At 43.4% G+C, this 1153433-nt stretch overlaps 3 protein-coding genes and 3 long non-coding RNA genes across 65 annotated transcripts; 2 read left to right on the forward strand and 4 right to left on the reverse strand.

The window, feature by feature from the left end:
* Positions 1-8683: 8683 nt before the first annotated feature.
* Positions 8684-33707, reverse strand: LOC122466688. The gene is made up of 4 exons (XR_006292396.1): positions 33434-33707; positions 23712-23788; positions 14558-16605; positions 8684-9872 (listed from the first exon to the last, which is right to left on the reverse strand). It is a non-coding gene; the product is annotated as an uncharacterized LOC122466688 (long non-coding RNA).
* Positions 33708-124489: 90782 nt separating this feature from the next.
* On the reverse strand, positions 124490-601628 carry MAGI1 (membrane associated guanylate kinase, WW and PDZ domain containing 1). Of its 50 annotated transcripts, none has more exons than XM_043550815.1 (26): positions 600996-601628; positions 350071-350187; positions 240781-240900; positions 223264-223470; positions 215323-215533; positions 211980-212062; positions 208710-208748; positions 203555-203612; positions 199165-199253; positions 198239-198331; positions 194888-194950; positions 193131-193313; positions 191220-191840; positions 169746-169777; positions 159727-159943; positions 154427-154504; positions 151053-151144; positions 149824-150016; positions 147187-147480; positions 143657-143824; positions 134829-134919; positions 134642-134702; positions 133649-133792; positions 130800-130938; positions 128776-128864; positions 124490-127260 (listed from the first exon to the last, which is right to left on the reverse strand). In XM_043550815.1, the coding sequence occupies exons 1-26, from the start codon at positions 601303-601305 to the stop codon at positions 127204-127206; spliced, it is 3849 nt and encodes a 1282-aa protein (XP_043406750.1). In that variant the 5' UTR covers positions 601306-601628; the 3' UTR covers positions 124490-127203. The 50 variants fall into 50 exon arrangements, with proteins under 50 accessions (XP_043406750.1, XP_037759415.1, XP_037759414.1 ...); XM_037903487.2 differs by having other exon boundaries at positions 143657-143857; XM_037903486.2 differs by having other exon boundaries at positions 143657-143860.
* A 97492-nt stretch (positions 601629-699120) lies between these two features.
* LOC122466620 lies at positions 699121-703276 on the reverse strand. 2 transcript variants are annotated; one of them, XR_006292275.1, is made up of 3 exons: positions 703183-703276; positions 701578-701675; positions 699121-699557 (listed from the first exon to the last, which is right to left on the reverse strand). It is a non-coding gene; the product is annotated as an uncharacterized LOC122466620 (long non-coding RNA). The 2 variants fall into 2 exon arrangements; XR_006292276.1 differs by having other exon boundaries at positions 703090-703233.
* A 74852-nt stretch (positions 703277-778128) lies between these two features.
* SLC25A26 (solute carrier family 25 member 26) lies at positions 778129-922403 on the forward strand. Of its 9 annotated transcripts, none has more exons than XM_037904421.2 (12): positions 778143-778295; positions 788027-788183; positions 791038-791147; positions 810179-810268; positions 820750-820854; positions 823892-823939; positions 877611-877655; positions 895976-896045; positions 908201-908265; positions 909868-909941; positions 910628-910688; positions 917330-917598. In XM_037904421.2, exons 1-11 carry the CDS (start codon positions 778263-778265, stop codon positions 910659-910661), a joined length of 831 nt encoding a protein of 276 aa, XP_037760349.1. In that variant the 5' UTR covers positions 778143-778262; the 3' UTR covers positions 910662-910688; positions 917330-917598. The 9 variants fall into 9 exon arrangements, with proteins under 9 accessions (XP_037760350.1, XP_037760349.1, XP_037760347.1 ...); XM_043550670.1 differs by lacking the exon at positions 910628-910688 and adding an exon at positions 786374-786441 and having other exon boundaries at positions 778180-778295; XM_037904419.2 differs by lacking the exon at positions 910628-910688.
* Positions 922278-1048602, reverse strand: LRIG1 (leucine rich repeats and immunoglobulin like domains 1). Of its 2 annotated transcripts, none has more exons than XM_043550669.1 (19): positions 1048491-1048602; positions 995470-995541; positions 989638-989712; positions 958896-959033; positions 957616-957759; positions 954047-954190; positions 952258-952401; positions 947884-948027; positions 943339-943419; positions 937418-937489; positions 935911-935982; positions 933898-934061; positions 931642-931962; positions 930915-931196; positions 929866-930285; positions 927678-927803; positions 926783-926929; positions 925334-925645; positions 922278-925123 (listed from the first exon to the last, which is right to left on the reverse strand). In XM_043550669.1, exons 1-19 carry the CDS (start codon positions 1048550-1048552, stop codon positions 924894-924896), a joined length of 3150 nt encoding a protein of 1049 aa, XP_043406604.1. In that variant the 5' UTR covers positions 1048553-1048602; the 3' UTR covers positions 922278-924893. The 2 variants fall into 2 exon arrangements, with proteins under 2 accessions (XP_043406604.1, XP_007061540.2); XM_007061478.4 differs by lacking the exon at positions 1048491-1048602 and adding an exon at positions 1047431-1048454.
* Positions 1048603-1051656: 3054 nt separating this feature from the next.
* On the forward strand, positions 1051657-1054224 carry LOC122466738. Its single transcript, XR_006292493.1, has 3 exons — positions 1051657-1051701; positions 1052758-1052903; positions 1054015-1054224. It is a non-coding gene; the product is annotated as an uncharacterized LOC122466738 (long non-coding RNA).
* The last annotated feature ends 99209 nt before the right edge of the window (positions 1054225-1153433 follow it).

Here is a 1153433-nt window from a genome sequence, read left to right on the forward strand (position 1 = left end):
TGATGTTAAAATTCAAGTTGTGACTTGTTCTCCCATTTATCACAGAACTGTCCAAAGGAAGATGTCATTTTAAAGCAAATCAGCCATTTAGATATCTGAGCATTTCCAACGATAACTCACTAGAGAGTGAAATTCACCCTTGTGCTGGGGCCTAGCACAAGGTCTAAGCCCTTAATTCACAATTAAACTGTGAAAATAGGGTCTCTATGGCCCTTAAAGCCTAGCACTGATTGTCAGCAATGGTGGGAATTTTACCTTAGGTCTTTCATTTATTCTAAGATTTAATTTTATAACTTTAAGCCATAGCAATATGATTGCATTGGTGAAACAGTACTTGAGTTTGTGAGAAATTTAAGGCTGCTTATCTAAAGTCACAAACCATGAGAGGTTAAACATGGCTGTTGTGTATTTTTCATTTCTAAGAGGAATTGCCCACAGCTAAGACACTGCATTTCTCTAATCTAACCACCAGACCCACAGCAATCAGCAGAAACATTCATTGCCCTAAAAATATATGCTTGCTAAGATGTGTTTTAGAAACTTACTCAGAGTAAAAGCTATTTTTAAAATCTAAATTTTACTGCTTTATATATCAACAATAATATGGGTTTGCATAAACCTGTAGTTCCTGTACTTAAATATACCCCCTCTTTATTGCCTGCATTACGCAGTAGTCACTTCAATAAACAATAAGGAAGGAACAGAGAGAAATAAAATAATGCTGTAGAAAAGGGCAGTCAAGTTCTTCTCTTAATGCTCTTTCATAATACTAATAAAAAGGAACAGCCAATAAAATTGCAAAGCAGCAAATTTAAACCCGATAAAGAGAAATCCTTTTTTACTTGACACATAATTAAGCCTGTGGAACTCACTGCCACAAGTTATTATGATGCAAGAAGAGCTCTGCCGGATTCAAAAGAGGACTAAACATTTACGTAACAAAAACAGGATAAAATGTTACAATGGATATAAACTGTAATTCGTAAGGGCATGAGCCCACCTTTAACTGACATGGGTTCGGAACAATCTTTGGTAGTGGTACAACTGCCGCAGTGGAGTTTTTTGTAACTGTTTCTGAAGCAGGTGGTATGGCCCACTGACAAATACAGGATACTGGACTGGGCAAGTCACTGGTCTGATCTATTATGTCAGTTCCCGTCCCTATGATTTGTTACTGCAGAAGTGGAAATGATCAATCCATTCTGCACTGCAAGGATATTACACTATGGAGGTCCACATAGGAGAGAAAAACAGCTGAAAAATGATGCCGTATTTTGAGCATGTACCTTTCCCAAGCTGCTCCATGACAGGTCAAACACTGCAGCATAAAAACAAAATACAACTCACCTCGTTCCTGAAGTAATAAGGTAACAAAATTCAGCTCAGACTTCCTTTCCTGGCCTGACTGCTCCTAGGATTCATACACCTGCTTAGCTACAACCTAGTTCCTCTCTCCAGAGAGCCACCCTCCACTTCTCTTCTCCCCAGGTTGGGTCATCAGCCACCTCTCTCACTGCATCAGCAGAACCCACTTACTCTTCTCCCTGCAGGATCAACACCTGCTAACAAGAGGGGTCTTACTGGCAAATGTTGCCTGCCTGTTACGTTTCTATATGGTACAGTTTGTAACCTGATATCTTATTATGTGACATTGAATACTCTGCAGTTAGTTTCGTCCTGGGCTTAGAAGAGGTGATCTCATTTTTAGGACCACTGGGAAGACACAATATTTTATTGATGAAAGCTGAATACATACATTCATCTGTAAAAGTCGCATGCAGACCATAAAGGTCCCAGGTAGAACTGTACACGCAATACCCAGGAGAGAAAAGAGAACACCCTAGCCCTGGTGTTACAAAGCAAACACCATCGTCCTGCACCAGACCTATCTTCCTTCAGGGAGGCTCTGGCATCAAGCAGTCTCCAGCTGAGTCCTGGCCCCCGCTAGGCCTTCCTTCCAGGAGCTAGTATGACAGACCTGCCCTCCCTCCCAGCCTCTTCTCAACGGTGCTGACCCTCTCCTTTTAACCTTCCACTCTGCCCCACCTCCAAGCCTGGCAGTATTTGCAGGTGAAACAGGATGGGGCTGACTGAGCCTACAGCAGCTTATGAACCCTTTCCTGACCAATGGAGGCTTTGTACACCCCATCACAACCGGAGAAGGGACACTTCATGTCCTCAGCCCCTCTGAAGAGGCTTGCGCTTTGCTCCGATAGCCCTGAAAATAAAAGCGTGCACGTGTGCCACCGCCCACCTACTGGCAACTCAATGGGGAAAATGAGCTGGACAACTCAGGTGGTATGTGAGTTAAATGCTAATTGGCGTGATGCTAAAATGTAGGAATATGTTACACACATAAAATAGCATCCTCTGCAATAAACAAAGTGGTCTGGTTGTCCTTATGTCATCTCCAGAAGGGTGCTCTCCAGCAGCAAAATGCACCCCTATGCCGAGGACCAGTAAAAGTTCCACCTGCTACTTAAGACCTCAAAATAGAGGTGCAGTTTCTCTGCTGAGGGGTGAATTTCATCCTAGAAGAGGAGACAGCTTGTCTGATTTAACATCAGGCTACATTTAGATAAACAGGTACAGAAAGTCCATATTCATGCACTGCAACAGTATGGCAAGGGAAGGGTCAGTGCCACTCTGCCTATTTGGCAGGAGCTCTTAAATACCCAATACAATACATTGACTTGATTTTTTTAGAACAGTAGGAAAACACCAGACATATCCAGGTGTGCTTTTCTTAACACTAGACCAAGGACTGTGGTAGGGTAACTATACTTTGTAGCCCATTGGGCTAGCTTGCCTTCATTATATTCAGCTTGTGACAGGGTCAAGCCAGATGGCTACAGGAGAGTGATAGAAGGCAGATATATTATCCCCAGGTTAAGTAGGTCCCTTTTCCCTGGGTAAGGTAACAGGGAAGGCTCCAGAACAATCAGGAACCTTCTGGAAACAATTAAGACAGGCTGATTAGAACACCTGCAGCCAATCAAGAAGCTGCTAGAATCAATTAAGATAGGCTAATCAGGGCACCTGGGTTTAAAAAGGAGCTCACTTCAGTTTGTGGTGCACATGTGGGGAGCTGGGAGCAAGAGGCGCTAAGAGCTGAGAGTGAGAACGCGGACTGTTGGAGGACTGAAGAGTACAAGCATTATCAGACACCAGGAGGAAGGTCGTATGGTGAGGATAAGGAAGGTGTTGGGAGGAGGCCATGGGGAAGTAGCCCAGGGAGTTGTAGCTGTCGCACAGCTGTTCCAGGAGGCACTCTAGACAGCTGCATTCCACAGGGCCCTGGGCTGGAACCCGGAGTAGAGGGCGGGCCCGGGTTCCCCCCAAACCTCCCAACTCCTGGTCAGACCCAGGAAAAGTTGACCTGGACTGGGGGTTCAGAAAAACAGCCAAGCTGAGGGCTGCTGTGAATCTCCGAGGCGAGCAAATCCGCCAATAAGCGGAAGACCCACCAAGGTAGAGGAGGAACTTTGTCACAAGCTGTAATGCAAGGAACCTACAGACCTGGACCCTATAAGACATTTGTGTCAGCAGTTTTAGCAGAAGGCTTGAGACCTATGAACTTTGGCACAGATAAATGGCCCAACAGAAAACCCTAGGTATTGGGGAGCTGAAAACAGAGTGTTTAAGGGGAATTTCCAACCACAGGAATATGAGTCCAACCACAAGAGTGCCATGGCAATGAATCAATGTACATGATAACAACAGGTACCTCAGTTACATCCACAGATACCTAACCGCAAGAGGGCCATGGCAACCAATTGATGTCTATGATAATAAGTTGAGATCATTGATATACTAACCTGTAGAAGAAGGACACTCCAACATTAGTAAGAGGAGGATATACAAATAAGGAAAAGAGGGAAAACCCCAACTGAATATGCATTAGATATAGTGGCATCAGCGTAACATATTATAAATGTTGCATCCCAGCCTAGGGGCGGTAGGAGAAGGAGATGTAGCCCTTGGGAGGTACCAGAATGATGGTGATGGGGAAGGTGATGGCGATGAAAAAGATGATGGCTGACATTTCAGGTAGTCCTGTATGGGATGATGTGAGTATATGGATGTGCAGATGGACATTCTGTAGTATCTCTAGATACCTTACTGAGCTGGAGTGTTTGTGATTGTGGTAAATGTATTAATAAACTATTTGTAAATATTGAAGAGTTCCTATAGTGTGAGTGTTGCAGCTGTGCACATCGAGGTTCCCAACTATACAGTAATTTGAATAATACTGAGCCTGATCTTGGGACAAGAACCTGTCTACCCTCAAAGTGATAACTGGGAATTCTTAAGTAATCAATATAATTAACATATAATCTCTAGATCAGGCTACAACTTCTAGGTTTTAGTGTATTTAACATTATTAACATTATTCTAATGTCCTTCTGTTCAACAGACAGAACTTTGCTCCTAATTTCAGTTACCCCTCCTTTTGGGGGTGTCATGTCATCTGGTCCCATGAGGAACCATGAGAAATACATTAGGTACCAAAATCCAGGACAGAAGCATTCCAAACACCTTCCTAAAGTGAAGAGTTTCAATACACGCAGAATATTTTAGAGGGAGTACAGTACCCACACTTGAACTAGAGTCACTTAACTTCCAAGTGAGTAAACTGAATGAATTTTTCCAATAGCTCACTCCAGAAGAGACCTCCTACAGCTAATCCACAGTTCATCAAAAATCCCACGCAGCCTTATACAACCCCTGTGATTCCTCCTAAAAGGGACAACATCCAACAATTTTGGAGTCCTTAACCAAAGTGCAGAGAGATTCTCATTAGACAGCAACTTTAGGAGGATATAAATTCTACAGCCTTTGGTACATAACTCCAAAGAGCATGGGTCAGTAGATCTTATTATGCATGAGAGTGTCAGAGGAAGCACTAATCAAGTTAGTTCCCAAGTTTTGGTACCATAGACTCTTGGAAATGCCCTTGTTGGGGCATCATTAAAAGCAACTAAAATATCAAAGCCCTAAAACTGAGCCACCCCTCAAAATGCATTCACAGGAAAATTTCTAATGAAGTTTCTTTGTATGATTCACAAACAAACCTGGACTTGGAATGAGAAACCCATGTTTAGAGAAGTTTAGAAATGTTGACATTAAAGAATCCTCATGTTTTCCATAACTCCCACTCCCTTTTCTAACAGATTAAGGGTAGCACAGAGTAACATACACTGACTTACAACATTGAAATAAAAAATGAAGAATTGCTAATGGTAAGGTTAAGAGCTTTGATAGCTACATTTTTAATTATTTGTAATTATATTTAATGAAGGAGTACAGATGAGGTAAAATTTGGGACAAGTCCTTGCTAGAATAAGCATGAGTAGTGGCTTGGAGGGGTTCATAGAATCATAGAATATCAGGGTTGGAAGGGACCTCAGGAGGTCATCTAGTCTAACCCCCTGCTCAAAGCAGGACCAATCCCCTATTTTTGCCCCAGATCCCTAAATGGCCCCCTCAAGGATTGAACTCACAACCCTGGGTTTAGCAGGCCAATGCTCAAACCACTGAGCTATCCCTTGCCCCACCCCAAGGGTTCCTCCTTGTCTGTGGCAGAGGAAGGCCACTCTGCCTCTCTATGCCATCTAGCGGCTGAGAGCCAATCAACAAGGGATTAGCACCAATAACAGTCTGTAGCCAGCCCCCTAGCTGGGGCAGGCAGCAATACATTCAGGCTCAGCCCTCTGGGTGGGTCCGAGCCATATCAAGCAATATCTGAGCAATATCTCCCTGGCTGGGGCAGAAGGCAAACAAACACAGGCTGTGAAGCCTAAGCTTGATAGGCTGCCACCCCAGGGGTGGGGTTGGCAGCATGGGGTAGCGGGCCCTGGGCCCACCCTACTCCACCAGCTCCCAGCCCTAACAGTGGCAGGGAATCCCACCACAGAGTCAATGGGGGTCCTGCCGAAACAGGCTGACCGTGGCTTCAGCAAATACAACCAGATCCCTGGGCTACTTCCTACTCCTACCTGGTTGTAGGGCTTCGTCACTCATGCGCCCGCAGAATCCTCAAGGTATTCGGCAGCCAGCAGTTCCAGCAGCTCCTCGGGATGTTTGCCAGGTGACAGTTCCAGAAGCTCCTCTGGGTACTCATCTGGCAGCAGCTCCAGGTATTCCTCCACAGGCAGGGGTTGATACAGCTCAACTCCTGGTTCAGGGACTGCCAGCAAGGCAGAAGCATATGACTCCTTCTCTGGCTTTCCATCAATTGAGCTGGAGGTCCCACCTTTTATATTTCCTGATTGGCCCCTCCACTTCTGGCACAAGGGGCACGCCTAGCTCCCACGAGAGGGAGGGGAGTGGTTCCTCCCTGTCTGTGTCAGAGGGAAGCCACTCCACCTTGCTACTGTGTGGTTTTGCAAATTCTTCTTTTAAATAGTATTGCTAATCTGCTTAACCTGTTATTGCCCATAGAACAAAGGCAACCTATCGTGTTGGAAGATGTAAGTAAAAAAGACACAAGCATGTAATGATGAATAAACCCTACCTTTTTCTGGGAAGACCCAGGGCAGGGTGAGACAAAACCAACATGACCCAGAAACTGCAAACCTAGCAGAAGCTGGGTAATTGAAGTTCATGCATGCGTAATGTTTGGGTTACCTAAAATCCAAAGGGTTGATGTGCTAAAAGCCATTTGGATAAAAAATAAGTAATCTGCAATGTAGAAATATAGAAAAGACCTAAGTGAGCATAGGCCCAAACTGGAGAAACACCGGACCAGAAACTGAAGAACGGGACTGAAGGACCAGACCTAGGGGTCATGGAAGATGGAAGAATTTTCTGGTGCCCCAGAATGTGGTAACTTGGGCCCATTTACCGATAATCCTGTCTTCTCATTATTATTTGTCAGGTATAAATGTATGTCCAGACACTATAAGTGATAATAATTCTGTCTGAAATAGTATAAATAAAGGCAAAAACTGATTAAAACTAAATTGGGTGGACTTGTGACTCCGTTTCCCAACTTTTACCCCCAAAACACTATTTCTCCTGATTTTCCCAGTTCTTGCTCTACCCTCAGTGAGCAACAGAAATATTGTCCTGATCATCCATAATTGCATAAAGGGGGAAGTGACTTAATTTCAGAGCTGGTTGAAATTTGTTTGCTTTTTCATTTGTTTCTGTCAAAATTTTCAGGAAAAACTGTCTTTAAAAAACCCCCACAGAACAAGATTCTTTCGGTTTACAGTTTTCTGGGGGGAAAATAATCAAGGAAACCATTTTCCACCCAAAACAATTTTTGAAGGAAAATTTCCAATCAGCCCTACTCTGAGATGTCTGCTGTTCTTTGTGGTGTTTGCTATCTCTAGTTCCCACTATATTTAACATTATTAAAACTATCCTCTTCTGTCCCTCCTACCTAGTTTAGCCTTCCTCAGATTTAAGGCATTTGTAGAAACACAGGTGCAAGATAGTCCCCTAAATTAGCTTCTCCAGTCTCCAGCAAATAGACCAGCTGCTGCCTTTAAGAACAATGTAGAAATGCTTCCAATTGATATCAGGCCCATCCACTTTGGCTCAGACAGACTCTGATAATCTCCTTGGGGAAGAAGATCATGAAGAGTTGATGGCCATTGAACACAGAGTGCTGGCCCAAGCTTTTTTCTCTTCATCTTTCTGAGGTGACGTTAGTCCTCTCTGGTGAGGTCAATAGCAGGACTGCTGTGTCTTTCAAGACTGAAGAAGAATCTGACTGTTTTCTGCCAGTGGATGTGCCCACTTTACCCAAGGCTGTATCACAAGGCTGCCTAGAATTAATCCCTTCTCCTCACTCACACTTTCCATTAACGACATTCCAAGCTTGTGCATTCACTTACAGATGGAAACTCCAGACTGTTAACAAAGTAGCACTAGAAACTGTGGCAAGCTCAGTATTCTTCACAGAGTATGGCACAAAAGACAACAGCAGTAAAACGCAGGCTGTGAATACATTAATAACATCAGCCACATAAAAGGAATGTCTGATAATTGTTTACTGGGGTAGGAGAGATCTTGATATCTATTGCATCGCAGTTAGGAAACATGCTATGGATTCTGCTATCACCATAATGAGTTTCATCTTTGATTCTGGGGGTCCTTGCCACATTTGGTCATGTTACAGAGTGTCTTGGGACTCTTTATGATTTTGTTAGTCTGAGAGTCCACAATCAAAATGATCAAAAGAGTTCAGAACAGCCATTTAGAAACAAGAGGCAATAAACAGAAAAATGAAAACTAACTGAAAATGAAGCAACCAACAGACAAAGTTTTCAATGAAAGTTGGGTGAAAAATTGCAAAGAATGAAAATTTTCCAAAAAGCATATTCGCCAACAGAAAAAAGCCTAAACTTAATGTGGAAAATATGTGAATATGACTAATTTGCTACGCTCCAAAGAAAACTGCAAATCTGATTGAATTAGTAAAATGTCACTTAGAATAAGGCACAAAACTCAACCATATATTCATCCACAATACCAGCCACACTACTTTCTCTCGTTGCAGAATATAGCCTGGATTTACCCTTGGTTCTCAGGTTTCTGCCTAGGTTTATTCCACACCTGAATCTCAAATGTAATGAAGAAAGGCTGAAAGAAAAGATCTGGCAACAACCCTTCAGGTGCTTTTCAAAGAGTGCTTTAATTATAAAGAAAGTGAACTTGGACATCTGTCAGCACTTTAATATAATACCCATGAGTGTGACCACACCATTTAACTCCTTCCAATCAAATGGAAATGTCTAGTCTGTAATATCACAGAAATGAGCGAACACAATTGCCTCTGAGAGGCATTCGTATCATGGGATGGGCGAACTGGTTGGGAGAAAACTATTATCTGACTGACTCCAATCATGGCTCCAATTCATCAATCAGAACAAGCCCAACCTGCTCTTTAAATTTTGGCTCAGTCTGAATGGAAAAATTAAGCTTTCTTTCAGTAGCTTTCCCTACAGACTGATCTCTCAGGCCCCATCATTTGGAACTTTAAAAAAAAAAAGATGGCCTAACTCTACATACACTATATCTCCCTTGCACAAGGCTGGTTCTGTTGACCTGCATGGAGACGCACAGGGCTAGGGGCTGGCCTGTCTAGCCCTGTCAACTTTATTGTATGTCCCAGTCAGTTAGAGCCCATGTACTTGTTAAGTGTGAGAACTGGGGCACACGTGGAGAGGAACGCTAACCAATCTTCTCACCATGCCTTCTCTCCTTTCCCCGCTGCATATCCAAGCAGGGCCAGAAACAACAGGAGTTCACCCCTATAATGTGGAAAATAGCAGTGGAACACCCATCATTAGACTCATTGTTGAGGGGAAAAGCCCAGCAGATTAGCAACACCATGGTATCAGGTTAGAGGTTGCTCTAAGGCAACAAGCCTCTCACTGCCTGCACATTGGATTTTGGTTTCGGCCCAGATCTGTGTCATATACCCGATGCAGAAAAGAAAAATGAATTAAATAAATTACATCTAGGGACATATATTTCAAATGAAGCTTTCTGGCAGATATTCTTCAATGTCCTTCTTTTATTCTTCACCTCTCTTTTCTTGGTTTAGTTGGCAAGCAGAGTCTTGTTATTTCATTTTTAATTATTGCTCCTCTGTAAAATGAACACCTTGTTCCGCTATAATTCATATAATTTATAAAATATAAATTTTGAAGACGAATCGCTAACACTACCTAATTTTCATCAGCCTTGGCTCTTCAGTAATCGATGGGAGCTCTCTCTCTTTTTCTTTAATGGGAGGACAGAGATTTTTTTGTTGCTGGATGAGTTTGGAGATCCCCCAGTTTCCGCATTACACACACTATCTGCAGAGTTGCGTGGATGCACAGTGGAGTTTCTATGTCTTCTTGTAGTAATGCCTAGAAAATAAAACATTCTGAGTGAAATTCTCTTTCTCCCCTCTCAGCACTGAGCAAATGGGCCTTGTATGGGGATTGAGGGGATGGATAGAACCCACCCTAACCCCAGACAAAGCACTGGCCAGCCCATAGTCTCTCTCTGACACTTGCTCCGTCTCCACAACTGGAATAATGGCCATGACCCATTGAGCACTCCCCTACACAGGGATTTGTGGCCACTGATCCCTGTGAATGCAGAATGACTGGCAAAGTCCCTGTCCCCAGTGCTTCTCCTTGTTCCATTGAGATCAGCTCCTTCACATGCAGGAGGGTGTTTCTGCTCTCCCCCCTTCTGGCCATGCTGTTGCTGTCTTGGGAGCTCTTTTAACTCCTAATATGCCAGGTGAATTTCACCACTGGGCACAGACAATCAGTATTGTTTCCAGTTATTTCTCGCCATACTTTCTGTCTTGAGACATATCAACTTTCCTGTCTTACCCACGTGAGGGGAACCTCCAGTTCTATTAATATTTCTTCCTTCTTGGTTATCAAGAGTGTCAGTCCAATTCTCCAGCTGGTTTTCTTTTATAAAATAGATGACGTGTCTGCAATATCACTCAGGTCTGTTTATATATTCACTACCCATTCGCCCAGGGAGTTCAGCTTTCATTTTTAAACCGGAAAGTGAAGATGGATTTACATTAGTTGAATTTCACTTATGGGTTCAGTTGGCTCTGGATCAGGTCCTGAATGCTTAAGATAAATTCTCTGGGCCTGATTCTCACTGCCCCTAAAGTCCACTCTAATGAGAATCAGACCCATCGTGTCTTTATCACGTTCGTGGTTCTAGGTACTTTGGGGAAAGAATTTTATCTACCACCATGATGAAGCTTAGGCACTCAGCTACTAGACAGGGAAGAATGGGCTAGTGGTTAGGGTGCTAACTTTGGACTTGGGAGGGGTCCCAGGATTCCCTGGTCCTTCACACACTTCCTGTGTGAACACATAAAAGTCACATATTCTGTGTGTGTCGGTTCCCAATCTATAAAATGGGCATAATAGCATGTCCCTACTTTACAGGTGTGTTGTGAGGATACACACATTAATAATAGAAGATTGTGAGGTGCTCAGATACTGTGGTAATGAGTCCATATAAGTACCACAGAGAGATACTACAATGACTGTGACCGCATAAGCCCCTGGATAAACGGATGCTCAAGAACAAGACAGTCATCTTGTATTTTCCTACCAGTCACCATTTCTCCCCTGTTTATTCAGGAAAGAGCGAGGCAAAGAGGGAGCAAATATTTCAGGGAACAACATACCTTTAAACAAGGGATATAATTTAATCATTTTTAAAAAGTGTTAGAGCCTGAAAAGTGACCATAAAAATGCACTGCTGGTTCTGTGCTTCCTGTCACTCAGCAACTTCCTTGTCAAGTTTACTCCATTAATAAATAAAGAGATTTGTTTTCCCTCACTGGAAACTCTGGGAGCTCAACCTGGCATCTAAAATTCAAGCTAGGTTTTTCTGGCTCATTGCCGGGCATGAAGATTCTGTGTCCAACCCTCTATGGGTTTTAAAATGCAACAGTCACCACATTACCTAGGCTAGATCTCAGGTAACAACTACTGGTGATTGTGGAAAAGTGGCCACCCCACCATACCCCTTAGTGGCTTATTGTGGCATTGCAGCAGCTGTGCCTCAGTTTCCCTCGTGATCTTCAACCTATTCTAGCTCTAGGAATGGCCTGATCCTCCAGCCAAAACCTCTTCAAGAGCCTGCCCTCCTCCCCACACACACACACACCCTGAGCCGCAAAGTCCTTTAACAAGTCAGACAGAAATATAGGGACAACTAAATCTTCAGCCCCAATCAGGCCCAGCTGGCTACCCCTCTCCCTTGCATACAAGCCTCAGCTATAATGCAATGTCTTTGCATCTGTCCACAGGCTCCTCTGCCTTACTCCACCCTGCAGTCTCGGCCTGGCACAGTTCTCTACCTTCCCAGGAGTTCAGGCGGGCTGTCATCCCTCAACAGCTCCTGATCTTTCCTTAGGCTTCAGGCTCACTGTCTACTTCTCTGCCCCTTTAGCATTCTTGGCCTTCTACCAGGACCCTGCTCAGAGAGAGGGAACTTCCCACATCCCTTCCTCTGGGTCTCCTCTCCCGACTGGCCTTTGGTGTCCTCTTTTAAGTCTATCCCCTCCACTTGACACCACCATCCTCAGGTGCAAAGAGGGAGATTACTAGCACTCCCAGCCTCCTTTAACCTTAGAATCATAGAATATCAGGGTTGGAAGGGACCTCAGGAGGTATCTAGTCCAACCCCCTGCTCAAAGCAGGAAACCTTCTCAGTGCCTAAGAGTGTTTACACCCCGTCACTGTGATGCACGTTCTCACTCACGCGCTCATATTTGGATTGCCTCTGCATTGGTAATGGGAGCAAAAAACATAGCTCTGTCAGAGAGAGAACCAGAGAGAATCTTGAAAACAGAGGGGAGCAGATCAGATGAGTCAAAAATTGCCATTTTTACATTGTCACATTTCTAACCACAACCATACCGTCAGCCATATGTTTTATTTTAAGCAGACTGTGTTTACAACCAAAAGGCAGGCTAGCATTTTGCCAGATTGAGTACAAACAGAATTAAATAGGTTGTACTGGGGGCACAACCGAAGTCATATGATTGATGACACTTCAATACAGCGAATATGCTGCACCATCATAAATGATGCATATGTTTCAAATATCCAGTGTTATATATTTCAGTCCATACTGCTTGTCTTTTGCAGGGCCTTTGTTCTTCAAAGCACTCTACAAAGTGTAACTGATTTATCCTTACATCACCACAGTTAGGTAAGAAAGTGTCATTTTACAAGTGAGAAAATTCAGCAGGAAGATTATGCGACTTGTCCAAGGCAGAGAGGGTGTCAGTGTCAGAGTTGGGATTAAAACTCCAGAGCCCATGGCTTCTATTCCTGTGTTTAGGATGATCGGACCATACCTCTCTTCAATATCTGATGGAGACTTGGTGTTTCTGGATATGATTTATATGGTACATTTCAGTATGTGGGATAGGAACATCCTATACTATGATGTTTACGAGGTATGCATTTCATTACGCAGCGTATGTGTTTCACTATATGATAAATGCATTGCAGTTTCACTATAAATAGATGGTATGAATTATGTCCCCAGTAACCTCTCATACAAAGCCTTTTTGGGTTAGCTCTAAATCACAAATCCGAGATGGACCTGACATCAGTGCAGTTGATCCAAAATAATAAATAAAATAAATAAAAATAAAAGGTGGATGTTTCAACCTCTCGCTTGAAAAGCGTGACACTCCATATGGACTGAAATATCTACAGCTTAATCTTCTCCATACAAGACTTCAAACTACAATGCAACTTCAGCACTACATTTGGACACTCAGTATTTAATTTCACTCTACGTGCGCATTGCAAACATTCAAATACGTAGCACTGAACACTTTTCAAAGCAGTGCAAGAGATTTAGCCACGTCTTCCTTTATGACTGATCATTGTGCAGTATTTTTTATGGAACGAGGAAGTGGTAGGTTGTTGGGTTTTTTTCATTCTTCATTTAAGTCTCTGAAATCCTCCCACTGTGTGTCTTGCGTCATTTAAAAAAAATGCATTTGCAGTTAATCTCCAAAATCGCAAAGACAATGCTAATCCATACACTTTAAAAAGAAAAATCTGACTCCTAACGCTAGACTTGCTCTAAATAATCCAGTGGCTTGACAAATTTAGTGAATTGGCAGAGTAAATATTTTAATATATGGATCACACAGCTGCTGATTTATCAGTTACTTTGCAATATTTCCTAAATCATAGAGAACCTCTGGATAGCTACTACTCATCAACTTCACTTTCACATTCCATTAATGGAAGATGTCTGCCTCTGTCACCTGCATTGCTTTGAAAATGTCAATCTTTTACTTTCAAAAACAATTTCCCTAACTTAATAACTTTTCTTATATGAATGTAATAACTTCTCCTCATTTCATATATATTTATATATAGCCAAACTCTACTCTCATTTACATCCATTCAACCACAATGTTTACAATCAGGGTGTATGGCTGTCACTAAATTCAAGATTTATATCAGCTTATTACTGCCCTACACTCAATAATTACTTTAAATATATAAAAAGAAAAGGAGGACTTGTGGCACCTTAGAGACTAACCAATTTATTTGAGCATAAGCTTTCGTGAGCTACAGCTCTAGTGAGCTGTAGCTCACGAAAGCTTATGCTCAAATAAATTGGTTAGTCTCTAAGGTGCCACAAGTACTCCTGTTCTTTTTGCGGATACAGACTAACATGGCTGCTACTCTGAAACCTTTAAATATATAGTAGATCTAAGCATTATGAGTTGGGGGGGGGGGTTAAGCAGATGGATTAGCATTTTTTTTGTGATCATGCATCAACTTTCTAAAATACCTATTTGTTTGCTTTTTTGTAATGATGCAAGACACATTCTGGAGGGTTTCAGCTTCTTCTACAAAGGGCTAAATAAAATAATCCTCCTCCCACTTCCTCAACCAGTGTAAAACACCACACATGGTTTATACTACCAGCTTACCACTTAACAGTTACCCACCGCATCTCCAACAACTCCACCCCAAAAGCTACCGCTGCCAACTACAAAAAACCACGTACCATACTCACTCACCAGTAGCGGCTCAGACTCACTGTCATTCAGTTGCTGGAGGGATCTGAATTGTTGACAGTTGGTCATCACTCTCTCTTGTAATGAATTTTTCATGGGGAAGGTGAATCCCTGGCTCATGTCCTCATCACTGAATCCCATTCACTGGTGTGTCTTCCTTCGTAAACAGGTTCTCTGGCAGTGTCTAGCAAACAAACCTCAGCTGTACAGATAGACTGTTAGGGCACAGAACCATTCTGTCACACGGAGTAGTTGTGTTCCTGTTTATAAGTGTGATCCAGCTTGAGGGACCTAGATAAAGAGAGCTGTAGGGGGACCTGGAGCCTTTTTCAGTCTCGTGCCTTGAGTTGGCTGGAGTGATGGCACGTGCACCCTTCCCTAAGGGCTGACTGGGCTACCTTCAGTGCTCTGACATGCTGTGAATGAAGAACCCAGATCAGATCCTAACCTCTCACCCCAGTGGGCCAGTACTACACATATGACCACTTCAGAATGACTTAGATTTAGTACCCATGGCATTCCAAGGAAGTGGAGAGGTGAAACCGTCTTTGGAGTTTCTCTTGTAGACTTATTCTAGTTGCTCTTGCTGAAGCTGTGCTAATGCAGGGGTACACAGGCTGGAGGTGCACTGGGGGTACCCCATGAAAATCACCACCCTAGGCTGTTTCCTATGTGATCTGTGCTGAGGGCCATCTCCAGAAGTATTTTGCACAGGACCAAACGTAGGGGACTCAGTGTGTGCTGTTTTGGTTGCACTATAAAGGGGAGATTTTCAAAGGCACAAATGGGAGTTAAGCACCTAATTCATATTGACTTTCAAGGGAAGTCGGCACCCTCCTCCATTTAACTGCCCTTCATGCCTTTTAAAATGTACCCCTATATCTACACCACTATCTCAGATCATCCTCTCAGTGTGAAAGCCTACTGATAATTATTTATGATTCTCTTGAGTAGAAATGCATAACACTGTCACAAAGGAAAGGGAACATATGGGAATCAGGCTAATTTCTATGTGTCTATTTTTTTTTTTTTTTAACTAAAAAGAACTTTGATGGTAGTTCATTAAATCAGTTGGCAGGGTATCTTGCCGCCTGTCTTGGAGGAGAATGGCACTTATTGCACATAACGGAACAGAAGACAGAAAGCTGGAGGGGGGGAGCTGGCTTGCGGGGATTGGGAACAGGACACACAGCATTTTACCTTTCAGCCACTAGCTCATATCCAGAGGAGGCTGATCGTGAGCATACTTTTTTTTAACCTCTGTCAGCTGCACCGTGGCATACGTGGAATGAGTAAACTTCAGTCTCATTTCAAACCTCACTATTACAGATGGCACTAGGAGGACGATATCTTCCACCTCACTGCTATTGTGTCAGTATAGCCAGGGAAAAGAAGTGGTCTCTGAGGCCAGTAGGTTCGAGGCCATGTAGGGCTTTTTACAGAGCAAAACCAGCACCTTGAATTCTACCCAGAAAACAATAGACAGCCCACACAGATCAGAGAGTAATGGTGAAATATGCTCCTGGCAAGACATATTGCTTAACAAGCCAGCTATCGAATTCTGCACCAGCTTCACTTTCTGGATAGATTTAAGGAGTAGCCACATATAGCGTGCAAGTCAGTGAACTAATCTCAAGATGACAAAGGCATGGGTTGCGGTAGCCAGGTCTGCATGTCCCCAAAGGAAATTACAACCTCTTGGCCACAGATCAACGAAGAAAAGCTGTTCTGGTCATTTGTTGTTACCTATTGGTATAGTAGCAGCTGAGAATTTAACTGGATCCCTGGATTGTGAACTCAAACAATATGTGGGGACAGATGCTTTATCAGAGGGGCAGATATTTTCCTCACTATATCTTCTTGTCACTTCCTCCAAGCAGCATCACATGGGTCTCATCTGGATGGGCCCACAGCCAGCTAGTCAACAGCACAATCACATTACCCCTTTGATTCATGGTTCAACAAAATTCCCAGCCAGCACTGACTGTGCCAGAATTCATCCTGCAGTGTCATGCAGCCAGGAGCATCAGACTTCATCAAATCTTGGGAACCTGAATGACCACAAAGTTTGCATTTATTAGTATGATCCAAGATATAGTTGTAGGCCAAACCAATGAAATTTAGACTATACATCTTGATTCGGGTTCATGCCTCACATAATATTTCTTCTTGCCCTATAACCACTTATCCAATACAATGGCAATGGCAGGACACAAGACCTTGCAAGTGGTGCCCTGCCTTATGCCTCCACCTTTCCAAGATATGGGGGCATTTTTTTACCCTCTCAGCCACTCTAATCAGCACTTTTATTAGAAGTCTCAGTAGAGGAACCAAGCAGTGGTTTGGAGAATGAACTAATGAAAGGGTTTACAGCAGGGGCCATTTCTGAAAAACCTCTCCAAGACAAAAAATTATTACAAAATCTAACCAACTTTGGGTCAATGTGTCCCAGTTGCGAGTTGTTCATGTTCTAGTTTGTTGTATGATATTGTATTGTTTGCATTATTATCACCAGATGTAGTCTGAACATTATTCTTTGAAGTCATGAGTGAAACATCTGATGTTCCAATAATCTTGGGGAACAGCAGGCATAAAATATAAATTATGTTAAAATGCCAAAACTCACTCCTCAATTATTTTGACAAATGTCATAAATACGGAAAATAAGAAGCCCTTTAGGAAAATAAATATTGCCCATTATTTTTCTCTTTATTTGTGCATTTACTATAATAAGATGTTGTTGAAATATAAATACAAATATATTCACTCTCTTGGAACCTGGTTTGGTTTAAATTAAATCCTAAAAAATTCATTGTTTCCTGGAATAAGGAATGTCCTGGGACATTTTCTCGAGTGGGCAAATAAATACTGTATTGCAATTCAAAAAGAAAGTAGATAATGTAATTTACAGTACACGTTGGAAACACGTAGAAGAATGAAAAGGGATTTTCAGCAGTTGCAGTTTAATTAACATCAACAGTACAGCAAAAATGTCAAATATAGCATAATCTTAAGAAAATAACCTTTACCATTTGATCAGTGAGAACAATAACAAAGTGATGACTGCGGGGAAAAGATGTTAATTAAAAAAAATGTGTGCACAGCTCAGTTGAGAAGCAAAGTATCCCCTGTGAATGACACAATAGAGAGAAGTTATCTAACATCAAAGCCCAATAACAGTCACCATAATTTAATTGACAGTTTACTGTTCTACTTAATCCCTCAGCCCTTTTTCATTAAGATCCTGACTCAACAGAAGACAGCCATTTCTGGTATTGCCTATGAACTAATAAAATTTGTTCTCAGCGATTTTACAACTTCCTGTGTTTAGGAACAAAGTGCCCTGAAAAATAAATGCTTCATTAGTTGTTCATATTTCTCTTAACTGTGCTGCCACATATTGCACTTAGTCAGCAAAACGAAAATAATTCAATCCAGTAACGTTTACTGCATAAGAACAACAAAAACAACGTTAGCAGTGCAGTAGGTAGTGTTTCCATTCTTCTTCAAGGAAGAACAATCAAGGTTGTTAGACCCAAAATAGAACCTGCCCTAACAGTAAGGCTAGGGAAAATAAATCTACCAGGTCCTCCACAATGAGGGTATATGAAATCCCGCCTTACTTGCTGGGTGCCTTGCCAACAATAAGGGGAATAAGTACAAGGGTTAAAAAAAAAAAAAACCAAGGGTGATGGCATGGTAGATGTCTACCACCTAACGAGAAGAAGAGGTGAATGAGGCTTTTTTTAAACAACTAGCAAAATCATCCAAAACACAGCACTTGGTGATGAGGTGGGAATTCAACTATTGGGACATCTCTCAGGGAAATAACACAGCAGGGCACAGATTATCCATCAAGTTCTTGAAATGCACTGGAGACAACTTTTGATTACATAGATGGAGAAAGTGACCAGAGGAATGGCTAGTCTAGATTTGATTCTGAAAAACAGGGAGGAACTGGTTGAGAGTTTGATGGTGGAAGACTGCTCGGGTGAAAGAGCTGATGAAAAGATAAGAGTTCATAATTCTAAGGAAACGTAGGAGGGAAAACAGCAGAATAAAGAAAATGGACTTCAAGAAGGCAGACTTTAGCAAACTCAGAGAACTGGTAGGTAAGATCCCATGGGAAGCAAGTCTAAGGGAAGAAAGAGTTCAAGAAAGTTGGCAGTTTTTTTAAACAGACATTGTTACAGGCACAAAAGCAAACTACACCAATGCATAGGAAAGATAGGAAGTATGGTAAGAGACCACCCTGGCTTAACCAGGAGATCTTTAACATCCTGAAACTCAAAAAAGAGAATCGTACAAAGAGTCAAGTTACAAAGTTTGAATAGAAAAAACACAAGTATGTAGGGACAAAAGTAGAAAGGTCAAGACAAAAAAACAAGATTAAATTAGCTAGGGACATAAAAGGTAACAAGAAAATATTTTACAGAAACCTGAAAAGCAAGAGGAAGATCAAGGACAGAGTTGGCCCATTACTCAATGTAAAGGGAAAGATAACAGAAAATATAGCAATGGCCAAAGTGTGATTGCCTGTTTTGTTTTAGTTTTCACCAAAAAAGTTAGCAGTGATTGGACAACTAATAAAGTGATCATCAGTGTAAATGGGTAGGATCTGGCACTAATATAGGAAAAGAACAAGTTAAGAAATACTTAGACAAGTCAGCAGGGCCTGATGAAATACATCCTAGAATACTTAAGGAACTGAGTCATTTGCTGTTATCCTTGAGAACTCAAGGAGGATGGGAGAGATTTCAGAGGACTGGAAAAGGGCAAATATAGTAGCTATTTATAAAAAGGTGAATAAGGACAACTCAGGGAATTATAGGCAAGTCAGCTTAACTTCAGTACCTGGAAAGATAATGGAACAAATAATCAAACAATCAATTTGGAAGCATCTAGAAGAAAATAAGGTACGTAACAATCAACATGGATTTGTCAAGACCAAATCATGTTAAACCAACCAAACAGCCTTCTTTGACAGGGTAACAAGCCTTAAGGAAAGGGGGGAAGTTGTAGATGTGATAGATATAAACTTTAGGAAGGCTTTTGATACTGTCTCACGTGACCCTCTCATAAAAAAAAAAACCTAGAGAAATATAGCCTGCTATAAGGTGGATGCAGAACTGGTTGGAAAAGCGTAATCAGAGGGTAGTTATCAACAGTTCACAATCAAGCTGGAAGGCCATATGGAGTGAGGTCCTGCTGGGATCTGTCCTAGGTTCAGTTCTGTTCAATATCTTCATCAATGATTTAGATAAAGAGCATAAAGAGTACACTTATAATGTCTGTGGATAATACCAAGCTGAGAGGGGTCGCAAACACTTTGGGAAACAGGATTAGAATTCAAAATGATCTTGGCAAACAGGAGAAATGGTCTGAAATATACAGAATGAAATTCAATAGCAACAAATGCAAAGTACTACACTTAGGAAGGAACAATCAATTGCATAAATACAAAATGGGAAATAACTGCCTGTGAAGGAGTACTGCAGAAAAGGATCTGAGGGTCATAGTGGACCTCAAACGAAGTAATGAGTCAACAATGTAATACTGTTGCAAAAAAAAAGCGCACGTCATTCTGGGATGTATTAACAGGAGTGCAGTAAGCAAGACATGAGTAGTAATTCTTCTGCTCTACTCAGCATGGATAAGGCCTCAACTAGAGTATTATGTCCAGTTCTAGGCACCACACTTTGAGAAAAATGTGGACAAATTGGAGAAAGTCCAGAGGAGAGCAACAAAAATGATTAAAGGTCTGGAAAACATGACCAAAAAGGAAAGATTAAAAAAATGGGTTTGTTTAGTCTGGAGAAGAGAAAACTGAGAGGGGACACAATAACAGTCTTCAAGAATGTAAACGTTATTACAAAGAGGAGGGTGATAAATTGTCCTCCTTAACTACTGAGGACAGGACAAGTAGTAATGGGCTTAAATTGTAACAAAGGAAATTTAGCTTAGCCATTAGGAAAAGCATCCAAACTGTAAGATAGTTAAGCACTGGAAAAAAATTACCTAGGGAGGTTGTGGAATATCCATCACTGAATCAGAAAATTAGGGTTGGAAAAGACCTCAGGAGGTCATCTAATCTAACCCCCTGCTCAAAGCAGGACCAACCCCAACTAAATCGTCCCAGCCAGGGCTTTGTCAAGTCGGGCCTTAAAAACCTCTAAGGATGGAGATTCCACCACCTCCGTAGGTAACCCATTCCAGTGCTTCACCACCCTCCTAGTGAAATACTGTTTCCTAATATCCAACCTAGACCTCCTGCACTGCAACTCGAGACCATTGCTCCTTGTTCTGTCATCTGCCACCACTGAGAACAGCCTAGCTCCATCCTCTTTGGACCCCCCTTCAGGTAGCTGAAGGCTGCTATCAAATCCCCCCTCACTCTTCTCTTCTGCAGACTAAATAAGCCCAGTTCCCTCCACCTCTTCTTGGAAGTCACGTGCCCCAGCCCCCTAACCAATTTCATTGCCCTCTGCTGGACTCTCCAATTTGTCCACATCCTTTCTGTTGTGGGGGGCCCAAAACTGGATGCAATACTCCAGATCTGACCTCACCAGTGCCAAATAGAGGGGAATAATCACTTCCCTCCATCTGCTGGCAATGCTCTTACTAATGCAGCCCAATATGCCGTTAGCTTTCTTGGCAACAAGGGCACACTGTTGACTCGTATCCAGCTTCTCATCCACTGTAATCCCCAGGTCCTTTTCTGCAGAACTTCTGCTTAGCCAGTCAGTCCCCAGCCTATACCCGTGCATGGGATTCTTCCTTCCCAAGTGTTGTCCTTGTTGAACCTCGTCAGATTTCTTTTGGCCCAATCCTCCAATTTGTCTAGGTCACTCTGGACCCTATCCCTACCCTCCAGCATATCTACTTCTCTCCCCAGCTTAGTGTCATCCACAAACTTACTGAGGGTGCAATCCATCCCATCATCCAGATCATTAATGAAGATGTTGAACAAAACTGGCCCCAGAACCAACCTTTGGGGCACTCCGCTTGATACCGGCTGCCAACTAGACTTCAAGCCGTTGATCACTACTCATTGAGCCCGACCATCTAGCCAGCTTTCTATCCACCTTATAGTCCATTCATCCAATCCATACTACTTTAACTTGCTGGCAAGAATACTGTGGGAGACCATACCAAAAGCTTTGCTAAAGTCAAGGTGTATCACATCCACCACTTTCCCCATATCCACAGAACCAGTTATCTCATCATAGAAGACAATCAGGTTGGTCAGGCATGACTTGCCCTTGGTGAATCCATGTTGATTGTTCCTGATCAATTTTCTGTAGTATCTGGCTGATGAATCTTGCCCATATGCTCAGGGTTTAGCTGATCGCCATATTTGGGGTCGGGAAGGAATTTTCCTCCAGGGCAGATTGGAAGGCCCTGGAGGTTTTTCGCCTTCCTCTGTAGCATGGGGCACGGGTCACTTGCTGGAGGATTCTCTGCTCCTTGAGGTCTTTAAACTACAATTTGAGGACTTCAATAGCACAGATATAGGTGTGAGATTTTTTTTGTAGGAGTGGTGGGTGAAATTCTGTGGCCTGCGTTGTGCAGGAGGTCAGACTAGATGATCATAATGGTCCCTTCTGACCTAAATATCTATGAATCTATGAAACTTCCTCTCCTCCAAGTGTTTCAAAATGGATTCTTTAAAGACCTGCTGCATGATTTTTCCACGGACTGAGGTGAGGCTGACCAGTCTGTAGTTTCCCGGATTCTCCTTCTTCCCTTTTTAAAAGATGGGCACTATATTTGCCTTTTTCCAATTGTCCAGACCTCCCCTCATCGCCATGAGTTTTCAAAGATAGTGACCAATGGCTCTGCAATCACATCCACCAACTTCCTCAGCACCCTTGGATGCATTAGATTCGGACCCATGGACTTGTGCATGTCCAGCTTTTCTAAATAGTCCTTAACCTGTTCTTTCACCACTGAGGGCTGCTTCCTCCTCCCCATGCTGTGCTGCCCAGTGCAGCGGTCTAGGAGCTGACCTTGTCTGTAAAGATCGAGGCAAAAAAAAGCATTGAGTACTTTATGTAATACATAGTCCTGTCCCAGTGCAGGGGACTCGACCAGACAACCTATCAAGGTCCCTTCCAGTTGTACATTTCTACAATTTCTATTATTTTCCAGTTTTATGCTTAAACTGGAATGATGGAGCAGAGAATCAGGCCCAGTATTTCTTTATAGTTATGGGCACTGTCACGACCTTGGGTTTCCTGTGCCCTGGGCTCAGATAACTGCTGCCACCACCAAGCTTTGCACTTGGAAATGTTACCTCCTTTCACCCTTTGCTCTGCTCCCTTATTCCAAGGGCTCTGCCCCAGGAGCAAAGAGAAATATCAGTGCTCTTCAAAGGCCACTGCAGGAAAGCCCACTCCCCACAGCTTCTCTCCCGATTTGGTTAATTAAACCTTATGTGAATACTTAAAAGGAATGAACTCATTTAGAGTCCTCTCCCGCTGCCTTCCGCCAGGTCCCCCAACAGCCCCCCACCCCCTCCACCAGCCAGCCTCACCTGTCCTTCACGACAGTCCTCACCCAACTGCTGAAATTTGAATGAATATTCCAGGGTGGCTCCTGGCAACCGAAAGGGCCTTTAGAGTGTCCTCAGATGTTACATCACTAAATCACGTCCAAACGTAGGCTTTACACCCTTGACAGCCCCATCCGTAAAATAACATTCCTGACCCCATTTCCAGACATTCACCACAGACACAAGCATAGTCGTCATGCCATTCCTCAGCATACTAACCCTGTTTTCTTGGGAGCCAGCGTGATCCGACAACGTATAATACAGTATCCCCTCTGGATTCCCAGCTAAGACTTCATAACAACCAAAGAAGAGATACTCTCCCCACCCACTTTCCAATGCAGCTAAGAATGGTTCCTGGGACCTACTAGTGCTGTGTGAATACTTCCATGGGATGAAATACCCCACTGGTTGAATCCTAGCCCTACTGAAGTGGGGCCAGGATTTCACCCCCTCTATAAAGAGACAAATGGCATGTCTTAAAACACTTTATTCCAGCCTTAGCATAGATCACAGATAGGCTTTAAGTGGTCACAGAGCCTTTGGCTTTGCACTGGAGTGAATTTCAAGCATGGCTATAATCAACAATGCTGTTTGTTTACGTACCTCACTGTTATGTCTCAGTGCCTTGAGTCAAATGGCTCCCCAGTAACTTGGGACTTGGCACAGAAGACTCCTGATGTCTAGGAGAGAGAGAGAGAAGGACACATCAGTGGCGGGTGCAGAATGGAGGTGCAGAATGGAGAAATGGTGTGATGCATTATGAACTGAAATGTTTAGGGACTAGGCATTTAGCTTTTATGAATTCCAGAATGACACAGGACTCAAAGATTTTGATCTGGGCTATATAGCAGGTCCTCAGGACTTTGTTTTAATGAAGCCATCATTGTGGCCTCTGTCCTTGCAAGCCTTCCTCGTTGTACAACTTCCACCAACTTCAGTTAGGGTTCAGTACACGAAGGGCTCCTGGAAGCAGGTTCTAAAAATGGATGCAAGGAATCACATTCACAGGCCAGAAAGCAGATGCCTCTGGGAATGGTTCTGCTCAGCTACCAATGTGCCTGAAGGGGGATTATGCAAGAAATAAACTGTCACTTTAAAAATATGTAAACTGATAAAACAGGCCTGGCTTTGATGCTCTCGCTGCAAGATCCATTTCAGCTGAATCAGGAACATTCAGGCTGTTCTTTCATTGCAGGGTCTGCAGAAATACTTTTGCCTATTATTCTAGGGAGCACAAAATTAGTGAAGCTCACATTTTGTATCTACAGAGCACAATGTAACATCTCTGAAACCACTCAGAGATTTCTCAGTGGGATAGATGGTTCCTTTAATAGCATATAGGATATATGTGCAAGTTATGTTTGCCACTAGGATTGTTTTATGTGGAGATCCAGGTTGGGAACTGCTCAGGATATGATATCCATCAAGTACAGATTCCCACCAAAGGACTAGGAACAGTAGCCTAGTTTAAGGTATGAAAGAAAGGAGAGTAAAACTTAGTGATGTAAAATATTACCATCAAACCTTTGACTGTAACAGCTCTAGTCTGTCAATATTTAGGATCGAATAAAGTTTGTAATGCTGACATTTTTACTTGGGACAAAATTACTGCACACTTTCTAGTGGCCCGTAAGACACATTTACTGAAGGGTATTTCAGCTAAGCAGGGGGGAATTGGGTTTTGTTTGTTTTTTTGCCAAATTTAGCACCAATTGAAAAACTGTGCTTTCTAGATTTTGAACAGAACTTGTCACTTTTGAGATTCCACTTGGCACAGGTTTTGCATGCAAGTTCCTGGCTACTCCTTATATTTAAAATGTTATTTCAGTAATAATCCCAGATGCGGTGAAAACACAAATCTTTACAGTTTGCATGCATAGCTTTCCATTGGGTTAAAAATTCACAGCTGTGTTTGTATTTATAAAATTTCCTTTTAGAAGCAATGGCCAAACTGCCAAAAAAAAGTTTGTGAAACTCAATATTTGGGGGCAGGGGATGCATATGTGCAAACGACAGAGAGCGTAAGGATTAGCTGTATGAAACCTAACATCCATCACTAATTTGAAAACCAGTGAATGATTCAGGCTGGTATGTGTCAATGTTTCATTGAGGTTTGTAATCAGAAAAAAACCCTTCCCCTATCACTTGAGGACAGTAACAACATTATTACAGAATTACTATGGTTCCCACCATTATACATCTACAGTCACCATTCCACAGCAGAACGGGAACCATCCTTTCATCATTTTCATTTCATGGAGCTAAATGGAAAAGGATGAACAAGCACACTGGGGCCTTATCTACACTGTGGAATTTGGGACATGCTAAAACACAACCTTATGGAGTCGTGTTGACAGACGCGATGCTAAAATGTGACTTGTCACTCAGGGCGTCTCTTCCAAGCAAAGAAAAGGCCGCAGCAGTAAGTCTCCGAGCCTGGGTCAACCGACTCAGGCTCACGGCGCTTACGCTGTGGGGCTAAAAATAGCGGTGTAGATGTTTGGGCTCGGGCTGGACCCAGGTGTTTGGGTCGGGTTGACCCAGGCTCTGAGGAACACTGCCATGGCTTTTTATTTGTTTTTACTGTGTAGACATATCCATAGTGTAGACAAGGGCATACAGGGTTTAACATCCTACTGGTTAACACAGTGTAATTTCCTACTGTGGAGAAGGCAAAGGAAGGGAGAGTGTTGTAGATGAATGAAAACCATGGTGCAGATCCTGGCAAGAAACTTCATTTGCATTATACTGTGCCTCCTTCCTGTCTACTTGTTCAATTTTGTCTTTTTCTTTCACTCCTCCTCCTCCATTTCATGCTATCCCTCTCTCTGTGTGTGCTCCTTCCCCTGTACCGGGGCTAATTCCTGGGTCTGATCCTCCCTCCCTCGTATACTGGCACAAAGTAACTGCATTGAAGTTGATGGAGCTTTGTTGGTTGAAGGCCAATGTAATTGGAGGAGTTCCGGATCCTCCTTATTATGTCCTTGCCATGCCCCAGCAGTAGCCAAGGTTCAGTGAAACTGTCTCAAATCAAGAGCCGGGCAGGAAACAGATTTTCCGTTTGCCAGGGAATTCTGATCCAAAACACAACACAACACATTTTGAAATTTCTCAAGAAATGGAATTCTGAAAAAAAAATCATTTGGGCGTCAATCAAGATATTTTATTTTGATTAAATCAAACCATATTGTTCCAGTTTTGACCTATTTGTATTTGTTTATATAAAAATGCAATTAATTGCCTTTTGAAAAATTGCTTCAAAGCACGAAACATTCCATTCCAAAAATATTGAAATGGGACATTTGGAATTATTGAAACCCCTTTTTTCATTTTTTTCCTAAATCAAACTTCATCAAAATGTTTCATTTTAGACACAAATGGCATTTGCCACTGAAAAGCTCTGTCAGTAAAACATTTCCCCCTAGCTATGCAAATCCCGATCTCTGAAGCCTTTCGGGCTGCTATATATTGGCTGGGCTACCTTTCACCGAATTTCTCTACCACTCCCTATTGCTATCACTCACCTATGCAGAGCAGCTCAGCATAGTCCGGGCAACAACTCAGGAATCGGAGATGTAGAGGGAACAAAGGCAGGAAACTTTCAACCTTTCTTCTGCTCCAGCAGAACACTCGGGTTTCAGAGCTTTCCTTCCTTTGCTGAGGGCATCCTTCCTTCCCTCTCCTTTGGATTACCCTTTCTCATCTCTGCATCTTTCTTTTCTTTCTTCTTTGACAGTTTTGTGTTGCCCTTCTGTGAGGTCCCTTTGCTTGCTATTCTGTGTTTTTTATTTTCATTGCTCTTTCTTTGATCAAGTTCTTTATCATTTTCTTTTCCCCCTTTTCCTTTATGCTTTGATTTCTCCCTCCTGTTTGCAACTGATTTACCATTTTCTATTTTCTTCTTTTCTTCACTGCCTTCTTTTCAATGTTAGTTTTGGTCTCTGTGTATGCTTTTGATCTTTAATTTTCTAGGCCAACAGTTACAGTTACAACCCTGACTTTCAGCTACAGCCCCATTAACGTCAAAAGATGTTGACAGGGTTGCATGGGTATAAATCAGAGAAGAATATGGGCCTCTTCCTTTATTTCTCTATTCTGTTCCCCTTGGACTTTCCTGTGTTGTTTTACTTAAGTCCACTCGTCTTCGTTCATTTGTTAGTTTTATAATGTGCGCTTTTTAAGGGCTTATCACTTTTTCAGTTAAATGTGGCATTTTCTCCCACAGTTTGAGTCACTTCCCTCATAACCTCAGCCGTGCAGAACACAACGCCATCTACAGCCTCAGGAACAACTCTGACATCATAATCAAAAAGGCTGACAAAGGAGGTGCTGTCGTCATCATGAACAGGTCAGAACATGAAGGAGAGGCTGCTAGGCAGCTCTCTAACACCACATACCACAGGCTATTAACCTCTGATCTCACTGAGGGTTACCAAAAGAAACTATACCATTTGCTCAAGAAATTCCCTGAAACAGCACAGGAACAAATCTGCACAGACACACCCCTAGAACCACGACCAGGGGTATTGTATCTGCTACCCAAGATCCATAAACCTGGAAATCCTGGACACCCCATCATCTCAGGCATTGGCACCCTGACAGCAGGATTGTTTGGCTATGTAGACTCTCTCCTCAGGCCTTCACTACCAGCACTCCCAGCTATCTTTGAGACACCACTGACTTCCAGAGGAAACTATCGGTGATCTTCCTGAAAACACCATCCTAGCCACAATGGATGTAGAAGCCCTCTACACCAACATCGCACACAAAGATGGACTATGAGCCATCAGGAACAGTATCCCCGATAATGTCATGGCAAACCTGGTGGCTGAACTTTGTGACTTTGTCCTCACCCACAACTATTTCACATCTGGGGACAATGTATACCTTCAAGTCAGCTATGGGTACCCACATGGTCAAGTCAGCTATGGGTACCCACATGGCCCCACAGTATGCCAACATTTTTATGGCTGACTTAGAACAACGCTTCCTCAGCTCTCATCCCCTAATGCCCCTACTCTACTTATGATGATTGATGACATCTTCATCATCTGGACCCATGGAAAAGAAGCCCTTGAGGAATTCCACCATGATTTCAACAATTTCCATCCCACCATCAACCTCAGCCTGGACCAGTCCATGCAAGAGATCCACTTCCTGGACTCTACAGTGCTAATAAGTGATGGTCACATAAACACCACCCTATACCGGAAACCTACTGACTGCTATTCCTACCTACATGCCTCCAGCTTTCAGCCAGACCACACCACACGATCCATTGTCTACAGCCAAGCTACAATACAACCGCATTTGCTCCAATCCCTCAGACAGAGACAAACACCTACAAGATCTCTATCAAGCGTTCTTAAAACTACAAAACGCACCTGCTGAAGGGAAGAAACAGATTGACAGAGCCAGAGGAGTACCCAGAAGTCACCTACTCCAGGACAGGCGCAACAAAGAAAGTAACAGAAAGCCACTAGCCGTCACCTTCAGCCCCCAACTTAAACCTCTCCAGCGCATCATCAAGGATCTACAACCTATCCTGAAGGATGATCCCTCACTCTCACAAATCTTGGGAGACAGGCCAGTCACCAGCAATCACACACCACCCAATAAAAACAATAACCCAGGAACCTATCCTTGCAACAAAGCCCGTTGCCAACTCTGTCCACATATCTATTCAAGGAACACCATCATACAACCTAATCACATCAGCCATACCATAAGAGGCTCGTTCACCTGCACATCTACCAATGTGATATATGCCATCCTGTGCCAACAATGCCCCTCTGTCATGTACAGTGGCCAAACCAGACAATCTCTATGCAAAAGAATACATGGACACAAATCAGACATCAAGAATTATAACATTCAAAAACCAGTCGGAGAACACTTCAACCTCCCTGGTCACTCAATTTCAGACCTAAAAGTCGCAATTCTCCAACAAAAAAACTTCAAAAACAGACTCCAACGAGAAACTGCAGAACTGGAATTAATTTGCAAACTGGACATCATTAAATTAGGCTTGAATAAAGACTGGGAGTGGATGGGTCATTACACAGAGTAAAAACTATTTCCCCCATGCTAATTTTTCCCCCTACCGTTACTCACACTTTCTTCTCAACTGTTTGAAATGGGCCATCCCGATTATCACGACAAAAGGTTTTTTTTCTCCTGCTGACAATAGCCTACCTTAATTAATTGGTCTCATTACAGTTGGTATGGCAACACTCATTGTCTCATGTTCTCCGTGTATATATATCTTCCTACTGTATTTTCCACTGCATGCATCCGATGAAGTGGGCTGTAGCCCACGAAAGCTTATACCCAAATAAATGTGTTAATCTCTAAGGTGCCACAAGGACTCCTCATTTTTTTTGCAGATACAGACTAACATAGCTACCCCTCTGAAACAAAGCAAAACTGTGACTCCGCCATATGCTACATACTGCTTAATGCCAAGTCATGGATTCTTTCCAACATGATTTGCAAGCTTTGATGGAGTCGGAACAGGGTATGTCAAAACATGAGAGTTCAACAAACGCATGAACCAAGCAAGCATCGTAAGCCATGCTGCCAAAGGGGAACAGCATTGCTGAATCCTGAGAAAAAGATGAACCAAGGGTCAGGTCCCTTAAGGCTCTGTGTAATTCTAGTACGACCACACTGTTCATGGGAATTACAACCATGAAGTACTCACCCTACTGATGCACTAGATGATGACAAAAGCACTGGGGAATGTACCATAGAGACCAATCCTGCACTGGCATGGCGGATTAGATGAGCTAATAAATCTCTCTCATATCTAAATGGCCTTTTAGTACGGCTCACACAGTTCTCTTCCCCTCTCCCCACCCCCCACCTTAGTCTGTACGTATATTCAGTGTTTCATCAGTGCATTATTTAAGACATGCTGGATGATGCTACTTTGGCGATCAGCTGCATATTCTGCTTTTCATTATTTGTACTGCGATAGTGCCTCAAGGGCTCATTCAGAGATCACGGCCCCAGCGTACTAAGCTCTGTACATGAAATAACAAATAGATTCTCCCTACCCCAAAGAGCCTGCAGTCGAAGCATCTGACAAGAGACAACAGGTGGATGCAATGGCCACTTGGGGGGGAACACAGAACAATATGGAGATGATTACTTCCCAGGCACATAATACCTCATGCAGATGTAAATGAGAAACCTAAGAAACATTAAAGCAGCCCAATCCCGTACTCAGCAGAAAAGCAGCTGACCAATCAGAGCAAAACTTGCCTGATATGAAGATTTTTATATTTTATTTTCATTCAGTTGACTCCTTTTTACTCTTAATTTTAAAAAGTGATAAAGGGACTTGGTTTAAAGTCACAATGCACTTTGAATTTTAAAAGATCTACAAAATGTGACTCTTTCCCAGTGGATTTCTCTCGATTATGCCAGCTGGCACTGATCAGTTGTCTGCTTATGCTGGAGCCTAAAATGCAACAGAATATACAGTACTAAACAATCAAAATGATTATGTCTTTGCTCCTAAGCCCTGGTAGCACATGTGCTTTCCCAGAAGGATAGATTAGAGTGGGGAATGCCCTTTCCTTCTCAGCAAAGAAACAAAGCTATTTGTGAAATGACCAACGATTAATGTGTCAAATTCAGTCTTTCAGCTGATGGGAAGTTTTGGACCGCATCATGGGGAAGAGAAAACAGATTAACTCAGTTACTGGGATTATAACCAGGCAGAGGATCAGGAAAGATATGGATGAAAAAGTGTTTGCTCCTGTCACACATCCCAAGGTAAGTGCACCTCTGACCTCCATGAGGGCACCCCACTTATGTCTCAGAGTCTGAGACAGATTTTATGGGCACAAGGGATATTCAGAGACTATGTTATCAACCTTTAAATGCTATGATCTGGGGATTCTATTCCAGTTCCCTAGGGGAACTAGAAGGGTTTCCTGAAGGAATAAAATCACTGAAGCAAGGGGCAGCAATTAATGCAAATCTCTAGGCAGGTAATCAAGTCTGAGGAAGCCTCTCCCCCTGGAACTGGGGGAACTGGCATAGACTGGTTTATGAAGGCTAACAGAGAACTGAAAACTATATAAAGTGACCAGCCTGACAGAGGGAGGGAATCCAGGAAGTGACATGACACTGTGAAAGAGAGGGACAGAACCTATGGAAAGAGATTGAAGTATTTTGTTCCTATCAGGATTTCTGGGCGAGAGATGGGTGACTGCTCAGTAAGCTAAGACCTACCTATAAGCTGGTTACTATTAAGATCTGTTGTTTTTTCTGTAATGCTTTTGTTCTGAATATCGAATACTTTGCTTGCTGAAGGCTGGCTGGTCACTGGTTAACCCTGTCATTACCCCCGAAAGAGAGGAGCTCTGCGGGCGTGGAACTAAACTCGGACCTGGTAAGATAATCACAGCGAATTGCAGATTCAGTCCCCGATCTAGTGGGAGAGAGTCGTGGGACTCTGCCCCGAGAAAGATGATTCTCGTCCTCCAAGGCTTTGGGGTCTAGGCTAGTTGAAGCACTGCTGGGCTCTCCTGAGTGGCCGTAGCTGCTCTCCTATTGCTGAACCTGTGAGAGGAGAAAGTAATGGTGGAAGCAGTCGGGAGTGAATCCAGCCTTCAATGGACTCCAGAACCTGCTGGCTGAAGCAACACGGGGAACAGCTCCACTGCCACCATGCCTGTGAGACAGAGGGAACAAAATTTTGTCGAAGAGGTTCATCAGTTCTGGAGAATATGGACTGAGTTTAGGGAGGCAGTGGCCTCCAGCAAATAGAGCACCGGCCTGGGAGTCAGAAAACCTGACTTCTATTCCCAGCTCAGCCACGGAACTGCTGTGTGACCTTGGCAACCCACTTCCCCTCTTTCTGCTCGGTATCCCCTCCTGCTCTCTGTCTGTCTTGCCTCTTTAGGTTGTAGGTGCTTCAGGGCAGGGGCTTGTACAGCCCCTAGCAGGATGGGGCCCCATCTCAAGTGGGGCTATAGGTGTTGCTAAACATAAACAATTATGATAATAGTAAGAGGATACAGAAGGAAACCTCCCTGACACCTGACTATATTTGCCTGCACCGGAGTTTCAGGTTCTCCCCGCAAACATTTCTCTGCAAGTCCCCGTGTATTCGGAAGTGCCTGAACTTCATCTCATCAACGCAGCTCAGTCTCTGCTCGAAGAAAGTGAATTTTATAACATGCAGAGCTGTTTTATATTTGCACAAGACCCTCAGTCTTCTGCAAGTTGAAATGAGGGAGGGGGCTGCATAATGATAGCACTGGGGCAGAGAAACCCAGCCTGGCCATTATGTCAGGGTTTGATTAGAGTTGAGGGGCAGATTCTCCACTGTGCCCCAGCTTATCTCTGCTTCTAATGACCTACAAGGGTCAATAGTGAGTAGGACATAACCAAGAGCGGTCTTGAGGTTGCTATAACTTGCACTGGAGAGACTCGGAATCCTGGGAGCACAAAGGGGACTTAAAGCCAGCTTTCTCGGCCCCCTTCCCATATTCCTGCTGCCCTGAACTTAGCAACAGAGCAGGTCCAAATCGATGGCTCAGAAATGATGACGATATAGCTGGATTTGGAGAACTACGACTGTTAAGTTTTTACAGGTGTTTTTAGCGATGGTATCCACAGAACTTACTGCTGTGGCTATTGCTCAAGCCCTCACACCAACTGGACAAGTCTTTTATGCTTTATTTTGCATTTTTGTTTTTAAATAATACATAAGAATGCAAGTAAATACAAGCCCTCTTCACCCCCAGTCCCCAGCCCTCCTTTACCCATAATGCCATAGATCAGGCTCGTATACTGCTCTCTGGAGGATCAGGCATGGGTGCTTGAACTAGGGGTGCTGGAAGTAGGGGTGCTGCCGCACACCCTGGCTTGAAGCGGTTTCTATCATATACAGGGTTTACAGTTTGGTTCAATGGCTCCCAGAACCCCCACTATACAAATTGTTCCAGCACCCCTGGACTCAGGTTTTGAATTGCTTCTAACGGTGAGAGAGATAGTAGCCTTTAAAAGCCTGGGCAATTCATGTTAGAACGCCCTTTAAAAACAAAAGAGGCTCCCTCTGCAGCTCTAACGATTCTCAGGCCTTCCATCATGCGAATTCACAAATTAAAAGCAGCGACCCTGCAGATGCAGAGGAAGAGCGGATGCTCTTTGCATTTCCTCCTTGTCAATTTGAATGATCCTTGTGCCACCAGCAAACAGAGGCTTAACAAGCGCCTCTCTGCATTGTACGGCATCCTCCTGATGTTTGCAGAAGAGGTTCCTCTAGTTTCCTTACTCAGACGCAATTAACAGAAGAAATACATTACCATCAGCTGGTGTTTCTCAAGGATCTGCTCAGGTTTTGATTGGCACAGCCCTTCGGATATGTTCCAGCAGTTAAATTCCCTTGTGCCTCCTCCTCCTTTTGCATCTCTGGCAAGACTAATGCGCACTGCCGTCCAAGTCCCGTAATTCTTCCTTGACACAATTTGTTTTCCCTGCACATTCGGCCCCTACTTGGACCTCAGTGAACATTTACGACTTAGTCACTGCTCAAGGACGCTGCCTAATGTATGACTCCTCACCGAGGGTCTTGTTTATAAGAGCTTCAGATGATGCACACAGCGATTATACACACACGGATGAGTACACTGGGTGCAGAGCATTGCTCTTAAAAATAGCATGGACTGCATCACTGTGTTCGTTCTGAACTAGAGAATTCAGGCGCTCACTCCGGTGCCCGTGGGAACATTCATTCACTATGCTAAATATCAGCTGCTGAGGTTGGGGGTGGGGGGGTTAACTCTTTGACAGTCTAGAGATACGTGGGGCTGGGTTCTTCATTCTAGCAGCACGCCACTGTGAGCTGACATCAGGGCAGCACCAGAGGGAGAGAAAGGTGGCTCTAAGCTACCTTGGTGCCACCGCTATTCTGAGCCTAGCCCTGGGCCTGCCCCGCTCCTGACACAAGTTAAAGGAGCGTCAGGGCTCTTCCACAGCAGAGAATAGCTGGAGATCAGTGTGCTCTCGCCTTACCCCCTTTGCTAGGGGCTCAGTGCCCTAGACAAAGAAACAGGTGTCGGGGCCAAACACCAACTCTCCCCACTTCTCTCCCCTTAAGGCTTCTTCCTTTGCTCTGTTATGGGCCATGAATTCCTCTCCCAGGTCTGGGCTGTCTCACCAAACCATCATCCCCCCTCCCATACACACACACACACACACGCACTTGGTGTCACTTACCCAGACATCTAGTTGCCTCTCTAGGCCTCTTCATAGCCCCTTTCATTGGTTTCTTCAAAACCTTCTCCAAGACCTTCCCAGACCAAAGCTACTGCCCCTTTCTTAATGTCTCCCGCAGGAGAGAAGACTTGCTGCACATCTTGAGCTTTCCTTCTTTGTGGGGGAAGGGCTGTTTTATATCCTCCGGCACTCCTTCCCAGCATTCTTTGCTGTGAGGCCTAACACTCCCATCAGCCGTGGGAACTACTCCTCCCAGAATTCCCTTGTTTTGAACTGAAGCGGAGAACAGGACTGTGCTGGGTCTGCACTGCTGTCAGGGCCATTCTGTGGTCCTCATTCTCATGTAGCTTGAACAGTTCTACTCAGTTAAGGGCCACCAGATATAGCTGTTAATTACACGGCTGTAAATTTGATGTAATCCCCCTGGCATAAAGAAAATTACTCCAAATTCACACCAGTGCTCATGAGCAAAATTTGGTCCAAAACATCTCCATCAAACCTAAGAGATAGAAAAGCGTGCGTTACATGTTGCAATTGCTCTCTGAGAGCAGGACAACTACTCTTTCATTCAGCTCTGGCTAATAAGAAATTCCCTAGAAGTTCTCCTAGAAAGGACCAGTACCCAGATGTACCCTGTATCTCATTACATCCTCTGAGTCTCTGCAAACCCACACATGGGAATGACAACAGATATTTCTAGATTTATAAATTCCAGGTGCAGTTGTCTAGCTTCCCACTCCTGCCTTATCCTTTTATGAGCGGAGAGACTGAAGTTAAGGTAACCTCATGGTTATCCCCATTCTCACAGAACATAGATGATTGCAGTGCAGTGTCATAGAACTCTGAGATTATGAGTATTAGACTAAGTGCCTAGAAGCAGGGATGGTGTCCATTTTCTACTGCAAAATGTTATGCATATGGTGCTATGGAAATAATTAGCAATAAGCCCATGTAGCTACTATCTCATGGATGCCTATGGGCACACTAGAAAGCCAACACTTCTGGCGGACAGTGCTCTTGGATATCAAATAGCTGATAAAAAGCTGATGACAGCAAACTTTTTATTTTACTATTGCAATAATACTAGCGCGGGAGAGAAAAAACACTTTTTCTTTGACTGCTCTTTAAGAAACACTATGCCAGATTTGAGTAATATTTTTGTTGGGTTTTCCAATTTTCCTGAGCATATGGAATTCCTCTTTGTTATTTATATATTTTGGACATACAATGAACAGGCTAGTGATAGTAATTCAATAGGTAGTTATAAGACGTCGGCCAATAATTTCATTTCCAGAGTTGTAGGAAACCAGCACAGATGTAGAAAATAGCACTTTTTAGTATTTATGAAGTGTCGGTTTTCTATAAAACATGAAAATCTGGTTATCATCACAGCTATTCATTAAAATTCAAACAGTTACAGGCTGTATAACAATCCTTAAAACTAACATTTTGGAAACCTAACACTTAAGGGGCAAGTCTTGCATCTCTCGCTCACCCAAGACTGCTGTTGAAGTCACTGGGAGTTTTAGGATGTGAAATGTGATTTTGCCCTCAAGAATGTGGACTAAGAGCAGCCAAATGTCTCCTCAGGATTCACTGGAAATACATGTGTCCGTGTCCATTAACAGGGTACAATACAACACAGCAATGGCTATTGTTGTGCAACTGATTGCAATGTATTACAAGGGAAATCTGTACGCCTTAGGAAGGATGTTAGAAGAGGCTTCAACAATGATTTAAAAGTAAACTCTTCTACAACTATTGACAATTCATCCATGAGAAACCTAAAACTTATTTTCCTCATGATTTTAGCTGTGTAAATATTTTAGTGTCTAGGCTGAAGTACAATAGAACGGAACTTTTAATGCAGTGGGGGGGATTTTTTGTTTTGTGTGTTAAATTATTGCTTTAACAGTGGAACTCATTGCCACAAATATTGATTCCAAGCTCTTACTGGGATTCTAAAGTCACTGGGACTATGCACATGCCTAATTGCATTGCTGGAACAGGGCCTTGTAGCTAACATCCACTGTCACATTAAATAGAATTAACAAAAAAAAGGGGGAAGGTATAAACACTTGTATTACAGGGTATAAGACAGCCACTCACTGATGGGGATTGAGAAGGAACTTCCCCAGTGAATTGGTAACTCCATAATTATCCATGTTCCTTGCACGTTCCTTTGAAGCACACCCTTCAGGGCCACTCTTGCATATGTCCAAACTGCAATGGCCGACGATGTTGGAGTCGGGGGGTAAGGAATCACTGGGCCTCCAGCCAGAAGGCAACATGAGGTAGTAGTGATGAAAGGCATTCTTTAGGCAAGGGCTGGGGAGAGCTCACAGCAAACTAGAGCACATGGTAAACCAGACCCTACCATTGCCCTGGCACTTTTTTGGAAGAGGGTGAATGATTCTTGTGATGACTGCTGGGGACCTCTGCAGGCCGAGCAAGCTCGAGGAAACAGGTGAACCACTGGATCCTTCTCCCGAACCAGCTCCAAGCCTTTGGAGGCTTCCTGTTGATTACAATTAGGAGGTCTTTTGGCAATGTTGCGCCTCATTTCCAGCACGTTTCTGCATTGAACCAGAAGCAAACTAGCACAAAGGACTATTTGCCAAGGCAGGGGACTTGTTTTCTACCTGCTCCTGCATATATCTTGGCTGAGCTATCACATATGTCTGTGCATGCTCGGGGCAATGCCAGGCACCTGGATATTTGTTATGTGCTCCTGTATGTATACTAATCTGCTTGGTCCTCCTTCATATACTCCGACAATGGTTGGAGCTTTTTCATCTCAATGTCACACTAGGATTTAATGCTCAAAGCTGATTTCCTATGTGCTTGATCTGTATTTTGGCTATTCTGGGAGGCTTCCTACCATTCCTCTATGTATATTTTGGCAATGTCATTGGCTGGTTTACTGCCTGTCCCTATATTATGTCAATTACTAATGTGGAGCAAGGGATGTGCATGTTTTTTATTTCATCCCTCTTGCACATCTGGATGCAGGACAAAAAGTATTTAAAGGGGTGGGAAGGAGATCATTATTTTGGCTTCCTAATGTCAACTGGGGAATCCAAAGTCCCGGGTCAGTGGGAGGGAAGGGTTGTTTTGTCATTGGACTAGGTAATATAATGACTGACGTTTTGAGACAACACTTTACATGGCTGCCTAGATCCACATCTACTTTAAATATTAATCAATATTCACAACAATTTGTAGCAGTGAAAAATTTAGCAATTATTCCCCCACGATTGCAAAATTTCACAACACTTGCTTTCATTTCATGAAGTTCTGACCTATTTTGCAATTTTACAGTGAGATTTTGCCGATTGCCTCATGCCCATGGGCTCCAGAAACAATTTTATGCAGGCTTTTTACACTAGGCAAGAACAGAAGCAGGACAGAAGCAGGCTCTCTCTTGAGAGATGTGGCAACTTACAGCAAGCTTACTACAAACATACCCATTCCAGTTCAGCTATTAGAGACTAGAATTTGAAAGAGAGACTTTCTGCTAACGAGATCCTGCTTTTGTTGTCATGGAAAGTGCAAACATAAGGCAAAAACCACCAAGTGTTTAAAAACTTTAATTTTTACCACATTGAAGTTACTTTTTGGTCAGTTTTATCAGCACTGCAATTACAGGAAGATTTTCAAAGGTGCCCAACTCCTATGAGAACTAGTCATCTAGCTGCAATTCGTCCCTTTGAAAATCTTCCCTTCGAGTCTGCAGAGCACCATTCCCCTAAATAGGAGTAAAAAGAAAAGGAGGACTTGTGGCACCTTAGAGACTAACAAATTTATCCGAGCATAAGCTTTTGTGAGCTACAGCTCACTTCATCGAATGCATCGGATGTAGCTCACGAAAGCTTATGCTCAAATAAATTTGTTAGTCTCTAAAGTGCCACAAGTACTCCTTTTCTTTTTGCGAATACAGACTGACACGTCTGCTACTCTGAAACCTAAATAGGAGTAAGTACCTGTGACTTGGCACAAATACAATTATTACAGAAAACTAGGGTTTCTTTGCCTTATCTCTCCGGCTTTGTTCCACGGAGACACTTCTGTGCTGTTGCAGGCTCTGTGCAATTCCCCCGAGACGTCCACGCACCATAAGCAACTTTTGCTTCAACCCACCTGATTCTTATTTTCCCGTTCCATAAATCTCCGAAATTACTTTATGATATCTGGGACTTATAACAGATGGGCCACGTGCCAGATGGAATACAATGGAAGGAAATGAAAGATAAAATGATTGGGCAGGAGTTGAACAGGAGATTAAATTACTCCCAAGTGGTTTGGATGTGAAAGAGGATCTTCATTTTGGGGGGAAAAAAGTAAGATTCTCAAGATTGATTTTGGGTGGGGAAGAACTATAGATAAGATATTTACCATCTATTTCTGCTCTGATCTGCTACACGCCAATATATTTTAAGCACTTTCTCTGTTCTATTCTCGTACCTCACTTACAATGTTTTTGCTGTTCTTTCTCTGGTTGACCAATGTTGGTAACACTAATAAAAATAGTTAGCAGCAGGATGGGCAAAGCAGGTCTCGATAAAAGCAAAAGGAAGCATGGTCTTTTGAAAAAAAAGAGTGACGCTGGCAGTCAGGAACTTCTGAGTTTCAAACCCACTTTGGGCATTTACCCAGGGCATGGCTTTGGGCAAACCCAGTTGGGCTGGATTCTTCACCCAGTGGAGAGTCCTACCACCAGCATGCCCTTATGCTGAATGAGGGTGGAAAGAGAAGGTATTGGCTAATACAAGAGTGATCTCTGCCAGTTGCAGGCTTCCGTGCACGGGGGAATTATCGGCTAGACATTTCTGGCCAACCTAAGTCCCCTTTGAGCCACAAGGGCTTTGCAAAGTGGATTTCGCAGGTGGAAGAATTTGGCTCATTACCTCTCTGAACCTGAGCTTCTCCATCTGCAAAGACTAAATAGCTTGCTTAGCACATTGAACACGTAAATGCTTAGTAGTATGATTGTGATGAAATAGAATCAAGTCAAGGTGACCCCAAATTTTGTATCCTGTTTTTTTTCACTGCATCTGAACTTCCTGGTTTAGGATGGAAATGAAGCAGGGAAGGTATAGGGTTTTTCTAGCATAGAAGAAACGGGAAAGGTGCTACAAATTTCCTGGGAAAGCTCCATCTTCTGTGGCCTGTCCCGTCACCACCCTAAGCTAAGTGCTGCATTCAAAATGTTGCTTTTGTAGCTGAGGACATTAAATGTGGGGCCAAATTCTGACTAGGCCTGCAAGTAGGCATGTTCCAAAACCACCGCCTAAAACTCTGCCCCTTCAGGCTTCGCTGGAAAAAAGCGGTTCAAAAAACTCACAGGGAAAACATGTCACTGGCCTTCAATGAGAGGAGCCAAAGAGGATGGCTAATGGAGACGTGGTCAGCATACATGTTGCTCCTTGTACCGAAGGATGGGCCTCTCCAGCTATATGATTCCTGCTTTTGGCACAAGTGGAATGAATGATGGAGTTGTGTTTAAGTTAGGATAAGCATGCACATTGATTAGGCAGCTGGTGGTCTATGACCATGGCTCATGCTAATTCATACTGTGTTATTGTTTTCTGATGCTCCTCCTGTCTGTCTGTCGTATTCACTTGTTGTCTCTTGCCTTTTACTCGCACTTGCAGTGTGAGTTCTTCAGGGCAGAGACTCTTTTTTCTAACGTTTGGACAGTGCCTCGCACAATGGGGTCCCGATCCCTACATGCTACGGTAAGACAAAGACTAAACAACAACAGACAGCTTCGGCTTTTGCAACATGTGCCCGCACCCAATGGGATGGTAAGCCACTTTTCCTGCAGTGACCAGAATTTCCTCCCTATTTGCCTAAATTAACTTGTTCAGCTCTTCTTTCTTTTAAATCACACAGATAAAAGCACTACAGAAAACTGGCTACTCAGTTTGGACATTAATCTAACGTATGGCTTCTATGTTTCAAAAATAGACTGTCTATGGTCAATTAAATACTTAAGACATTTTCTGGAAAATGGTTCAGTGACCTATTTCTGCTGGTTTAGAGTGTCATAGAATATCAGGGTTGGAAGGGACCTCAGGAGGTCATCTAGTCCAACCCATGCTCAAAGCAGGGCCAATCACGCAATTTTTGCCCCAGATCCTTAAATGGCCCCCTCAAGGATTGAACTCACAGCCCTGGGTTTAGCAGGCCAATGCTCAAACCACTGAGCTATCCCTCCCCCGAATTCAAACTGCTCCGCTCCACCAGCCGCTCTGCTCTGCCAGCTGTCCCATGAGCCGCTCTGCTCTGCCAGCTGTTCCACAAACTGCTCCCCAATATATCTTCAGGCTCCCCGACTACTTAACACAACACTCAGTGATTTCAGCTCTTAGTAAATTTAGCTCTTTTGTGATTTCAGCCCGTAGTAGGGGAGCCTCAGTGCTAGTGCACCATTGGCCCAAAGTGAATTCAGCTGCCTGTAACTAGACTCCTAATGGTATCAAAATTAGCTCTGATATTCCACAGTGGAAAGAGGTGGAAGTGCAATTAGCATGTAAGGGCCTCACCAGGGGCCCCATACCACCAGGGTTCCCCACTCCTGGCAGCACACATATATCCTTTGCAAATATGTTTTTAATTAACAAACTACGAATCCAGAACTTTAAGCTTGAACTTCAGTGAGTGTAGAATACATCATGTCTCATAATAGTCTAATAAACTCCACTGGTTGACAAATATACAGTCTGATCTCAAGAATTCCATTCTCTCTGGCTCAGGAAAAGAATCCGCTCTTGATTCCCTGAAGCCAAAATCAGGATGCAATACTTCCAGAGCTCCTAAATTCGTGTTTCCTTAGTCCCTTTACTGGCCTCACAACTTCAGTCTGTGTCTAGAAACGTCCATTTCTACTGTCCTTCAGCCCCAAATCCTGGATGCTTTAGAACCTTTGAATGCAAATAAAGAACTGAGCTAGTGACTCCTGATGCTGGTGTAACCCTTCTGCCAGGTGGAGTTGGCTGCAACAAGGGTTGGGTTCAATATCTAGGGGTTCCTCTTAACAATACAAAACAGAACTGGCTCAAGCCCCCCACCCAGTAATCTGGGAAAATTAAACACCACCCCGGGCACCTCTAAGAGGCAATACTTTTTCATAGATTCATAGATATTAAGGTCAGAAGGGACCATTATGATCATCTAGTCTGATCTCCTGCACAATGCAGGCCACAGAATCTCACCCACCCACTCCTGCGATAAACCTCTCACCTATCTCTGAGCTATTGAAGTCCTCAAATCATGGTTTAAAGACTTCAAGGAGCAGAGAATCCTCCAGCAAGTGACCCGTGCCCCATGCTACAGAGGAAGGCGAAAAACCTCCAGGGCCTCTGCCAATCTGCCCTGGAGGAAAATTCCTTCCCGACCCCAAATATGGTGATCAGCTAAACCCTGAGCTAAACCCTGAGCATATGGGCAAGATTCACCAGATCCCACCCCATCTAAAAAAAAGAACCCAGCATTTATTTGTGAAAACAGCACACCCACGATTGGCAAGCATATGACCACAAGCAAATACCCACCCCAGAGTACGTTGGGCAGTATCCTTTGCCTCAGTTTCTCACCTTGCAGCATGAAAGTCTGACAAACAAACGTTCCTTTAACCGTCCACTCACAGTTGCTATCCTTGGTCAGCGAAGACCCTGAGTTCAGAGGAGCATTCATGTGAGTAGGTGTGTTTATACGAATACGGTCTGTTCCTGAAATCTTTTCCCCTCTGCTTATTACTAGGTGTCAGGGGAGAGCTCATTCTGACTCTGCTTGCATTGCTATCACCTAAACTAGTGGGATGCTCCTTCTTAGCGCTTGCCTAAACTAGAAAGGTTTTGCCACTTTATAGTTCAAGCAGCAACGTGGATACAGTTGTATTGGTGTTTCTACTGGTTTGGGAACCAAAATAAGTCATGCTGGTATCCAACATATTTATAGTGGCATAACTGCATCTACACATGCTGGCTTTTATCAGGATAACGATGCCACACCTCTAACCAACATAGTTATACCACTAAAACTTACGCATAGACCAGCCTTGCAGCTGGTTAACTCACGCTTGTGAGAGAGCATGCGTATGTCTCAACGGGCACTGCAGCACAGCATCCCGGGGATGTGTGACTAATTTAAACATCCTAGCAAACCTCTTTGTAGCACAACCCTGATTGCCAGTTGAACAGCCCGCTCCAGTTCTCGGTAATGTCCAAAGCAATTAAGCAGCTAGACCAAGCTGCCAATAGACCAGAGAATTTAATAAGAATTGGACCTACTGTTGTGCACGTGAATGGGAGACCCAAATTCCAGCTGTGGGATTTTTGCTCACTTCCACTGTGAGTGGGGAAAAAAAAAAAAAAATCTTGAGAAGACATTTCTCTGTGATCCCCAAATGGTATTAGTCCATGTCACATTTTGCTGTTGTCATCCGAATCTAGAAAGGAATATTAAAGATCCCCAAATTGTCTGAGTTATCGTTAAATAAACACCACGTATCTAGGAAGTTCAAGTCCCTACAACTGGGCCCAGATTTTCAAAGGAAGTCAACACCCAGGACCTACTGAGAGCAGAGCACTTCTGACATGCCAGCCTATTTTGGGGGCTACCTGGGAGCTGAGTTCTTTTGAAAAATCTAGCACCAGTTATGGGTGTTGAACTCTGGGAAAATCAGACCCTGAGCTCTTTCAAAAGTCTGGCCCCTCATTTCTGTCTGATTGGAAGAGATGATGAGCACCAGTGGTTCCCTTTGACTTCACTCGCAGCCATGAATGTTCAGCATTGTTGAAAATGGGACCCTGAATAGAAACCACAGGAATTCTCCTATTGTTGCTTAAATTTCTAGCTTAGATACATTAGGTGATTGATACAAAGGTAGGCTCACTATATTGCAGGGGGTCAGGAAGACTTCTCTGCAATAGGAAGGTGAGTCTGAAACAAACAGATTACTGCCTACAACAAATCATGACCCAACTGTTCGTTGCTCTACTGATTTCTGGCTATCCTCCCCATAGTAGGCCTTAATGCCATTTACTTGTTCTCAGCTTGAGCTGTGGGTTGGAAACTGGCAAAGGAATTGTTGGTTCAGCCAGGAGTGCGTATCTAGGTAGGGTCAGTGAGGGAATCAGCTACAAACAGCAGTGGGCGGTTGGCCGGCAGAAGCACGGAGGTAGGTAAGAAGAACAGAAGCAGCTGGGATGGGGCAGGTTGGGCTTTTTTCAGGAGTTTAGGATGTTTTGGGTGATGGGATCCGTCCAAAAAGATCAGTTTGCACCACCGTAGCTGCAAAAAAAATCTCATCTTCCTTTTACCTAAAATGTAGGCTCAGAGTAACTCATTTCCAAATAATCCAGTAGATCAGTTATTTTGCTTCCCATCCAGCTTTCATGCTCTGCTGGCGGTTTTATTTGGAGATTGCAGAGTTATTCTGCATTGTGAGGTTTTGGGGGGTTATTTTTCTCTTTTATTAATTCTGGTAACCAAAGTTGAACTACAACAAAAAACAGTTCAGTGAAGTTCTCCCTAGCGCCAGTGGGGGTCAGGGTGACCTTCATCTGACATAGAAACTAACATTCATTTTCGTTACAACCCGCTATAAAAAAATACTGAAATAGAGCCATGACTATTAATCTTCTCGGAATGATCTCTGAGTGATAGAGCCTATTAAAAAAGTTAAGGTTATTGTTCCTTAGCTCAGAGGCAGAATTCCAAGACTATGTATATTACTTTCTCTTCAAAGTCAAAAGCTTTACCAACAAAATATTTTTATCTGTGCTGAGAGACAAGAATCCAGGATAAAGATGAGGTTTCTTTGCTGAGTATTGGGCGTATAGATGCTGTATAAAAGGTGACTATGCAATGCTGAGAAATTGAGTGCCAGCCCTGCCACTTCTATGAGCTTCTTATCATAATTACTTTTCACATAACCACCTTTATCAATCTTCTGGAGAGAACTGTGGTTTATATTGCCTCAGCAATGTCTGTTTTATGTGCCACAATGACAGACATATTGACAGCTTGGTGCCTTCATCTACATTTTCAAACTTTCTGCAAAGTAGTTGGTAATAACTAATAGCCAGGGGTTTTGCGTTTTTGTGCCTTTGTAAAGTTATCCTACAAGTCTAGCTTCCATTCACAGCAAAAGGATAAATCTGTTTTACAAAACTGTCAGTAATAAATTCTCAAGGGGCTTTTGACCTAATGTTATGCAAATTGCTGATACCCTGGAGAAGAAATGGGGAAAATATGCTCAAAACTATTCCAGACAGGGAGGAATGTTACATGTAAAAGATAAATTAAAATATTGTTTAAGAGAATATTAGTAATGAATTTTCACAAGAGTATTAATTCATATTAAGTAAACAGAGCATGTATGGTACATAGTTAATTTATCTGTTGATACTGGCAAGGGTGTATTCTTATCTGTTCAAGAGTTGTTCTCCTGGAGATATTGCAGACACAGCTTTGGTTCAAGCAATTGTCTGCTATAAATGAGATTTGATTCATTAATGGCTGAAACTACAGGGATGGAAAAATGGCTAACGAATGAAAAATCATGTTGCATTTCTATGCAACAGCTCTCAAATGAACTCACACAGAAACATGATAAAAGACAAAAACACGACATCACCCATGGGTGAACACATTTCACAAAACGGTCACTCCATATCTGAGCTCTCAATCCTCATCCTCAAAGGAAACCAGCACAACACCTTCAAAAGATGAGCTTTGGAGCTTAAATTCATAACTTTGTATGACACTAAAAATCATGGATTCAATAAAGACGCTTGATTTCTGGCTCATGACAAGAATCTGTAACCTACTAACCCTCTTTTGTCCTAGGACTGCAGAAGTTAACTGCCCACTTCACCTTGAATGGTCTCCTGCAATGTGTTAACTCCTAATGCTTAATGATGTGCTCCACCTTGTATTTAGCTGTGACACTCCGAGTGCGTTCCTAAACCTGAAGAAGAGTTCTGTGTAAATTCAAAAACTTGTCTCTTTCACCAATAGAAGTTGGTCCAATAAAAGATACTGCTTCGCCCACCTTCTCTCTAGAACATCCTAGGACCAACATGGCTACAAAACCACTGCAACCAACAAAGGAAAAAAGTCAGTCAATACAGATTAGAAATATATCCCCTGGTTGTTTTTTTCCCCCATTCTCCCTCACCGTCTTACTGCTGTTACAAATGCTGATTGATCCGACCCCTTCCATCTCTCTAGGTTTCCTCAGCTGCACACGATCCTTTTCGCATTTACTGGCACAAACCAGGCAGAACTCCACTGAAATCGGCTGTAAAACTGATGCGAGTGAGATCAGGATCAGCCCCTTGTTGTTTGTGGCAAGCTGCATGACACCTGTATTCTGGAACCAGATGATGTGCCAAGGAGCAGCAAGCTCCAACCATATGAAGGATCTCCACACTAGAAAGCCTGGAAATCCACATCACTCACATTTCCTCACAACCTGAACCATGCCATGGATTTATAAGTTACTTTTAGGTAATTTTTTTCCCCTCAAAGGAATGCATCCTGACTAACACCTGATTCAGATGCAGCATACTGGTTTTGATTTAATCTTGATTAATTATTTTTTGTCCAGGCATTCAAAGCCCACTCATCAGGGGCACTGATTTATGGTGTATGGTGTGAAATGGCTGGGTTCTATTAGGAAGATTTACAATTACAAGGCTGAAGCACCGCGTACTAGGATTTCACTCGTAACTCTCAGTGTTCGAAGTGTGAATGAGAAGGCAGATTCTGTTCTGAAAATAGTTAAATACATACCATGGTGTTGGCCTCAACGCTGACCCCGTTTACTAAGTCTTCCCTTCTTAGCAGCCTTGATAAAATAATAAGGCTTTGTACATTAGAGCCACTTTAAACATTTCTAAAGTCAGGTTTGAGAAACTTTGCACCAATATCGAATTTTGACCACCCTGCCTTTTAAGAGATTAAAAGTTTCAGGATTGGTAAAAAAAAAATTAAAATTTTTACCCAAAACAACCCCACAGCTGGCACTGCTTATTACACCTATGGCAAGAGAAGAAGCGGAGATTAACTGGGTCTCAGCGTGTCAATTTGGTCCCTGCTGTACTCTCAGGGGAGTGGTGCACCTTGATCCTTTGATTGCTTGATCCCCGATCCCCTTGATGGCTTTACTTCCATTTTCTTCTCTCCTTCAAAAAACACAACACAACAGCATCTCCGCTTTTTCTCTCCGTTGCTGGAAGAGTTTACACATCCCAATGAAAATGGCTTTGGTTATTAAACAACTGTAAGGATTGTGTTTACCAGTAAAAGCCAGTGGAATGGCTGGTGAAAGCCCAAGCCCGCAGGTCAAAGACATTTCTGGAGCTCACTCAATCCAAGCCAGCGCCAAACAGATGCCAAACAATGGAGAATATAGTCCTTTATGATGCAACTTATTTTATCCTGCAACTAACCTATTTTCACTTATTCAGTAAGAAAGTTAGCTCGACTGCCTTAAGTCCATTGCCCACCTAAAATGCAACCAGAAGTAACAGGTATTTTCATTTATAATGTCATTCAAAAGCTTAGCATGTGCAAACTTGCTCAAGGAATGTATCCATTCATGGTTTGCGGTAGCAGTGTCCAAATGTAGCCCAACAGAGAAGCATACGGTCAGTTTTTCAGGACCCTGAGGTTGGCACCCAATTTGCACAATAGCCCAGCAACTGAAGTACTCACAACCCCAAACTCATTCCTGGTGCACCTCCACTGAAGCTGATGGAGTTATATTAGATACTGGTGCCCCATTTTGATGCACGTGGCTAATCAAAGTTCAGGGCTCTGGTGATATTGGAAGTGGAAACTGATGGTGTCTGGTATTTTCTTTGATGCAATCTTATTTATAAGGAAGGTACAAAGTTCTGTTTTTTCTGATCACAGGAGGAACTAAGAAGAAAAGAAGGAGTTTCTTTGCTTATAGTCCAAAGCCTCATTAGAGTTTTTGGGATCTGGTGATGGCTCTCTAGCTTTTTGCAGAGGAACACTGCTCACTGGCTACTGCTTTGCTTTCTTGATTTTTTGCCTCTGCCTTTCTCTCCATTCGGTCTGTTCTCAGTTTCTGTGTGTTCTGCCTGCACACACGTACACACCTTGGTCCACTCAGTCCAAACTCCTGGGGGATTTCACAACCCTCTTTCGTCTCAGGTGGAGGTCTGCTGATTAACTCATCCTGACAGTTATGGGAAGGGGTTTTGAAACACAGATAGGCCAAACTAGAAGCAGTCCCAAGAGCCTTTTTCAGTTCTGAATCACACCTTGCTGAAATGGTTTCCCTTCTTTTACTATTTGCAGCTTATCAGAAATATTCAGCAAATGAACAGGGATCAGCTCCTGTTTCAGATCCACAAGAGCATTAGCAGCTAAGATTCCCCCCAAACCGTAGGTCTCCAAACTGGTTTCAGTCACTTCGCAACTTTACCTGGCTGGAAAGGTACCAAAGCATGCAGCTGTTATAGTGCCTTGGGGGCAGGACAACTTGTTCATTGCAAACCACTTGTCTACAATCATTTGTTTCACCTGGGCCATCTCTTTCAAGGGAATTTCCACAGACTGAATTTACAAGGCACTGACCACTCAGTTGTTGACCATAATTAAGGCTAACAGACACGGAGGTCACGGATTCTGTGATTTTATGTGACCTCCATGACTTCAGCCATGGGTGGTGAGGCTCCAGCTTCTGTGATTTATTGTTTATTGCCCACGTCCTGTCCATGAATTTACTAAAAATACCCATGACAAAATTTTAGCCTTAATCATAATGAAATCCAGACCAATTGTTAGCTCATCCACGGTTTCAGCCACCCAAACTTCTTCCTTGAATTTCAGAGGTCCAGTCTTCAAACCCAATTTCTGAACAGGTGCCCTTGCCCCAAGTCTTTGTCTCCATTCAAAACCCATTAAGTGGTTCCATTTGGGATCCCCAATTCCGTTGCCTTTTTAGCATGTCTGGTTTAAAAACTGTTATGTTTGAGCCCGGGTCAATCACCACTGTACATTTGACAGGTCCCATTATGGATTCAATAGCCAAATGCCCATTTATTGTTGTTCAACTGGCTTGATCTAAACAAAAGCCGTGGGGCAGATCCTTGCAACATCACACAACATTGCCCCTTAAGCTTCGTGCTCCCCAGTTTCCTAAACTATAGTCTGTCTTGGTCTTCCTTAAATTTATAACAATCCTTCTTGTGGCCAATTTTGTCACAGTACCTGCATTTATCTGAACTGTTTCCTTTAATGTTTGCAATACTGCCAATTCCCCTTGTTTTACAAACCAAAATGTATCAGTTTTTCTAATTGTACAATAAGGTCATGTACCAGATTAGAACCCACTCTTTCATAGTAGACACAGAGCTGTACTTACAGGACTCATGACGATCAGCTTCCATCCTCCCCACTAGTGGCTGCTGCTTCTTCAGGTACACTGCTGCAGGGAAAGATTAAAGTTCCATAGCAAATTCCACAGGCTTGGAATGTCTTTCACTGATCTTGATCTGAAGGTCCAAGTCCAGATGAAAATCTGTAAATGGATCCATTGCCAGTGTATCATGGAAGGCCACAGTGGTGTCGGGGTATGCTAGCAACACAAGTTTCCATGGGTCCTCCTCCAAACCAGCTGGGTTTTCTTCTTTCCCTTTTCTTCTAGCTCTTAGATGTGCCTTGGCTACCTCAGATTGATGGCTAGCTCCAAACTGCATGCCAAGATCTTGTACCAGGTCTGGACAACTCAGTCTCTTTTCTGGTGGTAGGTTCTGCAGCACCATCAGAGCTTGGCCACTCAAGCAGGTGGTTAGGAAGCCCTCCCCACCCTTTCTGTCCATCTTCCCAGTCATTCATGTATAATGTTGAGTGGAGATTATGGAGCCACATAAGCTTCCCAGGGAGTTTGTTCCTCAAAGATAATTGCTTTTGCATTATTTGAACTGGGACAGCCCAACCTCTCATCCTCGGTGGGTTACAAATGGAATAGAAAACTGTTGTAAATGTCTGATGTTACCCAAGTCCTCTGGATGGCCCGGTTCCTCATCCAGGCAGCTGCCTTCCACTGTGATCTGTGACCTGTTAATTTCTTTGCTATGGCTCATCTCTATTACCAATTCCAAGATGGCTAAAACTTGGTGGGTCTCCTCCGTTTTGTGGAAAAACTTCTGGTCTGTGGCAGTCAGATTGGCGGTCACCTCATCCATCCCTTTTACCATTGCAGCCTGGGTGTGTTGCAGCGGGGCTTCCCAATCTGTCTGGGCACTTTGTAGTTGTTGTACCAAAAGGGATCTCATCTCAGCCTGCAAGTCATCTTTGAGCCCTTTCTGGGAAAACCTCCAGCTCTTGTGTGAACACTTTCCTTCACTCCTGTTCTGAAATCTCCAGCTCCTGTTTTACGTTTTGCTTTAATTTCTTTTGACCATCTTGGATTTCTGCGAGCACCTCCTCTATTTGGTCCATCTTGGCTCAACAGGAATACCAGCTCACAGTCTGTCTCCTTGGAAACTGGATCCCACCCAGCGTTGGCCTTTTTGTCCCAAGAAGTTCGGAGTCCTGGGGCTGTTCCCATTCAAAGTAGCAATTGATGGTGTCTGATATTTTCTTTCATGCAGACTTGTTTATTTACAAGGAAGTTACAAACTCCTGCTTCTCTGAATGCAGGAGGAAGCAAAAAGAGAGAAGCAGTTTCTTAGCTTATAGCTCCATGCCTCATTAGCCAACACCAGACCCAAAAGCTCTCTCTCTCTAGCTTTTTCCTGGATCACTGTGCTCACCAGCCACCACTTGGTTTTCTTGCTTTTTGCCTCAGCCTCTCCTTCTGTTCTGTCTGGTCTCAGTTTCTGTGTGTTCTGCCTACATATCTATACACACACACACACACCCCTCTCAGCAAAAGCTTTCTGCTCACTCAGGCCAAACTTTTTGGCAGGTTCACAACCCCCTTTTGTCTCCAGTGGGGGTCCTCTGATTAACTCATTAACAGTTATGATAATTGAAGGGTGCCTTCACTCCCAATCTCAGTGCAGTTTTAACTCAACCCATAACAAGGTTTCACCCAGCTCAGAACAAGAGCAGTGTTTCAACTTTATCTTTCATATGGAACCCTTCATCTTTAATATGGAAACACAGATACTGATGGATTACAAGTACTGACTTGCTTTGTTTCATCTTGATCCATTCAGCCCTTGCTTAGTATCTTTTTCTGTCATTCCATCAGATCTCTCAAGCTAAACAGCGGTGGAATCACTGGGTGCTTTCACAGGAGACGAGTTAGTCATGTCCAGGATGTGACAGAAGCGTCATTGTACAATTCCGTGGCACCTTTTGTAATAGACGGGCTCTTAACTCCAGTGTTCTGAATAAACTCCAGTTCTGGTAATTACATGCTGCCTAAGTAAATTCTCCCCGCAATTTCAATTGAATCCATTATTCTTTGTTTCCTTTTCGAGATTGCCGTGCAGTATTGCTTTGTGCTGTTGAACAGTTGCATTGTTTCACCTGAGCAATGATGGCATTTCACTGATGTATGAAATGGATTCTAGTGTATAATTTGTATATCAGTTAGTGGAGCACTTTTGCATTATTCTTAATTAAGTACAAGATCATGACGCTTCTAAATGAATTGATTCATAACAGCTTTTGTACTAATGTGCAAACACCAAAAAGTATTTGTGACCCAGCCAAAGCCAGAAGATACTTATGCATGGCCTAGTAAACTTCTTCTAGCATGATCTTGTCCCAGCAAGCTTGTCCTAGCAAGACTGAAGATCAACTGATAGACGTCACCTAAAGACGTCCCAATATAGTCAATGAACAGGCAAAACGTCAGTCTTTATCTGAGATGACCCACTGAACGCTTGTTAGGTCCAGCCAGTGCTAGCTGTCACCCAATTTCTCTTCTGCGTTTGGGTTTGTCTTTTTTTTAAATGGCTCACTCATGGCTTTGCCATAAACCCCAGGCAGCATGTTTTTGCACTATTGTGACAATCTGCCTCCTAGTTCCCACCCTGCTCTGGGAGGGGAACATGCCCTGCACCAGTCCCATACCTGGCCATGGCATCTGTCCCACTGTGCAGTGCACAACCCTGGCTTTGGGGACTAAGGTGGAGGGTGGAACCAAGACTCCACCCACTCATCTGCCCAGGGTGGGAAATAGATGCCTGGTTAGGGATTACCTTCCTCCCGCCCCCTCCATACTGCTCCCTCCAAAGCCAACTCAGGAGACCAAGTAAGCACCTCACACCATCTTTTATCTCCTAGGTGGGTGTGCGAGATAGGCCCTGGATTTGCAGTGATTTGGTATAGGCTGCACACACACAAAATCAATAGAAAAGATTATATAAAAAATTATGCATGCTGTGGGCATCTTGTGTAATTTGTCATCCAAAACAGAGAAGTGCTGGCTTAGCAGCCACATGTGCATCTCATTCTGAAGACAAGAAAAACAAAACTCTCCACTCTTATTAAAGAAGCCACAAAGGGAGTATTAGCTACAAATTAGCCGTGTGTATTGTAGGCTGAGAACAGAGAGAGTTGTCGTAAAACAGTAACATTTCTCGGATTAGGAGACTGACCAAATAAAGAAGCTAAAGAGCTGAGAACTGGTCACAGGTCACTCCGAACCAAACAAAGCATCAACAATTATTTTTTTTAACATAAACCACAGTATTTGAAGGAGAGTCCTGGCAGACATTAACTTCAAAGTTCTCTCTTGCAGGTTTGGGAGGGTGGGAGGGGAAAAAATACTGAATTACAATTTCCAATGCATTGGACCATGAAATGCTATCGCAATTTATTTATGTCACTGATCATTTTACAATACAAAACCATACAGCAGAATCCAGAAGGAGACCCATGCAACCGCCCAGAATGACTAAAGAGGAGACCTTGGACTGCAGCTATAGAAAGACAGCCTTTCATTTTTCAATTTTATCCATTATGGTTTTTATACAGACATTTTCTGTCATGAATGCTTTCTACAGCATTCATGAGAAAGCTTAGCTACAAGGATGGGTGACTCACTGTGCAACACTATAAACCCACCTGTGCGCCCCCCCCCCTTCCCATGCAGCGGCTTCCATGGGCTCTAGTAAAAAATCCAACACGATTTTCTTCACATCCTCCCTTTCCCATTTTCTCCCTAGCTTTTTTCCCTCCACTCCCAGAAAAGGAGGGTGGCATCCAACCAGAGATTGGATTTTAACAGGTGGCATTTAAAAGTCCAGTAGAGCTGGTGGAAATTCATTGAAGGATCCAACCCCCACCCCACCCGCATTCCAGAGATTGGTCTTATTCTGAAAGCAGAAATGTTCATAAATTTGGAAATTTTCCAATTAGACAAAATTAAAAAATGAAAAATTGTGATTTTTGCCCAGTTGCCTCAGCACCCTTCATCCTTTTCCCGTGACGAAAGGGGGGAAAGAAGGCAAGAAGCAACACAAATGAAAAACATTGAAAATGTTCAGTAAAAATTCTCATGGAAAGGTTTAAACAAGTGGGAAAATGGTCCTTTTCTAATGCTGTGAAATGGAAAGGACATTGAAAAGAGGAAAACCTTCAACCAGGTTACTTTTGGAAGTTAGTTAACTACAGTGCATGTTATTGTAACTTCCTCTGTGGGAAGGGTATGCATAGAGCTATTACAGCGTTGCAACCCAAAAACACACAGGCAGCTGCTCTGTGCAGCAATTTAATTTTCAGGCATAACAGCCCGTAAGCTTGATCATAAAATGTGTGCACGTTCGTGTAGTCAAATTCCCTTTGGTCAGAGGCAGTTTTAACTGGGAATCTGGCATTCGTAGGACTTATCTTTGTTTACAGTGAGATAAAAGCTAAAAGAAATGTCAGCCCTGCAGGGCAAAACTGTTGGCTTGCAGCACCCCCTGCTGGATCCCACGACAGTGCAACAGGAAGGTGTGATTGTTCACATGCACTTGTGCATGTTTTGTCATAGATTTTAAGGCCAGAAAGGACCATTACGTCATCTAGGCTGACCTCACGCCATGGAACTTCATCCAAGTTACTCCTGTACTGAGACCAATAATTTGTGCTTGGCTCAACCATATCTTCCAGAAGAATTCATGAGACAGAGAATCCCCCCTTCCCACTGTAGTTTGTTCCAAAGGTTAATCACTTTCACTGGTAACAATGTGGGCCTAATTTCTAATATGTATGTGTCTGGCTTTAACTGCCAGACATTGGTGGTGGTTATGCCTTTCTCCACCAGATTAAAAAGCCCGTTAATACCCAGTAATCACTCCCCATAAAGGCACTTACTCATCAAATTCAAATGACCATTTGACAAAGCTCATCTGTTTAGTTTAAGTATCTCACTGTAAGGCCTGTTGTCCAGCCCTCCCATCATTTTGGTGGATCTTTTCTGCACTCTCTCCACTTTTTCAATGCCCTTTTAAAAATGCGGACATCAGAACTACACACAATATTCCTGTATTGGTCTCACTAACGACATATTCAGAGGTGACATCACTTCCCTACTTCTCCTCCCTACCGCCGGATTTGTACATCAGAGGATTGCATTGGTCCTTTTTTGTCACAGCATTGCAGTGTGAAGACCCCTGTCAATGGCAATGGGAAATAATTCCATGCAGACGTGGCTCTCAGGTGCTGCACAAGCATATTTCCTCAGCAGAACCAAAATCCCTAATGCAGGGAGTGTTCCTGCTCTAAACTAAACATCAGATTAACGTGTCATCGTTTAAAACATTATATATGGGAATATAGTGTCTGATATTTCCCGTTTTTTCACAAAGAAATTCATAACAAAGCTGAGAGAATAATGCCATAGTATTTTCTATTACAGGGTAATCACCTGTGCCTTTAAGCAAAAACAACGAGGAGTCCTTGTGGCGCCTTAGAGACTAACACATTTATTTGGGCATAAGCTTTCGAAAGCTTATGCCCAAATAAATTTGTTAGTCTCTAAGGCGCCACAAGGACTCCTCATTGTTTTTGTTGATACAGACTAACACAGCTACCCCTCTGAAACCTGTGCCTTTAAGATGTCAGATGAAGGGCAAGAGTCCCTGGTGGCAAAGATGTGAATTCTCCCTCCACATATAAAGGAGCTTACATTCTGGTCACAGCAGTTGTTCACGTGGTGCCCATCAATGTGTTGTCTCGGAGGAGACTGGTTCTGCCTTCAAATGAAGCCTCTTTGAGCTCTCCCTCTGGCTCTACCTAACTTTCTAGACAAGGGGAAAGCAGCATCTACATTAGGGGACTTCTTTCAACCAACCCCAGTTCAGTTTCTAGTGCATCAACCTCTCATCTTTGAAAGACCTCAGAGAGACAACTGAGACGAAGACTAGCTCTGCACCTCAGAACTAGATCCATCCAAACACCCTTTCCTTTGATCAAGCCCAAGGCAGAAGACCAACATCAGATGAGTAGAAAGTCCAACATTTTTGCAGGCTTCCTGGAGCACTTCCCCATCCATGAGAAGAAAATTTGAACTTTTAGTTCAAGGAAATTTTAGGCTAAATCTTAAAGGCAAAGCTGATCGCCCAGGCATACGAATATAAGAAGTTACTATGCCCTTCAACTAAACAGTATTGCATGGCCTCACAAGCAACCGTAATCCATTTTCAACTTCCAAGTCAGCACAACAGGGTTTCATTGATAGCATTACAAAAAAAAAAAAAAAAAAACTTCAGTGTATCATCATATCATTTTCTTTGCAGTCAGATAATTAATATGGTACACACTAGCTGAACTGGCTTAACGTTATAGTTACATCGTACATCAATATATTGCATAGTCCATAACATATGGCAGCATTCAGACAGTCAACACATACGCAGCTGGATCAACAGCTGAAACTGGCAACTGCAATGAAGTGGGCTAATCACTAATAATTGGTATTGCCATAGAAACCGAATCCCTGGAACAACTCTTATTATAGGCATATGCTATAGGGCTGCAGAAATAAAATAAAATTGGGACTAAAGAATATATTGCTTTAAATAGTTTCAGATGCTATAAAGATTGTCTTCCTGACTTCCTTAATGTTGTGTGCTGTTGCAGCCTATTGACACAGTTTCAGAGGCCCTGCCTAATTATAAGCATGTTGGGAGACCTCACACAAGTGAGCGAGGTGGCGCTATGTGGAACAACAACTCATTCAGGTGCTCCAAAGGAACCCAGGAAACTCCAACAATGTCTACATCTCTGGTAAGCACGGTGGGAGGCAGGCCTCTAAAGATATGGAGCTTTGCATCCAGGTGCTAGAGGGCTGGGGCTGTAGGCCAGCCAGGGTATATTCTGTTTAATTCCATGCTTATGGAGGAAACCAGATGGACTTTTATTAGTTATTACTTATTATTATTAATAATAATAAAACTTACACAGCGAGTCAGGAATAAAGCCTGGAAGAAAAACTGAGCTTGGAAAAAAGATGTCTGTTGCTGACCCATTCCCCCAGCTGATGATTCATAAGCAATACCGGTGCAAGTTCCTAAAAAGCCTAAATAGCTTCTACAACTTTGTATTGGGAGTTATGTCCAAAAAGCAGAGTACTGAAAGTAGAGTTTCAATCCACCAAGTTGTGATTAGTTCAATTGCTGTTGTTATGGCAGTGAATCCTTAATCTACTGCAGCTGGTTTGAAGAACCGTAGCAGTTTATTGAGTGTTCTAGATTATGCACCACGTGTCCTGGATTAATCCATAGCTATCCATATGGTTTGTACGTAGAATAATCCAGCATCACTCTGTAGTACTCAGAATTCCATTCCCTTTTCATTCACAAGTTCAGAGATCAGAACTCCTTTTGAATTTCCTGGGGTTTTCAGCAAATACCAGTCTTGGATTTGTGACCCAACTACTTGATATGGATTGAGTGAAGTCTTGACCTCTGTAGCCCATCTGGCTACCTCTTCCGGCGCTGCCCCCCAGCACACACATTACTCTATCCATTTTAGGATTTTATAACACTGTAGTATCTGCGCACCTTTCACCATTGTGTTGTCTCCCTTGCCCTACTCAGTAACCCCATTCCACCAACCCTCAGTCATCAACCCCACTGACTGCCTTTGTTCCTCTCTCCTCATTAGAAGTTTGTCTGAAAGATCTAGGAGTTTCTCGTCATTACTTAGACCTACTGCTACAAAAGATTAAAGTTGCCCTACGTTTGATGGACCAGTGTAGCCTGTACCATCTAAGTATTCTGAAAACAGTACAGGAAGTAATGGAAGGAAGTGTAAGGTATTGTGCTGTTCTGAAGAGTCATGTCAAGTTATTGTAACATTCCAGAAGACGTTTAACTTGTACGTTACTGCAATTCACCCAGTTTGATATTCACAAAGTTTTACTGTTCTTTTTCGTGGGGGACAAGGGTATGCACAAGATTTCTAACCTCAGATTAAGTTGCAAGCCTTCTAAACATTGCTGGTCTGTAATTTCACCCCGGAAGACATTTTCCCATAAAATCTGCAGCATAACTGTTGTATCAGAGGGTCATTTTGTTAATGGAAACTGTCCCTTGCCAGTGTCAGAGCTGGAGACATACTACAAACATTCATCTGCCACTGTGGGTGTGAACTTTGAGCAAATTTACTTTAACCATACAAAGTGAGTGAAATTCTCAAAACATTTTGTTCTGTGTTTGTACAGCACGTAGAACAATCTCCAAGGTCCATGATTGGGACTTCTAGGCACTACTGCAATTGTCAGCTCATTTGAGTGGCAAATAAATTCAAGAAAAGGGTGACTTGTTCACGGAGATTCCATTAACAGAAAGACATAAGACTCAGTAAATAAATAATTCATTAGGAACTATTCCTTCTGCTCCAATGAATTACCATGAAAATATCTCACATTAAACCTGCACAAACTGAATTAAATATAGAAACCAGAATCGCAGCTGTATAAGTGTTTTATGTTCTAAAGGTAACCCTAAAATGCTTGGTAGATTTATGAGTATTTCCCGGATTAAAAAGTCCTGTATATATACTAAAATTGTATTTTCATTATGGCAGGAGACCCTATATAACGGAAAGCACTTCAAGCTGGGGCTGTGACTCTACCCCCAGTACCCTTAGTTCCAGCACCTATGCATCCATGACCTTCATATGCCCATCTTGACCTCCTCAGCAAGAATGATAAGATAAAGTTCAAAATGCCGGTCACTACCACACTCATTAGTCTCCCAGGTATGCCTGGAAAAGTTTCAAAGAGTTGCTGTAGCTTTAAACGGTAAGTCCTCTGTAGTGCCAACACTAAGTGTTAAAAACAATCATGTCAGGCCTCAAAAAATTCAAGAGACTGGCTATAAAAGCCATGAGCCTTAAAAAACAAATAAAAAAAAACATGAGATGTAAAAAGTAATGCATATTGGCTTCTTTTTATTTCCCTTCTGGATTTGGAGCACATAGGGAGCAATATTTTCAAATGTTTCTCTGCAAACATGAGGGCTAGACGCCTTCTTTTGAAAACAATGAAAGCTGAGGCTTGAAGAACCAAATATCATGAGCAGCAACAAGTCCTTCAGATCTCATATTAGTTACCATGCTACCAAGAAAGAGTTATCTTCAAACAGAATATACCAGAATAGAAGCTAGAATAGTACAAACCCTTTAGAAAGTCCTTATCCTGGTGCTATCTGCAGATAAGGGAGCCTACAGTTGCTTTCAAAACAATCACATATGGATGCAGTTGGATCTACCCTGCAGTGTATCAAACATGAATCATCTTTTTTCAGGATTATCGTCGTGCAAAGAGAGAAAACAAACTTGGGGGGCGTTGAAAGGACTGGAGGTAATTATTCCAACACCCGTAAAAAAAAGAATTAGTGCTAAATAAAAAAGAGCAGAGCAATGAATGGTATTTTCTAGAGGAGAGGCTGTATGTAGGGTTGAGAGACAGGAGTCAAGAATGGTCAGACAACCAGCAATGATTGCAATTCTGCTTGGACTTCTGCTTTGTAAATCAGTTTGCCTTTAAAAATACTTTACTTAGCATCACACCAAGAGAAAATATATGCCAGGCAATGCAGAGTGTCTCTGTAGGAATTAAATCTATCGTTGTAGAGCGAGTAGAGACCCCAAAATGGGGGGAAAGACAAAAACCAAAAAAACCACAGCTCTCAATTGAGAAACTGAGCAAAATGCTAAAATCAAATCCGAGTACTAACCGCTGCCCTCAGTCTGAAAACCTCCTGAAAACGCCTAAAATAATCACATTGTTGTATGTGGTATTGTAGCCATATTGATCCCAGGATATTAGAGAGACAAGGTGGGTAAGGTGATATCTTTTATTGGGCCAACTTCTGTTGGTGAGAGAGGCAAGCTTTCAAGCTACATAGCTCTTCTTCAGGTCTTATTCTATGTAAGCTCGAAAGCTTGTCTCTCTCACCAACAGAAGCTGGTCCAATAAAAGACATCACCTCACCCACCTTGTCTGTCTAAAATAATCACATCAATAACTAATAATAACAACATAATACCTAGGTTTTATATCAGCCATTCAGTTATATCCTGGCCGTTATCAGATACGAGGTAGAACCGGTTAAATAGTCTGATGGATTGTTGCAATGTAAGAAGGAAAAAGGTACCAAATGAGCTGTGGGAGCTCAATGAGCTATGATAAAGAATGTAACTGGAATGAGCAAAGGTAGATATTTATGAGTCTCAGATGAAACGCGGCATACGTGGACAAATTCTAAGATTGCCCATTGACCACTTGTGGTTCTAAGATATCTTCCTGGTACTTTTTGCAAGTCAGTGGTATGAACCTTGGTTTCTTAGCAGTAACTAAACTCCCCCTTTTAGTTTCAATTGGACCCAGTACCCTCCTGTGCTTCCTCTCCTAAGCTGTGTACTGTTAGTGTGTGTAGTGCACGCAGAAGTGGCTATATTTTAGCTGTGAGTGAACTGATTCTGTACAAGGTTTGTCAAGTGCTGTAGGATCCTTTAGAATGGAAGCTGCTATCTACAAGCAACATATTATTAATATTTTCATAGCACTGCCTGCAAATGATGGTTACTAAGAGGAAAATGCCACACTGAGAAATATGAATGTAAGCAACAGTTTAGGGTCTAATTCAACTTCCGTTGTCTCCCAACGGGAGTCTTTTCACTGACTTTAATGGGAGGTGAATTGGGCATTTAGAGAATGTAATGGGATTTTCACTGCAGTAAAGGCATACAACACACAGGAGAGTTCAAGCAATACCAATAAGTCACTGAAAAGGAAAATCCTCCGAGTGGCAAAGACAAATGGAAAGGAAAAAAAGAGACGCTTTACCCATAGAAAAGAAAAGAAAAGAATCAGCAGCGAACGGCCAGAAATGACATGAATGTTGGATTATACCTGGGCAAGACAGGAGGTTGGCTTCAGTAGGGTTGGGCATGGTGCAAGTCAGGGCTGAATTTGGTGCATAGGGTTAAAAGCAAGAAACTCGGATAGCCCATATGGCATCCAATGTAAGAGATGGAAAGGAAAAAGTGAAACACACAGTGTTTGTGCCAGGGAGCTCTTTGCCTAGCTCTTACTCTAACTTATAAGCATTAGAGAGGAAGCATGTTCCTGTGGTTAGTGTGCTGGGATTCAGAAGACCTGAGTTCTAGACCTAGCTCCGTGACCTGAATTCTGTTCTTGGTGCCTTCCTTTACCCTTCCTCCTTTGTCTTGTCTTCTTAGATTGTAAGCTCACTGGGACAGGGGCTGTCTCTTACTATGTGTACATACAGCACTCACCACAACGGTGCCCCAAATCTCTGTTGGGGCCTCCAGCCACTTCAATCATACGAATATTGCCAAGTACCCTCCATTTACATCCTTGGTCATTTTTTATTTTAAAAAAGATACAGGGAACTAAGATCAGCGTAAACTAAGATGTGCTGCTAATTGCATCCATTAGAGCATTTTATGTTTGGGGGGCGGGCAGGGGAATGTATAGCAAAACTGCTTAAAACAGCATCTGCAGTTTAGATTTCTTTGAGGAACAGTCTTCGGACTCAAGCTGCTTGTGGAAATTGTTGTTCGCCATAGCACAGGAGACAATACAACAACCTCCTCCCCTCTGAAAAAGGTAGAGCTATTTCCCCTGTGTTTTTGTTGTCCTTTGTCAGCAGCAAGAAAAGGGCCAGCTTTCTTTTTCCAATGTGAAAAAAAAATATCTGTGAAATCAAAGTACTCAAGTAGCCAGATCCTCAACTAGTGTAAGTAGACTCCAAAGGAGTCCCACCAAATTTACACCAGCTGATGATCTGGCCCTTAATCTCTGGAAAATACAAATTGCTCTGCTACTACAAGGGCACACAAATAAATGCAGAACAACAAAAGTTAAAGGGACAAAGAAAAATAATGCAATGTCTTTTCCTGATGAAGTGCTGTTGGAAGTGACTTTACCAAAAATGGTCTATTCCTAACTGACTTACAACCAAACATTTACGAAGAGGAGATCAACAGAATTGTAGCTCAGTTATTACTTCTGATGTATGAATTGTCCACAGGCTAGCAAATGCTTACTAGTTAGCTTTCCTTAAGACATCCCTAAACAAAAACCCTTAACACAGTTTCTCATCAATTTCTTAAAAGTGTTTGCACTAGGAGACAGCAGTGTTAATAAAGCTGAAAGGAGAGAGAGATTCTGTGACAAACCAGGGAGAATCTTCTGTTCACACCATACAGAAAGAATATTATCAGAGTACCAGATCCAAGTTCAGATCCACTTACAGAGCATGCCACATCATGTGGATAAGTTTATGTACGCAGGATCTTATGATAGAAAAGTGGTTCGGTCATGTCAACACTAAATTTTCCACTATACACAGAAGCTAAAGGCGAAATTTACATTTAGGTTCTTTTCATCCACAGGATATACAGCTCCTAAGAAAAGAGCATTTAAATCAGAACACAAGACATCAGTTTCTCAGCAAGTCAAAGCATTCAGCCATCCCATATCAATAGGGGAGGTGATAACACCACAACCTGGCCAGTGGACAAAGTATATGTCAGTGATTTGAAGAAAACCTTTTGTTTGCCATACTTGACAGAAACAATGTGCTAGCACTGAGGTTACCAAGGAGGAGAAAGGAAACAATGTTAATTCAAAGAGAATTCAATATCCAGTCAGATAGCAAATGACTTTTGTAAGTTTCTACTTTTGTTCAGGAAATTGGGTTTGTCCTCCCACTAGAGAGTGAAACAACTGTGTTACCCAGAACCGCAGATTTCATGGAAGGTATGTGCTGGTCCATCCAACTCAATATATAAATTCTGCAAATTCTAAATTCCTAGAACTCCAAAGGCCTTTAATGAATGTCAGATGATTGACAAATGCAAAGAAAACATTTTACAATATTTGATTAATAATCAAGAAGATGGATTGCAGAGTCTACAAATTTCAAGGTACCAAAAATAATTTGCAGAGCAGCCCTGGGAGGTGGGCAATTACTATTACCTCCGTTTTACAGATGGGGAAACTGATGCACAGAATGATTAACTGACTTCCCAGAAAGTGGGTATTCACCCACAAAAGCTTAAGCTCCAATATGTCTGTTAGTCAATAAGATGCCACAGGATTCTTTGCCGCTTTTACAGATCCAGACTAACACAACTACCCCTCTGATACTTGACTTCCCAGAGAGGCCCAGAAGAAGATAATCACAGAGGACAGATCCTTGACTTCTCAAGAGAAGATAATCTCAGAGGACAGATCCTTGAGTTCCTGACTCTCAAGCTGTCTAACGACAACACTCTTTCTCTTAGCTAAAGAAAATATAGCAATATGCATAATATCGTATGTTTGCTGGCCACTACAAAGTTTGTTAGCTGACATGATTTTCAGCTTAACATCCACACTTCTTTCTCTTGGGGTTTGGGTGATCAGATGTGGCAATAATAGGAGATGGCTTTTGTCTTAACAAACAAATTAAAAAATGAATATTTAAACAACCTAGGCTGGCAAAAATATGTTTTAGACAGTAAGCAGTTTATTTTTAGTTTCTTTGGATGAAGATATGAAAACTAGCTCATTCTTAAAATCATCATATCTGAGAAGTTTAATCTAGCACCAGCTAAGCCTTACTAAGGATCCTCATCAGGATCTAGAACTGGCTCACCTACCCCTGTGCCATAGGACCTACCATCACACTGTAACAATTTGAGACTGAGTTTCTCAACAACATTCGGCTGAAATTAAAGCTGCAGGAGGAGCTGACTACTGGGTACTTGCAACTCAGTACATGTTGAGCTTCAACTTCCAAGCAAATATTGTGCTCCATCAAACCCATTTGTTATTAGCCTCAGAAACATTTATAATGGCTGGCAATTAGAAGTTCCTAAATAAGAATTTAATGTAGATTAAGATACAACTGCATGTCAATTTATTTAAATGCAGATTGATTATTTCAAATGTGTTTGGAGAAGATTAACAACTCATATCTGTAATATAAACACATGCCTAATTATAAAGTCAAGCAGCCTCTATTAATGTTTCTAATGATTAATTTATATTCAAACAACATAAAAATAATCAACTTACTAAGGCTTCCATTGTAGTGATGACTGACGGGGCGCTCTGTTCCTAAGGCAATCATCCAGCTTGAAAACAGATAAAGAAGGAATTGCAGAAGCTGGCCTTGCTCCCTGAGTGAAAGTCCTGAGACCTGAAACTGACAACACAGCTGAATACCAGAGCAGTGGTTCTCAACCAGGGCTCCCGGGGAAAGAAGCGGGGTCGTGATCAGGTTTCAGGAGGTCCACCAAGCAGAGCTGGCACTAGACTTAATGGAGCCCCCGGCAGAAAGCTGAAGCCCCCACTGCCTGGTGCCCTGAGCCCTGCCACCGAGGATTGAAGTCGAAGCCTGAGCAACTTGGCTTCACAGGGGCCCCAGGCAATTGCCCTGCTTGCTACCCTCTAATGCGGGCCCTGGCTTTTAGATGCAGCAAAACAGCTGTTGTGGTCCAGGTGGGCTGTGGAGTTTTTATTGCGTGTTTGGGGGAGGGTTCAGAACGAAAATGGTTGAGACCCCCTGTACTAACGGGTGACTGAAGAGCTGAAGGAGAAACAGCTCAAAACAACAAACAACAACAACGGGTCCAAACCCAGAAGGCAAATGAAGAGACCAACAGGGTCTGAATCTTAAAAGTCTCATGATTTTGAAGTCAGTCTTTTGGGTTTTTGTGCCCTGACTCATGAGCTTTGAGCGCCCAAGATTGGCAATATTCCCACAGTGATGGGTATAGTATAAGAACCGGAGGAGCAGAATGGAAAGTCAGAACAGGGCTTGTTTATTTTTTTGGTTGGTGGGGGTTTATAGTTCATTTCAATGTGTTTGGGCTTAACACTGGGGAAGAAGCCGGCGGAAAGGGACAGCTGAGACATTTATGGGTTGCAGCAGAGGGTTAAATGATAAGGGTGCAATAAGGGTGGACTTCAGGACCCATTTAAAATCTAGGTTTCAGAGTAACAGCCGTGTTAGTCTGTATTCGGAAAAAGAAAAGGAGTACTTGTGGCACCTTAGAGACTAACCAATTTATTTGAGCATGAGCTTTCGTGAGCTGAATGCATCCAATGAAGTGAGCTTAGCTCACGAAAGCTTATGCTCAAATAAATTGGTTAGTCTCTAAGGTGCCACAAGTCCTCCTTTTCTTTTCATTTAAAATCTAGGCTCCTCAGGCATCTATAGAGCTTGTCTACACGGTGCATTAGCTCTGCACAGACGGGTGTAAATTCCAGTGTGCGTTAGCGCACGATACACTAACTGGTCTGCGTGCGTGAACCCTGTAGCATGCACAAAAAGTTCCCTAGCACACGTTAATGTAGTCCCCTTCCAAATGGTACCACGCTCACATGCATGAGGGGATTTTTAGTGCACCACAGCAGGGCCAACTTGGGCCAGTTAGTGCACAACACACTCGTAGGCACTAGCATTTACACCCCACTGCCATGGACTAATGCACCATGTAGACAAGCCTTAAGTGTACTGGAGAACCAGTGGGATCCAGTGAGGGGCGGGTCTCGGGTTAGCCCTCTGCCCTCCTGAACATGTGGAACAAACACCAGGTCACTGCTCTGGGGAGTTTACAGGCTCACTTTAAATTAATCCTTACAAGTAGCTCTGCATTCTGATTGCCCCATTGGCAAGAAGAAGAGTTCAATAAATGTCCATTATTATAAATGTCCATTATTCAGGACTTGTAATGAGGATTAACAATGGGCTGCATTCACCATGGGTATAACCGAATGCAGCTCCAAATCAAGTTAGCGGGGAGAGGTCAATGGCGTACGCCCGTCTTCAGGATCTCTCTCTCTCTTAGGGCAAGTCCACACTTATAACGCTACAGAGATACAGCTGGACTATTGCAAGGTAAAACGTACAGAGTCCGGTGTACCAGAACGCAATCGGTTTTCGTGGAAAGTTGACCAATTAACGTTTTCATTCCCTCTGCCAGTTTCAAGAGCTCTATCTGCAATTCCACCTAGTTGTAGCCGCTCATTGTCAGGTCACTGCCAAAAGACAAAGTGAACATGCTGGCCTCGTTGTCCTGAAGAGCAGTTTCAGAGTAAACTTGGACAAGCCTGGATTTCGAGGGCAGAAGCATGGTTCTTAGCACAAGGACAGAAAAGTCAGCCTTTTCCAACAAAATGAAGGGACATGCCATGAAAATATTTTACTGTAAGTAAAGATTAGATGCTGTAACGAGGGCCTTAGGGGTTAGCGTCCTATGTTTAATGTGTTCTGTGTGCGTGTGACGAAGTACGTTTTGTATTCCGTGCATGGAGCCTCCCCGCAACCCCCTTTGTCGGCTGTTGCAGTGGTGGGTATCGAATTTGTACCCAAAATACCATGTCAAAACCACTAATGGTTTGGGCTCCCCTGAGCTCCTGCTGTGCCATGATTGCGCATTACTGTTACAATGCTTAATTAGCTCCAGCTGCCTTTTCCCCACCATGCTCAGCGGCTGGTCCACCACACACATTTTTCAAAGGTGTCAATGCCTCTCAGCGGGGGTAGAGTATCTGAACAGCAGGAAGCTGGGTGTTTAAATACTTAATTGGAGAAAGCAAATCTTCCAGTGGAATGTATATTTCACTTCCTCATCTGAGGCTGGGCTCAGTTCCAGTTCTCTCCCTTAGACACTAAAGAATTGCTTTGGGTAGAAAGATAGTTTTCACTGTCTCAGCACTCAGGGCAAATGATAAAGTGAGACTGAACATGGAACAGGGCAAGCTAAACATTGGAGGGGAAATGAGCTGCACACCTATGCTTAGGAGGTTTTCCACAGTCAGAAAATGCTGATTAGACAGAATCAAAATGTTTTGTGGGAACATGGCAATTCCATCAAAACTTTCAGTAGAAACCGGGCAGGTTTCTACCAGATCTCTACCAGCGTGCCTGCCTCCCTCCCGCACTGACAGGGTCCCTGGCTTTCTAGGCTCCCTGGTCTACTTGGCTCCCACAGCTCTTGCCTAGTTACCAAGTCCCCCAGGGCAGCTGTGCTCCTTGGCTAGCAGACTCCCTGGCTCCCCTAACTGGCTGGCTCCTTGCACTGCTGCCCAGCTGGCAAATGGGCTACCCAGTTCACCGGCTGCCTGACTGGCTTACTGGCTGGACAACCAAGGAACTGGCTCAGAAATTTTTCAAAAAATAAATCCCTTAATATTTTTCTGAAACAGGATTTTAAAAAAAATACATCTGTTTTGTGGGAAATTTTGCATTTCCAATTTTTCATTCTGAATCAGAATAAAGTCTTTTTTAGAAATGCAAGGTTGCCTATGGACCAGAAATTCCAGTTCCCACCCAGCTCTACTTAGGATTGACGTGTTTCCATTAGGGACAGCTGATTAGTTGTATTATTACTTACATCAGAAGCAGGAAGCCTGCCAAACAATCAGTGGGGCCACTGGATGATCAAGGTGCTAAAGGAAGACAAGGCCATTGCAGAGAAGCTAAATGAATTCTTTGCATCGGGCTTCACCGCAAAGGATGTGAGGGAGATTCCCATACCTGAGCGATTCTTTTTATAGTGACAAATCTGAGGAACTGCCCCAGATTGAGACGTCAATAGAAGCGGTTTTGGAATAAATTGATAAATTAAACAGTAATAAGTCACCAAGACCAGCTGGTATTCACCCAAGAGTTCTGAAGGAACTCAAATACGAAATTGCAGAACTACTAACTGTGGTATGTAACCTACTGCTTAAATCAGCTTCTGTACTGGATCATTGGAGGATAGCTAATGTGATACCGATTTTTAAAAAAAAAGTTCCAGAAGTGATCCTGGCAAGTACAAGCCAGTAAGCCTAACTTCAGTACCAGCCTGTAGCGGGGTGGACACCCGCTCAGGCCCAGGGGGGTTTAAGATAGCCCTGGGAGAGGGCTGTTGTAGAAGGAAGGCAGCGGAGCTGATTGGGGAAGCAGCCTCAGCTGGGGGCCATGCCCCAGTCAGGGCCCAGCTGGCTCTATAAAGGCTGTGAGCCAGAAGTCTAGAGGGAGAAGGGCCTGGCTGCAAGGTGCCGAGCAGGACCTAGTTTGGAGCAAGGGAGCTGGGGAGCTCCGGCCTGGAAAGCCCCAGGCTGCAGGCCTGGGAAGGCCTATTAGGTACAGGGGTTGCAGGGGCAGCCACGGGTAGGCAGAGGCAGCAGGTCCAAACCCCCTCGCCTGTGATGAGTGGCTTATACTGATGTCTGCCCCAGGGAGCGGGGCTAGTTGGTGACTGGCAGTACCTAAGACTGAGGCAAGGTGGGGATAGTGGGTGGGGGTTCCCCTGGGAGGGGGAGACCCAGAACTGTGCGAGTACTGCCAAGGGGCAGCACCCAAGACAAGGGCACCGGGGTCCAGGAGGGATACGGGGGCCAGAGGCGGCGAGACACCAGCCTGAAGGAAGCGCTCTAGAGGCTAGACGCTAATTCCCCGAGACGACCAGCAGGAGGCACTGCCGGGTGAGTCTGCGCCCTGTGACACAGACAAATTGGTTGAAATGATAGCAAAGAACAGAATTATCAGACACATAGATGAACATGATTTGTTGGGGAAGAATCAACACATAAAGGGAAATCATGCCTCACTAATCTATTAGAATTCTTTGAGAGGGTCAAGAGACACGTGGACAAGGGTGATCCAGTGGATATAGCATACTTGGACTTTCAGAAAGCCTTTGACAAGGTCCCTCACCAACGGCTCTTAAGCAAAATAAGTTGTCATGGGATAAGAGGGAAGGTCCTCTCATGGATCAGTAACTCATTAAAAGACAAGGAAACAAAGGGTAGGAATAAATGATCAGTTTTCAGAATGGCGAGAGGTAAATAGTGGTGTCCCCAGGAATCTGTACTGGGGCCAGTGCTGTTCAAGATATTCATAAATGACCTGGAAAAAGGGGTAAACAGTGAGGTGGCACAATTGGCAGATGATACAAAATTACTCAAGACAGTTAAGTCCAAATCAGATTGAGGAGAGTTACAACAGGATCTCACAAAACCGGGTGACTGGGCAACAACATAACCGTTGAAATTCAGTGTTGATAAATGCAAAGCAATGCACATTGGAAAACAATCCTAACTATACATACAAAATATGTGGGATCTAACTTAACTGTTACCACTCAAGAAAAAGATCTTGGAGTCACTGTGGATAGTTCTCTGAAAACATCCACTCAATGTGCAATGACAGTCAAAAGGTCAACAGAATGTGAAGAACCATTAGGAAAGGGTTAGCTAATAAGACAGAAAATATCACAATGCCACTCTATAAATCCATGCGACACCCACACCTTGAATATTGCATGCATCACCCCATCTCAAAAAAAATTTATTAGAATTGGAAAAGGTACAGAGAAGGGCAACAAAAATGATTACGGATATGGACCAGCTTCCATATGAAGAGCCATTAAAAAGACTGGGACTTTTCAGCTTGGAAAAGGGACAACTGAGGGGGGATATGAAAGAGGTCTATAAAATCTTGAGTGGTGTGAAGAAAAAGTATTATTTACCCCTTCACATAACACAAGAACCAGGTGTCACTCCATGAAATTAATAGGCAGCAGATTTAAAACAAACACAAGGAAGCAATTCTTTACACAACACACAGTCAGCCTGTGGAACTCATTGCCAGGGGATGCTGTGAAGGCCAAACTATAACCGGATTAAAAAAAAAAGATAAGTTCATGAGGGACAGGTCCATCAAAGGCTATTAGCCAAGATGATCAGGGATGCAAACCCATGCTCTGAGTGTCCTAAGCCACTAACTGCTAGAAGCAGGGAGTGGACGAGAGGGGATGGATCATTCAATGATTTCCTTGTTCTATTCATCCCCTCTAAAGCACCTGGCATTGGCCACTGTCAAAAGACAGGATGCTGGGCTGGATGGACCATTGGTTTGACCAGTTTTTGTCTGTCTATTTTTATGTTAGCAACTAAAGACCCCAATCAGGGATAGAATCCCATTGTACTAGGGACTGAACCCCCACCCCAAAACACCCACAAAGAAACACCAAAGAGTTCACAAAGTAAAATCCAGACCGTTGGTAACACTATACCGACAAACTGTGGGGGTGGGAGAGATTGGGGCAAGAGAATGGGATAAAAAGGGCCTAGCAGAGACCAGTGTGTATGAATAAATTAGCTGTAGATGTGGTCTTAATAGTCCCCAGTCTAGCAAATGGCACACAGGCTTTGCACAGAGTAAGTAAGCAAGCAAGCAAGCAGAAGAAGGTCTTCTGTGGTCGTCGCAAATTTGGCTAATTTGTTTGCCCCGTTCTTTAATGTGCAGTGTTTTTATTGCTGTTGAGAGATGCTATAGTAAGACAAAGTCTGGAAAATGAAGCCTTTGTTCATTCAAACAGGTAATGCGTGGGCAACGACAGAGTAAATTTCTCCAGGATTCTCTGTCAGCGGTCTCAGCACTGACCTGGACAGCCTCCTCTGGAGGTGGAAGGATAAGTCCGTTTGCATGCCCGTTCAATCCTTCACCTTTCTGCTGTGACTACTCAGAAGAGGTGATGGCTTTTATGAAGTAAAAACTGCTCCGTTAGGAACCATACCGAGATCGCTGAACTGCTTTCATGGGCTTTGTTTCCTATCATCAGTCCCTTGAGTTATCCAGGCCCCTCTCTCTGAAGTTAAATGTTCATCCATCAGTAGTTTATACCTACAGTAAAATGTGTCTCAATTTACCCTGCGCAGTAATGGATAGTGAGACCTATTGCCCTGCTGTAGATTCATCTGTGGGCATCACTGTGGCACTGTCATTCTACTGGTAGAGCGTCTGCAATGCACAACATGTCTTTGCCAACTCATAATAGCTAGTTAACAGACTTATGCCTCACACAAAGCTGCTTGCCTCCCACATCCCCAGCTGCTGCCAGGAGAAAAGATTATTTAGAATGAAGGAAATTTAGGACCTCCTTTGCAGACTTGTTTTATTGACTAGCTAGCAGCCCTCAGAGTCTAATCCCCACCGTTTGCCACTGATTTACCGTGCACCCCGGGCAAATCACTGAACATTTCTGGCTCAGTTTTCCCTTTTGTAAAAGGGGAAATATAAACACTGCTGACCTTTCAGGGATATTGCGCAGGTTAACATTAACCATACGTTCTGGTTTAACATAGGGTATCTCGGGAATGTCTTTTGACATTTGAAATGTGTTTTCTGGTGGGGGGGGGGGCATTTCATTCAGCAGAACATTTGAGTTTTTATATAACTACCAAATGTCAGCTCCTGCTCCATTGTTCTTCCAAGTGGAACTTGCGCCGTGCTTACCGGGAGAGAACAGTCCAGCGAAATGAGCGATCAATGTAACAGTGTTTGGAGCGAAGAAAAATGGTGAAGGAGTCAACGCTTGTGGGGTGTGGAGGTGGTAGGTGGCCTTGCTCAAACATAAATGTGAATGATGCTCGTTCACGGTTTCATTACCAACAATTTAAGCACTAAATCACTGGAAGAAATAATTTTCTCTTCCAAGAAAAAGGCACGTCTCGCATAGAGCCAGAAGCTGCAGTGGCAACACAAGCCCAGTTTGTAAACAACGCGAGCTTTTCTCTTTGGATGATGATATCGTGACCTGTAAAAACCACCACCACCAAAGTGTCCCGGACTTCCCACAGAAGGAAAATTCCATAAAGGAAGCGAACCCCGATTATATTTTTTTCCCTGGCATGCCAGCTGCCGACCTCGGAACTGAATTCCCGCCAACAGACCATCAGAAAAACATGGCCAGGGAACATGAGTCTCTGGAAGTGGTCGGGGCATAGCAATCATGTTCAGATTCCCCTACTATTAAAGCTGCAGTGATTACATGCCTCTAAGAAAGTGGAAGCAAACAGCCAATGGATGTTGCACCACGGGGGGGCAGAGGGTAGCATTTGATGTCCGAAGCACAGTACATATGATAGCTACCACAGGGACCACTTCTCCGGGTGATTTGTAAATGCAAAGCTTGTGATTTAAGTGTAAGCGTCGGCAGTATGAACTACAAAGGGGTAAAATAGCTCTGAGACGGTCTCCAGAGACATTATGAAGTTAGCCTTTTACAGTTTGTATGGCAACTTCCACCTTCTCTGTATGTATATATCTTCTTACTATATGTTCCATTCTATGCATCCGATGAAGTGGGCTGTAGCCCACAAAAGCTTATGCTCTAATAAATTTGTTAGTCTTTAAGGTGCCACAAGTCCTCCTGTTCTTTTTAGGTTATAACAAGACATCTATAGACCCATTCTCAAGCGGACATGTTAAGAAAAGGATGTTCCAGTCAAAGTGCCCATCAGGGGATCGCAAAGGTAGGTGCTCAGGAGATACTTTATACTGAGCAGTCTTACAGCACGTGGCCCCAAGGGGCTGGTGGCATTTTACAGTTTTCAGCCTCCTGCTATCTTACTGGGACACAGCATTAAAATAGCCACCCCTAGTTTTCCCCAAGGTGCAAGGAAGTTAACGGTAACAGTGCCACCAAGAAAGTTAGATTTGCCACAATACGAAGGACAGCATGTCCTCAGGCCAGCTTTTACCCAAGTCATTCCAGATCGCACAGCTCCCACTCACACAGGGCATGTGCTTCAACGGTGTAAGCCAACTTCTCACAAATGAGGCTTAGGAAGAAAAACTTTCCCTGGGGGCAGGTTATCTCAGCAAAGGCGCTGGAACCTTTGTAGACGTGGGGGCCCCCACCGGCACCTTGGCCCTGGCCACCCAAACTATACCTATGTTAAAAAGTGGGGGGCATGGCTTCCTGACCCCCTTCAGTTCTGGCAACACTGTAGCCCAGTACTTTACACTGCAGGGATTCTTACATCATCCTCTGAAGCAGCTGGTATTGGGCCTTGGCAGAGACAAGATGCTGAGCAAGAAGGATCCCTAGTGTGACCCAAGGTTGCAAAAGCTCTGTTCCTTCACCAACGGGCCTGACTCCCTACCTTGGGGAGCCACTGATACCTGTGTAAAATGAGAGTGAAGAGCATTTAAAATGCCTCCAAGTCACTGTGCACAGATGTCAGTGATTACACAAGAGATGGGCTGGTGGAAAATCAGGCCCCACAGATTTAAGTTGGGAGGACAGCCCTGTGCTTCTGCAGCAGCCAAGAGCCTGTGATTGAGATGCTCAAAACAAGGCAGGGAATTGAGTCACATATTGAAAGGAAGGATGGTCTTGTGGTTCAGGGACTGGGACTCAGGAGATGTCTGATCAGTTTTCTGCTCTGCCACACATTTCCTGTGTGGCCTTGGTCATGAACACATTCCCTCTGCACCTCAATTCCTGATATCTGTAACGTGTTGGCTGAAAGCTGCTATATAAATACAAAGTATAATTAATCTAATAAGCTACTCAAGTCCCAGGCACTATCCTGAGATGAGTTATCTGGGGCCAAAACTAAAGACTGACTTAAGGGATCAGTTAAATTTGGGGTCTCTCTCAGGGGAACTGAGCAGCGGTAGGAGGAGGTGCCTGTAATCCCAGGAAGGCCTGAACTGAAGAAGGCAACAGAGGCCGAGGCAGAGATGGCGGGGACCCCAAAGGAGGTCGGGACCCAGATCAGCGTGGAGCCGGTCGCTAATGCGGAGACTCAGACTGAGTGGGGCCTCCAAAAGGCCCGGACCCAGGTCATGGGAGAACGAGAGGCCGTGGGAATCCAGGCCATGGTGGAGCAGAGAACAGTGGGGACCCAGACCCTGAAAGAAGAGGGCCAGGGGGACCCCGACCTATGGGCATGGCTGGAGGCCGCAGAATAGGCCCGCCAGAGGGCGGAGACCCAGGTCTGGGAGATGTCCCGAGCCTGGGAGGCCGCAGAGAAGAGATGCGTGAGCTGGTGAGCTAATTCCCAAGGATGACCAGCAGGAGGTGCCACCAGGTGTGGCCGCGCCCAGTTACAGTTGGGAAGGTTCCGTTTGGTTGTGACAAGACCAGAAAAGTTTGGATACGGATATTCCTATTTATTTGAACCTGAGTGTTTCTTTGTCTCCCCTCTGCTTTCTTGTGATGACTAGAACAGACCTGGTCTGCACGAGAAAGAGTTTGCCAGTACAGTCATACCAACCGAGCTCTACCGGGCGAGATGCAGCTTTTCCCGATACAGCTTTCACCAGTTTCCCAAGCAAAATAAACTACACCAGCAAAAGCACTTCTTGGCTTATGTAACTGTGTCTACACTAGGGCTTATCCTGGCATAGCTATGTCAGTAAAATATCACACCTCTAGCTAACGAAGGTCTACCAGTGTAAGCTGTAAGTGTAGACCGTATCTCGGACCGCCAACCCTTGAGCCACGTATCAACACACCAAGAAAAGAATGAAATATGGATGCACTATATTTATTTTACGAGAAGTCAGGCTAGGATTCTGCATCCTGAATGAGCCAAAGGCTCTTAAAAAAAAAAAAAAAAAGCGAATTTAGGCACAGCAGCCCTTACCTTCCTGGCTATCTCCAGTGGAGAGTACAGGTCACCAAAGTTTTGGCCCAGCAACATCCCTTGCAGCAGCAACTTCCGCGCTTGAAGGGGAAAGGCCAGGCAGTGATCCTTCTTCAGCAGCAAAATCAGCTGTCGTCCCCCGCTCTCCCCCACCGCCCCCAGCCTTTTGTTAAAAGCATTATTAGGCCAGGATTTCCCTCAGAATAGAACTGTGCACCAGCAGCTGCAACAACCAGCTCTCGCAATCGCAGCAACCCCAGAACAGCCCCGTTTCCGAGCGAAAAAGCCTTTCTGTGAACGCCTACAGCCCAGTCGTGGGCTCCGTCCCCAGGCACAAACAGATTTGGGGCATCACAGCTCAGTTGCCCACTCAGGGCAGAAATCAGGTGTGCTGTGGAGTCCGAGTATTTACTCGATGTAATTTACTCATTGGCATGATCTACACAAGTCTAGTTCCCTTGAACAGAGGTGTCACCAAAGTGCACGCAAACAACGCCGTCCTGTTGTCCTCTCCCAAGGAGCCGCCATCTTGGGCCTCTGTCTCACTGTCTGGCCTCAAAGCAATTCTAACAGCAAAATCAACCATTATCTCCTCCTGCCCCAGTCCTGGAGCTTCACACCTGAGAAACCACCCAAGCTCAAAGCTCCTCGTCTGAGGCTACCCTCCTTTCGTGCCGCCCCTTCACAATCGAAAAGAGCCTCCGATCTTTAATGGCCAGACAAAGGAGAAAGCTTTAACCTGCAGTCTCCATAATGGGAGTCTGGGTGCTTGTACTTCTATGATCGCTAAAGGGCCAACCATTAGCACCTTTCAGCAGAACAGTATTTAACCCCTTAATGGAGGACTCTCACCCCCTTCTGCTTGCTGGCCCTCTCTAGACTTTGCATCTTGGTGACTATCCATAAATAATGGCTGATTGGGACCCTTCATGATTGCAAGGTGGAGTCCACACAAAACTCTAAGAGCTGATTATGCTGGTGAGGGATACAGGGGCCAGAAATCCAATCTCAGGTTTTTCACATGGTAGCCCAATATGGTGACCACCTAGCCACCCATAAGAGAAGAAATTACCCTTCTGGAAAAGGTCTACGGACTGTAATCAGTGTGTCCCTGCTATTGAATTCTATGGGATGGTTAAAAGATCACCTAAAGAGGATACAATTGAGTTAAATTATATAGGTTTTTAGAAACAACGATCTAGAACCCTATTGGATCCCTCTAGGTTTCATGTTATGCCCAGCCACTTGCTACCAGTTCGATTGGGCATCTTTTACAATCACAGCTAATGTATTTCAAACCTGCATGAGTTGTCTGCTTATTTGAGATACAATGTTCCTAAAAGTAGTTACTTTTTTTTTTAATTTCATATTCTCTTCTAGCATGCCAACGATACAGGGAAATGTCTTCCGTCCGCCCTGTACGTAACGTTATACAATGCTGGTAATTCATTCGGGATGGGAAATAAACATCTTCACCATTTTAAAACATGAATTTGTCTTTTATGAATTCAATAAGGTCTGTGCTTACAGTGACATAATCACCTCCCAGATGATTTGAGGCACCCAGGCATGAGTAGGACACACGGTAGCAGCATGCTCTTTGGTAGATTATTGCCAATAACCATTCTATTTGAGGCACTTGGGAACGGATGAGCTGTGGGAAGGTTTTATGTTTTAAAAGTGGCCGTGCTTTGTGGTTGCAATACTGTTACTGCAGTCACTGTGGAAGCTCCATCGGACATTGCAAAGCAGGGGACAACCTGTATCCTTCTGGGAGGTAACGTGTAAAGAAACCTTAATGGGCTTACCCTGGAGGGCCTTTCCTACCCTGCGAGTATTCACGCTACTAATTCATTCATTCCTATCAAAACAAAGTATTTACGTGCATCAGAAAATGGTGCCCAGGTCTCTCTGTCAGCTGGCCCCATTTCAGGTTAGGAGCACTGCATGTATGGAAGAGATTTCAATTCAAAGATGCATTAGGGCGTGGGCGAGAAGAAACCTCGCCAATGCAAAAGCAATCTGCTTCCATGCACGTTATGGCACAAGTGCTGTACAGTGACGTGCTGTGTGAAATATGCTAGTTACCAGTTTAATTGGTTCTCTTTCTTTATGGACATGGACCTCCTCCCTGGTAGAATACATTTCTCTCTCGAGACCATTGCATACAACTCTCACTAAACTAGTTCCAAGCATGTATTTTATAATTCTTGTATTTTATTGCTCAACAACGGGCTTCTAATGCCAATGAAAGGCTCTTTCAGAGACATTACCGCAAGGTTTGGAGGTCTATGGCTAGGTCTAGTATGGACTTTACAGATGATTTTACAGCATGGGTCCACAGCTGGGAGGTGTTGCCCTGTGGTAAATGTTCTAATTCCCTGTAGGAGACAATGGCCAATACAATGGACTTTGTATTATAAATTCTCTACCGCACAGCTAGACAGTTACAGAGAACTCAACAGGAAGAGCAGCAGAATCTGATATTTAGGAAGTGCATATTTTCTACAAGTAACAGGCTGATCCTCAGTGTGGGTGGAGGAACCCACCCACATAGGGCAGCATGCGGGATCAGGGCCCAAACACACACAGTTGCCCAATGGCTAATATCACGAAAATGCAGAGACAGAATCTCAGTGGACAAGGAAGGTCATGAGAAGGAATATCCTGCCTCTTCCATTACTCACTCTGATGAAAGATGCTAGCTTTTTCCCCTGGCACTAGCATAGCTGTCTGACCGCAAATATTACGATAAATCTAATCAGCCATAGAGTGCTGTCATGCTAATGAGAACTTTATGAGGCTTAATTCAGCATAACATTGCCCTCTTGTGGCTCATCACATAAGGGGCCTTTGCAGTTAGGTTATTTTTTTATTATTATTACTAGGGAGGGGGAAGAAGCTACAAAACCAACTGTCTAAATCTTTCAGAGAAGAGTTTCCCTGATCCTTTATACCAACGGGGTGAGGAGTCTCCAATTCTCTCTCTGAGCTTGTCGCTTGCAGTCAGTGAGAGGCTTACAGGAGTGGAAGCCAGTTCAGCCTTAATGGGGGAACTTAAAAAGGTAGACAAGAATCTGATCAAAAATAGTAACATCAGGAGGGAAAAAATGTAACAAAAATAGAAATGAAGTCAAGGTGGGAAACAATGGAAGAGATAATAAAAGGGAAACATCTACCAAAAGCATGCTTTCCTCCCTGGGCTTTTTTGAAGCCCGGGTTAATGTGAATTAGAATCAGGAACTGACATTAATTAATGCTCTGTTAAAAATTTAGTTCCTTTGGAACCGCATGTCCTAGCCACATAGAAGAAATTATTCCTTCGTGATTACTGTTGATTCTAGATATAATTGTGGCGAGTGCAGGAATCACATGAAGTAGGATGTCTGGAGTTTCCCCCCTATGCAGTAAATCATTTTCAATAAAATATAGGGAATAAATATGTGCTTGCTACTGAGGAGCTGTATATTTAGGGTTTAATTATACTTCTGCAGAGAGAAGCCATGGTAGGGAGTGCCTCCGACAGAGATAATGCCTCCAGGTCTACCTGCTATGCCTTTGAAAAAAATAGCCAGTAGTGTCCAGCTGCATTCATCTCTCGACACTGTCTAAGGTGCAGGGGGGCAGAACAATGCCCCCCCTTCCCCCCGCCAGCCCAAACTCTGAGGATGCTGGTTGAGGCAGCACTAGGCAACACTGCCCCTTTGCAATCACCAGCACATGCAGCCAAGCTATGGCTGCCCCTTGGCACATGCATGCTGCCCCTTCTCCCCCACTAGAGATTGGCACAGACGGTGCAGCACGTTAGACCCAGATCCTTACTCTCCCCGAGTGCCACTAAATTCAATGAGAACGCGCAAGAGTAACGGCCGGTGAATGCAGCCCCGTTTGCACAATCCAGCACTCGGACTGTAAACTCCGCCGGGGCATTTGATTTGTAGAAGCACCCTGCATATGTCTGGCACAGTACAAATGACAATGATTGTATCTTTTCCCCAGAGATGTCATACATCAGTTTTGCTTTCATTCCAGTATTGGGTTGCACAGCGTTTACTATACAACAGGGACGGTGGGTGGGGTTTTAAACCTTATTTTAAGAAATCAGTGAAGGAACAATGACATGGAAGCCGAAATGCACCCAGCACACACTGGAAGAATATTGAATGCCACCTGCATAGGAGAAAGGGAACTGATATGAATACAATAAAAAAGATTATTTTGCTAGCACACACGCTGACTCTGTCTTGGCTATTGCTGTTAAGCAGGGTAACTTAAGTGGGTAGTAGTAGGAAAGAGAGGAAGAGGAGAAGCAGAGGAAGAGAGAAAGAAAGATGGAGATTAGAAAAGAGGATAAGCAGGAAAAGATCAATGGATGCTGTAGCTACATGTCTGAGATTTACATGCCAGGGCTCAGCCCAGCAGTGCATCGCTATCCAGCAGAGCACTTAAGCATCTGCTCAACTCTAAGCAAGTCCCTTAAATCCCTTTGACTCCATGTGCTTAACTGCTTTGATGAACCAGGGCAGATTTAGGGACATGCTCAAATGCTGTGCTGAAACTGGTCGAACGACAGGATTCTTTGTAGAAGCATCCAAGACACAGACTTTCATTCAGAATGGGAAAGGACCATGTGAGCATTTTTACAGATATTTTACAATGCATTGGTGTGCCAGAAGTCAATGACACTATGCTAAGTTACAGCAGCCGAGGAGCTGGTCCCAAATACATTTGTTGTAATAAAATAACGCAAAAGGAATAAAAAAAAAATAGTACAAAGTAGCCCAAAAGGAGGAATCAGACACTTCAGCCTGAAGAGGCTTAGATGATCAGAACAGATATCTGCACCTCTGACTGCGCCCGTTTTCTCACTGTTCTGCTCGCCAGGGACTAGCACAGCTGCAATTGGTGTGAAGAGAGCAGCAGTCTTCCTCTGACTTCCTCTAGATCCAGCATTAACAATTTCCCCAAGGTAAGGAATAGCTGGAAATTTTGGAACCCCTTCAAATAGGAATTCAAGTACAATGAGTGATTTACTGGCAATTATCTAACACTGTTCTATTCTAAATAGGTTCTTATGCAACACATTACTGTAATATTGAAGCACCTTTCAGTGGTGTATTAAGCAATGGGACAGCACATCCGTTCACATATTGTTTGTTTCAGTGCGTGCAGTGAAATGCGTTATTTGGGTTGGGCTTTAGAGTTCGGGGTTTTTTTTTTAATATATTTAATATTTATGTTAGAGAAGGCAAGGTCAAAGAAATGACCCTGGCACCCTGAGCAGAAGATGGCTAGGTTTGTGATGGGCCTTTGCTCCCGGGAGAGTTCATTCCACAGTCATCAACTAACTCCCCATAAAACTCTGTCTTCTGCACAGACGAGCTGTGGAGTGAAGTTGTCAACCATGGAGCTTTAGGTGCTTGTACATATACTGGGCCCAGGCCATGGCTCAGGGTAGACATGGCATGTCACACATTCCAGCCTCTATTTTTTCTAAATCAAACATTCATAAGGGAAAGGACAGGTATATTTTGAGCAGGATACTGATATTTTAGTGTTGACATCTCTGCTAAATATACAGAATAAGACTCCCTAGGAAAGAAGAGCAAGCCTTATTTTAAGGCTTTTAATGGACACAATTTAAAAACCAAAGGTTGCCTAATGTGGACTGCATTTTACCCTCTCCACCAACAGGAAGTAAGTGTTCCTTCAAAAGTTGCCGGGGCCCTTGTCAGATCAACACAGAGATACATTTTTCTGATAAACCAGTGTAAGCAAAAATAGCCCAGTGTTTGGGTGGGAACGGGGCATGGAAGTGGCCTACCCAGCTGAAACTCAATCCAAGCAAGTGCTAACTCTGGTAGATTTCAGGAAGTCATCACTGGGATTATATCAACCCCTCGTATTGAGGGAGTGTTGTTACCAGTTTGCAGTCTGGGGTCTTAATAGGTCCTCATCTGGTGTTGAGGATTATAATAGCTCCAGTGGCCAGGCAAACTTCCCCTGCCTCGCCCTTCCCCTCTTCATCTAGCTCAGAGCTTGAGATTCTTTCAGATCCTGACCACGTTGCCATGGGCCATACCTTTGTCACTGCAAAACCAGATTATTGCAATGCACTCTTCATGGGACTACACCTTTAAGACCACCCAGAAACTAAAGCTAGGGCAGACTGTAGAGGCCACAGACACCTGTTTGTACAGCACCTAGCACAATGGGCTCGTAGGCACTATAGTAATGCAAGTAAATGGTAATGATTATGTAGCGCACCCCAGTGGAAGCACAAGACACTAGTGCTCAGTTATCTGCACTGGGTGTCTATTTGTTTACAAGGGGAAATCTAAAATGTTACTTTTGACCTACTGAGCGAAGCCCTGAAAGCCTTGCCTAACTTGAGAGACCACATCTTTCTCTATACCACACTGTTGTAGTTGCCATCAGTGGATGCCCCCAAATTGGAGTCCCCTCCATTTAAAGGAGAGGGTAGACTATAGGTTTCAATATCCCAACAAGGGCAGTCAGGGCCAAGGGTCAGAGCAGGGGCTAACCTGAGGCTAGGAATAGCCAAGAAGCTCGTAGTCAGGTCCAGGCCAGGGTCAGAGGCTGAATCAGGAGGCCAAGTCCAAATCAAGCCGAGGTCAAGCCAGGAATTCAAGAGCAAGGAGCAGGAACGGTCGTGGCAGCTGTTGCCTGAACACCCATTGTGTTTATGGTAGGGCAGAAAGCCAGTCAGGAGCCATGGGGCTGCTGTCTGTCAAACCCTTGAGGAGGAATTTCCCATGGTCTGTGTTCACTGCAGGCCATGGGAAGTGGAGCTCAAGTTGGTGTGATGCTGTACGATCAAAATATAATAACTTATATCATTAATATTGCCACTGTCAGAGAATTGTAACAAATCTTGTACAAAAGTCAGTCATGTAAGGTGTCAATGGAAAAGTTATGATTTGCTGAGTATAATTATCCTATTTATATGCATGTATCATCTTTGTATCTAAAGTTATGAATATTGACTATATACCCGTATTTCAAATGTGTTTTCTCCTGGGGTAACACTCACAAGGCCAGCACCTTGGGAATGAACTAGTCCTAAGAGTCATCAAAGCACGCAAGGGCATGTGACTTGCTCATGTGACCCTGGACTCCCTCTTGTGCCTGTAATTTTCCACAAACTAAGACTGACGGCATTCCCTCCACATGGGAGAAAGTATAAAAGACCCTGGAAGCATCTCCATTTTGCCTCTTTCCTGCCCTGATCTCTGGACTATGGACTTACACTAAAAGCAATTAATGGCCTGAGGACCTTCCAATTGTCTGGAAGTTACCAGAGACCTTACAAGCCCGCAGTTTATTCCATCACTGCTTCAAACCTGATACAAGAACTTTGCAATGAGTGTGTGTATTTGTTTTCCTTGACCATTATAACTCTTGCCTCTTTCTTTTCTCTTATAAATAAACCTTTAGATATTAGCAAAAAGAAAAGGAGTACTTGTGGCACCTTAAAGACTAACAAATTTATTTGAGCATAAGCTTTCGTGAGCTACAGCTCACTTCATCGGATGCATTTGCATCAATGCATCCGATGAAGTGAGCTGTAGCTCACGAAAGCTTCTGCTCAAATAAATATGTTAATCTCTAAGGTGCCACGAGTCCTCCTTTTCTTTTTGCGGATACACACTAACACGGCTGCTACTCTGAAACCTTTAGATATTAGATACTAAAGGATTGGCAACAGCATGATTATTGGGTGAAATCTGAGTTATATATTCACCTGGCTACGTGGCTGATCTTTTGGGATCAGAAGAACACTTTGTTTGATTAAATTGGTTTTAAATAACCACTTATCATAAAGTCTAGTGTCTGCGGGGTGAAATAGGAGCTGGAATGCCTAAGGAGGCTGCATTTCTGACTACTTGTGAGCCAGTGTGGTGAGACAGAAATTTACTTTTGTTGCTGGCTTGGTATCTCTTATGAGAGAATAACCACCAGTTTGAGGGTGAGTCTGCCCTATTTCTCAGCAGTTTGTCCTGAAGCTGGTATTCTCAGCTGCGACCCACTGAGGCACAGTGACAGCTGGTTGTAGCTGCTGCGGTGTGGCAGCCTGGAGCTATCAGCTGCCCAGTAGCTCTACAGGCCTGGGTTCTAGACCCATGGGGCCTTACAGTATACTTTTAGGGTAGAGGATGAGTCTCAACTATGTTCTTGTACAGGACTCAGTGGGGCCCTGGCCTGCAGATGGGACAGCAAGGCAAATGATTCAATGATAAAAACGCCCTGCTGAACTCCCCGTGTTCATTTTGATAACAGAGGAATGGGTGTCAATCTCCAGCCTCGCCAAAGATTCCTAAGCCAGACCCATGGTTGGAGGTCCTCGTATCTGTCCTCACAACGTTGGCTTCTTTTTATGTTGTCTATCTTAAACATATTCTATGACATTGGTAGCCATATATTTTGGGGGGAGGGATAGGTCAGTGGTTTGAGCATTGGCCTGCTAAACCCAGGGTTGTGAGTTCAATCCTTGAGGGGGCCATTTGGGATCTGGGGCAAAAATTGGGGATTGGTCCTGCTTTGAGCAGGGGGTTGGACTAGATGACCTCCTGAGGTCCCTTTCAACCCTGATATTCTATGATTCTATGATATTAGAAAGTTCGGCACGTATGAAAGCTCTAGGAGGAGTAAATGCCTGATCATGCAAACTACTGAGCTGTTCCTGGGAGAGGCTGAGCAACCTCAGCTTCAGTGGGAAGGCAGGGGCTGAAGTTACTCAGCACTTCCTGGGGGGACATTTGGTTATTCACTGGGCACAAGGATTGGATCTGAGATGTCATTCTGGAACACTGAGCATCCAGCATTCCAGGCCAGTCGACAGGCTGATTCCCCGATTTGGCATTTAAAAACAAAACAAACAAGCCTTTAGATTATCACAATGATTATGCAATGAAAAAAATCCCAGCACCCCCAATGCTCGGCTGGAACATATGCATCCAGAGGTTGCTCCACCTACAGCAAAAGTCTTATACTGGTTGGTTTATCTGAAATAAGAGAGATCGTTCTGCTCAGATCCAATCCTTGTGCCTACCAAATCTGGGGAGGTATCATTGACTGCAGCAAGAGAAATGATCCATCTATAAAGCTTTGATTACTTGAAAGAAATAATGATAGGTTTCAGAGTAGCAGCCGTGTCAGTCTGCATCCGCAAAAAGAAAAGGAGGACTTGTGGCACCTTAGAGACTAACCAATTTATTTGAGCATAAGCTTCCGTGAGCTACAGCTCACTTCATTGGATGAATTTTTTAGTCTTTAAGGTGCCACAAGTACGCCTTTTCTTTTTGAAAGAAATAGACGTACTCACACCACATATGTTCCAAACTCCCCATTACCACAGTTGGAGCAGTTTAAAGTCTTGCTACGTGACAATAGCAATAAGCATATACACTTGCAGACTTTTATGTTTTCAAAGGATCATTAATCATTTCCTGATGTACAGCAAGCGTTCCGACAGTCAAATGTTCTTTGGTGTCTACGGTTACTTATAACATTTGTATCAGCTTCTCAGCTATCTGAATGAACTTGGAAACAGCTGGTTTGTCTGTTAAGAAAAACAAAGCTATTCAGAAAAATGGGAAAAGGGAAAAAAAATACAATAAATTGGGCATACTCAGGAAATACAGACCCTACATTACATATGTGCAATCAATAAGGTCAGAGATCTACAGTAACTCATCACAATGTACAGTGTGGTTTTTTTGGTTTGGTTTGGGTATTTTTTGCTGCAGAATATAATGTGAGGCCAAGAATGCAAATGGCTTTTTGGAAATGGGCAATGACAAAGACTGATTAATATCAGTTGACAGCCTGCTTTCGAACTTCATAGCAGGAAAGTCAGTGATTGATTTGCCAAAATGTAGAGCATGTACTGTAGATAATAAATCTACATCTGAGCTCAATCCCATTTCATAAGTATGAACTAAGGGCCAGATTTTTAAAGATATTTAAGATACCTAAAGACATTTTAGCCACCTAATTCCCATTGAAAAATCCTAATAGGCTCCTGTCTGCATCTTTAGGCACCTAAATACCTTTAAAAATTTGGTCCTATCTGCCTACGCATGAGTCTACTACTGAGATCGGAAGGAGAAAGATTATGTACAGAATTGTAAGACAAAATGCAGTAACAATGTATAGCTCATGCTTACTGGCCAAAAGAAAGCCAATGTAATTGTTTTCTAAATTCAGACAGAGCGATAACTTTATCCTATTAGCACAGTGGGTTCAGTGATACTCTTTCCATGGATTGAGTAGCTGAGGGCCATGTTAGATTACAGTAATTTAAATTATAATAAAGTGATTTGGAAGTAATCACCAAAAATGCTCTAGCTAACACAACTATCCAATCGTGTAGGTTTGCCTTTTCATGGACATGCCTGCCAATGAAAAGCAAGTTATACATCCTGCCACTGGCATCACCAGAAGACTGGGTTTTCAAACAGAAATCCTGAAAGTTTTAGGTCAGCGTTTATGATTGTATATAAAAAACCTGAGGCCCAGAGGTTAAAAAATGCTCAACACCAGCAATACCCCTGGAGAATAATGGGTCAGATAGAATCTGAAGACAAGCTAACCCATTATCTTTTCAACAGAGGCTGCTTGAGGCTGAGGACTGTTGAAAATCTGGCCCAGCAGCTGCAGTGTTCTAGCATTACAGGGAAACAGAAGAAAGAAGAGATGGACTGAACATAGCACATTTGTAAGTACCTTGAACCTTAGAAAAGCTAGAGCCATTTATAATAATTTGTGCCCCACTTACAATCATTGTATCTACTGCATTATAGGCTTGCAAGGAGTGATGATGATGGGGATGGCTACCAAAGTCTTGTCTGCACTAGAATGTGATCATGGGTGAAGAATCGAGTTCGCTACCATGATGTTGGCCAATCTATTTAGAACAGGCCAAATCCTGTTCAGCATCACACCAGCTAATTGCCATGAAACCTTGCTGCTAATCAAACCAGAACTTAAAAAGCTTGTGTTCTTTCTCACGACTACCCACAGCCTGCTAGAGCCACTGGCTTTGAAGTGTAACATACCAGCTCAGATGTAATCCGCAACGTGACCATTTGGAATCGGCGCAGTGCTGACCCAATTATGGAAGGAAGCCTTGAGTTAGACTAAGCTAAACGTCTTTACATAACACGGGATTTGTGAAGAAGTGGACAAAGAGGAGCCTCGGAGCTTACTGGGCAGATAGGATCTCCATTGGGCATAGCTCGAATAGAATCCAGCAGGCGATCAATGCCTGGAGAACAAACGTGTCTCTCACCTTCTCAAGGGTCCTTCACCAGGGAGCAGAGTTCAGAGGGTTGGAAACCTTTATTTTTTTAGAGTTTGCATTGAATTTGCCAAGCTCTTTCCTAACAGAAACCCCTCTTTCCCTCCTCCAAGGATTATACAGCTGAAATGTATAGCATTCACAACCAGCATTTTTTCCTTGCTAAAGGAACTGTGTACTAAAGATTAGAAACCCCTTCAAAGCACAAGCCCCCTTAACTAAGGGGATTTATGAAGAAAGGTCCCCTAAGGGTAAGTTATCCCATAACTACCTAGTGCAGGGATTCCTGCACCTTCCGCAGAAGCACCTGTTACTGGCCATTGTTGGGAACCAGTGTCTGTATGAGATGGACCCAGTCTGGCAATTCCTACATACCTGTGTAAGAGCTACACCATACGAAGAGTGACGGCTGTTTTAAGATTTTTTTTTTTTTTATGAGGAGGAGCATAGGGTGCTGGTGGCCAAGTTTAGCATTTAACAAAAGGCGAGGTTGTACTGTATGGGACAAAACTAGCCACAAGCCTAGGAAGGTGACTTTGGAGACAAAATCAGTCATCGTATACCCACTCACGCATCATCTGTAGAAGTTAGCCATGTTGGTCCCCTGTAGGGTGACCAGATGTCCCATTTTTTCTCTAAAAACAGGGACAGTCCTGTTTTTAGAGACTTTTTCTTATATAGGCGCCTATTACCCCCAACCCCCTGTCCCGTTTTTTCACAGTTGCTATCTGGTCACCCTAGTCCCCTGTGAAAGAACTGAAAGTCCAGATCCTCAAACCAATTCAACCAAGAGAGGAGCTAAGTTACGATGCCCAACCATTCTTAAGGCCCACAGCTGAGAAAAAGCATTAGGCTTCAATACAAATTCACCTAGTCTAGTAACAATCTGTACAGGTGGCTCCTGGTCCATGCATTTATTAAAGAAGTGTCTGAAAGATACACACATGTAATGGGAGGCCAGATATTCACAGAGAAAAACCAAGTGATGGTGGTACTTATCCTGGAGCTTACTTCTGAAATAGAATATGCTGAGCATTTTCTTAACTGTGCCTGCCAATATTTTGCGAGTGCATCCGTTTGCAGGTGCATTTACAAGTGCAGGGTATTTGCTCATGCAAACAGGTGATCAAGCCTTGCTTTATCATAGAATTTGCATAGAGAAGTCTACAATTAAATTTGCTGTTCTCCTGGGCTCCTAATCTCTTTTACAGGATGGGATAGTAATTTGATGAGCAAATGATAGGCAGATACTTAAACAGCAAAACGATACTATATGGGGTGTTGCAAGGCTGAATTAGCCTGCCTTGACTCTAAACAATTTTAAGTACTGAAGTCTCCTTTTTAGAGGTGAGCTTGTGAACCCCTAAACCCCTCTTCTGTGTGCAGTCACTCAAATAGAGTAATCATATTGAATTCAATAGGATTGCTTTTGTTTATGGTGAACATTTTCAGTGGGACTGCAGCACTGATGAATAATCAACTGGTGAAAGTTTGAACAAAGAGCTTCTTGAAACTGTACGCTGAGACCTTAAAAGCTTTTTATCCACAGGATGAAGCTGAAGTGATTACAGATGTTGATATAGCTTCTGACACCAATAATGATCATAAATAGCATTTAATATTAGCTCATGATGAAAGGCTACATGACAGAGAGCACTAATCCCTGAGCACCATGAAAACTTTTAAAAGCCCCCATTTCCCTTACTCTGAAGTGAAATGATTGAAAAGGCCAAGCACAACCTCCATTAAATTATTTTAGAAACTAGATAAATTCTTTTTGAAAAATTCCTAAAGGATCATTTTTTGTTTTTTTTTCCCCCCCTCCCATCGTGGTTTTGTTTGGGGCTAATTTTGATTAAAACCAGGCAATGGTGGGAAGTTTAGTTATGGAAAGATCATATTTTAGATATTCATACTTTATGGGATGAAGTAGCATATTGGAAGGCACTCATGTGATGATGATGAGGTTGTTACAAGAACCTATACAGAACAGAAGTGGGATTGGTGACTCTCTTCAAAATTTTAATCAAGTTCGATATAACGCGGTTTCACCTATAACGTGGTAAGATTTTATAGGACAGTGTTATATCGGGGTAGAGGTCTAATATAGAAAAGAGAAAGGAGTACTTGTGGCACCTTGGAGACTAACCAATTTATTTGAGCATGAGCTTTCGTGAGCCACAGCTCACTTCATCGGATGCATACTGTGGAAACTGCAGAAGACATTATACACACAGAGACCATGAAACAATACCTCCTCTCACCCCACTCTCCTGCTGGTAATAGCTTATCTAAAGTGATCATCAAGTTGGGCCATTTCCAGCACAAATCCAGGTTTTCTCACCCTCCGCCCCCCCACACTTGATGATCACTTTAGATAAGCTATTACCAGCAGGAGAGTGGGGTGGGAGGAGGTATTGTTTCATGGTCTCTGTGTATATAATGTCTTCTGCAGTTTCCACAGTATGCATCCGATGAAGTGAGCTGTAGCTCACGAAAGCTCATGCTCAAATAAATTGGTTAGTCTCTAAGGTGCCACAAGTACTCCTTTTCTTCTTGCGAATACAGACTAACACGGCTGTTACTCTGAAACCTGTCAATATAGAAAGGGTTTATCAATGATTAATAGAGGTTATAAGCATTTTGCAAACACGCATAGGATGTGTCAATGATGGTTATAAGCAATGTAGTTGGACTTTTACACCTACAGCTGGTCAGGAAGTTTTTGACAAAACAGATTTCCATGAGACTTTCTCGGGTCCAGGATGTAGGGGAGTGGGGAGAAGAGAAAGAGAGTACCCCCCCCCAGAATAGCCAATAACCCAATAGTAAGGGCATTCACCTGGGATGTAGGAGTCCCTCATTCAAGTCCCAGTTCTGCCTGATTCAGAGTCCCAGCTTCCAGAATCCGGTGATTCATAAGAGTCTCAGCTTTTACTAATAAAAATTGTCTAGCCTTCAAAAGTTGCAAGTATACCGTTAAAGGCCCAGAAGACAGATTTAAAAGAATCCCAAACTTTTTATTTAAAAAATTCCATTAATGTAAACTTTTTATAATTTTTAAGGCCTCATTCATGATTTTTGAGCTCCTGGAGTTGGCTATACAAGATTTGCTATCATTCTCTGCCCCAAGGGAATGACTTAGGGAAACTCTATGATGGTACTGCTAGAGAGGAGATGATCCAGAGCCTGGTCAGACTGAATAGCTTTGGAATCCTCCTTTTTCCCCATCTGCCATAATGCTGAGTAATTACCAACTTCCATTATTTCTAGTTCAGAGAATGACGTTATGCCCCACCAGATAACAAAGTAAAATCAACTTTCCTCACAAATCCCATTATCTCTTTTGATATCCTGCTGGAATATAAATCAACAAGTTCAGCAGAGACAGGAGCCTAACAGCAGTCTGCAGACTCAATTCACATTAACTATAGCCGGCAGAACGAGACAATCTGGATTACCCTGAATTACCCAGACAGAGCAGCAACTCTGCCTCTCATGAGCCCTTGTTCTTCAGATCAAAGATATTTGATGGACAGTCAATTAAAAGATATACTAGCCAGCCATAAAACACTAGACTAATCTTTCAAGTAGACAACTCAATTTGCAATTAAAAAATGTCTTTAATGGTTAAACTTCCAGACTTCAGCAACAATACATTCAGTCTTGAAGCAAGAGACTGACTGGTGAAAGCTGCTACTCCTTTACTTTTTAAGACTCCATATCAGAAGAAGGGCAAGATATGGTTTAGGCAGCATCTGGATGATTTTCAAGATCCCTGTAACCTCCCTTTCCCAAACACACAGGCGATTCCCTAATGGAACTGGGGCTATTCTCACCTTTCTTCAGGAAAACACTCCAAGGAGTGACGGGGGACGGGGAGGAAGGTACCAATAATTCAACTATCCATATACTTTTATGGCAGTGTACTACAGATCTCATAAACTTTCAGGCCAGAAGGGACCAGCATGATCATCTAGTCTGACCTCCTGCACATCGCAGCCACAGAACCTCAGCCCCTTGACTCCTATATTAGACCCCTAACTTCTGGCTGAAATACTGAAGTCCTCAAATCATGATTTAAAGACATCAAGTTACAGATCTGCCAGGCACTTGTAAATATTGTAGCCTGCAATATCTCTCTTAGGCTTTGTCTTCACTGCCAAACAATTCGGCATTTTTACAGTGAGATAACTATCATGTGTTAGTTATCTCACTGTGAAATCTCAGTGGAGACAAGGCATCTGTAGTTTTTAACTCCAAGGTAGCTAGGCTTGGTGAGCTCCATAATCATGCCAGGTTTGAGCTGGTCTAGTTTACCCTGTAGTAAAACTTCAAGTGCCATGTCTTCACTAGGATTTTCCAGCAGGATAGGGAACGCACATTAGTTAACCCTGGTAAAAACACACCCTTTTTTTTTTTTTTTTTTTTTGCAGTGAAGATAAAGCCTTACACAAGAGTTTGACAAGTGTTTATACATACCCTCCACCCATACACACATGCTAACTCACTTACTGATACCACTACTATCCATTCATTTACAGGCAAAACAAAACTAAAAAACCCCTAGCGCCCCTGAGGGCCTTCTCCTGCGTTGTGCTCCACGTGGGCAGCTGCAGTATCCAGACCAATTACAGTGCTGGAGCTGAGCCCAAGAAAGTCAAACACTCTAACAACAAAGACACAAATGTAAATACCTGCGCAAACAACACTTGAATGGAAAGCCGGCAGTCCCATACAAACTCCTAGAGCCCATTGCTCTATTTCTAACACTTCACTGGTCAGATTGATAGTTCTTTCATATATTCTGTGTTTGTAAGTACTTGTCTCCAACGACTCTCCTCACTTAATGCTCTTGTATTTTTATTGGCTACTGTGAGGTTGGTTTACATTCAAACTCCAGCATTAACATACAGTAGCCAACTACATCTAGGAGGACCAAGCAATAAAGCATCCTCAACATAACAAAATGGCTTCCTACCTCTTTGGAGTCCTTGGTTAGTTTCAAGATATATGAGAGACTAATCTTTTTTGTTATACCCCTAAGGGCTTGTCTACACAGTGCAGCAAAGCACTCTCCGGGGGGCGTGATATGCAGAGAGTTCTAACAGGTTGGGTTCTAACTGCCCCACGTAGACCCTGCCGGAGCGCTCTAAAAGGGCCTGTTAAAGTGAACTAGGTATCTTTCAGAGCCCACCAACTGGGTCTACACGAGGCAGCTAGAGTGCAACACATTGGCGCATTCTCAAATCACACCGCTACAGACTGCTTTGCTTCGCTGGATAGACAAGGCCGGAGGGTCTGATTTTGCTTCCTTTACTCAGTCTTAATAGTCCCACTGAAATCAGTGGCTCTACTTGTGGAGTAAGATACTACCCAGCCGAAGTAAGGAAGGCAGAATCTGTCCCTAAGCCAATACAATTGAAGTTCCTCTAGCTGCTGAGCTAGGATGCTCCTTGTACATTCATTTCCATACTGAAATGTCAACCACAAAAAACCCGACAACCAGAAGTGGTCCAAATATCTGGGAAGGGAGGGAGCTCTTTGGTCAGTTAACTTTGCATTCACAACTAATAAGGCAGTGGCCAAAGTGCCACCAGGTTTGGATTGACAATGGATAATTCCTTCCTCATGAGACATGCAAATGAAATCCGTTAACCGCTGGCTGTGCTTACTCATTCCGATGGAAGCCTCAAGCCCCCATTTTTCATTGAAGTGGTGCCACAAAAAGGATTTTGAATCCCAGCGACCAAGGGATTGTGTCAGTCTAGATGCAAGTAGCAGCAGTGCTCTCATACGGAGGATCAGCCCATGCAAGAGAGTCCATGGTTAGGAACAATGGCTGCTGAGGGCAAGAGACTGATAGCATAACAAAATTATTTTTTAAAAAAGTGGACCAGAAACATGGCTGATCAGGCAACCAAGACTGGCGTTCGAACGTCCCCAAAGCAAATACCACATTGGTAGCTTGTAGAAAGCACAAGAGTTATGGATATACTGCACTGTTCCTGAGCGATACTGAGCACTCACAACTCCCATTGATTGTGCGTGCTCAGCAGCTCTCAGGAACAGACCTTTAGGTCAAGCTTTTCAAAGGAGATTAAGGGTACGTCTTCACTTCAGCATTACCTGGGGCGATTGGCACCCGGGTTGGCCTACCCTGGCTCTGAGCAGCCACACTGGAAAACCACACTCACGTTACTGTGTCCTGACTGGTGCTGCATTCACCTGGGTGTCTCACTAGGACTTCTGGGGGCACATCACATAGTTCTTAGCGGTAAACTGAGCCATTCTCTGATTCTTTCCCAGGGAACTGTGGGAGCGTTCGGCTGTCCTTCCGGACCGTCGGTGGGAACGGTGGGAAGGCATTGGAGGACTAGCAGCACTGGAGTGTTTTAGCCTGCATCCGCATGGCACAGCAGGTTTCGCTGGTCCTACAAACCCCAGGAACTGCGCTGTATATTCTTGAGCACCTGCCGGCACCTTATTTCTTAGCTACTCACATATACAGGACATTTCGCTTTCTCCCACACGATGTTGTTCGTGAGCAGCATGCCATTGCCAAGATCCAAACGCCATTAACATGAAAGTGAACGGGGCAGGACTGGCTCCCGGCAAAATGTTGCTATGAACTGGAAGTTTGTCAACCTGCGGGTTGCTATTAAGCAGACTCCACGCAAAGCTAGCTCCAGTGACTTCACACAAGCAGCCAGAAACCATCTAAATTAGGCGCCATCTTCAAAGCCCTGCCTGGCCTGGGTCCAGGATATCTAGAAGATTGTCCAAAGCTTCGGGGCAAAGACCGTGATCAACAGCTTTGCTCCTCGGGCACAGTGGAGCGCTCAACAATAAAACTAAAGCTTGCCTGTCCAGGAAACAGAACTTTCTCCGGGGGCTGCAGAATGAACTCCCCAAGCAAGTAAGGACTTTCATGGCCCTCATCACCTTCTGCACAGCATGCAAGGAACCTTTCTGTGATCGTACCTTTTCTAATATAAACACATAACAACAGTTATATTTACAGTTTTTTAAAACTACCCTACCACAACAAGACACTGGATGCATGTTTCTCCCTCTAGGTGGGAGGGGAGAGATAACAAACCATGTTTGTTTTCTGTGTAGTCACATGGCTTAATGCACTTCTAGAAGGCACTCAAGTACTATGGTGAAGAGTGCAACATAAAGAGCTATAGAGAAGAGAACCACGTTTGCAGTCCAGCCAGTCACTGACCTATCCCATCTACAGCTACACCCACCATTAGTGCCACATTGAATTACTAGGGGCGATATCCTGGCCTCATTGAAGCCAATGGAAAAAATTCCTATTGACTTCAGTAACGCCAGGATTTTACCCTAAGGCTTGAATCCTATCTCAGACCAGTTGTATCTTGATATCACTCCTTTGACTTCATTGAAGGTCATCCTGATTTACGCCAGTCCTAGACCAGAATCTTATCACCACCACCATCCAGCTGCCCTAATCATCTGTAGCCAGCAAACAGTCTGGCTGGACAATAAAGTGTTTATCTGCGCCTACTGCAGCCCTCCAAGAGTCATTGCTTTTCAAGTGGAAATGCGTGTTTTTACCACTGGAAAACCTGTCACCTCTGTACAACTCGCTGTTCAGTTTGATTAGCCTTCCGTCTGTCACTAGAACAAACTCAGGAAGGCTGCTTTTGACTGCCAGTGTTGCTGCTGTTTCTGGAGTAATAATGAAGGTTTGAGCTGTGAATTCAGTATATGTTGAAAACTGGCCTTTTTGGAAATTACATTAGAATTTAAGGTGATCTCCGATTAGCCTTCTGAAAAACTCCAGTGTTACTCCACAGTGACAGAACAGAAGGACAAGTTTGCAACAATGATACTGCAATGTCTCAGTGTAATAGGTTATTTGGTTTGGGAAGCCGGGCTTTCCTTTTACGTTTTGTTGCACTTAAGACACAGATTTATGAAAGTGTACCAAAGATGGAAACCTGAACATTGTGGTTGGGTGAATAACCCGGAGACTGAGATGCAAATAGTCACTTAAATAATGGATTTGTCTTCAGCTGCATTTGCTCTCTGTGAATATTCTTGAAATTAGAAATTTTAGGCTAACATTACAAATCTGAATTGAATTTTAAGCAAAAAATATAACTCAAAATGGGAGTATTCACCCTGGAAACATGGATTCTAAGAGTTATCCTCACTCAGTCAAGGAAGAGAAATATACCACAGGAACTAACAAATGTAGCAACCTGCATGGAACTTGGAGGGAGGCTCGCAGGTTGCAGGAGGGAAGCGTTTGAGGGAGGCATCAAGAAGTCAGTCTGTGTGCACATGTGAAATGCAGCATCTGTGTAAACAGTTCTCTTAATAAAGAGCCAGTTTAGTTTTACAAGGCTGGAGTCCTCTCATGTTATTACCCAGCATACAGTCCATGAACCAACCAACACATCTCAAATACTTATAAACCGGCTGTCGATCATTCACAGAATGTGAATAATTGCAAATAATGAAGAAAGCTGAGAAAAATCTAAATCTGAACATCACAGAAATTCGTGAACTGGAAGAAAGGTTACGTCCACCTAGGGCTAGGTTGTGATTTGGACTGTATGCCTGAGCACAGGAATAATAACCAACTCTCTTTCTACTTCTTCCTGGATTACCCAGACCATACAGGGAACAGGACGGTGTCGTGGCACCTCTTCGCTCCCTTATGGAGTACATGAGTGGGTAGGAGTAGGGGGAAATGACTCAGTCCCTCTACTTATTGACCAATGCAGCTGAGTCACCAGGGGTTGGTAACATAATCTGTTGCTCGTTTAGGCCAGAAGCAAATTACCTCCCCGGCACAAGGAGGAAGCAGAAGAGGAATTTTGCCTCAAAGCTGTGTCTCCTTGTCACACTGACTCCTGGTGCTATTCCTGGGGCACCGCAAAGTTGTGCCTTGCTCAGAGCTGTGCCTAAACGTGCACTCCAGCTCTTAATAAATTTTGCTGTGAATTATCACTGAGCTCTACCCAGTTTTTGTAAACCCTCGGAGTTTCCTTTCAACGACATTACAGGAGGGGATGTGGGCAGAGGGGACACAAAATGCATCAGCATTTTATCTAAGTGCTTTAGATTTGTTTGCTGACTCATTTTGCATTTTTGCTTGCACCAGCCTTGAAATTAAGTTATTGGAGAACAATGATCGTTAAGCGATGGAGCTTGCTTGCTTTCTCTGTGCCTTAGCAACAGTGATTTAAGCCTCCTGTTGCCATAACAACTATGGCATGCACATCAAGGTCACTAAGCCCACTTTGCTTTTTGCCTGTAGCTATGTCTCTGATAGCTTATATGCCTCATTTTTATTGTAGCTTTCATAAAGGATGACCTGTTAGAAAATACACTTTTTCATCTTATGTGTAAACAAACATATGAAGATGAGTATTTACTGAGCCAAGGGAAACGGAACAATAAATTTACAGGAAAGACTCATTCAGGTTTTTAATATAAAAATCCCCTATGTAGATATCTGATTCAAAATATTTGGCATGCAAAGAGGAGCCAACTTAGCGGGGAAATTGCACAGCTCACTCCTATAAAGATAGGAAAAAGCAGAAGATTAGTTAAGGAACACAGATTTAGGATTAGTTTCTGTCTCTACTTCTATCTCCAAGAAAGCCAATAAACCAGGAGAGCTTTGACTTGGGAAACCAAGTTAACCCAGGATAGGAACCTAAACATCAAATGGGTGAGATCCTCAGCAGGCACACAGCACCAGTGTAGTCAATAGAGCTATGTTGATTTACAACAGCTGAAGATCCCTAAAGAGATTTAATACCTGCTAATCGTCCATTGTGAAACATCTTCCTGCAGCAAACAGGAAATGGATGGAACTGAAGCCATCACTCACTAAGATGGTTGCCAGATAAGACACCTAATTCTGAAGCAGTCCCATAGAAGATGATGGCAACACTCTCATTGATTTAAACAATGCTGTGACACCTTATAAAAGAGGGGTGACCATTTATAACGTTACTGATGCCATTATTATATCGGTTTCATTACACCAAATCTTGTACAAAATATATCATGTGAGGAGTCAATGGAAAAGTTACAATCAAGTATGATTATCCTGGTTAAACCCATGTATCATCGCTGTATCTGAAGTTATGAATATTGGCTATGCATCTGTATCTCAAATGTGTTTGTTCTTGGGGTGACACTACCCACGAGGTAGTTTACATCTTGTCTCGTCAGCCCATTGTGACCGGACTATTCAAACTTGATTGGCTATTAAGAAGAATCAACTCTCCAGTTAGCTCTTCCTGAGGGTGCCTCAGACAACAAGGAACCAATGGCCATCCCTGCAATTCAGCAAAACACATAAGGGCACGTGGGGCAGACCTGTGACCTTGGACACCATCTTTGTCAGCAGCTTTCCATACACAGGCCTCAACTGAGATTAAGGCCCCATTGTGCTCGCGCTAAACCTGGCAAGAGACAACCCTGTCTCAAAGAGCTTCCAATCTAGACAGACAAGACAGAGGGTGGAAGAATGGAAGTATTATTGTTCCAGTTTTACCTATTGGGGAACAATGATAAGGAGAGATTACGTGTCATGCCCAAGGTCACTCAGAAGTCTGTGGCAGAGGTGGGAATTCACTGGACTACAACTCAAGAGATTTAACCATAACAACATCTTTCATTTGAATTTTCCTATGAAATTCTGTGCTCTACACAGGGCTGAATAAAAGGATGGCTTTTGATTGAGAAATATTGCAACAATACACAATATTGCAGAAGAAAAATATATCCTTTGGAAAGTTAGAATGCAAAGAGGTTTCGGCAGCAATATTGCCATGCTCATTTACAGGTAGGCGCAGAAATATGATTTCCACAATACCTAACTATGGAATTTAGGGTGCTCTGACCCATTGTCTGGACTTGGACATCTTGCACTCTTAAAGGAACATTGTAATGGCTGTCATCCCCCAAAACAATGCATTTAAATATCCTGCTGTTTAGAAAAATGGAGTCAGCAGGAAGAAAGTATGAATTGAACTACACACACATTACCAACCAGAAGGTGTCTATCATCCTATGTTTTGTGGGTAGGATAATGTAGAAGGGTTGTAACCAACTGCAGTTCCCATTTAGGGGGACTGAATACTGCATACAAGAGGGAACACTTAATACAAATAGGGCCAGGTCCTCAAATGGTGTAAATGTGCATAGCTCTGTTGAAGTCCCTGGTGTTGTACCAGTTTACATTTGATGAAGATCTAGCCCATACAGTTTAGGTGACCATGAAATCAGGAGTTTGGTGGCTAATGTCCTTTGTGACTGGAATGCAACATAGATATTTTTCCCATAGGTAAAAATGTGTTAACCTGACATTCAGTCCTGGGAAATTCTGTATTGAATTTTGTGAACTCTTGGAGTGGATTCTGATGATCCTTTCTACCTGGTACCTAATAAAGCTGTTTTAAACAAAACAAAAATACACAAAAATTCTGGAGATTTTGATGCTAATAAATGGCAAAGATTGCAATGAGCCGACAGCTGAGTGATGCTTTCCATCAGCATGTTGATATGGGAGACAAAATGTATTGTGGGTTCTTCTAAATGCATGGACTTTGGGGATTTTCAAAACGGGACCAAGTTAGATGCCTAAGTGCCACTGCCATGAATCTGAACCACCTTCCCTCTCCTATCAGATTAAACCTTACAATGCTCCTATCAGTCAGCCAACACAAGTCTAAAGTGTTGGCTTCCGTTGCTACAGCTACCAGAGGGTTAAAACTCAGACGAACAAGCCAAACAACATCAAAACCCAGAAAAGACCCACACAGAAGTAGATGAATTAAATCCCCCTTTATTTTGCACATGCAAGAGAGAGCGGTGTGAAATCTACCAATTTAGCTTTACACTTTGCTTCTGCTGCGAAAAAAAAAAAATCCCAGCACCCACCAGCACTGCCTGCAGCATCAATAAGCCTTTGTTTAGACACATATTTCAAACGCATTGTTTGCATAACAATGAAAATGTAGGGAAGGCAAAAATGAATGTGTTGCTGTGACTGGTTTGTGGAAGAAACTTTCTAAAGTGGCAGCTATTATAAAACATTTATAACCAATTGGATGCCTATTACTGGACGTGAAGTAAAAAGAATCTGTGTATACTTCCTGAAAGGAGAGAGGGGAATATTTTGAATCCCAAGTGACTCTAAATTACAACCAATGAATGTATAATTTTCACTGCATTAATTGCCTTTGACACACAGGATTTGTTAGCCACAAGTCAATAGTGCTATGCTGAATTACAGCCACTGAGAATCTGGCTCAGAATCCTGGTGGTTATTCAGTCTTTATATTGTGGTAGTGCCCACATGTCGTGGTGGCCCCATTGAGCTAGACACTGTACACATCAGTGGTTCTCAACCCGTGGCTCACGGGCCACTTGTGGCCTAATCAGCACACAGCTGTGGCCCATGTGACATCCTCAGGGCCATACAGATAGTTCCAACCTGTGGAACTCTTTGCCAGAGGATATTGTGAAGGCCAAGACTATAACAGGGTTCAAAAAAGAATGAGATAAATTCATGAAGGATAGGTCCATCAATGGCTATTAGCCAGGCACGGATGGTGAGCAAGCGACTGAGTGACGGGGGATGGAGTGAGTGGGAAGGGACAGGGGCAGGACCTCGGAGGAGGGCCGGGCAAGGGGCGGGGCAAAGGTGTTTAGTTTTGTGCGAGTAGAAAGTTGGCAACCCTAGTTATGAGCAAAAATCAGGCCCTTTTTCAAAACCTGCCTACTTGCAGGTTCACTGTCCCATACATGAACTTGGCAAGAACAGGGCTGGCATTACAAAAGCACGAGCACTCCTAGGCACTAAGTATTCAGGTAGACACATTCCAGAAGGGTGGTACCAGAACACCCCAATGCAAGCTTATGGTGTAAACACATGCGTCGAAGATGATAAAGGCGCACTTCACCCCTCCTAAAGAGGAGGTCAGGATGATGGATAGAGATATTTTGATCAAACCTACAGGTGCCAGGTAAAGGGTGGTAACTACCCATGTCAGAGGGGCAATACGTAACTTGTTTGTATCAGTGTATAAAAGAGGGGTCACATACGGGTGTCTTTGTCCAATCGAGTGGGGGAGTGGAAAGTCCCGCCATTCCCTGAGCTGGTCCATTGTCACGGACTAGTGTAACTGTAGACATCGATCCAGGGAGCTGGGACCATGCTTTGTTGGCAATAAACCTGGCCGGGCGCCTTTGACACTGAACTGAATCTATGGTCTTCTTGGGCAGTTCGATCGCAGTCTGCTGCATCCGCTATCTGCGCAAAGCTAGTGCAACACACAGCGAGAACACACACACACACACACACACACACACACAGCCAACAACTGCCAACAGCAACTGTATTCACAACTCTGTCCCTAAACAAAACACCATCTTGACTTCTGTTTTATTAGGGTTGGCCTTGGTTTGGACAAAACACCATCTTGATACAATCCATTTTTTAAAAGTGATAAATCCTGTGGCTGGAGTCTCATTGCTGGGTAGCTGAGAAAAATAAATAGCTGAAGAACCAAGGCGCTCTCAGTGGGGCTGTAAGAGACTTTTATCCTCTGTGGATCCGGCACAGAGGGAATCCTGTGATGCACACTGATCAGTGGGTTACATATGCACTACTTACGATCTAGATAAGCCCTATTTTGAGGGGTAAGGTGATGGACTTCTCTACAGGGCTGAATTTCACCCTGAGAAGATTTTTAAAGAAAGTCAGACATATTTGTTCCTATATGTAGACTGCAGTCTTCTAGCAATCCACCTTATTGTTATGAAACTCCCCAATGGTTCAATTTTTATGTCATTTTTCCCCTTGAAACGAAACAAATAGGCGCAGTGAGATAGTTCTAGAGATTCTGGCAAAGCCGGTGAAAGATTTCACAGAAGGTGACCAAGTTTGTGATTGACTGAAAATCTGACACGTCTCACCCAGAAAGGCAATGAAATTAATCTTATCACTTATTTCAAATCAGGTGATGCTGTAGTGACCTCCGCAGCTAATGAGGTGAAGATAAATTAAGCCATGTCCAGGCAAGCCTTTTATAAAAGGTAGAACATCTGGTGTTTGACAGCTAGACTCCCGTCTCAAATTATGCTGAAGTCTCAAGCTGGCTGCCCAATTGTTCTGCGTGGGACCACCTTTTCAGTCCTGGCCACTGGAATGGAAAATAGCATGTTGAATGGCCCACTGCAGAAATCTTCTGGTCATGAAGAACTCATTAGGCTAGCAATGAAGTGATTTATCAAAGGTTTGGAGAGTAGCTGGCTTCACCAGTACAACAGATTCAACGGTGATGCTTCAAGTGAAAGCTTACAAATTACCATTATAATCTTTTTATAAGTATCCTTCATCTATACCAGCCAACTCCTGGCCACTGAAGTGAAGACCAAGCTATACAATTCTTCTTGACCTCTATTATATGCTGTCAGCCATCCAAATGTGATCCCATGAATTAAGCAGGTATTCATTCTTTTAAACAGTGATGAAAGAGGCGTTATATGCTGGAAGAGTCCCTGGAAGCAAGGCAGCATTGCTTTATGTAATCTTAACTCCACCCGTGCAACAAAATATTAAAACTTTCTTGCCTGATCCTGCAAGGTGCTGAGCAGAGTGCACAGAGCACCTTGCAGGATAGGACTGTTTATTTGCAATCAGCTGAATCTTGCACAGCTTCTGACCCAGTGTAATTCGGTTGTATTTTCCAAGACCCTGGAGGTTGAACGCTACCCGTTTACCAAGTACTGCTAAGTGGTATCTCTGTCCTGTTGCCTCTGTCCTGTTGCTGGGTGCTCAGCAGGTTAGCAGGGCAGAGAGAACCTTGTAGAGTTGAGATCTTGCACAAATCAAAAGGACTTGAGTGAGGTCTTGAAGTCTGAAGTATAGTCCAAGTTCATTAATTCCCCTCCGCAATGTAGAGCCATATTCTTTCCTGCAAAAGAGGATTCAATTTTTAAGAACAAAAACATGGTTTTCAAGCCAGAAGGGAAGCCTTAGCTATATACCACATTAGAACAGATCAGATGCCCAAAAGCCAAGCTGACACAAATTTTCATTTCTCTCCCTTTCTCCCAACCCTCACTTGAGTCCCCCTCTCTCTTTTTAGTCCTACTCACCTGTCACTTTCAGCTTGCACTCTGATTTTTTCAACCGGATTTCCCCCCCTCCCCTTCTCCCAGTATGCTCTGTTTCTTCAGCCCATGAATCCAGTTACATTGGAGTTGAACTTTCAAACCCATAATGTTCAAGCAGAAACAAAATTAGTCAAAACAAGCTCACCCATCATTAGCTTTTAATGTCAAGGGCTTTGGGGGAGGGAGTCTCAGCGTGTATTCTGAGGACAATGAAAATGTAGCCGAAGAGCAACGGAGTGTGCTCCTGTGACTGGCTTGCCGGTGAGCTTTTCTGAGGTGAGAGACATAAAACATTTACAGTTCAACCAATGCCAGCAATGTCAAGCAGCATTTATATACCATACACATTTCCCAGCAGTAGGGAAAGCCCCAACCCATCCTTGTGAGTCTTAATGTCAACCAGTAATTGCATTTTTATATCATTAATCACCTTTTATCATTACTTTTCAATTTGATGGAGTCAAATGTCATATTCTCCACTGCTAGTCGGCTTGCTCTGCTTCTAGCTGAGCATCAATTAAATGGACAGCATGGACTTTATTATGTATTTAAGGCACAGATAAAAATAAAGGACCTTTCTTTCTCAAGGTTCTAATAATAGCTCAAACCAGTATTCCTATTAGCACTTGTCAGGACTCCAGGAAATATGATGAAAGATGCTGCGCTATTTGAGTGTTTAATCAGAGTATAAACACCAGGAAGGCAAAATATACACACTTCACATTTACTGCACATAGTGTAATGTATGTAAGTGGAAATAGGCTATTTTAAAATTTAATCAGGCAGCAGGCTGAAGCAGAGTCCCTCGTTGCTCTTAGACTCAGGAGCTGCATTCTAAGAAGTGATTAACTTAAAAAAAAATTACCCACAAAAGAGGCTGTTTTAGCGAACTGCATACATCTCCACAAAGACCTCAGCATACTGAATAACATTTCCAGAGGGGCAGAAAACAGCGCCACGGCAGGATCAAATAAAAGAGAAATATAAGGAATTAAGTAGCTGAAGACTAACAAGCCATCCAGTGATATCTGCACAGGAGAGGGGCTCGGAGTGTTATCCACGGGGGATATTGACTTTTTGGACAATATGGGAAATCCAAGGGGTGCCAGGGAGTTGGAAGACTGCTAAGATAAAGCTGCATTTCTCTCTTGTTTCAAAGGAAACCCATTCAGGCGTAATGCGACCCCTCACTCCCTTAAGCAGGCTACTTATATTGTGGAAGCAGCTGCTCCCGGACCACCACTCCAACTTCTCCTCCTCCTCCTGGGCAGAAGATGGTGGGCAGTGGGGGAATCCTGCATGCTGAGGGGGAGTAAACTGCACCAAGCAAAGGTCCAATACAGCTTATTTCCCCCCGGTCTGCTCCTATGAAGCACAACCTCTTCTTCAGTCCCAAGCGAGACATCCGCTCCACTCTGGTAGGCCTGAACATATACATAGTGAGAGACCATCTGGGCCCTGGAAAAGCTTACCGTATCAATGGACAAGACACACAAAGGAAGCATTAGTGTTCTCATATAAATGCTGCGGAATGGAGATGGGGAGATTAAGTGATTTGCCCACAGTCACACAAGAAATCTGTTGCAGAGCTAGGAATTGAACCCTGGCCTGCTGAGTCCCAATTCAGGGCCTTCACCATAAAACCATTCTTTACCCACCAAACACTTGCCTTGAGCATTCAAACTACACACCAGCTAGACAGATGCTATCTCATTGTACTTTTCTACCTCATCTCCTCTTCAATTCTTCTTTAACACTGAGTGAGTCTCTGCTATTAAACAGTCTTCTACATATTTGCATACCAGCAGCCTGATAAAGATAGGAAATTAAAAACACATTATCTCGATCTGCAGTTATCCAACTTTAGAATTAGGTAAGGGCTGCAGAGTTAGTCATCACATTTTTAAAGCCTAATTAGTATAGATAAAAATATCTGTGTCAAGGTTCCTTCCCCACTCTGAACTCTAGGGCACAGATGTGGGGACCTGCATGAAAGACCCCCTAAGCTTATTCTTACCAGCTTAGGTTAAACGCTGCCACCACCAAAGTGTTACACAAAGAACAGGGGAAGTGCCCACTTGGAAACGTCTCCCCCCCACAGCACTACACCCCCTTTCCTGGGGAAGGCTTGATAAAAATCCTCACCAATTTGCATAGGTGAACACAGACCCAAACCCTTGGATCTTAAGAACAATGAAAAAGCAATCAGGTTCTTAAAAGAAGAACTGTAGTTAAAGAAAAAGTAAAAGAATCACCTCTGTAAAATCAGGATGGTAAATACCTTACAGGGTAATCAGATTCAAAACATAGAGAATCCCTCTAGGCAAAAGCTTAAGTCACAAAAAGACACAAACAGGAATATACATTCCATTCAGCACAGTTTATTTTATCAGCCATTTAAACAAAACAGAATCTAAAGCATATCTAACTAGATTGCTCACTAACTCTTTACAGGTTTCAGAGTAGGAGCCATGTTAGTCTGTATTCGCAAAAAGAAAAGGAGTACTTGTGGCACCTTAGAGACTAACCAATTTATTTGAGCATAAGCTTTCGTGAGCTACAGCTCACTTCATCGGATGCATAAAAGTGGAAAATGCAGTGAGGATATTTTTATACACACTGACCATGAAAAAATGGGTGTTTATCACTTCAAAAGGTTTTCTCTTCCCCCACCCCGCTCTCCTGCTGGTAATAGCTTATCTAAAGTGATCACTCTCCTTACAATGTGTATGATAATCAAGGTGGGCCATTTCCAGCATAAATCCAGGGTTTAACAAGAATGTCTGAGGAACGGCGGGAGGGGTGGTGTAGGAAAAAACAAGGGGAAATAGGTTACCTTGCATAATGACTTAGCCACTCCCAGTCTCTATTCAAGCCTAAGTTAATTGTATCCAATTTGCAAATGAATTCCAATTCAGCAGTTTCTCGCTGGAGTCTGGTTTTGAAGTTTTTCTGTTGTAATATCGCAACTTTCATGTCTGTAATCGCGTGACCAGGGAGATTGAAGTGTTCTCCAACTGGTTTATGAATGTAATAATTCTTGACATCTGATTTGTGTCCATTTATTCTTTTACGTAGAGACTGTCCAGTTTGACCAATGTGCATGGCAGAGGGGCATGCTGGCACATGATGGCATATATCACATTGGTGGATGTGCAGGTGAACGAGCCTCTGATAGGGTGGCTGATGTGATTAGGCCCTATGATGGTGTCCTCTGAATAGATATGTGGACACAGTTGGCAACGGGCTTTGTTGCAAGGATAGGTTCCTGGGTTAGTGGTTCTGTTGTGTGGTGTGTGGTTGCTGGTGAGTATTTGCTTCAGGTTGGGGGGCTGTCTGTAAGCGAGGACTGGCCTGTCTCCCAAGATTTGTGAGAGTGATGGGTCGTCCTTCAGGATAGGTTGTAGATCCTTGGTAATGCGTTGGAGAGGTTTTAGTTGGGGGCTGAAGGTGACGGCTTTACAGGAGTTCTGACCTGCATTCCTGCTCTGGTCCCGGCAAAAGCATCACACAGACAGAGAGAACCCTTTGTTCCCCCCCTCCCCCGCAGCTTTGAAAGTATCTTGTCTCCTCAATGGTCATTTTGGTCAGGTGCCAGCGAGGTTATCTTAGATTCTTAACAGGTGAAAGGGTTTTTTCCTCTGGCGAGGAGGGATTTAAAGGTGTTTACCCTTCCCTTTATATTTATGACAATCTGGGTAACACTTTTTCCCCCTCATTTGTGGAGAGAAAGTAGTTCTTTTGAGAAAGTTGTCCATTTTGTAACTACAGGCCAACATTCATCAGTGCAGTTACACCTAGGAGGAACTTGGTCCTTTCTGTTTTCTAGAAGAGCCAAGTTACTTAGCCAGGAGAAGCTGAAATGTGCCACAACGTGCAGGCCAACATCATCTTACGGGGTCTGGTGTGGAGATGGGGCCTCGTTTATCCCTCAGCTTAGTGCAGGGGATTTAATAGGGGTGCACTGGTGATTTGGAGTTTAGCCTTCCAACTAAGCCAATAAGAGTCCTCCCTTTCTGGGGCACATAAAAGTCCAAATCAAATGAAAAACCACAGTCTTCCCCATCTAGCTTCTTGCTGGTCTCAGCCCTTCACCGAAGGCCTCTCTTTTTTCTCTCCTCTCTAGGGCGAAACATTGGGCCACACCTCTCATTGGGCCACATCTTCTTGCCCTGTGCTCTTCCTTAGCTGCAGAGTTTTCCCCCTCATCATCTTTAGGTGGCAGCATAGGTGAGTCCAATCCCCGCCTTTACTCCAGGCTTTGTCCTTGGGACCCTATACCTGCAGCCCCAGGCAACTCTGTTTTTCAGGGCAACTTGCAACAGTACCAACTGCCTAGGCTTTCTATCCCCAAGTCTCCCACAGGCTTCTTTCCAATGGCCCATCTTAGGCATCTGCCCTGGGTCACCATGCAGCAGTTCCCAGGCTCTTCTGGAGTCTTTCCCAGACCGAGCACAGAGCTTGCCTTATATAGTCCTGCACTGTTTCCCAGTAGGGTTTGTTCCAGTTTGGTCACATGATCCTTCTAGGGAACTACGAGTCCCAGAATGCCTACCCTAAAGGGCCAGCATTTGGGGCAGTGATGTGGTGGCCCTGGCCTGCCCTTAAAGGGACAGCCCACCAAGGGTTGAAGGTCACTATTACTACTCTGATTCGGACTTCGATGTGTAAAATCTTTTGCTCCCCTTGTCTTCCATTCAGCTCCCTATGCTTTGACGCGGAGATCCTCAGCAACAACAAAGGAAACAGCAAAGAGACAAGGAACTGGGGGGAATGCTCCGTGGATACATTTCCTATTCCAAGTGCACAGGATAGATTTGGGGGGACTCCAACCAGCAGGACCAGAAGCAGCCAAAGCAGGGACTATTTAAAAATGGGGTTTACCCCTCCCCCTCCACCCCAGAACTGTGCGGGGAAGGCCCCCCCCATACACACACACACACACTCTGGGGGCACTAAGACCCAGGCAGTGCACTTCCTTCTCCCCAACCATGTGGACTTCAGATACAACTGAAGAGAACATCCAGCCAGAGCCTCCTTGTGGTAGGAACAAGGGCAGGCAAAGCAGGGGCCTGTGGCCGTTCCAGTCCAAATTATGGGACATCCTTTGATTCTCTCCCTCCGCCTTGCTTGGCGGTTTGCTCCAGCCCTCCCTCTGACCCTCCTGCACAGACTCTTCATCTTAACTTCACTCCAGACCCACCAGTCCTACCCTGCCCTGTCCCCTTCAACCCCTTCCTTTTCTCTACAGCAGAGCTCCACCTCACTAAACCCATCCCCACAACAAAAAAGAAAAATAAAACCGTGGAATGAACATGCTGTTTGCTGCCATGACACTGTCCACTCTACCTGTTAGACCTCTTTGCCCCCCTCCAACCCTGTGTCTCTCTGATTTATTTAGATTGTAAGCCTCGGTGTCCGCCTGTTCCCAGCATCCTTTTGTGATGTGGGAATGATGGCAGTGGGTTGTTACATCTGAAGCTGGAATCAAATGAACATCCACCGATCACCGGCAGCTGCCCAGCGGTTCCATGGCAGATAGCGCACACACCCAGATGCAATGAAATCAAATTGGGTGCTGAGCGGATCATCAGGACCAGATTCAAAGGGCTGCACCTAGTCACTTGACAGACACAGTTGCTGGCTGCTAAATTATTCCCAGTGAATTAACAGACAAAACTACCAGCACCTGTGCAGGCCCACTGGAGTTAATACTTTATGACATCTAAAGGTAATTATTATGGAACAATTCCTTCTCTCTCCAGGAGAAGATTCCGGTGACATCCTCCAAAGCCCTTCCTGCCTCAGTGCAAAACCCCGGGACACTCCCCAGGGACTTATTACCAGCTGTATTTTTGGCATTAACATCCCACTCAGAATCAGTTCTAGTTCCATAGAGGTGCTTTCTTCGTTGCTCCATGCTGCACTCTCCAAGTCAAAAATATGCTCCCACCCACAATGACCGTTCTTACAATTCACCAGAGCCAGTGCCTTAACAGATGCCCAGCAGGGGTTCTCTAGCTGGGCAATGGGAGCAGGTGTCATGATGTCGTGGCCACCCTGCCCTAGACTGTAAACGGGACGGGGTCCCAGCTAGATGGGACAGGGTTCCAGCATAGAAAGAGGGGTTGTGATTTGGAGATATTGAGAGACCACTAATGTAAAGCATTATACTCTACCCTTTGTGGTAGACCACCGACATTGTATTGGTCCTTCTCCAGCCGTGACATTGGGCCAGGCCTCTACCACCTATTCACAGAACTTTATTGCAAGAAGCAGCGCCAGACTTTGTCACCATACAACCTTCCTAACGCTGCCACATGCTAGATCCTACCTTCCTCTCAGAGGCCCCTCTCCTGCGGTCCACTTAACAGAATTGGAAATGGCTTCTTTTCATCCTCTTCCCTTACAGTAAGAGAGAAGTTTTCTACAAATCAGCAGGCCAGTTAATAAACACGGCAAACACTGCTTAAATAAACAGCACGCTTCTTCGTTCTGTACCCCTCCAACAGAAATACTCCTCCTGTTCCCTTTGTGTCTGGTTTTCTCTCCCACTGCAACAGCACCAGAACAAACAACAGAGCAAAGTAATATCTCTGAGAGCAAACATGGCAGTTTTACTCTGAACAAACACACAAATACCCTCGGGCTTGGGTTAGAAGAATACACAAATCCTTTAGAAACTAATTCCCAAGCACAGCAAGACAAAGACAGAGTTAAAAGACTCAAAACACCTGAGCAAGCAAAACACGCTTATTCCTCGCGAAGGTAAACATCAGGAGAAATCTCACTTGCTTTTCAAACCGGCAAGACAGCTATAATATATTACCTGCCTTAACTGTGATGATTGTACTTGTAGTCTGCACCCCATCCTAATGCACACTTGGCAGAGTCAGACCTCTTTCTAGCTCCCCAAGATAAACAGTCTGATGCTTGATTAAGGATTTCGGTTATAACATTCTGGGAATCGTCAGATTCGGTGACAGTAGATTCAAACCCCACGACAGAGATCATCCCCCATCCCCCCCCCCCGTCACTCTCTAGTGTGACAGACAAAGGCTCAGGAGAACTTAGGATGGCAGCTACTAGGTTTGCTACACAGTGATTGCACAGTTCACACTGAATTCTTTCCTTTGTGAATTACCCATGTTAAAGGCACGATGTGCCCCTATTAGCACACTCGCCCTGTTGCTTTTTGGTCTCTTCCTTCACAAAATATGGTTTCTACATTGTCCTGCTACACACTGGTTGCTTGGCCATTTCACAAAAGTGCAGAACGCCAGTCAGGTTGGGAGTAGCCAGGGTGCTGCAGGTCAGTACAGACCTCAGAGGTACATGGGCTGAGCTGCATGGTGGAGTTTGCATAGAAGCTGCCCGCACTGCTCCTGGCTCCAAGTAAAAATTTTTAACCCTTACATGTCAGAGCGGTAAGCCCTGATGAGCTGGAGCTGGCCCAGGAGAGTCCCTTGTTGGCAGACGGAGCCATGAAGCCCCATGAAGGAGAATCTCGACTTTCATTTGGGAAAAATACGTGTCTAGACTTATCACTTCCGAAGAGCCTTGAAAACTCGAATGGACGTAAACGAATATAAACTGGTGACAACGGCCAGAAGGAACAAGCAGCTGAATATTCCAATTCTGCAGCAGGAAATGGGGGGGGACCTAAGGAGCCCTCTACACCCAAGTCCATTAAGTTTGGGGTGTATCCCAAAGATTCACCTTGCTAATGCTTCCCCAAAACCTTAGGCTGCTCCAGTGTGTGCGGTGGTGGTGGTACAATAGTGGACAGCTACTTTGGTTCACAGGTCTGCCCCGTAACGCTAAGATCAGCTCTGCTTGTTGAAGGTTCCAGTCTTCTCTTAGCCGCCCCGCACTCCGGCATGCAAATCTGCCATTCACACAGGCCACAGTAGCTGACATGTATTCTGTGCACCCCCGGGATTCCAGCTTAGGGATGCACCATACACACACACCCCCCACCTGCCGGTGACGCATGACGCGAAAAGGCCAAGATGATGCTGCCATAAGACCTGCACCTGCTGCAGCCCATCTGTCTTCCCCTTCCGCACTCTCAGCTTGGAGTCAGTAGCTGCTATACCGAGGGAGCCTGGAGACCATTTCTTCTGACCCTCAACCCCCGTCAGATTAACCTGCCCCACTCCTACCCAGCCAGAGACGACGTGCTCCCCCCACCTTAAAGGAGACCACCAGCAGCTAGGAAAGCCACCCACCTCAAAACCCAATGGCACTGCATTTCCCGCTCGGACCACCCAGCTCATTAGCACCAGGGACCACCACTGCCTGCAGAATGCCTGCTAGATGCCATTGAAGTTACTGTCTGGAACAGATGCCAGGAAGCAGAGATACCAAGTGAAACCTGCAGGGGCTGCCAAGGATTTTGAGTGTGTGGGACTAGAATAGGGTTCATATGTGGGGTGGGTGAGTCAGGTATAAACTGGGGATAGGGAAGAGCTGATTAGTTCACCTCTTGATTTGAATGAACTGCACAAATTTGCTTTTGGGGGTGGGGGGGCTGAAAGTGTGGAATTAATTTATTAAGATGGGGGAGTGTGACAGGATAGGGAATTGACTAGGGAGAAAGAATGTAAGGAAGCGTGCGTATGAAATAGATGGGGTTATTTTTCATGAGAAGCTGGTGAATGGGAACACAGAATATTTTATCCAATAAACATCACAGATCACTGACTGAGGTGAAAAACTTGCAGGGTTGCTGTTTGTTAAAAATGTAATACTAAGCACAAATCATCCAAAAATCTATAACCACAAGCGTCACACTAGCCATGTCTTGCACTAACCACATAGAGAGTATTTCAGTGCTAATGCTTTGAGTATGTGGGTGGTAAAGCTTCATTGGATTTTATGCAGTCATTATCTGACTTGCCATTTAGAGTGTTTCTAACCATCTTCCCTGCTGTTGTTTCATCTCCTTCCCTGGCTGGAGACCCTGGGCTGTTTTGCCACCAGCTTCAGCTCTAAGTCAATGCCACTTTCAGAGCTCTCCCACGTCATCCTAATTTCCCTGCCCAACACACACACACACACACCACAACAAAGCCTGGATACGTCAAATATATATCACAGAGAGTGACTCTGCAGTGTGAACTTCCCCACTGTATCTGCAGGCTATCAAGTGATTCAGTTCAGGGCAAAGAGACTGATCGGGTGGTGAGAAAGAGCTCATTTCAACAGCATACAACCGATCATGGATGTTTCAAGTATTTCCTCTAAGTGAAATGTTTTGCCTTTCATAAAGGGTAACAGCCTTTGCAGCCTATGAAGCATAACAGATGCATTCTTACTTCTTTTACACGACAGAACTCACTGATATACTATCTTCCTTCTACTGCTCCACTCAGCCAAAACAAATCCTCTCACATGCTTAATTCCTTCCCCTGTGCCCCCAGATCACGCAGTTGGTAAATTGCCATAACTGTCTTCAGACTAGTAATTTGTCCAGTGTGACAGTATTGAAAAACTCAGAATCTGCTAACCGCAAGGGAAAGGGACGTGAGAAAACGTGACGCTTTGAAAAAACAAGTCGAGCTGGCGTTTTTGCTAGCCTGGTACCCAGCGTCTGTGCGTTCTCCTGTTTATCTTTGGAAATTTTGAAATGAGGGCACACATTTTGATTTGGATGGAGACTTTCAAAGGCACAAACGTGAGTTTAACCCCCAGCTCTCACTGACTTTGTCTTTTTGAAACTCTCCTCCTGGTCAGTGTTTCCCACTACTTGTTTAAGGGCCATTTATCGGTGTAACTATCTGTTGGTGTCGTTCATTTTGGCCGTGAAAATGTGTGAACTTCCCAAACCAGAGCTACTGATTAAGGGCTCTATCCTGAAAGGTGCTGAGCAACCTGGCTCTCACTGCAATGGAAATTAAGCACCTGCCTAACTATTTTACAAGATTAGGACCATAGGCACAGCACCTTGCTAATCTGAGCCATGTTTGTACAGTCCTTGGCACAATGGCTCCCTGACCCCTAGGCACTACTGTAATAGAAACAATAACAACTACTTATGGAGAGGAATGTACCACCTGATGAGCAGATAATATGGTTCAGAATCAGAATCTGAGCAAATGGCTCTTGATCAGGGGATCATGGTAAAAGATGAGGTGCTAGCCATGGTAAGAGAGAAACAATTTCCCACTACGCTGTATCAAAGTCTCTCTTTGCTCCTACCCCATTTGACTGTACTTTTACAAAAACTCTGAATAACTGAAACAAGATATTAAAAGTATTAGTCAGTGCAGGATTCCTCCCCATAGTATACAGGGTTTTGTCTCATCTAATATTAAACCAAACAATGGGGTTTTCTGGCCTGTAAATAACCTTTAACCATGGTCATTAGAGTAGAAGTGCCCTTGAAATACAACAAGCTGACCTGCAGTATTTCACATCAAGCAGAATTGCTAGGTTTATTTCAGTCATCAGATATATTCTTTATTCACTCCAAAAAGCAGAGATGGGGATATTTCATACAAAGCACAGTCAACCTGTGGAACTCCTTGCCAGAGGATGTTGTGAAGGCCAAGACTACAATAAGGTTCAAAAAAGAATTAGATAAGTTAATGGAGGATCGATCCATCCATGGCTATTAGCAGGGATGGTATCCCTAGCCTCTGTTTGCCAGAAGCTGTGAATGAGCGACAGGGGATGGATCACTGGATGTTTACCTGTTCTGTTCATTCCCTCTGGGGCACCTGGCACTGGCCACTGTCGGAAGACAGGATACTGGGCTAGATGGATCTTTGGTCAGACCCAGTACGGCTGTTCTTATGTTCTTATTTAAGGGCCCGACTATCTTTTTGCCTGTAGTTTTGCAAAGATACTACTGATTAGTGATTGCCAGGCATACAGCATCCCAGACGATTGACCTCCCCCCCATCTCTACATTTAACAAAGCCACATGCAACCTTTTTAACACATGAACAATGGAAGTTCTCTTTCCAAAATCCTGTATTAGTGCTCCAGCCCACACTTCATCAGCTACTACCTTTAGGATAACAGTTCAGTTGCGTACATTAAGGACCCTTCTGGACCTTATTAGCAGCACCTTCAAGATTACTCTCATGCTTTTTCTCCCAGTGTTTAAAGACACTTGGGGGTGGATTATTTTCCTCCTTACATCAATGTAACCCCACTGACTTCAATAGAATCACCCCTGATTTACACCACTGTAAGCACAAGGAGGCTCAAGCCCTTAAATGACACCAAAGATCTCTTACATCTTCCCTGATTGAGAGCAGGCCTAGAGTCAGCTCCAGGCTAACGTCACAGTTCTCACCCAACTGGTGGAGTCTGACCTAGTTTTAACCCTGCTGAATAAGCAAACAAACAAAATTAGTGGGAGAAAGAAATTGCAGAAACAGTTCAGGGTTTTTTCTCCATCATACTTGGTGCTTCTTATCAGCAGGGTCACTGCTTAATATTTAGCGCCATTTCTTTCCTATTGCATTTAAAATGCCATCACAAGAGCCCAACCTGCAGAAAAGGGTGGTATGCGGCTGTGCGCCCACAGGGGCGGCTCAAGGAAGGCATTGTGCTCAAGGGATCACTGCTCCCCACTTGCCTTGTAGAGGGTAGTGATTTTCTGCTGGTTGACTTATGCTATCAACACATTGCTCACATCCCCAGGCCAGTGATGGGGAGGTGGAGCCATGGCTCCGCCTATTCCTCACACTCTTGCTCCACCAAAGGTTGTAATCGAATGAGTAGCCTACATAAGGACAGTCAGTCCTAAGTATGGGGGAGGAATGGGGCATGGGATTATTAGCCCCTCTTTTCCTGTGTAGAGAAAGTCCAAGTCACAGTTAGAGCATGCCAAAATATTTCAAAATTTTGACAACAAATATTTGCATATTTGCTGGGTGTGATTGTGAGTGTGATTTCCAACCAGCTTAGAGAGTGGTCAATGTTTTTCAAAATGTACCTGTCTCTGTGTTCTCACTTTAGTCTTAGGGGGCCAAATGCTACCCTGATATTGAAAAAAAAAATGTTTCTTGCTTAATTAGTTTTACCCTCATTTCAACATCTTCAAGGCCATTAGCATTTGGGAGTTATTTCACTGCTTTCTCCGTACTAGAACTACACACAATTTTATATTTGGTTTTTCCCTTTACCATTTTATATTCTTTCAGATATCTGATTTCTTTCCTTTGTGCCAGAACACACATTATCTGCTTTTCTGTGAAAAGAGAATTCCAGGGCCACTGAACATGCTTGTTATATCTTGCTGAGACCTTAATTTCGATGTTCTACTGGGAAATTTTGCTTTCCGCAACTGGAAATGGGCGAATCACCAACGTTTGCTGAGTGCTATTGACTTGAGTCGTCTCTAACATAGTATATTATGGTACCTGACATGGCAATGACCCAACAGCTGGTTACCTATCTGCTTGTTCCTTGATGGACTAAGTGAAAGGACTTGTTAGTCTCAATCTGGCTTTTAGTAAAAAGCCATCCATACCACAAAGCCAACCCTATAAAAAGAGATAGCACTTGACAGGCTCAGCCAAAAGGGCCAGAGATTGAATAGGCATGAAAACTAAGTTACCGTCTCACCCCATGAAAGTGGTGTTTCCAGGTCTGGGTTGAGATACATTGGGGAGCTGGCAGTGGGGAATTTGCAGCACTGCTGCCAATGCTTTGAGGATCAATATCGCCCTGCACCTTTCACCAACCACGAAATTCAGACTTAAACGAGCCCCAGAGGCAGGGAAAAGGAAGACATTGCAGTGGTCATGCAAGTGGATAAGGGATTAATCAACTCTTTACATCAAGCTGGTAAGTCTAAGGTGGAGATCCATCATATGGTTTAGAAAACATAGAGTAAAAGTCGTTTTAATGAAGCCGAGAGGTTTCTGAAGAGAAACATTCTAAAGGGAAACAAGGGCTTGTGTAATCGCTACACAGTGCTGAGAGAGAGCCAGGATCCTGTTCTTCTTTCTCAGTTCATTATTCATCCCGGAGAGGTCAAGTGGCCAACAGGGCAGACCAGTAGCACAGGAGAACGAACAACGAAAGGAACAGCCTGCTTCCTTTTTGAAAACATTTCTCAAGGTGGGTGTGATTTTTCTTCCCTGGAGTGGTGCGAAATAGGACTAAGACCTTTACTGAATGTGCCACAAGGACAAAGGCAGACCAGTGAGCGGTTATTAACACATCTTATATACACACAGCAGTTATGGGAGATGGCCAGGAAATTCAAATTCACATGTAGAATTCAGAATAAAAATCAAAACGTAGAAACCACCTGGAAGAGAAGGTCAGTTCAACAACACATTAGGCTACACAAGGAAATAAATTCCCTCAGGTTAGTCTAATTCCCATCCAACAGAACATGTAGTCTGTTAAGTGCAGCCAAAGAAGCCCAGGAAAGACTACAAGAATGACACCTCTTGGGCCTGAAGAATTTAGAAATGGTATTAAGAGTTATAACAAGGGTTCAAATCTGGCTCAGGTTAGCAGTACACAGAAGTCATTGACATCTGACAGCTCATACGTAGTGTGTCTCAGTTCAGTTTTTAGTGGGCAAGTGTGCACTGGCAACCCAAGATCAGGGCCAAGGAAAGGAAAACTACAGAAACCATTAACCACAAACCCCTGGTTGTGGTACTACTAGAATAAAGTTGAGATATAAAGACAGAGTATTCTCTGCTCCTGCTCACCTTCTGACTCAAATTCAGGAATGCACTTAAGCACATGCTTAACTCCCACTGGCTTCAATGGGATTTAGGAATATGCTTAAGTGCTTTCTGAAATAGGAATCACTTCTGAAGCAGGGCTTCTCTGCATAAAGGACTTCGATTTCTAGTTATCCCAAATGCATTTTCCGTCAGTCTTCAAACAGGCACACGAAATAAAAGAGTTAATAAGACTTGGCATAATTCCATGCTAATGAAAACCTTTTCATAATTTTCACAAAATTGGAAATTAGCTTTAGTTTCTGATCACTTGAAATACAGAAACTGCCTAGTTCAGCTTTTCTACAATTTTTTAGGTTTTATGGGGTTTATTTTGCTGCAGAATTGTTGACATAATGCTGCTTTGATGAATGCGGCCCGAAGTCTCTCAGTATGCTGCCATAGTACGAGACATTGGAGAAACGAGAGGTTCTGAGAGAATGAATCATCATGGCTTGCAATAAAAAATGATAAAGACAAAGAATGTCTTTAATGAAGGTGTTGGCTGCATGACACTTTATCAAAAGGGATATGAAGAGAAGACCAAAAAAAAAAAATCACAAAAGGTTAGTAGCAATGGGAGATTAAGTACTCAGACGAACTAAAATATACAAAGCAGAAAAAAAAATATAAAACCGTATGTAGAAAGCCAACCCTTCTCCAGGCTAGAAATAAGAACAAAACATGCGGTTGTTTTCTGTGAACCTCACGTTCACTCAGTGATAAGGGCCACATGAGTTTGCTGTGAAATTCATTTTAAAAAATCATGCCTTCCCCCAAACTTTTATTTTGATAGATCTCTTTTGAAAATGAAATGAATGGAAAGACAAGTAAAGCATGAGGTCTAAGTTCAATGTCTGTCTGTCTTTTTTTGGCTTACTAAAATAGAGAATCCCTCCCCCTTTTTTTAAGAACACATATTAAGGCAAAATTTATGAGAATTACGCACCGGTAATTTTGATTATAAATATATATATGTCACTGAGCAGCATCAGAAAAAGGATCTCCTGTTGGTAAGTTATAATTGATAACTTGGCTAAGGAGAGTCAGGTCAGCGAATGGGTGTCCTACATCAGCACCATGAACTTTTGCAAGAAATCACAAGTAGTGCAAGACAGCTAAAAGCATAAAATCAAGGTTAAAACAGATCACACAATTATTTATCTATAAAATATGCATGGGTACAGGGCAAAAATATTTGAGTGGATGCTACTTTCATCCCAAATTCACTTTCTGTCATGCTCTTCTGCACCAGATACGGACTGGTCACAGAACTTCCTTATCCAGACCAGATGTGTTCATCATAAGATATTTTAACTCTCTGCCAGGTATGGCTGTGATTCGTTTAAATAAGGTATTTTACACAGTGCCACCTAGGGGCTGAAAAGTAAAATACAGTTTACAATTCCATTACCTCTCCAACTTCTACAGTCCGACCCTTTACAATATTTAAAACTATCACACTGTCTGTGAAGTTCAGTATGTATCAGTCTGTTAAGTGTCTCTGAATCGTACTTGTTTTCTAATTAAAATGACCCAAACACGTAACAAGTTGGTCATCTGGCTGTCCATTAATTATGACTGGCTGTGGTCTGTCTGGAATCCTTGAATCTTCTTCTTGTTCTGCATCTGCCACCTGGAGACTTTGCTCCGTTGATTGTTCTTGCTGAGAAACAAACTGTAGATGTCAACGGTTTCCACTGAACTCTCCACTGTCAGTTTCAATCACATATGATCTGGGCACTGAATTCTTGTTCTTCACCACAGCTGGAGTTGTCCATCCTTTTTCTTTGTCCAATTTGACATGAACGTCGTGGTCCTGCCAGTTTCCTTAACTGAGTGATATCTGTTGTAAAAGTGTTCATAGACTCTCTTAGCTTTTTTATCTGATTTGGCCACTCTCTTTATGTCTGGCCACTTTGGAAATAGGTTCTTTTCCAAATTTGGAACAGTAGTTCTGAGTTGCCTTCCCATCAGGAGTTGCGCTGGACTATATCCAGTAACCGCTACTGGTAGTAATCTGTAACTCCGAAGAGTGAGGAATGGATCTTTCTACTGTAGGATTTTCTTAGCTGTCCGTACAGCTCTCGCACCCACTTCATTTGCTTGTGGATAATGTGGGCTGCCAGTAACGTGATCAAAATCATATTTCATTCAGAATGACTTAAATTCTGATTCAGTGAATTGTGGTCCATTGTCCATCGCTAGTTGTTCTGGAACACTAAAGTGAGCAAAGTGCACTTCAGTTTCTCAGTAACACTGCAACATGTTATGTCTTTCAAGTACATTATTTCTATATAGCTGGGTGACCAGATAATGATGTCCTCTGAATCTGCATAAATCTGCAGATAGTCTCTTCCAAGGTCTCTCTGAGAGAGGTGTTTGTACACTGTATGACTCAGCATTGTCTCAAGTTGTTTTGTACTGGATCGCATCTCAAGAGTCCAATATCATCAAATCCTCTTTCGAGTTCTTCCACCTTTCCCACTAGGCCCATCCTGGTGGCCACCACGCTGCAGCTGAGAAAGTTGTTGGTCTTTGATCCTTTGATCACATGCACTCTGAATGCATAGCTTTTGTCCTTGTAAGTTCTTTTTGTCGTCAACTGACCGAGGCAGCTCAGAATACCTCTAGGGCTAGTCAGAGCTGTCATGTAACAAACTCTGGGAGGGGTTGAAAGTGACTCTAAGTCCCTTCTGAGAGGGCTGTGATGTTAGCTCCTGAGTCAATTTAAAAGTCATTGTCTTGCCATGAATATTCAGTGTACTTATAGCCATGTCGGTCCCAGGATATTAGAGAGACAAGATGGGTGAGGTAATATTTTTTATTGGACCAACTTCTGTTGGTGAAAGAGACAAGCTTTTGACATAAGACCGTTACCTTTTCCGTAATTGGTGTTCTTTGAGATGTGTTGCTCATGTCTATTCCACAATAGGTGTGCGTGCTCGCCACGTGCACCGGTGTCGGAAGTTTTTCCCCTAGCAGTACCCGTAGGGGAGCGCCCCTAGCGACCCCTGGAGTGGCGCCTCCATGGTGCAGTATAAGAGGCACTGCGCGCTCCCCCCACCCTCAGTTCCTTCTTGCCAGACAACTCCAACAGAGGGGAAGGAGGGCGGGATGTGGAATAGACATGAGCAACACATCTCGAAGAACACCAGTTACGGAAAAAGTAACTGTCTTTTCTTCTTCGAGTGATTGCTCATGTGTATTCCACACTAGGCGATTCCAAGCTATATCTGTTGGAGGTGGGTAGGAGTTCACAAATTTCTGGGATGGAGTACGGCCCTGCCGAACCCGGCGTCCTCCCTTGTCTGAGAGACAATCTCATAAAGCGAGGTGAAAGTGTGACCCGACTACAGGTCACACACTGAACGAACAAGAGTTCTGGGGACAAGCTGCAGCAAAGCTGGAGCAGAGCAATTCCGACGCACCTTCACTGGCGGCAAGAAGGAAGTGAGGATGGGGGGAGTGCGCAGCTAGGGTACTGCTAGGGGAAAAACTTCTGACACTGGTGCACATGCGAGCGCACACACACCTATTGTGGAATACACATGAGCAATCACTTGAAGAAGAAACACAGAGCTCTTCTTCGGGAGCTCTGTGCAGCTCCAACGCTTGTCTCTCTTACCATAAATAGTCAGTTTCACTCTCTGAGCAGAGTCTATGTCATCACAAGGAACAATGGCTCTTACATGTCTGTAAGGAGTCAACTCCCTGAAAGCTTTGGTGCAGCAAACAGCTGCAAAATGTCCGTATTTCATGAATATGTTACACCTGTGCCTCCGGCTGGACATGCATCATCTCTTGGGATATGACTTTTTTCCACACCTTGCACATGTAGGCTGGAATTTGTCCCTCTTAATCTGGAAGTTCTCTCTCTTTGCCTCAGGTGTTTTATGATAATGACTTTTAATACTCAAGTGTCTGTTTACAGTTTCTAAGCTAGATTCTGATTTTTCAGGTTTGTCAAGTTGCTCTAGGTTTTGCTGTCTCACCAGCTCAGAATGCTTTGCTCTCTGTATAGTTATGGTTAGGGTTACATCTATCTTCAGTTGTAGCTGCTGTGAAATGTTTGTATTGGCTAACTGAAAAACCAGACTCTGTCTGATATGTTTATGTTTTGCATTTTCAAAAACCACAATTTGCAGCCAATGTATTAAGAGGTGTTAGCAAACATTCAACATTTTCCCCTAGTTCTTGAGCTCTCTGGTGAAAACATGCCTTTTCATAAACCACATTTCTCAAGGGCGTAAAGTATGCATCAAACATAACCAGAACTCCTTCATGGTCATCTTTGAAACAGTCTTCAATAAAGTCAAAGGATTTTAAAGATATGTTCTGCTTGCTTCTCCATAGCATAAATTAAAGAAGATTCCTGTATATCTCGAGTTCTTTGTGGAGTTTGTCTGCAATACAAAATCTTGCAAAACACTGTTTCCAGCCTCTCCATTGGGAAGGTTTGTCAAAGCTGAAGTTCTCTGGGGCACTGAAGAGTGCCATATTGATGAGATCCTACAACCTTTTTTGCTTTGTTCCTTCTGTCTGCCACCTTTGTTGACATTTTCCTTCTGTTTCTGTTCTTCGTTTACTCCTGACACCATGCCATGTTCTTCTCTACCACCAGATATGGGCTGTTCCCGGTGCTTCCTTCTGAACAAGATACACATCAGCTATGTTCATCATCAGATCCTTGAATGCCCTGCCTGGTATGGGGTTTGTTTAAATGAGGTATTTTACACACAGCATCACCTAGCGGTGGAGTACAATACAATTTAGTTTTCCATTATTACACCTTCCTGTGCTGTTTGTGGTTACATCTCGGAGGGAGCAATCCCTCTCAACTCCTCTCTCTGGAAAGGGGTGGCTGCGCTGCTTCTCGGCCGCTCTTGTAATTGGGGAAGCCCTCATTACACACACAATAGCCTTCAGATGGTTAAAATCAGACTTGGGCTGATCAAAGAGGCAATCACGTTCGGGAATAAAGGCCATTCTGCTGAAGCCACCCAGCCTCCAAGCCCCACAGGTTCAAATCGAGTGATTGCCAGCTGGAGCATGATGGCTGACCTCCAACTCAACAATGGAGCACAAGGAAAGAGTTGGTCTCTTATGTAGACAGGATCCAAACCATACAGAGACTGATAGATCAATATCACCACCCTGAGTCACACCCAGAAGCTAATGGAATGCCAGTACAATCTGCAGCGTATCCTCTGGCAGTAGTTCTTAACCTTTTTCTTATCAGGACCCGTCAAGATTCCCCTCTAATCTAGCTGGGACTCCCCCACCGGCCCTTGATCCCTCCCACACACAGCAAACTGAGCAACATGAGAAGGGCAGCGTGATAATGTCCTATGGCTAAGTCCACGGCCTTCAAAAACAGCAGAAGCTTCCTGGTTTTCTTAGAGTGTAACTTCACACAGAGCATGTTACACTAGTGCAGTTTGGAGATCACAAAGATGTGGATAATTGTGGACCACAACAGAGAGAAATGATCGCTGTGGCTGGATCAAGTGGAGAAGAATAAAGGTGCTTTTTGCTCCCCAAAACAAACTGGAGACTCCAGAAGCACCCAGAGATCTGGAAGAACTTAATTAACAATAATGGGGACAAGCACCACCCCCAAACAACTCTCTAGTTGCTTCCACAACCAACCAATATTTCCTCCATCTCATCTGGAATGAGCCATAGCCATCTTTGCTCCCACATCTATCCCTGTTCTCACTTACCCTCTGAAAGACCAGTGCCAACTCAAGCAATCCTATTCACACCTACAGCCAAGTCAACACCAGCAGGTTTGCAGGGACCAACACATCCTCTGGTAACAGCACAAGGTACCAGTTACACCATGGTTAATTCTGAAAGGCTAGAGGGAGGGGTAGGGCAAAAAGAAGGATGATATGAAAACACAGATGGACTGAAATGAAAGGAATAGCAAGCGACGGAAATGTAGCATCTAGGCCAGAGATGACTTCAGGAGGAAAAGACTTTGACCCAGGGATACATAACTTCATAACAAGTAAGTAGGTAGAGTCCCATCCTGCATTGACTAGAGTCTACACACATCAGGTCAGATGCTTAGCAGGTATAAACTGAAGTCAATGGAGTGAATTTGATTTATATCAGCCAAGGATGTGGCTCAAGGATGTAGTTCAAATTTACCCCATCTGTGGTTTAGCTTTGACTTCATTGTTGTTGTTCAAGGTATCAGCGAACTTCAGTTTGCGGTTTTCTCCCCAGAGCTCTCTCTGTCCCTGGTCCTAGTTCCCACTGAATCACACACATCCTAAAAAGTTCTTATAAGAAGCCGGCATCTGCTGTATGATTTAAGTCCATCAAAATCTTTGTAGCTATGCAAGAGATGAGACCGCTATCCCTTTAGATTTCAGCTATGTCTTATGGCTCATGCAAGTATTCTGATCGAAGTAATTTCACATCACATATAACAAATGGACTGAATGTTAGGCTGGAGTATCCTTTGCCATAGTAGCCAACCCTTTTAGTCTCCAATTCAGCAAATCATCCCTAATCAGCAAAATTCTAAGCACATACTTAAGCCTTATTGACTTTAATGGGATCGAAGCACTTGCTTAAGCGATTTGATGAATTACGACCTTAACTGCTGGTGGATAATATCTAGTTATAAACGTCTATGGTCATAAAAAAGGGTATTGGAAGGGAGATAAAACGCCATGTCTCAGGGTTCAAGGTAATCACTATTAGAATGAAACCTTAACAAGAAGCTGATTACCACACATCTGCCCACTGTATCTGCACTGGTAGATATGCACTAGCTCTGCTCAAGCTAGTGTGTTAAAAATAGCAGGGAGGCTGCTCCGCGTGGGTGGTGATTTGGGCTAGCCACACGAGCATGTATTAGGGGCGTAGGCAGATTTGCAATTGGGTAGCTAGCCTGAGTGGATAGTGATGCTGCAGCAGCCACATGGCTACTTTTAGCACGCTAGCTTGAGCTGTGTTAATGCGTGTTTGACAACCCAGTGGAAAGGATGCTCCCAGCTGTGTAGGTGTGTGTGTGTGTTTCGGGGGAAAGAGTGTTGCACCTTCCTCTGAATCGTCTGGTGCCGGCCTCTGTCAGAGACAGGGTACTGGAAGAGTGGGCCACAGTATGAGCCAGCCTGGCAATTCTTATGTTCCTATTCGCAGACAAAAATAAATTAAGATATCGTGAAGGTGGAGAATAGATACATTAGTAATTTAATGGTAAAAAAATTGGCAGGGTTGTTGTAAATTATCCAGAAAACCCCAAGTATAAACCCAGGAAATTCCAAGTTATGGTCATCTTAGAAGAAATCCAAACAAGTTAAGAATCACACAGTTAAGGCACTCCAAGCACACTGATTATGCCTTTTAGTGACATTGTGCAGTTACGATTAAGTCATTTAAGTGCTTCATGGACTCCGATTAGATTCCACTTATTTGTAAAGACAGTCATACTTTTCTTCAATTCTTCTCCCCTCGTGTCACTGCTACGGGGAAGAGACTCGAATTTCTCATGAACAGGTATTCACCGCTCAAAGGATGAACTGCTCAGCCCAGTTCCAGCCCCTTTACTCAGGATAAAATGGGCTGGAGCAGCGTAAAGGGTTTCAAAAGCCCTGTATCCGGCTGGTGTAGGGTTCCTCTGGGGCAGGAACTGAGGAAGACAGCTCTAAGGCTATCCTCCAAGGACCCCTCAAAAGCCCTGGCATTGGGGGAGGTGTGTGTGTGCTGGAATTCAGAGCTGTAGGTTTAACCCATGAAAGCTTATGCCCAAATAAATTTGTTAGTCTCTAAGGTGCCACAAGTACTCCTCGTTCTTTTTGCTGATACAGACTAACACGGCTGCTACTCTGAAACCTAAAATATACTAGGGACTGCAGAACAGTCTGGGACTGGGAGGGCATAAACTTGCTCCTGAGCTGCCAGTTCTGTGCTGTGCTTCTTAGACAAGCAGCACAGAACCTCACCCAAACCCCACCATCAAAACAAACATAAGAATGGCCAAACTGGGTCTGATCAAAGGTCCATCTAGCTCAGTATCTTGTCTTCCAACAGTGGCCAATGCCAGGTGCCCCAGAGGGAATGAATAGAACAGGTAATCATCTATTGATCCATCCCATGTCGCCCATTCCCAGCTTCTGGCAAACGGAGGCTAGGGACTCTGTCCCTGCCCATCTTGACTACTAGCCATTGATGGACCTATCCTCCATGAATTTATCTAGTTCTTTTTTGAACCCTATTGTAGTCTTGGCCTTCACAACATCCTCTGGCAAGGAGTTCCACAGGTTGACTGTGCGTTGTGTGAAGAAATACTTCCTTCTGTTTGTTTTAAACCTGCTGCCTATTAATTTGGTGCCCCCTAGTTCTTGTGTTATGAGAAGGAGTAAATAACTCTTCCTTATTTAGTTTCTCCACATCAGTCATGATTTTATACAAACTTCATTTGCAATCTCAGTTGGGGAGATTATGACAGCGTGGGAACTAGGGGCCAACCATTTTGCCATCTCCAGAGAGGATTCTCTCAAAGCCAAACTTGCTCAGCTCGCAGTGTATCCCATGCTTCCCAGAGAGAATTCATCTTCCGACGCTGTCAAAACGGATACTTTCCATAAGCAATAGCATTCTTTAAAATCACTTGTAGAGCTGCAGGCAGCACAAGTACAATATGTATTTTGGTTATTATTCCCGGTATATAAACTTTGGAGCAGAAAGCACACAAGCACACAAAATCCTGTGCAGGTAAACCAGGCAAACAAAAATCTCAGAAAAAGAATTCATTTAAATACTGGCAACTTGATCCTATAATTCCAACTCTTGGGCTACTAAAAATACGACAGTTAAAACCCGTGTCCCTGCTGCTACTGTTGCTTTCTGTAGCCCAAGCCACGGTATATTCATGTGCTATTAAAGAGCAGCCATCGCACTAAAATACACTTTACACTGTGTTCCCAGAGGTCCTGTTTTTTGTGTATGAAATAGCTTAATATGGCACTTCACAGCCTCTTAAGTGGGCACATAGGAAATAATGCGAAGGAATTAACACCATGTTCAAAAATCATTGGAATAAAATCCAACTTCTCAGTTTTCAGACCAAATGTCCAACAAATACATTTTGGGTGTGGGTTTTTGGTTTTTTTTTGGTTTGTTATTAGTTCCTAAGATCGTTTCCTACAAATCTTAAGAATATGGAACCCCAGAATACCTAACAGCCACACATTTACAGATGGTACCAGCAAGATATAAATAGTGTCCTCTTCTTGGTGAGATTTATGAAAGCCAATTAAATTACATACATTATAAGCCATTTATAAACGCTCTTCAACAGACCAATCAGCCAGGAGCCAGTACTGAAAACTTGCTTTTAACAAAATGCATATCAGTTAGGAGGGGAATACGACCTATAATTACCACTTTAGTAACAAAATAAGGAAAGCACAGAGATGGACTGAACACAAGACCACGATTAAATAAAACAGACATTTGTAGGGGTTGAAGTTCAAGCTGAGAATGAACTCAGAAGGCAAGCCTTACAAAAGCAACAAAAAAAAAGCTTAGCTAATCTAAAAGTTGCTAGCAACGGCAAAGTAAAGTTCAGCAATAACTTAGTACTACCTAACTTGGTGAACAGTCCCACTGAAATCAATAGTACTACTCATGGAATTAGACACTAATCAACACGAGTAAGGGTAGTAGACTTGAATCCAGTGCGCGGTACCTATTATTGACACTGGAGACCAACAAAATACCGCTGCCACCACGAAAAATGAGGTAAACTGCACAAGAAAGAACAATCCCAGTTTCCAGTGCTTTTTTGCTCACTGCTTCATAAACTTTCCAGATTTTCAGCATGCAAGAAACACATGCCAATTAATCCTTCTAGCAGATTCAAAAGCCAGTTGTAATAAACTGTTAGTGTCTTTGCTCCCATTTTGATAACTTACAGTCTAAAAAGGATTTCTCTTCGGTTTTGTTGAAAAAGGAGGAATTTTAAGGTCAGATACTCAACCGGTGGCAATTAGCGGTGATAGACTGACACCACTACATGGCAGCTGAGGATCTGACCCCCTCCGTGTTCATGGAAGTGGCACACACTGTGCTACCCACAGCAAGACATATAGAGCCAGCTTTTGTCCATTGAATTTCAGAGTATGCTAATGCCAAGGACTAAATGTATGGGTAATTAATTATTCTGGTATTTATTAACACTTCTGTACTAAGTAGCCTTTGAACCAATCATATTGACCTGCTCCGTTTAGGTTATTTAAGCTTTCTTATTACATAAAAATGTTGTAGACATACAGTAGAAACAATAAAAGATACAAATCGAGAAGCAATAATTACGGAATGCATACATTTACAATATAATTATACAGTAAAAAGTCATAAAAAATCACAAAAGATCTGAACTTAAAAAAACACGCACAGATTTGGGTATTTTGTTTCTACCCTAACATTCTTTTAGACATCAATTATGCAGCTGCAAAACCCGCCTGAAGATGATACGATTGAAAATACAAAAAACATTAGTCATTCTCTGATCAAGACATTTGCACTACCAGCAGGCTAGCTGAAGTATGGTGAAGTGTACAGTAAGGGGCTGGCTTAATGATACAGTATTTAATATAAAATCTGGTTTTGCAATACTTACTTAACTGTCTTTATACAATATTTCCACAACTAAGTAAGAGTTGAAAGAATTATGGCCTCATTGACTAACATTTTAGAGGACTCTATTCAGACACAGGCATGAGTAGCATCTGTATTTCTGTGATTTTACAGTATTACATTTGACACTGCATTATGATGATGGATGACGTCAAACTCAAGGAAAACACCAAAGCCACATTTATCTAAAATCTTAGCTCTTGATTATTTGGGGGAATAGATTTTATCTTGTACAACTGGGATCATAACTTCATTTTTGCCAACAAGTCAAAATGGGTTAACCTTGGAAATAGACATCTACAGTTAAATAATTTAGACAATTTTGGGTAACTATAGGGGTGTGGCTCTCTTAATCTTACCACTATACTCATATGCATACTTTGTATGGAAAACTTTATTTGATAATAAAAATAGCATTCACAGACTTTCTCCTTTGTTGCTACATCATATACATTGTGTCTGTTCCAAGGAAAGAAGCTTGTACTGGGTAAGTCCACGTCTACTTATACTAATGTTATGTATAAACCCAATAATTCAAATAAAGCTATGAACAATGTAGTATTTATATATGCATAGTGTTTTATAAAAAAGATTGGCCCACATACTGCTTTTTCATCAACACAGGAAAGAGCATTATGTCTCTAGCACATTGCAAGAAATGATGATTGAAGAACAGACTGCATACAAGTGCTTAATAATACACAAGCAGGCCCACCATGAAGAAAGAAATGATATCCAAACCAACAAAAGCTTTAGAATTACTTATATAGTCTCCCATTTTAAAACAGCTTTACATACCTGATTCAGTTTACATTAAAATATATTCCCATGAATCAATTTGTTCCATTTTCAGAAATATAAACACTTATCACATTCCTCACAGCTAAATTTCATCATAAATTCTCTTTTATACAAGAAAAAGGCAACAGTTTTATTTTTTTTCAACAGGCTCTATTAATTACAATTTAAACTCTGTACACACAATGATTGGCCATCTTTTCATTTTTTTTTTTTTTTTTTTTTACAGTACCATGGCAACAACAGTGATAGACTTGCAATGCTTTTGTGTTCGTATGGAAAATGTGAAACAGTATACATGTATACACCAATGCACTGTAAAAAGCAGCAGTTTACTTTAGTGGTCCAACAGTAACGGCAAACATTTTGGCTCAGCTAGGCAGTAATCCATTAAAATCCTAAACCGATACTACAGCAGACTTACCACACAACTTGCAAATTTAAAAATACAACTTTGAAACTTGCATTTTTTTTTTCTTTTGCTGCTGTTTGTAGATTCAAAATTACAGCATAACCAGCATCTAGGCTTTCACAACCAGACCCTTCTACTGATTGCCTGTGTCCTTATGTGCCCTTGACAGGTCTCTCTTTTTTCGTCTCAGTAGGAATGAACCAGTAAAATAAAACTTGAATATCTCTATCTATCTATGTATAGACACAAAGATTTCCAATTTGGCAAAATAAGAAAAGCCCACTGGTTTAGACTGAGCAGAAGGACTATACCTGCCCTGTGAAGGGAGAACTCATTCCCCTCAAACTTCACTGTGTCTTTATCCCAGTATCCCAATGCACTACTCTTCTTCAAAGCAGACCAAACAATACCGGACTTGCTCAGATTTCTGTCCATATACTTCTAGTAGTTGAGTAGGGCTCCGGGGCCACTTTCTTAAAGGAATATTGTAAGTGTTGCTGAGACTAGCGAGAGAGACTGAGAGTCAACGTTTGTGTGCTACACAGATTTGGCCGCTACCAGCCTTTTGCCTTCACGCATTCTTGAGAGGGGGCCTAAAAGTATAAACTGTTCATGGAACAAACTATAAATTCCTTCTCATAAGTCATCTTGTGCTGTGTAGGTTTTTGTATAAATATCCTTCATTGAAACAATAAGTCTCTTCAAACAGTACTTGTCATTTTAGGAACTTTTTTCTTTTTTTATTCCTTCAGCAGGAGTGCTCCATTCCTATTGATATGCACATTTTAATTCCTCCTTCACCCTTTATAAAAAAAAAAAAAATCCTCTGACTACCTTATATTATTGGCTGTCCCCATTTAATTATGGGGGGGAGGGGGAAGTTGCCTAATAGAGGAATTTTTCTCCAGAAATCTACAGAATATGTAGAAACAAAATTTTATAATCCTTTAGGACCATTTGGCAAGTAACTTAAAAAAAAAGAATACACTTAAAAATACTTTCTTTAATATTATACATCAGGCACAACACTTTGTATATATTTTTGTTATAAGATTTCATCTGCATAAAACGTTTGCTGCTATTCATAGGATCAGCAGGTGTCTGATATTTCATCATTTAAGAAACTAAGATAATTTCAGCTTTATTACCCTCTTCTGAGAGCCTTCAGCACTATAAAGGCTGGAATATGGCTCTGTGCATCGGACGAGTACCTCAGATGCTGAGATCAGTGCTGCACTCTTTGTAGGGTTTCCTTCTCTGTTCAGGGGGGTGTCTTTTGTTGGTATCATATTTCAAACTGTGTTCTTCCCTCTCTCTGTGGCCGACTCGCTCATCCTTGATCCTTTTGTCTGGTGACCTCTCCCTTCTTCTGTCAGTTGACTTTGCCCTCCGTTCAGGTGAGCTCTCTCTTCTCTTCTCTGGTGATTTTCTTTGATCCATTAGTCTTTCGAGTGACCTCCTTCGCCTGCTTGGCGACGCATCCCTTCTGTGAGTCGGTGACCTTTCTCTTCGCCTTTCGGGAGAAAGGTCTCTCCTCCTCTCGTGTCTCTCCCTCCTCTCCAAAGTATTGTCAGCACTTCTTGTCCCTTCCCTCCTTTTTTCAGGAGATTTCATTTTTTGTCCATTTACCACCATTCTCTCTGGTTGTCTATCTCGTCGCCTTCCTGGTGACCTGTCCTTTTTTCTGCCTGTTACACTACCACTGTTTTGAGAAGTTCCATTCCAAGTGTGGTGTTCATTGGATTGTCTGCTAAACTCTCTGCTGCCTTTTGGATCTTTAACATATGTCCGCTTGTCCCCATGTTGTGATGATTTGTGAAGATCTGGTGGATAACTGGACTCCAATGATGGGTGTTGTCGTCGGTCAGATGGCATGTTTTTCATTTCCGATACATTTTGTGAACCTGTGGCGGGACTGTTCCTGTCACTGCTGGGGTCTGGAAGAAAAACAACAACAGCATATTATTTGGTACAAATGACTTTTTACAGTTCTGACACCATTTATGATTCTTCAGAGTTCATTAGTGCCAAAAGCAAACAACTGTTAAAGCAGTCAGTAGAAGACTAACTGAAGCTTTTGTTAATTTAAGTGTAACTGCAAACAATGAGTTATTGATTAGTACTGGTGCTTCCCTTTATTAGTTCCATTTTAGTCCAAGTGGCTCTCATCTTTATGCTCTGCGCATCATGGGATATTTTATATTTTTCCCCTGGTCCAATTTATAATGCTTAGATTAAAATAAGTTGTTTCTAGTGAAAAAAAGGAAGGTTTGCGGTTTTTAAAAGGATGTAGCTCCCAAAAAGAAGGGCCTTTTAGGAATTGATTATCACCTTTTAAAATTATTTTTAAAGACATGCCTTCTTAGAAAGAGTTATAGTTTGTGTGATGTTTCATTTTAAATGACTAAAAGTATGAAATAATACAACTGATCTCTATGTTTTGAACCTATAGCATAATATTTTAATTAGACTATAAATAATGTCATTTCCATTTTTCAAGAACTTCAAACGTGTTACTAAATCTCATTTAGTCCTATTACATTATGAAATAGTAGTGGGATAGTTTTGCTTTCACCACAATTTAGATGACAACAGAAGTTATGATCTTTCCTTATTAAAGACATGGAAAGATAGTCTAATACGTAGGATGAGTTTGATTTAACACCTATTCTCCTGTTAATTATCTCACTGCCATAAAACAGATCTGAACTACCTTCAAGAGCCAAACTGCAAAGCAATGACACTGTGCTGCAGCTAAGCTAAAATTACTCACATCATCCGTAACTGATGCTTATGAATGATTTATCACATATATGGCAAACATTAAAGTAGTTGCACTGACAACATGAGATGCAGATTTCTTTTTCTTTCTTTTTTTTTTTTTTTTAAAGTATCTTCTGTAAGAGAACTCTGCTGGCGTTAAATAAGTACTTAGCACACGTCCTGAATTCCATTTTGGAGAGTCACCTACTTTAAGTAAAGTAGATGGTCTTGATGACAATGACTGAAGAGCCAACAAACCACTTCGCAATCCGGAATCTTTTTTTCACTCTTCCACAACACACATGCTAAATACTCAAAATTTTCATTTTTCTTGTGTGCAAGCTCTTTTATTTAAACTTCTCTCATCATTTTTTTTTGTGCGCGGGCCATTATTTTTATGATTTACAGATGAAAAATACCGTGGCAACTCATGGGAGTTTATTTGGTTTGATTTTTAAAATCAAGGTGTGGGAAGACCACCCCATTTTTCCCCAGCTTTCTTGCAATCTGGCTATTGTACAAGGTAAGAGCGAGGCTTTAAACACGTTCGGGTAGTGTACTTACAATTCAAAGAATGCAGGGGGCTCAGAATGAATTGCTGTACATATAAAAATATAGCAAAGCGGAAAGCAATATGAGGGAATTAGGCCACAGCACAGAAACACCTAATATTGATTTTAGCTACAAACCGTAGTTTGATTATGGCCCGTAAGGTAGAAGCAAGGCTCCCCGAGCTTGTCATTTCTCATACATGCAGCGATATTAGGAGGTATCATCGCTGAGGAAGGAAGAGCCCAGCACCAAGAAAAGTAAGAGAGAGAGAAAGAGAAAAGTAGAAAATTTAGATTCCCCATAACAAAGATGAAAGAAAAAAATATCTACATATTTTATCTTAGGATAAAGAACGTTTATTTTTCCAGTATGATTGTCTAGGCATCACCAAGGGTAAGACTGGAAAGACGGCAGTTGTTATTATAGTGACATAATTAGACATCTAAAAGGTGATTCAGTAACCCAGACAACAGATGCATCCATTTTAAAAGACAACTGCAACAGCGACACAGAATGTCATAGAAAAACGATTAACAATCAAACAATAACAAAAAAATAAAGTCCACCAAAGACCACAACATTAAAATTAAGTACAAAACTCATTACAAAAATATACAACCTCAGATAGGAGCACGCTCCAATCAAGTCTGAAAAATACTGGAACTTAACATTATCCGAGAAACCACTTGCGACTGAAGAAATCAAGCCCAAAATGTTACAAATGTATATGTGTGTAAATATATATATATATTTACTTTATATATATATTTATTTATAACAAGTGCAGCCCCTGCATGTTAAATACTTGCTTGAAAACTCTATGCTTAGCAGTTCAACGTATTATTAGCCAAAAGAAAACTGGTACTGGATTTTCATCCTCAGTGCAGCAGACATATGCTTTAAGAAGTGAAGCACACAATTTACAGGACATTTATGAAGTCTAGCAGTACTGTACATCGAAAGGAGTAGGAAAAGACAGAAGTAGAAAAAACATTACATAATTTTAGTGCTATTGTTGTAAACCCACAGTTTCCTTTCTATATTATCGACTATTTTAATTGTTTGAAATCTATATTCTGATTTGGTCAGACATTTAGATTCAATTCTGATTTATAAGCAGAGAGTAGAAACTCTTGAACATGGTACAGTAAATTAAAAAAAACCTAGTTCATGAATTGTGCAGAATGTTCTTTTGTTTTGTTTTTACGTAATGGAGTGAAAGACGTAGAACTTACTGACACAACAAAATCCCAGATAAGGGAAAAAAGTATAAAGGGCATCCCTTCAAAATCAGTTTCTATAGAAACTTTAAAGACCTTTGGTTGGCGGTAGCCCTGCATTGAGGGCATAGTTTTCAACAATTATCTCAAATAAATAAGGCATAATAATAATATTAAATAGAACACTATGCTAAGCCACTCATTACTCTCCCTAATCAGCTCCAACAGGCAGGTGTAGAAAAGGACTTCAACTGCAAATCTCAGCAGAAAAGGAAAAGTAGCACTTTTCCCTCAAAACAGACTCTAGAAACCTTTTCATAACCTCCTAACTTTTTCAGAATTTACAAATTAATGACTTGACACCAACAGATATTTTAAGGGGGAAAAAGGACTCAGAAGGGCCAAATTCATCTGTTTTTGCATAAACATTTTGAAATAACTTTATAAATATTTACACATTAGTTGGAGGCAAAACCCATTAGCTTTCTTGGCATTCATGCCCAAGGATACAGAAAAACTAAGGAAAAAGCCTAACAATAAACTACTGATTGAAAATAATTCAGGATTCCCTTTTTTTGGTGTTGATTCGAGGAAAAGAGTTATTTTGAGATAACAGTTCAACTGCTGAGACAGTTTGGCACAGCTCAGTAATACTCCTTGTTTGGTTGGACAAGACAATGCGGTTTTTGTTTTTTTCTCTCTGATCACCAAAAATACTGCTTTGATGATCTTGCCTTACACTGCGCCCAAGTCCGTGGAAGCAAGCAAAGGATGAAATGTGTAGAAAATTCAGCACAAGCGAGGCAACTAACCATATGTTGCAAAGGTTGGCAAGACACTGGTGAGAAAGGAAAATAAAAAGCATCCCCGCTTCAGATCTTGAGAAATCATTCATGGAGTGATGCCAGGAAAGAAAGGAATGTTTTCATAGTTTGACCCACCATATTCTGGTACAGAGCCATCTCCACGTTTCAGAAACAGGCGGACTCTGCGGCCACCATTTTTAATCAGTTCTATGGCCCGAGCATGCTTCATGTTCTTGGTGGTTTCCCCATTGATCTCTAGAATTTCATCACCAATCTGTCAACATGATGAAAGAGCAGAATCTAGGATTAAAATCAGGCCTTCAGCAGAAGAATGCCACACCTTGAGTATGTCACTTAAGGGAACATAGTATTTAACATATTGGTTTATGTCTAGGAACTTTTCTCACTTGACTGTACATGCATGGCATGAATCAGTTAGCCTGGTTTAGAAATTCAAGAATTGATCAGGAAAGGAAAACAAAGGTTGTGGAATAGACCATCAGCACTCTGGCTACAGTGGAACTATGTTGAGTTACATCAGCTATCTGGTGCTGTAAGTTTATCCTTAAAAAAAAAATCTTTCCAAATATTAACATTTCTTGCATTACTTTTTGAAAGAAGAGAATACACTGGTTATAAAGTTATTAAATAAACAGCATAGCAGGCGTGCATGTTGTCTGCAGACCTATAAAACAATGATGGACCTCTTCTCTGAGAACCTCTCAGTCAATCCCACAAAAACTTTTGCATGTGCTTAATTGTTGGAGTGAATGGGACTACTCACATACCTAAAGTTAAATTGGACCTGCCACAACAAGGTATTGCATATACAGGGTAGGTAGAGGTAGCACGTGACGTCTCGGGTTATAACAGTGAAAAATTATGCAATACTTCAGTAACTCACTAGTGAGTGTGTTACATAAGCTCCTCTCTGTACCTTGACTGTAGAGCATATAAATCTGTTACAGGCCCAGCTAGGAAATTTTAGCTCCACCTCTAGCAGCTCATGCTTTCAGCTCTAGAGGTTCCTCGTTCAATCCCCAGTGTGTTGGCCAAGATGGCAGCTTATCACACCTTCTTTCATGCATGAACCTTGCTAAGTTATTTAAAGAAAACTGAAACATTAACATGGGGATAATGTCTGGAATAAGGGCTGGGGTGGGGACAGCAACTGATTGAACTTCAAAAGATGGGGGTCAAATAGAAGCCAACATATGGAGCAAGTGCAGCTTCTGACAGAAGCCAGCTATTGATAGGTTGGTAAGCAAGATAACAGAGATTATGAAAATGCCTTTTTCTCTTGTCATTTCATTTCACGGTAGTTGGCAGGGCAATAGGATTGGCAGTGAGGAAGGAGTCCCTACAATTTTCAAAAAAGTTCTTTTTTCAGAGTAGCAGCCGTGTTAGTCTGTATTCACAAAAAGAAAAGGAGTACTAGTGGCATCTTAGAGACTAACCAATTTATTTGAGCATAAGCATAAACACCATCCTATACCGGAAACCTACCGACCGCTATTCCTACCTACATGCCTCCAGCTTTCACCCAGACCACACAACACGATCCATCGTCTAAAGCCACGCTCTACGATACAACCGCATTTGCTCCAACCCCTCAGACAGAGACAAACACCTACAAGATCTCTAACAAGCATTCTTACAACTACAATACCCACCTGCTGAAGTGAAGAAACAAATTGACAGAGCCAGAAGAGTACCCAGAAGTCACCTATTACAGGACAGGCCCAACAAAAACAATAACAGAATGCCACTAGCCATCACCTTCATCCCCCAACTAAAACCTCTCCAACGCATCATCAAGGATCTACAACATATCCTGAAGGACGACCCATCACTCTCACAAATCTTGGGAGACAGGCCAGTCCTTGCCTTCAGACAGCCCCCCAACCTGAAGCAAATACTCACCAGCAACCACACAACACACAACAGAACCACTACCCAGGAACCTATCCTTGCAACAAAGTCTGTTGCCAACTGTGTCCACATATCTATTCAGAGGATACCATCATAGGGCCTAATCACATCAGCCACACTATCAGAGGCTCGTTCACCTGCACATCTACCAATGTGATATATGCCATCATGTACCAGCAATGCCCCTCTGCCATGTACATTGGTCAAACTGGACAGTCTCTACGTAAAAGAATAAATGGACACAAATCAGATGTCAAGAATTATAACATTCATAAACCAGCCGGAGAACACTTCAATCTCTCTGGTCACTCGATTACAGACCTAAAGGTCGCAATATTACAACAAAAAGACTTCAAAAACAGATTCCAACGAGAGACTGCTGAATTGGAATTAATTTGCAAACTGGATACAATCAACTTAGGCTTGAATAGAGACTGGGAGTGGATGTGTCATTACACAAAGTAAAACTATTTCCCCATGTTTATTTCCCCCCCCCCCCGCCGTTCCTCAGACATTCCTGTTAGCTGCTGGAAATGGCCCACCTTGATTATCACTACAAAAGGTTTTCTCCCCCCTGAGCCCCGCTCTCCTGCTGGTAATAGCTCATCTTAAGTGATCACTCTCCTTACAGTGTGTATAACACCTCCTCACTGTATTTTCCACAGTATGCATCCGATGAAGTGAGCTGTAGCTCACGAAAGCTTATGCTCAAATAAATTGGTTAGTCTCTAAGGTGCCACTAGTACTCCTTTTCTTTTTGCAAAAAAGTTCTTGCAATTAATTCTGAATAGTGCAGCAGTTTTTTAAGATTGTCTCCCTACTCCCCCGCCCCCTTTGGGATGCATGTGTGCAAACCTCTACTGACTTCAATGGGACGCCAACACAGCACTCTCGGAGCAGGAATTGGTACAACAATGGCACTTCAAATCTATTCTTATTATTGGAACAAGTCAAAAATGGTGAAAAAGTTTTTGAAAAAAACAAAACAAAACAAAAACCCACTACTTTTGTTGCAAATAGATTTTTTTCCCCAACTCTCTTTTTGTACTTACCCTCATCTTTCCACACCTCTCAGCTGGACCATCCTCAGCTAACCGCAACACGTAGAGATCCATATTATACTCTCGGCCACCTCGCAGGCTAAAGCCAAATCCTTTGGCTCCTCTTTCCAGTTCAACGGTGTAAAAATCTTGGTCCTGCTAGAGGGAAGACAATTTGTACAGAACTGAACAAGAAGTTGAACTCTGTACTATTGCCGGGTCTGGCAAATATTTAACAATGGACATTAAATCATCTTAATAAATATATTTATATATATCTACAAGGTTTGTTCTCATTCAAAGACAAAGGCTTCTCATTGCTCCTAAAGACCCAAACTGTGATTCAAAGAGTGTTTGTTAATGGTCTGCAAAGAGCTGGCTGGTCCCATGGTGCTAGCTACTCCTTCTTGTTAGCTGCTGGCACATTCTATTCAAGACTACTAAAAAGGCATGCAATTCTTCTCTACACAGCAGAGTAATTGCTGTATTACCACAAAGATGCTTAGCAATCAGTAATGAGAGTGGTTATCACTGCAGTTGCCAGTGGGAGGGGAAGTATCCATGAAATAATCTCTCTGTTATTAAGTTGTGGCCTATACTGTGATAAACCCGAAGAACCCATGCTATAGCCCTCTTATCAAACTTTGATTTCTTTTCTTTTTTCTCCCCTGAATCTGTCATTTGGCGCACAGTAATACCTTCAGGCTAGCCCCCTCAAAGAACACACTCCAGTAAACAAACACATAAATTATTACTGTCATAAGATATTTAATTGTCTTTGTTTTTAATCCTGATGCAGCTCTGTGTTTGAAGTGTTTGTCATATGAAACAACATCAATGCATATTAAAACTCTAATCAGTGATCCCTCTTTCACAGACAAACTGGAGGAGGGAATCTGGCCTCACAAGATAAATTTTGTAGGGAGAACACTTTAAGCACAACCCTTAGCAGATTAGAACCACATTTGCATGGTAAACCAAGCAAATCAGAAAGGCATCCCTTACCTGTGCTGCCTGGGGCGGTTTGAAATCAAACTGGGATTCCTGCTTTGGTTTTGTGTTGTTCCTGTTGAAATGAATGAGAGAAAGGAGGAGAGAGGGGAAAAAAACAACTCATGGGAAATGAAGATGACTCACAAATAACCAAAGAAATAGCACACCAACATGCTCGCCTCAAAGAAAATTAGCAGACCTGGGTTCCTGGGGCATCTGCTGAGGAGTATGTGTGGTTGTAATTGTAGCAATTTTTTCAGCATTGGTCAATAAAGTAGCATTGGAGGATTCTGTAAAACAAAATGGTGCTCCTTGTGAGAAAAGATCTTGAATCAGAGAATTCATTCAAAGACAAATGCATGCTTTGCAATGGGATTTCACTGGGAAGCATCAAATACATTTTTTAAGAACGTGCCTGAGAGGGAAGCGCACTGGCTCATCTTTAATAAATTCAGTAGTTGAAAGGAGAATTTTGTTACTAGGTAACGATTAAGTATTTATCTCAATACACACTGTGCAACGATTGCCCCCAAACCCTTATATATATAGAAAGCCTTTGATAAAAAAAAAAAACAATAGGAAAATAAAGATGATAGAATTTCTCTCAGCCTTCTATAAATGCAGCCACATGCAACAGCACTGCAGCTATGCATCTGGAAGGGCGTTTTAAACAAGAGTGGCACACTGGAATTTTACATGACGCTGACAGTCGTCCTTGCTTGACTTTTTCTAGTAGTTGTCGTTAGACACAGAAAATTCCACTACAGCCTCGCTTCTGCCCCTGTGATCCTTCTAACAGGAAGTCTTTTAAACACTAACCTGTCACCGCTGTTACTGTATTCTGTGCTCCTTCAATAACAAAGAAAAGTCTTGAATGTTCAAGACATTATCTCTAAATCCATTGCCAATGAAAAATTAATTAGGGGTTGGGATGCCTCAATCAGAAATAATGCCATAGCGTTGTAAATTGTAAATGTAAATTGTGTATAGCAAGATGTCCCACTAAAGTAATAATATTATATTTTTATGTAAATTGGATTTATTCTCCAGCAACCACATTTCATCAGCATTTTCATTAATCTCGAGGAAATTCCGAGAAAAGGCATACAAGTAGATCAGAAAAATATTTAGGAAGTTTGGGTTAGATGTGTTCCATTATCCACTTCAGTATTGAGAGCTAAGGTTAATTTTTAAAAAGTATAGGCTAATTAAGGCTCATGGAATATTTTGTTGCTTGAGCAGCAACACATATGCCAAATCTTAATTACTTCAAAAGTCAGAAGATCATTTGGGTTATTTTTATAAGAACACTAAAATAGTCCATAACCCACAACGTAGTCAATACTGTCTCCATCTGAACAGATACCTTTAAAGTTTTTGTTATGGGATGTATTGAATACAGGCCTAATCTAAAACTTATTGATGGCAATGATAGTTTTCTATTGACTTAACACTTTGGACATGATCAAAAACACATGGGTTTCCACATCTCTCTTTAATAGTTAACCAATTGCGCTGTTCAAATTCTTACTGTTCATTAAAATACAGTCTATTGCACATTCTATGCTCAATGTAATACACACTCCTTTGGAGTGGCATAACTTGTACCAGACACACACAAAAACTGAAGGGTGAGATTTTCAAAGTCCTCAGCATTGGCCTAACTCTGCTCCGAGTGAATCACAGAAGCATAGAACTGGAAGGGACCTTAGGAGGTCATATAGTCCAGTCCCCTGCACTCATGGCAGGACTAAGTATTATTTAGACCAGGGATCGGCAACCTTTGGCACATCCCTCGGCCCACGCCGCTTCCTGCAGCCCCCATTGGCCTGGAACAGTGAACCGCGGCCTGTGGGATCTGCGATCAGCCGAACCTGCAGACGCTGCGGGTAAACAAACTGTCTCAGCCCGCCAGCCTGATGGGCCACATGTCAAAGGTTGCCAATCCCTGATTTAGACCATCCCTGACAGGTGTTTTGGGTTTTATGGGGGTTTTACTATTACTTCAGTAGGAGCAGTTAGGCCAATTGTGATCTAACCCAATACCCTGATTTGAATTCCCACAAATTTTCTGGGGGCAAGGGCTGGAATCTGAGTCCATTTTGGGAAGAGGCCTGGGATATGAATTTTGCAAGTGAGAGAAAAGATAGATTTGTGGCTAAGTCATAAAAATGAGAGACTTGGCTCCTGCTCTGCTACAGATTTTCTTAAAGGTTTTAGGCAAGGCACGAACGAGAAGGACTGGGGGGGGGGGGGGGGGCGGGGGAGGGAGCCATACGAAACCAAACCATATATCCAGATACAAATACTCTTGAAGCATTGTGAGTGTTTGAAATCTGGATCGAAATTAGGCCCTTTGCAACGTTAAGTGTCCATGATCCTATGCACTCGCCGTATGCGTATGTTATACTGATCCTTATTGAAAGTGGTGCTGGACAGCTTTAGAAACTACAAAATGCACTAAGTGCATACACTCTCGATGAAAGTTAAGGGATAAGCTCAAGAAAGCATTCATACATAGAGAGAAATTCCCATGTATCTACAGGATTACAGTCATCAATAAGTGAATAAAGGACTTGAAAATCTTTGAACTCCTCCTTGCTTGGCCATTTAGGAAAGTGCTCACTTGGAAGTCTTCAGAAGTGAGTGTTTTTTGAGGAAAAGTCATCTTTAAAATGGTTATAATAGATGGAACCAGTTGCACACTCTTAAAGATGACATTCAATATTTATGTTTATGTGAGAGGAAGTGCTGAGAGTTTCAATGACATTTGTTTGGGAAATCAGAATAAACAAATACATCCACCGTTTATGATAATTATGATTTCTGAAGCTAATCTAAACAAACATGTTGAGAACAGAAATCACCAAAAGCACCGGGAACACATGATATTCAAGGTACAGATGGAAGCCTGTTCCCTATAGTCAAGAGCAGTGAGAACAGTTGACTCAGTGAATACAACAGTAATATCTAGGATTACCTTTTCAGAAAATCTTGATCATTAGAAAAGACTTCCCCCCCGACTGTAGGTAGTTACAGTGTCTTACCAATAATAAATAATCAAATAAATACGCAGTACTTATATACTACGTTCCCTGTAAGCTGCGTGGCCACAGGGCAGACTATTTAGCACCGCGCAGGTGCTCAGGGAACTCGCCTGGCTGAGACCAGCTGCAGCCAGGGTGAGGGAGCTCGGGGGAGTCCTCTCTGCCAGCCATAGCCCTGGCACCTCCTGCACCCCAAACCCCTCATCCCTGGCCACCCCCCAGAGCTCGGATCTCCTGCACCCCAACCCCCTGCCCCAGCCCTGTGCCCCTCATTCCTGGCCCCAGCCCAGAGCCTGTACCCCCAGCCGGAGCCCTCCCCCTCCAACCCTCTGCCCCAGCCCGAGCCCCCTCCTGCACCATGAACCCCTCTTCCCTGGTCCCACCCCATGAATTTTGTTCTGTGCACCAATATGAACGTGATGTGTCACACATCACCTCCATATTGGTGCACAGAACAAAATTCATTCCGCACATGTGGTGGGGAAAATTAGAGGGAACACTGCTTATAGCGTGATTTTTATCCAAGGCACATCCTTCCCCTTGCTGGCAGGGAGAAGTCCACTGAATACCATGGAGGTATTCTTTCGAAATTATTAGCATGAATCCAGCTGGTGTGGGTAACAATACCGGTGAAGAACAGTGTGGGCCTAGCACGGACCCTGGGAATGCACCGAGTTCGCTATCCCGCTCTGAAGCCTATGCTGCACTGTCATCACTTCTATTGTTGCCTGCGCTAGTTGGATTCACACTAGCTCAGGTCAGCTAGCCCATGAGCAGCTTTTGCTGTGTAGACATATCCTGTGCCCTTGTAAAAATGGCATACCTTCCCCTGCTGGACAGGAGGCCTAAGGGCTATTTTCATTCCTCTGAAGGGCTACAGTCCGAAGTAACCACGGTCTAACATGGCTGAGCTTACTGATTACTTTAGCCTTGTCTGCACTGACTCTTAGTTTGCGAATGGGCTTTCATTCATAGATTCATCAGTGTTAAGGCCAGAAGGGACCATTATGGTCATCTAGTCTGACCTCCTGCATAAACACAGGCCAAAGAATTTCATCCAGCAATTCCTTCCCCAAGCTTACATCATTTCTGGTTGAGCTAGAGCTTTAGATAGACGTTCAGGCTTGATGTAAAGAATTTGAGTGACACAGTATCCACCACCTCATTAGGTAAGCTGTTCCAATGATTAATCATCTTCACTTTTAAAAAAATGTGTAGGTAGTGATAAAAATTCTAGTCTGAATTTGACTAGCTTCTCCTTCCAGCCCAAGTTAACACACAAAACAAAACACCTGGCTCTCCAGTAACTCTAAAGTCTTCTTTCCTGCCTAACCATGTTTGCATTACGCTTCTGTCATCTGGTATTTCTCCCTGGTGATTCTGAAGGAAGTTCCCTATCATGCCAGTTTGCATTAATGGAAGGTATGTGCCTCAAGTAAAAGAAGAGTGATTTGAAGATGATGGCTGGAAGCTTTTCTGGAAATGTATCTAATGCTGGGATTGTATTTTATTGCATCGGTTTATTTTATTTTAAACTATAGGACACCTTGTAACAGATGTTCCTTTCCCCACTAACTGGGTGGGTGTGGTTGGAGAGAGGCTGAGGAAAGGAAAGTGAAATGAACTGTGCTTGTTGGGGGTGATGCTGTCTGGAGCCAGCCAGCCTTGTGCAGAGATACGCACTCCTGCTTGTGGGCACTGGCTGCATTCAAGAACTGTTGGATTTTAAGACAACATGGTCTTGTCTAATTCACTTGGGCATCCCTGAGGCTACAATCTGCTTCCAAAATAAAATGTTTCTAAATTGTACTGAATTCAAAGAGCACACAAGCCACATAAACCTTCCATTGCCATTTTGGTATGACATGAAGACTGGGTATAAACAGAATACAATAACCTTGTTCCTTAGGAGGTCATGCTAAGAATATCAATCTTAGGTACTGATGAAGTTCCATGACACGGTTCTGGGTCTATCTTTAGACCACACTAGCATAAGAGTTAGTAATTGTCAACAGATGTGCAGTATTTTTACTAACTTTTTTATAAAAAGGCTCGAGATACAAGGCAAGCAGCCTCCCTGAATAATTTCTACTGTCCTCCCTGCTTTGAAATGAGAAGAGCCACCTATCTAATTGACTTAAAGGTTGTCTAGATTTACTAACTTCTGTAAGAACCGCTATATCATTTGCTGAAAGGCTGTTTGCAACGTTTTACTTTAAAACGTTGCAAACAGCCTTTCAGCAAATGATATAGATTGCCTCAAACCACCTTTAACGACAGAGATGGCTCTCTCCACTGCCACCATCAGAAAGCTTTGCTAAGTCAAGCTAACTCAGTGGGTACTCACCAACAGGCTCAGTACTCACCAACAGTACTCACCAACAGTACTCAGTGGGTACTCACCAACAGTACTCACCAACAGTACTCAGTGGGTACTCACCAACAGGCTCAGGGATGAAACAGACAGACATTGCTTCCAGTTTTGTTCCCACGCCAAACACTCATTCCCAGTGTACTACACATTTTCCCCTACCCTGTAAAGATTTATGCATGCGACTGACTGGATGTACTGTAGCAGTCCCACCGCTTTCACAGACAGCTTCAGTGGGAGCACTCAGGAAGGTGTAAAGTTAAGTGCATGCAGGATCAGGGCCTAAATTAGTAAAGATCAAAATAACTATCTAAAATATTTGAAGGCACTATGGGCCAAATTCTGCCCTTGGATAGATATGTGCAACTCCCATGGACCTCAATGGGCACTATACAAATATTTATGGGACAGAACTTATCTACATATACACATACATACGAATGCTTTTTATTCATTTCCTGGCTTGGACACTAGTACACCTTGGTTCCTCCTATTCTCTGCCTGCAGTGCAGGGTAGTATAGGCTCCCCTGTGTGCGGTGATACTTTGGTCTCATTTCCGTTGCTGGGCTTAGTATGCAGGGGCTGGATGTTGCTGGTGGCCTGTGATATCCAGGTGGTCAGACTAGATGGGCTTGTTGGCCCTTCTGGCCTTAAACTGTAGGACTTCCTCAGAGGCCCTAGGAGTATCACGCAGTTAAAATAACTTCTTAAAAACTTTTTAGTTTCATTAGTAAGCGATGCCACACTTGTGATCTTCTCATGATATTTGGCTGTGGAGAAAAGCTTGAAAATATGACCCCTAAAGGCTCCAAATCCAGAAGGCAGATGAAAAGAACCCAACATGTATTTTTTTAAAACCTCATTATTTTAAAGCAAATCTCTCTTGATATTTTTTGGGGGGTGGGGGAAGGGGGGCTGTAACATGACTTTTGAATGCTTGCTGAGTAAAATTGACAAAATCACTTTGAACTGCAAAGTGCAAGTGAAAACAAAGGCCTGCATTCTGAGTGACACCAGTGTAAAGATCATTCCCTTCTTACTTGGCACTCCTTTGCCTTTCTTTCCTTTCAGCTTGGAATGCCTTTAGAACAGCCTTAGCTGAGCACTGCCTGCATGTCTTTCTCCCAGCTTAAATATAGTTAACGTGGTATGTTGGGTCTCCCATAATCCTGTTGTGTGTGTTTGGGTGCACACGGCTGGCATGCTTCCTACACACACACACACACACACACACTGACTGGCAGAGTATGTGTGGGAGAGAGCAAATCCTCTCTTATGTGAAGATGCTTAAACCATTCAAGATTTTTATAACTCAGATGTCAACGTCTCTCAATTTTGTTCAGTTGCCGGAACAAGGTAATGAACCACTTTTCTCTAGGTCTCTATTCAACATTGGCACATACAGGCCAGTTCAGATTCTGGCCTATTTGATTTATAGTCATTTCATTATTCACGAATACTCAATTCACTGGAAGCTGCAGAGGATCACACAGAGTTTGACCTGTTGCTTAGCAACATAAGGAACAAGCCCTGAAACGTAAAGAACATCTCATCCTAAATATAAGTGGTTTATAAAGACAGATATTTTCTGGTCTTAATCAATTTAAATTTTTATAACTAACAGCACTGCAATCAGGCTTCTTGGGTAAGGCATGAATTTATGGTTCAGGTTGTGATTTTCAAAGGAGTCTGAGAGTACGTCTACACTGCAAAGAAAACCCTGTGGTGTTAAGTCTGAGGGGCTGGGTCAACTGACTCAGGCTCGCAGGACTTGGGCTGTATGGCTAAAAATAGCAGTGTAGACATTCCCACTGGAGTTGGGAGCCTCGGTTCGGAGATCTGATGAGCGGGAAGGGTCTTGGAATCTAGGGTCCAGCCCAATAGGGAACACCTACTCAGCTGTTTTTAGCCCTGCAGCCCAAGCACTGTGACCTGGGCTGTGACACTCAGTACTATGGGTTTTTCTTTGCATTGTAGACATACCCTTAGAGAATTAGGCACCACTGAATTTTTCCACTGGAAATTGGACATGCGACTCCTTTATGCTCCTTTGAAAATCCGTGGCTCAATTCATAGTTTCTCTCCAGCTCTCTAAAAATATTCACTGCCATAAACTCTGTTTCATAGATACAGAGTACAATATGGCTTGTGTGATGGACACCAAAGCAAAAGTGACAGCAAAATGTTTCCAGTCAGACTGTGGGGTGAAAAAACCTCATGTTAATAGTTTTCATTGCAATGGGCTATCTTATTTGAGCCAATTTTTCCTTAATTGCACTCTTTCTTCATTTAATTGAGTTTTCTGGACTGCAAATAATATATTGCACGATTCTCAAAATGCTCATTAGGATTGAATAAGGGCCGTCAAATGCTATAAACATTGATTCAGCTTGACACGAACAGGACAGCAGGAGAGAATTTCTACAAAGAAAATTCAGACTACAGACCAATCCAGAGCATACAATTTACAGAGAATCAATACAAAATATGGGATTCAGAATCATAACAATTTAATCCTACTATAGAAATATCCCCTATCCCTAAGCCTTGTTCTTAATGGTATAGTCAGGGATAGGTGTGGGAAAAGAGTTTTTCCCAATTCAATCCTAGGGCTTGTCTGCATGAACATTTAGTTTGCAGCAAACTGGGGTGTAAATCTACCCCATTCTATCCTGCCATGCACAAAGTGCTTGTGTAGACCCTTTTCAGAGTAACAGCCGTGTTAGTCTGTATTCGCAAAAAGAAAAGGAGGACTTGTGGCACCTTAGAGACTAACCAATTTATTTGAGCATGAGCTTTCGTGATAGCAGGGTAGATTTACATCACAGCTTGCCACAAACTAAGTGGTTGTGTTGCTAAGCCCCTAGGCATGATGCAGATCAATTAATTGTTTTTAAGCACTCTATGACCAGGTCTGGCCCCAGCTATCAGGCATATTAAAAGTAATTCCTGGGACAATAAAATTTGGGGACAGTGAAACCCCATCTAGGTGTAACTCCTGAACCAATCAGTTGTGAGCATCTCAAGAACCAAAGTCACCGAGCAAAACCATTTCAAACTGCACTGAGATCATTCCTAAAGCAACTTGCCCTGAATAAAAACAAAGCTTCTTTTCAAACAGCTTAAATCATGACAATGTGTTTATCCCTTTCTGTGATCCCTTTTGCTATATAGACTGCTTGTGTATATGTCAAACTCAGGGACTTCATGCCTTACAGAGCATGCATCCTCTCCCAAATATTCTAATGCAGTATTATCACCGCAAAAATCAAATAAAGTTTCAAAATCCATAGAGATGTGGGTCATATTTACAGAAGGTAGTTTAAAAGGGACAGTTGGAGGAATACAGGAGGGAGGGGATCTTAATTTCTGACCAGACTTAGTGCCTCTAGTTTTTTTTTAAAAACTGATTTCCAGTTATAGGGGGGTGAAGGGAGAAAGGGGATGGGAAGAAATATAGTTGTGTGACAGTGGCAAAACTTCTCAATGCTAACTCCAGCCTGGTGGGTTGAGAATGGAAACCTGCAAGTCTGTGCAGCTCAAAGTGACATGAAAAGCCAAAGAGAAATAAAACATTTGGATGAGACAGAAATGAGCATATACTTTACCATCCCCTGGAATGATGCGCAGAGTAACAGTGTTTCCTGCTTCTTTAATTAAGTTGACAATATCTGAATGCGATTTGTTGGTGATGGAACATCCATTAACAGCCAAGATCCGGTCTCCTACTTTCAGCTTGCCACAGCGGTCTGCGGGGCTCCCCTCAATTATCCGACCTATTTTGTGAGGCATGGCCACACATGCATTTCCTGCTTTTGTATTGGTTTTGTTTTTGTTTAATTGTTTATATACATGGGACAGCGGTGAAGGGGAAAAGGAGAAAAAGGGTTGAAAAGGGAAAGAGAAGGTTAAGGGTTAATTAATTAATGCACCAAGCAAAAGTTATTAAAGGATAGCATTGCTGCCACTGTTCAAAACATTGGCAATCAACTATACGAGTGCAAAGTGCTTCACCTGAACTTACTGCCGTTACAAGTAGGTGTTTCCTACAGGTGGCTAATCCACCAAAACTCTGACCCCTCATTTGGTTACAAATGGTGAGATTTTGAGAGGCTACAACTGCACTCAACAGTCCAAAAATAACCCAAATGAGGTTTTATTTTTGTACTGCAACCTTGAAACTGCTGGTAGAAAACTCAACCTTTGCTGCTTGCAGGTTACATCAGTCAGCATCTCTCATCTTTATCTCAGCCAACTGCTGTTCAAGCTTCTGCCAATGTTTTGTTCTTTCTCAATTTAGAAAGATAATCACTCTATGCCTAATAAGGAGTGTGACTCCCCTTTTAACCACAGAGATCTATTCTATCAATGCTGCATGGGTAAGCAATAAGACATTGTTTCTTCCACAGTGAACAAAGGAAGCACTAGGCAAGGCGCAGGACCACTAGAAATGGGCCAAGACTGACATACCTGACCTGCTCGGTACCACCAACCTCCTCATAACCATTTGTTAACTCTTCCCATTTTATGATCTTAAAAGGCATAGGGTTGGGGGTGGGGGATGGGGAGGAGAGGGGAAATGAGGCACTCCTGATTTAAACAGCTCTAAAACCACAGGCAGAACAATCCAAATATCTAAGAGAGCTACATAGCAAGAGCATTTTGTGAGGAATGCATTCCAGACTCAGAAATGTCTTCACACCGCACACAATCACTTGACCTTGTACGGGCCTGAGCACCACTGAAATCAAAGTGACTGGAGGACGCTCAACACCTTGCAGAACTGAGCCTCGAGGACACAGAACCCGGGTCAAACAAACCATCTAGCTTCCTGAAACTGCAGTCAAGCCCAGACATGCAACACATGATAAGTGGGGCATGAGATTGTGAGGCACGCAGTGACCACTCTGCATCTAGAATACATTCATCCCCAAAAGGCAGCTCTGTGTATATGCTGTAATCATTTATTTTATTAGTAGTTTTAGAGATACACACTGCTACATGGGTTACAGTACCAAAAAGACCATAAAGAAGAAAGGGCTAAAAAAAGCGGGATATGACAAGGTGGGAAATGCACGCTCATCACCAGCAGAAAGGGTGATTAGAAATGGGATGGTATTTCTCAATAGCGAGCAAATTCCTCTCTCGTACAGACAACCATTGGACTGCTCATTTCAGTGGATGTTTTGTGGGCATCAAAATCAGAAATTCATTTTCAATCTAACCTATTTACTGATCACGGATGACTGACCTCATGCTGAGGTGACCAGGGAAGTTTTTGAATCAGTTTGGCCCATCTCTAAAGACCACCCATGTGAGAGGTACAAAAAACTACAGGTTCGAGGCAAGCACTGCATAGCTCAGGACAAGCATCTCATGCAGAATATTAGGAAAAAGTTCAATAAACTCCAAAACTCAAGGAAAAACAGTCAAAGGTCAAAACATATCACCGTGGAAATCCTACAGAAATTATATTACAGCAGTTTCATTTAGTTAACATTTCTGGTTCAAGTAAACAACTTTTTACATTATGACAAAGTTCCTTTATGGAGAAAAAAGCACAGTATATCTCACATCTTGTAATATGTATTTTACCATATATTTTAAATACTTTTAAGTACATAAAATCTCTCTCCATATTCAGTTTACACTTTAATAGATCAGTGTGCTTTCGTATAAAAATGCCTAGGACCAAATTGCAGTTTTGAGGTACTGAGGGACACGTGGGGCTGCCCTCCTCCAGAAGGAGCTTGGGGATGGACTGTACCTGAGACACTGTCTTCACAACTCTCTTTTCCCCCTAAAATTGCACTGTAGCAGCTCTACCAGTGCTAAGAATGACTGCTCTCGAAGACATGGTAGTTAAAGCACCTTCACTACGCTCATGCTCTCACCAGTGACAGCAATGGTGAGAAATTTTAGGGAGAAAAGGCCAGTACAGACAAAGCCAGCGAGAGGCATTTCTTCCCCAAGCTTGCCAGCGCACCTGAGGAACATTGCAGGTTGCATAGGATGGTGCAGTCTACTTGGCCTGGTGTGCCCAACCTGCTACACAGGAAGGAGTAGAGCTACTGCTCTGCCTCCTCTTTTCCCCTCCTAGTCTTTTTGGAGGATGTGTGTCCTGGGAGTGCATATGCAGAGGCGGGTAGTTTCTATACTCCCCTGAGCACAGAAGCCAATATTGCCCCTGGCCTCATGCAGGGTATTCGTTTCCATCACAACCTTACTTCCATTCCTACCATACCCATATCCCAGCACAAATGCCGTCCCCACTATCTGTCATTCCTTTAATTAATTATTGTTTCAAAAAAAACCCTCTTTAGCTATGCAGAAAGAGTTACATCTTCCTGGCAAGATTTAAATGGCTCGGAGGGGGTTCTTCAGAGATGCATGCAGGTGCACCTACGTGGACACATGTACCACACCGGGCTCTCTTAAGAAAGCACAGGTAACCAAATTCATTAAGCAGCATACAGACAACAGTGTCATGTCAGCTGCTCCTTTTCCGCTATTGAAATGAAGTGTGTGTTTGGGAGAGGGAGGTGGGAGGCAGCAGGAACTTAAGGAGATGAGCTTTCTTTTTGATTTTATGGCAACCACTAACATTTTAGCAGTTTCCAGATATCAGCTTGCTCATCCCCTTATGGTGAGCCAAGAGCATCCCTACGAACCCCAAAGAAAAGCTAATCAGTGTAACAGTTGCTATTTTTAAATGAACTGGATCTCCACTGGTAACAGGGGGCAAAATTTCAACCATTCAGTTATTTCCCTCCTGCAATATCATGTGCCCCTTCTTCACAGGTTCCCCCTGCTATTTGATGGACAGCAAAATCCAACCCAGGGCACGTGGTTAACACACCACTGCAAACTAGCTCTGGAGTGCACTCAAGGAGTTCCAGTCATCGGCACTGGTGGGTGGGGCTGTTTACAATATCCATCTGCGTTTTTTAATTCACTGTTGAGCAAAACCCAGGAGGCACACACCTACTAATGCTCAGCATTCAAGGAAGTTATTAATTACACAAATCAAGGCTTGTTCATGAATTTTAAATGATTTAGATCCTAGCTACTCTTGACTGCCCAACACCATTCAAACTCTTGTCTCATTCGAGGTGCTTGGACAATTCCCAGGACTTACCAAAAGTTGTCCCTGCCTCGGGCCTGCTCACTGAGGACACAATCACAAAGCCAAAGCCTTCATTTTCTCCCCGGCGGATTTCGACGTCGTACGGCTGCACCACGGTGCTGACCACACCGCTTCCCCCGCCCCCGCCACTGCCGATGCCGCTGGTGCTGCCGCTGCCCGAGCTCACAGTGTTTAAGGAGTTCTGGCTTCCCTGCGGGGTCCGCTTCTCCTCCGTCAGGGAAGCTGGCTGGTTGCTGCTGTGGTGTGAAGAGGCTGGAGAAGGGACTTCGTTCTCTGCTTTTGGAACTGCAGAAGAAATGCAGGATTCTCACTGAACTGTCTGCAGAGCACACTGTTTTTAGTATTACAAACGTTCGGCGACAGAAACATGTGCCTATGATAAATGGCAGAACAGGTCTATTTTACTGTGAGCAGATGACTGGAACTATTTACTCTGCGCACCTTGTACTCAGTCATTAGCAGCGGCTGCCACCAGGTTGAAACAAGACGGAAAACACACGCGTGGCAGGCGTGCAAATGCTTGCATGTGGGTGCAGTAGCACAACTGAGGCCTTGTCTTCACACAGAAGTTTCACTGATTTAACTGAAGGAGCGATGTTGCGCTGAGTTACACCAGTGCAACTTTGTGTGTGTGGATGCTCTACACCGTTTTAAATCTGGTTTACATTGGTTCAGCTTGTCCCTGTTAAATACCACCACACTACACATTTAGTTAAACTGGAGCACCTTTGTACACATTCCAGGCCTAAGAGAAGATGCAGGGTTAAGTACCACTAACTACCTAGATTGCACCACTTGTATATTATAAAGCTGCCCCCATAGTTAGGGGAGAGTTAGAGTCTTGCTAACACACATAGCTCCAGAGCACATCTGCCATAGTAAGGGATAGTAAGGCTTAGCTAGTCAGGCACAGGAAGGGATCATCTCACTGTTGCATGTTTGTACAGTGCCTAGTACAACAGGGGTGTAGTCTAGGCACTACAACAGTACAGATAATGAACAACAGAAGTTGTAGGTGGTGTTACAACAAAAGCAAATTGTCATTAAACAACATCTTAACGAATAAAGCCAGACAGAAAAATGTCAAGCCATCAATGGACCACGCAGATATAAAATGCTTAGAATGCGCTTTTGAACGCCGTTACCCATCAAGAGACGAAGACAAAGGCACTGCACAAATATTGGATATAAAGCAAAAATGCAAACATCGCCCTGTGCAAATCCTAGACTCTAACAATCTCAAACCCTCTCGACACAAGGCTAAGGGGAGCAGTAGGGGACCAAAAGCTCAGACACAACATAATCTAAATCTTTTTAAGCCAGTTTCCAGCCTGGATTAAAAAAAATTAACAAAAAATCCCTACCTCTATAAAACCCACCCTCTATTTCAGGCTCTACACTAGTAATGTCAAAACACCACTGTATTTACTCTAGGGTTGCAGACTGTTTAGGCAAATAATTTATGCTCAACTAATACTTTCAACAATGTAGCACAAGTGAAGAAATAAGCACTTATTTCACATTGCCTGCAAGAAGCCCATCTGTGGTTCAACCTGTAAGAACATGGGGCAGTTTTAGAGTGGCTGTGAAAGCCTTAACAACTTGTATGTGTTTATTTCTCAATCTGAAGGTTACTTTGATGCTCCTTTAAGCTTAAAATACCTCACTCCCTGTTCTTCTGCTGAGCCCTCACCCTGAAGATCTATTTCACATCCTCTCTGTCTAGAAATGGCCCCAGATCAAAATACCAAACCTAAACTCCCTGAAATTTGGGTGCAGATAAAGCAATTTCCCAGTGCTACCAGTCAACAGGAGGGATACATAAATCAACTATCATCCAGAAGGCTCTTCATCATGAGCTCGCTAGCTGCATTGTCATTTTCTTTGACAATGTCTCTGTTTTTTGCCTCACCCAAGCCATGTTCAGCAGCAGGAATGGTTATATTTTCATCTTGTATCAATTTGGGAACACCCTAGCTTTTGAACATGGTGCTCACACAATGAAAAAGGAGAGAAGAGTTTCAAACAACTGTACTTTGCCTCAGTCTTCAATGGTCACTCAAGGACAGAACTGAAGGGATATGCTGAGAGGAAACATGGTCCAAAGGCTAGGGAACTGGACCTCTGGAGACCTGTATGGCAGTCTTGTGTGTGAACCTGAGCAAGTGATTTTCCCTCTCTGTGCCTCTGTCCCTCTCCTCTGCCCTGTTCTGTTTTGTCTATTTAGATTGTAAGTTCCTCAGGACAGGGACAGTCTCTTACTGAGTGTCTGAGCATCATGAAGCTACCATATACATACAAGTAATGACAACAACAACGATTCGTGTTAGTGAACGGCTTTAACAGAAACCTGCACAAGGACCGAAGAGGCCCAGGCTGCATACAAACAGAGAATCTTGATTCATGTTTAACCAGAAAGAAATCTATATTTAAACAATATTTGAACAGCCAAAATAGAAAATAAAATAAAAATCAACACAAAGGCTGAAATAATATCTGCATCCATATCGGTATTCCCATTTTTGCAAGAATATTAGGAGAAGGAGCTTTTGATTGTTAGCAAGCAGATCACTGGACCCAGATTGAAAATAATAAGAGCTGTGCCCACACGGTCACATGACAACATACCTGTGTATACCACTTTGCGCCTTACAGTTAGATTGACATGACCTTGCTTGGCAGCCTGTTGCATAAGCTGGACTACAAGCTGGTGAGATTTTCCGACAACAGGTGTTCCGTCCACACAGATCAGTTCATCTCCAGATCTCAGACGACCGTCGGCATCAGCAGCGCCCACTGGTACAATGTGACCAATGTAAATCTGATTAATTTAAAAACAGCGAGAGAGAGAGAGAGAGAGAGAGAGAGAGAGAGAGAGAGAGAGAGATGTTGAATGAGCATGTACCCAACAATCAGTTCGACAGCTGGAAATCACAGGAGAGCAGTAATGAGATTTGGAGCCTCGGTCTGAGTGTGACCCAAATCAACAGCATCCAAATGACAGTAACATGTGTCAGTTGTTCTGTACAGAGGCCTCTAGTAAGTAACCGTCCAGGTGTTAGTAGACACCTGTCCACATCATGAAATCATCAAAAAACTACTGGCATATTCTGTTTCTGCTATTACTATTCCATAACTTTGTATCAGATCCCTCACTCTCTACAGATAATGCACTTTGAGAGACATGCTTTATAAAAAATGCTCTATAATACAATAGAAAGATGATTAATAGTATGGTCAGTCCTGCCAGGAAGGCCAAGAGGTGAACTGAGACTGAATTATCCTCTGACCTGTCCGTGAAGTCCTTGAGCCTGATTCCTCCCTCATGCACACCAATTTCAGTTTAGCCCTACTGAGTTCAGGGCATTTACTCTGGCATGAGAGAAAAATCATGCTCCATAAATGGGCAGAAATGTGACAGGACAATATACAGAAATTTATATTGCTGCTCAGTGAATAGACAGGAGCATTAGGTGCTCTTAGTCTGGCACCTTTCACGGGTACTAGATTCATGTTTAAGAGGCTCAGAGAATGTGTGTGTTTGCAGGTGCGGGAAGACTGCTCAAAGGTCAAATACAACAATAAAAGAAGCTGTATTGGAAGATCTCTCTGGATCTAGGCGCATGGGGGTGGGTGGATAAATCTAGGGGTTTGGTTTGGCCTGGAATACAGATAAGGACCAACAGTGAAGTTCAGAGCTCCCCTCAAATTTTAGGGGTGTTTGGATGTGTGGTGTTAGCTTAGACCCATCTCTCATTTTAACAGAGACGCTGTTTGCATAGCACTGCATGCGTTTTTGCAGTGATTCTGGAAGGTAACACTGGTTAACATAAATCCACTTTTTAAAAAGCACTTACAGGTTCTCCAGGCTCATTTCCACCTAGAATCCTAAACCCAAAGCCCGTTTCCTTTCGCCATAGGAAGATATCCTGTTCTTGATAATCTGGAACTGAAGGAAAAGGAGGAAAGGAAATTATTGTTACTTCTAATAAGAAAAGCACAGATTTACACCCAAGTCCCCCCGAGACCTCTCAATTTTGTACTACTAGAAGTGATAAAACTTTGAGATAGAAGATGCACTAACAGCCCAGTTGCGCCTTCCTCACTCTCAGCCACTAGCACCCTACTCCATACGCTGTCCCACTGACAGCTCATGTGGTCAGGTATAGCTCACCGTGAGTAAGGATGGCACAAGTGGGCTTTGCAAGGCAAAACAGATTGCAGTCGCTTTGCAATGATGAACTAAACAATGATCTACAGTACCTGCATCACCGTGAGACTTCGGATGAAAGCAAACTCATTCCAAAAGAGTTCCCAGATCAATGCTCAAATTACACACCTATGGAACTTGATCCAACTTGTGGGGCTTTCTCCCTCAGCCTCCTTCTCTTGGTTTGACTGCAGGAGGTGGTGATTAGGCCTGCTGTATTTATTAGCTGTGCTGCTCTGGCACTCGTGCTTTTTAACGAGGCTCCTTGTTTGGGAACATCCAATCAGATGTTTCCAGACTTCAAGGTAGAACTAAACACGTTCATAGGTTTAATTTGTAAATTACTGCTAGGAATCTGAGGGCTTCTATTTTAATAGCAGGCAGCCAATTGTGAATCACTGTTTGCTTAGCATTGTGATATTAGAATTCATTAATATGACCATCAGTAATAAATCCCAAACTCTTTTACAAATCATTGGTAAATACACTTCTGTCACTGCTAAGCGAATGTCTACAATAGAGAATAACTCCATTAGCAACATGATACCATTGCTTTTGTTTTTGTAAGAGAAAAAAGAAACAAGAGGTCTGTACTATGACTTCCGCAGTCATAATTATCTTTTCTACAGCACAGTTTCTTACCTGATTTGGTCTGCTGACAATTCTTTAAATAACTTTGGGTCAGATCCTCAGCTGGTGTACATCAGAAAAGTAAGGTAGCTGATTTACAGCAGCTACAGATCTGACCCTCTATATGTAAAATGATATTAAACTGTAAACCAGACAAAGACAGGTGGAAATGCAGAAGAAGCCAAGTATGACTACTCATTAGTATGGAACACCACCAACACTTTTACAATGAATATTATATACACTGAAGTGGTAACCTTGAAGTGCAATTGAACAAAGATGCTTTATATTAAGTTATTCATGCTTTCTTCCTTCTTTTTGATTTAAATGTGAAATTAATTGCTATCACTCAACGATATCAGAAGACAACTTCAGGTTCATTTAATATTTATTGGTTAGTAACTATAACATAGATGAATTTTGTAATATACTCCCGCCAATTTATAATATTATTCCTTTATAGACCAACTGTCTATATCCTAAGTAAAGAAATCACTTTCAATTTTCCTCTTTTGAGCTATTCAACTTTACTGCTACAAAAATGATTCTTTTTGTTAACAGTCTATAAGTATATCTAATATAAAATTAATTGTATAAATACATACATATATGCATGGATGCACGTTTATAATCATACTAAAGTGGGATTCAATATCGAAGAGGAGGGGAACCGTTTGTTGTTTTCATTTAGGGCCGTGGCCAAAGCCTCTTGAAGTCAATGAGAATCTTTTCCTTGGCTTCAGTAGGGTTTGGGTTGGGCCCTTACTGCATTTTATGCTGTCTGTGTCTGTTGTAGAAAAAGGGTTGGTTCTAATCAAATGGTGCTTTTTTGCTTAGGCTTCAGATTACCTATAATATTATCTTTCAAAGACTCAACAATAAATTTAAAATGTAATATGAATACAGAGACTGGAAGAGTGGAAATGAAATGAATAGGTGAACATAAGTCAGACGTGTGATTTGACATTTCCATTCACACCATTTTACAGCCAATGATTTCTACATCTTCTTTTTACACAATATCGTCTCATTTTAGCAGCTTTGTGGTTATAAATTAAGCTTTAGACCTGTATGTATCATCTCACTTTAAACTATAACCTAATTTTCCTGTAAATATAATTACAGAATAATAAAGCTACAAACATGCTGGAAGTCAGTAATTTTGATTAGTTAAGAATAGCTGGCTGAAGGCTATTTGCTCTATGAAGGACATTCTGTATAACAACAGAATTTAAACGATAAATTAATTGGTGTTTGTCACTGTCTTTGTTAATCCAGGCATGAAAAACACAGACACATACGAAAGGTTCTCTCCAATGTTTCTCAAGTTTTTTGGCAGAGACTGGCCAAGCCAATTAGAGTGCACACCCTGCCTGTCAGAAACAAAATGGCTTCCACAGAGATCTTCAACATGGGCCCATTTTCTCAGCATCTCTTAACATGTTCACATTTATTCACCTACAGTGTCACCAACTGTTTCCTTATGTTCCTCGTTCAGATAGAGTCTACTCTATTAATGGCCAGCACGGGTAATGCAAGGCTAGGTTTTAACTAGAGCTTCACATCAGAGCAGTGAAATATTGAGTCTAAAACTGAAGTATATCTAGCACATTTCTGTAATGTGCTCAATGTGACAGATCTTAAAAGACCAAAGGAAGATGAACCACCACCAGCACCACCCACTCCCACACACACACAGACGATGGATACAAAAGAAACAGAACTCCTTTTACAGCTTTTGGCATCAGCTTGCCAATTAGATTTCTTATTGGCATAGTCCAGACTGCTAACAAAAAACTGCCCACCTCAATGGCTTAATATACTTAATGTATGACTTTAACACACAGCACAATTGTGTTTTGGAGAACTAACCCCAGTCCTCTCCTTATGGTTTAGGAGAAACCATTTTCCTTACAAATTAAAACAAAACCAAATGCTTCGTTGGGCCTTTGACTCTCTTAAATTTTAACAGTGAGGACCTGGGGGGTGCATTTGTGAGGCTTCTGTCTCACAGTCCTGCCTTCATTCCCCAGTGTGGTTCTAAAGTAATGACCTTAGCATTAGCTCAGATGGCTAAAGTCTCCTTTTAAGGGCAACCATTTTGAGTAACACTGAAAAAGTTGTAAAAAGAGTTGTGTAGGGATTATGAGAAGGAATTGAACCAGCAGTTTAGAGTGACTCCATTCTGCCAACGAGACACAGCAGGGCAGGTGTATGGAGTACGACCAGAGAGTGTGTGGTTTTAACACAAATATCTAAGATCTGCTGCTTGCCAATGGAGAGCTAAGCCATCGCCTCCCTTGGTGATGAGTTGTTCCCAATCACAGAGTAGCAAGAACACCAAACAAGAAGAAAGACAAGACAGAAATAAAGTTCTCAGCTCATTCTTACATTCTCCAAAATTCGTAGAATTGATTTCTCTCTCTCTCTCACCCTTGCTCAGTCCAGTTGCAGGCGAAGGTGACATAGCTGCAATATTAATTTTACAATTTTGCAAAGCTTAATGTATCCCCTTTCCTGTTAAATTCATTTTAATTTACTTTTGACTGATATGGATTCAGTTAGGCTTTCACATATATTATTGCAAAGGTCATAGCTGCTGTGGATTAAAGCAGAACCTGCTGGTCTATTGAATTTGATATATCTGAATGCTAGTTTTTGTCACAATGTACGTATCTGTCTGGAAATACTTTAAAAACAGATTTTTACAAAACACCTTTACAGCTCACGTAACACAACGTCCACTGTCATGAGACAGCTACTGGAGTCAACTTCTACAGGATATAAATCTCATCTCCAGCATTAGAAAAGACTATAAACATATGAAAATGAACACTGAAAACATTTTCATACACTGGTGCTTTATTAGAGTTCCTTTTAATTAAGTGTTACTCTGTAAGCTCTCACCTCTGTCCTTTCACGTTGGGTAAAAATCTATTATCCATTGCAACAACAACTTAAATAAAATGATGGACATGCAAATACACCTGGCAGAATCCGTTTACTGTGCATAAGTCGCTAGATCATCTAGGAGTCAACACCCTTAGTAATGATAATGTACTCAGCTAGCCACAAAAGTTTTAAGGCCCTGATTCAGCAAGGTGACTTAAGCATATACCTAACTTTCACTACGTAAATAGGGACTATTCTAGTGTTGAAAATTACTGTGATTTGATGCAAATCTCATGATACTTTATATTCTTCTTAAATCCCCAGCGGCTGAAACAAGTGATGATATTATAATCTCAGAGTTTTTTTCCATTAATTTTCTAGTGCTCCTGGTGAAGGAAAATAGCTTGAAAACATGACGTGGGTGCTTCCTCAAACCAGAAGACAGACAAAAAGAACCCCAAAGAGACTGTTTATTTAAAAAAAAACAAAACCCAAAACACTTGTGACTTTAGAACGCTTGGGGTTGGCAATAACACTGCTACTCATGTGTTTAAAGTCAGTCAAGTGCTTCAGTACCTTGCTTATCAAGGGACTACGTTTGTGACAGATGACCATTAGCAAAGTGCACCCATGAATCAGCTTTGTAAATAGATTTTCTCTGCAGCCGTTTCTGTTCATACGGCATGCTGTAAATATTAAGATCCTTTTAAACAAGACATTCTCTAAGGGTATGGGCACATCTGTGTGTCCAAGAGTATGAATGTAACTGTTTGTTTCATATTAATATAATGACAGAGAACATAGCTCTACAGAAGGCCCTTTTACTAGACTATTGTCTTTAAAGCCAGTCTGATCAGAAGAGAGTTGGCAATTTCCTGAGTGTATTGTTTTATAGCGGGGGAGGTGTAACACTGGATATTATTGTGCTCATATTTTTTTATTCTATTTAATTGTTGGTGAGTGAATGCTACTTACTGTGTCAGCTTTGTTGTTTCTTTTTAATCAGATTTTGAAAAAAAACTATACATTATCTGCCTGAAAACAAAATGCAAATACTAAAGATAAGCAGAATATTTTAAAAGCTTTAAAATTATTCTATAGTGTTCTGCTTTATTTTTAATTAAATGTTTAAGCCCTTCAAAGAGATTCATTAACACATCTGCAATTTAGATTAATTCATTTTGTCACTGCTGTTTTGACAGATGGCCATATGTAGGATATGGTATTTTGCAAAGCAATCAGGCCACATGAGAAAAATGTGACAACAGATTGTGCTAATCTTCAAGGAAGTTTAATAATAAATTGAAATATAAAAAGCATATCATAAAAATATATTTTCAATAAAAGGGCATAAGATGTTAGAATTGTGACACTGATAACCCTTCAATTATTCCTCCTTCCATTGAGTGCTCTCTACCCATATAATGTCTGGATCTTGGAAAGGATCCATTTTTCAAACTCAAGGTACATTCTCCCCTCGGCTACACACACAACTCCCATTAGCAGTAATGAGTTTTAATCATAAAGGAGATCACGCTGCTAAAACTTAGTGGAAGTAAGTGGTAAATTATTACAACCACTAAATGATCTGGTTTCAGGATTTACTCCTTCACTCTCCATTCTTTAAGGGCTTGATCCTCCAAAGTGCCCTGTCTTCAGGCCATGATGCAACGAAGCACTTAAGCTCAGCCTTAACCTCAAACATATGAACAGCCCCATTGGCTTTAGTATCTGAAGTTAAGCTTTATTGAATTGGGAACAGAGCACTCATCACCCATATCCAGTGTCAGTGAGAGTAAAGTGGGCTTCACATAAGAACATTAATTCATATATGTATTAAATAGAGTCGCAATTCCCACTCCAGCGGGTCCAAGGAACTAATTAAGATTCTTAGGTGAATGCTGTCACCTTGGGCTGACTGGATTATTTTATGTACATAACAGAGTATTTCTATGGCTCTCCTTATCATGGTATCAGAGTGCCTCATGAAGCCATTTAGATGGGTGTTTGTGACAGACAGAAGAGCTTAAGCACGGAAGCTGGAAGGGCATGATGTGGGGACAGGAGGCCGCATGTACAGAAAGGACTCTCAGAAGGAAGAAAGGGGAAAAAGAGAGAATTCTAGAACAAACAAGGAGGGAACCTCAGAAACAAGCCAATGGAGAGAGTTGAGGAATGGCCTCTGAAAGGCCTGTGTTGTCCCCTCCTGTTACACAGATGGAAGAACAAAACTGGGAAATACCCCGGCCATGTTGGAATGAGTGAATGAATTCCTTGCATCCATTTGCAGGTGGACAGGGAGGGTCTTACTCTGCTCAGCCTCAGATTTCAGCCTAGAGATCCAGGCAGGTGTTAATGCTGCTGAGCTAATAACAATGACTAATTAGTATGAGCTACTCAGTTAATTACAATGATCTAAATAGCTGCAGGGGGTCAAAGACAATGACAGCACAGTTCCCAATGCAGCCAGGCTGCAGGGAGAAGAGGAGAGCCAATGCAGTCAGGTGGAGGGCTAGTGTCCCTACAGGGTGGCTTCTACCTCTGCAGTTCTGGCAGGGTGGCCCTGAAGGACTGGAAAACCATCTTACCCCTCCTTCCTAATGACCTCTTGAATACTCATTGAGGTAATTTCAATCACCTAGGGCTCCATTGTTCAAGTGGGCCAAGAAGAGGGCTCTCTGGCTCAAGGAAAGAACCAGGCCTGCAGAGCCAGAAAAAGTATGTCAAATCCTTAGAAGGGAAAGAGAGAAAGACAGAGAAGCACAAACTCACGAGACACATTGCTGAGGCATCGAATCCAGAGAGACACTTCTGCACTCGAGAAACCTGTCACTCATGATTTGTTTTTTGGTTTTTTTTTTCATGCCATAAGATTTAAAAATGATTCGATTGGTTGGAAAAACCAACGAACTGCTGTACGTTCTGGGGTAATGTATCTTTGTATAAATATTTTGTCCGTATAAACTTACATTTTGCATGCTATGAAGTTTTTGTGCAAGAAGATCATCCTTTACGTAAATAAAAACAAAATCTAGAATGTGCTCCTTTAGCACAAACTATTTCAAGCTCTCTTGTCCCTAATTAAAAGAATAATATTGTCTGAAAGTATGCCTAATATGCTTCAAATATTGCTCTGAGAAGTTTTTAGAGGTTCTTCTCTCTAAGGCATTGTGATTAAAACAAGGCAAACACGTTTATTTTCATTGCAGAGAAGGAACCGACTGAAACCAATTTTATACTCTTGGAGTGGAGTCAAACTCTGCTCAACTATTAGCCGAGTGCATGTATTAATAATTAAAATAAATGCACTTACTGCATGCATTTGGTGTTGTGTATTTTAGGGTAGTATATGCTGGTAAAGACAGAAAGGCTCAGCAGTGTTCCCGGCCACCAAGAGTGAGACGGAAGTGCATTTCACCTGAGTTTTGGCAAACCAATTTTTCTTTCACTGACTTTAGCTCCCTTTTATAGTAACTGTTGACCTGTGACCCCTGACCTGATCCTACCAAGGTTATAAGACAAGCTTACTCGTGTGTGTGTGTTTGTGTGTGTGTGTGTAATTTGCTCTGAGTGATGCTAATATAGTTGAAATGCAAACAGGAAAACATACCCAAAAAAATTAACATTAAGACAGGGTTGGCATCAGGCTGAGGCCTAGCACGTATAGGTTTGTTAGCACAGAAGGCATAAAGTCTTAAGCATAATTACATGACCTACAGCAAAAGCAGTAAGAGTTTTTGTCATAAACAAGTTAATCAGAGGAAACAAACTAATGAAATCTTAATGGAATTTGGTGTGTGTGTGGGGGGGGGGTGTTTGAGCAACATGTACCCGTGTGGCTAACCAGGTTGAGGCATTGGAATTATTCACAAATGTATTGATACAAATAGCTATGTCAATAATCAGACCACCAGTTGTGATTCTCTGGAAGGCCCCATACAGGCAAAAGACAAAGGCTTAATTACATATGGTAACAGATATGTTAATGTTTAAAGAAAGGGGGTATCAAAATTGATGCATGTATGTTTTCTGGTAGCTTCATCGGAATGACATAATAGCCAAAACTGTCACTGTCACTGCCACTGATGGTGACCGCCACTGACTGACCTACCCTGTCTCTGTTTTCATGTCCATGATGTTGTGCATATGTCAACTCTGTGCATTGCTTTGCACTTTACTTCTAGTTAATGCTCTGTATTTTTCATTTGTGGATGGTTTGGGTTCTTGATTAAGATTTTTAGGTCTCTGTGTATACCCAACCAATCTCAAACTCAACGTGAATAAAATGTTCTTAAGTAGCCATTAGAATGATAAACCTGTTATTTGTAAAACAGTAATTTGAATTTGTCTAAGCTACATAACCAAGCAGCATTCACTTGCTATGAGAACTTTGAGATATTTTCAGAGGCAGTTGGGCAACTAACTCTGCTTCACGTCTTTGAAAGTCTCCTTAATGCCTGATTTGAAAATAAGTTAAAAAAGGGATGAAAAGAAGGACCTCAATATTTAAAATATTTTACTGGGTTTTGAACAGCGTTATGGTCTAAACCCACTTATCGGAGGCAATCAAAACTCATTCTTCATCCAAGACAAAACTGATTCTTTGTTAACACGAACTAGAAATAATTTGCTGATCTTCACAGCTTTTTCCCAGAACTTCACTTACGTGTATCAATTTAACGAAATGAAAGCCCAATATTTTAAACAACAATTTAAGAGATTCAATTCCTATAGATGAAAATCATAAAGAGTGGCTGCCAGAACTGTAGTCTTAACAACCACACCTGTTCAATACTCACGTCGGCTTTCATACATGCTCCTGGACTGGGCCCAGATTTTGAATGGATCTGGCTTTTTCTGTCCAGAGTTGTCCGGCTGCTCCCCAGCTGGTGCTTCAGTGGCAGGGTAGTCGGGAAGCACCTGAGTGGTATGGATGGGTGAAGCAGTGTGCGTGCTACGGTGGCTAGAGACGCTATGCTGGGAACTGTTTTGGCTGTCTTTCCTTTCAAGTGGTTGCTGAATGTAAGAAAGCAAGTGCGAAGAGAAAGAACAGAAGGTTAATGGTCTCTGAGTGGGTGTTTTCCATCATTCTTTCCCCCCCTTCTTTGATCACTGTTTCTGCGTGCATACAAATAAATATATACATCACATTTTGGTGGCCATCATTTCCAGTTAATGCCGAGTGCAGAAAATTTCCCCAAGACACACTTTGACAGACAGACTGGCAGAAGTAGTATGTAAAATGGAAAGAAATTAATCACAAAAAACATCCATCCTTCTGTGTCTCACCACAAAACAAATCAAAATTTCATTATAGGATACTAGTTTCAATGTCTTTTTTTTCCTCTATGCTAAACTACAAACATCTGTATTCAGATATCTTTAAGAGTTTAACATAAACCCACAAAAGCAAGGACAAAAAATCTCGGCAATCAGACTGAAAAGCCATTCTTAACTGCTACTGATGTAGGCATTTCAGACCTTGATATGCAAAATCACATCTCATTCACAGATCTTTGCAATCCTCAAGTCATAATGAGTTGGTTGGGAACAGAGTTCAAGGAAATTAAGATGCAAGACTTGAACCTCATAGCATTCATTAGATCCTTAACATTACCGAAAAATATTTACTTGCAATTTGATTTCCTTGTTTTAAGCAAGTATATTAAAACAAAGAAAAATGTTTCTACTTACATTCAAGGCTTATTCTACACAGCATGTCAAAAAGACCTGTCTTGTCAATATTTAGCTACATTGAGTATGTTGTTCTTAACTCACATTCACATAATTGGCTGCAATAATGTATGCAAATTAACAAGAGTCACATTTGCACTGCAAGAATTCATGCTACTAAAAATGTTTCTGAAGAGTTACCAAGAATGGGCAGTAAATATGTTTAAAACAATGCTCACTGTAGTCTATTGTTTCCACATTACAAAAGGGCCTTGTTGCTATTAATTGATTGGCAAATCTCACATTAAAAAGTGAAGCCAATTTTCACTTTTAATTCTGTGAAAGGTTAATTCCTATTTATGTTTAATTCCTATGAAAGGTTTCACCAGAGAGATCAAAGACCAAAAGGCATGGGAACTGAGCTATTTTCTCTTCTAGAAGTGCAACTTTAAAGCACATTGGTGCACCAATGTAGGAAACATGCAATGCCATTGTCTGTCTTTTATGCTTCTTTTATAGCTAACCAGACTCCTTCAATTTCTAATGCTATTTGTCTGGTTTCTCTTCTGGGCACCAAGGGCCTGATCTAAAGCCCACTGAAGTCAGTAGAAAGACCCACATTGGCTTTGGATCAGACTAGTGCTTCATTTGTAATGAAAGAGGTGCTGGGGCTCAAATAATTTTTTTATGTTCATAACTGACGCAGCAAGCCCAGAGGTGCCGGGGCTCTGAACTGCCAGGCCCAGAGGTGCCGCGGCTCAGCGCAGGCACAAATTAAGCACTGGATCAGACCTATAAATTCACCGTACAAAGCAAAACAAAGACATGCTTTCAGTGCACCCCCAATATGCACAGCATTGTAGCACATGTCTGTAAAGAACCACCCAAATTACACCGATACTGTCCAGGGTGTGGGACCATCATAGTGTCATTATTTGCAACACAGCAGCACACAGAGTCCCTAAGCAAGATCAAGGCCTCCTGGCTTTCCATGGTATACAGATACACGGGGATCGGATTTGCTGGGGCCCCGGGGTTGAAGCCAAAGCTCGAGCCCGAGGCCAAAGCTTGAGCCCCACTGCCTGGGACCGAAACTCAAGGGCTTCGGCCCTGGGTGACGGGGCTCAGGTTTTGGCCCCTCTGCCTGGGGCAGTGGGGCTCGGGCAGGCTCAGGCTTCGGTCCCCCTTCCTGGGGTCATGGAGTCAGTTTTGTTTTCAGAAGGGGGTGGGCGGAAGGTCGCGGTGCAATGAAGTTTGAGAACCCCGGCTTTCACTGATGCCTCCACTGACTTGAATATTAAATAAACTGTGTTCTTTAAAGTCATTTTCAACTGAGCAGGTCTGCTGTGACTTGCTCAGCAACCAGGTTTCAAACACAAATACCCTAACCGATTTTAAACATTTTTTCCTTTTCCTTCGTGGCGAAAGAAGCTAATTCACATACAGCCTTACTTGCCTACAAAATCCCAGGTTTTAAAGTAAGCCATTTTAAGACAGAGCTCTGCAAACAGCCTCTGAGCTGTGGATGACCACCCCTTAAACAACAGTTTTACAACTAAAAATGTCATTTTTGCAGCATGTTTTTTTTTGGTTGCTGTTGTTTTATTTTGTGGCAAATAATTAAATAACAAGAGCACCTCGTGAGCACAGTATACCAGGTTTCAAGCCAGTGTGATTGAATATAGTTGATTTAGAGAACCTTGATCATAGGGACTACAATAGAAAATCGCATTCAAGTCTTAGGTAACACTTGTAAACACAAGAACAAGGCACTAATATCATCTCCCTGGATAATAATCTTTTCTTTAGACAAGGAAGTTAAAAAAAATAAATCTCATTTAGATTATATGAGAAATGTAAACAATTTAAAACTAGCACTCAGTTCTAGAGTTCGAATCTGTATTTTGGATCTAACTGAAACTTTCTGTATGTCCTAGGCAAAACAAGCAAGCAAGCAAAAAAACAAAAACAACCCCTTCTTCCCCCTCCAACCCTTCATTAAGCTGGAGTTACTGCTGTAAAGGTACACAAATTGTGTAAGAAGGAAAAGTCCTTCTGCAACAACAAAACAACTTTAGAAAGCTAGGAATCTCTATGTTCAGGGTGCTCTTTAAAATAAAACAGAAATAAAAAGTATGGAAATGCACAATTATGATCACAACCTCAACCTGACTCAAAAAGGTGACGCTGTTGCCAAAAAAAAGCAAATGCAATTTTGGGTTGCACTCAGAGAGGCACAGAATGCAATTCACAGGATGCGATAGTACTGCTCTACTCCAAGCTGGTTAGGCCTCGGCTGGAGCACCATGTCCAATTTTGGTCGTCAATATATAGAAAGGATGTAGAGAAACTAGAAAGGATACAGAGCTGAGCAACAAGGTTGATCAAAGGGATAGAATGCAAGCCATATGAGCAAAGTCCAAAGGAACTGGGTATGTTTAGTTCGGAAAAGAGGAGATGGGGGGCATGATAGTTGTCTTCAAATACTTGAAAGGCTGTCATAAAGAATATGGAGAAAAGTTGTTCTCGCTTGCCACAGAGGGCAGGACAAGAGGCAATGGGTTCAAATTACAGCATCGCAGATTTAGATTAAATCTCAGGGAAAACTTCGTAACTGTAAGTACAAAGACGTACAGACAGCAGGACAATGGAACAAGCTGCCTAGGGAAGTCACGGAAGCACCTTCGCTGGAGGGTTTTCAAAAAGAGGCTGGATCGTCATCTTCCTTGGATGGTTTAGACACAACAAATTCTGCATCTTGGCAGGGGATTAGACGCGATGACCCTTGCGGTTCCTTCTAACCCTGTGGTTCTATGATTCTAAAAGTGACCTCACTATGACTGATTATTCTGGACAAGCTTCCGAATGCTCATGGGTGTTCAAATCTAAGAGGATCAGATTGTTGAGAGGCAGTGTAGACAAGAGGTTGCTACACCAAGGGTATGAACTTGATCATCATTGGTCAACTGACGTGCAAAACACAGAGTTTGGAGGGAAACGTCTAGGTCAAACATAAACCCCAAATTTATGTAACACCAGAATTCCTTACCCACACAGGTGAAGTGAATTAAGTGGACTCAACATTCTCACAGCCTGTAAATATCCCTAGGCCTTTATCATGACTTTCTTCACCCAAATAGATCCCAGTTACAGTTACAATGAGATTTTCCCCTCCCGATGTTTGCAGTATAAGTGCTGCAAATGCCTTTGACTGTACTGTTTTTACTTAGACCACCAGTAAAAATGAATAACAAGAAGTTACTTAATTTCCCAGCGTAGCGACTAGAGAGTAGGCAGAGCCATTCTGAATATGGCTTCTTGTAGTTATTCTGGGCTCATTTTTCAGCCTTCTGCAATGCCATTTCCAGCCACAATCACTCTCTTTCCCATGAAGCTCAGGGTCGAGCCAGCCTTCAATGAGGCTGCAATGTTAATACAGTGCTAGTCACCTGAGGAAGCTCATGTGTTGATACAGTACACTGCACCTTCCCTTGCAAAAGGCTGTGCGATGATTAACGGAAGTACAGGAAAACTATACATTCAAGGGAGTTTGTAGCAAACTATACTGCAAAACTAGGGTGAGGAAATAGGATTGTAAGTATCTCACAGAGTAGTGTTAAGCTGGAAGGTGTTAACTGCCACCAAACACAGACCCTGATGTACTAAGCACCATTCCTTCAAGCTAAATGTGACTGCTGAAACAACAGAAGCCACCACCTAAGGCAGCAGCTACGGGGCAAGGCCGGGACCAGCAGACTGCGAGCGAAGTGGTGGTGAACATGGCCCTGAGAGCAGCAGGGCCGATGTTCTGATGTGCCGGAGGGTGCTCAACCCCCAGCTCTTCCCCAGGCCACCCCCACACTCCACCCCTTCCCCCAAGGCCCCACCCCTTCCCACCCCCATCCTGCCTCTTCCCACCCCCGCTCCATCTCATTCCGCACCTTCCCCCAAGCACGCCCCACCCTTGTTCCTTCCCCCTTCCCCACAGTACCTCCTGCACGCCGTGGAACAGCTGATCATGGTGAGCAGGAGGCACTGGGGGGGGGGAGGTGCTGGGGGGAAGGGAAGGAGCTAATTGGAGGGGGGGGCACCAGCCCCGGTGCCTATGCCGGACAGAGAGAGAGAGCAAAGGTAGAGCCCTTTGGGCACAGGACTTGCTGGAAAAGCAGGCTTGGTAACGGTGAGCATGGAAACAGCCTGATATTGTTTTTTCCTACTGCGTTCAGGGAAACAGGACTTCGTGGACATACTTTGTAAACAAACGAGACTGTGCCAAAGAAACACCTAACTCATATCATCCACTTCTCCTCCTAACAGAAAGAGGCCGGCCAGCCCCTAAATACAGACTAACTGCTTGGGTCAGAAGGGAGCAGTCGTTTGTGGGGAGAGGTTGTGAACATGAACAATTTTAAGGCTGGGAAATTCAAAAGAGCTCAGCTACTATTTAGGCACCTAAACAATGGTAACACTTTCAAAAGAGCTCAGTGCCCAGAATGCTTAGCTGCCCTGGGGACAGATCATATATTTCGGTGCCTAGACTGGAACTGAAGTCTCTTTGGAAAATCTGGCCCCAGTTGAAGAGCTGCCTAGAATGATCCTTTCTCCCATGTGGGACATTTTGATACAAACCAAAAAATGTTAGCTCTCATCAAAGTTTTCTGGGAAAACGTTTATTTTTCAGCCAAAAAAATCAAGAACCCCCAAACAGAAAAATGTAAGCCCCACACTGACAAAAACTGAAATAGTTTCATATTTTTGGCTGAAAATGTTTACTTTTGGGTGCTTGGATGAAAAATCAAAAAATTGGCAAAGAAAGCAAACATTTTCTGTGAATATTTTAGTTTTACTCCAACACCCAATATTCTGCTGAAATATAGTTTTTACTGGAAACTTCAATTCGCCCTAGAGCAGTGCACTTTAAATCTGGCACCCAGCGCTTTTACAACTTTGGCCCTTCAAGCTCAGCTGAAAAGTTCTCGCTCTAAAAGGCAAATAAACACAAAATACTCCAGAATCGCCGTACATGAAAAGAATACAGATATAGATGGTTAGACATTACACAGCCATATATTCTAAAATAAAATCATTCAAAGTCACTTCCTCCTTCCTTTACCTACCAAGACCTATGTTCTGGCTCTCTAGGACTATGTCCCCTCCCCTCCTCTCTCCCTCTGCCTCCTCCCCCCCCTTGCTACAGCTGGTAATATTAGTTCATCTAAAGGAGTGTAAGGAAGTCGTCTCCCTCCTCTGTTGTGGTCTTAGGGCATGGCTACACTTGCCAGATGTAGAGCGCTTTGAGTTAAACCAGCCTTCGTAGAGCGCAGTAGGGAAAGCGCTGCAGTCTGTCCACACTGACAGCTACAAGAGCACTGGCGTGGCCACATTAGCAGCTCTTGCAACGGCCACAGAGAGTAGTGCATTGTGGTAGCTATCCCAGCATGCAAGTGGCTGCAACGTGCTTTTCAAATGGGGGGGAAGGGAGTGTGACAGGGAGTGTGTTGTGTGTATGTGGGGGGGAGAGAGAGTGTTGTGTGGTTTTGGGGGGGCTGAGAGCATGTCAGCATGCTGTCTTGTACGTTCAGACAGCAGCAGACCCCTGCTCTCCCCTCCCTTCCCCCCTGGCCTCTCTCTCTCACACACAGCATTCAACACTAATGGTTGCTTTGTCCCGGAGCAGATAAGTAGCCGGCTGTCAGAAACCGAGCTTTCAAAGGGCATATCTGCATTCCTGCAGCGATTCCAAAACAATGACAAGAGTGGCCACTTGACTTAAGGGGATTATGGGAAGTTTCCAGAGGCTGATCAGAGTGCAGTAAGGCAACACCTCATTCACACTGAGGCCCAAGTGTTTCAGCCAAGGTGCAACAAGCGTTCCTCTTCTCGCCGAGGTGGAGCACCAGCAGCGCTGTAGCCGTGAAGTCAGAGCGCTCTACGTGCCTTGCTAGTGTGGACGGGGAGTGAGCTAGGACGCCCGGGGCTGCTTTAATGCGCTCTAACTCGCACGTGTAGCCAAGCCCTTAGTCATTACATTAGCTGCTACGGCAGAGAATCACAGCACCTTGAACTCAGGTTACATCACATCAGGTGAGACTTAAAACTAATAATGAGATATGAAAAGCCTTCCAGCGCGCCTTCAGAAATGCATTTGTGCTTTTCTCTGTTTGCATGCGTATTCTCTTGGCGCCAAATCCTGCAGACATTGCATGTGTAATACCAATGGTCCTGGCCACAGCAAAACTCCCAGGGCCCTACAAATTTCTCTATCAAGACCGAGTCTGGCAAAGTTAAGCAGATATGGCAGGATGGGAGTAGGTTAATAGAACCAGCTGCAAAGCCAGGGCATGTCTGAGAAGGAAGCAGGCACTGGGCACTAGCTACCTGGGAGAGTGGGGGAGGGGGAATGTATCTGGGATTGGAGAGGGGCTTCATTAGGCTGCAGAGAAGGAAGGGATGAGCAGTGAGCTGGGCGAAGGAGGAACAGGAGGGGATTTAAGATCTGAACTTGAGTTTACTCTGTAATGCAGTACAGAAAACAGAATGGGGCCCTGGTTTAAGATCCGTCTACCAACATAAGGGCTGACTGCATGTGGCTTATTTAAGAGCAGCTAACTTATTAATCAAGAAGTAAATTTTATTTCAAAGGCCTCTTGGAGAACAGTGAAGGTGAAGACGACGACAGGGGCTACATGAATACCATGCCACATGTTACACAGGTGCAGCGACAATAGCTCACGTAGTGGTGCCTGGGGAAAAGACTCTGGGCCTTGGCATCTCTACCACGAGGCTGTGATGTTTGCATCACCACCCTGCCCCGGCAACCGCTAGGGGTGCCAAAGAGTCAAGCCCTGAAAATCTTGCAGGGCAGTTTCAAGGCAGGATCTCAGGCAAGTCCCCTCCCTCCCACCCCAGTTGCGGAATGGTCTGTATCGACTGGAATGGCTGGGACTCAATGCCAATGCAGTTATATTCTGAAACCATTCCTCCTCCACCCCCCACATCACACAATTCAACACAGAACCTGTATTTAATTAACTATAAAAAGGACGTTAAAGGAAGTTATATTAAAAATAAAAGTAAAATATTGATAATTTTTTTATCCTTTTCACTTAGACTAAAAGAGATTGTATTCTATGGGCTGGTCACTCTGCTCCTTTTCCTTTAAGGAGTGTGACTGTTCGACTTCCACGTACTCTAAAATAGCTGCCACGATGTATCAATATAAGATAGTATTATCCACTAATTGCTGGTGCAAACACTCCGTTTTATATCTAAACAGAGGAGGAAGGCTGTTTTTATTGGATTCTTCCTTTTCGGATGGAACAGCACTGCCTGGGGGTGTGGTGAAAAATATCAAAGGGTTATGCAGAAAGGTAAGAGAGCTTTCAGGAGTGTAACATGCAAGGAATCTGGTTGCTTTTAGTGAAGGAAATGGTTTCTCTGCAAGCAAATCCCATGGGGGGAAAAGAAAAAAAAAAACCTACAGCTGGGGGCTGGTAAATTCATTAAAGACTCCAGAACTACACCTGTTTGTAAACAGTCTCTTTGTTCATATAGAGAGGATTATCCCTACATGGATTTAGGTGTCTCACAGATTTAAAATGCTTCTAATGAATCATTGTTCACTTGGCAGGTGTTTAACACAGCATCAGATTAATAAGGAGATGATGTTACATTTCCTGATTCTGTGAGGGCACCTGTTTTTAAAAATCAAAGTTCATTCATCATATGACAGTTTAATGAATAAAGGTTATAAATGTCTTATATCAATTCAACTATTCCTTCTCTGACAGGGGAAAAAATGCAGCAGCAAAAAATAATCTGCTTGGCGTGTACATATTTTACACACTTGTTTCTATTTTACCAAAGGCTGAATTAATCATTGACTATGACACAGAAGTAAACGCATACGGTCTGACATTTCTGTGATTTGAGTGAGAGCACAAACTGCACTTCTCCCTCTCAACATTAATGCAAACTGACAATGGTATAGGCCTGAAGTCATGTGACTTTAATCAGCACTGCTCTAAGCCATCAGAATCACATTAATTATTTCAGGGCTATCTTTTGGGATGAACAGAGAACTCGCATTAAAAGCAGGAGATTCTGCTCATCTTCTTAACAAACCTCTTACCGAGCTTTACAGAAAGGTGGACTGTTAGCAGCTGCAGCTATCGGCACCCACAACGGACCGTCAGTGAACTTTCACAGGGTCTTATAGTATTGCAAAGACCTCACTCTTGGGACTTTCCCAATGCTATTGGGAAATAAGCCTGCCTTCTTCACTACCCCTTCAAATAAATGGAAACTTTCACCTTGTAAATATCTCATTTCATGGAGAATATTCAACCCTTTCCCAGACTCATAAACATCACGTTATTTTTGTTCCACTATACTAGGAGCTGAGCATTAATGACACTTTAGACCGTAGCTTCTAAGCTACTAGCTAACACGTCAACCAGGTAACGGTTCTACAGGGAAACAAGATTAGAAAGGACAGGGAAATATTGATTTTTTTCTTTCTCTTGCTCCCCCCCCCCTTTTTTTAAATAAAGGATCCCACACCTGCAGTACAATGCTGCTAAAGCCAAGCTAAACAACAAAAGATGCCCTACACAACAACTGAGATATTTCCAGTGCTGGGGCAGCTAACAGTATCCGCTGGAAACTGTAAATATGCATGATTTGTCTTTCTGTAAATATACATGCTTTAATATTTCATAAAATCATTCAGCAGCTGGTGCATGAGAAAGATCAGGGAGTAAATGCAAAAGGCTGGAATCTATGGACACCACTGATAGGAATTGTTCGCTGGAAAGAAGGTGGAGTGTCCCATCTTTCAAAAAGGAAACAATGGCTGGGGGGGGGGAGTGGGAGGGAGGTAAGGGAGGAAGAGCTCCCTCAGCGGGGAAGAGGATCAGTAAACCTCTAGCCTTTTTTGCCAACAAGCTCCCTTTCTGTTCTGAATTCTCCTCTCAGATCACCATGCAGCACAAGCTGTGCAAAGCAATCCGTGTTGGAACAGACAGACAACTTAAAACAATCCACACCCCACATGAAAAAAAAATCAATCAATCAATCAGATCAAAACCACCAGCCCCCTCACACAAAACAGACAAACAAAAACAGCAGGTGAGAAGGTACTTACCGACTTTGGGCTCTTCTTTGGGACTGGCAATCCTGAAAAAAGGCAACAATGAAAAAATAAACATTAGCATATAAATGTTACTTTCCTAAAAAAAAAAATCCCTAGGTGTATCATCTGAATGTAGCCATCTGCAGAGTTATGTCAGATTTTGTTCTGGCATTGGAGTTACCAGTCTGTTCATATCGAATCAAAGAGGAGGGAGAGAGAGAGAGAGAGATCTGCATTAGCTATGCTGACTTGTGCTGCAGCAGCCTGGAGGCTGGGGAAAGAAATTCACAGACCTCAGCGGCCTGGGAAATTGAACACTTGGACAGAATCTCAAATGCTCCCCTGGATTAAGAGAGACTTAGCTTACAATTAAGCCAAGGATATTTCCTTTTGACGCGATCGGCTTGTCAATTTTATCGGACCAATCAGAACCACAGAAGAGTAACAGGTTGATTTTTTAAAAAGTGTCTCTCTAGAAATAGATTTTTAAAAGGAAATTTGTATTGGCTTTAGATGAGAGGCTCAGGCTGGCAAAGCAAAACAAAAGCACAAAGAGGGATAATCTTTATCCCTAAAAGGGATCATTTACAAATATGGATATTACTGACAAAACACACAAGTTTTCTTCAAGTCCACTCTAGATACGTAGCTATAAATATGATCAATTTCAGATTGCTGTAACTTGAAAATAAAATGCTAAGAATGTCTTGACTCTGATGTGCACGTAGTGGGCTGAGGTGAAAGGTTTAGGTAGTTCGGGATGATGGGAATTTTTGGGGATGATCAATGATCATGATCAAAATGCAAAGAAAGAAACAATTTAAAAGCGCGCAGTAGCAGAGAGAAGGGTGATTTTGCCCATTGAAGCCAGCTCGTTAATTGGTATGATGAGCTCATAGACCTGGGAGATCCCAAGACCGATTTTTGCTGACTTCCTCTATCAGTGGCGTAATGGCCAATGGCAATGAGGTGTAAACTTGTTGGACATGACCTACGATATAGGAAAAGCTATTCTGAGCAGATAGATTAAAGAAAAAAATAAATTATTTTCAATTAAAAAAAAAAAAGGGTTCTCGCCTCAAACCTGTTTCCTTATGTGGCATTCCAGAAAAAATAAACATAAAAACGAAACACAGATTACACTGCACATTAAGTGCTCAGTAATTCGGACATTCAAAATCTGCTTTCATCTTTAGGATGCGATTTATGTGGCATTTATGCAACATTATGTTTCCTACTTTATACACTTTGTTTGCACTAAAAACCATGCTCCTGTCTAACTTTTATACAGGAAGTAAAACAAGTTATGCAACTGAAATATGAATTGTTACAGCAAGAAGTTCATCTTACGGTAATTTGCAAGATATCATCTATGAATATGGAATATCTACAATTACAAATGATAAACAGTACCCGCTTACCGCCTGCTGTCAGACTTGTATGTAAATAAGACTGCATAAGACAAAATGCTGTTGTCTGATTTTAAATTAATTGTTTTCAACGATTGGGGAGTACTAGTGCTCTAGACATTATCCTGTTTGGTGCATTATCAGCAAATAACTAAGACCCTCTAGGGCAGTGATTGATTGTGGGGTAGTGGAATATCAAAACTGTTTATACGAAACAAATAAGATTGCAGCTTTGTTTTAAGCAGACATTGCCTGCATTCATGTAACACAATCAAAGAATAAAGCACCAACGAACAGTTTTCATGACAAGTCACATTTGTAACAGTTTATCACATATTACAGTATATATTTGCATTCTTTGCAAGAGACACTCTTTCTGATTAAATGGATCCATCACCCCCCGACCCCCCCCCCGCAGAGTTGGCACTATAGCAATCCAGTTGTTCTCCAAAAGTTAAAACTGTAGATGCAACTGAGCTGTAGGTTCAAAGTGAACTCGATATTTAGTTTATTGCACCAGGGTCATTACATGTTAAAATGTAATAAATATGAACTTCTGAACAAGCCTTTCCTTTAAAATTTGTCATTAATTGCAGCTGCTACAATCCAAAAAGATCGAAAATGGCTGAAAAATGATGGAAAATACACACAAGGCCATTGTTTCACAGGCCCTCCAAAGGCTCATGAATCTTACTGTGTCACTGCTCTGTGCCAGACTTTGCTACAGAGCAAACAATAATTGACTTTTTACCAAAACAAGCAACTGTGCATGTTCAAAACACGTCAGTAACTTTTGTTGGGACAAAATGAGGGGATAACTTGTGTTAATGCTTTGCTTTGTAAATCAAGACCTAATTTAAAATCCGAGTTTCTGCTGTTGTGGGCCAAACTTGGCGATAATAGACCCCAGTTTCTAATATGCATTCCCAGCTGAAGGAAAGGATACAGTATAGAGCAATAAGACACATCATCTGCAAGCAGAGACAACTCCTACGGGGGCTGTTACTGGTGAGAACACACTCACTGAGGGGAAAACTAATGGCACAAAGTAATGGGCGGAATAACTTTTGGCCAGTTGCCACTGCACATCAAATTCAGGATGGTAAGGATCAAAGGTGCTACTGCCTGGTTTATGTAAAAATGGTGATAGTCTCCAACCCCTAGCAGATATACATCTGCCTCTGAAACACACAGAATCATAGAATATCAGGGTTGGAAGGGACCTCAGGAGGTCATCTAGTCCAACCCCCTGCTCAAAGCAGGACCAATCCCCAACAAAACCATCCCAGTCAGGGCTTTGTCAAGCCTGACCTTAAAAACTTCAAAGGAAGGAGATTCCACCACCTCCTGAGGTAACCCATTCCAGTGTTTCACCACCCTCCTAGTGAAAAAGTTTTTCCTAATATCCAATCTAAACCTCCCGCACTACAACTTGAGACCATTACTCCTTGTTCTGTCATCTGCTACCACTGAGAACAGTCTAGATCCATCTTTTTTGGAACCCCCTTTCAGGTAGTTGAAAGCAGCTATCTAATCCCCCCTCACTCTTCTCTTCTGCAGAATAAACAATCCCAGTTCTGTCAGCCTCTCCTCATAACTCATGTGTTCCAGACCCCTAATCATTTTTGTTGTCCTCCACTGGAAGCTTTCCAATTTTTCCACATCTTTCTTGTAGTGTGAGGCCCAAAACAGGACACAGTACCCAGAGGAGGCCTCACCAATGTCGAATAGAGGGGAACGATCACGTCCCTCGATCTGCTGGCAATGCCCCTACTTATACAGCCCAAAATGCCATTGGCCTTCTTGGCAACAAGAGCACACTGTTGACTCATATCCAGCTTCTCGTCTACTGTAACCCCTAGGCCCTTTTCTGCAGAACTGCTGCTGAGCCATTCGGTCCCTAGTCTGTAGTGGTGCATGGGATTCTTCCGTCCTAAGTGCAGGACTCTGCACTTGTCCTTGCTGAACCTCATCAGATTTCTTTTGGCCCAATCCGCTAATTTGTCTAGGGCCCTCTGTATGCTATCCCTACCCCGCAGCGTATCCACCACTCTTCCCAGTTTAGTGTCATCTGCAAACTTGCTGAGGGTGCAATCCATGCATTCCTCCAGATCAATAATGAAGCTATTGAACAAAACCAGCCCCAGGACTGACCCTTGGGGCACTCCGCTTGATACCGACTGCCAGCTAGACATGGAGCCATTGATTAATACCCATTGAGCCCGACGATCTAGCCAGCTTTTTATCCACCTTATAGTCCATTCATCCAGCCCATACTTCTTTAACTTGCTAGCAAGAATACTGTGGGAGACCGTATCAAAAGCTTTACTAAAGTCAAGGAATAACATGTCCACTGCTTTCCCCTCATCCACAGAGCCAGTTATCTTGTCATAGGAGGCAATTAGATTAGTCAGGCATAAATCCATGCTGACTATTCCTGATCACTTTCACACATCGCTAAAACTGGCATCTTGGTTGGAAATCCCAGCAGAGAGGACCAGGACTTAATGGGCACAAAGAGTGAACTATCTGTTTCTCTCTCCAGAGGTCATAGCAGGTCTGTACTGCCACTGCCTAGGTTGTACCAGCTCTGTGGTTAAATTTAGCAGTTTCGGACCAGACTTTTAAAAGGTACTTAGGCCCCTCCGGAGATTTTCTAAAGCATCTAGGTGTCTAACTGCCATTGATTTCAAAGCCCACTAGACAACCAAATACCTTTTAAAATCTGTCCCTTGGGCAACGAGGCTGACATCTTTCACACATACTAAATTCACCTAAAATGTATTTAATTAAAAAAGACTCAATACACTATGAAAATCTTTTTGGGGAAAGCAAAAGAGGGGCTGTTGCCCTCCGAGTTAGCGGTGGTTAAAACAGAACAGCACACCTGTGATGCACTCTCCATATGACCTAGGTAAGTGTTTCTCAACCTTTTTGATCCCAGGGACTGGCGTGCTGCCTTCCTAAAGTGTGTCAGGCAGATCTCAGGGACCGGTGCCGGTCCACAGCTCGGTTGTTGAGAAACACTGACCTCGAGCCCCTCCATTGGGCAGGAATCCTCATAGAGAATACTTACAAAGGTGACGCCAATTAAATCAATCAGAAAACACAAATTACTCCCCTCTAAAAAGCCAATGTAATCAAGCAAGTGCTTAATGACAAAATACCAGTGGTCGCTGCGCAATCTTGAAATACAAAAAGGGATTATATTCTAAATTGACAGAGTCACCAAGAATGGGTACATACAAGGTTAGTAAAAAACTAACCAAATGCAGGGATCTAAATTAAGCCAGTTATCAGTGAGATTATCACAGTTATCTTAACAAAAAACTCTCATTTTCTTCCCCAGAACTCCCTAAAGCTCTATGTACAGCTGGCCACATCCATCTGCTAGACTATATTTTGGAACATAGGGGGAAAATGTAAATTGCTCAGCAAGTTTTGTACCACAATTTCACTATTTCAATGACTTTCTATCTAGAGCAACCTTCCGATAAAACACTATGAAGGAGGTGTTGTAACTCAGGGATTAGCCACAGAGTTTTAATTTAATATTAGCTGGTATGTTTATTCTGTTTTAAAACTGCATCATTTTAAATGTCCTTCTGGTAAATTTCAAATCTAGAAAGCACTGATAAAGAGTTATGCGAGCCATACAAAACCTGGATACACTGTCTGACATCAACCCCAAATTCTGCTGTTTCTAGTATATAAAGTATCCAAATTCCAAATATCAATGTTTACTAAACATATTGAAAATGCTAGGATTAGCTATGTACACACACTGCAGTCTGGCAGGGTTCTGGTGTCCCCTGAAACATAATAGACAATGAGGAGCACTAGAGAGCTCACAAACTATTTAAAGGGACACTACCCAATTCCTGTATATTACTACTTCTGGGGGAATTTTGTGCCACTGTGCGTGCACAGAATTCACGTTCCCCACAGATTTCTTTGTTTCCCTGCAGAGAAATGGCTTTTTGACAGGGAAGCAAAGGGAAGCTGCAAGAGCAGTCACGCACCACACCCTAGCTGCGCAGGTACATTTTTTCAGGCACCCAGGGCAGACGACGGAGAGGTGGGACACCCCAGCCTGTGGCTCCTACACTGAACTGGCATCAGCTGCTAATCCTGGCTGGGCTGGAGGCAGGAGAGGACGAGACTGCCTCTTCCCCTGCAAAGAGTGGCTGGGGCCGTGTCCGACCCACTCCCAGAAACCTCCCGCAGCTGTAGGAAGCTCAGCATCCTCCCCTACTTCCTGCCCCCATTGTTCCTCAGCTGCGGGCAGAGAGGTCACTGTACAGGGAGCAGCTCCCCCATCTGCCCAACCCACATGCATCTGGACCTCCCATACCCAGACACCCACAACAAGCCTCACCCCATACACCCAGAACCCCCCAGTCCTCCATACCCGAACCCCACCCCACTGAATCTCAACCCCTGCACCGGAGCCTCCTGGCACCCAGACCCTCCCACCCCCCACTAAGTTCCCTGCACCCAAACCCCCACCCTGACGAACCCCCTTGTACCCCCACATCCGGATCCCCATACCACTGACCCCCAACTAGCTGAACTCAGAACCCCCCCAACCAAAGTTCACTCCCCCAGCACCCAGACATCCCTGCCGAGACCCCCCCCGACCCCTCCGCTGAGCCCCAACCACTTTCTCGTAGAAGCTCCTGAAATGTCCTATTGTCCCTGCACCTGGAACACCCTCAACGAGTCTCTGACCCCCCACTGAGCTGCCTGCACCTAGATAGTCCCACAGAGAATCCTCTCACCCCACACTGAGCTCCCCCACACACACTTGGCTCCTACCTGCTTGAGCCTGCCTGCTGTATACCTGGTGCGCCTGGCGCAGGGCCCCAGGGTGTTTCTGGGGCAGGCCCAGGCCTTGTGCTGTGTCAGGGTTGGGGGCAGCCTCATTACTGAGTCCATGTCTCAGGTGTGGGGAGGCTGCAGGGTGATCCCCACCTTCGTACAGCCCGTGGCCTGTGCTCCCCACTGCCATGCTGGGGCCTCTGCATTTATTTACTGACAGATAAAACTTGCAGAATCTTAAAATATTGTGCGCAGAATTTTTAATTTTTTGGCACAGAATTTTTAACTTTTTAGCGTAGAATGCCCTCAGGAGTAATATTACAGAAAGATCATACACTAATCCATAGTCGCACGCGTAAGAGCCGAGGGGGTCCAAAGCACTGAATGACTTCAATCCCAAGAGGATTTCAACTGATACCGAGAGTGCTCATTGGCACTTTGCAGGATCGAGTCTTCGAACCAGAAGTGGCAAATTGACTGGCAGTCAGGTTTGGATCGAAAGCCACAAAAGGATACTGCAATATCTGTAGCCATTGCTCAGCGTATTTCCTTAAGCTCCTCAGATATCCTTGCATCAGCGGGCAGGGATGGAGAAGACAGAGTAAATTACCCTGTTCCTGGATCTTGGTTCATCATGTTTGGGTTTCATTTCCAATCAGAACAGCCTGAGAGATGTTTCCAAGCAGCAGCAAAGCAAAAGGTAGGTGAACTGGGTTGAAAAGGTCACCCGTTGGTTTAGCCATTATTTTGGTTAAAGCACAGAATGCAGGACAGCAGAAAATTAGCAGGAAATTAATAAAAACACAAGGAAAACATTAAGGATTGTGGAAGTGGGCTAACATTTACTGGGGGAAAACAGCTGCATGAAAAAAATAATAAGACCACTGAATACTGCTTTTTTTTTACACTGTGCTGAATAAAAACCAAAGGCTATCATCCACCAAGACACATTTGGCAAGAGGTGCGGGGAAATACTGGAGCCAGAGGCAAAGGCCTACTTACCCAGCAGCACACATCAATCTCTATGTTTTCTGAATGCAAAACAAGGAGCTCTAAATGATTAACAGTAATGGCCATTAACGTTGTTGGGAAAAATAATAATTCTGTATAATCCATTGCCAAAAGATTTTTAATAAAGGATGAATACCATTTTTAAAAACTGATGGGAGTTGCTCTTTTCCAGATTGGAAAAAACCACCAACACAGTTACTGGAAAAAAAAGAGAGCACAAGTCTGCATACAGCCATAAACAGCACCACCAAGAAAAAGACCCAATCCTGCAACAAAAGACCCAATTCTGCTTGTCACAGTGATCTGCATTATAATAGTGCTACTGTACTAGCATAAAGATAAGCTATGCAATACTAGCTTAAAGCCAAAGAATAATTTGCACCGAAGGAATGTAGGCCTGCTATAAATCAAAGGTTGGTGACTACCAAACAAAATGAACAATGCTTCAGTTCTAAAATGCTAATGCTTGAGAAACATGTTTTTTAGGAGCCCAAACGTAGGTATTAACAACCCACTGGCACGAGCAAACACAGTTCCCAAAAAAACCACACCACAATGCAAAGTATATGATTGCCATCGAGAAGAGTTTCAGTCCCAGTGGACCTTAAGAAGTTAAATCACATCCTCAATTATTCGCTCCTGTTTTGGATGCTAACCAAATTACCAATAACTGGAATTTTGATTCTGCGGTCATAATTTCAAGGTCTCAAATACGAACTTAAATTAGAAGTAATAAGAAAGATGTGAAATGTTAATAAAATGCTAATTGATTACTCCAAGTATATCAGCGTAACTGTGTAACAAAATATGTATCACTTAGGTAGTCGTTAACCACTAATGAAGATGACATTACGGTAATCAGATAGCTCCGACGATTGGTAATTACATAAAGAGTCACCATTTCATGACCAAAGTAGTTTCACCAATTCTTATGATTTTATTGCAAATCTCATTATATTAAGTCTTTTTCTTAAAGCCCGAGCTTCTGGATTCATGTGTTTACGTGAGCATTCATTAAAAAACCCAGTATTTCTAGTCCTGGTTGTGAAGAAAAGCCTGAGAACATGAACCTTAAAGCCTCCAATACAAGAAGTAAACTAAAATGAGCCCTTTTAAAAAATAAAAATGATGATTTGTAGGCTGTTCTTGTGATTTTTGGCACATGACTCATATGTTTTGATCACTTGGGGCAGACAACGCTGCCTGAGGTTGTTGCTGTCTGAAGGCTCTTCACTGAACGAACTGCAACGAATTCAGCGTCTCAACCCAATTTTCAGTGCACAATTGTCCGACTCTAAAGTCTCACCACCATAACAACAGTCACGCCTGCTGGCGGGTCAAACAGAAAGGCCAAGGACTCAGTGAACATGGAGGCTGACCTACGCCCTACCATTCGAAGGGATGCCCTCCGGGTTAAGCATTGAGGCACATGGGTGAAGGAGTGCAGAGAAAATATTCTGCTGTTGTCAGTGTTGCATTCGTTCTGATCAAAGGCAATTTTTACCTCCGGGGCTTTAAAAGCAATATTAACAAGGTATGAATTCACACCCCAATAATGTTCAATTTGGGACAAGCTCTCTTGTTTTGTGTGAGTACAGCAGCCAGCACAATGGGCCTCTGGGCACAACTATGATATTAGTACTAATAAACAATGTTTTCAATAATCAGCTGATATTTTAAGTAAGAGGCCTATTTCAGCCATTGGAAGGTAAGCAGGCAGATTGTCACTGAACACAGTGGAGTTATACCCACTTTCAGGAGGGCTGAATGTATTAAAATTCAAATATACATTTACTCTAAAATAAATGAGGGGCTAAACTGAACTCTTTCAATCATTTGATTCAAAGCATTCCCTAAAATCCTAACCCTTGAGACACAGAGGGGAGTTAACTAGTCCTAGAACGCAGAGTTTGTTTGTCCTCCAGTCCTACAGTTCTGTGATTCTATCACTGAAAATATATCCACGTACCCAGTGCGACTGACCTCTTGTGTGACCTTGGGCCTGCCACTTCTCCGCCCTGGAACTCGGCTTCCCCTCCCACGCTTCATCTGCCTTGTTTATCGAGACGGTGAGCTCTCACTGTGGGTATGTCTGCCCTGCATTCTTACCTTGAGGGATAATTTGCACCTAACCTGACTCCCATCCATATCCCAAAATCCTAGCTCGAGTTAAGTGGGATCCTGAGCTTGAGGTAGCTGGCCTGTCATGAGGGTGGGTTGGAGCTCAAATGCCTCTGAAGCTCTAGTAATGCCGTGGGAATTCAGCTTGTGTGTCTATGCAGCACCTAGCACAAAGGGGCGCTGATCCCAGCTGGGGCCTCTAAGCGTTACTGTCATATTAAGAATAAGAAATAAAAATAACGGTACTAAGAGCAGTCTCAGAGAATTTAGTACACACACAGAGGGTGCACCATGCTCTGGATGGGGGAAAAAAAGCATCACACTAAGAACATGAAGGTGTATCGGGAGTTAAACTCAGAATGGAGAGGAAGAGAATTGCCAAGTGCTGGTGTATTATACTGCATAGTTGGTCTCAAAATAAAAACACCATCAAATAAAACTCAAACCATTAGGAGAGACTTACCGTCCCTGTCAACTTTTACAGACCCACGACTGCCGGTAAGGCACTGTTAATCTCCATTTAATCAATTATACCAATAAACGGAGCCCTTTTCCTTAGCCAGGCACCTCATTAATTCTCTTATTGTTGATATTATGATGCTTAATCAGTCTTACCGCAGCCTGTGCACGCAGCCCGGACGTGGCCAAGAACTAGGTTAACCCCAAACGTGCAGACTCTGAAGCTGCCCCACAAACTCAGCATGCAAAGGGCGGGAGGAAAGGGTTTGGTTTTAGAAGCTAGAATAAAATGAGCTGCATTCCCCTCGCTCATTATTCCAAGTCTGCCTGATTGGCTGGTATGCGAGAAATGTTGAGGGAACCGTGAGGCACATCTCTAGTTAAACCGGCATCGTTTCATGCATAGTATAAGGTTCTGCTGTGCCACCTTGTGTTACATCGCATCACATCTGATATAAATCAACGGTGTGCGGCTTGACTTGCTCCTACGCAACAAGTTCAACAATTAAGAAAAAAAACTTTCAAAACCCACAAACTTAAAAAAAACCCTTAAAAGTGACATAGCTTTAGTAATTCTTTTCTGAAGCCAGCCCCATCTTTTTGTTTGATAAGAGCCTATTCCCTTCTGAAAGTTAACATAGTTCACACAGTGAGAAGATTTCAGGCAATTTGCTGCTAGGAAATCCTTTGATTTTTCTTGACGATTTATAACTGATCTGAACTCTTCCATACACCGTGACAATTGCATTCCTGAGTCTCACATACACTACACTACTACATACAAGTTTAGGAAATCATTTTAGCCTTTAAAAAAGGAGTTTTGTGATGAAACACCATGACCAGTATCAGTTACTGCCTTTTACCCTATCCTAATATTCAAAGCGACTGTGGAGATCAGATGACTTACACATCTATGAGGAACAAACAGTGTAACACAGATGTGTCACACTAGCGTAAGAATGAACAGCAACTGATATAACACTAATATTTGCCCTAAATACAGATTATATGGGCATTTATCAGTTTGCTTCATTCCACTTCATGCAACACAAGAAGAGTTGATTATAGGTAGTGGAGACGAAAACAATGTTATGTTTTAAATGACTAATGGATTAATCTTGCGTACTTTTATACACCCTACCAGCAGAAATTGGAGAGCCGTACAGGCAATGAAAATGCATACACATCAGTGTTGCCAGTTCTCACAATTTTGTCATGAGTGTTGTGGTATTTGGTGATTCTCTCAAAGCTCAAGCTCCTGGAGTCAGGTGATTACTTGAGACTCTCAGCTTTTACAAAAAAAAGTTTCTAGCCGACATGTCTACAGAAAAAAAATCTTGAAAATAAGAACCTCCAAAATGTAGCAAAAAGAATCCCCATCTCTAATATTTTTAAAATCTCATGAAATTAAGTATATTTCTTGATTTGTAGGGACCTGGCTCATGATTTTAGAATGCCAATGGCTGGCAATACTGACATTTGTTTCTAGTACTAGATTCCCATTTGATGTGGATTACTTTCATTTTGCCATTCACAGAGTTTCTAAGTCAAGTTACATGACTTAGAAACTCTCTCTTTCACACACATTAATGAATTAGCAACAATTTTAATCTAAACTGAGGCCCAGTCTCTCTGTTTGTGGGCCTAATTTGCACCTGCAAATGCCCTTTTAGTGCAAATATTAGTAACTATACATCAAGAGAATCTGATACACAACACACGCTTCACTGCAGGCATTCAAAGACAGGGTGAAATCCTGGCCTGAAGTAAACCAAAGTTTTGCCATTCAGTGGGGACAGGATTTCACCCTCTGTGTTTTCTGTGGATGCACGCTGTGGCCACAAAATGGATAAATATTATTAATGAGAAGAACTGATTTTAAAAGTTAAGCGAGGCTTATTTTTGTCACAAAAGAGAAAACAAGTTTTTATCGGGCTGCTTTACAAACCAATTACCAGAAATCAGTGCATCATACTGCATAGCAATATAGAGCACTGACCCAAAAAGGCACATCTGACGCACCCTTGCTGCTTAGAGAGAAGAGGTAACTTTCATTGTGAATATAAAAAAAACACCCATACCAAAACGTTCATATGAAATATGAACTGGCTTGGCAGAATTCAATTTTTTTAAAAAATAATTTCAAAGGATAATACTCTGATGTTTATTTTTAAGTTTTTTATTTTTATCAGTTGTCACAGTTGGCCAAAATTATGGGTTTTAAACTTTTTTTTAATCTCTTGAAAGTTTCATGGTTACGAGAAATGATGGGAGAGGTCAGACAACAATTATTTAATGACACTAGGTGTCGAAATTCAAAAAGTTAAAGCTTTCTAACCATTAAAACACAAACTGTCAACAACACATTTCAAAATACACAAAGTAAATATTCTTAAGTCAGGTTTCAGAGTGGCAGCCGTGTTAGTCTGTATCCGCAAAAAGAACAGGAGTACTTATGGCACCTTAGAGACTAACAAATTTATTTGAGCATAAGCTTTCATGGGCTACAGCCCACTTCATTGGATGCACAGAATGGAACATATAGTAAGAAGATATATATATATATACATACAGAGAACATGAAAAGGTGGAAGTAGCCATACCAACTGTAAGAGGCTAATTAGTTAAGATGAGCTATTATCAGCAGGAGAAAAAAACTTTTGTAGTGATAATCAAGTGCTAAAGGAGTTGGCGGATGTGATTGCAGAGCCATTGGCCATTATCTTTGAAAACTCTTGGCAATCGGGGGAGGTCCCGGACGACTGGAAAAAGGCTAGTAGTGCCCATCTTTGTAGTGCCCATCTTTAAAAAAGGGAAGAAGGAGGATCCTGGAACTACAGGCCAATCAGCCTCACCTCAGTCCCTGGAAACATCATGGAGCAGGTCCTCAAAGAATCAATTCTGAAGCACTTAGAGGAGAGGAAAGTGATCAGGAACAGTCAGCATGGATTCACCAAGGGCAAGTCATGCCTGACTAATCTAATTGCCTTCTATGATGAGATAACTGGCTCTGTGGATGAAGGGAAAGCAGTGGAAGTGTTGTTCCTTGACTTTAGCAAAGCTTTTGACACTGTCTCCCACAGTATTCTTGCCAGCAAGTTAAAGAAGTATGGGCTGGATGAATGGACTATAAGGTGCATGGAAAGCTGGCTAGATTGTCGGGCACAACGGGTAGTGATCAATGGCTCCATGTCTAGTTGGCAGCTGGTATCAAGTGGAGTGCCCCAAGGGTCGGTCCTGGGGCCGGTTTTGTTCAATATCTTCATAAATGATCTGGAGGAATGCGTGGACTGTACCCTCAGCAAGTTTGCAGATGACACTAAACTGGGAGGAGAGGTAAATACGCTGGAGGGTAGGGATAGGATACAGAGGGACCTAGACAAATTGGAGGATTGGGCCAAAAGAAATCTGATGAAGTTCAACAAGGACAAGTGCAGAGTCCTGCACTTAGGACGGAAGAATCCAATGCACCACTACAGACTAGGGACCGAATGGCTCAGCAGCAGTTCTGCAGAAAAGGACCTAGGGGTTACAGTGGACGAGAAGCTGGATATGAGTCAACAGTGTGCCCTTGTTGCCAAGAAGGCCAATGGCATTTTGGATGTATAAGTAGGGGCATTGCCAGCAGATCGAGGGACGTGATCGTTCCCCTCTATTCGACACTGGTGAGGCCTCATCTGGAGTACTGTGTCCAGTTTTGGGTCCCACACTACAAGAAGGATGTGGAAAAATTGGAAAGAGTCCAGTGGAGGGCAACAAAAATGATTAGGGGACTGGAACACATGACTTATGAGGAGAGGCTGAGGGAACTGGGGATGTTTAGTCTATGGAAGAGAAGAATGAGGGGGGATTTGATAGCTGCTTTCAACTACCTGAAAGGGGGTTCCAAAGAGGATGGATCTAGACTGTTCTCAGTGGTAGCAGATGACAGAACAAGGAGTAATGGTCTCAAGTTGCAGTGGGGGAGATTTAGGTTGGATATTAGGAAAAACTTTTTCACTAGGAGGGTGGTGAAACACTGGAATGCGTTACCTAGGGAGGTGGTGGAATCTCCTTCCTTTGAAGTTTCTAAGGTCAGGCTTGACAAAGCCCTGGCTGGGATGATTTAATTGGGGATCGGTCCTGCTTTGAGCAGGGGGTCGGACTAGATGACCTCCTGAGGTCCCTTCCAAACCTGATATTCTATGATTCTAAGATGGCCCATTTAGACAGTTGTCAAGAAGGTGTGAGGATACTTAACATGGGGAAATAGGTGTGTGTGTGTGTATATATCTATATATATATATCTACATATATCTTCTTACTATATGTTCCATTCTATGCATCTGATGAAGTGGGCTGTAGCCCACGACAGCTTATGCTCAAATAAATTTGTTAGTCTCTAAGGTGCCACAAGTCCTCCTGTGCTATTCTTAAGTCAAACACTAACAAGTTCTCACGCAGATTTTTTTTACTTTGTCTAGCTGTAAATTACTATCATCACTGATGGAAACATTTTGTCATTGGTTTGTGTGTGTGTACCATGAAATAGATGTTTACCAACATTTACTGATAAAAATCTAATCCTTCCAAGCCTAACTCACTCTCAACTTTTTCCTTACAGGTATCAACCTTTCATTTAATCTATTCCTCTGATTTTAGCCAATTACTGTTTCTGTTACCCTGTAAACTAGTCAATAAGTGGAATGACCACTGTAAGAGACTGAGAAAATGTGATTTTTAAACTTGCTTTAAAGTCTCACCAAGTTTGTGAGCCTTGTTAGAACTGAATTCCACTCAATGGAGCTAAGAGAATGGGCAAAAGAAGACCAGATACTTTGGAAAAGAGAAGTCACCTTTCCCAGATTTAGATGTTCCTTCAGAACTGGTACTTCTCCACTAATCAAGTCATCCTTGAAAAACGTATGTTAAAACGTATGAAAAACGTACGTTGGAAGCGTATGTTAAAATTATATTAACTTTGGGCCAGCGCTTTAACTTGCCCCTTAATTTATTTTTTATGTCTTTGGAAAATGGAGAAAAAATTCCAGTGTGAGAAAATGTTCATGCAATTTAATGTGTATTTTCCAATGCAATTTTCAGACCAGCTCTAATTTTCACTCATTTGATTTGCTCCCATACAAATTTCTCTAAAGGAAATAGTAACTTGAAATAGCACATGAAGTTAACTGATTTATTACATATTTTAAAGATTTCTAATAAGAGTCCTAATTAAATTAATTGTAATACAGAATCTTAACTATCAAAGTCAGTTTAGTTTACTTCTATTTTTAATCATGCTATAATTCTGACACATACTTACATCATTTTCCACCTTATCTTTGGCATTTATAAGCTATCAAAGATAAGACATCACAATCTGATCTACTCATGGATAGCATTATTCATGGTAAAGCACCATGGAGCATTACCTTGTATATTTGCGAATAGCTTATACAGAGATGATAACGTATTGGTGAAGGATCCAATGAACGGGTTTCAAGGGAGATGACTGAGTGGGAAGCTCTGGTTGTTTTATCCATGACAGAGGGTGAGGAAAGAGAAGCCAAAGAGAAGAGAGGACTCCTGAGATGGGATTTGAAAAGAGCTAGGGTCAGTTGGGCATGCCGTATGGCAAGAACGGCAGGCTGATTTCCAAGGACGAAGAATGAGGTATGTTTCGGATGAAGGAAGAAACTGCCGCAGTTTGGGCTAATGGAAGTTTGGTGAGTTGGGAAGTAAGGTAGACCAATTACAAACGAAGGCATTACAACACTCAAGATGAGACCGGGGGGGAAGACATGAGATAGGGAGTTTTGAAGAATGTGATATTTACTACTGGATTGCGATGAACACACAGGATTTAAAACAAAAAACAATAAAACACAGGAGAAAATTATTTCCATTAGCAAAATAGTCAGGTACAATAAGATAGAAACTGCCACTTCAAAAAGTATTCAGGGCCACACATTTGATAAAAGCAGGGAGTTCAACAAGTCAGATACATCACCCTGCTCCCCACCCAGAAAATAAAAATAAATCAGTGGGAATGCAGATTCAGAGACAACCATAATGTAGGCCCTGATTCTGCAATCAGACCAGCACAGGCAGAGCTTTCCATTCATGCACAAGCTATGCTGACATTGACTTCAGTCGGGCTCCATTTGTCTCTAAAGGTCCACCTGAAAGGATGCAACTGCAGGACAAAGTCTGTGTGAAATACCCTTATCCTGCAACAAAGAAAAAATAAATGAAAATGCTGTTTGAAAGAGGAACCCTGTCTTCTCCTTTCTGAAGCCCTGGCACATGCACAGACATGCTATGGTAACAGTCAGATAGTTCCCGGGTTGTGATCTTGTCCTGAATGCGATCTGGATTCTTCTCGATTCAGCAGCTGCTATAACCGTTTGAAATTTTCTGGCAGCTAGACACTTAAGCAGCATGACTTTCAAATCACTCTTCATTGCAAGCCTAAAGGGCAAACAGAAGTGAGCGGCTTGTTCAACAGAGTTCAAGTCTCCGGCAATAGCTAATTGCAGGCAGCTATAATTATGATGGTTTTGCATCATTAGGGAAAGCAGCTAAAACACAGATATAATACTAATGATGTGAGATTAGATATTGCTTTTCGTTTGGCTCCATTAAATGATCTTTCTGCAGTGCTAGTGATAAATTGGGTAAGGTGAAGAGATTTCTTCTTCTGTGAGGGGACTTTTGCTAAGCAACATGTACCCAGCCAGCCCTTTGGTTTAAAAGCCTGAAACTAAATGGTGCGAAACACCCTGAACTCCTGTGGAAGTGAGCAGGAACTGAGGGCACTCAGTGCCTTGTACAATCCCGGGCCAAAGGAGTAGCACTATTGTTTGAGGATTCTTTAGCAAAGACTTTGCTGTTGCCATTGATTTTATATGGAAGGCACTCAGCTATTATGGTAATAGGTGGCAGTATAAAACTCTAAGATAGAACGATAGATCGATACAGGTTGTTTATACAGTTCCCCGCTGCAACCTTCTAAATCTTCTGCCTACCCTCAGCTGGCTCTGAAACCCCAGCCAGACCACCTCGAAAGACTGGTCTTCATTTCTCAGGCTGTTCTCTGTCCCCAATTAGAATTTGGTGCTAGTAGAAAGTATTTAGAAACTAAAGATCTTTGTTTATCTACCCTTCAAGGTAAGCTGAGCATTAACCCTTGTCTTGGAGTAGGGTAGAAGGATGCATCTTTGAGAGGAGTATGTAGATCAGACTCCAGACCCATTTTATCATTGGCTTTTACTCCAACCAGGGTACAGATGAACGCCAATTGGGACCGCTGTGTCAGGTGGACACCTGTTCTGACAGAACTACAAAAAACCCACCCAACAGTAAGTCAGCGGAATACCAGGCAGATGGCAACAACTTTTGGTAACTACACACACCTGGCTGTATTAGAACCAATGATCTGAAATTGAAAGATTGTTATCTTGCTTTGAGGTCATTCTAAAACTAGGAATAATAAATAAGACAAATATTCTCTCACAGTCAGATATTAGGTCTTATTTACACCAGGAAATTAACTAGAACAACTATTGTGGCATAAACTTTTCCGTGTGTCCCCATGATGAATAAAAGTCACTTTTATTCCAGAATAGAGGGTCCACACAGAGAGCTATTCCGGAATAGCTTATTCCAGTCAATTTCCCCATGTAGACAAAGCCTTAATGGAAAGGGATTCCATGCAATGACCATTTTTAGTATTGAATCAACTTTGAAGCACCAAATATGAGGTAAGAATTTCATTTGTTTGAAAGCTCCAATGTTAATAGGACAGTGTCAGGTTATAAATAACATTTAAAATAAAAATGTCCTATACTTACTGCTTTGATTATTAACAATACTTCAAGATTATTGAAACTGAAATAATGTGTGCAATTGTAGGCCATGAGCCTGCAAAGACTCACACTTGACTTTGTACTTGGTATGTAGTAGTGTTTGTCTAGTTTTTGAATTTCTTGAAGCATGAAAAGTGAAAAGAGACTAGTGAATTTCACTTTTGTTTCTATGTAGATTCACTTTCAGGTTCTTGTGCACTATGCATAATACTGCAATGTCCAAATACTGCAAGACAATGCTAAAATCCTAAGCGAATAGTTGTTTCAATTTTGTACTTTTTACGAAGTGTCCTGTATTTCCTCTCTCAAAACAACTGTCAGACTTGGATGGTACAACCTATCTAATTTCTGGAAGTCAAAGCTTCTGCTGAAGCTACATTACAGTAAATATTTTACAGGCTGCTCTCAGCGGCTATGCGCTTTACATTTCAACAACTAAGCGTAATTGTCGGGAGCGCACCAGTGGCTTGGAGCTGGCTGAGCTTTTCGCATAGATTACACATCTCTTTCTGATATTTTTCTGCCTGATTAGTAATCACTACTGACAAATCCTTTGGACAGTTCTGAACACCAGCCTCAGTGTGATGGGGATGATTCCGGCAAAGTCTGATTGAATGCAAATGTTATGTTAATAAAAGGATGCCTGACAGCAAGCTCTCCTAGCACTCTCTTCACTGGACACCAGAGGGAGGAGGAGGAAAGGACAGCCAGCAGAGAGACCGAAAGAAGAACTACTTCATCAGGCATGAAGAATCTTTTCACAGAATGGAGCCAAGTACACTTCTGGAATCTGATCAAAATAAATAGTGGCACTTTGTCTAGGGCAGGCACTTCCGATAAATGAATTGGCAGAGGTAATGCAAGGTAAAGTTACTGCAGAGAGGGTCTGAGTACATCGGATCTACACCCCATAGGCACAGCACATCCTAGCTAACTACATTCTCTAACTTTTAAACCAGACACCCTGTTTTCCACATTGTAGCTCGTCTCATGCGTATATATTTTGCTAAATTTATGAGCCATGATTAGCGACCTCTCAGGGCAACTTCATTTTGATGCGGAGAGAAGCTCATTTTAATTATTTACTGGGCACCAGGGTCACAACAAATTCAAGCTTCTGTACCATGACAACATATGTTTAATTCATTGATCCATCCATACACTGGGAAAGATAAGGCAGATAAGAGATTCATTAATATTAGCAGTAGACTGACCATTTACTCTCTCATTAAAACTCAATACCTTGATTTCCTGACCAAACCTTCTCATTATACCTCAGCGGCTGTGGCAAAAGAAGGATGATTGAATGTCAGCCACAGTTTGACTAACTAATGTACAGTGGTAACAGAGATATTTATGTTCTTTCCAGGAAGATTAATAATATCTGCTGTTTCCTTTCCAACTGTAGTTGGAGAAACTTTCTACCAAATACATAAATCAAACATGAGACTTATGGTGTATTTTAAAGGCTCTCAATATTAGAGTGATTTTAAATTACTCAGGTTCTGCAGATACCAGTAATAAAACTAGAGAACTCGTCTTAATATATTCCGTTCCTTACTTTTTAATTTATTATAAAAATATAAAATTCAATAAAATTTTTGAGGTGGAAGGGAAGGAAACTATTCATTTTACTACATCCCTCATTCATTGCTAAATCTGTGCACTCGAATCCTTGGCTTACGTTCACAAGAGACGAGTCTGAGACACCTGAAAGGTGCTGGGATTTTCAGAAATGGATGAGCACCCACCACCATCTCAACATTGGCCCCCATAAGGTGTCAAGACAAGCAACCCAAAAATCACCAGTCACCTTGGAAAAATGTAGGTCCAGCTAATAACCGTTCCACCCCCTTCCCTAAAAAACCTCAAAACATGCAAATTAAGATCCCAATGTTGCAAGCCAATGGGACTTTGCACGGGGAAGAAAGAACTGTGTGTGTTAGCAGGGACCTTAATTTACACCCTTATCTTAAGCCCGCTCTTTATCAGGGGGCTGACTGAAGGGAAACAACCTGAAAGCTGAAATGCAAATGAAGTCAAGTGTAGCAACACACATTGGCCACCCCCCTCACTCGCTCTGTGTGTGTGTGTGTGTGTGTGTGTGTGTGTGTGTGTGTGTGTGTGTGTGTGTGTGTGTGTGTGTGTGTGTGTGTCAGGGCCATCCAGTACACCTTTTTGGGCAACTATTTGTTCCCCACTGACATTCTCTAGCCCTTGCTGGCTTGATGCTGACGCCACTAAAAACCATTTGGAAAGCCGGTAGAGAAGTATTCCTCTGCCAAATGTTCCCCACAGCTTGGCTGGGAGGCAGCATTCAGCACATATTTACAGTCTTAACTCTGTGCTTATTTTAGCTCTGCAGCTCATCTCCGACAGCTTGACCCTGACCGGTACAGGTGTCAATGGTGGCACAGACATGGACATGGTAAAAAGTGGTGTGCAGGGCAGGGAGCACAGAGGACCCTGGCTTTCTATGAGCACCTAGCTCAAGGGCAGCAGCATGGGCTGTACAAGTCTGCCTGGACCCCTGGGTAATTCCACACAGAGCTAGTCCCCACTGAAGCCCAGACTGCTGCAGCTTCGCTGCTCCAGGACCTGAGCTAACGAGATGAAAGCTAGCTTGGGTAGGTCTCCACAAGCTGCAATAGCCCCCTGGTGATTGCAGTGTAGACAACCCCGCTAAGAAGGCAGGAACAGCTGCTATGCAGACACCAAGCGACTCTGGCCTCATAGCAGGAGTGAAGCCTACAAGGGGAATGCCTCATTAGCATACCTCTCCTCATTACACTTTGCCTTGCACTTATGCAAGTAGAAGCTCAAGTCTACGCTCTCCCATACACACTCACTACACCCAGAACCATTTTTACCATGCTTTATTCTTTCCAATAGGCAGCGGTGAGTTGGTGATCAAACAGCACTCTCATCACCATCATCTTCTCCTGCTCATCCCCCTTTGCGTTGTACATATATATCCATAAACCCCACACGTCCCCTCTCCTCTCGCACGTTGCTCCCCCACTTTTTTTTTTAAAATAAGCACAGCAGGAGCTTGTGACTTACTACTACTCCGTGGAGGTTGTCCCAGCGCCTTTCTGGGACACTGTGCTTTGCAAAGCCGCAAAAAAGAGGTGAAACTTCATTAGGATCACTAAACTCCTCACAGATGCCAACTGAGCATGCTCAGAAGTAATTTTTCCATTGCTTAAAACTTTCTGTTTTAATTTTTTTTAATTTTTTTTGGCCCATCCCACATTTGGAGGAGGGCTGGTCCTTCAACGAGGACTATACACATTCAAAGTTCGGCGGGTGATTTTCCCTGGATATTTTTGAGTTACTGTTGAGCTTAAAAAAAAAAAAAAAAAAAAAAAAAAGAAGTAGAATATGGATTATTTCTGCTCTCTTCACTTTCCAAAAACAGCCAGAGGATTGCCCACAATTTCTTTGGAAATCCAAAGAAAGTTTCAGTCCCAGAGGCAAACTTTTACCAGTATGTAAAAACGGGTTATGATGAAAATCCTGATTTAATCAGAACACTTGCTATCAAAAGGCAGAGATAGATATTAATATTACATATAAATGTTATGTATAATGTACCTATACACATACATTTCCCTCTGCAACAAAAATGGGTTAAAATAATGTTTTTTTAATATATGATATGTAATACGAGAAAATTGTGAGGGATGGTCAATTTCTACATCTTATAACTTGGGTGGGTTACAAAGATTTAGGATCGCAAGCCTTTAATGATGTAGATTTTTTTTCCCCTTCCAGATAAAACTACTTTAAAAAAAACAAAACAACCTAAGACGTACCTCCTCGTTGCACAAGTAATGTGACTTCGCTTCCTTTAGGACATTCAATCAGCATATCCACGACTTGGTTGTGAGTGAGGTTTTGCACATTCTTCTTATTCACTTCAACGATAAGGTCCCCTTCTTTTAGGCCTCGGCACCTGGGGCTGTCTACAATTTGTTTCACTCTTTGGCCCCCACCACCAGGACTGTCTGCTATAGTAAAACCAAAGCCCATGGGGCCTTTCACTATATGTACAGTTATGAGTTCAGGCTGTGTTGCTATAGAAGAAGCCAAAGAGACAGTATCGTTGGGGTAACCATGGGATCCATTTGAAGAGACTTCAGCTGGACTACTTGGCCTTTGCTCCTTCAAGCCATTTACTTTCCCTGTTTTACTACTGTGGCTTGCTGGAGAATCGTAATTTTCCTGCCCGTTCACAATGATCGGTTCTTTATCTAGAATTGCCACAGACGTCACCAGGCTTGTGTTGGGGTCATCGGGGTCAAAGGGCAGAGGGTAACCTCGACACAGTTCAAGGTCCACACTGGCACCGATGGGAATGGACTGGAAGATTTTTACAACTTGAGCGTGTGTATGTCCCAGCACACAGGTATCATTCACACTGACTATAACATCTCCTGTGGATGAAACAAACAAACAAAAAAACATACACTTTCAATTTGTTGCTTTAATGCACCAATCTCTTTTCAGAACATTAACAATGGACTCTTATCAGCACTGAACAATGGGTACCACTCTGCTTCCATGCTGATAGACTTGTACCGGCGTAAACATCTGCACAGATACTTTATCTAAATACTCCTGCCTCTCAGCAAAAGACAAGAGTAGCTGTGCAGAGGTGAGCAAGAGCAATCTGTATCCAAAAGATTCACTGAATAATTTTTTACATACAAAAGTGCTTTGGAAAGGAAAATAGAACTTGGCTTATTAATATATATATATATATCAATCAAGCAAAATGACAATATATGGCCCATTTAACAGTTTTTGCAAAGCTCAGCTCCTGCTATTACACACTCTAATACAGCTGACATATGACAGAAACACAATGGAGACCACATGAAGAACAAAAACAGAAGGACTGCAGCAACAGACTGCATAAATATGATTCTGTAGAGTCTCAGCCGTAGATGTCCTCAAGCCTAAGCACTGATTAAGTTCTGGTTTGTTTTACACTGTAGCTGCAAGGCAGGGCTGCTTAAAGTAGTGATGCTCAACCAGTGGCTCCAGAGCCATGGGCCTCAGGCCACGTCACAATGGTCTCTCCCTGCTCTGCCTAGTCCCAGTCAGAGCGAAAACCCCACCCCCATTGCTTCCTCTAGCGCTTGGCATAGGCAATGCACTAATGTCACTACTGAAGAAACAGACCCGGCTCAGGATGCCTCCAGACATGAAGAGCAGCAGGAGGGATTGGGCAGAATAGCCCCTTCCCCATTTCTTGGTAGTAGCTACGAAGAAAGGGCGAAATGAAAAAGAATCACAGAGAGGTGCAAAATAAGTGACACAATACCCTTGAGGTGTTTTCCTCCTTATGAACTGTCAATGCATCCCAAAGTGACTATTGCAATGCAGTGTCAGGTGGCTCTCTGTGGCTGCACTAGAAACTGAGGCGGTTGCTCATTTTCCCCACGGTTTGGCATCAATGGCTTAACAGTCAGAGCAGACCCCTGGCTATGGCAGCTCTTGGGATCCAGTATACGCATTACCAATAACGTACTACAAGACCTTGAAAAAGTTCCTCAGCTGGTCTGTGTTTCAGTTTCCCCATTTACAAAATGGGGACAATACTACTTAGCTATTTCAGAGGGTTATGATGAGTCTTAAAACTCTTTGAGATCCTCAGATAACAGACGCTGTTAAGCGCAAAGTGGGGTGTTATTTAATTTTTGTCCCCAGAGCGTCATTACCTGTCTCCATTTTGCCATCCAGGGCAGCAGGGCCGTCAAGCACCAAACTCTTGATTTGGAGAAATTCATCCGGTTCGTCCCCTCCGACCACAGTGAAGCCGAACCCCCGGCTGCTTTTCCTCAGCTTGGTGTGGATGAACTTCCCTTTCAACTCTGAAGGATTTCGCGTGAAAAATGGTTTTCCTGTTTAGGAAGTTTTGAAAGTCCATAAATATGCTCGAAAAATATTCTATCCCTTTGTCCTTCCCCAGCCCATGCTAGCTATTTAATGGACAGACACACTTGTGTGTATGCACAGAAGAGAATGGGACAGATTTGCAATTTTACTCTGGTTTACTAGCTTCTCACTCCACTCCATTGACTTCACTGGGACCACTCATGGAGTTAAGTGCTATATGTGAGTAATGGTATCAGAATGTGGCCCTCTGCTTATTGATTGCGGGTGTCCATCTCAAGGCAGAGTATATATTTTAATTTTTAAAACAAATGCAGTAATGTGCATAGGCTATCGATGGTGGGAGATGGAATACACAAACAATCTGGATATATTTACTAGCTCTTTCTCCTGAGACAGTTTAGGAAGCACAAAAACACATGTAATGGCAAATGTCATATCTTTAAAAGACAATGGACGAAATGAGAGCTCGTGAAAGCGAGGCACTTGCAACACTTGCCTCAGGGAGCAGGTTCTGTGCTAAGTGGCCTTTCATGGCTCTGCCAGAGCTTTTCAAACCTGACTTGCAACACCTCCGCTATGTCAGCGCTGGTAATTTCTTGAGCAGTCTACTGAAACACATGGGTTTGAGAGACTGTGCAAACAACTGCTAGGGCAGGCTGCTGGGGGAATTTCTGAGTGAAGGGAAAGCTAAGAAAGTTGTTGACCATATTACTCTGTCCATAAAGCCCCTGATGCCCCCATCCCCACCCCAGTCTTTCATCCCCAACTGCACCAAAAGTGAAGCAAGCTTTGTGAGGGGATCTCGCTTCCTTCATCCTGCTGCCTCCTCTCTATATTAACTGCACAGATGCTGCCATGCTAAACCAAAGCATTGTCTCTGACTCGTGCTCCTCTCCACACTCTGCCTGAAGTGCATGAAACAGTATCCACAAAAGGAATCACAGGACCAGACTGACTGTGCTGGAGGGGTGTTATCCGTGCTCCCTGGGAGCATGCTATGGAGTGCAGAGGGCTCTAAAAGTTAAAAAAATAAATAAAATAAGAAGTCCTGTGGAGGTAGGGTCCATGTAAAAGACACTGCATGGGTTCTGAAAATTAGCCACATTGCGTACTCTGCTGCCAGGAGATCAAACATCTTTGCACCTGTGACTGTTTTTTACCCAGGTCCCTAGAGGGAAAAACCGACCACTAAGACCCCTGGTGACAACTCTAGGATTGACAGGGCCCTATGGGCATTATAATCAGAACGCCCGGCCTGCATTTAAAAACTCATTGCCAAGTTTCTGCTCCGACAGGCAGATCTCTAGGGAGCTGCTCGCTTTGCCCCCCTTCCTCCCCCAAGTGTTTCAGGTGTGCAAAAAGTGTTTTCCCATCAGAAAATGTTAGTAGGATGTGAGGTAACGACTCGTCTCACGGCCTCTTTGAAACACAAGAACATGATTCTTGTGTACACTAAGATATCATGCTAATAGCAGCATTATTATGCTACTTCTTGGTTGCAATGGAGGGTGAGGGGGTTCCACTTTAAATGAGTAAGTACGCTAAATGAAAGTCGATGCTGAAAGACAAAGCTACACACCAAGTTGCCGAATGGCAGCTGCTGCTCTTCCGGGCTTTGTGCAACACTCCCAGATAGCAGAGCCTGAAATGAAAGAGGGGGCAACTCAGCTGATCTCTCCCAAAGAAAGTGAGCAAGTGTGAGAGCGAAATAATTGCCGCAAGTGAGAGAGGAGGCATGGGTGTGAGCGAGTGAGAGAGAGGAGGCAAGTGCAAGCGAGGGCACACGCTGTGAGAAAAGTGTGCTGGTGAACATCTGGACAAGCTACCGGGAGACAGGAGACTAGAGCTTTCACGTAATGTCACCATGAGGGAAGGCGGTCAGAGCAGGAGGGGCTGATCAGCTGAGAAAAGGTCCCCATAGTAACCACAAACCCTTACGTTTAAAGTAAATTTAAGAGGATAAGAGCTAAAAACCGACTACATACAGAGTCAAAGCGAAGCATTCACCTCCCCGCATGGAGCATGAGAGGTAAAGTCTGTATTAAAAATATATATTTTAAACAATGGGTCCAATTTTGGGCACTTTATGCCGCTCCAGCTGTGTAGAGGGCGGGTAAAGGCACTGCCGTGGGCCAGGGGAGAACTTCCCCTGGAGTAGGAGAGAGGCAAGGCTACTGGATATGGCCCTATGTTGCTCCCCACCACAGCCCCCGGAACAGAAGGGACTGTGAGATTCTGGGCTATCCCAGACTGCAGCACGGGGCATAGGGATCCAGAGTAAGGCTGCCTTCAACTGGTGCAATTCCCGCCACATGGCTCGACCCATGAGAAGCAGTATAGAATCCATCCCAACGGTTGTAGAGTTGTTTCCTCTTTTCACTTGAATCCATTCTACCCGTTCCATGACTTCATATTTTTGCTTTGACAAATGCACCCTATTTAGTTGTTAAAAAAAAACAACAGAAACCTTATCATGACAAAAATACAGTTCTCATTATAGATTAAAGATTCTCTTATTGCTCATTGCCGAAATAAGGGTGTTTTATAATATAAGCCGCAGAGCACAGAAACAATGGCTCCAAATTGCCTGTTTATTTTCTCCCCACATTTAAATAAGTTTGAAGCTAACATTTTAATTAAAAATCTGCCAGGGAGCATTAATTACTGAAACAATTATATTGACAGACTGTCACAGACATTGGAAAGATTTCTATCAACTTCAGAAATGGGCAGGGATGGGGTACCTAGCCTCTGTTTTCCTGAAGCTGGGAATGAAGGACAGGGGATGGATCACTGGATGATTACCTGCTCTGTTCATTCCCTCTGGGGCACCTGGCATTGGCCACTGTCGGAAGACAGGACACTGGGCTAGATGAATCTTGGTCTGACCCAGAATGGATGTTCTTATGAAGGAGCCTGGTTGGCTCAACTACATTCCACACGATCAGTCCCCCTGCATTACAGTATGCAGCAGCTTGGACAGCCTTTGCTTTGTTCTTAAGGCATAAGGCATGTGATATTGATGGTTCTATTGGGTGGCATGGTCGCCCTTGTCCAACATGATTCGCAGTCCTGTGGTTCTGCTGGATCCCTTGTTGCTCCTGGATGGGCAGGAACGATGATTCCCATCTCCCACTGACCAGGAAGCTGCAGCAGACCTCACCTCAGCCCTCCAATGCCTTTCCCTCTGCCAGTCTGGATGACTGCATTACATTCTAACTGCCCTTGGGTTGCATCTGCTTTGGCTTAAGCAGCACATGGCTCACCCTGTTCTGCAGGGACGAGTACCTCACACCTGCAGCACACTGCGCTCCCTATTTATTCGAGTCAGAGAATGATTTACGGGGCTAGCGACAAACCTGCAAGGCTTGAGCTCTAGTGATTGGAGAGACCAGCTCTCTCTTTACGCACAGTGAAGGCTGCTAGGGGACTCCGGCTGTTGATACTTGGATCCATGGCCGGCTGTGTAAGGAGAAGGCTCTCACCTGGGGATCTTGCCTTGTGCTCTAGCGAGTTTCAGATCATGCTGTAGCCCTTCTATGCAGTCCTTTATGCTGCTCTGAGCATTTATCTTCCTGTCCGGTGGGATGGTTATGACAAGCCACTTTTCAGGAGTGGCGGGACATACACAGAATGTTGTGCGAGCATTGAAATGGCATCAGTAAATAAGGTCCTGACCCTGCAAACACTTTTGCACTTGCTTCCCTTTAAGCACAGCAGCAGTTCTCTTCATTTTAAATGGAAGCACATGCATGAGGATTTGCAGAAGTGGAGCTGATGTTTGTGTGTTTTGTGGAGAGCACTTTGCTTCAGTTGTGATAGGCATTATGATAGTTGCCTACACAGGAAAAATTTAGAGAGGCTCTAGGAACTCATTGAATTTCATCTCATGGAGTTTCCACTTAACCGTCCCAGCGGTAGGATGTGATATTCATTTCCAAGCCCTCAGTTACTGAGACCTCTAGAGTATCAGGGCTTTCACGTGGAGGTCAGTACCCCTGCCTCGCTCTCTGCCTAGCACAGCTCCCTCATCAGCCACCTTACAATGGTCTCCCCCAAACATTTCTAGCATGGAAAGCTTCACAACACAGAAGTAAAAGGAAACACTGACCGAGTCACCTCTCTGCCAGGACCCACTCCTGGCAAGTCTAAACACGAGACACTCAGGTGGCTGTTTGTGAAGGAACGTGGGCAAGCGTCACAGAGCTCATGAGCACTTCAGAAACAGTGTGCTGTGAAACTGTGGCAAACACAGTATGCATTGTTTTGGCACCAGAAAGTACTGACTTGCTCTAGGAGGACAATAGTGTCAAACAATTTTAATTCGCATGACACTTTCAGCCTACTCACTCATGTTTAGCGATTGACAGGGGTAATAATTATACACCAACTTTGGCCCCAATAATATCCAACCACCCTCTCCATCCCATTTCTGGTCTGATCATATAACAACATAAAATATTGTTAGCCTACATTATAGCATATTGTAAGAACCACACTTTACCCTGGGTAGGTTTTTTTCCTGTCCATACAGGCAAGAAAATAACAGCCAAACACGTTCTAACATAGTTTAACCACACAGTATTGCAAGAAGGGGCTGAGTTCTATATGCATTTGCACACCCCCATTATATTGTACTTTAAACAATTTGCTTTTAATCTATTAAGAGTGTAATTCATATTTTCAGTATCTTTTGAAAGATTTGAAATGCAACAGAGAGAGATTTGCAGAAATCCGCTCTCTAAGAGGCACCCTATTCACTTTCATTTTTGTCCTCTTCTGTATAAGACCCACAGTTCTCAAAGTCCAGACAAATTCAGGAAATTGGTGTTTTATGTCCTCTCTACATTACTGTTGAAGGTCCTGTTTCTGAAGAAATGTAGTGGCAAAATTAGTTTCATTATAATGGAAAAACCGTATTGGATGTTACCTTGTACTGGTGCTTCTCGAACTGGCTCTTGGGTGTTTGGCGCATGGTTTGGAATAGCCGGTGGACCAAGAGGTGGATGCTCTTCTGTCCATTCTAGAGATAGAAAAAATACAAAACATAACTATAATAGAACAAAATCACCCACCTAGGTAGGGCTAAACCTTCTAGAAAAGTGAGGAGGACTGAAGGAGGAGGAGGAGGACTGAAAAGTGGAGCAGGCCATGTTGGTTACGTCGATTTGCATTGTGAGTTCCGAGGGATGTAGCCAATCGAAGTGTCATGCAGAAACTCCACGGCATACCTGCACTCTAAATGGCTGAGACTATTTCATTTCAGTGCTATCGCGGCATTACATGATTTTTTTTAATAATCCAAAAATGTGTCAAAATAATGAAACAACTGACTGATGTGGAACATGTTTGCAACACCCAAGAATCTACTCTTAGCAATAATGTAAAAAGGAGTTTAATTCATATTTGATACTACTCCCTAGTCTTTCTTTATGTTTTATTAGTACCAGGCCAAATATAAAAATGACCTCTTGAAAAAAGTCATAGTTTAGGCTCACAAGTTGATCTTTATAATTTCTGGGGAACAAGTAAGCTTGCTTTGTAACCTATCAGTGTTTCAGAATTAAGTTAGAAGTAGTTAAAAAATTCTCCCCATTTCAGGGATTCAAAGCCATTCAGTGCTAATATATTTTATCATTTCTCCTTCGCCTCGTGCTATTCAGTCTTCTAGTAAGAGGGCAAACTACATGCCCCTTTATATCTCCTTGTGTGTATAATCCATCTTTTAAAATCACAGGGATCCCAATGTAAGTATTTTAATGAAGGACAAATATGTCCACGTGAGGTAGTAAACTCAAGGGAGCGCATATTCTGTTAACAAATCTCTCAAGCATAATACTCTCCACGGGTGCCAACCTTCTGGTTGTTGTTGCTGCTGCTCAAGCTGTTTTTTCCGTTTCGCTTCCAGAACTGGATTCTCATATTGTGTCTTCCTGTTAACGTGGCTGGAGAAGAAAGAGAGCAATAAATTAGGAAACATTTTGTGTGGCAAACAAAAATGACAGCCAGACTTGAAATTCCCGAGACAAAGGGGGCAAAAAAGCAAACTGCCAGGCATATGGCGAAACACTCACCAACTTGTGCCAAATGCTCATTTAGGAAAACAAGCTCAACTTATCTGCTGTGACATCTTGAGCAGGAATGGCTAATTCTTTCAACTACAATAAGAAGCAGTTTAACTGTGAAAATGAGATTAAGGCAGAAAGGATGCCCTGCCTGACTACATGCTAAAAGACAGACCTACATCATCCCTGCTTTAATCAGATTCCCAGAGGTGCAGTCATTCCCTGGCTCAGTGAAGTTTAAAAAAAAAAACTGGTAACATCTGTCAGCTATCTAATCAATGCACAATATTAATATGGTGGGTGAAAAATACTTGCAATGCTTTGCACTGCAGATATGGGCAGCAAGACAGATTGAATGAAGGGGAATGTGTGACCTTGGCACAAGAAGTATTTTGAATTAGCAACCATTAAATAACCTGGTTTGAAACCAACATAAATCAATCCAAGACTGCTACAAAATAAGCTTACTTACCTGTAAATGTGTGTAGAAACTACTAATGTCTATGCATCATGCATTGCATCAGATGGATAGAGCTAACCCTTTTGCGAAACCCATGAAAAAAGTGACAGCGCCACAAAATTGCAAAAGAACTGCTAATCTGTTGAAGCCGTTAAAGTTCTGCTGGAATTTACATGACTTGTGAATTAGACAGCTTCTTAATGAAGTCATAACTTCAGTAGAAAAAGCATTAGCCATTGCATTGAACACAATATTCAAGGAGTGCTGAACTCCTTCCCTCACCTACAAGCACACTGCAACTGAGGCATCTTTATCGCACTCCTGATCTTGAGATACCCCTTCTATGCAATTTTGCAGAGTCACAGAACTGCTGTAATTTCCTCTATAATATGTGGGGGACATAATTCTACAGGTCAGAGGGCATTGTGTTCCTCCACAGGCCAGGAACACACCCTTGCCTGTCCCCAGCTATAACATCTACACATTCAGACTAGAAACAAGCGGCAGATATTTAACAGGGAGGGTACTCAACCATTGGAGCAACTTAATTAGGGATGTGATAGATTCTCTATCACTTGAAGTCTTTCAATCAAGACTGGATGAATACCTTTTCAAGAGATCTGTTCTAGCTCAAACAGAAGGGCTTGATACAAAAATTAATCCGCGTGATTTTCTGGTCTGTGTTTTACAGGAGATCAGACTAGGTGATCACAATGGTCTCTTCTGGCCTTAAAATCTATGGTGAGGGTGAAAGGGACCAGGAGAGGCTGGCAGAAAAGCCAGCTACCCCAGTTTTATCATAGGCTATAATTTCCCTATACTAGGGCAATTCTCAACTGCCCTCTGCTTTGATGGCACAAGGTGAGCCTAGCAAGATGTGTGGACTGCAAACAGTCATTGGCAATTTTATGAAAATGGGAACAGAACTGTGAAAAAGACCAATCCAACACTGAGCTACGATGTGTTGCACTTACTGTAGGCATCAATCATCCTGCAAAACCTCAGTAAGTTCTATTTCGAAAGAGGCTGGCATGGTATGGACTCAATATTTCAGGTTTATTCTGAATCACAGGCCCAGCTGAAACTGCCTGCAGAGCTGCACTCTGCTGGATCATCAGTTGTTTTAATACTTGGAGAACTGATTACAAAGGTAGGGAAAAGTATGGTGATTTTTAACATGTCTGACCAGCATGAAAACATTAGCCAATTGTGGAGACATATCACTTGATTGGTTCTTGATCTTCACTTGATTGGTTCTACTGAGAAACGGATCGGTAAAGCACTAGCAAAATACACCTATTTGAAGAGTGAATACAAAATCGTGAAAAATCTACATCAGAAACTTCAGTACATGGACATATTGATTCAGGTGCAATTTTCACACAAGTCATAGGGATGATTTCAGTTACTCTTTACACAATGGCACCTCTTTGCATAAAACTTACTGAGATGAACATCTTAAAAATCCTGCTATCCGGAGACAAAACACTCATATCCAATTTCTCTAATGCTTATCGGTGAATTTCAAGCATCAGCTGCATTAAGCATCTAGCCAGTGTTAACTGTATTTGGTTAAAATTCAGCTAGAGTCCAGTACAAAAGTTTACCATTAAGAAAGTGTGTTTTGCTGTCTAGAAGTCCTTTCCACAGTTCCATAGTTATCTTCAAAACAACTGTTTGCAAATAACTGCAAAACATGCACTACAGAGTTCCACTCAGAATTGTCTTCATTGGGTTCACAAAAAGGATAATTTTTTTTTAAATAAGCCTGATGCTAGACTGTTGATTTAATGAATCTAATAAGCATATGAAAACAAACTCATAAATCCTGTAAGAGACTGTCAATTTCATGTATCAGTGGAAGGCTGAGAAGAATTCAATGGTTTCCAAAAAATGATATCACTTAAGTTTTTCATGAAATGAAAATCATTCAGTGTAACAGAACATAAGTGTGTTTGTGTAAGAGAGATAAATCTATTTTATACCTGTATTAGTAGATGATAGATATTAATTAAAATGATCTGTTCTGTCACATTGTTGTTACAGTCCTATTTAATCTCACACTAAGGAGTGGCCTGAAATTAATGGGCATGCATATGCAAAGTAGCATTGGAAATGCTGGAGAGAGACCTCTTGGCATGACATTTAATAGATGAAAAATACCCCTGATATCTCTGGCAAATAAATGTCAGATCTTAATTATACAGTTTGCTAAACCTTGTTTCCCAAAGCACAGATGGTGGGGTCAAAAATGAGCCAAAGCAGATAGAATCTGTATTCCACGTCTATTCTGAAGGCTATCCTAAGCCATCCTAACAGACAGGAGTGTACACATAATTAAAAATTCATTTTATGGGGTCAGTGATGAAACAAAACTTGGTTCTCCGATTTCCCAAGGGAACGATCTGTCATCTAGATAAAGAGGAAACTCTTCTTATTCTGGAGAGAATTACATTAAACCCATAATTCTTTACAATACAATACAGGAACCTTTATGGTTACTATTTGATCACACAAGCACTGTCATGTTTCATTCTTTGGGTTTTTTTTTTTAATTGAATTGGTAATCTGCTTTATGAGAGCACATTTTGATCACACTGCTATACTAAGGAAAATGCTAAATTAATCACATACCCATTCTAGCTGTGAATAAATGTATCTCAGCTAAAAAGAATTCTGTCCTTGCCAAGAATGGGTCTCAGGCACCTAGCGATGAGTGCTCCTGCTTGCCTTTACTTCTAGCTATGCATTCATTAAGGAATTCAGGCATCTGAGTGTTAAGACTCTGAGGTTTCCCAATACTCCAATCCCAGTAGGCCTCTTCCCTATATAAGACCACTTGCAGTAATACAGCTGGACAAGCCCTTTAAGGGTATACATACACTTGGAGCTGGGGGGAGGGGTGATTTCCAGCTCGAGGAGACATACGCACGCAAAACCAGTAGTAGTGTAAACTGCCGTGCCATAGGCAGCGGATTGGGCTTGGTGCCTGAGTACAGACCCATGAGGTCTGGATGCATTTGGACTCAGGATGGCTAGCCCCTGCTGCCACTGACTACGGCAGCCACGTTGCTATTTTGAGTGGACTCGCTTGCTGATAGCTAGTAGAAGTATATCCCCTCAAGCCGGCTCCATGTGGAGAACAGTTCATTCATCAGCTTTGATCTGGTACTGCTTCAAAGAGGACTCAATCAAAGTGCAATAACCAACTGTTAATACGCTTCAGCAGGGCCAAACAGACTGTTAATCCACAGCAGGGTAGCACACGGTGGATAGCTTGCCGCAAACTAAACGCTCGTGTCGGCAAGCCCTAAGGGTACAGCACTCCTGTGCAGGCCACATCCTGTAATGCTGAGCCACGGCCAGCCACCAGGGGGTGCGCAGAAGAGCAACGTACGATGTGCCTTCCTTCCTGAGACCAAGAATATTAACGCTTCACTTCCAGTATCTGGAGCAGTATGAGTCTTTAGGTTGCCTGTGCATTCTTATAGCACTGCAGGCTTTAAACAAAGCAATCAGGGTGGGCGACTGCCTTGCATCACGCGTGGCTAGCATTCTTAGCTTATTCGTAACTCTTTTTTGGTGGTGGTGGAGGCAAACACCACTGCCCCCAGCTGTGAGCCATTCAGGTGCAATGAATGATACAAAGATACAGCAAATTCGGATGGACAAAGTTCTTATCTACTTGACATTGAAAACAGAAACGTCAAGCAACACTTACTCTACATAGTAGACTCCATATACAGGATCTTCAATCTTTTCCCAACCAGCAGGCAATTCTGGGGGCGGGAAAAAAAATGTATATGAATGCCTTAAAGATATAGTTTTCAGACAGGCATCCCAGTTTCACGTGGCTTACAGAATTCCACATCTGCTCATACTCTCACTTACAGAATAACTATCAGGAAAGAGAATCACAGCCATCATTTCTGTATCAGTGCATAGTCTAATGAGCACAAATATTACTGTTACCTTACCAGTAGTGGGATTAACAAACCATGCCCATTGCCTATAGTTTTATCAGGTCAATTTTTGGTTGCAGTTTATTATTTAGATTCCTGGGTTAAATGAACAGTCATGCATTCCTTGTTTTAGAGTCTCTAGGCGGTGCCTCTCAGTAGATGTTTTGGTTTGGGAAAAGTACACTTTTTTTATTCCTCTGCTAAGTATTTGCAGTAACTGTGCTTAAATACATTTCAGCATTTAGCATGATTTATATATTAGCACCCGAGTGTCCCCCTCAGGACCAGGGGCCCATTATGCTAGATGCTATGCAAACACAAATGTACTTCACTGTAGAACACTTGATACAAAAGCATTTAATGCCATAATCACATGTAACAGTCATTTTCATTTTTTTTTTAATTAGAACAATTACTAAAAACAGCTCTGAAGATGAAATTAGCATTTGGAAACCTATCCCCACTTTGTGCCTGCAGATTTTTAGACTGGAGGCATGTGGTACTTCTTTAACCACAAGTAGTGAACATCTTGACCTCTGACAATAGGACGCGAAGCAGTGGGCTTAAACTGCAGTAAGGGAGGTTTAGGTTGGTCATTAGGAAAAACTTCCTGTCAGGGTGGTTAAGCACCGGAATAAATTGCCTAGGGAGGTTGTGGAGATCTCCATCATTGCCTAACCTGCTCTTAAAAATCTCCAAACATCTGTCAGGGATGGTCTAGATAATACTTAGCCCTGCAACGAGTTTCAGGGGACTGGACTAGATGATCTCTCGAGGTCCCTTCCAGTTCTATGATTCTATGATCACTTCAGCAGAGTAGTGAGGGCTATTTGAACTGTATGTATTACTCAAGGGCCTGATCCTACTCCCACTGAATCAAACAAAGCTCCCAATGGCTTTCAGTCCTGAGGTACTATACAAGTTACTTTAAAGAAAGAACAATCGCCATATAATAAGCATGCATATGAAGACTATTAAAATACCCCAATGAGAAAGAATTCCTCATAAAAACAGCACTTATTGCCAAGTTGACAAGACCAATGGGAAATAATCTGTGTTTATTCATTATGGAATGCAAAGATTTATTTTTATTAATGGTATCAGTTGCTTAGCCAATACAATCAAACAGTGGCCCATTAATCAGAATAATGTAACTGTACAGTTCAGTATTTATAGACATCAGCTACACTGCCATAAAGGCACAAACAATTCCAGACTGAAAATGAAGGGAAGCCACACAAACACATATGGGGTAACTACTCCGAGTTTATGTTTGCATTCAGAATTGGCTGAACATCAGAAGAAATTAATTTCATGGGTTTTGCTCCACAAGTCCCTTGTTTGAAAATAAAAGACATGTTTCCCCCCCGTTCTTTATTTTTACACTTATCCGGTTTAAGCATCTTTGGATTCCTTGAGACATAAGCAACCAAATGCAAGCCAGTGCTAACCTTTGAGTATGAAACCACTTTGCAATCTTCTGAGCAGATCTCTTTTGCATGTAGGATGACCAGATAGCATGTGTGAAAAATCAGGACAGGGTATGAGGGGTAATAGGTGCCTATGCAAGAAAAAGCCCCAAATATCAGGACTGTTCTTATAAAATCGGGACATCTGGGCACCCTATTTGCATGCCTTGCGAATGAACGGGTTTGAAATTTACATTCCTCTACAAAGCACAAAAGTAACCTCAATATTAAAATGGAAGTGCAAAACTAAGGCCAAATCCTGGAAGTCTTCCCTCATTTGAAACTCTAGCTGATTTGAATGATGAAAAGACTGGGATTTAGTCAAAAAGTTTCAATCGATTAAAGATCTAACACAGACAAGAATCAAAAGGGTCAAAAGTTTTGGCTGACATTTCATTCTTAACTTATTCCACTGTGGAAGCAGATGGCTGTGGAGGCCAGGTTGGAATGAGAGACGGAAGTAGACCACCAAAACAAGAGTTAAAGTTGGAGAGTGATGCTTCAGTTTGTTGGCTATGCTTTTTATGTCACAACGTTAAATAATGTTTATTTTATTTTCAAATCTCAGGCTATTGTTTTTGGCCAGTGTCACTGCCTTATCTTTATTTAAAATGTTTTTAGTATTAACATTTCATTTTTCTTTTCTGTAAAAGAAAAGAACATTTATGGAAGGTCACAAAACAAGGACCTTGGAATTGCTCCACTGACATTCCAGGCTATTGGATAAATACTTCTTTAAGCAGTTTTAAATTTAACAAAACACATTTCTACATGTGTTGAAAATGAACAAGATAAGAACTGGTGCTTTGGAGCCATAAGTAGTCTATTATATAGATCCACATCCAGGAATCTAATAAAAAGTCTTCTGAAATGCTCTAAAGCAAGAAGTTACTCTTCATTAGTAGCACCCACTTTGCAAAGTCCAGTATCTGGGTTGTTTTAAATGATTCCCACCCATCTTCAAGATGAACCAGAGCAATTAGATCATAGAATATAGCTTTGACCCAGGAAAGGAATCCCTATTCCTGCAGTCCCATGTGGTTCTCTGAGGGCACACTCATGTAGACCCCCATGGAGGATTATAATCTAATATTAACTCAGAGCAAGAGCATTTGGCTTTAAGTGCCCAACTTATATTTTTAAGCATGGTGTCAACACACGATCCTAGCTGAGAGCCTGTTGGTCAGTGTTCCAGCCTACAAGAGTGATAAATCCCTGAAAATCAGGAAAACCCCAGCCCAGATTGAGAGTTACCTTGCCCCACTGCACCTATGTAAGAATCTAGCCCTAAAACCTTTCGCTGGAGCATTCCATCCTTGTACAGTCATAGCTCGAATGCCAATGTTTGCACCTACACTAGAAAACTAAGCCCTGAAATTCACTACAGCTTGACTGGTCATAGCCATTTTGGAGGTTGGGCACAGTGATTTTTACCAGCCTGCAATTTATTCTGCAGTCTCCGATATTGCTACTACTGGTTGAGCTGCACAGAAGTGAATTACGTGTCTCAGTGTTCCCAGTGTAGACAAGACTAGTAGGAGTTGTCCATGTGGAACAGCGTTAAATCTTTCCCTAAGTCTTTAATTTCTATCCTAAAATCCTAATATAGATGACCTCTGTTCTGTTAAAACAGAGGTCATCTATATTACTACCTATTATATCTGTTACTTTAGAAAATATAAGATAAATACAAAATATTGTGAAAGTTTCAAGTTGATTTCCATTTAATTTTCTCACATTCAGAAAACAAATGTTAAACTTGAGTTAAAACTAAGTATGTTAATCTCTGGCACAAACCAATTTATACTAACCACTGGTGTTCCTACTGTACTGCAGATTTTGATGATATGTTTTGACCATACTTCACTGACCTTGCTGGCACTGACCGAACTACTGCAAATGTTAAACTTCTTTCTTGACATGCAAATATTGTAAACCCCTGTAGTACTTACATGGACCCCAATTTTACAAACACTTGTCTCTACTATTGTGAGGAGTCGCCCGGATATTAAACTACTCATGTTAGTAAAGTTAAGCACATGTGCAAGTTGGTACAGGATCTGGGCTATGGTTATCAACCAATGCTCTTCCCTGGATCTACTGCCTCTGTCCATCCTTCCCTTGAAGTTACACTGGGTGCTGATGTGTAATAAAGAGCTGATATGAAGCTGATAGGAGCAAGCATTTAAATGTAGTTTTTACTCATAATCTTGTTATTTTATAATACTACTACTTCATCTTTACTGGTTTTGAGACATTTTAATTAAAAATACATTTCGGTTCAGCTGTCTTCATGCACTTATTCTCGATGTTATTTTAGTCTGTGAAAGATTACCATCCATCGCAATGGGAACCTTAGTGCTGTGGGTTATGCCAACACCTGCTACAGGAATTGAGAAATTATTCCTTTCTGTAATCTCTTTCCAAGTGTTGCACTAAAAGGAGTTAGGTTCTTAACATTATTCCAGCCACACTAACCACAAGAGCAGCTTCTTGTATAGCATTTTAAAAAGCAGTCAATTTTTATTGGCTGCTTCTGGCATATCCATCACACAGAAGTGGGACTCAGTCTACACTTTCAAGTAATTAAGGAAACCAGAGATTAATTCCACTGTAATATAATCGGCTACCATAGAAAGTTATAAATTTCTTTAAAGCAATGAACAACCTAATGAAAATACAGTCACATATAACATACTCATCCCTTTCAACTCTCAAAATGGACTAGAATGTGGAGCAGAAATAATTGTCTAATAGTTTTCTGCACTATAATTACAGACTGAACTAACTAATGCTAAATGAGATTATATATTATGATTGCATTCTTCAAAAACACTTAGAAAATACCACTGGACCACACCATCTAAAATAAATTTATTCTTGATTTATAACATCAGCTACTGGGGCAAAATGTCTGCTGTTTCATTGACAAATTCAGCAAAAACATTCTGTGGGATATTTTTAGCCAGTTTTCCAAATTTCACTCAGTTTCTCTAATCTGGAACGCTGGGTACTAATCCTGAAAAGTCTTATATATGTGTCTACTCTTCACATAACTTGGAAGTCAATGGACCTACTCACTGGGTGAAATTCTGGCCCCACTGAAGTCAATGGCAAAACTCCATTGACTTCATCAGGGTGAAAATTAAAACCCACGGTGCATAAGAGTAAACATGTTCTCAAGCCTTTCAAGATTGAGGCCTTACTTTGTTTCTCTTCTTTGGGATCCAGTACCATAAGAACTGTGCCTTAAGATTCCACATAATGGGGGGGAAAAAAAATCTATTTGCAGTGTCAAAAACCCCGATACATTTTGTTACTGAATTCGGTCTTGTTGAAATTAAAGACTTGAAAGATGCAAAATGACACAAAGGAGAAGTCAAGCAATGAGAGGCTAAAAATGGTACAGTCAGTCATACAGCAAAATGAGAGATGGATGATTTACCTAGTTCACTGTCCAGTTCCTCCGTGTGTACCCCTTCTTCTCCAAAGGAAGAGCAGTAAATGAGACAGAAAAAATTAAAAGAAAATTTCAGATACCAGCAGCGAGCAAGATATTGCTATAGTAAACAGAAGAACCAACACCAATTTTGCACAGATCAAACTCTCAGTTTATCACATCTTAGCGATCACAGTATTTACGGACCTTGATGTGGGTCATAAAAGAATAGGTTCTTGCACTGTTAAAACAATTGTGGATCAGTTACTTTCATGCCAATATGTGATTAGATTGAGTGACAAACAAATTTGCATATCATCATTTTTGTGGGAAAACACTCCTCTCAGATGCAAAAGGCTATACATTGATCAGGAGACCAAAGCTGAGTGCAGATCTGAGAGGAACTCTTTGCCCTTAAATAGGATGTCACTTAGAACCCAGTTCAGAGATGTTTGTTTAAACACCTCAAACTGGAATACATAGGTAGCTCTGCTGACTTAATTGGGACTACCTTATGCACTTAAGGTAAGCATGTGCTTAAGTGCCTTGCTCATTTGGGGCCTAAGTTTCCAATCCTGCAAACCAGATGCACCAGTAAAGAGCCTGACACCCAGATGTAGCTGCATTAACTTCAAAGAGACCTCATTTTCAACAGTTAACAATGACAGATGATTACGGTATTGCTTGGCTTATGAATAATACTGCAGTCAGAAAATGAAAGGTGATGACACAACTAGAATGCAGATGATAAAACAAGCTGGGACGTAACAGAAAAGTATTAGCTATGTTAATAAATGACACACATAAGAGATACAATACCATCAGATTGCTGTTGATAACTATGACACTGAAGAAATACATTATGTGCTCTAACTTACCCATGAGCTGTTTGTGTTATAGTATGTCAGAATAATTGGTTAGATATTTGTGTGTGAAATGCTAATAGGCATTTTCTTCATATACAGTAAACAGAAAACTTTCAGGGATTTGTACTCCGCCATGGAAAGAATACAACACAGATAAAATTCAAAACAAGTCTGAAAAGATGTCTAACACTCAAAGTATTTACTTTTTCCACGGTACACATGATGTGACCAAGCCTGAAAACAGACACGCAACTTTACTCCTGGGAGTTCCCCCATAGCCTTCAGTGGAGCTACTCACATGAGCAACCTTATGTCCACAGTGGCTGGATCAGACTGTCATTTGGGATTTGTAATGTTATTTTACCTTTTCTTCACACCTAGGAGCTTTTATTGAACTATAAAGACAGACTTAGAACAGCGAAGTAGAAGTGTGCAGTGCACTAAATGCACCTGGGATGTAATGAGTTTTACTACTTGCTGTTAGAAAAAGAATAATTCACTAGCAAACATAGGCAGGAACGATAAAATGAGCTGAAAGGAAGGAGCTACTTTTTAAAAAATATATTACACTATTATAAATTAACTGTCCCAATTACACAAGCTGTTCAGGTGCCTATTGTTTAGTTGAAAAGGATGAGGGTATAACAGAATGGCGGACTCTGGTGCATGGTACCAGAATGTAGGGGACCCTCTGGTAAGTCACCCTGATTCTTGTATCCTGACCCTGTATGAAAGCGCAGGGTGTTTCCCGTTGAGTCACAGTGGCAGGTGCACCTTGTTAACTTCAACCAGATTATAAACAAATAAATTGGTTAGTCTCTAAGGTGCCACAAGTCCTCCTTTTCTTTTTGCGAATACAGACTAACACGGCTGCTACTCTGAAACCTGAGATTATAAACAGGAGCTGGAGCCGCACTCTGAAGAGGGAGTTAGGACAGAGGGTGTGCTTCAGGGAAAACTCTAGCCTCAGCAAGGGGAAAGCTTAGGTGCAATTTATGTTCTATTTTAAATTGTTTCTCCGAGCTCCCAGTGATATATCTATTTTTAGACCCGAGTCCTGCAAAGGGATCAACCCTGGATCAAGGATCTCCGTGCCTGGAGTCCCACAAACTTTACAGGATCTAGTCTCCAACAGAAGGGGCCAACATTTCAAAGGGCTCTCAAGTAGGCCTCTAAAAACTGAATGCATAGTGTCTTGTCTAAAATTTGTGCAATCACAAGACATCTTGTATTTTGAGAGCATTCAAGTCCATTAGCCACGTGTACAACTATCTGGTTTTCTCATGAAAAAGCGGTTTGTACAGTCAAATCCAGGCATTACATGTGAAAAAGAACTCAGATGTGAAAAAAATGAAGGTTGACAAATTACAAGATTGTAACAGCAACTTTAGAGGTGACTTCTGAAACAATCAGGTCCATTCCTTTCCTAAGTAAGATAATACCCCTAAAGCATAGGAGCCTGACTCACAAATAGCTTGAGAGAGAAGGTGATTGATCATAATCCCCAAATTAGCTTTAGAATAATAATGCAGACACTCTAAAATGCTCATGCCTAGCACTATGCCAGTTAAAATGCCATTGTTTTCCTGTTTTGGTTTTTTGTGTGTGTATGTGTTAAAGGTCAACGGACCAAAATTTGTGTGCATATTTTCACAAATGTTTTACTGGCCCTTATTATTTTTGCAGTTTTTTTGTACTGAACTTTTCATTTTGGTGCCTTTTTAAAGGTAAACTTAAGTGAAATACCTCCTCTTCCAGTCACAGATTGGGATGCTTGATTTATTTGTGTGCCTTCAAACTGGACATTGGCTTGCATTTTCAACATCTCAAGGAATGCAAAATGGTATTGGTGCAAATTAAGTGATAAAAATCCATGATTTCCAAATATAATTTCTCTTTAGCAATCATAATGCTAACCAGACTACCAGAATGTAACATTCAAAAGTGAAGCAATACATTAACCTTTTAATTCTACCCAAATGAGGAAATAATAATGTCCTTTGGATCCACTTAAAACACACTAACCACAGCATAAGGCAATGGGCCATGCAGAGCACCATTTCCTCTGTGCCTGCCCAGGCGTGCTAGCTAGCGCATGCATTCAGAGGACCTTGGTCTCTTTCAGCAACAATGAACATTCAAATCCTTTTGTGCAAAAATGGATGCCTCCTCGTTCTAATACTTCTGTGATCGTCTGACTCAAGATCATTTGAAAAATCACGATGATTCGCCTTACGTGTATGTAGTGGTTGTATAACAAACTCATGTTCATAGTGGTTATCTCTGTGCACTCTTGGTTCTTTATTTTACCTTTTGCAATCCTAGTATTGTTGGGGTGGTGGTGGGGGATCTATTTACCTAAATTAGAGCAAACACACTAAGTTTTAGTTCACTGTTTTCAGTCCCTTACCATCATCTTCACATTCTTCTAGAGGCTTCTGCTGTTTGTTCAGGCACCGTGGGTCTAGCCAAGAGGTTGTTTTAGTATTATGGCTGCAAACCAGAAATGGAAATATGACCTTCATTATTATAAACCGAGCTGAAGCACCAGTGACAGAAAACCATGTGCCCTCTCTATTATTCAGCTGAGCTGAGAGCATATTTTTATTTCAGAAGAAATATAACAACGTTACGTTTTATAAAACCGGCTAGCAAGTCAAGAGACTTTCAGCATTGATAGGAAAAAAATATCTGAGATTTTAAAAACAGTCACCACTAGAAGTCAGAAATTCATGTGTAAGGCACAGGGGTAACTACAGCAGGGACCGGTAAACTTTCACTTACGCTCTGGATCGCATTTTAATGTGGAGGCTAATTCGTGGACTCATCTACCAATGAGAGCTGGCTGGGAAATGGGTTATTTCCTCAGGGAAATTTTAAATTTTTTTTTTATTTTCGTCTAAATTGTTCTTCGAAATTTTTTGGGTTTTGAGAGAAAACATCAATCAGAACAGATATTTCCAATGAAAATGTTTCTATTAACAAAAAAACTTTTCTACCAAAATCTGTGATGGAAATCGTGACCAGCGCGACTTTCAACTCTTTCTATTCACGAGTCCACGGACCAGCTCCTGACTTCTGTCCTAAGGATGAAGATTGTGTGTACCTCCTCTTTAAATATACTTTTCTCCTTATTTTGGTATGTGTCTTAGGACAAGGGGTAATATAATCTCTTAAATCTATAAGCTAGTCCTGGTGCTTGATGCATTCTTCTGCATATTATCTAACCTGAAGAGACTAACCTCTTCTAAAACTGAAATATCATTTATCTAGCTTAGCCTTTGGCTCTGCTTAATAGTGCTTAGTTCTAATGTCATATTGATACTGTTCACTCCACATTCAAGGTTCTCAAAGAGGTTTAACAAACTTTAACTAGACCTCACAACACCCCTTGTGAACTAAGAAATTATGTAATGAGGACTATGTTACTTTCAGGACTAACAGCCAACCAGCAAACTCGGAGAAGACTCCACGTCTGATTTATTCTTGTGTCTGAGTGCTGTAGTAAAAGGTCCTTGGTTTCATCCATTTCATTAGTCAGCCTTCCCAGTGCAGAAGGAACACATTCAGTTCTTTTGTGCACTTCAGAGAGTTTCTGATGAATTCATTGGTCGTGGTTTGGGTTTCTCAGACTAGTAAATTGAACTCTAGCAAAGCAAGACAAATCATCAATAATAAAGCAGAGGGGTTCCTCCAATGTATAAAAAGTTTGTGGTTTGCTAGGGAAAATGGTGGTGATTTGGATGGGTACAGTATTTGCATATTTTTAGCAATTGTCAGTCCGGCGGGTCATTCCCAGTGACAGGAGAACCCCATAAGGTCTTGCTAGCTTAAGCATACAAAATTTATCCAAGCCTCCTCCATCTGATAAACTCAAGAGAACGAACTTTTGTGCTATTTGCAATATTCCCTGCTTTTGTTTGGACAGGGAATATTATAAAAGCAGCCTTTCACATGGAATTTCTGCTCCCAACCCTGTAACCAGCGAGGTGTACAAAATCATTGGGTGGGATTTGTTTTCTTTTTCTAAAGTTACGCTGAAACGTAGTTGAACTGCGGGCAATAGCTGAGATCATTATTATTTGTTATGAACTGAATCACACCCATCCTCTCTCTTCTCCCTGTTTTGCGGCATAACTTGCAACAGTATTAAAGAATCAAGTATGCACATAGAAGTAAGGATAGATCCAGAAGTAAGTTCTAGTGGACACGTACATGATTTTGGTAACAGAAATATCCTTCTCCTCCCTAAATTTTGTCACAAAAGAGCTAACAAGTCTTTAAAGACCATTTGGCAATTCAGGGCTTTAGCTCATTAAAAGACTGCATAAACGCATAATAAATCACTCTGCCTCCAAAAACTGTTTCAAAGAATGAAGGTAGTATCACAAAATCACAATTCAGTTACAACTGAGGGCAGAGCACCATGTTTAGTATAATGGACCTGTCTCAATTCAAATTAAAGCACAAACAGGGTGACTACCGCTGCATCCTCAAAATAGTTGGTATTCTGGTACTTTTGGGAACGGTCTGGGCCTATCCCCACCCCCATTAGCATAATCTTCCACACACAGTGTATACGAGGCTGTGCTGCACAGAGGATTGCTGGTCTGCCCTTGCCGGTGGCGTGATCTCCCAAGAATCTCTCCCAAAGGACACAATAACTTCAGTTCTAGACATTAGAGGATCATAGTCACTCCACCAGAAAATAATGTAGCACAACTTCTTTAAATCAAAGTCAGTTTGGCAGTTATCTCACCCATAGAAAATAGTAGGGATTTTTAACATGTCAAAGCTGAGGTTCTGGTCTAAGTACTATATAAAGGAAAAGCCAGCTTTGTATCTGGATGCACTGTATTTGGTCTGTAGATAGAGGGCCTCAGTTTCCATTACTACAGTATACTAACCTTCAGAACCAAATTCGAATTCCTTGCCCCATACTCATAAAGACAGCTATGAGATTTGTTTAGCTTGTTTTCAGGCTGCAAACACTATTTGCACTCTTCTGATGACTAGCTATCTCTGTCTGAAGAATCTCTCATATTAGACAGTCCTGTTTTAGCAGCTGCTCAAGTCTTAATAAGTCTTTTTAAGTACAATTAGAGATTATTATTCATGGTACAAAAAAAATCAATATTAAGACCATTTTAAAGCAGCTGACACTACAGAGCTATCAAGCAAAAAGTGTCCACAGCACTATGTCTTCCTGGCTCTTCCAAATACTGTGTGCCAAATTCTGCTCTGAGTTATGCCCTGTGCAAGCCTACTGGAGCATGTCAGCATCCAATTTGGACCCTCCTCTTTAATGAGAACAGCAGTGTACCAAGTTAGCTCCCTGGCTCTGCTATTGACTGAGCATGGGGTTGGAGGAATTTTCCCGACCATTCTGATGTACACAGGCAGGCTCTGAAAGAGAGTTCTTAACGTCTTTCCATTAGGAGCTTTCATCCCAAACTAGAAAACTAACCAATATTTTTAACTGCCGGTAGCTCTTGTAACTATCTTTGTAAAAAACTACAGTAGCTCTGGAAATTTATTGGATTTTCAACACCTCTGAACTCTGGAAGAGTTTGGCTGCTTGATCCACTCAGGAAATGCACAAGTAGGAGCATTGCAACATCTTACAACTGGTCAAGATCTTTTAGTTCTCAAAAGCCACTGTAGACATTAAATACACATGGTTTGTATGTACATTTGCAGACAGAGATTACACACACACACACACACATACACAAACAAAATATGAGCTTTACTCTATAAAATAGACTTCTCCATTCTCGGTATAGGCCATCTCCCAGTTTTCAGGTAGAGGACCTAGGTTTTCCTCTGCAGAAGGAGGTAGGTATTGAGGGAGCTTCTGAGATGGTTCCGTGGTGGGAACGGCGGTGATGCTATTATTCACAGGTGGTGGCGTTGTTTCTCTTATACTATGTATATTGTGCTCGTCTTGGTCACCAGAATCTGCTGCAGAATCACAAAAAGGATTATCGGTAAACACACTCAAATATTTGTACCACTTTTTCTTCCTTGTTCATTTGTTTGTGTCCATACCTGCATTGGTATTGGTTCCAAAGACTTGACTCACCTTTCAAAGCACAGGACTTGGGAGACTGATAGTGAGTTTTCCTGTAGCTCTTGCCTCTGAAGCCCCAATCCTGCAAACTGGGGCCTGCTGAAGTAACTGAGTTCAATGGGGCTCTGAAAGGGTGCAAGGGCCCACCCACAAAGAACAACTTGTGGGGTTGGGGCCCAAGAGAATAAGATTCCTTTCAGCAGAAGGATTGATTGGGAGAGTTTCAGAATTGCCTAAGGTACCTTGGAGCACAAGTGCCATAGAAAGTCAATGAAGTGGTAGAGTTTTTTCATATTAAACAATTTCATATTAAGCAATGAAAATAATTTATTTCAATGTTTTATAATAGTCATGAGATCCTGCTGTAAGTGGCAGCTTGCAACAATCTGTTCTGCCCCCATCCATGGGGTTTTACAATGCTACTCATCTCCAGAGCCTCTAAGTGCCTTCCATGTAAAATCCTAGCAATAGTATAGTCCCTAGTGACGGGTGCATGGTTCTCCTCTCTCTTGAGGAAAAATCTCTGCTTGCAGTATTTAGGGGGTGGGGGAGTGGGGGGGCAGGGAGGGAATGGGGTCATTGGATCCCTGCAGACCCTAACCCACCCTCCAAAATGGGAACAGTGTATGGTCACTGTAGCAACTCCTCACATCCTTAAACCTTAGGAGCTGCTCCACACAAACTGGATCTCTGCTCCTAATTACACGATGGAGACTCTAATTACATAGCTATGTTGGCATAGCCCAGTAGCATAGGCTCGGCCTGCCCCACAGAAGGGGGTTTCCCGTGAGTGTACGAACACTAACTTCCTGAGCAAGGCTATGTCTACACATAAGCAACAGAGTAGCTGCGTCTACAGAGGTGCAAACATTTTCATAGCCCTGAGTGACACAGCTAGGTCAGCCTACATTTTAAGTGCAGACCAGGCCTCAGTTAGCTATGTCAAGGGAACTCTTCTGTTGGCATCTACACTGAGAGTTTAGGTCAGCATAAGTTTTTTCACACCCCGGCTGACATAGCTACACGGAGATAACTTTACAGTGTAGACCAGGCCTTAGTTTACAGATGTTCTAAACACTGCTGTGTCTTGGGGCTGGGGTACAAGAGAAAATTAGATCGACCCAGCTATGTCATGCTCGGGGGTGTCAAAAATCCACACCCCTGAGTGACAAACTTAAGCTGACCTATGTCCCCATGTAGACAGCGCTAGGTCAACCGCTGACCTAGTTACTACCTCTCGGAAAGCTGGAGTTACTATAGTGACAGGAGAACCCCTCCTGTTGCAGTGAGCGTCTACACCAGTAGTTCTCAACCTATTTACCATGGTAGGCTGCATATGCATCTCTCTATGCGTTCTGTGGGCCGCATCGACACAATATATATTCCATCTGTATGACCCTGAGGATGTCCCATGGGCCGCAGCTGTGCGCTGATTGGCCCACAAGCGGCCTGCAGGGTGAGAACCACTGGTCTACACCGAAGTGCTACAGGGGCGCGGCTGCAGCCCTGAAGCTGGGCCGCAATAGGCTGCTAAGTGTAGACATAGCTCAGTAAAGGGAACACGGCCGTCCCTAGGGTGTGCGGGGCCCCGGGCGGAAGTGACATCGCTTCCAGGACCGACCATGCCGGGAGCGAGTAGGGGAGGCTGGTGGAGCCGGTGCCTCCCCAAACAGCCAGGTGTGGCCCTGATGACACTGCCCCCCCCCCAAGGCCCCGCTTCGGCAGTGCCGCTGGGCTCCAGGAGGCTGGGGGCACGTCGCCTGCCTTCCTGGGGCTGGGTGCATTCTCCCTCGGGTGGAAGGGGCGGGGCTGAGGGTAGCCTCCCCAGCCACCGGTTCACCTGCTGTCCATGCAGCACTGGCCAATTGCGCTGACCCGCGGGGCCCCCCCCAAAATGCGGGGCCCAGAGCGGTCACCCTGATTCGCCATCCCCTGGGGACAGCTCTGCAAGGGAGCTTTGCTTCTTGAAGGGGGTGGAAATCCACAATAGTCTTCCAAAGCAAGAGTTACTGGCCAGTCTAAATCCCAACTCCTTGCCATGTGGGAGCCCTGCCTGCTGTTTCTGTGAACAGGAAAGGCACTGATATAATATTTTCTAAACCAGAAAAATAAAAAAATTATCAAGATTAGTTCAACACCCCCACTGTCTGCTTCCTGCATTTGCACCTTTAAATATTTTTAAGTAGAGATTGGCAAGATTAAGAAACTAAAATATGATTCATCCCTCCCTTCCCCGTCAAATCATTAGTGTAAACATGCCAAAGCTTGAAAACACAAGTCTAAGACAGGTCCTCGGCAGAACACGGAGAATTTTAATATGGTTAGCAGAGTTATCCCTGGCATGAAATAAGCATGAAAAAGTCTTTTGACCTGCGTGGGCCAATGCTCTTCTATCCAGATGTTTGTGCTCAGTTGGTGGAGACAAGGGGCCGAAGTCTGATCTCATGGTGACAGATTATTTGTATCTTTCATTAATTCACAGAGTAGAAAACACTAGTCAGAGGGAATTATAGTGAATATATACCTCCTGTCTCCGTAAAAGGCAAAACTGTGTGTTGGTTTCAGTTAACTGTTCTCGTCAGGGCCAGTTCCCATTAGAAAGGAGATTAATTAGATCTCAGAATGACCTTTTCCCAACAACAGGTCCTGTGAGGGATGGTTGGGTGGGGTGGAAGTTGCAAAGTCACAAGATGTGAGGTTTCAGGATATATATTCAGCAATATGAAGTTTTGTAAAAGGGGTGCAGAGCTGGGATAAGGGTTCCAAACCTCAGGGGGATTTACCTTCAAAGGAACTTTTGGGGGTGGTCAGAAGCAAAGATGGAACAAACAAACTGAACACAATCCTGAAAAAAATCTGGGAGCTTCACCTGGGGGGAGTAGGGACAAGGGGATGCCTGGTATAAGGAGGAGCCAGGCATATCAAAGGGACTTAATGGGCTGGGAAAGAGACTCAGAGAATCAACAGGACTCGAAGGAAAAAAATAGACAAGAGGATATGCCTCTGAGATACTGCCTGGCTAACAGGTTGAGAAGTTGACCAAGGAGATGGACGACAAGAGATGGTTTTCCTCAGAAAGCTGTTATAGAGACATAGACTTTAAGATCTGGTCTCACTACAGACTTACACTGGTATAACGATGTCGCTCCAGGGTGTGAAAAATCCATGCCCCTGTGCAATGTGGTTACACCCACCCCACCCTTAGTGCAGACATCGCTAGGTCAGCAGGAGAAATTTTCCAGTCAGCACAGTTACTGCCTCTCAGGGAGGTGGATTAACTACGCTGATAAGAGAGCTCTCTCCCATCGGCATAGAGGGTCTTCACTGAAGCACTACAGCGGCATGGCAGAGCCGACGCCGTGTTTTAAGTGTAAATCTGCTCTATGACCAGAAGTGACCATTGTGAGCATCTAGTTTCATCCTCTACAAAACACGAGCCATAGAACTCCCCTGACAGGCCAGAGCACTCCTGTCCATTACGAGTAAGCCTCTGTACCTAGACAGACGAGCCCCTGTCAAATGCCAAGCCTGACATATTGTAAGCTCCTTGGGGTCTTTTTGTTCTGTGTTTGTGCAGCGCCCAGCACAAGGGGGTCACAGTCCATCACTGCATAGGTGCTGGAACTAGGGGGTGCTGCAGCACCCCCTGACTTCAAGTCGTTTCCATTACATAGAGCATTTACTGTTTGGTTCAGTGGCTCTCAGCACTCCTTCTATAAAAATGGTTCCAGCACCCCTGCATCACTGGGGCTCCTAGATGTTACTGAAATATAAATAATAATAATTGTGAATATCACTTGTTTTGTTAATCTGAACTTTCTTCCCTATTTTTAATTAATCTTGTGTTTAATGGTCTTAGACAGTTGATTTGAGGATATTTCACGCAAACCAGGCCTAAGAGAAAGCCCCTTCAATGGAGAGAGAATTAAGGGAAAAGAATGTCTGGAGACTTCTCCCATGTCTTGGGGTTCTTGATCAAGAAGGGCCGCGATCAAAGAATCCTCCTCCATAAGGCTTGCTGTTTCCAGGGCTGTAGTCTGCCCCAGTACTATTGTTCCTGTTCATTTGCTCTAGTGCCCACTACATGTGCTTTCCAAACACTTAAGAAGGATGGTCCCTGCTCCAAGAAGCTCACAAGCAGACAGAGGACCAGGGAATAACAGCTGGCAATTTCAATACAATGTATGTACAGGAAATGCCTACGGGCCAGAGTGGAGGATGGGTCTGAAACGCATTTCACACAGGTGTAACTCTAGTGACTTCAACGGAGTGACTGATGATGTGCACTGGTCTTAGTGGGATCAGGACCCGACCCAATAACACGGAGAGAGTGATAACAGCAGAAAAACCTCCTGTTCTGTGTCGCTATGCTATAATTTCTGATTATACTGACAGCTACTTTCTTTGGTTGCTCTTAAAAACAAAAAGAAAACAATGAAAAGAAAGTGCAGGAGCATTTATAAAACCTCAGTTAACTTCTGTGTTTCTGAAACAAGAGCAACCGTAAATATCTTAGTTGGCTTCTCTGTTTCTGATCTGTTACAGTAATGCTGTGGCTGCTGACTCAGCTTTAAAATGCAACATTAGGCTGAATAAAGATCAAGGAAAGAATGGTCACAGGCATCTCTCCAGTGACTACCACTTGCTATCTCACATAGAAAGTGGCATGTCCCCCCATGGATATCTATCTGCAACCGCAAATGTTTCAGCAGACCGACAACCAGGCTTCTACGCATGGAAGGAATGTGCTGCGCTGGCAGAAAGACTTACATACTTTTGAAAATCTGGACCGGAAGTGCTACCACCAATGAGATTTAGGTGCAGAGCTTTGAAAATCCCACCAGGAACGTGTTTCGTCACTTAAGTAACTTTGAAAATCTGGCCCTTAGAGGAAAATCAACAGCACAGCTCCACTGAAATAACAGGAGCGAGGCCAATTGACACCAACTGAGAGTCCTGCCCATAGTTTGGAAAGAATCTAGGTAATGGTGTTGATTAAGCAGAGGAGTGTGGGCCAAGGGCTTCTGAGTTCTAGTCCTGGCTCTTTCACCAACCTGCTACATAATCCTGTGCCAATCACTTCTGGCCTGATTTTCAGAGACACTGACAGCTTGCAATGCACATGGAGCTCAACCATCTCCGAAATGAGGCAATTTACTTCTCTCTGTTTCCTGGTTGTGAAAATGAGAATAACACCGTTCACTGCTTCCATGCCTCATGGGAGCATTGTGAGGCTTAATTAATGCTTGCACAGCAGCTGAAAAGATGTGAAGCCCTATATAAATCATAAGGACGCTACTTGAAAGTTCTGGGCTACCAAGATACAGGACCAGTGTTTAAATCCTGACTAAGGGCTTGAACCAGTTCTCATTGACCTCAGTGGAATTTGGACAGAGCCATTTAGTCTCTTGCTCTGAGCCTGCCAGCACTGAGCAGCGGAGTGGTCAGCTTCTGGCAGGGGACAGCTTTCCCGCAATGCTCCTCGTCTCTGGGCCAGAGGGGCAGCACCATAGTTTCATGCAGTTTAAGGCCAGAAGGGACTGTTAGATCATGTAGTCTGACCTCCTGCAATTCACAAGTCACCAAATTTCACCCAAATACCCTCATGTTGAGCCCAGTCACTTCAGTAAAATGAATGGATTTTAGTCCTCAGGAGACTAAACTCTTGGGTGCCATAGGCAGAGAACCGGAGACCCTGCGATGCCGGTGATGGGAGGGAATTGGTAAGGTGAGATATGCCTAGGCGATCCATTCCCCGGCTGCAGAGAAAGGCAGAACAAAACCAAAATCCCTGCCAATCTCACTTGGGGCAAAATTCCTTCCTGACTCAAAATCTGGCCATCAGCCACAAGACACATCCGTCAGGCATCTCAAACAGAGGATTGTCTGTACCACCTCAGAGCACTGGTCCACCCCAACCAGTATCCCATCTCCAGCTGAGGCTGATCTTGGATGCTTTAGGTGAACCCCCCACCCAGATTGTGCATCAGAGAAAAAAAAGTTCTTTCAAGACCCCTGCAGGCTGAAGCATGAGATCAAATTAACATCAGAGAGATCAGTGTGAGACCCGTCGACAGGCACAGGACATTTTAGAAAGTGAAACACAAGGACTTCTTAAGCAGACCAAGTTTGCTTTCACATCTCATTGACTCTCTGTGGGCCAGCCCCAGCATACTGGGGGATGTACCACAGGGAACAGAAGGAGTAAACTATACGTGCTTGAGAAGGCTTTGGTGTAGGTAAGAAATACGTGGCCGGCAATTAAAAGAAAAACAGTGGGGAGAGAGAGTGAAGAGGGAACGATTTGTTTCAAACGCATCCAACTTGCTCCACAGACCCCTGGTTACAATGGGTAGAAGTGTCAGTGGTAATGAACACTTCCTTGATTTTCTGCGGCCTGGCTGAAAATCAAGCGAAAACAGCAGAGGGAAAAGTCACAGGTGGGAGTGAGGATCAACGCAGATTTAGTTTCCAACAAAATAACACATTGTTCAAAATATTTCAAGATGACAAAGAGTTTCAGATTTTCATTAAAACTTTTGCAATAGCAGCTGCTTTTAATTGTCCACAGGAAAAGGTTCAGAATATTTACTTGCTCTCCAATACTACATCACATCTTTTTACAAAACGGCTTCTGCCTGTCCAAGAGCAAAATGATTAGTGTGATGCTTATAAGGATTTAAAATAATTTATTTTACTTTCCTCTAGGTGCTGTCCAATCATTTGGAACATACACTCCTGTCAAGTGGGCTCCATCTTGTTTGTAATTGATGGAGTCATAGAATATCAGGGTTGGAAGGGACCTCAGGAGGTCATCTAGTCTAACCCCCGGCTCAAAGCAGGACCAATAGATCTATCCTAATGCAATTGAGGGCAAAATCTGGCCCACTGAATTCAGTGGACACTATTTAAAGGAACATGAATGTACCTCAAATGACAAATGCGCCCCATCCTGTACAATAGATGAGAAATTCTCAATTATTCTACACAGCAAGAGATGTCTACTCAGAATTCCCAGCTACTTCCCATTTTAGAGGCATCTATGATTATGTAAGACTGTAAAACGAAGTGACTACAGGAGGTTCTGAAGAAAATATACAACTTCTCTCTGTGCTGTTTAATCAGACTTTGACCATCATTAACATAAGATATCAAAAAGGTAAAGAGTCAGTGAATTTTCTTAGAATTCTCTAATCTATCTTCATTTCATGTGCCCTTCACAGATAAAGTCTAAGAGTCTATGGCATAATTCTATCTGAACTCTCAAGAAAGAAATGCTTTATGTTAACCATAATGCTCCTTCATTTAGCAAATTAGCTTTGTTGAGTATAGTGATAGGCTAAGGGGGGAAACGGAATCACGGGCTATATAATTTTGTATGGGAAACAGATACACATCTAGGTTAATCCCTGACATTTTAAAACTATTCTGTGAGCTAGGGAAAATGTGTTAATAGAAGACAGTAGAAATACTTCTAACCCAGATTACAATGCGGTTCAATCCAGAGCTGGCAGCTTTGCAGGGCTCCTATTGGGGGAGTGGGAGTGGGGGTGGGGGTGGGGAAGGGGAGGGAAGAATGCAATGCGTCCTATAATATGGACAAGAATATTTTTTGCTTTACCTGTAAAGCTACTGTTCATTTCAGGGACGTCATCCTCATCCTCATTCTCCGTATGCACTATTCCAGCATTTTGCATATCATTATAAGATTTGGTTCGTTTTGGAGTCGACTGCTTGGAGTTGGACTGAAGGTTTTGCAAAGCATCAGTGGTAATCACTTTCCCACTGACGGGTTGGCTGGGAGGCTTGGGTGTTCCATAATAGTTACCTAGGCAATAGAAACACATTTGCATGTTCAAAAAAGTAGATTTTAAGCCGCAAGATTTTTTATTCTTCTTCTTATTCCATCAAAACCTCTTTCTCCCCGCAAAAGACAAAAATAATGGTTCTTGTTTTTCTAACTATATTTCACTTCTGGAATAGACTAGAAAGATTTCTTTTCTTTTAGTTTATTCATGTTGAATTTAGAAGTAGAAGTGAGGGTTGCATTGTTTAGGTGCACTGAGCGTACACGGACTAAAACAAAGGCAGCTGTGGTGAACAGCAAAACTTCATCTCATTACATTTGAATTTCAATTAGTGGCCTTTTTATATGTATGCACCACACAATACTGTGTCAGATTTAGAGTGAACCCTGCAGAAAATAAAAAATTCATTACTGCTATCAGCAGATAGGCGATGAAAAGCTGGGATGACCTGCTTTAATAGAAGAGCTCTTTTGGGTGGCTGTTGCGTTTCTGAAAAAGTAATCTCTCTCTAAAGGAAACTTTGTCAAAGGAAAACACCAAGTGCCACCTGCTTTCTTTAAAGAGGAATTTCAGCTGTTGGGGTCAGTTAGGGTAGAAGTGAACTAGCCAAATCTTTAAAGCAAGACTCTTAGGGGCAAATATCACATGCAATTTGTGGGACAATTTTGATCCTTTCAGGGAAATCCCATCTGATGGCAAATTCACTAAAAGTGCAGGTTCAGTCTAGCCAGGATAGCAATCTTCACAATGAAATATTTCAGCATTTCCAATCTACTTCACTTTGCAGTAGCACTTATAAACCCCCATCATTTAGACCCCCATTGTGCAAGGTGCTGTACGAACACAGAGAAAAAGACAGTCCCTGTCCCATAGAATTTATGATATAAGTAAATTTATGATATTCAGAATACAGTTTATATTATTTGACATTATAAGCAAACAAGTCTATATTTAAAATATCAGTTATTCATACCAGTTTCAACAAATTATTACATATTTTAATTTCTGCCCTTAGGCCACAGAAATTGACTTAAAATATTGTCCATTTAAATATAGCATTTTATTCTCAGGGATCCCAAAGCAGTTTCAAAAATACATTTTTACCTCTCCACCCCCAATATAAAAGTGCATGTTTATATAGGCACATATATACCCTATAAACATTATTTATATCAGCCATAATTCTTTTCAAAATTCTACTCAGAAAACACACAGGTAAATTTGATTACATTATGCATTATATCTACAGATAACTAGATTACACATAAGGAAATAATGAGAGAATGATTTGGCACAAAAGTATCATCAGAATCCAACTCTTGCTGGTAAAACCTTTTTAGGACACCATACCATTCTATATGTACTGTATATTCTCTCCATCCTATACAGACATTCAGAGTATACAGTGTGTGTATATACATATACACACAAAATGCAGATTATTCCAGATAAATACACATGAAACCTATGTACCACACCAAACCATCATGTCCTGTATATATGCCATAAATATTACAAACACACACACACACCCCTGCCTATAGGAGAATGTGTTGTATGTGTTTAAAATTTATAAACGAGTTACACACAGATGTAGACAAACCCGCTGTACGCACTGCTCAAATGAAGTAATCCTTAGGTTTGCAGGAGAACAGGCGGTTATTTTACAATGCCAGTTACAGCTCACTAGAGCTTACTGTGCAAATCACATACATTATGAATTTTAATTCATAAAACATAACATTCATCTGAACTGCCATTTGAGTGGTTGAATCAATCTTCTCCTTTCCAGCTTTTACTCGAGTCCATCCCTGAAGCTCTATTTCCATTGGCCTTCGGGGTGAATTAAGACAGGAATCATGCCTGAGCAGTCTGAGGATTGTGTGCAGGAAGGAGAGTGAAAAACCAGGCTAACACCTGTGGGCCCTGTGAAGGGCATGGGGATAGACTGGGGCAACAGGGAGTGAGAAAGAGTCCAGCCAGGAGAAAGGATCAAGCGAGTTCATCGAGGCGGGCCCGCGAAAGGAAAGCCAGCTTCTGTTGCTAAGCAAATCCCAGTTTGCCTTCCCGGCTTACCCTGCACAAAGATCTTACCCATCGCACTGCCGTCTTAGAGTACAAGGACTGGGATTCAAAATTCACGGTTTCTGGAAATCAGAGGGACTCCCTCCTCAGAGCATTTAGCGATGTAGAAACGCTATGACAGCAACACACAGAGCTTCATTCTCGGTAAGCTCCATTCAAGTGTCTATAAAGGATCAAGGAGTCAACTCCGTAGAGCAAAGCAATGTTCAGCAATACCTTTCTGTTTTATTCTTCATTTCGGAATCTTAAATGTACACAGATGCATAATTTATAAGGAGAAGGAAATGACTTCCTCTGGAAAGAGCCCCTAATGGGGATGTCGAATCTTACAGCAGGTGCAGTCTCTGCTAGAGAAATGATTCTTACTTTCTATATGCTGCAAGAGTATTTTATGGAGGAGGAGGAATGTGAGAGAGAAAGGAGGGGGAATATAAAAGAAGTAGGAAGAGAAGATAATCTATCCTACTCTATTTTGTACTTCTCCAGAGATTCAATATTACTTGGTTATTTCTTTTTTAAGCTCTGTGTATTCTACAAAGATACTAACAGGTGATTACAAAGATCAACGAGTATATAAAATACATGGGTAGCAATTCAGCTTGTATGTGGGGCACTGAACACAGAGACTTTGTCCAGCATTTATTTCAGTGATTTTATATGCTGTTACACCTACAAATATGTAACACACACAAAGTTTTCAACAAAGGGTATATAGGTGTGTACTTGGGGCAGAATTTTGATAATCGTGGTAAGTATGTAAATAGATGTGCTAAGAGGTCTCCTGGGGACCTTTGTTAAAATTCCACCACCAAATTCAAGAAAAGGGTAGGATGATTTCTCCCTGACTCTGATGGGTTCAACCCCTCATCTCTTCCAGTCATGATTTAGACGAATGGTTCTCAACCTGCGGCCCATTCAGCACACAGCTGCAGCCCACGTGACATCCTCAGGGCCATACAGGTAGTATATAAATGGTCTGGATGTGGCCACAACACAGTACATATATTGAATCTATTTCCCCACGTTAAGCATCCTCACACCTTCTTGTCAACTATCTAAATGGGCCATCTTGATTATCACTACAAAAGTTTTTTTCTCCTGCTGATAATAGCTCATCTTAATTAATTAACCTCTTACTCCACTTTTTCATGTTTTGTGTGTGTGTGTGTCTTCTTACTATATGTTCCATTCTATGCATCTGATGAAGTGGGCTGTAGCCCACGAAAGCTTATGCTCAAATAAATTTGTTAAGTCTCTACGGTGCCACAAGTACTCCTGTTCTTATAACACAGAGAGCTGCTTATGAGGCCCACAATGGTAAATAGATTGAGAACCACTGATTTAGAGAGTGAGTTCATAAAAACATGAACAGTGGCAATCACTTTCTGAAAAATCAGGCAAAAATGCCTCAAGTTTGACAACCAAAATCACTAGGTCACTTGGTCAGTATTTTTTTAAATTATTTTTTGCTTTTGGAATATATCATATTGAATCAACACTTTTTGTTCCCCGCCCCCCAAGGGAGAATATCACCAAACTTCCCTAAAAACATCTTTAATTCCCCTCTTACTTCCAATTATCCAAACTGAACACTGTGCCCGATTACTCTTCTACTCATATTTTTGTCAAGATATACGTTTTAATGTACGTAGAGTAGAACCTCAGAGTTCCAAACACCAGATTTACGAATTGACCAGTCAACCACACACCTCATTTGGAACCGCAAGTACACCATCAGGCAGCGACGGAGTCCCCCACCCACCCACCCATCAATCAAGCACAGACAGAAAAGCACTATGTTAAACGTAAACTACTAAAAAAATTAAAGGTAAAGCAGCATTTTTCTTCTTCATAGTAAAGTTTCAAAGCTGTATTAAGTCCATGTTCAATTGTAACCATTTGAAAGAACAACCAGAACGTCTTGTTCAGAGATACAAACATTTCAGACTTACGAACAACCTCCATTCCCGAGGTGTTTGTAACTCTGAGGTTCTACTGTATGTGTTTCAATGTGGCAATTCATTTAGACTGTCTGTTTAACTTAAAATGGATGGTCCTTGGGGTAGGAACTGATTCTTTTTCTGTGTTTTGCCAGGGCACCCTGAAGATAAAAAACTCACCATGAATAAAAACCTCAAACTGCGGAAATGCCATACCACAGCCTGGCTCCGAGGACATCAACCGGAGACTACTAGACCCAATGGAAATGTTCTTGTGTGTCTAAAATTTGTGTTCACTGCATACAAATGAGTATATTTCTCTTCGCTGCTCAGTTCATTTGGAAGGTGCTGCAACAGAGCACTGGGCCTTTGGAGCATGAATGGGCCCCAGGGCTCCTATTACAGCATCCATTATTAAAGAGCCAAAGGCTGTAACTAATGCTTACATTTGCTCCCACTCATGTACTCTACAAGAAATGGCATCTCGAACTTCCAGACTCGTGGGTACAGAAGCAGACAGGGGAGATATGTGGTCAATGAAAGGGTTCTCTCTGCACCAAGAGGCAGAAGGGCTGAGAGGGAGACACCAGCTGATTTGGGGGGGGGAGGGGGGGGAGAAGCTATTTTGTGGCATCTGCCAGGTTTTCTCTTTTCGAACAAAACCAGCAACATTTGGTATAATTGTCATCTCCTGAAAGTGTGTAAACATTGAAGCTGGGCTGCCACCATTTAACTTCCAACACAAACAAGCAACAACCCAAAACAAACATTGCCTTTTGTCACGGATGGTAATTAGCAGCAGTTTGGTCTGGATTTTGACCAATGCAAAAAACCAATGTGTCAATACTGAATATAGCTCTCTCATATCTGCTCACGGGTCTCACATTTTTTAAAAAATATCTGAATCTATGTCAAGTAGTTTCTCTGATCCTCTGAGATTCCCCTTTTCAAAATTCTTCTGTTAATTTTTTACAGAGGTGTTTGAATAGTTTTTAAAATATCCCTCATTTCATGATCAAAATTTAAAATACTTCTGTTTGGTTTCAGAGTAACAGCCATGTTAGTCTGTATCCGCAGAAAGAACAGGAGGACTTGTGGCACCTTAGAGACTAACCAATTTATTTGAGCATAAGCTTTCGTGAGCTACAGCTCACTTCATCGGATGCATTCAGTGGAAAATACAGTGGGGAGATTTTATATACAGAGAGAACATGAAACAACGGGTGTTACCATACACACTGTAAGGAGAGTGATCAGGTAAGGTGAGCTATTACCAGCAGGAGAGAAAAGAAATCTTTTGTAGTGATAATCAAGGTGGGCCATTTCCAGCAGTTGACAAGAACATGTGAGGAACAATAGGCGGGGGGGGGGGGGGAAATAAACAATGGGAAATAGTTTTAGTTTGTGCAATGACACATCCACACACAGTCTTTATTCAAGCCTAGAGTTAATTGTGTCCAGAGGAGTGGGAGTGGACGTGTCATTACACAAAGTAAAACTATTTCCCCATGTTTATTTCCACACACCCCCCTCCACTACTCCTGTTTTTTCTGTTTGGTTTGCTGTTCTTTGGGTGGAAAGTCACATTATTTCCTATTAATGAGTATTTGGACAACCATAAGGAAGTCAGGAAAATGTTTGCCAGTCTTGAAAGCCTCCAAAAGCTTAGTACAAATGATCATTCATTCAGAAATTTCTACAATTTTGAGTATTTGCAATTTGTCGTTTTTTCAACTTCTCTATCAATTATTTCAATCAACCAATCAGAAAGAGGCAAACCACCCTCTGTGTCTTAGCAACCCAGCCACACACAATGAATAACAAACAGAGAACAGTCAAAGCAAAGAGTTTATGAACCACCCGTAAACTGGAAATTATTTGTTTCAAGTATCCTGCTAATAATCATAAAGAACGTATACATGAAAAGGCAACTTAACATTTGTTTGTGAGAAATTTATGAAACAAAAGGGGCTAAATTCATAACAAATATAATTTGTACTGAATAGTCCACTCAGCTCTCATTATTAACATCATCTTACCCTTACAGCACACAACACCCATTATCCCAGAGGATCCTAAAGCATTTTACAAGCGACATACAGTAGTTATGACCTGACTTTCAGAAGTGCTGAGCTCCTACAGAAGTCAATAGGAGATCTGGAGTGCTCACAGCACCTCTGAAAATTATGTCTGCAGTTCTGAATTCACTGACTCCTATAGCGAAGCATAATTTTGGAATGATAAAAGAAAAGCTCTCTCTTTGCACCGAGGAGCTAACATTTACACAGGACACATACTATCTTCAAAGCTCCAATATTGTGCTTTGACCATGTTTCCACTAATGGCTTACATCTTAAAAAGCAGTCTCTGTTGCATACTATATTCATGCAAAATGGCATTCTGGGGAAGAAATGTAGATAAATACGAAAATTAAGCAAGGTCTTGACATGCAGAATCAAAACGTAATTATTAATGTAATTGTTTTTTGAGCCGTGCCTCTTTTGTCAGCTCTTCAGAAGAGCCAAAATGATTGAACTTTAATTTTACTAAAAGTGCCTCTGTTCATCTAATCCAATCAGAGCACTGGTGTCTGATTAGCACAAGACGAATTGATTCCTGGAAGTGGAGATAGGGTTACAGTGTTTTAGCTGTTTACTTCCCAGACTGAATTTGGCTACCAGTTTCTACGTTTAGATGTCAGATCTGGCTGCTGTCTGCGGGAATCACCTAACTGCAACCCACATTGATTAGCAATTGCCTCGAGGAAACTCAGAGTATCCAGGCAACCAAGAGGAGGCCAGGGATCTAGCATCTGGAAGGGGAAGCAAAGCACAGCATAGTTTTGCAGTCGGCAATAAAAGAGAGCACTGAGAAATTAAATTACAACATATGTAAATCAAATCTCCTTTATATTTCTGATTCTCTTGAGGTGGTTCAAAATGGGCTAGCTGAGACCCAGTCTGGATGTTTTTGTTGGGAATTAGCCAAAATGTTACAATAGGCATATTTTAATTTATGGCTTAAATTCTTGGGTAACAACCAAGAATCTTGCCTTATGATCTCATTGGCCAAATAGGCTGAGATTTTCATTTGGGCTTAAAGAATATGGGGGATATGGACACTGAACTCCCCTAGGCTCCATGAAAACCCTAGACATAACAAATAACTTCAAAATTGTTTTCTCTCAAGTGGATGTATCAAAATCACCACCATTACGGTGACCAGCAGCTAACAGAAAATCATTGGCTATCACCCCAACCACACGGCTATTGTTCAATCTGTATACAGCTGCATGCAAACAGATTGAATGCACACAACAGTCTATATTACAATAAATTAAACAAAGATATTCACCGAGCTAAGGCAACTACGATATCCTTCACTTCCCCAGTTATGCTTTAGCATTGCAACACAGTTTGGGGGGGGGGGGAATTTGATCTTAACAGGCAAGCAGGGATATCTTGGTACCACAGGCTGTGGTTGACTCTGTGAACTCAAGACTCTTTCCTGCAGTCAGGCAGGAACCATTAATGTTAACATAACACTGGAGTATCTGTTGTACACACACAATCTGGTATGTATATACAAGCACAGGTGCATGCATATAGGAATATATAAATACACACCCAAAAGTGCTGTGAAGTAGTTAAGATTGCTTTACACACCATATGCTAAATCTAACGTGAACCCACAAAAAGCAAGGAACAGAAAAGTAAAGACAATTAACCGTGCATATGTTCTACTACTCCCACCACAAACTTCCCTTAGCATTACAGTGACCATACACCACAGACTATTCAGCTCAGCCTTACTGCTGAGCCTTTTCGCACATACCCCTGTATGAAATGAGCATTTCCCCAACATTGTCATGCATGTTTGGTGCTCTAGGTGGTTATGTTGGATGAGGGTAGTTTGGAGGAGGATTGTGAGCGCAAGGCGGCTCCGAGGGGGATAGAAGGCTGGTGTCCTAGGAGGCCAAAGTGCAGGTTACAGAGTACATGGGCTGTAGTATGTGGTAGTTGCAGTGGAAAGAGGTAAGGAGCATGCTCGTGGATGGAAGTGTAGCAGGTAGGCATTGTTAGGTGGCTTACCCTTTCACTGCCTTGCTCCTGGGGCTAGGTTCAGGTATGTTGTGTGCATAACAACCCTAATGGCTTCATAACAAAGATTTTTGTGTATTATTTCATACAGGTTTTTTTGAATGCTTCAGTTTAAGGTGGGAGTTGGATGAGGTGGAGGTAGGGGCCAGACCTCTGAAACACAGAAGTACAGCTGCAGCAGAAAATATTTCATCTGTTAGTAGCCGCATGTGAGCCCTTCCTTGCTGCAGGATAAAATGTGACAGAAAGCATAGCTCACAACTGATATTTCATGTGTGCTCAGCGCCCGTCAACAAGGCTTGAGTGTGTCCAGTTCCTATCATCAATCGCTCCTGTATGTGTCCAACCTCCATTGATCAGGTTTGTGTGCATAGCACATACTGTGTCCATAACAGCCAAAAATAACCCTAAATCTTACATTCAAGTGCACCCCTCAAAAAAAGACCCCCCCCCATTCTTTGTGCTAGAAGTCCTCAGGATCAACTTCTCTACCAAATTTTGTGTCGACAGGCAATGATTTTAAGAGATATCTGTCCACAATGAAGAGTAGTGCTACCGAGAAAAAGTTTGGCCAGAGCCAAAGTCGTACTATTAAAAATGTATGAAGCAGTTAAAAAAATCCATAAAAAATTTAAAGGGCATGAAAATTACCTTTCTATGAAATTTCACATCAATTGTCTACCTATATTTTGAGAAAAATAGGAATTGATGTCCCATTTTAGAATGCAACTGACTAACACTGTCTCTCTCACACACCCTTTTCACCAGAGAAAAGAAAATAAAAGCATGAAGTCGGGGGGGGGGAGGGAGAGAATCTTTCCACAATATGTAGATATTAATAAGTGGATCTTTGACATGATACACTGTAGTGGCTCTAAAGGAATCATTATGATTTATTGAGTCAATCTGTAGTACAGAGACGTTAATAAGCGGATCTTATCTTATTAAGCGGAACGTGTTTGTTCCGCTACGTGTGCGTCTACAGCATCTGCCACCCCCCAGTCTTCTGATCTTTCTCTTCATGTTTTCATACCATAGCCACAGCACTCACTCAGGGCTGCACAAAGTTGGCAAGACCCACAGAATGCAAATCAACAAAGAAACTAGAACAACGAAAAGCAGCCGTTCTCTAGAAACGGATGGAGGAGGAGGGCCAGTGGACAGAAATATGAGCAGAACAAACACATCAGAAATATTCGGCAAAAAGGAAGTTTCTTGGAATTCAAGTGCTGGTTTCTGAATGCACCCTGGGACTTTTGCTGCTATTCGAGCTGGACCGTTAAGGTAGCTGATTACGGTCATTAAATACTTGTAATCAGGGTCCCTGTCTACAGTAGCCAGTTTGATATTATAGATGCTAATAAGTCACCCATTACTTTTTAAGTGATGAAACTAATGCAGATTACTTATTACTTTTCTTGGCACTCACACAAAGCCTGTCCCAAGAATGAAAGATGATGCCTTGACAATAATGCTCTATAATTTAACAACCCTTCACATATTACACATTACAGCACTTTTTCATCTGAGGATCACTAAGTGCTTTACAAGCATTCATTAATGAAGCCTCATAACACCAGAATGACACTCAGCAGTCACCATTCGACATTTGCAAACAGTACTCAAAAATCACAGCAACTGTATTTCATCACCCTGTGTGTTTGTACAGCACCTACTTCAAATGGGGTGCCGACCCGAAGTCTGCCTTTGGTCAAAGGAATGATGATAATCATTATAATCTGAGATACCACAGATTTACCTCTGTATTTGTCACAGAAAATAACTGTAGACACATTGCGGTATCGGTTGAGTTTTTAATGGTGATTACGATAGGTGTTACTATTCTCTTCTCCAGATCAGTAAACCGAGGCACAGAGCAGTTATCTGACTTACTCAAATCCACATAGCAAGCCAGGGGAAGAAGCAGTGACTCAATATCCTGTTCTAACCACTGAACAAGATTCCCGCATGATACTCATGGCACCTGGGAGAGCCATGATCTCTTCCTGCTGCAACTCATATGCAAAAGCAATGAGTAACCCATAGCATTACTTCCATGGCATCAGTAGGAGCTCTACAAACTGAATGCAGGGCAGGGCAGTGCAAGATCAGTCAAAAACCTGCGACTGCAATCATCACTGTGTTCTGTTTGCCACAGGGGCTCAGATGAGGCATGCTCTAAATGGACTTTTCCTTTCTGAGGGGTGGGCCATGCCAAACGTATCCCCGTGGGGTGATGGCATTACGTTTGATCACCATTCCACCCAGCATGCACACACCATAGAATCTCCCAGTATCAAAGCAGTGCTACCAACTCTCACCATTTTAAAGCGCGTCTGATGGTGTTGGATGTTTTAGTTACCATCCCCCTCCACTTCCCCGAGCCATTTGGAAGTAACTGCCATACCCACTCTGCCTTCAAAGAGGAAACTATTTGCAGGACACAACCACAAGCTATATTGGTCCTAACTCAGGAGCTAGGCTACATATTCTTGAGTGCTATCTAATGACAATTATCTATTGACTATTTACATATATACCAACAGAACACTCTCATAACAGGTTGCATCCATTGCCCTGCACGCTAGGAAATTCAATCAGCAACAGTTTTCAATCAAAGTTTTGGAGCACCTGATACAATGTTTCCCAATCCAATCTCCCAGCCTTTTGTGGCTCCAATTTCAATTCTTTTCTCTTTTTAAAGCAGAATCCACAGTATCCACGATGGAGTCAATATCCTGTGTGTTCCCCTTCCTCTGATCACTCCCATGGACTGTTTTATAATCCTCCTTTCCCGCCACCCTTTCCCTCAATAAGCTAAGTGCAAGAGAGCTTTTAAAATGTCAATTTTCACAAGGCTTCACTGCTTCTTTTGGCCTTGCCTCACTGTCAACTTTCCAAGTGCTACTTAGCAAAGGGGAGTGAGGGTGGCAGTGGTTTCTCATCAATTTCTGGAATAAACACCCCTGAGATGTAGCAGGGCAGAGGCATAATGTGCATGTAAAAGTAAAATTGGGATTTGCAGTGGTATCCAGCAATAAACACATCACTATGTGCCTTGATAAACCCTCAAAAGGCAAACTCACTTTCTAATGTCAAAACACTCTCTATACTTCCTAGACTGTACTTTGATTCAACTACCAGAGAAACTACCAAAACATAACCTGGAAATGCATAACACAAGTAGACACGGCATTTTCACTAATTTAGAATGTTTCTACCTTTGTGTGCTTCTTCAAAAAGTCCTGTAAACCCTGCCTGGAGTGGAGTGTTAGCAGGGGGTTGGACTAGATGACATCCTGAGGTCCCTTCCAACCCTGATATTCTATGATTCTAATCAAACCCAACAAAATCACGGAGGTAACATGCTAATTGAACTTCAATCACACAGTTCTTCATTGCATACCATTCCCCCTTCCATTATGTTTAGGTTGTCTAATTAGACTATAAACTCCCCAGGGCAGGAGCTCAGTCTCTTTTTCCTGTCTGAAAACTATCTAGAGCAATGCATTCTTATTATTGTAAGACGACGAAGAGCATCAAGGTGATAGCTATGTTGGTCTCCAGTAGACATATGTGAGACTCTCACTTTGTTGAGTTCTACCTTCTTCTTTCGTATGGCTTGTGTAGAGCAGCAAGTACAATTTCATCTGAAGTTGATCGAGCCAAATGGCTACATCGGGAGTAGCAGAAATTATTGCAGTTGAGTTCTATGAACCCAGTTTACAGTACAACATTAGTGGCAGTTTCAGGAGAATTCTAACCTCCACACTGATAATATATACAAATCGGGACTGGGGCAGGTAAAGAGGAGTAAAGGCAAAGGAAGAATAAAGTTGGCTTAGAATGAAAAGCTGGACGAATAACCCAGGTATCAGAAGGGTTTAACTTTGTCTTCTCTATTTCTTTTAACAGACTCTGTTACGATCACAATGTTGACTTTTAATTACATCACTGACTGGATCATAATCAAGATCAACACCGGCCAAACCTAATGTAAGGTATGTTTAACAACAACAACAACAACAACAAACCCTTAAACAATTCACCCAAAGCCAGAAAAGTCATTCCCTGGACTGTTATTTATTGCATGTTACAATGAAATTGTATGTATCAAGATCCACACATATATATCTCTATTATCATAATTATTTCTTTATTCTCATGGATTTTCCTTTGGAGAGTACAATGGATTTCCACGTGTGCCAAGCACCAGAAAATCCAGTTGACATCAATGGGAGATGAGGCTGTTCAAACTTCTGAAAATGAGAAGCCAAAATTTCACTTGTCTCTACTATACCCACCAATATTAAATTTCCCTGTATCATCAGAAAATGATACAATCAAGAGCAATATTCTTTCGAACTGGAAAAAAATCTGAAATATAAATAATTATGTTTAATCAGTTTCATAAACATGTGTACTGTGAAATGGCCTTATTTAAACTGCCCCAGTTGAACACACCATTAACTGAAAACTAATTTCCAGACTGTCCCAAGAGCCAGCTTAGAGACAGGTACTCATTTTCCCTTTCAAAGTGGAAAGGTCAAAAGAGGACTGGGATGTGATAGGGATGCAGTTCAGCTGATCTATTTTGAGCATCATGACAAGGAAAACTAATTGAGTGTTATAGATAGACACAGGAAAAGAAAAAAAACGCTCATTTCAGGGTAGTTTTGCTATTGGAACATTAGCAGTGATGCTAATCAACTCATAGCAGCGGAAGAGCGAAGCCAAACTATAAAATTAGTAACGTCATGCAATGCTAAACCCATAAAGATTTGACACTGCAATCATTCCGCCCGGTGCAGCTGTAGGTGAGGATTCAAGTGCAATGTTTAAAGTTGACGCTACAAAGGAGTATAAAAAGATTGGGTTTAAAAAAAAATTCAGGACTTTATTATACATCATAAAGAAGCAAAAAAGATGCAAAAAACCCCGCATTGCGGGCCATCTTTAAGCAGATAATTAGCTGTACTTTGGATTTCTTTTGCACATATTTTGTATTAGTTCCTTAAGGTCTGCAAAATAAGCATGTCTTCACCCACTTCTCTACTTATATCAGGATCCATTTGGCAGTGTTGATCCGCCCAGCAGATGGCAATGTAGCTTGAGCATGGTTTTATCTCCTTGTTGTTCTTGCTTTAGTTTCTTTGATGATGCATCACCTTCATCAGTGTTGTAAGGTGATGAAGCACTGCTCTAAAAATAATGGCATGCATCTCATTTATCCCAAGGCCCCTTTGCACGGCTCTGTAAGTGTAAAGGGGTGCACTACAGAAAGTATAAATATAACTCATGCCCCCTTCAAGGCCCTGTTATGCGGCCAGAGTGGTGCAAAGGCACGGCAGTGGACATGAGGATCAGGCCCAGTGTTTAGAACACTAACTTATGGCCGGAAAACGGAAGTTATTTACACACAATTCTTAGGTCATCATGCCAAAACAATGGCTCTCATTTTTTATTTGTGAATTTCTCTAGGATTGAATCATACTTATATTGTAGACAGCACATACACAAGGAGAATCTGGAAGGCTTTCCCCCTCACTCCTATTGTCTCGTAAAAGTTAAGTCCCAGGACTCTGGGAGTGAAAGTCAGTACAGGATCAGGGGAACCACACAACTTCCCCTACTATGTCCCATTGTAGAAAATCACCCTCAGGAGCATGATCAGATATGTTCCTGATGGAGAACTTGATGGGAGAGCCACACATAAATGGAGATGAGAGGGGAAGGAAACTGACAAACAAGGGTTTGGTAAGGTGCATCGGTGGCTTTATGACAGCACATGTAAGAGTGGGACAGAACTCCGGGTGGACCAATACTCTGGAAATAATACTTCAAACTCCAGGGGATTCGGAGCACCTCAAATCACTCTTTAGCAGCTTTTTTGTCTAGTCAAAGGACCTGGAGAGAGGGTGACGTCTCCTTGGGGAAGGGAAATAAAATTAATTCCAGAAAACCACCCTGAAAAGGAACCAGTCTTTAAATGGACAGGGGCAGAGAGTGAAACAAACAGGGGCTGGATGATGAAGGATGCACAAGTGTGAGGAAAAGAGAAAAAGGGAGACAGCAGGAGGAAGAGAAACGATCGGAAAGGAGGAACAAGGCTAGAGGACATTAGGAAAATGAGGCAGTGGTATGTAAACTTTTCTGGTCATCTTCCATTAGTATTTCATTTTCTCATATGGTTTCTTTTCAGCATGTTCTCATGGCTACCAGTGTGGGCGATTTCAACAGCCACTATACTGACTGGGGTTACTCAGAACCAGACGGCAAATGACTGGTGGAGTGGGCATTAAACAATGACCTTATTTTCATCCATGACCCAGAACAACAGGGTACATTTCACTCGGCTAGATGGTCATGTGATTACTCACCTGACCTTGCTGGGTGACATCACTAGACAGTCACCCCAACCAGCATTGTGGGTGCTCCTGGACAACTTTCCACAGAGTCAACATAGACCATCATGTGTCCATGTCAGCCTTTGGCTGCCCATTGTTAGAAGCTTAAAGAAAAGACGAACTTTCAGGAAACCTAACTGGGAGAAGTTCAGTGAAACTCTAGAATGAAGTATTGTTACCATCCCCTGGCGTTCCATCCTAATCAACAAAGCCTACAACCTTTTCTGTGGAGCCATCTTCAAGGCTATGTGTGTCCATTCTGTGAGGCTATAGCCCTGTCTAGATTCCTTGTTTAGATACTAAATGTTCAAAACTATTGAAGTGGTATGAACAGTCTGGAGAGCCAGATATTGCTGACCACTTAATAGAGTCCTTAGCTGCTACGAGATAAGCAAGATGGGAGGAAACAACAGGGAATATGAATTTCACCCATTCCCGCCAGAAATCCTGGAACCTTCTATGTTGACTTGGCACAGCACAACCCCCACCAGTGCTGCCCTGTCCTCCTGTCACCCCAAACCAAGTGGCTAGCCACTTGCTTCAGACTGCAAAAGTTCCCCTGAATAAGCTCATAAAATGGCAGAGTCACGATGAATGGCGGCAATTTAGATGATGTAATCCACTTCATCAGTGTATAGGAACATTCACAAGCGCTGAATTAGACACTGTACTTAGCAACATCAAACCCGGAATGGTGACAGGATACAACAATATTTCACCAGAGTTCCTGAAACACCTTGGAACCAATGCCTGTCAATGGCTATCCAAATTCCTGATACGGGTTGTTAATGAGGGTAACCTGCCAAGGATCTGGAGGATGTCAAAAGTGATCACGCTTCTAAAACCTGGAAAGGTCCCACACAATGCTGCAAGCTACCAACCAATCTCTTTGCTATCTATCTTCTTCAAAGTCTGGAGCAGCTTATCCTCCAGTGTATATCTCCAGAGGTGGAGACAACTCTCAGTGTTGACCAAGCTGGCTTCCAGAGTAGTCAAAGCACATGAGATCAAGTCCTAGCCCTTGTTACATATATAGAAAACAGGTTGCAACAAAACTTGAAGACAGGAGCTGTTTTCTTGGACCTGAAAGCAGCCTACGAGACAGTATGGCACACTGGTCTTCTGGTAAAATTGTCAAGAGCTCCCTTAGCATGGGTTGAATGTCTACTTGTGAACTTCTACTTTGTGATAGGCATGTTCAGGTATATATGGGAAATTGTCTTCTCGATGCATTTGTTCAATCAAACAGCTTACTCCAAAGCTCCGTGCTTCTGCTCACCCTGTTCAATCTGTACACAGATGACCTGTAACTGACTCAGTCATGCAAGTCTACCTATGAGGATGATGTCTGCTGCAGTGCCCAGTTGTGCTCTTTCACCAAATTGGAGAACATCTTGAACACCGACCTGGCCAAGATGGCAGCCTACTGTAGCAGTTTGCACCTCCAACCAAGTGTGACTAAGACAGTTTTAAGCGTCTTCCAACTCCAAAGTGCAAGTGTCTTCCTCAATGGAAAATGTCAAACACGAGGCAAAACCGGTCTACCTTGGGGTCACAACGGACCTCTTTTTGACTTTCCACAACTATCTAGAAAAGACTGCTGCAAAAGTCAGGACCAGGAATAATCTAATCAGCAAATGAGCCAGCTCAACATGGGGTGTAGGCACAGACACTTCGTACACCGGCTCTGGCACTGTGCTATTCCTCAGAGAAATCCTGTGCCCGTGTGTGGTGTCATTTGCCTGACGCTAAATTGGCTGACATCAAACTGAACTCAACTAGGAATATCATCACAGGCACCCTGCGCCCCACTCCTATCCCATGGCTACCAGTTCTGAGCAACATAGTTTCCCCCCGGCCCCGCCACATTCATTGCAAAGAGTGTGCTGCCAGACTGATGGAAAAGCTATGTGCCAGTTCAGGTCTCCGACTATTCACAGACATTTTCTGTCACCCCAGAGCACAACCTATGTCAAGGCATCCATTGTGGTCTCAACTGCCAGATTGGAATCAGTCAGCAGCAACCCTATGGCGTGTTGAGTGGTCAGATAAAAACATCTGGAATGGTTTCCTTGTCACCGATCTGACAGCTCGATTGCCAGGATTTGCCCTGCTGAACAGATTCCAAACTGGCCAAGGAATATGTGCAGCCAACCTCTACACACGGGGTCTGCACAACGACCCACTTTGTCTCTGTGGCCTTCGTCAGTCAGTGGTGCATGTTGTTGACCAGTGTCAAGCGACTAGATTTCATGGTGGCCTTCGTGATGAAAATGCTATTGGGTGGCGCGGCAAGCACTTCAAACGCTACAAGAGGATGGCTATCAATGTAATTTTGTATGGTAGGTAACTGGACTACCAGCTGGAAGAAAAACTTAATACCACAGTGACGTAGGAATTCTCTATATTTCAAAGTAAGTGTATGAGGGTTGGTCACTAATGCAAAGAAAATGGACTGTGTCTTCGCTAGGATAAAAGGTGTGTGAACGCAAGTTAACCAACTGGAGACAAAATCCTAGCACAGTTTTGTAGTTTTCACACAATTTATCAGGTTAAGTTAAAAATTAGGCTTCCCCCATAGCCTAACTTGACTTGCTAATTTGTGTGAAAACTGTGTACTGCCTTGTCTTCACTGGGATTTTATCTTGAGTTAGCTAACTAGAGTTAAGAACAGACCATCTTTTCCTTAGTGAAGACAAAGCCTAAAAAGCTGATAAAGTCACTGGCCTAAACATCTTTATAGCGACTATGTAAGTGTCTCCTTCATGTTACTGAACCAGTTCCCCACTATGCCATACCTTCATATGTTCCTACTTCAAGAAGAGTTCCACGCTGCTCAAGGTCCAGAAACTCCTGCACAGTCAGAAAGTTATAGTCCACACCAGGCACTTCTCCTTCTCGCGGAGGACGGGTTGTGCCTAAATGGAGAAAACTACAAGTTAGTGCAACATCAATATTATCAGGAATTAAATGGGACATTCAAACATCTTCCAGGGAAATAACAGTATCGGGAAATTAATTCTCCCATGTGAGCTATGTGGAAAGAAACCTTGAGAGCCAGTGAGCGCAAATTCTAGAATTTACAGCCCAACATAAATACTGAATAGGTGCAGTAATTCTGTCCTTCGCAGACATGTATAACCAATTGTTTTACTCTCCTGTATTTGCTGGGCTATGCCAAACGATCTCTCGTGGTGTATGCAGAAAAGACATCTGCCAGAATTTGGTGTTGGGAGCATACCAACAATTGTGCCTGCTGCTAGTTTAACACCTTATTTTACTGACTCTCCTTTGAGTTGCCAGCAAGAAAATTCCTTATGCTACACAAAGTATGTTTCTAGATAAGGAGGCTTCTTCGCAGCTTCTATTTATATGTCTCCAATGCATCAAAACTCTCTCCTTTCACATCTCAGCTCAAGATATCTTTTCTCCCTTGCACGTACCTGTTAATTTCTCCCTACTTTTGCTATTACTTTTTACTTAGCACTAGAAAGTGTTGTGGGGCACAGTTGTTACACAAATATGTTAAATCTCAATCTCTCTCCCTCTCTCACACACACAGACACACACACACTTCTGGTACAGCAGGTTCACCTAAAAACTTCACTGCAGTTCAAGAAATATTACTGAGTATCCCTTATTTTAAGTACAGAGAATTATCTCAAACTTGTATCATCTCTAAAAACTAGAATGATTTTTTTAAATTGTATCCACAATTTGTTCTAGTAACGGAAAGATTACAAGTTTAAACATTCAAAAAATGTTTGAAAATACATGTGTGTGTTAAGGTTCTCTGGGTAAACAGCTCCTTGCCCCTTCTGCACCATCTCTGTATCACAAAGGCTACGTATAACATAAGCATGAATATATTGAAACAGAAACAGGAATACAGCACCCAACCATTTGTGTGCCTGTCCATGACTGAATGAGTTGGCTAAAGTTCAATCCACACAAAATGGCAGTGATGGTAGCTGACAGGGAGCGGTATTGCTTTCTCTGTCAAGGGGCATATCCATAATTTGCCATTGAGGCTCATAGCTGCAGTTGGCAAAAACCAAACACACACACACACACACCCCGAACCTGGAAATATTTCAATGGAAAATGGAGACAAATTTTCCTGTTTTTCTACCTGCCCTCCTCATAATCTTGTGATTCTCTAGGATTCCTGGCTGCTCCTGGAGTTCCAGATAATGGTGCTAGCCAGATAAGCCCTTATCACTTATATTAGATATAGAATAATATAACGCTTCCTCGCTGAACTGGATCTCCCCACATTCATGTTGATGTGACCTCCAGATTAGATTATTGTAGTAACTCCTTGAAGACCTTATCTGTGACCGGCATCTCAGAAGCTTCAGCTAGTGTAGAACACGGTGGCCCATGACTTCACAATTGTCACCTACTGATCCCCCAGAGACTACTCCAGCTCCCAATTTGCTTCTGGATGCAATTCAAGGTATTGACTTCAATCTACAATAAAAATCTGTATGATTTGGGGTCTGGCTACTATTTCTGAGGCTGCCTGTTTCTCAATGCACCATCCCAGAGACAGAGCAACTGGGACATAGCCCTTTGATATGAATATGAGAAGACTGGAAACAGGGCTTCCTCACTGGTGCATCATCTGTTCTGTTCTCCCCATTCTGTTCTCCCCATCAGCTTAAGTTCAGCGAGTGTGGTGTAAGATGAGTCTTTTCACAACTTTTCATTGTGGTGGCATATTCCATTGTGTTTTAGATCACAGGGCACAGTTCATTTAATTGATACTGATTGGTTTTATGTTCAATAGTATTTATTTTCTTTAAGTGATTCCTGAGGCCACAGGATGCGCGCATTCTGCCAGTCTAACAATAAATATGACGACACATTCACAGATATTAAAACACATTCCACCTCAGAAGAAAGTGTAGCGTAAGATGCTTGGAGGGGTGTGGACATTTTTGGCCACAATCAATCTGCTGGTTCAGGAAGAACCTGAAAGCAGCAGAAAGCCGTAGCACCGAGCATGACTGCTCATTATTGGAGCACTCTTCCTTCCCACAGGCACAACCTCCCCAGCGCAGGCATCTGCCTCAGCCCTCCATGAAAAGCCTGAATTCCATGACTGAATATGGAAAGAGGTGGGGGCTCTTGGGAATTTACAGGGGAGACTGAAGCCCATAGAAGCTGTTCAGGCATAACGTTCCTGTCCCACCGACAGCTTGGCAGATGTTTTCTCGAGTGCCAGGGAAGGGGGAAAGTCGGTTTAGACGCCATTCATTTGAAATATGGTTCAAGAGGTCACTCCTGAGAAAGCAGGGGGGAAAGAGGATGGGAAGCAATGTTGACTTTACATCACCTTTGCACTCCTTGTATTCTTGGGCTGTCCAGGCCACTCTTGCTGATGCTCTAGCGGCAACGACCCCCTCCTTACAGACCATCTGCCAGCTAAGAATAGCCAGAACATAGCATGCGCCCAGCCATACCCTACTTCCCCCCCGGCACACCTAAAGCAGGGGCTCTGACAGACAGTAGGGGAGACGGATGGCACAGACCTACTGGAAACCAACTTACACACTGGGTATTTCTAATGACCTGTTTCCATCACCTTTTACTTTACTTTGCTGGAGCAGTGTAAAGGGGCTAAAATGTAACTGAGAATTAGACCCAATGTCTTTCCTCATCCAGTGTAAATATCAAATGTCACCCGGGGCCATCGGACACTCATGAATACAATGCATAGGACATGATTTATCGTGTAACTTACATATTAAACACAAACAGACAGATAAGAAGGGGAATAAATTATTTAATAAAATGAAGATCAGGGAACTTCAGGATTCATTTCAAACCTTTCCATAATTTCTTTATTCCTACCTTCCTGCAGAGACTATTTATTAACCATTTTCTTTCCCTTCTTCTGTTTTTTATGATGGCAAAACTGCAGCTAGTGGTTTACTGTACTGGCTGGCTTTTTTACATGACAATTATATCTTTGCCATAATTCCTCTGAGCCATTTGGATGGATCTGTGTGTTTCATTTCAGTGTTCTTAATTTCCTGAAAATGTTCAAGTCAAAAAAAAAAAAATCGCAGATGGGCTTGTTATCAGCAGGACTGTCTGTGAACACACACTGAATGCATTAGAAACGCTGAGCCGTAGCGTAAAAAGGAAAACATTACATCAGCTAGATAACATTTGTCACCTCGCATCAGTCTCCAATAACGAACGTAAGGAAATAAAACAACACACGTTAGGGTGTCCTATCTGGGGGAAGGTTTAAAAAAAACCAACCAACAACTTTCCATGTTATTGTCTAGCACAAAGATTGTTCTCAGATGCTTGTGCTGCTATCCATCCTGCCTTGAATCTGAGCAAGTGTTACTGACTGCGATTCAGGAAGAAAGAGGGAAGGGAAACCCCGCCTCCTCCTTTCTTGTAGCAGAATGACAGGCTTGCCGGCTGGACACACGCCTGGCAGATGGCATTTCAAAGAGTTTTCATGAACCATCTGGGATGTGTACAATGATTACAAACCACACTTACAACAAAGCCAGAAGGGTTTCTTCTCAACAGGAAAAAAAAAAAAAAAAAAAAAAAAAAAGCCAAGCAAATTCTATTCCCTGTCTCAGGAAGGGCACGCTAAAAATAACCAGTGTCTTCCATTCTGAGATCGGATATGGCCTAGACACAAATGCATGACTAATTTGTAGCATGTATGTTAGAGATCACCCCCAACACCTTCCCAGCCAGGAACCTGTCACCGTAATGTTCTGCTGATGAATCTGAAATAGTAATTAGGTCCTTTGTTATTAATGGGATTTAATTATGTGCACAGCCTAGGACCTTTCTTTAAATTCCATTTCATCATCTTTAGAGTACGATGGTCTTTGCTGAGAGAAGACTCGGAGGATCATGGTCCACTTCATCAGAGCAGAGCAGTGCTAATGGCAAATTAGAACATGGCTAATGGCAGAAGTAATTAAACACACGAAGCTTTGTCGGCTACCCTGGCCGGAGAGAGATGTTCAGCTTGAAAACAGGAGCCAATCATATTTAAATATGTTAACCTGGCTGCCATATTTGCACTGAAATATTTAGCAGCATCAAATGTTACTGCCATTAGATAGTAATTTAGCTAATTAATTTGTGCTATGCCCTGCTGTGAGACTCGCTCAGAATTGCTAATGCTGCAACAAGAAGGCACCGAAGGAAAGGCTGGGTGGTTATGGACTCCTCGTGTGCATTTTATGGTTCATGAATTTTTACGATGTTTGGCAAAAGTGCTCCCTGTTGTATGAAGGTAGCTAGTGACCTTACATTCACAATCTAACCACTTGTACCTTTTCTCCTGCAGCCATAAAAAGAGACTGCATCAGCACTGCAATTTGCACCATCAGCTTCTCATAAGAAGGGGTACTGAAAACGGATACTAGAGCGCGAATCTGCCTACCATGGTTCTGAATCCAGTAATAGAACAGTGTCCACTTTAAAGACAAATTGATATCGCCATTATATTGCCTATCAAACAACCGTGCTGACAACGATCCAACATAAACCTAAAGGATAGCCTGGCCAAATTGTTAATATGAGATTCAGAGGCTGTTTATCTCCTTATCATTCTATCATAGCCTCATGTTAAGTTGTTAAAAGCCTTTGACACCCTGCTGCTAAATTAATCAGAATCTTACTTATTGTAATCTAAGCATACGACTTCAAGGAGCCCATAGTCAGTCACCTCAATTACCTTCTTGTTAGAAGAAAACAATTCTCTAGCATTGTAATGCAATTATTGCACCTAATCAGTCAACAGCAAATCATTTAGAGGTTGATTTTCAAAGGTGCTGAACACCCTCACCTCCCATTGACAGCTGTAATTTTCGTAATCTCCTCACCCACTCCTGTTGGTTGCTGTTTAGAATCCAACAGAGTACAGGGACATACACCAGTGTTTCTTAAAACTATATAATTTGCAGGAAAATATCTTTATACTCACTGCCTTCTTAGAAGAGGCTGCGCTCAGGCTTCATTTAAAACCGCAGAGCTGACACCTAATTAGAGACTTGCGTACTCAGACTGGATATTAAGTTTCACAACACGGTTGCTGTACATTTTTCCTCCATAGTTATACAAAGGGTGTTTGCACCTTGTCAAACAAACAGTCTGTAGCAAAAATTATGATGCAAGATGCATGAACAGTAGCATCAGATTGAAAAGATAAAAAAGCTAAGTTTTATGGCTGGAGTTTTATGAGATATCTTTCGGAGACTGCTTAGAAGCAGCATCATCATTCTAGTGTGTGTTCTGGAGGCATCCCAGAAGGTTTTTTGGCATTTGGAGAAGGAGGTGGCCCCTGGGAAAATTTTCAACGATCAGGGGAAAATAATGTTGTTTAAAGGTCACCCTCTTCTCTCAGGTCATTAGATAATTTGGGAAGTCTATTTTGTCTCTTTTGCATCTGTCATTTAAGTCACCAGATAAACGAAAGACCGGGCAAGCTCTGCAGGCCTGCTGATGGCAACAAGAGAAGCAAACAGACGGACAGAAACAACCTGTTCTGTCTCCAGAAAAGACACCCGATTCATGGCCAGGCTTGAACAAGAATTGCTCATATATGGCATATAGTTAGAAATAGCCTAACCTAGAAATAGTACATTAATACAAAATTAAGTGCAACACTTCCATTAGCAATTTTGTGGCACAGTACTTTTCAATTTGGTCAATTTAGGTATTATCCAAGTAGACACTCCTGGCATTTTCTTCAAGAAGGTCCGCATGGAGTTAAGTCTCAGATAGTCTTGTCTTATTCACACTATTCACCTATTTCTTTTGTTCACCAATGTATGGTTGTACCCTGACAACTTACTCTGTAAAAATGGCATTGTAGGGTATATGTTTGTTACAGACCAAATTTACAGAGTTTACAGATTTTTTTTTTCCTAACTCTCCGCTTAGTAAACTCATTCTGAGATTTGAAAGTTAAGCTGAGCTCTTTCCTTTTTGTGCATCATCAGCCATTATGCTAACCAATCGGAGGTGCATGAAATATGCAGTTAAGTTACAAGTCAGATGTTCAATGGAGTAGCAGAGGTGCGAGTTAGGGAAGAATATGGGTTTATTTTAGAAATGAGTTCAGAGTTCTGAAAGTGACGCAAGAACAGGAATAGAATCCAGCTCACTCTTGGCATTTTCAGAAGCATTCAGCACTGGCCTAACTTTGTTCTCATTGGAGTCAACAGCAAAACTCTTTGGCTTTAATGCGAGTAGAGTTAGATCAATGCTGAGCGCTTTTGCAAAGCCCACCTTATTTTAGCAACTGTTAGTTATATACAAGAAAAGGAATGAAGCCAATCATCAGCCCCTCACAAACTACAGTAAATTTCTTTTTGACAGAATCCAATCACATCACTCCTTTTCTTTCCTCCCAAAGAAGTAATAATACCACCACTGTGATGTTTCACTACAAATTCTTTATGGAAATATGCTTATGATATGAATATGCCGTAACTGAGATGTACTTTATGTAAGATGGGTCTTGCAAGATATCATTGGAAAGGTTATAATTTACTGAATATGATCATGCGATTTGTATGCATGTATCATTTCTGTATCTGAAGTTAGGAATATTGACTATGTATCTGTATTTCAACTATGCTACTTCGGGTGACACCCACTTCTAACACTTCAGGTACAACACTGGAAAAGCCAGACAGGGCGGATGGCCCATCAGTGAGGACAATGGACTGTGAAAGGTTTGGCCTTCCTGTGGACACTCCATACTGCCACTGAGTCAGGTGATCTTGTTACCTGATACTAAAACATTACCTGGGACTTCTTGTAACTTTCCACTGGAAGGAAAGGGGGGTCAAGTTTGAGAAACAAAGGATTCTCGCCTTATGTAAATCCTATTTAAGGGTGCGGGAGGAAGGCAAACTGGACTCCTCCTCTCCATGGCCTGTCTGCCCTAAAAGAAAGACTGCTAAAACCTCCTGAAGGGGGGGATTCCAGACTGAGACAGGGGTCCAGTCTGAAAAGCAATATCACTGGAACTCTGAACCACAGAAACTTTGCAACCTGCCTAAAATAACATTTAGGGTGAGAATTTACATTTTGTAACATGTTTCTTAAGTATATTGAGCTTAGCTTGCGTATTTTGCTTTATTAGGTCAGTAATCTGCTTTGTTCTGCCAGCCATCTTTTATATTCACTTAACATTTACATTCTGTAGTTAATAAATGTATTGCTTGTTTATAATATAACCCCGTTTATGTAATTTCTAACTGGGGGGTGGGGGGGGGAGAGAAGAAGTTGTGCATATCTCCCTCCCCATTGAGGGAGGGGGCAAATTTCATAAAACCTTTGGGTTTGTACCCCTTAAAGGAGTGGGCACCCGAGTGTTGGGGTGACCCCCAAAGGCTGAATCTTTCTAGAGCGGATCTCTGTCTCTCTGTGCAGCTGGGTGTGGCCCTGCCTGTGTGCTTGGCTGGAAGAGGCTGGTGAGCCGAGCCCAGCAAGGCCAGGTAGAGGGACCCAGGATGGCAGAATAGGCTGACTCAGTGGCACCCCAGCACATCCGGTGACACCCCAAAGGGACCAAACCCGTCACAACCACCACCACCACCCACAGAGCTTTTGGTACGGTGATTTTCATCAGTGGCTCTCTAAGTGTTTTACAACGGCCAGCGTACCACCTTTTGAATCCGTCTTGGAGCAACTATCCAGCCAAGCTGCACATCCCCAAGGTGACGTCAACCGTAATTGAAAAAACACAACAGCTTAGAATGTTCAAACCCTCAAAGTAAGAAATTATTTTTGTCCCTTTTAATCTGTTTTAGGTATTTATTTGTCCCCTATCACCACAGTATCTGAGTGCCTCACAATCTTTAATGTATTTATCCTCCCTACACCTCTGTGAGATAAGAAAGAGCTGTTATTCCCACTGTACAGATGGGAAACTGAGGCACAGGAAGACTAAAGCCATATCTACACTTGTGGCAGCATGCAGGATACGGGTAGCTACACGCTCCAGTGAAAGGCAGGCTGTAGCATGTAGCTCTGCCCAACAGTAAAAGGCTCTGTCAATGGGGTAGCTGTAGAGGAAAGGAACTGGTAGCGGGACAGCTAATATTGGCAGTGTAGCCACAAGAGGCCTTGGATGTGTAGGTTTCAGAGTAGCAGCTGTGTTAGTCTGTATTTGCAAAAAGAAAAGGAGGACTTGTGGCACCTTAGAGACTAACCAATTTATTTGAGCATAAGCTTTCGTGAGCTACAGCTCACTTCATCGGATGCATAAAGTGGAAAATACAGTGAGGAGATTTATATACACACAGACCATGAAAAAATGGGTGTTTATCATACACATTGTAAGGAGAGTGATCACTTAAGATGAGCTTTTACCAGCAGGAGAGTGGGGTGGGGGGAGAGAAAACCTTTTGAAGTATAATCAAGGTGGGCCATTTCCAGAACATTTCCAGGAGTTAACAAGAACGTCTGAGGAACAGTGGGGGGGAGGGGGGGATAAACAGGGGGAAATAGTTTTACTCTGTATAATGACTCAGCCACTCCCAGTCTTGGGTGTGTAGAGATCCGTGTAGGATATAGACACATGGCATTCAGGCGTGTAGGGCACTCTACTCGTCCCAGCTGCGCCTCACCGTCTACGCTGCTATTTATACCTGTGCTTACTAGGCATGCAGCATCTGTACTCTACCCGAGACCTATCCTAATTTGCCCAAAGTCACACAGAGAGGCAGGGAACTGAACCCAGGTCTCCAAGGTAGACCTCTAACCTCTGAACCATCCCTCCTCCATCCTTAACACGTGACTGTTGTCTCACTTGTGACGTGCAAATGTTCATGGCAACACTGCAGTAGACTCAACAAATGCTGCCACAAGAACCTCCATAAACTTTCTCCTCTAAACAGATTAGACTATGATTCATGAGACAAGTAATTCTCATCTCTCTTCACGCAGAAACACTCCAGTAGGATGTTGCCTTCATCCAATGATCATTACTAGCAACCTTTGTTACCGAGTTCATTTTGTGGCTGAGTTGGCTGCTGGATAATATGGAGAGTGAAATACTAGCCATCTCAAATACTTTGCGGGAATCTTGTTAATTAACACTAATGATGAGGACGCCCATGGGGAATGGCTGAATTTCATGAATTTGTGAATAAGGGCCCAATCCTGTGCCCACTGAACTCAAGAATAGAGCACCGGCTCATTTCAATGGTGCATGACCAGGCACTGTTGATGAAAAAGCAAGGACAATGCAACACAAAATGTACTTTGTTCATTCACTTGGTAAGTGGAGTTTAGCTGTCATTATTTATGTTATTCTCCATAATACACTAGTTAATGTACTAGAGAATATTTTCATAACCAATCAAGCCTTAGTAATGGGACCTCATTACAGTGCTCTGTTATTAAGGCTTTGCTAGGAAGCAAGGAGAGATTGCAGTTTTTGTGTGCATGAATTATGGGGCGAGTGGATTAGCTAAATGTGAATTAACAAGGCGATTCTTTAGACCTCTGCGGGAATATTTCATGTATTCTCTCATACATACAACTTAAAGATTCTTGACAATGCAACAGTTATAACAAAGAAATGCTTTCTTCAGAAATAAATCTTTTCTGTGCAGCATTTTTTTCTTTTTCTTTTAAGTGAGAACTATATATTTTGGAAAAATCCAGAAGACAGATATATGTATGAGCATGCTAAGCATCCTCAATATTATACACTGTATATGCTTCAAAATCTGGTTATTTGTAATACTGAAAATTCTCAGGTCATAGAATCATAGAATTATAGAATATCAGGGTTGGAAGGGACCTCAGGAGGTCATCTAGTCCAACCCCCTGCTTAAAGCAGGACCAATCCCCAACTAAATCATCCCAGCCAGGGCTTTGTCAAGCCTGGCCTTAAAAACCTCTAAGGAAGGAGATTCCACCACACCCCTAGGTTACCCATTCCAGTGCTTCACCACCCCCATAGTGAAAAAGTTTTTCCTAATATACAACCTAAACCTCCCACACTGCAACTTGAGACCATTACTCCTTGTTCTGTCAGACGACTCTGAGGTCCTCCCCTCTGACATGTACTGCCATGCATTGGTCATATCAGCCCTTGTCTGTGCACACAGATATAGGCTGCAAAAGGCTGGACTAACTCCTAGAAACAGACATAAAGCTGATTATTTTATTATATGGGCTTTTACCTCCACCCATACAAACCTCAACACGAAAGACCAAGAAGTGGCCATTCCCCTTTTAGACCCCTGCAACCGCTACTCGTATCCTGTGTAGAACTGCAGTAAGGGATGCTGGGTCTGCAGAGCTACTACATCCCTGCCACCAGTTGCAAAAGGGCAGTTAGAAAGGCAAGGAATGAAAGGAGTCATGGATCCTGACGTCCCTTCCAACCCTGATATTCTATGATTCTATGATCCACCTCCCCCGCCACCCCAAAAGCGCACTGGCCAGCATAGCAGTGTCAGGGGAGTGGAGAGCCAACTCTGAGTCATTTATAGACCTGGAGCTATTCACTTCCTAAGGGGGAACCGGACAGGAGACTGCGACTGAATCACCCTCCTAGCTACTCTTGGGGCAGCAGATTGCCCCTTACTCTAGGCACCTTATAACTATATGGGATTATATCACAGGGTTGCCTGTGATACCAAGGGACTGGACTCAATGGCCCAGGAGGTCCCTTCCAATCCTATGTGTGTGTCTGCACAGCAAGAGTCAAAAAACAACAACCCTCAGCAGCGAGTCTCAGTGCCCAGGTCTACAGACTCAGGCTTGGGCTACCCTGCTAAAAACGGCAGCGTCGATGTTTCAGCTTGGGCTCTGAAACCTACCCATCTCCCCGGACTTCATAGCCTGAGCGCCAGCCAGTGCCTGAACGTCTACACCACTATTTTTAGTGCCATAGCGTGAGCCTGAGTCTGTACACCTGGGCTCTGAGACTCGCCGCTGTGGGGGTGCTTTTTGCCATGTAGACAAATCCTATGACACTTATGGGGACTGCCTGTTTACACACACCCCACCACAACCGGTATGTTTTATTTCCTCCTATTAAAGGAAATAAATTACCAAGAGCTGCAGTGAATCTCTTGTCATTATCAGCTTTTTTCAGGAAGGTAAGTCACAAAAGAAATTTGAAGGACATGTCTATTTGCCCCTCCATATAATGCATAGAGCTCTCCAAAGAGAAAGAGGGTAAAAATCAAGCCTGGCAGTTTCATGAGCTCAGTTTCATTGAGAAAGAGATCCACAAACTAGTTATACATACTAGAGTCATCCCACAAGTGAGAAATAAAACATCCATCGACTCTCGTTCCCACTGTGCTGAATGACTAAACTGAAGTGTAAGCAGAAGCAAAAGAACAAGGAAAATAAGTGGTCTCTTGAGGAGGCACAGTACCAGAAGCCAGCCAATTTCCCACTAACTATTAGATCTTTATCTGCTGGGTACCATGTTTAAGGTAAGAGTGGGTAATAGTGCAGCATGACAATGGTGTAGCAAAAAAACCTGTACTTAACCTCAGAGGTGTGGAGGCTCTGTCTAGAAACGGGACAGAACGGGTATCAAGACTCCATTTGATAGAGAACAGAAGGATGTGTGTGCTGGAAACTCTTGTAAAGAAATCACAAGGACATAAGGCAGAGATAGAAGGCAAAGTAATGCAAGTATCGGTCGGGTAAGCCGAGGTGACTAGCTTTCCAGGAGTACTTAAAGGATTGTGTGTTATTTAAAAGCACTTTTCATCCTACATGAAGTCCTGGAGGTATTTCACAATTTGTGGGAAGATGCAAGATGGAATCTGGAGGTGGAAGCCGAGTGAATGACAACTCAGGTTTATTTTAACTATTAAATATTATTAAACCCTTTGGGTAGCACGTGACTGCACAGCCATGATAAGGCTCTCTCCATCTACCAGTTAAATCAGTGGGAGTCTTTCCATTAATTTTAGCAGGAACTGGCGCCTCAAAAATGGAACAGGTACACATGCCAATGCCATTTTGGGGAGTAAGAAAGACCCTTCTTCAGGTATATAGGCTGCAGAAAAATGAGGCCCTCAAGCTTGGGTGTGAAAACATGCTGGTTTCCCAAAAAGAAACAAGGTATCTCATTCTCAACATCAATCAAAGGCTTAAGAGATGTCCTGAGAATTGATGCTGCACTTAACACACTCTTGAAAGAGTACCCAAAATAGGTTACGTGCCGGTAGTATTTCTTTGGATGGCATTCTGAGAAAAATTTATCTTAAGATTTCATTCAAAAACAATTTTAGGGTTTATATGCGGTGACACTTCCCAAGGGTGCCTAAGGCTATGAAGCACTTCGCCAGCACCAGTCCTTAGTGTGAGGAAGCCTTGTCTGTGGCAACTGGGGGTCAGCTCCCCAGCTCCACCGAGCAACCCAAGCACTCCCCTCTAGACCTTGCCACCCCTGCTGTTTCTTTACAGGTTACTATAAGCATAGTGCAACCATCAAGCCCTATGAGCATCTTCCTATAGTGTCCAGCTCCTATTTCACTGGACCCTCACAGTATGCAGAGACTCACAGCTTCCAAAGAAACAGTATGCCCCAGCTTACCTTCGATCACCACTCCACTTAACACACAGAATTTAGATATGCTCATAGTGAAATGAAGAGGTTTATTTAACAAATCGAGATTCAAAGTAGTAGCAAGTATTGCAAACCAATGGTGACATATAAAATAAAAACATAACATGCATTCCAGAGCCTAGACTTACTCAACATGATACTCCCATGTCCCAAAGCATCGCTCACCAGCGCTTTACAGCCAGGCTGGCTGTGACCTTCTTTCCATGAGACAACCAGTCTGTCAGCTTACCTCCTCACTGAAAGATAAAATCACGTTCCCTTTCCTCTTTTTACATATTACAGTCTATTATCTCTTACCCCATGAGTCCCCTCTTCAGAGACTTATCTTGGAGTACCTTTGTCTTTGTCCTCAGACCCACACCTGGCCCAGCAAAGAAATACAGCCTATCTGCACAGATGTCCATTGTTCTATATGCTGATTGAGTTAGCCCTGAGGCTCCCCTCAACTCAGGTGACAAGCTTTACGCTTTGGAACCTAATATTTTTACGTTTCTCAAACTATTTCCCATACAAACATGTTGCAGTGATTATGCAGTGGGCTAATGGCTCACGGAAGGGACGTCACATACCACCCTTTGGTGAACTATCATGCATGTATCTGATCCAGGGGAACCCCCACCCTGTACACACCCTGTGTCCTCTGCCAGCTGGCACCAAAAGGGTCCCTGGGTCACGTATGTACACATACATATGCGCTCTCTCTCTCTCACACACGCACACAAAAGTATTCTGGATATAAAAGATGTAGTAATAAATAGGAAATTGAATGATTTCAGCCTCTTCAGCAAACATTACTCATTACTTCTTGCTGTTTTTCTTCTACTTTCAGATAAATTCAGATATTCAACAGAACGTGGGCCACTTTTTGTCAGGTGTGGCAGAGAATATTCCCATCTACTTCAACTGTGCTTGTATCAGGCCCTTAACGTGCTGTCCAATGTCTCCATAAAACAGCTCACCGAAAAGTATGAACCTCTAACAGCCATTCATGAGTCTCTTCCCTGTCCAGTTCCATCAGAAACGGAAGGATGAATGCATCCGATGAAGTGAGCTGTAGCTCAGGAAAGCTTATGCTCAAATAAATTGGTTAGTCTCTAAGGTGCCACAAGTCCTCCTTTTCTTTTTGCGAATACAGACTAACATGGCTGCTACTCTGAAACCGGAAGGATGAATGTAAAACATGTTCGGTTAAATACTGAGACACTGCCTGAAGACTAATACGGTGACCTCATGTTCTCTGACGAGGAGATTTTTTTACACAACAGCATCCTGATGTGTCTTTATAGGGCCTCAATGCTATTATTTAAAGCAGGCCTTTTTATTGAGTAGTGAATGCTGGCATTATCTTCTCCCCGGTACACTTTATCCCATAGCCTGTAGCTGTGAAAAACTATAGACTTAATGGACTTCCAACTAGGATAATGTCATCATGCTCTTACAAACCCACGTGTCTCCTGTGACACTCCAATTTTCAGCAAGACAGAAGTTTGGTCACTACCAGTCCCTTCCTTCAGGTGGCTGTTGTTCACAAACAAATCATGGCTTAGCTTAGATGCTCTGCAGCGTCATACTTAAAATAGTTAAAGGAACTGACCAACAAATGGGGGACATTATGCATTTTAAGTATAACAAGGGTGCAGCCATATGTGGTTATGTAGCCATCTGGAGTTAGTTACATTAAAATTCAAGGGGAGGTTTAGAACAGGCCGGTAACACACCCATTTGGGATTTTATTCTCAATATCTGCTTTAATCTCATTTGACGCTACCAACCCCCTTTCTATAATTTATCAGTACATTTTATGCATAGCATGGTTTTACTTCTTCATGGGTTCCAATGTTAGTTGGTTTTATATTTTCTTCTTGTTCACTTTGCCTTGCAACCTGATCATGTTAAAATTCAAGATGATGCAAAATGTGAATCTGGATTTTGAACACACTGAAGTTTAGTGGTGTTTGGATTTAGGGTCCAGCTCTAGTTATCACATTCAGCTTTTAAATCATTTAAAAAAAAAAAAAAAGAGAGAGAGAGGAACCCTTCATCCATTTACTGTTCAGCTGATATAAAAGTTACTGAAACCAGACATATTTCCTTAATTGTAAATTAAATATCCCTTTTCCTCAGCATGATGAAATCCTCATCTTCCTATTACTGATGTGTGAAATAGGACACGGAAGAAAACCTGAATTACACTACTTCCTCCATTTATTGAAAAGTTTTCTAATGTAGGAAGCATTTTGGTTAGATGGCCTATAATTCCAAGGTTTCTTTTCAAGTCAACGTAAACCATCATAGTATGGAACAGATATAGGTTTTTCTGGTTATTATAGTTTTGTTTGTTACACATTAACAGCAATCAGTGAGACTCATGAATTTCACTTGATGATAGCCATGAAATAGTTTACCTTGCATTTCTGTAGCATTGTCCTGATCCAGCAAAACCCTTTAGCTCTGTGTTAGGAAATTCAACATGATGTTTAGAGTTTTGCTTCATTTAATCCTTTTACTCCTAGTTACACCCCTTCTCTCTGATTAAACCTTTCTAATGTTTGCAGACATTTAGCAAAATCATTCTTTGGCAAAGCCATACAAACAGTCTTTTTAGTATCTTCGTATGAGACATTCTTCTCAAATCCCTTAATATTAGATGCAATTCTCAAAATACCTGCCAGTATATCAATCTCTTTCTGTTTGGGTGCCCAGAAATGAACATGATATTCCACACGAGCTCCCTCCGGTGCCATGAAGAGGTTGGCTCTCATTTGCCATGTGCATCCAATACTTGTATGCTCTGTGAATAGGTACGAGGTTCCTTAGGATCATCTGTAGTCACGGGTTTGAATCCAGCCCAAATAGATAGTAACAAAAATCATCACTATGCAATGATGGTTTCAGGACCCAATTTAAATGAATTGCTGCTTGTCCCAGTCCAATTCTTAGTGAACAGATGCACTCATTACAAAAACCAATATAGCGTCTAAGGACCTATCTGCTGTCTGTGCTGTCACAGAGGCAGGGATTTAATTTTCACAAACACCATTATCTTCTCAGTTGAGACACAGCCCCTCCAAATTAGAATCAAAACACATTTGGTAGAGGCATTCCGAGAAAAGCTTGCCTGAGCACAATGCGCCTGATGGTTGAACAGAAACCAGCTTCCAAGGCTATCAAAACTCAGTAAATTAAAAGTCGTTCCCCCGCCCTCACCTAAGCTCCCCTGAAAATAGGAAGTCATACCTGTGCTTCTTGAAACCATTAAGATGAGATTTCTTTAAAATACCAAAACAGTATCTGACTTAAATGCGATTATTAGTGGAATATAAAGCTTTTAGGCTCTCCTACGGCACATCAAAAAATAAATTCTAAAGCTAAGCTCAGACATTTATTTTCAAAGTGGGAGACATTTATCCCTCAGCAGCTATTTCTGGTCCTCCAAATGACTGATGCAGATGAAGTCATTTTACCAAGTGGATGCTGATAAGAAGAGTTAAAAGGTACCCTTCATGGGCACAATCCTGAACACATTTGTTTAACTTTAAGCACATGAATAGTTCCATTGACTTCAAGGGCCTACTAACATGCTTAAAGTTAAACAGATGCTTAAATATTTTCAGGATTAGTGCCTATATGCAATAAGCACATTTTGGCTAGGTTAGAAAATTTGTTTCTGCTCTAATTAGTACCCAGACTAACATCTCAGAAAAGCTGTTTGCTTGGATTTGAAATTCTGGGCAAGAGGCTGGTGTATGTTTAGTGAATTCAACAACAAAACACAATAAAGCTCAAACATTCATCAACATAACTGGTCAAATGTCACTTCATGAGATAAACAACTGGAAATTTCTGTTACTTGAGAAACACATCTCAATAAGCAAGTGTTTTATAATAGTGAAAATGTCGATTCTGGCACAAAATTCCATGCCAAGGGGTGGATTCCACAGTTGCAGAACAACAGAATGTGCATGGCCCTAGGGCTACAGTATCACTTATGTGTTTGTAATTAAATATAAAAATCTACCTATCTACCTAGATACCTATCTGTCACCCATTATCATAGTATCCGAGTACCTCAAAATCTGCGCCTCCTCATGAGGTAGGGAAGTGCTGTTATGTCCATTTTACAGATGAGGAATTGAGGCACAGAGAGACACAGTCTAAACCCAAAGTCTCACAGGAAGTTTGTGAAGGAGCAGGGAATTAAACCCGAGTCTCCCAAGTCCCATGACTCTGCAGTTATTGCTGTGAGAAGTAGGTTCAACCCAGTAGGCATGCCACAGTCACGGATTCACAAGAAAAGGAATTTATAATAGAACTGCTAACTCAGCCTTTACTCACAGGAGAAAAAACCCACCACTAAACAACAGATCACCACGCAGAAAAATATATCAGCTAAACCGGCTCTTGGGACAATATTGCAGATCACAAACCAGCTAAGCCACACTTCCACCACTGATGACATCAGCAATTTGCCTGTAAAATAAATTACAGCCTTTTGCAGTAATATTCCATTATTCCCTATATTTTTAGCAATTACCATTGAAAACTAGTAAAATACAAAAAGAAAGAACTGATGAAATAATATTGAAAGAAATTCTAAATCCAGCTGATTAACCGGCATCCTCCTCATTCAGGTCACTTCATTCCTCTGCAGGAAACTGTACTATGAAACATTATCTACAGGATTTCTCTTGCCACAATTTCAGTTCATTTTGTGTCATGCGTTACAATTTCTAGATGGATGAGTCACATTATTATTTTTCACTCTGACTGTTAAGCCAAATTAGGCAGCTTTTAGAGGTGAAGAGGAAAACACAATTATTAATGCCTCTAAACATTTGCTCTGGAAAAAATAGATGTCGATTTGGGGGGAGGAGGGAGTGAGAGACTTTGCTGATAGTCATAGAAAATGTTTTGGCCTGACATTTGTTATTCAAATACTAAGCAGTGCCTTTCACACACTGTAGCTCTTTATTTATTTTTAACACTCTAGATTGTAAGCTCCTTGGTGCAGAGACCATCTTATGCTTCTGTGTTTCCATAGCGCCTATAACAATGGAGTACTGCTCCATGATTGGGGCCCCTAGGTGCTCTGGTATTAGATACAAATACTATTAATATAGTGATTCTCTCTGAGCTAGGTTGACACATTCCAGATACATATATGTAATTCTTTTCTTTGAAATTTATTCACTAATTAACTTAATTGTTTTCTAGGTTTTTTTTTCTTTTCTTTTTTTAATTGAAGGGAGCCATGTTTATAATTTTAATTATACAGAGAGAAGGAAAAAACCAGGAGTGATTTGGGTTTCATTTTATCCGTCCCCCAAAAATTCAGGACTGGGGGAGGAGTAATTCAGAGAGAGAGAGAGAGCCATCACTACCTTAAATCTATCAGTTCTCCTCACCCCTCTATCAGAAGTTACATAACCATTATTCAGAGAATGGGAGTTGATTTCCTGGATCATACCTCTTCTTTGTTGCTTAATGGGATTCTCGTTTATTATTTAAAAGAATTGAAACTGGATCTTCCCTTGAGATCCTGTGTAAATTCAGACTTTAAGTGAATTTGTCCAACCTGTATAATTGATTCAGTCTCTCCCGGAGTATGGTAGTACTCAGTGGGAGTAAGGCTGGAAGAATAGCGTATAATTAATGCAACAATCAGCAAAGATTTAATCTAGATTCAGGATTTTACTATACAAAGCATAAAATGCCCAGATATGAATTTATACTTCAAAAACCAGATTTTTAAGCACCTAACTTTGTGATATGCTTTTCTAGTTAGTGAAAATCTTTTATTATCACAAACACAAGCAAATATTTTCTGCAGCCCGCATCAATGTCACTGAGAAAGGAGGGTTCACAGTTAATGATGCCAGCTGTGACTCTTGCTTGTCATGTGGCAAAATATACTTTGACCCTCGAGGACAAAAAAAAGACTTGGTGGTCTACTCGCCTTGTCGTCCCCCCCCGATTTGTGTAATTTCCATTGTTGTCAATGGGATTTGGGGTGTGGATGGGAGAAGATGCCCAATAATACTCTAGTGCTGAAAAATATCTGAGGGCTGTTTTAAGATACTATTTCATATGGTTTTTACCTTATGTATCTGTTATGTCTTGAAGCTGTAGCTACAAATTTTGAGATTATTTGAATTTACAAAAGAGAAAAGGAGAAAAAAAAGTAATTAAATTGGGCCAATATAAATTCATAACAGGCTATAAGGGATCAAATCTGTGAGTTGTTTTTGTTTGTTTGCTAACCATGGGAGATTTTAAATAACTGTTTTCTCAACCTTTCGGCACACACTCTCTCTCTTCTTAGATCAGACCACCCACCAAATCTTAAACTATACCCAGTTATTGCGAAACTGAAAATAAGTTGTTTGTCAAATATTGATTTTATGTATGGTTTATTAAAGAGCCACATTTTCCAAAAGAACTTGGCTTACATTTAAACAGCTAAGTAAGGGCCAGATTTCCAATGGTGCCCAGTATCCAGCATTGACCTATGGACAAATTGTTAAGAGAACCAAAATGCTGAGGGATCTTCTTATTTCGGTGCCTCAATCTGGTCCCAGTTGCAGTGTTGCCAAGTCTAAGCATTTAAAAATCATGAGACAGCTCTCCTCCCCCAATCACCCAAATCATGAGATGTTCTTTAAAAAAAAAAAAGTTTTTATGCTAATCATGATTTCAATGGTACTTCTGTTTTAACCGCTAGAGTATACTTGGGTCACATTTTCAACATTTTCTCTCTAACCATGAGGAATAGAAACTCACCAAATACAAAAAAACACCAAATATTGTGAAACTCACAATAAAGTAATGAAAGTTAACATCATCCTAATTGTGTAATAGGAATTGATAAGGGAGGATAAAGTGTGTTATGTCGGAGGTCTACATGTTTTATTTACCACAGTATGATGTGCTGGTAGAATAGCAAAAAAATAATAAATCAAACTGCAATGATTGATCTGTTTAGAGTTATGAAATGTGTTGATTACAGGTCATGGGGGGGTTATGTAAGCGAAGGCAGACCTTGCAAGTCTGTTTTTTAAAAAGCTGTACTAACTCTGGCAAGTGGTAATTTATACATGCAGGATTTCACAGTGAGTCACACACGACAGGTTAAAGTTTTAAATATTTGTAAGGTGTAGAATTTTGGTAAAGATGAAAATATGGAGACTGGCTGTCAGCTGGTCTCCAACGAAACACACTTGCAGCTTTTGTGTTTAAGCAAAGAGCTGGTTCAGGGATTCCTCCCATGCCTTTTCTTAAAATAAAAGTGAGCACCAGATGTTAATACCATTCTGGTATTAAGAGTGCACAAAACTGGACTTTGGTCTGACAGATCTTGAGGCCCTCTATGTTGTCCTGAAGACTTTATATCCACTCCACAGAGTCTGACACACTTCAGTATGACTCCTAGTTCCCTACCTCCAGTACACACCCCTTCCACTCTGCTAATGCTCCCTCCCCCCCTGGCCCCCCAACCTTTAATCCTCCTCACATCTGGCTCCTCCTCACAGCAGCAGCGAGAGCAACACAGTCTAGCATCAGCAGTAAAGGAGTCTATATTTAAACAGGTTTCAGAGTAACAGACGTGTTAGTCTGTATTCGCAAAAAGAAAAGGAGGACTTGTGGCACCTTAGAGACTAACCAATTTATTTGAGCATAAGCTTTCGTGAGCTACAGCTCACTTCATCGGATGCATACTGTGGATCCGATGAAGTGAGCGGTAGCTCATGAAAGCTTATGCTCAAATAAATTGGTTAGTCTCTAAGGTGCCACAAGTACTCCTTTTCTTTTTATATTTAAACAAACTTATTTTAAATGGCATTCCATATACCTTTGGAAACAGCTGTGTCTGAACACAGCCAGGGAACAAAAACTGGCCCAAGGTATTGGGAGACAAAGCTTCTTCTGCCAGTTATGCATTTGGTAGATTAAGGCCTAAATTTGGAGTTCATAGGCCAAGGCATGTGGGAAACAGGATAAGAAAGAACCATTAGAAACCGGTTAAAATCAACAATATGGACATTTACAACTAACAACCTTCCACCCTCACTCACACTGCCATAACTTAAAGCTCTGTTTTTTTCTTTCTACCTTGGGATTAGATCAGTGGTTCTCAAATTGTGGGTCGGGACCCCAAAGTGGGTTGTGACCCATTTTAATGGGGTTGCCAGGGCTGGCTTTAGACTTGCTGGGGTCTGGGGCTGAAGCCCAAGCCCCACCGCCCGAGCCTGAAGCAAGCCTCAGGGCTTTATAGGTTATAGGCCTTTATAGAGGTTATAGGCCCTCTCTCTGGGCCTGAAGCCCTTGGCCTTTGGATTTGGCACCCCCAGGCTGCAGAGCTCAAGTGGGCTCAAGCTTCAGTCTCCATTCCTCCCCCTCTCTCCCCGGGGTCATGTAGTAATTTTTGTTGTCAGAACAGGGTCGTGGTGCAATGAAGTTTGAGAATCCCTAGATCAGAAGTTGTACCTGAAATTCCAGGGTACTGCCTTCTTTTTGGAGAATTTAAGGAAGTAAATGTTTGAAAAATCAGTCTCTAGGAAGCTAGCTTCAGCCTTCACAATGGAGCAGTGAGCACTACTCCCGCCCGTATCGTTATGAAACGGCTCTACAGTGACCAGAAATTTGAAGGGAAGTTCAGATCCACGTTTTAGATTCTTAACCCTGTGATCCACATAAATTCTGAAAGCCAATAGCCTCAGTTTGGGGGGTGGGGAGGGTGGCCATGGGAGGAGAAGTGGCGACCCACCTTGATTATCATGCGCATTATAAAGAGGGGTTTCAAAGGGGGATGGGCTGTTGCCAGCAGGAGAGTGAATTTGTATGTGTGGGGGGGGGGGGGAGGGGGAAAGGGTGAGAAAACCTGGATTTGTGCTGGAAATGGCTCTACTTGAGGATCACTTTAGATAAGCTGTTGCCAGCGGGGGAGTGAGGTGGGAGGAAGTTTTGTTTCATGGTCTCTGTGTGTATATAATGTCTTCTGCAGTTTCCACGATATGCTATGCATCCGATGAAGTGAGCTGTAGCTCACGAAAGCTCATGCTCAAATAAACTGGTTAGTCTCTAAGGTGCCACAAGTACTCCTTTTCTTTTTACGAATACAGACTAACACGGCTGTTACTCTGAAACCTGTCATTGTTTGGTTTGTTTTTGTTTGGTTTCTGTACAGTTTTTTTTGTTTTTAACTCTCTCCTTGGAATCAGTAAATTGTCCAAATGAAAGAACCAGTTTTTCCCCAAATACTCAGAGCGATGTAGAAACTATGTGGCTTTTTGCTGAAGACTGAATGTGCCACTTGTTTTACATTCTTTTGGGAGAAAAGGACTTTACATCACTCTCAACACAGGGCTAGGGTCTGCCGGGCCTCATCAGATGCCTCACCTGAGATCGGTATGCTAGGAAACTTATCTATTTTAGGGGTTTCTAGAACTCATATCACTGAGGCATCTAGGTGCTTAGATATTATTAGGAATATAATTTGTTAGGGGTTTATTTTCCTTTATATACACACATGAAGGGAGAAAAAAGTAGACATCTGCAAATCAAAGTTTGACAGAGAACACAAGGGGATTCGATTTCTCTGCCCAGGCTGCTATATGCAATCTGAGTTCTCCACATCTCTGAAAGCTAACTTGATCTGTATGCTGAAAACGTCTCTGCTATCTACAAAGATTAAACAGCAGAACACATCATGTATCTAGCTGTGGTGAGTTAACAAACTTGGGTGTTGACTACATTGTAGAATACTCACACATTAGGCACATCATTGCAAAAACCACACAAACAAACAAAAATTAACTCTTTAAAGAGACTCTCCTTCAGCAATTTTAGCCTCGTAAGTGCAGGTAACCTCTTGCTTCCCATACATAGCTCTCCTCTCCCTGCCCTGAGCTGCAGGGCCTTTCAGATGGCACAATGCCGATTTTGTGTAACATAAATGAGGGCTCTTTTACGTGGGGTCTCTCGTTTCAATTACAGCTGAAGCCCAGAAGCATAGGGAGTGCATCATGGGACAGCAGAGCACTAAAGTTGTGTCATCATTTTCCAGGCACCAGCAGCTTTTATTAAGGTCTTGTACAAATCTCCTCCTGCCCTAGGCTCCTCTCCTCAAGCAGCTCCCTGAGAGAAAGCAGGCTGGATAATACATAATTACCTTTGTGAAATTACATGCATACCTGGCACTTTTTCCTCAAAACATTTATTCTCTCCAGCTCAGTGGAAATAAACAAGATATCGTTGCACTAGTTTAGCTTCCATAAATATACAAATGAGGAGCAGTTGGGTGGAATATGAATACATCAGCCCTTCAAGGCTCTGTTATCTATTGCTTCTAATTATAGCAACCACTGTAAGCACCAGAGGTGATAATGAAACATAGGCCAATGTGTCAAAATTAATTCAGTCCATTACATTCGTCACTTTGGTGCTTCATTGGCATTAGTTTGATAACCAATAGAGCCCGGAGGGAGGTGGGGGTGGGAGGGAGAAAGCTTGGCACCATCTGAGACTTTAGGGGGACTGGGTAGGTGCTATCCAGAGAGGAGAGGATCAAACATTAAAGGAATGCTTTAAAGAATACCAGGCTGGTGACAAAACTGCCAAATCCCAGAGATTTCTAAGTTAACGCCAAACTCCCACCCCCAATTCATGGTGTTGCAAATACAGAGGTGGGGGGCAGAGTGAAAGAGATGGGAAAGGGCAAAAATAAAGGAAAACAACCGTGAAAAAAAGCCAATCTTCCAACTACACATGAAATTGGGCACCACATTCATAACTGAATAAATATGCATGCAAGACTTCTTACAAAATGTTACTAGCTTGTTAATTGTATATTTTAAAATGCTTGATGCGCTATAGCAGCTCTATAGGAGTTATTACTGTGTTTACAATTGGTAAATATAAAATATATTTTGGCACATTTACTACATTCTGAAACCTGCATCTATTTTTATTGCAGTACACCTAGAAAATCCAATTAGGATTTGTGTCCTCAACCGGATACCTAGAAGTTCATTCATGTCCATAAAGCTAATACAATAAAAATGATGGCCAAGATCTTTTAAAAGTGACTAATTGGTTTGGGTGCCCAATCTGAGATGCCATAAAGGCATCTGATTTTCAAAAGAGCTGTGCTCCTTTCTGCCCTCTGAAAATCAGGACCTTTTAAGGTGCCTCAAGTTTAGGGTGACTAGATATCCCAATATTAGGGGCTTTGTTTTATAATATGTAACTATACTCTCCCCCCGCCCCCCACACTCGGAAAAAAAACTGTCCCAATTTTTCACATACGCTATCTGGTTACCCTACTCAAATTCAACACCAAAACTGAGCCGTCCAAAACCAAACCAAACCTGAGCTGTTAGTTACCATTAGAGCTAGTTGAAAAACAGTGAGTATGTTTTGTGAAAAAATGTAGTTGTCCTTGAAGCTTTCTGACCTTTGAGGAGAAAAGCAAAAATCTAAAAATAAAGGTTTTTTTTTTTCAGGTTTTGGAATTCTTTCCGCCTCCTTTTTCTCCATCTATTTTTTTTTTTCAATTTCCTTTCTTCAGTGGTAAAAACGGGAAAAGAAAGGAAAAGAAAGGGTGTAAAAGGACTTTTTTTTTTTTTTTGGTCAGAAAAAAATTTTCAACTGCAAAACTCCAACCAGCTCTAGTTACCATTAAAAATACATAGCAGATTTTGATAAGCTTAACAAACCATTCTCAAACTTCACAATCATATCCATCCCATAAAATAAGTAAACTCTAAATTGATAGCACTGCCAACAGGTTATTGCTCTTGCATACCTTTCCCTAGATTACAGAAATGCAAGCAACTCACTCAGATGAGCTTGGAATTTGTCAAAACAAACTACATGAGTCAACATTTAATGCAACAGAAAGAAGTGTAAGTGAATATTTGTACACTCCTGGGCAGTATGGAAATAAATACAAAGACTCCGTAACATATACCCTGCAAACAACTGATGTACAAAGACAGGGAAAACTATACAGCGTTTCACCTAGGGATGAAACTGACTTACTGGGAGAGATGACAAGATAAAAGGATCAGATTTAGTTCCAGACAGCTGTCCCCTAGCAATACCAAACAGAATGCTTTCTAGGAGCACAGTTACATGCTGGGACCTGAGACGTCGCATATGTTAATACAAACCTGATCTTCTTCAGCGTTAGTAAAGAAACTTTTAATGGAATTGAAAATAGATGAAAATACATTAACCAGAACAGCAGAGTGAAGGCTAGGAATGAAATCTTGGCCTCGCTGATGTCAATGGCAAAACTCCCATTGACTTGAGGGAAGCCAGGATTTCACCAACAAGTTCAAACTGCTAGCTATAGGCTGGATTCTACCACCCTCACTTACAGTGAGTAGAATCCCATATCCCTCAATAGGGCTACTCAGTGTGAGAAAGGATGGTAGAATGTAGGCATGTGTTCCTTTCTGTCTTTCCCAGCCATCTGCAATCAATCACAAAGAGCCCTTGGAGAAACCCTAACCACCTGTCAGCCCAAGAGGCACAAACCAAACAATGTTCCTTTCAGACTACCTTTAACAAGCAGCAGTTTTGAAGGGCTGTGACCCTGGAATACCATATGACCCTCCCAGCTCTTTTCAGTTAATAACTGCATACTACTTCCTGTACCATGTGACAATTCAGAAAAACACACGCAGTTGCTGGTTGGCTTCCCATTTGTCTAACTCCTCAGGGTATTCACAATATATATTAAAAGTTACTGAAATTAAAATAAATCTATAATGTATGTCAGCTTCAAGCTTACATGATAATCGCAATCATTCACAAATTCTAACTCCATCTCCGGAACCATATGCCACACTACTGATTTGATTTCTGTAGGAAAATAAATACATAAATAAGCAAGCAGTTTACAGTTTATAATGGTCTGTTGATGAAATAAACAAACTCCTCCCAATACATAAAAGATTCTCTGTACTCTGTTTATTTTTTTAAGTGCAGACTCATGCAAAGCAAGAAGAAACTCCTATAGCAGAAATATATCTGGAACTAGGTGGACACCAATCAATCAGCAGAACGCAGGCATGGTAAGAAAAAGCAATGCAGATGGGAAGGTGGGGGAATCCATTCTACGAATGAAACTGTTTAAAAGTTTGGCATCTACTCTTACCAGATACTAAGAGAAAAAGATAATGTAACTACTGTCTTGCTCACTGACTGAAACCCCTCTCCCACCCACTACTAGAATCACAATATCACAATTTTTAAAACCTTATTTCAAACCCCTCCACCACTTCCCCCCCCTTTCTCTTTTTGTTACCCTGTGATTGGATGACTCGGTTTACCATTAAAGACGATCACACCTTGTTCACATAAATTCCTAATGCAGATTACTTGGCTAAATAAAAGCCTGCTACTCTGGCTGTAGCAGAAGGTGCTGACATCTTTGTATTTTCAGGGCTTAAAATGGCTGCAGAAGCTCAGGTCTTCCATAAGTTCTTGAACATAAAATAACAGAGCATCATAGAAATGACTATTGCCTGCTTGCATACCATTTTTAAATTTAACAAAGCCAATGTAATTAGTCCCATGAGCACACCTCCAGTAAAAGGTTCAGCCCCTACTAGTAATGCACTGTATGCTAAAGTAATTATGCTACCAAGCTGTCAGGGCTTCCTTATCTGCATGCAAAATAGTTCATATGCTATACGTCTGCTACAATGACAGTATTAAAACAAGAATTTTATAATGAAGCTATCCTTTTTACTGCAACATAGTACAATTACTTTATTAACATAATGCATCTCTCTCTATCTACTCATCAATGCCTGTAATTGCTCCCAAACAGAAAAAGGCATAGCCAAAATTCACATCCTTCCATATTGCCAAAACCCTGTACGCTTCCCTTCTTCTCATATCTTTAAATAAATACATGAACAAGAATATGAATTTCTAAACTACCTCTGTATAATACCATTCCTTCATTGTTCCTGTGGAAGTACTGCGCCAAATGCCATTAAGCGTGACTAGGTGAATAAATATTCCCATAATGCTCCAAAGGTTAGGAGATGAAACAGTCAATCAAATCAGCAGCTGCTTGCTCCCAGCCTTGACATCAATCATCAACTGCTGTTGACTAGCTACTGTGAGCACCACAGACAAACGGCAGAAAAAGGAGCGGGAGGGGAAAATGCACCAGATCTGCAATCTTCCATTAAAAACAAATAAACAAAAGTAAAAACCTATTTAATTTTTTAAAGGGGGGGGGGAGAATCAGTGAATGGGCATTTAAATCACGTCAATGTTATGATTTCTTTCTTGAAAAGGCTAGCATTCCCTGCCTCCACAATCATTCGATTCTGAGCTCTCCCAATGGGCTAGGACAGAATGCGAATGCAATATCAGAAATCTCTCTCTCTCTGTGGTGTTCCAGGGCTGTAATATCCAGGGAGTAGCATCCTCTCATTTTGGTAATGCATGCAGCAACATTTCATAATGCATCAGCCTCCTGAATGGTAGATCTGCCTTCAGTTCTCAGGGCCGTTTGAAATGTTCGTATAAGGACACAGTTGTTTTGGGGTTATAGACCCTTTCCAATTTGGTTTCCTAGTGAATTATGCAACTCACTGCAAAGCTGATTTACAGTAATTAGCCTCTAAAAATAAAATCAGTACAGGACTTGACTAATTTCCCTGTGCCTGTTTTATGGAGTCTTTTTTCATTACATATTTAGTAATAGCTCTGTAGTTTTACTTCTTTTTTGACAAATAAACAAGAAAAATTAGTGGCAGACCTCACCATTCAAATGAATATTTACATCCATCTCTCAAATGAGGGCTTCACTTTTAGAAGTGGTTTTAATAACTTCAGCTCACACGCCACATTTTAAAGCTGCACAGTATTTCCGCTTTCCCAGGACAGTCCAATGACTTGAACGTAGGACATTCTGTCCAAACTGAACCTTCTCCAAGCTGGTCTACAAAAATTGGGTTGGGAATCGTGGAAGATCACACTTTCCAGTGAAACATCTGGTATATTTAGTTTCTGCTGCCAGAGGGAACCAGGAAATGTGGAAGTTAAACATATTTTCAATTTTTGTTTTTAAAGTGAAAGTTTTACTAACCACAATAAAAGGTTTCAGTTTGGGCTTGGCTAGAGTTTTAATAATACTTTGCATTTAATGCATATAGCATCTTTCATCCCATTATCTCCAGGCCATTTACAAACAATATAGCCTCACAAAGCCATTGTGAGGTAGGTGAGAACTATTCTTATTCCCATTCTAGAGATGGATAAACTGAGAACAAGAAAGGCTAAAAGTGACTTCCCACAGAAACAAATCAGTGGCAGAGGCATCAACAGATCCCAGGAGTTCTAAGTACCACAGTCTCCTACTCTAACCACTCCTTTTTGGATGAAAAAGTTTTCTTCTTATCTAAACTGGTTAATCTATCACTATCCACTATCTGCCTTCTTATAACCAGAATTAGAATTTTTTTCTATTCTCAGAGCTCAAGGCTATAAACCCCAAAGTGTAGAGTTCAGATACCAGCTCCATTCAGACATCCTTAGAAAATAATTTTGGAAACTTTTCTTAACCTTTTTTGATGACCCCAATTTCAGGATTTATAGTAAGCCTCAAGTATATTATCAACAGCAGAATCATACAGTAAAGCAACCAGGTTTGAGAATAGCCACGTGCCAGGTGAAGAAGGGGTTAAACTGAATTAGAATAAGAAGGCGAGAAACAGACATGAGCTGCCTAAACAACAAACCAATCAAAAGATTGAGGAGCGTGTCTTCTCATTTTCATGTTTTGCTATCTTCCACTGATGCACCAACTAATTGTTAAGCAAAACCTGACACCATAGCACATGAATCAACAAGTCAGCGAATCAGGCAAGCAGTGGAATTAAATTCCTCCCTTTACACAGTTTCTTTTGTTTCTGCCAATACAACCTATAACGTGAAGGGGTTTTTGGCAGAACAATGGAAAAGAAGGTGGAATCAACCTTGGCTTTTGCGGGAAAAGAAGAAATATCAGAATATACCCACAACCACCCACAAAACCCTCTGCATTCCCTGACGCCATCCGGTGAAGATAATACAATACAGACCGGATTTCCACAAGAGCTCAGCTCCCATTTAGTTTCTGGGTGGGATTTTCAAAAGCATTCAGTGCAACTTAGGCACATAAGTTCTACTGAAAGCAATGGGAATTGTGCCCCTATCTCACGCAGGCGCTTTTAAAAATCCCACTGAAGTGGCCACATTTCAAAAGTGCTCAGAACCATCAGCTTCCTGAGCAGCTCCTATTGTCAACATGGAAACATGGTCCCACAGAGCTTTCTTCTATATGGATTTCCTTGTGACCACCGATCATTGAAGTCAATGGAAGAATTCCCTCTGGCTTCACTATGGGGTGGATTAGATTCTAGGTACCTAGCCATCATCTTTTCTCCAGTGACTATGGGTCTTTGGCATCAGTTCCACCGCTCCGCCCCATCCCCACTGCCCTTCCATTCGCTACATCTTTTTTCTCTCTCTTTACATGGGCGAGGCATCTTCAATTTACTACTGGTGTTTCTCGTCTATTCAGGGCTCTCCAAATTCACCCTCAGCGCTATCTGGCCTCTAAAATCCATCCTACCAATCCCATTTAGAATGCCATAGGCCAGGGGTTCTCAAACTTTTTCAAACTCAAAAACTCCAGGGCCTGGTGGCAGGGCCCGAGGGGCTTGAGCTCTGTGGGACGCCAGGGCTCAGGGCTTCTGTCCCACGGGGCACTGGGCACAGGGACCCTCCATAGGTGTAGTTTGACTTCTATTGGGGGAGGGGGGGAGGTCAGGGTCTGGTGGGGCTCGGGCTGGCTCCGCATGGTGGGGTTTGGGGAGCGAGCACCCAGCCTGTCTGGTTGGGGGACAGGAGACCAAAAATTATAGGGTGGAGGGGCCTTCAACTCAAAAAGTTTGAAAACTGTTCAGGGTGCAGGGAGGGGGTAGCTGGGGGCAGTGTGCGGGCAGAGGGGAGCTCAGGGTGCAGGGAGGGGGTAGCTAGGGGCAGTGTGCGGGCAGAGGGGAGCTCAGGGCGCAGGGAGGCGGTAGCTAGGGGCAGTGTGCGGGCAGAGGGGAGCTCAGGGCGCAGGGAGGGGGTAGCTAGGGGCAGTGTGCGGGCAGAGGGGTGCTCAGGGCGCAGGGAGGGGGTAGCTGGGGCAGTGTGCAGACAGAGGGGAGCTCAGGGAGCAGGGAGGGGGTAGCTGGGGGCAGTGTGCGGGCAGAGGGGAGCTCAGGGCGCAGGGAGGGGGTAGCTGGGGCAGTGTGCGGGCAGAGGGGAGCTCAGGGCGCAGGGAGGGGGTAGCTGGGGGCAGTGTGCGGGCAGAGGGGAGCTCAGGGCGCAGGGAGGGGGTAGCTGGGGGCAGTGTGCGGGCAGAGGGGAGCTCAGGGCGCAGGGAGGGGGTAGCTGGGGCAGTGTGCGGGCAGAGGGGAGCTCAGGGAGCAGGGAGGGGGTAGCTGGGGGCAGTGTGCGGGCAGAGGGGAGCTCAGGGCGCAGGGAGGGGGTAGCTGGGGCAGTGTGCGGGCAGAGGGGAGCTCAGGGTGCAGGGAGGGGATAGCTGGGGGCAGTGTGCGGGCAGAGGGGAGCTCAGGGCGCAGGGAGGGGGTAGCTGGGGGCAGTGTGCGGGCAGAGGGGAGCTCAGGGCGCAGGGAGGGGGTAGCTGGGGCAGTGTGCGGGCAGAGGGGAGCTCAGGGTGCAGGGAGGGGATAGCTGGGGGCAGTGTGCGGGCAGAGGGGAGCTCAGGGAGCAGGGAGGGGGTAGCTGGGGGCAGTGTGCGGGCAGAGGGGAGCTCAGGGTGCAGGGAGGGGTCAGCTACGGGCTGTGTGCAGGCAGAGGGGAGCTCAGGGTGCAGGGAGGGGGTAGCTGGGGGCAGTGTGCGGGCAGAGGGGAGCTCAGGGAGCAGGGAGGGGGTAGCTGGGGGCAGTGTGCGGGCAGAGGGGAGCTCAGGGTGCAGGGAGGGGTCAGCTACGGGCTGTGTGCAGGCAGAGGGGAGCTCAGGGTGCAGGGAGGGGGTAGCTTAGGCCCCTTGATCCCCAGTTGAGAACTGCTGATATAGGCAAACTGCATGTTTGCTGTATGTCGGACTCTCCCTGTTAATATTTTCATGATAAATTACAAATCAATACTTTATAAAATAGCCCTCAGATCAAACCTTCCTACTCCTCAGGGCTTTTTCCACCAATTGATCATATTCACCCCATAAAGCTGACAACCTAAGACTATGGTCCGTACCTTTACAGTACCATATAAACACCACACAGAGAGACCATTCCTTTTAATAGGCAGCAGAGATCTCAGGGCAGCCATTTTCTTATAGCTGTTTAACAATTTGCTGAGTTTTCCTTAGATAAATAGATAAGCTTTCTGCAGTATCTCCCATACTTACCCCCTACAAGGGAGACTACAATTACCAAGGAAACTATTGATTTATGTAAGGAATAAAATGGTAAATTTTGAATCGCAACCAATAGATCCGTCACATAATGCACTGTATAGTAAGCCTTCCATTAAAAATAAAAACTATTAGTTAATATTGGCTTAGACGTTGGACCACTATCTTTTTAGTTGTTCAAAACAAACTCCCAAGTGAATGCCTTTCCCTCCTATCATGTACCATGTCATTTTGCACAGCAAATCCTTACGCATTTCCCAGGTTAATATAAATTTGGCATTCATTTTAAAAATGTCTCTCCCCCCCACAATAAAGATTTAGGTCAACACAGGAAGGTAACGCCAACATGGCCCAAACCAGGGAGTACTGGGCTTTTATAAGAAACCCTGATTTTTGGTTTTATTTTTAAAAAGGTTTGATTCTCCAATTGCAGAAGTTGATAGACATTTTCTAAAAGGGCACATTCAGAAGAGGACGTGAACAGAACCTCCAGATAGTCTAGAAGTTTGCCTTTGGCTTTAAATAAAAACCTTACTGAAAAAAAAACTGAATAACTTATTTGCAGATATTTAAAGAATGCTGGAAATACGCATTGGTTGCAGCCTGCCTTTTCTGTATGCAACCTACCTTGTTGCATCAACTCTTTCCCGTGGTCAATTCTGAGTATAACGCTTAGGTCTAGAAAGGGGTTCTTTGCTACATCCATAGCACACATGGCAGCACAAGTGGAAGTTCACATGACTAGCTTAGCCAGATAACGTTCCTGGTAGAGTCACAGAACAGAGATCCGTAGGACAGGAATAACACACAGAGGGGGTTGGGGTAAGGTGAGAAAATGGCAGTTTTTCTATAATGGCCCATATCTAAAACTGAATGTGAAAACAATGCAAAAATGCAGGAGCTCTGCTTCCTCCACGATTTAAGGGTCAGTGAACACATCACTCCTCTGTTCTAGTCCTTGCACAGGTTCTCAGTCGGCTTCCACTGGCAACTTAAGGCTCTAACAATCTTTAAAACAACTGATGCATCAGGTCCCTGCATCACTGGAGACAGTGTCTCCTTCTCTGAACCACCAAGACAATAATGCTACTCAAAAATACACAGATCACAAAGCTTGGGGGGAGGGAGGGGGAAAACACATGAGAACTGGAGCCAAAACATTGTCACTGGAGGGGATCTGGCTGTGGAATGAACTTCCAGAGGGGAGCAAAGGAATCCAGAATCTGATCACCTTTAAGAAACGTTGCCCAACCTTACTGACAGAATGGCAAGTCACAGTAACAACCACTCTCCTCCTGACTAAAAGAAATAGCTCCATTCCTACAACCTGAACAGACAGAAGCGCCAGATACTCCATGAAAAGTCCACTATTGCCAATCTATTTCGTATGGGAGGCACTCAGATACCATAGTGATGGGCAGCAGTACACAACTGCAGATACTCAGGTAGGTCAGACCTCAGGTTGCCATGTTCTTCCAGAAAACATAATCCCTGGAGGTGTCTGCAGTGGAAATACACAGAGAGGTCAGACAAGCAGTCACAGGGGCCCCCTCGAATATACAGAGAAGCCACCCAACCAAAAAGTTCCCCATATATAATGGTCTGCACTGATGGTCCACTCCATTTCTACTTCCAGACCCAGTAAAACTCCCTCTACAGCTCTTGCTATAACTCTGCAGCCATGTTATTATGCGATTGTCTGTTGTTATATTTTAAAAAAATTCCCCTATCACTGCAATAATAAATTGGAAACAGAAACACGGAAAGCACCTGCAAGGTGTGACTTCTTAGATGGGAATATTAATGGAGCTGTGTGCTAAGAATTCTCTTCTGGATTTTGTACACATGTACAATTATTTTTTAAAAATAAAAATACACAGGTATATAATTTTCTTGTGCTCTGATTTCAGAAGGTGAAGCAAACACCTGTAGCTGACACATTCTGAACACTTATTCATGCATCTACACATTAATTATTCAAAATTAAAAAACTAGGTCAAATATGATGGTTAAACAGACCGAGAAGGTTTAAACCAGGATCATTCTTTGATCCAGTCACCATTTGGGCTGCCCAACTGGCTGGGTAAGAGCTACGCAGGCTCCTCTCAGAGCAAATCTGTCTAAATCCCTCTTTACACTGGACTCCAAATCATGCAGCTGTCAACCATATTTAAACAGTTTCCAGTGCAGTTCCAACACAGTTTCCCTGCCCAGTAAACTATCTAGGAATATGCAACGACTTAAATACCCCTGCTACCAAGTTTTAAAAACTCTATAAGACACACTGGCTATGGGACTCATGTTAGAGCTTTGTTAGCAACTGGGAACATTATCACTCCCTGAGCAAAGCACGATTAAACGATCATCATAATAAAGCCACTGTAAGATGTAGAAGCCAATACCAAACTAAGAGTGCAATGGCTCCACTTCAGTAGTGTGAGACTTGACAAGAGTCAGAGTAAGTGACTCATGGTTTTATTCTCCCTCTAGTTTCACCGACTGATTGGAAAATTAAATATCCAAGTATCCTCAAAGCAACACCCTCCATAAGAAACCATCGTCAAGGTAACTTCATTTCTAGGGCCTGAGAACCTTGAGCGTGTCCTTTTAAGAGCAGAACAGCTGATTAGTTGAGGGGCTTCCTGTCCCACCGGGGGAAGAAGCAGCCTCCTCTACTATAAAATGATTCCTTTTTCTGCTTTTCAAGCATTCTTAATTTGTGCACTGTTTGCAAGAGTCCTATAAAGGAAACAACCACATGGACACAGCAAAGGTTGTTAGGCTGAAGAATTGCTCTGCTATGTCCTTGTTTCATATCCAAGGTACTTATGTTCAAAAAGACCAGGGAAATTTACATTGCGTGCAAACCTCACCTGCTTTCAGAAATGAAAAACAATCATGAGAGGTTCTGAAAGATTTTCAGAAACAAACTAACACGCTAGCAGTGCTGTGTGGACACCTGGCCACCTGGGTTCTCCTACCAGCTCGACACATGACTCATTTGGCTGTGGGCTAATCTGATTTTCTCAGCTGTGGAGTACCCGTAATTCCAACGGCGGCCAATGGGACTCAGGTTACTTAGTGTATCAGCCTACTTGCCTCTAGCTTAGGTAGAATAATCATCATCTCCCTCAACGGCCTTTTGTGAGGCTTCCTTTAATACTCTGAAAGTGCTTTGAGATCCTCAGATGAAAGGTACATGTAAAGCTGATAACGTTTATTAGAAATAGGAAGCCATGTGGCCTAGTGGAGAGCACACTGGACTCAGGAGACCTCAGCTCTATTCCTAGATCTCCTACTGACCTGCTGGATGACCTGGGGCAAGTCACTTCCCCGCTCCATGCTTCAGTTTCACCATCTGTAAAGTGAGGGTAACGATACTTACCTCCTTCGTAAAATGCTTTGAGATCGACTGATGAAAATTGGGTATCATCATCATCATGATTTTCTTCTACAACCTTAGATACATGTGCAGCATCTTGCAATGTTCGTTTCATCTTTGTATACTCACACTTTTATTGTACTAATGCCCCAACATTACTTCCTTTCTCTCTCACAGCTGCACAGTTTAATAATTATGCCAACAGCCACGTACCAGGCAACTTCTTTACGATCAGCAGCGTAGCCTTTCTTAGATACAACACAAGGATTGAGACAGTTGACTATAGACCTAATTTACCTGATTCAAAACATAGTCAGCCTATATAAGCCAGCAAGTTTTCACTATTTAGACTTGACTTATGGTATGCTGTGTAAAAATAGTTTACTGGGTACTTTTTATAAAAATGAATTTAATGGCTTTCTGTTATGTACAGAATAGTGCACACAATACCAGATGATGGTGTACATGTATATTTATAACGTTGTGTAAGTATTGCATTGTAATGGTGTTACAATATGACTATGTAATTAAAACTACATGGTAATATATACACACGGGAGTGTATATATACACAGTTAAAGTTGTGCATGCAAGCTAAGGTCACATTTAAATTTAAGCACTATGAACAGTCCCAATGAAGGCATTGAGAGTACTCACAGTGGGAAAGTTGAGCACATGCTTAAGTTTTTGCAGAATCAGGGCCCACACATGGTCATCTCCTGAACTTTCAGTGCTTAATCATAACATTTGCTTGACATAATTTTTTATGGAATTAGCCTTATCCCCTAAAGAAAGAAAGCTTTTGATAAGGAAATAGTTCATTAGACACTGTTGGAACACACAGTCCTTTACCTGAGTAATCCCTTTTCCTGAGCATCTTCAAAAGTCTGCAACAGGGAACTCTTTTCCTGGGAACTGTAGGTGCTAAGCAGTAACTTACCACACATCCAGATGTAAGCGTGGAAAAATTTATGCACCCTGGGCACAAAGTTCTCCAGGACACAAAATGGTTGATGTATCTAGTGCAAAAAGTTGAAGCTGTATCAATCTCCTGCTACTTCACATGGAAAAAATTCACACAGACAGTGCATACCATGGTTTTCAAATGTTGAAAACTTTACACGATGGATGCATGAAATACTCCAGCTACAGTAGCAAAGTGAATAAAGGAATGGCTCTTCAGGGGCCATTCATCATCATTCATTGTCCACCTTCACTAAGGGGAAGATTTTTCAGAGGTACAAATTGCAGTTTGGCACCCAACTCCTATTGGCTTTCAGTGGGAACTGGGCACCAAAGCATCATTTGGACCTCTATGTTATTGTTTGTGCAACTAAACTTAGCTATACACAGAAGCCTGGCTTCTCCTAGCCGCACACTGCACAAGAGAAAAAAGTTGTGAGTGAATGAGTGTGATTTTCAAAGGCTTAGAAATTGTTCAAATCAAATGCAAATTTTATCACTGTAGCAGCCAGGCCCTGATCCAGCAGGGCACGTCAGCACAAGCTCAATTTTCAACACCTGGGAATTTCCACGGAAATCAGTGGGATTACACAGCTGCTTAAAATTAAGCATGTGTTGAAGTGCTCTCCCAGACTGAGACCTAGGAGCATGTCTAGACCAGGATAAATTATTAGGATGAGGTTGAGGTTAGCTGACATGTTGTAGCTAACCTTGACCTTTCTCCTACTCTAGATGAAGATTAACACCTTTTACCCTGATCTAGGTCCCTCCTCAAATTGACCTCAACAAGTTAAATTAAGGTGTTAGTCTGCATCTAAAACTGGGCTGGAGTATAAGTGGGCCGGTGTAAAGTGAGAATTTTGTTTCATATTTGTAGTGTATTTGTATCACATGCTTAAAGCTCCCACTCAACTGCAGGGCAAACAGGAATTTGTAGAAAAATCTGACCTCTTCAGCTAAGATTGGCAGCTCTAACTCTTCATATCCCAGCCTTTCCAGAAGGGGACACGTATTTCGTTTTCTTTTCAGCCTTCAGGTGCTAGTCACCCCATATCCATGCTGTGTTACCAGAAATTAGCAGCATTCTATTGAAAGTGACATCATCCTAGAACAGGGGTGGGCAAACTTTTTGGCCCGAGGGCCACATCTGGCTGGGAAATTACATGCAGGGCCATGAATGTAGGGCTGAGGCAAGGGGATGGGATGCGGGAGGGGGTACAGTGTACAGGAAGGGGCTCAGGGAAAAGGGTTGAGGTGCAGGAGGGGTGCGGGGTGTACGAGGGGGCTCAGGGAAGGGGGTTGGGGTTCAGGAGGGGTGTGGAGTGTGAGACGGGGCTCAGGGCAGGGGGTTCGGGTGCAGCAGGGGGCTCAGGGCAGAGGGTTGGGGTGCAGATACAGGAGGGGTGCAGGGTGCGGGATCCAGCCCGGCGCTGCTTACCTGGAGCGGCTCCGGGGTGGCAGCAGCAAGCACCAGGGCAGCCTCCCTGGTGGGGGGGAGGGGCGGGGGGTAGGCAGAGGGTTCCACGCGGTGCCTTTGCCTGCAGGCACCGCATCCCTTTAGCTCCCATTGGCCGCGGTTCCCCGTTCCCAGCCAATGGGAGCTGCGGGGGGCGGTGGCAGTCCCGCGGGCCGTAGTTTGCCCATCCCTGTCCTAGAACAATGAGTGGCAGTCAATAGTTCACCTGATTTTCAGATAGATCTGTAAATGAGGATTTACTTACAGGTTTGCAAAATAGGAGGTTTCTCTACAGCTGTACCTACCAACAATGCCACATTAGCAACTATACTGTAGCTGAGATTAATATAGTCAACTTTTCAAACAATACAAGCTCAAGCAGAAAAGTGGTTTTGGGAATCCACTCCTCATGCTACCAGGGGTTGGCCCAGTGCAAAGCTAGCTACTGAGGGAAAGCAAAGGCTTTGCTCTTCCACCATACCCTTTTTGAGGTGATTAATGCAGCAGCTTTTATAGCACCGGTATGCCATGTGCCAGTTCTCTAGACAGGAGAGGAGGCAACATATTGTATTGCAATTAAAAAACAACAAGGAAAAATGCCAGGAGTAAAGAGGTAGGGAAAACCCTGATCTCCCTACAGCACAAGAAATGAGAAAGCAAAGCCCTGCTGTGGGGCAGCATTTCTTTGTACCTTTTATTTTGCTGCTTGTGAGATGACAGACTGACAATGATAAGTTCAATTCACCATGAGCCTGAACGTGCCCGTTACTCTCACGACGACAAGGAAGCCAGAGGGGAATCCGTAAATTCCTACCACCAAACTGTAAGGCAGTTTTAAACACTAATTGGTATGGGACCCAAAAAGAGTCAATACACTCTCTTAACTATCTCAAATACCCTGTATTACACAGATTGCTATTCCATATCAGGTAATATCTGCTCACACTTTAATATATTCATCGATTACTGGTGGCTGTTCACCCTTCTAACATATACATTATTCTTTCCCCCTCCACTACTAGTGCCGATATCGTAAGAACAGCTATACCGGTTCAGATCAATGGTCCATCCAGACCAGTGGTTCTCAACACGGGTACATGTACCCATTGGGGTACTTAGAGGTCTTCTAGGGGGTACAGCAACATCTAGATATTTGCCTAGTTTTACAGCAGGCCACCTAAAAAGCACTAGCAAAGTCAGCACAAACTAAAGTTTCATACAGACAATGACTTATTTATACTGCTCTCTATGCTATACACTGAAAGGAAAGTACAATATTTATATTCCAATTGATTTATTATATAATTATATGGTAAAAATGAGACAGGAAGCAATTTTTCAGTAATAGTTTGCTGTGACACTTTTGTATTTTTATGTCTGGTTTTGTAAGCAAGTAGTTTTTAAGTGAGGTGAAATTTGGGGGAGGAGGGTTCGCAAGACAAATCAGACTCCTGAAAGATTGAGAGCCACTGATCTAGACCAATATCCTGTCTTCTGACAGAAGCCAATGCCAAATGCTTCAGAGGGAATTAACAGATCAGGGTAATTTATTGAGCAATCCATCCCGTCATCCAGACCCAGCATCTGGCAGTCAGAGGTTTAGGGACACACAGAGCATGGGGTTACGTCCTTCACCATCTTGGCTAACAACTATTGATGGACCTCTCCTCCGTGAACTTATCTAATTAATCCTTTTTTGGAACCCAGTTATAATTTTGACCTTCACAACATCTCCTGGCAATGAGTTCTACAGGTTGACTGTGTGTTGTGTGAATATGTCTTTTTTGAGATGGGGCAACCAGAACCGCACACAGTATTCAAGGTGTGGGCATACCATGGATTTATAGAGTGGCATTATGATATTGTCATATTATCTATCCCTTTCCTAATGGTTCCCAACATTCTGTTTGCTTTTTTGACTGCTACTATACATTGAGCAGAACTATCTAAGATGACTCCAAGATCTCTCTCTTGAGTAGTAACAACTAATTTAGATCACACCATTTTGAATGCATAGTTGGGATTATTTTTTCTAATGTTCACTACTTTGCACTTATCAACACTGAATTTCATCAGCCATTTTGTTGCCTAATTATACAGTTTAATGAGATCCCTCTGTAACTCTTCACAGTCTGCCTTGGACTTAACAATCTTGACTAATTTTGTATTGTCTACAAATTTTGCCACCTCACTGGTTCGCCCCCTTTTCCAGATCATCTATGAATATGTTGAACAGCACAATAGGTCTCAGTACAGATCCTTCAGGGACCCTGCTATTTACCTCTCCCCTTGTGGAAACTGATCATTTATGCCTACCCTTTGTTTCCTATCTTTTAACCAGCTACTGATGTATGAGAGGACCTTCCCTCTTATCCCATAACCATTTAGTTTGCTTACGAGTCTTTGGTGAGGGACCTTATCAAAGACTTTCTGATAGTCCAAATAGAATATATTAACTGGATCACCCTTGTTGACATGCTTGACAACATCCTCAAAGAATTATAGCATATTGATGAAGTATGATTTTGTCATCAAGCATTTATGCTGCGAAGACAACAACCACCTCATTAAGAATATAAGGTATACTTAATCCTACTTAAGTTTGTGGGTGGCAGGGATGGGCTAGATGACCTTTTAAGCTTCCTTCCAGCTACACCTTTATGAGATTCTGTGATTATCCCTTTCCCCAACTTTACTCAGGACTTTTTTTTTTTTTTTTTTTTTTGGGTAGGGAAAAAAAAATCACAACAGGTAGGCCGCTAGCATGCTGAGATCACTGCCTGATCATGCTCACCAGTATTATCTCACTGTTACCTTGGTCAATCCCACTTGTCTGTATCCATCTGACTTATACTTAGATTGTAAATTCTTTGGAGTAGGGAGTATCTTTCTGTTCTGTGTTTGTACAGGGCCTAACACAATGGGGTCCTTGTCCATAACTGTGGACCTCGGTGGACAGTAATACATAATAATAGTGCAGGTTAGAGAGGGCTTTAAAAACTGCTTTCCAATATGCAGATGACCTGCTCTAACTTAAGATTTATACCATGCTAAAACCACCTTTAATGGAAACAATACAAAACATGCGCCTGACCCTGCAACCATCACACACACAGGTAATCCTTATTCACTTGAGCAGCCTCAGAATTACACAGGTCATTACCAGCAAGTGCTGAGAAACACTGTTATCTGAACCACCACCGTGGATTCTGTATACTCCAATGTGTTACAGAAAAGATATTTTAGAATTATCTCAGCAAGTTTCAAAAATACACCAGAACTTGTTTTTGTATCCCTTCATCTGAGTTAAAGGCTCAAAGAGAGCAACCAACTTGAAAATCTGACAGTTTGGCTCCTTTCAAGGTGAGAGACCTGGCCCTCCCATTGGGAAGCTGAGCATCTCCCCATTCAGTGGGGAAAGGCTCCCGTTTCTCCAGACCCTGTGAGAAACTGAACTTTGAACCTCTGCCATATTTAGGTCTAGAAAAGTTGTCCCTGGTGCAGGGTTAATTTCACCTAATCCAGGCCTGGGTAATTCTGCAGGGAGGAAGAGGAACGATTTCACTGGGAGCCTGCTTAAAAGCTCTCAGAGGGCTCGAGTATTAAAACAAGTACTGGAGGCAATCGGTCACTGGGCAGAGGGCAGGTGAGCAGTTCAAAAGTGCATTTGGTGTGCTCACTGCACAGAAGAAGGCAAGGACATGTTGTATGGCTTTTAACGAGGATGCAGCTGTAGAAGCCAAATTTTACGTCCAAGGTTCCTGTCAGGGGACAGCTCAGTGCTGTCACTAGCAATCCACTGATCCTTTGTCAATTTTTGGGGGCACCGCAGGGGGAGCCAATAATCACAATAAGAGGTTCTCTGGGTACCACTAGCATCCATTTTGAGGGCTGAGGCGAGAGGGAACCTTTACCTCCATCCAATACCGCCATCAAGTGCATTGCTGGAGCAGACCTGTGGGGTAGTGTCCCAGTCCCTAGCTCCCATTCGTCTCCAGAGGAGAAGACACATTGCCCTCAAAAGGAGAGTCCCTAGAATGCCCACTTTGTTACCTTTTTAGATCTGGAGCCTAAATCAGCAAGTTCCTGCACTGGGAACCTGCCAAAAATTGTGATAACTAAACAACTCTCACATAGGTCCACACTGTGACCTCCAGGAGGGGGAGAATTCCAATCCTCTAGTTGCCCAAAACCCAACCCTTAGGTTTGGCTGAGAGGAAGGTGAAAAAAACTCAATCTGGAGGTGGGGAGAAGAAGTCCTTCCTAGCTCCTAAGCAGTGACTAGCATAGCCTGCAGCATCCTAGATAAGAGCGGTGGGGTGGGCTGACCAGCAAACAGGAAGTCACCACAGGGAGCCACAGGGCTCTTATCGTCGTTCCTAATCTCCTGCCAAATCCCATGAGACATCCAGCCAACCCAGGAAGGTCTGCAGGGGCCGGACTTCATGTCCTTTTTGCCCTCTCCTGTCACTGAAGCCACCAAAACTCACCCCTCGCTAGGCTCTGGGCCCTCAACTGTATTTATCAGATTGGCTTTCACCTCCACTTATGTGACATACAACACACACCACAGTGTATACTGTTCCTTCCTCCTCCACTGAATCCAAATGCCAGTATATATAGGCCACATCTTTTGACACCTGAGTCACTGATATTCTATCCATGTTTAGTGTTAATTTTTGCCAACGAAGAGAGTTAGCTTTGAGAACCATGGAACATAGATTGCGTCACACCACAGCACTTAAAAAAAAAAAAAAAGATCCACTCTTCAAAAGCACTGTAGCCACTTCAGTGTTCTGAGGGTTTCAAGCCGCCAGTGAACCAGGAGGGAAGCCAATGGCTCTGTTTAGCACAAATGATACACTGTTCATTTGCCACTAAACAGATAAAGTGGGGAAGGAAAATAAAATCATCCAAGGGATGCTGTGAATTTCATAAAAATGCAAGGATTGTACGGGTCGTGCCACCTGTACCTCTCAAATTTCAGGCAACATCTTCCAAGTGGTGACTACATGCCCACCCCTATGTGTGTACCTGCAAACCTTCAGAATATACCAACGTATTAGGGCATACGAAAGCAACATTAGGGAGATACCCTGCTGCCACTGAAATTCCATGGCAGCTGAGCACTTAATTGTCTCCGACTCCTTTGACAATCCCAGCCTCTCTAGGAGAGGCTAGAAATGGAAAGAACTATTTAAGTTGTCTACCCTTTATCTTTTCTAATAAGGTGGTGAGCTCTTCACAGCGAGAGCGCTCTATCACTATGTGTTTGCCCACAGTACAATGGACCCCATTCCTGGCTGACACATAGGCAGCAGCATAATACAAAGATAAATAATAAAAAAAGAGCAAGTAAATTTCTAATAACAATACTTTGCACTCCTCTAGGGCATTTAGTCAAGGATCTCAAAGTATAGTAATGAATCTTTATTACACTCCTGTGAGGTAAGTCTCATTGTATCCATTTTGCAGACATTTTTGTATATTTCAAGACACATTAAAATGACTTGCTCAAATTCACATAAGTTGGTGAGTGGCACACGGTTCTGTGCTCTAACAGCTTCCCCATACTGGTTTTCTGTGACGAAACTTTGGTTAAAGTGTATGGCTCTCCCACTGCAGTTTCTGCAGCACAAAAGTCTGAAGCAACTGTGTCTTATTCTAACTTCATTATAAGAGGCATTCGTTACATTGGGACTTATTATAAAGCGGGTTCTGCTGCAACTTTTGTTTTTAAATCTCATCTCTCCCCTTTCCTTCTTCTGCATAGAAAATTAGCCTTGGAGTTTAAAGGGCCAAGAAAAGCCGAAAAGCGTCCCAGCATATCAGACAGGTTTGTCCTGAACTCCGCCTCATCTATTCATTAGACACCTTGGAGCAACTGGACTTCTGGACAACAAGGTAACCATAAAAAAATCCAAACATGCTGTTGATCTGAACTGTAACTTACATTCTTGAGATAATGAAGATGATAATGCTCGGCCTCAAAGAGCTACTATAACCTTGCATCATTCTCCAGTATCCGAAACAAACACTTCACCTAACAAGATAAACATAAAAATGAGGTAATGCCAGAAAGCTATAAATTTTCACGATAAATCAGCCACTTGCCTTTCATTGTGCTTTGTGCAGTTCATATGATTTCCTTTCTGGACCAAATCATGTCTACTTACTGTCTGCCTTCAGACATAAAACCATCAGTAACGTTTCCACAGGGTCACCTCAAGTGGTCTCAGGACCAAAAGGTTTTCTTTCCTCCTGCTTTTGCAACCAGTGTTTAAACATTATGAGCCCTGGGACACTATCAAAGGCTTATGTGGCTAATAACAAAGCTTGTAAGGAAACGTACAACCATACACTGTATATGAAGAACAGGGAAGTGTTCCCAGACAGTTACTTAATACAGAGGAACAGATTACATGTGTATCTCTAGCAGTCAACCTACAGCTGTTTAGCACATGAAAGAAAGACCATGCAGGTAAATAAGAACCTTATTTTCTTTAACAAAGGCTGTGTAACATATATACAAATTGAGTTTCTATATACAGACATTGAATCTCACTCCCTCATTACCTCTTTGACTGTTCAGAGCATTTTGTCTTTTGCAGGGGGGGGTGAGTTGCATCCCATTACTTCCAAGACTACATCATTAAATGTCTCAGACACCACTCTCTCTCTTACAGTCTGGCAAAGTAGAGAATGGTCATGTTATTGTTTATTTCAATTTTGGGAGCCTCAAATACTATGTCAATGGGGCCCACTTAAGCCGGTAGGTAGAAAGGTATTTCAAGCTTTGGCATTAAACAGAAGAGGTATTTTTAAATAACCTCAGACAGGGAAAACCTCTGAGGCAAAAGAAAGTTTCTGAATTGTTTGGACATGAAGAAACACTCTAGTTTAAAGGTTCTTTTTGTTCTGGTTTTTTTTTTTTTCAGGACTTCTGACAGCTAGAGGGCTAGGCATCTTGCTGTCACCTTGGGCTAGTCACTTCATTGCTCTTCCTCGGTTTCCCCGTCTGTGAAATGGGGATACTACTACTCACCCATGTATCTCACAGCGCTGTTACAAGGATTAATTGGCTCTTCACTATAAAGTGCTCTGAACATGCTACGTGCTATGGGACAGATTTTCGGAAGTGTTGAGCAACCCCAGCATCCACTGACTTCAGAGAGTTGGATAAGAATTCAACACCCCTGGAAATCAGACTCTGTATGAATGCTTTATTACTGTTCAGCAGAACTAGATGACAGCAGCGGTAATATATATGGAGCATTTTTCATCTTTAATGCAGTTAATAAGCACAAACATAATTAACCCTCACAACATCCCATGAGCATTTTTATCCTCATTTTACAGATGGGGCAAACTAAGTCAGGTAGGATCCACAACTTGCTCAAAGCAAGAGACAGAATCAGAACTCACGTATTCCAGGTTCATTATGGAGACTTTTGTCAGGGACTCCATAGTCCCAGCTGCGCTGAGCTTTTCACTTACAGCAGGTTTAAATCCCTCTATTTCACAGTTCAGTAACTGAGTTTAGTCTCCAAATGTAACACAATTACTGTTCAGGGGAAAACTGAATTTTATACTACTTTTATTTTGGAATGAATAAAACAGTCACTAACGTTTACAGAGGAAAACAGCTAATAATCAGTCACTTTTGAAATTTTGCTCAGACTCATTTGTTTTGGTTTTGGCACTCTGATAGCTAAACAACCAGTCGCCACAAACTCAAAACCACACACACACACACACGCACGCACGCTCCTTCTCACAATTATTAAGCACAAGTCACTTTTGAAACACTCAGCAGAAAACCAAGATGTGATTCCTCTGCTTCATGACATCATTTCCACTGACAACCAAGGAAAGCTGGCAAATCTCTCAGGAACCACGATGCGAAAGGACTGCTGTATACTTGAGATAGGATTGAGTAGGTCCATTAGACTAGGGATGGAGTCATGATGGGACAAACTTTCATCCCTAGAGATTGGTTTGTATTTTTGGAAGTAATAGAACTAGAAATATACTTATGCTCTAATGTCCAAAGAATTAACCAAAATGTACACTTTTCACCCAGACCTGACAGAATTCTCTCTCAAAATTTTCAAAGCTTCATAGTGAACAAACAAATATGGTGTTTTATTACCAACCTGTTTTTGACATATTACACTTTTTAAAATAAAGTTGCAATACTTTCTCAAAAGTAAAGTCGATTCCCTCCCCCGCCATCTCCAAGAGGGGGAAAAGACCTTGTCCAATTAAACCTGAACTTTGAAAGAAAAACCCTGTAACATCAATGCACGGGAGAAATATTAGGTGAAAAAGCAGTTTTTGAAAAAGTTGCGATGGGAAAGGGGGGGAACTGCTTATAATGGAAAACTACTTTATAATTTATAAATTTGACTATGAAATAACTACCAAGACTCCAATATATATGAAAAAATATATATATAAAAACCCATTACTGACTCATTTAATCATCAAGGACTTCTTTGAGACTGTTAGAGTTTACTGTTTAAATTGCTGTTTAAAAAGCATGCTGATTCACAGCATGGATAATTCATTCCTATTCTGCTACAGAGATTCGTAGTGTGTATATCTATATCTATATATAAAGTGATCTTCCTGTGTGCACAGTGGTGGATTTTTCCCCACTGGGACAAAGAATCAGTTAAATCCATTTTCAAAATAACAAATTCTTAATTTACTGGAGTATAGAACTAAAAAAAAAAAAAAAAATCAAATCCCATTTTGGCACTTTCATACCTTACACAAAAATAGACCCAGTTATGAATAAATGCTAAAGCTGTAGCTCATTGTTCTGGGAGTGTTCAGGACAGCAACTTTGGGAAGGGCGTGTGTGTGGTTGCATTAACAAGAGGTGACACCTCATTTCTGCCTCCGTACTAGGGAGTGTCACTTATTTATACTGGAAGACCGATCCATTTTTCAAAGGATTAACAAACAAAGAGGAGTGGCGCTTCCTTGGATCCAAAATTAATAATGTAGAGCATCTAGCACAATGGGGTGCTGGCCCATTACTGGGCTTCCTAGGCACTACACCAATACAAATAAATACTAATAATCCTGCTAATGTGGAAATTTCTCTCTCCATCAACCTTTGGAGCACTGGACCTGGATAACCTTGCTCTAGAAAAGTGATTTTCACCCTTTTTACATTTTTACATTTGCAGATCCCTAGAAGATTTCGAATAGAGGTGTGGACCCCTTTGAAAATTCAACCTGTGGTCCACGGACCCCTACCACAGAAGTCTTAGGCCACATCTATATGTACAGTGGTGCAGCCGTACCGACACCATGCTATGAGAGCGCTCCTGTTATGGAAAAAACCCACCGCTGTGAGCGGCAGAATCTATGTTGGCCGGAAAAGCTCTCCCATGACACAGTGCTGCCACACGTGCGCTTATGCCAGAGTAACTATGTCGCTTGGGGGGGAGGGGCGTCTTACTCACACGGAGTGACATCTAGTATGGCAGCATAAGCTGTAGTGTAGACATAGCCTTAGACTGCAAATTGACTGAACAGAATTCAGCTATAAACGTTGCATGTGCTCTGCCCCGCATTTGATGCGGGAGAAAGGGAGCTAAACTGTGGGCTTCTGTGGTAACGACACCACTTCCGGGGTTTGACCTGGTGGTGGAGGTATTCACATGCTTTTGATTGATCAGAAAAAAGGGATGCCTTTTCTGGGATCTGAAACTTTATTTGCATAGTCACCTTTCGCAGACCCCTTAGACAAAGTCCGTGGACCCCTGAGGGTCCGCGGACCACAGGTTGAAAACCACTGCTCAAGAAACTCATTTAAATTGACTGATATACTAGATACCTTTGATACAACACGGTCTGCTTGAACTCTCTACTCAGTAATGAACTCTCTGGCTCGCTCTCTCTCTCTCTAGGTTTTGATTTATTGTACCACAATGGTGTTATGTACTAATCTTTATTACGTCCAACTCTCTGAGTTTCATAATTACTTGGCTGCATTTTAGAGTTTTTTCTTTTAATTAAATATTGCCTTTTCAAAGCAATGCCTGAAAAATAAAATATTAAATTAAAATTCAGAACTAAGTTAAGCAAACTTTTGGAAACACAAGTGGCATTTTAACTGAACCTCTGGACAAAATTAAATCACAAGCGTAAGCAAAATATTACTTTGAACACATTTTATGCAAAGCCCATCTGAATGTGGATAGTTACACCTCACTTCGCTATTCACACACTCTCTTTACAATCTTCATCCACTGAATTTTAGGTATCAGCTTATACAATTATTAATGTTTGTATACAGCACGAAGGCCCCCATTCAGCAAAATACTTAAGCATGTGCTTAAATACTTTGAACTGAGACCTAAATGTGCACACGACACCTAAGAGATTATCAGTTATTACTAAAGGCAGAAACCATCAGATAGGAATATGCTTATGCAACATTAGAATCTGAAGCTCACTGGAGTTAAATGAACCTTTGTAATCTTAAGGCTGGAAACCTCTGTACAGCAAGCTCTGCCTCTCCAGCAGCCTTCTACTCTAACTCCCTCTTCAGTGTCTTCCAGGCAGCCAACTAGCTTGCTCTGCCTTTCCAACATTGCAGAGCCTGCTGCTGGATCCTCCTCATCTGGATTCTTGGAGGAGGCAGTCAGCAGATGCCAGACATTTGTCCCACCACTATGTACACATCCTCCTCTTTTCTCCATACCCAGGATCTCTGGTAGAAGGTGCAAAGTCCCAATGCCCATCTCCCATTGCACAAATACTAATCACACTATGCACCATTGCTTTTTCACTTCATCTCCTCCTCCCATCTCTCTCCTCCCATGTTCCTGTTTGGTCCTCTGCTCTCCATGCACATGCTATTTGATTCCTTTTTCCTCCGGGCATTCTTCTCCAGCCACCTTGACTCCTGTGCTCCTATTTTTCTGGACATACTGCTTGGCTGCCTTCCCTTCCTTCTCATTCTCCTCTGCTTACTGAAATATTGAACTTCTACCTCCAATGCCACTGGTGGCTCCAGTCCTTAACTCTAATTACCTCTTTTCCTATAGATGGCCCCTTGTAAGGGAACGCAAAAGCCTACCGATCTCTTTGAAAATTAAAAGTCTGGGTCTGGCAGACACAATGATTCCAACTCTATTTCAGCTCTAAGTTTCTCAGGTTACCACTGGCTTATTCATAAACAGGAGGTTAAATTGTCAGTGCTGTGAGGTGTCAGCCTTAGCCCCACCTTGGAACCAGGATAACAACAGCCATGGTTGCAGGATTTTAGTGCAATGTCCCTGTCTGTCATGGACAGCAATTATTTTGGCTGAGAATCAAGTTTTAAAAGAGCTACAGATTGTGTAGCGGGGAAGCCGACAAGCATGGCTTGGCTAGCATGGTTGTTAAAGAAATCCCTGTCTAGGACCAGGGAAATGGGATATTACTCGCTAACGGAATAAGTGTTTAAATGTGGTTGCTACCAGCACAGTTTCCAACCATAAGTGTGTGGCTAAGGCCTGTTAAAGGACAACCGACCTAGAGTAGAATCTAATTTAGTTTCTCTCCACATGTACTGCAGAGGTGTGTTAATTGCTCATGGAGTTCAACACAGATTTTCAAGACAGAACAAGTCGATGCTTGCTTTATACGAAAAAGTAGAGAGCACGGTGTCTTCTACAATACCCAATTGCTTCTTTTTGTGTTGTATTTCTATCTAAGCTAGGATTACACGGGACAATTCCCAAACTCAGGAAGATACTGCTGGTGCTTCCCATTTCTCCTTGGGTCCGCAGAGAGGACATTTATGGTGCAGTCAGTGAATGTGATGGAATTTTCATCTCTCTTTCACCTGTTATTGTAATGGTACTTCTCTCGTCAAGGTCTCTCAAAGGAGTTTGAGAACTTAAGTTTAGCCATTTCATTTTGCATCAGGATGAAACTTGGCAGATAAGATTTTAGGCCACACTTCTTTTAAAAAAAAAAGAACCCACAAATTTTGAACAGTTTGAGATATATTTGTACCCCTCCCTCTAAAAAGCAGTTTAACTTTATATTCAATTTCACTACACCTTTCTGCTTTCTCCTTAACAAAGGAGAGAGGAAATTAAACATACTACTGTTAAAATAACAGTCGACTCAGAAACTGGAAAAAGTGATGAAATTCCGATTGCACAAATTCCATCCTTAACTCAAACTGTTGTACTTAAATAAATAACCAAACAAATTAACACGTACATGATGGAGCACCATAAAGCCCCAACTGGAATCAGGGCTGCACCATAGTAGATACAGTACAAAGAGCGAAAAGCCAACTCCCATCCTTGAACGATCATCATTTAAAGACACAAAGGATAGGGGATGGGACAACAAAACACAAGGAAATGAACCTGGTAAAAAACTGGCCCAGCTTTGTTAGTTACATGGATTGTAATGTTTTTAAATTTATTTAGGGGTAGAGGGAGGGAACATGGGAACAGGAAAAGAACAGAAAGAGGGGAGGAATAGTCACAGTTAACTGTCTAGCCATGATCATCAAGCATCATAGCACACACAACCCACACAGCAGCATCATGAAGTACCAAGTAGCTATTTTTATGTAATAAATTATATGCTTTTATCATACTGCTTTTGCAGGACATATTGGTCTAAAACGGGAATTAGCAAACCCACATTGGATGGGCACACCATAAACAAAAAGACAGAACGACAATACAAAGCCCAAGGGATATAGCGTAAATTATTAAATAAATCTTTCTGTGGGACTGCATCACAATAGAAGTTTCTGTATACTGATGAGTTATTTATCATAGCCTGCCAACTTGGAGCAAAATAGCTGCGGTTACAAGACGACAATTTGAAACAGACGGTGTCAGATCTGAATTACCTTACAATGATCTTTACCTTACAATGCACCAAGATAATTCTTCTGAGTTCGCACTCTGGATAAAGAGAAATACTGAGTGCTAAAAGATTTATCAGTGTAGAGAAATTGTCAAAATATCATGGGACAAAATTGCTGTGCTAGTTAAACCACTAAATTGGTCAGATGGAAGAGGGCCGTACTCATCAGTTAGCATAAATATAAGGGCAAACTGATTATGTTGTAAACCATCCGAAAACCAGTGTCCAGCATGCTCCTGCGAATACAAAATTACTAAATTTTCAGCATGAAACCTGATCCAAAATTCTGAGATAACATTCCTTTCAACAAGGGCCCAGCCAGTTGTCTTCATTAATCACAGCTTGCAAATATTTTAATTCAAGAAACTTGGAGAGGTTTTAGAGGGGGAAAATGGGCTTGTTCCGTGTGAGAAGGCAGCTATGATCTGCAAGGCCTGGTTTAATATTTTATGATAGCGATCTGCAGGGTATGCAGTGCAATTCTGACGGCTTGCACTGCCCTACGTTCCCTGAATCCTCAATGTTGTTCGCAATTGCTTCATGGGGGAAAAAAAATGGTTTAGTTCCAGCAAGACAACACTGACTGACTGAGCTCTCATTTCAGAGTAGCAACCGTGTTAGTCTGTATTCGCAAAAAGAAAAGGAGGACTTGTGGCACCTTAGAGACTAACCAATTTATTGGAGCATATATGTATATGCTCCAATAAATTGGTTAGTCTCTAAGGTGCCACAAGTCCTCCTTTTCTTTGAGCTCTCATTGCTTCACCTAACGCAAATGCAGCATCTATTAGACAGAGACTGGAAATGCTTTTCTACTTGGCCTTTTAAGAAAAAACAATACCAGATATTTACATATAAATAACATTTTAGAGAAGAATGAAACTGATTTCCCTTGTGTGACGTTTATTTATCAAGTCTTTTTATTATGGCAGCTAAAATACAAGCAAGGGAGCAGGATCCCTGCTCAATCGATATCTCCAGGTCATCAGCACTGGTTCAATGCATTAACATTACAATGACATTAAAACACAGTGTGATCAATGGAAATCCATGATGAGAGCAAAGCACAGTTTTCTTGATCCAGAATGCGCAATTAATTGTTTTCTCTACAGTATGCCTTTCCACTCAGGTCTCTGAACAAACACTGTACCGAAAAGAAGTGACTGGTACTAACTTGAAGAGTTATGGCAACCACAGAACAGCAGGCGTGTATCTTTCCCACATACTGTAGAGGGGCTATCAGAGTCCATCAAATACAAAGAATACTCCAGATACCATATAAATACCAGCATAGTACCAACCTCTGCTACTTTAAAGAAATCCAATGGGAAAGAATATCGCTCTCTAAAACCAGAGTTATAAAGAAACTCAGATAGTGCTGTTGTTCTGTTCCAAGGCAGGGTTAGACTCACTCATATTTTTGTTCTAATGTCTTTGATAACATAGGATTCAAAACTCCCACTCTAACAGATAAAAGGGATATCCTTTCATGAAGTCAGCCATAAGGAAATGGAGGAGGAGGAGGACTGTGTGCATTCGGAGGGAGGGGGATACTGATAACCTCAGTCTCTTAATGGAGTTTTACTCTATGAAAGGAACTCATTTTTGTAGACAGTGAAATGTAACAGATGGTATCGCATTATCTGGTTAAGTTGTGGAATTTAAGCAGAGCAGCAAGCTATACAAAAGACCTTCTTTTTGTACAATTACAACTGCAAATCTATGGAGGGTATTTTTTTTTTTCAGGCATCAACAGGTAATCTTGAATAGAGCATTTTGGAAAGCAATCTTTTGTTACAATGCAATTGTGGTGAATGGTGCCAGGACTATGTTGCCCTACAGGACCCAGGAAGAGATACCTTCTGGCGGCCAGTTCCTTGCACGTGGGGTCCGAGTCCACCTAATCAGCAGAACACCAGCTTACAGAGTGTTTTGTATACCATGTTATCCATACACAAACATGTGTAAGGCAAACAAAAGAGAAATACTTTAAAAGCAACGTTGTCAAATGAGAAATCACTGCTCTGTCTGAAAGTCTGGTGCCTACTTTAATTACACCTATGCTTACTAAAACTGAAAAGAGTTCGCGAAGAGGAATATTTCATTCATTTTATTTATTTTTCTCAACTTTTTATTTTCTGTTGGGCGTTTTCCGTTTGCATTTGTGGATAGTCAATTTCATTGTTTCCCATGCCTTGCCAGTTGGTTTCCTTCTTGGTAAACAAGGAGGCCGAAAATAAGTGCAAAAATTAAAGGAATTTAAAAGGGAAATAAAACTCAAGAGTTGCTACTGTTAGACATTTATTAGACTATGGATTTTTAGACTATTAGACTATGGATTTATTAGACTATGGATTTTTAGACTATTATTAGACTATTAGACATAGGATTTTTTTTAATAGTCAATTAAAAATTATATTAACCACCAAGACAATGATGTGTTTTCAGCTGCAGATTGCATTAGCTAAATACAAATTGCTTACACATACCTAGGAATCCAGTGTTCTACGTTGGACAATCCATACCCAGTTTTCAGTTCCATTCTTTAATTTATTAAATTTCTTTTTTTAAAAAACGTCTATTTCAGTTGCTTGTACAAATATTTTAAAGTGTATAAAACTAAGGGTTAAAAAAAAAAAGTCACTTGCCCATCTCCATCAGCCCCAATCCACAAAATAATGTCAGCCAACAAAATAACAACCTCCGTTCTCTCCTTAAACCATATCCCCAGCCAACTCCCTCAGCAGAGCACAGGAAAACATAGTAGTCCTGCAGCATCCCTGAAGGTCAAAAAATCTGGGCACTGATGGAAGAAAGGATGTTGTCACAGTCAAGGATCCCCCGCTTCCCCAGAAAATATTTGGCACTAGTCCATTCTCTTTGGAATGGAGGGCTTTGACTTGGACCATCACCTGACCACAACTGAAGCAGATAGCACACAGAGGGGTGGTATCTATCTCAGGAAGCCACGTCTCCAGCCATTTATTTAGGGCTTTACAGCTAATAACACACCAATTACAAAACTGGCTCTTGGAGACAGCCACGAACCCAAAGAAGATGAAGTTCTCACACTCTGTACGATGACAACCAACCTGTAAAATGCCTGAAAACTTAATTTACATTTTCAGGAGTGAGCTTCCTACTAAAGATGAGGGGTTTGAAACCAAGACAAGGAGCATCAGTGCAAGCCCTGTTTTATACCCATGCAGAGAATGACAGAAGGGGCTCATACTGGTGTAGCTACACTCGTGCAAAACCCCCCAAAGTAATCAAGATCTATAAAGCAAAGTATGACATTAGAAACACAAGAAATCTTAGACTTCATAAAGAGAGGACCTACTATTTCTTATAGGCAAAGACCTGACTTAAAATCCCCCAAATTTAGCCACACCAAAGAATCCTGTTTGATAAGTTAACAACTACTCATAAAGAAGCTTCACTCCCAATGAGACCTTTGTCCTTATTTGTGGTTAAAAGAGTCGTTCCATAGATACACCGCCAGCAGCAACAGACCCAAAATTAACAGTCATTCCTCTACTGTGCCAGAACTGTAATCTACCCTTGGCACCTAGCGACAACAATCCTTCCACAAATAATTTAAACGCGGAACAAAGATGCATTTGGGTTTGAAGCACGGCCTGGAAAGTAGCAAAAATATTCAATGTGACTGTATTCAGAAGTTACAGGCAGATATTCGTAAGATATTCGTAGCCTGGTAATTAACAAATCTTGCAGTGAGGGTTCATGTAACATCTTCTAACACTGTCTTCAAACAGAAGTAAAGCACGCGGAGTATTTCTTAAAAAGACACTGGATCAGATCACTGCCATTCTACAAAACTTGTCATTTGTTACAGAAACTCAGAGCTATTTCAAGCAAGAGTGAACTGGAGAGGCAGAGAAAGAGACTTGTCAGTAAATAGGGTTAATCCCTGCAGGTAATACACATTCAGTTAAATTGTGCAACATTTTCCAGTCTGCAGATTCTGAATCCCATTTAACATCTTTCTCACATTGTAAGCAGCCGCATTTTAGCCCCTCCATTCTGGGAGGCTGTTTCTGCAGGCACTGGGCAGTTAACTAACAACTGCTGGTGCTCTCCAGCGAAGCCGGGGGTGGGGGGGGTGGGAGCTGCACAATAGAGCATGACACAAAAGGCCATCCTTTTCATCCTTTCTGCTTCTCCATTTTCTCCAGCTGAGCCAGGGCTTTATTCAAACAACACTTTAAAAAAATATAGGCAAATGGGGGGGGGGGGGGAAGGGGGGAAGAGAAATCTAACATCTCATTAACCAGAACCAGCCAAATTTGGGGGATGGGGGCAATCAACCCTCATCTTCCCACCCACCCCCCTCCAAGTAAACCCTTTAAAACAGCTCCTCCTCCCCCACCACCACCAAAATACAAGCTGCGGATGGCCGATATATTTTTCCTTTCCTTCAGAAAAAGCTGCAAAGGGCCTGACACCGAAAGGAGCACCCTACCATTCTCAGCAAGAGCTAGCGCGGTGTAGATAATCACATGAAAAACATGGCTGGCTGGTGCATCGACAGATACAAACGAGAAATACCGGACTAAGCTTTATTTAGATCACAGAAAAAAAAAATTTAAAGGGAAGGGAGGGGGAGAAAATGTGCCCATGTAACATGGCTGCAGTTTTAAAACCATTACGCCTGCCAGCTTGAAGAGAATAGCAAAAATATTTGTCTGCTCTAAAGGTAGCTGATCCTGAAGACATCCTTACAGAATAGTCCATTCATTCATTCATTCATTCATCCATCCATCCGTCCATATGTCTGTCCATCATTCTGACCAGGAAGGACAAAACATAGGAAAAGAACTAAAATAGTTTACCTGATTCAGTGCAACTTCATGGGAGCAAGAGGTAGAAAATCCGGAGGAAATGTAGAAAGAAAAAAGAAATCTGCTTGGATCCCTTTTGCAGTCCACAGTCTCATCTACATGCATCAGAGCAAGCACTTACCAGCAGCTGCTTCTTTTATCAAGCCCACAAGCACAGAAAATTAGTTGTCCTGCCCAGTGAGACAGTTCAGTCAATGTGAGCTATTCACACTCCAGCTCTTGTGTGAGGCAAGCTTCTCCTGTCCCTATGTCCCCCTGGTGAGCACCCGCCCACCTCCACATGGCCTTTGGATAAACAAGGCTTTCACATCACCCACCGAGAAAATCACATGATCCTGACAATCAACAGTCTGGAGGAAATATATATATATGTACTAGGACCCTGAAGGCGTTACCCAGAGTGAGAGACAGAAATGAGGGTAGGAAGGAAAAGCATAAGGAAAGAAATCAGTTTGCTTTAAAGAAAATTCCTCTGGGTCACAAAAGAAATTCAAAGGTGTGGAGAAGGCTAACCTCTTCCAAACTCTCTGCACCTTTAACTTTGTGGGGAATCTTCTCCTAAAAAAGCAGAAAATTAGAATTCCTAGTGAACAATGAATCTGATGCAGGCCAGAGTAATCTGACATAGTAAGAAATATTTACCAGCAGCCAGCACATCCTTAGTGTATCTGCAGCTTCGCACTGAACCATGGGTTTTTCCTTCATCATTCTCAAGAAAACATGAAATTATTTTACTTGGGGTAAAAAATAAAGGCCCTGATATTTTTTTCACCAGTGGATTAAACAAACAAAATACATAGGAAAAAAAGCTAACACTAAAAAAAACGACACTAACTGTTCTGTGACAACCAGCTACGGGGAAGCTTATGAGTGGAGCTTGTGTTTTTCGTGAATACAAAAAACCCACAAAATAAAATGAAAAGCTCACTCCATAGAAGCGGTTCCTGCGGCTCTTGTCCCCTGGTACTGGGCCTGGCCAGCTCCCATCTCCAGTGTTGCAGCCTCATGCATGTGGTTGCAACACTGCTCAGGTTTGGCCTGGCCTTGACAAAATAGTGTGATCACCTTTTAAAAAAGCAGGACACATGCATGAGCCCCGCCCCCTTATGTGGCCCTGCCCCTGCTCCTCCTCTTTCCCCTCCCTCCGAGGCCCTGCCTCCTGGTCAGGCTGGAGCCACCCAGGGAGCCCGGGCCGCTGTGGGGAGACCCGAACCCTCCACCTGTCCGGGGTGGGGTGCCCAGGAGCAGCCCCCGGCCCATGTCACTGCCCCATAGGGCACGCCGCACAGGGCAGGTGGATGTTCCAGGACTCCGCACAGGAGCCCGAGCTCCCTGGGCGGCTCTTACTACTGCTAAGCACTGGTTTCTGGCCTGGCCAGGGCTTCATGGGGGAAAGGAGGAGCAAGGGGCGGGGCCCCATGGCGACAGGGGCCACCTCACCCCCCTCCCACCGGGAAGAGGGTGGTGCCGTCCCTGAGCTTTGGGTAGGTGCAGAGAGGTTCCACTTGGAATCTGGGACAAATGCTGAATTTGCCTAGCTTCAACTTCCAGCCTCCAGACAGTGTTATACCTTTCTCTGCTAGACTGAAGAATGCATTGTTAATTTGTTCTCCCTGTAGGTATTTATAGACTGTAATCAAGTCACGTTTTCACCTTCTCTTTGTTAAGCTACACAGACAGACTCAGAGAGCTCAATCATTATAATGCATGTTTTCTAATCCGTTAATCATTCTCTTGGCTCTTCTCTGAACCCTCTCCAATTTATCAACATCCTCCTTGAACTGCAGACACTAGAACTGGACATAGTATTTCAGCAGTGGTCACACCAGTGCCAAATACAGTGGTAAAATAACCTCCTCTCATCTACTTGAGATTCCACTGTTCACGCATCCAAGGATTGCATTTCCCTTTTTGCCACAGCATTGCACTGTTCATACGATTATCTACCACGACCCCCAAATCCTTTTTGAGAGTCACTGCTTCTCAGGATAGATTCACTCATATGGTAAGTATGGCATATATTCTCTGTCCCTAGATGCATATATTTACATTTAACCATATTAAAATAAATATTATTCGCTTGCACCCAATTTATCAAGCAATCCACATCACTCTGTATTAGAGTAAACCTCGTTATTATTTACCACTCCTTCAATTTTTGTATCATCTGTAAGCTTTATCAGTGATGATTTTATGTTTTCTAGCAGGTCATTGATGAAAATGTTAAATATCGGTCCAAGAACTGATCTGTGAGGGACCCCACTAGAAACACAACCACTCAATAATGATTCTTTGTTTATAATTATTTTGAGACCTACCAGTTAGCCAGCTTTTAATCCATTTAATGTGTGCTATGTTAATTTTATACTGTTGTAATTTTTATTTTATTCAAAATGTTGTGCGGTACCAAGTCAAATGCCTTACTGAAGGCAAAGTATATTACAACAACAACATTACTATTATTAACTATACATGTAATCTCATCAAAAAAGATATCAAGTTAGTTTGACAAGGTCTATTTTCCAAAAACCCATGTTGATTAGCACTAATGACCCTTCTTTAATTCTTTATTAATTGATTCCTTTGTTACCCACTGCATTATTTTACTCAGGATTGATGGCAGATGGACAGGCTGATAATTACCAGGGTCATCCTGTTTTCCCTTATTAAAAGTTGTCACAACAATAGCTTTCTTCCAGTCTTGTGGAACTTCCTGTGTGTACCAAGATTTATTGAAAATCAACATTAATGGTCTACCAAGACCCTCAGCCAGCTCTTTTAAAACTCCTGGATTAAAGTTATCCAGACCTGCTGATTTAAAAATGTCTACTTTAGTAGCTGTTGTTTAACATCCTCCTGAGATACTGATAGAATGGAAAGAGTGTTATCCGGTGATGAGACTACATTATCTGTTTTTTCACCAGTTACAGAACGGAAGTATTTATTGAACACTTCTCCCTTCTCTGCGTTATTGTTGATAGTTTTTACCAATTCCATCTAGTAATGGACCAATACCCTTGTCAGGATTCTTTTTGTTCCCAATATACTTCAAAAACTCCTTCTCATTATCTTTAACTCTGCTGGCCACAGATTTCTCCTTGCATCCCTTTGTTTCCCTTATTAGTTTTCTATAATTGCAGCTTCTGATTTATATTCATTAGCATCAACTTCCCCTTTCTTTCTTTTAGAGAGAGAGAGAGAGAGAGCGAGCGAGAGCACTAACTGCCCTCACTCCCCCACTAGACCACAGGCAGTGAGAAGGAACTGAAAGGCAGTTGGGCCTGTTCCTCTCTTTATGCCCACAGAGCATATGGGGGGCCGGCTCCAATTGACACGAATAGCCAAAAGGATCTGATCTCACATGCATGGGGCACATGTGCCCCCAGACTGGGATCCACATGGACAGATACTCAGATACATTCCCTTTCAGCAGTGGCTGTTTGCCTCACATTGACCTCCCAAACCACCTGCTGCCAGTCTCATTGGCCAAAGAGGAATTCACTAAGCAAACTGGACTCCTCCTTTCCTCATGCTTAGGGCCCTACCAAATTCATGACCAGGAAAAACGTGTCACGCACCGTGAAGTCTGGTCTCCTCCCATGAAATCTGGTCTTTTGTGTGCTTTTACCCCCAATACTATACAGATTTCACATGGGAGACCAGCGTTTCTCAAATTGGGAGTACTGACCCAAAAAGGAGTTGCGGGGGGGGGGGGGGGGTCGCAAGGTTATTTTAGGGGGGTTGCCGTATTGCCACCCTTACTTCTGCGCTGCCTTCAGAGCTGGGCAGCCCGAGAGCAGCAGCTGTTGGTCAGGCGCCCAACTCTGAAGGCAGCGCCCGCCAGCAGCAGGGCAGAAGTGAGGGGGGCAATACCATACCAGGCCATACGTACTTCTGGGCTGCTGCTGGCGGTGGCTCTGCCGTCAGAGCTGGGTTCCTGGCCAGCAGCTGCCGCTCTCCAGCTGCCCAGCTCTGAAGGCAGCGCCGTCGCCAGCAGCAGCGCAGAAGAACGGGTAGCCGTACTGCAACCCCCCTACAATAACCTTGCGACCCTCCCATAACTCCTTTGGTGGTCAGGACCCCTAGAATGACAATTCCGTGAAATTTCAGTTTTAAACAGCTGAAATGAAATTTATGGTTTTTACAACACTATGACCGTGAAATTGATCAAAATGGACCGCAAATTTGGTAGGGCCCTCCTCATGCTGACGTAAAAGGAAGGGGAAGATAGGACTGAAGCCACTTCCCACACCTCAAGCTCCATTAGCAGGAATAACAGGGAAAGGACTCCACCCCTAACTTCTCAGGCAACCATTTTGAGCAGAGGCTTGGACACTGAGGCTGGAGGAGATGGGGCTTGAAACACCTTCCTTCCCTCAATAAACCATCATACCCACACATTTGTTAAAAAGCTGAACAGAGACAGAGTTGAGGTTTCTGCTCAGCAGAAGCCAAACCCTGAAATGTCAAGCACAGACCTACCAGATGCTGAGCACCCGATGAGGTGCTAATGCCCTCAACTGCCAGTGACTTTTACTTGAGACCTCTCAAGACTGGGTCCCTCCTAAGTACCTGCAATTTTCATTTACTTCAGAGAAATTCCAGGTGCTCAGCACCTCTCAGGATCTGGCCCTAGGACTCCAACAGCCCACAGTGCCTGGCTGGGACTCGCACAGTGTTTGTGCAGCCCTGTTCGAAAGCCAGCAGAAATAAAAGAGCAGGGGTCAAGTATGCATGACGCACAGATATAAGGGTCATACAAGAAATATACAATAGCCTTTATGAGCGACTATCTTTACAAATTCACTGGATTAAACCTGGAATAAGTAATTTGTGCACACCTTCCATCATCTCTGTATAATCTTTGCACTTTGCCAATATGAGTACCTTTCCTGGTGAATTCAAAAAGCTCTCAAATTTCCTCACAGATTCCCAGCCTCAAGATATATAATGCAGTCTACCAATTTCCACACAAGTACCCATTTTTCAAGCTTAATCAGGATTTAGTCTTGATATAGGGCCAAATCCTGGCTCCACAGATAACAATCGGGGCAGGACTATGTACACTATGAGAAAAAAATCAATTTCCACCCATCCAATTTCCTAAATTTTTAACTCCTTTCACTACAATTCTACTGAAAGATAACTAACAGCATCCTTTGCATCTCAGTTAAAATACATGTATTAAAAACACCTTGAGGAAGGACAAACTGATTTTAAATTTTTTCCTATCTGGTCACTTGCTGCTGGGAACACATTGCAATACTTCAGAAATCCCCGCTGAGACATTCCTCAACAGGGATTGTTAGAAGTCCTAGAGTGTGGAACCCCTGAAGTGCACTCTTAGATCAAGGATGACTAGAGGTGGTGCACTGGTACAAAACACCAGATGTGCCTTTGCATTCACAGTATCTTTCTACCCAGGTACTAATATTCACCACATATTCCTGGACTTGGCCAAGATTTGTGTGAAAAGGCACAAAGGAGGAGCAAAACGTAAAAGCTCCCATTAAACCTCTCTGGAAATGTGAGTTCAGGAAGGAGCAGTTGGAACCCGCATCCCCAAGGAGCTCTGTTGATGAAGCAGGAACAAAAACCTCATCCTTTGAACTGGCTAACAGCAGGGAGGACTCCAAACTACTCTCAGACTTAAAATTGGACATTTTGTTCAGCTTATGTTTTGGGGAGAAGTTAGTGTGTATCCACAGTTCTAAAAAACTGCAGCTTCTGAAATCACTGGCTAACTATTCTTTTGCACCTATATTCTCTTTAGCACAAAAAAGTATCTTTGGAGGGCAAAGTTTGTTTTTCTCAGATGACAATTACCTGAGCTACCTGAATTAAAGCAAAATTCTGAATAGCAATATTCACAGTGGTCTAGAAATTGCAAGTATCTTCACTGTTATATATTGCTTTCGTTTTCATATTCATAGATTTTAAGGCCAACACGGACAATTAGATCATCGAGCCTGACCTTTTGTATAACACAGGCGAGATAATTTCATCCAGTTATTCCTGTATTGAGCTCAAACAAATATTTCAAATATTAGCTTTAAAAACATGTCTACACATGTCTACTAGACAAGACATTTGTCTTCAATATATGCATGCAAATAGGACACTATAAAATAATTATAGCCAAATATGAAAACTGGGAAACTTAAAGCTTTCACATCACTTCATGGTTTTACTAAAGTGATCTGAAAGTACACACTTTTAAAAAAAAAATTAATAAAAATGGTTTTGCTTGAAGGCAGGCCTAAAACAGGAGTGCTTTTGAGTTACACTTTTTGAAATGGTGAATTTAGAAAATTTAAATTTTGTGCATGTGGAGATGAATTTGCTCAGAAATGTTCCCAAAGCTGGACGTTTTTTGTATATTTCAGGGTGAAAATTACTCAAATGAACCTGAAGATTCAGGGTGGTTGTGGGTGGGGGGTAGGGGTGAGGTGTATTTTAACACTTTTGTATGACCCTAGGTACAAAATCTTATTTTAAATTTTTTCCCCAATATCTGCACAGAATTTGCCATACTGGATCACAGCATTTAGCCTACCTACCTTGGTCCGGTGGCCAATGGCTAATATATCATCCAAAAGCAAGCCCAATCCACATCTCACCCACCCACATGCTAACTGTGTCTGCGTGTACCTGGCTGATTGTGAAATACTGTACATAGGCAAAAATTCCTTCCTGACTCCCACAGGTCATCTTAAACCCTGAAGCCTAAGTATCTAGGTGTTCATATATCATGGTGATTGGGGTGGTAAAGTAATTAAAATGGATAGATTTTAGATCTCACATTGTTGCTGTAAATGTAATCAATAGTCCTCAAATTATCCTGGCCCCTCGTCTCAGTATTTACTACTGTGGTCCAGACTCTCTCAGATTGTGACTATGGTGCATCAAGTATATCATTTGGTTTGTTCTGAATGCGCTGGTCTAATGCATCCGATGAAGTGAGCTGTAGCCCACGAAAGCTTATGCTCAAATAAATTGGTTAGTCTCTAAGATGCCACAAGTCCTCCTTTTCTTTTTGCGGATACAGACTAATACGGCTGCTACGCTGAAAACTGGTCTAATATTGCAGACCGTCTCCTTGTTCTCACATGATCAGAGAGGGTGAAAAGCAGGAAAGGGCTCATCAGTTTTCCTGTTTTAAGTAGTTTTTGGCACAGTCATGCCTTCCCTATAAACAATCAGCCTTAGAACATGAAAACCCCTAAAAAGTGATTAAAAGTAAGCCTGATTTCATCTGTGATTCACAGACAATTTTATTATTAATGTATGTTTTTGTTTTTGACTAGCTGGAGGGCACTACTCTCTTCGCACTAAACTGGGGCACTGACGAGCAATCACATGTCTTTGAAGGTATATTAGTCTTCAGTGACGCGTGTGGTTATGTTAATAGTGGTTCATACTTCAATGTATTGGGGAAACATGACACTAAGGCATACCAACTGATACAATAGAATATGATAGGCATACTGATGCACAGGGACGGATTAACACAGGGGCCTGAGGGGCTGCAGCCCAGGGCCTCGCGCTAAGGGGGGCCCCACAGGCCGGATGCAGCCCGCTGCTTCTTTTCATCCAGCCTAGGGCAAGTCTCCACGCTGCGGGCCAGACACTGGTCCCTGAGCCTCCCCCCACCCCCACCCATGGGGCAGGCCCCTGCTGCCCTAAGTGAGGGGTGTTCAGGGAAATCTCTACGCGCTGCCCTCGCTCCCAGCACCAGCTCCACAGCTCCCACTGGCCGGGAACTGTGGCCAATGGGAGCTGCGGGGGCAGCGCCTGCAGGCACGGGCAGCATGCACTGCGCAGAGCGGCCCCTCCGCCTAGGGGCTGGACATGCCGGCTACCTCGGGGAGCCAGGGATCCTGCGTTAGCCCCACTGCGCCGCCGACCAGGAGCTGCCTGAGGTAAGCGCCTCCGGGCCGGAGCCTGCACCCTGCACCCCAGCCCGGAGCCCCCTCCTGCACCCAAACTCCCTCCCAGACCCTGCACCCCCACCTGCATCCCAACCCCCTCTCCCAGCCCTGAGCCCTCTCCCGCTCCCAAACTCCCACCCAGAGCCCGCACCCCGAACCTCCTGCTGCACCCCAATCCTCTGTCCCATCCCTGCCCACAGCTGGAGCTGCACCCTCTCCCACACCCCAATCCCCTGTCCCAGCCCTGAGCCCACTCCCGCACTCCAACCCCCCCAGGGGCCCCACAAAATCTAATAGCCCTGGGCCCACAAGAGAGTTAATCCAGCCCTGCTGATGCACAAACTAATATTACTCAAATCTAAGGAGTAAAACTGGCCTGACTCCATTGAGATATGCTGACTCCCACCAGCTGAGGATCCTCTGATACCACGTGCACTTTTCTTCCAGCTTGGGGCCAAACTCTGCACTGTGATGTCATGTGAGACCTCCACTGAGAGTCCCATGCACACGTCTTAGGGCAGAATTTAGGCCTTATACTTTAAGTTTTGTAAATCAACATCGAATAGTCCCTAAAGATGTGGTACTTACCCTAGACCGCTGCCTGTACACTCCAAGCGTGTTAAGGGCAACACCTTCAGCTGGTGTAAATCAACGGGGCTACACTGATTTACAACAACTGAGGATCTGGTCCTAGTGGTTTTATTTGCTGCCCTACCAAAAGGCATTACTTTCAACCAAAATTAGACAAACTGTAGGGGGAAAGGCACAGGTCCAGAAAATAGAATGAGTGGCATATTTCTTGCAGTAAAGGGCAACTTATTTTTAAAGTTAAACAGAAGCCCAAGTGATTTGACATTTTCTTTGCAGAAAGACATGAACTGACAAACGCAAAAGAACACAAAGCTGGCTTTTCCCCCTCCATCTTCAGCTCTTCGTTAATTTTTCTCTTTTTTTAAAGTACAAAGCGCAAACACGGTCATATTTTTAAAAGCTAATGAGTGATGGTGTGCAATGTTTCTTTAGAAATAACAGTGGGGTTTAACTTTTTTCGGGGCAAAAACTCCATCATGACAAGAAGACATTAAAGTATTCGGTACATTTTAGCCCATCCATTTTTAACCTTCAGGTTCAATCTGTTAACCCATTCTCAGACTTACAACTCATCACAATCAAACAGCTCTCTTACTAAAGTAAGGACAGCCATGAAGTTGTACCTAAAACTAAAGAACCAGACTTAAGCCTACCATCCTGCAATTCAATTTGCCACTTAAAAGCTCATAGGGGGAATGTGAGCTTCCATGCAGAATGGTTGTAAACCTGTAGCCATAACCCCGTTCACTTTGCACTGTAGTGCTGCTGAAAATGAAGGACATCTGGCAGTAAACTATATATCCACAGCAGGCTCAATTAATAACAATAAAACAACATCTGATCCTAGTCACCAAATTGCAATAAATTCTGTCATTGCCTTTCAGAAATATGGGATTCCCAGAGACAAGCAGAATATCTCACCCCTGAAGGGTAATTATCATCGCTCTTTCTACAAGTACAGAAAACTCAGAAGCTTTATGGGTAACAAGGACTTTATGGAAGGGAAAGTCCGACTGGTTTCACCAATTATGCATGGGATTCTGATTTACTGAGGATTTTTCAGTTAATTTATGAAGAGAACACAATACGTCACTGAAAATATATTAGGGTAACTGGTTTGCTGTGACCACTGCTTTTTGTGCTCACCAGTATCCTCTCCTTGTTTCTCTATCCCATCAGTTTGGTGTCTCCAGCTGTTGTCTATCATTCTACACTTAGATTGTGAGGTCTACAGACCAGGGTCTATATCTTTGTTGTAGGTGTATGGTGCCTAACACAATAGGGCCCTGACCTCTAAGTGCTACTGTGTAGGGTTGCCAACTGTCTAATCGCACAAACCCAAATACCCTTGCCCTGCCCCTTCCCCATGGCCCTCCCACCCCTTTTCCAATGCCCCACCCCCCGCTCAATCCAGCTCCTGTCCCTCTGTTGCTTGCTCTCCCCCACCCTCACTCACTGTCACCAGGCTGGGGTAGCGGGGTGGAGTGCGGGAGGAGGCTCGGGGTGCAGGCTCTGGGAGGGAGTTTGGGTGCGGGAGGGGGCTGGGGCAGAGGGTTGGGATGTGGGAGGGGATTCAGGGTACAGGCTCCGGCTGAGTGGCGCTTACCTCGGGTGGCTCCTGGAAGTGGCAGCATGTCCAGCAGCAGACCCTGGGCTCATGGGCAGCCAGGCGGCTCTGCGTGCTGCCCCTGCAGCTCCCATTGGCCATGGTTCCCTGTTCCTAGCCAATGGGAGCTGCGGAGTAGGGGCTCGGGGCGGGGGCAGCATGCAGAGACACACCCCCGGCCGCGCCTCCTTCTAGGAGCTGCTGCCGGACATGCCGGCCACTTCCGGGAGCGGTGCAGAGCCAGGGCGGGGTAGAGAGCCGGCTTCAGAACTGCAGCGCCGCCAGACTTTTAGCAGCCTAAAATCTCCCAGATTGGCTTCAGTAGCCTCCAGGAGATCGAGCCCGATTCCAGGAGACTCCTGGCCAAACCGGAAGGGTTGGCAACCCTACTACTGTCATACAATTTTTATTAATCATTATTACGTACTCTACAGTTGGCTGAAATTCTTTAGGAAAAAAAATAAAGTGACTCTTGAGTTAAAGCTTTTTTCATTAAGTGAAACAGAACAGAGCAGTCTGAAGTTCAGAATTAGGAACAGGTATGATCAGTTTAATCACTCAATACATCAAATTTTTTCTTTCATTTTTCATATCCTCAGTTCAGTTTGCTATCCTGAGCATCATGTACTAAAGAGCTCACTGGTGGAGCCTGCAAATCTGCAGATATCTGCTTTATATCCGTGGATATCTGCATCCAGGTTTGTGGATCAGATGAGGATACATATTTTGTATCCGCGCAGCGCTCTACTCACTGGTTTAGCCAGCTTTGGTGAAATACTACTAATACTGAGCCCTTATAGAGAGTATTTAAATCCACAGATCTCAAAGCACTTGACAAAGGAGCTCAGTAATATTATTCACAAGGAAACAGAAGTGCCAAAAAACATTAAGTGATTTGTCCAAGCAGGCCAGTGGCAGAACTGGGAATCGAACCCAGTCTCTAGAATTTCTGTTCAATGTTCTATCCACTAAAATACAGTGCTTCTCCACAGAAAATCTCAGCCATTCTCTTCAGTAATATGAGGGCATAAAACTGAAGAGTTGAAGGTTCTGCACAAGTGAAATGTGGATTATAAAGATGCACTTAAGGTCTGTTTCAACTCCATAATGCCAACAACAATCTTTCCATGCCATATAATGGGAATTGAATCAGGCGCTCGAAACTTGCTCCCGCACCTAGAAATTCTCTTTTTAAGATACAAACCCATGAAATAATCCCGGCTTAACTATATAACAAAAATACAAAGATTAGGACTAAGGCAAAAAGAGTATGATCCAATTCTCCCCTCAGCTAGGCAATCACAGATCCAATTAACTGCACAGGAGAGCAAAACTGAGCCATCTTGTGTTTGTTTAGATAAATAAATAAATAAAACCCTGAGGGCAGCATTATCTTTAAGGAAAGAACCTCTCCATTAATATATTTTAAAAGGATGGTATCCCACCCTCCCACCAGTTATGCCTGCTAACACTATCACTACCTACACCAAAAAACAAGAAGGCTGGTCGACAGCAACATGTCCAACCTGATTATATCAAACAACAGACATCCTTAGTAACGCAGGACGCGTTGCAAGGTATGGTTCAGTAAGCCAGTCATATAGTAGAACAAATGTGACTTGAGTTCGAATACTGAGTCCCAAGAAGTTTTCCCTAAGGTTATTTTTTTAAAACAAAGACTGCCTCTTTCATATGGTCATTTTAAAAATTAGAGCACGTCTGTACACTTCTAGTACAGGAACAGAAACGGATTACTTGCATATAGTAGAAAAAGTGGTTGCAGGGAACTAAAGCGAGGCTTATATTATTATTATTATTATTACTATTATTAGATCTGTGGCAGCACCTAGGAGCCTTAGTCATGGACCAGGATCCCACTGTGTTAGGTGCTGTACAAACACAAAAGAAAAAGCTGGTCCCTGCTCCAAAGAACTCACAGTCTAACCTGTAGTAATCCACACCCTCTATCTATTTAGAAGTGTTGCATTTTGTCATCATTAAAACTAGAAAGGCACTTGCTTAATTCATGTGATAGAAACCCCACCGGCAACACGTTACAGCAAATTCTATCTCACCTATTATGATCATGAGAATGCCTAGAACAGAACGCGTAGGGCGCTAAAAGCCTATTGACAAGTGCACTTCCTAAAGAGGTGTAAAATAAACCTCCAGTGTGATTAAACTAGCCAACGTCTACATATAGTTCTTACGTTGTTGTGTCAGACCTGCAGAGTGATATATGATTTAATTTACTAAAACCAAAACTTTGAGGAGTTATGGCTTGCAATCCAAGCACTAAAATCATAGAATTTAACCAAGATGAAAAGCCTGGGTAGTATTTGCAACCCAAATCTTGAAGCATTTGGTCAGAGTTTGATAGCTAGAAGTTAAAACTGAGTAAAAACCAAAGGTCAAACTGACTCGTTTTGTTTCTCTCCACTTGGAGAGCGAAACTAACAAAGCAAATAATATACATAGTGAAAAGTAAATTAGAGTTTTTTAAAAGATTGTTAAAACGGCAATCTACGGTGACATAAATAAGGCAAATGTATTTTTGCTTTGTTAAATTTGATTTTTAAGCCAACTATAAATACAGTAACTATATTCAGCTTGAAAGAGAAGTATGGGGGGAAGCATAAAGTCATATGCATAGATTCAAAGCCTAGAAGGAACCACAGTGATCTAGTCTGACCTTCTGTATAACACAGGCCATAGAATGTCCCCAAAATAATTCCTAGAGCATATATTTTAGAAAAACATCCAATCTTGATTTAAAAATGGTTAGTGATAAGAAAATCCACCAGGAGCCTTGATAAAAATGTATGCTTTATTTCCACAGTGTGCCCTAGTGAATAGAGCACTGGAGTTCTCAAGAGACCCGGGGTCTATTCCCAGCTCTGCTCCTGGCTTTACTCAATGACCTTAGGCAAGTCACCAAGCCCCATGACTCAGTTTCCCCATCTGTAAAATGGGGATCATGATATGGATCTCTTTTGTAAAGCACTTTGAGATCTGCTGACAAAGTGCTGTATAACAGCTAGGTATTATTAGTCACCTTTCACTTGTCTTTTCGTAGTTTTTCTCAACCTATTGGCTAATTAGCGGTCAGAGAGATCTGTTTTCGCACCTGTATAAGGACTATTTCAGAGCCCATATACTTTTAAAACAAAGAAAAAACAGCAAAAAAACACATTGCAGAAGAATTGGTGCAACAAGGAGATATGCTATAGCTACATGACCGCTTATGTCGTCAAAACTTATGTCGCTCAGGGGTGTGAATATTCCAACCCCCTGAGCGACCTAAATTACACCGGCATAAGCGTTTGTGTGCACAGTACTATGTCGCCAGGAGAACTTCTCCTGCCGACATAGCTTATGCCCCTCGCGGAGGTGGTTTGGTTTTTTTATGCCAACGGCATACATCGTCTCCTGTCGGCACAGAGTGTCTTCACCAGGTATGCTGCAAAGGCACAGCTGAATTGGTGCAGCTGCACGGCTGCAGTGCTGTATGTATGGACATACCCTTAATAAGGAAGTCCTGCCTTGTTCCCGGTCTCTCTTGCGAATCACATGGGCCGTGAAACGTAACCTGTTCTCATTTCAGCAATCCCTTCACCATTTAGGTTGGCATTTCCAGAGGAGTCTGAGGGATTTTTGCTTTGAAGTATTCAATAAATAAATAAATACCACCACTTAGCTCTTCCATAAGGCGCAGTACATCTCAAAGCACTTTACACATAGGATTATTCCTCATTTTACACATAGGGAAACTGAGGCACAGAGTGATGAGGTAGCTTGCCCAAGGTCAGCCAGCAGGCTAGTAGCCTGGACAAAAACCAGATCTCCTGAGTCTCAGCCCATTGATCTAGCCACTAGGTCACACTGCTCAATAAGGGGTGTCTCACTCCCTTACGCCGCTTTGAAAAATCCCAACCTTCGTTAACAGCATCTTTTTGCAACATGGAGTGACGTGGGAAATCTCAGTGAGAACTTTCATAAATTGCAATACTTTGATCATAATTAGCATAGACAATTGAAATCAAAATAAGTCTACCGGCTTCCTAGCACTGTTTAAAATTAATGAAGTAAACGTGTTTGTATTTTTTATCTTTTCATTATATGAATAAAAAAACCAGCACGGGTAAATAGCACAAATCCCTCCCACAGAAGAGGATCTCTGTACTTATTTTTTCTGTTCATACAGTGAAAACTAATATATATTGATTGGCCATGTAGAGAACCAGTTTGATAGTAGCTCCACCACCATGGATAAGTGAACTTATAAGCAGAGTGATCACTTCATATTTTCTTCAAAGAAAGAGAGAGAGGAACTGAAATAGTTTCCGGAGAACACAGCATTTTCCCCAAAGCCAAATAAAGAAACGACCTTCCAATTGTCCAAAAACAATCATGGGGTTAAAAGTAAAGTAATGTATAATAATTAAACAGCTAGTGAAATGTTACAGCTTGTCTGACAGAAACATAACTTACTACAGGCAAAGGAAACACAACAGAGAAACGCGCTGACAGAAAGATTCATTTTTAGTCTCGGCTAGATTTTCAAAGAGAGGTTTGCCTCCTTTAATATTATTTGGAATCCCATGGTTCAATCCGATCAGGTCCTCTGAAAGATCAGGGTCAAACACAGTGATGCCTCTATTAATAATTCTTCATAATTTATTTGTTGTATTGCAGTAGTATCCGGAGCCCCTACCAGGTATCAGGACATCCCTGTACTGTACACTGTGTGCAAACACCCAGTTACTGATGGTCCCAGATCCAAAGAGCTTACAATTTAATTGAAGAGAAGATACAAGTGGATGAAGCAAACCAACATAGGGAAGGAGGATGAGGCTAAGAGTGACATGGACATATGTGGACTGGCAAGGGACACATATAGATGCTTTCGAGTCATTCTTCTTTATTTTAAATAATAACTCTAAGATATAAGCAAACAGTAATATTGATGTTCTCAGTCCTTGTGGCATCTTCCTAAGTGTTTACTGTGGGCAATTTCACATAGGTGTCGTGGTTGAAGTAGGCTTTGAGGAGGGATCTGAAGTTCAGGGTTATGTCTTAACTGATTCGTTCAAAGAGAGTGTACAAAGCACACAGGGCAGCATGGAACAATGTACAAATGTGCCAACAAACAGAAGGTCAGGGTGGCATCATTCTAGCGTGGATGAGACAGGTTGCGGGTTGCAATAATTATGTGTGCAGATAGGCAAGAAGGACAAGAAGCTTAGACTGGTTGCAGTGTGAATAGAAGTGGACTATGAGGTCTTCAGATCTTCACATGGTTTAAACTGGCACTTAACCAATGAAGTCAATGGACCTGTGTCAGCTTTCACCAGCTGAGGACGTGGCCCAGAGAGAACCCAGGGGCACTTTGGGGTAGCCTCTCAAGCCAGGTGTCTAGTAAGAGTCGTGTGGCTGGATCAGGACCATAGATGCTGGAACTAGAGGTAGAGGGGGTGCTACAGAACCCCGGCTTGAAATGATTTCATTATATACAGGGTTTACTGTTTGGTTCAATGGCTCTCAGCACCCCAACTATAAAAATTGTTCCAGCATTCCTGATCATGGCTGTACAGTTGCAGAGTGAAACAGAAGTAGGTTTCCAGGTTTATTTGTAAGTTTATCTGGTGCAACCAAAATAAAGAGATTAGAAAAATCTTTGGCCACATTCTCTTCATGCACAGAAACAGTCTTAACCCCAAAACAAAAACCTCTAGTCTCTCAGTAGCTTCCCTTCCGAGGTTCTAGACAGGGCAGCTTCATCTGTTTCTCCCCTGAAAGGAATTAGACCCTTTGCTGAGCCTAACTAGTAGACTTTGAGCTTAACTAGTCTCAGCTCTACCTGGTAATTTCAGAGGGTAATAGAAAGCCAAAGTCTTTCCCCAGTTTCCCATGTGGAAGTGCCAACCTGAGCTAAGGCTGTCAGAAAGCCCAGCCTGGTACCCCTATTTAGATGTAACCCCCCCCCACAAAAAAAACCACCATGACTGTGGCTGGCTAAGGAGAGCAGCAAGGGGCACCATCACACCTAGGGAGGACCCACAGGACATCAAAAGCCTGTACCCTCATCATAGGATGTGTCTTGTAGAGGTTTTACTGTATGTACCACGAATATAAGAAACTGGAAATGGTAGATTTTGTTACGACAGCTAAATAAGGGTGATGAATTTTGCTACACTCTAGGATTCTTACTTATGCCTTGATTCTTGTATTGATTGCCCATTACAATACTGAATAGCCATGATTGAAGCAATAATTAAGGCGGCAACTCATATTTGGCAATTGTTCCTGTGTTATAATAAATTATTGGGTTAGCCTGTTTGTAGCATACATCGCGCACAGAAAAATCCCACGTAACGTTGAAATTCTGTCACAGATATGACCAGAAAATTAAAATAAAATCATTCATTTTTCTGTCATAGCACATTAGAGAATTAATTACTGCACAAGAACAATTACCTAGAATGGCAGAGGGAAATTTTGACTGGAGCGTCAAACACAGAGTGTTCAGACCACAAAAGCAAAATACTGCTGAAACCTCGGGTGGGTTTTGTGGGTGAAGAGCTCTTATTAACCTGTGAAAACTAGCCTCCTGCACCGGTTTCATTACAGAGCTTTGGAACACACAGATGAGCGTTCAACCCAATAAGATATAAATTAATGGGTTCATTTTTCTCACTGTTTCCACTTAGTTCATATTTGCCCTCCTAAAAGGCTTTACGCAGATGTCAGCAAGCAATGCAACCATGCACAGAAGAGAAACCGTTCCCAGGTCTTCCAACTTGTTTCTAGCCCATCAATTAGGAAGAGTTAAAATACAGAGGCAAAGGCGCATTGTGATCAGACAACACATTCCAACATGCTATGAATACAGAAACACACACATCTTTAGGAAAGTTTAAAAGTGCTTTTGGCTTTGTAGGCACAGAATAAAACACTCAGAGGCAGATCCTTGCCTGGCATAAATCAGCATAGCTCCACTGACTTCAATTCACACCAGCTGAAGATTTTATCCCCCTTTCCCCATATGTTCAAACGTGAAATGAAGAGGGAGGAGAGAAACTCAAGGAAGATGCAGCACCTGTGTGATATTGCATGTCTGCACAAAACAAAGCATGATTCATAGACGTCTCTATTTCCACTGCCATTCTGTGCAATTATTTTGGGTTTATTTTCACATTTAGTTTGATATTTCAGAATAAGACTCTGGGAGCATTCTAGACAATTTAAGTGACATTATGGTGAATGAAATGGAAAGCATAAAATACCTTATAAATATCTCACCACAGAACCCTGAGAAATAGAGTGATGGATCTCAAAACTGAGTACTAGCTATCTACCCAAGGAGATTAACTCTCTGAACTTCATTCTGAGATTAAATGGGCACTACTGCATGAATCCAAGGCAATTCCTCATGTTTTGTAAAAATTGTCAGACAAATCAAAAAGCTTTATTTGATTTTCATTGTGATTGCAAAATTTAGTGCTTTAAAACAGAAGACTGTCACAGGCTTTTAAATTATGCTATAATTTTAACATAATCAAAGCACCTTTTAGAAGATGAACTCATCTGCCTAAAATGACCAAGTGACATAATCATGGAAAACAGTCGAAGATTTTGAATGAAAATAAAAGGGAATACACCGAAAACGGAAAGAGTAGCACAGAACTACATGGAACCTGAAAGTATTCTTGTGTGTCCCTCTCAATAACGGACCTCTCAACTGGCTGGACCTGCCATACAGCGAGACCATTCTGAATACCACGATAACAAAAAAATATGCTTAAAAGAACTGCCGTGAAGTCATGTGCCTACAGGTAGAGTATCTTGATGCGATAACATTATTTTAGGATGTCTAACTTTGGAAGTGGTAGTTCTGAGATTCTCAGGAACCACTGCCCAGTTGCTGTGTTCCACCAGTTTCAGAAGTACTGAAATAGAATAAATACCCTAAGTACACTGCCAAACTATTTCAACTGAAAGACCTTGAAGAGTAACAACTTAAAATCAGTTGTTTTCAAGAATCCATTGTGAAATCTACAAGGCAACATATATCTAGCTATATACAACATGCTTAGACTATGGTAGAACAAATAACTACTAGTCCTTATTTTATTCTACCTATCGTGCACATCCAAGAACTGAAAGAGTTGAATAAAAGTCTTCCACAGGGATGCTGGAACAATTTTTATAGTGGGGGATGCTGCTGATGGAAACCATGTATTGGTGTTTGTTATTACTACTTGAAACCAGCTTCCCCAGCACCCCTAGTTCCAGCATCACTGGTCTTCCATGATCAGTCACTGCTTTCACAGCCATGGATTCTATAATTCTGCACTAAGGATTCTCGGGGTGTATAACCACAAAAATCTACATGTCTCCCTATTGCAGAATTTGCTGCACCGTTGTCATTAGAAAACCTGTTCATTATAGGCCTATGTAGCATAACAAATATGGAGTAAAATGTATTTAAACGCACGATTTGAAACTGAAAGCCCATTGAAAAGCAATGAAGACTCTCCAGTAATCCCAAATGAAACAGCACAGCTCTGTCAGCCAGCACATGAACCAGACTTTTATGCTCAGCTTTTGGCTTTAAGTGAAAATGTGCTCAAGGAACTACAACTCTCAAAATACTTTGCAGAATATTTAAGTTCAACGGGTCAGAAAGTAGCCAAATCATCGTCATTTGGACCACAAGGCTAGGCAAACAAAATAGCAGTAAGCGTCTCATTTTCCGAAACATTTAATTAGATTTGTGTCGTTTTGTTATTGTTTGTTTGTTTTTTAGTTCACATCTTATCTCATATGCTCAATAGCAGTTAATTTCAGATCATGATGCCTCTTCATATTCTCCAGCAACAAGAGAACAATGTCTATAAAATGGAGCTATATTAAAATGGAGGTATGTACAGGAAAAAAAGTGACTGTTTCTCCGTTCTCCTTCCAAGACATTCACAATTTAGGGAAGAGAGTACTCTTGTAATTTCATACTGCCCCAAGAACCACAGGTGGTATTGGTGGCCTTCTGCCCCAGGAAGGCAATTGTGCCCATTTATGTCAGATCTTGACCATGCTAGGCTCACTCTTGTCTTTGGCACCGATTTTTTAGATTCTGCAATGCACGCACTCCATGTGGCCAACCTCAAGGCGATTCAAAAGCAGAGCATAGCTTGTATTGCTTGGCAGCATTACTCGCAGAAAGCAATACTATGCCAGCTCTCCACAGGCACACTGGTTTCCTACTAATTTCCAGCTGCAACTGCAAAGGAGACATAAGCCCTGTATGTGTTAACTCCTGGCTGTGGGCTGGTACCTCCGTCTGGGGAGGGCAGATCCTTATTTTCCTGGGGAGGGCAGATTCTTGTTTTGTTTATTAAAAGTGGTGTGATGATATTAAGCAATACATAGGCACCTGGAGACATACTAAATGGTCACACTTATAAGTTACATTATCTACACTTAATTAATGGCTTAAGTGGACTATGAAATGGATTCATTCAGATAAGACAGGAAGGGATGTGAACTGGTGAAAATTACAATATGGAAAGTATTTCTCGTTATTAGTAGTCAGACTATTGCTGATAGAAGAGACATTAGGTAGCTTTTAATGAACTCTTTCAACTGGAATCCTCACAAATGTAAGGGTGGGATTTTCAAAAGTGTGCAGAATTGGGCTACCTCTGCTCCCACTGGTACCACTCATACAACTCCCATTGATGTCAACGGGAGTAGAGTTAAACAAACACTGGGCGCATTTGAAAATTCCACCCCGAATTTCAAACGCAATATTACGTTGATGTACTTTGGTGGAAACAAAAATGAACGTGCAGTTTCCATCAAGATAAAGTCCTCAATTCTGCGCCCACCTAGTAGGTCAGAGCCAGAAATCAATAGCCCTTCCACCCATTCCTGCAAAATGCATTAAAAAACGTAATGGTTACAATAAAAACAAGAGAACCTCTCAGACTCATTTTATTCAGACTTTCTTTCCTGCCTCTGTGCTGCCCAAGCCTTCCTCTGAAAAGCAAGACCCTGTTCTCCATGCAAATAAAGTCCATTATGTCAGCCCTATTAAACTTAATGGTTTCATAAAGTTAGTGAGCATCTGGAACTATTGATATGGTTTCAGTTTATAGACACTTTGGTGTGTTTCCCCCACACACAAACTGGTGTAGCATTTCAGCCACTGTTTTTTCGCTTTGATTTAATGTTTTATTATAGCTTTATTCCTTGCAAAGTGAGTTTACTGGTACTGAATTTGCTCTGGTTTTAATTTTTAAATATGGTATTTTAAAGGACATCTTCTCATTCGGCCAACAACCTGTCTTATTCTGATACACTGGAATGAAGAAAGAATTCATGTTAGCCATATTTTTAGTTGCTCCTCTCATCTCCCCCGTCTCACTCCTGCCCCACTCTCTTTCCACACAAAACCTGCCTGTGGCCAGCCTCACTTTTAATGGGCGAACAAGTGGTATAATGCAGATCCTACACTACGTTTACTGACTTGTGTGGCCTCCAGAATAGAACTCAGCTTTATCATTTCAGACTAACATGTTGCTAACAGATATTAGACACCCAGATACCATGGTAATGAGAGAGGGCTAGATTAAATTAGATGGATGGTAGATTAAGGGCAAGAATCTCAGCTAGCGGAAATTGCCAGAACTCCACTGAAGTCAACGGAACTACGTTGATTTATGCCAGCTGTGAATGTGGCCCCGAGTCTTCACATGGCTTCATGCTTGTTATGTAATACAAATTTTAAAAATAAAACATCTTCAAGCTCATGTGCACTGCTGAAATCCAAGCAGCCTATATAGAAATAAATGACATGCATAAATTCAGTTTACAGTTCAAATGGCATGACTCTCACCAATGTAATTTCTGGCCAACAATCTCAGCCCCTTAAAACATTTTAGATTCACGAATGAGATCCAAACTGAACTGAACTAAAAAGGGGCCCTTGCGTTTCCTGAAAATTGAAAAGGAACAGCAAAGTTCCATTTTTAAGGATTACCCAGCCTCCACCTCACACAGAATTCGGATTCTTCTGCAATAATGCTGACTGGAAACACTGGTTTATCTAGATTTTGAATCGGTGCTAGTTTGTATCAACAATAAACAAGCACAAAGCCAAGATTTCTGCGAGGAGCATCCTGGTTAAAGACTCCTCATGAAAACACACGCAATGCTTTGAAGTCAAATCTCCCTCACTATAGCCCTAATTGAGCAGAGCGACTTGGACTACACACGTGCTTACAGCTGGTCACCTGCTTAAGTGCATTGCTCAACAGGACATCTGCCATACCTCGGTCTGAAAACTGGTCCTGATTCCATCTCCTGGTTCCCCACTATCATCGCTACTCTGTTATGAGACTACAGCCATTCCTCCATGTACCACTGAGGCTCTCAAATCTTGCTCCCACTAAAATCAGTACAAAAACTCCCAAGGACTGAATGATGGAGAACTGGCCTTAACTCTTCCTAAACAAGTTGGTGCACTGGATGCAGAAGACTTATACATGAGTTAAATCCCATGCAAGTCCTCAAAATACAGCTAAAGTGGAACTAAAATGATGCAAGGGGCTTGATGAATTTCACCCAGAATCCTAATATCCTGATAGTAAAGGTGCGCTATATTTGTTTTGCTCAGAGAAAGAAAAGAGGATGAAAATCCATTAAAATGAATCAGTTGTAATAGGGTAAATGAGAACATTACATTTATTTGGATTGGATATTATCTAGCAAACCATTTCAAAAACATTTGGTCTATTTTTAAAGATTTTTCACTTAGTCACAGGCAAACCTGAAATTGTCCAGCAGCTTGGTAAGTATGTTTATCCAAGCTTGTAACCTGACGTCAGTGTAGCCACACTGATTTATGCCAACTGAGGATCTGGAACTATGAGTAGCTTCTCTTATGATACACAAGGGTGGTTTTTTTGTTTGTTTTTTTTTGGCTCCAGCCAAAATCAAGCGAACAGTTTACGCAAAACTTTTATCCTAAAGATGTATTGTATAGATTTAAAGGACTGAAGTAATCATTATGACCATCTAGTCCGACCTCCTGTCTAACCAGCCCATTAATTTCATGCAGTAATTCCTGTTTTAAGATCATAACCTCTATTTGGGCTATGGTGTATCTTTTAGAAAGCTATCTAAACTTAATTTAAAACTTTTCAAGTGATGTAGAACCCACCACACCCCTTGGAAAGTTGTGGGAGTTTTTTTCAAATTCAGATTTGGTTCATGAACAGGTAAATAATTTTTACCTCATTTTATTTTATCCAAAAAGAGTAGTGTTGTGAGAATTCCGTATTTATGAGGGTGATGTGCTTTAAAGATGACAATTGCTTTGTTATTAAGTGGAGTGGTTTATTCATCGCTTGCTGGCTGTTACAAACACCACAAGTCATTGTTGCTCATACAAATAACTCCACATAAGATACCTCCAAACGCGCAACAAAGCTAAGAGAAACAAAATAAGCAACTTCTAATATTGTAACATGTATCTATCAATGGAACAGGTAATAAACTATTAATAAACCAGCCAATTAGCTCCAACTCCACCCAGCTAACAGACAAAACCCGTCCCAACAAGCAAAACCTACAGTCTGGAAAATGTCCAAGTAAATAAAAGAGACTTGTGCAATAAGCTCTATATTTGACAAACATGCACCCTCTTGTGAGTAAAGGGGCTTCAGAGCTGAGGATCTTCCACTAAGAATGCCCTCTTTACTATAAACCTCAACCTTAGACAATAAGGCACTGATCCAATGCCCTTTGAAGTCAATGGGAGCAACCTAGAGAAAGGTATGTGACATCTCCATCACGTTCATAGTTTGTATTTGTGGTTCCCTGACATTCTGAATGTCTGTCCCCCAACATGGCTAAATTAAAAACATCTCCACCATTTAAAATTATTTAGGGTCACAAATTTGCACCAGGACTGTACTCTAAAATTCAAAATAGCACTGCTAGCAGCATTGACCACCTCCCCAAAATCAAAGCTGTTAACTACCTAATAAAAATATTCCGTGGTAAAACTGCAGAGTTATAATGATTGTGAAACTGTTTCCTGCATGTTCTCTGTAGCTATCTTTCCAACACTAATATCTTTTGCCCAATAAAAAACAGGTGTGACAAACCAAAAAGACGTGTGTCTGCATTAAAAATTAACTGACTGTAAAATTATATTCTTTTAAATTACCGACTTTTTTTTTTTTTTTTTGCACCAGACCTGAAGAGCATTGGGGAGCTTGAAAGTTTGTCTCTTTTACCGACACAAGTTGATCCAATAAAACATATTACCTCACCCACTTTGTGTCTCTCCGTCTTCTTTTTTTGGCAGGAATATGGCTTTTTATGGCCACACTTCTGCAACTTACAAATGGCTCTAATGATCTGTGACCTATTTGGAGGAATATATGCATCTGGGTATACAAATGAATAATACAAACATCATGAAGTAATTGTAAACTGTTCCAAAGCAAAATCATTACGAAAAGTTCAGCATCAAGTGACCCCACTCAGTAACTATTGCTTTTAATGTTCTCCAGCTTATAAGGGGAACCAATTTATCGTCATTTCAAAAGTGGTCACGTGGCCTGACCATTTGAATACCAGCTGAGCTGCGGACCCTGGAACATTAGGTTTTTCAACAGGATGCACAGACTCAATGGTGGTATCAAATGCTGCTAGATTAAACAGTAAGGAGAAACAGAAGCAGTGAGCAAAAGGCAAAGTCCTTTTCCTGGATGTTTTTATTCATTTTAAATCTTATACAAATCATTGACTGCCATAGCTTTCCTTTTCAGGGTTTGAAGGATCCCACAACTGTGACACACCAGAAGTCCTGTTTTTGTAGCATGGATAAATAATTTTCATGGCAGTCTTGACTACTCTCTCTAACTATGTATAAACTGCCACCAGCTGCGGTCGAAGGCATGGGGCCCTTACGTCCTTATCAAATTGCGATGACTTGATGGACTGGGAAGAGATTCATATCTGTGTGTCAGGTTTCTCTTCCCTTACCAAGCACTTGCTTGTAAGACACTGGCTGGGCCTTAACTCAAATCCAAGATCTGAATGCACTTACATGTTAGCGAAATTTAGATCTAGAGCAATACTTCACAGTTTGGGGCCATCACTAGCAAAAAACGATAGAATGGGAAGCTTCCCTCATCATTCCTAGATTTTTTTCCAAAGGTGAAATTTCACTTTGCTGTGACTTTGCAGAAAAAAATACGGTACATCTGGAAAGTTTTTCAAAACTGGTAAATTTATAAAACGTCAAGATTCCACCATTTTGATGACAAATATGTTGTGTAAGAAACCACCTGGAAAACAATCTTCATTCCACTTACTTTCTCCTGGTTCTAACTTGTCCTTCTGGAAAACCATAGTTACATTATATCTTATATGTACCTACCCATCTATCATAGGTATTTATTTGCCTCCCCATCATCATAGTAAATGAGCATCTGACAATGTGTTTATCCTGACAACCCCTCTATGGGGTAGGGAAGAGCTATTATTCCTACTTTACAAGCAGGGAACTGAGGCATAGACAGACTATGTGACTTGTCCAAGGTCACTCAAGTTTATAGCAGAGCAGGGAATCTAGCCTGGATCTCTCAAATCCCAGACTGGTTCCTTAATCACTGGATCAACCTTCCCCTTTAGATAGAGAAGACAGACAGGAGCAGTAGCCAAAAGCCAGTCTATAGTTAGTTACACTACATCTTGCAGAATCTCTTCCATCACAGTTTGCCCAAAAAGAAACATTAAATGGAAAATACCATGGTGAGCAAATTAAGTGCCTTGATTTCAAAACAGTGTACAAGTCCACTCCCACGCCCACTAAATTTAATGGAAAGGCATTGAAGTCTTTCCATTTATTTAACTGAGAATTGGGTCAGGCCATGAATGAAGACTGCTTCGTTATTCACTGGTTTATCAAAAACTCCTCATTCATTCATGCCACTGGCTCAGCGTGATGTGGCAGCATGTGACTGGCTGTATGAGGTCAGGTGCTTAGCAATGCTGATGTTAGGTAGGTTTCGGGTACACTTCTTCCTACTCAACTATGTTGCAGTCTTTAAATGATGTTGTAAGTTGACTATGCAGACTCCCCTAGTCTGTCAGTTTGGGTTCTTCGCTTCCAGATAATCACTAGACTTCCCCCACTGTGGAAAAGGATACTGGTATCCTCCATTAGAAAATGCCAACTCAGTAAGGATTCTTTAGTGAGTTAGTACTATCAGATCTAAAACAGTAGAAAACACTTGGACATGATTTTAATGAGGTCCACCTTTTGTACTTAAATAAATCATCTTGCATGTCCATACAGTACTCAATTATACCTCATACAGCTAGTCACATGCTGCCACATCACGCTGAGCCAGTGGCATGAATGAATGAGGAGTTTTTGATAAACCAGTGAATGATGAAGCAGTCTTCATTCATGGCCTGACCCAATTCTCAATTAAATAAATGGAAAAACTTCAATGCCTTTCCATTACATTTAGTGGGCATGGGAGTGGACTTTTACACTGTTTTGAAATCAGGGCACTTAATTTGCTCATCATGGTATTTTCCATGTATATAATTATATGCACACACAGGTAAATATTGTCTGGAGGAAAATATTGGGAAGAAACAATGAAGCATTTGGATCATCTTCCAATTTATTGAAGGCAGGCAAACTAAATTTTTGAGATAAGTTCCAAGGCAAATGGCAAGAAAGGCAGCCTATTCATAATTTCTGGGTTTCTTTTTACAGAAAGCTCACACTTCTTTCTTCTCAGAAAGAGATAAGCATTTGAACATAATGGCCATGAAAATGATGTGGCCAGAAGCATATATGCTGCCAAGAACTTGATATTATGCTATCAAAGCACCTCTAAGTCCCTACAACAGACAAATGGCACTTACAAGCATCACTGGTTTTATTTCATTTTATTTCTGACTAGCTTTTTTTTAATTTCATACTGCATTCGTTGAAAACCTTCTTTGCAGTCCCCACACGGGCTTAGTGTCAACACCTGAATACACAACAGAGCTGCCTTCTGATTTTATGCACAACAATGAAAGTCAGGTTTCCAAAGCCTCATATACAGTCAACAGCAAAGGACATATTTTCCCATATTTCTTTTGCCTTCCCCCCATAGGAAATCTCCAATAAAGGCTGCACTCAAATAATTACATAGTGATTTTCATCCATACATCTCAACGAGCTTTAAAAAGGACAAGTATCATCTTCACTTTACAGCTGGAGACAATACGTCAGAGAAAGATGAAGTCTCAGTATTATTTGTATTACAGTGACACGTGAAGATCCCAACCGAGAACAGGCCCCCATTGTATTAGATGCACTATATAATGCATTGCCTCCTCTGTCCTGCCCCAAAGAGTCTAAGGCCCCATCCTGTAACTGACAATGAGGATGGAACCCCTGAGCCACTGACTTTACCGGGGCTCAGCATGAAGACAGGATCTGCTTGAACCATTGGGAGCCTTAGAATAGACTCTTTGGATGGCGCAAGGATGGTCTTTTACTGTGCGTATGTACAGTGCTTAGCACAATGGAGACCTGATCTTAGTTGAGGCCTAAATAGGCAAGGCTGGAAGTTAATTCTCGATTTTTTTTCACACGGGCAACTACAGGATAGAGCGATTAAATGACTTGCTTAAAGTCGCAAAGGAAGTCAGCGGCAGAGCCATGAACTGAACCCAGATCTCGAGACTCATACCAGTGTCCAACAAACCAGATATTCCTTCCTCTTAAAATGACTTGTCTACACCGTGGGAGCGCTGGGAATAGAATACAACTCTCCCCACTGTTGCCAGGTCCAGAGGATAAGACAAAAAGTAATGGTTAACACCTTCCCTAACCATATACCACCCCTCTCCACCCTATCATCTTAGGGTCTTTGGGAGAGATTGCAGATCTGTACCACTCAGCAATTAAAAGATCCAGGAGGTGTCTGTCCTGTAGCTATTTTCTATTCTTAAATTGCAGTGGCCATTGTTAGCAGGGCTCAGATGCAGCACATTGTGAAAGATATACCCATTATTTAATATCGGGAAGTATTTAGGCTGCTTACTGCCCATTAAACCTACTATGATACAGTATGTTGGCACTCAGTTACCAAGATTCAGAACTCACAGTCAGCCTGTCACCATACCTACAAGTTCACAAGCAGGGGAGAGCAAACCTTTCTTAATGTAACTCCAAACTGGTGAGGTTTGGAAGATGGAAACTTTTCTAGTTCTGCTGTTGCATTAAAAAGGGGGTTGGGCAGTCCATATGTCCCCCACAGACAATACCAGAGCCTGAGATGAGGGCTGCAAGCCTACCTTGGCTAAGAATCTAGCACTTATTTAGCACTTTTCATCAGTAGCTCTCAAAGCACTTCACACTGGAACTCAGTATCATTATCCCCCTATTACAGATTTATAGATGGGGAAACTGAGGCACAAAAAGGTGCACTGACTTGCCCAATATCACCCAGTATGCCAGTGGAAGAGCTAGGAACAGAACCAAAGTATCTGGAGTCTAGGGGTTTTCCACTAGGCCACACTGCCTATACAGAGGGAGGACACTGGTGCTTCAGGACACCAGCATCTGGTCAAGTTGTTGATTTAATAAAGGTTTCAGAGTAGCAGCCATGTTAGTCTGTATCCACAAAAAGAAAAGAGAGATTTTACCCAAAGGGGAGAAATACCACAGATACCATGAAATCCACTAGGGACTTCGCTATTGTTATCAATTTTATGGGGAAGGAGCTCAGATACGATGGTGCTCCTAAGATTCATTTGCATGTGTACTTGTAAGCATAGGCATAGTCTGACTTCTATATTTTGGGGGGTAGCTCCGGTCAGGCCAACGGGGCCAGATGTGGGGGAGGGGTAAATTCCACTCCTGCCTAAGGCTTGAAGTTGGGGCAACACCCTTCCTGCCCCCGCATCGCCAAACTATGCCCATGCGTGTCAGAGATCTTTTTTTAAATAACAGGAGAATTATATGTGCAAAACAATGAAAAACAGATGAATATTTGTGTGTAAGCATCAGCAAGAAAATGAGATGATTAGGAAATAATATACAGAACATAGCCTAATACGCTCTGAAATTATTATGAATCTTAAATGCATGTGAAGTATCAACCATTGGCCGGAAAAATCACGTGAATTGATCAAACTCTGATTTTAAAATCTCTCCCCACCTTGATTCAAGAATATCAGGGGTTAAATTTTAAAAGGCCAAAATACATAGCTCCTCTATCATTCCAATGGGTGACTTTACTCCTATTACTCCTCTTGCCAAAAAGGTTGACCTAGCAGTATTACATGGTGCAGATAACGGTCAAGATACCAACATGAACACCATCTGGTGAAAAAGTGTTGTTCTGACCCCAAAAGGTAAGTGGGAGGGTTTTTTTTTTTTTAAAAAAAAGAACCCTCTCGTTATTTCAGTAAACTCATGCTACTGTGGAAATTCTTTCCACTTGACATACCGTAAATGTTAGTAAAGCAAATTCCTGAAGCTTTTTGTTTCTTTTAAGGAGAGGGATAGAGCAAATCTGATGCAGCGGTAGAAGGAAAAAGTATTAGGGAGCATTTACCATAAAACCTCATAATGAAAGTACCCATGAGAGCCATCAGTTTTGAGTGTTCGTGTATAAAGAGTTTTTGTTATAATGGTGATGTCTGGAATAGGGCTTACTGCAGTGGGCCACTTGTTAACTTCACAAAGAATGTTACAACAGACAGCTATTTAATAAGGGCAAATCGTACGGCTGCTAAAGAAACAGGGCGGCAGATAATTCACCAGGAGTTAGTTCTAAATATTTTACTTAGAAAATGCCACTGAGATAATGATATCCCATTTACCAGTTTTCCCTTCAAGATAATAGAACCTAGAGCAGTGTTTCTCAACTGGGGTTATGCAAAAGGTCTGCTAGGGGCTACATCAACTCATCTACATATTTGCCTAGTTTTACAAGAGGTTACATAAAAAGCACTAGCGAAGTCTGTACAAATTAAAATTTCATACAAAGAATGAATTGTTTATAATGCTCTATATACTATACACTGAAAGATAAGTACAATATTTATATTCTAATTTATTTTATAATTATACGGTAAAAATAAGAAATTTTTCAGTAACAGGGTGCTGTGACACTTTTGTAATTTTATATACGACTTTGTAAGCAAGTAGCTTTTAAGTGAGGTGAAACTTGGGGTACGCAAGAGAAATCAGACTCTGGAAAGGGGTACACTAGTCTGGAAAGGTTGAGAGCCACTGAGCTAGGGTATCTTCTTTCAGGGGAAAAGGACCTTTCGTTAATAAAAGTCCTTCAATTTAAAGATCTCCCCACGGTGACAGCAGGACATTTGCAGTTGAAGATGCAAGGATCTCTCTACACATAACTGCATCCAAGATGACATCAGAATCTTCCCTTTCTTAAACATTTAAGGCCCATGTATGTTAGGTGCAGCTAGCAGCAATGCCTAAAGCAAAGATTCCGGAACACTTTCCACTACAAGCCCCTGCTTCCAGTCACTTATAAAACCTGGCCAAACTAACCACTGTTGCTGAAATCCTCTATGCTTTTTCTCTGCCTCAAGCTTCATTTATTTATTTATTTGGAGTTAATTGAAAACAGTCTAGCGATTTCCAAGAATGTAGTTAGGGAACATTGATAGTATTGCCAATGTTAAAAAAAAAATTGTAAGCATTTCACTGAAGAACTTAAACACCTCTATTATTTGAGGTAGGGACTAGATAATTTGCAAAGGTATAGGGCTTTTTAGCAAAGCCCCACAGCCCTATCCCTATCTTAGAAGGCAGGCACATACCATTCCCCTGGGTGGGGTCACCTCTGAGATCCTGCAGAAATGCAAATAGAACCCAGTCTTTGATACGACTGACCTCAGCCTCGTATACTTATCCACACTGCCTTTTGGAACAAAGGTGCCAAATACACGTGTTTAGCGGATTACTCATATAAAGGATTGATATGGTTCCACACAAGGGAGGAGTAGTTTTTTTTTTTTTTTTTTTTTTTTTTTTTAAAACCTTAGGGATATTACAGACAAAAAACTTAAATGAAGTCGTGGTCACAGATTCAAGCACTCATAAGTTAGAAAGTGACAGAATTAAGGTTGCTCATGCAATTTAATTTAATTTGTCCCCTTTGTGCATATACGTATTACAATACCATCCTTACGTGGCCACATACTATTTGTTTTACAAGCCCCATCTTACACAGTTTCAGAGTAACAGCCGTGTTAGTCTGTATTCACAAAAAGAAAAGGAGTACTTGTGGCACCTTAGAGACTAATCAATTTATTTGAGCATAAGCTTTCGTGAGCTACAGCATTCCACAGCATGCATCCGATGAAGTGAGCTGTAGCTCACGAAAGCTTATGCTCAAATAAATTGGTTAGTCTCTAAGGTGCCACAAGTACTCCTTTTCATCTTACACAGTGTGCAAGATACAAAACAAAAGAGGCATAGGAGAAAGGTGTTCTCTTGTGTTTAATGCACTAGATTGGGTATTCAGGAGAGCTGGATTCTAACCTTGCTCTGATAGAGCCTTCCTATGTGACGATGGGCAAGTCTATCATAATGCATACGTTCGAGGGAGGTTGAAGAGGCAACCTTATGCATGGCATTTCCTAACTTTGGTGCACAACACTCTGGATCCTTAACGGTCTCTCGGCAGTCCTGTGTATGTATATACACACACACACTCTCTCTCTCTCTAATTGGAATATCCAAAAATTACTTGCCATAGAAGAAAGTTTACTTCAACTTTGAGGTAGTACTCATATTAGTAAACATACAGTTGCACACAGACACTATCCATTAACTTTAAATGAGAAACGTTTTGATTGAGATTTGTGAAGGAATATTCCAGATGAAAGAACTGAAGTCACAACAAAGGGGAACTGGACCAATTGTTGAGTACCCTAATGGCTTAAGACGGGATTTTCAACAGCCCTGGAAATGTTGTAACTCTGTTCTCAGTGAAGTCCATGCTAAAAGTTCCCATTGACTTTAACAGGAGCAAATGCAGGCCTAGACCGAGCAATTTCAAAAAATTAACCCGTAGAGTCCATTAGTCCTTCTTAGGACTCCAGATCAGTCAGCCTTTGTTTTTAAATGGAGTCCTGTGACATTCCTTCATTTCAGTTATGATGGTACAGCTCTTCAAAGAAGAGGGAGAAGAAACCAATTTGCAATGGCCACATTTCCCTCAAAATGTTGAAGCAGCTACTCACAAGAGGCATTGACTGGAAACATCTATCAGTAGGGAAGTGTGCAGTTAATTGGTTATGTGATAACAAGCAGCTGCTACTGCAAAGTGTGTGAGTGCAAGCAGAGCGATTAGAAAGCCAGGAGGTGTCCTTTGGCCTGGATTGTATTGAAGAACCATAAACTAGTAGAAACATGAATAAAGAGAGATCACTAAAACTTACTCACCAAGACCTTTTAAAAAAAGTCAGAATACCCTAAGACTTTGCAGACATCAAAGACTGCTGAACTAACAAAACTATAATACAAATGACAGTATTAGAGAGATAAATGGCGGTGGTGGGGGCGTGGGAAGAGAAATCTGATAAAAGCACTACCAATCAAATAATTACCAGATAGTCTGAAGATAAAATGGAATTACAAGTTTTGTGCCATGCCACTGTAATAAAAAGAAAATATAAAACTTCAAAGTAATGAGAACGGTACGTTCAAGTTTCATGTTCAATTACCCAGATATATTTAAATCATGAACTCTTTCTAATTGGGTAACTAATTGGCTTAAGGGACAGGTAATAAAGCTTTTAGCATTGCTCAACTGTTCGATTTCAAACCAGGTTGTGGTTTGGTGGGCTCAGTCCCGCTTGTGAATTGTTTTGATGAGCTCAATTTAGTTCCCTGGGGCATTTGGCCCTATCACAAAAAAACACCTCTACAGTGGGCATTTTGGGATTCCTTTGTTGGCAGTCTGAGGAGAAAAGAGAAGGATTTAATGAACAGAGTCTGAATTGTCTTGTCAACTGTAAAGGCGAGACACTCCTAGTCAGGGGTCAAAACACACTGGCCTTATATTCACTAGGAAAAAAGGTGTGGTTTTAACATGTGGTTTTAAAATCCTAGTGTTAGAAAAGGCAAATTATAGTATTTACACATGTAACTGATCATGATTTACCTTGTAGGGTTTACCTAGAACAGCTAACATGTTAAAACTACAACTTGTCCTACACTAAGATTTCAACATGTGTTAACTTGCATTAGCTAACATGTTAAAACACCCTTTCCCGTAGTACAGACATGGCCACTGACGGCCGCACTGGCAGAAGCTTGCACTGCGGCTACCTATTCCATGGACAGAGAAAGGGCTTTAGTCTCCAAGACACTCCACATAGCACATTTCAGAAACACTCGATTCCACTGGACCAAATGTAAAGGGAAAAGGATAAGACCTTTTTCAGCCATTGCTGGCCAGGTTTACCAAGAGTTTACATTCTAGTGCGGTATTATTAGCACACTATCCACTTAGTGACAGACTTTTAATCAATATGTAGTACTGCAATGCTGACAAAAACTGCATGATCATTAGTACCATATACAGCTCACCATGCATTGAGATTAATGTAACAGATTAGCACCAGAAAATGTCCTGAATGCCAAGCCTTTGTAAAGGGACCAAAGGCTCCTGATAAAACTCATTATATATGAGAGACAGATAGAGAGAGTAAAATTTTAATTGGCAATAAACTGTGACATCAGCTTTCCAAGTCTTGATCTGGGACATTTTCCCTGAATCCCGTCTTACTTTTAAACAGTTATAGACAATGCTGTTGCACTAATAAACCCCCAAAGATCTAATAAAATTCAGATACTTAAGAAATCACTGGGATGTGAATGGAGAGGAAAATAAGAAAGTAGTTGATGGTGCTTACATCCTACAGGGTACCGACAGTAGTGTAATTTCCTGTCTGAGCAGAGAAAGGAACAACCTAATTTCTCAATTTAAGGTAGGCTACATAAGGGAACATTCTGATTATTGACATCTACATTGTCAACCTAGTATTCTTTTCTCATTTCAATACTGGAAGTTGTGAGAACGTATATACATAATTTAGTGAAATACAGCTCACACTGGGCTGACCCTGTGGCTTTTATCAGGCCCATGTATATAAACTTCAAAACTTTTCATTGAAGTATACATAGATATTATAAGTAATATACAAATGGGTTTGTTTAGTGTAAGTATGGTATTCTCTCATTCTATGATTCAGGGACTGTCCTGGGAAAAGGGGTGAGTTGGAGAAATCAACCCAAGATTCCATAATCTCTCTTCTTCTAGCGTGATTCAAAACCACACCCTTCCCACCAGTTCTGAAATAAGATCCAATCGGGAATTGGCTGTGAGATTAACTGGTCCAAAGGAAAAATGAAAACCTGCCTCTCTTAAATCATCTATGGCCAGTTTTTTCGGAAGAAGTCAGCATCCACAACTGGGCCCAGATTTTCAAAAATAGCTCCCGTTGTTCTTTTCCGTAGGAAGTCTCACAGGGCCAAACCTGGAAATTCTGATCTAATTATGTAGAATATCATTTCCTTGGTCCATTTAAAAGTCACAGTATAATAATTACTCTGAATTATATCTTAATTAAGGCAACTTTAACCCATGTTCTAGGTGTCCCTATGGCTCTGACTACCACATGCTGGGACTGGATGACAGCATCACTAGATATCTGCCCTGTTATGTTCATTCCCTCTGAAGCATCTGGCACTGTCCACTTTTGGAAGACAGGACAGAAGGACCATTAGTTGGGCCTAGTATAGCCATTATTATGTAACTATAGTCACCACTACCAGTTTCTCCTATAATTAATGGGGAATTGGAAGTGACATTTTTTGGACTCTGGTGGAATGCTTACGATTTCTTCTTTTTTTAAAATTCCAAATAGGGTGAGAGTAGGTGTCAGTGTTTCCCTTAAAAAAATATTACCTGTATACAATAACACAGAAGACCTGGAAAAAACTGTAAATGTGTTCTGAAGATATGCCACACAGACACAGACAGATCCAGGCTCAAATGAAGCAAAACAGGTCAAATGTGGTTGTTGGGTTGTTTTTTTTTAATCTTCAATTTACTCATCCATGTTCTATATTCCAGGAAGAAGAAATCAAAGACTTATATTTGAGAGAGGAAAAAGGACATGCAATCTTTTCTATTTGGCCCACCAATCTGACAGTCTGATGAAATGCTAATAGATATTAACATCAGGGGGGAAAAAAATCTTGCTTATATATGCAGAAGAGCAACAGCGGCTCAGGATTAGCTGCAGACAGACCATGCAGGATTAACACAGTGAACCAGCCATCACGCTTACGAGAATATTCAAGAGCAAAATATTCAGACGATTCCAGGATGAGAGTTAGTGAAATTTGACAGAAAATGGCATCATATTTTGAACATGTTTTCTTGAACACAGCAGCATCCGATAGACCTCAGCAAAAAAGACTTAAGATCATTATTTTCAGGAGGGTGTACGCATAATTATTTTCCAGATGTAATGTCTTCGAGTGGATGGAAGGCTGTCAAAAAGACATCAACGCATGAGCTTTAAAGTGAAAGCAAGAGCCTTACGTATAGTATTTGAAGTTTTAAATGACTGAAATCCAATGTAAGCTTTATTACTGTCAGATGTGGAGTCAAGAGCCCTACACCAGTTAATCAGCTTGTGTTGCTGAATTAATGGCTTGCATGGTTGCTTTTTCCTTCCAAGACACTTTGAATGCTATGACAGTTTTGCTATTGCCAGAGGTTGTCAGTAATGGTGAAAGCGACATGCTAGGACTCAAATTATGGATCTGATTACCTGCAAAAGCAGGACACATTAAAAAGGAATGAATGTGAATCTACACAGTCAGCATTGCTTTTTTTCATGGGAACGAGTACTGCACAACTATTTAGTGGGAATATGCACGCGGCTGGTAAACGAGAAAAATGTACCCTACTCTGAGTTAGGTTTTGACTTATTCATGCCAGCGAATACTTACTCACATGAGTAGTCCACTCGAAGTCACATGAGTGCACCATCACGAATAAGGGGTTCGCAGTCTGCGCCTTTATTAACGTAACAATAATAGTGAAGACAGCAGCAGAAGAAACAAGTCCTGAGATGAGTCTAGATTCTGGATTTTGCCATTTATTACTCTTCAACTGTAGGGTATAAAATACAGTATTTGACAATATGCAGATAAAGCTGTTCCTCTGAATATGCGCCCTTAAAACAGATGCAAATCAGCTCAATGTTAAACTGGGCTCCATGTGTTTGCTGAATTTATGCAGAATGTGTGTGTAACAAGGGTTTATTAATCTCTTGAGAAGCTGCTGCTTTAGACCAGGATCCTTTTTTTGGTGTTAATATATATAACTGAACTTGCAAATGACTCCCGGTTAAGTCACACACACTGATATTCAAGTAGCTAACCCTCGGCAGAACAAGTAAATAGGAACTGATGACATGACATGGGTGGGAGTGGGATGATGCTCTGTAACCCAATCCAGTTCTGCATCAGTTGGTTGAAAATAACCTAGACGGGTAGAAATAACCTAAAGTAGCTACTAACCAATGGCTGGCTGCTCAGCAGCCTGCATGAAATGAATCTGTGGTCTCAGCCAGCCTCCTATTAGGAATGGACACTTATCCACATGGCTGAAGAGCCATGAATCCTAAATCCTCTCTCTCTCACACATACAGATCATGGCTGAGTCATCTATTTATCCACAGGGCAAAGACAGAAGAAAGGGCAGCTGCAGCTGCCGCTGACCATGCCTTTACCAGTCCTGTGGGCAAACGGAGCACTTCACTCCCCACATACTTACACACGAATACAAAAAGACAACAGGAGCCTAACCTGCGAATTCCACTGGGCCTCAAATCCTGAGAAGAAATACAAAACCTTCAGCATCTAACAATCTGTGTTTGTCACCAGCTAGATTAGTTCTAAAAGCAAATATTCCATTTTCCCTGAAAGTAGTAGTGTGCAATTTTATGAATAAGTAACAAAGACCCTTTCACTGTGCTGATAAATATGGTATCCCCTGTCACAAACAGGAACAGAACCTGGCAGAAAACAGAAAAAAATGGGGGTATTTTAATTATTTCCCTTTAAACAAAATATAATACAACAATTATTTGGCATACTTTGTTTTTCTCTTGATGTCCCCAGGTATTACACAGGTTTTACATGTCTGTAATTACTTAGAGATGCTATTTTGCTATTTGGTTTCTGGTGGAGTAAAGAAAAATACCTTAACACAGGGTATTTAGCTAATGCATAGTAACAGGAATCAAACAGGCACAGAAAGATCTGCCATTTAATAAGACCCTTGCAGGTCTTGTTTAGTCCAGACTGCACAGAGTTATATCAGTTCATTCACAAGTGATACATTCCTGAGGGAGGCTAAAATATGCCCCTTTTAAGGCTCTAATCACCAAATTTCCACCAACAACAGACCCTGCCTCCTCCTCTCCTGGTATCCTCAGTCTGTGGCACGCTATATGCTACTGACCCAGTGTCTCCCAAAGCTGTTCCCCTCCTGGTTCTAGCAGGTGCCCGGTTTAGTGGTATCCATGGACATTCTGAAAAGAAAGGGAGCACCGTGGCCTCGCTGCCCCTTTAAGGAGTGCCCAGCCTCCTTGGCAAGCAAACTGGTAAAGCTCAGAGTCAGGCACTCAGAACAGGCGCTCAGCCTCGCAGCGTGCAGCTGTCTACAGTGTAGATGCAAGCTCCTTTTCCTAGGCAGCAAGCACCAGTCAGCATCCACCTCTCCCCCCCCCAATTAAAACAGGCTCTCATTCTGTCTGTACATTCAGGGCTGAAATAAAAATGTGTGCTAATTTTTTGTTCTTGTGTTTTGTTTTGTTTTTTTACTTTCAACATGCAGTGATCTCTGTAGAACAACCGCTTTTATAAACACAATTACCGCATGCATACACACATCAGAAGGTTTTCCCCTTCTCCTTTTGCTGAGCTGCAAGGAAGAACAATGCTGGAACATACATTTTAGCAACACCTGCTGCACCACATTAATATGCACAGGAATGTATTGCTGTTTTCCCCCTTGAACACTAAGGCTGCATTGTTCTTTACAATCCATCAGTGGCTCACTTCCCGCCTCCCTCCCCCGCCAACAAGTCCCCTTTTTCGACATGTCCCTTTTTCAAAAGCACGGACTGACGCTCACATTTTGGAATGCACTTCATTAAAACGTAGCTGCCCGATTCCAACCTGCAATGCGGTGGCAATACAAAGCAAGCGCCACGCTTCCTCCCGCATTTCTTTCAAAAGTCCCATTGTTCGGCAAGCATCTGGTCCTGATCTCAGCCTATTCGTGCCCATTGACCCCTCTTTTCATAGCACACCCGTTCACGAATGGGCCTCACGTAAAGCCTGCTTGATGAATTAAAAAGCAGCACTAGCCATCTGTCCTCTTGGGCTGGGTTCAGACTGTGCCGCTACTCCCCCCTCTACCAGCCTCCCCAACCTCGCTAACCCGCTCCCTTATACACATCACCCGAAGCTGATAAACCTCTGGGTTTGCGCAGTAAACACTGACACAGCTCATCATACTTGCCGCTTTACATTTATTATGCTAGCATCCAGGGGGAAAAAAACACACACACACACACATTAGAGTGTTCTCACTTGCCTGAGTCCTTCGAAATACAAGCACAACCACAAGATTAATCCTTCCTTTGTGAGGTCTTGTCTTAAAGTCGTGCTATGTAATGATCCTCAGCACTGCAGCAGAGGGGAATAAAAAAATGCAGGGATCAGAAGCAGGGGGAGGACAGGGCTTACTTACATCAGGGTTTCTGCCACATGACAAAAGGTTTGAGAGGGAAGAATAAGCTGGCAGGAGCAGGTGACAGTGCAAAAGGGGAAATGCAGAAGCCTGCCTTTTATATTACTGGTGACATTTCTAACACATGACAACAATTTCCATCTGTATTTAAACTGGGAGTGTGAGAAAAGAGCATTACATCATGACTCCTCGATCAGAGGGGCTGTGGAATATGTAGGCCAGGGGGATTAAAAAGCACCTGTGTATGTTGGAAATCTTAAATACCAGTAAACAGATTTCCTCTCTCCCCCTTTTGATTTGTCTATCACTTTCACTAGACCATGCCCTGGGAAGTGAAGGAATGGTACTGTCCTCCTTTGCAAGGCACCAGAATGGGGGGGAAATTATTATATCTAATCTATCTACCTCCTTATAGCACTTTGTTTTCAACAGGCATTCTAAGACAAAATACAGAGCGTGTCTCTCTCTTTCTGCAGTGGGCTCAAGGGTCTGTTACTGCACTGACTTTCCTCTCTCTCTGAAATCTGCAGGGAATTTCAATGGCAACACCAAGATTTCCCTCTTTTAAGCCAAGCACGTGTCTGTACATTTTAAACAGTAAACATCAAGAGTAGAGACCAGAAGATATTTTGGTGAGAACGAGATACTGTTTTGACTGCTTCAGTGCCAGCAGGTACGGGTACGTTTGGAACTCTCAGCACTTCCCATGAAATAGTACTGCATGGGTGACACAAAGATCCCAGTGGATTTTAGCGTCACAAAGAAGTCTACCTGCTACCAGTTCACAGGCTGCTTTGCAAGGCTAATCCCTGGCCTGCGCTGGGATCGAATTTGGATTGCTGAGGTTCTCTCTCATCTCTGGGCCAGGCATGAATTTGGAGTACTATGGAAACAGGGTGCAAAGTCCCTCCAAGAAGGAAGCATGGTGTCCTCAAGCAATCCCACTGGGCAAACACAGCATTGCATCCATGGGCCAGCTCCATACTACAGTGACGGGTGCTTAATCAAGGATAGACAGGCAAACTTTTGGCCAAGAGAACTGCTGCAATATGAGGGCTTTGTGGGTGTAGAGTGGTAGAAGAAAATAAGCAAGGCAGGAGGATACTTGCTTTCTTCCAAAGAAAACTCCATTTTGCTGACAATTACACCCCTAGCCTAGAGCAGAGCCTATGCTACACAAATTACATATAGCCATAAAGTCTGGTGCATACAATCGGAAAACCAGCTGCTTTAGCAAGTAAACGTTTTAAACAACATGTACATCTGGCATCCGCTATTCACAACATAAACTTGCCAGTTATTGACCTTTTCAGTCCGAGACCTGCACGTCTATTCCACGTGTGTGCGCGCAAGCGCAAGTCAGCAGGACAGAGCGTCTCTTCATCTCACTGTTTTACTGACATACAGACAACAGCAAGGCAACACCATTAACTAACGGTAGTTGCAGAATGACGTGTGTCCTGACCGCACGCTGTACTTGCACTGTTACATGAAGCAGGAGGGTGGAGTGCAAAATGTCACCAACTGCGAGAATGAGCCCTATCTCAACTTTAAGAAACACATTAAAAGGAGAGAGAGCGAGACAGAGAGAAAGGTTTGATTATAAATATATTTTTCAAGTCTTTTTAGGTTTACAGGAAAATAAAAAAAAATTCAGAGTCTTGAAGAGGCCACCTGGGCCAGTTTCCTGACCTTTTTATGGGTTTCTTGTTGGGAAAAAAAAAAAATCTTCCCTCAAGATTCATTTCTCATATCTTTCAACCACAGCCTCACTAAATTACAATTGCCCCCAGTTAAATCTCTCGCGAGTAGCAGTAGCTTTTCTGGGAGCAAGAAAAATCCAAAATCTGGAACTAGACTGGATTTAGAATACTAGCTATGCTACATTTAAGAGTAAAATGCAACATTTCTTTTTTCATTCCTTCTCTCACAACACACACAAAATGAAAACTATTGCATAAGCCCAATTAAAATGCTCTCAGCAGATCATGCTTCAATGAGGCAGCACCGAAGTGGAAACACAGTGAAAAAGTCTTTTCATAAAAAAAACAAATGGAACATTTTACTTTTTTTTCATAAAGGCGGCTTCCTAATCACCTACGAAAACTCTTCCATCTGATTAGGAAAAAACAGAGTCCTTAACAATAGAATTGCTTATTTTTCAACTGAGGTTTGAAGAATTTTTTTCTCCCCACCCAACCAAAACCACCCACCCACAAAAATCGAATGAAAACCACACACACACACACACACACACATCGAATGAAAACTTCTGTTTCTGTGCCATGAAAGCAAGATCCAAAGTAATCAATTTCTTAGCGCTCCTGTAGTCTCCAACAAAAGCTGGAGAACGTTTTCTAAGTTTATTTGGCCCTTAGTCTTCTGATTGTTAGCTTTTAAATAGAACGTGTCATGAGCTTTACACATGATATCATCCTTCCTTTTGCAGTTGCATTGTGTGATTATTTCGTACACAAAATGTACCGTTTATTGCCGAAAGAGAAAAAACAACAAAAACGAATAGTTGAGGCATAGATTCCACATTCATCGCATCAGCCCCTTTATATTTGTACACATGTCTGTTATTTCTAAGTGTTATTTTCAGCACCAAACTTTAAAAAACAAAACAAAACTTTTTTGCGCCTACTAATGGGGACAGGAATATTTAATACATGTGTGTTCAAAAGTCCAACAAAATAACTAATGAGCACCAAATTTACACCAATAGTATAGTAACTGTTTTGTCATATGCCAGAGAATTCTATACCTTTGCTTCTGAAGAAAGTCAAAGGCAAGTTATAAATCATTTCAATATGTGGAAAGGGATCTTGTCCTTATGGTAACCCCAACTTCTCACCATGTAACAAGAGCATCTTGAGATGAGATTTTACAGCTGGGTTTTAACTCACATAGCACTGGAAGTGTGAGATAGACCATTCTCTTAGGTAGGAACAAACTTCTTTGACAGACCCCTTTAGTCTTTTCATCAGTACGTTTTGGAACCAATTCACTTACCAGGTGGGAACAGCAAATGGGGAACAAACTGTGAATTCACATAAATGTAAACTCAGCAAGATGCGGAAATAAAACACAGATGGGTGCACTTTAGATTAAGGGTCAGTGTTTTAACCTCACTTTCCACTTTTCCATTCGGATAGGTGATGTAGAACAATCACCTCCTTCTTGAGACAGGACTCAAATTAAACCATGAATCACTAAGAAAAACACACAGGCAAGCAATATCTCCAAGTAAGTCTCCATGCTAATCAAGAATCTACAGTTACTCTGCTAAGTTGCTGCTTGTGGTTTGTGCCCCTTTACAATTAACATTTGGGAACAGAAGTAGTTGCTATATGGGAAGATACAGCTGAAAAAGTTTCTTTATATTCAAAATGTTACGTGTGTAGGGTCACAGTTAAAGTGCTACCTTCTGCTGTTATATTCCATCTGGCTCTATCCGATAGGCAGCTGTCATATACATTTCATTCCATAAAGTCAACTTTGGGTCTCATCTATGTTACTGAAATCCCCAACATGCTCCAGCGGACAGACCTCACAGCCTTCTGCCTCTTACATCTGCTAGCAGAAGCCAAGAACACCGCTACCTCTAAGAGCTGCATCCCACACCAGGCATCATATAGCACTAGCCACTGGAATACCTATGGAATTGCAGACTGTATTTGCATGAACACCAGATGAATGTTTGATTAATGCAGTCACAATTAATAGCAAAGGAATTCATAATGTTTTACCCACTCACTATAAAATGCTACCTGAAAGCCAAGGTCTCTCTCAGGAAGGAAATAATACTTGTAAGGAGAAGTTCATTTACAGAAGAAACAAAATATAAGCATAGTTGAGGTAAATGAAGATTTGAACAACAGATCTATAGAAACTTGAAATGCTAGGTGAAGACATACTGGATGGCATGTAGTACCTGAAAGATGGCTATCACCTTCAAAACATGTTGAAAGTTGTTTATCAGATCAGAGTTCAAAAGAGGGAGAGAAATCAAATAGTGTTACAATACTGAATTTACCATTTTAATGGCACTATCAATGCTCTTTAATGCTGGTAAATTACAAAATGTCTATCCAACTAATTCTCTTGTGCAGTTAGTTATACAAGATCTTATCCGCAAGTTTTTCTACAAAACATTAAGCATTTTGGGAGCGGGACAAGAGGAGGCTAATATTAGAAACCACTACAGTGAAACTATTTTTAAAAAATATAGACGTGAAAAAATGGGTAAAATACTAATGAACATTATGGGGGTGGTACATTCCTCAAAGATTCCATTCTATTATCCCACACTGTTGGGTCTTGTCTTCATATTTTAGTGCTCCCATGAACAGGATTCCACCACAAGACTCACAATATTTGCTGTTTTTCTGAAAGCCTCAGCAGCTAGCAGCAGGAGATTCTATGAGAATCTCAGCTTCTATTTTTTTTATTATTATTTTTTTTTAAGTTTCCAGTCTCCATGCAGAAAAAAAGCTAGCACACCCTAAAGGCTCAAGCTAGCAGTCAAATAAAAAGAACCCACAATATTTTTTCAAAATAATCCTGGCTTTTAAGCCAATGTCATGATTTTGGGGGCTGACTCGTGATCTTTGCATGCTAGGGGCTGACACTGCTGCATTTATATCCATCTCTTCTGTCAATCTCCAGAATTTGAAAAGAAGTCTAGAGGGCAGGGCTTGCTTTGTTTTGAAGTATTTCCCCCCTGATTCTTAAATACTACCGAGAACAGGCTCCAAATGCTGCAAAGAACCTCTGCATAATTTTGAGCATGTGACTATTCCACTTAGTTGTGTAATGTTAAGTAGATGTCTAAGTTTTCAAGTGTCACTCCAAAGCATGATTATGTAGTTTTTTCCAACCAGTTTAGACATAATGGTATGTGAGACAGCTAAATTCTACATTTCTTTATTAGGCTGTGAAGGGAAAAGCTCCAGCATTTGTGGGCAAGTCATAAATTTGAACTGAATTTATTTCTGACACAGAGTTAAAAATCAAGTATCAGAGGGGCAGCCGTGTTCGTCTGTATCCACAAAAACAACGAGGAGTCCGGTGACACCTTAGAGACTAACATATGAAGAAGTGGATTTTTTACCCACGAAGGTTTATGCCCAAATAAATCTGTTAGTCTTTAAGGTGCCACCGGACTCCTCAGAGTTAAAAGTTTAAAACCTCCTGAGGTGCAGATCATAAAGAATGAAAAGCAGATCAAAATCCTATGGCCAGTGAAGCTCTAGGGATCCCCTGCTGTCTTTTCCCCCTTTTGCCTGCACAGACACAGCAGGTCCATGCTGAAATATAGGCACAGATACCTGCAAGACATCAGTATCCAGCCAATTATTTAATAATACACATCTCATTTTCAAGATACATTATCCCTTCTAAGAGCCATTTATTACACATTCTCACTTAAATAGTAATTTTCACAACCATCAGTGAAATAGATGAGTTCACTCTTAAATTGCTAATTAGGTGTGGTCTGGGACATTACAAAACCCTTTAAAAAGATATCAGGGAACTCTACTGTTCCCCTTAAACAAATCTACTCTGGCAACCACCCAGGAATCTCGACTTCATAACTCAAGGCCCTAATTATTCAGGAGGACATGATATATCCAGAACATTATGATTAATAAGAGATTTATTTCCCTTTCCATGGGGATAGAACTAGAAATATTCCCTGTAAGGTGGGGGGGGGGGGGGGGGAGAAGGGGGCTGGCTATATTCACTGACTTGGATTAAAAAATAGAAAGAATTAATTTACAAAGAGAGATTATTTCTAGTACGCAGTATGGCTCCAAAAAGAAACTACCTTGGAACCTGAAAGTTGTTTCATACGAATATGTAGCTAGCTTCCTTTGCACTGAAATAAAATACCGCTACTTTACACGAATAATACAGTGTGCAAGTCACAAGGAAGCAAGAAAAGGTAATATTTTGTTGGTAGATTTGCCACAGTTCATTTCCAAAGACTCACAACGGTTTTTCAATCTTTTGCTTAAGTCAATTTGAAGGGGTACCCTCAAACTCAGCATGAGTCTGCAACTGTCGTACTCTTTCTATTCTGCCAGAGTACAAGTGTAGCCAAATCTGTGGCTGATCAACACAACTCGGGCACTTCCTCTTGAAGGAAAACATTCTTACATATTTTGCATTTCATTTACAAATCTGGACTTCAGAAGTAAAATGAGAGAGCTGTTTGTGTGACTCCTGTATTCTACAACAATATTTTCCAAATAAAGAAATAGGACAGTTTTGTGTGACATCTTTCAGGTCATTTAGCAGTTGTACAAAAGAGAACTTGCGTGCAGGGGTTTTCTGTCACCTTCTGACTCAACAGCTGTATATTCATATTTCTTGGAGTGAGGGACTTTTCCAATAATTCTGTGTCTGAACAAGTTTATCATGACCCACTCAATTGTCACTAACATTCAAGATGAGCTAAAGAACAGCGTTAAAGAATATCTACCCTCTTTTGACTTTTCCCTTTATACTAAATACGGACCACTCATTCCACTGGATTGTTTTATCGTGGCAAAGCACAGAGCAAATTCTACTCAATTCAGCTATAAACCTTCAACACAGGTTTTGTAGTTAAAATAGAGAAACCAAACATTTTGTTTGACGAAATGAAAAACCAGGACATGTCAGCCAGCATGAAAGACACACTTGGGACATCGAGACATGACATGAAAAACCTAGATGTATGTTCACTTTAAGAAATGGTTGGCTATATTACCTCTGACCCAATGTCTCCAATCAACACGGTGCTCAGATTTACCATTGCTGGGCTTCGTACCTTGCTGGGTATGTTGTAGTTCTTTTCTTCCACTGTTTAAACTGTGAAGGTGGGTAAAAACATGTGACTACCTTCACTGACAACCAAGATGCCTTCTAAAGTAAACCACAGATCTCTCTATATCCCATGTTTGAAGGAACCATGGCAGCTGAGCCGGAATTTACAGACTCTCTGTGCCTTTCTGCAGGTTCACAGCCTTAAAATCTTTTAGAATTTAGAGCACCTGTATAATCTCTGTCTGTATAACAGCCACTTCAGATGTCCTACAGATGAACAAAGCAATCCCGAGAAACTACAGCACCCAAAATGAAAAATGCAACACAAAGCATACCAGGTGTTAATAAAGAAAACAAAGGAAAGCAGACAGGAGATCTCTTCCTACACATCTTACCCAGATCTTGCTTGGCAAGTGGCATGGGAGAGTCTATGAGGCTGAACCACGTAGAGTCTGCATTTCTGCTTTGGACTGCACTGGTTTTGATGCCCCTTGCAGTTTCAGTCCTGTGTCTCTTTGAAATAAAGAAAGCTACATCTAAACAAAAAGGCACATAGATGGAGAAATATTAGCCATCCTACAGACTTATTTCCAAACCTAAAGAACCTCCAACAGTTCCATGGGTTTAAAATGTATACGGATTTAAAAGTAGGGCCCAGATGGAAAAATGTCTGAGGACCCTCAGATTAAACAGAGACAATGGCATATACAAATAAACTAACCTACATAAATGTTGCTCATGCTGCTCAAAATTGTACATTAGTGCTTCCTATAAGTTAATATTTGCAATAATTCTCTCCCAGAAAACTTTAGTCTAGAGCAGAGTATTTTGGGTGCCTGCAATGCACTTCTCAGAAATACAGTGACAAGAGTATTCTGAATGGACTGGGGGTTTTTCCGGTATATCTATTGTGCAATAGTATAGAAAAACCCATTGTAATTTATACATGCTGAGTGAACATATTCAAGGACACCGAAAAAGTGCTCTGAAAACAGACTGAACAATACTCTCTAGAGAATGCAATAGGATGAAACTGAACTTTTCAGACTATTAACAGGTGATAAGGATACAGTGAAAATTTATGCTTTTTTGTAAACTGCTTCGTAGCTAGGACAAATCCTGTGAAATAATTATCTTTTCTGTGCTAGGGCACCTTGTTCACACTGGCATTCATCCCTGCTTTCAAAAGAATGCTTTCATAATCCTGGACACTGCAACTTTTGTTACTACAAACACTGTAAAATTACATGTATACATACAATAGCAAAGGTACCAAAAGGCATTTAGATAATAAGCAATGCCTCACTTCTTGAAGGCTTTTGATAATTCAAAGAACATTTGCTTATATAAACCTCTGACTTACTGCTTATGAAAGAAAATAACTTGGGACTGTCAGCAATTCTGTTTATCTTAAAAAAAAAATAGCAACTAAAATAAATCAGAAAGTGCCATTCTAAGAACCGTAGTATATAACAAATATGTCTACTCATATTATACAGGTCTTTTCATTAGATTCCAAGAATTAGCTGATGCACACAATTGGCATCCTATAAATCATAATGAATATTCGTTTTAAGAAAAACCAGCTGAATTGTCATTAAATCCAGACTAATTAGAGCCTACAAGAGGGTTTGCATGTATTTCTACCAGTTCATTTTTATTTGCCTTCTTTTCCGAAATACTGTAGGTTTCTCTGGTGCTAATGAATACAAAGGACTTCATCAGTTACGCCTAGACATCACCAGGCAGCTGCTCCGCAAGCTTTGCCAACAGACTGCCAAGAGCCTGGCCCATCTAGCTCTACCCGCCACTGATCAGAAAAAGCCAATGGTGCCTAATGTAGTGATTTATTCTGTGATGGGAATAAATATCCATGGGGGATTAGAATGTGCCAAACCCATTTTCACTTCTAAAATTATTTTAAATCCAGGCTTGAACCCGGGGTTTCTACCAGTGAAATATGTACGACATACAAGGAAGAACATGCACAGAGTTGCAATTATTAAAATACGTACATTCAACTACCACTGAGCCCATTTACCCCAGAACTGATTGTGGTCCTTTATATCCATTTCATAATTTTTCTCCTATGATGTGACATCACAATTTCTTGCTTTGTGTTATTGGCCTTCCTTTAAAACTTCAAAATTTCCTTTCACAGATGTGAGGAACTCTTGGAATGGGGGCCCTCTTTCTCAAGTTTCCCACAAAAATGTAAGAGAGCTTGAACAAACCAGACGACTGGATGTTACATGGTGCTGGTTTTCCAAGTCTCCTTAGAATTCCATCCAACACTTATTCAATGTCTATTTAACTGTTGCTTTCCATCTCAATGTGGCACCTTCAAGGTCAACTGTAGCAAATGGAGCTGGTGCTCTGGGATTCAAAACACAGGAAAAAACTGAACTCTGGGAGACTTGGCTGCTGCAGGGAACATGACTAGAAGAGATGTAACAGACCTATCTAACCTTAAGTGAGCCAGCCAATTTATCCCCCCCAGTACGTGTTTATTTTGGGAAACTGACAACAACAGAACACAGTTAAAGAACCCAGAAGGACTTAAAGGAAGCCTTCAGGGAAAAATTTGCTATGCAGAGAAAGAGCCTAGGTCTAAATCTCTGCCCTAAGAAAGCCATGATACTGACCTTGGGTGTCTCTGTATCTACAGCAAAAACTTCTACAGCCTGACTTCTTTTTAAAGTCTGTGGCCAAAAGGACAAGACAGGCATTATTAAATCCAAGGGTAACAGAATGGGAACTAATGCAGAATTTACATGAACTGGGAGGTAAGTGATTGCTGACCTGTGTTATTCAATTTTGTATCACGTACATTGCTTTGGCATGTTGTACTAGCTAATAACAAAAACAATAACAAGGCAGATTCAGGCTGCCAGGCCCACTAAACGTAGATCTCACTGCCTGAATGACTCTCAAGATACAGAAGACCCCCAGGGAGTAGCAAAGGAATCAGATGAATGGGACCAGGACACAAATACCAAACAAAGCCTGTCTGGAGGTAATAACATCTTTCTTATTCTTCTTGGTCCACTGTGAAAAGGGAGCTGCTGTCACATCTCTGTGAATAAGCAACTAGGACAAATGGCCAGTCCAGCTGGTTTATTTTAAACCGGTCCATTTTAGCAACACTTTAAGATGGAGATGACCTTGTCTGCCCAGCCTCCTGTATTTAGACATGCTGTCCTATTGTCATGTAATTGTCGAACCGACGGACTGCACACACCTATTGTAACATTAAAGTATGTCACTACTGGGTATTATTGTCAATGATATAGTACAAATATATTCCAGACGAACCTACTTGGAAACACTAATTTGGAATGCAATGTTCTGGGGAGGTTCTCATGTTTACTCCCAACCAGCCATGTTTTCCACAGAGTAACTCTTTATGGCTGTCCTTTCAGAAAGGATGTGATAATGTTAACCAATTAGCATAGCCCAATGCTACTTTTAGTGGGAAGAGTGATATTTCCAGGAACAATAGTCTGTCAAAAAATAGCACAGGAGGCCAACCAACCTGAGGGCCTCTAGCCTCCTCCGAACCCAGAGATATTCCAAAGCCAAGTCTATATTATGGACTTTCGCTGACATAGCTGTGTCGGTCAGGGGTGTGAGGAGGTGTAAATCTCTGATGGACATAGCTGTGCTGGCAGAATTCCCTAGTGTAGATGCAGTTATATACTGGTATAGATAGTTTTGCCTGGGGGTGGGTGAACCTGGAATAAGCTTAGACCGACAAAAGCACAATATTGCAGGGGTAAGTTGCATCCACACTAGAAAGACTCCTCTGGTGTAATAGCAAAGGCTTCCTAGCGCAGACCTGGCCCAAAATTGCTGAACTGCCTCCAGAACAGTATTCAGTGTCAGGAGCAATAAAGTCATTGACTAGTCTAGAAATATTGCATTTCTTCTGATGGCCTTAATGAACCCGTACCAGGTCAGAAACCAGAAATGATGCAATGCCTCAGAGTCAGGCAGGGCTACGGGAACCACCAGAGACTGTCAGCGTTCTAGACATGTGAATCACCCAACGTAACAGGGGTCTCTAGTCTAGCTTTGGCAATGGATACTATGCCTAGGGAATGACGAGTGTGGTTATTTATCTGAGTGAGTGAAGAGAGCATCCTACCTCGAGTATCTTAAGGTGCTGCCTTCTCAGAAGTGAAGAAACCCCCCCCCCCCCCCACAACACCTCAGAGCTGTCATACTATACAGCAATGAGGTGTATAAAAATAAACGATTGGCATTACGAACGAACCTTGGGTTCAGCTGACATGAGAACAGTCTCGGTCTCTAAACTGCATTTTTTTTTATAAGGTTGGTGTAGAGTAAGTGAAGTGTCATGTCTCCTGCATCCTGTCTGGCCCTAGCCTTCGATGATTAAGTTGGGCCCAGGATCTTTAGAAAGCTAATCTTGCACGTTTGGGTGTACCAGTAATATCAAAGTCCTCAGATCTCATGAGATTTGAATTCAGAGGCCCAAGGCTCATAGGAAGGCTTATCACATCTGCTGTTCACTATGACCTTAGCAGAAGATAGAGGCTGGTATAGGTAGACAGAAATTGCAGGCAGGGGTCTTGTGAGAGAGAAGCTTGTAACGCCTGAGGCAGGGAAGGAAGGGAAGGAGCAGAGTCTTTGTTATAAGGGTTGACCACAAATCTGGCATAGCTTCAGGAAGGGTCATGGCTACCTGGCCCTTACCATCAGCTCCTGAGGTAACATGCAGTCGTGCATTTACAGATTTCTGTTTAAAAGCCCAGTTGGCACCCTGGATATTTTATTAAGCATTAAAAATAAAAATAACTGTATGGGCTCTGTGTGTGTTTGTTTGCTTTTATACATTGCACGGTAAATTTGAGTTTATTTCACTATTTCAAGGTCCGGTTTCTTTACAAAGTAGCCCCTGTGCTCAGTGGGTCATTTGCAAAGCCATCCGATCTCTGAATTCTGGCTTCGCTCTTTACGTGCGATTGTTATTTCACGTTCCAAAAAATGCAACGAGAGCTGCACCTCTCCACTCCTCTGTCGCTGTGTCTTTATGAGGAAAAGAGGTGTGGTCTTACCCGGAGTTAGCTAACTCGTGGTACATTCCTTGGGAAGACGAGACATAATGTAGTTTTCACAAGAGTAGCAGATGGAATTAAAGACTAGTCTTCCCCACAGGATTTAGCTCAACTTGCTAACTTATGTGGAAACTACAAACTGCCTTGTCTTGACTAGGGTTTTACCTCTAATTAATTGACTCGACTTACTCTGATTATTTGTATTAGCGTAGCCCCAAGGAGCCGCAGTGATGGACCAGGACCCCACTGTACCAGGCGCTGTATACACACAGAACAGGCAGACAGTTCCTGCCCCCAAAGAACTGACAATCTAAGTAGAAAACAAGAGACAACAGATGGATACAGGCAGATGGGGAAGTACAACGAAACAATGAGACCATACCGGTCAGCAGGATAGGCAATGCTCATAACACCACCCCTTTTCTCCTACTGAAGACAAAGCCTTTCATTTAGTTTTGTTGGGTGGTTTGTCACCCGAAAAGTCGGCAGCAGTTTTACGAGCTGCTGTTTGACAAGCAACGTGGTAAATAAAAGCCCTTCATTTTTCCTTTAGAGCGTAACTTGCAGCCTAAGCCAGCTGAACTACAAGGGTTTGATATTAACCTCCTAGAACTTAGGGGGAAAAAGCCAGTTTATACCTCCTTCTCCATCGTACATTAATTAACCATCACTTCATTTAGTCCTGATATCAGCAACAAGCAGCAGCAAGCTGTACAAGCATGCTCAGTCTGAGTGACCTTGTGTGCTTGTGGCATGTTTACCAGATAATCAGCAGGGAATTCCATTTTCAAAATACAAGACTTCATAATCCATTTGCACTAGAGATTGGTCCAGAGCTCTGGATTTACTGGTCACATGTACCAAGGAATAAAAGTATATGAGTATGCAACTAGATTAATCTCTAGACCTGTAAAAGCATCCCAAACCACCATGCCTAGAGCGGGTTCATTGAAATTCACACATGTACATGTTAAACGTCATATCGAAAAGCTGTGACTGATCTCCTTTCCACAGCACACAGAGGAAAAATAAAATGTTACCCAATGGATAGCTCTGCAAGGACAGGGGTACGTAATAAATAACCTCCCCTTTGCAGATTTTTCTACTTGTTACATAATTGGAACATGATTACAGATGTTCTTATTAACACCAGAAGAAAACATCTCTCTCCTTGTTATTTTTAAAAGGCAGAAATCACTCTGCCCCTTCCCTCCCTGCTACCCCAATTCTAAATCAAAGCATGGCAAGTTTAAATTCGAGCAGTTTAACTCACAGTCAAGTTCAATAAATCTGAGAAACAAATCAACAGAAAGCATTTCCAAACGTAACCTTGGCAACACAGAAAATGCTTCAACAGAACTTCTGCACATTTTCTTTATTTGCGGTGTCTGAAATTGGAATACAAGGCAAAAGAAATACATGGGCAGAAGGATATTAGCATCAGGACTCTGCAGCCACTGAGCTGCAAATTGCAGTCATTCACATTCCAAGAAGGCATCTTGTTCAGTCGTCCTTTAAAACCTGCAGCCAGGCACGATACAAGCATAAAGACTCATCACATTTTGGACGGACAAACTGGAAAAGGGAAGCGTTCAATAGAATCCGTGTTTATTCATTATACCTACGCAAAGCATTTCAAAGAGTACTTCAGTCCCTCCTTTCCACTGATGAAATAAGACTAACGCAGCCATGACACACAGCTATTGTCATGAAAGGAGTCAAAGTGTGTCAAACAGTTGCCACACAATGGTATCCATTACTCCAACCAAGTATTTAATAGACAGCCCTTAAGGAAGAAATGGGCATGTTATCCCAACTACCATTACATGGGAACTGTTGGCAAGGGTTGACTTTTTGATAGCCACTACACTCAATATTTCAGTAAGCCTCTGCAATAGATAAATCAGCTGTTGTTCCTGTAAAAGATAGGTAAGCCTCAAAATGTTTGGCAACTCATTTAAATACTTCAAGATTTAGATGTTTGCTTAAATTTTAACCACGCCCCTTAGGAGAGCTGCTATTACTTTTCCAGTGTGCCCTGAGTGTACTCAGATTGATGGGGAGCATCTTTGGCTCTAATATGGTCCCCGCATGAAGGCAGGAAGTGCAAAGCAGTGACACTTTGGGGGGGGGGGGGGGGGGGGAAGGGGCAGGCATTCCCCAAACTCCAAAAAGGCCAGGTTCAGTTTGAGCTTGGAGCAAAGATTCAGGTAATTTATTACACAGTTCTCCTGAATCTTTAATGGGCAAAAAATACCTTTCTGAACTGAGGGGGAAATAGTTTTCAATTCGGGTGGGTTTTTTAAAAAAAGACTTCACTTTTTTTTTTTTTTAATCCAGCTTGACAATTGCACGAAAAGGGAGGTTTGTTTCTAAAGAGTTTGTCTGTTCCTGTTGCTTATTTCATCCTTCAATTCAGGATGATGTAGTGCCCATCTTTAAAAAAGGGAAGAAGGAGGATCCTGGGAACTACAGGCCAGTCAGCCTCACCTCAGTCCCTGGAAAAATCATGGAGCAGGTCCTCAAGGAATCAATTCTGAAGCACTTAGAGGAGAGGAAAGTGATCAGGAACAGTTAGCATGGATTCACCAAGGGCAAGTCATGCCTGACTAATCTAATTGCCTTCTATGACGAGATAACTGGCTCTGTGGATGAGGGGAAAGCGGTGGACGTGTTGTTCCTTGACTTTAGCAAAGCTTTTGACACGGCCTCCCACAGTATTCTTGCCAGCAAGTTAAAGAAGTATGGGCTGGATGAATGGACTATAAGGTGGATAGAAAGCTGGCTAGATTGTCGGGCTCAACGGGTAGTGATCAATGGCTCCATGTCTACTTGGCAGCCGGTATCAAGTGGAGTGCCCCAAGGGTCGGTCCTCGGGCCGGTTTTGTTGAATATCTTCATAAATGATCTCGAGGATGGTGTGGATTGCACCCTCAGCAAGTTTGCAGATGACACTAAACTGGGAGGAGAGGTAGATACGCTGGAGGGTAGGGATAGGATACAGAGGGCCCTAGACAAATTAGAGGATTGGGCCAAAAGAAATCTGATGAGGTTCAACAAGGACAAGTGCAGAGTCCTGCACTTAGGACAGGTGAACCCCATGCACCGCTACAGACTAGGGACCGAATGGCTCGGCAGCAGTTCTGCAGAAAAGGACCTAGGGGTTACAGTGGACGAGAAGCTGGATATGAGTCAACAGTGTGCCCTTGTTGCCAAGAAGGCCAATGGCATTTTGGGATGTATACGTAGGGGCACTGCCAGCAGATAGAGGGACGTGATCGTTCCCCTCTATTCGACATTGGTGAGGCCTCATGTGGAGTACTGTGTCCAGTTTTGGGCCCTACACTACAAGAAGGATGTGGAAAAATTGGAAAGCGTCCAGCGGAGGGCAACAAAAATGATTAGGGAACTGGAACACATGACTTATGAGGAGAGGCTGAGGGAAATGGGATTGTTTAGTCTGCGGAAGAGAAGAATGAGGGGGGATTTGATAGCTGCTTTCAACTACCTGAAAGGGGGTTCCAAAGAGGATGGATCTAGACCGTTCTCAGTGGTAGCTGCTGACAGAACAAGGAGTAATGGTCTCAAGTTGCAGTGGGGGAGGTTTAGGTTGGATATTAGGAAAAACTTTTTCACTAGGAGGGTGGTGAAACACTGGAATGTGTTACCTAGGGAGGTGGTGGAATCTCCTTCCTTAGATATTTTTAAGGCCAGGCTTGACAAAGCCCTGCCTGGGATGATTTAGTTGGGGATTGGTCCTGCTTTGAGCAGGGGGTTCGACTAGATGACCTCCTGAGGTCCCTTCCAACCCTGATATTCTATGATTCTATGATCCCCCATTAATGGCATCATCCCATTTCTACAGCAGCAAGCAATGATGTCTTAAAAAGGTTTGAAATTGCACAAGTCAAATAAGCATCAAGAGCAAATCAATTTGAAGAAGAAAGATCCTGTTCTTATTCAAAGGTACTGAGCAATACAACAAGTGGAGCGGGGGTGGGGGTGGGGGGAACCAGACTACCCAATGTTAACACAGAACTGTTTCTACATCAGATGTTTGTCCAAGCTTTACGTAAGGCCAACCTGTAAATGCTATATAAATAGCGGCTACGTGATGGAACTCTGACATGCAGCAAGACAAGGTGTGACCGTTCCAGAGCACTAACCAGCAAATCAGAACTCCAGGATGAAGTGGTTTCAGTACCAAACCCGCTCTTTCCCTCGCTCATTCCCCACCATCTCACTTCCTTCCCCGTCAACTGTAAATTTATCTTCAAACCTTTACCCATCGCAATCCATTCTGGAACTACCCATCCACTTTGCACCTGATCTCAGCCAATCCACAGACACTACTTTGCCGGCAAGGAGCCACGCATATCATCTTCCCCGCTGTCACCAACACAAGAGCCCCATAGCTGTAAATCAGATCTCTCCTATAGCAGTGCATAGCACCACTTAAAGTTTACCACCAAAACGATTTAATTTTATCACATGAACTCCACTGTGGGAATTTTTCATTACTTACAAGGCACAGCATGGCGATAAAGGTTATCTCTAATTGTCTGCTGCAGCTCGTGATCTGGAGATCCTTTCTGAAACCTCTGGTTAAGATAATGCCTCAGATCTTTGTTCAGTCTACTTCCTGCAAAGAGAAAACAGCTATTTAAAAAAACAATAACAACCACCCCCAATACATGACCAAAACAAGACACTCCGGGACACACGCTTCTCTCTCTGGGAAGAGGATGAGAGAACCAATGCCACGGGACAGATGTCAAGTCACGATGTTTAATATGTTACTGGAAGGGGCTCAGATACTAGGGTGATGAACAAGGAATAAAAACCTACATAGAACAGAAAAAAAAATCTCTCTCAAAACAAAAAAAAAGTTGATGGGAAGTTCCTAACCAGCTCTATTCCCAGCTACACAGAAAAATGACAAGAAAATCTATTTCTTGCTGGGCACAGCTAAGAGGTGCCCATTCAGGCAGTAGCAGTTAGAGCTGGGCAGGAAATGGCTTTCCAGTCATGGGAAAATGCGTCCCATCCCAAATCCGCATAAAACATTAAAATCTTGAAACTGTTGGCTGACCGATCTTCAAAACAAAAACATTCAGTCCAGGTCAAGCAAAACATTTTGTTTCAATTTAGACTTACGTTTTATTTGACTGTCGTTTAAATTTCTAAAAGAAGAGTCATTTCGAGTCAAAACCCAGAACTTTTCTTTTAGAAAATGGCCCACTGTCCCGTTGCAGTTGGTCAGGGAGAAAAAAACTTGGGAGCTGGTGATTTTATCAAGCAAGCAGAAACAACAGAGGGAACCCCATTGGTCCAAACAGCTGAATGAGCAGGGGGCATAGGAATATCCTATATGCATAATGCCATTCCAGAACGTTTTATAACAGAATTGTTAGTATCAGAATAGTTTTTAAAACTCTAAATAGAATTCTTTCACTAAAACAAAATTTCATGTGATCTTCTCCAAATAACATTGATGGTTTTTAAAAAGGTGGAAGCAGCTGAGATATTACAGCAAGGAAAATTCTGTAGTGTCAGCACACCACATTTATAAAGACTATGAATCAGATATGGCTTTTTTGCCTACACATGACTATAAATCAATACAAGTATAAACTTTCTGGTAATATAGTCATTCACAGACCGGCAGGGACTTAACGTACTGTAGTTAAATCTGATTATGAAACACTTCATTTAGAAACAACCATCTCCTCTACAGTTGTAAGGAGCTCTACTCTATCAGAGAATTGTGGTATTAATAACTCCTCTGGACAGTGAAAAGCAGCCATTGTTATTAATTCTGTTGAGTTCCCACTAATGAGCTTCCAGCAGGACTCTGAATTCGTACCATTTTTTGGTTTTGTTTTTGTTTTAGAACATTTTTATAAGCTGCTTTATCATATACTCATTTGTTTATTTCCATCTCACTGTCAGGAAAGATCAAACATACTCATTGTAGAAGCACCTGAAATAAGCCCAAACTAATGAAGGTTACATTGCATCATTATACTTTCCTTACTTGTTCTGGGAACATCCCTCACTATGGCTCACCACCCAGGTGTCTAACAAAAATAGTTAGAATAGGATGTTAAAAGTGATTTCCTGTGGGATGGCTTACTTGGAGCTGGCTAACTTTTCACTGTGGCAATTCAACCTTCACGAGTGACCTTCTCAATTCTGTGTATGTGACAGTAAGGGATATTTCCTTCTCTTACTTCTAAAGGCAGATTTTGCAGGAGTCAAAGGATGGCATACCCTGAAAGGATGAATCACTGAATTTTTCATCTTTTAATTCAACAGCTAGTCCTTATTTTTCCTTCACATGCCAATGTTAAACAAGGTTATGCATAAGCAAGAAACAAACATCCCAAACATATTTTGCATATAATGTAAGAAAGTATTCCACTGAGAAAATTAACGCTGTGAACTGCATGCATTAAAAAAAAAACAGGTTGTCTTCTGACATGCATTATGTATTCAGTTATTTGTGTCGCAGTAGTCAAGCCTCTGCTAGGACTTCCTAACTATATAACTTATAATGAATGCATGATACCCTTCCTTCTAGAATTGGTCAAAGTTTTGGAATGCTTTTTTACCACAGAAATACCGTTTTTTCCAAATGTTGACTTCTTTGTAATTTCTATTTTATCAAAAATTACACTGAAATGTATTTAAAATTTTCATTTGGAACATATTGTATTCGGTTTCAGAAATAAGCCATTTTCAAAAATGAATTCTTTGAATTTTAAAATTTCACCATGTGACTAAACTGACCAAAAAAGATTTAAAAATGTATTGCAAAAATGAGAAAAAAAATTTTAAAATGGGGGGCGGGGGAGGATTTGCAATTTTTTCCTTCATTTTTTGACTAGCTCTCCATCATGCTATGAATCTCTCAGATTCTTGCTTTTCCTTTCAGGAAGCTGTCACTTAATATACATTTTGAAACTTGAGTTTCTACTCAACTCAAGGGTCTGGGATTTAAAATAGGTTTTCCTAAACTTTGGACTAAACAAAGGAAACTTGGGTTACATGTCATTATGGGTTTTGTTTGGTTACTCGTGTTCTTGTACATCCAGAGTTCCAACGGTTTTCTTTCCAATGCTGTTACACTTTGGAAGCCAAGTTGTTCAGTGAGAAAAACAAACCCAAACAGTGAAACAGAAAATAACTCAGTGGGTGGAATAATATTGCTCATTCTCGTTTGTTCCCAGCAACAATAAATTATTGTGTGCGTGTGTCTGTCTGCGTCCTTACTATGCTGCCATCTATTCACTATAGTGCTTGCTTTTAAACGCATTTTTTTCAATCCTGATTTCCTGTCTCACTCAGTGTTTCTCAAATAGTTATTTAATAGCAGAGTAACTAATAAACATTGATCTTTCAAAAACCGTAAATTTCCTCACATTAGCATTGGATCTATTCCAGTCACAGTCCCAAACTGCTACATAGGAGCAAATAGGTAAAGGATCACCCAGCATCTCTTTCCTTGTATAAAAATATCCATCTACTCCAAACAGCCTCAATGAGAATTTGTGCTATTACGTTGGGGCCAAATCCTGCTCACCTTACTCCCATGAGTAGTTCCAATAAAGCAAAGAGACTAAACTGCAGAAGTGAAATAGCAGGATTCGAGTCTTTGGGAAGAAACTTCAACCATTACCATTCCAGAGCAGAGAGCACCTGTTCCCACCATCCTTTAGACATTCCAAACTCCGAACATGTGATCTATCTCCTGTAGACACTTAAGTAAGTTTTTTAATATTATTTTATGTTCATGCAATGTGGGGTCCAAGTGACATTATAATAGCTTTGCACTTTTATAGTATGAAGATGTTTACTCCCCATTTATTCAACAAGATGGCTATAGATAATCCAGGTCATCAACTGTATTCTGACAGAGCCTAATACCATTTGTACTAGGATAGGTCACGGCCAGGATACAGTTGTCTCTGACCTACATTACGTACCTCACATAAACAGGTTGACATGCTAGTGCATATTCTCAATTTATTTTTAAGCAGGAATGTAAGGACTACTACTGCTGTTTCACAATGGTTAATGGCTCTGAACTAGATAAATCCATATTTCATCTGTATATCACAACACAATTCCACTATTTAGCGAGATTTCTTTTTTAAGAAGCTCTATAGCAAGAGGATTTCCTGAGGTCACACAAAGGCAGTTTCAAAGTAACAGTGCCATGAAGCAAGCGGAGGTTAAAAGGCCTTACTACAGAGATAACAGTGCAATGAAGTCATCTCTCTCTCACAGCCTAATGGCTATATCGAGAGGGAAAGCAAACTTTTAGAAGAAGCAAAGTTTACATTTTGGGTTTGCAGGATAAGGGTATTAGTCAAGTCGGCTTATAATGGGGGGTGGGGGGGAGAGAAGAGAGCCTGGAGGGGCAGGGACCGTTTTTTTTAAATGGGTTTGTACAGCACCTACCAGGATAGGATCTTGATCCATGCGTAGAGTCCCAGGCCATTACCACAACACAAATAATAAATGGAAATCACCATCAACTGATGGTGGGGACTTACTAATAGTGGATTTTGCCTATATTCTAGAGCTAAGGTTGTTTGTGATGCACAAATATTTTGTTAGTATCTGCAGGAATTTATATTCTGCTTCCGTACCTATGAATGCTCATTCTCATGGCAAGCTCCACTAAGCAGCAACCCATCTCAGGACCCAGAATGAGGGCTGAATGCTCCTGACCATATCATCATCAAACGTTCCTAATCCCAGTAGCTGTTAGACAAATGATAATATTTTGTGCTATATCATTTCATTCTACTCCATCCTGGTCTTCCAGCTGCTAACCAAAAGTGATTATAAATAATGGGGCTATAAAAGCCATTCAATAATTAGAACACTCACTGGTCATATGCCAGCAATGACAAAAGAGAGTGATTTATGTAAGTCAAGTATGTCACATCTGCCAGCCCAGAGTTTTGTTACTGATGTGGCTTTAAGGTCATAGCTTAACACTGTTCTAACAGCCATTTGTCATGTAGGACAGAGAGAAAGAGAGAGATGGAGACAAGAGAAATGAAATATACCACTACTGGTTATTTTTAAGCAAAAGAAGAATCAAATAAATCTAACAGTGCCTTTCTACTTTCCTAATTTAGAGTATCCACTGAGGTCAAAGTAAGAGGTGAGTCTGATACACTGGCTCACTTGCTTTCATCATCAGTTTGCAAAAGCCTAAGTAAGATCACATAGCGAAAGACCTGCCACCTGAATGTAGCTTCCTAAAGTCAATATAATTTGTGTTCTGTCAGCCACCCACAAAGTAAAGGCATCATATAAATCCACCATATTTTGGTAAACTGTTTGCTGCTATATTTTATTAGTGCAAGAAAACTTAAACCAGTCTTTTATTTCTTGGATAACTAAAGAAATATTTATCTGAACCCTGCTGAGGGAGTTGGCTTTACATTTAACACAACTTGACAGGGATCTTATTTGATTGCATCCATGTTTGTTTCTTAAAGCGCTAACGTGAGATCTTGGTTGCAATGCACAAACAAAATCCTGCACAAACCCCGGATTGATGGATGTCGTGCTGGAAACAAACCAGTGCACCCATATCATCACCTATCATTGCAGATGTTTGCTTCAGTAGCCATATGGACTAAAGTAAATTGGCAATAGGCCCTGACCTGTGAGTTCATATTGGTTCGCTGTTGGAAATGCCATGAGCCAACTAAGGTCTCGATCCCAAAGGCTCAAACATTCAGGCAGGCTCTGTATGGGCACAGGAGAACTGTAGGACCAGAGCCTACATGCCTCCCTTACTATATATTTTAATACATGTATATCTACAATCAGTTTAATTTAAAATACCTACTTACCTTTCCCTGGGGAAAGTTAACTAATCATACAATTTTTTTCCCAATGCTTACTCTTGTTATTTAAAAAAGATCCACCTCAAAATCCTTGTAGCTCACGATCTCCTATGGCGCATTTGTTACGACTGAAAACTATAATAAGCCACAGAGCTGTAGTACTTAGACGAGCACAAAGTAACAGAATCAACTACCTCTGCAGAAATACAACACAGCTTGGAAGGCATGGTTAAGTCTTCAACAGCACAACAGCTGCTGAATCAGCAGAGAGTACTTCAGCCTCGATCATAATTTTTGACTGGAGAATGAATAACACTTGTTACTTTATTACTAACAGAACTTTTTTATAAATATTATTTTAGGTGTCGTTTGTGAATCTGAAGGAAACCCATTCACTCAAAACTTTTCAACACTGTTCAAAATCAAGAACAGGCAATGGTTGTCTTGGCACAGTATATTTTGGTATCTCTCTTAACCTGTAAGGCACGTATGGGTGAGTGACCCAGCACTAGAATAGTAATTCAGCATTTGCTGCTTCAGAAATACTCCTTAACAGTTCATAAATCCACAGTAAATCCATCATATGCACTTTTACATCACTGCACTGCATTTAGAATGTGTCCCACCTTATACTATGCACATTAAGGATTTGTTCAATATCTAGCCAAAGTTTAAAAAGTCAAGTTAAAAGCACCAGACAACACACACTCTTTCAAGGTAAGGAGTAGAAAAGCACAAATGTTGCCACGGCTGGCTTGACAATCTGAGGGGTCTGGATACACACATTTCTAATCCCAGCTCTTTTCAGAGGCATTCCAGTACGTATGACGAAACAGGTCAGCCAATCGAAAACCCGGGCTTCTCACAGCCAACCTCTGTTTTGATCTCTGGGTGGACCATCCACACTACATTGCTTTCAGAGTTGGAAAAAAACTGCGGCTAGCCTCCCCTGCGCTCCCTAACCTCAGTATTTGGCCATGCCTTTTCATCTGCTAGGGCACGCTGAAGTGTGGGTTCCAACAATACGTGTGATGGGTCTGCTAACAGCAGCCACACTGCAACAAGAAAAGAGAAAATGGAGAAGAGCGAGGATCTGAACGGAAGTAATGGCAGAGGGACTGCAGAAGAGAAATGGGTGGGAGGGTGGAACTAATCAAGACCATAAGGTTTAACTAGGCATTAAGATAGGACATCAGCCACTCGAAGACCACATCAACCAATCCAGGTGGTAGAGCCTAAGAAAATGTGTTAGTTGAGTGCCAGGTGGTCAGGCACTTCATTTGACTAAATCCCCCTTTGCCCCCGTACACAACCCCAAGTTGGGTGTGAGACTAATTCACCTCAGAATTCAGGGGTTACTGGAAGAGCAATCAGGGGCAGCAAGGGGAAGGAGATGAATGAGAGTCTGAGTCCTGTTCTCCCTCCTCCTCAGAGTTATTCTCTGAAAAGAGGAAGGAGTATTTTTCTCCCAGAAGGCTGAGAAGAGGTCCCAGTAAAAAAACAATGGAAGTAGCCAGGGAACCAGGGCGGGGGACGGGGAGAGAGAATGGGAAATGGATGGGACTCTTTATTGGTAACTTCTTGGACGGGGGGGATGGGGACAGAAAGGATCCCCCTCATTTGAGAGGAGGCAGCTGATCCAAGCCATGGACCCCGGATGGAGGACCTCCCCAAAGAAAAGGTAGAGACGTCTGGAATAGATTGATGGTCTCCTACAACTTGCCCTGGGATTCTCCTTCTGAGTTGGAACTGGCACAAACATCCAGTACAGTGCTGCCTCTGGTCCGGTTTCCACTCATCCTGGCTACAAAAAGTTATCATGCCAGGTGGCAAGAGATTTCCACGCAAATTGATCCTACATCACGGGAGTGAGTGAGGTAGAAGAGAAGGGGCGTTTGGGGCCTCCTGTAGCTCCATATAGGCTCTGGAGGTCTGGTGGTGGTGAATAAAGATGGTGCTCCTCCAGAAAAGGTGGCAGCTGCAATTGTCCCAGCAAGAGACAGGAGAACTGAAGTAAGATCTCCTGCCAAGCAAGGGGATGGTGCCTCTGGCCTGGCCATCTCCTACCTGAATGGCATGAATGGAGAGACACCCATACTATGGGCTCATGGCACCTGTACCACAGAAGCAACCTACATTTGTTACACCTTGAGACACTGCTAGGCATAGTGGAGCCAAGTTTTCAGTACTACCCGAGGAGGTTTTCCCTGAGGATAGCTTAAATTATCTGGACATAAAAATCATCATAAGGGTTGCACGGTTAACGATGTCGTTTATTTTAATGGCTTTCAGTGGCACTCAGCTACCTTTTCCTCCCTCACACCAATTCCTGAAAAATGTTGCAGGTTACCTGCATTTGGCACAGTTTCTTTTTCCTTTCTCTCTTTGAAGAATCCACATCAAACCACTTGGGAGGGGCACGCGTGTGAGTGAGTGAGTGACAGACAGAGAGTGTGCTAGGCTTTCAAACCCTGGCTGTAATTGACACAAAAGAGCGAGGTGAGCAGAGGTGAGGAAAAGGGGCCTGCTGGGATTGAAATGAAAATATCTAGGACAAGTCATACTATGGAATCAGAAAGAGCTACATGCACATTACACTGTTCAGGAGACAGCTGTGGGAGACCGAAGAACTATAAGATCCTCTGGAATTGTTTGCAACTTGAATTGGGCTATACCCCTGACAATTACTGTAGAAGATCCTACTGCAATCAGGCCATAGGCCGAAATCAATTTGATGCCAATCAAGCTGCAGCATCAAGTCATGTCCATAGGAACGCCCTACTGGAGACATCCTCAAGTCAAAAGCCTGGCTCAGAAACCCATGCTCCTTCCAGACTTTGAGGAAATTAATATCCAGATCTGAACTTTGAAATGCAGGCTCACTTCTCATTTGAATACATTTTGTCTGGCACACAAAGGCACAGCTGTAGAGGGGATATTTGTTACCGTACAGTCTAACAAGAAAAAGCAATTAGTATGAAATAGTCATTAGTGGCAAGAGTTGCTGATGTTGCGACGCGAGTTTAATAAAAACTCCTACACATCAAAAGTGAGTGCAGAATGAAATCTCTGCAATATCGTAGTCCAGTACGTAGACTCATTCCATGAGAGACTGTGCAGAATTCTAGCTGAGCATTTCACTCTGACCCCATCATTAACCATGCCACCGGTGGACACCTCCTAAAATACATGAACATTTCACCACGAGCCCGTAGCTTCTGATAACACCTTTCCAGAAAAAAAACAGGTTGTATCAGAGCCAGCCATGCACACAGAGCATTTTTCACAGATATCTAATTTGTAATGGTTTTCATGGAGCTCAAGCAAGTTTTCAGCACGAAGCAAACCTGGTGGAGTCATTGTTCTACCTTCTTTGTTTTGATCCAGTTACAGTTTACTTTCCTTGCTTGTCTGGAAAAGAGATTGTTCTCCAGACAGGGTCTGGAAGGCAAGAGATGCAAAAGGGAAAAAAATTAGGCTGAAAAAAAAAAATAGCTTTAGTCTTTGAGTTAACACGAACGACCTGTTTGTGAGAATTAGCTACACACGCCTGTGCGTCTCCTGACAGAAGTTACCGTATGTTCTAAAACCAGGCTATAATGTGAGAGCCGCAAAAGCCAAATCAGCTTGGGGAGACAGAAGGCATTACTAAGCTTTAACAGAACAAGCCCTAACATAACAATATGCCAAAGAACTCATTTTCCAAAACAGAGATGGAAAAATATTTTCAAAATCTGTTATCCTTCCCTCAAATATAGCATACGATTCTTCCAGAAAATGGCGGGGAGGGAGGGAAGAGATACATGCCAGTATTATCGGAGTTTGAGCTGTCATTTTTCGTTTTTTTCAGCTCCATCTCAAACCTTGCACCATCAGTCAGTCCCTTCCCATAAGTCAGTTACTACTTCTCCTTGATTGGCTGGAGCGAGTTAACCTGGCCAGAAAATAGAAACATGAGGCTGGAAGGGATCTAGTCCATCCCCTCTCAATATGGGATTCCTCATTTTAGGATTCTAATTGGAGCCAGGGTGGCCACTCACGTATTCCCAGAATACCTGGATATTCTGGGTACTCCTGGGCATGGCATGGGCCTACCCTGCCGGCGTGACCTCATATGCATGGTGCGTATGAGGTCATACTACATGGAGGAAACCACTGTCATGAGTGTGCTGCTCCAGCCCCACCAGCATGGTCGTGCCGGCAAGCACGGAATGACGTGCTCTTCCAAAAGGCATCCCCTGTCCAATACCAGACAAAACCACATCCTGTTTTGTCTCAGTCCTGGATGGAGGACAGCCCACCCAAAAAGAGGGCTGTCAGGTTTAAAACCAGACGATTGGCGTGCCTAACCACAGCTTCATAGTAGTTCCTTCTGTCCTCATTGGATCGTGGGTATGCATCAACATTAATTGCCTGGTTTTCAGAGACGCTCGATACCTGAAGCTCCCACTGAAGTCCAGTGGAGTGCAGGCATTTAGAACTTTTGAAAAATCAGGCCAGCAAATGTATATGGTTATTAATATGACTGGTTAAAAACTGGGTTTCTGCCTAAGCAAAAACTTTTCAGGAGACTATCTGCTTTCCACAGAAATTTTCACTTTTTGTCATTCCCCACCCCCACCCCCCCCAAAAAAACAAACAATATCCAACCCTGAAAAATTTCAATTTGCAAATGTCCCCACAGAGCCTCTGAAGAGTTACAGCTCAGGAGCTTCATGACTCCCTTCTCCTCTAAGGCTCTCTGGCTGGACTACATCTCCCATGATACACTGTGATCAGGTGATCCCCAGAGCAAGAGAAGAAAATTTTTCAGTTTTTGATGTTTTGCCAAAAAATGGGATTTTCGGGGGTGGGAAGTTGGAGAAAGAGAGGTGGAAGTGGGAGAAGAGGGAAACAATGTTCTGGTCTGCGCTAGTGATTAAAATAAACCCAGCAACAAGACTTGCGATGAAAATCTGGAAACAATTTAAAGTCCTGATCCTGTCCCTTTAGCTTCAAAAGGTGCAAATTTAAACATACAGTAAATAGGACACTTCAACCTCTCTAACTGAAAATTACATTACTGGGCAGCACAAGTGCAGTATCTAGAAGAATGGTCAATCAGAGATCTGAATGCTAAGTTGAACAGTCCTGAGCTAGACAAATCAACCTGGCAAATCTTTTCCATTGTTCAATGGATCAAAAGTTTTAGAAACTGTAATTACATCAAGAGGAGCCTCCATGTGAAGGTATTACTGGTAGGAAGTTTGAAAACAACACACGACACAATAGCTCTCCCTGTTTGCAGGCAACAGGAATGGAATTCTAAATTTTTCTCCAAACGTTAATAGCTTGCTATCCTTGCCAAGCGTTCAGGAGGGATGAGCTTGTAGAAACTTTAATACAGTATTAATGTATTCAACTGGAACAACAAATTGTGAAAAAAAAAGTGTATGACAACAATGTAAACATCACTGTTAACTAGTTCACTGTTGATTATTTTAGCAAAAACATTCAGATTCTCTTGGATTATGACCATTTCTCATTCCTCCACTCTACTGTGACCCAGGGCTATGTTTTGCCATATTAAAAGCCATGTAATAACAATCTCTTTTCAGCGCTGAAACATTGATCCATTCGTAAAAAATCAAGTTAATCTATTAAGCTATTACTATGCAACATTAATCTAACAAGCCATTTAAGGCAGTGGGGAAAAAAAACATTTCACATACAGTTTATTAAACTTTATAAAACAAATGACTTTTTCCCTTGGTGTTGTGGTCTCGTTTTCTTAATGGTTTTGGATCTCCCAGTATCATGCTTCTGTCATCCTACCTCTTTCCTCCACAACAAATGTTCACGTTACGAATGATACCACCACATTTCCAAAAAGGAAATAAAGGCTTCTATGCGATATAGAGCGAAAATGTATTTAAGTGAGAGCAAAATGTACATTAAACTCCCTTTTTGCTCATATACTTAAAATGATACATCTGTCTGATGGGTTATATTCCACTTAGTTATTTTCAATCTGTGTTTAAGTACCATAAAGACAGCAGAAAGTAATCTCTCATAGTTTGCCTACATTTCCCGTGTTCGAATAGGAAACTTCTTTCTCTCTTTTCCTTTTATGTCATTTGCTAAAAAGTAAAAAATGTCTCCTGCTTAGAACAGCATGCAAGGCTGTTGTTAAAGCTCTTTATAAGCCTCTTTTATTGCCTAGACTATAGCATAGTCTCATACCAGCGTGAAAGCACGATCAGTGGAGTCTCTCCACTATGATTCAACTCATCTGCATTCTAACAGCAAGAGAACCTACTATCGGGAAGAAAACAGTGCACATCTCTAGGAAGAAAAAAAGAAAGAAAAAAGTCTCCCAGATGGTGGCAAACAGAACTGTGACTTCACTGCATTGGGGAAAATAAAAGTGTGTTCACTCTACTTATTTTTAATGAAAACAAATATAAAAAACAGATCTAATCACTCAGAAGTTATTTCAAAAGTATCGGTAGGAACTGTAAAACGCTAATGTTCAGCGGCAATGATGAACTTTAATTCACAAGCTGTTCCATCCTGGAGTATCAGTACTGATTGTACAGGCTTCTGCAAACAAAAACAGAACTGAGCTTTATTTTTTCCACTTTTCTTTTAAAACAGAGAATGAGGTGCTTTTCCCTTTCTTCTGGTCTGTTCAGAAGCCACAGTTAAAGATTTAAAAAATAACTAATAAAATGGGGAGATCACAGCTCACAGAAAAAGGCATCATCTTTTGGAAGTTTGATTTCAAATTTCAGTACAATCTGTCCTATAACGACAAGTAAGTATACGATAGAGAAGATAAATGCAGTTCTGTAAATGGGCATCAAATTCAAGTTACCTAGAGACATCAAAAAAGGGACACTGAGTGGTGTATTAAGAGATTTAATATTTTGTTTTTAATAGGAAGGTTGAAACAGACAGCTATGGTTTTGAGACTTCATTGCCTCTGAGGCATTTTAAGTCTGCTTTAACAAATGATGCCAATGTTCCAGGTTGGGTTTTGTCCTGTTTAGGTTACCCGTATGGTTTCCCATGAAGACCAAAGGCAGCACCATGTTTTCTGTCATATTTATTCTACAGCCAAATTCGTATGCTTCTAACAACCACCCCACAGAAGACTAGCAATCATTTTCATAACTACATTCCAAATAAAACAGAATGTATAATTTTGGATTTGCAGCTCAAAATCTGATCAGGGCAGATTAATTTTCTGCACACATAAGAAATGCTTAAGATATTAAAACATTCACCATGTGTAAAGGATGTCTGTATCTCTTATAAACCTAGAGTCTCTAACAGGCAAGGCAAATCTGCAGAGAGTTTATTGATGAGCAGTGAAGATTAACAAGATTTTTTTAAAATATGCCTACATTAACCCACAAGTGACAAACTTTCGGGCACAGATTATCATTTGCTACATATGTTTGTAGGGCACCTAGCATAATGGGGCCCCCAATCTGATTGGCCTCCAGATGCTATGACAACATAAATATCAAGTAATGATCACAAAGGTAACGAAGGCACAATCACCATGGGGAATATCATGGGCATTTTTCAAGACTGCAAATTGTAAATGGGGTGGGGAGCATTTTAGAGGCATCAGACCTTGTGAGACGCCAGACGAGTTTGTGATAGGCGCTAAGAACTTCCATTGTTGATCCTACTAGAAGTACTGAACATTGATTGGGTTATGTAGGCCAGACACACAAACACACATGCGCATGCACATGCCTTGTCCACACTGAAGGTGGTGTGTAGGGCACGCGTAGCTGCATGCTGCAGTAAAAAGCAGGCTGCATTCACACTGTAGTATGTAGATACATGCAGCAGCAAAAGGCTCTGGTGGGGGGAGAAAGCGGGGAAAGACGGGGGGAGAAAGCGGGGAAAGGGGGGGAGCTCCCGGAGCTGTCACAGACTTTCCCCACTGCCAAAGTCTTTCCCTATGGTGGGGAAAGGCTCCGGCAGCAGGATACAACACTGCTAAAAATGGCAGGGGGCCATTGCTTGGGTGTGTAGAGAGCCATGTAGGGTATATACCCTAAGGCTCTGGTGTGTCTTTATTCACCTACACTGCTATTTATACCCATGCCAGGGGATGTGCAATGTATGTACTCTATACGACGCCATAAGTGGTCTTTAGTATAGACACACACACACCAAACACAGAGAGTGCGTATGATAAAGTTTGCCCTCACCACATAACAGCAGCTACATAGGATAAATCTATTCCACCTAAAAGAACACCCGCAAAAAAACAATCAAACCCCCAGCCCCCCCAAAAAAGAATAGGTCTCATGGAACCAAGCTAGGAGAAATGACGACTTAGATGTTTATGGTGGTACTGCTGGGACTGTCTCTGATAAATTGATCATACAGCACTGTACTGGTTGGTTGATCAGTAATTCTGCTAGTTAGACGTCAAATAAGGCTCAAACACAACCTCCAGTGCAACCGCTCTAAATCAGTGCTTAATAAAATGATGAGCTAGTTATGCAAACCCTTCTTGTCCATGACAATTCTTTTGTACTAAATAAAAGTGGAGTTCAGAAATTATCCGAAATGTAGATACAGTGACCTACTTGACACGAGACCACCAATGAGAAGAAGAGAACAGAATACTAAACACAAGGGCTATATTGCTATCTTCGTTTGCCTCAATGCAGGCGACTGGACAGGATGTCCAGCTGAGGTCCCTTCTAGTCCTGCATATCTATGATTTCTAATCAAAATACAGATCTAAAGAGCTCATTAACATGCTGAAAAATGAACCAGACATTCCTGAAAAGATATGAGAAATATGAACCTTAACCAACATAGCAAGAGTCTTTGAGAAACACAGCACACAAAAACTGTTGTTTGTATCCATCTTTCAGCATATGGTAGCCAGTAGAAATAAATCTTCTTGACAAAATGGAACAACTCATTTTAAACATCAAATAATGTTGCCAAACCCTACTACTTATCTATTAAATATGTTAAATAGTTTCTAAAGAGACCCATACAGCTTCCTCTATAAAACCTTTAAATAACTACCGTGCTGATGGTGCTTGAAGTTAAGTTGAAATGTCACTGGTTTGGTTAAAACACCGGTATTTCAACCATCAGATTTAATTTTGAAAGGATTTTAGCAGCTTTACTGTCCTGCATACGTGAATAACTCCATTCTTAAATAAACTATATGGAAATACATGAAGTAGAGCACCTATCACAATGTGCAGAGCACATGCCATTACTCTCCTCTTACTTTATTCTGCATGCAAATTAACGCAAGATTTACAAAACAGTGCATTTGTCTTAGTTCACCATACCAACGTTTTGCAGGGGCAAAGTACTTCAGCAGATCCAAATGCATCTTTCTACCCACCTTGGCTTTTGAAATACTTCAGTTTCCACAAATGACATGGCAGATTATGGTATATTTATTACAAAAGACTAAGGTTAAATGCTGGAAGGATCTTTTAACACTGACACAAACATTGGACAACTTATATTCAAAGATCTGCACTGTGGGTTCTCCCTTTATTTCAGCTCAACTGCTTTGAGCAAAATCTTTTGGTACTCTGAACAATCCAGTACACACTCTGTCAAGAAGTCACTTAGATGGAGTCACGATCTCTACTGCTGCCTAATGATCACAAAGATTTAACCTTGGAACGTTACACACACATAGTTGTCCACTGTTAATTTACAATCAGGATTTGCTTTAACATTGCAGGAGGTGATCTGGGAGTGAGGGGAACTCCAGTCTTCAAAAGGGAGAACAGTAAAAGATACCTAAAAGATGTAAGGTTTGATTATCTTCTCATTTATATCAGTGTAACTCCTTAACATCATGGTCAGAGCTGGCCTTATCATGAGGCGAACTGAGGCAGCCGCCTCAGGTGCCAGACTCGGGGGGGGGGAGGTGCCACTAGGACCCAGAGTTTCAAAGTTTTGGCCCAAGTGAGGGGGCATGAGGGCATCATTTGAGCTCCCCGCCTCAGGTGCCAAAATGTTGTGGGCTTGGCCCTGGTCATGGTCTCTGTATAAACTAGTGGAGAGCTGGGGAGATAGTGTAAGATGCCTGCACTAAAACATGCTACAGCTATAAAGTAAGAAAAAAGCTTTCCTGAACTTCTGCTGACAATTCTTCAGAATGGATTTCCCCCCTCCTTTGAATTTTATAACTTAAAACTATGAAAAGTCTTCTAACTCCACCCACTTCTTTTCTGTCTTGTAAATATTTTACATTTTTAAATATACTGATTTCAATTACAATAAAGAATACAAAGCGTACAGTGCTCACTTTATATTTATTTTCGATTACAAACATTTCCACTGTAAAACACAAAAGAAATAGCATTTTTTAATTCACCTAATACAAGTACTGTAGTGCAATCTCTTTATCATGAAAGTTGAACTAACAAATGTAGAATTATGTACAAAAAAAATAACTGCATTCAGAAAGAAAACAATGTAAAGCTTTAGAGCCTACAAGTCCACTCAGTCCTACTTCTTGTTCAGCCAATCGCTCAGACAAACAAGTTTGGTTACAATTTGCAGGAGATAATACTGCCCACTTCTTGTTTACAATGTCACCTGAAAGTGAGAATAGGTGTTTGCCTGGCACTGTTGTAGCCGGCATCGCAAGATATTTATATGCCAGATGCGCTAAACATTCATATGTGCCTTCATATTTCAGCCATGCTGATGACAGGTTCTGCTTGATAACGATCCAAAGCAGAGCGGACCAACGCATGTTCATTTTCATCATCTGAGTCAGATGCCACCAGCTGAAGGCTGATTTTCTTTTTTGGTGATTCAGATTCTGTAGTTTCCGTATCCGAGTGTTGCTCTTTTAAGACTTCTGAAACCATGCTCTACCCCTCGTCCCTTTCATATTTTAGATGGCACTTCACAATCTTAAACCTGGGTTGAGTGCTGCAGCTATTTTTAGAAATCTCACATTAGTACCTTGTTTGCGTTTTGTCATATCTGCTGTGAAAGCGTTCTTAAAATGAACATGTGCTGGGTCATCATCCGAGACTGCTATAACATGAAGTATATGGCAGAATGCAGGTAAAACAGAAGAGGAGACATACAATACTCCTTGAAAGAGTTCAGTCACAAATTTAATTAACACATTATTTTTTTAATGAGCATCAGAAGCATGTCCTCTGGAATGGTGGCCACAGCATGAAGAGGCATCTGGAATGTTTAGCATCTCCGGCACATATATACTTTGCAATGCCAGCTACAAAAGTGCCATGCGAATACCTGTTCTTACTTTCAGGTGACATCGTAAATACGAAGCAGGCAGCAGTATCTCCCATCAATGTAAACAAACTTGTTTGTCTTAGCAATTGGCGGCACAAGAAGTAGGACCGAGCGGACTTGTAGGCTCTAAAGTTTTACATTGTTTTGTTTTTGAGAGCAGTTATGTAACAAACAAAATCTACATTTGTAAGTTACACTTTTACCATAAAGAGATTGCACTACTGTACTCGTATGAGGTGAATTGAAAAATACAATTTCTTTTATCATTTTTACAGCGCAAATATTTGTAATTAAAAATAATAATATAAAGTGAGCACTGTACACTTTGTATTCTGTGTTGTAATAGAAATCAGTATATTTGAAAATGTAGGAAAACATCAAAAAAATTTAATACATTTCAGTTGGTATTCTCTATTGTTTAACAGTGCAATTAATCACAATTAATTTTTTTGAGTTAACTGCATGAGTTAACTGCGATTAATCAACAGGCCTAATGAATACAGAATCATTCCATTTAAGTGAAATGTAAGAATGAACCAATGGGTTTTTAGAAACAGACTTCAGTGTATATTGTGAATGACAGAAGATAGTGGCAAAATCACCAGGAAAAGGAAATGAGCAGCGTCTCACTCATGTCATGGTGCTTTTGCAATGCAGCCTGCCCTGTAGCATGCTGTGTTATTCGAGGTTCAAGAGAGCTACGAAGTGAATGATTACAGTTCTTACAGTCTTTATGATCATAACAGTAGATCTCAGAAAGTACTGCCATGCCACTATCACTGTGTGCCCTTGTTAACATGTGATAAAGTGGTCTGCAGCCCAGAAAAACAATTCTGTTTATTTAGGCATTCATTGACCATCCGTTTTTGGAGCGAGGCGAGTATCAGAAGGAAAGTGAGTTGGTAAGAGTGACTGTGAAACAGAGGTGTATGATAATGACAAAGCATGACCTTTAAAGATAAGAAATACTGTGATATCACTCTTAAGAAGCAAAGCAATGTGTGAGAATTTTCTCAACAGCCTTAAAATGAAGCTAACAAATCTCCCTAAGGGAGAGGGCCAGGGATGTGTTTATACGATAGCTGCCATAAAACACTTCTAGAAATATGAAAGACTGTAATTTACACATACACCGGACATGGAACTGAGATACAGTCTAGCAGTCTTGGAGTAGAGATTTGTAAAGTGATTTGTTAAGAGATTTGTAAACCCTAAGTAGAATTTAAAAAGACAGTGTACTTTAAGAAACAAGATTTTACAGGAGTAGCTTCAATCGGACATTTATTCGAGTTAAACTCTAAAAGGAAGGGAAAACACCACCTTTCAAGTGCAATACTTTTTCAATGCTCTCCCCACACTAGCCAGCAGTTGGTGAAGTCCACCGCACAACAAAAGTCAGACTCAAGGCAGTGTTGCCTAATGGATTCAGCACTAGACGGCCTCAGAAGACAAGGGTTCTAATCCTGGTTTGACAACTGACCTGCTGTGACCTTGGCCATATTAGTTCATCTCAACATGCCTTTGTTTCCCCTCCCACGCTGTACTGTCTATTTCAGTTGTAAGCACTTTGGGGCAGGATCTGTCTTTCACCAACATTTGTAAAGTGCCTAGCAATATAGGACCCTAGTCTTGGTTTGGGCTTTAAGGAGCTAATGCAGTGCACAGAATATTAATACATAAATGTTTAACGCATACACAAACTGCCACCCCCACTTTAGCATTTAGATCCCAAATAAAATCACAGATTTGTCTTTATCATAATAACCCTTGAAAAGGTACCCAGATGATCCATAACAGAACAAGTAAACTGAGACATCTAAACACACCCTACTGCATGTGTTCTCACATGATTAGCCAGAAACAATTTAATTGTGCATGTGCACATTTGTAGCAGATTGATAACCTATTCACTTCGCTATCTGGAACCTAAAATAACAATCAAGAACAAGTGATACCGCTATTACCTTGTGTAAAGTGTAGAACAAAATTATTCTCTGTCGGCAAAGCACATTTCTAGGGACACAGTTTTCAATACACGTTGCACCGTTACAATTAAAGCAATCTGTTAAAATGATGAAGTAGAAGCAAAAAACAAAGTAAACTATAAGGGCAAAAAGCATAACCATACGCCCGGGAGCTCATACCAAAAAAAACTATGATCCCCAACAAAACTGCTCCCAAGAAACAGAACGCAATCCATTATAAGAACGAAGACAAAGTTATAATAGCTTTATATGATTATGTCCTAACCCATACACCATATTCAAGGTCTTAGATCAAAGTAAAAAAAAAAATATATATATATATATATATATATATATATATATACCCACACCACTATACCAAATGTTGTAGAAAATTATTAATACAAGTTTGAAACAATTGGTTCATGCCATAGGATGTAAATCACATCTATGCACTGGCAAAAAACTGCTACAGCACTGAGTCAAAGTCCCAGCAATCTTTTATTTATAGGCTGGTTTATGATATTCCACATCACAGCATCTGAGTACTTGACATACATCTTAAGGAGGAAAATATTCTCACCATTTTACAGACGGGGAACCTAAGCCATACTAAGTGACTTGCCCAAGGTCTCACAAGCAGAACTGGAAACAGAACTCAGATCTCCCAAGTCTTGTCCAACGTCTTAACCACAAGAACATCCTTCCACTCTTTGTGCCAAAAGAGAACTCAGTGAATGGCATGACTAGCCATACAGTCAGTCTCGCAATAAATTAGGAACTGTTAAGGGCAGAGACCATTTCTGTAGCATTCTGTGAATATGTTATTCCATTTGGACACCATCCGCTCGGTGAGGTTTTGTCAGACAACAGGATAATGATTCATTTATGCAATAAATTATGTCAAGACCAAAGAACAGGAAAGTATATTGCAATGCACAGGTTGACCATGAAAATCTCACAATCTGTCAACAAATGAAGCTCATTTGCAATAAATTGGATACAAAAGAACAGCTATGAAACCACACGGTGTGGAGGAGCGGGGAATTGGTGGTATGGCATGAACTTGAAAGTAACTGTCAATTTAGTATTTCTCGTGATTGACATTCACCGTCATAGCAATATTGGGACTTCTGCTGGTATTTCTTTAGTATTATACACCTTTAAAACAGATGGACTCCATGTACGAGCCCATCACAACTGCAGCCCCAGAAATTCAGAGACCGTCTCCCTCTGATCCCCCTTGAACAGGGGGTGAGGGTGGGAGCATAATTAATAGCCCAATCCTGACAGGCCTTAAATCATTATCCCAATACAAGGAACTTGGTATAGTCAACATGGCATTATTATAATAAATGCACAAAATATTTGCTTCCACTTCAGATCAACATTTTGAAATGGCTTGGCTGTGTTTGAAAATAAGTGGCTTTGTCAATTTGCAATTAAGAAACTGGTCAAGAAGGATATTCTTGCCAAATATCTGGTATGATGTGCAAGAAATCTAATGGAAATTAACAAAACAGCTTGCACACCTTTGGAGTTTAAGTATCTGTATTTGATGGTGTAAATACTTAAATAGGAAATTTTAAAAAACTGGCAGTGCATCAATAGCTTAAGTGATAAAACACATTTTTGTTGCATTTGTTTACTAAATAAATTTAAGGCTTACAAGAATATATCTGCAGGACTTGGTCAATGTAATGATTTTGGGGGGTGGGGTGGGCTATGCTAGTGAGTTTTATTATAAGAAAATGAATCAATTGTTATTTTTCTAGGTTACAAAGAGAAAAATCATCAATATTCTTCAAATCAATAAAGAAAATTTTCATTTCAATACAAATAGACAAATCTTTAGAAGTAGTATTCTGAAGCAAAGAATCACCATTTTAGACATTTAATAACCATAAAACTGTTCTCCCACTGTTTGCATTTGTGTTCTCCAAATACAACAGTCACAGCAAAGTAAAGTCTTTCCACAAAATTTCTCCAGCCACTCATCAAAAATAATACTTTTTCATTTGTAAATCACTTGTGAGTTTGTGCAGATTATCTGCATTTTGAATATTTGTCTCCTAGAGCGGCCCAGAAATGCAAGTAATATAAACAAAAACTTGGATCATTCTATCTTATATAAACAGCTGTTAAAACTTCAACACTTCTGAATCACATGGCTTACAGAAACAAAGACATTTATATTCTAAAGCAATATCTGTAAAGTGCTCAAGAATCACACCATGAAACAAAATTTTATAAGATAAAGGAATCTTTATTAACTGGGGGAGTAAGTCTATATTTAAATTTCTTGCTCCTAATAAGCATCAACGCTGAATGTGACCCAATGTTGCATACAGTGTTATTGTAGCCATATTGTTCCCAGGATATTAGAGAGACAAGGTGGGTGAGAACATCTTTTATTGGACCAATTTCTGTTGGTGAGAGGGAGAAGCTTTCGAGCTTACACTGAGCTCTTCTTCAGGTCTGGGAAATTAACTCAAGAGTGTCACTGCTAAATGCAAGGTGGAACTACTTATGCTAAACACATTTAACTCTAAGCATGTCTGTAGTCCCAATTACTTCAGAGTGATCTAGTGGAGAGAACACTGGACTGGGAGTCCTGAAGCTGGGTTTCTATGTCTGCTTCGAACACTGACCTGCTGCACAACCTGGGGCTAGTCACGTCATTTCTCTGTGCCTCTGTGTCATTTTCCATCCTTCATCTTGTCCCTTTAGACTATGAACTCTTTTGGGAAAGGGTGGTCTCTTAGGCCCTGTCTACAAGACAAAATTATGTCGACCTAACTCATGTCAGCATACAGCCACCACAGTTATTACGTCGTGTGTGCGCACACACGGCTCCTTGTGTCGGGGGTGCGCATCCTCACTAGGTGCGATTCTATTGATTGTATTGTCAGTGCGGGGCATTGTGGGACGGCTCCTGAAAGCCAGTGACAGTCGACATAAGCAACACAGTGCCTAAACTGACACTGCGTCAACCTAATTACTTGGACTGACCATATGCCGCTCGGGCAGGTGGTGTTAATAAATCAGAGGCACTCACGTCGGCAGGAGCCAAATTTAAGTGAAGACACTTTCAAAGCTAGGTTGATACAAGGTAGTTTATGTCAGCTTAACTGTGTAGTGTAGCCAAGGCCTTAGTATGTAATTTGGTTGGAATCTCTAGGCGTGACTTTAATACAAATAAACAAATGCTTATTTGGAGAAGTGCTCTGTTGTCTCCTCTTTTGTCTGTCTTCTAAACTTAAAACAATACACTACTGTTATTCTGGTTTACATTGCAGCAACATCCAAAAGGTTCAAATACATAAAGACTTGGCCACTCCCCAAAGACCTTACAGTCTTCAGGGAAGCGAGTGGATTACCTTTTGGCAGCCATCTTGGGGGAAATGTATTTTAAAAGCTTGCAGCACTTAACTTCTGCTCTCTCACAGCTCTGAAGCCTTTCCCTACATTTTGAACTACCACCAAAAGCGCTGAAGTGATGGCTTTAATAAAAGCCAACACCATAGGAACAGCATAACTCTTCCTTGCTAAGAGATAAAGATGGCAAGGGCAGGAAAGAGCAAACCCCTGGGAATCCCTTCTCTCCACATTAAAGTCTTCAAGGGATGAGTTGTTTTTATGCCCGTCCAGTAGATATGGCATATTACCCATGGATAATCAATAAAGCCTTTCCCATTTAACACAGGTGGCTAAAATCTCGGTCATTAAAAGTCTACCTTATAGATGCAGTGTGGAAGGTAGGAAAACCCACCTGTCTCTAGGATACCGGCAGAGTTGTTGCTGCCACTCTAGATGGCTGACATTGTCTGCGCGGCTCCGGGCTCACTAGACGGATGCCTACACAACAGCAGCTCCAGTGGGACAGCTATGGTGCTGCACGGCTGCAGTGTAGACGCTTCCGACATCGAAAGAAGGGGCTTTTCCATCAATGTAGGTAATCCACCTCTCCGAGAGGCGATAGCTAGGTAAGAAAAATTCTTCCGTTGACCAAGTCGTGTCTTCAGCAAGGGTTAGGTCGACCTAACTACGTCACGTGGGGGGTGAAATTTTTCACAGCCCTGAGCGATGTAGGTAGGTCGATCTAATTTTTAAGATGTAGACCTCAGCCAGGCTGGTCAGTGAGTAAATAATAATAGCTAGGTCTTTTCATCAGGAGATCTCGAAGTGCCTTGCAAAGGAAGTCAGTCTCATTACCCTGATTTTAAAGATGGGGAAACTGAGGCACACAGCGGCAGTGAATTGTCCGAGATCATCCAGCAGGCCAGTGACAGAGCCAGGAATAGAACCCAGGTCTCCTGACCCACTCTCCAGTGCTCTATCCACTAAGCCCATGGTTCTCAACCAAGGGTAGACATACCCCTGGGGGTACGCAGAGGTCTTCTAGGGGGTACATCTACTCATCCAGATATTTCTCTAGTTTTACAACAGGCTCCATAAAAAGCACTAGTGAAGTCAGTACAAACTAAAATTTCGTACAGACAATGACTTCTTTATACTGCTCTATACACCAGCAGTGGCCAAACTGTGGCTTGCAAGCCACATGCGGCTCTTTTACCGTTAAAGTGTGGCACGCGGAGCCCCCTCCCCTAATTCTCCACCGACCAGACTGGGGTAGCTCGGGGCTTCTGCCCTGCGGCAGGGTGGTGGGACTAAGGGTTTCTGCCTAGTGGGGTAGGGAACTGCAGGCTTTAGCCCTGCAGGAGGTGCCTGCCAGGGCTTGGGGCTTCAGCCCCGGTCTTGCCGAAGCCCCGAGCACCAGCAGGCACCTCCCGCAGGGCTGAAGTTCTGAGCCCCACTACCTGCCGCAGAGCAGAAGCCCCAAGCAGGTGTGCCCGGCTCTCGAACTTCTGAAGATTATCATATGCAGCTCGGAGGATCAATAAGTTTGGCCACCCCAGCTATATTCTATACACTGAAATATAAGCACAATATTTATATTCCAAATTGATTTATTTTATAATGATATGGTAAAAAGGAGAAAGTGAGCAATTTTTCAGTACTAGTGTGCTGTGACACTTGTGCATTTTTATGTCTGACTTTGTAAGCAAGTAGTGTTTAAGTGAGGTGACACTTGGAGTACACAAGACAAATCGGACTCCTGAAAGGGGTACAGTAGCCTGGAACTGTTGAGAGCCACTGCACTAGGCAAAATTGTCTCCTACTGAGGCAACATCCATGCCCATTTCGGTTCCCGGGGAGCACTGTTAGGGTGGGACCCCTCCCCAGGCCACACAAAATCAGGCTTGACCTTGTCTCGGATGATGGGAGGTGAGTGGGGCTCGGAGGGCAACGGCTTGATGGCGTGCAGGGGTTTGGTGGGGAAGGAGGCTAGACAGGGTGGAAAGTGGTGGTGGGCAAGCTGCAGTAGCACCATCTCCTCTGAATTGTCACTTGCAATGCCAGCAGCTACAGAAAAATCAACAGACTATACTGCAGCCTATCCGCAAAAGGGTTCAAACCTCTGCAGCAAAGAGAAGAGCTTATTACCATGGTTATTGCTGCTATTTCTAGACAACGTGAGGGCCATTTAGGGCTTTCATGAGGGAGTTCACAGACTCCATGGCAAGCATATTGTTAGTAATTGCAGGCGCATTCTGCCACTTCAGTGTTTTTGGCAACTGAACTGTCAGAAAATATTTGACAGAAAAACATCCCTGCATCGTTAATGCCATCAAGGAGGATATTCTGGTCCAAAAAAGGTACCAAGTGCAAAATGCCTCTGCTTTTATACCTGAATCTTCTTCAGTCCATGTCTTTCTAACCCTAACCCCTCCTTCCAACAAAGAATCCCTTAGCACTTTCCAAGCCAAATAACATTTAGAAATTTTCACGTGTGCTACCTCTTCTTCTTCTGCTTTGGGAAACAAAAATCACAGTTGCTTACACATGCCCAGTTCCCTCTCCTATCTTCATTTCTTGCAAGTAGCCCTCTGTGCCTGGAATGACCTTCCTAGACTCATTCATTACTAAAGTCCCTACACTTCCTCCCTTCAGATCTTTTTGAGCAGTGGTTCTCAGCCCAATCAGCACACAGCTGCGGCCCATGTGACATCCTCAGGGCCATACAAGTAGTATATATATCGTATGGATGCGGCCCACATAACACAGAGAGAGCTGCACATGCGGCCCACCATGGTAAACAGGTTGAGGACCACTGCTTCAGATTTTCTAAGTAAGTGGCCTAAGTTTTCAGAAGAGCTGTGCACCCAGCAGGTCTCAGCTGCTGCATGTTCGATGCTTTTGAAAATCAGAGGGCTTAAATAAGGATTTTGGAGACATGTTTGAAAATGTTGGCCTGAAAACTTACTTGCAAAATAAAATGTCAAATGTTCTGATGCTCCTCCTGAATCCAACTGGCTGTTTAAACAAAACTTTTTTATGCATATTCCTTTTAGATTTCAGTGCTTCTACTTCATTATACTCATTTTCCTTATTAAAGAAAAAGTTAACGTATCATTTCATCTCTACCTTTAAAAAGTGACTAAATAAAGTTTTTGAAGCTTTAACACACCCACACCCCACATTAGGTATCCCCAGCTCTTTTCAATTTAGCAGCTTTTAATTACAACAAAACCATTTTATATCTGCACTGACACATTTCTGAAGATCAGCAGAACTTCACTCGAAATAACCAATTCAAGTCATAATGAAACCGCTCATCTTTATCTTTATGCGCTGGTCATGCAGTCCTTCCACCTTGATCTTGTTGTTTAATTTCTCCTTGGCTACATACATTCTTGTGGACTAACATAGCAATTTCCCTCTAATGAGTGTGTGCGTTGAGCATGAATTTTAGGAGATGTAATCAACAAAGAACACATTCATCTCCATGAATAGGTTTTTAAAACTGGAAATATGAATTTTAATGTGCTGTATATCCTATCTACTGCACTTATACTGTGTAATGAGAATTGCACATAGGAAAAACAGTAATTTACCTACTGTAATTTAAACTTTATATATTGTTAAATGATTTTCATGTTAATAGAGACCATTAGAACATTGAAGGGGATAGAAAAGCCTATAGTGGTTTTTGCACCTGCATATATAGCAACTTTTGAATACACATGATATTAAACTAACTTGCACCAAATGTCTTCAAGGAAATTGACATTATACCCCTATTCTGCCTTCATAGGCCCAGATTTTAAAAAAATATTTAGACACTGCTGCCCTCAGCATCACAACACCTCGCTGATTTAGGATCCAAAATTTCATTTTCATGTGTGATTTAGACACCCAGAAGTCTAAATTCCAACAACAACTAATGGAATTTAAACTCCCAACTGCCTCAAATGATTCTGAAATGAGATTTAGGCTCCTAAATCAGCTATGCATTGAGATGCTGAGCTCAGCAACTCCTATGTCTATGAATAAAGACAAAAGACTGATTATGTCTATGCTGGGGAGACATCTTGGAGTGTGTGGATGTCGTCATGAACAACTGGTTCCTGGGAAGCCAGCCAGCTGGGCAACAGACTGAACTTTGGGGGGAAATCTTACTTTGTGAGAAACGAAAGGAAACTACTAACCAGCGTAGACCATTTGTTTCCACCACTCTTTCTTGTTTCTAGTAGAATCTGTGTTCTCTTTATATAAAACCTTTTTGTGTTTCATTATAAGTGCTGTGTGTGTACTAGGAGTGGAGGTTTAAGGTAAAACTGGTAAGCTGGGGTATCCTGCTCTTCTGGGGGCAGAGGATCTGGGATTTCTGTGAGTAGCCAGAGTCAGGGGCAGGATAGCACCAGGGAACGATTCAAAGGAACTTGGAGACTGGGGAGCACCTATTGTTAGCCTGCAAGGTGAAGACTGGGCTAGCGTAGCCCAGAGGAGAGGGCTTGAATGGCTGACAGGCTAGTGGTGTTAGGGAGCTAATACCCATCTACCACAAGCAAGATGCCCTCACATTGGAGGCAGAGGGTCACAAGACAACTCATGGTTGCAGGTATCCCGAGAACCATCACAGGTAGCCTCATGATTAAGGGACTGGGCTGGGACTCAGTCAATCTGGATTCAATCTCCAGCTCTGTGAAACTTCTTGCATGACCTTGGCCAGGACAGTTAATCTCTTTGTGGTTCAGTTGCCCATATGTAAAATGGGAACAACACTATCTCTTCCAGATTAGGACTATTTTAGGCCGTAAGCTCTTTGGGGCAGGTACTCTTATTATGCATCCACTGATCATCTAGCACGATGATGCGTCGCTCTCGGTCAGGCTCCTTAGGCACGGCTGTAAAATCAATCGTAACGTGTCAGGAAGTTCATTTCTAGGGTAATTCATTCAGAACATTTCTAGATCTGCGGCCCATCTTGAGAAGGATGAAAAAAATAATAATACAAGTACACAAGTGAAAACCATCAACTCTTTCTCCTTCACCCCTCCAACTGCTTTAAGCAAGTCAGAAATTTTGCCTGGTGTCTGAACTAATTTGAAGGTAGGGACTACAAAACTAGTTTGTTTTGCTTTCACTGAAGGGTATATCTGTAATCATTAAGAAGTCATAACTGTGTGGTTGAAGGGAAAAGTGGCACCTTGCTAAAAGTTTAGAGGTGCTTAAGGGAAAGTTAAGTGTAAGCAAATGTGTGAATAAGCTGCTAAAATGGTTAAATATTTATGAATGTATTAAAAAACATGTAACAATGGCATCTATTTAGATCTACATAGAACACAATTAGATGTAGTTTCTCTAGAACAGTAAAAAACCCAACATTTGAAATGCACAGTAGTAACTAAAAACTACACCAAAATTGTATTTTTAAGCAACAATGGCTTGAATAGACATACATAAAAAAAAAATAATGAGGAGTCCGGTGGCACCTTAAAGACTAACAAATTTATTTGGGCATAAGCTTTCATGGGTAAAAAACCCACTTCATCAGTTGCATCTGAAGAAGTGGGATTTTTACCCATGAAAGTTTATGCCCAAATAAATCTGTTAGTCTTTAAGGTGCCACTGGACTCCTCGTTGTGTTTGTGGATACAGACTAACACGGCAACCCCTCTGATACTTGACATAATTTACAGTTTCTCTTCTAATCCATTTCAAAAAGAAATATCAATCCACTGAAATATGAAATATTCCTGTTTTTTCCTTATTTCTGTTTCCTTTCTAAGATCCAGGTTAGAGTTCTTCTCTCCTATTGCTTTAAGGGAGCAGTTCTCAAAAAGCACTCAGTGTTGGCCTGTTGACTTCAGCAGGGCCAATGCAAAAAGTGCTTTTGAAAATCCTTCCTTTAGTTACCAGTGGCTTTACATTGGAATAGGAAGAAATCTCATTGTGCACAAGGGATATTGCCTGTCCACTCATGTTAGGCTCTACTTTGTGTGTTAGTATTTTAGGCAGAGATTTTTCAAACCCAACTGAGTCTCTCTCTTCACTAGAAAAAAGGTGTGTTCTTAACTCAAGCTCAGCTCCTAGTAAAGACAAGGCAGGTGGTACTTTTCACATCAGTTAGCAAGGCAATTGAACTCTAGGCTCCCTAGTCTTTACCTTGACCTGTTAACTCATGTGAAAACTATCACCTGCCTTGTCTTCACTAGGATTTGATCTTGACTTGGCCAACTCGAGTTAAGAACATTTTTTTCCCCCCTAGTGAGGACAAGGCCTAAGAGATTTGGACTCACAGAGTCAGATTTTTAAAAGGACTTGAGTGATTTGGACACACTACTCGCATTGACCTTCAATTGGATTTGTGCTTCTACGTCATTACAGGTTGGCCTATGTGAAAAACTTACACTGGAATAGCTACATATCTCAGGGGTGTGAAAAATTCACATCCCCGAGAGATGTAGCTATGCTGACCTAACCCACAGTGCAGACAGTGCTAGGTTGATGGAAGAGAATTTTTCCACCAACCTAGCTACCACCTCTCAGGGAGGTAGATTATCTACAGCAATGGGGGAATCCCTCCTGGCACTGCAGAGAGTGGCTACACTGAAGCGCCAAAGAGATGCAGCCGCAGCGCTGCATGTGTTCCCCTGTAGCATTTCAAGCTAGTCACAAACCTTGGGTTTCTTGCAATCTCACCTGCCACTCCCAATTAAATCCCTTCTTTCTATTATTCTTTCTACCGCTACTATTATGAAGTTGCGGGTTTTTGGAACAATGGTATAAAATTATACATACGAAAAACTTTACAAAATCCAAATCCTTGACTGCTAAAATCAGCCACCCTCAACCCTCTTCTCTGGTAGTCTGTACCACTTGCTTGCAAGTGTGTGTTTTGCTTTAGATAAAAGACTTTTTCCTGCATCACATGAAATGTATTCTGTTTTGTTACCAATCTTATAAAATATAAGACACTTGCACAAATTGCATTGTGTGATGTGAGCACAAACGGTTTTCATTGGCTGAAAAGTCTGTAACCTCTAACGTCTGGCCAATAGCAGACAAGCAGTTCTTCCCTTCATGTCAAAAGTATTCCCTGATTCAATCAATACGTTAACCGCACAAAAGATACCACAAGTGGAGGAAATCCAACATCATATGCACATACCTCCAGCTGAGGAAATCTGTCCTCAGTGCCAGGTGATCACTTCCTCCATCAACAGGGGTAACATAATGCTGCCAGTCAAAAAGCCCACAAAAGATTGTTCACCCATTACCTTCCCATCAACAATAAAAAAAACCCTTGCTTAGTTCTCTCAACAGCACACAAGGCAAATATTTGAAAAGGAGAAGACAAATCCTCACAGGACTAAAGACAAACACAGATATGGCTCCTGAAGAGTTATGGGCAAATGCTGAAAAATATTAAAGCACCAAATTTTTTTAAGAGTCTTGTAAACATACTCTGTATGTTATCAGACAACTATTGTACCCTTTTAAAAACCACCCAGTTCTTTCATACCGATAAATCCATCTGACAAACACTGGTAGGAATGAAATGGCAAGTTGCCCTGATAGAGGCCTTCAGTGAGGAAAAAAGAAAAAAATTGGTCTTTTAAGTAGAAAATCATTTGAACAATTTTAATTGAGTTCTCCAAATTGACACACAGTTAGATTCCCTTCATTACCAAAATAACGCTGACTCTTCTTAGCTGATACCAATTTGGGGGAAATTACAGCAGAGACAGCCTTTCTACTCTTCTCCACCCAGAGATCAGATGTGGGGATAACACTCTGACCCCAGTCATGTTTTAAAGGTACACTGCAATTTTTAATTTATTGCCATCGGGTTTTAGCGGAAAACCCTCCTCAGTTTCCAGAAACACATGAATCTTTGTTCAGAACCTTGTGATAGGTTTAACTGGCTGTTCCGTTGGGATTTCAGCTACGTTGGCTGTGCGCTTGCTGAGTACACGGCTTTGAAGAAAAAACATCTGTAACTAAAGAGAAATAGCTGATTAAGGGTTTTCTTCTCAACTAGCCTGCCATTATTCATCTTTATAAATAACTTCTCAGAGACTGAGAAACTCAGCAACATGGGCTTCTAACCAACAAATTTCAACCAGGTTTAGGCTCCAGCTCCGGTGTTAGGTTTTTAGACAGTGCTCTTAGTTATTACCTTGCTTATCACTGGACTTCCGCATTCACTAAAATAAAGCAATCCAACAGGCCTGAATCAACGCACCAGAAGATGCAGATCACAGTTGTGGATCACACTATAATTAGGTGGCAGATGGGAGGGGATATTTTGCTCAGATTAGATCAGCTCATTTGCAGTGTGTAGACACATAATTAGGACAAGCAAGGTGTTGCTGCTGCTGAGCATCAAACTAGAAAACTCATATATCACAAAATCAAATTAGAAGAGTGGGCAGCTTACCTGAAAGCGGCATTCCCCTCTGGTCTGACAGCTCGAAGCTCTTATCTAGGAAGCAGCACCACAAGGGCTGGCTAACATTTCTGGCATCTCTGCCATGACGGAGGACTAGCTAGAAGCTTTTGCATAAGAAGCGACTGCCAACTCCAGCCTCACTTGGTAGCATCTCTAGAGTTTTTCCTCTTTCAGCAGGTGCTGAAAGCCATGGCAAAGCACACATAATATCTGTGTGTTTCCAAACAGTGTTGGGAAAGGCCACTCGACAGAGGCACAATGCATTCTTTGGTTTCTCTCTATTTACTCTCAAAGAAAGTACTCCAATAACAATTTTTGAACCTGGAGGAGTTATGAGTCTGACAAAGTTGTACACAATAGCAGAGATCCCATTTAACAAACTGCCAAGACGGTTCTGTCTTCTTCTGCTTCCTGGGACTCAGTTTCTCTCTCTCAGGCTAAGTGTCACTGAAATTAAACTTTGTCTTGGTGGGGGCCTTTTCTTCTGGACCCGAATTTTCTATATGGCTCTTTGTCTTCATCCCATGCGGTGGCAGGATGCTTCACTGTTGGGGGAAGTTGCTGGGGGATCAGAGAAGCAGCCTGCAGGCTCCACAAAGGCCATCAAAGAAATCAAATCAGGAAGAAAATGAGGAAGAGGGCTTGACAGCTCAACAAAAGCTGGAGCCTGGCCACTGTCCGGAGGGGAGGAGCTGCCCCATGTGGTTCTTTGCTCTCCTCCGGCTCTCTCCCTCCCTTTACGGGATGTAGGAAAATGCCCTCCCCCACCCTTTCTTTGCTTTTTAGCCGGTACCGGGGATGGGGATCAGCACCAGTCGGGGATCGGTGCCGGAGGCGCATTCCACACCAAGGCCGCGGTGCTTCGAGCAGAGTCCGATCTCGTCAGCTCCGAGGGCCGACTCCATAAGGGGCACTTGGAGACGAATGTCCCGCTCCTTTTTGGTCCGCGGCCTGAAGCTTTTGCAAATGTGACACGTGGCGCTCACATGGGTTTCCCCTAAACACTTCAGGCACCTTCTATGGGGATCACTGACTGGCACAGGTTTTTTTGCAACAGTCACAAGGCTTGAAGCCCAGGGACCGGGGCATGTCCCGTCCCTAGGCTAAGTCCTATACGGGACTAATTCTAACTTAACGCTAAGGGAACTATTAACTATACAACTTTTAACAACTATACACAACAAATTTGCGAGTAGGCACAGTTGAGACAGGAAAGCTAGCTGAGGCAAGGAGACATTCCAGCACAATCACTGGCGGTAAGAAGGAACTGAGGGAGGGGGGGAGCCGGTGGCGCCCCTTATGCCGGTGAATACACACACCACTCCAGGGGGATGCAGAGCAGGTCCCCTACGGATACCACTGAGGGAAAAACTTCCGGCACCGATGCATGTGGTGAGCACACACACCTACAACAGAATGTACATAGACAAACACTCGAAGAAGAACATACAGCTAAGTTGTACCGCACACTAACCTGAGAAAGACAGCTAGAGACACCCAACTGTTTGTAGGCAGCTCTTCCTCTCTCATAATGGAGGCGTGCAGGGGAAAATTCACTGCGTCCGCAGAAAGGCTGGATGATAGGACTCTATGAAAGCAGGGTATGGGGCAGCTGGGAAGACTAAATCCACACCTCTGAGCCTAGGGAGTGGGGCTGCCATGCTGTAACCTCTCTCTTATCCCTTTGAGGGAACGGTGGTCACACGCCATCAGTGTCTGTTGCACAGAGGACTGGGACCGCTGGATCACATAAAGGCAGATCTTCTGCTCAGTCCCTCCTGAAGTGCCCTCCTGTGGCACTACAAGTGCATCTGCCTCAGTTTCCCCTCAGTCCAGCCAGTAAAGGAATACAGTCTCTCTCAATGTCCAAGTCGAAAGCCTGCCTCTAGGCATAATTTAGCCCTGTACATGTTCAATAATCTCCAGAGTCCTTATGATAAAACCGTTTTCCCCAATTCACAACCGGTTCAGGAACTTTCCATGCCTGCTCCTGGGACGTCATCTCCAGCTCACCCACCTGAGAGTCCACCTCCAATCTGTTCCCAGACTCTTTCTGCCTTTATCCAGAGCTCTGTTCTCCAGACCATCCACCTGAGAGCTCCCCAGTTCACTTCATTCTTGAGACTCTTCTCCGGCCTCAAGGGGCCAATCATCCAACAACCCCCAATGCAGCCTTCACACCAGTCTATGCAGGGCTAGCACGTGACCTCCCTGTTGTGTTCTGGAACCCATGCATATCCCCAGCATGGGACTTAGGTGCTCCAGTGGGCCTGGGTGAATTTCACCCGCATGGAAGAACCACCCAGCTCTCTGCATTATTTAGACACCATTGCATCCAACACGGAAGGCACACTGGGCCCAGCCCAAAAGCCTTGTATTTAAGGCAGTTTCCTCTCCTCTCCCCAATAATGCCTCTCGGCAGAGACTTATGGCCAGCTTCAAACAATTCCTCTGAGGGGGCAGAAATGCGCCCACCACTCTCTGAAGCAAAGCTAAGAGTAGAGAACACTGAAGTTAGGTGGCTTGAGTGCAGGATATCCAGTGCCAGGTGCTGGAAAAACATAACCTTTCCTACCGGGGCATCTGCTGGTTTCTTGGGAAGAGCTGCAGCCAGCCAATCAGGGCTGGGAGATGTGAGCAAGAAGAAAACATCATTTTACGCAAAAGGCAAATTAAGCCACTTGCAAGTTTAAAACATCGAACCTGAGCTAAAGGGCAAGGCTGTCCTGTTTAACGCAGAATCCGGATATCATGACTGTGGAACCCGAACAGTCTGTAATATGCCGTTTAAATCTAGCAACGTTAACTTGCGATGCTTATGCCCTTAACACCCTGAGCAGGTACAGGACTGCCTTACAGTATGGTTCGCTAGATTTTAATGTTAATTGATTGGCAGGCTACAAACGCTGGTTCTTGGCCCTAGGGATTAGCTTTTACAAATGTGTAAACTACCTCTAGTTAACTGGTTTCAGAGTAACAGCCGTGTTAGTCTGTATTCGTAAAAAGAAAAGGAGTACTTGTGGCACCTTAGAGACTAACCAGTTTATTTGAGCATTGCTAGTTAACTGGCAATCAATTAACTCACCATACAAAAGCCTAGTGAAGACAAGCCCCTTCATCCCCCGACTTTCAGATCAAGTTAAACCTGAAGGAGGAGCCTTCAGGTTTAACACGATCACTTTTAGGGCACGGTACACTACAATACAGTGTCTTGGCTAGAGTTTTAGCCAAGGTGTTGAGGAGATCAAGCGAGAAAAATAACATTTAACATCACATCTTCAAATCCTAGGTTATGTCTATACTATGGACCCCACAGAGGCACAGCTGTACCGCTGCACCGATGTAAGGTCTTCTGTCTAGCCACTCTATGCTGGTGGGAGAGAGCTCTACCACCAGCATAATTAAACCACCCCCAACAAGCGGCAGTAGCTAAGTTCGCAGGAAACGCTCTCCCGCCAACATAACGCCGTCCATACCGGTACTTTTGTCGGGGAAACTTATGTCGGTCAGGGGCGTGACTAAAGTTTTGCCAACCAAAGTGCTAGTGTAGACAAAGCCCTAGTCCAAAAAAGGCCTCTGTGGTTTTCGAAAAGTTTACTGGTTGAAGTTAGTGGGTGTTTTCAAAGGAAGCACAGTTTTGGGCCAATCCTTTTGAAAACCCAATCCTCTCCTGCTAAACCAGAAATCATTTGGAAAAACTGATTTATTTCCCACTACTTGCATTACGTATTTATTCTGTACAATTCCCTCAGTTTGGACACCCTCTCACGTTAGTTATTTTAACTTTCAGTTTCTCAGGCATTCGCCTAAACAGAGACTACCATCAAAAATACATTTAATTTGTCACACACCCATTCACAGGTCTGGATAAATCCTGCAATCTTATCAATCAGCTAGTACGAGGTGGAAAAAAAAAACCACTTTTCACTACATATTTCTCTCAAAAATAAATCACCTCCAAATGGACTGCTACATTCATGCAAGAGTAAATTACCACCATTAAAGTTAAGAATTAATAACCTTCCAGGATCAGAGGCTGCAATTCAGAATTAGCTCACTGAAAAATTATGAAAGCAGGCTTTATGCTGTATAATAAATTGAAATACAGAATATTCCTACAGTACACTGTATATGAAAATCTAATAACGAAGACTGAAAATAAAAACCATATTTGCTCATACTTTCTGTGGTGCAAACTTGAGAATTTTAGAGCAACCTCTATTCCTATTTCTATGTTGTCTTTGTTTGCACTGCAAAATTACTGGACCTTTTCTGGATCAGCATTAACCATGAACAACAAATTAAACTATAATACCAAACAACGCGCTTCAGCAGTTCTTCAGAATAAACCTCGTTATCTCACATTTTCATGCTGTGTTCTATACATAAAAACTTACACACGTTATGTGAAACATCAGCTACAAGATTTAAAAAAAAAAAAAAAAAAACTGAATGAAAAGGCAGCTTTTACTGCATACCAGAAAAAGACAATGTCCTTTACTGGGTGGTCTAAACAAATCTGATAGATTCTCATTAGGAAATTCTGTGAAGCACAATTAATTTTAATCAGAATGTCTGTGGCTGGCAATGCAGTGGAAGTGGGATGCTTCTTAAGGAGCAACTTCAGGTTTCATATTCCAAGTGCTGGTTGGACTTGCCTACTTTTAAAAGGAGATGGGTGAGTTTGGACTCAGGAATGCAAATGCAAAGATTACCTCAACTAGTAGACCTCTGCCTGGGCGATATAAAGGGAAGTGAGAGATGAAAGGGGGAGAAGTGGCTTTCAGTGAAGAAAAGTGTTGAAGGATTTTACAGGAGCAGGCAGATTTCACTTGCTCGGAGTGAAATGGAGGAATTTAAAAAGGAATTTTGTTTGGTTTGTGTGTAACATCCCCGAGTGCAAACCGAGCAAGCAAATGCCAAGTTATCAGACACCTCTTTACCAAATCCCAACCCCCACCTAAAAAGTTTCCTATGAGACTCCGCATATTCATGAAGAAATTCCTTCTGCCTTCAACAGATAAAGAAACACTACATAAAAACACTACATTAATGTCCCTCATAGGTCAATACATAACCTTAATTACCACATCAGCAACATTAAAAAAATATTCAGCAACACGCATCCATGGATTACGTGTGTAGCACATTTGTTGAAGGATGTAAGATGTCACAATTAAGATTTTTTTGTTGAATTCAGTGAAGTTACATTAGCAGAGAATTTGGCCCTAAGCCTTCCAGTCGTTAGGTAAAATATCAGGGAGAAGGGTGGGAGGCGGGGGGGGGAGGAGGGGGGAAAGCAGGTTTGCCTCAAAGATTATTACTTTTTTTGTTTGTTTTAATGAAGTTAATGTTTTTGTTAACTAAGTATGAAATAAAAAGGCAAACATCTGCAACCTTACCCCAACAAGTACCCCAATACAGACATAGCTTCTGTCAACATAGCTAACGTCTGGTGAGATGGGTGTTCCGACACTGCAAAAAAAACTCCTTCTGTCAATGTTATGTGACCAGGTGTCCTGCTTTCAACCAGAACACTCGGTCAAAAAGGGATCCTGGCAGCTCCGGTCAGCACCACTGACCAGGCTGTTGACTGTCCAGTTGGCAGTGCCACGAAGCAGGGCTGGCTGGCTCCCTGCTAATCTCCACACCCTGCAGCTCCCAGGAAGCAGCCAGCATGTCCCCCCTCCAGCTCCTATACGTAGGGGCAGTCAGGGGGCTCTTCACTGCGCCTGCAGCTTCCATTGGCTGGGAACCGCTGCCAATGGGAACTGCAGGGGAGGCACCTATGGACCTGGCAGCGTCGTGCACAGAGTCTCCTGGGCGCACCTCTGCATAGGAGGCGGATGGGGGACATGTCGCTCCTTCCAGGAGCTGCTTGAGGTAAGCGCTGCCTGGAGCCTGCACCCTTGACCCCCTCCTGGGCCCCAACCCCAGCCCTAGCCCTAATCCCCTTCCCACCCTCCAAACCCCTTGATCCCAGCCCGGAGCACCCTCCTGCACCCCAAACCCTTCATCCTCAGCCCCACCCCAGAGCCCGCCCCCCCCAGCCGGAGCCCTCGCCCGCACCCCAACCCCCCGCCCCAGCCCTGATCTCCTTCCCACCCTCCGAACCCCTCAGTCCCAGCCCAGAGCACCCTCATCCCTGGCCCCACCCCAGAGCCCTGACTTCGCTAGTGCTTTTTATGTAGCCTGTTATAAAACTAGGCAAATATCTAGCTGTGTTGATGTACCCCCCGGAAGACCCCTGCGTACCCCCATGGGTATGTGGCCCCGGGTTGAGAGCCACTGCACTAGGGGACCATGCCAGCGGGCACAGGCTCTGAAGTGTATACAGAGCACTAGGGTAGGCATAGTTATGCTGGCACAGAAGCGCTTTTTTCAGTGTAGCTTATTTTGTTCAGGCCTCATCTACTCTTAAAAGTTTTGCCAGCATAACTATGCCTGTTAGAAGTGTAAACAAACAATCACCTCCCTATCCAACTGCAACAAGGTGACTGTCCATTTAAGGGTAATGGTCAGTCCACACCTGTTCTGTGGTGTCCCCCTTTAAGACGTAGGGAATCAGGAGCTAGGCATTGGGAGAGAGGAGGGTGGCCCTGGCGAATATAGTTAAGGTGAGTGGAAAACACAGACTACTCTTCCTTTAAGGGAATGGGACCAGGAACTACCTAGAGCGGGCCCCCCGCCCTTGCAGCCAATTAGGACAAGCTCTGGGAAGACGACTGTATATATTCTGTCCCTTCCCTCCAAACAAGGGAGACACCAGCAGGAGAAGGTCTGCCGGCTGAACCCACCTAGCCTGAGGGTGGTTTGGGGAGAAAAGGGCCAGTTAGAGGAGAAACTGGCAGAGGCTTGATAGCTGGCCTAAATTACAACTCCAGCTCCAAAGAAGAGAGAGTGGTTCTCAGCCAATGGGAACTGCGGAGCCGACACTGGGTGCAGGAGCAGCGCACGGAGCTTCCCTGATCAGCTCTGCTCCTAGGGGCCTCAGGAACATGCTGGTCGCTTCCGGGAGCTGCGCGAAGCTGACTGGACTTCTAATGGCCTGGCAACCCCAGCTCACCCCGGGGCAAGCCGGCGCTTGCATCTCCAGCCCTACGGGGCAAGGGGAGGCTTCCAGCCTCCGGTATGGAGGCTTGCCACAGGCCTGATGAAATGAAGCAACGGGCCGTAGGTTCCCCACCCCTGATCTAGAGTGACTAGACAGCAAGTGTGAAAAATTGGAAGGGGGATGGGGGGGTAAGAGGCACCTATGTAAGACAAAACCCCAAATAACGGGACTTCCCCTATAAAATCAGGACATCTGGTCACTCTGGTATCATGCCTGTTTTACAGATGGGGAAAATGAGGCACAGAAAAGGAAGTGACATTACACAATCAACGCTTCAACATTTCAATGACATTGCATAGAATGTGTCTTATAATTGTATTGCAATGTGTCTAGAGCGGTGACAGTGGTGCTGTGTTGTGTTAAATGGGGGAAGATGGGCTATGAATGAGTCCTTCATCTAATTTATAGAGAATTTATTCGACTAGTTTCAAGACTCTGAGAAGTTCTTGAAAGAACCATTTCAGCCTTAACGAGGGAAGAAACATTCAGAACTCCAGCTACAACTGCACCGACTACAGCTGCCTTCCTACAGAGTTCCCAGGTTGGACAAACACATTTTCATGGAAAAGTTTCAGAGTAACAGCCGTGTTAGTCTGTATTCGCAAAAAGAGACATGAAAAAATACCTCCTCCCACCCCACTCTCCTGCTGGTAATAGCTTATCTAAAGTGATCACTCTCCTTACAATGTGTATGATAATCAAGGTGGGCCATTTCCAGCACAAATCCAGGTTTTCTCACCCCCCTGGATTTGTGCTGGAAATGGCCCACCTTGATTATCATACACATTGTAAGGAGAGTGGGGTGGGAGGAGGTATTTTTTCATGCTTTTTGTGTGTATATAATAAGATCTTCTATACTTTCCACAGTATGCATCCGATGAAGTGAGCTGTAGCTCACGAAAGCTTATGCTCAAATAAATTGGTTAGTCTCTAAGGTGCCACAAGTACTCCTTTTCCATTTTCATGGAAAAGAATTTCAGATTTTCATATGGAAGAGTTTTGTTGATGATTGGTTTTCATTGCAGAAGTAACCAGAGGCTTTCCAGGGATTAGCAGCAAGGCATACCGTTTCACTACATCCTGTATTATGGAGTTTGTGTGATAGCTAAAAGTAAATGGACTGATTTTCCCATCTTTCAGCCAGGGGGGTGAGTCCCACATTGCATTTGCTACAATAGGGTCGGAGAGAATGGAAAACTATCTGGTGTACTATACCGACAAAGCCTCCCTCGTGAAGATACAACTTAGATCAGCAAAGCTGTGCTTTCTGTTGATACAGTAAAACCACCTGCCATGAGTGAAGCAAGATGTAAAAGGACAATTCTGCTGATATAACTGGGTCTACGCCGGGGACTTCTGTGAGGTCAGCTGTGCTGGTCTGGGATCACACCTTCACAGCACTGGCCAACATGGCTGTGCCGGCAGATGTCCCTTGTGTAGACTTGACCTAAGTAATAAAGGGCAAGGGAAAGCTCTGGGCTTGTCTATATGAACATTTAGTTTGTACAAGCTGGGGTGTGAATCTAGCCTGCTGCAGACAAGCTGTTCATGTGGGACCCTGCTGATGCACACTAACAACTCTTTAATCTACCCTGCTTTGAAATGAAAGTAGATTAAAGCACACTATCAAATGGTTTGTGCCCATCAGCAGCGGCTGCATGGACAATAAGTGTGCAGCAGGCTAGCCATGGGTACATGCACACCCCAGCTTGCCGCAAATGACATGTTTGTGCAGATCGAGGGAAGTGATCGTTCCCCTCTATTCGGCACTGGTGAGGCCACATCTGGAGTACTGCGTCCAGTTTTGGGCCCCCGCCCCTCACTACAGAAGGGATGTGGACAAATTGGAGAGAGTCCAGCGGAGGGCAACAAAAATGATTAGGGGACTGGGGCACATGACTTCTGAGGAAAGGCTGAGAGAACTGGACTTGTTTAGTCTGCAGAAGAAGAGAGTGAGGGGGGATTTGACAGAAGCCTTCAACTACCCGAAGGGAGGTTCCAAAGAGGATGGAGCTCAGCTGTTCTCAGTGGTGGCAGATGACAGAACAAGAAGGAATGGTCTCAAGTTGCAGTGGGGGAGGTCTAGGTTGGATATTAGGGAAAAACTATTTCACTAGGAGGGTGGTGAAGCACTGGAGTGGATTACCTAGGGAGGTGGTGGAATCTCCATCCTTAATCCTCTATCATTGCAGGGGTGGAAACTTGAAATCTCAGATTACATATACCTGAGAAATCTTGGAAGGGAGCTGGGGGGGGGATATGGTCAAGTCTTAAAGCTTTTTTAGAGAAGGAAATTTTATACTGGCCCTAGTAGTGAGAATTGCCTTCTTAATTCCAGTTCCTGATCTTAGTGTTATTCAGTACTCTTGTTGTTTTCTATGCTGTATGCAGTTTTCTACTTCTCTATAAATCCACGGTTCAGTGGACACCGATATAGAGTTGGAGTAAATATATTTTTCTACAAATTACACTTCCCAGTCATACACACTATAATGTAGAACCGCTGGTGAGGAATGCAGGCTCTGTGCATGAAGCCTATTCCGTTCTCATATCAGCAACCGCAGCCCTGTCATTGAACGACAATATGCCTCCTCTGTGTTGTGTTTAACGCCTCCATGGAGGACTGTGGTATTTATTGTCTAAAGGTCCTCTTACCTAATGAAGGTTGTGATGATGTGGATTACAGAACAGCAACAACTACATATAAATAATGGAGCATGGCATTCAAGGATCTTTGGCAAGAGCCTGGCACATCAATCTGTTTTCATCTGAAACTGACCTTGCTTCTTGCTACAACTCAGATGATGACAGAATATTCTCTTTGAAGACTGGCTGCGGTAGCACTTGATATGCAGTGGCTGTGGGCACAGTAGATCCAAAGGAGTTCATCCAATATTGATATGCCTCCAGTAAAATACAAAAGCCTATTCCACAAAGATTTTTTTTCTTATTTTTTTTTTTTCTTTTTTTTTTTTTTGAACTTCTCTCCTTGCTGTCTCATCCCAGCCCAAAAGGTCTCTGGCCTGAATCCTGAGAGGGTGGAAGTAGAGAATTAAACATCTGGCCCTGAATCTTCTCCATGATAGGTAACAGTATTTTGTAAATTAACATTCTCTCAGAAATCACAGAAATGTTGAGCTGGAAGGGACCTCAAGAGGCCGTCTAGTTCAGCCTCCTGCACTGAGGCAGGACCAAGTATACCCCGACCATCCCTGACAGGTGTTTGTCTAATCTGTTCCTAAAAACCTCCAATGATGGGGATTCCACAACCTCCCTTGGAAGCCTGTTCTTGTGCTTAACTATCCTCATTGTTAGAAGTTTTTTCCCCTCTAATATCTAACCTAGATCTCCCTTTTGTTGCTGCAGATTAAGCCTCATATTTCTTTTCTTATCTACAATGGACATGGAGAACAATTTATCCCTGTCCTCTTTATAACAGCCCTTAAAATATTTGCAGATTGTTATCAGGTCCTCCCTGAGTTTTCTTTTCTCAAGACTAAATATGCTCAGTGTGTTTTAACCTTTCCTGATAGGTCAGGTTTTCTAAACCTTTTATCATTTTTGTTGCTCTCCTCTGGACTCTCTTCATTTGTCCACTTTCAGGAAAACATGTGGCCCCCAGAACTGGAGACCGTAGAGTTCAACATGGTCAAAACGTGAGAGATGTCACACAATGCTAGGGACTATTCATAATTCATTTATTTAAAATTCAGTGCAAAACAAATCAAAGGTGGATTTTATTGCAATTGAAATGTATGTAACACAATAATGCAACATATTCATGTGCTACTATTTTAATTTCCTACATCTTACTTCATTACATTGGTATGCTGTGGCTTTAAAGAAAAATACTTTCAACTTAAACAGCCACTTGGTGTGATGAAAAATGCAATAATAAAAATGTAATTTTAACTATACAGCAGCTGTCATCCTGAAGGTTCCCAAAACATACTTCCAAATGATGTATTTCATTCAGGGGCTCATACTCCACGCACCATCACGGCATACTAAAAACACAAACATACAGCACGCGCACGCTCCACTACTGAAATGGAAGATGGCAGCCAATAAGCACCCATTCAAATGCACAACAGAGATGCAGAAAGCTAGGCCAGATGGACATCACTACAGGAGAGTGCTTTGGGATCTTTAATGCCACCATAGAGCAGATAGATTCTATTTTTTAACATGCTCCCCTGGTTAGGAAACTAGCTTATGACTTGGGAGACTTGGTTTCAGTTCCCTTAAGTATCACTGTGTTTTAGTTCCCCATCTGTAAAATGGACATAACACTTCCCTACCTCAGGAGGAAGTTGTGAGGATAAATATATTAAAGAAAGATCGGCACTTCGAGATCTACTAATGAAAAGCAGAAATAGGTATTATTCCGCTAATCACTGATTGTACAATGTTTTCCTGTCCTGGAGTTTCTCATACAACTGTTTCCATTCATTCATCCTCGAGATAGAAGAGTAACATATAGTTGCTTTACTCCCCACCAAACCCCTCATTTGATATTTACTGTATTTTTAATTAAAAAGACAGAGTCCCTTCAAGGGCACTAAAAAGGAGCAATGGTTTACAAAAATCAATGTAGGCTACATTATGGCTCCCTAAAGGAAGCTTAATCCTTGGCAGCAGATCTGCTTTAATATGGGAAAAATATTGAACGATCACTGATGCTCAAGCGTGACCCACTTAGGAAATTTATGTAATTATTTCAATTTGATTGCATCATCTCCAGTGTCCTTTGCTCCCTATTTTGAAGGTCTCAAATTATAGCTGCCAAATTTGGCAGTGACAGCCTTTTGATGGCCACTGTGTGGAAGCCCAGAATTGAAACATTGCTGCCAGGAGCTGAAGATTTGGGAAGATCAACAACCTGGGAAGCTCAGGACTGTCCGTACCAGATGTAGAGACTAGGCAGGAGATAACCAATGAGTAGACATCAACCATGTGGTTGACTTTTTCTGGTCCTCACTTGCAGTCTTCTCCCAGGAGTGAAGTACATCCTCTTGCAGCGAGCCAAGTTTTGGCTGGGTCATGGCTGTATCGTGGTGAATAAGGGTATCCCCCATCCATGATGTATGCATGGATAAGGCCCCAACTTTGCTTGAACTGCCAGAGCCTATATGGTTGCTTCAGCTGGCCCAATATTCTTACAGCTTCCTCTGGAGAAGTACGACAGGTTCGCAGAGTGAAGAGAGCTTTTGGTACCTGACCTCAGGCAAAAGGAGACGGTCCGCCCCAAAATTTAACTCAGGAGTGTCCACCTGGTTTTGAGAATGGAGAATGGGTTTACAGCACCCGCTAGTTCTCTACCTTTCCGGTTTCCCACTGGAGCGGATTATGTAACGGAGTCACCTAAGGTTATTTAACTCCTATGCAACTTCAGCATAGACGGACTATTCTTCTTGTAAGTCAGCTTGGGGTCTCGTGCCCTACTCGACCACATGAGACGGGAAGTCTGCACACTTTCTGGCTTTCTTTCAGTTTTATTTGGGGATGGAAAATGGGTAGTGGGAAGAGAGAGGAGAGTCTTCACTGCCATTGTCACATCGTCCTTTCCTTCAAGCCAGAGTCAGGGCTTAGCTTTGCTCTTAATCTTTAGGGGACGGCACAGAGGACAGGCCTTGCTGATGCAGGGGACACGGCAATCAAGAGGTGTGACTGCAGCACACGCAGACATATCCACGGTACCTTTCGTCTAGCGAGCTCACAGCTAGATCAAGGAACAGCAGCAGTGCAGGGATGGCAGCACAGGTTTGCCCAGAGGCGGATTAAGCTTTTATTTGGCCCTGGGCCAGATCAAGTGGGGGCCCCTCCCCACCCCTTCTGCCTGCAGTCCCCTCCCTGTGCACCCCCACTGCTGGGGAAATGGTGTCAGGGTGCAGGGGCTTGCCCCACTCCGCCCACCCGGTGCTCCTGCCAGGGAGCGGGGTCAGGGCGCGGTTGCTGTACGTGAGGTAGCCTCCCACGTATGTAGCCCAGGGTGCTGGGCAGGCTTGTACATGGGAAGCTAGCCCATGCTGCCGCCCTCCTGCTTGCGGATCCACTGTCATGGTTACTCGAGCTATCTTCAATCTGCCTCTGCCACAGCTAGCTCAGATTCTCTACACATGCTACAAATCACACCTCCTGACTAGTGGTGGCATACTCTCAGTGTGAAAACTAGTTCCCCTTTTCGCCCAGGTTTGTTGACCTCAGTGGCATGGTACATCTGCCAGTCACACCTTTTGCCTGTGGTGTGGGGTTGGATGGGACGTGCACTCATGACTGGATGGTTAAAGGCTCAAAACCTGTTCTGGAGTTTTCCCTCTTTAGGTGGCTGCTGGTAATTTACAGTCGGGGAATAACTAACTGTGTCAGCTGCCAATTGTAGACAGTACATTTTCCAAAAAGACTAGTCATTTTGCGTGCTTCACTCTGATGAACTTCAGGCATCTTGATGGGGACTGATTTTCAGAGAGTAGATGCTCATCACTTCCCTGTAAGGGGTCTCACACTGGGCACCCAAATCATAGAATCATAGAATCATAGAATATCAGGGTTGGAAGGGACCCCAGAAGGTCATCTAGTCCAACCCCCTGCTCGAAGCAGGACCAAGTCCCAGTTAAATCATCCCAGCCAGGGCTTTGTCAAGCCTGACCTTAAAAACCTCTAAGGAAGGAGATTCTACCACCTCCCTAGGTAACGCATTCCAGTGTTTCACCACCCTCTTAGTGAAAAAGTTTTTCCTAATATCCAATCTAAACCTCCCCCATTGCAACTTGAGACCATTACTCCTCGTTCTGTCATCTTCTACCATTGAGAACAGTCTAGAGCCATCCTCTTTGGAACCCCCTTTCAGGTAGTTGAAAGCAGCTATCAAATCCCCCCTCATTCTTCTCTTCTGCAGACTAAACAATCCCAGCTCCCTCAGCCTCTCCTCATAAGTCATGTGCTCTAGACCCCTAATCATTTTTGTTGCCCTTCGCTGGACTCTCTCTACTCACTTCTAAATCACTACTCACTTTAGACAACAAACTGATCGTGTGAACATTTGATATTAATTGTGTTTAAAGAGATGCAAATGCACCCACAGGCCCGGACATACAAACCTTGATATATATATATATATATATATATACATACACACACACACATACATACACACATACACATACATATATACACACACACACATATATGTATATACACACACACACATATATATATACATACATACATACATACACACACACACACACACACACACAGAGAGGACTACATAAAATCTATGTTTAACATTTCGGACTTTGAAAGCATCTACAAAACAAAACGTGGTTTGGAAATTAATATAATAAGCTTCCAAGACTCTTCAAAGCTCCCTTGCTGCTTATTCTAGTATGGACCATTTTATTTCGATAGAGAACATATCCGATCTTGAGACAAAATGGTACAAAAGATGGGCCCTGTTAAATCCTCTAACCACGACGCAGTTACAGCTGGTACATAATACATTCATTTCATCTTTGGCTCTTCCGGTTACCTAAAACAGCAAGTCTGACATAACTTTAGACCAGTGCAAAGACGGCTGAATCTGAAATCCAATGCTGTCTGGCGTAGCACCAAGCTTCAAATGTTTGAAATTGGAAGAAGAAAATTTGGTTTGAACTCAGATATGTCCCTCTGTTATCAGCAAAATCATTCTAAACTATATTTCCCTGGGGTATAGATTACATTTATATCACGCACATATAAAAAATCTTCTCTCACACACTTTTTATGACCCAGAGTGTTCTCAAACAGCTGGAGATAAATTAAGATTTTTTTTAAAAAATGAGTCTCATTTCTTGCACCTGCATCAGATAGAGTGAATGTACGCAGTCCTTTAAGAATTGCCAGTTGGAGAGGAAATAAATGTTGCAAGCCAGAGGTTATATCAAACCCGGTAGTTGTACTCTTCCAAAATCCACACACAAAATAAACTCTGCCTTCTTGACACAAAAATAAGATTCCTTTGAGATTGTGCAGATGTTCAAAGTATGATAATTTTTACAGAAGGGGACTGTGTTTATGGTAATGCATGTTCCAGCTCTTGTTAAAATGCTTTAAACATGAAAAATAACTCAGAGAAATTATACTTCTCTCCAACTCACTTGATCAATCAAGTGGAAACAACAGAACCTGCAATGTTTCCAAAAGCTATCAGCAGATTGCAGAACAAGATGTCTCAGCATTCACCTTGCATACACAAAGAGATTAAAAGCAACAAATAGAAAGCCCTACATGAAATGCCCAAAATGTTTACTTTCAGAAGACTACAGACTCCAGCTACTACTGACACCAATAAGCAAGGTCTACACTAACAGCTCTTGGTTGGCCACCAGAATACCTCAAGAAATATAGATCCATAGTCAATTTCCAGAATGGGAAAACGCCGACAGACTGTCTCACTAATGTTTGTATATGTTTAATTAATTAATAATGCACTACTGCAACCAGTTCTACCCATCACAATTACATGAGTCATTAGATCAAGAAAAAAGGACCAATGGAATACGTTAGTATTAATGAGGTCAGATATTTGGCTTGGAAGCGTTTTAAACAATGGGTACCAACATACAACCTCTTCAGCAGTCACTCTAGAAGCGTCTGACGCTCACTGAACACTTAGACCACAATCATTTGGTGTTCTGGCCAAGATGTGGTACTGACACAGAACTTGGAATATCCCATGACACCACATAGAGATCAGAAGCCCATGACTGCCATGAGACAGCTGATTACACAGAAAAATGCTACTTCCATCCCACTTCTTAGTTGGACCCCTGAAAGCCTGTAGTCCAGATAATGGCGCTAGACTTATCAGAGACCCCCTCCAACTGCTCATTAATAATGCCTAGCTCTTATAGTTGCTACTAACTTGACTACAGGATTTTGCAAAGGTGAGTTCCTCTTATTCCTCATAGATAGATCAGAGTCTACTGGTGGGCAAATGCTCTTCCCAGCTGCGGCATCCTATAGGTGACAAGGATTGGTTCCTCTTCAAATACAGAGGCCAAGACACCAGTGACAGGAGTATATGATGTGGACACTTGCAACGTCATTATTCTTAGCTTGTCAGCTTCTTGGGTCAGGGAGTGTCTCTTTGTTCTGTATTTATATATCACCAAACACAATGGGGTTTGGGTCATAAATGGAGTCCCTAGACACTAGCATAATACAAATGCGACTATGAACAACACTAATACCAATAATAGTGATATGCTAATGATACACAGCTCTGTACATCTGAGCAGAACCGTGTCTATACTTCTCGCATGCCTGGCCGCGAGAGGAATCTGGATGAAAACCAGATGCCTTAAGTTCAGCTCACATAAGACAAGCACAGGTAAGCATTTGGACAAATTAGTAATCACTACCACACCTCCACCAGTTGAATATCATTTGCCCACCTATTATTAAAGCCATTTGTGATTTCAAGGGCCTATTAGACTCCCGTGACTTCCAGATAGGCATGGACAGAAGAAACCTCTTCTTCCAGCCTGGGGGCTAGGCCCATTTTCCTCAGACGCTGACAGCCCCATGAGCATCCAAGCCTTTGCTACCACAGGGCTAGAGCACTGCAATGATCTGGAGCTTCAGCATCTCCCTCAAGGCTATAGATTCTAGACAGGGAATACTCAGAGTTAGGCCCCCACATCTAGAAATCCAGTTCCACTAGACCTACACCTTAGCCCAAACTTGGCCCTATTTAGAGCAAGCTAAAGGTTTTCTACTGACTGCAGGGCTTGCTGTCTGACATTTTGGTGCCTGCTAGTTATTCGTTCTGGTCCCCTTGGCTGCACAGTGATGGATCGCACAGTGTCTACTGGTTCCCACTCTCACTGAAATCAACAGCAATATCTTTACTGATTTCAAAAGGGAGATGGAGCTGACAGTCTATAGGCCTCATCTAAAGCCCAGAGGAATAGAGAGTGGGAGTAGAGAGGTTATATTATCTGGCCATGGTATAACTGCTACTGGAATACTGTGTCTGCTCTGATGTCCACAAGACAAGGAGGATTCGTACAGCTACATGTTACGTTTTTAACACAGGTGGTGCATTTCTAACTTACGTTAAAAACTTAACACCTAGCTGTACAAATTCTTGTAATAAACACGGAGTACTAAAAATAATTACACATTAGGACCCAAGAGATCCCCATGACAGTGGAAATTGGGGTAAGTGTAAAATGTGTTCTTATCAAGCAGAAAAATGGATGGTAATAAAATGATCTTTATTCACTATGCAGGAAACTGGGCGCTAAAGCAGGAGCATGCTGCCATTAAATAAAGTGTAAGATGGAACAACTTAGTGGCATACGAAAATAAGGGAGAAATACAGTAAAGATTTTGAAGGGATTTAGCCCAAGCTCAACCAGCCAAGCTGAACTCAATGTTCCTTTTTTTTTCCCCTTTTTTCTTTCTTTTTTTTTTTTTAAGTTGCCCTTCCTTTTACCTTGCCTTTAATTAGACCCATTTAGATAGCAGATCTTTGAACCCCACAATCTTTGTCCATCTTGAAGTTCAGTGGGAACAGTTAATTTAGTAGATGCTATTAACTTTGGAGCAGGACCGATATGTCTGGATTTAAAAGAAAAATTGCAAAGCATCTGTCCAAAAGAAACATGCCTTAAAATGTGTATTTAAATGTGCAGATTAAAGTGAAGTGGCCTCTGCTGCCAGCTCGGGGGGAGGGGGGATGATGATGAAAAATCCAACTAAGCAGTTTTGAGCACATTAATGTAGATGCTCCAAGGAACTCTTTCGCCTGCACACATAGCCAGGACTCAGAATGTGGGCAGAATTTATGGTTTTTATTTACAATTAGCATGATTAAGAAGGCTAATCAGCAAATTAAATTGCTGATTTGCATATCCAGGCTTAAATTGTTCCTTAACATTATTACCCTGGTTCTGGTGGCTTGAGGGTTGGTACTAATAAATAAAATATAGGGGAATGCTTGGTAAATAATTAAATTGTGCAATCAAATTGGCAGCATAGCTCCTTGAAAGAAGATTCTTATTTAACTTCAAGGAGAGAACTATTTCAGTGACCAAGAGTTGAAATTTCTTCCACTCTTTCATCTGGTCAACAGATTTGCAAACCTGCTCTGACATGCATTTCCGGCACAGACTTTTATTACAAAAAATCAAGGTGATTCAACATTTTCAATACTGACATTTAAACCTGACACTCGGAATATCTATTCTTATGAATTTCTTAAGAGTCATGGGGAAGTCATTTTGTCTGGGATGTTCAGGGTAATCATGTGGCCAAGAAGAACCGTGCTACATTGGTACGGAAGAGTCTTGAAATGACATTTGTGGATCAGTCCATGTGAATTTCCATTGCCAGCTGTAGCACAGTAGAGCTCAGAGTTACGAACAGCTCAGGAATGGAGGTTGTTTGTAACTCTGAAATGTTCATAACTCTGAACAAAACGTTATGGTTGTCGGTTCAAAAGCGTACAAGCGAACATTGACTTAATACAGCTTTGAAACTTTACTCTGCAGAAGAAAAATGCTGCTCCTTAACCATTTTAATTTAAATGAAGCAAGACAGAAAGAATTTCCTTACTTTGTCTGTGTGTGTGTGTGTGTGTGTGTGTGTGGTAGCCTGATTGCGTACTTCCGGTTCCAAATGAGGCGTGTGGTTGACTGGCATAACTCTGAGGTTCTACTGTACTATCAGCTTGGGATTCTCTGAACCTAATGGGTCTAATACTATCATTTGCATTACTGCAAAGCCACTGACTTCAATGGAGCTAATCCTAATTTACACAAGTTTGAATGAAAGGAGAATCCAGCCCACAGTTTTGTAAGGAATCTCCCACACAAATTTAAAGGAATCTGAGTCAAGTCTCATCTTTCAGTCACATGCTCCTAGCATACAGCAGAAGTCTCTCTTCTCTCTCACTCACACATACTCACTTACTTTTGTGTATGCTCAGTATATTTATAAAAGGAACATTGAACAATCAACAATAAATAAAAATACTATGAATGCATTTGACACATTTTAAAGATAAATTTTCAGCCTGCATAAATAAAACACACCTATGAAGGTACAGTTTAAAATTTGCGACAACTCCTCACGCATGCAAAGCATGGAGATTACAAAGTGAAGATGTGATTGGTAAAGGAGAAATCTTGACAGAGTTATTTGCTGAGGCTTAGTTAAATATTTTGATTGATTCTAACTCCTAGAAAAGGAAGATCCTCATCGGCTATTATGGAAAATAGACAGAAATCATTCGTGTATTGAAAAGAAAACAAAAACTAGAACAAGTTTTCCTTAAATTTTAGATTATTACCTTTAGGTTATATCGATTGGTATTTAATTCAATAACCCCCTGTGGCATAAGACATTATTAATTAAATGGGTTTTTGTTACTAAAGGTAAGTTTTAATTCCTGTATATTTCACTTATCACATCTTACAGAGATCAAAATGTTAACTTTATCTTAAACCTTTTCCCTCTGCAGATTTAATGCATAATGCTACAGTTTTCATGTATATCAATTTGCCTTGTGTGATATGCTTACTAAGCCTTATGGGTCATTCCACGAATCTAGACTTCTAGATTCCAGAGGCACCTTAGCAGCTAAATACCAGTAATGACAGACATTTCTGCTATATTTTACAAAAATTACATGCATTCAGTTGGGTTTTTTTTTCCCCCGGCCAGGGTTTTCTGCCCAAGCAGAATGGAAGATGAGCACATGTGTTTTAGATATTTCATCTCTGCATCTACATTCATATATTTATCTCCACGCTTCCAATTTGCAACAGTTGAGCAATGTTGTGCACAGAATAGCACCAGCTTTGGAAGTGCGCTGAACACACACCAGTTTAAAAACATGTGCAGGTGCACGGACACAGATTTGTGTGCGAATGAAGTGCAATTTGTATTCTGTACTTGTTGACTACGTACTGAAAGATGCCCAAAGTAGAGCAGACTCTCGGTTTCTCTCCATGAAGCAACTGCAGTGCAGGCAGCACCAAAACATGCTCTCCTTACAACATGCCTCCAAACCTAAAAGGATCACCTAGGAGATAGAAAATTATCTCAGGGTTCATGCCAGATGCGTTGATGGTTTCTGTTATATGGACATATGTTCACTGGGAACTACACTGACACCAAACTCATTTCATATGGGCCATCCAACCATAAGATGGTAAGAACTTCCAGTTTCTATGGACCTGGACTGGAACTGTGGCCATAACTTTGGTATCTGAACCCTCTTCATCCCATATCAGTGGCCCAAACCAGTTGGATCCTCAGTATTTTTCACATTTAGCATCCTAAGATGCAGCACTGAAAGCTTGATGCTAACAAATGAAAAAGGACACTTTGTGATGAAGTTTGGTATTTAAGAATGGCAATTATTTCTTATACCTTATTTCACAGACTATCCAAACTGAAATCTCGATGCCAGATGCCTTCAACCTTCAGGGAAATTTGAATCTCTAAAAAGACTGAAGTATTACCAAACCCAGAGAATTTGCTTGAATGATTTATTGCTGTTTAGTTCTCTTAATCTTCAACTCTGATATATAAAAACATTCTTAATGCACTGTCACAATCTATACTTAAGGCCAAAGCAACAGCAGCAACAATAATAATAATGTTGAAAAATAATATTTTGATAAGCAACAGCATGTGAATTGATGCATGTAAAAGGAGAAACATTATGATGATCACTGTGAATAAGATAAGTATGATTTAAAGATAAGGCTTGAATAGAGCTCAGCAGCAGAAGTGTTAGGATTTCTGATTCCCTAGGGATGGCATGCATCATTTTTAATTAAGTCCTCTGTTAATCCTCAAGAACAGAGTCTCAATCTATCTAATTTATTTGGAAACAGGAATTGTATATGAACAAGGAAAGAAGCATACCAATTCTAGGTTTAAGGAAGGTTACCATAACATTAATCTTGGCTGAAAGCAGGTTATATTTTTGTCGAATTTTATTCATTTATTGTGGTAAGAATTGTTGCCACAACCTGAGAGAGAGAGACAGAGAGAGAGACGTAGAAAAGCAGGTTGCGCCAAATCAAACAATATTTTTCTCCTCTTCATTTCTGAAAGGTAATAAAGTCAAGCAACTGCTATTAGAGGATTGATGACTACGGGCGCTTGACAGTTTCGCATGGCTGCAATATATTTTACTGTCCCCAAACAGCTTGTAACAACTTGAACAGGTCTAAAAAATAAGTTATGTGAATGAGATACTTTTGGCTATGACAGGAAGGTTTCATATGCCGATGAAGTTAACCTGAACTACTCAGCATGCCTGAAATGTAACTTTATTTAGCGAAGCAAAATAGACTCCTCATCTGCTCTACATTAACTATAGTAAAAGGGAAGCTATTTATTCTGGGATGGTGAACCTCTGTTTGGTATAACAAATTTCTTTGTACTTCAGGGAGCCGTGGCCAGTAACAGGTAACCATTCCTCCTCTATACAGACAAGACACTTCAGGAAACGTCTCCTGTACGACTGTTACCCTGTCAGCTCTCAGGTGGCAAGATGACTCATTGCCTGCTCTTTAAAAAGCGTGTGTGCAGGGGAACCAGTAGGGTCAAACACTCCCACGCCCACACAGAGAAGGGCTAAAAAGGGAAAGAAAAATAGGAAATGACTAAGTAGGCCATTGTCTTTTGAGACTTGTTAAATGGTCATCTGTTTGAAATATTAGCATATATTCTACACATACACACACCACCGTTTTAGAGTTAACACTGCACATGTTTTATCATAGAAAAAAACACTAAAAATCTAGGAAAGGCAACATTAACATCCCAACTGATCTCAATGCACAAGGCTTGCCACACCAACTTCCTAACACCCCAGAGACTTTACCACCGCCACACTTTCCCTTTCACTACACCCACACTGCACACATCCGGTCCTCCAAAACTCAGACATACGGTCTTCACTCCAGCCACAGCAATCTCGAGGTGTGTGTGTTGCTTTTACTCAAAGTCTGTTATTACTACTTTGCAAATCTGAGATGGTGTTTTCATTGGGTATTTGAGTATGATTTGGAGCAGCTGGAGAGGCTCTTTGTGGGTGGCCATATGTTCAAGGGAGTGAGTTTGTTGTACGGTTGAGGGGTCTGAGTGTGGAGGTTGGGTTAGACTGGGGGGCGGGGGAAGACTGGAAGAGTAAATATAGGCTGAAAAGGGCTAGAGGATGGATGGTATCAGTATATGATAGGAACTATTAGGAACAGGATGGATAAGACAGAAAATATCATAATGCCCCTATATGAATCCATAGTATGCCCACACCTTGCATACTGAGTGCAGTTTTGCTCACTCCCATCTAAAAGGACAGAGGAACTAGAAAAGGTTCAAAGAAGGACAACAACGATGATCAAGGCTACGGAACGGCTTCCATATGAGGAGACACTAAAACGATTAGGGCCATTCAGCTTAGAAAAGAGACGACTAAGGGGGTAGAAGTTATAAAATCATGGCTGGTGGGGAAAAAGTGAATAGCGAAGTGTTATTTACCCTTTCTCTCAGTACAAGAACTGGGGTCACCTGATGAAATTAATAGGCAGCAGGTTTAATACAAATTAGAGGAAGTACTTTTTCACACAAACAACCTGTGTCATTGCCATTGGATGTTGTGACGGTCGAAAGTATAACTGGGTTCAAAAAAGAACTGGATAAAGTCATAGAGGATAGCTCCATCAATGGCTATTAGGCAAGATGGTTAGGGATGGAATCCTAAACCTCTGACTGCCAGAAGCCAGCAGGGAAAGACAGGGGTGGATCACGCCAACTGTCCTGATCTGTACGCTTCCCCGGGAGCTCTGGTACTGGCTGCTGCTGGACACAGGATACTGGGCTAGATGGACCACTGGTCTGACCCAATATGGCTGTTCTTAACTTTATTAATCTAAGGCAAGAAAGTCAATCCTAGAAACTCAGGAGAGTTAAAGTGCATGAAGCCTAGTTTAAACAGATAAATTTGCTGTTTTCCTTCCCAAGATTCTTCAGGTTCACAGATCTGTTTCAACTGCTTTAGAGAAAAGGTTTCCTAGAGACTGCTCTTCTGACATCTATGATTTCTGGTTCTGTTACATTCTTATTGCCAGGGCCTGCTGCTTTTTTTTTTTTTTTTTTTTTTACACTAGAGTGGCTTCCATGGGTTGTTCTACTGTTTTAATTCAATATCGCCCTCTTCCTTTTCCCACCCTCACCCCCCTACTTTTGTACAAGCATGAAAGAAAGCTGCAGTGATCACCATGGAAACTAGCCTGAGAATAAAAAAAAAATCCACATTCCCAGCCCAAAGCTAGTACACTGCCACCCACTGGACACTTTGGATACAAAGTCTCAAAATACAAAGTGACCATGCTTAATGCAAGCAAATCAAATCATCATTACAGCTGGCTGCATTTAGTTTTAAATATATATATATATTTATCATGTCCAAATTATTCTGTCTTCATTTGGCATCATTCTCGCTTCACTACTGAGATCACATTTGTGGAATTCAAGGTTAATACACGTAGCCTGTCTTTGCTACCTTTAAAACACAGAAGACATCTCACGTTTACATGCAAGTGTAATAAGCAATATACTCATGTGATATACATTGTTTCACAGTCTGAAAAGACTTTAGTCATTGCCAGAGAACAGAGATGGCTATCTGGGAAAAAACATACTGATATAATAATAGAGGAAATTTGCTGATGGATTTTCATCCCTGGTCATGCCAATAACTTACTGCTTTCCTCTGTGAGGTATGAAGTATACAAGAGGATTTTAGGTTTCAGAGTAGCAGCCATGTTAGTCTGTATTCGCAAAAAGAAAAGGAGGACTTGTGGCACCTTAGAGACTAACAAATTTATTGGAGCATAAGCTTTCATGAGCTACAGCTCACTTCATCGGATGCATTCAGTGGAATTATAGGATTTCATAGAGCTTGCTTTGTTGATACATGATGCCCAGTTACTGGCCAGTGATCACAAATACCAGATTCTACTTTATGCACATCTCCATGGAAATCTTTTTTTTTTTTTTTTCCTTTTACACTGTGGATGCGAGAACCAAAAAGGATAGAGTATAAAAGGGGGAAAGACTTATAAAAGTGAGGGAGAGAGGGCAAGTGGCCAAGACAACGTTGTTTTGTACACGCCTCTTGAAATAGATACACAGTGAAGATGTGTTCTCTGAGACACACTGGCAAGATCATTAGAATGATGTTGACTTTTCGACAGCGGCATAAATCACGTACAAACAGTTGAGGAAATTTAAAGTACTTAACACATGAGCACATGCAGACACACAAAAATCCCTAAATTCTGAGAGAGCATGGTAATTTTTGTAGTGGTTTAAGAAAGATTTTTCAGACTCATTGCAGTATTACATTTGGACAGCTCTCTAGCACCAATCTCAAAAAAAAAAAAAGTATGCAGACTTGATTTGTTCCTTATTATTTATATGTTCCAGCAGCTCACAATCTGAAATACAAGTTTAATTCAAGCAAACAGCTGAGATTTCTGCAATTTTGGTCTGGCATTTTTCTACTTCATCTTAGAGTGCTGGAAACAGATCAGATGTTTGTTTCCTGCATGACTCGTATTTTTATTTCTTTTCCTCCGTTTGGGTTTTACAAACACCACACACACTGTTACACTTTAAATTGAAACTTCAGAAATGAATCCGATTTAGCATTTTTATCAGGCACAAGCCGTGCAGGAGAATACTTTCAAGTAGTAGATAATTACATCAGTGAAATATTTATGGAAATTCATCATGGCAAAAGACTGGGTTTTATCCCAGGATTTTGGGCATTTTATGAAACAAAGAAAGAAATCAAGTTTCAGCGTTATATATAAATTCCAGTTTAGCTTTACTCGTTTAGGAAATTAAACCACCAGAACGCAGCCTTTCTTGTTGAAACCCACGCCTCAATTCGTGACAACTTTTGGAGTCTTCCTCCTTATGGGGGGGAGGACATGCTTGGCGTGCTCTGCTACCCTGACTGAACCCTGGAGCAATAGCAGCTTCTTTACAACAAGATTCAGAGCACGGCTTGGCACTGCTAGTAGAGTGGTGAGGTGGGAGATGGCATTATTAAATTAGGGTCTAGAAAGAGAGGGTGAGCGAAACTTCTTCCCCCACTCCAACCTCCATCCGCCTATTACAAATAACTCTTTCATTTACAGGAAAGTAGCTTGGAAAGGGAAATAGAAACCAACGGTTCTGAATTCCTTTGCACACAATTTAGATAACGAACAATTGCTTAAGCATGCAAAACTATAACAAAATAGAAGCGTCAGGTAGCAATAATTAATTCACATAAGGCTAGGTTGTAAGGGGTAGTATGTTAGCCACAGTACCCTAGATGCAGCACCAAGAAGTGTTTTGACTCAAACATCCCAATATTCTCCATTTCCCAAGGAACAATTCCCGCCCCCCCCCCCCATCCCATCTCCTGGGAGATGATAATTTGCTGCTAGCCTTTACTAGCCCTGTGCACTGACTCCGCTGCTTTGGCTCAAGACTCCAGCCATTTGCTCCAGAGAAGGGGAAAGCAGAGGTGAGCAGCCCAACTTACTTCTATGGACCTGAACCCAAGACTCAGGTAACCCACATAAGCATGTACATGGGGTGAGGGCTCTTACTCTCTTGCACAGATGTGTAGTCTAAGTCACAATCTAGTACATGAATGAAGTGTTCATCTGTGTTGTATCATTTCTATCAAGAATCCATACAATAAAAATACATTTGTAAGTATATATTTCTATGCTAATGTCAGTTTGGCTCATTGTGTAAGTACCTGATACTAAAAGAATTATTTTGTTGTTGCTACAAATACTTCTGCCACTCTCAGTGGAAATACACCTCAGAATCATAACCATCATACAATATGCTAATCTGTAGACTGGAAAATACTAGAAATACTATTTCGTTATTTTACAGTGCAAATATTTGTAATAAAAATCTTATAAAGTGAGCATGGTACACTTTGTATTCTGTGTTGTAACTGAAATAAATAAGGGCTCTCAAGAGATTAAAAAAATTAATCACGATTAATTGCACCGTTAAACAATAAGATACAATTTAAATATTTTAGATGTTTTTCTACATTTTCAAATATATTGATTTCAAGTACAACACAGAATACAAAGTGTACAGTGCTCGCTTTATATTTATTTTTATTACAAATATTTGCACTGTAAAAAAAAAGTATTTTTCAATTCACCTAATACAAGCACTGTAGTGCGATCTCTATCATGAAAGTTGAACTTACAAATGTAGAATTATGTACATTTCTAAGTTGCACTTTCATAATAAAGAGACCGCACTACAGTACTTGTATGACGTGAACTGAAAAATACTATTTATCATTTTTACAGTGCAAATATTTGTAATAAAAATCATATAAAGTAAGCACTGTATGCTTTGTATTCTGTGTTGTAATTGAAATCAATATATTTGAAAATGTAGAAAAACATCTAAAAATATTCATAATAAATTTAAATTGGTTTTCTATTATTGTTATACAGTGCCATTAAAAACTGCAAATAATCATGACTATCTTTTTAAATCTAGTTAACTTGTTTTGCGTTAATCGCTTGAGATAACTGCAGTTAACTGACAGCCCTAGTTTGTATATACATAGAACGGTGGGTTTTCATAAAGATATATGAATTATAAGGCCAGAAGAGATGACTGGGATCATCTGTCATGACCTCCTGCATAACGCTTGCTATAGGACTTCCCTATATTAATTTCTGATTGAACTAGCGTATTCATTAATTGAATCAACATTCATAACATTGAACGTTGCTACTGATTACATAGGACGCTGTATGGGCTCTTTCCTCTTGTAAACTGAGAATTTTCAGTGCCTCATTCTCCTCTCACTTGTACTGGTGTAAATCAGGAGTTACACCACTACAGAACTGGTAGGGGAGAAGTATAAGGCTCTCACCGGCTTGGACTCTGCATAAGCATGGCCATACTGGGTCAGCCCAATGGTCCATCTAGCCCGGTCCCATCTTCCAACACTGGCTAATGCCAGATGCTTCAAAGGGAAAGAACAGAATAGGGCACTTATCAAGAGGTGTCCAGTCACATCTTCTGGCAAGTCAGAGGCTTAGGGACACCCAGAGGGTAGGCTTGCACCCCTGACCATGTTGGCTAATAGCCACTGATGGGCCTATTCTCCATGAACATTGACATACAGTACTTTAGAACCTTGGGATGAAATGCCAACGATGCCCAGAGAGGCCAAGTAATCATTATCCCCTGTGAGTAGAATGCAGAGGGTTTGGGGAACGGAAAACTATTCTCTCCACACACATCTGTACCCACCTAAGGCCAGCTGAGCAAGGTGGCTGCAGAGTAGAAAAACAACCTCAGCTGCGCTCCGGCACCTGTGAGGGTTTGGGGGCCAACATTTTCAAAAGTAAATGCAGCGCCTCCCCAGGGAGTCTTTCACACCAACCGACTCAAGGAGGTCCTCTAATGATCCGCAGTGGATGAGGAATCAGAGGGTATTTGCTGATGGATTTTCATCCCTGGTCATGCCAATAACTTACTGCTTTCCTCTGTGAGGTATGAAATATACAAGTATACTCCCTCCACCACCACCCCATACAACCCCCAAGCGGCTTAAGTGCCATGGAGGGCCTTGTCCTTGCGTTCTGTACCAGAGATGAAGTTCATCCTTCGCTAACAGCAGTTCTTTATCCCCACCCCCAACCCTGTTAAAATGCAATCGCTCCCCTCCCATATATCTGTAAATATATCAAACATGCTAAACTAGTCCTTAACAGAGTAGACACTGAAGAAAACTTCTACAATTTGGGTTTCATCAGAACACATGAGAACCGCTATGAAGATGACAGCAAAGCAGACATCTGTGTCCAGAAGAACATTCACATGCCTGAATAAAAACATTTGGATCCTTAAATCAGAGGCCATGATAGCAGCATGACATTCAAGAAGGATGATAAGGAACTGGAGAGGGTTCATAGAAGAGCCACAGGAATGATAAAAGGGATTCGAAAATGTGCCTAACAGTGATAGACTCAAGCAACTCAATCTATTCAGCTTAACAAAGAGAAGCTTAGTAAGTCTGTAAATATCTACGGGGGGAACAAATATTTAATAATGGGCTCTTCAATCGAGCAGCAAAAGGTCTAACATGGTCCTGGAACTTGAAGCTAGACAAATTCAGACAGGAAATAAAGCGTACTTTTTAACAGTGAGAGTGATTAACCACTGGAACATTTTACCAAGGGTTGTGGTGGATTCTCCATCACTGACCATTTTTAAATCAAAATTGGATGTTTATCTATAAAATCTGCTCTAGGAATTATTTTGGGGGAGTTCTGTGGCCTGTGTTATCCAGGAGGCCAGACTAGATGATCACAATGGTCCCTTCTGGCCTCAGAAAAGTGGTCCCCAACTGTGGGGAGCACCACAATAGGGAGGACGTGGAGGAACATTCCGGGGGGGGAGGCCTGGCGTTGCCCAGGCCAGCCCCCCACGGGGGCCAGCGGGGATGGAGCACCACCCAGCCTCACTCTGCACTCAGCCCCACCCCCGCCTACAGCCCCTGACAGCTCGGAGGGGAGAGGGAGGAAGAGCAGACAGGTTTCATTGGGGGGCTGGCGGCATGCGCAATGGAAAAAGTTTGGGAACCACTGCCTTAGAATCTATGAAAACCAGATTGTATGGAATGTTCATTGTAGAGTTGCAAATCATGGGTACTGAAAAAGCACCTGGGGCAAAAGCAGCAATCATTTGAAATGAGGTTCCTTTACCATATCCTGGGCATGGCAAGGTGAGGCAGACCAAGAAATGATGACATCTGTAGAAGCCTGAAACTGCAATGTGTGACTACAGTCCTCAAAAGGCGTCAACGATGACAGTTTGGCCATGTTGTTAGAAAGACCCCACACCAGCTGCCTAAAATCGTTCTCGAAGAGTGCATTGTGAGAGAGGCCATGGACATCCAAAGAAACGGTGGTACAACACAGTATATAAAACCATCCAGGCCTTACCCAACCATGGCATTGGGAAAAGAAGATCATGACGATCACCCACGCACATGAGAGAAGAACAAACCCACTCTATCTCCACCCATAGTGCAGACATTTACTGGTCCCATCTGCTCTGGTTATCTGACAGTCCTTTTAAATTTGTACACAAAGGGCTCCTCCATCATGTCTGGCTTCCCTCATGGCCATAAAAAGGTCCACATATGTGGCATCTGCTCAATTGCTGTGTCTAAGAGCAAAGGCCAATACCAAGTCATTGAGGTGGATATGATGAAGAATTTGTTGTTGTTGCTGTTTTTCAAAGAGATGTAATGAATAAGCAGTGGGATAGCTGTGATTACATCTCAGGTCCTCATTGCTGTGGGCTCAGCTGAGTCATTTTTGGCACCTTGATTTAGATTAAAGAAATTGCCTTTGAAAGATCAGCAAAACTTAGAAAACTTAGCACTGGGGCAGAAGCTGACAGGATTAGATCACAAATTCCCTCACATTCCACAGAATGCAGCTGATAGTCACAGCACTATGTGACTGAGAAAACCAGGGTTAAAAATAAAAGCAAAAACTGCAACTTAACCCATAAAAAACACCATAAACATAAGCAAACCTGCAAGTGTTCTAAAATAAATAGCCTGTCTTTTTTTTAAGAGCAAAAATGCAGCCTTTTCATCACATCGTAATGACTAGTCCTCCAAACTAGAGATTAAAAAAATTAATTCTGATTATATTAGAGTATTTCACAAATCTGCAAGCAGCACTCTGGAGTTAGTGAACCGAGCGATTAAGAGGTCCCTCTAACACTGTAGTATTTTTGTACACCTGAAAAAAGTTGCATAAAAACCTGAATACCTTTTAGTTACAATTTCTTTATCATCTCCTTGCTAACAAATTCAGTACAATAATATCCCTACTAAAATATATTTATGAGCCACCATCTTTAGAGATATCAAAACAAACTTCCACAAATGATAGAGTTCCTTCCAGTTCTATAGATCTTAATGGTTCTACTGTTATTCCCCAGGGATATTTCTGGAACTGATACTATCTCTAAAGGCAGAATGAATTTTAAGTGTTCCCCCTGTCTGCAATATATAAACCAATTAAAAGGAAAGAGGTTAATGCAATCTTCATAATAGGACTAAGTTAACAAAGGTAGTATGGGAATCTAAAACCCAGGAACGAAATGTATATATTTATAAGTTTTGAAAGGGGACAAATGCAAATCTCTATATATTATACACTGTGACAAAGCTCTATCCTTGCCTCCGTGGGTCCCGTGTTTCCTGGCGGATTTCGCTAGCCTCAGAGGCTCACTGTGACCCTCCACGTAACCCTTCTTTCTCTAGAGACAATGGTCACAGTCTACTGAGCCATTTTCATCATAAGGCAGCAAGGGAGGTGAGGAAAAGTTATCCTTCCTTGCACACTCTCTGTTGTCTCCCAGTCTCAGTGATTAATCAGGGGGCAAAGGTGGGGGGGGAGCCCGGGCCCACCCTCTACCCCGGGCTCCAGCCCAGGGACCCTAATAGTATCAGCTATGGTAGCTGACCTTTTAGAAACATGACATGTACAATTCCCTGGGCTACTTCCCCCACAGCAGCCCTCACTTCCTCAAGCTCCACTTCACTCTTACCTGAGGGCCTCCTTCCTTGCGCCTGATATGGTGTGTACTACTCAGCCTCTCCAACAGCGCAACTTCCTCCCACAGCTCCTGACATGCACCCTCACCTGACTAACTGGGAGGCTTTTAACTAGTTTCAGCCAGCCCCTGATGGGCTTCAGGTGTCCCAATCAACCTAGCCTTCTCCCTGCCTTCTGGAAAGTTCTTAATTGGCCCCAGGTGTCTTAACTGACCTGGAGCAGCTTCCATTTCACTTAACCTGGTACCAGGGATTTGTTTAGCCTGGAGCTAATATATCTCCCACTACTTTTCTATTGCCATCTGGCCTTGCCCCATCACATAACATACACATACACACATACACACACACAATCTTTATAGAATTATGATAGTACTTAGCACTTAAATAGCATTTTACATGCTCTATGCCTTTCACAAACATTCCATCAATCAATCCTCAATATCCCACGTGGAAGGAAAACTTATACCCACTATACAGATGGGGAAAATGGACCCACAGGATCAGATCCTGAGTTGAGGATGTGACACACAGTCTGAACACCTTGCCCAAGGCCACACAGGCCCGTGGTACAGATGGGGTTAGAATTCTGGAATTCCTACTACCGATCTTGCTAGCTCCCAGCCTTGTGAGCATTCTCTCTCTCTCTGAGGCTGTGAAATCTCCAGGAGAGAGATTTTGGCTGACATGGACACACACAAATTATTGTTTTATGCAGCTGCCTATATACGATATACAGGCCAGGCCAAATACCTCCCCCCTACTCACAACAGCAAACTCATTTTAAAACAAAAAAGCTGTGGACGAGGTGTTAATTACACACACAACACACTGCAAATCAATGCGTGTCCTGAACAGATAGCCAGGAGAGGTGGTTTCCTTAGCAACAACCACCACCTCTGCATTGAAGCTTCCAGAGTAGTTATTTCTCCCTAAATCCAGAGTCCCTCTCATTAAATGTGGTTCTCACTTTGGCTTGTATGCAGAATCGAACTTCCGGGGCACATTTTCCAAGCATTACACAGGGCATGAGCCACATATCACAACACCTGCTTGCAATAACCTTTACAGTGCTGTCTGATGGGCTACAGGGATGGCGTACAGCAGTGGTTCTCTAACTGTGGGTCTGGACCCCGTTTTAATGGGGTCGCCAGAGCTTGCATTTGACCTTCTGGGGCCCAGGGCCGAAACCCAAGCCCTTTCAGACCTGGGCGGCGGGACACAGGCTTCAGACCTGGGGGGCGGGGCTCAGGTTACAGGGCACCCACCTGAGGTTGAAGCCCTTGGGCTTCCCCCCCGCCAAGATAATATTTACTTCTGCCTTGAGTGCGGGGACTGGACTAGAAGACCTCTCGAGGTCCCCTCCAGTCCTACCATTCTATGATGTTAAAGATACAGTAGGCAAAATTCACTTCCAGTCATGCTGAATGTACCTGGTAAGTACTGTTTAAGGGCCCCATCTATTTGCTATGGAAGTAAAGGACAATTCGCATTGAGTCCAATGAAAGTCAGGCTCTTAAAAGGGAGCGCCGAATACAACTAGCAGTAGGAGACCTATAAGGCGGCAAGGTTTGAGATCACTACAGCAAATCCCTCCTGCACAAGTTGGAAAACGAAGGGCCAAAAGCTTGGTACTGACTTCCTGTATGAACTAAAGCAAGAGGTCCCACAGATCACACAACAGTGAACTGCTGAGACATGAAGTTGAGATGCCGTAGTATATACCACCATCCAAGACATCAGCTCATGGTTCAGCCCTTCAAAAATCCAGGTGCATTCAGCCTCTCAGAAAGAAGAAGGAACCTTGCATCACAGAATAAATTTAGCGCTTTGCGGTCTCAGGGAGGCTGTTTATTGGGGGAGGGAAGTGAGAGGGCAGTAAATTAAGTGGAGACCTGCACGCGGGTTCCAAACTATCACGAGATGGCCTTATGACTCAAGCACCATGTGGGAGTCACATCTAGATTCTATTACTGTCTTGCATTCTATACCGAGACCTGATCAGAGGTGAAGGGATTTACCCAGGGCCCCATATGCAGTTTCAGGTTCCCCCTCTGTGAAATGCAGGCAATACTCTCCTACTTGGAAGAGTGCTGATGGGATTAGTTCAAACTTCTGTGAAGTGCTCAGAAATCATTATGTGGAAGAGGTGCAGAACACTTTAGGATAACAAAGCTCTCCCCTTTTATTCAGATACATTGCCTATACAGTGGTCCCATCTTACTGCTCAAGTGAAAAAATTTAAGGTCCCACAGTATGTTTTGAAAAGAGGAAGAGAACACCCTGGTGTCCTAGCCAATAGTCCCTCTTCACTACACACAAAGTTCTAACATCCAAGGTTGCGTGTGAACAATTGCTCTGACAAGACAGCTGTTAACTTTTGCCCACACCACCACCAAACGCTGACTCACTGCTTTCTAGAAAGTGCTTCAGAGTACCTTGACTACAGAAAGGTGCTATTAAAAACGTTCTGTTCTCAGTGTAGAGTTGCCAAAGATTAATGAAAAACCTGGCTACCTTCAACCCTCAGTATATCTGCTAGTCTGCTACTTTTTTTAGAAAGCTGGTTTATAGCTAAACTCCTAATTGCTTTCAGAAAAGGTAGGTGTTAGCAAACAGCTGGGCTTCACCTCTTCAGCAGGTAATAATTAAGAAAGCAAAGGCACCAAGAGAAAAGCTTTTTCTTTTATTTGGATAAAATGACCTTTTTAGCAGGCTACATTCATTCCAGCCCTAGTGGAGATGCAGTGCAAATAATGCATTAAACATGAATCATTACTTAGGAATAACTTGTGTGGTCTCAAAAAAAAAAAACGGTTAAGGAACTACAGTTGGGGCAGAAAAATTCTAGATGGGAAGTTAAGTCCTTGATAACAGGACACCATCACATTATATTTCCCATTGTTTAGATTAGTTAACATGAAGTAGGTAGATTAGACAGGCAGTGCATTAGAACAGACCAGGAATGTCACCACGAAGAAAACATCTCAAAATATCAATTTAGGGGGAGGGAAAAAAACAGAGAATGAGATTTGGGAAAAATACACTTGGCCCACGTTAAATACAATTCTTACAACCATCTCATTGAGAAGCACTACTACCTCCATGTGTTGGAGGCAGGGCTTTAAATTTGGTGGTGCGGGGGGAAGCTGCCATGGTGTCAGAGAGGTGCCTTTTGCTGTTTTCATGAAAAATAGTCCAAATTTGGCCAGTTTATAAGCCACTGGAAAAATCTCAGTTTGCACATGCTCACTAGAGAGACCTATTAAGAGCTGTTGTTTTGCTGCTAAATTCTCAGAACTTTCTGTCTGCACTGAGCATGCTCCAGCCTCCAATAGCTGCCACAAGCCGGCTGGACCGCACTGAGGCATCCCCACAACACAACTGAGCAGACTCCGCTCCAAGGCTACAGAGGTTGAGCAGGTCTTTCCCTGCAATTGCTGCTCCCGGCTTCTATAGGCTGCTGCATCACCTGGCACTGGAACCAAGACCCCAGAAACTCTCCATTCTCCTCTAGCTGGTGCCCAGGCAATGTGGAGGGGAAGGAGGAAACAGCACATCAGAAATGCAGAGGGGTGAGGAGCCAGGCTTCAGCAGTAGTGGTGATGGCGTATAGGCCTGGGAAGTGGGGCTGGCTCGGATTGGGAGCCAGTGGAGGAAACTGAAATGGGCTGAGGGCCAGGGAGAGGGTGATTTGGGACCAGTCAACAAGGAGACTGGCACAAGGAGCATATAAGGATAGAAGAGGACTGGCAGCTGGCATGAGGGGAAGACTGGGATTCATTGAGGAGGCCAGTGGAAAGACTGGGACCGTCTAGGTAAGGAGACTGGAACAGAGATGAAGTGCCTGGGGAGAGTGGAGGGGGGAGTGGAACAGGGGCCTGGGTGAGGAGACAGGGACGTGGAGGTGAGGGGGACACTAATAATATGATTAATGATCATAATAACGATGATGCCTGTTTCTGCACTTTTCATCAGTAGATCCTGAAGCACTTCACAATCTTTTAATGATATTTATCATCCTTAACCTGTGAATCAGGGCAGAGCTATTATCCCTATTTTACAGATGGAGAACTGAGGCCCAGTGAGATTAAATGAAGGAAATCCTTAGTGAACAAAGAATTGAACACAAGTCTCCCACGTCCTAGGCCAGAAAATAAGAGAAACATAACCTGCACGTGAGCTTTAAGTTTAGGAGAGCAGCTGGGTTTTTCTCTTATTAATCACCAGCATTAGTTTATCTCTGCAACCTTTACAGCAGTGGTTCTCAACCAGGGATACGTGTACTCCCACAGTAGATGGCGCACTGGACTGGGTTCTAATCCCTGCTCTGCTACTGGGGACATTGGGCAGGTCACATCACCTTTTCGTGCCTCATTTTCCCCCATCCATAAAATGGGGATATTGATACAAACCTCCTTTGTGAAGTGCTATGAGAGCTACTGATAAAAAGTGCTAGGTATTACTATTGCTATTGTATACGGATATCAGTCCTGCTGCATCTGTGCCCCACTGTAACCATAGCAACAGACAGAGGGAGGGAGAAAAGAGGTAACCTAGAATTTACTGAAGTAAGAGTTTTTTGCTTATTTGTTTCTGGCAAAAAAAATATTTTCTTGTTTTACCAAAATTTAACTACTTTTGGGGGGAAAGTCAATCTCCCATTATACAAGCCCTTCCTCTAGGAGCCGCAATGAAAAGACTTGGTTTTAGACTCCGAGTAGCTGCCTTGCTACAAAGGATTATTACTTTTCCATCGCATAGCTACAAGAAGCAGATCACATTTCGAGTGTTCAATTCCTCTCCTGAGTAATGAATGGGAATCATGTAGATTGCCTTCATTTAATTTAGCCTAGAAATTTAGTCTTATCGATTGCGGCCTGTAGACTTCCTAATAATAGGAAACCGGAAACAGCATTTACTCTTTTTTGAGTCACTTACCACACAGATGGATAGGAAGAAGCTGTAAAGTGAAAAAAGAGAGTAGCATGCTAAGCAAGATCAAGGTTGGTGGGTTTTCCTAGATGTTACACAATGAGACCTCTGAGGTATGTTGTACTGAAGTTGGAGAAACAGTCACGTAACCACTTGTATGCTAAATAACAAATCTATAAAATGTGAATCACAATATCAGAAGTATCATTTAAACAGCTGTGATAGAATCAGTTTTTCATAAAACTATGTTCTCTTCTTTCCACCTTCAACCCCACACACACACACGCGCGCGAGAGTGAGCTACACCCAACTGCTATGCTGTGGGACGGCATTTCAAATTCAAATGCCTAATGCTGTAAGACAAGATCCATATTAACTCTGAAAAACTCCAGAACATACAAGTGTAGATCCTCAGCCCCACACACTGTCCTGTGTGCACAACAGGAGAATCCTCCTGAGGTACAAAGCTGGCTCTATACCACCTGCTTCTGGCCCTCTAACCCCTGGGTGAATTCCAGGACCTGGCACATCTGAGGTGACAGTCTGTCCTGTCCTTGAAAGTTTTGAGGAACTGGTTCTATTAATACACCCTGGCCACCAGCTTTTTCCACTTCAGATCCCTCAGTACCACAGCCCCTTCTGGTCTCTTTTCAAACAGGAGCAGTCAGAATAGTACTGCAGACTCCTCCCTCAATACTTCCTGCACACAACTAAAGTGTGGCCAACAGTTCTCACAGTCCATGCCCGCCTCTTTCTGGGACATGGCAGGACTTCCAGAAGCTTCTCAGTTGATGGGGATGCCTGCTGTTCCTCTCTTTATTTGGAAACAGTCATGCTCCCAAACCACATCTTTTTGTTCCTGTACTGATCTTCAATCTACTGATCCTGGCCCCACTGAAGTCAATGGCAAAACTCATATTGATTTCTATGGTGCCATGATTTCATCTCTCTGTGTTAATCTACTTCAACCTTGCACTCCAGGCTCAAAACACTACACAGATCAGGAACACTTTTGCCCCAGCAATTCTATTCCAACGCATGTATGTAGTCCGGGTTATGCTATGTTCAAAAGAAATATCCATTCTAGCTGTCACAGAAAAGCTTGTCCTCCATTTAAATATAGATTGAAGGTGACTTAAAAAGTTCATCCTTTCTTCTCTGCTATCAAGATGTAGTTTTCAGAATTGAAAGACATTTTTCTGACCCCCAGGCTGTGTCACTATGTGCTGGCTTTGAGTTGCAAGAGGAATCACAAGTAGAGCGAAATCATTAGGTGGTTTGTACAAAGCACCAATGACTATTCTAGAAAGACTAGAATGCTGAGGTATTTTTCATACACTCAGCAGCATTTCTGAACTTGGTTTTAGAAAGCAATGGTTAACTCAAGAAAGTGACACACATTTTGTATTCCTTTTTAACAAACTATCCTATTGCCAACCATAAGCATTCAAAAATTGCAGGTCAATCCTCCAAAAAATATCATGAGATTGGCCTAAAAATTATGAGATTTAAAATATATGCAGGGACCTTTTAATCTGCTTTATGGTTTTGGAGTCCTTTAAGGCTCACGTTTTCAAGATTTTTTCTGCACTTATGAGGCCTAGAAACAACCTTTTATTAAATGCAAGGTAAGAGTCTCACATAGTCACATGACTCCAAGAGCTGGGGCTTTAAGAAAAAACACCAAATAAATGCAAGAGTTGGGAACACTGAAAATGCTTGGCTTTTGTGTAATTTGCACACTCCCCCTCCCCCCCTCCCCCTCCCCACACAAAGCCATGTTAATTTTAGATTAAGAAAATGTCAGTTTCAAAATAGGTTCACTCTGGTAGATTTTTTTTTACATCCTGCAGGTATAAAGACACAGAAACAGATGCACATGAATGGAGACAGCTTATGGCTCACAATTCAGATGAATTCAGATCATCATCATCATGCAACACAGAACATGTAGAAATTTGAGGTGCCTAGGTGGTTATTGGTCAGTGGAAGGCAGGAGAATATTTTCAGGGCATGTGTGTTTCTTCATTTGAAAAATGCTACAGGAAAAATGTGTTTACTCATTTCTTCCTGGATCCTGTCACCTGCCAGAACAGGAGTTTAATCAAAAGGCACAAACCACTGTAAATATTCCTGCTGTCAGCTAAGTTTTTTGCTTGCAGCCAAAATACATTTTTTTTAAAATGCATCTAATTGCCTTTTAAGAGTAAATTTATAACCTAGTGGTCGATTTGCACTACAAGAAGAATTGAAGGCTCACTGCTTCTTTTGCTTCTGTAACCTATGCACATCCCATCAGTGTAATACTGACAAGGAAGCCAAATTCTTAATGCTGAAGCAGAGTAATATGCCCTTTTGGGATAAAGGGAACAAACACAATCAACCTGCCCTGGCTAACACATGCTTTGCTTTACTACAATGCTCCCATTCATCTCTTTCTCCTGGATCTCCTTTCTTATTTTTTTAACAATGCTATTAAATTATCAGAACCAAAGGAAAATGAAAAGGTACAACTGCCCCATGTAAACTTCTTCCTGGCCTTGCTGAAGTCAATGGGAATTTAGTCACTGATTTCAAAAGGCCCAGGATTTCAGACTAATTTTTCAGGGGGTAATATTTTCTGTTTTCTGGAACATGTATTCTCCCATTTAACAAACCTACACAGGAAATATATTATTAATAACTGCACATTATTGATATATTTATTTTTTAAAGATTTAGATTTTCCTAGTCTATAACTGATCATGAAGTATGCCTAATAAAACAAAGCAAACCACTGCTCTGTTCAACTCTGATTTATTTGACTTCTTTCGATTTTATACTTTACCAAAAAGGTTATTGTCCTATTGTTTTACTTCCATGTGCATTGTGTCCAGCGCACAATTAGGGATCAAATACAGTAACCCAGATGGTTTTCTGTCCTTCCAATGGTCACACCTTAATACTATAGGGTTTAAAAAAAAATTATAAAGGAGCTTTTCTTGACTTTGTTAGCAATGCCTGAGCCAAACACGAGATGGCTCATAACCTGGCATTTAGAATGAGGTGATGTCATCAATGGTAATTAACAAAGATATATCTTGGATGCAACGTAATGTATTACTTCTTGAAACAAGGACGTGTTACACCCACACTCAGGGCTTGTCTACATTACCCACCAGATCGGAGGCAGCAGGAGTGATTGATCCAGCAGGGGTTGATTTATCGCGTCTAGTATAGACGCGATAAATCAACCGCTGAGCGCTCTCCCATCGACTCTGGTACTCCACCAGAATGAGAAGCGCAAACGGAGTCAACGCGATAGCATCAGCTGTTGACCTACCACAGTGAAGACACCCCAGTAAGTAGATCTAAGTACGTCGACTTCAGCCACGCTATTCACGGAGCTGAAGTTGCGTAACTTAGATCGACCCTGCGCGGTAGTGCAGACAAGCCCTCAGTGACACTGCTGTTCTCATTTGGAGAATCTTAAAGGACTAGGCAAAGAATTTGGCAAAATTAATCCCAACTCTTAAGTGCTTCTGAAAAAGGGTTTGAGTCTATTTGAAATTCACAAACTAGGTTGAGACATTCACCAAATCATCTAACACAGCCCTACTGTCTTCTAAACATTCTTCACCACATTAAGAAGGAATAAAATACCTTACTTACAATCAGAGCCCCTAATTTTGGAGGCTAGAATACTTTGCATGATTTGGCAGCTTACAAATGAATGCAAGGAGACAGCATCACATCAAGTCCCTTAGGCAGTCTTGCTTAACGGAATGCAATTTCTTACCTGAAAAACATAAATAAGCAACATATATTTACATTTTATTCTGCATATATTAATATCTTATTTAGCAGCTTAAACCACACGTGAGTAAGTTCTTTCTACTAAGCATGCAGGGATGGCTGTGTCACTTGTTGATTTTAAAAAACATTCTAAACATGTAGTTTCTAATTAAAACAGTTTCAGATGTAAATATTTATATCAAATGGGGAGACGTGATTAACATTTTCACTGAAGATACGAACTCGTAGCAAAACATTTTCCCCATAATTCCCTGCAATTAATGAGGCTACAATTATGCATTTCCATTAGAAGCCATCAGAAAACGGGATATACTTGTACAGCCCATGCCCCAGCCTCACCCAACCACGCCAACCTAGCTGGTCCAAATCACAGGCTATCATTAACATGAAATACATAGCATCTGTTTTTCCCCACTTCTGGCAGTTCCTCAGTATAACTTCTTGAATGAATGCAACTTTGGCTGATGAATTAACTGCTGTAGATGAACTCCACTGAAGATCTACCTGTGAAAAAGTTTTCAGTATAAATCTGGGCAAGCTGACGAGCCTGGAATGATTTGAGACACAGGGGGCGGGGAGCAGAAGTCTATAAACTTGCCACAAAGTCCACAGCTAAAGCAGCAGATAGAGTGGTTAAATTAATACATTTTTTACCCATCTTGTAAAATGTCAACAAGGACTTATCCCTAACCCATAAATGCCATAAAGAAAGGAAGAATCAATACAACATGAAGGCATTTCACTGAAAGACCTTCAAGAAGTAACACAATGCAAAACCAAATTAAATAGGAGCAACTGGTGAAATATTAAATCGACACAGTTCAGGTGGTGTCTGCCCCTACACAGGTCCACACGAGCCGTTGCCACCTGACTTGCACCTGACAATTAGGGCCTGAAACATAGCCTATGGAAACCTGCAGGCAAAACTCTTATTAACTTCAGTGAGCTATGAATCAGGTTCTCAGTGCAAGGATCAGGAGGCTTTAGATACCTTGGAGGCACTAGTCACTTGAAAGGGACAAGGAACACCACTCTATTAACAAGCCAATAGAGTACACTCAGGGCATGGGAGCTGATGCACATCCTGCAAAGCACACAGCATGGGAGACACTACCTTGCACCTCAGGAGGAATCGTGCCCGCCTCAGACACTGTTGTGGTGGTGCTTAAAGCTATAGTTTAGCCATGGGCGTGTAACAAATCTCATGGTTTGCACCATAAATGGAGATGCCAAAGCTGGGAAATAGTGAAACAAGAAGTACATGAGTATATGTAGGACTCTCTCCTTGGAAAGTTTTTCATACAATGTGTCCTATCTCCTCAACTCTGTGCAGTCTCCTGTCTTTAATTTTTTTAAATATGGATTTTGTCTTTTAATTAGGCGAAGGTGGCCAGGCTTCCTGGCGAGGAGCTTTGCTTTAAACTGAAACAAAGATGGATCTTATCAATCTATCCAAGGTACGTCTAAGGCTCCTATCACTGTAGGATCTAATCTTCCTTCTCTTTGTGCAGCAGCTTTCCCATATTTATTAATTAAACTAACAATACTCAGCCACATTGCATATGAAACTGGAGACAGTTTTTAGATAGCTTTGTAAGTTGTGACGCATGTATCTCTGCAAGAAATTAACTAGCTGTCTTCTCCTTGGGGATCATTTTTAAGACAAATTTTCCCTGTTATACTTGGGGAGCAGGGGAAGACCCTTTATTAAACGAGGCATTTCAACCAAATCTTATATTATATCGCATATGGCTGGATCTTAAACGTTTCTATCAAGCTCAAGCCAATTGCACATCCTGAGGTCTGGTCTTTTCATTTTCACAGCAGGTTTGCAGCAGAATACAAAGCTGGAATATAATAAACTGTATAAAAATGACACCACAATCTTCGGCACTGCCTTACGTTAGGTCACACGTACTGCTTTTGGTGGTTGCCTGAAGTAGGCGATGAAAAGCAGTTGTATTTGTCAAACAGCAGTTGCTCATGGCTGAGACAAACCAGTTGTGCTCCCTGCTGGGCAATGAGAGCATAAGCAGATGGAGAGGAAAGAACATTTGCAGACTTTGGGCAGGGCTATCACTGTAGGAAGGTGTTGGCTTCAGAAAAAACATCTCACAGCCCTGCTTGGATGCGCTGCCTTTCAGTGAAAGGCTCCAAACAAAGACACAGCTTAAGATTCTGCACTGACCTTAACAGAAGAATTGGCACAGTTCTAAATTGTTCTTAATGCCTGCTGTAAGAATCATTCAAGGAGAAAGAGAATGGACAATATGTTTCTAAAATGCATCCCAAGACCAAGGCTATCAAAACTGCGTTCAGCAGGAGAGATACACACTAAATTTTTACAGTTCAGTCTGAGACAGGGGTGCTGGAACTATTTTTATAGTGGGGGGTGTTGAGAGCCATTGAACCAAACTGTAAACCCTGTATATAATGGAAACCACTTCAAGCCAGGGACTGCAGCATTTATGAGCTTGGACAGATGACAAAAGATTGCTACCATGGCCACAAGGAATATGAGCATCTCCATTCACAGCTGTGCTGCATGCTGGCAATACTTATACTGGGCTGTACTGGTTTGCTGAGCAACTGCTGCTTCTCCCCACCTGCTAATCTTACAACCTACAATTACTGTATTTTATATACACAAATGCTGCACACTCCTCAGCAATTCCCTCAGATGCCATCGTGAAATACTCCTCCTGCTCCACATTGCAAGATATTCTTTTTTTATACCACCTTGCATAATTCCCTCAAGAGCTGCTGAAGTTCTTAACCGTATGAAGCAGACAACCAAGTCTCCAGTTCGGGGTGGGCTGGCCCCGACGCATCCCTGCCAGCTGCTTGCTACTGATAATCAGACTACCATACAGTTAGCAAAACAACTAGAGAATCAGATTATCTGATAAACTATCAAGCATTGTCACGGCAGAAAGTCCATTCTTTATCCAATTCATTAAAGTATTATGACAGATCACTGCTGCCTGGCTGCTCTCACTAAGGTTAAGTGCTGGTTTCTATTATGGGTTATGCAGGGGTGTGTAAATTGGTGGGTTTTAACCACAATATGTCTGTATCTTGGCAGACACGCTGTCAGCCCAAAGTTTAACTTGACCCTGGGTTAAGTGAAGAGCAAAACAACCATCCATCCCTGCCTCCTGTTTGCAGGTGATTTCTGAAGGAACTTAAAATCTGAGGTCTGGCAGGCATACAGCAATGGAGCTGGACCATGAGATGTTGAGCTCTTGACGGGAGCTAAATATGCTCAGAACCTCTCAAGATCATACCTTTAGCCATTAGTGTAGATTGGGGCCTTTCGCCTCTCCCCACCCTCCCCCAGTTTAAAAAAAGCAAATTCCTTCTCAAAGAACATCTGGTAACCTATATGGAATGCAGCATATTTGTCTGTTTTCACAGACACCATTAAAGGTGTTGCTAACACATGATGATGAAATGCGGGACTTCATACTGCACCATGAGAATATCACGGGCAGCCCATCTAATGCACTTTGGAGACACACAGTAGTGCATGAACCACATTGTGTCAACTCCACGACAAATTCACTGAAAGTCTGTGTGATTGCTTCAGTAAAGTTATAGGATAGGGAACACATTTTATGTGGGACTGATCTAGGTGAGGTTTGGACAGGAGCATTACCCATAGCGGTGAAGCCACAAGAGAATTATGGGGGTCCTTTCCGAGGAGTACTACTAATAAAATCTTAATACCTCAACAGACCAGCATGCATTCTGTGTATGCCACATATTTTGCAGAAAGAGTATTTTAGAGAGCTTTTAAATTTTTCTGAATACTGTTTTTTCATATTCCTCTGACTATAAGTCCAAAGTGCACTGATCTGAGAAGAGAAAATTGTAAAAGTGTAGAACCACAAAAATTATATTTACATTTGTGTGCGTGCACACAAGTACACCAGGGTTGCCAGGCATCCAGTTTTGAACCGGAACATCAGGTTGAAAGAGGACCCTCGCAGCTCTAGTCAGCTCCACTGATCAATCTATTAAAAGTCCAGTTGGCCCCAGGCACGCTGGGGCACGGGTGCTGGGCAGCTGAGCTGGGGCATGGGGTTAGGACATGGAAGGGGGTTCAGGGTGCGGGCTCTGGGTGGCGCTCACCTCAGGCGACTCCCAAAAAGCGGTGACATCTCCCTGTGACTCCTAGGCAGAGGCATAGCCAGAGGGACTCCATGTAGGAATTTAAGGTCTGATCTTTTCAGGGAAGAAGCAAAGAGAAATATAGAAATCTGTTTCTACTAATGACCCATTACTAGCCACCCAGGGTGGTATTCTGGTACTAAACATTACCCATAATGCATCTCAGAGCACTAATTTTGATGTGAAGGGAAATTCCACATTTGCTGAAAAAGAGGAAAACATTTCTATTCAGACTGCAAACTCCTTGGGGCAGGGATCTTTTCTCGTTCTGGGTTTGTACAGTGCTTAACACAATGGATCCTGGTTCATGACTAGGGCTCCAAGGAGTCGCAGTGGTGGTGATGAAGACAAAGCAGGGTGGTAACATGGGCTAGTAGGCAAGGCATTGGATTGGGTGTCCCGAAACCTGGCTTCTATTCCCAGTTTTGCCACTGACCTGCTTTGTGAACTTGGGCAAGTCACTGCATTCCTCTGTTTTCCCTCCAAATCTTTGCCTGTGTTGTCCGATTACATTGTTAGGTCTCTGAGATAGGGACGGTCTTTCATTGCCTAGCAGAGTCCTAATCTCTCTTGGACCATGGAGCGCTACTATAATACAAATCATTAATATGGCTCTTTTTAACTGCTAAAAATGGTGGCTCTTTTTTTAAAAAAATGCTTCCCAGTAGTTTTGAATTGAATAATCAAGATAACACTCACATACTAGATTTTTATTTATTTTTTACCACCACACACATTGGCTTAAACTGCAAAAAATTAAATTAAAAAAATCATTCGAAAGGTATATTTGAATGCTTAAGGTGTTTTTTCCCAGGCCCTTTTTAGTTCCTTGGTGAGTGACAAAGTACAAAAACCAGCCTGCTGATGAATTTAGTGTTTATACCAAAAACTCAGCAATAAAAAGAACACAAAATACTGTGATACATTCGTGACAGGGGGATAAAAATGAGCATTAGTAATAGCAATGGGATCCAAAACGAAATTATTAAGCAGCAGTATGTTTGTATTCAAAGGTTCACAGGACAATAGCCACCATCGTTTCTCTATGTAACTGTCACCCTAATAATTAGTTGCAGCACTATCGCCACAGCCAAAAATTATAAATCTCTATGAATTAATGGTATATAATGTAACAGAAGATGAAAAAAAACCTTTCAATCTTTCCAAAATCTTACCTTCCCCACCCCACACCTACAGTGTGTACCAGTATCCAGACTTATTTAAAAATCTCATGTTATTTTAGCAGCAGTAGCTTGACACTAGCAGCTCTATGAACAAAGTCTCAAAGGGAGGAAATGAGTTTCCTAACATCCAGTTCTTCCCAAGGCCAAAAAATATCATGACCAAATAAATCTTGATCGCAACTTTAGCTGCGGACTAGTGCTGATAAAATACTAAGCCTCAGCAGAGGATGCCAAAATCAGACCAATAACGTACTCACAAGGCTGGAAACAAATGTAGAAAGGTCCAAGGAGAGCAGCAAATTTCACATACATGCATTTCAAATTATTAAGCAGGCATTTTGGATAGCGAGTGTTTGTTCAGCTGTTTGACTGCAACATTGACCAGCAAATGATTTCAATTACCTGGGTTTTCCTACGAACTCTGAAAACATTTTGCATTGATAATTTCCACACTAAGTGGTTCCAAATGTTTGGCGAAGTCACGCTTTGTTTCATTGCCACCAGACTGCTACGCTGTGCCATGCACCCTGACCGCAGCATTCAGGCCCAGACTGTGCAGAGCAAGCAGCACCCTTGCAGCTCCAAATAACTCTTGGATGTTTAACGAGGTAATTGAGTACTGTCCAAGATGGGCACCATTCAGATCTGCTGAGCACCTACAGCTCTGGTCAAAGTCTAGGGAGGCCATGCTGGAAGGCACTTAAAGAGTTAATTACTGGATATCTCACCACAGCAGAAAACAGCCCAGACACTTGTCACTTTCAGGTGGCTGCAAATGAAATAGTTATCCCTGTTTCAACCGCATGGCCCTTGGTGGAATCCTTGCTCCTGTCCCCACCACAACAGGAGGTGCTCAGTCCCTTAGGAAATTAGGGCTTGAAAAACGTATAAGGCATAGCAAATGCTTCTTTCTCTGTTGGGAAATGCTCACGTGTGTTGGGTATGTGCACAATGGTTAATTTACCGCCCGCAGCAGGACTTGGGGGGAAATCCCTTGCCCAGAGAGAGGAGAAATGTTGACCAGGTGAGCATTCAAGTCAAGCCTATGAGGCCATTGCCTCTTTTCCTGAAGGGAAGGGAGCTGCCGGGAGGATGAAAGGAACAGAATAGCTCAAGCACTGCTCCTTTAACAGGAGAAGAGAGGAGGATGGGAAATCAGGAAGCAGAGTGGCCACTGGGTTGCAGCAGGGGAGGTGCAAAGCCAGTATTACAGCAATGTCTGTCGCTGCAATGATGGGACAGTCTAACAAATAAATATGTAACCCCTCCTAAGCACCATTCAGCCAGCAGTCTCCATCTTTCTACGGACATGAATTGCAAAGAAAGAGAGAGACTGAGACAGAAGAATCATCTCTACTGGCACAATACACGGCACCTTCGAATGCCACCCCGTCCTGCATGGAATGTAAGATGCCAGGAATGGAATTGCTCAGCACTAAGCCAAGTTTTGACAAAGCAATAAACACTACATGTGACTTTCAAGGCTAGCGAAAGATGCCCAAGTGACAGCCCTGAAGATTCATGCCAACTGCGAATCAACCAAAAGGAGTCAGCAGGGGCCTTCATCTCTAACATGGAGGGATCACTCATCTCTGGGGCCGAGAGGGGAATTCAGCCTCCAGGACCTTTCTACTCTTTGCTAAGCTGCCCATTTGTGACACTTGTGGTGATGGGCTCTGTGATGGGTAGAGCCCTGCGCGGATACAAAAATGTGTAACTGCATCTGATCCGCGAGCCGCAAAAATGGTCTGTGGATTTGCAGAGCTCTACTTACTGCGGCTGGGCTGAGGCGCCAAGCCCACCCGCCCCTACTCCAGCGAGAGCCAGGTTGGGGAGAGCCACACTGGCAGCTGTGGGGAGCCTGGGTCCCTCCACCTGCCCTGGGCGGGGAGCCCAAGCAGCCCCAGGCCGATGTCCCTGTCCCCTCCCAATCCCTCCCCCCTGGCCAGAGCAGGTGGAGGGTCCGTGCCACAGTTCCTCACAGCTACCCACCCAGCTCTTACCGTCAGAGCCCTGCGCAGATACAAAATTTGTATCCACAACCATGCTGTTGTCCGTAAAAATGGTCCACGGATATAAAATGGATATCAGGGCCACAGATCTGCAGGGCTCTAGTGATGTGGACTACTGTCCAATAAGACAGCCCAGCTCAGCCATCCAATGTTAAATCAAGCTTGTGGTCACGTCTGACCTGGTCTGGATTCTCACTGGCAACACAAAAAATTCTAGAACTACCACCCTCACCCAACCACCCAGTACCCAAAGGCAAAAAGAACTGGGAATCTCCATTCTATCAACAAACTAGTTAGCATGCATAATTAAAGAAGCAACATATGAATGAGCAAAGCGAGGCCTTCAGATCCACTGGTAGGGATATAAAAATCCCCTTCACTACAAAAAAAAATCTAAGAATATATTGTCAAAGTGAGCAAGAACAAAGTCCTGGCACTAGTAAATCTCTGAGGGTTGCCATTCTGGGTACCCATTAAGGGTTTATATTTACATTACAAATCTTTTTATTGCATTCTGCACAGAGTAATTGTAACACTACGATCATGCCCTTTAACCAGTTTTTATAGGAAATTTAAAGGCTGAAGAACAGTAGTGGTACTATTAAAGACATCCACTTTTTGCCATCTCAAAATATTGGCATGTTACAGAGACATGAAAAAGAGAAAATGATAGCAGTGTTAACCTATAATAATTACATTAATATAGAGAAAATAGCATGAGAGAAATTATGGAGGGGAAGATACCAAAATATCCTTGTCTAGTTAAAGCACCAGCATAACCTTTCAGAGAATATATCTGCAACATACATGAAGGACACAATCAATTATTTCAGAGTTCGTGATTACCACCTGGCCTCATTTAAACGGGCACCAGTTATCAGACTTTTTTTGTCCAGAGTCCAAAAATATAAGGGATATAAATTGTAGGTATAAAATTATAACATGATTTGTTGTCGCTCCATTATTAAAGTGATATTTACAGAGTTTGGGTCTACTTCTTTCTAGGGTACCTGTCATCCCCTGGGATTAAGAAATAAAGGTTTGTCTACTCTTGGGAATTTACTGGACGAAATATTTTGGTATAAAACCCCCCTTTGGACAATCCACATCCAAAATGGATTTAAGCTAAATTGGAAAAAAGGTACTCTAGAGTAAGTGTTCACATCACTAGTCAGAAATAGCTATTTTGGTAAATTTTCAAGTATAAACAAGCCCTAGCAGTAGACTAGAGTCAGCAAGTTTTCAAACCCTCAGTTACTGAAAGTAAGACAGGGTGCCCACCCCATTGGAAAAAGCAACTTTTCACTCACCATTTCTTCTACCACCTCCAATTGTCCAGGAATGGAAGCTAACTATCTGGACAGCCTCTGAAGAAGTCAGGCAGCATGAGGTCGTCGAAGGCCCTACCTTCACCAGAAATAAGGTTACGTAAGGGAAGGGGGATATAGGTCTGTTGGAAAGAGGAAGGCTCAGAAGACAAAAGGTGTGCCAGTAGGTGGCTAGGCCAATCACTAGCATGCAGTCCCATAGTAGAATTTTTGTTCTCCATTGCTGTTCCACTCAAATTCCAGAGATATTTGGATTCTCCTGTTTATGAAACTTTACAGCAAGGGACAGATACACCAATGAAGCCCCTTCAGAAAACAAAAAAAAGTTTCTCAAAAGCAATATCTATAGTGCAGATGCTGACACAGATTTTGATCTCACACCAGTGTGGATTCTTAATTCCATTGATGACTTCTGATCCTAAAATTTACCTTGTCCCTTCTGTGCAACCATCTTCTCTGAGGACTGAGGCACCAAGTTAAAGGACCAATTTTTCTGACATTTTACCACCCCGATCCTCAGACAAGTAAAGAAAGTTTTGAAGTCTCTGTTACCCTAGCACCTAATTAAATGGCTTACACTTTCTGAATGAAAAACACATGCTCACTCATTCTGGGGACTCACTGAGTTTATTACATCTTTTATGGAGAGGATAAATTTTTCAGCCTTGTTTGCATCTCTTTTGAAAAAAGCACTGGGAAAAACTTCTCCAGGACAAAAACTCTACTACAATTTCTGCCCACAGAACAAAACCAAAGAAGAGCCTCGAAAGAGAACAGATGTTAAACACAACCCTGTTGGAATTACTCTCTGCTTCTCCTGGGAAGGGAACAAAGAACAACTAATCCTACTTATACATGCTTTATTCACTCATTGACTACATCAAACATAAAGCTCTCAGAATGTTTGACACCTAGTCAGGCCTTCTGGTCTAACCCTTAACCTTGTGGAGTATATTTTTCAAGTAGAGCACAAAACGTAAACTAAATTCTGAACTCTCAGCAATGGAGGCTGCTGTCCCAGGCTTGGCTAGTCTCATTTTATACTTAGATTGCAAGTTTGGGGGGGCAGGGACCATCTTTTTGTTCTGTGTTTACACAGCAACTAGCTCAACAGGGTCTTGGTGCGCGATTGGAGCTCATAGTCACAACAATAATGCAAAACAACACCAACAAGTTCTGTTCCGGTTGATTCTCTTCCTAACTTAGTTGTTCTCCCAGCCACTGCATTTTTGGGGTCTGATTTTAAATGGGGGTGGACTTGTATTTTTTTTTTTTAATTCTGACAAAGTAACAACACTGCACTAACTGTTACCCAATGGTTGCAATGGAGAACGTTAGGTTGACAATGGCACAATACCAGGGGTTCTCAAACTGGGAGTCATGACCCCTCGGGGGGTCAAAAGGTGGTTACATGGGAGTCGTGAGTTGTCAGCTCTGTGGGGCTGACAGCCCCGATCCCCCATTAAATGAAATTAAACCACCACCTCCTGTTTTTAATGGGGGGGGGGGTCACACTCAGAGGCATGCTGTAAGAAAGAGGTCACCAGTACAAAACGATTGCAAACCACTGCACAATATGGTATTTATGGAACAGTTATCAGCAGAACAATTTGTACAACAGCAACATTAACGCAACATTTGTTAAAATTCATCGAACTAAAAACTTCAGCATCTTATGCCTTTAATGAAAAGTGCTTGCATAACACTTCAGACTCTTATTCCAAGAGGTGTAAGTAGAATAAAGCAAAAGAAGGTGGAAAACCTCTGGCAATTTAATGAAAGAGTGCAGACAAATCTATGGTTTATGGGATGACCTGCCATCTCTGGGGCCACATGGGGGATTGAACTGGGAACCTCCAGAGCTAAAAGCATGTGTTGCTACAGCTTGAGCTAAAAAACAGACGAGGCTCTGCAACTGTGGTTGTAACAACTTATATCCTCTGTAGATCGACACAGGGGAACTGGAACACTTACTTGCTGGGGGTTACTGCCTTGTACTGTATATCAAGAATCAATGGCTCCGCCTCCAGACGCTAGCTGGCCAAGACACAATGGACAGCGTGATGCATATGGGAAGGCAACATTTGTTTTTACCTACTTATCTCAGCCTATATAAAAAGCTTGAGCATCATCTAACACACACAATCCATCTACACAATAAGAAACACAGCTCAAAGGAAGCCCAGCCCACATAAAATCTTTAGCCTGACAATTACATACTAAAGAAATAGCCCATTGGTAAAATGCAACAAAAGTTCAGACCAAATTCAGCTTTATCTGAACATATTAAGAACCACAATAAGAGAGGGTATACGGTCCTCATCTCAGTCACTGGGAAACTCCAGCTTTCCTCTTGTAAAGGAGGGAAACCGTAGTCAATAGAATTTATATAGTTCTGTGCCTGGAGATGCCAGAAAGCCTCACTTACAGTTTGACAGGCATCACTAGTCTCCTCTTGCCTGATGGAAAATCATTTTTGAGATTTTAACTTATCGAAGTATGGATCCACAGCAGAGAGTTGTTGGGTTTCCTCATTGGGAAAACATGTCTGTCACTCAACATATGCTGCAGTTGAGAGCAATTGTTAGGGCTGGGAGGTCACATCTGAGAGAGGATACACAAAACTGACACTTGGGCATATTCAGAACTATTTAGTAGACAGGTGGTGCTCAGAATCCATGGCGATGAGAGCAGGAAGAACCTGAATAGAATAAAAAAAGATGCAAGCTTTACTGACTCCCGTTTCCAAACAGGCAGGCAAAGCTTACCTTGCTTAACCATAAAGGAGCCTCTCCAATGTTCACAAAAGATCATCTCTGCTAAGCATCTAATTTCCAGTAGTCCCTCGGGTGCTAACTTAGCTTAAGTTTCACTACATTAAGCACACGGCATGTTCCTTAGAGGCAGGAGAACTTATCTTATTAAGAAAGGACACTTCTTACCTGGTCGCTCTCCAGGGACTGATATGGGGATATATATACTTCCAATTAGGTGGACTAATTTTTAACCAAGCCCAGTGAGTTTTAGTTAACTAAAAGAAGTTGCAGGCTTGGTGGGCACTGATGAGCATTCTCAGCGCCTCACAGAAAGCACTCACCACCACGTAGATTCAGGTTATATATTTAAAAAACAGCCCAAGAAATATAGTGTCAAGACGATCTCCTCTTCTCTCTCACCAAATGGCCAGTCCCCTCATTAACTAGATGGACATGAGTCCAGAATGCACAACAACATGGAAATAACCAAGAGGCTAGCAATAACTGAAGATGATGTTGCCTTTTGCCTTCTCAAAATAGCAGTAGGTAGGATTTGCAATCTGTTTGCTCTATTTCATCACCCTTCATGGATTATTAGTCTTCAAACCACTTCTGAATACAACTCAGGTGTACCCAAAGGGAGAAGCAACATATAAACAATGGGCTGGACATGAACGGAAACTGCCCTTTCTCCTTTAACATTTGCAAGATGACCAAAACCACCACCAAAAAATTGGTCACGGAGTCACCATCTTCTTGATGGCCTCCCATCACCGTATTCCTCAAGCGACTGGATTTCCAGCAAGATTTAGAATGCTGTCCCTAACAGGTCAATATGAAAGCCATGTAGGAATTTTTAACCATAACTATACAGTTTACACCTAAGTACCAAATGTCATTATTTATCAATGCAGTCTACTAGCATTGTTGGGTAAGCAGCACTTCAGAGTGCTCTGGGTTAGGCTAGCAATGCAAGGTTCAGTCGCAGCTCAGTGCTAAAGTATTTCACTTTACTTTTAAGACAGAAATCATGCATCTCTCTGTGGGTGGTTTGCACTGGCAGTCTCTGAATTTCTTCTCTCTCTTCCCCTCCTCCCCATACCCTTGGAATCTGAAATTCAAAATAGCTGCTAAGGAACACTGAAGTCAAGACATCCCATTTACCAGCAAGTGACCTCTGTGGCGGCTCATTCATTCTCTACTAACTAGCTTCACTCACAAATCTCATTACGGTGCAAGAACAGCACAAAAGGCAGGTGAAAATGAGAGTGCTGTAGATACTAGGAGAGGAAAGTGCTGAATTCACAGGAGGAAGCCATCATTTTAGAAAAAGGAATATTTTCAGAGCTACATGAAGGGTAAAAACTTCACTGATACAAATGCCACAAAGACCTGAAGTGTTACAATGCCTTTAATTCACTCTAACTACAGTACCAGTGCTGGGGTGCCTTCAATGTTGTTTAACGGAGTTGCATCGATCCAATAGTAGCATCTAATCTGCATTAAAGTTAACAGACTACAACACCTTTTACACTACTGTACTGCCCCTCTTCCTCCAAAATTACAAGCAGCTGTCACCTGACCTAACAGGAAATCTCGAGACTCTGCTATCTGTTCAGGGCCCCTGGCAGTTCTGAGTCCATACAGTCCAGTTCATTACAATACCATGCTCGTCAATATCTCCCCTCCAAATAAATAAAAAATTGTAAAAGGCAATGAATAAGAGTAACAAAAATCTCTGCTCTCCCAAAATCTGCAGCATTATCTTACTGCCAGCTCAGCATTCATCTTGCAAAGACCATGGTGTTTAGAAAGCCGTTAACTGTCAAATTTCTACTGTAACTGTCACTGCTTCAAGGGCAGACACAATTACCCAATAACCTTCTGTCACATGAAGTGGAAATGAGGGACAAGGTGACCAACTTCACATAAAGAGACCCTTTTAAAAGAAGATGCAAGGCAGTCACTAACTCCAGCAGGCCTGCCATGACACAGGAAAAGCATCAGTAATGAGCCTATTTGCCTTAATAAAGTTGTAGCGTTTGCTCTATTTGTACATAAAACCACCCATCCTAATCAAACTGCAGTGAGTGAAAGCAGTTTCTGGAAAAATGACTCACTCTTGGAGTTACACGTAATGAGCAATATTGTTTTATTCGTCTCCACTAAAGAATGTTGGACATGCATGAGGGAAGGTCCCAATTTAGCAAGGCACTTAAGCACATGTCTAATTTTAAGTACCTGAGTAATCCCATTCAAGTCAACAGTTTGGTACACGCTTACAAACCTTACTGCATCAGAGACTAAAAAGAGCTTTGCATTTAGGATTTCAAATCCTGAGCAATAGTCATCTGAAATTCAATGAAGTATCATTCTGCACCTGTAGTAACTTTCCCCACTCCACTGACAAGTGCATGATGGTTTAATTCTTTAAAGTAATTTAAAAGACAAACTTTTGAATTATCTTTAAGCAACCAAAAAGTAAAGAGAGTTCTTACTGACTGAGGAATCAGACCTCCCTCTCAGTCTCCAAGGGAAAGGGAAACAAAAGCTCTCAGAGACTTACCATAAGGGCCATCCATGAGTTTCCATCTGGCATGGCTTATTTTGAAGCTGGTCACTGCTAATGATCACAAATCATTTGCAACTTTAACTCCAATTAACTATTAGGACAATCATTACTGGGGGTGTTGTGAAGGCCAAGATTATAACAGGGTTCAAAAAAGAACTAGGGAAGTTGATGGAGGATAGGTCCATCAATGGCTATTAGTCAAGGTGGTCAGGAATGCAATCCCATGCTCTGTGCATCCCTAGCCTCGGTTTGCCAGAAGCTGAGAAGGGTGACAGGGGATGGATCATTTGATGATTACCTGTTGTGTTCATCCCCTCTGAAGCACCTGGCATTGGCCACTATCAGAAGACAGGATGCTGGTCTTGATGGACCACTGGTCTGACCCAATATGGCCATTCTTATATTCTTATTTACTGACCATCTTACCTACTTGTTTTTTATTTGACCTACCAACATTACCACCATAAAATCCAGAGTGGAAGACAGAAATCATTACCTATAATTTCTTCATTGTCCAAGATATGACTGCAAAAATGCATGCGGTAAAGGGAAAGGTATTCCTCCAGACTGGAGTGGGAAAGAAGCAAATGTGAGTCTTAAAGATGGGACGTGCTCCCTAAACAAATAGTTTACACTATTTCAGCATTCTACGGTTACTTAGGGACCCTTCTACTGAGAGTGACAGAGGATGTTTAAGCCCATCTAAGAGTAACTTGTGAAAGTTATGAAGATAATTAATAAGCTGTTATACATAACAGCAATCCAGTGTGTCACCTTTTTTCCCCCTCCGCACAAGGCAGCCACGATTCTTGTGGCCTTAATCCTCTTTGGCTCCGTGATTATTCACAAATTGAGCTCCTTTCAAGACCATGCTTTGGAAGAAAAATGGCAAGCGGCGTCAAGGATTTTCTAAAAGCTTTTGTTCTAATCATGAAAATGTTTGCGATTTGCAAGACACCTACATGGCGCCAAGCTACTTCTCTTTTGTGGGAAGGATCAGGGCAGAGTGATGGTAAATATCAGTTCTCTCATGCCTGTGGAAATGAAAGTTTACCTTTAGACAAACCCTGGGGAGTTTCTCTGCATTGCTTCCTCTTCACGAGAGACAGATAAATCAATAAGGCCTGCCACTCTGAAATCTCTCTTGTCAGAATTACTGAAACACAGAGGACTTTTATCATTTTAAATTATGGGGATAATGAGTACTAGGTTCAGCGTGCAAGAGATTCAGCTTTTATCTGGACTATTCGATCAGGGGATGAGGAGGATTGATTCTTACCCTCTTTATGTACTTTCACATTTCCTCTTGACTATTTTCATACTAGGGGATGGACTTAGATTTCCTCCTCCCCGATAGATATTATGGAAGTGTGCAGCCCATTGCCTTCACATTACTTCCCACAAAAGAGCTGCACAGGCTTTGGTCACAGCCCTGAACTCCTCAAGCTCCCTTGTTTGCCCAGCTATGAAAGCTATGCCCAGTAGGTCACAGCCCTCTATTTTTCCTGAATTGCCAGCAGCGGCAGGTTTGCTGTGCTGAGATACTGACTGATAGGAGGTCTGAGCTGTACCAGCTGCTCTCTGTAGACCCATTCACATGCACTCATTTCCTCATAAAAAGGTAGCTTCCTAACCGATCAGGTCTTCGCCCCACCTTCTCGCCATTAGGGTTTCCCTTAACTCCCTGAACTAGAGATCTAGCTCCATTGCATTTCAGTCATCCTGCCCCCATTCCGGAGACTGAACGTCTGACCATTGCGATGATTCAACTGTGCCCAGATCCTGCCCACGAAGCCATAGCGACATAAGCTACTGTGGTGCTCTCATAGGAAGCCTCATCCACAAAATGACCTCCAGATGGTCCCTTTTCCTGGCCTTGATTGTCCACACACTTAAGGCTACTTGTTTTGTCTCTGATCAGCCTGGGTGAGGCCTCATAAACTATAGAGTGGTTCCACTTTGTGCAAAACGCTATAATCTCACAGAGATCTGGCCTTCCTCCAGGCACTCACTACATTCAAAAGCAACACTGCATCGTCTCTGGCCACATCGCCAGGATGGACAAAAACACCCCAGAACACCGCGCTCTCAAACTCTCCACCAACACATGAAGGGATGCACACCTTAACGCTACCCGGCGCCATCCACAGATTCACAGGATTGAGCCAGATCGGGTAACTTTATTCTACAAAGCCTCATACGATGCTGTCAACCACAGTCACTCTGGCTGGCACAAGGGTCCTCAATGCACATTTGATGAGGAGGTGGTGGCCTCACCCGCACACCCCTGGGACCTTCTAAGAGGTTGTTTTTGCTCAGGATTGAAGCCAGGCAGCTCCTTTCTGGTGCTGATTTCTTATAAGCAGAAGGAACAGAGTTCCTCACCCGTCGAGACTTGCAAGCGAATTCTACACAGGGAACACTCGCTAGAGTTTGGTTGTTCCTTTTTCGTTTGGTCTGCCTTGCTGCTGTAGATGTAAGACCCCCTTAGAAAAGGAAGGCTGAGGAGAAATGTGAATTTATTTCATTAAACTATGCTGAGAAAATAATGCTACAACTGTGTCCCCCAAGACAGTAAGCTCTCTTCCTGAAAAAAACCTCAACAGCTATCAAGTACATTTCGATTCCCCCACCCACCTACCATAAAGTGGGTGCAAACTCAACTTTCACTTCCTGCAAAACTAGAAGGTAGAAATTTGAGAAGGAAACTGGATGAGTGAACCGTACAGTGAGTAACCTGTTTCAATGATACTCAGACTTCAAAGCAGGCCGCAATTAGAGCTAATTAAAAAAAAAATTTACAATAAAGTTTTTCCATTGGAAAATGTCATTTAATAGAAACTGAAACTTTACATGTAAACTCGTTGATTTCAACAGTGTTTTGATAAGGTCAAAACTGAATGTTTCAACCTTATCAGAATGTTTTTGTTTCAAAACGATTACGTTTTAAATATAAAATTTAAAAAGGCAAAAACTGAATGAACCATTTGGGTTAAGCCCCAAGTTTTTCTTTTTAAGAAAATTTCATTTTGTGGGAAATTTTGACTTTCTTCGTTTCAATTTGGAATGAAAACAAATTTTGAAATGTTGGAACCTACCACGGAATGGAAATGTTTTGACCAGCTGTAATCACAACCCTCAAGATAACAAATAGGCTTTAAAAAGAGAACTCATTCAAACGCTGAAACTCCAGCTTGGCTTCGGTAGTATTGCCAACTCTCACAATTTTTATAATTAATGCTGATCTTCAAGGCCCAATTTGCTGGAGTTGTGTGAATCTCAGCTTGCTTTTTTATTTTCTTTAAATGAAAGATTTTAGCCTTTAGTGATTATGGAGAAAAGCTTGAAAATGTGCCTGGAGTGTGGCTGAAGGGGTTAAGAACCAGAAGGCAAATAAAAAGAACCCAAAATGTATATTCATTTTTAAAACTCAAGATTTTTCAAGCTAATTTGGGGAGGAGGGGCCTGTCTCATGTTTTTCTTAACATTTGGAGCTGGCAGTACCGGTGACATCAAGCCACTGTGACTGTGCAGTATTCAGTTTATTTTAAGGTCTAGCCTTCACATTGATTTTAGTAAGAGCATATAATGATGTTGGTTACGGGGTGGGTTTTTTTGCCGGTATTGTTATATCACTAGGGGGAACTGTACCAGCTTAAAGCACTATAGTTAAAGCAGCACAACTTGTGTGTTTAGACAAAGCCCAAGATGCTTACATTGTGTGTGAACTTCTACACCACACAGCTCTATTCACTGAGTAGGAGATACAACAAGTGTGCAACACGTCCTCCATTCAACAATCCCTCCCCATTCAGCAACGCACTTCAGCATATGTTTAACTTTAAGCTCATGTTAAATACCATGGACTTCAGTGGGACTTAATGACATGTTTAAATGCTTTGCTCAGATGGTGTGTTGAACCAGAGCCCAAGGTAATCAGACCTATTGAGCACAGCTAATCTTTGGACGATTCGCTGTATAGAGAAAAAGGTTTTAGAGAATGGTTTCTACTTTCAAAGCCAAGTGCCTCTTTCCCTCACACCTATTAGCCAATTTCTAATTTACAGTTAAAGACACACCAACAACTTTGCTTCTTTACCATGTCTTTTGAAAACTAGGGTGGGACTGAACAATGAAGTCTTGGTCCATGATCAGAGTTCCTAGGCAGTAAATAAATACAAATAAATAAGAATACGTCAGGTGACAAATATAGAACGTTCCTGAGAGAAGCGAGGCTTGGACTGGATTGTCCCTGAATCTTTCCTTATTCTTTCTACAGGGATTCAGCACGACACATTTGCATGGCCTGTGGGATGTTTGAGGTTATCATTTCACCTTGGAATTCACCCACCCTCTGAAAATGTTAGCGGTACAATAATATTGTTGACGAAGCTAAGCTTTTTGGCGGAACTGAATTCTCCATTAAACTGCTCAGCTGGTACAGCTGGAGATGGTTTTTGCTAGAACCATAAATCCAAAAGCAAACCCCCAAGGAAGGCATTACAGATGAAATGAGAGCTCTGAAACCTGAAGAGACAGGGTAGAGAGGAAATCAAAATATTACTTGTGTGCCATTTTGTTCTTGGAGCTCAAAATGAACAGGAAATAAAATCTCAGTACCACATGATATATACATAAATTAAATGTCCTACCAGCCTCCTAGTAATAGAAAACATGCATCGGAGAGATTAGCAGAATAGCCTAAAACATAACCTACATTATCTTATTTATCAGCTAACATCATTTTGGTTCAACATTAATAAATATTTCACACCAGGGTCTGGACAGAAACGATTGTATTTTCAATACAATGGTTTATTTTAAAGGCATTTTTATAAAGGGCTGATGTCAAAAATAAATATATAAACCCTCATATCTGTGGCACTTTTATTACTTTGTAAGAATCTTTAATTTTGTTGGCAGGGATGCAAGAGCTTTGGGCACACATACCACTAAAATAACTGAAGCCACCTTTTGCCCATCAGAATGGGAACAAAAATTATGATAACAATGAAAGCCGATGCCCCTCAGTGTAACCACAGATTTAATATAAAACATGTTTCAATGCTGCTTACGGCCAGAAGCAAATGAAAGACACTTGCGCGATTAGTTAATAAGTGGTCATTTAATCTCATCTGACAGGCCCTCCTTCTCCACTTCAAGTTCTTTTGCTTACACAATGTTCGTTTGTCTTGTTCGTATGTGAATATCATTCTGTACGGATCATGCAAGTCCGCATTCCCAGAAAAAGCTCAGGCTGCGCCATCTATATTCACATACATTTCCCTTGATTTCTGCCAGAAGACCCAGCAAATACAAATCAAAACATTACCAGGGTGCACAATAATAACCATAAAAATAATTAGCATTTGCCAAAATATCACAAAAGCTACCATATTTAGGTTCCCTAATTCAAAGAACATAAACATGCACCTAAATCTGACCACATTCCTGGGATTTAAGATCATGCTATCCCAAATTAAAGCTTTTACCATGTGCTTAAATCCATTCCTATTCAGGCAAATGCTTCAAAATAGGACTTTTAAGCATGTGCTAAAGTTAGGCATATGCTAAAGTGCTTTGGTGACTAGGGATGGACTTTAGCACATACTTAGAAGCTTTGTTGCATCAGGGCTTTATTTCATATGATAAGTAGAGGTAAACTGTGATAATTCACTCTGTGGTAAATTTTGCTTTATTCAGAGCATGTAGATGAGGTTAATCCCAAATCTAGAATGCGATGTACTATTTCTCATGACTATAATCTTGTCAAAACCCCTCCTCAAATGCTAACTAACCAGAGTCTCAAAATAGATCTTAAAAAGAAAAGGAGTACTTGTGGCACCTTAGAGACTAACCAATTTATTTGAGCATGAGCTTTCGTGAGCTACAGCTCACTTCATCGGATGCATGCTGTGGAAACTGCAGAAGACATTATATACACAGAGACCATGAAACAATACCTCCTCCCACCCCACTCTCCTGCTGGTAATAGCTTATCTAAAGTGATCATCAAGTTGGGCCATTTCCAGCACAAATCCAGGTTTTCTCACCCTCCGCCCCCCCCCACACAAACTCACTCTCCTGCTGGTAATAGCCCATCCAATGTGCACACAAGAGAGTGGTCACTTTGGATGGGCTATTACCAGCAGGAGAGTGAGTTTGTGTGTGGGGGAGCGGAGGGTGAGAAAACCTGGATTTGTGCTGGAAATGGCCCAACTTGATGATCACTTTAGATAAGCTTTTCCCAGCAGGAGAGTGGGGTGGGAGGAGGTATTGTTTCATGGTCTCTGTGTATATAATGTCTTCTGCAGTTTCCACAGCATGCATCCGATGAAGTGAGCTGTAGCTCACGAAAGCTCATGCTCAAATAAATTGGTTAGTCTCTAAGGTGCCACAAGTACTCCTTTTCTTTTTGCGAATACAGACTAACACGGCTGTTACTCTGAAAATAGATCTTGTTACCATTAATTTAAAAGAAAACCCAACCCCCTATTCTATCCTCAGTTTGTGAGGTGTTTTTACATTCCAGAGTTATATAATTTGCATTATCCACATTTAAAACTACATCTACTGAAAAGGGAATTCGGGGGTTGAATTATGCCTTTCCAGTGCAGTTCATAAGATAAAGCAGCAAAAATCTTTTTACCTCCCCCCACAACTAATCACTTAATAAAAAATTACTCAAAGGTACTTTTAAGGCCAGAGACTATGTGTGGTCATTTGGTTTCTAGCCTCTGACTTTTACATTGATTGCACTAAGCAGCATACAAGTTCCTAAATTCTACAAGAGTACTAAGTTTCTGAGCCTCTCTTGCATCTCAACTATTAAATTTATGCTTCAGCACACACTACTGCAGATGTGACCTCTTCTATCATGAGCCAGTGACGTTGCCACTATTAATGCAATCAGTCTTGTTCTCCAACTATATATGAACAAATTGATTCATTTCACCATTTCAAGCGGGTTTAAGAAGGTCCCAATTAGCCTCTGGAAAGGTTTAGATCCAGGCATAAAGGTCAGAGGAAGGGGGGTTTTTTGGTTTGTTTTTTAAGCTGTCCTAAGATGAAATGATCAATGTTTTTTCCCCATCTTACATTTGCATGAGAGTTCCATACCTCAGTCGCTGCTGGATAGCTACACACTCAGCCTGGTGAACAAGAAAGCAATCTCACCGATTTCAGAAGCTATACACTTAAATTTGATTGTTGGAACCAATTCAGTAAAGCACTTGAGCACATGTTTAATTTTAAAATTTTTAGAATCCCATCCCTAATCAATAGGGAGTGCAATTAGGCAGATACTTATGTGCCACACTCAAGCACATGCTTATTTGCTGTACTGAATTGGGACCTTCAAGACCAACAATTACACAATAGCTATGGGGAATTATTTTTTCCTGCATTCCAGTAATATCCAGAAGCTCTAAGCATAGATCAAAGTCCCTCTATATTGTCTTCCTATCTTTGAGAATCTTCTTCAGTATTAATGTTCCTGGTAGGATGAATGCTTTCCCTTCTGGGATCAAGCAGCATGGACTTTTGGAGACACAGCTTAATACCTTTAGTTTCATAAAGGAAAATCTCTACTCGTTTCCTGAAAATTTTAAACAAGAAAAACTCTGACTATACCTGCAGCAAGGAAGTCATAGAATCATAGGTTTGAAGGTCAGATGAGTCTATATTGTGATCATCTAGTCTGTATCTGAAAGAAAGATCATCCTGTACATAAAAGGCCCTAGAATTTTATCCACTGATTCCTGCATCTAGCGCAACAACTTGGTTAACTAGAAAAATACCTTTTAGAAAGATGAGGTGGGTGAGGTACTATCTTTCACTGAACCAACTTCCGTTGGTGAGAGAGACAAAGTTCTTGAGCTACACAGAGCTCTTCTTCAAACATCCAATCTTGATTTAAAATCTCTAAGTGATGGAGTGATCTCTCATTATGCAAATCACCACCAGTAAAAAGATCACGGATGACACGAGACATCCTTGTCTGACACCCGTCGTAACCTCAAACGGCTTAGTCAGTTTGCTGTTAAATCATATTTTCGCAGAAGCTGTGAATGATGTTCGCACATTTCTGAGGGATTCCACAGTGCCATGCTAGTCTAATCCAGTCTCAAAACACATCACCAAAATCTGGCATGCTACATTTAGATCTGAGCTGCTTCTCCATCATGACTGCTCTCACACATCTCTGCTGGGTACTGTACATTTTCAGTGTTTGCACAATTGTTTTCTTTTCCCTTTCACATCTTAAAATGAATGTTTCTCTGCAGTCCAATTAATTCAGCTGCAACTCAGAATAGACATACTGTACATTCTTTGTTGGCATTGACACAATACAATTGGCAACACAAAGCAAAGCAATATGCTTCAACACCAATACTTGCAAAGCTGTTAGTACTTCTTTCAATCCCCCGCAAAAATCCTACCCCTTAAACACCGTAGTTTAGAGTATAACGTCAGGACGGAGGTGTATCATTTCAGCCAGCACAGAAGAGTATTTTTGATGAGCTATGGGGCAAAAATCATAAAAGAGGAAATGTAATTTTTTTTCAAATTATGAACACAAAATCGGTCTCATTTAAGCAATCATAGGAAACCCATAGTAACTACATTACGTAAGAGACTGGTAATATGAATACAGCATTAATTTGCAGAAGCTACAGTTCACCACAAGAGGGCACTTTATAAAAGCCTAATGCTGCAAACATGTACCATAACAGCAGCCTCTATTCATGAGGACAAAGGAGAGACGGGGGAGTGAAGAATGTATGTGGAAGAATTTATGCTGACCTAGCTGGCAAAACACAAAAACATATGTACTCAGGTCAGAGAGACAACACAGAACACTTATCTGACAGGTTTATGGTTTCCTTATCTGAGCATTCTGTTTAATCAATATCAGGCTACATGCAAAATTTCATGCAGTAACATCAAAGCATTTAGTTATCTTTGAGAACTGTGCTATTAGTTTCTAGCAACTCATGATGAAAAGACTGGTCAGTTACAGTTTCAAAAACCTACATTTTTCTCTCTCCTTGAGGGAGTGCATTCTAAATGGTCAAATTGCACTCAAAACTAAGGAAGCTAGCCTATTCCACCCAAGAGAAGAATGCATTTTTTTTTCTTTTAAAAGCATGGACAAATAGAGTGGATGGCAAGCTATATCAGACCTTTGATTGCTTGGCTTATGACCGAATACAGAATTGGGTTAAGAGTCAAAAAAAGTCAAGATTAACCCTTCGAGAAATCCAACTACATTTAATACAGAATTAAATCTCTGTTCTAAAATTCTGTAGGCGGATTTAAAAATTGTGGGCACAAGATATTTTCAGTTAAACTCTTTAGAATAACAGTTGTATCAGTCGTTCCCAACAAGGGGTACACGTACCCCTGGGGGTACACAGAGGTCTTCCGGGGGTACATCAACTCATCTAGATATTTGCCTAATTTTACAACAGGCTACATAAAAAGCACTAGCAAAGTCAGTGCAAACTAAAATTTTATACAATGAATTGTTTATACTGCTGTATACGGTGGTGAGCTGGAGCCAGTTCGCACTGGTTCGCTAGAACCGGTTGTTAAATTTAGAAGCCCTTTTAGAACCGGTTGTTCTGCGAGGGAGAACCGGTTCTAAAAGTGCTTCTAAATTTAACCGGCCCAAAGTGGCGCCTTAGGCACCGACTCCACAGGTGCTCCAGCCATGGAGCACCCAAGGGGAAAATTTGGTAGGTGCAGAGCACCCAACGGCAGCCCCACCCTGCTCCCAGCCCCAGCTCACCTCCGCTCCGCCTCCACCTCCTCCCCTGAATGCGCCTCCCCGCTCTCCTTCTCCGCCCCCCCCCCCCGGCTTCCCGTGAATCAGCTGTTTGCGCGGGAAGCCGGGGCAGGCTGAGAAGCAGGCAGCAGCTTCGCACTCACGCCCAGGGAGGCGGAGGTGAGCTGGAGTGGGGGGGGGGGGGGCGCGAGGAGGGCCGCCCGTGCTGCAGCAGGTAACCCGGGGCGGGGGGCGGGGGGGGAGGGTGCTGGGGAACCGCTCCTCGCCCAAGCTCACCTCCGCCACCCTCAGCCTGAGCGGGAAGCCGCCGCCTACTTCTCAGCCCTCCCCAGCTTCCCGCCGAACAGCTGATTCACGGGAAGCAGGGGGGCGCGGAGAAGCAGAGCGGGGCAGTGCTTTCAGGGGAGGAGGCGGAACGGAGCGGAGGTGAGCTGGGGCCGGGCGCGGGTCGGGGAGCTGCCAGTGGATGCTCTGCACCCACCAAATTTTCCCTGCTGCCCCAGGTAAGCACCTCCCGGACTCCCCACCTCACCCCCCGGCAGGTCCCTTTGGCTGTTAGGGGTGGGGTGGGCACCCACTACGGTGGCCCACGAGACCCTCCTGCCTGGTTCTGGGGGCAGTCAGGGGACAGGGGTGGATGGGGCAGGGGTCTGGGAGGGGGGGTCAGGGCGCGTCAAGGAACGCAGGGAGTTGGATAGGGCAGGAATCCCAGGGGGTGGGGGTGGGCAACGACCCCCTCGTGGGGTGAGGAGGGAACCATCCATTAAGATTTTGGCAGCTCATCACTGGCTGTATATACAATACACTGAAATGGAAGTACAAAATTTATATTCCAAGTAAGCCATTTTTCAGTAATAGTGTGGCTGTGACACTTTTGAATTTTTAGGTCTGATTTTGTACGCAAGTAGTTTCTAAGTGAGGTGAAATTTGGAGTTCGCAAGACAAATTAGACTCCTGAAAGGGGTACAGTCGTCTGGAAAGGCTGAGAGCAACAGTTCTATATAATCCCATTGATTTTATGCCTATTTAACTCAAAACAATTTTTATATAAAAATAAGCCCATCACCTGCTTCAATAAATATTGGATTGCACTGCAACCACTGAAAGATAAAAAAAATATTTTCCTTTCCCTTTACATACATTATTTTAATACATCAGTGTATAAATACTGGCATTTCCTCTCAGCTTTATGAAAAAAAACTAATAAAATAGCATATATCTTTATAATGCAGCATAAAATTACACATTGTAAAAGGCTGTTTGGGACTACAAGAAGTCAGACTTAGCCAACGCATAGGGACTATATTTCATTTCAGCCATTTAAACAACATACGTGACTAAAACATAGCTCCAGTCCTTATGCTTCTGTTGTGCTACTTTCATTAGGGGGAAACAATGAAATTTTGCCCTTGCAAACACATCCTTCAGGAAAAGAACAGTCATATTGACTGAAACATCCTATTTCTGACTCCTGGCTCTTCCTATTGTTTTTCTCCAATCAATTTGCCTGTTGTTAAACCATGTGAGAATGTTTCATCAAAGATAACTTGCCACCTTCAGTTGCTCTCATTATTTCAACATGCCTGGCATTAGAACTCTGATAATGAAACAATTAACAAGGACTTCTTATTCTCCCCTTCCCCCACAAAGACTGCTGAATATAAAAACTTACGCTCTCTCTCATTCTCTCTGTATCAAAATACTAGTACTGTATGTAAAACGCTAAGGAAACCGATCATGATTAGAGCCCATCCTGCAAACATTTCTGCATGTGAGGAACTGTACTGAATTCACTCGGACTATCCACATAAGTGCAGTCACTCACACGCACGAGTGCAGGACCACGCCCTTAATCAATACTTATAACTGACCCACTCATGCTAAAATCATATAGCCGCCAAGAGATATGAGAACCAAAGGCTAGCTGATACTGGCTCAATCAAACTAGTTTCCTTCAAACAGAAGGAAAGTACAGATATAATACCCATAACCTATACATTCATTGTGACATGACTGGCAGAGTTGTGTGTTCTTTGTAGAAGACCTTTGGTTGTGGAATGTGCTATCCAAAGCGATCCAGATCAACCCAATTCTCGCAGCAGACACAGCACATGCTGGAAGACTTCCTTCTTTTAGCAGTCATTCCCAGAATAGCTGTGCTGTGGAAGAGTTCTGACTATATATCCTCACAGAGGATGTTCTCGAGATCCAATGGCTCATAAGCAGGTCCTCAAAGAATCAATCCTGAAGCACTTACATGAGAGGAAAGTGATCAGGAACAGTCAGCATGGATTCACCAAGGGAAGGTCATGCCTGACTAATCTAATCGCCTTTTATGATGAGATTACTGGTTCTGTGGATGAAGGGAAAGCAGTGGATGTATTGTTTCTTGACTTTAGCAAAGCTTTTGACACGGTCTCCCACAGTATTCTTGTCAGCAAGTTAAGGAAGTATGGGCTGGATGAATGGACTATAAGGTGCATGGAAAGCTGGCTAGATTGTCGGGCTCAACGGGTAGTGATCAATGGCTCCATGTCTAGTTGGCAGCCGGTGTCAAGTGGAGTGCCCCAGGGGTCGGTCCTGGGGCCGGTTTTGTTCAATATCTTCATAAATGATCTGGAGGATGGTGTGGATTGCACTCTCAGCAAATTTGCGGATGATACTAAACTGGGAGGAGTGGTAGATACGCTGGAGGGGAGGGATAGGATACAGAAGGACCTAGACAAATTGGAGGATTGGGCCAAAAGAAATCTGATGAGGTTTAATAAGGATAAGTGCAGGGTCCTGCACTTAGGATGGAAGAATCCAATGCACCGCTACAGACTAGGGACCGAATGGCTAGGCAGCAGTTCTGCGGAAAAGGACCTAGGGGTGACAGTGGACGAGAAGCTGAATATGAGTCAGCAGTGTGCCCTTGTTGCCAAGAAGGCCAATGGCATTTTGGGATGTATAAGTAGGGGCATTGCCAGCAGATCGAGGGACGTGATCGTTCCCCTCTATTCGACACTGGTGAGGCCTCATCTGGAGTACTGTGTCCAGTTTTGGGCCCCACACTACAAGAAGGATGTGGATAAATTGGAGAGAGTCCAGCGAAGGGCAACAAAAATGATTAGGGGTCTAGAGCACATGACTTATGAGGAGAGGCTGAGGGAGCTGGGATTGTTTAGTCTGCAGAAGAGAAGAATGAGGGGGATTTGATAGCTGCTTTCAACTACCTGAAAGGGGGTTCCAAAGAGGATGGCTCTAGACTGTTCTCAATGGTAGAAGATGACAGAACGAGGAGTAATGGTCTCAAGTTGCAATGGGGGAGGTTTAGATTGGATATTAGGAAAAACTTTTTCACTAAGAGGGTGGTGAAACACTGGAATGCGTTACCTAGGGAGGTGGTAGAATCTCCTTCCTTAGAGGTTTTTAAGGTCAGGCTTGACACAGCCCTGGCTGGGATGATTTAACTGGGACTTGGTCCTGCTTCGAGCAGGGGGTTGGACTAGATGACCTTCTGGGGTCCCTTCCAACCCTGATATTCTATGATTCTATGATTCTATGATAACCAACTGACAAATGTAAAAGTCCATTGGTTCTGTTCCCTGAAAGGCTGTTGCTGTACTTTTTTTTAAAAAAAAAATTAATCTAACTGTGCCTGGATACCACAGTAATGGGAACATTAGAAACACATAATAAATAATAAATAATAATAATAATAATGCGCAGTCAAGGGAGATCAATAAAGTTTCACCCCTTCCCATCAAACCATCCAAGTAACATACCCGGCCGTTTAAAATTACACAGTTCAAATAATTTGGTCTGTTGCATTTGCAGAGGTAAGTGTTACATAAAACTCCCTGCAGTCCAGGTGAACCTTAGCAAGTTTCTCAAAACTCCCTGGCTTCCTCCCACTTCCTCACCATCGTTAATTTTCTGTCAAGCACTCCCAGCATTTCCCTTTCCTTTCAGATTTAACTGACCACATCCTATTTCGGCGTAAAGTCAGCAGATGTCAGGTTGACAGCCAAATGGGCACGCACCCTGCTTTGCTGCACGGATAGCATTTAACACTGGTAGTGTTTTTGTTTTCCACGTTTTCAAACTGGGCCAGTCTCAATCCGAGTCAACAATGGCTGAAGCCACAGAAGACCCTGGTGGAAGTACATGTTCTCAGCCAGTAAATGCCCTAGAAGTGTGTGGCACTGCATGGCCCTGGTAGGAAGTAGTGGTCTGATCCAAAGCCCACTGAAGCCAAAGTCATGGAGTTTTTCTGACTTCAGTGGATCAGAGCACAGATGCACAGCCTCACTGCAGACTCATCTTATTGGGCTGTTTTGCCCGGGTATAGGGTAAAAGCTGCCATTGAGCAGCAGAACCAGTGGGCAGGGAAGCAGTGACAACGTGGCCTGTCTACCTCTAGAGGGAATGTCCTCCAGACTCCTTGCCAATGCAGGTGTTTAGGCCATGAACTAATTTATACTAACACCATCCCTTTGAGGTGGTATCTAACCAGTATCTTGACCAAATCAGCTTCTGCAAACAGAACAGGAGGCTTATATGACTGTCTCTTGGCTTTGAACTGAAAGGCTGTATGGGCTAGTGGCTACTGTAGTGTATTGACAATCAAATCCCTGCTCTGCCACTGACCTGTCCTGTGACCCTGGGCAAGCCATTTCATCTCTCTGAACCTGTTTTCTCTCACACACCCTTTGTCCGCCCTGTCTATTTAAACGTAACCTCTTCCAGGCAGGTATGTGTGTTTCAGTCCCTAGTGCAATGGGGCCTGATCTCAGGTAGGGCCTCTAGGCACCACTGTTATATATAATTATTCTAAGTTATCGTGTCCCCTTTTAAATGGTGACAAGAGTTTCCTGTTTCTCTAACATTACACAAAATGGATATTCACTTGCTGACGCACGAAGTTACAGTTTGACCACAAGTGTGAGCATGTAGAACACTTACGCGCGTGGACTAAATTCTGTGATTGAATATAATGCCACTACCGTTTGAAAACCCCTGCCCCCAACATCACTGACCGCTGGGAGAGCTGAAGTCTGCATCCAGCCTACCTTTGATACTAGCAAAAATAATGCTTTCACCATATGCTGCCCAACAGCTCCCAATTCTGATTTATTCTGTCTCGCAATCACTTACTTCATCTATAAAACGCCATTTTAAAAAAATGTTACGTGCATTATAAATCTTTTCCTTTTCTTTTTTTTAACTCACTAACAGTATTTTGTTAACTTTGCAAGGAATTTCTTGGCAAGCAATTGCTACCACTACTTTACTTAGAAAAGGGATGTTAAATGTATTGGCATTTCAGAGCCAATAACCATGTCGATTAATTTGGTGTATGTATTGCATAAACACTTTTTTTTTTTCTTTAACAGTTTGTGTATTGTTCTGTAGTGCTACCGTGCTCTGTTTAACAGCTACCATGTTCTAGCCCGGACACGGAGGGTATGTCAGGGTGCGAATGGTGGTGGTGTGGGGATAGGCGGTTATACTTAGTAGCAGACATAATTTCATTCTTTTTAATGGGATCATGGTAGTAAGCACTACACCAGATAGTAAATATTTTCAAAGATCAGACTCTATGCAAAGTGCTTTGGGATGCTAGATGATTTTAAAACATACGTATATTAAAAATGTTTATAGAACTCTAAGCAAGTTTCCTGTTTGTAACCTTATTCGTTACAATGCAAGGACCGCCAGCTCCTCTCTCTCAGGAGGGGAAAGAGAAGCACAGAGGGAGATAGATTAGTCATTCAGGGAAAAGGCATCCTTACATCCCAAAAGCATATGTTAGGGGGTGAAGTACTTCGTTGAAATTGGTGCCAGATTTAGCAGCAGAGCCTCATTCCCAGGAGCCAGGTTGATACTGGCTCCAGAGGGAGCCACTGCCTCACGTCTGCGGTCAACAGCAGCAGCTCTACGGCTAAAAAGCTGCAGGTTAAAAGGCACAGGGGTATGATGGGGTTGGTTGGTTTTTAATTTCGCTTCGAATAATAATGACAACTACTTCCCTGACAGCAGCGAGTGTGTGTTTTGTTCTGCTGGTATTTAAATGAAAGAGCATGTATCAGAAAGGGATACACAGAGCCAACTCTTGCTGCAAATTTCCTACAGTAAAAAACCCAGCCAGGATATGGTGCAGTGTAAACGTACTCTTGATGCAGCAGGCTAGAGAAATGGTAAAGGAAACGTCTCCCACAAAAGACAATTGAGTGGAAAAAAAGGAGACTTGCGAACAGCTGGGGCTAAAAGACAAGAGCAGCCCCTAGTTGATTCTATGTAATCGGCTGGATGATTTTATTTAGCCATGTAAGGGAGTACGGTCTGCGTCATCCATCTGCTCGACCTACCCAAATCTTGGGCCCTGTGCAAACAGCTCCTGCTCTCTTGATGCTCACAGGGGCGGTAAGTGGTCAGGGAATGAGCAGACAGGAGAGTGAGTGATCAGAAACCTGGGTCTGCCCCCTTAGTTGCTGGACAGAATAGGTGGCCAGGCACAAGGAGGGAAGTAAGTTACTTCCCCTCCTGGTCTCCCTTTGGAGGAATTGTGCCCCAGAGTTGTGAGCAAGTCACAGTAGCTTCCAGAACCCCTAGTAGGGAGGTGCAGAGTGCTCATTGTCCTTCCGTCTGGGTGCACGTGAAAGGTACAATGTAGCTCCATGTAACCATAACATCTGAAGCAGACAGGAGCGTCTCTCTTCACTCCTTCTCACGAGTCAAATGCAGAAGCCTGGGCTGTTTACAAGCAGACACAGTGCAAATATTTTTACCTCTATTGCAGTGGTCCAAGAAGGGCTGCCAAATAAAATCTGAGTTATTTGGTTTTCTGTCTGAATAGCAGCAGACAGCCTTTGCGAGTAGAATCCAAATCCCAAAGCCAGGCCTTCCAGGAGGGCAAAGCCCACAGCTTTCAGTGCAGCAAGAGAGCGCGTTTTGTGGATAATAAAGCAATATGATGGAAGCTAGCGGGAGTTTTTGCTGTAAATCTAGCTGGTCTGTAAAAGAAAAATTAAACACACATGATTAAGTTGCAGTTGATTCTGATGAGACGCTCAGAGACTGGTTTACAGGCCAATTATGAATGTGAAATGGCTAACAAGTGTATCTGATTTTATAAACAAGATTGTTCCAATACGCCTCCAAGTCTGTATATATGCAAATTGTTACCTGACAAGGTGGCAGTAAGGGGTTCTCAAGAATATGTTGCATAGTTCCTGGGTTTTGTAGGACCAATAAAACTTTTTGTGCGCTGCAAATGCTGTTCTCGACATCAGCTCTTGAAGATTGTTTGATCGCAGACCATCCACTATGCACTAGGCTTGCAGTCATCCCTTGCACCCATATAAGTGAGGACAGAATGAGCCTTTGCTATATAAAGCTTTTTAAAAATATATATATATAGTGCAAGTGTCCTCTGTACTGGTTAATTTGTGCAAGGGCTGAGCCCTGGCACCTCATAACCCCGGCACCTCTGGGCTTGCCACGTCAGTTATGAAAGTAAAAAAAAAATTCTTGGGTCCCAGCACCTAATGGCTTGAACCCTGGCACCCCTTTCATTACAAATTAAGCACTGGTCCTCTGAATAAATTCAGGACTTTGGTTTCTATCCGAGGTTTATTAATACACACACAAAAAAGTGGGGTGGAGGAGCAGAGAGAACATATGCAAACTTGATAACCACAGAGCCAGCCGTCTCCGCCCATGGAAACCCCCTTGAAGTAATCATCAGCTGAAAACTCCAGAAATTCCCCCTTACTGTCTTTCTCTTCCGCCTCAGGTGGGCAGCCGGGGCCTGGGAAGGAAAACAAGGCTGCACTTTCATGAAGCCAGTCCCTATTTAGTTCTCCCTTTGCCCAATCAACCTCACTGGCTTTCCCCCCAAAACACATGCCCACATCATATTCCCTTCTCTTAGGGGGAAGGAAACAGCATTATCTCTTTGGCAGGGGAAGCTTGTCTCTCTCACCAACAGACATTGGTCCAGTAACAGATTTAAAATTTTTATTCAAGCTAATGTTAAAAAATTATATAGTACACAGCTTAAGAAAAGAATGTCTGTACATCTGGGTATAGTGCTTAGATTATGCACAAATACAAAGTTTCTTTTAAAAGTCATAATCAGCAATAACCCAAATTTAGGTGAATAAATTTAACAATACAGTTCAGATATTAGAATCCGAATACTCGGGTACATCACTCATGAAAAGTTGTACAGAGAGTTGGTTGTGGAAAGCAAAATATATCAATGAATGGAGATTGTCCCTCAGTAATTGAGAATTAGGGTAGGTTGTTCCTTTAGAAAATACAATCCATCAGGGAAGTATTTCAGTTACTTTCCTTACAGAGCGTCTCATCGGCACTCCAGCACATCCCTCCTGGTATTGCTGATGTCCAGTATTGTGTTCTATGTAGATGTCTCTTGACCACCTGATGGCATCCGATACCACGAGTTGCTGCATCAGCCGAGCGTAACATTGACCGATTCTGCATTCCCTCAGCACTCGCTCATTACTGGGATCCCATGCACCCAGGGTTCCGACGATCAGCACAGGAGCTTGGACCTTGTAGACCCTAGCTCTCAAGGTGTCGGCCAGAGGGGCATATTTCTCCAGCTTTCGAGATCGGGCATCGAAGAAGGCCAGGGTCCTGTTTTCAAAGGGAACTGTGACGTCCACCATGGTGATCTTCTTCCAGTCCTCGTTGGTGATGACAATGTCTGTTTGCAGTTGGCTGTCGGTTCCGGGGATGGCAGAGTTGACAGCTACCTTCCCCATGGGTGGTGGGATGACTCTGACTAGGCGATTCTGGATGGCGTTGTGTCGCAGCTGCCAGGCTCTAGAATGGGGCTTGCAGCTACACAGGATGTGGGGTAGCATCTTGTTGGCGTAGCCGCACTTCCTGCATCACTCGTCCCAATTCCCGTGGACGGCTCCGTTCAGCAGTTGAGCCAGGCCCTGCGGATGAACCTCCAGTCAGCAAATCGGATGAAGCTGCCCCCAGGGAGGAAGTGGTTGCGGGCGTCTCACTTGCACATCACCTCGAATGCCTTGCCCTGGTCCGGCTTCCGTTCCCCACCCAACTTGTCTCTCTGTAACCTGCCTGTCATGAAAAGTGATTGCGCCCTAGGCTCCATCCACAACTTCGTATTTCACATGAATGTTGGTTTAGTTTTCAGAGTAGCAGCCGTGTTAGTCTGTATTCGCAAAAAGAAAAAGGAGAACTTGTGGCTCCTTACAGACTAACCAATTTATTTGAGCATGAGCTTTTGTGAGCTACAGCTCACTTCATCGGATGCATACTGTGGAAAGTATAGAAGATCTTTTTATACACACAAAGCATGAAAAAATGGGTGTTTACCACTACAAAAGGTTTTCTCTCCCCCCCACCCCACTCTCCTGTTGGTAATAGCTTATCTAAAGTGATCACTCTCCTTACAATGTGTATGATAATCAAGGTGGGCCATTTCCAGCACAAATCCAGGGTTTAACAAGAACATCGGGGGGGGGGGGGGGGGACAAGGGGAAATAGGTTACCTTGCATAATGACTTAGCCACTCCCAGTCTCTATTCAAGCCTAAGTTAATTGTATCCAATTTGCAAATGAATTCCAATTCAACAGTCTCTCGCTGGAGTCTGGTTTTGAAGTTTTTTTGTTGCAATATCGCAACTTTCATGTCTGTAATCGCGTGACCAGAGAGATTGAAGTGTTCTCCGACTGGTTTATGAATGTTATAATTCTTGACATCTGATCTGTGTCCATTTATTCTTTTACGTAGAGACTGTCCAGTTTGACCAATGTACATGGCAGAGGGGCATTGCTGGCACATGATGGCATATATCACATTGGTGGATGTGCAGGTGAACCAGCCTCTGATAGTGTGGCTGATGTGATTAGGCCCTGTGATGGTGTCCCCTGAATAGATATGTGGGCACAGTTGGCAACGGGCTTTGTTGCAAGGATAAGTTCCTGGGTTAGAGTCGCTCACAGCCTGCTATCTTTTTCAGAGGTAGAGATACATACAGAGGCCTCTGGTCTTTGCAGGAGCAAAAGAAGCATGCTATGAGCTACTATTCCCCCACACGCGCATGTTATGTGCCCATGCCCAGTCCCCCATCCTTAGGTCCCTTCTGCCAGCATAAAGTTCATCGAAGAGTACAAGCCCCATTCACAGTCCCCTATTTTTTTTTAAACCTGTCAACAGCTCCATTATACTTGATTTCAAAACACTTCTGTAATAAAAATGTCAGCTGGTTGGTGATGGCTGGGAGGGCACCAAAACTTATTACATAATGATAAATGTTTTCGGCAGAATTTTCTTAGAAGATAAACCAAAGGAAAACTCACTGAATGTATTTAACATGAGATACCAGAGAAAACCAAGAAAACGTGCATGTGTGTGTTTCAATAAATACCTATTTTTTGCATAAACCATCTAGCTACAGACAGCAAAAAATACGTAAATGAAGGAGTGATTATAAAAACTCAAATCCTTATGGCTAGGCTGGAGGGTCATTTGGAAAAAAAACTTTTATTAATGCCTCGTACATGCCTGTTATGTCAAGATTATTGGCAGAAGGAAGGCTGCTTGCAAAGATAATTTTCCCTCATTTACGTACAACAAAAAGTGTTTCTAGAAACAAAATACAGATTAAGAGCAAGTTTTCCTTCTGCCACCCAAGTGCTGCAGAACCTGCACTCCATAAAAGATAAAATATGCAAAATTAAGGGAAATCGAGTGGTCCAGAGACTAAAAATATAAAAAGCTTTACTTGACATTTTAACCTTGGCTGCTTTCTTAATTATGGTGTTTACTGTCATTTGGAGAGAAAAAACTAAACGAATACAACAGAGCCGTGCATGTCCTGGCTGAAGAGTACGTGCACAGCACAACTTCTGCCAAAAGCACAGCATTTTTACGAAAACAGCATCTGATTAAGCGTCTCCTCCTTCCTCTGATAGATCTGTGTATATTGCTTCCTTGATTAAGAGCCAGATTAGTTATCCACTCCAAGGGTTAATGCTCTTGAAAGCCTTATTATGACAGCAGCCTGCTCTGAGTTATTAGGCATGAACTTAAAGGTATGACAAAACTACAGTATGTTATGGCAACAACACATAAGATACCATCTTATCTGACTATTGTATCAGCTGTGTTAACTTGATGGTAGCATAAAAAGCTGCGTGTAAGAACTATGAGTCACCTGTCCTCCAGGCTAATGGATGTATGACATCCAAGCTTAGCTGCCCATGGACCAAAACAGAGAAGAGAAATCCTCCACTGCAGGGATCCAGTTTCAGTTCTCACTACTGGTGCTGCAAGATGACAGGCTGCTACAGGGAACACATCTCCCATCTGAGGTTCACCATCTATACTCCTGAGACAGACAAATGAGGTCTGAAAGATTCTAAGCCTGAGCCTCAGGCTGCCAGTGAATTTCCACAATGTTATTTTATTGGCTGACTGACAGCATTTGGGGGGAGGCGGGTGAATGTGATGGGGGGAGAGAGGCGGGGGGGGGGGAAGAGAAGAGAGATTCCTCACTGTACTGTTTGAGTCAACCCTTCATTTAAAACTGCCTTTTTATTAAAGCAGACTTCTGATTGACGGTTCACACTTTTGGGATTATATTTAGCTTTGCACTCATTCTCCTCTTTCATACATTTCAATAATTAATGCTAAGTGACAGACAGACAGATAAAAAACTCGCCTGTGTCTAAATGCACTAAGCTTCACACTAACCCTAGGGTAAAATGTTTTAATGTGCAAAGACAGACAAATCAGCTATCTAGGCTAGGCACAACCATTCCTCCTTAAATGAAGGAGCATGGTCCTAAAGGGAAAGCTCTCAGCCACGTGTATCAAACTGTGACGATGGGCTTTGCTGCTGGATCCAATATGCAGAACCCTGCACCGAGCCAGAACTGCACTGCCTGCAGGGAGCTCTAGCAGGCCTTGTGCCCAAAACAGGTCTTTGCTCCTGCTAGACTCAATGCAGCTGTGTAGGAGAAAGACGGATTGCATTCTGCCTCGTGCATTATCAGCCAGACCGTCAGCTGAGTTCGAACAGAGGAATTCTTGTTGTGGGGCATTAATTTAAGGAGCAGAAAAGACAAAGCTTGATCAGACTCAAGTTAGGGGTCCAATCCTGCATTCCTTGCTTACTCAAAATTCTCAGGGACCTTAATAGGAGTTTTGAATATGCTGGGAAAGCAGGGTTGGCATCCAGATTTGCAGCACTTGGATCCCAGAGAGTTGTCCTTTGAGTTTCAAGCACAGTAAGTCTGATGAACAGATACGGATTCAGTCAAGGTCTTTTCTACAGATCCACTTTTCTAACTGTAAGTGCATTTTCAAGGGTGAGAGCCAACGATCCATGCTAACAACTTTGTCCTTCTACAGCGTCAAAGATCTCAAACCATTTATTTTACAAACATGAATGGATTAAGCCTCGCAACATCCTTGTGATATAGCACAGGGCTGTTATCTTCACTTTACACAAAAAAGAAACTGAGGCACGGAATTGAAAGGACTCGTTCAAGGTCATGCCAGGAGTATGGCCACAGCCGCCTTCAGAACCCAGATCTCTGGACTCTCAGACACGCACTACTGGCACGAGCCCATCCTACCTCACAATCAATGCTGCACGGAGTCACTAGTGGTGATAATAATTTTCTTTGTTTATCTGTTCCTCTGCAGCACGTCTCTGAGGCATAAACTAAGCCTAGAAAAATCTAATGAACGCGGACAGCCGTGCAACACAATCCCAATGTTAACAGCCTCTGCTAAGTTTTCAGAACAGAGAGTTGAAAGAGATAAACACTGGTACAGTTAGCACTAATGAAGCTATGAAAAAAGCCTGTAGTGGGGTAACGGGATGTTGTTTTATAAGGATTTGGGATTAAAACTGCTACAGAAAAGCTTTTCAAATTACAATAATATGTGTAAAGACAACTGCTACCTCTGTAGTCTGCTTATTTAAAGCTTTATCGTTAATTAGTTGACACAGGGAAACAGAAAGAGACTTAAGAAAAAAAACTAACGGGTTGTTTGAAATATTAACATTTGTCTGTTCATTTGGATAGAGAATTGCTCTTGCATTATATTGTACCAGAGAAATGAAAAACAGAAACTTTCTTCTTTGTTTGTGCTGCACATTAGGCTGCTTGCAAACTGCAATTCGAGGCATATACAGGAGGCATAAATATGAGGAACACTTCCTGACGCCTTTGATTAAAATGCTGATAAGCCTTCGGGACTAGTGGTGTGAAACTAGGTTATGGGGCCGTAACCTTAGGCATCCAAGTGAGAACGTTTTCCCTACAAGCGTGGCTTTCCAGGTCACACACAGGTCAGGCAAGCTTAAATCTGCTGCAATGCAGTCTTGATTGTGCTCTGACAATGCAATTCCCTTTGACTTCCAGGACCATTGGCACACAGGCTGCTAAAATCCCTCACATGCTGTATACTCCATCTTCAGCCTCATCAAGGCCAGAACATTCAGTCATACCATCTGGGCAATGATTTTGCAGTAAGGTCTACAGAGAAAAGGTGCCAAATTCGATCTTTTGCAGATGGGGGGTGGGGGGGAGGAGCCTGCAGGGGTAGTCTGGGAGAGGATCATGGGGCAGTTTGATTTCTCTCATTTGTAACATACTTCAGAATGCATGTGATGTGTTTTTGAAGGCTGAACAGATTCAACCCACTTAGAACGTGGTTATTTGCACCTGAAGGCAGATTCATCACCATTTCAGTTCCGGATTGATAAAAGCAGGAGAAATTCACCATATGGAGAAAACAATAAGACTTCCTTAGGACAAACTAAGGGCTAGACTAACTCCCATTCTGACTGGATACAGTATCTCTTTATTCCAGTTTTCCCTTTATAAAAGGCTGCAGATACAGGTCTGCACTTCAGGCCATATTCTCTGCAGTAAAACCCTCTCCAAAGGGCAGACAAGCCAACTATTCTCAAAACAACTGGAACTCATTTTCTTATTAACTGCCTCTTCCAATTTGCGGGTACAGTATCGGTGAGATGGAAGGCAGTGGCACCAATTCCGTTATGAAGAACTAGCAGACCAGCTCACCCTTTGGAAGAGAAGGGCCCAGTTTACGTGGACTGGGAATGAGGAGACCTGGGTTCTATTCCCACCTCTGCCATTCTGCGTGACCTGGGGTAACTCAGTTCCCAGCTCTGTGCTTCTGGTTCCCTCCTATCCCTTTTCTTGTCTCTTTAAGACTGTAAGGTCTTTGGGGCAGGGAGTTTCTCTTATTATATGGTTTGTATAGAGACCAGCACAGTGGGCTCCACTCTCTCTGTGCTATAAAGTACCTTAAAGTAACTGATTCAGTTAGTTTTATGGCATGAAGCTAAATATATTCTACACGCTTTAGCTGGTTTGCTCCTTGCAATGGAAAGAACACCTAACCTTCTCAGGTTCGGACCTGTTCCAGAAGCATAGCAGAGACAGTTCTGTTCCTGGGCACTATCCTACCCAGAAATACAACATGGTGAAAGCAGAGTGAAATACATCCACCTGCATGCCCGTTGCAATGTGGCATTTCACAGCACTTTCAGGCAAAGGATCCACGTGGGTCAGTGGCTCTACACACTCCAGTCAAAGGCTCCAAAACAGGAGCAAAGCCTCTCAGTCAACTCTGGAAAGCAAAGAGCTGGGTTCAGAAGTGTCTAGTTAATGAATGCATGTAGCACTAAGGAAAGTTACATTGCTCCACTTAAAATTTTGACCTAGAGCCATCAGTGGTCCTAAATAGCTAAGGCATTTGACATTTGATTCAACGAGATTTATCTTTGTGGGATTTTTGTTTGCTATAGCTATGGGTTAAAAGTCATGCGGTAGAATGTGCTCAGTTTGTATCTGTTTGCAGCCTTCATGGAGGGTACCAACATCCTCTTCTCTTGCAGGATAATAAAAATTAAACAAAACGTCAAGTAGGAAAGGTGCAATATCTGACAAGTGCAAGCTCAAGTATTTTAGGGCATTTTGCAGAGGTCATCATTTTGCCCAGGCTGAGAAATGACTGGTAAAAAGATTGGGGGGGGGGCGGGGGAGAGACCCTTTCCATAATAGTCTTCCACTAAAAGCCTGGAGAGCACCCAGAATAAAAGGTCTATATTGTATGTATGTATAAACAGATATATAGTAAGTGATATGTGAGCCAGTAAACCACAAAAAAAATAAGCAGTATAATAAATGTGGCTCATATTTTAGTCTGTCTGACCCAGACTCATACACTGAGAGGAAAAGCCTCAACAATACCATAAGCCTAATGACTTAATTCTTTCCTCATGGTGAAGTATCACGGACAATTTTTTTGTTGTTTTTTTTTTTAAATAAATACTATCACATTCTTTTTAAAAGCCCAGGAACTATACCACAACAGTAAATTCAAAATCTATGCGTCTCTACTGCAGCCCCCACAACATCCATCTGGATTTTTTAAGGGAACGTGGAAAAATAAAAATTAAACTCATGGCTCCAGCTGAAGAAAGAATCCTAAACATAAACGCATCAGAAGTTACCAGTGAAAAACGCCAGACCTTTACATTATATTCCTGCTTCTGTTTCACATTGTGTGAGCATGCCTCTTCTAAGTGTGACGTGATCAGCAGCACCTTGATTGTTGACATGGCTGCAGCTGGGAGAAAGCTGCAGGCTCAGTTGAGGGCAATTATATACTTTCTGGACGATGAGTACCTGGGAGACAATCACTGAGCTAACAATGCATCCGATGAAGTGAGCTGTAGCTCACAAAAGCTTATGCTCAAATAAATTGGTTCGTCTCTAAGGTGCCACAAGTCCTCCTTTTCTTTTTGCGAATACAGACTAACACGGCTGCTACTCTGAAACCTGAACTAACAAGGTAACTGGTGAGAATATCAGAGCAGGAAACAGGAAGCAAGGGGCAGCTCAGAAGGTGAGCTTGGGCTACAGGGAAGCCTATCCTTCCTGTAAGCCTGTGTTGCACAGTATTGCTACATAAGAAGGGAATAAAGGCACACCTTGGTGAAAGATAAACAGCCCAGTGTGTGTTCCTGACTGAAACCATCTGAACCAGCCAGGCAGTGAGGTTCACTGGGTAGCGACACTACACCTCTTCCTTCTGAGAGAGGATGTGTTGGTAGCCCCAGCTCCCCCAGCCTCCCTTGAGGACCATTAATCAAAAACACATTTGTGGAAGATAGTGGATGACTAGTTACAGGAGAGAAAAGGGTACTTTATTTTATTCTACTGCAAGATACTGGGGATTATCAATATGCAATGTTAAAGGTGTTCAGACGCACTCAAAATGGTGGGGAAAAAATGGAATTGAAGGAATTTGCTATAAATGCGCCTAGAAACCTGCAATAATGCCCTCTGCAGTTGGAATGGAACAGAATGGGGCTGAATGGAGCTACGCTAGTTTAAACTGTTGTGTGATTAGAATCAGGCCCTGGCTCTTGACAAACCGGCATTTCTGATTGGAGATGCTGCTACGGTACATACAGAAACTTGAAAAATAGAGACTTATGGGGCAGCTGATCTTTGGATCTATCTCCCTTCATGTATCTGGCCACTTCTAAGGGAAAGCCAATATTCTGAACTCATTAAGGTGTCTACTTACTTTGAAATACTTCATAACAGTGCATCGTCACCACTCTACGGTTGTACTACTTATTTGTTCCAACAACATCTCTTCCGCCCTCCTCAAAAAAAAACGTATAATAAAATCAATCTGAATGACGCGCACTTACGAAAAGTGGCAAGTAATGCAACAAGAACACAAGCATATTTCTTCCTTGTGGTAAATGTCGATGTAAAGTTGGCAGAAAGGTGGAATGCAGATGCTATTGATATGGAAGCTTTTGCTTTCAAATCAGTAAAACGAAATGCAAACCAGACCTCCTCATATTTTCAGATTCCTTTTTTTTTTTTTTTTAAGCAAGGAAATCTTAACACTACTGATCGCTGTGAACAGTAAGGGCCATCCAGTGAAGACTTTTCAAAGATACAAAAGGCCAGCTAGGCGCTCAATTTCCAGTGACTTTTGAAGTCATCTTTGAAAAACTTCCCACTATCAACTATTTAATGGAACATCCAACAAACAATACCTAGAACTTCTGGGTCATTCTTTGTCTGGTAATACCTAGTATCCCCACCTGACACTGGGGCACCACAGCGCTAGGCATCACACACACACACACAGTCCCTCTGCATCAAAGAGCTTACAAGGCAGTCAAGCCAGACAAAGGTGGGAGGAAGGAAATATAGTTTTCCCCATTTTACAGATGAAGCAGACAGAGATGAAGTGACTTGCCCAAAGTTATGCAGGAAGTCTGTAACAGAGCCCTGGATTCACCCCAGAACTTCTAATGCTTTAAAGCCAACACCAAGACCCACCGCTCTCTCCCTCTAGACTTTCTGAACCAACAGTGAAAGCATGCCCCTTATTGCCATGATGCCCGCAGACAGTCTGGTAGAAGTAAATAGTAACAGCAATGCATCTTCTGTACATCAGCACACAACTAGTTCAAGCAATCCCTGAGTTCCTCTCGTGCCCTTTAAAGAGAAGAAAGCCAAACACAAAGCATTTACCGATCTGCAAGAAGCGGCAGTGGTGAGGATAGGTATGTTTTGCTGCTATAGTCATTTGATTTGACTCTATAAGACGACAAAAGTGAAAGGGCCATTGGATTGGACAATACATTGCTAACTGCCCTGAAATCTTAACGGACTGGCGGTGACAATGCAACTTATGGCTGGTTTTAGCATTTGGAAAGGTGATGAATATAAATTTGATGAAATACAGATAATATAACTTCTGGGAAATCTGGGATCCAGATCTGTCACAGGTCAGCAATAGCTATCAGTGGCACTTCCTTTCACTTCATTGGCCTGAGCATTTCTTCAACCATATCACTGATATACAAATCAAACCATGTCTAATACTCATTTCTGTAGTCCTTCACTAGCTATCACCTTTGTTTTGAACAGTATCTACACACAAAAGTTTTCTCTTCTCTGACATCAATCCAGTTCTCATTTATTTTGCACCCTACCCCATAATTAGTTATAGGATGTACTTTTTCAATAGTAAACATTTTTGTACCCATGCATTGTACGCTTCCAACTCCAACCATCCCACCTCCCCCCAGGACCCAGGATAGAAGTATGGTTTACCACCATGGAAGAATGCAATTTCTTAGCTAGACCGAATTCACCTTTAATGACTCTTCCACCAAACAAATATTTATGATGGGAACCTACCTGTCTGTGAGAGTTATTATTACATTTGCTCTCTTCTTAATTGTTTGCATAAGTGGCCATTAGACTTAATGTGTGACTCTCATACATACTCACATGTGTGTGCGCGCAATGCCACTTTATTTATTCTTTGCATAGGAGACTGCCTAATAAAGTTATGTGAAAAACAAGCTGTTCTTCTTGGATAATCTGTCCGTGCCACTTCTCAAAACATGGTTTTTATTTTTATTACTCATGTGACATGGTAGAGGGAAGAATGCATTTTTCTATACAACCATTGTAAGTAAGTGCTACACTTTGTAGGATAAGACCTACAAAAGTAACCAAAAAAACTTCGAGTTTCTAGATCTGAACATTTACTTTTGTTTCCCCATTGGTCCACTGCCTCTGTAATGTCTTTGTTTAGTTGCCCTTGACTTATGAATGACCTTGAGAATCCAGTTCACCAAGCTGGTTCTGCAAGGTGCTCATTAGATGTTAAAATGAGCACTCGGAAGGAACTTGTAATTCTACTGTTGAACGCTTCCAACCAGCCAACAGATGGAGAGCAAGAGAGGGTGGTTTTGGAGGAAGCCATGTGTTCTGCCTCTTCAAAAGTTTCTTTGACAAAAATGGGCGAAGTCAACTACAAGATGAAGATAAAAATGGGCAAACAAGAGTTACTCCCCACTGCCTCCTGGGCAATAGAGGAGAAACCTGGATCAAGAGTCCACACAAGCTTGGCCCCATGATTACAAACAAAATGAAGAGGGTAAAAAATAATGTTTAAGAAGAACTAGAAGTCACAGCCTGCCCAAGAATGACAGGTACTTTGCTAAATACCTACATTGTTTCCAACATGGAGACAACAGAAGAAACCACAAAATACAGATAGATCCTTAAACTCCTCATCCATAAGCATCAAGTTATTAAGTCCATCTGTGAGATTTATAGACATGCAAATATGAACAGGGTCCAAACTAACCTCTTTTGGGGCAGGGGGGAGAGTAAAAGGGCTCAGTAGTGTAAGTCAGTGGTTCTCAAGTATACCCCTGGGGTACACAGAGGTCTTCTGGGGGTACATCAACTCATCTAGATATTTGCCTAGTTTTGCAACAGGGCTACCTAAAAAAGCACTAGCAAAGTCAGTACAAACTAAAATTTCATACAATGACTTGTTTATACTATATACTGAAATGGAAGTACAATGTTTATATTCCAGTTATCTATTTTATGATTATATAGTAAAAATGAGACAGGAAGCAATCTGTCAGTAATAGTGTGCTGTGACACTTACACTTTTATGTCTGATTTTGTAAGCAAGTCGTTTTTAAGTGAGGTGAAACTTGGGGGTACACAAGACAAATCAGACTCCAGAGAGTGGGATAGTCGTTTGAAAAGGTTGAGAGTCACTGCCGTAAGTCACACAATCTGTTTAGATTTATGACCCTTTTTGATGCTCAAAGCTACCTAACTCCCCTCACCTAAGTTATTAGAGGGAAAAGAATAGCAGCAGAGATGAACTTTCTCATTAATTGCTATTCTTCTCCAAGACTGGAAGCAGCAGGCTCAAGGTCATTGCAGAATAACACCGAGACCACAGGATAGCCTCCTAACTGCACATTTCACCCTCCTGCTGTCATCAGTGACATCTCTTCATTCCCCTCACTGTCACTGCTATAGTATTTTGCCCTTGGTCCTTCTGCGGCACTGACAGCTTGGAACCTGATATGCATAGATACGGACACAAAATGCAAATGAAAACCACTGAAACTTCTCACATATGTCTACCCACCCTTAAAAAAACCCCACCCAACTAAATCCAACTCAAAACTTTTCAGTCAGAAAAGTACACAGGGTGGGGGACATACCACATTAACTGACTTTTGTTTCTAAAAGGAAAAAACTAGAAGACAGTTTAATATACTAAACTCATTCCCTTCACCACTTTGGGCCACTGTCCAGAATTCAGGGAGTGCCAGGAGTCTGGTAACATAATACCCTGAAAGCAAAAGAAGTGGCTTTAAATGAATAGTAGTATCTTTTTGCAGCTTACGACTGGAGCGCTTTGAGATGGCATGAGGACTCTGATAGAGCACAACCCATGGCAGAACGGAAGTGGTTTTGTTTCACTGCATCTGAGAACTTCCAGCATGAGCCAAGACCACTCTTACTTTGGGGCTGTCGTCGTTTAGATTTCATCTGGGGCTTATGTGGACTTATCAAGGTCCAAAGCAAATAACTGTAGTATTTTACTACTGCCTTCCTCATTAAAACAAAGGGCGTGCACTATAGAAGGTACACCACTAAAAATTCAATAAACACATTAATTAGGGCAAGCTGCCAGTTCTGTCAGGTTAACGCAGGAAAGTTACTGTTGGTTATGATCCTACAACAGTAAAGCCAGCACACATTCAGGACTAGCACTAAAAGGAAAACAGACACTCACAGAAATGGCCATAGGAAAAAAAAGAGAAAATTGACAACAGACTTGCATATGTATATGCCTGTTAGCAAGGGCACATCTATCTGCCATTCTGAGCAAATGCACTACTCTGCCAACGTATGTGTTTGTTTTTTACATCCTTACACATCCGCCTCAACTCTCGCACCATATTCTCTTTGCCACTTTTTAAGAACTTCGGGAAGTAGCACAGGCTACTATGAAACATGGTTATTGGAGAAAAGCTCAAACTAGAGTCCTGGAGACTGAAGAGTACATAGGACCATCCCCATTTCAGGTGGTAAAGTTAGGGGACTCCCTGTTAGAACTCAAGTTAAAATCCAATAATTCTGTGTTCCCATGCTCAGATCACGAGTTCATGCCTCTATCTCTAAAAGGGTAGTGTCTCACTTATAAAGCGCAGCACAGAGAAATACAAGGATTCATTAGCTGTGTAAACCATATTAAAAATTAGACATTTAGTTTAAACCACCAGTTAGTGAAAACAGAAACAAAGATACACAAACAACTGCTCCTTAATCAAAACCCTCACTCTTGATTTCCCAAACTCCTCCCTGTTGCTGTGACATGTCAGGACCAAACACGACAAGTAGGCATTTCAGACGATAATCATGAGGCCACAAATGGTTTTTATTGTGCTTGTGCATGCATGTTCAGCCCTTGATTCAGAAAAGCACAAACAAGTGCCTAATTTTAAGGATGGGAGTAGTCACAAGGATTTCAATAGAATTTAAGCATTTGCTTAAGCACTTTGTTGAATCGCGGTCTTAAATAGCAATAAAAATGGAGGGCAAATCTCGGAAATGTTAACTCAGCAATTAGTTTCATCGGAACTGTCGCAAAATGCTGGAGTGCACACCTCAGGATTCTTGTCCGCTTCATTACACCACCAGCTCATGTAATTAATGGTGTCAGAGGAAAGTGCTGCATCACACAACACAAGTTACTACACGTCAGTATTTACCAATTGATCCCGTACATTTACCACAGTTCTCGGCTATTCTAAGGGCAGAGGGGAAAAGATATGGTAACATCAGACACCACTGAGAGTGAGCTGTGCAAGTGCTGCCTTTGAACAGCATCCGCTGTTTGCATCTCACCTGTGCATATCAAACAACTGGGATGTAAAACATAGCTTGCAGGTCAGTTAGCAGGCTTACCAGGCTGAGCCGAGTCACAAAAGTAACTAAGCAGCAAGAAAAATGCCCCTACCCGCACCCACCCAGCAAACACACTCAGGGGCACACACACAATGGGGGTTTTTGGACACACTAGAAAAGAGTAATCATCATTTGAGATGAAAACAGACCTATGGCCTACAGACATATGGCCTCGAGAGACAGAGCAAACACTCTGGGGAAGAAGAAACAGCCACATTACAGCTGGTCAAAAAACCTGTTCCATTAATAAAAAAAAAAAAACCCACCATTTAAAAAAATTCCCTTTTTCTACAAAATCCCAAAACAAAACATTTTACACTCTCCCGGCCCTTGTTCTTTCTTCCCCTCCAGTTATGCTTTGCCTCCCTTTTTAATGGCCGAATGAGAAAGTGGGGAGGAAGGGAAGTAGAGGAAATACAATCGCCAAATTTCCAAAATGAAACATTGCAAACAAACAAATTCATCCCTCTCAAAAGTACAGAAATTCCAGTGAGTTTTCCATAAAGTCTACAATTTTTTGACCCGCTCCAGTTTCATTTCCCCATTTCATTAATGCGTCCTTAATTCCCTTTAGTTTCAGTTTGAGATCTCTCTGTCCCAGAATCCTTCAACTCTTCTCAGCTGCAAACATAGGTGCTGGAACTAGAGATGCTCGCTGGCTTGAAGTGGTTTCCATCATATACAAGGTTTACAGTTTGATTCAATGGCTCTCAGCACTCCCACTATAAAAATTGTTCCAGCACCCCGGCTGCAGAGCAATCTTGTACACAAACAGAGCAAGGCTCAGATGGTGATTCGGGCCTGCTGTCCAACTGTCTTCTTGCTCAGCCCGTGCTGTTTCACCCTCATATTGCAAAGAAAATACTCTCTAGTCCAATCATACTGGTATTATACCTAACTGCTGTACAGTGGGAAGAGAACTAGAAGCCAAAAATAAGTTAGGTAAACTACATCACCATCTAAAACAGGGTTCGGCAATCTTTGGCACCTGGCCTGTCAGGGAAAGCCGCTGGCTGGCCGGGACGGTTTGTTTACCTGCAGCATCCGCAGGTTCGGCGGATTACAGAGGTTCACTGCTCCAGGCCAATGGGGACTGCGGGAAGCGGCATGGGCCGAGGGACGAGCTGGACGCCCTTCCCGCAGCCCCCATTGGCCTGGAATGGCGAACTGCGGCCAGTGGGAGCTGTGATCGGCTGAACCTGTGGACCCTGCAGGTAAACAAACCATCCCGGCCCGCCCGCGGCTTTCCCTGATGGGCCGTGTGCCAAAGGTTGCCAATCCCTGATCTAAAACTATTGTGTCACACAGTAACTTAAACCATTACAAAATGTTACTAACCCAAACTGTTGTGCCCTGCCATCCAGTGATGCGTAAAGGTCAACACCAAACCTAACCTCCACAGCTTGAGTAGTAAGCCTGATGGCATATTTCAACACAATTCAAAACAGGGTGAACAGATCGTGTCCAGACTTTCTCTCCAAAATAATTCATCTGTGGACTGATCCCAAGCAAGGGCACTTTCAGCCAAAGATAGGAGCGCATTTTTCCCTCCAGAAAGTCATGAGCAAGTGAGATCAAAAGATTTATAATCAAAGCATCACCATGAACTTAACACTATAGTATTTGTTACCAGCCTAAGTAACAATTTAATTTCCAATTCAGTGTGTTTGTAAGGATGGGGGAGAAAATAGGACACAATGTAAACCTGCTTAGTCCTTAAAATAATCCCACTGTATCGACCACCTGCTATTGCCCAAGTCAACAGTTTTTCTCAAGAATAGATGTGTATGAGGCAGAAAGCACTTTGATTTATTTTATTTTCCAATGCACAAGGCAGATGCATGATCAAATTTGCACCAAGAGTAGCAGCTAAATTGGGAAACAGTGGAGAGTAAGTTAATAGCAAGAGCATGAAGAAAAATAGCAACAGCTGTAGACCAATTAAAAAAGAACTCTCACAGGCATTCATAGTCCCTCACAGTTTACTCAAAACAAATCCATTTCCTTGAAAACTCCAAAACCTTCGGCACAAATTCACTGCTCCCTTCAGGATTTTCTAAAATAAGCATCACATTTCATATAATTCCTAGTTCGCTTTCAATCCACAAGATAAATAAGAATGCAAATAAAAAAGATGGCCTGAATAGCACGTTCCATCCAGGATCTCAAAGCACTTTGCAAATACTCATGAATTACGTCTCAGTACACCTGGAGGCTATTATCCTTCTGTCTGTAAAAGGTACCTAGCTATATGGCCCTCATTGCTGTGGTACCTGAACATGGCACAATCAATAAGTAACTGCTTTTACCCACAAAAATACCCCTGTGAGGTAGAGAAGCATCAATCCCATTTTACAGATGGGGGAAATAAGACACAGAATAGATTAAGTAATTTGCCCAAAGTCACACTGACAGCATGTGGGAAAAACTCTTGGAAGATGAAAGGGCACTACAGTCTCCATACCCAATCAATCGCTGGCCTCTTTGCTGAGACTGGACAAACAAAAGTTCCCAAATACGGCAGTGCATTTTGAGATGACACCTCCCACTCTGGGAGCTGATCACGAGACTTCACACCCCTTTTACAGTATGAAACTTACTCACAATCTTCCCCATCAGATGGAGACCAGTCTCACTCCCCCATTCAGATGCTGATTCAGTGACCTCAGCATGTCAGCAAGGTTTAACTTTCATAACTACTGCATCCAGCATGACAAGGCCTCAAACCCCTGTGGGAACTTGGGTGCTACCATAAAAATTTACAGTCAAGATAATTTTCTGAACTACAGAAATATTATGACACATCTTGGGCAATATAGCCATTGACTATGATATTACAATTATCTAGAACGCTCTTTCTATTATGATACAACTTAGAGAAGAACAAATGACCCCTGATATTGTAATACTTTTGTATTACTTTTTGTAATACTTTTGTAGTCATACCAAAATATATATAACAGTGAATTAGAGCCCCACCAAATCCCATCCATACTCCAGACCTAAATTCCCTCTAAGCTGCACGGCCGCACAGCGACCTATTAAGTGCCACACAGGCGCTCAGGGCTGCAGCAGGAGAGATGCCTCTCCCCCAGCCCCGGACCTGCCACAGCCGGGAGAGGTGTTCCTCCCCTCCCACCCCCCGACAGCCCCAGCCTGGACCTGCCGCAGTGGGGAGAAGTGTTCCCCCACCCACCTAGCCCCAACCCAGCGCAGCCCAGACCTGCCGCAGCTGGGGGAGAGGCGCCCCTCACCTGGCTTCAGCCCCAAGAGAGGTGTTCCCCCCCACCCCGCCCCGCATCTCAACCCTCTGCCCCAGACCTGAGCCCCCTCCCACACTCCAAACCCGTCGGCACCATCCCCGCCATATGAATTTTTTTTTTTTATGTGCACCAACATGGAGGTGATAAGTCATCACCTCCATGTTGGTGCATATAACAAAATTCATTCAATTAGAGGGAACACTGCTCCAGACAATGGCTGGCTCCTTTCCCCAGAACACATCATCGTAGACCTTATACTCAAGTCATCTCTCCAAACCATTCCAATCGCCTGAGTAGTGAGATGCCCTCCAAGAGAAGTTGCCAAGTATGCAAATCTCACTTAGGTGTGACGTGCATCAACCCAGGGAAAGTAGCCAATCTTTATCAAGGTCCATTGTTAACATGTGCTGGGCTGGTTTACAGTAGAGTGAAACATGTCTCTCCAAGAAGGAAAAGTGATTTCAGCCAACCAAAGTTGGTTTGGCTATAAAAGAAAGGAAAGCTCTGTGCATTGCTCTACCCAGTAAACACGTTACAAGAAAATTAAAGTCTCGTGAAGTTAGTAAGTGAGAAAAAGTGGTGGCTAGTGTGGTTCTACATATTGCTGACTGTAAGCTGGGTGAGGGGTACTATTCAAAACTTGTCTAAACTCAAGAAGGGGATGTTATCAGCATTGCAAAGTGAAGGAACAGTTGACAAATCAACAAAGCCCACTACACAAAACCAGCACCTGGCAGACGGGCTTAAAGGGAAGCTGGTAGAACCACACAAGTAATGAAAAAAGAACAGGAGGACTTGTGGCACCTTAGAGACTAACCAATTTATTTGAGCATAAGCTTTCGTGAGCTACAGCTCACTTCATCGGATGCATTAATGAAGGAGAAGTTACTCTCAGAGAGTCCTTAGGATGCTCCAAAAGACATTAGTTTGCCTTTTGGAAGGCAAGCAATAACCTCATGTCCAAACACATACCTAAGAAAAATAAATATGGTGCAATGGTGATGTTGCCTCCAGTATGAGGAGTGGAATTTTGGAAGGGATATTAAACCTCATGCTTCAGGGTTTAAACCAATCTCTAACTATTAGAGATCAGGATGAGAGCTAATGGGCGGAGGGGCAGATTATCCCACATCTCCCTATCATAGGGATCTTACATCTTCCTGTGAATCAGATGATACTGGCCGCTGTCAGACTGAACCAGACAGACCTTGGGTCTGATCCACTTTGTTCCCAGGAGTTGGAAAACAGGTCTCTGGAACTGGGTACAAAAGGACCCCTGCATGTAGGAAGGGAAAAATCTAGGACTTAATTATTCAACATGAGTGAACTGAAACATGGCTCTTCCTTTAAGAAGGATGAATTCAAACTGGAACAGGTACAGAGAAGGGCTACTAGGATGATCCGAGAAATGGAAATCCTGTCTTATGAAAGGAGACTCAAAGAGCTTGGCTTGTTTAGCCTAACTAAAAGAAGGCTGAGAGGAGATATGATTGCTCTCTATAAATATATCAGAGGGAAAAATACCACAGAGGGAGAAGAATTATTTAAACTCAGTACCAATGTGGACACAAGAACAAATGGATATAAACTGGCCATCGGGAAGTTTAGACTTGAAATTAGACGAAGGTTTCTAACCATCGGAGGAGTCAAGTTCTAGAACAGCCTTCCAATGGAAGCAGTGGGGGCAAAAGACAAATCAAGCTTCAAGACAAAGCTTGATAAGTTTATGGAGGAGATGATATGATGGGATAGCCTAATTTTGGCAATTAATTGATCTTCGACTATTAGCGGTAGATATGCCCAGTGGCCTGTGATGGGATGTTAGATGGGGTGGGATCGGAGTTACGACAGAGAATTAAATATTCATGGTAAATAGGCCCAATGGCCTGTGATGGGTTTTAGATGGGGTAAGATCCAAGTTACCCGGGAAAGAATTTTCTGTAGTATCTGGCTGATGAATCTTGCCCATATGCTCAGGGTTTAGCTGATCGCCATATTTGGGGTCGGGAAGGAATTTTCCTCCTGGGCAGATTGGAAGGCCCTGGAGGTTTTTCGCCTTCCTCTGTAGCATGGGGCACGGATCACTTGCTGGAGGATTCTCTGCTCCTTGAGGTCTTTAAACTACAATTTGAGGACTTCAATAGCACAGATATAGGTGTGAGGTTTTTTTGTGGGAGTGGTGGGTGAAATTCTGTGGCCTGCGTTGTGCAGGAGGTCAGACTAGATGATCATAATGGTCCCTTCTGACCTAAATATCTATGAATCTATGAATCTATGAATTCTTTCCCAGGTGTCTGGCTGGTGAGTCTTGCCCACATGCTCAGGGTTTAGCTGATCGCCATATTTGGGGTCGGGAAGGATTTTCCCCCAGGGCAGATTGGCAGAAGCCCTGGAGGTTTTTCGCCTTCCTCTGCAGCATGGGGCACGTGTCACTTGCTGGAGGATTCTCTGCACCTTCAAGTCTTTAAACCATGATTTGAGAACTTCAATAGCTCCGACATAAATTAGGGGTTTGTTACAGGAGTTGGTGAGTGAGATTCTGTGGCCTGAGTTGTGCAGGAGGTCAGACTAGACGATTATAATGGTCCCTTCTGACCTTAAAGTCTATGATTCTATGCTTTTCAGAAATTAAATTTTTGAACATGCAGCACTGGAATTTAACCATTTGCTGGAGCTTGTACTAGGGAGCTGTGCGACTAAATCCCCATGTTGAAAATCTGCTACATAACGTCAGTTAGAAGGATTACATTTTTTTAGATACACCCTACTGACTTTAGACAACTCTAACAAAAGCATCCCGGATGTGGATGGGTAACTCCAACTGACACAAGGAGAGAATGTAGTCCACAAGAATTCATACTGCTGAATGAGTAGAACCCAGGATCGCCAGTTATTTAATGGGGTAACTAAACTAATCATTAAATATATTCATACTTCTAGGAAAAGTGAGTTGATGTGCTTAATGCTTGGGGTCCATCAATCCTACAGGATCTCTGGTCCTTTATTATTGGCACCCTCTTATATACAACACTACAGAGTTAGGCAATATATTTACAAACTCTTCAAATTAATTTATGCAAGGTTCTTTAACTGTGACCCTGCCAACTGGATGAATTAGAACCATTTTTAATTACTACAGCACAAAAAAAACCAGCATATTAAATATCCAGAAAGCTATTTGAGAGTCTCTCTCTACTGTCAGAAATAAATCAGTCCAAATATTCCCAAATTTCATCTTCCAAAAGAGCTGATAATCACATGCTCATAAAAAAAATAAATGTTCAACTAAAGTCAGTTTTGTAATATATTAATTAACATAATTTTTGTCTGCAGTGACAACAGGCCATCTGCTACTCTGGCATCAGGAGAGTCTAGGAGTTTCAAGTCAATTTAAGCCAATTCTTGTTCTGCATGGTTGGTTTGCATCTGAAAAATCAAGCTGTAGAGTTCCTCATCATTTTTGATAAGTACTTCCTGGCAGACAGCTGACAAACTTTTAATTGTTGATGCCGTACTCCTTATGAACCACCTGATGTGGTGTTGGTTGCATCAAGCACCTCGTTTATAAAAGGGGGCAACAACATTTTAAAATCTCGGCTGCTCAATGATCTAAAAAGCAAACAAACCCTGAGCTCTGGTTTTGCTTTGACTCCTTGGTGCGCCAGACTGGTCTGCTCTTTTAAAGCAAGAGAGGTTTGAAATGTACAGGCCTAAATCTCTGGAGTACCATATACACACTGTTCCGGCTGCAAGCCATAAACACAGGCCTATACACCCTAAACAAAGGCCTTGCGCCCCGTCCCCCACACACAATGCCCCTGCCCCCCACGCCAGTTTCTCTGCAAGACCATGAGAGTTAATTATTACACCATAAACTTTAATGAACATCCACTCATTAATTTAAAAGGGATAACATTAAGGTTGCCAGCCCAGACCACACATTTGAACCTGCCTTGACAGTGAACCCATCTAGTGGGGTTTTGTCTTCTGAAATTCAAAAAGGTGCTGAGCTAACCCACACTTCAGTTGGAAATTTCAATGGAAGTGCACTGTGTGAATATCTATATGGCTTTAAAAAAAAAAAAAAACCACAAGTGTACACGGGCTAATACATTGCATCACCAATGCCCAATCAAAGCATTCATTGAAAAAACTGGAATCCAGAATGAATGCAATCCACCTCTTTGGTAAATTCCTTGCCAATACAAGTCAAACCCTGGAACACTGGCCGGCACATTGGCTCCAGAATAACATTAACTATCATATCCTCTTCTGTCATAAAATTCCATTGAGAAGACTTATGCAGATAGTTTTCTTCAAGCCTTAAGATGCAAGTTCACAAACATGCACTATTGAATTCTGTCAATACGACGGACAAAGGTCTCATGTACTCTGATTATTATCTAACAATACAGAGAGAACTAGTTAGCGATGAATTTTAGAATTCCTCATTCCATTATTGGAATATGGGGCCAGCTTCGCCACACAGGCTGAAGAAGTAATATCACTCCAAGACGCGAAACTGTGTGGGTTATTGTGGGCTGGCAGGGATACATTCGCTTGTTTGCCTAGGGGACAGAACCCCGAGACCTAGATCTGTTTGAACAACTTCTCAGTGTAAGATTCTCACTACTGAAGTAGGTGAAAAACCTCTCACACTTTCTGTTGGAAGGTGGAAAAATAGCTTTGAATTCTATATTAAAAGAAAGAAATGGGTATCTCACCAATCTAAGACATTGTCTTTGAAGAAAGACAAGGTGCCACAAGTACTCCTTTTCTTTTTGCGAATACAGACTAACACGGCTGCTACTCTGAAACCTGTCTTTGAAGACCTCTTCCAACACATAGCAAAATGAGTCACTTCACCCATAAAAATGCTGCGTACTTTGGCACACCATATGTACTTCGGCACATGCTGTAAAATTGGAACTCAACCAAGATACAAACCTGCCAAAGACCTCAACATAAGACAGAGAGCAAGCATGCGCATATAATTAAATTGTTCTGGGCCTTAGGTTTCACTTTTTTAAAAACACTGCAGTATATAGCATTTGCCTTCATTTTACTGAACAAAAAATGCCAGGAACTGAAGTCTATTAAAAGTTCTTGACTGATTTAAGCAAATTTAGTGTTTTTTTTACTTCAACTTACAAATAAAGCACCTGGGCTAAGGTTTTAGCTTCATGCCTTGAGCATCTTCCTGTAAACTCAAATGATGACTTAAACATATACATTTAATTTGCTCAAGAAGGCACATGGGCACATAGAAAGTCCTTTCTGCCAGTCATGACTGTTCCCAAGGTTGCAGAAAAAACCTGGATTAGGTGGAGAAGAATGCAAGGAACTTACGTGGAATGTTTTAACATGACTCTCAGGCAGTTCTGAATTGTGGCAGTGTTTCAACACACATCATCTGATATTTATAACTAAAATGAAGAAAGTTGTTTATAACTGAAACCTGATATCCGAGGTCTTGGAGAGAGAGAACCATTACTAAATGAACTGGAAAAATATCTCCTGACTTTGACTGTGCTAGCTCTGGACAAGGCATGACCAGACAGCTAAGTGGCAGTTTCCTCTGCTGTATTATAAGGGATAGGTCAATTAGCTGGGAAAGGCTCTTTGGGTATTCACAGAAGAAACAGACAAGTCTCCGTTGTTTTACAAACACAGAATCCTGACAGGTTGAAGCTCTCTTCCCAATTTTGAATACACTGAGTCAGAGCGGGGCATATATCAGACAAAACATGCTCACATGACTCGGAGCAATGCTAAAGGGTCTCTGTGCTTCTCAGAGAATGGGGGAGGCTGCTCTTAAATTAATCAGAAAATAATTTTAGCACAGAGAGAGGGGCATTCCTCCTCCACCCCCGAGGCTGAGTCTACGCTCAAGACAAGTTCCCAGGACAAGGAACCAAGACCAGGTCTCGCACATGGCAGTGAAAACCACCACCACTAAGCAAATGTTTTGTGATCAAACTATTGAAATCTTCATTGCAAGAGGGTGTATATTTTGGCTTAAAGTAGTTAAGTCAGATATAATGAAGTAACCAACTTAATATAAAATGGCTTATATCACTTTACATCTTGCTGGGAGCATATTAATCTGCTACTACCTCAGTGCTTCCAGATGAGCCTTTCTGGATACCTAAGGTCATACTACTCACTGAGATGAATGAACAATTAATACTCTCATTGCCATACTTTGTGGTTATGAAATTCAACTACCCAGCAAGAAGAGTGGAGGACACCCTGTCCCTATAGCACCCCCTACTGGCTGACTTGTGGCAGTCTCACTGGACTGCATGAATGCCTTCTGCATGAAGCCAAGTGTTACAGCGATAGCTAGAGCAAAGAGTAAAGAAAGCCGCATGGAGGGAGAACGAAACAATTTGCAACCTCTCAGTGAAGACATACACTGCTATATTAAGCTGAAAGGAGAAAAGGCATGAGGCATATAGCAGCAGAAGGCCACACAGTATTCCAAATAATTTCTACCAGTTGTAAGCAACTTGTTCTGGGCAGCAAAAAAACACATATGCAGCAAGTGCTGAACAGATAGCTGTTAAACCCTTCCAACTGGTACAAGCACAGTGCAGGAATTTCATTCTGTTCTGCTGTGCAGGATCATGTGTGTTAACTGACTGCAGAGAGTCAAGCAAAAAGAAAAGGAGGACTCGTGGCACCTTAGAGACTAACCAATTTATTTGAGCATAAGCTTTCGTGAGCTACAGCTCACTTCACATCGACGAAGTGAGCTGTAGCTCACGAAAGCTTATGCTCAAATAAATTGGTTAGTCTCTAAGGTGCCACAAGTCCTCCTTTTCTTTTTGCAGGTACAGACTAACACGGCTGCTACTCTGAAACCAGAGATTCACGTGTTTTTATAAAGAGATAGGTTAGTGATCACTGTGCTAAAGACCACATCTGTGTTCCAAGAAGTGCACCGCATCTACTTGTCTTGCGGCTTTTCATTCCTGGCTTTGAGTTCCCATTCCCCAAATCCTCCTTCCCCTGAACTTTTGCCCCTTGTCTCATCTGACACCTTTGACTCATCACAGAATGTAAATTCTTGAGGGAGAGGAATGTGCCATGCCGTCAAGCCCTGAACGTGCTATAGGAATGGTTATTAATGGCAAATACAACCCAGACCAACAGTGAAAGTCTCTACTCTCCAATGCCAAAACACTTTACAAATAAAAGCTTATAACTATGATAAAGGTCATTTATAGGAACTCAGTACCTGGAAACAGACCACTGGATGAAGCACATTAATATCTTTGACTATGGTATTTACTTTCATTAAAAAAAAATATTTGCAACAACAGGACATTTTTATGTTGCAAGAGACATATGATCAAGTAAACCTCAACCATTTAAATGTAAATGAGAACATTCATATTTGATATTAAGTATTTATAGTCCCGTGTCTGGCAGATGATTTAAAAGTTTTCTATTTCCCATTTTTGCACCCACTGAACCATATATATTTTCACCATGCATTCATGCAGAATGCATACGCTATCCTCTAGCATCCGACTGCCTTTTCCCCTCCCCCAGATGACATTAATCCTCTTGTTTGTTCCTGCTTTAATTAAATGATACCATCTTTCAGTCACTCTAGTGCACAGATATCAGCAGATAAAACTGATTTAAGGAAAACTCCACTCAGAAGAATATCCTGTACCATAATAATTAGCATTCAAATAACTCCAAAACCCAACCCCAAATTATTTAACGAGCATCACAAAGATAAATCTATGGCTTGGAATTTTTCAGCCAACCCATTTTTAAAACTGAAAATCAGATCCAAAGTTTAATTAGAGAGTAGGGAAGCCCATCAGTAAAAGAAACTGGTTCATATCACAGGGTAACCCATACATTAAAAAACAACAAGCAATTTGGTCATCCTCATCTTGTTGATGAAGAGTATCCGTTTATTCACACTTCTTCCATTTTCAACAACTGCACAATTTAGTTTCTTTAATATCCTCACCAATTACAGATGTTGCACTACATGTACTTACTAATATTATAGATTATATTTCACTAATTCTGTATAGACTGTTTTCACACTCATGCATCAGGTATTCCTGAGGGAATTCTGCAGCAAGAAAAAAAAAAAATTCTGCTCACAATATTTTAAAATTCTGAATATTTTGTCAAAATAAAACAATATTTTCATTTTCAATTATTTGCTGACAAGTATTTTGAAATAAATTACCAAAATAATTGAAAATGGTTTGACTATATTGTTATTGTGTTACTTTGTTATTTTGACAAATAAAATATGCAGAACTTTGCAGAATTTTAAAATTTTTAGGTGCAGAATTCCCTCCAGAGTACCAGGGTTCTGTGGGGCACAACCTGGGTGCCGACAGCTCGGTGGGGGGTCTGGGTGTGTGTGTGGGAATCTGCATGTACGGGGGCTTGGTGTGGGGTTCAGGGGGAATGGGACGCTGCAGAGGAGTCCAGGTGAAGGTGGTTACGGCTCATTGCGAGGGGGTGGGGAGAATGGGGCTCGGGGCGGGGAGTCAGGGTGCAGCTGGTTGGGGCTCAGTGGGATGGGGGTCCAGGCATAGGGGGCTCCTGATGCAGGGGGGTGAGGCTCAGTGGGGTGGGGGCTCAGGGGGCTTGGTGCAGGGAAGGGAAGGGGGGGAGGGGGAACTCCATCTCAGTCCTCTTCTCCTCCTTCCCCCCCTCCCACCCCACCCAGCTAGGACTAACATCCCTGGGCAGCCAGGGCATCCCCAGACCCCCCTGATAGCGACAACTGACTGAGATAGGATATTGGGACAGGATGAGTGTGACACAGCATGACATCTGATGCGTCCCGCGGGGTGGGAGGAAGAAAGCCACTCAAAGTTGGAAGTGATAAAGAAGTGATCTACTCTGTATTTCATGTGGAAATGCATCTTCCAAGCCCCTGTGTCCTTCTGAACTCCTCACTGATTCTCAATACCTAAAGAGACACGGCTATAAAAAAAATAACCTACTTTTTTTTACTTCCAGCTGGTCAGGAGATTACACCCATTGCTCTTATCTTTCAGGTTTCATCACTATAACTTACCGTTCCTGGGAGTGACACCTACAACCTGAGTGGAGTTCCAAATGGTTCAGCAGCCCATCCGCTGAATAGAAGCGTCCAAGAGCACATCATCCCAGTGCACCTCTCTCAGAGGTGGCTCCCACTTGAATACAGGTGTCATGCTGGAGGTTTCAGTACTCCTCTTCTAAGCCCTCCATGGGACTGTCCCAAACTTCCCAAAGGATCATCTTGCGCCGCAATCATGACCATTCACATGAGACTTGTGAGAACAGGAGACAGCGGTTTCTCAGCAGCTGGCCCAAGACCGTGCAAATCCACTTCAGAAAAAGATCAGAATGAACACGTACTGCAGCTCGGTGCAAGATGCAAGACCCAGGTCTTCAACCTCACCTTCCCTCGACTTTACCAACAAAATGAAGAAGCCTCTCTAAGAACTTGGGGATCCAAAGTAAGCACACGTTGTGTATTCAAACACACCGCACTTATGGGCAAGGTAAACTAGTTAAATATATCGGAGTTGGCAGATCACGGACTCAAGAACATTGTCAAATACTATTCCAAAGAAGGACACATCTGCCACTTCTCCCCTTTTGCCTGTCTTGTCTATTGATTGAAAGCCCTTCAAGGCAGACACTCTCTTACTCTGTTATTTTGTTCAGCATCTAGTACAACAGAGCCCTGACCTTTACTGCTGGAATTCTTGTAATATGTAAAAGACACACACACACACACACACACACACACACACACACACCAAACAACAAATACAGGTGAAATAGCACCACTTAATGCTATATGAAGGGATGTCCGAGGAAGGTCATTGTCACTAATTTTTAGGAGTTAAAATAAATTTCTCTTAGGTTTGTTGTACTAGAACAGTGCTCAGACAGTTTAGGGGAAAGCTATGCCTTTAGCGACTACAGATTAAAGTTCCAGTTTGCTATCTGGTTTTCATTCTCTCCCACTATCGCGCCTCCTCCGAGTTTATCAGCGGAACACAAAAAGCTGACAAAAATCAAGGGGTAGGAAAAATGAAGCCAGCACGCAACACTGAAAGACTATATTTTGTGTTTATGTATCAGAGTTTTTATTCTGATCTCTAACACAAACCCACCGACCAATAATTGAGGAAAAGTCCTTTAGAATTAAACAGAAAAACAAAAACTTTTCTATAAAGTTCCCTTGACCATTCTGTAGCATGTAATACAGAATACGACCCCTTCTCTAGAACTCGAGAGAATGGTTGAAAAAATAAACGTAGGCTCATCATTTCCTGTTCAGTTCTATAGGTTTTAGAGTATTTTCCTATAGAAACACCACACTTCATGTATACTAAATTTTATAGGACTTTTCAATAAGCTTCTCTCATTCAGAAGTATGATGGATGCGATGGCAAATTTTTTCTAGGAGCTCTAATTAAGATGTTTCCATTATACATATAGCAATACTTTGGGGCCCCTTATAAAGACCATTTTAGGGATGGGGAGGGTATACTATACAATCATATAGCACACACTAGGTCTGCACCACCTTCCCATTTCCTAATTATTAGATTTTATACCGGGAGTTTAATATAAGGGCCTATTTCACTTTTTTTGTATAGCAGTGTAAATCAGAGGCAATTGTTTTGAAGTCAGTGGACTTTACGCTAGCCTGAGCGGAGAATCATACCATAACTTTGGAAGATGTTGATAGGTACTTAAAAAGGCCTTGATGGATTTTGATGCATTATCCAGGAAACTGTAATGAAGAACTCTTCATAATTTCTGTTTTCTATCCTTCTTTTAAGACATGATTAATTACATAAAAATCCTTGAGAAACCAGTCACTTGCAACAGTTCAACCACCAGGTGTTAGTCCATGTTCCAAGGCAATCATAAGGTCTTTTCAGTTTAAGAAGCCAATTGATTGATTAGCATTTATTTGCAAGAAATAGTGTGGCCATCAATCTGTCCTGAGGTTATTGTTCTGGTAACAGGCAAAACCTCTGAAGACTCACATAAATTCGGCTTTGTAGGCAAAGCAAAAACGGACGAAACAGGTGATAAGTAAATAAACATAGTAAAATTTAACTTGGACACAAGGAAAAGGCACAACACGTGACAATGTTTAAGGATAGAATTTTCAGAATTAGGCCAACATTCTTTCTTAACGCTTAGCATTTTTGCATCATGCCTAGGACAGTACCTTCTAGAAGCAAGCAGGTTGGCTTTATATTAAATCCTGTATGCCTGTTAAATATAAGATTTGAAAATGCAATTTTGTTTAAGCTCCCTAACATTATGGCCTTTTATAAGAGGGAGATTAGACACCTAAATTCAACCATTTACACAAGTAGTAGCAGGTGTAGCACCTGAGACAACATCTCCCAGCCAGTTGTTGTGGTTTTACAATCACATTTCCCTGTTTTTTAAGAATGGTTTTTCCCTCCTGATGCTGTGTGAAAGACCCACACAAACAATCAGGGAAGATGACGGTCTTTTCATTCTGTGTTCATACAGCACCTAGCACAATGGGGTCCTGGTCCAGGACAAGGGCTCCAAGGTGCTACAGTAAAACAAATAAATAATAATATTGTAGAGAAACAATGAAACACGTTGGCAATTCTTCAATCAAAAAGAAGAAACAGAAAAAATTTCACCTATACGCATCGTAGGTGCTACCTGTAACAATAAGAGAGCAGGTACGTAAAAAAAAGTTTCATATCATGTGATTTCTAAGTTGATGGCATCCCTTTAAAAATTTAAAGCTTATCGATTAAAACATTGATAAACCAGACAAAGGGTGCATATGCTAGCAATGAAATTATATATAGGTCATTTATGTTTAAACATGCTCGGCTACTGGAATAGGAATGCAGGCCTTGTTGATTTCAACAGCTGGTCACTTATTTGGAAGTCGGTAAATTTCACAAGCTTCACCACCACTGGAGCAGAATCTGCAACAGGTTGCTTACCAAAGGCATCACTCATCTAAAAGGAGGTCAAAGAGAAGACGAGGTTTTGTAGCTATGCTTTAACTTTCCCCTTTTTAAAAAAGTGTTTATGGTTCTGTATTCTCTCTCACTTGGCTCCAATCTTCTGTATTCTCTGTATTCTGTATTCTCTCTCACTTGGCTCCAATCTCCCCCTCTTGTTGAAAGAACGTTTCCATCCCCGATCTAGAATTTCAAAGCAGCCTCCAAAAGCCCAACATGTGCTTTGTCTCCTCCAGCTGGCTCAACAAACCACTCCCTAGCATAGGCAGTCAAGGCACAAGCCAATCGCAAGCACAAAATAAATCCCTTCCAAACCCATATTTCTTTAATCTATTGCTTTTTGCAGCAGCCTTAAAATGTACAGATGTTACTTTGATGGAACAATATATTATTGTTGTTTTCCTTCACATATTTAAAATAGCCAAACCTCTGTGTTTTCTACACATAATTAGCTATCACATCTGTTCCTCATCCAGACCACACCACTTCATCTAATGCACATTAGTAATAAAGCCCACTAAGTGTCAGTTTAATAAGTTGATGTGCTCCAAATGTGCTTAATCCTCAAGGAAACAAATCTGATAACAAAACTGCATCCATTGACAGTGATTACTAAGGACTGGCTAAATCCACAGGCTAATTGTTACCCTAAACAAACTGCATATCACACAATGTCATATTAATAGGTTTCAGAGTAGCAGCCGTATTAGTCTGTATTTGCAAAAAGAAAAGGAGTACTCCTTTTCTTTTTGTCATATTAATATCACCCAGATGTAGCTATATTTGTAGCACTTGTTAATACAGTGACATACATACAGAACACACGCTATATTTCCCACCCATAAACACAGATATAAGCCAGACACAGGAAACTCAAGACGCTGGTTTGCAGTGTTCTGATTTTCAGCGTGCAGTTTGTATCGGTTTTAAATTCATGTTTCATGCGATGGTTGACAATAATCTGTGGCACAGCAGGACCGAAAACTTAATTTCTGGAGCACTGGGCAGCACACACCATCTTATTATGATGCAGGAAGAGAATTAAATCAGCCCTCAGCAAAGGCCCTCTGCCACTAAAGGCAGCATCCTATGGCTAAAGGGAGAAATCCACCATTATCACTGAACAGCTGGTACTCAGATTCATCAACTCCTGCAGGAAGTTTTACCTTTGCATCACAAAAGTCAGCATGTTAAATTGCACACATAAAACACAGTGAAACACAGTGAAACACATCCATTTTATATTTAGGATGTGCAAAAAAATCCCACTGAAGCAGGGATCTACGCATTAAGATTTACTGTTTGAGTTTATTTCAACGTTTGCAGAAAGTGTTTAATCTGTAGTCCTGCTTTTGCAGACAAGTAATTCAATAGTAATTATGTGGCAGGAGCAACGAAACAGAAGAATGGTCAGTGGAGTAAGTTTTATGTTGGTTTGTTTTGTTTAATTTCATAGAAAGGTAAATTTATTAATATTAATCCACATTTATTCCCAAACTAACCACGTGGTGGTTGCTTACAAGTGCCCCCAGTTACGTCTATACCTTTTTCAAATGGAGAAACTTTCTGAATTTCAGAATCATTTGCCTCCTAATACAAAGCAATCTTAGCTATTGTTGCTGTGATGAAAAGAGAGAGTTGTCAGTGACACAAACACAGAACCAGGTTTCGCTACATTTTTCAAATTGTAACCCTTCCCCACTAGGCTTTTCGGTGGAACTATACATGCATTTGAGTAAATTGTCTGCATCAAGTCTAAGGGTTCTATTCTGAACTTAAGCACAGACCTGAGTAAGGGGTGATATGTAAGCTATACAACCCCAGGACAGGCAAATTGGAGACAGAATGCCTCCCAGCGTACAGGCAATTGAATCTGGTGAAGAATTGGAATAGCTTAAAGACATAGTATCACAGGTAACCTCAAGCGATACTGAGGAGAGGACGCTGACAAAGACATAAATAAAGGGCAATTAAAGACAGGCCAAGATGTTTATTAACACACTGAGCAATACTGTCTTCACTGAGGTAGCAATTAGAAATTTTCAGCTGAAATCTCATCTCTTTTCAAAGATCAAAGTTGATTTGATTTTTGAATATTCAAAACCAAACTAGCAGGGCAGGAGGAAGGGCAGAGAGGGCATATAACCATCAATGGATGGAGAAGGGCTGCCACTTTCACTCAGTGGTTTTACCATGGTGAGACTGTTTGTTGCATCTCAGCCTCTGCCAACCTGAAAATACACAGCCTGACAGGAAAACAACTCATTACGCACTGATTTATGGAAGAGGTGCTCAATACAGGGCACACAGTATGTTCAGGGAAATAGCAAATTCCTCTGCGGAGGGAACATTTAGTAATTTGTGCATTTTATAGTAGCCTTAACTGTGCTACAGGAGAGGCAGGGTACATGCTTCATCAAACGGACAATTCACACTCACGCTTCTATCTCTTACCTTCTTGTATGAGGCCCCATCGCCTACACTAGTTTTTTGAAGCATTCTGAGCAGCTTCTATGCCCCATAGAAAGATGCAAACGCATTTCAAACACTCATTGTAGATGAGACCTGAACATTTAGCTTCAAGCTGCAAGGATGCTCACTGTGAGAAATATTCAGGTCACAGTGGAAAGTGCTCCTTTTAAATTCTCTTCTTCCCAACAGGCCAAGACACATCATCACCAGCTGTTCCTCCTTATTTTCAGCCAAAGCATTCTCTGTTTTCACTCCTCTGATTCTCAGGTGTGAAACTGTAATGCCCACAGACCCTGGTCGTCAGTGGGTGGGATCGAACCTGGGACCTCTGAAGCTTAGTGCATGAGCCTCTCTACTGCAGGAGCTAAAAGCCATGTGGCTCTGAACCAAGGCTGTAGCAGACTCATCAATCTCTAGCTAGGTGCAGTACCACTAGAGGGGGATCGAGCACCACACCAAGCAGGCATGGGTTACATATTTCCCCTAGCTGAGGCAGCATTTCTGGAGCGTCAGAGACTCCTCAGTTGATATCCTGGATGGGGTTGGGAGGTATCCAGAATGCTAACCATCCACTCCAGTCATGAGGAGGACAGAAGAGATCTACCCTCTGCGCTGCCTCCCCAACAGCCTCCATCCGGTAGGTCCTTCTTCTCTAGGAGTAACTCCAGTGCCTTGGGGTGCTGCTCAGAGATTACCCAAGGAGCTACAATGTGAAACTAACTTGGATTCTTGACAATTTCAGTGTTGTCCACTGTTTACTCTTCTGATAAAGCTATGAGCAGCAGTCCCAACAGTGGAGCTTCCTGTCTGCCTAGGAAGGTACACTGTCTGCCTAAATGTTCCAACCGTGAACGGAATGATCTTCATCACCATAAGGGACAAAAGCCTTTCTCAATTGTTAAAACAAAAGCTTCAATTCTCCAGAAATGAATGGCTTAGTCTCCCCTCCCCCACGTTCTCCAGTGGATGGTTCCAAGAAAAAAGCAGCAAGTGGATTTTCCATGCCCAGATTTCAGAGATTTGGGATAGACTGCGGAAAGAACAATAAGCAAGACACCTGCCAATAGACACGCTAACCTGACCTTTAAAAAATAATGTGTTTGTATGTGCGGGTTCCTATGACCCAGCTATTAAATGACCAATATAAATCAATGTTATTAAAAGAAAAGTTTCCATGACTGTGCTCAGGAGGTTTAACTGAAATCCATGAAAATGATTAACCTTTAAAAAAATAAATAATAAATAATAATAATACACAAGGTGAGTCATTTAAAATTAAAAAATACTCTGTCCTCTTAACTCCCATCATCCAACACTGGGTTTGGGGAAAAGGAAATCAGCATTTCAGACCATGACAGCAAAACTCAAGTTACTTTCAGCATCTCAGATACCGAATACACATCATGCTTCCTAGCTACATATGCAAACCATCATCACTCAGAGTACATTTAAAATACTTGATTAAAAAGCTTTTGCTCTAGAGATCTAAGTGGCAACTTTAATTTAAAGGTGCCACAAGTACTCCTGTTCTTTTTGCAGATACAGACTAACACGGCTGCTACTCTGAAACCTTAAAGGTAATGTGCATTTGCAAAACCCAACAGTTTATTAGCAAAAACATAGTTACTTGATCACATTATCCTCGTGATAAAATACACCAACTACTTCCTGATTTTTAATCACAAGATATTAGAATTATAGGCTTTGATTTTGTTGATAAGTATTATTATGTAATAATGAGCTGTTTCAGCAGTAACAAACGCCACACCCTAGCCAGGGAACAAATACTTATATCACAAATTATATCCGATGAAGTGAGCTGTAGCTCACAAAAGCTTATGCTCAAATAAATCTGTTAGTCTCTAAGGTGCCACAAGTCCTCCTTTTCTTTTTGCTAATACAGACTAACACGGCTGCTACTCTGAAACCTGTATTATATCACGACACTTTGAAATCACAGTGAGGAGGAGGAGCAGGATTTCATAGAATCATAGAATATCAGGGTTGGAAGGGACCTCAGGAGGTCATCTAGTCCAACCCCCTGCTCAAAGCAGGACCGATCCCCAACTAAATCATCCCCGACAGGGCTGTGTCAAGCCTGACCTTAAAAACCTCAAAGGAAGGCAATTCCACCACCTCCCTAGGTAACGCATTCCAGTGGTTCACCACCCTCCTAGTGAAAAAGTTTTTCCTAATATCCAACCTAAATCTCCCCCACTGCAACTTGAGACCATTACTCCTTGTTCTGTCAGCAGCTACCACTGGGAACAGTCTAGATCCATCCTCTTTGGAACCCCCTTTCAGGTAGTTGAAAGCAGCTATCAAATCCCCCCTCATTCTTCTCTTCTGCAGACTAAACAATCCCAGTTCCTCAGCCTCTCCTCATAAGTCAGGTGTTCCAGTCCCCTAATCATTTTTGTTGCCCTCCGCTGGACTCTTTCCAATTTTTCCACATCCTTCTTGTAGTGTGGACAAAACTGGACACCGTACTCCAGATGAAGCCTCACCAATGTCGAATAGAGGGGAACGATCACGTCCCTCGATCTGCTGGCAATGCCCCTACGTATACATCCCAAAATGCCATTGGCCTTCTTGGCAACAAGGGCACACTGTTGATTCATATCCAGCTTCTCTTCCACTGTAACCCCTAGGTCCTTTTCTGCAGAAATGCTGCCGAGCCATTCAGTCCCTAGTCTATAGCGGTGCATGAGATTCTTCCGTCCTAAGTGCAGGACTCTGCACTTGTCCTTGTTGAACCTCATCAGATTTCTTTTGGCCCAATCCTCCAATTTGTCTAGGGCCCTCTGTATCCTATCCCTACCCTCCAGCATATCTACCTCTCCTCCCAGTTGAGTGTCATCTGCAAATTTGCTGAGGGTGCAATCCACACCATCCTCCAGATCATTTATGAAGATATTGAACAAAACCGGCCCCAGGACCGACCCTTGGGGCACTCCACTTGATACCGGCTGCCAACTAGACATGGAGCCATTGATCACTACCCGTTGAGCCTGACAATCTAGCCAACTTTCTATCCATCTTATAGTCCATTCATCCAGCCCATACTTCTTTAACTTGCTGGCAAGAATACTGTGGGAGACAGTGTCAAAAGCTTTGCTAAAGTCAAGGAACAACACGTCCACTGCTTTCCCCTCATCCACAGAGCCAGTTATCTCATCATAGAAGGCAATTAGATTAGTCAGGCATGACTTGCCCTTGGTGAATCCATGCTGACTGTTCCTGATCACTTTCCTCTCCTCTAAGTGCTTCAGAATTGATTCCTTGAGGACCTGCTCCATGATTTTTCCGGGGACTGAGGTGAGGCTGACTGGCCTGTAGTTCCCAGGATCCTCCTTCTTCCTTTTTTTAAAGATGGGCACTACATTAGCCTTTTTCCAGTCATCCGGGACTTCCCCCGATCGCCATGAGTTTTCAAAGGTAATGGCCCATGGCTCTGCAATCACACCTGCCAACTCCTTTAGCACTCTCGGATGCAGCGCATCCGGCCCCATGGACTTGTGCACGTCCAGCTTTTCTAAGTAGTCCCGAACCACTTCTTTCTCCACAGAGGGCTGGTCACCTCCTCCCCATGCTGTGCTGCCCAGTGCAGCAGTCTGGGAGCTGACCTTGTTCGTGAAGACAGAGGCAAAAAAAGCATTGAGTACATTAGCTTTTTCCACATCCTCTGTCACTAGGTTGCCTCCCTCATTCAGTAAGGGGCCCACACTTTCCTTGACTTTCTTCTTGTTGCCAACATACCTGAAGAAACCCTTCTTGTTACTCTTAACATGTCTTGCTAGCTGCAACTCCAGGTGTGATTTGCGGCTCTCTCATCCCAGTCAGGCTAGCAGCATGAAAAATCTGAGGCAGATGTTTGTACACGCCAACAAAGATCGGTAACAGCATGCCGAAGCCCTGTCTACACTACAGAACTGCAGTGTTGCGAGCTGCCGTGGGAATTTGTCACACAGTGAGGCACACACACAAAAGTACGCACCTCTGTGTGCACATTTTTAAACATGTAGCATAGCCCTCTTTTAGAACACTTGCAATAACGAGTATTCGATTCGAAGTGCTCAATATATGGCTGAAAGAGAGAGTAAAAAGCAAACCAAACTTTTAGTATTCACTCACAGTGAAATATGTGGCAATCAACTGCATGTTATCCATTACGAAAACTGATTTCCTCACCTCTTTTTTCAGTGCAGTGCCATGTGGGCAGAATATACTAAAATCCTGAGTTTGTGACGACTAAATACTGTACTGAATCCAATGTCAACGCTTTTCTTTTCTTAAAAAAAAAAAAAAGGACTAAATGGGAAAAACAAACTGATTCAAGTCCCCAGCCTACCTGGGTTTTACTGTCACTACTGCAATGGTCTAGGCAGTCTTAGGATGCTTCAGTTGATCTCCTACGCACTGCAAATCTACTTTAGTAAGGAAACACATTTACTCCTCTCCCCAGGGACCCATCACTGTGCAGCTTATGATAATAGAACACTTCAAAAAGTCTGATTGCCACCCTCTAATTAAAATGAATTGAAAATATACGTAAAGTGGCACAGTTAGCCACACACGAAAATTGGTGTTTTTCCTTAATAAATCTAGCCAACTTTTCTATTAACTGATACAGGTTGTCTATTTTTAAAGCTCAGAGTTTAAATTAGCACCCAAAGACTATGGAATTTCATTTGTACTTTGCCAGGCGAAAGTGGTATTGCTCAGAAATCATAATCCAATTGGACGGTACAGTGCGTCAGTTCTTTTGAGTTCAGCTTTGCCAGATTCTAACTCACTGATGAGATTGAATGAAATTTGGTTATGGCTTCTTCATCTAGGAAATTTTTCAAGAGAGGCTGATTTATGGCACACCCCTGGCTTTCCAAATGACAGAGACCACAAAGAGACTCTGCACACTCTTGTTCGGCCCCCATTTGAACACACCACCACAGACTAGCTCAAATTACAGAGTAGCAGCAGTGTTAGTCTGTATTCGCAAAAAGAAAAGGAGTACTTGGGGCACCTTAGAGACTAACAAATTTATTTGAGCATAAACTTTCGTGAGCTACAACTCACTTCATCGGATGCATTCAGTCAAATTAGTTAGTTAATCTCCTGACCAGCCCTGAATTTTTCTCGCTAGTGAAAAAGGGGGAGATTTTCAAAGGTGTAATGGCCAAGTACGCACTCAACTCTTATTCAAAGGCATTGGGAGTTGGGCAAAATACAGGCTGCAACTCCCCTACTATCCTTTGAAACCCAAACCTGATAAATGAAGGCACATTTTCAATTACAGAAGATCTTCCCTTAGCCTGTTCAGTTTTCAAAGTAAGGTAAAATTTCACAATTACCTCAATTTTTTCAATTCAGCTAACAAAACTGAACAAGCTCAACATCCTGAGCTCTAAAAACTGACACAATTATCATAGTTAAAAAAACCAACACCGATCTTTTGGGTTCTTTGATCTTTCCTTTTTAGCCCTTAAGCTGACCATGAACATATCCTGTGCCTGCCGCTTTGTGAAATTCACTGCAAAGTTCTGGAAATTTTAATTTATGGCAGATGGTGGTATCTTGATTACCACTATAGGCCCTATTATGTAGAATGCATCAGTGCACTGAGCTGGTGAACTTGGATGTGTAATCTAATTTCAAACAAAACTGTGCTGTCTGACATAGCTACCCCAGTACAGAACCACCCAGCTGCAGAGTTTGGCAAGGTCACCTTCAAAATGGAGCATAAAGACAGATTAATGTAACAGATGATCTTGTGCTGGGCATCACCTCCATCAATCTAGCCCTATTTTATCCAAAAGTAATGACGCAACTCAATGCTACTGAATAAAGTAATAATTTTCGCTTCTGGAGCATTTTCAGAGATCTCAAGGCATTTACAAACACTGAACTCCTAACAAGTTATTTTGTTACACGTGAGAAAAATCCTGACTCATGCTGGGGTGTGGACAATTACACCGGTATGTTTGTTTTTTAAATTCAGAAGTCAATACAAATGTCTGAAAACCAGAAAAACTGGATGAAACTATCCAGCTTGTGTTATGTAAGAAGTCACACAAGATGATCTAATGGTGCAAGCAGGCCTTAAAAATCAATCAAACACGTTAACCAGTCAAGATTTCATAGACCGAACATGTGCATACTGAAGTAAACAATACTGTTTTAGAGACCTCAAGTTAATAGTCCATTTTGTGTTATTTTCAAACACACTTTTTTTGAAGTTAATGGTTATGATGGAGAGATGCCCAGAAACGTAATAAATAAATAAATAAATAAATACATACTACATTCAGTTGTTTTCTTGTTTCAGAAATCAAGATTTGTTCATCCCTCAAGGAAAATATGGACTTTGGTTGTGCCTCAATCAGTATTTATTTTGCTGGTCAATATAAGGGAGATTTCCAAAGGCTCGATGGGTGCTAGGTGCCTCAGTGTGACCAACTCTCATAATGACTAGTATTTTTCTGACTGTCTCCTTTGCAATGAAACTTGACTATGGCCAGACTGCTGGTGTGCTGAGACCAGTACCTATCATGCTGACCAGTATAATTCATTGTATCCTTGTACTCCCCCATTGGTCTGTGTCCATCTGTAGTCTCTTAACTTATACACAGATTGTAAATTCCTTGAGGCAGGAACTCTTTTTGTCCTGGGTTTGTACAGCACCTAATACAATGGGTTCCTGATCCATGAGTAGGGCTGTTAGGTGCTATAATACAAATAATAAATAGCACTTCACACAGTTGTATGGTTATGTCGAATCTCAGCTTTTTGTCTCTTGCTAATTTCCTCTGATTCTCAGTGCATCTCCTGCATACCTGCCAAGCTTTCCAAGATGCATGCCAAATGTCAGGAAGGAGACATATACCATTTGGGGATAATTTAAATAAAAATAGATGCACTGCATCACTTTTTCAAGTTGGCTAGCAGGCGTAGACGGACTAGACAACCTCATGCCCTTTGACTAGTGCCATTTTTCAAATCAAATACCATCTGTCATCCACAGAATAGCTAACGTTCAATATGATCAACTCTGCTGGAAAAGAAAAAAAGAAAAAGAGAAAGAGACTACCAAAACCCCACAATTTTAGAATCCAGAAGACATCCCCCAGCAGATGATAGTAATTTATAAAGACAGATCAGAGTTTGGGCCTACACTACAGTATTTACATGGTGTGGTCCACCAACTTCTATTTTCTTCCCCACTTTCAGACTTTTCCTTATGTTACTGACATTCCACAAGGTGCAATCTGAACTGCTGTGTCCCCTTAGCTCTCCAGCCTGGGATGCCTTTTACGTTGCTTTACTGTCAGAACAGCAACCCCTCCAAGCTCTGTTGCTCACAGCCACCAGCGTGCAAAGTCACGCCCAGCTGATTACATGAATGCTATGCCCAGTCATCCAGGAGTAGACACAGGACGACACCTGCATATCCCTCAGTCCCAGCCTTGCCCCGCAGAAATGTGCATTTTGTACTGTTCAGTTGCCCACACGATCAGACAAGCTCATAATTAGTTTATCCTTCCAACAAAGGGCACCAATATGCACCTGCCTTGTTGTCTCAAGTGGAGGTTTCCCACACACTTTAATGAAATACTTGGTTTAGATAAAACTAACAAGTTTAATAACTAAAAAAGATAGGTTTTAAGTGATTATAAATGTTAAGGCAAAAATGTTGGAATTGGTTAGAAAAGAAGATAAAACTGCAAAATAATTCCTAAACTTGATCAAACTAAATAAGATTTGAAGCAATCAATCATTCTCACCACACCAGAGGCTGCAGGCAATTTATAGAATTGGACCTGCTTTTCTAACCTTGTAACATGCCACAGTAAAATCCTTGATATATAGTAGAGCCTCATAACTTTACAAAGTTGCCACACACATTTTACCAGGATAGTAATGTTCAGCAGATTATGAGTTTTCAAATGATCTCTCACAAAGCACAGTTCGTACACAATATATCACAATCACACAACGAGGTGAACACTGGGTACAGGATGTCGCATGGGACACAGTGTGCAACAGTAACACCTGACAACCTGCTGATAACCACCAAAATTGTCCTTTAATAAAGAAAATAATCAGTAATTTCCAGGCGGAAATACAACAGAACATCAGTCAGACCGGTCTTTATTTCTAGCGACGTTTTGATCTAATGGACATCATTTCGTGTGCTTGCTTTTTCAATTACATCTTAACAGTTTACATAATAGCAGCTGATCATCACTCACAGATGCTCTGTCTCTCTCACTCCCATACATTCACATAAAAAGGGGGCATAGGTATGAGTGGAAGCATAAGTGTTTTGACTTATGACCAAACCTAGTCTCCTGGGTGCCATTAATTCTAACCACACTGACTGAACTCCAACTCACGCTCCCTTTCCCACTCTGTAGCCTGACTAACAGCTTATTCTGCACACCAGGTATCCAAGTAGAACCTTATAAGCCTGGTTTATATAGTGAACAATTATTTTTAAAAATGCATCCTCTAAGACAACTGCCAGAAACCAGAACTGTCCAGCCAGGTTCATTTTCATTCTGAACAGAACATCCTGTCAAGTTGGGCTATGATGCATCTTTCTATGGTCCATGCCACTTCGCTCTACATCATTTACTACCATTTTATAAAAATAACTGATCATGCCACTTTTACAGCTTGTGCTATTCATTCTTCATTAAATACACCTCTTCTTGGAAAAAGCCATTTATTCTAGCAGGAATGCCAGGCATTTATTACTGGCAACAGACAGCAGACTATAATATTGACAAATGTCTATAATGATCGGTAAAACACTTATTGGTATTTCAGGCTTTGGGTTTAATTTCTAACATGCTGACAGGGCACCGTGATAAATAAAATATTCCTCCATACTTGAGTGGCAATTATGCACATTATTCAGTGGCCTCCAGCTAACACAAGTTGTAGCTCTAGATGGAAAAAAACAGTTACCTACCTTTTGTAACTGTTGTTCTTTGAGATGTGTTGCTCACGTCCAGTTCATTCTAGGTGTGAGCACACCCACGTGCACGGTTGGAGACTTTTGTCTTCACGGTATCCATAGGGCCAGCTGTGGCGCCCCCTTGAGTGCCGCGCTCATGCGTCAGCATATCAGGCACCACCAGCCCTATGCCCTGTCAGTTCCTTCCTGCCAGCAACTCCAGCAGAGGGGCAGGAGGGCGGGTAATGGAATGGACTTGAGCAACACATCTCAAAAGAACAACAGTTACGAAAGGTAGATAACCATTTTTTCTTCTTCAAGTGCCTGCTCATGTTGATTCCATTCTAGGTGACTCACTAGCAGCGTCAATGGAGGCTGGCTCAGAGTTCAGGGTCTTGCACCTTGCAGCACTGCTCTGTCAAAGCCAGCGTCGTCTCGAGCTTGCTGGGTAAGTGCATAACAAGACGTGAACGTATGGACAGACGACCAGGTAGCGACTCTACAGATCTCTTGGACTGGTACCTGGGGCAGGGAAGGCCGCTGATGACGCTTGTGCCCTAGTTGAGTGTGCCGTCACGATCGCCTGGAGGCACCTTCACCAGCTCATAGCAGTAGCGGATTCAGGCCATGATCCAGGACAACGTCCTCTGAGCAGACACTGGGCAACCTTCCACCTGTCTGCCACTGCAACAAACTGTGTTGACTCATGGAACAGCTTTGTTCTACCTATGTAGAAGGCCAGCGCCGTCCTGATGTCCAAGGTGTGTAACCTGCGTTCCTCATCTGACGCATGAGACTTTGGAAAGAGAACGCGTAAGCATATGTCCTGGCCAGTATGAAACTGGGAAACGACCTTGGGCAGAAATGCCAGGTGAGGTCACAGCTGGACATTGTAGAAGACCACACAGGGCGGCTCTGAAGTAAGCGCCCTGATTTCGGACAGCCTGCAGGCCGACATTAACGCGACCAGGAACGAAACCTTACAGGAGAGAAGCAGGAAGCCAGAGATGAAGGGTGGGAGAGAGGGGAGGCCAAAAATTGCAGGGTATAGCACCGAGATACAATGTCCAGCACCCAGCAGTCCAAGGTGACCCACAACCAGGCCGAATGGTAGGACAAAGATGGTCGAGGAACGAACAAGGTGGATCCAGGAAATTAACTGGGGTGTTGCTCTAGAGCGCACCTTCAAAATGAGCACTTCTGGCCCACAGGATGCTTAGCCAGGACAGACTGTGAGGGCGGGTAAGAGGGAGGAGGAAGGGTGGCAATGACGAAAACTCATGTCTTTATCCCTTCTCCTTGGAGATGCCTCATGAGGCTGCCAAGGCCTTGGCGGCGGGGGTGGCCGGAACTGCTTCTGTGCAGACTGGTAGCGCAACACAGGCAGGGGCAGAGACTGAGAGGATGTTGAACAAGGCACCCGCCTGGTCGGACGTCTCCTCCACCTCTAGGCCCAAGTTCTCCGCAACTTTTAGGTCTGTAATTGAGTGACCAGAGAGACTGAAGTATTCTCCGACTGGTTTTTGAATGTTATAATTCTTGACGTCTGATTTGTGTCCATTTATTCTTTTACGTAGAGACTGTCCAGTTTGGCCAATGTACATGGCAGAGGGGCATTGCTGGCACATGATGGCATATATTACCAGTCGGAGAACACTTCAATCTCTTTGGTCACTCAATTACAGACCTAAAAGTGGCAATTCTTCAACAAAAAAACTTCAAAAACAGACTCCAATGAGAGACTGCTGAATTGGAATTAATTTGCAAACTGGATACAATTAACTTAGGCTTGAATAAAGACTGGGAGTGGATGGGTCATTACACAAAGTAAAACTATTTCCCCATGTTTATTTCCCCCGCTCCCCCCCCCCCCCACTGTTCCTCAGACATTCTTGTCAACTGCTGGAAACGGCCCACCTTGATTATCACTACAAAAATTTCTTCCCCCCCACCCCGCCCCCGCTCTCCTGCTGGTAATAGCTCACCTTACCTGATCACTCTCGTTACAATGTGTATGGTAACACCCATTGTTTCATGTTCCCTATGTATATAAATCTCCCCACTGTATTTTCCACTACATACATCCGATGAAGTGAGCTGTAGCTCACAAAAGCTTATGCTCAAATAAATTTGTTAATCTCTAAGGTGCCACAAGTCCTCCTTTTCTTTCTATCGTCTGTGTTTTTGTAGGATTCTCTTGATTTCTAGATGATTGAAGATCTCCTGGTTCAGCCAAGGTGGTCTCTGGCCATACTTCCTATCTTTCCTGCACAGTGGGATAGTTTGCTCTTGTGCCCGGAATAATGTCTGTTTGAAAAACGGCTATCTTCAGTTGTTTTTCCCCTTAGACTTGCTTCCCATGGGATCTTACCTACCAACTCCCTGAGTTTGGTAAAGTCTGCCTTCTTGAAATCCATTGTCTTTATTGTGCTGTTCTCCCTCCTACCATTCCTTAAAATCACGAACTCTCTCCTTCCATGATCACTTTCACCCAAGCTGCTTCCACTTTCAAATTCTCAACCAGCTCCTCCCTATTTGCCAAAATCAAACCTAGAACAGCCTCTCCCCTGGTAGCTGTCTCCACCTTCTGAAATAAAAAATTGTTTCCAATCCATTCCAAGAACTTGTATAGTGGGCTAGTGATTACGGGTCAACAGCAGAGCAGCGTGGGGCAAATTAGAGCACACTGACCCACTGCAACCAGCTACGTTTGTCCTTCATTGGCACATGTGCTACACCAATAGTATTTAAAGACAGAAAATAATAACAGTGAGCAAACGGTAACAAAAAAAGCCTCGAAGCCAAGAGAAGCAGAAACTAATGTGTTTTCCGAAAATAAGTGCATATTAGTTTTCTGACAGTTTCATTATTACATTCTGCTTATTGGCTGTCAGAAAGTTTACAAAGAGAGTTGCCAGCTCCTCTTATGACGAGAGCCCAGAGGAATGTTGTTGGCTTTAGCAATTTAATAGCCTGTTCCTATCAGCAGCAGCATTTACAATACTTCTCCTTGCTAGTGAATTTATCTACCAAACCCAACACCGGCATAGATGCTAGTTGTACATTTTTCACCCCGCAGAGGCCTCATACCAGATCATTATTCACTCCCATCAGTACCTTTCGTCGTTTTTATTTTCTTTGGTTCCCATCGCTGGGATTGCAAACGTGATGATGAAAGCACACATTGCTTTGCCTTTTCTAAAACCTTTTTTAAAAAGTCTTCACCTCTAGAAACTAGGCTTTATCCCCAACAGAACAGTGTTTAATTGGCGATGAGTCAGCGAGATCTATTCTCCAGGAACAGCAAGACTGGAATTCCTCTTTAAAGTTTCCAAACTTGTTGGTGCAAGAACTGAAAATGTGCACAGGCAGAGAAAAGCTTTCAAGTAAATGTGGTTTTAGAACATTTTAAAGTACTATTGTTCACTCATACTTTCTGTAATGGATTTTCAATACATCTCGCCTTTAAATAAGAGAGGCCCCTGGTACATTAGGGTCTGTCTTCACTGCACATTTAACCTGGGCTCTTATTCACGAGTTGCCCCTAATCCCTACTCCCATCTGCACACAAAACCCTCTGACCCAAGTTTGGGGATGCTTCCAACCTGGGCTAGCTGGCCCGGCCTGAGGCAAAGCCTAAACCCTGAGCAAGGCTTTCACTCAGGTTGGTAACCCGCTCACTTTATGGTGAGGATACAGGCTAAATCACTCCAGTGGAAATAGTTCTCCAATGCCTTCCCATAATTCCCCCATGTGCCCAGAAGAGCAGACAATTTATTCCATACTTCACTGGGAAAGAAAACAGAGCAGCTCAGCTTACAGCAAAGCAACCATGAATATGCGCCAGAAGCCCCAGAGACACACATGGGGGAGTGCAGCACCAGTGTGCACACAATAACTGGAGTGTGGTTTTGCAGTGTCACTGATCACACCTGGATTAGGCTAACCCAGATGCTGATCACCCTCGTTAACTCTACAGTGACTACATACACCTTACTTAGCACAGAAAGTCATTGCTCATTTTTAAATGCCCGCATCAGTACCGCTGTACTATAATTGCTCATTTGCTCAGAACAAATCTTTTTATATTTTCACTAGATGAGTAAATTAGCTTTTCCCATTCTCACCAACCGGTCAAAGGGCAGGCAAGTATATTTTGTACCTACGTACTCAGTTTTCACGATTGCTTTGCGAGACTATCCTACTGTGCTATCAGTAAGTGCAAAATAGCTATTTTGTAGAAGTGGCTCTGTTAGGGCTGTGTAAACTTTTTGAATTGAAATGATGCAAGCTCTAAACTAGCCCACATGCTGTAAATCAAAGAACAGACCATTGGCCTCCACTCAAAGGGCCAGGGCCCAAACATCAGCTATCATAGAAGAGAAGGTTGACAAAATCTAGCATCACTGGGTTGCCATCCTACTTTAGAGCAGGGATATTCCTCTCCTGGCACCGTTTTTCTCCATGTAAAATGAAGGGAACCATATGCAGACGGACTGGGGGAAGGAGAAGCAAGGGGAGAATAGGTACAATTAAAACACTATAACATGTAAACTCTACTTAGGGCACACACTTATTCTGTTCTATTCAGGTATTTACACTACACCCATCACCATGGTATCTGAGCACCTTCCAGTAGCACTGGACAGGACTTTGGCACCTCTCCCACATGGTTCTTTCCTTCCAGCTCTCTTCCTTCTTGCCAATAAGAATATTTTATTAAAAACCCACAAAGGTGTTATGTACATATGCTTTGCAAAGGCAGGTGGAAGAAACATGTTTTGCACTCTGAACTCAGCATGGAATAGTTTGTGGTGGTTTTCAATCCTATGGTAACTCCCCCTTGGGCCAGCCTAGCCTATGCGGAGCTCTGCTAGCCTAGAGCCACAAATGACTGGAAACCCTTTCGGAGAGAGGGTTTTTCTATTTGAATCCCCTTTAAAACAAAAAGGAGGACATGGGTATTCAAACCAGTTTCGCAATCTCAAAACAAAAACAAAACTGAGGGGTTCATGAACCTTTAACTCTTCAAGATAAAATGTTCTGTGTATCTTTTTTAAAAACAAAACAAAAGAGACAATACACACCAACTTTTATTACTGCTATTATGTAACCACTTCAAGTCTATCCTGTAAACACTACTGGGAACTATCTCACTGAACTGACCAGGCCTACACCCACTAATCAGCACTACCTCCTTTCTAAGCGTATGCAGGGATCACTCTCTCCAACTGGGGCTAGGTCTACACTGAGAAGTTGCACCCTAGAAGTAGTAATCTCAGTTAGGGATGTGTCTTTTTATGGCATTTTTATGGCAAATGCTCTAGAGTGGATACCAAGATAAGTGCATCTGTCCTAAGGCTTTCACCAGTATAGCTTATTTGGCTCGGGGAACTGATTTAAGTTATGCAAAAAATTCTCTCTTGCCAGCGTAAGCTGTCCTGGCAAACTTTTTCTAATGCAGACTAGGCCATGGTGGATTATTTTCCCTATTCAGGTTTTCTCCAGCACCTCACCCCATCTAATCTGTCCTCAAAGACGATATAAAATGCTCAGAAGCACCAAGCAGAGAGAATGACTGCACTGGTGAAGCTAGCAAGTTATAAAACTAACTCCCAAGAAATAAATCTAATGGGTCCACAATTTGTTAAACCAATCAATAGTTTAATAGCGTGGACTGAGTGAGAGGGAATGTATCAAACTGCAGCAGTACCAAAAGGAATTAAGGATGGCCATCTAGGAATAGGAACTATTTAGCTTTCTGCACAATTACACAGGAGACCAATTGCAGCTCTGTCTAAAATGTAAACATCTTTATAGAAAGCATCAAGGAAACAGGACAGGAGTAAACAGGTAACAGTAAGTTACCAAGAAAATGAAACAAAACATGCAAGTCTAAGCCTAGTACATTAAGAAACTGATTACAGATAAAATCTCACCCTCAGAGATGTTTCAACAAGCTTCTTTCACAGACTAGACTCCTTTCTAGTCTGGGTCCAATCCTTTCCCCGGTACAGTCCTTGTATCAAAACTAAAAAGCTTTCACACCAATAAATGTAATCATTAAGCAACTATTAGCCAATCTGAAAAGGAAATTAAAGGATAACGAATGGCTCTATGAGGGTCTCAATTCCAGTAAAATAGTCCATATTTATTTTTGTTTTTACTAAACCTTCATAAATATTAAGGTCCAGATTTTATTGGAGGGGGAAGGAGGGATTTGATGGGATACAGTTAGCCTTGGACTTCCAAGACAGCTTTTCCTCTAGGACAACTGCCAAGGAATGCACCATGGCTATTGTACCCCAACCAGGGGATAACACTCGGGACATGAAAATCAAGCTATGGGCTGGGGATTATTTTTTTCCCCTCCTCTGTTCTGGTCATTTTGTACTAGTTTTAATTCCAAAATGAGTAATAAGAGCAGAAGACTTTCAGAGTAAAGCACAAATAATACAACTGCATTTTTGTTAGGCCTCGATTTTGAGCACAGTCCTCTGTGATGCAGAACCCAGTTTATCTGGAAAGACTGCGAGGTACAATATATTTATGTGGAGAGGAGGGAGAGTTTTTATGTAAGGTGAGCATGTTAGGAGACATTGCTAAGATAAAACAAAGTTCTCTTTCAGAAACAAAGGGCTCTGCTGTAACAAACATACATCATCGTGCAATTACATAATATTACAATGCCTAGCTCTCACATAGCACTTTACAAAGGAGGTCACAGTGTTGTTATTATTATTGCCATTTCACAGATGGGGAAACTGAGGCAGAGAGGGGCGGTGACGTTCCCAAGGTCAACCGGCAGGTCAGTGCCAAATCCAGAAAGAAAATCTAGGTCTTCCAAGTCCCAGGCTAGTGCGCTATCTACTAGGCAACACTACTTCCCTACCTCCTTCCACCCTGAAGAATCCACAAACCCTTTACAAAGTTATAGCCCAGGCCCTGCAAATTATTACATACATGGTAAACGCTACTCAGTAATCCCATGGACTTCAATGAAACTTCTCCCGGAAACGTTTTGTATAGAATCAGCCTCTTAAACTGAAATACAGGCTGTAAAAATCACTTCACCCATCACTGACGAGCAGCCACTTCCTCCAAGTTGAAATGTGCAAATGGTTCAACAGCACACAGCAATATTAGGCAACCATTCTAGGCAGGAGGTGAAAAAGAATATCCTTCTGAAACTGCAGGGGGAATGTAACAACAATCCAGTTGGAAAATGAATAGGACATTTGTATTAACAACCCTATTCCACTAATGGCCTGGACATTGTTTTTATGTCCCATCCACAGTGCTGCAAACTCATGCACAAGTATTCCCCTTTTTAAAAAAAAACAAAAACCCTCAGATCATGGAATCAGGTGATTCCATGATAATTACCTCCTTCCGTTATATTATATATATTTAGTACATGCCTACCTCTCCTGGTTGTTAAGCTTTTTCCATACGTGAACCCTAACAGCTCAAAACCCCTCAACATTTTTGAATTTAAATCTCATTGTTTTCATGGCCCTGATCCATAATTTTCAAACACTTGGCAATGGCAACAGTGCATCCAAAAAAGCATATCCAAAACAGACCTCTCCAGTGCAGGTGCAACCGTTTTAAAACGGACTCAGAGCACTCCTTAATGAATCACCAACACAATTCCCCTCAGTATCTACTGTACGACTTCCTTGGGTGTTTCCCATCCATCCCCACCCTAGTTAGCTTGAGAGCCGATGGGATCACAGCATAAAGCAGTACTGTTAGAATATAGATATTCAGGCCTGCCCTTTAAGAACTTAGGTGTATTTTTATCACTTAGTTATACACGGGTATAAAAAAACAAAGAATCAAAATCACAGTCCGCCTGTGTATGGGCCTTCTCTCACTAGGAGAGGCGGAGGCCTTGTTCTTAGGCTAAGGTCTTTGGCTAAGCAGAGGAGCAGCCATAAGCCGGGAAGCCTATGGTCACATCCTCATATTCCAAACCAGTCACATTGAAATAATGCGGTATTGGGCTGGTACGAAGACGATCCTGTCCTGACAGTGCCCATCACCACCAGATACAGAAACAGATCTTAAGACGGGTAAAGAAAACTTAGCTTGATAGCATCCTGTCTAGCAAGAGATCACTTATCCATGGCTGTGGTTGTGAAACCCTCGCTTCTGTATTGTTTTATCTTTATGGCCGCAACTTTTCAATTGTTAATCTGTCTGGTTCGCTAATCGTCTATCTACTGTATAATTAATTTGGCTAGGTGTAAGTTAATTAGGGTAGTCGGATATAATTGGTTAGAGAATTATGTAACAATGTTAGGACTGGTTAGTTAAATTTAAGTAAAATGATTGGTTAAGTTATAGCTGAGAATATTGCTATATAAACTGGGGTCAAACAGGAAATGGAAGGGAAATTGGAATCATGTTTGTTAAGAGTGGAGAATAGGGAACAGGGAAGGGGGACACCGGGTAAATGCTCTGCGGTGTCAGAGCTGGGAAGCGGGACACCGGGGAACAGACTATCGGCGTATAGAGATAAGCCCGACTGGTGTGAAGGGCTTTGGAATATGCTTGCTTGGAAACCAACCCCAATAAACATCGCATTGTTTGCACTTCAGACTTCTGGTCTTCTGCTTTCAGTCTACGTGACAAGAATCAGGGGACAGGGTGAAGGGAAAGCCTACTAACAAGTATGAATGCACACTATTATTTATACACACACACACGTCAACTTTCTGGGCCAAGGACTGTTTGCAGGCTTGGAAGAATTTGATTTTTTCATCATGTTGACCGAAAATATCAATATATTTATAAGAAGTTTTTTCTACTTTTATGGATTTAAATGTTCAGAGCTGCAAGAAATTATGGGGGAGGGAGGGAAATCAGACAATTTTTTAATGACAAACATTGAGATTCAGAAAGTTAGAGATTTATAACCGTTGAAACACAAATTGTCAACATCACATGTCAATATATGCAAAGGAAATATCCTTAAGTCAAACTCTAACAAAGCAGTATTTTTCTCACTTTGCCTATGAGTAAATTTCAGTTTACATGATCAGAAATATTTTTTCATGGTTTATGTGCCCAGCAAAACTCAAAATCAAAATCAAATCCTTCCAAGCCTTGCTGTTTGTTTACATGCCCCTACAGTGCCTAGTGCCTGATCCTGTATGAATGTCTTTCACAAATTTCTCCTTTCAAGCTGATACAGAAAAACTCATACTTGTAAAATGATGGGTGGAGAGACAGACAGACAGACAGACAAATGATACATTGCCAGTGCTGCATAAGCTACAGCTCTGAGTTGTCAAAACTGGAGTCATGAATCACACACACCTTTATTGTGGTGATATTAGTCAGACGATATATTCGGTTCAAACAATTATATTTCCTTGTAAGAGTCCTTTCTTCCACGCAAGCTCTCATTACTACTTACACAGGCTACAATCAACTGAGACACATCAATAAGTATTTAATAGGTATCTAAGAATGCAGGTTTGAAACACCTTTCGTGTTTTGCAAGAAAAATACAACTGGATTTCTGTCATTCAGTTGTCTGAACTTGGTAGCAGGCCTTTCATTATTAATGGCAACCAAATGGATTAGATTTGGATACCACCATATCCTTAAAACAGCAACTATAAGTCTTCAACAGTAAACAAAATGATCTGGTAAAGTTATGACTGTATTGTATTCTTGAATGCGTGTAACTAGGCAATTCACCAGCAGACCTGTTAGTTGTACCCCAACACACCCCCACAAAGCTTTGGACTATTACAGGCCCAAATCCTCGAATTTCTTTTCCATTTTCAGTCACATTCATCAGTGACTAGACTATCAGAGATATCACCAGTGTCTAGAAAGAGTATTTTAGACCCCCTGCTGGCACATATATTGTACCATTTTTAAAGGCAATTTTTATCTTCCCTTTCTGGTTATGAAGGAAAAAAGATGGCCGATCCCTAATGGAACCTTCAGAAAAATGAATCTAGTTATTTTTGCTACATTTGGTCGTTCTTAGAATTCACAACAGCACAGGGAGTAATAAACACAGCCTCTTAAAAACCAGTCGGAACTAGGCTGAAGCACTATGCTCTGACTCAGAGAATTCACAAGTCATTTACAGGCAAAGGAACCAGACTTTAATTCTTGTATATTATGACCTTTAAAATCAACCTGAAAAAAATCACAATTTACAAAGTAATCTCAAGGCAAGAAGGCATGCAAATGTATCAGGAGAGTAAGAGTGTAATAACGGTTTAATTCTGTGTAACTATTATAACGAAATTAAGTCTTTCTGGATTTCCGCTACAGCTCTGGCAATATGCCACTGAACTGTGCTGTCAGTGGAAATGCAGAACTGCTATCCGCACTAACAGAAAAAGCCTTATCAGTGATTGAATTATGAATGTTCTAGATTTGGTCAAATATTTTAGACCTGCATTTTGCAGCCACCACTTTTGGCAGGACTGACTTCAGGTTTTTTCCCAGGGCTCCTTTTCTGGGATTTTTCTTCAAATTGCAGATAGTAGAAGTACTGAGCAATCTCTTTTCATGATAACAGAGATGTATTTGCACATAAAATGTGGAGTCCAGTGCTCTTCAGCTATCTGCAAATGTCCATGACATAATAAGATCAAATAAAACCTTGTGACATTTTAACTCCGCACCAGGAAAAACAAGAATTCTGCTAGAATCTTTGAAGTCTCTCTCGGGTTCTAAATTTCCTGTCTGTAGACCGCTGAGCTGGTATTAAAAGACAAAAATCTCACTGTCAAACAAATACTAGGGAAATAAATTCTCAAAGTAAAGCAGAGACAGACTTCCGATTTCATTGGTAAAGAAATTTGCAGTCTAGCAGACAGTGTCCGGGTCTAGTTATTTACCTGATCCAGCAACTGTAACAGATATTAAAGCTAAGATAATACTGTATTCTTCTACTCCTTCTCCCCTTCCTCAATTTCCTTTACCAGACCTCCTCATCCTAATCGTAAACGAGCAGAACAGACTGACAAACACGCAAAGAGAGACTGTGATTCAGTACATGGCAACGCAGCTGATCAAGCCACAAAAAAAGGAGACTTTCAATCATCTCTAATACAGTCAGGATAAACCTACTTTGCTTTTGGCCTTATTTAAATGTACAATTGGTGTCAGACTTCCACATGGTTTTGGCAAGGTGACCCCCTTTACCATCTACTGCATCTCCTATACAAGGGCTATGTAAGCTCCGAACCTTCTGCAATCCATAAACGGGTATTACCAGGGGGGAAAAAACCAACCACCACCACCACGAGTGGCATTTCAATAGCTACATTATTTAGAGAGGAAGCATGACCTAGCAGACAGGGCAATGAGCTGGGACTCTGAAGCTCATTGTTCTAGTCCCAAACTCAGTCACTTACCTGCTGTATAAGCTAGAATAAAAGTCACAATTTCTCTGGCTAAGATTTTTTTTTTTTTTAATATATGTGTGTACCTCAAGTTAGGCTCCTAAGTCCATATTTAGGCACCTAGCTAAGCAGCCAGATTTTCAAGAGCAGTTGGCACCCAGCATTTCCACTGCTACAGAGGTAGCTGTTGTGTGCTCACACCTTTTGAAAAAAAAAAAAAAATCAAGCAATTTACTAAATTCTAAGCTCCTCCAGGCAGGGACCGTATTTTTGTCCTGTGTTTGTAGTGCACCTAGCACAGTGAGGCTCTGGTCTGTGACTAGAGCTCCTAGGCACTATGATAATACAAATAAATTATGACAGGCTTACAAGTTCATATTTAGGCACTTAAGTCTAGGCACTGACTTCTGGAAAACCTACATCCCTATGACTAAGTTTTCTCACCTGTAAAACAGGACTAATACTTCCCTACCTCACAGGGATCCTGCAAATAAAAAGGCATTCAAGTTTATGAGGCACACCAATACTACTTTCATGGGCAGCACATATCACTATCTATCTATGTAGTTATAACTATGAAGCTGTAAATACCTTGTATTATAAGCAGAGGAAAGCATCTGGAGTGTTCAGTGTTTGGTGCCTATCGCGTGAACAATGGAGACTTGGTCACTTGCAATGGGTAATCGCTTTCTAAAATGGGCTTTAGCGCAAATAAACTTGTGAGCTAATAAACTACTACTAAAGAAGAAGAAGAAAAAACCCCTCTAGAATGAATCTAATGGCATTTTTAATAGAGAAACACAACCAGAGAAATATTTGCTTAAACAGACATTCAGTAGTGCTACAAAGAATAAGATTTTTCCGATGTAGACTCTGTAATATCCCCCCAGTTAAAAGCGGGAGTCCTGAGAACTGCAGTTTATAGATACCTCCCAGTGTCATCCAATTATACAGTGCCCAGGGGATTAGTTTTATAATCAAAATTGAGCAGAATTCAAATATAATGGGTTATTAAAGACTAAAAGACTACCCATTTCCCTTGAGAAGGAGGAAATTTTAAAGTTTCTTTTACTATATGTTTAAAGCATATTGCCAACACTTCTTTTTTTAGTATCTAGATTATTAATAATCCTCTCCTCCTTGGAGAGCTGTTCTTAAGAAGCTAGAAAATAAGATGTTTCCCAACTACTTCAGTCTTCTCCGTTCAGCCGATATGGATTTTCTTACTCTGGTCTTTCCTCAGAGGGCGCGTTTACACCGCAGCTGGAAACCAGCCTTCTACCCCAAGTGGGCCAACACGCACGTGCTCACAATGCCCATGCTGCTATTTGTGAGTGCTAGCTCAAGCCCGTGTCTGTCTACCCGGGCTGAGAGACTCTCTCCCAGCTGCTGGGTAGACATACCAACGTATTCCAACCTCTAGGGTTGTGATCTTCCCAGCAGGGCCCTGCATGGATCCGCATCCGCCAGGATCAACCCACGATCCGACCCCCGATTGGCGAGCCATCTTTTACCTGTATCTGCACCCGCAGCAGCAAACCATCTCACAAGGGCTCGTGACTGAGGGGAAGGGGATGGGGGGGAGAAAGGGGAGGCGGGGTCTTGCAGGGAAGAGGCAGCGCAAGAGTGGGGACCAGGGGTAAGGGACAGCACATGGGCAGGGTCTCGAGGAGAAGGAACAGCATAGGGGAGGGGCCTCGAAGAGAAGGGGCAGCGCAGAGGCGGGGGAAGGGGTGGCGCACCACGTGCGGCTCCCGGGGGCTCACAAATGACAACACATGGCAGCAGCAGTGCGGGATGCATCACGGCAGGGCGGGGCACTGGGCCCCGCCCACTCCAATCCCTGTGGTCGGGCGTGGACCCTCTGCCCAGGAGCCGGCAGGCCAGGCCAGGAATGGGAGCGTAGCCATGGTGGGTCCGAGGGGCCCGAGCTGCTGGCTAGGAAGCAGCTGGACTGGCTGCTAGCCGCCAGGCCTGAGCACATTGCACCCTCCTGGCCTGCCCAAGCCCAACGCCGCGGGCCAGGCGCTGCTGGTGAATAGAGCCCTGTGTGGCTGTGTCTGCACCCGATCCACTATCCGCAAAAACGGCCTATTGACATGAAGCGGATATCCACGGATTTGCAGGTCTCTACTTGTCAGTTCTGGCAAGCTAAGCCAAATCAGGGCTGGTCAGTACAGATATATGGGGTGGGGATAGACACACAGGTGTCCGCTGAATTGTAAGGTGACAGTCAGAGTCAGTATCCGAGCAATGTTCCAGCAACGCACTGAGTAGCAGGAGGAGGAAATGTAAAACCGTAGGTCCTTGACCACTCCAACACATTTCCAAGATATGAAAGACCATTTTGGATGTTCCAGTTTAAGTCTTCTCCCAATATTTATAGCTCAGATTGATATAGATTTAAAGGCAATGCGGTAATCTAGTCTGGCCTCCCCCTATGTAACACAGGGAATAGAATTTCACTCAATTCCTGCATGAAATCCATAATGTCTGGTTGGGCTAGAGCATCATTTTGCAGAAAGACATCCCTTCTTGATTTAAAGACTTCAAGTGACAGAGTGCAACACATTTCTTTGTAAATTGTTTTGATGGTTAATTAATTACCTTCACTCCTAAGAAATTGTGCTCTATTTCCAGACACACTATTACTCATACAATTAATAAACAGTACTTTTCTATTAAAGTCATTTTTAATCTTTAGTTATAGAAGAACTTGGTAATAAGAATTCTATTTATATATTTGATCAAGGGAACCATAAAGATGAAATGCTAGCTTCCTGAAGTGATGAGGAAAAACGTTTAAGAAAAGATTAATACCCATTGAGGAAGGGTCATCTATATCGTTCCATGCACCAGCTTCTTCCATACGTGCCCGTTATAAAAGACAGCTATTTTAAAATATTGTATCAGTTTCCCTTACTCAAGCAAAGCTTTAAAAAAAAAAAATCTTTAAGACAAGTGACCAATGCAGAAGGGGATGTGGTAATATAGGATCCTACTATGCGCTTAGCCTCTATATAGCCTGTGGCAATGAGTTCCCCTGGCTGATTAGGCATTGGGTAAAGAAGTGCTTCCTTTCTTTAGGTTTAAATTTGTTGCCCTTCACTTTTGTCAAAATGTCCCCTTTGTATTAGGAGAAAGGGCAAATACGAGCATACAACTTCCCTGCCATTAAATTCTATTGTAAACTTCTACCTTACCCCCTCGTTTCCCTCTCTAAACAAATCTCTCCTGTATGGAAGTTTTTTCCCTGCCTCTAATCACATAATTTGACAGAGGCATCTAATTTTCAAGTTGGATTGTGATTCTTCGTGTTATGAATCCAGTCTTTCCTTAAATATTATATGGATTGATATATAATCTTGAACTAGGCTATCACAAAGACTGCTCTGAAGACAGACAAGCACTTGTCTCCTTGAAGTGGTCAGCTACGTACTCCAGGAACAATTAAAGCCATCTCAACTGAAGTTTTTCATATTGCCCCCATAACCAGGCAAAGCTGAAGTGTTTTCATTCCAAATTACCCCTTGAATGACAAAACCCTCTGGGATATCTGTATTCTCTATCCACAGAGAGTTTGAGAAAGGGATGCAAACCAAACAACAACAACAAAAACCCAAACAACAAAAGCTGGGGTTGCCATATGTTGCGTATCCAGTCTCATTTAATCTACCTGAGCATGGACAGGTGTTTAAGGGTATAGAGGGATTTGTATCCGGTTGGAATCTACAGATGTACAAAACCAGAAAACTATCAGATCTGGCCGTCCTGGATCAACAGGAAGCTGGGACAATACTTGAATGTTTCAGGAAAAGTGCAGAGAGAAGAGGGAGGACATCTGATCGCTTGCATCCCCCCGCCTCCCACTATTGAATAAAGGGGGCGGCAGTAACCCCCATGCCCATCCCATTATTTCCCTCTCCCTTTAATGAGGATTTTAGCCTTTTCCATTGCCGTGTTCACCTTCAAAATGTGAACAGGTCGCTATGGCCGAGTGCCTGTTACAGCGACAAATCTGGGTCCTGGCACATATGCCCCAGTGAGGCCAGTGAAACCTGGAGCATTGTGGGGAATCTCTGCCCTCACCCTCAAATCAATCTTCAGCTGTGGAGCGCTGACCGCAAGCTGCCTCCTGGTAGTAGTACCAACTCCACTACTGAGCTGCCAGTTTAGCCGCTGGCCACAAGAAAGGCAGAGAAACAAGAGGAGCTGGTTCATCTGTTACACTGCAGAGAGAGCTGTTCGCCTTCTCTCACCATCAGTAGCACAGGTAGGAGAGAGAGAATGGAGGCCACATGGGGATCGGATAAAAAGCAGCACCCCAGTCTCTCCCCTCTTTCAAGCCTAGAAAAGAAGGCTGCACCAACAGGTGGAGCGGTGTGCTTTTAAGAGGAGGAAAGAGAGAATATGTTACAGAGAAAGGGGGAAGGGAAAGAGGCAACGTAACACTAAAAAGCCAAAAAAGCAGACAACTAAGAATGGGGTGAGTCAGCCTTCGGGGATGCGGACAGACAGGAAAGGAAATCCTGCTCCTCAGACAAGGAAGCCGGAAGAGCAAGGTGAGCAACGAGCTGTGGTCGGAGGCAGCAAGAATGAACCAGGGATGGGTGTAAAGGCAGAGAGAGGTTCACACAACTTTGAAGGCTTGTGGACATTATCAGCATTCCTCTTTTATTGCATTCCCCTGGCAGACTCTCTCGATACATTTCAGCCAGAGATGGCGTGGCTCTTTAATACTGCAGCTCCCACAGCTATGAAACTGGAAAAAAAAAGACAGGGTAAAATTTTCCAAAGCACTTACATCCCACTGAAAATCAGTGGGTCTTGGGCACGTAAGTCACTTAAGCACTTTTGAAAAATTTAACCGCAGGAAAATTAACCTAAAAATCTACGAGAAGGCAAAAAGAAAGGAAGACTTGCACAAAACTTTCTGTCAAATGGGGGCCGAGTGGCCTCTAGCCAGCTAGGCACACAAGACATCCAAGCTAAACACAGGCACAGAATATGGTGTTAGAGGGCGATCAAGTCCAGCATTGAACATAGTGACCTTACGGTCAGGCAGTCGTATAATTCTATAGGCCAAGTTAACTCATTTCCCAAGAGGTACCAGTTAGCACAAATGCAACAGTCTGGAAAACTGTACAGACACTAAACACTTTCACTTTTTGTTTATTTTAAGTTCTTCACAGGAGGCCTTATCCTAAGTCCATTTGAGTTCATGGAAGAGCTCCCATTCACCAAAAGAAGGGTTTGAACTGGGCCCTATAACGCAGTCCCACTCCCACTTTGCCAGTTGCAGAAGTCGGTCTTCAGGGACTGACCCAAAGAAAGCTGAAACAAGCTCAGTACTGGCCTCTAGGCAAACCATTTGAGTGCAGGAAGAGTTTGCTCATTTTTATTTGCATCTCCGATGTTTTGGAAGTATAAAGCAAGCCAAGGGTATACGATCTTCTGTTGACACTTATGAAAAACTCATTCTCCTTAATCTTGGCAAATAAAGATGACCGGGCCTGAGGCAACTGCATGAAAGATTTCACAATCTAGTCCCTTAAAAGGGATGCGGGGGCTGGGGGCCTCAATAGGTGAGCAGCCTTTGCAGTTTCACAAGGCATCTCCACTGGATGTTTCCGCAACTTGCATCATTTCAAATTCCTGCTCTAACATGCTCTCCCCATAAGGGGATACACTCCTTAAAAGAACCCAAGATAGATAGCAAGCACGTCCTTTTTTTTTTTTTTTTTTTTTTTTTTTTATAAACACAGGAATTTCCAGACTTGTTCAGACTCGTGGTCCATAGACCAGTCTGCCTCAGAGGAAGGTGTAATAGCCCTCGACTCCAGGGAGCAGATTGGGGTGAGACCTACTCTGTGGGACAATTTCTAACCCTTAGGTTGGCTTAAGCTCTGAAGCATGAACTGACCCACCCCCCCTTTTTTTTTTGGTCTGTCTGTCCACCTAACTAGCAGAAGTGACTGAAATTAAAACCCCCCCAAAAATGTCCGCGCATCCCAATAAATAAAAATCACTGAACTATTTTCAAATTTCTGTATCTAACAATGTTTGTTGAGACTACGCTGTGGAAGTACACTTAACATGTCATCAGAATATGTACATGTAAACAAACATCTGCTGGGTGATCCAGGGGAAGAAACCATCTTAAAAGTTGGGTGTTCTATCCAAAGCAAAAAAAACCCAAGCCAACCAACCAACACCACGTTTTTCATATTCAGTTTAACAGGAGCGTCCTTATTATGGGCGTTGGTGAGCACTCATCACACGTTGCAATGGCACAGAAGGAGTTAAGGATCAGAGAGGAGGCTCAGAGCTTTGGCACAATTTTAGGAGGCTAATACTATGTTAGTTATTAAAAGTTCCTCCAAGAAGGAGGCCGAGCCTGAAGAAAGCTTTTTGTCTCCATAACAGCAGGTTTTTTTTTTTTTTAAATCCCAACAAAGAATCTAGATACAAATGCTCTCTCTCCCCTCAGAGTCCCTCTTGCTCTTATCAGAGGAACTGCTTAATCCAAATTTATTGGGACTGTAAAATGCAGGCAGTTAATAGCTGAAACCAAAATTGAGTAATTTAGCTAGCAAACATCTCATCAAGACTTCTGCCAAATTACGCTCCACTTTTAACGTTAAAAACAAAAATTTGCTACTCAGCTTTGAGTCAGATACATTTTCTTCTAAATACTTTTTGCCAGTCAAACCGGAGAACGCATACTGTAATTGTACTTGACTTCAAGCCAAAACAAATCACCAGCAGCCAACTAATGTTTCACTAACTCCAGAGACATTCCTTACTGATCCTTGTCCGATTACAGGGCCATAAAATGTGCTGTATCGCTTTAAAAAGCGCTTCTCTGGCCCCAGATAGAAATGCTGAAGGTACAGAGTTTGTCGGCCATGGGCTGCACGAGCAGCGGGTGGGGGAATGCATGACCTTACAAAGGCTTTTGTTAGGTAGCAGACGGGCATTCATTTCAAAGGTCAAGTCTGAACTGGTTGTGCTAAAAACCTAGGGCTCCCTCTTGCAAGTGTTGCTCATTCAGAAATTAGTCTGCCGGATGTAAATGGGGGTAAAAGGTTAATACAGTACAAGCTAGAGAAACAAAACATAAGACACAGAGGAGTCTGCCATGAAGCCAGCTAAGCTGCCTCCGCACCTTTACGTTCTCACAGACTTAACTCCGATAACATGTCTACCTTGCTGTGGTTATTTTTTCCATGAGCCAATGAAAACTAAACATGCCATCACAGACCCATTATTATTACCGGAACACCTAGCGACCCTGCTGTGCTGGCTGTTGTCCATATATATCGCAAGAGACAGCCCTTGCCCTGAATAGCTTACAGCCAAATACAGGAATTATCAGCCCCATTTTACAGATGGGGAAATGAGGCACAGAGCAACTTGCACAAGGTCTTTGGCAGATGTGGGAACCCATAAATCCTAGTTCAATGCCGCAACCACAAGACCATCCTTCCCCTCAACCTGTTATTACAACAAAAAACAAACAAACGGGTTGCTGCAAGGTAGCACCGTCACTTGGGATCCCTGTGCATGTGTGTCTAATTGTTTATTTGTATTCCCTCCTCCTCAGGACAGCGGTCATGCCCTATTCTGCATCTTTGACAGCATCTAGTGCACATAAATTTAAATCTCCTTATTTTTAGTATATTTAAAAAAAAACCTGGCATGTGCTTAGACTCTTCCTAACCACAGCTTGCACTATTGTGATTACTTCCTAACCACACCTTGCACTATTGTGATTACTGCACCATACTAAAGATGGGTTGACTAGAAAGGATCCATGGCATTTAGATTTCAAATGCCCCCTTAAAATCAGGGGTTTTCAGATCCAGGACTTCAGTTTAGTCCATAATACAAAGGCAGCTCCAGAATTTGGTTCTGGATCCAGGTCTAGATTCTAAACCCAAATATTTAGTGTTACTTGAAGTGGGGTGTCTTTTGGACCCATTTCTTTCTTTAGTAACAAGGAGACCATAGCATCATTATCTCTCTCTCTCACACACACACACACACACACACACACACACACACACTCCCTGAAACTCCCTCTAATGATCGATGTATATTTTCAGCACAGTACAAGGGGCATTATGAACACACATCCAAATTTAAGAGAATCTGTGCACTACAGAAGTTGCTTTAAAAACTGTCCCAGGAGTGAAGGAATATGAATGGTTGGATATACAAGGATGATTCATAGAATCAAACTGTTGTTCTAACTGGTGGGCTAAAGCAATGCTGTATCAAGCAAATATTAGTACAATGCCAATTTTTAAAATAAAAAGCTAATTAGCTAATGTAATTAGTAAAAAGCTAGCTTGAAACTGTTCCCCGTTTTGCAACATGAGTGAGACTAGCAACTTTCCAGCAGGCAAAAGGGGCAATCATCTCAAGTTTTTAAAAAATGGGTGGAACGCGAAGCTGAATTGTCTAGGCTTCTGTCATTGATATATTTGAAGCGTGTTCACCCATTGATCTATTGCAAATAAGACTTAACTTGATATGAAATAAATCACTGGATGTCGGGGCAGATTAGTAAGTGTCACATCAAATTAGACCCTTAACTATACTATATGAGGAATGTACAAATGCATCATATCCTTAATATATTCTCTACCTTCCAGACACTAATAGGTCAGAACAGCACAGAGAGATAGGCAGCAACAGCCGAAAAGTAGAAACCCCCTCACACACTTTTGGAGATAATTTGAGGACAGAGGGTTTTTTTTACGGTTAAATTCATTTATAGAACAGAGTTTGGGGGACGGCTAACAGCACAAGAGGGGAAGCAATTTACTCTGTCAAGGAAAGAAGCTTTCTACTTTCTACTGCTCTCTTTGGATAGTAACAACGCCCAGATTCATAGATGGGCAGCACATGACATGGGTCTTGGAAAAAAAAAAAAAAAAAAAAAAAAACAAAACCCTTTCCTCTTCTGCCTGCGTGCCAACATACTAGGGCGGTTTCAGGTTACTGGGGGAGCTGCACTGAGCATTGCGGAATAGGGGCCCATCCCTACAGTTGTGTTGCTTTGTTGTCTGAAGATCACATAAAAGAAAATCTGGGGTTCAGCACAATACAGAATTTTGCAAAGTAATGTAATTAACCTACCTACCAGCGAGGCCTTGGCATCGGTGTGTAAGCGTCTCCCCACCCACCAGCATCAGATTCCTAGACCAGGTAAAGAGATGGTGGGGGCTGTATGGCCCACAGAAAACATATCCAGAACCAGACTGTGTGTTTGCAGAGGGAATTTGAAGGAGAGAGAAAGGAGAGGTTTCCTTTTAATCAGGAGAAGGGGGAACAAATCTGCATTGTACAAGCCAAGTCAGGGGTAAACTGTGAGATAGGTAAGAAGGATTCTCTCACTCAGGTGTTGGGAGGATTCATTCATCACTGTTATTTGTACTGCTTGACTGTAAGCTCTCCTTACAGGGACTGGGCAGGGACTGTCTGTGTTGTGCATTTGTACAGCACCTGGCACAATGGGACTGTGGCCTCTAGGCACTACCGCAAGACAAAATACAATAATAATAAATGGACACAAGTGCCCGACTCTGCAGCAACTCGTGCTGGGTGCTGCATGAACCCGTACAAAGACATGGCTCCAAAGAGGTTTTTTTATATTCATAATGCTGTGCTGCACTCAGGATTTTCTTGACTTCTCCCACACCAGTGTCGCTTTCAGTGCGAGTAGGCCCAGCAATGCTGGAAGTAACCACAAGCACAGCAATGCTGGAAGAATTGGAGAATACTAGAAAACAAGTCGCTATATTCAGCTTAGGTTACGGTTACCCAAGAGCCCTTGAAGATGACTCTGGGGCATGAACAGTTAACAGACTACCTTTCCAGGGAGGGGTGAAGCCTCCATGGCCTAGGGACAGGTTTGGCAGCACTGTCTGAACACACATGCAGACCAACCACTTCAATCTTACTTAAGGACTAACTTTCCAGCCTGCATTCCTTCCTGTGGTGGGAGGGTCCACAAAGAGGCCACCTAGCAGAAAGAGGCTGGTGCACAAGAATTATCTTCCTTTGCATTCCCTTCCTTACACCAAGGTGCTGTATTCTACCCTGTTATCACAGGGAAGGCTTGCAGCATCAGCATTTATCCTGGAAGATCTACAGCTCTCATTATTTCACTCTCACCTTAGTACATTTCTATCCCAGTCAGGCATGGCTGCAGCAAAATGCCCGCTCCGCTCACATGAGCCAGATGCTCTTGTTTTCAGATTGCCCCAGGTCTGGAAGCTATCATGAAGGAAGTGACCGAAATGCACTGGTGTTACAGTCGTTTTCTTGAGGGGTTTTTTTTCTGTTTGTTTTTTAAGACAATTTCAGCTGTATTCAAAACTATGAACGCACAGCTTCTCCTCATTAGTCACTTGGGAATCGTTTGCAACACTTTACAAGAGGATAGCTTTATTCCCCCCCGCCCCCTCCCAGCATTTATAAACCACTCTTCCAAGGCTATGCAAAATATAATCAATCAACACCTCCGGGTAGGTCATCATTCATCCCTGCCTCTTCAGGGGGGAAAAAAAAAAAAAACCCACAAACAAATGTGGGGGAGAGAGAGATTAAGGTCACAGTTCAGCAAGAAGAGCTATGTAGCTTGAAAACTTGTCTTTCACCAGCAGAAGTTGGTTCAATAAAAGGTACTACCTCACCTGCCTCCTCTCTCAGTTCAGCAACCTATTTAAGCACAAGTAATTCTATTAACTTCAATGGCATTTACTCATCTGCTTATAGTTAGGCAGGTATTTATGGCTTCATTCAGCAATATATTGAAATGACCTATGAAGATGGAAAGGTGTAACATCAGAACCAGGAGTAGAATTCAGGAATTCTTAACACACGTGGCCTATCAAATCTTCCCTTTAACTTCTATGCCATCAAAATCCTTGATACAAAAACCTTATCTTCAGTTACTCCATATTGCATCAAGAAATCGGTTTTAAAATTATATAGGTATCACAAGTGCTTTTAAATATGATCATGGAATAAACAAGTCTAAAAAAAAACCACACAGTATCCACTAATTTGAATATTCACTAAAAGAAAAGGAGGACTTGTGGCACCTTAGAGACTAAAATTTATTTGAGCATATAAGCTTTTGTGAGCTACAGCTCACTTCATCGGATGCATTCCTGTAGCTCACGAAAGCTTATGCTCAGATAAATTGGTTCGTCTCTAAGGTGCCACAAGTCCTCCTTTTCTTTTTGCGGATACAGACGATTACAAAGAAACTTTAGAATCTAGTTATAGTCATCTTCACAAAAATGCTAAAAGATCATCATAACATATTTCAGAGTAACAGCCGTGTTAGTCTGTATTCGCAAAAAGAAAAGGAGTACTTGTGGCACCTTAGAGACTAACCAATTTATTTGAGCATGAGCTCTCGTGAGCTACAGCTCACTTCATCGGATGAGTGAGCTGTAGCTCACGAAAGCTCATGCTCAAATAAATTGGTTAGTCTCTAAGGTGCCACAAGTCCTCCTTTTCTTTTTGCATCATAACATACTGCTTAAAACAGCAGTTGCTCAGACTCTTTAAAAACTACATCAAGAAAACAAAATGATCCACTCCTAAAGAAAAGAGAAGAAACTAACTAAAATATTTATAGTAAATATGGCCAGTGAGTTAATTTGCATTTTAAAGGAAAACTGGATACATACACAACATTTTATTGCAATTCCTTCAAGATACACAAACGCATGAAACATAGAAAGCCAAGCCTTGTAAACAACTCTAATGGTAGAAGCAAACATTATCTTAAGTAATAAAATGGTTTTATACTCCAAAAAGTCTTTTTTTATTGTTATGGAGTCACATACTCCATTTTATCTGGCAGTATTTAAAGTTCAAGAGCCACGAACAATAATTGTCTATAGTAAGCGTGAAAGTCATAGCGAGGAAACAAAACTGTAATCTAAATATCAATGTACTTGATGCAATCACACACACACACCCCTTATTTGCCATATAACAAAAGCCCAGTGTGCCTCCCTTTCACACGATTACATAGCAAGAACAGAGGTTACAATTTTACTGCTCCCAGAAAAGCACAGAAAACTGAAGAGACTGGAAAAGAAAACAGCATCTCATGGCAAGATCTGCTCCCTGGAAATTTCATTCACAGAGAACAAGTTAAAGCTAAGGCTGACACTAGACCCAAGCGTGGCTGGCATGCTCTGAAGCCTGGCTGATTGATTGGAAGTCTATAGCCTGACAACTGGCTAGATTAAGAACTTAATTTCAAATACTACAAACTATATAAACTGACTGCCCAAGATGGCTCCCTAACAATTGGGTCCAAACAGAGAGTGAACAAAGAGCAGCCCCAGAAGAGTTTTCAGCCGAGAATGACAATCACTTCAAAAAAAGAGTGAAATACACCTTTAATAACGTTAGATTCATTCATTCCTAGTCAAGGTTTTTATTTTCTTCTTACATAGAGGAACAAAGTTCTCACTCCTTTACTTAGTTACAACTTGAGAGGCAATCCTGAGCGTTCCTTACCTGTTTCGTTTTCTCATCCCCTATTCCATTTTGAGATCCACAGCCAGAGCGCACACAAACTACTGAAAGAGGGCGTGACCACAAAACTATCTGTTTCATACCTGTGTGAGGGACACTGAGCATGCTCAAAAAGTTACTTACTGGCCAGCTTTTAAAGTAAAGAGTGGGGGAAAATCCCTTCCTTGTAAACAGATTAGAGATGGCACTCTACTGGATATTCTGTGCACATTATCCATTTCAAAGTGTTTACACCAGGGCTTCCCAAACAGTGCTATGCGACACATCTCTCGGGGGGTATACGGCAGAAATTGCATAATGGTGGATTTTATTAGTTATTTTATTTATTGCATTTTCATAATAGGCTACACAGACGAAGCTTTAAAACTCTGTGGGAATTTATGGTATTTAATTTACTTCAAGATGTACCAATGACAACACAAATACACAGAGACGCCGATGTATGAATCCCTCACCTCCAATCACTGTACAGCGTGGGTTCAGTTGCCCCGTAACTATCTAGTCTAACTGGCTCAGAACTTAGGCAGGGTGTTTTTTTTCAGTTGTATACATCACACTATCACTATATCTCTACATAATAGTGAAATATGGGTAGACGGCTAAAGACAGGTAGTGTTAAGAAGAACATACAAAGTATCAGGGATGAGAAGGGTAGGGGTACACAGGGAGGTGGTAGATCTGCAAGGGGGTACACAATAAGAAAAGTTTGGGAACCTCTGAGTTACACTCCAAACCAGAAAGCGTGTAAACTGCATATAGCAACATCTAATTTAAATGATTGGTGGGAAATAAGCTGATGTAAAGAATGATGGTCCTGTGTCGCAAAGCAAGATTCGGGAGATCCGGGTTCAATTTCCAGTGTGCCACAAATTCCCTGCCTGACCTCCTAGGAGTCATTTAATTGCTCTGTGCCTCATGGGGAGAATGATACTTGCTTTATCCCTCCCTTCGCCTGTCTAATCTAAACTTTTTGTGGCCGGTTCTGTCTCTTGCTAGGTGTACATACAGCATGGAGTACAAGGAGGACCTGACCCAGTTAGGATGCTGAGGTGATACTGCCTTATTATATTATTTACATTATAGTAAACAGAACCTAGAAAAACTACATAAAGAATAAAGAGGAATGCCCAAGAGGTTGTCAAGAGACTGCCATCCCTATCAGATGCCAAGGAACAGAACCAAAGAAGTTGGATACAGGAAGTAAAATTTCCTGCTAGGGAAATGGCAGGACAGAATGATGAACATTTTCCCATGACATTTCACACATACCCATGTGGTGTTTTCACCCAGCTGTCAGCATACATTTTGTCAGGAGCCATTGGTTCTCAGAGCCAGTCCCATGATGGTGTAAGAACGCTCGCAGTTGAAACTGATTGTGTTCCCTATGCCTTCCCAAGTCAACACAGTATTCCGTTCTTTGTACTCCTGCCCAAAGCAACAGAGCACCAAGTGGCATGCTTTGCCAGGACATCAGATGCACTGGGACATTTCTAAGTCATATACTGGAGTGAACTAATAAATCAATATATTTCTCAAAATCATTCTGTTTACTCATTTACAGCCCTGGTGCCATTGGGCCAGACATTTAGGAATTAGACCAAGGTTTTTGTAGGTTCAAGCACACCCTCCTCTCTAGGAGCTAGCATCTCACACAAGTTTATGGCTCATTGACACTCAATCCCAGTTCATATCCTGGCTAAAGAAATCTCTCTTCTCCACATTGTCCATATCATAACCATAATTCTCTCTTCTCCTATCATTTAAATCTTTAATGGCACCATTTAATTGCAGAAGGCATGGTGAGATACGATGTGCATGAAAGAAGCGATGCAAAACAGAGTAATGGCATTGTCAGTCTGGATCCCGGTTATACTACAGCAGGAATCACATAAAACCATGCGGCTCTCCAGATTGAAATGAGCACTGTATTTACAGGGGGAAGGGCACCGCAAATTTATAGCCAGGGTCCATTGTCACTCTAGCCAGCATGTGCCCCGGTACTCATGATACACCCATTAGCTTCAGGATTCCCCTCGTGCTCAGCAGAGTTGCAGCCCCAGGCTTTGTGAGCTGGGTCAGTTTGTTAGGATTTTAGTGTTTGTTAAACTGGAGGACGACACATTGCTCGATGAAAGCCATATTAGCTGTTGTATTTACAGTAGCAGCTGGAGTCCGCAACAGAGATAATAAAATGATTAATAATATTCACACATAGCCCTTACCATCAGTAGATCTCAAAGCACTTTACAAAGGTCAGTGTCATTACCCCCACTTTATAGATGGGGAAACTAAGGCACAGAGGGTGAAGTGACTTGTTCAGGGTCACCCAGCAGGCCAGTGACAGAGCTGGGAATAAAACACAAGTTTCCTTTAACTCTTGTCCAGTGCTCTGTCCACTAGGTCATACTGCCTTCCAGGTCTCATTGTGCCAAGCACTGTACAAACACAGCAAGAGTGTCCTTGCCCTGAAAAGCTTTCAATCTAGAGACAAGACAAACGGGGGGGGGGGGAGGGGGGGGGAAGAACAGGGAGAGTGAGACAAGTTGCTCACATTGCAGGACTACATTGTGGAGCCAGGACTAGAACCCAGACTACCGCCCTCCCTACTGGATCACACTGCGTCAGTTTTTAACGTCAGCTGCTATCAACGCTATCTAGGGTTACCAGGCGTCCGGTTTTCTACCGGAAAGCCAGGTCGAAAAGGGACCCTGGCAGCTCCGGTCAGCACCACCGACCAGGCCATTAAAAGTCCGGTCGGTGGTGCTGTGGGTCTAAGGGAGGCTAGCCCCTACCTGACCTGGCACCGTGCTGCGCCCCAGAAGTGGCCACCAGGTCTGGCTCCTAGGCGGGGGAGGGGAGGCCATGGGGCTCTGTGCACTGCCCCCACCCCGAGCACCGGCTCTGAACTCCCATTGGCCAGGAACTGTGGCCAATGGGAGCTGGGGTAGTGCCTGCAGGTGAGAACAGCACACCGAGCCTCCTGCCTCCCACCATCCCCCCGCACCCCACCTTGGAGCCGGACCTGGTGGCCACTTCCAGGGTGCAGCGCAGATCCAGGACAGAAAGGGAGCCTGTCTTAGCCCCACTGCCTGGGAGCTGCCAAAGGTAAGCCTGCCCCCCAACCACGAGCCCCAACCTCCTGCCCCAGCCCTCATCCCCAGCCTGCACCCCCAGCCAGAGCCCTCATCCCCAGCCTGCACCCCAACCACCTGCCCCAGCCCCGTGAAAGTGAGTGAGGGTGGGGGAGAGCGAGCCACTGGGGGAGGGGGGATGCAGTGAGTGGGGGTGGGGCCTCGGGGAAGGGGCGGGGCTAGGGTGTTCAGTTTTGTGCAATTAGCAAATTGGCAACCCTAACACTATCCAAACCCTACCCCAGCTAGCTGCACATTGAAGTATGTGCTACTGTGGATAACATACATCTGATAAACCCTTAGCACTTACAGAGCACTGCACGGGCAGTACCAGGAAAAGCAAGTGCATTACGGAGGCCTGCCTCCCAGCATCACGGGGTTAACCCTGAAAACTTCTTACCAGTAATAACTGTAGCAGAAACATCAGGCCTGCTCACTAGATTGAAACAGGACTCACATAAGCCTTTGAAAAAAAACAAATTATTGACCAATATCTTTTCAGAGTCAATAGCCTGAAAATGTTTGGATATAAATTCTAAATACTGTACAGCATATGGGGCGATAGGTTTCTGCCACTGCTCTTTACTCGATAAAACAAGCAGCTTGCGAGGGCTGAGTTTTCAGACCGCTAGACTAAAAAGGATTAGGAGCCAACTATTCTTTATTACAAGCTCACACTAGGACATGGTTGAAAAGGCCTTTTCATCCTAACTTCTCTTTTCAATGGCCTATAATTTTTTCAGCAAAAACTACCTTTTGCTTGAAAAATTTCTACCAGATAGTTTCAGCCCCAAGGGAAATTCTTGGAGAAAGTCTGAAGAAAATCCATTCAGCCATTTGGACTATCGGAGAAAGAAAGGAAAACTACAGACTTCTCCAGTTTGAGAATGTTGTTATTCAGACACTTACCTTTGACACTCTGCTAACCAAAAATGTTGGGGGAGTTTAAAATTTCTGACTTCGCACACACCCCGTTCCAAAGAGGACTGCCTGGTGTGCAGAGTTTGATTTTTAAACCAGTAAAAGAAGGAAGCTATGTTGTAAACAAATGAAAACACCACACCGTGCAGGCCCAGGGTACCCATTCCCTTACTGATTAAGGCTCTGACTCGGCATACGGTACCCATTGATTTTAAATGAGAAACCGCAGGCTAAGGGTCTACACTAGAAAACTGTACTGCTTTCACTACACTGGTGTAGTTAAGCAGTAAAACTTCTCTGTTACTGACACAGTTATATCAGGGTAAAGGGTATCTGTGCTTTATCCCAGTATAGCTATTCCCATATAGGAAGGGAAATCAGCAGTGCTGGTATAATGCACCTTTATACAGATATAATTATGTCCATATTAGGGCTTTTACCAGGATAACTATTTTGATAAAGATATCTCACTTCGAAAATAGTTATCCTGGTAAAATTTAAAGTGTACACCAGACCTTGATTACCTAGGGAGGTGGTGGAATCTCCTTCCTCAGAAGTTTTTAAGGTCAGGCTTGACAAAGCCCTGCCTGGGATAATTTAATTGGGGATCGGTCCTGCTTTGAGCAGGGGGTTGGACTAGATGACCTCCTGAGGTCCCTTCCAACCCTGATATTCTATGATTCTATGACTGATGGCCCAATTAGTCATGTGCCAAATTTTAAGTACATGAGTAGTCCCAGACTACTGTACTGCTTAAGTGCCTTGCTGAATGGAGGCCTGAATAAGTACAAACTTATTCACCATTCTCTGCTCCCAGCCATCCCCCCTTACACTGTCCTTAACTCCAGTTCCTCCACCTGCCTTAAAAATGGCCCCACACCAGAACTCAGCCAGTCTCCTAGAACCTACAGTTCCACATTTTTTGCAACTTTCTAGGGACTGATGAACTCTGGAGCACCAGCTCAAGACATGAAGGGTCTGAACTACTTGATAACATGTTTATAGTGTTGATATTTAGATCTTACATGACAGGAAATATAGTACCGTGATTATAACTGCACATCTTTGTTGGAAAGGCCAATGGAGAGAAATGATGAGCCTCCTGGGAGACCGAGAGCACAGGAGGCAAACATACTCAGTGCCTCACTAGATCAGACAGAGAAACTGGACTTCGAAAAACCACCCACGAAGACAAAAAATATTAGCAACATGCAAAGGAACAGAGTTTGCACAGTTACAGGAAGAAACAACTTTGAACTCTCCAGGATTTTGCCTTTAAAATCTTAACCGTAACATTGAATAAAGTTTTTGCAAGTGTTGCAGACAGCAAATTTCAAATCCATAATCATGCTTACTGGTGCAGAAGCCTTTAACCGACATGTAGTCAAGGGATGAGAGCTGTGTGACAGTGTCCACTCCAAACACTTACAATTCAGAGCAAAAAATGAGCTTCTCCCCAGTGAGCTACAAACCGCATGCTGCTTCTTAAAAGCACCAGCTCTTGGAGTCGTGCTTTCATTTAAAAAAAAAAAAAGAAGAAGAAGAAGAAGTAGTTATAGTTGTCCTGGTCACTAACAGCTCGGAAACCAAAAAAAGGGGGGGAGGGAGTGTTTTTTTAAAATCTCATGACTTTAAAGACAATCTCACGATTTCGGCAGATCGAACTCATGATTTCTGAATACCTGAGGCTAAGAACTTTTTGCAGAAATGAAAGAAGTGAATAAATTCAAGCAAACTAATCACTCCGCTTCCAAATTTGCTAACATAAGATGAGGAGAAATTCACAGAATAAATGGTTTGTTACAAATTATTCCCCAGGCTTCTCCTGTCACCATGAAGTGTTCATCCCAGAACACAAGCCAGATAGCTACAAGTTCAGAGGGGAAAGAATCGATGTTTCACCTTAAGACATCTTTGCTGGCTCCTGCCTATAGGATTTACCAACACAAACACCCCAAAAGCAAGTCCCAAATGCCCAATTCTGCAACATCCAGTAGCAGTTTTGCTTGAGCGAAGACCCCAGGAGTTATGCCTGCACGTGGCTGCCACTTCAGGGCCCCACTCAGGAACGGAACCACTATTAAAAATACTCAGCAACATAATTAATCTCAAACAAAACAACAGATTTGGCTACTTTCCCTCCCTACTAGTGTTCAGATCTGCAGCCAACCCCTTGCAATCCTGCTTAGCACCAGGGCAGATTCTTCAGCCAGATGACGAGACATGTTATTTCCAAAAGGCCAAGGAGACACAATCTCTGCTCCATTCTGCTCCCTTTGCACTGCTCAGGGACCAGACGTACTAGCAACCTCCCACAAGTCCCCTACTGGGGATTCTCCTGGCATGACGAAATCCATGGGAGGCCGAGGGCCAGCATAGCAATCCCCTACATCTCTCTCCTCTCAGAGGTCCAGGCACGAAAGGCACATCAGGAGGAGGAAGGCAGAGTTGCTGGAACACGTTGTCCAATGGGACCGTTGCCAAGTGGTGCAAATTAGAGCAGCTCCCAGGCTGCTCTAATCTGGTTGGGGCAAAGAATTTGTAAACTGTAACTGGTTGTTGGCTCTCATCTTCTCCTCTTTTGTCCTTCCCTTTCCTGGGCTACCACTGATCAGAGCTTCCCTTAGCACAGGCAGAGCCACTCAATCTCCTATCCTGCTTCCCATGGGTCTCCCACAGCCTGGCAGGCAAGCAGGACATGGGACCAACGCAGAACTACTCTCGCCTCCCTCCCCTGCAATACAGCACACAGCCAGTGGGGGAGCTGCTTAGCAGCTTTCAGAATGCTTCCCAATCCACATCAGAGCTGCCCCTGGGCCTGCAAGAGAAGTGACAGGAAGCAGTTGGGAAAACAGCACCCCCTACTTCCTCCCCATAGTGACAGGATTGATACTAAAACCCCTTCAGTTTAAATATATTTGATTGATATAGATATATATCTATTTATAGATATATATCTATATCACTCTCACAACTCAGAGAGCACATTTCCAATTCTTAAATCACACACTTCTTTTTCCGTGAGGGCCCCAAATTTAGAGACTCAAGAGCCACAGGATGGACATCCCAGCTCTAGGGATGCACTGTGGATTCTATCTAAGCTGTCTTCCCCATTACATGGGTTTGCTACTCCTCCTCCAGTGAATACATGATTCTACTCCTTCTGCAACGTAACATAGCTTCAAGCAGTCAGTGTCCTCATGTCAACTCTTCACCCAGTCTCATTAAGATGTTCCCTTTTTGTTATTAACCACAGCAAACACTAATGGTCTCCTTGCAAATCCTGCACACATCTACAGAGGGACAGACATGCATTAATGCTCACACACTGAAGCAGATCTTGCTTTAAACAACAATGGCAGCTTCTGATGTAACGGTATATCATTTGACTTCTAGTCACAATAAAAATTACCTGTTGCCTCTGTAGGAACATAGTCCATTACAATCCCAACTCAATGTACAATGTGGGATAAAAAAGTCACAGGATTCCTCTGTTTCCCAGTGTGGTACATGGGTTCTCTTCATTGCTAACCCTTTCTGCTTGGACTCACACGCCACGAGAATTCCATCAAGTTGCATTTACATGTATGAAATTCCACTCCCTGCGCTGACACCATCAACCAGTTGCCCAAAGCAAGTATCAAAACGGATTATTTCGTACAGCTAGGCTATACCTCAGGAGGGAGGAGGGAGGGAAGGGAAACATCATCACAGCTGATCCTAAACACATATGGGAGTTTTCCCCTCTTTAATTTATTTCTCTGTTTAAAACAACAGAGCTCTATACAAAAGAGCCCATGATCATTTCTCTTGGATGGTTAGAGAACGGAACAGGCTTCAAAGGAAGGTTGCAGAACCCTAATCATGGAAGGTTTTGTGAGAACAGGTTGAACAAACACCTGTCGGGGATGGTCTAGGTTGACGTGGTCTATTCTCCCCCTGTGCTGAGGCAGGACTAGATGACTGGTCAGGTCCCTTCCAGCCCTATATTTCTATGCCCCTATGTTTACTTTTTGCACCCAAGATATGGAGAATGACTCAAGACGCCCCTGGGATTTGTAAGAACTTCAGAAGACCTGAATAAGCATTAATGACTCTCTTGAAGCCAGTGGGACTCCTCACAGATGCAAGAATCCATGCGGTCTGATCCCCCACTCAGGATTGGTGCCTTAGACACGCCACGGGAGAGAGAGTGTTACTGGACTATTGCCTTTGTTTGTTGTTAAAACCAGGAACCTTAAGTTTTACAGTTTTCTCAACCAGAACACATGAAAATTAAGTTCGTTGCTATGTATATACTATGCACAGTCCTATAGTCAGGACACAATATGCATAATATTAGAGGAGAATTACTTACTCTTTAGGTTTTCACTTGTCAAATTGCTAAAAATACACCTACTTGTTACACACAAAACTGAGATCTACCATCTCACCCTCTCTAGCTGTCCCCGTTTTTGTGCAAATTAGAGAGGTGACTTATCTATGGCTCCCTAACTCTACATAAAACACTCAAGACTTCAGAAAGTACAGGGGGAATATGCCGAGTGGAGCCTGAATAGTAAATTCAGGTATAGCCTCCCCTGTTCAAAGGCTAATGCAACTGATTGCTTGAGCAACACCAAAGCAGAAGAATGGAACAATCAGATTGATAAATAACCACATCACAAGGTCATGGCAGTTTAAAGGAAATTTCGATATTACCTTTAAAGGGGCAGCATTAAAAGGCCGTCAACTTTCCAGAGAGTCAAGCAGAGACTGAAATTCAAGGTCTAGAGGATGATTAAATACAAGTGACTTAAATTACACATTCCACATGCTGAAAGCTAAACTATTGAAAATATGCTATCCATTATCCATTTTCTCTTTGACACTGATTACTTGCCACTTAACGATTAGCAGAGCATTTTCTTCAAGGTACTCAAATCCAAAACTAAAGGCGTGTAAATCAGAGATAATCAGAAGGTTTAAGTTATAAATACAGTAAAAAAAAAACAACAAAAAACCAAACACTTATGTTCACCAGTTATTTCTGAAAATATTTAACAAGGAGCCAAGGGGGATGGTCTCTTACCTGGAAATGCATTTGCTTTGTTTTAGATCCACCAATCTATCCACTAAGTGGGAAGCATAGCCAGTGTCGACCAGTTTTTCAGTGGATCCTGAGTCAGGCATTTGCTGAGTTGTTAGACGGCTTGAGGCAATCTAGAGACTTCTAGTTAATTATGCTACACAGGGCTCTGCATCCAATGGCTGCATTAGCTGACACATGAATATCTAATCTGTCTTTCCTTGATAAATAATATGCAGTGACTTCTAAGCGGCTACCTTTCAGATTTCAAAGATGGCTAGCTGGACAGAGCACATCTCCTGGAGAGCTGTCAAGGCACTTCACCAGAGGGGAGAGCTTTGTCATGCCCATTTTGCAGATGAGGAGAGCAAGGCACAGAGAGATGCCCAAGGTCACAGGCACAGAATGCGCCACTCCCAATCGTAGCCCACCCACTGGCCTTACAGCGTGCTTGGTCCCACATGCAAATTTTGCCTATCCCATTTTCACAGACATGATATGGGGCTGATCATCAACATTTCCAAGCTGTGGCTACGGCGAAACAGCTGCGGTGGCCTTTAGGCCGCAGATTATCCCAACCCAGGATATCAAGCTATAGGTGTGGGTAGAGGGCAGAAACTGCACTGGCTGAGCTAGCTGATGCAAATGGAGCAGAGAGCTTTGTCCCACACCAGCTTGTATCCCTCGCCGTAGATTGAAATGCTCGTGGGGGCTGCAGGAGGAGCATCATCGCCTCCCGGGCACACCTGGTGGCTGACTATGGCTCTGAAAAGGGCTACTCAGCCCTACGTCTCCCAGATTTAGGAGCTTCCTCTACAAAGGCCCTGGCTGGGGTAGGTAGGGGAACCCAGGCCCACTGTGACGTTCTCCTGGCGTTATCTGGACTTGTGATCTGCTAGGTCACTCCAACCCTCGACTCTGGGAGCCAGCCTTACCCTGCTCTGCTGTGAGAACCCCCACTCCTGGGCTGTTCACGCACAGCTACGTGAGTGAGCACTTTTGGCCAGCCGCTGCTTGGATTGTGCAACCGAATGACACGAGCCAATATCTCCGGTCCCAGAGACAACCCTAGGAACCTCCATCCTGCAGTGTCAGCAAGTTAACTACGTCCAAGGGAACCAGAGCTGCCTCATTCCCCCTTGTGAAGCCTGTTGGAAGAAGGCTGGGCCAGCTACTCTCTTCAGGGGCAGGGATCCTCTTTGTCCTATGTACGTACAGCACCTAGCACAACAGAGTCCTAGTCCATGGCTGAGGCTGTGAGGTACTATGATAAACACAAAACCAACAACAGTGAGATGGCGGAAGCCTAGTTACACCAAGCTTGTCTGCGGGGGGGGAGGGGGAGGGGGGGTTAGAACAGTGGAAATTCCCCCAGAAGGGGAACAAAGGAACCAGGTGTTAGTGCTAGCAGTTTAACAACTCCCACAGGGTGGAGGAGAGGAACAAAAGTGCATGCTTTCACAGCACGGGGGCCTTCGGTCTGCCGACCAGCCAAGGCTAGCGGAAGCTGACTGCAGAGGTCAGAGAGAGCGCCCATGGCTCGGAAGAGCTGCCTAGCATGAGGGAGCAGAATCCCAAAAGGGCACTGACCCAAACCCCAACGAGTGCTCAAGAGTGGCGGTGACAAACTGAGGCAAGGATGTGTGTGTTAGAAATCCTATGCAAGGCCTGTGTCTGTCTGCATCACCTATCACATATCCCGGAAGGCATAAACAGTAAACCAGTTTGGAGCTCCGGGAAGGGTGCCCTTAAGTTACTGGAGGAGCCCAGCGCTAGCCTCAGGGCCTAGGCAGCTGGGCTGCAAAGTCACAGCCATCAGAAGGGGGTACTAGACGGAAATGCTGCATCCCCAGAGAGTGCCTAGAGAGAGACCCAGAGGCAATGCCTGAACTCAACAAGCCAGAAGCATATGGGTCCAGAGTTGGGATCCTAACACAGCAACTGAGTAAGTTTCCAGCAGCGGGCAGATTGGCCAGGGTTGAGGCACCATTGCGTCCCTCTTACAGGGGGAAACTGAGGCACAGTGACTTGTTCAAAGTTGCCCAGTGGCAGAGCCAGGGGTAGAACCAACGTGCCTTGAGTCCCAGCCCAGTGACCATCCAGCTGTTCCAAGGTACCTCCCAGGGAGGCCATCGTCCTTTCTGTAAGAGCTGGAATGGGCCATCTTACAAACAGATGTGGCGTCTGAATGGGTTTGCCTTTCCTTTCACGCTGAAAGGCGTAGCTACCTGCATGTTTCTCAGGCGCTATCTCAAGAGATGAATGGTCTGATAAGGCATCAAAACTGGTTGCATTAGAGACTCTGACATGCAAAGCTTGGGACACATCAGGTTGCAATTAAAAAAGCAAACATGGCGGGAGGTCACAAGTGTCTCCACGCCCAGGCACTGCCCTCTCTATTGTGTCTGCAAGCAGCTCTTCTTCCCTCCATTTCACATAGCAGGGGATGGTACCACTGTGGCCCTGTCTGTGGCTCCCCGCACATTCAGGGGGTACAGGGTACAAGTTAAATCCCACACGGACCGCTACAGTCAGGGCAGACGGGTTCGGCTTTCTCTTTTAGCAGAGGTGGTGGGATTGGGGGCAGAGGAAGGGGATGATCTGATAGAAAGGGACTGGTAGATAAGTCCAAGAACAAACCGGGGCCCTGGCCACCAGATCAAACAAAGCACAATTCGGCAGGGGCTACGCACAGGACTGAAGGCTGATACCAAGCCGCTCTAACTGAAGGCTGCTAGAGGCAGCCACGCTGGTGGAGTGCAGGAGGGGCATTGCCCAAGCAGCCATGCCTGGAGGCATGATACCTGCCTGGGTTCAGGGGAACGTTCTCTGGAGCGGACTTCCTACACCTTTCAGAAGAATGTCATGCTCATCCCAGCACAAAAGTCCCCAGTGCACAGCAGTCCAGGCACCCCTCCGCCCTGATGAACACTCATTGCTGCCAGCAGCATTAACACCCCTCCCTCCTCGGGGGCACAACCACCCTGCTATGGCCACTCCTGAGCAAGAAGAGTAGACAGGGGACAGCAAAGGAGGCTAAGGAGGGGGCCCTGCAGTTGGCCTGGGCACTCTATCCCCTGTTTCCCCATCTATGCATGAGCATAAGGCTGCACCTCATAAGAGCAGCAGGGGAACGGATATTCTCGGGGAAGCTCTCTGCAGGTGTCAAGCACCGTATGAAGGTCAGTATTATTTACGGTCCTGTCCCTTGGCCTGAAGCAAGGTGGTTGGCTTACCGCCTCCAAACATAACGGGTGCACCTGCAGGGGCTAAACCCAGCCAGTGCAGACAGCGGCACCGTGTGGCGCTCTCCTGACCAAAAAAAAAAAAAGCTCTAAGAAGTCTAGTTTATTCTTCTCTGAAGTTTGCCAGTCAGATAATAAAATATTGATTATGCTGCTTCGTGGAGCTACGAGAGAGACTAATTAAGAGCAGAGATCTTGGGAAGGGACTCTCCAGAGAAGATTTTCATTAGGATGAAGAAACTCAACAAAAATAAGGAGAGAACAAAACCACCCACCCCTGTATCTGCACCACGCGCTGTGCCATGCAGCCATGGGCAGTTAAAAACGTTTACTCCGTATCCACCGTGTGCATGCAGCAGAGAATCTGGCTGGGAGTTTAAAGGGAGGAGGGAACGGGAAGGGAAGCACAAACAGAAATGGTGATTCATGACAACAACAAAACTGAGATCAGACATTTTTCATAATTATTAATAAAAACCAACCACCACCACCACGAGTCCAGAGCAACCAAAGGGAGGGAAACACCTGGGGGGGTAAAACAGGCTAAGATGCATTCACAGACATCGCTCACATTATATCCCAACAGGTGCAAACAAGAGTTTAAGAAGTTTGAGACAGCAGCAATTTCTTGCAATCTGCATCCGTCCCTGATGTTTTGGTGCCCAACCTAGGGGTGGAATTCTTGTCTAAAAGCCATAAGACAGCATGAAATAAGGTCATTGGCTTTGAACCTCTCTCCCCAAGAGCCCTGACAGTAATGGAGACAAGAGACCCGCAGCCTAGTGGGAGTGGACAACACCAGCCGAGCCTGCAAAACCGAATGAACGCCACACACCAAACCAACATACTGGGAGCGTCAGGCGGATTGCGGGGAGGGAAGCAGCAGAGTGAGAAAAGTCAGCCAGCAGCTAATGAAGATTAGATGCAAAAGCAGAAGCACAGGGAGCCCCCTTTACATCCTCATTTGAATAACGGAATCAAAGGATTTCAGCTCTTGCACTGCCACACAGGGAACCCCAGGGGACATCAGCAGGCATGTCCCCAGCCGACAGAAACTACTAACCCGCCATCAAAACATGGCTACGCGGCTTAGGGTTGTCGTGGAATCACAAGCCCCTCCAGACAGGCTCTCGACCTTACTGTTATTTCCCCTGATTGATATCACTGCTCAGCAGCTCACTGACAGGCAATGATAGCTCTCCGTGCCATTGCACTGTTAAAAGTTTAGCACCATTTAAACAAGAACAGAAACAAAAAAATCAATCCCTCTGTTCTTCACAGCTGTGCTATTACAGCGCTGTATTTCTCAGGAGTCCGGATAAAACCTAACCAATAATGCCACCTGTGAAGTACAGCTGACTTAACAGACAACTTCCCAGTTCAGAATGGGGCCCCTTTATGAGCCCGACACAGTCTGGATCCTACTCACAGGGGTTCCTGCAACTAGTTCCGCAACTCTGAAGTCTTCAAATAAATTATTTCTCCACTAGGGGGCACAGAGACAATTTCTCCAAAGTGAAAATCCAAGCGTAAGGATGACTAAGATGAACATTACAATTTTACCAAACCCCATTAAATAAGCTTAGAGGAACAAAAGCAAAATAAACCTACATTAGACATGGGTTCAAACTCCTCAGGTGCCGTGATGCTATCAGATGCCTTTGACACACAGAGATTCATAGATTTTAAGGATGGAAGGGACCACCATAGTCATCTAGGGTGAGCTACTATTTTACCACAGGCCAGAGAATTTCACCCAGTAATTCTTGCATCAAGCCCATAACCATAAAAGGGTGAAAACACAGCTCTTAGAAAGACACCCAAAGCGACAGAGAATCCATCATATCCCTCAGTTAGATGTCCCAGTTGCTAATCACTCCCAGTGCAAAAAGTGCACCTTATTTTCATCGTGAATTGGTCTAGCTTCAGTTTCAAGTCACTGATCTCCTCATGCCTTTGTCTGCCAGCGTAAAGGAGCCCTCCACTATCAGAAAGCTTCTCCCTAGGAGATACTTTTAGACTGTAATCAAGTTACCTCTTGACCTTCTGGCTTGGTAAATTAAATAGATTGAGCTTCTGAAGTCTCTTGTTCTAAGGCAGCTTTTCCAGACCTCAAATCACTCTTGTAGTTCTTTATCGAATCTTTTATATCAATACAAGATTGACCAAAACTAGGTCATGTGACTCCTTAGCAAATTACTTACTGAGAAACAGTTTTTGGCCATTAGAAAGTATTACTACCTTCACGGTGAGACTATAGCAGTAAACATATAGTTGCACAAGCCCATCTTAGCCAAGTGCCTTGTATCTGATCATTGAAGGTAATAATTTCACAAAGCATGCAACTGCATGATGCACTGTTTAAGGAGACACCATCAGCTGGTAGTCTAACCCTTTAAAAAAAACCGTAAGTGTTAAATATTACAGTTTTGCCCAAGTTTCCCTTGCCAATTTCTGTAACTTTATAAATCACTGCTTTTTGGGTCAATGCTCTCCAATACATGCAAAGTGCACATTAATTTAAACACAAACAAACCCACCCAGTGCTGTCCTGAAACCTGCAAAATTCAGACCCAATCTACAACCTCTCGGAGTTTTGTTTGGGCCCCCATCACTGAGTTGGCTGTCTCTTACACAACATTTGTACACTAACTGGGAGACCTGGCTTAAACAGAGCCAAGATTTTTGTTAGTGGGAGAAGAAAGACAATGAAATAGTTCCGTGCAGGTGTTTCCTCCCATTAGCAAGTGTTTACTTTTGTAGATTAACACAGCTACATTGTTATGAATCAGATCTTTAGGCTATTAAATGGAGTTCAAAGGTAGCATGTAACAAGAGAAACCCAGGACTGTTGTTTCGTACTAGTCTCCAGCATTGAATGCATTTTAACAAATGGGTTGTTGTTGTTTTGGGGCTGCTGCTTCCTTTCTCCCCTCCCCTCTATCAGCGCTGGTTAAGAGGGTTTTTCCAACCCTGAAATACAAGAAGCTCAAGTCTCTGGAGACGATGCATGATACAGCAGAAAATGACAAGCTGAGCGTACACTGGAGGCTGCCAATGATGCATGCAGCGCAGGGCATGTAGAAGATGGTGCCTCTCTATAGACCACCACCAAGGTTATATCCACACAGGACTACATTAATGCGAACTGGGGACCCTTTAAGTCACACCCACAGCATCCGCCCGGGGGAGTTACGGCGCAGTACTTTGGTGTGCACTGCTGCTATTCACACCCCTGTAGGCCGAACTGCAGCGCAATGTAGACAAGCTCTGAGACTGCACATGGCTCATCGCAGGGACCCCATGACCAGAGACATGTTGACATAATGGAGCCAGCACAGACAAGATCAACAGGGTTAGGAGGAAGCGTTAGAGCCAAATGTGTGTGGTTTGGCTAAGCTGCGATTAAGGCATCTGAAGGATGAGAACACCAGAAAGGGACAAGATCTATTTGGACAGGGTTGGGTAAGAGGGGAAAGGTGACACAATCATCTTCCATGATACCCCCTTGGCTCGGGACAGAAGCAGTAGCGGGAGCAGATGAGCAAGTGTGTGTTTATCATCCTTAGCTTCTCTACAGAGTCTCCATTATAGAAGTCAAGGTGTTCAGAACAGGCACCTAGGCTCCTACGTCCATATTTAGGCACCCAAATAAGCAGCCTGGTTTTCAGAAGTGCTGAGCGTCCAGACGCTCTCACTAAAACTGATGGGAATTCATTGGTGTGGAGAACCATTGAAAATCAAACCCTTCATTCAGTTTCTAAATATGGATTTAAGAGCCAAATTCGTAGGCACCCATTTGTGAAAATCTTGGTCCTCGCCGTAGGCCCTGTGACAGCTTACATCTTCTAGCAACCTGAGTTTCATTTGAAGTGTCCTCATGTGCCACGTCCCAGAATGTCACGTGGAAAATAAAGTCAGAAGTCCGTTAATTCTTAACGGCTACAAACCATGAAAAAAAAAAAAAAAGTTGGAGTGGTCTCCACTTTGAAAGGCAGGTCACACGCTCCTATTCAGCTCTGCTTCACCTGCTTCAAAATAAATAGGATGGAGCCTTTTCGCCCACATGCTCTGTTCTTTACAGAGCTTTCTCTACCCTTCCTTATTTTAGATTTGCTTCCATTGATTTCTTTTGTTCTTCATTTGGAACAAAACAAATGGAATCCAGCACTTTGCTCTCTCTCTCTGGTATCTTCTGATGATTAGATTTAAAGGAATGTCAATTCCAAAGAACTTCCATCCCTCTCCCCAGTCAACAAAACTAAGAATGACATCCAAATCTTTCTCTGTGGTGTTGCCCAATCACAACTACATGGTAAAATCTAAAGCGTACTTATACTGAGACAAAGAACAAGGGAATGCAACATGCCCAAAATCAGCAAGTTAATAATTATCGGACCCCCTCTGTACAGCTAAACAAGCAATACTGATGGAAGCCACTAACGGGAACTGACCGAGAACGAGTTCTCTTCCAAAATATGAACTCCCTTCAAGAGCAGCTGTGTTTGCCAGGTACAAGGAAGAGGGCTTAAAGCTGGATAATATGTCAAACATTAGTTCAAGGGTGTTTAGCTGTTTCTTGGTGCTTTGTCAGTTTCACAGGCTTCCCTTCAGAGGAGTAATACTATACGTATGGATGCATCCGATGAAGTGAGCTGTAGCTCACGAAAGCTTATGCTCAAATAAATTTGTTAGTCTCTAAGGTGCCACAAGTACTCCTTTTCTTTTTGTGAATACAGACGAACACGGCTGCTACTCTGAAACCTGACTATATGTATTGAAGTCTTAGTGATGGGAAGCCCTCACTACAGCACTGTGCTACTAAGGCCTAGCCTACACAGCAAGATTTGCCAGCAAACTCTCCTGGTGCAGTAGCTTATACTGGTTGCCCAGACAAGATAAGCTAGACCACCCAAAGCCCTTGTATGCTGACATACCTGGGTCCATGCTAGGGGTTTTCCCGGTAGAGAAAAATCACCCTCCTAACCAACATTGCTATACCAGAAAAAGTTTCTACTCGAGTTCCCAAGCCATGAGACTAGCAGCATGACAGTAAGTGAAGCTCTCTACTGTTCTCAGTCTAAAGCAGGGGTGGGCAAACCTTTTGGCCCAAGGGCCACATCTGGGAATAGAAATTGTATGGTGGGCCATGAAAGCTCACAAAATTGGGGCTGGGGTGCAGGAGTGGGTGCAGGCTCTGGGATGGGGCTGGAAATGAGGAGTTTGGGGTATAGGAGGGGGCTCTGGGCTGGGACCGAGGGGGATCATGGCTGGGGCAAGGGGTTGGAGCGTGGGGAGAGGCTCTGGGGCGCATGCTCTGGGCAGCGCTTACCTCACGCGGCTCCTGAAAGCAGCAGCACGTCCCTTCTCTGGCTCCTACGCAGAGGTATGGCCAGGTGGCTCTGCATGCTGCTTCATCCACAAGCACTACCCCTACAGCTCCCATTGGAGCACTGGAGGGGGCCACTGGAGCACATAGGAGATGGAGCGTAGCCACAGAGCTGCTTCTGCAAGCTGCATGGAGCGGCCCCCGGCCCTGCTTCCTGGCTGCAGCGGGGCAAACCTCAGATCCCGCTCCACAGCGGGAGCTCGGAGGCCAGCTTAAAATGGCTGGTGGGCCAGATCCAGCCTACGGGCTGTAGCTTGCCCACCCCTGGTCTAAGGTTTCCATTAGAATGAAGATACACATCTACTTTCTGGCTCCTAATTGGCTGACTGGCACTAATTTATAGACTTACTACCAGAATTGATGTGTGTTATAGCAGCTCATAAAGGTCCCAGTCAGGGATCAGCACTAGACACTGGATGCATATGAAATAGAGTCCCTGCCCCGAAAAGCTCCCAATCTCAGCATTCTTAGTTTCAACTCCAGCACATTCTGTAAATTCATTAGCATCTTTTCAAGGAGCTGGAGTGATCCTGAATAACCATTAAACTATCCTCTCTTGTAAATATTCCAAAAAGTTCTCGTAAAAGACTCAGCCTATTGGAGCAAGAACTCGACTCTACAAACAACAGAGGTGTTTTGGGGATGCGGGCGTAAATCAACCTCCAAAAGAATTGGCTATTGCTAGTTCCAAACGGATTATTACATGTTTTCTCTGGCACATGGGTGAAATATCAGATTAGCTACATTGAAGATACAGACTTGCTTGCAATCAACAGAGAGGTAGCCACTTTTGCACCCTGCTAAAAGGGGTTATCTTTAAGGCCACCACATATATTTCTATAGCTTTTGTTGCGTTACTGGATTTGTACTGTGTGGTTCTGTCAATAATGCAGCATGCAGGCACTTTAGGGGAGATGCAAGAGAAATGCAGTTTTGTGCAATTACAAAAAAAAAAAAGTATCAGAAAGTGAATGAATAAATACGGGCTTGTCTATCCTTAAAATGCTGCAGCAGCACTGCTGTCGAGCTTCAGTGTGGACAGCACCTACGCCGGCAGAAGAGATTCTCCTGTCGATGTCGGAAACCCACCTCTCCGACAGGCTGTAGCTGGGCTGATGGAAGAATTCTTCCGTCAACCTAGTGCTGTCTACACGGGGACTTAGGGTGGCTTAATGACTCTGCTCAGGGGGGTATGGATTTTTCAGGTCCCCGAGCGATGTAGTTATGCCAATCTAATTTTCTAGCATAGACCAGGCCTATAACTGCAAAGTCCAGCAGTAGTTTGTGGCTACTAAGGCCAGGTCTACACTACAAGTGCTGAAGCACCTAGCTGCAACACGGACACTTGCTACAGCAATGGAAGAGGTTTTTCCCATCACTGTAGCAAATCCACTCCCATGAAATGCAGTAGCTAGGACCACAGAATAATTCTTCCCTAGCGCCTATGCCAGGGATTAGGGTGGCTTAATTTTTCACACCCCTTAGCAACGTAGCTAGGTCAGCCTAAATTTTGGGTGTAGACCAGGCCTTAGAGACACAGAGTTATTACATATTGCCTTGGAGGCATGGGAGACCATGGGGGGAAGAGAAGAGGAATTTTTGGCTCTAAAATGTCTTGCCTGAAATTCTGAAACTCAAATGAGTCTTTAAGAGCTCCATTACCTCCACTTGTGCTGAGTCTGCAAGAATGGGTCATTTTAAGGGGTTGATGTTGCTAAGGCTGTCACTGGAAGTCCCCCACATTCCCATAATACTGATATCAACCAAGGGCTGCCCGGGGACAGAGTAGGGTTGAGGGAAAACAGACCCAAATCCCTGCGTACCCCTGAACCAGGATCTCTCGGATCCAAGGCTAGTGCCCTGATCATGATGTCATCCTTCCTCTCAGACAGTCTCTTACCATGGGGACTTATAACGCCGCTCACTATGGGGGCCCTCCATCTCAGTTGGAGCCTCTAGTTTTTCCCTCATATGTTGGGAATTTTTTTTTTTTTAAATGTGTGCATATTCTATTCCTTTCATAAAGTCTAAGGAGGAAAAAAGGATGAGGATCCCCCAAACAACTGCTCCCAGAACGAGCTGAACCCAGGAAGGAAAAGCAACATGCAATACTAAAGAAAATCCCGACACACTGGTAAGAATAACAAATCTAAGCCTTCCACTGTGGCAAATGAGGCCTTCAAAACCAGACTGTCAAAAACATGATGTTCAAAACTTTGCTGCGTTAAATTTATTATTTTTACCAGCCGTGTGCAACAAAACATATTTGAACTTTAATCAATTCCTGACAGGCTTATATAAACATTATAGGAATTTTGTCCACTGGTGTATTTCTCTCTCTCAAGGCTGTAATAAATATGTCAGTTGCAAACCCCATTAGCTCTTTCTCTATCATCTTGCTGTCGCACGTCACTGCCTTTATAGTGGCAATACAAATCCCTTTAGGCCTCCACAAACGTTTTACACGCAGAGTAATTAAAGGCTGGGCACAATGTCATGTTTTAATTCAACAAAGAAAAAGGTACTTTCCAGCTACTCTGCATACTGCTGAGTGAGTCCCACACTGATATTACCACAGTGGAGTTCCTGGAGTTATGTTGGTGGATTTCTTGGTTTATTAATTGAAGAGGAAGGGAAAGCAACCACCATATCCCACATATCAGATCCACAAGCCTGTTGCCCGACATATGCGTGGCCAAATCCCCACTGGCAAGCTTCCTGGGAAAACAGGACAGGGCGTGTGCACTTTAGCATGCACTCTTGTGAAGAGTTGAGCTCTTACCTAGTTATGAAAAGGAAAAAACCACCCCTTTAAGTGATACCCATGGAAAAGTCACAATTTGAGGAATGCATCCAATGAAGTGAGCTGAGCTCATGAAAGCTTATGCTCAAATAAATTGGTTCGTCTCTAAGGTGCCACAAATACTCCTTTTCTTTTTGCGAATACAGACTAACACGGCTGCTACTCTGAAATTTGAGGAGGGATTTCTGTGTCAGAAATAGCCCCACCACTTTTTCCCCTTTCTCTTCTCCACTTCAAGCATCTGTTTTGTGCTCTCCTCCCGATTCTCTCCCCCCAATCTACCATTCCTCCTCAATGTCATCTGGGGCACTGCAAGCTTACTCTAGCAATTAGACTTGTCACTGTGAAAATACACCTGCTCCTGCTTCAATGATTCAAGCCACAATGAAGGGCATATTTTTGAGTGTCAGAACTACAAGCCAGCAGTGTTCTATAGGACACCATAATTTTTCAGGAGCCAACCCATAGTCTTGCTCAGGAAATTCTCCAAAAATCCCCAAATTTAACTGAGGATAAGAAGATGGATTGTCCAGCTAACGGGACTAGAGCCTGGGCTGAAGATGGAATCTTGCAACGAAAAGAGCAAGGTAAGTGACCCAGGGGGGTATCATGTACTGTGTTTAAATTTTATGTCACACTCTAATCTGGAGTTGACCAGTTATGTAAATGGTTGCCATATTTACACTTCATTGACTGCAACAGCTTTTAAAAAATTACAGATTAACCAGAACGTACTTAAAGCACTTTATTGAGCTCAAACTGCTTAATGTTTCAAAAGGTCCTATACTCAGTCTCCTCCTCCGTTCCCCACCATTCAGGAATGATGCATGCAGTTCCTCCCAAAAGCAAATGGAATCATCAGAGATAAATTCATGCCATGCGAAAAGTGTACATCGTGTTTTAATATAGAGTTGTGATCACTTCAATGACTTAAAACTTAGAACCAGAGGAGCTTTAGACAGCTCTCATGTGAGCACTGGAGTAAGGGCATACAGACTAAGCAGCAGCAGGTTTTCATTTTCAAAATAGGAACCTAATAAAGCAGATGGAGTGCACCTCACTGAAGAGGGCACCCCACCAGAACAATAACCCTTGCAGTTAAGCACGGCAACCTGCAGCAGGCTCCTCATAAAGGGTGGTTTGCGCGTAAAAATCTACAGCTGGTCAGACATTTTCCAGTAAAACTGTTCCTGCAGGAACATATACATTCTGACAACATTTAATTTAGGGGAGGGGGGAAAATGGAAACAAATCATTTCTATAAGGTTGAAACATCCCATTTTGCCTTCTCAGAATGCAATGTTTCTATTTGTTATTTTGAAACGTTATGTTGCAAATTATAATAAAGTCAAAATTGGAATGAAACATCTTCGATTTATCAAAAGGGAATGTTTCAATTAACCTGAAATTATTTCCCCCCTCCCCAGAAAATGTCTTTTTCACACAAAATTAACAAAAAAATGGTTCTGATTTGGAACCACCCCCAAATTTCAGAATATCAGAATTTCCCATGGAACTGAAATTCCAAGTTTCAACCAGCTTTAGTAAAATCCTTTTTATAAACTGACACTTGATAAATAAACACAGATGTGTATTTTAAGCGACCCATCAACTTACCTATGAGGCTGGCAGTTTCTGCTTAGTGTTCTAGCAGTTCCAACTTATTGTCTTTGTCTCTTTATAATGGGATGCATCCGATAAAGTGAGCTGTAGCTCACGAAAGCTTACGCTCAAATAAATTGGTTAGTCTCTAAGGTGCCACAAGTACTCCTTTTCTTTTTGCGAATACAGACTAACACGGCTGTTACTCTGAAACCTGTCTTTATAATGGATGTCCACCTATAGGATGCGACCAATCATCATCAGATGAGTACATCATCCTCTCTCTGTCTTTGGTCTTTTTAAGAGTATAAACTCCGAGACAGGAATCAGGTCTTTTTAAAAAAAAAAAAAAAAAAAAAAAAAACGACAATGCCTAGCACACACAAATAAAATAAAATTGATTTAAACATTGATTTAAATAAGCTGGATCAAACCCATAATGTAGATGCACTTAATTTAGCTCAAGATAGTAACTTACCAACGCAACTTAAACCAACATAAGCAAGAGTTAAACCAGTTTAAGTGAGTCTACACGAGGGTTTGCACCAGCTTAACTAGAGCAATTTTTAAATTGATGTAAACTGCTGCACTTTACTAGTGCAGACAATATTCAAGTGCCATTGTATTAAAGGCTACTCAGACGAGTAAAGTAAATCCACATCTGGTTTATGTTACAGCTGCCATCTTTGGCTAACACAGGGATTGAAGTGGGTACCTCCAGAGCTAAAAGCATTAGCCTCTACAGCTTGAGTCAAAGAGCCAGGCTACAACATAGCAGGGCTGGAACAAACTCAGATCCTCTACAGATGGGGCACACATAGGAGAGAACATTTTGGATGTGACAGATCAGTATGCATCCCTGCCAAAAGATTTCCCTGTGAGAGTTTGGAAAAACAAGGTTTGGGTGAAGTTTGAATAAGATCATTTTAAACCTGCATTTTCATATTCTTTATGAAGTTTCCCCCGGGGAGAGAGCCCTTCCCCTATAAAGCATCACAATCACTCTCAGCATTCTCAGCCATCCAGTTACAATGCCATTCCACAGAAGCGAGTTTTCTCCACTAAGATCATCAAGGCTTGACCTGAGCTTTCCATCTTGAAAGTTAACCACAGGCTTCAAAACTTCTGCAGCAACGATAGGCTACAAATATGCAATCCAGAGACTTTAAGGATCACTACTCATGTGCACTGATCCACAGAGACAGCAAGGGAAAAACCTGTAAAATTCATCTGACAGGGTGAAAAATGAAAGCCAAGTGAAACAATGCAATCTGTCAAAAAAAAAAAAAAAAAACACAAGAAACCCTCTGGGGAAAAAAAAAAAAAAACCCAGCTTGAGTGAAAGTTTCTATTAAGCAATAACTGGTACACTTTTTTTTCCTGGAAGGTAACCAGGTAGGTATAGTTGCCAGATGGCACACTGGATATACTTTAAAAAGATATCAGGGAAGTATCTAATTTAGCAAAGAACCTAAACACAGATAGGTTTCAGAGTAGCAGCCATGTTAGTCTGTATCCGCAAAAAGAAAAGGAGGACTTGTGGCACCTTAGAGACTAACAAATTTATTTGAGCATAAGCTACTTTGAGCTCAAGCATGAGCACAGTGTAGCTCATGAAAGCTTATGCTCAAATAAATTTGTTAGTCTCTAAGGTGCCACAAGTCCTCCTTTCTTTAAACATATATAGTGGCTCATTTCCACCTCGCATTGAAAAGAGTTGTCAAAAAATTTACACAGCTCCTGTTTTGGTTGCCAACAGGCTCCAAAGTATTTGCACCCCACAAGTTCTCTTACAGGTTTCACCCCTTCCCTCTGAGCTAATTCCATTTAGGAAGAGTTCTGTCTATATCACCTGAGCCTGCACCATATGCCCATCCCACATAACATGCAGAGTGCTGAGCTAAGAAAATCCCTTTCTGTACTAGCTGGGCATTATTTGGAAGGCAGTTTTCCCCCCAAAGTTGGCAAGGCTTCACGGGAGTTTCTTAGAATGAGAACGCAGGTTGAGCTCTGGGGAATGCCACTGACTTCTCATCAGCCAAACAACATTTACTATGTTAGCTCTGCAGCATAGGGAACTCTGGGAATTTGGCATCTCTGAATGGGAGCACTTGATGGTTTAAGTCGGAATGTAGCATTGTGATTTTTTTGTAGCTACCATCTCAGACAATACACGTCCGCTGTAATACAGTACAGCGAGAGCATGAGGATTGATAAATCTACATCATAAGTATTCAGCAAAGCTAAGATTAAGCTATAGAGCAGAAATATGAACTGAACACCAGCAAAGCGGGAAGGAGAATATGGTCTCCTGATCTTTGACTCTGCTGAGAAAAGTCTCCATTTATTTAAGACCACCACTACAAAATATACGGTAAGGAACAGTCCCACCCTGACAGGGATATGGACTGGATGGTCCAAAGGCTCCCTCAGGGCTTACATGTATACAAAAGCAGTACAAAACCTCACAGTGGCTGCAGGCATACTAGTTTACGCCCTGTTATTCCCCTCTTAGGGAATAGCTATAATGGTATAACTTATACTGGTATAAGGCACCTTCGCATGACTATGTCCACACTAGGGGGTTGTACCAGTGTCACTATATTGACTGAGAGGAGTGGTAACGAATGTCACCCTTAACTGACATAATTAAACTGGTACAAATCTGTCTATAGAATAGGCTTAAATCGGGGCTTAATGTTGTTTAAGTCCCTTGGGGAGAGAGGGTCTGCAGACATTCCCACAAAACTAAGGCCTGACCTACTCTACAAAATATTGCTGGCATGGCCATGCTGGCGAGGAGCGTGAAAAGGCGCGCGCACACGCACACACACACGGCAAAATCCCTGGTGTAGATGCAACTATGCCAACAGAAGAGTGCTCGTGTCATCTTAGCTCATGTCGTTCCAGGAGGTGGCGTAGCTTTCCCTGCAGCAGGGCTCCTGTCAGCATATGCTGCTATCTCTCCACTAGGGGGCTTTGGCTGGCATAGCTATACCGGCCTCAAGGCTCTGTAGTGTAGACAAGCCCCGACAGACAGGCAGCTTCCTGAATATTGTTTTCTTGTCCGTCCCCCGCCACACACACACACACACAAACCCCCATTTTCTCCTCCTTCTTATAGCTTCCCCTCACATACCTCTTGCATTTTCTTCCACCCACTGCCCCACCACATTCCTACCCTATCGCCCAAGCGGTCCCACACACCAGAGGAGCTCCCATCGCTTCCACCTTCCCTTCAGTTACTAGATGTCACTACTCTCCCCGCCCGCTCCTTTTTTTTTTCCACCAGGCCCTTCCTCAGTGAGTAAGGGACAGCGCCACCCTCAGTGCACATAGCACTAAGCTGAGCTGCTTCAGCACAGCTCACAGGCACGTCCCAAGAGAGAGGAGAGGGGGGAAAAAATAAGCGTAAAAGTGGAGACACCCTGCCTCCAACTGGCAGGCCACGCGCTTGGTTCAACCACAAGCCACAGCACACAGAGCAAACCCAGCACGGACAGTGGGTCCCTGCCATTCCAGCTCGTATCCTGTCATGACAGAAAACACTGGCTCTCTCTTCTACGCTGAAGTGGAGCAGAGCAGAGACTGCAGTGGAAAGAGTCACTCTGAAGAGAAAGGGGAAAGACTGGACGCCTAACGACAGACTTACGGCAAACTGGTGGGGCTGAGAACCGCTGCAGTGTGCCAGGCAGTACATTTTGCGTCAGGATCATAAAGGTCAACCTGGCACAGAGAGTACAGAAAATCCATTAACCTGGTAAGAGTCTGCTTGGATCTCTGAAAAAATATAACAGTTACCCACAGGGTGTTTTGAACAGAGAGACAGCTTGTAATTAGCTTAGGTGGGACATCCTAATTATCAGAGGCCTGAGGAAGCATCTCTTTGTGTGTGTGAGAGAGAGACTATTTATTTCTAGTTCTCTTTTGATAAACTCATTACATACGGTCATAAATGAATGACCAAAGCACTTCACAATTTTCTCGCGACCTAAAGATGCATATAATAATAGGCAAGCCATACATGAGGACAAAGCCAGAGTCCTCTGTCGCCCACAGACTGATCATAAGCAGAGGACATCTGAGCAAGTGTGCCAAGGAATAGTACTAATAAGGAAACAGTAGCTAATTGCAACTTGCTCTCATGCTGTGTTGTAATGGCCAGTCATGTTTTGCTCTTTGCTTTCAAGATAGAGGACATGCAGAATTACATATTTTCTATACACATCTAATAAAATGACTCAATTTGCATGTTTATAAAACCCTATCTTCCAAAGACTTCAATCCACTTTAAAAATGCACATTAACATGAGGGAGGCAAGCAACTATATATATGAAAATATAAATAGCATCTAGGTTCTTCAGATGGATTTTAATTTCTATGGTCTAATAGTCATCTTGGCATGCAAGAGTCTGATCTTGCAAGTGACTCCATTAAAATCAGACCTCTACGGCTACCGTAACTGTAATGGGGTCCCATGTGCACTCAGAGACCAACCTGCACAAACCTATTTGCAGAACTTGGGACTGCAGAGAAACAAGACAGACAAAAAAGGAAGAAGAGAAAAAAAATGCAAACAATGGGTTAGTTTATTGTGCTTGGAGGACACTTTCCTAATTGGTACCCATTCTCTTAACACACACAGACATACAAACACGTATGCAAACCTTTTCCAATTTTAACCAGCATTCTTTTTAATTTTTTCCTGTTTATTACAGAAATAAAGTTGCCTATTTAAAAAAAATTGTTTCCCCATAATTATAAGCCCTCATGTTCTCATTAGCACTTCTGTAATACCAATTCCTAGCGTGGGCATATTTGTATCTGTATGGAAGTACTTATACCACTCTAGTTTAGGTAAGTTTGGGAACTGGCATAAGGTCTATACCAGTATATGGCTAAGATTACCAGTATAACTGCATCAACACTACAGCTTACTCCGGTATAGCTATAATAGGTAGCAAAAATCATAGCCACGTGAATATAACCTTACTAGTGTAGACCAGGCCTCAGAGGCCAATCACACAGTACACAGGCCTCAACTCCTACTCAGTTTTGTCCTGAGCCAAATCATGAAGGCTGATGGCTGTTGAGGTACAAAAACTTTAGTCAAACTCAACAGTTTCTTCCACTTTCCTCACAAGCCTGGTACACAGGTTTGCGACACATGGCTTTGCAGGTACACACGTCTGCTGTGAGCACACTGCCCTAAGTGACAAGGCAGGAGAAAGTGCAGGCTTTGTTTAACAGGAGATCTCCGAGCAGATCGCCTTATAACAAGCGTAGCAGAGTCTGCCAGAGAAGCTAGCAGATTAGTAACACCAGCCCAGCAAAGGCTTAGTGTTTTAGTCCTTTCATGCCACTCTCCCCTTAATATATAAAACCCTGCAAACCAACCAGAAAGACTCTGCGCAAGCTCTCTTCTTACAAAGAAGTTGAATAATTGAAGCAAAACACTGTGCTTGTCTGAATGACACGCTGCCCACCAAAGAGCACGTTTTTAAATATACCGAGTGTCTGAAACATCTGCCTGTCTGGAATCAGCTGTATGTGGTCTCATCAGGAGAAAGACTGAAAATGTTTTAGTCACAGGGGAACCTGTGGCCAACACCGCTGGAGTCTAAGCACTAGTGGCAATGATAATGAACGAAAGCTCTGGGCAGCTTTAAAGCTGAATTAGAATCACCACAACTTAGTTTGCTCCTCATTCAGCAGTTTGTCACACAACAATCAAGAGAGGTTACTTTGTAAGATTCTAGAAAAATCAATTTCCTCCCCACTCCCCACCTGCAAAGAAAGGAATCGGTGCATAAATTAGTGATTAATGCATTAGACCAGTACACAGGAGAATCAAGTTTTATTCCTGGTTCTCACACTGACCCCAGAAAAGTCCCTAGAGATCTAAGGGAATTAGGTGCCTAAGCCTGGAAAGCCAAAATCTCAGCCTAAACCTCTCCATGACCCAGTTTCTTCAACTGTAAAATGGGGCCAATACTAATTTCACAAGGTAGTTGTTCACCTTAGTTCATTGGTATTTGCAGAGTGCTTGGGGGATCTATAGATAGAAAGGTTTATAGTATTACAAAGCACAAAAATAGTTTTTAAAGCAAAATGAGTATGAATATTAATACGTCAAAAACAGTCTCCAACGTTTTCTTAGAAAGTAGAAAAGAAACCTCTGTACGTTATAAAATATAATTTAAATACAATTTATTTAAGGTACAATAAAGGAACTGCCGTGCTTAAATGGCCAAATGGGACCCTGCCAATGTCCTTCCTCCAGCAATGGCCAACACTAATGGAGAAGCTTCAGGAGGTAGCTCAGCTCTTACTTCCACACTCACATAACACACCTGATCAACTATGGCAATAGGGGAAAGTACCACATGTGCTACTCCTGGGGGGGATTCTGAGCCAAAAAATTAAAAATTCTGCAAATTTTATTTGTCAAAATAACACTACAGAATCACACCAATTTCCAAATACCTGCCAGCAAGTACATCTGTAACAATACAGACACACACAAAAATTCCCCCAGGAATAGTGTTAAAGAAAACCCTATGCCAACCTAGTTCCTGTTTCTCTGCCCCTCCTCCCCCAGATCCAGCCAGGGGGCCAGAAACCTGCACCCCCCTTCCTTCCAGGAGCCCAGCCGCAGGCCCCCCGCCCCAGCCCAGACCCCCCATCCCCCGGAGCCCTGGAATCCAGAGGGAGAAACAGACTGATGCTGGGTTCCAGGCTTGCACAGAGTGTCCTGCACACCGCTGCCTCCTCCCCTCTGGGCGTGCTGGGAACTGCCGCTGCTGGGAACCCTCTAGCTCCTCCTCTCCCCCCAGCCCCCAGTGTCTTCTATGTGCAAGCTGGCCTCTGCTGAATCCAGCAGCCCCTAGTGGCGGCCAGCAGCACTGCAGCCCATTTCTGTGGGGGAAAGGAAATTCTGCACAAAAAACATTTCTGCAAAATTCTGCATTGTGCAGTGGCGCCGAATTCCCCCAGGAGTAATTTGTATGCATGTATGTTTAGTCTCTGCTCCCCAAGTAGCCATCCATTTATGCCCTGAAACATACTGGAAGCAGGCTAGTAGCCTTTGTAATTTATATTCTGGTGCATAGAAGGTATCACGGTGGCTAGAATTCTGGATATATTCATGTTAAACAAAATAAAAGGTCTCACATTTCCTGGGATAGTTTCTCTGTTTTTCATATATGCAGTATATAGCACCATCTCTTCTTTCTTATTGACTTGAAATTTTATAGCCTATATATCTTTATTTTAAATTGAATATATTTGTTCATTTTATGCAACTTAGAGCATTGAGTATTTTCTCTTGACTGTCACAGTTCTTAGAAGATAAATAACTGGAGAGCAGTTGTCACATACATCATGTTTGGCACTATACAGTTTTGTTAATATAGACGTAAATGGGGACATCTTTACTCTATTTTCATTCCCGACTCAACATGAAATCAAACAAAATGAAAAGTCAGGATAGATCAGAAACAGCATCAGAGATTAAAAAACTAGGGCACATAATGCTTTATATTTCTTCTTTGAATTCACAGGATTACTTATTTTGTTGCATTTTAAACAAAGTATAATCCAAGGGGCCCAATGTTGTCAATATAAATTTGTATCTTCCCCCTCAACAAAGGCAGCTAAGGAGTGAGTTTCTGAAATAAACAACATTCCTCCTTCTCAACAAGCCTTTTTAAAGTTCATATGGTTTTCTCTCCATTACACCTTGACAGAGAATTTGTCAGATAGGAGAGGAATATTTTCCCAAAGAGGTAACATATAGGTCATAGAACATGTTTGCGTTGACAGTAGATTGCAAATACCATATTTCATAAGTCCCCGGACTCAACTGAAGTATATATCTTCCACAGTAAATGTAGCTCAGTTGTACCTAAAATGCACGTCAAAGTCTAGAATTCAGCTGCAGATCAAATACTTTCGGTCAGGAAAGCCTATCGGCCTCAGTTTTCAGATGTGATGAGCGACTTGGGTCCCTGACTAAAGACACCTTTAAAGACGCCTAGTTTTCATAAAGTGCTGATCACCCACCCTCTGAAAAAACAAACCCTTCTAAAAAGCATCTCATGTCTGGACATCAATATCACTAACCACTTTGAACTTGAAATTTAGGCCATTGGTTTCACCAGCACTTGAGGGTTCTCCACCATGCCTGTGCAGATACAAATGCAAACACATAGAATGTGGCAATCTTCCTTCTCTTTGGCACCAGTTCGCACACACTCCTCTTCCTCCTTCATTGTCATAGGTCTGAACCCCCATTATCCAAGAGCAGGAGGAGTTAAATCAGTCAGTCACAGACTCATTTATATTGGAAGAAATTCCCAGGTCCACACACAGAAATCTCCCCATCTCATCCAGACCTAAGGAAGGAGATACTATTGCCTCATTTCATTGCTTGCCTGCCTACCCACTCCTCCCTCAAGAAATTCAGAATTTCTGCACCATCTCTTACTTTTCCACAGTAACTTGTTTATGGTAATAAAATGCAGCCATTTGTATGGAACACAATTCTTTACAAATATTAAAGATATCTCTTTGCACCAAACCCCTTTTAGGTCAGTTTTAATGTAAGGAAACTACAATGTCACAGCAAATCCAAGTTGTGTCTGCTTTCAGCTAGCATGGTTCCTCTAGCTAGGAGAGCAAACAAAAGATCACACTCTCATTTTCACCCCTAGTGATCAGGCTAGGAATTGGACAGTGAACAAGCTGCAGACAAGCAGCCACCCATTCTCAGTGACTGGATTGCAGCACTTCTGCATATACAGTACCTTGCTGGCACTTCATTTACTTTCAACCCTGCATTTGGCAGACAGCAGCAAAATCCACCGCTGTCCCACTAGGAGGGACGGAAATTATACATCTCTATCTTCCTTGAAGTGCAACAATCCCAGAGAATGAAAGCTGTTTGTTTCATTTAAGCCTCATGCTGGGGAAAAAAAAAAAAAAAAAAAAAAAGGAGCTCTGTTTATCTACCAGCCACCTTCTTCCTTCCAACTTGTTTATTTCTTCTCTCGTCTCCATTTCTCTGTTTGCTTCCTGTGTTTAATGTATTCCAGTATCCCCATGTCCTGTTTGTGATGGCATCTTTATTTAAGAGCACAGGCCACCTGGTTGTACGCTTTCCCTAACTGCCTCCTTGCCTTCGGAAAGCGGGCTGTGCCCAGAGGGAACAAACAATGGCAGATAATTGCGGTTGGGAAAAACAGATTGCTGGAACCAATTGGAACAATGAGAGAGATGGCATTGGGTTTGTGCTGGCAAGAGCAAAGGACAATGGGCCAGTGGTTGACCTGCCAAGAAAGAGGCAGGGCAGGGCTCACCAAACTAGTGGCTGGATTGCAGCCAGTCTAACCATTGTTTTTCTTTGCAAGGTGGAATCACTCACAGCTGTTTAGACCCAAATTTGCTCTGGAAACAGCTTGTTGTAGGCACGCCCCAAGTGACCACTTAAATGTCCACACATGCGGCTTCAACTAGAATTCTGTTTGACCTTTAAAGACAGTCTCTAGCAGCCAAATAAATTTTGCTGGTCCTTTCGTGGTCACAGAATTTCACAATATCCTCTTCTGGTAGCATCCTACCATTGCCAATAGCCTGTTGAACTGCTTTGGACAAGAGGCAACTCCAGCGTGATTGACAGGAGGTGCTGTTTCAAAGTGCAGAGGAAGGGAGAGCAAATAGCAATAGCCAGAAATATTAGACAGGACGATGCTACCAGATTTCAAAATGATGAAAATGACTGAGAAGGGTAGGAAAGCAAAGGAAGAAACAGTGCTATTGACGCAAGAAGAGACAGCAGCAAACTCGAAGCGTTTTACTTTATGTTGAGCATTTGAGGCATGTAGAGCAGCCCTTCCCTACATGGTAAAGTTGTACCAGTTAACTTAAGGTATGAGTTTAAACGGATTTTTTTAGTTAAGCTGGTGCAAAGTCCAGTGTGGATGCTCTTATTTCATAATAATGCCTAGCTCTTAGAGCACTTTTCATCAGAAGATCTGACAGCACTTTACAAAGGAGGTCAGTGTAATCATCCCCTTTTTCAGATGGGGAAACTGAGGCAAAGAAAGGGGAAGTGGCTTATCCATGGCATGCGAGTGGCAGAGCTGGGAAATGAACCCAGGTCTCCCAAGTTTCAGGCCAGTGTTTCATCCACTATTGGGAACAAGTTTAAGTCACATTCAGATAAACCACTCAGACTGAAACAAGGACATCCAGACAGGGTTTGCACAAGTTTAAAAAACAACATATATTAAAATCAGAGCCACTCGCTCTTGTAGCTCTGATTTCAGAAAAACCTCGATTCCCGTTTCAGCGAGAGTGCTGATTGCAAAGGAATTAAAGACTGAAACTTGAAAAAGCTTTAGAACTTTTAAAGTTCATTAAGAAGTTGCTTGGCAGCCTCCACCCACTTCCTAACACCTGAGCGCACATTTGGAAAGGGGGTGTTCCCTAGAACAGCCGCTCTCTACAGGGGGTCTGCGAACCCTTTCATGGGGGCTGCGTGGCCCTGCAGCTAAAACCCAGAGCCCAAGCCCCAGCACCTCCCACGGGGATTGAAACCCCAAGCCCCAGCACCCCAGCCAGGAGCAGCTGGGCAGAATTCCAGAGCCACGAGCCCCGGTGCTCCCCAGGGGGCACAAGCCCTGAGCCCAAGGGTAGAGTTGGGGGGACACAGGGATGTCATCCACCCCCACCCCCCAAGCTGCAGAGCAAGAACAGGGCAAACCCAGGGCATCCACACACAAACACACCCCTCCACCTCCTTCTCTCCCCACCCCCCAGCCAGGTTGGAGGCGGGAAGCCTGCCAGGGACTGCGGGACAGTTGCTGCTCTCTGACTGGTGCCAGGGGGTTGAAGCTGCTCCTCAGTTCCCAGCCCCCTTTGCTCCCACAGAGGTCAGTTGGTAAGAGCCACCTGGGCAGGGGGACCTGGCTCCGTGGCTGGCAGAGCCCTGGGGGAACAGGGACTGCAGGGGAACCCCCCCAGCACAGCCCCTAGCTACCCCTTCCCTGCACCCTGAGCTACCCCCCTGCCCACATACAGCCCCTAGCTACCCCTTCCCTGCACCCTGAGCTATCCCTGTGGGTGAGCTGAGCCCCCTACCTTTGAGTTATAATTTTTGGTTGTACTCCCGCACCCCCAACCACCACCCAGACAGGCTGGGTGGCCTGCTGAGGCGAGTCAGGGTGGGTAGGGGCCAGCGGAGCTCCAGCCAGCTCTGCATAGTGCGTGGCGCGGGTGGGTGGAGGTGGCGCTCCCTCCCAGGATCCCACCATGCAGAGCTGGCTGGAGCTCCGCTGGCCCCTACCCACCCAAAATAGAAGTCAAACTACGCCTATGCCCCAGCCCCCTCCCTGCCCAGAGCCCCCCCTCCCCTGCTGGGCCCTGGAGTTTTTAATAGTATGTTGTGGGGGGCTTCAGAAAGAAAGAGATTGAGAACCTCTGCACGAGAACATTTATCCAAACCCTTTCAGGCAAAAAAGGAATTTCACCTTCACTCCGGGTACTTTTTATTTAAAACTCGGTGGTCATCCTCCCTTCCCCCTCCCCCGCCCATCCCTTTTAAATAAAAAACCCACACACACGTAGAACTTCAAGACAATCTAAAAGGAAACTTTCTCCTCAGTCATTTAGGGCTGCCAAAAATGAAAGCAAAGGAAGCCACAGTGCAGAAGTTCAACTCTGAGGAGGCGATCGAAAACGACGATCTGGTCATGGATACCAATAGAGGAAAACGAGAAATGGTCTGTATAGCATGCCACATTCCTACATCATTAAGACACAAAATTGAAACTGACAATCCTTGTTAATAATAGCATGTTATGTAACCTGGAGTTCTTCCTCTTCTTTACTGGAGTTGAGCAAGTGGACTAAGAAGGTCCTGTATTAATAAAAAGAACAGATCTGATTGAATTTGCAAACACGAAAAGCCACCAGCTCTTAATGCAAAAATGAAAATGTGCCAGAATCATGCCCCCTAGATCCAAACAGTCACAAACTGAAACCTAGATCCTGATCTGAAAGTTGTGACTTGGATCAGTTTCTCAAAAGAATCCATCAAAATTAATTCTTCCAGAAAGTGCTGATCTCTGAAAGCTCTAAATATAGTTAAAGAAAAAAAAAAAACAAAACCGTTTACACTCTTAAAATTAAACATCAGAGCAACAAGAATGGGCTGTTTGTGTTTGACAGCTATTCCCAGGCTAACGCCATCAGTTACAGCATAGGGCTAACGCACACAGACATGTTTACAAGCCCCACAAGTGAGAAGTTTATAAGAGAACTGCCAGAGCAAGTTGATCTGTAGCCTTGAGATTTATGAGCACGATAGCACACCTTCCTGTCTCTATAGATGACCCATCTTTTACATGTCATTTTAACCTTACACATTAGTGTTAATTTGGAACCTATGACTCACGATTCCTGTTTTCCACCACATTCAAACCAATATTGCAAGGAAACTCTTGTGTTTTTTTTTCCCTATAGCTTTGCTGTAGGATGAGAACAGGAAGGACAGGAAGAGGTAAAAAATTAAACAAAACTGAAACTAACAATTCTGTTAAACTTTGTATGATTATTTCAGAATGATATATTTCAGGATATCCATGTTTCATAGGTTACAGGACACACACCACTCTAAAAATGTAGAGAATTCAAGTGTTCAGCTAAACCATTACTGAATCTTTATTGATTCAGAGCAAAGGTTTTAAAAGAGAACAGCAACAGACCTTGTATGCCGTGAACACAACTTGATTTACACTCACTTCTAATCACTTCCATTCTGTGGCCCAGTGACCGTTTTGGCTACATAGCTGCATTTCTGCATGTGGATGTGTTAAATTTGCACTGGGCGCGGGTAATGGGGACACCACCCACTGGCTAGTTTAACAAACAGATTGGGTGTCGAAGCTTTACGTGCATTAAAAGGCAGCTGACAGCCCTGCTGGCATTCTCCCCGCTTATCTAACTAAGCCATCTATAGTAGAACAAAAGTGCTCCCATGCAAGTTTCAAATTCCAGTCTTAAATAATAAGTTCCCTCAGCAGATGAAGCAGACCTGCTGTACATATCAAAGGCTGACAACTCCCCAAGCTGTCCTTCTAGGAGGCCATTCTTTGGCTTACGCACTGTTTACATGTGGTTGCCAAGGCTGGAAGCTTTTTTAAATATTCTGCCTATTTAAACAGCTCTGAAGCAATAGGGCTCCACAGGTGAAAACTAGTCAAACAGGCCGGGGGGGTGGGGGGAGGAAGAGCAAGAGATCCAGAGCAGATGTTCATGGCTAGCCTTAGTGTTACGAGTGAGGGGCTAATTTTGCACAGGTATCAGATAAGCCTGCTAAAACAATAGCATCCTGGGGGCTTGACCTTGTGAGGTGTCCGGTGCCTCTTGCTTTCAGCTGAGCACCCCCCCGCCCCAATCACCACTCAGGTTAGGAGCTATGGATCAGGCCTTGGAGCAGCTTTTAAATGGACAGTTTACTGCTTTGTTCAATTTCAAAAGCAAGCAACTACAGAGCTGGGCCTGGGATGGAAAAATATTGGATAGGAGAAAGGGAGACAAGTGAGTTTACACAGAGCATCGAACAATGGAGCCCTGATCGCAGCTGGGGTCCTATGCAACTAATACTAAAAATAAAAAAAATTAAAAAAAAAAAAACACATCAGTATTTGGTATTTATATTACAATAGCTAGCGCAAAAGGCCCTAATCAAAATAGGAGCTCCACTGTTCTTCGCTGTACAGAGAAACAGAAAGGTAGTCCTGATCCCACAACCACAGCTCAGGGAATTCACTGGGGGAAGGAAAGTCTAGCCACTTGCAGGATCAGGCCTTCAGAGCCACAAGAATTAATAAAGTCACCCCAGTTAAAACTCCTTCTAACTAACAGAGAAAACCAGAGAGCAGCAAGAACAAAATGCCGGAATTGCTGAGCCACAATAATGCACGTAAACGTCCCATGCTCCTTTAAGATCTCTCATTCTGTCGGCAGCTATTGCTTGCTGAGCACCATCACCTTTTCTGAAGCAGCGTTTTAGTCCTATAATAATTCCTATAAAAACCTGACAGTTCATTTCCTCTGGGAAACAACTGCTACCTCAGCCCCCCCCCCACACACACACGCACAAACACTGAAATTGCCAGGAGAGGGATAAAGTCAAGAGAAAACGCCTGGATGTCTCCCAGATTAGCAGCCTTCAGGGAATAATCCCAATAGAAAACATTTGCAATATTCTTGGTATTAAATGCTTTTGGCAAAGACCAAATTTGTTAAAGTTTCATTTTTGTTTTTTAAACCTCTGAAGTCATCTGTTTCCCAGAGCTGTTTTCAGAGACGGTATTGTGGGAAAGGGGAGATTTCACATAAAAGAAGCCAACATAACTAAATGGTAGACTGGGGCGATTGCTCAGATATTGCATGCTGACCAGTTACTATGCACAGAGGTGTAGTTAAATACCTACTTTAGACAAGCTATTATTGCACCAACACTGGAGGTTTACATCACCTAACTTGCTGGAATTACTCATGCCTGGGTTCAAATCCACAGTTTGTGCAAAGAGGAAAAATAAATGTACATTCAAAGCAAACGTATAAAAGATCCTGATTTAGCTGAACGTCATTTTCACGAGTAGAAGGCTTATCCCAAGATTTTGTAGCTATTGTGTGATAAATCCTAGAGCTTCCAAAAGAAGCTGAAAAGAAACTCATTTAAATCATCGGTACATTTAATATTCACATTTATTTTCTCCCCGAATACAAATCAATTTTTAAATTAGTTGGTTTTCTTCCCTAACTTTCCTGATTCGGCAGATGATAAATTTCTACCTCCAATATTATAAAGGGAGCGCCTAGTCCGTTAAAAACCCATCTTAGGTAGCACCTCTGCTGTGAAGATTTCAGAGAAGTAACATACCAATTTAATTGACATAGAATCATAGAATATCAGGGTTGGAAGGGACCCCAGAAGGTCATCTAGTCCAACCCCCTGCTCAAAGCAGGACCAAGTCCCAGTTAAATCATCCCAGCCAGGGCTTTGTCAAGCCTGACCTTAAAAACCTCTAAGGAAGGAGATTCTACCACCTCCCTAGGTAACGCATTCCAGTGTTTCACCACCCTCTTAGTGAAAAAGTTTTTCCTAATATCCAATCTAAACCTCCCCCATTGCAACTTGAGACCATTACTCCTCGTTCTGTCATCTGCTACCATTGAGAACAGTCTAGAGCCATCCTCTTTGGAACCCCCTTTCAGGTAGTTGAAAGCAGTTATCAAATCCCCCCTCATTCTTCTCTTCTGCAGACTAAACAATCCCAGCTCCCTCAGCCTCTCCTCATAAGTCATGTGCTCTAGACCCCTAATCATTTTTGTTGCCCTTCGCTGGACTCTTTCCAATTTATCCACATCTTCAGCTTTTCTTGCCAGAGAAAAGAGTCCATTGTGTTCTTGGAAATCAGAACCACCAAAAAGGGCTACTGCAGAGTAAGAAAGGCACCAGGGCCAAATGGAGCCCAGGAAGACTAGGCTATGTCCACACAGCAAATACAAGGTTGACTGTGGTACAGTTAAGTATACCAAACACTAGCTTTAATCTAGCTAACACAGAGAACAATTAATAGTGAAGACATGGCAGCGCAGCCTTCACCGTGCCCCGGCAGATTTGTACTCTGGCATCCAGCCTACACTGAAGTCTGTGTCCCCACACGTTCACTATTATTGTTACCCTTGTTAGCTAGGTTAAAGCGATCAGGAGTATGCCTACCTTCAATCACACCTTCATTCGTGGTGTAGATGTACTCCGAGAATCCATCCCTAAAGCAGCAAGGTCAGAACAAGCCAGTAGCAGGGAACATATGCGAAAGCCCCAACTGTGCTATTCAGTGGTAGAGTCAAACCTTATTTTTCGTTTACTTGGATTTTCACCTCTCCTCCCCCCTTCTCTACCTTTTACATTCCAAGGAACCCAAAACGCCAAGCAAAACTCAACGAAAAGTTTAAACATCAGTGCCTCCCAAGCCACCCGGGGCACACTGAAAATTCACCAACGTATCCCCCAGATCGAGTAAGATGCAGGTTCCACGACAAAGGTTTCAGCCAGTGCTAAGAGACATCAGGTTTTTATTACTAGGAATTGCTTGTTTACTGTTCTGCTATTAGTCTAGATTAAATACAAGCAAACGTGATGGTAAGAACCTTTTCATGGCTTTTTTTTTTTTTTTTTAAATGAGGTAAACCTGTACAATGTAGATGCATCCCTTGGGCTCTTGGCAAGTTACCAGCAGGGTCTTCAAAGGTGACACAGTTTGAGTGTTCCCTGCACTAAGGTTTGCCTGACAGCAGCCACTCTAGAGAAGGCTCAGTACAGCTCCAGCAGTAGTCCTCTGGTTTTGACAACCTTCAGCAGGTAGTTTTGTTTTTTAATCTTTATTATTGTAATTCTGGATATCCTTGTTAGCCATGGAAGCGTCCAAATCCCTTCTTGAATCCTGCTCAATGTCACCATGTGGCAATGAGTTCCACAGACTAATATGTGAAAAAGCATTCCTTGTTATTTTCAAATTTACTCCCTCTCACTGAAAAACATTAAGGCTGCACAGTTGCACCAAAAAAAAATCAAAGAACGCAAGAATTATGGTTCAGCAGCAACATTAAAGAAGCTGCACTGGGCGCACACAGCATTTTCCACTAATGTTCTTTAATCTGGCTAAATTGGTACCTTAATAGATTACACAGAAAGAGAGAGAGAGAATGCTCAGCCAATAAATTTCACATACGATGTTTAACAGCTGAGCTAACAAAGCAGCAGAAACTAGCTTTCACATTTCCAGCTTCTTCGGGTGACCTGAAGAAGAGCTCTGTGTAGCTGAAAAGTGTCTTGCCCACCCACAGAAGTTGGTCAAAAAAAAAAAAAAAAAAAAACACCTCACCCACTTTGTCTCTCTAATATCCTGGGACTGACATGGCTACAACAATGCACACCACAATAATAAAGCTGGACAGTACATTCATTAGACTGCATATAATATTTCAATATTTCGGAGAATATCTGCCTTTTTCAGCCAGGTATAAGAGTTTTGTAATTTGTGCACCGAACGAATAATCTTGGCCAAATTCTGAACAAGATACACAAGCTAGACTCAGAGTTTTCACAAGCATGCCTACCCCTGTTTCCCAAGCAATGGGAAGATGTCCTCTGCATCAACTTGTTAAAGACATCTTGTAACCCACTCCTTTAATGTTAATTCCTCTGGAAAAACTCATGCTACATACACACACATTTCATGGATTGCTCCCAAGAATGCACAGCGCATAGCCATGCCTCAGCAGGAGACAGCAGATTTGTTATGTTTCTCAACATATTTCTTGAGTGGCTCTTACAAACTTTTCAGAAGCGAAGTCTGGAATGACTGGGCTTACTGGAATCTCAGTACACAAACGCTGCTTGTATTCTACATTTATTCATCAATAGAAGTGTCAGGTCACTCTTCAGTTTCTTGCTATTTACACTGAAAGAAGGTGTTCTGCTTGGGAGAGAAAGAGCTAACCAAACCTGTAACCAGTATTACCATTAACCCTCCTCTCCCCCCTCCCCCCCCCCAATAATTTAGCAATGCAACTTTTCTTCAATCCATTCTGCAAATTAAACTTTAAGTGCAAGTGGAAATTGAAGTAATGAGTTCCAGCTTTTTATTTATTTAAGACCTCGAAGACTGCAAAAGGCTCGAAGGATAACACTGGGGGTATTTTAGTTTTATAAATAAAGCCACAAACACTAGTCAAAGAAACAAAACATCTAACCTCCCTCTTCAAAGACAAGAAAATTCTGCATTATCAGTGAATTGCCTATTGCTCTTCCCCCCTGAGCCTAGATTTTGAAACACACATGGGACCCAACATTAGAAGACCTCTGCAAAGTCTCAGCACCGAAGGATGTTAACAATAACCCCCCGGCAGGTTATGTGGTTGAAATTGTGTTAGTAATAAATACATGCAATGAGAGAGCTGCATGCTATATTCTTCACTCACATCAGGTTCACATTCATCTTGTCACAACTGAAATATTAGCATCTGATCACATAAGAATTTCCCCACACTTTGGCCAGAAATACAAGATATTCCTGCTGGGGGCTTTGAATGTTCTCTCTCCACACCCACACAAATCTGGTGTATCACAGTGCTGGTTGCATACACTTGGTCATTAAATAATTTAAGCCAGATCTCCATGAAGGATCAATGCTTCAGTTAGGGTCTGTATTAACTATAGAGTTAGGCTGGGCTTTCCATCCACACACCAACCCTCTCTCATGCTAGTTTAGTGCTGCTTTCAACCCAGGCTAGTTGGCCCACAGGGTTCTGCTTTCACTGGGGCTGGTAACCTATCTACTGTAAGGCTCTGTGGGACTAGAACCTGGGTCTGTGAAGCCTGGGACAGCAGATGTTCCCAAATTGCCCCCGGGAAGGCCATATAGAGCCACTTCCAAAGAGCGCTGTGGAAATTAGATGCTACAGGAAGTACAACCAAAGGGACCAAAGCAACAGCACCCTGTGTCCTGCTGTGACTCTGGTCTGCACCTTGCTTTCTCACCTCCAGTCTCTTACCCCAGCTTGACTCTGGCCCTGACTCTGGCTTCCTGATTCCAGCCCGATACGACCTCTGATCTCCGGTCTCTGGCCCTAGCCCGATTCTTGCTTATTGATCCCGGCTCTAGCCATTACTCCGATTCCTGCTCGCTGACCACCAACTCATGGCCACCCTTCACTTGTAGACACCAGCTTGGCCATGACCCCGCTAGGCCAGACTGCCCCTTTGCAGTGAGGAGACAGACTTCAGTGATGGATAATTCTCCAATGCCTTCCCACAGATCTCACATGCCCAGAAGCAGACAAATTCTCCCACAGTTCACTGGGAAAGAAGCAGAGAGGCTCAGCTTACCACAGCACTGAGAATCATGGGATGAACCAAGGAGTCTTAATGAGACACACAGGGAGCATGGCACCAGTGAAGACGCTGTGACTCAGGTAGGGCTTTTCAGTGTGGATGCTCACAGCAGGGCTAGGCTAACTCTGCAGGGACAACAGATCCTGACAGGCCAAACGGCTCCATATTTAAGTCACTTGAAAGCAGACCTTGAGAATAAAGATTGAAAGCTAAGAAAGCCCTTGAGCCCTAAATCTAACAACGCCCTTTACCACATGCTTTCCTAGATCAGGGCCAAGCAGGTTCACAAAGCAACCCGATGTGGCTCATGACTGACACCTGATGAGTACGTGCATGGGAGTGACCTAGCTGAAAGACTTGTCTGCAGGAGCCTTTTTCAGCAGCTCAAGCACCAGCAGCGGGAGAACTAGCCTGGCCAGGGCACAGATGCTTTTTCTGCCACATTGTCTGCACCTCCATGTTAAGGAACCACGTTTCAGCCCAGGTACAGACCCACGCTGAAGTGCAGCTTCTTAAGCGGACGATAACACTGGTTTGGGCTGGACCCGTCACAAAAGGAATACAGTTTTTGAACTCTGATATTTTGGCTGTGCAGACTGGTTCTGATCTTTGCTGACACTGCACACAGCAAGTCTATTGTCTGGATTAACAACAACTCCTTCCCTAAACACTGCTACAGTCAGTCACATGACAGACAGCTCTTCCACACCGTTTAGGAGACGTATTAGAAGGAAATAGTGTTGCATGGTAAACCAATGCAGTTTATAGCACGAAGCGATGCTGGATTTCAGCACTGCAGCAACTTGCTCGGCTCTGCAACAAAATGGTTCAAAATCAGCATTTTAATAATCAGAACTTTCACCTTAGCCTCCTTCTAAATATAGACCGTGCCTTCCCTCTTGGGAAAGAGAAAGAATGCTGCAGAGAAGAGCAGTTTCAAGCAGAAGCTGTCAGTGAAGCAGAAAGTTTGGAAACCACCCGAGATATCAGCTGTGCCACTTTTTCCACCAGATTGTTTATCTAGCAAATAGAGAACGTGCTTTTCAATAAACTGTTAAATGCTTCGCTTTTCTGCCCATTCTATCTGCTGTTATCTTAACCCGGAAACTCTTAACACATTCTGTTCATCTGTTGTAGAGGCCATCCATCACTGAATTATGTTACGCTCCAACCAACAACTTCTCTGCTGCCTCCCAGAAGAGGAGGAATAGATTCTTCAATTTTTCAGGGGCATAACAGAGAAAATTTTCTAAGCTATGAAGGCAGGAAGAGAGTTTATTCAGAAGGGTGGTAGAGGGAAGCCTGAAAGAAGCGGCATAAGAAAAGGCTCCAAAAAACAGCAGCAAGGTGGGACCTTGCAGACCTTGGACACTGATTAGAAGAGGTCCCTCAGCTGGAAGATGGAGTAGAGGGCGGACCTATATTCCCCAACCATCCACTGGGGATGTGGCACAGACAGGGCCATGGATTTGAAATCCCGCAAGACTGATACCCCAGAAGGGGGAGAACATAGTGACCCGGCCAGAGGGTCAAGCCAGGAGGAGAGAGCACCCCGAGTCTCAGGGAGAGAAAGGCTGCAGAGCATGTGAACGAGCAACAGAAGGGGGCTTTGGACATGGAAGAAGCTAATTCCCAGAGCAGCCAGAAGGAGGAGTGCTAGCAGTGAGTGTATCCTGTGACACAGGAAGATAAAAAAAAAAGTTCCATCCATTCTACAGACAACTTCATTAGAAAGCTGGAAGGGGAAGAAATGTTTGCAAACTAAAAAAAGAATAAAAATTCACTCACAAAGAAAAAGATTAGCTTCTAATCATCTAAATTTTAGCTATTGCAAACAGTTTTTCAGGTATAAGGTAGTTAAGAATATAGTCAACAACTTTAGGGTAAACTGTGCAAACCCATTAAATATTATTTCACCATGCAGGCTCCAGGGTGCCATAAGTTAGCCAATGTTCAACTGGTGGAACGGTCTATTCCAGTCAAAAGCAGACTTCAGCCAGTAAATACATTGCTTTGCCCTAGCCGAGAGGCTAGACCGGTTTTTAGGAAGTGTGTGTTTCACCAATTACGAAACTAATGAAAATGTCATGTCAGGTCACTGGGCGTGAAAACAATTATTTCACTTCCCAATGTTAAATGAGAGATGGTACCACAACTTCATCAGTATGCAAATTACAAAGGACGGCTTTGAACTAACCCAGCTATCTTAAATACTGGCAGGTACCCAAAATTAATGTACTTCTCTCTCAGAGGCAAGGCAGATGAATATCACCTTGTAAAAATCCAATCCACCAACAGGAAAAAAAGTACTGCAAGCCAGGATACATGGCAAAGAACAGGTTTCAGAGTAGCAGCCGTGTTAGTCTGTATTCGCAAAAAGAAAAGGAGGACTTGTGGCACCTTAGAGACTAACAAATTTATTTGAGCATAAGCTTTCGTGAGCTACAGCTCACTTCATCGGATGCATTCAGTGAGTAAGTACTGTATCCAACTCTCCTGGAGCAAATAGAGTTCTCCAATAGCACAGCATCATAACTTTAGAAAGGGTCGAACGTTCCTGCTTCAGTGCTTAAGCTAACCTCTAACTGCTAGAGGCCAAGATGGGCAATTCATTGGGGCAGGTCACCCCACATTTCCCTACTGCAGGGCTCTTGAATCTGATGGTCCCCTGAGGCTTCCAGAGCTAGCTACACTCAGGGATAGAATACTGGACTAGATAGACCGTGGGTCTGAGGCTGTAGGGCAATGACTAGGAGCATCCGGAGTGGGCTGCCGAGTACTAGAAGTGGCACCAAGTAAATTCATCCTAGGAGGAACACAGTGATTTTAATATAATACGTTGTAGCTAGAAGCTTTTTCCAGTCATTCACCTTCTCAGAGAATGCTGCCACTCAGCTATCTGACAACAGGGGAATCTGCATTCTCCCTATTTCCCAGGAGTAGAGAGGTCTATGGAGGTATCCAACTTGCACTTGGTTCCTCACATGGCTGTCTGACGGGTTCTGACTTGGGACTAGCCACATGGACTCCTTTAACCTCCTTCGTGACTTGAAAGGCCATATACAGATTTTACAAGGTACCGTCCATCCCATTTCTAGAGTGCACAGTTACAAAACCATTATGTCTGGACTACCATCCGTACTAGACCATGTCACATGCAGCCAAGGAAGAACTGAAAACAAAACCAAAATGAACCCAACACCTGCAATCCTGATATATGTCTTATTACATTCTGAGCAGTCCAGCACGCTGACCCAACTTTTATGGCTTTCAGGACCTACATAGTAGTTACCTTCACTTGGACAAATACCTCCCTGTAAAGGAAAGCAGAGAAGCATTTGGCCGCCAAGGAGCGTATGAATATAGTCCAGAATATATACGCTGAGCTCTAACATTTCCTTATTGATGCAAATCAGTCAGCTCTCTCATTTCCTGGAGCCATATGATGTGATAAACATCTTGGTGATACCAGGAATACAAATATAAAATATACAGACACACACACTCACGTTTTGTGTTCCTTATGTCACCTGACATCATTAGGTCTGTAATTCACCACTTTGCCTGCCCGGTTTGACATGTTTTTGTAAACTGATGCTATTCCTGAATGCTCAATCATCTGATGGCCAAACCAAAATGGTGGCTCAGTCATACCAATTCCTTTATTCTCACAGAGTGTTTATTTGCATGCCAGCTCTGCTTTCCTTCTCTGAAGGCATCCTGCCACTAAGTGATACCCAGGTGGAAATGAAACGATCTCCAACCCAGCAGTGGGTATCTTGCTAGGGAACTCCTTCTGGGCACATCTGTAACCCCTTGACAACACTATCAAAAGTTGGAGAGTTTAAATTTTTGTTTTGTTTTTAAAGAGAGAGAGACACACACACACACACACACACACACACCTCTATTGATAAGCCGGCTAGATAGCAGATTAGACCTACGTGGTTGCTTTGCAGTAGTTAATACACCCACCACACCACATTATTACAGTAGTTAAAAACATAAATAAATTAAGTGTGTTCCTCCTTGCCGTAACAAAGCCCAGAAGTCTGCAGACTGGGAACAGTGTTGAAGGGAGTGTTATCGGTTTTTGCATAGTTGCAGCGAGCTCTATTTATATAAACACACACATTGTTTCCGTTGCAACCATGTATATAGGAATCATCTCCTTTATCTCTTTCTGTCCTTGAGAGACAGCTTGCCAGCTTGTGCTACTTCAAATTGTGACATGGTTTCCCTACTTGAGGCAAGAGTGGACAAGGCTGAACTTCAAAAGATGCCCCTAAAACTAGAATTTTTAAATCTAACTAAGCCTGGATTCGGGATGCCTGCATCCCAATATGACTACAGTGGAGGAAAAAGGCAAAATATCAAACTCCCCTTCATTTGGACACTGCTAAGAGGACTCGGAGGGGGCATATTCTCCATTTAAGCTCCATGAAGTAAAGGAAGTTGTGTGCAAGGAAAGGAGATAGAATATACACTACCAACTCAAACTGAATCACAGCCAGAAGCCTGAAGATGCTGGCTTTTCTCCAATCACCTTCCTTGGGCCATTTATCCCTAAGCAACCCAGGGGTCAGATTTGCTAAAAACAGCCAGCATCCAGCAGCTCCCTCCCATGGAGAGCGATGGGAGTGGGCTGCTTTTCAAATTTAGCCCCATCTGTGGACACTGCACACTTTTGAAAATCTGGCCAGGAGACTTTGAGAAGAAAGAAACTCTCTTTTGGTACTTGGTTTACATTTTGGTTTGGTTTTTCACAGCTATTTCTTTACTTACGTGTGTGAGGAGTTTTATATATAATTGTATTAAGCCTTGTATTTAAAACTCACGCTCTCACGTTTTTAATTACATTTCTGTATTCAATTTCCTGGACAATTCAGACTACGTTTATTTAAAATCAGTATCGTGGGCTATATACTCCCTCTGCTGAGTAAGGCTCAAAACATATTCATTTCCTCATGATGGATGAAGTTAATTAGATTGTATTCCCTTTGAAGTGCATGTGGTATCTGGGTGGTTTACACCTCTTTGGGAGTTGTGCCTTCCGCACTACCTTTCAAGGGAGTAACAGCGCTCCGATGGCAGGCGAAACTCCCACTGATCAAGCCCTCGGCAAAGGAACGCATGTGCAGGAGCCATTAGGGGTGGGGGGCTTTCCTACCACCACACATTCAGCAATGCAAAATGCACAGGCTAAACTGGTTTCATTGCCGGATCCTGGATGCACTGAAAACCGATCTGAGCTTTTCCTGAAGACACTGGGGAGAAAACCGAGTAACTTAAAACATTTTGGCTCTGGTTGCATTAATGCAGCAGCATTTTTTGCCGCAGCATCCACTGCATGCCAGGTGCTTTCCAAGCTCTTCGGAGAACAGTGCCTGCTCCCTGGAGTCCACAGTCTAAGAGACAGAGGTCGGGGAGGGAGACAATAGACAGTTTCCATACAAATCAGTAAGGCAGAAGCGGGTCTTTAAAGGGGACTTAAATGTGGACAGTTTAGGGGCCTTGCAGAGGAGTTCAGGGTGATCATACCATGCATTGGGGCTGCAATGACGGAGGCACAGACAACGGTATGAAAAACTGGCGAACGGGTAGAGGAGGTTGGAAGGGCTGGCTGAGTAGACAGCACGGGAAGACAAACAAAACAGCATGACATAGGTAGGAAGGCGCAGAATTATGTAAGATCTTTGAAAGTGGTGACAGGAGCATTAAAGTTTGTTATATTACTGGAGGAGAAGCCAAACGGAGGAGGTGCATGATCTAACCAATGGGCATGGAAGAGGAATTTAGCATCAGCACTGTGTATGGCCTCAAGAGGAGCGTTGTGCGTGTGTGGGGCTAGAGAGGAGGATGTTGCATCTGGCCTTTTGAGCAACTAGTTTAAATGCTTGAAGCAACAGGTGCAATGCCCGTTCCATTTTCATTTTGGACCCACTTTCCTTCTGAATGTGGGGCCACGGTTCTCAGCGATGGGTGGCTTCTCAGAGGCCTGATTTTGAAGAATGGAGGGCACTAAGTGTCTGCTGAAGCCAAACAGGAGCTGTTGAATATCAGGGTGTTTCAACTGAACCTAGTCAATGGGAGCTGCTGGGAGCTCAAACATTTCAAAAGCCAAGCCACTTCCCGGGATGCCTAAATATGGGCTTAGGAACTTCACTTTAATCACCCATTTTTGAAAGTCCTGGCCTTATATCATGATTTTACTGTAACTCACAGTTCAGACTCGCCTCCAAGATGGCTCTGAAAACAGCTATGTAATGTATGCAAGGCATACGTCTTCACTAGATGGCTTTCAGAATGGATTGGGGTATTTATCAGTAAGTGTTCTTTACCAGCAGGTCAAAACACCCTTTCCTTAGTGTCCAGGGAAGAATAAGTTACAAGGACTAACCGAAGAACCACGTTTACACTAAGTAGGAGAGGCAGATAAAGTGGAGGAAAATACAGGTTACGAGACTTCACAGTTACAGCTTAGCTGCACAGAAAGATCCTATGAGAATAGTGCCCAGCTATATCTGACGAGTCACCACTTTTATGTCTTAGAAATTCCTAAATATCACTCTTAGAGAGACAAGGTAGGTGAGGCGATATCTTTTACTGGACCAGCTTCTGTCGGTGATGGAGACCGAGCTCTTCTTCAGGGCTCTTCACTATTGCCGGGGATGGGGGGTGCTGGGGAGCACATCTGGCCAAGATTTTGAAGAGAGTGACTGGCAGTTCTGGGGGCCCAACTTGACACCTTAAAAAGGTCTGGTTTTCAGTTCAGCACTCTCTGAACATCAGGCCCCTTTTAAAAAAGTTTCTCACATCAAACAGTCAAAAACTAAGATCCTGGAAATCACTCGTCACTTCTGAACACTTTGGCTGTATACGCTTTCTATCAGCTCTTCTGTGGCCTCTCGTTAGTTCGTCTTGGAGAGTCAGCAGCATTAATTTTTTTTGTTACTGCTACATTCTGTCAATAGCAAAACTACTGAAGTCATTATGGAACCATCATGGCAATACTCACTGGGGCAGGGTGCTGTAACTCCTATCGACAAGCGTTAATACCCTAACACTGCAGCTTACTCGGCAATTTGCTAGTTAGTTGTATTAGCAAGAAAAACTTTGCTGGGCCACTGGTTTGCCTGCCTTGAGTCACTGATACGCAGGTTTAACCTAGTTGGAGAAGCATAATGGTCAGCGCTGGAACACGTTTAAAACAGTTCTTTTAAACAAGTGAAATCAAATAAAGAACAGGAGTACTTGTGGCACCTTAGAGACTAACCAATTTATTTGAGCATAAGCTTTCATGAGCTACAGCTCACTTCGAAAGCTTATGCTCAAATAAGTTGGTTAGTCTCTAAGGTGCCACAAGTACTCCTTTTCTTTTTGCGAATACAGACTAACACGGCTGTTACTCTGAAACCTGAAATCAAATAGTAATCATATTCACTATAATGTTTGCTACCTGCAAATGGATTTTTACATTTGCTAGATTTAATGTTCCAAGGCTATTTTTAAAAAGAAACAGACAATTTTACATTCACCGTAAGTAGATTTATTTAAAATGGTACAAGAACGTCATGTCAGAGCACAAATCAACCAACTGCTTTCTGTGGTAAATGCACGAGTCCTGAAATTCAATCTCCACTACAAGGCTTGACCAACAAGCCCAGACTTTTGCCCACTTGATTTCCATTTGTTCTGAAATGCAAAAACGGGCGTACACATACACACCACCCACCCCATGGAAACTTTGAAAATTAAAACCCACCCGATTATCCTGCCATAATGTAACAGACACAAGAAACAGCCCTTGGCCATATTTTGCTAATGCTTCATGACCTCAATGTTTTGACTCAACAGTTGTGTTTTCTGCCAGTTCAGTTGCAACTCAGCCCTTCGTCTCAGAGGGAAAGATTATGCTATAAAAGGAGCATTTTGTTTAATCAAAACATCATCTAATGAAAAACGGTGCTGGTGGTTGAAATCAGTTTCCTTTAGGAGGAGCTGGCTGTAATCTCTTTGGGACTTGTGGTTTTAGCTATTCTTATTGTTCATTGCAGTTTCTGTTTTTCCTCCAAGCAGCGTAACCCAGCAACCCAGAAGAAGCTGTGATTAACTTCTTTGCAGATACAGGATGTCATAGCAATGCAAGCCGGCTCTTCCCTGAAGAGAATCATAAATCTCAGTTGCTCAGTCTTTATTACACAGCCATCTCACAGCTCCAGAAGGGGTCTAAGTGAAAGTCACATACACCGAAATTCGCTTTCCTTCCCCACCCTAAAGAACAGTTTGGTTGTAAGCTTGGAACTCTCAGACAGGAGACGAGAGTTAGAAGCGACAAGAAATGGCACACTTCTCAGAGCCTAGCCAATTATCCCTTTTCCTTGACACTCACAGAAGTATCTTAATTGAACACACACCTTATTAGCTGGCTTTTCCTAATGAACTGATACAGCACCTACAAAAGTGTCAATTGTCTGAAAACACAGAAGCCTATTACTTCAGAAGGGAGGAAATCTCTGTACATGTCTAGATTTCAAATAAAATGATACATTCGCTTAAAAATAAAATCCATGAAATAAAGTCAATGCCAATACTGACAGAAACTCTACTAAAAATAAAGTTATTTTTCCAGTATCTTATAAGCACTCTAAAAAACCCAAGGGCTGTAAAAAGAGGTGAACACCCAGCTTCTCAGCCAGGCAACCTCTCAGAAACAAACCCAAGGCACTTGAGGGCATGTGGATGTGATATAAGCACAGCACACCATCCTTTCTGCATACTAAGTTCCTGGCAGTCAGCAGGGTATTGAAATTTACAAGAAGCCTCCCTCCCAGAAGAACGGCAAGACACGCTTGCTGGCACCTGTGACCCAAAGCAGAGCTGGTAGATCTAATTTTACACCTCCCAGCCTTGACAGGATCCCTTTAGCATAACAACAGGTTTCAGAGTAGCAGCCGTGTTAGTCTATATTCACAAAAAGAACAGGAGTACTTGTGGCACCTTAGAGACTAACACATTTATTTGAGCATAAGCTTTCGTGAGCTACAGCTCACTTCAGCGAATACAGACTAACACGGCTGCTACTCTGAAACCTGTCATTATGCAAGGCATTGAATTTAGCCGTATGGAGTGGAGACTGAATGCATCTGATGAAGTGAGCTGTAGCTCACGAAAGTTTATGCTCAAATAAATTTGTTAGTCTCTAAGGTGCCACAAGTCCTCCTGTTCTTTTAGCATAACAGTTACACATTGTAAGAAACTGGGCTCTGTTCAGTTCAGATACACATGGCAATTCATGCCTGTGTATCCTGAAAAATTATAACCAGTTACTGTACCAATGAGACAATGGACCAGATCCTCAGTTGGTGTAAACCAATGTGACTCTAGTGCATGCCATTTGAGAACCCGGTACCAGATGTGGCTGGGCTACATCATTCTGAACCAAGCACCTTTGGGCAAGATCATGAAGAACCATCCCCAGGTTTGGGAAGTAGAGCTTGTTTTAAGACATGAATCAGAATTTTTAAGAGCTCCTGGATTCTTCAGCTGGCCGGTAAGCAGGAGGTTAATTGAGATACAGCAGCAGGGATCTGTAATCACCACCTGACAGTTTGTAATCATCTCCTGCTCTTTTTAGCTAATTTTTGCCAAGCTGGCCAAGGTTTGCACAAACTTATTGTTCTGGGACAATGTCAGCTTTCCTTTGAACAGATGTTTAATAAATGAATAATAACCACAGCCTGGAGGTGCAGGTGCTTATTTTAATCCCTAGTAGATTTTTTAAATTACTGGTTTTGTTATCTCATGCATTTATTAAAATCCCTACTGCAGAGCTTCCATTAACATGAGGTCCTCAGGTCTCAGATGAACTCTGCGTGCTAGTCAGGAATGATGCTGCCAGAGCAGGGCACTATTTGACAAGGCGTCTGAAACAGCCCCCTTCTAAGTCTTCCGGCAACCTGTCTCCTGCAATGCTGGACTCAGGGCTTCTCAACTGCTCCATGGCAGGAAGCAGCATGATTTACAAGGCAATAGCACTCAGTGGCCCCTCTCAGCTTTGGCCCCAACGTGCTGGGCGCTGCACAATCACGAAAGAAGAGCCAGCCCCTGCCTTGAAAAGCTAACCCTCCGAAGACAAGCAGACAAAGGGAGGGGTAAAGGTTAAGACACGCAAGCAGCGTGATAATAGGCGTGGCCCGTTATTCAAGGGCTGGGGGGGGCAGGGAAAGAGACCGTTTTATTTATTTGATTATTATTCCCCGTTATATTTAAAGGAAACATTTGTCTCTTTGTTTGGATTGGATTGTTTTACTTCCATCCACATGCCTGCTTCAGACACAGGGCTGCCAGCCGAACTCTCCCATCCAAACCCCACCCACCCAAAAGCCTTCCCTTCCCGGGGCCCTGTTCTGAGCATCAGTAGTTGCTGAGAGTTCCCCTGATGGCGGCAAAGGCGAAAGAACTGCCCCCGATGAAACCAACAGGAGCCGCTGGGTGCTCAGTACTTTGGGTTGGGAGGGGGAGATGAGACAGACTCCAGCCATTTTCTCTAGCTGGCTCAACATTTATTTAACTATGGGCTCTATGAGGGGAGGTTTTTTAAATGTAGCTTAAGGCTTTTAGGAGCAAAAGTCCCACTGAAAGTCTGGCGCTTTTGAAAGTCTCCTCACACGTTTTAAAAAGATTGTTTGCAAGCAGCGGAGGGGGGCGCGGGGAGGGACAGGTTTAAACAAACAACCCCCCATCCCACACACACAGTTCCTGAATTTTAGGTAAGGAATCTTAATATTATACACAAGGGAACTCCTAGAAGGCATCCGATGAAGTGAGCCGTAGCTCACGAAAGCTTATTCTCGAATAAATTGGTTAGTCTCTAAGGTGCCACAAGTACTCCTTTTCTTTTTCCTAGATTTATGTTTCCCTCTTATTCTCTTAGCCACCCTGACAGTGGAAGATGTCCTGTTTAAAGGGGTGAGGCGGCGGGCGAGAAGGAAAGCCCATCAACAGAGCACACGACTATAAAAAGGCACAATTGGTATTTCCAAAACCAACAGCAGCAGCGCAGAAGAAAAAACAAAACCGTGCAGCTCTGAAGAGTCCAATGGCAGATGGGAAACGGACATCTTTTTTCATCCACACTATTCTGTTTGAGAAATAATCCTTTAGGAACCAGTTATCAGCACTTAATGACTAGTTTTGTGACTTACAGGCCCCACAGTGAAACAGAGGGTGGCTGAGGTTAACACGCTGCTGTAATAATCAAATTAAAGGGGATTATAATCATTATAAACTAATCAGAGCAGTATTATATATTTTTAATTAGCAGCTGCTGCATGGTTCCAGCATTAGAACCCCGCAGCTGTTTGCTAGTTAATGCAGCTAACAGCACACCGAATAAAACACAGGACATGCGCTTTTAGATTGGAAGTATATTAGGGAAATAAAAATTTGCTTTAAAAATACTATACGCTGTAAAAGCCTTATTATAGGCTACTCAAGTGCTGGAATGCACAAAGAAAATTTTAGCCCATAAACTCTTGTATTAAACCTCACACTTAATGGCAACATACAAAAAAGGGTATAATTTACAGTATTTTGTATATATTATTCCTTCAAACCATATGAAAGTCATCTGTAAATCCTCAAGTGTTTGATATAAACATGTATTGTTTGTTTATTCATTGTAAGTCTACAAAAGGGGCGTATTTCTGCAGAGCCTTAAAAGGTAATTCACTGCATAAATCAAGTCTAAATAAAATCTGTCATCTGGATTTTCTTATAACACACTTTAATCCAAGATTCCCAAGTACAGAAACAGATCTTTGTGGTTTTTGCAACCACCTCTGTTCAAACAGTTGTGTTTAAATTATTCTTCAGTTGCAGTTTAAGTGAGAACCTTTCCACACGGTCACAGAGACAGGAAGGGACACCAGCCCCATCAGAGACTGTTTTGTTTAAAAATAAAAAAAGTAAACCAAAACCATCAGCCAGCTCAACTGGTGAAAGCTGGTCCTGTCGAAAAGTTTTCGATTATAAATAGGCCGATCAGTCTGGAACGTGGTGGCTTGCCAAAAAGCTACTCTGTAACATCCATATTTGGCAGAAATCTCTAAAAACCCAGAGAACAAGGCAGTCGGTCTTGTCCTCAAATACCTTCTACAAGTTTCAAATGTTAGAGCCGTTTCCTTAAACCCAACAAGACAGGAGATCTGAGACATAATATCACGGTTTGGTCTCATAATGAATTGTTGTGGCAACGATGCACCTGAGCACAGAATTGCCTCCCATCCTTATCTCCTCCACCTTGCTCCTCCCACAATAAAGGGTCCCAAGTGGCACCTGATGATTGGGAACATCAAAAAAAAAAAAAAAAAAAAAAAAAAGAGTGCTTGGTTCTCCTCTCTGGAGTTCCTGGAGAACAGACGCATGGCAACTCTTTCCTTGGCATCTTTCCATCTGAGGAAGAATCTTGTCCACTTCTTCATACATACACACCTACTCCTAAAACCTAGAGATCCCCTGCTTAACCCGTAGTTTGAAGTCAACAAGACTGTCGCAAGCTGACATTTACAGGAATCAATATTACAGCTGTTTGCAGAGCCCACTCTAAAATGCTCCCTAGTCTCCACATCCGTTTATCTCAAATTTTAGACCCTTGGTACAAAAAAACCAAAACAGAATCTGAGCTCATCTACTTCCACTACTCATTAAGCCAACAGAGCAGGGCATCTTAAATTATTTCACACTTTCGAACCACTTATAAATTGTGCATGAGGGTCATTAACATTTTAATGGGAGGTACCTTAGTCAGTAAAACATTGCAAGTTCCCCCCAAGTGGTTTGCCCTCCAACACCTCATTGGATTCCAGACGACAACCCCACATCTCGCTGTCACCCACAGCACTTTCACCTGCAAATGGGTTCCTGTCAATAGTCATCACTTTCGGTGTTTTATTTATCTCATGCTGAAAATTAAGGGCTTTTAAGAGCAAGTTCAGCAGCAAGGAAAAGAAACAGCGACAAGTGGAGTAGAACTAAGAATACACAATATTTCCCTACACAAAGGGTCCAGGAGCTGATGTATTAATCATCATTACAATACAAAGCATGCTAGCTGTAGGAGATGGGATTCAAGATACCACCTTCCCTCAGACCCTGTGCACATGGTGCCTCCCAGAAACAGCATTCCCTGGAATGCAGACAACTTCCCTGAAGTTCTTGAGAATGCATGAGGAGGCAACGGAGAGGAAGGACTGCCTTGGGGTTATGGCACAGGACTTGGAGAGTGGAGTTCTTCATATTCCCCACTTTGCCACAGGCTTCCTGCGTGACCTTGAGAGAGTCACTTATTCCACATTATTAAGGCTAAGATTTATGTCATGCCTATTTTTAGTAAGAGTCACGGACAGGTCATGGGCAATAGTGAAAAATTCACAGAAGCCCGTGACCTGTCCCTGACTTACTAAAAACATTCATAACAAGACAGGGAGCCTGGGCAGCGATGGGCAGGCTGGGAGCTCCAGGGTCCCAGCTGCCGTGGGCAGAGGGGGGAGCTGCAGGGGTCCCCACTACTGCTCCAGGGGTCCCCCCTGCCACTCACAGGGAGCTGCAGGGGTCCCTCCTGCTGCCACACCTGCCTGGAGTAGCGGGGGATACCCCACAGCTCCCTGCCTCCGAAGGCGACAGGGGACCCTGCAGCTCCCAGCTGGCACTGGCTGAAGTCACAGAGGTCTTTGGAAGTCACGGATCCCTTACTCATTATCCCCCATCTGTAAAATGGGGCAAGATCTTTGAGGGCTTCCGAGATTCAGTTCATTAATATTTAGAAGCTTGGGATCTTGCTACAGAAGTGCAGAAGAGAAAGATTTCCTTAGATGCGTCCATTCCCCGGTAAAGTCATTTCCTTGGAAACACACATAGCATCTGTTTAACCTGGGGCAATGTTATCTGTTAAAAGAGGACCATTTCTAATAGCATCTTTGAGCATCAGACATCCCCAAACCACGTCATCTCCCTCTCCTCTCCCATCTCCTGGTGAGTCTGTATTATCTTTTCTTTTCTGGAATCCCATTTGACTTTGAGACATAACACTTCAGTATGGACCAGGACTGATTCAGCTACTTCAGAGTAAACCAGACTTTTTAAACGGTGGTTAGCTGAATAACACTCAATTCAGTCTGACAGGTTTGTGTGTTACATGAATTGTGGGGCCCAGTCACCAGCAGGGAAATGTTCTCAAAAAACTTTCCCAACGTTACTATCTCTGGTGCAGCTCCACTGGGTGCTTGCTGGCAAGGATGGGAGCTCTAGCAGACACAGGGAGCCTAGTGACAGCCACCATTTTAAAATGCCACATAACCTAGCTTTGCTCAGAGCAGGGCTAAGATTAAATCACGAAGGCAGGCCTAAATGCGAGCCAGAGCAGCCAAAATTCTAACATGAGACACCACAATCTAAGTCATAAGGAGAGAGACATTTATTATGACACTGAGATCATAAGAGATGCACAGTATAATAAACGATTTCTGCTGACCTGTGGCACTGAGCTTTAACGGAGGCATACAGATAATGAATTAAATTCATTACTTGTAGTGTGGAATAATTACAAAGCCCTGGCACTTTGGCTTCATCTCATCACGCCCTTCCCTCACCCTCCATAAGCTGGGGTTTTCACCTGGGAGACAATTATAGCACTATTAGAGATGTTCAAGGCAAGATGAGAGATAAGCCTGCGGGCCGGAACAATGCAAAGCCCCTCCACTCTGACAGAGTGGTCTAAACATGACCCAGTAGCCTCCCTCCAGAGCTATCAGCTATGCTTTTTCAAACAAACTGCACATTTTCACAGCATTGCGTAGGGTTTGAAGCTGTGTGACTCCCATTAAAGCTAATCAGAACTAAATTGCCAAAATGGGACTTAGTCTGTCTAAATCCCCAAGCCTCTCTTGAAAAATACAGTTAAGTGCTTCAGCTGCTTGCTTGTCAAAAATCTGACCTCTGCGATTCCAGGCCAAAGACGAAGATTTGACTGGCAGGAACATGGCGGGGAGTAGATCCCACTAGCGACTGCAGAAAGCCCAGCATCAGAGAAGCCTTACACTGTCTGCCTGAACACTAGATATTACCATGGTTGCGTCATTTTCAGCAGTCATTAACGGACCAGTAGCCAAGATCACATGGTTACTGGACTTTTCAGTCCTGATCTACCAGTTATCATTTGGAAAGCACTGATCAAAGGATCGATCCTGTTATTGTTTCCTGGGATGCATCTACTGGTAGACTGTGTAGTTCAGGGGTTCTCAAACTTCTGTACTGGTGACCCCTTTCACACAGCAAGCCTCTGAGTGCGACCCCCTCTTATCAATTAAAAAGACTTTTTAATGTCTTTAACACCATTATAAATGCTGGAGGCAAAGCGGGGTTTGGGGTGGAGGCTGACAGCTCATGACCCCCCCAGGTAAATAACCTCACCACCCCCTGAGGGGTCCCGACCCCCAGTTTGAGAATCCCTGGTGTAGTTGTAACTGTGTTGGTCCCAGAATATCAGAGAGACAAGATAGGCAAGGCAATACTGGTCCAATAAAATATATTACCTCTCCCACCTTGTCTCTCTACTGCTAGACTGTCACATTACTTCTAACTATGGCAGTCCACAGCTGAAGTGCACCCGCCATGACAGTAGGCTTTGAAGCTACTTGAAAAGTTGGCATGAGCTATTTGTTTACAAAGAGCTAAAAATTCAGGTTAGTTTTAAAACAGCAGTCAACACCCGGCGACCAGAGGATCACATTCTTCTGTGTCTTTCCTCCCTTTGGAATTCTCTTCTCTTTTCTCAGAAGCTTCCCTCAGATGGACTAACAGAGGCAAAGTGCAATCTATTTGCAGATCAAGGGTTTGAAGAATTAAAAGACTACGCGTGCCACGAATGAAGGGTGATCGCTTCACACGGTTGTACTCATTTATTTCATGTGAGAGTTTACACTTCAGCTGGAACGAACTATTCCCATTTGCCATCAGCTGGGCATGTTAGTTTCCACTGTATTTCATGCAATCTTAAAGAAGGTGACTGCAGGATGCTACAGTATCCTTGAGAAAAAGAGGTGTATGTATTTGCCTTTTTATTATGCACATTTCTCTTTGCACACCTACTTACCCCCTCGAACACACACATACACAAGAGGAAAATATAAGGTTTCAGTTTTGCAAAGCTCTAGCCTAAACCAACATCCTGTAAAACTATATGATTGAAAACACAGGAACACTTCACTTCCAGACCACAAAGGCTGCAATAAGCATGGATTTGAAGTAGCTGGTCCAAAAAATATTCAGTTAAAAGTCATAAAATTGACAGCAAGATTGGCTCATCTCCATCTATACTTAGAAATTTTGACCTTTTATGTTGTGCAGTCAAACCACAAAACTAGTCCAATACCCGCACAAGTTACAGAAGCGCCAAAGAAATATATATTAGACATTGTAAACCAATAAAGCGAGTTATTGGCACTGCACATAGGTAGTAGATATTAAGCCTTTGCAACAATTTTCCAGTTGTACAGCGTGAAATACAGGATCAGGCCTCAAGTTCTTAGCCCTCCTAAGACCATTTCCAACCCTGTTTACTGAAACAGTAAAAGTTTTATTTCTTCATTTTATTCATCATTTAGTTCTACAGATGCCAATAAAATTCATTTTGAAATTTAGAAAAAAAAATCTCATCTCATCATAATTGGTTAAAATATTTCATTTATCCTTCAACATTACATGTGGGGGGAAAACCCTGCTGTATTAGTACCATTACTTGCACACTTTTCCTTAACAAATTTGAATCTTTCTGAATTAACTTGGGTTTGCCCGGGGTTGATTAATTAACTGGGTTGATTTAAAGTCATCTTTTGTTTGCTTTTATCCTGTTTTAGAATTCTATCATGGCCACTTTCAATATGAAGAATAACTAAACAGGGTGTGACAAGTCACTCTAGCTTCTGGCTTCTCTTGCATCAATGACTTCATTGCTTAGGAGCACGCTACATCCTGAATAAGTATTCTGTGTTTGTACAGCGCCTAGCACAGTGGGGTCCATGCCTAGGGCTTCTAGGTGCTCTGGTAATGCACATAAATAATACATAAATTGCAAGTGTAAATTTTAGGTAGACTGACACTGGCGACCCAGTGGCCGATTTAGAGAATAAAAGCTCAGCACCCCTGCTTGAAAAATCTGACTCTGAACTGCAGGTCCTGAGGTCTTTTGAAAATTCCAGCTTAAATTACTTGAACAGTTTCTATTAGTCACTTGGTTGTTTTCATTTATGTGAGTTATATAGAATTCACATCTTTCTCACACCCACCCAGACACAGAGCAAACTTCTCTCATATTTAGGATCTAGACATTTTATGGCTTACTTCTACCTGTCCTAAGCATTTAGGGGACAGCCTTAGACTAGTAAGACACAGGACGGTAACAGCAAAGCCTTCCTTTCACCAAGTGCAAAAAGCTTTGTGGCTCATAAAGTGAACTTTAAAGATGTTGTATTTCATAAGGTTACAACTGGTGCATTGCCATTACTTGATATAGTTAATGGAAGTTTTATAGTTCACTTACATACTGTACTTAGAACTACCATGTTCCGGACTAAAAAAAAAAAAAAAAAAAAAACCAAAAACAAAACAAAACAAAAAAACGTACAGTGCAGAGTAAAAACCCATTATAAATTTTATATGCATCTTTTAATTCAGGAGAGTAGCTCAGGCTGACCTAAATAAAGGTTGTTAGTTAATTCTGAAGGCAATACTTAGACACTCACTACTTCCATCCACTTAAAACACTTCCCTTGTGGAGTCAGATGAAAGATCTAGGTTATCCAATAGGTCACATTTTCAAATTTTGGACGCCATATTGAACTCACATGCCGCCATCTTGGTCAACACCAGGGACTGAAATGGGAAGCTCCAGAGCCAAGTTATAGACACTCATGCTTTCGAGCCGAAGAACAAGGTGCAGGTATCAGACATACCAATCAGCTTAACCCAGTGAAGTGTGGGACCAGTCCAGCGGTCTACCTAAAAGCACTGCTGCTGTAGGGTGAGTCTGCCTCAAGCACCCTCCAGCACACAACAGGTACACTCAGCCTCAGTTTCCCTTTCAGTTTGCCTGCGAAAGGAATGTCGTCTCTCAGTGTCTGATACAACACCCGCCTCTGGGTGTTATGGATTCGCATACACCAGTGCGGTGCTGCCCCAAAAACCTTGTAGTAGAACAATTCTCCAATTTCCACAGGAAAACAGAGATACAACAGGTTTCCATCTCCCTCTGCAGGGACATCACCTACAAAATCACCCACCCCAGAGTCAATAGCAGCTCTTGGTTCCCAGCTCTTTTTGCCATGATTCAGGTCCCCACTCTCCAGTCTGCGTGCCCGGCCTACCCACTGCCCTTCATTCAGCTGTTTGCCCAGTAGGTTCCCCCCTCCAGCAGCGCTCTGCTCCTCAAGGCCTCTCTGCCTAAGAGTCTTGCCACTGCTCAGGGGATCCATTCCCCTGCAACAACCCTCTTGCTTCGGGGCTCATATTCCCAATCAAGCTGGATCTTCCTCTTTTTTCCTAGAGGCCAAAGCCCGAGCCTCCTGCTCATCACAGAGCCCCCGCTCTGGTCAATCTCACCAACAATCCTGCTCCAGCTTCCATCTGAACGCAGCTCTCTCTGCTGGGTCTCCTGAAGCTCTCCCATGCAACGCTGCTGCCTCTTCCTTGCTGCTCCCTGAATCTCGGGAAGCTCTCCTGCACCCTGCATCTGACTCCTCTCAGGCTCTGACCCTCCCTGCCTCCTTCCCTCTAAGGCCCAGGTGCCCACGCATGCGCAACTGGGGTTTAACTGATGACTCACAAGTGTACCGGCCTCTTCCCTCTTAGAAGGCCAGCGTCACTCTGTGACAATTGCCAATACAATTAACCAGAATTAGAGGTTTTGCGTGCTTGCGGCCGGATCCTCAGCTAGCGTAGCACCGCAGACTTGGATGAAGCTTTGCTTTTACACCAGCTGTGGATCTAGCCCCATCTCTTTGCAGCTGCTAAGATGTAATGGTAATAGACCAATGGAGATGAGGTAGCAACACACAACACTGTAATGATCCCCTACGAAAAGGCTCAGAAAAGTTCTGATAAGGGGTGGAAAATGGGCCAAAGGTAAATCAAAACATGGGATCTTTGAAGGAGGCACAACGTGGGGGCTGGAATCCTAATGGCTCCATGAACATTTCTCCCAAAGGAAATTAGTGTTTGGTGTTAACCAAGATTTTCGTTTCGCTACAATTTTCATTCTACTTAAAATTTTATGAGAGTTTTCCTTAAACTTAAATGCTACCGGCTTTGGCTCATACATGCCTGGGACCACCACTCTGAACCCTGCCTTATAATCAAACGCACATCCCCCACACGTCATCAGTGGAGACTATTCCAGTCACTTAGGCACCAATTGCAATCTGCCTAGAAGTAGGCTCCAGATAGGCCTGCGGAGTACATATTCCGTCTACTGGGACTTGAAGTGATAGTAGCAAGCAATCTAAAGGTATCTCTAACTTAAAGGCTGATCCAAAGCCCACTGAAATGAATGGGAAGATGTTGATTCATTTCATTGGGTTTCGGGGCAGGCCTGTGGGGACAGATTTTCTAGATAGCTCCAGGCCGGGTTCTCAACACCCCCAACTGGAGCTGGAGTTTCCAAAGTGCACTTTGTGACACTAGTGACCAGCTTTTCAAGGGAGACCAGCACCCAATATCCTGAGATCTTCAGAAACATCCAGTCACTTGTTCTGGTGCCTAAATGGGAGCTGAACTCTTCCGAAAGTCTGTCCTCCACTATAGGCACAGAGCTCCTTTGAAAATTCTGGTTTTAATACGGAGGCCAGTATGCTCAGCCTTTCTATGGAGCACAGGGAACCAGGGCTGGCTCCAGGCACCAGCTTTCCAAGCAGGTGCTTGGGGCGGCATTGAGAATGGGGCAGCAGCCCGTGTCGGCAAGTCGGCAGCAGCTCCGCCGCTCTTCCGGTCGTGGCAGCAATTCGGCGGCGGCTGCTTGGGGCGGCAAAATTGGTAGAGCCGCCCCTGCAGGGAACGATGGCTGCAGATACAAAAAGCAGATACCACCTTGTGGAGGACTCAGCAAGACAAAAAATCTTCGTGCTGTCACATCAAATGTCGACTGCAAGCACAGCTCTAACTGCTTCTTCCCATTATCGTCAACTGTGCTGCTTAGGAACCTATTCCAGCGTCAGCTACGGCTTGCTGCTTGCACATTTTACAGGCACTTCTCCTACAATTCAGTGCTTTCGCCTGGCCTAAAAAAATTAAAACAAATGCACTGTGCTGGGTTCCCTTCGTATCAGGAAAGAGGAATTTGTACCTCAAGTAGAACATTAACTTCAGTGCTTTGCTCGGGAGCAGAGTACTGTAATTTCGTCTAGAATGCAATTAAGGAGGGGGAAAAATGAGAAGTGCTTTCAGAGTAAACACTGCATTACAGCAAGACAGTCTCCATCTTCAATCACAAGAGTGAAAACGAAGGGCAACAAAAACAATCCATTCCTGATCATATGCTGCTGGACATCGTATTAGCAGCGAGAGGCACAAACAAGGTCCACGGAGAAAGAAAAAGCAATTATTGGTTGGTTATACAAAAGGGGAAGTTGGTTTCATAATAGGTAACTGCAGGGTATTCAGCATGCACTAGCTGTATTAGCCAGACACACAGAGAGCAAGACAGCAAAAATAAAAAATATTTTATGTCGGGTATCATTGAGCTTCACAGCATTCAGAAGAGGATTAAGCATTTATATGGATAACCAGAATATCCAGAGGCATAATCGCATATTAAAAAACAAAACCCTCATGCTTCAGGGCATAAGCCAGCCTTCAACAAGTGGAGGGATCAGGAGGAAAATTTTCCTTAGAATAGGTTCTCTCATACCAACCTTATTCAGGATTCCTTTACACCTTCCTATTAGCCAGGGACTGTGACAGGTTACTGAACTAGATAGACTGCTGATCCGATAAGACAATTCCTACATCATGGAAAGCAATATTATTATTCTGGTGTGATTTAGATTCCAGGATTACTCATTAACATTAAGGAGAGTTTAAACACCATTCAATTTAAAAATAAAAATTAAAAAAAACATTTAAAAACAGCACAGTAGTAGCTGCAAAAAGGAAATTCTGATGTGCTGTTTTGAACAATCCTACCAAAAATAAAGGACTCATAGCACACTAAAGGCACAGAACTATATTGAGAGAGAAATGGGTAAAAATAGACGTGCCAGGACACAACAAGCCTTCAAGTTATAGAAGAGGCATCTGGAACATTCTCAAATTCCCTCTTGACTGCTGACTATCTGAGTATTCATTCTTCTTGAGCAAAAGCATTTTCAAGTGGAACAAGACGGTACGGCCTACTCATTTTAATCTCATGCCATTCGGGAGGTCAGAAAAAAGAACAAATCTAAATCCTTATCTTCTCAGATGTAGGCCCTCCCTGCCCAAAGTACAACTTTTAACCAAGTTTGTAGCCAGCAAGCTCGGAACAGCATGTGGCCTCGTGCCTGCAATTAACATGGATAGAACTCAGGTCTTGATCCTGAAACGAAGCATAGACTTGGCTGCACGAGCAGGGATTTGAAGATTCACACTTAGCAATAGGCATCTGGTTCACTGGAAGATGGATAGGAGTGCTATGCTACTAGTGTTAGAATAGTTTCCCGGTCGTCTACACTAGGACTGGAAGCTGCAGCTCTCAAGTTGTAACCCAGCCTTCCATTCCCAGCTTGCTGGGCATTCTTTTGGCCGAGATACCTGGTGCCCAATTCATCACTGTCCTGTACCTTGTGCAAGCACTTGTAGCGTGAGTACATGGTGGATCTAAAATATGCTGCCAAATCACAAGGGATCATTTACACCCTCCGAGCACAAAGATATAGTGATAATGGTGAATTGGGCTGTTCTCCCCAATGTAAAAGGAAGATACTGCTACTTTGCATCCTCACAGGTGTGTTGTGCGAATTAAATATTATTTGTCCAGAACTGTGAAAATGTAAGACACTGCACACAAGTAACATCAACCTCTACTTGTCCACAGTGAAGGAATTCCCTTAAAAAATAACCCATGTGGCACTCATGCAAAGGGAATATACAAGCAAAATTCATACTGCCTGAAATTAATGACTCTAGAAGCCTGATTCCCCCATTACAATCAGGCTCCTTTCACCATAAGTGTAATTTGTACCCGATTTATCACCTTATTCTCACTAACACCATGGCTTGGTTCTTTCAGTGAACCTAGAAAGGTGGGCTTTATAATCCATCCCTAAGTGGATGCAGATCACATAATATGCTGCTTTAATTAATGCTTAACGCTTATATAACCCTTTTCATCCATAGAGCTCAAAGCCCTGTACAAAGAGGTCAGCATCATTATCCCTGTTGTACAAAAGGGGAAACTGAGGCAGAAAGAGAATGATTTGCCCGGCAGACCAATGGCAGAGCCAAGAATGGAACCCTGGTGTCTTGAGTCCCAGTTCACTGATCTATCCACTAGGCGCACTAAATCCTCTCCACCCACCACCACTGCCTTTCAAGAACCATGGTGTTAGGTACTGTACATACAGATAGTGATAGAGAGTCCCAGAAAGCTTGAAATGTAGAGACAAGGTAAGACAAGAGTGAGAGAGGAAACAGGCACAAGAAAGGGAAGTGGGTTGCTGAAGATCAGACAGCAGGGTAAGTGGATGTCTGGAATTTTTTTTTTTTTTAAACCTTTTAAACAGTAGTTTTTAATCATTATAATAATCATGGCAACCTATATTGCTTTGCATATTGTATCTGTCCAAATAAATATAGTTCTGGTAAGTGATAACTTTCAGGTAATAATTGAAAATATTTAGGCAAAAGAATCGTTGCCATTTTCAGAAATATTAACGCCATTTATCAATTATGACTATTCCGGCATATACACAGACTTTTCAGTTTAAATTTTAGATTTCATATCACTTTGAGCATCACAGCTGAACACGGAGGACCTTGAAATTCTATGCTGTCTTTTCCCTATAGTTCCTGAAGAATGAACCATATAGAAATTTGACTTTTAATGTCTACACTACACACATTTTTTAAAAAGTCCAATAGAAAATTCAGGGAAACAAACAGGAGCAGCTGTGTGTGAAAATTACACGAAGTCAGAAACCACTAAGTGTGAGCCTGAGGACAGAGAAACACTAAGTCAAGTGCACAAATGCCTTCCACGTGTTCTGGATGGAAAGAAGCTGAATTTTTTAAAGACAAACATGGAAACTGCTTTGAGCAATTTGTCATTTTCAATAGCAGCTCTGGAGCTAGAGAGAGATTTAGACAAGTTAAACAACTTCCTGATAGAGTTGCTGCATGCAATACTCAAATACCACTCATGGCCCGTTATAAAAGGATATTTATATTTAAGCCATAAGGCAAGACTTTGAAAAGTTGTTCAAAGTTTGACATAACCTATTAGGAGGAAGTGACAAGTTTGAAGATGGAAAAGGACATTCCCCCCCCACAACACCCTACTCCATTTTTAATCTAAATTCCAGGCAAAAGAGTTGGACAAACTCAAAAGGTGCAAATATTTATCATTTACTTAGTGACAGAAAAATCCTTTAGAAATGTTGTCGTTTTCTCCAAAGGCCCAAAAGTTAGAACTTAATACAACCCATTGTGCCTAGAAGATATTACCAGACATGGCAGATGAAAGATCATCCAGCAACAGGTTAATGACTGAGCACTTCTCTTCTGCAGAATCTGAGCTTTCAAACAAATGTTTCCAGTTCTTATGATTGCAAAGAAAGTCAACTGCATGTAAATTGGTGCAGTGCTTGTCTCAGGCTGGCTAGCTGCATTCACAATAATTCTAAGGCCTTGTTTACACTAGTGAAATAGAGCAAAAATACTCCCCATTGCTGCTACTACTGGTTCAATTGCACATTGGAAGCCCTAATATAGACAAGTTTCTGGCAATATCCAGCATTGTCAGAGCACATTTAAGCCAGAAGGAGCCTGGCATATTTAAGCCACAGGAGTCTTCTCTACGCTAGGCCTCCTGCCAATTGCTAATGCCAGTGGGAAGTTCTTGCTCAAATTCCCTAGCATAGACAGGGCCTGAAAGTGAAGTGAACTGGACTCATTCATCTCCGAGTGCTGCTCAACCAGATGATGGATGACAATTTAAACAGATCTACAGTGGTAACTACTCAACTGCTGGTCATTTTAGCAGAGCCACTAATTACTCCAGTACTGTAGGTGAAGCTTGAATATTTCAATTTTTAATCACCTAACTTGATCCCTGCACAAAAATGTCCAGGAATCCCAATAATACGTAGGCACTTGTAGCTTTTTAATCACCAAATTTGTCTGGGTTTTGAGGGGTTATGAATGATCCTTGAAGAAAAAATTCACAGTAACCCATCTTCAGATATTCCTTCATGTGCACTTATTGACCCTGTGGTAAGTTCTCCGCTGATAAGGGTTATATGTGCTCTGCATGCATAAGACTTTCAAGACCATTACTGTCAACTATTGCAACTTTATTATAAACCTCAGGACATCTAGCATCTTCCTTAAATCCCCAGCTCCAGGAGGTAAATTATATGATAACCTCATCCTTCATTTAAAATTTAAAAAGTTTCTTACCTTCTTGGTAGTGGAGAAAAGCTTGAAAACAATTTAAGGGTACTCTAAAGGCTTCAAAACCAAAAAGGCAATTAAAAAGAACCCATATTTAAAATCTCCTGGCTTTTAAATCAGTCTCATGATTTCTGAATGCTTGGGCTTGGTAATACAGACTGTTTGTAGAGTATATAAATTAGCATTTAAAAAGATGTTTTTAACTCAAGGTAAGCAAGAGTACAGATATGCTCCCAGACTTGGCATTTTCAAACCTCCCCCTGAGGTTTAGCTTAATGAACTTAAGCAGACCCTAAATCTCAGCTAAATGCATAAAGCAGCATTCTACTCCAGAAAAATACAGCCGTGAGTTTCACATAAGCTACTCTATATCCTTGGGGAGGGGGGTCATTAAGTCTGCCGCATGCTTTCAGATACTGTTAAAACGTGGTTCATTCCCAGCTTCACTGCAGGCTAAACTACGTTCTAAGAAGATTGCTGTATTGCAACTGATTCCCTTGACGCAGTAAGATCAACTACATGGGCAGCCATAATGTTTTATTTCATGAATTCTTACGAAACTGGGGGGCGGGAGAGGAAAGGTCAGTCTCATCTCTCCCTGTTAAATAAAAGGAGGACTTGTGGCACCTTAGAGACTAACCAATTTATTTGAGCATAAGGTTTCGTGAGCTACAGCTCACTTCATCGGATGCATACTGCGGAAAGTGTAGAAGATCTTTTTATACACACAAAGCATGAAAAAAATACCTCCCCCCACCCCACTCTCCTGCTGGTAATAGCTTATCTAAAGTGGTCACTCTCCTTACAATGTGTATGATAATCAAGTTGGGCCATTGCCAGCACAAATCCAGGGTTTAACAAGAACGTGGGGGGGGGGGGAGGGATAGAAAAAAACAAGGAGAAATAGGTTACCTTGCATAATGACTTAGCCACTCCCAGTCTCTATTCAAGCCTCAGTTAATTGTAACCAATTTGCAAATGAATTCCAATTCAACAGTTTCTCGCTGGAGTCTGGATTTGAAGGTTTTTTTGTTGTAATATCGCAACTTTCATGTCTGTAATCGCGTGACCAGAGAGATTGAAGTGTTCTCCGACTGGTTTATGAATGTTATAATTCTTGACATCTGATTTGTGTCCATTTATTCTTTTACGTAGAGACTGTCCAGTTTGACCAATGTACATGGCAGAGGGGCATTGCTGGCACATGATGGCATATATCACATTGGTGGATGTGCAGGTGAACGAGCCTCTGATAGTGTGGCTGATGTTGTTAGGCCCTGTGATGGTGTCCCCTGAATAGATATGTGGGCACAGTTGGCAACGGGCTTTGTTGCAAGGATAGGTTCCTGGGTTAGTGGTTCTGTGGTGTGGTATGTGATTGCTGGTGAGTATTTGCTTCGGGTTGGGGGGCTGTCTGTAGGCAAGGACTGGCCTGTCTCCCAAGATTTGTGAGAGTGTTGGGTCATCCTTCAGGATAGGTTGTAGATCCTTAATAATGCGTTGGAGGGGTTTTAGTTGGGGGCTGAAGGTGACGGCTAGTGGCGTTCTGTTATTTTCTTTGTTAGGCCTGTCCTGTAGTAGGTGACTTCTGGGAACTCTTCTGGCTCTATCAATCTGTTTCTTTAGATAAGCTATTACCAGCAGGAGAGTGGGGTCGGAGGAGGTATTTTTTCATGCTTTGTGTGTATAAAAAGATCTTCTACACTTTCCACAGTATGCATCCGATGAAGTGAGCTGTAGCTCACGAAAGCTTATGCTCAAATAAATTGGTTAGTCTCTAAGGTGCCACAAGTACTCCTTTTCTTTTTGCGAATACAGACTAACACGGCTGTTACTCTGAAACCTGTTAAATAAGGTTGTTCTGTGATCCCATCACAATGGGTTACAACGATCACAGGCAGCAGGACTGGTGAGCAAGTCAGGGTTTAGGGGCTTTGGATTGACTACCTACTTGAGAAGCTGAAGAAGGGAAATGCTATTCCAACAAGTGAGATGTTTACTCAAGATCTAGATAGGCGAGATTCAAGAACTGAATAAATAAAAGCTGACAACAGGGCCCCAAGAACAGACTACCACTTTGCACACACAGGTTAGATGTTACGGTAAAATCCTGGCCCTAATGAAATCAATGGCAAAACTCACATCAGCTACAATGGGGCCAGAATTTCACCCTAAGGATTTATCAGATACATGTTTTGAACACGTTAGAAAACCAATGTATCTTAGAAACTCCAAAGCAGGGATCCCCCAGATTAGCGTGTGGTGGTTCCATCGCACTTCCATATTTATTATTTTATTACCTGGGACCCACAATAGCAATACCTAGCGATCCCAACCCAGGACCAGGGACCCATGGGTCTTGTGCAGTCCCTACACAAGAGAACCTTCAATGCAGGCTTATGACAAGTCATAGCAGGGGGCTAAAACAGAAAAGGGGAAAGGGCACCATAAAATTTACAATAAAACGAGTGTATTTTTGCACACCAAACAGAAGTCTCAGTTCTCCGCCTACCTAGCCGTTGTCAGGTGGCAGTACTCTGCAGGGTTTTGGAAAAAGCCCATAGAATTCTACTGCAGGAACAGAATTTTCTATTAAGTTCAGTAGGTCTGTTCAAAAACCCTATGGAAAGTTTTCAATTTCTATTACATTCCCCAGGAACTTTCCATAAAGGGGGACGGGGGGAGAGCGGGGTGTCTGGGGCAGAGGGAAGAATCTGCAGATAGCTGAAAGATTGCTTTATAAAATTGAACTAAACATCTTCCAAGAACAAGATTCTAACCATACAGTTAATACACCACTGCAGTTAACGCTGGAAAAATAAATACTGTATTCCCAGCCCAAGGGAAGACACCATGATGGCCGCCACCAATACAGATGAGGTTATAACAAATGAGAGAAAACCATCAGGCACAGAGATACAGAAGGAGAACGAAGAATCACTCACCGTGACAAGCTAGTCAAGCAGCCAACATTGTTATGTTTCGACTGCTTCCTCCGGGAACAAAAAGGGACTAATGTACAAAAGTCACTATTGTCATAGTTATTGTATTGTTATGGAGTAAACAATGGTTATGGTGTGTCATATTTCCTGATGTAATAGCACCTGTTCCGCAGTCCTTAGACTAACCCTGGATATCTGGATTTCTCTCAGCTACTTTGCTGTGATCTATATCCACTTTTTGTTCAGCAGACAAAAGAGCGGCTCGTTTCATTTTAGCTTAAGCCACACTACACATCTCTATGCAGGGTTCTGCGGATTCCTGGCTCGGCCACAGGCTTCTCGGTCAAGTCACTTAACCTCTGTGCCTCATTTCCCCCCCCACCCCCATCTAAAAGACAGGCATAACATCACCTCCCTTCTTTCAGCCATTGTCTTGTCTATTTAGATCCCGCAGAACCTCAGAATTATGAACACAAGAGTTATGAACTCACCAGTCAACCACACACCTCATTTGCAATCAGGCAGTAGCAGAGAGAGAGACACACACACACACACACAGTAAATAGCACTGTGTTACACATAAACTACTAAAAAAATATAAAGGGAAAGCAGCATTTTTCTTCTGGATAGTAAAGTTTCAAAGCTGTGTGAAGTCAATGTTCAGTTGTAAACTTTTGAAAGAACACACTCAATGTTTTGTTCAGATGTACGAACATTTCAGAGCTACGAACAACCTCCATTCTCGAGGGGTCCGTAACTCTGAGGTTCTACCGTAGTGAGCTCTCAGGTCAAGGATTGATTCTTACTATGTGTGTGCACAGTACCTCACACAAGGGGGTCTCCCTGCTCCTGTAATACAAATTTAACCCCTGCCCGCCGTAGAACATCCAGTAAGATTTCGCCCCCTTTTCATTCCCACACCACAACCCTTAAAAAAAAAAAAAAAAAAAAAACCACACACCACACACACCCACCACACCACACACAACTGTTACAATTTAACTTTCATCTAAGTTTGCCATTACCTAACTACACTTAACTTTATGGCCTCTAAAATTCCAGAGACTTGTGTGCATAGTGAAGTTAGTTACCTGTCAAAAGATCATGTTTACAGGTGTGCTCTCTTACCAGTAACGACTCACAAGAATCATAAAAAGGTCTCACTAACAGCTGCCTGATAGCACCGGTGAGAAAGAGAAAGAATCTGAAACTCGTTTTAATCACCAAGCAGCACCGTGCCACGTAACTCTGCTTACAACGTCAGGTCCATTTAAAGGACTGAAATCTAACGCGTGTGCAGCCCTTTCACAAGTCACGTGATCCTTTCGATTACTTACAGGCCAATTGTTATGAAAGCTGTTTTGCCAAGAGAATCCCGCATGCAAGTACAGTACTGAAATGTCTTTAAAGGACCAGGGACCACCCAAGTCTCAATATAAAGTAACATGGGTGTAAACCAGTGGTTCTCAACCTATTTTCCATTGTGGGCCACGGCCGCATCCACACAACATATAGACACACTACCTGTCTGGCCCTAAGGAGGTCTCACAGGCCGCAGCTGTGTGCTGACTGGGCTGTGGGTGGTGAACCACTGGTACAAACTCTTGCTTGCTCATAAGGGTTTTTGATTTCCTTGCATTTTTTAAATAATGCTTCAGCTTCAGGGTGGCCAACTTCTGCCATTGATTGTGGATCTTGTGATATTTTGTCGCTCTCAAAACCCCCAACTCTTGGAGTCCCATCAACATCTCACCCTTCCTTCCAAAAGTCTCTAGCACTCATTGCTGCAGAAAAAAAGTTTGAAAACCTGAATCCTAAAGGCTCAAACACTGAATAAAAAGAACTCAATTTATTATTTTTATAATCTCATGGGGAAGGTTGGTGGGGTGGGGCAGAAAAGGGTCAAACTCATGATTACTGAGTATTTGGGATAGGCACGTCTACTCCTGGATTCTATGTATGGTCCATACTATAGTTGCCCTGCACTACCAACACCTTTGCAGCACCACTAAGGGATCCCTAGCATAGGCAAGGCTCCTATGAGCACCGGGAGTCTTAAAGCCACGTCTTGTAACCCTGCTCAGAGCAGTTCTGTGCCTCTCACACACATGCTTACAGAAACCAAAGAAAGGGAGAAAGTTACTAGGATTTAGCACTCCAAGCTCTATATCTACTATAGAAAGATTCTACAGCGTCACAAGAGGTTCACAAAGCTCATATTTTATATCCGCTCCAATAATCCCTAAATTAGGCAAGAAGACAATACCGTTTCTACATACAAGTAAATGATCATTATCCACAGGAGGAGAAGAAAAAAAGTTCAGGCTTTTAGAGAGTTCCATTAATAATATAGTACTTGAGAGGTGTTGGGGAGAAGGGGGGGGGAATTGCTAATCAATAGGTTTGTATGCACTCTTATTATATAAATTTGACGTCTCTGCACAAAAATCTAATTTGTAGTCCTCGCAAGTTTTTTTTTTTTACATGGGCAAGAGTCAACTTGACATGGAAAAATAAAAGAACTAATTCAATTTTAAAAGTAAAACAATTAGGCATTCGCAAGCCAAATGTGTAGCTTTTAATCTCTTGTACCCTAAGAATTACACTGCTGTCCTGCTGCAAAGAATCAGTGCAAATTAACAAGGTATTTCATATTAGTCTCTTCAGTGTTCAAGCTAAACAAGAAAATAAAATCTCTGGTCTAGAAAAGAGAAGCATATATATTTGACCCATATCCCCAGATCTCCAAAAGGTTCTTTGGGAAAGGAAAAGGGCTGAGGAAAACAAAAATGAGGAACTCACACGTCTTGGATTATGTAGCGGACGGATAAACTTGAAACAAAGCTGTCACACAAGTAGCATTCTCCCAACCCAGAAAATAGGAATTCTCAACAGCAACACATTACCAAGAGGAGTTTCTGCTGAGGCCGACAACAGCTCCAAATATGGACAAGCCATCTATTTATCTAACACAGCTACTGACATGCTATTTTACAGCAGCATAGTGCTGAAAATCCCCCTGGCTGCACATACAGTATGCAGAGGGGAGAGCTGTGGACATTCCCTGCTCGATGTCACATGTGGGCTGTCTTCATATGCATCTCTGCTTCTGCAAAGCCATCCTTTGTAGTTAACATTTGGCCCATTCTACTATAAAGTGTGCGAAATAGCACCTCAGCAGTCACAGCCCCAATCCCGCTCCTTCTCAAGTCAATGGCAAAACTCCCACTGGATTACAGCAGGCACACCCCAATCCTGCTCCACCATACAATAACTCTTCTTGCCAAATCCTTACGGCGCGTGTGGATAAGTAGGAGAGCTCATTCTGTAACAGCTTATACGGCTACAGTTTCATTTTACGCACAGTATAAAGCATGATATTCATAGCGAAATAATCAGATTTACAGCTTATCTATAGAAATACACACACACACACACACTCATTTAGCATGTCTGCATTGAGCAATAAGCCCAGTTCGCCTGGATTGTTAGGGTTCAGAGGGGCTGTCCTAATGACATTATTCATTAGAACTGTGTCCTTGTTTCCTGTAGAGCCAGAAATGAGACCCTCCAGCAACTTCTGTCCACCTTCACAGGGCTCCTTGCCCTTCCACTGTGGCTGCCTCTTCTGATTCCATCTCCATATCAGACTAAAATTAGCAGCAGGAAGGCTAGGTAAGTGAGTCAGGGATTTCAGGAGTCTGGAAGATATATCCCTCTCCTCTACTCCAATGCTTCTAGGAAACTTACTCTATTACCTGCCACCCAGTCATATGTCCTTCCGCGAGCCATCCGTTTCCTACCACTACTCTCCCAGTTAATTGCTCCTCTCCAGTTATGACCTGCTGCAACGTCCTTCACCATCCTCCAAAACCATCCCAAGTTCCTTAACCCCATCAAGGACAATTTCCCCCAAGGAAAGTTACACATATGCTCACTCTTCTCCCCTCAATCCCTGCTACTCACAATCATCTCAAGAAGGATCTCAGTGGGGAGGGCGTTCTGAAATCTGGGCACTCATCTCTCTCTCGCTCACTTGATTGGGGGTATACCTACACCCAAAGGTTTAGATGTTGGATAATTTAAAAACTTGTAAATTTGCACCTGTGACCGTTTAATGCAAGCAGCTATACTAACATAGAAGCAGAAGTTGAAAAGCAATGTCATTTAAAGTACAAAGTCACTATTTGCTTGGGGAGGTAGGGGATTTTGGGAGGGGAAGAAAGGGATTTATTTTAAATAATATTTTCTTTTCATAAATGTCTACGTTAAATATCCAGAGCTGACTTAAAAAAAAAAAAAAAAAAAAAAGAGTCACTTGCATTAAGGAAATAAAGAAACTTCAAAAGTGATAGTAAAATGCTAAGCTGAAGATTCCAAAATTGTGGGAGAATAATCCAAACCACTGTACACTTTTGTCAAGTGCTAGCAAACCATGGAAAACTGATCATTTCTTCCTATACATTGCAACTGTATGTGCCTTTGTTCTGACTAAAGCCAGGTTTCAAATAAAAGGGCTGGCATGAATGTGTGTGTCAAAGTGTATGAAGACCGTACATTTAGCATGATCTTCTCATCCTACAGTGAGCTGTATTACTTGGTTTAAATGGACTAGCCTCCACCACATCTAACAAAAATTTTAACTACGGAGCTTTTTTAAAAATTGTGACACAAGCCACCTCAAACTAAGAACTGTTTTCAGTCAAACAACAAGTCTGTGAAAATGTAACCAAAAAAGCCAGGATCTGCAGGAAAAACTGATTTGGTTTCTTTTAAAACAAACAAACAAAAAAAACTACTAAATGCAACTTTCAAAGACTGGTGGTTAAGAATATTTACATTATTACTAACACAATGCAGAAGAAAGAAGTCATTTCAGACTAGAAGCTGACAAAGGCAGAGTCAGGAACTAGCATAGAGAATGTTGCTGAAAAATTCTGAAAAATATTGCTGAAAAATTCAGGAAGCCATTTAAAGTGTCAATGCATAGAGGATAGATGGTGTGTCTGACCTTTAGAGACTGAAGGATGGATCTGGCTGAAAATATCCCAGCTGCCCCGAGCCATGCAACTCCCAGAAGTCTGTGAAGGATGTTACCCACCTAGCCTGCCCATAAATATAAAACCATACCAGCTCAGTGGCAGACAACTACCAAGGTCATTTGGAAGTGGAGAACTCATGCCCATCCCCCGCAACCTTCCACCATTCTCAAGGCAGGTTGTTTCTTCCCCTCCTGGTCAGAGGCTGCCAATCACGTAGGTGCTATTGCAGAGCTCGGATTGTCTTCGCTCATTTGTGGCCATGGGTTAATGAGGTGCAGACAAAATCGGTGTGTTGGTATTTAGACCAGGCGTATTTAGAAACAGCAGTACTTGCCTCCACTAGATCAGTGGAGCCCTGCAGGGGAACCATGATATCCAGACACCAAGCGCTGCTAAAATGCCATGTTTGGATAGCGAGAAACTCCCAAAGCCTAGAGAACCACCTAATGCTTCTTCCCAAAAAGAAAAAAAACTAACAGCCGATCCAGATTCTCCGTTCTTGGGAAGGGATAACCTAACCCAGCACGCAACTCCTGAAAGAGCTGGCACAGGGTTTCCTTCACATACCAGGGACTAGTCGCCAAAGCTGAAGAGCTGAGCAGTATTTCCATGCTGCAACAGCCGCAGAAACTCCTCACATCCTAGGTGGGGTTTTCCATCGGTGTAATTAATACACCTCTCCGAGAGGAGGTAGCTAAGTCAATGGAAGAATAGCCACCTCTACAGTGGAGGTTAGGTCAACCTAACCACATGGCACAGGACATGACTTTTGTCACAGCCCTGAGTGATGTAGGTAGGTCAATAAGTTTTAGTTGTAGATCAGGCCTGAAACAAAGTGAAAGCCAAGCCATCAAGTTTGGGGAACATTTGCGGGGGAGAGGAAAAGGGATGAGGATTGCTTACACTGATGTTTCTGCGTATGCAGTAGCTGGTCTCACATGTGCAGTGATGCTGGGTGTTTAGCCTGAATGAGACCTTCTGAGGGACAATTTTATTTCCTTTACATCCGAGTTCAATATTTTAAACTGAATTAAGGCTGCAGATATGTATCCAGAAGTTAATACATTACAACATTGTAATTTTTTTTTAAAAAAATAAATAAGCAAACAGAAAGACAGGAAATTCAATGTTAAGAGTTTCTCTTAAAATTGTGTCGTGTCAGGAAAAACCATTGAAATGCAGCATGGCAGTGCACAGGTCACATACCCTAAACAATCCCCACCCCCTTCTTTGTAAGGCAGACGACATGTCAAGACTGGGAAGATGAATTGCCACCTGACAGCTAGTAGTTGACCTGTTAACTATGGACACCTTAGCTCTGCAGCAGCTCCAGGTGACATTCTGGCTCGGAAGGTCTAACCTGGCCATTCCCACCTTCTAGCCAGGAAAAAATGGAGAGTGCTCTGCCCACAGCCCTGTCACCGCATGTATCGCAATTGTCAAACTACGTCCATTCTGTCCAAGCTGGGGTCTTGTATTATTAAATCACAGTCTTAATGAAGACACTGGATTTATGGCTTATTACAACAATCTGTAACCCACTAACTCCCCCTTTTTTGCCCTACGCCTGTAGCAGTGTTAACTGGCCACTTCACCTTGAATGGTCTCCTACAATACCTGGTTTCGGAGTAGCAGCCGTGTTAGTCTGTATCCGCAAAAAGAACAGGAGTACTTGTGGCACCTTAGAGACTAACCAATTTATTTGAGCATAAGTTTTCATGAGCTACAGCTCACTTCATCGGATGCATTCAGTGGAAAATACAGTGGGGAGATTTTATATACACAGAGAACATGAAACAATGGGTGTTACCATACACACTGTAACAAGAGTGATCAGGTAAGGTGAGCTATTACCAGCAGGAGAGGGGGGGGGGGGGGGAAAAAAAAAAACCACACACACCTTTTGTAGTGATAATCAAGGTGGTCCATTTCCAGCTGTTGACAAGAACATGTGAGGAATGGGGGGTGGGGGGGGAGGGGGGGCAGAGACACATGGAGAAATAGTTTTACTTTGTGTAATGACACATCCACTCCCACCCGGAAATCCTGGACGCCCCATCATCTCAGGCATTGGCACCCTGACAGCAGGATTGTCTGGCTATGTAGACTCCCTCCTCAGGCCCTACGCTACCAGCACTCCCAGCTATCTTCGAGACACCACTGACTTCCTGAGGAAACTACAATCCATCGGTGATCTTCCTGAAAACACCATCCTGGCCACTATGGATGTAGAAGCCCTCTGCACCAACATTCCACACAAATATGGACTACAAGCCATCAGGAACAGTCTCCCCGATAATGTCACGGCAAACCTGGTAGCTGAATTTTGTGACTTTGTCCTCACCCATAACTATTTCACATTTGGGGACAATGTATACCTTCAAATCAGCGACACTGAGACATTACTTCAAGCAAATAGTCTATCATTAGTCATGTCTATTACAGTACTGCATAGGGGATGAGAATCCAACCCCACCATGCTAGGCACTGTACAAACACAGCATGAGACAATCCCTGCCCCAAAGAGCTGACAATCATTCTGAAGAAACAAGCAGGCACACGGGGGGAGGGGGAACACAGAAGCAGAAAAATCAATGCAGTGGTGGCAAATTAGTAATTTAAATTGTTTCAATGAGGTTATGTTAAAAGGGGATTAGCTAGATGAAGAGACAAAGGGAGAGAGAGAGAGCTGGAGACCAGGAGGAAAGGGGTGAGAGGGCCTAGAGCATATAGCCAATCTGTACAAGGGCAAGAAGTGAGAACTACAGAAAGGAGTCTGAGGACACCAGTAGTGTTCTTTGGTCCCTGGTTAAAGTGCTTTCTCTAGCTGCTCCTATCTCTGTGAAAGGCAGCACAGCCCAGAGCAGGGGCAGATGATAGTATCTAATCATAATATTTACACAAGACGTCACTGGCTCCCTGTGACACAGGTAAATATTAACCCTGTTTCACAGCTGGAAAAGCAGTCAGAGAGAGTTTAAAGGGACTTGAATGGGAGTCTAGTATCGGGCTGTGAAAAAACGAGGCTGTAACCCTTGCTCTGCCACCGATTCACCGTGTAGCCTCGGACACCTGATAAACTCTAATCCTCAATTTTCCCACCTGTAGAATGGAGTTAATACAAGCCTAACTCTCAAGGAGTTCAAGTTGTGAAGCTTAATTCATGTAAAACACTATGTGATCCTTGGAAAAAAGGTATCCTAAGGGCACTGCAGCATTATTAAGGCTACACTGGATATGTCTACACTTGCAGTTAGACATCCCCAGCTGGCCCACGCCTGCTGACTCGGACTCACACTGCTTAATGGCAGCATAGATGTTAAGGCCTGGGCAGCTCCAGCCCAATCACATACACTACGATTAAGCAGTCCTTTAGCCCAAGCCAGCTGGCACGGGTCAGCCGCAGGTGTCTAACTGCAGTGCAGATGCATCCTCAGTGTTACAGAGTTGGAAGAAGACCTAAGGAGATCCTGATTCCAGTGTTCTGCTCAGCCCAGTAAACGACACTGCCCTCCCCAGCATAGGTGTTCAGGCCTGTGCTCACAGCTGGTAAATTCCATCAGGACTCTGACAGAGGACGTTCTTGGCCAGCAAACTACCCAGTTTGCTGGGCTGAAGTCTAACAAATAGTTTGCGAAATCTGCTGGAAACTGAAGCAGGCCCCAAATGTTACCGAAACTCCAAGTAACCACCACCCTATCCTTTCCCAAGCTAATCCTACGCACAGGGTCTATTCACAGCCTCTAGCATAAAATAAGTTTGGACTTTGTAAACCAAGATTTCCGAGATCTATAGTCTACCACTGAAAAAAGAAGGAAGTGTTTTTCAAAGTTCGTTATCAGTGCCACATCTTGGGAATGGCTTGGCAAATGCACCTGAAAGTTGGCCAAAAAGTTATCCTTCAGCAGAAGTGCTTCAAATTTGGTACGTGTGCCCTAAGGACCTTGTTTTGAGGAACTGGGTGGAGAAGTGCGTATGGATGTGATCAAACCAGGTCTGAGAACGGATGCAACTTCAAGTATGACAAGATTAGCAACCCAATCACACATATCCCTACATTTTATCCCTTTAGCAATAAGACACTCACGTTTTGGCCATCAAACTTGCTGAATGTAGTCCTTAAAGTTATTAAAGAGTTATACAGCAGGTGAATTTCATGTTTCACATTTAGCAGATTAGCAACTCAGACCTGAAGCACTTTTGCCATAAAGTAAAAATTCAGTTTAAAAAATCCACTAGAACTGTGTTAATATCTTATCATTGCAATAATTTTGAAACATTGCTTGTAATTATGCTATAATTGTGGTTTAAATGTACTGCAGTACGACAGCCCATAAAGAGAGCCTAGAGTCTCATCACATAATAGGCTGAAAGATTCAATTTACTGTGAAAAACATAATCCAATTTTTTTTACATTAAAGGCTCATATTAACTCTTTAAAATGTTAATAATGGCAGAGCTGTTAAATTAAGACTGTGACTGAATAACTCTGAGATGGTAACCACTCTTGGTAGAGGAGGACATAAAGGTATGTGCATGGATGCATAGCTAATCATTTTGCCACAAGCAGGGTCAATTTTCACATTCTAAATCCTAACAAATGCTTACAGTGTATAAGCTCGATTGTGGTAAAAACCTGATCTTCACGACAATGATACTTTAATACACAACAGTCTATGTTTCATGTGTGCTAAGAGCAGTAATATTTTAGATGCACAGAATTTCTGATCAACTCACGGACAGGGACTGCATCTTCACCGATTTGATGCTTGGATAGCAGCTAGCACATTGTGGGTGTTATTGCAGTATAAATGGTGAACATAATCTCTAAAGTCCAAAATAGATGCAGACCTCAAAAATGCCAGTATGAAATTTTTGATCAGTACAAATTTATGTTGTTATCCGTACTTCAGATTCTATTATCTAAACGTTGGATGTGGGTCAAACTGGAAATGCACAGGGAATTGTCAACGTGGTTTTGTTTGACATTTTTGTTAAGTGTTGAAACAAAACAAAAACACAATCCTTTATTAGAACCAAAAGGAGAGATCACATGATATACCAAGGAAGTAAATTCTTAATAGCGGCAAGAGTTTTATAAACTCATTTGCATTTACCTAAACCAGGAAGATGGGAGTCCAAAATAAACATGGGATGCAAATATTTTTACATTTCACAGAACTGTGCATCAGTGTCCGAATTTGATCAGTTTTAGTGCCAGCCATGGGTTCTGTAACCTACCTATCACATGTTTAACGTTACCTATTAACCAACCTGACACCCTGCTTTCCCGGTCTATGTAAAACTACTGGACACGAATTCATAGAGACATCAAGTTATTTTTATATTTGTTGATGTTTTACATGAAAAATAATTAGAATATACCACATCCCCCACGGCCCCCTTTCGGGGAAATGATGTTAGAATATACGCTCATGCAGAAAACTTTTAAAGGGGCTGTTTTATTCACATGAATAGATTCCAACACTTCATGGCGGGTCAGATGTAATTAATGCCAGTGCTCCATAGAAACAGACTGTCAACTCACCATGTTTTAGAACTTCTCCCAGGGTCAAGGTAAGGTTTTAAAAAGAAACAAACATACATGACAGCAGATGATAAACCATAGTTACTACCATTTGGAAATGAATGTTTGCCCTTGTTTACCTTATACTTGACTTTAAAAAAAAAAAATCCCCTCCCCCTCCATACTGACTTCAGAGTAACCCAAAAACATCACTCATGTAAACTGATCCTCATGTACCATAACTTCAGCCGGTAGTAGTTAAGAAAAAAATTAAAAACAATTTTTAAAAAAAAAAAAGTGCACAGAGGTCTTAGTTTTCTTCAACAACCTTTTCATTTATAGTGACCAGGAGAACTTGTACAACTTGACATATGCCATCTAATCAAAGAGTTTAAAAAAAAAAATCTGACTAATCTTGAACTAGCCCCCAATCTCTGTATTTCACGAGAGAACAAAGACGAAAAAGACATCCTGTTTTAAATGAAAGGCACACAACTGATCTGTTATGGAGAAGTTGTTAACTTGTCCATTGTCAAGAACAGCATGTTAAACCCCTGTTTTTTGTTGTGCCAGGCTCTCTCAATCAGGATACAACAACAAGAGAGAAAAATGTTAAAAAAAAAAAAAAAAAACGTTCTGTCAAGTATTGCCTATTTATCCAAAGGATAAAATTGTAAGTTTATTGCAGGAAGCTACAATATTAAGCATGGACAGATCAAGATATTATGCTAATGCAAGTCTTACACTATCAAATGTGTGATATTAAAATCAATGGGAGAAAGCAGGGCCGGTTCTAGGATTTTTGCCGCCCCAAGCAAAAAAATTTTTGGCTGCCCCCACTTTTTTTTTTTATGCCCCCCCCTGCCCCCAGCTCTGCCCTAACCCTGCCCCTTCCCAACCTCTTCCCCAAATCCCCGGCCCCGCCTCCTCCCCCGGGCGTGCCGCATTTCCCCCCCACATTGCTTCCTGCGGCTTCCCCCCCCCCCCCGCAACCCCCTGCCCTAGCTCAACTCCGCTCCGCCTGCTCCCCTGAACACACCTCCGCTCCACTTCTCCCCCCTCCTTCTCAGGCGAGGGAGAGGCAGCGCATTCAGGGGAGCAGGCGGAGCGGAGGTGAGCGAGGGCGGGGAGTGCAGGAAGTAACGGGCGGGGGGGGGGGGGTAGAGGAACCGCTTCCCGCCCCAGCTCACCTCCGCTCCACCACCACCACCTCCCAAGAGCGCGCCGCCGCTCGGCTTCTCCTCCCTCCCTCCCAGGCTTGCTGCGCGAAACAACTGTTTTGCGTGCGGCAAGCCTGGGAGGGAGGGGGGAGAAGCGGAGCGGCGGCGGTGCGCTCAGGGGAGCGGGTGGAGGCGGAGCGGAGGTGAGCTGGGGTGGCGGGGGAACATTTCTAGGGGCGGCATGGCCGGCGCTGGAATGCCACCCCTAGAAATGTGCCACCCCAAGCACCTGCTTTGTTTTGCTGGTGCCTAGAGCCGGCCCTGGGAGAAGGAGCGAAAAGGTGGGTGAGGTAATATCTTTTATTGGATCAACTTCTGTTGGTAACAGAGATAATCTTTCGAGCTCACCCAGAGCTCTTCTTCAGGAGAAGTAGCATCAGGTTTGCACTCTTTACTTAGATGAAATTAAGTGGTCCATACAACTATATTTATTAATTCAAGTAGAACTGATCATCAATTTGTTTGAAACTGAAACAACAACAGAAAGGAAAAGTGGTCCATTTTAAAAACACTACACCTCAGACTTAAAACATTTTCCATTGTTTTGATTTTTCACTTTTACCTTTACTGGCCTAACTCTGACAGCACTGAAAGGTATTAAGTCAAGTTTCAGGCGCCCTTTTTCTCCCAAAGCAAAAGATTATAAAATTATGCTTTTAACAAGTAATACAAAAAAAAAAAAAAAAGCACCTATGGGGTAAAGCTGTTCACTTATTCCACATTAAAAGGACAAGGGAAATTAAAGCACACATAAATCCCATATGAACAGTTACTTCTATTAACCCTTATAAACAGTTACTCCAGTTAGCTGTACTCTCATGTGCCCCCCCAATCACCATAGTATCCAAGTGCCCATTCAAACTGAATACTCACTACAGAAAAGAAATATAATTAAAGAAAGAAAGCATTTGCATTTTGAATTGTTATCCTATAAAGCTTGGTTTTAATGATGAAGAGTGTGTTTAACCTATAAAACCTTGATTTCACAGTTGTTTTTTGTTTGTGTGTTTGTTTTAACTGCAAGATCAAATCAGTTATTTTCTCTGTTCAAGCCTGCAGATGACTGACTTATTTATAGTAAACTTCCTGTTTTTCCAGCCTTGTAGATGTCCTACAAAGCAGACAAGCCAATAAAGTATGTAAGTTTCCAGTTTAAGTTTGTCACAAAACTTCAGCATCAGTTCAGCAGGCACTGAGGACTGGGGAGGGGGGAGGGGAAATGGAATCAGACAGTTAAAACGTGTTTACACTCCTTCACTTAACACTTTATTTTGCAGCATGTTTTAGTAACATGCAACTCTTGCTGAATATGATCACTTAAAATTACATTAAAAGGGAAACTGCTACTGGAAACTGACATAGAAATCATGCCTTTTAAATAGGCTTGGAAGGATTAGATTTTTATCAGTAAAGGTTGGTAAACATCCATTTCACCATACAGACACAAACCAATGACATTTTATTTCCATCAATAACAGACATTTACAGAAAGGCATAGAAAGAAAAATGCTGCTTGAGAAGTTACTGGAGTTTGATGTAGGGATATTTACTTTGTATATTTTGACATGTGATGTTGATAATTTGTGTTTTAAAGCTTTATAAAGCTTTAACTTTTTGCATCTCAGTGTCTGCAGTCATTAACTATTGTCTAATTCCCCTGCGCCCCATTGCCTGACGCTCCCCCATATTTTCTTGCAACTGTGAAAATTTAAATAAATAAAATTTGGTAAAAAATAATGCTTAAAACCCATAATTCTGCACAACTGTGAAAATCTCAAATTATTATTGTGATTATCAAAACAAGTAGTTCTTATGTAAAATCTTAAAACCCCATTTACATTTCTTTATGTTTATTTATTCTGTGCATTTCACTCAGCCAGGAAAATGAAAATCAGTTTCTCATTGTTCATAGTCAATTCCACTTCCATGTTTTCAGTGCCGAGGTCTGTGTGTTACAAATACAGCAGGGGAAAGAAGACAATTGCTCCCACTACAGTTGGGGAAAAAAAATGTGGGGGGGAGGGAAGGGGGACATTTCTATTGATTTTAGGTTTTATAAGTTATCTTGCTCTGATACTTCTTTATGTAACATGTGGGGCAATTTTGAACTGACATGCCATTTTTAAAAGGAAGCAGACGTTTATTACAGTGACAACTCAAGATTACACATTATTACATAAACGTACCACATGGAACAATACACTACCCTTCCTAAAATTTCCTCTGACAATGGAAGTGTGAATAATGTCCATAGAACAAGTGCATAGAACCTACAAAACTAGCTTTTAATAGGGCTAAGCAGACAGAAGTTCAGAGGAGAGCTCTGCTGATTTACAAGAAGGGCATCAGCCAAACAACAAAAACAAGATTAATTCTCTTTTGGGTCAAGTAAATAGGTTGTTGCCTGCACATCAACTACACAAAACATCGCTGCATTTGCCAAACACAGCAAATCCCTCCACTTTGGGATGTGTACATGTTTGTGCAGTAATAAACTTTCCCCTAAAGAGTCTACTGAATTATCCTAACAGAACTTCCCTTCCTGCCTCCATTTATAGATGACTCTGGTGTGCTAGGCCACCATGCAAACCTACAGGTGTTCCAATAGAATCCTGTTTATTTCAAAATCCTGGGTATACAAATAACCTTAACAGCTGCTGCAACAAGTCCCACACTGGAAACTACAACCCTATTATCTAGACCTGCTGTGCTGACCTGTTAAATGTGAAGCTGCCTTTGCACATGGGAAGACTCTAGCTTTTGTCTTCCATTGCCTCATTTGAGAGCTATATCTCATACAATCCCTTCACCTCCCTTCCGCAAGGCTCAAAGTGATGCAGAAATGACCTACTGCCAAGAGTGAAAGCAAGGCCAAAATAACCATTCCAAGGGGGAGGATAGTTACATCTTTTCCCTTCCTCCTGGACACTCCATGCCAACCCTTTGACAAGCTAAGGAAGGCAGCTGCCAATCACATGCCTCTAGCAAGACCCTAACCAGTCTATCCAGCAGTGCAACCAAATGCTACAAGTCTATGGGATGCATCCCTGCTGCAGGAGTCAATCTTTCAGGAAATTCCTCCGGGTCCAGTGAAATGAAATATTTGTTTTGTTCCCTAATAGAATTAGCTAGCAGATCCAAGCATTTCGCTCCACAAAAGGCTAAGCCTCCAGAACTGCCTGTAGCTAGAGGTTTCGGTACACTTTAAAGAATGTCTGAAGGGAATTGCTCATTGTGCTCAAGGCAGGCCAGCCTTGAAGGCAGTAAAACTTAAAAGATTTACTTCCCCATGAAAACCGGGCTCTGAACGCACAGGGGAACCTAAATGACGCCCAATTACAGGCTTTGCATGGAAGAGAGCAAGGTGTTCCAAAGGTCATGTTCCGACCCTTGATGACAGATAAAAATGAACCATTTGTATGCCAACCATTTAACCACACCAATAAGCTGCCCCTGCCTGGCGTTTTCCATTTGATCTCTGTGATCCCACACTGCCCCATGAAGGGAGAGAGAGGGGCTGGTCACCTTGGTTGCATGTTCTGATGGGGGGGGGGGGGGGGGAAGAAGCACAACTCCGGTGCAAACAATTCATCACCGTCCGAAGTCACTGTTTTGCCACTCAGCAAGCCTGGCAGAGGGAGAGACCCAGGGTTTGCCCCTGGCCCTACCCGGACTCTATGCCAGGTTAACCCGGGGGGTGCGGATCTGCGCTCGCGAAGGCGGAGAGAGCCCAAGGCTTCCCCGGCGGCGCTGAAGCCGTGCCCCGGCCCATGCTGGACCCAGCCTCCCCTCCGGTCCGCACGCTGCCCCCCCCCCCGGCCACTGCGCGCCCGGAGCCGGCCGGGAGAGAGGCCGCTCAGCCGGCAGGTGGAAAGCCCAGAAGTTAGGTCCCGCTTGGAAAAACTTCACCCCCCCCCCCCAGCAAACCCAGGGGAAGGAGGAGAGGCGGGGGGAGTTAGTGGCCCAGCCCGGGGGCTGGTAGGGTGTGGGGGGGGTTGCCTTGCACCCCAAGTGCCCCCCCCGGCTCTCCCCTGCCGCCCCCCCCCCTTTACCTTGTCTCACGGCTTTGACCGCGATGGGCTCCTGGCAGCTCCGGATCACTTCCAGCACGTCGTAGCGGGGCAAGCCGGACACGCGGACCCCCTGCACCTCCAGCAGCAGCTCCCCGGGGCTGAGCCCCCCGTCTTCGCCCCCGGCCAGCACCGGCGGGCCGCCCTCCTCCGCCGTCCCCACGTAGGGGAACTGCCCGTGCTCCGCTCCCCCGAGCAGGGGCAGCCCCGGCCGGCCGCCGGCCGCCCGGCTGGCCGCGCACTGGTGCACCCGGCTGCTCCAGTGGTTCTTCTTCTGGATCACTTTGGACATGGTGGTGCCGGCTCCGGCTCCGGCTCCGGCTCCCCCCCCTCGCCCCGCCAACCAAGCGGATGCAAAACAGGTGGCCCGGCGGGGCGAGCCTGGCTTGGCGCACAACTTTCCCCAGCCGCTCAAGCCATGCTCCGGCTCCGGCTCCGCCTCCCCCCTAGCTCCTGGCTCCGGGTCCGGTCCGGTCCGCCCGTCCGGACAGCGCCCGGCAGCTCCCCCACTCCCGGGCTGCGCGGAGCCCGCTCGCCAGGAAGCGGCCGCGGCCCCTTTAAGCCGCTACAAAGACGCCGCTTGTTTGGTTACATTTCAGCCCGTCCCGTTCCAGCCGGGAGCCCGAGGAGCCGCCGGCGCAGGCGCCCTGCGCACGCTCCCCCTCCCCCCGCGTCCCCTCCTCTCCCGGGCCGGGAGCGCCCAGGCGGCTGCCCCGGCTCGCGGAGCGCGCGCGCCTGCCCCTTCAGGCTGGGGCGGGACGGACCGGGGTGCAAGGGCGGGGGGAGCTGAATGGGGAGGGGGGGAAAGGGAAGGAGGAGCTGGGTTGGGGAATAGGGTGCCGGGGAGCAGAGTTACGGGGTGGAGGGAGCTGGGTTGGGGGAGGGGGGAAGCAAAGGGCAAGGAGCTGGGTTGGGAGCAGGAGTGCAGAGGGGAGAGGACCAGAGTTGCAGGGTGGAGGGGGGAAGAGGGGGAACTGGCGGGGCAAGGATTCGAGTTGGAATCTGGGGTGCAGAGGAAAGAGGACCAGGGTTGCAGGGGGGGATGGGGGAGCAAAGGGCAAGGAGTGGGGGTGCAGGGGGAAAAGGACCAGAATTGCAGAGGGGATTGGGGGAGCAGGGGTTGGGGGAGTAGGGGGGGATGGGGGAAGCAAAGGACAAGGAGCTGGGTTGGGAGCAGGAGTGCAGAGGGGAGAGGACCAGAGTTGCAGGGTGGAGGCGGGAAGAGGGGGAACTGGCGGGGCAAGGATTCGAGTTGGGATCTGGGGTGCAGAGGAAAGAGGACCAGGGTTGCAGGGGGGGATGGGGGAGTAGGGGTTGGGGTAGTAGGAGGGATGGGGGAGCAAAGGGCAAGGAGCTGGGTTGGGAGTGGGGGTGCAGGGGGAAGAGGACCAAGGTTGCAGGGGGGATGGGGGAATAGGGGTTGGGGTAGTAGGAGGGATGGGGGAGCAAAGGTCAAGGAGCTGGGTTGGGAGCGGGGGTGCAGGGGGATCAGGACCAGGCTTGGAGGGGGGGATGGGGGAGCAAAGGAGGGCAAGGAGTGGGGGTGCAGGGGGAAGAGGACCAGCATTGCAGGGGGAGCAAGGGGCAAGGAGCTGCACTGAGGGATGGAGGATGGGGATGGTGAGGAGCTGCGATGGAGGGGAAGGAGCCAAGATGGGGTGCAAGGAGGTGAAAGGAGCTGGACTGGGGGCTGAGGGAGCAGGGTCAAGGAACGGCTCCGGGGGGTGGGGGATGGGGATGAGCTGGGGTGGGGGAGCAGAGGGTGAGGAAGAAACACGGGGAAAGGGGGATGGGGATGGGGATAAAAAGCTGCCTGATACTTTTTCTGGGGTGAGGTGGAGGGAGGGAAAACATCCTGTCCACGTTGCTGGTGCCTGGGTGCTGGGGAACAAATTCCTGTTGTGGGGGAAGGGAGGGAGGGAGCTAGAGAGAGATGCTGCCCGTGTGTTGGGTGGAAAGGGACAGGGGAAAGACGTCCAAGAAATGCAGGCGTGAAGCGCACACACACACTGATTTGCAGCAGTTCTCAAACGTCATTGCACCACGACCCCCTTCGGACAACAAAAATTACTACACAGCCCCAGAAGGGGGAGATCAAAGCCTGAGCCCCACCACCCTGTGGGGGGGGGGAACCAAACCCCAAGGGCTTCAGCTCCAGGCAGGGGACCTGTAACCTGAGCCCCACTGCCCAGAGCTGAAGCCGAAGCCTGAGCCCCACAGCCCAGGGCTGAAGCCCTCGGGCTTTGGCTTCAGCCCTGGGCAGTAAGACTCGGGCTTCGGCTTTGGTCCTGGGCCCCAGGAAGTCTAACACCAGCCCTGGTGATCCCATTAAAATGGGGTCGTGACCCACGTTGGGATCCCTACCCACAGTTTGAGAATCCCTGGATTATAGCGTTCATGTTGATGATACTTCCGAGTGCAACAAGAGTCTGGGGGTGCTAAGGTGGGAACTGAGAAGCTGGAGGGAGCCTGGGGGGTTGCTCTGCGGAGAGGAGTGGTGGAGAGAACTTGAGAGGAGGTTTCAGAGTAACAGCCGTGTTAGTCTGTATTCGCAAAAAGAAAAGGAGTACTTGTGACACCTTAGAGACTAACCAATTTATTTGAGCATGAGCTTTCGTGAGCTACAGCTCACTTCATCGGCATCCGATGAAGTGAGCTGTAGCTCACGAAAGCTCATGCTCAAATAAATTGGTTAGTCTCTAAGGTGCCACAAGTACTCCTTTTCTTTTTGCGAGGAGGTTGTTCAGCTGATCCATGGGCGGTTAAGACAAAAGCTTCCAGAGCAGCGTCCTCTATTCTTCATCTCCATTAGCCTCCCTTCTTCTGGCCCTATCTCCTATTCTTTTCCCATTGCTATTCACCAATCAACTCATCCCCACTCCGCCCCTGCCTGTCCTTCCTTTCTTGGGCATTGAGGCAGCTGGCCACATCTACCTTCCCCTCCTGACTGCTCCAGGCTAACTTGGATCCAGCCAGGGGATCAGCCACAGTGGAAGAAGAGGCAGCTTGGCTATCTGCTGTCCCAAGAGTACCTGGCAGCCAGGGGAAGAAACTGAGCAAATCCCTTCTGGGTGCATGACGATATTTTTGGCAATGTCCATCTTTTCCACAGCTGATCCAAGTCTTTCCCTTTTTGAATTGCTCAAATGCAACTAATTCATACTTTCCTTCATTAGTTACAATAGGTGGAGCTGGTAGGAAGGTTGCCTAACTCTTTCCATTATAGGACCCTGTTTTCAGTTGCTTATAACTTTTCCAAACTTTAACTGTTCAAGCTGAAGTTTTCCAGGCTGGGTGTTTGCCTCTAGCTGGTTTATTGATTTATTTTAGTTCTAGCAGAAACAGCTCAGCTGTTTCACAGAATGAGTTTAGGGAAAAATTTAAAATGTTTTAACCGAAGCTAAAACATGTCCACGCTGAAATTTGGTAGGGTTCTTGCCCTGGTGTCACAAGTGTGCCTTTTACTGCCCTAGAGAAAACCCACCAAAATTAGGCTAAGTTGGTGGCCTTTGAAAATCACAGTTCACACCTGTGTGGTAGAGGTTTGTTGAAGGCTGGCACTAAATGAGGCAGGGGTCCTATGGAAAATATACAATGTAGTCATGTAATTAAAGACTGTTTCATAAGGTGCACACACACGGGGGGGGGGGAGCAAATTAAGGTTGCACAGGAATCCTTAATTCTGGCATTTCTGACTTTACAACCTTAATAATGTTCTTTTGACATAGTTTTTTCAATGTACTTCTATTGTTTGAGAGATTGTGAAAAATGGCTTCTTGAACCAATTCCTAAAGAGAAGCCTGCACCCTGCCCTTCCACAGAAAGGCATTGACAATCCCACACCAACATCTCCCTACTAGATTTTTCCCACTGAGAAGGACATGGGCCTAACATGCTTTCCATGGGCCAAAGTTCTGCAAGCATCTCCAGAATGTCATTAACTGACCCACGCTGAAACTTGAGCAGAAAAAAAAAAGGCAGTTATCCTTCCCAGACGAGCTCCACGCTCCCTGAAGCTGAAAGCCCTATTTGAATTCAGAGAGATGCAGTGGGTGAGACAATATATTTTATTGGACCAACTTCTGTTGGGTGAGAGAGACAAGCTTTCGATCTACACCTAGTTTTTCCTCAGCGATCCAAGCAGTCTTACCCATGACTGAAGCCGGAATAGCAAGGAATGCTCAATTTGGTTCCTAAATTGAGACCGTGAGCACGCACCACCCACAACATTGCTGCTGTTTGGGATCCTGGGATTGAAACAAATAAGCCCTTCTTTGCTTACTGCACAGCCAGCTGTCAGATGTCCCGTTACAGTCACGTTACGTTTGCCACCAGCCCTCTAGCTATCTCTCCCTCACACTTCATCTCCCTCTGGCTATTTCTATGCCAAGGTGACCTGTGAAGCTGGACTATAAGAAGGTCTGTGGGAACCAGTGTTCTGACAGGTATGGACAGAAGATCACGACCGTGCCTACGGCAGAGTTGTCTGTTGGCTGGCTGCAATTGCTTAGAGATAGCTGAACCCAAACTGGTTTCACTAACCTCCAAAGACAGCCCAATGAACTCTGCTTCAACACGATGTTTGTGTTCTAATATCAACGTGCAGGAGGCTGTCGTTGGTCCGGGTAAAAGGTATTGCTCTGCTCCTTTCCCCCAAATAGAGAACTAGAGTACGGCCGTTTTGTAAAAGGGGTAAAATGCTCTTTGGAGCATGATTACTGTTATTTGTATAACAGTAGTGTTTAACTCCCTTGCTGAGGTGGGGCCCCCGTTGTGCTAGGTGATGTACAGACACATAAATAAAAAACAATCTGTACTGAATGGCATAATAATCTAAATAGACCAGACAGACAAAGGGTAGGAGAAGAAAGAGGCCAAACAACTTGCCTGAGGCAAGACAGCGGAAAGGCCAGGAATAAAACCCAGGTCTCCTGAGTCCCGGTCCAGTGGCCTTTCAATGCCAATATTCACCCTCTCCTGAGGACTGGGGATCCAGACCAAAATACGGGATGTACAACACCTCTGAATGGGCCTGCTATGGACTGAAGATGGGAACAGGTGAGTGGAAATGTTCAGAGGGCCAATGTTGTGAGCAAATTTCCAAAAAGAACCTCAAATCACCACAAAGGCTTTTCAGTCCAGTACTATTTTGTTTGTCCATTTCCATCTCTTTAAGCTTTCTCCCTGCTTCTTCTAACTGGGAATTTTTATTACAAAGATCTGCCGCTGCTCTGTGTTTGACCTGAAAGCTGGTGACACTGCAGTGTCTTGGCCTTCCAAGAACAACTGCCTAGCATCTGCTAGTCTGCTGTATCTGTCCCTCCAATTGGCTGTCCAACCTGCCAGTCAGAGGGCCATGACATGCCTCTCTGTCTTGTGGGTTGTGCAGTACAGCTGAATCAGTGACCAAGCTGACTAAATTCCTCAGGGATCGAATGCTCAGTCGGTCTGCTAAACATGAGACACAGCAGCATAGCTAGGAGAGAAGGGTTTATAGTTTATTTGTGGGATTTTCTGCATGGCTGTTAATCAGAAATAAGATCCAACTGATAGAATTCATGCAACAAGTCTGAGTCTGCAAGTGGGAAGAGACTGTGTTTCTGCTGGGAACAGGGTGTAGATTATTCCCAGCATTGGTTCGCATGATTTGCTTTGTGACAGCCCTGCCCCAGCTAAACTCATCTGGGCTCCATGTGAATATCACATGAGTTGTGGCTGCTCTTCCCTCGGATCTGAGAGAACCACTGATGTCTCCTGGAAAATTTTTGAAAAACTATGAAGAAACAATTCTGCTGCTATATTATATAGTATAGGACACAAGGACAGATCGTTGGGGGCGGGGGTTGTTTTCCTACGAGTGCTATAATACTGTGAGGTAAACGGGTGGTGTTCCCATTCTGCTCCTCACACAGTACACTTGTGCACTGGATTCCCTCTTTTCTCAGGGCTGCACTTACTGTTAACTTAAAGGACAACAGAGTAGACAAAAGCTTCAGCTTTCTCTGTTCACTCTGCTGCAGAGTGACTTCCAAGCCTTTTATCCTCCTTAGCTGGAACCAATAAGGCTCACTTGGTCTGGCTCTCGGCATGAGTCAGGAGACTAGTTATAGATCTCTCCGCCGAGTCCTAAATGCTGACATCAGGTGTAACTCATCCATTCTAGCCAATAGGATTTTAATGTTGTTCTCATTCTAGACACTCAGAAATCCATTGCAGCAAGAAGGGGCCCTCCAAATGGTCAGCCCCTACTATTTAAGCAGAAGGAAAATCTCTGTCAGCTATTAACAGCGTGGAGCCCGTGACACACAGTAGAGCAGTTTTGAAGTTGCCCATCAAAATCACTTAAACAATATCCAGTTCGCTCTGTTGCATGAGAACCCTTCTTAGCAGTGTGGCTAAGAGCAAGTGGAACTGAAATATCCAGTATGCCCTTTCAGGAGACTGTCCAAGGGTGGCTAGCTCCTGTGAATAAATAGGTCCAACGCTCCTGTACCAGGACAGGTGCTCCCATTTGGCCCTTTAAGAGGGCAGGGCAGCACCCAGGGGCTGTAAAGGATCAGGGAGACACCCAGTGGAGAGAATCCCAGTGAGTCAGAGCAGAGACTGGCTGTCGGGAAGGTGAGGAGCAGAGATCAGGAGGATTGGAGAGGCTCCCAGAAGGAAGTACAAGATGTTTCCTGGTGGACGGCCAGGAGAGCAGTAAGAGGGGTTCGCTGACTAGCATCCCAAGCTGGACAGTCAGAGCCAGACAGCCAGAGAGGGCTGAAAGCGGAGAAGGAGGAGGAGCGGCAGCAGGAGCAGAGGGAGGTACCTGCTGGCTATAAGATGGAAAGCCAGAGCCAAGGAGAGGGTTGAAGGCAAGGGGGCAGCAGAAGAGCTTACCCGCTGACATATGCAGGACTGGAGAGCTGGACCCAGAGGAACCAGGAGAGGGCCAGAGGGAGGGAGGGATGCTCCCCAGCGGAGAGAGGCTGTGCGGGGTCCTGCTGGGCAGCGCGGGGTTTCACTCTACTTGGAAGGGCTGGTGCGGCTGTCCTGGTACAAGGACATGGGGGGACTGACAAAGTCTGGGTGTGGTTGAAGGTGCCAGCATGTGATATGTGGGGGATCAAAGGAACAAGATGTCTTGAGTTTTAATGACTGCTGGCACTGGGGAGATAATGAACTACATGTTTGGGGCTTATGTCTTGGACCATTTGCATAATGTTTTAAAATAATCCATCCCCCAAGGAAGGTATTATTGTGTCAAGAGAGCCTGAAGTGAAATGATTGAGGAGGAGGAGAAGGAGGAGGGAAACTGAGGCAGGTAGGCCTGCCATGCCAGGGCCTGCTGCAGGAGGATGCTCCAGCTGGATCTGCGTGATGACAGAGGCCATAATCTGCCTTTGCAGGAGACCGGACCCGGTGATCTAATAGGCCTTTGCCATCTCTAACTACTGCAATTCTAATACTACTTTATTTCTTGCAAGGGACATTAAGCCCCTGACAAACATTAATTAGTGAAGCTTCACAGTCCCCGTGGGATAGTTGAATGATGTCACTGGGGCAGCGAGGTGCTCAGCAGTTTCTTGTCTCAGGGTTGGTTCCAGCGTGCTACCAAACCTGTAGTGACTGAGGCCTCACCCCACCAGGGACAAGTTGACAAGCTCGCGGACTGTTTACAAGCTCAAGAGCCCCATGGTGTGGGGTGCAAGCTGCTGCACGCTGGCTCAGGGCTCTCCGGTGATCATTGGAGCCTGATTATCTTGGGGAATTAGGATGGAGTAGCAATACTGTGTTGCACTGCAGTAGCTCCTTCCAGCACAGGCTCTCAAAGAGCTTTACAGATCTGAACTGGGTCTCTCAGCACCCCAGCCAGAGAGCTAGGGAGGCTCCTGCCCGCTCCTCATTTCTTGAGTGAACTGCCAGCTGTAAGGAAATCTACAGCTGCTCTTCCCCAACTATATGTGTATCAGCTCGGTACACAGCCCTTTCCCTCCCTACAGTGGTGGTGTTGCACAGGGGTTTCAGTCAGATGTTAGGGAGAAGGTCGCATAGTTAGTCTTGGATCTCCCAGCCAGCTATTCCCCCAAACATTGTCAAACTAGGTTATGATTTTCACGTCCCATTTAGATATGTTTAACCCAACTTTATATTTACTTATTGCCCCATGTACCTTTCCCCATTTCTTGTCTGTCTGCCTGGCCTTAGTCTGTGATCTGTGCTGGGCAGGGATTGTGCTTTCTTCTCTGTTTCTAAAATGCACCGTGGGCACTACTGGAAATAAACAGCAGTTCTCTTGAACAGGCTATGGTAAGGCGTTTTAGCAAATGCTATCCAAGCCACATCAGCATCCCGTGAATAATCTTGGGTCTAAATGAACCCAAAGAGTCAAAACTCAGCCAAAACCACATCATTTCCCCCCCAAGTTTGAAAGTAAAATGATAGAAAACCACTGCGCTTTGCTTGTGTTGGGGGTGAAAACTGTGTTCAGCTGCTGAATTTTTCATGGTTTCTACCTATAACTATTAATCCCAAAGGCTTTGCTTCATGTTCTAAGCTCCCAGGACAGAGGTTAATGGAGATCAAGGAGAAGCTTAGCGGTGATCATTTATATGAACAAAATTTAGGATATTTAGTACCAGCATGATTCATTTTTAATTTCCCCTCTTATCATCACCTTTGGGGTCTTCAGAAGCTGGTCCTTAGGGAAAGTGGGTGAAGGGAGATTTCTGAGCTCTCTAGCAGGTCCAGCCATCACATCAGAGCCGGTAATACAATGATTTCTGCTCCCACTGATGCTACTAGTAGCCAATAGATGCTTCCCAAAAGTCACTCCCCATAGAAACCTAACTTGTAACAGAGAGCAGATTCTTAGCGGCGTCAGAAAGGCATACAGTTACCTACATCCAAACATGTACAGAAGCAATATAGTAATAACAACAAATTTGCTACAGAAAGACACAAACCAGCTATGGCCTCAGCTTGTTCCAATTGTGCTGACCCCCTGTGCAGAGCCCCATCGGCTTCGGTGCCCGCGTGGGTAAATTGCTGGATTCTGGCCTCAACTTTTATTCTGACAAACACGGCTGTTTGTTTATAATGTCAAATCTCAGGATTTAAGCCAAGGACAGGCTGCTGCAAGCAGGCACTGCCAAAACTGACACACCGAGATCTGCCAGTGAACCTCCATCCCGACTTGCAATACCCCTGTTATTCCAATCAAAGGTCTTTCTCAAGCAAAATTGCATCATTTTGTGTCATGTGGCCTGGAGACTAACAGAGTCATTGGGTGACTAAGGGACCATAATAAGAAACTTGCTACTTAGTGAAAGGACCCACTGGATCACCTTCCCCTTCAATTTATTTCAACAGTAATTTATATGTAACCCTTCTGCCAGTGATTTCACTGTGTAGCAGGGAACCTCTGCACTGCTGCTTCTACACTGGCATTCATTCCAATTTTGACCCCATACGAGGTCTACGGCTTAGTCCTGCTCCTCAGGGATTTCAGTTCTAGTAATCACTGAACGGAAACACAGATGCTCAAAGAAAAGGAGGACTTGTGGCACCTTAGAGACTAACCAATTTATCTGAGCATAAGCTTTCGTGAGCTACAGCTCACTTCATCGGATGCATTCAGTGGAAAATACAGTGGGGAGATTTATATACAGAGAACATGAAACAATGGGTGTTACCATACACACTGTAACGAGAGTGATCACTTAAGGTGAGGAGTACTTGTGGCACCTTAGAGACTAACCAATTTATTTGAGCTGTAGCTCACGAAAACTTATGCTCAAATAAATTGGTTAGTCTCTAAGGTGCCACAAGTACTCCTTTTCTTTTTGCGAATACAGACTAACACGGCTGTTACTCTGAAACCTGTCACTTAAGGTGAGCTATTACCAGCAGGAGAGCAGGCGGGTGGGGGCGGGGGGACACCTTTTGTAGTGATAATCAAGGTGGAGCATTTCCAGCAGTTGACAAGAATGTGTGAGGAACAGTGGGGGGAGGGGGGGAAATAAACATGGGGAAATAGTTTTACTTTGTGTAATGACACATCCATTCCCAGTCTCTATTCAAGCCTAAGTTAATTGTATCCAGTTTGCAAATTAATTCCAATTCAGCAGTCTCTCCTTGGAGTCTCTTTCTGAAGTTTTTTTGATGAAGAATTGCAACTTTTAGGTCTGTAATTGAGTGACCAAAGAGACTGAAGTGTTCTCCGACTGGTTTTTGAACGTTATAATTCTTGATGTCTGATTTGTGTCCATTTATTCTTTTACGTAGAGACTGTCCAGTTTGACCAATGTACATGGCAGAGGGCCATTGCTGGCACATGATGGCATAGATCACATTGGTAGATGTGCAGGTGAACGAGCCTCTGATAGGGTGGCTGATGTGATTAGGCCCTATGATGGTGTCCCCTGAATAGATATGTGGACACAATTAGCAACGGGCTTTGTTGCAAGGATAGGTTCCTGGGTTAGTGGTTCTGTTGTGTGGTGTGTGGTTGCTGGTGAGTATTTGCTTCAGGTCTGTTCCTCAGACGTTCTTGTCAACTGCTGGAAATGGCCCACCTTGATTATCACTACAAAAGGTTCTCCCTCCCCCCCACTCTCCTGCTGGTAATAGTTCACCTTAAGTGATCACTCTCGTTACAGTGTGTATGGTAACACCCATTGTTTCATGTTCTCTATGTATATAAATCTCCCCACTGTATTTTCCACTGAATGCATCCAATGAAGTGAGCTGTAGCTCATGAAAGCTTATGCTCAAGTAAATTGGTTAGTCTCTAAGGTGCCACAAGTACTCCTTTTCTTTTTGTGAATACAGACTAACACGGCTGCTACTCTGAAACCTGTCACAGATGCTCAAGTGAGTCCAACCAGCTCTGTCTTTATATACTAGAAAGGGGAGGGTCCCATGGTATGTAGAACTCTTTACACAGCATCTACACCCCCTAGCATGATCAGTGGGATTTGATATCCATCCCCACTGCTTAGCAAGTGAGGTTGAGGTGCCACCCTCAATCAGGACAGGCTAAGTACAGTTCTGCTGCCCTTTATCAATACAATAAGGATAACAACATTTCACTAGTACCCCGGCATTCAACCCCAATGTGAATTGTAACCCCAAACCAGCCAAAAACTGACCATGTGGGCAATGCAGCTGTTTGCTGAATACCTAGGCAGAGGAGGTGTGTCTATGCAAATACAGTCTGCTCCTGAAGTCTTCTCCCCCGGTGTGTTAGATGTCAGGGGAGAGCTCCTTCAGACCGTGCTTAAGTATACAACAGAATTTAAAGTTGAAGATCAATCTCATAATCATATGAAGACACTCCAGGATGTGTTTTATGGGGCCAATAATACAGTTCTTTGGTGGTTAAAGTCATTGGCAGCATGAATTAATGGCTCCATAAAACATACCCTGTCATGTCTTATGGCTTAAATAACACACAATACGCAGTGTATTTTGGGGTCGTTCTTGAGTGCCTCATGCAAATAGAAGGCGACAGAACAAAGAGTTGTAGCCAGCTGGCAACCGATATAATCTGCTAGGAATGCTGTGCCTGAAAAGTCTTACAGCCGGTGTGAAATAGAAATTATTATTATTAAGGAACAGATTTTTAAATATCCCTAAGGAATTTAGAAGCATAAGTCCATTGACTTTGACTAGTCTCCCCCTTACAACTGTGTGACTTTAAAGGCCGTATTATTGCCATGGGTGTGGCCTTAGTGGCAACCACAAAATTCAGTCTGTTTCTAACATTTTAAAACTATTGTGGAGAGAGGGCACTGCCTATTGGCTGCAGTAAAGATTGGATTTAGTTTGCAAGCGTGCCTCGCATTACAGCTCTCTCACGACAGCCTGGCTCTGAGCGCTTCACTCAGTAGGTTTCTACTCAAGTTTACTGGGTTCTACTATGAATGCGAGTGAGGCTCTGGAGCACTACGGAGCATTTCCACCTTATTTTTTTAAATACATTTTTAAATTAAAAAAAAATAATTTTGACATTTCTACCCCGGAAGGTTCTGTTCCATCATCAGCAGGGTCAGGAGGAGCCACGCAAAAGAGGAGAAAAGCCCAAAGTTCAAATTCCTCCCTTTCTTGTGATATAAACAAATACCCTTTCCAGGTGAGCATGTAACTCTCCTCCCCTTGTTTTCCTGGGTCCACACTAGCTGACATGCTCATCTCCTCCCTTCAATCTGAGCACAGTTAACTCTTTGGACCTTCCCTCTTGTATACATAATAAGCTGGGCTTGCTAGGGTAAGATGCCCCAGCTGCATCTCCACCAGAGCTACTTGACTCCTGCCTGTCTGGTTCCCTGCAGACCTGACAGGGAAAAGTGAGGTCTGGGCCAACTGTCCATGGGCCTCACACTCATCCAGTCCCAAAGCCTTACCCCTTGTAGTCAGTCAGTCAGTGTGTGTGTGTGTGTGTCTGTCTGTTTCTCTCTCTCTCTCTCACATACACACACACACGTAGGACACTGTGACCAGAGAGCCATGCTGGGTACTCCTTCTCCATCTCACCCCCTGGGGCCTGGGCGAGCAGCGTCCATTAATACCATCCCTGCTTTGTCTGGCTTTTTTAATGGCACATCATCCTGCCTGGAGCACAATGGGGTTGCCTGTGGGTCTTCCCACCTACAACCCGCCACTTCCCTTCCCCAGAGGGGAGCTATTAGCACTTGGGTGAGACGTTCCACCTTGGCAGCAAATGCTCTCAGTGGGTTTAGGGAACAGAACGGATATGGCCAGCCAGGAGGCTCGACGTCTCCCATGCTTGCTGCAGCACCTGCCACTGCAGTGAGAGGCGCGTCAGGTTGCAAGTGGTAGGAAGAGGAAGGCTGTTTCTTCCAAACCTATGAGATGGACATTAGCTGTGCTGCTGCCATAATAAAGGTTCCTCTGGACGACTCATTATCAGTAAGCATTAGCCTCTCCAGCTTTGCCACCCAAGTCTCTGGGCCTGACTCTCTACTCTGTTTCACTAGGTCTATCCCGATGCAACTCCACTGAACTCAGTGGAGTTACATGGGCATACAACATGTATGGAGGATCAGGCTCATGTCTCACCCTTGCCTCCTCTGTCTTCTGCTGCATCTCGGTAAGAGAACAATAATGCTGTTTCCTCTGGCCCTGCTGCCATTTCTCTCTTTTTCTACCCACCACTTGCTCCCTAATAAAATCCCACAAACAATGCAAGCCTGCTGAACTAGATAATTTTCACTGCACATCAGCTGTGGGAGATGGATGATCGTCAACCTGGGGTATTTTTGCTGTTAAGTAACCAGAATCATGCCACAAAGAAGATGCAAAGTTCGATCCTTTCAAAAGCCTTGTCTGGAATGTGACAGATGCCTGTCTTACATATAGAAAGCTGTCTGGGCAATGCTCAGAGAGGATCTCTGGGCCCAAGCCCTAGCTGCGAGTGGGCTTCACTAACCTCTGCATAAAAATGAGACCCCAGCCAGCATGCAAGGAATAGCTTCTGGGAGTTCTGGGGGGAGGGGATGGTGGAAGGAGGAAGTGCAAATAAAAATGACTGAACTGAGCCACCATATGTTGAAGGGAGTGGAAGCCCTGGCTGCCCTAGGTGCGTTTCTAATGTGCTGCCTGGATTGGAAGCAGCAGATATGAGCAAGAGACCCCTTCGATATTATTTTGCTGGGGTAAAACAACCCTGTCCCTGAATGCTGATCAATTATGGGCGGCTAACTATTGAGGCAAATGCTGCCTTCCACTTCCAGGGGCGGCGGGGGGCGGGTTGGCTTGCACTCAGCCCTGATAGCAGAGGCAACAGGGGCTGGGAGCTGCACAGGTTGCAGACACTGGGATAACGTGGGAAGCAAGCTGTGCTTCACTGTATGTCCCTGGCCCCCTTCATCCACAGATCTCCACAGTGCAAGATACTGCAGACTGAAGGCGTAAATGAGCAACTCTACTGATGTCACGGGACCTATGTCCATTTATTCCAGCTGGGGATCTGGGTCTGTACAGCGCGAGGCTCCCCTTGTTGCGGCTCTAGAGGCAGCTGAAGGACATCATGACAGTCCAGATGTGCTGTCAAGGGATGCAAGGAGCGAGTAGAGGGAAGCCAGGCAGCAGCATAAAGGCAAGGCCCTGTCTTCCAGTGGATTACTAAAGACCCACCCTGACTGCCTGGGGACATTGGTGGATTGAGAGCACTGAAGCCCTGGCCTCTTCGATAGGTAGGGTTAGAGGAAATACTGTTTTGCAATGGAAATATTCCAGGGAAGCTCTGCAAAATAAAGGCAAATGCAACATATTTCACTTTGGAAGGAAAAATCAGAGGCACAACTACAAAATGGGGAATAATTAGCTAGGAGGTGGTACCACTGAAAAGGATCTGTGAGTTATAGTGGATCACAAATAGAATACGACTCAGCAATGTGACGCAGTTACATGAAAGGTTAATATAATTCTGGGGTATATTAACAGTAAATACATTAGAAGCAAAAGGAAGACCAAAGCTATGGTACACCGGTTACTCAATGGGGTGTGGGGGAGAGAGACACACACACGACAATAACAAAAAATATGAAAATGGCAGATGTGCTAAACGACTCTTTTGTTTCAGATGTCACCAAAAAGACTAGTAGCGATTAGATGTCTAACACAGTGAACACCAGTGAAAATGAGGCAGGATCAGAGGCTAAAATAGGGAAAGAACAAGTTAAAAATTACCTAGACAAGTTAGATGTTTTCAAGTCACCAGGGCCTGATGGAATACATTCTAGAATACTCAAATTGTTGACTGAGGCCATTAGCGATTATCTTTGAAAAGTCATGGAAGATGGGAGAGATTCCAGAGGACTGGAAAAGGGCAAATACAGTGCCCATCTATAAAAAGGGAAATAAGGATAACCCGGGGAATTAAAGACCAGTCACCTTAACTTCAGTGCCGGAAAGATAATGGAGCAAATAATTAAGCAATTTGCAATTCAATCAATCAATTTGCAAGCACCTAGAAGATAATAAGGTGATAAGTAACAGTATGGATTTGTCAAGAACAAATTGGGTCAGACTAACCTAATAGCTTTCTTTGACAGGGTAACAAGCCTTGTGGAAGTGGGGAAGCAGTAGATGTGGTATATCTTGACTTTAGTAAAGCTTTTGATACTGTCTCGCATGACCTTCTCATAAACAAACTAGGGAAATACAACCTAGATGGAACTACTATGAAGTGGGTGCATAATGGTTGGAAAACCATTCCCAGAGAGTAGCCATTAGTGGTTCACAGTCATGTTGGAAGGACATAACGAGTGGGGTCCTGAAGGGATCAGTTCTGGGTCCAATTCTGTTGAACATCTTCATCGGGTGATTTGGTAATGGCATAAAGAGTACACTTATAAAGTTTGCAGATGATACCAAGCTGGGAGGGGTTGCAAATGCTTTGGAGGATAGGATTAAATTTCAAAATGATCTGGGCAAACTGGAGAAATGCTCTGAAGTAAATAGGATGAAATTCAATAAGGACAAAATGCAATATACTCCACTTAGGAAGGAACAATCAGTTGCACCCATAAAAAATGGGAAATGACTACCTAGGAACGAGTGCTGCAGAAAGGGATCTGGGGGTCATAGTGTATCACAAGCTAAATAAAAGCCAACAGCATAACATCAGTGAAAGAAAAGAAAATACATTGTGGGATGTATTAGCAGTATTGTAAGCAAGACACGAGAAGTAATTCTTCCGCTCTACTCCATGCTGACTAGGACTCAATTGGAGTATTGTGTCCAGTTCTGTGCTCCACCTTTCAGAAAAGATGTGGACAAATTGGAGAAAGTCCAACAAAGAGCAACAAAAATGATCAAAGGTTTAGAAAACCTGATCTGTGAGGGAAGATTGAAAAAACTGGGTTTGTTTAGTCTGAGAAGAGAAGACTCGGGGGAGGGAGATGATAACCATTTTGCAAGTACATAAAAGGTTGTTACAAGGAGGAGGGAGGAAATTTGTTCTTCTTAACCTTTGAGGACAGGACAAGAAGCAATGGACTTAAATTGCAGCAAGGGTGGTTTAGCTTGGACATTAGGAAAAACTTCCTAACTGTCAGGGTGGTTAAGCACTGGAATAAATAGCCCAGGGAGGTTGTGGTGTCTGCATCACTGGAGATTTTTAAGAGCAGGTGGGACAAACACCTGTCAGGGATGATCTAGATAATACTTAGTCCTGCCATGAGTGCAGGGGACTGGACTAGATGATCTCTCGAGGTCCCTTCCAGTCCTACGATTCTACGTAAGACACGGCAGGTAACTGTCCTGGTCTGCTTGGCACTGGTGAGGCCTCAGCTGGAGTCCTGTGTCCAGTTCTGGGTACCACACTTTAGGAAAGATGTGGACAAATTGGAGAGAGTCCAGAGGAGAGCGACAAAAATGATCAAAGGTTTAGAAAACCTGACCTGTGACAAAAGGTTTAAAAACCGGGCATATTTAGTCTTGAGAAAAGGGGACTGAAGGGGGACCTGATGCAGTCTTCAAATCTGTTAAGGGCTGGTATAAAGAGGAGGAAGATCAGTTGTTCTCCATGTCCAGTGAAGGTACAACAAGAAGTAATGGGCTTAATCTGCAGCAAAGGAGATTGAGGGTAGGTAGGTACTAGGGAAATCCAACTCCAAGGGGAGTTAAGCACTGGAGCAGGCGTCCAAGGGAAGTTGTGGAATTACCATCACTGGAGGTTTTTAAGAACAGGTTGGACAAACACCTGTCAGGGATGATCTCAGTTGACTTGGTCCTGCCTCAGCTCGGGGGGGCTGGACTTGATGGCTTCTTGAGGTCCCTTCCAGCCCTGCATTGCTATGATTGTGCGAATCGTCAGCGGGTGTAACTCAGCGTAGTTCTATTGACTTCTGAGGAGCTACTCTGATTTCTGCCAGCTGAGGATCTTTGGCCTCATGGTTTTTGATTGAAAATAAAATGGACCGGAGAGACGCTAGCCTTCCCAAGGGTAAAATCAGAATGACAGCTGGGATTCAGTGGGTCTCCTCTGGGACAACGCACAGCACTGTACTTTGTCCGCTAGCTCCATTGTGCATTTTTTGGCAGTCAGTGGTGTATTACTATGTACATTAGTACCATGGCTGTTTTGAACATTAATGGTAAACATCATGGAGAATGAAGAATGGGAATCCCTTCCCTCCCTCCCCCACCCAGGAACTGTGGGCGGAGGGAAGATGTTTTGTGTTCCCTTAAAGAATGAATGCATGCCCAATAAGTAAAATTTGCCCCAGCACCACTGGCCTGATTACAAAGAAGTAACATTAAAAAAAAAGTGATGATGAGAGAACAAAGGGACAAAGCACAAAGATCAGAAAGGAATTCCCCAAAGCATTATCATTCTTTGTACAACACTGATAAGCTCTTGGGAGGGGTCTCTCCAACTGCAACAGCACTGTGCATCAGGGCCCTGTTCTTGAAAACGTTCCTTCACCTGCTTAACTGGACACACATGAGTAGAGCCATTGAGTTCAGTGAGATCACTCATGTGCGTGAAGTTAAGCACACACAAAAGAGTTTGCAGGATGGGGCCTATTTAGACACTTGGAAACCAGACACTCAGAAACCATTCTGCTATCTGGAAATTATACTAATGTGGGTTTGCTTTTTAATTCACTGAAATGAGGAAACATATCCCACTGTCTGATGCTACTGTCCTCATGGAAAATTTACTTGATCAACACATTTCTGTTTTGGCCTTGTTTCCACTGCAGGCCCAGAATAGGAGAACCTTCACGCTCAAACTTAATCCAGTAGACAAGAAAATTATCTTCCTAGTTCCCACAGAATTCTTCACGAAATACAATCTTGATCAAACAAAAGCCGCATCCCTGACATAGGCTGGTAGTACATGTTAACGCCTAGACGCCCCGGCTGAGATCAGTGGCTTATCGTGCTAGGACTGTTCAAACACACATTGAGACACAGTCCTTGCCCTTAAAGCTGACAGCGTCTAAGAGTATGTCTACCCTGGAGCTGGAGGTCTAATATCCAGCTCAGGTAGACACATCTGTGCCAGCTTTGGTAGAGCTAGCATGCTAAAAATAGCAGTGGAGTCTCAGCTGCACAGGAAAAGGAATGAGTTACCCATGCCGAGGACAGTCCTGTCTGAAATCCAAAGTATGTGCTCCAGAACTCTTGCTTCCCAGCCCAGTGCCCTAGCCAGCAGATCACATTGTCTCCATCACTGTTTTTTAATTCTTTCTCATGAGAAATAACCCCAAAATAAAGTCTCTCTCTGCATAATCTGCCAGACTATCCTGCGTTCTAAATTAAATGAAGACTTAAGGACACATCATGGGAACAGTCATAGGGCTTGTACATTGTACAATGTGATCTAATTTATTGCTGCAGCATTGCTTGTTTCACAGTTTCCTGGCATCATGAACAATATTATTGGCCAGATCCTAAAATTACACTGATTTACAGCACCTGAGGATCTAACTCCACATTTCAGTTCAAGGTTACGCAGGTATCAAAGTGAACGTGATGTATTCTGGCCCCTACCACTGCATTTACGGGAAGCTAAGTTTGATTGTCAAGAAGAGACATTAATGAATGGACTAGAGTGAGGTGTTACAAGAGCATTAAACACAAGTGGTAGCAGCAGAGCACTCAAGGATTACAGCACAAGCAAATCATGAGTCTATTTCAGTGGTCCCCAAACTTTTTAAGTCACGCCCCCCTTGCCCATAATGTAATTTGCCTGCGTCCTCCTGGGAGCCGCAGCTGGGAGCTGGGAAGTGGGGCTGCGGTTAGGGCTGGGAGCAGCTGGGCCGGTAGCCGGGCTGAGGTCAGGAGCCAGGGGCTGCTGCCCCGGGGTGGGGGCTGAGCCCCAGGCAGGGCCAGGAGCTGGGGTTGGGGCTGGAGCGGAGCTGGGGGCAGAGTGGGGCTCAGTGGCACTCCCTCCCCGCCCCCCACTCCCTGTTGGGGCTGGCCCAAGCCCTACCCGGCCCCCCACAAACATTCCTCCACAAGGGACCTCTGGTCTACTTGCTGTGAAGAAATATTTATAAGCTCTCCTCAACTTTGATGCCTTGTCATTAGGCAGCTGGTGTACTGTGACCACTGCTTTTCATGCTGTCCAGTTTTGTCCCATTGTTTCCTTGTATCCCCCGGCCCGTTGTCTCTTGTCTTATGGTTTATATTGTAAGCAAACGGTAACTATTAATGGAACAATGTCGGATTGGCGGGAGGTCTCAAGTGGGGTTCCACAGGGATCTATTCCGGGTCCGGTGTTATTTAACTTCTCTAGTAAGGACCTGGATGTAAGAATAGAGAACCCGCTGATCAAATCTGCAGATGACACAAAGCTAGAGGGGAGGATAGAGATAAACTTCAAAAGGATCTTGATACATTGGAGAACTGGGCTACAGACAACAAAATGAAATTCATCAAAGACAAATGTAAGGTGCTACACTTAGGGAAGAAAAACCAAATGCACAAATATGGAATAGGGGATAACTGGCTTGGGAGCAGCACAGCTAAGAGGGATAGGGGAGTTGTGGTGCATCACCACCTCAACATCAGCCATGTGATGATGTTGCAAAACCCCCCAAAAACAAATACAATTTTGTGTTGCATTAGCAGAGGCATAGCTTGCAAACTGTAGAAGATGCTAGTACCACTCTACATGGTGCTGGTTAGCCCTCAGCTAGTACTGTGTCCAGTTTTGGTCACCAATGTATAGAAAGGATGGAGAGACATGGGAAAGGATCCAGAGGCGAGCTGCCCACCAGGAGCCATTTGCCTTGCATGGCAACTTTTTACATACCATTAGCATGTAATGGTAAATTAAGGCAAACAGATGTATGACTCTCCGTAAAATGAAGAACATCAGCCACAAGGACCTTTCTGTGGCAGGGAGATCAGGAGGTACAGAGAATAAGGAACTCTGAATGGCTCAGAATCGTGATGTGCCAGATATTTTTAGTTCCGCTGAATATGACTGGGATAGGATTGAAGGAACATTAACCAAAAATAATAATAATTTAAAAATAGGTATAAGGTTCACTTTGAACTGAATCCAATCTCAGCATGTGGAGAATTTATAAAAGCACACTGATACCCAAACCAAGCCTCAGTTCCTAGATGATTCTGCGTCAGCACTAAAATAAAACAGAAACAGAAAAATCCCCCTGGAAATTCCAGTAAAATTCTACATTAAAAGAAAGGCCTGAGCCCAAGGAAGGAGGGAAATTCAGAGTTAAGGATCAAGCCTTTAATATCTAGTCACCACAGGACATCATCTTTAATGTTACCCAGCTGCATGTTCTTATGCTTGGAGTTTTGATCCTCGCTCCGGAGCCTTCACAGATCGAAGCCGCGGACATTATGTCATTTTTATGGGCTAGGCTGTGCCTCCGACTGCAAGCCTGTGCGGGAGCATAAGGAGAACTCTGCGGCTGCTGCCAGTGCCCACTTAAAGCTGGGGGTGTTCCTAGAGGAGTTTGAGCATATGCAGGGAGGGGGAAGCATGAGAGGTTAGAGGATGGGAGTCTGGGGTGAGGAATAGAAGGGTGGATCTGGGAGGCAGGGGACAATAAGGAATTTGTGCATTTTGGGGAGGCCTTAATGGGTCTTCTTTTCTTTTATTTTTTTACAGGGGGGTGGGGAAGTATCCAGCTGCTGGGTTCCTTTTGCAGGGGATGAAGGAGTCTGATGTCAGTGACCGGGGTGGAATATCTTTGAGGAAACCCCTTGTTAAAATACTGGCAGCCCAACACTGTTGTTCCTCTTGCAGTGGCTGTCAGGGTGGAGTTTACAGCCGATCTAGTTCCAGTAGTGGGAAAACTAATACAGCCTCTACCGGCAAGAATTGGTGTGGGTGGGAGACACAAAAATCAGGGGACTAGTGGTTGTGGGCTTATTGGGCCCCTCTGCTTGGCTTGGGGGTATTAAGGTGGGGAACTTGAAAACCATTTGGTTTTCAGAAAAATCATTGTAAGAAACTCTTAAACATCTGTCGCGAAGGTGACCCGTGCAATGAGAAGTGCTAGTAATCTAGGGCCTGATCCAAAGTCCACTGAAGTGAATGGAAATTCTTCACTGGTTCTGGATCAGGCCCATAATTATTTCAAAAGGATGGGAAGGTTAGTTTAAAAGGGCCCAAAATAGAGGACGGGTGATGAGAGAGATGGCAGTGAGTTCAACCTGCTGGTCCCTGGCTGAGAGTGAAAAAAGCCAAGGCCCCAACCCCAACCCAAGTCAATACGGCCTCACTCACATATTGGATGGGGGCCAAACTGTGTAAAAGGAAGAAAAGTATCAATTCCACGCCCGTGTCCGACATGAGTTAGTTTCTCGGTAGCCCAAAGATGGAATATTCATCTGTTCATTCATCCTGACCTCCTGCAAGTCGTTACTCTAAATGTTGGTTTCGGCACAACATCGAGCTGTTTCCTCTGTGCAAGTTCCGCACAGACAAATCAACATTCTTGCAGGATAATAAATGGTTTTCTGAATGGATTTCAAAGAGAGGATGGCTATGAAGAGGGACTAACAGCAAAATGCTTGAATGATCAGAAAAGCAGTGCACCACCATGAACTTGCAGGGAGTGTTATTATTGGTCAAGATTTGGTTCTTCTGGAAGCACTTTCCATGGGACAGCATGTTCCCCACACCCGATCTTTTGTCATTTGAGTCTCACAATGCCCACTTCTGCTCTCAGGTCTGAGCGAGCCTGGTGATTTGAACTGACCATTTCATAGATTTAGATGCATAGACTTTAAGGCCAGGAGGGGCCATAATGATCACCTGGCTGGGTAGTCCAATTTCCTGCCTTCCCAATCTCTTTAGTTTCCCAGCTGGTGTCTGGCAAGGAGCTAATTTTCACAGCACAATTTATAGGCACTGCTTGGCAGTGCCGCCCAGAGGATTTAGGGGGCCTGGGGCAAAGCAATTTTGGGGTCCCCTTCCATAAAAAAAAGTTGCAATACTATAGTATTCTGCGGGACGCGGGGGCCTGAGGCAAATTGCCCCACTTGACCCCCCACCTCTGGGTGGCCCTGCTGCTTGGCCCCAACAGGATCAGATCCCTGCATCCTTCACCTTTCCTACAATGCAGTATTCATGCTACTGCATCTCCTACATTCCTTTCTAGAAACAGTCATTTCATCCCCTTCTGAGAGAAAACCAGGTGCGTTATCATAGCACAGAATGGGCCCAATTTGTGTATTCCAGAAGGCGAGGGAGTTTTGCCACTGATTTCAATGGCAGTCGGCGCAGGCCCTCAGACTCAGTTTATTGAAATTCCCTGCATCAAAGTCTTCATGGTTTTAATTGCTGCTCAGCATTTTAAATTATGTTTCTCTGCTTCCTTTTTCTTTTGTGTCAGGTGTGCTCGTACTATAGCTCGCTGCTGTCTTCTCCGTGGAACCTCTGGGTAGCGAGCGGTGACCTCTCTATTATAAATATTGTAATATTTTAAAACACATATTGTATGGTGCCATGATTGTGTGAATTTTTCATCTAGCCTGCAGCACTGAGAACTTGAGGCAACCAGAGTTATTATTTTTTTGTTCTATTGCCTAATAGAAAGGAACTAGAGAGGGCCAGCACTCTCTACTGGGACTCCAGGCGGCAGATGTGTTATTATACATATGTCATAAGGAACTGCTCCTTATCCTAACTAAGCAGATGGATGCAATAAAGACAAACTTTCTAGTCATTATTTAGTTTCCTCAAATCTAAAATGCTGCAAATTCATATGCATCATAGAATGAATCCTCAGAATGTGGATGATGAGAGAAAAAAAATCTTTCCCATCATACATATGTTTTCCCATGATGTTATTACAGAATGAATGCATTAGGCTGACATTTTACTGATATGATTTATCTCTAGTTTGCAAAGTCTCTCCTGAGTGGTAATATGAAAAAACACAGGAGGGGGACAAGGACAGAATTTGGGTTCAGATCCAGCTTTGTGAAATTTAAAAAAGACATCTTCATTTTGGCTGTTTCTCTCAAACCCTCATTGCCCCTGCTTGCATTCTGGATGCATGTAAATTTCAGATATATGTGGATTGCATGGGCCAGAGATACTAGAGACCACTCTCCCGGACAGCCAGAAAGGTGTCCTATGTGACACCTGGGGATTCCTTTTGCATAGGGTGGAATAAAGCCAGCCGCCCCTTAGCTGGTCCCTTGGCATACAGGGCGTGGTGAGGTGGGAAGGGGTGTGGTCAGAGCATGCTGTGCCCTGGCAATCCTCTGCTAGTAGGATAGCCCTAGGGGCTATTGTTCCAGCATAAATTAGAGCAGCTCAAAGCAGACCCCAAGATCAGGGCAGATTAAAGAAGTCTCAGAACTTCTTTCCCACCCCCATCCCTACCCCCTCGGCTCCTGTGCTGAGCGCAGCACGCCCCAACCCGGGGGGCTTGTGCTGTGTTGTTCACGAGCGCACTAGTACAAGTTACACGCTAGAGGAGCACACATTCTTTCCACATTGGGAATGCTCCTCTCACCCCCAAATTGCCAAGCTCCCGCTGACTCCACGTTTGTTCCCTTGAGTTCGGCTCCCCTGAAGAATACATTTTACCCACGGTAACAGGAGTAAACACCAATATTTTCTGAACTGATCAGAAGCGAGGGGCGGATCTATGATTGAGTAATTCAGCTCTGCTGAGTGTGACCAACAGATACATTCACTGCCCACAGAAGGCTTATTGGTTGATCTGTTTGTACCCATCCACCCCACTGAATGCTCTTCATTTCTTATCCAGCTTCCTTATGGCTCTTCTCTGGGTAAGAAAGACACCTGTCAGTGATGTTATTTTGCAACAATAGATGCTATTTTCATGTGTGACAAACCTCACTATAAAACAAGCATCTACTTTAAGCGAGGCACGTCACACATTCAGATAGCATCATTTGTGTGTCTCAGGTTATTGCTGTAGATATTTCACTGTGCACAGTTAATAGGCATCCTTAAGAAGAGCCTGTATGAAGTTCTGCACTAGCTGAAATCCTATCGCCTTCAGGGTCTCTAACGGTAACAGCATGCTCATGAGGAGCTGGGAGGCGGAAACGGCACGGAGCAGTAGCAGCGTACAAAGCCAACTCGCCTTTCTCTCTTTCATCACATTAGCATTACAGGTAGCAATAATACCTGCCTCAGTCTGAGAGCTTAGAACCCATGTTTGAATTGAAGGCAACACCAACAGTAAGTGGAAAGTAACTGAATCCAAATCATGTCCCTCTATTCTTTCATATGTGAACTCTGGTAGTAGCTGTCTGTATATCTATCTATCTTAGGAACTTCTGAGCCCTTATCACCCTAGAGCCCACAGCCTTGAGTGTATTTATACTCACAACACCCCTCTGAGGTAGGGAAGCACTCTGATCCCCATGTTACAGATGGGGAACCGGGGCACAGAGACTAAGTGACTTTCCCAGGGTCACACAGGATGTTTGTGGCAGAGCAGGAACTGAATCCAGGTCTCCCACAGTGCAGGCTAAGTGCTCTAACCATAGGACAATCCTACCTCTATATACACATGGAGACACAGTGTCTGCCCTGAACAGCTTCCAGTGTAAGGTACATTCTTCCTGTCTGCGACAGTCTCTGCTGGGCCCAGTGCTCACTGCTAATAGCCTCCTGATTCTCTGCCCCAGCAAGGGCAAAAGCAGTGTAGGGACTGCTCTTACTTGTGCCAGCTGGCAACAGTCCCTAAGAGAGCATCCACCAACTGAGGCTTGCTGTGATGTTGTATACTCTGGCCAGTACCCCTTTGTGCCCACAACATGCCCCTCCCAGTGCAGCACAAAGGGAACAAAACAAGCCAGAGCATCTGCCCCTTTGACTGCAGATGCAACGGAGTGAAGCTGAGACAATCTTCTCCTGGTATGCTCGGCTCTGCCCTTTCTGAATGGCAAAACAAATATTCCTGTTAGCTCTGGGGCTCCAACCAGCTGAACACCTGAAGATTATCAGAAGGTTCCCCATAGATTTGGCCTTGGGAAGCAGAGTGGGCATCAGTGCTATGTTATTTGCCACTGAAGAAAAGCTCAAGTGTTGATTACAAAAATAAATAAAGCAATGACCATCTTTCCTACAGTTGCTGAACTGGAGTTCACAAAACCTTACACTTCCAGTGACAAAACCGGGGAACTTTAAATGCAAAGAGTGACTTTGGAGACAAACCATCCAGTTTTCTGCTCCTGAAAAGGTCCCCTGGGTGTTGTTTCAAACTTCTCAATTCTATGCCTCGGGATCTTCACAGGTGAGTGGTTAATTAATCCTAATCGCTGACATTTTTATAGCCTCTACTGTTTTAAAGGGCTGGCTGTATGGGGGCCTGAAGCTGCAAGTTGCTAATGTACCCTCACTTCCCGTTCAAGTGAGCGAAGAGGGGAGGGGCCTTAGTGCAGGAGCTCACACATGAATTGCTTCACCACTGAGCTGAAGGGGGAGCAAAGTAAGGAGGTGAAGGCTGGCGAAAGAAGGGGAGATTCTGATCAAGCACACCAGGGCAGCCCCCTCCTCTTATGAAAAATGCAGGGAACTCAAAGGGCTGAATTGCCCGCGATGTAAATCAGCACAGCTCTAAAATAGGCATTGGTAGTTCCAGGTAAGATGCTGAGCAATACGTATTAACCTAAACCGTGACCGAAACGTGCATTACTTGTTTAAAAAAACAAAACAAAAAAGGTCGTTGAACTCCAGTTTGTGGTAAATGAGAAAGAAGCGTGGTTCTCATTCGTGGGAAATGTGGATATTTGCACTTGTGTCTGAGCATCTCAAGGCCCTTTTCATTTGCTGAACAGTCACTTACAACTCTCCCGTGAAGTCTCCTCCCATCCCCAATGTACGAGTGAAGAATTGGAGGCATAGAGGTGAGAGGCAAGGTGCCCAGGGCTGCATGGAAAGTCTGTGGCTGAACAGAGAACAGAACCCAGCTCTCCTGACTCCCAGTTCTGTACGTTAGCCATAAAACAATGGTGTGCTTTAAATGTGCATGCATTTGAGCCAGGCTAGCTTTGGATTATCCATAAATAGTGCAAGAAAGGAAGTATGCTTTCATTTTCAGGTGCAAGGTTCTCACCCATGGGCTGTGTCTGCATGGCAGCTGGGAGGTGTAATTCCCGGTGTGGGCAGACAGACATGCCCTAACTCTGCTCCAGCTAGCCCCTAAAAAGAGCAGTCTGGCTGGGGTGGCATCGGCGGCAGCTCAGGCTAGACACCCAACTACATACCCAGTGGCGCTGTGTGGGATGGTACCCAGGTGGCCAGCCCAAGTCTCTCCCTGTGTTACGGCAGCTACATTGCTATTTGTAGGCACTAGCTTGAGCAGGGTGTTTGTCTACCCGGGCTGAGAATTATACCGCCCAGCTGCGGTGGAGATGTACCCTCACTCTCACGCTGGCCTTGAGCAAGTCACTGAGCATCTCCTAAAGTTTGGCCACCTGTAAAATGGGGAGAATGATTCTTAACTCACCAGGGCTTTGTGAGATTGAACTGATTTTGGCTAAGGGCTTTGACAGGGATGCCACCCATCTGGATTTTACCCCGACAGTCTGCTTTTTGGCTTCTGTGTCCAGGTGCCAATTAGGGTTGCCTTGTGTCTGGTTTTTGACAAAAATCTGGTCTAAAAGGGGACCTGTCAGTGTCCAGTCAGATGTACTGACCGGACACCAAAAGTGCAGTTACTGTGGGGCGGGGGAGGTGCTGGGTCATTAACCCGCGCCAGCCCCTGCTCAGGCAATTATACTACCTATACTACCTATACTATAATTATATTACCTGCAATTATAAAGATGGCCACCCTAGCTTTGACGTTAGGGTGAAGGCTCCAATCCTGCACAGACTTAAACACATGCCTTATGTTAGGCATTTTAGGCTCAATTCTCATTCACCTCCCTTTAGCAGTGAAGTCAGTGAGATGTCTTGCAGCACCTGTGTAAGTCTTCGCAAGATCCACCAACCTCAGAGAGCAAATCACCCCCTATAAAGGCCTAGCATCAAGCCTCTGCACCACAAGAGCCGTCAAAATGAGCTTAAGCAGAACTTGAGCATTCTATAGGTTTTGGGCAGGTCCCTCTGCACATAGGTGAATTTCACCTTCACAGCTCATTATTTATATTACAAGGTACAGAGAGACACTGGCATAATACTGGGAACCTTCCCCTTTGCACGTCTTTCTACATGATGAATTCATGCCCTGTGTACCTTGTTTCCTTTCCTGGAAGTCTGCCTTGGAGAATGAGCAGGATTGAGATAGTACAGATCAAGCAAGTAAAAGCTAATTAAGGGCTTGAACCAACTTCCACGGCAGTCCTTGAGAAACGTGCCCCTTCTTGTGATGGGAGCTGGGTCCGGCCCAAGCTGAGAAGGGGCTGACTCTTATTATTATGACTGTTTAAAACTCTTTGATTTTGTTAACATCATCCCACCCACTTCCCAGGCAGTTCAGTCGTCTTCTGCCCTTGTGCATGCCTGCCGTAGCTCTTCACTACACATCTCTGTCCATGTTCCTTTGACCAAGACTGGGTAAGGGTTAGGCTCCAGAATTCCTTTTGCCTTCTCTGCCTCTCTTTAGAGGTGGTCTGTGTGAAACACCCACACAAAACTTATTTTTGTGTATTGGCGGGGGAGGGGTGCCTAGGAGCCCCTGTCTTGGACCAGGAGCTCCTAGGGCCAAGTGCTGTACAAACACAGAACAAAAAGACAGTCCCTGCCCCACAGAGTTCACAGTCTAAGAACCCCCTTCAATCCAGGGCACTGCAGAATCCCTCATTTTCCCCAAAGAGTTCTAAATACCCCATAGGGGTTGGAGCCTTCCCCAGGAGATGGTCTAGTGAGGAGATAAAAAGTTCTTTACGGATGCGGAATGACTCTCTTTCAAATGCCAAACTCAAATGCAGCCCTTCACAGATCATTTGGTCTGGCTGGGCCCAGTTTGTATTGGCCTCCACTTAAAAATCTTTTGTCTCAGTTTTCCCTTGCCATGAAATAATGAGCTATTAATAGGCCTTAGACCGTCAGCCACACCCCGGGTTAATGCCAATAGATGGAAATGGGTGCTTGACCTGCTATCTCCCTTTCAAACTAAGTGTGGGAAAAGCTCATAGTAGAAAAACGAGATCCCCTCAGAAAAGAACCGCTTTAAACAACTACCCACCCACCTAGTTCCCTCTTCCAGGCCTTCTGTATACGGCTCTGTTTATGCAGCAACTGGGAGGTGTAATTACTGGCTTCGGTAGACGTGCACACACTAAAAATAGAACGAGGGCACAGGCAGTAGCTAAGGCTGGTTGCCCAAGTATAACCCTGCCTGAGATCCTAGGCACCTACTCGGGCTGCTAGCCTAAGCCCCTGCCCACGCGGCTATTTTTAGCGCACTAGCTCAAGAAGAGCTAGCCCATGTACATCTACCCAAGCTGGGCATTACCCTTCCCAGCGGCGGTGTAGACATGCCCTCGATCAGAAAGACACAAAAGAGGGCACAACCCCATTTCCCCCCCCTGCCCTTTACAGATTGTCATTAAGATTAAGTTCCTTTCACCCATCTAATGACTGTCCAGGTAAAAGTTACAGGACCCGCCGCACTTTTTGCGAGGAGCCAGGATTCGGGAATAAGTGACCGACTCTCAAGACAACTCTCTACCATCCAAAGCTGTGTGTGAAAGAGCGCTGAGTAGATAATGGCTGTGTTTTCCTACCTGCTGCAGCCAGTAATTAACTCATTTATTTCGAAAGCTCTTTGGGAGACACCGAGTATGAAAAATACAATAAGAAACCAAATTATATTCTGTTGATGCACATAATTCCCTGTACATCTGGATAAAAATATGGCCTGTAGCCTATATTACATTGCATCTGATTCTCATTAGGCACTTGCAATTCCTTCTTGATAAGGTTTTATTGCTGTTTCAGTGACACACGGAATTATAGTTGGGGCTGTTTACTTCTCAGACTGCTCTAGTTTGGTCATTGACTGGACATCCTGCTGTTGCATTGTAATATACTCTGCTCTTTGAGTAGATTCATATCAACACAGTTTCTTGTAAGACCGCCCTATTGGTTTGTAGTTTTAAATAAAGCTTAGATTCCCTGAACGTCATGACTTTGGCTGATCTGGCTTTATTTACAGTAACTGAGAACTGAGCACAAAAGAATCTAGAAAAGTGGAGTGTGAATTTGGCCTTCAGCCATATAGTTCCAGCAAGTTCAATAGAGCTATGCTGATTTTAACCAGCTGAAGAGTTGGTCCTCTCTGTCTGGAGCAGTGGGTCAGTAGTGAAAGTTCGCAACAGAAAATGAGTCAAATTGTGGGCTGGCTTACATCCCCTGTGACCTTATTGATTTCAGTGCAATGTAAATCAGCAAACAGTTGAAGCCTTTGTGTTTCAACTATTTATTTATTTAAAATACCTTTTGCATATCTATTTATTGATGTATTTTGGGGTCAAATCTCCAGGAGGTCTCATTTATTGCACACAAAAACCTCGCTTTGCCCATGCGATCTTATCCTCTTCCTGCACCACCTCTGCACAAAAGCAGATTTTTGAATGTGCACAAGTGTACTTGCCAATTTCGCAGTTGAAATGAAGTAGCTGCAATGGGAATTTGGCTGAGTTGGTATTAGAATGTATAAAATGGTAAGGATTAATACTTCCTTCTCTTAGATCTGGATTTTACAGAATAAAATGAACACTTTTGGACACACAAAAAGCAGTCTTTAAGTTCTTTCATCCTCACCTTGTCAGAGAATATTGTCAAACATAACCCTTGATACAGATTAGAAACATTTCTCCAGGTGGTACTTCTGCTTGCAAAACAAAGGTGTACCTTGATGCAGGAATCCCCACAGCTACCAGTGGTAAAACAAAGGAATCAAGACATGGCAAGCAATGGACTTCAACTAAATCTATCTAGGTACCGATCACTGACTATCATGGGGAGGAAATCACCCTGATCCAGAACCAAAATCAACAAAGTAGCTCCGGCTAAGAATTTCACAAGTGCTTGTGATGATGGGGATATCCATCTTTTTGGTGCCCAATTTTCAGTGAGTGTTGATGGCCCATCCTCTATAAATGAGGCACCTTTCAGGTTCGTCAACTGAGCCACCCCAAATCAGGACTAATTTTTTAAAATCTTAACCTGGATCTACATAAGGAGGATCTACAACAAGTCAGTCTGTCACTCTGTACTTTGGAATGGCCTGGGACAACTGTGAAAGACTCTCTTATTATGTATCAGACGTTTATCTAACGTGTGCTTGCCATCAGTGCTAAGGAGGGTGAGGTAATACCAGAATGTTTGATGTACACGGTAACATTTTCAGTTGAAGAAAGGACATTTTAAAATTGTTTTTCATAAGGTTTTATGTGTCAGAGAGTTGGTGCTAACTTTGGTCTCCCTTCATTTTTAAGTTTTTTAAATCAAGATTGGATGTTCTTCCAAAAGATATGTTGTAGAAATTTTTTTCAGGGAGCTTCTGTTCCCTGTGTTACACAGGAGGTCAGACTAGAATTGGTCACAGGGGCCCCTTCTGGCCTGGGAAGCTATCAATCAATTGTAAATTCAGAATGTTCAAATGATGATAAATAGGAATGGACAAATTCTGTGCTGTCTCCCCCCGGGGAGATGCAGCAAAGGAGGCAGTTCACGGGAAAGAGGGGGTGAGCAAAAGTGGCTTTCTACCAATTTTGTGCCATATGCCTTTTTGGCTGCTGGATGGGGCCAGTGCAACTGCCAGCATAGATTAGAGAAATGCCAGGGACTGCTCTGATTTATGGCAACCTCACAAGGGCTGCCTAGGGACAAGGGTGGGGCGTGACTCCCATATTTGGAGAGGCTGGGCCTGAGCTCGGGAAGCCCCCTAGAAGTGTGAGGGGCCACTGTCACCCGGACTGTGGCCCTACCCCGGCTCCACCCCAAGGCCCGCCCCCATTCGGGCTCCTCCTTCCGAGGCTCCACCCACCCTTCACCTCCACTCCATCCGCTTGGCCCCTTCCCCTGAGGGGCTCCCTCACCCGCACCTCTCTGCCCCCTCCCCGGAGGAGGACCCCCCACCGCTTGCACCTCTGCTGCGAAGAGGTGCGAGAGGCAGGCGGAGAGGGCCGCAGTGGAAGTGGTGGAGAAGTATGAGAGGTGGCGGGGGGGGGAGCTGCAGTGGAAGTGGCGGAGAAGTGGGAGTGGTGGGTGGGGGGCTTTGGGGGAAGAGGCAGAGCGGGGACGGGAAGAGAAGCAGCATGGGCAGGGCCAAGGGGGAAGAGCAAGACATGGGAGTGGGGCCTGAGGGAAGAGTGTGGCGGGGCCACGGCCTGGGCACCCTTTTGGCAGAGTTCCAAAGCTGGCAGGCCAGTGGTGCGCCTCCAAAGGGAGGTGCAGTGCATCCTGTTTGGGGAGACTTAGCTTCCCCGGCCTATTATACCTGCCGCCCATGCCTATGGGCTATGCTGCAGCTCAGACTCCCCATACCACGCAGTGGCATGCTAATCGCCTTCCTGCGCCCGATATACCCAGTGCTGTCCCACCCCAATCCCAGCCTCGGTAGGGTCACTTACATCAGCCCTGCACTGTTTCTGTGCTGGTGGAATACTCCTTGGCCCCTTCCAGTTCCCTAGGGTTGCCAGGACTAGAATTTTGACTCGAACACCTGGTCGAAAAGGGACCCTGATGGCTCCGGTCGGCACTGCTGACCGGGCCATTAAAAGTCCAATCAGCAGTGCAGTAGGGGCCTGGGGCTGCCCTAGCTCCATGTGGCTCCTGGAAGTGGCCATTGGGTCCCTGTGACCCCTACGCGCATGGGTGGCCAGGGAGACTCTGCGTGCTGCCCCTTCCCCAAGCGCCAGCTCTGCAGATCTCATTGGCTGGGAACCGCAACCAATGCAGAGGCGGCACCTGCAGATGCGAGGGCGGTGTGTGGAGCCTCACTGGCTGCCCATGCGTCTAGGGGCCGCAGGGACCTGACGGCCACTTCCTGGGAGTTGCAGTAAGCGCCGCCGGGAACATGCACCCCAAACCCCTGCCCCAGCCCAGAGCCCCCCTCCCATACCCAAACTCACTCCCACCGTACCCCCAACATCCTGACCCAGCCTGGAGCCCTCATCCCTGGCCTTACCACAGAGCCCACATCTCCAGCTGGAGCCCTCACCGCCGCACACCCCCCTTGCACTCCAACCCCCTGCCCCAGCCTGATGAAAGTGAGTGAGGGTGGGGGAGAGTGAGCGACGGAGGGAGGAGGGATGGAGCAAGTGGGGGCGGGGCCTTGGAAAAGCGGTGTGGCAGGGGCGGGCCAAGGGGAAGGGGCGGGGAAGGGGGCAGGGGTGGTCGGTTTTGTGTGATTAGAAAGTTGGCAACCCTATTCCTGAATGTCCTCTATACACTACCAGACCAGCACACCAGGGCCAGAATTGGGCCTGTTAGAAGTGTAAAGCATTTCGAACTGGGTTAATGTGGCCAACAGGCTTTTGTGAATTTTCTTTCAGATTTTTAAACAATTCACTCCAGCTGGTTCAGACCCCTATTGTGTTTGCTGTCCACAGATACGCGGGCACAGGAGTTCAGGGGCAGAATTGGCAAATTTTGAACTTTCAAATATGAGTATTTATGCAGGAAACCTGATTGTAAGCGTTTGTCCAATTAGGGGACAGGAACATACGATGTTGTGACTTACATGTCCAGGTAAAAAAGCTCAAGCATAGAAATTTGAATAGAAAAGCCAAACTGTTTGTGAATGAACTACGGACCAAGAATTATGGGAAGAATTATTACATTTGAGATCATCGCAGTCTGTTTGTAACTTGGGAAAGGGGCAAATTTACTCACAAACTAGAGTTATTTTGAACCAGAAAACCAAAATGTTTTGTTTTGACAAAAACAGGACATTTCCACAATTCTAAACTTTTTTCGAAAACAGTTTTTTTAGTTAAGAAATTTGTCAGAACTGACCCTTGCCCATGAAATGTTTTGGTTTCAATGATTCAGCACTTCTTGATGAAAAAATAGTTTTGTCAAAAATTCCTGACCAACTCTTGGAATAACTTGTGCATTACAAATTGCCCAGTTCTAAGACTGTTCTCCTTTGGGAGATGTCACAGCTCTTTCAGTTACATTAAGCCCTGGTCTACACTAGGAGTTGAGGTCGAATTTAGCAGCATTAAATCGATTTAACCTTGCACCCGTCCATACGACGAAGCCCTTTTTTTTTGACTTAAAGGGCTCTTAAAATCGATTTCCTTACTCCACCCCTGACAATGGGATTAGTGCTGAAATTGGCCTTGCCGGGTTGAATTTGGGGTACTATGGACGCAATTAGACGGTATTGGCCTCTGGGAGCTATCCCAGAGTGCTCCATTGTGACCGCTCTGGACAGCACTCTCAACTCAGATGCACTGGCCAGGTAGCCAGGAAAAGGCCCGCAAACTTTTGAATTTCAATTTCCTGTTTGGCCAGCGTGGCAAGCTGCAGGTGAGTGCAGAGCTCATCAGCAGAGGTGACCATGCAGAGCTCATCAGCAGAGGTGACCATGATGGAGTCCCAGAATCGAAGAAGAGCTCCAGCATGGACCGAATGGGAGGTACGGGATCCCATCACTGTATGGAGAGAGGAATTCGTGCTATCAGAACTATGTTCCAGTTTTCAAAATGCCAAAACATTTGTCAAAATCTCCCAGGGCATGAAGGACAGAGGCCATAACAAGGACCCGAAGCAGTGCCGCATGAAACTTAAGGAGCTGAGGCAAGCCTACCAGAAAACCAGAGAGGCAAACGGCTGCTCCGGGTCAGAGCCCCAAACATGCTGCTTCTATGATGAGCTGCATGCCATTTTAGGGGGTTCAGCCACCATGACCCCAGCTGTGTTATTTGACTCCTTCAATGGAGATGGAGGCAACACTGAAGCAGGTTTTGGGGACAAGGAAGATGAAGATGATGAGGTTGTAGATAGCTCACAGCAAGCAAGTGGAGAAACCAGTTTTCCCGACAGCCAGGAACTGTTTCTCACCCTGGACCTGGAGCCAGTACGCCCCGAACCCACCCAAGGCTGCCTCCTGGACCCGCCAGGCGGAGAAGGGACCTCCGGTGAGTGTACCTTTTAAAATAGTATACATAGTTTAAAAGCAAGCATGTTTAATGATTAATTTGCCCTGGCATTCGTGGCTCTCCTGGATGTACTCCCAAAGCCTTTGCAAAAAGTTTCTGGGGAGGGCAGCTTTATTCCGTCCACCATGGTAGGACACTTTACCACTCCAGGCCAGTAGCACGTACTTGGGAATCATTGCAGAACAAAGCATTGCAGTGTATGTTTGCTGGCGTTCAAACAACATCCGTTCTTAATCTCTCTGTGTTATCCTCAGGAGAGTGATATCATTCATGGTCACCTGGTTGAAACAGGTGCTTTTCTTAAGGGGACATTCAGAGGTGCCCGTTCCTGCTGCTCTGTTTGCCTGTGGCTGAACAGAAATGTTCCCCGCTGTTAGTCATGGGGAGGGGAGAGGGGGGGAGGCAAAATGCGACCTTAGAACGAAAGCACATGTGCTAGGTATGTAATGTTAACATCAAGGTTTACCATGAAAGAGTGTACCCATTGTTCTATAAAATGTGTCTTTTAAAATACCACCGTCCCTTTTTTTTCTTCACCAGCTGCATGTGTTTCAAGGATCACAGGATCTTCTCCTTCCCAGAGGCTACTGAAGATTAGAAGGTGAAAAAAACACACTCACGATGAAATGTTCTCTGAGCTCATGCTGTCCTCCCACACTGACAGAGCACAGACGAATGCACGAAGGCAGACCATGTCAGAGTGCAGGAAAGCACAAAATGACCGGGAGGAGAGGTGGCGGGCTGAAGAGAGTAAGTGGTGGGCTGAAGAGAGGGCTGAAGCTGAAAGGTGGCGGCAGCGTGTTGAGAGGAGGCAGGACTCAATGCTGAGGCTGCTGGAGGATCAAACTAATATGCTCCAGCATATGGAGCTGCAGGAAAGGCAGCTGGAGCACAGACCGCCGCTACAGCCCCTGTGTAACCAACCGCCCTTCTCCCCAAGTTCCATAGCCTCCTCACCCAGACACCCAAGAACGCGGTGGGGGGGATCTCCTGCCACGCAGCCACTCCACCCCTGAGGATTGCCCAAGCAACAGAAGGCTGGCATTCAATAAGTTTTAAAGTTTTAAACTTTTAAAGTGCTGTGTGGCCTTGTCCTTCCCTCCTCCACCACCCCTCCCGGTGCTTCTCTCCTCCACCACCCCTCCCAGGCTACCTTGGCAGTTATCCCCCTACTTGTGTGATGAATTAATAAAGAATGCATGAATGTGAAGCAACAATGACTTTATTGCCTCTGCAAGCGGTGATCGAAGGGAGGAGAGGAGGGTGATTAGCTTACAGGGAAGTAGAGTGAACCAAGGGGAGGGGGGTTTCGTCAAGGAGAAACAAACAGAACTTTCACACCGTAGCCTGGCCAGCCATGAAACTGGTTTCCAAAGCATCTCTGATGCACACCACACCCTCTTGTGCTCCTCTAACCACCCTGGTGTCTGGCCGTGCGTAACCAGTGGCCAGGTGATTTGCCTCAACCTCCCACCCCACCATAAACGTCTCCCCCTTACTCTTACAGATATTGTGGAGCGCACAGCAAGCAGTAATAACAGTGGGAATATTGGTTTCGCTGAGGTCTAATCGAGTCAGTAAACTGTGCCAGCACACTTTTAAAAGTCCAAAGGCACATTCTACCACCATTCTGCACTTGCTCAGCCTGTAGTTGAACAGCTCCTGACTACTGTCCAGGCTGCCTGTGTACGGCTTCATGAGCCATGGCATGAAGGGGTAGGCTGGGTCCCTAAGGATAACTATAGGCATTTCAACATCCCCAACGGTTATTTTCTGGTCTGGGAATAAAGTCCCTTCCTGCAGCTTTTGAAACAGACCAGAGTTCCTGAAGATGCGAGCGTCATGTACCTCTCCCGGCCATCCCACGTTGATGTTGGTGAAATGTCCCTTGTAATTCACCAGTGCTTGCAGCACCATTGAAAAGTACCCCTTGAGGTTTATGTACTCATCGGCTTGGTGCTCCAGTGCCAAGATAGGGATATGGTTGCGTCTATGGCCCCACCACAGTTAGGGAATCCCATTGTAGCAAAGGCATCCATTATGACCTGCACATTTCCCACGGTCACTACCCTTGATATCAGCAGATCTTTGATTGCGTTGGCTATTTGCATCACAGAGGGCCCCACAGTAGATTTGCCCACTCCAAATTGATTCCCGACTGACCGGTAGCTGTCTGGCGTTGCAAGCTTCCACAGGGCTATTGCCACTCGCTTCTCAACGGTGAGGACTGCTTTCATCTTGGTATTCATGTGCTTCAGGGCAGGGGAAAGCAAGTCACAAAGTTCCATGAAAGTGCCCTTACGCATGCGAAAGTTTTGCAGCCACTGGGAATCGTCCCAGACCGGCAACACTATGTGGTCCCACCAGTCTGTGCTTGTTTCCCGGGATCAGAATTGGCGTTCCACCGCATGAACCTGCCCCATTAGCATCATGATGCCCACATTGCCAGGGCCTGTGCTTTGAGAGAAGTCTGTGTCCATGTCCTCATCACTCTTGTCACCGCGCTGACGTCGCCTACTCGCCCGGTTTCACTTTGCCAGGTTCTGTGCTGCATATACTGCTGAATAATGCGCGTGGTGTTTAATGTGCTCCTAATTGCCAAAGTGATCTGAGTGGGCTCCATGATTGCTGTGGTATGGCGTCTGCACAGAAAAAAGGTGTGGAACAATTGTCTGCCTTTGCTCTGACGGAGGGAGGGGCGACTGACGACATGGCTTACAGGGTTGGCTTACAGGGAATTAAAAATCAACAAGGGGGGTGGCTTTACATCAAGGAGAAACAAAAACAACTCTCACACAGAATGGCCCCCTCAAGGATTGAACTAAACCCCTGGGTTTAGCAGGTCAATGCTCAACCCACTGAGCTATCCCTCTCTCTAGTATTTCAGGCAGGACTGAATCTCCATTAAAGTATTCAAGGTGCCACTGACAAACCTCACCAAAACGATTGTCGGCCGTTGATTTCACGGAGGGAGGGAGGGAGGGAGGGACGGGGGAGCAAATGAATACAAAACAAATCTGGTCTATTTCTTGTTTTGATCCACTCCATCTATCTTTTACATCTTTGGCTGGCAGCAGACGGTGCAGTAGGACTGCAAGCCATCCACATCTCCTGGCTGCTCGGCAGAAGATGGTACCATAGGACTGCCTGCAGGACTAAAGAGACTGACCTGGTCGAGTCACTCCTAATTTAGTCCCTGCACCCATGTCTGCCCAGGTGCTCCTGACCGACCTTACCGAGGTGGCCAGGAGCACCTTGGACACAATGAGGATGGTTTTCAGGCCTATTGCACCGTCTGCTGCCACAAGGCAATGGGTTGCTGCTGTTGTGTAGCAATGCAGTACCGTATCTGCCAGCACCCAGGAGACATACGGTGACAGTGAGCTGAGCTGACTCCATGCTTGCCGTGGTATGGCGTCTACACAGGTAACTCAGGAAAAAAGGCGTGAAACGATTGTCTGCCATTGCTTTCACAGAGGGAGGGAGGGAGGGCCTCACGACATGTACCCAGAACTACCCGTGACAATGTTTTTTGCCCCATCAGGCATTGGGATCTCAACCCAGAATTCCAATGGGCAGGGGAGACTGCGGGAACTGTGGGATAGCTACCCACGGTGCAACACTCCGGAAGTCGACACTAGCCTTGGTACTGTGGAAGCACTGCGCCGAGTTAATGCACTTAATGCACTTAGAGCATTTTCTGTGGGGACACACACAATCGACTATATAAAAACGATTTCTAAAAAAACGACTTCTATAAATTCGACCTAATTTCGTAGTGTAGACATACCCTAAATGAAATAACAGTAATAGAAAAGATTGAAAAAGCACTCATGCAATGGCAGACTGAGAAGATAGGATTTCAGTCAACTCTAAAAACTGGTATTGAGTGACTCAGTTTCTGTCTACAAAAGGCAGTGAGTAACACAAGCAGGATTCATAAAATGAGAAGATTCCCTAACCCCCAAAAATTTCATGTGAACTGAGTGAACAGTTAACCCCTGGAGGTGAGGACCATATGACACAATGAAGGAGAATCAAGAACTAATTTGACCAGAAATCAGGACATGTCTAATGGAAGAGCCATAAATGTCTGCTTGTGCATATAATCATAAAATAAACAATGGTTGGAATTTATTAATGTTGATATTGACTTTGCTGTGCAAAGGGAAAATACTGGTCATTTTGGATCATGTGAAGGGTGTAGGAATAGCAGAGAAACACTAAAGACATCTCATTGACTCTGCTCTGGAAAGCATTTTGATTTTGTTGATTATGTCCGAATTGTTTTTTAGCATCTCAAAATGGAAAAGTGCAGACTTCATCTGAGCGAAGATGCACAGTCATACAGCTCTTAATGGCCATTTCTTTGAATGTAGCTATCCTTAGGGTCAGAAGGGAATACCTTATACTGAGAAGGAACCTCACTGACTTCAGTAAGAGTTCTCACGGAGCAGGGTCCAGCTCAACATGAGTAAGGGTCAGAATCAGAATAATTCTTACCTCACCCTGATTCTTGTGCATAATTTGCTCCTCCTCCATGTTGTCTATTTTAATACCCTCCTCCCCCAGAGAGCCTACAAACATCCCAGGTAAAGAGGTGTGAATAAAGTCCCTTTTGGAGCCCATCAGCACCACTTGCTAATTATCCAAAGGGTCACTGCTGTTAGCAGTGTTCCATCCTCACCCAAAATTTTACCATAGGAAGCTGGGATTCAAATCTAGGTCTCCCATGATGCCTGGGCCCATCACCTTTATTTCCTTCTAATACATACTTTTTTTTATTATATGCCTGATTACTATCTAGCTTGCTCTGGCATAAGAGGCTTGAGAAAGGTGATTAGCAATTTTTGATTGCTTCTTTGATTAAGGTAAATTAGGAAATGCTTTAACTAATGTCACGAAAGCCTTTGAAAGGGTGAATCATACTTTATTGCTTTCAACTTGCTAAAATTAGCCTACCACAAAAGGTAGTTGGCGGAAAAAACATAACATTTTAAAGAAAGGATAATATTTCCTTCTTTCAAAGCACTTTTCATTCCAAGATCTCAAAGCACTTTAATTAGAAGCTATTAATTTAATTAGGCCTCTGAATAACCCTGCAATGGAGACAAGTATTCCATCACTGGAGAAGATGTGTAAGCTGTGACAAAGGGCCAAATTCACTGTTACCCTGAAGCCTCTTTGTGCCAGCTAGGCTGGGGCATAAGGCCGATTTAACCTCCCTTGGGGAATGGTATGCTACCTCTGCAGTAGCGCCAGCCACAAGGGGCATTCTGCAAAAGGCTGTGGTAGGCTATGTGTGGACACGAGGAAAGAGGGGCATGGTCAGGGTGGCCTTGTACTCTGGTAATTCTGTACCACTCCAAAGCCCCAGAGGGGCTCTTATAACAGGGGAGCAAGTTAGGGCCGAACTAGAGATGACTCGGTGTCAAAGAACAGTTGAATGACTTGTCCTTGGGTCCAGTGACTTAACTGGGATGGCACAAGGCGCAACTCAGTGCCGGATTTGGCCCTACGGCTACGTAAAATGTAACGGGGGAAATATAAGCGGCATTTATTTTCATCTCAGCCAAGTCTTCTGAGGAAGAAAGCTGATTTTGGGAGGGGAATCTCATGAGCAGGTTGCATGGCTGATCTTGAGACCTGATCCCTGCACTCCGACAGCCCCTGGGTACAGCTAACAATTTAAAACATGTACCAGCATGCCAGGCAAGCCCTTCCTCTCTTCCTGTGGCACAGCCTTCTGTCACATCCCAGGGCAGACCTGCCAAGACAGATAGCCGGATTGCTAACACAGTAGGTGCCATTTTATAGAGAAGCCTAGCAGTGTACTAATTAAAGGCCTAAACACAAAAAAGGATCCTGCCAGGGGAAAAGGGGCTATCATTAAGAAACGACATTTCTGATAAAAGGAAAGCAGTTGATTTAGCAAACAGTTAAGTATGATAATGCCATTACAGATGGCAACAGAGACCAAAAGCTCACGTCCTACTGATGGGGAGTTATGTGTGTAACTCTCCTGATTGGAGCAGGTGAAATTCATGGCAGCAAGGAGCACCTACACGTGGCTTTTTGCATTACGGGTACCTAATGTCAAGGGCTTAATTTATTCTAGTTGTGAACTTTCCATAACATTATTAGGTTTGGTGTCCTAATTAACCTGGAGTAACCCCTGTTCAATTATCAGGGGAAAAGGGACCTGCTTATCCTGAAGCTAATACACCTGCCTTTTATCACTCTCCTATAGCCGTTTGGCCTGACCCCATCACAATACAAATTAGATAATTATGTTCAGTAAATCATAGCCTTTCCAACGATATCTCACAAGGCCCATCTTGCATAAAACATCTTAGTTATGCCATATTCACATCATAACCATATTTCTTTGAAGAATATGGGATGTAGCATCACACCAATGTTTAGCTGAGCAAAGACGAAACATGGCTCCAGGACTAGGCCTCACTGTCAGAAGCTCCATGTGCCTGGTGACATATGCTCAAGATGTTTAAAACAAGGTAATTTATTGTAGTATATGATGACTATATAGTGATTACCCAGTGTCCCCAGTCACTCAGTCATGTCAGGTGGCTCCTCTGAGAAACCTTTCCTGTTTAAACATACACGTTCTCTGTGAAGAAAGCTGCACAGTGTTCTCTTGCTGGGAAAGAGAACATTCTTGCTTCAACACAAGTCTCTCTTCAACTAACAGTCTGAGAAATAGACTACTTAGAAGTTAACTACCCTATCACATCCACAGGTATACAGGGATGGATTCTGAAACCCTTACCCTGAGTAGCACCCTCCTCAGATTTCAGTGGGATTTCTCCCAGAGTAGAGTACCGGAATCTTGCCCTAATGTAACATGTCTACAAGATGTGTTGTACCTTTAGTACACACAACAAATGAAACAAATCAGTGGATTCATGCCAGGGATCAGTCTGGCGTAGCCAATCTAGAAAATGAGATCCCAAATGGTATAGATTTACTAGATGAAGGTAAGACTGGTAACTACAAAGCAAAATTGAGGATTTTCATTTAGGGTCTTACAGGGCTCGCTTGTTAGTCTCGGTCACTGTGGCCTGAATAGCTGTTGTGTGTAGGTACACATGTATATTTTAACAATGAGCTTTCTGAGGCTGCAGTCCTTATGAAGGCTTTGAAATGAGTGGGAGTTTTGCCTGAGTAATAAGGGTGCTGAACAGGGCTCAGAAACTCAGAATATGCAGGGATGGGTAGAGAAATCTTTCTGGATTCATTATATGTTCATTAGCAAATATCCCACGGGTGGAACGTGATTTATTAAAAACTAAAGAATGCCCTGGGTTTTGCTAGAATGTAGGATTTTGTTGCACTCAGGGCACTTTATGTGAAACAGATGCACAGTCTATAAATCAGCATATCCTGCAGTAAGGATAGACTGCATTTTCTGTATAAATTAGCGTTCACTCTGGAGGTAAATGCTGCAGATGAAAACATGGCCGGTCTTCTCAAAATCATTGATCATCATTTTGGAGGTGCAACAATGGGGAGATGGTCAAAAAGCCCCCTGGAGGTTCCCCACATAAACTAATAGTTTAGTACAAGATGGGACAGTAAGAATACTTGAAACTTATAACCACCAGCACCACTTGTGTTTCTTCAGGTTCCTATTAAGTCAAATTCTTTCAAGTGCAAGCGTCAAAAAAGAAAACAAATTAAAATCTTTCTTCAAGATCATAGTAGCAGCAAATCAGTTTGACAAAAAAAAAAAAAAGGCACAGCAAAGACATTAATCAGTGATCCATTTTCTAGTGCAGGGCATCATTTAGAGTGACTTTGCTCGGAGACACAGCTGAGAAAGCAGTGTGACTTGGCAGTAAGGAAGAATATTCTGTTTGAGAAGTGCTAGAATTTGTATATAAAAAGACAAAGTGTGTGTCTTTATATATATATATATATATTCCTTGCCTTTATATATATATTTTAAAATGTAGCTTTTCCTTGCCTTTACCCATGCTGCTTTAAGTGGCTTTCTGAAAACTGCCATTGTAGTATTGAATATGTTCACTACCTAAAGCCCACTAAGGAGAAGTTGCATCCTACTACACAAAGTCATTCAGGAATTCTCTGAATGGAATAGGCCTTCATTTGTATCCCAGCTAAAAATTGCTTAAGGTGTAGATGAAAAAATATAAGTATAGTTATTCTACATGTAGTTCACGGATAAAACTGCAGTTCATTTATGACCGTTGACAAATCTATAATGGGCAATGTAAGTGTATTACTAAATGATTAAACTGGAGGTTCTCTTCCTCTAGCTATCAGGCTGTATGAACATTAAATTACCCACTGAATAAAGTAATCTACTGAAGTTTCCTGCCAGTTAGAAGTATAGCCAAAATGTCCTTTTCCACTGTATTTAGAGATTGTATTTAAAAAGCCATCTGCCTTGTGGCAGATACAGTTTTCGCTCACTATCATTTACTCAGACTCAATAAAATATGAATCCTGTGGATTTAAAGTTGATTAAAAGGGTACTCTTGTTTTTAAACCTCACAAATGGCATGCATGCATAGGCCTCTGTTAATGGGATTCAGGAGGTATCAAACTACACATTCTTTGAGTCAGGAGTGAAATCAATGCTGGGTACATGGTTGAGTTATAATGGATTCAATGTGACTCAAACTTTAATTACGTTTTTCATTACGTTACTGGCTTTTCTGTGTCTGGGTATTCCATTGTGCAGAAAGTTTTAAACATCACAAGGATCTCATTTATTGATGTCTTTATAATGTAATAGATCTCAAAAGCATTTTCCATTATCTGGGAAGAGCTGTGCAACGAGAGACAGGGACAGAGTTGCAATGACCAGATTGGCAAGGTGGGTGAGGTAATATCTTTAGTTGGACCAACTTCAGTCCCAGACTGCAAGGACCAGTCCCAGAAGGGGCGTGTGTGCGCGTGTGTTGACGTTAGATGAATAAACTGAAAGTGACCAGTCTGAAATCTGTTTGTAGCATTGCAGCCACGTTGGTCCCAGGTTGAGGGGCCCTGGAACGGGGGGGGGCCAGCACCACTTTTTACCAGCTATAAGGATGAACGACGGGGGAGGGGGCAGAGAGGAGTGAGTGGGGGCAGGGTCTTGGGGAGAAGAGGTGGTGTAAGGGTGGGGCCTCGGGGAGAAGGGGCAGTGCAGGGGGTGGGGCCATAGTTTGCGTGCCCGTGACCCCTGCTTTTAAAGAGCTTCCGTTGGCTCCTGCCCAGGATATTAGAGAGACTAGGGAGTGGGGTGGGGGGGGGAGGTAATATCTTTAGTTGGACCCAACTTCTGTTGGTGAGAGAGACACGCTTTTGAGCTTTAGGTCCTGAAGAAGAGTTCTGTGTAGCTCGGAAGTGTGTCTCTTTCACCAGCAGAAGTTGGTCCAATTAAAGATATTTCCTCACCCAGCCTCTCTCTCTTTAATATCATGGGGCCAACACAGCTGCAAAAACCTAGCTTTTGCCATCGGGGTCTGAAACAGAGAAGAGATCCATTAATTCGACCCTTCGACCTCCTTACTTTTAATTTTAGGGGTTTCAGTAAAAAAGTAATAAGCCCTGTCACAGGCACCAGTTTCCTCCTTTCCCTGGGAGTACTCAGCCCCGGGCCCTGTCCCCACTTCACCCGTTCCCCAAAGACCCCATCTCCGCATGGTCTCTTCTCGCTAAGTTCCACCCCCTCCCCTGAGCGCGCTTTGTCCGTGCTCCTCCCCTCTCCCCCAGGGCCTCCTGCACGCCGCGGAACAGCTGATCACGGCGGGCGGGAGGCACTGGGGGAAATGGAGGAGCTGGTTGCAAGTGGGTGCTGAGCACCCAGTAATTGTTTTCCGTGGGTGCTCCAGCCCTAGAGCACCCACAGAGTCAGTGCCTATGAACCCAGAATAAATACATAGGTAGATCCTAACCACCTTTGGCCATGCCCATCTCTAATAACTATCCCACTCATACATACATTAGAGAAACATCAATGCCAAGCCTTAGAAGTAGACTGCAGAATAAACTGAAGCTCTCCTTGATCTTCCATGACAACGCTCAGCCTCAACTAGCAGACCAGCCTAAACACCAGACTTGGGCTTTCCATTTGGCCAACTACATTTGAGATCTGGGTTGTTAACAATAAAATATTTCAACTTATTAATATCCCTTTAACAATTCTTTCATAACAGGCCTCATACCAAGTCCAAATCCTCAACTGGTGTAAATTGACTTCAGCTGGTATCAATCTGTGTAGTCCTGTGGGTTACTCTGCCTCAGTTTACTCTTGTGTAAACTAAGGATGGCCACACTGTCCTACCTCACACTACTACCTCATTACTAAATTTAGGTCTGTACAGTGTTTTGGGATCCTAAGATCAAAGAATGGTCTCCTAAGACTTGCGATTACATTTGTAATCAATTGCTTCAGCAGCTTGGGGTCAAATTCTGCTCCTTTACACTGGCATAACACAGCAGACTTCGGCCCACTTCAATTTGAGTGAACAACTAGCAAAGTGAAGTAGAAGAGTTATTAAATAATGCAAAAAGAACAGGATTACTTGTGGCACCTTAGAGACTAACACATTAATGAGTGCATAAGCTTTTGTGGGCTACAGCCCCTTCACTGGATGCACAGAATGGAACATACAGTAAGTATATAAATATATATATATACACACACACACACACACACACACAGAAGGTGGAAGTTGCCATACCAACTGTAAGAGGCTAATTAAGATGAGCTATTATCAGCAGGAGAAAAAAAACTTTTGTAGTGATCATCAAGATGGCCCATTTAGACAGTTGACAAAAAGGTGTGAGGATACTTAACATGGGGAAATAGATTCAATGTGTGAAATGACCCAGCCACTCCCAGTCTCTCTTCAAACCCAAGTTAATGGTATCTAGTTTGCAGTGGTTCTCAACTTTTTCCATACTGGGCCTCCCAAAACCTCTTCTGCTCCCATCTAGCTGGGACTTCCATCTCATTTAGCATTATGGGAGGGCAAGGGGGTCAATACCTCCAGGCTGAGAACCCCTACAATAGTTCATACTCAGAGTCAGTATTTCAAATCTTTTTTCCCCGCCGTAGCTGAAAATACTGCTACAACATGGCCTAACTGCTCACACATTTGCTCTAAAATGACCTTAGCTCAGCAAAAAAGGAAGACCACCATGACATTTTATATGTCCTTAACCAGGAAAAAAATAATAATCACATGTTTTAAAAAAGCTGTTTTAACAACAAAACTCCCATTCACATTCAAGCTGGTAGCCCAGTGCAAGCCAAAATGGGTGAGATATTAAAATCCACATATCAAGACTTAGATTGAAAGCCTCAGCTGAAACTTAAGCATTTACAGCATAACACTTTTATTCCATGTTTTCCCACTGTGGATTTTATCTGCATGCTATTGATCTCTGTTCAGTGCAAGAATCTAGGCAGCAGACACATATGGGGAAGAACCACCACCACAACCATGCTGCAGGTTGTCTATCTCCCGTAGTCACCTAGCAAGCTGGTAAATGTTTCAGCCTTGTGGGTAGATTTAGTTCTTGTGCACTACTTCCATCATTCAGCAGCAGAAAGGAGACATGGGAACGGATGTGCCTGAAAATGATGACATTGCCCTAGAAAAAGAGGGACACAGAAGCGAAACCCCAAACAGACTTTCCTTTAGTTCCGGCAGACCTTGCTACATGGACATCTAGGACACCCAGATGCATCACGGGGCATTACGGGTACCAGAGAAATCCCACTGAGTGGGATACTATAAGATGGCCTGGTACAACAGGCTATTCAGGCACTTACCACTCTTCAGCTCCTCTGTGAACGGGGAATGCTTTAGTGAGAAACTGACCTGCTTGGCGTGTTTAAAGTAAGGGCAACAATAAACACCCCAGCAAACTCAATACTGACAAACACAAAAGAGCCAAAACTCTTGCCGTGGACTGTGCCAGCCGAAACTAGCCTTGAGTCATCACGTTTGTTAAACGGCACGATTCTCTTTTGCTCCATGATTAAAACCGTACTTCCCTTCCACGCGGATGGCTTGTTTTACCTTATTTCCGTCCGTCACATTGCATCCTGCTGTAAATGGTGCCTTGGGACTCTCAAAGCACATCAGTAGCAACCCTGTTTCCTGGCTTGGAATTAGCAGTGATACATGATGTAGCGTCCCCATTAACATACTGCAGTCTGCATCAAGAATGCACGTTCTTCTCGATTGCTCTGTCTTGGACTCTAAAAACTCAACTGCCATATTTTAACAGAGAGTTAATTAAGCAATAATCCCTGAAAAAAACCCTCATTACCAGCCATTTTCATTAAGCAATTTGTTTGCGAGCAGCTCAGGGTGTTAGTGCTATCATTAACTCTGTTCACTGGTTTACAACAGCCACTGTTTATTTATCAAATAAAAGTAACAACCACAGAGCTCAAAAATATAAGGACTTTTCCTTTGTATGCTGTATATTACAGGAACGTGTAATGTTAATACAAACCTGGGGCTGCGGTAGGAATGGATTGTCACATGTGGATTATTATGTTTTCTTGATGTGGTTTTGAGGGGAGGTTTGTTGCAAATGGTACAAAAGAAACAGTCATTAGTAAGAACACAGGATTTGCTATCGCAAATTAGATCATTATCCTGTCTTATCCACTGTTCTGCCTTCAGCAGTGGCCAAAACCTGGCACTGTACTCTAGAAAGGGGAAATCCCTATAATGCATGTAGCCAATTGTTCTGCGCTGCACGTGATGGTATAGAAGGCAATTCCTTCATGATATCCTCTTCCACCCTAAAGCACAATATTTGAATATCCCAGCTAATTGCAGATCTAGAAATTGTTCATGAAATTTCACCAGACCCTTTTAAAGTTAAGATATCAAGTAATCTGTAGTAAACTATAACACCACAAAATAAAATAACAGTATGAAGACAGTTAGCTGTTTGTCATAGTTTTTAAAACTCAGATGCTATAGTGGACATAAAAAGGGAGATCAAAGCCCAAATGAATGACCATCTTTGCCCTGACATCAAATCAGGATCAGGCCTTATATGAAGGGGTGGTGACTTTTTATTCCTTTAAGTTTAATCAAGTGACCCCTCTCACCTTACAGGACTGGGTAAGAATGAGAAACTGATGAGTTTTTACCAAGTCCTCCTGATCTTGTATGCCTCGGCCAAGTCCCTTAGGACACTGCAACAGAGAGCCAGAGAAATCAGCATCAAGTCATGCCTTATATGAATGATTGGTGGGATGGTTTTTAAAAGTTTTCAGAGCTACTTCGGGGCTGATCCTGGGGGCTGCTGAGCAGCCTCAATTCCCGCTGTAGGCAACAGGAGACGAGGGCATGCACTACTTCTGAGGAAGACTGTGCCCTAAATGGGAGGAAATCATAAGGAGAGAGACATGCTGCCAGACACAGAATAACAGATACAAAATAAGGTGTGTGGGTGCACGTGAGCAGAATACAAAGTGATGTAGCCCTGGAGAGGGAATAGACTTAGGAGTTATGGTATAAAACTCTCTGTCATAGGGGGTGATCCCATCGAGAGCAACCTCCTGTGGCAGGCTGTGTCATGTCCCTTTAGACTGCTGCTCTAATTCTCTGGGCCACTTCTCCATGGCTCCAGCACCTTCTTCACCCTTTCCTCAGGGCCTTGTCCTGGTGGAGTCCCAGCAGCCAGCCCGGAGCGCCTTTAAGTTCCCTAAGCACTGTTCTGTCCGAGGTCCTGTAACTCCCTCAGCCTGATCACACCCTCCACTCTCTTCCAGCTCCAGCAAGGAACTGCTCTCATGCTGGCCCCTGCAGGTCTTCTTATACTAGCCTGCTGGGTCCCGATTGGCTGTGTCCCACACAGCTGCTCTAGGCAGCATGGAGGACCTCTCTATTGCCCTTTTCTGGGGCGGGGTGTGGCAGGGCCATGAGACCTCCAGTAGGGCACCTCCAGGCCTAGTCCATCATGTCACAGTTACCAAGTATAATAGGACTACATCCAAGGATCAGGTCTGCAGGACCCGGTCACAATTTTCTAAGCTATCCATGCTGTGACAGGTTGGACCCCCTCTCTGGGGTGCCACCTACTGCACTGCGGTCCCACTGAGCCCACCTGTCCCACCAGCCTGGGTTCCCCCCACTCTGTGCTGCTGTGACAGGCTTTCAACCCCCTTCTAGCACACACACAGGTAGGGACACACCCAACTGTAGAATCACACAGGGTCTGCAATCAGCTCTGTGTGGGAAGACTCAGCCCTGCTTATTGCCCAGCACTTTGGTGCACACACCCTCTGGGGTGTAAACCCAAAATTATATTGTCTTGCACTGTATAGAGATTTATACAGCGTAAGCTCATGAAATTCGCTTCCTCCCTCAATGTGGAGGAAGATATGCACAGCTTTTTGCCCCCTCCCTCCTGTTACAAATTATGCAAACTGGGTTTTGGAATAAACAAGGAACAAGTTTATTAACTACAAAAGGTGAATTTTAAGTGATTATAAGGGATAGAAAACAGATCAAAGCAGATTACTGAGCAAATAAAACAAAACTCGCAAACTAAGCTTAATACACTAAGGAATACTGGCTACAAATAATGATTTCTCACCCTAAATGTTGTTTCAAGCAGGTTTCAGAGTTTCTTGAAGGTAAACTGCACTGCTTGCAGTTTAGATCTCCAGGGATTCCTCTTACAGGCTGACTTTTCTCAGCTGGACTCAGGCCCTGCCTCCCCCAGCTTAGTTCCTTTGTTCCTTTAGGTGTTTTCAGCAGTCTTCCTTCTTGGGCGGGAGGCAGTGGAGAAGAGCCTAGATTAACTCACTCCCCAGCCTTAAATAAGATTTACATTTGATGGGAATCTTTTGTTTCCTAGTTTGACCCCCACCCGCTTCCAGTGGAAAAATCCCAGCTCAAGATAATATCCTGTACTAGGTGACATGATCACATGACCTTGGAGTGTCAAAGCAGCATCCTAGGAAGCTTCTCAGGAAGGAGGAAGATTAGTATTTTCAAAGTCCCATTGTCCTTCCTAATGGCCCATCCAGGTTCATTGCATACTTTCTGGGGGGCGTTCCCCGAGTACACACACAGTTGTAGTTGTTACATAGTCAATATTCCTAACTTCAGATACAGGAATGATGCATGCATACAGATTGGATAATCACATTCAGTAACTCATAATGATTTCAGTGATTTCAACCTCACATGACCCATCTTGCATAAAACATGTCATTATGCCATATTCATATCATAACACTATTTCTATGAAGAATATGGGGCGTAATGTCACACATGCCTTCTTGTGTATTTGAAATGTTTGCATGAAAATACCAGAATGTTACTAGCAGCGTGTGAGGAAGGATAGTCGTGGGGCGACTGGGATACAGGCAACCTGGGTTCAATTCCCAGCAAAGCCACAAATTTCCTGTTTGAGCTTGAGCAAGATACTTAATCTACCCTATGCCTTAGTCCCCCGTCTCTAAATGAGGCCAATGCTTCCCAACCGCACATGGCTGCGGAAAGCCATTCACACACAGTAAAAGCCATTCATGATTGCAAGCGGCTCAGACACTACAGTGATGCAGACCGTACCAGTAGGTAGTGAGACGTCATTATATGTTTTGGTGCATTCCTCCGTGCAGTAACTATGTCACAATTACATTTAAAAGCATAACATAACCTCGCAGCAGAAAGAGCCAGATCCTCAGCGGCTGCATTGACGTCACACCAGCTGAGGATCTTACCCAGAAAGAGAAAAAGAAAAATGAGAGCTCAGACGCTTGGCTGAGTGGAGCACGTAGCGCGGCTCAGTCATGGGCGAGTCCTTTGCGCATCCCCCCGTCCCCATCCTGAGTGGGTTGTGTTTTGTGACAGACTCCGAGTGTAACCAAAAAGCCACTTTAAGTTCCGCTGGCTGCCAATGACCCAAAGGAGATTGTATGGTAGCCACGGATCAGTAGGGAAACCTTGACCATGCCCCCCTATGATGGCAGGACAGAGGGATGTAGATCAGTGAGGTCCATCTGACTGGAGGATCCCCTGCACTGGGGTAACCCTTCTGTGGCTTATTGCCCTAGCTTCAAGGGGACAGAGCACAAAGAGGCAGAATATCTGGCCGAGAGAGTCCTGTGGGACAGGAAGAGTGAAGGCTGGGAAAAAACAGTGATTTCAAACAACGTCTTGCCAACCCATAATCAGAGCTTGATCAGTCTGGATGTTACAGGCAGAAATTGTGGTAGCACATAACTTCAGAAAGGGACCCTGAGCCTGCTCTGACCCACAGATCTTGGCAAAGAAATTAGTTTCAAATGTTGCACTGTTATAAACTGGGTCTGACGTTGTCTTTTCATGGAACTAAGATTGGTTTATTTTCTGCCAGTGTGCTGTGCAAAACCCCCATAAAATCCCATCTCTTCAGAGGTTTTGGGTTTTTTTGACTTAAGAAACTTGTCTTGACCCCTGCTGCCTTTTATTATATTTGTATTGCCATAATAACACAACTATGCAGGCAACCCTATTGCAGCCGAGCTTCAAGTGTGGCTCGATACGGATAAAAGGATTGGTTGGTAACAGATACAACAGCTGCTCTGATCCAGATGACAGGTGAAATAGCACATAAGGCTAATCAAGAGAGTGGAAAGTGGATTAAGGGCCCCGATTCCCAGCTGCCCTGTACTAGGGTAGTTAGTAGCACTTTGCACCCACTGTCTACTCACTTTGCACTGGTATAAATACCTTCCCCTTGTGTAGCCAATGGAGAAAAAGCAGGTCCTGGATTTACCAATGTGTTTAGGTTTGAACCAGCTACATCTCCCCCTGTTCCAAGAGATAGGACACACCCCACAGAACTACTTCAAAATATCCTGATCATCCCAGGCCATATTCACATTTAATCAAACCTTTACATTGCTTTACAATTTCAGGTAAATCCCACAAGGGCAGTAACATCTTCTAATTAGCCATCTCTCCTAGCCCTGCTAGTACAAGGATTGTGACTGTGCTCAATCCGTGTGCGGGAATACTTCTTGCACACTCATGTAGCAACAGGGAACACCTAGCTCTTTATGTTCAGGAGTTGTGGGACTTTGTCAACTAAATTATCTGTAATAATGGATCTCATATACACCTCTTACATAGATTCTGACAGCCTTTGTTATGTGTCTATGACATTTATGCTCAAATAAATCTGTTAGTCTTTAAGATGCCACCGGACTCCTTGTTGTTTTTATGAAGAGTAATGGTATCCTATTAATGTGCCTTCGCACTCATCCCATTGCATTCCATTAAGACATCTCATCTCTATTGCCAATTAATAATCTAGAAACGAAGACAAAAGCCAAAATAGTGCTAGCTAATACCAGGCGGCTCAATCCGGCAGCTACATGCAGGCAAGGGTTCCACTGAGGTCACTATGGTGAGAAACATGGAAGTCAGGAGAGTTTTACCTGTTAATTATTGATTTTCTGTGGTCTGGGAGATTCTCAGCATTTTCAAACACCAAAGCTGTCTCAATGTACATGTATTAATATTACGGTGTCTCAACCAAAGTAGTTTTGTGGAGACTAGAGTTTTTGGTCCTGTTTTAACTCCAATTTATTGATTGCCAGTTAACTGACATTAACAAATGCAATTATAAATGCAAGTCTAGACACTCCCTGTTTGTTCCAGGATATACACGTTTGTGATTTATCTGTGTCCTGGAAGAAACATTGCGGGGGAGTGTCTAACTCTAGACTCACATCTACCCTTGTTTAATTGGCAACCAACTGGAGCTAAGACAGGACAGCAAACACTAGTCTAGAAAAATCCCCTGGGCTAGGCACTAGACAAACAAGCCACAAAAGAGAGTCACAGTTCCAGAGAACTTGAAATCTAGGTGAGCAATCGACATCTGACTTGATTAATTATGAAAAATTCACTTCAAGGAAAAATTTAGTAGAAAGTCTGGTTTGGGTTAGATATTCTAACCTTCCAGGCTAACGTAAGGGGAGCAAGACACGTTATACTGACATGTTTTGCTGTGGTTGCAGCTCACTTTTGAAAGTGACTTTAGCTGACTTCCCTCAATTTAGGGGAAAAAACCCAGATGTCTAAAGTAATTTAGTCTCATCAGCTCCTATTTAAACATCGAGATCCTGGCTTGATAACCTTTGGCATGCTGTTCCTACATGACCACGGTAAATAACAGAAAGAACCCCCATTCTCTAAGTCATTTCTCTTCCAGCAGAACACAATGATTAATTACTTTACAATAAAAAGTTCACATTTGCCCTTGACTGGGCAGAAATATTATTTGTATTCTTCCACAGCATACTTTAAATTAAAATCATTAGCTGTCTTATGTAATTTAAACCACGAAGAAACAAAAGCATGGTTAAAAATATGACAGTGGGAGGTGGCTATACAATTGAAGAATAAATGAGTGAATTCAAAAGACTAGTTTAGTCCCTCAGTGCTTTGTGGTATGCATTTCAGCCATTCTAAAGTATTATATTGTCAGCACTAATAAATATTATTAACAACAACACGTGCAGCGATTACTTGCCAGACATTACCAAAGTGCTCTGAGATGCATAGAACTTGATTTTGTGTTACAATAAGCTCTTCAAATGGTGCAAATGGCTCCTTCTCTGTTCTCATAGCCATGGCAGCTGTCAGGCTGGTCAAAGGATTCCACACTGGCCCTAAGCAGATCAGGAGGTGTATTGTTTGGCTAGCATGCACTGCACTACAGCTATCTTCTGCTTTCCATGGCCAGTAGGAAAGCAGAGTGTAAATCAGAGTGGCCGTGATGCTGCTCTATCTTAACCCTGGTGCTGGGTGGGTCCCTGCGTGGCCCCAGAATACAGGGAGCATGAAGTTGTCTTGAAGGTACCCCATGCGCCATCCTTATCCCAGGACAGGAAAAGAGTCCCTGAGAATCAGGCACTTAGCATCCAGTTATTCCCATGCAATAGGAAGTGGCTACAGATGCAGATTATTTTGCAGGATTGTGCCCGGTCACAAGACGGACTGCTGTGGAATCAGAGTGCTAATGTACTCTTAATTATGGGTAAGGATACGATTCTGTCAGGGAGGTCACGGATTCCGTGTCCGCCCCTGGGCTGCCAGAGCAGCAGCCATAGGAACAGCTGACTGGTGGTCAGCCCTGCGGCCTCTGGAACAGCTGACCATCCGCCAGCCCAAGAGCAGCGGCCACTGGAACAGCAGACCAGCGGCCAGCTCTGGGGCTGCCAGAGCAGGGGCCACCAGAACAGCTGACCAGAGGCCAACCATGGGGCCGTTGGAACAGCAGGCCAGCGGTCAGCCTGGGGCTGCCAAACAGCTGACTGGTGGTCTTCTGCCAAAGCCCCTCTCCCTGGCCTGCCGGAGCAGCAACTGGGGTTGGGTCAGCCCACCTGAGGCTGGAGCAGCAGCAGTCAGACCCTGCCGCAGGAGCAGTGGTGGGGCTGGAGCAGCTGCAAGCCACAACAGCACTCTGTCTGTCCCCCACCCGGGGACAGGTTGCAGGCTTCCGTGAATTTTTCTTTATCGCTCATGATCTGTCCCTGACTTTTACTAAAAATACCGGTGACAGAATCTCTACCTTAATTATGGGAATGTGCTTTCTAAGGGCGTGGTTATTGCAGGAACTCTGGTAATTATGACAAGTCTGGCAATCTTTAAGGGTTTTCTTAAAGCCCCAGCTCCTGGAGTCATATAAATGTTGCACAGTCTCAGCTTTCACTTTTAAAAAGGAAAAAAAGTTTCTAGTCCTTGTGATTGTGGAAAAAAGCTTGAAAATGTGACCTGAGTACCTCCAAAAGCTGAGAAACCAGAAGGCAAAGAGAAAGAACCCATGTTATATAGAGAGAGATAATGATTCTGCGGGCGTGGCTCATGATTTCTGAATGTACGGGGTTGACAATACTGACCTCCGTGGGAGCTGAGGACAGTCAGCACCTTGCAGGATTGGGCTCCCGGCGCTTTATTCAGTGGACACATGAGCACAGTCTTCATTTGTTGTACATGCCACATACCAGTGGCCAAGGCCCAATTCAAGATATTGTGGCCACCGGGGAGGTTATTGTTGCAGGCTTCCATTCTCTCAGCCACCTCTTCCTCCCACGAATGACTTCAGTCTCCCCTAACGCTTCCCGTACTAATCCCACAAGCTCTCCTTTCCTGCTCCCTCATCAACGTGCTCAGACAACAACAGACCCGGAGGCTCACACTGTATTCAAGACTGACCCACAATTCAAGGGGATTTTCCTCCGCTACTATGGATTTTGTATGGTCCAATAACTGGTTCTGCCTTTATTTAGGACTGCTTATAAGCAGGGGATCTATCTGAATGACACTTAAAGCTAAATTCCCAGCTGGGGTAACTCCACTGAAGCCATGGGAGTTGTGCCAGCTGACAATGTGACCCTTAGCTTTTCTTTTCCTGTTTGTTTCCGGGCAGCAAAATTTCCCGTGGCACACCCATTTGCAGGTGTCAATGGAGAATTGCTTCCTCGTTCTGACTCACCGTCAGGGGTTGCAGGGTGATGGCCAGTGGAGGAACTCAGAGTAATGGCCCAAACGCTGAGCCCACAAATGAGAGGATTTTGGAAGAGAAAGACAAGAGGAAGAGAAAGGGTTAGTGGCACCAAAGTGGCCATGGGGACCGCTGATTAATTGGTCAGTTGGGGCACATTGGTCAGTTTCGTGATCTCAGACACGTGTCCTGCCCAGCTTCAAAACCGCTGTCACCAGGAAGCATTCAGCAGAGGGAATTCAATGGTGGAGGAAGAGACCGGGATTTCCCCACACCCCTCCTGAATTTCTCCACCCCCCCGCCCAGTTTTGTGAACTAGTTACCTGCCGTGTTACCTCTTTAGTGATTGTTTGGAAATGTGAATTAAAATTGAAACATTAATACACACTTTAAAAGCATATACAGGGTATGATAAAATACATGTATCTGAAAAAGTATAATAGATTTGAAACGTATAAACATAGACCAGCTTCCTTATACAGCTGTTGTTTTTTATGACAGTGTCAGTGCATTCATTTTGGTGATGTTGGCCAACCTAATCATTTCAAATTATGATTTGTAAGCAAAGTCTAAATGAGCTCTCCCGGACAACTAGTGATGAGCTGGGGCTGGGGGGAAAGGCTTCAGGACCAGATTGTATTTACATTCACACTTAATCTACCTAGGTATCCAGCAAACAGAGCTGTGTTGCCCAAGTGATAGATTTTGGCTGGGGTTGGGTTACAAATCACTTGAATGGGGGGGGGGGGGGGGATGAAATGTTGTTGTTCTTATTGTAGGAGTAAAGGGCAGTAGAACTGTCCTGAGCCTGTGCTGACTGAGGGCATCAAGAGAGAGGGTGGGGACAGGTGTTTTGCTTGATGGTCTGCCTGAGTCACAAGTACTATTTGACCTGCCCCCCTCCACTGTTTAAAGACAGAGCTGATTAGGCTCCATAGATAGTCTTGGTTCTGTTAAGTGACCACTACAGCTGAAATCACTGATAATCAGGTCTAAGTGCTTAGACCTCCTGTGGGGCCGTGTTTCTGTGGAAGAGACAGCCCAGTCTGTACTAGCAGTGAGGTTCCCCCACTGAGAGCTCAGCTGAAATCGCTGAGAGCTGGGTGGAACCTCAAGAGACCAACTTGCAGAGGTGGCAGCAGAAGGTGATGGCGCAGGGCCCTTAGCAACAGAGCGATGGAGTGAATGGTGGCACAACGAACAACAGTGGCCAGGGCAAACAGTGAGCAGCTGGAGGAATGAGCAAGGTGCCTTCTTGCCCCCACCTGGGAGGTGAACTCATGTGAAAGCACCTCTGAACTCTGAGTCTCCACTATCACGGAGAACATCAATGAGTGTTAATGAGGCTGTTAAGAATGCTGGAGACACAACACAGTTCATGTGAACAAACATGGCTGTTGCATCAGACTTTCTATTTAAGCAAGAGATACCGCACACTACAAACTGGAGGCCAATGTTAAGTGCATTGTCACTTGTTCATCCTGAAGTTGAACACTGGTTCTGAACAAGACCAGCAAATGCTCACTATCTTTCTGCAAGAAACTCAACTGAAGCATGTGGTGCAACAGTGAAAGACTCAAAGTTGAAAAAGTGAAGAACTCTCTCACCGCAAAATTTTTTTGCATACATGGCTGATGAATGCACCAATGCAAATGGGCATCAAGTATTAAGTCATTGTGTATGTTTGCTTGATGTCAGTGATAGGCCAGTAGATGCATTTCTAGATGTTCAAGTAATAGAAGACACATTGGCTGCATCTGTGACAACCCACATCTTAGAAGAGTTAAATGCTTGTCAGCTGGACCCCAAACAGATGGCTGCTTGTGCATTTGATGGAGATGCAAACTTCTCTGGAAGACATGGTGGAGCACAAGCTTTGCTCAGAGAAAAGTGTAACCCTGGTCTCTCCTATACACACTGCAGAGGCCATCTACTCCAACTAGAGCTAGTACAAGCTGCAGGCTCTTCAAAAGACATTAAAAAGCTATAAATTTAATGTCTTCATTATATTCTTTTTTCAGCAAGAGTCCAAAAAGACTGAATATCTTGGAAAATATAGAAGATACAGTGGGACTGAAGTTCAAATTAGTCCAACCTGGGAAAACCCTCTGGCTTTCTCAAGAGCGATCCTTGGCTGTTGTCTTAAAATTACGCCAGCCATTATTACTGGCTTTGGAAAGTATCTACCAAGATGGGATGGATCTAAGTAGCGAGGCTGGTGGATTACTTTTGCTACTACATACAGAGAAGACTATTGCTATTCTCTCTCTTGTAAGTCTACTGTTGAAACCACTTGGGTCATTAAACAATGCCATCCAGGCATCTGCTACAACAGTAGTAGATCTTTGTCCAGCAATAGAAGCTACATTTGGATCAGTCAGAGAGCTATCCATTGAAAAAGTACTGTAAGAAGCAAAGACTTCAGTTCATAAGGTGAGTAATGAAGGCATTTATATTGAATCGTTAAGTGAAGAGGACAAGAAGTGTTTGTTAAGACAACTGAAAAAGTACACAGACTTGATTCTTAAAAATCTACAACAGCAACTTGTAGATTCTACTCAAATTCTACGTAGCTTTTACAGACCCCTGTCCTCTAAAACACTGACAGTTGAGTGGAGTGAGGCACTACCAGCCATGGGGCTGCCATGTGCTCAGGACAGAATAGAGAATTTGTACACTCAGTGGAATATCATATGACAAATGAAGGAACATTTGACTTCAGCTTCTTTTTTATCATCACTAGTGGCTTGACCAACTCTTTGTGCTATGTTTCCTGGGATGAAAGAAACATGAATTCATTTCTTGTTACTCCCAGTCACAACAGCTACAGTTGAGAGTTCTTTTGTCTCATTGAATAGAATTTTGTGTTCTGAAAGAAGTCGCCTTCTGCCTGATCATGTGAATGATCTAATGAGCATATCAATTGAAGGAATTAAAGTACTAGACTCACGAGAAGCCACCAAAGATGAACGTATTGCATTCAAGAAGTTCATTAACAGAGTGGTGCAAAATTATAACAAGAAACCAAGAAGGATGAAGATGTAGTGCTTCATAGAAGGCTTGAGTAGCCAACTTTAATTTTTGTGATGATTTTAAAACATGAGTTAAAAAATTCTCACCAGCTTCTTGGTGCTTTGAAACGTAAATGTGTTTTGATGAGAAGCCCAGAGAGGTGAAAATGGCTTGTTATTAAGCAGAGCTGCTCCCCCTGTGTATTCAGTCATGTCTGCAAGTTCTCACTCCTGTTAGCGCCACAGAGCCAACCCAGGTGAGGGAGAGCCAGCTGATTGTTACCTGAGTCTCACACATCATTAACAGAGCTGTTGTTAATTCAGCCTCAACTGCAGCAGGCGGTGGTGAGTCAGAAAGAGCCAAAGGTGAGCCCAAACCGGAATGAGAGATCTGACCTTCTGAGCTTTAAGGTTGAGTCCAAGGGGAGAATTTTTGCATCTAAGAATCTACTTTGGGGAGAGATCAGCTGTTTTTCTCTTTGTAAAGATCCTGAGTTTCCTTAGAACAAGAAGAACTTTTGCCACTGTGACAGAGTAAACCATGTACAGGGTGTGTGACTTCCCTTCTAGTGACTAATCTTCATGGAAGATAGCTGACTACTGCTATGAGGAGTCTTTACCGGTTTGGGATTGTATCCTGAAGTATGAATCAGATTTCTTAAGGGTAAAATTATCCTCTCCGACACACCCTAGAGCTTACTAGTTGCAGAATTTTGGGATGGTTTTTATCTCTCTTTGTGTCCTTTCGTTACTTGTTTCTCCAAAGACCTGTGTCCATGGACAGAGGGGGAAATCAGGAGCTTGCCTTTCCCCTGCAGAGGTGTCAATGAGGTTTACTCTTTAGTTTTGCTGTCTTTTATCTTCCCATTGCTCGTAATGCAGAGCAGTGAAAATAAAAGCTTTAAAAATAGGTGTATGTTTAACATAAGAGTTGTGATAAAACAATAGTTCCAATCAAAAGAAAAGCCAGGCATGTTTGTACTTTCCTTTCCCATAATATAGAGTAATTCAGCCACCCCATCAGAAGATAAGAATTACTTTAGAATAATTTTCTTTTAATAGCTCTGTCTGAAACAGAGCAAATTTCTTTGCTAGTCATTAAAGCTGCTGGCCTACAATGAATGGCTGGCTCGAGACAAAGTTAGAATTTAAAGGCAGACTCCTGCCATCACATAAATAAACAATGAGCCCCATGACCATTTCATTAGAGGACTTAAATAAGCATTTCACATGGCTGGCCATGATGTTACTCATATAATACCTCTTTAAAGAAGACATTTAAAGGCTTGGAAGCATTAGTGCACTCTCAGCATCATTAATTTGCCCAGCTGATTTATGTTTTACGTGAGACATGGGAGCATGAGGTCAAAGCAAATGACTGGGTGCGGAATAGGACACAAAAAGAGATACTGAAAACATTCGCTTGTGTAAAGTACCCACATATATTATCCTTATGTGTGGCAAGTAAATCTAAGAATTTATGGCTCAAGGCCAGGAGGGGCAAATTGGGGTGTCTACTGTTATGTCAGGTGTATATCCTAATAGCAATTAGAAACCGCAAGAACGGCAGACACTGACACGCAAAGGCACTCCTGCATTAAAAACTTGGGTTGCCACAACAATCTCATGCTGGTTGTTTTAACTAGCTGATCTGTTTAGTGATACTCGGGGTAACAACCCACTGATGAAGAAAGTGTGGATCCTGAATGAGATGGGGGATCAATAGCCCATCACATGAATACAGGGAATGGCTTTCAGTCCACAGAGGCTGCACCTTCAGGATGACCTGAATTTTGAGACTATCATGCATAATTTAGATTTACATTCATTAAATATCAGTGAATCCTTAGCAATTTTTGCAGAGATGATGTTGGAAATGTAAATCAATCACTAGGGTGAGACGTTTCTCTCAGTGGTTCCTCCTAAATCCCATGAGTTATTTAGAGTCCCCCATACAATTGCTGTTAGGGGTTGTAAAGCCTGTGGATGCTACTGATGTTGCTAGGATTTCTGCAAGCTCCTACCTAGGAGCCATTGGGCTGCTGCAGCTAATTCCAGCAGCATGGACAATGCACAGGATTAATGATGTGGGATTCCTGCATTTTAATCCTGGTTCTGACACTGACATCCTACTTGCCTTGGTCAAGTCACTTTGGAACAGTTTTTTTAAAGGTACATAGGTGCCTAACTCCCATTGAAATCCAATTCCTTGAAAAATGTGGCCCTTAATCTTTTGACCTTAGTTGCCTCATCTATAAAATGGGGATAATAATGTGGCACAGGTAGCTGTATAATTGGAAACAAATAGCATAAGTAATAACAATAATAATGGTGCATTTCCTGGACTGGACCAAGATTTTAATAAAAAGAACAGGAGTACTTGTGGCACCTTAGAGACTAACACATTTATTTAAGCATAAGCTTTCGTGGCCTACAGCCCACTTCATCAGATGCATAGAATGGAACATATAGTAAGAGGATATATATACATACAGAAAATATGAAAAGGTGGAAGTTGCCAGATCAACTCTAAGAGGCTAATTAATTAAGATGAGCTATTATCAGCAGGAGAAAAATTTTTTTGTAGTGATAGTCAGGATGGCCCATTTCAGACAAAAAGAAAAGGAGTACTTGTGGCACCTTAGAGACTAACCAATTTATTTGAGCATAAGCTTTCGTGAGTTTGTTAGTCTCTAAGGTGCCACAAGTACTCCTTTTCTTTTTGCGGATACAGACTAACACGGCTGTTACTCTGAAACCTTTACTCTGAAACCTGCCATTTCAGACAGTTGACAAGAGGTGTGAAGATGCTTAACATGGGGAAATAGATTCAATTAGTGTAATGACCCAACCACTCCCAGTCTCTATTCAAGCCTGAGTTAATGGTGTCTAGTTTGCATATCAATTCAAGTTCAGCAGTTTCTCCTTGGAGTCTGTTTTTGAAGTTTTTCTGTTGCAAAATTGCCACCTTTAAGTCTCTTACTGAGAGAACAGAGAGGTTGAAGTGTTCTCCTATTGGTTTTTGAATGTTATGATTCCTGATGTCAGATTTGTGTCCATTTATTCTTTTGCATAAAGTCTGTTCGGTTTGGCCAATGTACATGGCAGAGGGGCATTGCTGGCACATGATGGCATATATCACATTGGTAGATGTGCAGGTGAACGTGCCCCTAATGGTGTGGCCGATGTGATTAGGTCCTATGATGGTGTCACTTGACTAGATATGTGGACAGAGTTGGCATTGGGCTACTCTGAAACCTGTCAAGATTTTAATGAGTGTCTTCTTCCATCCAGGCTACTTTAATGCAACAGGGCTATTTGCAATGGGGATGGCTATGATGTTGCAACTTCAACATTGTGCTGTACTGCAGGTCAAAACAACAGAAATTCACACACACACACACTCACTCTCCCTCCCTTTCTCCAAGGCCTGCCCTGAAAATGTCTCTCTATATCTCCCAGAACTGAGCTCCTCTCCAGGGTTTTGAGATGAACAATATCCACTTTGGATTCCCTTTGCTTTGACTGTAGACATTGCCCTCCCTGAGTGTACCTCACAGTAAGAAGGGAAAGCCCAGTAGAGATATATGTGATAATCCTTCTTTAAGGAGGGCTATTGACATTCTCTTGCATTCAAATTGCCACTCAGGCCCAGGAAATGCCCAGTAACTGACCATGGTTATTGCCAAATAAGGAAAGTGGTACGGTATTTCAGTCATGCCAGCCTATCATTTGCCTGAAAAGGACAGCTCAGACAGGGACTCTCAAGATCTTGGGTGAGATTTTTCACAGCTACCTAAAGGGGTTTCTTGCAGGGAAGAAGTCATATGCAATGCACACATACTTTGCACACACAATCAGATGCATGCAGAAATCCTCACCCCCACCTCCAATTTATGTTCTGATCCTCCAGGTAAGAAAGGGCTGTAGGACCAGGCCCATTCGTAATATACATGTATCTAAATACATGCATACACAAATATACAGTTTTGCACACATGTTTTTACATAAGCAAATACAGGCCTCCCTGGGCACTGACCCAGGCTGCTAAGACAAAATGCTAGTGTACACATGCAACCAATTGGGTTTAGTATTCAGGAGAAATAACATGGGCATTGACTCAAGTCCTCAGAAAACTGGTTATGAAATTGTTATTTACTGAGCTGCCTTTATTTCCTCTGCTCATAAGAGCAAATTAGCTTCACTGCATCATCTGACAGTGATGGATGATTTTTGTCTGTAAATTATCCCATTGTACTAACATCTGAAAAGGGCTATTTTGTTCTTCCTAATACAACACAAGCATAAATCTGCTACACTTCAGAGTAAGACATTTCTGGGTATACAAGCAAGGCCAAAAGACATCTTCTGTAGGGAAGAGCCTAATTCCAAGCCAGTTCCTCTGCCTGATGGAGAGCACTAAGACTTTTTGCTTGACAGTCAACGGACAGTCACAATCTAACTTTCACCCGTGATCTCAAAATAAGTTGTTTGTACTAAAGCCTCAAACTGTTATTTCTGTTTGCAGACAAAAGGAGAACCACCCTTCTGTGGACAGTACTTTTGATCCTAATCTATGGAAGCATCAAGAAGAAAATATCACATTAGTCAGAAGTCTGCAGCAGCTGGACAAAAGGGAGCCATACTTTTAGTTCAGAAATAAGACATGTAAATTATCATCATACCCTGCTATGAGGCCACCTGGTTTTCTTAAGACATGTGATAACAGGGAGAAAATCTGTTGAGGTTAGAAATCTGATGAGGTTCAACAAGGACAAGTGCAGAGTCCTGCACTTAGGACGGAAGAATCCCATGCACCGCTACAGACTAGGGACCGAATGGCTAGGCAGCAGTTCTGCAGAAAAGGACCTAGGGGTTGCAGTGGACGAGAAGCTGGATATGAGTCAACAGTGTGCCCTTGTTGCCAAGAAGGCCAATGGCATTTTGGGCTGTATAAGTAGGGGCATTGCCAGCAGATCGAGGGATGTGATCATTCCCCTCTATTCGACATTGGTGAGGCCTCATCTGGAGTACTGTATCCAGTTTTGGGACCCACACTACAAGAAGGATGTGGAAAAATGGGAAAACGTCCAGCGGAGGGCAACAAAAATGGTTAGGGGACTGGAACACCTGACTTATGAGGTGAGACTGAGGGAACTGGAATTGTTTAGTCTGCAGAAGAGAAGAACGAGGGGGGATTTGATAGCTGCTTTCAACTACCTGAAAGGGGGTTCCAAAGAGGATGGATCTAGACTGTTCTCAGTGGTAGCAGATGACAGAACGAGGAGTAATGGTCTCAAGTTGCAGTGGGGGAGGTTTAGGTTGGATATTAGGAAAAACTTTTTCACTAGGAGGGTGGTGAAGCACTGGAATGTGTTAACCTAGGGAGGTGGTGGAATCTCCTTCCTTTGAAGTTTTTAAGGTCAGGCTTGACAAAGCCCTGTCTGGGATGATTTAGTTGGGGATCGGTCCTGCTTTGAGCAGGGGTTTGGACTAGATAACCTCCTGAGTTCCCTTCCAACCCTGATATTCTGTGATTCTATGAAAAATTAAAATATCTAAATTACCTTTAAAATGATGCTAGTTACATCATTCACTTTGATTTTTATCCTTCCTCTCCAATGCCAAGGCAATTAGCTTTAGGGGATCCGGATGTTAGACTGAATTAGACTGAACTAATTTTCACTTGTGAATGGAGTCTTGTGGAAGTTAATTGTCTTGGTTCACAGGGAATCATGCAAATGCTGCGCGAGGAGAGGGTCACACTTCCAGAAGCTGGATTTTGAGCTTAATTAAGCAGTCCAAGGTCAGTGAACTTTTTGCCAAATTCAGCCTGAACTTCACATTTGTAGGAACTTGAAAGTAGCAAACGTTAGCCTGTTTCACCCCTACGTAGCCAGCCATGTTTAGATGTTTCTTTACGATATATTTTCTACTGCACACTATGGGCCAGATCCTCAGTTGATGCAAATCTGAGTATTGCTATTGACTTTAGTGGAGTTACACCAATTCACACCAGCTGAGGGTCTGGTCCTTTGTTCATCCCCACAGTCCCTCCCGGTTTGTTGAAATGGGGTCACAACACAATGGCAATTTTGCCCAAATAAGGAGTGCATGGTTGGTCCCATCGAATTATTATTTTTAGCCTTGTTCCATCTCATTCTTTCAGAGAGACCAACGACCAATAGTGACGTCATTCATCAGTATGAGAATTTCTGTATTAACTGTAGGAACTCTGGTTTTGAGCTAGTGCAGCAGTGTATTTAGCTGTTTCTTAGGACATTAGCTTTGGAGGAAGGGAGCCTGGCTCTGGAGCCTAGGCAATGATTCCCTTCCCAATAGTATTTAACCAAATACTTCTGTCTCCTGTGGTCCATTACAGATGAATGATATAGACACTCTAGAAGTAATGCTGCTCCTGATAAAGGCAGGAAGCATTTTATTACCCAAGAGCAGCGTTTAAAACTGGAAAGCCTTATGGTTGCCAACTTGCTAATTCCGAGATGAATATTAAGTCACAGAAGACAAAATTCATGTAACATCAATGGTCTGGCTTAGACCCACCAAACCAAAGAAGCTCAAAGTGAAGGCTATAATTTTCTGGATGGGCTGTACTGGCTCTGTTAGGGAAGCCTAACGTTTCATTTAAAGATTGGTTCAAACCAGAACCCCAGATCTGAGCATCTTCCACGCTGGGGATGTCCCAAATCCAAACCGACATTCAAATTCTGAAACCGCACCCTGCTTATATCATGGGCTAGCCCAAAAATCCCAGCTCTCTACAACCCTGGAATTTAAGGGAATGGAAAGCTGCATTGAGAGGAGAATTTTGCATCTTGAGCTTCACTTTTAAAAAGGCTTATGGCTGTATGAAATGGTTTTGAAGTATATTTTTGACATACCTTGTATGAAGCAATAAGCATCAATTATCTTGTGTCACACAGCTATTTGAATGTTTCTCATGTGGTTTCAGAAATGCTCAGCACTGGCCTAACTGTTCCCATTAAAGTCAATGGGGAAACGCCTATGGATTTCAAAGGGAGTTAAGCCAGCCTGAAAATCCCATCTGTATTGCGTATGAGTTAAAAAACCCTCCAGTTTCAGAAAAAGTTGCTTTCTACACGAAAGAAAAGCTGATTTTTAAGTGATCATAATACAACTATTAAGGCAACCTAATGCTCACTATGGACTAATGGGCTTGGGCATTTAATATGGATAACAAGTATATCCTGCATTACTAAGTAAGGGTAACAAATATTAAATCTCAAAATTCAATCTTGTTCATTAATAGCACCAAAAAGAAGAAAAACACAATGTTACCCAATATTTTGTGTCCCTATATGTTGATAACAGGGCCTAATTTTTCACTCCTTATTCAAACAAAACTTCCATAGAGGCTTGAGTACCTTTGTCAAGTTTTACTCAGTCCTACATACTCAAAGTCACATATAAAATCTGGAGATAGATGGGGAGCTTCTATTCTCTATCCCATAACTTAAGAACAATGAACTCAATTTAAAATGAAACAAATTGAAAACTGATAAAAGGAAATACTTCTCCACAAAATGTGCAATTAGACTGTGGAACTCATTGCCACTGCATGTTATTTCAGCCAAAAACTCAGCAAGATTCAAAGAAGGATTGGACACTTAATATGGATAATAAGTATATCCTGCATTACTAAGTAAGGGTAACAAATATTGGAAGAGATATTAAACCTCATGCTTCAGGATGTAAACTAGTCTCTCACCACAAGGGTTTAGGAGGTTTCTTGCACCTTCCACCGAAGCATCTGGTGTTGGCCACTGTCAGATAGACTGTGGGTCTGCTCTTATATGGCAATTTGTGTGTGGTTTTATGGCACAAAAACACTAGAATGGGACTTAAAAGACTGAGTTCTAGTCCCAGTTCTACCTGCCTACTGGGTGATGTTGGGCAAGTCACTTCACTTCCCTGTGCCTCAATTTCCCCATCTGTAAAACTAGGATAATAATACTTCCTTCCTTTGTAAAGCACTTTGAAATGTACTGTTGAAAAGTGCTATATAAGAGCTAGGCATTATTATTATGCTTAGTAAAATCTAACTATTGATGTCAAGGTTTGGGCCACTGAGAACTGTCCTCACAGTGTCTAATTACAGAGATTTCTCACATGCTCTAATGAAGAGTAGGACACTAATTTACCAAATGTCAATTTATATGGTTGTATAATTTCTGGGCCAGATTCTCTGGTGTGGATCCAGCCAGCAGAAGATCCTCCCAGATAAGAAAATCCTTGGGTAGTGCAGACCTGCCAAAGTGGCTGTCACAACAGCACCCCCTGCCTCAGTGGAGGAGTCATATGTTGGGAAACGGGGGCATGGTCCAAACACCCTGGAGATACCTAGCTGTCAAAAGGTTCGCTGGGCCTGTTACAAGCCAGTGTAGTGTAGAGCAGTCTTCAGGGTGCTCTAATCTCTGTTGAGAGACCAGCCTAGTGATGAGCCAGCCAGAATCAGGGGTGACACAACAGTGACCTAAAGCCATCTTTGCCCCTCTGCCTGCAGTCTTGTGCCAAGCTCAGCTTGGTCAGACTAGACAATCTGACCTTTGTTGTATTTAACCTTCCAATTTTATATACAATGAGAAAGCAGCTACTTCATGTCCACAATGTAAAGAGAGAGACTTTAATCTTTCAATGCTGAACCACACAGGAGGTACATCCTATCTGAAATGCTAGAAATAGAACATTGCCACTGCATAGGGAGATGTGATGGCAGGTGGAAGTGAAGGGATTAGATAATGTTAAGGAACACAGAGCAACAAAAGACAGAAAATTCAAAGTTTAAGACTAAGACCCCATCTCTGAACTTCACTCATCTCATTAGGAAAAGTGCCAGCACAGTGTGAGTTAAAAATAGAACTTGGGAAGTTTTTGGGATGGGGGAAAAATCTCAAAAAATTGACTTGTGTTTATATCCAAAACAAACCAAATTATTTCAATAATTTAAAAGGCAAATTAAATTCTGTTTTAAATGCCATAGCAATGATAACTGTTAGACGCTTTTGAGTGTGTATTTTACTGGTTCTTTAACCTGTGGATTAATGGATCAATTTATTAACGCATCCATCAAACGAGCCCGCTTTATATTTTAATGTCCAGAAGAATATCTTAATTCATAATTAGTTAGATTCTTTTTTCCCAGGGATTGTGGTGAAATTTTTCAGAGGTCCAGAGCACCTGCATCATTCTAATATCTTTAATTGCAATTCGGGTAACTCACCATTCTTGCAAATCAGGCCATTTCTACCTTTAATTGCTTTCTATTTGCTATATTATTGATGAACACCGCAAAATGTCTAAATAGTCATCTGGGGGGGAAAACGCCTGCCATTACTTGAACTTGGAAACTCGTGTTCACACGATTAATGATTTCTATCCTTAGCAAAATATGCTAGATTAGCTAGTTCAATAATATTGCATGCAGTCTTGATCATTCCCATTCAAAAAGTGTTTGTAAAGTTTCAAGGGTAAAATTAATTATTATATTAGTTTGAATACACCTGTTTATGACCAAACTTGAATTTCCATCCTGGTCTAGTGAAATATCAGTCTGAAAATCAATAATAATTAAGGGAGGTCCAAGTTTAAACAGTTGGTATAATGTTAAATTCATTCTTGATCTCTTACGTCTCTTGTTTGGTCTAAGAGCTCACTCAAGTCTAAATATACAGCCCTGTCTCTCACTGTGCTGTTACTGAACATGACTATACAGGTTAGTGATAAAACCCATAGTCTATATATGGTATATGCAGATAACAAACTGTTATCATATTGCTTGGCTTCCTGGCTGCCTCTCTGGAGCACATTTGGAGGCTACTCTTGCAATCCCAATGCTTTACATTACCCTCGTTCGAATTTGTTTTGCAAGAGATTTTTTTAGTTGCCCAGTTAAATGCACTCTCTGCTGATTTATGTGGAGCTGCAGTGCCATTTTGTGGCCTGTTTCCCAGTCCTGCCCCACCCTTAGACTGGAACTCAAATAGATTCTCAAAGGAAAATAATAAATAACCCAAGTGTATTTAAATAACGGCCTAAACTACATTCTGACTAATGCTGCACATGACTCCCTCATTGAAACCAATATGTATGCAGGGCTGTAGGATCAAGGACCTAAAGATGACATTTTGGTGGATATTAAATAGAGCAGCACCCAGCTATTTGCTTAAGAATTTCCCTCTGCTGAAAAGAACACAGGTGCTGAAGAAATTTGGCCATAAACCTCCAAGTGCCCTGCAGGCTCCGACAGATATTTCTTCTCTGATATCAGAAAAATGCCAATAAGATGCTTGAGCTCAGAACCAGCACAAGCAAACCTCAGTGGTGAACTGATCAGAGGACTCTGCATGCTTTCTGATCCCGTTTCTCACACAAACCTTCTTTTTAAAGAGGAAAGCAGAAATCTGGGTTATGTATTTTTTTCTGATGTAAAGCAGAACATGTTTGTAAAGACTGCTAGGGTATGGGACCAGTAAATACAGGGTAATGTTTCAGAGAGGTAAGACTTGTATTCTTTTATGCTTTCTAGTTGTTCCTCGAGCTTAGCATATGCTTTGATTTTAAAAGGAGCATTGTCAAGATCAATAAAATGGGTGAAATCCTGGCACTCTAGAAGTTAATGGCAAAACTCCCACTAAGTTCAAAAGGTCCAGGATTTCATCCAATAGACCTAAGTAACCACTTTGTTACTATATTGTATTCACATTTCTTTGACCTTCCCTTACATAGCCTTGGACGGACACGGCGCCAATTACACTGCATATTTCTCTTGCATAAACATGCAACTACGTGTGTGTGTGCACACAAGACCTGGCAGCATTTCTCCGACAAAACTTTTCTTTGCTGAGAAATGCACGTTTGAGTGGATTGATACATTTTGTTGAAATTTATTTTTTTTAAAAGCTTCAACTCTAAAACTAAACAAAATGTTTCATTATGGGGAAAATATATTTCCTTTGAACTCAGTTTTTTGAGGTTTATTTCATTCACCAAAGATTTAAAAAAAACCCAACATTTTGAGCTGACCCAAAACAATTCCCTTCTCCTCCCCCACCCCTGAGCCTTTTGGTTTGATCAACGAGCTGAAAAATCAGCTATTCTAACCTAGATATTATAGAAAAATTCCAAAACCAAAGCACATTTCCCCCAGGGAGGCAATAAGAGACAGATGTTAGTCACGTTGCTTAATGGGTTACTTGAAGGCGCCCAGACATAATAGTGATGAATGTGGTATAAGAACTATAGTTAATAGAGTGTTAGTCTGGGGGCTGGGTGACACCTCACTGAAGTTGGAGGGTGTGACAGCTGCCCTATATTCAGGACTAGATAGCTGAAACAATGGGAACCATGGCCTAAAACACAGGCCATGTGATCAGGAATCTGAGCTGCCTGGCAGAGGGGTTGAGAGACACACACACACAAGTTTCAGATTCTGTTGGGGAGAGAGACAAGCTTCCAAGCCACACAGAGCTCTTCTTCAGGGCTGGGAAAGGTACTTAGAATGTCCAAGCGAAAGACAAGATTGAACAGATAGTTTAGCATAAGTAGTTAGCATATATTCTAGGCGGCTATACAAGGTGAAGTGGCCCATTAACACACCTGCAGTCATAGGACAAAAAGGTTAGTGTGTTACAGATTGTTGTAATAAGCCATATACCTAGAGTCTTTATTAAGACATTTATTCTTCAGGAAGAACAGCTCTGTGCTTGAAAGCTTGTCTCTCTCTCCAACAGAAGTTGGGCCAATAAAAGATATTACCACACCCATCTTGTCTCTAATATCCTGGGATCAACACAGCGACAATAACACCCAAACTTACCCCTTTATGTCGGTCACCTTGGGCAATAAAAGGAGACTGGTTGTTTTCCCTTCCTAATTTTCACGCACAATTCTATGAGGGGGCTGCTTTGCAATAGAAGGAGCCAAGCGCACTTCCCCTCATCCACCAAGGCATGTTTCCTTCTGCAGACTACACCCCCAGTCCTGCAGCTGCAGCAAAGGGGTACAGTGGAGGTACAAATGTTTGCCCATGCAGATCTGAATGCAGGATCAGGGTCCTGCTTTGAAACACATAAGCCCCCAGGGTTTCAATCCTGTTTAGTTTTGTCAAACTTAATACACATCTGCTGGATTATGTATGGCAATGACCACCTTTTCTTGTTCCCTTTAACAATGATCCCAGGATGGGGTCTGAACTAGGGTGAAGAATTGCAAAAGTGGCTAGAGATTTTGCGTGTATAAATGGAGACACCTTAAAAGGGCTGGATTTTCCTCATATGAATAGGGTTGCCAACCCTCCTGGCTTTTCCGGGAGTCTCCTAGAATCGGGCTCAATCTCCCAGAGACTACTCAAGCCAATCCAGGAGATTTTAGTCTGCTTAAAGTCCGCCAGCACAGCTGGGCTAAGGCAGGCTCCCTGCCTGCCCTGGCCCAGTGCTGCTCCGGGAAACGGTCTCTGCGCACTGCCCCTGCCTGAAAGCACCGCCCCCTCAGTTCTCATTGGCTGGGAACTGAGGCCAATGGGAGCTGTGGGGGCAGTGCTTGCAGGCAGGGGCAGTGCGCAGAGACTCCTGTCTCCTTTCCCCACAGGGATGTGCCAGCTTCTTCTGGGAGCAGCATGGTGCCAGGGCAGGTAGGAGCCTGCCTTAGCCCCACTGCACTGCCGACTGGGAGCCACCCGAGGTAAGCAACGCCTGGCCAGAGCCCTCACCCCCTCCTACACCCCAACCCCAGCCCAGAGCCCCCTCCTGCACCCAAACTCTCTCCTAGAGCACGTACCCCAGGCCCCAGCCCTGAGATCCTTCCCACATCCAGACTCCCTCCCAGATCCTGCACCCCCTCCTGCACCCTAATCCCCTGCCCCAGCCCTGAGCCCTCTCCTGCCAAACTCCCTCCCAGAGCTTGCACCCCATAACCCCTCCTGCATCCCAACCCCTTGCTCCAAGCTCAGCCCAGAACCCCCTCCTACACCCCAAACCCCTCGGTTCCAGCCCAGAGCCTGCACCTGCTTCACAACCCAACCCCCTGCCCCAGCCCAGGAGTGAGGAGGGTGGGGCCTTGGAGAAGGGGTGGGGCGGGGCAGGGCCTCAGGGAAGGGGCAGGGGCAGGGCCAGGGTGTTTGTGTTTGTGTGATTAGACAGTTGGCAACCCTAAATGTGAAGAGGTGGCCCCGTGTCAGGTGTGTCTAGCTTGGCATTGAGAAATGGAAGCACCTAGAATTGCTAGTCACTTTAAAATATCTTGGCCTAGCATCCTATAGAAGGAGCAACCTGCCTCCCAGGAGGAGAAGGAAGGAGACATACGGTGACTGGCCTGCTTCAGAGAGAAGAGAAAATATAGAAAAACCCACTCACTCAGAAAGCCCAGTGCCAGTAGCCTGCCTCTTAGCTCTAATTGCAGAGCTGAGTTGTAGGGTGGGCCCTTGGCCAGGAACCCACTGTCTTACTTTGCGCTTGTCTGGAAGACAAGCAGGCCAGAATGCTGCCCTTTGTGAGTACTGTTTGTACAGTAAACTCTCAGGCCTTAGCCTTTCAGAAGAAGGAACCGCGTGACTTTCTCTGCAGCTGTCACGTGTAGCAAGGAGACAGGCTTTCTAGTGAGATGGTACAATGCTCTTTATTAAAATCAGACTTCAGGAAACCTTTAGTTCACACTGGGCATGCTCCTAGGCTTAATCCAGGTGTTCGTCAGTTTAGCCACTCCCATGCTAAATGTATATGCTCTCGCTTACATAGTCACTGTCTGTTTAAGGTTTTCCTACCATGCCTGCTAGTATGGTACCTAAACGATGATTGCCCTACTAGTAACTTGATATCTACCCTTACTGTAGTGTACGGTATATTCTTCCCTAAAATCAATTCCTTACGTTCCTTGAAGACAAAATGTAAATCTTGATGTATTTCCCCCCGAAGGTTAGTACCGTATGTTTTTGATTGAACCAGAAAAAAATCTTTAGTTAAAAGATGGGTTTTATTACATATATTACAGGCTTGAGGGTGATGGGGGTCTAGCAGGGTCTGACTGATCACCATATGTGGAGTCAGAACGGAATTTTCCCCCCGGTCAGATTGGCAGTGCCCTGGAGGGGTTTTCGCCTTCCTCTGCAGCGTGTGGGCAGGAGTCTCTCCGGGTATATCTCACTTAATCACTTCCCTGCCATTGTGAAGGCCTAGGGCATTGGTGCACCTTGGCCCCTCCTGTTCTTTTCCTGTGAGACATAATAGCCTAGTCTCCTGTGGGTTGTAATACTCCAGGAGTCGAAGATGAGTTGTTGGGGTTAGTGTGTGGGTGGTTCTGGTGGCTTGCGATACATAAGAGATCAGACTAGAATGCTCTATTTGTTGCTTCTGGCCTTAAACTCTGTGACTCTAAGGGGATGGGTAACAGGACTCAGTCCCTGTCCTCTGTGGGTCGCTGGTTCAAATCCAGCCTGGGGCAGCAGTGACTGAATGCTGTTCAGTGAACTGTCTGAAATGAGTTGGTATTCTCTGTCCGAGCCCACACCATGAGTGACAGCAAGGTCAGCATTAGCGGAAAGGTCGACTGAGCTGACATACTGAATTGCTGCTAGGGGCAGTCTCGCCCCATGATGGCTGAGGCTCATTAATGATGTGGGGAAGCTTGCATTGCCAGCATCCTTCCTGTTTATCCACCAAACAGAGCAGTCCTCAAGCTCCAGAGCTCTGAGTCTACTGCCTTTCATAAGCACCAAAAATAATCATACCTACACCTTACCTCCTGTTGAAAATGACCCTAGCTACAAGCTGTTAGGTGTTTATGTGTACATTATTAAGGGTATTATAAAGTCTTAGCGTATTATTGTGTTGCAGACATTATTTTCTTTACACATTAGCGAAGCTGGCTGGGGCAGGGGCAACGGAAGCTCCCTAAAAGTGAGGAGGCTGCCAGTGCCCCCAAACATGTCTCTGCCTCCCCGCACTGCCCCTTCTCCCCAAGGCCCCACCATCGTGCTACCCCTTCCCCTGAGGCCCAGCTCCCACGCCACCTCTTCCCCTCAGGATCCCGCCCTCCTGCTTGCTCCTCTCTGCCCCTCCCCTCCCGTCACTTTCCCTTATGGCAGTAGGGTTTTCAGGTGTCCAGTTTTTGACCTGAAAGTTTGGTCGAAAAGGGAACCTGGCAATGTCTGATGAGCACTGCTGACTGGACACAAAGTCCAGTTACTGGCAGTAACCAGCCTCTACCACGGCGGGGATGGGAAGAGCAGCAGCTGCTGCTGAAGCCTGAAGGAGCCGTGGAGCACTCAGGAAGAGCTTCAGCAGAGAGAGGTACCAGTGGCTCCCCCATCCTGCCCCAAGCGTGGCTCTCACTGCCCCAATCCCCCCACCCGCACCCCTGGAGCACAACTCTTCCTCCCCCTGGCTTGCCCCAGTCACCCCTCCACCCCTAGAGCCCTGCTTGGCTGGCAGGCGGAGGGTGATGGAGAGAACAGCGGGTGACAGTTTGGGGGAGGTAGGAGGGCGGGGCCTCAAGGGGAAAAGGTGGAACAAGGGGCGGGGCCTCAGGAGAAGAGGTGCAGCAGGGGGTGGGGGAGGTTCCGGCGCCCAGTGACCAGTTTTCACAAATGAGAAAGTTGGCCACACTATACTGTGGGTAAAAAGTGATGGGGCCATGGCCCTCTGGCCCCCCTGTTTCAGTACCCCTGGGGCAGGGACAGTCTTTTTGTTCTGTGTTTGTAGCACAAGGGGGTCCTGGACTATGACTGGGGAGTCTGGACACTACCACAATCCACGAATACTCACAGTGTTATCCCTCAGCTCTCTTCTCCTGGACCAGGGGCTTTCCCTCAGCAGAGCTGTGGTTGCTGTTTGCACTTTGAGTACTGTGACCAATGCGACCTTTCTCATTTTCATCTGGGACACAGGGCCTCTCTTGACGGTTCAGAATTGCTTTTTTAAATAACATATGGTGCCAATTCAGGACAGCATTTAAACATGTGCTTAGCCTTAGCTCTGGGCTGATGCTCCTCCCTAGTCAACAAGCCACGAGCCTAATCCTGCTCCGGTGGTCACCCCGAAATCAGTGATAAAAGTCTCATTGACTTTGGTGGTGCAAGATCAGTACTTAACGGTCTTAAGTCCCGTTGAGTTCAATGGGATTTAAGTATGTGCATGAAGTATTTGCCTGTGTAAGGTAGGGCTAAGCAAGCGCTCACATGCTTCTCCAAATCGGGGCTTAAAGAAGAGATGCTTCTTACCAACACTCGCCGCATTCTTTTCCTCCATGTGTCGTACTTCCACCTTTACAGTCATGCCCTGTATGCCCAACAGACAGGCTTTTCCAATCCCACCACCAAAATGCACCCAGGGCCGTGCACCACCAAGGATATTACATTGAAACCTAGCGACATTTTTTATTTTGGCTTTGATATTTTTAACAAGAATCAATAAATAAGGCTTTTCAAAGTGTTGTAAGTGGCGTGATGTGGTATGGATTTTAATAGCAAAGTTATGATTCATTTATGATGGCACCAGAACAATTCCACTGAATTTCTGCCTTTTATCCTAAAATGTAATGCACTTCACCTGTTACATTTTCAGCAAGATTTGAACAAATTCAAGAATCAGATTAGTACTCAGCTTTCTTTATGTACGGAGCTAAAATGCACTTCTGCTAAAAGTTTAATGAGACCAGCCTTTTGCATTACTTTATAACAAGACACATAAGGTTACCACAGTTCCATGGGTGTTTTCCTAAAAGGTACCTAAAGGGTTTTAGTTTTAGGTTATTGAGCACTACATAATTCAGTGCACTTGAATTCAAATGAACTGAGAGCAGTTAGTTGTATTGGGGCTCTCAAACTGTGATCAGCAAAGCAGCTGCTGGTGGTACATGGAGGATGGGCTAGTCACATTGTGCTGTACTTCCTTCTCATTTCCAGTTGCTCAAGCCTGTTAAAAGGTAGCTCTGCTACATCAATACATTCCCCCATTATTACTTTTCCATGTCAGCAGTTGCTAGAGTTGCCACAGGGAGGTTATCTCATCATGATCGGGACACAAGGCATCTATGGCATGGCAATCTCTTTCCTAAGATGTGGTCTGCACTATGAAAAAAGTTTGAGAGCCCCTCCATTATACAGGCATTCCTGAAATTCTGAACTAGGAGAAAACCTTTTGCAGATGTTTCCCTGGTTTAATTGTTTTCGCCTTCTCTTCCTTGGCTTTTTCAGAAGTCTCCACTCTCTAAGGCCTGGTCTACACTACCCAGTTAGGTCGATGTAAGCTGCCTTACATTGACCTAATTAGGTCAGCGTTCACACTACGACCTTGTCCCGCCGATGTAAGGGCTGGTCAACACTACCGTGATAAACCGATCTAACTTATGCAACTTCAGTGATGTGAATAATGTAACTGAAGTCGATGTAGTTAGATCCACTTACCGTAGTGGCTACACTGTGCTGTGTCAATGGGAGAGTGTCCCTTACGCTTCTTGAGGAGGCAGAGTACTCAAATCGATGGGAGAGTGCTCTCCCATCGATTTAGTGTGTCTTCACCAGACCTGCTAAATTGACACTTGCTGCATCGAGCGCAGCGATGCTGATCTACTGGTAAGTGTAGACATGCCCTAAGTGCCCTAGTACACTGACATAACAACTCCACCTCAGGCATCAGAGTAGCTAGGGAAACGCAGTGTCTGTGCAGATGCTGTGTTACTTACATTAGCTGTCTTGGCAGTTTCAGGGCTACATGCTGGAGCTGTGAAATTGACAAGAAAGTCCGGCTGCTAGAGCCAGTCTGTCCCCAGCTCCCCACTCCCAGCCAGGCTGTGCCTACCCGGCTCCCCCCTCCGAGCTGGGCTGCCCCTGCCCGGCTCTCCACTCAGGGAGCCGCGAAGCCAGGGCGGCTGCCTCTTGCTCCTGACAGAGAATGGGGAGGCGAGAAGCCTGGGCAGCTGGTCCCCGCTCCCATCAGGGAGCGGGGAGGTGAGAAGCTTGCGGGCAGCTGGACTCCCAGCGGGGAGCTGCATGCGGAGCTGAGAGGGCCCCCCCCCCCCCGCCCCCGCGCTGCCCCTTTTCAGTCAGTGAAAGTGGTCCTGGTGAGGACGTGCTCCACCGACAGAAGGAGAATAATGTGGAATCAGCCACTCCAGGCCACCTAATGTATAAAATGATGGGGTCTAAATTAGCTGTTACCACTCAAGAAAGATCTTGGAGTCATTATGGATAGTTCTCTGAAAACATCCACTCAATGTGCAGCAGCAGCCAAAAAAGCACACAGAATGTTGGGAATCATTAAGAAAGGGATAGATGATAAGACAGAAAATATCATATTGCCTCTGTATAAATCCAGGGTGTGCCTACATCTTGAATACTGTGTGCAGATGTGGTCACCCGTCTCAAAAAAGATATATTGGACTTGGAAAAGGTTCAGAAAAAGGCAACAAAAATGATTAGGTGGCATTTCGGTCCCTGAGTGCAGGGGAGCCGAACTCCTCTGCCTCCTCAGGTTGATGCTTCAAAGAGCGCAAGGAAAGTTGAAGAATAGGCCCTGACCTGGCTCCGCTTTCTCCTCTGGCATGTGGAACCTTGGCTTCGCCTTCTCCCCATCCCCTCCATACTGGCAAGTGGAGATGGCTGCCTGCCTGGGGCAGAATTAGCGTGTGGCACCCCTTGAAGGGGAGACAGGTGTCTATGCTCCCCATTCACAGGGGAGCTCTGGGTTATTTAGGCCAGGGTCTCTCAACCCATGGGTTGGGATCCAAAACTAGGTCCCCAGAATGTTTCAAAGGCGTGTGTGGCAGCTCCTGCAGCTACTGGCCCAGGCAGTGGCGGATTAATGACTTTGCCGCCCCCAGGCCCAGAAATAATCGCCGCCCCCGCCCCCAGCTCACCTCTGCTCTGACTCCACCTCCTCCCCTGAGCGCGCCGCCGGGTCCTGCTTCTCCCCACTCCCTGCCAGTGCTTGTGTGCAAAACAGCTTCGCGAAGGAGGGGGGAAGAGGGGGAACGCGGCGCGCTCAGGAGAGGAGGGGGGGCTGGGGTGGGGATTTGGGGAAGGGGACCAATACGGGCAGGGAGGGGGTGGGGAATGGGGGTGGGGAAGGGGTGGAGTTGGGCCGGAGCCAGGGGCAGAGGGTGCGAACCGGCACCAGGGGGAAGCAGCCTCTGGCTGCTATTATAAATTTGCAGCCCCTGCAAATTTCCCGCCCTCAGCCTAGGCCTTGTTAATACACCGCTGGTCCCATGGGGCTGGCTGAGCCCCCTGCTCCAGGCACTACAACCTCCGGGGTCTCAGCACCCGTCAGGTTTGGCCCAGCCGTCATGGTGACGGGAGTCTGGGTAGGCCAAATCTGAGTGAGTGGCCCTGCAACCCCACGACCCAGGTCACAGCTCCACTCACACAGATTTGGTTCAGTCATGGAGGTAGGGCCCAACCTGAGCATTGCTGCAACTCCAGAGGTTGCAATGTCCGGAGCGGAGAGACAATCCCAGCCAGCCCCACAGCACAGGAGCCGCCACTGTGGGATGGATGCAGGGTAGGACCCAAGACCCAACTGAAACCACCCAGGGCCTCTGCCCCCAGATAGTTTACTGGGTTGCGACAGGCCATAAACATTTACAAATGGGTCCTGAGCCCAAAAAGGTTGAGCACTACTGATGTAGATTACTCAAGTCTAGAGAAGACTCCGAGGAACTTAACTAAGCTAAGTGAATGGACAACATGATGACAGATGAAGTTCAATATTGATACATGCAAAGTAAATTTACATTGGAGAGAAAAATCTGAATTACTCATACACCAGACTACTAATACACCGGGCACTACTGATACAACTGAACAAAGGAAGCTGGGCATCACTGCACACAGGTCAGTGGAGTCCTCGGCTCACCTGCAGTTGTGGTCTAATAGCGAAAAAACTTTAGGATGTATAAGGAATTGGATGGAGAATATTACGGGGAATCTCATAATGCCATTATATAAATCATTGGTGTGACCTTGTCTGGATTCCGAGTGCAGTTCTGGTCACCCCATTTCAGAAAGGATACTGTAGAATTAGAAGGAGTTCAGAGAAGGTGGATGAGACTAATTGAGATTGGCAAGATTCTGATTATTTACCTTAGAAAGGAGATAAATAAATAGTGTATAAAATGGTAAATGGGACAGAGAAATAGACTAGGAGCTTCTATTCTCCCTGTCTCACTACACAAGAGTGAGACATTCAAAGAAGTAGCAGATTCAGACCTGATTAAAGGAACTATACTTCACTCAGTGCATAATAATACTGTGGAACTCACTGCTACAGGATGATTCAAAGATTCAGTAAGACTCAAAGGCATGGGTCTGCATGGCAAGAGTATCCAGTTAGAACAGTTAATGCAAACAAAGAATTTTAGAAAGGATCAAAACCTGAAAACAATTTCTAACCATAAGGATGAGACTTTCATGGGGGCTAATTATCCCACCATTTATCTGCCTATTGCAGGTTTATCACACCTTCCTCCAAAGCATCTGGCATCGAGTACTGTAAGTGACAGAGTCCTGGAGCAGATGGGCCATGGGTCTGACCCAATCTGGCAATTCTTCATGGCAAGCAGTGCATCGCTCTACTTATCTCTGGTGCACCAACTAGGGCAGTAACTAAATGGTACACTCTAGCCCTTAAAGAGCTGCATTCCACCAGCGCCCTCTGGCATGGAAGGGAGACTAATTTATACCCATGACCTGGACGGTGGACCGCGTGTGATGACAGCCTGCTCATAAGGGGCCTGAGATGAGGAGCAGTGTGAAGGGACAGGAAGGGCTGGTAGGAAATGAATGTGAATAGTACCTTGTAGGATCTGCCTGTAGTGTGGGAGACAAAGTGGGTAAGGGAGAGGTCATTGTTTGTTGTAGCTTTAATTATTCTTATATGGAGGTGGAGCCTGAGGTAGGGCACTGGATTGGGAGTCAGGAAACTGACTCAGCCACTGAGCTGCTGTGTGAACTGGGCAAGTCACTTCAAGCTCTCTTTCTCCTCTTACCCTGTGTTTTATACAGATTGCAAGCCTTTGGGGGCAGGGCCAATCTCTCAGTGTGTTTGTAGGGTGCCGAGCACAGTGGGGCCTCAATCTTGGTTTGGTTATTGTAATAAAGAAAAAACAAAGACCAAAAAACGGCCCCCCCCCCCACTAAAAATGATATATGAAAAAAAATCTTCAGAGTTAGGAACAATGCTGTCTCATCCCATATGTTCAGAGGAACTGATCTATCACTATATCGCAGGAGACATTCTAAACTTCATTAATGCATTTTAATACATTCTCTTCATTGATTTTTTTAAAAATAAGAATTACATAAACAATTACAAAGAATTGTTAAACCGAACAGGTAATTTAAGTGGCTCAACATTTCAAAGCTTTGGGTGTTTTGGGGGGCGGGGCGGGGAAAGGGAAGGCAATCACGTCATGCAATGAACTAGTCTCTCTTTGCTATCTATACATTACTAGCTCCTGGTGTGTACCTTTGCCCTCTGCTGGATGAAATCAGACCTGCTTAAATGTTTCTGATTAAGTCAGTCTCTAGTGGCAGGTCCTAGGAATCTTTGTAAAAAACTAAACCTATTTAATACCAATACTATAAAAAAAACAACCAACAGGATTCTCCATAAGACATCTCCAAAATATTCTGCAATGTAAACAAATACAGATTTGAGAAGGAGCAAAAGATTAAGTTGTAGCACTGGAATAAAATCTTGTAAAAAAGTATAGAAAACTAAAGGTCAGAGAGATGAAAGTTTTTCTGCTTTAAAAAATTGAAGCAGGCAGTGTCTGGTGTCCTCTAAATGTGACTGTCCTTGCTTCTTTACAACCCGATACACTAATATCAGTTTGAAGTGAGTGTGTTGTGATAGTAAATCAAAAATACATGCTAGTGCTATCTTACTTGGAATCCCATTTGCAGTAACAGGATATGCCCATATGCTTCTTGCCGAATAAAACCCAAACAAGAATTCAGTTCCAATGACATGCTGAAAAATATACTGGCTTTCATACTTATTGTGATCTATAGTCTGCAAAATTAGATATAGAGCATTACCTAAAAATAACGTTAAGGCTCAAACACCAGGCAATAGATACAAGGATGTTACCGATAGCAAGGAATCATGGACGCCCTGACCAACAGCATAGAGTTGTGCCTATATATTGCAGCTCAAGGGGTACTGCAGTGTATCAGCTAAATCTTGCTCCCGTCACTATAAATGGGAGAAGGATCAGGCTCTGTGTAAGATCAGCCACTGTTCTGACACCCTAGTAGATAACCACAGACAATGCCAATCTTACTTCATGAATACCCTGATTGTAGTGGTCATCATTACAATACTGAGCTCTTATCAGCATAGGGTTGCCAACCCTCTAGGATTGCCCTGGAGTCCCCAGGAGTTAAATTATTTATATCATGTGATGAAAACTCCAGAATAAGTCCAACCAAAATTGGCAACCCTATATCAGCATCATTTTGCCTTATAAACTAACATTTTAAAGGGGAGATGAAATTAGATGTCTGGTAGGGGGACGCTAGTCTCCTCTGATGTGTCAATCAAGAAGCAAAGATTTGAATACAGTACTGGATTGACTCAGATGAATGTTTTCCATTTGTCTCAACAGTAGCTAGTCAAGATGCACTCATTTGCATAAATAATTAGATTGGTTAACGTTGCTCTTGACCACAGCATTGTTAAGGTAATATTGTATAAATATAATGAATCATCACATGGCTGTTTTCAGCCACTCCTGAGCCAAGATTTCTCTTTTGTGTAACCACAGGAAATTAATTTACATGCAAATGGTCTTTCATCTCACAATCTAAAAGCCCTTTACAATATTAATTAATCCTTGAATCAATGTTGAGTTATTATTATAGCTGTGTTACAAACAGGTAAACTGAGGCATGGAGAGGATAAATGATTTTTCTAAGAGTCAATGGCAGCGTGAGGACTAGAACCCAGGAGACCAGATTTTCAGTCCCCATACAAATCTGTAAAAGCTATGGTTGCTTGTTGCTGAATAATTCATAAGGGACTGAAAATTGTAAACACAAATGCATCTTGCAATGACTAATATTTAGTCCAATGTCACTTAAAAAAGCTACAGTATGAATCCTGATAATTTTGTTAGCCGCATAATACATAGGAAAACAAATCTGCTCATTTTTATGGCAACAAACAGCCTCAATTAAACTTGCAAAATAAATATACAGATCTGAATTTTTTTTTGCAGCGTTGGAACTTAGCATTATTCTTCATTATTGTTATTAAGTGTTAGGAGACAAGAGAACATTTTGATAAATAATAATGACGTTTGCCAGATCAATGCATATTTAGAATTCTTGTTTACAAAAGGCGGTAGCGTGAACATATGACTCATGAGTTCTGAAGCCTGCTAAGGCTAGATAGATGAATGCTGGCAATTTGTCATGTGCTGTGGGGATTAGATAGATGAATAAGAATGCTTATATGGCTTTCTGGAATGCAATCAGCATTGCGGTGCCTGGTGCCCTTCCCCCTGGCCCCATAGTTCATGCTCAACTTTATGGAGTAAAGTTCAAAGATAAGATAAATCCAGAACTTTACTCTGCATTTGCGGCAGTGTGCGGTAATCACTTGGCATGGGTGGAAGCCAATGAAACATAAACACTGCATTGGTGGAGCTGAGGCTTTTTTCCTTGCATGTCTTTCCCAAAAGAGATGAGTCGGGTGACCGTATTTCCCAAAGGGAAAATGGGACACCACACAGGGCTCGCCTGAGCTCTGCCGCCCAGGCCTGGGGCTGACAGCACGAGCCCCGCTGCCCAGGGCTGACAGCTCGAGTTCCCTCCTGCCCCGCGTGGGGGCTCACCTGAGACCCTCCTCTCAGCATGGGGCTGGCTCGGGGTCTGGCGTGGTTGCTCACACTGGCCCAACATTCCCAATCAGTTGGCAATGGGACAAATACCCAGTTTTGCCAAAAAAGTCAGGGTGTCTACAACAGGGCTTAAAAAGGGAATTGTCCCAACCAAAACAGGACATATGGTCACTCTAGAGATGAGGCTTCATCCATAAACTGCAAATGTTAACAGGTTCTTTCTCCTTTTGTTGTTGGGAACAGGGGAAATGGGACTCATTTGTTTATCTCAGGTTATTGTTAGGGGCAGCCCTGAATCGAAACCCAAGATCGAAACACCCTTCAACTGTGGCAAAGTTCAGTTGGGTGAAGGTACTGCATAGGGACTTAGAAGATTCAGAGATTTTTAAAGCCAAAAGGGACCTTTATGATTATCTAATCTGGCCTCCTTTATAACACCACAAAACCCAGTGATTCCCACATGTAATCCAATAGTTTGTGGATGAACTAGATCATATCTTTTACAAAGGTATCCAATCTGTATCTAAAGACAGCAAATGCCAGAGAATTTACCACAACCCTTAATAAGCTATTCCAATGGCCAATTGCCTTCACTGTGAAAAGTGTGAATCTTGCCTGAGCTTTGCTCAGTTCGCTGATCTTACTGAGCCTTAATATCTGAGTTCACTTCCCAGCCCTGCCACAGACTTTGGGTGAAATCCTGGGCTCACCAATGTCACTGGCAAAACTCCCATTGACTTCATTGTGATCTGGGTTTCACCCTTTACTTCTGCTTTTGGTCTGAACAAAATGTTTGAATGGACCGGGTGCAGGGCTAGTCGCAGTCAAGGTATAAGCTTCCATAGTACTGCCATTCAAAAACCAAGATCTGGGCTCATGAGATTGGTTGAAAAATCACGATTTTGGAAAAAAGTGTGGGGTTATTTTTAGTTGCCCTTTAGTTTTTGAGCCTTTAGGCAGTCGCATTTTCAAGCTTTTCTCCAGAGCCATGAAGGATAGAAACTTTTTTTTTTTTAAATGAAAGCTGAGAGTGTGATGAAATCAGCTGACTCCAGGAGCTGAGGCTTTAAGAAAGTCCCCATACATCATGAGATTTGTGAGAAAGCAGTGAGAGCTCTCAAACACAGCTTGTACTGCTGCTTGTGCAGTATATATGAAGAGGAATGATAGGGTCAGAGGCCAGAGACTGGGTAGTTCATGGGTCTGATTCTCATCTTTCTGTCTCTCTCTCTTATTTCCTCGGACCAAAACAGCTACAAGAACACTGCATACTTGCACCTACCTTGACATTTACCCCTGGGAAAAGCAAATAGAATATCAGAATGGCAGCATTGTTTATACATGATGCACAACAGTGAAGAATTGGAACAAATGACATTACCTTCTAAGATAGGGTAAGCTATGTCAGCTGGGTCCCTAGCTAGTGTCAGTCACCACAGCTCCATTGAACTCATTGGAACTATGCATATTTACATCATCTGAGGATATGGCCTTATATATTTTCCACAGCTGTTTAAAGGACACATTGTTTTTGTGAGCATAGTTCTGTCTTCTGGAGAAAGGACCCAATACGGATCAGGGCCCCATTATATTAGGTGCTGTGTAAACATGCAAAGTCATGGTCCAAATAGCTTGGACTGGAAGTTGTTTAATTCTTCTCAGCGCTCTTCCTTTTTCATTGAAATAGACAGGTCATATATACCTATGCATAATGGATGAAATCTTGATCCCACTGAAGTCTATGGGCATTTTGCCGTGGACTTCCATGAGTCTAGGATTTCACCCAATATATTTTAAATCACAATAGTCGTTAACTCACCAGTCTTAATTACGTCCATAGATGGTTTCCCTATACAGCTCACATATCTATTATATATACCCACACATAGATATACAGTCTATGTTCCTCCAGTATTTTGGATGGCCTATTACTCTCGGTAATTTACAACATGTTTGTGCTGCTATAGTACATCACTTTGTGATTTTCTGCAATAAAACCATAACACTGACTAGTCTCGGTTCTTTATTACATGCGAGGTCACTTACAAGGGTAATTTAGTCTTTCAGACGTTAAATCCTATAATAATTCAATACGTTACCCAGGAAATTCGGAAGCAATACTGCCCAGTTTCCTCAGCCAGTCTCTCATCTTATGTGGCCCGCTGGCTGGCTTTTCTTTTTTTGAATAGTCATCATATTTTCGTGGCTACAAAAATAAGGATGCAGATAGTCTGGCCACATCTCAAATATTAAACTGATGGCTGAAGTGTTTTGTGTGTGTGGATAAATATAAGTAGGCAGTGTGTTGAGAGCTTGTGCGGACCAGGTAGCCTGATCTAACGTCCCTTGAAGCCCATGGAAAGACTCCCATTAATTACAATGGTTTTGGAATTTAGGCCTTTAGTGCCTGATCCAAATCTCATTGGAGTCTTAAAACATTTTTTGCATTACCCAGTGTACAGGGGAAAAGGTTGGCAGCTCCAGAGATTCTCTAGAGCAGCTGACAGCCTGGCTCAGATGCTGAAATAAATGCAAGATTTGCAACGATCTCTGAGGAGTAACAGCAAAACGTCTCTAATATTATGCCATATCCTGTAGTGTTTACTGGGCAGACAGTCCCGCAGGATTCAGCCCCTAGTCACTAAGGACAGTGGCCTTCCATGTATGGGCTAACTTGTGGTTGATGCAACAAGAAGCAGAAATGTGACCAGTGGTTCAGAACTACTCTCACTGAAGGCATAAGCAAAATTCCCATTCACTGCATTGGCAACAGGATAGGGCTCACTGGTTGCAATCTTAAAATCCCATCATTGAAGGAGTGTGGGGACTGATTGGGAAAGAGTAAAAGGGAATAATGAATAGCCATTCCAATCCACCTTCCAAGGAGTCTGGAGTACAGGCCGACAGTGTGGGAAAGTGCAATTTATCAAACGAAACAAAAACGAGAACAAAGGAGGCAGAGATCTGAGACTCTCGCTAGGAAAGCTGCTGCTGAACGAGAACCTGTCAAAGAGATACAAAATGTTGCTGTGAAATATTCGGGTAGCATCGCAGCCCCCTAAAGCATCTATCAAGGTCACAGGAAATAACAAGGAAAACCCTGTTAATAGTCCAAGGGTTTTTAACTCAAGTGCTAAAAATACACGCCATGTTATCTGAACCATTAGTTGAGGGAGGGAGGCTGGGTATCTATGGACCATCTGAGAGTTTTGTTGCCACCCGAAGGAAAACATCTCCTGCAGTAACAAAAAGGCAAAGAGGAGAGCAATGCAGGGAAAGTTGCCTGAGCCAGAGCTCTCGCCGAGCTGCAGAAAAATACGAAGCGAAACATTCCGCTGAGAGCCAGATACAAAGATTATGAGATAATCGTAGCTTTTAAAGCTAGAGTGTCTGACTTGAAAAGCTTGGATCTCTAGCCATCTTCTTCAAGGTGGCCTCTGTATATTGGCATTTGCCGGAGGAATCGTCTCTCTTCCCTCACCCTTCTACTGCCACTGAACATCAGATGCCTTCTCGAAAGCAGTGCCCCGTCACTCGTCACCTCCATTTCTTTCTTCCCAGGGCCAGATGCAGGGAACAATGGACCCGACTTCTGCAGAGCCATTGTTCCCCTCACATCTTCATGCTTGATGGAGACTGTTGTCAGTTACATAGCCCTGTAAGCATAAGGCCTTCGTCTGCAGCTAGATTAAAAGAGCAGCCAAGCAGCAGCCATTAGCTGAGAAGCAGGAAGTCACATCCTCACATTCCATCTAAACTACATTAAAACGATGTCATATCCGGCTGTTAAGAAGGAGACCCCGTCCGAATGGCACCGCCTATCACCAGATAAAGAACCAGATCTTAAGATGGTGAATGAAAACTTAGTTTGACAGCATTCTGTCTGTCAAGAAATCACACATCAATAGTTAAAAGAAAAGGAGGACTTGTGGCACCTTAGAGACTAACAAATTTATTTGAGCATAAGCTTTCGTGAGCTATGGGTGAGCTACTGGAAAATACAGTGGGGAGATTTATATACACAGAGAACATGAAACAATGGGTGTTACCATACACACTGTAAGGAGAGTGAACTATTAGCTCACCTTACCTGATCACTCTCCTTACAGTGTGTAGGTAACACCCATTGTTTCATGTTCTCTGTGTATATAAATCTCCTCACTGTATTTTCCACTGAATGCATCCGATGAAGTGAGCTATAGCTCACGAAAGCTTATGCTCAAATAAATTGGTTAGTCTCTAAGGTGCCACAAGTCCTCCTTTTCTTTTTGCGGGTACAGACTAACACGACTGCTACTCTGAAACTCATCAGTAGTTGTGGTTGTGAAATCCGCATTTCTTTATTGTTTTATCATTATGGTCCCCACTTCCCTATTGTTTATCCGTATGGTCTCTGTCTGGCTCTTTAATTGTTTCTGTCTGTTACATAATTAATTTTGTTAGGTGTAAATTAATTAAGGTGGTGGGGTAGGATTGGTTAGAGAATTTTGTTACACTGCGTTAGGATTGGTTAGTAAAATTTTAGTATAACGATTGGTTAAGGTATAGCTAAAAAGGACTCAAATTTCACTATATAAACTGGGGTCCGAAAGGAAGTTCTTTGGGAACCAACTCCAGGACACAGCCCCAAAGATCAGAGCTGCCAGACCTCAACACTCTGCCAATGACATCGTGCAGAAACTGGAGTCCCCGAGATGGACCTGATCTTGACTGGCCATCAAGAAAAGTTCATGTATCTTATTGGGAGTGGCGAGCATTGTATGTGTAGCATGTGCAGTCTGTTTTTGGTGATTGTTAATAAATATAGGATAAGGGTACTACCGTGTAAGGCTCTTTCACTGGTAAAAGGTCCTGCAAACCCGCAGGGTTACATCTGAGCCCTCGGAATGGGGTAAGGGTGGGGGTGCCTAAATTAAGAGGTTATGCCTTGAGCTGTAGGAACTGGGTAAAGGTGGGTGCCCCGAGATTGTGTAACAGAGAAAGTTGTGTGGGTAATAGCCCTGAGGGCTTCTAAGTTGCTATGGGGCCCTCGCCATCCCTGGGGCAGCCCTGGATTGAGAGTGTGCAAAGTGGCTGAAACCCATGTTAGCTCCCACTCCCAGCTGGGCTGTGAATTTTGGGCTTCATCTCTTAGAGGTACAGCAAAGAATTTCAACCCGGGTCCTATTCCCAACTATTCCGTTAACCTGCTGTGTGAACTTGGGTAAGTCACTTCTGTTCTCTGTGCTTCTGCTCCGCTTCCCATCCTTTGTCGGTCTTGTCTATTAAATGGTAAGCCCTCCAGAGTGGGGTCGATCTCTGTGTGTGACTGTATATTGGAGGTCCTAGGTTCTACTGTAATACAAAAAATAATGATGATGTAACTGTTCCAACCCCACACCTGGGTGGTGAGATGAAGACTATTGTTCTTTCAGAAAGAAGTGACTTGAACTGAAGCCCCTTCCTTTGTACTGCTGGCTATGCATGGTCATCCCAAATAAGAGCCAATACAGTATTTATCTCTCACCTCCACACTCCCATCTCCTAGGGGGGCTATGTATATGGCAGAAGAACACTCCTCCCGCTTTTAGAGAGTTTTTAAAGTGATTGTTGGAACTTTTTTCTGTCAGTCCTGCCGAAGAGCCAGGCTCCCTTAGTTTTGGGTCCAGCTGGACAGGGCTCAGAGAGAAAAAAAAATTAACTAAGAACATTTAGAAACCTCTAAAACTGATATTAAATAGATTATTAGAATAACGTGCTGATTTAAAGGTCTGATGTTTTGGAAAAATCCAAGGCTGGAAGCAGGTGCTGCGTTTCTCATTAGAAAGCTTTCTAGTGGCATTTAGCTCCTAAAAGGTACCAAGATGTCAGACTTAACATATTTCTTCTGCCCCATTCCCCTGCACTCTCACTGCCCCTCTAACCTTCTCTACCAGCATTTCCATCTTCTGAGACTTCCCAACACCCATTCCCTTCCCTACCCACCACCTGTTCCGTCCCCCCGCATTTCCCAAATCTCACTTTCCAACATTGACTTTCTCTCTTCCTCTTACAGGATAAGAGGTGATGGTAGCTGTGCAGGGACAAGAGGGGACAACAACTGTCTGCAGGGAACATTAAAACAAACACAGTCTCACGGCCTTGCTGCCTACTTGTAGCTAGGACCGCCGCTCACAAACACATAGCGAAAACGGCAGCATGCATTTGTACACCAGGGTGAAAGGAACCAGAATGAGTCTGATGCAGCTAATGAAAGAAGAGTAGCTTTGTGGTTGGCAGGGGAAGCTCTCAGCTTTATTATCCTAGTGCTGCGCTCACCCCAAACCCCGTCTGCGGGTTTGCAACTGAAGAGGCTGCTGCATGAGAGATCTTGGATTTGTGATTTACTCCTCACATCTCACCAGTGACCTGGAAGACAGACGGCTGCTCCACTGGCTGGGATGGGAGTGGGGTGAACAAACAACCCTGACTTGTGATTTCACCGAAAAAGCCTCTAAGCGATCACTGTTTATTTAACAGAGTTGCCGGCAGTGGAAAGACTTTTTTCATGCAGTCTCTGGTGATTCTCAGCTTTGGTTGAGAAAAGTCTGCATTGCTGTTCCCTTCTGCATCTCAATTAGGTGTCAGGACTGCCCACCTTTGGTTAAGAACAGGTGCATAGCCCATTGGCACTACTTTGGGGGCAGTTTAATGTAAGGAACTCTGGTTTCCTTTAAGGATTTGAATCATAGTAAGTAGCTCTACTGTCCCCTGCTTTTTTGATTCACTTACCCTTTTTTATTCATACTGTCTGTGAAAACCATTCATTTTCTGGCACATTAACTGGGGAGACTACAGTGAGCAATGTCCTGTTAATAGATTACTAAAATGAAGTTCAATATGTGGACCTGTAACAAAGGTTGGAGGCAGGACTTAACAGAGCCAAGCTGGCTCTAGTTGGAATTCAGTACCAACAGTTCTAATGAACAGAGTGACAGAAATAAACAAGGTGACCAAATAAAATAAACGATTAAAACAATTGCTCTGTAATGTGGATAGGGTCTGAGAGAGTTTTCCATACAGAAGAGGTGCCTTCAAACTTTTAAATCCATTTCTCTATGACAGATCTGCTGTCAGCATTCAGCCTATTACATACATTTTATCTCAGGCATTGATAAAGCCTGTTAGGGATCGCATACCCAGTCAGAATTGCCACATTTTTGGTTTGGCTTTCTTGTGCGGATTCAGTGATTTAAGTAACTCATGCACATTCTTAACAATCTGCCATATATGTGTAAGCAGAGTCAGGATGAGCTCTACCCTGACATCTGGTGGCGAGTCGTGGTGGGTTGTGGAAAAGAACTTCAGGGGCTGATCTCATTTGCATAGGCACACTCACCCCACCTAGATGGTCACTTTGGCTGCTGTAGGAGCCCCAGTTTCTCTGTTATTGGGGCAGGAATAAACTATTATTATCCTGATTATGCGAATCAAGGACAGTGGAACTGTACTTGGCCTTTTGTTATGATGGAGGGACTCACCATCAACTAAGCAGCACTCACTAGGCAAGGGTCATGGGTTCCAAAACCCAGTGAATGGAAAGAGGCTGGGGATGGGTATTAATATCTGGTGGTATGGGCCCCCTGGTGAGGGTCCTACCTGCCAGTTGCACTATTGCCTCTCCATTGTGGAATATCAGAGCAATAGGAATCTAGTTACAGACTGCTAAGCTGAAATGACTTTGGGCCAATAGTACACCAGCACTGAGGCTCCCCTACTACAAGCTAAAATTACTAAGAGCTGAAATCACTGAGCATTGTGTTAAGTAGGGGGGGGGCGAAGCTATATTGCGGAGCAGCTCGTGGGATGGCTGGAGCAGCTCGTGGGGCAGCTGGCGGAGCGGAGCAGTTTGCGGTGCGGCTGGAGCGGAGTGGCTGCCAAAGCAGAGTGACTCATGGGATGGCTGGTGGAGTAGAGCAGAGCCCCCACAGAGAGGTGGGGCAATTGGCTTTGGACCATGTAAGGTGCCCCTTAACACCCCTATTTCCACCCAGATTGGGAGGTAAAACTCTGCAGATAAACTTTTGAACTCTGGGGCTGCACTGACCAGGGACACAGACTTTGGGGTTTTTGGACTTTTGGGACTTTGGGTGACTTTTGGGTTGCTGGACTCAAGAACCAAAGGCCCAATTTGCTTGGGGTGGGTTTTTTATCATGGGTTGTGTTATGAATCCTGTTGGTGGTGTTTCCCCAACATAATGCCACATTGTTTCTCTCTGTTATTAAAAGGCTTTTGCTACACTCAGACTCTGCTTGCGATAGGGGAAGTATTGCCTCTTAGAGGCACCCAGTGGGGGTGGTATATATTTGTCCCAGGTCACTGGGTGGGGGCTCGAGCCGGTTTTGCATTGTGTTATTGGAATGGAACCCCTAGATACTGAACCTGGCCCTTGTTGCTGCCGACTCTGACGGGCAGAAGGGTTTACATATGTTTACATATATTTCAAGGTTGTCTATGCTGAAGGCCACAAGAAATCTTGCAAAACAGAAAAAAAATGACGTACGGTCAAATTCTCTAATTCTCACTCTGGTAAAATTCTCACTCACTTTAATGAGAGTTTTTTTCTGAGCAAGGACTGCAAGTACTGGTCCAATATAAACATTTCTGATCATTTCAATGTGTGAAATATTCAAATTTTCGAGCTTTGCTGTTAGAACAAAGGGTTCAACTCAACTTTGCTTCCCTACGAAGAAACTGTACCATCATGGTGTTTGAGCCAAAGCCCCTTGAAGTCTAGGGAAATATTCCTATTGATGTCAATAGGCTTTGCATCAGACCCATAGTGGAGGAATACCCTATGGGCATCAAACCAAACATGGAGAGGGAGGTGTTATCCCAAAAAGATCTGTGGCAGAGGGGCACAGAGGCCTAGCTGTGAGGTTGGAACGAGCACGGTGGGAGGGGGTGAAGACTGGGTATGCATGGGGTGTGGCCAGGAAACTACACATCTCCTTCCCCATTCCCCTGACAATAAGATCATTTCCTTAGAAATTATGTGGGGTTAGAGACCTCCAGCTGTATTACTGTTTTCATGGAGCCCCTTCCTTTTCAAGGGAGTCCTTGGTATTGTGGCTCAGTTGGGGGCTTGCTACCAGGAAGTGGGGTGGCAAGGGGGTGGTGCTGGGGCCAAGAGTGGTCTTAGAGGCACAGATGGCCCTGGCCTACTTTTGAACGCTAGGAGATGCATGAGGTTACTGGGAAGACACTCCCCCACAATGGAATGACCTCATGAGGTTATAGCCTCTCCCCTCCCATGGCATAAGTCGTACACCCCTCATGTGGCCTGCGTTGTGCAGGAGGTCAGACTAGATGATCATAATGGTCCCTTCTGACCTAAATATCTATGAATCTATAAGATGATCCCGCTCAAGCAAAAGGCAAAAGAGAAGGTAGAGCTCATGTATTCAATGAAGAGATTTGTCCAAGTAATACATTTTCTCTGTGGACTCTGCCTCACTCTCTTTCATTCTGCAATGGGGTTATCTTACAGAAATGGCAGATATAAGCAGCAGGGAGCAGATCCTCAAGACGGTGTAAATCAGGATGAATCCACTGACCTCGTTGGAATGACACCAACTCAGACTCCAGCGCAAGACCTGTTAAAAGAGGCTGGAGATAAGACTTCTACAGTTTGGAGGTGGATCTGGACTCACACACCAGGTTCCCAGTGTTTGAGGTCATTTGGGGCTGAGGCCCATTCAAAGAAAGGAGTCTCCTCTGAAGTTTGGATCCACCTCATAGTTTAGAGCTGCTCAGGTCTGGAGATCTGGTCCAGACACTACATTTTCTAAGTAAGCAACTAAGTGACTTGTTAAATTGTTAAAGGTCAGTTTTCTATAAATGTACAGACTAAGAGAGTAATGATCTATTAGCTGACAGCCACGTTATCTCCTCATTACCATTTATAATGACAGCAGGAGGGAGACCTGGACATTTAAATCTGTTGTTGACTATTGCCTTGAATGGGCAGAGCTCAGGGATGCCTTCAAAACTGAACTGAAGCTGCAGAGCTATGCAATTCTGCACTCTGTAACAGAGATTGGGCCCAAACCACATCCCTAGCTCCAAACACGCCCCTGATCTTGGTGAAGTTTGGAGTTTGTTGTGAACTTAATAGCTCAGGCAAATCTCTTCCCCATAAACAAAGTTCCCAGTTTTCTAAATGTGTTGTAACACTCAATAGATTGAGTGAGCATGGAATGCCTTAGGAGAGGAAGGCTGGAAGATCTGGAAGACAATGGCAGTGTTAGCTACCAGCCTGATGATAACGTAATTCAGTACTTAGCACTTATGACGTTTTATAGTTGCAAGGTTCTTTGCAACAATTCTCACAATGAAAGCTGGTTGGGAATGAAGGACGTTTTTAGGGAACATTTTCCTAAAAAACCCCCAAACTTATTTTATTTTGTTAAATCAAAATAAGAAATATTTCAACTAGCTCCGTGTGCAACACGCCACTCAGAGCTGGTCCGAAACATCACACTTCCATGTGATGCCTCTGTACCTTATGGGGCCATGACAGAGGTCGAAGTGCCGGGGCATCCATGACCCTAATAACGAGGTTCCTATTCTAAACAGGAAGATGGAAGGGCTGAGAATGATGTGAGTGCCCCCCGGTGAAATAGAGGGAAGAAAGAAATTGAAGACGCTCTTCTCATATTTTCTCCAAGACAAGCAAGGTCCACCTCTGCGGTAGGTCTTTCCCCCCAATTTTACAGACAAATAAACTGAGACATAGGGAGTACAGCTGGGTGGGAAATTATATTTTCTTGCCACAAAAAAAAGAAAAAAAAAAGTGAAAGTGAAATGTTTCCCTTTTTTTAAAATCAAACATTTTCCTTTTTTAAAAAAATTCAGTTTCATGCTGATAAAAATTCAATGAAAACTCTCAACATTTGTCAGACATTTTCTGTTTGGTCAAAAGCCGTTTGTCAAAAAGTGTTTCCACAGCAAATGTTCAACCAGCTCTAGTGGAGAGATGAAGTGACTTGTCTGAAGCCCCATGTGCTATGCGGCTTCAGGGTCCTCTGTAGCTTCCCACCAACACTGGTAGAAGAACAGACCAGCCAGCCACATAGTCTAAGGGGCCAAAGGTCCCAGGGTTTGGGGTGCCCCCCTCCTGCCCGCTAAGGGTCTCTCTACTACCCATCAATTAAAACCCTGCAGCTGGCCCGTCCCAGCTGACCCAGGCTCTCAGGGCTCAGGCTAAGGGGCTGTTTAATTGTGGTTTAGATGTCCAGGCTGAGGCTGCAACCCAAGTTCTGGGACCCTCCCACCTTGCAAGGTCCAAGAGCCCAGGCTGCAGCCTGAGCCCAAATGTCCACAGGACAATTAAACATGCCCTTAGCCCAAGCCCTGCGAGCCCCAGTCAGCTGGCACAGGCCAGCCAGCCATGGGTTTTCAATTGCAGTGTCGACATACCTGAAGAGTCTAGCTGTGGAAGTGGTAAGGGCAGTGGGAAATACTATGGTAACAGATCACCGGACTCATTTATAACAAGACAAGAACTGGGGAGCACTGGATCACTTGATTTGGTGGCACTAGTAGAGTGGGGTTGTTTGTGGGAGGACGCAATTGCCCAATGGCAATAGAGCCTGTTGGAAGACCCCCTTAGTAGCAAGAAAAATCTAAATAGAAATATTAGTCCCATGTTTATCGTTAACATTTATGTTATGGTAGCACCCAAAGGCCAAATCATGACTGGAGCCCCACTGTCCTGAGCATCACAAAAGCAGACACAGGGCACAAAATGGGTCAGAACATACAATCAAACAAACATGGTGGTGCCGGGTACAATTTTGTTATATGTTTTGTTGTAATTGGCCTTTGGGCTCCCCCAAAGGATCTGGAGTACAGAAACATCCTGGTGTACAGCTAAGCAGAGATGGCACCTGACCTTTGAGCTCTACCTTTTGGCCCCAACCTTGCTTAATTTGGTGCCATCTCCTTCCCTTTTGTTACTATCTTTGATCGTGGGACAGGCACATTTTGTGCCATTTCCCCCACATTAACCTAATTCCATTTTAGTACTCCTAGCGCCTGAGGAATGGATTAATGGCATGCTATTTTCTACTCTAGTAATCTTAGTCACAAAAGTGAGTGAGAGCATACAGTGAAAATGAAGATCTATCAAGGCCCTGCCAGCAGAGTGATAACTCATTCTGATAGCTAACGGCGGGGATGAGAACAGAAGATGAAAGAAAAAACCCTCCTTTTTATTTTAATACCAAGAACGGAAGAAAGCACATTTATCCATTCTCATAACAAAGATTATAATGAGAACAGCAACATACTAGAATAGCATCTTATTTCAGTGATAGGGCTGTAATTTCATTGCCTGCCATTGGCACTATAGGTAGTTGGCAGTCTGACTGCGGCTATGAGTGTTTAAAATGCATGATCTTCACTTGCACAATTTATTGCATCTTGAGATCACCTTGATGAAATTTCAAGCTTGTAACACCAGACAAGGTGCAGTGCAGTCTGTTATCTAACAGCTAATGTGGTGTGGCTATTCGATGTGGTCACTACTGTAGTGGACTGCATTTTATATGTATAATTTTAAAACTGGTACCCGCTAGGCACTAGTTGCTACAATGGGGTAGCAAAATTAAATTAATACAGACATGCTTATGGTCATCATTCAGTGCATTTCCAGGCTCCGCAGCCTCTGTTCTGCTTCATATTTTCATAGAATATGAGGGTTGGAAGGGACCTCAGGAGGTTGGTCATCTAGTCCAAACCCCTGCTCAAAACAGGACCAATCCCCAATTTTGCCTCAGATCCCTAAATGGCCCCCCTCAAGGATTGAACTCACAACCCTGGTTAAGCAAGCCAATGCTCAAACCACTGAGCTATCCCTCCCCCTTTAGTCACACCAAAGGCTTTTTTGAACTTTGATAGGGCTAATAACGAGGCCGTATTCATTATTTCAGGAGATCTGGGTTCATGCCTTGACTGGTGCAGAGATTTTTTGAGCAAGTCACTTTGGTCCCGATCCAAAGCCATTAAGTCAATGGGAGTCTTTCCATTGACTTTGATAGTCTCTGGATCAAGTCTGATGTCTCCAACTATTAGTTCCCTGTTAGTAAAATGAAGAGGATGATACGAGGTGACACGAGGACCTGTATTACTGTTTGTAGGGGACCTGATATGATGGTGACCGTTGGGGCCATGCCAATCCCGACATAGGGTTCTGAGGGAGGTGGAGGGGGATAATACAAATCTAGAGATTCTGGTCAGAGATTTTACTCCATTTTTAAGAGGCTCATGTCAGGAAAAGGAAAATCCATTCCCGCTATAGCTCTCCAGGAGTCTGTGGGGCTATAGCAGGAAGGAATCTGGCCCGATTGGCCTTCTCCTCCAGCTTTATCAAAAGTGATATGACCCCGCCAAAAATCCAGAGGCACTAACAGGCTGTTCAACATATTTATTACTCACTCTCTCTCCAGTATGAAGAAGGATTTGGCATAAGTTCAGGTACCTATGTAAGGGATACGGCCTAACCTTTCAGCAGAGCAGGGCTTCTTAATCCCCACTTGACTGTTGCGTGCTTCAGATAATTTACATGATAGTTTGAGTCTCACTTCTCTCATTCATTCATTCATCTGAAACACCTAGAGGACAAGGAGAAATGAGTGGGGAAGTTTGATTGCTCAGTATTTCTCCGCTGCCTTGTTTGTTACTATTGGAGGCAAACAGCAGCATAGCTCGGCAACAGTTTGCAGAGAGCCAGGGAAACTCAAAAACTGTAAGACCGCAGATTTGTACCTCCCGTGAACCTCTTCATGGTCACATGTGCAGAGAGGAGATCATTTGTTTGTAGAATACTTTTGTATAGTTACATTTTGCAAAAGGTTAATTGACAAAGGTCTTTCTATGCCCCCAGGGGCTGAGGACAGAATGCTGAATTTAGAGAATCAACATCATCCTGGTGCCTAGTTTCAATGTATTGGTGTTGTAACTTAACGAATAGGAGATTGGGAGTCAGGAGTTCCGGATTCTATTCAGAACCAAAACAAAGACTAGGTACATCAGCCCCTTTCTTTAGACAGCATGGGTCTTTGATTTTTGCATTCTGTAATCAGCAGAGGTGAACCCTCTCCTCAGGCAGTAGCTTCAAAAGGCTGGGTTTTTGCATAACCAGGGATGGGGAATTTGCATTCACCTCTCCCTAGCCCCAGGAAATCCACTTCACACTTAATTATTCCAAAAGGCCGTTCTTGTCTTGTACATTTTCAATATAGTCCTTTGAACTCCCAGGCCTCATACCACGTGGCCTCCCTTGAGAGGCTACATACAATCTCAGCCCACAATAATACATAAACATTGAATTTAATACGCTGGACTGCAAAGATAATTCAGTGAGGTATATTGCAGGAAATCGCCATATCTGTCACACAAGGATGGTGCAGAGTCAATTGGCGACTATGAGTTTGATCCTGCTCCCTGTGGAGTGCATGGGTATCTTCTTGTTGATTTCATTGTGAGCAGGTACAGACATTTTGTGTCCCAGAAAATCAGCACGGTGAGGGTAAGAGGGACGGGATGGGACTATGAACAGGAAAATTTAAAGAGACAGTAAGTAACAAGGTTTCCTTAGCCTTGCAAGCACCACAAAGGAAAATCCAGCTTGCTTGAGAGGATTCGCCGAAGCTTAATTTGGTTTAAAGTGCAGTTATCCCCTGAAAAACAATTCTAGAAAGAGTGGTAGCATAGGGTTCCATGTTTGTTGTATCTCACTGATTCCATAGCAAATGTGTTCAGTTTACAAATTGTAATTGCAGCCCTGCAAACTCAGCCTGAGATCTGCATAAGGTTGGAGGAAACCATCATCAATCAATCATGCAGGGCATGCAGGCCAGTCTATGTTTTCAGTTATCCCGCTGCATCTACACATTGTCAAATTATGCTGTTAGCAAGAGTTGTTTTCAATGGGTTTGCACCAGTGTAATGGATTGGAATTTAGTAAACAATTTTGTTGATGATCCACCAGAAGGAAGAGAATCCAGCTCACTCTCCTTTAGCTGAATGAGATTCTCCATAGCCAGCAAGAGTAAACTTCAGATTTTTGTCACTATAGTCAGCAGATCTGACTCTGAATACGTATAATAGCAGAACTGAGGAACAAGAAGTTGCCATTTTAATACAGTCACTTTTCAGACTCAAACCTCACCTGAAATTAGCAATAGGTGACCCTCTAAAAGTTTGGCTTTAGATAAACAATCAGTTTGGATCAGCATCCAAACTGTCAAAACTTCTAGGACCAGATTCTCCAATGGGTGACGTGACCCTAAGGCTCCACGTGGAATTGCCCTGCTTGCGTAGCCGTACTTCCACTAGCTCTCGCTGAGGCAGCACAAGTATAAATCGCAGCATAGCCCCACGAGCACGAATAGCAGCAGCGGAGGCATAGTCTAGCCATGCTGAGATCAAATCAGCCCGACACTGGTGAATACGTACTCGGCATGGCTAAGCTTCGCCCCCAGGGCCAAGACACATACTAGTGTGGCTATACCCAGTGCCGGGTTTACAATGGCTCCAGTGGCTCCATGGAGCGAGGCCTATGCTCAGAAGGGACCCTGACCTGCTCCGCTTGCACTGTACCCCAAGACCCCCCCTGCCCACCACTTGCTCCGCTCTGCTCCCTGGCCCCACCCGCTGCTCCTCTCAGCCCCCTGGCCGGACCCCAGTGCACCTGCTTCCTACCACCTGTGAAGCCCCGCCTGTCTCCCCGGAGCTGAGCCTCCTGGGATTGGTGCAGAAGCCTGGCCAGTCTCAGCCACGTACAGGTGGGGAGACAGTGTGGAGGGCTTGACTGGGCTCCTCCAGGCAAGCGTGTCTTGAGGGAGCCCGGCCAAGGCAGGCCAAGGCAGGCCGTGGCCGGGCTGATCGCATCACTCCCAAGGGGACGGTGTGATTCCCAGCCCCAGGACTAGCCCTGGCTGCGCTGCCAGCTCAACCTGGCAGACAGAGTCACCTCCCAGCAGGCCAGGAAGCAGGGTGTGGGGAAGGGTTGTGTGTGTTGGGGCACTTGGGAGTGGGGGTTCTGGTGAGGGTGCTGGGCAGTTGTGGTGGGGCTGTGGGCAGGGGTGGTGTTGTGCAGGGCAGTGTGCATTTGGGGGTGGGTCTGGGGGGGGCACTGGGCATAGTGGGTCCAGGGGGGCTCTGGCCATAGGGAGTTGGGGGGGGTGTTGGGCAGGGGGCTGAGTGGCATGGCATGGGACTGTCCCCAAGGAGAATGGGTATGCTGGCAGCACAGGCCACTGTGCATCTGACAACTGCTGGTTTGTAAATAGTGCCCTCGCCTTAGGCAGAGGGGGGCCGCCCCTGCCATGCCCTATTGCCTCTGACCGGCCCCTCATGCAAGGGGCTGACCCTTCGACATGCTCCATTACCTCCACGGGGGCCCAAAAATATGTTTGGCACTGGGCCCACAAAAGGTTAATCTGGCCCTGGCTTGTGCTAGCTTGATGAGACCTTGCGTGAGCAGGGGAAATCACCTCCCTAGCTCATAGCGTAGATGCGGCCTCACTTGTTTGTGACTTGCCTGTGCAGATTACTAGATTTTGCACCTTGGCACTGACCATATAAAACGTGGACGCTCCATGACACTACTTGATTACCTTCCCTGGTTCTGCTTCCCCTACCATTCTCCCCTAAATACGCCAGCCCACGTTATCTGCTTGTGACTGCTGATTTCAATAGCGTTAAGCTAGTAGAGAATTAGGCCCATACTATATTGCTTCACTGTCAGTATGGTTACCATTTGAGTTACTAGTTGGGCTGGTGGGACTAATGGTACTTGGCACGGTACCTATATCAGTGCAATGTATTTTGCTCTCAATACATCCCAGTCCACTGGGATCTCTTCCTTTCCCCCCGTTTCATTAAACTTTATTTTTCTCTCGAGTGGGGTTTTATAGCATTTTGTGTACACACTGCTCAGAGACGCTGCTTGGTACTGCAGGAAAGGAGCACTGCCTCTCAGAAGGAATTCCTCGGGGCCAGACAGCTTGACTGTCACTCCCTCACGTCGGCTATTTTAACATGTCCTCCCTAGACAAACACAGAAGGATGTTTAATGGGCCAGTCTACCCACTGCTCCTTGAAGCACTGGGTCAAATTTACAGTTGCTCTACAGCCCCTTGTGCCAGGGCCATAAACTCCCACTCACCCACTTAACAGACATTATAGTGCAGACCTGTATTTATGCCTGGTGTATCTCCACAGGATATAGTCGTATTCAGTCGTAGAATGGAGGCCAGATGAGGAGGCATGGTTGGGGCACTGTGCCTCACCCATTCACCACGGCTGCAAGCCCCATAGGCAGGGCCGGTACAAGGATATTTTGCACCCTAGGCAAAAACTTCCACCTTGCCCCCCGCACATTGGTTCATTGAGGGGCAAATCCCAATGAGCCTTTATAGACCCTAGGGCCAGCCTGCCCAGATGTGCCTAGGGGTTGCTCCCCAGACCAGATTCCCCCTTCCCTGAACTCCCCTGGAGGATGCACAGCCCCCCCGCGAGCCCTCCCCACCCCACCCCGGCGGCCCCTGCCCCGAGTCCACTCACTGACTTTGCCAGGCTTGGGCCACTGCAGCAGCTCGGCAGGGAGGAGCCACCTTCTGGAGGCGCCGGAGAGCCAGAGCGTCGGCTTGTGGGGGCGGCGAGCCCCAGCCATGGAGGAGCTGGCATGGCACAGAGGGGCAGCAGCCCTGCAAAGGCGGTGGCGACAGTAGCAGGGAGCAGCCACACCCCCTGCCCTGGCTGCGGCCTGGCCGCCCCCGGGGGCTTCTGCAGGCTGCAGTGGATGCATGCGGGTGCCAGCCCCCATGCGCCCCCCAGTGCCCCCCTCACCTAGGGTTACCATATTTCAACAATCAAAAAAGAAGAGAGGGGAGAGCCCTGCCCTAGCCCTGCCCCCATCCACTCCCCATCCCCGACTGCCCCCCTCAGAACTGCCAACCCACTCCCCCTGCTCCTTGTCCCCTGACTGCCCCCTCCTGGGACCCCTGCCCCCAACTCCTGCCCAGAACCCCACCCCCTACCTAAGCCTCCCTGTTCCTTGTCCCCTGGCTGCCCCCTCCTGAGACCCACCTCCCAACCCTAACTGCCCCCCTAGGTCCCTACCCATCCCCTGACTGCCCCAACCCTTATCCACACCCCCGCCCCCAGACAGAAGCTCGGGACTCCCACGCCCCATCCAACCACTCCCCACCCTCGAACAGGACCCCCAGAACTCCCAACCCATCTAACCCCCCCTGCTTCCTGACTGCCCCCCTGCGCCGTGCTGGCTCCTCCATGGCTGGGCTCGCTGCCCCCGCAAGCCGATGCTCTTGGTCTCCGGTAGGCAGCTCCTCCCTGCCATGCCAGGGCACTGCTTTTTGGCGCCCCCACCATTGGCGCCCTAGGCGACCGCCTAGTCTGCCTAGTGGTTGCACCGGCCCTGCCCCTAGGGTAAGTCTATACTGCAGTTAGACGCCCATGCCAGCTGACTTGGGCTCACAGGGCTTGGGCTAAGGGGATGTTCAATTGCAGTGTAGACATTTAGGCTAGGCTGCAGCCTGGACTCTGGGACCGTGTGAGGGTCCCAAGGCTTGGGCGAGCATCTACCTTCCAGTTAAACAGCCTCTTAGGCTGAACCCCGTTGTTGGGTAGGAAAAGTTACATAGTCACCCTTTTGGATTGGTAAAAGGGCAACCTGTCCTCCATCTTGGCATCCCTTCTCCTTCAACTTTTGGTGCCGAAACAAGGAAAAGGCGGGAAAGACAGCATCTCGTGGCAGTGGAATCCGCCTAGCAACAGAGAACACCTATAAGGGAGTGTCACCACTCTGTCTCTGGATGCTGTGACAGCAGGTCATCCCAGTGAGGTGTAGAAGCCTTCCCATAGAATGCCAGCTAGAGCCCTGAGAGATTAGGGCTTGAGGTGCACCAGTAACATCTACACCAAGGTTCCCTTGACTTACCTCCACTCACTGGTTCTATCATCACATGAGCTAGCTTTCGCATTCAGCGCGCAGGACGACGAGATCAAGAATAGAAGACAGAAGACACCATTCTGAAGATCTACTTACTGTCACTGAAGTTCCTGAGGTCCGGTTTCTGTTTTGTTCTTGGCACCCGTCCCTAAGACCCTGGTTCCCATCTGTGTTCCTGTTCTCCTGTCCAGTGTCTGCAAGATATGGATAGTCCTTTTTGTTTAGTCCTCTGTACCCCATTATGTACAAGGTTTGGGGCTCTAGGGTTCACCCCCATTTACATCATTTGTGTTAACAACCGAGCTGTTATTGTGTTCTTAGTCTGCAGGGAGTCCTAGCCTGAACTTAAATATCACCAGTTTGCAACCTCAGTCTGCCTTTGTCTTAACCACACAATTACCGATGATAGATGCGGATGGAGTAGAACACTGCAGATAGCTCATCTTCTGTAAAGTAAGCCTAGTTCCAACTGTCTCGGGCTAACACCATGAGCCTGAGTCAGGTGGCATGGGCCAGCCATGGGTGTCTAATTGGGGTGTAGACAGATCCCTAGAGATTAGGGCAGCAAGGAACGGAGTTTAGGCCAGCCCTTGTGGAGTGTGTGCATATGGGGGACAACGTAGGAGGTGTGTGTGAACGAGACAGATGCTACCACCCCTCAGTCTCCACAATAACCATTGCACAGGTATGGCTGTGAATATTCCCATCCCACCCCGAGGCCCGCACGAGTTCTCTCATACTGCTCAAATCCACACGCTCCCACTTCACAGACTCTGGTTCTTCACACACCAGTTTTCCCCTAAGCAGTGAGGCCTGTTTTAAGAGGAGCAATAAAGGGCACCAGGACTGACACCCAGGGACTCTAGCCAGGAAAGAGCCGAGTCCCCCTGGCTTTGACACCAATCAGGTTGTGAATTAGAGTGGAGCAAAGCGCACACAACCACAAGAATAAAGCTGCCCTTTCCTCTCTGTATTTACTATACTAATAAAATAGACTCATAGCAACTGGCTATAATGTAAATCCACTTTAAGGAGTAACTGCTGTGCTGGGGATTATTAAAAAAACCCAGCTCTGTCATTAAAGCTTGGGGTTGGGAGATTGCTCATATGATTATTTTTACATGAGGCCAAGCAGAGGCTTGTTCTGCAAAGCCACACAGCTGAGGGGGTTGCATGGACAATTGCTAAAGGAGTTTACCCGGATTTCCTATGCAAAGGTATGGTGTCCCAGAAATATGAAGCCAACCATTCTTAGGCCAACTCACATCAAATAGCACTCCCACCAATACCAGGATTTCAATCCCTTTGCTTCAGCATTAAGTTTTATTTCTCCACCCAAAAACTGTTCCAAATAAAGCCAAGAGATGAACCAGCTCCTCTGTCCTGCAGCAACCTGTCTACTTCCTGCACATCTTACAGCCCCCATCCCCCCACAGGTACTCATTGGCCTTTTATCTGAGCGCTAAGGGGTCTGCAGGCTCTCGCCCATGGCTCTAGCAGATAAGAGTATAACACCCATAGCTAGAGGTTGAAGTTAGACAAATTCAGATTAGAAAGAAGGCATACATTTTTTAACAGGGAGTGTTAATAGTCATTGGGCCAATTTACGAAGAGCTGCTGGGGATGCTCTATTCCTAGAAAGGTTTAAATCAAGACTCTCTAGTTCAAACAATAATTAATAGCAGGAACAAATTCACTGACCTGGGTCATAGAGGAGATAAGCATAGTGCTCCTAGCCAGTCTTTTTATTTAAGAACCTGATGCCCAGACTCAGACCTGGGAGGTAGCTAATTATACACAGGTAAGCCTGAGCCTGCCTTGCTTGGTGCACCCATCAGGATACAGGATCCTATTGGCTGCAGCTGTGCAAAATCAGTGTTCTCTGCTACACTCATCTTTGCATTGCAGGTGCTTTGTTTTGTGAGCTTTGTGTTTTGCAGTTAGGCTGTAAACATCGGGGTTGGGGGCTCCTTTTCCTCTCCAGTTGCACAGACCCTGGGGCATGCTGTCAGTGCCTTGTACTGGAACGGTTGTGGGTGTACCAATAAAAGAAATCAGACCCATCGTCTGGGAGTCAGCTAATTAGTCTCAGCTGGGAAGCCTAACGCCTTTAATGGAGGTAACAGACCCTCTCTCTGTTTTTGGGGCATCTGCCTTTAATTTACTCTGCATCAGGCTTTTTAAAAAGTGTCTGTCATCATAGTAGCCAACTTCCTGGGGTACTGCATTCAGAGCTTGTTCCAGCACCTGCTGCTGCAAAGGGAAAGGCTCTTGTTGATTTGAATGGGCATTGGACCAGGCCTAGATCTTTAATGGTATTTAGGCACCTGGTTCCCATTAATTTAAGTGGGAATTAGGAACCTAAATAAATGCCTCTGAGGCACTGGCCCTCTGTTTCTAGCATCATATTACTGGAAAAGTACTGAGAAATAGAAGGGGGCTCAGAGGCTCACAATAAAAATGATGAGGGGTATTGGAGGGATGGCTGAGGAGGGGTTAAAAGTGCTAATTTGTATGTCTCACCCGAGTGACAGTTAAATCCTGGCCTGTGTGAGTTCCTAGTATATGGCAGGTTTCAGAGTAACAGCCGTGTTAGTCTGTATTCGCAAAAAGAAAAGGAGTACTTGTGGCACCTTAGAGACTAACCAATTTATTTGAGCATAAGCTTTCGTGAGCTACAGCTCACTTCATCAGATGCATACTGTGGAAACTGCAGAAGACATTATATACACAGAGACCATGAAACAATACCTCCTCCCACCACACTCTCCTGCTGGTAATAGCCCATCCAAAGTGACCACTCTCTTTACAATGTGTATGATAATCAAGTTGGGCCATATCCAGCACAAATCCAGGTTTTCTCAGCCCCCCCCCAAAACACACACACACAAACTCACTCTCTTGCTGGTAATAGCTTATCCAAAGTGACCACTCTCCCTGCAATGTGTATGATAATCAAGGTGGGCCATTTCCAGCACAAATCCAGGTTTTCTCAGCCCCCCGGCCCAAAACACACACACACAAACTCACTCTCTTGCTGGTAATAGCTTATCCAAAGTGACCACTCTCCCTACAATGTGTATGATAATCAAGGTGGGCCATTTCCAGCACAAATCCAGGTTTTCTCACCCCCCCCCATACACACACAAACTCACTCTCCTGCTGGTAATAGCTCATCCAAACTGACCACTCTCCCTACAATGTGTATGATAATCAAGGTGGGCCATTTCCAGCATAAATCCAAGTTTAACCAGAACATCGGGGGGGTGGGGGGGTTAGGAAAAAACAGGGGGAAATAGGCTACCTTGCATAATGACTTAGCCACTCCCAGTCTCTATTTAAGCCTAAATTAATAGTATCCAATTTGCAAATGAATTCTGAATTGGAATTCATTTGCAAATTGGATACTATTAATTTAGGCTTAAATAGAGACTGGGAGTGGCTAAGTCATTATGCAAGGTAGCCTATTTCCCCTTGTTTTTTCCTACCGCCCCCCCCGACATTCTGGTTAACTTGGATTTATGCTGGAAATGGCCCACCTTGATTATCATACACAATGTAGGGAGAGTGGTCAGTTTGGATGAGCTATTACCAGCAGGAGAGTGAGTTTGTGTGTGTATGGGGGGGGGTGAGAAAACCTGGATTTGTGCTGGAAATGGCCCACCTTGATTATCATACACATTGTAGGGAGAGTGGTCACTTTGGATAAGCTATTACCAGCAAGAGAGTGAGTTTGTGTGTGTGTGTTTTGGGGGGGGGGGTGAGAAAACCTGGATTTGTGCTGGAAATGGCCCACCTTGATTTTCATACACATTGTAAGGAGAGTGATTACTTTGGATAAGCTATTACCAGCAGGAGAGTGAGTTTGTGTGTGTGGTTTTTGGAAAGTGTGGCGGGGGGTGTGTGAAAAAACCTGGATTTGTGCTGGAAATGGCCCAACTTGATTATCATACACATTGTAAGGAGAGTGATCACTTTAAATAAGCTATTACCAGCAGGAGAGTGTGGTGGGAGGAGGTATTGTTTCATGGTCTCTGTGTATATAATGTCTTCTGCAGTTTCCACAGTATGCATCTGATGAAGTGAGCTGTAGCTCACGAAAGCTTATGCTCAAATAAATTGGTTAGTCTTTAAGGTGCCACAAGTACTCCTTTTCTTTTTGCTAGTATATGGCCTCATTCTGATTTCATGAGCATTGGTGTAAATCAGGAGATGCACCACTGAAATCACCAGTGAGATCAGAATCAGGCCTCTAGAGCTTATCTATAATAACCCTTCTTCAAAATACCTGTGAGTCTCCCCATTGTCCAGTACTGCATTATTCCCCAGTTACAGGGGGTCGTGCATCTCCCTTCCTGCAAACGGTGTACATTGCACAGCATCCAGGATGAGTGATTTGCAGAAGAAAGGGGACAAAACCCTATTAAGGAGGGACTGTGGTATGTGCTTTGAAAATCCATGCCTTGGTGCAATCCAAAAGGAAAATATTTCCTTTTCTAAAGTATCTTCATGAGCCAGGGATAAGACTTCCTCCTTACAGGAATGGTTTAACCCCAAAGTGCATAACCTTTGCAGAATTGTAGGTTGTATTGGCATCTTACCAGTAGCCCAAGATTTTCACTTTATTTGCATATATATGTGACTTGGCACCCCATATTTTCATAGAAATAGTCTTATGATATGAATATGGCATAACTAAGATTGTTTATGCAAATGAGTCATGTGAGGTATCATTGGAAAGGTTATGATCTACTGAATGTGTTTATCCAGTTTGTATGCATGTATCTTTTATGTATCTGACTGAGGTTAGAAATATTGACAATGTAACAATTACAACTGTGTGTGTATTTGAGGGAAGGCCCATCAGCCAGTAGGCAATCAGCCCATAGGGCCATTAGGAAGAACAATAAGAATTGGAAGATAATAATCTCCCGCCTTCCTGAGAAGCTCCCAGGTTGCTGCTTTGACACTACAGGGTCAGGTGATCGGGTCACTTGGTACTAGACCCCCATCTTGGGCTTTCAGTGTTTTTCCATTAAGAGGAGGTGGGGGGTCAGACTAGGAAACAAAAGATTCCCACCTTATGTAAATTCTATTTAAGGCTGGGAAGTAAGTCAATGAGGACTCTTCTCCATTGCCTTCCTATCCAAGAAGGAAGATTGCCTTTCCCTTCAGGTGTTTTTGGCAGGGGCTGACTCCAGGATGAGCCACGGGTCCAGTCTGTGAAGAGAAATAACTGAAACCCTAAGCTATGGAAACTCTGTAACCTGCCTAAAACAACATTTAGGGTGAGAAATTACATTTTGCAACCTGTTTCTTGAATGTATTAAGCTTAGTTTGCTTGTTTTGTTTTATTTGCTCAGTTATCTGCTTTGTTCTGTTTGCTATCCCTTATAATCACTTAAAATTTACCTTTTGTAGTTAATAAACTTATTTCATGTTTATTTCAAAACCCAGTTTGTGCAATTCATATCGGGGAGGGCAAATCTCTTTCTCCACATTGAGGGAGCGGGCAATTTTTATGAGCTTGCGCTGTGCAGATCTTTCTATACAGTGCAAGACAATATTATTTTGGGTTTATACCCCAAAGGAGATGTGCACATGAGTGTTGGCCATTCTCCTAGCTAAGTTCTCCCACACAGAGCTGATTTCCATCTGTGTCTGCAGCTGGGTGTGGCCTTCCCTGTATGTGTGCTGGAGAAGGCTTGAGAGCATAAAACAGCAAGAAGAGAGTGAGGAAACCCAGGCTGGTGGAAAGGGCAGGCTCAGTGAGACCCCCAGCACATCAGATGGCACCCCAGGAAGCGGGGTCCAACCCATCACTATATATATATTTACACAGGGTTTTAATCAGGGTGAAATGCACGCAGCGATTTTTTTATTTTTTTTTTTATTGACAAAGTGGAGTGCGTTTGTACCCAGCACTTCACTTATATTTTCAGGACTTTAGAACAAGACTCATCAATGACACTGCTTCTCTGAAATCAACTTCCTGCTGTCTGGTTTCCCCTGTCAGATACTTGCTCCCATGATGGACTCAACACAACACCCACCAAAATCAGTGGCAAAAACTCCCATTGATTGGAATCAAACCCTGCAAGATGGTGGGTTGCGCCTTCGATGTTTGCTGCGTTTTGCTCAGATTCATTCATAACAAAGGACTCTCAGAGAGGTTGGCACAAACAGCAGTCCTCTTCTAGGACTCCAGCTGCTGCTTGGCAGGATTTTAATAAGGTTGCTTCATAAAACTTGTCGCAATCGTATGTTGGATTCGGCTCCAGATGAACCTGAACACGGGGCTGCAGATTTTTCATTGTCCCTTTTGAAAGTCAACTGAACCCTTCATCAAATTAATCTTGATGTTCTCGATTCATTCAGTGTGCAGACACCTATTCACTTTGTATTTTGGGGGCACGTCAGAAAATGCCAAAGGTCATTTGGCCGAAGAAGCCCATGGAAATATTTGTGTCTCTAAGGCAATAGGCTGCCTGCTTTTTCCCTAGCCCCTGAAAGCACGTCACTGATTCCTTCTGAAGTTTCATACTTTTAAATCCCTAAAAACTTACTCTTAGCTACTGAGAGCTGCAAGTGGCTTCAGACTTTCAGGGAGGGACATTCTTGCTCACCCTTGCAGAGCTAGCTACAGAATGGCCCTTTCACCAGCTCTTGCAGCTGCTTGCTACTGAAATCCCCTACTCTGCTCAGTCTGTCCAGCTGGTAAATAAAGTAGTAAATTAATTAATACTACTACTACTCCATCTCTGCTCCACAGATATATTAGAGCTGGGGGAAACCAACCTAATCAGTCTTTTTTCTCTCTAATGTCTCTGGGGCCCGGGCACAAGGGGGAAAAATGCATCAGCTGGAAGGATTGGCAGTAAAGTTCACAATAAAAATGTTTTCAGTTCAGTTACTTTCAAGTGATCATTGTAAAAGGGTGCAGGGCAGTGTCTGATCTGTGGGGAGCAAAAGGGTTCACTCCAGCTCAGCTGCAGGGGGGATGAATAAATACCCATAGGAAGGCAGGGCTCTGCAACTGGGCTCGAAGGACATGGCCAGCCCCTATGCTTTGTAATTCTCCCTTTAGCCTCCTTTACTTACAGTGCCGTTGACTTCTTGTAAGAAACGCTGGATTATGCCCTTCTTTGATGGCTAAGCAGGCCTTCCCCCATCCTCTTGCTCAGCCTACCTGGGACTTGGGTCTGATGTAGAGACAGGGTTCAGAGGGGTGGGGAGTGAGCAGAGGCCTGGTTCTATATTCCCCGGCCTCCCCCCACACACACTTACTGGCTGTGAGGGAAACGGGACTGAAGCTGCACTGGACTGGAACATTGTACATCCCCCTCCGAAAGGGAGCTGGGTTAAAATGGTACCTCAGAGGGGTGTCTCTGCCCCCGGTGCCTCCCAGTGCTGCTCCTTAGGTGGTGCTGTCAAGGTTCCTTCCCCACTCTGAACTCTAGGGTACAGATGTGGGGACCTGCATGAAAACATCCTAAGCTTACTTTTACCAGCTTAGGTTAAAACTTCCCCAAGGTACAAACTATTTTACCTTTTGCCCTTGGACTTTCGCTGCCACCACCAAATGTCTAACCGCTATTATTATTAGGAAAGAGTCCATTTGGAAAGGTCTTTCCCCCCTGCAAAATCCTCCCAAACGTTAGCGCCCCCCCCCTTTCTGGGAAGGGTTGGTAAAAATCCTCACCAATTTGCATAGGTGACCACAGACCCAAACCCATGGATTTTAAGAACAATGAAAAAACATTCAGTTTCTTAAAAGAAGAATTTTAATAGAAGTAAAAGGATCACCTCTGTAAAATCAGGATGGTAAATACCTTACAGGGTAATTAGATTCAAAACATAGAGAATCCCTCTAGGCAAAACCTTAAGTTACAAAAAGCAGGAATATCCATTCCATTCAGCAGAGCTTATTTTCTCAGCCATTTAAAGGAATCAGAATCTAATGCATATCTAGCTAGATTACTAAGTTCTAAGACTCAATTCCTGTTCTGTCCCTGGCAAAAGCATCACACAGACAGAGAGAGAGGCTGTGTTTTTCCCTCCCCCACAGCTTTTGAAAGTATCTTGTCTCCTCATTGGTCATTTTGGTCAGGTGCCAGCGAGGTTACCCTAGCTTCTTAACCCTTTACAGGTGAAAGGGTTTTTCCTCTGGCCAGGAGGGCTTTTAAAGGTGTTTACCCTTCCCTTTATATTTATGACAGGTGCAGCTTGGATGGTACATCTTGGATGGTGTGCCGCCCTTTGGTCAGGGCTGTGCCTATGGGCACAAGCTACGCTAAGGAAATCCCATTGCTAACTGCCATGAATTCATTCCCTCCCCTGAGTCATTCCACCGGTTTACAATAACAAAAACCCTTTTGTTCATGTTAGGTTGTGTGACCTGTTACCAGACTAGTTATCAGTGTGCCTTTAAAAGTGAATATGAAAAGGAAAAGACTGTTCTTCAAAATTAGCCTGAGCCTTCACACAAATTCATGATCTGCTGTGTCCATGGATATAATTCATTAAAATGAAGAAAAATTTCCCTTTGGAATGCAATAAATTCACCATGATTTATTCAGAGACAACAGCTATGTTAAACTGGAGTTAAGGATGAGAGCATATATCAGTTATTTAAGGGCAAAAACATTACAGGGATGTTGTAAGTATCCCCCAAACAAGCATTACAGACCTAGGGAATGGTCAGTATAGAAACCTAATGGAAATCCAGAACACTGTATGGTAAAAAACTGCACAGTTAAGGCACCCAAATAGCTTTTACTCCAATCTCTAGTGCCATAGTGAGGGGAAAAAAATCTAGTATGTCTTTAAAAATCGGGCTAATCTAATCTGGGATTATAAACCCTATTATCCATTAATCATCCATGTACAGTTACTGCATGGTGCCACAGTCAGGGGCCACCATTTTTGCTGAAGTCCATGTGGCTTCATTCCCTTTAGGAACCATTGGAGGCAGTGGTCATTTTGAAAGTGGGCATCTTAATGGCAGGTGCCTGTGGTCTCAGTCTCAGTGATAATAATAGGAGATGGCAGCCATTTTGAACTGTGGAATTTTCTAGAAGAACACTGTTTGTCAGCCACTGAGGTTGCCCTGGCTGATGAAGAAATTTTCTGTTATGAAGAAAAATGGCAACAAACAAAAAGACTCTATCCTACAAAAAATGTCTTTGAAGGTAGCTAATGAGTGAGATTTTAGTGAGTTTTTAACTACACAGGGAGTTGGATGAGTCTGCATTCTTCTCGTATTAAGATAATTTGGGACTAAAATTGGTCTGCCAAAGGCTGCCAGTTTTCTTAAAGGAAGCTTTTTCAAATAACTCCTAAACTCCTTATTCCATTTACTTAAAAATGTGCAGAAAATTAGTTCAATTTCCAAGCGTAAGCGCTGTAGTGGGTGAAGAGGATATGGTATGTTCTTCATATGACACCAAATAGGGGAATTCTTTCTTCAAGAGCAAAACTCAACTGAACTTTAACTATGAAACGGTGACCAACACTTCCATCATAACGTCACCTGATAGAAAGCTCTAGCACTAATGCCAAATGCGGAGACCTGTTCAGAATATGAAATATGCCATTTTTTCTTACTTATGTTAGCTGACATTGCCCATGTTTGAGTACTTATGGTCAGCTAGAAATGACATCGTAATTCCCCCCTTTTATAGCACGCCAAAGTTTTCATCTTGGTCATTATAAACCACAGTGCAGCAGATGGCCAACCGAAGCCATATAATTCTATTTGATCACAGCATCCTTCTTGGTTATTTAAATGTTTTTTGGTAAACCCTATTGTATTTCACATTTAAACACCATTAGATTACATGCATCAATTTTGCCACTGGGCATATGCAGCAGCGTCCCTCAGGACATAACCTTGGAATTTGATGTTGTCCCATGGGAGCTTTGTTTTCGTAAGATATTACTGAATTTGTATGCTTGGTGAAACTCATCACATGGGTAGGCAGGCTTTTGAATGACTGGGACTACTTTCCAAACTTCACTAATTATCTTAGTTTTATAGTAATAAATGGTCACCATTGCAGAAAAGACTCATCTCCTCACCGAGCATCAGTGGAATCCTTAATCATAAAACACTGATTTTGTCATCTGTCTATTTACACGACTGTAATATAGTTTCCTATTGCATTGTATAAAACAAGCAGTGACTCAGCTAACTGCACAATGTGGGCAGAATAAATTAGGGCCCAGTTCTGCTACCTTTAGTCATATTGGGCAGATTGTACCCACTGGGGGGAAGTTATTTGCATATGATAGTCCCATTGGTATCAACAGGGCTACCTACTTGTGAGAGTAATTGTTAGCCACTGGGAGTTAAGGGCTCACAATTGTATCTCACTCTGCAAATAGTCCTGCAGAAATCAAGGAGACAGACTACTTATGCAATAAGATATCACTGGATGGAAAATTAGGAGAATATGGCCTTACATCCCTGATTTGAATTGAAAATGTATAAACCTGTGAATCTCATTATGGGAGGCAAGTTACAGTTCAGAACTAAACTGCAGTAGTTCACAAGAATGGATGAATTCATTGATATCCTAACAATCTTTACAGGAGACAGGTTGTTAACTAGTGGTTTCCATGGCACTACTGTAAGACGGCTACTACCATTAATTGTAATTAGTTAATTTCACAGTGAAGATTTTAGTTTGTCAAACTTTCAGCTGTTTTTCATGAAGGTAAGAGGTCCTATTTATTGAGGTCCTAACTGTGTGCCCCAAAATATCATGCCATGATGGAAACCTAAATGCAAACATACATTAAGAGACAGTTGCTTACATCATTAGCTATATACTGCAAACCTCAGCTTCAGTAGGAAAGCTGATCAGTGTTTGTGATGCTATCAGGTCCAGAACAATCTTATAAAAAAGAAGCTATGGGTTGATATCAATCCCCATATTTTGCAAGCCTGACAAATGCCACCAGCATAATAAAACGTACAAAAAACTAGTAAACAAGGTTTCCCTGGGGGGAGAGAGAATTTCCTTCCTCTCCCTTTCCCTCCTACCCGCTCTTCTCATGCAGGAAAATTTAGTGGGAAGCCAAGATTTACAGCTTTAATTATAAACTTTAGCACAAGCAGTCATTCTGTAAATATTCTCACTGGGGAAATGTAGATTGGAACATCAACATACATAGCAGTGCATGCAACTGTGTCTTCAGTTGATTGTATCTAGTTCTGGTCCTTCATAAAGTTGATTTCCTAAGAAGGGACTTGCTTCCTACCTACCATTGGTGACAAGCAAGCAAACAAACAAACAAAAACTTCATCTATCTTTTGCCATGTTATCTAATAGAACAGGAAAGATTAGCCTTCTTCCAGCTCACACCCCTTCATTAAACACACTGAGCTCTTTCTGGTAGCAAAATCAAAATGTTTTACACTCCTAAAAAATGTTCATTTGTTTCCCTAGCCAGCCCTCTTCATTTTTACCCACAAAGCACGGCAGGAAAACTACTGACAAGATTATTTTAAATCTGTTAGTTTGCTAATAAACTAATGTTCTAGGTCAGAAATAACTGATTGTTTCCTTTAGGGAAATACAATTCACTCATGCACTGATTTGCCCCAAAACACTTCAGACTGCAATGACTGGCAGAAAGCCCTGAGATCCATATACATTTAAACATGACCTATACTCTGCTTAGAAACATTAATGTCAAATAAACAATGGTAATGCAGGTGTGCCCCATTGCACTGCTGTTTGCTTTTGCTTTCAGGGAGCTAGTTTAGGCCCCAACATAAAAGGGAGGGTGTGTAATGGCATATTTGCTTGTAGTATATTGCTCAGGCACTAGATGTTGCTGTGTGCTGTTTCATACCCGATATGATCCCTGGTTTAAAAAAAAAAAAAAGCAAACAAACCAGGAAACAAAGCAGGAACTCGAGCTCTGTGGACGGCTGTTTGTGTCCGTCGCTGTTTTGATTTTAAATGCCTCAGAGGGCCTGTGATTCCACATATTGCAAACAGGGCAGAGCTTTCTATGATCTACAAAATATTTCATTGGCAAGATATTTTTATCTCCTCCTCTGCAGACTCTCAGAGGGTATGTCTGCATTGCAATGAAAAGCCTGTCTCAGAACTTGGATCAATCAGTAGGGCTTGGGCTGTGAGGCTAAAAATAGCAGTGTAGATGTTCAAGCTTGGGCTAGATCCAGGTCTCTGAGACCCACCCCCCCTCCATGGGTTTCAGACCCCAGGCTTCAGCCTGAGCCCAATAACTACACTGCCATTTTTAGCCTCTCTGCCCAAGTCCCGTGAACCCAAGTCAGCTGACTCACGCCAGCCATGGTTGTGCCATGAGTCCTTTATTGAGGTGTAGACATACCAAGAGACACCTGGAGTGGGTAGAGAAGCCCAGGTAGGGAGGAAGAAAAGCTGCCTATAGACATGAAACTCAGCTGCAGCCCCCTACCAGCTCAGTGAGGAGGGGGAGAGAGAGACCCCCTACTGCTACTCTGCTACATTGAAATTACCTCCTGCACTGAACAAGGACAACAGCTGATTAGAAGCCACAAATGGGCCAGCGACACAAAAGTGCAAAGTATTAGAATCATGAGCTATTTCTGAAACGTATCTTTCATAGTATTTATGACACATTAGATACAGTTGAAAAGGAGACTGACTGAATGCACAGTGGTTCCCTATGGAATCTAAATGGGCCGATAACATCCCAGAATATATTACGACAATGCTGTGCCCCCCAGGGCAATGTGAAAGTGTATCTGATCCTCAGGACAGAGACAGAAAAGAGCAATTTGCCTGCATACAGAGGACAGGGAGTTTCATGATGTCACGTTTGAACTTCCCAGGTTTTCAAAGAAATTATCCTTATCATGAGTCCTAACAAAATATGTTACCCATTATGGTGTTTACTGATTTCTCTTCAATGGCAAGTGCCAGTCTAAACGTCGCTAGCTTCATTCCCGTGTCCAGCAATCTGATTTAGAAAAGGTAGCCTTTGAGTTTCAAGGGCTCCAAAGTTTGAAGATTTTCTCCCAGAAAGACTGGATTTTAAAACTTTTAATAGAGACAATTGCAATATAACAGCTTATTTTAACTAAATTCCCTTTTTATATGAAGAAACTGGTGAATAGTGGACAAAATGTAATGCAAAATCAGCATTCTTTAAAAATGGACTATAGAAGGCAACAAAGATGCCTTTTTCCTTCTCTATTTTGCAAAAATAAATCATCATGCCATATTATAGTACAAGTTAGAGAGGTTATCCCATGGTGTGGGGCCTTCCAGGACTTTATACTGGGACACTTGATTTGTACTATGTATATGATGCTGCTGCTTGTACTGTAATCACTTTACCCTTCTTTATTACTGCTATGACGATACTCAGCTTTACCTTTTCATTTCTATTTCTGTACGGTAGCTAGGGCTGACATGGTGCTTGTCCCTGTCTTACCAAGTTCAGCAATGGAGGCCAAATTATTTTAACCACATATTTTAAGTGACATATCACTTCTGGGTGTTGCTTTTGACCGAGTCCCATTACTCTTGAGATGGCTGTGGATATGGTGATTAACCTTGAACCAGTTCTGTCACGGGAAGGTCACGTTATTTCTTTAACCTGCTTCTTCTCACGCTCTCTCATAAACATTTCTCGACCAAAACCTTGGAAGGGTGTCATCCTCCAGAAGATAAAAGACAGCAAAGAGAATATAAGCCCTATTACAAGTGCCACTGAGAGGGCTTCATCTTTCGCACAAGGAGTACAGCTACTTGAATCTGGAGGGTCCCTGATTACATGCCAGCAGAGAAAAAGCTGTCTGCAGAGACTCACATTGTGCATATGTGTTATGCTAATAAAATAATACCAATAGAATCTTATAAGAGGGATAAGGCAAAATGCCACGTTCATTATAAATACAACAGTTAGCATATGCTTTTCAGTCTCACACACACACACACACACACACCCCATGCACACAGTCCTGCAAGTTGATTTTTATAGTTACCAGTCCAGAGTCTGGATCAATCTAGTGGCCAGCCAGATTGGTCACAGAGGGGAGCAGGGCTCTGTCGGTCGCAATCCGATGATCCTGGAGTGTGGCAAGACGAACCCAAAGTCTCATGGTCAAGCACCCTGTTCTTATAGTCTTTTTTCTCTGTTGAAGTCTATGGATTTTGCTGTGTCAGTTTCTGACCGGTTACTCCTTGATTGGTGTTAACATTTTGAAACACCTTTGAGAGGGTCATCCTGTCCTGGTTTTGATTTAATCAATTGTCTTTAATCAATTGTCTTTAGCCTTCCCCTCAGGGTTGTCAATCTGCCCTTCCTTCATTATGGATGCGCATTGATGATTTTCTGGTGTCGTTAAGTTTCTTCATTCCTTCTTCCTTGACCATCTGGCTATAATAATGGCCTTCACACCTTATCTTTTCCTGATGCATGCATTCGTCATTCACACAGTCTCCCACAGAGAAGACAGAAATTAAACTTCACTAAATCTTGTGGTCAAAAACAGCTTACATCGTGCTCAGGCCTTCAACATTCCTTTAATCTAATTAACATAGACACAATACAAAATCCTGTCTCTTATTAACTAAACTTTATAACAGGTCCTAATTATAATGCATAGGGAAAACAGAATCTCAAAGTCCCAGAGGGTCATTCCTTTCCGCTATACAAATGCGGAGGGCTAGCAGGATGAAATCAAGACATGCAGTAATTCTTATAGTACAAATATAAAATCCTGCTCCTACATATGGTGCGGTGCATATGGTGCATATGGTGTAGTGGCAGATGGAAGTTGGATTTGACTTTGGGAAGAAGGAAAGGGTATATTTGTAGACCAGAGTAAAAAGATACAACAGATACAATAGGCACCACAGAATAGACAGCTGCCTATAATATAACAGAGGTAGAAATGGATGTAAGAAACAGATTGTCAGTTGTGGAAGCTTAGCACTCAAACGTAGATGGGACAGAGTGTCGTCATGACCATGGGAGATACATGGATCAGTGCCCCCTGAAGTGCAAGATTGTGATTGGGCTGGCATTGGTTGGAAGTGGGAAGGAGACATGTAAGCTACAGTAAATCCACTTTGGGCAGATCACCCATGGCTTTGGGAGCTTGAGAAGGGCAGGGTAAGACCCAGGGGTGGCACAAGACCCATGTTAATAAGGTTAAAAAATATGAATGGACCAGGTCAATGCAGATTTACACCAGTTGAGGATCTGACCCATGGCGTTCAGAACTTGGGCCTTAGCTCATTTTTCTGCTTGCTGGTCAAGGTTTTCGCTGCTGCAACACAAGTACACTCCTGAGACTTTGCAGTAGGCCTAGATCCATTCCCCGGCCCCCGGCCCCTGTCCCCCAGGCACCAGCATTCTTCACTGGAGCTGTGCTAGCTTATGTCAACAGTGAACCAGGCCCCACATTGGACCAGAAATAGCACTAATGTACTTGCTGATAGCCTAGACAGAGACTGATGGGCAAGGGCATCGAGGAAAGTGAACTGAAAGGGCTGCCTAAGGAGAAGGAAGAGCTCCCAAGGCCCTCTTAATCCTTCACCTATGGAGAGTTATATTCTCCCCATTATATACATTTCTAACTTCTCAGCCCCTCAGAGCTGGCATGGAACCCAGTAGAAATGTTATATTTCCTTTTCCAGGAAAATTAGCTGGAAGAAATATTGTGCTTACCAGAGTTCATTAATGCACAGCCAAAACGTGTCATTAAGTGATACATCAGGCATTAAAAATAAAGTTATAGTAAAGATCAAGTTTAAAACAGATTTTGTAAAGGAAAATTTAACTTGCACTAAATTATCTATGGAAATAACTCACCTGAATACAGACTTCATTCCTTACCATCAGCACTATTATAATACATATCAAATGTGTTTGTAATTACACGGCATTTATTTTGGGTTAGTGACCTCTAGGAAGGTTACAAGATAGATTTAATCCTTTCACTGCTGAAAATGAAAACGCTCACTGGCCTGGATTGTAATTTCCAATCCAGCCTGAGGAGAGGACAGGGCTGTGCTGCAACAGCAATCAGCCTGTAACTCAGACCCGGCACATGTCAGGACGCCACCACAGGACTATGGGCTGAGGCCGGGGCCAGGGCTGGAGGGGACTTGGTCTGAGTTCAATGGGGTCAAGGCCAGAAGCAGCCGTTCGTGCTAGTGTCACGCAATGGAATCAGGTCAAAATGAGGTTGATGAACCACAGCGGGTCAGAGCCCCCTGTGCCCGCCAAAGTAGGATTAGTGGAACAGAGGCAGTGTGAGGTGTCAGGAATGGAGCAGGGGACCAGGAACCAGAAGTGAGGCCAGGTATCAGGACCAGGGCGGGGGGCCAGAGCCAGGAGCAAAGCAAGGTATCAGGTGGCACAGCAGGGTCCGTGTGTAGCAGCAAGCAGGGGTCCGCCTAGCTGCGCGGACAACTTGCTGGTGTCTCCTCCAGGCTTAAGTCGTGTGACTGGACAAATCAGGGAGTGCCACGTTCTGGAGTGCTGGGCGCCGCAAGGCTCACAGCCTATCAATCACTACTCTGCCACAACTGTGGTTGTGGCATGGATGTAGCCGTCATCTGGGGACCAGCAAACCCATGGTCTCATCCTGCAGATCCTCATCCTAGTTCTCTGCTGGAGCTCTAGAGGTGTAATTTCCAGCTTGGGTAGACAGACCCATGCTAGCTGAGCTAGCATGCTAAAAAGAGCAGAGTAGCCATGGCAGGATGGACTGAGGGTCTTGGATGGGATTGCACTCAGGGTGGCTAATCTGTGCAGCAGTGTTTAATTTGTGCCCGGGCTGAGCCCCAGCACCTCTGGGCTTGCAGTACAAAGCCCCAGCACCTCTGGACTTGCTGCATCAGTTATGAATGTAAAAGGTTTGCTTGAGTCCCGGCACCTAATTGCTTGAGCCCCTTTCATTACGAATTAAGCACTGTTGTGCAGCCACGGCCACGCTGCTATTTTTAGCGCACGGTGTCAATCAGAGCTAGTGGGGGTATATCTACCTGAGCTGGAAATTATAACTCTAAAGCTCCAGGCATTCCTAGAGTCATAATCTGGTCCCTTCGTCACCATTGCTCCAGGGGGCCCGGAGATGAGCAAATAACTGATTTTTTGCTTCACTGGCAATTCCCTCCAAAATTGAAGGAAGCTATTTTGGGTTGAATGAAACGTTTCATTTAGACTTCAAGGGTTTTTTCCGCTTTTTTCACTTTTTATACCATTGATGGAAATTCTGAAGCAAAGCGTCATTTCAAATAAAAAAATCAAAGCATTTTGTTTAGAAAATGTCAAAATAACATTTTGACTTTGGGGGAATTTTGTCTGTTTTTGGTCAAAACAATTCTGTGAAATTGACACAAACATTTCACAAACATTGAATCTGAATCTTTTACCACCGAAAAAAGAAGAGAAAGAAAAAAAAAGTTTTGGCCAGAAAAGTTTGCCCAGGTCTAGTCCTGATGGTGTTGCAACTTATTTCAGCCTGCACTAGGTCAGCTGCACTGACTAGTGAATGGGGGGAGGAGTAGAGACAAGACTCCACCCACTCCTCTGCTGCCCACCCACCTGCATGGGGAACATGGAGTAGAAACCTGTTGGCAGTTGCTCTCCACACCACACAGCGTTCAGTGATGAGGCTAGCCTGTATAAGGGAGTCTCTTTATGCCCCCCCTTATTCCCTGGCACAGACACTGCTGGTTTGTGATTGAGCCCATTGTGGGGGACATTGTTCCCTTAGGGTGAAACCCACTCCTGGGCACAAGATCTATGCAGCCTGTCTCTTGTAGGATTTAAATGGTGCACATGTAAAACACTGGCAAAATGTTTCACATTCTCATCTTGTGGCTGAACCACTAGAGGATAAAAACCTACTACTGCTTCTAGATAGGACCTGATCTTTAAAGGTATTTAGTCACCTAACCCCCACTGAAATCAGTTTGTGTTAGATGCCTGGCCCTTACTCCTTTAGCGCAAGAAGAAAAGATCTGTGCTGCATCACTAACAATCCAGATTGTGAGTGGCCCCTACAAAGCCACGCAAAGATGGAGAGGCAGGTCCGCAGCTTCCCACCCCACTTTCTGTGCTGGGAGGGGTGTGTAAACAAAACAAAACAAAACCTCAATTGCCAGATTTTTTTCCCCTCTATGGAGAAAAAAGACAAGTGCCCTCAATCCATCCCTTTTCCTTGTGAGTTTCAGACTTGACATCAGGTTAGTGTGGTACCATCTACGAGGGAATCATACAGCTGTGCTGGCTACTCCAGAACCAAATGAAGCACATGGTCCCTACACAACTAGGAGCTGCAGGGCTGAGTGAAATGTATGACAAAGTTCCTCCCCTAGTACTGATGTTAAAGCTTAATTATGAGGTGTCTTTGGCTTTGTAGTTCTCAGCACAGCAGCTGTGGGGTCCCCGCAGGTCGAAAGCGCTTTTGTCTGCATTCCTTCACCACCCTGTCTCCTTATTCCTGCTGGGATCTTAACTGAAGGACAACTCTCCTCTCTAGCACTTGGATCCTTACCCTGACTTCTTCAGTCACTAGCTGCAATTCATGCGTGCAAACGAAGAAAGCCGTGGTCCATTCTGGAAACCTACAGCTTGGCTTTGGCTACGCACCTTTCCCACTCAAGCTCCATTTTAAAAACAGGATTTTCATTTTTCAGATGTTTTGCTTCGTGATGAACCGCTTCACCCTGTGTGGGTGCCGTCGGTTGCAGGCAGCGTTCCCTGACATATTTCAGAGCACTGCGGCCTGAGGGTGATGTTGCAATGCTGAAGCAGAGCTGTTGTAGCTCGAAAGCGTGTCTCTTTCACCCACAGGAGTTGGTCCAGTAAAAGATATTACCTCGCCCACCTTGTGTCTCTAATACTAGAATACTGACAATCATGTAAGAGCTGTCAGGGCTCCATTCTAGCCTACTGCAGCATCTTGAAATCACCCACGGTGAGAGACACTTTAAACGACACTTGAATTAAAAACTTTCCCCCAGGAACGGTAATTCTGAACCACCTGCTGGAAGCTTCCATCTTGCTGAAAAATGAATGCTGGGGACCAGTGGCTGTGCGTAGCAATCCTGCTTCAACTGTCAGAAAAGAGGAGTGAAATTCTGCCTCCTCTGAAATCAAAGGCAAAACTCCCATTGACTTCAGCGGGGCCAGGAGTTCACCTGAAAACTTTAAATATACAGTAGTAGCACAACTTCTAACAGAAAAGGTCTTCTTTTTTAAAAAAAGAATACAATAATTGCCACATACAGTGCTGCCCCCACAGAAGCATTCTTAAGCCCCGTTAGTATTTATAGCGGGACAGTAGCACTGGCCCCGCGGAAGTCAATGGGAGTTAATACTGAAACTAACGTACTGTTTTAGTAATAGCAACTGAAGCATAAGAGTTCGTCCTTTCCAGAATTCTTGGTTTCACTGGGGAGGCCGTTTGATCTAGTGGCAAGTGCATTAGCGCAGAGATCTGTTTTTTCCCCCCAGCTCTGTAACTGGCTTATTTCACTTGCCTTGTCTGTGCCTCAACTTACCCATCTGTAAAATGGGGATAATGATACTGACCAGCTACTGACAAAAGTGCTATATGACAGATAGGTATTATTTAACTCTTGATATTCTTGTGATCTATAGAAGGGTCCATTTTTTTTCTTTTGAATCCTGATAAATTTTTGACCTCAATATCTTGTGGCAAGACACTCACAGACTAATTGTGGGTCATATGACAAAGTATTTTTCTTCACAAAGTTCTCAGCCCAGAAGCAAATCATTGTACAGGAGTTTGGTTTGGCTTTTTAGAAAATGTGACCCCAACTCTTCAGAGGTGAGGGAGCAGTGAGTTGAGCAGTTATTCCACCTAACCTGTAATCGAATGGGGTGATCCAGAAAGAATTATAGCAGCAACCTTTCATTCCAGCTTCACAATTGGAAAGTTGAAAAGGCTTGGAAGGCAGCCAATGTTAACGTTGTAGTCACTGGCAAGGTAAAAAGTGGTTTGAAAAGATATACAACTCTCCTTTCACAAAGGCGGCTGCACTGCTTTAAAGTTGAAGTGAAACATCTACAGAGCACGTATATTGGGAACATGAAATCCAGAGACTCCTGGTGCAGTTCGGCTTTCAAAGTTTCTGAAGCCATTAGTCATCTACACAATGACTAACATTGCTGCAGGAAGACGTGGTGGAGAAATTGACTAGTTTTTGTGGAATAATTGCCTTCAGGACTCCAATTTACAGCAATAGGTTGTTAAATAATGGCTAATGTTCAGCTTTATTTCTTTGTGAGCAACGGGAGGCTGTAATGAAGCACGGTCTAAAGTTTAGTCAATGGTAATAAATGAAAATAATTTCCTTCTTGATGAAAAATAGAAAAGGAGCTCATCGTTAGGGCTCTTATTCCCACAAGCCTTATTTGTAAAAAGTTGATATCAAGGTTGCACATTTACGCACTCAGAGGTCTGGGAGTGTGAAAGTTATGGGTGCCCTGAATGACCTTAACTCTGCCCCCTGGTGTGTATCATTACAGAAGAGTCTAATTCCAGGACTGCATATTGTGAACTCCAGGCACTCCCTCACAGGAGGCAACAGGCGAGCCAGCACTGACACTAATTAGAGAGGTATGACTGGGGAATGAAACGTAATTAGCTAATCAGGATAGCAGGCTGGGGAGCCAAAGAGCCAGTTAGCCCAAACCTGATAAGAAAGAAGTACAAGGAGGAGGAGCAGGGCTAGTTGAGTCTAGGGACAGAGAGTGCTCCAGGAAGGGAGACCCTGTCTCCTCTCAGGCCTTGGGGAAAGGACCGAAAGCACTGAGGGAACACTGTAAATAGCATTGCTGTAAAGGTGGAGGGAAGAAACAAAGTGCAGGGTGTGTGTACCCAGTCCGTGGAATTGGAGCCGGTTTCTGTGGTGAAACAAGGCAGCAGCAAACTGCACCCTGCTACACCCCATTTTGTGCTGCTCCTCGGGATGATGGAGGCACTGTCAGGAACAGATCTGCCCTTTTGTCAGATGGGCTGTATGTCAGAGCCTGGGCATGTTCCCCGCTTTGTCTAGCTCTGCTCTCAGGTACCGAGTCATTTATCTGTATAGGCAGGACCAGGAATGGCTACAACCCTTAGGAGTGTCACCTAGTTTCCTGCTGGCTAAAACAACCTTGGGAAGTCACTGCACCTTTTCAAGCCCCCACCCCCTGTGGGAAGGAGGGAAAAGCAAGGGTTGGTGGCCAAAGCTTATTGGAACAATTCAAGTTGTCAGTGTTTGGTTAGGGTCCCTGCTCTGAAACTGCCCTCATTTTAAGACAACTTCTTATTTCTCTTGCACCAGTTGGGTCAGCAATTGATTTGACTTTATGAGAATGGGCTCAGCATTAGTCCCTCTTTAATAATTTCATAAGCAAGAAGTCTAGTCAGCATTCGTTAACTCACACCATCTGGGCTCATAATAAAAGCCTACAAGGCAGGAATTCCTCTTGGGACAGCTGACAGTTCTCCTTTGGGTCAGAGGAGACCGCAAACTAGGATCCAGTCTCTGACTGTCCAGGTGAAAGTTAAAGATTCCAGACGCTTGTTGGAAACAAAGCAAGGTAACGCCAATGTCCTCGCCAAAATTTCTTCTTTCATTGATGGAGGTTCTAATGATTGAGAATGCATGCAAACTATTGCTAAACACATAGTGGCTACTTGTATGGGGTCTGTTAAGAATAGACTAGAACCCTAGCTGTGTAGTTGGCATTATTTAGTTCTTTACACTAACTCAATGTTATCGTCCAACCTGTTGGTTAGATTTCTCACACATTTCCCCGCCTCAAGTAAATCCCATCAGCATTTGTAAAGAGGGCATGTACCATCCACGGCCTCGGTTTTCTCTGTTCTGTGTCTCATTACAAGCAGCTCTTGGCATGTTGATAAGTTAGCTTCCAGATAAGCAGAACACGCTGTACCGTTGTCTTGACTTGTGCAATAACCACAGGCCACTGTTTCTATGGGAAACAATATAAACTGGAAAGGACAATATCTAATGTGATTAAATTATTTCTTTGTGTCTATTATTTGAGTGTCACCACAGTGCTCAATAGCATCTGAGAGAAGATTTGAAGACGATCATCTGGCAGATAGCAAGCCCTTTACTATACTCAGAACAAGTGCTGCCATTTAACACATGGGAGAGCAGATTACACTACAAAGAACTCTGAAGCAGCCAGCAAAGTTCAGGTGGCTTTACTGGGTTGAGAATCAAATCAGGTGGACCAAAGCTAACGATGATCATGCATTTGATTTTGATTGGAGGAGCTAAGGAAGAGTTGGACTGTCATGCAAATGATGCAAGACTGGACAAGAAAAGAATGCACATAAGTCAGACAACTAGTTTCGGGAAGGCAACATGATGTTTACTCTGTGCCTGGGTTACGAAGGAGTGGGCTTTAGGGAAGACAAGGAAAATCGTACTATAAAACGCAGACCCACCCTGCAACAGGGACATAGCTTTTATCCTTGTGACATGTTGGATGTTCGGGGTCACACTTTGCAATCCAAGCTTTGGGCCTGCCAAGCAGTGCTTTTTGTGGAATCTGGTTTAAGGCATTAAGATCCGTTTATTAACTGTTCTGGGATTCTTTTTAAATTGCAATAATTGCCCATTAAAACCTGCTTTTCTTTAAAGCAACCTGCATTGCATGTGAAGACTTGAGTTGGGGATAACAGCTTTGGGGTACTTCAGCAGTGGTGCTGGAATGCTTTTTACAGTGGGGATGCTGAAAGCCAGTGGTCCCCAAACGTTTTACCTTGCACCCCCCCTTACCCCTGTCCATGCTCCCTCTCCCCAGAGCTGGGGCTAGGATGGTGGTGTGGCTCCGGGAGTGGGGGGGGGGGGGGGCGGATGCAGACAGGGATAAAGGGAGCTGAGGCTGGGACCATAGCTGTGGGGGGAGGGGTGCAGAGCCCTGGGTTAGGGGCCGGTGGCTGGGACCCTGCGCAAAATCTGAGGGTGCTGCAGCACCCCCCACACCCCTAGTTCCCACGCCTATGTACCTCAGAGAGAAATTGAAATTTGACCACATAGAAGGCAGAAGCAAGATAAGAGGCAAAGGGAGTTGCATATCCCCTCTCTGCCAGAAGGAGCCTCACTAAAGCACTTTATTGGCATGGGGAGAACTGGATGACTTGTAATAATGCAACACAAGGGAAAATGTTGTATGAGAAGATCCTAAACTCTTGTTTAGTAAGGTGCTGGGGGGAGTCCAGGTGCCCCTCCTTTCCCTGGCTTGGGTAAGCAATGCTTCCCAAACCTTACCTTCTCCTTCTGTTGTTACTATCTATTTAAACACTGGCAGGAGGGATAGATCAGCCCCCAAAATAAAATCTGAAGAAGTGGGTATTCACCCACGAAACCTTATGCTCCAATACGTCTGTTAGTCTATAAGGTGCCACAGGACTCTTTGCCCCTAAAATAATGGCGATCAGTTAAGGCCTAATCTTGCTTTCACTCATGTTAACTGGAGTCCCATCATTGACTTCAGTGGAAACACCCACAAGCCCCCTCTGAAGAGAGGGCTATAAGGGTTATCATTTCCATTGTTATGAGAAAGACTCCTATTTACTTCAGTGGGAGTTGACTCACTGCTGGAGAGTCCAAGCGATGGGTTTTGTACATAATATTGTTATATTGCTGTTTTGCCAAGACAATTTATAAAAAAAATACCAAACCAAACTTCCCTGCCCAGTCCAAAGACATGGGCCCTCCCTAAAATCCTCTCTTCCCCATCCTCTTAAACACTTCAGTGTGGATCCATTGTATCTGTAAATTAGACAGGTGCCCTTTATGTGGCTTTTGGTGGGAGAATGACACTAGGAACTGCAGGAATATGCTTGTTTCACTGCAGAAGAGACAATGAACTGGTTGTTCTGGCTCTCTAGCTCCACCAGCTGGAACCTCTGATGTAAAATAGCCCGGATTAGGCATAAACTGTTTGGAGAGAGGTAATCCATTTCCCTTGGTTATTCCTTTCTGTTAATACGTGTATATTGTTTCTATAGCTAGTATTGGTTTCCTTACAATTTACAAAATAAAAGTAACAGGTGGTCACAGAACTAGCAGGCTTAGAGACTAATTTGCAAGGATGCTAACTCTGCATATCTACAAACATCACAAAGCATGGCCCATCGACTCTTCTCTCGCCATCTTTCTCTGTTGCTCCTAGACTGGTTCCCGGATACATAAGAGGACATAGAACAGCATCCGAGATTAGAGATGGGGTCTTCTCCCTGTGTCCTTTAATGCTCGATGGCAATCAGCATGAGCACACATGGAGAAGGAGCGTCACTACTGGAAACACTAAACTGAACCATTTCTGGCCCCCTGAGACCACTGCACGTTTTCAATTAGAGTCAGGAAACCAGCTTACTAAGGAGGGGGGGAAAGGCATGTCATCTAACATCTGTATTCTCCCCCACTCCTCTCTGGATGAGAATTTGGAAACAATGAAATTGGGTTTATATTTTATTCAAGTCTCCTGCCCAGGGTCAGATCTAGGGGGTGGAATGGCTGGTATCCCTAGCGAAATGATTTGCTCATCACTAATATGCAGGGAATGGCATAGCTACCAAAGTTCTCCACCTACTTTAAGGCATCTGAGCAATCAGTGTTCAGTGGTCTCTGAAGCTGATTGGAATGGTTCATCTCTTCCCTAGCAAGAGTATTTTATGTTCACCAAGGGGAGAAAAAATTGAGAGTAACTGCCTGAATTACCAGTGGAAGCAATTTCTTCCCTGACAGTCTTTCCTGTCTTCTCTACTCCTAAAGGAACAGTATATATAGATTCTAATAAGGCTTGTCTGTTCGTGTTGGGCATTTCAACCAGACCAGAGAACAGAGACTCTGCCTTCTCACATTCAGGAAAATCTCATTCTTGCACAGATTCTTCCCTGACAGTACAAATCCTTCACCCTCATAGATCAGAGGAAAAACTTGCTTCTAGGCACCATCTAGTTAGCTTAATTGTAACATCACGTTTATAGACTGCAACAGTATAGAGCTAAGCTGCCGATTTTCATATTTTAAATTCATGAGAGGATGACAATAAAAAGTTCTAGTCGCAAGTTCCTATTCCACATACTCCTCACTCATCCAGTCCTCTATAGGTATGTCTGCATTGGAGCTGGGAGATGTGATTCCCGGTGGGTGTAGACATACTTATCCTAGCTCTGCTTGAGACAGTAGTGTGTCTAAGGCAGCATGGATGGTGGCTAGGGCTAGCTGCTCAAGTATGTACCGGGGGGGTGGGTGGGATTGTACTCGGGGCAGCTAGTACAAGCGACAACGTGTGCCACCGCTGCTATTTTTAGGTCATAGTTCAAGCAGAGCTAGCGCTGGTATGTCTATGCAAGCTGAGAATCACATCTCCCAGCTCAAATGTAGACATACCCAGTGATGCCTCCTCTGCCTTTAGGTCAGTTCTTTTACATCAAACCAATCCATTCCTGTAATGGACAGGGCCCCTTTAAATAGTGTGTGAGTCCTCTAACAGTGCTCCCTGTGCTCTATGTTTTTGGCAGCCCCCAGACACCAGCCAAAGCAGCAGTGCCTATGGGGCTGCGTAAAGAGAAAGAGATACTGTCGCTTTCCTTATATTTTAAGCAGGAGATTAAGCACAGACTCTTTCCTGCTGTATAAATACTCAGTAGGAATCAAGCTCATTATTTTGAGTAGCCTTGCTTCAAGTCTCTGGAAGTGGTGAGCAGAGCTACGTGAAGCTTCACCTTGAAAAACTAGCTTAGGTTCATACTCCACCCCAAACACCAGCCCGGATGCAGAGGGAAAGTGGATGTTCATGACCTTTGAGTGCTTGTCTACACACCAGGTGCAGCCAGGGCAGTTAACGGGGCCTCATTTACCCTCTCTGGGCCAGTGTGGGGAGTACACCCCCTCACAGATTTATACATTGTCTCAGTTCTGGGCCCAAGTCTGAGGCATAAAGCAGCAGAATCTTCTGAAAGAAAACTCCTAAAAGGAACAGACTCCATTGCAGCCTGGTTGGGCAGTGAACCCTGCTGAGCAGTAATGCATTCAGCCCACCTGTACCACTGAGGTCAGTAGGAAGCCATTTACTACCAGAGCAGTATCCAGCTCATTGTTTATTTCCCCTCTGATTCTCCCTCCTTCCTCTATTCACATTCGACTGACTTGGCTTGCCGGAAGTGAGAATGCCGGTGACCTCACTGAGACAGCTGTGATGTGAGAAGGAAGAGGAGTGGTTAGCCTATTCCACAGGAAGCGCCACCATGGGCATGGATGGGTTCTGCTCTTATCTGTTAAGTGTTTAGTTATGTTTGCAGGACAGGAGCATTGTGAAGTAGTGCATGGGACTGGGGTTCAGGACGTGTCCTGCCTATTCCTGGCTCTGTCCCTGGCCTTGGGCAAAGTCGCTTAGCCATTCTGTGTCTCAACTTACCCAAATTATTTATTGGTTTCTATGGTGGCAGACAGATAAAATAGGGTGGCATTTTAATGCCCATCTCATAGGGGAACTATGAAGCAAACTATTTAAGATGTGAGACGTGCTTTGAGCTCCTCAGGTGAAAGGTGCAAAGTACTGATTTATTTGTTCTAAATCACTGACTTTAACCCCCAAATCAGCTCAGTCTATTTTGGTAACAGTCCTTTCAAATCTTCCCTGTTCTCTCCCACCCTGTAATATGCTGCCCCTGCATTTTAGAGCTTCCTCAGCTAACTTGCCCTGCCTCTGCTAATTCCCAGACAGTCACCTGTTAGTCCAAATGGTTCATTGTGTATTTAGATCACTTTCCTTACACCCTTTGGTAGCTACACATGCAGACTCAGATAAAGGTCAGCATCACATTTGGAAATGCAAGCTGACTCCAGGGGTCTGGGAGAAGATTTTTCTCCCAGGACGGTGCAGTACTGAATGATCAGGCTGATGAATCTGGTATTGGCCACCTCCCAAAGCACAACACTAGCCTTACCTGACCAGTGGTTCCCGACAGTGTACCAAATCCAGTGTTCCTCTGCTTCCTCCCATAGTAGTCACTATTTTGTCCACTTAACAGACTTCAGTTCAGTCGTTTCATAGCCCCTTTGATCTTCTTTATGTTCTGCTGGAGAGTGAGTTTGTGTGGGGGGGGGGGGGGTGAGAAAACCTGGATTTGTGCTGGAAATGGCCCACCTTGATTATCATGCACATTGTAGGGAGATTTCAGAGTAACAGCCGTGTTAGTCTGTATTCGCAAAAAGAAAAGGAGTACTTGTGGCACCTTAGAGACTAACCAGTTTATTTGAGCATGAGCTTTCGTGAGCTACAGCTCACTGCATCCGATGAAGTGAGCTTCTTGTGGGTCTTCTTGTGGGTTGCTCGGTCTTCTTGTGGGTTGCTCGGAGGTTAGGGTGTCCTCACTCCACACCAGCCACTTCCCTGGCCCACTGATCACTACATTGAATTTAAACCAAACATCATTTATTAAAATGGGAATAAAATAAGGGAAAAACAGAAAAAGTTTAAAGGATCTGGGAGTCCCACAGTCTGGGCACGGGGACACCATAAACAATAATCTCTGGAATGCAATAAAATTCACAGCCTATTCCTTACATGTCCCAGGCCTCTTTCCCAGTAGCAGGATGCACTGTGCTGATATCGCTGTGGTGGCTACACACCCTCAGGTTCCAGATGGCATGACCCTTCTCCTTATCATCAGCCCTCCCATTGGGTTTGCATCTCCTGTGAGTCTGGGCTTCAAGGCCCTCTTGTCTGGCGACACCTCCCTGCACTGGGCACCTCTCTGTCCAGGTTCCCCACCTCGTTCTCCCTAGCTGCTCACCATGCTCGCTCCAGTTGACTTGCACCATGGCCGGCAGTCTGCTGTCCCGGTTCTGGTCCTGCGGCTCCCCACTGTAGCTTGGTCCTGGCTCACCATCATTGTGGCTGGTCTGTGCTGCTCCAGTACCCAGCTCTGGGCTGCTTCTCCGGGTCTGCTCTGGGCTGCTGCTCTCTTCCCGGCTCTCCTCTCCTCAGCCCTGGCAGCCCCAGCTCCCATGGAGGGCAGGCCCTGGATTCTCAATTTTTTTCACTGGCCTGCCCACCCTGTCAATCCACTGACTTGGAGTGCTAGCCTCTCCCCATTGGCTGTGGGGACTATCAGTCCCTGGCTCCTGGTTCCTCTTTGGCTCTTCCCCTTTCTCTGGGTGTCAAGAGAAAGTTTCCATAAGGGACCAGCAGCCCCCTTACACAGACATGAAGCTGGCCTTTGTACTTCAGCACTTTGGAACCAGGGACAAACAGCCCTGCTGCAGGATCCCTCCTACGATAATCCTTCCGGGGCAGATGCTCAGCTGGTATAAACTGTCGTATCTCCATCTGGTGTAAACTGTCACAGGTCCACTCACATCACACATGTTGTCATTTCCTACGTGTATTTCTCTTGGCCAGGGAAACTTTCCTAGGGAAACCATTAGATAAGTTGGCTAGGGCAGTGGGCAGACCCGGCACGAGGCATAAGCAGACTAAACAATTGCTTAGGGCCCCGAGCAGCTCAAGGGGCTCCCTATTCGATTTTTATTATAAGAACGTGCCTGTTTTAGTATTGGGCAGGGCAAAAATATCCCGGCTTAGAGCCCCCAATGGGCTTGCACCGGCTCTGGCAGTGAGGAAAGCCAGAGGGCTGCGTAGCATAGAGATAAGAATAGCTAGCTTCTTTGCGTCATGATTTTTAGCCTTTCCCTTTCCCACTTTTCGAACCGCGTTAATGGCATTGGGGTTGGTTTAGGGAACGAGGAAAAAAGGCCAGCGTCTGAGTCATTGTGGATTATAAATGGTATCGCTGAGGCAGAATGGCTGAAGCGTGACTCAGCTCTGATCTGAAAATGTAACTGCACGTTAGGCCAGTGGACAATGTTAAATCGTTTCCCTTTCCTCCTTGTGCACCACCTGCTGGCACATAATTAAATTAGCATCGTCAGCCTGATATTAAAGTGCGCAGTCCATGAGAACGAGCCAGGCTTTTCCAGCTTGTTAAGCAACGATAGAAAGGAGGGAGGGTTGTTTTTGTTTTTTAACCACCTTGTGTACATCCTGTACTGGCTGTCAGTCACTATAATATATCTCGTTGTACTCCCCCAGTCTTTTGGAGAGCTCTGCCAAGCGCCCTTGAGGAAGAGCGTGTTTCTCTGGGCACGGCGTGTGTCTGACTGCAGGCCAAAGGGGCTAAAAGGGAACTCCAGCCCTTCAGTGTGAGTATGTGCAGGGGGCTTGACAGCCTATGGGACACATGGGGCTGCTGTGTGAAACAAATGAAACGATGCACAGAAATCATGGTGTTAGGGCCAAATCTGGACCCCTGAACAAAGCCTGTGGATAAAGGCCTTGCACAGGCATTCTCTGCCCACAGCGTGTAGGAGAGAATTCCCACCCCTTCAGGAATTACCTCGGGACACTGGCCAATCTCTGACTAATATGGATTAAGATGAAAATTTCCCTAGGGCACCTTAACCCCTACAAGGCTGCTGCATGTTCCTGGAAGCATCTGGTACTAACCCCTGTCATACACCCTATAGTAGGCTAGAAGGAGCACTGGTCTGACGCCATAGGGTGATGCCTATGTCCTGCCACCCAGGCCATGGGGCTGTAGTCAGTGCATACTCCAGGCTGGGATCCCTGCATGTAGGCAGGCCATGCATCCAGTTTTAAACCAGCTAGTCCTCTTTTTTTGTGGTTTGTCCCCGGTCCGGTTCTGAGACAAAACCAGACATGGTTTTGCATGTGAGGTCACACCAGTGGGGGCAAGGACGGGGGGGCTGGGCCCACCCCACCCTATTCCCAGAAGTACCAGAATGTCCTTTATTCTGGGGATGTGGCAGCGGCTGCCCTCCCTGCATTCCTTCTCTGTGGGAGTTAGTAGCTGGTGGATCCATATATTCTTTACCATTCTAAGGTGTCCCTAATGCCTCATTCGTGCCCATCTGGGAGTGAGCAGCCTCCGGCCCTCCATAAGTTCAGCAGTGGGGTGGATGTTTGTGTTGCGGGGTGGTAGTGGAAGTAGAATGGTAGGACTACCAGATCTACTTACTCATCCCAGAATTTGGAGCGGGTTACCCGGGGCGACCACAGCAAAACCTTGGCACTGGAAGTCACTGGCCGACTCACAACTCTAGGGAGACTGCTGTAAATAGGGGATACTTAAGACCCGTTGGAGAGAAGGGGTGGATGTGGGACAAATAGTAGAAGCTGGACACCGGTTTGGGCTGTGTTTTGGCGTCACATCAAAATAGGTTTCAGGTTCTTTTGCTCCTATTTCACACAGCCAGGGGGCTAATCGCCCTGCTCAGAAATGTAAAGTAATTCAGGCTAAACTGACACTGCAGAGATCACATCTGTCTTCTTCCGGTAATGCTTCCCCTCAGGTTCCTACTCTGCCCCAGCAGAATAACTCCTCTGCAGCCGGTGGTGGCTTCACAGACCTGCAGAAGGATTCCTGCCTCCACCTTCTGCCCGTGGCACACTAAGTACCGTGCATGCACCTGCTATGAAATAGGAAATAGGAAAAGGGAAAAAAACGGAGATACAGAAGGAGAATCCCATGACTGCAAACAGGCTGGTCTAAAAGTAATTGAATGCATTGACTGGGAGCAACTGCTAGGTGCGTAGGCCTAGTGAGGAGTCGAGATCAGTCCCAGCAGCAGAGTTCAGATCTCATCTAACTAGCCCCAGAATTCAGGAATACTCAGAGCTGGGGGTTCTCACGCAGCTCAGAGGTGCTTTGGTTTGTTCATACTGCTCCTTTAAGTGCAGAGCAGCCCCTGCCTCAGTGGCAGATGCTTTTGTGTTGCCTTCTGCAGAGGGTGCACATGCATGCTGGGCTTTTACTCTGTCATGGAGACTTTTCTTTTGTTCTTTCTTGTTTTGCTTTTCTTCTCTGACAAGCGTTTGGTTAACTAACTCTGTGTGTGTATGGAAAATCAAAGCAGGGCCATTATGGGCAAGTCATGCAAGTTCCAACCCCTCTATTGACAACCCCCAAAAGGTCAAAAATTCTGAGACAGACCCCAAAACATGCAACAGGGGCCCCCCAGATCAGGAGCTTTTTAAATTAAGATGATCAAGTGGGTTTTTTGGTCTGCCCTTTCATTTTGGAACTCCTGCTGCCTGCGACAATTACACAGTTATGCCAACTCCCTCGCTTGTGCAGAGTGAGGCGGTTTTGGTCCTCCATGCAGGACCTCTGGTGGGAGGACCCAACTAGGATCAAATTACACTGGTTTGTATAAAAAGCTGCCTGGTGGTCCAAGGCTTCCACCTTCTCCCCAACCCCCAAACACTCTAATTAATGATGCACCCCTTCCAGCCCCACCTCTGCCCATCCCAGCAATTCATTCTGTACCTCCCCATCCCTCCCATCAGCTTCCCCCACCCCACAACCCCCACATCTGCCTTTGCACCTCTGGTTGCTCTTGCTGCTGTGGGGGGCGCGTCACCACCCTTCCAGGATTGGGAGGTCAGTTGCAACAGGGTCCTCATTTCCCTCACCTCAGCTGTGTGGGAGGGGGCAGCTCCCAGGGTTCTTCATCACCTCTCCCCCCTTCCCAGGCCTGGGTGCTGCAGGGATGGTGAGAACAGGAGGAAGCAGAGAGAGACTGACCCATTGCTCACAGGGAGAGCAGGGAGCAGAGCTGGCCTGAGATGCTCCTGCTGGGCTCTTTCCTCCCCTCTTATGAAAATGGTATGGGTGTCACTGTGCTCCCGGGGGTCACAACTGAGAATACCAAATTCAAGACAAACTGCTGAGAAATAGAGCAGACACACCCCAAAATGGGTGGTTATTCTCCCTATAAGATATACCAAGCCAGTAACAAGGGTAAACTTCTGTTTCACCACACGGGGTAACAAGAAGTCAGAAAAGCTGTCTCCTTCAGCATTCCAGTCCTGAATTCAACACCCAGGCACTAGACTTAAAGATGAATGGTTATTTAAAACCAATTTCATCAAACAAAAGGGTTCTTCTGATCCCAAAGGACCAGCCACATACGCAGGTCAATATAGTATTCAGATCTGACCCAATAATCATGTTGTTGCCAATCCTTTAGTATCTAAAATCTAATGGTTTATTTATAAAAAAAAGAAAGAAAGAAAGGTGAGAGTTAAAATCAGTTAAAGGAACCAAATATATATAATAATTGGAAAGTTCTTGGTTCAGGCTTGTAGCTGTGATGGAATATACTGCTGGCTTGTTAAGTCTCTAGTTGCTTCCAAATCACTGGAAGATCCTCAGTCCCTTGGTTAGAATGTTCCCATTAGTACAAGTTCATAGTGCAAAGGTCTGAGCAGGAAAGAGGCAAAATGGAGATGTCTCCAGAGCCTTTTATAGCTTCTGCCAAGTGAAGGGAATCCCGTTCTTCTCACTGTGGAAAATTACAGGTAACAAGATGGTGTTTGGAGTCACATGGGCAAATCACATGTCCATGCATGATTTCGCTTAGTCATAGCAGAAGCCATCACAGGATAGTCCATTAAGTGCAGACAGGCGTCTCCCATGGTCCATTGTGAGTTAAGTGTTCTTTGATGGGCCATTTAACTTGAATAGTTCCTTCACAATGTGCTGGCTAAACACCTTTTTGGTGTTTTCACAGGAACAAACATTTGAAATGCAGGTATAGATCCAATACTCATAACTTCAAATACAAAAAAAAAATACCGTCAAGAACACTATCCTCGATAATGTCACGGCTAACCTGGTGGCTGAACTTTGTGACTTTGTCCTTACCCATAACTATTTTACATTTGGGGACAATGTATACCTTCAAATCAGTGGCACTGCTATGGGTACCCGCATGGCCCCACAGTATGCCAACATTTTTGTGGCTGACTTAGAACAACGCTTCCTCAGCTCTCGTCCCCTAACGCCCCTACTCTATTTGCACTATATTGATGACATCTTCATCATCTGGACCCACGGAAAAGAAGCCCTTGAGGAATTCCACCATGATTTCAACAATTTCTATCCCACCATCAACCTCAGCCTGGTCCAGTCCACACAAGAGATCCACTTCCTGGACACTACAGTGCTAATAAACGATGGTCACATAAACATCACCCTATACCGGAAACCTACTGACTGCTATTCCTTCCTACATGCCTCCAGCTTTCACCCTGACCACACCACATGATCCATTGTCTACAGCCAAGCTCTGCGATACAACCGCATTTGCTCCAACCCCTCAGACAGAAACAAACACCTACAGGATCTCTATCAAGCATTCTTACAACTACAATACCCACCTGCTGAAGTGAAGAAACAGATTGATAGAGCCAGAAGAGTTCCCAGAAGTCACCTGCTACAGGACAGGCCCAAAAAAGAAAATAACAGAACGCCACTAGCCGTCACCTTCAGCCCCCAACTAAAACCCCTCCAACGCATTATCAAGGATCTACAACCTATCCTGAAGGATGACCCAACACTCTCACAAATCTTGGGAGACAGGCCAGTCCTTGCCTACAGACAGCCCCCCAACCTGAAGTGAATACTCACCAGCAACCACATACCACACAACAGAACCACTAACCCAGGAACCTATCCTTGCAACAAAGCCCGTTGCCAGCTGTGCCCACATATCTATTCAGGGGACACCATCACAGGGCCTAATAACATCAGCCACACTATCAGAGGCTTGTTTACCTGCACATCTACCAATGTGATATATGCCATCATGTGCCAGCAATGTCCCTCTGCCATGTACATTGGTCAAACTGGACAGTCTCTATGTAAAAGAATAAATGGACACAAATCAGATGTCAAGAATTATAACATTCATAAACCAGTCGGAGATCACTTCAATCTCTCTGGTCGTGCAATTACAGACATAAAAGTTGCGATATTACAACAAAAAAACTTCAAATCCAGACTCCAGCGAGAGACTGCTGAATTGGAATTCATTTGCAAATTGGATACAATTAACTTAGGCTTGAATAGAGACTGGGAGTGGCTAAGTCATTATGCAAGGTAACCTGTTTCCCCTTGTTTTTCCTACCCACCCCCCCTCCTCAGACGTTCTTGTTAAACCCTGGATTTGTGCTGGAAATGGCCCACCTTGATTATCACACACATTGTAAGGAGAGTGATCACTTTAGATAAGCTATTACCAACAGGAGAGTGGGGGGTTTTTGGGGGGGTGGGGGGGGAGAAAACCTGGATTTGTGTGGAAATGGCCCACCTTGATTATCATACACATTGTAAGGAGAGTGATCACTTTACATAAGCTATTACCAGCAGGAGAGTGGGGTAGGGGGAAAGAAAACCTTTTGTAGTGATAATCACCCATTTTTTCATGGTTTGTGTGTATATAATGTCTTCTGTACTTTCCACAGTATGCATCCGATGAAGTGAGCTGTAGCTCACGAAAGCTTATGCTCATATAAATTGGTTAGTCTCTAAGGTGCCACAAGTCCCCCTGTTCTTTTTGCAAATACAGACTAACACGGCTGCTACTCTGACCTTTGTATAAAATTTGTTGCAGTGATATAACAGTAGTAGTAACAATGATCTACATGGTCATATTTTAATCAGATAATGTCACAACGGGCTCCCCACTCACCCGTACCCTAAAACTCCTCTCAGAGTGAGGGGCACAGGAAAGTTCTGCGGCCTGCTTCAGTTATAACTGGCTGATCTTCCTCAGGAAGTGGGAAAACCGGGGAAGGCAGCCAATCCAAGGGGGTTTCTCCTGGGCAGGGCTAAAAAAATTGCGTGGGGGGATGGAATTCATAGCATCTTCACAAGTCTGACTCTAGCAGGGGCTACCATCTGCACAGCTGGCCACCGTGTGACCAGGATTCAAATTTCCCCCAAGTTCTGCACTACTCAGATTTGGGCTTGACGGTTGGGCTTCACAGCTGGTTCATAACAGGCTGTTCTATTCACACACACACATATTACCCCACCCCCCACCCCCAAAAGCCAGGGCGTGCGCGTGGAAGGCCGGGGGAAGTCAGAAGTGAAGTCCAGGGGGCTCATTGTTTGCACCTGTTCTGTACTGCACAGAAGGAAGCCCAGCAGGCAGGCAAATTAAACTACACTTGTGAGAAATTGCTCTCTGCTATAATTTTCTCTACAAATGTTAAAATTGTAGCCTCGTGGTCTTATGTGGCTCAGTCTAACCGTGGGAGAGTCTGAAGCGGTCAGGCCGCCCGAGAGGGCTAGAGATAGAACCTTAACTGTGAGGAGGAACCAAACTCCTGGGCGCTTTCGGGGACTACCTGCCTTCAGTTCTCTTATTCACAGGCTGAGTGGCACTGCATCACTTTGTTCTCAGCTGGGGCTCAGCCCTGCCGAAGGGCAAGAAGCCCATAGACTGTGTTAGGAACGGGTTTCGGCCCTTAGAGATGAAGGCTCAGATCCTGAAAACACTTAGACACTTGAGTAACTCCATTGAGCTCAACAGGACCACTCCCATTCATCAAGTTACTCACATGGCTAAGGCTATGTCTACACTGCATACCTTACAGTGCAGGGGTGGGCAAAGTTTTTGGCCTGAGGGCCACATTGGGGTATGGGAATTGTATGGCGGGCCATGAATGCTCACAAAATTCGGGGGAAGGGTGCAGAAGGGGGTGAGGGCTCTGGCTGGGGGTGCGGGCTCCGGGGTGGGGCCAGGGATGTGTGGTTTGGGGCGCAGGAGGGTGTTCTAGGCTGGGTGCAGGAGGGTGCTCTGGGCTGTGGTTTGGGGTGCAGGAGGGTGGGGGGGAGGCTGTGCTGCTGTAAGGTCTTCTGTGTAGCCACTCTTTGCTGGCAGGAGAGAGCTCTCCTGACAGCAAAATAAAACCACTCCCAGTGAGGGGCAGTAGCTATGTCGGCGGAAGAGCATCTCGCACTGACACAGAGCTGTCCACACTGGCGCTGTTTGTCGGTAAAACACACCCTTGACCGACAAAAGTTGTACCGACAAAAGTGTAGTGTAGACATAGCCTCAGTGTTTGCAGGAGTGGGGCTTGATGTGACACTCACACCAATGTCAATCTGGAATAATGCCACTGAATTTAAATTACACGGCTGTAAAATCAATGCGAGTGAATGGAGAATCAGCCCCTCAAAGCACATCTTGAAACACTGCCACCTACAGGAGCATACTGGTCAGATGGCTGAGGAATGTATAAGTCACCTGGAACTATGGTGACCAGATGTCCCGTTTTTAAAGGGACAGTCCTGGTTTTGGGGACTTTTTCTTGTATAGGCGCCTATTACCGCCCACCCCCGTCCCGTTTTTCACAGTTGCTATCTGGTCACCCTACCTGGAACTGACCTTTTCAACTTTGAATATCAAGTTTGTTTATTAAGACCAAAGTACTTTCAACTGGGGGTCCCCATGAATTATTCATTAGCGCATCAATACGCTGATTGAACAAAGCAATTCTTTCTCATTTCATCACGATGCTTATCTCTGTCCCCAGAGCCTTCCCAACAGAGAGAGGGAAATTACGTCTAATCCTCCAAACAAATAATCTGATTTGGTTTTGGTTTGATTTAAAGACTGCAGGCAGTGGTGCAAGTGGAATCCATTTCTTACTGGTATGGGGGCGGGCGGCAGCAGCAGCAGCTAACGGGGGGCACATGACCTCCTCATGCGACCCTCCGCGTGATTTCTCCCCACCCTGCCCCCAGCCTGGGGCCCCTATGCTCTCCCCGTCCTCTCTCCAAATGGTCTAGAATAATACTTAGTCCTGCCACGTGTGCAAGGCACTGGACTAGATGACCTCTCAAAGTTGCTTCCAGTTCGGTGATTCTATGATCCTCCCCCCTTACCTGGGGAGGGGGGGCTCTGTCCTCCTCCCGCTGCTCTGGAGCCTTCGGAACCGCAGCTGCGGAAGGAGCAGAATGTGGGGCCGCTGGGCGGCTCCATGCCCGCAGCTCCCCCGCTGCAGTTCTACCATCCCAGCCCTTCTACGCAGGGTCTCCTCCATCTGTACAGCTGGAGGACGGGGCTGCAGGAGGGGCTGGGGGTGGTAGAGACGAGCCGGAAGAGCTGCCGGCGTGTCTTTCCGGTCCCTGGCCTATGTTTCCCATTCCTGAAGAAGAGGTCTGTGTACGCTTGAAAGCTTGTCTCTCTCACCAACAGAAGTTGGTCCAATAAAAGATATTACCTCACCCACCTGGTCTCTCTAGTCTCCTGGGATCAACACAGCCACAACAACACTGCACACATCCATTTACTGCCATTTTGCTACCAGTGCACAGAGGCAAGAGTTGACTATAGGGTGTGACTATATTCATTAAATAACGGGTCTCATCATGACAATCTTAACACTTATAATATCACCAGTGGATCTATCAGTGGAGAAATATGGTACTCCAGAGAGAGAACTGCCAGACTAACTTGCTTCCTCCCAGACTTTAGATAAGAACCGTACTATCTAGGTTTACTTTCCCCTAGCAGAACAAAGAAAAACAATCAGTTCTTTAACAGGAGTACAGGCTTACTACTGCTATCTCAAAGCTAGCACTATTTTCCATGAAAGACATCTTTCCTGTGCTCACAACGCTTCACAAGAGTTTTTTCAGAAAGGAGCAGATGAGAATTCCAAGGCCTCTGAAAAGGAGAGCGAAAGAAAGAAACACGCTTCATTTTGATAGAACTTGTGTCACAAATAGGCTTGGCAAAATTTGACTTTTATATTTTTTGTAATTTTGACAGATCAGATCAGTTCATTTTTAAGTATATTTTCCATTTTTAGTTTTCACAGTTGCTGAAAATTACGGGGGAGTCAGACAATGGCGGGGGGCTCAGACAATTATCATTTAATGACTGTAGACGTTGCGATTCAAAAAGTTAAAGCTTTATAAAGTATAGCTTCGTTGTCAACATCACATGGCAAAATATACACAGTAAAATCGAACTCTAATAAGTTCTCAAGCAGCCACAGGCTCCGGCTTCTAATTTTCCCAGGGGATGCTCAACCCCCGCTCAGCCCCTGTCCCCGCCCGCACTCCATCCGTTCCCCCAAGGCCCCACCCCCACCCCGCCTCTTCCCACCCACTCCCTGGGCATGCAGGAGGCGCTGGGAGGAAGGGGGAGGAGTTCATCAGCGGGTACCGCCAATGGGCGGGAATGGGGAGGAGAACTTAGCTGCTGGTGGCCACTAATTTTTCTCCGTGGGTGCTCCAGGGCTGGAGCACTCACGGAGTCGGTGCCTATTCAAGCAGCATTTTACTTACTTTGCCTAGCTGTAAGTTTGGATTATTAGCGATGGAAATATGTTGTCAGTTTGTGTGTGTGTGTGCACTGAAATTGATGTTTACTGACATTTACTGATACAAATCTACCCTTCCAAGCCTAATCACAAAGAAAATAAAAAAATTCACCCTTTGAAGGTAACTTTGCAGAGATACCGTTTTCTTGAACTTTGGAAGAAGCCCAGGCTTACGGGAGTTAAAGGAGAAATGTCCCTCTTTTACCAGAACAGAAAAGCAGGAATTTACAAAGCAAATTCTCCAACCCTTATTCATGCATGTGGCTTTTCAATGGGGCTGTATGCAGAACTATGGGCCTGATCTGGAGTCCATTGAAATCAATGGAAGGATTCCCATGGACTTCAATGGACTTTGGATTCAGGCCGTGTCCGTCAATAGGGGTGTCAGGATAGAGCCTTTAGTTTGCTATAGTTTGCCTGTTCCCTTCAATCAGGGGAATTTCACAGGCATGTAGGAATCCACAGTCATCTCTTTGGGTACCGGGGGGAAAGTACTCAGAATTGTTATGGAAAGGCACTTTGTAACAGCAGGTTTAAATAATTCCTTTATGAGAAAAATGTTCAAGGATGTGATAGCTTTATGGTTTCTGAGTTTACCCAGAACTCTATACTCTTTAGAGACCTGCATGCCTCCGCGTTCTGCATGACCCTAACCTTTGCACTAATAACAAGAGGCCAAATCCTGCAGCCTTTTTTCGGGCTGCACTCATGCTCTGCCAATGAAACCCGAACATGAAAAGTCAGAAAAGCTGCTCAAAGGAGCAATAATAGAAATAGCGTCTAAGTAACTCAGATGGGAGATACCACCAGATTCCAAAGACTCTGGACTCCCCCCCGCCCCAGCCTGTGTAGTTTCTTGGTGGGCTGCTGGAACTGATTAAACAGGAACAGGTAGAAATATCAAGACAAACGACAATTAGAGCTGCCAGTTCTATACTTTCACATCACCTTGTTCACTGCTTTCCTCAACTGTGCACATATCTGGTCTAAACCTAGTTAAAGGCTTAGCAGGAGGAGAACTGTGGCCACAACAGACTGCAATGCGCTGGCGTGTACACATTTCTTCTAGCGGGTACAATTCCTTTCTCATGAGTATACCCGGCTTCCATTAACCTTAACGGTTAATGCAGGCATAAAATCAAAGGGAGAAATATGCTCCTAATGAAGCATGTTGAAGATGAAGAAAAAAACCAAACCCAACCAGTTACAAAGGTTTTAAATCTGGTTTATGAGTAGTAGCAAGTTTTCTGGGTTGGCTCAGTCCTACAGTCCTTGCAAAGGCAATTTTCAATGGGAGTTTTGCCCGAGTGAGGAGTGCAGCACTAAGCCCTAGGCCAACCTTTATGTTTTTTAAAACCAATGTAACGAAAAGCTCTTTGAAGCTGCAGGAGCCTGAGAAATTGTCTAAAAACATCTGCTTCTATTTTTCTCCGATGTTTTACACTGCTCTGAACAAAACCAACCAAATTCTCGTTAAAGAGGGGAGGAAGGATGATCTTGTGATGCAAACACTGGACTGCCATGCAGGAGAACTGGGATGAACGCTCAGTTCTGCCATAGACTTCCCCTCGCGCCTTGGGCAAGTCAATAAAGGTCAAATTTTCAAGAGCCTCCTCTGATTTTGGGTGGTTTGCGTTTGGGCACTGACCTGCAGACGCTTGGGCAGGATTTTCAGAAGTGCTCAGCACCCATAGCTCCCTCTGACGTCAGGGTGTGGCGTGGAGGGCTTGTTGCTTCTGAAAACCAAGCCCAGTGAATGCCAAGCTGGGCTCCCAAGAAACAAGTCGCCCAACTTTACTAAATATTTTGAAAAATCTTGAAATCTCTATTGTTACTCTTGAAAGTAAGGATCATACTTCCCTATCTTGCAGGGGTATTGCAAGGAGAAATCAGTAAATAACTGAAAGGCCTTCCGCTATTGTGGTGATGGGGCCTGTATAATTACTAGACATCTGTAGCCTGATCTACGGATTATGTATTAACTATATTGGTTACTTAAGAATCCCCAGTTATCACTTTGAGGTAGTCAGGTTCTTGTCCCAAGATCAGGCCCAGTATTATTCAAATTATTATGTAGTTGGGAACCCCAATGTGCACAGTTGCAACACTCACACTCCTTTGATACTTGTATAAAGATTCTAAACCCCAATGACTAGTAAATATTACCTAATGAGGATGCCCTTGGAGTGGAATGAGAGATCCTTCCCAGTTACAATTTCCATGGAGACCTAATGGTGGGAGACGGGTAGTCACCCATGAGGCATGCCAAGTCTGATGGTCAGGACCACGAGTACTCCTTTGTGTGTGTGTGTATATTTGTGTGTGAGAGACAGAGTTTGTGTCTAAGTCTACTTATGCTGAGTTTTGGTCGACCACAACTGGGTTTGCAGAAATTTTGACTAACTTGACTTTACTCACCTTCAACTTCTATTCTGAATGAGCTTAATTAAATTCTACTAGCTAGCCTAATACCGAATTTCTAACACGATATAATTAGCACATAACACTATACATATGTACAGGCGTCCCTCCACAAATAATTAACCCCTTAAACAGTTTCAACAATTACATAAAGAAGTCCCAAAAAAAGCAGATGGGGGCAGGAGGGTGTGGGGGAGTCTGCTTCCTCTCTCTTCCCTCAATGGCTAATAACAGGCCTCTAGGTTCATTGCATTACTGCCGAATATAATGCAAAGCAGTGAGCATAATAAAGGCAAGCTAGCCCTATGGGGTACACAAGTCATTTTAAAAGTGACTGGCACTTTGCATGCTAATCCTTAGCTCTGAACACATTTCTACAGAAACATGGGCCCAAGTCACACCTTTGGGATGCAGATCTGAACATCCCGCAAAGTTCAGTGTTTGAATACATGGTTTGGGTCAGATCCAACCGTAGTTTAAACTAAGGCAATATTAATGGAAAAACTAGAATCATGATGATAAAATGAATGGCTGTTGTGGGGAAGAAGACTGAATTATATCTGATTTCTTTTTTTATAATCATACTTCACACATGATTCCTGGTGCCATTCATAAAGAAGTGGACAGGCCGGACAGCCAAGGGTTGCCATGGTGACCAGTTTAAGTTTATGTAATTGAAAGGAGCCATAGAGAATGAGAGTGCGTGAATCTGATATTTAAAAGGCTTTTATAGGCATAAGCCCCCTTTTCAGCACAAAAGCAGAAGCTCCAAGTAATATTACAAATTGCAAGCACTACTTATTGTTTCCTTCACAGCAAGGCTGAGCAATTTTTTATCATGTACTGCACGATGAAGAGATTGTTTCAGGTTTCTTTTTTTAAAAAAGCTAATCAAGTAGGTACCCTGCTGTTCAACCCAAGAGGTAGCTGTTTAATACGAGCATCACACTGTCGTCAAATAAAAATAAAGGTACTAAAACTGCAGGCCTAACGCTATGGGAGTTTCTCAGCAGAAATACATACAGATGCTGCTGATAATGTCTAGTGTCACATCTGTTTATATGCCTTCTGTAACCAATGATTTTAGTTTAGTATCCATTTATTGTGTGATGTTATGATTAATCCATGTTATTACATATATTTGTTGTATGTTAATTAGAGTTAATTTGTAGGATTATAAAAGTATAAGATTGATCAGTAGTTAGAGGAACCAAGTATTAGACATGAGTAAGACCAGCTGAAATGAAAGAACCTGTAGGTTGAGGCCTGCAAGACTTTAGCTTAGCTATTTTAGGCCTTGGGTACAAGAAATGATGACATAAGTCATCGGAAAATAACCCGATGCCCTAAGATTATGGGAAAAGAGGTGCCAAGCAGTAAGACTGCGAAAATTACCCAGAAGATTAATATTAGATCATAAAAATACTGTAAAGGTGCACCTGTCTCCGACATGTGTCACAACCACAGATTATAGGTTGTACATCAATGCTAATAAGAATAAAGGGAATTTACCCAGCCTATAGAAAATTCGGGTCCCTTAAGTTTCTGGGGGACACAGACCAATCAGAGAGGGGTAAAAAGGCAGTGTTAGTGACCCAGAAACACTGGTGTGGAACATGGTGTGTGTCCAGGAAGGGGCAGGTTGTGACGGAGGCAAGATGGTTTCCTGGACTTTGAGCACTCGCATTTTCCCAAGATGGGCAGCTCTGCTTGGGAGCCCTCGTAAATCGGCCTGCCTTTTGCACGTGCCTGGGAAATGCTATCAACCCCCAAATGCTTCTCTCTACTGAGAGCTAACTCTGAATGACTCATGTTATTTATTCACAGCAAAAAAAACTCCAAAACATAAGGGCAGGATTTTTTGACCAATCGTCTGCCAAAGTCCACAGCAGCTCTTGTCTAGGGAATTCTAATTGCACACTGAGGCATAGCGCTATCTTGGTGCTACTTTCCCCCCATCTACCTCCAGCTGCATCCTTCAATCCATGCAACAGCAGCCTGAGTTTGAGCGCATCTGTTTCTTCTCAGACATTAAACTAGAGGAGATACAGGACATGGCACTGTCTTTACATGTAGCAGATGTAGATTCTGCCTCTCATTCTTTCCAGAGACTTATTTTCTTGTTGCTCCTAATCTTGCTTTGTTAGACAGAATTTATCTCCTGAAAAGCACATGGGACGCTAAAATCAAGGGTAGAGATCCAGAAAACCCACCGGTGCTGCTCCCTGTTGAAATCACTACTTAACAGAGGGACTTACACTGAGATTTCCTTCCTGCACCTACGACCCCTTGAAGGCTTTATTCCCTGAACTGATGTTGTTGGACGCACTAGCCAGTATTTCCAAACAACGCAACGCACTGCAAACGGTGTTAAACCTATCTGAAAAAAACAAAATTAAGAGGAACCTCATTGCAAATGATTGCATTCAACTTGATGCTGAAAAGTGATTTGTTCCTCACCCACCTGGTTTGCTTCCTTCCAACACTTCCACCATCAGCACTGAGGAGGGTCACTGAAAAAATAAAGGTTTCAGAGTAGCAGCCGTGTTAGTCTGTATCCGCAAAAAGAACAGGAGTACTTGTGGCACCTTAGAGACTAACAAATTTATTTGAGCTTAAGCATGCATCTGATGAAGTGGGCTGTAGCCCACGAAAGCTTATGCTCAAATAAACGTTTTAGTCTCTAAGGTGCCACAAGTCCTCCTGTTTTTTTTTGAAAAACTAAAAATCAGGATTGAATACATATAGAGCACTGATTTGGTATTCCAAATGGGTGCAACTTCCAGAGCCTGGTGGAAATTCAGGAGAGGTGTAGTAGGCAGAAGGACAGGAGGGTATAAGATAAAGATTCTCTCATTCCTCACACGTACACCCTGGGTTCGGGAATTCATGTTATAACAGCAAACTCTAGCTGGAAGAAACGATGCATCCATCGCACGGTCATTTAGAATGCAGCATGAGCTTCATCTAGTGGCAAAACAGAGTAGTGTTTGGAGGAGTTTTCCCCTCCTAGGAGGCACTTCCACTTGTATTTTCCAGCAGCAGGAAGGCCACAGCATTTAGAGTTGATATTAGATCTCTTCCTCTTGAAGCTAGTTCTCACCCCAAGCTATATAACCATTCTGTCCAACCATGGAAATCACAACAGAACCATTCTGGGCCTTTCATTAATCATCATTTGGTCAACATTGTGCATCACAGAACATGTTGTTTTTACATAATACGTGGCCATGTTATTGATTGACTTTTCAGTAGCTCTGGGTCCGTGAGGATCAGAATCCCATTGTGCTGTGCAAAACATGAGTGAGAGGCATCCTGCTATAGAGCCCTGCCCCAGAGTCAGCCCCACATGCACAGAAGCAACTCACCAGCCTGTGCCCCTGTGACGGGGTGTACAATCCCCGCCCCAGGCAAGAAGGGGTGAAGGAGCAACTGTGGGTGCAGGCAATCCTGCCCCATCACATCTGCATGGCATCTGCCAGTCTTGTAAGTGGAGCCTTGAAAGGGAGATGCTCCAGTTAGGGGCCCAACCCTGAGAGGTGGACAGACCTCTCCCCATGAGCTACTAGGAAGGAGACACCAGTAGGAGGAGGCTGGCTTGCTGAACTGCCTGAACCTGGGGACTAATTGGGGAAAAAGGAGTCAGCTGAAGGAGCAGCAAACTGAGGCCCTACAGCTGGTCCACATTACAAGTCCAGCTGCATGGAAGGGAGCTGTGACTCTCCTGTCTTGGGGAGAAGAGATGGAGAGACTGCCTGAACCACAACCCCAGCTCCAGGAGGAGTACTGGGGGTGCCAGAAGGAGTGTTTGAAACACAGCCCAGCGCTGGAGAGGCTGGGAGCAGCTTGGCAGAAGCTCCTCAGTAACCAGCTGGGAAGAAGCCACAAAGCTTTGTGGGAATATCAGCATTCACAGGCCTGGGGAAGGTGCTGACAAGCAAGGAAGTGTAGGAGAAGCCCAGGGGAGTGGCGGGGAACTGAAGGAACAATCCTTAGCTGCCTAAAACTGGGTCCCTGGACTGGAACTCAGGGGAGAGGGTGGGCCTGGGTTTCCCTACTTCTCCCCCAGTCCAAAAGGAGAAGGGGCAGACTTGTTCTTGAAAGAGGTCAAGAACAACAAGCCCCAGATCCAGGCCGAGGGACTGGCATGGAGACGGCTAGACTTTGGGTTTTTCCTGGCTTTTGGACTGGACTCTGAATTACCTTGAAAGAGGAGAGACTCAAGAGTGACCTAGCCAGAGGAGGACCTAGTCACAAAGCAAAGGGGCCATTAACAGGCCTGGCAGGCCAGTCAGCAGAACTGTCATTGAGAAAAACCCGGCAACGTCACACCTAGCTGAGTCACTTTGTCACAGCCCCTTGTGGTTAGGCGCAGCATTGCTGGGCCTTCCCCTTGGTTGCTTCCCTCTGTTGGTTACCTCTGTCTTCCATGATCAAGCCCTCTGGCCAGACCACTTAAAAGTTCAGTCCCCTACTGAGATATCCTAGTCCAGCTGTAACCTGGTCAGGCCCCGAGCTGGCCTCTTCAAAGTCCCTTCAGGTGGCAGCAAAGCCTTTCTAAATCACCACAGAACTTGACAAAACCTCACTCTTCTTTCCAGAGTACATGGTCCCAGGGCTTCTTCCTGGGGGCCCTCAGTAGAACTCACAACCAGAGGCTCCAATTTTCTGAGTTCTCGGGGGGCTCAACCTCTGCTCCATTCCAGGCCCCCCCCACTCCACCCCTTCCCCCAAATCCCACCCCTGCCCTGCATCTTCCCATCCCCACTCCTCCCCTTCCCCCCTAGCATCTCCTGCATACTGCTGAACAGCTGATCACTGGCAGGCGGGAGGCGGAGGAGCTGATCGTGAGGCCCACCAGTGGGCAGGAGGTGCTGGGGGCATGCGGGAGGACCTGATCGGCAGGACTACCAGTGCGTGCTGAAGACCCACTCTTTTTTTTCCAGCCCCGGAGCACCCACAGAGTCTGCGCCTATGCTCAGAACTACAAACGAAAGACTTGTGAAGCATCTTTCACCCCTCTTTAGGCTCATCATCCCTCTTGAGCTCCAGATTCCTTGTGGAACAACAGCCCCAGGACTGTCTCCCTGGAGCCAGGCCCCTTGTTCCAGGGGCCCCCACAGCAGTCCTGTGGCTCAGCTCTCCAGCCATAACCCAGCTCCATTGCTCTCCTCCGCAGTTGGGCTTCCTCTCTTTTTTTAACTTCTACACTCAGTGCAGGCATGGCAAGGCAAAGCAAATTGAACAGGGTTGGCCAGCCCCATGCCTCCTGGCCTTTAAGTGGGCAGACCGCACATCCCCTGCCCTAAAGGTCTTGCAATCCAAACAGAACAAGAGGCAGTGGGTGGGGAGAGAGGAAGCCAAGAATGCAGTTGCATATATTCGTTGTGTGTACACTTTGGAGGGTTTTTAATAATTAAGACATGAGATTATGTGATGGGCTTGCCTGCAAGAGCAAGGGGACTGGACTTAATGTTCCAGAAGTTGCCCTTCCAGTCTTCTATCCGGTGTACCTAAGAGGTATTAATGGATCATTATCGGATCACTGGCTTAGCCGTGATCATCAGGCAGTTTATCCTGGAGGTTGCAGTAGTGGTGGAATTTAAGAAGGGACATGAAGGAGGACAGGGCAATGGCTGTGTGAACTGATCTGGGGAAAGAGGCTCCATGTCATAGGGGACAGCCTGGAAGAAGGGGCTTGTAGAAGAATCACAGCTACAGTGGATAATGGAGGTCCTCCATGTTGGCAGAGCAAAGCAGCCAGGCCCAGTGGGAGGAGAGCCTGAAGAAGCACGGAGGAGCTAAGCTGGAAAGGGTCTGGGAGGTTAGGACCAGAGTTTGTGTTGGACACAATGGAAGTGGGGGAACAAGCAAAAAGACTTGACGAGGGGGTAACAATATTGAGCGATGAGCCAGGACGATGACTTTAGCAGCAGTGAGCTGAACAGAAGAGAGTGAGGCAAGGAAGGGCGGCATTAGGAAGGCCAGTTGTTGGGGAGGTTGCAGTGACCCACGTGCAAGATGAGGACGGCCTGCTTGAGGGGTTAATGTTCTGGACAGAAAGAAAAGTCTTGGAGAGTTTATGGTGGGAAAAGCAGCATGAAAGAGCCAATGTCATAGAATCAGAGATTCTTAAGCTTCCCTTGTCTGTCTGTCACCCCTTCATGGAAATGGGACCTTTTACAGTCCAGCTGCCTGAGGTCTCCAGGACTAGTGCTGACCCCGACCCCAGGCTCTCCAATAGCTTAAACACACCCTGTCCCAGAGCTCCTGGGTTACAGTTTGTCTCTCCAGGGGCAGGTGATTGTAGAAGCACATAACACACAGGATTTGCAAAGATTTCTAACATAATTACTCTTTATTTTAGCTAGCACAAGAAATACACAGATCTAGACAAAAATAAAACAGCTGTACACCATCCCTGCACCAGTTTTCTCACCCTTCGTGGACATTCTTTGAGATTTGGTCAGAGTCCTCTAGGGAATCCAGGATCACCTTCCTGCCATGGCTTCTCTTCCACATCATTGAATCTCCATCTCTTTCTTTCTCTCTCCTGAAGTCAGCTTCCTTCTTTCTTGACTGGTCCTGCAGTCAAACGAGGCCCGTCCCTTATGAAAGCATTCCTCTTTGTCAGCCGTTGTGGTTTTAAAGGCTAGCACTAATACCTAGTTCCTTTGTTTTCCCTTTCTGGGGAAATTCAACTGCTTCAAACCCCAGCCCTCTGCAGAGAAGTTGGAGGAAACTGATTTCACTTAGGATGGGGCCATCCCATTGTCCTAAGGTGTTCCCATTTGAATGAAAATGGTTCATGTGAATGATTCTCCATGGTCCCTGGTCTGGGAGGGATGTGACACCAGCCCTGACAGTAGATGGCTGATTCCACTGAGGCATCCAGTAGTACAGCAATTTTGTAAAATCAGCCAGAACTCATAAATTATATGTAGACAGACACCCCCCTCACCCCCCAAATCCTCAGAGGAAGGAAAGCAGTGTTGTCAAAACAAGCGACAGAGGAAGAAGGAAGGGGGAGGGTAAATGAGAAGCTCATTTTTAGCCATGTGTCATTCAAGGAGTGGCAGGATGCCTAGAAGCAGATGTCAGAGCCAGGCCGAGATGTTGGATGGGATGGAGGAAGGTAGGTCAGGATGGAGAGGTAGATGTGACTCATTGGCAGTAAGGTGGCAGTCAAAGCCATGCAAGCAGGTAAGATCACCTACAGATGGGGGAAGATAAGGGTGTCAGTTATGTAGCCCTGGGGGACATCCACACAACATTGACAGGGCAGACTCATGGAAGACAGAGGAGGGTTTCAATTAGGGAATGTCTGACTGTTTCAAAAGATGTCGAGAAAGAAGAGGATGAAGTAGCAACAATGACACTTGGGCAGGAGGAAGTCATTAGAGACTTTAGGGAGAGCAGTTTCATTGGAGTGGAGAGGACAGAAGCTACATTGGAATGGGTCAAGAATAGAATTGAATGAGAGGAACTCAAGGCAGCCGTTGAGGACAGCACGATCAACTAGTTTGGAATTTCAAGGACAGCAGTGTTACTGTATGGCACAAATTTTGCTATGGAGATTATAATAGGAGGGCATTTCAATTATAGCCCGATCCAGCTCCTAGAAAGGGCAAACTATATACAGAAACCAGCAGACTCCACACTGCTAGCACTTAAAGAAGGCTTTGCAGCCTACAACCTTGGCTTTGGATGAGGAGCACGCAGTGCATCCAGGGCTGTGGTGGGGTGGGCAAAGGTGCCTTTGAGTCATCTCCTGTGCTCCTGGGCAGGTTGTGCCCTGGATGTAAATGAGAGCAGCCTGATGGAAATGGAGGCAAGAGAAGAAGAAGTGACTTGCCACACAGTGAGTCCGTGATGGAAAAGCAAATAAAATGAGGGAAAATGGGAGTTACTCTGTGAGTTTTGCTCCTCATGGCCTTTGTGGACCTTGGACGCCTTCCTGGGGTCTTCCTGGGGACAATAGCCTTACTGTGTTTTTTAAAAAAGCCTTACTTTCACAGCATGAAACCAACTTCCTGTCCAGAGCATCTTGGCAGGTTAAGATACTTGGTGGTGATGATCCTGAAATTCATTCTGCCCCTCAAGAAAACATTTACTGTCATGAAAGAGAAGAATGTTTTTCATCAACCACTCCACTGCTGGGCCTCCAGTAGAAGCAACGTCGGGCTCTTACCCAATGAAAAGAGAGAGCAGGCAGGGCTGTTTCCTTGTCCTTGGTATTTTGTAACTGCCTGTTCATCACTCTGCATTCTGTGCAGGGCTAAGGTATCACTGGCTGCACATTATTATGCTTCTCAGTGTTTCCCCTCTAAATCCTGACATCTGAATTCTAAAACCAAGGTGAGCCCTTGACACAGGAATTTTTCCAAAACAGGAGCACAATTCATTATTTTAGCTTCAAAATAGATGGTGTGTTGAGGATAAAACCATGCAAGTTTGATTTATACAGGCTAATAAAGGAGAAAGCAAATAACTAGGAGGCAATGGATTATTAAATAAGGTGATAGGGGAAACAAGGTGTCAAAATACCAAACTCTGACCTTAGAATGTGGACCTGGTCTTCTAACCCAGACAAAAGTCTTTGAGTAGAAAAATCCAGGGACTCATCCTGCTTCCATTGAAGTTAATGGGAGCTTTGCTATTGGCTTCAATGGGCTTGATACCTACACATTGTCGTTAACATGTCTAGGGCATGATTCTGCTCCCAGTGCAGTCATTGGGAAACTCCTGTGGAGTTCCATGGGAGCATGGCCAGGCCCTTTAACCCCAGAATAACTTCTCTAAAGCCTTTCAGAAAAATGCTAAGTAACAGTAAGCTCCAAAAATCCAGCCCTTGGGGCAGCCCATACATTGCACAACTCTTAGCGAATTAACATCGACTCTGGATATGGGACCAACATGAAGGTAATGTGGGTAGAAAAGTAGCTAAAAATCCAAAATGAAGAGCTGTCCTATTAATAGAAACAAGCTGGAATCAGATCAAAATCTGAACTTCCCAGAGTTGTTGGTGTTCAGACTCAGAGTTCTGGGTTGTTCCTTTACAAAGATGAGGCATAAAGTCTGGATCTAGGTAAGAATTCAAACTTCTCCAAAGCTTGGGGATGTTTTGGATTCAAAGTTCTGGATCAGCCCATTACAGATTTAGATGTCATGAACTATGGATTTGAAATTGGATCTGAATTTCTATTCTATTCTGTATAGGTTCTATATAACTTCCCCAACAGGAAGTTACAACAGTGTGTGTGTGTGTGTTCAAATGCAATGTTCCAGTTTGGATCCATCTTTCCTTACAAGTAGATGATGATTAAGTTGGAAACCAAAGATGCAAATGTATGTGTGACAGAGTGGTGTTAACAGCTTCAAATTAGGCTTTATGGAAGCCAGCACGCTGGTCACTTAGAAAATGCAGGGCAGTGGGTGTGGTAAGGCATAAGGAAGCACTTACATCTGTTGGTAACCTGACAAGGTAATGAGGCCATTAGCCCACCAGCTGGAGAAACCAGGAAGTGGGAAGTATAAAAGGCTAACCCACGGAGCAGAAAGGGTCTCTTCACAACTGCTGCTATACTGTTGCACTGTACCTGGAGCTTAAGGCGGAAACAAACGCACGCACGCACGCACGCACGCACGCACGCACGCACGCACGCACGCACGCAGTAAAGGTACCTTGGTGGACCAGTGCTGCTTAATTCACCAAAAGGGCTTACTAGCCAGAGGTTTTGTGGAGAGGAAGGGGAAACCCATTCAAAGTATGTGAATTACAAACAGCGCCTTTAAAATCAGGTGATTGACAATCATTAACAAAGCACAAATGAAAACAAGTCAAGAATGTTTCTTCATGTAAGACCTGGTCTGACCACAGCACTGGGAGCCGGGAGCTCTTGAGATGTCATGCCTGCTTTGTCACAGATTTCTTTTCTGGTCTCAGAAAATTCCTGAGAGTGAAATTCTCCGCTGGTAGAGAGCAACTACAGGGTCTATGTATCACTGGGTGCAAGAAAACAATATGTGTTTTAATACAACTAAGTGTTTATACCTAAGAACAAAGAATATAGGCCATGCTTACAGGATGGGGGACTCTATCCTGGGAAGAAGTGACTCAGAAAAAGATTTGGGGGGCAGCTGAACATCGGCTCCCAGTGTGATGCTGTGGTCAAAAGGGCTAATGCGATCCTGGGATGCATAAACAGGGAAATCTCAGGTAGAAGTAGAGAGGTTATTGGCACTAATGTGACCGCTGGTGAATTGCTGTGTCCACTAATGGTGCTCACAATTCAAGAAGGATGTTGATAAATTGGAGAGGGTTCAGAAAAGAACCACGATTAGATTGAAGGATTAGAAAACCTGCCTTATAGTGATAGACTGAAAGAGCTCAATCTATTTAGCTTAATAAAGAGAAGATTAAAGAATAACTTGATTACAGTCTATAAGTATCTGCAAGGAGAACAAATATTTAAATAATGGGCTCTTCCATCTAGCAGTGAAAGGTATAACATGATCCAATGGCTGGAAATTGAAGCTAGACAAATTCCGACTGGAAATAAAGTGTAAATTTTTAAAAGTGAGGGTCATTAACCACTGGAACAATCTACCAAAGGTTGAGATGGAATCTCCATCACTAGCTATTTTAAAATCAGGATTGGATGCTTTTCAAAAAGGTCTGATCTAGGAATTATTTTGGGGACATTGTCTGGCCTGTGTTATACTAGACCTAATCCACTACCTGCTGCACTAGACTATACCACCTTGCTAGACTTAACACCTTCACACAGATCCTTTTCTGCTGAGGCTGGGATTTTTTTCCCCAGAGGCCTAGGGCATTAGATGCCCATATATCAACTGAAAAAAATCCTAACTCATTTAGGCTCCTTTGAGCATTGTGTGCTGGGATTCAGTTCACTGTGACCAATCTGCTTAGTGACAGTCAGTGGGCTAACAGCTCATTCAAAAAAGCATTTGTGAGCAATAAGATCCAGGAGGATAGCACCTGCAGGGTTTAGACACTGTGACAAAGCCATGAGAGAGCCTCAGAGTGACTGAAAATGTCCCCCAGGCTAGATTCACAAAAGGACTTTGGTGTCTCAATCCCAGAATCAGGCTCCTCTGGGATTCACACAACCCCCCTCTCAGCTGCCCCTGAACCCGGTAGGTGCCTAACAAAAAAAAGCACTTGGCACCTATGTTTTTGCCGTAAAGGTTCTATAGGCACCTGTTTCTGCCTCTACACGTGCACACTGCATCTCCACGCCAGGTACCCAGATGCCTAAAGCCCAGGGCAGTGCACAAAATGGGGAAAGATGGGTGTTCCTTGGCCTGACTCACCTGCAGGGCCCCATCGAGTCAGCATGCTCAGACTTCACCTACTGGATTGGGCCCCCATAGGTAAGCTTACACAAAGCAGAGGTGGAGGAGTAGCTTCCTTGTAACTTTCAGTCCGGGGGCGAGGAAGCTCACCTGGGATATGGATAGCACCCAGTTCAAGCTCTCTCTCTGCCTGAGGAGAAGGGATTTGAACGAGGATCTGCTACCTCTCACGTGCGTCACCGTGCCCTAACCGCAGGCTACAGCAGTGGCTCTCAACCTTTCCAGCCTACAGTCCCCCTTTCAGGAGTCTGATTTGTCTTGCATACCCCCATGCTTCACCTCACTTAAAAACTACTTGTTTACGAAATCAGACATAAAAATACAAAAGTGTCACAGCCACACTATTACTGACAAATGGCTTCCTTTCTCATTTTTACCATATCATTATAAAATAAATCACTTGGAATATAAATATTGTACTTCCATTTCAGTGTATAGTATATAGAGCAGTATAATCAAGTCATTGTATGAAAAGTTAGTTTGTATTGATTTTGCTAGTGCTTTTTATGTAAAAAACTCAAGACACAGGTAACAGCTCTGCGAGTGGATTGTAAGCTCTTTGGGGAAGGGACTGTCTTTTTGTTCTGTGTTTGTACATGACCCTGTATCTTTCAGCGGTTGCAGTTTCTTGGCCATCTCCCTTGCTGAGAGTAGGGGGGGGATGCATCCAATTGCTTTCCTGGAGGTAGGGGCTTCCCTACTTGTGCTTTTGGAATCACCCCATTTTTGACAGGGATGGTGGGAACGGGCAGGTGAATGTCACCTTTAGACAATATTCATTTGAATCCTTTCCTGGGTTGCAAAATGACCAGTTTTGGGGGCAGGAGAATTCAGCGTCACAATGTTTTGTAATGCAGAGGTGTAATGTAATGGTGTGGGGGAAGGTAAGCATGAGTTTTGGAAGCCAAAACCTTACCATCCCAACTGCAGGGAAGGGTACTTGTCCTCTACCCCCGGGCATTAGGGAACTGGAAAGAGCCAGGCTGTCATTAGCTGGGTCTCCCCCAGCTGCTTCATGGAGGCCATGGAGGAGACCAGAGTGAGGTAATACAGTATTATCTCCACACTGGGTTTCTGTGCAGCAATCCCTGGACTCTCCAGGGAATTGTACCATGGAGAGCGGCATCTCTGTTGACTGACACCCTCTCCTTGGCGGCATTTCATCTCAGCACCCAAGCTGAGTTTTGTGCAGGACTTCAAAGAGGCGGGTGGGCAGTATCAGAAACACGGCATAGATAAGCCCAGATCCAAAGCCAAATAACACCAATGGGCGTCTTTCCATTGGCTTTGATGGGCTTGGAATCAGTTCCATGTTGCAGCTGATCTGAAAAGTCAGTGGTAATACACACCTGGCTTCCTGCTTCTGCTCCAGTGTCTCCATCAGAATTCTTCTCCAAGAGGGCAATTGACCTGAGTGATTGTTCTTTTAATAACTTGGAGTGGTTTTAAAACAAGAGTCTCTCGTCCAGTCTGAGATCCTGTTTTCATTTGGGGCTAGCCTGCTTGGCCAAGTGCACGCCTCCCACAATGAGATGTGGGAGTAAGACCGTGGGAGTTGGGCCAGCTGAAGCAATGTGTGCGACACACCTGCTTACTCCTCTCTTCTCAAATAGCAGGCAGGGAATGGGTTATTCCTTGGCTCCGCCTCCACGATACACTGGCCAGCACCATTGATCTGGTGCATCAAGGGTAGCAATTTACTAATGGCACAGGATAGCAGTTAATTACAAGTCTCTGGGACCTACGAGGCTGCATGCAGGGCTGTCCTTATGCATACCCAGCATACGCGGCTGTGTAGGGCACCCAAAAATTTGGGGCACCCCTGGGTCTTAGTGTCCACCTTTCTCCCTCTTTCTATCCCTGTTCTGACCCTTCCTGCAGGCTACCACAGCTGGCTGCTGCAGCCTGGTGAGTCTTCCTCCGGAGGGGATCTAGTACTTAAAAGTGAAAAAGCCTCCAGCCTGCCAGACCTATTAGCGCAACATTGAACCTGTTAAAGAGCCATTCAAGTGGTAATGAAGCCATTTAACAGGCATTTGCCAATCCCCAGGTATATGCTGTCGGTTTCTGAATTTACTGACAAAAACAGTTGTGCATTGCTGTAATATTTACTCAGAACACGTAAGTCTACAGGACCTTAGTTTAAAATTTGCTTTAAAAATATTTCATTAGTGTGTTGCTGAAGATAATAAAATCACACCTCTAAAAAAATCCTTGCATAGATTTTTAGATGTACAATCTGAGTATTCATCTTTAGCCTTAAATGCTTGGATCTTCAGACATATAGTTTTTTAAATAAATCCTTCAAAAGACCACCCTTATCTAAAATTCACATTTGGGCCTGGGCTGCCACCGGATATAGAGGCACCAGTTTAATAATACTGCATAGGACCCCATAAATCCTAAAGACAGCCCTAGCTGCATGGGAATTATGGCTCCTGGTGCTGTGTCGGGGTGGTGCAGCAATGTATCACCTCTTCCTAAGGTTTCAGAGTAGCAGCCGTGTTAGTCTGTATCCGCAAAAAGAAAAGGAGGACTTGTGGCACCTTAGAGACTAACCAATTTATTTGAGCATAAGCTGTCGTGAGCTACAGCTCACTTCATCGGATGCGCATCCGATGAAGTGAGCTGTAGCTCACGAAAGCTTATGCGCAAATAAATTTGTTAGTCTCTAAGGTGCCACAAGTACTCCTTTTCTCTTCCTAAGGTGGTGTTCAAAGGACGCAAGCTGGCCCACAGAATGTTTTAGAAACCACTCCATACAGGAATAGCTTGTGAAGCACCACGCCTTTCAGAGCTTTTCAAACAGTCAGTGATGTAAAGCAGACTTAAAACAGGGCACTGTCTATTTTATTGGCTCACAGAAGATAAAGATGAAAATCAGCTGGATCACTGAGTCCATTCTCACAATAGCTATTCTTAAACTGATATGGCAACTGCATGTCTAATATCAGAAGAGGGCTAGGAGACTTTTGTACTTGGACTACAACACAAAAGAGATGGTATTTTGTATCCTCCCTCAAGCCTGAACATATTCCACAGGCAGGCAGTCATCATGAACAATCCAGTTACAATAAATAAATTTGTTAGTCTCTAAGGTGCCACAAGTACTCCTTTTCTTTTTGCGAATACAGACTAACACGGCTGCTACTCTGAAACCAGTTACAATAGTAATCAAGCTATAGTGCTGGGCATTGCCCCCATCCAAAGCAGCAGTCTGTCATTAGAACACTAGATGGTAGTCTCAGTCCAGAGAAGTTTCTATGGGCTATATGACATTGCACACAGTCACAGTAAATCTGTTTTTAAATGGGTTTTTTCCCTCCTGTGTGCTGGCCACACCAGCTAGATTTGAGATAAGTCAGCTTTCATGTAGAAACATTATTTCAAACAAGTGAACTCTTCAGTCAGAGCAGAATCAGGCCATAAATATGACGCCCACGACAAAGTTCCAGTAGATTTCTATGAGAGCAGGATTGAGGTCTTAATAAGTTTTCCAAGAACTGTTTATCGGGGAAGCTATTCCTGAGTGAAGCTTACAACTAGAACTGGCTGGGCAGGAAGATTTCTCAGGGCCAGGCTGGAATTTCTGCTCCAAACCAGAGAGCGAGACCGTCATCCCAGAATAGCCCACAGGCTGGGGCTTTTGGGATGTGGAAACCTAAGTTCAAGTCCCTGCTCTGCATGACTCAAGGAACTGGAACCTGGGTTTCCTACAGCCCGAACTCCCAGGCTATAGTGCAGTGGTTCTCAAATTTTTGTATTGGTCACCCTTTTCAAACAGCAAGCAATGAGTGCAAGCCCTCTTATAAATTAAAAACACATTTTTTATATTTAACACTATAAATGCTGAAAACGAAGCGGGGTTTGGGGTGGAGGCTGACAGCTTGTGACCCCCACAGGTAATAACCTTGTGACCTCTAGAGGGGTCACAACCCCCGGTTTGAGAGCCCTTGCTGTAGAGGGTATCCTTTTCCCTCTATTGGAGTGGTTCCACTTTGTATAAATAAGTAAATATTCATCAGGCCAAGAAACAGGTTCTCTAGCCTGGGGGTTTGGATACTCACCTGGGATGGGAGTGACTCAGGTTCAACTTCCTGGTCTGAACCCTGCCACAGCAGATATTTGAACCTGGATTTCTCACCTCCCACATGAATGTCCTAAACACTGAACTGTACTGGGCGGGGGTCCTCGTGTGTATGAATTTTTTGTGAAAATTTTTGAAAGGTCCCTCACTTATTTCAATGTGGAATGAAAACAACTTTCAAAATCTTGACATTTTTCATGCAGTGGAATTCTTGTTTTCTGGCCAGCCCTACTTTTCTACCTTTGAATCATCCGTGCAGCTGGAGAGGACAACTACAGCAAATCTTTCTTCTTCCGAGACAACGGCGCTTGGTCCCAGGAGGGAAACAAAGTTAAGGGGGTCAGAATTTTTAAGCCATGAGTTACAATTATTGCTGATGGATTTAAAAAAAAATAAAACTCAGGTACACAATTAAACTTGCAGGAAAAGGCAAATTTAATCGTAGTTCTGAAGCGGCAAAGAAAGTCTAATTTGACTGTATCCCCAAATGACCAACATTCATGCAATTTCGTCGGTACTGCTTCGAAAAAAGTTCCATCCAGCTTCTACTGACATCAATGGAGAGACTCACATTGACTTCAGTGGGACTTCAGCAAGACCAATCACCATGTTATCGTTTCTTTTATTAATGATAAATTCTAGAACTAGGCCAAAATGGAAATGTTAATGAACATGGAAGGAATGGGTTTTTTTTTCCAATTTTAAGATAACACGGGTTGACTTTAAAAAAAAATCTTATTTGCATTCTGAGAGTGACTGGGAATATAACGTGAAGAGAAATCAGGAATACATTAGCACTAACTTGGCCATTTCACAGTTTCAACCAATTGCAGAATAGTATTGATTTCTATACATAAGCTGTGAAACAAAGAATTACAAAACTTTTCAGAAGACTGAAAAGCCAATATCGACTAACCTAGAATGACATTTAGGAGAGCGATACTTAGTTGATGAAAATAAATAGCAGTAAAATAGCTTCTCACTTGTAATTTTTATCTAATATTGTATCAGCTCTGTAACCCTTTGCAAGTATCATCTAATGCATCATTGCTGACCGGAGAAACATGTGTAGAATTAATAAAGGATGGTGCCTCCGCATGGAACACCCAAGCAACTCCAGCTTTGAAGAAAGCTATCAGTTTGATGTATGATTTTATTTTGCTGAACTCTGAGGAAAGTATCAAAAGTATTAGTTGTTTCATGAAATGAGTCTTATCCTAGAGTTTCAGCAGAGTAACTCTTTTGCACTAGTCCTCCATTAGCATCTTCAAATTTGCCTTTATCCTAAAATACAGCTTCAGCCATGGAGTATTTTATAGGTAAATTGAATGCAAAGTCTGAATAGAATGGAATCTAATTTTAATACACTTCCGAATTCTGCATTAGAGTGAAGTGACGACCTGCACAAATGTACTCTGCTATACCTCAATAACTTCATACATCGCATTGGGCAACCTATATTAAGTGAGCCTGAATGAATGTGAATGCTGGCATTATCCTACCTGCCAGGCAAATAATTATTTAATAGCACGTAAAGTGTGTGCATAATCTGTCTACAAAGCACATCCCTGATGAGGATATCCATGTGATTAATTGCATTTATCATGCACATTTGACTGATTATCATTTATATTAATGTCACATCGAGGACTCCCAGTCATTGACCGGGATCCCATTGTGCTAGGTGTACAAAAACAGAATAAAAAAAGGAAGTCCCTGTCCCAGACAGCTTCCAACTAAGTATAAGAAAAAAGACAACAGGTGGATACAGACTGCTGGAATAGCACAAGGAAGCAAGGAGACAATATCGCTCGGCACGACGGGCAGTTGTCTCAATGCACCAGTAGGCATCCTGGCAAAGGAAAGTTTTAAGGAGGGTTTTGAAGATAAATGATATGTTAGCTTTGTGGATGTTTGCAGGCAGCTCCTCCCATGGGTGTGGGACAGCATGGCAGAAAGCACAAAGATGCTTGTTTGAAAATTTAACAAGTGGGCAACAGAGGCTGGCATCATGGGCAGATTGGAGGCAGGAGTCAACATCCCAGTTGTGGATATGAGAGGGCAGGGAGGATTGGGATAGGTCATGCAGGCCTGAAAGTGAAGACCCACAGCAACTTATGCTTGATGGGATAGAGAAGCGGGAGCGATGGGAGGGATGCAAAGCGAGGGATGACATGGTCAGAGCAGTGGGTTAGGGACATGATCTTTGCAGTGTTATTCTGAAGGGATATGAAAGGCGGAAGGTTGCATTTTTCAAGGCTAGAGGGAAGGATGTTAAGGTCATTGAGATGCCTGGATGAGAGTTTTACCTGAGAGGAGGAATAGGAAAGGCCATATTTTAGAGACATTCAGTAGAAAGAAATTGGCAAGATTTAGACATAGCCTGGATGTGAGGACCCTACAGAGAGGTCCAAGTCAAAAACGATGCCCAGGCGCTGGGCCTGAATGAAAAGCAAGATGGTGGTGGTCTCTGCAATTATCAAGAGACAGGTAGCCGGGTTGACTGGGGGGAAGATTAAGAGCTCTGTTTTAGCCATGTTGCTTCTGAGCTGATGGCTAGACATCTAGGAGGAGATGTCAGAGAAACAGGCTGAAATTTTAGTTTGGACAGAAGGAGACAGGTCTGGAGTATGCATAAAAGCAGAAGTGGGCCTGAACCAAAGCCCTGGATCCAGGTGATTCAGAACTTCATCTGGGCTAGAAATCTGGATCCTGAGATCCAAATTTCACTGCTTTTGCCCGTCTCCAGAACAATTCATGATTTGAGAGGTGGCATGACTCACTCTCTTTTTAAAGCCATTCACATAGTACTGCCTTTGGCCTTACTCCTGACATGAACTCCATGCTTGGAGACCCCGACTCCTGCGGGGAGCCCCGTTGAACTTAACAGAGCTCTGCGCAGACTCAGGGGTCTGTGCACATGGAGCTCACTGCACCATTAGGGCCTATGATCATACACTGAGTTATGGTTAATCAGGAAGTTAGTGTGTGCGCTGAATATACTGATGCCTTCTCTGAAGCAACTGCATCAGGAGTTTTTCAGTACAGCTGATACAATTCTTGCTTCTGAGGAAGATGTATTCGGAATTAGCACAGGGAACTGAGAGACAAGGGTTAATATACACCACCTCCCCCACACACAAGAAGCCTAATCTTTTATAAAAAGAAAAGGAGTACTTGTGGCACCTTAGAGACTAACCAATTTATTTGAGCATAAGCTTTCGTGAGCTACAGCTCAGCTCAGCTGTAGCTCACGAAAGCTTATGCTCAAATAAATTGGTTAGTCTCTAAGGTGCCACAAGTACTCCTTTTCTTTTTGTGAATACAGACTAACACGGCTGTTACTCTGAAACTAATCTTTTATGACCAACTTAACCTTTTCTGTCTTGCTTCAGCTAGATCATAGCAGAAGTACAAATTAAACCAACTCCCATGATCAAATTTAACTGGCGTTTACTGTCAGCCAAAAGATTCACCAAACTCCTTGCAGACTTCACACGAAACCCAAGTTCATAGTTACAGTAGTATAAATTGCACATGCTGTAAACATTTCACTGACTCCGGGGCAAAAATCTACTTAGTGAAAAGTCTTTTTGGAAGAAATGAATGGTTAGAATGCAGTAACTGATGCTAGAGAGACACGGCGGGTGAGGTGATATCTTTCATTGGACCAACTTCTGCTCGTGACAGACCCAACCTTTCAGGCTTATACGGGTGACTGAAGAAGAGCTGTGTAGCCCAAGAGCTTGTCTCGCTCACCCACAGAAGTTGCTCCAGTAAAAGATGTTACCTCACCCACCTGGTCTCTCTAATATCCTGGGACCAACACGGCTACAACAACACTGCATGCAGTAATCGATGCTGACATTCAAATGCAGGTAGAATTTTGACTCATATAACCTCTCTTACTTTGAAAAGCTATTTACCAACTTAAGATTCTAATGAGGTTAATAAGTTAAATGTTTCTCTACTGCAAATGGTACCGGTGGAAAGGATGCAGCATCAATAGATTTCTCCAGCTCCGCTCATTGGCTTTCAACGTGTCAAATTAATTTTGCAGCCTGGGTAATAAAAGCAGCATTTCTGTGTATTTTGGTAAACACTGTATGATTTAGAAAGTGTTTATGATTTCTGTCTACAATGAAACAAACTGTGCACAATTCAATATCAGCTAGTAATTTAAGAAGTGACTGAGGCATGTAATTGAGTTTGTCAGTGTAATTGTATTTTGGAACAGATAGTTCAGGGTTTTTTTTAATCGCTAGAGAGTCTCATATTTAGGGTGCTGATTAATTCTATTAGAGCAGTTAATTAGACTGAGAGAGGGGGGTGTAGATTGATACAAATCATCTTAAGCACAGAAACTCCAGTTTGATTATTATGCCCATATCGACTTCTAACTACGGTGGGTGGTTAGAACTCATTAAAATGACCCTATATCTATGCGGGGCATGGGCAAAAATTATGAGTATTAACAAAATTATAACTAATTTGGAGTGTGAACTTCAAAATTGATTTATGACAGTACAAGACTGAGTTGGCTTTAAAATAACAGCTCTTGTACTTACTCCATAACAAAAATATGCTAATTACAATATCTGAATTTTTGGATTGGTCCCTTGCAAGAATAAGTCCGTATAAGTAAGAATTAGGCTTGCAACTTGTAAGTAGAACTAGAAGTTGTACAATTCTCTGTTAGGGCCTGATCAAAAGCCCATTGAGATCAAAAGGGCTGAGAATCAGGGCTTTTGTCACTAACTCCTTCCAGGCAAGAGTGTTTGGCAAAACTCCCTTTGAGTTCAGTGCCAATGGGAGTGGGAGAAATAAAACACATCCAGCCTCACCTGAAGCTAAAGCGCCTGGAGGCAAAGAGAGAGGCTAGAATTTGAAGAGGTGTCCATAATTTTAGAACCGTCCATAATATTTTCAGCTAGACAAGCTGAAGACAACATTAGAAGAGTATTAAAATATGCCTTGCGGCATCGGCCGGGTTTGGCCAAAGCCAGGTCTCCACTTTTTTACAGACCTGCAAACCCTGGATCTCTGTGTTATTTTGCTGGGAAATGGTCTCCATCCAATGAAGGAGCAGGTTCACTGAGAGAGAGGATACCAGTTCAGATAAAGCAACAGTCTGATCCAATATGGAATACAATCCTTATTTGTCTAAATAGCCCTAGTCTTGCAAGTAACCCAGATTAAATCACTGGACTCCTTACAGGAATGAGGGCTGCATGATCAGGCCATTATATAACACTGTCAGTAAGGGTCTTTCCTAACTTGGGAGTCCTTCCATGTTAGCACCGGCTATTGATGACATGTAAGTGGTCAGCACTAGGTATGTTTTAATAAGACACAGAATAGTAATATCTGTCGACTTCACAGTCATTGTGAGGCATCTCCATCCCACATCATCTCACAATGGACCAGGTACCCAGGGATGGATCACTTGATGATTACCTGTTCTGTTCATTCCCTCTGGGGCACCTGGCATTGGCCACTGGCGGAACACAGGATACCGGGCTAGATGGACCTTTGGCCTGACCCAGTATGGCCGTTCTTATGTTCTTATTTTCCTTAGGTAATATCTTTTTCCACATAATAACGTTTTCCCCATGGTGAGCGTATGAATTCCAAGAATGGTGAATGTACGTCACCCTGGCATATACTGAAGAGTTAAGGAACTTTCCTCCTTGGACTATTTCATATGGGAAACTAAGATAATCCTCCTTGGAGAAACCCAGGGGTGTAGTTGGCTAGACGGAGGGCTCAGAATCAGGGAGTATTATTATTATTTGCATTCCAGTAGCTGGAAGTTGAAGCTAGACAAATTCAGACTGGAAATAAGGCATACGATTTTTAACAGTGAGAGTAAATAACCACTGGAACAATTTCCCAAGGATGGTGGCGGATTCTCCATCACTGACAAGTTTTAAATCAAGGTTGGCTGTTTTTCTAAAAGCTCTGCTCTAGGAATTATTTTGAGGGCAGTTCTCTGGCCTGTGTTCTACAGGAGGCCAGACCAGATGATCACAATGGTCCCTTCTAGCCGTAGCATCTATGAAGCTATGAATGAATTACAGCAATGACATTTTGCTCTTTTGTTGACGGTACAGTCATTTAAATCTAACTACAAAAAAAGCTATAGTCCACACATCAAGATCCAGCTGTTCACATAAACCCTCAGGCCCTTGTATCCAGTGGTGTCTTCCAGGAGGAGCATGGTTTCAGCTTAGGGTTGCCAACTTTCTAATCAAACAAAACTGAACACCCTAGCCCCACCCTTCCTCAAGGCCTCACCCCCACTCATTACATTACCCCTCCCTCTCTGGCTCGCTGTCCCCCACCCTCATTCACTTTCACTTGGCTGGGGCAGGGGGTTGGGGTGCGGGAAGAGGTGAGGGCTCTACCTGGGGTACGGGCTCTGAGGTGGGGCCAGAAATGAGGGGTTCAGGGTATGGGAGGGTGCTTTGGGCTAGGACAGGGAGTTGGAGTGAGGGAGGGGATGAGGGCTCAGGCTGGGGGTATGGGCTCTGGGGTGGGGCTCGGTATGAGGGGTTTGAGGTGCAAGATGGGGCTCCAGGCTGAGGGGTAGGGTTTAGGGATTCGGAGTGCAGGAGGAAGCTATGGGTTGAGGCAGGGGGTTGGGCTGTGGGAGGGGGTGAGCGCTCTGGGCTGGGGATGCTGGCTCTGGGGTAGGGCCGGGGATAAGGGGTTCAGGATGTGGGGGGGCTCTGATCTGGGGCAGGGGGTTGGGGGGAAAGGGAGGTGAGTGCTCAGACTGGGGTTGCAGGCTCTGGGGTGGGCCTGGGGATGAGGGGTTTGGGGTGGTAGAGGGGGCTCTGGGTTGGGGGGGGCTCAGGGATGGGGCAGGAGGTTGAGGCTCGGAGTTGGGGCAGGCTTACCTTGGGTGGCTCCCAGTCAGGAGCACAGCAGGGCTAAGGCACGCTCCCTGGCACAGAAGCAGCCCGCCGGTCTGGCTCCTAAGTGGGGGGGCCAGGAGGCTACACGCACTGCTATCACCTGCAGGCACTCCCCACCTAGGATCCAGACCTGCTGGCTGCTTCCGGGGTGCAGCCCGGTGCCAGGACTGGTAGGGACTAGCCTGCCTTAGCCCTACAGCACCGCTGACTGGACTTTTAACGGCCCGGTCAGCGGTGCTGACTGGAGCCACCAGGGTCCCTTTTCAACTGGGCGTTCCAGTTGAAAACTAGACACCTGGCCATAGGCGCCAACTTCTGCTGGTGCCGGTGGGTACTTGACCCACCTTTGACCCCGGCCCCGCCCCCATTCCAACCCCTTCCCCAAATCCCTGCCCCGGCCCCGCCTCTTCCCCGCCTCCTCCCCTGAGCGTGCCCCATTCCCACTCCTCTCTTCTCCCTCCCAGAGCTTGTTACGATGCGAAACAGCTGTTTTGCGGAGGCAAACGGTGGAAGAAGCAGGGACATGGCACACTCAGGGGAGGAAGCGGAGACGGAGGGGAGGGGAAAGGAGGCAGAGCAGGGGGTTGGGTGCAGAGCACCAACCAGTTATTCCCCGTGGGTGCTCCAGCCCTGGAGCACCCACGGAGTTGGCGCCTATGCACCTGGCAACCGTATTTTCAGCTGGAGTGGCTGCTTTCTATGTCATTGCTAGCAGTATCAGATGGTGCGTGACAGAATCCAGGGAAGGAATTCAGCTGCTATATTACTCAGAGCTGAGCAGACAATTTGCAGTGAACTAACATTAAAAAAAATGCCCTTTCTCTGCACAGGAACAGCCACAGTTCATTTGCAGCGGGACAGCAATGGAGTTGGATCCTCCAAATCCAAAGAACCTTTGAGATCTATGCAGGACGCCGGGTCCCTCCTCACAGAAGCCCTACAGAGACTCAGCCTGAGTGGTGGCACCAAGCTTTGACCTCTTGCTGATCCATGTGGATCCTGGGGGAATCAGCGATTTGGGCTGTGCAGATCCATTTTTTAGTATCTTAGCACTTTCTACACCTTCTGTCCACCACGGGGAGTATATTGCCCATGCACATACCTGGCAGCTTTTACCCTCGGCACACTTTACAAATGTGTGTTAATTAACTCTCCCAGCATCCTTTTGAGGGAGGCAGGTTTTTTATAGATGAAGAAACTGAGTCACACATAGAGGAATTGACTTACCAGACATGGTTCAGGAAGGCAGTGACTGAGCTATCAACAGAGCCCAAGTCACCCGACTCTTAGCCACAGCTACAAAGACAGCCTTCCTGAGCAGTTTGATGATTGCAAATATCGCCCGTGCAACATTTCAGGCAGTCGTCAGCCTTCAGAATAGTTTGATCATGTCAAGAAACGCAACTGAGAGAGCAATTGGTGCCCTGATGCTGCAAACGCTTGCTCTGGTCTACTCAGTGAGTCCCATGGAAGTTACTGGGGCCACTCATAAAGTGAGTAAAGTTAAGCACATATGTAGGTGTTTGCAGGATCGGGCTGTGACGTTGCACCCCATAATGCTTTATAGAAATATGCTTCTGAGTGTAAATATGACATAACTGGAATATGTTTTATATGCTAGATATGCCATGTAACATATCTTTGCAAAGGTTATGTTCTACTGAACGTATTCATCTTATTCGTATGCATATATCATTTTTATACATGAAGTTATGAGCGTTGGCTCTGTGCTTGTATTTAAAGTGTTTGCTGTAAGAAGCACATAAGGCAGATTTGGTCAACATAGTGTGAAGGGGTTATTCAAGTAATTGGGAGTGCTTAGCTAACAATGGACCTTGGAAGACGCCAATCCACATCTAAGCTTTCCTGGAAACATTCAAACTAACATGTAAACAATGGTGTCGACCTGCAAAAAGCTGAATCATTCATGCACATGTGACTTGCCCAGGTGACTGCAAAACTCAGTCTTGTGGAGGGGATTTTACACAGGTGGAGAGAGGGGTTTCCACCCACAAGAGAAAGACCATATAAGCCCCTGGAAACCACTCCATTTTGTCCTCAGCTGGCTCAAGAGATAGCCTCTCCACCAAAGAGATGCCTGAAAGAAATTGGAACAAAGGACAGTAACTACGGGGGTGTGAGTGATTGCTGGACCCAGACTAGCAGGAAGTCTAGTCTGTAAAAGAAGCTTATTGGAACATCTCTGAGGGTGAGATTTACCGGTATTTAGTTTCCTACTGTATTAGGCTTAGACTTGTTTAGGCTTATTTTATTTTGCTTGGTAACTTACTTTGTTCTGTCTGTTATTACTTAGAACCATGTTAATCCTACTTTTTATATTTAATAAAATCACTTTTTATTTATTAATTAACCCAGAGCAAGTAATTAATTCCTGGGGGAGCAAACACCTGTGCATATCTCTGTGTTATAAAAGGTGAACAATTTATGAGTTTACCCTTACACACTTTATACAGAGTAAAACAGATTTATTTGGGGGTTTGTATCCCATTGGGAACTGGGTCTCTGGGTGTTGGAGACAGGAGCACTTGCTTAGCTGTTTTCAGTTAAGTCTGCAGCTTTGGGGATGTGGTTCAGACCCTGGGTCTGTGTTTGTAGCAGGCTAGCGTGTCTGGCAGAACCAGGCAAGGTATTGAGGTCCCAAACTGCCAAGGAAAATGGGCTCAGAGGTAGTCTCAACACATCAGGTGGCAGTCCCAAGGGGGTCTCTGTGACCCAACCCACCACACGGGCCTTGTAAGCACAAGCGTGGGCGGAAGTAAGATTTTTCTCCTCTTCTCTTGTGTGCCAAATGAAATAACAGATTCAGCCAGGAATAAAAGGTAGGGGTTTCAGGTTAATTTCTAGCCATTTCATACAGCTCCTTCACCTCTGCTTGCCTTGCTATTAGATTAGTCATTGCACTAGCCCTGCTCAATGGCTAAAAATGAGCATTTCATGTCATTCCCAACCCACTCATCTTAGGTTGTCCAGGTTGCCAATAAGGGCTGGATTCCAAAATAAATGAGGGTAATAAAAGTTGTGCAGTTCAGGTCTTTCTACAATTATGCAAAAACTACATCTTCATTAATCATTTTTTCTTAATGAATTCTGGGACAGGTGTTTCTACTGTTAAGTACTCGAAGGAGTTATTAAATCTCTGGCTGTCTGGTTTCCCCATCTGTTTCCATGATATTTACTGCAATTAGTGTTTTAGCTAAATTTCTCTAAAAATGCCAGATTTCTTTGGAATGGGACAAGCTATTGTAAACAGCATGGGGAAGCTTATGGTCTCTGACATAACATATTCAGATTCTATACCAACCTCACCCCAGCCCTTAAAAGAAGTTAAAGGCTGAAAAGTGAAGCAATTGGACTCAGCAACCTTAATTCAGTTCCCTTGTGGGTAAATGTTATGATACTATCTTTAAATACACTTTTACATGCTATTTTATCCACAAGACCCCTGCCTCATTCAATGCCCGCGATGGACAGTGAATGAGGCAGGGTTGTATTGTGAATGAGGCTCTGGTCCAGAGCAACTTTGCCTAATTCTCTGTAAAAATAGCAGAAGCATCCCAACAACATGTGCAGTGAATGTGGCAGGAGCCTAGCCTCAGTACATAGACACCTTTCCATGTGACGTATAAGGAGGAAAGCAATAGTGCTGAACCCAGTTGTCTGGAAGGAGATAGAGGTACTTCAAACCCCAGTCCCCTTCCTTACACAGCATATCCCACTAGCCCCTGCAAAATCCAGTTAACTCTCCTCTACACGAGATAACAACTGTTCAGTGGAAATGAACACTCAGTTTATATCCACATACATGACCTGTTGCCACTTGAAATTGGAAGATCACTAGTTTTAACAAGGTGTGGTTCTGGAACCTTTATAACTCAGCTAAATCACACCTGAATTGGCCCCTCAAAGGCACATCTACTGCCTAGGGACTCTGGGCCAGGTTTTTAAAAGGGATGTTGGAGCCAAACTCCCAATGGGAAGTCCTTTCTTCCTAAACTGTAAGCTCTCTGGGGCACAGACTGTCTCTTACTATGTGTCTGTACAGTGCTTAACACAGTGGGGGCCAGATCTCAGTTGAGGCACAACAGTGATACTCATAACAAAAGGGTCTTTAAGTGTTTTTCAGTCACTTCAATCACATAGCCTTCAAACGGCAAACAGAATCCTAGAAATGTAGGACTGGAAGGGCAAGATTGTGAAGGATGTGCCTCCTTCTGGCTGAATCTGGGAATTCGCTCTTGCCCCGTCTGGCACATCCTGCTGTCGGTTACTCGCGCTCTGGCTCCTCTCTCTCACTCTGTGACCTCCCTCCAGCCAGATCGCTATATAGCCCCCTTTCTGGGGTAACTAAGCCCTATTGGACAAGCTGTCCAGACGCTGCCTCAGACGGTTTTCCGTTCTACGTCTCCAGGTCCGGAGCCACTTCCCCAGTGGCTGGTAGGGGAACCTACACCCTCCCTTTACACTGGGCTCCAGCCCAGGGACTCTATAATCAGCAGCCAAGGTCTGCACAGTCCTACTCCTTACAGCTATTTCCCTGGGCTTCTTCCTACCCAGCCTTTCTCAGGCCTTCCTCCCTGTAACGTCTCTGGATTGACCTTTGTTCCAGGGCTAGGATCCCATGGCTTATTCTCCCCCCTGGGTGTCCTCCTCACCACCTCTCTTCCAAGAGCATGACTGCAGACTCACTCCCTACAGCCTTCTTCTGCACTCAACTTCCTGGCTTTATATTAACTAGCCCGCTCCTGCCCAGCTGGGCTTCATGGTCAGTTAAGCTTGGCTTTCCCTCAAGGTGCAGCCAGGTACTATAATTGGCTTCTCAAGCCCACCTTAACCGCCTCAAGGCCTGTGGGGACACACACACCCCATCACAGACCTCAAGAAGTCATCAAGTCCAGACCCATGTGCTGAGGCAGGACCAAGTAAACCTAGACCATCCCTGGCAGGTGTTCGTCCAGCCTGTTCTTAAAAACCTCCAATGATGGGGATTCCACAGCCTCCCTTGGAAGCCTGTTCCAGAGCTTTATTACCCTTAGAGTTAGAAAGCTTTTTTCTAATATCTAACCTAAATCTCCCTTGCTGCAGTCTAAGCCCATTTAATTCTTATTCTACCTGTTGTGGACATGGAGAACAATTGATTATGTAAACAGCCCTTAACATATTTGAAGACAGTTATCAGGCCCTGCGTCAGTCTTTTCTTGGGACTAAACATGCTTGGTTTTTTTATCCTTTCCTCATAGGTCAGGTTTTCTAAACCTTTGATCATTTTTTATTGCTCTCCTCTGGACTCTCTCCAATTTGTCCACATGTTTCCCAAAGTGTGATGCCCCAAACTGAACTCAGGACTCCAGCTGAGGCCTCACCGGTGCTGAATAGAACAGGACAATTACCTCTCATGTCTTACGTACGACACTTCTGTTGATGCATCCTGGAATGTTGTTAGCCTTTTTCACAACTGCATCACATTGTTGAGTGAGATACACTACATCTTCTAGGTCCTTTTCAGCAGTACCCCAAATAGCCACTACTTCTCCATTTTGTAGTTGTGCCTTTGATTTTTCCTTCCTAAGTAAAGGACCTTGACTTAGCCTGTGCACTTATAGAATCACAGAATATCAGGGTTGGAAGGGACCACAGGAGGTCATCTAGTCTAACCCCCTGCTCATAGCAGGACCAATCCCCAATTTTTGCCCCAAAGCAGGACCAATCCCCAATTTTTGCCCCAGATCCCTAAATGGCCTCCTCAAGGATTGAACCCTGGGTTTAGCAGGCCAAGGCTCAAACCACTGAGCTATCCCTCTCCCTTTGGCCTACACAGGGTTCTCTTTTCCTCTCAGCCCTTGAAGTATCCATCCACTCAGCCCATTTCTCACATCTCCTGCCTTGTTAATAACCTCCTCCTAGCCTGTCTTTCTTTCACTGTATGTGGCTGCAGGATGTTAAGGACACCTTTGAAACTGGCCATTATACTCACAGAGATGCACACAAAGGCTTTGGCAAAGCATGAAAGGCCATTAAACTCCAGCATGACACGCGACATATCATATCTCCAGACGTGCTGAATGGAATATTACATGCCAGCAGCATATTGATCCTGGGCCTCCCCCTTGGTAAATATAGATAGATCACATAGCGTGAATAGCGCTACCGATGGACCTTGTATATCTGGGCTGTTGCAGCCCCATTACTTATTGACCGGAATGATGAATTCTTTCAGCGTGGGACAGTTTTTTTTCAAGCCTGAGGGTCTTTGCTAAAGGAAGCCTGCCACCAGCAGCGAAGATATATTGATCTGGTCAGAGCGTATTAAGGCTGCTGAAGAGCAGATGTTAACAACAGACTACTTGGCATATATCAGCCCCTGGCAGTATCAGCTGCACACATGTTCCAGTTTATTTATTAAAGCAATTGCTCTCCTCATTCTGTTTATTATCTCTGTCCTGGGCAATTCATGAGCACTTGAGTTAGTCCCTTCCACCCCGGGTCTGAATCACCATTTAGCCTCAGTGCTGGAAACACCCTGTGACTCTCTTTTCCAGAGAAATCTAGTTCATCTGACTTTTATGGAAAACAGAAGGGTTTTTTTCCCAGCCAATTTTTTAAGTTGGAACAGCTCCAGTGTCTCAACTGGTAACAGTGCAAACTTGAAATTTGGGAAGGACATAGGAACAGATTTTTAAAAGTGTTCAGGTGCCTAATCCCTACAGGGCCAAATTTTTAAAGGGACTATAGGTGCCTAACTCCCATTGGGAGATCATTACTTTTAGCAAGGTATGGTTTGGAAACTTTGATGATTTAGCCTCTGAAAGGCACATCTTACAACCTAGGGCCTCTGGTCCAGACTTGTAAAGGCACCTAACTCCCAATGGAGCCACAAGTAATTACCCAGGGTTCCAGGTAGGCTTGTACACTGGAGGACTCACTGCTGTGGCTTCACCGTTCTAGGACCCAAACTAGCTAGATTAAAGCTAGCTTGGGTATAACGACTTGAACTGCAATCATACCCTGTGACTGCAGGCTACACACACCCTCAGAGCCCTTACCAAGCCTCTGCAAGGAGTGCCTGGTCTCCTGAGTAGCTGTAGTACGTGTGGGTGGGCCCTGCAGTGTCTTCCATAGAGTGGGGAACACTTGCCCCCTTCACAGAGCAAGGAGGACAAAATCATCCAGGACCGATGTTCTATTGTATTGTAAATTCTGTGTGCAGGACTGGTGCCACCTGTTTGCCGCAGGTGTGAGTCTAGCAACTTCAGCTGGTGGACAAATAAACATGCTAACCTCCTTGCTGGTCGATACTAGTGACTAAGAGGGGAACAAAGTGTGCAACAGTTGTATTAACGCACTAGCCTTTCGACTCTGCCCTGTTGCTTAGCTTGCTGCTGCAGCATCGACAGCATTGTCTCACAAAGGAGAAAGGACACGAGAAAACCAACCTCTTTCTTTGCTCAACTTCCTCTGTAGGCTCGGTGGGAGTTCACTGTGGGACGCATCAAGAAGATTAATGTTAGGCCCGTAGCATTAGACAGAGCTTGTTCATTTACGGCAGGACAACGGCTCAGAAGAACAAAAGGTTGTGGTCTCTCTAATAGAGTACTGCTGTTCATTTGACAGAAGGTGATAAATAAAAAGAGCCACAGTGCCACAGAGCATATTTGGAAAGCTTCACATTGAACAATGAGAAAAATGGCTGCTGAGACCCTGAAGAACCTTTACATCATGGGGCCTCAGGGGTCTAACTGGAGAATAAAGTCTCCTTCTAAATGCTACCATCAGTGGATTGTGTAGGGACAACAGTAACTTTCAGAGTATGCTTCATCTGCTGCAATTGCACGGTTTTTCCTTCCAGCATCTTCTCTGGTATCTAATTGAATGACAGACAGGTACTTGGAAAGTGAGGAGCTTTGGACTGATACACTTGTTGCATTATTCACTGTAACATGAGCTGACAGTGACAGATGCTGGATCATTTTTTATTTCTGTCTCCTGTTAAAATATCAGGGATGTTTCTGAAAGTCGGGCACTCCATTAGGTTTTTGGTCTCATTCTAATGTCTGTCCACAGTGCAGCCTCTGCTCTATTTTACAGATGACATGTTTACTAGATCTCCATAGTTTTCTAGGAATCAAAACCAAAGTTATCTTGAATGAACTCCACAAAGATTAAATCAAGTTTGGCCTGTTTTGACTGAGTGACCTTCTTGGGGATTGATGTGTAAAGGAAGCACTGGAGGAGAGATAGATAGATAGACAGACATAGTGTGTTGAAGAGGAGTATTACACTTTGTGTGAAAGGATAGGGTGTTTTGTGAGCCAAAATCAAGAGGTGACTCTAGCGGAATGCCATGAAATCTCAGATTGTCTATCTAGGCAGGATTGCCAAATCCATGCATTTAAAAATCACAAGTAAATCCCCCCCCAGAATCTTGAGATTGGCTTAAGAGTCCTGAGATTTTAAAAAATAATAAATGCTGATTTATTTTTATTTGCCTTCTGATTTTTTAAACCTTGGTTCATGTTTCTGGGGATTTTTTCTGTACAAATATCCATTTTTTAATGAAAGTTGAGATTCTTACAAAATCACCCATCCCTAGGAGCTGGGGCTTTACGAAAAACACCAACTATCAAGAGAGTCACAATAAAATCATGAGAGCTGGCAGCATTGCTCTTCTGTCACCCCTTATATCTTCCTTAGCATGTAAGTTACATCCGTGGGCTACCCACATAGATGCCATCTATAGGCGTGCCAAGGTGTATAGAAACTTACACCTCTTCCACATCACTTCTCAGTTTGGCTTACTAAGTCTAATGGAACAGAACTTGCTGCACGCAACACAATAAAGGGGCCCAAAGAAGGTATAAGTTATGCCAATTTAGGTTTACTTAGGTCCTGTCTACATGAGGTCCTGCCACTGCTATGGCTGATTCAGCTCTGTCAGTGATAACAATAGACAAGAGAATCAGCATAGAGACAGTGGCAGTCAGCATTTTAAATAGAGCTGGTTGGAAAATGGCCAGGCTCCCGGCTCAGACTACATCTTCTATGACACGCCACTGTCCCCACACTTGGTGAGGGGAAGCGGTGCACCATGGCAGTCCCCTGGCTGTAGTGCATCACAGAGATGAAGTCCAGCTGGGGATCTTGGCCCCTGACGGAGAATGTGAACATGAATCACCACAATGACCTGTGTGCAAATGTGGGAGCACTGCTGAATTGAAACACTTTGATTTTCAGCCAGTAGTTTAGTTTTCGGCCCCAAACCAAAAATGTCTCAGGTTTTGGGCATTAGTTTTTCAACAAATAGTGAAATTTTACATGGAAAACACTTTTCATGGAAAATGTTAAGTCAATAAACCAATTATCAATCAAACAACAGTTTTGACAGAAGTTTGTTGACCTGCCTAATTTTAATGTACAGACCTGCTCTGTCCAGGGCTACATGACTGGAAGGAGTCCTATCTACACGAGAGCTCCCACCATTGCTAGAAATGGTGGGGGTGAATCCGGGGCACCACTTCAACATGCCTGAGAAACCGGGGCAACAGCACTTAATCAAGTTTAGATGCAAAATTTCATTTTTTTCTTGTCCCCTCTCCCTTCCTATTAGCCAAGTGTGGAGGCTGGACGATAGACACGGAGGTCTAAGGAACCTCTATCTTTAGCCAGTGGCTGGGTGCACAATAACTTTAACAGCTAGCCCATTATCCCTTGCAGCAACCATGTTTTTCATGATTTTTATTTACTGGAAAGGTTGATGAAAAGTCCCAAGTGTGAATGTGTCAGCTCTATTTACTTTTTATTTCCATGGCAATCCCTTTATCTACAACATTTATAACTGAAACAAACTCTTTCGTGATTTTATAAGTCTTTTCTCTCCTGTCAACACAAATCCACCTGTGTCTAATTTACTTTTTATTCCTCAAACAAATCTCAGTTCCAGGGAACTGTGATGCTATGTTAAATGGTTGTACAATGCGGCTGCTGCTTCTTTTCTTTCCCTTATCCCATCAGCTGGGGTTAGGTTGTTGTGGAAGCATCCGCTATTTTCATCTGTCCGAGGTGGCCATCTTCATCCGTCTACCCACTTACCATCTTCTTTGATGCAATCTATCCATCACTTCCTCGGCTTTCCTGGGGGTCTCCTTCTTACCACCCTCTCCCGCCATGTCCACTTCATTCACCAGGTCCATTTCATTCATCCCTTGCCTTTGCCCAAACCAGCGAAGTCATGCTTCCTGGATTTTATCAGTCACATCACACCTTTTGCCTTTCATCCTACCACTTTCATTTTAAAATCTGTCTCTTTGTGTAACCTCTCTTATGGTGGAAAGACATCTCATCTCAAACACCCATAGGTGTCGAACCAGCTGTCTCTTTACCACCCATGCTTCTGTCCCATACAGCATTGCTGGGCACATTACTGTTCTACAGTTGGGTGCTTAGTCTCAGTGGCACATGCTTTTCATACATTCCCCCTGAGAGGTGGTACATTAATGCTTTGAACCCGTCAAATGACTTATATTTACCAGGGAATATTTTGCTATCCCTGTTAAAATAATGGGGTGATCAGGTTCCTGAAACTCAGAAGATGCAGGAAAATTGACACACTCTCCCCCACTTTTGAAAGAGGGGCTCATTCCTGAATTAGCAATAAGCTATAAGCCACTCCCAGACACTCCCCATTTCTACTTGTACATCATAAACCAAACTTAGAGGATTTAACCAAAGAACACGAAGCACAAAAAATCATTGCTGTGCTGTACGGGACTGCGAATGGGACACTTTATGTATTTTACTGCCAAATGAACCAAAGTAAACAGAGCCAACAAGATGCTGCAGAGGGTCCAATGGCCTATTGACGAATGCGGTAATGATCTAAGAGGGCTGCAGATCCGTTATCCAAGACGTAAGAGGCAGCTCAGCACAGCAGTGTACTCTCCATTGCTGTCTACAGCAAGGCAGCAATAAGAACCCATCCCTTCCCAGAGCAGGAAGCTGATAAGGCCCTTTCAGTGCCCACTAGTGGTCTGCATAGAATCGGCAGCATCTTCATTTGCCTCAGCAGTGCCATGTGGTATGGCTGGACAATTGATATCAACTATTTGTCTCAAAACTGTGGTGCCCCAGGATACCCTTCTCCCCACAAAAGGGAAGGTGTGCTCCGTTTAGTGCACATTCGTGCACTACACCACGTCTCTAAACACAGGGGTGGTCTGAAGGTGAGACTAGAGGCTAGGACCACTGGAGTTCTAATATTGACTCCCTTTTCGGTCTCTGGAAAGTCATTTAACCTCTCCACTTCAGTTTCCCATCCGTAAAGTGGGGGTAATCCTATCTACTGATCTCCCTCGCGTGAGTGAATTGTTAACAGTTACAACCTGCTTTGGAAATTCAAGCTGCTCAATGAGTCGTAACCAAGTTTTTCAAAAGTGTCTCGTGATGTTGACTGGTGCCCCAGTTTTTAGGTGCCCAGCTTGAAGCACCATGCAGGGCACTGATTTTGAGACAGTGGAGACTCAGCCCTTTCTGAAAATCAGGCCCCTTGAAGGTATCTCAAGTTGAGCACCTAGAAATGGAGCCCCCACAATCACTAGTCAGTTTAGAAAACCTTGGCCTACATACATATTTTAGCTGTTACAGCAGCGTCTATGAGGCGGGTGGAGGAGGGAAAGGTTTTTCTGTCTCACATCTCCAGGCAAATGAAGTAAAATGTTTATATAGCACTCCTATATAGTAATGTTTACATAGTACTCTTTGCTGTGATTTCAAATTCCGTTGTACATTTAGGCCCCTACAGCAATTAATCAGTTAATAGCTGCAGTGCCTAGGGACAATTCTTCTCCCTTTTCCATTTGGCCAAGGGACTGTGATCACCTCTTGTGGTCGCACTTCTCTCACTAGCATCACCTCACCACCGGATTACTGCAAGGTGCTTTGCATTGTGCTACCATTGACATGAACCTGGACACTGACACTGGTGCAGAATGTCGCAGCCCGCTTGCTAAGTGGCATCACATCAGGAACGTCTCCATGATCTATACTGGCTGCCAGTTGGCTTCCAGGTCAAGTTTGCGGCATTGATTTGGATCTGTAAAGCCCCAAATGACCTGGGAACTGCGTCACTGAGCGATTCGACCCTCTCCCTGGACACACTGTTGCGGTTGCGGTCAGCTGAGGTGCTGGACCCCCTCAGAATAAATGAGATGGAGCTGCTGGCTCTGTGATGACCTCTCAGCTCATCTTCCTGAATTCAAACTAGTTAAACTGTTGCCCTCAGAATATGCCTCAGACCCTATCATTTTACCCTGGGGTCATAGGTAGGTTGGCTGGTATGGGTGTGAGGGGGGTACCCATTGATGTGCTCACATCTATGGTGCTTCTCTGGTTTGGGGGAATCAGAAGCTGTTGGTTTTGTGCATTGCTTTGGGGGGCTGTATTTCTAACTCAAGGCAAAAACACCTGGAGTGTGAGATGGGCGCTTTCTCACTTTGAATATACTTTACAAATCAAAAGGAATAATAACAACATGATGCTGTTTGAGACAAACATTCGTGCTCTAACTTCACAGATCACACAAGGCAGGCTTTGTCCTATTTCTGGTATTATTTCAAATTAAACTCAAGTAGACACGAATGTAGGATTGGCTGCATCCTGGATGAGCCACAGATGATTGTTCATTGTGTTGTTCGCTCTCAGAGGCATGCCTGGGCAGTAACAGCTCCTCTTCACATCATTTCACACCAGTAAACCCTCGGTCACTTTGGTAACAGCTATATTTCCCAAGGGGTTTTCAACTGAGGCATGAAATAAGTGCTGACGATTTCTCCTTCAGAAGAAAAAGGGAAATGTAACATTTCTTCCTGACTCTGACAGGCATCAGCTTGATGCATCACACTCCTGATAGGTTCAAGTTACACCCAAGGTTACACTCGAAAAACAAACACAATATTACCTCTCAAAGTCAGCCCTTAAATTGACCAGACTAACACGCGGCCCCGCTTTACAATGCTTTGGTTGAGTTTTGGCTAGAAGAGGTGCTATTTTCACATCGCCGCCGTGTGGGGCTTTGAAAGACCCGCGCAGGTGACTTGCTGATCTGCACACGTAGGGATCCTTATCGATCAGCAGTGAGGTTACACTCTTGCCATTTGCTTTTACCCCTCCTGGGCTTTGTTTGGCCACGCAAGCCGAGCTTCTCCTCTAATAACGCGGCTCTGGCCCCTTCCGGGAGGCTTCGTTTTGCACCAGGCCAGTGCGAGAGTTTGGGGGCGTTGGCACCCCGTGGCCCGTTTCCCTCGCCTCGGGTCTCCCAGGCAGGGGATGGCGGGGAGCTGCCACACCGGTCTGGCCCGGCCGCACGCACTGCCCGAGCGCTGGGCACAGACAGGTGGCCTGCCCTAGGGGGGCTGGGATTCGAACCGCCACACCGAGAACGCTCCCACCCCCGCCGTTCCCAGGGCCGAGCGGCTCCCTCCGCAGCGCCCCCACTGGCGAGGACGGGCAAAGGCTTCGCTGCGGCTTCACGCCCCCCGCGCACGCATGCGCACGCCCTGCCCAGGCTCACTCACAGCGCTCACTGGCCCAAGCAGCCCACGTGACGGCGGGTCGGAGGGCAGCAGTATGGCTGCGCCCACGGGCGGCGAGTGCGGCCGTTGGGAGCCGTCTCCGCGCCCTGGGGAGCGCTCCGCGTGGGCGTCCGCATGGACCGGGCCGAGTTCTGGGTCTCCCTGATGGTGAGGAAGGCGGGGCGGGATGGGCGCAGTGGGGGGGACAAGAAAGGGGGCGGGATGGGGGGTACAGCGGGGTGGGATGGGGCAGAGGAGATTGGAGTGGGATTGGGGGGGTGAGGAGGGGGCGCAGTGGGGGGATAGGAGGGGGGCAGGGTGGGATGGGGCAGAGGAGGTGAGGGGTGGGATTGGGGGGTGAGGAGGGGGCGCAGTGGGGGGATAGGAGGGGGCAGGGTGGGATGGGGCAGAGGAGGTGAGGGGTGGGATTGGGGGGTGAGGAGGGGGCGCAGTGGGGGGATAGGAGGGGGGCAGGGTGGGATGGGGCAGAGGAGGTGAGGGGTGGGATTGGGGGGTGAGGAGGGGGCGCAGTGGGGGGATAGGAGGGGGGCAGGGTGGGATGGGGCAGAGGAGGTGAGGGATGGGATTGGGGGGTGAGGAGGGGGCGCAGTGAGGGGATAAGAGAGGGGGTGGGATGGGGCAGAGGAGTGACGGATGGGATTGGGGGGTGAGGAGGGGGTGTAGTGGGGGGATAAGAGAGGGGGCGGGATGGGATGGGGAGAGAGGAAGTGGGGGTGGGATTGGGGGGTGAGGAGGGGGGCTCAGTGGGGGGATAAGAGGGGGTGGGATGGGATGGAGATAGAGGAGGTGAGGGATGGGATTGGGGGGTGAGGAGGTGGTGCAGTGGGGGGATAAGAGAGGGGGAGATGGGATGGGGACAGAGGAGGTGAGGGGTGGGATTGGAGAGTGAGGAAGGGGGCTCAGTGGGGGGATAAAAGAGGGGGCGGGATGGGATGGGGAGAGAGGAGGTGGGGGTGGGATTGGGGGGTGAGGAGGGGGCGCAGTGGGGGGATAAGAGAGGGGGCGGGATGGGATGGAGATAGAGGAGGTGAGGGATGGGATGGGGGGTGAGGAGGTGGTGCAATGGAGGGGTAAGAGGAGGCATGATGGGGTGCAGAGGAGGTGATGAGAGGGTGGGATTGGAGGGTAAAGAGGGGGGTGCAGTGGGGTGGGATGGTTTTCAGAGGAGGTGATGGGGTGGGATTGGGGGTGAGGAAGGGGGTATGGGGGAGGTGGGTGGCTCATTTCTGGGTCTGAGAGGGGAGCAGAGTCCCCTACTGGGTGGCACTGCCAGGGGGAGATTCCCAGTTGAGTTTGGAAGGAGAGGGTATGTCTGTATGTTGCAGCTGTTGGAGCTGCGGAATATTATTGATGGTCCCTTAGGCTCCCCCTCCACTCTCTAGACTCAGTCACCACCCCAAGGATCAGTTGGGCAAAATTATAAGGAATTAAAGTGATCACAATACCATATTAAAACCTTGCATACACTTTTCAAATGGTATGAATTTATTTCTGATGCCCTTTGCCTTTGGGTGGGGCAACGTTTCCAGAATGGGGAGGAATTGTCTTAGTATCTTACCTTTTCAAATGTTAAAGAGTTCAGTTGTTCTGGAGAAGTTCTTTGGCCTGTGTTGTACAGCAGATCAGATTAGATGACCACAGTGGTCCCTTTTGGCCTTGAAGTCTATAAATTATCTCTTGAGTGCTCATAGTGTGTATAGTGCTTCATGGGCATATGGGGTAAGGTCACAGCACTGGTTAGAAGTGCCATGTGATAGATGCAGTATCAGAGGGTTAATACTTTGGAATGATACAGCCGTAAACAGTCTCTCATTTTAAAACATGACCCTGAATGTGTTGTGCTGTTTATAGCCATTGTGAGTTTGGTAACTTCTTTTTACCTCTGCAAATTGTGTGTGAGGGTACTGAGACTTGATTACAATGAGTTCATTAGTATTTGTGGCACCTTAGAGACTAACACATTTATTAGAGCATTTTTTTTACAGAATAACTTCACAATAACCTGAACTACTTGTATTTTGTAATGCTTTGAGACAACGTGGCAGTTTCTATTGCACTAGGAATCATAGGACTGAAAAGGACCTCAAGAGGTCATCTAGTGCAGTCCCCTGCACTCATGGCAGGATTAAGTATTATCTAGACCATACCTGACAGGTGTTTGTCTCACCTGCTCTTAAAAATCTCCAATGATGGAGATTCCGCAACCTCCCTAGGCAATTTATTCCAGTGTTTTATTCAGAATGTCTCATGTTTGAATAAAGGGCTGACAGTCTTTCTTCCATTTTCCTTGTCCATTTTAAATCTATGTTTGACTGAAAGGCTTATGCGCTACTTGCCTTTTTTTACCTAAGAATTTCTCTTGCATTTTCTTTAGCCTTTCTCGTAGTTGTAGAATTTAAGACCAGAAAGGACCACGAGATCATCTAGTCTGACCTGTTGTGTATAAATTTACTGAGAGAGATGCCTAGATGATTCTAGCCAGTGACTGTGACCTGTGCTGCAGAGGAAGGTGAAAACCCCCCAAGGTCACTGCCAATCTGGCCTGGAGGAAAATTCTTTCCGGACCTCTCGTATGGTGATCAGTTAGACCCTGAGCCTCCAAGCAAGAATCAGACAGCTAAGTGCCAGAAAGACATTTATCAGGACCACCTCAGACCACTGGCTTACCCTGTCCAGAGTCCCATCTCCAGCTGTGGCCATTTCTGATGCCTCAGAAGAAGGAGGCAAACTCATGCCAACACCCCCACACCCCCAATTGTGAATACACTGTGGAAGAATTCCCTTCCTGACCCCTATGGGTGACCGTATGAAGCCCTGAAGCATGTGATTTGAGGAACATAAGACATGAACCAGAAGGGACCCCCAGGGCTGCTGAGCCAAGCCCCCCACCACTGCAGGCAATGCTGTCATCTAATTCCACTCATAAATTTGTCAAGCTCTGTCTTAAAGCTAGTTAGATTGTTTGCTCTCTCAGCTCCTTTTGGGAGTCAGTTCCAGAATATCACTTCTCTTATGATTAGAAACCTTCTAATTTTTAGCCTAAATTTATTCGTGAACAGTTTATAGCCATTTATTCTTGTGCAAGCATTGTCCTTTCACTTAAATAGCCCTTCATCCTCCCTATTGTTTACCCTCCTGATGTATTTACAGAAAGCAATCCTATCCTGTCAGCCTTTTAGGCCCTCTGTTCCCCTGATCATTCTAGTAGTTCTTCTCTGCACCTGTTTCTGTCTAAATTGAACTTTCTTGAATATGGGTGACAAGGATTCCAGATGAGATCTTATACAATGGTTTTAGTACTTTCTTGTGTCTACTGGAAATACCTCGCCTGGATCCTATTTGCTTTTTTCATGGCTGCATCACATTGGTGGCTCATAATTGCCCTGTGATCGACCAACATACCCAGGTCTCTCCCCTCCTCTCTCACTTGTAACTGATGAGCCCCCAGTTAATATATAGCAGAAATTCTTGTTGTTAGTCGCTATGTGCATGACCTTGCAGTTTGCACTATTCCATTTCGTCCCATTTCTGTTTCTCTCTTTTTGTACCTGGACAGTTTTCCATTTCATCCTGTCGTCTGGCTTATTTAACTGTCCAACAAACAAACCCTATAAAACAAGCAGAATCATTTAGAGACTCAGATAATCTGTGCAAGTTTTAGTAACTGAAATAGGTATCACAAGGTTTGTAATGATCATCTTTTTAATGAGTATGTTTGTAATGAAAGACCTATTATTTATAATTTTATATTAGAAAGAGCCAGAACTCTCACTTGGTAAAGCTTTTAGAGTGGTGTCCATCTATTCTTGAAGGAGGAGGATCAGAATGATGTTGGAAATAACAATGAGTGTTGCTACTCTGTAATGTGGTGATGGAAGGTTGACAGGTGTTTGAGAATCAGTGGAGAGAATTACTCTGAGAAGCTACAGATCCTAAATACATTTTATCTAAAAAAAAAAAAAAAAAAAAAAGCTATTTGATTTCACTGTGTCTATTCAATCAAAATGCATGGCAGTTTCAACCTGAAAAATATATGGGGCAGTGGGGGAAGGGAAATAAATGTTGAAGAGCAGCTAACTTGTATCTTGAGAATTTTAATAAATAGTAAAAACAAAACCATTAGAATAGATCTTGTTAACAAGGATCTGTTACTCTCTTTCTTCTTCCATGCTATGTACACAGCCTCTGTCGTTTGTGGCATAAGTTTGAACTACTCATCTAACACATCACTCAAAATGCAGGGAAGCATTTGTTAATGATGAATTTGAGCAACAGTGTTCAAACATGGCAGAGAAGGGCACTTGGCTAGCTTGTGGAGAATATGAAGAGAAAGGAATGCTTAATTTTTGAACTACCTTTTCTCTCATATTTTGAATTCCACTAGTGCAATGTAACAAACTAACGTTGTTCCCAAAGCCAGAAATCCTGGAGTTATCCTTGATTCAGAGCTTGCTTTCTTCCTTTTGCCTCACTTGTTTGTAACTCTCCTCTGGAAAGTTTGGCTACCTTTGACCCGTCCCTCCTAAATTTCTTATTCTTTCTATAGTCTCTGCCTGTTTTGACTATTGTGACTTCTTAAGTTCCTTCTTGCAAGACCTTAATTGCATCTCTTTGCTTCTCGTGGGGCCAGATTTCCCAGTGTTCAGTGCCCACAATTCGGGCCAGGTGCTCAAAAGAGCTCAGCACACAATGTGTAGAGGTCTCTTGAAAATCTGGCCCCTTATTTTGGTGCCTAAAAGGAGGCTGACTGCTGTTGAAAATCTCTCCAAACCTATTCACTTCACAGCCCTGAAATGTCCTTAGCTTCATCTTTGCTTTTCCATCCCCATCTCATCCTTGTGCCTTCCCCTCCATTCCCACAGCTAGGGATGGCATGTTCCTGCTCTTTGTTCACAAACGTGGGGGTGCAGTGGAGCAAGGATAGTGTGGACGAATGTAAAGGTGTAGCTGAATGACCCGAAGGAGTGAAATGTTATGAAGAGACTTGTAGGTTTCAGTGCATGAGATGAGATCTGGATATGTAACATGACCGGTTCTGGTGGCAGAATGTAAGGAGGAAAGGCCTTCTCTTCCTGTTCCATGTTCAATGGGAAGGTGGTTTCTAACCCTCAGAGGAGTCAGGTGCTCCCAATAGTAAGAATGAAGGCAAACAAGCAAACTAGCATTAAAATGGAGTTTAATAAATTTAGAAATGAGATTATATGATGGAATTGCCTGCATCAGCAAAAGCCTGGATTCAGTGATCCAGGAAGTCCATGCCAGTCTCTTGCCGCTAACTTATATTGCACAACCATTTCTGCAATGTAGCTGATGTTACATTTTTATACACTCTCTTAATGGCTTTATGGACATGGACAAAAAAAAATTCAATCACAGATTAAGGGATATATAATTGTTGGGGCATTTGCTAACTGAATCTTCTCTCCAGCTTTTTAAAAGATTTTCTCTATTTATTTACTCCTAGAAGAATCATTTACAAGTGAACAGCTAAGAAAGTGAATGCTGCTCCTTCCACAAGTGTATAATAGATTATCACCCTGTATTTTGTCATCCATTTTCAAAAAATGTGCATAGGGCCAACTTTGTCCCTCCTGAATTGTGTATAGTTAAGTGGAGCTGCATACCTATGTGCAAGAGCAGAATTTGGCTCACACTTAAATATGCTCATGTAACAGTTACCTATTGTATGAAATATCATGGTTCAAAACATTTGAATTCGATCCTGGTTTTATTTAATCATGTTGCTGGATTTACCGTGTAACAGGCATATCCAGCTCCATGCAAAGTTTTTTTTTTTTTTTTTTTTCTCTTCAGCTGATAATGGTAGTGCTGCTGACGCGCAGTTGAGAATGGGCCGCTTAGTCGGCTTATTATCTAAAAATCATTACTGTTTGCTGCAGATGCAGTAAGCTCCCAGGTATTCTCACCATTTTAGAGGTACTCTATTAGCTCCTTCATGAATTTAAATGACATTTAAGATACAAATCCAAAGAAGCAATTAGTAAGTTTTGATTCATGTTTTACCAGCTGGCTAGATTAAATCTGATCAATTTTATTTTGGGCAGATAAGAATTCTGATGGAAGAAGAGTTCGAAAAATCAATGCACGCAAAATAGCCAAATAGATTAAAAGAGTAATTAACTTATTGATTAAAACTTTAACGGTAGATAGCAAATGCCTCTCTGAATCCTCTGTTAGGGTGGAACAGAAAACCAGTTGAGCACAGTATAATTGTACTTGAATTATCCAAGTAAAGATTCAGCAGTACCGTACATCCATGCTCACGTTTTCTCCTGCTGTTGTGTACAGGGTAGATATCAATATATGTGCTCCGTAGCTCAAATAACCAAAAAATGATGAAGGTGGATTCAAAGAATAAATTTAATACAGATTATTAGATATGCTAAAATGGCCAAGTTTTTTTTTTGGGGGGGGGGGGGTGGTAAGGGGTAGTTGTATACTCATCCCTACCTTTTTTTCATCTAGCTGTTACTCAGGTTTTGCAGGGGCCTTCGTCATGGATGCCATCTTGGTTTCTCCTGTTCTCTATGTGTGCCCACAGTTTAGTTAGACCAAAGTCTTTGGATTAATATAGGTGTATCTGGGTGAAAACTAATGGCCTGTGTTATACAGGAGGTCAGTAGGGTTGCCAACTTTCTAATTCCAGAAAATTGAACATCCTTGCCCCGCCCACTGTCCTGCCCCTTCCCTGAGGCACCGCCCCCACTCACTCCATCCCCTCTCCCTCTTCGCTTGCTCTCCCCCACCCTCTCTCGTGCTCATTTTCACTGCAGGGCCCAAACAGGCATATTTAGTGTTTTGACAGATGTATTCTGCTCAGTTCAGGTTTTATTTGTTACAGGATGCTAGAGCTGTCAGCAAAATAGTCAAAAAGGATAATTTTTAAAAAAATGAAATTTCACAAAGGTTTTCATGATTCTTTCCCTCCCCTCTTAACATTTTTTTAAACAGCTCCATGTTTTTTATTCACTGAAGTGATTGTAATTTTATGTGTGGAATTAGGACCACACATGATCAGAGCTGCAGTGGGTCCATTAAAGCCCACTCCTAAAGCCCAAATAAAAAACTATAGAGCACAGCCACTGAAATGCACACCTGTCCAGATACCTATATAAATAAATCTGTAGAAACTGACTCCCACACCTACGTGCAGGTACACACGTGTATTCATGTGTACACATCTACTTCCACATTATGTAATATTACATTGTTGTTTAGTGCCTAGAGACCCCAACTAAGATCAGGGTTCCAGGGTGGTAGGCGCTGGACATACGCATAAAAAGAGAGAGTCTGCAACAAAGAATTTATAATGTAGCTAGACAAAGGTGGGGGGATAAAGGTATGATACATCGGCTTTTCTGCAATTACTAGTCAACAACATTCACTTTTTAAGAAATAATATATTTCTTTTAGAGTTCCCTTCTCTTTTAAAAACTTGTTATGAAATGAATACGCACATATTTTATGTCATCAAGTTTTTTGTGCCCAAGCCAGCAAAAGGAATAAAAGTCAGTTAGGTTGCAAATTTTATTCACGCAGGTATACACAGTCCCCTACACAAAGACATACAGTCTCTTACATACATACAATGCATGCATGCATGCACTTGCCTACACAGAGACAGTTTTTCATACACTTTTCCAGGGGCTGCCTAAATCACCCAGCCGGGAAGGGGGAGGGGGGGCTGGAGAATAAAGATCGGGGTGAGGGGGGGTGGAAGAGAGAGGATGGGGAGGGAAAGAGGCCAAGGACGAGAGCAGGGTGGGAGTGAGAGGGCGCAGTGAAGGAGAGAGGAGGGGGTGGGACAGATGTGGGGCAAATGGGTATGCAGGGGGAAGCAGAAGGCTACAGGAGCATGAGGATGTGGGGGGGCACAGGGGTGTATAGGCACATAATGGGAGAGCAGCAGTGTGTGGAGGTGAATGGGGTGTAGGGCTGTGGGGGGTGAGGGACATGGGGATGGCGGCTCTGACAGGTGGAGAGGATGGGTGGGAGAGCACTGTAAGGGGTACAGGGATGGGATGGGGGAAGGATGCAGTGAGGGGGAAAGGGGGGTGGGACGGGGAGGGACGCAGTGAGGGGGAAAGGGGGGTGGGACGGGGAGGGATGCAGTGAGGGGGATGGGGATGCAGCTCCATTCCTAGTACTTGGGGAACTCCTGGGTGCCGGCGATTGGATGACAAACAGACCATGATTCGCCGCAGGGCATGCGTCGCAGCTTGAGCCCAGCCACGCGAGCAGTGCGAGAAGAGGCTGGGCAGCAGCGGGAGAGGTGCGTGCCATGCAACCCCTCAAGAATCACCGTTGACCGCTCACGAGTCGTGCTAGTTCCTCCCCTGCCCCAGCCAATGGGAACTGCGCTGGGGGGCGGGGTGGCATGTGGACCCCCCTGAACACCCCTCAGGCTAGGAGCTGGACTTGCTGGCTGCTTTCTGACCTGGAAGCTGCACAGTGCGGTGGCCTAGTGGGGAGAACTGCCAGCTCCGCTGTGTGGTGCGGCGGTGCTGCCAACCAGTCAATGGCCACTGACCGGAGCTGCCAGGATCCCTTTTTGATCACGTGTTCGGGTCCAAAACTGGACACCTGGTCACCCTCAAGGTCAGACTACATGGTCTGACAATCCCTTCTGGCCTTAAACTCTATGAATTGTGATTGCTCTTACAGGCCCTCTCTGTCCCATGTGAATTTTTTCCTGTTTGTATATTTATTGGAACTGGTTTAAATCTTTTAATACATTTTTTTTAGTATAAAATGAAAGTTTTCACCATATTGCTTTGAATTAAAGTATTCAGGATTTCCTCAAACTGGTAAAACCTTAACTGGAGTACTGGGTCGAGTACTGCACCACGTTTTGGGAAAGTTGTAGACAAACTGGAGAAAGTCCAGAGGAGAGCAACAAAAATGATTAAAAGTCTGGGAGAAACAACCTCTGAGGAATGATTGAAAAAAACAAACAAACTAGGTTTGTTTAGTCTGGAGAAGAGATGACTGAGGGGGGACGTGATACAGTCTTCAAGTAAAAGGTTCTTATAAAGAGGAAGGTGATAAATTATTCTCCGTAACCACTGAAGACAGGACAAGAAGCAATGGGCTTAAACTGCAGTAAGGGAGATTTAAGTTAGACATGAGGAAAAACTTCCTAATTGTCAGGATAGTTGAGCATTGGAACAAATTAGGTAGGAAGGTTGTAGAATCTCTGTCACTGGATGTTTTTAAGGAACAGGTTAGAGAAACCCCTATCAGGGATGGTCTAATACTTAGTCCTGCCGCAGTTCAGGGGACTGGACTAGATGACCTGTCGCTTTCCCTTACAGTCCTACGTTTCTGTGACTCTGTGAAACTTTTGGTTTAAAATGAATTTTTTCTGTTTTTGGCTGTCAAAACCAAGCAAAATTTAAATGAAAACCCCCACGTTTTTTCCTCAGGAATAAAAATCTTTTTCTCAGTCAGTCCTAATATTTGCACAATAATTCCTGGCCCTGATGGACATACTGTGCTGTATCATTGCTAACTGGTGTGTGTCACTATCTTAGGGCTTGTTTGGGTGGCTCAGAGTTGTTGGAGCTGCTTTGCTTCCTTCATTCAATCCAAAACAGTGAGGCAAAATGAAAGAATGGTTAAAATGTTGCACTGTTCTTTTTGTATCCTATGCTGGTGCTGGACATCAACCTACACATGGTCACTTGTAGTTAAAAAGTAATTATTGGAGAAATCTGCCAATGAATGACAGAGCCACTTGCTTGCTGCAAATGGATAGATTCAATAATGTCCTTTAGGCAAGTCTCAGAGCAGCATGTTTGTAGGCAAGACTTGGTCTACATTGATGTTAATTCGCTTTACTCCTGTTTATCTTGCAGGCTGGTGGGATAGCTGGTATGTGCGTTGATTTGGTATTATTTCCTCTGGATACCATAAAAACCCGACTGCAGAGTCCCCAAGGATTTAAGAAGGCTGGTGGCTTTCGCGAAATCTACGCTGGTGTTCCTTCTGTTGCTGTAGGATCCTTTCCGAATGGTAAAAACTGTGTGGATTGTGCTTGTGTTAGTCCCTGGTCTTCCTCTAAGGGGACGGCATAGTCAAGTGTGTGTAAAGGGTGATCCTGTCCTTTCTCTGCCAGGCTCCCATCCTGCTAGCAGCTCCACATAGGACCCCTGTTGAAGTTAATGAGGTTTTGTGTGGGTGCAGTGTCCAGCTGGGTGTGTGTAATGATGACCCCTAATGTAGGCTTGCTGCACTGTACCTGAAAAAAATCACACCATTGCATGCCCCATTTTGCTCTAGTGCAGTGTGCCAATATTAGTGGATTGCACCAGTGCAACTAAATCGATGTAATCACAGTGGTGCAAAGTTATCTAATGTAGGGTTCCCAAAAGATAAATCCTTCTCTCTCTCTCTGATATATCTACAAATGCTAACTACTGGTGGTGCTGCTTTGTGTTTCACAATTCAGATTCCTATGCACCATCATGGTGATGCCACCGTGTCCAGATACTCTTCTGGAAGTCTCAATGCCATTCTTTTCATCGTCTCTGCACTTAAAGATCCAATTTTTGGCTGTACACTGGAAGCTCTTCCTCTCCCCTTCCATCTCTCTCTGCTGACCTTCAGACAACTAGCAGGACTTTTCATTGGTGGCACTTTCTCAACAGGAGCAGGTGCTCTTCAGCGTTAATCCTAACGACAAGGAGCTCCCTCCCTAATACTCTATCATGGCTATATTAGTTGGAGAGGAAGGATGGTCCAGTGGTTAGGGTGGGATTCGGGAGACCTGGGTTCAATTCCTTGCTCTGTGACAGGCTTCCTTTCTGTGATCTACAGCTGGTCACTTAGTCGTCTCAGTCCCCCATCTGTAAAATCCGGATCTAGCACTGCTCTATTTCACAGGGGTACTGTGAGGATAAATCCGATAAAGGTTGCGGAGTGCTCACATACTGCAGCAGTGGGGACATGTAAATACCATAGACCAGGGGTTCTCAACCTTTTTCTTTCTGAGCCCTCCCCAACATGCTATAAAAACTCCACAGCCCACCTGTGCCACAATAGCTGATTTTCTGCTTATAAAAGCCAGGGGCGACGTTAGGGGGTAGCAAGCAGGGCAGCTGCCTGGGGCCCCGTGCCACAGGGGCCCCCAAAAAGCTATATGGCCTAAGCTTCGGCTTCAGCACCAGGTGGTGGGGCTCAGGGCCCTGGGCTTCAGCACCATGCAGTGGGGCTTCGGCTTTCTGCCCTGTTCCCCAGTGAGTCTAACATTGGCCCTGTTTGGCAGATCCCCTGAAACCTGCTCACGGTCCCCCAGGAACCCCGGAACCCAGTTGAGAACCACTGTCATAGACAGACGGACAACCCCTGTTCCTTTGTCGCATCTCCCTTTTCATGGCCACCTGTTGCCACTTCCTTTCTGTTTCCAGCAGCACCCACAATGTGCTAAGCATTGTCCAAATATAAAAGATGGCACAGTCCCCATCCTGGAGACTCTTGCCTTTAAATCCTGGCCATGTCTGACTGCAGTGATCATGAATATGAACGTTCCAAGGGTGTCTTGTGCATGTGCTCCCCTCTGGTCTTTAAGAGCTAAATTCTAGCAGGGAATGTTCTCTCTTTTTTTTTTTTTTTCTGGGGGGAGAAATAAATAATTAGAAGTCATTTAGGAACTGAGGGAAGCTTTGAGGAGGCCTTTTGAAATGGGCTGTGTCTTTCAGAAACAAAGCAAAATAGTTCTAGTGTCTGAAGAAAAATGTTTGCAATTCCTGAGATCTGTTTACTCTCTTCCTCTTTGCAAAATGAAGTCCAGCTAGGCTGTCACGTTTGTAAATGTTAAGTTCAGACCAATCCACTGACACCTTCAAATGTTCCATGTCCTTCAAAAGATGATATAAAAATTTTCTGTCCTTTATCTTTTCTGCTTTCGTTATCTCCTTTTGAGGCGATAAGCATCTTTTGATTAACTGCAGAAGGCAATACATGCAGCCCCTTTGCACAATTAAATACTGTTCCCCCGTGAGAGATGTCAGCTTTTTCAGGATTTGCATCTCTAACATCTGAGCTGGGATTTATCTCTTGCTGCTGTGTAAGAGCAAAAACTTAAATTATCTTGAAGAATACGAGTAACCCTTAATGTGCTAGGAAGCAAATGCAAGACACCTGTTAGTACGGAAAAACTGTTGCCACTTCAGTGCCGGGTTTGCCCTTCTTCCTTTCTCTAATAGTACATTGGTATACTTGGCTTGGCTTTGTGTGTTATGAGATTAGGTCTATTTCAAAATAAAACTGTTCCTTGCCCATTGGATTACAGTGTAATGAATGTTTCAAGCTCTCAGGAGGATTTCATTTTCTTTCTCTCAAATGAATCGCTGCTGCTTCTGGAGCTAAACTGTAAAACAGGAGGCAGATTCTAGCCAGGAAGATGCCGCAATCAGATTTAAATGTTAGTAATGTTACTGAAGTAGTTGTTTCCTTAAAGGAGCTGATTTGTAATGTCAATTGACCATTGTACAATAAAGCACAGCCCCCACCTACAGTATTCTAGGACAAAAAAAAAAAAAAAAAGAAAAAGTTAAGGCATGATTTTCCAAAAACTTCCAGTTAGTCAGAGATACTATTTAGCCTTTTTGCTTTTAAAATACTGTAATCGTAAACATGGATTGAAGCCCTGGGCCCATTGAAGTCAAAGGGAGTTTTGACCATGAGTGAAAGAGTATTGACCATGGAACTATGTTGGTAAGAAGGGTAGTACTGTCTTGTCTCTGGATTACAGCATGTGGCTATTTTCTGGATTATAATGTAAACTAGATTTGTTTGGATTATAACAGCAATCTGCTAATGCAGCTATAGAGATAGTTTGATGACTGAACTTTTTTTAAAATTTCAGCTGCTGCCTTTTTTGTCACCTATGAATTTGTGAAGTCTATGTTGGCTACTGCCACCCCTCGGTATCTGAGTCCAGTAACACACATGGCGGCTGCCTCCTTTGGAGAAGTAGTAAGTAAGAGCTCTGTTTACTGCACATTCCTAGCAAGAAGAGAAGAAAAAAAAAATGGAAGTCTTATGAGAACTGAATTTTAGTGGGAACCTTTTACTTGTTGATTGTTGAGCAGCAGGTTTAACAACCCTGGTCTTTACAAAGCATTGGTTGCAAAAATAGTTTACCAACATGTTTTCTAGAAACTTCTGGGGGTTTGTTTTGTTTTAAATGAAGCGTTGACATTGAGTGACAGTCTGGAAGCATAATGTAGCAAAATCTCATTCTGTGGGCAAGTTAGTGATAGGAAGGTATGGTTGTCCTTTGATTCATGAAAAATCAACAGAATCATTATTTCAAAGGTTCACCCTCTGGGGCGTGGCAGTGGGGACTTGCTGTTCTTCCCATGCCCCACCAGCTCCCAGTTCCAGGTCCACCAGTTGAAGCTTTGATAATACAGTGTCATCGGAAGTGGGTTGAGTTGGGTATCATTCAAAAGACTTTCCTATCACTTACTTACCCATGGAATGAGATTTTGCTACATTGTGCTTCCAGACTGTTACTCCACGGAACACAGCGGTACCAAACATGACACCACTAGAACTATGTAGCTATGTAGTCGAGAAAAAGTTTAAAAATCACAGTGCAAGATCGGTCCCTTGTGCATTGCATGTCCAATACCCAAATACCACCTGCTGCAGTAGGCTAATTGTGAAATACCTGGGGGACAGTTCTGATAGATGAATGTGTTTAGGCTGGGATTTCAATGGACCCTAATAGAGCTAGGCATCTAATTCCCATTGACTTTCAATGGGGTTCGGTCTCCTAACTCCCCTCCATTGGGCTCCTGTGAGAACCCCAGTCATAATCTCCTTACGTTATTTCAGCTCTGATTTACTCACTTCAGTGATGTTTTCTAAACTGTTCCATTTAAAAAAAAAAAATCTTGTGAAAATGTTCATGTCTGTGGCAATAAAATTACTTATTTCAGCTGTTTTATAATGAGATTTCTGAATTCATTGGGTAAATGGCAAAGATTTCTGTAGGTCACTGGGAAGACATGCTTGTTCTCTAGTGTCAAGGAAAGGAGAAAACTGAATGGTCACTGAAGAATTATTCCTATCCAGAAGAAATTCAAGACACACACTGAAAGCTGATTGCTCTTCTTTCCAGTTCTTTCACCCACATCCAGAGTTTTCTGTGAGGCAGTTTCACTGTTAGTAATGGGTGTTTGAAAATGAGTAGATCCAAGGATTTATCAACTACATACATATCCAGTTATCCTGTCTCTCACTGGTAATGTTATGTTGTGATATGGTCTGATACCTTTCATTAGTTCACTTTTTATTTATCATAGCTCCTAGGAGCCCCAGTCATGGGTCAGTACCCCATTGTACTAGGCGCTGTACACAAGACATTCCCTGCCCCAAAGAGCTTCCAAAAGTATAAGGCAAAAGACAACACATGGATGCACAAGCAGATGGGAGTACAGGGAAACTGAGATAGTCTTGGCCGGTATGATAGGCTGTACATGCCCTGGGGCATGTCTTATATTTTAATTACTGTAAAGTAGAATGTGCTCTCTCAGAAATCGAGAGTTTTGCAATTCAGCCACTTGAAAAAAGGGGCCAAAGAAAAAACTAGTCTGAGATTTCAAATGCTGAGGTCACTGTGGTGTGCCAAATCTTTTTTTTAATATGTCCAATTTTGAATGGTTGTATAAAGCTGTCCGTATTCAGTAGCTATGGTAACTTTTACCCTGGAGACATTTTCTGGTAGATGTGTAGTTTAAGTCTGTAAATGAGACCAGAGTGGTAAAAATATATTTCTCACTGTTTTTCATTATATGACATTTTTATTAGGGAAAAACAATTTAAAAATCATAAAATGGAGGGTAATGTTCTTAGTGTTGGAAAATATAAACAATCTAAACCTTGTTAGATTAGATTTCTTGCATTACAGAGTTTTCAGACCTGAATAGACTTGAAAAGTCACTGTATCAATTATATTAACTGAACTCATTCAGCTATGCTATTTGCATACACCCTCCCCTTCTCTCTGAGGGTAAATCTATGCTGCACCCCCTCCCCGCCGCGCCCCCCCACCCCCCGAGCCCTAGTTCTGAAACTCAGTGAGATGGGAGGGTCTCCGAGCTTGATCCTGAAAATCTACACTGCCCTGTAGCGCAAGCCTGAGTCAGTTGACCCATTTTTTCTGAGACTCTCTGACGCAGGTGGTGCACATTGTGAAAACATCATCCCTACTATACATATAAAATGATGGGGTCTAAGTTAGCTGTTATCACTCAAGAAAGAGATCTGGGAGTCATTGTGGATAGTTCTCTGAAAACATCCACTCAGTGTGCAGCAGCAGTCAAAAAAGCGAACAGAATGTTGGGAATCGTTAAGAAAGGGATAGATAAGACAGAAAATATCATATTGCCTCTCTATGAATCCATGGCACCTCCTCATCTTGAATATTGCATGCAGATATGGTCGCCCCAACTCCAAAAAGATATATTGGGAAATGTTCAGAACAGGGCAACAAAATGATGAGGGGTATGGAACAGCTCCCATATGAGGAGAGATTAATAAGACTGGGACTTTTCAGCTTGGAAAAGAGACGATTAAGGGGGGATATGATGGAGGTCTATAAAATCATGACTATTGTGGAGAAAGTAAATAAGGAAGTGTTATTTACTCCTCATAACACAAGAACTAGGGGTCACCAAATGAAATTAATAGGCAGCAGGTTTAAAACAAACAAAAAGAAGTATGTCTTCACACAATGCACAGTCAACCCGTGGAACTCCTTGCAAGAGGATGTTGTGAAGGCCAAGACTAACAGGATTAAAGAATGAGCTAGATAAATTCATGGAGGATAGGTCCATCAATGGCTATTAGCCAGGATGGGCAGGGATGGTGTCCCTAACCTCTGTTTGCCAGAAGCTGCGAATGGGCGACAGGGGATGGATCACTTGATGATTACGTATTCTGCTTATTCCCTCTGGGGCACCTGGCATTGGCCACTGTTGGAAGACAGGATACTGGGTTAAATGGACCTTTGGTCTGAGCCAGTATGGCCATTCTTATGTGTTTGAATTGTTGATGTACCCTTAAAAACAAGTGATCTCATGTGGAAGGAGAGGAAGTCTGTCCGAACTTTTGTCCCCCTCAGTATTTGTATATAAACTTTTAACTATACATTGAAGCTAACTTCAGCTCTCCTTTGCAATGAGCAGTCTCAGGCTCATCACAAGCGTGGTGGCGGCAGCAACTTGTGTTTTTAATGCTTTCTTTTTCTACAGAACTTGCCCTGAAATATGGCACGTAATTCCATTTTCCGAGCTCAAAAGGGACTGTCATGGTAGCAGCCAGCCAGCTATTTTAGGACTTGATCCAAAGAGATGCTGAGCAATTGCAAATATCAGGCCCTTGTTTTCCAGATGACTCATGGCTGTGTGTGCTGATTGAGTACTGGGACTTAATTTGAAGCTGCAGAATGCGAGTGGCTAGGTGTATTAGATTGTGGCCTTCCTTGTTTGGCACAGGCTGTTCCAAGAAAATGGATTTAGTCCTACTTTTTAGATCATTTGATTTCATGTCAACTGTTAAGAAGAGAAGCGGTATCCCAGCTAAAGTCCTGCTGGTCTTCAGTCCCACAAGCCTACTGTGGGAGGCAGCGTGGCCTAGTGTGTAGATCACTGGAGTAGGATGCTGGAGATCTGGATTCTGTTCCTGGCTTGGCCATTGGTCTGCTGGGTGATCTTGGGCAAGTCACTTCACCTCCCTGAGCTTCAGTTTCCTCATTTGTAAAATGGGGCTGATGATACTGACCTGCTATATAAGAGCTGGGTGGTATTATTAGAAGACATGTCTCTTCCCCTACTGGCCCGTCCAAGCATGTCACACTCAACTTTCATTAAGGCAAGCTTAGATTTTTTGTTGTGGTTGTGCTGCTGATGGGACGAGCTTGGGTTGTAGGCGGGCTAAGCGTGTGACACCATGCCTGCACCGCAGTGAGCCTTCTGCGCACCAGAGTACTCTCCCTGACTCAACATCCCGACTCTTGTCTAAGTCTGAATGTTAAATTTGCACTCCTTTCCCTGAGTGTCGCTGCAGGGACAGTCCTCTTTTTGCTTTCGTGCACGCTCAAGTCCAAGGCCACTGCTAGGGGAAAGCTTGTTGGTGTTTCTGGGTGTGGCAGAATGTGGCTCTTTGTAAGCTCAAAAGCATGTCTCTCTCACCAACAGAAGTTGGTCCAATAAAAGATATTACCTCACCCACCTTGTCTCTTTAGTTATGTTTAAAGCATTCTTTGATTACATGCTGCTAAGTCTGGTTTAGGTACTGGTCATTCCAGGATCTACATCAGTGAAGTGGATGTAAGTGAAGCACATTGGCTAACCTGTGGGTTTTTTTTTTTTGTTGGTTTTTTTTTTTTTTGGCTTGCAGCTTAGCAGGATACAGGAAATATGCATCATTCCAGATCCACAATGACCACACCTCCGCATCATGTTGGTTTTGGGGCTTGCCTTTTCTTTTGCAGGATTGCAGTTCAGTGTGGGTTAGTCATGAAAAGGTTTCCATTTCAAAAGGTTTTATGACCGCAAGATGATGATGGTTATAAATCCATGTTGATAGAGTTGTTTAAAACCAATCCATTTTGGGTTGGTAAGAGCCAGTAGCAAAGATGTGCTCTCTTCTGTGCCCCCCCCTTCCCCCCCCCCCCCCCCCCATAGTCTGTGCATTCATATTCAGGGAACAACTTCCCCAAAAGGTAGTTTGTCACACTGAAGAAAAGACTTTCTTGCATTTATAAATCAGCTGTCCCAACAGATGTACCAGGAAATAGAGTGACACGACAAGGAAGGGCAACTGACCGCTGTTTAACTTCATATATCAAATGATGCATGATTTTCAGCGACTGAAAATGCTTTCCTGCCTGATTCTTCTCATAGTTGTAAGTGTTGTAGTGAGCTTTATGAAACTTCTGTTGTGCATTTATGGATACTCTGGTATTCTTTTCATAAGTACTTGAACAGATGTCACAATTCAAATACTCTTATCTAAACCTGGAGTGACTTGGTCCAAAACTGTGTACTGTATCAGTACATACAGTTTTAATTGTTTCATGGCAAATACTTTTGGGTAAACTCTGGTGCTTTGGCTCAATTTTCAGAGATGAAGCTAATGAGCACCTCTGACAACTCTGATTTGCTCGGAGCTACAAAAATTGGTAGTCCCCTATCGTGCTTTTACTTTATTGGCCACAAGTACTGGTGTAATACTCCCTCATTGTCTGTTTGAACTCTGTGATAATACAGCAGACATGGAGTATAGGCAGTGCCTTTTTTCAGTTCATGTTACTTTCCCCTCACCTGTCTTTTGGAAGCGTTGCTGCTTCTCTCCAGGACATTAAAATGTCTAATCACTTTTAACTCCCGATCTTGTGTTCCATCAAGTGTCTTCTAAGCAAATATCCAGTTAAATGATATGAGCTTGCCTTATCTGTGTTTACACAGCATCTTTGAGCCCTACTTCTCACTGAAGCTTTTGGGTATCATGTTGAAATAAACCATCTTGAAAGAAAAATGTCTGGGTGTTTTGGTGGCTTACATGGCTGCTAACTTGTTTAGCTACACATATCCTGTAGCAGTCCATTAAATTCCACGGTCTATAGTAGAATAGTGTCTTAGGAGAGGCAGTGGCTTAGTGGATAGAGCACTGGACTGGACTCAGACTTTTCTCGCTTCTGCTTTTATCTCTGATATTAGCCTACTGGGTGACCTTGGGCAAGTCAATTCGTCTACCTGTGCCTCAATTTCTCCATGTGTAAAATGCGGATGATGACACTTTGTAAAGCACTTTGAGGTCTACTTTTGAAATGTGCTATACAGAAGCCCCCACCTCACCACCCTGCTGTAAGGCAGAGGTCCCAAGTGCCCCCTCCCCCCAAGTCTGGTAGGTGGAGAATGCTGGGGGACGTGGGGGTCTCCGCAAGCTACACTTTAACTATAAAAGAGCCGCATGCAGCTCCCGAGCCATAGTTTGGCCACCCTTGCCATAGATTCATCAAGTACTGACTTTAGCTCTGGCAGTGGCCAGCTCCTGATAATTTAGAGGAGGCCAAAAACTCTTTGCAATATGCCTAAACAGCTTGTAACATGCTGTAGGTATTAGGGGTTGGAAAAGAACTGTCCTTAAAGTGGTCAGGCATTAAGCTAGTCCCAATGTCTGTCTAATCTAGCCTTTGGCTTTCATGTCTGTAAATGCGGTCGGTGGCCACTCACGCCTTTCTAACATCCAGCAGGTCCACTGGTTAACCCCCTTACAAGTACATTCCACAGGCGGATTGTAGGTTGCATAAAGAATTACTTCCTTGGGTATCTCAGATTGACTGCAGCTTTAAGTAAATCTCAGGCTTAATCTGCAAACCCTTAGTGATGCAGTCAGGAGAGCAAGGCTGCTTTGTGTTACCTAGACGGTCGTGTTTCCCACCTGTGCAGGGCAGGGTGCCCAGAAGATTTCCCGTCTTCTAATGTGTTTGTCCCATTCTACCAGCCCGGTGTCTCAGGCAGGGACTTTTGACTAGGTGTTCTGCTCTGGTTAACAAAGATGTTGTGTCATATTCCGCTTTCCCCCTCCCCACATCTAATCTGCCTCCCAGTGAGGCTTCTGTTTGTTGAGGTTTTCCCCTTCCCCTGGTTAAACTTGATCCCTCTTTCTGTCTTCCCCCTCTCCATCGCACCTGCCTTTGTGCTTACACATTAGAGTGCTTCCTTGTCTAATTGGCCTGTCCGGTCCTAGCCATGAATCAGTCCCAAACCGTTTACGGAATGACTGATCCAAGCTATTTTCACTCTGATGCTGGAAAGTGCAGTAGCTCTCTAGCAGAGGTAGTGCCAACTGACTGTTGCAGAGGAGAAAGAGCGTAGCCCCGTCTGCCTCTTTGCATTTGTATTTGACCCTTGGGCTTTAATTGTTGGCACCTGGGAATTTTTTTAAACCTTAGAAACCAAACTGTTTTGACTGGATGTGATTTAGGGGGTATATGAAGCTAACCTCATTGTCAGTGCCAGAATGTGTCGATGGTCTCACAGCTGCTTTGGCGGTGCAAGTGAAGGAAGAGATGGGAGGTAGCTGATTTAAGGTTGTCTCCTTTACAGAGCTGCCATGTAACTTTCTCAGGCAGATTATCTTTGATCTTAATACCAGTCTCTGTGTTGTCAGCTCAGAAACTCTACGCACAGGCATTGCTAGGAGTCAGTTTCCATAGGTATCCCACAAAACCCTTTGGGAATCCTTAAAAGGCACTCCCCCACCACTGCAATCTATAGCTCAACTACTGGTTGCCTGCTATCTAATTCATCGAACATCAAACGCAAAAGAAAGAAACCTCCAAGTTTCTGAGCTATAAAATGTCCTGTTCCAGAATAAAATGAGGCAGAGTCCAACCCCAGGATGTATGATACCCATGTTAACCATGCTAACAAGAGGGAAAAGTTAGAGGAAAGCCTTACATCTTGAAAACAAAAGCACACTTAATTATCTGTGGGGATCCCATAAGAAAAACCTGACTAGAAAATTTAATCAACCGTGGTCAAAAGGAAGTCAGATGCAGGTGATACTTTGCAGTTTTAGAGCCCCTTTTGTTTAAAGATCTGAATGTGCTTTGCAAGCACTAAGCATCACACCATGTGACAGGCAGGAAAATTGTCTCAATTTTCAGCTAGGTAAACTGAGACACAGTAAAGTTTAGGTAAGATGGGTGCTTGCTTCGCTCTGTAGTATGCTTGGTTCCTACTACCCTACAACAACAACAGAGGCATATTCACATCCAAGGCATCTTTCATACCGTGGTTTTTTTGTTTTTTAAAAAAATAACAGCCTTGTACTCAAAGCTGTTGTTTTTTTAAAAAACAAAAAAACCACGGTATGAAAGACAGCTATAGTGTTGAAAGAAGCACTTCTGAGCTAATAAGCTTCTGCTTTCCACAGGCCTTTTTCTCTTACTGTAATGGAAAAACGGAGCCGTAAAATAATTGAGGTAGGGATTAGGAGATTTGGTACGGGAGGCCACCTAATAAAAATGGCACAAATTGAGCTTCTCTCACTGTTGTCTCATATCAAATTTTATTTGATCGATTTTACTGTATTCCAAATTGCCAGCATAAGGGTGAAAGTTGTAATTATAGTTTTATTGATTAGTCATTAAGTTTCAATCAAGTTATAGCTACAGAGAGTGGTTATTATTTTGCGAGTAGACTTTTTTGTTAGTCATCTTTCTTCCTCCTCCTCCTTTCCCCTTGCACACTTAAAATAATTGCTTTGATGTAACAAACTGCTTTTATAATGTGGATACTTACCTACCTAAAAGAGTGTGTTATAACAGCTGATTAGTGTTAGTAAAAGGCTTTGAGACCACTGGGTGAATGAATGTTAATATCTTATTCATATGCCATGCTCCTAGATGTGAAAATAAGGTGATGGGAGGGAAGGGGGAGTCAAAGGCAGAACATTTTCCCTAAAATTATGATATAAAATGTAAAAAGAATTAATGTTTGACAGTTTATTCTTGTTGGTTTTTAAAACTAAAACATTCCCCTGTAATATTTGCATCCTAAGCAAATACAGCTGTGCAACAAACTACACTAGAAACAGACCAGTTATACTGAGTGATGTGCAGAACCGAAAGGTAAACAGCATCCCTGAACAGTGTATTCATTTTCCTTTTTGATTCTAGGAACTGAGGGAGTTAAGCGCATCAGCGACCCCCTTCCTCCGCCCCCCCCCCCCCCAAAAAGTGAGATGAAAAATGCAAATAAAATCGGACACTAGACACATTTTATATCATTAAAGTATAATAAAACTTTTCCACAATTGAATCTCACTTGAGAGGGGCTTCTGAATACGAATACAGTGATACAGGGCATACCTAACATTCAAGAAATCACTTACAAATGGACAGACAAACCACAAGGGGAAAGACATATTGTACACCACAATATCATCCCAAAGAAGAAAGAGTTGCAGCAGTAGCATACGTAAATAGCCACAAATAGCTTCCTGCTGTCACCACTACCCGGTTCATCCAAAGAAGGGAGGTAGCAAACATTTTTATTGTACCCAGGAATCAGAATTCTTCTTCATCCTCTGCCTTAACATTGTCCCACATGTTTAGTGGTCATATGTCTTTACAAAGGGCTGCCAAAAGTGCTTGGAAAACATGAAATCATAAGTGGTGGAAAGGAAAACCAGATGTTTTAAAATTATTTCACTTTTAATCATCTAAGGTAGTGTCAGTAATGCGACCAGGGAACAGTATTTTAAAATGGACGGTGTCCATTTTAAACAGTCACACTGTGTTTATTATGAAACTTAACTTGATGGATTGATTAGCCCAGTCTTTTTGTCATGTTTATAATGGTGACATATGCAGTAATTAGAGGAAAGTTGGGTAAGAGTACAAACATCCCTCCCACCCCAAACTTGCTGCAAACTTCATTTTATGGTCTGAAAGTCAGTTTATCCCAGTTTGACTGACAATGTTTCCTTTCTAAGATCCAATGCGCCTGGATTCAACATGGTGAATTTTACACCCTGCTGACTTTTCCACAGAGGTGAGAGAAAAGTCATTTGGATCTTTTCCTGGGGAAGCTAGCTGACAAACCGTCTTTTCCATGTAATATTTAGATATCGTTATGGTTACAACCTGGGTTTTGTGGGATAGTCAGTGAAACACTCTTGTAAATTCTGGTCCTTATTGGCAAACATCAGACCTGAACTTGTCTCTTCTTCCCTTTTGCGTCTTTGTTTTAGTCTGCGGTGGCTTTGCTTCTTTCTCTTCCTGTTCCCGCTTTCAGAATCTAGCCAATAACTTGCTCCCGCCTTTCGCGAGAGGGTTGGTGTGTTGAGAAATGGCGGGGAAAGAGCTCTCCTTGCCTCTTCTGCGGTAAGACCAAGAGGCTTTTTCAGTCTTGCTGGCGCGCTTTGTCTTTCAGTGCTCTGAAGCCAGATCACTGCAGAATGCACTGGGCCACACCTCTCCCCACGTAGACTTCCAGTGAGCTATAAGAACGGCCGTCCTGGGTCAGACTAAAGGTCCATTTAGCCCAGTCTCCTGTCTTCCAACAGTGGCCAATGCCAGGTGCCCCAGAGGGAACTGGCAGAACATGTAATCATCAAGTGATCCATCCCCTGTCATCCATTCCCAGCTTCTGGCAAACAAAGGCTAGGGACACCATCTTTGCCCATCCTGGCTAATAGCCATTGATGGACCTATCCTCCAGGAACTTATTTAGTTCTTTTTTTGAAGCTTGTTATAGTCCTTGCCTTCACAGCATCCTCTGGCAAAGAGTTCCACAGGTTGACTGACTGCGTTGTGTGAAGAAATACTTCCTTTTGTTTGTTTTAAACCTGCTGCCTATTCATTTCATTTGGTGACCGCTAGTTCTTGTGTTAGGAGGAGGAGTAAATAACACTATAGGACGTCTCCTCCCCAAAGCATTAAAAGATCACCAGTGGCAGGTCTGGTGATGTATCTGTGGTGCTGCCGCAGGATAGAATGGGCTGCCTGCCCTCGCTTGAAGATAGGGACTGTAAAGAAGGGAGGAGGGTGAGGGGGAACGAGACCTGTTGCTTGCCCATGAAGAACAAAGAGTGGGAGCAAGCTCTGTGGCTGCCCTCTGAAAGCTAAGACCATTACACTTCCTCTAACTTGAAGGTGGAATGTGGGCTACTGAGGAAGAGGGGAAGTCAGAATTGTGTTCCCCCCAAGCTCCTTTGAGGGTGATGGTGTCAGACTGCTCCTTCTGAGGTCAGGAGTTTACGTAGTGTCATTTAAAACTAACACTTTCAACAGAGCTGCACTCCGAGTTTTGGGTTCCTTCCAAATCCAGAACTAGAAGGATGTTGAACTCTCGTGGACTGAAATGCCCCCAAAAGTTCCTTGTGGGATCAAGATGGCTAATTAACCTCTAATCTTCTCGTGCCCATAAATAAAGAACAGCAACAAAGAGTTTTCAGCTCCATCCTCCAGTGGCAACTGCATGGTATTTGACTCCGTTCCTTTTTTTGGTTAAAGTACTGTGATGATCTGACACTACTCTCCAATGATTTCTGTGCTTAGGCACAGCAGGACAGTACCATATATTAGAATTCCAGTCTCCAAAGCACTTTCTGAGTACACCTTATTGAGCAAGGTTGAGTGAGTCATCTACATGTAAAAATATAACTCTGCAGGGACTGGGGACAAGGTAACACGTAGTTAGCCCAGTGCAGACCAGATCTTTAAAGTTTTCAGGGGGGATTAGGTGAATTCATGACCTCAGTTGGAGTGTACATAGGCCAATAATGAGTGCTTCTGAAATTTTCCCCTGTAATTAAATAGGTGTGGAGGAAAGTGGCTTGTATCCCTTCATTTCTGGCCCTTATATTCCAAGTTTCGTTCTCTTTTTTAAAGCAACATGGTCTGTCATCTAAAAGTTAGCTCCAGACCTGGGTACAAGATGGTTTTTTGCTAATCTTAAAACCAATAGAAAAGTTTGCATAACACTTTAGATTTCAGTTAAAACCATTGCTTTTAAACAAACGTTCCCCTGCAGTATCTGCCACCATGAGATTATTATATAGCTGTTAAAGGTAGCACCTCACAGCCAACCAGACCAGGGCCCCACTCTGCTAGGCACTGTCTTTGCATAAAGTCAGTTACAGGCCCTGGTTCCAAGAGCTTAATTTAAAATGAAAATGAAATTGGTTATGGATGTATGTGAAACTAACTTCATTGTCTGTCATGAGGAATTTGAAAAGTAAACAGACAGCATTATCAAATAAGGGTTGGGATTTTTTCTGTATTAATATTCTAAGGTTTTAGTAACACAGATAAAGACATTTTTTCAGATCATTTAAAATTGACTGTGTCCCTTTAATTTACCGACAATTCCCAGGGTGGTGTTGATAGTGTTAGGGCCTGATCGTGCGCGCGCGCGCGCACACACACACACACGTGCGTGTGTGTGTACACACTACGTTCAGATTGAGTATAAAATAATTTAAGCAGTTAGCAGCAGGACTTGCTGAGGCTGGCAAGACAAGCAGTGCTTGTGACTGTTGAAATGTACATTGTCTTTTGAATTAATCATGGTGGGTTTTGAAATATTCATAATTTAATCTAGGTTAGCTCTGATCTACAAGTGCTGTAGTATTTTGCCAAGCCCTCATACTGAGCGTAATTGAGCAGTGGCGTAAAGGCTGCTGAGAAGATGAAATTGCTGCCATTATGACCTAGTGGAGAAGACAGAGAAGAAGTATAGCTAGATAAGAAGGAAACTCAAATTAAAGCTGCAGCCGGAAATTGCTTGTAAATAAAGATGAATGGAGGCAGAAATCCACAGACACTGCCAACAAATTCATCATACAATTAAAGGCTGAAACAGCAAATTAGGAACTGTCAGCCACCTAACCAGCCACCCACACAGTGTCTTTTGTATGCTGCCTTATACACACACATGCCCTCTTTCTCTTCTTCAGCTACATTTTTGAGTTCCATCAGTTGGTGAATCTATTCAATGCATGCCTTTAAAATGACAAAGCTACCTTCTTGGTTTTGCAGCTTGGTACCTGCTTCATCTGAACTTGCATTCTTTCACTCATTAATATTTATTATTAATAATTATTGTTTGTATTGTTTGTAGAACCTAGAAGCCCTAGTTGTGGGCCATGGGGGCAGATCTTCAACTGATGTAAGTTATCCTACCTCCATTGACTTCAGTGCAGCTAGGACAAGTTTACTCCAGCTGAGAATCTGCCCTTAATTTTTAAAGGAAAGTAGACTGTAGGAAGGAGGAGGGGATCAAAAATCCATATTAAGAAGAAATGGTTCAGCAAACTTTAACTCAGATGAAATTTCCACAGTATGGGGCCAATCCTACCCACAAGTTTCTGAGCAGATTTTAAAACGCTAACAATTTATTCAACATGAAATGAAGAAGAATTCAGAAAACAGCTTGTATTCTCATAATCTTTCACTTGACTAGAGTCTCAGTAACTTTTGTCCTCCTGTAACATCATTTTACCCCATGCTGCTGGGAGATTGTTTTATGTTGGATAGGACATGTCGTTACTTTTGGAAGCGAGTTTTTGCTGAAAGAATATTATTTCTGGCTCATGGAGTTATTTTTAAAACTAAAAATATCAATTTAATGGACTCGCATGAAGCAAAAGCCACCAGGATAGGTTGCACCACACAGAAATTGGTCTTTAAAAGTTGGACACGGGGGCTAATTCACATTTACCCTGAGGTCCCTTTACACTGTTAGAGGCAGCGGTCTAGCATAACAAGGGTGAGTGCTTGGAGTAAGTACAATACACTAAGACTGGAGTTTTCAAAGCTATTTAGCGATCTAATTTGCCATTGAAGGGTTTAATTGAACACTTTCACCTGGGCACTGAAGAAAATTTCCAAAGGTGTAGGACCTTTGGGCCATGCCTAAATGTTAGCCAGCGTAGGTATGGGCAAGAGTTAGGTGGCCAACAGATACTTCAGAGTGGATAGGGGAGCACCCCCCAAGAATTAGGCAAGTGAAAGTTATTCTTGATCTGGGTGCAACCAACTTACGAGGGAGAAATGCCAGTTGGCTCAAGATCAGCTTCTCATTGGAAACTGCAGCTTAGTTCCAAAAGGGATAGCAGCTGGGAGAGGAAGTCCAGTGACAAAAGCGATGCCGGATGGGTGCAGTGGGCTAGTTCAGTGCTGGGCAGCTGGGGAGACAGGTTGAAGGGGATGCTGGAGGATAGGTGGGTGGGGTGCTGGTGGTGTCGGGAGACAGGAGTGTGGGATGCTTTGGCATGACAGGTTAGGGAGTAGTTAGGTCACTGCATCCTTTAATGGCAAGTCAGGCACCTGGCAAAGCTGTTTTTGAAATTCCAGCCAGAGTCTCCTTAAAGATGGTAAGGAGGGAACTTGGAAGCATTGGTGCTGCCTTCCCTGAGGGGCAGCAGGCTGTTTCATTCCACGCACGTTATTGCTCTGAACATGATAGCCCACGGAACATTCCATTTCTAAAACCCCACAGAGAGTTGAGATCCAAAGTACCTTGCTGTGTGGAATCTCTCTCTTCTTTCAGTGTTTAGAGGAGCTGCAGCTAATTTAATGAAGTCCCTCTTGCATCAGTATCAGAAGAAAAAGCAGGCAAGAGATCCTGGCTTTCTTATCCTCTCTGTGCTGTAAGGATTCATCCAAAGTCCATTGTGCTCAACATCAAGGCTTCTGTTGTCTGTGGGGGGCTTTGGGTCAGGCCTGTAGTCTGAATGTGGCTGCACCTCGCAGCAGTGGAAGGTTGTATCTGTGGTGGGGGTAAGCTTAGTGCACTTTTCATGTTCATTATCAAAGCAAACCCTCCAGACTTTCCAAGCTGAGTTTTAAAGCAGAAAGCCGTCCTGGGTGCTGCTGTCAGCTCTGGCACTGGCTCCTCATGTAACCCCCTGGGGCAACTTGCTCCATCCCATCTACGCTATTAAAATGGAGATTATGATCCACACCCACACTTGTAAAGTGCTTAAGGATCTATGGATAAAAAACTGCAAGTGTGACATGCCCTAAAACTCCCCCCCCCCCACCCGAGTGTGTTACAGCTCCCCCTCTATGCCTGATCCACAGGGGATGTCTGTCAAAGCCCCAGCTATGAGAAGTGGCTCTTTAACTTAAGCCATAGGGACTCTCATTTTCAATCCCTGGTATCTGCCGAGACAGCGGCCGTAACACAAGTTGGGGCTTATCTGGGATTTGAACGGCTGTGGGGCTTGAATCCGCAGGATGAGCTTTCCCTGTTCAGGGGAAGCACATAACCCGCTGGCCAGTGTGTATCGCGTCTCCCCTCTGCCTGATGCACAGAGGAGATGGGTGGCATTGAACTTTATTTGAATGTCTCAGTAAGGCATATAAATGTCTAAGGAATCAGATGCAAATCCTGTTCTCACCTCTCCCCTTTGCTGAATTTTTTTTTTTTCCTAGCCAAGTGCCATGGTTGGAGCTGATGGTAAGAAAAAGTGATGTTTTGGGAGATTACAATCTTCCTTCCATGTAATACATGAACAAACGAGCCAATTTATCTTAATAAACTGGAGGAGGAATCGGAACAAGCTCAGAAGAGCCAAATTTTTATCAGTTTCTTAGTAACACAATACTGAGAGGGCTATAGAACAGCCCATCACATACTGCAATGTTAAATTTCAGGCAGGCTCAGAGAGAAGAACCTGTCTGGAGATGGGATTTGTATATCTCAGTTCAGTTGATTTTATTTTTTCTCTTCAGTAGCCAGAGGAAATCCATGAACAGATTCTTTAGGACTTAGGAAAAAAAATGATGGTGTTGGTTAAAATCATAGGTAATAAATTAAATGAGAAGAAGGTTCTAGTGGCGAGGATATAATTTTAATTAGTAAACTGAAGAGATCAGGAGCGGAATTTCCAGCTAGAATGATAACATCAATTAGCATAAGTTAATAAGATTATTGTGATTATTAATCAGCCTCACATTTGAAATAAAAAAAAAACACATATTCAATCTATTAAAGGGAGCATCTTAGATTGTAACCGAGGTGCTCAGAATCTGTCATTTACCAGAAATATTAACCTGTTTTGAGCAGCATGTGAGAGATTGAGTTAGAAAGGTTTCAGAGTAGCAGCCGTGTTAGTCTGTATTCGTAAAAAGGAGTACTTGTGGCACCTTAGAGACTAAAATTTATTTGAGCATAAGCTTTCGTGAGCTACAGCTCAAGCTCACGAAAGCTTATGCTCAAATAAATTTGTTAGTCTCTAAGGTGCCACAAGTACTCCTTTTCTTTTTGAGTTAGAAAGAAGCTTTTGTCTGCAAAGTTGTGGGCAGATCTAATGCAAAGTGCATTAAAAAAAATCTTTTCGTTGCTCCTCTGTTTGAAAAGGGATTTGAAGTTAAACTCAGTTTTGTGTTGGCTTTTCTACATTACATGTAATGGCTCCTCCTTTCCCCACTCTTTCCTGAAAGTGATTGCCAAGCTTTCTGATGGTGATTCCACATTCAGATGCAGAGATGCCTTTTTTCTCCATTCAAATGAGTAAAGAGGGACTTCAGAGTCTCAGGGCTTGGCTATATTAGAAAAATTGCACTGGCATAATGAAATCTATTTGAAATCATCATAATTAAGAGTGCAAACCTCTAAAGTAGAGGCACTCAAACTGGCTTAACCCTCACTTAAATTGGTTTAGCTCATGCTGGTGAGGTACTAATTTAAGTTAGGGTTGACCGATTTGAGTAGGTTTTCACAGGCTTAATTTTTAAAATCAGTTTCCTTAAACCAGTAGAACTCTTCTACTGTCGCTCAGGTCTGAGGCTTTCTCATGTTCCTGCCCTATTCAGGTCTCCTGGATCTCTTTGCCAGACACCTTGAGCAACGGAAGGAAAGCGAGGACCATGTACTTCAGATATAGCAAAGTGTGTGTTTTATTGGGAGGGCTGGGAATGTTTGAGAGAGACTCTGCATCACTGAGAGTATGTATAATGGCCCCCACGTATTCCATAGCAGGGCCACCATGTCTGATTCTGATTGTGTAGTGGTGTCTATCAGGAGTGACTCTGTGGAATTAGACAGGCATTAAACTAGGTAGTGAGATCAGAATTAGACCGGTTTCTTTATCTCTCTGTACAGCACCGGGCACAGTTTTGGTCCTATATAAATAAATACTATAAATGTAATGAGTATGCTTTGCAGTTCACTTTTAAAGAGCCAGGAAGGCTCCTGAGGGTGCCCGCGGAACCCGCATAAAATTCAATGAGAAAATTCCCAAAGACTTCAGTGGAAGTTGGATCAGGCCTCAAGATCAAGAGGCGGTGTAAAGGCCAAGGCTAACACTTCCGTTTCAGAGACAAAAGGAAAACAATTTATCTTGCTGTGCAAAATCTTTCAGGACTGGGATGAGAAATCAGGGATCTAGTACCAGCTCTCCTACAGCCTAAAGGTATCTCCTTTAGCATAGTTTTTGTGCTGTAGTTTTCCCCAGCTGGCTGCAATAATTACCTTGCCTGGGTATTGTGAGATTTAATTTAATGTCTATAAAGCACTCTCTCTGCTCCTTGGATCTGAGGTGCTATAGAAGTGTAGCACATTGGATTTTCATTTGATGAAGAGTGAACGTATGCAAATGGTGTTTAAGAATGAATGTCCCCAGACTGAAAAATGCTCCCTTAGCACCAGGTTGAATCATAAATTAAATTTGCATGGTGCTCAATAATGAAGGCTTCCCAGCACTCTCAGAACATAAACAAAAACTCATTAAAATTAATACGTCTTTCCCAGGAACTCTAGAAAACAAAACCTTAAGCATAGGACAAAGTGTTTCATGGGCCCAGAGCAGCAAAAATAAAGAGTAGGGGTAAAATTTTCAAAAGCATCCAGGTGACATAAGTTCTTATAAGTTGCATTTGCAAAGCAGACTTAAGGCCAGATTTTTAAAGGTATTTAGGTGCCTGACTCCCATTGATTTCAATGGGAGTTGTTCAGTGCCTAAATACCTTTAAAGCCTGGCCCTTGGGAGCTTAAATCTCATTGAAAGTCAGTGGCTACTAAGTCACTTCTGAAAATGTTACCCCAAAGCTATTTTACTCCTCTGCAGCCTTAAAACCAGCCTGTTCCCCCATTTATTCTTACTCTCTAGATACGCTGCCCTTGGTCAAGCATCAGTAGCATAGTACGGGGCCCAGTGTTCTATGGAAAAGTTAAACCTTGATCCACAGGCTGACAGCTGGCCAGCTCAGAGAGCCATGGGTAAGCTAGACTTCCCATCCCCTGCTCTCCTGGCTCGTGGGCACTGGGAAGTGGTGTTGCAGTAGTATAATGCAACTGTCACCCAGGTGTGCGTTAGCATTTCCAGGTCAGAATGAGCAAGGAAAGGTCACCGTCTGAACGTAAAATCCCCTTCATCAGCTGGCTAATGGAGAGGGAGGGTGGCCTAATGGTCAGGACTCTACCCTGGGACTTGGATGATCCCAGTTCAAATCCCTGCTCCACCACAGACTTCCTGTGTGTTCTTGGGGCTAGATCTGCAGAGGAAATTTGCAATGCCTGCCTTCCAGGGGAATCCATAGCCCATGGGGTCCTAAGGGTGAGCTAGGAGAAGCGCCACAGTAGCAGGACTTTAGTGCCTGTGTGCCTGCACAGTGATAGAAAAGTAGGGGACTTTACCAGCAGAAATTAAGCACAGTGGAAATTTAGGTGCCTACAGGGTTACGTGGCAGCTGAGTAGGGGTTTTGAGGATCTAAACTTTGGATTTAGGTGCCTAAACCTCAGGGTTGATTTGATTTAAATACGTCATGATTTAAATCACTAGTCAGGAAGACTCGATTTAATCACGGATTTCTACATAAAAGTGCATTCTTGCTGATTGTTATAACCTTAATACATATTCTTCACAACTCAGAGATAGATGTAGGTTTCATTTTTAGAAGGTACACACTATTCATTTTTAAAGTGATTTATTTTGAAAAATTTTCAGATTAGATTTACAGCTATATCAGAAAATGAATGATTATTTGGTTATTTCATTTACCGAAGGTAATTGAAACAGATGGTTCACCTCCCAATGACTTCATAAATATCTCCAATTCAACAAGTTAATCATTAATATTTGGAGGATTTTCTTGCCATGCTGTATTAGGAGTAGAACATCACCAGACAGACTTTTAAATTGTTTTATTTGACTAAAACAACAATGTTACGTATTCTGGATTTTTTTCTTCAACGTCAGACATATAATATTTTAACAAAAGCATATGCATTTTTGAATTTAGTTAAAGATTCAAGTTTTTTAAAATCAGGTTTGTTTTTGTTAAAATTGTTTTGAACTAAAATAGTTAAATGAAATATTTAAAAAAAAAAAAATTAAATCAGCTATGTCAGCCAGGTCAACATGAGAAACTTAAAACATTGGCTTCTGCAGCTAACTCAGTTGTCTTCACCTTCATTTTCCTGTTTGTTCATAATCTGGAAAAGAAAAACAAGCTTTCCTTCTTTTTCAGGTCCCAAACGATTTCTCAGTTTCGAATGAATTAGTCCAAAGGAAGAAAATATTCTTTCTACAGTGGCAGAAGAAACTACTGCTGTTAAAAGTGAGATTATCACTCAGGAGATTCTGATTATCATATGGAATCCAAGTACTTAAGTGACTTCCACCAGTTCACTGGTGTGACTTTCTTTAAAACATCATCAGCAAACATATATTTCTTGAATGGTTCTTATTCCCAAATGGGGTCTCTTTTACGGCCTGCTGCCATTATAGTTTTTCTCTTCTAGTGAGAGAATGGTATGGTAGATCTCAAATCAATGAAGGCTGCACTCAGAAAGACCTCAAGACTTCTGGAATATGCTGCTCAAACAGTTTCACTTTTGTTTCTACTGCCTGTCCCTCCCTTCTCACATTTATCTCCAGACTTCTTCTCCTTGTCCGGATCTATTCCGTCCCCAACAATCTTCTATTCATTGAACTTTTTTAAACTTTGCACTTCTAGAGAGAGGTAAGGGATTGACTCTGTGTACACAAATTTCCAGAGGGACAATAGGGTTGAGATCTATTATTTCTCACCTCTATATATTATTGATTTATTTATTTAAAAACATTTTTGCTGTTAACAAGCGTGTTATCTCTGGAGACACAAATCCACAGTTTGAGAACTGCAAAACTTAGAATCTCTGATGGTATCTTCCAGACTGAGAACTGAGTCCCATTGGGTAGATAGAAAGATTAACTTAAATAATCTATACAGAAGCCCCTGGAACCCTATAACATTGGGTCCCAAGTCCATGAACTATTGGAACTCATTTACAAAATTTTTCTTCAACATTACATGAATATATTGTCTCATACTATAGAATTATAATCCCTATTCCATGATGAAATATCTTTGAGCTATAATGTATCTTAATTAAAACTATCTTTAGATAAATAGTTTTTTTTTCCCCTCAAAAAGTATAAAAAAAAATCCAATTTAAATAAAAAAATCCGATATAATTTTTTTAAAATCATTGATTTTTATCCATTCTGCTAAAGTGTCAGGTGGGTGTCTAGATTCCTCTGTGGATCTAGCCCGGGGGTGGGCAAACTTTTTGGCCCGAGGGCCACATCGGGGTTGCGAAAGTGTGTGGAGGGCCGGGTAGGGAAGGCTGTGCCTCCCCAAACAGCCTGGCCCCCGCCCCCATCTGCCCCCTTCCACTTCCCGCCCCCTGACTGCCCCCCTCAGAACCCCCGACCCATCCAACCCCTCCTCCCCCGCTCCTTGTCCCCTGACTGCCCCCTCCTGGGACTCCCCTGCCCCTAACCGCCGTCCCCCCCCCCCGGGACCCCACCCTCTATCCAACACCCCCTGTTGTCTGTCCCTTGAATACCCCCCCAACCCCATCCACACTCCCGCCCCCTGACAGGCCCCCTGAGACCCCACCTCCATCCAACCCCCCCTGCTCCCTGTCCTCTGAGTGCCCCGACCCCTATCCACACCCCTGCCCCATGACAGCCCTCCTGGGACTCCCATGCCTATCCAACCCCCGCTGCTCCCTGTCCCCTGACTGCCCCCCGGGACTCCCTGCACCTTATCCAACCTCCCTGCTCCCCACCCCGTTACCATGCTGCTCAGAGCAGCAGGAGCTCGCAACTCTGCTGGAGCCAGCCATGCCGCCCGCCCTGCCCGGCAGGAGCGGCAGGCCAGAGTGCTGGCGGCACAGCGTGGCGCGGTACGGCGGCGTCGCTGCGGGGGAGGGGCCGGGGGCTAGCCTCCCCGGCTGGGAGCTCAGCGGCCAGGCAGGACAGTCCCATGGGCCGTAGTTTGCCCATCTCTGATCTAGCCCCTAGGTCTCTGGGCTTCAGCTCCTCATCTATACAATGGGATAACAGCCCTTTCTCACAGGGGGGTTGTGAGGATAAATACGTTAAAGATGGCAAGGTGCTCAGCTACTACGGTAATGGAGGCCAGATAAATGCCTAAGATAGATCATCTAACGTGCAAGGACCGTGGCAGGGTACAGACCAAAATGGCCCTCTGGAGCTGCTCTCCCAAGTCACAAAGCCGAGAATAGCACTGTACCACCTGTGTGTTCCCATCGCTGAGGAAATCATGTCCTGCCTCAACCCAATTTAAATGTTCTACATAAGCCCTCAATAGTAACTCGTAATACCTGGTCTGTTGTGTTTCAAATGCCTCTGAACAATGCATTAGTACATGGGTCTAGTGCAGGAGCAGAAGTGTGGTTAACTACAAATAAGTCCACAATCCTGACAACCAGTTTTCTCTTTCCCAAATACTGCAAAAGAGTTCATATGAATAGGTTAGCCTGAAGTATAAAGCATTAGAACGGAGCACAAACTGGTAATCCAGGTGGGATTTGATTATTATATTTTGTTTAGAAAAATAATAAAATAAGGAAATAGAAGGTTTAGCTTCAGTTGTGTCTAAAGACTCAGAAGAGTTTGGATTTTTTTTTGAGATCTGGATTGGCACCTTATAGTCAATTCCGAGTAAGGAGCAGAGTATATTAAAAATTGCAATGAGGACTGACTTGTGCCTCTGAAGAACACTGTCTTGCCAGTTTCTGGGTAATGTGGTTATTATTCTCCAACATGCGTGGTACTTTCTACCTGCAGTGAAATCTCTCCTGGACTACTACTTAAATCTTGAATACAGTATGACGCATGAGTAATGGAGTGTCAAGCTCCACTGGGTTTCTTTGAAACACGGGATGCAGTCTAATGAGGATGGCTCAAGGTGAAGTGGTGTGGAAAATAGGCATAGATTCTCCCAGTCAAAATAAGTCGGATCCCCACAAGAAAAGAGGCATTTCCCAGTTATTGGACGCAGTTAAAGAAGTGGATATATTGGTCATCTCCCTAATATTTAATGTAAAGTCAGAAGCAGTTTTTCAGCCCAATCGCAAAGGGATTTCTGGTTTGTTTTACTGATATATGTAAAAATGCAAAACTTCAAGTAAGCAGATTTTACAAGCTTTAATAATATGTTCAGTAGCGCTGAATTTAGTGATTGCATTATAACTCTTATTGGACAGTGCTGCGCCCTTCTGTTCCGATTCATAAGGACCTTGCTTCTCAGAAAGATAGAGAGAGATGTCAGTTACCCCTAAGCCGACATTCTCAATCCCTTTAGGATGGGAAATGGAGGAATTGTGAATCATTACAGTATCTCCATTCCCCTATTAGTCAATTCAGTTGAATAAGATGGCCAAAGAGTGAGTGGGAATATGAAGTAGCTGGTGGGACTGAAGGGAAGTACTGTATACCACTGAATAATGGTGGAAATGCTTTTACCTCTCTGGATTGGTCCTTTCTTTAGCAATTATCATCACACTGTTTGAGCTCTGACCTTTGCTGATTTCTCTAATATCAGTCGTGATCTGCACATATCTTTAAGGTCCTCTGGATAATCTCTTTTTTGTGCTTTCACTGTTCCCTATCTACGGCATGATCACAGATGTTCCTCATGAAAAACTCATGTACAGTTATGGGAAGGCCTGTCTTCTTCATCTGTTATTAATCAGCTTGTGCTAAGCACCTTTTAGTTATTTGCCTCCTCCTAAGTGAGATAAAAGTTTTCCAAGAACTAATCTTCTCTACAAACTTTTATATGCAACATAAGGTGGAATTTTCAAAAGTGCTCAGCACTGGCCTAACTTTGCTCCTGTTGAAGTCAGTGATAATACTCCGGTCAACATCGAGTGATGCTGAAAATCCCAGTGTTTACTTGTAACAAGGGCTTGCCCACATGAGGAGGTTGCGGTGGTTTAAGTGAGTGTGTTTTTTAAAGTGTGATGTAGACGCTCCTATTTCAGTTTAAACCAGACTTATTTTGACTTTGCTGCAGTTGATTAGGAACAGGGTTCAATTACATTGAAATAGCCACATACACCAAAATTAAGTGTCTGTGCAGGAGTCTGGACTGATTTAACTAGAAAATTAGATCTATATTTGGGCTTCCGGAGTTTGGACTTCAGGCACTAGCAATAATAATTGAGCTAAAGCATATTCGAATCCAGTTCTGACCAGAAGATGGCAATCTTGATACACAGGTGAAGTCTAGTAGTTAAGACTTTTTTTTTGCAGAGATGGAAAAACTGCGTGTTTCCTTCTGTTAATTTGAAAAATATACCCTCTTAGCAAGATGAGGGTAAGTGCTAATGATAAAATACACACATTTTTAGTGGCAATTGCCCCCAACAAGCAAACACAACTAGAAAATTAGAAGTGCGCTTAGATTTATGACTCATTACACATTTCACAAGGTTCATCTGGTAATGATTTAAGACCAAATGTTTTGAAATTCATGACTCTTTCCAGCCATAATTATAACACTAAAAGGGTAATAAGACAACAGGTGCTAATAGTGTCACATTAGCCAGCCTGCTCTGTAAAATAAAGCTAGAAGCATAATGATGCCATTAAGACCAATTTTTATTATTTGAGCTTATATCTAAAGTACTTCACCCTTTGTTCAGATTTCATGATTAGCATGTATGGGCACACTGAGGGGGAGCCTGTAAACTTCAGACTGAAGTCCTAAGAGATTGCATAGCACTGTATATTGCCAGAGTTCATAATGATCTTTTGGGAAATTATATATATGGCAAAAGCCATTTTCTCTCTAAGCAATAATCAGGATCCTACACTGTCTGCTTTTTCACTGACTTCCATGGGCCAAGAGCTCCCTAACAGAAATCAGTTTTGCCCCATATACAGAGACCAGTCAGAACAATTGTGTGGTGCCTTAATGAAGGTTGAGGTTATCTGGAGCCTGTCTCTATGTATCCAGAGACGATGAAGGGATATAACCTTCTGACAGAAACAGAGGGCCAAATTCATTCCTCTTTTAGCTTCACTGCAGTCAGTGGGATTGCACCAGGGATGAACTGGATTCTAAGTTCTTGGTGTACTGAGTGCACAGTAAGTGTGTTGGGACTGCACTGTTCTCCATGAGTCCGTGGTGTCTGTCTGTGCAACATTAACTTCTGTTACTGAGTTTGCAGAGTGTCTATGTGCAGAATCCAGACAGGTGCTGTGAAGCTAGCTGTTGCTGAAGACAAGCGTGCATTTTTAATTTCTCTCTTTTTAACAGGTCCTGTGTCATGGCTAGTGTGCGTATAGCTATGAAGTCGAGAATATAAAAGTAAACCGAGGCCAAGTGCTGCTTTGTGGGAATATGTTGTGATCAGGATAGTCAATGGGATGTCACCATGTAGGAAGCCAACATTCTGTACTTGCTTATATGCCAGAAACAATGCCAACGAATGCATGTGACTGCTCCTACTCCTGTTTTAGCAACACTGTTTCATTAACTTTCCCGAAGACCCCAATACAGCAGTGAGTTCTGGGCAAATGCAGGGAGTCTGTCCTTGTGGACCTCATTAGGAGATCGTGACCTAGAACTGTAGATTTAACCCTGCATAATCTGAAACTCAGGGGCATTTGTGAGGGACAGATGTACTCATGTAGCTTAAAATTTTACACTAGGCTCTTCTGAGTCGATAGTCATTTAGAGCTGAAGGCCAGTGTCTTTGGATGAAAAGCATCACTGGTACACACTGTGCTAAGAAAGCAAATGATAGAACGTGTATTGATTGCATTATCTTAATTCATGCTGCGTTACCTGTAAACCACTGAAGTGCTTTAAGTCTGAGTATGGTAAATCAGTTGAAAAGTCGTGTAACTCCCCCCCGAAGTTGAGGTTGTTACATTTTCATCCTGTGCCCCAATAGGCAGGTGTGACATTAATTCTGCATGCTGTCCCTTTGAAGGTGAGGGCTCGGATCACATCAGAAGAATGCTTAGTTGTTGTTGATAGTAAGATCCACATGCAAAACAATAAGGTAACGAGTCGTAAGTTCAGATGTACAGTGAAAATGTCAGTGTTCTGTCTAGTTGCAACAGTCTTTGCACAAAAACTTTGTGAGCAAAGAGTGCCCTATGGAACCAGTCTGACAGTAGACCCTGGGATGACATTAGCTGTTACTTTCTTTCATACCAGTACAATGCAATCACTTGTTTTTGTTCTTGTGCAGTGAAATATTCCCTTGTAGCTCAAATTCAAATCGGAAAAACATCAAAGTTAATATGAAACAAAATGGAAGGCACTGCAAATATCTGGAGAAAATAGATACATTACTTTGTAGCCACCCCTCTCATGCCAAAATTGCAACGCCACAGAAGTCAGGAAGCCACGCTGGGCTCTTTGTACCCCCTTGGATGGGTAGATTAAAAAGGCTTTCAGATGAAAAACAAAGTTTTCTTCCTGCCGCCGTACTTTAAGGAATAAAAAGCTAATGTAAGGACATGGAGTGTTATGAAGCATGAAGTTCTATAAATATTTATGCTGAACTACAAAAAAAAGTTGACAATTCTTGTTTTCTTGACATATTGGGGTCATTTGTTGTTTCTGACCCCTGGAATTGAAGCACACATGGAGTGGTACCTCTTTGGAATGACTGTTGACTATCGCTAGCCCATCCTGTTGTGCTTGCAAGTTACAAGAGAATTTATTTCATAGCCACTTTTGAATACAGACGTTGAACTTTATACCGTTTAAAAAAAAAAAAGTAGTCTTACAAGCTGCCAGTTATGCTTATTCAATATGTACACCCTGACAACAAGCTACTAAATTTAATGTTTTCATGAGGCATATTAAATGTGGACAAGTTAGTTGCTTAATTTAATTTATTTGCAAATTCTGAGTCTGAGTTCATTTTTGGAGGAACAGATTTCATCCAGGTTACTTTTGTATTATGTGCACTTGCCTTTGAATGCAAAACATTTTAAAACACATTTAATTTTAACTTCATTTTGGGGCCAAATTCTCTATTGTTCCTTTCCTGTACCAGACTAAGGTGGGTCTAAGCCACCTTTGTACTTTTCGTATTCTAGCACCAGCCCCCAGCACAAGCTACAGTAGCCCCATGCTACTTTGTTATGTTGACTGATAAGATGTATATGCAGTGTTGCTGTAGCTGTATTGGTCCCAGGATATTGGAGAGACAGAGTGCGTGGGGTAATATCTTTTGTTGGGCCAACTTCTGTTGGAGAGAGAGACAAAACTTTCGAGCTTACACAGAGCTCTTCTTCAGGTCTTGGGAGCCTCCTCCTCTGCAGAGGCCTAGGACTCTACGTCTGAGCTTGAGTCTGACATATTTGCATGTAGACAGAAGAGGGGTTTGGACTCAAGCCTGAGTCTGAGCTCTGGTCTACACTACAGAATTACTTTGGTATAACTGTGTTGCTCAGAGGTGTGAATAATCAACACCCCTCTGTGACATAGTTATAAGTGCTGGTGTAAACAGCGTGCTCTCAGTGAGAGAGCTTCTCCCACCGACGTAGCTACCGCCTCTCGCGGAGGTGGATTAACTAAGGCCATGTCTACACAGTGCACCTTACAATGGTGTGGATGTGCCCTGCAGCCGCGCCGTCATCAGGCATGCTGTGTGGCTGCTCTTCATCGCTGGAAGAGAGTGACAAAATCAAACCACCCCCAATGAGGGGCGGTAGCTTCGTCGATGGGAGCATGGCTCCCGCCAGTGAATTGCTGTCCACACCAGTACTTTTCGTCGCTAAAACTTCTGTTGTTGTTGCGGGGGAGGGTGGTTGTTCCACACCCCGAGTGATAAGTTTTAGCGATGAAAACGCCAGTGTAGACGTAGCCTGAGATGACGGGGGAAGCTCTCTCCCATTGGCTTAGAGCATCTTCATTAAAGCTCTCCAGCGGTGCAGCCGCATCAGTGCAGCTTTTTACATGTAGACCTGCCCTGAGCCTGGGTTTACATTGCAGGGTAGACATACCCAGAGTAGGGATGTAAAAGGTTAACCGGTATACATTAGGCTTACCGTTAACTGACTTTAAACGTTAAGCCCAGCGGCCCCGCGCCAGCCAGAGGGACCCCAGCCCAGGCTGGGCTGCACCGGCTGCACTGGCCAGCCAGCCAGAGGGACCCCATCCCAAGCCCCCGCCACGGCAGGCCGTCCGGAGTGATTTCGGTTAATGGTTAACCAGTTAAATTATATAATTTTAACCGGTTAATTTTTTAAACCGATATTTACATCCCTAAGCCAGAGTGTCACAGCTAAGGTGAAACAGATTGTTGAGCATAAATAGTTAACACATTTCGAGGGACCATTCAAGGTGAAGTGGCCTCTTAACACCCCTCTAGTCATGGATAGGAGAAAGCTGGGGGTGGGGGTTAGTGGGTTATTGTTTGTTGTAATAAGACATAAATCCAGGGTCGCTGTTCATTCCATGATTTTTAGTGTCTAGCAAAGTTATGAATTTAAGCTCCCAGGCTCATCTTTGGAAGGTGTTGTGCAGGTTTCCTTTGAGGATGAGGACTGAGAGGTCAGATATAGAGTGATTGTTTTGTGAAAAGTGTTCACCCACAGGATATGGCGGTTTTTGTCTTACTGTTTTTCTGTGTGAGTTCATTTGAGAACGTCGTGGTGTCTGGTTTCACTCACGGAGTTGTTATTGGGGTATTTAGTGCATTGGATGAGGTACACCACGTGTTGTGATAGGCATGTGTAAGACCCAGGGATCCTGAAAGGTGTGTTGTGCGGGTGTTGATCATTGTAGCAATGGAGATGCTGGTTTTGCATCTGGTGTTCTGGCAGGGTGTGATGCCGCTTTGAGTTGATGTATTCTGGTCCATGGGGAGCCTGAGTCTGATGGAGACCTTAGTTTGAAGGCCAGAAGACTTTTATAGGCCAGTACGTCACACAGCAGGAGTGCAAGTACACTGACCATGTCTCTTTCAGCTCTCTCCCTCCTCGTCTGCCAGAGTCTGGGAAGAGAACTGGCACCAAGCCATTATATCAGTTCTGCACCAGATAGTGAACCTCTCTCTGACTGGAAGATTCTATAGGACCATTTCTGCCTCCTTTACACTGCCAGTGTGATGTAAAAGGGCCTCAGCAAAGGGCAGAATCTAGTCTTTAATCTTTAAAAATACCCTGTTATTCTCAGGGTTTCCAGTGTTGTGGTAAGTTACTATTCTGTGCAAATAAACCACTGCTATTATGTTGTTAAGACAGAGATTTTAACGTAGAAAAGCCAAAAGATTCAGGGATCAGGTTCTTCCACTGCACAGTATGAGGAACTCCCATTGTGACAGGGAAGCACCTGCACTGAGATGTGGAACTCTGGGCGATTTACCCACACAGCCAGATCAATTGAGTCCTGGTAGCCACAACTTAGGAGTATGTAAAAAAAACCTAACAACCTTGGAGTGTCTCAGCAAACTGACTTAAGGGGCAAGAACACAGGAGCCTTGCAAGGAGGATCCTAGCTGAATTCAGGGGGAAGCTTAGGAGCAGAGTCCTGTTTGTTTCCAAAGGAAGAAAGCAGGAAGAGAGGAGCATATGAGGATACATACGGTGCTGAGCAGGGTGGGGATTTGGTATGTTTATATGAGCTACTTACATCCTGCCTTGGGAGAGGTGCACCTTAGGGTTATTCTTCCTGTAGCACTTTTACCTGTACTTCTTTTTATGTGGTCTTCCACTACAGGTAGGCCACAAATACAGAATGAAAATGCCACACACACTTGTTAAAGTTACGTAATTTCCTATTTATGCAATCTCGAATTAAAAAAAAAAATAAATAAATTCAAGGAATTTGCCACTTGAGGCAACACTACCATTCAAACTGAGCTTATTTAACTCTTTACCATCCTCACAATAACATCTAAACGCCCTCACACACCTACTCCTCACCTGAACAGCCACCGACCGCCCCTTTGCTTCAGCCATACAAACTTGCCCACAGTGCCTGGGGCCCCATGCCTCAAAAACCACACCCACATGCAACCGTAACTGACCTCAGATTATTGTGTGTCGCAATAACAGGTTACCAACTTTGTAAATAAATCTACCATGGCAGCTGGGGAGAGCGACTCATTGCAGTGAACCCTTTATGGCACCCAGCCTTGAGACTCCACTTCTTGGACGGCAGATCTGTTGGCTGGAGAGGCCAGGAAACATTGGTGCCAGTACTTGCTTCTCCTTGCAGTGGCTGAGCTTCACCGTGCATTTGAAGGGACTCTTTACAATAAACATTTTTATTTCCATCCAGTGCTCGGTGAAGTGTTCCTCAGTCTTGGTCACTAGAGCACATAATGTGGCTGTCTTGCTTATTTGGAAAACAAGCAGGTGCAAATTGGTCTGGAGAAAAGTCTTCCCACATGCCCAATTTACAGTGCTAATGTTGAGAAGGATTCCTATGACTTCGAAATAACTTCAAGCTTTCCCCTTTTCTTTAATGATCCCTTACCCCAAATCGGCTTCTGCTTTGAGAGTCACTTTCAAACTGAAACATTTGTGGAGGACGTTTCCATTTTTCATTAGTGTAGCATTGTACATTCTGATTTCAGCAAGCATACGGCACTGTCTGACAGTGAGTACATGTGTGTCTCACCAACAGTTTTTAAAATTGATTCCGAAATATACAAACCATTCCTCCGTTTTGCAGGTTTCACTGTGTGGAAGGAAAAGAAAACAAATTAACTTTATAAGGGAAGTGGACTCAAGTGTGTGTAGTCTAATTATAGGCTTCTTTTACAGGTTGCCTGTCTAATACGGGTTCCTTCTGAAGTTGTAAAGCAGAGGGCTCAAGTTTCTCCTTCATCCAGTACCTTTCAAGTTCTTTCCAACACCTTATATCAAGAGGTAAGGTCTGATCAAGACTTGTGAATTATAGCCGCTTCCAACTGTTCTCCAAGTCCAGTGCTGTATGTTCCTAGCAACTCTCCAAAACTATCCTTTGGCTAAGAGTTATTGGCATGTTACATTGGAATAGAATGCTAGCGAGTTATGTTGCTTCTCTTCGTATTTGGGGCATCTGCACCTGGAAACATGGGTTAAAATCCTCTAGTTTCTGTAATGCCTTATGCAGTAATTTAACTCTTTCAAATCAGTCTGCTTGTTCCATGGCCTCATTAGTAGCAGAGCTGCCTGTGCTACAGCTAAGGTTAATGAATTAAAGCATTTAAAGTTCTCATGGGATTTGCAGAAAGAAAATGTCATTAGCATAACGTTTATGGTACTGCATCCTTTCTGCAGTGCTGATACACATGCCTGGGACTGCTGGGTCCTTTACTTTCCCTTGTGTGTGATAGGCAGAAATGACATCCCCCGGGGAGATTACTTGAGCACCCATTGTCAGGGAAAGCATTTCACATGTGTCCCTGATGTTGACTCACCCTCCATGGCAGGTTGTCCCTTAACCGAAAGGTTGTATCAAGCCTGAGGCCTGTCACAAGAACCAAATCCCTTCCTGCAGAGTTGATTCTCTTTGTACCTCTATTCCAGGATTGAGTGAAGCAGGTTGGTAGTTGGAGCAAAGCCCCTAAGCTCTACTTCCTGCATTTCCAAATATAAACAAGTTTCCACTAACGCCCTTTAATCCCCATAAGGATGTGTCTCCAGCGTTTCCTGGATACTACCCAGGAGCACGGGCCAAGTTTCCTCTGTGTCCTTTTAAGCCAATAGGATCCAGTCATCAGAGCATTGTGCTTCAATATCTGCTACTGACCAGGTATCTGGCTAAGAAATTCTGAGCCACCAAACTCAGTTGATAGAAGAAATATAGGGCACGTGTCTGCATAAATGCTGGGGAAGAGAGTGATTTTAAGTTTCAAAGGTGGTGTTTGAGTGGCAGCTTAGACTCCAAACTATAAAAAGCTTTCCGTGATATTTCTGGAGTCTCCTTTTCCCAGAAATCAGGGCCCTGGAGAGACTGACCGGCCAAGGACTATATTAAAACCCTTTCTGTGAAAGGTTGCACTCATCTTCCTCACATGCTTGTCAATACTGTGATTCTGGCTCTGTTCTGCTTTGCTCCGTAAATGTAGGTCAATGCATTAGTGGGGTAATGCACTCTATGAGGGTGTGACTAACGTGTTTTGCATTAATTGGTCCACTAGACCCAGCAGGGTCTACATGGACCAACACGTTAGTGCGCTTTAGAAATTGCACCCCTGTAGTGTGCATTGCTGTGCTACGTAGTCAAGCCCTAAAGTGTTGTGTGGAGGCTCTAATCTCTCTCTCTCTCTCTCTCCTTACACGTACGTGCTTTCCCTGTCGCATCTTTTTCTGCCTCCCATACTGTCTATCAATCTTGAATATTTATTTGGCCTCCATCACCATAGTATCTGAATGCCTCACAATCTTTAATACATTTATCCTCACAACAGTGAGTGGGGCAGTACTATTATCCCCATTTTATGGTTAGGGAAACTGAGACACAGAGGCTAAGTGACTTGCCCTAATCACACAGTCTTTAGCAGAGCAGGGACTTGAACCAGGTCTCCCAAGTCCTAGGCTAGTGCCCTAACCACAGGACCTTCCTTCCTTTCTATAATTGAAACTGGGCTAGTAGCATTGATATGCTCAGATCCACAGTTGTTGTTAAAACTGCTTCAGACATTGTGCAGGCAGGGCAGACGGAGTCCTAAACTTTACCATCTGAGATCCAAGATGGAGGAACTATAGAGCAGCCTTGCAAAAGTCTACTAGTTAACTTTCCTCATGATGGAAAATCCATTTCCAGACCCTTCCTCTCCCTTCCACCTTAAAAACAAACAAACAAACCAACGGGGGAGGGGCTGTTGAGGAAAGGCTGAGCTGATACTTTCAGGCAAAGTCCTTTTACATTAGTTTGGAATATTTAATTTGTGGGATAGGCACCCAAGGTAATTTTTTCTTTTGCATAGGTCTATTGACCTACATTTTGAAAAAATATCTGCCAACTTCTGGGTGCTGAACTTGAGACACCTGTAAGTGGGGGTGGGGTGGTGGGGGATGACTGATTTTCTGAGGATGAGCTCTGTGCACTTCTTAAAATCAAGCCCCTTTCAGGGGTCAGGTTAGGCACCCAAAACCAGCAGTCGTTTAAACAAAAAATTAGCTCTATTTTTTTCCATCTTTGTCATCCTCCTGGTGAGCCTGGATGAGCAGATTTTATAGCTGGGCTAGTACATTTTTTAGGCGGAGGTTACAAGTCTGCTGCTTTCAGACAACTCCAGTTATGGGAAAATAACATCTGCTCATCCTCCTCTCTCCTTTTTCCATCCCATCCCTGAACCACAAGATCTACTGGTCTTGGAGATACTGTCATAGAAACACTGAAAGGAGAACTGAGCCCTGATGTACATGCAGTGCATAAATTCTATCCTCTGATTACAGATATGACATTTTAAAGTCTTTCCTGACAGTGACTCTGAACCAGAGCAATTAAGAAACCAGACATATGGCCAGCTTTTCATCCTAGATGCCAATTTCATGTGGGCCATTTAACTTAAACATCCTACTACTCTGCTTACATATGCATTTGGAAGAGTGGAGGCTTCTAGCTCTGCAGCTGCGCATGGCAAATATTAGGTAGTCAGAGTATGAAATAATGTATTTCTATGCCTTCCTGCTCTTCTGATTCAACTTATAGGGTCTGTTTTCTACTTGAGGTGAATGGATGTCTGATTATTCTTAGCACCGGTTAAATATGCTTTGAAAGGAAGATAAAACCCACTGGTGTGGTAAACCTTGGAAGACAGTGTACAGTGCTATAATCAATATGATCAATTCATTAGAAGTTCAGATCTTGCTCTCAGTAAGGGTGTAATACCTGCCATGTAATTAATCATCAGTAAATTGTAGTATCTGCTAATGTAAGTCTCTATAGCTGAAGCTTTCATTTGTTACTTTACAGGGTATTCAAGGACTTTATCGAGGTTATAAAAGCACAGTATTAAGAGAGGTAAAACACTTGTTTTCTGTTTTGAAATGGTTCTGTTGCACTGTGTCATATCTTGTTGGGAAAAAGAAATCGTGGTACAACTGTGTCAAATAGATGGTTCTGCAAACTTTCAATACAAATATTTCATTCTAGGTAAGTTTACTAGTTCATAGAATCATAGAATATCAGGGCTGGAAGGGACCTCAGGAGGTCATCTAGTCCAACCCCCTGCTCAAAGCAGGACCAATCCCCAATTTTTGCCCCGGATCCCTAAATGGCCCCCTCAAGGATTGAGCTCACAACCCTGGGTTTAGCAGGCCAATGCTCAAACCACAGAGCTATCCCTCCCCCCCATAGTTATGGGTGTGTATTGGGAGCTTAGATAAAACACGAATAAGCATCTACGATATATAGGTGGCAACTAATCTGTGCCTCAATCCTCTTAGGTTTTATGCTGTGTGGATGTAATCGAATGGAAATGTATCAATTATGAAGAAATACAAAATAAAGTATTAGTAGAATTGTGTAAGTTTTGTGACGTGCATCCAGTAAGTGTTTATACACAGGGTGGCACTATCTGGCTCTCAGGCCCTGTTCCTGTGTAAGAAATACATACAGCCTTTCACAGCGAGACGTATAAATGTAATGCAACTTTCTTTGACCCTAAATCCAAGGATCGCTGTCATAGGGAAGATAAATACTGAAAGTACACTTTAGCCAGCTAAGCTGAAATTTTTTTTTAAAGGTTAAAAAATATTGGTGAATCTCAGGATTTGCACTTTCTTTAACGTGTTATTTCTACACTTTGACAAAGAGGGAGACTTCTTTTAAAAGGAATTAAAAATTCTTCTGTTGAATTTTGTGGGCCCAGTCTGTTCCCGCTGAATTAATTGGGAACAAGATCAGAGCCATCATGCAATTTCAGCGTTGTCACTCTCTTTAGGTATTAGTTGTGGTTTTGGCCCTGATTCTGTAATTGGATTCTTTGTGAAGCCCTGCTGAAGTCAATGGGACTCAGTATGGGAGCAGAGATCTGTCCCCGGGAATCTGATTGTATGATCGAAGCATTTATGTTGTAGTGATTTTTTTTGTCTTTGAATATGCTCTGTCTGTGACTTGCCTATAGCTCTCATTTGGAGAGTGCAAGATGAATATGGATTCCCTCTACATAGTAGTATTGGGAGGGTTCCCAACAGTTATATTGCGATTCTAATCTTAGAACTTCCTTGCACTCTAAAAACTATTGAGTAGTACCTTTAAACAAAAAACCTTTGCTTAGACTGTAACATGTGGTGATATGGGTTTAAACTTCTCGTTCAGGCTTGTCATTTGCAAAAGTAGATATTGCATTGTGAACACTTTGGAGAAGGATACAGGATTGGTTTCCTCTGAAAATAATAGTACAAATGTTTTTCAGAATTGTGCTTCACCTACTGTGTTTAGTTAGGTGTAGCACATGTATTTTGTTCTTAAATGTCGCTTAGCTAAGCAATCAGGATTGGATCTTAGCCTTTTAAAAAACTCAGAATAGATTTTTACCATTAGAAAAGATATGTTCATTATTTATATGACCATTGATAGTAATGCTAACTAATTAGCATTTGAAAGCCTGCTTTCAGCGGCATTCATTGCTTTAAAGAACTTTCCTTCATGCCCAAAACTGTATTCAGGGATAAAGATATATGTATTCTGTAAACCTTACCACATAAAGTAAGAAAATCCCAAATGTAGTGTTGCTTTAAGTAGCAACAAATGTTAATGCCAGAGTTTATTTTAGCCACTCCAAATATTTCAAAAATTAGTTATTTGTGTGAAGATGACACTTGCTTTTCTGAAACATAATCCCCACCATAGCTTCATCCTGTACTTATTTTCTGGCTCACTAAACACATTATTCCTGCCGATTTCATCTGGAGGCAGGCAAAAGAGGGCAACAAGCTGTTTTGATTTCTCTGAGGGGTTCTGAATAAATGAATAAATTTAGATGCCATAGAATACAGATTTTGCATACTAACAGATAAAACACATGGTTACAACTGGATGCAAGTCTCTTTAAAATTTGTTTTGACATATGTCAAGACGGTAATTAATTTCCAGGCCCTTCTCCTAGCCCAGCGTGTGACCCTTCCGAGATAACTTTGTTTACCCAAAATAGCAGGACTTTGTCGGAAATTTAATTGGGGTCCTTTCTACTATGTATATTCATAAATGATCCTTCAGAACTGATTTCAGTTGAAATATTGCTTTTTTGGAGTATCTGTCCAATAGAATGAGAAAAATTATTGCCAAATGAAATGTGGTTTCTTTTCAAAATGAAACAAATAATAGGTGATCTGTTTAAAAAAAAACAAAAAACCCTATCCATTTAACACAATGTTAAGACTATCACATTTTGTGACACTAAAGATCGCTCTTTGCAGTGAAGTGTCCATTTGATATGCTGCTTTTACTCAGATTATTGAACTCTTAGCGGGAAATGTTGTAAAGCAGAAACTTTTTCTGGGCGTTCCCCTCCCTTCCCCCTACATACTTTTAGAATGCATTTCTTCCTTCCTTCAGCAGAAGGTCTTCTATAAAAGTCTGTGTTAATTCATTAGATACCTCCATGTGTTCCCTGTATTGTATGCACACAGTAACTTTTAATTCTAGCTGAATCTGATGTTTATGGAATCTCTTTGTATGCTTCAGACTTTGCTTGCACAGAGCCATTTTAGTTACAGAAGAAAGGGAGTTTCAGTATGTGGGCTTCAGTGTTGGATTTTTTTTTATAGGGCCAAACAAACTGATTAGCTTCAATGGAGGAGCAGAGTGGAGAACTGAGCCACTACTTAAAACTCACTCCTAACTCGGGGCAGGTGGCTAGTACATGTGTGTCTCCCTTCCCCTTTGGTTTCCACAAAGTTCTCATTCCCCTTTTAGTGTCTCTTCTCTCTCAAACCCCATTTCCTATTGGTACCTACATCTTCCTCCATTTTGCTTCTATCTGCCTTTGAGCTGACCCCAGAACCCAAAGGAGATTAGGTGCATTGCAGTTGTGGGTCTGTTCCTCCACACATGCCCTAGCAATACTAACACCAGCCTGAAAGACACATGCTCATGCTCCTGGAAGAGAGCTGCTGGGCTAGAGCACAAGGAGGGCTGGGCTACGTGATCGCTCAATGAGACTTTCCTGTCTGGATAAATGGCAGGACGCAGAAGGCTGTGAAAAGAAGTGGAATTCTCATGATGTCATTTCCAAGTGAGAAGGACACTTTCTAGGGTGGTAATACACCATTTTGTAGAAAGCAGATCACGCTAGTGAGAGGGAGTGTGAATTATCCACTTTCCTCAACACCGAAAAATGTGTTCACAAAAACTAGCAATCTTACAGCAAGGCAGGAGAAAATATCCATTATAAGGTCTCCAAAATTTCTTAATTTACTACTTCTGCTGAGACTCTACATAAGCAAACTGAGCCAGAGTTTTAATTCCTGCATAATTCATTTTATTAACTATGACCAAGTAGAACATCTGTTAAAATTCCATAATGTTAAGTTCATGGGAAAAAGAGAGCAAACCCTGAGTTATCCTTGGAATTTTTCCATTTACATTAATGATGCAGCCTTCTAACCGATGTCTTAAATGAACATTGCTATCAATGAGACTGTGACACAATTGAAAATGAAGCACCTTGTCAAATCTCGCTGTTTACCATAGCTCACTGTATAATGAATGATTTCACTCTATGCATCTCTGTGCACGTATATGGTAGCTTCACAGTAGCAATGCCATAGTTAAGGTTGAAATGTCACTTTTGTTGTAAATTACTGCTAGTGTTTGGAAAATGCAAAGTGCTAATTTAAAAAAGCCCAATAATTTGTCACTTCTAAACATATTACAGCTGGATTGAAATTTTTTTATGCTTGTCCCAGCCCAGGAGTGAACTGAAGAAGAAATAGAAAGGTGTTTTTCAGCTCTTGGTGGGGTTTTTTGCTTACCGATAACCTGATAGAAGCTTTGCTTTAGAAGATCAAGCCTGGCATTTGAATGGTCGTGAATAAACATGCGCTTTGTACTTAGCCTTGTCTGAGGAAACTTGGGCTCCCATCCCGCAATGGGCTCTGGCAGGTGTATGTGACCTATTGAAGTCAAAGCCGTGGTGCCTGAGCAGAGCTAATTGCGGGATCAGAGCCTTTGTGTCAAAGTAAAAACACTGGGGGTTTGGATCCAGTCATGGTCTGATGAGTGGATTCAAATCTTTAGGAGGGTCTTTACCTTCAGGAAGATGGATCAGAGTGTTACCTCAGATGGTGCTTAAAGTACCCAAGAGTGCAAATGAGTAAAGGCAGTAGCCAGCTTGTTACTGGAAGGGGAGAGGACATTTCAGCTGTATCCCTTCTAAGGGAGTGAACCAGTTATGAGGAAATCTTGTTGACATCTTAGATGGCAGCCCGCCCCCCCCAGAAACACAATTTTGCTGGAGCTGTTGGCTATCATAAATACTTTGTAGTATGTGGCAATACATATACACAAGGGGGCTGTGAGAACTTGCCATGTTTTGAGAGGAGAAAGCGAAGAAAAGCAACAACAAAAAGCCTAGAAATATCTTATTACCTGGCAGCAAGTGAGGTGCAACCTGCAGCAGTTAGAAGCCAAATGACCCCCTAACAGCTGCACCTGTTACTCCCTCCCAAATTTAAAGTCCCAACTCCCAGAGCATTCTGGGAAAGGCTTGTATAAAAGGGTGAAACTCAAGGGAGGCAGTTAGAAAGTGGGGGAGCTCTTAGGCAGCGGGCTAGAGTTTCTGAGGGTTAGTGGCTGTAGTTAGAAAACAGTCAGCCTTGTTTGCAAGTGAATCCTAGTGTGCTATGTAATGGGTGTAGCTGTGTGTGTGTGTTCCTTTTGTTATGATATCTTGATATACATAACCTGGTCTCCTTGGCTCTGAGTTTTTTAGGTTTATTGCTACAAGGTAGAACAAGGTTGCTGCTGGAGTCTTCTGTGACTTTTGCAATTAAAGTGTTGACCTTGGTCTTTCATCTTTGTATAGCTTTTTGTGTATTTAATACACACAGTATACACACAGCTTAGCAGAATCAGGCAAATAATCCAGTTTCTTAACACAACACTTGTTTGAAAAACCAAACATATTGTTCTCTAACAAAATGCACACAGTAGCTGTCTTCACTTTGTTTTTTGGGAAACCACCTGTTTGTTGTTTGTTTGTTTTTCCCCTCATGAAGCTCTTAACATGCTGGATTTAAGCAGAAATTCTCTTTTTTAGGCTATAAAGAGAACTGCTCAGGATCTGTCTAGAATGGTTCACTTTGCATGACTGACGCTTTAGACTCTTGTCAGGCAACCAGAGTTTCTTAAACTGAAGACTGTTTTCAACTAGCACCAAAACACTAACTGAGACAGGATTGGGAACTGGAAGACAAGTTAAAAAGCCAGTCCAACATGTGCAAATGTGCACAAGTTTTGTGGTGTGCTTAATGAAATATCCATTAGGGCTAGGTGGAAAAATAAGTCTTGTTGGAAGGTGTCTATACTGCCCCACTGTACTCCTTAATCACTTCCTCCCTTTCAGTTTAACACCATGCTATTTTGAAAAGCGCATCTCTGGAGTGCATTAGCTCTTGGGTAGAACACTTGTGTGTTTCTATCTCCCTATTTTAGCAAGAGAATTTCATTTTAAAGGGTCCTTAAGTACTTGAGGCAATTCTACAGGGTGAAATAGGGAGGCCGGTCTCCATAGTTCAGGGTCCAGTGGCCTTGTGCTCGAATATATTTTGGAAACTCACTTTCTAGATTGCAAGCTGGAATATTGGTAAATGGAGCTATCGATCATTTATTTTTGCATTATATACAGTGTAGTTATTACACTTTCTTTAGGCACACTAGAATAACATTTAAAAACAAAAATAGATGTCTAAAAAGTAATTGAAATAACATCCAAAATCCACAAAATAACCCTGTTTTTTTTGTAATTGATCAGTGTGAATAAACAGGCCATGTGACATGCCTGGAAAGTCAACAGACTTTGGTTTGGATGAACCAAGGCAGAAAGTGAAAATGTCCTGTATCTCACGCATACAGATACATGACTCATCACCCTAACTGTGCCAGGTCCTCTTGCCTATCTTTTTATAGTTAGGTGCTAGACACATGTGTATAAGCGTATATAACATGGTCCATTGGTAGAGCAGGAAAAATGAAGTCCTGGATTCATGATTCTGCCACCAATTTGCTGTTTAATGTTAGACATGGGGCACTTTTCTGCACTGCCTCATGTCTGTAATGTGTGACCCTGTAATATCTCTGGATGCAAGGGGCTCTGTACATGCAAAATTATACTGTATTTAAAATCTAAAGTGTTGCATCTGGACTCTGTGGGTAGGCAAGATATGTTGAAAACTGTGTGCCATATTTAGGGCACACAAGATTTAATAATGCAAATCCTTTTCAAAAGAATGTGCATGTGGGTGGGGTCTGGCGGGAAGCCTATTTAATTTCATGCTTCAGGTAGGGGGAACGGAGACTTTTAAAAGGGAGCTTAATAAGGCATTTTGCAGACAGCACTTTCTGCAGTAATCATGAACACAGAAACGAGTTCCAGCCATGTGCTAGGATCCAGAAAAGGAGCAGGAGGCACCTGCTATGCTGTGCTCTAGTTTGCTCGTGCTGTGACTTCTAATAACCTAAGAGGTGTGTTCTTGGCACTGGTTGCTCTTGATCCCACAAGTTTGGCAGCCACTCAGAGAATACGCTCTCAGCTATCATAATGTCTGGTGCGGAAACTTAATGCGAGTCCCTCCCCCTCAAATAAAATTGCATGTGACAAGGCTCACTATGTTCCAGTTAATCTCTCTTGTAGGAGAGTGTGCTAAAAAGACAAGTCCAAGACAAGGTCCTTTGCCTTAACGATCTGGGATGTTAAAACATATAACACAGAGAACTGCAGACACAGAGAGATGGATTTCCCTTGTTTTGGGGGGGGTGGAAGCTGAAAGAATTGTGCATAGGAAGAAAGAAGCAATCTTGAAGACTACAAGCTTCTGTATTGTGCTGCAATCTCTACTCCTGGGGAAATTCTGTGCTACTGCGTGCGTGCATATTTAATGAGCCCCGCAGAGTTTTAATTTTTCACGCAGAAAAAAGCTTTTGCCAAAATGTTGCTGCAGTTCCGCCTTTTGCCTACCAGAGGGCGCTGTGGCAATAGACCAAAGGTGCAGCTCCCCGCCAGGGAGGAAAGAGAGAGGTGCCTTAGCGGCGCTTGTCAGGCCAGGTCAGCAGACAGGGTCTGTGGGGTGCTGGGGGGAGGACGGGGGCGTCAGACAGGGGCTCATAAGGCTAGTGAGGGAGGACAGACTGGGGCAGGGACTGAAAGGGAGTGGAGGCACAGGGCCATGGCGGGGAGGGTGGTGTAGAAACACATGGGACAGTGGGAGTGGGGGGCAGAGCTACACAGGGGCAGGGGAGTGGCTGGGCGAGGGCACAGAGACACATGGAACAGGGGCAGATGTCTCTCTGTGTGTGAGACTATATATTATTTGAAGCACATATGTACAATATCTGCTTTAACAACACATACCTTTTAAAAAAAAAAAAAAAAAGCACTTTGAGATCCATAGGGGTGAAAAATCCTGTACAAAAGTAGGATTATTTGCTGTGGCAGGTCAATCTGGCAATAGAAACCAATGTCACTCAAACGGAAAATTCTCGCTGGAGAGGGACTGAAAATCATTCCGAAGAGGTAGTCCAGCAGGCTTCGTTTTGCCCTGAAATAAGCCATAATCCCAACTAACACTAGCAGCAATGATCTGATTTCAGCGTCTGCCCTAGTAGTCTGAGGTTTCTGTAGTTCTGTTAAGGATCAGACATTTTTTTTTTTTAGGTAGTTAAAGGGAAAGGCAATAAAAAATCTGGGCATTACTCTTCCTATGTAAACGATTACTGTCAGGAGTGAGAAGGGGGAGTGAGACCTTTTTTTCCTTTATTTCCTTGTTATGTTCATGTTGAATGGAGGTAGCCTTGATCACTACAGCTTTCATGCACTAGAGGGCACACGACGCCTATGACTTCTGCAATGTCAACCTACAGCAAACCTTTATTGCAGGGGATCTAATCTGTGCATCTTGAAATTGACTTGGCATTAATCATGCCCCTGAACCGAACCAAAAAAGGGAACGTAAGCAGCAAGACCCTCTTCATTTTATTTTATGCAGGGGTGTGGTCCCATTGAATTTTGTGGGGTTTACTCGTGTAAGTAAAGGGAGTGGGATTCAGCTCAGGACTAATACATGGATTCATGTCTTTGAATCTCTGAGTTTTCATGTGATATGAATTGATAGAATACATTCCCCAGTTCTAGGACACTCCAAGTGTGGACTAATCAGGTGGTTCTTTACCTCTTTTATACTGTGACCACATGATATAACAGGAAGTTTCAAGACACCTCCCCACTGCATTCCGTCTAACCATAAAGAAAGGAATGGTGATGATGTGCTCATGGGCCACTAGACCAGGTCACAGTCCCCAGGTTGTGAGGAACCATGGCTAAGGCATTCAAGCTAATCAAACTAACTTATTAAGAGTCTACTTTTATTTGAATTCTGAATTTGGTGAACTCACTTAGCTTTGCAAACATGCCATATGTTGAATGGTCATCTGGGTTGATCTAGTCAATACCCGAAGTGCACCAGAATTTGGGAATCCTGTTGGAAATATAGCAGTGTTAAGATACTGAACCTGCCAGTAGGTGCATTCCCTCTCCTTATTGTATGAATGAGGGCCCAATCCTTCAGGTAAATCTGCCACTTAGTTGAATAGGAGTTGAATCAACACAAGGACTGCAGACCCATTGTCAAATATCTTTGAGTACTGGGGAACGTCTGTCAAACTCCCGCCCCCCCGGTGTATGATTTTTAAATAAAAATTCTTAATGGGAAACTTATCTATATATTTAAAAAAAAAAAAAAAAAAAGAGAAGCCACGAGATTTGAAGAACAGTTTGATGCTAGTCTGTCCATAGTTAAAGCTGAGGTAGCTTACATGAAAGCCAGAGGTCTGATGGTGGGCAATGCCTCCTGGGAGGTACAGAGCAGAAGGTGCAACTAAGGGTAGAGGAGAGAAAAGTAGCTATCTTCAAACACTTTTGGGGTGGCACGTATGGGCTGAAGCAGGCAGTCTGTGTGTGTATATGTGGAGGAGTGGGGGACAGAAGCAGCTCCCAGATTTTGATGCCACTCCCCTATAATTTCACTAGGAAAAAAACGATGCACTATAAATATCTTGTACATGATTTTATTACAGGCTCATACAGAAACGGTAGGCCAATCAGACATGGTGTCTGAGCTGCAGACAGAATTAGTATTATTTCACTGGGGCCCTTTCTCACTAGACTTTTATTTTTCTGCTAATTTTATTGAAGCAATAAAGTGAAGTCTCCTGACCTATTTTTGCCTTTGTTTGCTGCGTCTAAATTGCTTTTCTGTTTTTTGGTGTAAGGAGCTAATAGTACTGGCTAGAGCTAGATATAGTTTGCTTGAGTTCTTTGGCTTCATTTCAGATCTGTCTTGTGCTTACTATTCCAGTCTTGGGCCTTTCCCAGTTAGACACCACCAGTGCTATAGACAGGTTTCAGAGTAGCAGCCATGTTAGTCTGTATTCGCAAAAAGAAAAGGAGTACTTGTGGCACCTTAGAGACTAACAAATTTATTTGAGCATAAGCTTTCGTGAGCTATAGCTCACTTCATCGGATGCTATAGACAGTGTGCTGTCTTTGTAATGTGGACAGATTTCCATTAAGGATTAAGTTGGGGCCACTCAGCTCTTGTTTTTTTTGTTTTTGTTTGAAGCTTAACCCAGAATGTTAACACAGATTTGCAGAGGAGAAAGACTAGGGGGCCAAATTCTGCATTGATTTAATGCGATCTCATTGGCTTCAAATACCAGGGAGAGGTCAGGAATAGCTTCACACAGCTCAAAACTGAAGTGCTTGGTCAGTAGTTCACAGGGGAGATTGCAAGGTATTTAACTGCCCGCAATCTTGCTTTAGCCAGTACTGTGATTTCCTTAAATTCAGGAACTAAAATAAAGCTTGGGGGGCTGCATCGGGTGTAAGACTTTGGGACTTTAAATTGGATCCTGTCCCCATTGACTTTAATGCACACAATGCAAGTCAAGCAGGATTTGGCCTAGTATATTTATGCCAATGGTCGCCTACCTCACACATTTCTATTTTTTTTGTCTGCTAGAGTAGTTTGTCTTTTGGCCTCTACAGCTGTACTGCTAATATATCTTCTATTTCTGGAAGTGACCCGTACGATTAGGTCAGTTTGTTTTAGCCTGGCTCCCTGTCACTGTAGTAGAACAGCATGCTTCCCCTGACTGCATGAAATCCACCGTAGACAGTCTTGATAAATATGATTAATGGCCTCCTCTGCTTTTCACTGCAGTTGAAGGCTTCATGGGAGATTGCGTCAACTGGGGGGATCAGTTTGTCCAAAACTTGCCATCACATAACGTAATTTAATCAGATGTGTATTCTTTATTAGGTATGTTTTCTTTATTGTTCCCACTCGAAGCAAATCTTGTGTCATCAGACTATGCTAATGGCCTATGTTATGGCAGTCCCACCAAGAATGCTGGTCTAAAAATAATGTGGCGTGTGGAGTTTGTTGCTGTTTTTTGAATATTTGGAAATTAGTTACATTTCTTGAAGTTGACCAGACTACACATATTCCTAAAGTTAGTTACATGTTAAAGCACCTTGCTGAATCAAGGCCAGAATGAGCGTATGCATGGATGCTAATCCCTTACCATGGATGAAGTTCAACAATAGTAATTTATCAAAGGAATGCACACATCAGTAGGGCACCGACACTTTTATGTTTGGTAACGTGACTTATAACACAGCATTTATATGATTTTATAAAAAGTCAAAGCAAACCATTTCATTTTGTGGTCAAGGAACATTTGACTGCATTGTGGGATAAAAGATGCCTTTGGGGCTATTGTTTTCCTGCAATGCACAGAGAGAGGAAGAAAAGGGAAGTTAATAATGTCACTTTGAAAAATGCCCTGGCTGGGATGATTTAGTTGGGATGATTGGTCCTGCTTTGAGCAGGGGGTTGGACTAGATGACCTCCTGAGGTCCCTTCCAACCCTGATATTCTATGATTCAATTCCAACAGTTGCTTGACGTCTCGGCAATGAATAAGAATGAAGTATATGGAATCATAGATGCTTAAGGCCAGAAGGGACAGCAAACCATCTGGTCTGACTTCCTGTATATCACAGGCCCCTAAAAAACACCCAGCCCCGTCCCCACTTCAAGTCTGACCGCCATAATTAGACTCAAGTATTACAGCCTGCAGGAGACTAAAAATATTGTGAGCCACAGGCAGAGATCAGGAGGGAATGAGGTGCCCCCAGTGCCGGAGGCCTCTGCAGTGGCAGGGAATTGGTTCAGTAAGATATGCCCAGATGATCCTAGCAAGCGACCCATGCCCTGTACTGCAGAGGAAGCTGAACCTCCTCCCCCAGGGCCCTGGCAATCTGACCTGGGGAAAATTCCTTCCCAACCCTGCATATGGCAATCAGTTAGTTAGACCCTGAGCATATGAGCAAGAACCACTCGCCAAACACATGAGAGAATTCTCAGGTTGACCTCAGAGCACCCAGCCCACCCTGTCCAATGTCCCACCTGCAGCTGTGGGCATCTCTAAGGCTTCAGAGGAAGGGACAAAAAAAAAAAACAGCCCCAAAACCAACAACCCCAGAATACATCTGGGGGTGGGGGAATGCCTCCTTGAAATATATAAAGAGAGCATTGATCTGTTGGGGTAAAAAGATGTATTTTGATGTATTTGCATCTCGGCACATTGATCTAGTGCAGGGGTTGGCAATCTTTCAGAAGTGGTGTGCCGAGTCTTCATTTATTCACTCGAATTTAAGGTTTTGCATGCCAGTAATACATTTTAATGTTTTTAGAAGGTCTCTTTCTATAAGTCTTTAATATATAACTAAACTATTGTTGTATGTAAAGTAAATAAGGTTTTAAAAATATTTAAGAAGTTTCATTTAAAATTAAATTAAAATGCAGAGCCCCCCGGACCAGTGGCCAGGACCCGGGCAGTGTGAGTGCCACTGAAAATCAGCTCGCGTGCCGCCTTTGGCACGCGTGCCATAGGTTGCCTGCCCCTGATCTAGTGCCTGTCTGTAGGCTGGTGAACAGCCATGTAAGCAGGAAATATTTTCATTTGTGGATTGTGTTTAAAAATCAGAAGCTTAATTTTTGCCTTTTTTGTGGAAAGAATTGAGCACAACACAGAAGGATCTCCGACTTGACTTTTCCATGTACTTCTACCATGCAATTATGCGGGCCTCCTAAAAAGAGTCTATCACCATTCTGAATAATCGAGTACAAGTCTTAATAGCAGATAATCCCCTTGAAGTTGCTTTTGCACTGCAGTCAAAGGACGGCTTTGTTAAGGCATTACCTAACAAATTAGCTGCTAAATACTGGTAATAACCTGTTTTCCATAGATTGCATTTTAATTGCACCCTAAGCAATATGATGGCAGAAGACACTTATTGTTGGCAAACTGATGCTTGTGTACATATCCAACCACTGTGACTAATTAGCATAAAAAGTTACTTTTAAAAGTCTTTGCAGATATCAGAATTGTGTTAAAATGTGCACTTTTTGCTTATATTTTTCTGTCTACCTGAGCAGAACTCTCTCTCACACTTATTTTCTTTTGCTTAACGTTTTAGTTTAACCACTTGCAGGCAGCCCCCTTTGCTATGAAATTGCTATTTGATTTTAAAATATTATATACTTCTTTGGGTTCCTTGGGTCATTTCCCACATAAACAATAGGAAAAGGGGAAATTTTCCGATGGGATGAAAATCAAGTATTTTGCTGTATTTTGCATTATAGTGTGTGTGAAAGTAAGAGTTCGTTTTGTCAATCTGTGTCTGAGTAAATATTTAGAAAAATAAACAGCTTTCTTAATCCCCCCCCCCAGACATCATTACAGAGGGGTACGCCTTTCCCCCCATATTTACCATTTCCCTTCATCCCATTCTCTTCCTCTACAATAAAGGATTGTAGCCATCAAAACTGGCAAGAGTTAAGCATGATAATTAGTTCAATATACTGACCAGTTCTGCGAATTACAAGTTCAAAGCAACATGTGGACACGGATGAAATCAGATTTTGGCATTTCTTACCCTGATTGTTTCAGGATACTCCGCTGGAGCTTCTTTGATGTGTAAATAACTAATGGATTGTAATGCTTTGCTTAAAGTACATCAAACACGTACATGACTTTTGTTTTTAGATGTGGAGCTCATTTTCTAGTGATAGCTTTGAATCAGATTAATAAAATTATCCATTTTTTGTGATTTCATCGAGGATGTGATACCCCCCCCCCCCCCCCCCCCCCAAAAAAAAAAAAAAAAAGATCTTTTCAGTCTTCATGTTGTAATAGATGCAGCAGATGTGTGCTGGAGCGTTGACCCTAGAGTATTTAAACAGACGTATTGGTGAAGTCAGAAGAAGCCACATTCATTATTGTTGTTTTTCTGCAACCTGAAAGTAGCCGGTGTATCTCCTTACTTTTTCAGCACTGTCAGACCTGCTAACCAGAATAACTCCTGATTGCTTTTATTCAGTCATTCAATGGTGTATTCTTTCCCTTGCCCTCCTCCTCTGTGTAATAGGACCTCCTTTATTTTCAGTGGGGATAATTTGCACACAAAATGGCAGCCTTCCCCATTTTCTCAATGATCTATCTTAGATCCGAATTGTGCGGTGGATTTAGTTGTCCAGTAATTACTACTGAGATTACCAAACAGACTCCATTTGTTACCTGTATGACACAGGAAAGCAGATCTACAGAGATAAGCTAAGTTTCAGCGTAGCAGCCGTGTTAGTCTGTATTCACAAAAAGAAAAGGAATACTTGTGGCACCTTAGAGACTAACCAATTTATTTGAGCATAAGCTTTCTTGAGCTATCCAATGAGCATCCGATGAAGTGAGCTGTAGCTCACGAAAGCTTATGCTCAAATAAACTGGTTAGTCTCTAAGGTGCCACAAGTACTCCTTTTCTTTTTATGAAACAATGGGTGTTCCCATACACACTGTAATGAGAGTGATCACTTAAGGTGAGCTATTACCAGCAGGAGAGCGGGGGCGGGGGGGGGGTTCCCTTTTGTAGTGATAATCAAGGTGGGCCATTTCCAGCAGTTGACAAGAACGTCTGAGGAACAGTGGGGGGTGGCGGTGGAATAAACATGGGGAAATAGTTTTACTTTGTGTAATGACCCATCCACTCCCAGACTTTATTCAAGCCTAAGTTAATTGTATCCAGTTTGCAAATTAATTCCAATTCAGCAGTCTCTCTTTGGAGTCTGTTTTTGAAGTTTTTTTGTTGAAGAATTGCAACTTTAGGTCTCAGAGTAACAGCCGTATTAGTCTGTATTTGCAAAAAGAAAAGGAGTACTTGTGGCACCTTAGAGACTAACCAATTTATTTGAGCATAAGCTTTCATGAGCTACAGCTCACTTCATCGGATGCATACAGTATGCATCCGATGAAGTGAGCTGTAGCTCATGAAAGCTTATGCTCAATAAACTTTAGGTCTGTGATCGAGTGACCGAAGAGATTGAAGTGTTCTCCGGCTGGTTTTTGAATGTTATAATTCTTGACGTCTGATTTGTGTCCATTTATTCTTTTACGTAGAGACTGTCCAGTTTGACCAATGTACATGGCAGAGGGGCATTGCTGGCACATGATGGCATATATCACATTGGTAGATGTGCAGGTGAACGAGCCTCTGATAGTGTGGCTGATGTGATTAGGCCCTATGATGGTGTCCCCTGAATAGATATGTGGACACAATTAGCAACGGGCTTTGTTGCAAGGATAGGTTCCTGGGTTAGTGGTTCTGTTGTGTGGTGTGTGGTTGCTGGTGAGTATTTGCTTCAGGTTGGGGGGCTGTCTGTAAGTAAGGATTGGCCTGTCTCCCAAGATCTATGAGAGTGATGGGTCGTCCTTCAGGATAGTTGTAGATCCTTGATGATGCATTGGAGAGGTTTTAGTTGGGGGCTGAAGGTGATGGCTAGTGGCGTTCTGTTATTTTCTTTGTTGGGCCTGTCCTGTAGCAGGTGACTTCTGGGTACCCTTCTGGCTCTGTCAATCTGTTTCTTCACTTCAGCAGGTGGGTATTGTAGTTGTAAGAATGCTTGATAGAGATCTTGTAGGTGTTTGTCTCTGTCTGAGGGTTTGGAGCAAATGCTGTTGTATCGTAGAGCTTGGCTGTAGACAATGGATCGTGTGGTGTGGTCTGGATGAAAGCTGGAGGCATGTAGGTAGGAATAGCGGTCAATAGGTTTCCGGTATAGGGTGGTGTTTATGTGACCATCTCCTATTAGCACTGTAGTGTCCAGGAAGTGGATCTTTTGTGTGGACTGGTCCAGGCTGAGGTTGATGGTGGGATGGAAATTGTTGAAATCATGGTGGAATTCCTCAAGGGCTACTTTTCCATGGGTCCAGATGATGAAGATGTCATCAATGTAGCATAAGTAGAGTAGGGGCATTAGGGGACGAGAGCTGAGGAAGCATTGTTCTAAGTCAGCAATAAAAATGTTGGCATACTGTGGGGCCATGCGGGTACCCATAGCAGTGCCGCTGATTTGAAGGTATATGTTGTCCCCAAATGTGAAATAGTTATGGGTGAGGACAAAGTCACAAAGTTCAGCCACCAGGTTTGCCATGACATTATCGGGGATACTGTTCCTGACGGCCTGTAGTCCATCTCTGTGTGGAATGTTGGTGTAGAGGGCTTCTATATCCATAGTGGCCAGGATGGTGTTTTCAGGAAGATCACCGATGGATTGTAGTTTCCTCAGGAAGTCAGTGGTGTCTCGAAGATAGCTGGGAGTGCTGGTAGCGTAGGGCCTGAGGAGGGAGTCTACATAGCCAGACAGGGTGCCAATGCCTGAGATGATGGGGCATCCAGGATTTCCAGGTTTATGGATCTTGGGTAGCAGATAGAATACCCCAGCTCGGGGTTCCAGGGGTGTGTCTGTGTGGATTTGTTCCTGTGCTTTTTCAGGGAGTTTCTTGAGCAAATGCTGTAGTTTCTTTTGGTAACCCTCAGTGGGATCAGAGGGTAATGGCTACAAAAAAACTTCAAAAACAGACTCCAAGGAGAGACTGCTGAATTGGAATTAATTTGCAAACTGGATACAATTAACTTAGGCTTGAATAAAGACTGGGAGTGGATGGATCATTACAGAAAGTAAAACTGTTTCCCCATGTTTATTCCACCGCCACCCCCCACTGTTCCTCTGACGTTCTTGTCAACTGCTGGAAATGGCCCACCTTGATTATCACTACAAAAGGGAACCCCCCTCGCTCCCCCCCACCCTCCTTCTGGTAATAGCTCACCTTAAGTGATCATACAGTGTATATGGTGACACCCATTGTTTCATGTTCTTTATGTCTATAAATCTCCCCACTGTATTTTCCACTGAATGCATCCGATGAAGTGAGCTGTAGCTCACAAAAGCTTATGCTCAAATAAATTTGTTAGTCTCTAAGGTGCCACAAGTACTCCTTTTCTTTTTAGAGATAAGCTAGTTCATTTTAAGCAACAGTTCCACTTAGCCCTCCAACATTTTGTTTTTTAACCATCTCTGGACTTTAGTTTTGACTTGGAAGTAAGAATATGGGTTTAGTGTGATTTGAAAAATATAGATAAGGGTGAGGCTCTGACTTCTGACCTTCAACTTTCCAGCTTGGGTGTGCCTAATTCAATTCTCTCCAATTGGACGCAGTATTCTTCTCTTTCTGTCTTAAACTGGTGGATAGTGTTATTGTGTTAAACCCCTCCTGTTTCATCCCAAAGGTACACTTTAAGTATTTAGCAATGGGATTCAGATTGTTTTACACGGTTCGGTGACGTTTTTAGAGTGCTTTGGGATCCATGTGGATCAAACCTGCTATGTAAACACAAAGTCTTCATTATTCTCAGTAACCCAGCTGTACAGCAGTTACCCACTGTAGTTCTTGATGCCATTTACATGAAACACATGATATTTTCCTGGGGAGCCGGGGGGATCAATGCACACCACCCTGCGCATGTACACTGCTCTGCACTGCACACACAATGGAATGTGTGTATGATTGTGCGAGAAGCTGGTTAGAAGACACAATTGGAATGGCCATAGTGGAGGAGACCCAATGGCCATCTTGCCCAGTTTCCTGTCTCCCATAGTGACCAGCCCTACATGTTTCAGATGATGGTGTAAGAGCCCTGCAGAAGGCAAATGTGGGATAACCTGCCCCCTACAGTGGACTGAACTGTATAAAACCTCAGTGTACTAGCCCCACCACCCATCGCAACAAAGAATGACTTTTACAAATAAGTGAGAAATACAGTAATCTTTGAATTTAAAAACCAAACATTTTCTATTAAGTGGCTGGGAGTTTGGAGTAACTAAAATACTGTTTTTTGGGCTATGATTGATATAAAAACAGCCTAACAGAATTATTTTAATCCCCATGCTCCTCTTAAACAAGGAAATAATAGAAAGAAAACGTTCCACTATAGATGAAACATCAGAAAGTATATTTGCTGACTAGGTGCATATCTTAACCTCTGTGGACCGGATCATGACTCCATCGAAGTCCATGGGAGTTTTACTGTTGAGCAGTCTTGAATCCTTCATTAACAAGTTGGGGCACAATTTGAGAACACATTTCTTCTAAAATCCTGTGTGATTCCATAAATAATTATGTGGCTCTCTTTTGCTTTTGTTATATAGTCCCCTAAACTGTGCATTGTCTGAAAACTAATAACCAGAAGAACAGCGAGCAAAACTCTGCAAGCAGAGAAAGCATTTCAAAATGACGTCTTATTAGGAGAATTCATTTCAGCTTTGGAACAAATTCATCTCACACCTGCTACACTTGGCAGCAGACTTAGTTTCCATGTTGTAAAGAAAAATAGCTGAACACATCCAAAAAACCCAAACATAGACCATAGGTATATAGACATAGTGTGGTATGAAGGAAAGATTTTTAACATCAAAATCCTCTTGAAGCTATCGTTAAATACAGAAGAGGGAAAGAAAAAAGCTTAAGCATAGCAACAAAAATAAAGTTAACTCAAGGTTAGAAAGGATGCTTTACATGTTCTTATATGGTGTTGATGTATTGTGCTTAACTAGACTTGGTCAAATTCAGCTCTGTGGAGGAAGAGCCCCAAACTCTTCTTTTTTTGTCCATCTTGTGGAAGTGCTATACAGATTCTTTTATAGATATTTTATTTTAATGCCCTTGTCAGTGCTTGCTGACTGGCAGTAAGAGCTCATATTGCTCACAGAAAGCCCTATACTGGAAAGAAATGCACAGCACCTTTTATTTTCCAAAGCCAGAAATGAACGTCGGCAGCTTCAGGCCTTCCAGGCTGTGTGATTGTTTGGCAGCCTCGGGCTCGATGCCAGTTGCAAAACTCAGTGTCTTTAAGTTTAAAAATATGCAAGCCTCTTCATTAGTCATTCGGGTCCTTATTTTCTTTGCATGCAGCATTTAGGTTTCAGCTATCACCATTTCTCCCTTGTTTCTGGGAAGGGTCACTTACTTTCAAGTCTTTGATGCTTGCTGCATCAGCTTTCTTTCATGTTTACAGTATATCCATGTAGAGACTCTTTTCATCCATTCATGCTGATAATTCTTTTGAACTTCAGGATAGAATGAGGCTTCCAGAATTTAACTATTCATTTCCTAAGGGAGCTAGAATGATTTAGCGGATGAAACAACTCCCATATTGACCTTGGGTCTGCAGACCCAGCTAGAGTAGTTCACATCACCAAAGGACTCCTTTATAACTTGTTCAGATGATGCTTTAAGTTGAGACCCATGACTGAGCTAGCTTGGAGAAGGAGGACTTGCTGGTGTGAGAATGAGCACCATTGAAATGGTATGGCGAAGGGTCATTCAGTGTCTGATACTGCTGCCCTTCACCGAGATGTTAAAAGGGCACTATAGAATTGGGCTTTCACTTTTCATCTGTTGCAGATGACTGGAAGCCCTCATCTTTTCTTTATAGCCTTTAGCATTTGTTCATTTAAAATAAAGTATTTCCCCTCAAATAGTATTTTATTCAGGATTTTTAAGCACATCATGACCCAAGTACATCCAGCTTTTCCAGTGAAGCACTTGTGCCATACTGTCTTTCATTCGGACTGTTTGATGATCTGATATATTGTGTTTAACACCTACATTTCCTCTTAGACAAATCTATAGAAATTCCTTTGTATCTATGGCTCTTTACTTTTCAGTGTTCTCTATAACTTCTTGTTTCAGTTGTAGGTCTTGATCCTGTTCTCCTTCCATCCCAACCTCTTGTTTCATCTGGCATCCATTATTTAGTCATAATGGCGCATGTCTAACTCCAGTTTGGAATGTTTGAGATATATTTATACTTAATATCTATCGGTACTAACAGGTAAGTTACAAGAAAAGGAGTACTTGTGGCACCTTAAAGACTAACAAATTTATTTGAGCATAAGCTTTCGTGAGCTACAGCTGTAAGGTGCCACAAGTATTCCTTTTCTTTTTGCGGATACAGGCTAACATGGCTGCTACTCTGAAACCTGTCATTAGGTAAGTTATAGACATCTAGTGTTGTCAAGGAATGAGCTTGGTGGCTATGAAGAGGCGAGGGCATCATAGAATATCAGGATTGGAAGGGACCTCAGGAGGTCATCTAGTCTAACCCCCTGCTCAAAGCAGGACCAATCCCCAGTTTTTGCCCCAGATCCCTAAATGGCCCCCTCAAGGATTGAGCTCACAACCCTGGGTTTAGCAGGCCAATGCTCAAACCACTGAGCTATCTCTCCCCCCACAAGCATCCCGGCTTTCATGTTGAGATATAACTAGTGCAATATACACATGGGCATTAATAGTGCCCCCCTAATGTGGAGTATACAGAGCAGTTCTTTGGTTGATCTTAGAACTTGTTTCCTCTTCTAACTAAGCACTCCAGCATCTTTTAGCACGGAGCAGAATGGGAAGTTGATGACTGTTCAGAAACAGACGAAGTAGTTAAATGTATGGGGGTATGCTGCAAAACATATGTCAGAATGTGGCATGTGCTTGAAGTTCACTATTGCTCTCCAAGTAGAGGTAGCCCTTTCTGGACAGCCAAAGGACTGTAATCTTTCCAGTTGCATTTCTTAAGCCTTTCCCAAGTTGAATGATGCAGTGTGTATGTTTATGTAGTGTTTTAGTCTCAGAAGGATACAATCAATAAGACTTCAGGTTGCTGCAAGAGAACGCTGCAGTTTTCTCTAGTTATAAGTTTTAAAAGCTTTAAAAAAAAAAAAAAAACCTAGAAAGGAGCCTGAATTGCAAAAATCAGAGCCAGATTTGAACACTCCCCACTTTTGGGAATATTAAAATCTTTGGATTTGGTTTGGCACATTAGAGAGAGGAGTCCCAGGTGAAATTCACAGCTAAGTCTGCTCTAGTTTCTGCAGACGTCCCCAAAATCAAGCAGTGTTGCCAACTCTCATGATTATACTGTGAGTCTCACAGTATTTGGTAGTTTGTTTTTTCCTTAAAGCCCCATATCCAGGAGTCAAGTGAATATGGGAGAATCCTGACTTTTGTTTAAGCACACCAACACATTTCTAGCCTTATGGTTGGGAAGAAAAGCTTGAAAAATATGAACTGAGTGCTATTCTTAAGGCTCAAACCCTGAAGACAAAGGGAGCTCACAAAACAGTGTGGCTGGGCAACAGAATGGCAGATGAAATTCAGCATTGATAAGTGTGACTGGGTGCCTGGATGGGTCACACTGAGAATGCCCTATTTTTTGCAGTCTGGCCTGAGTGAGGCAGACAATCCTCCAAACTGGTGGTTTATTGTATACTTAAATTTACCAAGCCAGTTACAAAATAGTTTCTGCAATACCACACAGGTTAATGAGAAGCCAAACAGTCCCCATTAGGCATCCCTTGGTTCCCATCTGGACAGCCAAGTCTAATATAGTGAGGGGTTATTGGAAATCTGATTCACGATATGTGAGGTTCACAATCCCAAAGGACCAGACATTTATCCCCAGGTCAGTACGAGTCTCAGATCTTACCCAATAATCACACTGATGCCAGTCCTTTAGTAACTAAAAACTAAAGGTTTAATAATAAATGGAAAAAGAAAGAAGAGAGTTGCAAATAGTTAAAAGATCAGTATACCTACAAATATGTGTAAAGTCCTTTGGTCAATTTCATATCAGAGATGGTGAAGCTGCTGATTTGTAAAAGTCTTTCTGGAATCAGTTTTTAAAGGCTTATAGTCCAATAGGCAGTCCAGGTGTAGAGTCTGTTTAAGTCCTTCCATGCATTTTCTAGGGTGTTCCAGATCTCCATCTTACTACTTTCCCTGTTCGAAGTTTAAGCAGAGTAGAGACGAAAGAATTATGCCCGGAGCTTTCCTTTATCGCTCTTCTAGCAGGCTGACAAGCCTCTTTACAGAAATTGTCACAGCAGGGCCTTCCCCTGAGAAAGAATAGGCATTAGGCAATGCAGATTTTTGCTTTGAAGCTAATCTTCTATTTCCTATGCATACACGGGTAAACTAGTTACGTTCATTCACATAAGGCAATTAGCCGGTACTACTTTATAGCATAGATAGTTAAGCTGACTGCAATGTAGATAATATTATTAGTCTCCTGAAGTATTTTACATAACCTTATTTTAAGGTTAACTGGACAGAATCGCATATGTAATTAAGGCAATTAAGACATGAAAAGGAATTAACATCTACAAGCTAATTTGGTTACATTGTTAAACTTCTAACAGGATAATGGTAAATACAGACAAAGACAACTAGCATCTACTCTTGATTTCTGTTACTACAAATAAATGGCTTAATAATTGCTGCTCTAGAACTTCTCTTTGAAATTCACATATAAGTAGATTGTCTTGATTACATTTCAGTGCCTCTTGTTAAGTTGTTATGGGTCATACACAAGTTGGCCAGTACAAAGTAATGCACATTGGAAAAAATAACCCCAACTACACATATATAATGGTTCTAAATTAGCTGTTACCACTCAAGAAAGAGATCTTGGAGTCGTCATGGATAGTTCTCTGAAAACTTCAACTCTATGTGCCTGTGATGGGGTTGGAACTCACCACTGCAGCACCTCCTGTTGGTACCTCCAGGAATTAGTTCAGTCCATGTGGAGCGCCCCCCGCTGGTGGTGTCCCATCTGTCTCTCCCCTTGCTGACGTCTGGACCCGCATTGCTCCTCGCTTGGAAGCCTCCTCTTCAGGACACTGCCCTCCGGCAGTGTCCCTAGTTCACGCTCACCCCCTTCCAGGGGGGCGGGGGTTAACAGCAGTCTTTTCGCTTTGCCCCAGCCTCAGTGACCAACCACATCCCCAAAGTCCAACCCCTTCTATCAGGAGTCGGGTACAGTCTGCTTTGGCCACTTCTAATGGCCAGTGTAGTACAAGGGGGAAGCGGGGGAAGGGGAGGGGAGGCCAGGCCTGCCATCTACTCTGGATCCCAGCCCAGGGACCCTCTGGTGGCAGCCTCCCTTCCCTCGTTCACTCCCCTTGTCCACCTGTCCTCCCTGGGCTGCATCCGCTTTGGCCCCCTTGCACCTTGTGGGCCCTTCTGTCAGGGCCTGCAGCCTGGCAGGTATTGGGCCGGAGCTCTCCTCAGCTCCCCCTGCCCTGCCCTGCCCGTCTCCTTCGGGTCAGGAGAAGACCTTCTCCCTTCTCCCTCGCCTGGGCAACCTTTATATAGAGCTTAGCCTGGCCCTGATTAGCTGCCTCTTTCTCAGCCCTGATTGGCTCTCTAATAGGTCCTCCCTGACTGGCTGCCGCCTGGCACAGTTGCTCTAGCCTGCTGTAGCCCAATCTGGCATGGGAGTGGGGCAGTCGCCCCACTGCACTGCTGTAGTGGTCAAAAAGGCCAACAGAATGGTAGGAACTATTAGCAAAGGGATTGACAATAAAAAGAAAATATCATAATGCCATTATATAAATCCATGATGCACCCACATCTTGAATACTGTGTCTACTTCTGGTCACCCCTTCTCAAAAAGGGAAAGTGGAACTGGAAAAGGAGAAGGCAACAAAGATGACCAAGGGTATGGAACGAGTTCCATAGGAGGAGAGGCTAAAAAGATGTTCGGCTTAGACAAGAGACGAGGGAGGGAGTCAGTAAAATCATGAAGGGTGTGGGAAAAGGGAGTGGATGAATGCTGTTTATCCTTTCGCACAGTACAAAATCCAGGGGTCACCTGGTGAAGTGAATAGGCAGCAGGTTTAATACAAACAACAGGGAGTGTTTTTTTCATGCAATGCACAGATGTGGGACTCATTGCCATGACATGGTGTGAAAGCCAAAAGTATAACTGGGTTCCAAAAGGAACCAGATGAGATCCTGGAGGATGGGTCCATCATTGTCTAGCAGCCAAGGTGATCAGAGTATCAGAGGGGTAGCTGTGTTAGTCTGTATCCACAAAAACAATGAGGAGATGATCAGAGATGCATTCCCACACTCCGGGCAACCCTAAACCTCTGACTGCCAGAAGTTCTCCAACATTTCCCTGTTCTGTACGGTCCTCCTGAAGCTCTGGTCACTGGCCACTGTTGGAGACATGATATTGGGGTAGGTGGACCAGTTTTTATATGTTTTTATGTTCTAAAAAGAATCCCAAATTTTATTTTTAATCTCAGGAATTTAAAGCCAATCTCATGATTTTTTGCGGCCTGATTCAGGATGTTTGAACACTTAGCATTGGCAGTATGGAAACTGACACAAGGATTACAGGCCTAAGGGAAGTTACTCACAGAACTGGGAGTAGGAGTGGAAGTTGGGAAGTTCATGGAATTGTAGTGGGCCGTTAGAGCCTATTGTTCTGGATGCAGCCATTTGGAAACCAATTAATCATTCGTGTAATGTTCCAAGTCCCAGGAAAGGGGAAACACGACAGAGCAAGAAGAAAAACCAAGCCAAAAAGAAACAGCGTAAAAAAAAAAAAAAGCTTGAGGATGGACATCACGAGGGAAGAGACGTCACTGAGCTTCCAATTTACAGTCTCTTTTATTCTATTTGTACAGCGCCTGCCATGATGATTTCCTGGTTCATGAATGGGGGCTCTTAGGTGATATGGTAATAGAATAAATAATAAGTAGTTTTAGTATTTTATAACTTGAAAGTATCTGACAACACTTATTGTATAGTTCTTGATTGATTTCCCCCCCACCCCCAGTGCCAACCTGATCTTTTTCTTTAGGTCAGGGGCACCATTGGGAATGATCCAGCCGGTAACCCAAGCTCTGGCCGACCCTGGCAACGTTACAGCTTTCCAAGTGTAGTCTTTAGGCAAGGATGAACACATTCCTCAATCCATTGGGCACAAACAGGCTTTTCTTCAAAATCAGACAGGCATACTTTCTAGTTCCACTGCCTTTTTTTTTTTAATTCCCCTTGGATGTATTTATTGTGGCCAATGCTAGGAAAATTCTACCCTTTGTTTATGTTTTGAGTTACTCTATACATCTTTTCTAGTACAGAGACGTGTTCCAAACTCTACAGTGTTCTGTTTTGTGTTAGAATTATAAAATCATAGACTACTAGGGTTGGAAGGGACCTCAGGAGGTCATCCAGTCCAACCCCCTGCTCAAAGCAAGGGCACACTTTTGACTTATATCCAGTTTCTTGTCCACCGTAACCCCTATGTCCTTTTCCGCAGAATCGCTGCCTAGCCACTCGGTCCCTAGTCTGTAGTAGTGCATGGGATTCTTTCTTCCTAAGTGCAGGACTCTGCATTTGTCCTTGTTGAACCTTACCAGATTTCTTTTGACCCAATCCTCTAATTTATCTAGGTCCTTCTGTATCCTATCCCTACCCCCCAGCGTATCTACCACTCCTCCCAGTTTAGTGTCATCTGCAAACTTGCTGAGGGTGCAATCCACGCATTCCTCCAGATCAATAATGAAGATATTGAACAAAACCTGCCCCAGAACCGACCCTTGAGGCCCTCTGCTTGATACCGGATGCCAACTAGACATGGAGCCATTGATCACTACCCATTGAGCCCGAAAATCTAGCCAGCTTTCTATCCACCTTATAGTCCATTCATCCAGCCCATACTTCTTTAACTTGCTAGCAGGAATACTGTGGGAGACTGTATCAAAAGCTTTGCTAAAGTCAAGGAATAACACGTCCACTGCTTTCCCCTCATCCACAGAGCCACTTATCTCATCGTAGAAGGCAATTAGGTTAGTCAGGCATGACTTGCCCTTGGTGAATTCATACTTGCCCTTGGTGTTCTCTTTAAGAGACCCAAATCAGTGAGCTACGTAATGCTTAATGACCCTCTGCATCAATAGTTTTATCCTTTGGGGAGTTTGAAATTGGTTCTCATCTGAGCATGTGAACATCTATACTGTGTCTGATGCCCTCCCCGCTCCCTGTTAAATTTGTTTGTGCATTGGCACCAACAGCAGAGAATGTAAAGCCATCTCCTGACATCCCAAGTGACCTCAGCAGCAAGCTGTGTCCAGAAGTTAACCAGCTCTGGCTTCAGGATTCTTGTGCATCAGTTAGGCACCTAAATAAGAGACCTGTTTTTGATTTTTCCCTCCTCCCTTCCCTCACAAATGCTGAGCACGCATATTTCCTATTGACATTAGTGGTAGATTTAGATGTTCAGCATCTTCAGGTATAATCAAGCCACATATTTAGGTATTTAAATATGGATTTTGCTGTATATATTATAGGTAAATGAGTTAACTTTTCACCTTGGTATTTAAGAGTATATATTTAATTCTGTTTAAAGCTTTAAATATTTAAATATTTAAAGCTAATTCTCCTATAGCTGAATTTTGTTCATTTGGAATTTTATATTGTTTTTGCTTTTCTATTTTATGTTTTTTGTTTTTTTTTTAAATTCACCCCCCCCCTCCCCCCCCCCCCCCACCCCGGCCTTGCTTTACATCTGTACTTGGGTTCATGGTTAGAATATCCTTCTTGAATTGTGGGGCACAATTATCTATTTTGGAGTTTACTGTAGCTAGAAGCATACAGCCCAGCCAATGCACCTGTTCTACAGGGTAAGTGTCGAATACAGGAAAAACATACATCTTGAGAACATGTTTAGGACTCTTTTCCAGTTGCTTCAATATTTTCCCAACCATTGAACAGTCATAATGGGAAAACATTAACCTCAGGTTTCTTTTTTTAGACCGTAAATTCCAAACCTTACAGACAGGTCTTTATTAGTTGCTTTGCCAGCTGCTGAAAATTTCTAAGTATTAAACATATATGTTTTGTATCTCTTGTGATTAAACTGATTAAATATAAACAAAGAGACTTCTTTTCCCCGGCCTAGTGATTTTGCTTTACATGTAAAGCACCTTCAGAGAGAGGGGAAAATCATCCCAGATTCTTGCCCATATATGTGGGGGGAAAGGGAAAACGGCTGTTTCTAGCCTCAAATTTGGTGCTGAGATTAAAGCTACGCATGTGACTAAAAGGTAGCACTGATATAGTCCCGTTTCAAACGGCGCTATGTTAACATGATTTAAGTACCGTATAGTACGCGCCAGCAATGTCTACATGGGGCAGTTAGCACGGAACATGTTGGTGTGGTCTACAGTTAACACCCCTGTAGACTGCACTGCTTCTCTGTGCAGACAAGCCCCAGGCTCACCTTTGTTAAGTAATTACGTTTTCACCGTGAGATACTGTTGGTGGTGAGTAGAGTACCTGGCGGTGCTACTGAAGAGTGTCTTCTGACACGTTCATAGGATGGAATGAGGTATAAAGTCCTGGATCCTAGCGTCATGCTTGGCTGTACTACTTATCACCAAGACAGTCTGGAACATGGAACCATATGTTTTGGTTTGTGCTGACAATCTCTCAGCCTGCTTGTGAGATGTTAACCTGGAAGTTGGGTGGCCAACTATTGGCCTAAGCCAGATGCTTTTTTTTTTATTTTTTTTTTTATAAGATTGGGATGATTACATTTTTTTTGGATCACCAGCCCAGGGAAGCATTTTAACAGATAATGTACATATTTAAAGGAGATCCTTTTCTTTTCTACAGAGGACTAATGTGACCTTGATCCAAACCCTTTCTATTTTTAATCAGCTTTGAAGCCCCATGGCTTTAAGGCTCTCTGCAGCTGTTCATCGAATGGCTTGTTGCCAGTCACCCTAAGAGATTCCACTCCCATTAGTTCTGAGGGCTCCATAAGCATAGCATTAACGAAACGCCATTCTGTGGCAAGGAAATTTTTTTAAATTTTCTCTTCTGAACCAGAAGAAGGCTCCACAGGTGATGAACCTGCAAAATTCCCAGAGCAAGCCCCGTGGGACTAGATTTTAATAGACCCCTACACAAAGAATATAGCTGTTTAATGGACACACACTGAATGATAAACTACAGGCTCTGTATTTCTACCGCAGTCCTTTTAGTTTTACATAAATATGTTAGTCTATGTCTAGAGTATTTGGGTATAATCTCTTAGAATGTTTCCATGTTGCATCATGGGCCAATGATCTTACGGTTTTAAGCACCCTTATGAGGTTTTCACCATTCATTTTCAAGTCTAGGCTACAGTGGCAATGTTTTTTGTTTCCTTTACTGTTTCGTTAATGCCGTGGTATTTTTGCTGCATTTGGGGTGCTAGCATGTTTCCATGTGAAATTCTGAACAACGAGTTACTTCCATACAAGCTAGCATTTCCATACATTTTCCCCTGTTCTTACATGTCATGCATTCTGCTTTTCAAGGTCAAAATGCCTCTCCTCTACTTAAAAATGCACCTCTGCAGTTCAGATATAAGATTGATAAATGACCCATTGAATCACCAGTGTTTCATTAGTTATTGCGTCTGCAGTGAAATATGTACCTTTCCTGTACTAATGAAGTGTAGCTGCATTATAAGCATAAGGTATCAATGGAAATCTTATAATGATTTAATGTTGTTTACTCAGTCAGTTAAAACCTTATCTTACAGAAGTGATGCAGTTGTAGCCGATGGAAGTCATTGGCCTTTGGATCAGGCTCTTGATGTGGAATTAATAGGTGGAAAAGAAACTGAGTATTTCTGAAATAAACAAATATTGTCATGAGGTTTATCTTTTCTAAGGGAGATGTTAAAAATACATGGGCTCTTGTCCAAATACCCTTGGGGATTAATGAGTTTGAGGAAAAATATTGGCATTTCTACAACTTTTCAATGATTAAAAAGAATATTCCATTTTAAAAGTTCTTAAGCTTATCTACATGGATGTTCTTTCAATAATCATTATGGATAGATTGCTAATAACCAAATTATTTACAGTTCTAAGATAGAGCTTCCCTCTTCCCCCAAAAGGTATGAGACCAGCTCTCTAGCAATAGATTCCATAGTTTATTATATTCAAATTCCTGAAATAGCAAGAATGCAGCTTGTAAAAGAGGATCAGGCTGCTTAAATGTAAAAGAATTTCATGTCTTTTTATGTGCAGAGGACTGTAACAGATCCATCCCATGGTGTGGCAGAACTAGTAAACCTCTGTCTCTGCAGTGAACAATGTTTTATTTTAGACTGATCACATCTGTAGAACATAATTGTTATCACAAATGCTTGAATGGGTGTGGAAACCTTTTCTTCGAATGCATCTGGTCCTTGCTTTTTTGGTCTTAGGCAGTGGTGGTCAGGCTCTGTGTAAATCTGTCAATATTATTTATACCATGTGTGATCTTATTTCTGACTATAAGTACTACCATTTTATTTTATCAAAGGTATTTCTGTGATTACATTTATATTGCGGCTCAAAAACAGTGCAGAGAACATAAAGCCTCCAGTGGGTTTTAGTTCTGTTTGAAAGTGGATACCAGAGCTGCACTTGGTATTGGAGACTGTAAAATTGGATAGCGTTTTCTGACCATTAAACTTTTTGCTCAGTCATTTCCTTACTTTCCCCATGACCAAAATGGAAACTATTTTTGGACAAGCATGTTCCAAAATATTTTCTATGATTACAGAGTTAAACATAAAATAAAACACCCAAGCTCTTCCTGTACTAACAGGAGTTATTCTGCCCCCAAAACTCGTGCTGACTTTAAAGTGAACTCCTCGCATTCTCCTTGCCAGGCAACTACACTGGCTCTCATGTAAAATATCTCCAAGAAGCATATTAAAAGTGCACATGCAATTAGCAATACCTTTTCTCCACATTTGTATTTTTCCATGATGGTATTCCATGAAATGCCAAACTTTTTTCTTAAGAGAAAACTAGGAGAGAATGAAATATTAGAGTTGGACTTTGAGAGCAAGGAGAAATAACGGTGTTTATGAAATATTAGCATATTCTATTAAATGACCAAAAAGGATCAGCAGCTAGGCTGTCCTGAATGTGGGTGCAGAATCCACATATTCAATTATGATGACACATTATGAATTGCAGTAATTAAATGTCCTGGATTACATGCACACAGAGACATTTAACTTTTTATAACTGATAAGAATGAGCACTTTGCACCTAAAGTTATCGATGAATGCCTGAGTGTCAGGCATCGCTGCCTGGTGAACCTGCTTTCACAAAGAGTCATTTGTGTCATGATTTGGGATATCAAAATGTGTATTTCTCTAGGCATAACCTTTGTGCCAATAATAGTCACAGCCCTGAATCATTTCTGATGATGGGTGTCAGGAAGAACAGCTGGTGTCCTTCCTTTGGAGAACACATCCAGTATAGATTAAGACCAGCCACACACTAAGGACAGGTATGTCTGTACATTCAATTTAAGTCTTCCCTATGCTTTTAAGAGGCTTATCAACATATCCGGTTTGTCTTCCGCCACCTCCTCATGCTGCGGTCCTTCTGCTGTAAATAGAGTTTTGCTGGAAGGCCTGCTGAATATTTAGGTCACAGTATAATTTTCTTTTCCATGTTTCTTTCTTTTCTGCTATGGGATACAGACTTTCTCTCTGCTCCAGAACAGAAACAAAGAGGAGGATACTCTACTGTTTTGCTCTCTTGGGAATTCTGCCTGGAGGACAAAGCTCTTTCACCAGCTTTTATGAAGTACTAGATGTTTCATTCCACCTCTAGTGGGTACAACTTGCCTGTGGTGCAACTGGGAATGGAAATTAGCACGTCTTTCCACAGGTCGTGCTAGGGGGCTTTTTGTGTTTCACCAATATCTAGGAAACTTGCTTAAAAAAATAGTACACGAAGAGTTTGTAGCGCACTGGAACTCTCTCTTACTCCAAAATAATGTTGTAATATTTTACTCATTAAGGAACATGAAAAATGTTAATGAAAACAAAATAATCTTGAGTTTTTTGGTTTTGTTTTTCATACCGTCAGAAGTATCCATTGTAGAATCCTGGGAGTTTTTTTCAGGGACCAATTTAGTAGCAGCTAAAATTTCACTCACGCAGCTGTCTGAAACTACAGCTGTGCAGCTCCCCTTCCTGAAGAGTGGCGTTCACTGGCTCATTAATACCAGTTTATGGGCCTATTTTGTAGCTAATTCTTTCTGTATTATTCTGATGGCATGAGCAATGGTGAAACATTAGTGGAAGGCCAAGGGGCCAAGTTCGTGTTTCATTAGTGCTTTGAGTGTTACTATCATTGTAAAGCAACTGGAAACCCAATGTTCTCGGAAAAAATGTATGTGTTACATTTGGCAAGATGGGTTTTATTGAGCTTTTAGATTTCCTGTTTATCTTCCCCAACAAACCTTCTCCTCCCTACTATTCTGTCTGAACTAAGTCACTCTCTTGTTCGTCTTTTTATTGAGAAGGCAATGACTTGCTTACAATTGGGGCATCAGAAAGGAGGTGACCAAAGAGTCATCACTGAAAACTCCTTTAAGACTTCATCATGCAGTCTTAATTTACCTAGAGGCACTTGGGTGCTATAAGAAAAGGAGTACTTGTGGCACCTTAGAGACTTACCAATTTATTTGAGCATAAGCTTTCGTGAGCTACAGCTCACTTCATCGGATGCAAGATGCTGTAGAAAACCCCAAGTAGATAGAGAAAGAAGATACATATTTTGCTGTCATGAGGCACAGAAAATGCTGGATCTAAGGACATCCGGATTTGGCCCTTCATGATTTTGATAAAGAGCTAAACAGGAAACTTCGATCACATTCGTGTCACTTTAGGCTTCAATCAAAGCAAACTCAAAAGTCTGCCAACATTCCTTGAATTTCCCTTCTGCTGGTGGAGTACAAGGTACATGGCGAATGTTCTGCCATAAGCCCTTTCCCTTCTATATCGAGGGAAGTGCGGCTGGTGATCACAGTTGTAGTAGTAGATCACGGAAAGGGAGGTAGGTCTCTCAGGTTGCAGGTCCCGAGGCCTGATGTACACTAGGAAATTAGCTCGGCATAACTACATCGCTCAGGGTTGTGAGCGATGTAGTTAAACCGACCTAACCCCTGGTGTAAACAGCATTAGATCAGTGGGAGAATTTTCCTGCTAATCTAGCTACCGCCTCTCAGGGACGTGGAGTACCTATGCTGATGGGAGAATCCCTCCCGTTGGTGCATGTAGTGTCTTCACTGAAGTGCTACGGTGGCGCAGCTGAGCCAGCACAGCATTTTAAGAGCGTAGACTAATCCTAAGTCATTTGAGGGTGCAACACCGTTCGTTCTATCCAGAAGTCAATGAGCAGTGAGTGCAGCTCAGAAAGCCACTGGCGTATGTCCTTAGGTTGTGAATAGGCCACTTAACAAGGAGGCAGCTGCCTCGGAAGAAGTGTTTTAAGCTGTTTTGTTGTCAGTGTGCATTCTAATTATTGAGTTGTTGTTCATTGTTTATATTATGGTACTGCCTACAGGCCTCAGAAAAGATTAGGGCTTTACACACAATAAAAGTTGCTGTGGTGAATCTAAATAGACATGACAAAGGGTGGGATAAGATGATACAACTTACAAGCACTTGGAAATGATGCACACAGAGGTTGAGTGGCGTGCCCGCAGAAGGCATGTGGCAGAGTTGGGAATTAAACGCTGGTCTCATGAGTCCTAATCCAGTAACTTAACCACAAGGCAGTCCTCCCTTCTGTCTCTATCTAGGAGTCTAATAATTGTACACACACTTTTTGTTTCACTTCGAAGGTGTTGAGAGTGAAAACTGTCACATTTGATAGTTTTCAAAACTAATTGTTACCACTATGTGCTTGTGCTACTTTTCCCCACCATCTTCCAGCCACAGACTAACACAGTTTTGAGGCTCAAGCTTCGTACAACATCACATCTGAGGTTGCATTGGTTCCAAGGGTCTTGCTTTTTGCAGACTCTTAAGGCTGTGTTTGTTTCCCACAATTTTCTGCGTGTTTGTCTCAAACGAACCATGAAATGATTCAGTGCCAGCATGTGGTTTTAATAACTGAACGTGGGCAAATGAAAGGATGGTGAATGTTCAGTTTGACTTTTCCAGCACACAACATGGGTTAAACTTCTAAGTGGGTTTGTCTTGCAATACATTGTCAGAGTTGGTTAATTACTCTTGGGTTATGTGATGTTGAGGATGAGCTTTCTATGTATAACTTCCAGTGACTGTTGATTGGTTGAAAGTCCCTTCCTTAATCAAAGGCAAATTTGGTGTGGCAAGCTGATACCTGAATTTCCCCGGTGAATCATCGTGTTCAGTTTTGTTTTGGTGAGAGGCAGCTTGCTTTCCGATCTTGTTTAGCGGAGTGCTCCACTCAGAAATAAACAAGCAAATCCATTTAATGGAAAACCACATCAGGCATCCACGTCTCAGAAACCGCCTCCTTGATGGCAGTCTTTAGTGGAGAGGCCCAGGATGTGAATGAGCAGCACATAAACGGAATGACTCTCTCATCTGCGGAGTAGGGGTAATGCAGGGAAGATTTTGATGCTGACAAGCTGCTGTTCCTGTGCTATAGATAGACTGAGAACCTGTGGAACCAGTTTCTTTTAGGAAAATGTAAATAAACTGGAAAAAAAAAAAAAAAAAAAGGATTTGTGCCTTGTACTGTTACTCGATGATCCATTCAGATGCCCTTATGAAGCTTTTCAAAAGCAGGTGGTTGTTCTGATATTTTAGAAATATTAGGCCTCGACTCCCCTCCCTTTGCTTGATCATTGGGGTTAGATGGTAACATCCCAGCAACCTTAACAGGATCTTTCTTGGATGTCAAACAAGGAGAGTTCCCATTAGACTGTTTTTCTGACTCCGCATTCGTCCCTCGTTTCCCCCAAAGTAAGTGCTTAATTGTGGTTCAGGCTTCACATTGTTTCACTTGCAAATTCTGGTTTAAGCCTGTTTAGATGGTAAAATGCACAGTGAAGTCTGCCTTTAGCCAGTCTTTGAGAGGGGTGTGTGCAGGTGTATAAAGACTGGATGTGCTTTGGGGGCAGGTAAAGCAAGAAAAAAATGTGTGTGTGTGCGGGGGGAAAGATACAGCAAGGGGGAGGAAGAGGAAGTCTATTGAAATCAACAAGGTCCGGGATCAAATTCTAAGGCCCTAAATTAGCAAGGCATTTTAGGCTCATTCATAAGTCCTGTTGTTAGTGGGACTTAAGCACATGCCTAATGTTAAGCATGTGCTTAAATTATTGAACAGCGATGGACTGCTGAATCAGGGCCATCGACTGAACGCAGAACAAAGGAAGGGGACAGTTGCTGTAGCTTGGGTGAGTTTAATAAGTCATAGTGTATTAAGTAATATGAGCTGTAGTATTCATAATTCTTTTATTTTTAAAGTAAAAAAAAAAAGTCATTATATAAAGTGTAATTGGGAAGGCCACTGGACAGTCATAGGACAAGAATGATGGCTCCAGGATTCCCTGGCACCAGCACATGGCTTTCACTCCTCAGGAGAGGGGGAACTAATGGGAAGAGAAGGTGAGGGAGAACTGCAGTGCAGCAGGGTGTCTCTTATTATACAGATCCTAAGTAGTGCTGGGTAAGTTGGTGTGTTCTGCAAAATAATGGTAAAAGAGAATACAGAAAGCAGGATGGATGAAGGCAATTTTATACAGAGGACTCTCCGAGGTCTTGATTGCCATGTTTGCTTAATTGATAGAAGAACTGCCTAGCAAGATTTCTTGGGTGTACAAATGAAACGAAATGACAGAACAAGGTTGCTCTGTTAGGCCATGATTCAGCAAAGCACTTGCATGCCTAGACCCTGCTCCTGCTCCGATAGACTTCATGGTGTAGGAACAAGAGCTTAATGGGGCTACTTACCTTACCTTAAAGTTAAGCACGTACATAAGCACGTACCCTTTGCTGAATTAGGGTCTTATGTGGCTTGTCTTAAGCTGGCTGTCCAGTTTCCCAGCCTCTAATGTCAAAATGGAAGAGGTAAGCAGACTGAAAATTGGAGAAGAGGAGAAAAGAAACCAGGCTGGAGAAAAGAAACCAAATGGAATTTACTATTATTAGCAGAGCAGAGGAAAGCAGCTCAGCATTTATGACATATCGCCAATAAAGTGTGTAGTACCGAATGCTGGTCAGCAGCTACTAAACAGTTCACTATGTGGTTCTTACCCATCTTCTTCCCCCACCACAAGTGACCCTTTTGTGGGGGTATCCTTTTTAGTGTTTTCTATAAGCCCTTACTACCTTTGCGGTAGTCAAGTACATGTGGGCTAAAATTTCAGAAGCCCTGTCTCTGGGCCATGCCTCAGTTTCTTTGCTGGCTATAGAAATCAGTCATGAAACTTTACCTTCAGTAACCCCTTGTTTGGGGGGACTTTAGACTAACATAAAAAAATAGTTCTTGGCTTCAGTTTTCTCCTCACTGGTGTCTTATTTTTTCTTCTCATCTTCTCTCGTCAGTAAATATCTAGCAGCCCCTCTCACCTTTCCCGGTTCAGCTGCTCTGCCTCCATCCATGCTGGGATTCAGTCTTTACCTGCTCCCTCTCCTTGTCAGCACACTCTTCCCCTTCCTCCTTCCTGCCCTGGAGCCAGGCTCATACTGTGGGCTCCTCTGGTCCAAAGGCAGACACCAGGGACCCCTGGCAGTTCTCTTGGGCTTTCACTGTCAGCTCTGTGCCGTCATTCAGCGCATGTCCCCACAGAGGCCTGTTCCACCTCCTCGTGTAGCTCATGAAAGCTTATGCTCAAATAAATTTGTTAGTCTCTAAGGTGCCACAAGTACTCCTTTTCTTTTTGCGAATACAGACTAACACGGCTGCTACTCTGAAACCTTTCTTAGCACTGTTCATCGAACCGCCCTTAATAGGGGGTGAGATGGAGGGATTGCTGTCATTAATTCTTTCTATACCAAAAATGGATATGAACAGTTGTATGTTCACAATGCACCTAGCCACACTGGCTCACTGCCTAGATGCATACAAGTCCTCTGACCCTGTTACTGTTCTTCCTTCCCCACACATGGACCTTGTTCCTTTATCAAAAAGAGAGAGTTCAAACTGCCAGAGCATTTTGCTTTCTTTAGGCTGAAAAACACATGAATTGCTCACTCTTTAAAATACAGAACAGCTGGTGAAAAAAACTGATTATTGTGCAGTTTGTATTGATATCCTAGTGAAAGTGCAGAAAAAGGACTAAAATTCTTTAAAAGCCATAATCACCAGACAGAACTACCAACATATTTTCAGAAAATATATAGGCATCTAAATAAGTGTGTTGATTTTCAAAATTGCTGGACACAGAACAGCTGGTAAAACTCCCTTTGATTTTTACCAGGAGCAGAATTAGGTCAACACTCTGTGTTTATAAGGTGAAAGGGAGTTATACTCATTCTGAACCCACAGTCTACAGGTGCTTTGTTCCATAGTGCACATACAGTGTATATGGCACTGATCCTGAATGGGACCTTTGCTTAAGTAAAGGCTGCAGGATAAGGTCGTGTGTTTTCATATTCTGGAAGGAAACATATTGCTCTGTACTACATAATTCTCAGGATGTTGTAGATAACACCTGTATTCAGTTATTTTATCTCTGTGCTCATCGAGGTATATCTTAAAGGAGCTGTCACGACCATACTCATCTGCCTCTGAGGCGTATCCTGAAGGTAATTGATTACCTAATAAAATATGCAATGTGACAGTAGGTGGAATTTGGGAGTTCATTTGCACCCCTTAAATGAGGGCTTCTAAAACTATAATTACTCATGAAAGGACGAAATGAGCTCTGTCAGTGGTACAAATGATTTATAGGAAGTAAACTGTCCCAGAGGTGGCACGTGCGCTTGCAGCTTCTGTACTGCCTTGGAAATGAAATTTCCCCTCTCCAGTGTGCTGTGCATTCTGGTGCAAATCCTGAAGTCTGGCCGAGCTGGGCGTGGCACAGAATCATAGAATCATAGAATATCAGGGTTGGAAGGGACCTCAGGAGGTCATCTAGTCCAACCCCCTGCTCAAAGCAGGACCAATCCCCAATCAAATCATCCCAGCCAGGGCTTTGTCAAGCCTGACCTTAAAAACTTCTAAGGAAGGAGATTCTACCACCTCCCTAGGTAACGCATTCCAGTGTTTCACCACCCTCCTAGTGAAAAAGTTTTTCCTAATATCCAACCTAAACCTCCCCCACTGCAACTTGAGTGGCCCAAAGCAAACTACAACTGTCTGCCATCTTGGCTGTTCACTATCTCTGTGAGGTGTGGGGCAAGGCATCAAGCCAGAGATGCTAGTGGCATCAAAATTGACAAGCAGCTGACAAGTCCAAGCAGTGCCACTGGGTGAATTTGACAGAGAGATCATCAGTTACCTTGAATAAGGGGAATCTCTCCATGTGCTTAATTATAGAAGTTCAGAAGAGCCCTATGCCTGAGAAATTTTGTGTGGGTGTGTGTGCGTGCATGCGTTTTGAAAGTCATAGAGATTGGAAATTTCTCTGTTAACCACAAAGTGGAGCATTTTAAACTCTTTTGTCTGCAAAAATTAGCAATTTTTTTCATAAAAACGTGACCTGGAAAATGCACTTGTCCTCTGATGTGGGGTTATGCCAAGTTTGGAGTCATGAAACGGGGGGAGAGGGAGGGGAAGGGAGGTCTTTAGTCCTGCAATTCCCAGTGCAGCCTTAACCATGAAATGGATACCGACAACTCCATTGTGTAGCTTAGAATATAAAATGCCACATGTGAAAAATTTACACTGCTCTGGAAGTGTGTGTAGGGGAGTAGGACATAGGGAATACGTGTAATACCTAGTCTTGTGCGACACTTTTTTTACCAGCATAGGTCTTTCTAGCACATTTTAAGTGTTATGTCATAAAATTAAAATTTTGTTACATTTTATTCCCCTGTTATTTGAGGGACTCTCATTTCTTAGAAATGCACAAGGAGTTGTCGATCCAATTCTATAATGTAAGACCTCTTCCTGGGAAATGCTGCACCCCCGCCCCGCCCCCAAATTCCCATAGACTTCAGTGTGAATTGGGGTACTCAGCACCGTTGGGCCTGATCCAGAGCCCATTGCATGCAATGGAAAGACTTTCACTGGCATTTAGCTCATGTCCCTTCAGAGCTACCTGTGCGACGGTGAAGTAATTTACAATTATATTTTTTACGGGATTGTTTCTCAAGGTCAGATGCAGCTGATGCTGAAATGCGCTGCAACCCAAACGAAATAGATGGCCATTTGGAAGATTTCATTTGATGCTGTCAGGGTGGAAATGCCACGCTTCAGTTTATGGGAACTGACCTATTGCAGACAATTTATGTGAGCAAGATATATTTATGTCTTGTACTGAGGAGGTCAGGTTTGGAGAGTGCTGTGCAAAACCCTGTCAGTATAAACTAAGGACTCTTTTCCTTCTGAAGTTCCACCACAGTATATATTTACTGGATTGCAGAAGTTTGGAAGTGCATTGGAAATATTTTTCATGAAACTGAGTGGCAAAAATTAAACACTCTGGAATGCAGCAGGGGGAGGGGAGGGAGGCAGTCCAACTACCTAAGCATGTTTCAATTTGCTTGAAATATGGTTGCCCTTTGCAGGCACTCATTTCATCTCCAGGCCAATTTTAACAGTGCACAGTGCAGAAATGACTAACTGTTATGACATGCCCTGAAACAACTCCGGTTCAGCTTGTGTAAATTCTACATGTGGGGTGCTTTTGGAGCTGACAGGTGGAATTTTATTGTGGTTTTATTGAACTATTCTGACACAGTAAAGGCTTTTGTCATTTATCTTATTACGTTACTGTGTGTTGCAAGGCAAAGGAGCAAGGCTGGTTTTTGTTGTTGTTGTTTAAATCATCATAGACTTTTAACGATGCAGGGACTGTGCAATAAGACTTCAAAAGCTCTTGCTCAGTGTCTGGAAAAATAAAAAGAATATTCTCAACAGTTGACTGCTTCCAAAAGAAGAAAGGTACTTCATAACTTAACTAGTCTGCGAGGCACAGACATGTTATAGCTGTCATACTCTGGCAGGGGATATACTATAACTGTGATAGAAATGGCTCACTCTTGTGGTTGTTTGTTGTTTTATTTGTATTAGCATAATGCTTATGGGCCCCTGTCATGGACCAATAGGGTTGCCGAGTTTCGCCAGGAGTCTCTCGGGATCAGGCTCTAATCTCCCTGAGGCTACTGAAGCCACACTGGGAGATTTTAGCCACTAAAAGTCCAGCAGCGCAGTGGGGCTAAGGCAGGCTTCCTGCCTGCCCTGGCTCTGCCCCGCTCCCGGAAGCAGCCGGCTCGTCTCTGCGACCCCTGGGTGGGGGGTAGGGAGCTCTCTGTGCGCTGCCCGAGCTCCGACTCCGCAGCTCCCATTGGCTGGGAACTGCAGCCAATGGGAGCTGTGGGGCCGGTGCCTGTGGGCAGGGGTAGCGCGCGAAGACCCTCTGGTCCCCCACCTAAGAGCCGCTACCAGATGATGTGCCAGCCACTTTCGGGAGCTGCCCGAGGTAAGCGCTGCCCATCCGGAGCCCGCACCCCTCTCCCCCTCCCCCACACCAACCCCCTGCCTCTGCCCAGAGCCCCCTCCCAGAGCCAGCACCCCAAACCCCCTCGCACACCCCAACCTTCTGCCCCAGTCCTGAGCCCCCTTCTGCACCCAAACTCCCCCCAGAGCCCTCACCCCTTCCTGCACCCAAACTCCCTCCCAGAGCCCGCACCCCTTCCTGCACCCCCTGCCCCAACCTGGTGGAAGTGAGCGAGGGGGAGAGTGAGCGATGGAGGGAGGGGGGATGGAGTGAGCGGGGTGCCTCGGAGAAGGGGCGGGGCAGGGCGAGGGTGTTTGGGTTTGTGTGATTAGACAGTTGGAAACCCTATGGACCAAGGACCCAATTGTGCTAGGTGCGGTACAAATACAGAACGAAGATGGTTTAAATCTAATGTATATTGGATAAAACTGAACTAATCCTATCGAACACTGAACTGTTACTAGAGTATAATACATGGATAACAGTTTTTAGAAACGTGAAGCAAGACTTCCAAACAAAATCAGATAATTTACCAGCTTCGATGCCCTCAGCCTCTCTCAGTTCATATGAGTGATGTCACACCTGTGTATAATCATGCCAAAGCACTCTTTGAGCTTTCCCCATGGCCACAAGGACCAAACCAGCTCTTGCAATATCATTTGATGAGGGGCATTCCAACGCTCTAGCCTTTGTTCAAATGTCTAAGTTGTTTCCTGCTTCTGTGTCACTTAGCCAGATGTCAGTTTCCTTACCTGCGGGGTGGCCAGTAGTAATCATCCCCATCATAAGGATCTATAAACCCATTCCGTATACCAAAAATAAAAACAAAATGCATGTGGCGTAATTTAGACATTTTGAGCAAGATCAATTAGCATGATATAAATGCAGCGAGACTGAGACACTTTGGAAAATGTAACTAGCAAGGTGCAAACTTCATTAGAAATAATTTTGGTTAAGTTTCCTGAAGACTCTACATATTATACCCTCCTTCTCAGCCCAACAAACTGCCAGTATCATTCTGAAAGGAGTATATGTTCTTTGCTCTGCTTCTGTTTGTGTTAAACTCCATAACTCCGCCTCCTCTTCTTTTTTAGTCCTATTGAGCTCAGATGTTCAGTCTTCATTAGCATGCTGTATATCACCTCATTCTTGAGTCCAGAGATCAGGACACAATTCAATTGTATTTTGAGGATACGCTATATCTGATCAGGTTCAGTGTTACTTATCTCCAGATAGAACTCATCACCGGACATCAGCAATACCAGGAGGGATGAGCTGGAGTGCCGAAGAGAAGCGCAGTCAGGAAAGTAACTGAAATGCTTCCCTGATGGATTGTATTTTATAAATGGACAACCTACCGAATTCTCAATTACTGAGGGACAATCTCCACTCATTGATATATTTTGCTTTCCACAACCAAATCTCTGTACAACTTTTCATGAGTGATGTACCCGAGTATTTGGATTCTAATATCCAAATTGTATTGTTAAATCTATGCACCAAAATTTGAGTTATTGCTGATTATGTACTCTAAGTATCATATGACTTTTACAAACAAACTTTTTGTATTTGTGGATAATCTAAGCACTATACCCAGATGTATAGACACTCTTTTCTCAACCTATGTATTCTATAACTTTTTTAACATTAGCTTTAATAAAATTTTAAATCTGACATGGCATTAGACAGCTGTCGGTGTGGGGGGAACACCCCATTTGGAACAGAGCAGCCTTCACAACTGCAGAGAGGTCTGCAGAACTTCCGAGAGCTTTGTTTATTTACCTATGGAACCTGCAGAATTGGTTAAATTCTTAAAAAATAAATAAAAAGTAAAAACAGCCTTTGCATGTATGTACCTGATCTGTGTTTGCATTGTCTAGCTGTTCATTTGGGGCCTGATCCAATGCCCATTTAAATCACTTGGGGGTGGTTTTCCATTCAGGTTAATAAGTTTTAGATCCTCCCTTTTTGTAATGTTGGAGCAGATTCAGCAAAGTCCGGCCGTGACTCAGCAAAGTGCATTCTTAACTTTATAAATTAATAGATTTTTAAGGCTAGAGAGACAATGATAATCTTTAGGACTGCCTTTATGTATAACAGAGGCCAACAGTTTCACCCAGTAATTCCTGCAAGGCCACATCCTGTGGATTAACTAGAACATATATTTTATTTAGAGAGTCATCCAGTCTTAACTTGCAGCACATGGGGGATCCCACCTACGTCAACAGTGCTTAAGTGCTTGGCTAAGCATGGATGGGATTAGTCACGTGCTTAAATGCTTGGCTGAATTAGGCCCTATTGAATTAGCATAAAATACTAAAGTGAAATATTTAAAGGGCTTCTGCAGCTCATTTTAAATAAGATAATGTCACCATCAAGATATCTACTTTGACTAGTCATCCGGACCTGTGCATAACTAACCGTTCACAATAGGTCTGTTTGCCAGAAGCTGGGAATGGGTGACAGGCAATGGATCACTTGATGATTACCTGTTCTGTTCATTCCCTCTGGGGCACTTGGCATTGGCCACTGTCAGAAGACAGGATACTGGGCTAGATGGACCTTTGGTCTGACCCAGTATGGCTGTTCTTCTGTAAGTGTCTCTCATCATGTTTCCCCTTTACCCTCCTTCTTTGCAAAACTTGTTGGAATGCCATTCCCAGAGAGTAATTATCAGTGGTTCACAGTCATGCTGGAAGGACATAACGAGTGGGTTCCGCAGGGATCAGTTCTGGGTCTGGTTCTGTTCAATATCTTCATCAATGATTTAGATAATGGCATAGAGAGTACACTTATAAAGTTTGCGGACGATAGCAAGCTGGGAGGGGTTGCATGTGCTTTGGAGGATAGGATTAAAATTAAAATGATCTGGACAAACTGGAGAAATGGTCTGAAGTAAATGGGATGAAATTCAATAAAGACAAATGTGAAGTACTCCGTTTAGGAAGGAAAAATCAGTTGCATACATACAAAATGGGAAATGACTGTCTAGGAACGAGTACTGCGGAAAGGGATCTGGGGTCACAGTGGGACCACAAGCTAAATATGAGTCAATAGTGTAATGCTGTTATCCTTCTGGGATGTATTAGCAGGAGTGTTGTAAGCAAGACACGAGAAGTAATTCTTCCACTCTACTCCGTGCTGATTAGGCTTCAACTGGAGTGTTGTGTCCAGTTCTGGGCGCCACATTTCAGGAAGGATTTGGACGAATTGGAGAGAGTCCAAAGAAGAGCGACAAAAATGATTAAAGGTCTAGAAAATATGACCTATGAGGGAAGATTGAAAAAATTGGGTTTGCTTAGTCTGGAAAAGAGAAGACTGAGGGGGGAACATAACATTTTTCAAGTATGTAAAAGGTTGTTACAAGGAGGAGGGGAAAATTTTTTTTTCTTAACCTCTGAGGCTAATACGAGAAGCAGTGGGCTTAAACTTCAGCAAGGGAGGTTTTGGTTGGACATGAGGAAAATCTTCCTAACTGTCAAGGTGGTTAAGTCCTGGAATAAATTGCCTAGGGAGGTTGTGGAATCTCCATCATCGGAGATTTTTAAGAGGAAGTTAGACAAACACCTGTCAGGGATGGTTTAGATAATACTTAGTCCTGCCATGAGGCCGGGGACTGCACTAGATGACCTCTCAAGGTCCCTTCCAGTCCTATGATTCTTTATTTCATTGCCTTGAGTTGTTGCACTGCATCTCTAGTGAGACTGTAAGCTCTTTGGGGCAGGAACTGTCTCTTTCTTTATCTGTAGTGTGCCATGCAGTTATAATCATCCTCATCCTGGCAAATCCCAAAAGGACAATGCCTCTTTGCAGATCGAGTGCCACCCAAATCAGTCTCTGGCTAGATCCTTAAGGTGGTTTGGCTGAATGTTCATTTTCTATCCATCACTGGCAATCTTAGCATTCTACTGAAGCTTTTGGTGCCCATGTGGTTGCTGGCTGTGTAGCAGATTCCTTGGTACACATGCTTTGAAGTTCGTTGGTCCTCCATTCTAATAATAATATATCCGTAGTGAGAAAGCTGCCAAAACAGAACCTGTGCCAATGGTGGCGGTTGCAGGTTTTGGCTTCGAATATCCTCATTTCTGATTTTGTTTCGCCACTTAATGTGGAGCAGCTGTTGAAGACAATGAGGTTAAACAATGTCAAGCTGGTGTTTTTCAACCTTCCTCAGTGCCCATGTTTTGCTGCTGTACAACAGAGTGGGTATAACGGTGGTTCTACAGAGCTGTAGCTCAGAGATGTCTTGACATCCTCACAGAGGCCACTGAAATATGGCTGCAGCAGCTGCTCTATGTTAGGGGGCTTATTCCTTCACCCACTTACTTCCCTGGTCCTTCTCGCATGAACAGAGAGCAACAATACCCGAAGTCCAAAGTTGCAAACAATTCGATGTTTATTGGGGTGAACTTCCAGCAAGCATGATTCCAGTTTCCTTCCTTAGTATCCTCCTTTCCAGCTCTGACACCACAGAGCCTTACACCTGTGTCCCTGTTCCCATTCCTGTCCTTAACCAAACATTATTCCAATTTCCTTACCCCCATTCCCTGGTCCCATTTCCCCCTTTAGCAAAACACGATTCCAATTTCCGCACCCCCTTCCCTGTTCCCATCTCCCCCACCCACACACCTTAACCAATCATTTTCCTGAAATTTAACTAACCAATCCTAACATATTGTAACATGATTATGTAACCAATTATATCCCACCACCTTAATTAGTTTACACCCAGCAAAATTAATTATACAGCGGACAGGAACAGTCACAGAACCAGACAGAGATTATACAGACAAACAATAGCAAAGTGGGAACTATAATGACAAGGCAATACAGAAGTGAGGATTTCACATCCCAGCTATTGATAAGTGAGTTCTTGCCAGACAGGACGCTATCAAACTAAGTTTCCTTTTACATTTTCTAGGCACTTCCCTTTCTCTGGAGGTGATAGGAATACAATCCTGTCCTGATAGTGCCTAACAGCCTAATAGCACCTTATTTCAATGTGACTAGTTTGGAATGTGAGGATGTGACCAGTCGCTTCCTAGCTTATGGCTGCCTCTGCTGCTTAGCCAAAGGCCTTAGCCTAAGAGCAGGGCCTCAAACTGTCACAGTAAGAGAAGGCCCTTACACCAGCAGACAGTGATTTTGATTCTTTCTTTTATACCTCTAGAACTAGCCAAGTGATAAGAATACACCTAAATTCTTAAAGTACAGGCCTTTGCAGACAGGCCTGAATATCTATATCCTAACACTCTATGAGTGTCCACATCTTTTGAGCATCCTCTGGCACTTGTCTGTGATGTTGCCCACGTATTTGGTGGTTCCTACCTGCTCAATGCCATGTCTGAACAGATTCATACTGAGCTGGTTATGAGTTGGAGGCTGCTAGATGGTAATGGCCAAGGATTTACTTTTATCTAGATTAACTACCAGACCAATGCATACTGCTGCTTGCCCAACGAGATCAGCCATGGAGTAATGGCACTAGGTAAATATTTAATATCGGTACCCACAGGGAGACATCAGCTGTTCCTTTTTTCATACGCTGGGCAAAAAATCTCTTACATGTTTTAAAAATGAAATAACATTGCAGAGTTTGGCATTTCTAAACCTTGATATAAATCTGCGATTTTCCCCTCTGCCACATGATGGAGATAATGGTGTAAGATATATTAAGCACAGCTGTCTATGGGCTCAAATACTTTGAAGAAGGTAATTCCAGCTGGATTCTAGTTGCTGATGTTGTTCCGTGCTATTGTTAAATTGTAGTGACTATTCTTGCAGCTATTCTTATGCAGTGGCTATTATACAGTGCTGTTTTCACCTCCGATATGATGGAATAAATTATACCCTTGACAGCTATGTATTCTTTAACAGCTGGTTAAATTGATTTTTTTTTTTCAGAAGGGAGATGCACACGATAAAATCCTTGGCTATCTCAAGGCCCCCAACTCAGCAAAGCAGTTCAGTTCATACCTATTCAGGAAAGCATTTAAAAACCTGCATAAGTCCCGTTAACTTCAGTGGAACTTAAGAATGTGCTTAAGCGCTTTTTGGAATTGAGGGTCAAATGGAGGTAGAAGCAGAGCTGTAGAGGCTGGGTTGTGAGGCATCCTGCCAGTGCAGTAAACCTAAAGCAACTTGCTCCACAGCCCTATTTACTGAAGGTCAAAAAAAGTGCCTGTTTCTACCACCTGCGCGTACCGTGAAGCTGGCTACCCAGGCTTCCTTGGAACCATGCAATCAGAGCAGAATTATTAACGCGGCCCTTGTGTAGGACACTAGAATCCTTGCGTTCTCTCTACCCACTACCTCCACCTTGTCACACCTGGAGCCTGATTCAAAGCCCATCAAAGTCATGTGGAAAGACTCCCAATGGTGCCAGTGAACTTTGGATCCAGCCCATGGGCAAAAGGGGGTGGTGAGTTTTCCTGTAGAATATTTTAAATGAGATTCTGAAACCTCCTAGAGAGAGAGAGACAACTGTGTAATTTACGTGGATAAGAGCTGCATGAAATAATTCTGTTGTGTCCTATTTGTGAGCATTATGTAGAAGTGTAACAAGAAAACTATTATAGATGGACACGCTTGGAAAGGGGAGAACATACGTTCTTTTCCATTCTGTTAAGTAATGTCGCTGTTACTCTGAGGGCAGGTATTTTCCCAGAAATATTCCCATGCTGATGTCAGTGCAGTTTCGATGCACTGATATCTGGTTTTATTTGACTGAATATTTACTTCATGAAGCAACACTCACCCCCACCATACACTCCATAGACCCACCTCCCCTCTGGCAAGAAACTGTATACTGTTTGTTTTAACTAATTTCCTTTTATTAATGCTCCGTGGTGTCCAGTCCTACATGCATTACTCAAAGGTCCCATGGCCTTCAGTGGCAATTTTTCCTGCGTAAGGAGTGCAGGACTGGGCTCTGAAGAATCTTTCAGGTGCATTGTAATTGAAGATATAACACTATTCCAGTATGGATGCCTGCCTTTCAGGCATTTTTCCGTAAATTAATTCTCTTGGGTCTCATTTTGTGTATCTCTGGAGGGTCCGAGGTAACAGCTGCTTGTATAACAGGTTTCTATGTCTGTACTTTAAACAAACAAAACCACAGAGAAAGTACCTAAAATATCTTTAATGTTATGATTCAAATAGAACTGCTCCCTTGAACCCATAGTGCATAACCAAGTATATTTAAAGAAATTAGCTTCTTCAAATGTCAGGCTTTTTTTGTTTGTTTTTTCCTTTCTATGTGTGCTTCAGAAGACTTTTCCAGAAATGTTGAGTTCCATGGTTAAGGGTTCTACTGTTATGTTTTTTTCATGTGAACAAAGATTAGTCCTTCATGGTCCTAAACTCAATGCATGTGCATGACTTACAGGCATTACCTACCAATAAATAGGAGATTAGCTGCGGCTTGTATATTTCCTGATCAGTTCACATTTTTTCAGACGGCTCATTGTTATCCTGTTTCCTTTAACGATGGGACATTCTAATGAGTTTGCCATCTGACATACATCTGCTTCCTGTTAAACAATACCTTCATTCTTTTAGAGCTGCTAAACTCATCTGTTGTCCTGAAAGATTTTTATCTGTGCCTTAAAAACAGCATGTACAAGTTGATGTTGGAATATTCATTTTCATTGTGCATTTTTTGGGTATGCTGCTTTTCAAGAACGAATAACAAAACAGACTTTTATTTTGACAATGGACGCTGTGGGGCTATTGGGGACAGGGAGGAGAGAATCTGCTGGAGTATTTGCATATTTGGGGTGCAATCAATCCTCCTCCTATTGAAGTCAGATTGGGAGCAGGATCAAGTCTTGGGTTTGTGAAGATTAACGTCCTATGCAGGTTATCTATGTAACCTCAGTCAGTTTCTGTAAAGCTGCTTTGCCCTCCCATCAAAATATCAGGGTGGAGTGGGAGAGTGGGAATTTTAAGGCTGTTCATCCCATCTCTATGATGAAAGTGCCTTGAATAAAAAAATGGTCCCTAACACTGTCAGTGAAAGGTTAAAGCATTCTGCACTCATTACAAGGATCTCTGTTAGCTCAAACAACAAGGAGTCCTTGTGGCACCTCCTTATTTTTGCTGATACAGACTAACACGGCTACCCCTCTGAAATCTGTTAGCTCAGTCTCTCTTGTATTTAAGTTGTATATCTGCCTCAGTGCTTCTCTTCTCCCCACATGTTGGGGGCAGGCATATATCTGTGCTGGAGCTCTCACATATTTCCCCTTCACTTTTCAACACTGGCCTCCATAAAGAGACTGTATGTTTATTAACCATCCTTCTACCAGAAGAGGACTGGACGAGGATATCCCTTTGTAACTTAGCAGCAGTGGTTTTTAAAAGAAAACCACACCCATTTTATACAGTTTTGCACATGAGCTTAAAAGATAAGGGTGTAATAGAGGCTCTCAACCAAATTAAACCACACTTTGCCACATAGAATGTTTAATTTGTCAAAAGACTTTACAGATGCCAGCTAATGAATATTCAAAACACCCATGTAGGACAGATGGTGAGTAATATTAATGTGACGATAGAGAAATTGAGGCAGAGAGATGCAGTGTTTTACCTGTGGTTGTAGAGGAAGTCTGTCAGAGGCAGGAATATAATTTAGGGGTTCTTGTGTCCCTGTCCTGTGCATAGAGCACAAGATTGCACCCCTTTTCCTAGCATAAACAGTTACAAAGGTTAACATTAATGGTTCAAAAGACAGAGTTACAAATTACCTTTGGTAGGTTTCTTGTGTAAGCATCAACTGGAGTCTGGCTTGTAGTGTTAATCATCTGTAAAAATGAATGTTGGCAATATTTATATTGGTGTTTTTACCACCGTGTCATCTCGAGTTGCCCACCAGCACCCGTATTAGTGATAGTGCCATTGTGCTACACCAGTGGTGGAAGAATTTCCAAAGATCATTAGTGTACGTGCCTCCTTGGTGTTTTACGCATGCCGGACCATGGCTACCAACTAGTGTTCTAACTCTGCACAGTCTTGCCTATGCTGGCTGGCCAAGTTGTGTTGGAAATCACTGTGTTGGAAATCACTGCAGTGGGACCTGTGTTTAAACATGTTCTTTAGAAGAAGAGGGGCAGGGGGAGTTCTCAATCTCTGGCCATTGTTGCCACTTGCTTTATTGTCTTTGTTGGAAACCTTTGTTTCTAAGCGCATCAATATTTATTAACTGAGACTTCACTCATTTATTTACCAGTGTTCTCTCACTACGCTAAATCCTTTCATCTCTAAAAACTGCAGTAAAGACATCTACAGTTTGACAGCCTTTCGGTCATGCTTAAAATTACAAATTATCTTTGTTAGGTTTCTTGTGGAGTCTGCAGTGCATCAACTGGAGCCTGGCAAGCAGTATTAATTGAATGTAAAAATGAATGTAGACAATAACAGGTTTAAGGACGGTATGTTGAGTGGCTGTGCATTGCCGCTATGCACCATCACCTTCAATCAGGATGCTTTATACTACGCTATATATAATCACATCTATTGCTGTGACCTGTGACATGGCCAAGAGAAAGGCTTACGTCATTTCATACTATCTTTTCAAATCCTATTATGGAAAAAGTATATTTATAGGTGGAATGTCAGTTGATCATAATCTAGATAGATTGTATAAGTGCGTGAAGAATTTTAAGAGGAGAAGACACTGAAACAGATTTACTGTGATTATTAATTGAAATGTTTTGGTGTTAACTTCAGCCGAGAAACAGGGTTGTTTATATGACTGCAACTTGAACCTATCGTAAAAGAAGAACCATCTCGTATAAAGGAGGCATTTTTCTTTTAAATACAGTTATAAACAAACAAAAAACGGTTGTTTATTCAAGATGGAAGTATACAGTTGTAATCTAGATACGTTTATGGAATATTTTCTTTCTTCTTTTTCAAACTCTGAACTACAGTGTGTCCTTACACTGTTCAGATGTGGTTACGGTGGAGAAATAGGAAGCTAAGACCGGGTTGACAACTGCTGCCCAGATACCACGGTGAGGGGCACCCTTTGCAAATATATGCTTTAGTACTACAGTGATGAGTGAAAATGCCATGTGTACAAATGCCTTTAAGTGAGACTGTTGGTGATACTTTCTAAAAGTGTTGGCTTAACTCTGCTCCTATTGAAGCCAATGGGAGTTCTTACCATTGGCTTCAGTGGCAATAGAGTTATGAAAATATCCTGTTCCTAATAAATACATGATAAACAGCTGCCAGTATTACTATATGAACAACGTGCCATAAAGGTATCCATGAGAGCCGTTTATGTGACTGATATCACAAGTCATGAGGAGGGGCATGGCAAGAACAAGAAATTGTTGGATTCTGCTGATTTTGGGTCTTACTGCCCTTTTTTTTTTTGCAGAATGTAACCCACTGGCGTGTGGGTTATGTGTCACCCCTTGTGCCAGACTCAGAAAGGATTTGAGTCTGTTATAGCCCCCTGCTACGCAACCTGGCTCTTTAGCTTGAGCTATAGAGACTCACGTTTTCAGCTCTGGACATCCCTAGTACAATCCCCAATGTTGGCCAAGATGGTGGCTGTCACGGAAGTGGAGAGTCATCCTGGATTTGAACTATTGTGGGCCTCAGATGCTCGGGATGAGCTACCTCTGTCCAAGGGAAGTATTTAACCCACCGATGAGATTGTGTTCTGCTCTGTGCCTTGTTCACTGAGATTGAGAGTCTGTTGATGCTCTCAGCATGAAAACCTGGCGCTCGAGCTGTAGAGACTCATGCATTCAGCTCTGGAGGTCCTTGGTTCAGTCTCTGGGTTACATAGAATCTAGGATCTTCAAGTCTGGGTGGGGACAAGGAAGAAACCAGGCCTCGCAGCAGCAGTAGGCCTGCTCTGTAGCTATCAATACAGCCCCATGGAAGCAATAGCTGTGCTGCTTCTGCACACTCACTTCCCAAGGAGCAAAGGCCCCCCTTGCTCCCTAAACTGTTGAATTCTGTGCAGCCATTCAGGTGCTTCACGTTAACCACATGGCTTTGCTGAATGGGGGCCCAAAAGAGTGAAAGAGACCCGTGCAAGAGAAGAAAGCCCTTATCTCCTCCTTTAGGTGATTTTATTGTCTCCGCTGGCTGTTCTCTTAGTATTTGCTCTAGCATTTGTAAAAACAGATAATTCCGAGAGCAAAGCCCCGCTGAATTAGACACACAGAGAACCTGAATAAACAAACATGCACTGCAGATTAGTAAGAACATCTGTAGTTTTTATATTGGTTTGAGAACACATACCACATGATTTTTCATTTCTTATGCTTTTTAGGTTTTTAATATATTGCTAATAAAAGTTGGGAAAGGAAGGCACAGCTGGACTAGACATGCCAGGCCACCATTTAATTTCTGACTCAGAGGACGAGCCGAAGAGTGGTTTTATTGTATCCTAGTAGAGAATAAAGCCACATGCAAATTCCAGCCACGAACATCTGTTTTCTCTTTATGTAGAAGAATTCTTGCATTTTGAAGGGGATTCCAGTTTTGAAGGGCCTGGCTTTATTTATTTGTTTATTTATTTATTCTTTGCAGCTCCTTCAACATGCTACCCCTGCTGTCTGGCTGCTGAGTTTCCCTCTGGGTGCTGTCAGCTTGTGATTTAACATCACAGATTTATCAGCATCGAATGGGCACATTTTGTAACTGTAGCCTGATAATTTTTAAATTGCTTCAATCAAAACACTATTTTATTGCTATGAAGGGTATAAGTACTACCTCAATTTTCAATATTGATGCATCCGTCTGGCAGTGTTTTTAACTTCCTCCTTAAATTCGTCTCACTTGCTGAAAGCTTCTCAACTCTTAGGTGAAACACACTTGCAGTTTGATTGTAAAAGCGAGAGTTTGTTTTTCTATTGCTGTTACTCTGGGGTGCAGCTGTTTTCAGTGTTCGTTTTTTAAAATCACTGGCTTTAAAAATATAAAATCCCTTTTTTTTTAAATCCACCTAATTCAGGAGAATTAAGCAGATCTTTGAAAACAATAAAAATCTGCAGTAAATTGGATATTGAACATTAAAAAATACAGGCCCCGAGTAACTGGCTATAGTGTCCATCTATTAAACATTAGAATAATAATTTTACATATGTATGGGAGCTGCTTTTTTTTTTTTTTTTTTTTTTTTGGTGTAGGATTTAACTCTATTGAATAAACAGTACAGTTATAGAACATCAAGCCAGACATGAGAACGGATACTGTCTGTCTATTTTATGTGAACATCAAATGAAAGATTTGGTGGAGCTCGCCAGAGTTTCATATTTGCTGGCAGAAAGTTCTCTACATGTGTGAACCACATTTTTCTTGTTGTTTTAGGTTATTTCAGGCACAGATATCATTGCTTGGCTGGGTGTGATTCTGTTGTGTATCTGAAGGTTTTTGTAAGGAAAATAACAACAAACGCAATCAAATCACAGTTCTTCAAGGGAAGAAGTGTCTTCAAAGTGAGGGGGTTTCTCGCTTCAATTCACTGTAAAAAGCTTGTGACAAGTGTAATAAATTTATCACTGTATGAATTACATGGTTAAAGAAAGTTCTCTTTTTGTATGTTAATCTACTCTGGTGCGCTCACTGTGTTTTTAAAGGGATGTTGCCCAGTAGATTGGGCCAGAATGTAGGTTTTGTTTTGAAAAGTTTCAGAACATGTAATGTTAGTGTATCTCTGGGGAAGTTTAAAATTCGATTAAAACAGGATTTGTGAGGGCTGGGTGAGGATTTAGGCCCCAGTCAGCAAGCTCCTTCTCACGGGTGGATCTGTAAGCCTGTGCAAACCCCGTTGACTTTGAACCATTTAGAGTCTGAGCCCTAAATCACCCCCTGCCATTTTGGAAATCAGGCAACTCAAATGGTGAAAATCAAATAGAAATTTTAAACTTTTTTCCATTTGCTTGAAATGCATCTAATTAGTAATAGAGATAAAACAAACTTTGTTTTGAGAGCATCCCTTGTCTTCATGTTAACAGATTTTTTTTTTAGTACTCAAAGTGCAATAGGAAGAAATTTGAGATTGTGTATGTGTTAGGAGGCCTGTTTTGTTTGGTATAAACTGAACTTAGTGCATTTCCTTTTCTTTTCTTTTTTTTAACAAATTGGAGCAAATATGATGGCTATTATATCTCTTTTCTGGTGTAGATGATAGAAGGTTATGTCACTTTTAATTCTGCAGTGCAAGGAAATGGTGCAGTTAACTCCCATTTGACAACGATGCAGCAGCATGTGGCTCTATATCTTCTCATAAATATATTACGAGGCATTTCTGTCAAATAACTGGACTTTGTCACCCAAAATCGAAAAAGAAATTTAAGTGCTATGCTAGAGTTTCAGAGCCCTGATAAATAAGAGCCAGGTTTGACCTTTCTTTTGGGCCTTTGAGATTCCACAAGGGATAGTCCTCTTTGTTCAAGATGACAAACTTCCTCTGAGATTTCAGTGTGTTAGCTCAGTGTACAGCATCAGCATTGATTTCATCTCACTGCCATTTCCTGCCTGAATAGATAACAAATTTTCTGTGGCAGGTGTCTGTCAAGCTAAGTTTTGCCTGGCAGATTAACGGAATAGACTCATTTATTAATCATTAGTTGCAACACAATAAAACAAACTTTAACTCTTCTGATGTTGGATAAATGTAATGTTTAGGGACCATTTCAAACTTCCATGTAATTTAGATTTAATAAGATTTACGTACATCCACAATGAATGTTTCTAATAATCTACAGTTACTTAAATTATACTGCATCTTACTATATCACTCCATAGATTTAACAAGACAGCTATTGTCTATATTAAATACTGGAAGCTTTTACAAGCTGAGGCTTGGCATTTTATCAGAAGTGGTGGTAATTATGTTGTTTCTTTGTACTCCTCTCTGTCTGCCTCCAGCTGTTGTCTCTTGTTTTATACGTAGAGTGAAAACTCTTTAGGGTAAAGACCGTCCTGTTGTTCTGTGTTGGAGTCTGGTGCCTACCACAATTGGGTTATGATCTGTGACTTGGGCTCCTAGGTGCTACCAAAATACAAATATATAAATATAATAATATGAAGTGGTGTTGTAGCCGTGTCAGTCTCAGGATGTTGGAGTGACAGGGTGGGTGAGGTAATATCTTTTATTGGCCCAACTTCTGTTGGTGAGAGAGACACGCTTTCGTGCTTACACAGCGCTGAAGAAGAACTCTGCGTAGATTGAAAGCTTGTCTCTCTCACCAACAGATGTTGGCCCAATAAAAGATATTACTTCAGCCACCTTGTCTCTCTCATAATGATAATAATTAATAATTAATTATCCATTTCGGACAATAGAGACGATAAACTTGCAACCTCATTATGCCATTTTTAACGTCCCTTTAAGACACTAAGCGTCCCTCCACTTTTCGATAATTATGTGTGACAGTGCATGTTATCCGACAGTTCCTCATCAAGCTGTGTTTGTGGCCTGAGTGGTGTGGTGCTTGAACCATCTTTATGGCTTCTTTGGCTAAAAGTCAAACTGAGAAATTCCCGGCACTAGATCATATTAGTTATTGCTCTTACAGGCCACCCTGGTAAAAATACATTAACCTCTCAGCAGGGAACGTGATAAACAAAGTAAAAACTGCTTTAGTGAAACCAGTCCTCTAACAGCAGTGTACATAAAGTAATCCTTACAGATTTATAAATGTAATAAGCTACAGTTCACTGAGTGAACAATAACTGTTCCTAATTTAGCCAGCCAAGGAACATGCCAAACTAATTTGCTTTTGTGACTTTTTTTTCTTTACCCCCTCCAGATTCCTTTCTCTCTGGTGCAGTTTCCCGTTTGGGAGGCCTTAAAGGTAAGACCTATTAGTGTGTCAAGCATGTGACATTAGAAATGTGTACATTTTAGAAGCTTGTATGGTAGCTTACCTATATGGTAGCTTACCTAACAGATATGGACACTTCAGAGAATGCATGTACAAAGCTAGTTTTGCATATGATAATTGTTTGGTTGGATGTCTGAAAAATGACAGCAATCTAAGCTTTAATATATGCTGTGCAAACAAATCCCAGTGCTCTGAACTGACGATAAATACCCCAGAAGTTTTGTTTGCTGTCCTACCTAATTGTATCGATTTAAAATTGTCTGGGAGCCATCAGTGTTGTCTGAATTTGCAACATCTCACTCCTGAAGGTAAAGAGGAAATTTTGAGTTGTGCAGAGGAGACTGAAAAAATAAAATTGTTGCCAAGAGCCACCCACAATATGTCATTGGTGTTCTGATTGGCTTTGTACCAATTATTTGAAAGGCTGTTTAAAGAATCTGTAAATCAGAAGATACATTAATAGAGCAATCTTCTAGAATGATGCAACTTTATTTGAATGTTATCCCTCCAGTTGGTTGCATTCTTTATATAAGGTGAAATTGCTGTCCAACAGAAGGAATCATGGTCTAGTGCTTAAAGCACAGAACTGGAGTTCATGAGATCAGAGCTCTGTTACTACCTGTGCTACTTACCATTGGCAAGTCATGTAATTTCTGTGTGCCCCAGTTTCCTCATCAAATGGTTAAGCTGTTAGTTTTGCACCTCCAAGGTAGATTGGGAGGCTAACATTTGTAAAGTGCTCTGATGTCCTTGCACAGAGGGCAGAATAGAAGTGCAAAGTGTTGTTGCAGACCATTGCAAATGTTGTGGTAGGATTTTATATTTATATGATGGAGGGGGGTGGAGGGATTTTTTATTATTATTATTATTATTAAGTGAGTTGGACTCCTGGAAATTGTTGGATGACAGCACTGTAAAGTGAAGTCCCCTCTTCTTACAAAACAGATGCACAATAAGCGGTAGGAGTGCTAGCTTCTCCTACACTGCAGCATCAATGTGCATGGACCTTGTTCCAAAGGAAGCAGTTCTAGGACTGATGAATAGTCCAGATTCCAAGATGACTGAAACACTTCACTCTTCCTTGAGAGACAATTATATTAATTGTACCAGTGGTTCCGGAGACATAAGCATTTACCCACTTGGAACTTGGTTGAGACCACAAAATAATTTCAAATACCCATCAAACAGCTGGCAGATGCTAGTAATTTTCATTCATGAGCAGCCAGAGCTCAGTTCAAACCAGTGACCTAGGAAAAAGAAGATACATTATCAGTTATTTGAGCTATCCTGTCCTTACAGGACTGAAGGATTGGTTCTGTGAAACCCTCTGAAAGCTGGGTTGGAAAACAGAATTTCCATCTGTGGGAAATTCTGATTGTTACAACCCTGGATGCTCACCAGGCTGCTGCATTAGACCCAAACCTTGACTCCCATATGCTTTTAGGCTCGCTGAGTCTGGACAGAAGCCAGTAACTGCTCAAACTCTGGGCTTCTAGGCATGCTCTTGCAGTGAAGATCCCCTAACTCCCACTCCTGAGATATAGACATCTCCTGGGCATTTCAGCTCAAGATGGGACTCAGCAGTGCCAAAAGTAAAAGCACATATAATGGATTGTAATCAAAATGGCATTCAGATAACAAAATGGAGTTAGTAGGTTAATGTAGACCTGTACAGACACATATCAGTCCAACACACTCATGTTTCAACATCTGGTTTTTCTATGAAAGGGGGCAAAATGTCAAAACACTGAAAAATTTTGCAGCATGAAAAGATCTGAAAAACTTTGATTCAGAAATGATTAAATGTATACTTCTGAGATTTCCAGTGTAAATAAAACATTTTGTGTAAAATTTTCCCATAGAAGAACAAGAAAATATTGTCAATATTGTCGTTGTTTTTCCACAACAAAAAAATTGATGATGTCATTTCCCTGTATTTCATTGAGGAAATGTTTCTGGCAAAAAATTTCGACCAGCTTTAACTTCCATGTACCTGGTCAGATACTTCCCCTCACCCCAATGGAAGCAGGAGTTGCAATGTACACCATTACTGTACCTGCAGGCTGCAAGTGAGTCCGAACTGGGGTAAGGGTGATGCGCTTAGGGGGCAGTGGCAGTCCTCTCCTTACTCCCACCACAGCTGTTCTGCTTGGGACTTGCTCTCTGGCTCCTCAGAGTCACAGATTTCCCAGGAGAGGCATTTAAATAGCACATCCCCAGACCAGCCTGGCTCTGTCTCTTTCTGGACTAACTTCTGGTGCTGGATGGAACGTGGTACTGGCGATTGTACTTTTGCATGGGTTGTTCCACGGCACCCTTGTTCAGTGCAGGTGTTGTGCTGGTGAAATGAGCTGTCTGTACTTTTCACACCATCCCTATTATCTGTTGTAGTGTGGTAATGCCTAGAGGCCTCAATCAAGGCCCCGTCAGGAGCCACCCATATACAAAGAAAAGATGGTCCCTACCCCAAAGAGCTTACCACCAAACGATAAGACGAGAGCCAAAAGGTGAGGGTGGGGGAGCATGAGGTAACAACGAGAGACTGGGGATTGGTGTAATAAGCAGCACACCAGCTGCGTAGCCGTTGAGTGTTTTGTAGGAATCCCAGCACAATGTGCTCATCGTGATGTTATCTGAGTGTGGTATCTGGGAATTGTCCTGTTGCACAGGGTAACTTCAGCTACCTTATTAGGAATCTGTTTTTATGCCAAAGTACAGGAGCAGCTTTCAGTGAACTCGTATACCATAGAGCTGACGTGACATCCTAATTGCTGGTGCCGCAGCATTGTTCTGGAAACTAGACATGGCAGTATGAAAAAAGGGCACTGTGCTCTCCAAAACCACATAAAGCAGGAACATGATGTAGCTCTTCACAGAATGTAAAGCTGTTTTAAAAAACGTTCACGTAGTTGTGGTGATAAAATGTATTGTTTAAAACCTAGGCCGTAAAGGAGACAGTTTGAATTTAACTGGCTAAATAAACAAGCCTTTTAGGATTAGACATCATAGATAATCTAAACAGGTTGGTGAATATTTCCAGCAACACTTAGACTGGACAGCTCGTACCATAGCCCAGTTTCAGTATATTGGTCTACAAATAACAACCTGTTACTGAGCGTAGGGATCTTAAAATTCTTCGCACGTGCTTCAGTCATTTCCTTTTCAGCATCTTGATAAAGAGCTAGAGGTTTGTCACATCAAAGTCACAGCAGTGAAAGCAGGAGCCCTGGCTGTAGAAGTAACTGATTGCAGATGATTGAATTAAACTATTTAAAAAACCCCCCACAAATACTAAAGCAATAGTCACCTGTGAGCACCTGAGGAGTAGCAGCTATAGGATTCAGCGGCAGCTCTTCTCACAGATTCTTTGAAGGGAGGGGGGGAAACAGTAAATAGCAGGTAGGAATGCAAAGAGCAGGAGAGGCAGTACAAAGCACTGACACAGAGACCTTAACTCAAATTATTGAGTCATCTTTGTCCGGCTTGTCCTCGTCCGTCCCTCTGCAAACCCAAGTCACCGCCACACCATTCCGTTGTCGCGAGCACGTTCTTTCCATTTCTGGCCAAAGAGTTTTGTCATGGGATCAGCCCAACGCGTTTTCGGGCTCCCCAGCTGTCGCTTGTGGTCTCTGGGGATCCAGTCACTGATGCGGGTTGTCCACCTATTGTCTAAGGGGCTATGCTGGGCTGTATTAAAAGGGTTGGTTGTGAAGGGAGGTGAAACACCCTAAGTAATGATAAGTGTATGAGGCGTATAGGGTCAATTCATTGCTGTGGCTCAGGGAATCAGATATTGTGGATGATTTTATGACCATTAATAAAATCTGTAGTTGTATAAACGGAGTCATTGGTGACTCAGTCTCATGCGTCTGTGCACCAGCAAATTACTGCAGGGGTCAAGGAAAACATCTCACCTCCCTGGAGAGCACAATTAGCTAGATGCCTGGAAGGGAAGCAGGGATTTCCTTCCAATGAGATATCAGGTGTTGGCCAAGGCCAGAGACAGGGTACTAGACTTGAAGAAGCAGTCGTCTGATCCCATACGGTAAATCATATGTATCTATGTCCCGTTCTGTGTCTTTGCTTTGCCCCAAGCAGCCATGCACTAAGCCTGTACTTAATATTTGTTCTTTTGGCAGGTCTTCAGCCATATTCTAAGCACAGCACTAGCATAATTGTAAATACTGACAGGTTGTACTACATGAAATGTAGAATATTGCATATCATGGCACTATAATATGTATAGACAATTAGAGAGAGAGGATATCACACAGATAAGGTTATTCATAAAATGGGCATTAGCAAAGGGCATATTGAAATGATTGGCAAGATATGAATTTATTGATGAAAATGTGAAATATGGAGGCTTGACTTCCAATTATGTGGGTATCTGGCATGAGTACACGGGTTGGAATTAGCTGATGAGTGTACCCTTCTCTTAAATCCTGATATCTCTGAAAGGTTGAAAAAAAGTAAAGAAACCACTGTGACTTTTTTTTCATACATCTAATATTTTTATTGGGAGACAAATATTGCTTGGTTTTCTTACAAGTAAAGCAAGTCCAATGCTATTGCCTACATTTAAAACCCTCCCGCTGTGTACAGAGGTATAATATTATGGTGTTTTTTACTTCCATTTAAAAAAAAGATCCTTCTAATACATATAAGAAACTAGAAAGGTGGAAACTCTACAATGCTCATTGAAATTTTAACAGCAAGCACAGCAAACATTAGGATAAATATTAAAATCCCGTACAACAAAAAATTTTGGGTACTCTAAGGTAAGCACTTCTGCTGAATGCCACTATGGTGTCTTGGCTCTAGGAGAGAGGCAGGCACTTAAATAGGCCAGTTCCATTTCATCTAGAACTGCTAGGTCAAAGCCAACACCTTAAAATTTATCTGGAAGCCAACTGGCAACCAGTGCAGATAGCAGAGCATACGTGCTCTCTGAAAGGCACCCCGTTTACCAAGTGTGCTGCCTTTTCCATCAGTTTTGGCTTTGGGGTAATGTAAGATGCAGTCCCATGTACAGAGCATTGGCATTTCCAGTATGGGTATGTAACTTGCTCAGAAATACCACATGTCTCATTCCATACAGGAATTTCAGATTGCAGGGACACATCTTTGGAGTGAAAGCTCGTGCTGAGTCACAGTAGTTGCAGCAGATATTTCTCTGCTTACAAAGACATATATTTTCCTCTGAGCTGGGAACTCTACTAGTTGGTTTTGCCTGCTTCATAATATCTTATCCGACATATTTTTATATTTTTAGAAAGCCTTCTTGGAAGAAATTTTAGCTTCCTCAATTATTTAATTGGTGATGTAGAAATATAGGACATTAGTTTGAGGACAGATATTTAGGACTCGAATGTCAGAATTGAGGAGTCCTGGCTTTGAGCACAGCAATACCTATTCATCAGAAATGACTGCTTCCTAGGGAAGCCATGGCAAGATGAAAACTAACAGCTCCATGGCTGGCTATCCCTGAGCCCACCAGGATCTGTGTCTTGAGCCCTTCTGTCGTGGGAAACACAGCTCAATCCTCTTGATTTTTATCCCCGCACATGCTGGCTGCACTCCGGGCCCAGCAAGAGTTACTCTAGCATGGCTGTGAATGGAGAAGGCTGTCTGTGTAGGCCTGCCGTGGTGCTGTAAGTCTGAGAAATTCCCCTGATGTTTTGTGAGACGGAAGCGGAGCAGGTGGGAGCAGAGGAGGGGAGACCATGTGAATGGCTTTTAAAAAAAATAACCTTATTTTTCAAAGCAAAAACAAAACAAAACATTCCAGGACTCTGTGTGTCCTGTATCTGACAGTCTGATTCTGAGGTGGACCAGGCATTTCATAGATGTTTAAGTCCAGAGTGGACTGTTGTGATCATCTTGCCTGACATCCTGAATAGCACAGGCCAAAGGTCCTCACCCATTTACATTTACCCCTCACCCCTATATGAAGGCTGCCATGGACTATACTGCTTGGATGATCCTGGGATATAACTTCAAACCCTTTAAAATCCTGAACTGATTGCTACCCGCGGTCAAATCCTAGCGCTATTGAAAACAGTAGGCTTTTTGCCATTGACATCATTGGGGCCAGGATTTCACTCCCAGTCCCTCTGTTAAGAAATAAATAAATATGGGGTTGAATAGAGACAGTGGCATGGCTGGCTTAGGGCAAGATTCCCACCTCTAGCCTCTCTCAGATTTACTGTGGAAAGGTCATTTACTGGGGTTTTGCACTGAAGGAGAGGAAGCTCTAATCCTTGTTCGAGCAAGTTGAAAATACCTCTGATTGTAATTTTAAGAAGAGTTAAGATGTATGAAATGCTCCCACCATTAAAGCAAAAGACCAAAACTACTTTTCTAAAACTGAAAACCAACCCTCGGTTGTTTTAACAAGAGTGGGAAGTATAAGCATCTTGCCAAAATGGGCCTAAACATAGTTTTCCCTGGGCTGTGGCTAGGTGCCCACCTTACTTTTTAGTTTGAGAACTAGCCTAGCATTTCTTTTCTACTGTACTCAGTTACATGTAAGTCAAGAATAAATAAAACCTAGTCCTAGCTTTAAAGCGTTTCCTTTCAGATTATAAGTGTTCTCCCATACCTCTCTCCCTCTTTGAGTAATGATCAGGCTGATTTGGGGATTAAGACTAATCATGAAATAGCATTAATGTGTCTGCCATTTGCTTAGGTGCTGCATCACGAAAAGCAATTTGTAGTGCACTGTTCCAAGGCATGATGTAACCTCCAGCCAATCAGGAGCCTGCATTCCATTAGCATAATGGCTACATTTTTCTCACAAAAGAACAATGAAGCCAACAGCTGTTCTGCAAACAAAACTTACATTATTAGTGTCATAATCGCAGTCATTCTCATGGCCTTTAAACACTGTCAGAGGCATTCCAGCACACCATCTGCACTGAAGGGAGAGAAACACATGCAATCATTCCTTGTAGAGTTAGACACATTTTGAAAAAAGCTGGATAGCCCTGGAATGTCAATGCATTATTTGAAAAGGGAGACATAAAACAGACCCTCACAGTTTAACAGACAAAAGGCCAGATTGTGCTACACTTACTCATCTGTCTTTGACCATGAGTAGTCCCACTGAAGTCAATGAACCTGCTATTGAAATCAGTGGGACCACTGATGGAGGAAGGTACCACTCAGTGTAGGGGTATCAGAGCCTGGCCTGAAGTGTTGTACACTGGATTTCTAAGTATTAGCTTGTACCAGATGAGCCTAAAGAGCTGTTTAGCTATTTGAAATGGCTTATTCACTCAGTCATGGATGGAGCAGGTATTTATATAAACAGATAGCAATGGTGCAGCTGCTCTAGTTTGAAGTAAAGTTGTTTTAACTTTTAAGCCACTTTTCTGAACCACTCCCTACTTACCCAAGTACTTATATGGCCATCCTCTCCATAGTATCTGAGCGTCACTGGTACATTATACACTGCTATGGACCCATTGTTTGGGAGATGTTTTCCTTAACCAGGTTTTTGTGCATCCATTTTAGTTTGCATCAAGCTGGCACACAGATGGGAAAAAGGCATGAAACACTTAACATGGGAAATGTGCTGTGGCAAGTAGGCCAACTTTTTGTTCTTTTTCTCTCAGTGTATCTGGGATTTGTGTGGGTTTAAGATATAGGGCCAAGTTCACTGCTGGCATGAGCAAGTGCAAAATGCTTATACCAATAGAGAACTTAGCCCATGGTGTTCGTCCCATGCTTGGGTCAGTATGTTTTCCGCAAGACAATATATACATGTACTGTACATGTGCACATAAAACGTCATTGGAGAGAATATTTTAAATATGTCTTTGGCCCTTTGCTTTTCCACTATACATGTAAAACTTGCAAATCTGCCTATAGGTTATTTATATTTTTTTAATTAGGATTTCCCTCCCCTACCTTACTTCTGCCTTTATGAAAAGAACTATAGTTTTCTATAATAATGACCCAAAGCTCTATTTAAAGCTGTAGTGTTTGGGGCACTTGCTGTAGTATATTTTCATAAAGCAACTGTGCGTGAACCCGATCAAAGGCCATGGAGAATGTAAATCACAAATGGAAAATGCAAAGTAAAGTTGTCCCTTTCTGACTCTGCCAGCCTTTCTAAAGGCCCACAAAATAAAAATAAATAAATACTAAAAGTTTTTACGTCTCTTATCTCAGTAGAATAAGACCAGTGTCAACTTTGCAACCGGAAAAGGTCTTGCAGATGTTATTGATGCAGATGTGGCCCCTGCGAGTATTTTACACTCACTAATAGAAACTGGTGAAATAAGTAAATTTCTTCTGTGTGCTGAAGTGAAGGTTTTGGACCATCATGGAAAGTGAGCAAAGAAGATTTTGCTAGTACAATATGGTTTTAAAGCAGAGTTTAGTAGAAGCTGTGGCAAGATCCATGCCATAGATCCATGCGATTGTAGAATTTTCAGGCAGAATGCTGACTCAAGAGATTTCTAAGAGGTAGCATTGGTAAACTGATAATCCAACACTGTCAATGGCCAGGCTGTATACCCACATAGCCTTGGCAGTTCAGCATATGAGTTTCCCTGGGAATGCATCGGTGTATCAAGCCCAATAGACCTCTCATTAGGATGACATTTTATGGAAATACTTAGCCCAACAGAATGTTGCTGATACTTACCATTTTGGCATAAGAAAGAGAGGCTCAGAAAATAATTTTAAAAAACAAACCTGTTATATGAGACTGGATGACTCAAGAAGATGCTAATGGGATGAAGACATTTTCATCTGCATGCCACCGATTCAGCTCTGCTCCAAGATGTCATTATCGAGTCAGTCTCGTTACCAAAAGCCATTGCTTTTTGATGGATGCTCAGTGGCCTATGTTAGATGAGTTGGTGTTCTCATTTTAGTTCTTAGTGGTCAAATGCCGAGCTACAAAAATAATCCCTGCTAATTGGATTCCTCGTTGGCAGACCCACTAGAGAAATCAAGGAATGAATGAGCATGGAGATTGAACTCTTGTCTCACCCCTAGAGTTGGCTCCTCCCAAGTAACATGTTGATATGAGCAGTATGGGAATGTTATAAGGCCACTTCCCATGCAGCTTGACTGTGCTATACATATTGAGAGCGCTTAGTTCTCCAGTCTCCAGCCTTTCAGGAGAACTGAATTAACTAACACCAAGTCTATGCGAAAGCAGCAGGGCTACCGTGCTGCAGCTGTGCTATTGTAGTGCCGTAGTGTAGACGCTTCCTACATAAGTAGAAGGGTTTTTTAATGGACGTAGTTAATCCACCTCTCTGACAGGCAGTACAGTAGCTAACTTGACAGAAGAATTACACATTAACTTAGCCGTGCCTACACTGGTGAACCTAACTGTGGTGCTCAGGGCATGACATTTTTCACCGCCCTGAGCAATGTAGCTGGGTTGATCCAATGTTTACATATAGACCAGGCCTACGTGACTGAAATGCTGAAGACATAAATAGAAGTTTTTGTCCTCGGGGTTAAGTTATTCTACAGTCAAGTCTTAACCCTTTCTGTGGGTCCAGCATACCTCTATGATGCACAGGCAAAAAAGTTGATTCTTGTAGCATGGAGAGACAGTGTATGTGGAAATGGAATGTAGACAGCTTATTTCTGTGTGTGGGGGACATCAAAGGTTAATCCTCCTTCGAGTCAACATTGAGCAGGTACTAAAGATTGAGCAGGTACTAAAACTAAATAAGCTAGAATGACAGTAAAAACAAATTATTTTGGCCCATTGTGCTGTTGGCCCTCATGCCTTCTCTCTGTCTGTCTCTCCATTCTATTTCTCCATTCTCTTCACATCTCTCCCTACCTTCCTGCTGGAGCCAAAAGAATCAATGAAGGTTTAGTTGAAGGATGGATTAATAAATATCTGCACCGTGTTTAACAGATGGAAAGTGCTAAGCAGTCTTATTATTAAATGCAAAAGGGCAGTGTGCTGGGAGGGTTCCCTATGGTGAGCGCTGCTTTCACTGGCCTGTACGTTCTTTGCCCTAGGACTTCGCTATATTGACCGACTTTGAAAATGAGTTTTATTTGGACCAGGAGTGCACATTGCATTGCAGTTTGCATAAATTAATCACATCCTTGTTAAGATCAAACAGATCCTAACAACATTTATAATGCAGGTCCTTCAGGTCAGGGGCTCTGTCCTCTTGCTTGTCTGAACAGAGCCTCGTGGAGTGACGAGTGCAATATAAATAGTGATAACAGATCAGTGCTGCAAAGTAACACTGCACACGTACACTTTTAGTCATAACAGTGAAAAATGCCCCTGTGTGGAGGCCAGTACTAACCCTTAAACAGGGCTTATGTGGTGACTGGGACTCATGCTGGCCCTTTGAACTGGGGTGAATGTCACCCAAAGAACAGAATACTTGTGTGATTAGTTTCTTGATGTGTTTCTAAGCTGTAGCCATTTTCTGCCTCTCCTATAGCAAATGTTCTGCACATCTGTTGGGAGCAGCCTTCAGCAGTGTTGTCAATAAAGCACCAAGTTGTAAAGATGAACCATGAAGAACAGTTTGTTTTCTACATCCTACAGAATAAAAACTGAAACAAATCAATGTGGTTGATTCGGACAGTATTTCTATCTGCTTTCTTGGGCGTCTCAAATTCCATGTTGCTAATCATACTGGGAGGTCAACAAATCAATGTGTCCAGTCGCCTGTTGACAGCATTCATTGTGTTATTCAAATAACCCATTACAGGAGCATCATATGAAGGTTGTTGTCTTGCCTCCTTGTTGCTTTGCCCTCAAGCCACTTCTAAAGTCACACACTAGCTTGCTAATCTGGCCTTGCTTATTTGAACATTGCTGATCACCTCTCTTGCCATCTGAAAGAAGACCACCTTGAACAAAGGGGGACACCAAAGCAAATTAACCCACCGTGCTAATGTTTATAATTGGAATCAACAGGAACGTTGAAAACGAAGTTGGCTCAGTTGCAGATCTCGGGCTGAGAAGACACCTTGAGCCTTGCTTACCTCTTTAAAGCTAAAAATATAACGAGGCATCTACGTTTGACTCAGCTCCCTCGTGACCACTAAATATGGGGATGCGTTTCCTGCTTTTTTATGTTAAGAAAAACACAGTGTGTTCGTCAGGTTCTGTGCGAAAGACCTGGGAGGGATTTTCATGTGTCATGCCTTCTTCCTTGTGAATAAATCTCCTAGTCTAAAGTATCTCATCACACACGTTTAAAAAGAGCAGTGTTGCAGTGTGACAGGAGGCATAACCGTACACCCGACTGGAAGGGGTTAAAGAGCACAGCGCTAGGTTTTAGGCCTGGAGGTGGACTTAAAAGGAAAGAAGCCCAGCAAGTGGGGTCTGATGGGAAGGAGAGCACCACTCCCGTAGGGGACGCGCAGGGACAGCACCTCTGTCACACACTGATTTAAAGGCTGAAACAATACTCAGGACCTGTTGATACTTATTAAAAGCCAAACAGTTTGGTAGGCACCAGAAAAACTAATTTCCTACAAACAAAAATGATTGTGATGCACAGTGGATACCCGTATCTTAAACGGGTTGAAATGAGCAAACTGCACGATGTAAAGTAAATGTGATTCGGAATAGGAACAAGCTTCTTCTTGGCGAAGAAATGGGACTTGGGAGGTTTCGTGGTTGCTGCAAAGAATGTCGCATGGGAATTCAGCAGTGGGGTGGTTGTGATCAGACGGTGAAACAGTGGTTAGACGTTACCTGAAGGTGGGGTACAGCATAATCACTGCCCAGGAAGGTTCAAGAACATCCAGCAAGGTCCGGATTTCCTGCTGATCTCTGCAGACAACGGCGTCACCAGCTTGGTGTACTGGACTGCTGGAGATCCCCCAAGGATGTCCTGTCAGAGAGCCTTCACAGGGTGGGTGGACAGAAAGTAGTGCTTTCTCCATCTTGAGATGGGTTCTCCTCCCTGCAGTGACTGGGGGAGAGCCCAGAACAGCCCTGTTGAAGGCTGTGGCATAGCTTCGCAATCCCAGAAATCCAGGCAAATTGTTCTTTCTCTTTGCACCAGCAGGCATCAAACCATATCTCACGATCGCTGATCCTTAGACAACAGCGTTATTATTTTTCTTCCTTTCAGTCTGGCTAGTTTGGATTCATTTCTTCCAATTCAGCTGGATTTGGCTCTTTCCCCCGGCCTTAAATATTGACACTTGTGAGCGATTTTCCCCCTTCCCCCACCCCAGGGGCATTTCAGCAGCCTCTGTGCTGCAGGCATCTCTCAGGATGGTGGAGAAGCTCCTCGCATTCCAGCAAGGCAGAGTTTGCTGCCACCTCTCTGCCACAGAATGACTCCTCCTAACAAACCCCAACCCAAAGGTCCACCAGGGCTGGCTAGGTCTCTTGGTGGAGTCAGATACCAGTGCACTTGTCTGTGCCAAGCCTGTGGAGCAATGAAGCAGCAGCAGCAGGGATTCCTAAATCCTGCTATGTGGCTGCTTCTGTGGCTGACTCACCCCCAGCTAAAGCCAGGGTGCAGGAGACGGCTCAGTTGACTTCATAGGACCGCTGGTTACTCAGTGGTGAGTCTCACTTGTAGCACTGAAGCGGCACCCATTAAAAAACCCAGATTGCAAGGAATATTCTGGGAGGAGTCCAAATGGCAGAAGGGCATGAAGTGCTGGAGGGCAAGCACGACCTTAGTGGCCATTAGGCAGAGAGGTTAGGAGTAGGTGGAGGCTGCAGAGGACAGAGAGCTGAAATCTATCCATGCTGAAGTCCTTGCCAGTGAAGGAAACGATATAGAAGCAGCAAGAAATGAGTCCCATTCGCAGTTGAGTGTCCAAGCAGAGACCATCTTGGCATGTCATTCTCTCAGTGCAGCCTTCTGTTTAACCACTTTGGACCAAAATGGGGAGAAACCTCCAGCTATTGCTGTGGAAGGATGGGCTTTACCTGTCATCTCTCAAACAATATCAAAAGATCGCCTCCCACCCCCGATCAGCCCAGCATGTCAGCCTCCATCACCCACTTGCTTGCTTGAAAATGTAACTCCTTTGTGCTTTTTCCCATGCTGCTCCTGGGAGAAGTTCCCCAGAAACATCCACAAAACTAACTAATTCAAAACTCTCCTTTGCCGTGAGATCTACAAAAACCTTCACCAGGCTAGGCTAGGCTGCTGGTGTGCTGAGACCACTGCTGATCATAAGAACTATATTGTCTCATTGTTTCCTTGCACTCCTGTTGGTTTCTCTGTAGCCATCTGTTGCCTCGTCTTATAGTTAGATTGCAAGCTTTTTTGGGCTAGGACTGTCTTTGTTCAGTGTGTACAGCACCTAGCACAATGGGGTCCTGGTCTGAGACTGGGGCTCCTAGGTGCTACAACCATACAAATAATAATAATGAATAAAGCACTAGACTGGGACACAGCAGATATAGATTCAGTTTCCAGCTCTGCTACACTCTCCTTGGTCAAATCACTTAATCTCTCTCTCCTTCTGTCCCCCATCTGTGAAATCTGATGATAATCCTACTTTTCTGTCTTACCTATTTAAACTGGAAGTTGCCGGAGCAAGAACTGTCTCTTTTGTGTCTGTCTGTTGCCCAGCAAAATGGGGTCCTGATCTCAGTTGTGTCTTCTAAGCGCTATTGTAATGCTAATACCACTTCAGCTAAATAATAGTTCTGATTTGTATTGATTTGTATTGATGGGCTTTCTGGAGTGTCTTGGCCAATCGGTACGAGCTGTTCAGTCTAAGGCGGGGTTGGTGGGGAGAATAAGAAACATGGGGTTATCCACATATAAAGTAAGATCTATCTCTGTAAAGTTATGTGTCACTGTGGAAGGATAGAAAGCTGTATTATGACTTTCCACTAGGGCTGTCAAATGATTAAAAAAAATTAATCGTTATTAATCGCAGTTTTAATCACATCATTAAACAATAATAGAATACCATTTATTTAAATATTTTTGGATGTTTCTACATTTTCAAAGATATTGATTGCAATTACAACACAGAAGACAAAGTGTACGGTGTTCACTACACGATTATTTTTTATTACAAATACTTGCACGGTAAAAAAGGTAAAAGAAATAGAATTTTTCAGATCACCTCATGTATGAGGTGAATTGAAATTTTGTTCATCTTTTTACTGTGCAAATAATTGTAATAAAAAAAATCATATAAAGTGAGCACTGTGCGCTTTGTGTTCTGTGTTGTAATTGAAATCAGTATATTTGAAAATGTAGAAAAACAGCCAAAAATATTTATAAAAAATTTAAATTGGTGTTTTATTATTGTTTAACAGTGCGATTAAACCTGCAATAAATCGCCATTAATGTTTTAAATTGAGTTAATTTGTTTTGAGTTAATGACTTGAGTTCACTGCAATTAATTGACAGCCCTACTTTCCACTGTATTGGTTGTCTTGCGTACACATCCATTGTATTGTTTTCTGCAGTGCAGAGAAGTACACTTAGTTCTATGTATATATCACATCAAAGTGTTTACAAATAGTTAGCATGTGATGGAGCTGGGAAGCCAAACAGCACCCAGATTGCATGAGATTCCAGGCACTTCAGCCAGAAGATTTATTTCCAATTTGTTGTTCATAAGGGAAGAGCGGGAGATTGGGATAAGGGTCCATTGAAGTGAAAACAAAGTCTTCTGTTCAGCCTGCAGTTTAATAGAATACACACAATACTGGCTTGGCATGGTGGCCTCTTTGCTTTCCAACACTGGTAAAAACCCCTCATTATTTTGTGCTTTTTCTAATATGACAAGCCCTGAGCAATCAGACAGGAATGATTTGGGGAAACAAGATGACCAAATTGTTGTGTGTAGTTATATTGCTAATAATTCAGTGTATTTATAGTATGTTAAATGAACAAATGTTTTTAAAAGCAATGTGATTATTTCACTTACTAAGGCCTTGGTCTTGCTAACACTTATGCATGTGTTTAATTTGGCCTAGTGGCTCTAGAACTGGGAATCAGGAGACTCGAGTTCTAATCCTGGTTCTGTCACTAACCTGTTGTGGGAGTTCGGGCAGTTGTTTCACCTTTTTTGTGCCTCTGTTTTCCCTCCCATATCTATCTGTGTCTATTTAGATTGGAAGTTTTTTGGGGACAGGGACTGTCTATTATGTGTTACACAGTGTCTAGCAAAACGGAGCTGTGATCTGGATTGGGACCACTAGGCACTACATTGATACTACTGCTAACCGTAGCGAGCAGTGCTGCTTAATTCAGTGTTTAAGGCTGAAGATCATAGAATATCAAGGTTGGAAGGGACCTCGGAAGGTCATCTAGTCCAACCCCCTGCTCAAAGCAGGACCAATCCCCAATTTTTGCCCCAGATCCCTAAATGGCCCCCTCAAGGATTGAACTCACAACCCTGGGTTTAGCAGGCCTATGCTCAAACCACTGAGCTATCCCTCCCCCCACAAAGATATATGTGTTTGCAGGAACAGGGCCATAGTTTTTACATCAAGGCATTTGTTACCCTTTTCCATGAGAGTCTGTTGATTTCTGTGCTTAATTCTGCTTCAGTGATATCAAAACCACCAGGGGTTGATTAGGTTCAGTCCAGAGAAATAGGAAGTCTCCTTCGGCCTTACAAGCCCATCTGACTGCAAAACCCTGTCAATTAGCTGAGCCAAGAGCTAAAGGAGTAAACGTGGGACCTTCAAAATGTAAGCTTGGTCTGAAAAATAAATTTAATTAGAACAAAAACAGTCCAGAGAAAAAGAGATGGTCACTTGCCTGGTTGGCCCAGGACGCTTGCCCGTTTTGGTCTCCCCACCCTTCGAATTGATGTGTTTATTCCCCATCTCTCTCTGTTTTGCGTGTGTGGGGGTTTGGAACTCTGTGTGAATCACAGAAATCAGAGATGGAAGGAAATTCATTAGATCATCTTGGCTGGTCCCTGCCAATTTAGGATTATTCCCTATAGTAGGATCTTGAGTACCTTCTCCAGTCTATTTTTAAATGACTCAGATGAGAGGGCTTTCCTCACTTTCCTAGGGAGACTGTTCCACAGTTTAATAGACCTCGCTGTTAGGGAATTTTCTTCCTGTTATCCAGCCTCCATTCTGCTTTTGCCTAATTTCATTGAACTGTTCCTAGCTATGCCCCACTAAACAGTTTTCCACCCTGTTTGGTTCTTTGCAAATACCGGTTGTCAATTATAACCATAGTCTATGGGAATTAATCACCATTTGCCTTGCTTGGCTGGGTCCTTGTTTTTACATAACTCCACTGCAGAGCCAGATGGGTTCTTTTCAGCACAGCTTTTCATCCAGAATAGCTTTTCTGAGAGAAACGCAGCATGTCAGCATGTGGGAGAACCTCTGGATTAATTCATAATTTAACATTTATATAAACACACACAGGACCCTCCTTTAGACTGCATAAAGGAACTGAATAAGACCTTACAGAAACAGCATAAGTAACCTAGACTCTCTAGCTGCACATAAAAGCTCAGGACATGGGCTTATGGCAGAACCCTAGCAGTCTGCCCTGCGTTTCCCTGCTCATTCTGCAGTCGATCATCCTGGTGTCTGCTGTGTTTTGAATAACAAACATGAACTTTTCAGGATACCAAGTTTTAGCGTATGAAGTTATAAAGATATGGAGGGAAAATGGCAAAAGTCCAAATGTGACTTAGACTCCTGTGTCCCATTTTCAAAAGTAACTTTGTCCCTTAGGAGCCTGCATCACTATTGAAAATGTGATTTAAGCTCCTAAGTCCCTTTTGAAGATTCCACCTTTCATCTTAGACATGCTCTCCAGGAGGGACGAATTGCACGAAAAACTGCATGTGTCCAAATTGTGTGCATTAATCATGATGAGCATCCTAAGATTTTGGAGCATTATGAATCCACTGTTTTGAAGAAGGAAAACTGGCCGTCTGCTGTGGATATTATCAGTTTAGAAATCCATGCTGGAAAGCACCCTCCAAATCAGTAGGAAAAAGAATGGCTAGTATGAGAGACGGATCCTTAGTAGTTTAATAAAGCAGAGACACAACTATTTAGCTATGACAAACACCAATCAACATCATTTGTTGTTTGATTTTGCCACATACAAATAGAACATAAGCATCAATCACACAGAACAACGAAGTTACCAAGGAGAATCTATAGATAGCATTATATACAGAGTCACCCAATGACAGAAGAATGACCAGGGCCATACTGAGATGTTCTCATACAACCAATCAGGAGCCCCACACTGGTATCACTGGGATTGGGCTAGTGCGGTTATATGGTTATTTACAAGAGAATCTTGGCTTTGCGGCATAAAGGTAGCAAGGTTTTAAAGGACATCCATAACTGTATTCTTGTATAAAAGAGGAATAATGCTACAAATGTAAAGTGATGTTACTGATTTCTATGATGGCAGCAGCTAGAAGAGTTTAAGATCAGGCCCCCATCCTGCTAGGCACCGTACTTGAACCTAATAAAAGTATAGTCCCTGCCCCAAACAAGTTGTAATGGAAACCGAAAAGATGGAGATAAACAGGGAGGTTGAAGATGAGAGGGCAAGGGACCGGTGAAATGATCCTATTTGGTATAATAAGCAGCCAGCCTGGCATCCTCACAGTCTGTTCATTGCACCATCTTGCTTGCTAATAGCAATTTCACTGATCATATTGTATGTTTGACTTGATTCTTAACGCCCGTTGCATGGAAAACACCATGGATGTCAGTGATCTCATCTGTGTGTGTATAAATGATGATCTAAAATAAATGGATTGGCGCATGATATGTGCGGAAGAGAACAACACATGGTCCCTAATCACATTGGGTAAAAAATCAGGGACCCACCTGCATTGAAATATATTAAAACAGGAGTGATTTTTAAAGAAACGCCCTGGAGTGGCTTGAGGGAATAGTTAATATTTTATTAAGCTATGGACTCCTTCCCCCCACCCCCTGCCCAAACAGGGATGTTAGGCACATATGGGATGGAAAGGCAGGACTGATTATCAGTTTTTGTATGGGTTTTTTTCAGTTTTCTGCTTTGCATTGTTTTATTTGCCAAAAAGAAAATAAATTCATTAAATATTTGCAAATCTGCATTGCTGCAGACTTAAATACATACTTAGCGAATCCCTGTAAGTGATTTACTTCAAACCCTCTTCAGTTCTTTCTCACTCCATCTGCTTGTTCGAGTACAAAAGTTCCTTGGGAAAAATCACTTATTACATCACTGAAAAATGCTGCAAAAATAGCTTTTCACTTGAGTTCCCATCTTTGGATTTAACTCACAGGGGATCGGATAGATTCAAATGTTTAATAACTTCTTATTTTCCTTTCTCTTTAAACACAGGATCTCTGGTCATGGAAGCAGGGTCACGTGGTTGATTCTTGGCAGTCGGCAACCTGTGGAGCTTTTGCAGGTGCAAAGGATTATATGTTATACTGGGAACTGCTCAAGAAGAAAGGGAAAAATGTGCAAATCTATTAAGTATAGCAGAACAACATTCCTTTGTAATTCTAGTTTGTTTAGAGGAAAATGGATCCAGTTGTTATTTGGAAGAAGGAAAGTCCTTTACCGGGCGTGGGGAAAGAACACTGAAAAGGGTGTCTGCTTGAAAGACAACCAATTTGTTTTTGACAAATTTCTGTTATTTAAAAACCAGGGGCCTGTCAGTCAGGCTTCCAGATTATCTTGTTGTTGATTTGTAAAATCCTCCACGAGGAGAGGCTTTGCTTGGGTGCGGGTCTGTGCAGCTGTCTGCCCCAAGCTGTTCTCCAGGGGTTTAAGTGATTGCAGGGAGAAGCCATGATTCACCATTCATGTGACAGCTTTGACAGCAGCGCAGATTAAGGAGAGTCAGGAGAGCAGAGGATAGCACTGCAACAGCCTGGAGGCAGGACAAAACATCTGGGCAATCTCCAGACGCTAGCACAGGGAAAACGAATGGCAGAATACAATATCGCACTATTTATTACCAAACAAGCCAAAAGTTAATTGAATTCTTCAGTAGGCCTCTTGGCCTCGTTCAGCCTACTGTAGATGTTTAAAATAACTTTTAAAATGTCAATTAATTAATGACTCATCAATATATATGACAAGTTACAGAGAAGAAAAACAACAAACTGTCTTAATAGAAAAACCAGATTAGTCGTTAAGAGATGAACGGCCAGAGCGTTTCCCAAAGGAAGTAAAATACAGTTTAAGATTCCAAATTGGTAACAGAATAGATGAAGGAATAAATCCTGTTTAAAAGCAATAATAGGGTTTCTGAAGCTGGAGATGAATAACAAATAAGTTTTGGCTTTGGTAATCTGCTGATTTACCAGAAAAGGGCCTTTAGATTGTCTTTAAATAATTAAAAAATAGGGATCTAAATATCTCTTATGTACCTAATTGGATATGAAGTTTCTGATCTCCAAGTATTATTATTGGTAATACTGCAATAGAGATCAAGTCACCAGTCAAGCCTTCTGTTTGGTATTAGGCACTGTAGATATACATAGTAAGAGACAGTCCCTTCTCTGAATAGCTTACAGCTGAAATAGACCAGACAAAGTCTGATTATCCCCATTTTACAGGTTGGGATCTGAGAACTGGTCCACACTCAGATTTTACACTGATTTAACTAAATCAGTGCAAACCCTTGCATGGATGCAGTTATATTGACATAAAAGTGTTTATGTCCAAAACCAATTGTACTAGTATGAAAATTTTAAAATTAATCAATATAACTCAGGCCTGAAAATTTAGATCGACCCAGCTACATCGCTCAGGGGTGTGAACAATTCACCACTCTCAGCACCATACTTAAGCCGACCTAACCTCTAATGTAGATGTAGCTAGGTTGACGGAAGAATTCTTGGCCTGGATCAATGCTAGGGGTTGTGTTGATTTAATGAGATCTGTTTCTAAACTGCTATTGTTAAATCAGTGCAAAAACTGCATGTAGACAAACCCTGAGACATAGAGGAATCATGTGATTTGTCCAGGGACTTCTCCCAGGAAGTCTCTGGGAAAGCTAGGAATTGAATTCAGGTCTCCTCTGAGTCCCAGTCCAGTGCCTTAACCACAAAATCACCCTTCCTTGCCTTGTCCATTTGATTCTGCTCAGGGTGGTTGTGACTAGAATTGTTACCACCTACTGGCTTTTAGGTGACCTATGCTCACCCCCTAGTGAACACATGTGAAAGAAAAAAACGTCCAAGGACCTGGTCCTGTGAAGTGTGCCCAGTTTCCCCTGGGACTCATTGGCAAAGCCATAAATGTGAGTCCAGGACACTCAGCATTGCACAGTGGTCAGTCAGGACCTCACAGGTTTGCGTCTGACCGTCTGGACTGGCTCTGCAGAGGCACCCTGTTTTGAACTAACTTTTCATTTCCATCGAGTCCCGTCAGCATTCCGCATGGGGGTTTCAGTGCCATTGACCGCAGTGGAGCTATGCACAGTGCATAAAGTTAAGCACGTGCATTATTCTTTGCTGGGCTGGGGTCTAAAGTTTGTTGGATATGTTGTAGCAGATGGAAAACGTTCCTTCTTTTACACTCTGCCATTCCCTCTTTCCTCCTTCCTGGTTTTTCCCTCTTTTCTCCTTTTTCCTTCCCACCAACAATATTCACACATCCCCTTGTTTTAAGACCAGCTTCAAAACTCATTGAGATTAAGAGGAGTGTTTCCACTGACTTCACTAGCTTTTGGATTAGGCCCTTACTCTTTTACCTCCTCTCCCCATGACATGTAATAGGAGGGCATCATATGTTGATCTAATCAGACATTGCCTCCAATGTCCGCTCCTTTGCTACAACGAATAGTTCCCTGTTTCTGAAGTCTGTAAATGTTTCTGCAGCTAAAACATATCTGCGTATTAAACTGCCTGCGTAAATTTGTAAACTTAATCTATTTTATGAGGAGGTCGGGGGAGAAAACCCAAATCTAGCCACAGATGCAAACCCTCCATAAATAGAACTATGTGCGTATATTGCACTAGAGTGATTGTAATTCACCACATTATAACCTCTGGAAAGGCAGAAAAAGGCTTTTATGCAAGTAACAACTAAGCCGTAATCATTGTGATGTTACCAATACCACAATGATAGTGTTGAGACACAGAGAACATGTTGGACTCGTACTTCCCTTGTGTTCTTTGCTCCACCACAAAATTTGACCAAACATTTTAGAGGTCAGGAGAACAGGCTTGGTGATAAAGCAAACAAGCTGAATACACAGTCCTTTTTTGGCTTCTAGCTCTAGACAAATTGTTGGATGTTTTCTAGCTTGATCATAATTTAGTGTTTGGTGGAGAGAAAACAGACAGCATCAGTATATTGAATTCCATCCAAAACACCTGTTCCATTAACGCCTGTGAAATTGCAGTGACTAAAGTCAAAGATCTGTGAGAGACCTGACTGTCTTTCTTATTGTTTCTGCACATTTTTACACATATGCAATCAATGCACTTATATATATAAACGCAGTAACCATGAGCATAAATGTAAATGAGACATTGAGTTCTTTCTCTGCCAGCTGTTAATAATCTAATCCATAGGTGCCGTGTCTTGATTTATGTAATTTCTTCTTCCTCTCTGGTCCCTTGGCCAGAGATGATGGTTAGAGAAGCCTGGGGGCTGCTCTAATTTGTGCCATCTGGCAAGGATCCCAACAGACCTTCTGTCAGGTGAAGAAAGCCAGAGTGCAACCTACTCAGGTCAAACCTCAAACTCCCCCCACCCCCAACACATATTCTATAATGAGAACGGCAGGGAATGTGGTGTAAGAGCCATCATAGGTGTCTATGCCTTCTAGGAACTAGCACATGCCAGGGAAGTCGCTGTTTGAATAGCACAGAGGGAGCAGAGTGGGATTCAGAGTCTGCCCCAGAATGTCAGGATGCAAAATCAACAGGATGGAAAATAATACTATAAGCTATTGTCATGGCACCTGGGCCACTGTTTCATTCTGGTGAGCTTGTCTTGCTGAAGATAAAGCAGAAACAGAAGGGGAGAGGGTGTAGAGATGGGTGATGGAAAATTATTAGAATTATAGGCTTCCATCTGAGAGAACCTGAAAATACAGAGATTCTTTTGTTTGGAGAGGAAATGAATGAGGGGGACACGATAGAGCGATATAAAATAATGAACAGTGCAGAGAGGGAGGATAGAGTACTAATGGTTAGACCTCAGTGCCCTAGGCCTGCCCGTCCAGTGTCCCATCTCTAGCTATGGCCATCTCTGATACTTCTGAGGAAGGAGACCGACCAACCTCCCTCTCCCACCCACCCCGACTACATTGGGGGCTCCTTCCTGGCCCCTGCAGGTGGCCAACTGAAACCCTGAACCATGAGCTTCTAGGAACATTAGATGTAAATTGGGAGTGAGCCCTGCCTGCTACCATCACAAGCATAGAACTGCAGTCATAAATTTGTCCAGCTCTCTCTTAAAATTAATTAAGTTGTTTGCCCCGCACCTCCTATGAGGAGGCTGTTCCAGAACCTCAGCCCTCCGATGGTTAGAAACCCTTTTTCTGATTTCCAGCCTGAATGTGTTCATGGCGAATTTATATCCACTTGTTCTTCTGCCTCTGAAGGTCTGAGCCTTAGATACTATGTTAATGGGGCTCTAGAAGTACCTTAATAAAATAAATAAATCAGAGCTCCTATTTCCCTTTCCCATATCACAAGAACAAGAGAACACTCAGTTAAATGGAAGGCCAACCAGTCTAAAACTGATCAAAAGAAATACCACAGAATTTAACCTGTGGCACTCACTGCTGCAAGAGGCCAAGAGCTTGGTAGGACTGAAAAATCTGGACAATTAGGCTGTGTCGACGCTAAAAAGCTTAGTGTACCAATGCAGCTGCGCCTCTGTAAGATCTCTCGTGTAGCCGCTCTATGCCGACGGGAGAGAGCTCTCCCATCGACATAATTAAACCACCCCCAACGAGCGGCAGGAGAACTCTTCTGCTGACACAGCACTGTACACACTAGCGCTTATGCCGGCATAATTTATGTCGCTCAGGGAGGTGCAAGATTCACACCCTTGAGCGACATATGTTTTGCCACCGTAAGTGGTAGCATAGACGTAGCCTGGTATAGATAATGAGAATGTGCATAGTTACAATAGAGAAGGTAAAATTTTTCAAAATATAAACTACAAACTCTAAACCTCCTGTTCTAGGGCAGGTCTGATGGGGGTTAGGACGAAGATTCTCCTATGGGCAGATTATTTTATCGTAGTCCAGTAGCAGCTTTCTTGCAACCTGGGACCTATGTCCAAACGTTGTAACTGGCGGTATCTGGTAGTGACCACTGTCAGAGGGTGGGTGCTGGGCTAACTGGGTCACTGACCTAATCCAATATGGCAGTTCCTGTCTGCAAAAGAGCCGGAATGTCACTTCAATGCAGCGGAAAAATTCTCTGATTAAATATGCCCTCTTTCTCCAGGCCATAAAAAAATATGTGGGGCTGCACATGAATGATTGATAGACTGTAGTGACACAGCCACCGACAGAGTGGAGGAGCGAGTCTTGTGAATCATGAAGCACTGACAAGGTCTTTTTACGTGTTAAGTGGAAGGTCGCTGTCCTCTCCTTTTTGATCTAATTAACTCTGACAAGATTACACGCTGGGCCTGAGAGCCTCCTTAACCAGAAAAGGCAGTGAGGAAATCTGATTTCAAGACCTTCCTTTTGCAGGTACTCAGATCTCCAAATCTAAACGGATTAAATCATTACAGATCAGACAAATTGTCCCTAGGTTCCTGTATTCTGTCCTGGTTTGATTCTCCCTTTAATAGGCCATATGGCTCTGCTCACCAGTACATGAGAGTCACCGGTCTGCAAAGAACTCTGGTAGCACTATACAGTGTCAATAAGGCATGCACTGAGTAGATTAAGAACTGGTTGACAGCTCTCAAAAAGTAGTTGTCAATGGGGAATTATCATTGAATGTGGGTGTGTCCAGTGGAGTTCTACACAGATAGGTGCTAGGCCCGATGCTATTCAGCATTTTCATCAATGATGTGGAAGTTGATATAAAACCACTGCTGCTCAATAGCAGGTGACACAAAGATTGGCAGAGTTGTAAGTGAATCGGACAGGGCAGTCATGCAGAGTGATCTGGATCACTTGGCAAGCTATTCTATTCAGCCAAAATGCGTTTAAAACAGCCAAATGCAAAGCTATCCATCCAGGAGCAAGGAATGCAGGCCACACGTACAGAAGGGAGTCTGTGTCCTGCAATGAGGTGACTGTAAAAAGGATTTAGGAGCCACAGTGAACAAACAACTGAGCATGAGCTCCCTGTCAGATGCTGCAGTAAAAGGGGCTCATGCGACTTGTGGGTGTATAGACAGGGGACGAGTGAGTTGGAGCAGGGAGGTGATTTTTACCTTTATACATGGCATTAGTGAGAACAGTCCTAGACAGCGTGTACAGCTCTGGTGTTCACATTTGAGAAAGGGGGTTGAAAAATCAGAGAGGGGGCCAAATAGAGCCACCAAAGATGATTTAAGGGCTGGAGAAAATGCTGTACAGCAAGAGATTTAAAGAGCTCTGTCTGTTTAGCTTACCCAAAAGAAGGCTAAGGGCTTGTCTATACTTAAAGCACTGCAGCAGGACAGTAGCCATAGCGCTGCCTACACTGGGAGTTAGGTCGGTATAGCTGCCTTGCTCAGAGGTGTGGATTTTCCAGACATAAGTTGGTAGTGAAGACCAGATCTTAGAAGTGACTTGATTCCAGTGTCCAAGTGTCTTTACAGGGAGAAAATCCCAAGATCTAGCCTCTTCTAGCAAAGTAGTAGATTCTTCGTCTCTTGATGTCTTCAAATCCAGACTGCCTGCCTTTCTAGAAGACATGCGTTAGTCAAGCACAAGTTACTGGGCTCACTACAGGGGTGACTGAGTGAAATGTTAATGGCCTGTGATATACAGGAGGTCAGAGTAGGTGACATAATGGTCCTTTGTGGTCTTAAGCCCTGTGAATCTATGAAAGGTCCATGCTGCACCTAAGCCCAGAGGAAGCATGTGCTTAACCCACAGGGCTGATCTGGGATTTAGGAATTAATTTCGCCAATAATGTCCTTAGAAGCACCTGGTGGTTACAGTGGTGTCACCTGCAGCTATATGAAAAATGAAGAACTGGGTGCCTGGTTGGATCCTGGTTTGTTGAAGGGGCCAGCAGACTTTCTGGTGAACTTTGGGGACTTTTTCTCTTGATTCCAGGAGTCCTTTATGCTGGCCTCTCTCTCTCCAATGCAGGCCCAAGGATCTTCTCTGCACTCTACGTGCTGGTGTCTTGGGGCATAGTTTGCTCCCACTGTTGCCTCCAGGTATGTTGCAGGGTGAGAGGAGGGGAAGCATAAAACAAGTTGCCCTCTGTCCTATCCACAGGATGTGTTTTTGTGGAGTGCCTGCCAGAATCCGCAACACATGCATGCACTGTTCGGCAGAGCTATCGCAGGTCCTACCTCTGCTTCCCTAATGCTGGGGCCTGAGACAGCACAGACTGTACTATGCGGTAATTTGCTCCGTTCTGCTTCCTCCCAGATCTGGTCTGCATGGGGAAGGAGGAATGGCAGTAAATCGCCAGTGGGAGACTAGCCTACGGGAGTTTCAAGGATTTTGGGGTTTCCTGCCTCTATGTTTGCTAAACAAAAGAAAATCACCTCCCTCTGTAGAAATTACAGAATCCTAGAAATCTGTCGGGCTGGAAGGGACCTCGAGAGGTCATCTCATCCAGCCCCTTCCCCTGAGACAGGGCCAAATATACCTAGATCACCCTCGGCAGGTATTTACCTAAGATGTTCTTAAAAACCTCCAGTGATGGAGATTCCACAAAGTGCCGTGGAAACCTCCCTATTTCAGAGCTTAACCACCCTTATAGTTAGAAAGTTTTTCCTAATCGTTAACCTACATCTCCCTGGCTGCAGATTAAGCTGGTTACTTCTTGTCCTACCTTCAGTGGACCTGGAGAACAGTTGATCACCATCCTCTTCATAACAGCTCTTAACATATTGGAAGACTTATCAATTTCCTCCTCAGTCTTCTTTTCTCAAGACTAAAAAAAAACCCTGGGTATGTTTAACCTTTTTAACCATAATGCTTTTACTTAACCCAGGGGGTGTGAAAATATCACCCACTGTTTAGGAATATTTGCCATTGAGAAATGAATTGCAGAGAGGATTGCAAGCTTTGGGTTTGGTTTAGGCCAGTCATTCGACATTAGTGTGTGTACAGCATGTATGCAAATGATCCTAATGTACAGCAGTCACTGTAACTTTACATGATACAGGAAGCAGAAATTTGTTCTCAGCGAGCATGTAAAGCATGTTCACAGTGTTAGATTTACTTATCGCTGTGTTGGAAATATTAATGAGCGAGCAGCCTTCTCTTTGTGTTCAGTGTCGGTGTACATTCTCTGTAGGTGAATCTAGATGCTAACGAGCTAAGCAAAGACTCCAGCCCCCCTCTACACCGCAACTATAAATGAGAGAGTCAGCAAGAGAGTGAGTTTGTCTGTGGGGGGGCGGAGGGTGAGAAAACCTGGATTTGTGCTGGAAATGGCCCATCTTGATGATCACTTTAGATAAGCTATTACCAGCAGGAGAGTGGGGTGGGAGGAGGTATTGTTTCATGGTGTCTGTGTATATAATAATGATATTCTGCAATTTCCACAGTATGCATCCGATGAAGTGAGCTGTAGCTCACGAAAGCTCATGCTCAAATAAATTGGTTAGTCTCTAAGGTGCCACAAGTACTCCTTTTCTTTTTATAAATGAGACAGGGGACCCAGTAACAGCATGGTTGTGCCTGATCTGGTTACAAAGTGTTTAAAGGTGATGGTGCAGCCAGGACCTTACTGCAACCCAGGAGCTTTGGACAGTCCAGTTTCAAATGCGCTTCTTTGAAATGGTCAGGTCCTGTCTACACTACAACTTCCTTCCATTTATAAACCAGGTTAGGGGACAACCAGGTAGGAACCAAGTCCCCTGACACAGTTATAGTTGTAATGCAAATGGGCCCATTACCTTATTAGCTGTAGCCTGTCAATGAAACTGTTCTTGGAAAGTAATAAACCTTATGAGCTTACTCTAACAATTATCTTTGGCATTTTGGAATAAAGGCGGGGCAAATTGATTTTGTCACACCCATTGCCTTATATAAAACATGGCTCCCATCACGGCCAGCTATAAATTTTAGATCTAGTCAAGCATATGCAAACGTGCATTTAGTTTAGCTGTTCCGTTGCTGCATGTCGTGTTCACGACGCACATTATTATTGGTGCTGTCATCATTCTAAATCAATTCTTAGATCTGTAAGAAATACTTCCTGGTGTGGGAAAAGGAAGAAATTGACATGCTAATGGCAAAAAAGCCGAAAAGATCCAAACAGACATTTGGGAAAATGGAGAACTACTCAGCCTAGATTAAACCACTGGATAAGAAAGTTTGGAGACATTGTATCCGAGAGTAAATTGTAGGCAAGCCAGGCGCTGTAGCAGCCTAGATTTATACCACTGCCAATGAGAAACTTTGTTAGGACTAAGAACGCTTTAAGAAACTGCCAGGCTCAGTTGAGAAAAATAATTTAACATTATGGAGACGTTCGTAATGACTCCATAGTCTGTCCTGAGATTTGCGCTTCAAGCAGGACTAAAATCCCTGTGTTTCACAGTTTTACACTAATCCTGTTCTGTGGGTAAAGGAAAGACTTTGTTAATTTGGAAGTGTTTATGAGTATTATTTTAGCTACTTTAAAAGGACAGCATTGACATCAGCACGAAAGGTTCTAACCAAATTGTTCTCTCAAGGCCAGTTGGTCATTTAGTCCAGAACTGGCTTAGAATGGAAAAGAAGTCTGACCTTAAGTTAATATGGAGCAAGAATGGGCTGGCACATAGTCTAATTTGCTTAAGGTCTTCATATTGGATTCCTGAATGTAATCCCTTTTTCTGCTACTTACAGGGGCATAGACCCCTCCAAAGCAAAACTGATCAACCAACCTACTGTGAGGAGAAGCTGATCACCTTGATCCACTTATTGCTTGAAGTTCCCTGATCAGTTTGAGAACCATGGGCTTGCCCGTACACATACCAGACAACAAATACCTAATTGTCACTGAATGTTGCGTTATGAGCCATATGAAGTTTCTCCCATGCAATTGATATAGAAAGCTACTCGAAGAGCCAGTTGGCCTTCTTTTTACATGAAGAATGATGTTGATATTGGAAAACTCAGAAGAAGAGAGAAAGAGAGAGCAGAGTTAAAACACCAGCCAGAGGATAAATTTGCAATAGCTTACAGATGTAAAGAGGTCCTGTTCCGTGCCCCCCCCCCCAGAGAAATAAGATCAATAAGGTACCACAAGGACTCCTCGTTGTTTTTGCTGATACAGACTAACATGGCTACCCCTATGAGATCAGTTTCTCTCTATTCCATGCACTGGGTTTATACAAACCCCAGAGAATAAGATTGTTCTTTTCTTTTCTTTTCTTTTCCTTCCCTTCTGTCCTTAATGTTGCACTGTTAACGAAAAGTAAATATTTATTTTGGTGCATCTCTAGCTTTGAGCTCCTCCTTTTGAGTTCAAATATTGTGGCTGGGGAGAAAGAGTGAGAGATCAGAGTTAAATTTAGAGTGGGGCAATAAAGAGAATGGTTGGAAGGGTTGCTTAGCGGGATTGGAAGAGGCTCATACGTGAATGAGGGTAGTATAAGAACCTATAGAGAACAGAATAGAATAGACCCGGGATAGTGAAAGAGGCAGAGGCTGTACTCGCTGAATTAAAATTGTGTGTGTGTGTGTGAGAGAGAGAGAGAGAAGGGGTGGGGGAGGGCTGATGGGCCCTGTCTGTTCTTTAGGATCCAATTCTACAATTGTGTAGCTTTAGCATGATGTCGCTCCCTTGACTTCAGTGGAATTACTGCTGATTTACACCAATGTAAGCGAGATCAGAACTGGGATCTTAGTTTCCTAGAGGCTGGTTGTCTCTTTGGAGGGCAGAGCAAACCGGTTGCACTGTCCCTGCACAATCCTTGATGACTGATTATTACCAAAAAGAAAAGGAGTACTTGTGGCACCTTAGAGACTAACAAATTTATTTGAGGATAAGCTTTCGTGAGCTACAGCTCACTTCATCGGATGCATTATTATCAAGGAAGTCACAGCTGGGCCAGCCCTTCTGAGTGAAAGTAATGCGCTCTGAGAGTGGCGAGGACAGGGAAGAGGGAAAATGCATTGAAAGAAGAGGGTGCTTGTCACGATGGTGCTGGAGGGGGGAGGCAGGGGAGCCAGAAGAAGAAAACGCTCTGTAGTGGAAAAATATTTAACCTGGAAGGGAGGGGAGTTGGGAGAGCTTGGATGATGGATCACTTTGCAGAGTCCCCCTAGCAACAAACAGATTGGGCTGTCAGATGTTGGAATACTCCATTTTGTTTCTTTCTGAAGTAGCATTTGCCTGTATTGTAAGAGAGCTTACAGGGGAACCTCAGAGTTATGAACGCTTGGGGAAGGAGGGTTGTTTGTGCCTCTGAAATGTTCATAACTCTGAACCAGACGTTCTGGTTGTTCTTTCGAAAGGTTACAGCTGAACGCTGACTTAATAGAGCTTTGAAACTTCACTACGCAGAATAAAAATGCTGCTCTTCCTTTATTTTTTTTTAGTAGTTTACATTTAACACTGTACTGTCCTGGATTTGCTTTTTATTTTAATTTTTTGGTCTCCGCTGCTGCCTGGTTGTGTACTTCTGGTTCCAAATGAGGTGTGTGGTTGACTGATCAGTTCGTAACTCTGGTGTTCGTAACTCTGAGGTTCTACTGTATTATCAGTAGGGCCCATCCAACCACTGCAAGACACCTGCTTCCTTTAACAGCGTAACCATAATTCCAGATCCAATCTCCCTGAATATGGAGATTCAGATTGAGTGTCTTGTGGACATCATTAATGACCATATTTGCCTATTTATGGGGCGTAGCACCTTTTCATCCATACTACTTTACCTAAGTCTGCGCAGCACCCAGCAAAATTAAGTCCTTACCCATGGCTGGGGCTCTTAGGTGCCACCGTAAGACAAATCAAAATAATAATATATCTACCTATCTAGTAGAGTTTCTCTGTCTGGTCAGAATTTCACTCTCAAAAGACAGGGAAAAATATGCTGTGCTTATTTCCTTTCTGTGTGCACGAGTGAGCAATTTAATTTGCTTTACAACATATAGGTGTTTAAAATGGAAACTGGTTTCTTATCTTATCAGCTCTTTGGGTCAGGGACTGTCTCTTACTATATATATGTACAGCGCCTTGCACAAGGGAACCCAAGTGTAAGGGTTCCTGGGTGCTAGCATAATAGAGTAAAAATAACAATAATAATAAAAATAATACTAAATAATGATTTTTCTGTAGATGCAAAATAATAAACTCTATCTACAGACACTGCAAACATACCCAGATTTTGAACCGAGGACCATGCTGTAAGCATTAATAATTAAATGGTTTTGGCCCAGGCTGTGGGAATAGTCAATGGGGTGGCATACATGTTCAGCAAACAATGTCTCACTTGTGTTTGGTATTTTAATATGCTCAGGTGGATTTGCAGCTGTAATCACCACACCTCTAGACGTAGCAAAGACAAGAATTATGTTGGCAAAGGTAAGAAATGGAAGAACGCTGAGCAAATGGACAGGTGCATGGGCTGCAGTGCCAAAACTTTGGCATGGTAGCCACAAAATGAAATGTAGCACTGCACCTATCACTAATGACTTCTGCTCTTGTACTTTAAGCCAGGAATTGATGTGAATGTGCGTTACATGGATGGATAAAAACAGTGTTTCTTTACTTTGTCCTGTAATTACTGTTCTTGTTCTTTCACCTCCCGCCTCATGTCTCCCAAAGGAACCGTCTAAGACGTCACTGTGCTTTGTGCTGGGTTGTCCTGGGGATACGCTGAAATCTAGACTGCCAGTGGTTAATGCAGAAGTCTTAATGACAAATTCTTTATAGGGTCAAACTCCCTAAATGAAAAATCCAGGCAGGAACTAATTCCTCTGTGAGGTTTTTAAAACAACAGGGGATTGTTTGCATTGTTCTCCATAGGCAGGCTTGACACCAGACTTTCTGTCCTAGAATTTCAAACCATTGCTGCAACTCTGCCAGTGATGGCAAAAGCAGGAGTGCTAATGTTGGTGTGCCTCTGAGCGTGTCATCTCGCCTAGCCCCGAGCAGGTCTAGATTGTGGGACGGTAAAAATGCAAGCAGCTGGTACACACTGTTGGGATATATTGTTATCCTTTAAGGAGCTGCACTGATGGAGTCAGAGTTATCCCATATGGGTCAGTTCTCTCCACCAGCCAAGTCCCTGAGTAGATTAATCAGCTATTTCTCACTGGCCATTTGCACCTCATCTGATGACTGGTGCTGCGTTATAGACACACACCACATTATGTAAAGAGTGTGCTCCGCATCTTTGTGTGCGTGTGTGTTCGTATATAGTACAGCCTAATTCAGCAGATGTATCACAGGGAGGGCGCATGGCCTGTTGGTTAGAGCATGTTGGTTAGAGCTGGGTTTTGTTCAGAACTCTGCCCCTACGTTTGCATTTCCCCCTCTGTAAAGGAATGGCGGGACTCACTCACCTCTTAGAGGTAAGTTGAGGTTCTCTGATGAAAGGTGCCAAACTGTGTCATTTTGTATTAAGCATTTTACGTTGGCTGAGCCATAGGTGTCATTTAATGACCTGTAACCGTACTGTTTGCCCTGCAGTGCCTTTCTCAGGTTTTCTGAATGATTGTCTCGAGTATATATTATTAAACTAAACTCCCAGGCAAGCGTCTTAAGGGCTTTGAAATGATGACGTGGCAACCATGCAAGTTAGCCAAAGTATTTGTGTTAAAGTCTGATTCATGTATTAGGTGCAGGAGAGGCAGTGGAGTCCACTCGATTGGGATTCCAGACACCTGGGTTCTATTCCCAGCCCTGCCACTGACATGCTATGGGGCCTTGGGACAGTTGTCTCACCTCTGTGCCTTAGTTTCTCCTTTGTCTGTGCTGTCTGTTTAGATTGTCTTTGGGGCAGGGATTGTCTCTCAGTATGTGTCCGTACAGTGCCTAGCACAGTGGGGCCATGATCTTGATGAGGGCCACTAGACAATACCATTGCTCTGTTTCGCAGTGTACATGGATAGGTAGCTTGATAAATAACTGAATCCAACTGGTGATTGATTGAATTACGGTCTCTCTGTTCTTGTGATACAGGCTGGTTCCAGCAATGCCAGTGGGAACGTATTCTCTGCCCTGCACAGTGTCTGGAGGTCACAAGGGCTACCTGGGTAAGGACTCTCTTGTGAGAGACTATCTATGAGACAGATAAGTGTGTGTGTGTGTGCTTAATGCGCTGTAAAAAAATATGAATTGGCTTGCTGTTCACAAGGCCAAGTAGCAATCATTCAGGTACGTGTGTGCACAGCACCTAACACAATGGAGCCTCTAGGAGCTACTGCATTACAAATATTAACCAATAATAATCGTTACCCCTTCCTGAGAGCCAGGCCAGCCTGGTGCAGGCACCTCCCTACAGCGCCAGCCAATCCTCCTCCTCCAGCTTTCCACAGTTACCCAGGAACTTTCCCTGTGTGTCACCTCTGCCCCTTTTTGCCCTCTTTCCCCAGCAGAAAGCTTAGCGGGAGGAGGGGACACCAACACCATCCGTCCCTAGAGGTCAGACAAGAAAGCAGAGGAAGCTAAAAGCAAAGAAACTGAAGCAGGGATTTGCAGGTGTTTCCCTTCCTCTCCGTGGGGTGCTGCAATTCTGCATTTCAGTCACCGTGTGGCGCTGTGTAAGGCTATAAATCAGCAACTCCCAGTCCATCCACACAGCATCACCCAGCAGGAAACAGGCTCAGAGCCCCAGAAAAATGCTTAAATGTGCTGAAATACAGAGGGCAGGAAAACTGAGGGAAGCGGCTTTGAAATGTGCACCCTACAGCTTGTTCTTCCTTTCTCCTGCCTCGCTCAGGTTTCATAGAATGAGGACATCCCTGGTGGGCTAACCCTTCAGTCCTCTCTTGCCTCTCTCGGTGAGTCGCTCAGGTGTCCCAGACATGAATAGGTTAAGCCTCACAGGACCCTGTCACTTAGGCAAATAGTATCAATGGGGAAACAGGTTATCAGAGAGAGGATGTGGGACTTGCCTGAGGTGACATAGGACATCCCTGGCAGAGCATTTTCATTGGATAACATTAATTACATATGTAATGTGTGTGTAATTATGTGTATGGTAGCAGCATTTCCTGACTCTAACATGAATGATTAAATGTTATGCGTTGAAGAATAACAAAACACCCACTTGGATTTCCCGAGTAAAAATTCATATTTTTTTAAAAAAAAATCTGAATAGCAACAGAGCTCAAAGCATCAGTCTGATCAGCTCAGGAGTGTGCAGCCTTCTGCACAACTCTGTCTCCCGAAATAATTAGCCACCAAATAGGCAAGAATATCAGTTGCAACAATGTGGCAGCAGGACATGTTTAGCTCATAAGAACACATCATGGTTTAGTGTATAAGGCCCAAGGCAGAAGGCCTTGGGTTTCCACTCAGCTTTGGAAGGCACTTGTGTGATGCTGGGTGAGTCACCTAGCCTCCTTGGGCCTCACTTTACCCATCTGTAAGAATGGGAACAATGCTTCCTGGCCGTACGGAGGAGTTGTGAGGACGCATTCGTTAGTGTTTGTAAAGCGTTTTGAGATCCTTGGACAAAAGATGCCACAGGCTCGTAAATTAGTATTGATTTGCATGGATACCTGGTCAGTTCCTATTGGGCTGTGCTCTTTGTGTGGGAGAATCAGTGAGTCATTCAGCAGTGGCTAGCTGTAGCCTACACAGAATACAAGTCCTAAAATAATTATAGCTAATGTAGTCCATGTGCGAGAGGCCTGTGGTTTTGGAACTATAAATCCTAGATTCTGCCTGCACCCACTGGGTGTATGCGGTTCAGCTGGTAGTTATGTTATTGTGCCTCTGGGATTCTTGTCATACATATAGGCTATGAGCTAATTAAGTCTGTAGTTACTGGAGTGACATGCGCAAAATCCCCATGGAGCATTAACTAGACATTGGGGACAAATGCAGGTCCGGTTGGTGCAGTAGGTGTTGCTGTTTTTTCCCCTTCCACAATAAGACTCATTATGCAAATCTCTAGCTTCATTTCTCATGCCTTTCTAAATCAGCCTGTATGCCAGTGCTACTCTTCGCTGCTTTAGGGTTTAGAAATCAACTCAATAGCCAGTGCTGTGTGCGCGCAACCCTGGATGTATTCTCTCCAGTCTAGTTACAGATAATTTTCCTTAACACCTGATCTCTGGTCACACAACAAGTAAAAGTTCAATATTCTTTTGACACATTTGGAAAATAATTCAAAACAAATTTCAGGAAGTTCCTGGACACTTATTCCAGGCAGCATTCCAGCCATTATGCCCACAACAGACTGTTGGTTTTGTATTGTCTCAGAATGCATTGAGCTAGCACTTCAAGGTCCCCTGTCTGTGGGCTGGTTCCATGCACTGTGTATGCTTAGAGGACCATGGGATCTATTTTCAAAGGGACAAATAGCAGTTAAGCACCCAACTCCTATTCGACGTCTAAATCTCCCCTCCCCCCCCTTTTCTGTTGCACATAATTTGTGTTCTTTCAAGCCTGTTTCACAAGTGCCCATTTAGACAACCAGAAACCAAAGTCTGTCGTCAGATTGTGCCACTGATGCAACAGAACCAAAGGGCGATCCAGCCCTCCCGAGCGCTGGCTGCCCGCCCACCGGAACCAAAGGGCGATCCAGCCCTCCCGAAAGCTCGCTGCCCGCCCACTGGAACCAAAGGGCGATCCAGCCCTCCCGAGCGCTGGCTGCCCGCCCACCGGCACCAAAGGGCGATCCAGCCCTCCCGAGCGCTGGCTGCCCGCCCACCGGAACCAAAGCGCGATCCAGCCCTCCCGAGCGCTGGCTGCCCGCCCACCGGATCCAAAGGGTGATCCAGCCCTCCCGAGCGCTGGCTGCCCGCCCACCGGAACCAAAGGGCGATCCAGCCCTCCCGAGCGCTGGCTGCCCGCCCACCGGAACCAAAGGGCGATCCAGCCCTCCCGAGCGCTGGCTGCCCGCCCACCGGCACCAAAGGGCGATCCAGCCCTCCCGAGCGCTGGCTGCCCGCCCACCGGCACCAAAGGGCGATCCAGCCCTCCCGAGCGCTGGCTGCCCGCCCACCGGCACCAAAGGGCGATCCAGCCCTCCCGAGCGCTGGCTGCCCGCCCACCGGCACCAAAGGGCGATCCAGCCCTCCCGAGCGCTGGCTGCCCGCCCACCGGCACCAAAGGGCGATCCAGCCCTCCCGAGCGCTGGCTGCCCGCCCACCGGCACCAAAGGGCGATCCAGCCCTCCTGAGCGCTGGCTGCCCGCCCACCGGCACCAAAGGGCGATCCAGCCCTCCCGAGCGCTCGCTGCCCACCCAATAGAAATCAAAATAATAAGCAATCCTGAGAACAGAAAAATGCAAAAGTGGCCAAACTGTGTCAGCTGCGAGGAGAAGGAAGAAAGCCTTGGGAAAAATAAATGCAGAGACTGCTGTGCCTGCTGCCAATTATAAATGTATTCATCAAAACCAATAAAAGCGCTGGACTTTTTGGCTGGCAGCAATGTGAAATAATATATGGCTTCTCTACTAAATCTCAGATTTGAAGAGAAGGAATTTTGGGGCAGAGAGATGCATTGCCTCTTGCCACATTATTAAAACCACAGTGCAGGGCTTACTTCCTGTTTGCACCTAGTAAATCCATGTGCTTCATGCCAACAAATTCACATCCTTTTCTGTCCAAAAGAGAGAGAGACAGAGAGAGAGGCCTGCATTAATGGATATTTCTCAATGGCTAGAATAAGGGTGAGATTAAAGGAACTATGTGCACGTATCCACAGTTATTTGCACTTGCAAATGGGAGTTTAGGTGAGCAATTTCTGAGCTGCACACACTAGGGCAGACTTTTGTACGTACGCCTTGCACTTTTACGCCACCTTTTCTCCAAGGAGCTTGTCGCACTTTACAGCCATTGATGACGCCTTACAACCCAGCTAGGAGATTAGCAAGTGTTGTTTTTCCCATAGGAAGAGTGAAGTGGAAAGAGTCACCTGAGCTTGCATTCCTAGATGGTCGCACAGTAGGGGCCACAAGCCAGGGGTCATAGCTCCCTATTTTGACTGCTAAGTGAAGTTTCCCAATAGGTGCACGTGCACCCGTTGCAGTCTCCTTCCAGCGTTGGGCCCTAACCGCACTACTCTTCAATACTGGGATCCCAAATGTTAATAGAGAATAGACATCAGCCTTTAAGGATTCTCTGCTTTCAGAAATGCAAAAAGATCTAACCTGTAGTGCTGAGTAAAGGGACTTGTCCAGTGGGTTACTTTAAGCAGCGGCCTCTGGTATTTTCTATTGAAATGGGGATTTGTTTCATATTGCAAGAAGGATCCCTGTCCAAAATATTGCCTCAAGCTTCTGCCGGACTTTAGGAGCCAAGCCTTTGGGAATAAATATTCCAGGGCTTGGAAAAACACTGGGGAAGAGTTGCATTCAAAATGGAAAATATGAGAATAATTGGAATTTGAACAATAGAAGCATTAGGTACTGTAAGTTGGGGGTGGCAGGCTGCATGGGATCAGAGAACACACCCAGAGCACATAGGCATTATAAAGTACAGCTGGTGGTGATTCGCTTTGGAAATCAGACAGGGTACTCCCGGTGATCCTAGGGACGCAGATTGTATTCGGTTGAGAGGGAAGGAGTGGCAGGGCAGGGTGCCCTCTGCAGCTCCTGTGTCACGGCTCGGCTCCGCTCCACTCCCTCGCTCCTTTGACCCTGTCCTGGTTATTGTAGGTGCAAGGTGCAGGTGGGCGGCTGTGGTCCTGGTACAGCAGAGAGAGAGACACACAGACCCCTGTCCAGGACTCTGCTCTGCCGTGACTGCAGCCTTCCCTGCACCTTATGCCTGCAGGAGTTGGGTGTGTCTCTCGCTGCCCCGAGGCTCTGTCCCACTATCCAAACCTCTGCATAACCCAAACCCTCTCTTGTCTTCCAGGCTGGGGCCTCGACTAATGCAGAGGTTTGGATAATGGGGTTTTGGAAAATCACGAGCATCCCGAATCTGATTTCTGCTTTTGTGTTTTCTCCTAACCAGTTCAAAACGCAGATGGGGAAAGTGCATCCGAACCAATTGCACCTGGATATCTTTGTAGTTAAAATGCTCAGCTTTGATCTAGACCCACTAATCTAGGCCCAATCTTTTGTTGTCATTGTGTTATAGTAGTGACTAGAGTTGCCAACCAAGATCAGGGCCCTGCTGTACAAACCCATAGTGAGAGACAGTCCCTGCCCGGAAGAGTTAGCAGTCTAAATAGACAAAGCATGAAAGAAAGTGAGCGTGATTTTCCCATTTGCAGAAGGGGAAGTGGGGCAGACAGGTTAGCTGAGTAACTGATGGGCCAGTCTGGGACAGGGCTGGGAAGAGAACCCAGATCTCCAGAGTCAGTGCGGTGCCGTAGCCAGATGACCAGCTGGTCTCCCTCAATGCAACGAAGGAAAAGCTGGTAGCTTGGTAAGCCAGGCCTGGGACTGCCACATGGTTAATGGCGGATACGTGAGAGCAGAAGGAGATCACTAGGATGCTGAGGCCAGCATCATTGGTGGAACTGAGTGGGATGCGAGAAGAGGAGGCCAGAGATGCAGCTTCCAGCCTTGCTTATTTAAGAGCTGGGGCTGTGACGGACTGTCTGCAGTGCTTCAGTCATAGGCTGGTGTAATTCCACAGGAGAAGGATGGCGTGTAGCTGGAGAACAATGCTGTACCACAGGATTTACCCTTTGAGTGCTCTGTCAGTATTTGCCTCGTACAAATTACTCTGTTTCAAAGCTATAATTATGGTAATAGCCCCAATGGCTGTCTAGTGCAGCCATAAAATGTTTCCATCTGCCTGTATGCTCCAGGCCCCAGAGCACAGATCATTATCACAAAAACCAACGCAAGTGCAGTTGGAGGCTTACCAAGCACAGTGTCTGACTAGCAGTGAGGCTTAAGAGAGAACGGGTCCCTGAATTGCTCTGGGAATATGCACTGCTTCCAGATGATCTCACATGCCCCAGGCCTAACACAGTATTACACTGGTGTAAAAGCTACATAGTTGAAACTCTGACTCCGTTAGAGTAACGTTACTGGGCAGGCCAGGCCACAGAAGCCAGGGACAGCAGAATCTCTGTCTTTAATCCACCTCTGTGCACTTTTACATCATGCACTGTGAGGTGGGCAAGATCACCCATTCTTTGTCCTTAAATGCTGAAGAGTGGGTTAAAGGTACATAGGCCTTAAACTGCCCAACATTTAAAATCTGACATACAGTGCAGCAGGGCCCATGGCCCATGTGTACAGCGGTCAATCCCGAGGTTCATAAAGTCCTTGATACTGAACTCCCATGCACTTCCGAGGGCTGCTCCCGTTACAGACGGGCTGGAGGAGCAGGCATAACTACTTTGGCCATGTTATCGGGGCGTGTTCTGATTGGGCTTCCTGCTGCTGCTCTACCTTGGTACAGTTTTTGAAATCAAATGCTGAAGGAGTGACACTGCTCAGTGTGTAGCAAAGTGGTTTGCTAGCTGTGGTCCAGGCACCCCTTCCCACCTAGCCTTTACTGTGGTTTGGCTCGACTGCTTCTAATAGACAGAGTGGGTAGTTCTGAACCATTCATGGTTTTGTTACTTTGCAGGGACTGTTGCTAGTTTATTACTAGTTCTCCCAATCATTGTCTAAGCCAGTCCACTGCTAGTGCTGCTGTTCGCTTCATTTCTGCTTTCACTGAGACCAGCACAGATACTGTTGACAAGCCTGGATCTGGCATTTGATTGTTCTCGCCTCTTTTTATAAAACACTGAATTACAGGGTGGTAACTGCCTGAAATCTGATTATTTGTGTGGGTGAAGGAAGTAGAGAGAGAGGATGGTCCAGTGGTCAGGGTGCTAGCCTGGAAACAAGGTGACCTGGGTGCAGTTGCCTGCCCTGTGTGAACTTTGGCAAGTCTTTTAGGCCCAGATTCTCAATGGAAGTTAAGCACCTAAATATGTTTGAGGGTCTAGATCCTAGGCTATGGGTGCCGCAGTGCAGACTATGGGGACGTGAACTGTGGAGCACGAAGGGTTGTGCTGTGACTGCCCCGTGTGGCTGGCGTGAACTAAAAGGTACCCAGTGCACATTAACTCGTCCTCTTTTTCAAACAGGACCATGTTAACGTGAATGACGTACCTTTAAGCTTGCGCCAGCACTGTCCACGCAGGGCAGTTAGAGTGCATCTCTTCGCATTCTGCATTTCCCAAACCCTTCCACTGCATTTCAGCACAGTGTAGACAAGCCTTTACTCTCACTTCGTCGGTTTCTCCGTTTGCAAAATGGGGATCCCACCTCACAGGGTTGTTGATGACTGTATTAAAGACTGTAAGGTGTTCAGATACAACAGTAATAGAGGCTATATAAGTACCTTAGATAGGAGGTAGTTCTGCATGAACGCACTCAAGTAATCAGCAAGATAAAGTTTGTGTATGTAGCCCTACTAGAAGGTTGTCTGTGGAGTGACTAAAAATGTAACATCTGCTCATTGCTAGTCCATGACAACATAGGAAGCATTTTTTCCTCTTCTCTTTCAGATTGTTTGCAGGTGTTGTCCCTCGAATGACAGCGATCAGTCTGGGAGGATTCATCTTTCTTGGGACATATGACAAAACTCGCCGCTTGCTGCTCTGACTTCGAATGGAGGTTCCTGTGAATCAGAGCAAAGAGCCAAAGCTCTGCTGTTCTCTAGAAAGAATATACTCCTAAAAGTACGAATGCTCCTTCTCAGGCTTCTTTATATGGCTGAGGAGCTGGTCAACAGCCTAAACTCGTATTTTCACAATAAAAAAAGGTCCTTAAATAATCCAATTTCCCTACCTTAAAATTTCCCAGCATGGAAAGCAGTGAAGTCATAGAGAGGCTTGTGCCAAAAAAGTAACGTGTGGGGGTAAACAGCTAATTACAGCAGCTGCAAACAGCATTATCAGAACTCATGCAAGGAAAACATTTTTATAAACCAAAAGAACATGGTTTGAGCAGCAAAAATGGAATAAAATGAACTTTCATTATTTAGAGACACCTGATCCTCAGCATCGGGGCTGTTTTTAGTTCAGGGGAAGAGTTTACATAGCTGCAATCAGCAGGCGTTTAAAGACCGCAGAAAGTATTCTTAGTTGGGAGGCTTCTGGGAAAAAATAATACCCGTTTATTTCCGATTTGAGCCATATTTTGAAAGTTTATCCCACCGTTTATACCTGCAAGTGCATAGCAAGCACTGTTACTTGGTAACCAGTGTGGGTTGTTTTTTTTTTAATTAGATTCAGATTTCTCCAGTAAAAGTACAATGCTGTATTATTTTACAGGTAGCCAGTCCAACAATATTGCCTATGAAAAGAAATGCAGCTCTTGCCTTTTTTTTCTTTCTTTGCCTCTCAAAAGCTGAGGTAGATCTGGATTTGTAGTAGTGAAGCACAGAACAGGAGAGGTCTGGCTGCAGAATGCAAGTGACAAATAGAAACAAATAGGTTCTTCTCCTTAATGAAATGGCAGATTGAGCATATAGTTCTGATGGGTGATGGTAGCATGTTCTCAGACTCTACTTAAATTCTTCCTTTAGCATAAAGATGCTTTAGTTAAAATATGTGCAGGGCCAAAAAGCAAATATTAACTGCTTGGCAAAAAACCACTATTTCTGTTGATAATTTTAATTGAGCTGAAAGTCCAAGATTTTGAAAATTTAAAAAAAAAAAAAAAAAAAACCCTGCCAAATTTACAGCACCCTCTTGGCTTAATATAGCTCTTTAGAGGTGTAACTAAGAACCTGAAACTACCGTTCAGTTGAATGAAGGCACTTCCACAATAAGGTTTTGTAGAAGCACTAAGGCCTGGCATCCTAATAAAATATATACAAATTTAATTAATAGAGCTAATACAGAGCCAAATTAAGCTATGCAGTAACACCAGCAGCTTGGTCTGTATCATAGAATCTCAGGGTTGGAAGGGACCTCAGGAGGTCATCTAGTCCAACCCCCTGCTCAAAGCAGGACCAATCCCCAACTAAATCATCCCAGCCAGGGCTTTTGTCAAGCCTGACCTTAAAAACTTCTAAGGAAGGAGATTCCACCACCTCCCTAGGTAATAACGCATTCCAGTGTTTCACCACCCTCCTAGTGAAAAAGCTTTTCCTAATATCCAACCTAAACCTCCCCCACTGCAACTTGAGACCATTATTCCTCGTTCTGTCATCTGCTACCACTGAGAACAGTCTAGATCCATCCTCTTTGGAACCCCCTTTCAGGTAGTTGAAAGCAGCTATCACATCCCCCCTCATTCTTCTCTTCCGCAGACTAAACAATCCCAGTTCCCTCAGCCTCTCCTCATAAGTCATGTGTTCCAGTCCCCTAACCATTTTTGTTGCCCTCCGCTGGACGTTTTCCCATTTTTCCACATCCTTCTTGTAGTGTGGGGCCCAAAACTGGACACAGTACTCCAGATGAGGCCTCACCAATGTCGAATAGAGGGGAACGATCACGTCCCTTGATCTGCTGGCTATGCCCCTACTTATACAGCCCAAAATGCCATTGGCCTTCTTGGTAACAAGGGCACACTGTTGACTCATATCCAGCTTCTCGTCCACTGTCACCCCTAGGTCCTTTTCTGCAGAACTGCTGCCGAGCTATTCGGGCCCTAGTCTGTAGCGGTGCATGGGATTCTTCCCCGTCCTAAGTGCAGGACTCTGCACTTGTCCTTGTTGAACCTCCTCAGATTTCTTGCAGAGAAATCTCTCAAACCAGGGAGTCTGATTTCTGTTTTTTGCTGCACTGATAACAGCCGAGACAAGTGGAAAAATTGAGGCAGGGTGTGAGGGTTTGATGTGGAGGATTTTGCTGTGTTCAGCAGTTACACCTACACTAGCAAGAATGGTGGGAGTCCAGCACAAATTCTCCATTCCTGCTGTATAATGTACACTTGTGTCTAATGCAACCAGCTCTGGGGAGGTAAGGCCGCAGCTGTGAAACTGCACAGCAACATTATATAAAGGTTTTAGACCAGGAAGGGAATACACAGTGTCTGATTGAAACAACAGGACATTTTGGTAAGAAGAAGAAAACTGCCAGTACTCCAGAGCTAACACTACTTCTGTAGAATCTCATTTAATTTTGTATTAATTTTCAGGTTCTTCCTCCTGGAACAAATCCCTAGTCTCTTTTCCAGGGCACATGCTACAGAATAGTGTTTTTTCCCCCGAAGAAAACCCCGTCACTGTTAAGCAAATACATGGTGCTGGATCTTTAGTGACTGCTAGTTAACTGTGCGGGTTCAGAGAAACTGGCTGCCTTTATGCAGGATACTGAAGTTTAGCACTTGCTCAGAGAACAGTAGGAAAACTTGCAGAGCAAAAGGGACGAATTCTTAAAACTGGAATTTCTACCCATCATTGCCCACACTCATCCCTAGGGAGATTTTAGTCCCAAATTGGCTGGCTGATTGCACTAGCTGCCGTGATGCTGTAACAATACTCCAAGCCTCTTGTAGCCCAACCTGTGAGTGCAATCTAGTTAATGACATTACACAATGTACTTTTCTGCATTGTACCGTTGATCTTTTTTTTTTTTGGGGGGGGGGGGGGGGGAGGGGAGAGGATTTAGAATTCATTCGGAAAAGCTAGCTACCGGCTCAAAGCTCTTTATGGGCCTGTGTTTTGTTTGCTTTTCAACAAGTAGGCGGATATTGGAGGAGTTATTATCGGAACAGGACTCAAATTTCTCTTGGGTCCATGTTTTGTGCTTTTGAAACATCAGTTCTGGAATCAGCCTTTTCTTATACATATTTTACTGCAAACAAAATGAAGGATGGAAGTCTAGACTTCTGTAATGACAATGGTCACACGTGCCTCTTTCATAGGCCCAGCCCAAGACGATGTTAAAATATACAGAGTGAGTATAACAGTCATTTAGAGTGAAATACATGGCAAGGCTGTGGTGCCTATCCCAAAACCAAGCACTCAAAACCCAGGCAATTCAGAGTTAAGATTAACTATACAAGATATCCGAACAGGTTAAGGTCTGGCTACACAAAGATGCTTAACGCTGCTCTGTAGTGATGCCTTGTACTAACCGTAGTTACAATCCATGCACGAAGGAGTTCGAAAGTCTTTAAAAATCTGGACCACAATTTCTTCATATATTGTCCCTCCTGCTGTGTGCCTGTCTCTCGCACTGGATCCAATGGAAACTTGAAAGTGCTTTCACAATGGAGGAACCTCTCCACTGGCCGGCCGGTCTCTCTTCCTTCTCCCCACGGTTCTTGCTGTGGACCACAGTCTACGATGAAGGCACATGAAAATCCACTGGTGCTGCTGTGTGCCCCGAGGCAGGTCCAGCTCTTTCCCCTGACATCCCACTGATCATGCTGCTGCGGCCCCTGGTTTCTGAGGGTCGATCTCAGCGTTTCTGATGCGACCCTGCGCTGCGTGGAAGAATGGAGCGGGGCTGATATGGAGGCTACTTACTCTGCAGGTAAGCCGCAACGAAGGGGTGCAGCATGCGGTATACGCCGTTTACCACGCAACAGACTTTCTAGGACAGCATCCCACCTAGTGGCCCAACGCTTCTTTCAGTGACTGGCTGGCTCTGTACAGTGAGCCACCGGAATCAAAGTCAGTCCCCAAGGTACCAAACGGAGGCCATCTGTGGCTTGGGCACAGTTGGATATGGCAGCTATGAGGGAGGAGAGAGGAGGCCTTGGTAGAATTCTCTCTAGTAGAATACTATTCATCACACCCTGCCGAAGGAGAAACTTTCAGTGATGAATAATGGGGAAAGAGACCATTCAGCCTTAAAAAACAAAAAAGGTCTTCAATGACAGCCTGTGCACAAGATATAATTGCGATTTAACTGTATGTAAAGTTTGAAAAGTTTGTGTCATTCCATAATTGAGGGCCAAAAAAAAGTTGTCTGACACTAGACATTAAATTCCTTAAATACAACATTTTTATTTTATATTTTCAGAGAACACTCTCATTTCAAAGAGCTGTATTTTTGGAGAGGCTACACTTAAAAAAACCAAACCCAAACCACACACACCAAAGATTGAATACTTGCTTGAAATGGAAAATTAAGCTCATCCTTAACTCTGAAACTGAAGCCTCCGTAATAGGTAGTGATGGTGTTACGAGTGGGACTAAGGAAGGTTGAAGGTGTTCAAAAATGTAGTCCATCTGGCTTTGGCTCCAATGGAGACGTGTAGGCAACTGATATTTTTTATATTAGAAATTTACTTCATATGAATTCTTCACTGTGTATCTCAGCTACAGTTCCCAACTTTACCACTCCAGGGTCATATTTCCAGTACCCAGTGTTGGTTTACCCTACAGAATTCTCTGTCTATTGAATGCAATTTGACAAATGGGTGTTTTGAAATGGTTACGTCCCGATATTGTTAACACATTTTCATTAGAAACAGAGACGCATGTAAGCAACTGCTTGGGTTTTATTTTTTTCAGCTGAAACTCTGAAAAGCTCACTCCCAACAAAAAAGCTGTAATATTATAAATGAACCTTTATTAAAGACACTTCAATGCCATTTGTTAGACACTTCAATATTTAACGGTTTTTTCAACATACAATATTGTACCAAATTTTCTAATAAATAACTTTGTACACAAAAGTAATACTTCCTCTTTCACATTGCCTCTCAGAAGCAGCAGATTCACATATTTAGTGGAAGTAACATGAAACAGTTAACGTTATTAAAAATACATTATTTTCAAATGTTAATGTGGCAAATGTGCTTAATATTTGCAACGGTGATGACATTTCTGCCAGCAAAATTGGTCAATTAAGTCATTCGCATCTTCCTTGTGTATGTCCCACTCACATCCCACTGTTGTTTTCACTTTCAGAGTTAGTTCTAAAGCATATTTTTCTCAGTTCATGGGACAAATACATGTTGGTTTATTTATTTACTATCGTCCATCTCTTTCACTTTTGATTTGCTGAAGAGTTAAAAGTTGGCACTCAACATAATTAGTCACCTGCCACAAAGTGCAAATGTGTCTACAGTTAGAAACTGGTCTAGAAAGGTAGCTGGCTAAATTATGCCTTGCTTCATAAAAGCCAGGGTCAGTGATAATTTACAGTGAAATGTGTTTTAGGCTACCACTCAAAGGACTGAGAAATCAGATTATTAAGGGTGGCAGTCTTTTAATGAAAGTGGAGCTTGGGATAATATGGGTGGGTCTCTTGGGCCCTCATTTAGAAAAGTAATAGGTCTTTAGTATTGTTCGGAACACAGCTGCTTTTCTGAATCAAGGCCTTGATAAGGTCTCACTGCCCTGACTTCTGACACCTGCTGTGAGCTACCGTAGTGATGTGAGCAGGATTTCCACCAGACCCTGCTCTGATGAAACTGGCCTTTAGTTGCTTCTAAGAAAAAGAAAAAAACAAAGAGAAAACAACCAACCTTTCCCCGGAGTAGTCATCACCAAAGTCTAGTAAACTTGTATTAGCAGAACTGAAAACAAACCAACCCATCCATCCACAGGTACCAACAGAAGCAGCCATTCTAAAAATAAAAAGCTTCAGACTGAAGTTATAAATGACAGAGCCATTTGACCAGTTGGTTTGTTTTTTTTAAATTCATGGATGAACTTAAAGACCCTGCACTAACGTAGCACTCGTCCCTTTAAACCAGTAAGGCCACCTACCAACATATACTCTTGCTTCTAAATCCGTATATTTCCGACTAGCTCGGAACTGCGGCACGAAGGGGTAATCATGGACCTGAGGTCAACGTTCACAGACAAGGCGGTAGCCATTACTGTCTGTGCATGCACACCGACGTGGCGTGCTGCCGCTCAGGGGATCTATGTGCTGCAAAGAGACGACTTAATACAGTGCCACAGGGAAAATGGGTCATGTGTCTCAGGCGTAGTCTGCACACAGCCTGTATAATGGTAAATTAGGGGTGTGATTTTTATTACTGGGACAATAATACAGCTACAAGCCCACTACGGATGCAGTTATACTTCTATAAAGTTGTCTGATACTCATGTGACTTACTTCCCTTTCCATACAGGAATAAGCTGTGTTCACATAATTACCTTTAGAGCAGGATGACGGCATTCACACTGGGAAGGGAAGTACCGCTTTAACTTTACTGCTATAGTTACAATGGTAAGAGGCCATTAAGTTTGTGACAGGTGCAAAAAGAAAAAACAAACCCACCCCCTACTGCATGTATTTTTGTTGTTAGCAATGATTTTAGCTTTCCTTTTTGCAAGTGTGCACAGTAGTTTAATTCAACTTTATGCCTCTGTGCTGCTCTGCTGAACTGGCAGACGGACTATCCCAGCTAATATTTAACCTTTAGCTCTTCAGGGCAATTCGGAAAGGGAATGAATTTAAGTTCTTCCATAAAGAAAAAAAAAGGTTGCTATGTATTACTTTTTCTTTCGTGGTAATTGCTTGGCTCTCCCTCTACGCTCCATTTAGCGTTTCTTGGAAATAATTTAAGATCTCAGTTTAAACCTGCTAAGTGCAATCAATTTCCAGGGGGAGGGGATTTGTGCTAAATAACCCAACCAATGCTTGATCTAAAGGAATTTCCATAGCAAAGCTTGACAATTCCTTTGAAACAGCCTGGGTTTTTAAAGGTCTGCTTATGCATTAAGGCACCAGAATTCTCTCTCTTGAAAAATTTAACAGCAACCTGATACTGAAAACAATATTGCCAAAAGTTTGTAAAGTTTCACTCAGTTTTCCATGCACTAAAGATTAAAATAGCCTCTGTAAAAGATATATATATATATATATATATATATTTATATATAATATGAAAACTCTTATGTACAACTGTATCAAATACTTTTCTTTTCTCTACACAACTGTCCCTTGCATTTATGTGCTTCATATGCAAGTTAACTTTTGAACTAGTAATACTTCTCATTGAAGTTTTAAACTATGTACAGACCGGTGACGCTCGAGTAGGTATTTGTTCCCCACACAAGCTTGTTTCTCATACCTCATTTGTTTTCCTTTTCCTTGGAGAGGCTGTCAGTTCAAGAGTTGAGGTAGAAGTAAGTAGCCTAGGTATTCTGTGCAAAAAATTAAGGTCAATAGTAGGTTTGTTCATTTGCACACGGCAGTTTTTCCCCTCTCAGTCCATTGATCTTATGGGTGCCTTAAACTCATGAGTGGAGTCCTGTAATTTGGGTAGGTATCCATTGGAAAGAAGAGTTTGTTTAGCTTCGGCCTCACCCTGTATATCCAGTGATGTTGGTGAAATTTCAGGAGTCCCTTTTAGCTGCCTCACGGAGTCTTCTGAAGGTGAAGCTTTTAAGTTAAGCTTGCTGTGCTCTGAAGCATTTGCTAAAGGTTGTGAAGAGCCTGTTAGAAAGTAAGGATAGTACACTGCTCAGAATGCCACCATTACCGCAATGCGTATAATAAATAATAATAATTCAAACCCAACCACTAAATAGGAGACGTTTAATACTAAAGATTACTAAAGCTTTATAAAAGCAAGGCATGGCAATGAGAGGAAACAGGACATTAATCTGAACGGTGTAGGGAAAGAGACCCAAGCAAAATGTGTACCTTGTCTGTCCACGTGCAGTGGTTGATTCATGCAGGACGACGGTGGCATTCTGTCATGGTTGCTGGGATACAGAGTACTAGCGGTGTCCATTCTCTGACTGCTGGCAATCCCAGTGCACTGTGGAGGGTGAAGAGGGTTGCTGCCTCTGCTCTTGCTCCTACTTGGTTCTTTTCTGCTGAATGCATTTTGAGGTGCGTTATCCACAGTCTTAGTTGGCTGAGAACAGTATTCAGGATCCTTGGGGTAAATGTTGACATTCATGCTATCTGTACTTCCGCTACAGTCAGTGCACACAACTGGCAGGCTGTACCCTTTGTGGAGGGCGAGAAGAGGCAATAACTGAAGTTAAATACAGCCAGTTTGAAGCCGTCATCACAGCATCATGCAAGTTGGAGATGGACAAGATGTCTCAGGCCACCCCTCTGCCACATGGGAGTCACTTGAACAATATATTTTTCTTTGGTATTCTACAAATCTAGTTAACGCCTGCCTTTTGCAGAACATTAGATTTCCCAGTATCCCCAACGGTTGTTGAAACGACTGGGTCTGCCTCCTCTATCCCACTCCACACATTTATTTCTATTGCAAGTAGAAAGACACCTTACAGGTGTTATGTATTTATTCTCCATCACCATTTCCTGCTTCGTGGCTGACCAGACAGGGCAGAAAAGGAAGGTGGAATTCTGCGGTAGCTGTTGCTGAAAAGGAGTATGTTGCCTTTTGAGTGTCATCCTTTTTAAAGGGACATCGTCAATTTAAATCACATTTCTATCTGAAAATATTTTGCTTATGGTTGGTAGGAATAATATCAAAGATGGTAGAGGTGAAAGGGAAGAGGAGGAAGTCTGTCTCCCCCCCTCCCACCCCACCCCGTTTATTTTATCTGCACGCGGTCAGTTAGTTGGGTTTCACCATTTCCCCCTAGAGAATCAGTCAGTTTCCCAGGCTGTCTGAGGGGCTCTTATATATAGCACGATGAGAGAGCAAATATCTTTTAAAAAAACAGGAAACTGTGATTGGAAAACCACACACGCTGGCAAAGAGACCGAGGAGCAGGTGTAGTGCCCAAAACTACTTGTAACTTGATTTTTGAACTTCTGATATTTTCAAGTTGACAGTCCCTTTATGATGCCTCTGATGAAAATGTCTAACCCCTTCAGTTTGAAACAGCTCTTAAATATTAGGAATGGCTTAAAAACACCCACTCAAGCTGCAGTGATGCTGATCAGAGTCAAAAGTTTTCCCTTTTCTGGCTGTGCTTTAAGCTCAAACTACTGCGATGAAGAAATAAGCAAGAGAAAAATGAACTTGCCGTATCCGCATCTGAGAATCACTCTTGGCATTTTTTTAGGCAACATTTCTTCTCAGTCTTAATAACACACTGACTCTCAAATGATTTCTGATCTGTACTAACATGAAATGTCTTTGCAGATTAATGTGTTTTGTACCTGTCTTATCTGGAACAAGCATTCCATCGGCTGCGTCTTCGGTTTTCCAAGCGTCTTTATTATATCCTACACATAGCTTTGGCTGTCTACAAGCTACAGTGGGAGCTTCAACATCTGGACTTCTTCCAGCATCAGTATGACACATACCTATAACAAAAGAACCAGCTGGCTAAAGATTACAACCATCTGCTCTTTCAGTCGAAACATTCAGTCATTTATCGTACTGTAAAAATGGAATTATACACTGTTTCCATTGTAATCCCTTATGCTGAGTCAATTTTTCAAGGAACTAATGCTTTATAGACTAATGATCATCTTAATCCAGAAATTTAACCTTTCCGCCCTAACATGTTGTCTTTTAAAATATTGTATGATGTTGGCATTTAATTTGTAAGCCTGAAGGGGGGGTTTTGCCATGCCAGTGGATTTTGGATTAGAATTTAGTTGTCAGTAATTCCAGAGCCATAGAACGAGACCAATATTGGCAAAACCCATTCTTCCAGGCCTGATGAATTAGGAGTCGCTAAAGGAATCTGTTTTGATGAGTGATATTACTGGGAAAGGTGTTTCTTCTATGTCCGCAAAGTGAGAGGCATGTGGAATCTCCTTCCTTAGAAGTTTTTTAAGGTCAGGCTTGACAAAGCCCTGGCTGGGCTGATTTAGTTGGGGATTGGTCCTGCTTTGAGCAGGGGGTTGGACTAGATGACCTCCTGAGGTCCCTTCCAACCCTGATATTCTATGATTCCCTGCCTGTGTCCCCAATACAGTGTAGTAGCTAGGTGTATGGATCTTGCAAACAGCTCACAATAAGAGCAGAAGGCACTAATTTTTTTGGTTACTCCTCGTCACGCCAAGAGTGGCTACAGCTTTTTAAATGTTAGAATCCAATTCCTACCATTGTTCTCTATGTGCCCGTTAGGCTGTTGGCTGTTCTCAACTCTGATGACCACTTCCTGTCTGTCAGAAAGAGTCCCCTGGGAAGACAGGTAGCTTGGCACATCAGGTGGTACAATGGTCTCGTCTGCAACAAGAGGTAAAGACAAATATGAACCTCCTGTACTTCTACACAAGGAGTTACGCTGTCAAAAATGACTTAGGAGCAGAAGTGCCACTGACTTCATGGAGACTCGGGCCACCCTTTTCAGAAGTGACCAGTGACTCTGGATGTCTGCGTTGTTGGGTGACACCTTAAAGCAGCCTGGTTCTTCAGAACACACTGAACAGCCACCCCCTCAGGGCCCCCTTTAAGGTGGCACTAGTTGAGTGCCTCAAAATTTAGGCATCGCCAATCCCTAGGGCCCTGTGAAAATCTTGGTCTTCTGATAATAGAAGGTGGATTCCTAAGTTATTTAGGAGACTAATCCAACCGCTTTCATAACCGTGTGAATAGAGAAGACTGCGGCCTGCATGCTTTCTTTGGTCAAACTGAGCAAGCAGTTACAGCCTCCATGTCTGCCAGGATTCCTCCGGTCAGTCGGAGGCGAATGTGCAGAATAATAAATGTCGCTTTTTGAATTTTTAATAAGGGTTGTCAGTGGCTCGGTAGCAACAAACTCCCTTTGTACCAGGCCCCGCCTCATGAAAATACCAGGCCGAAAGTAAACTTCAAAACTGGAGAAGAATGATAACGACTGGCCAGGGGGCTGCTGCTTGGGGAGTCAGCTTCAGCCTAATTTTACTTCAGCCACTCTGATAAATATGCAATTGCCTTCACGTTATGCTGGCTCATCACCCCAGCACAAAGCAAATGTTCAGGCAAATGCTCTGGGGAGAAAAACCCTACACAGTCCTACATGAGTCCTACACACTGCAGCTCCTCTGGGTTTATTTTTCATTCTATGGAAAGGAAACAAAGGCAGAAAGATTGGGGGGGGGCAAAAAACTGCTACTTTCTCCCCACTGCAAGTGTCCTATTAAAATTGATACCTGAACTGAAAAAACTGCTACCTGAACTTAAGAGGAGTATCTCCATGTTTTAAGACATTTACTATTTACCATAGCAACTGGCCTTGTTTTTTGAACAGCCTTCACCCAGATGGCAGCCCCAGGGCTAGATTCTGGGTCACTGGGCGAGGTTCAGCTCTTAGACTGTTTTATCCCTAGCCAGTCCCGTCACCCTCCCCCACCTCAAGCTATGCCAAATGTAAACTCAATTCTATGGGGCCCGGAGCCCCTCTTTTTCCAGAACTGACCCTGTAACGAACTGACCAGACACCATTCACAAAGGGGAAGAGAGAAGCGCTGCAATGTCTCGAGATTTAAAAAAAAAAAAAAAAAATTCAGTGTCAGAGGGTCCTGCAGAAAAGACTGCATTTAGAGCATGCAAATTACATTCCATCCAAACCTTCCCTTCCGCCATGGCTTTGAAAGCCCCATACGTACTGCACCTGTTTCCTGAGAAGATTAAAGGGATATAGTGGAGGGCATCAAATCCCAGGAAGGGATCAGACTGAGCCAATGCTGCTGAGCGCCCCAGAGTCCAGGAAGCTGGTCCAACAGGCCAAACGGGTGCTTACACTGACTATTCCTCCTGACCTCAGTACAGCCCATCCTCAAGTGATCAACCCAATGCCATGAGTTTGGCACCAGGGTGGCATTTTTAGAAGGCCGCTAGGCACCAGAAAACTTCCTCTAGAAGACATTGCACTTTACTGCTGGAGGTATCTCACTGCAAGAGTTCTATGTGGGCGGGTGGAGGGGTCAGTACCCAGGGTGGAAAAAGGGTTTCCCGTATCACAAATGAGGCCTGGTTAACCCTGCAACACTGCTTCCGACAGTGGCCAGAGAAAACCTGTCAGGCTCTGAATCAGGAGAGGCTGTCTGCGCCTGGATGGGAGAGAACTTGATGAGCCAGGCAAGCCATAAATCAAAGCACTGAACATTCTGCAACAGCAAGTGACAGCCAGTGCAGCTGGGTGCAGCTTCCTGAACAGAGGCAGATGATACGGGGAATCAAATCACTGAGATAAGCCTTTTAAGTAGGAGTTATGGCTGGCTGGTTCAGCTGTTCAGCCGCAGCAGAATGTTCTGGCACGCAAAGGTTTCCGCTGGCCCAAGAGCCCTTAGCCAGCGTTGGAGCCTACCTGTGTTGGTGACGCTGTATTCTTCACTCTTCTTTCTGGTCTGGTAGATGATGCACACCCAGACCAAAGACGTCAGCACAATGCTGCACACCACTGCAATGGTGATTATCCCCACTGTCATCCTGTCCTTCCTGCAGCCAAGGGATTGCAAGATGCTTACGTGGCTGTGCGCACGCTCCGTTCCGAGGGTATTGGACATTTCACAGGTGTATTTCCCAGCATCCTCCAGCACAACATTCCGAACAATCAGCAGCTGGTTGCCAGGGGTGAAATGATGCCTGTCAGTCACTACCAGGGGCTGGTCGCCTTTCAGCCAGGTGATGCGTGGAGGTGGGCTTCCCGTTGCTTTGCACTGAAGGGCCACTGTTTCACCTACAGACACTACATGGTCTTCCAGTGGATGGATCAAGGACGGCGTCTCTACAGGGGTTTAAGTACAGACATTAAGTTTCTAGGGGGGTTGTGATGACTCAGAGCATCTAGAGTTAGCAAACCAACAGACGTTTCTGAAGACACAATTAGCAAAGTTCTAGAAATTGGCTAAACAATACAGGGTCTCGTATGCCAGCTTCCCCAGGGACACCCCACTGCAAACCAATGTCTAACTGGCATAATCTGGGCCTTTACTATCAGTTCTGCTTTAGTTTTCTTTCCATATCCTACACAAGAAACCCATGCCGCAGGCTAATCATCTCCCACTTTGGAGGAGGAATAACAGCTGTCACATACCAATAACTTGTAGGGCAAGGAGGCAGAGTTTAGTTTCCTCCTGCATATTTCTCCTTGGCAGGGGAGGCAAATAGCATGGCCTAACGGGTTTCTCCTATAGAAGAAGGGTGACTTCCAACAGAAACAGGACTCATTTTCTCAGGTATCTGGGTCCTTTCGTAGTTCCCATAAGTTACTGGCGTCGCCCCAACCCCACTGTCCCATGAGTAGGTTTATGGCTTCTGACAACTCAAGCGTTCCCTTCTAAAACCCATTTTGGAAACTCAAAATGGTTCCTTTGCCTGCACTGCTCGGATCCCCAAGGAAGCAAAGCTTCTTACCTAGTACCGTCAGGGTGGCGTTGGCCAGCACGGAGCCCGCGGAGTTCTGCGCCGTGCAGCTATAAACGCCCATGTCCTCTATCTTCACATCCATGATGAAGAAGACGTCATCGTCTGGCATGACGTGCATGCGTCGCTCTCGGGCTGCTGGGAAGTCGGTGCCTCCGTCCTTCTGCCAAGCAATTTGTGGGATGGGGAAGCCATTGGCCGCACATTCCAGCCGTGCTGTCGTCCCTGTCCGGCTGGTGATGTCATGGGGGGTTTTGATAAATGAAGGCAACACTGCGAAGGGAAAAGGGGGGGGGGGGGGGGTAGAGTGACAAACAGCCTTAGAGAAACGAAACCAGCCTTCCTGATGCCTGAGAACCCCCCCGTTAAACTAATTTCAAATGCTTCTGGGATCAGTCTTCAGGGTCTGAAACAAATAAAAACCATCCTCCCTCTAAAGGGAAATGTTATTCAATATGTTCCCTCTTTCTAGCCCTTTCAGACTTTCATTCCTGCTGGCAGAGACCCTGCTGGAACGGCTGAAACCAATGGGATGACGCCTGTGTTTAGCGATGACTCGCATGCTTGGAGTTAGGCATGTGCGTGGCCAGACCGGGGTCAGCATAGCCAGAGAGGGGTGTGCCTGTAATACGGGGCCTCCCAACACGCCGTGGGATACGTATGGCTGGATGACCTTTTTACCGACAAGAAAAGAATCTGAACCCAGCCTGGCGCTCACCGTTAACAGTGAGCCGGGCCTTGTTTGAGTAGGTGGAGCCGAAGTGGTTGGTGATGATGCACTGGTAACGCCCCTCGTGGGCGAAGGTGACGTGCCGCAGGTGCAGGATGGTGGTGTACTCCATCACCTCGCCGTTCTTGGCCCGCGCATGGGCAAAGTTCTCGATCTCGGCGTTGTGCAGAATCTCGTTGTCCTTCTTCCAGGCAAACGTCATAGGGGAGCTGCTGCTGCTTGCGGCCGAGCAGGTGAAGCGGATATCCTTGCCGAGAACGGCCATGGTCGTCTCCGGCTGAATAATAATCTGGGGTTTGGGGAAATCGTCTGAAAAACAATGACAGCGGTTCAGCCCCGAACTCGGACGCTATGACCACTGTTCCCGGTCACAATTCTTGCCGTTTTCACCTACAAAATTATTTTAGCAGCTGATGCAGAGTGAGTCTAAATTTAATTAACAATGAGTATATTTAGCTTGAGGAACTGACATTTTTGCACATTTGCTTTTATGTACCGTTAATGGGAAGATAAACTATCTCTATGCAACAGAGTCTGTAGTTTGTAGGGGCAGGCCCCATGTTTTCAGAGTGTATGCGTGCCTGCGTGTAGTGCCTAGCGCAATGAGGTGCTGGTCCACTGACTGGGGCCCAGGTGCTACCAGAATACTTACGCCACTCATGTACAAAGCATCAATTCAAACAATAAGAGCAAATCTGAAGTTCAACTTCAAGAGTAAGTTGCAGCCCCTAAATTTCTCCTCTAAACCACCCCTCCCTCAAACTCTTGCATTAACCTGAAGTGGAGGGTGAAAAGGGTTAAAGTCACTGTTACAACTGACAAGCGCTCACTAGCAGCAGCATGATGGTACAAGGTGTCTATGAACAGCAGCTGTATTTGCCTGTCACCCTTCTAAAGCGGAGGCCTGCATGTGCACCCCTCTGCCCAGGGCAACTGTTGCTTTTAGCAGAGTTCCAAGCAGTTTCGTTTATTAGATTTCGACAAACAGTGTAACTGAATATTGGAGTAATGTTTAATTAAACAGCGATGCCCCTGGAACTGGGAAAGACTGGTGGCTGATGGCTTGGCAGCCATCGGAGATGCAAAGCTGTTCTTACATTAGAAAGGTTGATTTTGCAACTTTGTGATGACTTGCCGTGGGGACAGAGCATTTGAAAACGTGTCTCCTCTTCTTTAGGACTGAAATAACAACCCCAACAAACCCATTTGGAGGCAGGCCATCTCAGCTCTGATGCCCTGTACGTTAAGCATGTGTGTGTATATTTGTGCTCATCTCAGGTGTGGCTGGAACGTGGGGTGAACTTTCATCAGCGAGACATAAAAGTTATGCTTTCAACTGAGGAAAGGGAACTTTCAAAAGCTACTCTGCTCTTCATAAATTATCACTGTAAAGAAGTAAGACTAAAATCCACACAGTTAACAGGACAAACCGCACAGAGAGGTTCCAAAACCTAGGCCCCATTTAGTTTCAAAGGAGGAAAGCATGAGCAATCGTGACTTTGGCCCAGTCTCCTACCACAGGTTTCGGTTGATCACTTTTAATTGTTCCCGATTAAAAGCTAGGTTGTGTCTGTGTGTTCAGCTGTTCTGCATTTGCCAGGCTGGTTTTCAGCCATACTTGGCCATAACAGCAGCGAGCAGTTGGATGAAAGGAAAGCAGTAGTTCTGATCCAAGCAAATAAAAATTAATCACAAACACACAAATGCAAATTTTAGCAACTGGCTGTTTCAGATTTAATGAATAAAACAGCCATAAAAAGAGCTTATATTTAAAGACCCCCCCCCCCTCCACAATTTTTTTAAAACCTTTTGTTCTTATGATTGAGGGGGTGGCAATGGGGGGGAGCAGGGAAATCCCAAACCCAACAACTGAAGCTCACAGTGCTATCACTCTGTGTGCAAATTCACAGCTGAAATCCTGCCCATATTAGCTCTCTAGGACCGGAGCTGTCTTCCTATAACAGAGCAGCTGGATTTATAACTGAACCAACTGTTAGTCCCCTTTGATTTAATACTCAGAGTGCCTTGTAAAAGGATACACTAGATGCAACCAATGCGATGTGTGGTTTTGGTGGGAAATAAATTGTAGCCAGTGACTAATTTTTAAAATGTAGGCTTGGGCTGGCTTTGATGACACAAAACCCCCACCAACCATGGCATAATCACACAGTCTAGCAGTAAAAGGAAATTTTGGCCAAAACAAGACCTGCCGTTCACACAGCCTCACACCCAGACCCCACTCACCACACACAAAACTTTCTGTGGGCACGGCAAAAATGCTCTTGCTCTTGAGTGACTCAGGATGGGCGCAGGTGGCTACCACAAAGGGCTGCTGCTCCTTCTCGGCTAACCAGTGCGGCAACCATTTCAGCTGGCAATCGCACAGGAAGCTGTCGCTGTTTATGTGGCTGGAGGGAAACAGAAACGAAAGCGCCCGCTTGTGACCCTTGCGAGAGAAACACTGCAAAGCTCAGAGCCCTTTAAAGTCACTCGGCAGTCCTCCCTTTCCCTCAGCACGAGCAAAAAGGGAGAGGATGGCTGTTGTGCTAAATACATCACACTTGTATAGCACCTTTCCTCTCCCTCCCGCCCCCAAAAAATCTCCTAACGCTTTATGAACATTAATTAACCCTTGCAACAACCCTGAGAGGCCGGCAAGTGGTGATTTACAGTTAGGTAAACCGAGGCAGAGAGATCTCAATGGAAGCGAGGAGCCAAAATACCCTTGAGGATCTGGACCTGAGTAATCTACCAAGGAGGCATGTATCAGGGGCAGAGTCAGGCATGGAACCCAGGAATCCTGAACCCCACTTGTATAATTACTACACATTCGCCTTCTCTGCCCACCATTGTGTCGAAAGTCTTTATCGGGATTGCCTGCAAGGTTCAATCGCTGAATGTCGAAAGCGTTCTGTGAAGCTCTCTACTTACAGCGGTTAATAACCTACTTAGCCAATGCTAATCTTTAGTGCATTTCCGATGCAGCCCAAGCCAACAGGTCTCTCTCCCTCCTTCTGTTTGTGCACTTATTTGTTTGTGCACCAGCACGACACAGGGGGTCAGAAGGCACGTGCTCAGCTCAGTGACTTCTGTTTGTTGGTTAACTACTGATACACAGGGGGAGGGGAGGGCAAACAAATCACTGGTTTTGTATACGGCCAACAAAAACAGTGAGTAATTTAAACAACAAAAAATTCTCAGCATCCTACTGGGAACTTAGTGGCTGCTGTTAAGAAGAAATCTTAGAATTCAGAAGATACTAGCTGACGGCCATCAAAGATGGGGCATAAGCTCACAAGATGCAATAACTTCAAATGTTGCGGAGCTACTTTAGTAATGCCAGGCCTGGGTTTTATGTGCTGTAAGGTGTGAGATGTTCTCTATATAATTTTTAAAAACACTCCAGGCCAAATTTTCTGCTGGTTTAACTTGTCACAGCCCTAAGGCTAATGGTGCTCTCAAAATGTACATCGGCAGAGAATTTGGCCTTTGTGCTGGTTTAGGAACCTCTTACAAAGCACCACGTAGACAAGTGACCGTTAAAGTTCCATCTCTACAGCTTATCGTAAAACAGCGATTTTTAGGCCAAGGCATTTCCGTGAAACTTCACTATCAGCAAAGAAGCGATACAGGTTTGACTTTAAAGAGTAGCACCAAAGGTCAAGCAGAGGTTGTGAACCACACATTAACTATACAGCGACTGGGGGCAGGATTTGAGATCATCGAATATTACAGCTTAACCTTTAGAACGCTGTGAGAGGACGATATGCATCTGTGTGTATGTGTATAACAAGAGAGCCCTGGCAATGAGCAAAAGTAGCAGTTCTGATAACACAGCCACATTTTTACAGCTGACACTAGATGATGTGCATCTCAAATCCATTGAAATGTCAGCACTGTGTGCAGACCCTAAACATAGGTATACCGGAAATGCAGGTTGGCCACCAGGAATTAAATAGCTCACAGAGCACTGTGTAAGAACAAGAGATTTGCTTAACAGAACTGGATTTTCTGAGCGGAGATGGATAATTGCACACATGATACCCACGGTTACTATGATCTAATTTCATTCTCTACTAAGTGTGAGATGTGTCTGGACATCTGCTCAAGTGTAAAAATAACCTGTAGGGAAGGTTGAGAGAGAAGGGGGAATTGTTTCCAATGGCATGTTATACATGTGACCAGTGTGCTACTACTCACATACAGGAGGAGAAAGATCAGTGCAGACTTAATGGTATGTACGGTCCAAATACTTACAGCTGCTTCAGGTTCTTCATCTTAGCAAAAGCCTCTTGTTGGACAGACCTGATTGCATTGTCCCTGAGGTTCCTGCAGAACAAAATCAGAGGCACTTTTGAAAAAAATTAATGCTCCAGTAACATCAAGAGACCAACATCTTTTCTCCAAGCTAAGTAAGTAATGGAACACACATTTTATGGTATGCAAGCTCCATATTCAGGCAGTGCACAATGGTTTGTATTTGTATTATTGTGGATCTATGCTAGATAAAACACTTGTTAACTCTGAGCTAAGGCTGCTAGACTGCACAGCCCGCCAATGCAAGCCACAAGAAGCAAAGGAACGAGCAACTCATTCAACGCCTCATCTCCACTTTACCATCTCAGTCTAGACTACCTCCACCAGTCACTGCTCACACATCTCCACCCTCTTCTTGAGCACCCAGCAGGCAGCCTTGACTTCCAAGCAGGTTTATTGCTCATGGACCAAATCCTCAGCAGGTGGAAATCTGTGTTGCTCCATATCCTTGAAAACAGTTCTCCTGAATAAGAGGACTACATCTGTCTATGTGTTTAATTATAAATGTTCCAAAGGGGCGTATATCTGAGAAGATATTAGAACACATGTTTGGGGGGAACGTGGTTGTTTAGGTTTTCTAAAGCTAGTTTGAGGAAAAGGGGGTAAAAATTTCCAAAAAGGAGTATTTTTAAATGCTTCCCTCTGCAGAAGTTCATCAGTACTTTACTAAAAAAAACACTTGTCCTTTGAAGGGGGATTATGCCAAAATTTGGACTCTAAACTCAGTCACTAAAGTGTGAAACAATAGGAGTTTAGTGCTGCTTTAAAGTGCAAATCTCAGTACAACTGCAACCAGAGAGTCATTACTGACCCTTCCAAAACACACTTGCACCTCACCATTTGTTTTGGTGCCAGGGGCCTAAGAGTCAACGTGATCAACATCCAATAAATCACACAGAGCAACAAAATATTTAAACCTGGCTAAATTCGTAAGCGGAAACTAAGGATGAATCACTGCTAGAGGCATCGGCCCTGGGAGGAGACGGGAAGAACTGCTTAGCTATAGCCAAACTGGTTTCCTGCAAACAGCTTGAAAAGTGGTTACACTGAATGAGAGGTTTTGTTTCTGTATCAGAAGCTCGTCATTTTCAACATGTCTCGTCACGGACTTTGGAGGAATGCTGAGTGGGGGAGCGATGGCCAGGTCTGAAACATGGCTTCGCTGCAAACAGCCTGCAGGGTAACCGTGTTATGAGTCAAGGAGATATTTATCCCAATACAAATCAAAAAATTAAGGGCATGCAAATTTGCCATATGTTCTGTAACTTTGTTCCTGGCACAAAGAAAGGCCAAAGTTGAAGCTGACTTATAATGAGAAGGAAGCAGCTGGCCCCCACAAATGGGCTGGCTTCTCAGTTTACAAAGACGCTATTAAATTGCTAGCAGACCTCCTCAGCCATTTTTGGCAGGCCCCGTTCCAAACGGCAAAGGATGGTGGGTTACTCACAGGTGCTCCAGGGCCTCCAGGCCTGAGAACGCTTTCTTGGCCACTGACTTGATCTTGTTTCCAAACAGAGTTCTGCAGTTTCCAAACATCCAGTGCCAGATAAAGAGAAAGAAAAGGCAAAAGAAAGAACACAATTAGCGTGACTGTATCTGATAAAGTGTCCAGTGTAAGGCACTGGAAATCTGAACTGCACAGAGATTAAGGGGCTGAAGCGTGCACTTCTTCCCCTCCTGAAATTAAATACTTTTATCTGTATTACAATTTAATAGTGATGACAGTATGAAACGGAATGCGCCCTATCACATCAAGAGACAGGTCTGCGATGGTACTTGGAAATTGGCTTGTTGAGTAACAGAAGGTCCCCTGTATTCTGCGATTGGCTGGTTGTGGACAGAATTAAGTGCAATGCCAGATTAACAAGGTATTGGACTATCGCTGCAACACCTTCCACTTCTGACCTTTAGTAGAAGAGGAATAATTTATTCACTGCTGTTTGTCCTATAGGACAAGCTGAACTTCAGCACACATACAGGAACTGCAAGATCTTTAAAGGGGGCAGGTCTCTTTATGCGTGTTTGTAAAGTGCCTAACACAACAGGGTCCTGAACAAAACATCACTTGGTGAGCCCTGTCCAAAGGGACAATGAGTATGTTTTCAAACTTCCAGGGACGATCAGCCTTCCTGTAGATCAGCATTCGGTGCTAATAAGCAGGATAGGATTTGTGTTCTTTGCAGAACACTGCCAATTATGATGCTCACAGCACAATCTGATATTTACAAAGTACCAATTTTCTATAAATATTCACAATTGGCAATTATCAGTAGGATATCAACAATTTCCACCCCACCATCAACCTCAGCCTGGACCAGTCCACACAAGAGATCCGCTTCCTGGACACTACAGTGCAAATGAGCAATGGTCACATAAACACCACCCTATACTGGAAACCTACTGACCGCTGTACTTACCTACATGCCTCCAGCTTTCATCCAGACCACATCACACGATCCATTGTCTACAGCCAAGCTCTAAGATACAACTGCATTTGCTCCAATCCCTCAGACAGAGACAAACACCTACAGGATCTCTATCAAGCATTCTTAAAACTACAATACCCACCTGGGGAAGTGAGGAAACAGACTGACAAAGCCAGACGGGTATCCAGAAATCACCTACTACAGGACAGGCCCCACAAGGAAAATAACAGAACACCACTGGCCATCATGTACTGCCCCCAGCTAAAACCTCTCAAGCACATCATCAACGATCTACAACCTATCCTGGGAAACGATCCCTCACTCTCACAGACCTTGGGAGACAGGCCAATCCTCGCTTACAGACAGCCCCCCAACCTGAAGCAAATACTCACCAGCAACTACACACAACACAACAAAAACACTAACCCAGGAACCAATCCCTGCAACAAACCCTGTTGCTAACTCTGTCCACATATTTATTCAAGGGACACCATCATAGGACCTAACCACATCAGTCATACCAGATGAGAGCTGATGGGAGATATGATTGCTCTCTATACTTCAGAGCGATAAATACCAGGGAGGGAGTTATTTAAGTTAAGGGCCAACGCTGGCACAAGAACAAATGGGTATCAACTGTCCATCAACTAGTTTGGGCTTGAAATCAGATGAAATTTCTAACCATCAGAGGAATGAAGTTCTGGAACAGCCTTCCAAGGCACAAAAAACTTAACTGGTTTCAAAACTGAGTTTGAGAAGTTTATGAAGGGGATGGTATGATGAGATTGCCTTCAATGGCATGTAGCCAATATGACTGCTATCTTCAACGACCAGTGATGGGACACTCGACGGGGAGGGCTCTGAGTTACTACAGTGAATTCTTTCCCTGGTGTCCGGCTACTGGGTCTTGCCAGCATGCTCAGGGTCTAACTGAGAAGCATATTTGGGGTCAGGAAGGAATTTCTCCCTGGATCAGACTGGCAGAGACCCTGGAGGGGGGGAGGGAAGGGTTGCTTTTTTCTGCAGCATTGGTCATGGATCACTTGCTGGTTTGAACTAGAGTAATTTGGTGGAGTATCTTTGTAACGTGAAGTCTTTAAATCATGATTTGAAGCCTTCAGTAGCTCAGCCAGAGGCTAGGGGTCTATCACAGGAGTGGGTGGGTGAGGTTCTGTGGTCTGCGATGTGCAGGTGGTCAGACTGGATGATCACAATAGTTCTTTCAGGCCTTAAAGTTTGTGAATATCATCCTTACAGAGCAAATGCAGCTAATTATAGTTTACAACGATTAAAAAAGGGAAAACTACACACAACTAGCCAAAACTATGTTACCCTCCAAACCACGCACCTCCTCAGTTCACTAGCTCAAGCCACCCCCCTTCCAGGGCCCCAACAATGAGTAATCTTGTCTCCTCCTGCGTGAGATATCCCATAATTCTTTTCCACTACAGGCACGCCAGCAAGAGTTGGCTACTGTCATCCAGTTTTCACGGTAAATTTCTGTGTCACATGTTTAATGGGAAACCAATTACAGTTCTTAGTCTTTCTCTGTACAACACGTACAACTACAAAGCAGAACCAAAACTTAGGTTTCTGGCAAAGTTAATTCCCATCTTCCACAAGGAAACACACAAACACATACACACCCTTTATGGTCAAAATTAGTTTACCATAAAACCATAGCTGCATCTTCAGAGAGTTTGAGGCCATTCCCTAGATTGTCTTTTTTTAATTTTTATTAGAAGAATAAAGACAGCTGCCATAGGCTGTCCCTAGTGGCTGATAAAAGGCACACTCATTTGCAAGCCACCTTTTCAGATGTTCCTATTTGGTGAAAATATTTTGTAATCTTTACTGAGCTCCTTGGATTAGGAACAGTCCATCCGTATTTAGACGTTAGTGTTCAGAATGAGGTTGACCCCTCAGGTCAATCCTGCTCACCATTTATAGTGAATCTTCATCCTTAAAAATCTCAGGTGGAGATTTTTACCCACCTTTACATATATAGTGTATATGTGCGCATGCTGTTTATATGCAGCTATTGTATGTGCATCTAACTGGGTATACACGTGTATGCAACTATTCTGTATAGCCACGTACATGAGAAATACATAGAAAAGTTGTAATAAGAAGCTGGTGTACACTCCTGCCAACTCTCATTCAAATACATATTCCTATTTCCTCACAGACCCTAGATAACCATTTTTCTGATTATGAAATGATTATAAAACCAGCGGCCATCTTCAAAGGGATCTGGTATTTTGGAATGGAAGCACTGTGGCATGCAAATCAGCCAGCTTGCTGCAAGTGAAGAAATGCTCTCCCACCGTCAAGCGAGTTGGCAACAGTACCTCCACACTGCAATTAAAGTAGTATAACGACACCGTGCACAAGCAGTTCATTAGAAAGTAGCGTTTTCCCCCTTTGCCAGGTTTGCACCTGCACGAAGGTCTTTAAGTGAGCGAGCCATCAAAAAACGGTTAAATCTAGCAGCTTGAATAATTAGGGAACTGGTGGCTCCCCAGCGACTCCACTGATGCTTTCTATGCTTCAGTGGTTCTCGGCTCCCTTTTCTGAGGCAATGTTTTAATTTAGGCCTGCCTTCTCCATTCTGGAGAGCTTCATCTATAATTCAGGAAAGGCTACAATGACTGGCCTCCCCCACTCCCAGTTTAACACCTTCATTATGCTGAACACCACTCATGGCTAAATCCTTTCAGAGACTAATCCATGCCAGATCAAAGGGGAGCAGCTTTTAAGGCAATCTCCACAGGGCTGTGATTATTAATTCATTGGAAGGTTTCCTCTGAAGTGCCATTTATTTTTTTGTATGCTAATGACGGTTAAAACACGGGGGCCCTATACCAGACAGTTCAACACTTAGCACACAGGCTGGTATTTTAAAAAAAAAAAAAAGTTTGGAAGTAGGAATGGCACTTAATTGAAGCCCCGAGACAAAATTCAAACTCCTGGCTTGAGTGATGATGAACGAAATTAGGCCCTTTTGAGTTGAAAGGCCCCGAATGTGACCAAAATGCCTCAAGAAAGGCAGCTAGATTATTTGAACATTACGAGCGTGTTTCCAGCCTTACATTTTAAGGCAAAATGGATAATCCAAGCAGAGACCCAATAATCTGTCCAACCCTTCACCCATATGTAACCCCCAGTCCAGCAACATTCACATGACTTCTCTGCCATAGCCCCTCGGCTGTGACTCCCTCCACTCCCCTCCCTTCTTCCGCTCTGACTCCTTTGGCCCCTTTTCAGACCTTAGCCTTTCTTATCCCCTAACTCCTGACACCCGCATCCCCAGAGGCTGCTGCTTTACCCCAGCTCCTGTGCCAGTGCCTCTGAAGGAAGCCCACCGACCATGAAGACTTCCTCCGCTACAGGGCTATTCTCTGTTCCTACCATTCTACCATCTTCCCTGCCAAGCGTGCAGCCTTCCCACTCTCATCTACTCCCTTGTCCACAATCCCATCTGCTAAAATCTACCCTTTGACTCCCTCCTTGAACTTTCCCACTGTCCCCACGCGCTTCCTACCACACATAGGACCTCACCAGCTTCTTCAGATAAAAAGGAAACTATCAACAAGACCAGCCAAGAAGTTCCCACACCCACCAGTGGCACCTCCTCCATGCTTTCTCCAGTGACTGAATTTTCTGTCTGCCCTTCTCCATCTCTAACCAATATTCCCCCGCCTCCTAATCTCCCTCACTCCTGTTCTCCACCCCGCCCTCACCATCTGGTTCATTCTACACTCTGGTCTTTCCCCATCCTCCCCCACCTGCATCTCCAACTACCCCGCCTCCCCTTCTCCTTTAAATTGATTTATGTCCTTCTATACCCACGATGGCAAGTCCCTCTTCTCCAACCCCATCTTAGGTCCCGACCACTTCACTGAAGCCGCTCTCCCAAATAGCTCTAATGACAGAGTGACAATGCACCACCTGCTAAGATTCATACCAGCCACCTGCCATCATACCGTGCACCCCTGGCATATCAGCATCAGAGACAGTGATGAAGGAGGTGAAAACTCAAACAGAGGCAAGAAATAATAATTAAAAGAGACTTCCAATTAGTCAGAATCAGTCAGAAACTTGCCCGACAGGATCGATTATAGATAGCTGATTTCAAATATCCTTCTCCATGCAATCCCTCCAAAAGGGAAAACGAACAATCTAACAAGCAGCTCGGACACTTAGCAATTCAGAAATCAACAGCGGGCTGAATACCTACAAAGCTGAAGCCATCTACAAATATCTGCAATATATATTTTCTTGCACATTCCTCTCAAACAGAATCAGTTTTCTTTTTATTCCTTTGACAGTTCTGGCCCAATACAGATGCGTATCAGTACTACTCATATGAGCTCTAAAAAGTAATCACAAAATCACAAGATCATAAAACTGCACAAAGACTGCATCACTAATGAAACTGGTGGGTCATATCCTGAAAAAAAAAAAAAAACAACAACAGCAAAACTCTTAAGAGACAGATGTTTGTCCAATTCACTTGAACTGTGAAGTGTAAGATGTATTAAGCATAACCCTGAGATTTTCTCTTGTTTATTATCGCCTTTTCATTAGAGGTTGAGCATCACTCAGTGATTTTGTGAAAGGAAGCTTTTTCCCTTGAGTTTTGCGGACAAAGTGCAACTGAAGTATGCTAAATCTGACCGAGAACAAATCCACAAGCTAGTTTCTACCACCACTGAGTGAGTGAATATTCAACTGCTCTAACGGCATGGGGCTCTATGAAACGAAAACATGTGCTCCTAGGAATGGCGTTTACTACCATTTAGTGAGTCTGGGGGCTGTCATGTCTCACACTTTCTTCAGCTTTTCCCGTTCCCAAAGTCCATATAAGAAACTCTCCCCACTCACCCCTACCCCCTTCATGTAAGGAGCTCAAAAAAACTTCTAAAGCTTGGCTACTCACAGCTTGCTTAAGTTTTCAAGGCCTGTAAAAGCCCCATTGGTATCTTCTATTGTGCCTGAAATCTCGTTATGGTCCAGGTCCCTGGGGAGAAGACAAAAGAAAACTCACAATCAATTTCTCAGTCCTGGGCTCGCCATTAAAGAACTAAAGGAAAAAGTTTGGGAACAGCTTACCAAGAGCTTCCCATTTTGTCCTTGTCATACATCACTGTTATCAGTAAGCCTAGCACTGCAGCTGAGCAGACTTTGTTTGAGCAGAGCCAACTACTTTTGCATGACTTTTCTTGCACTAAAGAAAGTAACTGATGCTTTCCAATCTGATCCCGTTTGCCACTTTAAAGGTGACCTGCAGTGGATTTGTAAAATCTGGGTTTATGCCCTTTTCTAATTCTTTATGCTGTATGAAGAAGTCCTGGAGGGGGAAAGTTCCCCTCAGACAAAGAGAAGCTTGTTCTGCCTTTTAAAACAAGAATTGTCATAAGAATTGTCAGATGCAAGGTCCATTTAGTTGAGTATTATTTTAAACAATGGCTAGCACCAAATGCCTTGGAGGAAGGTGTAAGAATCGCACAGTACACAGATGTGGGATAATCTGTGCTCCACATTAGGTCTCATCTCATCCTGATGTCTAACAGTCAGATATACTGGCTTAAGCCCTTCCAGAATTTATATTATCCCTTAATATCCCTTCCAGAATTATAATTAATGTGGTAACGCCGGATACTCTTGTCATCCACGTAAATGTTCAGTCCCTTTTTGAATCTTGTTAAATTTTTGGCCTCAATGACTTCCTGTGGCAATGAGTTCCACAATCTAAGGTCTTGCCTATACAGAGAAATTTAGCAGCATAACTATACTGGCATAATTACACTGTTGTAACTCCCCATACAGTCATTCTTATTCCTGAATAAAGAGGGCCTTTTTCCAGTTTAATTTTCAAAATGCTCATTAGTTACTGGAGTTACATGGATCTTAATGACAACAAGCAAACCAAAAACCAAAGAAAGATTTTTAAAGAGTCTGACTAAAATTCCTTTCCCCTCTCTCCCTTGAATCTCCAGGTAGTAGAGTGCCTTTCAGCAGACAGAACTTTAGAATTTCTAATGTTCTTTTTAAAAATAAAAATAAACACACTTTTAGGCCTTTTAACATCACAGGGAAGGCAAAAAAACAAACAAACAGAAAACAACCCCCGTCCCCCACAAATCCATTATTTTCTTTGAACCTTAAAAGACTATTAGAACAGCAAGCGTTTCAATGGGTTTTGTTTTTGGGGTTTTTTTTTTTTGTGTTACACATTAACACATGATATGAGAACAGAAGAATCCCATGAAGTGCACATAGCTCGGTACCAAGACTTCCTCAGCCAGGCCAGGACTGATTTTTTGCCACAGGTACCCAAATTAACGGCAGTCTTTGTCGCTAGCAATGATTTCTTGGGCTTTTCAACATGAACTGAAGTTGTGAAAAGAAATGGCCCACGGACACAATGCCCGTTTCTCAGCTGGCGTCATTATCAGACCCGTGTCCCATATCTCAGTGCGACACCGGCCCAGGCAGCATCATGGTGGCTGTCAGTAAGATCTGTGGCTAGAACCATGCCAAGTGGATGGCAGAATAACAGTGCAGGAGGGTGTGGGCACAAACAATGCTGCGGTGGAAGTCGGGGAGAGACAAGTGAGAAGAGAGGCAGGGCCTGGAAGACTTGCCATGATGCATTGCAGGATGTTGGTTGGACAGTGTTCCATAAATTGGATTATAAACGTTTCACGTCTTAGGGGCCACATGTTTTAATTCCTGCCAGTTTCACACTGTACATCAACTAACCCGCCTGCTTGCAACTTAGGTTCTCTTTTCTGGGACTCATGAATAAACCCTCTATTCCTGGAGATTTGTCCTGAGGCCAATTCCATCCCATCCAACCCTGCCACTGTACTTGGGACCACTAGCCTTCTGGCCTCTTCACAGTATGAGAGGAGACAGGAGGGGAGGTGTTGAGAATGTTTGAGATCTCTGGCACATACTTTTATTGAGTGAGTGTCACCGGGTGTTTTCTTAAAAAGCGAAAAGAAAATAGCTTGGCTTGTCACCGGGCTTGTTCTCCTAAAGGAAGCTGAAAGGCTTAGTGTTAAGGGGGGTGGGGGGAGAATGTGGTGTTTTTTTTTCAAATGGACAAAAAAATAGAGAGCATGGGTATTCTGGCCTAGCTCTCTTTGTATTCAACTCCTCTTCTCTCCCAGCCCCTGTTGCCAATTTCCTATTGTTTCTGGCTGGCTGAGCCTGAATGCTTGCTGCCTTGTTAATCATTATGCTGTGAGGTCCCCAGGCCTGACCTCTGTTTGAATAGCTCCACATTTCAGCAGTTTCACACCCACCAAAGGCTCGTCAACAATAGGCCATAATTAAAGCATGCTCGGGTCTTTTTCACCAGGTGCAGGACCCAATAGCCTTCCTCTTTATTCAATTAGAGCTCACTCTCTCCCCCCTTGCACTGGTCACAAAAGAGGCTCTGCATTTGCTGCAAAGGGCACAGATCTACCCATTCCCGCTCCCCTGCTTTTTCTTTGGAAGCCTTTAGTCCCTGCACTGACAGCTGCCTGGGAGAAGGCCCTCTCTGAATGCCAGTGGTTGAAAGGCTTAGGCTTAAAAAAGAAAAAGAAGAAAAAAGAATCACTTTTCAGTCACTTCCTCCCGTGTGAAACTCAATAAAGGAATAAATAAGATGTGTCCAGTACAGTAAGCAGGGAAGGGAAAGCTCCTCTGTTCTGATGTCCTTTTCATTAATCGAAGCACAATGGGGCTCAGTGAAGGGGAATAAAAAAGTACCACACTGTATTTCTTTTTCAAAACCAGAATAAAAATCCAGTGAGCACAACTGGCCTTGAAGGCTGAACTGTTAAACTTGTCTGAGGGATTTCATGGCAGCTCAGATGAAAGAACCGTGTGGGCCAGATCCTCGGCTGGTGCAAACGGAAGGAGCTGCCCTGAGGACGCTGGAACAAGCTGTCCAGGGACGCGGTGGGTTCTTCCTCTCAAGACTAGCTGCCTTTCTGGTAGATAAGCTTTAGTCCGACACAAGTTACTGGACAGCGGTGACATTCTATGGCTCTTATCATGCGGGAGGTCAGACTAGAGTATCTAATGGTCCTGACTGGCCTTAAAATCCAGGAAACTAGGATGATGAATCCATTTACACCAGCCTGAGGATCAGGGCCAGACTGCTCTTTTCCAATGCCACATTGTTCGATGCCATAGACTTTGTTCTTCCCTTGTCTGGTCAACTTGCAGGAATACTCCCTGAAACATACGTCATCAGCTAAACAGGACAGAACAATGACTGGAAGGATCATTTCCCATGGTCTGCCAGGGCACTTTGAAGCTCTCTCTTTATAGCATGGCAGTTGATTTTTTTTTTTTTCCCGCTTGCGTTACAGATAGGGAGTCAAATCGACACAAAGTTTCATAACCAAAAAGGGGCCCCCTTGTCCCCACAACATCGGGCCCGAGTCTGCTCCCACAGAAGTCACAGGGAAGATTCCCAGTGACTTTAATTGGATTGGGATTCATAAGAAATGCAGGCTGCCATCCTCAAATTCTTCTCCATCCCATGCAGACTAGTAAGCATGTCACTTGCAGTATCCATCGTCCTGTCAGTCTTATTGTCTGGGCCCAAGGCTCAGTGCAGCTTTGCGTACGGTTCTTCTCCATGTCAGCAAGCCGTCATCTCTCTAGCCCAGACTGAACCTCATTGGCTTTGCCAGTCAGTCAGGCTTTCAGTGTTATTTTAGGATAGATTTTATATTACATGTATTGGTTAATAAAAGGGGGAAAGGAAAGCATGTAAAAATGCTTGGGCGATGGAAAGATTCTTCTTCACGTGTAATTGGATTTACAGTGGAACCTAAACTGGTGTCTTAAGATTCAGTCCTTTTATGAGGTGCTTCAACTAACGCTGAACCAGATGCACAGCCCCATCGAACTCAAAAGGACACTATGGAAAATGCTGCCGTTAGAGCTGAAGAAGGGTTCAGAGATCAGGGCTTTCAACAGTGCGTTTAGCTCAGCACATTCTGCTCTGCCAGGCCTAAATCTGAAAGGGGAACCACAAAAACAATGAATCTAAAATAGCCCACTCATGAAAAATTTTGCCCCCCTGACCAGCAAAGAAATTCATCTTATCCAAGTGCAGAGCTGTCAACTAATTCTGAATACTAATAATTTTACTCTGCACTTTTAAAGCTCCTTTCAGGCTAGGATCTGACACAACATTCACTAGTCCAGGCACTGACGATAAAGGGATCCCTTCCCTCCTCAACGCTGAAATACGGCCACTTCTGGGGTGAAACACAACAGCTGCTTAACAGCGCACAGGAACACTTAGGAGAACGTACAACTGTAAAGCAAGGAAGAATGCCATACAAAAATCCAAACAAAAGTGCAGAGGGAGATTTGGTTTGCAGAAGAAATTATTTCCTGCATTAGTCAGGGGAGCAGGGTTAGCAGTTCGGGCACACATGCGCGCGCGCGTGTGTGCCAGGTAACTTACAGAACACGCAGGTTTTTGAGTCCTTTGAAAGCTCCCTCTGCGATATGGTTGATGGAATTGTGGCTGAGTCGCAGCAGATGCAGCCCTCCCAAGTCTGCCAAGCTCCCCTCATCCAGTCTGGTTAGGTTGTTATAGGACAATATTCTAAAAAGAGAAAACCAAACAGAAATCCAATCACTCTGGCTGGCATTGCCTGAGCCACTCCGCAATATCCCTGTTGTCTCCAAGCACATCTATGCCTCCCCTGCAGCTCGTATAAAACACAGTTACCGTAGGGAGGCAGAACAGGTTAGTTAGGAGAAAACCAGGCGAGCAGTTTGCAAATATCACCAAGGGGAGAGGGGAGCATCACAATAAGCATAACAATAAGGAGCAGATCAGGTGGCACTAAGTGTATAAGTCAATCTCTGGTTATGATTCTATGACACACAGCCATCGGCATCGACCCTGGTTTGGCCCACTCTCGCCTCGCAGCTGGACTCAAAGGGATAAGAGTGGAGACAATCACCCTTCCCTCCTCACTTTGAGGCTGCAAGATGCTGGCACCTTCAGAAAGGAGGATTCTGAAATCGATGCAGATTCTTTGCCTGGCCCTGGCTGTTGCATCTTCACGCACTTCTGCAAGGGGAGCCCCAGACAGCTAGGTGTGGGTGTCTCAACGCCAGTCGAAAGTGCAGGCCAAAGCAACTGCACCATGTAGCAATGCACATTTTAATATTCCCCGTTTGTGCAAAGTAAAGGTCACCAGCCCTCCTCCAGTCCCTCTGCCCTTTTATCTCAGAGTGCAAAGCATACTGGAGATGACTAACCGCAGTGACTAACACTGGAGGGCTTTCATCCATCCTTTTCCCATTGCATGTGCTCTGTCTGGCTTTTATAATACTGCTCCCGTGCCATTTTGTAGCTGGTACTAAGAAAAGCTAACACGCAGGCAATGCAAGAGAGACGAGGAGGCTCCTTGGACCAGCCAACCGGAGGAAAAGTAGGGAATGCTGCTAGCAATCACCAACTCCTCAGGCAATGAATAGCCCTACCCTTATAGGAAAATGCTACAGCATTGCCCCCAGCACCACTGCACTGCTACCTCAAAGGGGCTGTGACAACTGGCCAATCAAGGACTGTCCTGGTGAGGGGAATTCCCTGGTATAGCACAGGCAAAGCCATCACTTACTAACTAGCCCAGGGAGCAGAGTGCATGGCTGGTTGTAGTCAGATTTCCCCTGGGCTCGGGTTACTCTCAGTTGCTGGAGTGGCCCTTTGGGACTGCTGGCAGTTGGGTACACATCAGAGTAGCCTCTGGGCTGCTCTAAGTTGCCCTGGTGACTAAATAAGGCCCAGCATTGGGGTGGGGGTGCACAAGTAGTGTACATTTCCTCCCCCCAAAGGTTTGGCACCGACCCAAGATGAGAAGGGCCAGAAAGTTGGCCCATAGGGTGAGTCACTCAGGAGTTCAAGACTCCATGGAAGTCACTGGAACTTGTGATCCTAAGTCACTAAGGGACCTTTGAAAATCTCACCCATTTTGCTCTGGCCAAATTCTGAAGCCCTTGGTAATATAGGAGATGAAAACAATCTCTCAACTCTCTTCAAACCTCCAGATTCCTCGTTTAGCCCTGCCTCTAACCAGCCCACTTAAAAATGTGTCTAGGGCACACATGAAAAAGTCACTGTACAAGCCAAAACCTAAGTCAAAACAGACATATATTCTTAAGCACCGCAAGTGTCATTTACTTGGCAAATGAGCCGTCTGCCTTTTGAATTTGTGAGCAGAAAGGCGCTGGAAGAAATTCAGCAGAGATTAATGAATTTCAAAAAGGCATAGGACAACATACTTTAGTTTCTAAAGAAGCTGTAGTGTTAGTTATGAAGACCTGGCAGCTGATCAAAATTATGTCCTCACCTGTGATTAAAGAATTTGGCTTAACCCTCCCCCTGACACACACACAAAAACCCACTGCTAGAAAGTAATCCTAAACCTGGCTAGGGAAAAAAACAGTTCCCTTGGATATTACCCAGAAGGGTTTCTGCTACGACCAGTAAAGGTATGTTCCCTTCAATTTTTCCTGATGTCACTTGAAGATGGACAGCAGCAAGCTTTAGAATATCTGTGGGTATGGTGCAATTTCTTCCTCAGTACTTTACATTAACCAGGTTCGGAGAGAAGTAGGCAGGTCTGCATTGCTTGCCCTACATTTCCATCACTCTCCCAGTGAGAAACTGCTAGCATTCTGCTTCTGCAGCATGGTATTTTGGAACAGCCTAGCTAAAGAGCTCTTCTCGGCTGGTGGCAAGCTGGGCGTGTGGAGCAGAGAGAGCGATGATAATAAGGAAAGCAAAAGGAGTACATGGTACTCTGTTAGACAGCCAGAAGTTTTATCTCTGATCTACATTTGAGTGAGTTACATTTTCCATGACGTTTCATTCCCATGAAATCAAACCGTGGATAATGGGCTTCGTTTGTTTTGTTTTTTTTTAAAAAAGGTCCCAGTCTAGCTCCCCATTTTTATTTGGTGTATTTATACCAGCATATTATGCCTGAAATTGGGGGTTTATTCCACTATATAGAGGTCCACGTACCTGATTTGCAGGCACAATCAAGCATTTAAGACACCTCCATGGTGGCATAAGTTTTCCTTTCTTTGACATCTTCTAAACCAGTCCAAATGCTTGGGCTATATTTCCTATATTTCCTCCCAACCAGAAGATGGAGACAAACACACACAACCTTTTATTGGGCATCATACTCCCCTTCCCTCCCATAAAAGCTCATGGTTTCGGGTGAGTCTACAAAAATGTAGACAGAAAACGTTCTCTGATACCTGAAAATCAAAAGCTTTAACAATAACAAACAAAATCTGAATGGGACTCTTCCAGTAAGGCCTGAAGCTATGTCTGCAAAACCCTGTAATATTTTGCAAAGGTGTGTGCTAACATCCAAGTGGCCACCTTACAAAACTAAACCAAATATGGTTTCCCCCCCACTTTCAGAACCAATCCCATTCAGACCGAGCATGTCTTAATGGCCTGGCACCTTTTCCTCAGCAACAGTGTAGGCCACTGATCATTTTCTTAATCTCTTTCCAGATCTATGACGTGGCTGACAATAGCGTTCTCCTTAGTGCAGGATCAATACCCTCTGTGACTCCAAATCTGGCCATTCTGCCCAGTTAGAGCTACCCTTCCATAGAAATGTCCAGAGAATGAAGACTTTCTTCCCTTTGATTCTTTAGGTTTGAGCAGGATGTGGGTGAGGCAATGTGCTGACTCACCGAGAAGGCCATTGAGCCTCATCACTGAAGTGTGGGAAAGTTCTTCGCACCATCCTGAGCTAGTGAAATATCAAACATAGCTCTTTATGTCAGCTAGCCTGCAGTTATCAGGCTACATGCCGAGTGTATCACTGCAGGAGGAAGTACCTTTCAGAGCAGCCAGTCTCAGACACGTCTGATAAATTAGATGAATTGTTCATGAACATTTTCTCCAGACAATATTTCTTCTCTCATCATCAAAACATTTCTGAATTTGAGATCTAGTATCTTTCTCAATGGAAGGGGGAACTCCTAAAAACGTTTAGCTTGAGAAGATCTGCTCTAGGAATTATTCTGGGGGCAGTTCTCTGGCCTGTGTTATACAGGAAGTCAGGCTAGATGATCACAATGGTCCCTTCTGGCCTTGGAATCTATGAATCTCCAAGCAGGATGAATCTGAAAGCAGGAGCTACATTTCCATAATAAAACTGAACTTGTCACGTTTTTCTTTTAAAAACAAATCTATATTGTGTTTTCTAACCAGACAGCTAAGCATGTTTAGGGAGTGACTGCTAGTCCTGTCAATATTGCAAGCATCCTAAATGTCTCTCCTTCATCTGAACATTAGCAGTGACAGAGATGCCGACATCTCTTCCCCGAGGCCGCATACATTTTTATTTATCAAAGAGATCGTAAATGAAATGTTCACAGCTGGGAATCTCAGGAGAACGAGGCCAACGTGTTTATCTTCCAACAGATGAGCCCTATAGTAAGAGTCATGTACAAACAGAAGAGACAAGAGTAAAACACTTCACTCATTGCTTTTGAGGTAGCCAGATATTAGGTGGTTTAAATGTGATTATTTATTATGTCAACTGTAAAATACAGACTAATCAACCAAAGTTTCCTTTGAGCTGTATAGTTTATTCAGTGCAAGAGAACACAAGTCTTGCAACTAGATAACCTAAAAGGAGCCACAAACTATGACCTCAATCTGCCTTTTAGTCCCTGTAAACGAACGTATTTTTTTTTAGCAGGATCTATTCCTTATGCCCAGCACAAACACCTTTCGAGCAGGTATCATAATAACTAACAAGGTCATTATGTCTATCAGGAAGCAACTTACAGCTCATGCAGCTTCTGACAGAACTTCCAGCTCTCGGGGTTGATGTAGGATATCAAGTTGTTACTGAGGTGAAGTTGGTGGAGAGATGAGAGGCCGTAGAGGGAGCCGCTGTTCACTTGTGTCAGGCTGTTATACTCCAGGTGCCTATGAAGACAAGCAGGATAAATGACAGACTATCCATTAGGCAGCACCAGTCTCATTTTGATGAAGTTGAGGACTTCCAAAAAGAGCTGGGAAACTTTCTATAAAATCTTCACTTTTCTTTTAAATCCAGTTCTGTACATCTCAACACACACCCACACATGCACGCATCCGTGCGCGGCCGCATGCCGAGCATGCAAATACAAGGACACGCAGGAGAAAAAAAAATACGGAGCTATTTAATCATCCTTTGTTCAGATGTGAAAACTGCCTCCCATGCACACTCCACGCCTTCTCCCAATGCCAAACCAGGAGTAAGTTCCCAGAGCTCTGTTGCAACAAAGGCTAAATGGTATTGCCCGAACTCTTTTATATTCCCCTAAAGAATTGGACAAAGCTAATCACTGTGTATCAACAAGCTTTAAGAAGTCTCTGGCATTGTTGTTTATCTATTTTAGGGTTTTTATACTGCTGCTCACCATCACAGCATTTGAGTGCCTTCCATGTAAAACCAACAGCAAAGTTTACTGGATCTCATGGAGTTTCTGGCACATCTTCCTTTTGGGGATCAACACTATGTTGGGTTAGGATTTGGGGTTGGGGTTGGAGTGGGAGGGGTCGGGGAATTGATAAGGGTTTGGGAATAAAAGGGTATTCGAACTGTGAACGTCACTTATGCTGGAAAGGCCTTGCAATGTTTCCTAAAGATTTCTAAAGAATACAGACATATATTTCAAGAGGATTCTACCTTGTACATAAGACATAGATGGTCGATTTGAAATCTTACTAGAAGAGCTCTGGTTGACCATGCTGTGGAAGTGGAGCGAGACTGTTGTTAAATCCTTCTGTCCAGCTTCCACTCCAAGTCAATTCCATGGATGGTCGCCTAATCACAGTGGTAATGCAAGGAGATCCTACAATGTGAGGCACATGGGTGTGTCCCCATGCAGAGCCCCTTTGAAGTCAACGGGGTCCTGAGAGGCACACTGCAGGATCGGGGCTTTAGTTTTGCACACAAATATATGTGATGTCTCTGAAATAATCCCTTCCAGAGGATGTGTACTGAACGTCTGGCTGGCAGCATTCAGAAGCCAGGGATCTCTGGGACCATATTCTAAGCAGTGTTGGATATATTGGTGTCGTATCTCCACATAGCAGGTGGTGTTTCTCAGGACACTAAATGAGGGCCGCATCCAAGAGACTAGAGCAATGGGAATTTACCTGGAAACAGTCCTCCTTTCAACTAGTGTAATCTGGTCAGAACCACCAGTCAAGCATAGGCAGCAAAACTCAATACACTGACACAGGGAAACAGGTTGCTGGAGAAAGGGGAAGGATTACATACGGCAGCAATCCAGTGCATGCATGGCACAGAGAGGCGCACCAGTAAAGGCATTACACCTTTACACCTTCCCTTCCTTTTACTATCGCCTCAAGTAAAGCAGTGTGGAGGTGACAAAGCAGAGCAGAGACTGGGTATCTAGTGGATGAGAGGCTGAACCGAAGATCTCAGAGCACAGAAATCCTCCACCGGCTGTTGTGTGACGGCAGGTCATATGTCAAGAGTGCCCACCAGTCCCTGGAAGAACTGTGGGGGAAAGGAGGAGGTCACGGGAGACGTAGAAAATAAATCTTTCCCCCAACTTACAGAACTTGCATCTTGGCCAGACCCCAGAAGGCCCCATCGGTCAGTTTGCTTATGTCATTGCGCTGCAGCTTCAGAACGTCTAAGCTGTCCAACCCATGGAACGTCAGGCCTTCAATCAGGCGGATGCGATTCCGGTTTAACTCCCTGAAATTGTCAACACCGTGGAAATGTATTAAGTCCCAGTCCTTTGTCATGCAATCATCTGTGTGACACACAATGGGGCGGAGGAATGCCAACAACTTCTCCATGAACTGTTCCCATGAGAGAGCAGAAGGGCATCGGAAACGGGCCAGGAAAGTCACCGGGGCCCATTCTCTCTTAAACAAACTCCTTCTTGAACAAACTCAGAGCTTAAATTCTCAGAGTGTTTCCCGGACCCCCCAACCATTGGGGGCTCGAGGCTTCAGTTCTACTCCAGCTGAATTTAAGCCAGGAGCAGGGTGACCAGATAGCAACGGTGAAAAAACGGGACGGGGGTGGAGGGGTAACAGGCACCTATATAAGAAAAAGTCCAAAAAACAGGACTGTCTCCTTAAAAACGGGACGTCTGGTCACCCTAGCCCTGAGGAAACTCCAATATAGGGCAATAAGTAAAATGGATGTAGAATAGTAATCCCCTCCCCCATATAGTTTTTGGATAAGCCATTTATACTTTTCATCAATTGAGTTCAATCTTCACAATTCATCTGTTCCAATGCAGAAGCACCATTCAAACCCATACAGTTAGGGATCAGCATTACTTCCCTACAAACCTCTGTTTATAAAGGCTCGTGGCTTGTAACGGGCCAGTAAAAATTTACTCTGACAAACATATGTCAAGTGTGACCCCAGATGTAAATTCTATTACTAGTTTGGAAGGATAACCTTCAGTTTCCTTGACAAATTTAGCCTTTTTTCCCCTATATTAAGAAAGTAATAAATAAAGAAACAAGAGGTTTCCAATGAGACCTCCAAAATGTTTGCTTTATTAAGCATTTTTTTAAAACTAAGGAAAGTTTAAATAAAACTTAGGAAAGCCAGTTACTTCTGTGCACTGTACTCACCAATAATACGAGAATATAACTGGGTGACTTGACTTAACCTGTACCAAGGGCATTAGAACAGGTAGTTACAGATCATGCCATGGGTTAGATCTAGGCACCAGGGTGAAATGCCAGCCCCACTAAAGTGGCAAAACTCCCACTGACTTCAATAGGGGCAGGATTTCATCCAGCATGGTGTGTAGATTTAAACAGGAAGGTCAAACTTTCATAGTACACTCAAGCCTACCTGCAAAAATGCCTGTGCAATGCCTACATTGTGCGTGTACAGCAGTTACCTGGACACCAGCTTGCTGGGGTGCAAAACCAACCCGATGGAGGCGCCTTCTCCACTTCCCAGTGGGAGCCAAGGTAGCAACATGGGCAATACACAGGAGTTTTTTTTTTCCAGGGGAGGGGTGGTAGAAGCAGCTGCTTTCTGATTTGGGGGGGACTAAAACTCAGTTTTAATGCTATTCTAACACCCTTTCTGAGCACGACTATTTCAAGCTTGCCACTTCCTGCTCTGCAGCATTGCCAGCGATACTACTCCACCATACTTCACCTGAAAAGTTAAACAGGATTAATTCTAAAACTCTGGCTGCCCCATCAATACCTCTTTGCGTGCAGTTCATTCTTATATCCATACAAGGGAAAATTAGACTCATCTGAAAACCTTCCTCCTAAGGGGCTTAGGAGCTCAAATACCACTGACTCTCCATGGAACTTGCTCCTAAATAGCTTCTTCAAAACCTCCTGGTAGATGTTCAATGCTGAAGGAAACGTGAATCCTGTATGCATCCAACGGAAAATTTACACCCGTGGATGTACGCAGTCAAGCATCTCATAAGCCAGCTTCCCAAGGGACAAGCAGAATGCGGCTGGGTCGTAGGAGTAGTTTTTAACTGAAGCCCGGGCAGTGGCAGTACCCCCACTTCAGGGAGGCTAGTCCCCCAGCCCCGCCCCCGCCTGCTGGAGTTCTAAGCCCCTCCACCCCATGGCTAGAGCTCTGGCTGGCCCACCCCAGCTGCCCCAAGATGCCTGACCCCCTGGCCAGCCCGAGTTGCCCCAGCCTCTCCGGCCGGCCCCACCCCCGGGCCAGTCCAAGTTGCCCCAGGCTGCCCCTAACCACCCCAGGCTGCCCCTAGCCTGAGCCCCGAGCTCCAGGCCACCGGCTAGCTTCAGGTGACAGGGGGAGTAAGAGCAGGGCCTCAGGGCAGAGCATGGGCAAGGCCATGGCCTGGGTATGGGGAAGCTTACCCTCCCCTGACCTTTGATATCCACTGACCATGACTAAAGCTTGAACAAAACTGTTCTGGGCGCTTTGGGGTTACTTAATTGGGTGGTGATGGTTTGCCATTTAGAGGTACTGGTTTCAATCTTCTCTATGGTCTTTTGTGCAAACAGAGCTTGATCCTAAACCCACCAAACTCAGTGAAAAGACTGCAGCGGGCTTTAGATAGAGTCACAGACTTTAAGGTCAGAAGGGACCATTATGATCTTCTAGTCTGACCTCCTGCATAACGCAGGCCACAGAATCTAACCCACCCATTCCGTAACAAACCCCTGACCTATGTCTGAGCTACTGAAGTCCTCAAATCATGGTTTAAAGACTTCAAGGTGAACAGAATCCTCCAGCAAGTGACCCATGCCCCATGCTGCAGAGAAAGGGGAAAAACCCCCAGGGCCTCTGCCAATCTGCCCTGGAGGAAAATCCTTCCCGACCCCAAATATGGCAATCAGCTAAACCCTGAGCACGTGGGCAAGATTCACCAGCCAGACACCCAGGAAAGAATTCTCTGTAGTAACTCAGATCCCACCCCATCTAATATCCCATCATAGGCCACTGGGCAGATTTACAGCTAATAGACAAAGATCAATTAATTGCCAAAATTAGGCTATCCCATCATACCATCTGATCCGGCCTCTAAAGGGGAAAAGCTGAACTCTTAGATTGACTGTTTGCATATAAGGCACACTTATAGATGCACATGTAGATCTCTGCCTACATAGCTCACGCAGTACTGCAGCCAAGACAATAACAACGTGTGTGTTAGCTCATCGAAAGTACTCTTTTGTCTGCTCAAATATCACTGCACAGTTTAACGACCTTCCTTCGTTGCATTTTTATTGCCGCATAAAGATACCTGTGTGGTCTCGAAAACATAACGCTGTCATTCAGCTCTTTCTGCCCACTTGCAAAACACATTTTTTCCCCAACCAAAAATTTTTTACCAGCTGCTGTAAGGGAAACAGATCTATTTGATACTGTAAATAGCTGAGAGGCTCATCAGTTACATTTTTTTCATCTAAAAAGAGTGACCTAAATAAGTAATAGGTACAAGACGGACAAACACACACAAAACACCCCACCCCCGCACTCTCCTAATTTGTTTTATTAGGTGTCGCCATAGGACTATTAAATATAGCTTATTCCAAGTTTTATAGATGTAGGGTGAGGAAGGGTTGCATTTGGTGTGTATGTCCTCAGGGAAATTTTGTCTCCATAAAGTTTGGTTAACCTTAATTAAGGTGCACATTTCTACTCACAGTTGTGTTAGCCTGGGTAACTTGAATGCCTTAACAGGAAGCAGGGTGATCCTGTTTTTACTCAGTCGAAGTGTTAGCAGGGACCGTGACAGACTATCAAAAGCACCAGGCTCCAGGGTGCTGATTCTGTTGCTCCCCAGGTTGCTGTAATAAATCAGCACAGAAAACGTAACGGTTGTGTCAGAGGCCTTCATTGTTAGTTATCAGCCTTTGCTTGGTCTCCAAACAGGCTGGTGAAATTAGACACATTACATTGGAACCGAGCAGGTTTGGGGACAAATAAAAACAAACACGCTTTCCCAGAACACATTGCCAGCACCTAGCAATGGAAGGTGCTGAGTGCCCCTTCAGAGATGCTTGGCACCAGCTACTCCAATGAAAGAGACAGTCGGGGGGCTCATTGTCAGACCCACAGCATACAGGGGCCATTGCTGTCACCTCATTCTGATGGTTCCAAAAATTGATGGCCTCCAGACAGAGGAGTGCAACCAAACCCACAGCATACGCACTCCTCATGCACAAGCACGGCTTATGAGCAGAACCTGTGGTTATTCTGCGCCTTCTAGAAAACACACAACGTATATCACTGACCCCACACACGTTAGGATTATGCTGTATTTTTCCTGCATGGCTCAAGGGGAGCTCATTTGGCTCCCACTGACCGCTGGTATGTATGGCTATAAAAACAAGGGTTACCCAACATCCATTTTAATGTGAACATGTGATCACAAGGAAAACAGCCACTTTTCCCCAGCTGCACGTGTCTGATTTCAGAAGCAAGGCACAGACCTCAAGGTACACAAACCCCTGTCTGGGATGGTCTAGGCTAGGTATGCTTAATCCTGCCTCAGCCTGGGGGCGGACTAGACACCCTCTCTTCCAGCCTCATGTTTCTAGGGTTCCCATTATGGAAGAGCTGTCCCTGCTCTGGATAGTTGTTTTGGCTTCAGGTTTCCGTAGCAATGCAGGATGCCCGTACGTGAAGGGCACACGTGCCTTTCTCTGTCACTGTACACCGCTCCCAGTGCAGCTGGCAAAATGACGTCCCTGCATTATTCACAGATACATCCGATAACAAAAAGACAAGGCTGGTGGGGGTGGGAGGCAAGGGGACCAGAGACACAACTGGCTGAGTTTTAATTCATTGTTGCATTTAGAACCCACAGTTATAATGCTCTATTTGAAATGTTTGTTAGCAACCCTTTTTTAAAGGCAATTTTAAAGGCCTCCTTTTTGCTGCGGTAACTCGACTAATGCTGTTCTGAACAAGAAGAACTTACAGCTCCTTTATGGGAAGTCCCTGTGGAAAGCAGCCGCTTCGTATTTCCGTGATGTCATTGGAACTCAGGTCCAACGTTTCCAGGGCAACGTAAGGCTTCAGTTGACTTGCTTCAATGCTGCGGATCCTGTTGTGATGCCTGAAACAGACAGGATGAGAATTGGAGAGAATCAAGTTTCCTTAAAGAAAAAAAAATATAACCAGAGAGAGCAACTGATTCCATCAGTCGCCAGTTGGCATTCCACACTGGTATTTAATGTATTTCTGAAACAACGGTCCAATCAGAAACCAGTGTCAGAGATACATACACTGGCTCCCTGCTGTTTCTCTGGCTAGTCAGATTGTAGTAAATCACAAACATTTGGAGTTTTTTCTATTTTGGTACAAGACTTTCTTCAATAACTACCGAGTCCACTGAAGCATTCACCTTCCAGAGATTTGGGCCCAATTCTGGATCCCTTCCATCCCCTTAACTCCCAAGATAAATGCATTATTAAGAGAGACTGCAGGATTGGGATTGTCACAGGAATTCTCCCAGTGTCGACTGATGATTTAGCAAATTGCCAAAATTCCAACATAACACACACTGGCTGGGATTTTTCAAAGGGAGATAAAGAGACACCCAAATCCCAGTGAAAGCCTCTGGGGGTTGTTTGCCTAGCTGCTAGGCCCTTTTGAAAAGTCCCAGCTCTAAACTATATTACAATGATTTCTAACACATAGAAACAGTATCCAGGGGCTTGATTCTGCAATCATTTCCTAGCATATTGTTTACTACCCTAAACCAAACTGTGTGCTTAGAATAACTCTCGGCACTAAGCATTGCACTTAGCAGTGTTTGTCGGATCTGGCCCCAAAGTAATGATTCAAGCCAGCTGCATTTTCATCAATAGTCTGGAGATTTAACATTGGAATTGTTTTGCTCACAGAAAGCATTACAAATCACTCACTGGATTTCCACAGCTGTCAAACAACTGAAGAGCTCCAAATCTGTTTGCACCTGGAGAGTTTAGTTTTAAAATAAAAGCCCTCTCTTTTCTTTCTAACTCCTTTTTGGCCTGACTCAGAAGGAAGAACAGTAACCAAACTTTAAAATCTCTCTCTATATATTGGGCATTAGACACAAGTAGTAAAGCAGATGACTGACATGAATTTAGACCAGCATGAACAGCCATTGCTATTACCAGCAAGGCTGAAACAGACAGCTCTAAATAGAGACATTCACAGACACTTGAGAACCTGTTGAATAATAAGAGATAGTAAAGTGATTTCAGACAAAGACTACAGCTTAATCACGCCAGCTACCCTCTAAGTAAATGGAGAGGGGTGGGGAGCCAGCAGCCAGCCAAAGCATTCTTGAATGCAAAATGGGAACACCAGGCTCTCCAGATCCAGAGGAATCTCTTTTAAACAAACACTTGGGATCCAGTACTCACATGCAGGCATTTATCTTTGAACATGTCCTTGCCATCTCCCTCTCTCTGTTTCCAGACCCTCCCCGGCCTTTATAAGTCCAGACAAAACCCTTTAACAAAAGCCCAGCTCAGTGAATTGAAAATGTTTTTAACGAATGGTGAGGAAAGATCTCTCTCCACAGCAATATGTCCTCTTTCCCTCTCGTTAATACAAACTGATGGTTTCTCCACAGACTAAGCTGGTGGTTTAAAAAGACACTGTGTCAAATTTAAATTAGTCAGTTTCAAACATTCCACTGTCTGATGAATCACCCTTGGAATATGATAGGCCTGATTCTCATTTATGTCGAGGGTAAAATTATCAAAAGGCGTCTCAATGGTTTAGGAGTCTAAATCTCATTGAAAGTCAATGGGATTTAGGATCCCAAGTTACTTAGCTACTTTTGAACATTTTATCCTAAGGCCCCTTTTGCACCATCCTGGCCATGAAAAAGGGTCTTGCAGTAAGGAAAGCCCCTTTATATGCTGCCAAGTGGCATAAACAGGCCTTAGAATAAATGAGACTCAAGCCCTGCATCCTGAAATTAAAAAAAAAAAAAAAAAAAAAAATCCTTAAAAACATTTGAAATAACTTATTTTTGCTCCCCTTATTGATATATGTAAAGGTCTTTTTAGCAAGGAAGAAACAAACTTTGGCCCTCTCATTCCTGCAATGAATTCTACATGAGAGGGATCCCTGAGCCTGGACAGAGCCCCAGAGGGTATGTCTACATGGCAATAAAAGCCCTGCAACTGGAGCTTGAGTGTCTACACACCAATTTTTAACCCCTAGCCCGAGCCTCAATCAGCAGACCTGAACCAGCCATGGGTTTTTTAATCTCATGTAGACATACCCTGATACTGTATATTCTGACTGTATATTCTGATTGTATGCCTAAGGGAAAACAGTGAAATGGACTATGCAAAAGGGGCTGTCACATCCATAAATTAAACTCCTGGAGAAAAGAATTTCTCTTCCACCCATTGCCCTGTGTTAATAATCTGAATTTGTCACTTCAGCAGGTTCCTTTTCAGACAGAAATATGATTTTTCAAGCTGACAGGATCCCTTTCAAATGAGTGCAATAATAGGTAATGTTAAAACAAACCGTGGCTAAAAGCCCAATTCAGGAAAGCACCTAAGAACATACTTAACTTTAAGCAACACACTTAAAATCCATTTCTGTTCCGCAAAGCATGTTCTTAAAAGATAAAAAGAAAAGGAGTACTTGTGGCACCTTAGAGACTAACAAATTTATTTGAGCAAAAGCTTTCGTGAGCTACAGCTCACTTCATCGGATAAACACATTCTTAAGTGCTTTGCTAAATAGGAATAAACTTAAGCGTGCGTTTCAAAGCTGTGCTGAATCAGGAACTATGTGTTCAACTCTAATCTCAGACCTACTGTTGTAACCGCAATCAGAATCTAGCTGTAAATTACCAGGAATTGTAGCTTCATACAAAAGAACGTCAAGAATCTATAAATTACCTGGTGATTACTAAACACAAAAAGCAGTAACTCTGTAAGGGACTGAAAGCATGAAATGGCTTCAGTCATGCAGAGCAGTTCAGAAGTAGAAACAGACGGTCATTTTTTGGAATATTAATATTACTGTATGTATACCACGCATCAAAAGCACAATGTCCCAGAGTTTACCATAGGGCCCAGTTTAAGAAGGAAAGGAAAAGGTGGGTGAAGTGGAAGATACTATTTTGGTCTGAGCCATGTTCAAGCAGTTTCCAGGTGACTTCCGTCCATTCAGCTGTTGCTTTTTCTTGTGCTGCAGCTAATAGATTAAGGAGGGGATGGGGGGTGTGCATTATTTCACATAGGAAAGCCAGGCTTCTCTCTCTCTCTCCCCCTCTCAAAGATGGGCCAACTCCAGTGGTAAGTAATGACTCCCAGCACCACCTCCAGCCAGTTCCAGCTGGGGAATGTCAGACAGTTTGCTGCGAGCACTGCGCCATCTCAGAACATCGCACTTCAAACAAAACCAGCCCCGACGACTTTTCCTATACACAGCGTGTGATATAAATACAACTTATTCCAAACCTTCACCAGCTTGATTACATTTTCTTTTTTTGTGCTTTCAATAGACACCGAAACACAGTTTAACCCTTCCTGTTATGGCTTGGGACTTTTTCACTCAGTTTCCTTCCTTACCAGTCCCAAGGCAATTTGAAAGCAGAGTAAATTGTGAGGACGTTATGCCCTGATCTCTCCTCCCCCTTCACAATGGCTGGGAAAGAGGGGGATTTTACTGTGTACTCCTTATTTTAACTTACTAGACTGCACAGGTTACAGAAGAAATTTCAACGAAAATACCTGATCAGCCTTGAAACACAAATACGTGGTGCTCCCCCCCACGCTTCCCCATGCAGCACAACCCATGGGAACAATTTTACTGTCTCATTTCAGCCATTGTTACCGCAAGAGTACAAGATGACTATGCTTAATATGAGATCCAATCATTAGAGCCAGGACTGGCAGCCAAGTCTCTGACCATCTAGCTTCCAGCTCTGGTACTGACTCATGCCTAGGGCATGTCACTTGACTCTTCTGTACCTTCAGTTTACTCATCTGTCTTGACCAGGATGCTGTGAGGCTAAACTCATTCAGGTCTGTAATGGCTATAAAAGGTGCTAAATGAGCAAAATATTCTAAGTGCAAAGTAAATCCTACATACTCCGCTATGTTCACTTTCCTCATCTTTGTACAGCTGTGGAACATGCCCACCGGTATTCCAAACTATTCAGATGAACCTCCCAAACCATCCACTCCCCAACCCAGCCAAAAGCTGAGAGCCGGTTTCCAACAAGTAGTGAATACTTCCTTGGCAGTCTTCGGCACTGCTCAATGGCTGAAAATTTAAAAAGCAAATGGAATGTTCAAAGGAAACAAAGAGAAGGGTTGGGGGGGGGGGAGGGCGGTTGGTTTTTTAAGTCGGGGGGAAAGACAGATGGCACAAGTTCAAAAGATCACAGCATTTCCAGGAATCCAGGCCTGTATTTTAGAGGTAAAGTTACACCTTAATCCCCGGGGATATCCCTAGTGCTAAATGTTTTAATGAATATTTATTTATTGATAAACAGGCTGGTGAGGCATTTTCCACTGGTACTAATTGAAAGAGAATTCACCTTTCACTGCTACAAAGGGCTTTTTTATACAATAAAGGTGCACTGGCCAATTCAACATAGGGTGTAGTTAAACCTGTTCAGAAAGCTGTGTGGACTCCCTTATTTAGGTTTCAATCAGGCTTATTTCACTTTAGATTCACCCTATTAGGAATCAGTTTAAATTAAGCAAAAGAAAGCCACTCTTCAATGGAAAATAAGAAGGTCTGCGCCAGTTTAAATCAGTTTAAATGGATTTAAATTAGATCAGTGCAAATTTCTCAAAGAGACAAGACCTGAGTCGATGCTGTCTGAGCTGTAGTCGTGTGCACTGCAAATGTTTAATGTGAGAGAAGAGTGGAGGCGGGGAGAAATCACATGTTTAGCCTTCATCTAGTGTCAATTTACAGTGCTGGCTGGGCTCTGGGGAGAAAAAACCAAATACAGCAAACCTATTAAACCAACACCTGTTATAAGCATCAAAAATAAAACCAAGCTTCAAAAGAGAGACAGACTTGAGCGAATATGTATTTCGGCTACAGTCCTATTAACATTCAAACACATTCTCAGAATGAGCATAAAGGGGGAGTTTAGAAACAACTAGAGGGCAGAGAAATCGAGGGATAAAAAGTCAATTTTTACTCTTGGGTAATATTTTCAAAATGGTCAAGTAGCAAAGGAGCCAGACCTCCTGGCCATGGAGAATTACAGGCGCTTGCTACTGAAGGAAACCAAGGGCTGATGTCAGGGAAAGGCCAGGCAAAGAGGGCACGGTCAAGCGTTAGATCAAACACAGTGTTACATGAGATGGATCAAATATACCGTGACTAACTGGTGCCTGGAATTACACGCCATCATTCTGCTCTCTCTCTGGCAGCGATTCCCACCCCAATTCCCAGGGAGGTTAGAAGAAGCTGACAGCATTAAGACCTCCTTCCCTTAGAAACATGGGAGAAGATTCATGGCACAGGTCCCCACTGCTCTCACCACAGACAGAAGTGCCATCTGGCTAAGGTACACTGCATGGGACTGCACATTGTTCAGCCCACATTTTCCCTACCTGTCCTCTAAGCAGAGCATAAAAGCCACACTTTCTCACTAGCCTCGGCTAGATGGGCAGCTTTCGTCACATGTATGAAGGGGGCTTAAACAACCCATATCTGTACATTTATGCTTTAATTTAAAACAAAAAATGACATTGCTATTAGACATGGTCATGAAGAAAAGTTTCCACAAGTGAGCTGAATGCAAACCAAATCTCCCATTGCCTTCCTGAGTCTGTAGTCAGGCATCTCCGGTGCCTGAGCTGCTGCTCTTAGCTTTGCCAAATAACAACAGACAAACTGAAACTCAGGTTAGTCTCACTGTGCTATTCAGCACCCTGAGGGCTGCAGAGCATAATGATCAAGAATAATGCCGGTTTCACATTGCTGCCTCTTGGCATAGCTGTGAGCATCAGTAGAGGCAGAGGCTATAGCTAATCACAGGGGAGGAGGTTTCAGAGCAGTAGCCGTGTCAGTCTGTATCAGCAAAAACAACGAGGAGCTTTTATGGGCTAAAAACTGTATCTGATGAAGTGGGTTTTAGCCCATGAAAGCTTATGCCCAAATAAATTTGTTAGTCTCTGAAGTGCCACAAGGACACCTCGTTTTTTCACAGGGGAGGGGTATCCAAAAAACCATGAGGTCGGGTAGAGTAAGAGACCTTTCATTTCTCCCCTTCCCGCAGCAGCCATGATGCTGAAGGAAGTGGGGGTGGGGGGAAGGGAGTGACAGACACACACACCTTCCCCAAGGCTTCCTCTTGCAAACAGACAGGAGATGGGAGAGTGGAGGCCGCAGTTTCAGATTCATCAGATAACTTAATCAGAGGCCGGTATGAAAACAATGGAGCCCTCAAGTAGGGGGAAGTGATTGCAGCACATTGGTAGAAATCCCAGATTCCTCCTTCTGCACATGAGCTTTGGGTAGCTGGCAGGGCTTTCACTAAGGCACTATCTCTGGACCTTGATGGTACCTCCACCCTGCCCTGCATCTGCCTCTCACTACTATGTGTGCAAGAAGTTTTTCAAGCCTTTACCCCTGGATCGAGTAGAATTAGATACGGTGTATTTTCAGTTTGGTTGGATTGCACCCAACTGCTGCAAAATGAGGAACATGAAAAGCATCTGCCTTCCCCTCCACCACATCTTTAAACCTAATTTAACCTGAATTGTGGGGTTACATTTTCCATCCTCAAAACCTTACGGGGCAGAGTCCCAGCTGGTGCACATGGCTATAGCTCCACTGAAGTCAGCTGAAGACCTGCCTCACTGACAATTATTTTTGGTGTATGTCTATATCTCTTTAAAGGAAAGAAAAAAAGCGCCCTGAGAAAACTATAAATCAATTCAATGCCAATGGGGGACAGAGGGAGAATGTGTTTGTAAGTCAGTTCATATGTTTTGAACTATACAATAAACCAAGAGGATAAAGCTTCTCATGTGACCCTAAAAATATTACTATTCAAAGCTTTGTTCTCTAAAAGTATTTTATTCCAGCAGAACTCCACCACTTTATTGGAGGCAAACTATTACCCCTGGAATGAAATCAGGTTAGTTATATGAAGGGAAGCACACAAGAGATTAACTGACTTGCCGAAGGCTGTGCAGAAAGTCTGTTGCAGGACTGGGCAGAGAGCCCCGCACTTTAGATTCCTAATCCTGTGCTTTAGCCACGAGATCAACCTTCTCCCCGCAAACTTAAATGGCTAAGTATTTATGAATAATAAATACCATTGGTCACGCTATACAAATGGTCCTTTGCAGCCCCCAACTTTGCCGGCAGGTGCATCTAACTTGCATGCACTACATCAGTGTTTCTTAACAGCCAGTCTGTGGACTGGTGCCAGTCTCTGAGATTTCCCTGGCACCATTTAGGAAGGCAGCAAGCTGGTCTCTGGTATCAAAAAGGTTGAGAAATACTGCACTACATCATGTCACTGTGCACATCATCACCTATAAGGTTTAGATTTTACCATCAGAACAAATTGTACATGTTTGTCAGTAGTCCAACCTCCCCAAAAGGAACACGTGCTGTATTTATTTAAGGGAACAGGGCCACTGTCATTTCAGAGCAAAATTGCATGGGTTATTCTCCGGGCAGGAAGCGAGGATCCATGTAAGCAGCCCCCACTTTTCTCAGATGCTCTGAATCATCAGTTCCCTGGGGAATTTTGGCAGATTCTCTTGCTGCGGCAGATATAGCCTCAGCTCTGTTTGTTCAGGTGGAGATCGCACGCACAACAAGAGTAGACCAGTTGCAAAACAAGCAGCCGTTGCACTCTAGGGTCCTGCACAAGTTGTGCCAACCAGCTTCCTAACTAGATAATACTCTCCAATACTCACACAGTCTGTAATCCCCAGAAGTCAAATTGCCTTTCACCCCAGAGGTATTCCATGGCCTCCTCTCTCCCGAGGGCCCCTTCCTGCTTGGACTTTATAATGTGCATAATACAAAAATTCTCCCCATTTTCTGTTGGGTTCTTACAGCCATCATGTAATAAGCACAAAGCAAGGAACACAAGCGGTAGATCCACTCAAGCTAAATCCAACTTACTACACGTAACCATGGCAGAAGGTCTATTCTATGCGCTATACATCCTCTCCACTGACAATGATATATTGTAGTGATCCCTGAGCAACTGCACTCACTAGCTTTTGGGTTTTCCTTCGTAGGCTACATTCGGCCACCGCAACAGCAGTTGAGGATGGACATGCATTAAGTAAACTCTTCACAGCTATAAGCAGGCGGCGGCGGGAGGGTGTGAGGAAAGTCACAAAGGACACCGCCAGTTTGGTATTAAAGTCAGAACACAGCTCACAAAACTCTGGTGAGCTTATTGCATCCTCGGACGAATAATCCAAGGGGGCCACTAGCCAGAAGGTTTAGTCTCCTTGCCGACAGTGGGCATGAGGTTTTGTGCAAGAAGAGGGTGGCTGAATTCCCCCCAGAAGTCTCAGACATATCTTACAGCAGTTCTGTGGGGGAAATGGACACAAGCTAATTCAGCTGCCCCAGAGTAGCCTTGAGGGTTGGAGAATTCCTTCTCCAGCCCTCCCCCACCGCCTCAGCTCCAGAGGACACAGGCTATCTACATGCTGGGGCCAGGTGTAGGGCCTGAGGCAGACACAGCTCTATAACTGAATGCTCTCCGTGTGCCAACGCAAGAAAACTACACGGCTTCGCTGTCCCATCAGGAATGTTGCTTTTGCAACAATAAGGGTGAGATATTTACTCACATCGGCCCACACCCCAACGGTACATTAAATATCACAGCCCCTCATAAGTCGGACCCCTAGCATCATCATCTTACACTTCACTGATAAGTGGCATTTTGCACCCCTGTCTTACTGCACTCTGGTAATTCCCCCGTGCATTTCCTAGAGTGGCGTGGACACCAAGTGTCTGGCTGCTGCTAACTGATGTAAAGAGCAAGTAAAAAATAAATGCCAACCAACCCAAAAATACCCAGGAGGAAGAGCAGGAGACAGTTCCTTTCTGGGCTGCCGTCCACGGGAGATTTGGGCACCCAGCACTTCAGAAAATTAGGTTGGGGACATTTAGCACCAGGAAGCAGCTGGGGAGATGGGATTTTCCTGGTTGTCCCCTTGCACATAGTTGGGCAGCTGCCTTCAAGTAGACAGCACGTTAGCTATTTCGGCAAGACAGTGAAGGGCCAGGGTATGAGCCCCCACCACACTGGAAGGAAGTTACTCACACAAACTGTTCCAGGGGAGTCAATGGGTCTACTTGTGTGAGACCAGTGTGACTAAAGGGTTCCTCATCCAGCCCCGCGTGACTTGAAAAGAAAGATGATGGGCTGGGGTTTGTTGAGCTGAAGATGGAAAACTCTCCCAGGTTGAAAAGGTTTTGCTCCCTAATGCTATTTCCCACACCAGTGAGCCTCTCCGCATTACAGGGATCAGAGAAACAGAACTCGCTACCAAACCACCACATCTGTAGGATATCCCTTTCCAGCTCATTTCCACAGGCACAGACAGGTTCTTGTCTAAATCCCCACCTCCAACAGCTAACTAGCTGTGGCTCAGCAGCCCCATGTATGTGCGCGCACACATTCGCTTAGAGATTACTTCATTTAAGAGTTGCATTACCTCAGCTTCTGCCATGAGCCAAACAGTTTCACAGGGAGCCTCCAATGTCCGACTGATGACAGGGGCCCCACACGTATTCCCACAGTCAACAGGGCAAACTACCATAGGGGAGTGTACATTTATTCAGCTCACAGCCCTACCGGGTTGCCAACATCTCAACACGTGGAGCTTCCCACCAACTTGAAAAGCATGCCTGGTTCTAAGAGGTGCTCAGAGAACGAACACAGTTGCCCGGCTGCAGCTCTGCACTACTAGCTTTAAATCATTTTAACATCGGGCTACAGGAACTGTACACAACTGCCAGGGCTTAAGACACTGATTGATTAAATAGCTCAGTGAAGGTGGCCGGTAATTATTCTAACACTGCCTTTGTAATGTTCACAATGCTCGACTTTCAAACTAAGGAGCAGGAAATAAAGTTAAAATGGCAGACCCACTGGAAGGCCACACTTGGTAATAACTGAACAAATACCCTTGCGGGAAAAGAGAGTATAGAATTCAATAGACAATAGCCCTTTGATGGAAAACATTGCCCTACAGAATTACCAGGCCTCTACAGTATTCCACAGACTGGGTTAAAAATTCAGCAGAAAAAGCACCATTCTCTACCGACTCCTACAGAACGCAGAGAAATCCTCCTGGTGTCATCTCTAATAAATCTGATAACTTTTCCCATCAGGGCACAGTAACAGCCCCAACCAGACTCCACCCAAATACTCCACACCTTTTTGTTGACCTTCAGCAAACACCTTAGGCTTGGTCTACACTACATACTTACTTCAGTATAACAACGTTGCTCCAGGTGTGAAAAATCCGCCCCCCCACCCCACCCCGAGCGACATAGTTATACTGACCTTAATCCCCACATGTAGACAGCACTATGTCGGTGGGAGAGCGGAGGTGGAGTTAATAAGCCAACAGGAGAGCTCTTCACCAGCCGCGCTACAACTGTGCTGATGCCAATCTGCAGTGTAGACCTGCCCTTCATGTTTTATATGTATCTGTCTTTTTCAGTCTCCCGGGCTCTGCCTCCACCTCATTGCATAGGATTCCTCTAGCTCTTCAGTGAACTCACGCCTCATTTGATATCATTTAATCCTCACACCCAGATGCGGGCATTCTGAAGTACCCCACAACAACCCCTTGGACGTAACCCCAACACACTGTGTGTGTATGCTGTTGCCTGATCCTTTAAGGGGTAATAATAATTGTATTGATTGCTAATCAATGCTAATTAATGAGCTGAGGGTAACAGGGTTCTTGTCCCAGAATCAGAGCTAAAACCGACAAGTTCAATATCTTGTAGGGAACCTCGGGTTGCACAGCAAGGACACACCCTGAGGACAAAGCAAAAGCCTTTGCGATTTTTATTAAAACTATTTATTAGTAAAGACAGAAAAGCTCCAAACCATCTAACCAGATAGGAAGAAATACAGTATTGGGGATATCTGTAGTATCATTCCTTGCATATGCTCATACTTATGCCTTTCCTTGAGGGCCTGGTGGTGAGAGACAAAGGACCAGCCCTGTCTCTGGCATGCTGAATGAGTCCAATGGCCCAGATTCCCAAAAGCCCAAAGATTGGTGGTAGATAACAATAAAGAGCTGAAGGGTCAATTATGGGAAACTAACCCATGGTGGTTTGCCCTATTACTAGGCGTGAGCACTATCATGAATATTCATTCTGATGCCCAGGCTTCCATGTCCAAATCCAACTTTCTCACCCTCATGGTATTGGGGTGCTCTTATCCTGTAGGTTAACATATTAATGCCATTTAACTCATTATCATATATGTCACTTATTGCTCAAGCAAGTTCGTGGTTAGACATCACAATTCTGTCCTAAAATATCCAAGCCCAGTATCAGTTCAGTGTTCTTTCTGTTGCCTGGTACCATTAGATATCAACTCCTTCTATTGAGCAAGCTATTCCAAGTTCCTCAAAATCTAGGGTAACAGTCGGGCCATTTTATCTGTGCTAAGGGACACAGGCCTATTATACTTATGCTAACCCGCTTAAGCCAATGTTTTACAGGATACAGGCCAGTAGATTCTGTGTGTTAAGAAAAAAGCTAAGCTAGCTTGATGAAAACTTAGAAGACATAAAATCTTTCACAAGTAAATGAGAAGAACTCAGAGTCTTACTCCCTGGATCCTTTGCATTTTCAGCACTCATTTAAGGTTTTTTGGAACTTGGACACGTCAGAGCACAAGGTCTTTTCCTGAGCACATTGATACAACTGATGTAGTTTAAAAAAAATTCCCTCCTGGTTTTGATCTGCATTTATTCACAGCAGACTTTTGATCTAGCCATCATGTGATTTTTGATATCTTTTACAACACACAATTTCCTATGCCTTCGGCATTTGATCCTGCTGCTCCCATTGAGAGAGTAAAACATGTGGGATAGGCAGAATTAGGGTATTAGTCTCTCAGCACAGAGACTGTCTTACCTGCCTAGCAGATTATAAAACCTGTTATGACATCAAAGCAAATTAAGATGTCTCGAGACAAGGCAGCCTGTGTCACACATGCAACTGTCCCACTAGTTACAGACCTGTTCCACAAGCACCAGACACTTGTTGCTGAATTTCAGATACCTTATATATTGTGATTTCAGTACTCTGGTTTCTTTTAAAGTTACACATTCACAGGGTATAGATCTGGTATAGAGGCCACGTAAAATGCCCTTCGTCCTTGGTGAAGGTCACATCTCCACAAACTGCGTGAGCCAACCCCTGGACACCATCCTATCTGTGGCTTCCATGTGCTGTTCAAAAGGTTTTCAAAATGATCTACAAAGCTGTGAGACTTCTCCCTGTGACCCTTTTAAGAGGGGCCGGCTGCTTCTCCTGCTGGTTCCCAGGACTGGTGGTGGGACATCTTGGCCAGAGGCTACTCATCTGTGGAACTTCCTTGGTTTGTCACAGTTTGGTCAGCTTCAGGGCATAGCTTGAGGTGAAGCAGGCAGGTCGATGTAGCTGCTGGGCTAAAGCAACCGTATGTCTTTGATACAGATGATACTGTTTATAGTTGAAGAGAGTCACCCATGTGCTATGTTGTTGAGGGCCACATAGGGGTCTCCCGGCCTCACTCTGGGGCGTGATATGGAATTCCCAAGTTCCTCAGGCTCCTCCTTCAGCAGCTGAGGGTTCAGGGAGTAAGTTAAGGGCTTCCTGGCCCAATTCCTATCTCTCTTCATGACCCAGAGGGTCTTGCTGTGGCACTAGACCCAACAGTCTCCCCTCTTCCAGATGGAGAACAGCAGCCTGGAGGAGCCTTCACAGCTCCTTGACAGTGTCATTCACTCAAGACTGAGGACTGGACTTCACATTTCTTTCCCCCGCCCTCCTCCCTTTACTGGCTGTATTGTCATTAGTGGTTGTTCCCCCATCATCCTGCCACTTCCCTTCCCATTGCAACCTCTCAGCTGCCCACCCCCACCCTCCCTGCCCATTGCCCTTCTAGCTTTTCTCTTTCCCTTTTCTTTTCTCTTTTCTCTCTCTTCCTGCCCCGATATATTCACCTTTTACTTCAACAATCCCTTCCCCTCCCACAATTCAAACCTGAGTCCCCTGAAAACTCCCATAAAATGAAGACTTTGTGATATAAATGAAAAATATAAACACATACATGCAAATAGCCTGGACTGCCCTGATTTGTTTGCTCCTACGTTGAATACCTGTCTCCACCTGTTGCCTTTACAGACAGTAAGCTCTTGGGGGCAGACACTGTCTCCTTCAATGTGTTTGCCCAGTGCCTAGCAAGAAAGGGGCCCTGATCAGCCCTGGGGCCTTTGGGCACCCACTGTGATGCCAAAAACAATCATCATCGTTGTTCTCCTCAAAGACAAAGTGGATTTGTGAAAAGGAGCAGAGCAGGTTGAGAGTTGATAAGAACGAGTCCGAGTGAAAAGACAAATCTAATCATCCCCAGGTGATGTTCTGAGCAAAAAGAAGCCACCACATCCCACTCCCAAAGCTGGAAAGCCTGCATCATCCTCTCCATCCTCTCACAGGTCACATAGGGTAAAGTTTTCAATTGAAAGTCATTGGGTCGTAGGTGCTTTTGAAAACAGTACCCCTAAATCATGACACTATTTTCAGCTTTACTTTACATACCAAAGCAATGAGCAATGTCGAGAAGTTAAGGCCCCCCGCGATTTATTGTCAGAATAGTCAGTGTGTGTGTTTGGGGGCTTGCATTGTTTTGCTTTTGCTCTTCCTCCTCTGCAGGGTTGGGGAGGGGAAAATCAAGGGCAGAGGAGTAACTTTTAAGCACAAACCAAATTGCACAGCTCTGCTGTAGACTCTGGGACATTCATCCAAATGTTAATTACAAGCAGATTGCTTGAAATCGCACACCGTGTCTGCCTGCAAGCTACAGTTTGACTCACTGGCCTAGCACATTTACTAACATCTTTGATTGGATTACAATAAAAACACGTGGATTTAATGAGGATTCTATCACCCCAGCTCAGGAACCAGTTGAGACAGCAATGACATGCTGGTACCACAACATTTTGTCTAGTCTCGTAGGGACTGATGCAGCTCCTGCTGACTCCAGTCAGCCATGGATCTTACCCTTGAAGATGCGAAACGAGTTATTGACAAACATCCCTAAATCAAGGCTCCTGTTAACACTTTAGAAACCCAGAAGATAGGATGCCGGCTGGCTAGTCTGTCCTGACATAACACACACTCATGCTCTGCTGAAAGGGCTTATCTGTGTTGTCAGCAAGGCTGTGAGGCAGGCGGATAGCCTCTGGGCAGACCTCCCTGGTGGGCTTTCTACAGCCCAGCTGAGACCGTTCAGCCTTCAAGAGGAAAAGCTCCTGCGTCGAAGAGCAATGTTCACATTTGTTTTCTTGGCTAATGAAATCGCCCCAAACTGACAAATCCATGCATCCTGCCTTCTAACAACACACTGAAATGGGAAAGGTAAGGGCAAGGATTCTGCAAAAAAGTGGGTCCAAAAGGTTCAGTGAATTCAAAACTAGAGATTTGAAGCAAAACCGGTATTGTACTAACCCAGGCTTATAACAGAGATATGCCTCCATCCACTTCCTAGACATACCACTGGGGAGCGTGGAAGTCACCGGTGCACACTTAACTTGCAACTAATCCCATATAATTCTTCACCTTCTTTAAAAGAAATGTTTACTTCTTCGGTTCCTCTTATTTTGAAAAGGAAGTAGGTTAATTGTTTCAAGATTATGGCTTGGAGAAATCCCTAAGTTCAACACGGCCAAGGAGTGTTTCTAGCTAGTGGTACCCTACTGATTTCAGGGAGAAAGACCTTTTGCTTCCCCTGACGTTAACAGTCATTCCATTCAGCAACCTCACCAGTGCAATCTATGGACTACAATAAACGGGATAGTGGAGACAAATTATCCTTTTAAGCCTGAGCAGCATCACTCCTACATACATTTTCTGTTTTGTCTGCTGTCCCTCAAATATACATACATACATGCATACACACACACACATATACACCATATATATTCCTTCATAAGACGAATTTTTTTGGTAAAAAAGTGAAGCATTAAAGAGCGGGGGTCGGCTTATCAACGGGTCTACACCAGAATGTGATGATTTTAAGCTCTATTGAATTATTGAATTGAATATCTAATACATTGTCCTTTTGTTTACCTGGAGCGCTTGCAGGCACAGCTCCCAGTGGCCACGGTTTTCCGTTCCCAGCCAATGGGAGCTGCAGGAAGCGGCACGGGCTGAGGGACATGCTGGCCGCCACTTCCCACAGCTCTCATTGGCTGGGAACGGCAAACCGCAGCCACTGAGAGCTGAGAGGCTCCGCGCCTGCAAGCGCTCCAGGTAAACAAAACGTCCTGGCCTGTTAGCGGCTTACCCCAACAGCTGGGAGCCAAAGTTTGCCAACCCCCGAAAAATACGGTCAGCTTATAAAAGGGTCGTAGAGTTTTTGCCATTTTTACCTATCCATTTTGGGGGGTCGGCTTATAAACGAATTGGCTAATGAACAAGTATACATGGTGTATATTTCAGATTTACTCCTAAATGCTCACTTCTTTCACAGTTAAGCACAACAGATTTCTTTTCACACACATGCCTATTTACTTGCTGGATTTTCTGACTGTGTTCATTACCTTCCCCTGAACATTAACAGGCAGACCATGTATTCTACTAACCTCTTTCTCCCAATCAATATTTGTTGTGTAACTCCCGCTAACAGTGAGAGTTATGTACAGTCTTGGATGGGAGAATGGTCTCTTAAACGATCATTTCATCTGTACTCACGAAGGATCATTTTGTCCTTAATAACCAGCACTCAGATGTTCCCCCCTCCCCCAGAGGATTATTTTTACAATGGCAAGATCATAACATTTAATACGATCATCTCTTGTTTATCTCTGCAATTATTTGGGAAATTTAACACAGGTAAAAGGTGCCAGTCTACTTAGTATGGACCATCAATTCCTGTTTAGCTACAAAACAGAATCCATTAGCTTTCCCAAACTGCCTTGCTAAATAGCACAACCATATAGGGCTGTGTCTACACTTCCTTCCCAGTTTTCCCACCATGGTTAGTGCTGCCAGTGGTAATAATGGTACAAGCACTCATGTAAACGAAGTTAAATATCAGGGGGTACCTTCCAACCTTTGTGTCCTTAAAGAATGAGAGCAGGACTTCTGAAATGGTTTCATCCCTGTTGTAAACACAGACCCTCAAGCATATTGCCTATTGGTTGAGTTCTTGAGCCTTTCGCAATACTTCCAGGCAGCCAAAAGCGTGGTGTTTTCAAAATGTTGACAGTCAAGATGCCAGGAGTGCTAGTAAAGGCATCAGGGTGTTACTGTGTTCTACAAATAATGGTGATCTTCCAACTCTTGCTTTAACCTCTCTGGTCCATGCCTGAATATAGGCTACATAAATACTATACGTTTCGTTAGTCTGTCCCTCTTTCCCCCAAAACTAGTTTTTTTACAACAATAAAAAAAAATAAAAATAAAAAGTGAGTGAATATTATCTAGCACTTGAAGGCTGAAACTTAGAACCGTCTGGAAAAAAATGTTGACTAGCTCTCTTGAAAATACTCACATCCTGCAATCCTAAAGTAGACTGCTAGAAATATATACACCAATAGAAGTTAAAGATCTTTTGTAAGGCAGGAACCACACACCAAGTATGTATCTAGACAGCATTTAACCTGCTTTCATTGCTCTCACTCCCCCTTGAGCAAACTAGTTTGGAGCTACCTCAGTCCAAACTGGCAATTTGAATGTGCTAAAAGACAACAAAAAAGCAGCTTTTGGTTTAACTCAACAACTATTTATGGTTTAAATCTGTCCAACCGCTGAGCAACTAACACAACAATTCTCTTTGTAGTGATGTGTTTTACTTGATATTTGCCATTATATTAGACAGACAACGTACTGGCAGATATTAATTGTAGTAAGTTTTGGCTATCCCAAGATCCAAGTATGAGGTTATTTTTACCAGAAGACCATGACTACAAACTACTCCTATGATTAATCTATGTCCGATTTGCAAGGGAAAGAATCTGGAAGACATCCCGTGCAATGTCACCGTGGACAAATAACTTGCACTTCTGCAGAGCACCTACCTTTTGAGCATCTGGAAATGCTTCATGAATTAATTCTACCCTGAAATAGAGGTAGATCCTATCCTCGCTTCACAGACTGGGGACACTGAGGCTCAGTTAAGTGGCCTGGTCCTAGATTACAGTGAGTACTTATTGTAGGAAGGAAAACAACTCCAGTGTCCTGACTCCTAATCTTATGCTTTGCCCCACAAGACCATCATCCCTCCATTCAAAACAAGAAGGAAGCTAACCTGGCCTGCATTGTAAGGCACGGCACTGAGATCAGACCTAGTCCAACATAAACCAAACAGCCTACTCAAAATGGTTTTCCACGTGCAGAAAACGAAGTTCCCATTGTTCTACACGATGGTGATCCCCCCTTAGAAGAGGAGCATTCACCATAAAAATCTACTAGAGCAACATTAAGAGTTAAACAGAAATCCACGAAACACCCCCATCTCTGTCCTCCTCCTTCTAGCCTGCATATCACTTTAAAAGTCTGTCCAGATTTCTTTCTGCTGCTCTGTTTGCCATGGCCTGAGGAAGATCTGTTTCACTGCTGCTGCTTTTCTAAAAAGGAAGGATTACTCATTTCCCTGGAATAGACTCAGCTCCTTTGCCGTTTCCATGTGTCCGCATTATATTTGCAATCTTAAAGAGGACATGCAAATGATCAGAACGGTTCCAACAACCAAACAGAAAAGTCAAAACAGCGTCTCTTCTCGTGGTGTCTGGGAGAACATGATTAATGACAACTTCCTTTACTGGGCCAGGCTCTTGCAAACGTTGGCCTGAACAACCAGCAGACTTTACAAACCAGATTCCTAGTATGAACTCCGAATAAAGCAAACAGAAGAGGTGGGTTTAAGAATACATTATGTTACTCCTGTAAGAAGTGCGCATAATAAATAGCCTGATTTTCCTACATTCATTTTTATTAGTCTTTAAATATTGATGAAGCAAAAATAAGTGGAGTGAGACAGACTATATGGAGATGATCAAACTCGGCAGTCCATACAGAAGCACCTCTCCCCCCGCCAATGAGATGGGGGAGGGGGCCGGAACCATCTGAATAAAGACTGCAGAATTGGCCCTCAGTCACTTTGAGCCAAGTTTGGAACTGGTGCAACTGGGTGTAAATCCAGCCATTTCAATGGAACCTCATGCACTTACCCAAGGAAAATTATTATGCAACATGGTTCCCAGTATTGCATTCTGAGATGCAGGGGCAGAGTCCTGCATGTATGTTGAGTCTTGTGACTTCAACTGGACTCTGGGTGCATGCCAGGGCCCACCTGCATGAATAAGATCAGGGCCCAAAGAAGTTGCCCCTTAACAAGGATAATATTTCTCCCAGCTGTTTTTTGGGGGGGAGAGCACTAGAAGGCCAGTGCAACCATGGATTCAGAAGCAATGTGTCTAAAAGTTCATAGGTAAACTGAAATCATGAACGTTTAGCAGAGAAACAGAGAAAGAAATGGAACTTTTAGTGTGACACTAGTACAGGACCTGTCTCAGCAACAATACAGTCACAGGGAGAAGCAGCGGGTTTTAGGATAGTGGAATGCGTCACTGTCCTGTGCACATCTGGCCTTCTCATCACTCAGACAGCAGATGTACAGACTTAAATCTACCCCCCAGTGCAAGAGCTATTTGTGTGCGTAACTTGGAGTTTGGCTGGGAAGCAACAAGGCCACTTCTGTTCCTATATCAGTGCAATCCCTTTGCATTTCAAAAGCAGGGGGAGGTTCCCTTCAGCTGCTCTTTATTAAACTGGAAGACATACAAACTGTTCCTCCTGTGAACAGATTTCTCCTTTAGAGCTATCCTCAAAAGGAAGTCAAAATCTCTGGCCCGCAGAAGGATCACAATGAAGGCATACGGATACTCTTTGCCAACACATGCAAATCATGGGTCTGATCCAAAGCCCACTGAACACAATGGAAACAGTCCCCCAACCCAGACTTCAATGGGCTTTGAATCAAGCCATATGAGAGCATAGTAAATTCTCTAAGGATTTCGTTTATCCGTTGTAATGTTACTTTTAAGCAGTGCCAGAAACAAAATCTTCAACTCCTCTTCATTGTTCTTGACACAACATTTGGTCCTTTTGAGCCAGAGCCTAGAAGTCATGGCCTCAAACTTCATGTCTGAAGAAGTCATGGGATCTTGTAACTACCACTTCATGCAGGCAGAATCTCTAAAAGTTCCTGCACTAATGGGTCCCTTTTCTTGTTATATTGGTATGGCGTGTCATGTTTAAGGCTGCCATCCAGGGTTAAATTTGAGAAGATAAAGGCCAGAGTGTCAGGAATACTTTTATCAGTCCTGGTTTTGATTTTTGGCATCTAGGATCTCAGATTAACCCTGGACTCTGGCATAGTCAAATCAGCTCCTCCACCTGCCAAAAATGTCCAGTACTGGGTGCCATCATCATCACTGGGCAAGCATATCCTGTGGGAAAAGACATTTTCCTCTGTAGAATGAGGGAATTACTCTGATTACATCATTTAAAAAATGGTTGAAAAATTCAATTCTGATTTTACAATCTCTAATGAACTAGATGGGGATGGCAGGCAAAGTGCAAAAAGACCTAGCTTTTTACAAGAGCAGGATCAAATGGTTTTAAATGATTTTCCAGTACTCTCATTTGAGAAAATGTAATTCATTGTAAAACAGAAATTGCTAAGGAGTAAGTCTCGCATGGTCAACCTTTGAGTCTAAGGTTTAAAAGAGAGGATAGAGGGTAGAGACGTAGCCTCTACTTAACCTGCTCTGTTGGGAAGAATTTTGTATTTCAATCTGATCTGCCTTTAATTGGTTAGGAGGCATTTTGTCACCCCAGAGCTTTAAAGTTTTAGTTAAGGCTATAATGGAGAATGCAGGCAAATACTCTGTTGTACACTTAATAGTTTGAATATAATTCAATCAGCTACCTAAGAAATATATTCTTTCATGGTAAAAGTATCTTAATGTTGCAAAGCAAATGCAAATTCGGGGATTTAAACTGTTGAGAGATGATTCTATACAAGTAAGTGCTGATGTCGGGGGGGGGGGAGAATTCTGAGAAAATGACAAGTAATAGTAAGTTGAAAGCAGTAGTTATTTTTCTGGCTTTTAAAAGATACAAAGAACTTTGTCATCTAAATTATCTTTACTTCTTAATTATGAGTACAAAGTTGCAGGCAGTGATGAAGACTGAGCTGACAGAGATTTTCCCCACATTCTGGCTTTCTAATTATTTGGTCATTCTTTTTTACGCATGGAAAGATGACTTGCAGATTGCAAACTCTTCATAACAGCTGCCTAATGAGTCATGATTTGACTAACTTTAGACTGTATGCTCTCTGGGGCAAAGTCTGTCATCTGTTACGCTTGAACTCCCGTGTATCTGTCTGTACCCACCTGCTGCCTCTTGTTTTACACTTAGATTGGAAGCTCTTTGAGGCAGGGAACGTCTTTTTGTTCTGTGTTCGTACAGCACCTAGCACAATGGGGTCCTGGTCCACAATAAGTCTCTAGGATCTACCATGATGGAAACAACTCAAAAAGAGCAAAAAAATTGGGCTTGTGTGCTGGATTCTTTCCTTCTTTTTGATGTATAAAGACAAAGTGGGTTTTTTTTTTAAGCATTTTTTCCTGCTTCGTTTTTGCCATAAGAAACATGCGTCTTATGTGCACTGGAGGATGGCGTCCTCACAAGAGTCAAGAGAAAGCTGAACAATGGAGCGGGGAAGGAGGTTTAATCACACTGTTAAAAAGTCTGTATGTTAACTCAATAGCTAATTAACAACTGGAATAATAAATGTTTGCTAAAGATTCACCACCCTCCCCCTTCAGTTAAGGTTAGAGCTCACAATATACAACTCCTGAGACCTCTAACGGTATGTCTACACTGCACACTAACCATGGGCGCTGACTCAGCCCAACCCCCAATTCCATCCACACACAAATCAGTCTTGACTCGGGTCAGCAAGCACTCAGGACCCAGGTCCTAGGAACCTGCTAGGAGGAGGGGTCAGAGCCCGAGTTCCGCTGATACTTGGGTCCAAGACCTGTCATTTTGCAGTGTAGACACAGGTCAAGCCACAGATCTAAGTCAAAAGGTCTGTGCAGTGCAGCATTGACGTGATAACACAGCTGCGAGTCCAGAGTCCAGCAACTGTAAACCTAGGTTTACAATGCAGTGTGGATTTGTGAACACTGAGTCCACAAGCCCGGGTCCCATCAACCCAAGTTTACAATGCAGTGTGGACACACCCTAAGTGGTATCTAGTGAAAACAGGAAGACCAGTCTTCCATTTATCTAGGTACTGTGACAGGGTCAGGCCAGATGGCTACAGAAGAGTGACAGAAGGCAGATATATTAGTCCCAAATTAAGTAGATCCCTTTCCCCTGGGTAAGGTGACAGGGGCAGTTCCAGAACAAGCAGGAACTTGGTGGAACCAGTTAAGGTAGGCAGGCTAATTACGATACCTGGAGCCAATTAAGAAGAAGATGCTAGAATCAATTAGGACAGGCTGGCTAATCAGGGCACCTGGGTTTAAAAAGGACCTCACTTCAGTTAGGGAGAGGTGCGTTATCAGACACCAGGTAGCTGTCGCACAGCCGTTCCAGGAGGCACTCTAGACAGCTGCATTCCACAGGGCCCTGGGCTGGAACCCGGAGTAGAGGGCGGGCCCGGGTTCCCCCCAAACCTCCTAACTCCTGGTCAGACACAGGAGGAGTTGACCTGGACTGCGGGTTCCACCAGAGAGGAGGTCTCTGAGCTGTTCCCCAACCTACATGGTGGATCAGGAGAGACTGTGGGGGGTTGTTCTTCTCTTTTTCCCCATGCTGGCCAGTGATGAGGTTATCTGAGTGAACGGCAGATTTGAGCCACGAAAGTAGCCAAACTGAGGGCTGCCGTAAACCTCTGAGGCAAGCAAATTCTCCAATAAGCGCAGGACCCACCAAGGTAGAGGAGGAACTTTGTCACAGTACTTACATAGCTCCATCACAATAGTATCTACGCATCTCGCAAACATTAATTCATTTATCTTCACAGAGCCCCGTAAAGTAGGGAAATGGTGTTATCCCTGTTCACAGATGAGGGAAACTGAGGCACGGAGATTAAATGACTTGCCTACAGTCACCACTGGGAGACTGTGACACAGCCAGGAATTAGACCACAAGGCCATCCTTCCTTGCCTTACCTAGCAAAGCTAAGTAGTGTCAGAATCATTTGCCTCAATTATTATTAAGTATTTGTATTATCATAGCCTAGTCATAGACCTCGTTGTGCTAGGCACTCAGTGACATCAAGTACTCGGAACAGCTGAATAAAACGAAAGAATTTTGGAAATGTTTTATTAAGTGATTAGGTTTGGCTCCAGCAAACAGGATAGTACAGTGCTTGCTTGCACCACTTCTGTTAAAGCAGCAGTGCATATTCACCCCCATGGATGAAGGCCAACTAAACTTTAGGTGACATTAGAAACAAGTATTTGATTTTACAAATTGTATGACAAGACAGCAGAGCAGCAGGCAGTAAAAATGGTGTTAATATAACCTTTGCCACTTTCTTAAGTATTCAGCTGAGACAGAGAGAGAACAGGAGCTGGGGGTGGGGGAGAAGATATACTTCAATATCCTTCCAATTAATCCATATTGGAGATTTCTGATAGTAAAAGGTTCTTTAATCCAGCAAAGAGAGGCATAACAAATTCCAAAGGCTGGAAGCTGAAGCCAGACAAATTCAGACTGGAAATAAAGACACCAATTTTTAGCAGCAAGGGTAATTAACCATTTAAACAGCTTATCAAGGGACATGGTGGATTCTCCGTCCCTCTGAGACTTTAAATCAAAACTGGACGTCTTTCTAAAAGATATGCTCTGGCTCAAACAGAAGTTATGGGCTTAATGCAGAAATGATTGGGTGAGATTCTCTAGCCTGTGTTATGCAGGAGGTCAGACCAAACTGTCATAACGGTCCCCTCTGGCCTTACAAATCTATGAATCTTTTCACAATGAACCTTAGTGACTGTCTTGGTGCTCAGAGACACTCTTGAACAAGCAGGGCATTTCATAGGTCTAGTTTGTCCCCCACCAATCCTAATTGCCAATTATTTGCCCTCCTTTATTCGGGGCTTTATTTTACGAGATATATCTTGCCCGTGGTACAGAAGATAGTTTACCCTCCTCTATTAGGCCTCTCTGTTTAATTACAATTTAAGATGAATTGATCTTTCCATTAATAAGCCTGTAAAGCAATTTGATTTTTCAAGAGTTTTATGCTCAGTTTGGCAGCAGAGAAATCTGAGTGATGTTCCTTCACTCGTCAATACAGTGTAGAGCACTGCTGTGCCCTTTATGGACCAGCTAATCCTGTTTTCCACTCTTTTGCTCCAAAAAAAATCCTTGCTCTGGTTTCCTTGTCCTCCATGCTTACTTTGAGCAAAGTCGAGGGGCCAGATTAGCTCAAACAGCTTTATTTTTGTCAACAGACAGCTGAATGGTCCAGGTCACGGCCCACTTCTGTTTCGAGACATTTAGGGTTTTAGATGAGTTACAATGGAAAAAATGAAAGTTATTTTAATGTATTTAATCTGTGAGCCTCCTTGATTCTTAGCCAATGGAGGATGACTACAACCACCATAGCCAGTACCACAGTAGTACACTACATTTACTGCGCTTGTGTAAGCCCTTATTTTCAGGCTATCCATGTGTACTCGTATGGCCCCCCCCATAACTATTACCTGAACACCTCACAACACCCCTGTGAGGTAGGCACATACTATTACTCCCACTGTACAGATGGGGGAACTAAGTGACTTGCCCAGGTCACACAAGACTTCTTAGTCTGTGGCAGAGGAGGGAACTGATCTTGGGGCCTCCCTCAGCCCAGATTAGCACTGTAATCATGGGACCACTCTTCCTCTCAGCCAATCCGAACTTTCCAGAAAAATCATCCTCTGTGCTAATAAGCATGAGATATTTCAGCCTTGGCAATGGGTGGGCTTCTATTTGCTAAGGTCATTCTGTTAGGCTGTTTTGAGTTTCTGAGGGAAAATTCTGCCTATTCTTTCTTTGCACTACAGTACTGCAAAAATGGTTTTGTTCTCGACCATCGGTCTCAACATCCAGTGTATCTAGTCCACAGGGAGTTCTGTGTTCTCTATCATTTGCCCTGGCCCCGTGACTTCATCAAAAGGACTCACCCCGATGCTAAAAACTAGCTCTGTCACACAGCCATGCACCCATCATCTCACACAGAGAAACATCAGGTAGAAGCCTAAGGCAAAAGGTCTTACACAGGGACCAGAGAGTTAACATACTTGGTTACAGCAGAACGTTGGCCAGGGCATTCCACAGCTAAGAGCACACTGATGAGCGCATCCTGCCATCACCTCCCAAACGTTCAAATCTAGGAACTGTGGTGGGAATTACGGGACAGATTCTGCACTTAGTGACTCCAATGTCATTTCAGAATTAGTTCAGACGTACATCAGACTCTGGCCCTAAAAGCTGACTTTTCTGGCTCTGGAGTTATAATGTAACAGATGTTTGCACTTAATGTCTGGTGCTGTCTTTATTTGGTAACTCATACACAGATATTCCCCCCCCCCCACCCCACCCTATTCTATTAAAAGCTTTACCAAGGCCCTTATGTCTGCTGTTGTGGGAGACGAACTGCTTTGGCAACATTTTCAAAGTGCAAGGCAAATGAATTGGCTGTTCTATGAATAATTAAACCATATTACAATTTATCTTCACCACCACAATTATGGGCATCACTGATTTGTTGCATGTGCTTTATCTGTATCACTGCTACCAGCCTGCAACACCTGAAGGTTTGCAGCATGGTTTCAGAATCATCCTGCCAATAAAAGCTTTTCATGTAATACCACAGGTCACATGGGGACAAGGTAACATGAACACCACAGGTCCTTAGGGGTGGTTCTCCGTGAATTACAGCCCTCTCCATAGGCTGGTGAAGTTCAGGTTTGTCACAAAAGAGAGATATGCTATGATTAAACTTAGGGTTGCAAAGCCAAAAGTTAGGCAATGCCAGTATTAAGGCTACCCTAAGACTAATTAACTACACATTTAATTAATGATATAGAAGTCCTGTGGGGAAAAAAGCTATGTGATTGAATAATGTTTCATAGTGCGCACACACACAAGGGACAATCTTAATTCAGGCATTTGCTAACTTTCCAGTGCTTGACTCTGCCAGACAAACAGAAGGCTCCCAAACAGAAGGCTCAAGGTCCCAGCAGACAGCGGGTGGGCTGCCGTATAGTGGGCTCTGGGTCCTGGCTATGCCCCGGCCCCGCACTGTGGGGTCCGGGGTCAGGGTCTCTGCCCCACGCCCGACTCTCCACTCCTGGCCCCATTCTGTGAAGGGGTCTCTGGGTAGAGGGCTCTGGGCATAGGGATTGGTGGAGAGGATTAGGTGGGGAGGCACTGTGGTTCTCAACCTGTGGCCCAGGTAACACTCTGTGGGCCGCATATGCAGCCAACAATGATAAACAGGTTGAGACCCACTGTGCTAGGGTAATAAAAGGGGTTCTGTCCTTTTATCCTGTCCCACCTAATCCTGTTTTCACCCACGCTCACATTTCTAAAAGATGCCAAGTACCAGCCTAGATAAACCTTCCTGAAGCAGAAGACTGTAACAGGTCCAGCAGAAACAGTCCACATCAGAAGAAAACAGAAAGAGAAAGCTGTTCTTGGTGTCCATTCTGTACCAAGTGAGAAACCAACCAGATAAACTTAACAAGCCTGTGTAAACTATAAAAGATTTGGGATGAGGTCCTTCGAGAAAACATACTGATGGGATAGACACATACAAAGTTCATTCTAATGACTTCAAGTTCTGCCACGAAGTATATAGGCCAAGACTGTCAGAGGTGACAAGTGATTCCGGGTACTCAATCCGAGACACGTGAGGAATGTGATTTTCAGAAAGTGCTGAACCTGCCCTCTGGAAATCAGGCCCCTTTAAAAGTATCTCGGGTTGGGCACCAAAATCTGGGAGACACGCAAAATCATTAGTCACTTTTATAAATTCTTGGCCATGGGCAGTTTTACCCACTGCTTTAGTTCTGAGTTTCTTAGCAATGTTGCAGTGTTAAGGGTAGTTATATTCTCCTGTCCCCGCCCCTCCTCCCTCCCCCCCAATTCAGGCAGGGAGAGAGGCACAGATTAGCTGCTTAATCCATTCAAAAGGGTTGTTAGAATGACAGTATTGCTCTTATATTACATTCATGTGCTTCCGGAAAATACTTAGACTGATGCAATGCACAATCTACTTGAGAGGTTTCTGAGGTAAACACACTTCAAACATTTGTAAACATTTAAAAAAACAGGAATATATTTATTTTTCTTTAAAAGAAGGAATATGCTGCTGTGCAACACACTGAGGCGTAATCCAGTTTCTCTCTTACAGGACAAAATGACCATCTTAATTCTGAATTTTCACTCTGGGTTTCACCTGTGCAACATTCTCAATTATAGATTTACAATTTTAAGGCGAGAAGAGACCACTACGATCATCTAGTCTGACTTCCTACAGAACACCAGCCAATGAATTTAACCCAGTAATTCCTCTATGAAGTCCAATAACTTGTGGTTGAACTACAGCATATCTTTCATTTAAAGATTCCAAGTGATGGAGAATGTCTCTCTTCCCTTGGTAATCTATTCTAATGGTTAATCAATCGGTTAGTAATGTCAATCAACACCGGTAATTTTAAACATAGTTTTAGATCATTTATTGCCTGTGATAAAAACTTAAAATGAAATGTAATTGCCTGCAGGATTCTCCTAAGCGGACTAAACAATAAGATCCTTATTGCAGAGAGGCAGCGTAACTCCAACTATTGGGAGTAATTTATGTTTGGCAGCTGAGGAAAGCTGGCAATTTATATGCAAAACTTTCAACCCACAACTGCTGAGGTATAAGCCAGCACCCTTCTCGTTTTTCCAGTAACCAGAAGTGATTGCTGACCCATTTTGCTGAAGGTCTCTCTATAGATCCAGGTCTGGTGGTAACAGAAGAGTGCTTTGCCCCTACATAGGATGTGCAAAAGTGCACTAAACCTGAATACTCGATCTTAGTATCCACATTTCAAAGGAACCATATCTCAAACAAAAACTGAACTCACCTCATGCCAAAAAAGAGAGATGTGGCTGCCAATTTCAAGCTAAGTTCCTCAAACTGAATTGAGACTGGGAGGAAGTTCTTCTGCTTTACATATTTTTACACAGCCTAATGGAAGGGCAGGAACAGAGCCAACTTGTTTCACTTTATTCTGCACTTGCTTTAAGTAATATAAATGTAATTTTTGTCAGCAGAGCAAGGTTGCTTCAAAGCATTCACAGTTGCTTAGGCCCTGGAGGGAAAATCACCTAGGGGTACCGACACTAGTGGAAAAGGCAGAACAGCAGCTAATGTGAAGGGGAAGAGATGCACACCAGTGTTGACAAATGCAAGGTCATGCACAATGGAAGCTACTGCTCATGCTGATTGCTGGGTTCTACATTAACTGTAAGAGTCAAGGTGGGCAACTCAGTGAAAATAGCTGTTCCATATACAGCACAGGCAAAAAGAAGCCCAAATCTTAGGGCGTTTACAGAACTCACAGAATCACAGATTCATAGATTCCAAGGCCAGAAAGAACCACTGTGATCACTCAGACGGACCTCCTGTATTACACAGGCCACAGAACTTCCCCAGAGTAATTCCTAGAGCAGATATTTTAGACAGGATAGGAAATAACATTGATAACTTGTTATAATGGCATTATAATGTTATCTCCCATCCCCACCTGAAACCCTCTGTTCAGTTCTGGTCCAATAAACAGAAGAGATCCGCAGATGACCAATATAAAGGATTAGAGGCCTAGAAAGAATTTCATGAGAATCGAGATTAAAATATAAAGAGTCCCACTCTCCGCTTTTTAAAAAAAAAAAGTGAACATGATACAGGGATAGAAAATAATGAATTGTACAGAGAAGATAAAATCTGGTGCTTGTATTTACCCTCTCCTAATACAACAGCAAAGAACAGTCAATGAAACTGACTGAAAGGCAACTGATGGGAAGAAATTATTTTTATGCAACACAGAATTAATCTGTGGAATTTATGGCCACAAGATATCAATGAGGCCAAAAACTTTCAAAGATTAAAGCATTAGCTATCTATATGGATAATGAGAACATCCACGTTAAAAAAAAAAAGGGAGGGTGGGGATAAACCTTCATGTCTATGGTCATACACCAACCCCTCAATGCACAGGGTTAGGAATAAACTTCTGCTATCAGTATTCCATAATTGTCCTGCCATGAGTGCAGGGGACTGGACTAGATGACCTCTCGAGGCCCCTTGATCTAGTCCTATGATTAGGGGGATTACCGGATCTTTTAATGAAGCATGAAGGCAGAGGCGACGCATGGGCGGGGGGAATGCGGGGTCATGTGCCCCCCCAGATTTGTTGCTTGGCTTGTACTGAAGCATACTCACACAGACTGAGCATGCTCAGTATCACTGCTGAAGCCAGCTGCCCTCACTCCGCCCTCCCTCCTCCCTGCCCCAATCAGCAGACAGGGGTGATCTCTTATCAGGGTTTGTCTACACTTCAATTAAACACTCAGGGCTGGCCTGTGTCAGTTGACTTAGGTGCTCAGGCTAAGCCACGATTTAATTGCCATGTAGAAGTTGAGGCTCAGGCTATCGCTCATGGGGTCCCAGAGCCTGGGCTCCAGCACGAGCCCAACATTTACATCGCAATTAAACAGCTCCTTAACCTGGGTCAGCTGACACAAGCCAGCCATGTGTTTTTAATTGCAGTGTAGACAGACCCTCAGAGACAGAATGGCTCACTAGTCTAAGAGGGTTCCAGTCTAGCAATTCCTCTGTAGGTGTCAGGATGGAGGAAGGGAAACATTCTGAAATAGCAACCAAAGCTCAGAGTCTCAGTGTCAAATTCTGCTCAGTCACAGCCACTGAAATCCAGAGCAGCTCCACTTCACATGAAATGTATTAGTCTAGATTTACACCGGTGCTGCTGAGCAGAACTGGGCCATCAAGCCCTCTGGTAAATTGGAGGCATCTCCATAGGCTCTGTCGAGATGATAAAGGGCAGCTGCCTATTTTGGATGACTCCATAAAATAATATTTCTGAGAACTAATTCACCCTAGCGTTCCAAGATTTTCATTTGGCCTTTGAATGTTACACCAATGCTAACCCAAGCTACCCCATGCTTCATTTACACAAAGTAGGGGTGTGTTAGAGCTCCACAATCCTTCTAAAATACCATCTCTCTAGTCCGTGCTCAGCCAAGCGTCACAGCTCCTTCTTGACCTTGGAAAGAGTTAACTTAAAAAGGGAGAGGGGGCAGTCAGCAGGCGTGCTTTGCCTTCAGAACACAGGGCTCACTGCCAGCACACAACTCAGAGCTACGGACTCAAGCAGCAATATGATTAACAGCATTTTTAAGCCAAGTCCCCTCCGTGCTGCCTGCTGATTCTGTTTCGTTTTTTAAAAGTAAACACAGGTGAGACAAACCCAAGGTTAAAGCCTAAGACACAAAGGTGTTCCTACTGGCCAGCCACAATGCACTGATAAAGGATGCTGCTGGGTTCATTGCTGATTTCGCTGGTTGGATCGCTCCCTGGGCAAATTTTAGAGTTGACTCAGAATGCAGGAAGCAGGTTTTGAGCAGTGGGCTAAGTTTCCCTTTATACAGCCTTTAAGATGTGTAATCCCAGCCATCACTAGAGGGAGAGAGAAATACCTCCACGCCTGAGAAGTTACATTTCAGACTTTCATACCAATGTTTGCTAACTGAAGATGAGCGTCCAGTTTAGTTACATAAATGCTCATTAAAAGGCAGCTGTTCTGAATGCTCCTACTCATCACTCTTCTCTCTCCAGCGACTCAGGGGCTGAAAGCTCCACCTTATTTGAAAATCGGTCTCACTACCGACTGTGACTATCCTGCATGATGTTTACCGCTCCCGAAATGCTTCCCTGCCTCTGAATTGGAAGTTCTCTGCACAGCCCTCTGACTTGCAGTATTACCGCTATCCCCACGGTCAAAAGTCAGGCCTCCCAAAATCATGAGTGGCTTAAACACATGAGATTTCTTTAATTAATTTTGGTTTCTTTTTATTTGCCTTCCAGATTTTAGCCTTTAGGGTGCACTCAGGTCACATCTTCCAGCATTTTTCCGTGATCACTCAGGCTAGAGATTTGCTTTAATAAGAGCTGAGGTTCTCCTGACTCCAGGAGTTTGGGCTTTAGTAAAACCATCACGTATCAGGAGGCTCACATAAAAGCGCAAAAGCTGGCGGCACCGGAACTGGCGTTCCGTCAGTAACACTTTACACCACCCTGTAAATGACAACCGACTGCTGAAAGCAAAAAGATCAGGCATGCTGGAGCAATGACTTACAGGTAGAGGGAGACGATGTGGGAAGAAGGAGATCTCAGGGATGGAATTGCTGTCAGCTCATTGTTATTCAGTCGTCTGGAACAAACAGAAATTAAATTGTTTAAACAAGCAGCTCAGAATGAAGTATGTACTAGCTTGATCTGGCTTGAGTTAGGTGTTTTGTATGAACGCCCAGCTAATTACCTGTCATCAAGAGCGTAACTCGCCTACAAGTCTGATCATTTGGCAAACGTTTCCACATTCAGGTGTTTGCTGTATCTGCCGTTCCTATCTCAAAGTCACACCGAAAAGCATGTCCGGTTAAACCCCCCGTTACACACTCAAGAGCTGCCGCCACACTGAAAAGCATTCGTGGAACACCATACCAACCTGTTGGCACTTAATGGCACGGCCCCCACTCGAGCTCAGCTTCCACGGAAGCTAGTGGGAGCTAAGCTTGAGGGAGGATAATTATATGCACACCTATCACACCTTTCACGAGAGGCAGAGCACAAGCACGCCACAGGTGAAATTAAACCGTGTGACACCAAGGGTGCGTTATGTATAGTGAGCCGCATTTTGCGATGGGAAACCAGAGGCACGGAGAGAGGGAGTCTGTGGCACAGCTGGGAATGGAACCTCAGGACTATCAGCAGCATTTATTCGTCTGGCACAAGCACCCATAGGCCTCAGCTATGATCCGTGCCCCACTGTGCTAGCCATGGTACACACGCATAGTAGGAGAAGCCCCTGCCCCAAACAGCTTGTCTACACACAATTTTTATACCATTTTAACTATACTGGTTCAAAACTAGTCTACATATAGCTCTCTAGTTTGGTTGCAGTTATACTGGTGATTACACTGGTATAACTCATTCTGGTACATTTAGGGGAATAAACTATAGTATAAGGCACTTTTCTGCCAGCAGGACTGTGACCACAGCAGCAGCTGTACCACTTTAACCATTTTGATAAAAAAATTAGTTTGGTTAAATTCATAAAAACTGTGTGTGGACCAGGTGTAAGCACCAGAGCCACCTCAAGGATAAATGGGAGAAGCTCCACCCAAGAGGAGGAACAGACAGACAGACAGGCCAAAGTCCTACAAGCTGTCCTACCAGTGAGTAGTAATGTGTTCATGGTCACATCGGTAGTCCATGGCAGAGCCAGAAATTAATCCTAGATTTCCTGGCTCCCAGGCCAGCTCTCCTACCACACCTGTAGGCTTCATCTCTGCTACGAACATTGAGTTCCTCCCCACACCGACATGTCACGTTGATTCTTACTCTCAGGCAGGAAGCAAGATACTGGCTGCTTGGCTCAACTGTTTTAGAAACTGAAGAGCACAATTAACTCTTATCTAGCACTTTTCATCCATAGATCTCACAACGCTTTCCAAAAGGCGGTCAGTATCATTATCCTGATTTCACAGATGGGGTCTTGAAGGTGCAGGAAGGGGGAAGTGACACGCCTAAGGTCTCCCAGAAAGTCAGTACCAGAGCTGGGAATAGAAGTCAGGTGACCTGAAACCTAGGTCAGTGCCCTGTCCACAAGGCCACTCTGCAGGGACACACCTAGAAAAAGCCATGATGGTATGTTAAAAGTGTCATGCAAGTAGTTCAAAAAAGGCCCACAAGCCACCATTTTGTTGCCGTAATCCCATCAGTTAAAAAAGAAAGTTAAATACAATAACTTTAAATAATTCAAAATGGGTCACTAACTCTATTTACACATCTGTCACATGTCTAGCGAACATTTGCTCTGATCGGGGTACCTGCAATCTTTCTGAAGAACATTACTCATCAGCTATTGTTCTGCAGAGCCAACAACAATTAAGGAGGAGGTTTGGCTACTACTGCACTACTGAGCAATCGGATACAGAAATGTCTCTTCCACAGCCTAATATTTGAAGCATTTCTCCGAGTGAAAGCAGATCTGTGTCATGTGACCAGCTCTTCCTCAGTTTAAAGAGCCCTTGTTTGTATGGTGAATTAGTCAATTAATTACTATAACAGCCGCTTGTCTGGCTGCTTGAAAATTACCTAATTTCTTGGCCACCTTGTTTGCTTCCCCCTGACCATGCTGAAGCAATTACAGCCTTGCCACTGCCAAGACAGAGCAAGGGGCAGCACTCATTGCAAGACTAACACCCCCTGGGGTCCAGGAGCCCCCTCCATGATGCAGAATTTCACAGGGTCTCTCATTACCATCTTTCTAGACTCCTGTTTATACAATCCCACCCTGCCCCTCATAAAACTATTCCTCTGGATAGACTGAAGGACTCTGCTATAAATGTGAAGTTAAGAGGCCAATGCACGGCTGCACTTAGCAAAAAATCCTTTCTGATTCAAAAGCCCGCAGAGGGGTCCTTACGATGCCTGCTGAAAATTAATAATAATGCAACACAAATACCTGACACCCCCACACACTCTACTAGGCAAAAGGTAGATCCCCCTCCAAAGGAATGAAGGGAGAAATCTTTCTTGCAGCTGCTTCAAAACTACACGTGACCTAGACTCAAATATAAGAAGCCAGCCACAAGGAGCAAAGCAACTTGTAATGAGCAGAAGGTGTAGAAGAGAAGTGGACCAGTGCCATCCTTTGTGCAAGATGGGAGGACGAAAGAGATAAGGGCAATTTAAATTAATCCTGGTTTTGTACAATGTGTGTGTGTGTGGGCGGGGAATTCCACAGTGAATCTACCACAGAACTTTCTTTTGGCTTCTCATATACTATGCAAGGTATTTGATTTCACATGGGCTTCCAGATAATGCCAACAGCATATTAATATGAGAAGGAGGAGGAGGAAAGATTATTATCCCCATTTTACAGGTGGAGAACTGAGGCACAGAGCAATAACTCACACAAAGTCACACAGGAAGTCTGTGGCATAGCCAAACCAATGCATAGTGAAGTCATTTCCTATAAACATCCCCCCCGCCCCCAATGGAGGTTACCTGTTTCAGAATGCACTGTAAGCGGGGTCCACCTTGTTTGACCATTAAACAAAAGAGATGTTAACATTCTCCTAAAATCTTCAAAAGTACCAGGGGGTGGGAAGGCAATACAGTCGTCACCATGCCACTATAAAAATCACACTGGTGAGTTCAGTTTGGTGTGTTTGTGTGTACTGTAAAGGACAAACCCAACTAGAAATCTGGTCACTTAAAAAGAGTTACAGGAAGCTTTCCTTATCTATTATTGGGAGTGGACTACATCCACACTGATTGAATTGGCCCTGTCAACACTGGTTCTCCACTTGTGAGGTAACTCCCTTCTCTTCATGTGTCATTATATAATGCCTGCATCTGTAATTTTCACTCCATGCATCTGAAGAAGTGGTTTTTTTACCCACGAAAGCTTATGCCCAAATAAATCTGTTAGTCTTTAAGGTGCCACCGGACTCCTTGTTGTTTTTGAGGACGTTTTCATGTACTTCACCTGCCTCCTGAGTCCCCCCTTTCAAACTGTGTGGTTTCACAATAAGTTTTTCTCTATCTAAAAAAAAAAAAAAAAAAAAAAAAAAAAAAGTCTCTCTCCCCTGTGGCTGTGAGCAAAGCTGGCAAAACACAAAACGGGAAAAGTAACTGACCAACTCTACAGTGACTAGCTGCAAAGTGCAGTCAAATACACAAAATAAACTGGAAATAAAATTTACATTGTGTGCGCACAGGCGCACACATGAACATACTTTACATAATTTGGGCTTAATTCCCATTTACATCCATTGTAGGATCTCTTTAAATTGCCACAGGGGTGTAAAGGAGCTTTAATGTAATTGAGACGCTAGCCCATTTTCCTCCAATGTGTTTCAATTGTCGCCCTCCTGTTGTAGCACTGACTGGCTTGTAACAACAATATGCAAACAGTTCTCTCACTTCCGTGTGATTTTTAATTTGGCAACACCCCTTTATGTCTATCCCAGTAAAGTAGCTCAATCAGAGGTAATGCTCCCAGATCTCAATTCTCGTCTTGATTCACTGAGAGACCAGTTATTGATGGGATGAGGCATGAGAAGGGTCTTCCTTTACTTTGCTTGTGTGCTGTATCCCTTCCCCCTTTCTGAGTGGTAAACTCTTCAGGGCAGAGAATCTCTTAGGGCTTGTCTACACTACCGCGCGGGGTCGATCTAAGATACGCAACTTCAGCTACGTGAATAGCGTAGCTGAAGTTGACGTACTTAGATCTACTTACCATGGTGTCTTCACTGCGGTAAGTCGACAGCTGATGCTCTCCCATAGACTCCGCTTATGCTTTTCGTTCTGGTGGAGTACCGGAGTCAACGGGAGAGCGCTCAGCGGTCGATTTATCGCATCTATACCCGATCCGGCAGGTAGTGTAGACAAGCCCTTACTCTGTATTGGTACAGCGCCTAGTGCAATGGAGCCCCATCCTCGCTGGGTACAATATAAGCAATAAGAATTGAGGTGCCAAGCTTCCAATCTTCACACCCCCAGCTAGCCCCTGAGGTCATATGTCTTCAGGTACTTTCACGTATAAAACCACCACCAAGCCGCTATCGTGTTAGGGTAACATTCAGTGACACAAGACTCGTTGGACTGGCTCTGTGGTTCTATTCTCTACACCCTGAGCAATTTAAGGCTTTCCGGAGTTTAATGAACTTGGAAGATGTATTATACAGAAACCATTTCTGCTGGTCTATATCTCTCCCTTTTTCTCATTGTTGCTCTTATAAATAATCATGCTTGTCTCAGAGCACTCCAGCTCCTCTTGCTGCACCTAAGATCACGAACCTGTTACTTAATAACCAACTGACTGCTCTGTAATCAGGAGGGCCACAGAAGATTAGGCAGGAGGAGAAGTAGCAGGTTCATCCGTAGGGTCCAATCCTGCAGGCATCAGTCAGACAAGACTCCAGCTGATGTACATTGTTTTGCCCATCTGAGGACGTCAGGATTGGGCACAAGAGCCAGTGCTTAATGAAAAGGGATGAAGGACAAGAAGAAACACACAATACCTACAGTGGCATTTCTAAAAGGAAATGTTTCCTCAGCTTCCCAGGGGGCATCAGAAGCTTTTCCAACAGAAACCAAACCTCAAGCATGCCAGTAATTTAACATTCTAATGAAAGACCATTACCTCAACCCACCACTGAAGACATTGAGTCACTTTCATTTTTCACTACCTCAAGTCAGGGCTCATGAAAGTGCTATTAACATCCGACAATCAGAGCAGCAGCGTGGGCATTAACCAGTGAATGTTTACAGAGATCAGAGTTATGAGAGCCTGCAAGTCCAGGGTTGAAATTCCTTCTAATAATATCATCTGTGATGAGGGGATCTCTTTTACTAGTACTCTGTCCTTCACCAACCCCCCCAAAAAACATGAAACAAAACCCATCGTTTTAGGTTCTCAAAGCAGACTGCAAACAAAATTTGTACTGGTTCCAAAAGCAATACAAACTCCAGCGGCAGGAAGAGACAGAGTTAAGTGCTTTCTTGTCCATTACACTACACCTTTGTTTCCTGGGAGATTTGGGTTAGGCTGGCATCAGATGTCACAGCTCAGTCCGTTCTGCCTTGCTACAGGGATAGTCTTTCAGCAAAGAGTCGTGTGTGCGCTCAGGTGCGTTAACTGAACTACTCCCACAGAGCCATGCATGAAGCAGAGAGTGAGGCAAACACCAATGATTTCCAATAGCTGCATGCCAGTTTAATTGAGATGTTGTGTTCTACTAATTGACTGATTTACAAAAAAAGGTAGCACGCAGGTACAGTATGAAAAATACACCATGTCCGATCTGCTGATGCAAGTCAACTAAGGGGTGTCTTGGGAAACCTCCGTGAGCCATCCTGGCAAAAATGCAATTAAAGCCTTGGAAAAAATACTTACACTTCCCGTAGGTTCGGCAGCTCGGCCAAGGCAGAAGGATCGATCTCCGTCAACTTGTTGTAGCTCAGGTTTCTATTAAAATAAGAGACAGTGGGATCAGCAAACTATAGTCACTGTGCTCAGCAAAACCGGGTCATCTTAATTATTCCAGATTGCATTGTGAGATGACCTGCTGTTTTACAAGAGCACTTAAGAAATTGGGTGGAGGGGGAAGAGAAACTTTCTGCTGAGTAAACAAGCCGAATACTTTGTTTCTCCTAGCAGAACATATACAGGTATTCCCTAGGTTTTCCCCCTTTCATATTAATATATGCAGTTAATTTGTCTTAACAGGATACATTTAAGTTTACTATTTTCTTTCTGGTTATTCAGAACCAAGCTACTGATCACAGATAAACAGGTTATTTCCCTGTGAATTATATCAGCGAATCTCCTTCTCAGTACGTACTCTACATTTTCTAACAAGGCTACATCCATCAATATGTCTGAATGGTTCCTTTTTACCATAGACTTTGACCTGGAACTCACTACATGGTGTTGCATGTATTTCATCCACAATTGTGCCAAATTATTGGGAATGTGGTTGCGCAAACACTCACCGCCACTGCAGTGAATAACCCTTGAGCAGACTAGGATAATTAATGAACAACATTGTGTGAGAAAACAAATACACGGCACCAGTTCTAAAGAACTAAGCTTTGCTATAGCTTTGCGAAACCCTCAACTCCCCAAGTTCCATTCAGTTTTTTCATCCCGCATCTGCATGATTAGCAAACCCCACATTACAGGTAAAACCTGCCTGAATTCAGGTAAGGAGGACTTACTGGTAGAGAAAATGTTGATTAAAACCCAATCAACTAACAATGTGCGAGACTCAAATGGGGGCTAATTAATGTGATGCAGGTGATGCTGCTAAAACATACAAAAGGAAGAGGCAGATAGCTGGGGTTGTAGCAGGAAAAAAGCAAGTGTACGCAGATGCAAGACAAATATGAGGTGGCCTGCTTTAGTTTTACATCATTTTGACAGCCTGCTTTAGGCTATTATTCATACTACAACCCAGGCCTTTTGCCTCCTCTGCACGAGGTCACATCCTCTCACTGATCTGGAGTTTGTACTGTCCATATGCCACCTCTGAATCTGACCCAAAAGGTTGATGGCTTAGGTTTAGATAAACCCCCCAAAATTCAGATGCTCAGAATGCTCAATTGCTCGCTGGAAACGGTGTAATTTTTCCCTCACACGTGGAAAAGTTGCACTACTTCGAAAGTCTTCTTTGACTAACATGAAACATGCAATCTTCTGCAAATACCTGCTGTGAAAGAGGACAATGCCTATTGACAGCACAGTGTAGATCCTTAATAGCTACACTAGAATCTAGGTCTGAAATATCATATAAGCATCTATTTTAACAAAATATGCTGTCCTGTACACGCCTACTGTCTTTTAAAACACTCAGGAGACCTTTAAATCAATACTAGCCTAGCGCAGATATCCATTTCACAATGAACTCAATGACGTTTATCTAAATAAAAGTCAAACTACAGTTTAAACCAAGAGTAACATTTGAAAGCCAAGTCCATATTCATAGCACAACTACAATTAAAGTGCAATTTGTCCAGAGATTATATTACAACTTTTTTTTAAAAAAAAACCACAAGGCAAAATCAGGTTTGAGCTTGTCTGCGCCCTGAGTACAAACCAAAAAGGAGTGTACAACAGAGAACATCCTACAGGCCTGGAACAGAAAAAGAAAGCCGTCTGAGGCATGTTCTACACTAGGGAATTTTGGGGAAACATTCCTATTGGTGCTACCACTGGGTTAGGAGAAACGTAGTCAAAGCGAAAACCTTCTTGGGGTGGATTGCAATGTACACTAAAGACCTCTTTACCCTGTCCTGACAGAATAAAGGGCTTGGTATAAATGAGAATATATCTTTCTACCTTAGATATTTATACGGCCCCCATTACTGTATTATCGGAGCACTTCACAATCCAATATATTATCCTTACAACCCCCTTGGAGGTAGGGACGTGCCATTAGCCCCAATGTACAGATGGAGAACTGTGGCACAGAGAGGCTAAGTGATATGCCCACGGTCACACAGGAAGTCTGTGGCAGAGCAAGGAATTAAACCCAGGTTGCCCATGGGCTAGTGCCCTAACTACTGGACTATCCTTCCTCTGTGGCCAGCATCAGGACCTTGTGCAGATGAAGATCTGACATTGCAGAGCTAGAGACTGATATAGATAAAAAAGGTCTATGGAGCTTTATCATCAATTCTTCAGAATCCAAGGGTTGAAATAGACTCATGGTAAAGCATTTGTTTCTAAGGGTGTGTCTTCACTACAGAGATAGCCTGCATAATCAGCATCGAGGTCTGCGTGCCTGGCTTAGCCTAGACCAGGGGTGAGCGTCCACCCTGCCAAGCCACAGTCGAGTTACCATGTCTTCACTGGCGGTGCTAGGGCTTATGGGGACATACTGCATGGTTCTTTGCTTTGCAGTAAGCTGAGCTGCTCTATGATTCCTTCCCAGTGAGTTGCGTGTCTGGCCTTTGGGGCATACGGAAGGAGGAGCAGGGGATGGTGGGAAGGCACTGGAAGATTATCAGCACTGGAGTTATTTAGCCTGCATCCTCATTCCAATAGGTGAGTCACCAGCCCATCTGAAAGTAGAACTCGGGCTCTGACTCATACCCCCGTGGGCCAGATCGCAAGCTCAGGTGGGAGGCATGTGTGTGGATGGGTGGGCTAGGGGCAGCACCCGAGTAACAGGCTGGGCTAATTTTGCAGTCAAGACATGCACTAAGGCTCAATCCTGAAAGCTGCTCCATGCGAGCAGACCCCTGCGCCCCTACCCAAACAGCATACAGAATCAGGGACAAAGCCTGCAATCCTCCTAATTCTGATCAACTTGTTTTTGCAGCTAAGCAGCTTCTAAATTCATGAATGCAGCTAGCTAGCATAGTTTCATGCTATAACCATTATGCTGGTGTGGTGTGCTGTGCTGTGTATTACAACAATCACATTCCGCAAAGAAACCAAATCATAAAAATTAATGTTATAATACTTTCCACTTATAATGTACCTTCTATGCCAGGATCTCAAAGCTCTCTGCAAACATCAAACCACCCCTCTGACACAAGAAAGTATCGTCTCCATGTTACAGGTAAGGAAAGCAGCAGAAAACATTACAGAGGAATATCACATGGGAAAGGCGGAGGCTTTCTTGTTTAGCTGAAACATCATCTTCACTATGTGACACATTTTGTTTTCCCAACAATGGCTGAAGGATAATTCTGAACTATGTGATCACAACATTTTAGTCTTTAGTCGTGAATGCAAAATATCTCCCCCCTGTGGGTATACGTGGCCTTTAAAAACTCAGATACGCTGCACACCTGGGAAGGGAAGGAGCTTCTACTGTCTCGATCAGTGCTTCAAACACTTAAGCATGACGACATGAAAGCAAAGATCTCAGCAGGTTAAAGCTTCTCTTGCTCACAGTTTACGGTGACTAAAGGTAATTTTTTTATATTTTTGTTATGGTTCCAGAGATCTGAAGACTCTCAGAGCCATCACACAAGTATCTGGCTCTTCATGTGTCATGACAGTATTTTGCCTATTCCAACCAGAACCATGGAATTTACCGACTCCACCCCTCGCTGCAGAATTTGGCACCAATATCTAAATTTGTTGGGGAGGGGGGAGGGAGTTGTTTGTTCGGTTTTCACAGGCTATGAAATACAATCTGAAAAACAGGAACCAAGTGTAAATCAATGCAGTGCTATCTTCTTGAGTCTCCAGACATCCTGAAACAATACATGTGAACCATCCCTGTTCATTACTTTAGGCTGCCAAATTTTGAAATCTACAGGACACTTTATATGTCAACTTCATTAACTATTTCACTGATGGACACTGGCAGAAACATTCAGTTAATCGTAATGTCCGATTATCCCACCTTTGCATTCCTGCCTAGGTGCTTAAGTCTCAACTCACCCTACCGCACCTACCCAAACCTCACGCTTCCTGCTGACCCCATGTATTCGGTGCAGTCCTGCATTATCAATACAGAAATCTGCAGCCCATCGAACGCTGAAAATATGGGGTCAGCGTAAAATAAATGGAATATATCAAGCCGAATAGCACAGGAGCTCCTGTTCCAATTGTATTAGTCATTTTCATAAGCTGTATTTCAGCAAGATCATCACTGTTTTAATTTATGTTAAGATGCCAGAGACTTTCTCGTCTGCAGCTCCAATAGCCCAAGGGGGGTTTGTTCCAGAATTCAGCTCCTTGATACAGAGTCTATGGCACTTCGGTCAGAACATGCAAATGCTAAAGAAACGTAGTACGATTAAGTAGGTAGGGGTACTACATTAGGAGTCAGGACACCTGGGTTCTGTTCTTGGCTCTGTCCTGCTGTGTAACCAAGCCATTTCTCCTCCCTGCTTCTGTTCCCTCTGCCACCCTTTGCTTGTCTTGTAAATAAAATTGAGGTAGGGACTGTCTCATTTTGTACAGTGCCTAGCGCAATGAGGCTCCAATCTTGGTAGAAAGCTTCTAGGTGCTACTGGAATGCAAATAAAGGACAAGGAAGACAATGTTCTGTGCAGTCTAAAGATTGGTTTAAATGTAAAAAAAATACAAAAAGCCATGGCTACTGTTTGTTACTTCACCATTGGCTTTGATCCTCTCCAAATCAACTTCACACAGAGCAGCAGGAGAAGATGAGTGGCATAGGGGTGCCAGGATCAGAAACACTGGAAAGACGTGCCAGAGAAACAGTTCTCCAATTAGTATAAATTATCAAGTTTCTAATATACCACAGCTGACAGCGAGCAAGCCGTTTGTTTGTTTTTCATGAGGAATTCCTTTGTCAATGCCGTGCCTGAACCATGCAATAACTAAATGGCTCTTGGGTTGGGCAAATACTTCGGCCATATGTTTTAAGATTTCTTATTATGAAAAAATCTGCATCCAGCATGCCCCTAAAGTACTAGCCAAGTTACCTGTGAGCTCTGCAGCTGCAACACAGTAGCCTTATGTGAATATCATCTTCAGTTACATCATTTCATGTATCCCCAAGAAGCCAGAACCCGGTGACCACAAACTCCAGAATACTGTCTGGAAAATGAGTTCAGCCAGTGTGATTAGCCAGTGGGTTGCTACTAAAATTCAGCTTGTGGATGACAGTCTCTTGTTGGAATCGAAAGATCAACCTGAGTTTTTTGGGTTTTCTTTTTTTTAAAAGCTAGTTTGGCTTTATACCTTGTGCAGTACTCTGCAATCATGTTATGCTTTAGATTTAACTATTACAAATTCTTCATTTCTTCCTTTGATCGGCTAATCCAGCGATGTGCTGGTATGTAAACTTTGTCCATACCTGTCACTAAAGTAGGCATGATCAAGAATTGAGACTATGTTCAATTGATGCAGGAGGGGCCCTTCTATGTGTATTTGTCCATTGTCGTCTTTGAACCATCTAGTAGCGTTTGCCTTTATTTGGGACTGTAAAATGGCACTGCGGGCCACTGAACTTTGTAAACATGATTAAGAAGACGGCAGTGTATATTTGAGTTGGGGCGAGGAACCCTGGCTAAATAATCAGGTGCACATCCTGATTCTCAACCTCCCCCCATGCTCTTTAGGTGCCATAATGCTGCACATCCAAAGTCAGTTTTACCAACGAACGCCTCCTTTAAAGGGAGACCAAATGCCAAGGAGCTGCATGACTTTTCTCAGCCGGAGAATGCTATATAAAATTCTCTTTCCACACATCCCAAGGGGCAATCAAGGAGCTAATGCAGCAGCATTCATAGTGTGCTTTGTTCACGATGCTTACATGTACAAACCAAAACAAAAGCAAAAAAACAACCCTTCCTTTCAAAACAGAAATTACTGGCTTGTTTGCCAGACAAATGAATAAACACACAAATGATTTCCAGCCTGTGCAATCCACAGCGGCAGCAGAATTTTGCTCAGTGCGGTGAGAGTTTCAGATCCGTAAGTCAAAGCCATTTATCTGTCAGTGAAGCACACTGTGTCCAAACTATATCTGCACCTTGCAGTGACAGGCAGGAGAGGAAGGGAGAATGTCTGGGAACTCTTGTTACTGCCAGCTGCGGCTTTCATTAAACATTTTGTCAACCGTTGTCATAACACAACTTTTCACTGTTCACGCACAAAAGGAGCGGAGAGCCTTGAACAATTGAGCCCTGCAATAGAAATTCCTCTTGCTAATCTGTTGAAAGATAGCTGCCTAGTCCACAGTATATTGAACAGACACCCGCCCATTCCCAAATGTTTGCAGATGCTTTACGCACAGCACACACTTGGTTGGAAAAGAAGCAGATTTACTTGGGGGAGGGATATGGAGGGGAGGGGAAACATGTTCCTGTTTCTGAAGACAAGCAACTGTAGAACAGAGCCTGCTTGAATTTAAACCAGTTCACAAATTCCAGAAAAGGCTGTGGAATCCCCTTCACTGGAAAAATTCAAAGTTCAACTTACTACCCATCTAGCAGGGATAATGAGGGGTAACAATACTTTTTCCAGCCCCCAAAAAATGTCAACAGCTGATATGGCCTAAGAACATCTTGGGGGTGTACTGCGGGGTGGAGGGTTTTTCAAATGTAGCTTTAGACCACTTTTGTGCCCCCCCAACCCAGGCAAGCCAAGCACCCAGTTTGCTCCCCTGCCATAAATTAGAGCAGCCTAGAGGCTGTTGTAACTCATGAAGATCCTGACAGCAGCACTTCATGGGATGATTTGCAACTGAACCAGATTTACCAATCTGTGTCTAGAGATAGTGGTAACTCAGGGGAGCCACACAAGCCATCCTCCACAAAATGAGGGTTAGGAAGAACTTTTTCCCACTGGGCAGGTTATTCCTTAACTGCTTTCTGCAGCAGAGATTAAGTGTCTTGTACTGTCAGGACAAGGATATTGGAACATATGGACCACTGGTCCAACCCATTCTGGAAATTCCTATCTTCTAAACTTTTAAAATAATCATTACATTACAACCTTATGCACCTTCATTTCCAGGGATAAAATAAGTCAAGCTCCTTCAAAAGTTGTAATTTCCACAGTCATGTGTATATATAGCTGTTTTTCTTTATCGACTTTTCAATGGTAACTAAGTTTTTCAATCTTCCAAATGGCCTCTGTCAAGTCAAGTCCCAGACCCATGCATTAAAATAAAATACACTGTGTAGATGAATCGTATCACATCCAAGAGTCTATATTCTCCTGTGTTCATATAAATAAGCATTACTATACAAAGCATGTCATGTTGATGTATTTTGATCCACATCTAAGCATTTTGTAAGCCAGGTCAGTTCTGAAAAGTCACTGTTCTAAAATTCAGGCTTGTCCCATAATAGTCTTTAAACTCTATTCAGGAAGGAAAACTACTAAGGGTTTATCTTTGCTGCAGAGTTAACTCAACTGGTCTGCACTCAAGTTATTTCCTTCATGTTAGCCTTCCTCGAGTAAGAACAGCCACCATGCAAAACAGCACTCGAGCTGCCATCCATCCTCTGGTTCTTAGCACTGCAGTAAATTGAGCCGCTCCATGAATTATTTTGCAGTGTATTATGAGGGAATTATTAATTACTGTATGAAGGTAGAGCCTAGGAGCCCTGGTCATACACCAAGACCCCACTGTGATGGGCACTATAGAAACACAGAAAAAGATAGTCCCTACCCCAAAGAGTTTCCAGTCGAAGTTTGCCTGCCCTTTCTGGGTACGTGGCTGGAAGCGGGGTTAGCCTGGCAACACTCCATTCAAATTGGTCTGTGCCAAACGCTGACATTAGCGCAATCCATGTGACCCTCATTTCGGAAAAAAAAAGAGGCTGATACAGAGCAGGTTGAAGCGGGGACAAGTAGGTCAGCAGTAGCTTGTTGCCATGACAAGCACAATATGCTTTGCTAAGAGCACGCCAGCTGTACCTAGAGATGGAGGAGTGGCAACAGCTGGGGAATTGTGGGAAGACATTGGAAGTCCAGCAGCATCTGAGTGGCATTAACCTGCATCCACAACTCAGAGCATTCAATATAGCAGCTGACAAGTTGTGATCACTTGAGCGTTAGCCTATACCTCCCCTCATGCCAGCCAACTCGACTTAACAGCAGCTTAAATGCACCAACTAGACTTAAATGCACCACACTTGAATGAAGGTTTTTGTGAGTCAACTTAAGGGCAATGCTTGAGTTATAATCACGAGTTAACCTTTCAGTGAAGACAAACCATAAGAAGCCATCCAGCTACCAAACAAGTGCACTGTGAATCTTTCTAAGCAATGACTAACAATAATATTGATTAATGGAAATTAATGTAGAATGATTACCAAAGAAGCAATATCTGTTGCAGTTATATTCAGTTATTAATAAAAAATCTTCAAATTCTAATTAAAAAAACACAGCTGGAATCCAATGTACTGTACTACAATATAACTCAACACACAGTTGATATTCACAATTTAAGAAATTATGAAATATCTTCAGCTTATTTAAGCAACTTTAGGGGACAAGTCTTGGGCTGAGTTTTTCCCCTGCCACTTTGCATGTGCAACTGTTTTCACCCACAAGAGAAGGACAGCACATATTTGGCATGCAAAGACATTGGTGCATGCAAATCCAGTAAGCAATCACCAGAACTGTGTGATCAACTTGTACAATGCTTGAGGCAGGCTGGAAATTTTAAAGAATCTAAAAGCTATCAATTCTCCCAGAGAGAAGGGGAAAATAAAATGTTCAGTGACTTACAAAGACAAAAAACCCTTTTGTTAAATAATATCAAACTACAGTTGGTGCTTCTAAATTTAAGAAAACCAAGTTCTTAGATGCCACTTTGTTTCTTTAAAAGGACAGCATCCGGTTATTTTAGGCCCTGTTAGAGTTTGTAAAAACACATTTGTATAGAACCCAAGATCTCGACATTCCTTCAGTTTTAACAGTCTTAAGCAAACTAGTATGGATTGTTTTCACGGATATTATTTTTAGAAGTGTCCCATTAAGTGATTCCCCAAGCATTTAAAGGAAATTTCTTTTTAAAAGAATTAGCATTAACATAAAAATAAGTTTCAATCTATGTGCAAAGTTTCTGAGGATCTCCGAGGTTTACAAACATCTACACTACAGAATTAGGTTGGCTTAATTAACATTGCTCAGGGCTGTGAAAAAATTCACATCCTATGTGATATAATTAAGCTGACCTAAGCCCCAGCATAACCCTGCTAGGTGGTTATGCTTTGTGTGTATAAAAGATCTTCTACACTTTCCACAGTATGCATCTGATGAAGTGAGCTGTAGCTCACGAAAGCTTATGCTCTATGCATCCGATGAAGTGAGCTGTAGCTCACGAAAGCTCATGCTCAAATAAACTGGTTAGTCTCTAAGGTGCCACAAGTACTCCTTTTCTTTTTATGAATACAGACTAACACGGCTGTTACTCTGAAACCTGTCAAATAAACTGGTTAGTCTCTAAGGTGCCACAAGTACTCCTTTTCTTTTTGCGAATACAGACTAACACGGCTGTCACTCTGAAACCTGCTAGGTGGGCAGAAGAACTCTTCCACTGACCTAACTACTGCCTCTCAGAGAGATGGATTTGCTACAGCAACAGAAAAACTCTTTCCATCACGGTAGTAAGTGTCTCTACTACATCTGCGGTGAGTGTAGACATACCCTGAATTTCAACTTTCCAATGAGAGAGATGAATATATTCTTATTTCACAAAGGCTCGATCTTATTCCATTGACAGCAATGGGAGTTGTCTCATTCATTTTGAATGGGAGTAGAATTAAGCTCCAAATGAGAAAACTGAGGCCTGGCCTACACTAAAAGGTTACGTCAACTCAGCTACATCACTTAGGAGTGTGAAAAACCCACCCCCGAGCGGTGCAGTTAAACTAACCTAACCCCCAGGGTAGACAGGACTGAATTCTTCCACTGACCTGGCGACCACCACTTGGAGAGGTGGCATACCTACACGAACGGGGGGCACAGACAGCATCCACACTACAGTGCTACAGCAGAGTCGCTGTAGTGTTTCAAGTATAGACAAACCCTGAGGTATAGAGACGTTAAGCCATTTGACAATCAGGTCAGTGGCAGAGCCAGGAACAGAAGTCTGGTCACCTGGTTCCCCTTCTATAACCATTAGATTACAGTGCCCTGCCGAAACTTAGGAAATTTACCTTCTGGTGATATGAGTGGCCTTTCCCTGTATTTTAGTCCAGCAGGGATCTGGGCCTATAACACAAGAGAAACACTACAGAGAGCGAAGGAGGCGTGACAATGTATTCAGCAAAGCTTTCTCCACTTCTAACAAAATAACAGCAGCCTCTGCAGTTACTGCAGCCATAAGACATCCTATTAGGAATGCACGCGCCATTCCACAAATGACAGTGTAGCCAAGGCAGCTTTGAACAGCACGGGGGAAAACACTACCCTGGTGACACCAGACAATTGCTTACTTGTAGCAAATAAAGTGAAAAATTGCTGGTTCTCTTAATCTGCACTGCGTAAAGGAAATAGAGAGTCTATCGCTCTCTAAGAATACACTGAACCACCACTGGCAAGAACTGCACCCAGAGCAAAACTAATTTAAAAAGGGGGAGAACACTTAAATAAAATCATTTATATTTAGCTGTACCCTTAGAGGCTGCTGGTTTTGCCACGCATGACTAGCTGGGAGATGGGAAACGAAAATGGGAGGAGGAGGATTTTTTTAATCCACAAATGAAGCTGAAACCATCTTTCATCTACCCTCTGTGCCTATATGGAATGCTCTGTATTTGTTGTTTTGTGACATTAAGTGGCATTTTAATTACCAAAACAAGGCATGTCCTAAAACCAAAACTTGCTTGCCATATATACACAAACTTGTCATGGTGATCAGACAAGAGATTTTTTTTTCCTCCCCACAGAGATTTCTGTAAGAATATTCTACCTCTTGAAGGCAAAATGTGCAGTTTGGTGCCTTGGGTTTTTTTTAATTATATTACATAAATTAGTCCTAGTTCCACGGGCATGCTTCTTACATGGATCAAGGTGAAGGAAGACTTTTCTAGCAACATTTTCAGTTAAGGATCCCCACTGTGTATTTAACATACTAACTCAATTTATTGAGGATTAAGAACGATGTAATATACTGTACTTGTCTGTCTTTTAGCATAATTGCTGAACCTCCATTAACCAATATTTAATACAGAAGCGGCACTGATAAATCAACATTAAATATGATTTACTGAACTACAAGTTAAAACTCTGCACTCCAACAAAGCAAATATTTTCATCTGTAAAATTGTGCAACTCCATGGCTGCTCATTGATAAATGATCTTAAACCTTTTGGTTTTTTGGATGTGCAGGGGGCTGGAGGAATCAATAATGATAAGTTCAATTGCAGAGAACCCAAAGCTTGTATCACAACCTTTCCAAAATCCAGCTGCAGGATTATTGGTCGAGTGCAGATGGGGAGAGTTCAGAACTCCCTGTTCACTGTTCTATGGTTTGAGATAACATCTCAGGTCTGCAGCCCTTCACTAACATCCAACAGCCATATTCTAAAATAAGCCTACTGCTAGAAAATGATGTGTCCTGCACTTCCCAGAGATTCAAATGCTTTCATAATGTCAATAAAGCCCAAGCATTTCTGGAGGCTTCAGAATGTTTAACTAAAGTTTTCCCCGCATTCCACACCTCCGTTTATTTGTCAGAAACATGCATCTAATAAATGGGTCACGGGGTCCAACTTCCAGGGTGTAGTTAACAAGTGCCACCGCTGGAGCATCTACAGTCTCCCAGCATGTAGGAAGCTGTGGAAAGGGTTTATAACATTCACGGCCCACTCCAGGTGCTTTTAAGTTGGCCAAAAACAAAAAACTAAGAGCAAGTTTGCAACTTTAAACCAATCAAGCAAATGACAAATTCTCCATCTGCTTTTCTGATCCCACCTTCAATAAAGACGGGGGGAAGTTGGTCATAATAAGCACCGTTTGACACTCTCATGGGCTCCTTAGGAAGGAGACTGCACCAACCTGAGATGTGAGGCATTCTTAATTATCAACAGGAGCTGCGAAAATATGCCCCTTTCACTTTGGGAGGGCTGTCCTACAAGCAGTATCTAGACTGCAAACTAATACCATGGAGCATGAATAATCACTGATTAAATTCAAGTGAGGACAAGGCATTCAACACCTAGTTTAAAGACACTGTTCTCCATTCTAAACAGGACCTCTCAACCCAAGAGCCATTAACGTTGTAACTAAATCTACAATCTACTACAGCATCGATTACTCCTGAGCAATATTACTCTTGTACTCACTTCTGCCAAGCAGAGCTGAGGTTACTACTCAGTGAGCGCCTGTGGGACATGACTGTGCGTTAGCCAATCCCTTTTCCAGTCACCAAGTCTGAAAGGCTCTGCCCGGTTCTGTGAAAGCCAATCCAATCAATCATTAATTCTTTGCAGAGGGCAGAGAACTCGTTAAGAAGGTGTTTACTCATCTTTTCATTCTCTCTCTGTTCCTATTAATAGTTAATCTGCCCCCCAAAAACACATGTGACTTGGAAAGAGCACAAAGGGATATTTATGCGCTGGTTAAAACTAGTCAGGCAAAAAACAATCTTATAAAAACAGTGGGCAGATATTTCTACTGCAGCTTCAGAATACAAGTGCAGCTAGTTTGCTGTGCCTCTCCGGCGCTTGCCATTTGCTTTCTTAACATAGCAGACTAGCTTTACATCGCTTCCTATCCTCCTAAAACTGACGGGAATAAAACATAATGGGTCACCATGTCCCAGAGCCAGCCATTGTTCGCTTTCAGCGCCAACCAAGGCCAGGCATGCCAACTGATTCAGCAAATTGATGCTTTCTCTCATGCACACTTCCAACGCTCAGCTAAGACTGTCAGACACCCATCTCAATGTGAATTAGTTTTAATTTTAGTTGCACCACCATCTCATTGGCTCCACTACAGCGTCTGATTTTAAGAGATTAGACAAAACAGCTATCTTTGCAAAGATCTCCTGATGTAGAAATTCGCTTGATCAGACCCTCAAGCTCATCCTGGTGTTCCTGAAAAAGGTGCAAGGAGCGGGGAAATAATACAGGTCTCAAAAAGTGCCTGGCTCATTGTACAACTCTCTCGGTGGAGGACAAATCCATTCCTGACTCCAGGAAGGATCGGCTTATACCCAGCAACATACATTTTGGTTACCCCTCAACATTAGCACGCATCTTAAGACTATCCGTCTTAAAATCAAGCTAGACAGCTGGACTTTCCGCTCCACTGCACAGCCTGTCAGAAAGATTTTTGACGAATCTGAAGATCTTGCTGGCTGACTTGAGAAAGACTGTATCTATATTATTACGTAATGAGGGTGAAGGACTAATATGCATAGCATAAATCACAAGTCAAGAGCATTGCAGGGCACAAAGTCTGGATCTAACCCTCTAGATCAGAGGTCCCCTAACTGTGGCACATGGAGGAACATCCGGGTCCCTGTCCCCTGATCTGCTCCGGTCCTGCCCCCAGCTACATCCCTGGCTCCCAGCCCCAGCCCCAGCCTCGGCGCATCACTGCTCCTGGCACCACCCCCAGCCTTGGCCCCTGGCCGCAGTCCCACTATCAGCCCTCTTACCCCGTCCACGTTCCCCCCTCCCCCGGAGCCACAGCCCTGTTCCTGATCCCAGGGGAGGGGGAGGCGCATGATCCTCAAAAGTTTGGGAACCGCTGCCCTAGATGTATGAAATCTACAACAGACAGCTCTCCATGTTTGGTTTTAAAATAGTACTTTTTTAAAATTTTGCAATAACAAACAGTATTTTACGGGCGAAACATGCACATTTTGTGCTAAAAAAATTGTAAGCTGGCAACCTTCAGTAAAGGTATGTGATTTATATAGGTACACCCCCTCTTTTCTTTTGAGTAATCAATGTCCGATGGTAATGCACTTTCATTCCAAGCAGTTTTATACCACCAATAAAGCACCAGGCAACTTAATGGATTTCTAACCCCAAATTGGAAGCTGTCATGCGTCCAACTGATTCAATCTGTTCATTTTTAGAGGAAGCTAGGGAACAAAATGCTAGAAATAAAACCAACAACATTACAGAAATAGAGAGAATCAAATGCTCTGCCCCTTTATTTAAAACTGACCTTCGATGGGTTTAATTGACCTTCACTGTGGAGCAGTTGCTTTATAAAGAAAATGCTTCCATACAGATCACGAGAGAGAAAAATAAAAGCCAGATATGTTAGTTTATCTTCTAGCACAAGCAAAACAAACCTATCATGAAGTTATCTTTAGCAAGACCTGGAAAAAGCAGCCTTTTAGAGTCAACTGAAATTTAAACTAATACATATTATACTTCAGGTTCCAAGCAGAACTTTCCTGCTAGATAAAAGTATTTTCCTTGCAAGGAAGTGAGCCAATACAATAGTTTCAACTTCTCCCACATTTTCCAACATCATAAACTATAGTGCCAGCCTACAGTACCTGGTAAGAAGATAATTATATTACACTTCAGGCAATCAAGAGACAGTGGCTCACACCACATAACAAACTCAAGGATGCACTGCAGAAGTTTCCAAAGGGTGGTCCACAGAGCACTTGCTGATGGCCACACAGGCCTGGCTGGTCATATACTGCTTGACACATATTAAACTACTTCCCTTACATTTCTTTTCATGTAAACGATTGCTCTAGTTACCATGGTTGTGATATGGAACTGCAAATGGAGAGGACATTCATCCATCAGACAATTTCTGTGCCAAAATGTGCCCCTCACCCACCTCTGTGCCAGCTGGCGTACTTGACACTTTGAGTGAAGTCTGCAGTAAGACGGCCAAAACACTGGAAAATTATATCACCTGTTATCCAAAAAAGTGAACCTGGTGAATGCTAGCAACAGCGCAAGCACTGATATCAATAGGGCTCAGCTGTCTTCTGCAGCTTGGCAGAGCAGACACGAGTGAACTTTCGGAACCTCTTTTGCACTAGTGACAGTACACCACTCATAATACCTGCACCGCTGCTGGGAGAAAGGTACAAAGATTTCTAAGCCAGAGTCCAAGCATATGACACACAAAAGCCACAGAAGGTTTAAGTCTACTGCTGATTTCCAGTCCTCCTATCACTGCCAGAAACTGGGACTGAACGACTGGGGATGGATCACTCTGTCCATTCCTTCTGAAGCATCTGACACCAGCCACAGTCAGGACACAGGATACTAAGCTAGATGGACACTGGATCTGACACAATAGGGCTGTTCTTACACTGTTGCTCTCATTTAACTTACACACACGTGTGTGTATATCTGTGTGTGTGTGTGTATTATATATCCAAGGTGAATAAAGAAGCATAGATATAATTGGATATATATAAAAAAACCACAAGTACACCCACAATGAGATGGTAGAAAGGTTTTATCACATGAGTTTGGAACACCTGTATAGCTCATGATCGGGTTATGTAGCTCATCCCAGAAGAGTGTCAATAAAAATCTTTATAACACATTATACCATCCTATAATGCCACATACTTTACAGAAGAACTATTTTAGAAATGTTTGAGAGTTTTAAAGTTTTTATTGGTACTATTTTTAACTCCTTCCTCTTATAAAGCCAGGCTCCTTTAGTAGCGTGAGTCAAACTGTAAAGGACTCAGAAAGAGACAAAAAAATATAGCTAATAAAATTTTAGAAAGTTCATAGAATGAGCTTTTCTACTTCTACTAAGGTCTGGTATCTCAGGGGCTCCCAGGACTAGAAGCAAGAGCTGTATCCATCTGTTTCCAATGGTATAAAGCTGCAAATTCCAGTTCTCATGCGTCACAACCTCCAACCCTGAAGCACTGCAGAGGTTTGGATTGTTAGGAGGAGGTGGACACGGATTAGTGGGGCAGGATGAAGTTAGAATCATAGCGTTTAAGGCCAGAAGGGACCACCAGATCAGAGTCTGACCTCCTGTACATCACAGGCCACCATCACCACCACACTAAACCCAACAACCAAAATGAGACCAAAGTATTACAGCCCACGGGAAACTGAACTATTATATGCCCTGGGCAAAGAACAGGAGGAACCAAGGTGCAAAAGTGCCCCAGAAATGATTTGTCAGATAACGATGGGAAGTGACCACACCCACACTCTGCAGAGGAAGGCAAAAAAAGCCCCAAGTTCACTGCTTGACCGGGGAAGAATCCCTTCCCGACTCCACATATGACAATTGGTTAGACACTATGTGAGCAAGAGCCAGCCAGCCAAGCACCTGAGAAGCTGAAGTGGTCAAAGGTTCATGACGGATGCACTTTATATCACAAGGTTATCCTCACAACGGGTATTTACACTCTAGATCCCCCCCATCCTGCAGAGCACTTAAGCATGTGCTTAACTGTAAACAGCAGGGTGAATATCATGGCAGAATTTAAGGCACTCCAGGGGAAGGGGGGAGGGTAATAAGAGATGAGAGGTATGTGGAGCAACATTATGGAGAGACTTGACATGGATGAGGAACATGAAAGGAAGCCGAGGAAAACAGGAATTGGAGCCCATGGCCACAGTCCTATGAATGGTCAGACATCCAGGAGGAAGGGAAGGGAAAATTTCTAGTGCTTCTATTCAGAGCTCTTCCATGGACCCCTTTCTGTGTGACCTCAAGCAAGTCATTTAAACCAGAACTGGTCCCTAATTTTAGACACCCTGGTCCTGATTTTCACAGGTGCTGAGCACCTACAGCTCTCACTACTTTCAGCCGAGGCCATGAGCGCTCAGCACTTCTGGAAAAAAATAGTCCCAAAGTGTCTAAATGAGAACATTCAAAAATTGAGGAGACCAAAATTAAGAGGCCACTTTTGAAAACATAAAGCTTTAACCTCTATATATTTAAATTTTAACATCTGTCAAATGGAGAGGATCCTTCTCAGAGGCATCATGAGACTCAAGTCATTAATATTTGTGAAGTACCTTGATTGGCTGCAGTACAGAAGTGTAAAGAAAAAAAGAACCACCTATGGAACCCATTGCCACATGATATCATTGAGAGCAAAAACTTAAGAGGACTTAAAAGCAAAGATCAGACATTTTTATAGAAAAGAAAAAAGAAAAGACACCCACATACTTTAGGGCATAACCAACCAATAACCTCCTGGGGTAAAAACAAAACGTTGCCTTTGGGTGAGTTATTACAGTCATCCACTATAAGGTTTTCTTTGATCTTCCTCTGAAGCTTTTGATACCAACCACTGTTAGAAACAGGGTACTGGGCTAGATGGGCCACTGGCTCAGCGGAATATGGCAATCTGTATGTTCTACTGTATTTTACATCTAATTTCCAAGCCTGTTTCGTAGTGCAGCAATGTCTGATTAAAAACATTTTTTCAATCGGTCACTGTGAGCGGTGTATCAAGTGAAAAGTTTCGACGATACTATGAATAGAAGGACTTTCACTACAAAGCATTTTGTGACCCACTGTGTGAAAGAAGCTGTGTAAAAACAAACTGCATTGCAGTGGGGAGGAGAACAGACTGCAACAGGGACCATATAATACAGCATTTCTCTAACAAAACCTACAACAAATATCTCTGTAAAAGTTAACTAAGTGACACTGAACCTTCTCCAGAATATTGTATAGGAAACAATACCGCAGAAAAGACTGCTTGATTTAACCTTTTGTCCACACTATAGTAAGAAACAATACGACAGAACTATTCGGCTGATGTTAACAATTCTCCGGTGTATTCTGCAATAGAACTGATGTAAAGGTTCTCCCAAGTGCTTTTGGAGAAATAGTTGCCACAGTGGCAAACCTAACTAATGTAACTAGTCTCTGTAAGATAATAATACTTTACAATAGCTTGTCTCTCTGTTCTCAGACATACAGCAAGTTAAAAGGCCACATCTCAGCAGTTTGTCAGATTGGTACCAGCCTATGTACTATGCTATAATGATGACTTCTTTTACCAATAGGACAGTATCACTGAAGGAAAGAAAAATATCCAGGCTCTACACTAGAAAGTGCTGCGTCATACAAGGCTGACTGTGAAACTGCCCTGTATTGTTTCAAGCATCACATTCAAAACATCATTAACAGGTTAGTTGTATTTTAACAGTGTTGCTGTGTGCACCACCTGTACTAACTTATTAGGGGGGTTGCATAAAAGCAGTATGCGCCAATGAAAAGATCTTTTATTCCCAGGGGCATTTTACAAATGGAAAACCTGCCAAGATCTCTAGTGTCAATATTTGTCTGGGGCTGTGCAATCATGATTGCATAAACTGAGGCAGGTTTCTCCTCGCCCCCCCCCCTCCCCATCCCTTTCTCCTGTTTGGGTAACTTGTCATTGCAAAGCCCTGAAACAGATTTATTTGCAGCTTGAATGTCTTTCCTTCTGTTATATCCAGAGGGAGCGGTCTACTATTATCATCTGCATACTTTGGCATCAGGAAACCCAATATCTCAATCTTAATAGGGCTCAATGCATTTCACTCTATGCTATGTCAAACAGGTAAAGATAGGAAATGAAAATTCCTTAATCCTCAGTTTCCCCTTAAAGCTAAACTCTAAGTAAATAACCTAAAACTTAGAATCATTCACAAGCATTATCAAACATCCCTTATGTGTGATCTGATTAACCCAGGCTCATGAATCTCGACAGGGAGAAGGGTAGAAATCTGTTGTATATCTGGCATATCCACATTAGGTTTTTAATGAAAAAACAAAGAGACAAGCCTCAAAAATCATCTGTCCCAGAGCAACAAATCCACTGCTTATGTAAACCGGAGGCCAAAATAAAATATAACTACTCTTCAGATGACCCCGAAATATTTGGATTTAAATATACTGAACAGGAGCCTGAGATGCATCATCAACACATATGACACTATCACAATCAACCTTGTTAATCCGAACAGGTATTTTGCCATTTCCTCATTTAACGCAGATCATGCTAACATAGTTCAATGAACTGCAGCTTTCCCTCAAATAACCAAACCCTGATAAAGGTTTCTATTTTACTATGAACAGACAGCGTTCTGTGCATGTTTATGGGTTTTAATTGCTATGAGAACACATAAAAGTGTCCAAACAGGGCAGCCTATTTACATGGTTACACATTAACTATCATACACTCTTAGAATGGTGCTATCTACACACTTGGGTTCAAAGCAACCCTTATAATCAACCTTATAGAGCTGTTGCTTAAAAATGCACCATTCCCAATTAACAATTATTGTATGCAATAAATTACAAAGCCCTATGTTTACAAAGGTTTTCTACATGGTTCCTGTAGAAAAGAGTAAGCTGCTTTTTAGCATGTACTCTTTAAATTTTCAGATCTTTATTTTCTCTCTCCCCCTTGTTAATAATTGGACACCTGCCCATATGGTAACGCAAGAGCGGTGCAATGCCATACTGGAGAAGACAGATACACACTTTTCCTTAGCCAGTGAGCTCTGCTCTGAAATCTACATTCCTACGTTCATGGTAAAGTTACAAATTAAAAACAAAACTAACAAAAAAACCCACCACTGAAATTCTCTGAAAGAGGCACCAGGATTTCAGCCATCAAATGGGGAAGCTCTGATTTTTTTTTTCCATGCATGCACTACAGCAGATGCACAAATACGTTCAGAAGCGTGCAAATGTAAGGCCCGATGCGGCAACTGTGGCTCACCCTACTAGTACCTTCACAAGGAGTCTCAAGCACTTAGTAAGTGCTAGACCAGGGGTAGGCAACCTATGCCAGACATGCCAAAGGCGGCACGCAAGCCGATTTTCAGTGGCATTCCCACTGCCCGAGTCCTGGCCACTGGTCCGGGGGGCTTTGCTGCTAGCCTGGGGTACCATCCGCCGGCCCTGCTCAGCCCGCTGCCGGTCCCGGGTCCTGGCCACCGGTCCCAGGGGCTCCGCTGCCGGCCTGGGGTACCGACCACGGGCCCCCTGCCCACCGGGGTTCTGTCCACCAGCCTCGCTCAGCCCACTGCTGGCCCCGGGTCCCAGCCACTGGTCCCAGGGGCTCCATTGCTGGCCTGGGGTACCAGCCGCTGGCCCACTGCCAGCCGAGGTTCCGTCCGCCAGCCCCCTAAGCCCGCTGCCAGGCCCAGGCCCCAGCCACTGGTCCGGGGGGCTTTGCTGCTGGCCTGGGGTTCCATCCACGGCCCCACTCAGCCCCCTGCCAGCCCCGGGTCCCTGGCAACAGTCCAGGGGTCTCTGCTGCCAACCTGGGGTCTCAGCCACTGGCCCGGGGCTCTGCTCCTGGCCCCAGCCTGGGGCAGTAAGGGGTGCAGACAGGGCCAAGAGGGGGCGCAGCTCAGCATGGATCGCGTGGATTATTATTACTGGCACGTGAAACCTTAAATTCGAGTGAATAAATGAAGACTCAGCACACCACTTCTGAAAGGCTGCCGACCCCTGTGCTAGACGGTGTCAGTGAGGGCTGCAGAATCAGACCCCTCGTGACTTTTGTCCTCCTAGAGACAGATAATACCGTCGCTTTGTGCTCTGCCACAAAGTCTCTCTTGAAAGAGATTTTCCACACTCACTCCTAAACCATGTTTCCCCACAGCATGGACCAGTTTCAAAACAGGCTTGAAAATCCATTCACAGAGCTTTTGACCCACAACCTCGGCTTCCCTTGTCATTATGTCACACAGGAACAAACAGCTTTCAATTAGTTACCTCACACCATCTCGCACCCCACCCCCCACCCCCACGCCTGCCCATGTTTAACAACCCTTTCCCCTGCCCCCTACCCATCCCCCACCTCCTTTTCCTGCCTCCACACAGTTCAGACAGACAGCAGGCCCTTCACACCTCCCTACTGTAAACCTGTCCAGAGCAATTACCCGGTCTCAGTTTAGATAGGCCTGAGAACACATTTCTGCCTAATTTATAGCTGCACAGCCATAACAGCAACAGCAGGCTGGCCTTGGGGCTGGGAGGGGGAAAAGCTGCTGATATAGTGGAACAACATAGGAAGCACAAGACACACATGTACAGCTACTTACTGGGCTGAAGGGCCAGAGCCAAAATTCCCTCCACAGACATTAAATACATAGCTGAAAAAAACCATTGTAAAAGGCTGGTCACAGCAAATACCACGAGTCAACTTAACGGGAAGGGCTGAGGGGACTATTTCCTTGGAAATTTATAAATCGGGAATTGCTTTACTGCTTTGAGGGAGAGAGATTATAAAGACCATTTAAAAAACAACAACATTCCCTTCTCCAGCCACCTCAGCCAAACTCCCCTGCACGCTCTCTGTTGTGTTTATTTTATCTGTACCCCATACGCAAAACAATTCTGCGCTCTGCACTGTTTCCCAATCTCCTCACTTTGACCCTTACCCCAAGTGAGGAATTAGAAATCATTGCCTTTTTTTTTCTTTTTAAAGCTAGGTTTCAAAGTTCAAACCTTTGCTTGGCCTGGGAGGAACCAGGTGCAGCCCACTGAGCAGTGAGTGTTGTGTGTCCCCCTCTGACCCCTATGCAATCTTGATGTGAGCGTTACAACTCCTAGCTTGAAAGCCTGCCTCTTAATATTAGCTCTGGAGCTCCACCATGGCATACCCGACGGCAGCCATGGTACAGGCTGCTAAAACTTATTGCTGAGACATAGAACTGTCTGTCTTTATCCAGTGTAACTGGAGGATCAACAGAAACTCCTCAGAGGCAGGAGGAATTGGGGGGTGGAAAGGGGTAACAAGTATTTCATCTTGATGAATCCCAAGGCATTTCCGTCACTGGGACATTCTCCAACTCAGGATAGGGAAAAGAAAATGCCATTAGAATAAAATACATTCATCTTTAACCTAAATCTGCACCAATCACAATTATTTCACTTATAAGTGGGGAAATTGGGGGGGAGGCCTTTGTTTTTTGGGGCTTTTTATAATGTAAGAAGGAAGCGTGAAAACATTTGGCCTAAAACCTTCAAAATAAACCAAAACAAAACAAATCAACCTTCCAGCTCTCTATCTTCTTAAAAAAAACAAAAACAAAAAAACACTGAAACACTTTCTCATTACAAATTCAGGTCTTGTTGGCTGTTGAAGACACTGCAGTGACTGCAGAAGTAGCTTATATCATGCTATCTTTCCACTAAGAGAGTGAAAGCTGAACACCTAAGAGAGACTTTTAGTCAGATACACTTTTTCCCCCCCTTCTTTTTTGGTTATGCCTATTTTACTTCTATGACTAGTTAACACTGTGGATAACTGAAGCTTTTGTTAAACTGCACACCTTTAGTGCAGGTTTGAGACACATAAAAACACATCTTGAGTTTCCCCAAGAGATTCTTCAGCAAAGGCCCAGACTATACATTCCTGACATTTTTAAAGTAGGGAAGGGCACACTTTTCAAAGCACTGGATACATAATAAAGAAGCAAAAGCGCAGTTTTTGAAAATTATTTGCAGGTCACCTGTAACAGCTCTTCCAGCTGAAGAATCCATTGCTGCAGACCCGATACAGACCCCCAGGCCAGATCATGCACATTTCAGGAAGGAGCTCCAAAGCAAAAAGACTGAATTGAATTGTCCGTGGGCCACAGCAGTGACCTCTTAGGCGCTTCTGAAAGTGCCCCCATTTCAAATTATGGCCAAGTCATGCCAGTTCAGGGTGCCGGGCACTATGTTGCCACCCAAAATTCGAGTGAGTCCATCCTTCACACGAGGAGTGTTAGAAAATAAAACGAAGTCTATTCACACGCTGACAATTTCAGACTCTGAAATGAGACCACTGTGGGAAGTTAAGAGGAACCAGCCCTAATTCACTCCGAGCGGACATGAATCTCTTTAAAATCACTGTGCTTTAGGTGCTTAAAAAGGTCCGTATATAAACCACACTAACAAATAGCCAAGAGCTGAGAAACTGAAGTCGAAGATTAGGAAAAGGGTACCATTCTGGGTAGCAGACCATGCTGTTATATGAATTAATGGCTCTACACTAAACCATTTTGTAGATTTTCCAGGCTGATTTTGGTCTATGTGATATATCTGGACAGGCCTCTAAAGGCGAAAAGGGTCCTCACAGAAAACTACAGCTCTGTAATAAAATTTGCTTAAGGTGATCCAAACCAGATGTTGAAGGTAAGTACATATACTCTAAAAGTGGTTTTGTATGCTAGTCATGGCACTGAGAGTAGATGTGTGTATGTGCTCAGAGAGCACCAGGAATAGAGAAGACGTCAGGATGTAATCCAGTCAGCACAGAACTGGTTAACTGGAAAGCCCTATGTTCTACTGGCCGATTATTCTTTGGTTTGGTTTACGGGGGAAGAAATTCAGGCATCAAAGAGAGCCGCGGTGTTCCTCTTGTGCAATAAACTCCTTTCACCGACATCACTTCACACTTTCCAGAGTGCAAAGTTCACACTGATATTGCTGGCTTTCTCACTTGCTGCTTTTTGGCAATGGCCCTCCTGCTTGGCTGTTTATTAATATTCAATCAGTACATTAAAGGCTTTGTTCCACCTTTCTAGCCAGGTTACAGGCAGTCTATCCAGCTAGTGCGGTTCTTCTGGGTGAGACAGTAGAGTACTCAAAAAAAGCTCTTAGTACAGAAGGGACTGAGGGGTTAAGAAATGAACAGCAACCTATGTTGGCATTACAGGTGCCCTTGAACTTGGAAGGAAGTTCTTATCTGAGTTCAGGCCCATCTCTGCGTTAAACACAACACAGCCCAGGAAAATTTTTACGTCCATGTTTCTCACGGAAGCTCTGTTCTGTCCTCAGCACGCGAGGCTTTTCCATCTCGTCCTCAGCAGTGAGATTACATTACATCAGCCAAACATGAACACACGCTGGAAGATAGAGAGAGAGGGGAACAAACACCACTTGAAAAACCCAAGAATATTTTACATTTATAAACAGCTCACATTTTGGGCTCCAGCGTGGACAACACGCTCAATCTGTGCCGAAACCAAAGAAACAACATGTGTGAGTACTAACCACAGTGTAACAGAAATAACAAACAACAGACAGTGAGCCATATGCTAAGGGGTTTCGTAGGGGAGGCAAAGGAAAACAAAAAGAAAACAAAACTGATTGCTATGATGAGTTTATTCAGCTACCTTCATCCATCCAGTTGGACCGGATGGAGCAGCAGGATTTTAGGAGCCCCATCCTGCAAATGCTGATGCTCATGGGTAACTTTATACAGGAGAGCTGTCATATTGAACTGAACTGCTTACAAGACTCTGTCTATTTGAGGCACTCACATGGGCCCACCCCTGTAGTACCTGAGCACCTCAGTCTTTAATGCATTGATCCTTACCATGTCCCTGTGAGGGACTGCAGTGCAATTATTCCCACTGCACAAACGGAGAGCTTAGGCACAGGAAAGTTAAGTGATTTGCCCAAGGTCACATAGAAAGTCTATGGCAGAACAGGGAATTCAGCCTGGCTCCCTGAGTCCTTAGCTAGCACCCTAACCACCAGACCATCCTTCCTACTCCTACTTACTTACTCACCAGGGCCTACATTCTTAACAATGCTTAACAGTTGCATATCCTTCTTCCTTGTTAATGAAGGGGTCTATCCACCACTACTCATACTTGAGGATAGCTGCTGAAGTTTATTCAAGTTGGCCTTAAAATCCAGCAGGAGACTAGAGTTCTGATCCCCTAAGTTACGTCTCCATTGCAAACAAAAAGTGTGTTCGAGTTAGCTAACTCGAGCTAAAACAATAAGACATGGCAACTCTGCTTTTAACTCAGTTTAGCCGCTCAAGTTCAACACAGGCTATCCTGTGGGCTTTAGCTTGAGCCTCTAATGCTCATTAAAAACTGACTTGCCATGTCTTCATGGTTATTTTAATCTGAGTTAACCTGAGTTATATAAAAAGAACAGGAGTACTTGTGGCACCTTAGAGACTAACAAATTTATCAGAGCATAAGCTTTCGCGGGCTACAGCCCACTTCATCGGATGCATAGAATGGAACATATAGTAAGAAGATATATATACAGATAAGTTGGAAGTTGCAATACAAACTGTGAGAGGCTAATTAGTTAAGATGAGCTATTATCAACAGGAGAAAAAAAACTTTTGTAGCGATAATCAAGATGGCCCATTTAGACAGTTGACAAGTTAGCTAAGAATATACCTTTTTTAGCATTGTAGACATACTGAACTGAAATCTTCTAATTTATGCATGGGAAATAGCTGTTAGAAGTGCTTAGTTAGGGTCTACAGGATCTCAAAGCACTTTATATTTAAGTGTCACGTCACACACCCTTACCCTATTTCACTTGCCCCAGGAGGTAGGTTCGTAGTATCAACCGTACAAAAGGGGAAATGGAGGCACAAAGAGACAAAGCAATGTAAGTGAGGTAAACCTCTTTGAAAAGTCAGTGACTTGCCCAACGAACAGCCAAGAACATAACAAAATAAGTCTGTCGACCTACCCTCTAAAACTTTTTATAACACACATCAAAACAAAGGCTAAAATGAATGCTGACATCAAATCATACTTGATTTTACTTATGTTTTAGACATTATGATATTATGTCAAACAATATCCAATGTCAAAGGGAAAAGAAAAATCTTAAAAGAAAAACAAGTAGCATCACCCAGAGTTTGCCAAATAAAGAAACTCTGACTTTAGGGCTCTGAGCATCTCTACTCAAATTATTCTGCCAGCTTCAATTTGATCTGTTTTATTACTGCAAATAATTCTGAAAATATGCTTATAACTTTAAGCCTTATTGTACAGGGGAAGGAGGGAGTCTTTAAAACTTTTAATATATGCAATTTCTAGATTTACAAACAGTTACCAGATGTAAAAGAATTCACAGATGATTCCTCTGCCAGGACAAGTGTACAGACATTGAATCTGGAGGAAAACGATCTGAGAAATCATCTTTCTCTTGAGGAAAAGCTTAGCCAGATATGCTCTGTTGAACAAAGGTTTGTTTTCAATTATATTTCAGCTTCTTCTAACAATAACTGTGTGGCGTCTGGCACCAACACATCTGAGCCTTTGAAGTGGTTCTAAACTTAAGGGGGGAGTGGGGGGGGGGGGAAGGGAGGAAAAAAAAACAATCAGCAATTTTAGTTTAAGTCAGACCATCTCTCTGCAAAGAAAACAGCACTGCGTTTCTGATTTTCCACCTTTTTTTTTTTTTTTTTAAATTTTAGGTATAAAAATTAACTTTTTGAAGTTCTGTCCAGACTGCAGCTGGGCCCATGATGCAAAGTTCTGTCATATTGGGTTCTGCCCATTGCAGAGATAGGGACTGGCTGAAAAGTTAATATCCAATTTCCCAGGTTATTCAGATTCAAAATTGCACTGGGTTTAGGTTGATTTTTTTAAAAAACATTTTTGATTGAAATTAGTTGTTATAAAACAGATGGACTGACAGTCTTGGACACCACAACCTATCTCCTGAACACCTACAGCACGCATAGCAGGACTGCAGGTAGTCCCACACCACCACCACAACGCAATTCAACTGTGATTTCCCAAGATCACCCCTCAGTACAAGACAATACTTCATTTTCCAGTCTCACTCATTCTTGGGTCTCCTTGCCTGTGGTTATTAAATACATGTCTACCACCACCCAATCCCCTTGCAATTAACACACATAAACCACAGGTACAAGCAGGCCTAAGTAGACACAGCAGATAAGCAGTAGGTAGAGCTGGTCACAAATTTTTAAGATGAAGTGTGTGTGCACTTGCTTGCTTTTTTGTCAAAATGGAAATTTCCACAGGAAACATGCAAATTTGATTAAAATTTTCGAGGTTTCATGGAAAAGACCAAAAAAATGTGAATTTTGAGCCTAAACAGCAAAAACTTCTGAAGAAACATCTGTATGAAAACAAAGCCTTTGTCACTAAATGTTTTCACAGGAACAGTACCTATTTCCCAACCAGCAACCGGGTTGTAAAGCTTTATGTCCCATTCATCATTATGGTGTCAGAATATCTGCACAGAGATTTGAGAGTACGCTATCTATGGGACAGTCAATACGGGTATTATCTGCAGGTGTTCTCTCTATTTTAAACTGCATGGCATGCCTTTTGATTGTGAGAAGTTAAGCTGACTCTTGCACTTGGTAAAAACCACCTCCATTTTTGCATTCAGCGTTGTTGTAGCCATGTCTCTCACCAAGAGAAGTTGTTCCAATAAAAGACATTACCTCAGTCATCTTGTCTCGCTAACTTCCACTTGTGGCAAGTTCTCCATCAGTGTGAAAATTCAAGTTTACCTGTGCAATTCACACCTGAAAAGGTTCCCACAGTATTTCTCAGCAGATGAAGTTAGTACGTGACATAAACATTTCAGTTAGGTTACCACAGTCCTTTTGCTTGTTTTCTTTGTCCATACAGACATGTTTGTTATCATTTTTACAGCATTTATGTACTTGGATCTCCCAAAGCATTAAGGGTGATCTTACTTTTTAAAATAAAGATTTCCACCCAAGTGGTTGACTCCCCCCCAGCCAGTTTAGCTGTAACCCGCATTCTCTCTTAGGTACTTACATGGCCCTAATTACTACAGTATCTGGGCATCTAACAGTATGTAATATAGTTATCCTCACAACACCCCCTGGACATCGGGAAGGAGTATTATTTCCATTTTGCAAATGGGAAACTGAGGCACAGAATGACTAAGTGACTTGTCCAAGGTCATACAGGAAGTCAGGAGCAGAGCAGGAAATTGAATCTGGGTCTTCCAAGCCCCGGCTAGCACCCTAACTACTGGGTCATCCTTCCTCTCCTCTTCCTTTGTCTAGTATCTAATTTGTTTGCATCAACACATTTGTGCCTTACCAGTAATAGTATATCAGGACACAACTGCTCCCAGGGTCAAGTGAATAAGACAGGGTTTTAATTCAGACCCCTCTCCCCCTTTTTGCAAAGGTTCTGGCTGTTCTGTTTATAATGGAGTTGGCACATAAGTCCAAGATATAGCTATTTCAAATCTGTAAGATGCATATTAAAATAAAGGTCTTCTTGCGCTATGGACAAGTTGTACCAACAACTTCTGTTGTGTCGGGCAGTTTCTGGAAGCATCTCATGGCTAGAGACATTCACAGAATTTCAAGAATTTGCTTGACATTTCTAGTCTCGCTCTGTTTTATTAAGGAATGTCCAGAATGTGGGCAAAAGAAAACCAAACATTTTCCTTGAACACTGCAGAAAACTTGACTATTTTCATCTGGACAGGTTTTAAAGACATGATGCGAAAGAAGTTAGACTTTTCTGTTTAGTAAGATGGCTTCACAAGTAGCTAGGACCTCAAATATCACCCAAAACATACTTTTCCAGATGGGGTTTGATTATGGGGTTTTTGGGTTTTTTTTGTTTTTGTGCCAGACCAGAAAAGTCTGTGTTCCTATCAAGGCTGGTGGGCTTGGATGTTCCCTTCAGGGAAGAGCTAGAAATAAACGAATAAAATATATTTGCAGCTCCAATTTTCTTGGCCTTTAAGACGGATGTCAACGGTGCTGTGAAAGTGCTTACTCGACAAATCTTTAAGAAGAGTCTCTCAGTTGGGGTACATCTCCCTCTCAGTGCCCAAAACTCCTCTTTAAGCTCTCTGGAGTAGGGTCTGTCTTTGTACAGCACCTAATACAATGGATCCTGGTTCAGGCCTGGGACTCCTAGGTTCTACTGCAAAGCAAATAATACACAGGTCTTTGAGTGGTGCATGCGTGTTCCCCACACCGTTCAAACCGTTCACAAGCGCCAGCTGGCTTGCATGACTAACTTTTTAAGCTACTTAAACTTTTGACGAATGGATAAAAAAAGAAGGAAATTTCACTTTACTTTTTGTAAGTTTTTCAGTTATACTCATATTCAGCACTTACCTACTGCTTTTCTATAGTGGTTGAGCATTGGCCTGTTAAACCCAGGGTTGTGAGTTCAATCCTTGAGGGGGCCATTTAGGGATCTGGGGCAAAAATTGGGGATTGGTCCTGCTTTGAGCAGGGGGTTGGACTAGATGACCTCCTGAGGTCCCTTCCAACCCTGATATTCTATGATTCTGTGATGGAGATTATTATCCCCGCTTTACAGGTGGGGAAACTGAGGAAGGGAAAGGTTAACCTCTGTGTCTACTTGGCTTGTGTGCTTCTGTTTCTGGGTGCCCACCTTGAGGTATCCAGGATCTTATCTTCAAAAGCTGCTTAGCATCCTCAATTCCAGTTAAAATGAATGGGAGCCACCAGCACTCAGTACTTCTGAAAAGTCAGATTTTGTGTCGGTGTCTCAAGTTGGCCCAAAATCGGTAGATTTTTTTTAAAAGCGTAGGCTTAAGTGACTTGCACCTAACAGGCAGGCAGTGACAGGGCCAAGAACAGAAGAATCTAGGCCTGACCCCCAGTCTTCTGCCAGATGCAGCTAGTAGCCCTAGATGTCAGGTTATTTTGTTATTTATTACAAGCACTCTTCAGTGAATCACAGGTGGATTCTACACGAACAACACACGAGAGAAACTGTTTCCTTCCTGTTCTCCTGGACCCCGAGAACATACATCTCACAAAACTGGGCTAAATAAGGGTATTGGATGGAAGATTCTGTAGATTAAAAAACATGGCTGAAGTATTCAGGTATTGGACCAAAAAGTCTGTCTCTGCATGTTTCTTCCCTTCCACACAAAAAGTTGACACGGTTCACTCACCTTGAATTACAAGTCCTAAATTCAGCCTGCAGCTCAGATCAGGAACAGGAAGTGCAAAGAATTATGGAATGTGAATTACAAAAAGGGGACAGAGAATTAAATGGTAGCGCAATTTAGGGCAGTGCCCCCACCAATACGGCGTGCTTATTCCTTTCCTGTTCTTAGTCTTTGTTCTCAACAGACCAAGACCTAACAAGGAATCTTTTATATCACACTTCCAAAACAAATGAATTGCATGTGAAGTAATAACTTTCCTCCTCTACATTGGAGGAAATAAGTGGAAGCAAAAGAATCCTGCATTAGAAAACAACCTCCTCTCCCTCCCCCCCAGAAAAAGTTAGGAAGAATTTCGGATGCCGCTGACAACAACATTTACAAAACATTTCAGAGCACATTTTCCAATTAAAAAAACAATCCAGCAAGCACTGCTGTTTTTTCTGTCTATGATACCAATTTCCTGGAGAGGACAATCGCTTTTTGCTGTTTACAAATGTTGCAATTAGGCTTTGGAAGAGGAGGCCTGATCTGAGAGGGACAAATAGCCCATATGCAGGGAAGGATGGGAATATTTTGGGATGGGGGGTGGGGAAGAGGAAAAAATCTGACGGGGAGTGTGTTTGTTCTTATGCTATAAAGGAGACAGTTTTATAACCCTTGGCCGGAATTATTCAGGAAACCCATAGAGGAAGTAATTGGAAATTGTTGGACAGGGAAACTTCCACATTGTGTTTCCAAATGTCCAGGATTGCAGTCTGCGCTGAATTCCTTTTTATTTTAACTGTGTGTCTCACTCAGAAACCAATAGACTTGTGGTTTAATTAACATGCAGCCTTGAAAAGTTCAACTGCTGTCGGATTTTTTTTTTTTTTTTGGACATTTACGACAAGTCTAAATGGCTTAATCAAGCACAGCCTGTTCCCCGGTAAGCCTTGGTCCGGGTGTTAGCAGATATGCACACAGGGTGCCTTCCAGCAGGCTCAAGTATTCACAGCTGGAGGGTGAACCAAACAAAGTAAACAATGGTAACCAGTCTGGGAGCCTGCTACAAACCAGGGGCTAATTATCAGCCCAATGACTGTGTTAGGGGACAAAATACCTCAGGAGAAAGAGAGGTGGGCTGGGGTGTGCTTATGGGGTCGGGTTTTGGGGGGGGGGGGGGTGCTTGTTTTCGTACTTGGGGGGGGATTTAAAATAATCCATATACCTTAAAATATTAATGCTGCAATAGGAAGAGTAAATCTGTTGTTATTTAGCATCTGCCTATAGTGACACTGCCCCTGAAAAAAGACATGGACCCTGCCCCCAACAGCTTCTAAATTAAGGCCCCACCCAGCAAATGACTAGAGCAGATCCCTGCGTCTGCAGGGAACTCCATTAAAGTGGGTCTGCCCACATCTCTTGCGGGTGGAAGCCACTATGAAACAGGGCTACAGCCACATAAATCCACAGAGGGTTGTGGGATTGACTGAAGGCATGCACTGGGATAGCAGGAAATCCCTTATCTAACATCTGCCTATACAGATAAAGTTTAAAGGCGTGATGTCCCTGCTCTCCTCACTGTGACAAATCCTTACTCCTCAAGCTCCGTGTTGAGAAAGGAGCGCCTCGACATGCGGATGGAAGCCCTAACCAGCCTTAGATATTTAATAATGGGAGGGGAGGGGGAGAAATTACCCACAGGTCCACATGCAACTGGTCCCTTATGTACATGGATCTCCCTGTCTCATACCTAGGATTTGGATGCGACGGGGTAGTGAAGCCTCTCCACAACATCGTCCTCTCTGGATTGGCCCAAGGTTCCACTCACATCCAGAAGTGCAAGTCAGCAGAGCACAGTTTCTGGGGGACATGCATCATTCCCCACTCCTTACCCCACATGGAAACAAAAGCTTGGACAAAAGGTGCAACAGCCCCCAGCTGAATTATTGCAGAACCCTCTTCTCCTTCCCAGGATTTCCAGGGGCATTTGCCTGCCTGGGATTCCCTGGCACAGTGGCATTCATGGCAATACACTACCAGGGAGCTGGAGGAGAGAGAACACAACAAACAGAATAGAACTTGACCTGGTGCCCACCACGTAGACCACCTTCTGTCTGCAGCAGATCACCCAAGATCCACAGGACTTTGGAGTATGATCCACTGTTTCTTCCAGGCCCCCCTCCTAGATGGGAAAAAGCTGGAGGAATCCTTGCGAGGTCCCCCAGAACCACTCCCATGGGTGAATATGAGCTAAGATGATCATAATAGTAAGCACTTATTTTACAACCAAGTGCTACACAAACTAACCGTCTGAAAAAGAAAAGGAGGACTTGTGGCACCCTAGAGACTAACAAATTTATCTGAGCATGCTCCTACAAGATAAGCAGCATCCTTAGCCCTGTTTTACAGATGAAGCAATGGAAGCAGACAGAACCCATCTGGGGTCCCAGGAGTCAATATCTGGGATGCAGATGCCTCGCCCCATAATCTAAAGGGCTCCAAAAACTTGCAGCCCCTTCCATGCAAAGGCTGACAGTGCAACAACATGTCATGACACTGCCAACACATGAAGCACTGAAGCCCATTCTGCCGTTACTAGTATTACTGATATCGAAGTAGCACCAAAGGGCCCAATTCTATAGTGCTAGTCACTGTACACGCAGAACAAAAAGACAGGCCCTGTCCTAAAGTCCTTAGCATACCAATAGGTACCATTACAAGCCCTATGAGAAAAACAATTACTTTGATCTGTTTAAAGTCCGTTATCTGAACGGACTCTCACAAATCTATATAATGTTTTGTCCCAGGCAGGTAAATCACAAACTAGTACAAAATATGGTTTGTAACCAATCAGGCAAGAATGATATCAGATCTACTTGAATGGGGCCTGATCCAATTCCCAGTGAAACCAATGGAACGGCTCCCAGTGATTTCACTGGGATCCAATCTTGACTCTCAGAGATAAACATTAACCAATTTATTTGAGCATAAGCTTTCGTGAGCTGCAGCTCACGAAAGCTTATGCTCAAATAAATTGGTTAGTCTCTAAGGTGCCACAAGTACTCCTTTTTCTTTTTGCGAATACAGACTAACACGGCTGTTACTCTGAAACCAGAGATAAACATATGAAATCTGCAAAACACCAGGAGCTAAGATTGGTCCAGTACAGGTCTCTGCTGGCTGAAAAGACAAGCTTGTCAGTTTCTTGTTAAATAAGACACAAAGTGCTAACACTTGAGATACAAGCGCTGGGAAACTAGGAGTGATGATTCTCGGGGTCAGAGCAGCTTTGCAGCCCACCTCCCAAATCAGAAAAGGTTTTTCCCTCTCCCCATTCGCACACAGGAATTGAAGTTCGCCTGGGTTCAGCTTTATCAGCCTAATGTAATACTTCTAACCTAGCAGAGCAAAGAAAAAAACAACAGGCATTCATTCCCCACTGGAACGCAGGGTCTGCTCCAAAGCCCACTGAAGTCAATGAAGGGTCTTTAAATGGGCTTTCGATTGCACTGAGTAAAAGATGAGATGCTCTTTTTCTGGGGTTGTGCTTTTCTACAGCTTGCAGGGTAGCATGAAACAAACCAAATGTCTTGAGACAAACTGCTGGAAAGGGGGGAGGTTGGATTGAAAAAGAGAGGCTTTACATCACTGTAAAATTTAAAAAACCATGCAACTCCTGGTACATAATATTCCCAAGCCATGGGGTGTCCAACCAATTTATTTTTCTTCTTTATTGTTTAGTTCGTGTGTTCGCTCCTTGCAATAGATATGACCCAAAGGATCATAAAAACCAACTGCATTTTACAGAAAGATTTAAACCCACTCATTTAGTTAATATCGGCCTGTGTTGAGAGAGTGAACATCCAAGCATTGTTTACAGATTATACAGATAGGAACAGCACCAAAATATGCTTAGCACAAAAAAAAATGGCACATATTTCAAAGTGAAATATGTGGTTTGTTTAAATCCTCTGAAATGGGCCAAAGCTTCCCGTTTTGCCAAAACAAACGAAACACAAGGCTGATCTGAAACTGCATCCCGGTTCATAAGGAGAGAAAGGTTTATTGTGACTTACATGCATAAACATAGCATTCTGGATGATGTACAAGCCTCACTAGTTATGCCAGACAATAAGTAATAGAGACAAGCACAATCCAACCCGTCCACGTACACAGAGGTCAAAATTCATGCTCTGGACCATGCCCATGAAACTATCCCCCCCAACAGGTGCAGGAATGATCAAGTGCTTGTGGGAGGAGAGGAAGAAAAGGAGGACAATGAGAATTTTTCAGGACACATAGCGCTGCTCTGTTCCTCTTCTAGTGACATCCTTCCCTTTGCAAACAAAAGTCACGTGTTCAAGCCAGCTTTCGCAGCATCCACTCAGGACGTTACTGTGTAGCAAGCTGATGCACTGCAGGTTCACCCCCTGGCTTGTGGGTGCAGTAACTCAACGAGAGGACAAGTGCATTTGATCCCCTAACTTCAAAACATGTTAATTTAGGCTGATGAACCTAAAGGAGCTAGGCACCCAGGAGCCATTGAAAAAGTCTGCAATTAGACACCCAGCTGCCTTGGGCTCTTTGACTCTGCAGCCAATGCAGCCTTTAAGTAAGCATCCTGAGGTTTGGGAGTATCACACCCTGGCATCAGCCTGTTACCTAACAACTATGCCACGGGAAAGATTTACCTGTGTTCTTTCACAGTTCCCAAAGTCTGAACAGACTGCAGCCCGGCTAAGGCAGTTTAAATTAAATCAAGGAAAATACAGCAACCTACAGGTCCGTGGCTTCTCTGCTATCAAGGGGCTGGGAACTAACTTCTACTTAAACGAGTTTTCTCCTGTATCTCCTACTAACCAAACTAGCTCCATGCACACACAGAAAAGAAGAAAGAGTCGGCAGTGTTTGGACAACTGGAATAGATTTAAGGGACCATTTTTCACAGGCCTTCCAGCCAGGCAGTTTCCTATGCTTTCCATTTTATTACCCAGGATAGAATTCACAGACCAGCAGTCCTCTAATCCATTACCTCTTCTGAGGAGATGGTACGTGAGCACAGGAGCAAAACCTTCAGTCAGTACCGTCACCCCTGTCTCCCTCCTCCACCTACCCCCATCAACTCTTAAACGTCACACAAGCAGAGAAAAATAATTCATCACAAGCAGGCAGAAACGGTTAGCATGTTTCAGACATGACCCAGTAACACAACCTTCCTGCTCCGTGGCCAGACACAACCTGAATAACTTTTACTAACTTCTGGTCAAGTGCAATTTATCACAACAGTTCTCAACCTCTCTGCCGTTCCTGCTCTCGGAGGAAGTATACAGTTTCACTTCAGATATCTGTCTGTGCTACAGATGTAATTGCATTAGCTGAACTGGTTTTAAATATTGTATAAATACAGTCTAATTGGCCAGGCATAAAACTTTTTAGATCTATTTTCCAGATGACAAATAACACAGCAAACCCCTGTTTATATTGGCCAAAGACAACCTAAAACATGGTATTTTAACTGTCTTTATTAAAACAGCCTAATCTCCATTGGCTGAGCAAAATATGTTCATAACTTTCAGGAGCAGCATTTCAAAACAGGTTCATGAAGAGTTTTATTTCTAGTGTTGATGGTAAACTCTCGAAGGCAGATGTGTACACACAGTGTCGAGCACAACGGGCTCCTATCTCATTTGGCACCTATAAAACAAATACAAACATATGGGGGACCCAAATTATTTGCCTAGTACTTGATTTGGGCCCAACTAGAACACTGGATCTAAATCCCTTTGAATCTGGGGGGGAAGCGCAGATCTGGATTTCATGTTTTAAGCTTCTCTCTGGTTTGCACTCCCTTTTCCGACCCACCTGGAAGACCTTCGGCAATCTTCTCTGAACAAAACTGCAAGGGTGGAGTGGGGTCTCAGAGGTGGTGTGGTGTTTGGTTTAACATTTGAAATACCATTTCCACCTGAACTCAAAACATGGGATATGCTCTAAAATTTAGACAAGATTTATGTTGTCTAATCTGAAATAATTAATCTAAAAATACATTATTTCATTTAAAGTGAAGCCTTTACTACAAACTGATTATATTTAACAAAAAATTGTTTATACCAGCTGGTCTGCAGCCTTCCAAACTTAGTTTTATTACATCAATGAAGCACAAAATACTTTTGATTTGTAGATTAAACAAATCATAATCTCTTTACAAATAGCAACAGTAAACTAACCACCCAAAACCGGAGATACAAAGAATCTAACTGCTAAAATGCTGGCTCAGATTTTTAGCCAACCACTGCAAGGAGCACAGCATTTATAAATGCCATCAATGCATGGCATTAAAAGGTGCTTTATGAAACCTGTAACGGTGTACAAGCTGTTCCGTGCATAAAGAATCTCTCTGAAACTTTCCTATTGAAATTTTCACTAAACCGGCTCAGCTAACCACCAACATATACAAAGTGAAAAGCAAACTGAGAATACAACCATACACATGCGATCATAATACCTGGATTAGATAGGATACATTCACCAGAACACAAGAGAGGGACCATAAAAATATTAAAGCACACTCGTAGACTTCTCAAAAATTACAGACTAATGGGCTGACGATATACTGAAGATATTTAAAAAAAAAAAAAGAGAGAGAGAGAGCGCATGTGACACTGCACCCCATATTCTTCAGTGATATTATTATATGATTGATATAATTATAATATTTGATGCAAGATAACTCATGTGAGGTGTCACTGAAAGGTTATGAATGGCTGAATATGATTATCCTATTTGTATGCATGTATCGTTGTATCTGAAGTTATGAATATTGACTATGTATTTCAAATGTAGTTATGTCTGGGTAACACCCACTAGACAAGATGCTTTCATTCTAGATCAGTGGTTCTCAACCTGTGGGTCGGGACCCCATTTTAATGGGGTAGCCAAAGTTGAGGCCTAGGGCCTAAGACTTGTTGGTGCCTAGGGCCGAAGTCCAAGCCCCACCACCCAGGGCTGAAGCCAAAGCCCGAGGGCTTCAGCCGGGGGTGGCAGGGCTCAGGTCACAGCCCCCCTGCATGGGTCTGAAGCCCTTGGGCTTCAGCTTCGGCCCCCTCTGGCCCAGAGCAGTGGGGCTCGGACTTTGCCCACACCTCCACCCCACCTGAGGGCAGAGGGCACCCCAGTTCAGATTTGGACAGGTTCAGGTTTCTGTCCCCCTTCTGGGGTCGTGTAGTAATTTTTTGTCAGAAGGGGGTCGCAGTGCAATGAAGTTTGAGACATCCTGATCTAGATAGTGGGTGGGGAAGCGCCTATTCAGGGAAATGTGCCATTAGGAAAAAACAATAGGCCTTAGCAGAAACTTATCTCCCAGCTGGGGAGCGTTCCTGAGAAGGCTACAGACAGCCTCTGAGTAACAGCTGCTATGATTCTACAAGGACATGTGATGAGACCACGAGTCTCTAGACTCCATCTTGGGATGTCAGTATTTTTCCACAGACAGGTCTGGGAACCAAGTTTTGGGACCAAAGGGTTCCCACCCTATGCAAAAGCTATATAAGGGAGGGAGTGGCATCATCTGGTGTTCTGCACTCCCCACACAAGAAGACTCCTGTAAACACCTGAGGAACAAAGACTGAATTTAGGGAAGCGTTGGACCCAGGCTAAAGGGATTTTTAGCCTGTGAATGAAACACCTGGGGATTCCAAGCTGTAAAACAAGTGTAGCTTGCCCCTTAAGAATATACAGCCTGCTTGCATTATCCCTTAGGGTGAGAATCTGTTATTCATATCCAATCTATTTAGCATATTAAGCTTAGTTTGCATTTTTTATCAGCCTTTATCTGTTTGCTATCACTTAAAATCTATCTTTTGTAGTTAATAAACTTGTTTTTGCTTTATCTAAATCAGTGGGTTGGAATGAAGTGTGTGGGAATCATAACTCAGGGGCAGAAGGCTGCTGCATATTCCTCTCCACATTGATAGAGGGGGCTAATTTTATAAGCTTACACTGTACAGTTCCCTATGCAGCGCAAGACTGTATAATTTTGGGTTTATGCTCCAGAGGGAGTGTATGCCTGAAGTCCTGGGAGTAGCCTTCTCATGCAGGGGCTGTTCAGAAAGCCTGCTTGTAATTGCAGCTGGGTGTGTCCCTACCTGTATGTATGCTGGTGAAAGTGCAAGTTGGAGGGCTTTGCAGCTTGTCACAGCAGTACAGTGTGAGAGGGAGCCCAGGCTGGTGGGTCAGGGGGCTCAGTGGTACCCTAGTTCCAGGCAGCACCCCGGGGGGAACCCATCACCCATGACACATCACATACAGCTCCAAAGCTGGAAGATTCTTGGGGGAAGGACTTGATATGCTCAAACTGCAATGCAGACTTCAGTTAACCCTCAACAGGATGAATTAATAATGGGAACTACTAAGAGAGGAGTCATGACAAAGGAAGACGTATGACATTGTTTGCTTGGTCACTTGCCAACCTGTAAAATTCAGTAATTTCAGAATGGATCTGCCAGTCAGGAATGTGAATTCAAAAGCTTCTAGTGTATATAAATTTGCTTCTGGTGAAAATACTTATTGCTTGATCTTACATTCCTTTTGCACCTAAAACTCCCACTGACCTCAGGAGGGGATCTGGATGCACAAAGAATGCACAATCCAGTCTACAGAGCTGCATTCAGGAGCAAATTCTGCCCTTTCACCCACAGCTTGACTGCGCAGTATTACTGGTCAAGGAGAGAGGGCAAGGCAGCATATGAAGGGGGAGTGCAACCCCAGCTGTGCAAATGTACACTCCAGATTAGGGAAGGAGAAGCCACCATTACAGGAGTCTGGAGACGCAGCAAGGCTGCGCGGTCCTTAGGCTGAAGTAACAGCTACACAGCAGCTCCATGTTTAAATGCAGGGAGAAATCTTGCCCCTTTCCAAAGCATATTTCTCAAGCCCCCAGTTACCTGAAACACTTTGGCACAATAGAAGCAGTTTGGCCCAGGCTACATGCCTCCGGAATGGCCTCAGTGCATTTCATTGGTCTGGATAGATCTCCAAGATCTGAATCATTCATGAAATGTTTCCTCCTTGTTTTATATGTAATCGCAAGCCGCACACTAACTATTTTATTTCCCCACTTCCCTCCCCTGCCCCTCAACTGATTTGGAGAGGAGCCTTTCATGCAGACACATCTTGTGTTACAGCTGGATTTTAAGGAGAGCGTATGTGCAGGCATGGGAGAAGGAAAATGATGTCATCACTGAGGCCACAGCGTATCCCAGATGCCGTATCCAGTTTATGGTATGAAACCAAAATCCATGAAAACTGAGTAGCATTCGGTGTATTTACAGTTCAGTCACACTTTGAAAGTGACAGTAAGGGTATGTCTACACTGGCAGAGTTACAGTGCTGCTCGGAGAGCACTGAATGGAAACCGCTGTTGTGTGTTCACAATCAGCTGCCTGTGCAAGAGTGTGTTCACGCTTGCGGCATTTGCAGCGGTATTCGGAGTGATGCACTCTGGGCAGCTATCCCACCGAGTTTCAGAGTAGCAGCCGTGTTAGTCTGTATTCGCAAAAAGAAAAGGAGGACTTGTGGCACTTAGAGACTAACCAATTTATTTGAGCATAAGCTTTCGTGAGCTACAGCTCACTTCATCGGATCCCACAGAGCATCCCTTCCTCTTCTGCTGCTAAGAGTTGTGGGATGGGGGGGGGGGGGGTCGCAGGACATCCTGGGTCCTGTCCCAATGCCCTGTGATGCACTGCTTCGCAACTCAGCAATCCATGTGCGTCCGTCTGCATTTGGCCTCATCTTTCAACAGTTTGTGTACTGCGTGCTCTGCTTCTTTGGTCTGCAGGAATGGATCCTGCACTGTTGACCAATATGCTGCTCGCTCTAAAACGTCACGAGTGGCAGTGGAGTTATTCCTTAAACTGCAAAGGCAAGAGGAGTGCGACATTGATCTCGCCACACCTAGTAGCTACAACACAAGATTGCTTGTGGCATTCACGGAGGTGCTGACCACAGTGGAACGCCGCTTTTGGACTCGGGAAACAAGGACTGAGTGGTGCGATCACATTGTCATGCACGTCTGGGATAACAAGTAGTGGCTGCAAGAGGACACGAGAATGAGAGCTGCCCTGCCCCTGGAGAAGCGCGTGGCAATTGTACTGTGGAAGCTGGCTACTCCAGACTGCTACCGATCGGTCACTAACCAGTTCGGAGTGAGAAAGTCGACTGTTGAATTCATGTTGATGGAAGGGTGCAGGGCCATTAATCACATCCTGCTCCAAAAGACCGTGACTCTGGGCAACGTGCATGACATTGTGGATGGCTCTGCACAAATGGGCTTCCCTAATTGCAGAGGGGCAATATATGGCACACATATTCCAGTTCTGGCACCAGACCACCTGGCTACCAAGTGCATTAATCGCCAGGGGTATTTCTCAGTGGTTCTCCAGGTGCTTGTGGATCACTGTGGGCGTTTCACAGACATTAACGCAGGCTGGTCCAGAAAGGTGCATGATGTACACATCTTTCAGAACGCTGACTTGTTCAGGAAGCTGCAAGCAATGACTTTCTTCCTGGACCAGAAGAAGATCACCTTCGGGGATGCTGAAATGCCCATTGTGATCCTGGGAGACCCCACCCACCCCTTAATGGCATGGCTTATGAAGCCATACATGGGGCACCTTGACCACAGCAAGGAGAGGTTCAACAATAGGCTGAGCAAGTGCAGAATGATTGTTGAGTGTGCTTTTGGCCGTTTAAAGGCCCACTGGTGCGGCCTATATGGGAGGCAAGACCTGGCCGATGACAATATTCCTATGCTTATAGCCATGTGCTGTACACTCCATAACATTTGTGAAGGGAAGAGTGAAAGCTTCACTCTGGCCTGGACCGCTGAGGCTCAGCGCCTGGAGGCTGAATTTGAACAGCTAGAGACCAGGGCTATAAGAGGGGCACACCGCAGGGCCATAAGGGTCAGGGATGCCTTGAGACAGCAACTTGAAGCTGAAAGCCACTAATATTTGTTGTTATGCTCGGGAGTGCAGTGCTTGTAACGCTAGGAGATGATTTTGATTGGTGCAGATGATGCACTATGAAGGTTTAAGAAAACTGCCTGTTGCTTTGAAGGGCTGTTTGTTGGTTTGTCTGTCTCTCTCCTCCAGTTGTTGTTTTTTAATAAAAGAATTGTGTTGGTTTGAAAGCAATCTTTATTCTATTAACTAAAAAACACACACATCAGCACAGAGGGGAATGGGGCAAGAGAGGGTCCCAGGAGGAGGTGGGGTCCCGGGACGGTTAAAGATTTGTGTATGTCCAGGTATCATATCCAACCTTCTCCTTTGGAGTACAGTGCAGCGGGTACTGTACTTCAGCAGGACTAAACTGCAGAGGGACGGGTGTTGAGTGTAGTGGGAGTCTGCAGGGCTGGACTGTGACGGGGGAGCACTGGAATGCAGTGGATGCAGACTGGAGCCAGGAGGTTGATAAGAGTGTGTTGGTGGTGTCTGGGGGGCACATAGGAAAGAGCTTTGCAACAGAGGCTGCAGGGGAGGGTGGTCGCGGAGCTGCTTGGTTTGCAGTGCTAGTATCACCTGGAGCGTGTCCACTTGGAGCTCCATAACATTTAAGAGCCGCTCCGGGGCTTCGTTTTGGTGCGCCACGTTCTCCTTTCGGTCCCTCTTCTCACTGTCCCACCACTCCTTCCATTCTTGTGTTTCGGCCACGGAGTGCATCATGGCCTCACGCAGAAAGTCCTCTTTAGTTCTTCGTGGTCACTTTCTAAATTCTGCGCAGCCATTCAGCCGGCGATAACAAAGAGGGAGGCTGGGTTCCCAAGGTCACCTCTGTGAAGCCAAAATGCAAAATTTTACAGAAGCACTATTGTATGCAACACACAGACCACTGATTCAGTGATTTAAAACAGAGCCACTATTCACATACCTGTCACTAACTGGCTGACCCCAGGCAAGCACACGAGCCACAAAACCCCCAAAATGGTGAGTAACCGCAGGGGAAATCAGTGTTCCAGGACCGTACTGTACACTGGGCACATGGCTCTTGGGCAGAGCCAGCCACTGGGGGGGGGGGGGGGGGAGGGCTTATAATCATTCCTGTCCCCACATTTTCCAGAAGCTGTGTCTTCTCCAAGACTGAGGCTTCTGCCCTGGCCCTTATGTAACTCGCTTGTGTGCCGCAACAGTTCCTCCCCCGCCCCCCGTGACAGTAGAGTAGCGTGGGAAAGTTACCCTCAATGTGGCAAGAAACAAAGCAGTTCTGCCAAAGAACCTGCGGCAGCGGATTGCCCAATATCTCCATGAGAGTTTAGCGGAGATCTCTCAGGCCCATCCCACGAAGTGAGGGAGTCAGTCAGTCAACGCCACTCAGACAAGGCATGTGGGGGTACACGCATCATACAGACAGAACCCTCCTGCCCCCAACAACTCACATCAGAGATTCCCAAAATCAATGCCACTTACCAGGGGCCTCCTCTCCTGTTTGCGCTTTGCCAAGATCTGACTGCTGTGATTGGCTAGCCTCCTCTGGGGTAGAGAAGAGCTCCTGGCAGCATGCATCTCTTGACCTCCAAGATGTCCTCCCCTCTGGGTCCCCCTCCCTCTCCACATCCTCATCCAAGATTTCCTCCTCCTGGCTCAGTCCGCTCTCAACTGGCATGCAAGCCACCGAAGTATCCACGGTAGCCTTCAGAGGGGAGGTGGGATCACCACCAAGTATCGCATCCAGCTCTTCGTAGAACCAGCTGCTTGTGGGCACAGCACCAGAATGGTGGTTTCCCTCCCACACCTTGTGGTGGGCATTCCACAGCTCCTTCATTTTGACCCTGCACTGCAGCGTGTCCCAGTCAAGGCCCCTTCCTGTCATGGATCATGAATCTGTCCGCAGTTATCATAATTCCTATGGCTGGAGCGCAGCTGGGACTGCACAGCCTCCTCTCCCCAAACGCTGAGGAGGTCCAGCAGCTCGGCATCGCTCCAAGCAGGGGATCGCCTAGTGCATGGAGCAGGCATGGTTACCTGGAAAGATGTGAGGGCGGCCATGCTAAGAAACAGCACTGCTTTAGCAGCTGACCAGTTGTGCTAGCTCACACTGTAGTTTATATCCCCCGATAGGTCACCTAATTCACGTTAAAAGCACCAGCGCGCCGGAGTTAAGAGGTGATGGTGAACCTGACCAAGTTTCAGGAACCACTCAAGTTATATCTCAAGTCAACTCTGCAGTGAAGACAAGCCCTTAGTCCTCTTCACTGCTATCTAGGAAATGAACCAGCACTGAACTGAGACTTCAATAAAGATTATCTAGCCCACCTGGAGCACAAAGCAGCTGGAAACCAAATTAATCTGCTACCGGGGACCGTGGCATATTGGGAGGCGGGAGGGGAAGGCATGGTCCAGGGAAAAGGGCATAGCTGCACTCAGAAATCCACAGCTGCCATAAATGCCTCTTATGGGATTTAAGCACATGCTTCATTGCCTTCCGGAATAGGGATGGGATTTTACTCACTTCCTTACAGTTAAACATGTGCTGAAGTGCTTTGCTGAATTGGTGCCCAAGATGCCAATCGATACAATTCACTGGGGCATATGTTTTTCCCCTCTTGTTTCCACGAGGCTAAGAGAGACAGCAACGTATCTTCCGATTTGCTCCCTGTTCAGTCATTCTAGTAATAACTCATCTGAGATTAAGCAGCGGTTATCCAGATGCTTAACCTCAGAACAGTTTGCACAAGCTAAGAAAATGACATATTCTTTCTGCGAACAGCGGATTCACTTCGCCAATGCCCACTGGGATGCTTGTTTCCCTGCTCTGGAAATTTTTCCTTTGTCTCTCTTCCTCTCATCTCCCAAACCATTCATTCTCCCCCTTTCAAACTGCACCCATTGTAAATGGCACTGAATATTAACACAGACCATTGAGCTCCGGCTCCCTTTGTATGGGACTCTTGCCTTTTGAATTGCAGTGGCAGTGGAGAGGAAAAACCCAGAGTGATTAAAGGCCACGAAGTTTCTCAGAAAGAGGGAGGAGTACTCTGGGCATTTCTCACAGGGTCCTAAAGTCCTTTGACTTGTAACAGATTTAAAAGAGCATTTGCAGGAGACAGCTGGGATTAGAATTGCCCTTCAATAGCTGTGTTCCAGTCATTAGGCTTTGTTCCTAGTCTGATCTATAAAATATTACATCCCTCCCCACGCACATCCAATCCTAGTATTACTGAGTTTAAACTGCTTTGTATCCACTTAATGGTGTGGGGTAAGCATTAAGACCTCAGGGAAAGCTCCACAGGGCCAGTGGCAGGCTCATGCTAAGCATGGTCTCTCGGTAATAGCAAAATCTGTCCAAAGCACGCTGAGTGCGGTCATTGAATCCAAAGGACGGCACATACATTCAAATGAACACCGAAACTGGTAATTAAAACAAAAACGATTAGAGCATTCTAATCACACTAGTCTCAATACAGTTAAGCTCATGAAAGGGTCTCCCCTGCAAACCCCAACTTTCGGGGGGGGGGGGGGGGGTATCTATAACCTGGTTTTAGAAGTGTGTTTCCTTGTTGTGCATCAGAAGTATCCACCTACCAGGTGGGAAAGGAGGAATTGTTTTGAAGGCCTGGTTAAGATAGTCATTCCATTATTCTAGTGGGCCTGTAACTCCGAAGCAGCAGTGACATCTGTAAAACAAAGTCTGTAGGACACTGACTGACAGAATAGATTAGGCTAGGGGCATTCCACAACACAGGGACTGTCATGAAAATTGCAAACACGCAGATCTCAGCTGCAATAGTCTTAACATCCCACACACAGAATGGCTAGTCAGTGGAGAACACCGTCTTTTAGAGTTTAAATTTCTGAGTAAACTATTTCAGGGGAACTAGATGCTTTATTCAAATCAGAGTATGTATAGTCTTACCACATTCCTTTCATCAACTGGAGTTTGTACTTGTGTCAACAAAAGTCAATCGAGATTTTCTGGTAAGATCTATTCATTACAAACCCATGCTGTATATTGATTACAGTTCCTTCGTTCCTTTGAAAGGTTAGGATCATAACTGTGGAATTTAGCCACCGACCTGCACTGGGGTCAGCGAACACTGCCCAGGTTGGAGCATTCTGCCTCAGGCAATTTGTTAAGGGATGCAGCACATTTCCCCACTGGCTTATACTATAGGTCCCCCTACTCCCCATCCCTCTGCTGCTCCCAGGAGATTGTTATTCCCACACATCCCAAAGCTGCAATTCTGGATGATTTACACAAGACTTACAAGGGGGGGGGGGGGGGAGGAAACAGAGTTCCTTACTGCTTACCCTGACCCCATACAGTTGCATAAGGGCTGGGTACAAATGAGCTCTGAGATTTTCTAAATCTTTGATCCATTACTTCAGCAAGGATAGGAGTTAGACATAAGAGGCAAGAACTGCCAGGACCTCTCTCTTCTCCCTTGGTCAAATCAGCAGCACAAACTCTTCCCCTCACCCCCACCTCCCCTCACATTTCCAAAGGAGACAGAATTTTAGTTGAGAGCAACCAAGATCCAAAAAGCAAGTACCATACAGGCAATGGCAGAGCAGGTTTTCCACCCCCAGCACCAATCTCCTTCAAGGACAAGCCAGCACTTCAAAAAGGTTTCAGAGTAGCAGCCGGGTTAGTCAGTTAGTCTTCAAAAAGGTAGCTGAGGATCCATGCATATCAAGGCCCAATTCAACAAGGACTACATGTGCTTAAGTGCCTATTGACTTGAGCAGGATTACTCCATGCTGTAAGATATGCAAATGCTTGAGCACATTTGATTTCAGGCATTTTTGAAAATCCCACTAAGAACTTATCTGCATCTTTAGGAACCTAATACCTCTAAAAATCTGGCCCTAAGCAACCCAGCCATTTAGGAACCTAAGTCTCATTGATTTTCAATGAGATTTAGGCTCCTAAGCACCTATATCACACGTTACTATCGTCCTTGGCTACACTATGTAAATAGCAATGAGATAAAAGGCTCCAAAATGAGCCACACAGTTGCTTTGAAATCTAGACACATAATTACATGGCTGATCAAAATATGGTTACCTCGGTTGAGCTGGTCAAAATCTGAACATTTTAAAAACCTGTGAAAATTCGGACCTGAATAAAATTATGCAGTTATGTCATCTGGGTTTTTAAACTCCTGAAATTCTAGGGGGCTGGAAATCTTCTACTAGTGTAAACTGTCACAGCTCCATGGATGTCAATAGAACTGACACCCCCTAGTGCTCTGCTCCTTGCTGTCCATGTAACATTCATGCACACGTGGATACTCAGGCATAAGTGCACCATTGTAAAGTTGAATTTCATTCTTACCTTTGCACCACAACCATAATGTTACACTGACGCATTGAAGACAGAAAAGATAAAAAGGTGGGTTGTTGTTTTGTTTTTTTTTAAAACACTCAAGAAACTGCATGAGACTGTGTACTAGATAACGTACATATTGATATAGTTGTAACGGCTCACTAACTACAAAGTCGGCTGTGCTATTATGTTGTGTCCTATAAACTACCCTTGGGGGAATTCAGCGCCACTGCGCATGCGCAGAATTCACGTCCCCTGAAGTTCCTCCCCCCCCCATCGCAAAAAATACATTCTGCCAGAGAGGCACTGCCCACTAGGGGCTGCTGGGTAAGGTGAGCTGGCGCCAGAACAGCTGGCTCACCTTAGCAGCAAGCAGCTGTTAGCAAGAGAGCAAAGGCTGCTTTTCTCACAGCAACATGCCTGCAGGACAGAGGGGGGGTGGTGTCACACAGATTGGGACAGGGGTGGAATGAGGTGCAGGAACACCAAGGGAGTGCAGGACGACATGGGGATGGGTGGGTGGGGGTGGCTGAGTGAGGGTGAAGAGACATGTGGGACAGGGGAAGATGTGTCTGGGAGAATGGGAGAGGCTTGGGGTCAGCCAGGGTCTGCAAGGGGGAGGCTCCCCAGCTCCTTAACAATCCCTTCCCCCCCATACTTCTCCCACCCCCACCCAACAACCCTCCAGGTTCACTTCCAGGTCCTTCCCAGCAATTACTTCCCTCTCCTTCAGCTCCTCTTTTACCCTCACTCCCCCAAAGCCCTAGCACTGCTTCTGAGGTGTGCGGGAAATATGGTTCTGTATTGTAGTTTAAATGAATTATTACTCAGAGTTCTGTATTAATATGCCAAATATGGAATCTAGTTGCCAAAAACATTTCCTGAATCTTTTTTTAGTGTCCGTCTGTATTGTTACAGACATATTGGCTGACAGGTATTTTGAAATACATTACCAAAATAATAGAAACTGGAATGATTATATTGTTATTTTGACAAATAAAATATGCAGAATTTTAAAATATTGTGCACAGAATGTTTAATATTTTGGTGAAGAATTCATCCAGGAGTAATAAACCGAAGGAGCAAATTCTGCTTCCATGTAACTCAGTGTAAATATGGAGTAAATGCACTGGAATTATTGGAGTTACTCCATATTCAACTGGGGAAAGAATTGTGGGTGTCTCTGAGCAGCAGGCAAAGTTACTTCTAGGGCAATAACTAACAATACAGGGAGTTAAGAAAACAAAGTTGTTAAAAGTAGTTTCCTTTCCTGGCTTCTTATGGCTGTCATCATTGATGTTTGTCATAAATGTGCCAATATTTCAACTTAAATAGACAGATTTGCATTTACACTCAGGACCCCTTTAAACCAATCTGGCAGCAAATTACACACACACTAACTAAAAGGCACCTTTACATTCTCTGAACCTTACTGTAAATAAGAACCAGGACCAAAATATCAACCCTCAATAAGAGAAAAAGTATCTTTTACTCGTCTATGGAAAAAAAAATTTAATCAACTTCTTTACCATTCTTTAAAATAAGAAAAAGGGAGAGCACTTTGTTTTAATGGCCATAATGCTCTGCTTGATCTCCGAAGTCATTCTGATGTTCTCAGAGCTCTGCACCTGGCATTTCTGAGCATGAAGCATTTTGTTCCTAAGTTTGGCACTGAAGTTTGTGCCACAGACAATATGTTCATGTAAATCAGACTTCAGATTTATTTCGCGTCTTTTGATGTCTAACCAGCTCGAGAGGCTTCAAAGCGAGACACTGGTAAGCAGAGATACCAATCGATCACTCAGTGGATTTAAGATTTTTTTCAGCTCCTTCCAGAGATGCTGAACTTTTCAGAGCTGCAACTGGTTAACTGCAAGGTTTGCATGGTGGCTCACTGGTGTGGTTTATTCAACAGACTGCATGGGTTATGCTGAACTGTTTCAACTTACTCTTGGGCTCAATTGCTGTTCCCAGTTAGAAGCTCAAAACACAAACTGTGGTGAGAAAGAACATGGTCTTTTCATATGTACTACTGTACCAAATGTCACTGTCCATTTTTTAAACACTTATCTGTACCATACTACATTAACTATAAGTGGCCACAGTTTATTACTCTTCTTCAAATGAGTTATTGCTTTTGAACAGAAACTCTTAGTAGCTAAAGGCAACAAAAACAACAATAGCACCTTCAAATGATGCCAATGCATTTTTCCAATACCGACAGTCCTGCTGAGCAAATATACAACTTAATAATTAAAGTTGGTTTCAAAACTATCACAAGCCGACCCTGACAGGTTATTTGTTTAAACGGTTATAAATCTACCTGTAATGCAGTGGAAATGAACTCCAAGGATTGTTTAGCCACAAGGGGACTAATTAAAGAGTAAGCTTTTAGAAGGATATCTCCAGAGGTACCTACATGGATTTAAGAGCCCAAGCCCCACTGAAAGTCCATAGGATTTGTGCTCCTAAATCTCTTAGATGCTTTTTAAAAATCTCCCCCCCCTTAATGTTTTTTTTAAGAGAAGTGTTAAAATGAAATGAGGTATTACATTTGTACATGATACAATTACTGTTTCCAACATTCAGTGCTATTTTAAAGAAGAAATCAAATATAGATTAAACACCAGTTGATAATTAACTAGTACTTTAGGACCGAGCTTTCATTATTGTTTATTTGTATTATGGCAGTAGCACCTATCATAGAAATCATAAAAGAAAAGAAATAGGTGGCTTGGTTTTGTTAATAATTTAGATAAGTAAATAAATGTAATTCTTTTAGTTAGAAACCACGTAACTTTTAGAGCAAAACGTTTTCTGTATCTAAGTTTCTCAGCTTCTTTGGCTGCTTTTTCATATTTTACAGGGACAACAAGAAAAATGATGTATTATTAAGTACAAAAATCATTGCTAAACTCCACTTTATAAATTCTAAATTAACCAAAGAATTAGCCGAACTGACAAATCAGATTTTGCGTAAATGGTTAAAAGATCAACAACCCACAGATCTGTAGCAGTAGATTTATGTGTGTGATTACTTCACCAATAAAATTTAAACTGAACTCAAAACACACAAAAATCTGTTCCATATGAATGACACTCCTGGGCATTAGCATGTCTGTAAAAACAGACAAGTAAATTCAATTAAACTGAGTTATTAATACAATTTTTATGTGGACAAGTCACTGTCTTGTTTAAAAAGAAACATGGGGATTCTGAAATTATGCTCAGGAGATTAGAAACCATCGTAATCATATTCAGCTGAATTCAGAACTCTTCACAATACAACTGCACACCGAGGAACAGGTGTACACGAGGAGTTATTTTGCTTTTGAAAATAAAGGGCCAAATTCTGCACTCAGTAAGACCAGGGTAATTCAGAATAACTCCCAATAATCTCATATAAAACAGGTACTTTGACTATAGCCAAAAGTGCCTAATGATAACAAACCTAAAACAAAATAATTCTACTTCAGAACAAATTGAATGGTCTCCCCAAAAAAGACAACGACCATTTTCTTTCCGGGTAGATATACAGTATATCTACATAACCAGAAGTATTATATATTCAACAATGTATACATCTGTTCAGATACCTAAAAGCCCTAATGACAGAAACATCAAGATTCTCTTTCTCCCCCTCCTCCCTAGTCTTCATTTCAGAAAGGTTAGGTAACAGTTAAGGATATTTATTTATGTAAGTACACACACACACTTTAAGTTCTTCTGCATTTTGATAGCCAAATGAAATTAATAAATTGTCAAAGATGACCCCAATTTTCCCCCTAGTTTTCCTGTACTTTTAATCATTTCAGATTTAAGATAGTTACAAAATAAGCTGCAAAGAATTTATTGGAATTTGAAAAATCATTTTTTTATTTTTACTTTTAAGTACTATTTCAGTAAAAACTCACACACATTATCGGTCACCTATTCTCTCTTCCACTGTAAATTTAGTTGATATGCCAATAATACATCTTCTAGATTGATTTGAGAGAGTGTTTTAGAATTCAGATTTCAAGTTAACACGACTTAACTTCCAAGTTTTACTTGACATCAACATATAAGACAACTACTCTAGAACTCTAGTAAAGCAATGTATCCGCCCCCCACCAATACACAAAAGCGATGTTTATATCCCGAAACTTTGTTTCCAATTAAAAACACCTAATGGTTGAGCGTTACACTTTAACAGCTTCAGCCAAAATTTCCTAATCTAAATACTTGAACTCTGGCACGTAGATCCATGTATGCACACACCAGTAAGTGGACTGATTTTCAGAAATGGTGAGGTGAGCTGTAAGCGTTCAGCATTTTTGAAAATCAGGCCATTCATTAAGGTGCCCAAATAGGGATTCAGGGTCCTAAGTTTAGCACCCAAGTTAGAGAAGTTGGCCTTCATCTGCACGAGGTCATAGTCTTTTAAAAAAATCCCTCTTGCCTCCTTTTTCTATCCAGTATTAAAACTATAGCTACAAAAACATGAAGAGGGAGCAGTTCAGATTGAGAAGAATTTTACTTCTTATCCAGGCACACTGTAAAACAGAGAACTAACTACACAGCAACTTTTCCTTTGTCTCCATCCCTCTCTTCAATTTTCAATCTGAATTAGGGAGAAACATGAGATCCGTATAGTAACTTCATACTGCAGCGAAAAAGCACAAGAGACCATTTTAAAAGTATGGTAGGAAGAGGCCTGTGTCATTAAACTGGAAGAAAAAGGGGTTTTTGTTGTTTGTTTTTTTAAAAAAACATCCAGCATACCAAACTAACAGTTAAAAAAAAAATTAAATGAGTTCAAGACCATACGGCCTAGTCAGATTATTGCTATACTTTCCATATAGTGCAAAGTCTTTAATAACTCAACTATCCTGTGCAAACCGTATTCTACTCTGCCTTGATAGTGCTGTGTCATTTTTACAATAGTCACTCTTATCTTCAACACCTTCACACGCCTATGTATAGGAAATACCAGCGGACCAGTTCTTGAACACTCTTTGTAGGAACTCAGAAGAGTTTTTAAATCAGCACAAAGGGAGCACAGCGACTGTCTTTTTCACAAGTCGCTCTGGTAACAATGCAGTAAGAAAAAGTAATAAGCACATCAACTAAAAGGAATATTGTTAAATAAGGGCTTTTTCCAGGCCTTAAGCGACTGTATGATCAGCAGCTGCAATGTTGCAGATTCCCAAAGTAAAATACCCAAGAACTACAATTGATTGGACCAACTTCTGTGTGTGACACACAAGCTTTTGAACCACACAGAGCTCTGTCTCTATCACCCGCAGAAGTTGGTCCAATAAAAGATATTACCTCACACACCTTGTCTCTGTAAATCCTGGGACCGACAGCCTTGCTACAATTACTACGCTGCACCCAACAACTGCAATGACTAGATAGGAAAAAGTGGCCCCAGTCAATGGCTGACCGCAAACTCTAAGATAATTATTATTCATCACTGGCACAAAACAGCACAGAGCAGGAAACCAAAACACTGATCCTGCAATGAGGCATGCGCTTAACCTCAAGCCTGGACCTCAATGGACTCACAACAAATAAAGCACCTGCATAACCGTGTACAGGTTGAGAGCCTAAAAAGGCTCGGGGGTGGTTGGGAACGAACTGGGACCCCTGAAGGGCTCGATCCTGCGATTGGCTGAGGACTTACTGCCAGGCCCCCACACCCTCCACTCCCATTGGGCTCTCCAGGGGGGCTCCGCATTTTTGCGGAATCGGGCCCGACCCTGCTCCCGCTGAAGTCCATGGCAAGCCTCCCACGGGCTACGATTTTGCAGGACCGTACCCTGATACGAAAAGCGCACAGGCAAATCCGTCACAGGCAAAGGAGCAGGGAGAAGGGAACCTTAGGCACCGCAGAGAGAGAGAAAAAAAAACCAGGATTTGACCCTCCTTCCCTCTCCCCCCAAAACAATAAAGGAACCAGGGAAGCTTGAGAGGCGAGGACAGCTCCCACCCCCCACCCCCCCGGGGAGATCCACGGACTTACACATAGACGGGCCAGGTGGGGAGGTCCCTGGGGAGCTCGCTCAGCCCCCGGTGGCTGCAGTCCAGCAGCTCCCCGCTGCAGGCGCAGCTGGAGGCGCAGCGCGGCTCGGACCCGGACCCGGGGCCCACCAGGGCCATCAAGAGGAAAGTCAGACAAGGAGCGGACCGCAGCAGCGGGGCCCCCGCGCCCGGCCGCGCCATTTTGTTACCCGGCCCCCGGGGGCCGAAGCGCAGAGAGCGGCACGAAGCCAGGCGGCGGCAGCGGCGGCCAGTCCCAGGCAGCGCTCAGCGGAGCGTGTCCAGCGACCGGTCCGGGACCGGCGGCGGCGGCGGGCCCCTGCGCTAGGCTGCCCGCGCCACCAGTTGCACCATGGCAGACTCGCTTCTCCACGTCCTGCCCGCGGGGGTCGCCGGGGCCGGGGGGCAGCTCGGCGGGGCTCGCTGCTACGGCTGCGTCGGAAGGGAGGCGGCTGGGCACGGGTGCATCTCCTCCCCCCCCCGCACCCCCAGCGTGGGGTCCCGGCAACACCCCGGGCGCCCCCGGGACGGCTCCTGTCAGCGCCCTACTGCCTCCCGGGGCGTTTGCATGGCAGAGTCCGGGTCCGCTCCGGAGGCCCGGGCGGGGAAATCAAGGCACCGACGCTCTCCCGGCTAAAGAGCCGCCGGCCACAGAACCGGCGCCCCCGGGTCCGCCGAAGCCCAGCTCAGCCCCCGCGGCCGAGCCACGTCCCGCTCCTCGGCGGCCTCTCTCCCGCTCCTCAGTCCCGCAGCCGCTCCGCCGCCGAGGGCTGCATCGCCGCCTGCCCTGCCCGCGTGGGCCGATGCCGCGCTCTCCTCCGCCGCCCGGGCAGCGCCGCCGCCGCCTCCTCCGCCGCGGCTGCAGCTTCCCCTGCTCGCGGCCCCGGGCCCCCTTCCTGCCGGCCCCGGGCTGGGGAACGAGCCCCGCCACCCACCGCGGGCGCTGCCAGCCGCCCGGATCCCCGCGGGCCGCTGCCGCCCGAGCCCCCCGCAGCCGCGAGCGTTTCCCCGGCCCCCGAGCGCCGCTCTCGCCTCAAACCCACGTTGGGGCCATCGCCACATTCCCCCGCCGCCGCCACCTCCCCCGCTTTCGCTCCGCTCCCATTGGCCGCCCGGCGTTCTAGAACGTGCCCGCGCGCCGCCGGATTGGACAGCCGGCCCTTGGTTTGGACACACAACGTTCCATTGATGTTGGCAGCCCGTCAATCAGAGGCGAGAGGTCCCGCCTCCCTTTCCCACCCAAGGTGTGAAAGCTGGACGGGAGACTCCCTCCGCTAGCCCCGCTTCTTAAAGGGGAAGCTGAGAGAAGGGGTGAGCCGGATTTTCTTTCTTTCTTTCAGGGCACCTTTCTCACTAACTCAATACTTTATTGAGTGAAAGTGAAATATTTGTAAAGTGAAATAGAGCCAGGCCCCCAACCAACTATGGTTTTGCAAAGCCCAAACTCAACCAACCAGGTTTGTCAAAAAACAACATAGGGAATCCTGAGTTCATCTCCCATATAATATAATATAATCAATATAAATAATTATAATTAATTATATTCCATATTTAGCACATATATAGCACTTTTTTAGCATAGGTACCAAAAGTGCCTTAGTAAGTATTATAATCCTGATTCTACAGAGAAGAGCAGAGGAAAGAATTATCTTCTTCCTAAACCAAAGCTGAACTTTGAAGGCAATAACTGGAGGAGGGCAGCTTTAACATTTTTATTTTTATTTCTTTGCTATGCCTACGATATGCATGTGGGTAATAATAATAATTACTAACAAGAAGTGCTTGGTAGCCCTAGTCACATACTAGAACCCCATTGCACAAGGGGCTATAAAAACATAGACTAAGAAACATAGTCCCTGCCCTAAGAGTTTACAATCCGGGTATAATACAAGAGACAACAGATGGATACAGACAGATAGGGGAGTCCATGCCTAATGGATGATATGGTCCAAAGAGCCTGCATTCCAAAATTAGTCAAATCATGACCCATTAGATAGTTGTTACAAAAATGTTGCAAAAAACTTGATAAAAGCAGCAATACACTTCCACACATGCATTTAGGGCCTGACCAAAGCTCACTGAAGTCAACAGAAACACTCCAATTGGCTTTGGATCAGGCCCATACACTGTTTAGTTGGAAGGCAGTGCTCGGCCTTCTCAACACACTAGGCTATGAGGGTACACTGTATAACCACTCACATGGCCCCTGGTCCTGCAGCTAGATCTGTGTGAAGGGATGGATTTATCTTTAGGGAGAGGAGCAACTAGTACGGGCCTGATCCTGCTTCCACTGAGTCCAACAAAATTTCCATGCCCCAGTCCTGCAGTCAACTCTGCCTGGGCAACCCCTTGAACTTGTGCTGAGTCAGTTGCAACATTGCAGGAACAGAGCCCCATTGACTTAAGGGGATTGGGCACTATACCTACATAAAGTTTAAATGTTCTGTTTATCTTCTAAGAGACACCTGCTTTTTTTTTTTTTGACATAAAATAGTGGCACAATTCTTGAGTCAGATTTGTTCATAAAGCTTGCCATGGACACATAAAAATGCTGCCACGTGAAATATTGCTGTTCTAGCTTCATCTTATTTGGAGGAAACAGCAGGTCTGCGGAAAAAGAACTTGTGTGTGATGGCAAATCTGCTAACAGCCTTATTCAACAAAATATCAGAACTCTGTGGCTTCGGCCACAAAGTCACCACAGACTTCTGTGGTTTGCTTGCCATGAAGTGCAAAGCCTATGAGTCAAGATCTGAAAATCTCTCTTCACTGTGTCAGTAGAAAGGGGATTCAGTGTTTTGGCAATGCCCCCAGTCTAGTAAGGAGCATGAAGTCATGTCTACTCTCCATACCCATTTATGGAAGTTTGCCCAAACTGACAACATCTTGCTGATTGGTCTGAGTGTACTTGGAGAGAACAGTGATGTCGACACTCAGGGGAGGATTATGTGAGGCTAAATGACAACATGCTAACAGCTGATAGACTCTAAAGGAAAACATACACTTTTCTCACTTAGACATGTCTGTGCTTTGCTAACAGAGGCTTGGATGGCTTATAGGTGCAATGTTAAGCAATTCCATTCTATGTCAAGACATTGGCTACCAATCAAGCAATCTCTTTTTGGTACTAAAAAAGAAAAGGAGTATTTGTGGCACCTTAGAGACTAACCAGTTTGGTACTGTTATTTTACCTGTGGCCCACACACAGTCCCAGACGCTTCCTGGCCAAAACTAACAGCAAATTCTCTGGTTTTGCCCTTGTGAAAAGGCACCACACTGTATTCCTGCCCTGTGAGAATTAGGAACCTTCGGCTGCTGACCATAGGGGATTCTTTTGTTTGTGGCTATGGCTCCATCACCTTTGCCTGCCCTTGTTTTGCAGCCTACACAGACAGTTTCTCCAAGTGTCCCATGGAACTGAAATAATGAGGCAGTGCAGTTGTCACATTTCTGCTCAATAGGTTAGAAGATCCAGGTAGAGTGCTTTAAACCATCACCCCCTAGGAATGGTTAGCTATCGTGGGCTTTCTTCGCCTTTTTACTTGTAGTCAAGTCTACACAGAAATTCACTTTTTTTGCACACTTGCTCATTTGTTAGTCTAGTCGCTGCATGTTCAGACATGAAGGGTCTGATTTTCACAAGTGCTCAGCAACTGCAGCTCTCCCTGGCTCTAGCTGCAGTTCTGAGTACTCAGCACTTGTGAAAATCAGGCCCTCAGAAAACACTCACACTGATTTGAGTGGGAGCAAGAAGAAGGACTTTGCATAATAATAATAAAAATAAGATGGTGGTTATTTTTCTTAATTTTCAAAATAAATTTTCCATTTTTCATGTTTACTCTTCAGACATTAGAGGGGGAAACATGAGCACGCCCTTCCATAAACACTGGTGTTCCCATGTCATCATGAAAATGGACCTAATATTACCTGCAAAGTTTAGACCCCGTGACAGCTGATATAGATCTTAGGGACTCTCAGTTTTCTTGGCATCTTATGCTGCACCATTAAAGTCAACAAACACTTTGTCATTGACTTCAGTGGGTGCAGGATCCTTCTTCTTGTTTATGCACATTCATCTACATGGAAGAGGGACACTTGGACCCAAAGGAATCTTTTCAGAGCTCAAGGGAAGAGGTCAGGGCACCTGTAGCCAGTTTGCTGCAGTACATATAAGGGGCAGTGGTGGTTAATGAGATTGGTGCTGCTGTATGGAGGAAAACTTGTTCTCTGCTCCTTGAAGGGGAGCTGCTAACTGTATGTAGTTTGGCTGGGTCATTTAACATTTTGTGTTATGCTGCAGAAACAGCCTTAGGAGCAGGGTACTTTAAGGAAGTTTTTGCACTGACTTTTAAAATAAAATACCTAGCATTTAGCCCAAAAGAGGTTTTATTTTCCCTTTCAGGTACCAAGCAAGTGTCTCTTGTCTTTTGTGAAAAGAACTGAGGGGCTGGGATCTGGCCCAGTTCCACTTACCTGGTCAAGTAGGTCTAGAAATTATCACAGGTAGTCTTCTGCTGTAACTTTTCTATTGTGTATTGGAGAAATGCCATGGTCCCTGCTATCAGACATAACAGAGTTTGCCACTTGTATTAGAAATATAAATTAATGACAAACTTAAATCCTTTTTTACTGTAGTCTAGCAATATGGAATATGCTGTTTTAAAAAGGGGGGGGGTATCACCTATTTGGCTTTATGGTGAAAATAGCTACAGCAGGATGGAATTAGTGACCCAAATAGTGTCAATTTTTATTTGTATCACAGTAGCCCCAAGACCTTTCCAGTGAGATCAGAGCCCTATTATGCTTGGATACAGACATATAGTAAAAGACGGTCCCTCCCTCAAATTTCTTAGAGACAAAGGGTGTGAGAAAGGAAGTATTATAATCTATATTTCTCAGGAGAACAACTGAGGTACTGACATTAAAGGCTAGTTGTCTTCCCCCCCCCCCACCCCCCGAGGTTCTGAGCACTGCAATTTCCATTAACTCTTGAACACAAGGCCTCAAGATACTTCCCTAGGGCCCTACGGATCTTGGGAACTGAACACAGATTTCCTGAGTCCCCCCCCCCCAATGCCTTCGCCACTAGACCACTCTTCTTCTCCATCATGGGACTGTAGTGATGCTAGTCAATGCTATACATTGCTGGCGTGTGGGAAAGTATTTGAGGGTGTTCTCTGGTATTTGGAACATGAGGCCAGCCAGTAAGTCATTCTTCCTCTTCTCCTGCATTTTTGTTTCCCCTGATTTCTTTCAAATTTCTCCTTAAGGTAGCCTAATTCCACCTCCTGCATTTCTCTACTTGTACAGGTGCATTTTATCTGATGACATGCACTGGGCCACAGAGAGAAATGGACAGAAATCTGTATTTCAGATAGCTTTCTCTTCTGGGAGTGACGCCTATTATTCTACCATACCACTGTTACACCACTAATAAACCATCCCCTCCGTTGTTGGTATGTATCAAATCTACACCAGTGACCTTAGTTCTTGGAGTGGCTCCCCAAACAGAGATGTGAATACGCTTCAAAAGTATTACAATGGTCTAAGCTTGTGACTGGCAGCAGCTTCTTCTCCTCCTCCAAACTCCAGCTCACTGCAACCATAAGCTGTCTGCCCAATCCGTTTCTTGGCAGGGGGCACATGCACAAAAATGTACAATTAATGGCCCTAAATCCCAATCCAGAACGCTCTATGGAAGAGCTTCTCTTCAGATTCTGGTGGGGTGGTAGACTACAGGTGGAAATTCTTTCCCTCCTGCTGGCTGCATGCAGTAACCACATTTGTGTCCAGTATTCTGTAATCCTATGATCTTTCTGACTGCCCCTCTGGAGTCTATGCAGCTTCAAAGACTTAAATTTATGTACACCTGAAAACGGAAAGATACAGACCCTGATCTCATCTGAGAGAAACCTGCATGTATTTTAACATGAAAGTATCAGGATTAGATAAATAGACTGTTCAGATTCTTATACCAGACTCGTTGCTATTGTACGCGAGCATGCTCTTATAGTGCAATAGAACGCATTTGGATGATGGTCTTGTTTTTGTTTGTTTGTTTGTTTTTTACAAAAACTGAAGACTCCGTAGAGCATTCGAGAATACCAGCTGACCCTTCTTGACATGTCTCACTTGTGATACAGTGAAATGCACTGATTCCTTGCCATTAAAACTGAGTAATAGATACCTGTGGGCACTAATGTTCGTGTTACACACAGCTAACACAGCACCTTCCACAAACAGTTGGTGATCTTGTGCTGCAGTGTCCTCCAGGGCAAGGAGGATGTAGAGCACCCCTCCCCCAAAGCCCAACCCTATTTCAGCTATCATGTTTGTAGGGGATTGGAACCAGAAAAGAAGGGGTTAAGTGCCTGGGGTCAGCTGCACCTGGGATACCTTAATTGACCAGCTTGGTACTCCTGGAAAAGGAGTAGCCAGTTTATAGAAAAGGTTGGACTTATCTCAGGAAGAGTCTTTGGGCCCAAGCAGGGCAGCAGTGGGAGGGGCAGTCTTATTAAGTGACCTTTGGGGAGAAACCAAGCCTCTTGTTTTCTGATTTGGATGAAGGTCATTTGCCCCCTGGAGAGTGGAGAGCCCATCCACAGACTCTGCTGAAGTAGGTAACATGATATCTTTATTGGGCCAATATATCATTGACAGTAAACAAGTGTTGGGGCTGGAAAGGACTGGTGTCACATATCCCTTGTCTACTTTGTTCTCCGAAATCAATGGGGGACTGAATGTCGACCTGCCAAAGGGACATCCAGGGACAGAGGTGCAAAAGGGAACAGGGTCCAGAAAATCTGAAGAGGAGAGCCCTGATTTCTTAAGCTGTCAGATGCGGCATTAGACAAACTATAGCACCGTGGAGATTGTTGATGTCCCAGCGAAGGAAGAGCTCGTCCCTGCTTCTGAGTCAATATCGGAGGGCTGTAGTACAGGGATGTACTAGTTGGTGATTCATTGGGAGCCTCTAGTTTAAAATTCTAACACCAGACAGAAGGGAAGTATGTTGTCCATGACTCAGGTGGAGTTCCCCTTTCTCTAGACTCTTCTCCCATCCCTGTCAGAGAGGAAATACCATTGCATCAAAAAGCTTCTGAAGAGCAAACCTTTGGATGGACCCTGCTTCACCGAATCACATTGATTTTTCAAAATAGATTCTATTGGGGAGATACCCCTAAATCCCTCCAGGCTTTTGTCCCCACTTCTGAGTATATAAATGCTAGGTTCTGAGTCCCAGAGTTTTCAGGTGCTCAGTATCCCCCCACTGGAGCAGTGTTTTCAAAAGAGCTGAGGGTGCAGGGCCCTGAGCCCTCCTGAACCCTGTCCCTGGCCACTTGTTCGGCACCAACATAGGAGCTGGGCTCTTTGGACAAACTGGCCCCAGCAGCGGGGGCTCAGGACTTTACAATTCTGGCCATTGTGTGTGTGTGCGCGCGCTCGGAATGAAGTATAAGTATTTCCAGTCCTGTGCAGCTTAATGTGGCTCCTGTTCTGCAACCAGATCATTGCAGCCAGATGCCTGTGGGGCTCTGTGTGGGATCTGCCTTTGTGGACTGACTGCAGGATGAGATGGGCTGCATTTGCCAACTGAGGGGCTGCCCCTCTCCTGGGTTAAGGGAGTGAGGACACTTTAACTGGGAGAACTAATGGCTAGGTTTCTTTGGTTCCCCTCCCTTCCTCCTTAGCGGGCACTTCCAGCTAGGATATGGGAGGTGGGATTGGTCCCTTAATTAAAATAATGGCAGTGCACCTGTTTGTTTGTGTATCGTGCTTAGCTTCATTCTAAAAGCTATCCAAGGAGAGCAGGAAAGGGGCTGTAGGTGGGATCCAAAGGGTAGCTTTTCCTCCCTCCCTTCAAAGAAAACAATGGTGTTGAGGTGAAAGGGGCATGAATACTGACAATCCCCTGCACACCAGGTTGCCCACTGGGAGGGGGAAGATGGTCCCCAAGTCCCAGGCACTCGGCTATTTTTTTGTAGCCTATGCTGCTGGGCTGCAAGCAAATCCTGCCCAGTAAGCAGGACCATAGTCTGCAGCAACTCTTGCCATAACCCAGATGGGGTGGGTAGGATGGGTGACCCTGAGAATGGGGCTACTAGGATGCTGGGGTAAGGAGGAGTTATTTCCTCCTTCTCATAACACAAGAACTAGGGGTCACCAAATGAAATCAATAGGCAGCAGGTTTAAAACGAACAATAGGAAGTATTTCGTCTCACAACGCCCAGTCAACCTGTGGAACTCTTTGCCGGAGGAGGTTGTGAAGGCCAAGATTGTAACAGGGTTCAAAAAAGAACTAGATAAATTAATGGAGGATAGGTCCGTTAATGGCTATTAGCCAGCGTGGGCAGGGATGGTGCCAGAAGCTGAGAATGGGCGACAGGGGATGGATCACTTGATGATTACTTGTTCTGTTCATTCCCTCTGAAGCACCTGGCATTGGCCACTGTCAGAAGACAGGATACTGGGCTAGATGGACCTTTGGTATAGCTGTTCTTGTGTAGAGTGCTCATTGGTACGCTAATTGCACAAGGCTTTGACAGCGAACAATCTTACAACCTGCCTGCGTGAAGGTTTGATCCCTGTTTTAGAGATGGGGAAACCGAGTCACAGAGCAGTGAAGTGACTTGCCCTATGTCACACAGGGGAAGACCTCAAGAGTTTTTGGCTTCTAACCTTGTTTTTTTGGACCAAGTTTCCTCTTGTCCTCCCATAAGGCAGCTTCACACACAACTCACTGCTGCAGAGTGAGGGCTTTTTGTTTTCGGGCTTTGATGCCAAGCTGACCTTTCATTGCAGACACTGCATATATTGTGTGGACTAGACCCTAAATCTCTCTGGGAGGAATCAATAGGCATTATTTCTAGACAGGGCCTTTTGTTTAGATAAAACCTTGTTGGCTAGGCTTTTGTTATGCAAACCAAAGCAGGGATGGGTCTGGTTTCATGCAAAACTTGAGTGCTGGAGAAAAGGTGGGGGTGCGAAGAGAGAGAGAGAGAGTGGGGTTTTAGTCCTCTCTAATCATTTGCAGGTACTTTGAGTTAAAAGCAAGCAGTGCATATCACACAGATCCTGCCAGAGAATCTAGAAAAGGGAGAATACAGTAGATTCTTTACAATGAACACTGAGAATTTTAAAATCTTGACTGTATTTTTGCACAAACGGGAGCTAAAAGTTAGGCTTCTAGGCCTGCATTTTGAAGTGACTTGTGGGTTTTTGTTACCCAAGGTGAGACTCCTTTTAATGAAGGATAATGTTCAGAGGGTGGTTGCTCAGCACTTTTTAAAATCAGGCTGTTTTAACATGCTGGGCACCCAAAATAACTCATTGCTTTTGAAAATCCTGGTTTTAAATTCTGATTTAGGGTATCTAACTAAGGACTTGTCTAGAGGGCCCCACAGTTCAGATTATGGGGGTTTACTGCCTCACGCATAAGTATGCTGTGCTGTAACTCTCCCACATGGATGCTGTAGGTGTGAACTAAAAGGTACCAAATTCGTGTTAACTAAGCCCTGGTCTACGCTACAGAGTTAGGCTGACATAAGGCATCTTACACTGACCTAACTCTGTAAGTGTCTACACTAAAATGCAGCTCTCACAGATGTAACTTGCCCACTACCCCAACTAAATAACTCCACCCCCGTGAGAGGCATAAAGCTTAAACTGATGTAGTTAGGTCGATGCAGTGTCAGCGTAGACACTGAGTTGCTTACATTGGCTGTTGCTGCCTTTCAGAATGCCCCACCTGACAGTTAAATAGGGGCAAGCGCTCCGGGTGAGAATGTACACTGCCAACACAAGGAATGTAGTGCAGATATGCAAAGCAATTTAATTACTGCGGTGGCTGTACATCAATGTAACTTAAGTCAACTTAATTTTGTAGTGTAGACTTGCCCTTTGTCCTTTTGAAAGAGGATGACGTTAACGTGAACTAGGTACTTCCATGTGTCCACAGCATCCACATGGAGGAGTTACAGCATCATGGGTGGCGGGTGAACATATTGTTGAGGGAGGCTAGCTCTTGCCCCTCCCGCTCTGCCTGAGGCCCTGCCCCTCCCCTTCTGTCCCCCCATCCCCACTGGAGCCTGGAGCACCCCCGTGGCCGCCGGCCCCCCTGCGCACCCCAGGCCACAGCGTGCCCGGCAGGCAGCATAGCTGGAGAGCCCCCAGCACCGGCCCTGGGTGGGCGGCGCAGCCAGAGCACACCCAGACCCAGAGCGCCCCCAGTGGGCCAGGCAGGCTGCGTGGCCAGAGTGCCCCCAACCGGGTGGGCAGTGTGACCAGGGCACTGCGTGGGCGGCATGGCCAAAGCGCCCCCAGCCCTGGAGTGCTGGGCTGGTGGTGCGGTCCCAGCACTGGGTGAACAGCTCACCTCCAATAGCCCAAGGTCATTTTTCTCTTCCAATGCAAGGAGTTTGTTAATGAGTGTATCAAATACAAAGGGTGTTTCTTCCTAAAACTTCATGAAACTTAATTACATCTTTGATCTTATAAAGTATTTGTTTAGAAAAAGCTTTAAAATGACCAACCATGCCAATGAGGAAGATATTGCTTATTATATCAGTGTCTTTTTATGGATTTGGACTCCGTTCAGAAAATGCGTGCTTGAAAGATAATTGCTGACAGCATGCAGAATCCATCCAACTATAATTAGCACATGACAATTATTCTAATTGCCTCACTCGGGCATCTGTGTTTTCAATTGTAGAGCAATTTGCCAATAGAAAATTTAATTGTAATACATATTTTATATCGTTTGGGACAAAGCGTCATTATTTCCACTTCACTCATGGTGCCTCAATCTTTAAAAGTTTTCTGATCCTTTCCTGGGTTGTTGTGCCCTACTGAGGAATTTAATTGCAACTCCTTGCATATTCCAGCTTTATTGATTTCACAATACTGCTTAGGGGGCCTAATTTAGATCATGACCCCATTATGCTAGGCACTGTACAAACATGTAGGAAGAGGTGAGCCCGGACTAGCTTAAAATCTAAACAGACAAGACAAAGTGAGTTTGCAGTGTTGTTGTAGCCGTGTTGGTCCCAGGATGTTAGTGAGACCGACTGGGGGAGGTAATATATTTTATTGGACCAACTTCTGTTGATGAAAGACAGAAGCTTTCAACCTACATTGGGCTGCTCTTCAGTTCAAGACAAAGTAAGGAGAGATTTGAGAATGGAAGTTTATCCCCCCATCTACAGATGGTGACCTGAGTCACAGAGATGAATGGCTCACACGGAATTGAACCAGCTCCCAGTCCCGTGCCATAACCACAATCTCATTTTAGAAAATAATCCATCTTTCTCCCACCTGCTGCAGGCTCTGAAAATATGTACTAATGTTATATGTATAATAATTTCTCGGCTAACAATTGCAATCGCGTTTAAATTGTTCAACGCATTTATAAAGGCAGCTATCTCTATTAGGAAGCACATGTACAATGGGAAAGCAGTTGTATTGATTTACCTGGCAAGGACCATAACTGGGCAATTATCATCAAGGAGGCCGTTTGCCTTATTCCATCATTCATATGGGCGAGATCATTTACCCTAAGAGTTGCCGGAATGAGTAACAAGGGATGCAGTGCTTTCAGGACAAAGTACCCAAGTGGCAGCCGCATTGCCTTGAAGTGTTTATAAACTATCCTAGACAAATGTGATACCTAAAGCAACTCTTCAGGCACAGAAGGGTGTGGAGCTGCTGCCTGTTTAACACCTACCCTTAGGTTGACCTAGTCAGGTTGCTCAGGTAGGTGAAAAATTCGGCGGCATTCAGCTCCTGCTGTAGCGCTTGTTGGGTGGGCATACCAGTAGCTGCTGAAATCAGTAGAGTAAGGCTTCATGATGAAGTGCCTCTCAAGGGGGGAGAGAGAGAACTGCCTCTACATGATGAGGGAGTGTATTTCAAACATGGGTAGTGACATGCAGTGGTGGATTAGCCATTGGGCCAACAGGGCCCGTGCCCAGGGCACCTGGCCAACTGCGGGTCCTGGAAAAACGGGCACCCCTGTCCCTGCTCCGCCCGCCCGGAGCTGCTGCTGGGGAGAGGGGGGAAGCCCTCACCCCCCGACCCTGCTCTCTGGCAGGAGTGCTTGAGGGGGGCGACTGCAGGTGGAAGGGATGGGGAGGGGCCCCCCACTTGCTCTGGCCCAGGGCCCCATAAATCTGTAATCCACGGTATCCACCTCTAGTGGCATGGCTGCAGACATCAAGCTGAGGGCGTTAGAAAGGGCTAAAAGCGGTGCCATTCCCCTGCCAGGTAAGAGTCAGAGTAAAGAAATGCAGAGTCCAATCCTGCAAATCTTAACTCATGCTGATAATTCTTATTCATCTGAGGAGCTCTGTTGACTTCAGTGGGACTGCTCACAAGTAAGGCTGGCAGAATCAGGTTAAGTCATTTACCCCATCAACACTGCAGTTTATCCACCTTTTAAAAACGGGTCTAATGGCTTTCTAGCTCACGCAGATGAGGTTGGGGCTCAATATTTGCGAAGTGCTTTGTGATTCTTCGGTGAAAGGGGCTATGTAAGTACAAGATATGTTCGCTATAGTTTTCCTAGTGTGCCCATCGGATTATGGTGAGGAGTGCTCTAATAATGCCTACAACAGGTAGTTCACATTGTATTTGTCTCTAGAAATGTCCATTGTGAATCAATGGGTGTTCATCATATATGGTCTTCTGTTGGGTTGATGAAAACAAAAGGATTATGAGTGAAAGGAAACAATGACCAAATTATATGGCAGATACACAATACCTTAACTGACGAAGAACTGGTCTACACTGGGAACTTACATCAGCATAGCTACGTCTCTCAGTGTGAGAGAAATCCACACCCCAGAGAAGTAGCTGTTCTGATCTAACCTCTGGTGTAGAAAGTATTAAGTAGATAGAAGAATTCTTCTGTCAACCTGGTGATAGAATGTTCACTCCACACAGGATTAGAAGGGGTTAAAGTGGCCAGGCAGGCTAATTAACTACCCAGGTGCACCTGGAGGAATAGCCAGGGAGCTGATTAAAAGAGGCTCCGCTGGGCAGGAAGAGGTGGTCTATAAAGCCCAGGAGCTGAGAACAGACCAGACTGCTGGGAAAGGCTGCAGGGAGGCAGGCAGCAGTCACCCCCTGGGAAGAGGGAGTTGGTTTGGAGCTGGGACACCAGAGAAGTGGGGTGGGGGACCAGGAAGAGTAGCAAGCAGTCCAGGGAAGGCGTGCTGAGAGGGTAAAGCCCAGAACTGCTGAGCTGAGGGTGCCTGGACTGGAACCCAGAGTAGAGGGCAGGCCCAGGTTCCCTTACTGTCTGCTGGGGAAGTGGCACCATCAGGGCAGCACAGGAGAAGATTGCCTGGGAATGTTTCCGTAGAAGGATTTTGGGGAACCCCAGAAGAGGGAAATATGGCTGATGACCCAATCGGAGGGCCACGTCACAAAGAGGATGTGGCGAGTCCGCAGGGTGAGAGGATGACAGGAGAGGCATGACCTGAAGAGGGTGAACCGACTGGCAGAGAGAATCCCCACGGTGGCCAGCAGGACCCCATCGCAAACCTACCTACCGCCCCTCTGGGAGGTGGATTACCTACGCCAATGGGAGAAACCCTCCATCGGTGTAGGTCTTGCCTACACTGAAGCGCTACACCAGCCCAGCTGAGCTGCTGAAGCATTTTTAGGTGTAGACATCCCCTGTCTCCAACAGCAGAAATGAATCCAGGAGAGCTGAGCGGCAACTCCTAGATATCCATTTATTTCTCAAATGGCATGAGCCAAACCTGTAGATCCAAACTCAAGGGTTCAAAACCTGAATCAGACTTGGCCCTTCCCCAGGTTTCCAGTCGTATAGAATAGGTGTTAAAATCTGACCTGTCACAGAAAGCTGAAAGTATAAGCTGCTTGCTTGCTCAGATCTGAGCTTTCCAATCGGTCCCATGTCAAGATTCTGACTACAAAAGCAAAACTATAGCCAGGGGTCTTACTGACAGATGCGCCCCATTAACATCAGTTCCTAGGTATTATATTATGAAGACATCGATTTCACAGTATAATAACTATAATTATATTGTGTAACTTTAATTGCTTTCACCTCTGGGCTGAGACGGAAGCATGGAACTCTTTACCCAAAAGGAATATGCTAGGAAAAACCATGAAGGGTGTGCAGAGAAGCTGGAATTCAGCCATAGCTAAACTATGAACTGCCTGCCCCCACTGTAAAAATGCAATAAAAAGTTACAATGGACATAAAAGCCAATCTTCTCAGAGGTTTCTGTCTTGACTTCTGAATAGAGATGGTTCCAAACAAGAATATTTCTTGGTTCCAGACAGCTCTTTTTAGGATAGGTGACATACATAGTTTTAAATGCAATATATTTTCCGTTTGCGGGAAATCCACAAAACGGATTTATTTCACTACAAACTTCAGGTTTGTTTTTGTTTTTTAAACTGAGCAGGGAAATGATTCTTCTTGTCAAAGTCACCTTTTATTGATGACTAACAAAATGAACCAGACCTGACGACCCCATTTTAAAATCTTTAAACACAAGCCCTTGCGGCAGGGCAATGCTGTTTCTAGTTAGTTCAGCAGGGAGTATGAAATCCTGCTCAACTGCACCTTTTGGGAGAGAGGCCTGGCAGCCTAATCGTGGATGGAGGGCCCAATCCTGCAAAGCGCTGAGCATGCTCCGCTCCCATTCACTTCAGCAGGAGCTGAGGGCATGCTGTACCGTGCAGGTGGTGTCCAGCACCTCTCAGGATCAGGTCCTATTGGTATTGAATAAGTAAAAGGCTAAATGAAGCTATAACAAGGAATGTGATCAATAGACTGTCTAAACCCACAAAACCAGTGTCTGTATTTAATGCTGTAATGCCTAAGAGCTGTATCCGTCGTAGTTAGTTATTAGGCGCCTTTCTGTATTTTTCAAGGCAATTCCATTTTTATTTAGATCCACAACTCAGGAACACCTTGCATGCTTTCAGAGAGATCCGATCCCATGGAGCAGTCGATGGGAAGGACACTGTTGCAGTGCTTAGAAAGTCCAGACTTTGGGAAGATCTGGTGGGCAAGTTTTCTCGTACAGCTCAAAGCTTACATGCAATTTGTTGCCCACCAGCTGTGCTTGGTCTTCATCTGTACTTGAGTCTTGCTACGTACCTTTGTGGCAGCATTTACTGGTGCTTCTCAGCAATTCCTGCTTCCCTGATTAGCATAGCCTACTCTTATCAAAGTGACTATTTGCACGCTTCTTGTTGCCTTTCCTAGCAGCAAGAGAACAACATTTCTTCACTTCTTTCTCATTCTGGCTACCTCTGCAGTGGGAAGGAATAGACCTTTTTATGCCATGCTTCATTCAACTTGTGTCTTTCCATCTATAAAGGAAGCAACAGCCTTGTAAAAAATTCTTCCTGTGTTTCACTGCTCCTGGGAAGCCCCATTCAGGCCCAAAAAGTGAATGGGGCTGACAGCTTGTGTTTGAATCTGTTATATTCCAAATATATGACCTGTTGGTACCAACCAGAGGTGCGCTGCAATAAACTAAGTGACTTATTGCTGAAAGGACCCAGGCACCAAGCATAGTTTTAGCATATTCCACAGGCCAAAGCCAGAGTGTAACTGTATAGTCAACAGATTTCAGAGTAGCAGCCGTGTTAGTCTTTATTTGCAAAAAGAAAAGGAGGACTTGTGGCACCTTAGAGACTAACCAATTTATTGGAGTATAAGCTTTCGTGAGCTACAGCTCACTTCATCAAATGCATCCGATGAAGTGAGCTGTAGCTCACGAAAGCTTATGCTCAAATAAATTGGTTAGTCTCTAAAGGTGTATAGTCAACACACATTCCTGAATTTCTAGCCACTATACAGTAAACCTTCCCTGTAATGTCCATTCATTTCCTTGTAGCTACATGCATCTGATGAAGTGAGCTGTAGCTCACGAAAGCTTATGCTCAAATAAATTTGTTAGTTTCTAAGGTGCCACGAGTCCTCCTTTTCTTTTTATGTGAATTCTCAATGACTTTTCCATTGATAGATTTCTCTGGGTCCCATCTTTCCAAGAGGCCTGCATTGCGTGATGTTTCTGACATGTAGCACAACATCCTGATTGAACTACCTTGCAATACAGATGGTGCAATGTCATCATAACACCATGATGCAAACAACAAAATGTATTTGGGCTCTATTGTGGCTTAACCCTTCTCAGGCAAGTCTCTAGAGACCGGTAAAGAATCACGATGCCCCGTGTAAAACTCTGAATCATTCTATTAAAAGTTCTTCTGCCTATACACCAGATTTCCTTCCTTTCTGCTTAGCTTCTTCCCCTTCTCCCCTCTGCTCATCTCTGAATTTATTTATTACTACTGGCATGTTACACAAAACCAGCATTGTTTTCTTTCAGAGTTGATCTGTTCTGTTTATTCTCCACCTGAGGTCATACTCCCCTGTTTGGGACATCCTAAATCAGTTCCATAGCACACAGTTGAGACTACACAAAGGATTATAACTTTGCATGGGAATAAGCAGGAGCAGATTTAATAGACACAGATCCTGCTTTGGTGCCAACGTCATTAGTAATTAGAAACAGGGGTGAATAAATGCAGAAGAAGAACTCTCAGAATGATAGTATTTCAGAGTTTGCCATGCAGTATCAATGACTCTAGCATTGCCATACCATAGTCACAATAATTATACAAACACATCTTTAAATGGCCTTTCAAAGCATTACATATATGCCCATGGCAGTTTGCTTTCCCTGTGAATCCTTTGCACGTACATTCTGGGAAACAACCAGCCAAAGCGACGAGTTCTCTCTTGGGCTATAGGTCTCTGCAAACAGTAAATGATAGTCCTCATGTCTCTTGGCTGAGAGTGTCTGTGGCTGTCAATATAGCCTGCCATGACACGGCAACACATGGAAATACAGAAATGTGTTTATAAGTTGCCATCTCTCTGCTCTGTTGCATGAAAGCAGCATATGGCATCTTAGCCAAGTGCAGTGTCTCTGTAGTGAAAATTGCTTGTTGGATTAAGGGATGCTACACTGAGCCTTTAGCCTTGTTTCTGTGTAAGGGGTGGCATGTAGCCGTGCGGCTCCAGGAGAGAATTGTTACTCAGTCCCCTTTCCTCCTCTTGCTTTGTGCCACGCTTGCTTGGAGAGAGGGGTAAATGACTTCCTCCCCTAGTCTGCACCTGGTCAGCCCTGCTTTCTGGCCTGTGGTGGGTGGGATGGCATAGAGCCAGGAGCCACCTACTCTTTCCCCACTTGCTTGCTATGTGGAGTATCAGGAACCCACCCCCTGCTCTCTTGTCTACACCCAGAGCAGCTCTGATGAAGAAATGAGGTGGTGACCATCCATCCTTCCTTGCACCGCTGGACAGGGCTAGGGACAATCTAGCCCACAGTTAGGGTCTGGGTCTATTCAAGGGCTTTGGAATTGGTAGGGCCACATGGTATTCTGCTTGCAGGGCATTGGGATGGGGTAGCTAGTCATCCATTCTCTATAGCTCTCTCTGTTGCCCTGGAGTCCAAGAATGAGAGTAAAAATCTTGTATTCTGTCCTATGAGGGAGAACTGAGGCTAGGCCAAATCCTGCTCATCATTCTCCCTTGAAATCAGACAGGGTGCTTACATTTGCAATGAAAACTGGAGTAGGCCTGCCACGGTTCAGTGGATAGCCAGGCCTTATGTGCATACATTCAGTGTCTGCTAAATGTGGAACAAAAGCCTGCTCCCTACATAACTGGTGTAACTTGAGGGGATATTACCGGCCATGGCTTCCTGCTAGACACCTACAGACAGGCATTTCAGCCCAATCCTGCACCACGGATATCCACGACACATCTCACGGTGACTCTGATTTGGCAGGATCAGGCTCCACATTGATTGTTCCAAACTCACATCACTTTCTGAAGTGAAAACCTTGGCCTGTACGTGAGAAGCTGAAGTGGCTTATGTTGGAAATTAGTTCATGCAGTCAATACACCAACCACTCTAGCAGTAGTACTGTTACATGGGGTTGTCAGAACCCCTAACGGGCAACTTAATTATTTCACTCCAGGTGGTGTAAGGAATAAATCAACAGGAACTCAGCAATTCTGTCTGATCCAGAATTACATGCCAGTCAGCATGCTTTTGTTCACAGGCGCCAACTTTCCAAAGTGCCAGGGGTTGCGCAATCCCTGGCTCTGCCCCGGGCCTCACCCTGCCTCTTCCTGCCCCGTTTTGCCCCTTCCCCCAAGTGCACCACCTCCTCACTCCTTCCCCAGCCTCCCGCATGCTGCAAAACTGCTGATTGTGCCTGGTGGCAGGCGTGGGCAGCGAGGGTGGAGGCGCTGATCCATGGGGCCTGCTGGTGAGTGGGAGGAGCTTGGGGGAAGGATGGGCTTAGCACCCACCATTTTTCCCCCGTGGGTGCTCCAGGCCCGGAGTCGGCACCCATGCTTTTGTTTAATACTGCAGTTTATTAGATGTAAGCACACACAAACATAAGCAATAGGTTTAGAACATCCCAGATACTAACCTATATTCTGAGTAATCAACAACAGGTCAGCGCTGGCCAAATGCCTCCCTGCCAGGGAGTAAAGATGTCAGGAAAACGTTTCTCTCAGGATAGCTTCTGAAGACTGCTCCTAAATACACTCTATTTCAACTTTTATAACTAACTTCTACAAAACACATAGGTCATAATGACCCCCTACTAAATCATCACTTTTCCGAACTTTCAATAACTTTTACTATCAGAGGCGTCTAGACTCAAGGCTGTCCATCAACATATATATTTTTTTAATTCTCAGTTATTTACTTTTTCCTCCCCTCCTCCCATACTGATTAGTAAAACTGCCAGTAGTTATGACCTTGCTTCTGAGAGCCTGTCTTTAAATTAACCCTTAACTATGTGGTGGTCTTTTTTATTAATTTATAGTGGCAGAGGGCACATAATATGGTTGCAATTAGCTTGATCACATTCTGGGGTATATACACCCCTCAAATCCAGGGCAACAGTCCAGGGAGCACGCTTAAACTTTATTCTGCTTTCAGAGGTTCATGGTTCTAGCACTCTTCTCCCCCGCCATTTAAATAGAGGGAGATTCTCTGAAGGTTTTACTATTGCTAAAACCAAATGGAACACTTCAACCATGCCCACTGTACTGGAAATCTGTGCTTCACAAGACAGCAACTGTTGTAAGCTTTTTGGGCCAGAGGCTGTCTATATTTTTTCCATGGTTTTATAGCACCATGGGGTCCATCATGACTGGGCTTCTAGGTTCTACCGCAGTATAGATAGTAGGAATGATCAGTCTAGAAGGGGCAGTTTTACATGAGCTCTTTAATGACAAGTTATCAGGTATTTTTTCATTTAGCCCCTATCCCATGCCACCACCCCCAACTTTTTGTTCTGGGTTAACAAAGATGTATTATATAGTTTGGGCTCCGTTCTCAATTCTGTTCCTTTTGATCAAGAGTTCATTACTTAAATTCTATTTGCCCATAAACAACACCTTTCCAAACCTACCCTAATCAGTTGTGACTGCTAACTGCTGAGCGATTATACAGTTTGAGCTAACAGCTGGCTGTGTTTGCTGGGTATTTCCTTTGGGCTTCAAAGCCTTTCCTCTGCTGAAGCATATAACCCAGTATCAGAGAAACACTGGCAGGAGGTGTTACCTGTTTAACGCCAATTTCACCTGTAGAAGTTTCAGACAAATAACCGGTTCTACCTCGAGTCTAGGCTATTTGACTGTGGTCTTGAAGTGTGAAGAACTATTACCCCAGATGCCTTCCTCTGGCAGTTTCTCAGCAAAACCCTATGGTGGGATTGTGCCCCGATTGTTAAAACAAATACACTGACTGTACTGGTAAATAGCGGGGGAACTGAGATGAATGTCCAATAGTCTTTTGGTTCAGGCACTGGAGTAGAATCCAGGAGACCTTGTCCTAGCCCTGCCACAGACTTCTGGCTCACCTGCGGTCACACAGGAAGGGTATGTCTATCAGATGAAGTGAGTTGTAGCTCATGAAAGCTTATGCTCAAATAAATTGGTTAGTCTCTAAGGTGTCACAAGTACTCCTTTTCTTTTTGCAAATACAGACTAACACGGCTGTTACTCTGAAATCTATCAGAGGTGTGACTACAGCACGAGTATCATAGAATCATAGAATATCAGGGTTGGAAGGACCTCAGGAGGTCATCTAGTCCAACCCCCTGCTCAAAGCAGGACCGATCCCCAATTAAATCATCCCAGCCAGGGCTTTGTCAAGTAGCCATACCCGAGCTAGCTTTGAGCTACCTAGCTTGGCTAACACCAGTCGTGAAGCTGCTAATTTTGTATGTATTGTACCCCAAGCTCATCGCTGCTATCTGAGAGTCTAACAAACTTACATAGGCTGAGACAGCTGCTTTAAAGATTTGGGTTGAGGTGACCAACAGCCTTCAAATGATAGCCCAATGTGATAACGGAAGGTAATGTGGTGGAAAAATCCATTAATCACAGTGAGCTTTGATGGCTGTTGAATCTGCACCTGTGTGCCTGGAGCCTTGGGAAATCGCGTTTTGAGCCATCTGAATGGCTTTGACAGAATGCCTAGAACTTTTTCCTATTACATCATTGCAGGACCCTAGAAAAAGGCTGCCTGTGCTATTCAAGGAAGTATATTTTAGGAAACAATCCCACTTTGATGAATGATCCAGGCGGTTAGGTAGGCAAAGCAGAAGCAGTTGGATTGAATCCTTTGATCTGCACTGTTAATACAGCTCTGTGCATGCTTTTTAAAATACTTGTTGTTGCTGTTTGTCTAAGTTCTCAGGGTTGTTTTTCGAAACAAATGCTTACTTCCTGTTCCCAGCATCGCCTGGTGGTCATGCTGTAGCTAGTGTCCCAATGTTTGTGATCCTCTCCATATTCCAAAGGGATAAAGAATTGCTCCAAAACCTGGCAGAAAAAATGTTTCCCCAGGTATAATTTTTAAGAGTTTGTCTTTTCGCAATTTTAAACAATTAAAATATGTATAGAGTATAAGAAGCTCTTATGATGCATACTAAATAAATATCATTTTGAGTGGAAAAATTAACATTGGCATGCCATTGATTTGTCATATGAAAGCAAATCTTTGTGTAAGGAAACTGTCAGTTTTATCTTGCAGTCCTTTGGCACACACAGTTTTCACTGGCTTTGCACGGGAATCCATTTCCTGAATGGCCCAGTTACTGAAATTCAAAATGTGTTTTTTTTAAAGTCTCTTATTCTTAAATGTTGTTTAGCAGTGTTTGTAGCTGTGCTGGTCACAGGATATTAGAGAGACAAGATGGGTGAGGTGATAACTTTTATTGGGCCAACTTCTGTTGGTCAGAGAGTCATGCTTTCAAGCATAGGCGCGACTTCTGCTCCCGCTGGTGGGTGCTCCACCGCCCTCGGCCCCTCCCCGACTCCGCCCCCTCCCTGCCCCTATTCCAACTCCTTCCCCAAATCCCCGCCCCGGCCCCGCCTCTTCCCTGCCTTCTCCCCTGAGCGCATCATGTTCCCGCTTGGCTTGGCTGCTGGTGGGTGCAGTGCACCCACTAATTTTTCCCCATGGGTGCTCCAGCACCCATGGAGTCAGCACCTATGCTTTCAAGCTTACACAGAGCTCTTCTTCAAGTCTGGGAAAGGTACTCAGAGTGGCACCACTAAATACAAGGTGGATTGCTTAACAATGTGTTCCATCTTGTGTTAACTGTGACACTGAATATCTTTCCCAGATCTGAAGAAGAGCTCTGTGTAATCTTGAAAATTTGTCTCTTTCACCAACAGAAGTTGGTCCAATAAAAGATGTTGAACAATTAAATGCATAACACTTTGGGTAAAATCCTATCCCCGTTGAAGTCAACGGGAGTTTTGCTATTGACTTTGAAGCCAGATTTTCACTCTTGGTATACTTGATTATCTCAATGCTCATCAAATAAAGCGGCCACAAAAAATTAAAAAGAATTAATAGCTCAATCAACAATATGTATCAAAGCATGTGGAAAAGGTAGATCCAGTTGATCTAGTGTACTTGGACTTTCAGACAGCCTTTGTCAAGGTCCCAGACCAAAGGCTTGTAAGCAAAGTAAGCTGTCTTGGGATAAGAGGGAAGGCCCTTTCATGGATCAGCAACTGGTTAAAAGATAGGATGCAAAGTGTAGGAATAAACGGTCAGCTTTCATAATGAAAAGAGGTAAATAGCGGGATCCCCCAAAGATCTGTACTGGAACCAGTGCTGTTCAACATATTCATAAATGATCTGGACAAAGGGGTAAACAGAGTGAGGTGGCAAAGTTTGAAGATGATACTAAAGTTACTCAAGATAGTTAAGCCCAAGACTGACTGCAAAGAGTTACAAAATGATCTCACAAAACTGGGTGACTGGGCAACAAAATGGCAGATGAAATTCAGTGGTAAGTGAGGAAGTAATGCACGTTGAGAAAAAAATAATCCCTACTATACATATGAAATGATGGGTTTTAAATTAGCTGTGATCTGTCAAGAAAGATCTTGGATAGTTCTCTGACGACATCTGCACCACGCGCAGCAGCAGTCAAAAAAAGTTAACAGAATGTTAAGAACCATTAAGATAAGACAGCAAATATAATGCCACTATATAAATCTATGATATGCCCACTCCTCGACTGCTATATGCAGGTCTGGTCATCCCAACTCAAAAAAGATATATTCAAATTGGAAAAGATACAGAGAAGGGCAATAGAAATGATTAGGGATATGGAACAGCTTCCATACAAAGAGAGATTAAAAACATTGGGACTGGCTGTCTTAGAAAAGAGACGACTAAGCAGGGATATGGTCGAGGAGTATAAAATCATGACTGGTGTGAAGAAAGTGAATAGGGAAGTGTTATTTACCTCTTCACATAACACAAGAACCAGGGGTCACTCAATGAATTTAACAGGCATCAGGTTAAAACATAATAAAGTACTTCTCACACAACACAGTCTGTTGAACTCCTTGCCAAGGTGTCTTGTGAAGGCCAAAAGTATAACTGGGCTGAAGAAAGAATTAGATAAGTTCATGCAGGTTAGGTCCATCAGTGGCTATTAGCCAAGACAGTCAGGCACCTAACCCTGGGTGTTCCTAAGCCTGTGACTGCCAGAAGCTGGGACTGGATGACAGGAAATGGATTACTTGATACTTGCCCTGTTCTGTTCATTCCCTCTGAAGCATCTGACACTGGCCACTGTTGGATGACTGGGCTAGATGGACCATTGGGTCTGATCCGGTATGGCCGTTCTTATGCCCTTAAAAGGGGAATGATAGCATGTCAGCTAATGGAGATAAAAGAACATCATATTAGATTTGCTATACCATCTTGAGCTGCCTGGAGAATGTTCACCTTATTTTCTGAATCACTTTCTGGGGTAATTTTGGTATGATGTTGTGGTTAAGGTACTGGACTGGAACTCTGGAAACCTGGGGTTACATTCCTGGCTAACACAACTTCCTGTGTGACCCTGCACATGGTAATTAATGTTTTCTATGCCTCAGTTGCCCATCTGCAAAATGGGGGATAATAGCACTTCCCTACCTAACAGGGATGTTGTGAAAATTCACTAAAGGTGAGGTGCTCAGATGCTCTGGTGTGTATGATAGACATATAAAAGGACAGTGTTAACGTGGAAGGGCTGTTGATAGCTACATGGTGGCTTGAATGTGGAATTTTGTTTTTTGTGTGTGTTGTAGCCATTTTCCAAGAACCAGACTCAGGAGTGTCTGCAATAGAATTGAGTGCTCAGCACTCTGTGGCAAATAGTTGTCTGTATGTATTTCCCAGTGCACCACCATAGAGGCATAGCGTTTAGTCCAGAAGGGACCACCAGATCATCTGGTCTGATGTGCCCATTACAGCAAAACACTTTTCTCATGAAGTAGAGGCCACTCTAACTGCAGCAACAGGCTCCGAATGTGGCATTTTTACTTGTATGCTTGCAGTGATTCTAAATAACATGATGTCATTCAACATGGCCAGTCTGCAAAATCATCCTGTCACTTTAAGTGAGACCTTACTCAGAACCAATCTTGTCTTGGATTTTATCTCATACCCCCAAACAGACTGGGATAGGATTGAACAGTCTCACTCCATGCATCTGAAGAAGTGGAGGTTTTACCCACAAAAGCTTATGCTCAAATAAATCTGTTAGTCTTTAAGGTGGCACCAGATTCCTTGTCGTTTTTGTGGCTACAGACTAACATGGCTACCCCCTGATACTTGTCACCATGCAAGGCACTAAATTTAGCCGTATGGAGTGGAAATCCATCAACCTCAACAAAAAACTCACACAGATACAGACAGACATCATCTTCCTCTCCAAGTGCAAACAGATGGACATCATACCAAATGGACTGAAGGTAAAAAATCCACTGCAATCCATACAGCACTGACTATGGTGAGAGACTGTGCCACACACACTCAAAGAAACTGAGGAACCACCTGATCAGCATCCTGTATAGCAGACAGGAGAAGATCAAGAATGAGCTCTCAAAACTGGAGACTCTCATACAAAACCAACCTTCCACACAAACTTCCATGTGGCTGGACTTTACAAAAACAAGCCAAGCCATTTACAATGCACACTTCACTTCTCTACAGAAGAAAAAGGACAGTAAACTATCTAAACTCCTACATGCCACAGGGGGCTACAACAGTGGTACCCTCAACTCACCTAAAAATATTGTTAATCTATCCAACCACACACTTAGCTCAATCCAGGTAATTTTCACTCCATGCATCTGAAGAAGTGGGGTTTTTACCCATGCAAGCTTATGCTCAAATAAATCTGTTAGTCTTTAAGGTGTCACCGGTCTCCTTCTTGTTTTTGTGGATACATACTAACACGGCTACCCCCTGATACTTAGATTCATAGATATTAAGGTCAGAAAGGACCATTATGATCATCTAGTCTGACCTCCTGCACAACGCAGGCCACGGAATCTCACGCACCCACTCCTGCGATAAACCTCTCACCTGTTGTCTGAGCTACTGAAGTCCTCAAACCATGGTTTAAAGACTTCAAGGTTCAGAGAATCCTCCAGCAAGTGACCCGTGCCCCATGCTACAGAGGAAGGCGAAAAACCTCCAGGGCCTCTTCCAATCTGCCCTGGAGGAAAATTCCTTCCCGACCCCAAATATGGCGATCAGCTGAACCCTGAGCATATGGGCAAGATTCACCAGTCAGATACCCAGGAAAGAATTCACTGTAGTAACTCAGATCCCACCCCATCTAACATTCCATCACAGGCCTTTGGGCCTATTTACCATGAATAGTTAAAGATCAATTAATTGCCAGAATCATGTTATCCCATCATACCATCTCCTCCATAAACTTATCGAGTTTAATCTTGAAGCCAGATAGGTCTTTTGCTCCCACTGCTTCCCTTGGAAGGCTATTCCAAAACTTCACTCCTCTGATGGAGGAGTCACGTTCTAGAATGTTTCTCTGTGGTAAGGGAAGCCACTGTTAACTTGGACCGAATTTGCAGATCAAGATTGAGACTGAGAGGCCAATCATAATGAGAGGAAACTCTGTCACACTGGCTATTAGGGAAAAACACTGGAGACAGTAAATTTCTTCTGCTTGGTTACTTTTTAAATGACTTAGCAAAACAAAGTTGTAAATACTTCTGGTGTGACTAAGCACTAAACTGGGAGGGAGAACTCTGTAAATTCACAGGTGTATTCTCTCCTCAGAATAGGGTTGCGAACTTTCTAATTGCACAAAACTGAACACCCTTGTCCTGCCCCCCACCCCGCCCCTTCTTTGAGGCCCCGCCCCACACTCACTCCATCCCTCCTCCCTCCGTCACTCGCTTTCACCAGGCTGGGGCAGGGGGTTAGGGTACGGGAGAGGGTGAGAGCTCCAGCTAGGGTTGCAGGCTCCAGCTAGGGGACATAAATGAGAGGTTCAGCGTGTGGGAGGAGGCTCTGGGCTAGGGTAGGGGGTTGGGATGTGGGAGGAGGTGAGGGGTCTGGCTGGGGGTGTGGGCTCTGGCGTGGGGCTGGGGATGAGGGTTTTGCGGAGCAGGACAGGGCTCCAGGCTTGGGCTGAGGGGTTCAGAATGTGGGAGGGGGCTCAGGGCTGGGGCAGGAGATTGGGGTGCAGACTCTGGGAGGGAGTTAGGGTGCAGGAAGGGGTTCCAACCTGGGGCAGGGTGTTGGGGTGCAAGAAGGGATTCGGGGTGAGGGTTCTGGCCAGGTGGCGCTTACCTCAGGCAGCTACTGGAAGTGGCTGGCATGTCCGGTTCCTAGGCACAGGGGCAGCCAGGTGGCTCCACGTGCTGCCCCTGCCTGCAGGTGCCACCCCTACAGCTCCCATTGGCTGTGGTTCCCAGCCCATGGGAGCTTTGGCACTGGTGCTCGGGGTGGGGACAGTGCGTGCAGGGACATCCTGGCAGCTTCCAGGAGCTGCGCGAAGCCAGAGCAGCCGATCAGACTTTTAGCGGCCCGGTCAGCAGTGCTGACCAGCGCTGCCAGGGTCTCTTTTCAAATGGAAGTTCCAATCGAAAACAAGATGCCTGGCAGATGATTTGGCTTCTGGTGGCATGCGGGGTTGGGGGGTCAGCTCAATTCTTCCTCTTTCTGGGGTAGATAAAATGGACAACATACATGGGACCTGTGTGTGGTGGGTCTTTCAGATGATGTTTCCAAAAACCAAGGGCCAGATCCTCAGCTGATCTAAAATAACATCTCTCCAGTGAAGTCAACAAATAGATTTTTACACTCCTTACAACTGACCTCTCTCTTAATGTCGCTGTATTTGCTGATTACAATCAGGAGGCCTTTTATAAGTGAAGTCAAAACCTATGTAGATGAAGCTGGGGACTTAACACAGCTGAGAATTTGACCCAGAGGCACTGTCTGTTCTGCAAGGACATCAAAGATTCCATGGCACTCTTCCTGAGATTAGTGGCTTGCCCTGAAGTCCTTGACTAACATTTCATCTTCTCCATCAACTGTATTAAGCAGCGTGCTGTGTAGCAGTTGCCTGCCAGGCTGTCCCTTCCCTAGCAAAGGTCAGTTCATCATTGCTCTTTCCTAGTCCCCCGGATTCATTTTCTAGGAACATCAAAGGGTTCAGCTATTTTGGTAGGTGGTTTGTATTTGTTGAAGCATACAACCAAAAAAGTAGCTTTCCGTAATTAGTGGGAGAAAATGAGAGAACTGGTTGTGTGTGTGAACGAGAGAGCCACGTCCCTGCGGCTATTGATTCGTTCTCTTGCAGGCAGGTGAGTACAAGCATCTGGGAGTGTGACAACAGCGTTTGGCCAGCGTCCCCCTTTTTTTTTTTTTTCCCACTTTCTTAAACTTTAGTTGTTGTCTTCCAGGTGTTACATGCATTTGTGCAGTTGGAACACTTGCCAGTTCCAATCAAGCCTGTGGTTTGCAGACAAGTTTGGGAGCCAGCGGGAAGGGAAGCTGGAGAAAGAACAGTTTTGTACATGTAGCTGGATGCTCCATTGGCTCACAAACCAGTAATGTTCGCTCATGCCTTGTGGAGGGGTTTTTCTGCCAGTGGGGAGATTATTTCCTTGTTTTTAAAAGGAGTTGTCTTCTAGATACACGAACGAACAAATTGAAGGCAGTATTCTTTGATCAAACATTCCATGATGAGTTCGTTTCACCTCACCTAGCTCCTCTCTCTGTTTATTTTTCTTTCCTTCTCCTCGCTTCTAGGGTTATCACTGTGGAGCTTCCAGTTCAAAAATTTATGCTAACTTTTATATAAACAAAGCCTGGGGATGTTCTGTTCTGCCACAGGACACAGTTCCTCATTCTTTTCTTTTCTTAGAGTAGCAGCCGTGTTAGTCTGTATCTGCAGTGTGTATGGTAACACCCATTGTTTCATGTTCTCTGTGTATATAAATCTCCCCACTGTATTTTCCACTGAATGCATCCGATGAAGTGAGTTGTAGCTCATGAAAGTTATGCTCAAATAAATTTGTTAGTCTCTAAGGTGCCACAAGTCCTCCTGTTCTTTTTTCTTTTCTTGTTCTCAAACTTAACTGCTTCCCTCTGTCCCCAAGTCTAACTTCCAAGTGCCCTTATTTTTTCTCCCCTTTTGTGCTGTCTTTGCTACCTTGCATCTTGAGGTCGATCAGGATTGTGGTTGGACATCCATAGCTCCTTGCAGATGCTGGGCACTTTGGGAAGCTCATCCCTTCATAGAAGAGGTTTTTCTAAGATGAAAATAGACAATTCAATGCCATTCTTAAACTATTTTTAGAGGTGGGTGGGAAACTGTTTTCTCATCCCGGGAAAATTTTCAAGATTTCGAAAAATATTTCTCCTCCTGAATTGTGCCAAAAAGGCAAAATCTCAGATGTTGTGAACCTTAAATAATAAAAAAGCTCTAGGTCCACAGAAGCATTTTGTTTTCATAATTTTGAAATGGATCATTTTGATTTTGACCATTTTATATTCTAAATTAGTTTTAATATAATTTAATCTTCTTTTGAAACAAAATGTTGCTTTCTTTAAATTCTAAACAACTTTTTCCTCCAAAAAGGACAATGGGACATTACCACAATTTAAAAACTTTTTGCATATTTTTTTCTTTAAACAGATTTGTCAGAACCTGACCCTTTCCTTTTTAAAAGTTTGGGTTTCAGAAAATCAGTATTTTTTGCCAAAAAAACCCCCTCCAAACGCTTAGTTGAAAAATTTCTGACCAGTTCTAATATTTATGCTATAGAATGGGATTCTCAATCCTTCAAAGACAGTATGGCTTTTTTTACATTCACTCATCTGCAACAAATAGAATCCCAGATCAGGAGGCATGAAAACAGACACACAAATGAAGAGATGCATTTTTACCTCTAGACCCAAATCTCCTGTTTTAGCAGTCTAAAAACATGTCCATCTGTATGGCAGACCTGCCCCCAGGCAATATACTGCTGGTATTGCAATCTTCTATAGCATTGCAATACCTTATTTATATTTACACAGCATCAGTCAGCTTCACGGTTCAATTCATAGTAGTGTTTTCTTTTCAATGCTCTTTGCCATTGTTTTTCGTAAGCCAGGAAGTAAATAACCCTAATCTATCCATTGTCACTAGATAGAGACCCTTAGAAATCCAAATCAGCAAGATTGGAGGAACAAGAAGATATTCCTATGGAAAGTTCTTACTAGGGCTATGACTGTAAGTCTGTCTAATATAAAATCAATTTTATAGTTACATAGGACTGGAAGGAACCTCTTTGGGTCACCAAGTCCAGTCCCCTGCTATCAAATTATCCTTGACTGGTAGAATTCGGTCATTGCTCAGCTCTTCTCTTGATTAACCCTCAAGGCTATTGTAAGGCTTATCTTTCTTGGGCAGTTAGAGGGGGAGTGAGTTGAGGTATACAGCTGGCTGGAGGTGGAAATTATTTGGGTAGTATTGTGGCATGGTGTGAGAAATTCATTTATGCCGTCCGTGGGTTTTATTTTTTGATATTCGCAAAAAGAAAAGGAGTACTTGTGACACCTTAGAGACTAACAACTTTATTTGAGCATAAGCTTTCGTGAGCTACAGCTCACTTCATCGGATATTGTTACTTCTAATCTCTTTGGGCCAGATTCTGATAACCCTTACTCACACTGAATAGACCATTATTCCACAATATCCCCGTTTACTGCAATGGGAATACCTGTAGGGTAAAAATATCAAAATCTAGCCCTGAAAAAGCACCTGGACCATTGTACATCCACTTGAAAGAAACCTCAGTTAAAAATAAGGTGGTAGCAGGAGGAAGTAGATGGCACATGTGTAAAAGCAATAGATTCCTGTTGTGTCTCTGAAATTAGAGATGACCTGTATCAGTGTGTGGGATAGTGAAAAATGCTTGGATCTCATGGTTTTATTTTTGTTCTATGAAGTTGCAACAAAATATTTTGCAGTTGGAAGATTTCTCATCCAAGAATGTCCATGTATTTAAATACATTCTTCAAAACATCCCTGTGATGTAGGCACCAGGTAAGTATTGTACCCATCTTAGAGATGGGTAAATTGAAGTGCACAGGCTCACATGACCATCCAAGGTTGCTCAGTGATCAGTGGTATTTGGCGCTCCTGGTTTCCTGCTCTAATCACCAGTGAAATATTCTCTCACGGAATAACCCCAGTGGCCCCATAACTGATTGATTAGCCAACATGTGACACATTGATATAGAGAAAAAGCTTCCTGGAGAACATCTAAGTTTCTTAAAACTGCCACTTCATTTGAGTTACCTCCCAACTCAGAGTCCCTTTGAGGCTGTTGGTGTCAGCCTCTTTCCTCCTTCCCCTGGAAGAGCCATCTCTGAGTTGTTTGGCCGTTCACGTGGCACCATGCAAGGTATTGGTTGCCTTTGAGTAAATGCTTTTACCTGCTGTAAGCAGATTTCTCTTCTTGAAGTCTTCTTCCTGACTACATTTCTGCTTATCCTCTTGACTATTTCCCCCCCATCTGGTTTTTATCTGGCTCAAGCAGATGTTTTTCCACTTCTTAAATGTCCTGTGCATTCACCTCTCAAATGTCTAACAATGCTTGTTCGTTCTTTTTTCTCCAGGTGTAAAACTTGAAAAGGTGTGTGGGGGGGTGGGGAGTAAAGAGCTTTTCATTCATCAGACCTATTTCTTCAGCCCTAGCTGATGTCTATTACTCTGTGTGCATTAGAATTCTGTAGAGCGGTCTGAGAAACATCTATAGTTGTTCACTGTGCAGCCTAGAACCCCATCAGTTCTTCCATTACATTTACAGTTTCCAGTATATACAAAGAATGGTAGCTGTGATTTATATTAGGGCAGTGTATATGGTATTGTCACTTTTATATTATAAATGTTTACCAAATCCATAAGGTACCGTAAGAACTCAGGTCAGTGACGGTAAAGGGGGGCTCAAGAGTAAATGTTTTGGACTTGGTTTGACAGCAAGTATATACAGTGTGTTGCCGTCCCCCCTGCACACCCCAGAATGACACTATGCTATTTCTGTGTTTTCCCCAAAACACAACGTTCTTTGTTTGGTGGTTCAGTCAAGCAGTATCCGACTGGCAGGGGGCTAGGGACGGACTCATTCCCATATTAAGTAATGTTTATGAGGAGCACCGTGCACACGGAATATGTTAGGTGGAGCGCATAAAGCTCTGTTGGCATGTTAGCACAACTTGGCAAGGTATGTATTGTGTGGCTATTAAAGCCTTAAGGAGCAGGACTGACAATTACTTCCACCGTTCCATGGGGACCTCGTTTCCACTTCTCAGGATCTTCTCCCTACATGGCTACGTCCTTTTCCCCCGCTAGGGAATGTTGCTCTCAGAATTTAACAGGGTGTTTCCATGCCAAAGGGTTTGACCCTGCAGGCTGCGGAGGCCTGCTGGCGAGTGCAGGAAACCAAAGCACGACTGTTTGGCATGGCACAAGAAGGTTTCTGGAGCAAGGCTGGTGCTTCAGCACAACCCGGCATATGCTGCATCCTAATAGGATCGTTTGCTGCATCTAAAGGCATCAGTGCTGGGCAGGGGGGATTTAACCCCTTCTGGACACACTCCAATAGCCGCTCTCCCTACAGGAGCCCAGCTGGCAGGTCCCACCTCCGTCCTGGGAAACGTCACCCCATTTTGAAGCACTGCCTCATACCCACAGGCCCTAGAGTGGAAGGGGAGTTGGTGGCTTGTATTGCTGCGCTCTCTGCTGGCAGACTCTTTACCACAGAAGGCTGCAGTCTGCATTCCACTGGTTGGAAGGCAGCGGTGTGGATAGGGGGCATCTTTAGGATTTTCAGTTAATTCTCCTGCCAGCCAGGAGCAGTGTGGTGGAGAGCAGCACCGCTAGGAACAAAGCTGACAGCAGGTGGAGCAATGAGGGCTGGGTGTTGATAGAGGGCTGGTGGGGGTCCTAATGCTGGGGTAGATGCTCAGCTGGTATTAACTCTCAAAGTTCCACTGAAGGGTTGGCCCCACCATCCCTGATGGCCCCCTCCACAATAACTCTTGCAATATGCTTTGTGCCTTATTTTTACCATCCCTTGGGTCTGCAGCACCCTCATCTTGATGGACTGCAAGAAAGCAGCAAGTCCTGCCAGGGCCTCAGCACTGCTCTTCCACGCCTAATCCACACCTGTGAATGATACAGCCTCCGTTCTGTACCTTGACTGGTCAGGAGCCCCCGTCGGTTCAGGTGGAAGTGATTACTTTTATGCTGCATGCTGGGGGCCTGGTCCAAAAGCACTGCAGGCAAGAAGAGCTTTTCCACTGACTTCAATGGGATTTGGATCAGGACTCCGAGATGGAGCCCAGTTCAGACACGAGTGACTAGGGGTTGGGAGTGCGACTGATTTTCAAACAAAAAGAATTTTTTTCTGAAAATCCCTATTTTTATGGGTCATGAAAGGCAACCGATGAAAACAAACTTCCAAATCACTTTATCTCTGCCTGGCAGCCAGGTTTTTAAATAACATTTAAAAAAAAATAGCAGATAAAAACCAGAATAACACAGGAAGCACATTCATGGACCCAGCTCCTCCTCTTTGGTGTCTGCCTACCTTTCTCATACTGAGTAGTACCTTACCCTGTGTGGTGCCCCATTGAAATGGATGGGATTACTCCTAGAGTAAAGTAGTACCTGCCATGTTTAAGGGTGGCAGAATTGGCCCGCCTGCTTCAGTGGGATTCTGGGTTTGCTCCTAAATTCAGAAGGGAGCCCTTGCAGCATTGATGTATTTTGGAAATTGTCCTTCTTAGGGACTGTATAATATGAGAGCGCTGGTATTTTCCAGCCTGCCTGCCAAAAGGGAATGTAGGGTGTATAATATAGTCCTTCTGGGTGTTCACACCAGGCTTCCGCGATGGAGCTTCTGGCACAGCTGTTCTTTCTTGTGGACCTTGGCATTAATTACGTACCTTACTCTTGTGTCCAGGATCACAGACTGCCCATGTTAACACTTTCTGATGAACCTATCCATACTGCGAAAGGCTCTTTATTCTTCTGTTAGCTGCCATGGGAGAAGTACCCTTTGTGTGTTTGGCAATGCTAAATGCCTAATGATTGGGGGAGAATTTTACTTTTAAGTAAAATTGCTATATCATTAATTTCTCAGAGAAACTGACTACATACATTTATCATTTTAAATGCAGTTAAATAGGCACAATTTCAAGGCACCCAAACAACCTTGACTCTGTCCTGTAGTTATACCACGGGGGGGAGAAAATACCCGAATGCATCTTTAAAAATCAGTGTCGTTTAATGTAGAACTACAGCCACTATTATAAACTACTATAATTGCATGCTTATTGCATGATGTAACCCCAGGTGCCTTAGCTGTGCAATTCCTGACCTTGTGTGGATTTCTTTTTAAGTGTAATGAACTCTGAAATTTCTAGACTTGTTTGGGGGATAATTGCAATATTCCTGTAAAGATTTTACTCTTAAATTACTGATATGTACTCTCAATCTGATCTCAAATATAGCAGAGTAAATGTTCGTAGAATAAAAACTAAGTATAATTATATACCTGGGCTTCACCTGAAAGTTTTGTTAGCATAGTTATGTCAGTTAGAGGTGTGAAAATTATACTCCTGCCTGACATCACTATTCTGAGAAAAGTCTTATGGTAGATGCAGTTATACCAGCAAAAAACGCCTTGTGTCGGTATAGTTCATTTCATCTGGGGAACTTGTATGAGGTGTACTGTCCAAATAATTCTTTTGCTGTTATAGACTGAGTCTCTACTAGTACAGACGAGGCCTAATTCTCTCTGTGAATTTCAATGAGACTTGGTTGTCTAAGTCCCTTAGCTTAAGAGTGCAGCCTTGATTGAAAATGCTGAATGAAATGGCAGAAGGGAAGTAATTTAAATACATTATTTCTTCAATATATTTTGACCCTGAAATTTTCAGCTGGAGGTTGGTATTTCATATTCTTAATCAGCATGAAGGATGAAACTAGAAACCGAGCACAGAGTTGAGATGAATGCAGTGTGCATGTTACTAATGAGATGTGGAAGTGCCATATGGCTCTGAAAAATCACTGTCAACAAGACAACTTTGAGCAGTTCCCCTCTCTCAGAGAGGGGAGAGGCAATTAATCATCTTCACCTCCTAATATGTATGTGAATTCTCTTACCGATGAGAACTCTTATTTGAGGCTGCAGTGGAATGCAAACAAAACTTCAAAGGCCCTTCTGCCCTGTAACCTAACAGATGCACGGGTCTTTTTTGAACAGAGACGGTATCCCCTGCTGTGATACAGTATGTGCATCTGAAAGCACAGAGGACTCATGACAAACTTATAAGGGGTGTCTGCAACTGTTTCCTTGGGAATGGGATTTTGTGTGTTACTTTAGGCTGTCTGTGATCTCAGTGGTATTGTACCCTGGGCACTCCTATCAAAGAAGAACTAGCCCAGATCATCATATTTACATAATTCAGCCCCATTCAGACTAGTTGAACTACACTAGTCATAAGAATAAGGCAACCATACTAGGTCAAATCTCGCTCTCCTTACACACTTGAGTAGCCCTATTGGGGCTGGGACCCCCACAGGAATACTCATATCAATAAAGTGCCTGATCCAATTCCCAGGTGAAGTCAACGGAAAACTTTCCACAGGTCCAAAATTAGCAAGATTTGCCCCCTTCTAAACTCTCTCTGGGTGGGTGGGTGGAGAGGAGAAGGAAGAACAAATAGTTGGGTAGCAAACTTTCCTTCTGTTATGCAATCTTCTTGATGGGTCACTTGTGATCTTTCTGTCCCAAACTCCTTCATTTCAAAGCAAAATCTGCAATACTGTCTTCCCAGACAGGGGCTGACTGCAAGTAGATCCTTCAAAATATTTTGAAGGTTAAAAAATTCTGAGAAATACTAGACCACTGCCTTGGATAAAGTGTTTATTTCAGCTTTCCCATAGTGGCAATGTCCATTGTATAAAATACAGTTTTAAAAAGCGTAACTATGTGTGAGATGTGAATGATTCTGGATTTTTTCCTGTTCAGTAACTTATTGTGAGCTGCAGGGAGAGTGAGGGACTGCTCCGATTCTTATTTGTGGCACCCGAACGTTCTTGAATACTTGTTACTGACCATTATCATTCCTCTCTAGAAAAGCAAAGCAAATACACTGTTAATGCTGGGGAAGATTTCTCAAGGCACAGAGGGGAGTGAGGTGCTCAGATATTCACACGTCTAATTTGAGAAGCAGTGGGAGGAAGTAGATCTCTCAAGTAGGCATGACCTAAGCCACAGACTAAGATTTTTTTTCAAAGGAGTTTAAGGGAGTTTGGTGCCCAAATCCCATTAACTTTTAACAGGTATTTGGATGCCTAACTTCTCTTAGACCACTTTGAAAGCCCATCAGGGCTTTATAGATCAGAACAAACACCTTAAACGTCACCCAGAAACCAATAGGCAACCAGTGAAGAGTAGGGTGGCCACTCACCCATCACCAGACTACCAGGACTTTTGGGACCAGTATGGACCTGCTCCTGCCTGCATGACCCTCCCCCGCTGATATGAACTCACGTGCAAGTTATACATGGGGGATTCCATTCAGCAGAATGCACCATCCCGCCCCTGGTGGCGAGACCTTGCATACACCAAAACCATGTCTGCTTTTGTCTTGGTACTGGACGTACCTTAGAAAAGCAGAACTGTCCAGCTTAAAACCAGATGAATGAGTTGCCTAGTGCAGGTTCCAGAGCCACTGATGTCGTGGATTTGTGCAAGATGCACTGCTGAATAAGTGAGCTGCTGCATTCTGTACAAGCTGAATGAATCTTGCCCATATGCTCAGGGTTTAGCTGATCACCATATTTGGGGTCGGGAAGGAATTTTCCTCCAGGGCAGATTGGAAGAGGTCCTGGAGGTTTTTCACCTTCCTCTGTAGCATGGGTCACGGGTCACTTGCTGGAGGATTCTCTGCTCCTTGAAGTCTTTAAACTATGATTTGAGGACTTCAATAGCACAGATATAGGTGTGAGATTTTTTGCAGGAGTGGTGGGTGAAATTCTGTGGCCTGCGTTGTGCAGGAGGTCAGACTAGATGATCATAATGGTCCCTTCTGACCTAAATATCTATGAATCTAAGCTATGGATTGCAAACGGTTTTGAGGTGGGGTCCCATGAAGAGTGCACTTCATGGGCTTGACTGAGCCTCTCTCTGCTTCTGAATCAGCTGGGTGTCTGAGAGGCAGGATGATCCAGGAGACGGAGACTCAGCAACATCCACTGCCCTGAGACTCCAGATACTTCTGAGAGGTCAGTGGAATGGTGGTAACGTCTCCTCTCTGTGCCTGTCTTTCCTGTTCCACCCCTTGTCTGTGTGGATTGTAGTTCCTTGGGGCAGGGCTTGTGTCTCAAATGATGGGTTTATGCAGCACCTAGCACGATGGGGCTGGGATTTCAGTGGCCTCTAGGTGTCCTTGTAGTATTGACATTCTGTGCAGAGTACCCCTAGCCAATTGCTCAGTCAAACCCTAGATTAAAATCACATAAGCCAAAGACATTCTAGTCAAAGTGGCTGAGTATCTTCAGGTAACATGGAGATAGCAAGCTGTCAGAGATGCTCCGTTAGCAGAACAAGGCTAAATGTGAATTGTGTAATCCTGTGAACTAACTGAGCTCTACCACAAAGCATAAATAGGACCTGATCCTGCGCACAGACACACACAACTTTACCTTTTGTGGATCCCCTGGAGAATCTCTGCTGGGTAGTTATGTGCATAAGGATTTTCAGAACAGGAGGGTGTGTGTGTCTTGGGAATGTACATAGCAGTTTACACAGTTTTTTGCAAAACACACTTGCTTCGGTTCTATTCCATTCTATGTCAGTTTTTATCCTGTGCTCATCTCTGTAGCATAGGAATGCCACTCACTTTCAGGAACAATTTTTCTTTGGATGTAAGTTTTCTACTATCCTTTAGCCTTCCAATGAGAACAGTTCCACCTCCCAGCAATGAAAGAGAGAGAAGAATAGCTGGTAAGGAAAGAATGAAGACTAATTAGGATAAGGAAAGAATGGATATCTGAGATCTTTTCCTTTTGCAGAGAGGGGGCCCCAACAATTCTACTGTGTGTATTAAGCACAGTGTGTTTCAGATGAGATTGATTAGAGCAGGATTCAAATCTGGTAATATTTGGAAATTCAAATTAGTTAAACAACATTTAGAATAATAAGCTATTAAAAATAGCTCTTAACTGGCATCACGTGTAGTGAGCAGACAGAACCAGCTGTGTTTTGCTAGTTCATTATATTGAAGTTTTAAACTCTGTTGCTCAGTTTGCCAACTGTTGTTCTTTCTGATGCTGCCCAGTTGTTTTGCATGGCCTTGAAGTGGTTTTCCAGCTATTTGAACTCCCCAATTGACAATGCTTCATTATTGTCTGACTGAGAAAGTGGAACCCTCTGTTTATATGTAAAGATTCCCATTCTCCCCCCTCCCCATCCAACATATACAAAGCCACTGCAGAAACTGGAACCAGATAAAAAGAAGAAAACAGGCTTTTAAAAGCCAGTTCTGAAGTGCAAAGATGTGAGGGCCATTTAGAAATCATTGCCTTGTGCACTCTCCCTCATTGTGATTCATTTGCTCCAATCCATCATTGATTCATTATGTTCATCTGCCAGAGCCTTCAAAGACAACTGCAAGTCTGCTTTAGCCATTCATCAATGAGGAATAGAAGGGGGCAAAGTAAGGACCATGTATCTCCAGACTCCAGTTCCCTTCAGTGCTGCTTAATGGATGTGGGGGGAAAAAAGTACCGTTGAAAAGTTGAGTTAATCACATCCAGGGCTTCTTAAGAGGTGCCTCCTGGACAGGGTAAGGTAATGTCCATATTTTAAGCCCAGGTAATTAAACCTGACCTTGCAATGCAGTCTCCAAACCTGAGCAGATGACACTAAGCAGTGTAGAGGAAAGATAAAAATATGTATTCCAAGAGTGTTCTCTCCTGAAATCCAGCGCCTCTCAGCAGACGGGTCCCACAAGGATCCAGGCTGTACTCTTGTCTCCTTAATATCCATGAGACCCTTTGCCAGGAGAGAGCCTCCAGGGGCATAGCTGCCAATAATATGTGATGTGCTCTCCACGGATGCAATCACTACCATGAAGCGGGGGCTGCTAGGGGGTATTTTACGTGAAAAGTGCCCACATACTACAGTGATGGCCTGTACTTTGTTTTCTTTTCTGCACCATGTAAAGATCCATCTCTTCCTTGTTGTCCAGTCAGCTAAAATCCTATCCAGGCATTGGTTATCTCACACCTTGATTTAAAGCAACCTCCTCTGTTGCTTAGCAGTTGCTCCCTTCTGATCCATCCAGACCGTAGCTGCCAGCATCCTTCTCTTCTCCATCTGCTTAGCATTCCCTTATTTGAACATCTCCATTGGCTCGCCCTGGGCTAACGACTCAAGTTTAAGATTCTTGTCTTTGCCTTCCAGGCTCGGTGCAACTCTGCTTGCCAACATCTCTGCCCGTGTTCCTTATTGTATTTCTGTGGCCCCATTTATCTTGTCTAATGATGGCAGCCATTTCTCCTTACTCTGCCTCATCTTCATGCTCATTCTATCCTGGATGCCCCTTTGTCCTCTTTGTCCCACTGTACTAGGCTTCTCCCACTTCTCTTAACCCCCTCCTGGATACCTTTCCTATTGCAACCTCCCCCCACATGCTAACTCAGTTTGGTATTTCCCCCATCCCCACTTCCACCTTGCTAAAGGCTCTGCTTCTCTTAGGCCAGATTCTGTCCATTTTGCCACGTGTCATTTTTGGCTCCCCTTTCCTTCTGGCTGCACCTTCTCAGAGGCTCAGCCCAGGATCAGGCTCCTGAGCAATTGGGGATATCCTCTAAAGCTTGCAAGGTACCCAGGGAATCGGGTGTATTGGTAATCGGGTGCCCAGGAAATCGGGCTTACTGGTAATCGGCTAGTGTGGAAACGGCCTCGTATGGAGGCAGGAGCCTTTCCTTTAATCACTGTGCAGCTCATCTATAGAGCGAAACAGGTTAAGAAATGGAGAGTGGTTTTGTGCTTAAACTTGAATGAAAAACTTCTTTTTCTTTAAAGAAAAGGAGTACTTGTGGCACCTTAGAGACTAACCAATTTATTTGAGCATAAGATTTCGTGAGCTACAGCTCACTTCATCGGATGCATAAACTTAGTGAAATGAAACCTCTTGTTTCTTTTGGGCTTTCAGAACTGAAGTTTGGTTTTTGTCATATTAATTTCTCCTTTTTCCCCCCTTGCCCCCTTCCCTTTTTCATTCTCGTCACTAGCCTCTTCCCAGGGTGGGCATGGAAGGGCTAGGAGACAAACCCTGCACTGGATTCTTTTTCAGAAACAAGATGACAATTTCAGTTGGGTTGAAAACCTGGAAAATGTTGAAGAAGAACATTTCTTCAATGATATTCGTTTCCTTCGAAACCCCATTACACTGAGACGTGTACAAGGCAAACCAGCTCTACTGTAAAGAAGCTGGTTACAGTCCAATGGGCAGATAACCAGCCCATGGTGCTACAGCACCGACACTGGGTAGCTAATCGATTCCTTTGAGTTTCTACGCTAGTGTTTCCGTTCCCTTTTACTGGATAAAGTGATGGAATTTTTCCTTTAGATTTCCCTGTCGTTGCAAGTCAAGCTTGTAAGATCTATTCTCCTAGGCACTTAGAGGATCGCGCCTGAATAGTACAATGTCTGTGCATTGCATGAAGCTCTGGAGGGGAAGAAAGACTCAGATCTAGACATTTCCCGTGTTGTAACCAGAGTTTTACAGCTAGAACGTACAATTGAAGGGAGTTCTCTGCCTACAGTAAATATTTTCTGAGGTGTCAGATCCAGCTTTCAACAAGATCCATAGGAGTATTGCCATTCTCTTCAGTAAAACCAGGCTCAGATCCTAATCGCTCATATCATTTGTGACCTGACCCCCTCCAGTTTAGGATTCTTCCAAACGAAAATATTGAATTGTGTGACCATTATTGCCGGACACGTTAATGATAAATCATTCCCATATTAGACGAGCATGTGACAAGCGGCAGTAAAATGGGTCTCGAACACTTGTCATGAACTATCAGAAATACTAGGCGCTCCAATCCACCCTGCTGCTCAGCTACGCATTCCTGAGTGTCTGGATGACTTTGCTCTGCCCTCCTCTCACCAAGCTTGAGTAGTGCCCTGACAGTTGCTAAGAGCTGTACTGGAGAAGCGGAAGACTCCGAGTTCTTGTGTGCTCAATGGCTGGCAGAGAGGACCAATACTGCTCTAATGGAAATAAGTGGAAAGCATATACGCCACTTGCGTGGATCTGAACTGGCTAGGCTCTGCCCTATTTTTCATCAGACAGTACTTCCTGCTGGTTGTGGCAGGGCTAGAAGACACGTTAACTCTCGGTTCTGGTAGAAACACCAAATCTTCATCTATTCTTCTGTCTCCATACCCATGAGCATCCTTTCTTTTTCCATTTTGGTTTTCTGTATTTATATTACACAGCCTAATAGTAATCTACTTCTAACAGGGCTTTATGCCTTATCTAATCTTGTTGTGCAGGAGAAAAGCCTGTAACATACCGTATATTGCAATATAGCTTAGTTGGATTAAGCCTACCTTGCTGCTACTTCCCAGCCTTATTATTCCTCCTCAGCTTTCTCCTTTTGTGATCTTTATGGTAACGATGACCATCTGCATCAATACTTCCAGATTTATAATAATTTTGTATCTAAATAATTTTCGAACAGATCAACAGGTATGTAAACTGTCATAAGATTAGAGAGAGAAGCTTGTCTCTTTCACCAGCAGAAGTTGGTCCAATAGAAGCTATTACCCACCTTGTCTAACATCCTGGGAGCAACATGACTGTGACTACACCGCATACATATGTTTATGTGCAGTATATCATTCAGCCACTACATGGCTCTGCGTGTTGTATAGAGTTTCACCCGGTGAGGGCCCTGGCACACAAGGGAGACAAAGCTGGAACTCAAGCTGAGTCACTACAGTTTATTAAACTCCTCTTTGACTGTTTCCATAAATTATGACTTAAAAGTAAATAAATATCTCCTCTGAAGGAGGTGTAGCCACAGAGTCTGAGCTAATGGTTTTTCAGTGTTAATGTAGGCAATGAAATCTAAGCAGATATGTGCACCAGTTCTGGTGAGGAGAACACTGATAGTCGTTCTCCCTCTCCTATCCCACGTAGCCCAATAGCTTTAGTGCAGAGGGGCTCTGTGAAGTTGGGAGAATCCAGCTAGCGTGTTCCCAGCTTCTGTTCCCATGGCAGGCATACTTGCATCCCTTCTGCTTGTTGAAGTGGAGTGGATGAACTGGCTCAATGAGAAATGAGGAAGTGAAAGATGGAACATGTTCCTGTACATGGGCAGTAGCGCACGCGCATGTGTGTGTGTGTAAAGTGCTGCTCGCTTTTTTTTATAGGAAGTGTAGGAATATATAAACACCCTTTAGACTCAGTCCAACACCCTTATGTAAATTTCCTGAGTTCTCTGTGCTTCCATCAACGCAGACCCCTAGGACACCCCCGCAGCTGGAGCTTTTGCTCTTCTTCCAGTATACATTAGGGGACACTTCCTGTGCACACAAATATTATTGTTTGTGAGTGTCCTTGTGGTGAGTCTCAGCCCTGTTCAATGAGCCAGCACAAAGTCCATGATTTGCTATTGAAGTCCCATTTGTGCCTTACTTTGAGGAGATAAGCAGGTCCTTGGAGGTGTCTAGCTCTGTGCGCAGCTGTGAGTTTATCCCTTGGTGCTGATACAAATTAGCTATTGACAGACACTGAGCCGTGTGCGATCTCCGCTCGAGAGGGGAGGCTACATTGTAATGGAAAGGGAGGCTCCGAGTGAGAATGCACGGGCACCATACGAGCACTCCAACTTGGGTGACCAGAGGGCAAGTGTGAAAAATCGGGACAGGGGATTGGGGGAGGTAATAGGTGCCTATAGAACAAAAAGTCCCCCAGATCAGGACTGTCCCTATAAAATTGGGACATCTGGTCACCCTAACTCCAACACGCCTTCCTTGCTGAGAGCTCCCTGCCTAAAAGGCAATAATTTGTTTGCCAAGCTATTATTAGTAACCAAAGATACTATTTTTTCCCCTTCCTCATCTTAGTAGAGAATGACTGGTATGACTCAGACTAGAAAAAGGAGGCTGTCCTTTATACCACTGTAACCCAGACACCTCCTGGGTGTGGTGTTCTGTCCCACCTAGTGGAACTGAGACCACTTAGAGAGAAATTAATGAGTCTGCTGTACAGCATTAACTAACAGCCAGCTGGCTTTTAGCTCATGGAGTAGAGGTTCATGCATTTAGCTCCAGAGATCCCATGTTCAATCTTGCCCACTGACAATCGGGATCTGTCGGCATTACACCACCACAAGGAAAACACTCAGGGTAATGTGGTGTTGGCTGGTATCTGGTGTCAAATGACAAAACATGCCTTGCATTTAATTATCTTGCTCATCTTTAGAGGGACGTGGCATCGTCCTTTCCTGTTCCTGTGTGACGTTGTTTATTCTCAGTGTGTGTCATCTTTTCAATCAAAGCATTGATTAGCCCGAAACAGCTCCTAGAAGATGTGTTTCCAAAGTGCTCTTAGAACCATCAAGCTCACAGTTGGTGAATGCTTTGAAGTACATGTGCTGGCTAACTTTCTGCCCTTCCCTTGGCGCGTGTGTGTGAGCGTGTGGGTGTGATGGTCTTTATTTGGACATACACACCTATACCTGAGCTGAATACAATTCAGATTGGTTCAGAGAATATCCATCCTTCCACTCCCTGATTCCCAATGGACGTCCCTGACTTCCTCTTCGCTGTGTGAGCCCCATCCTAAATTCTTTCACTGTTAGAATTACACAACATAATTAAATAATCTGAGCTGCTGAGCATACGTAACCCACTGGTCGGTGTCTGTTGGGAGAAAGGATGGCCTCAGCAGTTAGGTTGCTATCTTGGGCCTTGGTGCAGGAGGACTCATTTCAGATCCCTTTCTTGCCATAGGCTTCCTGTGTGACCCAGTGCCCCATCTGTAAATAGGGATAATAGCACTCCCCTAACTCCCAGTGGGGTTGTGAGGACAAACACATTAAAGATTGTGAGGTGTTCTGATGCTATAGTAATAGAGGCCACATGAGTACTCTAAACCAGGGGTTCTCAGACTTCATTGCACTGCAACACCCTTCTGATAACCAAAATTACTACATGACCCCGGAACAGGGGATCAAAGCCCCAGGCGCGCCCCCCTGGGTAGGGGGGCCAAAGCCCAAGCCTCACCGCCCTGGGAGGTGCCAAAGCTCGAAGGCTTCGGCTCTGGGCAGTGGGGCACAGACTTTGCCTTCAGCCCCAAACCCCAGCGAGTCTAACGGCAGCCCTGGCGACCCCAAAATGGGGTGGCAACCCACTTTGGGGTCCTAACCCACAGTTTGAGAACTGCTGCTCTGAACTATACAGATACATGGTATCCCTGCTGTGGGTGAGCCCCAGAGAATGAGTCTGTTACCTCCCCAGCTGCAGAGCTTGGTGCTTCAGCTCATACTGTAGAGATTCATGTTTTTAGTTCTGGTTCAATCCCCACTATAGGCTAAGATGGCAGCTATCACACTTGCTTTTTCTGGATTTCTTCCGCCTTCAGATTCAGCTGATGAAATCCTTGCTTTAAAAAGGTGGGAAGCCAGGAACAAAAAAAAGTTAGTCTCCATTGACTTAAACCAAGTTCTAAAGCTTTAACGAGATGGTGAGCCGATTGACAAGGAGGGTAGTCTCATGTGCCTCTAGCTTGAGCCAAGATACACATACTCCTCCCGCACTGGAAGACCAGTGTTACTTTGGTTGACTACAGAACTATATACAGTTATTGTTTGGATTGAATTCAGACTTGGTTAATGCTTAGCATTCCACCTTCTTACGCTAGGTCTGACTTTACTTCTTAAGGTGAAGAATTCCTGCTAAATGGTGCGTTGTTTTACTTATCACCTTTATTTGGAATTAGGACAACAGAGCACATAACTGTAGACTGGGTGTTAAGATTATGAACAAATATTGGTGTGAGATAAAGAGTTATAGTATTAATGCACTGGCATGGAAACTTTAGTAGTAGGGCTGTTGTTTGACCTTACATTTAGAAAAAACTAGACTATCCAAATCCTTATATAAGGCTAATGGGGAATGCTAAAATAGTTACAAACAATCGGCAATATGTTTAAATTGTCTAGTTGTGGAGGAAGTCCTCTGGTAAAACACAGGTTGGAGTTGGCACTTGCAATATACTTCCTGGGTTAAAAACAAATGTAAGAATTGTCCGAATATAGCTGTTGACATGTAGCGGATTCTGTAGAGATCAAGAACTTCTGAGATGTTCAAGCATTCAGTCTCTTCGTTGTAGCTTCTCCCAAGCTGCCTCTTGTGCATGGAGATGGAATAGTCTGCCACTCTTATGCATCTGACCACTATCTACTCTTGTTTCTGACCTTACTTGAAACACACCTCTCCCATGAGACCTTGCAACAGTGATAACTCTGTTTTTTGCATCCCCTCAACTTGGGAGGAGGGATAGCTCAGTGGTTTGAGCATTAGCCTGCTAAACCCAGTGTTGTGAGTTCAATCCTTGAGGGGGCCACTTAGGGATCTGGGGCAAAAATTAGGGATGTGTCTTGCTTTGAGCAGGGGGTTGGACTACATGACCTCCTGAGGTTCCTTCCAAACCTGATATTCTGTGATTGTAAATTGAACCAGCAGAGGGCCTGTTATACTGGAGGAAGGATGGATGAACCGTAGTAAGGGTGCTTGTCTGGGGTTTGGGTTCAGTTGAAGAGTAGGTTCCATTTCCTGCTCTGTCCCAGAGCCCCTATCTGATTTTTTGGGAAGTCACAATAAGTAACATTTTCAGAAGTGCCTAAGTCTTTTGAAAATGGTGTTTGGGCACCTCCAGCACATTTGAAAAATTTACCCCTACATTCTCCTTTACCCCCATTTTATGAATGCAGAGGTGATAGGAGCATAAATTCATTCAAGATTGCGAGGAGCTCACATACTACAGTAATGAGGGGCTGTAGAAGTACCTTAGGGTATGTCTGTTGTACAGCAGCATGGCTATGGAGCTGCAGTTGTAATGGCATAGGGTGGATGCTTCCTATGTCGATGGAAGGGATTTTCCATCAACATCAGTAATCCACCTCCTCTATCTAGGTTGAGGGAAAAATCCTAGCAACATCCACACTGGGGGGTTAAGTTGACCTAACTACAGTGCTTAGGGCATGACATCTTTCTGTCCTGAGCGACATAACTAGGTCAACCTAAATTTTAGGTGTAGACCAGGTTGTAGGTACATAGATGTATGCTTGAAATATATGACCCTGGTCCTGAAAACTGTTTTGTCCCATCAAAGGTAGTTGCTTATATGCCGAAGGCTTGATCTACACTTAGATCAACCTAGCTATGTCCCTTGGAGCATACCATTTTTCACAGCCCCAAGTGCCATAGTTAGGGTGACCTAATCCCCAGTGAAGCCAAAGCTGGGTTGATGGAAGAATTCTTCTGCCAGCCTGGCTACTACCTCCTCGAGGGGTGGATTAACTACAAGAACGATAGGCACTGACTCCGTGGTGCTCCAGGGCTGGAGCACCCATGGAAAAAATTAGTGGGTGATTAGCACCCACCGGCAGCCAAATCCCCCTCCCCAGCAGTGCCTTCTGCCCGCCAGCGGCCTTGCCAATCAACTCCTTCCCTTCCCTCCTAGTGCCTCCTGCAGGCCACAGAACAGCTGTTCAGTGGCCTGCAGGAGGCTCTGGGAGGGAGAGGAGCAAGCTCGGGGGTGGGAAGAGACAGGGTGGGGGTGGAGCAGGGGCGAGAAGAGGCAGGGCAGGGTGGGGCCTTGGGGGAAGGCTTGGAGCAGGGGTGGGAAGAGGCAGAGCAGGGGTAGGGGCTCAGAGGAAGGGACAGAGTTGGGGCGGGCCTGAGGCAGATGGGGGTGGGGAGTAGAGAACCCCCTGGACAGAGAGAAAGTCGGCAGCTATGGCAAGAACAGAAAACCCCCTTCCGTCAACAAGGGAAGCATCTACGCTACGTCAGGACAACTGCAGGCACTGTGCCGCTGCCGTGGCTGCTGTGTAGACATGACACTCTGCCTCTCGGCAGGATGGGAACCCGCCAGCCTTTGATTTAGAGCCTGATTCTGCCAGGCTTACACTGCGGGGAAGTGCTCAGCACCTGGCAGAATCAGCCAGATCGTTCTGAAATCCCCGGGACGAGTGAGGATGTTTGTGCAGCTCCAGCTATGTTCTTGGCACTAGAGACACAGTAAATAATAAGGGTATAAAAGTTGTTTGTATTAAATGTTTTCTAGGCTCCAGCAGCTACCAGATGCTTTTACGGACTGTGTGTTTGTGTGCTAATAGAGAGCCACCGTCCACCTGCTGTAGTCGCAAAAGTCATTTAATAGGCTGCTGCAGAATTGCTCATGCAAGTAGAATTTGCTGGCACTCTTGATTTAGAAGATATTACAGTACACTCCCAATGATCTGAATGGCCCGGGGGGACACCCCGAACTGTATCCAAAAGGGAAGTGCTATTCTGAGCTGAGCTCTAGCTGAGGGCTGGGGGGCAGTTAAGGTCTGGATACAGCGGGGAGTCCCTCCCCTGCACACCCTGTCTGCCCTGTGACTGTCCTGGTTCCCAGGCTGCTTCTCTGGCCTGCAGCTGGACGTGGCCCCTCAGTGATTATCACGGTGTTGGCGATCTCCCTGCCCCACTCGTCACTGGAAGGGGTGGTGTCCTGGCTTCAGGGCTCCCTGATGGGAGAGGGAAAAAACCTCTTTATATCTGGGTCAGTTTAATTAGAACATTGCTTCTTAATTAACCCCAACAGATTCTAACCTTCTTAGGCTCTATTCATTAGACCTTCTTCATGAACTTCCCTCCAATCATGGCAGCTAGCATGATAGTGTAACAAGGGAAAACATATCTATCCATCACTCGGGGGAAGGATTTTCTCTTCCTTAGCAAGCCCTGAATGGAATCTTTACAACTCCCTAGCCCTTCACCCTCCATTGTAACTTGCATGATTGTGTGGGATCCGTGATCTTACACAGCCTGGATTACTGTACTTTCTCCTTTCAGTGTGTGCATGTGATTTTCCCTTCCTCCGCTGTGGGTACAAGTTAGTTACATGGACTGCACTTTGCACTGGCCCCAATGTTCCAGCCCTGTAAGTGAATACATTGTGGCACTGGTGTAGTGTGAATTTAGACACATTGCTGTCCTAGTTATCCAAATCCACAATGTTTGCAGATAGGGTAACCCTATTTCCCAAAGGGAAAACAGAACATGCCCAGCTGCTTGCCTGAACCGCCCCCCCCCCCCGTCCTCCCCCCACGAGGCTGTTGCCAGCCACTGGAACCCTGCTGGCCCCCTCATGCCGGAATGCTGCCCCCCCCACGCGGGGCTGGCATCTCCGCTCACCCCCCCGCCCCGCCCCGCCCTGCACGTTCCTCCTCACTACACCCCACTTTTTTGACAAAAGTGGGCATTTGTCCCATTTGCTCTGCCAACTGATCAAGTCGGGATGGCTGGGACAGGGCTTAAAAAAGCGACTGTCCCAGCCAAAACGGGACGTATGGTCACCCTAGCAGAGGAGGAACGCACGGAGGATCCTGATAACTAGGATTTTCCCATAAAAGGAATTTGGGTCAGTGGAAGGGTACTGTGTTTGTGGCTAAGGCTGACGGATGAAAAACATCCTTTCCTGCACTAGATGGGACAATTATATGCCAATTAGAATCCTTCCTTCCTTCCTTCCTTCCTTCCTTCCTTCCTTCCTTCCTTCCTTCCTTCCTTTCTTTCTTTCTTAAACAACCAGCCTTTACAAGAAAAATAGGGGCTCTGTGCAGGTGTTACACTTTAGGGATTGTCTGCCAGGGAAATTAGTGCAGAATAAGCGAAGGTGTGAATTTAAAGCGCAAGACCTATTCTGGAATAACTCCCCTTGTGGACACTCATATTCTACATGCCGAGTGACTCTGTGCAGTGTAGCTAAGTCCACCCATTGAGACAGATCCGCAGCTGTTGGAAATCATTGTAGCTCTGTTGACCCCAGCGAAAGGTGCTGTGAATGGCCAGCACTTTTGAAAATCAGGCCGTTTAGTGATGTGCCTAAGTGCAGACGTAGGATCCTAAGGTAAGGCACCTGCGTTTGAAAAATCTGGCCCAATAACATCTGGAAAAAGAGGCAGAAAAGCTGTCTAGGCAATTGAGTAGCTCCCAGGATTGCATCAGGAAAGTCACTCCAGAAGGTTAAAATTATGAACCAAGCCAAGAGCAAAAGAAGAAAGGCTAATCATGTGCTGATCAGATAAATGCCTGACTTCTTGCCCCCTAGCTCTGCAGGCTCAGCCTCTGACAGACCGGCAATGGAGGGAGGATACTTCAACTTAGAAAATCCTGCCCCTAATTTATGGAGAGCTCAAACTGTGGACTCAGGCATAGAGCTTACTGTAGCCAAGCACTCCCATTGGGGTGAGTGGGCACGAATCATGGCAGTATCACCAGCCTAAATGTGAGCATTTGCAGGTCTCTGAAAGCAACAGCTTCTCAGGGGTGTGCTGTGGGGTGAGAAGCTGCTTCTCAGATAAGTGGGCATTGGGCTATTCAAGGCTTACAGATAATTGCCAACACCTTGGATTGCACCTGGAAGCTACATACTGTAGGCAGTTCTTTTGTCAGTTTCGGCTTTGATCCTACCATCTGTCTCCTAGCCCCGTGCCAGTGTGAAGCCCCATGTCCTACCAACTTTGTAGCCATGAGCTCGATATGGATGCAGGAGTCCGTGCTAGCAGATCTGATTGCAAGACTGAGTTTGTAAATAAGCAGCTAGCTGCTATAGTGATGCTTATTTAATCTGAAGAGTAACTATTTATTTCTGCAGCTGTCCCTAGGATTCCTGCTAGTTTATGTTGAACTCTAATCCCCATCCTTGACTGCTCACAGCTGTGGAAATATAGCAGCGAAACACAGAACGGAAGACAGATTCTGCTGCGTTGTATGGATCAGCCACAGGGGTCTCTCGCCCAGTGTGTGCCTTGTAGGGATTACTGGGAAATGGAAATTACTTTGCATGGCTGCTAGGACTCGGCCTGTGTGGCAAGGAAGCTGGGATCCAGTTGCTGGGTTTAGTTTAGTTCTCACACATTTTTATGGTTACTTGCCCAGGTGGAGAGAGTTTTTATTTCCCCTCTTCTACACCAAGTCTAATGAGTCCTTCGCTGAGGTGAACTGGCCTTGTAGCTAAGGAGTGAAAAATAATCAATTGGACTATGCTGTAACTGGTGTCGTCATCCCAATCTATTGTGTGGGAAGCTAGGGCTAAATCCCCCTCTGCTTCTTGCCAAGCCTTGAGCGGCTGGGTTTAGTGCAAGGAGCTCACAGAGGCAGTGGCGGCAGGAATTGGTCCCCTCGGGCCACAGAATGGCAGGGGAGTAGGGGACCCACTTCTCAGCTGCTGTTTCAGAGGTGATGCTCCAAAACCATTGCTGGAAATGTGGGATCTAGCCAATGGATCTGTAGAGGGAACAATGCACCGGGTATCCCCTGATTCTCCTCTGCCTTACTCCTGTCCCCCAGCTTTGTTGGAGGGTGCAGGGAACTTCTGGAGGGGATACAGACCTTCTGCAAAGGGTCCCCCAAATGTGCCCCCCCTTCTGTACAGCAGAATCCTGCTAGTCCTGTGTCTGATGCCCACCGTGGCTGTGTGTGTCTTTCCCCATCCCCTCCATGGAGTGTAAAGCATCGAGTGCCAGAGGCCTGCCAAGCTCACTGTCCTGCTTTAGCACGTGGGCCCAGAATGCTTGCCCAATAATAAACACCCTTCCTTTCTTTCAGTGTGTTACTACAACTCACATCTGTTGTGCATCAGAGGTGTGCTAGAGGGCTACAACGTTGCAGTATGGGGGTCTGAGGACGAAGCCACTGTGGGTATGCAGGTTAATGATATTAATTGCACAGCAGATGAAGATAAACTGGGTTCACAGAAGGTGAACAGGGAGCTTGCTTATGTTAATGGAGGGGAGCAAATAAAGCTCTGGTCTGTATTTTCACTGCTTTCTCCCCGTAGTGGATTAATTTAAATTCCAGTCACCCTTGGAGAGGCCTCGTTCTTGCTGATTCCCATGGGCCTTCCTTGACTCATCATTATGACATCATTTAGCACCATCTTTTGAGGCTAAAAAGGCCCTTTCCTCCAGGTCTTGGTGTGGACTCTTACGATTCCCCCATAGTTGGCTTTTTCCAGGACTATCCTTGTCCAGACAAAGGAGCCTCTCCTCAGTAGGAGTCAGACCAGCTCCCAAATGACCTGTCATTTCCTCTGCCCCCTCCCCGGAATCTGAACATTTCTCCTGTGAATGGCACAGGAGTTCCCTAAGGACTAGCAAGGGTGCTCTGTGGAAGGGAACTGTTGGTAATGAATTCCATTGTTTGTACAGTCCTTGCTCATTTCATTCTGAGAGCAGCAGAATTTGGAAAGCTACTCTGTCCTTCGAAGCAGCATGAGGATTTCTGTCTGGATTCTGAGGCCCAGGGGGTGGTTCAGTTGTATCCAGAACCTTGGATGGATTGATAGAGGCCAGCCATATGATTCAGATCTAGAAACTCTGCTTCCTGCAGAACTGCAGCTGGTGTTTAGGGGTGACTGGATTCAGAGCTTTGATTTGAGGCCATCCTTAGTCGCCTATACTAAGGAACGGCTTAATTAGCTACCATCAGGCTTAAAAATGTGCTAATATTTTTTCCCTTCTGTTAGAACATGCCATGGATGCTTCAGACTTTATCTAGAGGGCTTGGTGGGTAGCCCTGAATTCAGCAAGGCTGTCATCTCTCAGGATTTTTGACTCTCCGTAACCTCACACTAAGCAATACTGCCTGTTCTAAAACAAGCCTGGACGCTAAATTGGAGCTTAGCTCTGATGGTAGCCTTCACACCTACTCTGCAATCTGTTTATATCTTGGAATTGTCTTGGGACTTTTAAACACTGAAATTTTGAATAAACCAAGCATGCATAATACAGTCTTTGTTTTAAATTTTGTTGTAAGCAGAAGGCAAGCTCAAAATTGAATAACCAAACTGGCTATTATGACAGTTTTACCTTTTCCAAGTATTTATGTAAGCACAAATATTTTGTTTAAGGTTTGAAACATACCGTTAACATAAAACAGCCCCACTTCTTTAAATATAGCAAGGTTTTCACTTCGGGAGATATTGTTTAATGACAAGGTTAATTGTGTTTTACAAGGCCGTATTGCTAAAGTGGAAAAATAAAACCTGCCTGCTCATTTTTGTTTTGGTATGAGATGAAGCACAGTGCTGAAATGCCCATGCCAGATCCTCTCTTGTATGCAAACAGTTACGAGCAATTTTGCCTTCCTTTCAGGAGTACATTTTAAAATTAAAAAGAAAAGTACAAACGTTAAGCCTAGTAGGGCTAGGTAATTCTTTCCTCTAGTACTCAGTATGAATAACTTCTTCAAATTAAGTTATTTTTATACAAGATGTATCTGCATCCTAAAGATGTGTGTTTTGGGGGGAATAGAATATGCACCAGACGCATATGGCATGTGACTCGTTCCATCAGACTTTGCTGAAATGAAATGTTACATGCAACAGTAGCCGGGTTTTGATGGTCAGATACAAGTTTCAGAAAAAACATTTTAGGACATATGACTTAATTGTAAATGAGAAGCAGGGAGAGGAAACTTAATATCAAAACGCCAGCAGATTCCTCTTTCAGAAATATAAGGACAGTGCACAATTTCCTGTCAGTCTCATTAGCTGGCTGGACCTTTTGGATCAAATGGGTTTTGTGGTTCAGGAATGATGCGGTTTTTATACCTATGGTGTCACTTTTCAAACACAACTATTTAGAATACCATAAAGTTGCTCTTTTTGTAATCATTGGTTTAGGTATCCATTTGACTTAAGTAGTGCATAGATCTTTATGATGGCCTCTGGCCCAGTGGTGCATTTCACCCTTAAACAATGCTGTTCAGAAAATATTTTAAATGCAGGGTTGTTACTGGTGGATTTTTTTTGCAAATTTCTTGGCCCTATCCCCTATTTTTGAACCAACTCTGCTTATAAGCAATGCCATGCTTTAGCTGCTCATCTGACAGGCTTCGCCATTGCTGCCCAATGTTGTTTAGTCAATCGCTTATTCTGTATTTTTTAGAATAAACAATTGTTTATTGTCTCAAAGGGGACCCCCAGATTTTGTTATCCCAGCATCAGACTGCTGAGCCCTCCTAAACCCATGTCCGGGTTTCTCAAACCCATCTCCCGTTGCGGAGCTTTTGCTCGAGGTGGCATCTGTTCAATCTTTGAATGGGAGGGTCTTCTGCCTTTGTAAAATCTTGCTGGGAATGCTCATCCTCTGGGCATATTCGGGTTTCTGTGACCCTGTAGGAACAACACACTAGATCAGTCAATACACAGTGCTTTCTATTTAATTCAGCTGGTGATTAATGTTGTTCTCCAATTAATTTGATCAGAACCTCCAGAAATCAAATCAACTATATTCAAACCATATCCACTCTTTATTTTGATCAATTTTAAATGGCTTTGGTATGATTGGATAATTTAATCGCTAGCAAAGGCAAGTTGCCTTTTTAATGAAGAAGGAAAGGGCCAGCATTCTGAACAGAAGAAAAGACAACCCCATGTGATGATAAAAGCTGACAGTTAGTTAGAAGCTGGCTTATTCAGAAATTGTAATTGACATGATAAGCACTCCTATGTGCTATGCAAACTGTGGTATCTTCCTGGCTGGTGTTAAGGATAACATGGTTGACTGTTTAATTCAGTCAAAGTGGTCAGAAAGGACTGGATCAAAACAAGAGGAAGACATTGCAACAGCACAGAAAGCAAAAGAAGCTGGAGTTTTGCATCTGCACATCAAGCATGCATACTTTTTCCTAAACAGAGCAGGTTCCTGTGGCCAAAAAGCTTAGAGCTTCTGCATGAGTGTTTGGGAAAAGAGAGCCTGAATGCTGGCCATTCAATCGGGATGAAAGAGCAGTGGTGTGGAAGGGGTATTCTCCATGAATGAAATTCAAAAATGATAGATGGTGGGAAACTGGAAGCGGGCGGGGGAGTGAGAAAGATTTTCTTTCGCATTCCTCAGCGCCATGTAGCACTCTTCTCTCTCCTCCCTTCACACAGTGAATGACCCTTACCAGGCTCTTGTCTTGCTCAAAGAATAGAGCTCTTGTCACAGTTACCATTGGGTTATTCTTTGAGTTTCGTTCTTTTCATCTGGACAAACTAAAGAGTAGAAGACATCGGTGCAAAACATTTGGGGTTTGATCCAACTCTCACGGAAGTCAATAGGAATCTTTCCATTGACTACAATTGGAACCAGATTGTGCCTTTACTAACTCACAGAAGGAAGGCAGCATTTTGTGTGTTCGTGTTACCAAACAGTGGATTTTATAAAATATCTCAGATAGAAATCTGTACCCTGGAAAAACTGGTTTGCATCAAAATGGTGTTAAATACTTTTAATTTCAGTGTAACTTATTCTTGTTTCAATAAAGTGGAAGACGTCAGCAGTCTTAAAACAGACCACACCTGAGTATTTGAAACCATTTTACAGCCTCTGCAATTGTATAATTGCCAAAGGCTTAGAACTGAATTTAATTAAGGTCAGGTCACCTATTTGAACTGATTAAGGTTAGGAGGTGTTTCTCTCTTTTGAAAGATGAAAATAATAGCTAATATTACCAATAACTGCAAGGTGATTTCATTTAGCAGAGTAATACAAGGGCTCAAAGAAGTGTAGAGACATATGCAACAATAAGTGGTCGAACATATCTTGGTTTTGAAGTCTGAGGAAACCTTGCTAGCTTTACTGAAACCATGTTAACTATGCTTCTAAATTCACTTTGCATTTTTCACCTAAGAAGTCGGAGCATATACAAGCTACAGCAAATAGTTAAAGTCAAGTGATGCCATCTCCACTGACTTCATGACAAACATATCAAAGGGCTGAAGGAAGTTGTCTGACTGCGTCAGTAGGATTCCAATGAGTGCATGCAGAAATAGGTCCATCATGGTTAGTCTCTGTCAGAATTGGATGAGCCAATGTGGTTGAACTCCATAACCAATGTCTGAAAGAGGCTGTGGAATGGATGAGGGTAAATGGGCTAAAACTCAATCCAGGCAAGACTGAGGTGAGGGTGGGTTAGGGAAAGCAACCAGAGATGGTGGCAGAGATAGCCGCTCCTCTGAGGGTGTTTGTGCTCCATTTGGTTACTTAGATTCTCAGTTTAGGGGTGGCATTGAGTCCCCAGGTGCTTTTGGACATCTGTGCTACAGCAGTGACCAGAATGGCCTGGTCATGAGGTTGTGGCCTATTGGATGTGCGTTTTGATGCTGTTATCTTTTGCCTTTGTGACCTTTAGATCTGGCTGCCCCTTAAATCCAGTCACAAGCTGAAGCTAGCGCAGGATGTGGTAGTTATAATGCTTTTTAAAGGAGACCATATACAAGCTAGGCATTTATTTATTATTAATTATTATTATTGAATGAGCGTGGGACACCAGTGCTCTGTAATCTGCTCTGGCCACCTGTTAGATCCAGGTGGAATTTAAGGTGTTTGGCTTTGACCTATAAAGATTTAAATGGAGTGGGTGCCTGCTACTTTGTCTGTCTGTCTCCGTCATATTGTGGTCAGCAGAGGTGTTCAAAATGGAGCCTCTCAGTATAAAAAAAGGCAGGGTGTCTTCTCTGAGACACCCTTGACTCTTAAACTTGCTCTTTGTCCTGGAATATCCTAAATATGCGGAGTGTTATCACATGCTACAAAGACCACCTATTTGCAGTGGCTTTTGGGGATGGTTGAGGGTTTAGATGGGCTGGATTTCAGGTAGGGTGGTATATTTCTTGGCCAGAAATCCAATGAAGTGAGCTGTAGCTCACGAAAGCTTATGCTCAGATAAATTTGTTAGTCTCTAAGGTGCCACAAGTACTTCTGTTCTTTTTGCTGATACAGACTAACACCGCTGCTACTCTGAAACATTTCAGTTTTGGGTGACTATCCTTTGCACAAACTGTAATTAATGTAAAAAATTGGTAGGGTTTTTGAGATGGGGCTCGTCCTCTGAAGAATTGTAATTTCAAGAGTTCTACAAGCTGGAACCTCTACTTCAAACTAACGACTGGGCAAGTTGTCACTTTTCTTTCCCGTGGCCGGGTCAGGAATATTTTGGCTTCCACGGTCAGCAAAGTATCTATAGGTGTGTGGAGTTTTTTTTTTTGTTTGTTTGTTTTGTTTTAAATGTGCCACTCCTAACAGATAACCTGGTTATCAAACAGGAAGTCTTGTCCTTTAAGGCCAAGTTAAAGCAATGTTAAAACAATGGTAGGTGTACCCAGCCACAGCTGTTACATACTGTATGGCACCATTGTTTGATAAATCCGGATCTAAAAGAAGAGCCTTGATCTTGAGCCAGACTCCAAACGGATGCTGCAACTTGTAGTGTGGCATTTCAATAAACCTTTCCACGTACAATACTGTTTCTCATTTACTCCTCTGATTCACCTCCTTTCCCAAGGTGACAAGCCCATTAATTTCAGTCACTTTATATCAGAGTTTTGCCCCTAATTAATGTAATCATCCTTCTCTGAACTGCCACTAACTCTGCAATATTCTTTATGGGATGGGGCGATCAGTCCGGCACACAGTGTTAAATGAAAATCGTTGGTTAACTTACTATAATTTCATGTCCTTCTCCATCCCAATCCTTATACATCCTAACTTCTTACTTGGCCGTTTGATCACAGTCTCACATTGAGCAGAGCTTTCCATGGAGCTGTCCGCAGTAAACTGATACCTGAATTGATACAGTAAATGTTGATCCTTGGGCTGGATTTGAGTAGTTTTAATTACTCCCTCCAATGTGGGTTATTTTGCATTTATTGACACTGATCTTCATCTGCCACCATTTCATTTGTGTAGGACGGTATCCCTGGGCTTGGCGGTTTGCTGAATAGGGGTCTAAAGCAGCGGCTTTTGCTTGCTGCCTCAGTTTAATTCTTTCCCCAGTCAAACCATCACCACTGGTGCTTTTGAATGATTAAAATCTGACTCCAGAAGAGGAAAAGGCCAGAAGGGGCCAGCAAGTCATCTAGTCTGACCTCCTGTGTATCACTGGCCACCAACACCACCCACACTCTGGTCTGATTTTGGTTGTTGGGATTTAAAGTATGACAGCCCACAGGAGACTAACTATTGTGTGACACAGGCAGAGAATAGGAGGGACTGAAGTGCACCAGTGCTTGAGGGCCCTGCAATACCAGGGAAATGGTTTCCTGCTTTTATTAGGATAAAATAACAGCTTAACTCAAAGCCAGAATTTTTCAGTCTCCTGCTCTGATCTCAGTAGTCCTCACCAAGGCTTACCCATCCTTACAGTCCTCCACAACAAGTCTCTCCCTGTTGTCAGGGTCTCATCCTTCCAGGGCTTCCCAGGCCTTTTTAATAGTACTTCCAGCTGAGGTTCCTTCCCGTGGGTCCCTGCCAGTGTCTCAGATGAGGCTTCCAGAACAGGCTTCTGCAGATTTCTTTCCCTAGGTCTGTGCCTGGGAACTATGGAGAACTCTCCCCTCCCTGATCTCCTTGAAGAGTCTGCTGAACTGAGCCACTGGCTTCTCCTTATACTTTTACAGTCCTGCCACATGACCCCCTTGGGCTCTCATTCCCATCACCTGCAAAACAGCTTCCTTAAAGTGCCAGTCTTAGACTAGATGCCCTGGGACACGCATGCACCCCATGAAGTGCCCTGGCATAGGGTCTAAATAGCTAGTGATCAGTTATGAAGAAACCAAACCTCAAATGTTCCTGCCAGTGGATTATTTCATATCTTGCGGCCTTTCCTTTGTGGACAGGTGTAGCACCTTTGTGTGATAACAATCTCAATAAAAACAGTGAAGTAACTTTCCACCACAGTCTAATGTGGTAGCAGTTTAGCAGCACAAATAGCAACCAGATTCGTATGGCTAAGCATTTCCAGATGCTCTAGCAGGTAATGGCTTTGAAATTCATTTTAAATGAGTGCAGAGTTTTGACCCTCAGGATAAATGCTGACTGGTGTGACATAAATAATACCAAGCCTGAAAATTAGCCTAAATTATCCCAGCCGCTGTGCTGGAGGTAGCAGCTCAGGGACAGCAGCCTTAATTATGGAGTTTCCTGGCTAGATATTGTAGAGCACAGCCATTACTGTCAGTGACTTACATCTTGAATAAGTATATTTACTATGCCCTAAGTCCAATCTTGAGTAGAAACCTTTGTCTTAAAATGATTACCCATGCCAGAAAAAGTGCATGGGAAATGCCTGAGTGTCCTACATCCACGCATGTTCTTTGTCCTAAATATCAAATAACTGATCCTTGCATGCTTTGCATGATCCTCGCACTTTTGCAAGTCTAGGAGTTTTGCAGTGAACATGAATGGGTGTAGGGCTGACCCCTTTGATTTTTATGGAAGCTAAGATCTATTTGAAGACGATGATGGTTGCTCTTCGCTCAAGTAGAGAAACCATTAGAAGAAGGCACAAAACTCAGAATAAGGCCTTCTTTGTTGTTGTTCTGATTATCTGATGCAACAAGTAGATGCTAAATAAGATTTAATTACATGCCCATGAGAAACCCAAAATAGTGGTAATTTTGTTTTTGTAGTGCCTAGAAGCCCCTGTCAGGATTGGGGCCCCATCATGCCAGGTGCAGCACAAACACGTTAGAAGACTGTTCCTGTTATAATTTAATGGCTAGCCACAAGTTGGAAGCCTGCAGGGCAGGGATGAAAGCAAATAACAGGAGATACACTGGTTTCTTCTTTCCCTTGGGGAAGACAATTCTCTGGAATTGATTGAAAAGCACGTGTGTCAATATTACCTTTAAATTGGAGAATAGCCCAAGCCTGGACTCTGGATCTAAACATCCTCAAACTTTGTAAGAGTTTGGATCTGGATCCAAACTGCTTGATTATCTTGTCTCCACAATAGGCTGAGACAAAAGCTTGAATCTCAATTCCCCTTTTTTAGAGAACTCTGTGGCTCATTTCTATCTTTACTGTCTTCGGTACCATTTGAAGGAGAGTGTGTACCAAACTCCATCTCCACAAAGACATCTCTAGAGATTTGCATTACCCACAAGCCCTGTACCAAAGTTCCTTTGAATAGTGAGAGTTCTTTCAATTCTAAAAATTGGTGGGATGGTGGCAGCATCGGGCACCTCTCTTCAGCTCTTGTTGAAGAGACACTAATGGCCAAATCTGAGGTCTCTGTGCAAAAGCTGATGAGCATAATTGTATACCTAAATTTGCACATGCAATTGCATGAGCAAGTCATGCTTCCAGTTTAGACCTCTATTATGGAAGTGTGATATTTAGGTGCACACACGTAAGCCGTCTGCTTCAGAAAAATGTCTTATACACTCAGGTAAAGCTTTCATTGAAATCAAAGGGCAGTCTTGTCTGTGTGAGACGTATAAAATTGGACTTTTTTTTATAGTCTGTAGTATGACTGGACTTCTTTCATGGGAGAGAAAAGTTCCCTGTGCCAACTGTTACAGCACTTCTATCACTTTTACATAATTTTTGGTGCCCTAGCTATAAAATATTTTATTTTTTTAATACTAAAATAAAACTATTGGATTAATTTTCTTTAAAAAGGGAAAACTTTCCTTTCCTTTCTATCTGACTCCACTTTCTCTTCAAACTGCAGTTGGAGACTTCCTTAATCTTTCCAATTAGTACGGTATTTCCTGCAGAACTTACTTAGAAAGCGGTAGAGGTGACGCAAAGAGAGGAAAGACATCTGCCAGCTATTGGAAACACTTTCCATGCTAGAAAGATGAATGTAGCTCACACTGAAGCCAGATGATATGAGCAGAAGAATAATCACAGTGCTTGCTTGGATAGAAAGTGGATGAGTTGTTAAAGCTATTTTTCGTGGTAGGGACCTAGACTTCTTCCGATAAAAAGAATACCAGGATGATAAATTCTAAACACAGGATGCCAAATCCTGCTCCCCGTATCCCAACTCTTATCAGGAGTGCTGTGTGGCTAAACCAGGCTGGATTTAGCCCAACAGTTAATGGTTTGAGGAGGATGTGAATTACAATCGATAAATCTTCTTTTCACTTCTAAGTGTCCCAGAGATGAACACAAAAATGGTCAGACCAATGGTCCATCTAGCCCAGTATCTTGTCTTCTGACAGTGGCCAGTGCCTGACACTTCAGAGAAAATGAACAGAAAATTGAATTAGCGAGTGATCCATCTCTTGTCATCCAGTCCCAGTTTCTGTCTGTCAGGGGTTTAGGGACACCAGAGCATGGGGTTGCACCCCTGACCAGCTTGGCTAATCACCATTAATGGACTTATCCTCCATGAGCTTATCTAATTCCCTTTTGAACCCATTATACTTTTGGCTTTCATATCATCCACTGGCAATGAGTTCCACTGGTTGACTATTGAGCAAAGAAATGGTTCCTTTTATTTGTTTTAAACCTGCTGCCTATTAATGTCATTCGGTGACCCCCTGGTTCTTGTGCTATATGAAGGGGTAAATAACACTTCCCTGTTCACTTTCTCCAGCCCATTCATGATTTTATAGATCTGTCATATTCCTGCTTAATTGTCTCTTTTCTAAATTGAACAGTCCCAGTCTTTTTAATCTCTCCTTCTGTAGAAGCTGTTCCATCCCCCTAATCATGTTTGTTGCCCTTCTCTGTACTTTTTCCAATTCTAATATATCTCTTTTTTTAGATGGACTGATCAGAACTGCACGCAGTATTCAAGGTGTGGGTGTACCATGGATTTATATAGTGCCGTTGTGATATTTTCTGTCTTCTTATCTATCCCTTTCCTAATGGTTCCTAACAATGTTAGCTTTTTTTTGAACTGCCACTGCACTTTGAGATGTTTTCAGAGAACTGTCCATGATGATTCCAAAATCTTTTTCTTGAGCGCTAACAGTGAATTTCCGCCCCATCATTTTGTATGTATAGTTGGGTTTATTTTCCCCAATGTGCATTACTTTGCATTTATCAACATTAAATTTCATCTGCCATTTTGCTGCTCAGTCATCCAGTTTACTGAGATCCCTTTGTAACTTTTTGCAGTCAGCTTTGGACTTAACTATCTTGAGCAATTTAGAATAATCTGCAAACGTTGCCACCCTGCCCTCACTGTTTACCTTCTTTTCCAAATTTATTCCTACCTTTTCGTTTCTTATCTTTTAACCAGTTGCTGATCCATGAGAGGACCTTCCCTTTTATTCCACGACTAGTTACTTTGCTTCAAAAGCCTTTGGTGTGGGACTTTGTCAAAGGCTTTCTGAAAGTCCATGTACACTATATTGACTGGATCCCCCTTGTCCAAGTCCTTCCTGACAACCTTAAAGAATTCTAATAGATTGGTGAGGCCTGATTTTTCCTTTAGTAAAGCAGTGTTGACTCTTCCCCAACATATCATGTTCATCTCTCTGTCTGATAATTTGGATCTTTACTATAATTTCAACCAATTTGCCTGGTACTGAATTTAGGCTTACTGACCTGTAATTGTCAGGATCACCTCTGGAGCCATTTTTAAAAACGGACGTTACATTAGCTATCCTCCAGTCATCTGGTACAGAGTCTGGTTTAAGCGATGGGTTACATAGCACAGTGAGTAGTTCAAGCCTTCCCCCAACCCATTAGATTCGAGGAATGTTTCAAAATTAGAGTTGTGCAAAATATTTATAGCAAATGAATGGTGTGTATATGTGTGAAGAAACTGCCTGTTTTTCAGGTTAATTTTGTGAAGTAAACTTTTGACTTGAACTTTTTTCTACAAAGTGGAAATGTGAAAAATTTTCAAATTGTATTTGTCAACTATGAGTTTGGTTGTAGAGATGGTGGGGGGAAATTTTTTTTTCTTGTAAATGTTTTAAAATTCAATATTGGGAATGGAGGAGGGGAACTGGGGAGGGCGGGGAACATGCTAGAAAAATAGGAATATATTTAATAGCCATTTCATTCAAATGTTTCCATTTTTAAAAAAATTTCCCAATTGGAAAATGATAATTTTGAAATTAAAGGCCTTTGTCTGGTTTTTGAATGCTCACATGGGGTTGAGTCTGGCCCCCTGATTGGCTGAGGTTAGTCCATGTAGTAAGGAGGGTTAGCAGAAGCCTTTATGTATCATTTTCTTAGAGACAGTGCCTGTGTCTTTTCCTCTCTCTGAGCCAGTCAGCAGCAGCTTTTGAGGCATGGATCTTTGCTGCTCCCCGCTGCAGGGAGGACTGCTTAATGTCCCCTCTCCTCACCATCCAGGGTGGAGAATGATGGTCCACCAATGAAGCAAATGGTCCATTCACCACAGATACTGAATGAGCTGGTGGGCCAGCAGTCTTACCCTATAAGTAGATAGTAACATGGAAGTGATAGGAGCTGTTGGGAAAAAGAGCAGAATCTAGGCCCTTGGACTTTTCCAGGCTGCAGCTTGGTTTGAAATATGATGGAAATACATTTTAGTCTTTTCCCTACTGTAAGACCAAACCGTGATTAACTGTAGGAGCTTAAATATTTCCATCCAGCTATTCTTCTTGCCCTTTCCCAAGCCTGACTCCAAATATTAGTTCTCCATACAGATGAAAGAACCAAACCGGATTTGGCTAAAGACTTCCTGTAGCATGAGGACATAAGCACAAAGTACCATGCTTTAAGCAGCAACTGGAGAACTCCCTGACCAGGAAGTTCCCCTGCTTATTAAGAACCCTGCTGCAACACATCCTGGTCCTGTCTGGTAACTGTGGAGGATGAGGAACTCTATAACTGCCCCACATCTCCCTTTCTTAATAACATTCTTAAAACTTGAATGATCAACCAATGTGTATACACACACAGCAATTCAAAATAAAATAAAAATTCCTTAAAACTATTTACACTACTATGTCCCCTTATTAATTGCATTTAAATAGTCTGGAGCGGTATGCTAAATATTGTCCTTGAGTAGGGGGAGTCTGATCAATCTTCCAGACCATGTTCTCATGTCTGTTGAGTTTCCATATGGAGTTCCCAGTGGAAGGAACTCACGTCCTCTCACAGTACCTGCCAGTCCCAGATCCTCTCTCTGTTATCTTGGGAAATATTGAAGATAAACCTGATTCTTCTGGCGATGTCCTTTTGGAGTCCCTGCTAGGTAGGATCTGGGTGCTTCCGCCAAGTTCCAAACAGTTCAGAAAGTTGGGAAGCTTTTGATCCAGACTTATTTGGAACATGGAAGTTTAGTTGCTGCCAAATTTTTATTTCAGCATCCCGTTTTAGAAGAAGTCCTTAGTCATCTTCTCATCAGATATTCTGCTGGAAATAGTCCAGGCGTAAGTGGTGTTGACTAATTTGCCAGCAGCTCTTTATGTGGGTCCACAGATTTTTGTAGAAGTCTAAAAAGTCTGCCTTGCCTCCCTGTTAATTTGGAGGTAATGTGGACTCTGTTCAAAATCAAAATTCCGTACAAGTGTTAGGAATGTTTCAGAAGTAAGTTAAGCCCATTATCAGATATGAGGACTTCAGGAACTCCATGTATTGCAAATATTGACTTTGGTTCCTGGATGACCTGTGCTGATGAAGTCTGCGTAAATATAGCCAAGTCAATACACCTGGAGAAGTAATTGATTACAATATTGTGTGTGACCTTTTCAGAAAAATAAACCTGCTGCTATCTGCTGTCCAGGTCTTTCAGGTAACTTTGTAGACAGCAATGGTCCTGGAGATTTTTTTTCTTTCCCTTGTTGCATACCTAGCAGCCCTCTACTAAGGTCTGAAGTTGTCTATTCAGCCCAGGTCACCATCTGGATTGTTTTGCTTGTGCCCTACACTTTTTTTATACTTGCCCCTTATGGATTTTGGAGAGCATCTCATTCTGAATGTGCAGTCGTTTTAGAAGCAGGCCACCAGCCACGTGACGGTCATTTTGGTCCTGCTAATATAGTATTAGGTCTGTTGGAAGTTGATTCCTTTGACCCCCCACCCACTCTGGCATAACTGATTACATTTCAGGTAAGCCTCATCCTTTAGCCGTTCATCTTTAATTTCCTGAAGATGACTGGCAGATAGTGAAATTGCTCCCAGAACAAGGTCAATGTAGGCTGACATCTTTTCAAAATCTTTTCTTCTGTTCAATTGGGGCTCTAGATAGAAGGAGCATTTGCCAGAAGTCTGCTTTAGCATCTAACTTTGAGAAGATTTTGGCCTCTGATAGTTTACTTACTGTCTGGTCAGCTGGGGGAACCATGTCTTTTTCTCTGCACATGCTTTTATTAAGTTGTGTAGGGTCCACACACGTCCAGATTTTGCCATTGGGTTTCTGTAGTACAGACACCCATTCACACCAGTCAGTGGGTTCTTCTATCTGGGAAATACCCCCCATATCTTCCATTCTCTTTCATTCTTCTTTGACTTTCCCTAGCAAGGTTATTGGGTTGTGGTGTGGGGCCGTGAGAGCAAAAAGAGTCGCTGACAGCACCAGTTGTATTTTGTATAGCCCAGACAGCTTTTGTAGCCCACGAAGACGGATGGCTACATCTCCTATATAGCTTGGGTTTTGGTCATTAAATCATTCGTTTCTCTACTAGCTGTAGTCCTTGTATTGCTGGCAACCCTAGGAGAATTATTAGTCCTTGTTGAGATTCATGCTTGTTTGCCAAGGTGTTGTCTGTTCTGTTGAGGATATAGTCCCTAGAAGTGTGGACTTGTCATCTGATAACACTTCCTCTTGGATGGTTTCCTCTACTGTTGGTGACCTGTATATTATTGCAAAATGTCCCATTTTTTTGGCATGTCCTACATTCTGCCTCTCTTGCTGGACTGTCTTGTCTATATCTTCCACAAACTTTTCCAAGTTTCCCTTCTCTTAAGATGCTTTGGTTTTCCACTCTCTAGTTATGCACTGTTCTTCTTTTGTAAATTTGGTCTCACTGTTTGTTTCTTTCACATTTGTGTCTTTCCCCTTTACTGTGTCAAAATTGCCTGATGCAGTTTCTTACACTACTAACATATAAGTCACATTGCTGTTTCTTTATGATTTCTTGCATGCTCACTTTTGCTATAACTTTTCTTAGTGTGAGATCTGGGTCTAACTGAAGCTGTGCTGATAAATTGGTGTTCGTGTGTCAACAACTATCCTGTCTCTTATTAGTTCTTTTAATGTTTCATATTTGCAAAGTTCAGCAGGAGTATGAATTGCAGCACTAAAAGTCTCAACTGTTTCCCCTTGTTCCTGACACCTCCTATTAAATTTGTCCATTTCACATAGAATATTCTGTCTGTCTATGAAATGGGCATCAAAAGCCTCTTTCACTGGTGGTGTAACTTTTCTTTTCCTCATCATTAGGACACACAGGATGTCATCAGCAGCATCACCCATGGCAAATATTAAAGCACTTACCTATATTATTCTGCTTTCCCTGTTAAACCAGAAGCCATCCACAATCTCCAGACCCAGCTGCCTGAGTTAATCATATCAAACTTCTAACATATCTAACTTCTCTAACAGGTTTTTGCACTGCTGCACCGAGATGGGGCTCTGCCTCCTTCCAGCTGCAGCTTTCACAGGCCTCTTCCCTGATTTTTTCCCCACTTTCCCCATGCACCCACCACTCTGGCATCCTGCTGGGGGTGGGGTCTCTTGTCTTTCCTTCACTCCTTCAGAGAGAGGGCTTCACTTCACTCTGACACCTTGTGGTGTGAGGACAGACACACAGAACCAAGATTTAAGCAGCAGCTAGAGAACCCATTGTCCAGGAAGTTCTTATGTTTATTAAGCTCCCATCCTGACTACACATATTCTGAGGAACAGGAGCTCAATAACCCCTCTACACTTCGCTTCTCCTTCTTCCCCCCACCCCCACCCGCCCATGTGTCCCTGTTTTCCTCTCCCCTCAGATTTACTTCCTAGATCAGCAAAGGCTGGCTTGTCTACACTCTCTTAAAACCCCCATCCACCAACACATGGATTGGTCCAATTGCTTTTTGATTTTGTCTGGCTTCAGCTTCTAGCCATTGGTTCTTGTTATGCCTTTCTCCTCTAGAGTTGAAATAGATGCAAGACTAACTTTGAATTCAGGAGTGTGTTGGTATCTAGTATTTTTAATATTTATATGAGCTATTTAAGCAGCAAGTATATAAACAGCTTGACAAACCTTCTTTTAAAGGGTAGGATCTCTCACGTTCATTGTCTGCAGGTCAGAAAAGTGAACAGCTGCAAGTGAGTACACTGAAGTGTAGAGGATTCTGTATGAGGTCCTATGGCATTACGCTGTGGATTATCTTAAATGGTTCCGAACACTTTTTGAGCCCCCAGCTCTGCAATCCTGGCCCGAAAGCACCATTAAGCTGTTGAGGGTTTAGATTCCTCCCTCCCTGCTCCATCTACTGGGTCCACTCCTATGACACATGTGCTGTTCGTAGAAAATGTTTGTCCAGACCAGGTGGTTGAGAGTAAAAATGCCAACATCTCTGCCTTTTGTAACTGTGTGAGCAGCTTGTTAAAATTAGTCACGCTGAGCTGCAATACATCTGTGTTGTCAGCTTTCCAAAGCACTATCGAAGCTGCACATGAAAGTAAACCTCCATAGTACATTTTCCAGATGGGGACTTGTTCTGCTAGAGCTAATCTTTGGTTCTGCGTTACACAGATTAGTCATTTCTATTTTTCTTTTCACTTCCCAGCCCAAGGTCCAAATTTAGCCTTAAATCTCACTCGAAGTGTACACATGTTTTTGTGAACTACATTTTAGATATCCAGAAACTGAGGGTTCTGGATCAAAAGTGTAAATCTTAACATAGGAGTTAAGCTCAATAAAGTCCACTCTGAGAGTTAGTTGTTTGCAACATAAAGTTCATGTCTGGCTTTAACCCGCTTAAGGAAATTAAATGCCCATCTCCCATTGCAAGCTGATTAAAATTTGGTACCTAACTCCCTTAGGCCCCTTGGAAAATCATGAGGGCCCCAAAACTGCAACTCCCACAGGGATCCACAGTGGCTCATGGTGCAGAGATTAATGTTGATCCGAAGCGAATGATTTGTTTCTGTTTTTCCAGATGGAAAATTCCACTGCAATTGATCCTTTCCTGCAGAAAAGTTCGATTCTTGACAAAACCCTCCTTTCCACCAGGGAAAACGTTTCATCTGAAAATTTTCAAACAGCCCTAGTTTCAGCTTCCGGACTAGGCACAGATGTGGGGAGGAACGCATCCTGGTCACTGCTTTTAATAGGGCCATGGAAAATCAACTGGTATGCTAACAATGACTGCAAAACTCTGACAGATGTTGCTCTGTGGGGCAGAGGGTCCGTCTTTATTATGTTTGTGCAATGCCTAGCACAACGGTGTCCTGGTCTCTGACTGAGGGTCCTAGGTGCTACAAAAATACAAATAAATGAAAATAACAATGCCAGACATACCCTCAGTCTAAGGTCTGATATTACTTTGGCTTTCACCTCTGGTGCCTTTCTCCAACCAGCTATAACCCCTCTCTGCATTCATCTTTCTCTAGGAGTCAAGTATTGCGTGCTTGTAAAAGCTGCTACGATTGGGGTTAACTGCCTTTTGTACTGGTGCTGTATAACAGGCCAACTGCATAGACAATAGGAATGGCAGAATTCTCATGCGCGTAGTCAAGTTTACCAAAGCAATGGATGAAAATTACATGGCTAATAGTCTATGCTCTTACTAGACTGCACAAAATGTCACTGCTCACTTCAGATCACTCTCAGCATTGCCTTACAGGCATTTTGCACATAATTCCTCTGATTGTGCAAAATATCTGACATTCTGGAGGACAAGAGAATGCGAACACAGAACCTTTGTGCTCAGGGATATTTCTCTTGCCACATGCATATGCTCTCTGCTCACACAGGCAGTCGGTCAGGGCCTTGTAGTGAAGTCTCTTGCATACCACACTTTCTTCAGGAATTTGAATTCAAATGTGAAAATTCTCTACCACACAATAAAAATGGCATGTCTCTGCCCTTAAGCAGATCAGTCTTTCCTTGTGAATAGAGCCCTGAGTTGTTTGGCTCTTGCCATATGGAACAATTGATCTCTTCAGTTAACTTGCCAGCAGCAATCAGTTACTACTTCGAGCCATAAATTTTAACCATTCTTTTTTTGGGAAGAAAATAAAGCAGTGGGACACAGCCGTAAAGTATGCAGCTGTCAGCTTTTAGTTAGGTCTCACATGGGGAAAGGAACGGAGCGAACTTCAGAGTCACTTTCACCTGTTGCCTTACACTGAAGCTTAGCTGTTAGGACTGGCTTTTTTTCAAGCAATTCTTCTCCAGTATCAACCGTTTGATAGTGTTTAGTTCTATCACCTTTAGAGTGGTAAGCTAACCAAGTGAAAGACTCCCATTGGCTTTAATGAGCATTGGATCAGGCCCTGTATTGCCAACCATTCTTTGCTTTTTGAATCAGCGGAGTATTTGAGAGGCAGTGTGGTCTAATGGATAGAATATTAGACTGGGACTTGGGAGACTTGGCAGCTCTGCTGCTAACCTGTTGTGTGACCTCTGACAAGCCAATTCTCCACGCTGTGACTCATTTTCCCCCTTCTTCCCTTTGTCTTGTCTATTTAGATTGCATGGTCTTCGAGTCAGGGACTTCCCCTTGCTATGTGGTTGTACAGCGGCTTGCACAATGGAGTTCTGTTCTTAGCTTGGGGGCCTCTAGGGGCTAATGTGATCCAAATAATATTTATTTTGCCTTGATATAAGTTGAAGGTGCTTTCCCCACCTATGCCACTTGCACATGGCATGTCCTTCCTGCAAGTGTTTGTAATTTTCGATCAATATGCATTGAAAAGTAGGGTTACAATGCTGTTTGCTGTACCTAACTGCAGTTTGTATAGTTCATATCGTACAGCATTCCAAGACACACTGACAAAACAAGAAGCGTTGCAAATTCAGTTTTGTTGTAGGTCTTTTTTCCCCGGTGTATTCCTCCTGCTAAACTAGGTGTACATTTTGTTTGACTTCACTTCTGAAGTTGAGGGCAAAAGGTTTTGAAAAGACAAAAGCAAAACAGATTTCCCAAGTCCCAAGGGCATCATCTTCATAAAAGGAAAACTTCAGCACTTTCCAGATCTGCAGGGCTGTACTGTGGAGTTTTGTACATGCAGTCCAATGCTGTTTACAATGCGAGCTATTTTCTTAGCATAAACAGCTGCATCACAACACATGCACACAGACTATGCATGCTGCAACCCTCTCAAACAGGTGCAAAGTAACCTATGCGTGGTACTTGAATTTTAAAACTTCCAGCAATTCTTTGTTTTTTCAGTAATAGTCTCACTACTGTAAAAATCTCTTCGTGTTCCCCTTCTGACGTGATTTGTGGTAGATAGAGTAGCTAGTTATTTTGGGGGAAATGACTTTGACAGGAAATGGTTTGATTCAAATTGTTTAACTCTACAGAGGCATTTTATCTTGTTTTATTTCCTCCCTCCCCCCCCCCCCCCCCAACCACCACTCCCAATGCTTCTGGCATCTGACAAGGAGGGTGGATGCCTTCAGCAGGAGAGACTTATCAAAGGAAACAAAGCTGATTTAGAGCCTGGTCCAAAAGCTTGTTCAAGCACAATGGAAAGGCTCCTATTGACTTCAGTGGGCTTTGAATCAGGCCCTTTATGAACTGCCTTGGGTTTTTTCTTTTTGTAAACCCCATTTCACTTATTCAAGACCTACTTGTGCCTGGTGGGTACCTAAGATTGGACACCACTGGTTCAGATGGGATAACATGATTTTGGCAATTAATTGATCTTTAACTATTCATGGTAAATAGCCCAAAGGCCTGTGATGGGATGTTAGTTTGGGGCGGGATCTGAGTTACTACAGAGAATTCTTTTCTGGGTATCTGGCTGGTGAATCTTGCCCACATGCTCAGGGTTTCAGCTGATCACTGTATTTGGGGTCGGGAAGGAATTTTCCTCCAGGGCAGATTCGAAGAGGCCCTGGGGGTTTTTCACCTTCCCCTGTAGCATGGGGCACGGGTCACTTGCTGGAGGATCCTCTCCTCCTTGAAGTCTTAAAACCATGATTTGAGGTTTATCTCCTAGGGGCCAGGCTGTCAGAAGTGCGCAGCGCCCCCACAGCTCCCTCTGTCGTCAACACTTCCAGAGTTCTGGATTGCAGGCACAGAAAAAGCCGGTCACTTTGTGTCTAAATGGGAGGAGATCTGTTTGGGAAAACCTGATCCTAAAGACACAGCTGGGATGTTTGAGTCATCTAAGGGCTTGTCTACATACAGTTTTTGTTACTGCTTGCGCTGTATAGGTTTGAAACCAGTATACTTAAAGGAGTACAACCTTCTAGCGTGGATGCAGTTATACTGGTATAAAGGTGTCTGATACTGGTGTGGCTAAGAGCTTGTCTACACACACAAGGTGTACTGCTTTAACTGTACCGGCATAGCTAAATCGGTGCAACCCCCCTAATGTGGATACAGTTGTATCAATAAAAAGGTGCTTTGTACTGGTATAATTATTCCTGTATGGTAAGGGGAATACGCTTCATCTGTATAAGGGCTTGTTTTACATACCAAGTTACTGCACAGCAAGGTAGAGTGTGAATCTACAGCACACCAGCTCGCTGCGCAGTAGTGGCCGGTGTGGACATTGCTATCAAGCGGTGAAGTCTAGGGTGCGGCTGGAAATGCAGTATGTCAGGCTGCACTCCCGGACTTTTGCTGTGCTACCGTTGTGTCCACGCGGGATGTGACCACATGGCAAGATGGTGCATTGTAGCTTCATATCTTGGTTTGCCACGTAGTAACTCACTGGGTCGATATGGCCGAAGGCACCCCTTATATCAGTGTAACTGCATCTGTAATAGGGGTTGTACCACTTCATTGTTTCAGGAGAGAAACACATCCCGATCCAAATTAGCTAGCTGGGTACAAAAACCTGAGTAGACCTGGCCAAAGTGGCTTAGAAGCATAAATCCCATTGACTTGGATAAATCACTTGCGCTCTTAAATCACTGAGGGGCTTTTTGAAGAGCTCAAGCCTTCATAGTCCCTCTCCAACCATGAACTGCCTTGGGTTTTTGCTTTTTGTAATCCCCATTTCACTTATTCAGGACCTGCTTGTGCCAGTCAGTTACTCCTAGGTGAATTAATTAGATAGTGTTTTCAAAGCTCTGGGAAGGTTTACTATCGTTTCCCTTTCTGCAACTTGTGTACAAAATCGTCAGATTTGAGGATAAAATAAAATAGGGGGAAATAAACGTGACTGGCTCTTTAACTCATTTGTCAGCCAAGAACAGGCTGGCAAATGTTTTTAGGAGAAATAACATTCATCAGTCTTTAAAATCAGGCTATTCCGGATGCTTTAGTGTTTGTAGAGCAAGGTTCCAGTATCGTGTGATGGTACAGATGGTACTTTCACTGTTACAGCAGTTTTATATGTTGGATTATAAATTGTTTTGGTCTCCCATCACCATTAGTAAGAGGTGGAAGACTAGTAATCAAGCCCTTTAAAAGGTGTGGATTGGGTTGCATTTTGCACTTTAATAGTACAGTGGTGTGTGGAGATGAGAGAGAGAAAGAATCAGGTATACCCCCAACACAGGTCCCCTTGCCTTTGACTAAAATTTGATTCCAGCATTCACCAAACCCAATTTTATAAACATTAAATGTAGACTGTTTTTGTATTGTCAAATAATTGCATAAAACTGCCAAAACAAAGCTATAGAGATGCAAAAAGGGGTATCACTAACACATACTTACTAAGAGCTGTAAGAGGGGGAAACTTTTTAACACTTTGTGGAAAAAATATAATTTGGTTTCCAGTTCTAGGCATAGCCTTGCTATGTATGTTTATACCATTTCAACAAAATGATCACTTTCATACCGAAACCATGCAAAACTAAGAATGGTGACAGGTTTCGGAGTAGCAGCTGTGTTAGTCTGTATTCGCAAAAAGAAAAGGAGGACTTGTGGCACCTTAGAGACTAACCAATTTATTTGAGCATAAGCTTTCGTGAGCATCCGATGAAGTGAGCTGTAGCTCACAAAAGCTTATGCTCAAATAAATTTGTTAGTCTCTAAGGTGCCACATGTACTCCTTTTCTTTTAAAGAATGTTGAGTGTTTTCAAAGGGAAATTTATTTTTGTCCTTAATAAATATCTGTCTTGTCGATAAGACTGTGAGATTGTCAGGGGCTGTCTCTTGCTACGGGTTTGTACGTCACCTAGCAGAAAAGGGGTCTACTTCAGATGGGGCTTTATACACAGCTAAAATATAGATAAGAATAATAAACTAAAGGGAAGGCCAGAATGAAGGTGATATGTCGCCTATCCTCACGTTTTTGTTGTGATCAGAAAAAACCCACAAGTAACTGTCACTCTGCTACAATTAAATATGGTTTTATTATATGGTTCACTTATAATTTATTTGTTAACGTATAGTATAATACTTATACCTTATGTAGCTAATAGTTGCTCTTTCAGTAAAAGCAGAAATGCTTACGCATTCCAGTAGTTAAACGATGCAATGTCCAGGTGGATATTTAATGGACCATGACAAATCTGGAATGATATTGCAGACATCATAAATATCTTCACTTGAACAGATAGAACAGAACCTTTGTATGAAAAACTCTTACCAACTTTCTTCATGTGGTGACCATATTTTCATATAGGTTTCAGGTTTTTTAGGATTTTCCCACACATATTTACTCGTTTTATAATAATACAAAACCGGAATCCGTCACACCTCAAACAATGGAAGTTTTATAAAGAACACACTTATTTTCCTCTCTTTAAGGCTCTGATTGAGCAAAATACAGTATTTAAAACTTTAAATGTGTCAGTAATCCCAGTTTGTTCAGTGGAACCCCTGGTGCTGAAAATCACACATGTGCCAAAGCGCTTTGCTGGATCAAAATCCAAGTCAGTAAAATCAATCTGAAATATTTGACTTTCACACCTTTTCCCATTTGGCACTTCTCATCAAGGTTACATGTTAATTACTTTCCAAACCACTGAATAGCTTGCTGTATGGTGCATCTGCTTGTTATGCAGGGAAAGAGACATGGGGCATGGCTGTAACTTAGTTTTACCTCTTGAATAACGTTCTTGTCAACTGCTGGAAATGGCCCACCTTGATCATCACTACAAAAGGTTTTTTCCCCCCACCCCGCTCTCCTGCTGGTAATAGCTCACCTTACCTGATCACTCTCGTTACAGTGTGTATGGTAACACCCATTGTTTCATGTACTCTGTGTATATAAATCTCCCCACTGTATTTTCCACTGAATGCATCCGATGAAGTGAGCTGTAGCTCACGAAAGCTTATGCTCAAGTAAATTGGTTAGTCTCTGAGGTGCCACAAGTACTCCTTTTCTTTTTGCGGATACAGACTAACACGGCTGCTACTCTGAAACTTGTATCTATAGACACTATGAGGTCTGATACTGGCTGGCTAACAATATTTTGCATAGCAAATAAATGTATTCAGAATTATTCACTCTGCGCTTTCTGCATGCAAACAGATATCTGCTGTAGTAATGAAATCCCCTGGCTGGGTCATTAGCAGTGGGGATCAAACCCAGGAATTCTTGGTCTCAGAGCATGAGCATCTATTGCCTGAATGGAAAGACCCAAGTCTGTCAGACCAAAGGCAGTAACAGAGACACAAACCTTTGTATGGCTTGGCCACCAGAGGGAGACAGAGCTGCGCTGTGATTTGAGCGTTCGCCTACCACATGCACGACCCACTGTCACCCGTTTTTCCTCTCAGCGTGAAAACAACAATAACAAAATATGTGCCCGTTCCAGTAAGGGGGCTCCAAGGTCTCGATTCAGAGAAGCGCCTAAACATATGCTTCAGGCCCATTAAAATCAATGAGGATTTATGCATGTGCTTAAATTTAGGCCTGTGCTTTGTTGAACAGGGGTAGTTTGCTGAACTGGAGCTTGTAGGAATAGCAGGACCTCACTGACCAGCCTGTCAGTCACACGACAACACTGTGAGTACTTTCTTCAGTAATGAGAACAAAATCACACAGAGCAAAGATAAATGACAGTGGCACACAGAACAGCTCTGCAAAAAGAAAAGGAGGACTTGTGGCACCTTAGAGATTACAATGGCCTGAATGCCAACCGCGTAAAGCCCTTGGTTTGGTATCCAGTGCTTTAGGAGGTGGCATGTTCAAAAGCACTTGGCGTTGGTCTGATTTCTGCTACATTGATGTCAATGACTGTGGGCTCGGCCAGAGCTGAGCATATCTGGAAATCCCAAGCTTAAACAGCACAGTCCATTATAGCAGAGTTAGCATGTGACAGAATGTGGTGGGAGGCATAAAAGTCTGGCCAAATCTCACTCACCGGAGTTACCCACATGGTCCCATTGTGGTCAGTGGGATTACCTGGGACAGTGAAAGGAGCATTGTAGGACCCTGGTGTGGTGAATGACGGTTTTCCCACTGCTTTCAATGGGAGCATGATTTGATTGATTAGGTATAAGGCAAACAAAGCACAAGAAGTCACTTCCAAAATGGCTATTCAAAAGCAATGCTTTAATTCCTCTCTCTCTCTCTCTCTCTCTCTCTCTGTCTCTCTGTATGAGTATTTATGGGCCATTTTTATAGAATGGTGCATTCATTTTGAAACGTTGAAATCAGTAGGATATTAACATTATTTTATTATTGATACATGTATACTATAAAACACAGCTATTGAGCATGTGTAGTGTAAATGCCATAATCTCTTAGTCAGCTCTATTATACAATATCTTATTTTATAATTTTAGCTAAGTTTATTGTACTATTTTACTATATATTTGAAACTCCTTTTTCAAGGTGCAATAGTCTAAAAGTTGACACCAATTTCATGGACGGCAGTTGGTGGATACCCCTTCCTCTATATGCTCTTCAGTCTTTGTATAAAGCAAGAATGTATTTAAAATTGTAGAGATTATAAACTTCTACTGGTTTTCTATACTTGTCTGCTAGGGCAGTCAAAAAAGCTACACAATGTTAGGAACCATTAGGAACAGGATAGATAACAAGACAGTAAATAGCATAGTGCCTCTATATAAATCCGTGGTATGCTCACACCTTGAATACTGTGTGCAGTTCTGATATCCTCATCTCAAAAAGGATATATTAGAATTTGGAAAAGATGCAGAAAAGGGCAACAAAAATGATTGGGGTAGAGAATAGCTTCCATATGAGGAGAGATTAAAAAGACTGACGGCTCATCTTAAAAAAAGAGATGACTGAGCCGGGATATGATCAAGGTCCATAAAATCATGACTGGTGTGGAGAAAGTGAATAGGGGAGTGTATTTGCTCCTTCACATAACACAAGAACCAGGGGTCACCCAATGAAATTAATAGGCAGAAGGTTTAAAATGAACATAAGGACGAACTTCTTCACACAATGCCCAGTCAACCTATGGAACTCGTTGCAAGGGGAAGTTATGAATGCTAAAAATGTAACTGGGATCAAAAAATAAATAGATAAGTTCATGGAGGATACATCTCTCAATGGCTATTAACCAAGATGGTCAGGGACAAAACCCCATGCTCTGCATGTCCCTAAACCTCCATGCCAGAAGCTGAGACTAGACAACAGGGGATGGATCACTCGATAATTGCCCTGTACCGTTCATTCCCACGGAAACATCAGGCACTGGCCACTGTCGAAAGACAGGATACAGGGTTAGATGGACCATTGGTCTGACACAATATGGCTGTTCTTACGTTGTTATGTTCTTATTTTTTTCTGTTAAATCCTTAATGTGGGTTAATATAATAGTTTGGCTTTCAGCTATTCTTAACTGCTTTTCCCCCTTTGGTGTTTTGTGATCATTTACTTATACTTGTGTGTTTATTTCTGTATAGTGTCTGATGTCAAAGCACCAGAAAACTCTCTTGGCTTTATTTGATTTATTGGATACTTTTCTTTACCACAAATGAATGATGTCATCACAGCTGCATCGTTGAGCTATCCTGACTAGAAAATAACTGCTACAGCATTCACAGATCTCCTACATTTGTATTTTGTCTTCAGAAAGAGACTATACTTAGCTGAAACATCAACAAATACATGAACCCTTGTGTAATATGTATATTTATGACATCCTAAACACTACATTTAAAGAACACTTGAGTTGCAAATTCAAACACTCAAAAGTTAGGATATGCCAAAATCACTGCACAACCTTAATTTGGCCCCCTTGTGTGTATGCATTAGAATAAACTCTTTAATTACATGATTACATACTACTTTTCCATGGACACCTACCTTCTTGAGTGAATTAGTTATTCATTATTTACTTTTCTCCTCATTCTGTGCACGGGCCTAGGCCTCATGTAGCGCACACTATTCAAACTCTGCACTGAATACAAAATTGCTAATTTTGTATTCTGTGGCATTTATCCCTATGGCATCAGTGCTTCAGAAACATTAATGAATTTATCTTCTCAATACCCCTGTGAGAATAGGTTGTCTATCTCTATTTACAATGCAGAACTGAAGCACGGAGAAATTAAGTCCAAAACTATCCCCTAATTTTAGGTGCCCAGTTTGACACACTGAGGGGCTGATTTTTCAGAATGCTTAGTATTTTTATAGCACTTAATACGTTCAAGCAAATAGCTCCATTCAACTTCAGTTGTAACTATGAGTGCTCTGCACGTCTGCCAATCAGATCCCAGGTGTGTCCTGTTGGTCACCCAGAAAAGGAAGAACACACATTTCGTGATGAGATGTGAAAAGGCTGGTTTAAGTCACTTGCCCAGAATCACATAAGAACTCTGGGGCAGATACAGGGATAGAATCCAATTCTCCATGGCAGCATTCAGCTGATTTAGCCATGACTACCATCCTTTCCTTTTCCTGCAGTCCCCCTGCCTTGTTCACCACACACCTTCCAACCTCTGCAACAAATGAGGTTGGGGTCCTACTGACAACAGCCTCCTTCACCACGCAACATTGATTCAAATCCCGATCAGGTGCATCTTGTGCTCTGAATGAAGCAGGCCACCCCCATGGTTCCTCGTCCCTTTGCGTTCGAGCCAGAAATGCCGCCTCCCACTCTTTACAGCCTGGGCGCCAGCAGGGGGAGCATGACAGTACTGGTGAAACCACCTCCTTGCTCTTGGTTCCTGTTCCTGGTGCCACAGTGGCCCTGGCTGATGGAAGGTGCTGTCAATGGGAAAGTCCTGCTTAGTTCCTGCAGTTGTGGAAAATGCTCCGTTGCTCTGCAGGGATAGTGCATGCGCATTCTGATTGGCACGTAGGAGCTGTGAGGAGATGAAGTATGCTCAGTGCAGATGGAATCTTTGGGGAATTTATCTGCCAAACAAGCCTCTACTGAGCAAGTGAGAAACAGGATTTTTTTTGAGGCCTATAGTTGGCCATATTAGGGTTGTTTTTTTTTTCCACAGGAATGGCAAAAGCATGTCCTTGTCCCCACCTTCCCTGCCAAACTCCAAGTCTCTTCTCCAAAGCGTGGAAATGCTAAAGATCAGTAAAATGGCGGTGAGATTATTTTTTTAAACCTGGACAAAATAATTTATCTTCCCCTAATGTTATACTAGGAAACAATTCAAACTTTCTCAGAAATTTCAGCCTGAGACAGTCCAAATGGTTAAAGTTTGGCAAACTTTGAAGCAACTGAAAGCAGGATCTTATAATGGGAAGTGTCGGGCAACATTAAGTAATAGACCTCACTGTGATATAATAAATGTCAGCTTGGTTTAACTTGGACAATATTAACTTTTCCTGCTTTTTCAGGAGGTTATCTTTTTTCCATTTGGATTGTGGAATTGCTTTCTTCTTTTATACTGACAGGTTTCAGAGTAGCAGCCGTGTTAGTCTGTATTCGCAAAAAGAAAAGGAGGACTTGTGGCACCTTAGAGACTAACCAATTTATTTGAGCATAAGCTTTCGTGTTGCATTCGATGAAGTGAGCTGTAGCTCACGAAAGCTTATGCTCAAATAAATTGGTTAGTCTCTAAGGTGCCACAAGTCCTCCTTTTCTTTTTGTTTAAACACCGTTCAAATTATGTTGCCTAGCACAGGTAGGTAAGAATGTGTGGTGGGCTCACGTAAAAAGAGTCTGCTGGTTCTAGTTGTCCATGACAGGCTTGGTCCAGTGTCTGCTGAAGACAATGGAAAGACTCCTGTTGATTAAGGGCATTGGAAACAATCCAACCTATTCGGGGAGTAGCAACCCAATCAAATATTTCAGAACACTAGGATTTTTCTAAGCAGGCCCCCAATATGAGAAACTCCAAACCTACCTATCTATTGGGTTTTGCACCAGTCCAAGGTTCAATGGCAGCTGGAGTATGGCCAATGTCTTAAAGGATTTTGCTGTTTCATGACTTCTCTGTAGATGGCTTCCTTTGGTTGTCTTGCAATTTGCCTCCTCTTTTTCTGGTAGTAGCAGTCTGGCCCCTTTCTGTGGGATGTCTGCTGAACAGAGAAGATTTGTATCACCATTACTCAGGTCCCATATACAACTTTCTCATTGTCTTCCTGAAGCGTTCAATTGCATTTATTACATGGGGTGCTATGGTGGAAAGACATTTTTGTTTGTAACCAGTTCCCCCTCACAGGTCAGCTCTCTGTTCTAATTGTTTATTTAATTTCGATCAGTTGGAGCAATGAAGCGACTCACTTAATTTATTTTTTTCAGTTGGCTGCTGAGGGTTCCATTTTTATTCTGCTTTTCTCCTGTCCAGTGTCCATGTGCTTTCTCACCACTCACCATCAGAATTTCTTTGACTAAGTTTCTAATTTAGGAATTCATTTGTTAAATGATCACTTGGGCCTCCTCCTCCATCCATCAGCAACATTCCCATTGAACTCAGTGGGGTGCTTGGAAGCCATCTGCAAAATGGGGCTTTGTGTATGGTAGGGATTTAGGTAGATGTGTAATGTTTCTTTATGCAGTAGCTTAAACATTTTTAAATAAATGACTTTTTGATCAAAGTGAGCATTTGGCAAAATATTTCTGTTTTGATCATTTTTTGGAAAAAAAAATTGAAACCACTCTTCATCTGATTTTTTGCAAACTTTTCATTTAGGTACTTTTTATTCCCTTTCTCGTTTCTCCTCCCTTTTTGCCTGGGTGGAGGGACAGCGACATGGTGAGAGAGGGAAGTGGAAGGAACCCAAAATGATTTTCTCCCCCCACCCCACTATAAAAGGAAAACTTTCATTTAGAATATTTTCAGCCAACAAATCTTCATGGAATGTTTTGAACAAAACGATTTTGTTTTTCTAAATGTTTTTGCAAAAAAGGAATTCTAATTTCTGACTTCCCCTGATGGTGGGGAGGGATATGGGTCTGTGATTGATGTTATAGAGATGAGGTAATCAATAGGACTACTGATATAATTAAATTGACAATGTTCAGCTTGCTCAATGCCCCTTAACAAAATTTGGAAGCTGAATTATGGGTGACTTTCCCCGATGTTGACAATTCTTAAAATTTATAGTGAATCTCATGATATTTGGTGTGTTTCTTAAGGCTTCAGCTCCTGGAAGCATGTGAATATTTGAGGTTTTCAGGTCTTTTTTTAAAGTGAATTTCTAGCCCCCATTGGTTAGAGAAAAACATGAAAACACAGTCCCTAAAGACTCAGACACCAGAAGCCAAATGAACCCTCAAATAATTACTTTCAATTTTGTAATGATTTTTAATCCAATCTCATGGGGGCTATCTCATGATGTGTCAATAGTTGGGGTTGGCAATACAAGTTTCCCTATGTGTAATGATTCTCCTGTGAAGTCGCATGTCCCAAAGTGCATGCTCTTTTTGAGGTGACAGTGGACACGGGTGTGCAAAACCTCACCCTATTGCTATAACAACATTTCACCGTAGCCTGGGTGTGTTGAGAAAATAGTGACTTTCCCATAGCCGCCTTTGTGCCCTCTCACTGTACTTAATGAGCACCTCAAAATATTAACAGATTCATCTTCCACACCCCTGTGAGGTTGGGCAGTATTATCCCCGTTTTACAGGTGGGAATCCAAGGCTCAGAGAGAGTGAGTGAGTTGCCTAAAGTAACACAGGTAGTGTGATGCAGAACTGGGAGCTCATCTCAAGTATCCTGAAGCACGGTTTAGTGCCTTAACCTCAGGACCCATCCTTCTGAGGCCTCAAGTCTACAGTTACGTATGCCCCTATTTAACTGTGTGCAAGTGATTAATCCTATTGAAGTCAATGGGACTACTTATGTATAAAGTTAAGCTTATGTATGTTTGCTAGATCAGGACCTATGTAGGCTGCCTGCTCTCGATCAAGATTGTCATGCTCATGCTACGTGATACAAGTAGAGTGCTTAAACAGAGAAAATAAGTCCCATTTCAGAGAGATTTCTTTACACATTTGTAACTACTTTACACTTTCTTCTCTAAAAATTAACTGACCAGTCTGGCAGTGAGACCATGTGAAGGGAATACAAGTTAGTGGGACAAAGACCTATAGTCCCAGTTTCTCAAGTACGCAGTTTCAAACAGCGAATAGAGGTTGTCGGCTATGCAATCATGCTTCTGATGACATTTACTCCAGAGCATTTGAGATGTGAATTGCAGCTTTGTGCCTCATGCTTTGCCTTGAAGGTGTGCAGCAATCACTGCTCCCGCACTTTCCATTGTGTGATATCTTCAGGCTTAAACAAGAGGGCGGCTCTTGCATTTCTTGCTGCCATGGTTCCCTTTGTGTATTCAGAACGCTGCCATCATAGAACTGCAAACCCATTTTCTAAGAAGAGTCCTAAGACAAAATATCCACTCCCTAGTGGCCCGGTTTTGGAATGCCTTTCTCTCCCACCCATGCTGGCTTACTGGGGTGAGGAGAAAAGAGGATTAAATAGTAAAAAGAATGAAAAATCCACTTTTCAGTTTTGTCCTTTATTTCACTGGTACCATGAACCCGCTGCGTCTGGCCTGTTTGTTCTTATCATGTTATGGATCAGGGACCATTGTGCTAGATGCATAGTTAAAAGACCATCCCTGCCCCAAAGAACTCCCAGTCTGGGTAAAGGCAGGATGCAACAGATGGATGAGACAAACAAATAGGGAAGAAGTTAATGGTGAAGTCAGCAAGCTTATCTGGCAATAATCGAACTGCCATAACATGACCGGAAGGATGGTTCAGTTGCTGGGGTGCTGACCTAGGTTTTGGGTTCAAATCTCTACTCTGCCACAGACTTCCCGTGTGACCTGGGGCATGTCACTTATTTCTGTCTTCGTAGTTCTGTCTTCGTTTCCCAGCTGTAAAATGGGGGTAATACTCTTTGTTGTGAAGCTAAATACATTTAAAAAATCTGAGAAGCCCAGCTATTGAGGGCCAAATAAGTACCCCAGATAGCCATCCACGTCAAAATTCCTGCTGTAGCATTAGGTTCTCTCACTTTCTTCGTTTGTCTTTCCTCAGGGCTATTTACTGCACATACCTTCATCTATGCATAAGAACTCCCGTTGATGCTAATGGGAATTTTGTACACAAGTCGAGGACGAAATACAATTTATAGTCTCCAGCCACTTTCTTCCTGTTAACTCTGGCAACCTTTAGATGCATAGATAGATATCAGGGTATGGTAACTTTGCAGATCCTGTTTTTCACAAAGCACAGCAAGAAAATGAAAGCCCTGGATTTTGTCTTTCTGGGCTGCATTCTTTCCATAATGTTGTGAGAATATTTCCCTGAAAGTCACTTGAATAATTCCCTTTGTGATTGGAAGGGGGAACATACAAATGTACTCAGCCCTGGCCTAACTGCTCCCATTGAGACAAAAGGAGTTTCATCATTGACTTTAATAGGAGCAGAGTTAGGCCAATGCTCGACTAGACCAGGGGTTCACAACTTTTTTCCTTCTGAGGCCCCCCACAACATGCTATTAAAAACTCCATGGCCCACCAGTGCCCCCAAAACTCTTTTTCTGCATATAAAAGCCAGGGCCGGCACTGGAGAATAGAAAGCAGGGCTATTGCCTGGGGCCCCATGTCACAGGGGGCCCCGCAAAGCTACATTGCTCAGGCTTCAGCTTCAGCTCCAGGTGGTGGGGTTCAGGATCCCAGGCTTCAGCCCTGCACAGTGGCGCTTCTGCTCTCTGCCCTGGGCCCCAGCGACTCTAACGCTGGTCCTGCTTGGCGGAGCCCCTGAAACTTGCTCACAGCCCCCCAGGGGGCCCCAGATCCCTGGCTGAGAACCGCTGGACTAGACTGTAGCCTCAGCTATTAGACTGAATGCTTCTGAAAAGAGGGCAGAACAGAGTATAGTCTCTGCTTTACAGATGGGGAACTGAGTCATGGATAAAAGTGATTGGCAGAACCAGGAATCTCTTGAGTCCTCTGCAGTCTAGGCGCAAGCACCCTCAGCTTCTCCAGGTGACTTGAATGGGAGCTGAGGCTGTTCAGAAGTTCTCTGAGGCACGTCCACAGTTGGGAACTTGACGTTCTTCAAAGGGTTAGCTTTCTGAAGGGTTTGATGGAACATGAAGCAGTAAAAACTCCATTCCAAGCATTTTGGCAGTAGCCTGATTTAAAAACTTCTTGGGTGCTTTGGCAGCATCGATTGTTTCCCAAGCCAAAGGGAGCCATCAGGACAGCAGATGATGTTTACTTCTGGTGACATAATATTCAAGTCAAATAATATTTAATTGCGCTTTCTTTCATCTCCTGACAATTTGAAAGTGCCGTTGTATGATAAAAAGCTGTTGGACAACGTTTTGTGACTTTGTCTTGCTTTGTGTGTGGTGAACATTTGTCTTGTCTTTGGCCAAGGCAGACCTCCCCACAAAAGAGCTTCGTCAGGTCAGACTAGAAGTCATTTCTTACCAGTGGAAATAGATCGTGTCTCAAATTGAGGCTTAAAAATAAAACTTTATTTGCTTTGGTGTGAGTTTAGGGCTTGACTGGGCATCACTGGGTTTGAATTTGTTGTTAACCTGAAGACTTCAGTCTGGCATCTTTATTGTCAAAAGAAAGGTACAGCATGGTAAGCTTCCCCACCATTGTCCTGGTGGTGTGCTTCATCTCTGGCCCCATGGGACCACCTTTGAGGAGAGAGGTCGATTTATTCCCTATGCCCATTCAATCCGTGTGTAGTAACCGAGGTGATGAAGAATCTTGTGTTTTCGAGGGATACAGTCATGTTACGCCCTGAAGAGCTTGAAGTACAGAGAAATGGTTTGTCCCAGGTCACAGAGCTGGGCATAGAACAGGGTCCACGTAGCTACAGAGCAACACTTTAGTGCACGCTGCAACTCACACCCTAGTCGTCCGCACTGTAGGGCCTTCTGCTAACACTGTCAACATGGATACAAGTTACGGAAATGGTGGATTTTGACATCTGAACATGGATCCTCTGGACTGTTGACTGAGATCATTGTCCTGACTTCTCTAAACCGATTAACTGCTGTCCACGCCCAGTTTTATTCACTACTAACCTGAGAGAGATTTGGGGCAGTGAATTAACTCTCTGTACACTGTGAACTTTAATGTTATGGACTAACAATGCGGCTGCCTGGTTTTTCAATAACATTTAAATTGAATTTGTGTTTAAGTCCTGAGAATGTTTCTACTCCTATTAAGTGTTTTTGGTTAAAAAGAATCAAACCCCTAATTTTGGGCGTACTTACAGTTTTAGCAGTGTCCCGTTTAAGTGTTAACAGGGAGAGAGGAACATATTATTAAGTGAGCAGTCTTATGTACCTTTACGATCTTTCCTATGGTGATTACTGCTGCCCTATAAAATATTACCTACCACTAACACAGATGTGGGGTTGTGCTAGTGACTAGGATTCTTTTGGTTCATGTTTTTCCGCATAAGCATAGCCGTTATTTATAATGTGTATGACAGTAGCTCCAACTGAGATTGGGGGTCCCCATTGTGCGAGGTGTTGTAACACACACAGGGCTTGCCTACACGGACCCGCAGTGCGGACTGCTAGGGAGTGAGTTGCAGTGTGCACTGAAATGTTGCCCTGTAGCTGCCCTGTGTGGACCCTGCTCGCGTAACATAATTGTGTCCCTTTAAAATACAAGATTCTTTATCATCTCAGTCAGTACGCACACACAGCACTGCAGGGATCTGGGCAAAAACAGAGCTCCAAACAAAACGTGCACCCCAGCCAGCAATTACCACCTCTGTGGAACACGGTGGGGGGTGGTCCAAAAATTTCAACCACTGTGCCCTCCCTTTTGGATATGCCTTACACTAGCACCCATTAAAAGGGGCTGAGTTTGCATTAACAGAGTCTCCAACAGGACTATGTTAATGCAACCGAGGTACGTTCTAGGTAGCACTAGGAGGATCTGCATGGGGCAATTACAATGCCACACTCTCGTGTGCATTGCACTTCACACCCTGTAGTCCCCACTGGGGGCTGTGAAGACAAGACCAAAGTAAGAGACAGTCAATGCCCTGAAGAGCTTACAGTACAGAGAAATGGTTTGTCCCAGGTCACAGAACTGGGGATAGAACAGAACCCACGTTTCCTGACCCGCAATATATTGCTTTATCCATTAGTCCACACTACCTCTCTTAAAAATCATGTGGACTATGAATAGTCCCTCCTGTAGCTATTTATGGGCCTGATCCAAAACCCATTAAAAGGGGTCCCATCAGCTTCAGTGGGCTTTGGTTTAGGGCCCAGAAGGGTGGCCACAAACCTTGTGCATTGATGTGGCTTGAAGAGGATGCTCGTAAACTCAGACTATGTTGCAAGCACCTGTTTATGTTTTTTGCAAACACTGTGTGGCTGGTTTGATTTACCCTGTAGTCTGGAGACAGACAGCACAGTTTAATCTGGGAAAGATGGAGACAGAGCTCTTTTAAAAAAGGACTGTTTATAAAAGCCGTTCTTGAAATACCACCCTTGGAAGGCGTGTGTGTTTCTGGAGATGATCTAACATGTTTCATTGCTCATTCCCTACAGGCATGGCTTTGGTAGCAGCACCTCTGGAAAGGATAACAAAAAAGTACAAAATATCTGACCTATGATACACGTGTTCAGCTCCTATTTAGCTGAACCAGCCTGACTTCTCTCGAGCGTGAAACGTGGCATTCATTGAGGGGCTAGTGACGTCTAGTGCGTTAGTCTCCTCCCGTCTGCTCCTCTGTACTGGGGTAGCATTTCTCTGTCACTTTGGATAGGAGAAGAGCATTGTCTGAACATGCAGGAAGTGTCTGTCAGCAGCAAGTATCCTCAGTTGTTTCCCCAGTGGTTGGCTGTTTGTTTGTTTCCTCAGGAGCCTAGTGCTCGCAGATTGTTGAGTCTCCCAGGGCAGTGCAGCTGTTGCAAACAGATCATCACATCTCAGCCCCTTGGTAGACCGAGAGAGAGAGCAGATGTAACTTTTAGCGCAGTCGATCCCAAACTTGTTCCGCCGCTTGTGCAGGGAAAGCCCCTGGCGGGCCGGGCCGGTTTGTTTACCTGCCGCTTCGGCAGGTTCGGCCGGTCGCCGCTCCTAGTGGCCGTGGTTCGCTGCTCCAGGCCAATGGGAGCTGCTGGAAGCGGCATGGGCCGAGGGACCTACTGGCCGCCGCTTCCCGCAGCCCCCATTGGTCTGGAGCCACGATCGGCCGAACCTGCGGCAGGTAAACAAACGGGCCTGGCGCGCCGGCGGCTTTCCCTGCACAAGCGACGGAACAAGTTTGGGAACCACTGTTTTAGCGGAATCTCCATGGGTGCATTTGTGGCACGGTTACTGATACAGGGGTAAATCCTATACGTGTGTTGGCCCCGACAGCACCATCCCTCCAGTTACTTGAGTTGCCACCAACAGTGTGGAGTGTGGCATGCCAGCTGATAGAGATGCCAGCATAGGAAAGATTGAATCAGCTGGATGACCTGAAGACATCTAATTTGTCCAAGTACTGTAGTTTTTAAGTTGTTTTTTCCCTACTTTAGCCTCTTCTGATTCTACCCCATTTTCACTGGCATTCACTACATTAGACGTCCAATCACCACCAACCTTCTTGGTGAAAACCGAAACAAAGAAGTCATTAAGCACCTCTGCCATTTCCACGTTTTCTGTTATTCCCCCACCCCACATTGAGTAACGGGCCTACCTTGTCCTTGGTCTTCCTCTGGCTTCTAATGTATTTGTAGAATGTTTTCTTGTTACCCTCTATGTGTCTAGCTAGTTTGATCTCGTTCTGTGCCTTGGCCTTTCTAATTTTGTCCCTACATACTTTTGTTATTTGTTTATATTCAGCCTTTGTAATTTGACCTAGTTTCCACTTTTTGTAGGACTCTTTTTTGATGTTTAGATCATTGAAAATCTCCTGGTTAAGCCAGGGTGGTCTCTTGCCATACTTCCATCTTTCCTACACGGTGGGATAGTTTGCTCTTGAGCCCTGAATAATGTCTGTTTGAAGAACTGCCAACTGTTTTCAGTTGTTTTCCCCCTTAGATTTGCTTCCCATGCGATCTTACCTACCAACTTCCTGAGTTTGCTAAAGTCTGCCTTCTTGAAATCCATTGTCTTTATTGTGCTGTTCTCCCTCCTACCATTCCTTAGAATCACGAACTCTCTCCTTCCATGATCACTTTCACCCAAGCTGCTTCCACTTTCAAATTCTCAGCCAGCTCCTCCCTATTTGCCAAAATCAAATCTAGAACAGCCTCTCCCCTGGTAGCTGTCTCCACCTTCTGAAATAAAAAATTGTTTTCAATACATTCCAAGAACTTATTGGATAATCTGTGCCCTGCTGTGTTTTCCCAACAGATGTCTGTTGAAGTCCCCCATCACCACCAAGTCCCGTGCTTTGGATGATTTCTTTAGCTGGTTTAAAAAAAGCCTCATCCACCTCTTCTTCCTGGTTAGGTGGTCTGTAGTAGACCCCTAGCATGACATCACCTTTGTTTTTTACCCCTTTTATCCTTACCCGGAGACTTTCAATAAGTCTGTCTCCTATTTTCATCTAAACCTCAGTCCAAGTTTATACATTTTTAATATACAAGGCAACACCTCCTCCCTTTTTTCCCTGCTGGTCCTTCCTGAGCAAGCTGTACCCTTCTACACCAATATTTCAGTCATGCGTATTATCCCACCAGGCCTTTATGATGCCAACTATGTCATAGTGTTCAGAGTAACAGCCGTGTTAGTCTGTATTCACAAAAAGAAAAGGAGGACTTGTGGCACCTTAGAGACTAACCAATTTATTTGAGCATGAGCTTTCGTGAGCTACAGCTCACTTCATCGGATGCATACACGATGCAGTGAGCTGTATCTCACGAAAGCTCATGCTCAAATAAATTGGTTAGTCTCTAAGGTGCCACAAGTCCTCCTTTTCTTTTTGTGTCATAGTGGTGTTTGTTTACTAGTATTGCGAGTTCTTCCTGCTTCTTGCATTAGTATACAGACATCTAAGATACTGATTTGGTTCTCCCCTCCCCTCCAGTTCTGTCTTGTCTCTCTTTTATCCCTGCTATTACAGCCCATGCTCCCCCCAAATTCCAAAGCTTCTCCCAGGTCTCCATGTTCTTGACTTACCTGTGGGCTTTGGTCACCTGCCCCCTTCGAACCTAGTTTAAAGCCCTCCTCACTAGGTTAGCCAGTCTGTATCCAAATATTGTGACAAAGTTCCTCCTCTGCCTTGGTGGGTCCTGCGCTTATTGGCGGATTTGCTCGCCTCAGAGGTTCACAGCATCCCTCAGTTTGGCCACTTCCGTGGCTCAGATCTGCCGTTCACTCAGTTAGCTCATCACTGGCCAGCATGGGAAAAAGGAAGAAGAACAATCCCCACAGTCTCTGCTGATCCACCTAGTGGATCGGGGAACAGGCCAGAGACCTTCCCATCTGGTGGAACCCACAGTCCAGGTCAACTCCTCCGGTATCAAGTAGGGAGTTGGGAGGATGGAGGGATGTGGGTAACCTGGGCCCGCCCTCTACTCTGGGTTCCAGCCCAGGGCCCTGTGGATTGCAGCTGTCTACAGTGGCTCCTGTAACAGCTGCGTGACAGCTACAACTCCCTGGGCTACTTCCCCATGGCCTCCTCCCAACCCCTTCTTTATTCTCACCACAGGACCTTCCTCCTGATGTCTGGTAATGCTTGTACTTAGTCTTCCAGTAGTACTCCTTCTCACTCTCAGCTTCTTGCACCTCTTGCTCCCAGCACCTCGCATGCACACCACAAACTGAAGCGAGCTCCTTTTTTAAAACCCAGGTGCCCTGATTAGCCTGCCTTAATTGATTCTAGCAGCTTCTTGATTGGCTGCAGGTGTTCTAATCAGCCTGTCTGCCTTAATTGTTTCCAGAAAGTTCCTGATTGTTCTGGAACCTTCCCTGTTACCTTACCCAGGGAAAAGGGACCTACTTAACCTGGGGCTAATATATCTGCCTTCTATCACTCTCCTGTAGTCATCTGGCCCGACCCTGTCACAATATGCTCTTCCCCTTCTTCGATAGGTGGACCCCATCTCTGCTTAGCAGTCCTCCTTCCTGGAACTGCATCCCATGCTCAAGGGGATCTGTGAATTGTCACCATTCATCTATGGATATTATATATTTAATGCTGTGACCCGGGAGCCTCTTAATGCCAACTGGCAAGAGGGTGCAGAGGGATTACAGGGATCTCTTAGGCCTGGCTCATACACTCTTGTTCCCCATGAATGTCTAGTGAGGTCTCAAATAAAAGGCAGTGTCACACTGGTTATCGATATCATTATGAAACACGTGTATGGATGTTGGGTAAGGAATTATGTATGGACACTGAAAATTGCATTCTTAAAGGCTGCATCTAGGGCCTGATCACCAACAAAGGTGAAAAACACATTTTCTTTCAGACAAGACATAGCTGTTCACATGTAAATTAAGTCTGGTCTGGTGCACAGTGCGTCTCCTTGCACTGTTCTGAACTGAATGCCACTGAAGGAGTGTGAAAAACTGCAGAGAGAGAAAAGTATTGGGAAGACATTAACAGCAGGGGGACGTATGAGGGAAGAGAACCCTCTCTTGAGGTGCACATCAATGGTTTGTTCTGCTATATCAAGGGGACAAAGAAGACACCCTATCTTCCCTCACCTAGGAAGTAAATGGACAGCAAATTTGCTTCATGCAAATGGGGTCTCAACCAGGCTTTGCTGAAAACACTAAAGAGAACTTTTTGGGTGAGAGAAACTTATTTAGACAAGAGGATAACTTGTTAGGCCTGGGCTACACTGGGAGGGGGCGGTGTTCGAACTAAGATACACAACTTCAGCTTCGCTATTCGCGTAGCTGAAGTTGAAGTATCTTAGTTCGACTTACCTGGCCGTCCTCATGGCGGCTAGTCTACCGTGTCGGTTCCCCCGTCGACTCTGCTTACTCCTCCTGCCGAGGTGGAGTACAGGCGTCGACTCGGGGATCGATTTATCATGTCTAGACAAGACGTGATAAATGGATCCCCTATAGATCGATCACTACCCGCCGATCTGGTGAGTAGTGAAGACGTACCCTTAGTTAAGTTTGAAAGTTAGTTAGTTAAGTCTTGAAAGTGTGTTATGATTTTGTTTTATATGTAACAATTTGTTTCTAATATTCTTACTCACTGTCACTGGAAACTCTGTTCTTTGATCATACACTTTTTATTGTTTTCACTATAAATATATCTAAGCGAGGTGGTGGTCAGCATTGTGGTGAGTCTGAGCTCAATCGTAAAAGCTGGTGTGTACTTGTCCTTTGGGAACTGCTAGCCTGATAATTCTGAGAGTGTTCAGTGGATGAGGGGCTGGACACTGCAGGGAACATGCCGAGCACTGGTGTGTGCTTATCACTGCCTGTATAGAGAGAGTGAGGCCTGGAAGGCAGTGCTTGCATTGCCCGAAACTGGTGGTTTTGGGGAGCTGATCCATAGCGGGCTCCAACAAGGGCAGGTAGTGATGACTCCTAGGTACTCCTGTGGATTGTGTCAAATGCACCTAACCAAACTTGTCTCTGCATGCCTTTATTTTTAACACGCAGGGGTGTCTAATGTTTTAAAGAAAAGAGTTTTTGTTGACCTTGACGCTAGTGGAATTGGCTAGTTCAAGTAAAGGGTCTCAACCATCACCAGGAGAAAATGAGAAATCCACAGATGGGATCAGTCTACTATAGACTTGGTATTCCTGCCTTTTTCTAGATTTTCCAGGAGACATTTACATTCACTCAAATCAAAGTTGTCAAGTACCATTGTTAGGGTAGAGCCTCAGGCCTGGTTTATACTATACGGTTAGGTCGACAGAAGCTGCCTTGCGTCGTTGTGCAAGCGTCTTCACTTAAATTTGACTCCCGCTGACGTAAGGGCCTCCCAATGCCAATTTAGCAACACCATTCCCCAGGCAGCATAGAGTCACGGTCAATGTAATTAGGTCAACACTTTGTCAGTGCGGACACTGCGTTGCTTACATCGACAGCTATCGGCTTTCAGGAGCTGTCCCTTAATGCCCCATGCTGACAATACAATCGGTACAAGTGGTCCTGGTGAGGACGTGCACCCCCAACCCAAGGAGCAAAGTGTGCACAGATACAAATAATTTAATAACTGCAGTGACTGTAGGCCGACATGAATTAGGTTGACATAATTTTGTAGCATAGACATGGTCTCGTATGCATAAATTGTCACTTAGCGTGATCACAATCTGACCATTTACACCAGCTGCAGATCGGCCCCTTGTTTAACTAGAAGGCATGTTACGGTTTCAACATTTACATTTTTTTTACCACTACTCTGCAGTTGTTCCTAAAATCTCTGCATTAAAACTACCAGATTTCATATTTGGCTTTTAAATTGGCATCTCGGGCCTGGAACCAATTGACCGCCACTACACATTTCAAATGGATGTTTTGGGACCATCTTAGAAAATGAAGAGGTGGCTGGCCATCAGGAGTCCCCAAGAAATGGGAGGGTTTTATAGCAAGGGCAAAATTTTCAGAAGTGTCTGAGTGACTTATTTCAGAGTAACAGCCGTGTTAGTCTGTATTCGTAAAAAGAAAAGGAGTACTTGTGGCACCTTAGAGACTAACCAGTTTATTTGAGCATGAGCTTTTGTGAGCTCCTAAGGTTCCTAAGTCCCATTTTCAGCAGTGAGAAGCCTAAATCTCATGGAAAATCAACTGGACTTAAACTCCTAATTCCTTAAATCACAAAGAAAATGGGGGTTAAGCTCCTAAATCACCTATGGTAACATTTTTAAAGTACCTAAGTGTTCTGAGAAACTATCCAAGAACCTTTTTGACTCCTTGATACATTAAAAATATGTTCTAATTCAGCCACAGCTACTGGACTTGACGAGTGAATTAATTCAGGGATGTCCAATTCCCCTGTCTTATGCAGGGAGTCAGACTAGACAATCTCAGAAATCCCTTCTGGCCTTAACCTCCATGAATCAATAACTAGAAACTCTAAAGGAATCTGGCCAGGCACACCTCTTACTAGTGTGTTTCCACACACACATGCAGCCAATTCTGTGATGCCAATTCTGGTATGAAATCTGGCAGTTTTGCTAGAAAGAATGCAGGGCCACCTGCAAAGCGGTTGACCACAAACCTTTAAAAAACTCAACAACTTCCCGTTAACTGGACACGACGCTTTGCATATTTAAGATGAGCTTAGCATAGCTCAGCTCTTTGGTTTAGCCAAAAGTTGCTTTCCTTTTGGTTTTTATCTGCCAGAACTTGATGGCATATGTACCACAAGGATCTCTGTTCAAGTCTCAGCAGGAGACCTACACATAGTTCCTGGAGAGGAACACTACTAATTGGCTGAGTCTACTCATTTCTGACCACCAATTGGCAAGCTTAAGAAGCTGTCAGTGAGGCCAAGATTGGCTCCCACATGCATTTCCCAAAAGGGGAAGAAAATATAGCAACTATAAAGAGTAACTTTCAGCTTAGCCCAGTTCCTAGTGGCTTGGTCAGCTCCATTTTGACCAACCACCTAGAGCTGTTTCCTGTGCACCACATGGGTCCTGGTTCAAATATCAGCAGCTGTGAAGAACAGGACCACACAGAAAGTCCAACCATGAGATGATAGACCCAGCTAATTGCCTATGTCTGCTCTGGTGTCTGGCTACCACTTGGCAGATCCAACAGTTACAAATCCAGCCATGCATTCATGAGAGCAGGAATTTAAAAACACAATCCAATCATTTGCGAATAACTGCAGAGGACAAATGGGTTGTTTTGCTGTGCATCATGTTTTAAATTGTTCTATAAATATCTAAGTAATTACCTTTCTATTTCTTTTCAGAAAGATGCATGTGACTAAACATAGAGCAGCAGCAAGGGGCTGATTTGTTTGTTGATACAAACTGTCTCTATGCAGTAAGCAGACTTTGCAAGGTTGGAAATCCAGTCAATATTTTGGTACACCTAGTTACGAGGCTACTGTCAAACTTCACTGCAGAAAGTGAACAGTGATCTTCCTTAGACGACCAAACTCGCATGTCTGTTCTATTTCTGCCCGTTTTTATCTTTTATGAAGATGCCTGAGGGAATAGTACTGCTATTTAACTCAGAGATGGTTCACTAAGGGAAATCAAAATGCTGTTTCATTTCCTCTTGGAGAAACTTTCCAGAAGAATATCTTTTAAGCCACATACAATAAAGCAAAGTATATCGAGGATGACAGCCAGGTGGAGTTTGCTATTGTTCCCTCTTCGTTCAGTAAATCAGATATGTTGATGGGCCAAATCTCACTCACCCTGGGAAAAACTCACCACTGAGTAGAGAGGCCAGTTCAAGGTTTAAATCCCACTAAAGACCTAATTTGAGAGTTTAAGTGGGACTGAAGTGGCCAGCACAAGTTCTATGCACCCCCTACAAAGGAGCAAATTTCATGCCTTATAGAAATCATACCAATCAAATCAAAGTTCTTATTTTATAGTGCTTCATACTAGCCTGTTTTTACCTCATTTACACAAACTTTTCTAGACATGCTCGGGTAAGAACCACTGAATTCAGCCCAGTGTTCACATATGGAAGGCAAGCCGGACTTGGTTTATGACTGCTTTGTGTTTGCCCTTTCCCTGGTGTTTTGACTTTCGGTCTTGGCAATATATGTTAAAATGCCTTGGGTTAGAAAAGTATGAAAATGTATTTGTTTCAAATACTTGGCTGGACTTTTTTAGGCAGGATTCCCAGTGCAGGTGTGAATTTTTTTTTTTTTGGTTGTTTATAGTCCAAACACGGCTAAGAAAGCATTCCCCATATTCTATGCATATTTCATAATGTTCTGAATATTTTCTCTGGGTGCCCTTGGCTACTTTGTTTAACTCCTTATTTATTTATTTTCTTAAACACATCTGAATGGAAAAGGCCTCACTAGACAAATGTTGGTGCTTAAAGTGGCGATGGAGTGAGAGATGGCTAACGTTAAGCATGATGCAGATTCCTGACATTCTGTCAACTCTTTGTTGCTGTCAAATGTGATGTACACAGTTCACCTGTCAACTTCTGATGGAAAAACAAATCTGTCACAGTCTTTTTGGTTACACCAATGACCTTTTGCCCTTTTCATCACCCCTTGAGTTTTCCATTCAGGATTGCAAGCCTTTGAAATATGTTCAGTTAAAGTCTCCCAAGACCTATTTGCAGTTCAGCATTTTAACACCTGTGCTAGACAAGGGGGAGGGGGTAAGAAATTACCCTGCCCCCAAAGCATTAATTCTGGATTCTTGTGTCTTGTCTTTCTGTAAGAGCTTTTTCCAGTATGCGATAAGAGCTACTTGATCTCAACTTGAGTCAGGGGTTTTTTTTTTCCAGGAGACTTTACTCAGCCCCAGCGTGAAAGAGCACAGTTCTACTTAAGTCAGTGTGATGGGCCCACTTATCCCGGGGCTGGATTTGGCCCAGACAAAACAGTGTCTATATCCTGGCATCTGCTGACCTTAGTGACATTCCAGTGAAAATGCAAGCTGTAACCAGGCTCTAATAGAGCAACCAGCTTCTAACATTCTCCTTCCTTTCAATGCAAGACAGGAGCTTAGGAAAAATTAAATAAAGGTGTAACTTACGCACTAGCTAAAGGAATAGATACATTTTATCCCCATGCATAAATGCTGGGATGTTGGAGAGACTGGCTCTTTCATCTTGTATTCCTTTTTCTTCACTCTGGTTGAATCTTTCCTGTTTTAGATACTGGGTCATTTCCCTCCCCTCTCCATTAGGGACATATCCAATGTATATTCAATTCAATGGACAGATTCCCATTGATTTTAGCAGGTACTTGATCAGAACAGAGCCCTTACACTTGTAGAGTGACTTCAACTGAGTAATAATAGGGGTATACCTAAGAGGAGCATTTGGTTCCACTCCTATAACTACAGCATAATCTAAACTCATATGCATTTACCTCATAAGAACGGCCATACTAGGTTAGACCAATGGTCCATCCAGCCCAGTATCCTGTCTTCCGACAGTGGCCAATGCCAGGTGCTTCAGAGGGAATGAACAGAACAAGTAATCATCAAGTGATTCATCGCTTGTCGTCCATTCCCAGCTTCTGGCAAACAGAGGGTAGGGACACTTCAATTATTCTCCCACCACTGACCCGAAAGAGAAATTTTCACTGTTGTATAAAGTATTACTAAAGAAAATAGTAATCTTTGTCTTCCCAGCAACATACTTGATACATTTTTATGATCAGATCATAATTACATTAATTCTGCAAATATTTTCTAATACTATCTCTGGAAATCAAGATGCTGCAGTGTTTAGAACATGTGCAATCTCCTGCCTATTGTGATACTAAAATGTGTTGTGTACTCTGCTTGCACACCCAAGTACAACACGTAAAATTCTCATTTTAGCAGTGAGAATGACTGTGAGAAATTACTTTTTTAAAGTTATTTGTTAACAGAAATATATATATTTTTTAAAACCAGCTTTTAGGTCCAGATTTAAACATTCCCCTGAACAGCTTGCACCCCAGACATTGCAACCTGGTGCTAGTGCATGATAACCAGAAAGTGAAACTGACTAAGAACAAAAGTGAAACTGAGCATATTGCCCAAACTGAATGAGATATAAAAAGTAAACAAACTATATATGGTGCAAATAAATCAGATTATGAAAATTCTTCTAGTTGTAACAATTTAAGGTGTTACTAATAACATAGAATCAGATTCTGAAACCCTAACTCATGCTAAATAGTTATAATAAATAACTAAATATTTTATGCCTATGAATAGCCTTACTGTAGTCAGTAGGATGACAGCATGGATTTAGATATTGTTATGCTGGAGGATGTCTTTGATCTGTGGGCAGTCACAAACCTCACATGTGCAACAGTGTCATTACAATGTTATCTGAGCTTTTGGCCCTCTCACCAGGGCCTGAGATGAACAGAGAGAGGTCTCCTGACTCTGAGCCTCTGTGTGGCTAGACTCAGCTAATCCTGTTCCTGCCTCTCCCCACTTGCACTTCCTTCCTGTGCCACTTCTTATCAGCCCTGGGATGATGGCGTAATTGGCTCTGCCAGCCAGTCTGATTGGCTAATTACCCCTGTCAGCTTCCTCAAGGGGAACTAACTAATATCTGAGTGATCAGAGTGCGGGCTCAACTGTTTGCACCCTGCACTCTGTCACAGTTTGATAATTCTGTTGTTTACTATTGTTTCAACCAATTTGCCTACTACTGAAGTTAGTCTCACTGGCCTGTAATTGCCAGGATCACCTGTGGAGCCTTTTTAAAAAAAAATCGGTGTCACATTATCCTCCAGTCATCTGGTACAGAGGCTGATTTAAGTGATAGGTTACATACCACAGTTAGTAGTTCTGCAATTTCCTATTTGAGTTCCTTCAGAACTCTTCGGTGAATATCATCTGGTCTTGGTGACTTACTACTATTTAATTTATTAATTTGGTCCAAAACCTCCTTTATTGACATGTTAATCTGGAACAGTTCCTCAGGTTTGTCAGCTAAAAAGAATGAATCCAGTGTGGAAATCTCTCTTACATCCTCTGCAGTGAAGACTGATGCAAAGAATTCATTTAGCGTCTCTGCAATGGCCTTGTCTTCCTTTTTGAGAGCTCCTTTAGTACCTTGATTGTCCAGTGGCCCCACTGATTGTTTGGCAGGCTTTCTGCTTCTGATGTACTTAAAAAAAATAAAAAAAATTTATGTTGATTTTTGACTCTCTTGCTAGTTGCTCTTCAAATTCTTTTCTGGCCTGCCTAATTATACTTTTACACTTGACTTGCCAGAGTTTATGCTGCTTTCTAATTTCCTCAGTAGGATTTGAATTCCAATTTTTAAAGGATACCTCTTTGCCTCTCACAGCTTCTTTTACTTTGTTGTTTAACCATGGTGGCAACTTTTTGGTTCTCTCACTTTTTTTTTCTTTTTTTAAATTTGGAGTATACATTTATTTTGAGCCTCTATTACAGTATTATTAAACAGTTTCCATGTAGCTTGCAGGCATTTCATTCTTGTGACTGTTCCTTTTAATTTCTGTTCAACTAGCTTCCTCATGTTTGGGTCATTCCCGTTTCTGAAGTTAAATGCTACTGTGGTAGGCTTCTTTGGTATCTCCCCCACCGCCACAAGGATGTTGCATTTAATCATATTATGGCCGCTAATACTGAGCAGTTCAGCTATCTTCACCTCTTGGATCAGATCCTGTGCTCCACTTAGGATGAAATCAAGAATTGTCTTTTCCTTTCTGGGTTCCAGGACTAGTTGCCCAAGAAGCAGTCATTAATGGTGTCAAGAAACTTTATCTCAGATTTCTCTATATTTTGTACCCTGGTATTACCGTGTTCCAATGTCTATTATCATGCCATCAAGTTTCTGTTGTAATATATTATATCAATATCCTTATTTAATACTAGGCACACAAGTTCATCCATCTTAGTGTTTAGACTTCTAGCATTTGTATACAAGCACTTATAAAATTTGTCACTTTTTAGCTGTCTGTCTTTTTATGATGTCATTGAATAGGATTCTTATTTTGTTTGACTGTTTCTTTTTAGTTCCTACCTATGCTTTATCAACTTCTATCCTTTCCTCTTTACTAGGATATAGAGAATCTCCATTAATAGATCCTCCCCTAAGGGATGGACCATGTGAACCATGTGGACATCTGAACCATGTACTCCTCTGCATCTGTCAGCTTTCCCGCAGGCTTTAGTTTAATAACTCCTCTGTGGCCTTTTTAATTTTACATGAAAACAATGTGCTACCATTCTGCTTTAGGTGGAGCCCGTCCTTCCTGTCAAGGCTCCTCCTTTCCCTAAAGGTTCCCCAGTTCCTAATAAACCTTAGCCCTCCTCCCTACATTATCACCTCATTCACACTTTAAGACCCTGCAGCTCTACCTGTCTAACTGGCCTGCAGATGGAACTGGAAGAATACTACCTTGAAGATCCTGGGCTTTAACTTTTTACCTAGCAACCTAAATTTGGACTCGGGACCTCTCCTATCTTTCTCTGTCATTGGTATTTACATATACCACTACCACTGGCTCCTCCCCAGCACTGTGGATAAGTCTGTCTAGATATCTTGAGAGATGAGCAACCTTCACACCCAGCAGGCAATTCACCCTGCAGTTCTCCCAGCCATCACAGGCCCAGCTATTGATATTTCTAATAATTGAATCCCCCATGACTATTACCAGTCTCTTCCTAATAACTGGGATTCCCTCCCCTGGTGAGGTATCCTCAGTGCAAGAGGATACCATGCCATCATCTGGAAGGAGAAGTCTACAGATAGTATATTTCTGCTTTATTTGTGAATTCCCTTGTTTTTGCAGGTTTGTGTCATGACTTTAGGTTTAACTGTTTTCACCATGAGCCTGATGCTGAAAACCCTCTATGGGTATGCCTAAACAGCAACTAGACACCCGCTGCTGGCCCTTGCTAGCCAACTCAGACTTGCAGGTCTCAGACTGTGGGGCTGTTGCATTGCTGTGCAGATTTTCAGGCTCGGGCTGGAGCCCAGGCTTTAGGACCCTGCGAGGAGGGAGGGTCCCAGAGCTCAGGCTTCTGCCCTAGCAAGGAAGTCTACACAGCAATGCCAGAGCCCCACAAGCCTGAGTCAGTTGGCATGGGCCAACCGTGGGTTTTTCTTGGCTGTGTAGAATATCTTATGTGCATAACTCCCATTGTGCTGGATAAAATGGGAGTGTCTAAGTTTGGGCCCCTAAATTTTATAATATATATGTTTTTGGATACTTCCATCCCAGTCCAGCATTCTTTGCACACCCAGAACTACTGGGGTGGAATTCAGTGGGCTACTCACAGGCTCCGCACTGTGTTGCAAATGGGGTGTAACACCGTTTCTTTAAAATGAGGAATTGAACAAAGCATATAATGGAGATGTCAAAAAGAGAGTGGAATTAATATGCGAGGGGGAGGGGCGTTGAGGGGAAGGGTGTTCAGAGATCTGGTGGATCTAAGAAAATGAAGATTTCCTGGAAAATCTGTCATGTGATTTTTGGCAGACTGAAACATAATATAAATAAAATACAGTGTGCTGGTTCTGAGGGCAAACCCCACCCCAACAACAGAATAATTGGGGGGGAAATATATGCTGTTTTCCTTCCACCTACATCCATCCAAGGGGTTTTCCTGCAGGAGGATACAACTTGGCCCATTCAGGTTACAAGTATCCTACATAGCTCTTGTAGAATGTGGAATGCTCGATAATGATGACAGCAGCTGTCATATTCTGCATTGATGGAGAGCCTTCCGTCTGACCATCTCAAATTTGTGTGATGAAAACCTGCTTAAAATTGTGAACTATCACTTTACATTTCCAGGGTCCTACTTCAGGGCCAGGGGGCTCTGTTGGGAAGTGTGCAGTCGGGGTTAGCAGCAATTGGTCTGCAAAGAGCCAGCTTACAGAAAGGGTGGGCTGAGCTGTGTCTCTGTTTTAGGGAGGAGCTTGTTGAGCTTCTCTGTTTTGGGATTCTTGTGGGTCAATATTCTAAATTCTATGAAATAAAGTAGTGTTATGTTGCAACCTTTCAACAGGAGTATTTTATGTTTTTATCTAACTTCTCTGTGTGTACGCCATGAACATAACAAAAGTGCTTTCCAGATATTAAAAAAAGAAAAGGAGTACTTGTGGCACCTTAGAGACTAACCAATTTATTTGAGCATGAGCATCCGATGAAGTGAGCTGTAGCTCACGAAAGCTCATGCTCAGATAAATTGGTTAGTCTCTAAGGTGCCACAAGTACTCCTTTTCTTTTTGCGAATACAGACTAACACGGCTGTTACTCTGAAACCAGATATTAAAGAATCCCAAGAATTCTCCCAAACACCTCTAGGAATTGGTTAGGGCTACTCACCCCATTTTATAGATGGGAGAAATTGAGGCAGAGAGAGTTTAAGTTACTTGCCAAGGGCTAAATGACTATTCTGTGGCACAGACAGAATTTTGCTCTTGCACCTTTGTGGCCTGTGCTTAATCATGTGGCCATGCACAGAAGTAGTTTCCTGACGTTCTTTTATGACACAAGTTTGATTTCTCCCCTCTCCAAAATCTGTAAGTTCTAATCAAAGGATCTTTTGAAAAACAACCAAATGTAGCTTTTGGCTTTTCATTGCAAAACCTCACCTAAAATTTGTAAGTACAGTATGCATTCACATTTGGTATCTGCACTTAACTTCAACTTTAATAATAATTTCTGGTTCTAATTTGATGTTGATTGATCATGAAACTACATATAAGCCAGATGGCACCATGTTTACCGTTTTACACCAGTCTCATTTTCCAGCAGTCATTTCAAACTAGTTGTGTAATTCCAGACATGCTTATGGGACAGCCAAAGAGAGGCATTCATTTTGATTATCTCATTAATGCTTTATTCAATCAAGATAAAGCACAGTGAATACGTAACAGACCTAATGAGTGCAAACAATCCTACACAAGCTAAACTTGGGTCCGGCATATGGAATCGAGGTGTTGTTTACTCTGCTACACCACTACAATTGCTATTATACGCAATATTCACCCAGTAAGTTTATATGCCTGCATAAAAAACAAAGGTTATCTTAAAGCCATTTAGGGCCTGATCCAACTCCCAGCGAAGACAAAGTGCTGACTTTGGGTTTGATCCTGCCTCACTGGTGTCCGTGGGAGCAGGATCAGACATTTACAGGAGTTCGTCATCAGCTTTGTTACAGGGCCTGATGGTGTGAGGTGCCGAGCACCCTCAACCCCCTGTTCAAGTCAATGAAAGTTGAGGGCCCTTGGCAGCTGGCAGGATCAGCCCTATAATTTGTAGTGCAGATCAAGCTGCAATTACTGTTAAATGCACAACATATGGGAAACATTACTGCCTGTTGCCCATTTCTTGTGTTTTTAATAGCGATACATGGTTTTGCAAAACTTTATCCAAACCAGGCTGTAACCCTAAGACTGGCAGGAGGCATTTCAGCCCTTTATGTATGAGTTCAAAATAAAGGACTCAAAGTCTTTTCAAATTATAACAAAGTGGGGACCAATTTCGCACTAAACAGATAAGAGAGTGAAAAATGACTCTTCTGGTAGCTGCATTCCTTGTGTAGTTTTTAACATAGGACTTGCTTTTATTCCCATTGATGTGTGTGTATATTATTAACAGATGTACAGTATGCAGGGCCTTTATGAGTCTTGCTGTTTTTAAAATTATTTGTAAAGAGAGAGGCAGATAATGATAAATACCAATCTTCACTGTAATCTCATTCTTGGCAGAGTCTGGAGCCTTTTATGATAGCAGACATCTGAGAAGCCCGATTAATATTTACAAGATTGATTACTTAAAGGTAAACTGCAAAGTTAAAATGAAAACTGAATTAAGGACAGAAATATGTGCTGGATGCCCCACTGAGACGGCATGATGTACTAAACACAGGACTATGTTTTTAGGCTGAGGTTTTCAAAGATGCTTGAAGGGATTTAGATATTCAATTCCCATTTATTTTGAAGGCAACTGAGTGTCCATATCCTTTATTTGGCATTTCCTTCATGGGAAGATCTTGCTCTGTGTGTGTATGTGTTTTAATTTTGGATGTTGACTTCATTTCCATTGATCCATTTAGAGATTAAAAATCAGGGGGAAATATTTCATTATTGTAAACTGGTTTTTTAAAATTATTTACTTCCCTTCTGTTTAGTAATAGCTTATGTGATTTTTATCTTTGAAGTCTTTAAAAGTGTGTACCACATTTCAATAAATTCAGCCATGAAGCAGTAAATGTTATGTATGGTACAAAAGGGTTATAATAGTCAGTAAAAATATGAGTAAAACTAAACTACAAAAGGAATAAGAAGGAAAATCTCCATATTACTTTCTCTTTCCCTCCTCCAAAATCTGCTTTGCTAAAGACATTCCAGAATGCATAATTTTGTGACCTCCACTGCTTCAGGAATTTGACGCTTTCTGGGTGAAAATAATTACAGGAAAAAATAAAATTGCGGTAACATAATACAAATGATGGTTAACAACGGTATGTGTCACATGGGGAAGTAAAAACTGGCCATCAGTTTATTATAATGCATTATTTTCCCGTGTCTTAATTTCTAAATGGGGCAATGGAAATGAAATTAAGACACCAAAATTAAAAATATGTCAATCTCTGTGCACTGCTGTCTTCTAAAACTGCTCAGTAAAAAAAAAGATCAGTTGAAAGCACGACAATATCTGCTGTTTTAAATGCCTTTGACTCCAGACTAACGTCATTTGTCTACCAGTTAGAAAGCCATGGAAAGGGCCGCGCCTTTTAGCGATACCACATGTTACAGAGCCATTCTAGAAGGGCTTTTAAGGCAAAGCGCAACGCTGGCAATGACAGGGCCTGTTTAGATGAGTGATCTTGACTATTTACCCCACGTGGTGCAGAGACAGCAAAAGTCTGCAGGTAGGGTATCAGGTACAAGTTGAGGGTTACTCCGACTTAGGCTGGATTGTTGATCTGCAAAAGCAGTATCGCTCAGCGTTAAATATGTGCCTACGCTTTTTATTGATGGTCTGTTCTCCTGCCTTGTTACCTCTAACTGTGATCAGCTAGAGGTTACCTCAAAGGTAAAATCTCTTCTCACAGCAGCCCACAGCTACTCTCCTTTCTGTGGAGGGGCTAGAGACAGTGGTTTCTGTCTTAAATAACAGGAAGGATAGACAACCTATCCCTTTCCTGCCCCCCATCCTCCAAAACAAGACCAAAACCCAAGGAGGGAATTCAGAGGCTGTTTTCTATTCAAAGTAAAGAAATCCCAGGGGCTTCTTTTAAAACGCCCCCAAGTACTGATTGTGCGGCAAGCAGCAAAGTGGAGCATTTAGCACCAGCACAGTCTTGCCGCTGGAAAATGTGCCATAACTTATCTCAGCAGCAGCTGCGAAGCAGATGGAAATTGGTGTGGCTAAATCATTCTGCAACTCGTCTTGGACAAAATCAGTTCTAAAACGAAGAGCGAGTTTTGTTTTTAATGACTGATTTTTTTTTTTAAACGTATGAGTTTTGCATCTGCATGTCTTGTTCTCCTAGAGATGTCATTGCTCTCCCGGCTGAGGGGGGAAACGCCTACAACGAAAAGGCTTCGGACAGTTATGTTTGCACATGCTATAAAGGTCCTGTCAAAGCAGTTCTGGCCAATTTCTGATGCATCTTGCCTAAACACAGGCCTTTCATAGATCTGCAGGAGGACATGATGGCAGCAAATGTAGCCTTCGGAAAGTCAACAGGATGTTGAGAGCCAGCTAAGTGGGCATTGCTTGCTCATCTGTTTTGTTGACTATGTAAAAATGTGCATGCAATTTGTTGTGAAATCAACTGAATCAGCAGGCTGTGCCATATAAACTGTCTGGGTGATCTTCTGAAGTTCCTATTTAGGCAAAACTCCCATTGAACTTAGGGGGAGTTTGTCTCAATAAGACCTATTGGACCAGGTTTATAGGCATTGCTGGAAGAGAGAAAAATATCTTGACCACACAGTGTGGTGCATGGGAAGGTGACTATGTATATTGTAACATCTTGGCAGCAAGGTAGAGCTTCACAGTTGTCATTGTGCAACGCTCGATGGCCAACTGGAGCTTCATGATCCCAACTGGAACTTCATGAGGGACTAGAACTCCAAGCAAAAAAGCCAGGCCTCTCCAAGTTGAGGTAAAGGAGAATTCCTGTCAACTATGCAGGGCCTGACACATGACTGAGCAGTTTTGATTCCATCCAGTAGAGGGCAGAGGTGCAAATACACTCACTGTCCAGACCACAGCAATATGGAATCGATTTAAAGGTAGTGAATATTATTCCTAGATTTCTTCAGTCCTGATTCTGGTCTCAATTACTGGAAGGAAAATAAATTAAAAAGGAGGGAGAAAATGCTGAAAAGGACGAAGATTTCAGATATTGACAACAAAAATGAAACTTAGTTTTTGCTAGAGACATGTTCTGGGCTCTTGATATAACTTGACCTTAACACAGTGCATTGAGCTTTGGATTTGACCCTTTTACCACCTGTACCAGTCACTGCATGCAGGTACGGAGTACTTACTGGCACGTGGCCTCACCTTTGACAGAATTATCTCAGTTCTTTCAAGGTCTGACTACAACCATTTTCATTTTTACCTTGGCTATGCCAAATCTTGCTTGCCATATTCACAAGCTTACGCCCGCTTTTAAGTCAATGGAACTATTTACATAAATCTATCAGGAATTGGCCTGGTGCCTTCTGATTTATGGTACTTGTGGATTTTATTTTGTAATTTGTGGTGTGTTTTGTTACATTGTAAAGCACCGTGACACTTGCAAAAATAAATCTATAAATTGAATATCGCTATTAATGGCATTGTTTAAAGAGGAATCTAACACTATCTTTGGGAAGGATGAACTAACTTGAGTGCAGCACAAAGATGGCTAGTTAACAGAGGATAGTGGTTGCTTCATAACTTTCAAGTTTGTCTCTATCTTGTTGTATGGAAAATCAGTTTCCAGTGGTAAGAAATCATTCTTGAACAAAATCCATTACTGATACTCTAGAATTAGCCAAATTTTGTGTATCTCAATTGAAGTCCACATGCACAGGGGACAAAATATGATCTCATTTGCTCCATGTAAATGTGGAGTAACTTCATTGACATAATCCAGGTTTGTATCTGTGTGAGTCACAGCAGAATTTGTCCTTCAAGATCTTCTGTTTTTGCCACACTTTAAATGGGAAAAATGGGGGGAGGAGTTAACAGATGAACATGGTTTTGTAAATTTTAAGGAAAATAGGGTTGAATACTTCATAAACATGTGGATGAATAAAATTATGACATTTTTTTCCACTAGGGAAAACAAAGGTTCTATTAAGTTCTGTTACCTGAGCTTCAAAAAAGGCCTAAAGTTGGATGATCAAAGATTTGTTTTCAATTATTCATTTGTTTTCAATTTCTGAAGGTCAAAAGACAGACTGGCCTGGGGAGGAATGTGGCTATCATTAAAAATTTAGTTACTTTTTGTAGTCCAATTAAACTCCTAGATAATAGCAGATAAAAACAACTGCAATTGCTTTTCTGACAGAGCACTGATTTATTGATACTGAGCATTGGCTTCTATGGAGCTACACCCAGGATGAATTTACCTGTCAAGGTTCTCTTCTTTTTTGGGGAGAATTTGACCGCTGGTGGGAGAGGGAGTGGAGGGGAAGGGGGAAGAAAAAAAAACCCCACCAAGATGTGATAATGCCCTTAGAGGTGGATTTTCTTCAGTGACATAATACACAGACCCTGAGGATCTAGGCATTCTAGTAGATCAAAAATCGAATAGAGGTCAATTTGCAGTTGTGAAAAACACTAGTAGTCTGAGGTGTATTAAGAGGAGTGTCATATATAAGACAAGGGAGGTAATTGTTCCGCTCTACTCAGCATTGGTGAGGTCTCAGTTGGAGCACACTGTCCAAATCTGGGCACCACGCTCTAGCAAAGATGTGGACAAATTGGAGAGTCCAAAGGAGAGCAACAAAAATGATAAAAGGTTTAGAAAACCTAACCTGTAAGGAAATGTTTAAAAAAAACTGGGCATATTTAGTCTTAGGAAGAGAAGACTGAGGTGGGGGACCTGATAGGCCTTCAAATATGGTAAGGGCTGTTTATAAAGAGGAATGTTATCAAGGTACTTAAGGACAAGAAGTAATGGGCTTATCCTAAAGCCATATGAAGCAGCTATGTTGAAATAACGTTCATCTTATGGCACAAATTGACCAAAGCCATGAAATTCCAACTTGAAGGCTTAAAATGCTTTGCAAACGATAGCTTTGATGGTTTTGTGCGACAAAAGGCACAATGGCATGAACCTGTTTTTAGAGGCACAGTGTTGGCCTTAATTCTGCATTTCCCAGCCTCTGGGGGTCCAGAACCTCAGCTGGAGAAATCAGCCTAGCTCTGTGAACTTTCATAGACCTATAGCTTGGGTTTTCAAAAGCACTAAGTAATGGCCTATTAAATTCTCACTGGCTTCAGTGGGAGCAGAGTTAGGCTAATGTTGAAAGCTTTTGAAATCCAGCCCTCTAGCTTATGGCTTTTACATAATTATTTCTGTACAATAAAATGAGGTTAAAGATCAGGGGTAGGCTGCAGTGAATCAATATGCCCTATGCAAGGAAGCCCATCTGAGACATTGATGTATGGGTTGATGGTACCCAGAGCAATTGCAAAAGTACTGTTGTTGGAACATGGAGTAACAATGCAGACCACCACTAAATTAAATGTTAAATAAATAAATCCAATATAACAGGTGGCCTTGTGCTGAGACAGCCCTTTTGTTGGCATCCTTTCGTCTGTGAGACGTGGTGGGAATTGCAGCCTATGACGTAGATGGCTTGCAATGTTTCATGTGACTAAATAGTCCAATCCGAGATTTGCATGATCTTTGTCATTTGGTTGGGAGATGCTTGCTTCCTATGGATGCTTTTTTCTTCAAGCTGCAGGAGCCAGCTCTTGTCATGGGCTTTGATGCCCTGATGGAGACAGTGGCGCCACTTGTTACGATCACTTGCCAAGATTTCTCATCGGTAAGGATCAGTTCCAAATTCCTTCATATCTCGCTTGCATGTGTCCTTATAGCAAAGCTTGGGACATCCCATTGTTTCCTCTGATAGCTCCCTGTATAGCATGTCCTTGGGTATGCATCCATCTTCTAACCTACTCAGATGGGCCAGTCAGCGCAGTTGTCTTTGCTTGAGCAGGGCTGTCACACTTAGTAAATTTGTCCTTTGAAGAACCTCTGTGTTGGTGACTTTATCTTGCCATTTGGTGTTGAGTATGTGATGTAAATAGCGTAGGTGGAAACTTGTGTAACCTTTTCTCCTGATGAGCATACGTTGTCCATATTTCCCCACCAGACTGCTCAGGATGCAAGCTTGATACACTAGCATTTTGATCTTGATGGTAAATTGAGTTCCATCCTCTTTTAGTTAGTCTGCTAAAGGTGGTGGCAGCCTTTCCAATGCGAACATTTAGTTCTTCATCCAGTGAGAGGTTGGTGGTCACTGTAGAACCTAAGTAGCTGAACTTTTGGACTACTTCTAGCTGGTTTGCATTTAAGGTGATTGAAGGATCTTCTGGAATCCCCTGTCCTAATACAACCATTTTCTTGATGCATCCACTCTTCTCTTTTTTGCCTGCTCCTCCATATTTTGTTCTGTTCCTCCTTATCTTTTCCTTTCTGTTCATTGTATAGTTTACTTTTACTCTTTACATATTTTCATTGAACATTATAGCTCTTTTGTGCCAGACATACCTTTTACTACTCCATGACGGTATTTACTGAAATTTGAGGTAGATATTCATATTTTTAAGAAGGCTTCAAAGATAATTGTATACACATAAAGAAAAACACACCTTCCATGATGTGTCAGTGAAGAAAGAGCAAGAAAAGTTCTTTGAACCGTGTTAAAGAAAATGATGCAGATTTCCTTTAACTGATTCCTTTCAATATGGATATTTCCAGTTCCACACTTGATTCAGAAGCTAAATTGAAGGCCTGCTTTTCTGCTACAGTTGCCTTAGGTCCTGCCATCTGATAATAGGCAAACTTCATT

This window comes from Chelonia mydas, chromosome 7 (assembly GCF_015237465.2).
Source record: "Chelonia mydas isolate rCheMyd1 chromosome 7, rCheMyd1.pri.v2, whole genome shotgun sequence".
Lineage (NCBI taxonomy): Eukaryota > Metazoa > Chordata > Testudines > Cheloniidae > Chelonia > Chelonia mydas.

Bases quoted from the DNA above. Each gene is read 5' to 3' on its own strand.
- SLC25A26 (XM_037904419.2), top strand. From the start codon at position 778,263: ATGGACCGGGCCGAGTTCTGGGTCTCCCTGATG. The intron at 823,940-877,610 runs GTAAAACACTTG...TACCCCCTCCAG, and splicing joins AAAGCACAGTATTAAGAGAG to ATTCCTTTCTCTCTGGTGCA. The intron at 896,046-908,200 runs GTGCAAAGGATT...TAATATGCTCAG, and splicing joins AACCTGTGGAGCTTTTGCAG to GTGGATTTGCAGCTGTAATC.
- LRIG1 (XM_007061478.4), bottom strand. From the start codon at position 1,047,630: ATGGCGCGGCCGGGCGCGGGGGCCCCGCTGCTGCGGTCCGCTCCTTGT. The intron at 934,062-935,910 runs GTAAGTATTTGG...GTTTCCCTCCAG, and splicing joins ATGAAGAACCTGAAGCAGCT to CCACATAAACAGCGACAGCT. The intron at 926,930-927,677 runs GTAGGAATTGGA...CTTTTGTTATAG, and splicing joins CGGGCACATAGAGAACAATG to GTATGTGTCATACTGATGCT.
- MAGI1 (XM_037903464.2), bottom strand. From the start codon at position 601,305: ATGTCCAAAGTGATCCAGAAGAAGAACCACTGGAGCAGCCGGGTGCAC. The intron at 199,254-203,554 runs GTAAGTGTTGCT...TTTCTTCTCCAG, and splicing joins TATGGAGTCTACTATGTAGA to CCACGTTAACAGGAAGACAC. The intron at 143,861-147,186 runs GTAAGTCCTGGG...CCAATACAAAAG, and splicing joins CGAGGCAGGGACAACTTTTG to CAGGAAATGCATGTGTGGCC.